This window comes from Ambystoma mexicanum, chromosome 1p (genome assembly GCF_040938575.1).
Source record: "Ambystoma mexicanum isolate Mex_15411 chromosome 1p, UKY_AmexF1_1, whole genome shotgun sequence".
NCBI lineage: Eukaryota > Metazoa > Chordata > Amphibia > Caudata > Ambystomatidae > Ambystoma > Ambystoma mexicanum.
This window is the reverse complement of record NC_090921.1, coordinates 1,083,189,503-1,084,342,935: the sequence shown is the minus strand read 5'-3', so window position 1 is coordinate 1,084,342,935 and position 1,153,433 is coordinate 1,083,189,503. Positions and strand designations below refer to the sequence as shown.

The 1,153,433-nt window shown below is 46.0% G+C and overlaps 2 protein-coding genes across 9 annotated transcripts in view; both read left to right on the top strand.

Annotated features, from left to right (window-relative positions):
- USP21 (ubiquitin specific peptidase 21) overlaps window positions 1-137,410 on the top strand; it is a 1,008,218-nt gene extending 870,808 nt beyond the window's left edge. For 3 of the 7 annotated variants that reach the window (XM_069604671.1, XM_069604661.1, XM_069604666.1), the window contains 2 exons: window positions 7,799-7,913; window positions 136,928-137,410. In XM_069604671.1, the coding sequence (XP_069460772.1) occupies window positions 7,799-7,913; window positions 136,928-137,015 (203 nt within the window). In that variant the 3' untranslated portion in view covers window positions 137,016-137,410. Of the gene's footprint in view, window positions 1-7,798; window positions 7,918-136,927 lie in introns of those variants that run through there. The other 4 variants (XM_069604674.1, XM_069604673.1, XM_069604676.1 and 1 more) reach the window with 2 other exon arrangements.
- Window positions 137,411-442,368: 304,958 nt separating this feature from the next.
- B4GALT3 (beta-1,4-galactosyltransferase 3) lies at window positions 442,369-1,011,205 on the top strand. Of its 2 annotated transcripts, XM_069604654.1 has the most exons (8): window positions 442,369-442,912; window positions 906,004-906,321; window positions 947,555-947,790; window positions 971,533-971,723; window positions 972,578-972,700; window positions 983,572-983,658; window positions 988,752-988,856; window positions 1,009,877-1,011,205. In XM_069604654.1, exons 2-8 carry the CDS (start codon window positions 906,069-906,071, stop codon window positions 1,010,661-1,010,663), a joined length of 1,782 nt encoding a protein of 593 aa, XP_069460755.1. In that variant the 5' UTR covers window positions 442,369-442,912; window positions 906,004-906,068; the 3' UTR covers window positions 1,010,664-1,011,205. The 2 variants fall into 2 exon arrangements, with proteins under 2 accessions (XP_069460755.1, XP_069460759.1); XM_069604658.1 differs by lacking the exon at window positions 983,572-983,658 and having other exon boundaries at window positions 442,371-442,912.
- The last annotated feature ends 142,228 nt before the right edge of the window (window positions 1,011,206-1,153,433 follow it).

The following is a 1,153,433-nucleotide window of genomic DNA, read 5'->3' as shown; positions in this document are numbered from 1 at the left end:
TGGGAGAGATCCAGGCCCTATCCTGCAAGCCTTCATACTTGACTTTTCACGACACGAGGGTGGTGCTGAGGACGCACCCCTCCTTTATGCCCAAGGTGCCGTCGGACTTCCACCTCAACGAGCCCTTGGTGTTGCCTGTTTTCTTTTCGTCGCCAGCCGAGAGGACTTTGCACTCGCTGGATGTAGCTAGAGCGCTGAAGTTCTACATGGACCGAACGAAGAGTTTTCGGAGGACATCACAGCTGTTTGTGAACTTTGGACCTGTGAACCAAGGGAAGGCTCTCTCGAAGGCTTCCATTTCCAGATGGCTCTCCGGCGGCATCATGCACTGTCATCGGTTGGCGAACCGACCGTTGCCCGGCCGTCCGAGAGCCCATTCGACCAGAGCGGTCGCTGCTACCACGGCGTTCTTGTCTGGTGTGCCCCTGCTGGACTTCTGCAGGGCTGCTACGTGGAAGTCGATGCACACCTTCACGAGATTCTACTGCGTCGACCGGGATTCCAGGGAGGAGTCCAGGGTTGGCCAAGCAGTGCTGCGCAACCTGTTCGCTTAAGGTGAGGCTGGTGAGGAGGTAAGAAATGCTTAATGTTGAGTTTTGATGTAAGGCTTAATATTGAGCCTTTGCCACCTCCTGTGGTTGTGCATGTGTGTACTGCTATGTATTCTTATATTCATGAGCATGTGAATCCATGCCAGACCCCATGCTGGAGAAGGAATAAGTTACTTACCTGTAACTGTTGTTCTCCAGTAAAGCCAACCAAAAAAATGGCGCCTCTGTTAAAGATGCTACCACCTCCTCATCTGTTCTGAAAAGACCCAAAAGTGACTCACCACCTCCAACAGGGATCTCAGACCCTGCCATTGAAGCCATTCTTGCCGAAATGAGGGCACTTAAACCCTGCATTGAAAACACAAATGCTAAGCTACAGCAACTTGATGAAAGATGGATGTGTGTTAACAACAGAGTAGAGGAGGCTGAGAAAAGAATCGGCGTGCTTGAAGATATATCTCCTAAAGTTGCGCAAATGGAGAAATCCATTAAAGAACTTCAAAAGCATAATGAAGATTTAGAAAATCGCAGCAGGCGCAATAACCTACGTATCTCGGGCCTTCCTGAAGGAGTTGAGGGCACTGACCCCATTGTCTTCCTACGAATATTCTTACCGGCCATACTACATTTGCCTTTGGAAACAATTTTTAATATACAACGTGCCCATAGGATTGGTCAACCCTCAGCCTCTCCCTCATCACGTCAGACACCAAGAACTCTAATAATATACCTCTTGGAATACTCTCAAATACAACTTATTATTTCCACAGTTAAAGATCGCAAATCTCTAATTTGGCATGGCAGTAAGATTTTTATCTCACAGGATGTGGCAAAAAGCACAGCACAAAGAAGAAAAGTCTTTTTGGCATTCTGTCCTGCTCTTAAACAACTTCATGTCGGGTATGGCTTGTTCCACCATGCTCCTTTAAAGTTACTCATGAAGGACGCTCTGCAGTATTTGATGATCCCGCAGACTTAAGACTCTTTATACAATCCATTAAGAGCGAGAATATGGACACCTCCGCTCCAGCGGTGGCCTCAACATCACCTGCTATTTGAAACCGAATCTTAATCACCTGACTCCTATACGTATATGTATCTATTTACCTAATGCTATGACATTACATTGATATTTACTATGTGGGATGGGCGCTCTTTTGGGTCCCTCTTCCACAAGTGGTCGCTTCTTCTAGTTAGCGACCCAAAAGGCATTTACTATCCCCTATTTATACCCCCTCCCAATTTCTCTTCTCCTGTCCTGTTTGATCTCTAAAATCACTCTTTCAATAAGGCACACTCCCCGCCAAGTTTTGATCGAACCCCCTTTTCCCCTTCCTGATCCCCAATGTTTCTTCCTTCTATTCAAATATTTGGGTATACATGTTTTCAACCAAATGACTAATGTTTTTTGCTTATTACTGTTCTATAGTTATATGATGTATGAATACCAAATTCTCTCCAACTAAATGATCTTTAAATGCATAACATGGAACATCAAGGGCAGTAAAAATCCTATTAAAAGATGTAAAGTATTGTCTCACTTGAACAAATTTAAACCGACAGTAGCGTGCCTACAAGAAACACACTTATCCCTCAAAGAAACAATGAAACTTAAATCTCAGTGGGTGAAGGAGGTGATTTCTAGTCCAGCTATATCCAAGAAAAATGGTGTAGCTATACTAATTAGTAAAAAACAACCCTATAAAGTTCTTGCCCAAGATGCAGATACAAATGGAAGATGGGTTTGGGTGAAACTGCTTATTGACACAACACAAGTATCAATTCTCAACATATATGGACCTATTTACCTGATCCCTCCTTTTGGAACAATATCCAACAAATGATTCTGAAAAATAACTTCACCAATTTGATAATGTGTGGTGATGTCAATCAGGTTCTTGACCCATTTTTAGATCGAAAATCTAGCTGCATGTTTAAACCCAACAAAACTCATAAATCCTTTATAAACTGCCTTGGAGAAACAGGACTTATTGACTCATGGAGAATATCTCATCCTTCACACTTGGATTACACTTTCCATTCCCCTTCTCATAACACATTATCACGTCTTGACTATATTTTGCTACTAAGACCCTATCTGGATCCATTATAGACTCCAAAATATCCAATATTATTATTTCTGACCATGCTCCGGTCATCACTTCCTTTTCCCTTACAGATATGAACAAAGGTGCTTCCAGATGGAAACTTAATAATTTTCTTTTAAATGACTCAAACTCTATTCAGTCCATCAACACCTTCATTCAACAATATTTCAACGAAAACCAAGACCAAGATACCTCCACTGTCAATAATTGGGATGCTTTCAAAGCAGCCCTTTGAGGTCATATAATGGCCCTCTCAGGCAAGAATAAAAAAATCAGGAAAAAACATCTGGATGAACTATATTCTAAACTCACTCTTGCAGAACAACACTACTATACTGACACTAATTCCGCAAACTTACGACAAGTAATCAAAATACGCTTTGAAATCAATAAAGAAATCACAGAGTTAGCTGCAGGTACCATTCTTAAATACAAAACAAAGATCTATCAAACTTCTAATAAGGCAGGTAAAATGCTGGCTTCTTATTTAAAAACCAAAAAAGAAAAAGTTCAAATCTCTCACATTCAGGATAAACATGGAACAACGCATCATCGATCGGATGAAATACTAGAATGCTTTAGAAAATTGTATACTGATCTCTATACTCCAGAATGTGCTATTTCCAGATAAAACATTGATTCCTTTTTTAACAAGATTAGTCGAACCTCTTATCCTGAAATTGATATTTCTCATCTTGAAAATGAAATCGCCTCCATCGAGATTATCAAAGCTATCCATAGCCTTGGAAAAGGGAAAGCACCAGCCCCGATGGACTATCCACCGAATTCTATAATATATTTTCCCAAGCATTAACACCTAAACTTAAAAAACTTTTTTCATATTTTATTTCACAAAAATGCTCCTCCGGATCCTTTTCTGAAGCTCTACTTATTGTTTTCCCAAAACCTGACAAGGACCCTACTCTTCCAAGCAACTATCGACCCATTTCTCTTATCAATATCGAAAGCAACATTTTTGCCAAAATACTTGCTAACAGGATTGAATCCTCACTTCCAAATCTAATCAAACCAGACCAAACAGGTTATATAAAGGGACGTAACATATCCTCTAACGCCAGACTCTTACTTAATGCCATTAACCTAGCAGCCAATGACAAAAAGGATACTCATGGCTATGCAGCCATTGCACTAGATGCAGAAAAAGCTTTTGATCGCGTCGATTGGAATTTTATGTTTCAAACTCTACGTTGGCATGGTTGTGGTGAAAAATGTATTTCACTTGTTAGACGTCTTTACTCTGCCCCCAAATCCGCTATCTACCTAAATGGTCAGTCTTCCGCCTCTTTTCACTTACTTAGAGGAACGCGTCAAGGCTGCCCCTTCTCACCATTACTATACATCCTCTCTCTTGAACCGCTACTAGAATTAATAAGATCTAATAAAAACATCCCGGGAATTCAAGTCAGTGCCGCAATAAATAAAATTGCAGCATATGCAGATGATATACTTATTCTAATTAAAAACCCCAAACTCCACATTCCTAACCTCTTGAGTGCACTATCGCAATTCAGTCTGGTCTCAGGATATAAACTAAATACACAGAAATCAGAAATTATGCCCTTAAATTCATACTGTCTTAAACACGAAATCGACACTTTTGGCCTTAAATGGTGCAGCAGCTCTGTTAAATATTTAGGTCTTCGTTTTGCCCCAACTATCCCAAAAACTATCAAACTAAATACTGAAACATTACTAAGTACCCTTAAGGATCTGACATCCAAATGGTCTCCACTTTACCTCTCCTGGTGGGGGCGCTTAGATACTATCAAGATGATGCTTACTCCCATAATCCTATACTATTTGCAGCTTCTTTCCGTCCCTTTATCCCTTTCCTTTTTCAAATCCATTTACTCCATACTACTTAACTTCCTGTGGGGAAAAGGAAAAAGTAAAAGAATTGCTCTGACAAAACTAAAAGCTCCATATGATATGGGAGGAGTCAGATTCCCTGACTTTAATTCATATCACTCTGCATTTCTTATAAAACAATCTCGTCAATGGTTCATGGATCCCATATCAGCTGATATCCCGACTTGGTGTACATCAGAAAAACAAGTAGTTCTACCACATATCACAGATTATATATACATATTTAAATACTCACCTAAAAAGATTTTGGATCCTATTAAAGCATCAGTTTCTGCTATACAAACCTTTCTTTTTCCACACACTATGACCCCCAATAAACATCTTTCCCCGTTATTATGGCATAATAAGAACATTGTAATTAATAATAAGATCCTTAATCGCAAAACATGGATTCAAAAAGGTATCAGATTCATTCAACATATTATAGATGACCCGCACATCCTCTCCTTCCAGCAACTCTCTACCACATTTAAGGTACCTAAGAATGATTTCCAATTTTATAATAACTTAATTAATTCCTGTCTTGATGCACTCGACCAATTTTCCAATGAAATTCTCACTCCAGATGCCCTTAGACTAATGCACCTCACCATGGTCAGTGAAGTTAGTGCCTCTAAAATATACAATTTGCTCACCTCAACTTTTAAGATTTGTACTATCCGCCAGAAATGGGAACTTGACTTAGGCTACATATTTGATGATGATATTTGGCTCCGCCTGTTTCCAAAATTAAACAAATATCTGTGTCAGCAAATATTTCACAACACTATTATTTCTTCATTCACAGAGCATTTATTACTCCGTCCAAACTGGCTAAGTCTAATCCAAAGTATGATGCAAAATGTTGGTCATGTGGTATATCTCCTGCTACGTATATGCATATGTTTTTCGAATGTCCATATATTGTTAAATTCTGGCAAGAAATTTGGAAATTTCTTAAATGTATATTCTATGTCGATGTGCCTTTCTCCATTGTTAACATATTTTTAGGAAGTATAGCTATCACAACTGATATTCCATTTGATCCTGCTAGACTTCATGATCTATTCATTTGTATAGCTTTAAAATGCATTACGGCTAACTGGAAAGACTCTAGTTTGCTTTCTGTAAGAATTTGGAGGAATACTATTTGTTATACTCATAAACTGGAAATGTGCATGGCCAATAATCTTAACACAATTCCAAAATATAATGCTAAATGGCTTTATTTCACCAAGTATCTCAACTGTTTCAATGCAACTGCTCATGGTACATGAACTTACACTTTTATGTCTTCATCACTATCCATATGTCTATACTCAAAATGTAATGCCATAACTAAACAATATTTCAAATAATGAAATTATTTTGATAACATTTTCTAATATACCCATTCTCCCCCCCAACCTCTACCCTCCTAGTCCTTATATGTCTAGTGTCTGTCTCCCTGTTCGTCTCCCCCCTTATCTATTTATTCACCACATATAAGTCACTCTTTACAGACTAGAGTTTCGTCTATTACAACACAACCGGTTATAGTTATGCTGTTAACACCAACTTTAGTTCATACAAAAATGTAAGTGTATTTAACTGATGAATTATTTATATTGATATACTTTTACAATTGACCTCAATCATTCAATATGTTATTATTAATTGTTCTTGTTGCATTCAAAGTCTGTAACTTGTTGATACCTGTATCAGAATTAATATTTATACAATAAAAACTATTAAAATAAAAAATAAAATAACACATTAAAAAAAAAAAAAGGAAGGCCTAGTTGGCAAATGGTGAGTCCACAGAAGGGTCCTGGGACATTTCCGAAGTCCACCAATGGCAGGACAGCAATGCTGGACATGACTAGTTGATCCCTCCAGTCCAGGGGAGGAAGGCAGTGATGAAGGGTCTTCCCTAGTTGCAAGAGATGAAACAGAGTATACCTTGTAGATGGCTTGGCAAATACTGGTTTGCCTCCGTCGCAGTCCTCCAGGTTTTAGGTGCATTCTTCACAATGTAGTATTCTTGGCTCCAATCAGTGACCTCAAGAATCCTCTTATCGAAAATGCAGGCTGTGGGGGTCAGGGGTCGGTAGTCCCAACTCTCTAGTGGAAAGATTCTGCACCATTCAACCATGTTACCCCACGTCTGCGCAACAACATAAATGCCCTGGGAGACGTGGATTGGGTCCAGACAGTCTCAATCACAGTTTCAACCAGCTACAGTCAAACAAAGCACTGGCTGGAAGTGCTGAACAGAACCCTATGCAAGTGCATGCCTGGGAGGTCAGGAAGATTGTCAAAAAGCGAGAGGCCAAAGGACAGGAATTATAGTCAAAATGTGGTTAAAAAAAGAAAGATGTGCACAGAATGTCACCAGCATGTCCTGAGTATGTCACAAAGGCATAATAAACATTGCCAGGAAAAAGGGATATAAAGTTACCTTTTACATTCCACTTTAGGTGGTGCTGTTACAAAACGAAAACACAGTAGTCTCGCTTATCTGGCAGCCTTACAGAATGTGTTAATCAGGTAAGTGAAGCTAAAAAGGCTTTACTTGACTCCAAAGTCAGTCAGGATTCCAGGGCATAGACACACATGCTGGGGTCCCTTTGAAATCAAAGGTGGGAATCTGCAAAAAGAAAAATGTCCCTTTAAGTGCGGGTGGAAAATTGTGCACTTGAAAGAACGTATGTCTTACTAGCTGCAAAAGTAAGCATGCCATTCATAAAGGGGAACACCCATGAACATTTTGCTTTTCCCTCTCCCATGTTTGTTTGCAAAACAATGCATGCCGTGAGACGGTTGCTACAATGTATAAAGAATGACGACTTTCAGAAAACACTGCAGTGAAGTAGTCTTGTTTTTTTCTACAAAGAAAGCAATGTCCCACGAACAGTAACCGTCATTTTGAAAGAAAACCAGGGAGATGGAAATCCAACTGTAAAATGTCTTCCCACAGAAGCCAGTCTCTTTAATCATAATTTGTCTACCACTTTTCACAATACCCGCACCTATTCTGCCCCTCCAATTTGCCATATGTTTTGTTTGTGTGCAGTTTATACCTTTTTGCCGTGTAAGCTTCGCAATAATGCTTTGCCCAAACGACTATATGTCACACACGCTAATAACTTGTTCATTTGTTTTCTGAATGTTAGGAAACATACAACGGGAACTTATTCTTCAAAAATGCAACATGAATTCTGCAGAGGAATAACAGTCTCGTTTGCTCAGGAATATTTAATTAATTTGTTTTTGTGTATTTGATTACAGGTAGCCCTGTGTATAACCTTTATGCTCTGTGCAATCACTCTGGCAGTGTGCACTACGGACATTACACCGCCTATTGTAAGGATCCATCTGGCTGGCATATCTACAATGATTCACGGTAAGGTTTGTTCTCTTGCGGGGTCGGCATCGGGGAAATCGAGAATGGAAGGGGTTGTGGCGGTTAATTAGTGAAGAATGCCAAGTGATTGGAACATCTATGGTGTTTTACAGCAAGAATACATAGTCTTGATAGATAGGCTATTTACAAACAAGTACTCGGATAACCATTACCTTGATTATACAGAAAACTGCACTGCACCTTTCATAAAGATTTTGTACAAATAAGATCACTTTTTCCCCAAAGTCACCCTTAAATTGCACTATGAAGAAAAAAAAGTCTCAAATTAGTTTGCCATTTGGGCCTTCTGAATTTTAAATGAGTTGACACAGTCCTAAAAGAGGGATGGCCTTCTGAAATTGTGATGGAGACAGCTATTGTGAAAGTTATTTCAGACCCGTAGAGGTACATAGTGAAAACTGGTTTTGAATACATTTCCGATTGTTTACGTTTTAGGGGGACTTCTCTAGGCATTGACAGTGTGGAGACTACTGGTATTGTGTGAGAATGAAATTTATGGAAATGAATGGCTTCCATTACCCCTTGTTTGGGACTGATCCTCTGGCATATCTTAATTAATCTAAGCAACATAAACCTAGCAGCCTCTGAGAATGCCTTCAAATGTCTGTTTTTTTTTGATTATATGAAACTAGATTACATTTATTTTTAAATTGCGAAGGCTTGAACATATCTAATGTAAAGTCAATCCTGGATAAGTGTATCTGGGCTTCAACTGTTTACTTCATAAGGTGAAAATGAATGAAAAGATGATGGATGTTTTCTTTTTAAAACTATCATCTTAAACTGGGTTACTTTTCATATTGTCACTTTGGGAATTGGAAAGCAGTATAAGCTGTGTGTTATCATTGTATTCTATAACTTTAAGCATAGTTCATAAAAGATCTAATCCTTGCTGCCAATGCAGCATAGAGGGACACACATTCCCATACTTCCGGCAAGATCAATAAATCAAATGCAGGAGTTTTTCCGTATGGCCAATACATGGGGCTTTCTGTCATGGGATCTTCATCAAAATCCATTACCGTTTCATTTATTGCTGCAGGTACAACGGAAAACCTGGAACATACTTTAAAAAAAACGTAATATAGAAACCTGATACAATCAGAATTTAAGTGTCATCATTATTTTTCATCATTATTACAACTACTACAAAATATCCAAAAATGCAGAGTGGTGGGAATTTGGTACATTTCCCCTACATGGGTTCCAACAATTCAGATTCTCATGATGCAGAGCAGCCAGCTCAACCCTTCAATTCCATTTTCTGCTCATCCTGAAAATATCCCAAGACACAGAGTGCTCCTGAAATCTTTTTCACACTTTGTGCTCTTTTTCACACTTTGTGCGCACTTTGTTTAATGTAAAAGGTTTTTTCTATGGGCCATCCCCTCTTTCACTGCAAGCTTAGCCTTCGCTTTCCTGAGGAATGATGGCTCCCAAGTTTAAACATGGAAGTAAGATGGCGCAGGACACTCCCAAGTGCTTATTCTTCCTTTCTAAATGCAATGACTTATGGTTGCAAGCATTATTAAAGGATAGAGAGAAAGTGAGAGAGAGACACATTAGCTAGACAGACTAACAAGGCTTTGCCAATTTAAATTTGGCTGCAGGATCAAGGTAGTACCCCTATCTAGGAGGCTTCTACTCTATGCCAGGTAAATAATTCAAAAGGGAGGCAAATAATGACATAGCCCAAGAGCAAGCTAACAGACAGAGGGATGTCTTACCCTTACTGTCAGCATCTTCTGGTTGCAACTCAGACACCAGTTTGGCTCCACCTGACGGTGTCTGAGCACAGAGCATACTCCTAAACCGTGTCAAGACCACCAGCATCACTCACATCAAGTTACCTTTTGCCATTAGCTGTGTTTTTGATGGCTCATGCTTTTAAAGTGAGTCCCACAACGCTGAAAGGGAGCATGAAGATAAAGAGGGAAATCTTGCTGCTTAGGTTCTTTTATTTCTCCACCATTGTAGTATCCACCTCACTCTCCAAGATCATGAGCCACCAGGGGTTTGTTGCCAAGATGTTCCCCTTCAGGGTATACCATTCGTAGGGCATCCCCAGGAAATAACTTACAAAAATAGGGGTAACCCCTACTTCCAAAGGTGGCTGGGGTAAGTACATATAACAAAACAAAAGAAATCCACTGTTGGGTATATTTAAATTACTTTTTCATTATTTTCATTCTGTGAATACAGGTATCAAAATCTAATATCCCGATTTTGTACCTGGCATGACTATCTACGTATAGTCTTAAGTAGTAACTAATTCGGAATATCCAAAAAAATTCAATGTATTAATAATAACGTACTTATAGACTTAACACATGCATAATATTGGATTATAACAATGTGTAGACCTTTCTCACAGGTGAAGAAAAACGAAATTCATAGTCTAATCTTGATGAAAAAAAATAATCCATTTGAGTTGTCCACAGAGTGTAGGTGGACTCAACCTTGGTATATATTCATTGAAGACCAAGGTAGTTTTTTCAAAGTAAGTGAAAGAGAATAAATGAGTAAAAAGTAAAAGAAAAGGTAACAAGAAGAACAGATATACCACTTTCTATATAGTGGTGTACAAATATGCAAGTACTTAAAATTCGAATGGATTATGTCCTCCAACATATTCCACATCTTTGACATGTAATGTCCAGAGCTGTGTACTTCGGAAACTTTTTCGGCAGAGGACGTCCTGTGTCGATAGCGTCGGGTCGATGTCCCTCGAAGGCCTCCGTCGAGGGCGACGTCACTGGATGTTATAAATAGGACGCACGGCGCCCGTAGCCTCAGTTCCATTTTTTCCACAAACGTGTTTGCTTCGTAGACTTGGCGCGCCTCGTGTATTCCTTGTGAATATGTCTTCTTCAACCCCTCCGACTCTGCGGTCTGGCTTCAAGACTTGCCGGAACTGCAAGTCAAAAATGTCGATTACCGACCCGCATCGCATTTGTTTGTGGTGCTTGGGTGAGAGTCATGACACTGACGACTGTTCCAAATGCCAGTCGCTAACTGCTAAGGCCTTGCGGGAGCGTAAGGGAAAGCTTCAGGTAGGTTGGGATTCTAAACCCAGTAAGTCCTGTAAATCTGAGTCCAATGGAATGTCCACCGACGATTCGAGGGGTGACTCTGTGTCGGAAGGAGTCCCGGGGGTCTCGGTCTCGGAGTGGTTCCCGCCATTCGTCGTCCTTGTCTAGGCATTCTAGGAAGTGCTATCACCGGTTGCCTTCCCCATCCGCCTCGGAGGATGGGGCTGCAAGGGAAGTGTCTTTGTCAAACTAAGTCCTCGACTCCGGAGGAATGGGCTGCCTTCAGGGAGCAGATGTTGGTGATTTTTTCAATCGCAGAGCACAGTTCCGTCTGCGCCTTTCAACAAAGCCGGCAAGGAACAGTCTCGATCTGTGGCTCGTACGCCTTCGGGCTTGGGTCCTCTGCACGATCCTCATCGGGAACCTTCAAGGTCCCGTTCAAACAAGGCTCAGGATGGTCGTAAGAGACATGCTTCCAGGTCTCGGTCCTCGTCCCCAGCGAGACCGCAGAAACCTGCTAAGGGCTTGAAGTAGGCGCCGTGTCCCTCGGATACGGACGTTGAAGCTTTGCCTTTGTATCAGCCATCGCACCCTTGTCGCCACTGAAGCCGTCATCGCCCTCGATGCTGAAGCCATCAGCGCTCTCGACGCCTTCGGGCCCTTTTGGCCAAAATGTACAGTCTGAGATCCCTGGTACTGTGCATCCTCCAAGGAAGGCTTCTTCCAAGTCTGTAAGGCCTGTGATGAACTCCAGACCCTTGGCTGTTCCGAGACAGGACTTCTACCTCCCTCTGGATGACATCTATGAGGAAGAGGAGAGATCAGATTTAGATCTTGACCAGGTTGAGCCTGGTGTGTCTCCTGTCATTTCAGGGGATAACCAATTGGAAGACTTTTCATGACGCTAGTGGCCTGGACACTTTGCCTGAGGTGGAATTTGGCCGGGCTGCGCCTGGGGACATGCTGAGTCGTCATACAGGAGACTTATGGCTAGAGTAACTGAATACCTTGGTTGGTCCAGTCCTGCTGAAGCTTTTATTCATGATGACTTAACGGACATTTTGGATCAAGGTCCGTCCTCTGAACCGGTGTTGCCATTTCATTTAACCTTGCAGAAAAGGGTGGCGGCTGCTTGGCAGGCCCCGGAATCTCTTCCGGCAGTTAACAAATCCTTAACAAAAAAATACTGCCCTTCAGGTAGCGACCCCAACTCCCCCGAGAGTTTGGTGGTTCAGGCCGCTGTGGCCACCTCGCGGCAGGCGGCGTACCCTACCATCCCTCCTGATAAGGACGACAAGCGCTTCGACGGTTGGGCACGCAAGGTGTTTTCTGTGGGGAGTATGGCGCTGAAATCATCCAACTCCACTTGTGCCTTGGCAAGATTCTCACACACTCTGTGGAACTGTGTTTCTCTTGCGGCTGAGCATATTCCCGAAGGGGAAGAAAGGGATGGGTTTCTTGCTCTCGTGCAAGATGGCAAGGATGCCATGTGTGAATCCCTTCAGTTGGGTTTGGACACAGCCGACAGTGTTAGCCGGTCCATGGCTGCGAGCACTGTTATACACAGATTTGCGTGGTTGCGGAAGTCGGGTTTTGCTCTGCATGTGCAAGCCCGTCTTTTGAACATGCCCTTTAATGGCGCGCATTTGTTTGGCAACACAGCTGACGAGAGCCTTGAGAGGTTGCAGACCTCAAAAGCTGCAGCAAAATCTTTAAGTGCAGCTGTGCGTCAACCTCCGCCTTTTCGTCCTAGGGGATAGCAGTAGAGGGGAGGCTCTTTTCGTTACTACTCCTCCTTTGGTAGGACGAGAGGACCCGCCCGTTAAAGTGGTCAGCGTAAAAGTACCCGTGGTGGTCGGGGAAATAGAGGTGCCAAAGCCGCTCAGGCAACTGCCTCTTTGCCTTCAGGTGCTGCCGCAGCTGCTCCAAAACAGTCAAGAGGCCATGTCCCATGGTTTGCCGGTTGGGGGCAGACTTTCTCAGCATCTCGAAGAATGGCGAGCTATTACTTCGGATGCGTGGGTTCTGGATACAATAGCCCACGGCTGCTGCCTTCCCTTCCTAAAGCGGCCTCATGACAATCCACCAGGGAATCTCTCTTTTTAGCTTCCAATTCCGTTCCTTGTGCAGGAAATCTTGACCCTGCTGAGAAAGGCGCTATAGCACTGGTGCCTGTAGCAGAGAGGAACAATGGATGGTATTCACCTTATTTTTTGATCCCAAAGAAAGACGGGGGATTGAGACCCATCCTGGACTTGCGTTGGTTGAACAAACTTCTCAGGAAGGACAAGTTCAAGTTGGTTACTCTTTCTCAAGTCCTCCAGGGCCTTCAACTTTCGGATTGGTTGGTGTCTCTGGACCTACAGGATGCTTACTTTCATTTGCTGATTCATCCAAAGCACAGAAGGTACTTGAGGTTTGCGGCTGGCGACTCACACTTTCAGTTTCGTGTCCTACCATTCGGATTGACCTCCGCCCGAGGGTCTTCACCAAGCTAATGGTGGTGGTGGCCGCAGCGTACCTCAGGCGAGGGGGGATCGTTAGGGAGAATTCTCTGTTAAGGCTAATTTCCCAAACCTAGTCAGTCCCCCAGCAGCTTTGCTGGATTTTTGGGGTTTATTTTTTTCTCCTGCTAAGAGTGAGACTCTTTTTCTCCCACTCTTAGGCATGATTTGAGCATGTCCTTTGACTGTGAAATGTGTTTTATGGGCTATGGAGTCTTTTACTCCATAGGGCTTCATGTGTTTTTGGTATGTGTTACACAGCTCCCTCAGTGCAGTAACACAGGGGTGTCATAGTGACCCCCAAACATAGACTCCATATCCTGGGACTGACTACCGTCTCCCAGGGCATGTAAAGTCACCATTGGCTTTACGAGTCTCAAATTGTGAACAGCACCAGTACAAAACATCATTTTGTGGAAGTACTGGTAGGGGTAATTCGATTGCCCCTGGGTCTGTTTTCCAAGGGGGCACTGTCCAGTCCCCTGTTGTCGAGTTTCTGGCTGGTGGCAGTGGATACCACGCGAAATATTCCACCGGAATATTTCTTTTGGGATTTTCCCATTGATTTTAAACGCACCACTTTTTGGTGCAATGTTAAAGATACCGCCAGGTTATTTATTTAATATTTATTCCCTGGTTGGGTCTTTTTGCCAGGACTCGGTTTTAAAATGGCATTTGTGTTCGCCTCTGAAACTCTAACCCAAATCGAGCCCTTTGTTCCACTTTTTGGCGGGCTTCTGCACAGAAGCCCTCCAAATGGTGCCACTCTGTCAGGGGTCTACAGGATGTGTGGGAGGGGTATTAGGCACCCTGGACTGAGTTGCCTTGGCAACTCAAGTCGCACTCTTGTGTGATTGGCCCAGTGGTGAGCCACCCGGCTCACCACTTAGCATGTGTGAGTGACAGCTAGGCTGTTGAAAGGGGGTTTTTCTGCAGAAAAACAGGGCTTTAGGGACTGGAACTTCAGAAGTCACCACAGGACCTAAAGAATTTGAAGAGGGGAGAAGCTGAGCCATCAACAACAACCACACCACCGGTGGAGCCCTGCTGTACGAACTTGCCACTTCCCAGACGACAGAGGAGATCTTCTTCTAGGAGAGTCTTCTTCCCTTTGAGCTGGTGGGACCAACCAGTTTGCCTTTTGTGCCTTCCTGGACGTCTCGTGGTCGAATCGCCTGTGCCAAGCACCCCGGCGGCCGGATAGCCACGCTTCATCACTAACCGCGAATAAAAGGGTTGTACCTTTTAATCGGGAACTCCGCGGCTGGTTTCTTCCCTGGCAGTGCAACGACCTCCAGCTTTCTTCCTCGTCGAGATCATCTCTTCCTCTGGTCGAAGCCATGACTTGCACCCGCTGCCAGGAACAACTGCCACCGCTGGAGCTTTCTCACTATTTCAGGTACTGAGTCCCGCCTGGTCTCCCTTGCAACGGATTGTCCAAGGTGTCCCGTAAATCCTTGACCTTCCAACTGGGTTGACCTCAGATCTGCTAACTTTGCCTTTCTGAACTGATCCAACCCCTTTTGACATTTTCTGCAAAGACTTTGAGTGCATTTCCACTGTGTGATCTTGGGCACAATCTGCCTTGCTCTCTCCAAGAGTGGGCCTGGCCTATGAACTTTTGGCTCTACAGTAGACCCTGCCTTTCTTGACTTGCTGTGGTTTCTTAAGTGTTGGTACTGTGTTCTTTCCATACTGTGCCTTTTCTCTCCCTTTTTAAACGAATTATTGGAGTGCCATATAAGGTTACGCGCTCACCTCTGTTTTGCTAATAAGTGGTGTCTTAACCTAGACTTGTCGAATAATTAACTAGGGAGGCGTATATACTTATAGTGACTGTGTTTGAACTTGCTTGACATAGTAGTGCCAGTGTATTTTCATAAGTGTGTTTTTAATAAATAATTATATACTTTATACCAAAGCTCCGGTCAGTGTTTGCTTGTTCTACTGTATTTTTAGCCCTGTTGTGTATGCTCTATATACTGCCTAACTCTTCTTGAGAGAAGTCTGACTGCTCAGCCACAGCTACCAGGTAAATCTGGGTGGTGCAGACTGCTACCAATTGGGTTTACTGCTTACTCCTATAGTCTTAAACTTTTTGCAGTGGTCCCTAAGGGAACTGCACAGGTTTCTGCCGAACAGGGATTCACGTCTACCCCTACCTGGATGACTGGCTGATCCGAGCTCGTTCTCCCGAGGAAGCACTGAAACACCTCAGTCTCACCTGTCGCTCCCTCCACAGGCTGGGCTTCTCCCTCAATTTCAAGAAGTCGCATCTGACTCCTTCCAAACAGCTCCAGTACATTGGGGCTTTGTTGGACACGTCCTTGGGGAAGTGCTCGCCTCCCAAGGTAAGGGCTCGCCTCCCAAGGTAAGGGCTCATCCCATTGTGCAGATGTTGGACAAGTTTCAACATGCCCAGAGTCTCCTGGCTTTCGAATTCTTAAGGTTGATCGGCCTCATGGCATCCTGCATTTTTCTGGTGCCAGAGGCCAGGCCGAGGATGAGATCCCTGCAATGGGTCCTCCAAGTTGCAGTGGTCGCAGTTCTCAGGCAAGATGTCTGGTCCCATTCAGATTCCAATCTCGGTCTCCCAGGATCTTCTGTGGTGGGCCAACAACGGGAACCTGATGAAGGGGGAGCTGTTTCGGCAACCATGGCCGGAGGTGACCGTAGTGACGGATGCTTCCATCACAGGATGGGGCGCTCATGCCGACGACTTGACCACCAGCGGTCATTGGTCTCCGTCTGAGTCCAAACTCCCATATCATCAGCCCATTAGAGCTGAGGGCCATCAGGCTTGCCTTGAGGGCTTTTCTGCCATCTGTACGAGGGAAGAGTGTCCTGATCATGACGGACAACACAGTGGCCATGCATTACCTCAACAAAAAAGGGGGGGTTAGGGTCACTCCTGTTGTGCAGAGAGGCAATGCAGCTCTGGTTCTGGACAATCCAGCAAGGTATTTTGCTCTCAGCAGTTCATCTGGCAGGAGACGAAAATGCGGTGGCGGCGGTGGACGCTCTGAGCAGGCAGAGCACGATCTCTCACGAGTGGGAATTGGCTCAGGAAGTCCTTCTGTAGATCTTCGCCCTTTGGGGAACCCCACAAGTGGATCTCTTCACCACCAGTGCCAACCGGAAGTGCGAGAGATGCGGCTCAAGGGAATTTCCTCCGAGAGGAGCCTTAGGAGGCGCATTTGTGGTGGAATAGTCATTCCCAGTGCTGTATGCGTTTTCGCCAGTCCCCGTCATTCTTCAAGTGTTAAGGAGGTTAGAGAGGTTCGGATCCCACATGATCCTCATTGCTCTGGATTGGGCCAGGAGAGCGTGGTACCCGGATCTTCTAGAAATGTCCATCTGCCCTCCACGCCGTCTTCCCTACCGAGAGGATCTGCTTTCGCGAGAGGGGCGTCAGGTTCTCTGTCCAGAGGTCAGGACTCTCAACCTTCACGCTTGGTATCTGAAAGGTGGAGATATAAGGATTGGGACCTCACGGATGATGTGATGGAGGTGTTGCTTTTGGCCAGAAGGCCAGCAACTAAATCCCAGTACCGTTGCCGTAAGTTTTGCGACTGGTGCAGAGGACAAAATGTTGATCCTTTTCAGTGTTTCATTCGTATGGTTTTGTCTTTCTTACTTTCTTTGCCGCACAGGGGCCTTCAAGTGGGTACCATTAAAGGTTACCTTGCGGCACTGCCTATATTTAAGCGCTGGTCTGAAGAATGTTCCTACTTTAAGATTCCTTTAATTTCTCAATTTCTTAAAGGACTGACTAATGCGTTCCCGCCTTCCCCTTTCCTGGTGCCGGTTTGGGATTTGAATTTGGTCATGAAGTTTCTCATGGGTGCTTCGTTTGAACCTTTGCACTCTTGTCCTTTGAAATTATTGTCCTTCAAGACAGTGTTCTTGGTTGTAGTTACTTCCGCTCGCAAAGTGAGTGAATTGCAGGCACTTTCATCTAAGCTGCACTTTACTGTGTTCCACAAGGACGGGGTTGTACTGAGGGTACGTCCTTCCTTTCTACCTAAGGTAGTGTCTGAATTTCTTTTGAGCCAGAAAGTGGTTCTTCCTTCTTTCTACCCTCCTCCTCCTCATCCTGGTAAGGAAGAGGAGCGGCTCCATAGATTGAACCCTAGGAGAGCTCTGAGCTTTTATATTCCTAGGACGTCCAGGGTCAGAGTGGACAATCAACTCTTTGTGGGGTATGCTGGTCACCGATTGGTCCAGGCTGTGACAAAACAGACCTTGTCCAGGTGGATTATCCTCACCATTACTGAATGTTACCGTTTGACGGGAAAGGACCCTCTGGAAGGGTTGCAAGCTCATTCCACTAGGGCGTGGCTACTTCCACAGCCCTACAGCGGGGAGTTCCTATAAGGAATATTTGTAATGCAGCCACCTGGGCTTCTATCCACACCTTTGTTAAACATTACTCCCTGGATATGCTCCATAGTCAAGTTATGGCCTTTGGAAAGGCGGTTCTTTATTCTGACATCTGATTGAGTACTCAATTCTTTTCCCTCCTCCATTTTCTGGTACTGCTTTGGGAGTCTCTCAAAGATGTGGAATACTTTGGAGGACACAATCCATTCGAAGTACAAATTACTTACCAACTGGTAACGTTCTTTCGATTGGATGTTCCTCCAATGTATTCCACATCGCCCTTCCAGCCTGCCCATCTGGAGAATTTCCTATGCGATTGCAGCTTACGTTTCCGCAAGGCTATGTGCAGTAAAGCAGGCATTGGATATGTGCATGTCACACGTTATGGAGGAAAAAACAAACTGAGGCTACGAGCATTGTGTGTCCTATTTACAACATTCGGTGTCGTCACCCTCGACGGAGGCCTCTGAGGGACATCGACCTGACTCCATCGACGCAGGACAACCTCTGCCAAAAAAGTGTCCAAAGTACACAGCTGTGGACATTACATGTCAAAGATGTGGAATACGTTGAAGGAACATTCAATCGAAAGAATGTTACCAGTAACTGGTTCTTTCTTTCTCAATTATTCCATTTTAGCTTGTGTGACTCTTGGTAGTTTTTTATTTTTCTTTTCTCTAATGTCTAGAGTTCATATTATTTGCTAGGAGTTTTCCACTGTTGTGTTTGGACCATCTTTCCTTCAGAGTCTAAAATTCATGTTCCCCAGGAAAGCGCAATGCCAACCTCAGATGCATGAACAATTTGATAGGTCAGTGCTTACTCCCCTATCTTGGAGTGGAGGCCTTATGCAACCACTTTGTTCTTCAAAGAAGCTGCGACCTTTGCAATTGTGTCCAGCAAAAGAATGGTCTCGTTAATTGCCACTAATCTAAAAGTAGTGAGCGGTTCAAAAATCTTTTTGGTGACTGAGCCCTCCAAATAATCTGGCTGTTTTGAGACAAACTCCACTCACAAATGATCCAGTACAAAGGCTTTTCATACACAACAAAACATATATTCTTCACACCAGCTGAAGATTTTTTTTTGTTTTACACTTGGGATGAGATTTCTTTGGTTCAAACACAGTTTTGGCTTTCTGCCAAACATAGTATTTCTCAGACCAAAATGTTCTACCTGTGTTTTCTCTCTCCAGTGAACATTGTCCCAGGAGTCTTATTGTTCAATGATATGGACTTAGTCGTATTAGAGATGAGCAATCAATTGTTTCATTTTTACAGCAGCAATTTCCTCCTGACTAACCTTTTCAGGAACACCATTCTGTTTTTTGTGATTATTTGAGTCCTGCATATTCACATTAGGCAAGGCGGCTTGTGGATACTAGGATCTTACACTGTTTTTTTTTAAAACTGGTAGTGCCCTTGAACTTTATTTATAGACCTACAGTGGACCAAAGGTGCTGCACATTCTTAGACTTGGTTTTGTCTAGTGATGGTTGATTTCACAGGGCCTATGATTTATTTTGATCTCAGAATGTTTCCACATACCTGTATGGTGAATGTGAAACAGTTTCTGATCTTTATGCAGGGGAGCCTCTCAGACTCACACCTGAAGACCTATCTAATCCAATCACATGATTCGAATTATCTGCTGTAATTAGGCCGATACAACCAGGCATTCACTGACTTTTGCACATATCTTGACACTTCATTACCCATTATTTGTCCATTTCATACATAATTGTATTTCAAAAGAAATAGCATTTGTTAATTTAAACCATTTTGGGAATTCTAAGAAGACTGGTTTTGGTTAAAGTAGGGAAAAGCTATAGCATTTCCGTAATTGTCATCCGGATTGACAGATATAGGGGCACAGAGGTAAAGATCTTTTTTCCTAGTCTGTAGAATTGTTGTCAGGTTGGAAAGCCAAGGTCCCTTAAGACCACTTTGCTCAATTCAAGTCACTAAACTACATCTCCTGCCAGGCAGAGCCTGCTTGTCTGTAGAGAACACAAGGTAGTTTTTAGGTGTGCCAAATGTTCTCTAACCACGGAACCTAGTTAGTTGGAAATGTCACGCATTGTGGAAAATATTGTTTACATGTCAACCAGTGGATTAGTGGGAGCCTTGTGTAATCTTGGTCAGTCACACTATTTCCACATAACAACTTGCGAACATGAAGAGGATGAAGTTGGCCATAGAAGTGCACTAAGAATATTTAAATGTCTGTGACAAAAAGAGAAACCAACTGCAGATAGGGTAAATGAAGCATAGGTATATGCTAATGTGTTAAAGATACATCTATTTGGGTCGAATGGAATATCTAGGATTATGATGTTGATCTTCAAATTCAATTCAGGCAACTTGCGACCTAGCTACATCTCATTACTTGGTTCTCCTTGTCAATCGTTTGGGTTTAATATAGCTATATTAGTATTCAGTTTATTCCAACTATGCCTAAAGTTCCTGCATGTGTCAGGTGAGGAAACAGGTAAGAGGGCGGAATACTATTCCCAAGCGCACAATATTTTGGATACGTAGGGCAACTGATTATAATCATTGGCATTATTGCAGAAAAATGGTAGAGGTTGCAAAGGTGTCATCGCATCCATTTACCCCCTGAAAAACATTGCAGGATGTGACTTCCAACAGTCCAACATTCGATGACGAGCCAATGCATATTTTCAAAATTATAGAATTCTAAATTATGAAGTTATTGACCATTTGAAGAGTTGGGCTGTCAGATCAAAAAGTCCATCATAGAAGCCCAAAGCAACCCTATGAAAAGCGAAGTCATGCCCTCAATGAACAGCAAGCCATCATGGTATGATGATAAAGGGATAACAAAGGAACAAGCTGAACAAAACTATATGTAGTATGTTTAAAATTGATCTATATAAGAGTAAGGAAGTGATTTTGAGGTTGAAACAACAATACCTATGTGGACAGATCTATTTAAAACAATTAAAATACAACTCCACACTTGCAATTCTTCCTCCTTCCCCTCTCCCCCCTGCATTGTATGCCCACTCTGCTGATCACCATTTACCACCCTCTCTACCCCCTATGCATGCAGGCCCCTTGAGAAAGATTATGAAAATTAAATACCCCCCTCCTTTGTATGGGTTTGAATGCTTATAACACAAACACGTACAGAAATTAACAAAAACAAAAAGTGTATAAACATCTTGAAGGAATTTTTGAGACCGTAGAGGCAACACATGTGACAGAGGGGCAATGAACCATACATTTTACCTCAAAATAAAACACACTTCGAATGGATTGTGTCCTCCCACGTATTGCTCATCTATGATATTCGTATCTCGCCAGCTTTGCTGCTTTGGAAAAACAATTTCTCGTCGGAGGGCGCTCTGCACGAGGTTGTGGCGTCAATGTCCCTCGATGGTCTCCGTAATGTGTTGACTTCACCAGCAGTATAAGTACCGTGTGCCGCGCCCGTTGGCTTCACTTCTGTTTTTTCTGATAGCTTTGCAATTGAGTTAACGGCACGCTTTGTTTTTTCCTCAGGAAAATGTCATCATCTTCGACCCCTTCCTATCCTAAGACTGGGTATAAAAAGTGTTTTGACTGCGATTCTAATATGTCGATCACAGACCCTCAACGTGTTTAGGTTTGGACCATCGGACCGGCGACACTGGCTCCTGTCAGTCGATGGCGGAGAAAGCTCTTCGTGAACGAAAAGGTAAATTGGCGGTGAGGCGCAAAGCTTCGAAGGCTTCTTCGAAGAAGCATAAGAAGTCCAGTGAGTTGAAAGACTCGGATCGGCAGAAGCACTCGAAGAGGTCTCGTTCTAGGAGTAGATCGAGACGTTCTTCGTCTTCTTCCAAGAAGATGAAGAGAAGACATAGATCTCCCTCTTCTTCATCAGATACCTCTACCAAGGTTGTACGCTGTCTGACTAGGTCGAATTTACAGTGCACATGATGAAGTTCTTCGAGAATGCAGCCTGACACCCTCAAAGAAACTTCGAAAGAGCCAGACCCCGGTCTCTCCTTTGGACGACGCAGGAAGGTCAGAAACTACTTCTGCTAAGACCAGTAGTAAGGCGGAAACTCGACATTCTCGACCCGATGTTAAAACGTCGAAGGTTCCCCGAGAGTCAAGTGATTCTCCGACACCGGCTAAGAAGCAAAAACCGTCGAACTGCGCCGACTGCTTCGACGCCGAAGACAAAGGAAACATTGACTCCGTTATTGAAGACGTTATTGACGCCTTCGAAGATTCCTTCAATTTCCATCGAGGCAAATTCAAGAGCAAGAGAAAAGGTGCACACCTTTACCGAAATCCGACTTTTTAAGTTTGTCCTCTATTTTTGAGGAAGAAAGTCCCTTCGAGGGAGATATTTCTCCATTGGGAGTAAAATTTGGTACTAGAGATGTACAAGAGGAATTAATTGACCCTGAGTCAAGAATGCGAGATCTTTGTGACACCCTTCACTCTGCCAGTGGCCTTGATATGTCACCAGAGTGAGATTTTGCTAAACCTGATCCTGCAGAACATGCAGACTCAGGGTACAGGAACCTGATGAACAGGGTTGATGACTATGTGGGTTGGTGTAGATCCTCACCAACCTTCGAACAGGTTGACATGACCGACATCCTGGACCAGGGCCCCCAAACAGACTCAGTTCGTCCTTTTCATAGGGCTCTTCAAAGAACAGTGGTAGCAAACTGGGAGGCTCCTGAATCTGGGCCAGTGGTCAATAAGAACTTTCCCAAAAAGTGTAGACCATCAAGCTGTTACCCTGATTATGTTAGTAAGCACCCTACGCCTAAGAGTCTAGTGGTCCAGGTTGCAACTTCCACAAGATAGTCAGCATATCCATCTATCCCCCCCAGATAGAGATGATAAAAAAGTGGACCTTTGGGCTTGCAAGGTGTTTACCTTGGGCAGTATGGCCCTTAAGTCCACTAATGTTACCCTGTACCCTGGCCAGGTTCACCCATACCCTGTGGGATTGTGCTACGGCGGCGGCTGAACACATTTCAGAAGGTGAAGAAAGAGAAGGCTTTTTGAATATTGTTAAAGATGGCAAGGAGGCAATGGGAGAGCGTCTCCAATCAGGACTGGATACTGCTGACAGCATCCGCAGATCCATGGCTGCAAGCACAGTACTGCGCAGATTTGAGTGGTTGAGGAAGTCCGTTTTTGCACTGGATGTGCAGGCCAGACTACTCAACATGCCTTTTGACGGCTCGAGGCTGTTCGGCAGTAAAGCTGATGAGAGCTTAGAGAAACTGCAGACCTCCAAGGTGGCGGCTAAGTCCCTTAGCGCCTCTATGCGACAGCCTCAAAAACCTTATTTGGGCTCATCTTCCTGGAGAGGTTGTTCTTTTCGATACTACTCCTCATTTGGTAGATGAAGAGGACGGGCTGTGCAGAAAGGTCAAAGAAAGTTCCCTCGTGGTGGATGAGGAAGAGGTGCAAAATCTGCATCAACAGCAGCATCTTTGCCCTCAGCCGCTCCTGCAGCCGCCTCCAAGTCACTCTGAGACCTTGACACACAAGACCCCGGTGGGGGCAGAATCTCTCAGCATCTGAATGAATGGCGAGGCATTACTTCAGATGCTTAGGCACTGGAAACAGTAGCTTAAGGTTACTGCCTTTCCTTCCTAAAAAGGCCTCAGGGTCATCCACCGGGAACCAACTCTGTCAAAATTCCAGATCTGCTCCTTGTGCAGGAAATGTTAACCCTGCTAGAGAAAGGTGCAATAAAACATGTACCTGTAGCGGAGAGGAACAAGGGTTGGTACTCCCCTTACTTTCTCATCCCAAAGAAGGACAGAGGACTGAGACCCATCTTGGACTTAAGAAACTTGAACAAGTTCCTCAGGAAGGACAAATTCAAGATGGTAACCCTTTCTCAGATCCTTCAGGCTCTCCAACTCCAAGACTGGTTGGTATCATTGGTCCTTCAGGATGCTTACTTTCATGTGCCAATCCATCTCAAGCACAGAAAGTACCTGAGGTTCGCGGTTCTCACTATCAGTTTCGATTTCTGCCATTCGGGCTGACCTCCGCCCTGAGGGTTTTCACCAAGCTGATGGCGGTTGTGGCAGCGAGTCTCAGGAGAGGGGGGATTCACGTCTACCGCTACCTGGACGATTGGTTGATCAGGTCTCATTCCCCTGAACAAGCTCAGGAACATCTCTCAATCACCTGCCACTCCCTACACAGACTGGGCTTCTCCCTCAATTACAAGAAGTCCCATATGGTACCATTCCAAAGACTCCAATATATCGGAGCAGTCCTGGATACTTCCTCAGGGAAAGCCTCGCCTCTCCCGAGGTGAGAGCTCATCACATTCTGCAGATGGTAACAAAGTTCCAGAAAGCCATGCATCTGCCGGCCTTCGATTTTCTCAGGTTGTCCGGTCTCATGGCATCCTGCATTTTTCTGGTGCCAGAGGCCTGATTGAGGATGAGATTCCTTCAATGAGCCCTCAGAACTCAGTGGTCCCAATTCCCGGGGAATATGTCGGATCTTCTGCAAGTTCCAAGCACAGTTACTCAAGACCTTTTATGGTGAGCTTGCAACGACAATATCCTCAAAGGAGAATCGTTTTGGCAACCATGGCCGGAGATAACAGTAGTGACGAACACCTCACTCACGGGGTGGGGAGCCCACACCTACGATCTGAAAATCAGCGGTTGTTGACTCCAGCGGAGTCCAAACTACACATCAACCTTTTGGAGCTGAGGGCAAACAGACTAGCGCTGAAGGCCTTCCTGCCCCATGTACGGGGAAAGAATGTCCTGATAATGATGGAAAACACAGTGGCCATGTACTACCTCAACAAGAGAGGAGGCGTAGGGTCACTACCACTGTGCAGAGAGGCAATGCAGCTCTGGTTCTGGGCAATACAAGAAGGGATCTCTCTGTCAGCAGTTCACCTAGCCGGCGAGCAGAACACAGCGGCAGACGCTCTGAGCAGGCAGAGCAGTCTCCCCCGAGTGGAAACTCGCTCAGGAAGTCCTTTAAGAGATCTTCACCCTTTGGGGAACCCCAAAGGTGGATCTCTTCGCGACCTGTGACAACCGGAAGTGCGAACTGTACTGCTCAAGGGAATTTCCTCCGAGATGAGCTCTAGGAGACGCCTTTGTGGTGGGCTGGGAGTTTCCACTTCTGTACGCGTTTCCTCCAGTCCCTGTGATTCCTCATGTTATCAGGAGGTTGAGAAAGTTCGGGAAAACCATGATCCTAATTGCCCCGGTTTGGGCCAGGAGGACGTGGTACCCGGACATTCTGGACATGTCCATCTGCCCTCCAATACGTCTTCCACAAAGAGAGGATCTTCTCTCTCAAGAGGAACATCGGGTTCTCCATCCAGAGGTCAAGACACTCCACCTTCACGCATGGTTTCTGAGAGCTTGAGCTATAAGAATTGGGACCTCCCGGACGAAGTAATGGAGATTTTGCTTTCAGCTAGAAGGCCAGCAACTAAATCCTTGTACCGGTGTCGTTGGAATAAATACAGTAACTGGTGCAAGGATAAGAATGTGGACGCGTTTCAATGTGGCACTCCTATGGTGCTATCTTTTCTGTTACATTTGGCCAATCTGGGGCTCCAGGCTGGAGCAATGAAGGGATACCTGGCAGCTCTTGCCATTTTTAAGCGCTCCTCGGAAGGGGTTTCCTATTTCAAGGTTCCATTGATTATCCAATTTTAGGGCTCACCAACGTGTACCCTCCAGTACCATTTCATGTCCCTGCTTGGGATTTGAATCTTGTGTTGAAATTCCTAACTTGTATACCTTTTGAGCCTTTACATTCCTGTCCTTTAAGGCTTTTAACACTTAAAACTGCCCTTCTTGTGGCTTTAACATCAGCCCGCAGGGTTAGTGAGTTACAGGTTCTCGCATGCAAACCTATGTATACTTCCTTTCACAAGGACCAGGTAGTACTTGGAGTTAGGGCAAGGTGGTTGTCACATTAATAGGCAACATTGTTTAATAGATTATTAAGTTAATCAGAATCTTGAATAGCAAGGATTCACCTAATCAGGACATTGGGGGTTGGGAGAGAGCAACTCGAATTTTTGAGAGCTTTCTGGTGTGTTGTATTTGAGGGATGTATGGATCTCAGTGGATGGTGAATTGAGCATGAGTCAGTAAGCGAACGAATGCTGTGTGGTTTGTAAGGAGGCACTTTTTGCACTTTGTGTGTTTTATCAAATTGTAATATGAATTGTAGGCAGTTTTATTGAGGATGATTTAATATATTTTTTAAAAATACATATTGTCTTAATAACATTTTTGTAACATGTACAAGTAAATGTTTCTAGTAGTCAAGTGCTATTTCCCATTGTTTGTGGGTATTTGAACCCAATGGTGATTGTCGTCTCTTCTATAAGGCTCAGTATAAAGGCAACGAGGTTCCTAAGTAGCTCTCACTAGTTGTTTAGGGGGACAAATCTCAAGGCCGTTAAATTATTGCCCTCAATCTTTCGATTGTACATGAGTACTTAGAGTTAAACCTTCTTTCTTGCCTCAAGTAGTTTCTGACTTTCACTTGTCACAGAAAATAACACTCCCAACCTTCTACCCTCCTCCTCATTTGGGCAAAGAAGAGGAGAGGTTACACAGACTGGACCCAAAAAGTGCTCTGAGTTTTTATATCGCAAAAATATCAAAGTTGCGACAGGATGACCATCTTATCGTGGGTTATACCCAGTGCTCCAGATAAGATTTGGAAGTGGGAGTATTTTACTCCCTATTTTTTAAAGTTGGGAGTAAAATGATTTTTTCGGGAGTTAAAATGTAAGTCCGATTCCCAATGAGAGTATTTTATAAGCGAGTACAAATATGTTGTAGCTGAAAAACAGAATATTTTTTGTAATATGTATTTCTTTGCCCTTTGTTATTCATACACATTAAGATATATGTTTACTTCTTCCAATTAGGCTGTTAAAATAGTAGTTTCTTCCTGTGGTACTGTGTGCACTACTGGTTCAAACATATCCATGGAGCTGTAAGGGTGAAAGGAGTAGCGCACGATTCTATGTCTTTTTCCTATTTTTGGTTCAGAGTATTTTTACTCCCTATTTTAATTTTTTGGGAGTATTTGCCAATTTTTGCTGAGTAAAAGTGGCAGATACACACCTTATCTGTAGGTCTGGTTATACCGGTCATAAACTGAGATTAATGGTAACAAAACAAACGATATCCCACCGGATTACTTTGGCTATTGTGGAGTGTTACAGGTTAGCCAGGAAAGACCCACCGGAAGGGCTTCGTGCCTATTCCACGAGGGATATGGCAACTTCCGCTGCTCTTCAGAGGGGAGTCCCTGTAGTTTATATCTGTTCAGCTGCAACATGGGCATCAATACATACCTTTGTTAAGCATTACTGTTTAGATGCCTCTTCTTCCCATGAGGGCTTGTTTGCAAAAGCTGTACTTCATTCTATCCATGATAAAAACTAAATAGTACTCCCACCTCCCAAATTATCACTGCTGTGGAAGTCTATCGTAGATGAGGAATACGTGGGCAGACACAATCCATTCAAAGAACAAGTTACTTACCAACTGGTAATTTTCTTTCGACTGAATGTTCCTCTCACGTATTCCTCATCACCCCTCCCATCCTACCCCACTGTACAATTTAGGATAGTTTACACTTTGCGTTTCACGAAGAGCTTACAGTCTGGGGCACGACTGAATGATTAGTTGATTATACGAAAACACAGAACTGAAGCCAACTGGCGCGTCACAAGTTACTTATACTGCTGGTAACATCGACACATTATGGAGACGGTCGAGGGACATTGACGCCACGACCTCGTGCACAGCGCCCTCTGCTGAGAAATTTTCTTTCCGAAGCAGGCGAGATACGAATATCATAGATGAGGAATACGTGGGAGAAACATCCAGTCGAAAGAACGTTACCAGTTGGTAAGTAACTTGTTCATCTCTGGCGTATTGACAGCCTTATCTGGATGTACAATTGGAATACCAATCAAAACAATCAAACCATTATGGACCCAAGGCCTAGTTTGTTGCAAAAAAAAATCAATTTCAGAGGCCTTTTATTCTTCACCCTCTGTAGAAAGCATGTTTGTTAGAGGGATGCACACCTAAGAGTTGAAAATGTGCTATTTGGGTTACAATTCATGAAAAAGGTCAGAGAACAAACCCATCAAATGATTGGCCCGTTGCCTTAATTGATCCTTTCAACAAGGTCAGTGCTCACAAGTTATCATACATACTTCAAGTGCGGTGCTGTAAAAGTCACAGAATTCCAGTAGAACAAGCTGTGTTTAGACCAGGCAAATCTACCAAGGATAACAGTATAGCCCCAAGGTTTCTGATCAATAATTGTACATAAAACATAGCTCGACTTCACAAGGCATTTATTTATCTCTCTAATGCCGTTTAACATATTGATGTATCCAAGCTATGACTAACACTAAGCAAATATGGTATTCCACAGGGACTTCTACATTTAATACAAGAGTTTCACACGGACACTTGGTTAACAATTCTGTTGGAGTTTTCAGGAAAACCATCTCAGAAAATGTTAAGTGGCCTGCATCAGGGCTATATATTAAAACATCTCTTGCTCTTCTACATTTCAAATATTCTGCAAGATTTAAAAACCGCAACAGCTTTTCCCCCAAATCTCTCGAAGCATTATCTACAGATTTTTACTTTACAAAGATGAATCACTATTACTCAGTCAGACCCCTTTTGAGTTTCAAAGCTCTCTCCACAAATGTTTACAATACTGTATAAGTAATCATTTGAGCGTAGATTTTTTTAAAATACTAAGATAATCTTTTATCGAAATGTAAGACCTTTCAGCTCCAAATACCAAATTTAGTCAAACACAATACATGCAGTAAATGAGTGCCAGTATGTGGGTGCAAAATGTGATCGTCATTCTAGTTTCACCAAATTAATTAATTCACAAAGGGGCAGAGCACAGATTTTAGGAATGGGGATGTAATTGCTTTAATTACCTTATTTACCATTCTGTGACTATCTGACTTCTATTCAGGCATGGTGTACGGCTAATGTTCTCTGTCTTAATGCCAGTAAAACTGAAATCCTTCTTATTGGAACCCCTGCTCCCTGTTTCCCCTCTCACCCTCTGGCTGCCCTCCCTGGGTCTCCTCCCCTTCTTGTGAGGCAAAAAACCTTGGTATCATCTTTGACTTCTCTCTCTCTCCTTCTCCCCTCACATCACAGACCTTGCCAAGAATACCCACTTTCAACTTCCCCTTATCAGAGGCATTCTCTCCTTCCTTACCTTCCCCAAGAAACTCAATGTCTCCAAAGCTCTGGTTCTCTCTAGGCTGGATTACTGCAACAGCCTCTTCCTCAGTCTTCCTCTTTCCTCTCTCCGCCCCCTTCAACTAATCCAAAATAGGTCTGTGAGACTTATCACTGGACCCAAGCCCAGGGACCGCATCTCTCCACCCGTCAAATCTTTCCGGTGGCTGCAAGGATCACATTCAAGACCCTCTGCATCCTCCACAAGGCTTGCTGGGGCCTGGGACCCCACTGTATTCAGCTGTCTCTCCCTAAATACTTCCCTCTTAGAACCCCCTAGCTCCAACTCCCTGCAGATAAGATGTTTTTCCAAACAGAGAGTGGGGTGGGGGGAGATCTCTCTCTTCAACAGGTGCCTCCCTCTAGAATAGCCTCCCTGCCCCTCTCAGACTTGAGCCGGACCTCCTTAAATTCTGGAAGCTTCTCAAGACCCTGTTCCTCTCTAGCTCCTTCCCTCTTGCCCCCATCTTCTCTGCCACTGGCAGCTTAGTCCATTATGAGTCCTACAGACTGCCAAGCCCTCCTTGACTAGTCTATACCAGCACCCCCTCCCCAAACCAGCACTGCCCCCCTGGGTTCCCTTCCCTGACCAGCCTAGTGGGTTGGGCATCCCACCTGGATCTGGTCCACCCCCCTTCCTCGCACTTAGACGGTGGTCCGCCCCCAGCATCTCCTGACACTTGCCCACATGGGCTCCCCCCTGCACTTGCCCAGCCCCTGCGCCCTTTCCTCTCCTTCCTCCTCTCCCCCCCTCCATTTTATTCCCACTCCCTTGATCGTCATTTACCACCTCTGCTACCCCATAAACATGCAGGCCCCTTGAGAAAGATTATGACCATTAAAAACCTCCCTCTTTTGTATGGGTTTGAATGCTTAAAACACAAAAACGTACAGAAATTAACAAAAACAAAATGCTGAGCCACATACTTGAAGGTTAAGCAGTTATATCCAATGGCACCAACCCATTTAGACTCATCAGTTTAGAATTTAAAGATTACTCCATTATGTTACGTTATATAGTTTGCTATACAGAGGGCACTCCCTAATATGATGCAACGCCTAACAAAAAGGATTTAAATGGAATCTTCCAAACTTAAATATTAATTTAGGTTATTGCTCTCTCCAGCAGCCGTCTGAAATTAGACTTCAGCACATACAACTACTAGTTAACAAAATCATGTTAATAAAAAAATTAATACCAAAAGATGACTCTATGGGGGAGCTTTAAAAAAGGCATGATATAATGTGCTAATTCAAAATATTTGAATGGAATAATCAAAATAGGTTGTATGTACATGCTCAAAGGTATTTAATAGAATGATATGTTATGTTATCTTACTTTGCATTTGCATAGCATCTTATGTATCATTGGTATGATCTCAAGGCACTGGTAGGTTGAACGCTCTCGGGAACCATAGTTTAAGTCAGTAGAGAGAGAGAGAGAGAGAGAGAGAGAGTCATAAGGTGCATTGGTGCACCGGATATGTGTGCAGCTGGTGTGGCATTTGCATCATAGCTGCTTATTAGCGGTAGGTATGGTGGTTGGGAGGTCAGGAATATGTGTTCATTCTGGCAGGTTAATATCCAGACTGATTTCTGGTTGCGTTAGGCCTGAGGAGACGCTTAGGCTAGCAGTGTGTGCTCAGCTAGCTGTGTTTAATCAGGATGATGTAAAGTATGTGGCGGCGTTAGTATGAGAACAGCTATACCGAATGTGTCATAGTATCGCTGTGTTCTAATTGAGTGGATGTGTATAGGAGAGAGTGAGCGTGGTAGTGTGATATGGTGGTTTTCAGTACGGCGCAATAGATTGAGCGCTCATCTGTACCATCTATTCTACCTGTTTTCCTCACTCTGTCCATTCACTCAGTTTCGTCTGTTCATACATTTCTTCTGGTTCATCATTTAGTTTACTAGTCTTTTCCTCCATTCAAACATTCGATCTTTCATCTAGGTAGACTACTTCATCCAATCTGTTGATCCATTTTATCCTTCTCATCTGTTTAGTTTGTTCCATGTGTTCTATCCTTTTATTCATTTGAACTGTTCCATGTGTTTTACTCGCTTCATCAGTTACTTCCACTCATCCGCTCTATCCGCTCCATCCATTCCATTGGTTCCATGCGCTCGATCCGTTCCATGCGCTCGATCCGTTCCATGCGCTCGATCCGTTCCATGCGCTCGATCCGTTCCATGCGCTCGATCCGTTCCATGCGCTCGATCCGTTCCATGCGCTCGATCCGTTCCATGCGCTCGATCCGTTCCATGCGCTCGATCCGTTCCATGCGCTCGATCCGTTCCATGCGCTCGATCCGTTCCATGCGCTCGATCCGTTCCATGCGCTCGATCCGTTCCATGCGCTCGATCCGTTCCATGCGCTCGATCCGTTCCATGCGCTCGATCCGTTCCATGCGCTCGATCCGTTCCATGCGCTCGATCCGTTCCATGCGCTCGATCCGTTCCATGCGCTCCCTCTGTTCTATGCACTCCCTCTGTTCCATTGCATTGTTTGGATTTATTTATAGAGCGTCCCGGGCCGTCAGGCAACTGGGCGCTATTGAGGCATCTTAGGTTACAGTTAAATATCTTACGATTTCTTTACAGTTGCATGTTACTTTTATATGACTATCTTGCATTACTTCTCTAACATTTCTTAAGTTACAGTTATCTTATATTTCTTATATCACAGTTGCAGACATATCTCACAACTCGTACATCCAAGGTATTAGTATATATATATATATACAGTTAATGGTGAGAAGGATGGGAAGGGGTCGTTCGTAGGAGGTGTCAGCAGTCGTTAGTCTGTAGCCAGAGTTTGACCTACGTTTTGAACAAGTTAAAGGTAGGAATGGCTCTAAGTGGGTCCGGAATGGAATTCCACAGATTAGCCGCCAGTATTGGGAAGCTAGAACCTCCTGTTCTTTTCAAATTGAAGTTAGGGACTCTGATGCTGTTGGCTTGGGCTTTCCTAATGGGGCGTTCAGATGTGTGCCTAGTACATTTCTCAGTGAGGTATGTTGGTGCCTTATTGTTGAGACAGTTATGTGTAATGTTCAAGGTTTTGAATTTGATACGGTCATTGATAGATAGCCAGTTCACAGTTCTTCTATTATCCGAGATATGTTGATCTTTGGGGATACCTAGTGCTGTTCTGAGGGCATTGTTTTGCAAGGTTTGGAGTTTGTGGGTGTTGTGTTTACTGGTGCCTAAATAGAGTGCGTTACAGTAATCTAATTTAGATAGGATAAGTGCTTGTGCGATGGTGATGCAATTGTCCGTAGACAGAAATGGCTTGCAGACTTGAATTAGCTTGCAGGTGTAACTAGTTGCTGAGGGTGTGGCATTCACCTGCTTATTAAGGTTAAGCGTTGAGTCTAAGTAGAAGCCTAGCGTTTTGACTTCCTTGGCTACATTACTTCTGATGCCGTCAGTGTCAAAGGATTTGTACAGATGGGAGAGTTTGTTCAGTTTGCTAGTGGAACCAATGATTAGGAGCTCAGTTTTGTCATAGTTGAGACATAAGCCATGTGTGGCCATCCAGGTTTGGATGATTTGGTCGATTTTGTTTGAGGATGGTGTCTTTGTTGTAGTCTCCTTGGATTGGAATGAGGATCTGGGTGTCGTCAGTATAATTAATATATGAGACACCCAGTTTATCCAGAATATCAAAGAGGGGCTTTGTAAAAATATTATACAAAGTAGGGGAGATGCATGAGCCTTGGGTAACCCCGCAGGTGATGGGGACTGGGTCATCAGCAGAGATGGGTGAGAAGACACTTATAGTTCTGTTATCCAGGAAAGAGTTTATCCATGCGGTGGCCTTAGAGGAAAAGTTGGCAGCGGATTTGAGGTGGTTGCACAGTACTTTATGATCTACCAAGTCGAATGCGGCTGATAGATCTAGTAGTAGGAGAATGGATGTATCTCCTTTGTCTTTATGCTCATCTAGTTGATTTTTAAGATCAAGGCGGGCTATCTCGGTTCCATGTCTCGGTCTGAATCCAGATTGCCTGGTGCCTAGTAGGTTATTGATCTACAGATAAGATTGGATCTGGAGATAGGCAGCTTTATCTAAGATTTTGAGGAGGAACAGGGCTGTCGTTATAGGTCTGTAGTTAGTTGGGGTATTGGGTTCGAGGTTAGTTTTTTTTAGAAGGGGTAGTATCCATGCATCTTTGCGGTTTGTAGGCACAGTGCAGGATTTGAAGGAGATGTTGATAAAGGAGGTGATGAAGGGGGCTAGTTCTTGAGCAGCGTCTTTGATAATAGGGGCTGGACATGTGTCGCCCAGACAACGAGAGGGTTTGAGAGATGGGATGATGCTTTTGGCTTCTACCATGGAAATCGCTTTAAAATTGAATTTGTTATGCGGTTTAATTTGGTTGATGGAAAGTTCCTGTAACATGGCTTTTTGGGTAGAAAGTGCAATATTATGGAGTGAGGATTTTTTGGCAGAGATTTTGTTTTGTAGCAGGGTGATTTTATTGCATAAGGCGTTTGGATGTTGGTGCACCATATTTTATCTTTGGTGCATGAGTCAATAGGTGTGATGGGTGATTCTAATTCTCTTAGGATAGTGAAGATTTCCCTAGTGTTAGTTTGCTTTTTTGATTCTGTCATTGAAGGTCTCTTTTTTTTTAGCCTGTATGATTTGTTTCTTGTAATTGTTGGTGAGGATAGTGAGGATATTTTTATTATGAAGGGAGTTTTCTTTTCCCAGTGTGCTTCTGCCTGTCGTTTTTCTTTACACAGGGATTTTAGTTTTGGGGTAAACCAGGTGTTTGGATGGGCAAGAGGTTTGGATTTACTTAGTTTTAGCGGGGCAATAGCATCAATAGCTGCGTTGATGGTATTGTTATAGAAGTCAACCAATTCATTTGGGTTAGAGGTGAGATTGGTGTGGTTGATGATCGCTTGAATCAGGGGGATGAGATTAGTCATTGTTATGTTTTTTTTACAGCGTGTAAGGGTAGGTGGTGCCAGAGGTTTAGTTATTTTTAGTTGGGATAGGTCAGTAAATGTTCAGCGGAATCAATTGATCAGTCCATTTCATGCACTTCCTCCGTTCCATCCATTCCATATGGTAAAGATATCAGAAGGTTTCATCTTCATTTTAAATTGGGTCACTTATCAATTTGTTCAATAACTGGTGTCTGGAAAGTGATTCCATATGAAGGCAGAATGTTCATTATGTGATCCTGCTGTACAAGATGTAAATTATACACTGCATGCCCTACATTGCTGCATTGGAAGACTTCTTTCCTGAAGGCGATCTTTTTGCTATACTGGATACGTGCTGCATTAACTCTGATTCTAATGGACTCCTTCCTGCCACGGTTTCCTCATCAATATCTATCTCCGAGCGCCAGCTGCTCTTTGGAAACTTTTTCCACCCCAGGAGGCTGCAGTGTGGCTCCGTGACGGCTTCGCCCGATGCATCGGCGTGCCCCGCATCAGATATGACATTGGGGGCCAGTATGTATATATACTGAGATATATATATATCTCTGAAAAAAACTTTGTTAAAGGGACGTTATGGTTAAGTTGCACTAATAAAAACCTATGAAATTCAATGAAAAACGTTTGTTAAAGCGACGTTATGGTTACAAGTAAAACCTCAGAAATTCGCCAGTTATGGTAAGCTAAGCAACCATAACTCGCGCCACCACTTTGCACTGCTAAGACTAACACCCAGAACATCAAAAATGACATCACAAATGTCCTTGATGACATCACTGATGACATCACATATCTGGCCACTTGTTTTTATTCACTGACATATATAGGCCAGGTTGTTTTGTTCACCGACCGTCATAATATTCAAATTGAAAAGGTGCTATATATCTAGACGTTAACCTTGTCATATGTTCTTAAAGTACTTTCCTTAGGGTTTGGTCTCAACTCATGGTGCACATACATGTGGAAATGAGCAGGCCTCAAACACACAATTCATTTGTATACATGAAGATAAACGTTAATGTTAACATTTTCTGATGATGCGCTTTCTTTCTTCCTCGCTTTAGTTTCTCTCTATGTGCCACTGAATTGTATGCATTGTGGTTCTTCAGATGTATTGTTTGTACTAGCACAAGTGTTGTAAGTCTTGAATTGTTAGCTAGTTATTACATGTTTAACATTACTCAAAACTCTGATAAGGTAGCATTCATTATTGTACTATCCAAAATTAAAAGATTATAAATAGTGTACTTCTATGGTGCATGCTGCAGTCATTGCCTATGTTTATATATGATTAGGTTTCTGTATTAACACGCCAATACAATGATTTTAGATGAGTACATTCTTTAAAAGATTAAGTAGTTCATGATAGGTCTCCCGATCACCCCTGTCTTCTTGTTACCAACAATATAAACCCAACCCCTTGAAGGGACTTCATCAAAATGTATTTCACATGTGATGTCATCTGTGATGTAATCAATGACATTTGTCGTGGGTATTAGTCCTAGAAGTGCACGGTGGTGGCGCGAGTTATGGTTGCTTAGCTTACCATAACTGAGGAATTTTGGGGGGTTTCCGGTTTTATTTGCAACCGTGATGTCCCTTTAACAAATTTTTTTCATTGAATTTCATAGGTTCTTGTTAGTGCAACTTAACCATAACGTCCCTTTAACAAAGTTTTTTCATTGATATATATACATACATATATATAGGAAGACCACTTTTCGGCGGCTTATAACTTCACTCCCCTGGAGGAATCCTCACCAAACTTTGCAAAAAAAGTATATGGCCTGCTAAGTTAAGTTTGGTGAGGTTTTGTGCAGTGGGTCAGGGGGTGAGTTATGGGGAGGGGCCCAGAATTTTTTTTTTCCCGTAGACTGAGTGGGCGAAAACTTTGCGCACGGCTACAGGCTGAACGGCTGGATGGATTTGCTCCAAACTTGCGGCAGGAGCGGGGGGCTTTGGTCAGAAAGCGTGTGTTCGGTTGGAAAAATTCGACCAGTACTTTTGTTGCAAAGAACTGAAATGTATGTCTCAAAAAATTAGTGATAGCTGGCTCCGCTCTGCTGACCCATTTCCCTGTTCGCTCAGCAGACAGAAGACTCATTGGCTTGCAGTACGCTGTGCTGTTGGCGAACTGTGGACGCATTTTTGGGAAACGCCGCCATGTTGTATCGGAGGATAGTGCCACGCCATCAGGGGTTGCAAAACATGGTTTGTAGGATCGGGAGGGTGAAAGAGGGGATGAAAAGGTTGGGGGAGTGAAAAGCGGAAAATAGGATATATTTGTTTATTAGGTAGCAGAACACGGTGTTGTACGAGTGGTGTACGCAAGTACTGCGACAATTTCGCTGCGCCGGAAGGGGTTGCAAAACATGGTTTGCAGGATCAGGTGGGTGAAAGAGAACATGAAAAGGTTGGTGGAGTGAAAAGTGGAAAATCTGAGAAATTTGTTTAGGTCAAAGAAGACGGTGGTGTGTGAGGGGTGTACACGAACAATGCAGCAATTTGCGGCTAGCTCCACAGGCGACAAACTTCTGTGGTGACTGCATGGATGCTCCATTGGGAACGGGGACTGCATGCAGATGATGCAAAGAAATTGACAATGTATTATGCTGTTGGCTAGGGCTATCGGTGCTTATGTTGTCTTTGTGGGTTTTCATTGTGCTGTGGCGGGGGCTAGCGGTGTTGGTGGCAGCCAATAGGCTTGTGCCAGAGTCAGTGGTACAAGGCAAAGTGCCTAGGTGCAAAATGTTCTAGTAGCTGCAGTCAAGTCTTTGTTAAACGATTGAAAAGGCGGTTGCAGGACATAGAAAGATAATGTTAGACGAAAAGACGGCCAGCCCAGCAGGTAAGTAAAGGATTTAAAACACCTTTAGCAATACCCAACAAAACGGGAGGCCTGGCGGAACAATGTACCTTGAAAGGGATTCGTAGAGAAAAGGGGAAGACTGGAAACCACCGCGCTCAACCCTCAAAAGGTTTACAAAGTCCAAATAAATGCCAAATTTTTGCCAAAATCATTCCAAAAGAAAAAGTTCAAAATTTTAGAGTTTCTTTTAATGTGGTGAACAGCCGACACGTGTTTCGACCTCTGGTCGTCCTCAAGGCAGCCACTTGTTCTTGAGTTACTCAAAAACCCATTGTTGTATGGAAAAATATGATAAATCCCATTGTTAGATGAAAGATTAACTGTTTGTCATCGTTGCTACCCAATTTGCTCATGCAGGTTTTGGTATAAATAAATTCTCAAGAAATTGTAAATGCCAGTAGAGCAAATCTGTTCTTTTCTTTTAACCGATTAACCTTTAGCTTCCTTAGATTGAAGATTAACAGCTCCCAATATTTTAGCACCTTAATCCATAGTGTTATGTTGGGGTAGATCCCTTTTGTGCTGCGTCCATCTCGCACACACCCTTTAGCAATACCCAACGAAACGGGAGGCCTGGCGGAACAATGTACCTTGAAAGTGGAGGAGGCTCCTGCGGTGGAGGTAGTTCCTGGCAGTTCCTGCAGTTCGGGAGATCCAGCAGAGGAAGAGAGGCTCTCATAGTGAAGGAAGGTTCGAGTTACTGCACTGCCCAGGGATGAAACCAGCCGCGGTGCTGCCAAAACGGAATAAAAGGTACGCTCCTTTAAATCGTGGCCGTGGTGGACGGGTGCCTGGCTATCCGGTCTCCTAGTGCTTGCCATTGGTGATTCGACCAAGGCAGGTCCTGGAAGGCGATTGGCGAACTGGTTGACCCCCACCAGCTCAAGGCAAGAAGACTCTTGCAGGGGAAGATCTTCTTGAGTTGTTGGAGAAAGGTGGTGAGGATCTGCAGCAGGGCTACACCGGTGGTTCAGTGGTTGCAGATGTCTTTGGCTTCTCTCCTCTTCGGCTTCTTAGTTCCAGTGGTGATGCCTTGTCCTCCAGTCCTCAGGACCCTGCTTTTATGCAGCAAGACCCCCATTCATACAGCTTAGCTGTCACTCACACAGTGGGATGGCTATCCTGGCGGGATAACCCCCCAGCCTATCAGAGCAGAGTGCGACTTGGGTTGCCTAGGTAACCTTGTCGAGGGTGCCTATTCCCCCTCCCACACACCCTGTCTACCCCAGACCGCAGAAGCCCGCCAAAAGGACGAACAAAGGATGCCCGACCTGGGTTAGGATTTCAGAGAAAGACACGAGAAAGAAATATTATTAAAGTTCTGGCAACAAAAACCTACCGGAGTAAAGTTAATATTAAAATAAACCGGTGGTATGTTAGAGGCAGTCAGTAAAGGTGGTAGCCTCGAACAATGGGAAAATCTCATAGGAAAATATTTGTGGTTGAATATTTACGGTAGTAACCAGTGCCACCAGCCAGAAACTTTGGAGAGAGGGACTGTACGGTACCCCCTCGAAAATGAACACCAGGGCAAAACTATTCACCCTTCCCAGTACTTCCATAGTAAAATAGGTTGTACTGGTTCTGTTCATAACTATTGACTAGTAAAGTCAATGGTAACTTTACATGCCTTGGGAGACAGTAGTCAGTCCCAGGGTATGGAGTCTTTTTGGGGGTCACTACGACACCCCTGTGGTACTGCACTGAGGGTGCTGTGTAACACACATGTTAAAAAGAGGATTCTTAGGAGGGTGAGAAAACCCCCTTAGACCATAAGCACACAAGATAGCCTAAAACACACACTAGCAATCTGTCTGAGAGTGTGAAAAAAGGGTCTCACTCTTAGCAGGAGGAAAAAATAAACCCTTCAAATCCAGCAAAGCTGCTGGGGGACTCTATAGGTAAGGGAAATTAGCCTTAGAAGAGAATTCTCCCTAAAAGTACCTAAACGAGGCAAGTTCAAGGCTTTGTGCATGCTCCACCAAGTGTTTTATGAGACATGCCCGGGTAGCTGCAGGCCAAATTTATCATTCTGTTCCGCCTCATCTCCTATGTTCTTCCACCACCCTGCTCGTTGTGGTTCCTTGGTTCAAATATTCCCGAGTGGGTTGTCATTCGTTCTCTTTGGCAGCAGCCCTGCTTTGGAATTCTATCCCATTGTTTCTTTGTGAGACTACTGATCATCTCTCCTTCAGGTGGGCTCTGAAGACCTTTCTGTTCTCTGCCTGATCTTGCTTCTGCTGCTTGGCCTTGCCATGAGTTTAGTCCTCCGCCTTAGCGCCATGATGCCCCTGTTGGTGAAGGAGCGCTTTATGAATCTAGATAACAAATTATCTGCTTAAAAGTCTCACTGTCACTGAACAAAAACAACCGCCCCGGACATGTGATGGCATAATTGATGACAGCACTGATGACATTTGTGATGTCAACTTTGATGTCCTGGGTGTTAGTCTTAGGATTGCATGGTGGTGGCGTGAATTATGGTTGCATAGCTCACCATAACTAGTGAATTTCTGTGGTTTTTCGATTTTACCTTGAAACCATAACATCCCTTCAACAAAGTTTTTTCAGTGAAATTCATAGGTTTTTATTAGTGCAATTTAACCATAATGTCCCTCTAATAAAGTTTTTTCATTGAATGACTTTTGTTAAATTAGAGTTAGTTACTCTTTCTATCCTTTTACTACACCGACTTTCGACAACATCTTGGACGGTGGTGGAAACACTTGTGTACATCGAGCGCAATAGAAATAAAATATCAATATCAAAAAGGACAAACGTCGAACAATGATCTTGATTCGACTGACCCCTTCGGCCTTGGAAGGCCGCACTGGGCCTCGGCCCAAACAGTAGGGAGAGAGGGGGATGGACATTAGAGAATGCATTTTCCCCTTTGCACACTCTTTTCTCGCCTAGCTGCCATTTCTTATAACTATGGAAAACACTCCATTTAAATTTTGCCCTAGTTGTAGTAAAATGTTCCCCTGGGTAGACAAGCACCTGGTGTGCAATCTTCGTCTAGCACGGGACCACGATGTGGGAAATTGTCGAGCCTGCAAGCTCTTCAAGCCTAAAACGCTCAAGGACCGAAAGACAAAGCGCTGGGCCCATCACGCCATGCAAGCGGAGGCCACCATGGACGTGGAGGGGGGCTCCAGCGATGGCAGCGTTGCAGTCTTTTCGGACAGCGAAGGTGGTGGGGAACAGACTGATTCCCACAGCAATAGACAGGCCTGCGGCTCTGTTATGGGGACAACACCCAGCGGTGGTAGCACTCACACTACTCCCCGCACTAAGCACATAGCCAAGGGCCAAGATTCAACGGCAACGTCGACTAAGTGCCCGCACACAGCGTCGTGGGGGCGGTCCACCAAATCCTTGTCCTTTGGGCACTCAAGGTCCTGATCGCCACACGACAGGCCCCAAAGTCGAGAGACGATAAAGACGCTGTATCCAAACCCTCTGCCGAACGTCAAACGTCGGATGATGCGGCTTCCACCCTCACCACCGCCGAAGTTTTGCACTCCTCGTCGAAAACAGCCAAAGGCACCAAAAGCTGAGAAATAGCCCATTTGGTTCAATAGCATGTCCCTCCTTAAGGCAAAAAGCTCAAAGAAACACTCCTCTAAGAGCCATTCTCATAAGGAAAAGTCTAGCACACCTCACAGGGAAAGACACTCTGTTTCCAAGGGAAAAGAGACCTTAAGAGAGGCCTTGAAGAACCAGGGCTAGCCTACACCTCAAGACCCTATATCCATACCAAGTTCAAAACAATGGACCTCGGAGGACATTGATAGGGTTATGAGAAGTACAAAAAAGGTAGCAGGCGCCCCTCTCTCGAAAGAACAAGGCATGATAACCTGTTCAGTGGTTATTAACCACATTGAGAGTTTGCAGCCATTGGGTTATGAGAAGAATGACATTCATGGCAAACTTCTTTGAAAAAGATCCCCAGGCTTTCCAAAAATGTACAAGCCATGCCACCAACTACTGCCGCTTCATCCTCCCAGGCCCCAGCACCAGGCCATATCCTGACACCCTTCCTAGTTCACCTCTGCAAGATCCAGTCCATATTTATCTATACGATCTAAATACAGATACTGAGGACAATGATACAATACAGGAAGCAGACCAATACTACGATGACGAAGAGGATGTGTACAACTTGCCCTCTCCAGTTAACCTAGACGCACCAGTGGCATATTCACCTGTGGACAATCAGCCGCTGTATAACAATATGCTCATGAAGGCAATTGAGCACTTTCAAATTCAAACCCAAGAAACTCAGCTAGAGAAGGATTTTGTGGAAGATGTATTGGGGACAGGAAAGCCGCCACCCAATGTATTCCAATCCTTCAATCCATCCAAAGAAAGATATAACCTTCTCTGGAGACCCCAAACCAAACGTGGGCAGTCAACCCACATATTGAAAAACTGTTCCGTCATGCACCCTCAGAACCACTTTACATGAGGGGGCAGCTAAAACCGTATTCTCTTGTGGTAGCCACAACTCAAGAGGGCTGGCACACCTTTAGCCTCATCGGAAGCGCCCCCCGATAAGGAAAGTAAAAAACGGCATACTCTGGGGAGAAAGGTGGCCACTTCAGCAGCCTTTCAGACAAGGATTGCGAATAACGCAACGCTGTTGGCAAGCTACAACAGCCACAAGTGGGACGAGGTGGCAACCCTAATAGCTTCAGCCCCTGGACCCCTCAAATTGCAACTGTCCCTAGCAGTAGCAGATGGCAAGGTGGTATCCAGCTGCATCTTAAAAAAATGACTTTGATGCTGCAGATAATGCGGGCAGGATCATTGCCAAAGGTACCATCATTAAATGCCATGCGTGGCTTCGCCAGTCTGGTCTCAAACTTGAAACACAGGCTACACTCCTCAACATGCTGTTGGAACCCACCGGCCTGTATGGGAAGGCTTTGGAGGATGCATTAAAATCTGCCAAGGAGGAGTACGATACTCTGAAATCTCTCGGCAAGCTAACTAATAAGCCACCAGGCCAAAGAGGTGGAAGTAATTATCGTCGATTTCGAGGGTCAAAACGCACAAAGGGGTTCAGGTTATGGCCAAAGTCAGGGCTCATTCAGGGGAAACAATCAGGGTCCAGCCTCTCAAGGTTTGCAAAGGGGCCAGTGTTGATCTCGTGGCCAGGGGAGTTCCTCCACTTCTAGAGGTGAAGCTACACCTCCTAAACAATGACCACCTGCTTCAGGTCCCCTCCCGTGCCTCTCCAGTAGGAGGGTGCATTACACACTTCACCCATGAATGGCAGGGAATCACCAAGGGTACTATCTACCCTAACGGATGGTTATTGCATGGAGCTGATTCAGCAACCATCAAACCACCCCCCACGTCAAAAAAGGTCAACCACGAAAGAATAACAACGTGTCCTTCTCAAGGAAGTCGGAGCGCTGTTAATCCGAGACGCCATAGAAATCATCCCAGCGAACCAGGTAGACAAGGGTATCTATTCAACTTACTTCCTTGTGCCAAAATAAAAACGAACAATGCAACCAGTATTAGACTTACGCCCTGCAAACACTTATGTAAAGCCTCAAACATTCTGCATGATAACGCTGCAAGAGGTAATCCCCCTGCTAAAGCGGGGGGACTACATACCACATTGGATATGAAAAATGACAATGTTCATATTTCAATGTTCCCAGCGCACAGAAAACTCTTGCACTTCAAAATAGCAAACCAGCACTACCAATTCAAGGTGCTGCCCTTCGGAATAGCGTCTGTTCCAAGGGTATTCCCCAAGGTACTGGTGGTGGTGGCAGTGCACCTGCGCAAGCAGGCAATCCCAGTGTACCCCTACCTGGATGACTGTCTGATTACAGGGGAGTCACCCCAACTTTGCAGGCAAAACACTCAAAGAATTATAAACCTTCTCTTCCAATTGGGCTTCTCAATAAATGAGAAGATCAAGCCTTGTGCCAAGCACAACCAAACAGTTCCTAGGAGCTGTCATAAACACAGAAGAACGGTTAGTCTTTCCTTCAAAGGAGAGTCCCAACATTCTCCTGCAAATACCACAGTATCAAGCCAGTCGCCAGATAAGCGTACACAAAGTAATGCATTTGCTCGGTATGATGGCATTGTGCATTTACATGGTCCCACATGCGCGTTTCCGCATGTGCCCCATGCAGGAGTGGTTGGTGAAACAATGGTCTCAGGCAAGTGGTCAGTGGGACAGTCTAGTGGTCATTTCGCCAACACAAGTAGAAAACATACGCTGGTGGACAAAGGAGAATCTGTTGAAGGGGAAAACCTTGCACGACCCGGGAGTGCAAGCGGTAGTTAAAACAGACGTATCGCACAGCACATGGTCTGTGGACTCGCATTACGGCAGAGGACCACATCAACCTGCTAGAAAATCTGGTGGTATTCAAAGCGCTACAAGCATTCGAAGCACAGCTGACAAATCGGTCGATACAAGTACTCACCGACAGCAGCACTGCAATGTTTTACATCAACAAGCAGGATGGCACACATTCTCCAAATCTGTCCTAGCACAGAAAGCATGGAAATGGGCACTCAGACGGGTGATGTTCCTATCTTCCCAACACGTTGCAGGGGAACTCAACACTCTAGCGGACTCTCTGAGCAGAGATTTCCTACCAGAAGAACACGAGTGGCAACTAGACTCCAATGTCGTAGACCTCTTCGTTTCACAGTGGGATTACCCCACACTACACTTGTTCGCTACAAAAGAAAACAAGCAATGCAGAGACTTTGCATCCAGATTTCCCCAACCAGACTCGAGGGGAACACCCCATGGATGAGCTGGTCAGGGAAGTTTGCTTACGCTTTTCCCCCAACTCATCTAATGAGCAGGGTGGTGAACAAGATTCACAGAGAGCATATTACTCTCATCCTAGTTGCTCCCATTTGGGAAAGACAACCGTGGTATCCACCTCTGTGCAAACTGGCGATGTGCGATACCATCAAACCCCTGTGCCAGTCCAACCTACTCGCCCAACACAGGGGAATAACAGTTCACCCTCAACCTCACTCAATCAACTTGGCAGCATGGCTCATGAGGTCATAGAGTTTGGATATCTAAATCTACCTCAGAGGTGCATGGATATCCTCAAAGAAGCACGTAAACCAAACACCAGACACTGTTATTTCGACAAGTGGAGATTTGTAATTTGGTGCCAGTCTAAACAAATAAACCCCATAGAATGTACTCCATCACACATTCTTAACTATATGCTCCACTTGTTAGACTCGGGGTTAGTATTCAACTCAATAAAGGTCCACCTGGCGGCTTTATCAGCTTACACCACCTCTCAGCATAAGGTATTGTGGTGGAAAGTTCCATTCATTAAGGCGTTCATGGGATGAGTAAAAAGACTCCACCCTCCAATTTCAAACCCATCGCCAGGCTGTGTTCTCAATGTAGTACTCGCAAAGCTCATGGGACATCCCTTTGAGCCTATGCATGAGTCTAGTCTTAAACACCTGACATACAAGACTGCCTTCTTAGTGGCTATTACTTCCATAAGAAGAGTTAGTGAACTGCAAGCTTTGTCAGTGCAGGACCTGCAGGACCCATTCTTTGTCATACACAAGGACAAATTGGTTTTACATACACCCCCTTGGTTTTCGCCTAAATTCATTTCCAAATTTTACATGAACCAATCCATTGAGCTACCGCCTTCTTCCAGAATCCAACAAGCTCAGCTGAGAACAGACTCCATACACTAGATGTAAGAAGGGCGGTCCTTTACCATGTAAATAAGACCATACCGCTTAGGAAAACAGACCAACTGTTTCGTAGGAATGAGACCGCATTTCCAAAAATGCCATCTCCAAGTGGGTAGTCAGATGCATACAGCTATGTTACTCATTATCAAGCAGAACACTTCCTTTCACACCAAGAGCTCACTCCACAAGGGGTACAGAAGCTACCTTGGCTTTTATCGCAAATGTATGGAGATAAAATCAGCAAAGAAATATAACGTGTTTCTCTACACACTTGTAGCTTACAATACAAAATGTGTGTGGTCTGTCTACAGTCTTATATAATCTCTATGGTCACATCAGATATCTTGAAAATCCATCTTTGATGTTGATGACTAGTTAGCAATACTTATGCTTATGTAATTGCAGTCAGCCATCTTTACACAATTTGAATGCTCTGATTGGTCATAGGAAAACTTGGAATTATATACATTACCAGCATAAAATGCTCCATTTAAACCCAGCCTCACGTATAGCTCATTGCACTGTGCAATACAGTAGAGATCATGCTGCTTAAATGTGCAAGACACATGGGTACAGACAGATATTTTGAGCAAATATAGTACAAACAAAAACCCATAAAGTACACAGTGCTTTCATATGCTCATCATAATGTGCTAGTGTCAACACTATTAAAACAGCATTTAAATATTGCATAGCACTTTAGTCCACAAAACATATTCATATAAAATAAAAACGTAATTAATCTTTATAAAATTCCACATTAAAAGGTTCTAGTTTCCCTTAAAATCATACAAAGTGTTGTAAACCAAATATGTCTTATTCTGCAGAATACAATCTTGGGCTCCCACAAAATGCAGGGTCCAAAATGATGTGCAATGATCGCATGTGCTTAAAATGCCTATAATGATATGGGCGTATTGGATTCAAGAAACCCTGCTGTGTAATGAACAACTACACATGTCCAATATTCAAAAAGTGTCTAATGGATGTGCCGTAAAGTGCTTGGTGCTTTCCTAAACTGCAACACAATTTGCCATGCAACTAACTGAAAGTTAAAGCACTACCTCATTTGTTAAGTGCAAAGTGCTTAGCAGCATTCATTTCAAAGAAAAATGTGCAAATAGCTGTAAATTGTATCAAAACAAGCATGATGCAGGAAAGTCAACCAAATTGCTAAACCTGCAATTCAGTTGCTCTTGGCCATACATGACCCATAAAGTGCATTAGGCTTTAGACCTCAAATAATAAACATGATTGATTCAACTAAAAAACGGGTGTGACATAGACAGACTCTCATTCATATTATTATGTGACTACTTGACACAATCCAAAATGTATACCCTAAAATACACCAGAAAATCATTGTGAAAAAACAGAGAAGAAATTCAAAAGACAAGGAATGATGATAGTCCAATTTAGTGCTAATGACCAAGGCCTGGTACACCTTGAAATCTATGCAAAACTAAAAAAAAAGTTTATAAAAAGTTTCTTCAACTACCTTGTGGCCCTGGGGAAATTGGGTTTTGAAAATCTAGCATTACTCAAGTTAACATCAACTCTATTCCCCCTCTCAGTGGCTGAAATATGTTGATCAAGCCAAAGAACTTAAACCCAGTCAAATGACCTCAATGGATCTCTCTGAAATGTTTAGCCATTGGGTATGACTGGTCGTTGGTTTTGATTGCACGGATGTGTTTTAACACGTGACAAACCATTCATCCTACATACCATTTACCACAGGCACACATAAGACCATACACTACAAATTGAGTGTTATGATATCTTGTCCTTAATGTTGACACTGTTTAAGCATGGGGTGTACAATTGTGAGTCTATTGCAGGCTTTTCAATTCATACATTTGTACACTCCTTGACCAGATGTCTGGATCCAATGAGCACCAAATACAATTGATTCTTTCTGCATGAAACTTGACACAAGAAGATCTTTGAGCGAAGTAGATCGTCTATAGGTTGTACCTTTGCTAAACTTTTATCAAGCTTCAGCACATGCCAATGTCTATTAAGGATTGATCTTTTGGAGTATTCATCGTAGGTTATGATGAATCTTGACTGATTGTCTTTTTTTGATTGGTTTCTTTGATCTGGTCAGTGGACAAAAGAAGCCCATCCCTTTGCATATTATGAAATTTCCAGTATGCCCTCTCAATAAGCCTGGTCTCTAAAGCCCCCCATTTCAAAGAAATGCAATGTCCAACAGTTATGATGAAGCCTTAAAAAGTCTCCATAGGGGATACTCCAGATAAGATTTTTTGTTTTTGGATGGCTTCTGGTAGCCTGTTCTTTGGTTTTCTCTAGGCTTGACTATTGTAATAGTCTCGTGCTGAATCCACCTTTGTTCATTCTGCGACCCCTCCAGCTAATCCAGCATAGGGCAGCAAGTCCTATCCTTGGCCTCAAGCCCAGGAAACACATCGTTCCTACCCTAAAAAGTTTTCACTGGCTCCTGGTTGCTTCACGGATTAAATTCAGCTCTCTCTGTATCATCCACAAGGCTGTCTGGAGCCGGGGACCACACTATCTGCAACTCTCTCTTACTAAATATCCCCCTTCTAGACCCCTGCAATCCTCTGGCACCAACTCCTTGTGTGCAAAGCATTTTGCTAATCAGAGGGCAGGAGGTTTACCACTTTCCTTAGCTGGATCCCTTCTTTGGAACAGCCTCCCCCTCCCTCTTCGTCTTTAGCAGGACTTTCCTAAATTCCGGAAGATCCTCAAGACCTTCCTCTTTACCGCCTCCTTCCCTCCCTCTCTCCTCTGATAATTTCACAGCTGCTTGTTTGGTTTTCAGGACCCTGATGCATCCTCGGGGCCCTGACCTCTGACACCGAATCACCCCATCTTCTATCTATCCTCAGCGCTTGCCTCGGCTCACCCTCCACCCCTGGAGGCTCGCACTTACCTAACATTGAACTTTGCCCCAGCACCTATCCCATTCCCCCTCTCTCGCTTCTGCACTTGCACGTTCTGAACACTCACAAGGCATGGAAGGTTCGCCCCCCCCTCCCCATACCACTGTATTTACATTTTTTAATGTATTTTGAATTTCTCATCTCTTATCCCCTCTCTGTTGCCCTGTGAGCGCTTTGAAACAGAATTTACTTTCTGTATAAGCGCCTAACAAGCAAACAATAAATAAATAAAATGCAACGGGCATTGGACCCTGTGGGTTTCCTGTGAAGGTAGTCTCAATTTTACCGCGATTCTGCATGACTACCACTTCCAGAAAGATGACACTTTTTCTGCTATGAGATTCTGTGAGCCTCAAATTAAGTGTATTGCAATTTAAAATATTTACAAATTGGAGCCAATCTTTTTCAGTTCCCTTCCAAATTACAAATCTATAAACCGCAGCCATAGAATAATCTAATCGATGTATTCCATATTGTCATCAGTCCACGCTATACATTTAGATGGGATTGGGTCCGCCGACGTATTCCATATCTATGACAGTAGTCACCACAGCTGTTCTGCTTCGGAAAATCTTTCTGCGTCAATGATGTCGATACGCTGTCCTCAAGGGCCTCCGTCGAGCCGACGTCACCGGATCTTATAAGGAGGACGCACGACGCCCGTAGCCTAAGTTCCGTTTTTTCCACAAATGAATTTGCTTCGGAGTTGTCGGCGCACCTCGATTCTACTGAATCCTGTTCTTTCAGTTCTTCAAACCTGTTTTCTTCCTCGATATTGTATGTCGCCTTCGGCTTCTTCCACCCCGCGGTCCGGGTTTAAGAAGTGTCGGGTGTGCGGGTCCAAGATGTCGCTGACGGACACGCACAACGCTTGCCTCTGGTGCCTTGGGGATGACCACGATACGGATGACTGTGTTGACTGCCAATCGCTCACATCGAAGGCCTTGCGGGAGCGTAAGAAGAAGCTGTCGGTTGGTAAGGTGGCCAAGCCCCGGAAGTCGTGTTCCACTGGTCTTTCGACGGATGATTCGAGGGGCGAATCTCTGCATCGTCGTCGTGAGTCCGGGGATTCTCGGTCTGGGAGTCAGTCCTGCCATTCCTCTGCCTCGTCAAGGCACTCCAGGATGCGCCATCACAGGTCGCCTTCCCCTTCCTCGTCCGAGGACTCCGCCCATCGGCGGGTTGCTTGTCCCAATAAGCAATCCACTCATGAGGAAAGGGATTCCTTCCGGAAGGAGATGTTGATGATTTTCCAATTGCAGGGCTCTGGTCCGTCTGCGCTGTCGAAAGACAGCGGCCGTGACCGTTCTAGAGACGCAGCTCGTACGCCTTTGGGCTTGAGCTGTCGTCGCGACCACAGGGCGTCTTAAAGGTCCCGGTCGGACAAGGATGGTGGCTCTAGACATGCCCGTTCCAGGTCCCGGTCTTCGACGCCCTTGAGACTGTGAGAACCTGTGAAGTCTTCGAAGAAGACATCGACGCCTGCGGCGCCGAGGTCGTCGACGGACTCTCTCGAGGCTCCGCCTCAGAGGAAGTCGTTAACGCCATCGGCACCTAGGCTGTCGAGAGACACGCTTGGGGCTCCGCCCTCGAGGCCTGTCGAAGCCGTCGATACTGTCGGCGCTGCCCTCAACACCGATTCCGTTGACGCCTTTCGAGGTGGCGTTGACGGGGGTACCCTGTGGCACGGTGGAACCCCCCAGAAAGGCTCTGGCCAAGGCTAAACAGGTCTTTGTTCCTTTTTCTGTGCCCTCCTTCCAGCCTCTGGATTATATTTCTGAGGTGGATGAGGGGTCGGAGGAAGGTGAGGTTCCTGCAGAGGTTCCTGATGACCTCTTTTCTGGTTATAGCCAACTTGAGGACCTGCGTCAGTCGTTGCATGACGCCAGTTGTCTAGACACCTCTCCGGATGTGGAGTTTGATAGGCCTGAGCCTGGCACGCATTCCGTGTCCTCGTACCGGTGCCGGATGTCGAGGGTCATGGATTACCTGGGGTGGTCTGCCCACCCTGGGGATTTTCAGCAGGATGACCTGACTGATATCCTCGACCAAGGTCCACCAACTGACCCAGTGCTGCCATTCCGTATGGCCTTGCAGAGAAGGGTGGCTGCGGCTTGGACTTATCCGGAGAGTATCCCGGCAGTGAGCAAGTCCTTGCCAAAGAAATATCGCCCAGCCAGTGGCGACCCCTGCTACTTGACCACGCACCCCACTCGGAGAGTTTGGTGGTGCAGGCGGCTACGGACCCCGCAAAGCAGGCGTCGTACCCTACCATCCCTCCTGATAGGGACGACAAACTTTTTGACGGCTGGGCGAAGAAGGCGTTTTCTTCTGGGGGTATGGCGCTTCAGGCTGCCAACTCCGTTTGTGCCTTGTCTTGTTTCACGCACACTCTGTGGAACTGTATTTCCTTAGCGCCTGATCATATTCCCGAAGGGGAGGAACGGGATGGTTTTCTTGCTATCGTGCAGGATGGCAAGGATGCCATGTGTGTATCCGTTCAGTCGGGTCTGGACATGGTTGATTTGCGTCAGCCGGTCCCTTTGATGGTGAACATCTTTTTGGCAGCAAGGCTGGCGAGAGCCTTGAGAGGTTGCAGACCTCCAAAGCTGCAGCAAAGTCATTGGGCGCTGCAGTTCGCCAACCTCCGCCTTTTCGTTCTAGGGGACAGCAATGGAGGGGAGGTTCCTTTTGGTATTACTCATCCTTTAGTAAATCGAGAGGAGTTGAAAGTCAAAGGGGCCACCGTAGGAGTGCCAGGGGTGGAAAACAAGGTACTCGAGGTGCCAAGGCCGCTCGAGCAGTTGCCTCTTTGCCCTCAGGCACTGCCGCAGCTGCTTCAGCTCCGTCATGAGGCCCATGCTTCGCCGGTTGGGGGAAGGCTGCCGCAGAATCTTGTAGAAAGGCGTGCCATTACTTCAGATGTGTGGGTTCTGGAGATCATAGCCCACGGCTAATGTCTTCCTTTCCGGCAGAGGCCTCACAACAATCCACCAGGGAATCTCTCTTTGAAGAGTCCGGATCCGCTCCTTGCGTAGGAAATCGAATCCCTGCTGGAGAAAGGCGCCATAGAACTGCTGCCTGTAGCGGAGAGGAAGAAGGGATGGTATTCCCCTTATTTTTTGATTTCGAAGAAAGACGGGGGTTTGAGACCCATCATGGACTTGCACGGTTTGAACAAGCTCCTCAGGAAGGACAAGTACAAGATGGTTACTCTCTGACAAATCCTCCAGGCCCTTCAACGTCAGGACTGGTTGGTGTCTCTCTACCTCAAGGACGCTTACTTTCATGTGCTGATCCATCCCAAGCACAAGAAGTACCTGAGGTTCGCGGTTGCCGACTCGCACTTTCAGTTTCGGGTCCTGCCGTTCGGATTGACCTCCGCCCTGAGGGTTTTCACCAAGCTCATGGTGGTGGTGGCAGCGTATCTCAGGAAAGGGGGGATTCACGTCTACCTCTACCTGGACGATTGGTTGATCAGGGCGAGCTCTCCCGAGCAAGTCCTGGATCATCTGTCAGTCACCTGCCACTCCCTTCACATGCTGGGCTTCTGCCTTAACTTAAAGAAGTCCCACTTGACGCTAACTCAGCGGCTCCAGTACATTGGAGCAGTGCTCGACACTTCCCTGGGGCAGTGTTTTCCTCCTCAGGTGAGGGCTCTTCACATTCAGCAGATGGTACACAAGTTTTGACATGCCCAGAGTCTCCCGGCGTTCGAGTTCTTGAGGTTGCTCGGCCTCATGGCATCCTGCATTCTTCTGGTGCCAGAGGCTCGACTGCGGATGAGATCTTTGCAGTGGGCTCTCAAGATGCAGTGGTCGGTGTCCTCTGGCAGGATGTCGGACCCCGTTCAGGTGCCCCCCTCGGTCGCCTGGCACCTTCTGTAGTGGGCTGACAAAGGCAATCTGATGAGGGGTGCTTCATTTTGGCTACCCTGGCCGGAGGTGATGATCGTGACGGACGCATCCCTCACGGGATGGGGAACTCATGCCAATGAGTTGACAGTCAGCGGTCGTTGGTCTCCGTCGGAGTCCAGACGCCATATCAATCTGTTGGAGCTGAGGGCCGTCAGGCTTGCCCTGAAGGCTTTTCTGCCGACTGTGCGAGGAAAGAATGTCCTGATTCTGACGGACAACACAGTGGCCATGCACTACCTCAACAAAAAAGGGGGGGGCAGGGTCACTTCATCTGTGCAGGGAGGCGATGCAGCTCTGGTTCTGGGCCATCCAGCAGGAAATTTCGATCTTGGCAGTTCATCTGGCCGGAGACGAAAACGAGACGGAGGGCGCTCTGAGCAGGCAGAGCGCGATCTCTCACGAGTGGGAGTTGGCTCAGGAGATTCTCCTGGAGATCTTCGCCCTGTGGGGGACCCCTCAAGTGCATCTCTTCGCCTCCAGTGTCAACCGGAAGTGCGAAAGGTTCTGCTCACGGGAAGTTCCTCCAAAAGGAGCCTTGGGAGACGCGTTCATGGTGGAGTGGTCCTTACCACTGCTGTACGCGTTTCCTCCAGTCCCCGCCATCCCGCAAGTGCTGCGAAGGTTACGGAGGTTCGGTTCCCGGATGATCTTCATTGCTCCGGCATGGGCCTGGAGGACATGGTACCCGGACCTTCTCGACTTGTCCATCTGCCCTCCACGTCGTCTTCCCTACCGAGACGATCTGCTCTCACGGGAGGGAGGTCAGGTTCTCCATCCAGAGGTCAGATCCCTCAACCTTCACGCTTGGCTTCTGAAAGGTTGAGGTATAAGGATTGGGACCTCCCTGAAGACGTGATGGAGGTGTTGCTTTCGGCCAGACGGTCGTCAACAAAGTCCCTGTACCGTTGCCGTTGGAGAAAGTTCTGCGACTGGTGCAGGGTTAATGTGGATCCTTTTTCATGTAACATTCCTATAGTTATGTCTTTTGTGCTTTCTTTGGACCACAGGGGCCTGCAAGTGGGTACCATTAAAGGTTACCTGGCGGCGCTGTCTATATTTAAGCGCTTGTCTGAGGAGTGTCCTTATTTTAAAATCCCTTTAATTTCTCAGCTTCTGAAAGGGCTCACTAATGTGTTCCCTCTGTCACCTTTTCAGGTGCCTGGTTGGGATCTGAACCTTGTTTTCAAGTTTCTAATGGGTGCTCCATTTGAGCCTTTACATTCTTGTCCTTTGAGACCGTTGACCCTTAAAAATGTATTTTTAGTTGCGGTCACTTCCGCTCGCAGAGTGAGCGAGTTACAGGCACTTTCAGGTAAGCCACCCTTCACTGTGTTTCATAAGGACAGGGTTGCCCTTAGAGTTCGTCCTTCCTTTCTTCCGAAAGTGGTGTCGGAATTTCATTTAAGCCAGAAGGTTATTCTTCCGGCATTTTATCCTCCTCCGCATCTTGGTAAGGACGAGGAGAGACTCCATAGGTTGGATCCTAGGAGGGCTTTAAGTTTCTACATTTCACGCATGTCCCGCGTCCGAGTGGACGATCAGCTCTTTATAGGTTACGCTGGAAGGCGTTTGGGACAAGCTGTTACTAAGCAGACTTTGTCTAGATAGATTATCTTCGCAATTTCAGAATGTTACCGCTTGGCGGGTAAGGACCCTCCAGTAGGCTTACGGGCCCATTCTACTAGCGATATGGCTGCCTCTACTGCCCTGCAGAGGGGTGTTCCTATTCGTAACATCTGTGAAGAAGCCACTTGGGCTTCGGTCCATACTTTTGTACATCACTACTCCCTAGATTCCATCCACGGGCAGGGTCTGGCCTTTGGCAAGGCGGTCCTTTACTCTGCAATTTGATTTGGCATTCTAAATTTCTATATTCTAAATTATTTTCCCACCTCCTTACGTTGGTACTGCTTTGAGAGCCTGTCATAGATATGGAATACGTCGGAGGACCCAATCCCCTCGAAGAACAAGTTACTCTCTTACCTGGTAACGTTCTTTCGATGGGATGGTCCGAAGACGTATTCCATATCGCTCCCTCCCTGCCTACCCAGCTACAGAATTTCTTATGCGATTGCAGGTTACGTTTCCGCAAGGCTTTCTGTGGTCATACTGGCAGAAGATTGGTGCCACACATTCTGGGGAAAAACTACAACTGAGGCTACGGGCGTCGTGCGTTCTACTTATAACCTCCAGTGACGTCGGCTCGACCGAGGCCCTCGAGGACAGCGTATCGTCGTCATCGACGCAGGACTCAGACGACGAAAGATTTTCCAAACCAGCACAGCTGTGATGATTACTGTCATAGATATGGAATATGTCGTCGGACCATTCCATCGAAAGAACGTTACCAGGTAAGAGAGTAACTTGTTCTTCTCAAACCACCCCATCTTCAAATCGGCATACGATGGGGCAAATGTGGGCCCGATTGCAGTACCGTGCAATTGTCTGTAGAATTTTTTTATCGAACACAAAAACATTGCTTGTTAAACACAATTCGCTCATCCTCCGTGCCATTTCGGTGTTTTTAAAAAGTGGAGAGATCTTATGTTAAGGAAGTGTTGACAGGCTTTAAGACCTATACCAATGCTGGATATATGTGTGCAAGGATATCCCATCTATTGTGGCATACAAGAAATCTTGTTCCCATGGCATTTCGTTGTTTTCCCCAAAATAATCTTTGGTATCTCGCAGGAACGAGGGTAAGCTAGAGTGAGAAACCTGAAGGTGTCTCCAGTTCCTGGGGGTTGACCAGTGCAGTAAGATCACCCGGATGAGGGGTCTTCGGGAGTGGAAGTGGGACACTGGAAGGTGAGTCCTGGTATCGAAGTGGGACACCGGAAGGTGAGTCATGGTATCCCTTTCCCTATAACACCCTTTCCCCATCCTACCAGGTAGGATACCTGGGAACTCAACCCACCGCCCCCCTTTTCTGACACACACTTTCTCATGGACAGCTCACTGTGAGTGAAAACGGACTAACACCAGAGCCGTATACCTGACATTTCCCAATACAATGGTCAGGCAGCGTCAGGCAATTACTGATCATTGCACACATCTGACTTCCATCACATTCCCCCCCCCCCCCAGATAAAAGGCGGAGCACGAAAGCACACTCTGAACGAGGCAAAGCACACGAGGAAACAACGGCTCGAAGATGGCAGTTTAATACAAGGAAAAAAACGAGACCAGAGAGGGTTGCAAGCAGGGAAGTGCCATTGACCTTTTTAGACCATGACATTCGCGAAACCTTAGAAAGTAAGAAACCTAAGACCAGGAACTAAAGCTGAACAAACTGCATTGTGTGTCAGAGGTACCGGGGCTCTCACATGTCGATAACCAAGGTGGGGAGCAGCAGCTGCCTCTGTGGTACCCTTCTTAGCTCCTACAACAATACAGCGCCAGTAAAGACAGCACAGCTGGTGATTTGATGGGACTGATACCAAAACAGCTTAAGTTCGAACCAAAGTTGCAAGCGGAAACATTGTAAGAAGAAATCTAAAGATATAATTGAAAACCAGAGGGGTGATTGAACTTTGGGAGGCCAAATAAGATACCACAGACAGAGTGGTCCAGCGTCACGTGGGTGCTCACTCGAAGGTCAGCCATTTAATTGGCAAATATTGAAAGGGGAAATTTGAAATCAAAGTGGTCCTGCAACGGGTCAAGCTAAATCCTGTGCACATTTGAAAGTCTTTGGGGAGTCAATGCGCACTACAATTGGTCCAAGCCCAGCTGAGGGAGACTAATTTTGACAGAGAAAGGATCTGAGCCTGGCTGAGGAGGATCTGGTGTGAACAGTGAGTCACCCAAGAAAGTGCATTCTCTAAACATCCGAAAATGGGGATCTGAGCCGGGAAGAGGGGGATCCACGATACTAACTGATATATAAAAAGGGATCTGAGCCTGGCTGAGGGGGAACCAGGGAGAGACAAACAAATTGAACACTTGAAAGAGAAGAGGAACTTTGGGTTTATTTTGTTCTTGTACATCAGGCCCTTTGAGTGCAGAGACTTTGGAAAAGCAAAGAGACTTGCATCACAGAAGGACCGGATGCTGGTAATGGATCTGTCTCCTCGTGCCAAAGAAGCCATAGTGTGTGCTTTGCTCGAGTGAACCGGCCTGTCTCGTGCTGAAAACGTGGGGAACGGAGGTGTGAGAAACCTGCGGGTATTCTCCCAAGCGAACCTCGAGGAGCCCTTATTCAGGTGGCCGATGGAAGCTTGACATGCTCAGATCCCAGCCCTGGGGCCGAAAGGGAATCACTTGGATGGGGGAACCTGGGGTTATGCTCGGGATATGGCCCCAGGGAAGACAGTGTTACACCGGAGAAAGGTATGAGGAAGACGAGGTTCCCAAAGCTTTTATGGGCTGTATCAACTCAACCTCCCATCCGATAAACTTCCTTTTCTAGAAACCATTATCCCCTCCGGCTCTGATGAATCCATTAAACACCCCGCTGCCTTCAGAAACTATCTTTTCCAAAAACCCTGTTTTTCTGTTCCCTATTCGAATACTCCCAATAATTCTTCTTCTAGTCTGTCTGATTATTTTCTGCACTCCCAACTGTATTGCTCTCCCCAGAGTGCACGGAAAAACATAAATCACCAATGCAATTATAGAGCCAATACTTTGAACGCAGAAAGACGCAATAACTTGCAACCACACACTCTCAGAATATAATCAGCACTTATACGGCTATTTATTCAAAGTTTAGAAGCAACCAGTAATAACATAGAAATAACTCACAGAAATAATATAGACATAAATCACAGAAGAAGCAAAGAATTCAAAAGAAAATACATCACCGTGAGCGTAACTGGATTCCTCATCTCGCCCAGAAGCGGCTGGAAGACCCCGGGAACAGCCAGGCCGAGAGCACCACAGCTCACAGGAATGCCGGACGTAAGCGTCCTCCTCCGGCTGAAGTCTCACCTGACCACCTCCGGGTTTCCGCATATATACACATTCCGAAAAGGGGTGGCAGATCTCGAACCTTCTGGAAATGGCACTTGCGCATTGATGAGCAGCCGTCGGTTGCCAGCTGGGTTAATCGACAGCCACCCTCAAGGAGCAGAGTACCTCCCTCCTCTAAAAACACGCTCCACGGAGAACAGTAACAAACCATTACAAAGTTAGCTTTCCCAGCAGAAATGTCCTTGACTGCATACCAGGTTTGGAAATCATGTTTTCCTCAGCACCGTGAATCTAACACTGAGCAAAATGTGTGCAGCTTTTCACTGCGGCATGAAGTAAATATCCATCATGGCTCTGAGCGCTCCCAGAATGCACTGCGCACCAGCGCCATTTTAGTTCAAGCATAACACCAACCTGCTCAGGTAAAATACTACTGTTCCCACAATACCCCTTGTATATTTCACGATCCTAGCTATTCCCGTTTATCCTGAAAACCCTACCAATCCCATCCCTCTGATAATCAATTTCTGAACTCCCAGTCCAAAGTGACCCACAATTACAATTCCCACCATCCCCTATGTTCTGTTCACAATTCTGGTCATTCTCGTCCATTTAACAAACCCTCCAAAACCTACCCTTACGAGAGCATGTGAAACCAAATACAAAGAATAGGATCCCATACAACACCTCTTTCCCTTCCGACTCTGTAGGATGCTCTGACATTCAAACTTCCCTCTTTTCCGACACAAACACCTTCATACATCCAAGACAACGGACTTGTAATAACATTGTGTACCTCGCATGTCCCAACCCGAGGGTCAAGCAAAGTCGGGTAAATCACTGAAAACCTACACACGTGACGGCCCTTCCTTTTCCCTACAGGGATAAAAGGTGGAGCAAGAGAGCGCAGTACGAGCAAGCCGAACGGCAAATAGCACAGCAGTTCAAGAGTAGGAGAAAGGCGGCAGGAATCGAGAGAGTGGCGAGTAGAGCAATGACCTTGCCCTTTTCGTCCCAGACCTGCCGAGCCTACGAACGGCTAAGATACAGCAGTTCAAGAGTAGGAGAAAGGCGGCAGGAATCGAGAGAGTGGCGAGGAGAGCAATGACCTTGCCCTTTTCGTCCCAGACCTGCCGAGCCTTCGTGGAGGAGAGCCTAAGACCGCGAACAATAGCACAAGTGTCCTGCAGGAGGTGTCACCGGTACATGGGGCAAACCGATGAGCAGGAGTAAGGGAAGATCCCGCCCCTGTGGTCCCGGCCTTGACTCCAAAGAGGCAACTTGAAACACTTGTGTATAGGTGCGTTATAAATGCCATATCATAACAGCCAAGCGGTTCATCGCAGCCGTTGAGTCGAGGGGAGAACCGGGCTGTGCTGAATGAGAAGTGGCAAGTTTCAACCAAATTTAATGAACTGGTTTTACTTTGAATGAACTGTAAAAGGTGGAAAGGGAGACCAGCTGCAAAGGGAAACTGGCACCAAATGGGTGCCAATTCAGGAGACTCTGGTCGAGCACCATGTAAGAGACACAAAAATTACTAGAAGGCTATAGGAGGGCCAGTGAAATAAGTCAAAGTGGTCATACAGAGGGTCAAGCAAAATCCCTGTACAATTGAAAGACTTTGATCTACAAGCACTTTGAAAGCAAGGGATGTGAATCCAGCATTAAGAGAAAGCAAGGGAAGTGAATGACGTAAGACTTGAGAGTAAAGTGAAAAGGAAGTAAAGAGGGGTCCGAGCCCACCGAGGGAGATCCATGGGTGAAGCCATCACCCAAGCAAAAGATAATGAGAAATAGAGGGAGGAGAAATCCTGCAAGAGAAGATCACCCGAGAAGGTAGAGAAGAGGGGTCCAAGCCCGATCCAGAGGGTGAAGCTAGCACCCAAAGTCGTTTGATAAAGGAACTTTAATATATTTTTGGAATATGATACAAGAAGGGTCAGCACCCAGAAGAGGGGAACATTTGGGTGAGATTGCCGCCCTACGTGAAACTGTGATAAGCAATCGAGAAGGGTCTACTCACAGAAGAGGGGGACCAAGGGGTGAACTCGTCACCCAGCCAATATTGGAAACAAAATTTAATTTGTTAAAGGAACTTTTGTTTTTGTTATTTGACCACATCAGGCCTCGAAGGCAAGAGATTTTCACAGGAAACGAGACTTGGCCATCGACTGTCCTGAGAACTGCCATTGGAACTGTTGTCTTGTGCTGCAAAGTCGGAGTCTGTGCTGTGCTCCAAGCCCCCATCTTACCCTGTGGTTAAAACGTGGGCAAGGGAGACCCAAGCTACCGTATCCTGACAAGTTATTTGATAACACTTCTTTCTTTTCTTGAGAACTATCACACACCCTTTTTTGTACTAGTTGTGAGGTTGGCAATAGGTTTCTTATTATAGGCCCTTCTTATTTTGACACACCGCCACTAGGACTGTCTTATTTTCATTTGATGGTCGATGCTTTGCGCCCATCTTAGATTTAAGTTTAGAATAGGTGTTTTTCCACCCTGCCTACAGAATTCATTGTGCAATAAACACCCTTGAACTGTGATCACTTGTGTCCGTCTTACTTGTCACCATGAGTTTCTCACAGAGGCCAACGGCCCAAAGATCCTGACATATCATTTTTTGAACACTTCTTTATTTTTCATTTACACTACCCCTCACTATGTATGTTTAGCGGTGAGGATTGGTAATGTTTTTTAAAAATTTAGTATAGGCCCTTTTATTTTCATGAGACTCCACTAGGATGGCATTATTATTATTTGATGGTCGTAGCTTGCTCCCATCTGTAGATTTGGGCATTTATCACACCCTTGTTAAGTATGAGACTTTTTAAAACTTTGTGGAGAAAATATATATTCGGTTTAACCAATTTTTTTTGTGAAAACAAATCTACACTTCCCCTCACCCCCTCCATTTTCCAATGCTTCAGGAACAAATCTAAAGTAGTTTCCATTTCAACAACAGGGTTGTTTTGTGCTACGGCATAGCATGCAAGGTCTTTCAGGCCTGTTGTCCTCATTGATGTAATCTGATCTATTCATTAGTATCACATTTCTGCCCTTATCCAAAGGTTTGATTATACACAACGTCAGATTCTGCAATTCTTGGGCAGCCTTTCTTGCTTTGGCACTTAAATTATCAAGGTTTCTAGGTTTCACTGATTTTCTCAGTTTCTTGAAATCTTTCATCACCAGAGTTTGAAAGGCTTCAATGAGTCCTCCTGAGGGTGCCGATGGATTGAATTTCGACTTGCATTTCAATTTTGATGTTTTCCACCAATCGGTGTTAATCCCCAATTCTTCCCAATCAATTGGATTTACAGAGCCCTCTGGGTCCAACTGATGTTCTAAGTGTATCAAACTGGTTAAGGTGTCAGCGTCCTCAATAGCTAGTAGCTACATTAGTTTGGCCTATTTGTGCAGGTGTCTTCTTTTTAGAATGAGTTTGTCAGGAAGAAGCATTTTGGGCGTATTTTTCGCATCAAGTGAAAAACATATATACAAGCCTGGACATAGTCAAATGTTGAGGTGGGGCAAAAATAAAATTGAGACCTAGATTTAGTACTTTAGTCTGATCTATCGTTAAAATATGCTCAGACAGGTTAATCATTTTCATTTGAGTATTGTCCCTTATTTTTTGTTCGTCCATTTGCCATAAAGTGATGCTCGCTCCCGATAGTTGCTGGTCTCTCTTCTGCCCTCTATAGCCTTGTTTTTTCTCTCTCCACCTTGTGACTGGCCCTTTCCTCTTGTAGTTTTGTTTGTCCTTGCATAACAGTTGCATCTCGTCTAAAAATGTTTGCTTTACTAATATATATATATATATATATATATATATATATATATATATATATATATATATATATATATATATGACATGGCCTGCGGTAGCGGCCATGTAGTTATGGCTAAATTGCTAAACCCATAGGAAGAGCACTTTTTTGGGCGGCTTATAACTTTGCTCCTCTGGACGAATCCTCACCAAACTTTGCAAAAAAAGTATATGGCCCACTGAGAACTTTTAGTTTTTAGGATTGGTCAAGGGGGGGGGGGGGGCAAAGTTATAGGGGAGGGTCCCAAAATGTATTTTTTTTCCATAGACATAATGGGAAAGAACTTTGCTCACGCCTACAGCCCAAACCGCTGAACGGATTTTCACCAAATTTGCGGCAGGAGTGGCGGCTTGGTCCCAAATGCGTGCTCTCGTTAATTTGGTGTGAATTCAACCAGTCATTTTTTTTAAAACGACCAAAATGTAAGTCAAAAAGATTAGTGATATCTGTGTCAGCTCTGCGGACACACTTCCCTGTTCGCTCCGCGGACAGGACACCGATTGGCCAATTGGCTTATGTCATGTCCGCGGACAGACAACGTGCTTGCTGATTGGTTGGAGTGAGGCGTGAGGTGCATCACATTATCTCGGTGCGCCCGCCATCTTGGATTCGCAGACAGCGGCTGTTGTCCACAGACATCGCAGTAAAAACATATAAAAAAAACGCAACTTGCACTTAGCAAATAATCTCTGGGGAGGTGAGGAGTGATGAGGATGGGATGGGATGGGATAATGCTGCAAGAAGCAAAAAAAGTGTGTTTTTGGCGCGCAAGTCCACGAACAGTACGGATGTTCGCGAGCAGTCCTGTGAAGTTCGGGGACACTTCAGATGTGTGGGGGCAGTTTTTAGATGCCTTATAACTTTGGCGCTACTTAATGAAAATGCTTGAAATATATATATTCCTGACCTGATCCCGAATGAGTTTGCTAAGTTTGGTGGGATTCTGTCAAGAGGGGGCAAAACTAGAGGGGGGTCCCAAAATTATCTAAAGGCTTATAAATGAGGTGCCATTTGATGAATCTACACTTAATTTGGCAAACTGATCTAGATATAAATGTTTTTGTGAAGTTTGGTAGGATTTTGTCAAGAGGGAGAAGAATTAGAGGGGGGGTCCCAAAATATTGTAAAGGCTTTTAATGTGGTGCAATTTCACAAATCTACACAAAGGTTTGCAAAAAGATTATAGATCTAGATATACATGTTTTCATAAAGTTTGAATGGGGTTTTGTCAAGGGGAGGCTAGGTTATATGACGATTGGATGTGAATACATTTGACACTTTGGAAAAAATAAAACATGGGTGTTTTTCCAGCAAACTTTTGTAAGGAGCATTGGCAAGGACCTGAAAGCATGGTTTTGCAAATGTGCCCGTGTTTTATTTTTTGACAAGTGTCATAATGTAGGTACAAAGAAAAGTGATATATCTTTGGTGACTGAGGTGTAGCCTGTAGCCATGGGCAGTGGCCAGATCGTCCAGGTCATGGAATAAGGTCATGATCCAGACAATCTGGCTACTGGCCATGACCACGAGGGACAACACATATGGTTAAAGTGGCCATCTACACCTGGGACTGGCTTTGTGGTGAAGTTATTCAAAATTGGGATAGATTTGAAAGGGAAGAAAAATGTGCTTGTGGTAATAAGGTCATAGGGTTCTCTTTTCGCCTTCTACAGGCTTCCATGGAAAGCGAAGAGGGGCCCTGTATGGAACCCTGCCTTTCCTTTCCATGGTAGCATATTGGAAACGGGCTTCCATGGAAAGCGAAAACTGGTCCTGTATCGAACCCTGCCTTCCCTTTCAATGGTGGCCATCTTGGAAAAGGATTTTCCTTCCTACCTGGTGTCCCAGTGTAGGAAGAAAAATCCTTTTCTTTTCAGCACCCCGGGTTCCCGGTTTGGAAACCTAGGGTGCTAATGGCCTTCATCCCCCATTACAGGGGCCTGAATGGGGGGATACTGGTCCAGAGACCTCGTTATCCACCCTTGCTTCGCTTGGGCTGATAACTTGGGCTGCCGGGCCGGTATCCACCTTTTCAGTCCCTGGAACGTAGGATGAACGCCACAATATTTCCATTAGCATAACACAAAATGCAAATGGAAATGTTGGAAAATCTTATTGAGTCTATATACTTTACTGAGAAATATAAAGTAGATGGAGTCTATAGGTTTTTTTTTTTAGTTCTATTTTTTAACTGTGAAAGGTGGTTCCTAATGGAACATTTCTTTTGTTGTTTTTGGATGTATTATTTTTTTGGCAGGAGAGCTAAGAACGAAATGTGGGGAGGAAATGAGGGAAGAGGCACCAAACACTAATATGGAGGGGTAGGTGGACAGAGGAAAATGGTGCGCGTGTGTTAATTCTAAGGTAGGGGCAGTGTTCCTCATGCTCCTTGATTACAGCAGTGGTGGTGACTCTTGGGGAAGAGGGATAGCATTAGCTGATGTCCTTCTAAGATAAATATCAGTTTTGCTAAAAGTATGTACTGTGTACTAGATTGTTAATGATAATGAGTAGGAATAGGTGTTGGAGCTATGTAAGGGAAATTTTGAAGTTGAAAGTTCCTAAATCAGTAGAAAATGCAGTTCCGAACTGTCCGCGAAGCACGGATCTTATTGTGAAGTGCGGACGGGTTCTCGGACACGTCATCATGCCGTATGCCAGCGTGTGGTCATCTGGTCCTGTCCGCAAAGTCCGTAATGAAGTCAGATGTTTGTAGACGTCCACGGATGCAAAACTAGTTGAAATAGTTGCAAAAAGTGTATAGAAGTGTTAAAAATGATTCTAGAAGGTGGGAAATGGCAGAGTTTTAAGGTGACACTTTGTAAATTGGACACAAATATTGCTATATTGGGTAAGTATGATATTAGTAAGTTGTAGGAAAGTAGCAGGCACTGGTAAAAATCCATGGAATTCAATGAAAAAACCTTGTTAAAGGGACGTCATGGTTGAGTTGCACTAATAAAAACCTATGAAATTCAATGGAAAAACCTTTGTTAACCCTTTAAGTGCCACCAACGAGCCGGCTCGTCAGTGGAAAGCTCTCCAGGTTGCCACCAATGAGCCGGCTCGTCGGTTTTGGCACTCTGCAACCCCCGGGCTATGTGAGGGGGAGGTCCCCCTTCACTGCCAGGGGGCTGGATTACCTTCAGTTTCACGTCGGCGTGAAACAAAGTAAAATCACTGCAGCAGCCATTTTCGGCTGCTGCGGTGAAGAGAGAAGGTAAGAGACCTTCTTGCTCCGCCTCGATCTCTGGCTGTATTTCAAGCCGGAGATCGAGGCGGTATCGTTGGAAAGGGGGAGATTCTCCCCTTTACAACGATACCCATTGTGTGGCATTGCTGCCCGCAGATCGGGCGCAGGGCGTGCGATCCGCGGGCAGCAATGCCACCGGATCAATACAGATCCGTTTGTGACGCGGGGGGAGGGGGGCTGCTTACTAGGTAAGCGGCCCCCTTCCCCCCGTGGCCCCAAAGCATGGGGCCACAGCACCAGAGTCCCCTGGGGGCAGATGATCACTGCCCGCAGGGGTGAAAAAAAAATAACAAAAATTCGAGGGGCGGGGGTTTGGGGCCCTTGGGCCCACTAGACCACCAGGTATATGGCAAAAAGTGGTGTCCTTGGAAAGGGGAGGCAGATATCTGCTCCTAGCTAGGGGCGTCTGACCCCAGGGAGGGATGCATGAGGTGGGCCCCCCCCTATCTGACGCCAGAAGGGGATGCATGAGGTGGGGCCCTCCATTTGGGGTCGGGGGGAGAGGGCCACCCCCGTTCCAGTAGAACATTTGCCGGCAATGTAGGGTGCCCCTTAGACCCCGCCCTAAAAAGCAGCCTACGATTTTGTTGGTGTGCCAATCTGCCCCCAGGGTGCCCAAACCCTACTGCCCCATCTATTGGGTGGGACAGGCCCCCCAATGGGTGGGGCAGTATGGTTTGGGCACCCCGGGGCCAGATTGGCACGCCAATGTGCCCCTCTGCACCAAGGCAAGTTTCGTAAACAAAGAAAACAATGGAAAATGGTGGAACGCTTTTTAGGAGGGGGCTGTGGGGCGCCCCAAAGGGTCTGGGAAGTTTCTAATGGGATGAGGCATTGACCCCCCCCCCAGCCACAATGAAGTGGGTGCCATGTCATGCAGCCCTCCCTGGGACCAGATATCTGCTCCTAGGAACGGACGCCTGAGCCCAGGGAGGAGTGCAGGACAGCCCCCCTCCCCCATTATCTGCCCCTGGGGAGGGCTACATGAGATGGGCCGCCCCTCCAATTTGGCCATGTGTGGGTTCCCACAGGTGTCTCTTTTGGAAAATGCGTGGGGTTCCCTGTTTTCCTTGCTGGCTTGGACACCCGAGGCCCAGATCTGGAGGTTGCCCACATGAACAAAATGGGCAGTGGCGAAAGGCTTGGGATTACCAGTGGGTTACTCTTTTCCTTTTGCGCCCCCTGTAGGTGCACCCACACATGTGAGGTATCGTTTTCATCGGAACACCTGTGGGAACGCGGGACGGTAGGCCATGTTTTGTTGGGGGCGTGTTTCGATGGGGGAGCCGAGCGAAATGTGCGGAAAATGCATTTATTTTCCAACATTTCGGACTTTGGAGGGGTGTCTGGGTAATAAATTCTGGTGCGATTTGTGCAAATCATACCTCTGCGGATTCCCACGGGTGTCTTCTTTTCGGAAATGCATGGGGGTCCCTGTTTTTCTTGGTGGCTGCAACACCCCAGGCCTAAATCTGTAGGTTGGCTCCCAAACCCTTTGTGGGGGGATAGCAGTGGTTTAGCCTTATTCCTTTGCGCCCAGGTAGGTGCACACACACATGTGAGGTACCGTTTTCATCGGGACACCTGTGTCACACAACCCTTTCATTTCCCAAATGTGACCTACATTTAGTCGCTGCTTTAGGCACCATGCTCTTTTGTAACCTGCACAAGTCACCTACCCTTGAAGTGGTCTGTCTGTGCTCTTTTAAAAAAATGTATGCTTGCCGTTCCTCACCACATTGGTTTTCCCGATTTACACATGCTAAGTGCATCTGTTCATGCCGTGAGCGTAAAACTCCTGTGTACCATGGCTCAGTGTTTGGCTTGTGGTATTGCTTGTTTTGTAAAACACTACAAAAAATGTGTGCTCTGCTCACAGCAAGTCGGGGGAATGTAGCGGAGCATTGCTTTTCTCAAAATTCATAGAAGCCATTGCCGTACCAAGCCAACCATGTCCAACACATACCTTTTTTTTCGATCATTTTCCGTCTTTTCCCCCAATCTATGGCAGTTTCCCCAACCTAGTTGTTGCCTGACCTACGCAAATCACCCCTTCCTAAACTTGGAATTTTGTCTACTTTTCAGAAATATATGCCTTTCCGTCCTCCAAATCGGCTTTCCTACCCTTTTCTTCCATTCCATCCATGCATGTCCAATTGGCAAAAATGGCCAAAATCGCCTACCTCTCACAAAACTGTTGATAACCACATAAAAATATTTTCTTTCTGTTTCCACCGAACCTGTTCTTGAAAGCCAGGAAATTGGGGAATTCAGCACAGCAAACCATTCGTTCCTAGCTCTTACAAGGAAAAAACCACAGGCTACTTTGTACATCAGTTTATTGGCATCTTTTGAAAAAAAAACACATTTTCCCCCTTTTTGGTTATTTTCTCTCACCCCCCTACAGCAACCTAGGATTCCTGGGTGGCGTTATGACCGCCTACATGTGGGTAAGAAATGGAGCCAAATTTGGCCAAGATATCTGATGTAACAAAAAAGTTACAAGCCATTGAATGCCCACATACCGAAATCACTAAAAAAGGCCCTGGCACTGGGGAGAAATACCCATGGCACTTAAGGGGTTAAAGGGACGTTATGGTTACAAGTAAAATCGAAAACCCCCTGAAATTCGCCAGTTATGGTAAGCTAAGCAACCAAATGACAGGGAAGGGGGAAGCCCCCTTCTCCCAAAAAAATTATTGATATATCGCCTATGGTGCATTGCAGCACAGTGTTTTCAGAAATGAAATAAACTGCCTTTTTTTATGCGAGTGATAGCCGCGGCTACAGCGGTGAATAATGAAAGGCAGATAAATGCCATTTCGAGGAGGAAAAACAGTGAAATGATATCAGGCTAGAGGTGGTGGTGGGGGAAGATGCAAGGGGTCACCATATGAAATGTGGAAGTTAAGAGCACGACTGATTTCTCCTTCTGCGTTTAGATGGAAGGATAACTGCAGCTGCATAAGAAAATGCAAGCAGGGATGATGAAAGTGCGTCGCACAGAAACAAGTGTTGGAGGGAATGGGAGAGGGCTGGGGAGGGCAGGGGGCCTTGAGGGTAGTGTGACGAGCAGGCACAGATGGGTGTGGGGGAAGGGCACTCTGTGTGCCTGGAAGTGCACAGAAGCATTTTTCGTTTTTCACGAGAACCATGGGTATCAAACAACTACAAATAGCCGTGGCAATCTGTAGTACATTGTGATTATACCTGCGGTTATGGGGGAAAAAAAGTTTAAAAAATGAAAAATATTTTTACAGTGAGGTAGGGGGTGAAAAATAATGGTGGGGGCATGGACAAAGGCTGGTAGTGTTGATGGTCATGGCTAATGGACTGGTGATGTAAAATATACGGTGGGCCATGGCTAGAGGCATGGAATAAACTATGGTAGAAGGCCATGGCTAGTGGCCTGGTAATGTAAAATATACAGTGGGCACGGCCAAAGGCCATGGTTAGCGGCTTGGTAATGTTGTAAAATATACAGTGGCCATGGTCAGTGATGTGGAAAAAAGATATGGTACAACCCTTGAAATCCACTGAAAAAACTTTAGTTAAAGTTTAGTTAAGGTGCCCAAATGTATCGCAACAAAACCCCTGAAATTAAGCACATTGGTAAAAGTCATGACCGGTTTAACTCTTCGCATTCCTGTTGATGTCCCACATAATACTATAGATAATGTTTTCCTATGTAGACCTTTGCGCGTTAATCGTATAATTCGATTTTTGCAATAACTTGCTACTGCACACTCTTTAGTGAATAACAGGGAAGTTATGTTGGCACAAGTTCAATTAAATATAAAAACATGTAAACACTGTTAATAATTCATGTAAAAACAGTTACCTGTTCACTAAACAGTGTGCAGTATCAGGTTATTGCGAAAATCGAATTATACGATTAACGTATAGATGAACATGCAAAGTTCTACATAGAAAAACATGATCTCTATCTTCACTAACCGACCAACAGGTGGATGTTGGTCTCTATGTAGACATGCAGCCACTGACCACCACATAGCATGGATAAGTCAGAAAGCAAATGATAAACTGCAAAGGACAGAAACAAAAAAACAGGGGGTAGAGCGCACAGTTTAGTCTTGTTCACCCAACCCAAAAACATTGTTTAAACCCACATAATAGTATGTCTCCCATAAGGCCATTTTGTATGTGATTGTTAATCCCTTCTCTTATATATGTTCATGGGCTTTGCAACGGGAACGCACCGAGTTAGGCCGGACATGACTTCCCAAATGCGCGGAATTTCAGGAGTTTTGTTGCAATATATGTGGGCATCTTAACTAAACTACTTTTTTTTCAGTGAAAACATGCACACACTGGACCCCTATGTCAAACCTGGTGAGAGGTGCATAGAAGCATTAGGTGGAGCCGTATTGTGCCCCCAAGCGGTGAAAAATGTTGGCGTATTTTGTTTCTGTTCGTAACCAATGCCCTTTCAGAGTTCAATGTGGTGTTTTTGAAGTTTATAGGTTGGCAGGGGTGAACCTCACCAGAACCCACCCACAAATCATGTAAGCTCATCTGCTACATTCAGGTGAGGATTCAGGGAGGGGGTTTTAGCTAGAAAGGGAGTTCGGGCACCTATAAAGGAAAAAGCAACTAGCTGTTTTGTTCTGTGGTTGGATCTCAACTGCAGTAAGGGGAGAAAATGTTTTGGAGGGAGGTTAGGCAGCAATTTGTTTTCTTGGTAAGGGGTAGGATTGTGTTTTGTGTGTGTGAAACCTTGGTTATTTTTGTATGGAATCCATATGCTGTTTTTGTTTTTGAAACCAGCTTGGTTTGGGACATCAATTTGCTATGGGAAGCCATTTTTCTTTTTACAATTTTCTGGGTGAACCTTTTTGTGGTGTGTGGTTCTGTTTTATTTAAAGAAAATGGCAGGGTAGGAGACTAAAAATGCTGTGCTGTTCAACAGCGAATATAATGTTCCTGATGCGTGGGTACTGGTGGATGTGGAACTATTGCCATCCTACCTGAAGAGGGTGAGGTACCGTTATATAGCATATTTGGTATGGTGAGGGGACAGCCTGCCTTCCGCATCGGATGGTGCTGCTAGTGGCAGTTGAGGATGATGATGGGACTGGTGATAGTACTGGTGTTGCTGATGGGGCTAGGACTAGTGGTGGGAATGATGGTGAGGCTGACGTTAAAAGTAGGATGGGTCGAGGAAGAGGAGCATGCAGGTTGGAGGGTGGTAGAGGATGATCATGCATGAATGCTAGAGCAGGAAAGGAAGAAAGAGCATGCATGTGAGAGGGTGTTGGAGAAGGGTGGTGGAGCCAGACGCACAGAGGTCAGGAGGAGGCACAAAACCTACTAAGAGTTCATGGTAGGCTGGAGTCTCTCTGGAGGTACATGGATGGCAGGAAGAATTCCCGACCCCTTTGACATCGATTTCTAGGGCCTGGGATTATTTTAGGGTGCCTGAGCACATTTTGCCCGATGAGGCTGAAAGTCATGTGCACCCTGTACTGCGTGTCTTGTGGGAGGGTTTTGATCACATCCAGCCATTCACTGCATACAACAGCCCTCCATGATCATGTGCGTTACTGGCACATGAAAGTGTATGACACTGTCCACACCCCAATCCGAAACAAGTAAGGAAGACCAGGCTAACTGGTCATAGGACAGTGGGAAAATGTGTCCCCCCCCCCCACTAGCACAAGCATGTGTCTCTAGTGAGTGAGTCCACTTCCTGCAGCGATGGTTTAGTATCCACACAAAAGGCCCCAACCCTATTCCTGGCAGCATCACGGGTGTGTGGATTCCACAATCCTTGCCCCAGAGAGCAGGGCGTCTGACAACGTTGCCAGAAAGCTCAGGATAGGCTGCTTAGTGTGTTGGTATTTAGCTGGTGATAATTATTGTAGAAGGGGATATTTTCTAGTGGGCTTCAGCATTTTGCAAAGCACCCCCCTGACCATATTTGAATATTGTGAAGGTGTTGTGCTGGTGGCACTGACAGTGATACAAACTTAGATTACATTGAATTTGGCTTGGTGTCGCGGCTATGTGTATTAATTTCTTCTTTTCCATCCTTCTTAAAACAAAAAAAATTACAAAAATGAAATGCTCAAAACACATTATAAAAACAGAAACAACCCCCAAAAAAATGAAAACTTTTTTGAGTGTAGTTTGGTTTTGTGTAATGTTTTGGATGGTGTAGAATAAAGATTCAACGGAGGGTAGAAATTATATGAGCATGTATCCTACTTCAGGAATCGGGAAGCTTTGTGTTTTGTATTACAATTAATCACTCAAAGTGGCTGTTTATATTCTGTCTATCCTCTTAGATAGGCTGAACAGTATTTGCATGTATAAAGAAAGACCCTTTATATCGGGAGAGTTATTTTTCTATACACAATTAACACTTATAAGTAAATTATCCGATTTCTCTGGGAGTGGCATATACATTGTGGCAGAATTCTGTGATAACGTACGTTATCAGTCACCCTTTCACTGGGTGGTGCACCCTTGTCATTTAGTTCAGACCCATGTTGCTTTCCACTCATAGGGCCATGGCCTTTGCCGCCCACCACCAGTGCCAAGGTGGATAACGAGGCTGTTGTTGCACGGACATGTAAGGGTAATGGGAAACCACCTGGGTTCTACCTGGATGCTCTTGAATCAAATGGCATGCCAGGCAGGAAGCATCCTCAGTTATGCCTCCTCAATTGATGGGTGTGGACGTGGGGGAAGTATGGTGGGAAGTGTGGCGGACACCTTAACTCCTCTGACAATTTCACCTATTTTAACGTGTGGCTTGATATTTGGCTCGGTACCTCTAGCTGCCATTTTAAAATAATTCTTAAATCTTGCATGGTAATTTATGGATTATTTGCGCCAAAAGAAACAGGATGTGTGCGCCTTTCTGCCCGCAAATCCCCATTTGTTAAACAGGGATTTGTGGGCAGAATGGCGCACAAATCCCGTTTTTTTTGGCGCAAATAATCCATGAATCAGGGCATTAATGTGGAAGAGATGCACTTCATGAAAGAAAGTAAAAACTATTTGGATTAGTCTGAAAAGCTCACTACTGACAAGGCAGGAAGCCAAATTTCAATAACTTAATACATGTAAATATCAAAGCTATCCTGACCATGAACCTAGTAAATTCACGTCTCATGTGAAAAATCCATTTAAACAAGTCCATACACCAAAACGGGACAATTTTGATTAAATCAAAGACGCCACATTTTACAGACCAAATTAAACGGATTACAGAAAATCACAGACCTATACAAGTTTCACGCGAGGGTCAGAAGTATGGAACGAAGCCAAGCTTTTTCAATGTTCAATCTACATGATATGATCACATTACCTGCATTAATGCAAAATTACTCATGGAAAAATAATATTAAAAGCAAAAGTCTATATGTGTGCAAGACGTCCAACCAAAGCTAAAAAAAGGGGGGTGCCAGGACAAACAATGGAACACAATAGTTAGATAGAATATCATATGTTTAAATATGTAAAGTTACGTATTATTGATTTTGAACTTGTACGGATATTCATCATTAACTACTTGTTTGTTCCAAAGGGTCAAATCTCATTAATCTATTAACGTCCATAATGATCTGTGTTAGATTGGGGTTTCTGAAGTAATAAGTGCCCCCAAATATGATCAAGAAAAAATAAAGATGAGTTCTGGTATACACTCAAATAGATTTGTAATTTGCCTGTTTGCATATAATGAATTTACCTTTAATTTATTTGGCGGTATTCTAGTTCCAATGTAAGATTCCTAATTTAGCAGGCCCCATTCAGGAATTCCACTTTCATAAAATTATATTCAATGGATTGCATTTTCCTGCAGATTCCTCTTTTGATAGATATCCTTCCAGCGTCAGCTACTTGGAAACATTTTGACAGGGGGCATAGTGTGGCTCAGCATCATCCATCAACTCCATGTCTCGAAAGTGCCACTACTCGACTATGGACATGATGTCCATAGTGCATATATCAAGTCACTGCGCCCCCATACCTCAGTTCCTTTTTTGAGTGCACTCGGCACATTGTGCGGATGGCAATTCTTTGTGACTGAAAAGTCTTTTTCATTAGACGCCAATATGTCGGGCCCTAAATCCTCTGGTTTCAAATGCTGCAATGACTTTGGTTCCGGCCCTGCATGGTATTTGCGTGTGGTGCCTCAGGGTGGAGCACATTGTTGAGCCGTGCAGCTTCTGTCAGCATATGAACCCAAAGGCGATCAGGGAACGATCTGCAAAATTGGCTCATAGCGGCCTCCTTCGAAGTCACCGGCATGACCAACCACCAAGTCGTCTGGCCCGAATACCGAAAAAGGACAGTCACTGCAAAATGCAAAGAGGCTCTCCCACTCTTGGTGAGTCGCACTATTAGTTGTCTTCCCACAAAATGAAGATGGCAGGCATGACTCTGGTTTGTTGTAGGAGCTAAGTAAGTCCTTCCAGGCTAATGGTGCCCTGGGAGAGGAGTGGGAGGCATTTAAGGCCCAAAAGCTTCTGCTAGTCAAAAGAGCTGCGGCGGGTATGGCTCAGGCACCAGTTGCGCCCGGAGGTTCCGCTGCCAAGGTAGCCTCATCAGGTCCCCCACCCTTGAAATCGACCTCAACACTTACTAAGCCGACCACTGCGTCGATTGCCCTCGAGGCATCTACTTCGAGAGGCTCCATCGGGGCAATAGCCCTCCGCACACTTGGCATCTGGAGGCAGGCGTTTTCATCCCAGCACTGCCTGTGCCCCAAGGGGCTGGGGTCTGTCTGCCCCAGGAAGGATTCAGGGCAGACGCTTCCCATGAGGTTGAGCCAGAAGACGTCCTCGCCACGCCCCATGGTGCAAAACCTCAGTGACTAACTGTGCCGCTCAATGCCGGTGGGGAGCGGGGGGGTGGGGAGTGGGGCCATTCCCTGTACAGCCTGTAATGGTCAAGGACCACGTCTGACCCTTGGACCTTACAGGTCATACAGCAGGGGTATTGCCTTCAATTGCTCCAGCGTCCTCTGTACCATGGCCCCCAGAACACCCTCTTGGAGAAGGTTCGTCAGCTTCTTTTGAAAAACGTGATTGAACTGCCGTTTGATCTTTATTGGGTGTCCAAGCTGCTAGTGGTGGTCTCGCCTCAGGAGTGATGGCATTCATGTCTTTGCCTCCTTGGGCGACTGGCTCATCTGAGGTTGCTCCCCAGCTCTAGGGTCGGAGTATCTACTCCGCACATGCATTCTATTGCACAGCCTGGGCTTTTCCATGAACTTCAAAAAGTCTCAGGTTTCGCCGTCCCCGTTCCTCTGATTTATCAGCGCAGTCTTGGACACTTGCCTAGGGCAGGGCTTTCCCTCCTGAGGATTGTGTGGCGAACATCTTTTGGGTGGTCCATGTCCCCCAATCCCAGGAACAAGTGCTAGCCTCAGCTTTCCTGCACCTTATGGGCCTCCTGAAACTTAGTCGTGCCAGAGGCGAGGCTGCGCATGAGGTCACTTCAGGTGCTTCTCTGTTGCCAATCGTTGCAGTTTCAGGGCCACATGTCAGACCCTTTGCGGATCTTGGACCAGGTGGCTCGGGATCTTGATTGGTTGGCTGTACTGGATAACTTGCTAAGAGACGCATTGTATTGTTAATCTTGGCCCCAGGTAACAGTGGTCATGGACGCATCTTTGACTGGTTTGGGTGAATCTCTGGAACACATCAACTTGCTGGAGCTCAGGGCGATCAGGCTGGCCCTGGTAATTTTCCTGCCCCTCTGTGAAACGCAAGACTGTACGAATCCTGCAGGACAACTCAGTGGTGGTGTGGGGTCCTTGCCTCTGTGCAGAGAAGCAATGTAACTGTAGTTCTGGGCTCTGACCTGGAGTGCCTCTCCAATGGCGGCTCATCTGGCTGGAAGAGAAAATGTCACAGTGGACAGACTTCGGTCCCGAGTGGTAGCTCATCCTGGAAGTTCTGGAGGAGATCCTTGCCTTTGGGGGGACTCCTCAAGTGGACCTCTTTGCTTCCAGTATCAACAGAAAGTGCAAGTTGTTCTGCGCCAGGGAATTTCCTTGTTGGGTAGCTCTGGGGTCATGCTAATGGTGTAGTGGACTTTTGACCTACTTTATGCGTTCCTGCCGATCCATGTCATTCCGTTGGTTCTCAGGAGGATGCCCTCTCTGGCACATTCCGAGGAGAGTCGACTTGCTCTCCCAGTTGGAGGGGCTGGTCCTCCACCGGACCCTGGGTGCTCCATTTGAACCCCTTAATTTCTGTTCTGTTGGATGGCTCAACCTTAAGGTGATTTTCCTGCTTGTCATCACTTTCGCGATATGGGTGAGTGAGCTTCAGGCATTCTCAGTGTTACCTCCCTCCCCATTGTTATACCAACAGCCTTTGTTGATTTTTGTGATTTAACATTTTGCGGGTGCTGCCACACATGTACCCTTTGCTTGGAACTGTGGCTGTTGGTATAACAATGCCAACCCTTTATGTTTTATTTTTGTTGATCCTTGCTTTGTTTTGATGTTTTGGATCTTTGTATAATCATGTATAGAATCACCAGTCTCTGATGACGAGCACCTCAACTCGAAACACGTGTCAGGCTGTTTTAAGAATTCCCCAAAGGCTGTTCAAGAATTCTCCAATTAAACTTTATGCTAATTATAGTTGAATTGTGTCTTTGTGCGCAGATATCAGGCAAACAACCTTCTGTCTCAGATATTCTTGTGCTGCAGGAACATTGCTTTTTAAAGTATCGGTTAGAGAAATAGAGGAAAGGTGTTGTCCATTGGAAAGATGAAACTGGTTGGTTTGAATGGAAGCATGAAAGGAATCGTTCTGAGCGAAATCAGCCAATGGTAAAAGATTAACTCAACCCTGTTCTTGCTCAGTTTGGTAACATCTTAGATACTGACCAATCGTTTGGTTAGCCCTTTCACTCTGCCCATTGCCCTGGGGGTGGTAAGCTGTGGAGAAATTAAGATGTACGCCTAGAATCCTCCTCATTTCCCTCCAAAAGGAAGATAAGAATTGAGAACCTCTATCAGAGACAACGTTCTGTGGTAAGCCATGTAGCCTGAAGATATGCTGGATAAAGCATTGAGCTAAGACGGGTGCAGAAGGTACTATTTTCATAGCTATAAAATGGCCCATTTTGGAGAAGGAATCTATGACTGTTAATATCACAGTGTTGCTTTTGTCACCGGGAGGTCTGTTATAAAATCCATAGAGCAGGTATTCAATGGGTGTTCCGGTACAGGTAAAGGATGTAAGAGACCCATAAATCTCTGTCGACGTGACTTTTCGCTGGCACAGATTCCACTCCCCTCTATGTAGTCAACTGTCTATTTTTGCATGGTTTCTCACTAGGCATTGCATATTTTCTGCAATGTTTTTTGTACTCCAAAGAGTCCTGCGCTAGGGCCGTTGTGGCATCAATGCAACAATGTGTGTTGGCCGACTCAAGAAGGTAACCAGAATTTCTTTTTATGGAATAGCAATCCATTGTTTTCTAGTGTCTTGAGAGGGTATCTTTTGTTTTGTGTGTTCATAAGGAAGCTAGGGAAGGTAGAGGGCTATGATTATTCTCTTCGAGGGCACAGAGGGGATTCCTTTCAGTCCCGTGATCATCTTGGTAAGCATGGGACAAGGCGTCTGCTTTGGTGTTTATGGTGCAAGGTTTATTGTTACTACAAAATCGTAACAGAAGAAAAAATTAATTCATCTTTTCTGGCGCTGAAGAACTTCTATTGGCGCTCTTTATAAATCCCAGATTCTTATGGTCAGCGAGAACATTGATAGGATTTTGGGCTCCTTCCAGTAAATGCCACCAATTAAAAAAGGCTTCCTTAATGGCTAGTAATTCCTTTTTGAAAATACTGTAATTCCTTTCGGCCGAGGTGAAGGTTCGGGAAAAATACACAGTAGGATGCATTGCTTGGATATTGCATTTCATTGTATCAACAGGGCTTCCAGGGCGTGGTTAGAGGCCTCTGTCTCTACAATGTAAGGAAGGGCTGGTCAGGAAGGCTGAGAAGGATAGCTGTCGTGAAGTGGGTCTTTAATTCTGAAAAGGCCCCCGTGGTATCAGTGTTCCATATGTAGGCCACTCCTTTTTTAGGGAGTCACGTTAAAGGCAGTAGAAGTCTGGAATAGTCTGGGATAAACCGCCAATAAAAATTGGCAAAGCCCAAGTACCTTTGGACGGTACGTGGAGAAGGCCAATCCACTACAGCCAACATGTTTTTCAGATCCATTTTGATGTCTTGGGGACTAAAATGTAAACAAGTTACAGAATTCGAACTTAATGGATGTAGCACTTTGAAGGCTTGCCAAAAAGTTGATGGTTTTGAAGACGACTTGATACTTCCTTTACATGAGACACGTGTTCTTCATAAAACCAGGAAAAAAGAAATGCTTCCAAGATGTCACGAAACACATTGTTCAAACAGTATTGGAACACGGCATAACACATAACACAAACCAAAGGGCATAACCAGATGTTTGTAGTGCCCATACCGTGTTCAGAATGCCATTTTCCATTAATCCCTAGGGATCAAATTATAGGCACCCTTAAGATTGAGCTTGGTATACAGTTTGCTGTCTCAAGCTTGGTCGATCAAAACCTACATAAAGGGGCAACAGATGCCGATTCTTGACAGTGATCAGTTAAGCTGTGGAATGTCTGATGAACCCTTTCTGGAGATTGTCCTCAATGTATGGTTTCAGGATTTCATTTTCTTTTTCTGACAAAGTGTGAGAGCGACCATAAGGTATCTTAGCTGCTGGAATGAGTTAGATTTGGCAATCGTAGTTTCTGTGTGGAGGTAACTTTTCTAACTCCTTTGGGTCAAAGACCTCAAGATATTCTTGCTATTCTTTAGGGAGAATGTCCTGTGGGACCAGAATCCGTTGTTGGGCAGACGAGGAAGGCTCTTTACTGTCTCTACCCTTGTTGGATGCACCCAATTTCATTGAGAACAGGATGGAGGTATTGTGATCCCTGAAACATAAGCTTATTCAACCTCCAATCGATGGCCGTATTATGGAACTGTAGCCATGGTGTTCTTAGTACAATCAAAGTGGGGTGCAGCAATGGAATCAAAAGTGATGATTTCATGATACAGTGAAGCACATATCCTGTATAATGGTTTGGTATGTGATGAAATAGTGTCTGAGATCGAGGGGGAAGCATCTGCTGAAAGACTAGGTTCTGCTTTTTTTTATCAGTGGAATGTTTTTAAGATGGGCAAAAGTGATATCTATGAAATTGCCTGTAGGCCCATTGTCTACTAACGCGATATCCTCCTTCTAACTATTACACTCATCCAGTAATTCTACCTTAATTAACCAATGGCAAAATTGCGTAGGCAAAAGAAGACCAACAATAGTGCAGGAATTTTTCATGGGGTGGTCTTGCTTTCTCATTCCCCATTGAGGGCGAGTCTGCGAGTTTCCCGAGGCAGATGTCTTTCGACGGGGACAACTCCTCACATGATGGCCTTGTTCGCCACAATAAAAACATAAGTTGTCATCTCTACCTTTTCTGCTGTTCAGGGAGTACTGGCCCATGGGTACTTCCCAGCTGCATCGGTTTGGGTTCATTGGAAGAGGAGTAGTTTAATCAATGTAGACAATAAAATCCTGGCCAAGATTCTGACGTTAAGGCTAGAAGTTCTTCTTCCAAAACTGATAAATCAGAATCAGTCTGGCTTTGTTAAGGGTAGAACCACGTCCAGCAACATGAGGAAATTGCTATGCACCATCTCTAAGGCTTCTGAATTGGCGGATGACTCGGCGGTCCTTTCATTGGATGCCGAAAAGGCGTTTGATAGTCAACTGGCAATTTATGTTTAAGGTACTGGGAAAGATGGGTTTTGGAAATCAATTCTGTTCCTGGATTAGACTGCTATATACCAAGCCCACGGCAGATGTTAGAACTAATGGTCTGAGATCGAGACCTTTTGACCTGGAACGAGGCAACGCAACAAGGTTGCCCGCTGTCTCCTTTGTTATTTGTACTTAGTATTGAACCTTTGGCCATAACGCTTAGAACTGAGAATGGCCTGCATGGTATTAACTGCTGGGGAATGCTACAGAAAGTGTGGTTATACGCTGATGACTTGTTATTGGTCCTCCGAAATCTAGGCGCATCAGTGCCAGTGCTTATGAATATTTTGGATGTCTCATCAGTGCTCTGGTTACAAGATTAATTGGGCAAAATCAGAGTTTTTGCCCTTGATACCATTATGTGACAAACAGTTAATCACAAGCTTGGGCTTTAAATGGTGTGCCGAGAAACTGTTGTACTTGGGGGTTTGGATTCTGCCTACTGTTGATTTTGTGAGAGTGAATATGGAAATGGCGTGCTCTGCTTTTAAATCGGATTTGGAGAGATGGGATCTGCTACACCTTTCCCTTTGGGGGAAGGTGAATGCTTAGAAAATGGTTTCGACTCCTAGAGTTAACTTTGTGTTGAGTATGATCCCGTTAGAAATTGGAAGTAGGTATTGGAGTGAATTGAATAGACTCATGCAAGATTTCTTGTGGGATCATAATCCTCAGCGTCTGAGGATTAGTAAGTTGCAGTTGCCCTTATCTAGAGGTGGACTGGGAGTCCCGAACTTCAAAGCATACCACCTGGCTTTTATGTCACGTACTTTGTTTACCTTTCTCACATCCCAAAATGATGATTGGGTTTGTGCGGAATCTAGTCACGTAGGCCCGTTGTCTCCAAGGGCTCTGCTGACGAGTAAACAATGCAAAACGAAATTTGAGAATCCATTGACTAAGAGTTTGCGGAATTCATGGCTGGTCTTGAATGATTGGTTGGGTTTCAATGCACTGGAAGATCAGAATGTTTCAGTTTGGCTGAATCCTAGTGTTACTTATGAAGGGAAAAGTTGTTCTGGCATGATTGGTTTTTGGCTGGGGTGCAGTGGATAGGGCATCTTTTCAGTGGTGCGGATTGGATGACGGCCAGGGAAATGCAGGTAAAGTTTGATATTCCGAGTTTTTGTCTGGCGGATTATCGGAAAATCAAGAGAGCGGTGGGTGCGGTGAATATGGACGTAGGGATCAATATGGATATGCTTGGCTGGAAGCCAGGGGTGAGTGGCTGTGGCTTGGTCAGTTATGTGTATAGACAGATTGTGCCAAAGTATAGGACAAATGATGCTCTAAGATTGGATTGGAATAGGAGGATTTTTTTTTTTTTTTTTTTAATTTAATAACACATTTTATTGGTGTTTTTAGGAAAAAACAAGGTTAAACAAATAAACAACGTAAACAATCAATACATGCGCATTGCCGGAGAGGGTTACTGGCTGTTTCAGATGTTGTACACATATGTTTGCAAAGGAAAAAAGGGGGGGGGGACAGCTTTAGTTGAGCCCGCAGGCAGCGTCCAGTTGTTTTATAATCCTCATTGGGCATCTTCCCATTTCCTCCACACTTTCAGGGCTTTTGCCGGGCATCCTCTGGCCGCGTATACTCTGTATTCCGTTGCGACACAGATATCCACATCCGTTCTCCATTGTTCATAGCTCGGTATTTGGTCCGAGCCCCATTTTTGAGCAATGTTCCTTTTCAAAAGTGCGGTGGTGGTGAACAAGAGCAGTTTTTCATATCTAGATAGGTCAATTTCATCATCTATCCCCAATAGTAGTAGCTTAGGGTTTCTGGGAACTGTTTTCCCCATAACTCTAGAGAGTTCCGCACAGCATGCCTCCCAAAGTGGTTGTATATGTGTGCAATCCCATATGATGTGGAAAAAGGTACCCTCTTCCGTTTTGCATCGCAGGCAGTTCGGATCATCTATTCTTCCCCATCTGTGTAGGGCCACCCTGGGATAGTATACTCTGTGTAATATCTTTAATTGAACCAATCTAAGCCTTGATGAAATCGCTATCTCCCTAGGGAACATCAATGTCATGACCCATTCCTCCGGCAGTATGGCCCCCACGTCCGATTCCCACTTGGTCCGCAGTGACAGTAGATCTGGTGTGCCAAAGGAACTTATGGCACTATATAGAACCGATGTCACTCTCCGGGTAATTGGTTCCGGGAGTAGATTTCTCTCAATGGGGGTGAAGTCCGGTAGGGGGCTCACTTCGGGGAGGATGTTTCGTAGTGCGTGTTGTAGTTGAGCATAGTGGTAATGTTCGGTTTGGGGAAGTCCAAGTCGGAGAGCCAGCTCTGCAAAAGGGACCATGGTGTTATCTTTCACAACGTCTCCCAAGATGGGCGGACCTTGCCGGGACCAGTTCGGCCACCTGGGGAGCGTGTATACACCTGGAAGGTTCTTGTTGTTCCACAGAGGTTGGGCCTGCGATAGTTTGTCGCCCCATCCCACGAACTTGTGTGCGTCTGTCCAGATTTGTGTTAGCTGTGCGCGCATGTTGGGAGTAGCCGCGCGGTCTCTTTTCTTATAAAGGTACAGCATGATGGGTTTTCCAGGAGTGTCCGACTCTAGAGATTTGTTGTGTGGTGCATCGGTGTCGCCGTGTAGTTGGTCATTCACTTTCATCAATTGACTGGCCCAATAGTATGTTTGCATTCGGGGTAGTCCTATTCCGCCCTCCCATATGGATCTTTGGAGTGTAGCTAGGGCTATGCGTGGATGACCGTTATTCCACAGCAGTCTGCGGAGTGTCTGGTCTATTTTCCTAAATATGTTTGAAGGGATGTGTAATGGGGCATTTTGTAATATGTAGAGTAGGCGGGGTAGGGTCATCATTTTGAAGAGTGCAGCTCTACCCAGTAGTGTCAGCGGGAGGGATGACCAGTGACGGGCATCCTCTGCAAATCTTGTCATGACTGGGTACAGGTTTCTGGGCACATAATCAGTCAGCTTATTTGTTATTAGAATACCTAGGTATTTGAATTGTTCCCTTTCTACCCGGTAGGGACATTGGGGCGGGATCGAGTCTCCCTCTTGTTTAAGTGGGAATAAGGTGGATTTGTCCCAGTTTACTTTCAGGCCACTGAAGGAGCCGTATTTCTGCAGTAAATCAGTCACTATGGGGCAGGATCTGACCGGGTCTTGTAAGTAAACCAATAAGTCGTCCGCGTATAGGGACACCTTATCTTCCCAGGCTTCAGACCATCTAAATCCCTTCCATGTTTCGTTTGTTCTTAACAGTATAGCGAGTGGTTCAATCGCTATTGCGAATATCATGGCCGACAGTGGGCATCCTTGTCTGGTTCCTGTGCCGATTTCAAAGGGGCCTGACACGTGACCATTCACTTTCGTGACTGCTAGCGGGGATTTGTACAATAATTTAACCCAGCTCATAAACTGGGGCCCGAATCCCATCCTTTGCATTATCTCCCAGATCGCATCCCACCTGATAGAGTCAAAGGCCTTCTCAAAGTCTACGGCCAACAGGGCCAACGGGTCTCGGATGGTGGTCGCATTCTCCATCGCCATGAATAATCGATGTATATTCATCCGCGTGGATCTCTGCGGCATAAAACCACACTGATCCGGGTGGATCAAGGAGGGTATAACTTGCTGCAATCTATTGGCTAAGGTTTTCGCTAAAATTTTGGTTTCTGTATTGATAAGGGAAATGGGCCTATACGAACTGCAGCACTCTGGGGGTTTGTCCGCTTTGGGTATGACCACTATGGTGGCCTGTCTCAGGTCTTGTGGGAGGGACCCTTTGTTTCGGGAGGTTTCATACATTTTCAGCAAGTGTGGTGTAATTACGCTCGTGCCTATTTTCTTCCATACCTCGACCGGAAGGCCGTTGGGTCCCGGGGCTTTCCCGGGTTGAAGGTCGGCTATGGCTGCAGACAATTCATTCTCCGATATGTCGGTTTCTAGCAGGGCTCTTTGTTCAGGTGTCAGGGAGGGAAGGGTGATTCCCGAGATGGGTGTAGTGTCAATGGGGGAGATTGGCGGTCCATAGAGTTCCTTGTAGTAGCTTGCGAACTCTTCCGCTATGTCACGGTCCGCTGTCACTAGTGTATTCCCCTGTGTTCTGATCGCTCTAACATGTCGGAGCCCCTCGTCACGCCTCTCCAGCCACGCCAACATTTTGCCTGCCTTATCCCCGGTTTCGTACACTCTGGTCCGCATCGCTGCGTGTGCCTGTTTGGCATTGTCCAGGGCGACGTTTTGAAACTGTTTTTGTGCTAGCTGTAATTCGCGATGGGATTCTGGGAGGTCTTGGGATAGATGAGCTACCTCTGCCTCTTGTACTCGCTTTTCGGCCGCCCGGATCGCCGCGGCGTGTTTTTTCCTATGGGCTGCGATCTGGGATATGAGTTCCCCTCTCAGTACGGGTTTGTATGCCTCCCACAATGTTACAGGGCTATCCACTGAGGTTGTGTTCAGTTCAAAGTATGATTCTGTTCCTTTTTTGATATGTTCGACTAGGTCGGGGAAGCCCAGATAATAATTGTTTAGCCTCCACGTGGGTGGGGGAATCGGCCTGTGTGTATTGAGCACCATTACGAGCGGGGAGTGGTCCGATATACCTCTGGGTAGGAGGTGTGCATCGGTTGCTAGATGTAATTCGGAGATCGGGAGAAAAAAGTAATCAAGTCTAGATAATGAGGCGTGTGCTCCGGAGAGGAAAGAGTATTCTCTCGTGCCAGGATGCAAATGTCTCCACACATCTTTCAGGCCTATTGCGTCGGCGAACGTGGCTAGTTTGGTATGCGTAGCTGGATTTCTCGAGCGGATGTGTGTTCGGTCAAGTTCTGGGTGCATGACCTCGTTGAAATCTCCCCCCACCACCATCAAGCTCGAGGAGTCCGCCGCCAACATTGGCGTTATATCTTCAAGTAGTGCAGTGAGTAAGGTAGGTGGTGCATATACGGCTAGCATGGATATAGGCCGCTCCCAAAGGGTCGCGGTTATGTGAACGAATCTACCTCCTGGGTCCTGTGTGACGGATGAGAGGGTCAGTGGAAGTCGTTTGTGCACGAGGATCAGCACCCCCCTAGCTCCCATGGAGAAACCTGAGTGTATCGCGATGCGGTAATTAGTTCGCTTGAAGAGGTTGCAGTTTGTGCCCGCCAGGTGCGTTTCGGTTAGGAAGGCTACATCGGGCGTATAACGGTTCAAATATTGGAGTACAAGGCGTCTCTTGATACTGCTGCCTAGCCCATTCACATTCCAGGTCATTATCTTAATAGACCTGTTCTTGCTTTCAGCGGTGTGGTCAGTCATGGTGGTCGGGAATCGGACATGCCGGGTAATGTTGTGTGTATCTCCGGGCATTGCCCCTTATCCGCCCCCCTGGAACCCGACCCCAGCCTATTGCGCGCATTGATCTTAGAGCAGCAAACCAAACAAATAAACTCTGTCCTAAACACAAACTCCCTCGTACCCTCCCCATACTCCACCCCAACTGGAAGTACCTGTCGCCCCAACATTAGGCCGAGCCTGACAAGGGTCTGCTCGGACCGAACAAACAATCAATACATTCGATATAACTTCTTTGCGATTCTGTCGCCGTTGCTCGGCGCTGGTCCTATTACCTTTGTTGAGGGGGGGGGGCCCCCGCTCGAGCCGCCATTTCTTCAATGTGGGGGGGGGGGAAAAGCTCTGACAGTGCATTGCTATCAGCATGTGTCCGCACACTTCAGTCGGCTTCTCTTGGTGGTAGTCCATCCTGGCCTTGTAGTGGTTGTGCATTCGGGGATCTGTCCGGGCGCGGTCTATTTCGTTCACGTTCCCTTCTATTTGTGGGGCCCCAATCTCCCTCCAGGTTATTTTCTGCCCAATTCCATGCATCCTTTGGGTCATTAAAGTGCACGGTTGTGCCATTATGGTAAATTTTCAGCTGTGCCGGGAACAGGAGACCATATTTGATGTTTTGGGTCTGTAGCTTCTTCTTAAGCTGGTCAAATGATTGGCGTGCTCTTTGTACTTCCCGTGTGAAATCCGGGAAGAAAGCGATTTTCGCGCCGTTGTAGGTCGTGGCTCCCTTGGATCTGGCCATTTGCAGTATCGCGTCGCGATCTCTGTAATTTAGGATTTTGGCAATCACAGTGCGGGGTGGGGCCCCAGGCGTTGGTCTGCCTGTTGGGACTCGATGTGCACGTTCAATGGAGAAAAGTTTCGAAAAATTCTTTGGGGCGTATAGGTCCATGAGTAGTTGTTCAAGGAATAGTTCCATGGAGGGGCCTTCACTTTTCTCAGGTAATCCCAGGATTCGTATATTGTTCCGTCTAGAGCGCCCCTCTCCTTCCTCCACCCGTTCCTCTAGAGTCTTAACACGTTGCAGTACTCTGGTCATCTGTTGATGGATGTTTCGGAGGCCATCTTCCGTGTTGGATATGCGGGTTTCCGCCTCTCCCGTGCGGGACGTGAGTTTCTGCAAGTCATGGCGTAGGAGGGACACTTCTGTGCTGATGCCGTCCATTTTAATCTCCATAGCGGTTCTGGAGTTGGCTATGGCGTTCATAATGTCTTTGAGAGAGGGTTCGGGTTCCTCATCTTCAGTAATTGCCGATCTTTCCTGTGTCGGCTCCGTGGCCAGTGTGGGCACCGCGTATTGTTCCATTTTGCTTTGCGTCGTGCCTCTCCTGCTCTTGTCCTTGCCCATGACCGTTGCAGTCACAACTTCGATGAGGATCCGCCTTGATGATTCTAGTAGCGTTGTGCGTGGGCCGGGGCACGGATTTAACTCTCGATCTAATCACAAGCGATTTTCTGGGAGCGGGCAAGCGGGAAAGCTGCTCGCAACCACTGCCTCCCGCCCACCCTGCTCCTCACCGTTTCGCGTGCCCAATCACGTGCCTCTCCGTCGCTGTCTGTCGCCCCTTGTTCTGAGTTGGCGGGCGCTCAACGCGGAGCGGAGCGGAGCGCGTACGGTTGGTCACTGCCTTCCCATCAACCGTTCGCTCCTCCTGTATGGCGCTGTTCTTCGTGCCGGATGTCAGTGGCGCACTATCCCAAGTCACTGTCGGCCATCTTGGATCGAGTTCGGCGGGTGCCACGCTCTATCACTTTCCACCGCAGTTATCTTCGCCTCCGGCCTCCGTTTTGTTACGGGAGCAACTGCAATGTGTCGTGTCGTCTGTCGGCCAACTTTTCGTAATTTTGCAGGAGTGTCGCAAGTCAAATTCCCCCAGGATTTGGCAGGATGTGTTGGCGGCACCGGGAGCTCAGCGAGCACGCGTCTACATCGGTCGCTCGTTCGGAATAGGAGGATTGATGAGAATATTACGGAGGACCATTGGTCACGGATCTGTGAGAATGTGAAGTTGTGCTCTTTGAATCTGGGTGAAAGATCAATTCAAATCAACATTCTACATAGAACCTCCTGGACACCTGAGAGAATGATGAAGAGGGGGATGAGTGACAACTCTGAATGCTGGGCATGCGTACATGAAATTAGGACCATGGAACATATGTTGTGGGAATGTTCAAGGGTGAGGGGTATGTGGTTTGAATTTGACCGGATTTGTGAGAAAGTTCTTGATGTGAGGATAAATTTGGATTTTAAGACTGTTGTGCTGGGTAGTGATGAGGAACTGGATGACTTGAGTACTTCCCAGAGAAAATGGGTTTTCCGGGGAGCGTTGGTGGGGAAAAAACGGATTTTGAGAAACTGGAAAACGTCTGCTCCAGTTACAATTGAGATGTGGGTGGCCGAAATGCATGATCTGGCAGAAATAGAGAGAGTGTTGTATCATAGGGAGAAGAAAAGTGCTTTATTCAACAAGATTTGGAGTACATTTCTTTTATTGTACTGAACTTAATCTTTTGGATATGCTGTGACTCTGTGGGGGTAAGGGAGGGTATCTTTCATTGTACATAGTTTGTTGTTCCTTACTGTGTTTGATGGATATTGTTTTGCAATTGTCTATGTATCTTGTTATCGTTTACATTTTTGAAAATAAAAATGTAAAAAAAAAAAATAAAAAAAAAAGAAGAGGAGTAGGATTATTCTTGTCCCATCTAGGGATAGGTTTCTGAAAGTTTCCCCGCCTTTTTTCTCCTCCGGTCTTGATGTCTTGGGTCTACTCTGTTAACTAAGAATATATAGTCGGCTCTGTGGTTAGGGGAACCTACCACATGACTGAGAGCATCCTTGATGTCTTCTTTTAATCCCTTGTAAAAGATAGTGATTTGGACATCCTAGGGCAAGAGAGTCTGCGTAACCATTCCCTTAAAATGTGTGATATATATATATATATATATATATATATATGTGTGTGTGTATATATATATATGTGTGTGTGTATATATGTGTATATATATATATATATATATATATATATATATATATACACACACACAGCTCTCTGCTCCCCTGTCCCAGCCATTTCACAGAAGGTGTGAAGGTCTCTTAGGAGCAATGAACGGATTTCTCTTGTAAGAAACCAAAGGGTATTCTCATTCCTACTCCCCTTAGATCTTCTGCGCAGGTAGCCAGGGAAAGGACATCGCTCTTGGATCCTGACCCTGGGTGGTCAAGAGGCGAGGGAGGATCACATGGGTGAAGGGTCCTTGACAATTGGGAATCGGGAACCCTTGGGCGAGACATGGTACCCCCTTGTTTCCCATTGATGACAATCTAACCCTCCCCCAACCTTTGTGGGCTATTATAAGCCAGCTCCCTTCATTTTTCCACACATGACATTTGACAGTACTGGGACGAAGAAGAGGCGACTAGGAGTTATGCACACTAGCATGCAATTACACCACTTTGGCACTTAGATGGGGATGAGGGCCTCAGGAGTACCAGTGCAGATAATCAAGAGAAATGACTCTCACCTGCAGACCCTTTACACAACTCTGGTCTATAAGGTGAGGGAAGAGAGGCGAGACGCTGATGGGAGCCGTGGTGAGCTGTTCTTCAGCCATAGAAGCACATTGAGGACCGATGCAGCTGAGGGTCCTGGTGAGTGTGAAGTGGGAGCATGAGCTCCGTGGTGCAGAGACGAGGTGAAGGAAGGAGACCAGATGAGCGGTCGTCCTTCATTCCATCTAAGGAACTGCTCGAGCTCCTGTGGTGCTGCAAGAGCACGAGAGTGTCTGAGGGGCGTAGAAAGACCCCCTGGAAGGAAGCCGCCAGGTCTGTGGCCAGCACGATATGGAAAAGGACTTCAAAGTGAGCCAATGAGTTTTCCAGCTTGAGAAACCCAGTGTTACTATAACCGATAGCCTCATGAAGTGAACCGCTATTGTTAAAGAGGCCAGAGGCGTATGCAATCTAGCAGAGTCGTCGTGTGGCTTTTTAAAGGAACAAGAGCATTTTTTAAAGTCTCTGACCAGTAGGAATGAACTAATTAACGTGTTGTTGAAGTGGTCGTGGACCTTAAAAAGAATAGTTTTTTCAAAAGTCTTCAACCAAGGAATGAAAGCACTGTGAACCAATACATATTGAATACCGAGCTAAAAGGGAAATTTAACATTGCAGCAAACCAGTAAAACGTTGAAAGCTGAATGTGCGTTGCACAACGAATGAACTCAAATCTTGAAGCTGAATATAAGACTGCATTAAACCCAGAATTGCATTTGAATAATGTTGAATGATTGTTGCACAATGAAGAAAGCCCAAACAGCGAACCTCAATGAGTGCATACATTGTGACATGGCTACCATTGGAAAAGGGGTGTGACACACATGGTGGTAGAGCTACGAGGCGGCTAAGGAGAAACCAAAGGAGCCCAAGAGAATACCCGAAGTCCAGAAACCAATACAGGGAATCAAATAAAGATAACTTGGTGCACAGGAACAAGCACCAAGGAACTTGTGCGAGACATTGAAGTCTCGGGGAAGGGAACCCTGAGACGTGGCAGGTTTATATGTGTTGTCTTGGGATTGGAGTCTCAAGCACCCTTTGTTTGGACTGTGTTATTTGAAACTTAGGGAAGGGAGTGATTTTGAACTATATTGCTTTGAACTGGAGAAAGGTAAACCTCACAATTCTTTTTCATGGAACTTTCTTATCCTTGGGAAAGGGGAGCTGAGAGAAAGCTGTGAGCTGGATGAAGCTCATAACTTTGAGTTAAACATGGTTTCTTTTGACTTTGACATCCCTGCACATGTGTGTGTTCTAGTTGCGATGGCAAGAATAGATTTTGGTCATAGAAAGACTATTAAGTTGAACTCTTTGATTCAGACTTTCATTAGTTTTGTTCAGGTAGGGAAATCCCACCTTAGCATTGGTAAGTTAGACCTTCAACCATCCTGATATTTAAGTTAATAAATATCTTTTGTTTGAACTTTAACTCTGTTGTCTGTGTCATGCTTCATGATGGCTTCACACTATTCACACATGGAGAAAAGGCCCCCATCAACAGTGGGGCCCTTTCCCTCAGGCAGAAGTGCTACTATACGCACCTCCCCAGGTTACGTCAAAGGTACCGGTTACTGGAGCTGTAGAGGGGAGAAGGAAAGGACTGTGAGAAAGGACTGAGATATTTATAAGAAGACAGTAACAAGCAAAGATGTAGGTAGTTACTTTCCTTTCCTGCCTTTGCAGTGTCCCAGCAGTAAAGTGGCTCCCTCTCAGGAAGGGCACCCATAGAAATAATAACAAGGAGTAAATCCTTCTTAACGTGGAACACCAATGCCAGAGTCCCTGAAATGAATTCCCAAATACCTAAGTAATCAAAGAACAACCCATGAATCAAGGTACTTCAGGGCAGCATGGTTCCAAACAGTAAGACCGTTGTGAGAACACAGTAGGGCATCTTGTTCCCTTTTTTATCTCTGAGCCCCTTCCGGGTATGATGTCATCACATTTGTGATGAAAAGGAAAGGACCCAGCATCCCAGGAGGACTAGGCACACTTATGTGCCAGGGTTCGTCACTGACACACTGTCCAAGCCTGCTGCATCCCAGAGCTTGCCCCTAGCAGGCCGTGTCTGATGCTAAGATGCCAGAATTGCCACTAAGTGCATGTATAGTACTCCGGATAGCAGAGTGCTCTACACCTGTTCTTAATAGGTGGGCAGTGAATTTTTTGCCGCTCTGCACCACACCATGAGCCTGTGCTCTTTGCCTAGCTGGCTCATTCCATGCAATTTAACACTGATTTCTGTGATAATAGTTTGACAGCGCTATTATTACCAAGCTACGAAGGAGGGCAGAAATGATCCACTCCTCAGGCAACAGTGCAACATGTCTTGCTGAGATTAGGTAACAATGTTTTGCAATGAGTAACACGATTTGTAGTTACTCATCTTGGACTACAGAGTGGGTTTACAAAAAACTCCTCCCTCCATTCGGCCTTATGACTCATGAGAGAGGCATAAAGGTTGTGTGCGCCCTCACCCTTCTTTGTGAGCGCAGACATCTTTGTCTGTGCTCCCTCTTGCATGCAGGATTGCAGCATACATTAGGTGTGTGCTTCCTTCCCAGTAGAAGTGCAGCAAAACGTAGGTTTTTACATTCGGTTTGTACCTTGTGGGGAGCCGGAGACCCTCGCTATCCTCTATATCGGTCAAAACAGAGTAACAGGGGACTAAGGTGGCCCGTCCACTGCCCAAGGTACCTGCTGGAGGGTAAAATGAGTGGGATTCTCTTGGCTCCGGTTCCCACCAGAGGCGCAATATAGCCAGAAACTCTGGGGTGAGACTCTGGCTAGAGACCTCTAAAAGGGTCTAAATATCGAAGCATTCCTGTAGTATGAATATAATAGCCCACAGGGAAGAATATCAAGCAGGAACAGACGTGACAGAAAAACCCCTGCTCAATTTTACCAGGCAGGATGAAATCACTTGTTCGTATACCACCAACCTCAGAAATCCCTGCTAACATATGATAAAAAGCAGATTTGACGGTAAGGGATGATGATACGCTCAGCACCAGAAAAGAAACTGGTGGTCACTTGAATTTAGTAAATGAAATGGTGACTTTAATTCAGTAGCAAGCAGCCGACACGTGTTTCGACACGCTTGTCGTTTTCTAGGCTGAATAGTTACACAAATCATAAAAATATTTAGCATAATGAGATGTAACAACAAAAACATTAGTAAAATAGAAATAACATCACAGGATGTGAGTAGCATTAACCGAAACCAAGTGTACAAACAAATAATAAGTTTATGCAATATTCATGTATACGAGGTATTCAAACAAAGGAAAATCAACAAATCAGGAGTTAATTATACATAAATGTCATACCACAGTTCAGGTAAGGAATGAGGGCAGGAATTGTGTTCAGTGATGATCACCAATATCAGAAAAAAGACCAAATAAGATTGAAATTAATTGACTAAAATGGTTAATCTCATTCAACATTCAAGAGGGGGGAGTAATAACCCCCAAAAGATTCATAGTCCAAAAATCAATTATCTGAATGAGCGATAGTGAACAGTCAAAATGGTGTGGTGAAACCAGAAATTTGGCAGTTTACACCTAAGGTATCATACCTCATATACATGAATATTGCATGAAACTTATTATTTGTTTGTACACTTGGCGCATCATCATCCCTTACCGTCAAATCTATTCTTAATTTGTACCAACCTGGGTGGATGGGTTGGTGGGATTAGAGTGATTTGCTGCCAGCACACATTTAATTGATTGACTTCACTAACATTAGGAGTCGATGGTTAACACTAGCGCACGGATATCTACTTTCAAATCCAGCAGCCAACCCACTTATGCTAAAAAGCAGCCAGCAACTGTAGCACATCAAGGAGCCACAAGTAAATACCTGAGAGTTTCCAAGATGGCGTTGAGGAGCATGCACACCTTTAAAACCTTACAATTTATCGGGCAATCCAAGGGCCGGTAGACCCCATTTAATAATTTCTTAAATGGAGAAATGATTGGTCCCCTATCCACAGGCCAATCAGAAAAATGGAGTACAACCGGAAATAGACAATCTGGAGTCCAATTGCAAGAAATCCCACAACCTCATGGGTATGAAAGAGGCTGCAGATCTAGGTGGAGGTAGACTTGCTTTCCGCTGCTCCCTGTCTGGAAGGGAGACTGCTGCCTGATAGAAGGGAGACTGCTGCCTGATCTAAGGGAGACGTGGAGGGTTGCTGACCCAGAGGATGGTAATTTATCTTCCTCTGCACCCCAGAGAGAAGGGGAAGACCCCACCGGGCAGAAGGTGGACATATTTCTGGAGCTGTTGAAGCAGACACTTTGCCAGTGGCAGAGCCAGGAGAGGGGCAGAGGCACCCCCGGTTTCCTCCTGGTGCTCAGTGCACCTCCAGCTGGCACCCTATTATCCCACCCCCTGTCACCAGAAGCTGCCTCCACTATGTACTTTTGCACCTGAGGTCTGGGAAGGAAGGCTATGAGAGGTGCATTTAGAACATTGAGTCTGGGGTGAATCTGCTGGAAAGAAGTGGAAAAATGTTGGTGAAAGGGAGGACTGATTAAGAATAGGTTTCGATTATTTTGATTTAGACGCCACGTACGACGTTGGGGACATTTTGACCCCCTCATTTTGTAAACATTTTATAACCTTTACTCATCTGGTCACTCCTGAAGACCCCTCTGCTTTGATCCCTGTTTCTTGATTCTGTTTGCATGGCCCAAATCCTCTGGGTGTCTGACAGCTTTTGTCTGGGTGTCTCCCTGGGTTTCCTAGCTGTATTTCCTTACCAAAGTAATTTAGCAACAATCACTCCTTGCATTCAGATTGGGTTTAGTATTATAGTGGTATCGTGGCTATGCATTATTTCAGTACACAGATACATTTAGTTGGTATGCATTTTGTTGTGGTATAGTGATGAGCATAATTTCTTTGCTTTATTTGTGGCCCCAACATACAAAACCCATTTCTTTTGTTTAGACTGTTCTTGTGATCTCTGGAGGCCTCAGGCTTCTACATTATTCAAGAACACCACATTTTCATATGGAGTGCCATTTATGGCTGTTATCACTGATCTATCTACACCAGTGAGCTATGCTTCCATAAAGTATTCACAATAACATGTGGATGTCACATGTTAATCACAAAACAATAAAATAAAACAAATAGGTAAAATAAATAATTAACATAACAGATTAAAATAATTATTTAAAATAATAAATACGTGGAACTCCATACTCCGGGACACTTGTCTTCCTCTGATATGTCCCGACCGGCGATGTCACATCATTTGGTTCATTCGGGTGCTCTTCCATCTTGGCACTCTTGATCCTTTTTCCATAGAAGGCATCTTTTCTTTGGCATTCCGGTTATTTTGTCTTTACCTCCACCCGGAGGCAGGCATCGTTTGATCTGCTTCCAGGGGACTCCAAGAGTCCAACGCCTCCCGTGTCCTCTGGTCCTGTGTCCTCCAAGTACAAATATGTTAATATTCTAAATCAAATAGAAAAGAAACAAATTAAGTATATAGCACAATACTAACTTCACCCTTTTGCCAAAAATAAAACATGCTTTGTAAAATATTTCGCCCTTTTTCCTCTTGCTTTCTGAAATTAAACCTAGGTTAAAGAGAAAACAAACATACATAAAACAGCATTCAATATTTAATACATTTTCATTTTGCACACCAACTCCATACATTTTGGCTTCCATTTTATATATATATATATATATATATATATATATATATTTACATATATTACAGTGTTTATGTGCCATTATCATAATCAACCATCTTTATTTAACTTCTCTGCCACTACTATTGACTAGACCCATTTACTTTACCTTTTTATGTTCAAGGGACTTTATCTGTTTCTACACGCTCAAGTTGTTTAATCTCATGTTTGGGGTGACATGGTTTAATTTGATTCACGTGAACAAGCTGTTCTGTTGCTGTTTCACCTTCAGTCTTCAAAATTTTATAGACCACAGGAGAGACCTTATCTATAATTCGAAATGGTCCCTGCCAGGCTGCTAGAAATTTGAAATTTTTCTGTTTACCTTTTCCAAAATGAAATTTATACACCTGATCGCCCACACAATATTTCTTTACTGACGTCTTTTTATCATAATATGACTTTGCACTGTCAGCTGCTCTTTCTAAATTTTTCTGTACAAAAGCAAATCCAAGTTGTAAATGCTTCCTTAGTTCATCAATGTATTCATGAACTGTGGATGCGCTCACAAGTGTTTGCTCATGTGTCCTGCATAGCAGGTGTTGTGGTAATACCATTTTCCTACCTGTTAAAACTTCATGAAGGCTAATACCTGTTGCTTTGGCAGGAGTTGATCCGATTGCCATCAGAACCAAAGGTAAGCGTAAATCCCAGCTGGAACCTGCTTCTGCCACAAATTTCTTTAAAATGTCCACAACAGACCTATTGCTGCTTTCAATTCCACCTGAAGAAGCCGCCCGATATGCGATATGTAGCTTTCTCTTCACAGCCAGTATTTGCCATGCCTTACTCATTAGAGCACTTGTAAAATGACTTCCTCTGTCTGATTCTATTCTTTGTGGCAACCCAAACCTTGAAAACACATGATTCACCAGCAATGTGGCTGCTGTTTGCGCACTACAATCTGGTGCAGGAATACACTCAATCCACTTCGACATCAAACACACCACACTTAATATATAACGGTTCCCCCTGCTCGACCTCTTTACAGGCCCTACATAGTCTATTTGCAAATCTGACCATGGAAGAGTTAGGCCTCTTTTCATTAATGGAACTCTATGCATTGGTGAAGCAGGTTTAAATTGGGCACATACTAGACATCCTCTAGTATATAATTCATCCTGGGACATATGTGGCCAATAAGCATAATCTTTTAGTATTTCCATTGTTTTTTGTGAGCCTCTGTGGCCTGCAGTTATAGCATCATGCGCATGGTGTAGCATTAACCCTCTGAATGAAAGGGGTACCACCCACTGTATTTGTCCTGTTATGGACTCTCTAATCATGAGTCCATCTTGTAGTCTTATTCATTTTTTATTCTTTAATAGCACCCTCAACTCTTCTTTTCCCATACAATCATTTTCTGTTAAAGGGTTTTGTTCAGGATCTATCAAATGATTATAATAGATTCCCAAAATTTGATCATTCTTTTGTGCCTCAATCAGATCTTGGTCTGGTGTATCATAACTCCACTGTACCACTGGTTGATCTGTCTCCTTTGGTGCTTTAGAACGTGTTACTGCATCAATTTGTATTTCACCCAGTAAATGTTCAATAGGTAGCAATTCTCCCATCACCTCCCCAATTTTAGCCAGGTGATCTACCTTATCATTTCCCTCCTTATCCTCTCCTGAAGTTTTTAAATGCTCACGAATTTTCCTCCAGTATATTGTTAAATCATTTTCTGACACCAATTCGTCTATGGCTTGTATCATGTTTAAGTGGCTTTTTTTATGTAATCATGCCTCCCACTTTCCAGCCAAGTAAATATTCCACAAAGCTATTCGGTGCGTAATCAGAATCAGTCACCAGGACAATTTCACTCAATCTATTATCAACTGCAGTAGCAATTGCTTTATAAATGGCTGCCAATTCCGCTACCTGACTGATCCTAGCACCAATTCTAATCCCTATACCTTCACACTTCAACCAGACATTCCCTATTCCTGACACTAATTGTTTATCACTGTCATTTTCAATGTGAAAGGCACAACCATCAACATATACAGTTGGCAAGTCCTTGCATGTTTTTTCATCAAAAGCTTTGTGCGGTGATTGTTCAAATTCCTGCAAATTAGGTTCCATTTCTATTTAATTTGATACTGGTTCAGCTGCACAGTCATGTAAATCTGCTAAACCCTGAGCAATTGGGCTTCTTTTATTTTGGCCATATCTCACTTCTACAGGAAAGTTTTGTAATGCCAACGTCCATGAAGTGATTCTGGATTGTGCTAGATTGCCTGACCTAATTCTTTTACTCTCTAAAAACTGCAAAGGTTGATGATTTGTCTCAATAATCACCTTTTCTCCCTGAACAATGGGGTGGAAATGTTGTAGCGGCCACACAGTGGTTAATAGGGCCTTTTCACATTCATTGAATTTAATTTCAACTTGGGAAAATGCCTTACTTGCATATGCAATGGTTTTGTGATTCAAATCATGTTTTTGTGATAACAGTGCTGACATACAATGTTCAGAGAAACCTATTTCTATAAAGAAATATCTGTCCTTTATGGGATATGCTAAACATGGTGCCTTTACAAGACATTCCTTTAATTTAGCGGCTGCTCTTTTTCCAATTTCCAGGGTCTATTCAGTTTAAGCAGTTTAGTCAATGGTTGAGTGATTTCAGCATACTTTTCAATTAACTTTCTGTTGTAGCCTGTCATTCCTAATAAACATTTTACCCCTTTCACATTTTTAGGATCTTTTAGTTCTGTACGGCCTCTATTTTCTTCTTTTGTGGATTTAGTTCATGTTCAGTCACTTCATGGCCTAGAAAATTCACCTTTTTCTTGCACCATTGTGCTTTTTGTAAAGATACTTTGGCGCCTGCTTTCTGCACTTGGCCAAGAACATGTCTTATTTCATCAAAATGGCTTTTCAAGCTATCATTTTTTATCAGGACATCATCCACATACAGGGTCGGACTGGGACAAGAAATAGGCCCGGACACCCAAAGAAAAGTGGCCCACCCCTCACCCCAAAAAAGTGGCCCACCCCTCGCCTCAAAAAAGTGGCCCTCAAACCATCATCCGTGAATTGCGTCAATTCACGACTTTAGAGAAAATGCTACTTATGGAGGGTTCATGTGTCTGTTACATTACAACACAACTCATAAAATAACAACTTTGCATACAAGAATGGATCACCATATGTATCATTAATATCTGTATTTATAGATCCATATTGTCAAAATACTGTGATTGCAAGCTGACGTCCAAGGCCAAATGATAATATTTTATTGTATTGCACTTACGCTTAAATTCTTATTTATAGAACACATATGCATACAATATCGCCTAACCTGTGTTGGTACTCATTTATCGACCTCAGAAGCTTGAAAGGGTGAGATGGCCTTGTTGGGATTTAAACGTGCAACCTGCAGATCACACACACACATTGCAGCAGTGAGTGCTGAACCCACTGAGCTATCATATCATCTATAGTAAAATGAGCAATTATTATGTAGTGGATACCATTAAACTGGTAACTGAGATTTAACAGCAGACCAGTTAAGTTCAGTTTGGTACGCCCTGTGCTAAACCTATGTCAAATACCAACATGTCCCAGCTCCCCACTCCATCCCAGCTGGAAGGGTTAGCATTTCATCAGTTCTGCGCTTACCTTCTGCTCGCACCGCGCATGACGCACGCTTATCTGCTTCTGCTTGGGTAACGGAGGCACAGCATTATTTGCACCAAGAGTACACATGCACTTAGGATCTGCGCAGGATTTGAATTAATTGCCACTTGGCTCTAAGCCCAGAGACCTACATTGGCAGCTCTACCCAGGACCCTGGGTATATACTTCCAGCATGGCAAATTTCGTTGCATATTTTGGGTCCCAGAAGCTGTCACTGGCCACATCTTTCACGATAAGTCAGTGAATGGTGTGATTCTGGTTTATGAACTTCTGCTCTACGTGGCTAAGCTAAAGGTTGCATTCAGGGAATATGGCATGAGAGGAAGTAAACATATGTCGATCATCAAGCCCAAACACTGTAGAAATTCTATATGATCCTCAAGGGGACAAGGTAATGTGTCCATACGGTGCTGGCTAGTATCAGGGCGGTGCATCTCTTACCTCAGCTCAGGGTTGTTTGCGTCTCTCCGTCTCTCCGCTACCAGCAGCAGGCAGGCAGTCTCAGCCACCTGTGGTGGTGGTGGTGGTGAGTGGGCTGTGGGGTAGGGGGTCAGAGGGTCGCCTCTGTGCTGGCTGGCTAGCTGGCCTGGGTGGCTGCCTGAGTCAGTGCCGCTCTGTGCCCTCCTGAGCTGGCTGGGGCAGGGTCAGCAGCCCTCTCTGGCTGTTGCTTCACACTGCTGCTTTGTCTGGACTCCGAGTCCATCCGAGACTCCTAGACTCAGTGAGGACAACAGCCGCCTGGCCTCCTCCGGACACCGGCCTCCTCCTCCACCTCGACTCGCACAGCCTGTGGCACTGGTCCTCCTGAGTCCTGGACTCCTGGGCCCTGGCAGTGGTCCTCCTTTCTGTCTGTGCGTGCGTGGCTGAAGCCTTGAAGGAGCTCTGCAAGCTGCAGCCCGACCTCTCTGCGCTGTGAGTCTGTGTCAGGGCAAGTTCAGCTCAGCACAGTCGATAGCAGGGTCAGAGAGAGGCTGCCGGGCCCAAGCAAAATATAGTCAGTAGGGGGCAGGCAGTGCCAGTGAGGGCTGGTGGCGACACGAAGTCTTGCTGCATTTTAATTGACAATAGTTGTTTTCAATTTGCAAAGTGGCGTGCAACAAATTGGTTGCTTGCATCCTGCAAAGTTGAAATCAACTTTAATGTGCACGCCCCTTGCCCAGCCCAACTCTGCAGGCATCCTGCCTCCAGGCTCCTCAGCCTGCCCTGCCGCCTCAGACCAGGTGTGAGTTCTCACACCGACAGTTGCTGCAAACAAACACTATCTCCTCTTGAGTGATGCTCTCTCTGTGTGAGCGGAGCATGAGCCGGGCTCGAGCACCATCTGGTCCGGACCACCCGTCTACTTTTTTGTGTGCATAACCATAATTGCATGCATGGAAATCAATACAAGGTAACAAGTGTTACCTTGCTTTGATTATGCTGCCCTGGCCCCAGCAAGCCCAACCCCTTGGGCTGAGGCAGCTCCGCCCAGCATTGCCGCTCCCTCCCAGTGTTTTGTAACACTGACTGCTGCTGGCGCCAGGGTGTCGCGGCCGGGCCGCGGCAGTTGGCCGCCGGCCCGCCGCATTTATCAACGAAAGGTAACACTTCAGTGTTACCTTTCTCTGCATCTGCGGCGGGCTGGCGGCGGCGGGCGCAGGGCTGCAATTGCAAAGGATCTGTAAGTTGCTTACTTACAGATCCTTTGCAACTTGCATCCATCCGTCCGGCGAGGCTGAGGCCTTGGGGGCTGGTTCCGAAGTGTGAAGGCTTCACAATGAAGCCCATGCCTGGGCCGAAACCGGCCCACATGGTCTTCAGGAACCGGCCCCCAGGTCTCCAGCCATGATTTTGCATCGGCCACGGGCCGATGGGCCGACGACCCAATCCGACCCTGTCCACATAAATTATGGTTCCTCTTTCTGCTGCATCAGGCATAGCCTTCCTCAAAAATATGCCAAATTCACTCCCACTATTGACGTAGTTCTAACCCATGCGTATTGAGTCTTATCAAATGAAAAGGAAAATAAATTCTGTATCTCCTCTGCCAATGGCACACACCAAAGAGGTGAGATCTAATGTGGTGAACACTTTTGAACCATGTACCTGAGCTAATCCCTGATCAATGAATGGCAGTGGCCATCTGGATACTGGCACTCTTTTATTTAACTCTCTCAAATCTGCACACAGTCGCCATTGACCGTTTGGTTTTAACACACCTAAAATAGGTGTATTGGATGTGCTATGAATGGGCCTGATGATTCCCTGCGACTCCACATTTTTAATAATCTCTGCCAATGATTCTAAACATGCCAGCGGTAGTCTATACTGGCGTACAAATACTGGGCTTCTGCTACACCCTTCCGGAAGTGTGGCCACATGTAAATTAGTTAGCCCACAATCATAAGCATCTTTTGCAAATACATCTTTAAACTCCATAAATATCTTCCTCAATTCATTCCTATCCTCCTCGTTGTCACATGCATCTGCTAACAAAATCTGCTCCTCTACCATTTTGGAGAATTCTGGAAAATGTTCTGGCATGGGAATCTCGGCGCTTTCCTCTAATTGTGTGGCTGTGTCTCTTTGTAAAGCTGCCAAATTTAAATGTTTTGGCATATCAGCTTCCACTTCAGTGGGCTGATTTTCTGTTTCATTTAAGTTAAATGTTATGTAATCCTCTTGATGACAGCACACTGTCTCGCTTGAATCATAAGGGTACACAGAATTAATTTTAAATATCCCTTTGGGTTGAGAGTCCAGGTATTCTGGCAATTCACCCTTAGCATCTACATACTTTTCAGGTATATTTCCAATCACCATGTTATTTAGATCTGATGTGTAATGTGATTTTTGTATGGCCATTCCTATTGGGGAGTTTTCCTCTAAATTAATATTCTGATAACCCTTATTATTCACCTTAATTTTTACAGAACCTTCACCCACATCTATCAATGGAACGTATTCTTAATCCAGGCCTTACTGTTTTATGGATTCATTCAGACACACAAATGCATCAGAATCTTTCATCTGTTGTCCATTTTTGCTTTTCAGTGTTATTGCAAACTGCGTTGTGAATGCAGGGATAACAGTATCTTTCCTCATTTGTAATTCAATTGCATAAGGGTCCAGCTGTGCGCAATGATAAGCCCTTATTTTGTCTTCAAATTCAGGTGCCGGCCCACCTATGCGTGACCATATCTTTTGATTAAGGAAATCTGGCACCATACACATTCTGTGCATGATGTCATTGCCCATCTAAAAGCCGTTTTGTGTTCCACATACTATCCAAACATTATGGTCAATTGTTTTTTGTCCAATGCTAATTTTCAGCATGCATCTACCTGCAATTCGGTGTTCAAAGTCTGGACCGTCCAAACCAGAGACATACTGGTTTTTAATCCTATATTTCGGGATCTCCTCCCTTTCCATTATTTTTTGCAACAATTTCTCATTAATGAAGCTCCTTTCCTGTTCAAGCGCTAAAGTGGCTTTTATTGTTTTAGAATAGTCATGTATCCCAACATGAACCCATGGTTGTTCATCTTCCATGTGTATTTCAGCAAGAGTGGTAATGTGTTTTTCTGAACCTGCTCTAGGAGCAGTATTCTGTTTGCATGTCTTCTCTTTCAAATAAAAACGTAAGGTGTGCTCATCTATGGCATTCTTTCCTTGGGTCCAAGTATATTTGTACAGGTAATTTTTTTATTTTCACTCTGCATCTTGTCTTGACACATTAATATAATAGTAACGCTAGGTATGCAACTATTCTGGAGATACACCTCCACTGCATCATTTGTTTTTGCAACGGTGTGACATTCATTTATATTGCTGTTTTGTGATTTTAGTTTCTTAGGTCTCAATGGTTTTTTGGTTAAGGACCACAGTACTCCATTCACCCCATCTATGAGCGGAGATAATCTTTTCAGGCAATCTGTTCCCATCAGAAATGGAATATCACAAATGGATGTGACCAATACCTCCTGTTTCATTCTATGTTTACCTATCTTTAGGTCAAACTCGGTGGCGCCTATAATAGGCACCTCCTCCCCGTTAAAATTATGCACTGGACCTTGATTCTCCTTTACTGTGATCTGATTCTGCGGGGATCTCCCTTCATTGATACTCTTTACTAATTCTTTAGACATAATTGTGGCCTGTGCGCCAGTGTTAATCATTGCAAATGTATGGCATTTTTCTTCCATAATGATGGGAGCATAATACCGGTCTTCAACTTCCTCTAACACACATATGAAATGCGAATTCTTACTGATTTCAGGGCTCACCTTTCTTAGGCCTTTTTCACTTTTGGCTAAGCACATCGGTGAATGGAAAGACATTTTTCCCTCCTTTTTGCTCATTCCTGTGTGAGAGACTTTATTCATTTCCCCATGTTCAGAGGTTTTTTGGAGTGTGGCCACCGTTCGCCCATCCATCCAGGTATCATCAGAGGTCACACTACAACCCTCCAACTGAACATGTGTAACATCACTTGGCAATTTGTCATTGTCTAATTCTGTGCATTTGTGAATATTCAGAATGATACCAGCCCTTTTAACCTATTCAAAAATATGTGGTTCAAAGAATTCTTCAGGTGATTGACCTGTACCCTCCTTTGAGCATTTATTTTTCCTGCCTGTGTTTGGTCATTGTTTGGATTGCCCAGGGAAGGAGTTATAGAATCGCCACTTACTCCCGCTTCACTGGTATTCCCTGTGTATGAGTCATTTTTCTTAAACCTGTCTCTTTGTTCTTTTGGGTTTTCAGGTTTTCCTATTTCATTTGTACATATCGCCAATGTTTGATTTAGTTCTAGGTTAAACCGTACCTCTCTTTTAGAAGTATTTGCATTTTCTGATACATGTTCATGTACTGGTATTTTCACTTTTAAATCATTAGGCATCTCAGAATCATTATGCAAAATGACATCAGAGCAAACTGTCTTTTCGGCGCTGCAGGTATCATAAGTACTTAGTCACTTTTCAGAAGCCCCCCGATCATTGCTATGGCCTTCTGCCCCCTCCTTTGGTGACTGTTTTTGTGTTGTACAGAGCTTTCCTATTTGCTGAACCAACATTTTCACTTGGGCCTCGAGGCACTGGAATCTTTCCATCTCTCTAGAATCCTCCCTCTGTGGCTTAGATCGATATTGGTTGTTTTCTCCCTGATTGGATCTATTCTGATACCTCTCAGGAGAATGATTTCTAATGGGGTGGTTCCTGAACTCTTTATTCATTTGCAGAGGGGAGGGGGGTGCACCCATCCTTTGGTTGTAGTCCCCTGATGGGGAATCATTGTACTGACGTGACGTGTAGTTCATATTTTGTCTCATGTCCTGTCGTTCATGTGATGGGTACTGGCCCCTATGTTGATTCCCATTATCAGAAAATCGATCCACGTATCGGGGTCTATCCTGATTACCACATATCATGGTATTGGGATCAAATCTGCTTTGTGTCCCCAATGTTTGATAAGGACCATCATTTCTTTCATCCTGATTTTGTCTCTGGTTATTGTTCATACCTGACATATCAGGTCGATAGCCTGCCCGGGGCCTATCTCCTAAGTACCTGGGAGATTTAGTTCTCCCTATTACTAGGATCATGTGATTGGAACATTGGTGCAGTATGTGATGACCTTTGTTGATTACCCCTCTGTTCAGGTGCCAAATTATTTTTACTTGGATTTTGAGCAGACTCAAGGGACATTTTGGCTGACCTGATTTCCATCATTGTTGCTGAGGGTTCTTCAGATTTAGGTCTAGTATCTCATTTTATCACTTTCTCTACCATGACAATAGAGTACCTCATATAGTTTTGTGCTTTGGTGTACAATCCATTCCAGGGACTTGTCACGGTCAAATTCACGGACCAATTGGGATATGATGTCTTTCTGCAGCCGATAGAAGTAGGCAGTTTTAAACTCATTGGAACTGGGGTCAAAAGATGCATCAAAGCGAGAAAATGCTCTATTTAAGTCTTGTAAAAACTGCCAAGATGATGTATTAGGCCCAGCAGTGATTGTGTAAGCGACTTTCTTTGCCTCCTGCAATGACTGGAAAGGAGAAAAATGACGCCTAATCTCTTTTTCGAACTCCGCCCATGTCATATTCTGCTGTTCATTCAATCCTCTTATAATACTGCCCGTCGGGGCATCTAAAGTTAAATGAAAATATTGCCTGTACTGTTCCGTAGGTATCTGGAATGCTTTAAAAACTGTCATGAACTGCTTCTAAGTGATCCTCAATGCAGCATTCCCCTCCTTTTTTAAATGGTTTGATCAGGGCTTTAATGGATTTCATTATCTTTATGGGGCTACTTGTTTCAATGCATGGAATTGCACTACTTGGTGACTCAACCCTGGTTCCAGGTGTATGGGATTGGTGGCGGCCCCCAATGGGAGTATCAAATCCCCCAAGGGCGCTGCAACCAGGTTCAGTCACCGGCCCAGTCACTGGGGCACTAGCCCTTTGGGTAGAAATAGAATTCACCTCAACTCCATTGAATGTGGTACCCTGCCGCCTCTCCTGGGACATGGGAATGCACATTTTCTGTTCTAAGACCTTACACTTATTAAGGAGCCTGTTTGCTTCGTTTTGCAAATAGTTGTTTTCATCACTCATTTTATTAATTACCTCCTGCATGTCGCACATTTGCATTTGGCACTCATTAAATTATTTATTCCTCTTGTCTCTTTCTTGAAGCATTTTAACCATTTCTTGTTCCGCATTTTGGAGGTCACTTTCTTTCTCAGTGTTCTTTTTGTAAAATCTGCATCTCTGACACAACCTCATCTTTATCTGGTCTAATGTGTTCCGCCAATGTTTTTAAGTGTACCAATTCTTGTTCACTGTCCTTAAATTGTTTCTTGCTTTTGGACAATTGAACATCAACATCTCTGCATTTTAACTGCATGATTTTTTGACATGCATCCAATTCTGCTCTTAACATTTCCTGATTTTTACTTGCCCCATCTAAGTCAGTCTTTAACCTGTTAATTAGATGGGTGTCATTTTATTGCATTTGCAGGGACCTATTCAAAATAAACCAGATTTTGGCGCATAGCCGTATCAAACCGTCTTTCTCTGCATTTTTATCGGCTGCATTTAATAACCTTAGAAGGCAGACCTGAATTATGCTGCCTTCTGCAAAAATATTGTCTAGTTTTTCTTTCTGCACCTCACCCTGAATGCGGTCATACCATTTTGAGGTACTGTTTGATGACCACGTCCCATGTGCGAATAACTTTGCCTATAAATATTGCACTAGGTCTGAGAATGGGGTTTCCCTAAGAGACATTCTGAAATTCGTTTTTAGTGACACACTCCTATTATGAAATGGGTTCCCTTTAATGTACAGATGGCGGTGTGAGACACACTTACCACGCCCAGTAGGTGCTCTATGATCACCTTCCTGGCCTGCAACGCACCATAAATATGTAGGGTATTTTGTGTAGTTTTGGGGCCTAGCGGTATTTTCTTATCACCTAGAATATAAAAGTAATTTAGCAATAATCACTCCTTGCATTCAGATTGGGTTTAGTATTATAGTGGTATCATGGCTATGCATTATTTCAGTACACAGATACATTTAGTTGGTATGCATTTTGTTGTGGTATAGTGATGAGCATAATTTCTTTGCTTTATTTGTGGCCCCAACATACAAAACCCCTTTCTTTTGTTTAGACTGTTCTTGTGATCTCTAGAGGCCTCAGGCTTCTACATTATTCAAGAACACCACATTTTCATATGGAGTGCCACTTATGGCTGTTATCACTGATTTATCTACACCAGTGAGCTATGCTTCCATAAAGTATTCACAATAACATGTGGTATAATCACTAATTTATTTACATTAGTGAAACTATTTCCAGAGGCCTCTCTCTCTGCTGACTCATGTACGTCCAACAGACTATCAGATTGTGTTCCACTCAGAAGTGTCACACACATACACTGAGTGGAACCACGCACACAGCTATTTATAATTACTCATAACATAACTTTTTCCACATGGGATGCTTGGCATATGTTACCTAATAATCTCCCCTTTTATCAGGTGATATGGGCTAACTGTACCAGAGAAAAACAGAAGCAAATAGAAGCCTTTACACGGATTGTGATTTACATCGGTTTCATTTCAAAAATCATACATTACCAGTTTTGCGAGGCAGTCTTTTCTAGAACAAACATAAGAGAAGCAATTGCAAAATACATGGCATTTTATTAGATTCTTTGCAACAATAAAAAGAACAGTGCATCAGTTGACTTGCATTTCTGAATAGCAACATTAGAATGCAGCTATCGCTACGCTGCCTGACTGAAATAGCTTTCATTCACACACCGCATTCTCATTTGGGGAAGATAATTACCAGCAAAACTGTAGCAGATCAGCACGCGAACTCTCTGGAAAGGTCGCTTTCTTTAAATGGCTCGGGGCTTCCTTTTAGTTCACCCGGCGAGGACATGCAGTTTCAATCTGCACTCTTTGGTCCTCAAGCCGGTGCCAATTGACTGGAATCTCCAGCCTGTGAAGGTCAGCAGTACACAGGAATGACACCCCTCAATCAGGCAGCCCCACAGCAACTCCCGCCAAGTCCTCACGAAGCTGTGTAAAAATGTCCACTGCCTTTCTTCCTCCCCGAGATTCTTCAGGAAACCTCTGTTACAGCCCCTAAGGTCACATGTCACCAATAAAAATACACAATAATCTATCCTCCTCTTTCAACAACGGCTTGGCTTATACGGTTTAGAAACTGTATCTACTCATTTCCTGGCATGCAGATTTCGCATCCAGCTAACACAGTGAACAGAGAAAAAAATGAATCCTAGTGCACGTTTAAAATGATTTTCAGAGCCTTACTTTTCTACCTCATTTTGCACTGGAGAACACATTATGATGTTATTTGATTAGAATCATGTTAGTACTGTTAATTAGATCAGTTCATTAATCCTCTAATGTGTCTCCTGCCACAGAGGCATTTCAGGTGAGGAAAAAAAAATGTGTTTTTGACTTAGTAGCCTGTCTTCATTTACATATCCATATGTTACACCGGCAACACATGGCTTGCTGTACCACATTATAGCAATACATTGATCCCATGCAGTGGTGCTGCACTCCAAAAACACGCTATATATTGATCCCATGTAGTGGCGCTGCACTCCAAAAACACGCTAAATAATCCTACAGGCCCTAGACGTTATGGCCTCTTTCTGAGAGCTCAGGTGTTCTCGATCTTTTAACAGCCTGTGGACTTCAGGCTTCCCTCAAACTCTCTGGTAACTTGTTTACCTGTGGAATATAGGACTGGATGATTAAAAAAGCCACAGAGCGAAGCAGTAGGTTCAAAGGGGTCCAGGATCTGGGTGTGAACAAAAACAGGAGAATAATAAAAAGGGCTGAGAGAAAATGGAGAACCAAAATGGAATGACTGGACGGAACGAGGGATGCCAAAGGAAGAGGGGGGGTAGTTCAAAGGGAAAAGTCACCAGTTCTCAGTGCAGGTCCACCCAGATGTAGAAACCTAGCATAAATCCAGATGGGGAAAAAAGACACAGAAATCTAAAGGAATGAAAAGTACCAGATCGCCAATCCAAAGAGCATGTCTGGACAGCCAAGATCCAGAATCCAATAATCCACAATGTCACAGTTCGCATAAAACTAGAGTAGAATACGAGTAGCAGGTCTGTATGAAGCCTAAGGAGATTCAAAACCCAGAAAAACACAGGAATCCATAAAAAGTGCCACGGCATGACAGAAAGCACAGCTGTGTGGCGCGGGTGGTAGGTTTTAGCTGGCTTTTGATTCCGTTCACTGCAGCGTATCATTCCTGAGAACTTACATATTGCCACACCACCCGTAATGGGGAGTGCAGGATCACGTAAGCGTCTCTGCTGCGTACTGCCTCTTGGGTAGTTTAGTCCAGCATATGCTCGGTACTGTCCGAGGCGCCACAGCAGTTTTCAGGTGTGACACCCCATGCAGTGTGCTGGCACCCGTGACACAATCGGGGTGCACATTTCCCTGTAGGTCTTTCTCTTCAGGCCTCAAGTTCTCAGCTACTCTTCCTCTAAGACCGGGGGTTCCGCTACTTGGCTAGTTCTCTTCATATTTTGGGTTCAAAGTCCTCCTCCGGTCTCTCCCTCACGCCGGGAGTTTGGGATTTTCATTAGGTTTCTCCTGACCTTAGGTTCAAACTTTTCAGCAGGTCTCTTCCTGCCATGGATTCAAAGGTTGTAGCCAGGTCACTCCTGTAATTGGGTTCAAAGCTTTCACTTCGTAACAGGACTTTCACCTACAGATCTTGGGTGTAACGCCAGTCCTTCTCCAGAGCCTGCTTACACTTTTATTCTGCAGGTTTTCTAAGCACTGGGACAGTTCTTTACTTGGACCGTTTTCCATAAGATGTGCCACAGTGTACCCCTTTGGCTATACCTCTCCCCTTTCAACAGGGTCTGCCTGCAATTCTCCTCCTCCTGGCTTTTTTGTCGATATTCTACAAAGCTGGGCTTTTCAGGTTGTGGATAGGTGTTTCTCCAGACCGTGGGACTTTAGGTTGCTCTGCCGGTCCTGCCTTAGACTTGGACTGGATGGGTCCCCTGTCAACCTCTTCTGTGTACCACGTGTGACTTATATTTCTCTCCCACTAATGGTACTTGTCAGACAGACTTTAATTCCCTACTGCCAGGGGCCAGTCTCTCCACCCTCTTCTTTTGGTTTCCAGGTGGCGGTTGTGGGCTTTTTGGCACTCAGTTCCCTTAACATGGGGTAAATAAATACTTTACTCCCTTGACTTGGCTTCTCTTGCACGGATCCCCTTTAACAGATCTTTTACACCCTCTTCAACATCCAACGGGCTTGTCCTTGCCTCTTTACACACCACTAAGCTTCTTCTTTCCTGCCTGGTCTTTTCTCGCATTGACTATTCTGCTCTTCTTCTTGGGCTTGCTGCTTCTCACCTTACCCCTCTTTGCTCTGTGTACAAGTCATCATTGTGTCCTATTTACACCCTCCTTGTTCTTCCCTTCGAATGCCATCTTCTCTTCCATGTTCTTTCTATTTTGTTCAAGTGTATCTATGGTCTTGCCCCCTGTATATCTCTCTTAGTTAATCTCTCTACTCCCCCAACCGTGCATTATGCTCCGAGCACCAATCCCTCCTCTCGGGCCCTAAACCCCCTTCGTCTCTTCACATTTTTGCTCCTTTACCTTGCTTGCTCCCAAGCATCGGAACTCCCTTCCTCTATCTATTCAATGTTTTACCTCTCTCTGCATCTTTCTAACTAATCTGAAGACGTTCCTCCTATCTGAGCTCTCAAATTAACTGCTATGACTTCACCATTGTCTCCCGGAATCTATTAACCATTTTTGATGTATTGTTTTTTCTTTATTTCTGTTCAGCGCTTTGGCGTAAAGCATTAAATAAGTATATAAATACAAATCCAAACATGGTCCGATGGGAAGCTATACCCTTTGGGAGGGGCGTGAGCTGGCACAGATGCAACACAATGATAGTATGGTGGTACCAAAATAAAAGAATGTCCAACTAAGGTTCTGTAAAAAGAGTATCTTTCATTAAACTAAACAAAATGCAAACAACTAATAAAAACACTACTGGCCCATTACTGTAACTGAAAACTCTGAGAAAGTAGACTTTAAAATAAAGGAGCAACTCAGGGTTTGTAGATGGGGACTCCGGGGAGAAATGTCAGCAGACTGGCCCCAGTAGGATCACTTGCAGTGCTCCTGTTAGTATTTTGAGGTGAGAGCATTTTATTCTGTTCTTTTAAATTACAGGGTAAATCCAAATTTAAGTGAGCAAAAATGTGTTTTCTTCTTCGCAATGGAGTAAAACGTATCAAACATCCTTCCAAAGCATGTATAAAGTTAAAAATGTTTTTGAAAACATTGGCAGCCAAAGCAGTTGTATAACAGTTATCTGGCTTCAAATAATGTATTAAACTTGTGGAAAACATTCTCTCACAGAATATCTTGTAGTTGTGTCCAGCTGCCTCTTCGTGACACTTGGACACAGAAACTGCTACAGATAAAAAAAACCTGATACTAGCTAGTTACATTGGGTATTTACACTCTTGGTGGGTGGGACCGCTAATCTGGTTGATCCAAGCCTGGGTATGTGCCCCATGCTGGCCACCATCGCTTAACTCAAGCCCCTCTACACTGCCATAGCTCCCCCTCTCCTTAACTTAACTTGGCGGTTCCCCCCAGCTGCTAGGCCTACACCCCTCCAGCTACCACGTGCAGTCATGGAAATGGAAGTATTTCTCCATGACAACACACTGCCTAACCTTTTCTCTGGCTGTGACGGAACAACGCGGGCACAAGTTGTTAAAGGTTTGAAGTGCTATTTTCACCTTGAGGGTTTGCCCCAGGTGCTAATAGCAATTCAGCAATCTACCCATTCAGTGGGCTTTACCGACCCGGGAACTGCACAGGGGCCCAGTGTTAAGGCCCTCACTTCGCTCAGAGCTATAATTTGGGCCCCTGACCCATTACAAGCCAGTTATGCCCAGTGAATGGTGGATTGTCATATTCGTAAATCACGGCCCTATCTCGACCAGCATTGCATTTCTGCCTCTCACTCTTACTATTGCTGCTTGCTAATACCTACGTTTCACAGCTTCTGTCATACTTTTATTCTATCACCCTTTCCGTTTGTTACTCTGTCTCCCTGTCGCTTGTTCTGCCTCTCACTATTGTGTTGCTATGCCACATGTTGCAGTCTTTTGATCTGTGGTGCTCTTCCTCAACTGTCTCTGCATCCTAATATTGCTGTTTCTCTCCTCTGCCTTGCTGTCTCCTTTGCTGTAACTCCTCTGCCTCTTTCCGGTTAACCCTTTTTCCTCTGCCTCTATCAAATCATTGCTCTAGCTCACTCTCCTTTCCCATCTTCTCTGATGCGTTCTCTCCTCCTGATGATGATCTCTTTCTTCCACTGTCTCTTAGATTATTTTCCGTAATTTCGTCTGTACTGCTTTTTTTCCATGTCTATCTTATTACCTGCTGTTGATCTGGTTCATATGTGTCCTGTTTCTCAATTTTCCTTTTGCTCTGCCTCTATCCCTCACACGTGTGTGTGTGTGTGTGTGTGTGTGTGTGTGTGTGTGTGTGTGTGTGTGTGTGTGTGTGTGTGTGTGTGTGTGTGTGTCCCTCTCTCACATGTCAATTACCCCTGTTTCCTTACTGTTACTTTCTGTGTTGCTATATTTTCTGCAGCTCCCTGGTACCCACCGTTCTGTTTTAGTAAATCTATTACGTTATCTGTTCGATCTTGCCCACTTCTGCCCCTTTGTTTCCATTTTTCTCTCTATTGCTAGAGCAATGCTAAATATTCAAAAAGATGAAAATGCATTTTCCATCCTCAAAATCTAGTTCAGATTGAAAATTGAGGAGTCCTTTTAAATGTGTGCTAACCTGCCTTTGGGAGTAAGGATGAACCATTAAATAATTAGAGATTTGTCTCATCAAATGCTGCACTTGTTTCCAGGCAGATGCTTTACCTGCAGTGAATAACACTACATGTATAGCGCCCTGATATGAGACGTGTCTTCTGAGCCATTGAAAATTTAGCAGTCCTATTGATAAGTGGAACGCTAATTCAGCTCTGCTACAACTCAAACATGTTATCTGCTCTACATCTCAAACACATCTGTTCTGCAGACACATTAACTCACTGAGCTATCGACAGGATTGCAACCAGCCGGTTAAACATTTATTTATGCTGGAGAATTATGAACCCTCTGAAATAAATTTCCTCACATGCAAATACTTTTGAAAAGCACATAGGGTGTGGGGGGCATTGGCAGTCTCATGTAAGGCTCGTCTGATGTGACTGGCTTGTTCAAATGTCTGTTTGAATTGGCTGTACTACACATAAATCAGAAGATTTAGAATAACCATGGTGCCTTTGAAATGTGCTAGGCTTTTGGCAGTGTCACTGACTAGTTCAGTATGGGAGCGGGAGAGGGCATGAAACACACAATATTGAGGGTCTTCTCACACTGTCCACCAGTATGTATCTCACACAGTCTGGAGAATGGAGAGAAGAGCAGAAGCACTGTTCTTGTTCAGTTCTTGAGTGAACACATGTTAGTACTGTGCCATTACAGTAGCTATGTTGAGAAAATCAGATACAGTCACACGATATAGCAGCCCTACTAAGAAATGTGAGATGAATGCCACAAAATATGCATTAGACCTGCTGTGAATAGTTGACATTGTCCCATTAAAAGTGTACAGCAGCTCTGCAGATAAAGCAGAACTGTTGTGGAGTAGTGGTACAGTCAATCCCACTAAAAGTATATACAGAACTGTTGGCCTTGTCCGATTTAAAAACGATAATTTTACCCATGACCCATGTTTCCACGAGTGTCAGCCTCGCTTTGTCAGGATTGGAATCTGCACAGTGGTGACATGGTCGACCTCCCCACCCCAAGAGATGGGCCGTGCTTTCCACTGGACTGGGAAGGGCACTTCCAGAAGAGACGTATGGACTCTGGGCACCTTAAATCCGGCCTTTCTGTCCGGTAGGGAATAGACATAAGGGCCAGAGTTTTTTTTACCAGGCCTTTTGGGGTGTTCCTCCTTTTCAACCATGTCTGGGAGACCTTTTCAATGAGAGGGGCCCTGTTGCCCAACTAAATTGAGCTGGAATAGATTCCCAGCTCGACCCAACCCATAGGCGGCAGCCAGAGAAACCACTGAATTTACACAGGAGGTGTTGGGCCCCACGTCTCCTCCCACATCTCCCACGAGACCTTGCGGACCAGGCTCTAAGTAAGAATTTGCCTTGACCCAACATAATGACCGTAGTTTAAGATTGGCCTTTGACACCACATGGCAGGGGTTAGTCATACTAATTGCACCCACTTTAGTGTCACCCTCCCCAAAACGGTATTCTGTAGTGCTATATTGAGAGCCTTTCCCATAAAATCGAGCCCTTTAAGGGAAAGACTACCCAAAATCTTAGTAACAGTAACCTCTGCCCAGAGGATTTAACGGTCATCTTCCAATTTGATTAAAAAAAAATGTTTCACCATGGTGAATGCCAGGATCTTGGGATATTATCTCAATTTGTGAGCACCCAGTCATTTGAAGACCAATGCGCTCATTGAGACAGACACTGGGCATTCCACTTTCCCATTCCACGACAGAGCATCCCCAGGGACAGATATCCCATTCCCAGAGTCTGAAAACTCCTGCCAATGATGGCACATTACTAACGCAGCAGAACTTCCAACTATTGCTGGTTGCAGGCCTGTGCTTCAGCTAGTGATTGTCTTCCAGACTCCTGCCCAGTCCCAGCAATCACTGGAGCAAGTGAAAGACATTTCCAAATGGTGGTAGGGAATTTGGAGCACGATGAAGAGACTGGAGAAGTGGAGACTGTTAGGAAGCTGGAGCAGGATGATAACCGAGCAAAAGGTGAAGATCTAGAATAAGTGGTAGTAGGAGGAGGTGATTATGACCCTGAGGGGGACTGGTAGTAGTAGTAGTAGGAGGTAGTGGTGAAGGCTGAAAAATATGCTAAAGATCTCCCCATGGAAGGTGAGAAATGGAGGACGTGGAGAAGAATCGTAAGTGGTGCCAACAAATGGAGGAAGTGGTGTGAAAGTTAACAGCAGGAAGGAACGAGGAGGCCAGGTCAGCCCAAGGCAGCTCAAGAAAATGTGATGATGTACGAGACCCTGGCAAGGGGAGACCAGAGCAGGAATGGGGAGCAGCAGAGCTGAGAGGTAGCTGACAGTTTTGGCTTTGGTGCCTGCTGATCTGTCTACAACAAAACCTTCCTAATGTGTTCCGATTACTGCAAAGAATGAGTGTCTGTTGGCAAGTGACTGGGACTGGCATGCAAAACATAACTACAGATAGATCTGTACTAGATATTGTGTACTCAAGGATACTGCTGGATATTTCTGCAAAAGCCCACCCAGAAAACCCCACCTTGCCTTAGCCTCCTCTGGAACTGCTAGTTTAAGTTCTCCAGCATGGGGTCTGGCATGGATTCACATGCTCATACATTTTCCCCGTCGTCTGGCTGGGAATCCTCGGTAAAAGAATAGTTTCACTTTCAATTTCTCTTTAAACCAATCACTGTCCTCTGGGTCATACTGTCCCCATCCAATGACAGCCCTCTTCCGAAGCCCCTCCTCTGGCAAACATCTTGAGATTCTTTTGACGGAAAAAGGTTCTATTTTTGTTCCGAAAGAGCCAGTGTGCTCTTTTCTCCATCTGCTGACAGCGGGGATCCGTTGTCTGTGAATTTCAGCGCCACTCAAGGGCAAAGATCGTTGAAATTTCCAGACGGCCATCGCGCCTACTTCGTGCCCCGTGACTGTGACGGAGGAGAAGGAAGGGAGGTCCCTCTTCAAGCCCTGCACCAACTGTGGGCTACAGAACGTGTTTGTGGAAGACAAGCACCTACAATGCCTCCACTGCCTGCACCCGGACCACAAGGAGGTGCAGCGCGAGATATGCCTGGGGTTCTGCAAGAAGACGACGGACAGGCACAGTAGATTGGTGGCGTGGCTTAACGCTAAGACCTCTGCCCCATGCCACGAGCAGGGTCATGCTTCACCCAGGACTAGCCGGTCCTAGGAGCGGTCTTCTAAGTCCTTTGAGGGCGCCTCATCTGTGGGGGCCCAAGACAAGGCCAAGAATTGCAAGTCTCAGTCCAAAGGGGTCGGCGCAGAACGGGTCCCAAGGTGGTTAGTGCACGATCGATGTCAATTTCCGCCTCCATTGCCAGCCGGCAATCGAGCTCCTCCACAAAAAGTAAATCTTCCCCGGCTATATTGCGGGAGAAATCAGAGGCGCAGCGGACGGAGGAGAAGGCCGAACTGCCCAAGCAAGCCCAATCTGCGCAGGCTAAAACGTTGTCGACGATGGAGCTGGTGGCAGCTGCTCTGACGACGGCTAAGGGAGCTGACCCTGTGATGGTAGACCCCGCAGCACAGAAAGTATCCTTGCCCCCTAGGCGCAACACTGCCGTGGTGACTTTGGCAAAGTCTGCTGGCATGCCAGAAGGGGGAGGAAACCAGCTCAGGCCCTGGTTCGAGCCCCGCAGGGGGTGAGGAGGCCCCAAAGCAGCCCTCCCAAGCTGTGGCACAAGCCATGGAGGTCTCATCCACAGACAACGACAAGGAGTCCTTGCACATGGTCCACAAGGAAGTGGAAGAGGAAGACGGCGGAGGCGACAGTGACGGTGGCGCAGGGCCTAGTTTTTCAATACCGCCAGCTCAGCCGAGGGATGTGTCTCTGGACATTTTGTCGACCCTTAGCACCTTGGTGTCGAAGATCCAGAAGAGGATGCCAACGGGCCTGGTTCCCACAGTCCCTGAGGACCCCATTCAGCTTCCAACTAAGAAGAGGAAGCGTCATCCGACGCTCCCATTTTAGCCTCCACATCCGCCTCAGGCCCCTTCTCCACCAGCAGACCCTGACACAGGGACGGACTCCACCGCAGACAATGATGATGATATCGTCGCAGTGAGCTGCTGGTCTATGCATTTGGATGCTCCACCTTGGGGGTGTCCACCGTACGAGGTGGGGTCATTCCATTGTATGATCGCCAGAGCCTCCAAACTTTTTCAGCGTGTGCCCAAAAACCAGGAAGGATGGTTTCTTGTACCAGAGGCGTGAGTCCAGGAGGAAGACAATCATGGCAGTGCCCCTTCTGGACGACGTGTGGGGTAAGGGCCCAGCCCTCATGAAGAACCCTTGCACAGCTCCAGCCAAACAGGATAGGCTGGAGAAGAAGTACCGGGTGCTGGACTCCCCATCCAAGTGCCTGGGGTCGCAACCATCGCCGGATTCAGTGGCGTTGGCGGCTGCGAGGAAATGGTCGGCTAATCCATCCTCGTTGTCTTCGGTCCCTCCGGACAGTGAGGGGAAGAAGCTGGATGGGAAGGAAGGCGATTTGCACCGCAGCATCCACGATCAAGGCGGCCAACCCACTGACAAAGGTACGACAGGAAGCTGTGGTACACAATGGGACCTATTCTGGAGTTCCTCCCTGATAGGATGTAGGCAATCGCTCTTTTCCAGGAGTGGGGAGTTGCATCTGGCCACGCCATTTCAGTGGCGTTGGAAGTCCCTGACACTGGGTTCTGGCAGATGTGGAACGGTGTCTGCCTTCATCGATAAGGCTGGATGAAGGCCACAAATTTCCAGCAGGAAGTCCAGACAAAGGTATTGGACATGCCCTTCGTTGGAGAGAGCTTGTTTGAAAAGGTCGGCGACAATTCCCTCCAGGCCATGAAGGCGGATACGGAGATGGCCCATTCTTTCGGCAGTCTCCAGCAGCAGCGTTCTTCTTTTCACTCCTCCAGGGGAAAGTCGAGCATGTCCTCCAAGGATTTCTCCTTCGTACCATCAGCCTTCCAGATCCACGACCCAGAAAGACTACAGAGGCCATTCCCAGGCCTACAGTAGCGGAGGACCGCGTCACCCGCAGGGCAGGATGCCAGCTCAGGAACAGGCCTGAACCGACCAGGACGTCGGGCCTCAATAGGTGCACACCTGTGGGCGGCGGGCTGACGAAGTTTGTCAGCGAGTGGAAGATCATCACCACTGACCGATGGGTGCTGGACGCTCTGGCCCAGGGACACACCCATAAGTTTACACGCAGTGTCGGCGTATCCCTTCACTTGCCCGTCTGGAGCAGCACATTCCTCAGCTCTTGGAAGAGGTATGAGCAATGCTGCAAAAAGGGTGATAGAGCTAGTTCTCCAACGGCTCTGGGGCTCTGGAGTCTATTCCAGATACTTTCTGGTCAGAAAGAAGAAAGGGGACTGGAGACCCATCCTAGACCTGCGAAGTCTCAACAAATACTTAGCCCAAAAGTTCAGGATGGTCCTGTTGCAGCACGTACTCGGCCAACTGGAGGAAGGAGACTTCTTGACGTCGCTGGACCTGAAGGACACCTATTTCCATGTCCGCATTCACAAGGCACATCTAAAGTTTCTGCTTTTTGTAGTGCAGGGCCAACACTACCAGTTCAAGGCCCTACCTTTGAAGATTGAAGTCAGCCCCCAGAGTGTTCACAAAGTGCTTGGCACTGGTGGGGGGCTCATCTACGTCTACCAGGTATACACGAATACCCGTACCTCGACGACTGGCTCATCTGGGCCCACTCGCGAGAGTTGGCCGTCAGACACACGGAGGCGACCGTCCAGCTGCTGACGGATCTGTATTCTCCATGAACTATTCAAAGTCCTGCTTGATGCCATCGTAGAACGCACTGTTCCTAGGAGCCAGACTCAATACGGTGTCTTGCCTGGCGTCACCCTCGGAGGAGAGGGTAGCGGCATTCAAGGGAAGGTGCAGCAGCTGTTGTCGATGAAGACCGCCACAGTGGGAACCATTAAGTTGTTGCTCGGCATGATATCCTGTATCTACCTCATCTGGCTCTGCAGGTTACACATGCAACCTCTTCCGGAGTTCCTGGACACTAGCTGGATGCAGGTGTCTGGAAGCTTTGCGGGCAAGATCCCGCTCGATGAGGACTTCAGTTGGGCGATAGTGTGGTGGGACGTCCGCTCCAACATCGCCCGGGGTTCAAAACCCTCCATACCAGGAGACTGTCGCCACAGATGCTTCCCTGGAAGGCTGGGGAGCCAAACCGGACATCTGCACACCAGAGGCCTGTGGCTGCCGGAGGAGAAGGATCTCCAAATTAACATCCTGGAGCTACGGGCTGTATTCTGGGCCCTCAAGTCGTTCCTTTCCATTTCTGAAGGGCAAGGTGGTGAGGATCTTCACGAACAACACCACCACAATGTTCTACATCAGTAAATGGGGGCACTCAATCCCCATCACTCTCCAAGGAAGCACAGGACTTGTGGCGCTGGGCTGTCAAGAGATGTCCCTCTTTACCAAGCGGAGTCACGAACACCATCACAGACTCTCTCAGCAGGGAGTTGGCTGCTGCCACGAGTGTGAACTTGGGCAGGACCAGGTCGACCGCATCTTCGTCAAGTGGGGCAGGCCCCAGATCAATCTGTTTGTGACGGTGTCGAACTCCAAATGCCACTAGTTTGCCAGCAAGTTCCACCAACCAAGGAGCATGGGGGACATGTTCTTCTTCCAGTGGGAAGGCCTGTACCTGTACGCGTTTCCTCTGTTGCCTCTCCTGCTACAAGTCATCAACCTACTCGGACAGTGCCAATGCAAGATGATACATATTGCCCCAGCGTGGCCGAGGCAGATTTGGTACCCACACTCTCATCCTGTCAGCGTCGCCTCCGGTCAAGCTGCCGGTAGTTCCGGATCTTCTCACCAGAGAAGGAGGCGCAATCCTGCATCACAACCCAGGAACGCTGAACCGGAAGGCTTGGCTCCTGCAGCCCTAGAGTTTGGTGTATACGAGTTGCCTGCGGACTGCAGAGAGATCCTCACCAAGGCCCCAGCGTTGTTGACTTTGAAGTGCTATGATTACAAGTGGAACCGTTTCACTATGTGGTGCCGGTTGCCGAAGATTACCCTGCTAAGGGTCACAGCCCCGCATATTCTTCCATACTTGCTCTCTTTGGCCAAGGCCGGCCTGGCGCACGCTTCTATCAAGGTTCATCTGGCGGCTATCCGCCGTTACACCAGGTCTCTGAGAACATCTTCACTGTGGTCTCACCAACTCAAGGTGAAGGCTCCTGCCACAGCGTGGGAACTCAATGTGGTTCTGATGAGGGTCATGTGAGCCCCCTTCGAGCTGATGCATCAGGCCCCTCTCAAGTTCCTCTAGTGGAAAATGGCTTTCCTTGTGGCCATTACCTCTGCCAGGATGGTGATATGATATGTCATTTATAACGTGCCTATACACATGTTTAAAGGCGCGATGAGGCAAGGGAGGGGAAATGGAGAGAAAATAGAGACAGCGATCCTACTAGGCCAGATGACATTGAGATCGCACAAGTGCAGGGGAGAAGGGGAAAAGTGTTTGGTGAAGCGGAAGGGGCAGTGCAGTACTTAGATAACCGTATAATAAATAAGACAATAAATAAAAGTCCGGCCAGCCAGGGTGGGTGAGATCCAGGCCCTATCCTGCAAGCAACCATACCTGAACTTCCACGAATCGAGGGTGGTGCAGCGGACGTACCCCTCTTTCATGCTGAAGGTTCAGTTGGAATTCCACCTCGACGAGCCTTTGGTGTTAACTGTTTTTTTCCTGAATCCTTTGTCACCGGCTGAAAGGGCCTTGCACTCGCTGGACGTTGCTCGTACCTTGAAGTTCTACGTGATGTGCACGAAATGTTTTCGGAAGACTTCAAAACTGTTGGTGAGCTTTGGTCCTGTGAACCATGGGAAGGCCTTGTCCAAGGCTTCCATTTCAAAGTGTCTCTCTGGTTGCATCACGCTTTGTCATCGGTTGGCGAACAGACCGCTGCCCAGCTGTCCGAAAGCCCACTCCAACAGAATGATAACTGCGACAACAGTGTTCCTGTCTGGTGTGCCCCTGCTGGACATCTGCAGGGCTGCTATGTAGAGGTCCCCGCACACCTTCACAAGGTTCTACTGCGTCGACAGGGATTCCAGGGAGGAGTCCAAAGTCGGCCAAGCAATGCTACACCTGTTTGCTTAAGGTGAGTCTGTTTCGGAGGTAAGAGTTAATTGCTATGGTTGAGCCTTGCATGGGGACCCCGACCCTGACGTGATCCCAGCGACCCTGCGATGACAGAGGCTTCTAGGCCGCTTCTCTCAGGGGCCACGCCTACCTACAGTGACCAGTCCCAAGCCTGCAAACTGCAGTGGTGTGCAGGAGCCACCTGCTTTTTGAAGTGGGGCTCGGCTCTGGAGAGAGTGCAGGTCGTTATTGGGACCCGCTGATGGAGGAGCTTGGTGGAACATACCAGACGCGAGTACACCCCTTGCGAGGGATAACAACGAGGTGTAGCGAACGTGGGGGGAGTGTGGCATGAATGGGTGAAAGTGAGGTGTGGTAAGGCCACGTGGCAAGATTTATTGTTTTTATTATTATTTTTTGCATAATTGAAGAGCATTTTTACAGAGGAAAAAAAGGAGTGTAGGGATCCTTTTCAAGTGAGGGAAGATGATGGTGCCATGTGTTTTGTAACAAGGAGATAAAAGGAAAAAAGTAGGAGCTCTGAATACTTGGTGGGCTCGGTGGAAGTAGCCATTGTTGTTTAGCTTGTTTAGCGTGTAGTTTTAGTGTATTACGATTTTTTTTATGTACAAGGCAGAGACCAGAGGTGGGCCAGTGTTTGATGGATGGTATGTGTGTGTATATATATATATATATATATTGTGTGTTTGTGTTGTGGATAGGGGCAAGGGGAGGTGTTTACAGGGGCTGACGGGGAGGCAGGGTCCTTGGACTGGTAGCAACTTTGTGGAATTAAAGTGTGTGCAGCGCATATTTGATAAGGTTCTGCTTTTTGGGGCGAGCACATTGCGAAAATGCGAGAGGGGGACACCATTAGAACGCATGTATAGTGCCTTACCATTGTATAGGTAAAAGATTGAGAAATATCATGAAAAATGTGTGGTAAAGACACAAGGGGGGCAGAGGGGGATGCTCTGCTCCTGGCCAGAGAAGGGCACCCATAATGAAGGAATATTAGATCATATGAGCACATTTTTAGCTGCTAAATATAAAGGTAAAACCACTTCAAAAGAGAAAAGAGATATTGGAACTGTGGAAGATGTGGAGGACCCTGATGGCAGTGGGACCAAGAATACTGAAGGGGCCGCCGTAGAAAGGGGAATGAAACTGTGTCTCTGCACACAGGGCTTTACCCACTTACCACTCACTCAGCCACAGAGTATACAAACCCGATGTATGTACCCACCCCGGTGACTGCCCCACCTCCTTACAAACCAACAACGAGCATTATGCCGCCCCAAGACAGCATGGTATAGAAGGAGCTAGAAGAAGCCTTGGAGGCTACGCGGGTGGAATTATCGATTGAGGGCAGCAAATGGAGAAGGAATGGGGTAGATGAATGGAGAGCAGGAAATGTTTTGTTCAGGTTAGACAGTTCAGCAATCAAGGGTGTGCACATCGAGAAGGAGGGAGGCGCGATGGCAGGAAGCATGGGGTATGGGACTGTAAGGTCAGACAGGGGTACGGACAGGGACTTAAGGGAAGAGGAGTGGAATACCATAGATGAGTTGGAGGATGAAGAAGGGAATGATCAGATGCCAGAGATAACCCTGCGGGTGGAAAGTTTGTGGGGACCACGTTTAAGGAACAGGTTTAGCCAAGTGGCATTAATAAGGAAAGTGCAGGACTTAACCAAGGAAGGAACCCAGGTACTCAGATGCTGTTGTTTCACAAAGGCCTCAGTAGGACGCACTATGTCCCTTGGGCGCAAATGGATAAGAAACATTTGATCAAGCTGCTCCCGCCCCTTACTTCCGGGGCCGGGAAGTGGATCTATGTTTTCGAAAAACAGACAGCAGGTATTGCCTTAGCTGTGGGGGATATGAAAAGTTTGCTTGACGCAATAGTGGGAAGTCAAGCTGGAGATGTATATGTCAAGGCGGGGTTATCTGGGGGTCTTTATCATGCAGTATACCATGGGTGACGACGAAGACCCTGTGCAGTACATTATTAAGATTCAGGGGATGTGGCATGCAGAGATGGGGGTGGGGGAGACCAGTGGGACCGCTCAGTTCCTCTTTTTTACTTCGTTATTAAAAGAAAAGGGGTTTACCTAAGGAAGTGCGGGAGGCACTAGAAATAATTGTGGGCAGCAAAGGGATGGGCTGAGATGCAAACTATCATTAAACATCACTGTAAAAGAATAAAAGAGTGAGATAAGGAAACAGCTCAACAGCTGCAGGCGCAGGAAGTGAAAATAGTGCAAAACAAATTGGCGAAGATAGTTGAGGGGCAGTACTATTGAGTGCCCGAACGTAGGTGACGAAGCAAACCCTGGCCCCTCCAGATGTCAGAATAGCAGCATTGTGGCCAGGAGGAGCACGAGAACAGTGGGGAGGTGGACCTCAGCCCCCTATCCAGACTGGCAGCAAGGAGGTCAGCAGCCCGGGAGGGGCGGGTTCAGAGGGGGAAGAAGAGAATTTGGAGGGATTGGACATAGGGGAGCAGGTACGGGTTCTACGCAATGCTGGAGCTGTGGGAAGTGGGGACATTTTGCAAGGGAGTGTAGGAGCAGGCAGGGGGTGGGATACAATCCGTATAGCAACTACTGTCCACCACCCCAACCACAGCTACCGACCCCCAGGCCAACCTTCATACCCTACAAGATACACCAGGCTTACAGCCAACTACCACCAAGACCCCCAGGTGTGCACGTGCAACACCCACAAATGACAGTCATCAATGCCCCAACAGAATGCCATGTATGGGAGTAGCATGCCAACGACTGCCTTGGTGTCCACGGCACTGTCATACCCTACCGAGGGGTGAGCGTAGTGGGAAACAACCCCTTCATGTTCCCCGGTACCAATACATAACCTGACTAGGACAGCCCACAGAGAACTCTTGCGTGCCCACTCCTGTCCATGACAGTCCACCCTGATGAACCCTTGGTGGCCGCTGAGATAGGTACTAAGCAATTCATCTTCATGGTTGACACAGTTCCACTAAATCATGCATGAGTGTGCGAAACTTCCACTATCGGGTGAAAGTCTTGACACGCAGTGCTTCTCTGGGGCTGTCACCACGGTTCCCTATACAAAAGAACTTCACTTCAAAATAGGAGGAAAAGTGGTGCGTGCACCTTTGTTATATTCTGAGAGCTCCCAGATCATTTTATTGTTGCAAGACCTGTAGAGCTAATTAAACATGACCGTTTCTTTCACAGATGGGTGGGTAGTGTGCGCCACTCGGGCATGTGCGTTATAAAAAGCAATGGTCATAATACATACAAGGGCAGGAGAGGCTGTGGTTTGCGGTATCCCCGTGGACTCTGATTTGTTTGTGTACGGCATAACAGTGCTTCTTGAAGTAGTGCCCCAAATTGTCACGGCCTGTTGGCGGGTGCCTTCTGATTTCATCTTTTAACCTGTAGTGTCCCCTGAACAGGTGGCAGGAACAATATTGTCCCTAGATTTGCAGGGTCTGGTGGTGTCCGCTAAATGGATCATTGTAATTGGTACTGACTCAAATGGATGCGAGTGGCGCACAGTGCTGTGTATCAACCCTACACTGCCCCTCAAAGAACTGACAGTGGCAGAGCTGTTTGAAGATAGACCAGACAATGGTGAGATTGTGCTGGCGGTCTCTATTCCCTGCGACATTATGGTGCAGTATCAGAAAGTGCAGTGTCCATTGATGGCCCTTGTAGCTCTGCCCCCCTTCACTGACACTGATTTTAGAACAGGTCCCTCAGAGACTGTGGACGACAAACCCTCACGATGTTGGACTCTTGCAAGGGATGACCCCAGTTCGAATAACGCTCAAGCCAGGAGTGGTGCTGCCTCGGGTAAGACAGTACCCCTTACCAAGGCTAAGAGAGTATGGGATAAGAGACACTATTGGGGCCTTACTAAATCAGGGGCTAATTGTACCTTCTACTTCCCCATGCAAGACAGTGATCTACCTGATAAAAAGGCAAAAGGAGGAAGTTGGGGGATGATTCAGGATTTGCGCCCTCTTAAATACATTGGGCAGGCAGAATTTCCAGTGGACCCGAACCCTGCGACAATACTTTGCAACATACCCAAAGAGATGACCCACTTTACTGTGGTGGCTCCTAAAACCACCTTCTCTGTTCTCCTGCACCCAGATTCACAGTTCCTCACTGTGTTTACACATGGGGGGGGCGCACTTTGAACACACAAGATTGCCTCAAGGGTACTGAGTGTCCCCCAGCATTTTCGACAGAATATTACAAACTGATTTAGGTAATATTCATGTGCCTAGTACTATCATTCAATATGGTGACGATTTGCTAGTGTGTAGTATCGGCGAGCACCAGTGTAGACAGGACTCCATAACACTCTAACAACTTCTGGCCCACAATGGATACAAGGCGGATAGGGCAAAATTACAGTATTGCCTTGAGGAGGTGCTCTACTTCGGTCAATTAATTTCTGTCAATGGCAGAAAAATAAATCCTGATCGCGCCACCTCTGTGCGTGCCACCTCACGGTCCAAACCAGTGTCAGAATGCAAGCATTCTTAGGACTCTGCAGTTATTGTAGGGCATTGATACTTGATTACACAGCTTACACAAGACCACTGTTGCAGTACCTTAAGGAAGCTCAGAAGGGCGACAGACAAATAATATGGACAGAAGAGATGTGCACCAACTTCAATAACCTCAAGCAGGTAATTTCACCTGCACCAGGGTTATCAACACCAGACTGCACGCAGGAGTTGTACCTATTCTCCCATTCTAACGGTCAATTGATGACTGCAGTACTGATGCAGAAAAGTTCCATGGGCCACAAGGCGTTGGTATCCTAGATTCAGTGATGCAGGGACAAATTGCCTGTGAACAAGCACTTATTGCATTTACTTTCACCACTGAAAAAACTTGACTATTGTTATGGGGCTCCGTAACAATGTACTTTGAGCATGCAGTGTTTTCCATCGTAGAGACAGTGGTCCGCCAAGTGAATGTGGAATATGAAACCCTAGTGCATGAACAGGTTACCAATGCATTTCTCAGCTCAAGTGTCCCAAGGGTGTCACGTGACCATCTACTCCGACTCAGCATACGTTATCACCACAGTATATGCAGGTCTTGCACGGTGGAAGAGAAGGCGATTCGGGAGTGCGGCCGGATCTCCCGTGCAACACGCTGCATGATTGGACAAGCTCATCCATGCACTTTCCCAGCCATCTGTAGTGGTGGTCATAAAATGCACCGCCCATACTAATAGCTGTTAGGCAGAAACCTGTGCAGTTCCCTCTGCGACCACTGCAAAAGATTTAAGACTACAGGTGTTTGGCAGTAAACCCACTTGGTAGCAGTCTGTACCACACAGATTCACTTGGTAGCTGTGGCTGAGCAGTCAGACTTCCCTCAAGAAGAGTTAGGCAGTATACAGAGTATTCTCAATAGGTCAAGAGAACACAATAGAACAAGTAAACACTGACCAGGGCTTGGTGTAAAAGAGATATAATTATTTATTTAAAAACCACATCTAGAAAAACATACAGGCACCAATAGTAAGCAATTCAAAAACACGGTCACTAAAAGATATACACTCCCTTAAAAGAATATTAGACAAGTCTTAAGTAAATCCCCACTTATTTTCAGACAGCGGTGAGCGCTTAACGTACATGGCACTCTAATAGTTCGTTTTTAAAAGCGAGAGAAAAGCAGAGAACAAGTTGAAACAGATCCCAACACTTTTACAAGAACATAACAAGAGAGGAAGGCAAAGTAAAACCGTGAAGTTAGAGTTCAATAGGCCGGATCCAATTTCAGAGGATCAAAACGAAATGTGTCCAAGGTCACACGGTTGCAGTGCACAAAAGTCTTGTAATGGTTCAAAAAGGAGTTGGACCAAAGAAAGGGACCAGTTAGAGGGTCAAGGCGGCCAGCCCAGTCCAGAAGGTTAAGAAGTTATTATTACCTTGTAGCAATCTTTAGAAAGGGAGGCCTGGCGGACACGGTACCTTAAAGTGGTGAGAAGACTCCAGCGGGGGCAGTTGTTCCTGGCAGCGGATGCAAGTCGGTGCTTCGTCCGGGGGAAAAGAGGATCTCGTTGTGGAGGAAGACAGGAGTCCGTTGCACTGCCAGGGAAGAAACCAGCCGCAGAGTTTCTCAGGTACAAGGAGCGGTCCGTTGATTCGCAGTTCAGTGGTGAGTGGCTATCCGGCCGCCGGGGTGCTTGGCACGGGCAGTTCGACCACGAACTGGTCTGGGGTGCGAAGAAGGAAGGTAAAACTGGTTGTGCCCACCAGTCGGGGGAAGAAGCCTCTCCAGCCGGGAGATCTTCTCTGTCGTCGGGAAGTGGTGAGTCTGTTCCGCAGGGCTCCACCCGTGGTGTCGTCGTGGTAGGTCGGCTCAGCTTCTCCCTCATCGGATTCTCAGGTCCTGTGGCGACTTCTGAAGTTCCAGTCCCCAAAGCCCTGCTTTTATGCAGCAACCCCCCATTCACTCAGCCTAGCTGTCAATCAAACATGCTAAGTGGTGAGCCGGCCGGCTCACCACTTGGGCCAATCACACAAGAGTGCGACTTGAGTTACCAGGTAACTCAGTCCAGGGTGCCTAAACCGCCTCCGACACCTCCTGTGGTACCCAGACAGAGTGGCACCACTTTTGGAGGCTTCTGTGGAGAAGTCCACCAAAAAAGTGGAACAAAGGGCTCGACTTGGGTTGGAGTCACAGAAGAGAACACAAATGCCATTTTAGAATCGAGTACTGGCAAAAAATACCAACCGACAAATTAATAATTAAACCGGCGCTATGTTCGAGGCTATGAGAATTAAATAATTAAAGTTTGTAGCCTCGAACAATGGGAAAATCCCATAGGAAAATATTCGCGGTCGAATATAAAAAGTAGTTTCCACTGCCACCAGCCAAATCTCGATCAGGGGGGATGGAGACGTGCCCCCTCGACTAACAGACCCCAGGGCAATCGAATTGCCCCAACCAGTATGTCCACAATATGATGGTTTGTACTAGTTTCTGTTAATAATTTGGGGCTAGTAAAGCCAATGGTGACTTTACATGCCCTGGGAGACAGTAGTCAGTCCCAGGGTATGGAGTCTATGGTGGGGGGGTCACTATGACACCCCTGTGTTACTGCACGGAGGGTGCTGTGTAAAATGCATGATAAAAACACATGAGACCCTATGGAGTAAAGGACCCTATAGCCAATAAAACACATTAACAGTCAAAAGAACACCATAGATCATGGCCAAGAGTGGGAGAAAAAGAGTCTCACTCTTGGCAGGAGGAAAAACAAACCTTAGAAATCCAGCAAAGCTGCTGGGGGACTCATTAGGTTAGAAAATTCAGCCTAGAGAGTGAATTCTCCCTAACAATAGCACAGACGAGGTCTTGCTCTGTAACGCTGCCACAAATGCGGCAGCCAAAATAGCGACATACTTCCTGGTGCCACAAGTGGCAGAGTATCCCATTGTTGACACCTAACACAGAACAGTTACCTATACCATACAATGCTTAACCGACACTGCAAGTGCAAAAATAACTTTGGTTGAGGAGGGGGTGTAAACAGTCTGACAGATCTCTTGTGGAGGTAATAACAACAGGGCGAGTTGTGGCTTGCTTCAGCCAAAAGGACAAATGTCATCCCTAACGTAGGGGTATATATTGGTACACAAAAAAACGGTTGGAAGGGGAAGGAAAAGGTTACTTCAATTAGCAGTATGCAACTGCCATGGGATGATGGTACAAATGAGAAAGTCTGAGATGGACGCTAGATGAGGAAAAAGGTCTGGCCCTCTAATCAGGTGCCTCTTGTGGAGACAGGCGATCTCAGGGAAAGCTGTAATGCCCCATGAGTTATTACTAGTAGTATTTGACCAGTTACATCACCCATCACACGTTTCCAAACAACACATTGCAGCAGACATTCAGGAAGCCTGGTTCGTCCCCAACCTACAAGAAAATTGGACAAACCTGGCCACACATTGTATGATGTCAGTTACAACACAGGCCTCACACGAGGGCTGTCAGAGGCACCCTGCCCCACCCTACTGGGCCGTTCCGCAAACTCCACATTGATTATGCGGACATGGGCGAAAGGTGCAATGGATCTTGTTACTTCATTGTAGTCGTTTCTCCCTTCTCGCAGTGGGTGGAGGCGGGACTCTGTGCACACCCAGATGCTAAGTGCACTGCCACATTTTTAGTGCAGGAAGTCTTCCCTCAATGGGGTGTGTGCTATGCATTAAGGTCAGACAAAGGCCCACATTTTTCAATGACCTCATCAGAGATTTCAACATTACTGGGCATCAGGCATCGGATGTGCACCATTTACCACCCCCAGGCCAACGAGATTGTAGAGAGGATAAATGGCCTGCTTAAAAGCAAGCTGCGAAAACTATGCAACACCTTAAAAAAGAACTGGGTGCACTGTCTACAACTCACATTATTCAGTTTGCGTACACAGTCCTGTAAAGGCCACCATTTATAGCCCCACGAAGTGGTCACAGGACGCTGCATGCCCACACCGCACTCTCCTGTAAGGGGAGTGTCAGACGCTCATAGAGCAGCATCACTTTTGGGGGAGGAATTTAGCAGCTACCTGTCCTCCCTAACGAAGGCAATAAAATGTCTCAACAGATTGTGCCTCCCCGGACAGACGAAGCAACTTGAGCGGCAGCAGACACGCCTGCAATGTCACCTCCTCTGCAACTCTGCTGTGGTGATCCAATTTATGTTAGGAATTTTATTTGCATCTTTGCCACACCCCTCACTGTCAAGGTGAAAGAGCTGTGTTACTAGGTGCACCTCTCTGATGTCCGAAAGGCACCTCTGCTTCAACCTACACCACGGATTGAACTGTCCCATATCCTATAATATCAAAACTCTGCCCTTAATGACAGCCCAAGCACACTTCCTTAAAGAACAAAGAAGCATCACCCAATACCCTCACATAACGCTGCTACGCATTACATTTGCACAGGAATTGCATTCTCGCAGTTCCCCATACTGTGTCTCTCTCGCCCCACCTTTCTCTATTACTATCTCTATACATCTATCCCTCTATCTTACTCCATATCCCCCCTCCTCTCATCTACCTCACCTAATTAAAGATTTCCTTTTAGGTGGTCATCGCAATGGATGCAGCGAGCTCCAACAGTTCCATGTATATTAGGAAAAGTAATGTGTATAGCACTATGTCATGGTTTTTTATTCATATCTATGCGCAATGCATTACATTGCTGGACTATTTGCAATATTTATGTTTGTTTAGGAGTATATTTAGAGTGTACTTTTATATGGGGAGGGCACATAAAAGAGGGGGTATATACAAGCAAATGCTACCATCAATGGGTCTATTCATAATGCTGACTTGGCCGAGAGGGGAATTCAGGATGTAAATATGACCAAAAAATGTTACACACATGACACTGTGGCCACGGACACCAATGTAGATGATCGAATGACAAGTGACAGCCCCACTTGTGATACTACTGATGTTAGTGCCTCTTCATGACACCTTTTGATTTCACCAGGTCTCTTGAAAGTGTATATAACCTAGTTTTAACATGTAAGACAATGTAACTTAGAAAATATAGATGTGTAGGCTGCAAGGCACATGCTAGGCACAGAATGTGCAATTATAAACTATGGATCATGATCAGCTGCAATGCAAACAAAACCCCAAAAGCACCCAGAGTCTGCGGAGGCCATACAATAACTTACGAGGAGTGAAATACATAGACAGCAGGTGACAAGAAACATCAATGAGTTGCGCAGCAAGAGGTTTACCGGAATTCAGAGATGACGTATTGGCTTATGTGAATAAAGTATGTGCACAATTCTGGAATGAACATGTTGCAAAACTAAGGTGGGCCGAAGCAATGGAAAAGCCAGTAACAGTGCAGCAGCAAGAAACTCATGAACCATCCTTTTATAACGAAGGAACTGTTTTTGTGGGGGCTGATCTTAAATGCAATAAGATACTGTTTATCTCAAACCTAAAAAAAAGGCACTGCTGCAGTAATGGACTACTACTGGGTGTGTGTGGACAGCAGGCATTCTTGCACCTCCCACCATCATGGTGCTCACTGGCCATGTTCCACTCAGCAATCCTTGTGATCCCTGAAGAACGCCTTGCAGTGGGATTGAAGATTTTGTCTGCCTCAGCTCCAGCAGCAATGGGGCACACCAGAAACATGTTACCAAGCCCCATCTGCTGTGTTTTGCCTGAGAAAGAAAAGAACAGTCAGTTGCACAGAAAAAGAAGATCCAATTATCTGTCTGAAGACTCCTCCAAATTGCTCAAGGAAATACCTAATGAATATAGACTGTTTAGCAAAGAAGAAACATTCTTTTTGTCTCTACTGCTGCCTGGGGTCCAAACGGCCGCGAATGCCACGTGGCTGCAAAAAGTGAGATGGGAGGTCGTGCAGCTAGCAAATGATACAGAACAGCGCAATTAAGGTCGAGATGTGTGCCATATGGCTGATGACCCTTCAAAACCGGTATGTGATTAATCTGCTCACGGCCATGGAAGGAGGGGGTTGCCAGAAAATTGGCGATTCCTACTTAACATTCGTGCCTCCAAACGACACAGAGAACAGCTCCCTGATGCAAATAATTGGAGCACTGTACTCCCTCGGATCACACATGAAAACTGAAGCTGGCATACAAGAAAATTACTGGTTTGATGGACTTTTCGCTTGGGCACCGTCTTGGATGGGGGAGATTGTGAAGATGCTGGTGCCCGTCATTGTGTTCATATTGGTCTTTTTTTGGACCTCCGAATTGGGACTTCGATGTTGTGTCAAAGCAGTACCTAGCAGTGCCATGATGATGGTTTCAATTGGGGTATCAAATTCACTTTGAGGTACAAAAGACAGTGCTGTCCAAACGGACAACCCAAACAGACCACACATGGTGGTGGTAGAGCAGCGTGTGCACCCAGGTACTATTACTACACCGTACCTGACCTTAAACATTATTCAGAGAATTGGGTTAATCGAGCTGGGGATGGGGATTATATATACATGACTTGCAACCCTGAAGAGTATGCCCATTATGGCCAAAGTTTACGACATGTATGCAGAGAATGGGTTCCAAATCGGGGATCACCACCTTATTTGGAAGCTGAAACATTGGAAGAGGAACGCTACCGGGGAGGGTGGGCTTATGGGGGAGTTCATTTGCATAGAAGTCACAAAAGGGTGGAATGTTGGGAAGGGAACACAATCTTCCCACACCCCGAGGTGATTTAGAATAAGGCAAAAGCTGTCATTGGTAATGAAACCAGGGGGTTCCCTTACAGCTACATGATCATATTATTGCATAGTATGTAGGTGTAGGGTACATGCAGAAATAGTAATACTAGCAGCCATACTGTGCAACAAAGCTTAAACATGGTTAGGCAGTCGGCACCCCATCCTTAGACCACGAACATTGGCAAAGGAATAGATTGTATCCCAAATACTGATGAGAAAGTCCAGAGCTTACACAGATCCATAAAAACCTTAATTGTCCTAAATGTTGCCAACCTTTGCGCCCTGGGAAGAATGTGCCCTGCAAGGCCACGGGAGGAGGGAGAGTGCCTGTGATCAGCACTATCCCATGAAGAGCAGGGCACGGGGCTCCAACCCCCCACCAGCCCTAATCCTAAATTATATCACCCAAATGCCTCGACTTTAGGACCCCTGAATTCCAGTCTACCAGATGACCACAGACCATTGACCATAAACATGCTGGACCCACCCAATTGATGAAAAGATCAGAAGGCAGGGTCTTCCTGCCTTCATTCCTAGGCCACGTGATTTGTGCTACGAGGTGCAGGGAGGGATGACATTATAGCCCAGAATGAGGGTGGGAGAGCTTGGAGGAATGCTGGCCTCTCTGGGAGTGAGTGAAGTGTGCGAGTTAGTGTGACCTTGGCTTTCCCCCTGCACCTCTATCTGTTCGTACCAGGTGCACTGTTATATAGAGATCGATGTATTTTTTCTTAGTAATATAATTATTTCACTGTCGGCTGACCAATGACGACGGCAACATCGCCCATGTGGAGGAAGGTGGACGGATGGGGCTGGGACCAATGCCCTGGCATCCCCTACAGAGGAGGTGACCTATGTGTAGGGTCCCAACCAAGCTGGAGTAGAAGAAACACCACCCTAAGGTGGGATGAACAACCCGAGATCACAGGGTGGAGAAGAGACAAAACCCCAAGTTGGGCTTAGAAACCTGAGACTCCAAGGCAGGTGTAGAAGTATCTAAATACAAAGGTGGGGTGATGAACCTGAGACCCCAAGGCAGAGTGACAGATTGGCAACCCCAAGGTGGGGCGAGAGAAACCAGGCCTAGCTTAGGGCAAAAGAGACACTTATTGGACTGTCTTGGGCGAAGAGCCTCTATTGGAAAAGACCTAGAACACTGCATGTTGTGGGGGGAGGGACAGAATCTAACCACCAGTCATCTGCTCAGGGACTGAGCAGAACTGTATTTCTCTTGAGTTTAGGTATTTCTTTACTCCGTGGTAGGGACAGAATTTAGGAAGTATAGGATTCTGGACAGTGGACTTTATGGTTTCTGATCAGCATCCTGACAAGCACCCGTTTTCTTTATAGATTACGTTCCAAGCACCTGAGCTTTAGAGACAGCTAATGTGTTTGCTAAAAAGAGACATTTTGATGATAATGCCACCTTGTCTGTGTCCTAGTTCTGATCTACCACATCTCCTTCTGCCTCTCATTTTCCCTCCTACTCTCAACCCACCTCTTACTCTCCCTCCAGAATGACCTCCAAGCACCCTATCACTCACAACCAAATGGTACCCCTTTCTCACCCTCAGCACCTTACCTACTCCTCCTGTAACCAAGTCTCCTCCAAATCCTCCTCCTAGCTGCTACACCCTCCTCTGGTCTGTTGGGCCACCTGCTCTCACTTGACTCTGATGGCTATTTTATAGCCCTGCCCTTCATGCCTAGAAGCCTCCCTTTGCCCCCATTGGCTCCTTCTGTCAGCTGATCCCCTGGGCCAGTCACTCTCTGGGCTATCCCCTTAAGGGCCGAAAACCTCCCCTGGAAGTTTTCAAAATTACCTCTAGCCCCTTTCCCCCTTTCCAGCATCCATCTTTGGCATGAGGTCCACGTGGCGACCGGGATCGTTTGTTGGCTGTTCCCTCAAGTATTCAGTTGGACTTTACCTACAAAGGTTTTGGGCAGGGTTCCCTGGGTTCCTAATGCTGTACAACGCCACGCCCTGTTGGTTCCAGCACATCTGCTGCTCACCTATAGCCTGTCTGGGGTTTGTGACGTAAGTGTTTGGTCCCCGATTTGGATTATGAAGTGTTATCGAATGGATTGCCTTTCTCCTGCAGATTCCTCATCTTGATAGCTATCCATCATACAACTCTGTTGCTCAGAAACATTTCGCCAGGGGGCGTAGTGGACCTCGACTTGGTCATCAATCGGTCTTCTTTTTTCTGCATGCTGCATCGGGAACATGACTTGAGTTTTCTGGATGTCTTTTTTAAATTCCTCAGAAAAGTTTGACGCAGTGTCATCTCACCAGATTTCGGCTTCAAGCGTTGCTGCAATTGCAAGGCCAAAATGTACGTAACTGTCCCCTGCGACGTTGTTGCTCACGACATGGAGGCCTGCACATCATGCTTGCAAATGTAGCCGAAATCCCTAGGTGATAGGGCCAAGAAACTGGCCTTGGGTCCACGGTCCGCAAAATATCTGGCGTGGTCTCTCATCGGGTCTTCCGATGCCGAGACTGAGGATCCCACCCCCAAGAATGGGAAAGAAAAACATCGCAAAAAGACCAAGAAACGTCCCATTGCAGGAGCCATTTCTCGTCTTCCTTGCAGCACCACCGTCATCAGCGCAAGTCCAGCTTGTCGGAATGAGGTAAGCCCTCGGCGGGGCCAACCACGCGGGAAGAGTGGGACAGTTTTAAAACTTATATGCTTGAAATGTTTAGGCGGTAAGCTGCTGTAGGTGTGGCCCCGGCCCCGACTAGCAAGCTTTGGCAGTGAAAGCGGCGCTCAGTGCTCCCAAGCCAGCCACTCTATCGTCTACGTCAAAAAAGCCTTTGGGTGCGATGCCTACTAGGCATAAATCATTGCAAGGCTGAGGCCCGCGGCGTCCCTCGGCACCGAAAGAACCATCGGCATCGAAAGCCACCTTGGCTTTGAAACCTATTCCATCAGCGGTCAAGCCCTCAGTCGGCGATGGTTAGTTTGTACCATTGTCAAGAGCAGGGTTTTTTGACTCGATGAAGTCTATTTTTGGCATTGATGGCCCAGATGATCAAGTCGACCCTGTTTGAACGGGAGACGGCGGCAGCGATTATTTCGACAACCGGGCCGATTTTATTGCCCATGGCTCAAGTTCTACAGGATGCCAGTGGTCTAGATACTTTCCCAGATCTTGAGTTGCAGCAAAACCAGCTGTATACTCATGCTAATTTCAAGATCAGGGCTCTGGGTGACGGGGTTGTTGACACCCTTGGGTTGAAGTCATCTACTACACCTCTTCAAGACTATGAGCTCACTGATATCTTAGACGAGGGTCCCACAGTATAGCATAAAATGCCATTGCCCTTGCACTATTACCCCTGTAAACGCCAATTTTACAGGGAAGTATAGGCCGGCAAGAGGAGACACTTATTTCTTCGCCACACACCCTTACCCGGAAGGGCTGGTTATGCAGGCTGCCACCATTTCTACCAGCTCCAAACTGCCTTCGGACCGAGAGGGAAAGAAATAGGATGCATTGGGCAGAAAGGTGTTCACCTCTGGCAGCATGGCACTCAAAGCCACACACACAGCCTGCGGATTGGCAAAATACTCCTTCGGCTTGTGGAAAGCTGTGGAACATGCTGCTAAATATGTCTCTCAGTGTGCCATGTGCGACAGATTTTTACAGCTGGTGGAGGATGGGCAGGAGATAACCAAGCTGCATTGCAAACTGGCCTGGACGTTGCAGACTGCGCTGGCTGGTCAGCAGTGTTAATGAGGCGGACGCGGCAGGCCTATCTGAAAACTTCCGGCTTCTCCCTGAATGTTCAGAACAGACTGCTGGACTTGCCCTTTGAGGAAGACAAGCTTTTCGGTCAGAAAGCTGACGTATCCTTGGAGAAGTTTAAAGAATCCAAGTTGGCTGCTAAATCACTGGGCCTAGCAGCACAGCCGACCAAACCTGCCTTCAGCTTTGCCTCCAGAGGCAGGGGCTATAGGCGTTATGTACCCTATGGCAGGAAGGCACAGCTCCCGCAAGCCAGGCAGGGGAAGAGGCGCTTCTTGTGTCCCAGAAGGGGCAAAGGGGCTTCTAGAGGCCAACAAGCAGCAACAGTGGTAGGGGCGCCCGCACCCTCTAAACCGCTTTGATTTCTCCTCCCACAATGCAGCGGTTGGTGGACGATTGGCCGGGCATTGGCCACAGTGGCAGGAGATAACTTCCGATACCTGGGCCCTGCAGTTGATTCAGTGTGTTTGTTTGCCCTATCTAAAAAGACCACCGGACAGACCCCCACCACCCCCAATCCAACCAGGACAGGAGCTCCAGGAAGAACGGAGAGCCCTGTTGTCAAAGGGTGCTGTGGAAGAGGTACCTTCTGAACAGAGGTGATCGGGCTGGGATTCCTTGTATTTCCTGGTACCCAAGAAGGAAGGAGGTCTCCGTCCCATTCTGAACTTCAGGGCTCTAAACAAGTTCCCAGGGAAAGACAAATTCAGGATGGTGACGTTGAGAGAAATTCTCCACGCCCTCGAATTTCCGGACTGGCTGGTGTCAGTAGACCTGGAGGATACTTATTTCCATGTGCCAATACACCAAAAGCACAGGAAGTTCCTAAGGTTCCTCATAGGGGACAAGCACTATCAGTTCAAGGTGCTGCTCTTTGAATTGACCTCCGCTCCAAGGGTCTTCACCAAGCTCATGGCGGTAGTTGCAGCTCACCTCAGGAGATCCGGGGTCCATGTATTTCTGTGGATGACTGGCTGATCCGGGGGAAGTCGGCAGGGCAAGTCTTGTCTCATCTGGAAGACACCTGCCTAGTTCTACACAGGCTGGGCTTCTCCCTTAAGTCCCATTTGACACCAGTTCAGTGTCTCCAGTTCATGGGAGCAGTCCTAAACACTCAGGTAGCAAAGACTTTTCCTCCCGAAGAAAGAGTCGGCAACATGGCCCAGATGGTGCATTTGTTACAAAGCCATGACACCCTACCAGCGGCTTCCTTCCTCCGCCTTTTGGGTCTCATGGCCTCCTGTACTTTTCTAGTACCAGAGGTCATGCTGTGCATGAGATGCCTTCAGTGGCTGCTGAGGGACCAGTCCCGTCTCAGTATCTGGGAGCACTCACGGATCACCTCTTAGTGTCCAGCCAGGTAGTCCACGAACTCGGATGGTGGAACACGCACAGTAATCTTATGGCGGGGGAACTCTTCTGGCCTCCTTGGACTCAGGCCCGAGTGGTCACGGATGCGTCTCTGAAGGGTTGGGGCACCCACTGTGAGGATTTGCAGGTGGAGCGGCCTCTGGTCTCCATCAGAAGCCAGGTGGCACATCAACAGCTGGAGTTGCGGGCCATTAGGTTAGCTCTTAGGGCTTTTGCCCTGTCTCTCAGAGGGAAGCATGTCCTCGGCTGATGGACAACATGGTTGCCATGCACTACCTCACCAATCAGGTTGATGTGCACTCCCACCCCCTCTGCACAGAGGCTATACAGCTATGGTTCTGGTTACAGGAGAACCAAATCTCGGTCTCAGCAGTTCATCTGGTGGGACAGAGAACACCTTGCCGGATTCTCTGAGCAGTCAGAGCAATGGTCTCCCACGAGTGGGGAAATGTGCCAGGAAGTCCTAGAGGAGGTCTTCGCTCTCTGGGGTACAAGATCTCTACGCGTGTAGGTGGAGAAGATTTGAGGTGTGGTGCAGGGATTGCGAGAATGACCCTATCTCTTGCCCCACCACCACAGTGATGAAGTTTCTTCTCTCACTGGCCTTGTCAGGCCTTCAGGTTACCACAGTGAAAGGGTATTTGGCGACGCTCTGTGTTCAAGAGGTCCCCAGACCAAGGTTTCTTCTTTGCTATTCCGGTCACGGCCCAATTCCTGAAGGGCCTTCTCAATTAATGTCTGCCAACCCCTTTGGTCGTCCCAGATTGGGATCTTCATCTGGTTTTAACATACTTGATGGCAGCTCCATTTGTGCCTGTGCACTCATGTTCTTTACGGCTGTTATCCCTTAAGACTGACTTCTTGGTTGCAATCCCTTCTGCCAGGAGGGTTAGCGAGCTGCAAGCTTTGTACTGCAAAACTCCTTTTCTAAGGTTCTTTTGTGAGAAAGTCTCTCTCGAAATCAGGCCTGAGTTCCTTCCTAACTTGGTTTCAGAGTTTCACCTGTTCCAGTCTATCGATTTGCCTGTCTTTTACCCTCCTCCACATCCCTGAAAGGGGAAGAGCGGTACCACCGCCTTGACCCCAAGAGAGCATTAAGCTTCTATGTTGCTCGCACATTCGAGTTTCGAAAGTCAGACCAATTGTTCATGGCCCATACTTTGCCTCGAAAAAGTCTTGCCATAACAAAACAAACCCTGTCACGTTGGATTATTTTATGCATATCCATCCGAGTGTTAACAATTGGCAGGCAGGGAGCTTCCAGCAGGCATCGGGGCTCACTCAACCAATGGGGATTCGGCCTCTACCGCCCTCCAAAGACGACAGTAGAGGCTGCCTGTTAGGGACACATGTTCCTGTTAGGGACATATGTCGGGTGGCCACTTGGTAATTCTTGCATACATTCACCAAGCACCATGCCTTGGATGTTACACGGGGAGCTGATGCACGGTTTGGTAGGGCGGTTCTACAGAATCTATTTGTTAAAAGCTTCTGCCCTCCTCCGTTATTCTAACTGCTTGGGGAGTCTATCAAGATGAGGAATCTGCAGGAGAAAGGCAATCCATTGAAGGAGAAATTACTCACTGTAATGATTTTTCTGTGGATTCTTCTCCCGCAGATTCGTCATCGACCCTCCCATCCATCCCCGCTCAGAATGTTCTGTGGCTTGTCGCTTCTGTCCAAACGAGAAGACATCTGCTGATGGCTCTTAGATGACTGGTTCTGTCTCATTCAATACAAAAAAGAAAAGATGTTCAATCACTGTTGTGTGGGATCACCCTGTTTGGGATGTGTCCTTGTTGAGTTTTTTACCGGCTGATTAGCTTCCTCCTGTGGTTGTTCCTTATGCAGCTTTCATGCGCAGGGGGAAATAAATGGAGGCACTTAACCATGGGGCATAGTGATGTGCTATATATACAGTGCCTGACTTCACATCCGTAGCCGACAGTCGAGAGCCAGGCAAGATGGATCGACGATCCATGGCCGAGTCGAGGTCCACTGCGCCCTCTGGCGAAAAGTTTTCGAGCAGCAGAGCTGGATGATGGATATCTATATATATATATATAGTTGAGGAATCTGCAGGAGAAGAATCTATAGAAAGATCATTATGGTGAGTAATTACTCCATCTAGCCCATTCCCATTTTGGAAAGCAGTCCATTCCACCTTTTCGCGCTCTGTCTTGTTGGTTTGGACCAGGTGCATTGTAGTACTTGTTCTGTTATACTGTTTCCTGGAGGTCATGATCCATCACCATCCCACGTTTCTGAGGCTACTGGTAGCTTAGTTTTGTTGGATCCATCTGAAGAAAAAAAAACAATGTACATACGCGGCTGCACACTTGCTGGAGATGGGGTCCCCCGCACACCCTCTCTGGAGTCCATGACCACTGTTGACTTCCACATAAATAATGGTTAATGGTACTTCTGGTGTCTTCATTTTAGAGAGACGTGTCCTTTAGATATTTGCTGATTTATGTGTTTCCCTGATCGTGTTCCTATGTGGGGCTTGATATGTAAAATAAAGGTGCCTTATCTGAAAATTAACATCAGTCAATTTATTTTCAATAAAGTTCCCCTACCGCACCATCCCAACCAGAAATAACAGGAAAGTATAGTGTCGGTGGCCTGAGAGTCAAGGCAAGCTTTGAAGGCCTTTATATCGGTCCTCTTTTTGGACCATCCTGCCTAAATTGACTGCAAGATGCTCCATATGGCATTTCTGAGAACACTATACTTAGTGCCTTTGAGTTGACTTAAGTGCCTGCTTACTCTGATCACCTACCACTGTCTTCCTTCCCACCCCTCCCCGACCCATCTCCTTTGCCTTGCAGTACCCACCGTTTTCACAGCTGAGCCTCTTGCTTCAGTGTGGGCTAATAGTGGGTGCAGGGAGAGGATTTTAAACTGCTTTCTTGGAGTGCTTGCTTGTTAACAAAATATTCTTGTACTCCAATATGTACTTGAAGGGCATTCTCCATTCTTTCAAGCATGGACCTTGCATCCATAGTCTACACCTCTGTTTGGGTTAGTGATCTCATCGGTTATGGCAAATCATTTTTGTCAAGCACTCTAAGTGGATAAGAAACACACAAAAAACACATTCAAAATGCCAGTACTTAAAACCAGAAGATCAAAGGCACAGCATTCCACTGGCAGGTATGGTCTCTTGACATTTCTTTCCTTCAAAGTGAATGTAGATTGAGTTTCCAAGTGTATTTTGTCATTCATACACTGAACTATGCACACCAATAATGCTGTTTTTAATATTCAAATATTTGTTTGTAAAAATGATAAGCTACATAAACATCTCTTTATCGCTTACGCTTCTCTTCTCTTTGTTTTGTCAGAGTGTCTTCTATCGGTGAAAACCACATCCCGTCCAGTGAAGGCTATGTCCTGTTTTATGAGTTGGAAGGCTCTCAGTGGAAGAAATAATGCTACGAAACACTTAACTAATAATAAAACAAAGTATTACATCATGACCTCGTCCTAAACTCTTACCTCACAGACTTCTATTTTTGACTCTTTTTCAAGATTTCATTTTATTGCTGGTCATTTGACTTTTACACAAACTGGCAATAGCAATGACCAGCACAGGCATTTTTGTAAGTTACTATTTTCCTAAATAACAGAGAGCTTGTCTTGATTCAACCCCAGCTGTGAAAAACAACTTTTAAACAAATTGCACTCAAGACATTTTTTAAGTAATTCATGAACAATGACATAATTATTTGAACAGTGAAATATTTGTAAATATTATAGAAAGATGGTTTAAAGATTTTTGTAAATAAAGATACGGTAACTTTTATGAATAAATTTACTAAATAAAATACTTTGTATGTCCTCATTTAGATAATGCTAAAGGTTCTAAACATCGAGACTGTTCACGGTTGTTTCCTGCAATTAAATTATATTTTTTAAGTGCATCAGTCATTACAGTCAGCTGTTCTCTATAATGGGTAGGTTCAGCAAAATATTGTTTGTTGTCTTGTAATCATTAAGGCATTCTTTCCAGTGGCTATTAGAAGCTATCCTTTTCACGGTGAAACACTGTGAGAAGTTGAGTGCTAAGGTTTTCTCTTGTGTAGACATCGATGGATTGTTAGAGTAAATAAGAAGGCGGAATTTGTATATGTAAAAGCATTCTGAAAAAGTACATCAAGTGTGTTTGTGTTCAGAATGTGCTTCGACGTATATACAGAACTATTTACTGACTTCAACATGTCTGTTTTATGTGATATACATCCAGCTTCACTTTGTGATACTCTCTTATGAATTATGAATATGTGAAAAAGATGTAATCATGTAGGTAAGAAAGCATCCTTACGCTGTGTTAAGCTGGATGTTCAGAACCAGCTCTGTGGACAGATCCTGAGATGCCACCCTATTCTGGTGAATGGGTAGAGTGCAGAAGTAAGACATGGGAGTGGGCATGGCGGTTGGCATAAACCTTTATTCAAGTGAGAAAATTAAAAGAAAGCCCTAACTCTAAGAGGGGTTTCCCTGTACCAACCAAAATAACTGTCCAAAGTAAAACGCCCAATATCAGAATCCTAGCTCTGTCCCACACAATGCAAGTTAAACAAAATAAAAAGGAGGTCCTCATAGCCCAGAGGATTGACTCCCTTCCCCTGGACAAAAAGACAGTTCAGAGTTTATCAGTTTATCAGTTGCTCAAGTGTTAGGGGAATATCTCTCTTCCTCAGGCTTCTGGTACAGTCCATCAATTGCTTGGGGATGTCTCCCTTCCCCAGTCTCGTTCAGGCTTGAAACACAGTTCGCCAGTTGGTGGGGAAATGTCTCCATTCCCCAAATGGCCCTTCTCAGGCTTCTTCTCTGTCTTTGGGGACCCTGACCCTGGTTGGCAGACCTGGTTTCTTTCCACCAGGCACTGTGACAAAGAGAAATTTGGCTACTACTCTAAACTGTAGTGGATCCATGACCCGGGTTGGCAGACCTGGGGTCCTCCTACCAAGTACTGCGACGAAGAAGAGTGACTTGGATGCTCTTCCAAACCGTGGTGGGTCTCTGACCCTGGTTCTCTTCATGGTTTCTTGGTCTCACATACATACTTGGTTTACTCCCCTACCAAAGACTGTCCTCACAGTTCTCTTTATGGTTTCTCTTTTGTGACAGCCCTGGTTAGTCTTCCATCCAAGTACTGCCACAAGGAAGATTATACCTTCTTGGTACTTGATATTTCCTTTTCTCATAAGGGTACCAGACCATATTCCCCTTTTTACTGTATCTTGGTAACGTCTCTGTTAGTATCACATAGGGGTTATCTTCTCTCTCCCTGTTTATCCACCATGCTTCTCATGGTTTCCTGCACCCTCTGGGGACCCCAACCATATGCCCTCCACCCAAATACCTTTAGGGTCTTGGCTGCAGCACTCCGGTCGGTTGGTCGCTTCCCTTGGCCTTCTTTGCTTCCCTGGTGTTCTGGGACTCTTCTTGGCTTGCCGCAGGGCTCCGCAGCTTCAGACCCACTTCAGCTTCTCACTTCTCACCGGACCACATGTTCCTGCATTGCTGTGCTGCGGGCGCTTCCCTCAGCCAGCCTCTCGGTTTTCTGAGCCGGTCCAGTGGAGACTGGCCCTTCAGCGTCTCCACTCCTTGGTCTGCACTTGCTGTCCCTGTCTGCGAGCCTCGGTCCCTCTTACAGTTGCTCTCCGGAGCATCTGACATTCAGTTAAGTCCCTTGTCAGTTTTTATGTCCATTCCCATCAAGGTCTGGAGTTAAAAGTAAGACCGTTCAGGTAAGTTCCTCATAGTGATACCTGCGGATCTGTGTCTCCTTCTCGTCTCAGTCCATTTCTGTTTTGGATCTTCATGATCGTTACTTCTATTCTTCCCTTTCTCAGTCCTTGTTACAGAAGTATATGGGATCGGAGGATAGAGTTGGAGAGAGTGGGGGTGAAGGAAATGTGTAGGGGTTGGGGAAGACTGCGTTCTCCCACAATGGTCGTCACTGGTCCAGCAAGGGGATTCCCCTCCCATTAGATCCTCCTGCTGAGTATCACCCCCAGGGGGACTATCGGATAGCGGCCTCACCTCCCTGGCGTCATTGGAAGGGGCTCCCCCTATGGAAGCAGTGACGACATCCTGGGATTCATCACACTAGCCAAACTCTTTCAAGGTAGTGTGACTGAGTAGCAAGTCTTAGACTTAAGAGATTGGTGACGGGTTTGGTTAAGCACACACAGAGCAATATTAATAATACAAATTAGGGGGTGCTGGAGGACCTGCAACAAGATGGCTGTAGTGACATGAGCTCTGCAGGAGCACCAAAATATCTTGAACCCTCCGGCAGATGCCTCATCCTAATTTCTTTCTATTATGTGTGCATAGCTTGCCCCGAATATCGGGTGAGCCAGAGGGGCTGGGTCCCATGATGCAGGGGACAGTGACTGTGCCGGCACCATGCTCGCTGCTCAGAGAGGTCCACTGGTGTCCGTGGCTGGTTGTGAGCCTGCATGCAAGCAGGTTCAGGAAGGATCTTTACCGTGACGACGGCGAAGTGAGTGGGAGTAGTGACTCGGCAGAACTGGAAGGAGAGTTGGGGTCCCGAACAGAGCACAGTGACCCGCAGCCTGCTGATCCTCTGGGAGGGGCAGGCTGTGCCTGTCTCATCAATGTTCACTGGTTACGGGTGTGACGAATGCTGAGTGGGTTGACTGGCGACCTCCGCTGCAATGGTCCTGGGTCTCTGTGGCAGTACTCCCTCTCAGCGCTTCTCAGACTTTCCTCGTGGGGCGTCAGTGTCTTTGAACTCGGAAGCAGTGGCAGATTCACGGGACTGCCAGCCCGTGTGAAGAAGTGGAGGGACTAGGGCGGCTCCGGATTGGGCGGCTATGACGCGCCTTGCTCCAGGAGCGGACAGGGCCCCCTCGGAAGCTGGTGGGAAAGAGGGGCCCACAGCTGGGAGCTGCTCCTTAAATGTAGCAGGTATAAAGGACACATTTTGGAAACTCCCCGTCTCGGGGAAGACTGGTAAATCAGTCCACAGAAGTTGTCCTTTGGTGCAAATAGAAGGAGATAGGCCTGGAGCACTTCGCCATTGGTGGTTAATCCCCCCAGAACCTCCTCCCCAGGATTACTGCAGTTCAGGTGGAGGTTGTAGGTACAGAGATCAGATTCATTATCATTGATCTCAAATCGCGCATTGATGCCCTTGGCAGTAAAATTGACTCCTCATCCTATAAAGTATACAAAATGCCCGGGAAGCTGGATCAACATGGGCAACATGTGGACGATGAAGTGGAGCAAGGTATATCCTCAGTGGAGGATGCGAATGGGAGTACTTCCAAAGAAATGGTTGAGATGAAGTCCCTACTAAGGGTCATTGGAGCGACAGCTGAAGAGCTAGAGGGACGCTCTGGAAGGAATGACATGTAAATTTGAGGAATCGCACAATCCACTGCGATGCCGAATTGCGGACTTGTTCTTGGAACAAACGGTGCACAACATTTTTGGTGTTCCGCAGTCTTTATAGTTGAGTGAGCCCACTGAACGTCGGCGCCCAGACAAGTATCGGACACCCCTCCTAGAGAGATCAACACCAAATTATTGAACTACTGCGATGGAGAAAAGATTCAGAGAATGGTAAGAGAAAGGAGGCCTGAGATGCCAGTAGGCAACCATATCAATCTTGTTGGACTTAAAAAGGTCTGTGCAGTCGGCCTGAAGGTCCTTCACTGGTGTGAAAACTCAGCGCTGCAAATGCAGCTTCAGTACTAGATGCTGTACCCAGAAAAACTCAGGGTAATCCAGGGAGGCAAGACACATTTATTTACCCTCCCCTTTCCAAGCAGAAGAATTTTTGAGAGGATTGGGGAGAGCACACCCTAAGAATAGAAGAGGAGGATTAGCGGCCTCGGACGGCTTAGACAGTAAGGCCAGCATCAGATCGGAGGTGGAGGGGAATCAAACCAGGTACACCCACCACGAATGTTATCAAATGCAATTGTGTAGTCTGCCCTCATACTAGTGGAGTATGAGGGTGTTCCTTACATGTAATTCTGTTTGGGGGTGCAGTGATGGGATACCACCTGCTAGCAGTGCGAAATCAGAAACGGCATGTTTAATCCTTTCTGCTTTGCCTTCCATCCTTCCTCCTCCTCTTTCTTTCTCATTCTCTTTCTTTCTCCTTTTCTTTCTTTCTCCTCCTTTTACACTCTTCCTCTTTCTCCCCCTCCCCTTTTCCCCGTCCCCTTTTCTCCCTCCCTTTCTCTCCCCCTACTGCCCCTTTCTCCCTCCTGTTCTCTCTCCCTCCCCTTTCTCCCTCCCTTTTCTCTCTCTCCCCCTTTCTCCCTGCCTTTCTTTCTCCCTCCCTTTCCCTCCCCCTTTCTCTCCTCCTCCTGCCCCCTTTCTCTCCCCCTCCTGCCCCCTTTCTCTCCCCCTCCTGCCCCCTTTCTCTCCCCCTCCTGCCCCCTTTCTCTCCCCCTCCTGCCCCCTTTCTCTCCCCCTCCTGCCTCCTTTCTCCCTCCTTCCCCCTTTCTCCCTCCTTTCTCCCTCCTTCCCCCTTTCTCCTTCCCCCTTTCTCCCTCCCTCCCCCTTTCTCCCTCCTTCCCTCTCCCTCCCTCCCCCTTTCTCCCTCCTTCCCTCCCCCTTTCTTGCTCTCACTCCCACTTTCTCCCTACCTTTCTCTCCCGCCCCCCTTTCTCTCCCGCCCAACTTTCTCTCCCCCTCCTTTTCTCTCCCCCTCCTTTTCTCTCCCCCTCCTTTTCTCTCCCCCTCCTTTTCTCTCCCCCTCCTTTTCTCTCCCCCTCCTTTTCTCTCCCCCTCCTTTTCTCTCCCCCTCCTTTTCTCTCCCCTCCCTTTCTCTCCCCCTCCCTTTCTCTCCCCCCCCTTTCTCTCTCCCTCCCCTTTCTCTCTCCCTCCCCCTTTCTCTCTCTCTCCCTCCCCCTTTCTCTCTCCCTCCCCCTTTCTCTCTCCCTCCCCCTTTCTCTCTCCCTCCCCCTTTCTCTCTCCCTCCCCCTTTCTCCCTCTCCCTCCCTCTCCCTCCCCCTTTCTCTCTCCCTCCCCCTTTCTCTCTCCCTCCCCCTTTCTCTCTCCCTCCCCCTTTCTCTCTCCCTCCCCCTTTCTCCCTCTCTCTCCCCCTTTCTCCCTCTCTCTCCCCCTTTCTCCCTCTCTCTCCCCCTTTCTCCCTCTCTTTCCCCCTTTCTCCCTCTCTCTCACCCTTTCTCCCTCTCCCTCCCCCTTTCTCCCTCTCCCTCCCCCTTTCTCCCTCTCCCTCCCCCTTTCTCCCTCCCCCTTTCTCCCTCTCCCTCCCCCTTTCTCCCTCTCCCTCTCCCTCTCTCCCTCTCCCTGCCCCTTTCTCCCTGCCCCTTTCTCCCTGCCCCTTTCTCCCTGACCCATTCTACCTCCCTGCCCCTTTCTTCCTCCCTTTTCTCTCTCTCCCTCCCCTCTCTCTCCCTCCCCTTTCTCTCCCTCCCTCCCCTTTCTCTCTCTCCCTCCCCTTTCTTCTCCCTCCCTTCTCATCTCTCTCTCCCTCCCTTCTCATCTCTCACTCCCCTTCTCTCTCCCTCCCTTTCTCCACCCATTTCCCTCTCTCCCAGTCTCCCTCCTTTTCTCTCTCCCTTCCTCCCTTACACCCTTTCTCTCCCCCCCTCCCTCCCCCCTTTCGAATGGATTGTGTCCTCCCACGTTTTCCTCATCTTTGATATACTCCAATATCCTGCTTGCAGATCGGAAACTTTTCTCAGAAGAGGACACTGTGCGTTGTCGTGACCTTGTGTCTCTCGATAGCCTCTGTTCTCCTAGAGTATGATGTCGACACTGGTATATATATCACGCAACGCACCCGTTGCCTCAGTTTTTTTCCGCACAGCTGCTCGAATCGGTTCTGCGCCTCGGCGTGTTATTTACTGCCTAGTTATGAGTTTTATTACAAACAATTCTACTCATACTCTGGAAAAAAAGGGCTTCAAGAAATCTGCTGAGTGTTTGGTTAAGATGTCCATAACCGATCCTCATCGAGCATATCTCTGATGTCTGCGGATGGGCCACATCGTCGAAGATTGTGTCTTGTGCCAGTCTATAACTGGAAAAGTGTTAAAGGAGAGAAAGGGGAAACTTGCTTTGGGCAAACCATCCCCGAGTTCGTCTTCGGTGACCCCCACTAAAGTTTTGGCCGAAGATAGTTCAAGAGGGAGACCAGCACTGGGCCAAGAGGCACGTTAAAGGTTGGAAGCCTTTGAGATCTCTGCAGGCCTCTTCGAGTCCTCGCTCCAGATCGTCCCCTTCAGATTCCTCCCCCGAAGGGAAATGGGTAAGATTTCCTAAAAAGGGGGCTAGTCAAGTGGAACTAGAAAAGTTCCAATGGCAGATGCTAAAGGTGTTTGAGAAGGCGGCAAGGCTAGCCCCTTGGTTGAAGTAATTCGAGATCCCCGACCCCATCGGGCGAAAAGCCGATGGGCTGTAATCTGTGAAAACCACTGACCGCGTGCCCAAGGGCCCGGACAGTGGGTCAAAGGCTTCAAAGTCATCTTGTGCGCCTCTCATGGCCTTGACGCCTCGAAGGAATCCCCCTTCTCAGACCCATTCGTCGGCGACGAAGTCTAGTCTATCGACGCCGAAACAGTCTGGGTCGAAGCCCTCAAGGACTTTTGAAAGTCTGTCTAAGGTTTTTAAACGTCAGGGAAAAAGGGACTTGGCCTCTATGAGGAAGAGGTTGAGGAAGAAAGCCCTATTTATAGTTTTGGTAGGGAATATGGCACTAGTAAAAAAAACAAAAGTAACAAGGGATACCAGGTTTATCTCTGTGTTGCGATATATCGTTGACCGGGCCGATATATATACACCTATAATGAAAAAGGTGACAACACTAGTGTTTCTATTGGTAAGCTCTGAATATGCGCACACCTCTGTGTACCCAATACCTCAAAACAACATACTATAAGGTATCATTAGTTAGGATATCAAGACATATGACATATAATGTGAAACAATTAAATCCACATTAGTCCTAATAAGAGTTCATGATAACATTTTTATTAATTCATATAAATTCAGAAATTCATAATACAATTCTAAAAATCATCAATGTATCACTATATTGTAGTACATTCCACAGATCTTATAGTGTGCTTCGATCGATTCTAATCCCATCAATACATGCACATCACCATATAGCAATCCCTGAAAACACACACCCAGGCATACCTAGGTCATACACAAACAATTAAACATTCTCACTTCACTATTCTGTAACAAACTCTTAACATCACAGTCTAAAAATAGACAATACTCTAAAATTACAAATATAAATTTTATCGTTTTTAAACTGATAGACATACAACTACAACAAAACAGAAACTAATTCTGCAGTTAAATCCAAGTGTTTCGCTGTTTGTTGCATTATTCCTTAAACAACAGATTTGTGTTCTCCAATGGAATATGGCACTCCTGTTGTTCCAGAAGTGCTGATATCACAGGATCCAAAATGAGAGACCTTGCGGACACCCTGCAGGAGGCCAATCGTCTAGATACCTCTCCAGAGGTTAATTTTGGCACTCCTGAAGGTTTGGGTCATGCTGATGCATCTATAGATCAGTAATGGCAAAGGTTATTGAATACCTTGAATGGTTATAGATCATCTGTTGAATATGAACAGGAGGCCCTTACAGATACTTTGGAAAGGGGGGGGGCTCCTAAGGACCCAGTCCCTCCCCTCCATACAACAATGATAGAGTTCTAGAGAACTGGAAAAATACAGATGCCATGTCTGTGGTTCAAAAGGATTTCACTAAAAAATACAGACCCTCATCAGTGGATCCAGAGTTTCTTTTGAAACATCAGAGTCCACAAAGCCTTGTTGTGCAAACAGCTACTGCTGCATCTAAGGGAGGATAAAAGGCTTGATGCCATGGGAATTTTTTTTTCTGCAGGGAGAATGGCACTGAAAGCAATAAATGCTACTTGTGCTTTAGCCAGGTTCACCTACACTTTGTGGGAGGTGATAGCCATGGCATCTAAACACATCCCAGAGGGGGAAGAAAGCAATGGTTTTATGAGCATTAGTCTGGACGGTAAAGATGCTATTTGGCAATCATTGCATTCAGGGCTGCAGATGGTATTGGTGCTATGGCTGCTGGTACTGTGCTTAGACGATTTGCCTGGCTTTGTAAATCAGGGTTTGCTTATGACGTGTGTGATGGAACACTCAGGGCAGGTATTCTGAGTAAACTAAACCAAAGATAGTCTTTATTGACTTAAAACACACACAAAAACACTGGATCTCAACTCTCCTTAATTCCAGTCCAAGAATAATGTAGCTTTTGGGTTCCTTAAAGGATAGGACAGGAATCTGGGTCTAGTCCTCATAGGCCCAACGGAACGGTGCAGCTTCTTCTTCACTTCCAACTCGACTCTACAACAGAAGGGAGACGTAACTGTCAGTCCCTTCTTTCTGTTCGCCTTTAGGGGCTGGAGTCTCATAGGCCAATCAGGGCCCTCCACCCAGCGTAGGCTTGATAAGCCCCCCCCAGAGCCAGCCCCCTTAGTTCTTGAACGCCGGCTGCCATAATGGAACCAGCACTGGTGACTCGAGGAGGAGACTGCCTTTTGGGCCTTCAGGCCCCGGAGTTTTGGGTAAGTTATAACAGCCGTTATCAAACTCTTCATGATGAACGAGTGTATTTCCTTTCGTTTTAATGAACGGCGTTCGGCTGGTAACTCATATGGAGTTTTAGCCCTTCCCCGCGACCCGGTATTATTACGGCGTCCTGGCAGTTTGAACTCTGCAATACCTCCATTTTGCTGTGAGGTGTGTTTTACTTTCTTCTCGGGTGTGTCTGCAATGTGGTTTCCGCATTTTCCGAGTAACCCCATTGCTGCCGTATCCCGCTGCAGTCTGCCTGAACGTGCACACCTTTGCTGTTCGGATTAGTGATATTTGTCCGTATCTGTTCTTCGGATGGGGTTTTCATGATGTTTAGGTCCTTGCCCCACCACGTGGGTTCCGGGTCTTCATCGACCCCCTCCACATAACCTAGGTTATCACAACGTGTAATACAGATTATTGGATATGCTGTTTGAAGGGTTTTACTTGTTTGTATCTAAAGCAGATAAACGTCTTAAAAAGTTGTGGTCGTTTAAGGCAACGGCAAAATCTTTGAGTCAGGCTATTAGGCAGCCACACCAAGGTCGAACAGGTCCATCTTCTGCTCAGGGATGGAAAAATCGTTCATTTCATTAATATTCCTCAATTAGCAGAGGAAGAGGTCAATATAACCAGAGGGGACAGAGAAGGCAACCTCGAGGCGGTCGAGGACGTACAGTCGGAGGAGCTGCAGCAGTATCCGCTGCCTTGCCTTCTGCACCAACTGGTGCCACAAAACCACTTTGAAAACTTGAATCATTTGACAGTGGTGGGAGGCAGGTTATCCGAGCATCTCAAGCATGGCAAAGTATTACAACAGATGCTTGGGGACTACAGTCGCCCACGGTTACTGCCTCTTTTTTCTAAGGAGACCCCCAGACTGTCCCCCTGGAGGCCAATCCTTGAAAATACCAGATCTGCTCATCCTACAGGAAGTTCAGACAATGTTGGAGAAGGATGCAATCGAACAGGTACCTGTAGCGGAAAGAAATCAAGGCTGGTACTCGCCTTATTTTCTGATCCTGAAAAAGGACGGAGGGTTGCAACCCATCTTGGATTTGAGATGCTTGAACAAGTTCCTCAGGAAGGACAAGTTCAAGATGGTCTCTCTCGCGGATCCTCCAGGCCCTTCAGCTCCAGGATTGGATGGTGAAATACCTGAGATTCGCTAATGGCAGTTTTCACCATCAGTTTCTGGTTCTGCCATTCAGGTTGACCTCCGCCCGAGGGTTCTCAGGAAGCTGATGGTGGTGGTGGCAGAGAATCTACAGGGGTGGAGGGATTCACAACTACCCCTACCTGGACGATTGGCTGATCAGAGCCCGTTCACCGAACAGGCTTTGGAACATCTGGACAGCACCTGTCATTCTCTCCTCAAGCTGGGCTTCTCCCTCAACTTCAAGAAGTCTCACATGACCGTTTCCCAGAAGCTGCAATTCATTGGAGCAGTTCCTCTGGAAAGGCTTCGCCGCCTGAGGTGAGGGTTACCCACATAGAGCAGATGGTAAACCAATTTCAAAGTGCCTCCAATCTTCCGGCCTTTTATTTTCTGAGGTTGCTTAGTCTCATGGCATCCTGCTTTTTTCTGGCACCGGAGGCCCGTCTGAGAAAGAGGTCTCTTCAGTGAGCCCCCGGGACTCAGTGGTCACAGTTCTCAGGCAGGATGACAATCTGGAATGGATCACAAACAGTTTTGCGCAGGATCTCCTGTGGTGGTCTGTCAAGGAGAAGGTGTTGAAGAGGGAACACTTTTAGCAACCATGGCCAGAGATTACTGTGGTTACAGACGCCTCCCTAATGTGTTGGGGATGTCACACCGACGGTCTAACAGTCAGCAGACGCCGGTCTCTGAAGGAATCCCAACTGCATATGAAACTTTTGGAGCTGGGGGCAATCAGACTAGCGCTGATGGCCTTCCTGCCCTCTCAGGAACGAGTGTCTTGATAATGACAGACAACATAGTGGCCATGCATTACCTCAACAAGAGAGGTGTGGGGTCAATGCCTCGGTGCAGAGAGGCAATGCAGCTCTGGTTTTGGGCACTGCAAGAAGGAATCTGTCGGCATTTCTGGCCAGAGGAAAAAATACAGCGGCAGATGCTCTGACCAGGCAGAGCAGAGTCTCCCACGAGTGGGAGTTAGCTCAGGAAGTCCTTCAAGAGATCTTTACCCTTTGGGGAACCCCACAAGTGGATCTCTTCGAGACCAGTGTCGATCGGAAGTGCAAACAGTTCTGCTCCAGGGAATTTCCCCAGAGAGGAGCTCTATGGGACGTGTTCGTAGTGGAATGGGAATTTCCATTTCTGTACGCATTTCCAGCGATCCCCATCATTCCTCATGTTCTCAGGTGGCTAAGGAAATTTCGGAAATCCATGATCCTGATTGCCCCGGACTGGGCCAGTAGAACGTTGTACCCGGAACTTCCGGAAATGTCTATTTGCCCTTGAATTCATCTTCCACAAAGAGAGGACCTTCTCTCGCAAGAGGGGGGTTGCATTCTTTTTTCAGAGATCAGGACCCTCAATCTCCATGCACGGTTTTTGAGAGGCTGAGATACAAATAATGGGACCTTCCGGAAGATGTCCGAGGTGTTGCTTTCGGCCAGAAGGCCAGCAACAAAATCTTTATACCGCTGCCATTGGAACACATTTTGCAGCTGGTTTAGAGATAAAGGAATTGACCCATTTACTTTTGGCACACCATGGGTTGTTTTGTCTACTACATTTAACCATCGGGGGCTACAGGTTGCTACAGCCAAGGGCTTTCTGGCTGCGCTGTCCATTTTCAAGCTCTCACCGGAACAAAGTTCCTTCTTCAAGGTTGCCATAGTTTTATTTATTTGTTTAATGTTTTTTTTTAAAACGTGCTTTATACCATACTGAAGTTCAGTTTCTAAGTGTGGATCCGAACCCCTGTTCCTCTGCATGATCTTGCTTCCAAGACCAGTGTGTTGCCCCTGTGCTATCCTCCGTTTCCAGTAATCCAATTTCTGAAAGGATTAACCAAAATCTTCTCACTGATTCCTTTTATTGTTCCGTTCTGGAATCTCAACCTAGTTTTAAGCTTCCTGATGGGTTGTCCATTTGAACCATTACATTCTTGCCCATTTAGGATGTTGTCTTTAAAAACTGTATTCATAACAGCCGCTACTTCTGCTCGCATAGTGAGCAAGCTTCAGGCCTTGTGTTCAAAACCACCATTTACAGTCTTTCGTAAGGACAAGGTAGTATGAGGGTTCGTCCCTCTTTTCTAGCAAAAACAGTGTCCGAATTTCATCGGACACAAAAAATTGTCTTACCGACCTTCTACCCTCCTCCACCTCATCCATTTTAAGAGGAGAGATTACACAGACTTGACCCTAGAAGACCCTTAATCCCTCGGTAGACCTGTTTATGTACTGGATACTCTGGTGCACAATGTGAGAATTGTTATCCTTGTTTCCTCAAGTTCCAAGAACTGTGATCCCCTTAACAGTTAACAGAAAAGATTAAACGAAGAGGAGCTGGACACCTCATTCCCACCTTGTATCTTAATGTGGTAGCTGGAGGGGTAGAATTGTTTGAGAAAATCTGAAAACTGGGAGGTTAGGTTGGGAGCCCAATCCCTGAAAAACTGTGGACATATATCAGAGGTTTGACCAGGAGCATCTTGTTAAATTGGTCTAAGATGGATACATTTCAAATTCATTCATCAAATGGTACTTTACTCCTAGACGCCTACAAAAGATATAACCTGAGAAATCCGATTATTGTCTCAGATGTGGCACCTTGAGGCTACGTTTTTTCATTTTAGTTGGGAATGTAAGGCTATTTTAGGCTTTTGGGAGGGGGTATTGCAGACGGATTTCACTAGTTGAAGGGACCTGTTCTTAATAGGGCCCAGAGTTATTGGGGTATTATAATTGCCCTGGCAAAATACTGCATGACTGGACCCTGGATGTGTGGTCCAGTTCCCTTTGAAAGGGGCGGGTTGAATGGCATTACCATGATACATGAATGGTAAACTGAATTCTGTAATACACTGCCATCCTCAAGCAGACCTACATATCTGTGGGCTTCTTTTAAATTGTTCCCTCCTACAGGATCGCTCCCAACCACTGGATATGGATTATGCTGGCACCACAAATAGATTGGACCAAGGGAGCTGGTCTCGAAAACCGCTTGTCCCGAATGGTCGGGCCCTGCGGTTTGTTAGGATGGACAACCAGGTTCAGGTTACTGTGCTCACGAGAGTCGAATTAATTGAAGCTGGCTCTGCTCCTTTTATTCGTTGCTTTGTTCTGTATTGTAAACTTTATCACCTATGCAACATTGTTAGATGATACAAATGTTCAGTTTATGTATTTTAAAAGCCCAATAAATACATTGTTTAAAAAAGTAGTACAAGTTGGGCAGAAAGTATACAAATACACTCCTTAATTTAGGGCTTGGGCAATGCTTAGCAATTAAAAAGCACAGGTACATGTTATACTAAACATACACTACTATTATATACACATTCACTTTTGGGGTGCTCTGGCTACAGAGCCCCATCACTTTTCTCTTAAACGCATTTAGATCAACAAGGAACAACATAGTATAGCAAAGCGAGTGGAAACAAAGAACAAGGTAATAACCAATTTAGAAAAGTAATATGTAAGAAAGAAAGGAGTTAAAACACAGTACACACTATTATAGTTATAAGGGTCTACACTTAAAGGTCCTTGGTGTCACAAGCCCCAGAAGAGCTCTTTGCAGCTGGCTAAAGTCTGTAAACTAGTCTGATAAGTCTTGGCAAAGCCAACAGGCGCTTAATGTGGTTCAAAGTTGAAGAACAATAGCAGTCACGTTCTAAGGAGCCCCTCTCCCAATTCGACCATGTTAGATGAAGCCCAGGCGATGATCCTGGGCTAGAACTCCACTGAACATTGTATAGCGCCTTTCACAATTAGTATGGTCGCAACGCGCTGTAGGTTGAGCACCCTTTGTGGGTGCAGGGGGGACCCCGGAGTCCAGTATGGGAAGAATTTGAAGAGGTGCTAGTATGCATGTGTGCATGCTGGCCAATACGATATGAGGGGTGGCCAAGTCCCTGCTAGGCACCCATGTTGAGCTGGCATGTGGATGGGTGGTGGTAAGTAGTCTAGAGAGGGCATGCGAGAGCAGGAAAGACATTGTGTGCATTTTTATGGCAGTGGTGTTGTGCGAGGTGTCTTCGAGTGGTGTATGATGGCAGATGTGTGCGGGTCAGTGGCCCTGCCTTCAGTTATTTTCTCTATGCATGGGTTGTGAGAGGTTCAATGCATTGTCTTCAGTCTAACTGTGACCTAGGCTTGAAGATGGCTAAACTCTAAGTAACCTAGCTTTAATTCAGAGGCTTAATTCTACATCCTCCTCGATGCGATGCAAAGGCTACCTTCTACATTCAAACATTGGCTAAAATTCTTCATTCACCTAGAATCAGTGCCCAGGCTAGATTAACGTGGAATTAATACAGTGGCTGCATTCTACATTCACCTGGAATTAAAGTGATGGCTGCATTGTACAATATCTAGATTAATTACGCTGGCTATATTCTTCATTCACCTGGATTCAAGCCATTCTGCAATCACATAGCATCAATACACTGGATCCACTATACCAAACAGATGGAAATAACATAATAGCTACACTTTAACAGTCACCTGGCTGCATACAAACCACTGGCTAAGGGATTTTGGACGTCATCTCTTACTTGCCAGTTGCCTTTTACTGGTTTCGAGGTCTGGTTGGGGGCTCCACGGGTGAGCTGCAGATGGGAGTTGCCCCAGCCGGCCTCCCTGGCAGGAGGGTCCAGTTTTAGCCATGTGGAGCCAGTGTTCTCATGTCACGTGACTCGACTCTGGGACCAAACAGGGACCAGGGTGCTGACCCGGGAGCTGCCTTTTGCCTCAGACCCGACTGTCTGACTTGGGTAGGTTGTCCTTGGCGATTGGCTGAAGTGACTGTCTACTGCCCATGTGACACAGATCTCAAACCAATCGGGGACATGGGAGGGGGCGCGGGCGGGCATGGGATGTCAGGTTGTAGGAGGGAAAAGCCAGGTTTTGAGAGCTTTCCTGAAGCGGAGGTGGTTTTCTAGGAGGCAGAGGTTGAATGGGAGGGAGTTCTAGATTGTGGGTGCTTGGACAGAGAAAGAGGATACCCCTAATCTCTTGAAATTGAAAGGGGGACATCACCAGGTGTGCAGATCCAGATGTCAGTTTTCTGTTGGGTTGGTAATGTGTGAGTTTGATTTGGAGGGTGTGATAAATCCCTAGATATCGACACTTCTTGAGGGAGAGCCTCTTCCCATGATGCCACTACCGATGGTCCCCCAGGGGTAGTACACGGTGGGAGGATCTTATGGAGAGAGACACTTGCCCTTTTGGTAGACATCTAGGGAGAATGCGGTATGACCCCGTCCCAATCACCCCTCCTAACCCTACACCTGTGGTACACCCAGGTATTATACCCAACCACCCCATGTACCTGTGTAGGGCCAGTGACACGAAATCCACTGAGAAGAGCACAGGAAGAATAAAGATCACTAACTGTCAAAGTACTGGGACAAAGAAGTGCAGAACCAAGAACCATGCTCTAGTGTTCCATTCCGTGAGGGAATGGACCTTACTACGAAATAAAAACCAAAGAGTCTGAGTCAAGCAATCCCTGCAGGAGCTGCGAGTGGGTGAGCCATTTGTGCAGAAGATAGAAGAGGCTGGTGGCTGCAACGCTGGAGAGAAGGTAGAGGAGTCCCTATCCGGTGCACCATAGATAGACCAACTGGAAAGTTGGCGAAGCAGAGGTCCAGGTGGGTGAGGAAGCTGGACCGTGCAGTCGAGTGAAGATACGCATCCTGCAAGGAACCACAGCTGCGGAGCCGCCGCAGTACGCCGAAAAAAGTGAAGCAGAAGAAGAGAATGCCCAAGACTGACCGGTGGATGCCGGTGAGAACCCAAAAGGTATCTGGGTTGCTGGGATGGTTGGTGGGGCCTGTGAGAGCTAAGGAAGACTCAGAAGAAGAGAGCAGACAAGGCCCCACTGAGCAGGGGCAAGAAGGGAACCTGTGTGAGAGAAGTGAACACTGAGCGAAAGTTGGGTCTGGGACGCATGAGAGAGGAGTACAAATAATCGTTGTGGCAGTGCCTGGCAGGAGAGTAAACCAGGTCTGCCAAACCAGAGCAGGATTGAGACATGGGTCTGGGACCCGCACCCACAAAAGAAGACTTTTACAAGTCATTTTCTTCATGACCGTACTTGCCAGAATAGTGAGCCAGGTCTGTCCAACGAGATGAATAGAGAAATACGAGTCTGGGAGCCACAATCTGAAAAGGCAAGGAGTATGACCCTCTTCCTTGTGGCTTTACTTGGCAAGCGAGAAGACCAAGTGGGCTATTATGCAGAATCCTGGACCAGGGATCATACTTGTACATACACTGCTCAGAAAGAATGAAAATAGTGAAACAATGTTCACCAGGAGGAGGGAGTACTTCCCACGGGCACCGCTGAGTGCGCAGTGATTGTGAACTCCAGATCCCAGAAGAAGGGAGTCATTCCGATAGTGCTACATCTACAGGAGTTATTCCCCCTGATTGTGTGTGATAAACAGTGAAACCAGAGACCAGGAGAAGGGAGTCATTCTCCTGGTAGTTAAATCTGCAAAAAGGATCAAACTACAGAATATTGCGATCCAGGGGAAGAGTGTCATTGCCCCTGAAATAAGTAAACAGAGAACATCTCTGATGCAGAGTGTCAGAAGATTGACAACCCTTTGTCTGGGAATTATTGGGACCAGGGGAAGGATGTCATTCCCCTTGGTTAGGAACTTGCAACCAGAACTGTGCTGCCCAGACAGGAGAAGGGCGTCATTCTACTGGACCAAGAATATTGAGGTAACCTTCTAGCTTAGTTATAAGTGTAAGGGTCATGAATTAGATGTTTGACTCAGCACAGTGGCCTTTTTACTTTTCAAGCACATTTTCACAGACCGATTAGAATTTTAGTTTAGGCAGGAAAACCACTCATAGAAGTAGGGGAAGTTAGGTTTTCCCTTTTATGTTCTTGTTGAATAAAAGTCTATAGCAACCACTATGGCACCTGTGTGTCAATCTCCTCCTTCTGCACCCTTACAAAGAATTCAGGGCCTTTCTTGTGAAGCGCACGATGGGTGATGCACATGGCTTTGAAAGTGGCCTGTTAGCTGATTTGAAGCCAGTGGAGAATCCTGAGTGCAGCAGATATGTGTTATCTTGGGGAGAGGCCAAGGAGGAGTCTTGATGCGAAGTGTTAGATGCTTTGGCGCTTTCTGTGCTGAAAGGAAGGGGCTCCTAGGTAGAGATAGTTGGCGTAGTGTAGGTGAGAGAGGATGATGGCCATAATTGCAAAGACCCTCAGAGGGTAGGAGAGATTGGGGAAGATTTGCCTGAGGATGGATGCAGAAGTGAAAGTGGCATTATCTGGTCAGGCACAGGAGAAGTAGGTCAGGTAACACCCTTTTGGTGGAAACAAAGAAGCTTTTCCTGCAAGCCTCCTCTCCCTGTTGGAGAGCTGTGACTGCAGGGGGAAGCCTCTAATTTCCCAGGTTGGGGCTCTGTGAAGTCCCAAGTCCAAACTTGGGACGGTGATCAATGCAGCATGGCAGCCCACCGAATGGTTGTACTGGATTTCTTCCTCCCACAAATTCCTCATCTACAATATACCTATCCCAGAGCAGCTGTTCTTCAGTAACGTTTCTGCCGCCAGGGGGTGCACTGCAGCTCTGCATCGGCTCTGCTCACTGCCTCATACAAGCTCTGCCCTAGACATGTGGGGGTATATATTGAGATGATGTGCCTTTTTTCCAGGCACATTGTTCGATAATCGGGAACATGCCGAGGTTTTGAGCTTTTTTTCTCTGTGCCATGTCTACTCTGTCTAAGGCCTCAAAATGTGTGTGGCCGGCAGATGTCGGTCGAGGTCTGCACCTGATTTGTCGCTAATGCTTGGGCGAGGACAATGACAACCCGCAATTTTGGGTGTGTCAGTCAATGCAACTGAAGGCCCTCCAGGAAAGGGTGGATAAGGGTGAGACTGCACAGTGTCATTTGAGGTTGCATAGTGCAGGCCACCTTTCCAAAGATAGGGGGGAGAATAAGAATCCCCATCCTTGGTGCTAATAGGCCCCGTCTTTTGGCGTTGGGATCCCTGCATTGGTTCCGACTTCGCAGTCTGTCATCAGCATTGTTGACACCGCGGCTGCACAGGACTACACTCCGCTACCAAGACATCTTGACTAAAATGTGTGACATCTATGACGAGGATGGTGACCAGGTTCCCTTTGGGTTTGAACCTCTGGCTTCTACGGAGGTGAGAGATTGCCTTGAGAAGTTCTACGAGGAAGGTAACAATGTACTGGGATTGGAAGAGGACCTGCCCGTAGCCAGGGGCCTTAATACCTGCCCAGAGATGGACAATTCTGCCGTAGCCCACCCCAAAAAACCTCAAGCTGCTTTTCAGTGGTTGATGGCTAAGGTGGCCAATACTCTGGGGCTTTCTGCTCCATCCAGATCCAAGGTTCAATACGAAATGTGCAATATTTTGGATGATGCCCAAAAGGAGTCACTCCTGCCCTTCAATGTGACAGTGGAGGCCCCTGTGCTGGATGTGTGGGAGAGTCCCGAGAGGTAGAGGTGGAGGTGCCCAGAGTTATGGCGTGGCTGCGGCCACCATCCCCGCCATGCCTCAAGTTGCAAAACCTCAGTGACAAGCTATGCCACTCAAATCCGGTGAGTGTAGGCTTTCCCTGTTCAGCCCAAAATGGGCAAGGACCATGTCCATCGCTTGCAGGTCATTCAACAGCGGTATTGCCTCCCATTTCTGCAGCGCCCTTTCAGACCACAGCCTTCAGCCCACCACCTTATTTCCGGACCCCATCCTCTTGGAGGAGGTCATTCAGCTTATTTTAAAAACCGATGGAGCTGGTAACGCTGTCCGAACGAGGCAGGGGGTTGCATTCCACCGGATAAAGACAAGGGTTGTGTCCCATTCTGGATCTGCAGCTGCTGAACTTGTACCAGGACAGGGACAAGTTGAAAATGGTTACAGTGTGGGCTACATTGACCCACTCAACAGAATTCCCATTCATAATCAAGCTGCGCTTTTGCAATCAATGGCAAAATGGCTGCGCTGGCTCCTTGGAGCACCATTGCATCAAAACTACGTTTTGCAGTGACAAAAGGATGGCTGCACCATCTGTGCCAAACACCTATTGGGCGAGTTGGAACATGGGGCGCACCGAGAAAGGTGCCAGTGTGTTTGTGGGGGCACACAAAAGAAGCAAATCAAAGCATCGCTGCTCTGCTGCTTGCAAAAAGTTGATGCTGCCCTGATGCTATTTTCATCTATTCCACATCACATTGCTTTTATCAAAAAGGCCTTGCCATGCCCATCCATATCCACATTGTGCTTCAGCAGAAGGAAGCATGATCCCTGAATGGCAGGCTGTGCCAGCCAAATCTGAAATTTTTTTTTTAAATAAACCTCACTTTCAGCCGCAGAAAACGCTTGACATTTGAGTCACAAAATGTCAAAAAGATCAATGCTTCAAAGAAACCCCAGCTCTCTGGGCCTATGTCAATTTCAGTGCATCTATGTTTCAAACAAATTTCTGCATACAAGAACTAACCATGGCTACAGAACAATGTGGGAATTCAGATGGAAGAGAAAAACCGAATTTGAAAGGAAAATGCCACCAGTCACCACATGTTTAAATGTACTTTTGCAAATAAGAAAAATACCTGTTTAAAAGTGTATGTTGGAAAAGGCCCTGTCCTTATCTAGCAATGTAAAGGGCTGTGTGCTGTGAAACATATATGGGAGGTTTTATTCAACAGGATTTCTTCTGATTCAGAACAAAATAAATAAAATAAGGAATTAAATTGCATTGGCTACATGGGGGAAATCGGCCCCAAACCGGTTTCTGCTTGGGGGTTGCTAGCTACAGAAAGCCCCTCACAGAAGATGCTAGGACGCATGAGTGCTAATTGCCACCTTGGAAAACTTTGAATTGGACCAGAAGGCCGCATTTCACTGGGCATCAGACTTTTGTCTGTGCTCCAGGCTCTTACAATAGAAATTCTGGGACACGGACATGTGAAAAGGGAAATCACACTTCCCTGCGAATTCTGCTGGGAGCTGCAAAGCCAACTCAAGAGCAGCCTTGTAAGCTATGCCCATATATGGTGAACAATGCTGAACATTTGCCTCCAAAGACTATTTTGTTAATAAATTTGTAAGACTTTTATCTTTGCAACAGGACTTCGCAAAAATTTAAAAAGTTACGTTTAAATGTAATTTTGTGGGTTTTAATTTAAGACGTGGTAGCCTTCACTGCCATATCAGGAACAGAAATGGCAGAGAATTGGACAGTCTGTGGAACGTGGACATGATGCCATTAATTATGAAGTTTAATACTGATATACCTAGTAATAATCTATACTCATGTATAAAGTTATAGAACTTTAGGCTGCATATTTCTCGCTGAAAAATACAAATAATTGCTAAGCGGACTAAACAAGGTCCTACAACTGTGAGAATTGAACTGCCACGCTCTACATAAAAGATGCAATCTGCCCACGTGATTTGTTAGGATGCCACAACTGTAAAAATGTGCCTTTTATGTCAAAACTGGGTTGTGGCAAAATTAACTGTGGCAGGTTCTGAACATAGTAAACCCTCATCATAAAGCTGATGTCAGGTTTCTAAAAGTCCAATCAATTGACACGAAGGTGTAAACAATCACCCCTAGCCAGTCCAGCCTGCCCTACCATATAATTCTATGATGTCACCATGCTTTATATAAAGGGTGGCTGCGAGAACTCTAGAGACAGACTCTCTCCTGAATTTCCAGCGCCTGTGTTCCTGATCTTCTACATCCATCTTGCTAGTTTCCATATTCCACTGCAAGGCCAAAACAAAGCTGACCCTACTCCATCAAGGTCTTGATCTAGAAATCCCACTAAAATCCCATTAACCAGGTGAAAAGCTGTGGTACCTTTAGCATCCTGTGACCAGACCGGCTTGTTGCCCACTAACTGCATCCAGCTGTACCTGTGCCATCCAGTGACCAGAATTGCCCAGCTGTTTGCTGTAAGGCACGACCGCCGTGCAGTGACCAAACCCAGTTGCCTGTTCCAAAATCCCAAAACTCAAGCGTGGACTGTGAGTATTTCCCATCCCATAGAAAGACATATACTACCTATCCTGGCCCTTTTATCTTTATTCCACTCTATAAGCAATCCTCTCGATGCCTTGGTAATTTGTTCTACTCTCAGAATCCTTGTTTTTCTACTGTTAGCGCAATTCTTTCATCCACCTCATCTTGTAACTCCATAGCGATGTTTTGAATAATTGAAATTAATTCCCATATAGATCTGAACGCAGGGTGAAAGGGTTAAGTTGCAAATTAACACGGGATCCTACTGTCTTTCTTTAACAATATAGTCTTAATAATATAGTTTAAGTAAAATCTGTTTTTTTCTCAGCAATTTTCTTTCACAGCTTTATTTAACCAAAACTGAACCTCTTGTCATCTTGCAAAACTCATCCAAATCTTCAGCTACAACCATCCTTTCACTCCTATATTGTCCCTGTGATGTGCATCTATCCCCCAGCCCAAAAACCCCATTCCAAATCTCAGTATTTCACCCGTTTTTCATAAAAACAAGTGTCATTTAAAACGGCAATTGAGAAAAAAATGTAACTTTCCAACGTGTGATTCGGCTGCATCGTGTTCTTACTTTCAACTTGTTTTTTAACTGTATGCCTTTTGTTGAGAACTTGCCTTGTGATTGCCAGTGTTTATATATTCCTGCTATTGTGAGAAATCGTATTTTCCTCATAGATTTAACCGCACATTAATTATTTGTCAATTTCCGAGTGTCATTTTATGCCATTGCAAAGGGCTTTTGCCTCTTATTTTGTTTCTGTTAGCTGCCCAATATCCCTGACTCCCTGCTGCTTCTTTCTGTCGATTCTAAATTCAATTCGCAAGGGTTTGGGAGGGCATTGCAGGGGGGAAATCTTAACTCAGGTGCTATCTACCCAAAGAGAAAAAGTGCTCCTATTCATTTGTGCTATGGATATGTTCTTATAGAAGGTTAACCAAGTGTATTGTTTCCATTTCCATTGTAATTATCACCCCATTGGTGATTGCTGCCCCATATTAAAATGTGTATGATTTTCTTTGAATTTTAAAAATAAATATTGCATTCCCACCAACCGGCTTGGTTCATGGTCCATTGTGACCCGGGATCTTTGAAAAAGGGGGTGTGAGACGGGTTGTGTGCCATCTCAAATTGAATTTGTAGAAAATAAAGTGAAAGCATTCCAATTGTGCACTACATCCTAAGCTAAGACCAAGGTGTGTTGCCCGATGGAAATCCTTAACAACTGGCTCAGGTCCTGCAATCCCTCGATCCGCAGGACTGGTTGGTATCAGAGGACCTTTAGGATGCCTACTTCCATGTGCCGATTCATCGAAAGCAGAGGAACTACTTGAGATTGATGGTGGGCCAACATCACTACCAGTTCAAAGTCCTTTTTTTCTTTAGCTCCCAGGGATTTTACCAAGCTGCTAGCAATGATGGCAGCTCGTCTCAGGAGGCAGGGCATTCATGTCCTTTCCTACCTGCATGATTGGCTCGTCCAAGCTTGTTCCCCATATCTAGTGGCGGAGCATCTACTCTGCACATGCACACTATTGCACAAGCACACTTTTGCACAGCCTGGGCTTTTCCCTGAACTTCAAAAGGTCTCGGTTTTCGACATCTCAGTGACTCCGATTTATCGGAGTGGTCTTGGACACTCGCCTGCGCAGGCCTTTCCCACACAAGAACAGAATGATGAACATCTTTCGGATGGTCAATGTCTCCAATCTCAGGAATAAGTCTCGGCCTCTGCTTTCCTGCACCTTCTGGGCTTAGTGGGGCCAGGGACGAGGTTGTGCTTGAGATCACTTGTGTGGCTTCTCTGTTGCCAATGGTCGCAGTTTCATGGCCACATGTCAGACCTTTTGCAGGTATCGGACCAGGTGGCTCAGGCTCTTGGGTGGTGGGCTATACAGGAAAACCTACTGAGGCATGTTGTTTTGTCAACCTTGGCCCCAGGTACATTGGTCACGGACGCATCTCTGACTGGTTGCTGTGCTCACCCGACAGACCTGACTGTTAGCGGACTGCGGCCTCCCGCAGAGCCTATGTGATACATCAATTTACTAGAGCTGGGGGTGGCCCTGCTTGCTTTCCTCCCCTCTGTAAAACGAAAGACTGTGCTGGTACTGACGAACAACACAGTGGCCATGCTCTAACTCAACAAACAAGGTGGTGTGGGGTTCTTGCCTCTGTGCAGAGAAGCAGTGCAACTGTGATTCTTGGCTCTGGAGAACAGTGTCTCTGACGGAGGCTCATGTGGCCGGCAGAGAGAATGTCACTGCAGATGCTTTGAGCAGACAGACACAGACTTCGGCCTTCCACAAATGGGAGCTCTGCCAGGAAGTTCTGGAGGAGATCTTCTCCTTTTGGGGGACTCCTCAAGTGGACCTCTTCGCATCCAGTGTCAACAGGAAGTGCAAGTTGTTCTACTGCATGCAAGTTCCTCGTCGGGGAACTAAGGGCAGATGGGGGGGATGCACTGATGGTCGAGTGGACGTTCAACCTCCTTTATGCATTCCCTCTGATCCCTGTAATACCGCTGGTTCTCAGGCAGTTGTGCCTGTTCAGAACCTTGTTGATCCTGATGGCTCTGTATTGGACCCAGAGAACGTGGTATCCGGAGTTGCTGGACATGGCCATCTTCCCTCCCTAGCGCTTTCCTGGGAGAGTTGGCTTGCTCTCCCAATCAGAGGGGCATTTCCTCTACCTGAACCTTCATGCTTGGCTACTGAGAGGCTGAGGTACAAGAAGTGGGACTTGTCAGACGATGCCCTTGATGTGTCAGCTAGAAAGTCAGCTATGAAATACATCTATGCCTGCAGGTTGTGTACATTTTCGAATTGGTTCTGGGAGAGGGATCTGGATACTTTTACCCTGTCTGCTATCCCCTGTGTTGGATTTTCTGATATCCTTGTCCCTGTAAAGAGATACCTTGACGTTAGTTCGGTGTTGAAGAAATCCTAGGAACAGGGCTTTTTCTTCACAGTCCCCACTGTTAGGCAGTTCTTGTGGGGCTTATGTAATCCGTTTCCTCCCTGCCCATTAGTGGTTCTGGCATGGTATTTGAGCCCCTCCATTCCTGTTCCATTAGATTACTCACCCTTAATGCTATTTTCCGGGTTGCCATCACTGCCGTGAGACAGGTGAGTCAGCTCCAGGCGTTGTCAGTTTTACCTCCCTGTTTGTTTTTTTGGAAAGAGCAGTTGATTTTTAGAGCTATGCCCTCTTTTCTACCAAAGTGGTCTCAGATTTTGATCTCTATCAGAATATCCATCTTCCTATGTTTTTTCCATCTGTCACCCTTGCAAGGCAGAGGAACAATTCCATCAGCTGGACAGGCGCAGGCCCTTAAAGTGTATGACTCTTGTACTAGAGAGGCTAGGAAAGTTGGCCAGCTTTTAGTGGGTTACAGTGGAGCTAATGCTGGCAGTGCTGTGACAAAACAGTCCCTGGCAAGGTGGATCATTCTCTGCATCTAGCAATGCTATACTCTGGCTGGGAAGGATGTCTGAGGGTCTCAGGGTGCACTCTAACGGAGGAGTATTTGCCAGGCTGCAATGTGGGCATCACTGCACACATTGCTAAGTATTACTGCTTAGATTCCCTTGCAGGAGAGGATGCCCATTTTGGTAGGGCAGTCCTCTAGAGTTTTAATAGTCTAGGTGATGTCCTTGCTTCACCCTCCTCCTGATTTACACACTGCTTTCGGAGTCTATCATAGATGAGGAATCCATGGGAGGAAGGAAGCCATTAGCAGAACAAATTATTTATCTCTCAAAGTTCTGTCTGATGGATTCCTTCCTCCCACAGATTCCTCATCCCCCTCCGTAACTGCCCCTTGTGGCAGATAGCTAATACACAATCTGTTCTCCGGTCCCTCAGCTTCAGAATACTAGGTTAAAAGGGTAGAACTGAGGTCACGGGGCACAGCACCTAAATATATACTGGCCCGACGTCCTGTCTGATGCAAGGCATGCAGAGGTTTTGGGCAGAGCCAATGCAGAGCCGTACTGCACCCCCTGGCTGCAGAAAAGGTTCTGAATGCCACCTGCACTGGAATAGGGATATCCTAGATGAGGCATCAATGGGAGGAACTTCTATCAGAAAGGAAATTAGTGAGGTAATTAATTTGTTCTGCCAGGACACCACCGAAGGCTTCCAATGGCAGGCTCCTCAAGCAGGGGTGGGGGACTGGTTGTTCCCACTGGTCTGGGTTTTGAAACACCAATGAATGCTTTCCAGAGATCAGCAAAGGAGCAGGTCTTCACTGGAACAGTTAAAAAAAAACAATGCTGGATGGCTGCAACGAGTTCTTGGTCTGCAACAAGATACTCCTCTTAGTAGGGGTCTTGGCTCCAATGACAATCTCCTGAATGGCTGCACAAGTCCTCCTTTTATCCAGGAATTGAGCTGGAGTTGCCCTCAAGCCGACCAATGGTAGGGATCTGCACCATGCAAAGTGGCTGGGGCTGTACAATTGTGCGTAGCATCCAGCCACCACATCTGCCCAGTAACACACTTTGGCCAGGGTAGGGACTGGGACCATACAATCCCAGCCATTCATTGGGCCACATACACACTGCCGCTTTGCCCGGGAAAGGGCTTTCCATATGTGGCAAATCCCACCCTCGCAGAGCAGGAAAAAGGCCAAAATACAAAATGGTAAAAGGATAGGGCGAAAATCTTGTGGCAAGGCCAGCCCTTAAAATAAGAGGTATATGACGGCTTTTTACGCAGTAACATCTCGTAAATGCACCACATTACATTTTTCCTTAATGTACTATTTACACAGGCTGGCTAGAGCAGATGTTTGTTAATTTGCCACCTCACTTGTCCACTAGATGGCACTGGAACACTTCACATGCAAATCTTGTGTGCAGGGAGACTGCAGCGTCATGAAATTGATGCTGATCAGGCAAGCTGCAAAGAAGGGAGCGAGCAGGGCCTTGAACTGGACCAGCTAAGTGTGACTATCACGGACATATACTTATTTCCCCCAACACTGCACAGTACAATTAGCTATACAATCCTGTGCATTTTAAGCTGACTCCAACAGTGCAGTTAAGTCTTGTTAATTAAAGTGAGGCCAGTTTCCAAGAGTCACTGGAATCTTCAATCAATCAAAGCCATGCGGATACTTGAACATCAATAACGGTCATGTAAGAGCATTGATTTCTTGTCCAGCATTGGTCCTCTTTACGTTGCTAACGGCCAATATTGGTGCAGACCGTTTTTTCCTCGCAAATCTTCTTTTGCTACAGCCGATCAGATTGGCACAAGTAGATTTGATGATACTAGTGACTTCAGTTGCCCTACTCATCACAATGTGTGCTGCTAGCTGTCTGTGCATCTCCATGACTGGCATACACTGCTGTTAAGGATTTCAATCAGGTGACGCACACCTTAGTCTCGGCCTAGTATGCAGCGCGCAATTGAAATGCTTATGTTTTATGTTAAATTCAATATTGAGATGGTACACCACTCATATCACACACCCTTTTCAAATACCCGGGGTCACAATGGACCATGAACCAGGCTGGTTGATAAAATGTAATATTTATTTATTTTAAAATTCAAAAGAAATCATAAACATTTTTAATATGGGGCAGCAATCACCAATGGGGTGATTAAGAACAATAGAAATGTAAGCAGTGCACTTAGTTTAACCTTCTATTGACACAACTACAAAACACTAAGTAATAGGAGCACTTTTTGATTTTAGGTAAGATAGCACATGTTAGTATTTCCCCCTGCAATGTTCCCTCAACCCACAAATAATCAATTCTAAGTGGATAAACGGAAGCAGCAGGTAATCAGGAATGACAAATGGAAAACAGAATTGAAATCCGACTTTCCCTCCCCAAACGAGAGAAAAATTGATTTTTTAAATTCTTTTTTTTTTTAATTAGTGTGAGCTTCAAAAGAAGCTTTTTACCAATTACAGTTCAAATTCAACATGAAAAGAAAGAGAAAAAAAAATGCGAAAAAAAAAAGTTAAAGAAAAAGAACAGGAGAAAAAAAATATAAACGAAAGTTCCATAACTCTAAAAACATTCCATAACTCTGGAAACATATGCTACAATTATTTCAGTCAATTGCTGTAGAAAAAAAAAAGAAAGGAAATGACGAGAAAAATAAGAATGAAAGAGAACAATACGGGTAAAAAGGGAGTAGAGGAAAAGACCAGTTTAGCAAGAGTTGGCAGCTTCTTTCAGTCTTGTTATGCAGAAATAAACTTTCTTTCTCACTTCTCTCCGTCAAGTTTTTTAAAAATGATTGATACCATCTCTAGCAGGGCAAAAGTTATAGATAACCGTGAGCCATGGAGTAGCTGTAACCAAACGTCTTTCTTTGTTAAAGTTCGATTGTTTACAAAAAATCTCCCCAGTAGATTGCAACGAATGTCCATGATGCCCTGACAACTCATGATGAGATGGCGAAGTGTTTCCATTGGATGACAAACAGAGTCGACATTTATAGTCTCTCGTACTTTTCTGTTTTCTTGCTTCAAGAATTTCTTTGGTTGGAAAGATGTTGAAGCGAAGTCTGAGAAATTGCTGTTGCAACTCTGCCGAAGGAAACTTACTCGGATACAGCGGAGTTAGGCCTTGCTTGTTCAAGGCAACGCAGTATTTGCCATAGAGTTTGGATATGACTGCGCCAGCACTGAGGACTCGATCCAATCATGCTCATACAGACTTTTTTTTTTTTTTTACAAGATCTGGATTTTCAATAAGTAGTTTCGCAGTAGAGTCTATTGAGACCAACAGGCTCAACCATTTGGAGCTCCATTCAGCAAGTAAAGGCTCTCTTTCTGACTTCAGTGCTTGGCCCAACAATCCAAAACCGCTATCTGGTGGAGGCAGTAAGAATTTACGATAGAAAGATAGAGTTTTCCAGCTGACATAAGTAATGAGAGAAGTCAGTCCAAACTCTTTTCTTATTACAGCCACAGGTATGCAGTTAGGGAGGTCAAATACGGATCTCCAAAATAGGCCCTCTAAGGTTTGCCATATCTTCCAGCTCAGGTCACAATGGGGACTACTTTCATAGTGTAAAAACGGAGTAAAGGTGTCAATGTAAATTTACAATATCTGCGTTTGATCAGTCTTGCCTGGGCTGTCAGCATCTTCAATTTACGCCTTAGCGCTATTTCTCTTGGGGCTTCACTATAGCTTGCGTTGATTGGGATGCCTAAATAGAGCAATTCTGATGTCTCTCGGATCTGGTTACCATTTATGTGCCAACCCTTGAACTTCATGAGGTTGCGTCTTTTCTTCCCCAAGGTAAGCACCATTGATTTGGTGGTGTTTTCTCTTAGGTCATTGGAAGATAAGAAGAGAGCTAGGGCATTCAATTGGCGCTGGAGCCCGATTGGAGTTTCATCCGGAAGAATGACATTGTCTGCGTACAATAATCAATTCATTGGGGAGCCCGCAATACAAGGGGGGAAGCATCTAATTTGCGTAAAGGCGTCACCCATGTCTGAGATATATAATTTAAAGATGGCTGGGGCTAGTCGACACCCTTGCTTGAGGCCCACTCCTGTTTTAATGGAATTTGACCGGTCACCCTTTTGGTTCAGCTTGTTTTGAATGCTTGTGTTAGGAAGGGCCTCCATAGCCTCACGTATGTCAGTGGGGCACCCCCAAACTTTTAGCTTCTGCCAAAGTTTCTCTCGATTTACTGAATCGAAGGCTTGAGACAAGTCCACTGATGCAAGATATACGTCTTTACTGTTCTTTTTAACCATTCTCAGTTTCAGGTAATTTATCAGAAAGAGGTTTAACAATGTTCCGATTCCCTTTTCAAACCCTGCTTGCTAGCCATCCCAATGTTTTGATACCCAGCTCCAGGCTGTAAGGCGATTCAAAATCAGGTCCGCGGAAAGTTTTCCGATAACATCCAAGAGGGCGATATGTGTGTAATTTGCGGCCACAGACCTATCACTCTTCTTGAAGATCGGTACAATGATGGATTTCGTCCAGGTGGCCGGGATACAGCATTTTATTTTCACCAGTAGAAAAAGTTGGTGTAAGAAAGTTGCCCATTCCTCTGGATATTGTTTTAGTGACAGATTTGTGAGGTCATCAGGACCCGCCACTCTGGAATTGTTGAACGATTTAATTAGAGCGAGGATATCTTCCCTTTCAGTTTCAAACTCCCAGTCTGAGCAAGAGTTTTCTGCAGCCTTCGAGGCTTGCAGGGTGAGCTTTTAGAAGAGCGTGGAGAAATGGTTCATTCAGTCCTTCGCCGGAATAGGGTTGGAAATGAGACTCTATTGAGGTGCGTCTAGCATGTTAAAGATTTGCCTCATTTCACTAGAATTTTCAGATGCAACTAATTCCAGCATATGTTCGGCATTCGATTGCAGAAGAGATTGCCTATGCTGTCTTACACAATTATTGTACACAGTCCTCATTTTCTTAACAGCCACAAGTAACGCCGGGGAAGGATTTTTTTTCAGCACTCTTTGCAACTTTTTTAGTTTCCTCTTTCTTGTAGCAACCTCATGGTTGAAAGTATATTTATGGCAGAAGCCCATTGATCTTCCTGGGCCAGATTTTTCGCTAAAGATGGCCAAGGACAGCGTATAATCTATATCTTCCGGCCTGCCATTGATTTTTAGATAATGTTGATACATTTTCCCTCAGTAATCTTACTCTGTTTCTTCCAGGCTGTACTAAGGCATCCCCATCTGGAAAAGACGTTGATGTCCTGCCCAGTTCAAGTGTCAATTTCAACATATTGTGGTCACTCTGTGGAGTTTCCATGATCGTCAATGCCACTACTCTACTATGCAGGCTGTCGGAGGCAAAAAAGTAGTCTAAAATGTGAGAAACAGGCCCTCTCTTCCAGGTTGGATTTGGTGGGATGTCCCCCGATGTAATGCCATTTAGTAATGAGATGTTTCTCAGCTGGAACTCCTTCCTAAATGACATGCCTCGCTTTTCAGCTTCTAGTAGATTACTCGCATAGAGATTTATGAGAGACCCACAATTATTGAAACCGTGAATATTTAGGTCCCCACATAAGATCACATTCAGGTTGGAGTAGTCAATCATTGCTGTATCGACCTCCTCCAGTAACTGGTCCATGAAGTTCTTGGCTGCAGGGTTGTTGCAGTTCCAATACAAGTTGCTCAAAAGGAACCGCCTCATAGCCTCCTCTTCACCAATTTGATATACTAGTAGGGTGATCTGAATAAATGGTGAAATGTTCTTTGACCAGGCCACCCGCAGGCCACAGCTTTCGTTGATGGCGGTTAATAGGCCTGCCATTGGTTTACCCTTCGTGCCTTTTATTGCTGGATTAATGAGGACAACGAAGTCCTTGATGAAAGGTTGAACACACTTCCATGTCTCCTGCAAACAAATTACCTCAAAATCTTCCAGTCGAATACTAACATCACACAGTAGATGTTTAAAACCATGCGTGTTCCAACAACCCAAGTGGATGTAGGGTGGGGGGTAGTTGTCGCCTGGGCTCTGGCATTATGATCTTCTGGCCAAGGAACCGGCCAGCCAGTCCCAGTTTTCCCCAGCCCTATTGTCCCTGGTCCCCCGGAAGTGTTCTTTGAGGCAGTATGGTTTTGATCGTGATTCTGAATTTGCCCTTATTTTTTTTACTCGATCCTTCATCACATCTAGTTTGGTTTGTGTTTGAGGAGCAATCACTGTCAATGTGGTCTGTCTTCCCGCTCCCCGCATCAAAATTGTATCTGTTTGGATGATGAGATTTAGAGGGCATCTGGTCATAGAATTTGGCCTCATCTCTTTTTCCTATGTTCGAGGTTGATCTGGCGGTTAGAGAAAACCCCATATTCTTCAGTGGATCAGAGTTTTGCTGTAGTAGAGTTTTCACATCCATAGAAGCAAGATGTATTATGGCTTTATCATAATTCGATTTATCTGGAAACTCTACTAGTGATAATTGATTTTAAACCCTGCCAATGCTAATGAATGTGTATAAAACACTTGTAACAAAAACAATTCTTTACTGAAGCAACACTGGACAGATACTAGCAATCACAAGCAATTGATTGAGCAAAAGCACACAATTCGAAATTGAATGGAAGATTTAAAACAGTTTATAATCAAAATGACACGTTGTAAATTTAGCAAACTTTTGCAATTCCTGCCTGAATTTACCGAAACGGTTTTTAATAAAAATGGGTGAAATATTGTAAATCGGGAAGTGTTGTGGTGTAGCTAGGGATCATAGGTACAATATGGAAGTGAAATGAGGTCTCTAGCTGGTAAATTGAGTGAATTATGCAAGATCTAGTGAGGTGCGTTTTTGAGAAAATGAAGGCGCGAAAAAGGAAAAGAAATCAATTTTGACAAGGACAGTTTTACTCTACACTAGAGCATTCAGGCTAGGCTACCAGATTGAGAGACAGTAAGCTCCAGGGTTGACTCGCAAGTTCAACCCTAGCACCCCCGCGCCCACCTTGGCGGAACCAGTCCGATCACTTGAAAGAAGACGAAGGGCTTAGGATTTCACAAGCCAACATTTTAAAGATATGGCATGGGCACAAGAAATCAAAGGCGGGGTTTCAAGAATGATTTTTGACAATATTACAAGTTATCAGGATAGGATGCTTAGAGAGTGGAACTAAGGACAAGGCAAGACAAGGTATACTATTGTTCCTATTGATACAGTCCACTTTTTAGTTTTTGGATTTTTGGACAGTCAGCGGTTCTGGTCACCACACGGATCTGGTCTAACAAAGGACAGCCGGACAAAATCAGTGGGACATGATGAGCTGGGCAGGGACTGATACCAAAGGATAGTTCTTCTGGACTGGCAATTCTGGTTACTGGATACTACAGGTCATCAGGGTAGCAGGATGGCAGGATTGCAGCAAGCTGTGAGTGGCGGCAAGCCAAGCTGAATTAGGATGCCAAAATTACCACAGTTTCTCCTGGTGACTGGGAGATTAATGGGTTTTAATATTGTAGGGTAGGCCTTGCTGGAGCAGAATCAGCAATGCTTGGGTTTTGCAATGGGCCCTGGAATTGGATCAGCAATGCTTAGCCTTGTTGTTGGAGTCTGAAAGATGAAACGGGAACACAGCGCAGGAAATCAGGAAGACTGTCTGTGACTATGGTCTTGTCAAGGACCCTTATTTATAATGCAAAATGACATCATCAAGGTAGGGGCTGGGCAGGCTTAACTACGCCGGCCCCTAAACTACTTGGAATGGGCAGGAGATCGAGGCTCTGCCTCGGTCTCAGTTGTTTGGAGTTCTAAGGGGATGATGTCCCACATTTACTTTACTTAAAATCCGATTTTGCCCAAAACATGCATTTCTTCACTTGTAATCTCTTGGCAAATTATACACACAGGTTACATATTATGTGCATCACATTTCAGTCCAATCCCCAGGTCTGTGCAACCTTGTTTCGCCTTTCTGATACATTTTGGTGGTTTTACACATTAAAGATTTGGCCTAAAATTCCACAATTTTACACACAAATGCAAATTGTCCACAGGGATGTCTGTACAAAATGCTATTGTTACGCTCACCTGGCTCCCACAGAGGCGTCGATCTGAACTGGACAGCTGCGGTCTCCACCAATGTGACGCGTAGGGCCGAGATGACGGACTAGACTGGCCCACCTAGCTTTGTTTGCTTGGCCCGTAGGAATATCCTTCTGCAAATGGAGAAAGGGAATTAACCACCCGTGGAGTCGAGTGTAAATTCCCCCCACCCCTGCTGTTCTCCCCACAGATCACCTTTGATGTCCCCTCCTATAGTCTCACTTGGTGGTTTGAAAAGATCAGCTCTCCATCCTGCATTGAGCGCAGGGGCGCGTTGATAACCAGTTGCTTCACTGGCTCGAAGGAATCGGTGAGTTCCAGAACAATAATGACTCACTTTCACTCTTGTCTGATTCCTTGCAGTTTGCATCTTGACCCCAGCGAAGAGTTCCTCGTGGTAGCTGACGAAGTTCAGGTAAGGATTTGGCTTATTCTACACAGTTCAATAAAATAAGGCCAGAATGTAAGCTGCCTGTTCCCTTATTCAGGTGTGAGGAATTATGCCTCTGGTGGTAAAATTAGGTAAGTCTATTGCGGTGAGGAGAGTTCCCCTTATTGTCCCGTTGTCTCACCTTGTCGTCCTTTTGTTCCCCTTAGGGGCTGGGGTGCGGCGAGGATGCAATGGAGACTGCGCCGACCCGTGAAGAGGAATAGTACCCCCGACGGTAATCAGGTAAGTCTATGGGGGTAGTTACTATTGCCTCTGTTTATTTCCTTGGCTCACCTTTGCTGTTCTCGTGTTCCCCTTAGGTGCCAGAATGCGACGGAACGTGCAGAAGGATGTGGATCGTGAGGATGCTGCGAGGGCTGGTGAGTTCAGCGCGGCGCTGCAGCAGGCAAGGCGGTGCGCGTAAATGCTTCTTTCTTCCAGTTCGAAGGTGCAGTGGATCCGGAATCCAGGTAAGGATCGAAGGTTTGCTCTTATTCTACCCTTTCACCTTCTGTTCCTCCCTTTTTCTAGGAGCTGCAGACTCGAGGCGGGCGTGGCAGAAGACTGGATGCTGGCTTGCAGACACGGTGAGCGTTACGCTGCTGGATGCAGAATAACGCGAAGCATGTGCTGCTCTTCGGGCGTGGTTTAAATAGCCTCCAAAGTAGTCCCAGGTGAGTATTCTTCCCCAGCCCAACCCGAGTAAAAAAATAGTCACTAGGTAAAATAGTCCCTTCCAAGCCTCATTTGGCTTGGAGCTCTGCAGCATGGTTTGCACCAGGTAAGCTTTCAGCATGGTCTGCATCAGGTAAGTTTACTCTGAGCCTGGCGCCATAGGACCGCACCCAAACAGCCCCTAACAGGGGCTTTTGGGCTTGATCAAAACACCTTGATGCCTGCTTCAGGGGTTGCTGGACCTGGTCTGGTTCCTCACGGGTAGGCATCATGACAGCTATGTTTGCCACATTAATACTTTACTGGGAATCTGTCATCTTTCGTAACTTTTGTTCCCCACGTGGCAATGAGTTCTACCAAGTTTTAAAAGATAGCCCACAAAATTAGATTTAAAACTGCAAACTTTTAAAAAATGTTGCTAATTCTTGCTGCAGAGATAAACGTCTTTAAAGCTTCTTTATAACTTAGTCTTTGTAACCACAACGCAGTCCCTTTGTTACTAGATCCTGTTTTTTTTTCTTCCTCCAACTGCAAACAGCTGTAATTTCCTTCCAGGCAAGGGGGTTTCCAGTCTTAATTGAAGGTTTTATTGCCCCTTCACACTTGACAGGTGAGTGTCCCAGGACTACTATTGTCCCAGCCTGGAGCACAGAAGAATGTCTGACGAGCTTGTGAAATTTCATTGTTCTGGCCCATACAAAGTTTTTCAAGCTGGCACTTCGCACCTATGTTTTCCTGGATTTAGGGTGTATTTCCCTTCCTTTGGGAAGTTTCATGGCTGGCAACTAGAATAACAGTTTTTTTCTGAGAGTTTGCAAATCCATCCCATGTGTTTTAAACTGTTTAATTTCTTACTTTGGGTCTTGAATTAAACAAACATGTACAAAAAGAGAGCCTATGCGTGTATTATCACCACTAACATAATCCCTTGATATTGCTAAGTAAACATGCTTTCATTAACAATTGAGTTTTAAACAGGCCATTTTTTCTCTTCAGTCAGCACAGCCCATTTTTCCACATGTGTTAAAAACTGCTAGCATATCTTTCTTTAATTCAGTTTGCAGCTCCTCAAATTGTCACTGTCTTTGCAGCTGTAGTCATTTCCTTGCAGCAGGAGTTTTATCCAAGGTATGGATACATTTGCACTTGACCTGGCTCAAATAGTTAAGTCTCTTTGAACTGCTGCGCCTGGATACATTTTGGCAAGAAATAAAAGTATGTTCCTGTGCGAGTGAAAAGAAAGTTGCTCGTTGATTTCTTTCAAGTCTACTTTGACAGGACCGGTCATTCAGGAATTATGCCCAGTTATCTGAGGCACAATGAATTATCCTGTGCCTGGCAGGGCCGTTTCCATCACAGTGGTTTCAGAATGCACAGATGGAAATAGCATAATGCAGCATTTTCAAGGGGTGAAAAAAGGTTTCATTTTGAAGAGTAATGTTTGGCTTTTGCAGTAATGCAGTGCTGCCGGTTCACTTGATTCCAAATATATGCCTCAGAACACACTGGCATACTTTTTCAGTGTATCCCCTTGTTCTATCTTGCCTGAAGTGTGCTAGGCAGGCTGGTGCAGCCGTCTTTTGTTGCTGCCAAAACGCAGTTTTGAGGTCCCGGTGCGCACAGGTGCCAGCACCGGCAGGTTGCTGTTTCTTGCGCACATGCAGCTTGGTGATGTGATGCAATGCCGTTGAGTGGGTCAATATATCCCACACTGCTCTGAAGTTAGTGTTGCCTGTGGATTCGGCCACTCTATTAAGATTTCTTCCTGAGCTCTTCTGGAGAGCAAAACAGCCCTTCTTTCTTTCTTGATTGTCTAGTGAAAGTGTGTTTGCAGAGTTACCTGTTAGACACTGTTAGGCAGAATCATATGCAGTACCCTTTGGGAACACCACACACAATTAAGACAAGTGTAAGTACAATTTGTCCAGCATTGGATCTTTCATAGATTCAGATGCTTGAATATTCCCCGTCGTCAGACTGGGAATCCTCGGTGATAAATTAAATAATAATAATAATAATAATTTTTTTTTTTAAATATATATATATATATATATATACACTGCCACCTAGCAGTGCATGTACATAGCCCATTATAGCCTATGAGCCACTTCATTGTGTAGTCCCTCCACCTCACTTTGGTCCTTTATGGCCCCAGCCAATGAGGTGGCAGGGCTTAAGCTCCACCCCCGGCAGCCATCTTCAGATTTTTCACCGCAGTCTATCAGACACAGGGAATCCTCAAGCTCTCTGAGCTTTCTCAAATTCTTTCTACTTTTGTGTGGAATATATTTGTAAAATATATTCCATCTTGTTCCCCTTCTTAGGGGCTTTCTTTCCAATTAACCTTGGTGGCAAAACTTGTTGTTTTCCTCTCAAAACCGTCGACTGAACTTCTCTTCAGAAATGGAGGCACCTCAGGCTGTCAGGAAGCCTTCCCTGTTCAGGGACTGCACGAGGTGCAAGAAGAAATTGGTTTACTACAAGGACCCCCACGAGCATTGCATTTATTGTCTGTACCCACATGACATTAAAAAATGCGAGATTTGTAAAACCTTTTCCACTAAGACCCTTCATGACAGGCATAGAAGACTCCTTTCATACCTGGAATCCAGGGATCAATCTTCGGACGAAGAGTCTGTCAGAACAGCTCCTGTCCAATCCAGCATTCCATCTGAGAGGCAAACTTCAAAGAGAAGGGCCTCTTCAGTGGAAAGGAGTTCCTCTCCCAAATCCAAAAAGAGGAAGCTGGAATTGATACCCTTTCTGCCTCCAGTTGACCTATCAAGCCAGAAAAAGTCAGAAAAATCTGCCTCCAGAGGTAAGGAGAGGTTTGCAAAAAAACGGGGGGGGGCAGTCGTCGGCGGGTAAACCGCCCACGAATGAAGGGAAAGGTAAAGGCCCGTCATCGGCCATACCGTCGACGAAACCAGCATCGACGACAACGACGCTTAAGACATCGTCGACAGTTAGATCATCGTCATCGGACATGTCGACCGCGAAGCAATCGTCGACGAGCAAGAAACACCACTCGTCCACGAAGCATTCCTCCATGACGCAGTCGTCCACGGAACACACTCCACATTCGTCAACGAAGCCCTCGTCGACGGGAAAAGGTCAGTCGTCGACGACGAATCCCTTGTCGACGGGAAAATCTCAGTCGACAGCGAAGCCTTCGTCGACGGGACAATCTCAGTCGTCGACGGGAAAATCTCAGTCGGCGGCGAAGCCCTCGTCGACGGGAAAATCTCAGTCGTCGACGAGGATAACATCATCCATAACGCCTTCAGAGGCACCGCAAATTTCGGCAGTTACAGAGGAATTACTGCCTCTCACTCTTGAAGCTCCTGTCATTACAAGCAATACTGTAACTGAAACTCCGGTGCAGCAATTTTCACCTTTGGGGCACATGGCAGAACTTCCGGCTATAATTCTTCAGGAAGAATTCTCTGATGCGGAAGTGGTGGAAGAGTCCATCGGTCCCTTACCGAAACAATACAGCCCTCCTTGGCACCCGTCCACGGGAGAATTCGAATATCCTCATGACCCGGTGCTCATGTTATCCGTGCAGAGGATTGTAGAAGAATTTTACAAACGGCAAAGGGAGAAGCAAATTCCGATTAATCCCATTCCTAGAGAGTCATCCCCGATTCCAGGCACATCGGGTTGCTCTCCTTACAGGAGTAGACCGCAAAAACGGGTGAGATCACCTGCTCGAAGACCGAGGAGCAGCACCCACAGTGCTTCACCTACAAGAGTCCCGTCACCACAGTCATCGCACAGACCGCGATCGCCGGACGTAGATCCCACCATGGTACCATCCACCATCTCGGTATCAGACTGGCAGGAGGATCCTTTTGGTGAATTTTCGGAACCAGAAGAAGGAGAAATAACTCAGGAGCCAGATGCACCCAGTGATTGGGATGACTACGTCGTCGAGAAGCCCAGGAGGAGAGACTCGCCGGGCAAGGCCTCACCACCGGATGATCTTGTCTCTTTCCACACCATAATAGGTAAAGCCGCAGAACTGTTTAAAATTCAGGTTTCTTCGGAGGAAAGGCAATCAGTGCTCTATGAGCACAGGGACAAACGAAGGAGGACAGTGACCACAATTCCCCTCCTCGATACCATCTGGGATTCCGGATCCAAGATCCTATCTACGCCCTTATCGACTCCGGCGTTGGTGTCCAGGCCAGAAAAGAAACATAAAGCTCCGGATTCGGCACCGCTTTGTTTAAGGGGTCATACGAAACCGGACTCAGTTATTACAGTGGCGGCCAGAAAGAAACTCGCCAACCCCTCCTCACCGTTGTCGGCCCCACCGGATAAGGACGGACGTAAATTGGAAGCCATGGGCAGGAAAGTGTCATCTTCTGCATCACTTACAATCAGAGCCGGTAACGCACTGGCCATGACCGCAAGATTCGATCGCGAGCTTTGGCTCCGCATGTCTAACTTGGCGAAACAATTACCACCTGAGTTCCAGGAGGAGGCAAAATCCATAATCGCGGATGGTGAAGCAACATCGGATCACATGATCGACGCAGCAGTTGATGTGGCCGAATCAGGCTTCAGGCAGATGGCGCACGGCACAGTGCTCAGAAGGCAGGCCTGGATGAAGGCTACTAACTTTAGACCTGAAGTTCAGGCGCAGATTCTAGACATGCCATTTGATGGCCAAGATCTCTTTGGGAAAAAGATAGACGACCATTTGAAGGCAATCAAGACAGACACTGACACAGCCAGAGCCATCAGTTCTTTAAAGGACAAAAGTAAGGACCATCAGTCTTTTCGTCCCTTTAGAGGTTCATCTTCCAAGTTCAGGGGATACAGTCGTTCCTCCAATGGTCAAAAAGCACAAGGCGGCACGTACCAAGCCAATAAATATCAGTCATCCAACAGATACGCCCATAGAGGCAGACGTGGCTCCGCCCAAGGGAAGTCGCAAGGCAAGCAGAACTGACGACCAATCTCTCCCCCCCACCCCCTTCGCCACACCCCGGTGGGGGGAAGGGTGAGCAAGTTTTTCCAGCGCTGGCGGTCAATTACATCGGACAAATGGGTGTTACAGGTGATCCGAAAGGGTCACACCTTGGAATTTCTGGACCAACCTCCTTCCCTGCCTCCAACTCCCCGCAGAGTGCATATGCTAAGACAGGTCATGTCCGAAGTGCAAAAACTGCTCCAGAAGGCAGCAGTAGAACCAGTACCCTATTCTCAGAGGGGAAAAGGTTTCTACTCCCGATTCTTCCTCGTCAGAAAGAAAAACGGTCAATGGAGGCCCATCTTGGACCTGAGGGCTCTCAACAAGTTCATCAAGCGCATAACTTTCAAGATGGTAGCTCTACAAGGGGTGCTACCTTGGTTAAACAAGCACGACTTCTTGGCCACTTTAGACTTGGAGGATGCATACTTCCACATTCCGATCCATCCAGCACACAGGCAGTTCCTCAGGTTCACAGTGGGAGGGCTCCACTTTCAGTTTCAAGTGCTTCAGTTCGGTCTAAAATCGGCGCCAAGAGTTTTCACGAAATGCCTGGCACCGGTAGCGGCAAGTCTCAGGAGAGCAGGAACAGACGTTTTTCCATACCTGGACGATTGGCTGATAAAGGCAAGTTCAGCTGCAAAGGCTCGTTCGGCAGTGTCGAGGACGGTCAACCTCCTAAAAGAGTTAGGTTTCTCCATCAACCAGACGAAGTCCTGCCTCGTTCCCAGCAAGGTAGCTCTCTTCCTGGGAGCCGAGCTCGACTCCAGCATTCCCAGAGTGAGACCATCCACAGAGAGAATAGCAGCGATTCTACGCTTAACTTCGAACTTCCTACAGAAAGAGACAACATCTGTACGCTCTTACAAATCCCTATTGGGCATGATGTCATCATGCATATTCCTCATACCGAACTGCAGGCTTCGCATGAGGCCGGTTCAGGAAGCTCTGGACCACCAATGGAAACAAGCTTTCGGATGCTGGGAAGACATTGTCCAGATTCCATCGACGTTGCACAAGGCCCTTCGATGGTGGAACGCTCCGAGAAATCTTCTACAGGGAATGCCGTTTCAAGCACCGACATCGACCCTCCTGCTGCGGACGGACGCTTCCTTATCAGGCTGGGGCGCTCATATTGCGGACCTCCAAACCAAGGGATCTTGGTCGGCACAAGAGTCCCAGCTCCACATCAACGTGTTGGAGCTCAGGGCTGTAAGGTTGGCGCTGAAAGCCTTCCTACCGGTTATAGCTGGTCAAGTTCTTACGGTCCAGACAGACAACACGACCTCCATGCACTATACAAACAAGCAGGGAGGCACGAGGTCTCAGATTCTGTCGCAAGAAGCCCAACAGCTATGGGCATGGGCCTTGCGCTACGGGATACAGATCAGGGCAGAGCACCTTCCAGGAGTAGACAATGTCCTAGCGGACAGATTAAGCAGAGAATACACAGCGTCACACGAGTGGGAGTTGGACGACAGAGAAACCCGACGGATATTTGCCTTATGGGGCCATCCGCAGATCGACCTTTTTGCCACCAGGAACAACAAAAAATGCAAGAGATTTGCGTCACGATACCCCGAGCACCAATCGCTGGGAGACGCGTTCTCAGTGGATTGGTCGGGGAAGCTCCTCTACGCCTTCCCACCCATTCCCCTCATGTCGAGGGTACTTCGCAGGGTGAAAGAACAGGATTGTTCCTTGATTCTTATTGCACCCGATTGGGCACGGCAAGTCTGGTACCCGACGCTGAGACATCTATCCTGCAAAACCCTGATTCGTCTCAAATCACATCAATATCTACTGACACAACAGAACCGCAAGGTCCTCCACCACGACCCGAGGAGCCTGTCCCTCAAAGCATGGTTCCTGAGCAGCGTAAACTGATGCACCTAAAGTTACCATCAGAATGCTGGGATATCATCAGGGCCGCTAGAGCCCCGTCCACGCAACTCACCTACACCAGAAAATGGACCAGGTTTTCCAAATGGTGCGAGACCTCTGCGATCGATCCCCTCACGGCCTCGGTTGATCAAATTCTGCCTTACTTGTTGCACCTGGCTAAATCAGGGCTCTCACTGTCCTCTATCAAGGTCCATCTGTCAACCATAGCGGCCTACACAGTAACCGCGGAGACGCAAGCCTTACTCTCCTTACCAGCGATCAAGATCTTCCTGAAAGGACTGATGCGTACTTATCCGCCTACACCTACACCAGTTCCGGACTGGAGCCTCAACACCGTCTTAACAGCCCTCATGCAACCTCCCTTCGAGCCCATACATAGATGCGATATGAAATTCTTGTCCTTGAAGACATCCTTCCTGGTAGCCATCACATCGGCCAAAAGGATCAGTGAGTTGCAAGCTTTGTCTTCGGAACCTCCGTTTACCTTGTTCCAGAAGGACCGCGTCATCTTAAGGCCTCACCCGAAGTTCCTCCCCAAGGTACTTTCGGAGATGTCCTTCACTGAGCGCATTGTTTTACCAACCTTCTTCCAGAATCACGCTTCGGAAGTGGAAAGGACATTACACTCTCTAGACGTTTCTAGGGTGTTGAAGTTTTACTTGCAAAGAACCAAGGAGTTCCGCTCCTCAAACCGGCTATTCATTTCCTTCTCTGGCCTTACCAAGGGCCAACATATAACCAAACAAAGCCTGGCACGCTGGGTATCGTCCTGCATCACCCACTGTCATCAGTTGAAAGGCGACCCTTTAACTAGACCGCCGTCTGCGCACTCCACCAGAGGAAGGGCGGCGTCAACAGCATTCCACGCAGGGGTGGCCTTGAAAGACATATGCAGAGCCGCCACGTGGAGCACTCTGCATACTTTCGCGAAACACTACTGCCTGACTGAAGATACCAACAAAGAAACTGCAGTTGGACAGGCAGTGCTCCGCCATCTCTTTGTATAAGGTAGGATCAGCCTCCTTTCCCACCTTTCCCGAAGTATGTAACCGTTGTGTTGCTGCATGGTAAAGGTTTGATCAGAAATATGTTTTTCTGTAATTATGCATATCTGTTTATAATGGTGGCATGTTTTAACTGCTTGGTATTCTATTCAAGCATCTGAATCTATGAAAGATCCAATGCTGGAGAAGTCTTAGTTACTTACCTGTAACTGTATTTCTCCAGCATTGGTATCTTTCATAGATTCACATGCGCCCGCCCGCCTCCCCTGAGAGGCTGCTCCTATGCTCGGCATCCATCATACTGTAATCTCTACGGTTCAAAATCTGAAGATGGCTGCCGGGGGAGGAGCTTAAGCCCTGCCACCTCCTTGGCTGGGGCCATAAAGGACCAAAGTGAGGTGGAGGGACTACACAATGAAGTGGCTCATAGGCTATAATGGGCTATGTACATGCACTGCTAGGTGGCAGTGTATATATATATATATATATATATATATATATATATATATATATATTTTAAAAAAAATTATTATTTAATTTATCACCGAGGATTCCCAGTCTGACGACGGGGAATATTCAAGCATGTGAATCTATGAAAGATACCAATGCTGGAGAAATACAGTTACAGGTAAGTAACTAAGACTTCACCTTTGGTACAAGCCTGTACTACACAGTAAAGTGGTAGCGATGGCTGAGCAGCCAGACTTATCTCAAGAGTAAAGTGAGCAGTACAAGAAGTTACACAAATGACAGCAATTACTATGGTTCAAACAAAGATTCAAGGTTTCTGAGTAAAAGAATATACATTTATTGAAACCATCAGTTATAAAACAGTTTACTATTATAAAGCAGCAGAAAATCACAATCTTAATACACTACGATAACCCCCAATCAATTCTGGACAAGTTAGGCTCAAAAATGAAGTGTGAACAAAATGGCCCTCCAGTATTTTAAAAGTGAGAAAAGCCAAGGTTTTTCAAAATCAATCAGCACCAACAAATTATTAGGCAGGGCAATCTAGAAAAGGCCTACTACAACTAGGATTCAAGTCAATAGGCCTGGGCCAATGTTAATGGTTCAGAGTCTTTGCAGAGGATCACACAGATCAGAGTAGTTAGTGGTTAAGTCTTTGCCAAGAGTTCAAAACGAAGTTGGTCGGAAGAAAAGTTATTCAAAGGAGTAGAGAGGGACAAGCCTTCGGATAGGTGAAAGATTTCAAACACTTTCACCACAGTCGGACGGAACTAACGACCGGATTTGCACAGTACCTTAAAAGAAGAAGGCTTCAGCTGAGGCAGTTGTTCCTGGAAGTTCCTGCAGGCTCACGGTTCCTGAAGCGACTGTTGTAGTGACAAGGACGACGGCGGCTGGAGGGTCCTGCACTGCCCAGGGAAGAAGCCTGCAGTGGAGCAAAAAGTTGAATAAAAGGTGCGCTCCTTAAAACCCAAACAGGTTCCTCTCCTCCTAGCTATCTGGTTCACTGCAGCGATGCACAGCAAATTCAACCAGGATGAGGACCGGTGTCTGGTGTTTGGCGAGCTGGTTGGTCCCACCAAGCTCAAGGGAAGAAGATTCTTTGCAGCTCTTCTCTGTCGTCGGAGTTTCGGGCGATTCGGACCTGCAGCAGGGCTTCACCGGAATGTCCAGTAGTTGCAGCAGTCGTCTTCCTGCAGCTCCTCATTGGTTCTTTTGATCCAGTGGCGACTCTGGCTTCCAGTCCCAGACACTGGCTGGTTATGCACCAAATCCCCCATTCACACATCCTGGCTGTCAATCACACAGCAGAGTGGCTGTACTGGGAGGACAGCCGCCTAGCCAATCAAACTAGAGTGCTACTTGGGTCTCCAAGGAGACCCTGTGCAGGGGGCCTCAAACCCCTCCCTCACATCCTGTCCACCCAGTCACTCAGGTGCCTAAGGAGGGCTTCTGTGCAGAAGCCTGCCAAAGGACGGCGAACAAAGGAACCAAACCTGGTTTGGCACGCAGAGTAAACACGAGAAAGACCTTTACAAAAAGAAATGGTGCATAAACCCAACCAAATTTTAAAAAAGGGTTTTGAGGCTACCACCATAGCCTCTAACGTTATCGATGCTATTTTCATAGTTCGCAGTAGGATAAAAATGGTAGCTACCACTGCCACCAGCCAAATCTTCGAGAAAGGGGAACATAAAAATGTCCCATGAGAATTAGACGAAAAGGGATAACTATTAACCCTTCAAGTAAAGTACTCTATTGGAAGATAGGGTGTAATGGGTCTATAAATTTAAAAAGACTAGTAAAGTCAATGGCAACTTTACATGTTCTGGGGGACAGTAGTCAGCCCCAGAAAATGGAGTTTTAGAGTGGGAAGTCTGGAAAGACAACCCTGTGTCACTGCACTGAAGGTGCTGTGTGACACACAGTAAACAGATGTTGCCTATGGAGTGGGTGAGACTCCATAGTCTATGAGCACAAAAATGTGAAACACATTGAAAATGAAAAGTTAAAAGTCCAAAAACATAGCAAATGAGCTGGGGGCTCTAAGGTAGAGGGAATTTAGCACTTGAGTGAGCAATCTCCCTAACAGATACATTGGTTAAACAACAACCATTTGACTGGTTGGACTGAGAAGGTGCACAGAGCCATCCCATTGGCCACACATATAATGTCTGTCAGCAAACACGAAGACTTGGTTTTCTCAGTTTTTTAGATGTGCCCTAGCCACATTTCCAGAAAAAGGGTGTATCGAGGCACAGCTAAAAGCACACACAGATGGGCTCCAATAGACTTAAATTCTTTGTCCTTCTCTCATCTCTGACTGTCTGTCCGCCACTCAGGTGTGGTGTGCCACCAATAAAATAATCTATGCCTTAATGCCAGTAAGACTGAGATTCACCTCATCGGCACACCTGCTCCCTCTTTTCCTGTCGCTCTCTGCTCGGCCTCTCTTGGCCCTCCCCCGGCTCCGACCTGTGAGGCTAAAAACCTTGGGGTCATCTTCAACTCCACACTCTCCTTCTCTCCTCACAAGTCTGACGTCTCTAAGAAGTCACTCTACCAGCTACACCTCCTCAGAGGTATTTTTCCTTTCCTCTCCTTCACCCAGAATCTCACTGTCTCCAGAGCTCTGGTTCTCTCTAGGCTGGAATACTGCAACAGCCTCTTTCTAAATCTGCCTGCTTCTACTCTCTGCCCTCTGCAACTCATCCAGAACAGGACTGCAAGTCTCGTCCTTGGCCTCAAGCCCAGGGATCATATCTCTCCAGGTCTGAAATCTCTGCACTGGCTCCCAGTGGCTGTGAGGATTAAGTTCAAAACCCTCTGCATTGTCCACAAGGCCTTCTGGGGCTTGAGGCCTCAATACCTTCAACTCTCTCTTCCTAAATATCTTCCTTCTCGTGCTCTTCGCTCATCTGCCTCCAACTCCCTCAGGGTCACTTACTTTTCCAAGCAACGAGTTGGCAGTAGATCTCCATTGTCGGCTGGGGCCTCCCTCTGGAACAGCCTCCCTGCCTCCCTGAAACTTGAGGAGAACCATCTCTGGTTCCGGAAGCACCTCAAGACCTTCCTCTTTGCTTCCGCTTTCTCTCCTCCTCTCCCCTGATGAACTCCCAATTGAAACTGCACTGGTCAACTGGCTACCCTCTCATCTCGGGCCCAGTTCCTCTCCCCCACCAGTTGCACACTTGCACTGCCTCCTGGGCAACCGCTGCTCTTGGGGGCTGTTTCTGTATGCCGACAGTCCCCTACCAGCTCCTGACACTTGATGGCTGCACTTACCCCTGCACTTGCCACAAGCTGGCCGCACATTTATCTATTGTTTTTATTTTATTTTTTACTGTTGATCCTATGTATTTCACTACCTCCTAACCCCCACACTTTTCCCTTCCCCCTCCCCTGCACTTGCACGATCTCAATGTCACCTGGCCTAGTAAGATCGTTGTCTTTGTCTTCCCTCTGTATCCCCTCCCTTTCCTCATCGCGCCTTGACACACTTGTGTATAGGCGCGTTATAAATGCCATATCATATATCATAACTTAGCGAGGCAGTAATGATACTCTCCATTCAAGGGCAAACTACTGACTTATTCACACATTTCCTTTTTTGTCTCACCATTGTGAAGGCATCAGCTAGCAAGACACAGACAACCGATTCAAAGTTCAAAATAAAATCAAATGAAATGCTTTATTGACTCAAAAGTCGGGTTGGTTGAAGGCCTGATTTGTCCTATGTTAAGGTGGGATTTCCCTACCTGTACGAATCTAAGGAAAGTCTGAGTCAGAAAGTTCAACGTAAAAGTCTTTGTCCAAAACCTATCTTTACCCTCAAACTAAAGCTAAACAATGTGTAGGGATGCCAACAATTTACAAAATGGTGATCCAAACAAAGTTCTGAGCTTCCAGCTCCTAGCTTCCTTTTCAGCTTCCCTTCTCCAAGTTCAGGAAAGTTCCACAAGAGTCTCGGAATTACCTTTCCCAAGTTCACAATAGTTCCACAAATCCTTGGGGTTCCCTTCCTCGCTGTCAAGGTTCGATCTCCTCAAGCCTCTGACTCTGACATTCCAGCTGTCTTGTTACAGGATGCATCCTTTAAAAAATCTGCTGCAAAAAAGGAAAGCAGGCGCGCTCAGAAAGCTCTTCGTACTCACCCCACGCGTAAGATGTCATTTCGAGCACGTTGGGAGTTGCCATGGAGGCTTTGGCATCCCGTCTATTCACTTGCTACGCTGCAGAAGATCTGCTTGTAGTAAATCAGCTGATCACATATAAGCACCGCCCCTTCATTGGAGTGGTGCTTCTGAATTTGGAATATCCTTGGAATCAGCAGCGATTACTGTTTTCTTGTTTGCCTCTTTGAATCTTGACCACGGACCGTTTACTGGATTGCTTTCTTGTTTGCCCTTATCTGCTGGATTTCGTTTGCTTGGAGAAAAAACGACTGACTGTTTTCCTGACTCGCCATTCCCATCCGCTTCCTCTGCTTTGATTACCTCTCAGCTTCCCGACTCGGATTGTTATTGGACTTCCTGCTTGTTCCCATTGCTTTGTTTCTTCGTACCGCCGAGCTACTTTTCACTGAGTTGAAAGTGCTCGGACTCGAGACTTCCTATTAGAGCACTATTTTTGGACTAGCCTAGGCATCCTCATGCCGTCGGTCTAGGGCTGGATATTTTCTGTGTTTCCTTTCCTGGATTTGGCGTCCTTGTGCCATCGGTGCAGGCAAGGTTTGTTTTGGACTACATTAACTCTGGAAAGTTACTGCTTCACGTCCTATTGGAAAATTCTTTTCTAAATACTACTGGATTTCCCACCCACGAAACAGACACATGCTGGTAAGGAAATTCTTGTTGACTATTCTGTTCTGGAGTTTACTGTATATGAACAAAACATATTAATAGTTCTCCAGCATGGGGTCTGGCATGGATTCACATGCTCATGAATATTCCCCGTCGTCAGGCCGGGAATCCTCGGTAAAGAAAAAATCAGTATCAGTTTCGTTTCTGATCTGTCTTTCTTAGTAGTAACCAATCACTGATCTCTGGGTCATACTGCCCCCAACCTATGACTGCCCTCTACCTAAGCACCTCCCCTGGCAGCCATCCTCAGATTTTTACTGCACGTTCAAGTGTTGGGAGTCCTCGTTTTTTAGCTCTCGAGCTTTTACTGCGTTTTTGCGCTTTTTCAGGAGATATTTCTCATTTTTCCGGTTAATCGAGCCTCAAGCTCCACCGTTTCTACTTCCGATAACGGGGACCCGTTTCGGAATTCTTCTACGCCCCTCAAGGGTGATGTTTTCGTCGAGTTACGCTTCTTGGAGGATTCCAGAAGATCTGTGTCCTACCTCAACGGACATGGCCCAGGACAAGGGAAGCTCGACGCCCGGATCCAAGCTGTTCAGGAGCTGCCCAGGATGCGGATTGCACAATGTTTTCAAGGAGGACGAGCATTCGAGATGTCTCTACTGCCTTCATGAGGACAAGACACATGTGGAGAAGGACTGTGCGTTCTGCAAGAACCTGTCGGAATGGACCAAGCAAGATCGTCGTTCCCGCCTCGCCGCCTGGCTGGAGAAGGGCACAGCAGGTGTGAAGGCGAAGAAAAAGTTTGAGCGGTCTTCTAAGTCCTGTGAGGGCGCCCCGGCGACGGGTGCCCAATAGAAGGCCAAGCACCGCAAGTCTGCGGGCACCGGGAGCGCCGAAAGGTCGGGCTCCTCGGCTGCCAGGCAGGGCGCGACTTCCCCGGGACGATCAACCACGAGCCAGCGCTCTGGTTCGGGGAAGAGGAAGTCAGAGAACCCGGGTAAGCTTCTGGAGAGGCCCCGGTCGATCTCGAAGGGAGCCGAGGGGGAGCGAGGCGATGACCCTCCCCCTAAAGCGAAGGCCCAGGACGCACCTAAGGTGGTGAGGGCCTTGATTCACCCGGCAAAGGCCTCTATGTCGCAGCGGCCCTGGCGAAGCCGGCAGAGGCTAGGCCAGTGGAGACGACCTCGGGGCCCAGAGTTTCCCTGCCGCCACGGAGGGAATCCTCTTTCCAGACCATCGTTAAGCCCCCCGTGAAGACCCTGGCGGAAAAAGAGGGGGGGGCGGTGGCCATTGCGGACTCAGATTCAGCCTCCGAGGAGGATCCGGTGGAAACCGTGAAAGACCTCAACGAGAGGTTCATAGGCCTCAACGAGAGGTTCGAGAAGGTTCGATCCCAGGGGACGATTCCCGCTGATGTGATCGAAGATAGCGACGACAAGGGCCCAGTGGAGCAGCCATCCCGTCCGTCGAAGCCATTACCCGAGCCCCAGGATAGCTCAGCGGCCATTTTGTTGGCGATCCAATCATTATGTACTGCGATAAGGACGAGGTTACCAGGACCCCGACGGAGGATCCAGAACCAGGCCCGTTGGGAAGCCCTCCGAACAAGCAGAGGAGAGTCCACCCCGCTCCGCCCTTCGTGCCCGTGAGGCCTGTGGACCCCTCATCCGCCTCGCTGGACCCTAGAGAGGATACGGCGACCGATACAGGGACGGGGACGGACGGCGGCGATGACACAACGGACATCCCATCATCACCCCCCCCTCGGGCTTCTCCACCCGTCGAAATGGCTCTTTTCACGCCATGATAACCAAGGCATCCGAGCTCTTCCAGCTCTGCCCTGAGGAACAGAAAAAGGAAGGGTTTCTTTACCAACGACGAGAGGCCAAGGGAAAGACGGTCCTCGCGGTGCCGTTGCTCGACGACATCTGGGACGAGGGGCTGGCTATCCTCAAGAACCCTTCCGCGGCACCCGCCAAGAGGGACAGGTACGAGAAGAAGTACCGGGTCCCCGATGCCGCCCCCTTGTGCCTCGGCAGCGGCCAAGAGGAAAGCAGCGGGTGCGGCGGCTTCAACTTCCACTTCCCCGCCAGACAGCGAGGGCAAGAAGTTGGACTCCATGGGCGGCGACGATTAAGGCGGCCAATGCCTTAGCGATTGTGGCCCGTTATGACAGGGAGCTTTGGTTCAAGATAGCTCCTCTGCTAGACTTCCTACCGGACGACAAGAGGGCAGAGGCCCTAGAGATTCTGCAGGAAGGAGAGGTGGCGTCGGATCACGCCATAACGGTGGCAACGGACATTGCTGATACCGGATTTCGCCAATTGGGCAAAGGGGTTTGCCTCCGACGACGAGGATGGCTCAAGGCGACAGACTTTCACCAGGACGTCCAGGCCAGAGTTTTGTGCATGCCGTTCGACAGCAACAACCTGTTTGGAAAGACGGTGGATGAGTCCCTTCAGGCCATCAAGACAGACACGGAAACAGCCCAAGCCCTAGGACTCCTTCAGCAACGGCAGCCCTTTCGGAGCTCTGGAGGCAGACAGGGAGCCTCCAAGGGATCCAGCGGCAGCCCTTCTACTTACCGCCAGGCGGCCCGCTCCTCGTCCCAGGAGGTCTACAGAGGCAAGCAAGGAGGGTCTTGCCGCCATCGGCAAGGAGGCCAAGGCGGCAAGGCCTCTTCCAAGCAGGACTGAACCGGCCGTTGCGTTGGGCCCCCACCGAAGCACCCCGGTGGGAGGCCGGCTGACGAAGTTTGTCAGCGTGTGGGAGTCCATCTCCACCGACCGTTGGGTGCTGGACACCCTGGCCCGCGGACACTCGCTGGAATTTCAAAAGAAGTGTCCTCGCATTCCTCCCGTGGCCAGGAAGGAGAATCACGTCCCTCAACTGCTGTTGGAGGTAAGGGCGATACTCAGGAAGGGGGCCATCGATCTCGTCCCCAAGAGGCTCCGGGGCTCCGGAGTATACTCAAGATACTTCCTAGTCCGAAAGAAGACAGGCGGTTGGCGCCCCATCCTGGACCTGCGTCGGTTGAACAGGTACATCAAGGCACAGAAATTCAGGATGGTCACCCTCCAGCACGTGCTGGGACAGCTGGAGGAGGGTGACTTCCTATCATCACTGGACCTGGAGGATGCTTACTTCCACATCCCCATTCTAAAAGGTTACAGAAAGTTCCTCAGATTCGTAGTCCAGAGGCGTCACTACCAATTCAGAGCCCTGCCGTTTGGATTAAAGTCGGCACCCAGGGTGTTCACCAAGTTCCTCACACCGGTGGCGGCGCGGCTGCAAGGAATCCACATCTACCCCTACCTGGACGACTGGCTAATCCCTGCAAGGTCAAGAGAACTTGCTGTCGAACACACAGCGAGGACCGTCTGCCTGCTCACGGAGCTGGGATTCGCCATCAACTACCCCAAATCCCATCTGGTCCCGTCGCAGGCGGCACTGTTTCTGGGAGCGAAGCTCTATACAGTGAAGCGATTGGCATCTCCGTCGGAAGAAAGGACGAAGGCCATTTTGGGCAAGGTGCAGCGCCTGTTAGCCACGGAGGTGGCCAGAGTGAGGTCCATCAAGTCCCTCCTCGGGATGATGTCCTCGTGCATCTACCTTGTGCCCCTTTGCAGACTTCGGATGCGTCCGCTGCAAGAGTTCCTCGACGCCCGCTGGATTCAAGCGGCGGGCTGCTTCGAAGACAGGATCCCGCTCGACGAGGAGTTCCGTCGGGCGATTCTACGGTGGGGTGCCCGTGCGCACCTCTCGGCAGGCATGGACTTTCAGGCCCCAGCGTATCAGGAGACGGTAACGACGGACGCCTCCCTGGAGGGATGGGGGGCCCACACCGGAGATCTCCACGCAAGAGGCCTCTGGCTCCCGGAGGAGAGGTCTCTTCACATCAACATCCTGGAGCTACAAGCCGTGTTCTGGGCGCTCAAATCGTTCCTTCCGTCCCTCAAGGACAAAGTGGTGAGGATCTTCATCGACAACACCACCACAATGTTCTACATCCGGAAGCAGGGAGGCACCAGATCCCCAGCCCTATCCAAGGAGGCCCAGGATCTGTGGCACTGGGCCGTGGCCCAGGGGATGTTTCTGGTTCACTTCCACCTGGCAGGAATAAAAAACACCATTGCCGACTCACTCAGCAGGGAGCTGCGCTCGTGCCACGAGTGGGAACTACGCCAGGACCAGGTGGATCGGCTCTTTTAACGATGGGGCAAACCCCAGATCGACCTGTCCGCGACGGCGATGAACTCCAAGTGCCAGAGGTTCGCCAGCAGTTTCGCCCAGCCGAGGAGCATGGGCAATGCTTTCTCGTTCCCTTGGGACGGCCTGTTCCTGTACGCGTTCCCTCCGTTGCCGTTGCTGCTCCGTCTCATCAACCAGCTCAAGAGGTCCAGGTGCAGGATGATCCTCGTCGCACCGGCGTGGCCGAGACAGATCTGGTTCCCGGACCTTCTGGACTTGTCAGAGTCCCCACCTATCAAGCTGGCGACGGACACGGATCTTCTCTCCAGAGAAGGAGGCGCCATTCTCCATCCCGACCCGGTGTCGCTGAACTTGCAGGCTTGGCTCCTGCAGCACTAGAGTTTGGAGGATACGATATCCCGGCTGACTGCAGAGGTGTTCTTGCAAAAGCCAGGGCGTCCTAAACTCTCATATGTTATGGACATAAGTGTAAGAGGTTCTCTGTCTGGTGCAGTGCACAGACGATTAACCCTCTGCGGATTACGGCCCCTCAAGTATTGCCGTACCTACTGTCGCTAGCCAAAGCCGGACTGGCTCACGCCTCCATCAAAATACATCTGGCTGCCATTTCCCGATACACCAGAACTACAGGACGGGCGTCCTTGTGGTCTGATCGCCTGGTGAAGGAATTAAGGAAGGGACTATTCCGATCATTCCCGCCGGTGAAGGCCCCTGCCCCGGCGTGGGAGCTCAACGTGGTGCTAGCCAGGCTCATGGGGGCCCCATTCTAGCCTATGCACTCGGCGCCGTTGAAGTTCCTGTCGTGGAAGACAGCATTTCTTGTGGCCATCACCTCCGCACGACGAGTGGGAGAGATCCAGGCCCTATCTTGCAAGCCTCCATACTTGACTTTTCACGACACAAGGGTGGTGCTGAGGACGCACCCCTCCTTTATGCCCAAGGTGCCGTCGGACTTCCACCTCAAAGAGCCCTTGGTGTTGCCAGTTTTCTTCCCGTCACCTTCGTCTCCGGCCGAGAGGACTTTGCACTCGCTGGATGTGGCTAGAGCGCTGAAGTTCTACGTGGACCGCACAAAGAGTTTTCGGAAGACGTCACAGCTGTTTGTGAACTTTGGACCTGTGAATCAAGGGAAGGCTCTCTCGAAGGCTTCCATTTCCAGATGGCTCTCCGGCTGCATCATGCACTGTCACCGGTTGGCAAACCGACCGCTGCCCGGCCGTCCGAGAGCCCATTCGACCAGAGCGATCGCTGCTACCATGGCGTTCCTGTCTGGTGTACCCCTGCTGGGCATCTGCAGGGCTGCTACGTGGAGGTCGACGCACACCTTCACGAAATTCTATTGCGTCGATCGGGACTCCAGGGAGGAGTCCAGGGTCAGCCAAGCAGTGCTGCGCAACCTGTTCGCTGAAGGTGAGCCTGGTGAGGAGGTAAGAGATGCTTAATGTTGAGTTGTTGTATTGCTTAATGTTGAGCCTGTTGCCACCTCCCGTGTTTGTGCATGTGTATACTGCTATGTATTCTTATATTCATGAGCATGTGAATCCATGCCAGACCCCATGCTGGAGAAGGAACAAGTTACTTACCTGTAACTGTTGTTCTCCAGCATGGGTCTGGCATGGGTTCACATGCGAACCCTCCCTCCTTCCCCTCTGCGGCTCTTCACTTGGTCATACTGCCACTTTACATGCTACCAAATCTGAGGATGGCTGCCAGGGGAGGGGCTTAGGTAGAGGGCAGTCATTGGCTGGGGGCAGTATGACCCAGAGATCAGTGATTGGTTACTACTAAGAAAGACAGATCAGAAACGAAACTGATACTGATTCTTTCTTTACCGAGGATTCCCGGCCTTTCGACTGGGAATATTCATGAGCATGTGAATCCATGCCAGACCCATGCTGGAGAACAACAGTTACAGGTAAGTAACTTGTTCCTTTCTTGTCATTTATATCATGGGTTCCATCTCGAGGAGATCATTGACTGCATAAATCCCTGTTGTCACCACTGTGGTCTAATGCAGGTTAGCACTGATCTTTTTTTTCCACTACAATTGATGTACTGTTGTGGTTTTGCGGTGCTTTAACATATTCTTTCCTCTTGCAGCCAGTCGTTCGGTAGGCATCCATAAACATCTTTTGGTCAATCGACCATTCAGTGTGTTACATATTACCACCTGATTGGTATATTGGCAGAAAGAACTCCTCGGCTACATGACGAGTTCAACTGCTGATGGTTCTTGGCTCTGCCATTGCATATTCAGAAGCCTTATAACTAATGGATGCCGCCGAAGATCCTTGGCCTCCTTGGTGCAGTTAGTTAGTGGCCGAACTCAGGGCCGGTATGGCAGCTGCACATGATTCGACGCCCACTGCCGTAACGATGCCTTGCAGGCTGGGATGAATGCTGGTGGAGCAGAGGCACCCGCTACGGTTGCCTCTTCTCGCTCTGATGGTTCACAAGCCAGGCAAGATATTGTGCCGGTATACATGGCAGCACAGTTCCCCCTGGCCCTGCCAGAACGTTTTAGTGGGGATCTGAAGACTTTCAGGACCTTCATAAACCAATTTAGGTTGCATTTTCTCTGTCTACCTACGTCCTTCCCAGATTCTACCACAAAAGCCGCTTTTGTACTTTCCTATTTGGGTGGTACTGCCGCAGTGTGTGCCAACCCTTTGTTGGAACAGGGAAGTAATTTGTTGTATGACTGCGATGCCTTGATTGCCGCTATGAGTTGTGTGTTCGATACAGGCTATAAGTCGCATGCATCAGATCTTGAGTTATTTGGTCTTCAACAAGGAGACACACCTCTTTTGGCCTATTTGGCGAGATTCAACCAGCTTGTGGCAGAGACTGGTTGGCCTGATAAGAAAGGGCTATCAGACCCATTGAAAGATATTATTGCCAAAGTTCCCATAGTACCCACTGCCTTTCCGGAACCTTTGGATCTGGTCCCCCAAATAGATGCACACAAGAGTGAACGTAAGGGGGAAAAGAAAGGTATTTCTTCTATCCCTCCTGTATTGAAGGCTTCTCAGGCAAGTGAAGGGGAACCTATGCAAATCGGAACAGTCCAAGGACCTTTGACTTCCACGGAAAGAGAAAACTGCTGAGAACATGGGTTGTGCTTTTACTGCGGTTTCTTGGAACATCTGTTATGGGCATGCCCTAAAAAAAACAAGAAACAGGGAAACGCCAAAGCCCGGCAGTAGAGGGAGTCCCTTTGCCAAGCAGAATACCTCAGCACTCCAATTCATCGGTTCCTTTCACTGTACCTGCTGATCTTGCATTCTTAGTTGGGAAGTCATGGCCGGCAGAAGCTGTCCCGGATTCCGGGGCAACCAGCAACTATGTTGATTCCCAATACGTGCAAGAATGGGGTATTCCGGTCGTTCCAAAAGACTGCCCACAGATGGTTAACGCAGTTGATGGCACTACGCTATTGACGGGTCTTGTCACAGAACGTACCATTTAACTGACCATGCACATTGCCCCTTGCCATTCCGAACGCTTAACGTTTGATGTGATCACTGCACCACAATTCAAGCTCATTCTAGGACTAGCATGGTTCAAGATACACAAACCTGTGATCGACTGGAGTGCAGGCCTGATAGAATTTGGTTCTGAGTATTGTACCACTTGTTGTTTGCTCTCAGAAGGAAGGCATATCAATCCGTGCCATCCCCTTTTAGAATCCACTGCAGTGGTAGGAGGTCTTACTGCGGTCTCTTTTCCTGAGGAATATGAGGTCTTCAAAGACGTGTTTGATAAGAGAGGTGCACAGATACTTCTTCCACACAGGCCATATGATTGCCCGATAGACCTGGTCAAGGGGGCCAAAATACCATCCGGCAGGGTGTAGTCATTAACACAGAAGGAAGACGCAGTGTTGAAGGAGTACCTGGAAAAAGCTTTGGAAATGGGCTTCATCCGTCCTTCATGTTCCCCAGCCGCCTCTCCCCTCTTCTTCGTACCCAAGAAGGAGGGGGACGTACATCCTTGTATTGATTACCGCTCACTCAATGCCATCACGGTGTGGAATCAGTACCCCATTACACTGATTTCTGTCTTTCTGGAACAGTTGGGTACTTCAGTCCTTTTCACCAAGCTGGATTTACGAGGAGTTTACAATCTCGTAAGAATACGAGAAGGCGATGAGTGGAAAACAGCCTTTAAAACTCGACATGGCCTTTTCGAACACCTAGTAATGCCATTCAGTTTATGTAATGCTCCTGCCGCGTTTCAACATTTTATGAACGATGTATTTAGGGACATGATTGACCAATTTGTCGTTGTATACTTAGACGATATCCTGATCTATTCACCTTCATACACTGAACATATCAAGCATGTGTCCAGCGTTTTGCAACCATTACGTGATAACCAACTATTTGCTAAATTGGAGAAATGTGTGTTCCATGTAACCCAGGTAGAGTTCCTGGGATATGACGTTACCAGTTAAGTAGTCAGGATGAGTCAGTCTAAGGTTAGGGATGTTTTGGATTGGCCTGTTCCCAAGTCGGTTAAAGCCTTGCAGTCATTCCTAGGCTTTGCAAACTTTTATAGGTGGTTTATCTGTTCTTTTTCAGCCATTGTCGCCCCTCTTACGGCCTTACTAGTAGTAAACGTCCTTTTGTTTGGAGCCCTGACACACAGGAGGCCTTTGATTATTTAAAGACTGCCTTTACAACTGCACCTGTCCTTCAACACCCGGACGCTACATGGCCCTTTTGTGTTGAGGTGGATGCCTCTGATACGGCAGTAGGGGCAGTTTTATCGCAACTATGTTCCGATGTGTGTTTGTTACATCCAGTGGCATACCATTCCCAAAAGTTTACCCAGTATGAGAGGAATTATACTATCACTGAGCGGGAACTGTTGGCGGTACGTGACGCATTCCAGGTCTGGAGACATCATCTCTTGGGTACGGCTGCCCCAGTCCAGGCAGGTTTATACTGACCATAGAAATCTGTTAGCATTGCAGTCTGTCAAATGTAACACAGCTCGCCATGTCAGGTGGCATGGTTTTTTTGCTATGTTTAATTTTGTCCTACGTGCAGACCTGGTTCTCTCCATTCAAAAGCCGACGCTTTGTCACGTATGCATGGGGTCGCATCACCACGTATCAGTGACAGCACTATTCTGTTGCCACATCACGTTGTTTGTGGCTGTACCTTGCAGCCGGACCTAAAAAGCAATCTCCGTGATTGGGTCTCGACCAAACCAGCAGAGATCACACACACTATAACATGAATATCATTCATCGGTTGCCCTATGTCCAAGACCGAGTTTATCTCCCATATCAGATGACCAGACACATTGCCTTGCAATGGTGCCACGATTCACTGGTAGCTGCTCATCCTGGTCGTCGTAAGACGATGGATTTACTAGGTTGTTGGTGTTGGTGGCCTTCCATGCATAGAGATGTGGCCGGTTACCTTGCCTCTTGTTCTGTTTGTGCACAGAGCAGGGGAACCACAACCATACCAGTAGGTCTCTTGCAACCTCTTCCTATTCCTGACCGCCCATGGCCAATCATCTCGATGGATTTCATTGTCGAACTTCCAATAGTCCGTGGTTATGACACGATCTGGGTCATTGTTGACTATTTCACTAAAATGGCATTGTTCATACCTTGTAAGGGTCTACCTACAGCTCCTGCTCTTGCAGACCTGTTTTTTCATAACGTCTTTCAATTTTTTGGGTTGCCTGACATTGTTTCAGACCGAGGATCCCAATTTACCTCTCGCTTCTGGAGACACCTCACCGCCTCTTTGGGCATAGACGGGAGGTATTCAAGTGCTTACCACCCCCAAACTGATGGTCGAACTGGGCGGCTAAAGGCAACTTTGGAGCACTATTTGCATTGTTTAACTCTCCATCATCAGGAGACGTGGTATGATGTCCTGGTCGCTGCATAGTATGCATATAATAACTCAGTGCACACATCCTCAGGATCTTCACCATTCCATGCCCTCTACGGCCAACATCCAAGAACGCTGCCCTTAGACCGTGTTGCCTTGTCGGATAGTCTGGCTGTTCAGGCATGAGTTTGGGACTTGGCTGCAGTTCACGACAATCTTCGAGGTCATTTAGCCAGTGCTTAGGAACATGCCAAGTCTTTCGCTGATCTTCACCGTAAGGCCGCTCCGGACTACTGGCCGGGTATGCGAGCCTGGCTCTCCACAAAGAACCTTTGTATTCCTGGAAGGAGGTGTCTGACTCATCGGTTCGTTGGCCCTTATCTGGTCAAAGAAGTGATCAGTCCGTTGGCTATCAGGTTGGATCTCCCGAGGTCATGGAAGATCAATCCGGTTTTTCATGTTTCGCTTTTGAAGCCTTACCGGGATGATACCAGATTGCCGGTTCGACCTTCTCCTCTGTTGGTACAAGGCTCTGAGGAGTACAAGGTCAACGCAATCCTGGACACTAAGCTTTTGTGGGGTAAGTGCATCTATCTCATCGATTGGAAGGGTTACGGACCGGAGGATAGGACATGGGAGCCTGAATCCATTCTGCATGCTCCGGACATCCTGTCTCGATTTCTGGCTTCTCAGGGGGTGTTTCTTCCTTTAGGGGAGGATGCTGCCAGGGTTCGGTCTCCTCAAGCCCCTGACCCGGACATTGCAGCTGTCACTTTACAGGATGCATCCTTTAAAAAATCTGCTGCAAAAAAGGAAAGAAGGCACACTAAGAAAGCTCTTCGTACTCACCCCACACGTAAGCCATCATTTTGAGGACGTTGGGGGTTGCCATGGAGATGTTGGCATCCCGTCTATTCACGGAGTACGCTGCGGAAGATCCGCTCGTAGTAAATCAGCTGATCACATATAAGCACCGCCCCTTCCTCGAAGCGGTGCTTCTGAATTTGGAATATCCTTTGGATCAGCAGTGCTTACCGTTTTCTTGTTTGCCTTTTTGAATCTTGACCATGGACTGTTTACTGGATTGCTTTCTTGTTTGCCTTTATCTGCTGGAGTTCATTTGCCTGGAGAAAAAACGACTCGGACTGTTTTCCTGACTCGCCATTGCCACCCGCCTGCTTTGATTACCTCGCTTGTCTTCCTGACTCTGATTGTTATTGGACTTCCTGCTTGTTCCCATTGCTTTGTTTCTTCGTACCGCTAAACTACTTTTCACTGAGTTGAAAGTGCTCGGACTAGAGACCTCGTATCAGAGCATTATTTTTGGACTTGGCTAGGCGTCCTCGTGCCACAGGTCTACGGCTGGATTTTTTCTGTGTGTCCTTTCCTGCATTAGGTGTCCTTGTGCCATCGGTGCAGGCAAGGTTTGTTTTGGATTAAATTAACTCTGGAAAGTTACTGCTTCACGTCCTTTTGGAAAATTTCTTTTCTACGTACTACTGGATTTCTCACCCACGAAACAGACGCATGCTGGTAAGGACATTCTTGTTGACTATTCTGTTGTGGAGTTTACAGTATATGAACAAAGCATATTAATAGTTTCATGTTATTTATATCAGGGGTCCCATCTCTAGGAGATCATTGACTGCATAAATCCCTGTTGGCACCACTGTGGTCTAATGCAGGTTAGCATTGATTTTTTCCACTACAATTGATGTACTGTTGTGGTTTTGTGGTGCTTTAACATATTCTTTCTTTTTGCAGCGAGTGGTTTGGTAGGCGTCCATAAACATATTTTGGTCAATCGACCATTCAGTGTGTTACATATTTACCACCTGATTGGTATATTGGCAGAAAGAACTCCTCAGCTACACAACGAGTTCATCTGCTGGTGATTCTTGGCTCTGTCATTACACTCAAGTTCAAGGCAACACAGTGCCACAAAACCGTAAGGTTCCTTTCCCCAAGTTCAAGGCAACATAGTCCCTAAGAAAAGGGTTTTGAGGGCTCCTTCCTCAAGACAGTATTAAAGCTCATCAGGCTTCCATTCCCCAAGACTTCAACTTGCCAAATTATACTTGATTTCAGTCTTTCAATGTTCAACACAACTCCAGATCAATTCCAATTCTGGATTGGATTAACAGTTCACTTTAAATTGCTTATTCACGGTTTACTTCAGCAATGGCTTTCATAATTGAGGGTTCCCTGGTCTAGGCGCAGTTGTCGACCACACTGTCCACCCATCACACATCGCCAAACCAGGAGCCCCAGGCTCTTCAACCCACACATGTTATTCTGTACCTGGCCCTGTGTCAAGGTTCACACTCACTCGATTTCTCCTTGTTGACCTCTTGGCTTTATGTAAAGAGTTACACACAAGTGGCCTCTCCTGGTTGGCCTCTTGGCTTTGCCACAATGTGTCACATATCCTTTTGCCAGTCGTTGGGCTTGCCGCACTGCATTCATACATTAAGTTCACTACATAAAGTTCACTTACGGGAGGTTTTATTTCTTCCCACCTTTGTTATGCCCTTTCACAAACTTCCACACTTGCTCTCTTATTTTGTGCGTTGCTTTCAAGTGGGCAGTTTCACATTTATCTCTCATCAGATCATAGCCTTGCCCATAAAGCTTTCATTCAGTTTGGTACTCAGTATATAAAGTTTTATTTCAGTTCAGTATTCAATTTTTGTCACTTTTTACCATGGGTTTAATTTTAGGGGGGACAGGGGTGTTTGTCCCCCCCCCCAACTTTCATGGCACACCATTTTGTCCCCATTCATTTGGCTGGGGAACCTTTTGTTCAGATGTCATGTCCCCCCCAACATTTTCAGCAAAGTTACTCCAGTGCTTTTTACTTCTCTACTTGATTTTAATTTAACCTGTGGTTTCAGTTTGTTTCAATCTGCACATGCTTTTCTGGTCATTTGGCATTCGTCTCGCTCTCACTTAGCCCCTAGGAGTGCCCCGGCTTTGAGTGACATTCCCCTTCACTCCCCAGTCCTCTGCATTCCTTTCGGGCAGCTGTGTTGTTTGCCTTCTGCTCCGCTTGCTGACTTGCCTTGTACCGCCATCCCCGCTCGCACTACTGAAGTGCCTCTGCTCCCATTGGCTTGCCTTGCACTGCGAGCACTGCTCGCACTTCTGAAGCTTCTGCTCCCACCAGCAGCTCTGCTTCACTTCCGTAGATGCTGGTGACTATCCTGCTTTCCTTTCTGTGTCTGCAGCTCCGGCTGCGAATCTCCGACACCGGAGGCTGGCAGACATGTGGATTTCGTACGGCCATTTGTCTCCTGGGCTCCACATTTCCTCAGGATCGTCAGTCGGCATCCTGGCTTCCCTGCAAGACCCACCACGGCTGCCTCCTCACAAACAGGACTCCCTGCTGGTCTCCCTGTTGGTCTGTCTGTTGCTGTTTTCCTTCCTTCTTATACACCTTTTTATTTTATTGGTCATTTATTATGCGCCTTAACACGTGTCTCAAGGTGGAACAAGGCAAGGGGGGGTGAGGGGTGGGGAGGGAGGAACGATCCTACTAGGCCTTGTACATTCGGATTGTGCAAGTGCAGGTTAATTATAATGCGTTAATACTGAGATCGGTTTCAAGTGTAGATCCGGGATTCAAACCTGTGTTGCTCGGCATGGACTTGCTTCCAAGACCCATGCATTGCTACAGAGCCATCCTCCCTGCAACCACTTGACCGGTTGCAGGTGTGAGTTCCTGATTGGCATTGCCTGACTGCAATTAAAGGGACATGCCTGACCTTTACAGTAATTTGCAGCCATCGTCCTCGTCTCACTACTAGAGTGGTTAAATGGCCTACTGGTGTTCAGTACTCCTAGTCGCCTCTTTCTCGTCCCAGTACTGTAATAGGTTGAATGAGGAAAATTGAGGGGAGCAGTTTTACAGTAGCCCATAAAGGCCGGGGGAGGGTTAGGTTGGTTGTCATAAGGTAAAGGGGTATAACACGTCTCGCGTTTCTCACCTTTAAACCTTCTCTTCTTCACACTCTTCCTGGTGCTTCTGTACAGGTAACATCTCCTGCCGTTTTCTTGGTTAGTGGGACAGGGGTAGCAATACCCCATAACTGCGCCTGGGATTGAGTGTTCCTCCTGAAATGAAAATGAGGGTACTGTGTCTTACCTGAGGATATCTCATCTCCAATCCCCAAGGACCCTCTGCCCAGGTCATCCTCCCTCGTTTCTCCACCCCAGAGTCAGAATCCAACAAAATGATGGCCTTTCCCTGGCCACCTGAGAAGAGGACCCAAGGGGAGGAGATGTGATGAAGCCCTCGGGTTTTTCCCACCATATTTTTTGTGCTTATAATGTATTGACTGTTGGTTAATGCTTCCTATCCAGAATGAATGGTTTGTGCTGTCATATCAAATGGATCATTATCCGAGTGCACAGGTAGCCTCTGTTGACCTCTGCTGAAGTGCTTGAGGGCTGCTATAAAGGAGAGAGCAGGGCTTCAATTAAAGGATGAGAGAACTGAAAGCACCAATGTTGTAAAGAACTCTGAACATTTCATAGCAAGAGTCCTCTGCCATTTTCATATAAGTCCTACTTGCACTTTCTTCAGAAATCCTAAGTATTTTGTTCGGGTCAGCCTCTCATATGTAGAATGACCATGCCTGTCAGTTTTGAGCTATCAGACCAAGCACTGTGAAAAGGGAATGTGATACTGGAAAAGAGGAGAAGATTAGGCAGGAGTTGTGAAAAAGGGCTGGTCGGAAGTGGGAAACTGAAACTGGGCAAGTCAGATAGTCACGCTGAAGATTCGAGGGGCATAGAAAAGGGAGGATGAAAGCAACCGTGGCACAGGGGAGGAGGGACTCGGCCTTGTAAGAATAGGAAGGATGGGACTGATAGCTGAGTTCCCCAGGGGCAGATTTGAGAGGGGATAAGAAGGGGCAATTTGAGCATTGCTCCTAGCCTGACAGTTGTAATGCAGCAACACAGATATTGATATACTGGTCCATCTTGAACTTCAAGTCCAAATGACTTGGACTGGATGAATGATGTATAGGGCCACCTCAGGAAACCAGTAATACTCTAACTAAACAGTTAATGAGGCTCAGACCCCCTGAATGGAGTTGTCACTTGAGAGCTACAACTTCGAGAAGTCTGATGGGTTTACTGTGAGAAAGAGGGGATCTGGATACTATCCGTGATGGCACAGTCGGAGGGTAGTACAGTGAGTGAGGGTCAGTATAAGTCTGTACTGTGAGAGACTGGAGGGTGACAGCAGGGCATTGCTAGTAGTTGGCACTACAGCTCTCTATATTGAGTGCTAAAGGCTCATAAGAGGACATACATTAAATATGTTATGGCATACGTATGAAGGAGACTAGCTGGGGTACCCGGCGTTGCCCGTTTCCTGATCAAGTGGTGTCTCATGTGCCCTGGAGGATGTTGCTCTTGTCCTCTTGTCGGCAAGTCTTGCTTCAGTTTGCTCTGGTGTCTCATGTTCCCTGGAGTATGTTGCTCTTGTCCTCGTGTCCTCATGTCAGTAAGTCTTGCTTCAATTTGCTCTGGCATCTCATTTTCCTTGGCGAAAGTTGCTCTTGTCCTCTGGTTGGCAAGTCATGCTGCTGTTTGTTGTGTTTCAGAAGCTCTTGATATTGATTTTCGATTTGCATCAGATGGAGCTTTTCAAAGTGATGTTTGTTTATTATGTGGCATCTTTCAGTCACTCAATGGCTTCAGCACATTTGAGAACATGTCCAAGAAAGATTGATTGATTGTGCTCTCTTCTCGTGAATGAACTTAAGTAAACTGTAACCTTGCCATTTCCCATATTTGGAGTGGCGTGATTAAAACAAATGTCATTCTTTATTCCCTTTAAAAATGACACTTTTGAACTGTATACAGTAGTAATTCATTTTAAAGGAATAACCAAAATATGGAACATTTTGCTTCAGACACTTTTCAAAATGTTGTCTCCTAGTACCTTCTGTAGTGAATCGGGGTGAGCATCAGTAAATTAGGGTGTCTACGAAGTACATTTTTAGCATCCAAACATAGACTACACTATTGCCCCAGACAAATGAGGAATCCATGCAAATTCTGGTAGCAGTGGGTTTAACGGTGTAGATTGGTATAGCTGGACAAGCATATATATATATATATATATACATACATACACACACACACCCACCACCACCACCACCACCACCACCACGGAATATAGGGATGAGGAGTGGTAAGTGTAGTCACAGGGCATTTTTATTGATGAAATATGGAGAGATGCATTTTTACTCAGTGTCACACAAGACATGGAAATATAATCAATCATACCTCCTGCATGAGAATGTCACACACATCTGAAAACTTAATAGAAATAGATACAAGTCTTGAAATAAGTAGTTGCAGGTAGAAGACTGTTTTTCTCCCCTTTCTTGCCACCTCAACTTCTCCTCCTTCTCACCACCCAAGGTTAGTGGGGTCGCAAAGTTTTGGTCATCTTCCCTCAAGCAACCTTTGAAGGTTTCTTTTTCTCTTCCTACCAGTAGCACCTAGGCATATGTTGCTGGGGTGTAGGCAGAACGCAATGCAAACCTTAACACCAACAGTTAAGGGATAGCGCAAGACCATCTTGCAGCACCCTTGATCGGGTGAACCTCTACACACAGCTCCCAGGCAGTACAAATGCTTGACTGATAGATGCATGATGCATCCTCAAAGACCTGTGACCCTGTCCAGCCCTTTATTCCACCGCTTGCTTCAAATGAACCTATTGCCAAAGCCATCCTTAACATTTGCCCTGCACCAAAAACCTACCCAAACTAAATAATTCCTACCATTTCTCCTTAAGCTGCCCCTCTTGTCCATTCAAGTTTACTACTAAGGACTTGTTTTTTTTTGTGTCTTTTGCCACATAACCCCACACCACACGGGTCTAGCACTTCAAACGCTCATTAATCCCACCCTATCCTCCCCGGTTCAGTGGGAATGCTACCAGTATCCTCTTATTCACAGTGTATTCTCCATATACATCCTTCCACAGCTCCCACCGGGTGGCCAGGCTTTGTCATCGTTGCATTTTCGGTCACACAGCTGTGTGCCGAACACGCACATATTACAGCATAAGAGCAAAATGAACCTAGAACTCAATTTGTAGCCAACCTGCAGACCCTTTATGGAGTTTAATGTGGCTCCATTCCTGGTTACTTGATGAGGGCAAGATACAAGTCAAGGGTAGATGTGAGGGGACAGAGACCCCCACTATCCCACTTGAGTCTAATTCAATGTAATTGTTACTGCACCTGCACATCTGAATCTCAGCCCCAAAATACCACAAAGCCCTCAGTTGACTACTCTACATTCAAGGAAGCAGAAACGGAATACACACAATAAGCTTTTCAAAGATGCCTCTACAGGTGAAAAAGACATGTTATTGTGTGTCACTGCAGATTTTATCGAATTCGCCATCCTACATAACAGCAAGCGGCACGGCTAGGTTTAGGAGAGTTTACAGCGATATTGCGTTCTCCCTTGTACTGTGTTAGCTGTTCAACAGCCCTGGCTTTTAAGCGGCCATCACTTTGCTTTCTGGTACTTGTAGGCCAACATTTATAAAAGGCAACTAACACCATGAGTATTTTGCAGGGCTTCAAGTTGTCATAAGCTAAAATCCAGGATGTGCAGAACACGACTTCTGAACTCGGCTAATATTTTCATAAAATAAGTGGAATTTAATAAGCGCCCTGAGACCTTTGGGTGAGTGTTGTGCTATATAAAACCTATTTAGTTAGTTAAAGAGAAAGGTGGGCAGTACTTTGTCAAATATGTATTGGAATGTTGCCTGTTCTCAGCTGTTACTTCCCTTCCTTGCAGATTGCGACTGTTTGGAAGTCCTGTAACTGTATCCAAAGGGTCCAGGTACACCCGCATGAACATCGGGCGAGACTGTATAGTCCCATGGATTTAAAGGAACTGGCATTGCCTAGCTCTGACTTGATGTCCTGTGGTGTAACTTCCTGTGGCTTAGCACATTTTGTATGATAATTAGCCCCCTCTTATTTCTTACATGTAGCTTTATCTTCTTAATCCTAACTCCTTCTGTTCCTGCCAAAGAATTGAGCTGTACTGTAAACCGGGGGCTCCCTGCTCAGAGGTAACAGTTAACAGGCAGGGAGTCGGCAAGTAAGAAAGTCGTAGCTTTATTGTACGTATGTCACAAGTTCCAGTAACTGTTCAGGTTACATATCGGCAGCACATCAACCATCTTTGGGCATACCAGTTCAGGTGCCATCTCCCATCCAGCATTCACACAGCTGTCCTTCATTAACGGTCACCAACATTCTCACAGCAAGCAAAGATGACCAGTGGAGCACTAGAAGAAAGACATGCACTTGACTCACAACAAGACAGAACACACTTCCTTTGTGTCAGGTAGGTGATTGCACCCTAGGATGCCACCCACTGCTGCATGATGTTGCGATGTACAACTCTGTTTTGTTTATAACGTTTTCTATACCGTTTTAATTGTATGCACTGGTCAGAGAGATGTCATGCTTCTTAATCTTATGAAGGAGAAAACGAATTTTGACTCCATTGAAATTGCATTTACTTTCCAATTATACAAACATGGAGTAAAATACTCACCACAAAATCTGATCTGAAGCACTGTGCTCAGCTATTTTGGAGTATATGGTAAACTAAAAGTCAGTAAGCGTTAAAATGCAAAAGAGCATGCAAGAATATTAAAAAAGGTAGAGAAATATCCGCTTCCACCAGCCCGCCTTGGATAATTAATGCAAGTAAACACAAAGTTACCAAAAACAAATGTAAAGGGACACAAAGTATCCCTACCGCACCTCACTGCTATGTGAAGTGTGCAGTGAAAAAGAAACGGGGAATTTCACAATGGAGAGTTTTTCTGCACTGATGGCCCTAAGGACTAATCAGTGGCCTCAAAACAGATGTGCTTCCCAAGGCCAATGAAATAAAAAGGCTTCACTTGCCTCGAAAAGTCGGGACCGGTTCAAAACCACAGCAACATGTTGGGCTCCGTAGATCTCTGAGGAGGGAGAGTAGCAGAAATACATCTTTCCTAAACAGCTTCCTTTGTGATCTTCCCCCACCTCCTTACCACTTAGGCCACTTGTGGGTGTATTGGGGATTCTCAAGCATGGGGCACAGCGTAGACAGAGGCATAGTAACAGGGGTAGATCTGTGGAGCCCTTTCAAAAGGCTCTTTAGCCCATGGGTTTCGAGATGTGGGTGAGCTGTGGATAGCTCTTAGTAAGCATCGTTGCCCCTTTTTTACAGTCCATGAACAATGAAGCTTGCAGAATCTTTTGGAACCATACTTTTACACACTATTTTTACTTGTAATCTTTTGTTTGAACAGGTCCATTCATCGTTCCAAGTGGAAGCTGGGTACCTTGACGAATCCAGGGAATTTGTCCCCTCTACACAAGAGGGATCCACCCCCTTTGGGACTAGAGAGGTGAGCCTGCTAGGCTTTGGGTTTATTTGACCTAAAACATTTGACCTAATCACATTTGATCAAATGTATTTGACCCTGACTATTTTTGGCATAAAATGCGGAGGCAGACCCCCACAACCTCCACCACTTCCCCTTAACCTAATCTGTACCCTTACCTATCCCCATATATATATATTTAATTGAATTTGCCCGAAAAAAAGGTCAACAAAATTCGATCAAATGTTTTAGGTCAATTATGCTAATACCCCTGCTAGGCTTCATACCTGCTATGGGCAGACCTCCACGCCCCTTAGAGGACAGACCATCCCTTAACAGGGATATGTGTTTTCCTCCCTTGTCCCAGGCAGCTGTTTTTGTAGCTATATGGGAACTACATCAGATGTTCATAAAGAGATAGCTGGTCTGGCTTCTGACCCTTTAATGTTGCCCTTATTGTATAGAATGCAGGACAATGGACAGTTCTGTCTCCGCCCAGAGAGAAGCATAAAGGGCCAGTGAAACAGACCAGAAGCGGGAGAGCAAGAGAGGCATGCAATCCTGCGGAGCCGAGATGCAGAGGAGGGGCTATCCCCCTTTAAGACAGTCAGGAAGCAGTCCCACGCAAGATGTGGAGCACAGAGAAGTGAGAAGGCCCCCGCAACACTGCTCCCTGCAGCTCAGCCCCACCACTGAGAGAAGAGACGTGACCGCACAAACCATGGCCGACCAGAGCTTAAGCCCCATCATGAATTGATGGGCAGCACCAAAGCCCACACAGCGACCTAGAATTCAGAAGAGGTACTGAATGCCCTGAGGAGTGCCACCATACAAAGTAGGAGGGTGGCAAGACCCGCAGATACCCCAAGCCAGAGTGAGAAGATGAAGAGCCCAGAGGAGCTGAAGGCCCAAGAAGGGCTTGAAGCATCAAAGAATCCAAACCGAGGAGAGACCCCAATTAACACAAGCCAGGATGATAAGCTGAACAAGTTAAGGGGGGGCTGAAGCATCAGATAAGCCAAATAGAGGTGAGGCCCCAGATAGTCCAAGCTGGGGGAGAAGACAAAGAGTCCATGAAGGGCTGAAATTCTAAATGGCCCAAGTAGGGCTAAGAGAACCGTTACCCCCCACAAGGGTGTGTGAAACTCGAGACCCCAGGGCAGGGAGAGTATTAATCGGGCCCAGAGTGGGCCACCAGAAGATCAACCCCAAGAGCGGGGTGTGCAACTTGAGACTCCTGGGATGGTTAGGAGCCAAATGGTTTCCGAACCAAGCCGGACAAGGCCCGGCTACCCAAGGACATTTGCAAGGGCTTCGCTTTATCGAGAACTTGAACTGAACAGGAGGCCTAGAGGCTCTGATTACTCCATTGTATACCGAGCAGAAAGCCCCAAGGAAACATAGTGATTCGTTTTGTTGGAACTGTGGATTGGGCAAAAGGGCCAGGGACATTGGCTCGTGACAAGTCTGGAATCTTGCTTAGGGCAAGATACCCTTTCCCTAATCCTGGGAGAGTCTAGGGCGGGTCCAAAATCAGCCACGGATATACCAAATGGGCAAAAGTCCTTATGTGATTGTGTTTGACTAGATTCTTTTTTCTTTGTAGGGGTAGGGCCAGGATCAGGATAGATTAGGCTTTCTAGACCGCTGACAGACTGTGTTGTACGACATCCCGATGTGCTCCCTTTTTCCTTCCTTTTCTTTCTTAGCATAGGGAGCAGAGTCAGGGGGCTAGTGTAGGGTTTTGGGAATATAGTGAATCTACTGAGGTAAACCACAATGAGTTATCCACCACTTGATTCTGACTTGCCACAGTGCTCACTGGATATGAAAGTCTTGGGTTTGTCTCGTAAGAATTGACAGTGAGGCTGTAACAGACAGAGAAACACCCCAGCCATGTTTATCGAGATGATGCAGTTGTCCCACTTTGCTATGATTGGTTGACAGAAACCACAATGATGTGCTGCTGTGCCATTCGTCTATGCCGGGGACATAGGCACGCCCGTGGCGCGTCACACATGAGGTCAAGGCTTTCTTGCCTGAGAACAAGTCGGTGGGTGCTCTTTACCAGACTCTTGCTAGTTGTGTAGGATGTAGTGATCCGTTGCTGGCGGAAACTTTGTTGCATGGTTTGGTGAAATGAAACTGTACAGTCATGGCATGGTGCAGTAAAACCATGCCCCTCAAGTTTGCAAGACGTTCTGTTAGGAAGCTTATTGAAAATGTAACCAACTCAATTTATCTTACTGTTTTTCTGTATGAATCTCATTGTTTAAGACCACATAAAACCCCGGAGAAACCGGTGCTCAGGGTCACATTTTTGGGGCAGGATACACTTGCAGGTTTCTCTGTCTGTTTCTGTATAACTGTATAGAAATCTATCTTTATTGCAGCTGCAGTAGTTTATCATATTGGATTTATTGGGAAAGTTTCCACAGTAAGTGCTGCCGTGCCTTTTATTAGTCATGCACAGCTGAGACGGTAATGACAGTAACAGACCTCTGCCCCCCCCCCCCTATATGGGCTGCACAAAAGCTGCTTATTTTATTGTTACGGCAGCAGGGGCAGACCCAGTGGGGATGGTTTTAGGAAATTAATTTTGAAGGAGATTAAAAAAAAACACACAAAGTAATAGATCCATCGGAATCAGAACGAGAGAGGGAGTCAGACAGAACCCTGCAGAGTCTCTGGTTCGGCTGACTGTCCGGATTTGTACCTGTGGCTCGTGGTGAATGCAGATACGATATTACTGGAAAGAGAAAAGGCTTGGAATTGTTTGTTTGTTTTTTTTCCTTTTTTTTCTTCAAAGTCCTGTGGTCTCCGCCCCCTCTACCCACAATCCATATAGCCTGAGGAACTCGCGCTTTTGCGCGCGTGCTTTTGAGGAAGTGCTGTTGAGTAAGGGCTGTCTACGGCTGTGCACGGGTGGTGAGGGTGGAGGGAGCCCTTTGAGAATTGACGCACTGAATTAGTAAGCTTGTACTATCTTGCTGTCTTATTCCACAGGACGTGCGCAGGAGTGTATGACTCTTGTTCGTTGTTATTATTTATTGTCACATGTGGAATTAATTTTGTAGAAATCACTATTTATTTACCGTAAGTGAGTCTCCAATCACATTACTACCAGTGGTTGACTATTTTTATTCACGAAAATAATCTTGGTTTGTCCCTTTTTGCGTGGTTGCTATTTTCCCTTTTATTATATTTTCATATTTTTTATCTTGGGAGTTATCAGTGATGGCTAATATACCCTACACTCTCAAAACGAATATGCCAGCAGTAGCCACTCTACCGCCTATGGCAAGTAGATTGAGCCCTCACACACCAAGGAAAGTACCTAAAAAGCTATTACGCTAATACCAGTGATTTCGAAATCGCTCGTCATGAGGGACATTCGGGATTACTGCATTGACTTGAGTCTAAGCAGGAATGCAGTAAAATCGAATCGGCAAACAGCTAGTGGAACTAGTGAATACGAAATTCATGCACCGACCACAATCAACCTGGAGCAGATGCCAGGTGGGAGCAAAACTGAGAAAGAGAAGAACTGCGCTCCTAAATTACCAAGCTCCCTGACGAGATATGACAGAACAAGAAGTAACAAACATAAAAGAACTTACCTGGATAAATAGGAATCATCTGTTCGCGACTCCCATTCTTTAGATGAAACAGTGGAAGTTAGTTCATCGCCGGACTTCCAGGTTCCTCCTATGGTAGACTTAGCTCAGACAACATTATCTGACTTGTCACTGCACGCTAGTTTTTCGGAACCATTGCAGGAGCAGCCTGCACTAAGTTCATCACGGATCTCACAAACAAGAGACTTCCAGTCACCCTCAGTTTCGGTCTCATTTGTCACCCCTACCCCGAGGCATCCCACAACAGTGCCCCCAACAAGGGAGCTGAACTTCCAACAGCCAATGCTAGAAATCACGCTTGCAGCAATTAACAATGCCTTGGTAAGTTTGGGGCGGCTATTTGAAACTATGGATGCCAAAATCATGCATCAAACGATGCAAATAGACCTAATTAAAGAATGGATGCTAAAAGAAAGACACGTTAAGGAAACTAAAGCCCGTTCCACCACCGTTGATAAAAGCTGTGGAGAAGAAAAGATTGAGAATACTCCTATACAGGAAGCGCAGAGCGACATAATTCTGGTCCCAGTCTTACCAATCTTTGACACAATAATTAGACCAGTCACAGAGACGATCTCTGGAAAGGTCACAAAAGAAAAGGACCCACCAGCTGTGAGTCCAAGTGAACCTGCTAAAAAAAACTGACATCTTTCAACCAGATCAACAAGCCACACATGCTTCCAACCAACCTATCAACACAAAGAAAAAAAGCAAAAGTTCAAGTGGAAATGAAAAAAAACCCGAAGAATATAAAAAAACATCAAAACTGTGAATCAACCAGCTGCAAAGCAATTCGTAAAGAAAATTATCCTAGCCCAAACACAGAACGCCAGAACATGCGAAAAAACAGAGAGACGGAACTAGAAAACTCAGTGTTGGCTCAAGCCTCCAACCATGAGCCGCTAAATGATTTGGTTGATGAAATAGATGGAGAATAGAATGTCCCTGATCAGAAAGTTACAGCAGAGCGTCCACAAGTACAAAAGGAAAAGCAGAAAAATCAATGTGACAGCACAGCTCTGGACAAAATGGCAACAGAATCCCAAAGGAGAGAAATCAGAGAGGCGGTTGACGCATACTTAAGCTCCCAAAAGAACGAACAAACGGAACAGAGGATGCAGCAAGTAAATAGCACGTCTATGCGTCCCGATTACCTCCAACACTCAGACTGTGGCTACAACGCTAAAAAGCAAGAAGAGCAACAATGCAATCAATGTGCACCAGGGGATAAAAATAACACCTTACCTGAGCTATTGATATCTAAACCTAACAACGAACCTCATGTCAGCATTGCAAGTAACATTCTAGGTCGTGTCACCTTCGACCAAGGTACAAAATGCAGTTGCCAACATACAAAACAGCATAGCCAAGTATATGGTCAATTGCAGTATGAAGGAGGACACAATTTACTGCCGAAAACAACAGCAGACTCATACAAACAAAGATTAACTAGTGGTCTAATGGGAAACCAGAAAAGCGCCAATCACACGAACATCAAAACGAAACCAGCCCATCATACACTAATTATGAAGTGCCGCCCTGCTCCTGCCAAACAATTTACGTTATGCCGTGCTAACATCTTAAACATCTTTAAGGGCACTTCTACGCTGAATAACATCTCAGTTGATATTGCTCAAGTAGAATTTCCAAACTTATATAAACCAGAGACAGTTAGGTTGTGGATTCCAAGAGGTATGGTGGCACAGGCAATTTGGAATGTGAACCCAGAACTATTTGAATTAGGCTTCACCATCTTCTAAGACAACCAAGGATATGAGGCTCCAAACATGGTGAGGACACCAACAGAAAAATATGTCGGTGCACGACATCATACATACATAGAGTGGCGAACCCACCAATCATAACTCGGATCTAATAAAGCAAACAGCCACGACAATGATATCAGTTTGAAACAGACGAGTTTGGTTAGCTGGAACACTTGTGGATACTCCCACTTTCCTAAATCCTTGGATAAGGACCTGGAAAGCTTTAACATAATCGCATTCCAAGAAACGTGGTTAGTAAATTACCCAGTCTGGAATAATCATAACATCTCGTTACTGCCGGCGATTCCTGCCACCAAACGTCGACCTACATCTGGACTAATGGTGGCGACTAAAACCAGTTCAGGTTGCGTTTTAGAATCATGGTTGACTCCTAATAACTACATCCAGCTGGTCAAGATCCTACAGTACGAACAAATAATAGCATTGCTAAATATTTACAGAAATCTGGCTGGCATATCGGAATCAAAGTTCTATCAAGATCTGACAAACACGTTAGATGAGATTGCTCTCGACACGCAAGTGACCAGCATAATCCTGGTGGGAGATTTGAACTTGCTATGCCTTGACAAAACTGCACAAGCAAGAACCGATATTCGTAGGTGGTCTGTATTAATGGAGGAACGAGGTCTCATCATGATCAAAGGATCACTTCCTGGAGACTTACCACTGAGACCTACGTGGTCCAGGGGGCAATCGAACAGCATAATCGACTCCATATATGCGGATAGATCCTTCTACACACAGACCCTGAGATTTCAAGTCATGGAAAAAAGCGCCTGACACAAGGAAATACTATACTCCAGATTTAGAGATAAATAGTGCAAAAATCAGGTTTCGATGGAATCAACATAAGTTGCAACAACTTAACGGAACATTAATACAAAACTCATTTAAGGATGAAAAGGCTCCGTACACCGTGGCACTCTTCTTATTTAGATTCAATGGACCAGCTAGTGGGCCTAAGATTCAGAAAGCCCATGTCTTTGATATTCATCAAAAAAACAAGAAAGCGCAGATGAGAAGAGATGAGAAAGCCACTAGTTTGCTAGCAGAACCTGATAGGACCTCTACCCTGCTCTCCATAAGATGTCAATATAGAAACTGGACACGTAGTAGGAGTGCCATGAAATATCAGCGAGATGGCGAATTAATGCTACGAATATGGACATTGAAAAGCACAGCTCTTATGTGGTCAACTCTTAATAATCTGGGAGATAACAAGAAACTGGTGCAAATCAACTGAGTGACGGAGGAGTGTTGGTTACAACACTTCCAGGAACTGTATAGCCCAAAGAAATGGAGCATCCCTCAAACTCCGATTACGACATGTACCACATGGCAGCTGGACATTGAGAGGGAGGACATAGTGGGTTTTATCAAAAAGTCATCCAGCTCACGGGCGCCGGGCCCGGATGGTCTAAGCAATGCTATGCTTAGAGCCTTTCCAGATCATTGGGCAAAGATTTTATATAATATCTTTGCTAAAGTTCTAAAAACAAGAACCATCTCGGATTTGTGGTGTAAAGCGGTTGTTGTTCCTATCTATAAAAGCAGTGATAGACTTCTCCCATGTAACTACAGACCAATCTCATTCCTTGACGTCACTGGGAAGATATTTGCATGATTTTTACTACGAGACCTGTACTTATGGGCAATACAACATCATAAACAAGATCCTCACCAAACTGGCTTCATTCGTGGAATGGGCACGGGTGTTAACTTGATGTCTTTATATGCCATTAAACAGCAGGCTTACATCTCGAATCAACCACTGTATTTTGCATATATAGACTTCCACGCAGCATTTGACTCTGTGTCACGAGAGCTGCTGATCTGCAAGCTACAGAGGGCGCAATGCCCAAACACTATTGTGGACATCATCCAGGAGCTGCACACGAACACTTCACTGCAAGTGAGACTGAATCTGGAGGGCCAATAGAGGGCTAAGGCAAGGATGTATCCTGGCCTCGGCCCTGTTCAACTTCTCCATCCATGATTTGCCTGATGCTTTTCAAGATCTTATCACAGATGCTCCAAGTTTGGGCCTGAAAAAATTACCTGCATTACTGTATGCTGATGATTTAATTCTGTTTTAAAAAAAAAGTCTACAAAATCTATTACATGCTCTGACTACGTATATTAATGTTAATCAGCTCACAGTGAACGTTGCTAAAACCAAAATCATGATTTGTAATGCTTGTGAGAAGATATCTAACAAATATAAATGAGTCTTACAGGGTGCAGAAATAGAGGTCGTGACCAGGTATACATACCTGGGAATGAGAATTGATGATCACCAAACCAACAGAGCACATTCAGAAACACTGGAGCAGCGACTAATGACAGCAATTTCGTAATCAAAACTAATATTGCGTACATGTGGCAAATTCTCCATAAAAACATTTATCACTTATAACCAAAAGACTGTGCCAATACTCTTGTATAGTCTAGAGACTTGGACCAGGGTGAATCAAACCTACCTCCAAAAGCTGGAGGGAAGATATTGGAGGAAAATTCTTAATCTGTCGCAATGTACGCCGGTTGTACTTATACGACATGAAATTGGTTTGCTGTCCTTGTACGTTAGACTCCAGTGGCGGCAGTGTGCTTTGCTTAGAAAATGTGTCCTTGCTGACAACCCCAATACCTTGCTTTCATCCGTAGCATCATATATTTTGAAGTCAGCACACAGTTTCCCGGTCAAGTGGCGAAATAAAGTGTATGATGTAATGGCTGCTGCAGACGTATCACTACGGACACTATTAGAAAACCCGGATAGAGCCAAAAAAAGTTATATATGCATGAATGGATCCGAACCAGAGAACTCTGTGGTGCATATAGAGACTTCAGAAACAACCCATTTTCCATTAAAATGTTGTGTGAATCCTACTTAGTTAGCTCCCCATCTGTGTTGCTTCGCTCAGCCATTCTACGATTTAGATTAAACCTATGGCCAACACAGTCTTTAATGGCTAGGCGAAAGCAAATTGCTATATCCTTAAACTTCTGCAGATTTTGTGAAAACACTAAGGTGGAAGAAACCTTACGACACGTGTTTATGCAGTGTCCAGGGGTGATGCGAGAGAGAACTATTCTTGTATGAATACTACCAGCAGTATGAAACCTTTCACCAAGAAGAGAAATGGAACATATTTTTTTTCAACAAATCGAACCTCTGTATATGTAGCCATAAAAAGATTTCTGGAAGCTCTGTTCATGGTATAACGCAATACAGGATGTGAGGAATTTTACTATTTTTCCTTTTTTTAACGTCTGTATGCTAATTTACTTTTTTACTAGTCATACTAGTCATTAATGATAATTGAATTGTACTTGTAAAGTCTATGTAAATGCTGTCTTTTTTCGTCTCTCTGATTGTAAAGATAATTTTACATAAGAATGTACTCATTTATGTACTAATTTATATAACGACAAATTTCTTTTTATATGTTCTAAAGTTGATAACCAGCTAAAACAACTATTAAAAAAAAATAGTAATGTCAAAAGGGTAATAGTCAGTAATGGGTCTGGGTAAAATAGAGGTTGATGGGCAGAGCCACAACGTAGAAGTAACCAGTGTGAGGTGGGCTCTGGCTGGGAGCGGGGACATGCTGTGCGGGTCTTCCCGATCACATCCTCGTCGCCAGTGTGATGTGGGCTCTGGCGGGGTTTGGGCCATGCAGCAGGCCGCTGGCGCTGCGTGCGGAGCAAAGGACACACAGACACTCGGTCAGGGTCCACAGCAGGAACTGCCTTGTTGGCCGCTCCGCCTCCCATTTATTTACTCATCCACGTGACCCTTGTCATGTCACGTGGACATCAAAACCAGAAGTCGGATGTTGAAAAGAACTGGGTTATTCTCAAAACATTCGGGAATGTGAGAATAGTGTTGAAATTAGAATAGGAAAAGCAGACCTCCTTAATGCCATGAATGTGTGTTTTAACAGGTTGAGTGGAGCGGTTGGTTTAAGAGTAGATTTACACTATCAACGGGAAATATCTGAAGGAGAAGGAGTGGAAATGGGAAAGGGGCGCTCATGAAATATAGCTTCCCAGGAAGGTGTACTCGAGCACATTCATGCACTCCTCATCAGTTGGGTCATATGAATACCTAGAAAATTGGAGCGCCATAACACAGGAATTCGCTTTGGAAGGTACCTTTGATTTGGCCAAGTTTCTAAATTTACGATGTGTGCTCGAACAGAGAAAAGGAAAAAGTAAACTCCAGAACAATGGGAATTCTTTTTAGAATGGTTTGTCAAAGCAACAAAACTATTTAGAGAATCAAGGATGAAGGGGTTTAAAAGATATGAATGATAAGCTAAGAAGTGAAATACAGACATTAAAAAAAACAAAGAAAAGGGGTCAGGACCACCTACCCTTATGACTCTTATTACTTTGTTATAGCCGTAGCGCACATCGGCGGGCAAGGCAGAAGATGGAAACCAGGTAGAACGAGGAAGAGGGGTGACGGGGGGATATTATAGAGATGTTGGGGTGCTACAAAGGCAGAATGCAATACTGTGCAAGCTTCAGCAGCAACAGAGGCCTGCTCCCAAGCCTATGACTGCTCAGCCCACACAGCCACAAAACCAGTGTGTTGCACAAGCACAGGCGCAATGTGAAACAAAGCAAAGCAAGCTAGCACCTCTGCTGCCGCAATTCGTCCCTCACATACTCCCATAGCCGCTGCATTTGGTGCTGTGGGCAAACAGTTACAGGCTGCGCTGCCGCAGCTGCCAGGTGTTGGTGCAGGTGATTGTTGTAATTTGGTAAAAGTGCATGCCCTGTGAAGTCGTGAGGATTTAAGGAATTTGTCTAAAGATTTCCCAAGTAATTTCTAAATTTTCCAATGTGGATATTTATAAAGCGCTACTTGCAGACTTAACTGTGTCAGTCTGCTAAAAATAAGTTACCCTAATGATGTGAAGACAAATGAACAAGACAGAATGTCTTGAGGGATTTTCAGACTAACATAGATTCTTCACCTTCCACAGAATAAGCAGTAACTGATTCCAAAGCCATGGTGCGGCAACAGTGAACCTCGGGAGCGGGACCTGGCTATTGGTTTTTGTCTCCCCCAAACACCTTCAGAATGTAAACGTCTAGCAGGTCTGCAGAGGTGAACCTTGGACTACAAATAAATGGCAGCCATTCCGTGCACATGTTTAAAAGCCATACACAGCATCTTCAATGTTATTCCATTTTTTATCAGAAACCAGTGCAGTGAGCAGATGAGACAGACGAATACTTAGAGAGGCCCTTCCTTGGCCGATCATACTCCAGTGCATTGTGTACTCTCTGTAAATAAGACAACTGATAATCCGGCATCCCTGGATATAGGTAGTCTAACCTAGAATTGATTAGTGCACCAATAACAGTTTAGGAGTGCTCAGGATTCAAATATGGAACTATCTGTATGGGAGGAGCCCAAGAAATGCACAGATGAGTCTTTTAGCCTTACAACCCCACCTGGTCAGACTATCAGCCAATTTATGACTATGATAATGTCTATTAATGTATGCCATCAAAAGCATGGTTGGCCTAGCGAAGAACCCGGCAAGGAGTATAGACTAGGGTCAAGCAAGGGATCATTTGATAGCAAAAATTCCCGTGGTATATCCCAGAAAACCAGATTGGGTGAATCGTTTGAAAGTTGTGTTTATGCAGCATTCTGGGACTAATCAGTAGAAATGGCACAGGAAGCCATGGCCACAGCATTAGTTCAAGGGTTGAAGGTGAAACGTCAACAACAGCTGATGAGTGTTTGGTGCAGCAGACCCAGTGATGGTTGGCCATCATACAGCAATTGCAGCGTGTAGAAGGGTGGCGCAGGGAAATGAACATGCAAAGATGGGAGGTAGGGGTTCACGGGAGTACCAGAGAAACTGGATGTGGGGGTCGTAGGTAGGGAATGGAGTGGTGGTACCCCTGATCCTCAAAAGTTTACAGCGAATGCAAAATGGGTTTGTATTAAGTAGCAAGTCGTGACATTACTGCAAGCAGGAGGGGCACTGGACGTTTGAGCGTCCCAATAGACTACAGTGGCAAGCTGTCATGACACCCACTGCCCCTCCTTTTGAAATTGTAAAAGTGCATAATTTTCATCTTCAAGTGAAGCCTCGGGATTAGGACAGCCAGGTTAAACGCACATTTTCATTCAAACATTAATACCCATAAATCAAGAGGTTCCCTTTATTAACTGTGAAATTGAAGGAAAAGTTGTATCTTGTTTAGTAGATCCTGGAGCAAATCGTTCAGCAATCTGGTCTAAGGATTTTCACAATTAGCAGCTTTCTTCTGCAAGTGCCCAAACTGTTGGCATTTGGGACCCGAATATGAGGGTGCTTGCTCCCATGACCTGTCCCATTGTGTCCATAATGTATGGGGCATTCCCCCATAGGGGGTGGGACTGGATACGTTTTTATTGCAAGAGTGTTTTCCCCTTTCATTTTTGAAGGTGTACAGGGTTTTGCACGAACCCCTAAACTGCGCCCACCTGTGCCACCCATCAGGTGTCTACCATTTTGCTCAGTCACTTTTTCCATGGGGACGGGAACGGGTTGCTGCAGCAATCCTTTTTCAACATGCATTCCTCAAACTTTTTTCTTTTCCAATTTGTATTTATTTATTTGTAACGCGCACCATCAGGCCCGGGGGCATCAGGGCGTAAGAACTTAAACTTAATTACATACATAGTTACATACAAGCACGCATAATTTGAAAATTATTTACAAATATATTTACATATGAGTTACATACAAGTATTTACAGCAGAAGTTGACGTGATGAGATATAGCGGGAGATGTGTAAAAACGAGCAGGGATGATTGCATTAGGAACAAAGTATGACCGGGAGAATAGACGAGGTCATAGTATTAACAGAGTTCAGCTAGACGACTATGCCATAAAATTGACAGGAGTCAGAGGAACGAGCAGGCGACTGCGAACTGTGGTGCATTGCATTGGGCCGTAGCGGAATGTCTCAGATCTGAGCAAGGAGCCCTGATTTTGTTTTCAACTTGAAGGTGTTGAATGAGTCCTCAGATCTGATGGTAGCAGTGAGGGTGTTCCAAAGCTTAGATGCTAGGACAGGGAAGCTCGCGCCCCCCAGCTTTTTGAAGTTTAAACCTTGGAATCGATAGGCAGTGGGACTGGGCGGTTCTTTGAGGTCGGGTGGAGGTGTGGAGGGAGATTCGGTTGCAGTGTTGGGGGGGGCCTTGTTCGCCTGACATTTGTGGGTGAGGGCCAGTGTTTTCAGTGAGATTCTCTGCTTGACAGGTAACCAATGTAGATTAGTTCTGGCTTCAGAAATTTGGTGGTTTCTAGGAATGTTTAGCGCTGCCCTGATGGCGTTGTTCTGGGTGATTTGTAGTTTATTCAAGTTCCCTTGACTAGTCCCCAGGTAGAGGGCACTACAATAGTCAATTTTTGACATGACGAGCGTTCTGGCTAGGGTGATGCTGTTGGGGGTGGTCAGAAAAGGTCTGCAAGCTGCAATAAGTTTACAGGTGTAAGCAGAGGCTGATCTGACTGCATTTGTTTGTCGTGACAGTGACAGAGTGGCATTGAGATAGAAACCTAATGTTTTTGTGTCTTTAGAGACCTTAATGATATTTCCATCTATGGTGAATGACTGGTAGGATGGATCAAGTTTGTTGAGGTGTTGAGAGGAGCCCAAGATGAGCTCCGTCTTGTCGTCATTAAGACATAATTCGTGTTGGGCCATCCAGGCCTGGATGACCAGATAGACTTTGTTCAAGGCCTTGGTATCAACCATATAATCACCACAAATTCACTTCACCTGGTACTTTCACGCTGTGCATCCTGTGAGAGTCCCTTTCTGGAGTGTGAGTCCGAAGTTCCGGACGTTTCACCATTGCTCCACGTTATTAGTGGCCCCTTACTGGCCAGAAAATATTTGGTTCTCTTACCTTCTTCACTTGACCAAGGAGGGACCAATATTTTTCCTTCGGATCAGGACCTTCTGTTCCAGCAGGAAATGGGGATTCATCACCCTGGCACTCAATCAATAGCTTTAACAGCCTATTGCTGACAAGCAAATTATGGGCCATATGTGAGAGAACCTGAAACCCATCCAAGCTGCTACAGAATCTTCCACTCTGTCCCAATATCAGAGTAAATGGACACGATTTTGCCTTTGGGCTCTAGACAGAAACTTTGACCTGCTCACTTATCAGATGGACAACGCTTTATCCTTCTTGGCTCATCTGGTGTACAAATTGACACAAGCAGAATTTCACTCTAATTGTAGCATACAGAAATTCGGAAGATTTTCTATTCTCCTCAGCAAGCCAGAGGACACTTGAAGGCGTTGCTTAAGCTTTTCCCACTGGTTAAGAGGCCTCACTTATTCGACATTAGCTCGCAAACGTTGAAAACCAAGCATTCTGTGGACATCAAGGGCCTTATTCATGGGACGTTTATCTATTGGGTTTGTGCCATTATAAAATACTTCCATGAATCAGGCCCCAAGTTAGTGACGCGGTAGCCAGTGCTTCTTGTGGCCCTCACCTGGATCAGAAGGGTCAGCGAAATAGGCTTTTTCATCTTCCAAATCTTTTAATGTGTTCTACAAAGGAAAGGTTGAGTTGTGCATGCTTGCACGCACCCCACCTTTATTCCAAAGATTGTCTCAACTTTTCACATTATTCAGGTGGTTCCACTCCTACCTTCTTTCCATTGCCATTTTCAAGGGTTGGCGACAACCCTACACTGTCCGAATGCCAGAATCAGTCTTAAATTTGATTTGGCGCAAACCAAGGTCTTTCACGAATCTGAAGCTCGTTGTCAGGTTTGGTTGTTGCCCTGCGGGCCATCAGGCACAAATTCCTCTAATGCTCTGCCGTTGGTAACAGCACTTCCCGAAGCCTACAAGACGCAGCATAAAACATCTTCCTGCAGCTTGCAATCTCATGCAGTAAGGGTTAAGGACAGAGCCATTGCATTCCAGCGAAAGGTCCCTTAGGACATGATCAACAAAGCAGCTACTTAAACTCCTACCTCCATCTCTGCAGGTATGACTGCTGCAGCTTTCGGCCAGGCAGTATTGAGAGCATTTCTCCTAGAACAGTTCAAGTTCTTCCTCCGGTAGTATTTATGTGCTGAGAAATTACCCATACAGTATAAAGGAGGGGATTGGACATAGGAGTAAAAGTTAAAAAAACTATAACATAAATAAAAATACAGTACTAGTCCATAGTTCACTTTCCTCCATACAGCCCTCATAAGTATGTTAGTATTAGACTGTCAGAGCTAACCCGCGAGAAAGGGGGATTAACGGGTGGCAGGATTGTAATACGTCCTCTATATATTCCCAAATTGGGTAGAGGTGTACCCACCCTGCAAGCAGACGCACAGGCAGTGGTAAAAGTTTCAATCAAAGTTTTCATTCTGCGTTTCGGATTGCCAGTGAGCATCGATAGAGATTGTGGAACACACTTCACAGGGAAATTAATTCAAGAGCTCTATAAAGTGTTAAATATTGAACAGAAGGTCCATTCTCACTATTGTCCACAATCAGTGGGAATGGTGGAAAGACCAAATTGGATTAAAAAAATGAAATATAAAAAATTGACTTGCAGCTGGTTTGAAGTTGCCAGACATTCTTCTGCTAGGTTCAGTTTATTTGTGAGGCACTGTTCGAGGAGATTGTGGAATGAGCTGAAATGAATGAGTGTGATTCTTATTTTGATAAGTTGTATGAGTAACCTATGAATTAAGAACGCAATTTAGGTTTTGTTATGTCTATTGTTCTACTTTGTATCCATGTGTGTTGAGTAGGTGATGTGTAATATATGTCATGGTATATATATCATTGTTGATAATTTTTTATAATTCTTTTGGTTGTGATAATTGTATTCTTTACCCTACTATGTGGGCAAAGTGATCTGCATCATAAACATTTTGACGCAATCTACATAGGCCGTAAGCCTGTTGTTATTCAAAGTTTGTCTTTACCATAACTGAAATGACTTTGTGGCAACTTTTTCCTGGAATGCCTCCTTAATGTTGTTAGAAGCACTGCAAACAGGTAGTAAGCTTGAGCCCAAGTGAGTCTTCCTGGTAGACAGGTTCACTTACCAGAGGCACCCCCATTACCACTGAGGTGGGGAAACGTCAATCTATTAGATGACAGTTTTACAGTATTGTCTGAACTTAGTCAAAGTTGTTAGGCATGTCTATGTGCTGTACCTGCACATAGACATGTTTGCTGTACACTACTCAATGGACTTCAACCACCATGTGAACGATTTAGAGCCGGAAGCTTGGGTATTCATGAAGAGCCATCATCACAAATAATTTCTTTGTGCCCCACTGGAAAGGCCCATTGGAGGTACGTCTATCTGCAGTAGAAATGTGCTGAGCTGGACCCTCTCCATTATTTGTCAACGAGCGGAATAGCCATAAACGGAGGTAGGATTGGATCCTTTTGTTGTATGGCTCAGACTCAGGGGAGATGAGCACTAATGAGAAACCCAGTGACAATACATTGAGAACACTACAAAGGGGAGTTAGTAACACATGGAAAATACTGAACAAGCCAAAACGGCTCAGGTGGGAAAAGTGGGCCATAGTTGTGTGGCAGAAAATGTGGAATCACCTATTACTTGGGACATTTTCCGAGAGCAAGTGAATGTTGTTTTGCTTTGGTCAAGTACCAATAAGTAGCAGAACCCTCCCATACTGGGCTCCCAATGCCTGGAAAAGAGAGGCTCCTTCAAATGCAATGCCACCAGCTTTGGAATAGGACAAGAAAAAGGTGACTCAAACAAGTGAAAATTTAAACAAAGTGGGTGGCCACGACTAACACAGATAACAAATTTGACTTCATATTTTTCAACCAATCTTTATTTTATTTTCTAGAGCAAGAAATGCTCCAGTGCATGGCTTTTGGGACACTGATGAGGGAGGCGCTCTTTCAGGGTGAGTTGTTCTACCGCATGCAAGTAATGGGCCAATCAGAAACCTTCACCTCCTAGGTCTTTGCATGCCAGATAAGAAACAGACTGAGCAGGATGGCAAGTGTTCTAGGTTTACACAGGTAGTGCACAATGAACTTAAAGTGAAGAGACATTGACTGATAGATTGAGAAATTGCCGCTATCGCAGATTGTGCAAGAAATACTCCAAGCCTCACAGATGCTTCAATGGTTTTTATTAAGATTTCAATGAGCCCTCTGGCCGTCCCTCTCTTATTTAAAAAAGGTACCTCCTCCCTTACCCAGGTATCCGTTATCCCTGGTTAGTAGAAATTGAATATTGACCCCCTACTGTCGAATTCTACCATATGCTAGATGTGAAGACCTAAAGGCAGGATGCCTTTTCTGTCTAAACTCCCTTGGGGACTTCCTAGACTGTCACTTCTCCCCGGTGGTTAGTAATCTAAAGGGGGAATTGAAATTGTGTTTTACAGAGACTCTGCCTGACTTTGTCTCCTATCTACCATGCCCAAGTATTGCTCTCCCTCTCTCTCTTACTAGATATTCTTCTCCCACTACTCTCCTCCACCTCCACCCACGTTTACTTCCCTTCTCTGTCCCTTCCACATTGCCTTCTTTCTCGGTCCCTTCAATGTCTCTCCTTTTAAGCCTCACCCCCATCCTTTGATGTTCTTAGTCTCTATATGACACTACTTCCTCTTCTATACTACTAGGCCATCCACTACTACTCTCTCCTATACTACTCTCTCCTCATTATTCTATCCCCACTCTAATACTCCCTCTACACTCTACTTCTCCCTCCTCCACACTACTACCACTCCACTCCGTACTCAGGCACCCTCCTTTTGCTCGCACAAAAACTTCACATTCACACCCTACACTTTCTCTCTTAGTCAACTTGTTGCGTTCTCATTGTCATGCACTTGGTGTTCCTCTTCCTCAGTCACCGCATATCAGCACCATTCCCCAGATATGTTATCGCTCCTATGCAGCTCCAGGTGCTCTACACCACTTCTGTGCGGTGCGGCATCCCTAGTTGTTGCCATGGTGACTGACCAACGCGTTCACCAGCGGCGGGCACTTCCCGAACATAGATGTGACCAACAGCGATGGCAACCAGGATGCAGAGAACTATTCTATATAAGGAACCGGCAACAGGCTTGACACACTTGTCCGCCGTTTTGGCATTTGGCTTCTGCATCTGTTTCTTCTTGCTTCCTAGATTTTGAGACTTTGGCTATAGAATTTTGGACTGCTTTTGGATTTACCTCTGGATTGTGTTGAACTGCTGGGATCTTTGGTTCTTTAACTTTGGGTCTTCCTGGACATTTTTTAGTCTGGGACAGCTTTTGCATTTGCCCCTAGATTATCTTGACCTACTCAGAACTCTGGATCTTTGGTTTTTGAATTCTGTCGATTCTGGACTACTTTTGGATTGCCCTTTTTTATTAGTATTACTGAACATTTTCCTAGTTGCATCAGGAATTAGGTGGGCTCATTACAGCTCCTACTTGGGACTCACTCCATCGATCTCTAGGTTTGTACCCTCGTGACACCCGAGATATGTTGTCTTGCCCCTCCTGATGTCCTTGTGCCATTGGGCTACCCTTCCCAACTTCATCGGCCTACTCTCACATCAGGTATGTTATTTACACCAAGGGTGGGCTCAGATTGTAGATTCTGTTGTATCTGCAACTAATCTTTGTATTGTTTGTTTACAGCTGCCGAGTGCCCTGAGGTGCCATCCCTGTCTCTTCTTTTGCCTCATTTGCTGGCCAGTGAGTGCATTGAGTCTTTCTGGCTGGTCCATGGGGAAAAAACACTAAGTTCACCTGGGATATCTCTGTATGACACCCATGCATACTGACAACGCAGTATTACTTGAAATCACTAACCAATATCTTACCTGCACCAGAAATTGCCTCCACACTCAGCTTCTCCTTCCTTCCTCCTGCTGGTCTCTGGGTTTGCCACCTCACCTTCTGACCTCAACCTAATAACCCATAATTTCCTTCTTCCTGTTGGCCCCTTTAAGCTCCCTCTCCTCCTTCCATTAGATCACTGTTACTGGCTTGCCCACCCAGGAGGTGTTGTGGACAGTGAAATGCATAAATAGTGGGATAAGCCCCACCCCGTCTCACTGTGCGGGGACACTGCACTGCCATGATGGTGGATCATGCTGTAAAGTGTGCAGGTTCCTGTAGGAGGGGGTCCTGGCAGAGCCATCTCCAAAGTAAGCATTATACTCTTTGAGGTTTCTGGACCCCTTTTATGTCCCTGGTGGTCTAGGTGATTTTCCTTGGTGTCACTTGAGTGCACACCGGTACTGGGCAATAGTGCGTGGTTTGCTCGACATCTGTGTGACCTCTGTAGTGTTCTCGCTGCTCTCTCTGTATACCGCTTCAGTGACTTCAGCATTGTGGCACTACAGCTATGGGGCGCTAGTGGGCTCCTATCTCTTGGGTTGGTCTCTACTCCTGATGGGTGATTGTTGCTGGATCTGAAAAGGGGAGAAAAACCCTGGCAAACATATTGTTTAGAAGGCATAGTGTGGGACAAATGGATACTACTCATGCATGAGCTGACACTTGGAGTCAGGGACAGGAACCGGGACCCTCTCAACATCCATTGCTTCCCTCTGAGGGGTATCGGGTAATATTATCCCCCGATATTTTTGCATGGCGAGATTTTTGTGGCGACATTATTACATGGAACCCTCTGAGGTAGGACTGTCACTGGATCACTCCCTGGTAGGCCTCCGACCCCAGGCTGAGAAGAGGTCCCCCCTCCTCTTGACATCATCATGGAACTGACCTTGTCACGCTGCCTAGATAAACAGTGTCACACATTATTTTCTCCCCAATTCAGCATGTACTTAATCCATCCCCCACCTCCCAAGAATGAATTTTTAAAAAACTCTGTTTTACTGAAAAATCAGAAGTCTTGGTATAAAATACCAGGTAATGAAACACGCTAAAAAAAATGGACAATAGTAAATGGAACTTTAGGACCAATGCAATTCTTGGTAATGTTGAACTTTCAAGTGACCTCTCATTTTCCAAATTGTTTTACACAAACAGCAATGTGTTTGTCATAGCAGAAGGACATGCTGAGCAATAAAAGTGGGAAGCAGCGGGATCTCAGAGTTCATATCTGGGATGGGATCAATTATGTAGCATCTGCTTGGAATGCTTCTGGTGGCCAGGTACATAAGGAATGATTGAGGCAGCTGGCAAAGGCAGCATAACTGATAACGGGCTCCTCTCTCGACTATAGATGCAAGCCTCGGAGAACTCCATGTGGTTGGAGATTTAGGTAGCATCACTTGGAACGTGCTAACGAGTTTCAAATTTAATGTCCCCTCAGCGGGTCAAAAGATCGAGTTGGATATTTCTTGTGGTGAAATTCAAGGCTACCTGAATTACCATTTAAGAGTGGACAGTGGCAAACTCTGTTAGCAGTCCTGGCCAGAAGTACTGAATTCAGCTTCAGAAGTACTGGTTGTGCTGTGGCCCTGGCAGAACCTGTGGAGGTTTTGCAGCTGGCAGTGTGACATTGGTACCGTGCAGTGTTTCTTCACTGTCTATTTATTTGTCAAGGGAGTTTGTGCTCCATCATAGCGAATAATACCTGGCTTGTGGGCACACTGGGATTGGGGGATTAACCATGATGTCTGGGGACATCCAAGCTGCCTAATAACCCATTCACTACATCATTAGTCTTCCAGAATGACGCAATATGTGTTGATCTGACTGAAAAGTGTATGAACTGTGTGGTCAAGCGAACTTCCATTGAAGAGAATTTCAGTTTATGGAGAAGAATAAGCCTGATCAGGTATTGCTCGCCACAGGATGAATTTGTTGGGAGGGCGAGGCAAAAGGCTCAATGATGAATGGGACCGGACTGTTCATTGGCAACAATAGCTGCATCCCACCCTGCATCAGAACAGTTATACGACATGAACTTCGTGTGGTCCCAAGATCGAGAAACTTTTGCTGGCACGCAGAACTGAAAATGCAAGTGCATTTGAGGTATGAAATTAGTTTTGACTGGTAATGCATAGTGCCCTATCATTTTTATAATCTGTTAGAATTTCTACCACGGATACAGAAGATTGAGAATGTTGAGCATTACCTGTATTTGCTGCAAACGACAATCAAAACGGAGAAAAACGCTCTTAAGTTCGGTCATCAGACATTTGCTCTTTACACATCAAAGACTATACTAGGTCATGTCACACAGATGTTCAAACTAGTGGACTCCTATATGCCGGCCAATCTTATTGCAGTAATTCTTGCCATTGTAGCTGCTTTGCTTCTTTGCTGGTCCGGTCACCAAACGAGCCAACGTAATTCCTTGCATGGTCATAATGAGAAAATGTTACTCATGTTAGTAGATAGCATAGAGATAAGAATTATTGAAGCGAGTGAGTCTGGTCGCTCAAGACCATGGCTTATTATGTATCATGGGGTGACCCGCCATGGGCATAGACTGTGTGGCATGGGTAGGCTAAATGGAATTGTAAAGCCATATCATGGTGCTGTATGGCCATGCCCCTCATAATCACAGTATATTCTCTTAGAAAGCGTATTGTTAATGCAATCGCCTAAATGGGCTTCATTACAAGGTTGGCGGTAATCCTGTAACACTGTTTCCTCTGCCTGACTTCCCGTTGCTACCGGGACATTTCAAGTCCCAGCGGCCCGGGAAGTCAGGTGGCAGAAAATGTTAGCCCCATTCCCATGGAGTCCTAGAGGTCTCCACGGGAATGGGGACTTGGAAGCACCCGCACCATTGCTAACGGTGCCAGTGCTTCCATGACAACTCTGCTTTCCGGGGCTGTTGCGCCCGGCAGGTCAGACCTTCCCGGGTGCAGAGGCCTCGGAAAGCAGAGTTGCAGTCTGCTGGTCCGGAAAGGGTGCCGGTACCTTGCTATCAGCGCCCTTCTTTCCGGGCTGGCAGACTTGTAATGAGGCCCACTGTATCTTACTGTTTTTCTGTATGACCCTCATTGTGTAGCCCTATAAACCCCTGGTGAAATCTGTAATCTGTGGGGGTGCTGGGTTTACATTTTTAGGACAGAGATACTCTGCTGGTTTCTCTGTCTGTTTCTGTACAGATGTAAACAGATGTATTGAACTGGTGACAGACCTCAGACGTCAGTATGGGACACTGATCATCCTGGGGGATTTTAATCTCCATCCAAATGACCCCAATAATTTGAAGGTGGGCCATTTCATTTCCGCCTTTGTGGAGCTTGGCCTATCCAAGTTAGTGATGTTTCCTACACACCGCTTGCGCAACACCCTCGATCTTATTTTTGCCTCCTGTCCCTTTGTCACATCGTTTTCTCATCTGCCAGTAATATGGTCTAACTATGTGGTCATTCCTTTTTCCATCTACACTTACCCTACTCCTCGGTCTCCTGTATTACCCCACCCCTGCCTCCAGCAGCATTGGGGAAAAATGACATACTCTGTCATCTCCTTGTCCATCATCCATCAGCAGCCAGGGGATGCCCCTTCTGACTTTCAGGCCCTTTCCTCTGTTTTGACTGGCACAGCTGATTCTCTAGCACCTTTTAAAGCCTCGAGATCCTGTGGCCGCCCTTCGGAGCCCTGGTATTCAGTGGATCTTGGCAAGCTCCGGCTTGCCTGTAGGCAAGCAGAGCACAAGTGGCGCGTTTCCTACTGCCCTATAGCTCGCCTTGCTCTTCACAAGGCTACTGCCTCTTACCAACTGGCTATTATGCAAGCCAAGTGCTTGTTCTTTGCGGCTCGAGTGGAAGCCGCCGTCAACTCTTCTAAATAACTATTTAGAGTAGTTCATCATTCTCTTTGCCCTCAGGAATGAACTTGGTGGCCACTTCCTAAAGCCTCTCTGAATTTGTTTGTATAATACAATCTCCATCAGCAGACAGAAATTATTGGCACTGTTGCCCCAGTATCCTCTTTTGTGGACATTGTGAGCACAAGTTCACCTGTACTTGGCTGGTCCACCATTCCAGTTTTCTGTGAATCTGACGTTACTTCAGCTGTCCTCACTTTGAAATCGTCTTCTCCTGCTGATCCCATCATTCTTAAGGATATTTCCCTAGTATCTCATACCTATTCACCGCAGCGGTAAACTCATCTTTCTCTAAGTTGCACAGTCTGACTTCACTCAAGCACGTTCATTTTCTTCCTCTTCTGAAAAACCTAAAATGTACTCTTTTATTTTGTCTAATTTTCGGCCTATATCTCTCCTCACGTTTCCGGTGAAGCTGCTTGAAGCTTTGGTCACTCCTCTCCTCTGTTCATTTCTGGAGGACTCTCGTTGCCTTGACCCTTTCCAGTCATGATTTCGGCCCAGCTATGGAACCGAATCGGTCCTGGTGGCCGTAGCTGACGGCCTAGCCCAGATTGTGGATCAGGGTGGTACTACTGCCCTGATCCTGCTGGACCTCTCCGCCGCATTTGACACTGTGGACCATGGCATCCTGATGGAGAGGTTGTCCTCAGCTGGCATCTCGGGCCAGTTTCTGGACTGGTTAGAGTCATTTCTCACTGGTCTCTTTACCTTCCCCCTTTCACTTCGGCGGCTAAGTCCCTCAAATGTGGTGTCCCTGAAGGCTCTGCTCTTTCACCTCTTCTCTTTAATCTGTATATTCATACTCTTGTTAAACTGATTCACCTTTTTGGTTTTCTGCGTTTCTCCTATGTCGACGATACACAGATCTTGGTGCTGCTTGATCTCTCTCTGTTAGCCTCTGTTGAGCGGTGCTGTTCCTGCCTTTTGGCGATCCATCGGTGGATGGGTAAGAATTGGCTTTGCCTTAATGGGGACAAAGCTGAGGTGCTGATAGTCAGTTCCACGCTGGAATCATCTGGATGGTCCTCTGCCTTCTGGCCCACCGAACTTGGCTCTCTGCCCTCGCCGTTCCCAGTTGTTAAGAACATGGGCGTAAAGTTCTCTGACTCCTTATCCATGTAGAATCAGATTAGCGCGGTGTGCCAGTCAGTCTGTTTTAAACAGCACATACTTTGGAAAGCTCTTCCTTATCGTCCCCTCACCTCAGCTCCTTGGTTGTGTCCTCTCTCACGCCTGGCTCCCTGGACTACTGCAACGCGCTGTATCATGCTCAGATGGTGTTTCTCCTTCAGCGGCTGCAAGTACTTCAAAACTCGGCAGCCAGGCTGGCGGTTGGGGCTTCACGCTTCTGCCCCACTTTCCTGATCTTAAACTCTGCACTGGCTGCTATTGGCCAAGCATGTTAAATTCAAGGCTCTAGGTGTGGTCTATTGAGCTTTTTACAGGAGAGAGCTGAATACCTTCAGGCCAAATTCTGTCACTACATTCTGTGAGAAACCTGAAGGTGCCTCCCTAGCTAGTCGCCAGGGATCTGTCATCCAGGTGGAAAGGACACGGCCATCGCTATTGGATCCAGTTCCTGGGAGTGGACCAGTGTGGGAGGATCACGCTGTCCTCTCACGTAGGACATTCCAAACCACTGCCCCCTTTTCCACCACAAACACTTTCACACAACACAACGGACCAACACTAGAGCCGTTTACCTGAAATGTACCAATACCAGGGTCAGGCAAAGTCAGGCAATTGATCAGAATCACACACACCCGACAACCCTTTCCCTTCCCCACAGGGATAGGTGGAGCCAGAGAGCACAGTACTAGAAAGGCAAACAGAGCAGACAGCATGTTGAGACGACTATTAAGCGGCATTTCAAGAGATGGAGAAAGACAGCTGGAAGCGAGAGGGTGCGAGGAGAGAAGTGACCTTGCCCTTTTTGTCCCTGCCCCATGGAAACTTCGTGGAGGAGAATCTAAGACGACGAACAATAGCACAAGTGTCCTGCTGCAAATGTCAATGGTACAAGGGGCAAGCCTAGGCTGATAAGGTGGAGCGAGCGAGTACAGATGAGTACTGTCAGCTGTTCTGCTGCAGTCTCTGCCCGTCGCCCGTCATTGGATCCTTGTTCCTGCCTGTGGATCCTGGATTAATATATACCTCATTTTTGACAGGACCTTGGAACTTGGCCCCGCCCCTTCACGTCATCAGGAAGTAGCATAAATTGTACTCGCCGCGTGCACCAGCGCACGTGCACCACGAGCGAGTACAGACGAGTACTGTCAGCTGTTCGGCTGCAGTCTCTGCCTGTCACCTGTAGTTGGAACCTTGTTCCTGCCTGTGGATCCTGGATTAATATATACCTCATTTTTGACAGGACCTTGGAACTTGGCCCCGCCCCTTCACGTCATCAGGAAGTAGCATAAATTGTACTCACTGCGTGTGCACCACGAGCAAGTACAGATGAGTACTGTCAGATGTCCGCTGACCGCTGTACCGCTGTCCTGCCGTGATGCTGTTTCTTTTTTAACTTACTTATTACCCCCCGAAGTTAGCAGCTCTGTGTTTAAACTCCTGCCACATTTCCTCTGGAATTCGACAACTGTGTGATTGGGCACCCGCCCTGTTACGTGAGAATCTCCGGGTGACTGCTATCTGCTGTGCTTGCTATCCGCACCTTCATATAGTGAGTAGTGCCCTGTATTATTCTCACCTGTATGTGTAGTTGCTTTTCAACCTCTAACTTGTTCATTTCGCCAAGAAGCTAGCAGTCTGGTGCTGTGATACCCGCTTTATTACCTTCTGATCCCGGTACTCTGAGCTTGAGTCCCCGCCCTGTTTTGTGTGAACAGTCCGGCTCCTGTTTTCAGCCGCTCTTATCTGCTGCACCTTTACACATTGACTAGTGCGTAGAACAACATACAGCCGTATTGTGTATACGCTGTTCATTCTCCAACTTTTTTCATCACCCCCTGAAGCTAGCACTCTTGTGCTCAAACTCCTGCCATACTTCTTGTATCTGGCAACTTTGTGCTCGAGGCCTCGCCCTGGTACGTGAGATCAGCCTGATATTTGTCATCAGCTTCTCTCGCCGGCTGCACCTTCATACAGCAAGCAATGCACTGAACATCACTCTGTAGCTCTGTGCATCTGTAGTTTATGCCCGGCATTTTGACAGCTTCTTATGTTCATAGTTACCTTGTTAAGTTGTCAATGTCCTTAAGATATACAAAGATTTAACATTTTGGTTACACAAACATTCTAATCTACTTATAAAATAATTTATTTTTAAAAGAAGTGCCTAGAGCTCTACTCTAGGATTATTTGAGCTTTCCCGGTACTTCTGCACTACTTAAAAATGATGAGACTTACTGCTGGTATGCCCTCATGTCATCCTTATCGCACGCCTGTAACTTTAAGACCGGGCCTCCACATCGCTGGCGCCATGGAATCTTCATCTTGAGGGCCGGCTCTGGGCCTGCCTTTTATGTGGAATCAATGGTTACCGAATGCTCTTCTCTTAGCTACCTCTCTTGAAGTCTCGCATGCTCAATTTCTCCCTGATCATACTATGCATGAATATGCCTCACTTGAAAACCCAGGTCTTGCAGAGCCTGGAGTCTGTGAACCTGAGGTGGCTCCTTTACATCCTTCTGAAATGGAGCTGGGTCCTTCCCAAATGATGATTCCACTGACTCCTGATCCACTATGCTCTCACATTTTGTCTGGTCAGAGGGCGGTGAGCAATCATGGGTTTCTGTCTGCTCTTCCCTTATCTCAACAACAGAGGCATCCTCTAAATTCTAATGTTCCGTTAGCCCATTCTACTCAAAAGACAGGCCCCTTCCCTGTTTTTATGGTTGAGGAATCCTGTCTGCCTCTTAAGGACTCTAGACTCTCAACTTCACCGGAGCTTTACCCTACTGATGACCATGATGAGATAATATCTCCCCCTGCCTCAAATGACTTTTCTATGTCCTCTTTCGCCAAACCACTGGCTCGCCCATCTTTTGGCTTTCCTGCAGTGAACAATCATGTGCTGGAGTCAACGCTAACGGGAATTAATACCTCTATGTTCACACTCACAAAACTATTTGAAATAATTGAAGCCAGAGCTTCTTCTCAGGAAAATGCAACTGCTTTACTGACAAACAAACTGGGTTGGCTGGTACTAAATCTTCTGCATATGTTAGGCAATGTAAATCGTTGTGCATGTCATGCTGTCACATTAAATATGTCTCCAGTGCCCTCTCCAGAAGCTGAGCAAATTATTATGATTACCCCATCTACAATGTCTAAAGATACGGATGTAGCTGGGGATAATGTCCTTGAACACATTGAGGTGCCATCTAACAATCACCATACTGAAGACGTCTCCCCTGATCTATCTGGCCCTGAGATTCAATTATATGATGTCTTCTGTCGTCCTTCACAAAATAATCGGAGAAGAAGAAAAAGAAATAGAAAAAGAATGTCTGATAGAGGTATGGATATTAATTCTTCCCCTGAGCACCTCAAATGGAAAAAAACGAAAAACCTCCCGATCCCTAAAAAAAATTAAAAAAACAAAATCAAAAACCAAAGCCTTTGTGGCAAATCTCTCTGATCTAAATTCCGCGCTCGATCTGAGCCAAAATTTGGTACCTGATAAGAATTTGTCCCCTACTTGTTACGAGGAGAGCTCCTTGTCTCCCAAACCACCTCAGCTGAAAGAGAGGACACTGGAAGGTGTGAGCCGTATACTGGCAAATGTAAACCCCCCAATTGCTGTGCTTGACCCAGTAGATGATTCTGTCTCTAAAAATGTGTTGATGAACCTTTCAGTTTACTCCCACAATGACTCAAATTTGCAGGAAGCTATTCATCAAAGTTTACATGAAAATAAGTGTAATCCCCTTCCTTCAAGTCCTAAGTTCTGTGTTAATTTAAATTATGATGGGTTGGCCTTTAGAACGCTTGAGCAAAAATGAAATGGCCTAATCACCAGATTACCGTTTATAAAATCTCCTGCCTCTAATCCTGTTAGCAGTAGTCCGAGTGTGCCTCTACAGCCCATTGCTCCCCGTCTGCTTTTAGTGCGTCCATGTCCAAACCGCCTCCTCTACTGGCTAAGGGTGGCTCCAACTGTCCGAAAAAAATCTGCAGGACGAAATAATAAGAATTACTATGGTAGGCAGAGTCTACTCGGACCCTTTCCAAGTAGATCTACTCTTCTCACAGTTTTTCATCTTATTCCAGCCCTACGACACATTAACTCTAAAGATATATGCAGGGTATCCTATCCTAAGCCTGCTTATCAAGACATCGTTGGCATAACAATACCATCTGTAATAATTAAGAACTATGTATGGCAGCAGAGACATCTTCTTCTAGAGAAAGGCCTAGCTTTGGAAATTGTTCCTCTTCCATTAATACCCCCCAATTCAAATTCTCTGCCATTGCTGTCAGGCTTTAATGAACCTTCTAATGGTGGTAGGGGGGATTCACACAAGTGCTGCAACTGTAATATTGTGCCGTCTATACCTACTCAATTGGTCCCCTCAAAATGGGCGTGGCTAGCAAAGACCGAGGTGGGCGCTGCCGCCTATCACTAGCTCACTGGCTCAGCATATTCCCGTGAATGCTCCATGGTGTCTTGGAATACTCGTGGGTTCTCCCATCTATTATCATCCAAATCAAAGCTTCTTAATAAGTATGATTTAGTACTGCTTCAGGAAACCTGGATGCTGCAGACTCCAGTATGGCCTGACCATTTTGGTTACCCTTGTTCCGGCCTCTAAGGCGGCCAGGGGCAGACCGGCGGCGGGCCTCTTAATTGACGTTCATATAGATTCTCAGTATCCATTGACCAATTGGCATCCCTTGATCATGGGATTCAACCAGTCATCATTCGAACTTCAAATAGAAATCATCCTTTTTTTCCAATAGTGACGGTTTTGAATATCTACTGGAATCCTCTGTCACCAATGGAATCTCTATTCATAAGTAAAATTGAGACTCTCTTGAACCAAACATTGCTAGATCCAAACAATGCATTCACCATTATTGTGGGGGACTGTAATGTGAATTTGTTAAACACCTCTTTCAGATCAGGTTCTAGAGCTGACAAGTGGACTCTTCTAATGAAAATGAGACAATTCTCCTACTTGAATGGCACACACATAAAGTATCTTCCACCACATCCAACTTGGTCTAGAGCCAACTCCCATTCAGTCTTGGACTATGTGTACATCTCAAATCATGCTAATAACCTTGTTTCTGCTTTCCAAGTTATCCCTACACAAGTTAGTGATCACAATGTGCTTGAATTGTTATGGCTTCCCCATTTGGTCTATCCGGTTTCATACTTTATTGGTGAGTTTGATTTAAACAACGCTCAGAATCTAATTAGATGGAATATAAAATAATGTCTTGTTTACATCAAAAAGTTGTACATCTAGCTGGAGATAAAGTAATTAATTCTCGGACATTCTCCAATGACTGCATTCAGATTATTGCCCAATCATTTAAAGTGGGTAACAAACCAACTTTCATTCACAAACATAAATGGAATCCAACCATTTATGATCTTAAAAAAGAATTACGTTGAGCCCTCCGAAGGCTACCTAAAAATGCATGCATGACACAAAAAACGTCTCTGAAAACAGGATATAGAAATAAAATTAAACAGATTGCTTATACCTTGAAACAAAAAGAAGCTGAAACAATGCTTAAAGCTTTACTATTAAAATCTGCTTCTGAGATCTGGAGAATTATTAACTCTGCTTCTGGAAATGTCTATAAATCAACTCAACTAAATGGCAATGATGAAATGGCCTGGAAAGCCCACTATCAAAAACTTTTGTTTAAACAAGATCTAAATCCCTTAACTGTTGATTGGGAGCTTTCAGAACTAGCTCAATTCAAGTTTGATTCCATTGATATTCTATTAATAATTAAAAAGCTCAGCTCATCAAAGGCCCCGGGCCGGACATGCTTACAAATTATATCTTTGAATCCCATCCGGAGGCCTGGGCGGAGGTTCTATATAAAATTTTTCAAATTATAATTAAGACCAATGTAATTCCGCCCTCTTGGCAGCCATAGTAATCCCAATTTTTAAACATGGTGATAGAACCAATCCTTGTAACTACCGCCCTAAAGCGCTTTTAGATGCTCCTGGCAAAATCTTAGCTAGACTTTTAATAATAGATTTAACTAAATGGCTTATTAAGGAAGACCTAATGGGCCCACACCAATCGGGGTTTGTTTCGGGTATTGGTACAGCAATAAATGTAATAATAATTTCAGCTATTAAAGCACAAGCGATAAAAGACAAACAACCGGTATATGTTGCGTTTGTGGATTTTGCACAAGCCTTTGATTCAGTACAGAGAAACACTTTATGGAACAAGCTTTTATCTGCCAACTGTCTTTCGTATATTATATTTTTAATTAATCAATTTTATTGTAATACATCGATTAAAATTAAACTCAACTAAAGGCCTTTTATCAGAATCTAATGAGACAAATGTAGGTCTGAAACAAGGGGGTCCTTTTGCTGCTATTTTGTTTAATTTTTATATCAGTGATTTTTATAATGCTCTTAAGAATATCCGGACCTTTTCTCCGAAGCTGGGTTCCTACCATATTCAGTACTTACCTTAGGCAGACGATTTGGTTCTTTTTGACTTGACACCGATTGGGCTGCAAAGAAAGTTAACAACCCTGTCTACATTTGCTGAGCAAAACAATCTAGAAATAAATACAAAAAAGTTGAATGTCTTAATATTTAACCATGTTAATAAAAGATCCAAAAATAAATTTACTTGGATTCTTGCTAATCATCCTCTGATACATATAAGTTTGTATAAATATCTTGGAGTGAATGTTAACTCCCATCCGTTTGAGAAACCATACAAAGAGGAGTTATTACTGAGAATGAGAATGTTGGCAATCCAAGCCAAGCCTCTTCAGAGAAAATATGGACAATTCTCTTTGCTGCCTGTTCGAACATATTACTTACAAAAAGCCGTCCCTATTATTACCTACGGTTCCCAGGCTTAAATAATGGATAAAGCTATGAAGTGAGACGTATTAGAAGGAATTTATTGGAACATGATTTTACCAGTTCCTGTAAGTATGCCAATTGCCCTAATCCACTATGAAATGGGATTGATATCCTTAGAGGTAGCAGTGCAATGGTCAATGCTAGCCCTCTATAGAAAATTCAGTTATCCTCGGGCCTTTCTAAAAACGTGTTCCCGATTTAAAAAAATCTGTTAAAAAACAGTGTTAATACTCCTCTGACAAAGTGGGAACTTCACTGCGAATCACTTCTAACAGCGGCTGACATTAAAACAGACTTATTCATTCAATTCCCAGACAAAGCAAAATTAAAGCTATATAGGTATGACTGGATTATTACTGGAAATAGATGTCTAAATTATAAGACGTAAAAGGCTAGTTCTTTTTTTTGTAAAGCATTGAATGTGATTCCTCCTGTATATTCAACAATTTCCTGACAGATCTTACGCATATACATTCCAACGTCTTCGTTTTAATCTTTTAGCAACAAAATCTAGAATGGCAATATATGCGAAAGATCAGGTTTTGTCGACTGAATGTAGATTCTGTAAAGTAGATAACCAACTCGAGACTACTGCTCATTTAATTTCAGAATTCATTGGTTTGGCTGACCTGAGAAAAGATTATTTCCTGAAATATTTTAAAGAAAGACCACTGCTAACGAAAAAGCAACTGTGGCTTGAGATCCTTAATGCTTCCTCGGTCTCATTGATAATTGCGACAGTACATTTTATTTTAAAATGGAATTTATGATCAGTCAATAATGCTTGGTGGGCTTCTAACTGAATTTTAATGTTATTTTAAGTCTAATGCTTCTCGATTCCTATGCCCTGTTATCAAAGGTTTCTAAATTATATTTGAATTCAGCTAGGTGACACAAATAGTTTGAAATGGATAAACACTGTTTAAATTTAATGAGTTCGACCAGGCTTAAATCCTACAGGCATAAGTGTGCTTTTATACTGCTTAAATTGTTTTAGCTATATATTTTTTTTTTTATAACTGCTACTGAACTGTCTATAATCTGAAATTTAAGTGTCTTCCTCAAGAATTCTTCTTGTATTTATTGTGTTTTTACAAATCTTATTAAGCTGTTTATGAATTGTGTCTCGATGTTGTAACGATTTTGTTAATGTAATGACTATATTGAAAAAGTTGATTTATCAACTAATACAATGTTTCGATAAAAATAAAAAAAGATAGGGTGGAGCAGAGGAGACTCCTGTGCCCTTGGTAGCAGACCTTGACTCTAAAGAAGCCGAAAGTCAAGCAGTTCATCACAACCAGTGAGTCGAGGGGAGAATCGCTAAGACGGGGTTGAGTGGAGTAAGAATCGCAAAGTGGTAAGTTGTGCAACCACCCTGATAAACTATAACTGAACTGTAAAAAGTGTGAAGGGAAACCAGCAGCAGAGGGAAACCGACACCACATGGGTGCCAACTCAAGAGACTCTGGTTGAGCCCCATATTGAGAAACTACAAAAAACAGAAGGCCATGGGAAGGTCGTCAAAGGAACTCAAAGTGGTCCTACGTGAGGGTTGAGCAAAAGCCCTGTACAATCTAAAGACTTTGATCCATAAGGTGGCTGAAAGAAAGGGTAGAACATCCTGTAGTGAGAGGGACTGCCACAGGAAGCAAATCCCAGGAGGGGCCGAATCTACAGTCCCAAAAAACAGTGTGTTTTGGAACTGTTTAAAAAGACATTAAATTTGTGGATTATAATTGAGAAAGGGTCAGCCAAGAAGAGGGGGGAACCCAGGGGTAAACCCATCACCCAGCGAATATTGGGAACAATCTTTCATTTGTTAAAGGAACTTTTGTTTTTGTTGATTATCTGAACAGCCATTGCAACTGTCGCCACATGCTAGAGAAGCCCCAGACTGTACTGTGCTCCAGCAACTCCACCTTACCCTGTGCTCAAAACGTGGGGAAGGGAGACCCAGGCTACCGCCTCCTGACTTATCATTTGAGAACACTTCTTTCTTTCTTGAAACCTAACCCCCACACGCTTTGTATTTAACGTAAGGAATTGGCAATAGTTTTTTTTAGTATTGCCTCTTTTATTTGACTTAACGCTATTACGACTTTTGATCATTTGATTGTCGACACCCATCACCGTCTTAGATTTAGGTTTAGATTAGGTGTTTTTCCAACCCATACCACTTTCATTGTTCAATAAACACCCTTGAACTGTGATCACTTGTGTCTGTCTTACTTGTTGTCACCATGAGTTCCTCACAAGTCCTTCTCGTTCTCTCCGCTCTTCCACCTCTCTCTGGATTATGGTGCCCCTTTGTAAACTCACTTGTGTTGGTGGCTGCTCATTTTCAGTAGAAGTGGCCCAGTTATGAAATTCCACTCCTCGTGGGCTCCACAGACTTGTTTATTTACAGCCTAATTTCTGGTCGTTCCTCTCTGATTCGGTTGCTGTGGTTATTTTATTTGATATATTGAACGAGTCTCCAAAGGCCCCATATAGCAGCCATGTTCGTACATTTGTGGTCGCTCTGAAATTCCCATCTAAAAGGGTTTACTTTTTGAAAATGCATACTTGAATTTCCATTGTTATTTGATTCTATATGTGTGAGTTGTTCGCAAGGGAGAGGTCCTGGGCCATATATTAATAATTGCACAGTGCTTCATGCAGGATTCCTCCCACTTCTAAACGCTGATCTGAAAGCTGCTGCTATCAGATGTAACGGCAATGTATCTACCTCCGAAGGATGGAGGGCTCAGCCAGCCTTGCCAGGATTAAACATGTGACTACACGCTGTGTACACATCAAATAACAATAAGAATATTTTGTGTTTGTATATACACTTCATGCCTTATGCCTCCTGCTTCCAAGCACTGTAATAACAGGTGTGTTTATTACCCATTAGAACACCCTAGTGGTGTTTCTGGGAAGCTGATTGGTCAATCTGCGGGCTATACGCACTGATATAGCCCGCAGATTGATTACAGCCCGCTAATCGGGTGTTTGCAATGCACAGCTTCAACGTTGTATTCTGCAACATTGAAGCTGCTTGCTTTGGTGTATATGAAGGTGTTCATATACACCCGCGGTGCATATGAACACTTTCATACACACCAAAGTAAGCATCTGCAACGTTGCAGCTGCTTACTTTAGGTTTATATGAATGTGTTCATATACACCCATGTTTTCAGCAGCATTTTTGTAAAATAACAAATATGTTGATATTTTACAAAAATGCTGCTGAGATTTCAGGATTGTGCCCGTTATGACCAAAACAGGCGCAATCCTGAAGGTGCACTGTCGTGCACTACGAGGACGCCCAGGCCCACTTGAAAATACTGGTGGAGCCTGGGCGTACTGATTTGGCGCAGTGAATCCTACTTTTTAGCACATTCACTGCGCCAAGTTCACAATCAGGCCCTGAAGGTGTTCTAATAGCTTTATAGACCTGCAGCTCAGGCCGTACCGGGCGTTATGGTCCCTCATACCCATTAACTCGGTCTTCAGGGCCCATAACGCCCGGTACGGCCCTCGCTGTAGGTCTATAAAGCTATATTACTACTTGAATTATTGACCTTGAAAAGTTGAAGTCAGCCTTGATGTTGGTTTCAAACTTCCAAAATGCAGACTGGACATATTATGAGATGAGTGTTTAAATCAATGAGCTGCTTACAGGGAAATGTATCCGAAGCACGTAGTATCTTCCACATCAGTGCACTGGTATTCAATACAGTGAGATTGGATCTTTAATGTTTTCTCCCAGCGTTAATGGGCAAAGTCATTCTGATCCTGACAGGTCTTACCCCAGTTATGCCCTGCATAATGGAATGGGGAGTTAGGGGTATTTGCGAAATAAGATTCAATTTACTACAAAAAGAACTTTCACAGCTTTGCATGAAGTTAATTTTAAGAAATGACCTTTTCTGCAGCACGCCTGCCATGTTACTGGAGCCCATTGTGGACTGCAAAGACTAGCCCCTGTAAAGAAATTAGCAACCCAAAACCTGTGCGATAAAAATCATTCAAAAGGCCAAATAATCACTGCACCTCTGCAAGGGAAAATATGTTTTATTGCATGCAAAAATGTCTCACACGGTCCTGTAAAACTGAACTGACACAGAGCTCTTCACATTAATTAATCGAGACTGCCACATGATGCACACCGTTCTGATCCAGACGTGATCAAATTTAACTGGCAAGCCAACTCTGCTTTGATTAGACAATAGGCCTTCTCATTATGCCAGACGCTATGGCGCACACAAGCTGCCTCCCCGGTTTTGTGCTAAATGTATTGCCATCACCCCTGCTCCTCCTATCCAAAATTATGGAACGTTCCATACACAACTCCCTCTTATCTCCTTCAATCTTCAGGTGCCCAGTAATGACGTGTCTGCGGCACCGCTCTTAAGTCTGAATCTTCTCCAGTCTGAATTTCAGGGATTTATTTGCTTTGGTTGTGTGTCTACTTTTAACTCATATCAGATGATCGATCATTGGGGAGGGCAGTAGTGCTCTAAATCTTCTCCTTACCCATTGGCATCAAAACACTGTATGGCCTGTTCCCTTGAATTTGTCCTTCAAAGAGCCCATCCCTACCAGCTCCCCCAGCAGCTCACATTCCATTCGCACCACGTTCAGGCCCTGCACCTTGATACAATTAGCATTTAACTGTGCACCCCGGGTGCCTTTCACCTCAGCGTCTCTCCTGGCATACGGGAAAGGGGATTTGTTATTGGAGCTGACATAAACAGGGCTGCAGCGCCTCATCAGGGCCTGCATTCTATTCTGTTCATGGTGGACTGGGCCTTAACACCCAAATGGTGACACATCTGCATGTTAACACACTTACCTCACTTCTACCTCAGTGCTTGTCTGACTCCATCTTCCTGTTTCAGCTATTCCCGCAAACTTCACTTCGGGCCATTACTTTGGATACAACAACTAAACACAGGGCCTGTAATATTGTTCTGTCTATAACCTCTGCAACAATGATATGTTGGTTGGTCTTTCTGTGTTGCTATATGCAAATATCTAATATGTGTCAAAAATAACTAAAAACAATGCATTCGCCTTTGCTGCGCAAACCTCAGCCTGCTCCTATGATAGCACATGCTAATAGGTTTTTCCCAACCTGAACACTCTTGCTTGGCTGGGACGCTGTATGTCCATCCCAACACCCCTCTGCTATCCACATCATCTTTGTTTCCTTGCTCTCCTCCTGAGAATTTGGACCTAAGGGACACTAAACGGGTAACCTAATAAGGGATCACTTATATCAATTATCCATGCCACTGTTGCCCTGCTGAGTTCTTTGCCTCCTGCCATTTCGCCTCAGGGCCTGATGACAGCCGGTGCTGCTCAGCCTTCAGCGCTTGGTGATTACTGGAGTTTTGCTGCAGACCAGTCACTGGTGCCGAGTTCAGATTGACCAATGATCTTTCTAATACAGCTGTTGCAGCGAGCATGCATAGTGCTGTGATGCGCACGTTATATGCCACACATGGATAGACAGTACAGAGCACTGGTGTGTGGCAGAAAGCAACTGCTTCTCGCTCTGTTCATCATTAACTACAGGTAAAACATCTTTTTAACAATCTTAATATTATGACACAATATAGTGTTTTAGAATAGGGCAGTACAAGACCAAATGCCAGCGCAATAGATAGAGGTGGAGTAGATGAGGAGACCACTAATATAGATGTTTTCTTTACAGGTGAACGGAAATAGCTTGTGTATAATGCCTCACAATGTGAACATGTGTAGGTAATTTAAATGGAAATAATTATTCATGAAACTTGCATAAAATGTACTAGAATATACAACACCGACTACTAACCCCTCCTAGGGTTCAGATGTAAAAAAGTTATGTTTGTTTTGGTTTTTTGTCTGTCCCCTACAAAACAAAGAATGACCATGTCAATGTCCAGCAGAAAAGAATATAGCTGCTACATGACCCAATGTCAGAATCAGAGGATTGCGATTCTTTTCTCACCTGTTTAGTTTTTGTTGTCTTCTTCTTTGCGGGTGTGTTCTCCATCTTTTTAGTAGTGCGTGTTTCGTGGAGAAAGGGGCGAGTCTCCCCTGACGCCATCCTGCTGGCTCAGAGGCCAAACAGGCTAGCACCGGGGGCTACTGCCCAAGCGAAGGTAGACCGCGATGATGGTTCCAAGTGTTCTTAAGCATTCACCAAATACAGGGAAGATTCGTCCAGGAGTGATGCTACCGAACGGTAGCCAGTAAGGAACACTAAGTTAAGTAGTATTTGCAGTATCCATTCCGCTGGAGGACAACAGCCACGCAGCCAGGAGGGCAGCGAAGTGGAGGAGTACTGTCCTAGAACAGCGCGCTGTAAGAAGAGCATAAAGTCAGGGAGCAAGGAAGGCAGGTAGCAACAGGCAGGAAGCACAGATAGGAAGCTCAGTTAAGGTTAGCGGCCACAGAACCCAAGGGAAGTGAAGCCAGGAGACACAAGGAGAGGCAGCAACACAACCCGGGGCCGGTGCTACCAGGAAGGAACAGAGAGGAAGGTACAGGAGTAAGCGGTGAGCAGGGCTGACCACAACCGAGCATTGAGACGCGCCGACACATCGACTGAACAGCGCTTAAGTGATGATGCTGTAAACAAGCCAAGGTGTCTAGACCGCAACCTTCCAGTGAATGGCAGCCATGTTGGAAGTAAAGAAGGACACTGCAAAGCTGCATTGGACCTTCTAAGCAGTCCAGAAGGGACTGAGACGTTGAATCATGACACCCAAGACATGGGAGTATAAATTATCATAAGAACAATGTTAGTTTAGGTCCCGATGAATGCGACCACAAGAAAATCGATGTTGATGAAACCGGTAGACCATCTAGGATATCGCCATTAATTAAGATACCCTATTTTCTATGAAGACAAAAAAATCGGGCTTGAAAAATACATTTTTATCAGGAATTGAAATGAGGGCTGAATAAAGTATTGGCGTTCCCTCAGTCTTACTACAATTTTACCTGTTTGGTAAAGAAGGACATCCTGGCACAGACTTGGGTCCCACCAGCCTAGTCCTTTTCTTCTCCACCCATACCACCAGAGTCTGATCGCCACTGTGCAAATATAGACACAAGCAAGGGTGTGAGAGTATTGATTTAGGGTGAGACAGTCAGTTTTAGTTTTTCTTTCTGTTCCTGCTCTAGATAGGTGGCATACCACCACTTTCTGGGGATATTGCCCATTGCTCTAGAGGAAAATAGCTTGTGCTGGTGAATACGTTTAGTTTTCCTTATTGAAAGGTTCTTACATTTGTGTGGTAAAGCTGGGTGCCACCCCCACTTTTGCCCCCAGCCTCATAACCCTAGGGTCAGTGGGCATCCCCACAACCTGTCGCCAACTGCCATTATTACTGTGGCATTGATGTATGTGCCGCCCACACTGCTGTTGTTGCAGCTGCTCTCCTGAACTTTACTTCAGAGTGTCTGCACATCCTGAGGCTGACTTTTCCTCAGTTGTCTCCCCAGGCTGGTACTGCAGTGTACACCTACCCCTAGCAGGGTTTGCTCTGTACACAGCAGCATAACAACAGGACTGCTGCTTCACACTTCTCCTTCAGTGTCCATCATTAAATGGATATTTAATCTCCCTGAATCACTGATGACACATTCTTCCCTTTTGATGGCCACTTTTAAATGTGCCTTCAAATCTCTCAGAACACTGAATGCTCAGAAGCCTCTTGCCAATGTTCCCCTACTACTCTGAACTTGTTTGGGCTCACTGTAACATGAGTTCTACAGGAAATGTATATGGTGCTACTTGTAATTGTAAACTGTGCACTTCAATGTATGTAACATGAACACTACCTAATCCTAGTGTTACCTATGTATATAACCTTGTATGCCATATTTGCAACCAGAGCACGACCTATCATTTATATGGAGTTACTGCAAATACAGCTCTTTTACATCCCCTGATTCTCCTCCTGCAATAGGTGCTACCTGCTTATATTGGACAGTGTTAAGGAAGGCATGGTGTCAACAGTAAGACAGACAAGTGACCACAGTTCAGGGGTGTTTATTGAATTTTCACAAGGGTGAGATAAATGACCTATCTAGACCTAAATCTACAGATGGGAGCAACCTACGACCATCAAATAACAATAATGAAATCCTAGTGGAGTCTTGTCAAATTAAAAGGGCCTATATTAAAACACCTATTGCCAATCCTTACTACTAATTTACAAATAATGTGGGTTGATGGTCATGAAAAAGAAAGAAGTGTTCACAAAATGATAAGTCAGGATGTTCGGGCAGTTGGCCGCCCTTCCCCACGTTTTCAGCACAGGACAAGGCAGTTCACTCGAACAAAGCACACACTCTGGCTTCTGCGGCACGAGGTTACAGTTCCATGTTAACAGTACAAGACCTTCTGTGTCCATTCCGCTTTACTTCTTGCAAGTCTCTTGACTCAGAGGGCCTGGTATACAAAAACAACACAAATAGGTTATTTCCCTTTTCCAGTATTCAATTTGGGGTGTTCACCCTGGATCCCCCTCAGCCAGGCTCAGATCCCTTTCAAAACAAAAGTTCAACATTGGATCCCCCCTCTTCCGGGCTCAGATCCCTTTCAAACAAAAGTTTAAATAATTCATTCTCTGGTGACTCACGGTTAACCCCGGACCCCCCTCAGCCAGGCTCAGATCCCTTTCTTTCACTCAATTAGTCTCCATCAGCTGGGCTCGGGCCAATTGTGATGTACTTTAAACTATCAAAGACTTTAAAATGTGCACAGGGTTTAGCTTGACCCGTTGCATGACCACTTTGATCTCAATATTCCTTTTTCGCACACTCCACATCAGTTGGATACCTAGCAGAGACTTTCAAATGAGCACCCACGTGGCCCCTGACCACTCTGTGTATGGTATCTTTTCTTAGCCTCCCAAAGTTCAATTATAAAGTTTTAGTTTCCACTTCTATCTGTGTCACTCTTTGCAAACGCCTCACACACTGTTCTGTTTGTACAATGTTGACGCTTCCAACCTTGTTTCAAAACACAAGCTGGTTTGGTATCAGTCTCTCTGACTCACCGGCTGTGCTGTCTTTTCTGACACCACTTTGTTATAGGAGCCAAGGACAGAACCATGGCAGCAATCTCTCCTCCCCGCCTTGGTTATCGACACAGAAGATTCCCGGGTACCTTCCACACACTGTGCAGATTTGATCAGCCTTAGTTCCTGGTCTTCGGTTTCTTACTTCCCAAGACTCACAAAAGTAAACAGTCTTTAGAGGTCAAGGGTACTACCCGCCTTGCGACTCTCTCTGGTCTCGCCGTCTTTCTCCTTGTATTAAACTGCCATCTTGGAACTGCTGTTTCCTTGTGTGGTTTGCCTCACTCAGAGTGCGCTTTCATGCTCCACCTTTTTGTTACGCTCACTTGGTATCCACAGGGACACCAGCCAGCCGGGTTACTCGCTGGTATGCTCTTAGCTTTGCCCTGATGTGGTCTGCGGGGAAGGTTCTGCCTGAAAATACAGGAGGACTGTGTTCAAGACTGACCGACTGGAGTAAGTATCCTCCCTCCACCCCCGTATGATTTCAGTCCCTCTGGCGCCCTCTCCTGACCTTGTGGTAGAATTAGGCGTGCACTCCGTCCGGCCTTCTTTGCAGGGGCGCGTTGTCTTTCATGGGCGAGTGCGGTCCAGTTACTTCACTGACACCGGCCCGTTTGATATTGTTCAGGTAGGTTTTATTGCTGTTCTTTAGTTTTGTTGCTATCCTGCATGCCTTTCTTTGTTTAAAATGTCTCTTTTTTCTCGCTTCGGTATGCAGAGCTTCATCGCGGCGAACTGGCTTGGTTGATCCCCGATGGTAAATGATGGTGCATTAAGAGCGCTATGATGCGGTAAGTGCTATGCGTAGCGCTGCAAAGTCTTGCCTTTGCTAACCTGCGTTTTCCTTCCTTGTAGGTCGCGGTGTTCTTCAGCGCGAGTGGAAGGTCCGGAGTGGTGCCAGCCAAGAGGCGAATAGCAAGGTAAGCCTTTTGAGCAGTTCGTAATTCGTAAATGTCTCTACTGCTTTCTTTAATGTTGCCTCTATCTTCCTCTTTCAGGTCGTTCTGTTCGGGAGGCGTGCAGATTCGAGGAAGCTGTTCTCAGTAGCTTTGAGTCTTTGAGTAAGATGCTGGTGCTAATGATGTTCCTTTTGTCTCCTTGCAGGTTCTGCTTCTCTGAGGTTCGAGGGAATAGCTGGACACATTGAGCGTCATGTTGCAAGCTGCAAAGTAACGCAAAGCGTGTTGTCTTGCTCGGGTGTGGTTTAAATAGCCCCAACAAAATAGTCCAGGTAAAGTAGTCCCTAGGCTACCACACCCAAAACACTAGACCGCATAGCTTGGTTATTAGGAACCAAGCTATCTGGATGCCTCCATGTTGGCTGAGAATACAATAAAGTAGTTCCCAAGCACATCGTTTTTCATGGTTTATGAGCCTGGCGCCATAGGCACCAGGACTGGCCCCATGAAGGCTTTTCAAGAGAATGACGGGCTCTAGAGGCCCGAGTCCGGACTCCACCTGGCCAATGGGTTTGCCAGAGGGGGTTTCGGGTGAGGGTCGTGACAACACTCCCCTCTAAGGCCCCTCCCATGGTGTTCCTTCTGTCTGGCCCAGGTTTGGTTGGAAAGTTCCGATAGAATTTCCTGATTAGACGTGGTGCGTGGATATTCTCACTGGGCTCCCAGGATCTATATTGTGCTCCAAATCCTTTCCAATCGAAGAGATAATATAGCTTGGCCCTAGAGTATTTGGAGTCCAAGATATCTTTGACTTCGAATTCAGGTTCTCCGTCAACAAGTATGGGCTTAGGTGGTGTCCCAATCCGTGTGCCGGGTTGCATTGGTTTCAGGAGGGACACATGGAATACCGGGTGGATGTGTAGATTAGGTGGTAAATCCAGTTTCACGGCTGCTGGGTTGATAATTGCCTTAATGGTATAGGGTCCTAAGAATCTGGGATGAAAGGTCCGGGTTCCCTTGATGGATACGAATTTAGCTGCTAACCAAACTTTGTCTCCTACTTGATAATCAGGGGCCTTTTACCGGTGTTGGTCGGCGAATCTCTTTTGTTTTTCTTTGGCATGAATAAGGTGTTCCTTTGCCCTTTTGAAAGCCTGAGTAATGGTTGTGTGTAGAGTCTTTACCGCTGGCATTTCCAAGCTGGCTAGTTCAGAGGTACGTGGATGTCTGCCATAAAGGGTATAGAAGGGCGTTTGTCCCGTGCTTGAATGAAAAGAATTGTTTTTTTTAAAAAATGTTCAAAAAAGTTTTTTATTAAATCCAACAAAACAATACAACAAAACAGGCAGAGCATTTGTCCTCAGAACCATTGTACATTTTACATCAATGCACTGCTTCCCCCACCCCTCCCCCCAGTCCGAGCCTAACCATCTTCACATTCCATATCTGCATCCTGTGGCAGATGCCCCTTCTCCGTGGATTTGTCCGGGTCTGAAATTGACCCAAACAGTTCTGCAATTAGTGATTTCCAGGCCATCAGGGACTCTGTTCCCTCCAATCCCCTGACACTGCTCGCTTCTTGCCATACCATAGTTTCTGCCTCCGCCCATTTCTGCAAGTCCTTCCACCACACCTCCACCCGTGGTCTATGACATGTCTTCCATCCCATGGCTATTCTCCTCTTTGCCAGCACATATGCTAAGTCCTTCAGTTTGCTCACATGTTTTAGCTTCTTAGATCTTGAGAACACCCCCAACAAACAGGGGCACACCGTGTCTACAACGATCTTGACATCCTTCTCGGCCAGTTTACGTTCCACCTCACTCCAAAAGCGTGCATTGACCGGGCACGACCAGAACATGTGTACCATGCCCGCATTCTCCTCGTCACACTTAGGGCATGCCTGCCGACCCACATTCGCAAACCTCGATATCCTCTGGGGTGTCATATACGCCCTGTGCGTGATATACAGTTGTATCTGTTGCAACCTAGCATTTCTAGACACCTTCTTATGATACCCTTGCACCCGCTCCCACATCCCGTCTCCATCGGGGTCCCCACTTCCGTTTCCCAATCCAATCTCAGTTGGGTGACCTCTTTCCCCACTCTGAGCATCAGCATCTCATATAATCTAGATATCTCGTGCCCCCCTTCCGCTATGTTGTATATCATATCTAATATGACATCTGGCTCTCCCTCCAGCACAGTTTCAGGCCACATTTCCTTAACTCTTTTCACCATCCTATAATATGCAATATACTGACCCGAATGCAACCCAGATACATCCCGCAACTCCTCAAAGGCAACTATTGAGCCCTCCTGCCAAATATCTCCCATGGTTGCAAGCCCCACCGGCTCCCAGTGGTTCCTGATTATCTTCCTTAGCTGTGCATCTGCACCCGTCAATGCAACCAATGGTATCAGCGGGGAGCATGGAGTTGCATTTTCCAACATCTTGCACGCTCTGCGCCACATCTTCCACCCCAGCAACATCATCATGGGACGCCCTTGCAGTTCTGCTCTGGGTACCCACATCACCTCTTTCAAGTAAAAGGGCGCGCAATCCTGCCCAAACAACCTGGATTCAGAGGTTTCCTCATCAGAGAGCCATTTAGCGACATACTGCAGTTGGCTCGCCACATAAAACACCTCGTAATTGGGCAATTTTATCCCCCCTTTTTTGTGGAAGTTCTGTAGCTTCCATAATGCCACTCTATTCCGCGTGCCATGCCACAAGAAATCCCTACACATGCTGTTCAGTCTGACGAAGAACTTCTTAGGTATCAGATATGGGATGTTCGCGAAATAATGCAGGAGCCTAGGCAGAACCACCATCTTGAGCATCGCTGCCCTCCCCATCATGGCTAAGGGCAGCTTCACCCAAAACCGCATGCAATTTTCAATTTTTTCCAAGGCTACCTCAGTGTTGTGCCTATGCTTTTCTTCCACGGTGTGGTAAATGACTATCCCTAAGTATCGGAACGTACCCACCGCCCATGGCACCGGCAATACAGGCAACCTCTCCACCGGAATTCCCGTATACCTACCCAACGGGAACATGCTTGACTTCCGGGGGTGCACCGCTATACCAGAAAGACCTGCATATCTATCCATTACCTCCAGGATATATTGGAGATTTTCTTCCGGGTACCTCAAGTACAGCAACATATCATCTGCATAAAGAGAAATCAAATGTCTTTCCCCTTTCACCTCAATGCCTATCGTGTCATACTGTTGTCTGAGGTATATCGCTAGAGGTTCCAGGGCCAGTATATAGAGCATTGGGGACCACGGACAACCCTGTCTGGTACCCCGGCCCAGCTGCCACCTATCCGATATCAACGACCCTGTCTTAACCCTGGCCAGCGGCTCCCTATACAATATCTGCGTCCACCGTACGTATCCTGGCCCCATCCCATACCCTTCTAGGGTCGCCATCAGCCACGGCCACTTAACCGAATCAAAGGCCTTTATTGCGTTTAAGGACACTCTCGCCATTTCCCCGGTATGTCTGTTACCACCTTCAATAATTCGCTGGAGTCGCCTGTGATTATTCGAGATGTTCCTGCTTGGGACATATCCCGTCTGATCAGGGTGTATTAATCTACCAATTACCTTTCTCAATCTATTTGTCAACACAGCCGTCAGTATTTTGCTGTCTTGGTTAAGCATCGACAAGGGGCGGTACGAACTACAGCTGTGCCCAGGCTTATTGGGTTTGGGTAGCGGTATTATGGTCGCTTCTCTCAATGACTCTGGCAGACTTCCTGTCTCAAACGTTTCATTCAACATGTCCAGTAGCGGGGGAGAATCTCTTCCGCATATGCCTTATAAAATTCACTCGGGAGTCCATCTGTCCCTGGCGTCTTGCTAGTGGGTAACTGTCTCACTACCTCCCCGAGTTCCTCCAGGGTAATTGGTGCGTCTAGCTCTTCCTTCTCCCCCTCGCTTATCTTCAGCAACCCGATATCCTCCAATGTTTCCATTATCACATCTCGGCAGTTTTCCCCTTGGTCTGCATATAATTCCTTATAATAGTCTACAAACTCTTGATTGACTTCCTCCTGAGTATCCACTACGCTACCGTCCTCCCTAGTAATGGTCCTAATCGGAACTCTGGGATTTTCACTCTTATATAACCATGCTAAGAGTCGACCTGGTTTATCCCCTCCTGCGTGTTACCTCTCTACGTATTTCCTATAATTCAGGTTACACAATCTATCCCAGTGCTCCGCACATTTCTGCTGCAGCATAAGACACCAACTCTGATTTCTCTCTAGTGTCATCTTCACCCCTCAAAGCCTCCTCTAGTCTCCCTTCCGTCTCCCGTAAATCAGCCAATATGCCTCCTTGTAGCCCTTTGGATTTCGCAATAGCTGCCCCTCTCATCACAACTTTGAAGGCTTCCCACAGTGTTCCCGCTGAATCTACACTACCCGTATTCTCCTCAAAAAAATTCACAATCCCCTCCCTCATGTCTTCCTTGAAGAGGGGGTCTTTCAATGCCTCCGCTCGCAGGCGCCATGTCGGAATCCTCGCTCTCAGAGGGCAATATCGCCAAGTGAGAATCGGGGGCGAGTGGTCCGAAAGAACCCTTGCCTTAGATTCTATTTGTACCAACTCTGCAGACACTTCAGATGTGGTAAAGAAATAATCTAGCCTCGTGTGCAGCAGCTGCGGGGCAGAGTAATGAGAGTATTGCCTCTCTAGGGGGTGGCACGCTCTCCATGCGTCCACTAGTCCAAAATCATTCAGCAATTCAGCAATGTCTGCAGTGCTTTAGCCGCAGGAGCAGGTCTTTCTATCTTCTCATCCAACCTATCTACCCTTGGGTCAAGTACGCAGTTGAGATCCCCTCCCCAAATCACAGCACTCCCCACGCACTTGCTCACGTTAGTACACAACGTCCTGATGTATGCTGCTGTGTTCTGGTTCGGGGCATATGTATTCACTATGCTTATTTCCCTATTTTCCACCAGCCCTCTCAGAATGACCATCCTCCCATCTGCTTCCGCCACCTCTTGTAACCGTTGGAATGGGACATGCGGCGCCACCCAAATAAGCACACCCCTAGCATAGGCAGAATAGGATGAGCTCACCATCACTCCCTTCCACTTCTTAGCAATCATGTCCGCTTTCTCACGTGTCAGGTGAGTCTCCTGTAGCAATGCAATATCTACTTTTTGCCTGCGCAGGTAGAGCATAACCTTATTTCTTTTGAAGTAACTGTTTAGCCCCCTCACATTCCATGTTATTATTCTAAGGTCCCCCATGGCATCTCCAAGTGCCTTTCCACCTCCCACAGGCGCTGTCCGACTCTGAGTTCTCTACTCCTCTAACTGTCTATATAGGCTTGCTCCCCAGTTTAAACTACCCTTAACCACAAACACCCCAAACTCCCCTCCCCCTCCCGCCACCCTTCCCTTCCCCAACATTGCCCCACCCAACAGTTGCCCAGCTCCATCCCTGGATCTCAGGCCCCCCCGCATCTAGCCCTTTCCGGCAATCGCCTGTACTCGAAGCTCAGCAGGGTGAGGTAGCCCTAATGACTATCCCGCAACTTCTTCTACTACTTGGGAAGTAAGGTGCCTGCGTTCTGCTGCTCCTATTTACCACACTACTACAACATGCTAGTATCCAATTTACTTATATATTCAAGACTCTATATTCCAGTCCAATGCGCTTCAATAGAATCAGGGATATCATAACCTAGCTTCCACACCTCTCATCCCTGCTCATCTGTTAATGTTCCTGTCAAGTCTTGACTGGGATACCTCACAATATGATATACCAGTATGCATACATTGTCTTAGTCACTTATCTTGTTCTCCTTGGGCTCGTGCGGCATCCTGTTCTGGGCAGCCCTGTAAGTCCAGCCATGCAGCAGCCTCCTCTGGGGTATTGTGACGCTCACCTGACTCCCACGGAGGCGCTGGCCTGGTTCGCGCTGCTGTGACCTCTTCTAAGGTGATGCGCAGGGTTCGGAAGATGGACTGGACCGGGCCCCAAATCTGGCTTGTCTGGCTCGCAGAAGTATCCTTCTGTAGGCGAAAATAGGGGATTAACTGTCTGCGGGGTAATGTAATCAGCCTCCCACTTTCCCCTCTCACCCTCCTCGAAACCCTTCTGTGATTCCTCGTAGCGTCTCACCTTAGGGTCTGGAAGGACGAGCTCTCTATCCTGCTTCTGATGCAGGGGCGCGTTGGTATCCAGTTACTTCACTGGATTTTCGGATTGGTGAGAACCAAACTTGCTTGGCTTCCAGGTAAGTTTTTTGATAAGAGATTCCCCTTGTGTCCATGCATTAATGTACTAATGCTAGTGTCTTTTTCCCCATAGGGGCTGGGGTACGGAATGCCGGGGAACAGGCACCGACCCGAGATGAGAGGTGAAATCCTTGTAGAAATCAGGTAAGTCTTTAATGAGCGTTTTTTGGTAATGTCTTTTCATTCGCTCATTAACGCTGATGTCTTTTTTCCCCTTAGGGGCCGGGGTCCGGAAATGCCAGGATGCGGCGCGGACCCGAAATGAAGAGGGAATGAATCAACAGGTAAGTCTTAACATGGAGATTTAGCTTTCCTTATTCCCTTCTCTCTCTCACCTTTTGTTCTGGTCTTTTTCTCCCTAGGCGCTGGGGCGTGACTGCGAATCCGGATGATCACTGCTGAACATGGAGGCGCCCTGTAAAGGTGAGTGGAATGCGGCGCTGCAGCGATCGACGCGATGAGCTTTTAAATAAAAGTCTTCCTTTTCAGGATTGTCGGCGAGATGTCTCCGGGATGCGGATTTAGCAGGTAAGGACTTTTCCTTCTTCTGTTCTCTTCTTCTGTTCCTTTGCAGGTGATCCAGGATGCTGGCAGGCGTGGCAGAAGTCAGGATGCAGGAGCAGACACGGTGAGCGTCCAGCTGCTAGATGCAGAACAACGCGAAGCACGTGTGGCTGTTCGGGTGGGGTTTAAATAGCCTTGGAAGAAGTTCCAGGTATGTATCCTTCCTCCAATCAGGTATGTATCCTTCCCCGACCACGCCCGGATGGTAAATTAATCCCACAGGTAAAGTAGTTCCTTTCAGGCCTCAAGGAGGTCGGGATCCTGCAGCATGGTCTGCATCAGGTAAGTGCACCCAAGCACTTCCATAATGAGCCTGGCGCCTATGGCGCCAGGACTGATGTCTTTTATGAGCCTGGCGCCATAGGCGCCAGGACACTGTCTAAAGGGCCCCTATATGGGGTTGCTGGGTCCTTCCTTGGGGACTGGATGTCCGCTTTCGGGGACGCAGGGCTTGAACCGGCTCCCTGGGAGCGGGCATCATGACAGCACCCCCCCCCCCCCAGGCCCCTCCCAACGTTGTTCCCTCCGGGGGTTTTGGTTTGTCTGGGAAGAGTCGGTGGAATTTCCTGATTAATCGAGGTGCATGCACATGGTCGCTGGGTTCCCACGACCTCTCCTGAGGTCCGTACCCCTTCCAATCAATTAGGTAGAACAGTTTTGACCTAAACATTTTTGAGTCTAAAATGTTCTTCACTTCGAATTCGGGCTCCCCATCTATTAGAATAGGATCTGGAGGTTTGAGTAGTCGGGTTCCGGGTACCACTGGTTTCAGAAGTGACACATGAAAAACAGGGTGAATTCGCATACTAGCTGGGAAATCAAGTTTAACAGCCACTGGGTTAATTATTGCCGTAATAGAATAAGGTCCCAGATATTTTGGGTTAAAAGTTCGAGGCCCTTTGAGTGGTTAAATGTCTGGTAGCTAACCACATTTGATCCCCAATCTGATACGGAGGTGCTTCACTCCGATGTAGATCAGCATTCTCCTTGTATTTTCTCTTGGCTTGTTGTAAATGCGTAGTTGCCTCTTTAAAGGCTTGGGTAATTGTAGAATGCAGATGTTCTACTGCAGGCATTCCGAGGTTCTGAGGTGAGTCAAGGTTTGAGGTTCGAGGGTGATGCCCAAACAAAGTATAAAAAGGACTGTGGCCAGTTCCAGAGTGTACCGAATTATTATATGCGTATTCGGCTATCCAAAGAATGTCTTTCCAGTTGCTTTCAAATTGCTGTAACATACACCGTAAGTATTGCTCAAGGGTCTGATTTGTCCTCTCGGTCTGACCATCGGTCTGAGGGTGGTGACTGGTCGATAATCTTACGTCGATCTGCACCATTTGACAACATTTGCGCCAGAAGTGGGAAATGAATTGGCTTCCCCGGTCAGAGATTAGTATAGATGGGAATCCATGTAGCCGAGCAATATTTTCGAGGAATTCTTTGGCTAGGACAGAAGCTGAAGGTAAACCTTTCAAAGGAATAAAGTGGGCCATTTTGGAAAACAAATCCACAATTACCAGAATAGTATTGTACCCCGAACAAGGAGGCAGGTCCGTAATAAAATCCATTGATAGGGTGTGCCAGGGTGCTGGCGGTATGTCTAGAGGTTGAAGGAGACCGGCTGGTCTTTTCTTTTGACTTCTATTTTGGGCGCAAACACCACAGGACATCACAAAAGATTTAACATCTTTTCACCAAGAGGGCCACCAAAATTGTCGTTTCACCTTTTCCTCTGTCTTGGCAATACCGGGGTGTCCCTCTATTAATGCATCATGATAACCGGAAATAGCTAGTTTGTGTAATTCCTTATGTGGCAGGAATAAGCGTCCTTGGAAATAAGGTAAACCATTATCTATGGTAAAGTCTGATCCCTTTTGTATCTAATCCTGTAAGGTTGTAGGGTCCAGGAGTTGTTTCACTCTGGCTTGAATGTCTTCAAGCGTCTGTAACGAAGTCATGCCTAGAATCCTCTGTTCGGGAATTATTGGTACTGGTTCTGAGTTTGTATCAGATTCTCCCATTCCAATTCGGGATAAGGCGTCTGCTTTGCCATTCTTGCAGCCAGGTCGATAGGTAATCACGAAATCAAATTCAGCGAAAAACAAAGCCCATCGGAGCTGCCGTGATGACTGAGCCTTGGCGGTTTTCAAATACTGTAAATTCCGGTGATCAGTGATCACTGTGATGGTATGTCGAGCGCCAAGCAGATAATGCCGCCAGGCTTTAAAAGCGGACTTAATGGCTAACAGTTCTTTGTCCGTGATTGCATAATTAACCTCGGGTGCCGAGAATTTTCTGGACCAAAATGCTACGGGATGCAGTTGGTTGGTTTCGGGATCTCTTTGGGACAGGACAGCTCCCATGGCTAGGCTGGATGCGTCAGTTTCGACGACATAAGGGAGATCTGGACGCGGGTGTTTCAATATAGGTGCGGAGGTAAACTTAGCTTTTAAATCCTGAAAGGCCTGCTCGGCTTCTTCAGACCATTCAAAACGTTTATTTTTCCTCAAGAGTGCAGTAATGGGTTGTACCGCGCGTGAAAATTCTGAGATAAACCTGCGATAGAAATTGGCAAAGCCGAGCATGCTTTGAACCCCTTTTACAGAGCTAGGTGATGGCCATTTGAGGATGGCATCCACTTTTCTTGAGTCCATTCGGACTCCTTTGGGTGTCAGGATGAAACCTAGAAACTCAACTTCTGTGGTATGGAAAACACATTTCTCCAATTTAGCAAATAGTTTGTGTTGGCGCAGTTTTTCAAGTACTGCCCTGACGTGTTTTCTGTGATCAGATTCCAAAGAGGAGTACACCAGAATGTCATCGATATATACGACAACACAAACATCGATGAGTTCCCGAAGGACATCATTCATGAAGTATTGGAAGGCAGCCGGCGCGTTACACAATCCGAAAGACATCACCTGGTACTCGAATAATCCGTATTTAGTACGGAAGGCAGTTTTCCATTCGTCGCCTTCTTTAACTCGTACCAGATGATAAGCCCCCCGGAGATCTAACTTGGTGTATATGCAAGCGTCCTTCACCTGGTCAAGGAGTTCAGGGATCAGAGGCAGAGGATAACGGTTTTTAACTGTTATCTGGTTCAATGCGCGGTAATCGATACAAGTTCTAAGGTCGCCTTCTTTTTTGGGCGCGAAGAACAAAGCCGAGGATGCCGGGGACTTTGACGGGCGAATAAAACCATTAGCTAGGTATTGATCCAAATATTGTCTCAAATGCAGATTCTCAGGTTCAGTAAGGGCATAAATCCTGCTACAAGGGGGTTGTGCACCGGGCACCAGATCGATTTGGCAATCGTACGATCTGGAAGAGGTAACGTGTTGGCCTGTTCCTTTTGGAAGACGTCCTGAAAGTCTTGGTATTCCAGAGGTAGTTGCATGGAGGCAGAGGTTACAGATGCTAGATTAATCTTCAGGTTTTCTGGGTAGCAGGTTTGTGTACAATCCGGGAAGGTTATTCTCTTAGCTTGCCAATCAATTCGAGGATTATGTGTCTCTAACTAAGGGATTCCAAGAATAAACGGAAACTGTGGAGCCTTGATTACATCAAACACAACACCCTCCCGATGGCCGTCGGGACCAATAAGAGTCACCTCAGTAGTGGAATGTGTTACCGGTCCAGAGGCAATTTCAGTTCCATCGACTGTGGTGATGACATCTTTGCTGGTTTTAGGACGGAGAGGGAGGTTAATCCTAGAGACCAATTCACGATCCACATAGTTTCCAATAGCCCCACTATCGATGTATGCCTTTATTGCATGCAACCGCTTAGGCTGTTCTGGATCTACGAGAACCATTGGCACAATGAAATGCGAGGTCTGAGAGTTAGTTTTGAAGCTCGGCAAGCGGACCCCTACACTTGTCGGACGGAGTCGTTTCCCGAAACAGAGTCTTCATGGTTTTTATCAGCGGCTCCTACCGCCTTTCGGGGCGGTTTTGCCGGGCAATCTCGTAGAAAGTGTCCAGAATTCCCACAATAAAGACGTAATTTTAACTGCCGCCTCCTTTCACGTTCCTTTTGAGTTAAGGGTCCTTTAACCCCTCCAATTTGCATAGGCTCAGAGACATCAACTCCCTTGGGATTAGCATGGGTCTTGACCAACACCCGGGTCTCAAACCTGGACTGATCTGCTTTTCTGTTTTGAAGTCTGTGATCCAATTGGACCACTAAGTCTATATACTCTGTGCATTCTTGGGGCGGATTTACAACTTGGGCCAAGACATCTTTAAGTTCTCCGCGTAGGCCTCGATAAAACAACGTGGCTCTTTTATCCTCTGGCCATCCCGTTTCCACAATTAGTCTATTAAAGGTTGCAATATAGGATAGGAGGTCCTGATTGCCCTGTCGCAGGGATAGAAGTTCGTCATCCAGAGCCTGCCCCTGAGAGTGTCGAGCAAATAACCTTTCCATGCTTGCTTGAAACCTTTGAAAATCACGGAGAATCGGGTCATCTTGAGTAACCAGTGGAACTGACCAATCGGCAGCGCAGCCGCTGAGATATGACAATACAAAGGCTACCTTGGTCTGATCATTGGGGAAGGCCCCAGGTCTGCATAGGAAGTGCAAACGACACTGATTCATGAATACGGCAAATTGTTTGGGGTCCCCAGCAAAGCGTTCGGGTGGGGCCAGCGGCATGTTTCCAGGTAGATTAATCTGCACAGGGTTACTGGAAACCACAGGAGCGGGGTTCCCTCCGGAACCGGGTAGAGGAGTTTGCCCAGCTTGACCTTGCAAAAGCTGTCTGGCCAGGTCATCAGTTCTTTCCTTTGATATTATTAATTCCCTCCTGAGGGCATTAGTCTCTTGACGAGCGGCATGTACTTCGGCCTGTAATTCCCCCAGTAATTGGGCCAACTGATCAGTCTCAGAACTTTCCATAGCGCCTGGGTGGGAATTTGTAGGAAGTCTTCGCGTTCTGTGACGCTCACCTGACTCCCACGGAGGTGCTGGCCTGGTTCGCGCTGCTGTGACCTCTTCTAAGGTGATGCGCAGGGTTCGGAAGACGGACTGGACCGGGCCCCCAAATCTGGCTTGTCTGGCTCGCAGAAGTATCCTTCTGTAGGCGAAAATAGGGGATTAACTGCCTGCAGGGTAATGTAATCAGCCTCCCACTTTCCCCTCTCACCCTCCTCGAAACCCTTCTGTGATTCCTCGTAGCGTCTCACCTTAGGGTCTGGAAGGACGAGCTCTCCATCCTGCTTCTGATGCAGGGGCGCGTTGGTATCCAGTTACTTCACTGGATTTTCGGATTGGTGAGAAGCCAACTTGCTTGGCTTCCAGGTAAGTTTTTTGATAAGAGATTCCCCTTGTGTCCATGCATTAATGTACTAATGCTCGTGTCTTTTTCCCCATAGGGGCCGGGGTACGGAATGCCGGGGAACAGGCACCGACCCGAAATGAGAGGTGAAATCCTTGTAGAAATCAGGTAAGTCTTTAATGAGCGTTTTTTGGTAATGTCTTTTCATTGGCTCATTAACGCTGATGTCTTTTTTTCCCCTTAGGGGCCGGGGTCCGGAAATGCCAGGATGTGGCGCGGACCCGAAATGAAGAGGGAATGAATCAACAGGTAAGTCTTAACATGGAGATTTAGCTTTCCTTATTCCCTTCTCTCTCTCACCTTTTGTTCTGGTCTTTTTCTCCCTAGGCGCTGGGGCGTGACTGCGAATCCGGATGATCGCTGCTGAACATGGAGGCGCCCTGTAAAGGTGAGTGGAATGCGGCGCTGCAGCGATCGACGCGATGAGCTTTTAAATAAAAGTCTTCCTTTTCAGGATTGTCGGCGAGATGTCTCCGGGATGCGGATTTAGCAGGTAAGGACTTTTCCTTCTTCTGTTCTCTTCTTCTCTTCCTTTGCAGGTGATCCAGGATGCTGGCAGGCGTGGCAGAAGTCTGGATGCAGGAGCAGACACGGTGAGCGTCCAGCTGCTAGATGCAGAACAACGCGAAGCACGTGTGGCTGTTCGGGTGGGGTTTAAATAGCCTTGGAAGAAGTTCCAGGTATGTATCCTTCCTCCAATCAGGTATGTATCCTTCCCCGACCACGCCCGGATGGTAAATTAGTCCCACAGGTAAAGTAGTTCCTTTCAGGCCTCAAGGAGGCCGGGATCCTGCAGCATGGTCTGCATCAGGTAAGTGCACCCAAGCACTTCCATAATGAGCCAGGACTGATGTCTTTTATGAGCCTGGTGCCATAGGCGCCAGGACACTGTCCAAAGGGCCCCTATATGGGGTTGCTGGGTCCTTCCTTGGGGACTGGATGTCCGCTTTCGGGTACGCAGGGCTTGAACCGGCTCCCCAGGAGCGGGCATCATGACAGGTATCAAAGAAAAACATTCGACTCTTGTGCATCACTTTCAATCTCGCAGGGTACAGAAGCATATATTTGATGCCAGCCGCGCGCAGCCGTCTCTTCACCGCTACGTAGCTGTACCTTTGTCTCTGGAACAGCATCGTATAATCAGGATAAGCTGTGATGGTAGCCGAAGCTCTGTCTATAGTTCCCCCTTTCCTGAAATACTCCAATATTTTCTCACGATCTTTGTAATTCAAAATCTTGGCAATTATTGCACGGGGAGGGGCTCCGGGCTTCGGTGTGAGAATTTGGCAGCCCCTATTTCCTGCAGGATCATATTCTCAACATAGTCTGTAGGATCCTGGCCTTCCTCTCCTTCCGGCAAACCAACCACTCGAATGTTGTTCCTTCTCGCCCTCCCTTCCGCCTCCTCCGCGCGATTCTCCAGGTTAGCCACTTGTTGCTTTAGTATGTGGACTTCCTTCGCATTGTCTGTGCTGGTGGTCGTGTTAGTTTTAACCGCGCTTTCCAGGCTGCTTGTTCTATCTGCCAGCGCTCTGACATCTTGTCGCAGCAAGTTGACATCGATCCCCACCGCGTCGATCTTAGCCTCCAAGGAAATCCTTAGGTCTGTCATTGCTATCCCCCAAGAATCCTTTAATTCCGTTATGGCCGCCAATATGTGGTGGTTTTCTGTCCCAGGGGAACTTCCTGTGGGTCCACTCGCGCTCGCCGGCGCCGGTGCAATCGGCGACTGCTGTGTCTTGGTGAACGCCTCCAACGTGGGCTGCTTGTTCTGGCCTTTAATCACTTTCCCTGCCATATTGTGATCCGGCACCAGTATCTCACACTGATCCGTCCGAGGTACCGCAGTGTTGTTGTTCAATTTCGCAGCAGGTCACCAATGGTTCTGATTATCGTTCCGAGGTGTCCGCAAGAATTCACGCTCACTGAGCTTTGCGCTCGAGTGGGTTATGTCCTCCCACGTATCAGTTGGCTCATATGCCACATAGCACAATCAATGTCTCTATGTATTTGGGCTTCCCTTCCCATGGGCCACTTCTGCACTCCAACAACCTCCGATGCGTGAGCCTCCCCCTCACAGACAGTTTAGCCTAGTATCAGCCCTGAGCAGCAAGGGGCTCTTTATTGCAATGCCCTCACCTTTATATTTCAATTAGTGTGGCCGCGGTTCCACCTCACATGAGCCGTCCCCGCATCTCACCAGCATTCAGTTCGAGAGCCCTCTTCTTCTGGGCAGTGCAGTCCAGTATCGGCCATAAACAGCAAGGGGCTCTTTGTTACAATGCCCTTGTTTCCGTACTCCCATCCATAGTGCCGGGACTCTTTTTATCAGTTAGTGCAGCGTAGAGCCTGCCTATTGTGCAAATACAATGTTCAGTGAGCCTCACCTATCTTCTTTACAGTTCAATTCAGTTTCCAGTGTGTTTTAACCATATCTGGCCTGTCAGCCCTACTTGCAGGATGCCTTTGTGTGTCTCAAAAATGCCCAGCCTGTACACACGGGCTTGTCTGCATGTGCTTGTTGTTAGCAGTTATCTTGGGACACCATCCCATGGGGAGGGGGACCTACCAATCCGCTTACTCCCTTGTGACCTGCTCCTTGTGCCAGTTCATATTCAGCCTGCTGGCACATATTCAAATGCCACTGCAGAGTCTCCTGTCGCACTCTTTGCAGCTCGGAGCAGCCCGCTCCCCGTTGCGCGGTCCCTCCATTGGTGCGCATTGCACAAACATTTCTGTCCACTGCAGGTCCATCCAACAGTTATTCTTAGGCTTAAAGCCCGTTCCGTGGGGCGAGCCGCAGGCCCGCTTCCAGCACCACTCTATACTGCGGCGGCTAAGGGCTCCCGGCCGCTCACAGCATTCGCGTTACCCGCTCCTCGAAGATACAATGTGGCGGCTCGCGTTCACACCTCGAGGCCTCCGCCAGGCATGGCTGCTGCCGCAAATTTATATTCCTCTGCGCTGAGAGCGCAACAAATTTATCCGTGGCTATGAGTGCCCGGGGACATCAAGGCTTTATTCCCAATCGTGCAGCCTTTTCACGGACCAATGCTCGTCCTGCACAGTTGCTGCTGGCGTTCGCAGGGGCTGGCTGTCCTTTGTCTTCAGGCCGCCATCTTGGAAATTCGTTCCTCGGCCGGGCACGGGATACAAAGTGTCCAAAGTGCCACGTTCTCACCGCAAGCAAGGCTCCGTCTCGCTCTCCATCTGCCGAGTGTGTTAACACGCAGTTCGTGTTATTTCCAGACCGCAATGGGCTGTTTGATGCATGCGTTAGGAAGGATCAATATGCCGGATCACGGAGCTTGCAGACAACACAGCCTATTCCATGGCTGCTTGGCCACGCCCCCCTGCAAAGAATTGTTATATGCATATTCGGCTATCCATAGTAGGTCTTTCCAATTCCTTTGTTTGTGGTGCAGCATGCACCGCAAATATTGCTTGAGTGTCTGATTGGTTCTCTCGGTTTGGCCGTCCGTTTGGGGATGGTGACTGGTAGATAGCCAAACGTCGATCTGCGCCATTGCACAACATTTTTCCAGAAGTTTGAAACAAACTGGCTGCCTCGATCAGAGACCATAACCGAAGGGAAGCCATGTAGCTTAACCACACCCTCCAGGAACACTTTTGCTAAAGTGGCTTCATCTGGGAGGCCTTTGAGAGGAATAAAATGGGCCATCTTCGAAAATAAGTCCACAACTACAAGGATGGTGTTGAACCCTTGGCTTGGAGGTAGATCAGTGATGAAGTCAAGGGAAAGAGTGTGCCATGGAACTGGAGGAATGTCCAATGGTTGTAGGAGACCAGATGGTTTTTGTTTCTGTGATTTATTTTGTGCGCAGACACCGCAGGACTGAATATACTGAATGATGTCCTTACGCCAGGTAGGCCACCAAAAGTTCTCTTTCACCTTAGCTAGGGTTTTGACGAAAACCCAGGATGCCCTTCGATCAGTGATTCATGATAGTTTGAAATAATATGCTGTTGTAATTCCTTCTTGGATACATATAGGCGATCCCTAAAAAAGGGTAGATGTCCCTTGATGGTAGATTGTTCTCCTTGAGTTTGCCATGCGAGGTAGGCATCAGGATTCATTGTCCGTTGGATTTCTTTTCGTAGTTCTGCTTGTGTTAAGGCTGTCGTGATACCCAAGAGTTTGTCTTCAGGTATAATAGGTACTGGGTCTGGAGTTATATATACTATTTCATCTATGCCCATGCGAGATATTGCATCCGTCTTTCCGGTTTCTGACTCCTGGTCGAAATGTGATTACATAATCATATTCGGCGAAGAAAAGGGCCCACCGTAATTGGCGCGAGGACTGGGCCTTGGCTGTTTTGAGATATTGCAGGTTTTGGTGGTCTGTGATGATTGTAATGGTGTGTCTGGCCCCGAGAAGGTAGTGCCTCCATGCTTTAAAGGCAGATTTGAAAGCCAGGAGTTCCTTGTCTGTGATGGCATAATTAATCTCTGGAGGTGAGAACTTGTTTGACCAGAAGGCCACAGGATGTAGCTGGCTGGTTTCCGGGTCTCTCTGTGAAAGCCGGCCCCTTTGCGGGACTGGACGCATCAGTTTCAACGACATAAGGGAGGTCTGGACGAGGATGTCGCAGGATTGGAGCGAAGGTAAACCTTTGTTTAAGTTCCTGAAAGGCTTCTTCTGCTTCTTCGGTCCAAGCAAACTTTTTATTGTTTTTTTGTAATAGTACTGCGATTGGGTGCACAAACTGAAAGAAGTCTGGGATGAACCGGCGGTAGAAGTTCGCAAAGCCCAGCATGCTTTGTACTCCTTTCAGAGACGTCTGTGAAGGCCATTTCAGAATGGCATCTACCTTGGGCACATCCATTCTGATGCCTCCTGGAGTAAGGATAAAACCAAGAAATTATACTTCGGTGACTTGAAAAAAGCTTTTTTCAAGCTTTGCAAACAAGCGATGTTGACGGAGCTTGGGGAGGACTGAACGAACGTGCCTGACATGATCTTGTTCCGAGGCTGAGTATACTAAGATGTTGTCTATGTACACTAAGGCACACACATCAATTAACTCCCTTAAGACGTCATTCATGAAATACTGGAATGCCGCAGGGGCGTTGCATAACCTGAAGGGCATAACTTGATATTCAAACAAGCCGTATTTAGTACAGAAGCCGGTTTTCCATTCATCTCCTTTTCTGACTCGGACCAGGTGGTACGCTCATCGAAAGTCCAATTTGGTATAAATCTGGGCATCTTTAACTCAGTCTAGCATCTCAGGGATAAGTGACAACGGGTAGCGGTTCTTCACAGTGATCTGGTTCAATGTGCGGTAGTCAATACAGGTTCTCAAGTCTCCTTCCTTTTTCGGTACGAAGAACAAAGGACTGGCTGCGCGGGACTTCGAAGGACAGATAAATCCATTTGCAAGGTACTGGTCTAAATAGGATTTCAAATGAAGGTTTTCTGGTTCTGTGAGAGCGTAGATCCTGCCGCAAGGGATTTGTGCACCAGGAACAAGGTCGATCTGACCGTCATAGGGCCTGTGCGGCAGCAATGTATTGGCTTTGTCCTTTTGGAAAACATCCTGGAAATCATGGTATTCACTTGGCAAGGTATTAGTTGCTCCCAGGGTTGATACTGTTGCTCCGGGAGTCATGGGGATACAGACGTTGGGTTTCTCCTCTTGGTAATAGCAGGCAGGGGAGCAGTCACTGGGGAAGGTTAATTTTCATGCCCGCCAGTCTATCAAAGGGTTGTGCGCAACCAACCATGGCATCCCTAGTATTAGCCTGAACTGAGGTGCCTTGTTAAGATCGAATGAAATAGACTCCCGATGTCCGTCCTGGCACAGCAAGGTTACCCTGGCTGTGCACGGGGTTACTGGTCCGGAAGCGATTTCTGTCCCATCCACGGTGGTTAGCTTGTCCATAGTTGGCTTAGAACACAAAGGAAGCCCCATCTCTGCTGCCAGTTCTTGATAAATATAATTTCCAACTGCTCCACTATAGATGTATGCTTCAAAGGCATGCATTCTTGACGACTGTTGGTGGTTAATTAAGATCACTGGTATTGTAAAGTGCGAGGTCAGCAACTCTCACTCGACAAACTGACATCTACGTTTGTCGAGCTTGGTAGTTTCCGATTCCTTAGCATCATCCTTCTCTGGGGCCCCGACTGTTCTTCTTGGGGGATTTACTGGGCAGTCCTTCAGGAAATGTCCTTGTTTCCCACAATACAAACAAAGCTGTTGTTGTCTTCTTTTGTCCCGCTCTTGTTTTGTTAATGGAGGCTGTATCCCTCCAATCTGCATGGGTTCTACAGCATTTTCAGGTACACAGGGTGTGTTTTCCCTTGGTCGAACATACACGGTCCGAGGGTTTGTCTCAGACCTGTCTGCCTTTTGGTCCTGCAACTGGTGGTCTAGCTGCACGACCAGATTTATGAATTCTGCACAGTCTCTGGGTGGATCAACCACCTGGGCTAAGACGTCCTTTAATTTGCCTCGTAAGCCTCGATTGAATAACGTGGTTCTTTTGTTTTTTGGCCACCTAGCTTCGGCAACCAGTCTGTTGAAGGTAACAATGTACGTTAAGCCCTGATTCCACTGTCGGAGGGACAAGAGTTCATTGTCTACTGCTTGTTCCTGGGTATGGCGAGCAAAACGTTTTTCCATTTCTCTCTGGAACCCCCCAAAGTCATGTAATAGAGGATCGTCATGGGTTACCAACGGCACCAACCAATCTGCTGCACTACCACTCTGGTATGATAAGTCAAAAGCTACCCGAGCTTGGTCATTTGGAAATGCTCCAGGCCTAAAAAGAAGATGAAGGCGGCACTGATTGATGAATGCTGCATACTTCCGTGGGTCGCCTGAGAACCTTTCTGGTGGTGCCAGGGGCACTGTTCCAGGTAACGTGATCTGTACCGGAGTGGGTGGTATGATGGGGTTTTGCATCGTTGTATTGCTTCCAGGTAGGGGCGTCTGTCCTGCCTGTGATTGCAAGTATTGACTGCTAATCTCTTCAGTGAGTTCTTTGGTCTTCTATGAGGTCTCTCCGGAGGGCATTAGTCTCTTGTCGGGCAGAATGAACCTCAGCACGAAGCTCTCTTAGTAATTGGGCCAATTGGTCCATTTCTGATGTCTCCATGGCGCCCAGGTGGATTTGTTATGGTAGGCTTTGCGTTCTGTTACGCTCACCTGGTATCCACAGGGACGCCACCCAGCCGGGTTACTCGCTGGTATGCTTCTCAGCTTTGCCCTGATATGGTCTGCGGGGAAGGTTCTGCCTGAAAATACAGGAGTACTGTGTTCAAGACTGACCGACGGGGGTAAGTATCCTCCCTCCACCCCCGTATGATTTCAGTCCCTCTGGCGCCCTAATCCTGACCTTGTGGTAGAATTAGGCGTGCTCTCCATCCTGCCTTCTTTGCAGGGGCGCGTTGTCTTTCATGGGCGAGTGCGGTCCAGTTACTTCACTGACGCCGGCCCGTTTGATATTGTTCAGGTAGGTCTTATTGCTGTTCTTTAGTTTTGTTGCTATCCTGCATGCCTTTCTTTGTTTAAAATGTCTTTTTTCTCCCTTAAGTATGCAGAGCTTCAGCGCGGCGAACTGGCTTGGTTGAGCCCCGCTGGTAAATGATGGCGCATTAAGAGTGCTATGATGTAGTAAGTAAGCGCTATGCACAGCGCTGAAAAGTCTTGCCTTTGCTAACCTGTGTTTTCCTTCCTTGTAGGTTGCGGGGTTCTTCAGCGCGAGTGGAATGTCCGGAGTGGTGGCAGCCGAGAGGCGACCAGCCAGGTAAGCCTTTTGAGCAGTTCGTAATTCGTAAATGTCTCTACTGCTTTCTTTAATGTTGCCTCTATCTTCCTCTTTCAGGTCGTTCTGTCTGGGAGGCGTGCAGATTCGAGGAAGCTGTTCTCAGTAGCTGTGAGTGTTTAACGATGAAGACTGCAGGTAAGATGCTGCTGCTAATGATGTTCCTTTTGTCTCCTTGCAGGTTCTGCTTCTCCGAAGTTCGAGGGAATAGCTGGACACAGTGAGCTTCACGTTGCAAGCTGCAAAGTAACGCGAAGCGTGTTGTCTTGCTCGGGTGTGCTTTAAATAGCCCCAACAAAATAGTCCAGGTAAAATAGTCCCTAGGCTACCACACCCAAAACACTAGACCGCAAAGCTTGGTTCTTACGAACCAAGCTATGTGGATGCCTCCATGTTGGCTGAGAATACAATAAAGTAGTTCCCAAAAACATTGTTTTTCATGGTGTATGAGCCTGGTGCCATAGGCGCCAGGACTGGCCCCATGAGGGCTTTTGAAGAGGATGCTAGGCTCTAGAGGCCCGAGTCCTGACTCCACCTGGCCAATGGGTTTGCCAGAGGGCGTTTTTGGCGAGGGTCGTGACACTTTTATCCATGTGGGGAAGTGTGATGGAAGTCAGGTGTTTGTAATGATCCATAATTGCCTGACCTTGCCAGACCCTGGTGTTGGGACATGTCGCGTATATGGCTCTGGTATTAGTCTGTTGTCGCTAACGGTGAACTGTCCATGAGAAGGTGTTCATGTTGGGAAAGGGCGGGGGTCGAGTTCCTAGGTATCCTACCTGGTAGGATGGGGAAACGGTGTAGGGTAGGGGATACCGCATCTCACCCTCCGGTGTCCCACTTCCACTCCCCGAAGACCCCTCATCCAGGTGATCCTTCCACATTGGTCCACCCCCAGGAACTGGATCCAAAAGCGGTGGCCGTGTCCTGGCCACCTGGATGGCAGATCCCCAGGGACTAGCAGGTGAGACACCTTCGGGTTTCTCACACCAGCTAGACACTGGGTATTGCTTGCTACAGTCACTTGTACAAAAAAGCAACTTGTGCTTCCACAGCATTCCTCCTGTGTGCTAATCTGAACAGTCACTAAAATCGAGATGCTTCCACCGTTTCAGTTGTCGCAAAAATATTTACAGCTGCAACCTCTGCAAATCTTGTTAGGTGCCAAGTTTGCACACACTCCTAGGTGCTAGATAAATGTTGACATGTTGTCTGGCTACCACCTTAGCTGATTGCCACCTTCAACTGAAACCTTTGCGGCATTGCCTGGATATTACCTGCCACCACAACCTTCAAAACCTGCCCAAACTAATCTCTAGGCTTTGGGATGTGTGAGGAAACCTAAGGGTATTCTCACTCCTACTCCCATTGGAACCTCTATGCAGGTGGCCAGGGAAAGGCCATCACTCTTGGATCCTGAACCTGGGGGTGGAGAAGCGAGAGAGGATCACCGGGGTGGAGGGTCCTTGAGGACTGGGAGTGGGGAACCCTTGGGTGAGACATGGTACCCCCCTTTTTCCCATTGATGACCAACCTAACCCTCTTCCCAACCTTTATGGGCTAATATAAGCCAGCTCCCTTCATTTTTCCACACATGACATTTGACAGTACTGGGACGAGGAAAAGGCAACTAGCAAATATGCACACTAACATGAAATGACACCGCTTTGGTATTTAGACGAGGAAGAGGGCATCAGAGGAGTACCAATGCAAAGACCAGGCATGTCTGACTAATAAGCCTAACTATATTCAGGCAATCAAGAGGAAGGACTCACACCTGAAAACCCTTTACCCAACTCAGGTGTATAAAAGGGGTGTGAACAGGAAAGTGAGGAGAGCGAGGTGAGATGCTGACGGGAGCCGTGGTGAGCAGTTCTGCATCCGTAGAAGCCCACTGCGGGCAGAGGCAATGGAGGGTCCGGGTGAGTGTTAAGTGGAAGCAGGAGCTCTGTGGCACAGAGGCGAGGTGAAGGAAGGGGACCAGATGAGGGGTCGTCCTTCATTCCATCCAAAGGACTGCTCCTTCTCCTTTGATGCTGCAAGAGCACAAGAGTGTCTGAGGAGTGGAGAAGGACCCCCTTGAAGAAAGCCACCAAGTTTGTGGCAAGCGCGATATGGAAATGGCTTCAAAGTGAGCCGGTGAGTTTCCCAGCTCGAGAAACCCACTGTTACTCTAACTGCGAGCCTCATGAAGTGAACCGCTATTGTTAATGAGGCCAGAGACTTGTACAATGTAGCGAAGTGGCCGCGGGGCTTGTTAAAGGAACAGGCACGTTTTTGAAAGTCTCTGAACTGTATGAATACTTTCTTCTGAACTAATTAACGTGTTTTTGAAGCGGTTGCAGGCCTTAAAAAAGAAAGTTTTTGAAAGTCTTCAGCCAAGGAATGAAAGTACTGATAACCAATACATATTGAATACTGAGCTAAAAAGGAAATTTAACATTGCAGCAAACCAGTAAAACATTGAATACTGAATGTATATTGTACAACAAATTAACTCAGATGTGCATACATATTGACTACCAAACTGAAAGGGAAATTTAACATCAAAGCAAACCAGTAAAACGTTGAATGCTGAATGTATGTTGCACAACGAATGAACTCAGATCTTGAAGCTCAATATAATTAAGCAACATAAAACTGCATTAAACCCTAAACTACAATTGACTAATATTGAATAATTGTTGTACAATGAAGAAAGCCCAAACAGCGAACTTCAGTGAGTGAATACAATGTGAAAAAGCTACCTTTTGAAAAGGGGTGTGTGACACAGGAGAAACCAGAAGAACCCAAGAGCACACCCTAAATCCAGAAACCAATACAGGGAATCCAGTTAAGGTAACTTGGTGCACAGGAACAAGCACCAAGGAACTTGTGTGAGACATTGAAATACTGGAGAAGGGGACCCTGAGACTTGGCAGGTTTATATGTGTTGTCTTGGGTTTGGAGTCTCAAGACCCCTTTGTTTGGATTGCGTTATTTGAAACTTGGGGAAGGGAACCCCAGGAATGATTTTGAACTATATTGCTTTGAACTGGAGAAAGGTAAACTTCAAGACTCTTTTTCATGGAACTTTCTTCTGCTTGAGGACAGGGAGCTGAGAGAAAGCTGTGAGCTGGAAGAAGCTCAGAACTTTTAGTTAAACACTGTATCTTTTGACTTTGACATCCCTACATATTTTTTTGTTCTAGTTGTGAGGGCAAGAATAGGTTTTGGACACAGACGGACTATTAAGTTAAACTTTTTTTTACTTTCTTTTTAAATATTTTTATTTGTTAACTTTATTTCTCATTATCAACAAGAAAGAAACATATCAAATACAAAGCAAATACAACCAACCCATCAGCAGACTATAATCCACATCATAATATAAACCTTTATCAAAGAAAACAATAACAGTAACCTACAAAGACATATGAACCCCAACATATTTTATATCATAGCCACAAGCGGCAACCTGACATTCACAAACATAATAGACAACACAAAACAGGAAAACATAACAACTCAATCACCCTCCCCCCACAACTTTTGACTCAGACTTGCTTAGTTTCGTTCAGGTAGGTAAATCCCATCTTAGAATAGGGCAAGTTAGGACTTCAACCATCCTGACATTTAAGTCTGTGTCTTGCTTCATGATGCCTTCACAGGTGTCACCTCATTCCGCTTCCGCTCTCTGGGCCTCTCAAGAGATCACACTGTCCTATTCCTCCATCTTACTTTGTGCCTTTAGCTCAACCCCATTGTAAGTTGCAGAAGCTAAAGCTGCACAACATTTGCTGGGACCCTACGCTCCCAGCTACCCTTGCTCACTGCTTGTCCTCCTCTAAACTTCCTCCTACGGAATACTAGCGTGGTTGCAAAATATGCCATTAGCCTTGCAGAACTGATGCTCTCAAAGCCTGGACATTCCTGGCCTCACTAAAATCTGGCTTACTGCCAGCTGGACAGCAGTTTTCACCATTCTTGTCCCACCATGTTACAGCATACTACGTACAGATGGAAAGTCTTGGTGGTGGGGTTGCATTTATCTAACGTCCTCCCATGTCCATTGAAATATTTACTTGAATGTTTACCCCTTCTTCAAACACCTTTTTGCCAAGTGACGACTCAACATATCTGCTGCATTGTTGGGACGTCATTAACCACATCCTCCTATTGAATACTAGTTGGGTTATGAAATATGTCCTTAGCCTTGCAGAGCTGTTCCTCTAAAGAAATGTGACGTTCTCTTCTGCATCAAAACCTGATTTACTGCCAACTATAACCCAGTCTTCACCAACCTTGCCCACCAGGTTACAGCATCCTATGTATACATAGGATGTCTTGTGGAGGAGTTGTGTTCATCTGCCGTCACACCCTGGCCCTTGTAACATTTACTTCAATGACTAACCCTTCTTTGACCTCTCTGTGCTAAAGGACGCCCCAACAATGGCTGCTGCCGCATCCCTCTTGTCTACAGTCCACCTAGACCAAATCCTACCATTGCAAATGACCTAGCTGATCTTATCGCTCAACTCGATTTAACAATCATCAACACCATTGTGCTGGGCGACATGAATATCTGGTGGGACCAACCTCATCACCCTGCCACCTGCAAGCTGAAGCTCAACAAGGATCCAGTAGTATTCTTGCAGCTTTCCTTGCCCCACCCATTCCCTAGGTCACACCATCTATCCCTTTCCTAGTTGACAATCTCATTATAATTGCCTGGTCTGACCACTGTGCTATCTGTGAACACAGACAAATGCCAGACAAAAGCGGAGGTGGATGCCACTAATGAGGAAGTGCCGATCTTTCACAACCTGAGATAATGCCACAATCTAAGGTGCTGCAGATAACACGCCCACTTTGGGTGTTCCTTCACTCTTGCGAAAGTCTTGAATGCGATGTATTAAAGACTTTACCCCCAAGAGCACAGCCTGCAGAAACTTAATACACCTGTCAGTCCGGGGGCTTGGGTGAAAAGGCAGGAGCAGAAACAACAGAGCTAGAGGAACAAAGAATAATACAATACTTCAGAATATGCAGCCAGTAATGCCAAAATACAGCAATTACCACCCACGACTACCCACTCTTACCTGCTCAACGAAGAATACCAGCAACCTACTTGTATTCAATGAAAAGGTGATAACAGGATTCGAAGAAGAGAGAGAATGTCCCAAAGTGTTCAAAAGCAATCCAAATATGGAAACAGCAGAGCATCCCATAAGTGTTGCAAAGCAATCCAAATGTGGTAGCAGCAGAGCGTCCCAAAAGTGTTGCAAAGCAATCCAAATGTGGTGGCAGAAGAGCGTCCCAAAAGCAAACCCAATTTGATCCGGTGAGCAGAGTACTCCACTAGAGAACCTATAAGTTCAGGAATCTCAGTGGGTTGGTGAGGCAAGGGGTGTTGAGGAAAAGTTTGAATATAAAAAAAGAAAACAATAAACTTAAACCAGGGAACGCAGCGTTATTATTTTTTTATTATTTTAATAAAGATTACCCCTGCTAACTGCGCAGGGAGTATTAATTCTATTAAAGACTAGGAGGCGAGCATTATGCTTCAACTTCTTTATTTACTACCCTTCAGCAGTTTCAACAAACTATATCAAAATCAACAACAAAGAAATGTCCACATGACTTTCACTTTCAAAAACTACAAATCCCAAAGTCTCTGTAGTCCTTCTCTCTCCAGCTCAGCTATGACCACATCATGTCCCTGAGCTCCTCCTCTCTTTTACATGCTCTGAATGCTCTTTAACCATAACATTCTCGTCCCGCCAACCGAGCGAAGAGTTCCTGAACTCCAACAGATTAACTTCTCAATGGCTGAACTCTCGCCTTCTTCCTTCTAGTCGACTCCCTCAATTATTCTTCTGCTCTTCCCCTAGGGAAAACATAAATATAATATCAGGGTGGAGTCTAGCTTGTCTTCATATCCTTACACAATTACATACAATATGATTACCAAAATAGCCATGGGTGGGAACTAATGCTCGCCTCCTAGTCTTTAATAGAATTAGTACTCCCTGCGCAGTTAGCAGGGGCAATCTTTATTCTATGACAAGACTGGAGGCAAGCATTATGCTTGTTCAAAGCTGTCCCAACACCGCACTCCCTATACTCTGTTGGTTTAAAATAAAAATTATCTGAAGGTACAATCATTCGCCCAGTCTGCTGCTGACATAATATCTTGCAATGGAACTCCTGTCCTATATGCTTTGGACGCCATGGCCCCTCTCACTGAATGCGCACCATACTGCTGTAAATCAATACCTGCTGCTAGCATTACTTCTCTGACCTATCTTGCTATGGTAGCTGTCCTTACCCCCTGAAAAGGCTTCCTACGCGCTATTAGTAACTGATTTGTACTTAGTGCTCTATTCTCTGCTGTCCTGGCTTCATATTCTTTGATGCAGCTTGCTACGCACCATTTGATATTATTTGGAAAATAGGGATAGTGCACTGTAGATGTGCTTGATTTAGTCCTTTGTACTACTATAAAGGTCACTCCTTCTGGCCCAAATGTCCTTCTATTAATCTCTAATGCTTTAATATCCGATACTCTGTTACAGGATGTGAGACATAACAGCATTGCTAGTTTGCCCGACAACTGCTTGAGAGATAAATATCTATTAACCGGCCAGCTTTCTAATAATCTCAATACTCTCGTCACGTCCCATAAGACTGTGTACTTAGGAATTGGTGGCACTTTAAACTTAGCTCCTCGAATGAGCCTACAAACTGCCGGGTGTTCACCTGCCGGCACTCCTTCAATCGGTACGTAACCTGCGGAGATCGCTGATCTGTACACTCCTATAGTGCGGAATGCTTTCCCATCTTGCAGCAGCTGCGCTAGGAAGTTTAGTATGGCTACTACAGGTGCAGAAATGGGGTGAAAACCTCTCCCTCTACACCAACTCGTCCACTTGGCCCAAGCCGCGTCGTAGCTCCTCCTAGTTGATGGAGCCCAGGATTCAGCAATGAGTTCTGCTGCCTGCATCGAAATGCCTGGCAGTTCCCATTGTATCCTGATATCCTGCACGCGATGAGCGGGATTGTCCCTCTCACTCTCAGAAGATGACATTGCCCAGCTGGGTCCGTGAGCAGTCGCTCTCCTTCCAGGAGGACTCTCGGCAGATCTATCAAGCATTCTATTAGCGACGGGAACCAAACTTGAGCTTTCCACAAAGGTGCTACTAGTACCAGCTCCGCGCTCTCCCTCCGACACTTCGCCAGCACTCTGCTCAGCATCATGAACGGAGGAAACGCGTAATGCAGGCCGCCTGCCCAATCCTGCAGGAATGCGTCTGTACCTTTTGCGTCTGGATCTAGCCTCCAGCTGAAATAGCTGGGTATCTGAGCGTTGAGGTGAGACGCAAACAGATCTGTGTATAATGGACCCCATTTCTGATCCAATATCTGAAACACTGCTGGATCTAGCCTCCAATCGCTGGAGTCTGTGAGGTATCTAGAGTTCCAATCTGCTATTACATTCAGTGCCCCTGGCAAATACTCCGCTGTCACTGACGTCCCGGTCTGCAGGCAGTAGTGCCAGAAATCCTTCGCTAGCTTGGCTAGCATCTTGGACTTCGTCCCTCCTAAGTGGTTTATGTAACGTACTGCCGAAATGTCCATCTTTAGCAGGACGCAAGACTTCACTCTGTCTCTCGTGGACGTCTTTATCGTGAAAGAGCCTGCCAGAAGCTCTAGACAGTTTATGTGCAGACTCAGCTCCTCTTTGCTCCATTTTCCTCCTGTCTGCAACTCTCCACACCGAGCTCCCCATCCTAGACGACTGGCGTCAGACTCTATTATGTGGTCCGGCCAGTCTCCGAATATGGCACGCCCATTCCAAACGCCCATATTCTACAACCACCATTCCAGTTCTGTGATAGACTCCTGATCTAGCGGTATCGATTGATGATATCTCAACCCTTGTTGAAGGTGTCTTCTCTTCAACCTTTGTAAGGCTCGATAGTGTAAGGGACCTGTAAAAATGGCTTGTATGGAGGTTGCTAGGAGGCCCACTATTCTCGCTAGAACTCTCAGAGAAATCACTTTCTTCCTCAAGCATGCTCTGATCTCTCTCTTGATATCTCGTATCTTCCTTGCTGGTAGCTCCAGGGTGGCTTTCCTCGTATTTAGAATGAAGAAGAGGAAATCCAGCCTCTGCGCTGGTTTGGTATCTGACTTCTCCATGTTTACTAGAAACCCCAGTGACTGCAACAGGTCTAGTACCCACTTTGTCTGATATTCCAGCACTCCTCGATCTTCTGCCAGAAGCAACAGATTGTCTAGGTATATTATCAACCGTATCCCTTTCTCTCGGATAGCCGCGGCTACTGGTTTCATCATTTTTGTGAATGCCCAAGGCGCTGACACAAGCCCAAATGGCACTGTCCTGAATTGCCAGAACTGTACCTTCCAGTGAAAAGCCAGGAACCTCCTGAAATGCTCCTGCACTGGAACCGTAAGGTAGGCATCCTTTAGGTCTAACCTGGTCAGCCAGTCTCCCTCTCTCTGGGAGTCTCTGAGCTGATGGATCCCTTCCATCTTGAAATGATGGTAAACTATCCATCCGTTCAACTCCTTCACATTTATTACTGGGCACACTTTCACCTTCCTGTGAACGAGAAACATGTTGCTGAGGAAGCTCGGGGCCCTGGGGCACCTTTCTATGGCTCTTTTCCTCACTAATAGTTCTAATTCGGTATTGAGGGCCGCTTGCTCCGCTTTCGCTAGGCGCGGCCGCTGGGGTACTCTGGTCTGCACTGGGCCCTGAATAAACTCTAGCTGCAGACCTCTGACGGTTTGCAAAATCCAGGCATCGCTGGAAAGCACGCGCCAGTTTTCCCAGAACATACTTTTTCTCCCTCCCACTGGAGGATAAGTTACTGTTCTTACCTGGTGTAAACCCCTGACCTCGTCCGAAGCCTCTTCCTCGGCGCCCTCTTGTATTGCAACCTCAGGCTGGTGGCTGGGAAGAACGTGTCTTGCTGCCATTTCTCCCAGTACTGGGCTCTGTGATTCGGGGGTCTTCTACCTCCTTGTTGCCGACCGGTCGAGCGACCCCTGTAACAACTGGTCCTGGCAAAAACTCTCTGTGGGAAGATCTTACGAACGGATGCTTGCGCCTTCTCCAGAGAAGTGTATGTGCCTACAAAGTGGCCCATCTCCTTTCCGAAAGTCTCACCAAACAAGAGTCCTTGGGCTGCCTCTTCAGCCTCGTAGGATGCTAGGTCACTGAGCTTCGAGTCTATCTTCAAAAGCAGCCCTCTTCTTCTCTCGGAAGCTATAGCGCAATTCGCGTTCCCTAGAAGGCAAACCGCTCTTTGCGCCCATCCTGCTAGGGCTTCTGGGTCCACTTCTTCGCCTGTGTCCCTTCGCCCTTTCTGCCAGGTCCATGATCTTAGCGAGAGGACCCGGTAAGTCCAGGATCTTTTCCTGGCAACTTTTCCATGATCTATCTATCCCTTTACGGGGGTCCTTACTGCTCTTTGAAACAAAGTTGAGCATTTTGGGGTCCAAATCGGGAGCTTCCACCACTTTCCCCGGCAAGTCTGGGCGGGGGCATTCCACTTGGAGACGCTGTCTCACTTCCTTATCTAAAGCTTTTCTTAGCCTTGCTGTCATATATTGAGCCACTCTCGGAGAAGGCTGCCAGTCGGAAGATCTCGGATTCCTAATACTCTCCGGATCAAACATATCGTCCTGCTCCTCTTCAAGGTGCTTTTCCTTGCGTGCCCTTTTGCCCCGCTGGGCTTTGCCCATTCCTCCTTGACTGGCTCCTCCGGGTCTTGAGGGGGTAGGTCCCCTTCCTCTGGCTCCTCTTCCGAGCCTGGGTCTTCATCTCCTTCATTTTCTTCCCCAGGTGAGGGGGTCGTGAGGTGCATGGCCTGACGCTGCAAATATGCTCTCTTAAGCTTTGTGAAGGCGTCGGCGACCTCCGGGGCCTTATCTTCCGCCCCATCTGTAGGGCTCTGGGGGTCTTCAGAGGCTTTTCTCTTGCAGGCCTGAATACTCCCCTTAGACCCTGATCCAGAGGGTTCAATAGGCAAGCTGCGTGTCCTCTTGGTGCTTTCTTTAGGCTGATGAAGCATTGCTTCTAACATCTCCAGCCTTTCCTGTAAGGGTCTCACCCCTTGAGCCACTGCATCTACTAGGGAATTCCCCAGCACCTCCTTGAAACTGGCGGCTAAGTCTAGGGACTGCTCCTCCTCACTCCATTCGAATTCCGACATGTTAAGGGGTGCTGTGTGCCTTAATACCTGTGTGAAGGTGTCTTTGCTGCCCACTTCCTAGTAGATGCTTTTCAGAGATCAATCTCTTTTCTAACCTTGTATATATATTTCTTATTTCTTTCTTTTTTTAAAAAAATGTTTCTCGTGGCTGCACTGGACTTTATCAGTTTTCTATGCCTGTGATGGCTTATGGTCTCTCAATACTTGTTGGGAGGCTACAGCCTCGTGTATGTGCCTGCTGGCACCTTCTCTTCATGAGCTGTGCTATTTGCTCACTTCCTCCTTCAGCCTCTCTCGCCTAAGGCTGTGCTTATCTCAGCGTGGTATGCGCTTTTAGAGCGCACAAAGGGAGATTAAAATCCTTTAAATTTCAATTACTTCGATCCGCTCGAATGAGCTCTCGCTCCTGATGCCTCGGGCCGCGTCGCAGAATGAATGTATCCGGCAAGCTCCGCCCCCACGAGGGAGGAGGCCGGAGTACTCCTAGTCAGCCTTTTGCAAGGGCTGTACACACGCGGCATCTGGCCCCGCCTCTGCAAGGGAGGGGGCCCGCGCCGAAGCAAGCCCGCTCTACCCACAAGGGAGGGGGTCTGCTGGCGGATCAAGGGAGCTCTGCGGCCCAACGGTGCACCCCTGAAGTGCCAGGAATACGGCACGGGGCCAAGGCAACCGACGGAGCTCCTGCTACTTAATATTTAGCAGTCTGGTTGGCTGAGAATCTTCGGCGAATCTATGCGGCGGCCGACGCGCTCTTGACACGGACAAAAAGTCCTGCATATAGAACAGCTTTCCACACGCTTATCAAGTCTAACGTGCTGCCTGAAGCTACGCTTGTGCTCAGTATCTAAATTCACTCACTAGTCTGTGAAATAATGCCGTAGAGGCACTCTAAGTCAAAAACATATCTAAACCATACGTCAATGCTATAGAAATACACATTAGCTGGGAGGTAAAGAGAGCAGTAAAAGAAGAGGAGGAGCTCAGGGACAGGATGTGCTCGTAGCTGAGCTGGAGAGAGAAAGACTACAGAGACTTTGGGATTTGTAGTTTTTAAAAGTGAAAGTCATGTGGACATTTCTTTGTTGTTGATTTTGATATAGTGAAACTGCTGAAGGGTAGTAAATAAAGAAGTTGAAGCATAATGCTCGCCTCCAGTCTTGTCATAGAATCTCACACTAGTCCCTATGAATAACAAGGTCCAAGAAATCAAGGCATCACAACAAAAGGATCAGGAAAAGAAATTGATGTAACGTAGCCGAGTTCGATAATCGAAGGGGGCAGCAGAGGGAGACGGGCGTCGGAAGACCAGAAAAGGACAAAGACAATTGCAGGATCCTGATTCGTGAGCCGGGTCGAAGCAACAGAGTAAAGGTACCAGAATACAATTGCTCGTAACTAACAGAGTTAAGGAGCACCCGATGTTTGAAACATCAGGTATTAAATACGGAAGTCACGGAAAGACGCGGAAACGCATTGCGTGTGTGTCAAGTGACTACGGGAAGGAGGATGATGGGAAATGTAGTTTTAACAAGCTCTGTGTGCCAAATAGCACTGAGAGAGATGCCAGGCTAGCCTCGAAGTGTTGCTAGGCACCCCTAGACGCCGCCAGCTAGGAACCCGGGATAAGACGCGATCAAGGATCTTGTACATTAGCATTATGCAAGGGACACGTACAACATACAACTTGTCTCAAGGACGACATACGCAATATATTCAATTGCCTGGGCTACCAAATAAGCAAATTCACCAGACAATTTCAGGAACTATTGAGTTATATCCCCTATGCAATCATTTGCATACTGGTCACACAACCAGGCAGCACACAACTTGAATTAAGGAGAAACCATTTGCCTTGAAAAAGACAGCAAAGGTGGCAACGTGTTAATTTATGCGGGCAGGACTACAAAATGCCCAATAAATCTAATTGAATCAATTGACATCTCACATATTTTGACTCATTCTATGTCATTAGGACCTTGTTAGTAACTAAAAAGGTTGAGCGCATGTGATATCAGCACTAATCATGTTTCTATCTGTGAAGAATCCTGCAAAGTCCTCACAAAGACCCTACCTAAAGTCTCCTCCACGGTGGCCAGGTGAAGGCATCCGCTACCTGATCCTGACTCTTGGGTGGTATTAGCCGGGAGTATCACCTGAGAGGAGAAGGGCCCCAAGGGAATAAAAGGACTCAGTTGTTGGAGACACTGTATATGTCTTCCTCAGCAAGAGAGATTTCAGTAACGCCAGAATATGTAATAGTGAGGTTCCCTTTCCCAAATCTATCCATCTTGCTGGTTGTGAAAACTGTCATAATCAACATAGGAAACTGAATCAGTCACTTATCAAGAGTAAGACTTCCCTTCACAAAGTTACCCACATTTATGATGAACAACAGAAGAATGATAAATGTGAACATCAGAATATTAATATCTTAATATCCTAAATTCCGATTAAATGAACTCTCCTTTAAATTTGAACCAACCATTTAGCCCCTTTAAAACTCTTTTTGAGGGTGTAATTAATGATACGAGCGAAGTGAGTAAAGTTGAAGATAATATTCAGAATCAAAGAAGTAATTTGAACATTGAGGACTTCAAGTCCCACAATGCCCAGAGTACTGGGACAAATATGAGGGATTAGTAGGCTCTAAGCTGAAAAGTGCAGTCTAGTATTCTAATGACCCACACCTGAGTGGGACTTTTGAGTATATAAGACTCCCTTATGTGCAGGCCATGAGAAGTAGGAGGGGGAATGGTTGCAGAGACTCCACGTTGCAGTAGCAGCAGAAGAGAAACAGATGCCAGAGCTGCCGCTATCTACAGAGCGGATGATGGTCCCGAGAGGGTCTCTAAATTCGATGTCCTTGAATGCGGCGGGAAGCGTTGTTGTGAAAAGCTTTCCTCCCTTTCATGGCCCTGAATGGAGAGGTTTTGCACCGGAAAGCGTTCTTGTGAAAAGCTTTCCCCCAGAAGAGAGAGGCTCTCCTTGTAGTAAGTTGGGCTCCGGTGGCAGGTGAGCACAGAATGTTCCTGTAGCAAGGAACGCTCCTTTCCCGAGTAGCGTGGGCCGCAGGAAGTCAACTGAAGCTGAGCTTTAGGAGGTGGAGGAAGCAGAAGACAATGTGGCAGCGGAGCGAGCGGACACGTATGCAGCAACCGGTGAGTTCACCACTGTTGGGTAGCTCCAGAATGCTCCGTAATCGCCAGCTGGCCACTAATATTCATTTTGAATACCACACTGATGTAAAGAAGTTCAAGTGGCAGAATACGAACTTTATGAACATACAAGGTCATAATTGGATTTATAAAGATCAAAGTCAAGAGAGGGCAATACTAAAAGAAGTTAACAATCCACAGCATTGCCAAAACCAAGAGAGGGCAATATTGAAGCAAGCTAATTATAACCTTTATTGCCAGAGTAAGAAAGAGACAATGGTTTAAAATGACCTCAACAAGCATTCTCTTGTGTAAAGGCATCATGAGTCAGACACAGACAACAGATTCAAGTTTTTTCAACAAAGTTGTATTGACTCAAAAAGGCAGTGTGGAATAGTGCCTATCTTGCCCTATTCTAAGGTGGGATTTCCCTACCTAAAGAAAACTAAGAATAGTCTGCGTCAAGCAGTCCAAAGTACAATATCTGTCTGTGTCCAAAATCTATACTTTCCCTCACAACTAACTGCATACAATGTGTAGGGATGTCAGCATCAAAATCAATAGTGTTTAAAAGTTAATTTCCAGATCTTCTTCCAGCTCAGGCTTGCAGTCAGCTCCCCTTCCCCAAGTTCAAAGTAGTTCATAAAGCACAGGGGTTCCCTTCCCCAAGAGTTCAAATCTTGCAGCTTTTCATCAAAACACAAAAGGGCGTTTACTTCCCCAGGAGTTCAAATCTTCCAGCTTTCAAAAGGGTCATTGCACAACACAAGCTTCTTTATAGGTGTTTTCAGTGGCTTTTTCCATTCAGGGGCACCTTGTGTAGGTGCAGTTGTTGGACCACACGGCCCACCCAATACAGGTCACGCAATCGGCACCCCTCCTTGACTTATTTTCCATTAACACCAGTCCACTGCTTCTCCTTAGCAGTAAGGCTTGCTTCATTCACATGTGTCACACTCTCCTGACACTGTATGGTGTCTTGCTTGGCCACCATACATGTGTTACACTTGCTTGTGTTCCCTTGTCTCTTGCCAATGCTTGTTTCCTTATAACATACAGTTCCTTGACCTTTATTGACTTTAGCCAATGCTGGATTTCTCCTATCACGCATACAGCCCGTTGTGCTCTCTTGGCTTTGCTTGCACTCGTTTCTCAGGTAATGCAATTCATTCTTTCAATACAGTTCATAAACTTCCTTTCCGTAACATTCACAATCTTTCTTTTCAATCCTTAAAATGCAATAGTGTTCACAAACTTGCTTTCATTTCATATTTCATATTCAAAATGCCTTGTATCTGTTTTAACTTGATAGTTCACATAGCAATGCATGTTTTCCCTTTATTTCAATGTCCATTACGTTATTTCTATGATGACCTGCCAGCCTGGTGTTCCTCTTTTTGGTTTTACTCACCGGTCCCTTGCAGAGTTCTCCCAGTGGTCTTCTGTGGCTTGCACACCCCCAGCAGTGATTTCTCTGCAGCCTCCAACATCCTGCACCTTTGTTTCCCGCTGCACGCGCTCTGTAATTTCTCTCGGGTCTCGAGCACTCCTACTTCCACACTGCTACGCTGGTGAGGTCTGCCGGCACCCAGATGTTTGTGGGCGTTCTACCACAGCTTTCTCCATTTCCTTTGGGAGTCCAGCTTTTGAAGTTCCTGCTTCCATACTTATTCCAAAAAGGACTAGACCACTCACCATTAATGCGGTAGTTCTGCTTCACTCATGTTGTCCCGCTCCTCGTCCCAGTACTTGGTTGGGGTCGATATGTGTCTGCTTTAATACAATGAGGATGTGTGATTCTAGTTGATCTCTTCTTCATCCAAGTAGCATATTGGTGACTTTTAGGGAATGTTTTTGGGGAAGTACAGAGAAAGGGCTGACAAAGGCTTATGAAGGCTTGGGGCCTGGAGGGTTCATTGTGCAAGGGAAATTGGGGAGACCATGTCTCACCTAAGGATGTCTTCCCTTGCATATCCACCCCGAGGTTCAGGATCCAAAAGTGATGCCCTTTCCCTGACCACCTGAAAAGAGGATACAATGGGAAAAGAAGTAAGGATGCCCTGAGGTGGCTCACACTAAGCCAAAGAAGAGCAAGTGTGACAGAGAGATATGGTCAGCATTTGTTTGATGGAAAAGTGGGAAAATAAGAATGGCAGAAAATTAGCCCTCCTGATAGAAAGCATTCAGGAGGAAAGGAGCGTAGCCTGCATTGCATGTGATAATCACAAGAGTGAAACAAACCGCACCAATGTGTATCATATCTTCCCAGAAGAAATAGTAAATACTGATGTTGTTAAAAGTAAAACGACTTGATCAAACTGTTTGAAGTAAACTTTACTACAGAAGCACTTGCAGTAGTGTTAGGAGCAGTTTATCCTGGCAGGAGAGTATACCAGGATAGGGCCTTTGTATTGGTAGTCCTGTCTGGTTAATGGACCAGGAGGAAATCATTGAAGTACTGTGTTGTGGTTAAAGGTTGTGAAGAAGAAGTTCAAGACCACTTAAGTGTTTCATGAACAATTGTGGAATCATCCTGACAAAAAATTATTGTTGATACAAATGAATTGTGGAAGTGTTTTGTTTCGTATAAGTGAAAAGATGAACTCTTTAGCTAAGAAGAATAAGTTGTGTTGAACTCTTTTGCTGTAAGTGGAAAGATAAAGACTTGTCGTCTAGTTGAACTGTTGGTTAAAGTTCAAGAGAAAGACTTTTGGAGCCAGAAGAACTTTATAATCAGAAGTTAGTTACAAACAAGAACTTTTCTATTTGAACGTTTGATTGAAAATCCTGTTTTAAATCTGGGGAAGGGAATCCAACTCGGGTTACACGGATATACAGTTATTAGGTTTATGTTGAACATAACTGTTATTTCTGTAATATCTGAACTGCCATACATTACCTTTATGGGTTTGATGCTTGCTTAAGTGTAAGAGACGGATTCTTTTTATTTGAGTGTTTTCCTTTAGTTACATTGATAAGCAGGGAAATACTCTTTAGGATAGGGATAGTGAGGCGTTTGTCAAAACCTCTTTAGTTAATATGATGGCACCTTATGAAAACCCTTTATTAAGTTTTCCGCCTCACATTTCTGACCCCACACATATCCCTTTGTAAAAGCCTCCATTCCCATGGTGTCAGCCAAGCCCCCCTCTCAAAGTCAGGCTGTGCAACAATCTAGTTACTCCGGGCCTCCTACATGGTACTAAAAAAAATCCTCCCCATCTTCTAAGGGCAAATCCAAACGTTGGGGGTCATTCCAAATTTGGGGCTACCCCACCAGTAATTCCAGTGGGATACCACCAAACGGTATTACCATTTCTGCCACCTGATATCCCGGTATTACCAGGATATTACAAGCAGTGGAAAATATCGGTAATTCCCCTTTCCATGGAGTCCAATAGGGGAATGGAAGTTTTTTCCGGCACCAGTAATATTGGCTGTTCAATGCCGGTGGGGGCTTGAGTTACCTTCAGCTCTTGGCTGGAGGTAATTCATGTAACCCCCACTCTAGTTTGCTGGTCTGGAAAAGTACTGGTAAAAGTTATTACTCTGTTTTTTTCCAGACCAGCAAACATAATGAGGCCCATTGTGCTGTTAAGGTAGGGGCTATAGCCATGCACAGAGGGTGCCCAGTCAAAATCTCATCTAGTGACAGCCCATGCTTTTTATTTGGATTATTTTGCATATGCAGTAAAGCCATAGGCAGGGCTTCTGGCTACCAGTGACCAGTCTCTCCACACCTATTCTGTTATCGTCATTGCAGTGTTCTACTGCTCCACTAGATTTTAGATGTTAGGCAGATGTTCAAGGCCTTGCAGATATCTCCAACCACCTGCCCGGTGAAGTGTGTACTGTGCTAAGTCAGACTCGGGAGGTGGACAAGAGGTCATAGTTCAAACTTGTGTATTATTTAATTTAAGAAGAAAGCCTATTCTTCCTCTATCTATAAAGCGTATCTTGGCCCTCTGTGTCAAAAGTCTAATCTAACCTAAGTGCTGACCCTACCACTAATGAAAAGGACTAACATAAAGGTGATCAGAACAGGTCTTTAAAGGGTTTCTTTCTCAATAGCTGAAATGGTAGTGGGCTTTGGACCCCCACCCAAATGTCTTTCTGGAGGTTTCTGGGCCTTGTGCCTGGCTCAATATTTCTAAGAATGTCTATTAAGTCTTCCTCTTTTCCTTGTATAACAGTCTTTGACAATGCAAATTGAATTGTGATTCCTCCCATCTGGAGTAGGCTTTCTTTCAATCGACCTTGGGGCTGTTTGTTTCTCTTGCCACTTTGTTGTTTTTCATCTTTCATCACTTTTTTGGTTTTGTTTCTTCCAACCTTTATTGGGATCCAGAAACTCTCACCCTGTCATTGATTATTGTGTCTTACCCCTTCTTGGGGTTGTTTGGCTTTCTACCCCACAGAGGGTTCCCTTTTGGTTTTCACCTCACCATTGGGTGTTGTATCTCTTACCCCTTATTGGTGTATGGATGGTCTGGATAGCCCCAGCACTAGCAGAACAGACGGGCTGGGAAGTCCCACGTCCAATAACGGAAATAGTCAAGGTAAATGGCAAAGGCCTGTTTTATTAATAATCCACATAAAACAGAGACAGTAATAAACACCACAGTATTTATGCTCTCGTCCTTCTCAAGCATGACAACAGTGTAAAAGCAAAAAATACATCACAATTGACGTCACAACACAACCTTGGTTACAGAAAAACCTACAGGGATCGGGGATTGGTTAGAAGAATTGTCTACATATATGAACTATAAGTGTTAGTCTATTACTTCGGTATAGATATCTGATGGTTCCACCTAAGACAACCCCAAAAAGATAAAGGTAAGAAAGACATCATCATAGCAACAAATTATTGGCAAATGCGATGGCATCATCTGAGAGTGGTGATTGGTTGGCATTGGCTTTACCAACCTTGAGAGTTTGGCAGGTCATTAGAACATGAGCAACAATAGCAGTGGGGGAGCGGTATCAAAGAGCTGCTTCTCCCAATTAAATAAGACACCACCTTTGATTTCCTAGACCGGAAACCAGGACTTTTAGCTCTTAACTTGGCTTTGTCTGGTTACTTTGTCTGGTAACTAAGGGGAGTGGAGACATTGCCCTATCTCTGTGTGGAGTTTAATGAATAGAGACCGTTCTCCAACCATAGGTCACGTGTGTAGAGACCATGTTTTGAATTATTCTGCTTGGCTTTTATTAGGATTTTAGCCCAAATTAATGCAGGTGTCTTTATCTTCTCTGCCAACTGGAGACTTATTATTCAACCTATTTTTCTTCCAATATTACAACTTAAATAATGGGCTACCTGGCTTTCAAGGGCTATCTGTTTCTTTACTTAATCTAAGAGAAATATGTCTTACGCTTGGGAAATATTATCTTCTGTTCTCTTTCGAGCTATCCAAACCTCCCTTTTCTACAATACCCTTAGCAGGAGTTGTGCAGCTACTGTCTGCCTTGCACGTGTCATTATTTTCAGCTAACTTTCAGCTAATTCAGCAAGTCAAATTCCTCTGCAGCCTTGAGGTTTCTTCGATGCTTCCCATTCACTCACGCCTGATTGCACCGTCCATTTGATCCAAAATGGCTACTTGCTACCGTTACATTTCTGCATTATGCAAGCTTTGCGTGTGTCTTGTTTTGCCTTGCGCTTCAGCATATACATTGACTATATGTTTCTAGTGTCTATTGGTGCAGGTAATATTCTACATGTCTAAATGTGCATGTGACCTGGTGTCTGTGTATCTTCATGGGGAGTGCATATCTGCTTTATGTCTAGTGCATCTACGGGTGTCAGTTTGGCATTGATACCACTTGTTCTTGCCATCCTCAGTTGATGTATGTTCAAATCTTCTTGAGCATGCAGATTCATCTCTTCTTCGATTGATCCAGGATAGGGTCAATATGGCTGCCTTAGTGTGTAGCACCTCTCACAACTGGGGTATAGCGGCAGAGAAGGGGCAAATGCCATTAATGACGTGCACCTCGCATTTCTATGATATGGAGGCGGTAAGGGGCCAATGCCATGAATGACACATTCATTTGCCTCTTAACATTCCCCCTCTGGTCGCGCCCTTGACCACAACTCTTGCACAGCTCACCCCTGGCACAGGACCTTGGGAGTCCATATCTTAGTCACCCCCTCCCCCCTCTGATCACCTGCATTCTTTATATGCCCATCCACACTTCAGGTCATACAGCAGCACTTCTAATCTGGTCTGCAGAATACCCAACACCCCACGTAATTACGAGGGTCTCTGGAATTACAACATTTTGAGCATGGAGGGCCGATGGGATTTTGCCTTAAGTCTAAATGAGGTAGATCTTCTGTTTGTGTGCATTCATGCATCTTAGTGTCCAAGTTTATCACTAGTTTCATTCCTACCGCCTTTTTAGCAGTCCTCTTGCATTGGCTTATTGCTATTTTCAGGACGCAGAACCCCAACAGTACTAGCACTAATATGAATATTAGTATTTTTAATGGATTGGCTAGCCAGGAGGGGCTGTTATGTTAACAGAGCTTATAAAGCGTACAGTCAACCGAAGGTATCTTGGCACTGGGAGAACAAAAAGGCAGGCTAAACAATGCACCCTAAAAAGAAGGGTCTTCAGGGATCTTCTGAATTGCAGATGGTTAGAAAGATAGGTCAGTAGATAGTTCCACAATTGATCCACCACCACAGAGAAAGCCTGACTTCCCACTCTCGTGCAGCAGAAAGAAGGCACACATAACAGGCCGGCAGACCTTGAATAGAGCATCCGATTAGGAAGGTAGCAGACAAATTGGTCACAGAGGTATTCAGCCCTTTGACCTTTGAGGGCCAAGTGAACGAGGCACAGTGATATAAATTGAATGCGCCGTGCTACCGATAGCCAGTGCAGTGCGCACAGAACTGGGGTGATATAAGCTCATTATGGTGATCCAGTGGCAACTTGGGCAGCAAGATTTTGTAGGCGCTGGACAAGACCTATGGGCTGGGCAAGATCAAGCGTGTCACGGTAGTCCAGGCGGCTGAGGACCAAAGTGGCTATGACTGGTGGCCTATGTTTAGGAGGTATAAGGGGAGCACTTTCCGCAGGATCTTCAGGTGGAAGTGTCCTGCTTTGCACACGGCCAAGACATGGTGATCCATAGAAAAAGTAGAGGAGACCACAACCCCAAGATTCTTTACCATTGTGACTGGAACAGGGAGGGAGACCAGAAAAGAGAGCCAGAAAGAAGACACCCAGAGTGAGGGGTCGGGGGGGGGGGGCACCTACCACCAGAACCTCTGTCTTGTCTCCGTTAAGTTTAAGCCAGTTGCGGTTCATCCAATCTCCCATGGCAGAAAGAGGCATGACGACATCTCAGCCGGCTCAAGATCTAAACAGATCAGGATCTGAGTGTCATCAACGTAAGAATAGCATCTGATGCCGAAGGAGCGGATGAGAATATAGATGTTAAAAAGTATTGGGGACAAGGCGGAGCCCTGAGGGGCCCCCAGGAAAGAGAGCAAGGGAGTGAAAGAAAGGGAGGAAGCTGAAGTATTTGGCCTCCCTCAGCCAGGTACTAGGTAAACCAGGTGAGCACTTGGCCGCCAATGCCGGCCTGGGAAAGGCGGGCTAGCATGGTAGGGTGGTCAACGGTGTCAAATGCTGCTGACAGATCAAGCAAAATTAGGGCCCCCACCCGCGTCAACCAGACTTGCCATATCATCCTGGACCGACATCAGGACACTCTCTGTGCCCCGGGCCCGGCCGGAATCCTGACTGAACTGGGTCAAAGAGCCCTGAGGTCTCCAAGAAGGATGAAAGAAGTGGGGCGATCAGGGCCTCTAGCAGGTTCATGAAAAAGGGCACCAGTGAAATAGGATGGAAATTAGAAGGAATCCAGTAATTAGGAATCCAGGAGAATATATACGATAACCAGTCATCATGCTCTACTTCTTCCACCCCTGTACCATTTTAGTGCAGCGATCAGTTAGCAGCGGTATGGCCTCTGTGAGGATCCCATTTTCCACAACGTGGGCAGCTGTATATGTGCAGCAAGATGAGCCAATTATTGCACATACGCAACCCTCCATGGCCGCAATTAAATAGAAGAGTCATGAGCCTTATTGCTCTCAGCTCTTCCTTTATGGCATTAATGCCTTTCACTGTTGTATGGATTTTTTGTAGCAGCTTCCACTTTGCATTTATATTAGCTTGCAACCCGGGAGAAATAACAGACACAAAGAACATTTCTGTTCTGCTGAACAATTTATGCTTGTCTGGTATGTCGTCAAGTGCTGTTTCCATTTTGTCGGAAATGTCAATACTGCCCCTTTTTGTTTGTTCGTTGGTGAGGGATCTTCTCTTTCTCATATGTGCATTCATTTTAGGGAAATCTGTAATGTGTAAATCGCTTTCGGGCCCTACCAACACGGGTATGCTTATCAGCACTATGGAACACAGCCCTCACCAATTTGGGGGAAGCTTCATATATGCTCTGGATCCACAAGCCCAACAGTGGTCCATTAATACAGCAGAGCCTGTTTTCATACCGGGCATGTCAAAATACGTTTGCACCCTGTTTTCACCTACTTTCACCGGGGCAATATTCCTGAAGCATAATGTAGCATTTTTGTAATGGGAATTATGGGTAGGGGGCCTGCTTCATCCTCTTCCCACGTGAGCAGCTTGGAATATTTGGTTCATTTCCTGAGACATCCTTCATTTACATTCTGTACTACTTCTATTGACACTGACAGGAGTGATTGTGCCTTACACCCCATCACCCCTTTAATCCATCCTGTTGAAGTGAGTAACTGTCCACATTTCAATAACTGGAGTCTCTCCCAGCACCCTGGAAACACTGGTGTCTCTTTCCCTACATTTGGGCATTGCAACAATTTTTGATCTACTGTTATAGAATCTCCTTTATTTGGGTTGTCTAATGCATACTGTATCATCTTATTTTTCATCTTTGGTTCATCCATCATAGGGCCTCATTACAAGTTTGCCGGTCCGGAAACAACGGTGCTGGTAAGCTCACCGGCACTGTTGTTTCCGGACCGCCCAACTACGTGTCTGCCTGCTGTGGCCGCTGTGCCCAACAGGTCTGACCCTGCCGGGCGCAGCGGCCATGGTAGGCAGACCGTTCACGGAAGCGCTGGCACCATTAAAAATGGTGCCAGCGCTTCCGGGTCCCCACTCCTATAGAGTCCTGTGGGACTCTATGGGAATGGGACTTACATTTTACTGGTGCCTGTCTTCCCGGGCCGCCAGACTTGTAATCTCCTGGTAAGCTCACTGGCACCCTTGTTTCTGGACGGGCAAACTATGTGTCTGACTGCCGTGGCTGATGTGCCTGACAGGTCTGACCCTGCCGGGTGCAGCAGCCACGGTAGGCAGACCATTCACGGAAGCACTGGCACCGTTAACTTCCGAGTCCCCATGCCACTCTATGGGAATGGGGACTTACATTTTACCGGAGCATAACTTCCCAGGTCGCCGGACTTGTAAGCTACCGGTGGCACTGGGAAGTCAGGTGCCAGTAAAAAAACACGAGTCTGGCAGCAACCCACTGGTAGTAAAGGCAGGGTTACTGCCGGACTCATAATGAGGTCCATAGTATTTGTTTTTACGTAGCTATACTCATAGGGGAATGTGCTTTTTGACATCGATCTTAAATGGGCCCATCTTCCTTCAAATTTCCCCCTACTGGTGCAGAGTGCTAAGTGGGTTAGGCAATGGGCATCATGTGCAGGTACCTCTGTGGCCACAAATGTCCTGGAAGTGCTCATGGCATAGGGAATGAGAGAGCATGCATAGCAGCTCTCATAAAATGTCCCTCTCCCCACCTGGGCCATGTGCCGATACCACATATTATTAGTCACCTGGCAAGAGTCAGTCATAAAGGCATTTATGTGTCGGAGCTTACTCTCAACATTCCTTTTCAGTCTTTTCATCTGCTTAGTGGCAGGCAACAGAGAGGCTTGTGTTAGTGCATCGCACAATGTGGGAATGGGCGGTCCCATTGTTACACACTCGTCTGGGTATATTATAGAGGACCAATTCTTGTAATGCCAAAAGAATAAAGAAATAGAGACAGCAGAATGTAAAAATGTAAAACAATGTAGCTACAAACAATGCGTTGGGTGGTACTTGTGCCAGGAGTTGTATCATACAAAATTAGAAAGACCCACCCTTTTCTTTTTTACTGTCTTTCATGTTACTTCCAAGATGCTGGACCTACAGGAAAAATTGCACAATTATAGCTTAAAGAATTCTTTCAAAGATAAACTTTGTCTTTGGGTCTACTCAAAGAGTGGCAAGTGGTACATTACTTCTTTTGAAAGCAGGGAAACTATCGATTATATAGGAGAACATTGCAAATAGTATAATTCTTAGTGGCAACATCGAATGTCTAGGTTTTCTTTTTCTCATGGGAGGGTCTATCTTTTTATTCATGTAGGTAAAATCCTTGAGGGAAATAAAGGGTTAACTCGAGTTTGTTTATTCACTGGGTTGTGACAGGGCAGTTTATTAGTTCTCTCTGTCTGCTACTTGCTATCTGCTTCTTGTGGCTGATCGTGTCTGCTGCTGCATCACCTCTTCTTCACCTTCGACTTCAGGGACTGGCAGCAGGGTGGTCTCTCCTTTGTAGGGTTTGACATCACCAAATTGGAGCCAAGTCCTCCTTCCGTGCACATGAACAGAAGTGGGTGTGGCTTCCTCAACTAGGTGGGGGCCATCAAAACGAGGTTTGTGCCAGCGCCTGGTAAAATTCTTATTAGGGCCTTGTCCCCAGGGCACAGGAGACAGGGTTTAAGGGGATTTATATCTCCGCTGTCCTCCTCATTCTTCTTTGACCCCTCTTGCCGATCTCAAAGCTGTTGATACATAAAAGCGACACTCGCCATCATAGCAGCCAGCTATTCATGCATTTCAGAGCCAAGTACACCAGCGGCATTATGGGAATCAGTTTGTGCTCTAGTGGGATGAGCAAGAGGGATATGCATACAGCGTCCCGTCACCAGCTCATGAGGAGTTAGATGATGGTCTGAACCGGGCTGATTGCGTAATGCAAATAGGGGTACGGATAGGCAATGGAGCCATCATTTTTCCAGGTTCATTTTTAGCTTAGCCATTCATTCTTTGAGAAGGCCATTGAGGTGCTCACAAATCCCATTTGCCTGTGGCTGATAAGTAGAGGAAAATGTATGCTTAATACCTGGTAGGATTGTGATGTGCTCAAATAATTTGTTTACAAAATGTAGTCAATTGTTAGACTGAAGGACTTCACACACTTCCCTTCTCTGGAAGACCTAATGTACGAGGAACTTTGCAGCACATGTGCCATCAGGATCCGTGCACAGACCTGCTTCAATCCATCAGGAGTGGGAAGAATCCTATGGATCCCTCACTGAAACCATGCCTAAAGTCTCCTCCTAGGTAGCCAGGGAAAGGCAGGCACTTTCTGATCCTGACCTTGGGGGTGGTGTACTGCGGCAAGATCACCTGGGAGGAGACAAGGACCAGGGTGGGGAGGAGATCCTGTGGGATGAAACTCAGTATTTGTCCTTTGTCAAAGGAAACCTTTCCACATTACCAAAACAGGTATGGCATATTGACATTGTGATGTCCCTGACTCACATATAAAATCTAGAGTTCTGGACACAAGTATCAGAGCATCTGAGACCCCCTTACAAATGGAAAGATCCTTTAAAGTATTTCAGGATAACCAACTTCCTTACTCCAAAGGTATACTGTAAAGGAATCTAGAAATGTTGCCTTAAATAAATTGCCTTTCCCAGTAACATTGAATTCTAAAGGTTTCATTTTAAATTACCTTAAGGGAAGTAAACCTACCCTTAAAGTCAAGCAAATACCTAAAAGAATTAACTTTTTGGTTGGGGACTACATGTCTCATAATCCCAAGAGTACTGGGACGAGGAAGAGGGCTGAAGAGGCACATTGTAGTAGTCAGGCAATTAAGCCTAACAGCCCACACCTGAAGGAATCTGGGAAGCAAAAAAGGCCCACTCAGGTGCAGGTGATACGAAGAAGCTGGAACTGTGACTAGTGCGTGTGCAGTAGTCCAGTAGTAGCAGAAGCAGAAAGAAGAAGGCACAGAGTTGGAAAACCGGGCAGAAGTGGGAGAACCAGAGGGACACCAGAACGTGGATACAGCAGATTTCACCTGCTTGTTCTGAGAGGGTCCTGTTCCCCCAAACTCAGAAGTGCAGAGGCTGCGAAGCAGAAGATGTGCAGAGAGGCTGTCCTTCCCCATGTGAGCCTGATTGCTGTGGTTGCTGTGCAGGAAACGTGTTGGAGACCAAGGCGAGGAGCTGTGGGTGAGTCACAGGGGCTACTTTATCGAGTGGCTGGATGGGAGACACCCAAGCAGAGGAAGGGTGTGGGTCCCTGTGAAGCCAGAAGTATTACAAGTTGTGCCCGAATTCGTGGAAGTCGAGCAACCCACAGAACAAGGATCACAGAAGCCAGTGAGTCAAACCTGGCCTTTTGACTGCTTGTGCAAGCACTGCTGGCAAAAGTATCCAGTTTGTTTGTTTCTTTCTTTATTTATACCACACACTGAACCCTGGGGTAACTGGGCCCCGGAGACTTAGAGGTGGTTACAGCAGAGTAAATACATACAAGCAGAGTATAGCCATACAAGCTAATGACAATAAGTGCATGTGACCGGGATACATGGTGGTCAATAAGCAGACATAGGATAAGAGTACATTAGTTAGCATGTCAGACAGAGGTGGAGTTCTTGTTGGAGAGCCAGGCCTTCACTTTCACTCTGAAGGTCCAAAAGGAGGGTTCTGCTCTAAGGTTCAGTGGTATGGCATTCCATTGTTTGGCAGCTAGGACCGGGAAGCTGGATCCGCCTGCTTTTTTTGTGAGAATTTGGGGATGGAAAGATAGTGAGAGTACAGCGTTCTGGTTGGTCTGGTTGATGTGTGTTTGTTGAACTTAACTGCCAAGTATTTGGGGACTTCGGTAGATAGGCATTTGTGGACAATAACAAGGGATCTAAGGGTGATCCTGTCTTGTCCTGGGAGCCAGTGGGAATCATGTCTGAAGCTGGAGATGTGTGAGTGCAGTGGGATGCTCAGTGCTGCTCTGAGGGCATTATTCTGCAGGACCTGCAATTTGTTCAGGTTACGTTCTGAGGTGCCAAGAAAGAGGGTATTACAGTAGTCAATTTTTTAGAGCACTAGTGCTCTGTCTAGTGTAATGCAGCTGGATGGCGATAGGAAGGGTTTGCAGACATTGATGAGCTTATTTGTATAAGCTGTGGAGGAGGCTGTGGCGTTCACCTGTTTATTAAGCAAGAGAGTAGAGTCTAGATAGACCCCAATGGTTTTAATTTCTTTGGTCACAGTGATTTCGGTTACCATCTATGTTGATAGACGTGTAACAGGGATCCAGTTTGTTTAGCCGTGGTTGGGAGCCGACGAGAAGGAGCTCAGTTTTCTCATCATTGAGGCATAAGCCATGTTCTGCCATCCGTAAGGCGTCCTCTTCATAGCACCCTGATAGGGTGATGAGAACATGGGTATCGTCAGCATAGTTTGTGTATGTGACACCCAGGTTGTCAAGGCGGTCGAACAATAGCTCTGTAAAGCTATTGTATAAGGTCGGCGAGATGCACAAGCCTTTATGGAATGCCACAGAGGATGGGGATGGGATGGGCTGAAGCCCCCGGTGAGAAGAACTGGGTGGTTCGGTCGGCTAGGAAGGATTGGACCCAGGCGGTCGCCTGGCTAGAGAAGGCAGCTGAGGCCGTCAGATGTTCTGTGTGGATCTGATGGTCGATGAGGTCAAAGGCTACCAAGAGGTCATGCAGCAGGAGGGTGGCTAGGTTGCCTTTATCCTTTGCCTCGTTCATCTGAATTTTTAAGTCCATGAGGGCTGTCTCTGTTCCATGCTTAGGTCTGAAGCCAGATTGTCTCAGGCCTTAGGAGGTTGTTCTCTTCCAGATGCTTCTGGATTTGCAGGTAGGCCACTCTGTCTAAAATCTTTAGGATGTAAGGGACAGTGGTAATTGGCCTGTAGTTGGTTGGGATGTTAGGGTCTAGGTTAGGTTTTTTCAACAGGGGCATGACCCAAGCCACCTTGAGGTTGCTATTCCTCTCAGTCTATTCTTCATTCGCGTAGAAGCAGAAGTGAGCTGAAGTTGTTTGTTGCATTTACGAAGAACAATGGAAAGTAGCACTCGAGTGTGAATGGATATGTTTCTCTTACTCTTGTGAAGTCAAATACCTTGTTAAGCTTTTAATCCTATGAAGAAGTGGTTGTGTATACTTAATTTTGTTTTCCAAGTGAAGAGTAAACTGTACTGATTGCGTGTCTCTCATTGGGCAGAACGAACATTGTGGAACACCATTGTTAAACATTGAAAGCCTTTAAACTTTGTGAAGGAGTTGTTGTGTGTACCTAATTTCGTTTCCAAAATGGAGTGAACTTTACCTCTTTATTGAAACAATCATTGTTCCTAAAAGAAGTCAAGTGTTTAAATTCTATATCTGCAGTTGGAGAGAATGCAAGCATTGCCCAAGCCAAATGTATTACCCTAATGAGATTGAAAGCAGCCTTTCTCAACGCCAGAAACTGTTCTAATAATTACTGTGAGCCCAATAGTAGATCAAACTTGCCTAAGATATAAGTGTGCAAGCATTACCTGAAGTCAGGAGAGTGGCACCAAGCCTTCTGGGTAATTGTGTGGCTGACATTGGCAAAGAGGTGAAGGCAAAGTTGGGGAAGGGTAACCGTGCTGCTTATATACAACACTGAAGTTGTTGTGGTTGTAGATAGACAAGAGAGGAAAAGAGGCTGCTCTTTTGAAGAGATATTCAGAGGAAGAGTGCCTTGCCTATTTTGAAGTGTTGCAGTGCTTTAAAGTGAATCTTGTCCAAACCTGTATTTAAAATACAATATACTGCAGCTGTGGTGGTATATTTGGGATGTCAGTGGATACAAGACTTCAGTGGTTCAAGTGAAGTGGAATGCTATGGGGCCAAGGAGAATATCCTCATGGTGAACTGTGGTTGAAGTGAAGTTGTTGAAGTAGAATCTACAGAACTGAGAAGTCATCCTGTCAAATATACCTACTGTGCTTTCTAACCTGAATAGACAAATAATCATTGTTAACCAAGACTTTTGTTCCATTACCATTCTAGAAGTGGTATTTCTTTTTGAATTATGTCAAGTCTTCTTGGATAAATGGAAGTGGTAAAAATGCATTGTGGCTGAGAAAAACATTGATGCTATTTTTAGGAAGTGGAATGTCTGTATCATCAGAAGAACTTTTATTGTTGTTGGAACTGTGACAAATCTTTACTTTGATATTGACTGTTCAAGAACTAATCTGAGACTTTACTACCTATGTGGATTTTCCTTATCATTTTTTTGTTGAACATTGAAGAGGAATACACCTTGAATCCTGGGGAAGGGAGTTCACCCAGGTTGCTAAAAGGTTACCAATATATTGTGAATGTCATTATTGATGTTAATTGACTTGCCATATATTTTCCATTGTATTTGATGTTTAGTGTGAGGGCCAGAACTCCTGTGTTAGAATGTTTCCCCTTAGTTTTGTTAGGTAGGGAAACCCACAGTAGGGTAGGACAAGTGAGGCATATTGATATTATTTCTATTCTAATAAAATTGTATATTTTGAACAAATATCAAACAGTTGTCCGCCTCACATTGCTGACCCATCACAGTAGAAAGGACGCATGACTACCAGCATGTATCTGTAGTATTTACAACTTTGGAGCATATCTATATAGTCGATATGCAAATGCAGAAAGGGTCCAGTAGGACAGGGCATTGGTCCTCTCACTGTTTGCAGTGTGTGCCCTGCCATGAAAGTTTGACAAACAATACAATTTACAATAAAAGCAGCAGCGTGTTCAGTGAGGTTGAGCACAAACCAGTCTTCTGATATCAGAGCTGTAAGACTCTCTCGTGTTGTGTGTGCTGGGTAGTAAAGCTGCTCTAGCGCTACTTTAAGTAGTGCAAGGGGAATAACTGGATTACCGGTGCTGTCCTGCTGTCACATTGTATCTGTGGGGGACAATGAACACACCCTACGTTTTCACAAATCTTTCTTTTCTGGTGGTGTACGCACCTGTTCTATGGGCAAGTTATTAAAGCCTTCCTTCATGAGCATATTGCACACTTGTGTGTGTTTATTAGGTAGTGTATCATATTCAGATATTTCAGGAAAATATGCTGCTTTTTTAGCCTCTATGTCAGTGGCTTCATTGCCACAGGAAATTAAATCTCCTCTTCTAGTGTCGGCTATGCACTTCACAATGGTGATAGCTGATGGTAGTTATGCTGCATCTATGAGTCTATCCCATAAAGGCGCATGCTGCACTGGAGTGTCGTCTGCGCATAGGAAGCCCTGCCTCTTCCAACATGACAGTCCTGCGTGTACTGTTGATGTCACATAGGTGGAGTCAGAATACACTGTAATGTCCTCATCCTCATGCGTTTCAAGTTCCACAATGAGCGCTACTAATTCTTGCGCTGAAAAATGTAAGGGCAATCTTGTGCTCGACACTACTTCAAAGTTGCCATTCTGTTTTACCATTACCACTGTAGTCCCTGTGTGTGTCTCCCCTGAATTCTGGTCTATCATTGAGGAGCCATCAATCAAGAGCACTTCCCATCCGCTCTGAGGGCATTTCCCCTGACATGGGGTATATCGTAGTAATATTCAGTGTATTTGGTGCAGTCGTGCACGTGATCTCCTTCCTCTCCTGGCTCTGCTATGAATGTTGCTGGGTTCACTACTCTGCATTTGACCATTTTGTTTGCTGGGTTTGGGTGATTACCTCATACCCAGATGCTCTCTGTGTGGTCAATGTGCTTTTGGACTTCTCAAGAATGGTGAATAGGGCGTGTTCCACATAAAACGTGACTGACCAACCCATCGTAATACTGTCAGATTTCTCAATGGCAAAAGCTGCTGCCGCCAATGATTGTTCACAGGGATAAAGGCCCCTCATCACTGGATCTAGAGTCCCTCTGTAGTATGCTAGTGTTTTGTGTCTTAGGGTAGTTTTCTGCGTGAGCACTGCTGTCATTACTACTCCATTTGAAGGAGAGAATAAGAATAATTCTGCACTGTAATCTAGAATCCCTAGAATGGGTGCTGAGCATATTGCCTCTTTTAATTCATTGAATTTGTCCGTCATCTCACCTGTCCAGTCTATGGCACTGTCGTCTTTCTGAGCTTCCTTGAGTCCTTTTAAAAGGGGTCTGGCGTATGTACTGCAATCAAAGACCCATGCCCTGCAGTAATTTCAAAGGCACAGAAATGGTTGCATCTCCCTCGCTGTCTTTGGATGAGATGTTTTCATGATCACTTCTGCTCTTTCAGGGGTCACTTGTCTGCCGTCTTGAGATATCAACTGTCCTATGTACAGGACATCTTCCTGGCAATATTGCAGTTTTTCCTTGTCTACCTTGTATCCCTTTTCTGCCACGACTGTCATCAACTGTATTGTGTCTTTTCTGCACTGTTATTCTGTTTCAGGGCACACTAAAATGGCATCTATGTACTGAATTACTACACTGTCAACGTGTACGTTCCCTAAATTCATCTGAAGGGCCCTGTTGAATATTGATGGGGACTCACAATACCCCTCGGGTAAACTAGTGGGTTTCCACTTTTGATTTCTATATGAAAATGAGGACACGTCTTGTGCATTCTCATGGAAGGGGATTGAAAAGAACACATTCTTCAAATTGATCACTAAAATATTTGGCTTTAGATGGAAGATTACACAATAATTGTGGCTGGGTTCGGGGCCAATCGGAATTCCGCTTCGACAATATTGTTTAGGGGCGTATGTCCTGAATAAATCTCCTTGACCCCCGCCATTGATTTTTTCATGGGTTACACCACTGTATTACATTGGGACTCTGATGGCACTAATATCCCCTTTATCACTAAAGCAAAAATGGTTTAATAAATGCACTCATCCTCTTCCTTTGACATGGGATATTGCTTTACTCATGGCAAAATTGCTCATGCCTTCAGTTTGATTAACTGCACCTACTTCTTTCAGTAGGCCAACATCATATGTACTGCTGCTCCATAAGATAATTGGTACCTGTGCCTAATCTTCTTGGACATCTTCTATGGTGTCCTTTTTATCAATGCCATTCTTTGTGGCACTTCCCTGTTCTCAATGTTAACCCCGTAGGTGAGGCTTATGTAAAATACTGCCTCATCATCTGAGTCATCGTCTCTAAACAGTTCCTCATCCATAAAATCTGTCAGTCTGTGTCCTTCATCAAGGGCTATCACTGCTCGCCATGCTTTTCCATCATCATCAGTTCCACCCTCTCTTCTCTCACTATAACTGCTTCTAATTCTAGTGGAAACACATGCCCTGCCTCCTCATCCCTGGGTACTTCCTGTCTGAATAATAATTCTGCAGGTAGTTGCAATATTTTACGCTTTATCCCAGGAAGGCATGCTAGTAAAATTTGTATCCCGTACTGAAATACTTTGGGGTCCATGGGCAAGCCCCATTGGGCTTTCTGACCAAGCAATGCTGATATGAACTCTTGTGGATTTATATAGTGAATCCCTGGGGTGGAGCACACTATCCCCTGGTCAATGAAGGATATGGTCATGTTAAGCCTGCTCATCATATCCCTTCCCGTTATATTAACTGGTGTCTTGCTGGAGTATAATAGTGTCACAGAAAAGTCCTGTTCTCCTACAGTGATAGGTAAGCTGTCATTGAACTGAACCAAATTTGTAGTCCCAGAAAAACCTTGTGCGTTCATGGCAATGCCTGACATTGGGTACTTCCTCTCCTTAACACAGGATCTGGTTGCCCCTGTATCTACAAGGAAGGAACATGTTTTGTCATCTATGATCACTTTGACCCGTGGTTCCTCTTGTGGGTCTGGTGTAACAGATATGATTGAACACATCAGGTCAGTCTGTGGGCTGTGCTTTTGTCGGTATAGGTGGGCATACTGCCATCCCCGTCCCAGTGAAAGGGTTCCCTCCCACTGCTGCCACACTCCCTATTCTGGAGGTAGGCATCTGTGCTCAAGCATTTGCATTCCACATTGCCATGGTATTCTGTTGTACCAGTGTTTGCGGTTGTTTCTATGCTTGCTGTGTCTGTATGAGGGCTTGCTGTGCTTGCATTGGTGGCTGTTGTGCTTGCATGTGGGTCTGATGCACTTGCATTGGTGCTTGTTGCATAGGCTGTATTTACGGCGCATATGCTTGGTACTGTGTGTGATCTTGGGCATAATATTCTGGTGGTTCTACACTGTATGGTGCAGGATAGACCATCCCTCCTCTTGGATACTACCAGTTCTGTTGCATTCCTCCCCTGCTTCTACATGCTCGAGAAATATGTCCAATCTTTCCACATGCCCAATGCTGTTGAGGTGGTCCTCCAAATCTAGGCTGTCCCCCATTAAATCCTCCTCCTTGTGGAAATCCCACCCCTCTTCCTCTCAGTGCAACCCCTCTTCCTTATGGCCAAATGTTGTTCTCTCCCCTTCCTGAAAAATTGCCTCCTGCCATTGGCTGTGCCTGCTGTGTGTCTTGTGCAATAACTCCCTCTCCACTCGTCAACACGGCTGCTTCCACTGTAAACTTTCACAATCTTTTCGGAGCTAACTTTGCTTCCTCCAACTTTCTCTCCCCAAGTTTCTTCCTGGCTTTCTCCTGCAATAAACGGCAATGGTGAACTGTAGTTAATTGAATCTCTGGCCATGGCTTCACTTCTATACCCACTAATTTTTTCACTGTCTCTGTACTGGTTTGGGTAATCCATGACACAATGGGCCTCATTACGACCCAGGTGGTAGGGGTTAACGGCTCTGGTAGAGCTGCCAGTGCCTTTATCCCCCTACTGCCTCATTACGAGGTCTGCTCGCGGGTCCCACTAAGAACGCCTGGTAAAACCAGGCATCCTTAGCAGGTCCTGTGAGCAGATAAGGATGCTAACAATGGGCCCGTCATTAAAGGGCCCATTATTAGCATCCTCCCCATTCCCATTGAGCCCTATGGGGGCTCAAATGGGAATGGGGATGTACCGGGTCCCTTGAATGGGGAAATACCGGACCCTCCAAGGTCAGAATGGCCTGGTATTTCCCCATTCAAGGACCCTGGACCCGGTACCCCGTATGGGGGTAGCCATGCCGCTAAAAGCGGCATGGCTACCTCCATACTTGTAATGAGGACCAATATGTGGTAAATAATTGCTAAACTTTTGTCCCACAGTTCCCTCTTCTCAAGACGCCATCTCTCTTGACTATCTTGAATATAACCAACTGGGTCATTTTGTGTGTCATAATTGCACTCATGTCTGAAGTATCAGGATATTTCACTCTGAGTGCTCTCCACACACCTGCCCTGCAATTGTTAAACGGTGCTCCGCCGTAATTCGTATACTGTGCTGTCACCCCGGGATATCCTGCTCGTTTCCAACTGTCGTCAGCCCGCTCCCCAATGATGGCAGTGAGCATGCTTTTTATGTCACCCACTGCAAGCGTAATACCCACTGTCAGTCTTTCCAATTCATAAATCCATTTACGCGCTCCTGATGTTAACATTGGTAACTTATATCTTAAAATTATCCTTGTCCATTTGCGACCATGGTATACATTGCGTCCCTCCTCCCCCTTTCTCTAACAATGGGAATTGCGTTAGTCCTGCTCCATGTTCACATCCAGCTACGCGCTTAGTTTTGACAGCAGTGTCATGCTTGCTTTCTTTCTCCCTCGTAATGTCCTCAACCTCGTAATGTCCTCAACCTTTCTACATATGGAGTTATCTCCTCCATACTACACAATCGTCCCTTTGGACGTTTGGGGTACGGTACAGGTTCTGGCTTTCCCCCTTTTTTTTCTTCCAGATCAGACCACGCATTCCCGGGTTCAAGCCCATGGAGGGTCCTTGTTGTTATGCATCATGTCCCTACACCCACTAATGTCCCTACTGCACACACACCTACCTCCACCTCCAGACCACATGCAGGACGGCAGCACCTTTGGGCCCGCTTGTCTCGTGCATGGACTGGTGCCAATCATGTTATGATGAAACCATCTGCATGTCATTTTGGATGACTACATCCATTTCTACACTGGCAACTTCCTTGGCGCATTGGGGCAGGCAGGGTCAGGCGTCCTGATACCCGGCAGTCACATTCGTTTCTGGACCACGCGACAAGAAAAGCCCACTCACTGGACACATCCACGGATCACGTGGCACGGAAGCTCCGCTCACGTGACAATGCTTCCATAGCAACGGAATAAAAGCCAGGATTTTGCACTCACACAGTGCTTCACAGCTGTTCTTACCGGCACTGTTTGGCGTTCCTCATGACCTTGATTCCTGGCTTACTCTTGATCATAGACTACGTTTAATGGACTCCTCTTGTCTTTCCCTTTTGTAATGGCGCCTCTCGAATGGATCTTTTTGTTGCCTCGACCCACGGACTGTTCTTTTGGACTCCTCCTGCTCAAGCCCTTGGATTCGTTGCTTACTCCGAATTTACCTGGATTACGAATCAGCCGCACAATCTTCTAGTGGCACTTCCCTTGCTGCAACGCTTCTTGCTCCTCTCTCCATGTAGTCTTGAGTGCCATTAAAAGCATCTACAGGTACTTCCAGTGATTTGGTACATAAGAGCTCGAAGCGGTGACCCACCATTGCCATCCTACTGCTGTCACCCATACTCTACACTGAGGGTACTCATCCCAATGCCCACCAAGTGCCTTGTTCCCGAGGTCCTAGTTTGGTTAGAGGTGACACTCCTTCCACACTTAGGTAAGCTATTTCTCTGACACTATCAGCTGTCCTTAAATTGGCTGTTACTTATTGGTGTTTGTGCTAATTGCTTGCTTACCTTACAGCGGCCTTGGGGTTTCCGGTGTTCCGCGGTTCCAGCGTTCCAGTACCTATCACCTGTGGCCTCAAAGATTGCACAGGGAGTCATTTTATATCTCAATGTGTGGTACTTGAGGACGGAGGCCTTTATAATCTACACGACTATCAAGTCTTGACAGACTGTGAAGCTGTAATTGTCGTCTGGATTATGGAGGACTCAGCTGGTGATCCTGTGGCCGCTCTAGTTCAAGCAATTGCTGTTCTACGGGCAGACATGGCAGCAGCCACCACAACCATTCATCAACGTCTTGACTCCATACAGAGGGCACGTCACCCCTTGCCCGTAGACCCAGAGTTCGGGGATGTAGCTCCACAACCCACAGCACCTAGTGTTGCACCTCATGTCCCAGTAGTGGTCCCCACTCCATTTCCCTTGGCAGCTCCAGAGAGATTTCATTGCGACCCTAGGAAATTCTGCACATTTCTCAATCAGTGTAAATTACACTTCCTTTGTAGACCTCTAGTTTTCCCTAATTCTACCACTAAGGCCGCATTCACCTTGTCTCATTTGACAGGCAATGCTGCTACATGGGCTAACCCCTTATTGGAAAACGACAGTCCAGCCTTCTACGACTTTGAGTTATTAGTAGCAGAGATGACCCGGGTATTCGATACCCGACACAAGGCCCAATCACGAGACTTAGAGTTACTGGGTTTAAGTCAAGGAAAGAACACACTCATAGAGTACATAACCCGTTTCAACCAACTATCGATTGAAACCTCTTGGCCCGAGAGCAAGGAGGCCGTGGTTTTCTACAGGGGTCTAAGCAACCCCATGAAAGATGGGCTCTCGGTTGTCCCATCATTACCGACACAATATCCTGATCTGGTGGATCTGGCCTTACAGCTAGATGCCCGAAGAGCAGAACGAATGGCTGAAGTGGGGTTTTCTAGTGCACAATCCATCACTACCCATTCTGAATCCTCCGGAGAATCTATGCAGGTTGGAGGAATCCGCAGTTCTATCACTTCCACAGACAGAGAACGCAGGAGGTTAGCCCATGCCTATTTTTACTGTGGCCTTAACAGGCATTTTGTCAAAGAATGTCCACGCCGTCCAAAACTGAAGAATCAGGTTTTTCAGAAAGCTCGATCCTAGATACAGGGGCTAGATAGAGCACTCCTTTCCCCCTCAGATTCAGTCCCCGCTTTTGGCTGTATAAGACCCATTGTAGTACAGGCTGTTCTGAATCCTGTCCCAGAAGTCACACACTCAGTCAATATTGTCATTGACTCCGGGGCTACGGGTAATAACATTGACATAACACTAGCTGTGTCACTAAACCTACCCTTAGTGAACAAGCAATGTCCAGAACCGGTCCAGTCAGTAGACGGCACAGCACTGGCGTCAGGCCCTATCAGACAACAGACCGCTCCACTTACCCTGATTGTTCAAGATACCTATAAAGAGACCATTTCTTTTGACTTGATTTCCACGCCACACTTCGGTCTCATCCTGGGTATCCCTTGGCTAAAAAAGCATAATCCGCTTATCAATTGGGGAACAGGACGAGTACATTTTGAATCTGAGGTCTGTCAATGTTACTGTCTCACAGTACCTTAAGGACAGGTAACACCCTCACAAGCGTTAGGCGCTGTCGCACAGCTTGCTTTAAACGATGTAGAGGGGTCTGCATCTGCTTCCCCTATGGTAGGCGCCATCGCTATAGGCATTCCCGCAGTCTACCATGACTTCCAAGAGGTGTTCGATAAAAGGACAGCCGAAATCCTACCTCCACATCGGTCGTACGACTGTCCTATAGACCTCATTCCTGATTCCACCATACCTAGTGGACTTATATACTCTCTCTCTCACTCCGAGGATCAGGCTTTAAAGGCTTACATCCAGAAATCCCTCCACTTAGGTCACATCCGTCCTTCCAAGTCACCTGCAGCCAGTCCAATATTCTTTGTTCCAAAGAAAGAGGGAGACCTCCGCCCTTGTGTGGACTACAGATGCCTAAATGCAGTCACCATCAAGAATCGCTACCCGATACCTCTCATCACCCCATTACTTGACCGATTGACACACGCCTCCATCTACTCTAAACTCGACCTAAGAGGGGCATACAATCTAGTCCGTATACGTGAAGGGGATGAATGGAAAACCGCATTCTGTACCCGGCATGGTTTATTAGAGTATAATGTTATGCCATTCGGACTATGCAATGCACCAGCCACGTTTCAACGTTTTATGAATGAGGTGTTCAGCGATTTATCAGATATCTAGGTCATCATTTATCTGGATGACATTCTCATATTCTCACATACCCTAGAGGAACATGTGTCACATGTTAGAGAGGTGCTTTCCCTATTGCGTAAACACTCTCTTTTTGCCAAACCGGAAAAGTGTCTATTTCACATCAACGAAGTCGAGTTCTTGGGGTTCCACATCACACCAGGGGGTTTGTTTAACAACCACTCCAAAATCTGAGCTGTCCTGGACTGGCCGGTACCCGTCAACCTCAAAACCCTGCAAACCTTTCTCGGGTTCGCCAATTTTTATAGACGCTTCATCTATGGTTTCTCCTCTATTGTTGCCCCACTCACAGCCTTGACTAGTCCTCATGTCCCGTTTCTATGGTCGGCCGAGCACCAAAGAGCCTTTGAGTCTCTAAAGTCTGCTTTTACCACAGCCCCTGTCCTCCAACATCCTGACCAGACCTACCCTTCGTGGTGGAGGCAGATGCCTCCTCTTTTGCTTTGGGGGCTGTGCTCTCACAGGCCTGTCCGTCCTCTGGTCGTTTGCATCCCGTGGCATTTCACTCCTGCAAATTCACTTCCACTGAATCACATTGTACAGTCACAGAAAAAGAACTCATGGCGGTAAAAGATGCCTTCCAAGTATGGAGACACCATCTTCTAGGAGCTAAACACCAGATCATTGTGTTTACGGATAACTGCAACCTACAAGATCTGGCCTCCCTCAAATGTACCAACAGCCGACAGGTACGATGGCACCTGTTCTTTGCAGCCTACGATTTTCAGATCAAACATAGACCTGGTTTAGCACATGGGAAGGCGGATGCGTTATCCCATTCCCCTGGGGGGTTTTCACTACCGTTTTTACTCAAGACCCTACTGGAATGGAAGAACGTGGTTTGTCTTTGCACCCCTCCACTGTCCTTGTTAGCCTTGCCCGTAGACCCAGAGTTCGGGGATGTAGCTCCACAACCCACAGCACCTAGTGTTGCACCTCATGTCCCAGTAGTGGTCCCCACTCCATTTCCCTTGGCAGCTCCAGAGAGATTTCATGGCGACCCTAGGAAATTCTGCATATTTCTCAATCAGTGTAAATTACACTTCCTTTGTAGACCTCTAGCCTTCCCTGATTCTACCACTAAGGCCGCATTCACCTTGTCCCATTTGACGGGCAATGCTGCTACATGGGCTAACCCCTTATTGGAAAACGACAATCCAGCCTTATACGACTGAGTTATTAGTAGCAGAGATGACCCGGGTATTCGATACCCGACACAAGGCCCAATCATGAGACTTAGAGTTACTGGATTTAAGTCAAGGAAAGAACACACTCATAGATTACATAACCCAAGATCTGGCTTCCCTCAAATGTACCAACAGCCGACAGGTACGATGGCACCTGTTCTTTGCAGCCAATAATTTTCAGATCAAACATAGACCTTGTTTAGCACATGGGAAGGCTGATACATCATCCCGTTCCCCTGGGGGGTTTTCACTACCGGTTTTTCCCAAGACCCTACTGGAACGGAAGAACGTGGTTTGTCTTTGCACCCCTCCGCTGTCCTTGTTAGCCTCTGTCCGTCTGTGGGTTTCCCAACACCCCGACCATCTGTCAGAATGGGATCCCATGTACCACGATGGCCTACCTTTTGTACAAGATAGGTTAGTTTTGCCCACCACTGACACACGTAACCTTTCATTAGAGTGGTCACACGATCCCACCATCAATGGGCTCCCTGGTCAGAGACGGACTCTGGCTATGCTGAAGTGATAGTGCTGGTGGCCCTCGATGAGACGGGATGTTGACAACTATGTGAACACTTGTTCAGTATGTGCTCAGTGTAAGACCCGTAGGGGACATCGTTTGGGCCTGCTTCAACCTTTACCAGTACCTCCGAGACCTTGGCATACTCTCACGATACACTTTGTCACTGACCTACCCCGGGTACAGGGCTTCGACACAGTGTGGGTAGTGGTTGACTCCTTCACCAAGATGGCCGTTTTATCCCCTGCTCAGGGATCCCTTCCACCCCTGTTTTGGTTGGGTTGTTTTTCAAGTCCATATTTTGCTTGTTTGGGTTACCCTCGATATTGATATCTGATCGGGGTTCCCAGTTCACATCCCGATTTTGGCGAGCACGAACTAAGCTGCTCGGGGTGGACGCCCCCTACTCCTCGGCTTACCATCCTGAGACAGACGGGCAGACCCAGTGGGTGAACCAGGCTATGGAGCAATAGCTCCGTTGCTTGACATTACAACATCAGCAGTCATGGTTTCGCTTGCTGCACTTTGCCGAGTTTGCCTACCATAACGCTTTACATGCCTCCACAGGTTTTTTGCCATTCTATTCTCTTTATGGTCAGCACCCCCGCACGCTACCCTTGCCTGACCGCTCCTTGTCTGGTACTCCTGCTGCTACAGCTTGTGTCAGGGATCTGTCCACTGTTCACGCCCAGACCCTTGTTCATCTCTGCGAAGCCCAGTCGTCCTTGAAATCTACGGCGGACAGGAGGCGGACAGCTGCCCCTGACTATTCTTTTGGGGACAAGGTTTGGCTTTCTACCCGCCACCTCCACTTGCCGGGATGTCGTAAACTTCTGCCCCGATTCATTGGTCCTTACAAGGTCTCGAGGGTCATAAACCCTGTGGCTTACCGCCTCTCGATTCCTGCTGCTTGGCGCATCCATCCAGTGTTCCATACCTCACTGCTCAAGCCCTGTCCTGGCCCGACCCACATTGTTTCTCCCCCTGCTCCTGTCTCCTTGGATGCCCCTGATGAGTATGAGGTCAGTGCTATCCTGGGGTCCCGTTTCTTTAGGGGTCGTCTGCAGTATATGGTTGATTGGTTGGGGGTATGGCCCCGAGGAACGGCCCTCGGTTCCCGCTGAGGATGCTAGTGCTCCTCATCTCCTTTCCTGTTTCTATCGTGATCATCCGTCCAGCCCACAGGGTCGTGGGCCCTTGGGGGGTGGCTATGCCATGCATCACCTCTCTATACCCACTAATGTCCCTACTGCACACACACCTACCTCCACCTCCAGACCACATGTAGGACGGCAGCAGCTTGGGGCCCGCTTGTCTCGTGCATGGACTGGTGCCAATCATGGTATGAGGAAACCATCTTCATGTCATTTGGGATGACTACATCCATTTCTACACTGGCAGCTTCCCAGGTGCATTGGGACAGACAGGGTCAGGCGTCCTGATACCCGGCAGTCACGTTTGCTTCCGGACCACATGACAAGAAAAGCCTGCTCACGTGACACATCCAAGGATCATGTGGCACGGATGCTCCGCTCACGTGACGATGCTTCCACAGCAACAGAATAAAAGCCATGATTTTGCGCTCACACAGTGCTTCACAGCTGTTCTTGCCGGCACTGTTTGGCGTTCCTCACGACCTTGATTCCTGGCTTACTCTTGATCACGGACTACATTTAACGAACTCCTCTTGTCTTTCCCTTTTGTATTGGCGCCTCTCAAACAGATCTTTTTGTTGCTTCGACCCACGGACTGTTCTTTTGGACTCCTTCTGCTCAAGCCCTTGGATTCGTTGCTTACTCCGAACTTACCTGGATTACGAATCAGCCGCACAAACTTCTAGTGGCACTTCCCTTGCTGCAACGCTTCTTGCTCCTCCCTCCATGTAGTCTCGAGTGCCATTCAAAGCATCTACAGGTAATTCCAGTGATTTGGTACATAAGAGCTCGAAGCGCTAACCCACCATTGCCATCCTACTGCTGTAACCCATACTCTACACTGAGGGTACTCATCCCAAAGCCCACCACGTGCCTTGTTCCCGAGGTCCTAGTTTAGTTAGAGGTGACACTCCTTCCACACTTAGGTATGCTATTTCTCTGACACTATCGGCTGTCCTCAAATTGGCTGTTACTTATTGGTGTTTGTGCTAATTGCTTGCTTACCTTACAGCGGCCTTGGGGTTTCCGGTGTTCCGTGGTTCTAGCATTCCAGTACCTATCACCTGTGCCTCAAAGATTGCACAGGGAGTCATTTTATATCTCCCTGTGTGGTACTTGGGGACGGAGGCCTTTATAATCGACACGACTATCAAGTCTTGACACTTGTACACTCCCCTCTCCTTCCTCATTTTCACTTTCATGTCTCTCCTCATCTGAGAGCATCGTTCCCCAGCTTCCATCACTTCCCTCATCTTCTAAGTTCTCAAAATCTATTCTTGTTAGGGGGATTGTTTTATACAGTCCCTTCAGTGCCTTTACTAATAAATTCTCTTCCTTTTGTGGGGACTCTACTACACTCATCACTTTGCAGGTGACGTCACTGTCCAGCCTGCTTGTATACCAATTATTGATCCTTCTTCGCATTGCTGCTCCCCCATCTTCATCTGAGAGAGTACGATTTTTAATGATCTCATCCACCTCTCTAATATGTCTTTCGAAACTCCTTCCTCTTTCCCGCTCCTGTTCCTCGATTTTCTCCTTCTCTTGCAGCATGCATTCCCATACAATCTTTTCAGTGTCCTTTCGCTGTTACTCTTGATCCCGTTCCATCTTCTGCTCTATTTCCCTCTGCTGATGCGTCGCAACGTTCCTTGGTCCTGGAGAATTGACACTATTTGCTCTTTGTGCCAGTCAAGTCTCTGCCTGTTCTAGGTTCCTTGTCTTGAGATGCCTGGTCTATTTTTCCCTCCTTGCCTGCCTCCGTTTGCCTTCTCCCTGGACCCTTTGTTCCTCGGGTCCAGTTCTCCTGCCTGGTTCTTTTTCCTTTTCTCCCTCCTCTCTTTTGGGCATCCACACCAGTGCTTGCACTTTTCAGGTGCCGCAATAATTTGTGGGAAGTCCTTCCTGTGGTACTGGAAGAGGGCTCCTGGGTTCCTGGCTGAGTTTAGTCCTCAGACCAGGGGCGAGCTTACGGACCATAAAGCATCCGAATGTGGAGCGCCAGAGACCGGGGTAACCTGGATCTCAGGAAATCAAGACATACAGGTATGCAGGAGCCCCGGGGGCGCACCTTGACACTTTCTTCCATCTCTTGCTTTCTTCTCTGTCGTGCATTTTCATCCTGTTTTCTTTCTTCTCTTCTTTTTCCTGTCTTTCTCTAGCTTCCCTTTCTCTGTCAGTAGTATCATCCATATTTTTTCTGTCCAATTTAAGCAATATCTGTCCTCCTACCCACTCGTTCGGAGTGCTCACTATCTCCTCTTTATTGCTCTGCCTATCTTTCTATCATTGCATCTCTTCCTCAATTTCTGTAAGCTTCGCCTGCAGCTCGTAGCGCTTGCTATATTCATCGCACATAGACATTGGCATTTGTTTATTTAACTTGGCTCAGTGTATAGCATCTTCACTACTGTAAGCAGGGAGCACATATACAGGGTTAGTGTACCCTGCCGCTGCTTTCATTTCTATCAATGGATAAAAACCATGCCCTTCGTCTGGTGGATCAGTGCTTTTGGGAGGAGGACCTGAGGGTGCTGTACCGGCCTATTTATGCTGATTAAGCATCAACTCCTTCGCTGGTGGGTCCTCTACCTCGTCCCCGAACAACTTCCATAAATCTAAAATGTATAATCTATTTTGCAATGTTTTCCCTTTGTACGCGGGCGAGTAAATATGTTATCATGTGTTGCAGCACTGATTTTGAAAGAGTCCCCTCCTGGGGGCCCGGGCATGAATATTTTGCCCACTGTGCCACGAACCCACTTGGAGTGGTACTTGCATATTTTAGCCTTGTACCGTGGCAGCGACTTACATAAATGCCTTTGGGGAGTGTCTCCCATGATGGCATGTCACGCTCTTGACTGCCGATGCTTACCAGACCACAAACCTTTTAACCTTACTATCTCTTCATTCGTCCTTCACAATCTCCTGTCAACAACACTTTCCTCACCTCTTTCGAAGCCTCTCGGGTCCAACGACTGTTTCGGTAAGCACCAAAAACGCTCATCATGTTCAGGACTCTGCCCTTTGAGCCAAAACCACAACTTCATGTGCTCTACGAAGTAAACCAATATCCAAGTCTCATTGTTCACAACTTAAACCACTTCTCACCCTCCCGCTGGCGCCAGCAATCAGTACAGATATGGGTGCACCCGCAAAATAATGCAACACAACAAAAAAAACCTGTCCGCCTTCCTGCCCTTTCCAACAAGGTATCCTTTATCTTTTAATACTACCCTAAATGGGGCATGGCACACTCGTATTTGACCTTGTTGCAGGAAATCTCTTTACTCTTTGATAACTTAATACTTCGTCGGGAGGTTTAGTGCGCCACCTTCTATAACCTTGTTACAGTTATCCTCTCATAAATAAAACACTTTATCATCCCACAATTCCCCACTATATATATAGACCAATTGCTCTATATTTACATCAGTGGATCGGCCGAGGCCTTCGGTATTGATCCTCCCTCAATCAGCCACTCGGCCTCACTCTGCGTGGACCAGGTAGGATTTTCTCCAAGGGGGCTCCTGTCGATGGTCTCAGTTCACGCGTCATTCGCCGTTCTGCACAGGTCACCACCGCAGCCCTCAGGCTTGCAGCGGAGGGCATTGAAAATCCGAGGGCCTGGACTTCAACCATCTGAAACGCTACCATATCTAGGGATGGTAGGAAAGTCCCGGGGCTAGTGGAACAGACAGGCCTGGAAGTCCCATGCACAATAACGGAAATAGTCAGGGTAAATGGCAAAGGCCTGTTTTATTAATAATCCACATAAAACAGGGACAGCAATAAACACCACAGTCTTTACGGTCTTGTCCTTCTCAAGCATGACAACAGTTTAAAAACAAAGAAATATGTCGCAATTGACGTCACATCACAACCTTCGCTACAAAACACCTATAGGATCGGAGATTGGATACAGGAATTGTCTCCATATATGAACTATAAGTGTTAGGGCCTCATTACACGTTGTGCGCTAAAAATCTCAAATTACCGGCATGGCGCTCTTAACGTGTCCGCCCTCGCAAGAGGGTGCTAATAGCGTACCATTACGAGTACGTGGACACGAGCATAGCGCCATGCTGCCAAAGTCCCCAAAACGTCTCTTACCGCCTTCGACGAAAGTGCAGATATCACCTCTGCCCTCACGCTGCATGCAAATAGCGGCCACCACTATAAGCGGTGACCGTTAAATTGCGGAACCGGAAATAGCATCATCGCACAGGAATGGGAAAGAGCACGGCGGCCATCTTTAAAAACACAATCCATTGCCATCCTCTGTCCCCTGGACCTGTTTGGAGTAGCTTGCAGTAGGAAATCCACAGGGACACCCTCGACATGCCCAAGGCAGTAAAAAAAAAACACTGAACGGCAGCGGAAAGAAAAATTTACCACAGAGGAGCTATTAATGCTCACCCACACCCTAGCTGACAATGCCGCCGTGGTCTTTGCCAGCGACATGCGGTGGGAGACACTTATCAAAAAGAAGGCAATCTGGGCTGAGGTCGCCTTGAAAGTCAGTGCTGTGGGCACCACCACCCGCAATGTGCGTGAGTGCCGAAAGAGGTGGGATGACCTCAGACTCCGGGTGAGAAGCATCCTTGCAGAAAACCACAACATTGCCACAGCAGGTGGATCTGGGTCACCCATAAAACTGAAAGAATGGGAGGAGACCTGCGCAAACCTCATTGGAGTGGAATGCAAAGAGGGAGTCGGGACGATGGAGCATGGCGTGGCAACCACTTCAGATGGAGGTGAGTGTACACATGAAAGCATGCAATGTGAATCTACTGGTCCCCCCAAATGTGAGCCCAGAATTACCTCATGGATGGCCAAACATCCACACATGTATCCCACCCTGGCCATGTCAGTGTCAGACCCAAACACAGACACATGCACACGTCACCAGAGACAAGTGCCACACACAAACATGCATGGATGAGCCACTGAACTGACACATCACCTTCATCCTTTACAATGTAGTCAAAATACCCACAACTGCATTATTGATGTATACTGCATTAAGTACATAGAACCGTAACCAATGCCATCCCCCTTCTTCGCCCCGACAGGCTCACATACTGACAGTGACAATGCTGGCAATGCATCTCAGGCACCCCCTGCGCATAAGAAAACAAGGGCACAGGACACAGAGGACACCCCCACAACATCAAGGGGCAAAGGTAGAAGGGTCCAGATGCAGAGTGTGAAACATCGGTGGAGCGCCACTTCCAAGACACAAGTTGCCACACCACCAACAACTGCCCCACCTCCGGAGGTTAACCCACCACACCGATCCCAGCCACAGAGGGCCCACCCTCAGCTGCAGCTAGTTCTGCAGAAGAGGCGGCAGCCACTGCACCACTATCAGATGTGGAGGACACAACCGATTTCCACATGGAGATGCACACCCCAACCCCCCCCTGGAACTCCCGAGCCATCACCACAGCAGACACCTGTGTCTAATGTCACTGGCGATGAGAACATGGGAGCTTTTAGTAGCCCCCCGGTGGCTTCATCTGTTGACCTGGTAGCATCACAGGGCACAGCAGCCACACCACCAGAACCCAACACTGCCCTCGACCTGGCCAGCATCAGCCAGCGGCAACAGGAAATAACTGTGCTGGTTGGGCACCATGTGGAGGAGGCTGCCCGTCTCAGGGCAGAGATTACAGAGACAGCAAGGCACTCCAGGGAGGGGATGGAGGTATGTACAGACAGGCTGTGTGGGGAGATTATCCGAGTCAGAGAGGTCCTCATACGGATAGCGGACGCATTGGACCGCCAATTCCCACCACCAGGACAGTCTGCCACTTCCTCATCTGCCAGTTCGAGGCAGACAAGCCCCCTCCGCCGCTCCTCACGCACCACCAGGCACACGTCTACGCAGCCTCCCAATGCTGGTGTTGGCAATGGCCAATAGGGAGTGCATGTTCAAGCCTCTGCGTGCATGGCTGGACGGAAACATTGTGGCAGACACATGTGGAACTGTTGTGGGGGGTGGGGGGAAGGGTGTTATGGGACTGTTGTGGGGGGTGGGGGGAAGGGTGGTGGGATGTTTGGGGACATGCACATTTTCTTCTTTACATTCCTTAATACACTGGTGGACTTCTTCATTGTGTATGTGTACTTTATTGACGCCAGGGTACATTGTGCGCTTCCAAACAGACACCAGTGCATTACTACCAATATCCATGTGACAGTACGAAACCATGTTACTCAGAATATTTGGTAGATCAGATGCTGTCTCACAGCACGTCCCTCCTGGCCATCCCCTCTTGCATGACCTGCATCCCCTTCACCTCCGTCCTCATCACCATCATCATCCTCATCAGGTGCTTCTATTTCAATGTCAGGGGGCGGTGGCACATATTGTGCAGCATGACACATGCCATGGTGATCTTGGCCACCTTCTCATGGCCATACAGGAGAGCGCCACCAGACCTGCTAAGGCACCTAAACCGTGTCTTCAAAAGGCCAAAAGTCTGCTCGATCACGATGCGGGTATGGGTATGTGCACGATTGTATTCCTCTTCGTGCCTGTTCTGTGGGTTCCGTACAGGAGTGAGGAGCCACCTATTCAGGGGATAGCCGGCATCACCTGTATGGGGGGACGAATGGGGTCCTGTTACTGTTCACCTCAAGCGCGGCCTGTTCATATCACACAAATTGACTTTGCATTGTGATTGAAGTACACAATTAACAGCATACATGCAGATGGTCTGTGTGACTGCAATGTGCAAAGGTGAGCTCAACCCTGCAAGTAGACATGCCCCATTAATGCCTCCAACAGTAATTGACATGTCCTGGGTGAGGCCAGGTCTTAGGTGTCCCTGGGCCCAGGCAGATTTGGTACCACACTGCTGGTGTTATGCCATTCCAACATTGATGTTGCCATGCTGAGAGGCATCACTTCAGTGGTGCTATAGGTGCGTGGTGCAATGCCATGGCTAGGGGTGATCCCTTTGCATGCATTCAAGGGCACATTGCATTATTGATGTTGTGCTGGACTAATTCTGTATGACTATCTTGACGGCATGTATGACATTTGTGTATTTTGTGGCGTGGAATGTTGTGCAATATGGATGGAATTTTAATGTTTCTAGACCTGGATTGTCATCTATGTTGTGTAGCTTATACTTGCATGTCCATTCATCTCAAGTACGTTGCGGCCTTCCCAGGTGGACATTGGCGTACATCTGCATGTGCATTTGTCCGACGGACGACAAGCTACACCCATTTCGAGTATGTATATCACCCCCCCATCACACCCAGTTGGAGTATGTATCTCTCCCCCCTCACACCCAGTTGGAGTATGTATCTCCCCCCCCCAATCACACCCAGTTGGAGTATGTATCTCTCCCCCCCCCCAAATCACACTGCCATGTGCTTGCCCTGCTACTCACCAAGTAGCCACGAACGTTGTCCGGCTTGTCGCTCCATGTAGCGTGGGATAGTTGATCAGGGAAATCGGGCACAGCAATGTGTGATTATCTTGTTGACGTCACATACCATTTGGACATTGATGGAGTGGAATTGCTTGCTGTTTCGGTAGACTACTTCATTGTGATGTGGGACCACCAATACCACATGGGTACAGTCGATGGCCCCGATGCAACTTGGGATGCCTGCCAGTGAATAGAAGCCAACTTTGGCGTTTGCAATCTCCTGGGCAGTCCGTGGCATGAATATGTGTTCAGGTGCATGCTTCAGGAGGGCATCAAGTACCTGGTTCAGCGTGCGTGAAAATACTGGTTGTGAGATGCCATGCATCTGCCCCACTGTATGCTGGTAGGTGCCTGTGGCCAGGAAGGGGAGCACGGTCACCACGTTGAGTAGAGAGGGGATGGCAGTTCGGATGTCTATGAGGCTCACAATGTCGTCGTGTATCATGTCCAAGATGCTGGTGATGGTATCCCGGTCCAGACGGTACAGGGTGTGTATCTGCTCTGGGGTTAGGTTAAATGGACTGGCTCTGATCCTGGGGATTGGTGGGTACCTCTGTGGTATGATTAGGTGCCGTGGTGGTGCTTGCTGTTCCTGTCTTGCCCTCCTCCTCCTCCTGCGTCTCCTCTGTGCTGCCTGTTGTTGTTGCTGCTGCGCTGCAATCATGTCCTCCAGCCCATGTAATGCTGCAAGTATTGGAACCATCTTGGTGTGGGAAGGGTTGTGGTGTGCTCCTTTTGAGCTGCCACAGTCTCCATTGCCTCCACCTGTGCTGATTGTGTCCACCTGTGGCAGGTGGGAACACTGCTTAGTTCTCTTAACGGGTGGTTCGCGATGCCGGTATTAGCGCCATGGTGTTATTTACGGGATGGAGGATCACGCGCACGCGGACTGCCCGCTATTAGTGGCACCGTACTTAGCGGTGCCGCTAATAGCGGTGAGCCGGGTCGTAATTCGCATGGGGATTTAACGTTACCGGTATTCCATTACCGGTAACGTTAAATCCCTACCGCCTACCGTGTAATGAGGCCCTTAGTCTTTTCATTGGGTTTGGATATCTGATGGCTCCACCTCGGACCATCCCGAAAAGATAAAGGTCAGAAAGCCATCATCTCAACAAATTATTGGCTAATATAACAGTTACAATATGGCATCATCTGATAGTGGTGATTGGTTGGCTTTGGGCCTGCCTATTTACCATAGAAAGAAATAACATGCACTAATGGGCTCTGCCGGCAGGCGGAGCTGGCCAAATTCGGAGGCCATTATTAAAGGCCTGTGGACCCTGTCTTGCCATAGATTACTGGACGACTACGCTGTATCTAAGGTACTCTGATCCGATCCGCTACTATGCTTCTTGTAACATGCATATAATGATTAATCTGTCTGTACCTCATACACCATCTAGCCATGAGTTGATTCCCCCATCGCATGCCTTCCCATCCCTTTCATAAACCGCTGATGCTAGCTTACCTTTTCACCTTTGCACCACCCACAATGTCCCCGTATTATCTGATTGCAGCCCAAACTCGCCCCAAAGCACAAACTCGCAACCAAATGGCAAATACACCAACAAAGCCAAAATTCAACAGTTCTCCTTCGAATCCACCCCTCACTTGCATCTAAAACCTCACCTGAAATAGAAAGTTCATACTCCACTAACGTGCTTCCTATCTGCATCCTGCAAAGGCTTATCAGCCTGCACATACACCAGCACCTCCATTGCACGGAGAGCACAATACCTCCAACACATACCCAGAGCACACATCATACAGCCGTGTCTCAGTCGCTGCCGCCTAGCATGCCTCTCCTCACGGACATACATCAAAAGAGCCCCATGCACCAGGGCATGGCACCTCACAAGCAGAAGACCCAGTCCAATATACCCACACACTGTCACCCAATGTATGCATCCCCAGCCATACCTCTCACAGCCACCCTATCCAGTAGCATTGCCAATCACACTGCCAGTGAGGCATTGAAACTACAAACTACTGACAACTCATCATCAATCCCCAGCCATACCTCTCACAGCCAACCTATACAGTAGCATTGACAATCACACTGCCAGTGAGGCATTGAAACTACAAACTACTGACAACTCATCATCAACGCTGATTACACAAGTGTTCAGAATAGGCGATTGCCACCATAATGCCATGCTGTCAACTAGCACTTCAATCTCATCCTCACAACACTATGAGGCCAAACCATACACCGCTCCACAGAAGCTCCCCTTCAACCATCAAGCACCACCCATAAATGCCAGGTCCATCATGGCCATGCTATTGAGGTATCTGAACTCATCCAAACAAACAACTTGGATATTTTAGCAATATAAGAATCATGGCTCCATGCTGCAGCAGGCCCCTTGCTATCACTAGCAATACCACCAAGATACACAATCTATCGTAAAGTTAGAGAAACAGCCAGAGGCAGAGGAGTCACGCTAATCGCTAGAGATACCCTTAATCTCAGAAAAATTAACAACTCCACAGTCCCTAATGGGGAATGACTAACCACAAAGCTTAACATCTTGCACACATCGACAGCAACTATCCACCTGATTTATCGAGTACCTGGCCCGATTCTCTCCTTCGAAGAGGACATCCTCCACTGCTTTTCAGATTCTAAACCAAAGTCAAGCACCCTTCTGCTTGGTGACTTTAACCTTGGATTTAACGACAAAGGCGACCTGAACGCATCATCTCTAGCAAATGCACAACAGGAAGTAGGCTTCAACCAATGCATCCTGAACCCCACACACTCTAAAGGCTGCATCCTTGATTAGTTCATTGACTTTAACTGCAACACCTCGATTAGCGACAATCACCCATGCCCATGTACAGACCAAAACATTATTGTTTTCACACTACCAAGCACCACTAGCCCTACCAGAGTTGCACCTCCACTATCCCCGCTGCCACTAAAAACACACAGAAAATCACCTAAGCAAGTATACCTTGGCTCAACAAACTCACCCAAAACACACCCAACCATCAAAGATCCTGACTTCATGGATGACCGATACAACACCTTGCTCACCCAGGCTGTTGACACCATCACCTATAAATCCTGGTTCTTACCTGAACTAAAAACCCTGCGTCTCCAGAAATGGCAGGCAGAAACCAAATGGAAACACGACCCTTCCCAAGATAACAAAAACCTCGACTCCACCTCGGGAGAAGGAAATGCCTAGAATATGAGAATAGAGAGTGCCAGATCCAGTACCAGAGAGCTATTTGCTATCATGTGTGAGTTAGAAACACTCACTACCCCTCCAACGAACTGCATACAGGATAGTGCCTGGTGTGCCAATATCCAAAACGCCATACTTGACAAAACTGACAAACTGCAGAAAACAATTATTAGCCAAATAGACTCCTTGACCAAGGAGATGCCCACTGCCTCCAATACTGTGCCAGTAAAAATGCCACCCAATGCCCCCTTGTTTTACTTTAAACCCATCTCCGAACTAGAGATTATTAATATCATCAAAAGTCTAAAACACTCCCGCTGCCAGGGGGACATCTGCCTGACAATAGTAATTAAAGAGTGCGCAGAACCGCTCGCTCCTTCACTTCCTTTATCAGCACCTCCTTTGCTTCATGTCAAGTACCAACCAGCCTAAAGGATGCCTGGGTAAGACCGCTCCTAAAGAGGACCATCCTCGACCCCAACATATCCAGCAACTACTGTCCCATCACAGCCATCCCCTTCATACTAAAAAATTAGAATCACGCACCCTACTTGCAGATCCAGTTTTCTGGAGACCCCCAATCTGCTAGATATGCACCAGCCGGGCTTCTGCCCAGGTTATGGCACATAATCTGCCCTCTTAGACCTGAAGAACCAATTGGATGAGGTCAAAGACGCCGGCAAATCAGCCCTCCTTCTGCTGCTCGATCTATCAGCAGCATTTGACTTAGTGGACCACCAAATCCTCTGCTGACATTTGGCTTCTGCCGCACACTTCTTGGCTGTGGTGGAACTGGATGCCAAACCAGGACTCTGGAAAACTCAGACCTCAAAGAATGCTGCCCGCATTAGTAAGAGGCAGCAGTGCGAGCAGGGCTCATATTAATGGCATTCCCTGTACCAGAAGTAGAGCGGAGACCACAGCAGAAGCCGTGGGGAGCAGGATCAGGACGCTGGTGAGTGTCAGAAGGACATGTGAACACCAGTGAGCTCCAGGACAACCGCAGGCAACAGGAGCAGACTGCTGATGAATGTCAGAGGAACACACAGGTACAGGGGAGCTCCAAACAGGACTGCAGGCAAGTGCCAGTCCTCATACTGAATGTCAAACTATATGAAAACTTAATCATGCAAGAAAACAAAGTATACTGAATATCGAACTACATGAAACCTTAACAATTCAAGAAACCAAGGTATGCTGAATACCGAACTATATGAAAACTTAACATTACAAGGAAAAGCAGATATTCTGAATATCGACATATATAAGAATTTTACTTTTGAACTAAACAAACGCATTGAATTGAAAACTTTAAAATACCTTTAACTTGAGACAATGCAAGTGTGGCTTCAAACTTGAATTTGATTAAGAAAAATAAGAATACTTTTGAACTCTGAATTGAATCTCAAATCCTAGTGAAGCTGTGTTTCACAGTGAATTACATCTAACTTTATAATTGACTACAGTAAAGACTAAAGAAAGCATAGACAATGAACTTTAATTAATGAATGCAGTATGGCAAGACAACTACTTGGCGAAGGGTGTGTGATACATGGTGGCAGGGCCACAAAGCAATCCAGGAAATGCCAAAGGATATGAGATTGCACCCTAAAAGCCAGGAGACCAGCACAGCAGAGTCAAGTAAGGGTGACTTGGCGCACATGAGCAAGTGCCAAGGAACTTATATGTTGGGCTGAGAAGTCCAGGGACCCTGGTTGCGTGACCTTGATGGTGGACCATGTGGTCTGACAACTGCACCTAGACCAGAGGACTCTCAATGGTGAAAGCTAAGGACACCCCAAGACCAGCCCAATGAGAGTACAGGGATCCTGGTTGCGTGACCTGTGATGGTTGGACCGTGTGGTCTGACAACTGCGCCTAGACCAGAGGACCCTGAATGGTGAAAGCTAAGGACACTGAGACAAGCCCAATGAGAGTCCAAGGATCTTGATTGCGTGGCCTGTGATGGGTGGACCATGTGATCTGACAACTGCGCCTAGACCAGAGAATCCTAATTGGTGAGATATAAAGACATTACAAAACAAGCTCAACAAAACCACTGCAACACTTTTGTACTATTCTTGTCTTAGGAACAGAATCCTGAAACCCTTTTTGTTCCTGATGGTGCTACTTAAAACTTGGGGAAGGGAACCCCAAGGATTGGTCTTGGACTAAATTGCCTTGAATTGAAGAAGGTAACCTTTGAGACTTTTCTTTCATCGAACTTTCTTATACTTTGGGAGCTGAGAGAAAGCTGCAAGAAGCTCAGAACGTTGAGTTAAACACTGTTTTTTTTTAGTTTGACATGCCTACACATTGGTTTAATTTAGTTGTGAGGGCATGGATAGGTTTTGGACACTAACAGACTTTTAGGTTGAACTCTTTGACACAGACTTTCCTTAGTTTTATTCCGGTAGGGAAATCCCATATTAGCATAGGGCAAGTTAGGCTTTAAACCATCCTGACATTTCAGTTAAATAAACATCTTTTGTCTGTGTTGTACTTCATGATGCCTACGCAAATGGTGTTAGCAGTGGGATACAGTGGATGCAGTGGGATACAAGCACTGATACAAGTTGGGGAACCTTAAAGTTTGAAAAGTTGAGTGCCCGAGCGTCGGACTCCTCAGTAGCCACCAAAGGTTGTATTGGGTTTGATATTTGTAGTAGCGGAGAGGATACAATTTCTCCAGGTGAAAGAAGACTGATACCTACTGATCTGATATTCATTCCACCCCCAATACATATATTAGGCTAGCACCTAAGTCTTGGTTAGCATGGAGATTTGGAATAAACTTATTAGCGGGAGTAATAGACCCAGATTTCAGAGCTGATATTAAGGTCTTGTTACACAATCATGGAAATATCCCATTTCAGATACACCAAGGGGATAAGGTAGCCCACAGGGTCTTAGAAAGAGCTATGTTCACAAGACTTAAAGAGCAATTTGAAGAAGGAGGCACAGATAGGGGAACGCAATGCTTCAGGGAAGCCTGTGAGACATCTGAAGGTCCCCCCAACCTCAACTCTGAAAATATATAGAGGAAGAGCCCGAAACACTTCCCGATTTAGCCTTTGCTCAAAGAAATGACCCCTTGTTGGCTGAGGCGTTTTAACAAATTGTAGCAGCCAAAGGGTCATGGACAAGGGGGACCTTTTTCTTTCTGAAACAGGGGCTTCACTATAGGGGCGATACCACTACAGAAGATGGAAAAAAAACAATTAGTGATCTCTAAGAGTCACAAATGAGTAGTCCTAGAGATAGCCCATTCACATTTCATAGGAGGGCATCTAGGGCAGGTTAAGACCCAAGCCCATATAACAAATGCATTCTGTTGCCAGGAATTCATGCTGATATTAAAACCGTTATTCGAGCATGTACAGTTTGTCAGAAAATGAGCACACATATACCACCACCAGTCCCCTTGAATCCATTGCCAATCATTGAGGTTCTATTCTCCCAGATTGGTATGGATATTGTAGGACCCTTAGAAACATCTAAACTAGGGAATAAATGCATTTTAGTTATTGTCGGCTATGCCACTCATTATCCTGAAGCCTTCTCATTGAGAGCCAATACAACATGGCAGATCCTGAAACCCCTACTTACTTTTTTTTCTCAAGTAGGGTTTCCGAAGGAAAAATTAACTGTTCAGGGTTCTACTTTCATGCGCAAACTTATGGGGGAAGTGAAAGAACTGTTGCATATCAGTACTCTTTGAACATCAGTGTATCATCCTCAGACAGATGGCCTAGTGGAAAGATTTTATAAGAAACTAAAGACTGTACTCTGGAAGTTAATTGAAGATGGTAAAAACTGGGACCAAATGATTCTCTGGGCCTTATTTGTAGTCCAGAAAACCCCACAGGCCTCAACAGGATTTTCCCTGTTCAAACTCCTGTATGGCAAGAACCACTGGATGTCCTGGATATGTTGAGACAAACTTGAAAAGAATGAGCGGAAGCACCAATCCCTCTCCTCAAGATTGTGAATAGGTTAAAAGATGTCAAGACTTAAGGCCGCGTAGATTAGATATACCTCTGTCCCCAAGCACTGAACAGGGAGTTTTAATGTATACTCGCTGTTCAGTTATTGGAGCCACAGGTTGCTGGAACAGGAGTGGGAGCACTGTATTCTGATGTCTGTAGCAGGGAAAGAAAATAGGGTTATGACAATCAGTACAGCAGAAAGAAAAAAGGCAGAACAATATTCAGTTATTGGAATAAGAAAGAGACACCCACCAAATAGACAGCGAAGGAGGGGCTCTAAAAAAAGAGCAGGACCTTTGCGACAGTGTTCCGCTAAACTGTATGTATTTGTTACCCCAATGTATGCCAACAGCAGCAGCAGCACGCAGGGTTGCTCCTGTAGGTATAAAGTTCCAGGACGCTGAACGTTGATCGGAAAACCAGATGATGGAGACAAAAACAGGATATCCAGAGGCCGTCCAGGTAAGAATGAGATTCGCATGAGTTTCTGGGAGAAATGTACCAGAACGCCATAGTAAGGGAGAGGCAGAGGCAGTCCTTAAAGAGATCTGGGTCGTAGCAGTTCCAAAAAAGAGTTCCAAGCCAAGCGTCGTAACCAGAAGGAAAAACCAAGAAGGATTCCAAGAGCAAATTCGAAGTCAAAATCCTGAAGGTAAGCAAATCAAAACACAGACGCCAAATGCTGGAAAAGTCACAGCTGAGAAGCAGCATAAGGTGCGCGCAGCGTCTGTTTATAGCGTTACCATGGTAATTAGGTCACATGACCGGCAAGCCGCGTAACACATTGAGGAAGGAACAGATGCCGCTGCAGGCGAGAATACAATCGTCATGGTAACTTCCAACACAGTCCCGGGTGATGTTGACTGCTTCCATATGGCCTAGTGTAAAGAGGCCTTGAAGAGAACCTGTGCGAACCCTGCCGCTGCGCTGTGGGCGAGCTGGTTTTGCGAGGAGTGGGTGCATGGTGAGCCTGGCATGGAACTAAGGCTGGTTTGGAGTGTAAAGGCATGGCAGAGCCCCCCCCAAAGACCCACGACCTTGTAGGCAGGCAGGATTGTCCCTGTAAACACGGGCCACCAGGAAGGGGGCCTAAACTGCACTAGCGGGCTCCCAAGATCTTTCCTCTGGACCATAACCAAGCCAGTCGATCAAATAGTACAGAATCCCCCTGCTAATTTTGGAAGCCAGAATCGCAGCTACCTCGTATTCATCAGGGGAGTTCGCAGGATAGGGGAAGGAGGCAGAATCACCCGTGCGTTCCTAGTGCAAGGCTTGAGGAGGGAGGTATGGAAAACTGGGTGAATGCGCCATGAGGAGGGTAGGGAGAACCGATAAGCCACCTGATTTATAACCCCAGTGATCCTATAAGGGCCTATAAACCGGGGAAGGAGCTTACGGCAACCAGGCAAGCGGAGGTAGTGGGTGGACAGCCAAACCCTATCCCCCAAGACGTACTGTGGTGCAGGGGACCTCTTCTTATCAGCCGCACGGCACATGGATTCCTGTGAATCACGGAGATGAGTAAGGGTTTGGGAGTGGACAGAGGACAGATCCCTGATGCAAGCAGCCGCAGCGGGGGACCGAGAAGAGGTCAGGTCAGGGAAAGGGAGAGTTTGACGGTGTTAACCATGTAGGCAATAGAAGGGGGAGAAACCAGTGGAAGAATGTGGGGCGTTGTTGTAAGCAAATTCTGCTATATGAAGCAGCTGATATCAGGATTTCTGGTTTTGTAGGGACAAGCAACGCAAATACTGCTCCATAGACTGATTGACCCTTTCGGTCTGACCATCAGTTTCTGGATGTTATGAAGAAGGGAACCTAGCATCAATCCCAAGCAAACTCGTGAGGGCCCTCCAGAATCGTGAAGTGAATTGTGAACCCCGATCAGATATGAGAACAGAAGGGAGACCAAAGAGACAAAAAACAGAGCAAAAGAAAAGACTAGCCAAGACATGGGCAGACAGTATACTGGAGCAGGGTATGAAATGGGCCATTTTAGTAAAGGAGTCCGCAACCACCCATACTGTGTCAAAGCCTTGCACCCTGGGGAGATCAGTTACAAAGTCCATGGTGATGGAGTGACAAGGTCTGGGAGGAATCAGCAATGGCTGGTATAACCCCAGTAGACGGCCCTTCCTGTGTTTACATTGAGCGCAAATGGAACAGGTGTTCACATAAGCAGAGATGTCCTTTCGCAAGGAAGGCCACCAACACCAGCGTTGAAGGAGTGCCAATGTGCATTTATGGCCGGGATGACCATTAATAGGGGCATTGTGAGACCACTCTAGTGCTTGACTGCGTGTCTCAGGTGTGGGAAGGAACAATTTGTCATGAATGAAGGGCAAACCCTCATGAAAAATGGGATCCCAATCCATGAGAGCGTTTGAATGCAGAGTCACCCACTGTCAGATGGTGGACAACAAACCAGACAGGGGTGTACACAGACAGACTACATGTTTCTTCTCCAGGAGGGTCTCTGGAAAGACCGGAAGTGAGATCCCACCCGGCATACGTGACAATGTGTCCGCCTTCCCATGCGTGGTGCCGGGTCGATGTTTGATCTGGAAATCATATGCAGAAAAAAACAAGTGCCAGCGCACTTATCTACTGTTAGCGCATTTTAGGGAGGCCAGATCTTGTAAGTTACGGTGATCTGTATACACCGTGATTTGGTGTTTGGCTCCTAGGAGATGGTGCCTCCAAACTTGGAAGGCGTCCTTAACAGCCAGCAGCTCCTTCTCAGTGACGGTGTAGTGGACCTCTGTTACTGTGAACTTGTGCGAATGGTAGGCAACTGGGTGCAGTAATCCCGTAGTTGGACATGGTTGCGACAAGACTGCCCCTAAGGCGTAGGAAGAGGCATCAGCCTCAATGACAAACGGAATCTCGGGTTTGGGATGTTGCAGGATGGGTGCGGACGTAAAAGCGGCTTTTATGGTCTCAAAGGACTGTTGTTGATCGTGTGACCAGAGAAACAGAACTTTGGGGCTGGTGAGTTTAGTAAGGGGGGATGCAATGGATGAAAAAACAGAAATGAAGCGCCTATAGAAGTTGGCGAAGCCGAGAAGGGCTTTAACCAAGGTCGGAACTGGCTAGTCCAAAACCGAGCAGACTTTAGAGATGTTCATGGAGATACCCTTGGGTGATATATGAAATCCCAGAAAATTAACCTCTTGAACATGGAATATGCACTTGTCTGGTTTCGCATAGAGAGAGTGGATCTGTAATCTGTTATCTGTTGAGTACCTCACGGACATGCATAACGTTCTCCTGCAGGGTTGGGGAAAACACCAAGATATCGTCTAAATAGACGATTACAAAGGAGTCAAGAATATCATGGAAAACGTCATTCATAAAATGCTGGAATGTCGCGGGGGTGTTACACAGCCCAAAAGGGATGACCAAGTATTCATTCAAGCCATGCCGAGTACAAAAAGCAGTCTTCCACTCATCGCCTTTCCGTACTCAAACCAAATTATAGGCCCCCTGAGGTCCAGTTTAGTGAAAATGGAGGAGTGAGTTAATCGGACGAGTAAAGGGTCGATGAGGGGAATGGGATAACGTTTTTTTACGGTGATGTGGTTTAACCTCCGATAATCATTACAAGGATGTAAGTCCCCCTCCTTCTTTGGAACAAAGAATACCGGACTAGCAGATGGAGACTTGGAAGGCTGTATGTGGCCTAAACGAAGGGAAGACTGTAGGTAATCTTTAAGCACCTGATCTTCGGAGGGGGACAAAGAATAGATCCGACCAGAGGGAATCACTGCATCAGGGAGCAAATCAATCGGGCAATCCTACGGCCTATGAGGTGGGAGAACCTTTATCAAAGACGTGTGTATACTCCTGATATACTGCGGGCATCCCAGGTGTCGTGGCCCTTACCAGATGTCGAGGTGAATCGAGATCCATGGGTTGTATCCTGTAGCGTCAACTGAGCCAATGCCCCTAATACTTGTGACGGAGAGTGCAAGACGTCAGAAAAAGAAAGACAGGTCTTCTGACAATGTGGGGATTCGAAACAGACAGAGCCCAAAGACCAGTTTAAGACAGGATTGTGCACCCTTAACCAGGGGATAGCCAAGATGAGTCTGAACTGAGGGGTGGTAATGAGATCAAATCATATTATCTCCCTATATGTTTCCTGTATAATCAATGTCAAAGGGACTGTCTGTTGCCTGATGGGACCGGATACAAGGGAAGTGCCATCAACCGCCTGTACTGGTTTGGGGTACTTTTTGTTTTGTAGTGGAAGGTTGAGAGTCGCTGCCAAAGAGATGTCAATATAATTGCCTGTGGCTCCTGAATCAACCACTAACTGGATTTGGGGTTGCGTATCATCACTGAGAAGGAACAGAGCCTGTAGGACCATCGGTTTGATGTGCCCAAAAATAGGAGTGGTAGCCGAGGAGTGTGTATCTGAGCTTGCCGAACCCTGAACTCTATGGACAAGCCTTGGGAAAACCCGGAAGTTTGGGCTTCGGTCATCTTGGACACTCCTTGACGTAATGTCGGTTCAAACCACAGTAGAAACACACATTTGTGGACCTACGGCGTTCTTTTTCTACTGCGGTAATAGGGCTGCACCCCCACCAATCTCCATGGGTTCACCAGAATTCTCAGAGCTGGGGGAGAAGGACTGTGTGACAGGATGACCGGTTTCGGTCTTTCGTTCGGCTCATCGTGCGTCGACCTGAAGTACCAAATCAACCAGTTCCAAATATTGGGCTGGCAGGGCTGGGACTACAGATAAGGCATCCTTTATGACATCATTCAACCCCTTATAGAACACAACTGCCTTCTTATTCTCCGGCTAAGCCGTTTCAACCGATAACTGGTTAAAACGCGTGATGTACTCAATTAGGGTGCCCTTGCTTTGGGCCAAGTTTAGTAACTCCAGGTCACGTGATTGTGCTTTGTGACGAGTATCAAAGACCCGGGTCATTTCTGCGATCAAGAGGTCGAAATCGTAAAGGACTGGACTGTCGCCTTCAAGAAGAGGGTTGGCCCAAGTGGCTGCAATACCACCTTGGTGCGAGAGGGGGAATGCAGCCTTGGTAGTGGCATCCGGAAAGGCCTGGGGCTGACAAAGGAAATGTAATTTGCACTGATTTATGAATGTGCGGAACTTCTGGGGATCCCCTTGAAACTTTTCAGGGGCAGCAAGTGGGAAAGGAGTGGGTACATAGAGTGGGTTTGGTGTTGGTAGATTCTCTTGCTTTGTATGGTATCCAACCGCTGATGGATGGCGGTGGTAGCGGCCGCCATGTCTGCCCGTAACGTGGTGATAGCTTGGACTAATGTAGCCACATGGTCCCCAGCAGAGGTACCCATAATTCATGGCAATTAGGTCACGTGACCGGCGTACTGCGTAACGCATTGAGGAAGGAACAGACGCCGCTGCGGGTGAGAATACAATCACCATGGTAACTTCCAACGCAGTCCCGGGTGATGTTGACTGCTTCCATATGGCCTAGTGTAAAAAGGCCTTGAAGAGAACCCGCGCGAACCCTGCTGTTGCGCTGTGTTGGCGAGCCTGTAATGCGAGGAGTGGGTGCATGGTGAGCCTGGTGTGGAACTAAGGCTGGCTTAGAGTGTGAAGGCATGACAAAAGAACACATGACGGTTGTAAGGTCTTTGATACAAGCCCATATGGTTAAAGCACAAGAACAACAAATGACCTCTTATGATAAAAGGTTTCCCTCTGATCTTTTTCTATAGGTCGAAAGGTGCTAGTTTTACTACCCACCTCAGAGAATAGACTTGTGTCCAAATGGCATGGACCATACGAAGTAATAAAGCAAACAGGTCCATTTAGTTATAAGATCTCACAATCAGACCGTTGTCTTAAAACACAAATCTATCCTATAAATCTATTGAAGGAGTGGAAGGAAAATCTGACAGAAATCTCCGGCCATAATACTATCTCGTCTCTTACCAGAGGACACAGACATTAAGGCCCTAATTTCATCTGACCGCAACAATAACGAGAAACAAGATCCATATGTACTTACAAGGCAATACACTGACGTGTTTCAGGAAGAACCTTGAAAAGTAAAAGGGGTTTATCATCATATCCGCACTCCAGTAGGAAAGGTGGTACACCTGAAACCACATTGATTACCTGAGTCTAGGAAAGAAAATATAATTCAGGAAGTTAAAACTATGCTGGATGCTAACATGATTGAACCTTCTAACATCCTCAGGTCCTCCCCCATCATGTTGGTGGCAAACCTGATGGAAGATGGAGGTTTTGTAAAGACTTTAAAAATTAAATGCCATTTCTGCTTTTAACGCATACCCAATGACCCGTATTGACGATGTGATGGATTGATTAGGTAATGCTGTTTACCTTTCCACACTCGATCTTACAAAGGGATACTAGCAAGCTCCTCTGTATGGACCTGATAAAGAACAAAACTGCCTTTGCCACTCCAATAGGGTTGTTTCAGTTTAACTTCCTACCCTTTGGGTTACATGGTGCTACTGCAACATTCCAGAGGCTTATGGATAAGATCTTAAAACCATACTTGGAATTTTGCAGAGCCTATATAGATGACATCTTAAACCACTTCTGTACAGGTGCGTTATAAATGAATTATCATATCATATATAGTAAAACTTGCAAAGACCATTTGTATCACCTCTATACCATCATGAGAGTCTTAAGAAAAGCAGGGTTAACTGTTAATCCCAGAAAATACAGGTTGGCTCAATTGCTAGTAAAATAAAAAAACAAAATGTGTGGGAAATGCACAGTTCAACTTCAGCTGGAGAAGATGAGGGATGTAATGGATACCCCTGCTCCAAAGACAAAGAAAGATCTAAAGGCCTTTTTGGGACTAATAGGGTATTACCGTAGATTTATTCCACCTTTTTCTAGCAAAACATCCTCATTGACAGACAAACTGAAAAATACAGAGCCCTAGAAGATCAGATGAGATCTCCTATGCAACTTTGAAACACACCCTATACCAGAGTCCCATTTTAGGTGTAGCTGACTTCTCCAAAGAATTTATCCTCTAGACCAATGCTTCCATGACGGGACTAGAAGCTGTTCTATCACAAAAATATGATGGGTATGAGCATCCTATCTTATAGATCAGCAAAAAGCTCTTTCCCAGGGAGAAAAATTATTCAGTCATTGAGCTAGAGGCATTCACCATTAAATGGCCCATCATTTACCTAAAGTATTACATTTTGGGTAGCAGGTTTCTCTTAGTGACAGTTCATTCTCCTCTAGCCTGGATTAGTCAATGAAAGGAGTCCAATCCTCGGGTAATGCACTGATTCTTGGACCTCCAGCCTTATTGCTTCACAATTGAACACCGGAAAGGCCAAGAGCAAGGAAATGTAGACTTCCTCGCCAGGTTTCCCTGTGAAGCAACTAGGTCCAACTCACATTGGGGAAGGGTATGTGAGAAACCTGAGGGTATTCTCACTCCCACTCCCCTGGATCCTCTATGCAGGTGGCCATGGAAAGGCCATCACTTTTGGATCCTGACCCTAGGGCTGGAGAAGCGGGGGAGGATCAGGAACACCTGGGTGGAGGGTCCTTGAGGGTTGGGAGTGGGATACCCCTAGGTGAGACATGGTATCCCCCTTTTCCTAGTAACAATCAACCTAACCCTCCCCCAAACTTTATAGGCTGTTCCAAGCCTATTCCCCTCATGATTCCACATACAACACCTGATAGTACTGAGATGCAGAAGAGGCAACCGAGAGTAATGAAGATTACCCCTCCTCACCACTTAGGTACTGGGACGAGGAAGCTGCATCCCAAACACTGGGAGGGTCAAGCATGTCTGCCTAACTATGTTCAGGCAGGTTTAATTAACCTGACATGCCTGCAGCCTTTTAGAGGGCTGCAGGTCATAAACTGAGTGACTAACGAGGAGAGAGCCTGCAAGGAGAACCAGCAAAGAGAGCCATGAAGAAGAAGCAGAGAGACCTTCAGGGGGATCTGCTGTTAGAGGGAAAGCAGTAGTGGAACTGAACGCCAAACCAGGACGCTGGCAAACCCAGGCCTCAAAGAATGCTGGCCGCATTCGTAAGCAGCAGCAAGGCAGGCAGGGATCACACTGGAGGTGTTCTCTGCGCCAGAAGCGGAGCGGAGACCGCAGCAGAACAGGATGCTGGTGAGCGTCCGAGGGACACGCAAACACTGGTGAGCTCCGGGATGATCCACAGACAAGAGGAGCAGACCGCTGATGTGAGTGTCAGAGGGACACGCAGGCACAGGGGAGCTCCAGACAGGACCAAGTGCCCGTCCACATACTGAATGTTGAGCTATATGAAAACTTAACATTACAAGGAAAAGCAGATATTCTGAATATCGAGCTATATGAGACTTTGCCCCTCATTGTGGGCCTGGCGGTAACTGTGCCGGTAAAACCGGCAGGTAGCCGCTGGACCTGTAATGATTTACCGGCGCCTGACTTGCCGGAAACACTGGGGCATTACAACCCAGGCTGTCCGGTAAGCCAGGTGCCGGTAAAATGTTGATCCCCATTGCCATGGAGTCCCATAGGGAGTGGGGCCCACTGAAGCACCAGAACTGTTAATAACGGTGCCGGTGCTTGCATGAAAGTCTGCAGGATGGTGCCATTCTGCCTGCCAGGTCTGACCCTGGTGGGCGGGACGGCACCCGCCCACAGACTCGTAGTTTGCTGGTGTGGAAACAACAGTGCCAGTAAACTCACAGGCACTGTTGTATCCGGACCGGTAAACTTGTAATGAGGGCCTTTGTCTTTTGAATACTGTATTATAGAAAATCTCTGCATTGAAGTAAACAAACACATTGAATTGCGAACTCTAAAACACCTGCTCGTGGTTTAAGGCAGGGATGCTCCCTTGCATTATGTCTATTTAACCTCTACTTCACCGATTTGGGAGATTTACTAGGTAAAACAGGATTGATTGCCCAAAGGATACAGGGTGACCCCTGTTCATGGGTTGTATATGCAGACGATGCTATTCTCTTGGACAGGATGCCTGTGGGACTTCAGAAACTCCTGACACAGTTTGAGACATGTGTGGCACTAAACAGGCTTACAATTAATCCCTCCAAGTATATGCATATGTGCTTATGTGGGGGAAACAAGTCCATAAACTCCACAGGGTTAAATGTCTCTCAGTCGACAAAATACTTGGGCATAACTCTAGTTAGGCCTATAGACTTAAGGTCAGGAGAGAGGCGTTATGGGTCAGAGAAATACAACTCGCAGCCCAAATGAAACACCTGAAGAACAAATACTGCTGATTTAGCCTCTGCCCATTCATTTAAAGGGTTAATCTGGAGAAGAGCAGTACGCCTCCCGAACTATGTTCCAGTCACCATTTTACGCTTCGAATTAGGCTTAAGCTCCCTTAGGTGTGCAGGACACATAAATAAACTGATGCTCGACAGGAAGCTACTAACCAGCGTGATGAACTCACTATATGTGTTTATGGGGACAAACATTGCACAGTCAACAGAGGGGCTGAATGTTCCATTTAGAGATGATTGTACCAACGACATGGAACAATATGGGATTAGCATAGAGGCCCTGGGAGAGAATCCTGATAAAGTTAAAGCCAAGATGCTAGAAGTAGATTGGATAAAAACCAGTGATGCAAGAACAGCATACTCATCATATGCAAACATATACCTAGAGCCAAAGAAACAGGAAATATATTTAAATATCTTAGACAATGCCCAGATGGAGGATGAAGAGACATCATTAAGAGAATGAGGTTTAATCTGCTGCCAACAAAAGACATGTTGTTCAAGACAGGCCAAACTGAAAATCCTGACTGCCGATATTGTGGAAGGGAAGTGGAATCAATAAAACATTTGGTGAACAGATGTCCTGTGTTGCAAGAATTGAGAATAGACGCCTTTGGCAATTTTGTGCACCAATTGGCTTCACTGAATGAAAACCCATTTTCGCATTATGTTCTAGAAGAAACTGTGACTCCACTTTTGATTAGAACTGATATATTCTTGAAACATTTGGATTTGTGTCCTTGACAGCATGAATTCTAAATGATTTTATAACTAATAACACCATGAACTGGTGATGGTACTGTACATATTACCCTACATTTATATATTAATGTGTTTAATGTATTGATACTACTGTATAAGGTTTAAACAAACCATGTACAAAAATAAAAAAAAACACCTTTACCATGAGACTATGCAAGTGTGCCTTCAAACTTGAATTTGATTAAGAAGCATAAGAATACTTTTGAACTCTGAATTAAAACGCAAATGCTATTAAAACTGTGTTGCACAGTGAATTACCTCTAACCTTATAATTGACTGCAGTAAAGACTAAAGAAAGCATGATCAATGAACTTTTATGAATGAAGTGTGGCAAGACAACTACTTGACGAAGGGTGTGTGATGCATGATGGCAGGGCCACAAGGCAATCCAGGAAAAGTCAAAGGATATAGGATTACACCCTAAAAGCCAGGAGACCAACACAGCATAGCCAAGTAAGGGTGACTTGGCACACAGCAGCAAGTGCCAAGGAACTTGTATGTTGGGTTGAGAAGTTCAGGGACCCTGGTTGCGTGGCCTGTGATGGGTGGATCTTGTGGTCTGAAAACTGTGCCTAGACCAGAGGACCCTGAATGGTGAAAGCTAAGGACACCTCAAGACCAGCCCAATGAGAGTGCAGGGATCCTGGTTGTGTGACATGTGAAAGGTGTACTGTGTGGTCTGACAACTGCGCCTAGACCAGAAAATCCTAATTTGTGTGAGTTTAAAACAATACGCAACAAGCTCAACAAAACCACTGCAACACTTTTGAACTATACTTGTCTTGGGTACAGAATCCTGAGACCCTTTTTGTTCTGGATGGCGCAGCTTAAAACCTGGGGAAGGGAATGCCAAGGATTGGTCTTGAACTATATTGCCTGAACTGAAGAAGGTTACCTTTGAGACTTTTGTTTCATTGAACTTTCTTATACTTGGGGAAGGGGAGCTGAGAGAAAGTCGTGAGCTGGAAGAAACTCAGAACTTTGGCTTAATATAGTTGTGTGGGCAAGGATAGGTTTTTGACACAAACAGACTTTTAAGTTGAACTCTTTGACACAAACTTCCTTTGTTTTAATCCGGTTGTTAAATCCCATATTGGCATAGGGCAAGTTAGGCCTTCAACCATCCTGACATTTCAGTTAAATAAACATCTTGTTTAAACTTGAAGTCTGTTGTCTGTGTCGTACCTCATGATGCCTTCACTCTTCCCATTCACTCGAACATGGTTGTACTGTCCATTTTATCCAAAATGGCCACTTGTTACAGTTGCATTTCTGCATAAAGCAAGCTTTGCGTGTGTCCCGTTTTGTCTCGCATTTCAGCATACACATTGATTATGGTATATTTCTAGTTATATTGGTGCAGGCAATATTCTTCATCTTTAAATGCATGTGTGACCTAGCATCTGTGTATCTTCATGGTGACTGCATATCTGCTTCATGTCTAGTGCGTCTATGTGTGCCAGTTTGGCAGCGATGTCACTTGTTCTTGCCATCTTCAATGACAGTATGTTCATATCTTCTTGAGCTTGCAGATTCATCTCTTCGATTAATCCATGATAGGGTCGATATGGCTACCTTAGTGAATAGCGCCTCTCACACCTGCGGTATAGTGGCAGGGAAGTGGCAGATGCCATAAATTACGTGTACCTCTCATTTCTACGCTATGGAGACGGGGGAGGGTCAGACACCTTGAATAACACATGAATTTGCTTCTCAACATTTGGGTTTTTTGGCTTTCATCCCGCCTAGGGATCTCTGGTATAGCACCCCTGCTGTGGGGTATCGGCAGGCCTCTCTGGAACAGCTGCATACCTTCTGTATTGTATCAGCGTTCCTCAGCAGAGATTGTCTAATCAGCTGTCGTGGAACCGCGGTTCGGCCTCTTCCTGGGTGCCACACATTCTTCTGTCGCATCAGCTTTCTCTTCGTTTGAAGGCATACTGGTTCATCAGTGCTGTGGATTGCGAGTGTCAGTTGATTCTGTGTTTCGCGTAATGAGTGTGTGATAAAAGGGTCAGAAACCACACCAGCCATTTCTAAGTACAATTATACTGGTCAATCCCAATAGCCAAATAAATACATGTCACTTTTCAAATGAGTGAGGATGAATAAAATCCCTTTCTGTCTACCAAGAGGGAGTCACCCCGAGTGGGATCCCACTTGCCCTGTCCCCACGGGGTGTTAAGCTTAGCGGGCTCCCCTTCCTAGTCCCAAAGTTGGTGTCTCCCCCTAGAGGAGAAGGGACAAATTCCCTGGATGCATTACAGTACCGCTGTCACTATCCATTACAGGAGGGAAATCAATTTGAGGTATACTTCTTTACAACTTATTTTGACAACAGTGACAGAGGCAGCCCTACAGCACAGGTAGGCTTCTACCCACCCAGAAAACATGTCCACCACTACCAAACAAAACTCATAACTAAGTCATTTGGGAAGCTGCATACTAAGCTGCAGCTAGATACTGTGGTGGGTTGGAAGAAGGAGACATACATATTGGACATTTCTTCATTTTTTAAATTCAAAATAATAAAGAAAAGGGCTACCTTCCCCTATTGCTACAGGGTTATATTTTTGTTTTTTGTTTCTTGTAATTATTTTGAAATGGGTAGAATTGTCACGTTATGACACGTGCCCTGATCACTTTAATATCTTACCCTTGCTATGCATACTTATATACACAGCATCACAGGGGTGGCTATTAGTTCTGGACACTTCGCCATTATGTTTACATATGACGTCACACGCTATCGACGTGTGACGTCATTACGTTGTAACGTCACTTCCGTGACGATCATGTTTATATTCAGTGTTCCAAAATGCTGGTTCCTTTTCCGACATCACGGGACGCAGGGATTGGGCCCCTTGATTTGTTCACCTACCGATTGATGGTTAAGACTCACATTTTCGTGTGCTAGTATTTTCTTTCTTTAAGGCTGATGTAAACTAAAACGAGTGCATGAATAATCTATCTATTCTGGCCATTAATTATCTAATGTGGACACATCAAATTTTGTCCTAGGTATATATTTTCTGCTTGATATTGATTCTTCGGTGAACCCATTGAAGGGTATTATTTGTCAACCCACGAATATCCTGTCACGCAATTGTGCAGACTTTAACAAACAACCCCAAGAGGAAGTCCCTAGTGAACTAGTTTCCATTTACAGGTATGCTCCGCACACTATGCAATCCATCTCTCACTGTTAATTCAAGTGATTATTCCACTTTTCCTGATTCCCCTTATATATTACTATGATTGTTCTACCTTTGCAGAAATTGGGTATACTGAAACAGATTTAGGGCAAGAGTTTTTATACTTATCCTTCCATTGACTCGCCTAGAGGACTATACCATTAAAGTTAATTTAAGTTGAATCACTTAATTACACAGGTGATATTGTCAAACACATATATAATAAAAAATCTTTCCTAATATCAGAACCAGGTTGCTTTATGTACATATCACCGGATGATCCTGGTGGCAAGCCTAGTCTGGCACGGTTTCTCATTTTGGGTATTATACCCTCTTTACTGGCCAATCTAACTTCGTAATTTGAATAGGATGTATTTAAGATCAATCGATAAGCTCATTTGGTTTCTTAAAAATGTTTTCCTTTCCTTTCTGGTTTTCTTTTTCTTTCTTTTCTCCTAATTTTGCTTTGTTAACATTGTGCATCATTTGCTTGACCTTCTCATCGGCAACCCAAAATGTGGTATGGTTTGTTTTCGATTATTACTCAGTTCCATTTTACCAACACAAATTCTATCACTTGAATTTCATTATCATAATTTCTGACTCTTTTCTTGTTGAAACTGTTGTTTTGGATGGTTTTAAAATTGTGTAAATTGGATGGTTTATATACATGTATTGTAGTTTTTTTGTAATTCTGTACATTAATGACTTGTTATGTGGGATTAATACAGCCTTGAGAACGACCTGTTGGTTGAAACACGTGTTGGCTGTCCAATATCCAAAATAAACACCCTACTTTTTTGGAAACACTTGTTAGGAATACTATAATTCGGATGCTTAACATTTCTATTTTTTAAGTCAACTTGAACGCGATTCACCTTCCCACCCCAACAATCTAGACATATATATATATATATCAGGTAGGCAAATGTTATTTTCTAGAAACAAGTTCATTAAGATGGTCTCTTCTGATTCCCTTGTCTTATTTATGAGCTCCTGTAGCTCCTGCCAACTGCTCATAGGTATGGTATTCCATACAATGTAATGCTTATTGGAACTTTCAGTAGTTTCGTTAATGGTTTTCTTAAGATAGTCTCTTACAGTCCTTTCTCTTAGTCTGAGTATCTCACTCTCTTTTCACTTGACCCTTCTGGGGTTGGACATATCTTTATCATGGGTGAGGCTCTACCAGGCTCTTCCCCGGTGTATGGCTCTCTCCTCTTCTCTGATCCACTCGTCCTTCTTAAATACAAGTTTGCTCTTAAATGGATATTCCCTTTTCCTTCAGGTGTCGTAGTTGATTCAGCATTGTCTGGAGCCAAACAAAAGCAGGGCACATTATTAATTTCTGCAGGCAGATCCATATATGCAGATAAGGTGGCTTGCATATGGAGTTCCTTGTGCGAATGAGAGTCCTGTCCCCTAAGAGGGAGTCACTCCCAGTAAGGTCCCACTTGCCCAAACCCCTTGGGAGAGTTTTGCAGAACAGGCTCACCTCCCTAGCCTCAAAGGGGGTGGGTGCCCCCTGGGCAGAAGGGATGAATACTCTCAATTTGTCACAATACCCAGCATCCTACGCATTTCTAAAAATATAAAATCATGCTTGTAATTGTGATGCTGTGAATTGGCAAGCCAGGGGCCAGGTGAAGTTATACAGACCAACCTTTGAATATAAACCATTAGGTAGAAAAGGTTGAAGAAACTCTCTCAAACGTCCATGGCTTCTATGGACAGTTAACTAAGAACAACTGTGTGGAACCTGAGGCAGTCCTCCCTTATTTTCCCCCTGTTTCATCCTCTCGGGTGGCCCGGGAAAGGCCATTGCTCTCGGATCCTGAGCCAGGGGTTGGATATGCAAGGGAGACATTACTAGCTGTATTAGTGCATAACGAGAACCTAGGTAGAGAACATTCGAGAACTGCTGGAAACTTTGGAATGCTTCTTTACATCTTGGCCTTTGCAAAAACGAAGCAAAAAATGGGTGCCAAAGCCAAAATACCAGGAAATGGAATTCGATTTTGTGAAAGATCTCACTTTGACTGTGTTGGCCATGTATACTCATGGAATGGATCCTGATTTGGTTCCTAGGACACTTACAATGCCACAAAAAATTGCAAATGAGCCCTGTCCACCTAAAGCTGAATTTGTTGAACAGTTGACTTCCCGGTATAAATGATTTGCAGCAGTGTTCTTAATGTGCTCTCTATAACTTTTGGCATATGTTCCCCAAAGTTTCTACATTGTACACCAACAATGGAATGCTATTAAACTTGAATTTCAATGCTATAAAAAATATTAAGAAGTGTTTAATTATGCAGATTTAATCCGGTCTATGATTCATTAATTTATATCTTTCGCCTTCCCTTAATTTATATCATTGGTCCTCGAAAAATAACATACATGTCTGTGGTTGATAGGTCCCTTTTAATCCCTCTGCTAGACCCAAACCACATCCACCCAGGCAGAGCATGGCTCTGACGTTGATGGCCTAAATTGTCTTTTCAAATGTATCCTCTTTGTCAACTTTTTGCCCCGCTCTTTTCCCCTTTTCCCCATCATCTGCCCTGCTTGGGTCCTCAGGTTATAGGTAGACATGTGTTGCTTCTTGGGAGAATAGATTACTACATGGGATAAGGCCTGTGATGTGGGTCCTTGACTGACTAAGGCACAGAAGGGTCAGACGGATATCAGCATGAAAGGAACTGCAGGGTCTGAGCGGGTGGGCCCAGGCCTGGCGGGGTGGAGGTTGTTAGTGCATGGGAAGTTCAGTGGAGATGAATGGGCACTTGGATTTATGACTTGTCAGTGTCTCACGTTATCCGCAGAGCACATTCCTCTGCGAGAACAGGGTGCGCGCTGACGTGGCAATGGGCAGGAGATGGTGTGGGCTGGCGGAGCGAGGTGCTGTGGATGGAAGAGCTGCATTTGTACAGAGAGATGGATTTTTGGGCCTAGTAGAAAGATGTCATTCAGGCTATTTCAAAATGGTTTCCTAATGCTGGGCTTGAAACTATAGTGTATGTGTTATTTGCAATGGGGTGTGGTGTAACGGAATGTCGTGGGGGTTGGCTGCGCCTCCCCCCTTGGCTATTACATATGTTATGTTTCGAGAGTGACGAACGAGAGGGAAGGGGGGCAAGGATCGTCTACTACCCAACACTAGTAAGATCACTAACGTCATGAATATAGCTGGAGAATATCGCTAGGAAAAGTGATGTCAGCTTCAGGTGCGGGTGATATGATTTAGTGCTGCAGGGGCACTTGAACTTAGGGCAATCGATCCATGGATAAGATTAGCACAAGATGGCCGTGCCCGCTTGTTGATTTCAGATGTGTAAAAGTGCGGAAAACTATGTTAAGGTGCATAGGAAATGTTTTTACGATCGATCACAGTTTGCTTAAAACCACATGCGCCAACGCTCTGGACAATAAAATGTTTCAGCGTACTATTCCTTTAACAAGTCGCATTCTCTCCCTCCAGTAAACACTGTGGAAATTACAAAGCTGCAAATTCTCTGCAGCGAAGGAACAACAATACCACCAGACAGTTTTGCAGAAAAGCATAGAGACCCACAACAAAGCAGGTAAGGGAAGCCGAGATACCAGGAGGAAGCAACGGGATCTCACATGCCCATTCTAAAATCCAAGATGGTGACTGGCCCTAGTGTACGCCTAGGCCAACCCTCTTTCAGCTCATATAACTCCACGCACGTGGTTCAATCACAGAACAACCTAGCCCACGCCGCCCAGTAGCATGCAATGTCATTGAGCCCCTACCAAGGGGAGGTGAGAGCACACTATGAAAAGCTGCCAGATCAGTCTGGTAGTGTGGGGCGTTTGAAAAGGAGCTGGAGAAAGCTATTTGGAGGCGGTTGGTGAGTTAGAGGTATGTTCAGAGCTAGAGGTTGGCCAAGAGAATTGAAGGTTAGGGGGAGGATATTGCAGAGGTTGGAGAAAAAAATGGTACCATCTGGATTAGAAAGCTGGAGATTGCGAGAAAGAGTTGAAGATATGAGAGAGAGAAAAACTTAAATAAAAATATATGTTGAAGGTGGGTAGATTGTATTGTATTAGAACTTGATAAAGCGTGAACAGGACCAAAAAGGGATCGCAGTGCTGAGCAAGTGAGAGACGAAGGACATTAAGGGAGCCAAAATAGAAAAGTTTTTAAACGTTTGCGAAAGGAAAGAAAATGGGGGATGTTGCAAATTTCAGCCGGGAGAGCATTCCATAGGGTGGGACCAAGCACAGAAAAGGACCGGCCTCCAGCCCGAATTCGGAGGACTCAGGGATAGACAGCAAAGAAAGATTGGACAAGCAGAGAATTCTGCTGGGGTTGTATAGTATCCGTTTAGATCTTAGGAACTCTGCCCTGCCATTGTGGGTAGCTCGATGCACAAGACAGAGGGCCTTAAACTGGATACGTTTTTTCACAGGGAGCCAATGAAGTTGATGAAGAAGCTCCTGAGAATGTGTAAGTCTAGGGGCATTCAGAGCAAGGTGGGCAGCCGAGTTCTGAAGAATATGCAAAGGAATTCAGGATGACCAAGATAGATTCCATTGCAATAATTGATAGAGTCCAAAATAGAGGTTGTAGCGATTTTAGATTACCTACCAATTGGGGAAGAGGACAGATGAAAGCTAGAGGGGGAGGCAAAACCACTCAACCTGAGATGGTGGGTGGAAAACAGAACTCCTGGAGAGATTTCGAGCAGGCAGAGTCTGATAGTACAGGGTGGGAGGAGGTAGAAGATGCTAGAATATCATTGATGATCAGAGATTTTACCCTAAGGAGGGGAGGTTCTTGGGGACAGGATCCTAGAGCATGTAGGTGGCCCAAAAAGGCAATCACACAGGGCTGGTTCACCAGACTTTCAGGTGGTGAGACCCTGTGGAAGACGATCCAATGGTACCAAAAGCTTGTGGAATAAACAGTCAGACTGCAACCAACCTGGGAGGGCTGTGTCAAAGACTGGTCTTAACGGTAGTCGTGTGTGATGATTCTTGATGAATTGTGGCCTCCCTTCTGAAGAAACCACCATGCCAGCAGATAGACTGACAATCAGGTCACCTCCAAAGAGAGGAGACAACCTCAACGGGGAAACCCAAGAAGGAAAAACCTGTGTAATGATGTTTCTTTCACAGTCTATGGCCAAGGATGCTGGTAATGTGCCAAGCAGGTTTGTGATGCAGTCGGAGGATCCAGGAGGAGGAGAACAAGAGTAGCAACTCCACAGGCAACACAAGGAGGAATGCAAGGAATGCAGGAGGAGTATTCAAGGTAAGGGCTAATGCAGGAAGCGTGTGGTATGGCTCCGGGAACAGAAGAAGCAAAGGTAGAGTAGAGGAAGAGGAAGCAAGAACAAGAAAAACTGAGTGCTTAGAGTCAAGACTTGCGCTAATCTGGGGCGATCTTCCCTAAATCCTTTTCCATGATGGCATTCCAACGCTGTTGTGAACAACCCAAGTCGAACAAGTAAAAAAGGATTACGTTGCCAGCACTAACCTGCATCAGATGCAACCACCAGTTGAAAGGGAGAGGCCCCCTGGGATCCTTGCACCCTCCTGGGTCTATTAAAAATGTACAGACCCGGAAGGACAAGTGCCCCAGGGAAAACCCTCTAGGGGAAGAAAAACCATGGATGTGGAACTCTTCGGTCTAGCCCTGGTCGGTATGTGCGCGTTGTGAAAATGTCTTGCCTCTAGATGCAATGGCTTCTGCGATGATGCCTAGTAATGCTGGCCGGGAGAGACTTCGTCTGATGTCCGGAAAACAGGTATGTGATCCGAATAAGGGATAGAAAGAGATAGTTAGGTGTGCGTGAAGAGGAGAAAGAGAAATGAATGTTTGAGGAGTTTAGACTGCGTACCAAGAGCCCTTTAAAGGGTGAGTCTATGTCTGGAACTGTTGTGCTGAAGGGAGATCAGAAACCACCTGGGAGGAATGGAACTCTGTGGGCTGGTGCAGAAATGTACAGACGGTAATCCTGTCTACCTACCGTGATGCTGGGACTGAGTCGCTTTACAAGGATGTCTTGTTCGTAGCTCAGTAGGGTAGGAGTGCGACTGAAAGGCTAGAAAGTAGAAAGTTAGAATGACCGTAATGGCGGAGAGGAGGCGAGATGTAAACAAGGTGGAGCCTACTGAAAAGAACCGAATCCCGGAAGCCGTTAATAGAGAGGAAGCCAAGAGAACTGTTCGCGAGAGGGCGTGGTTTGATTCTGTGGAAAGTCAAAACAAGAAGAGGTTAGTAAGCTTGCCAGGAAGGAATACAAGGAGTGAAATTCTCTAGAAGGCGAACTCATGGAGCGTATGCTACTGGAGTAGTGACATACCGGGTCCTTGCACCAGACAGCTCATATACTCGCACTGTATCACAACGAGGTGTAGCAAAGGGAGACAAGGAAGTAGAACCAAAGACTAGAGAGGTGCACAGAACACCCGGTGCCATCTTGGAAGTAGATCGCAAAACTAGACCACAACCTCCATCTCCTCCACAGTGACCAATGCTGGGAGCGAGGTATGACAGTTGTGAAGTCCTGGGAAGTGGAAACGCCTGTCCTGGCGATGTGGTCCAACGTCAGTGCCATCTTCGAATGAGGACGTACCCAATGCCATGAGGCTCCAACGCTTCCACAACCACCAGGTACCTCTACGATTTGAAACACTGAGTCCTAGCTGGTCAATCTCACTGACACAGAGAAGGGGGTTCAGGAATACAGACAACCTGCAACCTAAAGGCAAAGATCAGGGCAAACTACTGGACTGTGGGGTGACAATTTTTCTATTTTTATTTTGTTTTCCTTTTCTCTTCATTAAAGAAGATTTATCTAGACATTATTTTTGTTGTGTAAATAAAATCTGAGCTTCTAAAAAAATATCCTTGTGCCCGTCTCTTTGTGTTCCACGTCGTAGTGGCTGTGACACAGGAAATTTGCATCTAAGAATAATTACTCTGAAAGGAGAAGAAATTACTTCTTCCTCTTTTCCTCCCTGCTATAGGAGAAATAGTCTTGGTGGTACCCACAAAACAACAAGGTGACAGTAGGATCAACAGCAAGATTTATTTGGAAGCCATTAGTAATATAGGGTTCAAACAGGCCCCCAGGGCAGGCCAGCATCCACCCACTCTGCCCATGCACTGTCCCTTTCAGAATATCCCTCTGATTTGTACAGAATTCCACTGCTTCCTGGGTTCCAACGCTTTTACATTAGCATGTACACACACAAGCAACAGTGTGTCCCAACTATATAAAATGAGAAGACAATTTTTGCAAAGCAGATTTGAGCATGTAACAGAGTCACAACAGAGGCTTGCTTTGTGAGGCTAGTATCTGGTCCATAGTGAGGGACACACAGTGAGAAATGTTTTTCCTATCAAGCAAAATATTCTATTCTTTCTCAGATTCTGGCTGAGATAACAATGGAAAATACGCATATAAATATGACCTACCATAGGTCTTTGCCAGGATCAAGAAGAATGACATCCTTATTGACTGAGGCAAGGGCCTCTACTCACAGTCTGACACAGTACATAAGGCTTACAAATGGAAGATTCTCCATTCACCGAGATGTTAAGGATGTGCTTAAAGAATGAAAGTCTCAGATAAGACGCCCTTCCCTAGGCTTTCGTCCCAAATATAGCAGTTGACTCAGTCATGTGAGTTTGATGTGATGCCCTTCTTCGGAGGTAGAAGCAGCAGCAGTCTCGGACTGTATGGACAAACAGGTGGGCTCAACATTTAAGCATGTTTTTGGTGGAATCAAATGTCACCCCGAAGTAACACTTATTTGGCATGTGTGCAAGTCCCTTTCTCATCACTCTAGCCATTGGCCCTATATCCTTTGGCCTCTGGCCATTGAATCTGAGGCCAAGACATCGAACATATTGGAGGCAATGCAATAACCGGCCAAACTCTTTTATGATCTGCCCTCCTTTGTTATAGCGGCTATGTCTACCATCTTGTGCTTTTCAGAGATTGGCATACGGAATCTGCTTGGTGGTATGCTGCTGTACATCACATTCCAAAGTGACATCCTTATTGAAATATTTGCCCACTTTGGATTACTATTGTTGACCAAAAAATGAAAGCACATCCAGCCCCTGTTTTTCTGACCCTCATTGGGTAAACAAATTAGTTTCCATCTTCCATGTTCCAGAAAATTAAGAGCAAATAACCGAAAAGTGTGTTAAATCCTTAAATCCCTAAAGGACATTACTACCTCCAGGCTCCAGAAGCCAAACAGCAATCCTGACTATGGTGGGGCTGGGCTAGTAGGTGCACACCTACTCCAGTTCGCTCAGGTGTGGTAGCTCACCATCACAGTCAAATCGACAAAGGACATTGTCGTCGGTGGTTCTGATCTAGAATTCATCTTCCATCCCCCACCAGGAGCTTCAAACTGACAGCTTGGCTGGGAGGTGCATCCAAACAGGTGGCTTTGTAGCAGAAGATAACTATTCTGAGCAAGAGAATGATCTCTCAGGGTTCCAAAATCCACACAGAAAATCGGGGTGCTCTGTAATCTTCCTGTTCCAGCAGTCATTGGGGAGTTGTTTTTTCTGGGTCCCATCTCCAAAACACTAGACATTGAGAGGCGTCGGGAAGATGCTGTGAGAATCAATATTCTCTCTGCCAAAAGAAACAGGTTAGTGTCATTAGATTTGTCTGATGTGTACCATAATGTATGCATTCAATAGAAATGTGGAATTTGGGTGAAGGAGGATCCTTTTCAGTACAGAACTCTTCCATTCGGATTGAAGTTAGCTCCTTGGGTGCTTACCAAGGTTAGTGCTAGTGATTTCACTGTCACACAGGAGTGGGAAGGTCATCTCACCATACCTGAATGATTGCCTGGTGCAGCTTCTTCCCTTATACGGCTACAGGAGGGTTTGGGTGTAGTGATTCAGACCCTTTGGAATGATTGGTTCCTGAACAACTGGAAGAAGTCACATCTGTCACCCACTGATAACGTGATCTTCTCAGATATTCCTGAAAGAAGAAATAAAGAGATGAAAATTAAGAATGTCTCTTTAGCATCGCCTGGTATGGTCCCTCTACTCCAGTGAGGATGTCTTTGCATTCAGGGGTACATGGCGGCATCAGTGTTCTGGCCTTTAGGGCTAGATCGCACCTTCATCTAGTGTGGACACACATCATATGTATTGGGATGTTCAAAGCAGGAACTTTGAGGAGTACATCATGTTACGGGAGGACATAAAGGAGGATCTTCAATCGTGGCTTCAAAGGGACAATTTGGCAAAGTTTATTGACTTCATTGCAATTCTGCAAAACTTTAACAATGGATAGAGGTCCACCTGGTTGGAGAGGAGGGCAAGGGCGATGGCTGATGAATTCCAGATCATACTTGCACCCACTGACTCAACAAAGTAATCAAAAAGATTTGAACTGCTGTATTCTTATCTTGTAATGAACAAAGTATGTTTTATTATAGGCGTGTCAATGTGGATCGAATTGTGGTTTATATTATGCTATTATTATAAAGCTCTAAGGATGTTTGTGCATTGAGAACTGAGCATGCAAAAAGCCATTCTTGTCCTTAGACCCGGCTTCTCCACTTAGCCTCTCTTCTTATAGAATTCTCAGAGACTCTCAAACACCAAACAAAGTGACAGATGTGCAGCCCTTTTATCCTAGCATCCAAATCCAAAGGCTGTCCCAATGAGTATAACCGGTTCATAGTCACAGACCCTTTAAGTTAGGGTAATTGTTTTGAAAAATGAAATGTGCACTAAGCCCACATTTCACTATATTCTTAGTGATTCAAGCATACAACCCCTCTGTCACACACATATTTGTCAAATGTAAAGATCTGTGGCCAATTTTATGTTCCCAAAATGTGTTTTAATGTTAAGCAAAGCAATCAGGAACCCTGACTGTTGCTGTTTGTCCCCTTTCTCATAGGAGTATTATGAAAGAGCACAGTTGAAGTGTACAAGACCGTCCATCTTTCAATCATAACATGTATATATATAGATTTTGATAATGTGCTTTGCTTAGAAAATGTAACATTTTTATTATAACTACTGTATATACTGAACATGATCATTAGAAATAAACATTGAACAATTTTAAAAAGAGACTTTTTACAATGTAGTTTTAATTAAATAATGTCCTTTTTTGATAGCTTACATTTCTAAGAATACATACCATTTTGCCTCTCAAAATGTCATTCCTTCTTGGAAATACTTGTGCTGAAATTAAAGCCAATTACCTGTTTCTGCTGTGAGCATAAATAGAAAGTAACGCATGCAGTTGTAGAACCTGTACCCTGGTCCTTTGGCCCCTTACAAAGGTTGTCAGAATCACAGCACCCAAGGTAGAGCCCATCTGTATCGCCTCACTTTACCTGTATGGACAATGTGGCCTCCGTGTAATGGCAACATTCCTGCAGGACACATCCAATGACAATGTATTTTTGCAATTATCAGACTGTTTCCCACATCAGGGATGCCTTTGTTGCTGTGACTTTCATTCTACCCTTAACTACAAAAATCACAACACTGCCCCCCTACTTTAAGGGACCTATGTTTTGTGAGAGAGAAAAAATGTGTGATACACTGAGTACAGCCAGTATGTTATTAAATTGATATCATGGATCTTCACTTTCAAATGACTTGTTCATTCACAGGCACTATATATGCTTTTTTAATGTAATCTTTTTTAGTAGTAATTTAAGAAGAAGTGACTCACTAATCTGCATTTTAAAATCCAGAGATCAAAACAAGCAAATGGGTAGAAGTTACAAAACATCAGGCAAATCCCAATTCCTCCGATTTCCCAGTCATGGTGTGCTGGGGATATGAATCCGGCTCCACACATCGTTGTGTGTGCTGGCCGCAGTTAGGGTCACTTCGAGGGAAGTGACGTTGGGGTTAGGGAGGCGGGCAGTGAGGGGAAGTTCCAGTTGCGTTATGTTATTCAATAAAGACGGACGTGTTATGCAGATCTGTGGTCCGTGCCTTCTGTAACTCAGACGTGAGAGTGTGAAAGCCGCGTGTGGGCCAAGTGTACAGGTAGTCCCTGTTGCCCACCCCACAAGAGTCTACATTGGTGACGAGGACTCTACGAGCCCACGCTGGGCCGTGAAGAGGATCTGCCGAAGCAGAGCGCTGCAGTTGCCAGTCCTGGAGGATGCTATCGGGCATTTCATACATGTGTTGGCGCGCCACCGGTTCATAGGCCCGCACCTTTTCTCCTTCCCATCCCCAAGCTGCCATCCCGGCCGCAAAGGCAGGCGCAAGGCTGCGGGTGAAGGGCGGGGACGCGCCCTGGTGCCAGTAAGTGCCCGAGCGGGGGAGCACATCATCAATACACCCGATGTGGGTGCCGGCAGAGATGGCAGGATTCTCCAGAGCCGCCCAGAGACCTGGCACAATGCCAAAAGGCTGCAAAGCAGCCAGAACAGCACAAGAGGCCTGGCACGATGCCAGAGGCCACAAAGCAGCCGGAACAGCACAAGAGGCCTGCCACGATGCCACAGGGCCACAAAGCAGCTGGCACAGCACAAGACCCAGGGCCTGCGGCCAGAGAAAACACAGCAGCTGATAAGCACACCACACCCCACAACAGAGGCTCAAAGGGGGCCCACTACTTCGTACAGCCTTGTCTGATCAGGAGGAGTCCTCCCCATTGGTCGATGGAGCGCCAGGGCGCGCCGCAGGCACGGAACAGGCGGCAGGAGGCACATCACAGGTACTCCCCCTGCCCCGCCCTTTTGACCTAAGGGACACCATCAATCAAGGGCCCCAGTGGGCCATTTGGTTGAGAGACTTTAAATTCTATGTAGGGTCCATAGGGCTCACAGATGACACCCGCTTGAAGAACACACTGTCTATCGGGGTGGGGCCCGCAGTACGGGACATCGCGAGGGAACTGCTCAATCTGGACACATACGGCGACCTGCATGGCAAATTATCAGAATACGTTGCCCCCCACACCAACATTGACTACGAAAGATACATTTTTCATACCACACGACAGGACAAAGCAAATCCCTCGACAATTTTGTTATGAGGCTTCGCATCAAACTCAAATACTGCGAATTCCACTGCTACTCCAATGAAGAAGCCCTATGATCGCAGGTTATCACCGGTTGCGAGTTGCAATCCTTCAGGTAAAAAACTGCTTCAGAAACAGAGATCACTGGAGTATATTCTTGATCTAGCCCAGATGGAGGCGGCTGTGGAGTCCCAGTTCGACAGGCTTGGCAAAATCACTATCCAGCACAAAGTGGCAGATACAGATGCCATAAATAAACTGTCCATTACACCAAATCAGACCGGCAGGCAATCCGAGGCTATTTGCTTCAGGTGCGGGTATGAATATCCACACATGGGCGAATGCCCCGCTCTGGGGCAGTGATGTGCTGCATGTAGGGGAATGGACCACTTTAGAGCCGTCTGCAAAAATGCACCGGCCCCTGCGCCCAGCAGGTAAAGACTCCAAGAAAGACAGAGGAGCAGTCGGGCGAGCCCGCCAGGCAACAGGCCGGAAGGTGAACCTAGGAGTCAAAGGCAGGAGGACGAGAATGCCGAAGCACGTATACCCGAGAGAATCGGCGACCCTCAGAGGGGTCCAGACGCAGCGGCAGGAGAAGATTTGTCCATTACATAGAGATGAGATCTCCCTCAAGCAGTGAGTCCCCATCGTCAGCCGAAGATCAACGGAAGAAGGGCTATTTATGGGCGCTCCACAATGACACCGCCGCCCAACACAGACCTGTTCTCACGCTACAAGTCAACAACACCCCGCTAGAGTTCCTCATCGACACTGGGGCTATCATCAATATCATCAGTGAGAAGGCGTACAACTCCCTTGCCCTGCCCCCAAAGCTGAAAAAGGCAACGGTTGACATATATCCATACGGGTCGGCCTCGCCACTACCCTGCCAGGGCACCATTACGGACTGGTGCACTCACAAGATGCATGCTGCAAAGATCCTGTTGCATGTACTAAAGACAGAGGCCAACGGTGGCTGCATACTTAGCTTTAGGACAGCTTTAGGACAGCAGTCCACAGAGGCCTAGTACACATCCTGTATCAGCTGATGGCCCCCAAGTACTTTGCCAGGCCGGAAGCGGTGGAAGAAGCATTTCCGAAGCTATTCAAAGGACTGGGGAATCTGAAGCACAGGAAGATCCAACTACACATTAACCCGGAGGTTCGCCCAGTAGCCCAACACTATCGAGGCATACCTGTCAATATACAGAGGTAACAAAAGAGAAAGATTTCCAAGATAGGAAACCTGCGTCCGCTGCACACTTTCTATAAGGCCTAGGCCTAAATGTGCATTTGTATGGGAAAGTCCGCTGTTGCAGACTCCAGTGTGGAGACCACTACCCAGACCCTGCTCTTTTTTCTAAACAATGTTTATGTTAAGATTTGACCATTTGTGACCTCATGCAAACAAGGTAATTTCAAAACATGGCACATATATCAATTGACAACTTCTGAATTATGTTAAAAAACAAGTATTTTTTATTTGATGTAACTGTGTCACAACCACCTTCTGATTCCCAAGAATCACTGTTCCCACTCTCCTCACCTGCGTCCGATGAGTCTGTGGAATAGACGTTCTTTAGGTCTTTTCGCCAAGTGTGGGAATTTTCCAGGGTTTCTTTTATTTGGAAGCTGTGGCTTGCCACGGAAAAAAAGCCACAATCACAGTTGCAAGGGCTGCGATAGAGACCCCCTTCTGGGACAGCCGGAAGGGGAAAAAAAGCCAAGAGGCAAAAAAAAAAACCCAACGAAGAGTAGTAGTCCAGTCCTTGTAGTAGCTTGGTGGTGATTATGGATTGCAAGAAAAGAACGTACTATTTGATGATAATAAGGGTATCTTCACAATTCTTGTACGCGAGTCCAGGCAGAACTGGAGCGAGCAATCAGCAAGAGTGAGTAGTAAGAAAGGACACCGAAGGCGGAAATGAAGAAATATTGGAAAACCCCGCAGTAAAGAAAAAACAGAAGTAGGGGGCGCTGTTGAGCAGCCAACAAGATGGCCGCCTAGCTACGGAGCTCCGAGACCCACAGATCTACATCGGCGGATAACGGCGGAATCCGTACATCTCCAACCCAGATAACAGTACCGGATAACTCCCCTAACTAAAAATCCACTGCCTGGGACTTAGCTGCTGCCGAGATACGACCGACTGAGCCGGCCGGCGCCGTGCGGCCGTTGGGCCTGCCTCCTGGACCTCGGAGAGCGGGGCTTGGGCATGTGTATGCGCTGCCGCTGGGCCGGAGACCGCGCTCCCACCCAGGGACAGCAATGGGTGCTTCTTCTGGTCTGCCGCTGCGAGGCCCGCTGATCACGGGTGGAGGAGGTGAGTGCCTGGGGGGCGGGTTGCATGCTGCCAATCATCCGCTGCCTCACCGGAGCTCCCGCGGGCCCGGCTTCATCGCTGAGGCGGCTGCGGCTCGCTCCCGTCTCACCCCTTTGCCGTACTCTGGGCCTGCTCACTGCAGCGGTGGCTGCTCCCCGACCCTAACGCCATCGGAGCCGGCGATAACCGCTGCCGCATGAAAGTCTCCCCAGCCCTTCCTCACTCACGGGCTGGGAGCACCACTTGAACAATCGCGCGGCTGCTCCTCACGGCGGGCAATTCCTTTAATCCACCTATGAGACATATGCAATCAAGGAGGTGAAACAGCACTATAAACTACAAGGGGGAGGGCACCCTTCACTATTGGTGGCTACAACTGGTAGCAAGAACGACACTACGCCCAAGAGGGGCCCACATTCATTGAACGTATCCAAGCGAGCCTCAACACCACCAAACACATTTCTGGCTGCTCTGGAGCCCATCGAACCTCTCTCCAATCTATCTCCGCTGACTGTTCCTGCGGCGGTCACGGTGATCCTGCTAACCCCACTTTACACGCCAAAACTACTGGTCAGCTGCCGCCCCCACTACTGCACTCCTGTACTGAGTTCACTACTAATCTGCCCATCTGAGACAGCAATGTCGAACAGAGCAAGAGGAGCGAACAAGGTAGAGGCCATGGACAAGTTCACCAAGGCAGCGCCTAGGTCAGACCAGGTGTCCTCCTCCATGGTGCAAGAAGACGGCGAGGCCCTGCCGAATCCACCTCCGCCTGATTTAACTGTAATGATGGAGTCTATGGCCAAAAACTTTGCAGCCTTCCATGACAAACTGGACGATATAAACGCTAACGTAGCCTCCCTCAGAGCCAAACTGGACCAACATGGTGCAAAAATCACGGAGGCAGAGCAAAGAATAGGAGCCAACGAGGATAATGTTCACACCTTACAAGGCACCGTCGCAGAGCTCGTCCGAGATATGAAACAGGTCAAAGCCAAGTGTGATGACCTCGAATCGAGGTCACGGAGAAACAATATACGCATAGTGGGGGTTCCCAAAACGGCTCTAAAGGGTCGCATGGACCAGGCGGTCGAACAACTCCTCAAGGACCTACTTGGCGACCCAGAGCTATCGCCATTCGTCACCGTGGAAAGAGCACATTGCTCCCTGGCACCCTGACCCAAACCTGGAGACTTTCCCAGACCAATAATTGCGAAACTGCTGAGCTACAAAGCCAGAGACCATATACTCCGCTTAGCCAGAGAGAAAGGGTACTAAGGCTGGACTCACAAACAATTAGAATCTTCCCTGACTTTTCTGTGGGAGTGCAGATGGAATGTCGTCAATTTGGAGGAGTCAAAAAGATGCTGAGAGAGAGGAAAATAGAGTATGCGATGCTCTTCCCGGCTCACCTAAAGTTCACCCATCGTAACAGGATATACTTCTTTTCTGTTCCAGACGAGGCAGTTAAATTCATCGAGGCGCAAATCCCATTGGCTGACCAAATGGAGGAACCAATGAATGATAACTGACACCCAAGGCTGTGTGGCCTTACTATGGACTTTATCAGCTATGCCTCTTCCAACTGGTCTCGAACCTCGTCACCTCAGCACATTAGTTGGGGACCAGACCACTCCAACAATGGCTTGGTTCTCATGACCTAATTACTTACTTGCCTTCCTTGTAACTCTATGTTTCATTAGCCGTGTAAAATATTTATGATGTATCATCATAACATGTGTGAACAAATGTGAGTCTTCGGCAGCGGTAGCCCCCACTGCAGCTGCAATGCCTTCTGAGGCGAAGTGTTTATGGTTGAGCCCCCGTTGGGCTGTTAGTCAAGCGTTGCCAAATTGGGAACGGCACGTGGTTGGTTGTATTGGGGGAGGGTATTTTCACACTGCTAGTTTCTACCGGGCGGTGAGGGTGGAGGTGGGAAAGTTGTGGGAAGTTATAAGAAAATCAGCAAGAAAGTGAGGACTAGGCTCGAAGTGAGGCGCAACAACGCCACAGCGGCACGTCTTTTGGTAAACAGACACAGATTCTTAAGCTCTCACAATTGGGATGTCCCATAAAATGTCAACATGGCTATTAAAATGTTAACATGGAATATCCGCGGTCTGACAAATTTCACAAAGTCCCGTAGGATCACAGCATATGCACAAAGACACGGGATTAAGGTACTCCTGCTGCAGGAGACACACGCTCAGAAACTCCTAGTATCCAATCTTGCACTATTCTGGGGCCCCAATAGATTTTATACCCAATTCTCCACTCAATCCAAAGGAGTCCTAACACTCATTCATAAATCGGTGAAGTTTAAACTCAATGCATCCCACATTGACACGGAGGGTAGGTATGTGATCCTTCATTGCACCCTGGCTAACGATGAATGCCTACTCGTGAATTCTTATGCCCCTAACACCGACTCCCCCGAATTCATAGATGCTGTGACCGCCATTATCATGAAATATGTGGAAGTTCCCATTATATGGGGAGGGGATATGAATCTTATACATGACAATGACATGGACAGGACAACCTCGACCCGTAGGAGCGTGTCCCGAGCCGCCAAACGGCTCCTCACACATATGAATTCCCTGAACTTACATGATGTGTGGAGAACGCTTCATCCCCAGGACAGAGATTACACCTTCTATTCCTCAGTGCACGATAGCTCTTCACGAATAGACCTGTTCTTATTGCCGGGGTGCCAAGTGGGTAGGGTGTCGGAGGTTAAGATTCTCCCCTGCACGCTCTCTGATCACTCCCCGTGCTGCTGCAGATCCAACTGGGTAACACTCCAGCCGCTCGATCAGCCTGGCGCTTTAAGTAAGAGGCCTTGTCTGATATCGTCTTCAAAGCTGAGATATTATCGGACATAAACACCTTTTTCGAAAACAATAACACGCAAGACACACCTGAGGGGTCCCGCTGGGAAGCATTTAAAGTTTATATCAGAGGGATGTGTATCTCGAGGGAGGCTGGGGTTCTTAGAGCCATAAGGCAAGCCCTACACTGTTCCGAAACAAAGCTCAAAATCCTAGAACAACAACATGCTTCCGCCCCAACCCCGGCCACCCTTGCAGAAATTAGAATGGAACTAGAAAGGTTTGAATCCCACGCCTTGAGCGAGGTGCGTTATTTTGCTCACCCCGTGGCCACCCCCGACGGTACGGCGAGGGTGACAGACCTGGTAGAACCCTGGCCAAACTGGTACGTGCGGAGGGTGGCAGATCCCGGATAGATAGCATTCTAGATGAACAAGGCAAACGACATTGGTCCGACCAGGCCATAATTGGCATCTTCACTGGCTTCTATGCCAGGCTCTATGGCCCCCAACCAGAACACAATGCTCAAGATCTAGACGACATGTTAGAACGCATCCCTATGTCCCTCATCTCCCAGAGTACCAGGGAACAACTTGACATCCCGTTCACCCTGGAGGAGATAGTTCAGGTGATTTCTGACCTTCTGAAAAATAAGGCTCTGGGTCCCAATGGGCACACATCTGAGTTCTACCGTGAACACGTCGCTATCCTAGCCGCCATATTGCACGGGCTCTGGACCGAATCCCTTCGATTGGCCACTCTCCCCGCCTCTTTAAGGGAAGCCCTAATCACCGTTCTCCCCAAACCAGGGAAACCCCCAGATGAATGTGCATCCTATAGGCCCCTATCACTTATCAACACGGACATGAACATTTTTGCCAAAATAATTGCGAATAGATTCCTCCCATTTATGCCCCATCTGATCCATGCAGACCAAAGCGGATTTGTTCCAGACCGATCCACTGCTCTCAACATCCGCCGATTATTCAATACAATGTCCAGAATTGACCCAAAGGCAGACGCAGACGCGGTAACACTAGACGGCCAGAAGGCATTCGACATGGTTTCCTGGAAATACCTATGGGCCGTACTGGAAAAAATGGGAATAGGACCGAACATGCTTTCCTACATAAAATTGTTATACACTAACCCGAGGGCCAAGGTGCTTGTTAATTCCATCGTCTCCTCCCCCGTTGTGTTACACAGGGGCACCCGTCAGGGATGCCCGTTCTCCCCCATCCTTTTTGCGCTCGCCATCGAACCCATGGCAGATCACGTCAGGGACAGACATACTCGCAAGGGTATTTGCCTACAGGGCACGCCGGAAATTATCTCATTGTATGCCGATGACGTACTTCTATATATCAGAGACCCCTCCACGCATCTTGACCCGATTATCCGAGACATAACCAAAATAGGAACGTACTCTGGCTTTAGCATCAACTACTCTAAATCCGAGATATTCCCTCTTACCGCAGCAACCCAGCAGCCAACATATGAATTCCCTCTACGATGGTCCCCGGGAGGCATTAGGTACTTAGAGGTACAAGTTTCACTGACCAAAGCCTCCTTACTGGCTGATAATTATGAGGCAACGGCACAGCACATTGAATCTAAGCTGCTCAAATGGCACAACCTCCCTCTGTCTCTGGCGGGCAGACTGTCATTAGTCAAAATGATTGCGGTCCCTAAGCTCCTTTACATCTTTGCTAATGTTCCAGTCTGGCCCGGGAACCAATATTTTAAGAGACTCCACGCTGCGTGTGCCCAGTTCCTCTGGCATTCTGGGGCAGTCCGCAAAAAGTGGTTACACATGACCCCTCCCTATGGTAAAGGGGGTTTCTCAGCCCCAGATCTAACCCTATATTGGATTGCGGCACAAGCACATCACGCCACACATTGGTATACACACCTGAACCCACCTCCACACGTCAAATTGGAGGAGCTGGCGGGGGACGAGACTAACATTATGACCCTGTTGTTACATCATACGTTCCAGACTGAAGCACCTGCAGACCCCGTAGCCACTACGATTAGAGCATGGAATATGATTTTGAACCCAGCACAAGGGCACCGCCCATACTATAAATGGCTACCCTTGCGTCAATTCCCAGGTCTCTCCCTCACGCACGATCATCATTTCATCCAACACTGGGAAGCCCTGGGATACTGAGCACTCGCAGACCTATATCCAGATGGTAAATTCATTACCCCCCAAACATGGAGACCCGGGCACTCTAACTCAGCGCTTGAGCTATTACAATACTTTAGGCTAAGGGTGGCGGTCCGTGCAATGTGGCCGTCATACCCAGACGAGCCCCCAGATTCGCCCGAACTCCAATACATAGAAAACTCCACAGGTAGTAGGGGTATAGTGTCCTCCCTGTATAAAATGCAGCTACAAAAGCAAGAAAACATGTCCCTCAAACCACAGGAAGCCTGGGCCAGAGAGCTGGGAATGGAAATCACTGATGGCATGTGGTACAACATGTGTGCGCACACGCGCAGAGTCTCCCTAAGTGCTAGATTCCGCTGCATACAATATAAATTACTCAATAGACTTTATTACACACCGCTCAGAGTAGCGAACTTCACACGCTCCCCTACCCACAAGTGCCCGAAATGCAACTCTGAAGAGGCAGATCATATGCACATGTTTTGGTTCTGTACCGTGCTGAGGGCGTTCTGGCTGGAAGTAACGAGAGCGCTCACATAGATAATTGGGTCCACAGTAGACCTCGACCCGCTGGCCCTGTTGTTTGGAATATGGTCTGGAGATAATGCTAAAAAAATGTCTACATTCTTAAATGTGTGTGCTATTGTTGCTAAAAGATGTATCTTACAAGGTTGGAAACGCCGCTCTCCCCCCACCTTTGGAATGTGGTTGAAGGCCTTCACCTGGGTACAAACCTGTGAGGAGGAGTATATCAGATCCTTGCCCATGCCATCTCGTCCAAAGAATGTGTGGACGGAATTCTGCACCTATCTGAACAATAAAGATGAGGTTGAGTGGGGCCCCGCTTCCCCGCCGGATCAGCCTGTCACACTACCATAAACACTAAACATCTTGCTCCCTCTCGAGTTGTCAATACCGCCCCACTCGGGAGCCGTCTCAAAATGTATGATATAATTCCTAACTGTGCTGTTGTTGTGATTTTTGTATATATCTGTGCAAATGTGCTATTCCTGTCTTAACTTTCTGCCAATAAACAAAAAAAAAAAAGAAAAAACAGAAGTAGGAAGCGAAGGATAGAAAAGATGAAAGCCTAACGGAAAAAAAAGAAAGCGAAGGAGGAAAGAGCAGCACCGAAGAGGCAGAGCAAAAAGAGAGAGTCTGCATTAGCGAACGAAGTATGAGTACTTCAAAGAGTAATCGCTAAGCGTTGAGGTGGCAGTCTGAAAAGACACTGCAGTTGCAATGCACTGGGGCCACTGGAAGGAAGTGTTTAAATCCGGCGGCTCTGATCACAGAGAAACAAAACACTAGACCATTACCCCGACAACGTGCACAACGTGAAGGCACATTCAATGGCGGCGGCCCGTCTTCCACTTCGCCCAGAGTTTCCATGCTCCTGGGTACATGACAGTATGCCCTCTTCTATTCTTTGGGCGACCCGGTTTTCCTGGATGATTCCTGTGCAATTTCTGAATGAGTCTTGCTTCATGTAAGTGGTTTACAGGTTCCCAGGAGTCTTCTGAGCAGGGATATCCCTTCTAGCTAACCAAATTTTTAAGCCTGCCTTTGCGGTAACAGGAGTCACAAATTCTTCTTTGTCTTTGGTAGCTTTTTCGGTGGTTCGGATCCACAAGAATGGTTTTCAAGAGAGAGGAATGAAACACTGGATGTATTCGTCTTAGGCTCTTTGGCAGACAGAGACGAAAAGCAACTGGGTTTATCACTTTCTGAATGGGGAATGGTCCGATGTATCTGGGTGATAATTTAGACGGTCTTACCCAGCGGGGTAGATACTTCGTGGAGAGCCAGACCATGTCCCCGGTTGACCATTCTGGGTTCATCCGGCGATGACGGTTCCCCTGTGTTTTATTGGACTGTTGCGTGGTCTCCAGTTGCCTGGATACTTGTTTATGTGCCTCCGCAAGGGTGGTCAGTAAGGAGTCTAATACCCGAAGGTTGGTTGTATGGAGATCAGTAGGTAAGATGTCTCTTGGGTGAAACCCATATGAACAAAAAAAAGGAGAGAGACCTGTTGCAGTGTGTCGGGTATTATTGTAGGCATATTCTATGGTACTAAGAAGTTCGGCCTAATTGTTTTGTTGCTGATTGGTATAACACCTCAAGTATTGTTCCAGGGTGTTATTTAGTCTTTCCATTTGACCGTTGGTCTGTGGGTGGAAACCGGAGGATAGAGCCCTTTCAATTCCCAGTTTGTCACATAACATTTTCCAAAATCTAGAGGTGTATTTTGTCAGGCAGCCCGTGAAGACGGAATATGTCCTGCAAGAATACTTTGCCCATTTCAGATGCCGTGGGTAACTTAGGCAATGGGGAGAAGTGTGCCATTTTTGTGAATGAGTCCACGGTTACCATGATACATGAACATGAGTTAGAGATGGATAGGTCCACGATAAAATCTGTGGATATCACACCCCAAGGACGTGTTGGAACAGGTTCCTGTTGCAGGAAGCCTAATTGTTTGGACATGTTGGTCTTTCTGGTGGCGCATATGGGGCAATCTTTGACATAAGCCTGTACTTACTGTTTCATCTGAGGCAAAAAGAAGGAGCATTGTATCAACTCGAGAGTGCTGGCACAGCCCCGATGACCTGCGGTCTTGTTGTCGTGACACCATTTTAAGATCTTTTCCTGGATTTCTTTAGTGGGTATGTATAAACGATGGTTCGAAAACAACACGACCATCTTATCTACCAAGTGGGCGTGCAGCCCTTTCAATCTTGGACACGGAGTGCGAATAGTCGCCTCTCTGACTTCTTGTAGAAATGAAGATATTTGGCCCACTATGCGGTTAGATGTTATCAGTCTTCCGGTAGTATCTGCCTAGTTGTGTCTTGGGACAGTTTGCCGGAAAGGGCATCAGCCACCATGTTGAGACTTCTGGGTAGGTATGTTATCTGAAAATCATATTGTGCAAAAAAAGTGCCCATCTGGCTTGGCGTGAATTCACACAATCCATTGTCTGAAGTACACGAAGATTGCTGTGGTCTGTGCGGATGAGAAAAGGAAATGGACCACCTTGTAGTAGATGCCTCCACTTCTCACAGGCCATCTTCATGGCAAGAAGTTCTTTCTCTATTTCGGAGTAGTTGTATTGACAATTGTATTGATTGTATTGTATAGGCTGAGTGTCTTAGAAATATATGCTACGGGGTGTTCCTGATCCTGATGTTGTTGTAACAGAACACCTCCGATAGCTGAGGCCGAAGCATCAGTTTCTAAGATCAATGGTTTAGACTTATCCGGTTGCTTAAGTACTGGCGCCGAACAGAACAGATACTTGAGTTTCATAAAGCTATCTTGGGCTTGTGGCGACCATGAAAAGGGTCTGCTAGATTTTTTCAATAGGGAGGTGATGGGTAACACTACCTCTGAGAACTTGGGTATAAACCGCCAATAAAAATTTGCCAAGCCCAGAAAGCGTTGTACTTATTTTAGTGAGGTAGGTACAGGCCAGTTGAGGATGGCAGTACCCTTTCTAGTGTCCATTTGGACTCCTCCTGGTGAGAGGATGTATCCAAGATATGGCATTGAAGTCAGACAGAACTTACATTTTTCAGGTTTGGCTAGCAACTTGTTGTCTTGGTGTCTTTGCATGAACTTGAGTAGGTGTTTCTTGTGTTCTTGAGGTGTGGATGAGAAAACCAAAATGTCATCTAGATATGCAATGTCTGAGAGAAAATGCATGTCTGAGAAGACTCGGTCCATAAATCTCTGGAAGATAGCTGGGGCATTTACCAGCCCAAAGGGCATGACCCGGAATTCGAATAGTCCGAAAGGAGTCCGAAAGGCTGTCTTCTATTCGTCTCCTGACTGGATCCACAAAAGATGGTATGCGCTGCGGAGGTCTAATTTAGAGAATATGGTAGCTTCCCTTACTGCTTCGATGATGTCTGTGATTAGAGGCATGGGATATCGATTCCGGACAGTCACCTTGATAAGGCCCCTATAATCGATACAAGGCCGGAGCTCTGCAGTATCTCTCTTTGGTATAAAAAAGAGCGGTGCTCCCGCTGGGGATCTAGAGGGTCTTATGAAGCCATTGGCAAGGTTAGTATCCAAATAGGTTCTGAGGACCTTATTTTCAGAAGTAGATAAAGAGAACATCCTACCAAAAGGCACAAGAGCCCTGGGTGTTAGGTCAATAACACAATCCTCGGGTCTGTGGGGAGGCAGTTCTTGAGGGATCTGTTCCACAAACACCTGACTGGAAGGCGTCAATTCTTTGGCAATGTTATGTATGCCTAGATGATCCTCTGATTCTGAAGAAAGGGTTTTGATCATAGTATATTCGGCATGCTTAAGACAGTGTTTCTTACAGAATTCTGATTGGATGTCCATCTGATTATGCTGCCAATCAATGCGGGGGTTTTATTTCCGCAACCATGTTATGCCCAATATCATGGGAAAATGTGCTGCTCGAATTATGTCAAAAGTAATGTGCTCAGTGTGTTGCATTATTGTTATTTGTAGCTCTTCAGTGGTATGAGTGATGGGACCCGAGCTGAGAGGGGAGCCGTCAGCCCCTTCCACCTTTTGTCCTTCTGTTCTAGGCACGCGACGGAGACCCACCTTGTCCGCCCAGATGGTATCCACAAAGGATCCAGCCTCCCCACAATCCAAAAGGGCCAAGGTCTCAATCTGCTGGTTACCACATTTCACTCCCACTGATATGACCATGAGTCCGGGGTAGGTGATGAGTTGACTGAAAGTGTAACATAGGGACTGGTAGATTCACCTCGGTATCTCCTCCCTTCTAAGACCGAGGTTTTTCATTTCCCGACCTTTTGAGAGGTAACTCAGAACAGTCCTTCAACATGTGTTTGTCTGAACCACAATAGGCACACAAGCCTAATTCTCGGTGTCGTCTTCTTTTTTCCGAAGTGAGGGGAGCGCGTGTCAGTCCTATTTGCATAGGTTCCTCGTTAGAGGATAAAGGTGAGGAGTTAGTAGGGAATCCAGGACTGGGGAAAGGCGACCAGTGACATCGTCTCTCAGACCGACGTTCCAATATCCGGTGTTCAATTTGTAATGCTGAGGACAATAATTCAGAAAAAGTAGTGGGTCTGGGAGACCAGGCTAGCTCATCTTTGATTTCCTCTTTTAAACCTTGTCTGAAAATGGTATAGTGTGCTTGGTCAGGCCATCCGGCCTCGGTTGCTAGCTTTTTAAATGAGGTAATATAGATAATATAATACAGATCAGATGTCCTCTGTCTTATGTCCAATAGTTCCACACAAGCCATATTGGAACATATTGGAACAGTACACTAATATAGGACTCACCTCCACAAGTTCCATAGATGCCTGTGACCGATTCTTTCCCGGACACAGGGATTTGATTATCAGCAGACTCACAGTATAAGAACATGACCAGTAACACCTAGGTAAGCATTATATACCCATTACTAATAATGGGAAGATGACACTATAGTCTTGACCGCCTGCCAAGCTATCTAGATTGGTCTGGCTTGGCCAGAAGGTTCCCCTGTTTCACTAAACCGAAGATGACCTCTTAAACATCTGCCCACCAGGTCAGAGTTTAGAAATCGATCTTAACACCCGTGCTCTCAGAAGAGCAGGTTTAAAAGCAAATCCTCTAAAATGTCATCTGGCCCAATCCGCTTTAAAGTATCTCTGATTTCTCCTTGGCAATGGCCTAATTTAACCCCAGGCTAAGAAAGTGAAGCCGGTCCAGCAAACACCCTCACCAAGGGCCAAATGAGACCTTTGTGACTTCCTCAGATTAGCCGGTTATTACAGACAGTTTATCCCAAACTATTCCACCCTGGTGGCTACCCTAACGGGTAAGCTAAAGAATTTCCAACCCCAGAGAGTACTCTGGGATAAGAATGATCAAGCAAGCTTTGATGGTCTAAAAAGCATATTGGGCCTCATTATAATGTTGGCGGTACGGCATGAACGGTGCCGGTAAGGCACCAGCACCGTACCGGTGAATTACGAGTTCTGCTTGCGGGTGCCTAACAGCCCGCCAGATCTGACCTGGCGGGCTGTGCGGCACCCACGAGCATAACTCGTAATTGCACCGGCACCGTTATCAACGGTGCTGGTGCATCCATACTCCCCACCCTCTTTCTACCCTATAGGGCAGAAAAGTCCAGAAATACTGCCACCCGCGAATGGTCAATTACCGGCCCATTCAACTCGTAATGGGCCGGTTATTGCCCATTCGCGGGTGGTGGTGGCGGTAGCGAGTTTGGCGGTAGCCGTGCCTGTAAAAAAGGCACGGCTACCGCCAAGCTCGTAATGACGCCCGTTGTGTCACAAACCCATCCTTAAGATTTCAATAAAGAATTCCTGTCACAAACAGATGCATCAAAAGTTGGTTTGTGGGCAGTGCTCTCTCAAGAATACGATGGAATCGAGCAACCAGTGTTATATACCAGTAGGAAGCTTTTTCCATGAGAGCAATCCTATGCATTATGCACCTAAGATATTTTTTGACTGGGAGAAAAGTCAGGTTGGTTACAGACCACTCACCGTTGACCTGAATGAGCTTGAAAAGAATACTAACCCAAGAGTAATGAGGTGATTCTTGGACTTGCAACCTTTTTGTTTCACTGTCGAACACCGAAAGGGAAAAGAACAAGTAAATGTAGACGTTCTAAGCCAGTTCCCTGTCAATGGAGATGGGGAAGCCACAACCGTAAGGCAAAGGGTATGTGACAAATTGAGGCTATTTGTCTCTGCTCCCCATGGAGGAGGCTCAGGAGGTGAGCCCGCTCCGCAAGACCCTCCCTAGGAGTCTGGGCAAGTAGTACCTCACTGGGACAAGGACTCCCGTTCCTGTGAGGAACTCCCTAGACCATCCACCATCGTAGCATATATGTGACTTTCAAATGTGAAGAACATTATAAGATCCAGAGGTTTGGCTAAAGACAAAATTAAAATACCTAATTATGTACAAGGACAAGGATCTGTTTCTTTAAGGAGAGCTATACATATAACTGAGACAAGTAGACTGAAGGCAGAGAAGTGAAGCACAGGTAGAGAGAGATCAGCATAAAAAGTGGAAGTCCCCTGATGTGACACTTGGAGGAGGCAGAGCTGAGGAGAGCCTTGCAGCCCGTCACTTGGAGAGAAGTCCTGAATGCCAGAGGGAAACGCTGGAGTCCTGGCATTTAAAAGAACAGAGAAGCAGAAAAGAAGTGAATCCTAGTCCCGGTGGTGGAGTGACTACGAAGATTTCGTGGTGGGCCGTGCGCCCATTGAACAATGCCGAAGCCACCTAGCCGGGGAGTCGAGACACTCTGCTACCTGCACAGATAGCTGGTCGCTATGAAAGAGAGGACCAAGGGGGGAACACTGACAACATTGAGAAGCACAAGATCCAGAGCGGAGGAAGCGAACCGGAGCAAGTGCAAAGCCTGATAGCATTCCCCCGCCATAACTGGGAGAACAGTAGGCCATCAGGACATAGTTATGGAGCAGGAGAAACTCATCCTAGTGAAATTTATGAGACACTGAGTATAGCGCCATGGAACTGCGTCAATGCAATAAAGAGAATAACGAATAAAACTGACAGAGAAGATATTAAGAATTGGGCAAAAATACCCTGGGAAGAGGGGAAAGTATCCAGTCGTTTGATAAGTAAAGAGTGGAACAAACCAGAGTATGAATGTGAACTGAAATCACGTAAACCGAATAAGAGGAGAGAGCATCAAACTGAGCAACCCCAGGAGAGGAGGAAGGTCACATCACAAGAAAGTATACCCAACTTAAGAAGGCCTGCATTACAAGAGTCAGAAAGGCATGCAAGCCTAGATCAAAGTATGAGAAACTGGCTAAAAAAAGAGCATCGAAAAGATGTACCTAAAGAGTGGATAACATCCTAGTGCATTGTGAAAGAGTTACACTAACCTCTCCATAAGGTGGCAAGATATTATTTAAAGATATCATATTAAAGAGAACTTTGGATTAAAGAAGAGACGTTGCCATAAGAGGCAACCAGGAGCGTGAAAATATTCTCTGCATCTAATTTATGTTAGTTAGGATAGTGGTAGGGTCAGTTAGAACTCGTTTTGGATGGTGAACATATTCCTTTGGGACTTCCTGATGAGTACCTTTAGCTATTTATATAGTTGGGGAAATAGGAAAAGATAGACCTTGTACTTATTATTTTAATTAATATCAGTAAAGATGTCCCTCAAGTGTCCGCCGTCTTCTTCCGATCTGCCACAGTAGGAAGAACCCCATGGCACAGGCAGTATCCGAATATTAGCACATGCAACATCTAAAAGGGGTTTGATAACTACCAGTTCAGAGGATTCATCTCTAGTGCCCCTGGGAGAGGTGTTGGATAGAAGGCTGCCAGAAGGAGATGGACAGAGAACAGCAGCGTATGGCACTAATCACCTATCCAATGGATTTCCTGTTTTGATGATGTAGACCAAGAAGGATTCTAAAGAACATGCACAGATGTGGTCTGACAATGAGGAAACTGAATCAGAGTATGAAAGGGAACCAAGTTCAAAAGATTTGATGAAAAGCCTTGAACAAGCAGGGGTGATACTCAACTGTCCATTTCCTTTCTCCGCCACCCTCTATATCAGAAGAAACTTGGCTGGGGAAAACCAAAGTACCAACCGTCTTCAATCATGGGTGAAGGGGGTATTATTGAATGGCCAATGTGTTCACCAGAAGACTTGCTCTTGGGAACAGACTTCTGTGGTTTGGTTATGTATGCCAAAAGAAGCAAGGTGAACCCGCTAAGCAAAACCCTCCTTAGGGGTTTGGGAAAGTGGGACCTCACTGGGAGTGATTCCCCTCAAGGGGACATGGACTTCCATCCTCTTGAGGAACCCTTCATAACTAAAGCATATCTGCATACATAGGAATCAGAGAAACTGATGTTACATTCAGCGGTGGGACTCAAAATAATATTCAAAGTGCCCTTAAATGTTTGACTCAAGACAATGTTGGCCTATTCGTGGGCTTGACAGCTGAACATAAACAACACACCCCTTTTTGGTCACGGAACAAGAATAAAGGTGCAATCACCCTTGAATGGAGGAGAAGAAGCAATAAGCATAGTTGAGCCTCTGATGTGAGCATGTCACTGAGTGGCAGATCTGGGCTGCACACACAGAACCGGCTGTGGCACGGAGAGAGGAAGGAAAGGGAGAGAGACACCGCTGACCAGGCAGAGAGCCGTGCAGAGTCAGCAAGGCCGAGCCGACCTTATCTGGGGGCGCGAACATGCACAGGAAGTGGTGGACCCATGGCCAGAGAAACAACACTGAACCCAGAATGCGAGGCAGGAACGAATCCTCTGCTCACAATGAAAAAGCTAAAGAGCAGAGCAACACTGAGAGGAGCAGAAAACAAAAATCCCTCGTGTCCAGACGGGAACACAAGAAAGCTGTGGAGTTCGCCAATGCTACAGAGCAGACGCCACCTCACTGGAGCCAACAGACGGAGAAGGTACATGAGTTTCTCATAGTGGAGGGGTCAAAGAGACGAGAGAGTGAAAGGGAAAGACGGAAGGATTTACCCTAACCTCAGACCAGAGGCATAAAGGCCCGGAGGAAGTGAAATAACCAAGTAACAATAAGGGTTGCAGGAGCCCAAGAAACCTGAATATTGTACTCAGCCAAACGGCTCACAGAAACTCAAGAGAATCTTAATTGGTATATGGACAGAGTGGTTACCAATACTGTACAGTGTAGTGAGCGGGGTGTTGCAGGGAAAACCCCTGCAGCTCCCGTTTTTTTTTTTCTCAGGTGTGCTGTGGGGGTGTCCCCCGCAGCCCCTGCTCACTATACTGTACAGTGTAGTGAGCGGGGTGTTGCAGGGGACACCCCCGCAGCCCTTGCAGCCTTATTTTTTTTACCTACCTAAAATGCATGCCACCAAAGGTACAAACTTTTGGTGTTCGAACCTTTGGTGACATGGATTTACGAACTTTTTGATAAATCAGAACTTTTTATTCGGTAATTTCTTCCCATTCCTTTAAATCGATCTTTTCAGCAGGGCGCTAGGACTGTTCCTCTCTCTCATATATAAAAGCACCAATCCATCCTTAACCCACGTGTCCTTACTCCCCAGGTTAGTATATACTGCAGACTGCTCCATACTGTCTAGATTCTGGCTTTTGCTCAGAGGGAAACCTAAATAGCAATGCCTTATCAGTCTAAACTCTGCCAGGGACTTCCTAATCTGACTCTACACTATTAATTTTATTAGTTGACTACAAGAGAATATAGGGTGTGCCTTTTAGACACGCTGCCCAACTCAGTCTTCTTCCGGTCACCCCATGTACTCCTCTCCCTCTCTGATGTTCTCCTCCCACGTCTCTCCTGCTCCCAACTCCAACCACCTTCACTCCTACTCCTGGCTTATCCCTCCTCTGTCCCTACAATCCCTCTCACTCCTCCTACCATTTGCCTCCATCAAGTGCCCGGAAGACAGCACAGGGGCAACGTGATGGTCTTGATACCAAGACCATGCAGAGCATCAGAGGTTCGAATCTCAGATCCACGCTTAGAAACCGGGTATTAAGTGCGTTATAAAAAAACAATTAAAATTACATTAAAACCTTTGATGTTACTTTCCCTTTCTATACTCCATTACTCCTTCTATTACTCCCTCCTTCACACTACAATCCCCCACTTCACAATACTACTCCTGCCTTCAAACTACTACTCCAACTTTGACATTACTACTCCCTCCTCCACACTGCTACTTCTCCAACCCAAATTCCCCATCACACTCTTTTTACTTTCACAGCTGCTTCCCACTCACACCCTACACTCCCTCTAACAATCTCACTCACTATGTTTACATGCACACTCAACACTCAGTACCACTTGCTCCCACCAGCCAATACCTCACCTGTTTCAAAAATCACATCCACACTCCAATCCACCATCCTTTCTCCCGCTAGTTTAAGTCTGCTACCGCCTCTGCCCCCTGAACTCAGACGGACAACCCACAACTTGCTGTTTCCTCTGGTCTTTCTTTACCTCCTTCCCTGATTGGTTGTCTGACTCTTGCCAATCTGGCCTTGTTTTCCCGGTCTGCAAGGCAAACAACAAAAGGTTTCAAATAGAGGGTTAAGGCCTGTCCCTTTTTCCCACACAAGCTGTTGTGAGGTAGCAATGGCAGCCCACGTTGCCCAATGCCCAAGTGCGAGTTAGGGGGCCTTGATGTAGCTTACCTCAAGGTAAGTGCAGTCTCTCCTGGAGCTTGCGGCTTCTCTTTAAATCCCTGGTAGTCTAGGGTTAGTGCAGTGGTTTCGCTGTGGTGTGCGCCTGTGCCGGGGAGCATTGTGTGGCAGGTCCAGCGGCCACGTAAGCTTGCCCATCCTTGTCCTGCTGCCTCTCTTTCACTCTGCCGGTTTGGGGACTCTGGCGCTAAAATGTCAGTAGTGTGAGGCACTGGTGGCCTGTGCGCTCTCCACATTTCTCTAGTGTTTATGTTGGGTCTGGAACAAAGAGAGAAATCTTGGTGACCATTTTATATTAAGATGCATGGTTGATGGAAGTAGGCACTGCTCAAACACAAACAGACACATGGGGAGGGACAGGAATTGGGTCCCCTCTCATCTGCCACTGTCCCCCTCTGGGTTAGGACTGGCTCTGGCTTCCACCCTGGTAGGCCTCCATCCTCAGACTGCGAGGGATTCTATCCCTCTGTGACAGGGTGAGGTTACTGAGCTTGTCACAATATCCAATAAATACATTTAATGCTGAAAAATGTGTGCACGTAAGTTGTATTATATTCAGCATAAACATAGCATGAAGACCCCCGTTCACTGCGGTGAAGGGACGTCTTTTACTATGTCAATGCGTCACGTACATTTCTTAGAAATACACGGGCGAATGCTGTCAAGTTGAGGCAAAGCTATCACAGTTGTGTCCTTAAAGGGAGCAAATGCTGGCACTTACAGGCAAAGCCATCACAGGTATATTCTTACAGGGGACAAATGCTAACTTTTTAGGTTAAAGATATCACAGGTGTGTCCTTATAGGGGTAAATGTTGGAGTTTGGGGGCAAAGCCATCACAGATTTGTATTTATGAATTAAATGATTTGGTGACTACTTTTTGCATTTCGGCTTTGTTTGTACATTGCAAGCACGCCAATCGGCAAAGCCACTGCAGCGAAGACAGCAGACACAGCTTCCAGCAGCAGTGGCACCAGCAAGAGCTGTGACACCTGTTGTAGGACTTGCCCTAGATAAGGATGTCTTTTTAATAAGCAGTGAACAAGGCAGGGCACAGCTAAAGGCTACAGAGGAGTCACAATGAAGGCCTTTGAAGGTGTTTGCGAGTAAAAGCGTTCAGGGCTCACACGGCTCGCATCCTTCAAGCTGCCAGAAATCCGGCTATATTTGTAGGCGGAAGAAAAAAAAGTCTAGCTTGCCGCCACTAGTGTGCCAGTGACTCTTAAGAGCTTAGCCAAAATGGATACTATGTAAGGATTATTTGGCTGGTAAGCATTGCTTTGGGGGTGGGGAGGAATGCTCCTAGGAGCTGTAGCTAGTTCTAACCTAACTGCAATTCTATGACAAGACGGAGGCGTGCATTATGCTTTACTTCTTTATTTACTGCTCCCACAGCAATTCAATGTAAAAAACAAAGTCCAAAGTATCTAACTCATTGGATAATGCAGTTTCATGTAGATACATCAATTCAAGTGCGCCTGTCCATGGACGGCGCCTTATCAAAATCAATCAAGACCTTCAAAGGCCTAAAGCAGGGGTGTCTACTTGCTTCAACTCTTTTTTAATTTCTCCATTTCTGATGTTGTGAGGAACTTTAGTAGAGTTACTTCAGATGCACCCCGCCTTGGTAAACATTCCATACCATGGATGCTTTACGCTGACGACTTAGTTCTAATGGCGAAAACAAAAAAGGGATTGCAGAACTTGCTTGATCAACTGGGAGAATATGTACAAGCAAATGACCTGGTGATCAATATTGCTAAGACTAAAATTCTAAAGAGTGTACCCAACAAAAAGGCAAGAGCATCACATTCCTCGTTTTTATTGGGGGGCAAAATCCTCGAGAATGTATCCCAATATAAATATTTGGGGACGAATATAAATACTCTAAAAGGGGATGCCCCATATCTAGATGATTTGAAAAAGAAAATTAGCACTTCCGTCTCTCAAGCAACCATTATAAAACAAAGATTCTGCACTTTCTCCCTTAAGCCTATAATCTTGTTCTATTGCCAAAAAGTAGTTCCGACAATTTTGTATGGTGCGGAATCCAAACCTTGGAGAAACGAGATGTTCTGGCAGAAGTTGGAAGGTCAATTTTGGAAGAGTATCTTGCATGTATCAAAAGCCTCACAGATGTGTTTTTTGAGGTACGAAGTGGGCCTTACCTCTTTAAATTCTATGTATATGTGGAAATTATGTAGCTTTTATCGAAAATGTATCATGGTTCAACAGGATAAATCTTCCTTATTGGCAGTGCTGTCTAGCTATATGAGAATCACTGAGCATAGAGCAATCACTATTTGGCGCAAACAAGTAAGGAATTTTTTGATAAAAACGGAGATCATTGAAGAGTTATTAATGACGAACCCTGAGAGGGCTAAAGAAAAGATAATGATTTGGGACTGGATAAATACATATGAACAATGTCAGAGAACAGATCAGGCGTTGCATCATAAAATTATCATCAAAAAAGCAAGAACAACAGAAAGTTACTTGCTAAAGTTCCCTGGTGCGGAGGCCAGAAATAATTTTTTAAGATTTCGAATGAATTGGTGGTACACTAAAAGCAATTTAGCTAAGTGGAAAATCATTAGTAAAAATGAAAGCTTCTGCCGATTTGGCAAAAAAGCAGAAAGTACAGAAACTTTATTACATCTGGTAGCCGCTTGCTCTGTACTATTGCCAATGAGAATAGAATATTTCAAAAAACACTTTGAAACATATGTTGCAGTAGCAGTGGAAGACTTCTGGCATCGTATTTATAATACCCAGATCACCACTACAAGAATAGCGGTTGTAAATTTCTTGAAAGCATTACATTTAAAGGAAGATGGAATAGCACTATATTAATTAGTAAGGTTTGAAATTATAAAGTACATCGTTATTATTATTTATTTTTTCTTGAATTCCACTTGGATAAATTGGTAAAGCTTGTGTTATTAATCGCTTAAACTTTATGTATGAAACTGTATTTTATTTTATGTTATATTTTATATTTCATTGAATTTTATAAGGAATGAATTGTGATATGTTTTAATTTTTGTATAAATTGTATTGAAAAGTTGATTCTTTTTTTATCAACTATATCAATAATAAAATTTTAAAAAAGTAAAAAACAAATTTATAATTTTTTTTTAAAACTTGGAAACCTTGTTTTGTTCTTTCAGACTCTCTGGAAGTTTCCCCTAAACATAGGGGTACCACAGTTTGAAAAAATTCACAATAATCTTTCCAGACTACCAATGCCCACAATCCTCTGTGCTCCTGTAGTCCTGCATCATATTCCTTATCCAATCAGGGCCGACCCCTGTCCATAAGAGGAACCCTGTCTGTCCCCTACTCCTCTTTCTTTGTTGCTGCTCCCTCAGATAAGTCCACATCATAGTTATAGAATGTGTTTGAAGAGATAGCCGGGGCCGGAGCCGCGAGCAACCGCGCTCTCACAGGGCCCCCAGCCCCACCTCCTCGCTTCACCATCGGGTGACGCATCAGCGGCCCTTCCGCGGGCCTCTAGGACCCAGCGGAATCCCAGACACGGGCAAGCCCGTGTGGAGAGAGTTGTGGGGGCATAGTTATCAGCGTATTTAACAGTACTGGGCATACAAAAAAGAAAAGGATTTTACAAAGTCTATTTAAACGAATATAGACAACACTGAGGTCCCATTCTACTATGGCACAATATAATGAGCCCAGATCCACATCCCCACAATGGTCCTCAGAGGAATGGGGAGAAGAGCCCATACAAGAGGATGAAGACCTTAGCCTAAGCTTCAAAAGGGTCTTAGAGGATTCATTATCCCAGGGAGTCTCAGAAGGGGTTCTTCCCCTTACCCAAAGACTCGATCACCTGGAAGCTATGCTGAATAAGCAGAAAGCTGAACATGACCAGTCCAGGAAGAGGAGGGCGCTCAGCCCTGGCGAGGGGACCTCAGCAAGCAAAGCAGAAGAGGCAGGCTTGATACCTCAAGAGCCAGTTGACCCAGTCAGTAGGCTGAAAGAAGCCTTCCTAAAAAGGGCAACATTGCCAGGCTCTCGACCCCCTGCCCCAGGGGTGTACAACACAGGGGAAAGAGAGGATGCCGGTTACACTCCAGATGACGAGAGCGGGGATGAGGAGAGTACCCCCCGTCATTCCGGTACGCAGGATCAGCGTCTAGAGGAAGAGCCCATGGGGGATATGTTTGTTCCAGAGGCGATCCGGCATCCTAGATCAACAGACTGGGTGCCATCACCCGGAGTCGCCCAATATATGACACTCCACATCAGAAAACCCCTCGACCGAGAAATAAGGTCTAATATGAGAGCAGAATGTCCCAGGCCGGAGTTGCCCGGCATGGTCACTGACACTCCAGACCTCGACCCAAAAATGGTCACCTTCGTCATTAAATCCTCCAAGGATGTGAGAAAAGGGGTCGACAGAGCATGGCGAGGTTGCCAGGATAAGTTGCTAGACCTCTCCGGACCCCTCGCAAAGATAATAGACTTGGCCGAGAGAGCCATGGACACAGGTACTCCGGTGGATCCCCAGGTATTCGCCACCTGGGCGCAACGCGCCGTCTGTTTATTGGGGAATGCAAACTGCGCACTCTCTACAGAGAGAAGGCGCAGAGTCCTATTGAAGATTGACAACAAGCTGAGTGACCTGTCGTCTTATGGAGCGGGCAAAGGCGCAAAGGATATGCTGTTCGGAGACGCCTTCGCCATAGAGATGAATCAATTCGCAGGGACATATTCCACCCTAGAGAAGGGCGCAAAGCTCCATCAGGAGGATTTTCCCCAGCCGTGTTTTTTCCGGGACCGGACGCCAGAGGGGTCGAGCGTCCAGTCATTTCACTTCAAACAGACGACCCCAGAATCAGAGATCGCAGTACTGGGAAACACGGCAACAAGACAACTTCTTTCCAGCAAGGAGCCGTTTCCCGAGACAAAGAAGAGGAAGAGGAATCTATATGCAGCAGAACGCACCAAATGGTGAGTACTATTCCGGCTCCCTACAGAATAGGGGGCAGGACTGCCGAGTTTGGGCATGCAAGGCGCGAATTGTCCAACAATGCATGGGTGCTACAGACGGTGGCGGGTATGTACCTGGAGTTTGTAGGTACCCCCTCTCAGGCGCAAGCACCAACACCAACGTTCAGGTCGCAGAGCGAAGAGGCCCAACTCTTCAGCGAGCTACACACCCTAGAAGTCAAAGCGGCCATAGAAAGAGAAGTACAGGAAGGGATAGGCTTTATCAGCAACATGTTTCCAGTTCACAGAGGGGAGAAAGTAAGAACTGTGATAAATTTGAAGAGCCTGAACGAATGGGTAGTGTACAGGCACTTCAAGATGGAAGGGATTCATCTCCTTCGGGATCTTCTCAGGACAGGAGACTGGCTCGTTCGGTTAGATCTCAAAGATGCCTATCTGACGATTCCCATTGTGGAACAGCATCGGAGGTATCTTTGTTTCCGGTGGTTTACCGAGGTGTGGAGATTCACCTGTCTACCATTCGGCCTAGCATCCGCCCCGGGGGCTTTCACCAACTCATACGCCCAGTCGCAGCAGCCATCCGAGAGAGAGGGATAAGAATTATAATATACCTAGACGATATACTGATTCTAGGGCAAAGTGCAGCCCAGCTACAGGTTCAAGCAGATTGAGTATGCTCCCTACTATCATCTCTCGGATTCATCATCAATTTCGAGAAGTCAGAGCTCCACCCTGCACAGAGAATAGAATTCCTAGGCTTCGTGATAGACACCAAGAGAGCAGTTCTAGAATTGCCCACGCAGAAAGTGCGAGCAATCCGGAAAGAACAGAGAGCTGTCATAGCGAAGAAGGTTATTTCATTCACAATCTGGCTTGAATTGTGGGGCTACTAGCAGCGTCGATTCAGGCGATCTTTCCAGGTCCCTTACACTACAGAGCTCTCCAAAGGTTGAAAATCAGACACCTCCGTGGGGGGCTCGGCTATCACCAGCTGGTGTCCCTAGACCAAGAAGCCGTGACAGAGCTCCATTGGTGGTTACAGAACATGGAAGCCTGGAACGGCAGAGCAAACTTCGGAGATACCCCAGACCTGATAGTGGAGTCAGGCACCAGCAGAGCAGGCTACGGAGCCCGCTGCGGGAACCTACAGACGGGAGGAAAATGGTCTCAAGAGGAGCTCAAGCTTCACATAAATTGTCTGGAACTTTTAGCAGATTCCTTTGCAGTGCGAGCATTTACCAGGGACCGGGTAAACTGGTGCGTCCTCCTCAAGATGGACAACATCTCTGCGGTCCGCTATATAAACAAGCTGGACGGAACGTCTTCCAGAATGCTAGCGGAATTAGCAAAAGATTTTTGGCATCATTGCTTGCACCATCAAAAATCAGTTTCAGCAGAATACTTAACAGGAGCTCAGAACATAGTAGCGGACTGGAATTCACGATATCTGGTAGACTCCAGCGATTGGAGGATACTCCCATCCATCTTCGACAGAATTCAGCGTCTGTGGGGCCCTTTGGACCGGGACCTGTTTGCGTCCAGGCTCAACACCCAGTTGCTCAAATTTTACAGCTGGAGGATAGACCCGGAGGCAGTGGGTACGGACGCTTTCCTCCAACAGTGGATGGAAGGAGTTCATTATGCGTTCCCTCCATTCATCATGCTGACGAGATTGTTAGCGAAGGTGAGGAGGGATCAAGCAGAGTTGGTACTCATAGTGCCAATGTGGAAGGCGCAACCCTGGTTTCCAGTAGTGATGGAACTTTCTACGGATTTTCCGAGAGTGATTCCTCACACAGCGAACCTCCTGCAGAGCCCCGACAGGCATCCACACCCACTCATAGCGGAGGGATCGCTGACGTTAATAGCGTGCAGGGTTTCAGGCGACGCTGGGAGTTGCCAGGCATTTCGCAGCTTGCTGCGGACTGTATTAGAAGCCCATGGGCGCCTTCCATCATAAGGAGCTAGGGTTCCACTTGGGATTGATGGTCGTCGTACTGTACAACCATCCATGTTAATCACATTTCGGCCCCTTCAGTGCACATGCTGAATTTTTTTCTGCAAAGGTTCAGCGAGGGCTGTGCTTACAGGACGCTGGGAGTGTACAGGTCAGCCATATCAGCAGGCCATGACAAAGTAGAAGGACACCCAATAGGGGAACACCCTGAAGTGATTACACTTCTGAAAGGGGTGAAGCTAAAGAGACCACCTGAACCCAAGTGCTCAGTGCTATGGGATGTTCGATCTGTTTTTAGATTATTCACATCCTGGCCAGATAACAAGGATCTTTCACGTTCCCAATTGTCAGGGAAACTGGCCATGCTCTTATGCCTCATAGCGTGTAGACGAGTTTCAGACGTGAAGGCCTTAGAGATAGACAAGAACATTTTCTACCCAGAGTAGCGTTCAACATAGCAAATAGAACTAAGTCTGACTCCTCCATCATTTCATATCCCTATTTCCCGGATAATGCTAAGCTATGCGTGGCGTAGTGCATTAAGGACTATGAGTCAGCCACGGCAGCGCTAAGGCCTAGGGGAGTGACACAGTTATTAATTGGGCGTAGAAAGCCTTCCCATGCAGTAGTTACAGCCACTATAGCGCGATGGGTGAGAGAAGTCATGCAGTGGACGGGGATAGATTTGACTGAGTTTGGCACGCATTCAGCGAGAGGCGCGATGGCATCCAGCGCATTTTCAGCAGGTGTGTCTTTGCAGGACATTATGAAGTCAGCTGATTGGTCTAATGAACGTACCTTTAAAACCTTTTATTTGAAGCTCATCTCGCAAATTGCTGATAGAGTTATTAATGACTTTGAACAAGCATAATGCTCACCTCCGTCTTGTCATAGAATAAAGATTGTCCAGGCTTAAGAGCTCAGGCAGTCTTGATTCTATTAAAGACAAGGAGGTGAGCATTATATCCCACCCTCGTGGGTCATAACTCAGCTGGAACTGTACCATGACATTGTGTTGAGTAAGAACCCACCCTTATGATCTTGTCTCCCATTAATTGCAGGGGAAGACCAGAAGCAGACATGAATACATACTGTGATCGCAGTTAATGGAATTCCGGAGTAAAAAAGTTCGGCAGCTTCATCTCTACGCCAGAAGTTCAGCAAGGAGACGAAGGACAGCTTCGCCATTGTAAGTTCAAGTTGACTGTTGGATTTTATGTTTTTATGTTTTCAGTTGGTCACCAAAAAAAAAAGCAAAAGACCAAGTACACAACTAGGTCACTCAACTGCTCTCCAGAAAACCCAACCGGGTACTTTGATAATGCTGCTATTCAGTTGGTCACCAGCCAAAGAAAGAGGATTAGGGGACAGACAGGGTTCCTCTTATGGACAGGGGTCGGCCCTGATTGGATAAGGAATATGATGCAGGGCTACAGGAGCGCAGAGGATTGTGGGCATTGGTAGTCTGGAAAGATATACAGGGTAATTCATAGAAATTTGCACAAAAATGGCGTACGCGGCTGGCTCACAGTGTCCCCGTGCGATACACTGCGCCAGCCGCGTGCGAAAAAATCATTTTCATCGCACAGCGTATTCATGGATTTTAGCCTCCGAAACCAGCCGTGGCACAGAGTGGCGCAGCGACCCTGCAGCAGCGCCAGTTACGCCCTCAAGAACGCCCTCGCGCAAGGAAAAGCCTTCAAAATCCCCAAAACATTGCAAAGGGCTGCGCTAACCCTGGACCAGTTCACAGGGCTGGCAAACAGCAAACGCCAAGCGGGGAACGTGTATTTCAGTGGTTCGCGGGAAGTCCCACACGCGATTGTCCTGGGTACGTGTACATCAGGGGTGCGTGGGAAGTAACACACACGATTCCATCAGGGCACGTGTATTCCAGGGGTGCGCGGGAAGTATCACACGCAAAAACAGCAGGGTACGTGTATTCCAGGGGTGCGCGGGAAGTATCACACGCAAAAGCAGCAGGGTACGTGTATTTCAGGGGTGCGCAGGAAGTATCACACGCAAAAGCAGCAGGGTACGTGTATTTCAGGGGTGCGCGGGAAGTATCACACGCGATTCCATCAGGGTACGTGTATTCGAGGGGTGCGCGGGAAGTATCACACGCAAAAGCAGCAGGGTACGTGTATTTCAGGGGTGCGCAGGAAGTATCACACGCGATTCCATCAGGGTACGTGTATTCCAGGGGTGCGCGGGGAGCACCACACGTGAATTGCACGTGTGGGTCCTCCCAGGTGTTCCCTCTACACCCTCCACGGCCCCTGCAGGTGACCCACACCACAGGAGCCTACCCTGCACATGTCCCGCAGGCACCCCATCCACCATGGCCATGCCCCCCAGCCAACCCACATGTCACCCTGCACTACTGCCCACCAACGCATGTCCCCCTGCACCCCCAGCCACCAGGGGCAGCCTCCACCAGGCCCCCACTCATGTCTCCCATCACCCCCACCCCCCAGCAGTGCAGGGGCAGCCTCCACCAGGCCCCCACTCAGGTCCCCTATCACCCCCACCCCCCAGCAGTGCAGGGGCAGCCTCCACCAGGCCCCCACTCATGTCTACCATCACCCCCACCCCCCAGCAGTGCAGGGGCAGCCTCCACCAGGCCCCCACTCATGTCTACCATCGCCCCCCAGCATCCAGGGGCTGCCTCCACCAGGCCCCTACTCATGTCTCCCACCACCCCCACCCCCCAGCAGTGCAGTGGCAGCCTCCACCAGGCCCCCACTCATGTCTCCCATCACCCCCACCCCCCAGCAGTGCAGGGGCAGCCTCCACCAGGCCCCCGCTCATGTCTCCCATCACCCCCACCCCCCAGCAGTGCAGGGGCAGCCTCCACCAGGCCCCCACTCATGTCTCCCACCACCCCCACCCCCCAGCCACCAGGGGCAGCCTCCACCAGGCCCACACTCATGTCCAACTCATGTCTCCCTGCACCCCCACCCCCCAGCAGTGCAGGGGCACCCTCCACCAGGCCCCCACTCCTGTCTACCACCACCCCCACCCCCCAGCCACCAGGGGCACCCTCCACCAGGCCCCCACTCATGTCTCCCACCACCCCCACCCCCCAGCCACCAGGGGCAGCCTCCACCAGGCCCCCACTCATGTCCAACTCATGTCTCCCTGCACCCCCACCCCCCACCAGTGCAGGGGCACCCTCCACCAGGCCCCCACTCATGTCTCCCACCACCCCCACCCCCCAGCAGTGCAGGGGCAGCCTCCACCGGGCCCCCACTCATGTCCCCTATCACCCCCACCCCACAGCAGTGCAGGGGCACCCTCTACCAGGCCCCCACTCATGTCTCCCACCACCCCCACCCCCCAGCAGTGTAGGGGCAGCTTCCACCAGGCCCCCACTCATGTCCCCTATCACCCCCACCCCCCAGCAGTGCAGGGGCAGCCTCCACCAGGCCCCCACTCATGTCCCCTATCACCACCACCACCCAGCAGTGCAGAGGCAGCCTCCACCAGGCCCCCACTCATGTCTCCCATCACCCCCAGCTCCCAGCATCCAGGGGCAGCCTCCACCAGGCCCCCACTCATGTCTCCCACCACCCCCACCCCCCAGCCACCAGGGGCAGCCTCCACCAGGCCCCCACCCATGTCTCCCATCACCCCCACCCCTCCAGCAGTGCAGGGGCAGCCTCCACCAGGCCCCCACTCATGTCTACCACCACCCCCACCCCCCAGCCACCAGGGACACCCTCCACCAGGCCCCCACTCATGTCTCCCACCACCCCGACCCCCACCCCCCAGCAGTGCAGGGGCAGCCTCCACCAGGCCCCCACTCAGGTCCCCTATCACCCCCACCCCCCAGCAGTGCAGGGGCAGCCTCCACCAGGCCCCCACTCATGTCTACCATCACCCCCACCCCCCAGCAGTCCAGGGGCAGCCTCCACCAGGCCCCCACTCATGTCTACAATCGCCCAACCCCCCAGCATCCAGGGGCTGCCTCCACCAGGCCCCTACTCATGTCTCCCACCACCCCCACCCCCCAGCAGTGCAGTGGCAGCCTCCACCAGGCCCCCACTCATGTCTCCCATCACCCCCACCCCCCAGCAGTGCAGGGGCAGCCTCCACCAGGCCCCCGCTCATGTCTCCCATCACCCCCACCCCCCAGCAGTGCAGGGGCAGCCTCCACCAAGCCCCCACTCATGTCTCCCATCACCCCACCCCCCAGCAGTGCAGGGGCAGCCTCCACCAGGCCCCCACTCATGTCTCCCACCACCCCCACCCCCCAGCCACCAGGGGCAGCCTCCACCAGGCCCACACTCATGTCCAACTCATGTCTCCCTGCACCCCCACCCCCCAGCAGTGCAGGGGCACCCTCCACCAGGCCCCCACTCCTGTCTACCACCACCCCCACCCCCCAGCCACCAGGGGCACCCTCCACCAGGCCCCCACTCATGTCTCCCACCACCCCCACCCCCCAGCCACCAGGGGCAGCCTCCACCAGGCCCCCACTCATGTCCAACTCATGTCTCCCTGCACCCCCACCCCCCACCAGTGCGGGGGCACCCTCCACCAGGCCCCCACTCATGTCTCCCACCACCCCCACCCCCCAGCAGTGCAGGGGCAGCCTCCACCGGGCCCCCACTCATGTCCCCTATCACCCCCACCCCACAGCAGTGCAGGGGCACCCTCTACCAGGCCCCCACTCATGTCTCCCACCACCCCCACCCCCCAGCAGTGTAGGGGCAGCTTCCACCAGGCCCCCACTCATGTCCCCTATCACCCCCACCCCCCAGCAGTGCAGGGGCAGCCTCCACCAGGCCCCCACTCATGTCCCCTATCACCACCACCACCCAGCAGTGCAGAGGCAGCCTCCACCAGGCCCCCACTCATGTCTCCCATCACCCCCAGCTCCCAGCATCCAGGGGCAGCCTCCACCAGGCCCCCACTCATGTCTCCCACCACCCCCACCCCCCAGCCACCAGGGGCAGCCTCCACCAGGCCCCCACCCATGTCTCCCATCACCCCCACCCCTCCAGCAGTGCAGGGGCAGCCTCCACCAGGCCCCCACTCATGTCTACCACCACCCCCACCCCCCAGCCACCAGGGACACCCTCCACCAGGCCCCCACTCATGTCTCCCACCACCTCCACCCCCACCCCCCAGCAGTGCAGGGGCAGCCTCCACCAGGCCCCCACTCATGTCTCCCACCACCCCCACCTCCCAGCCACCAGGGGCAGCCTCCACCAGGCCCCCACTCATGTCGCCGACACCACCCCCACCCCCCAGCCACCAGGGGCACCCTCCACCAGGCCCCCACTCATGTCTACCATCACCCCCACCCCCCAGCAGTGCAGGGGCAGCCTCCACCAGGCCCCCACTCATGTCTACCACCACCCCCACCCCCCAGCCACCAGGGGCACCCTCCACCAGGCCCCCACTCATGTCTACCATCATCCCCACCCCCCAGCCACCAGGGGCAGCCTCCACCAGGCCCCCACTCATGTCTCCCACCACCCCCACCCCCCAGCAGTGCAGGGGCACCCTCCACCAGGCCCCCACTCATGTCTCCCACCACCCCCACCCCCAGCAGTGCAGGGGCACCCTCCACCAGGCCCCCACTCATGTCTCCCACCACCCCCACCCCCCAGCAGTGCAGGGGCAGCCTCCACCAGGCCCCCACTCATGTCCCCTATCACCCCCACCCCTCAGCAGTGCAGGGGCACCCTCCACCAGGCCCCCACTCATGTCTCCCACCACCCCCACCCCCCAGCAGTGCAGGGGCAGCCTCCACCAGGCACCCACTCATGTCCCCTATCACCCCCACCCCCCAGCAGTGCAGGGGCAGCCTCCACCAGGCCCCCACTCATGTCCCCTATCACCCCCACTCCCCAGCAGTGCAGGGGCAGCATCCACCAGGCCCCCACTCATGTCTCCCATCTCCCCCACCCCCCAGCATCCAGGGGCAGCCTCCACCAGGACCCCACTCATGTCTCCCACACCCCCCACCCCCCAGCCACCAGGGGCAGCCTCCACCAGGCCCCCACTCATGTCTCCCATCACCCCACCCCCCAGCAGTGCAGGGCAGCCTCCACCAGGCCCCCACTCATGTCTACCACCACCCCCACCCCCCAGCCACCAGGGGCACCCTCCACCAGGCCCCCACCCATGTCTCCCACCACCCCCACCCCCCAGCAGTGCTGGGGCAGCCTCCACCAGGCCCCCACTCATGTCTCCCACCACCCCCACCCACCAGCCACCAGGGGCACCAGCCACCAGGGGCACCCTCCACCAGGCCCCCACTCATGTCTACCATCACCCCCACCCCCCAGCAGTGCAGGGGCAGCCTCCACCAGGCCCCCACTCATGTCTCCCATCACCTCCACCCCCCAGCAGTGCAGGGGCAGCCTCCACCAGGCCCCCACTCATGTCCCCTATCACCCCCACCCCCCAGCAGGGCAGGGGAAGCCTCCACCAGGCCCCCACTCATGTCTACCATCACCCCCACCCCCCAGCAGTGCAGGGGCAGCCTCCACCAGGCCCCCACTCATGTCCCCTATCACCCCCACCCCACAGCAGTGCAGGGGCAGCCTCCACCAGGCCCCCACTCATGTCTACCATCACCCCCCAGCATCCAGGGGCAGCCTCCACCAGGCCCCCACTCATGTCTCCCTGCACCCCCACCCCCCAGCAGTGCAGGGGCAGCCTCCACCAGGCCCCCACTCATGTCTCCCATCACCCCCACCCCCCAGCAGTGCAGGGGCAGCCTCCACCAGGCCCCCACTCATGTCTCCCATCACCCCCACCCCCCCAGCAGTGCAGGGGCAGCCTCCACCAGGCCCCCACTCATGTCTCCCATCACCCGCACCCTCCAGCCACTAGGGGCACCCTCCACCAGGCCCCCACTCATGTCTACCATCACCCCCACCCCCCAGCAGTGCAGGGGCAGCCTCCACCAGGCCCCCACTCAGGTCTCCCACCACCCCCACCCCCCAGCCACCAGGGGCAGCCTCCACCAGGCCCACACTCATGTCTCCCATCACCCCCACCCCCCCAGCAGTGCAGGGGCAGCCTCCACCAGGCCCCCACTCATGTCTACCACCACCCCCACCCCCCAGCCACCAGGGGCACCGTCCACCAGGCCCCCACTCATGTCTCCCACCACCCCCACCCCCCAGCAGTGCAGGGGCAGCCTCCACCAGGCCCCCACTCATGTCTCCCACCACCCCCACCTCCCAGCCACCAGGGGCAGCCTCCACCAGGCCCCCACTCATGTCTCCCACCACCCCCATCCCCCAGCCACCAGGGGCACCCTCCACCAGGCCCCCACTCATGTCTACCATCACCCCCACCCCCCAGCAGTGCAGGGGCAGCCTCCACCAGGCCCCCACTCATGTCTACCACCACCCCCCAGCCACCAGGGGCACCCTCCACCAGGCCCCCACTCATGTCTACCATCATCCCCACCCCCTAGCCACCAGGGGCAGCCTCCACCAGGCCCCCACTCATGTCCCCCTGCGCCCCCACCCCCCAGCAGTGCAGGGGCACCCTCCACCAGGCCCCCACTCATGTCTCCCACCACCCCACCCCCCAGCAGTGCAGGGGCAGCCTCCACCAGGCCCCCACTCATGTCCCCTATCACCCCCACCCCTCAGCAGTGCAGGGGCACCCTCCACCAGGCCCCCACTCATGTCTCCCACCACCCCCACCCCCAGCAGTGCAGGGGCAGCCTCCACCAGGCACCCACTCATGTCCCCTATCACCCCCACCCCCCAGCAGTGCAGGGGCAGCCTCCACCAGGCCCCCACTCATGTCCCCTATCACCCCCACTCCCCAGCAGTGCAGGGGCAGCATCCACCAGGCCCCCACTCATGTCTCCCATCACCCCCACCCCCAGCATCCAGGGGCAGCCTCCACCAGGCCCCCACTCATGTCTCCCACCACCCCCACCCCCCAGCCACCAGGGGCAGCCTCCACCAGGCCCCCACTCATGTCTCCCATCACCCCCACCCCCCAGCAGTGCAGGGTAGCCTCCACCAGGCCCCCACTCATGTCTACCACCACCCCCACCCCCCACCCCCCAGCCACCAGGGGCACCCTCCACCAGGCCCCAACTCATGTCTCCCACCACCCCCACCCCCAGCAGTGCAGGGGCAGCCTCCACCAGGCCCCCACTCATGTCTGCCACCACCCCCACCCCCCAGCCACCAGGGGCACCCTCCACCAGGCCCCCACTCATGTCTACCATCACCCCCACCCCCCAGCAGTGCAGGGGCAGCCTCCACCAGGCCCCCACTCATGTCTCCCATCACCCCCACCCCCCAGCAGTGCAGGGGCAGCCTCCACCAGGCCCCCACCCATGTCCCCTATCACCCCCACCCCCCAGCAGGGCAGGGGAAGCCTCCACCAGGCCCCCACTCATGTCTCCCATCACCCCCACCCCCCAGCAGTGCAGGGGCAGCCTCCACCAGGCCCCCACTCATGTCTCCCTACACCCCCACCCCCCAACAGTGCAGGGGCAGCCTCCACCAGGCCCCCACTCATGTCTCCCACCCCCCCGCCCCCCAGCCACTAGGGGCACCCTCCACCAGGCCCCCACTCATGTCTACCATCACCCCCACCCCCCAGCCACCAGGGGCAGCCTCCACCAGGCCCCCACTCATGTCTACCATCATCCCCACCCCCAGCCACCAGGGGCAGCCTCCACCAGGCCCCCACTCATGTCTACCATCATCCCCACCCCCCAGCAGTGCAGGGGCACCCTCCACCAGGCCCCCACTCATGTCTCCCACCACCCCCACCCCCCAGCAGTACAGGGGCAGCCTCCACCAGGCACCCACTCATGTCCCCTATCACCCCCACCCCCCAGCAGTGCAGGGGCAGCCTCCACCAGGCCCCCACTCATGTCCCCTATCACCCCCACTCCCCAGCAGTGCAGGGGCAGCATCCACCAGGCCCCCACTCATGTCTCCCATCTCCCCCACCCCCCAGCATCCAGGGGCAGCCTCCACCAGGCCCCCACTCATGTCTCCCACCACCCCCACCCCCCAGCCACCAGGGGCAGCCTCCACCAGGCCCCCACTCATGTCTCCCATCACCCCACCCCCCAGCAGTGCAGGGCAGCCTCCACCAGGCCCCCACTCATGTCTACCACCACCCCCACCCCCAGCCACCAGGGGCACCCTCCACCAGGCCCCCACCCATGTCTCCCACCACCCCCACCCCCCAGCAGTGCAGGGGCAGCCTCCACCAGGCCCCCACTCATGTCTCCCACCACCCCCACCCACCAGCCACCAGGGGCACCCTCCACCAGGCCCCCACTCATGTCTACCATCACCTCCACCCCGCAGCAGTGCAGGGGCAGCCTCCACCAGGCCCCCACTCATGTCTCCCATCACCCCCACCCCCCAGCAGTGCAGGGGCAGCCTCCACCAGGCCCCCACTCATGTCCCCTATCACCCCCACCCCCCAGCAGGGCAGGGGAAGCCTCCACCAGGCCCCCACTCATGTCTACCATCACCCCCACCCCCCAGCAGTGCAGGGGCAGCCTCCACCAGGCCCCCACTCATGTCCCCTATCACCCCCACCCCACAGCAGTGCAGGGGCAGCCTCCACCAGGCCCCCAATCATGTCTACCATCACCCCCACCCCCCAGCATCCAGGGGCAGCCTCCACCAGGCCCCCACTCATGTCTCCCTGCACCCCCACACCCCAGCAGTGCAGGGGCAGCCTCCACCAGGCCCCCACTCATGTCTCCCATCACCCCCACTCCCCAGCAGTGCAGGGGCAGCCTCCACCAGGCCCCCACTCATGTCTCCCATCACCCCCACCCCCCAGCAGTGCAGGGGCAGCCTCCACCAGGCCCCCACTCATGTCTCCCATCACCCCCACCCCCCAGCAGTGCAGGGGCAGCCTCCACCAGGCCCCCACTCATGTCTCCCACCACCCCCACCCCCCAGCCACCAGGGGCAGCCTCCACCATGCCCACACTCATGTCCAACTCATGTCTCCCATCACCCCCACCCCCCAGCAGTGCAGGGGCAGCCTCCACCAGGCCCCCACTCATGTCTCCCATCACCCCCACCCCCCAGCAGTGCAGGGGCAGCCTCCACCAGGCCCCCACTCATGTCTCCCACCACCCCCACCCCCCAGCCACTAGGGGCACCCTCCACCAGGCCCCCACTCATGTCTACCATCGCCCCCACCCCCCAGCAGTGCAGGGGCAGCCTCCACCAGGCCCCCACTCATGTCTCCCACCACCCCCACCCCCCAGCCACCAGGGGCAGCCTCCACCAGGCCCACACTCATGTCTCCCATCACCCCCACCCCCCCCAGCAGTGCAGGGGCAGCCTCCACCAGGCCCCACTCATGTCTCCCACCACCCCCATCCCCCAGCCACCAGGGGCACCCTCCACCAGGCCCCCACTCATGTCTACCATCACCCCCACCCCCCAGCAGTGCAGGGGCAGCATCCACCAGGCCCCCACTCATGTCTCCCATCACCCCCACCCCCCAGCATCCAGGGGCAGCCTCCACCAGGCCCCCACTCATGTCTCCCACCACCCCCAGCCCCCAGCCACCAGGGGCAGCCTCCACCAGGCCCCCACTCATGTCTCCCATCACCCCCACCCCCCAGCAGCGCAGGGTAGCCTCCACCAGGCCCCCGCTCATGTCTACCACCACCCCCACCCCCCAGCCACCAGGGGCACCCTCCACCAGGCCCCCACTCATGTCTCCCACCACCCCCACCCCCAGCAGTGCAGGGGCAGCCTCCACCAGGCCCCCACTCATGTCTGCCACCACCCCCACCCCCCAGCCACCAGGGGCACCCTCCACCAGGCCCCCACTCATGTCTACCATCACCCCCACCCCCCAGCAGTGCAGGGGCAGCCTCCACGAGGCCCCCACTCATGTCTCCCATCACCCCCACCCCCCAGCAGTGCAGGGGCAGCCTCCACCAGGCCCCCACCCATGTCCCCTATCACCCCCACCCCCCAGCAGGGCAGGGGAAGCCTCCACCAGGCCCCCACTCATGTCTCCCATCACCCCCACCCCCCAGCAGTGCAGGGGCAGCCTCCACCAGGCCCCCACTCATGTCTCCCATCACCCCCACCCCCTAACAGTGCAGGGGCAGCCTCCACCAGGCCCCCACTCATGTCTCCCACCACCCCCACCCCCAGCCACCAGGGGCAGCCTCCACCAGGCCCCCACTCATGTCCCCCACCACCCCCAGCCACCAGGGGCAGCCTCCACCAGGCCCCACTCATGTCTCCCATCACCCCCACCCCCCAGCAGTGCAGGGCAGCCTCCACCAGGCCCCCACTCATGTCTACCACCACCCCCACCCCCCAGCCACCAGGGGCACCCTCCACCAGGTCCCCACTCATGTCTCCCACCACCCCCACCCCCCAGCAGTGCAGGGGCAGCCTCCACCAGGCCCCCACTCATGTCTCCCATCACCCCCACCCCCCAGCAGTGCAGGGGCAGCCTCCACCAGGCCCCCACTCATGTCCCCTATCACCCCCACCCCCCAGCAGGGCAGGGGAAGCCTCCACCAGGCCCCCACTCATGTCTACCATCACCCCCACCCCCAGCAGTGCAGGGGCAGCCTCCACCAGGCCCCCACTCATGTCCCCTATCACCCCCACCCCACAGCAGTGCAGGGGCAGCCTCCACCAGGCCCCCACTCATGTCTACCATCACCCCCACCCCCCAGCATCCAGGGGCAGCCTCCACCAGGCCCCCACTCATGTCTCCCTGCACCCCCACCCCCCAGCAGTGCAGGGGCAGCCTCCACCAGGCCCCCACTCATGTCTCCCATCACCCCCACCCCCCAGCAGTGCAGGGGCAGCCTCCACCAGGCCCCCACTCATGTCTCCCATCACCCCCACCCCCCAGCAGTGCAGGGGCAGCCTCCACCAGGCCCCCACTCATGTCTCCCATCACCCCAACCCCCCAGCAGTGCAGGGGCAGCCTCCACCAGGCCCCCACTCATGTCTCCCACCCCCCCCCCACCCCCCAGCCACCAGGGGCGGCCTCCACCATGCCCACACTCATGTCCAACTCATGTCTCCCTTCACCCCCACCCCCCAGCAGTGCAGGGCACCCTCCACCAGGCCCCCACTCATGTCTCCCACCACCCCCACCCCCCAGCCACCAGGGGGAACCTTCACCAGGCCCCCACTCATGTCTACCATCACCCCCACCCCCCAGCAGTGCAGGGGCAGCCTCCACCACCCCCCAGCCACCAGGGGCAGCCTCCACCAGGCCCACACTCATGTCTACCATCACCCCCACCCCCCAGCAGTGCAGGGCCAGCCTCCACCAGGCCCCCACTCATGTCTACCATCACCCCCACCCCCCAGCAGTGCAGGGGCAGCCTCCACCAGGCCCCCACTCATGTCCCATATCACCCCCACCCCCCTGCAGTGCAGGGGCAGCCTCCACCAGGCCCCCACTCATGTCTACCATCACCCCCACCCCTCAGCATCCAGGGGCAGCCTCCACCAGGCCCCCACTCATGTCCCCCAGCCAACATGTCACCACAATCTAGATCCCTGGCCCTTATAGTCAGCCTCCAAATGCCAAACACCCACCTGAGTATTGCATCCACCCACTTAGAAATGGCAAAAACATGATATAACCCCAATTGCAAGTTTTGAAATGAACACATGTCCCTCACATACACCCAATGGGTGTCAGTGAATGTCAAAACCCATATCATGATATGCATGAAACCAATGAGATGATACTACACATTGAAGTTTGAAGAAAAAATATGTATTAAACGCAACATAAATTGAATCAAAAATAAACAAACAATAATGGAAATATTTTTTTTAAAAAACAGCAGGTACGTGAAATAATGCAAAACCACAAATCATAATGCAAACGAAAGGTGTCCAAAGTCACAGTCCACAAAGGTAAATCCAATGGAAAATTAAAATCGAAAACCATTGCTCCATGGGGAAATCATAAAAAAAATGAAAATCCAAAAGTCAACTATATACAGATAAACAATCCAGGATCCATGATCCCAACCTAAGAAATGAAACCTATCTAATAACACTACCTAAAAAAAAAAAAATATATACAAAATTGTGGCCCATTGTCCAAAAGGTCCAAAAAAAAATGCTAAACCAAAGGAAACCTAACACTAACTACAGAACTATTTACAAGGGCAGCGGGCTAGTCCGACGGCTCACTTCGGGTTTTTCCGGGCCAGGGCATCATCGAACTCCTGCTCAATGTCCCGGAGGCGCTCCTCCTCCATGGCCCCGAGGGTCCGCAGGGCCGTCCACATGTTCCCCCCAAACTCCCGGCGGATTGCCTCGAGGCACTCGGCCTGACCATCGTGAGCCGTGCCTCTTCCGCCCGCTGCCGCTCCGCATCTATGGCGTGGCCCAACCGCTGCCACACGGAAGACACTTCCCGTCCTGGGTCCTCCTGCCCTCCGGCCAATGCCTGCCCCTCCGATGTCGAAGGCCCCGAGCCATCATGGCTCCCACCACGTTGCTGCTGCTGCTGCGCCTCTGTCCGTGCACTGTCTCCTGCTGCCTGCACATCCTCCGCTGGCTGGCGTGCAGTTGTTGATGTGGCCATCCCTGCTGGACGTCCGACTCCCGACTGTGGCAGGGATGCCTCCTCCACCAGCCTGGCCGCACCGTCAGAGGCAGCTCCACAGGGCACCCAGGTGACTGATGGGTGGGAAGATGGCACGGAGGACGACTGGCGCATAGGGGGTTCAGTTGAGGAGGGGGTCTGAGCAAGCCCCATCAAACGGAGGAATCCGGCCTGGGTGACCTGTCCCAGTAGGCCGACGCGGTCAACGAGCCATTCGAGATGACGTGCAGTCTCCTCATGAAAAGACTGCAGGTCACCTCGCATGGCCCGTTGACGCAACGCCACACCAGTCAGGACAGGCTCAACCCGGACCCGGATAGCCACGTCCGCAGGCAGAGGAAGGCCAGTAGTCGTGAGCTCATCCCCTGCCTGAAAACGGGTCTGGAAGTAGGCATCCCTGCTGGTGCAAGATGATGCAGTGACAGGATCAGGGACAGGATTGCACACAGGCACATCCGCGGCAACCTGTGCTGCCTCCTGTCCCTGGTCCTGCACTGCACTACTAGCACCAGTGGAATCCCCACCTCCAGACCCTGTCTCTGTTGCTTGCACGGCCTCCTCCTCCACCAAACCCCCCACCAACCTGGATGACTCAGTGCCATCTTCCCCCGTTGGGCCCTGTGGGGTCCCAGCTGCCCATTCTGCTGCCGAGGAGTCGAACTCCGACCTCCGCCTCTTGCACCTCCCCCCGGCAGCTGTGGCCTGGGACGCGGCACCAGACTCCTCACTCCCTGACGAGATCACAACCTGGGAGGGGAGCCGGGCCTTGCGTCTCCAGCTGGCGGTGCGATCCCCGCCGCTGTGCTCCACAGCACCTTCTCCGCCCTCTTCATCAGTTGACGCTGCAGACAGGGAGAAATAAAACACAGGCATCAGGGCACTGTACAATGGACACATACACACATGACAGTTGCACATGAGTGGCATTGGCAAACCTCAGACATGGCATCACAATTGGCAACACACATGTCATTTCTACATGCACACATGAGCCATACCACAGCCACATCGCAACTGCCAGCACCATCCATACACATACAACAGCATGAGCAGGCAAAGGTGAGCCAGACATCACATGCAACACAGGGAGTGCACTACACATGCACGCACACCACCACACTTACATGCATGTGTACACCTCAGCCAACTGTCGCAGTGTTCCAATGGGCATCCATGTCACATCTGCCAATCAGGCTTCCACATCACGCTGTCACATGCATCCATGTTGCATCACTGTTGCACCCTTGTCAAATACACACACATGCACATGTACACAGTGCTGATACATGCAGCTGAAGACAACATACATGCGTGACATCACGAACATGCCTACTTACATACACATTCATCCAAACATGTGTGCCCACACAACTGCATTTGGCATGCAAGCCTACACACACAAGCACCATCCATGTCTCACACATGACAGCGCTCGCATGTGTTAGCCTCACGGTTCTGTACACCCCCACCCATACTCGGCCCCATACAAACAGATGTGCAACCGGCACACTACTGGCACATCACCACACGCACAGCTTACAATCATGATGCATGTACACTTACCGCTCGACTCCAGACGGGTCTGCCTCTCAAGGACCTGGACGTGGAGCGCTGGGGATATGCGTTCCAGGACCCTCATCTGATCTTCCGACAAGTGGCCCCGGCGCCCCTTAGCATCCGCTGCCTTCAAGAGGCGCCGGGCCTTGCTGAGGGTCCTGGACCTGAAGTCCTCCCAGCGCTTCTTGACATGTTGGAAGTCGCAGACTACCACCCCCTCCACGTTGATGGCAGTCACGATGTCCGTCCAGATCCGAGTCCGTCCTTCCTTGTCGGCACGCACCCTTCCGTAGAGGGCATCATACTGCCCCAGGACTTGCTCCACCAGGACACCAACTTCCCTGGCACTGAAGCTGGTGCCCCTCTGCCTCTCTGGCCGGGGGTTGTCAGTGGTGCCAGATGTTGCAGTGCCCGACATGACAACCCCAGAGGCAGGAGTGGGTGGGCAACTGGGTCCTGGGGCTGGGCTGTGGAGCGATGGAATCCCAGTCGGGAGTCTTCGGTTCCAGCAGGGGTGGTCACAGCAACAGCACCCCTGGCTGATGTGCAGGCAGCAAATGGCAGGGCACGTGGGCAACAGGCAGTCAGGCAGCAGCAGATGGCAGGTGGGAGCGTGCTCGGGGCTCTGGGGGGCAGTAAATCGGCTTTCTGGGCAGGAGCGTGGTCTTCCGTGTGCTTACGCGTGGCCAGCTTGATACGGAGTGATTTGGCACATGAAAAGTCCTGCACGTCTGCGTGTAATTCGAGGAAAGGCCCTTAGCGCGTAAGAGCGTCTGCACGCATACGCGATTTCATTGGCCCAAAGGCCCCAATGCGCAGCTGTGACGTCACGCGCATGGCCGTAGAGAATGGCGCGTGTAAAAAAAAAAGATACACGTCCGAGTGTCAAAGCGTGTAATTGGTGGAAATGGCCTCATCGCGTATGCGCGTCTGTGACGTGTGTATAAAAGGTACGTGTAGAACACCATTTCCTTGTACGTGCTTTTCGTGGAGAGCGAGTGGGTGAAATCTGTACTTCTTGACGGTTCACACGCGATTTACTTCACGGCGTTTCCAGTTCGTACTCCCTGTTACCTCTGACAGCTTTTTCTCTTTTCCTCTTTTTCCTGGGCCTGTTTCCTCAAACAGCGTTCCCTTCTACTGTTGTCCTGTCTCCTCAGACAGCGTACAATTCTTCTTTTGGCGGGGGTGTTGCCAACGCGCACACACGCATATTTTTCACGCTTTTGTTCCTGGCAGACGGTGAGTCGCACACGTATTTAACATCTGTGCTTGCCCCATGTGTCGCGTACCCCTTCAGAGGTCATTCTAGGCTGCGTGTGACACACATACGTTCATTCTTGTGTTTCTGGGTGCCACAGCGTAGTGCAGGTTTATTTTTCCATGCACGTGGTCTAGGAGGGGTTGCGTGCACCTTACTTCCCTTTTTTGGGGTGCCTGTGCGTTGCGTGACCCGTCATCTTTCCCCAGGGGTGACATACAGCCTTGCTAGAGCACTAGGGTACGATTACCATCTGGTACCCAACCCCTTTGACCCCCAATTGCCCAGGACAATAGTTCACATCGACACCCATACGCACAATAACATCAGTGCCATGGCTGGGAGGCGAACAAGCCGTAAGGGTGGCAAAGGTGGCCGAGCCCCAAGTGGTGGCCGTGGTGGATCCGGTAGGGGACGTGGCTGTGACTTGCAGGGTGCCCCTAGCCCCCCATGTGTGGAGGAGCAGTCAGGGACACCCATGCCCCCCCCCCTGGTTGAGGTTAACGTGGCTGACACCATCCATGCTCAGCCCTTGTTGGACCAGCCCACTGTGGAACCAGACCTGGCACAGGGTGATTCCATGGCTGACTTCCAGGTCAGCAGGTCTAGGCCACATGCGCCGGTGAACGTTGGTGTCATCAGGCCACGTGGATCAGGGGCAGCTAGGTCATCTGCTGCCCCGCGTAGGCAGGCTGGGGAGGCTGCAGGGGCAGCTGCGGCTCCATCCACCCCACCTCTCACACACCCAGCCAGGACAGTGTCGGTCCAAGTCCATCATGCTGACATTCCCCCTGACACCATCACACTTGAGCTAATGCCTGCACCAACTCCCATGCTGAGTGTGCAATCCCACACTCCTAGTACAGAGTCCACCGGGGCTCCTGCCCCTAGTGTCCAGAGCGGCGTAGGACACTCAGGATCCCCACCACCTTCCAAGCGGAAGAGGAAGAGTGCTCGTCCAGTAGAGGCTGATGCCCCAGGCACAGCTACACAGTCCGGCCCGTCAAGGAAGCCCAGCTTCAATGAGGCCGAACTGAATGCACTTGTAGAGTATGTGTCCGCACATGACCGCGAAATGGTGATTGTTGCAGGATCCAAGACCACACCTGCACAACGTCAGGCACACTGGCAGAACATTGCGGACATCATAAGTGCCCTTGGAATCGTGAGGCGCACAGCTACTGAATGCTACAAGCGCTGGAATGACCTGAAGCGCAGGGCAAAGAATAAGCTGGCCTCAAGTCATGCCGCAACTCTAGTGACTGGAGGTGGGTCTCCAGCAGAGGACATAGAACTCCCTCCACATGAGCAGGTTGCTGGGACCTACGTCACGGAGGAACAGATCCAAGGCGTGGGAGAACTGGCAGATTACGAGGCATTGTCCAGTGAGTGCACATGCATGTGTGTGTCTGTCAGGAGTGGCACTCTATTAAGAGTGGCGCAAGACACCCAGAAAGGGTTTGGGTGGTTGTGCCAAATAAGGTGGACAGATAAGAACACACACAGCGGAAAGGAAAGAGAACGAAGAGTAAGCAAGAGTAGCAAGGGAAAAGATACAGAATGAATACCCTCTTGGGGTGTATGCAGATATAGGAAAAGAGTATTCCACGAACCTTGGAAATACTCTAGCCTTCTGCACAGTTTGCTATAACAGAGGCCCACGCTGTTTGCTCATGACTTGGAACAGCAGCTCTGGGTGTCTGTAATGTAGAAACAGGACAAGGGAAGGGGCAGAGGTTGACTGATGGGAACCAACAGACAATCTCTGTACAAAAGGGTCTACAAACAGTACAAGAGAAGATACTACAGACAAATCCAGTAAAGGAGGTGATAGCAAACTAGCAGAAGGAAATGAAAGGAAAGTCGTGTAACAGGATAGGATAGCAGAGGACAATAAGGAACAAGGTTGAGAGCTCAGAGGAGCAGGAAAGCAATGAGTAAGACCACAGGAGTAGGACTGTAAGGTAGAACGCCCAGAGGAAAAAAGGGCTTAGGGCAGCAGAGTAAAGAAGACTGCACGGCAAGGATCCCGTAAGGGCCGGGCAGTAAGGAGTGAACCCTGAGGGACAGGGCCGCTGAACGTAGAAGGTAGCAGAGGACTGTAGAGGGCTGCTAGGCCGAGAACCCAGCGGAAAAGGTAGGTAGTAGGCAGCGGAGCGTGATAAGCTGCAAAGTAGGAAGGCCCAGAGGACAAGGGCTAAGGCAGCCAGAGAGAGGTAGACTGCAGAGCAGGGAGCCCCAGAGGACAAGGGCTAAGGCAGCCGGAGTGAAACAGGCTGTAGAGCAGGGGAGCCCAGAAGACAAGGGCTGAAGGCAGCCGGAGTGAGGCAGGCTGCAGAGCAGGGGAGCCCAGAAGACAAGGGCTGAAGGCAGCCGGAGTGAGGCAGGCTGCAGGGCAGGGAGCCCAGAGGACAAGGGCTGAAGGCAGCCGGAGTGAGGCAGGCTGCAGAGCAGGGAGCCCAGAGGACAAGGGCCGAGGCTGGAAAACAGCAGAGCGTGATCAGCTGCAATGTAGAGAGCCCGGCAGGGCAAGGGCGGAGGCTGGAAGGCAGCAGAGCGTGATCGGCTGCAATGTGGAGAGCCCGGCAGGGCAAGGGCGGAGGCTGGAAGGCAGCAGAGCGTGATCGGCTGCAATGTGGAGAGCCCGGCAGGGCAAGGGCGAAGGCTGGAAGGCAGCAGAGCGTGAACGGCTGCAATGTGGAGAGCCCGGCAGGGCAAGGGCGGAGACTGGAAGGCAGCAGAGCGTGATCGGCTGCAATGTGGAGAGCCCGGCAGGGCAAGGGCGAAGGCTGGAAGGCAGCAGAGCGTGATCCGCTGCAATGTGGAGAGCCCGGCAGGGCAAGGGCGGAGACTGGAAGGCAGCAGAGTGTGATCGGCTGCAATGTGGAGAGCCCGGCAGGGCAAGGGCGGAGACTGGAAGGCAGCAGAGCGTGATCGGCTGCAAAGTGGAGAGCCCGGCAGGGCAAGGGCGAAGGCTGGAAGGCAGCAGAGCGTGATCAGCTGCAGTGTGGAGAGCCCAGAGGAGCAGGGCTGTGAGGCAGGGAGCCTGGCAGGCTATGGCTGGAGGCAGCAGGGTGGAGCAAGCAACAAGGCAGGGTCCAAGCAGGTGTGAAGGTAAGCAGCATACAAGATCCGTAGGAAGATGCAAAAGGTGGAGGAAGGACTCTCAGATGCAAGAGGCTAAGCCACTGCAGGCAGCAGCCTTTATACTGCCTAGCCCAGCACAGAGGCAGGCTAATTGGTTGCACCTGGCTAAACACACCTGCAGGCAATCGGCCACCTCCCTTTCTGTTCCTGGGCTGGTGGAAGCAGGGCAAGTCTCTAGGGCTTCTGGGGGGTGTAGTTCCATTGATAACCAATAGGAACAGCCAGGAATCAATGCTTGTAGCCAGGTGCATTATGGTATGCGTAGTTTGTTGGAAATAATAATTAAGCAGCAAAGTCTCGCAAATGGGAAATAAAGTTTCCAAAGTAAATATAGATAGATCCAAGAGTCTGTTGTAAATAAATGATAAACATATAGTCAAAATTGAGCGTAAATGGATGCGCCCATGGTGCAGGCATGACAGTATGCCCCTCTCCAGGCCCCTCTCCAGGTTCCCTGAAGACCGACCTATAGGAAGAATGTCTGTCACACCGTACAAGAGTCTTACTCCAAAAAGGCAAAACATGAAGCACCAGAAACGGGTTGCAAGGTGAGAGTCTTGAATGGCTGTAGAGAGTATCAAGGCGGTAGCAACTGGGTGTGTGGGTGTCATGAGAGAGCCAGCGGGCTGGAACGCACCTGAGACTGGTAGAGTAGAGTCTGGCAGTCTTAGTGCTATAGATACACCAGCAGAAACGACTGGAGCAGTAGTCTTAACAGGAAAACCCTTCGCTGACCCTGCAACAGTTAGCATGGCGGATGTAGGATCAGGAAGAGAAGGTGCTGAGGGATCAGGTTGTGTAGCAGAGGATTCTGCTGCAGCGAGCACAGCTGCGAAGGAAGTAGAAATCTGGGCATCGGGAGCATCAGAATTAGCAGTAGCTTCAGGAATCACAGTAGCTATAGCAACCTCAAGATTTGCAGCAAAGACTTGAGGAGTCTCAAATGTGGCAGGGAGTTTAGGAACCACAGCAGCAGGAAGATCATGGATTGCAGTTGGATGTTCGGGTGCTGTAGCAGCTACAGATAGTTCAGGTGTTGCAACTACTGGTAGATCGGGTACCACAACCACTGGCGATTCAGGGGGTATCGAAGAAACTGAAGATGTTGATTGCTCAAGAGTGTTGTCTGATAGCACAGCCACACTTTGGCAAGCCCCGCTTGCCAACTCAGCATGCTCGGTGTGAACTGCGCCAGTCTCTTCAGCTGCCATTGTCATTTCAGAAGAGGTTGTAAGTGTGAGTACTGGACAATAGGCAAGGGTGAGGGCGGAACCATCCTTTGACTCAGAGGGATTTCCAATCAGAAGACCACCCTTGTTTTGTGGTGTAATGGCTGTGTGCGTGATTTGACCCACCGGAGGAGTTAATTCTTTTCTGTCAGTACAACAACCTGAGTTTCTGTGGCTGGAAGGTGAAAGAGCTGTGTCAGTCTTTAGAAGGGATACATATGCTATATTTAGGTCTTCCATCTGCTTGGTATAAGCCTGTATACTTTTCTGTATGGCAATTCCAGGCCTTATCATGTCGATCTCTAAAGATAAGATGTCAGGTGTTGGACATAGTGTCAGATGGTCTGGTGACTTGTGTCCCTTCATAAGATTCTTATAATGCAAATAAACAAAGTCATCATAGAGGTCTTCGGTCTTTCTTTTAAGGCGTAGGAGTTGTTCGTGTAGCAGGTAAGTATCATTAGTTTGATCTAAAGCTTCAGAAGCTGGTGTGGCAGAAAATTCGGTTGTAGCAATGGGAAGACTGACCTTAGGGTTATTGTGGTTAGTAGATACTGTGGAAGCATTAAGACAACCGATGGTTAGTATAGGTCTTTTGTACCCAGGACCAGATGCACAAACCTCAGGATAATGACTGCCTTGTCCTGTCAAATAAGGATTTCCAGCATTCTGGGGAGCTTGCCAAGCTGATCTTGCGCATATCACTCTGGCAACAGCGTATTCTGGTTTAGAGTCTCCAACAATGAGTGCTATATCCTTGGCTGTTGCGGTGTTAGAAGGCTTGTCAGAAGACGCAGGAGTGTTTTTCACTGTTTGGTTTAACAAGATCTGTAAGAATTCATTATCTTGCTGTAGCTCTGCAACAGATAAGGACTGCGGGTCATAGTCGCAAATGTCATAATAATTGTACATGGAAGAAGGGTCAGCTAGCCAGTGAGTATAGTACCGTGCTTGTAAATCTTTGTTTACTGAGGCGAGACTGTCCTTTAGACTAAGGTTCTTGTTTGCTGTCTTTAGGGAAACCATAGGTTTATGCAAAGGTTTCTTAACCCGAAAGGAAAGCATCTTTGTTCTGTGTGTGCCTTTCCGGCCTATGGAACAAGACATTTTTGGCTCTTGCATTCTGTCAGGAGTGGCACTCTATTAAGAGTGGCGCAGGACACCCAGAAAGGGTTTGGGTGGTTGTGCCAAATAAAGTGGACAGATAAGAACACACACAGCGGAAAGGAAAGAGAACGAAGAGTAAGCAAGAGTAGCAAGGGAAAAGATACAGAATGAATACCCTCTTGGGGTGTATGCAGATATAGGAAAAGAGTATTCCACGAACCTTGGAAATACTCTAGCCTTCTGCACAGTTTGCTATAACAGAGGCCCACGCTGTTTGCTCATGACTTGGAACAGCAGCTCTGGGTGTCTGTAATGTAGAAACAGGACAAGGGAAGGGGCAGAGGTTGACTGATGGGAACCTACAGACAAGCTCTGTACAAAAGGGTCTACAAACAGTACAAGAGAAGATACTACAGACATATCCAGTAAAGGAGGTGATAGCAAACTAGCAGAAGGAAATGAAAGTCGTGTAACAGGATAGGATAGCAGAGGACAATAAGGAACAAGGTTGAGAGCTCAGAGGAGCAGGAAAGCAATGAGTAAGACCACAGGAGTAGGACTGTAAGGTAGAACGCCCAGAGGAAAAAAGGGCTTAGGGCAGCAGAGTAAAGCAGACTGCACGGCAAGGATCCCGTAAGGGCCGGGCAGTAAGGAGTGAACCCTGAGGGACAGGGCCGCTGAACGTAGAAGGTAGCAGAGGACTGTAGAGGGCTGCTAGGCCGAGAACCCAGCGGAAAAGGTAGGTAGTAGGCAGCGGAGCGTGATAAGCTGCAAAGTAGGAAGGCCCAGAGGACAAGGGCTAAGGCAGCCAGAGAGAGGTAGACTGCAGGGCAGGGAGCCCAGAGGACAAGGGCCGAGGCTGGAAAGCAGCAGAGCGTGATCAGCTGCAATGTAGAGAGCCCGGCAGGGCAAGGGCGGAGGCTGGAAGGCAGCAGAGCGTGATCGGCTGCAATGTGGAGAGCCCGGTAGGGCAAGGGCGGAGGCTGGAAGGCAGCAGAGCGTGATCGGCTGCAATGTGGAGAGCCCGGCAGGGCAAGGGCGAAGGCTGGAAGGCAGCAGAGCGTGATCTGTTGCAATGTGGAGAGCCCGGCAGGGCAAGGGCGGAGACTGGAAGGCAGCAGAGCGTGATCGGCTGCAATGTGGAGAGCCCGGCAGGGCAAGGGCGAAGGCTGGAAGGCAGCAGAGCATGATCCGCTGCAATGTGGAGAGCCCGGCAGGGCAAGGGCGGAGACTGGAAGGCAGCAGAGTGTGATCGGCTGCAATGTGGAGAGCCCGGCAGGGCAAGGGCGGAGACTGGAAGGCAGCAGAGCGTGATCGGCTGCAAAGTGGAGAGCCCGGCAGGGCAAGGGCGAAGGCTGGAAGGCAGCAGAGCGTGATCAGCTGCAGTGTGGAGAGCCCAGAGGAGCAGGGCTGTGAGGCAGGGAGCCTGGCAGGCTATGGCTGGAGGCAGCAGGGTGGAGCAAGCAACAAGGCAGGGTCCAAGCAGGTGTGAAGGTAAGCAGCATACAAGATCCGTAGGAAGATGCAAAAGGTGGAGGAAGGACTCTCAGATGCAAGAGGCTGAGCCACTGCAGGCAGCAGCCTTTATACTGCCTAGCCCAGCACAGAGGCAGGCTAATTGGTTGCACCTGGCTAAACACACCTGCAGGCAATCGGCCACCTCGCTTTCTGTTCCTGGGCTGGTGGAAGCAGGGCAAGTCTCTAGGGCTTCTGGGGGGTGTAGTTCCATTGATAACCAATAGGAACAGCCAGGAATCAATGCTTGTAGCCAGGTGCATTATGGTATGCGTAGTTTGTTGGAAATAATAATTAAGCAGCAAAGTCTTGCAAATGGGAAATAAAGTTTCCAAAGTAAATATAGATAGATCCAAGAGTCTGTTGTAAATAAATGATAAACATATAGTCAAAATTGAGCGTAAATGGATGCGCCCATGGCGCAGGCATGACAGTGTCATCCATGTGCATGGTGTGTGTGGGAGGGCTTCTGTTTGGGTGCCAGGTGAGGGTGTGTGTGCCTGAGTGGTTTGGGTCACCCATGTGCCTCATCCTATACATTCTGCGCACCAGCATTTAGGTATAGCAGCATCCCTTCTGCCAACATTAGACATCCAGCCCAACACCACGCCAGTTGCCCTTGAAGTGTCATCTTGCCACAACATTGTTGCTTATTTACCTCTGTTTATTCAGGCAGATTGTTTGCATACCACCACTTTTACTCAGGATTTCTCAGTCCTATTGTCACATGTCTGACATGGCTATGGTACAGTGGACTGGCTTTGTTTCCTGGACATGATTTGTTTAGACATGTCCCTGTGCTATAGGACCATTTTGGACTGGCAGCTCCAGGTTAAACATTTGACCATTTCAATGAAAAAATCAATTTCATGAGCAAACTGGACTGAATGAACAATTGGTGCCCTCCTCTCCCTCTTCACTTCATGGCTAGGGTACATGCCATCTCTGTGATGGCATGTGTATTTGACCTGCCAATCACTGGCCAATGTATGATGCCACTGCTAGGCAGCATGCAGCAAATGTGTTCATCTTCCATCTTGGTGTCATCAATGTGTGCCATCTGCCTACCCTTCACACGCAGTGACGGTGCATGCATGGGAGGGTTTTAGTCATGTGGGACATGTGTCAATCAAGTACTGTTTCTGTAGCCTCTCAGCCCTAATTGTGTGCCATAGTGCTAATGCCTGTTTCCATTTGTTTTCTTTTATGTCTTTGCAGGGGATGACGCACTTGATACTGCTGGGGTTGTGGAGATGGTGCAGACCCAGGAGGGGTCTCAGGCCCGACCGACCACCAGTAAGGGACGTGGTGTGGTGGTGGGTGAGAACCCACAACTGCTGCAGGTCGTGCTCTCAAGGGGTGTCTCTGGCTGCACCTCACCCGAGCTGTATTCAGGTGTCGATTCGGATGATGAGACCTATGTGCCGTCGCAGGTGAGTGTTCCTGGGAGGGATTCTGTTCTGTCTGACCCACCTGCACCAGGGTTAGAACCCTCAATGGGGATGTCAGTGTTGGCAGGTACGCCTTTGGTGGTTACGGATGCAGGGTCACACTCCGCGACATCTGATCCTGTTCCTTGGCCAGCAGATCAGAGGGGGAATGCAGTCCTGCAGCCTCAGGCAGTGCCGGCACAGCAAGGCACAGTTCGCCTTGTCCCAGACAGGTGTGGTGCCCGCCGACGTGGTGGCCGTCCGCCACCTGGAAATACCGCATGGGAGCAATCCATATACGGTATGGCAACCCAACAGGCAGCATCATCAGAGATGATGGCTCAGGCCATGGATAGTGTGGCCACTTATATTGTCCCCCCCGAAAGGCTGATGGAGCGACTACAGCAGGCAACAGACTCCATCTGCCAGTCACACAGGGAGGACATGTTGGCGCCTGACAGGGACAGGTGGGCGGCACTGGCGCCTCTGCAGGAAGCCATTTCCATAGAGTCCCAGGGCCACAGGGAAGCCCTGAGGGTGGAACTCCTTCACCTCAGGACGACTCTTGTTGAGCTTGAGGCTTCAACAAACAGAAGGACAGAACAGCAGCTGGAGCGTCTCACACGTACGCTCTCAGCTGAGATGCAGACAACTAGGGCGGAGGTCCGAGCATCCCGTGAGTTGTTGCATGGGGCCCTCTGCACAATTATCCGCCAGAACGAGACCTACCACAGCCGCATGCTTGCAGCCATGGAGGAACAGACTAGGGCTTTGCGTGGGCTGCCTCCCATAGTGCCACCACCTCCTGATGCAGCTGCAGAGGGTGAGGAGAGCGACAGCAGTGATTCTCCCGCAATAGGGTAGCCGTGTAGGCCATGAGCCCATGGAGGTGTTTTTTTTCCGCAAGATCCACACAGGTGGGTTTTGGTGTGCACCCTGTCCTCGGACCTCCTGGGTGGCCTTCCCCACCCCTCCGGGCCCATTAATGGGCATTATTTTTTTTTATTATTTATTTATTTATTATTATTTTTTTTGGGGACAGTGTGTTGCCTTGTGTGGCTCCCGTGGGCATACGCTGCATTGTGGCTGGGCACATGCAGGCTTGTCATGAATTTGGTTCAGATGCTTGGGTTTTTGTGACACACACCCCTCCTGCTTCCCGTTTCCATGGGCTTGCAAAGGGTGTGCCCAAGTGACATTGACGTACATGGTGACATTGGACTCCCATTCGATGTGTGGGCAGTCTGTAGTCAATACTGTGTATACATTCATAGTGCATATTGTTGTTGTATTGTACACTGCATGGTGTATTGATATGTGCCTCTGCATCCATCTCATCCTCCTAATTTGCAGGTCCATTTCTCATGTCTTCACAAGGCGGTCCACCTTGGAACTGGAGTCCATGTTGTAAGCAGTGCACCTACACTCTTGCGTGGCACTAACACTGTATACTTGGAAGTGTTCGGAGTGCTGGCATCATCAGGTAGTGAGGCTAGCAAATTTTTAAGTCTGTAATGTCATGTTTAAGGTAGGTTGGAGGTTGTGTAGGTGATTGGTATTCTTGGTAAGTATTTGGTAATGTGTGTTGTAGGTCCTGCATTACTGTGAGCATTTCATGTGTGGCCATGTTTCCATTAGGGACACTGTAGCTGGTGACACTTGGGGCATGTTGTGGGGATTAATTTGTTTGCTCTCACATTGCATGACATGCCATGGTGTGTTGTGTGGCCGTGCCGGGGAGGTGTTGGGTGACATGGCACTGTTTTCATGTAGTATTTTGCAAGTGGGTATTCATTTCTGCAGCATGGAAGTGTGTCTTTTGATGACACTGCATTGGTGGTGTTTGTGTAGGTAGGGATGCCCACATTGTGACACTTCCACATGAGCAATCTCAGGCTGCTATGGTTCTGACAGTTGACTGTCCCTTTGTTCGTCATAATTGTCAGGTCGAGTCATCATTGCTTATCAGATGGTATGTGCCAGGGCTGTGTGCACTCCACAGGGGTGTGATTTCTATGTGAAGTAATTAGCCACCAGCTGCATACGGGCTGCCTCACCCCGTGCCCTCTCCCCTCCCATGCGCAGCGGGCGTGCATGTGGTTGGGGATGTGGGGGCACCACCATGTCCACAGCCAGGCCCCGGCGTGTTGCAACATTGTTGTGCAGGACACATGCTGCCACTATGATCCTGCACACTACTGGGGGCGCATATAGCAGCTGCCCGCCAGAACGGTCAAGGGAGCGAAAGCGTGACTTGAGCACTCCGAATGTGCGCTCCACTATGCCCCGGGTTGCAATATGGGCTGTGTTGTATCTTACCTCTGGAGGCGTGATGGGGTTCCGAATTGGCGTCATCATGTGGGTGCTCAGAGGGTAGGCACTGTCCCCTGGTGAGGAGGTGATGGGTATCATTAGTGGGGTAGTGACATAACTCTGCATCTGACATGCATGCATGTGCAGTGGCATTCATACTCACCAAGCAGCCATGTATCGCCATGCCGCCCAGCTTCTAGGTCCCGGCTTAGGGTAGACATTCGGTAAATGAAGCTGTCGTGGGTGGACCCTGGATAGTTGGCATATACTGAGGTGATGATTCCCTTGGCATTACATACTACCTGCACGTTGATGGAATGCCAGTGCTTGCGGTTCCTATAGATGTGCTCAGATGCCCTGGGGGGACATAGTGCCACATGCGTGCAGTCAATGGCACCTAGCACTTTGGGGAATTGTGCCACACCGTAGAAATCGAGGGCGGCAGGTGTCCTGGGCAGGTATATGTGCCTACGGACTGATGGGCGTGCAGTGATGATGTTCAAGACCTGGTGTAGGCAGCGTGACTGCGTGGCCTGTGACACCCCACCCACTATGGCACTTGTCCGCTGAAATGATCCTGTGGCCAAGAAGTGCAGTACATTGAGGACCTTCTCCATGGGGCTGAGTGCTTGGGAGCACAGGGTGGGTGATGTGAGGTCATCCTCCCACTCACTGACCAAGTCCAGTATTATGTGTGGTGGAAACCTGTACCTCCCATATACCTGGTAATCAGGCATCCCAAAAAGGCTGGTTCTGGGAGTGAAAATTCGGGCCCTCACTATCCCCCTCCTCCTCCTTTGGTAACCCACGGCCACTGCTGCTAGGAACGGTATATTCATCCTGGCGTCTGAGCTTGTTTGTTGTTTGCGCGCACTTTTATGCTGCGCGGGTCGACGTACGCCTGCTTCATGCTGGCGTACGTGTTTCAGGATTGGACCATTTATTTTTCGGCGTGTCGTAGGCGAACGTGTGAATCTTCCCGCCCATCCCAGGAATACACGTAACACGCTCTCGCAGGCCCAGTCGCGAGTAAATATTCCCGCCCACCCCTGGAATACACGTACCCCACTCTCACAGGCCCAGTCGCATGTGGAAGTTCACGCGCACCCCGAAATACACGTACCCAGGGCAATCGCGTGTGGAACTTCCCGCGAACCCCGTAAAACACGTAGCCCACTGGTATCGCGTATGGAAGTTCACGCGGACCCATAGTACACGTACCCTGATAGTATCGCATGGGAGACTACCCGCGCACACCAGGAATACACGTACCCAGGCAAATCGCACGGCTGGGGGGTGGGGGTGGTGGTAGACATGAGTGGGGGCCTGGTGGAGGCTGCCCCTGCACTGCTGGGGGGTGGGGGTGGTGGTAGACATGAGTGGGGGCCTGGTGGAGGCTGCCCCTGCACTGGTGGGGGTGATGGGAGACATGGGTGGGGGCCTGGTGCAGGCTGCCCCTGAACTGCTGGGGGGTGGGGGTGATGGGAGACATGAGTTGGACATGAGTGGGGGCCTGGTGGAGGGTGCCCCTGGTGGCTGGGGGGTGGGGGTGGCGGGAGACATGAGTGGGGGCCTGGTGGAGGGTGCCCCTGGTGGCTGGGGAGTGGGGGTGCAGGGAGACATGAGTTGGACATGAGTGGGGGCCTGGTGGAGGCTGCCCCTGCACTGCTGGGGGGTGGGGGTGCAGGGAGACATGAGTGGGGGCCTGGTGGAGGGTGCCCCTGGTGGCTGGGGGGTGGGGGTGATGGGAGACATGAGTGGGGGCCTGGTGGAGGGTGCCCCTGGTGGCTGGGGGGTGGGGGTGCAGGGAGACATGAGTTGTACATGAGTGGGGGCCTGGTGGAGGCTGCCCCTGCACTGCTGGGGGGTGGGGGTGGTGGTAGACATGTGTGGGGGCCTGGTGGAGGATGCCCCTGGTGGCTGGGGGGTGGGGGTGGTGGGAGACATGAGTGGGGGCCTGGTGGAGGGTGCCCCTGCACTGCTGGGGGGTGGCGGTGGTGGGAGACATGAGTGGGGGCCTGGTGGAGGGTGCCCCTGGGGGGTGGGGGTGGTGGGAGACATGAGTGGGGGCCTGGTGGAGGGTGCCCCTGCACTGCTGGGGGGGTGGGGGTGGTGGGAGACATGAGTGGGGGCCTGGTGGAGGGTGCTCCTGGTGGCTGGGGGGTGGGGGTGATGGGAGACATGAGTGGGGGCCTGGTGGAGGGTGCCCCTGGGGGGTGGGGGTGGTGGGAGACATGAGTGGGGGCCTGGTGGAGGGTGCCCCTGCACTGCTGGGGGGGTGGGGGTGGTGGGAGACATGAGTGGGGGCCTGGTGGAGGGTGCTCCTGGTGGCTGGGGGGTGGGGGTGATGGGAGACATGAGTGGGGGCCTGGTGGAGGGTGCCCCTGGTGGCTGGGGGTGGGGGTGATGGGAGACATGAGTGGGGGCCTGGTGGAGGGTGCCCCTGGTGGCTGGGGGGTGGGGTGGTGGGAGACATGGTTGGGGGCCTGGTGGAGGCTGCCCCTGCACTGCTGGGGGGTGGGGGTGGTGGGAGACATGAGTGGGGGCCTGATGGAGGGTGCCCCTGGTGGCTGGGGGGTGGGGGTGCAGGGAGACATGAGTTGGACATGAGTGGGGGCCTGGTGGAGGCTGCCCCTGCACTGCTGGGGGTGGGGGTGGTGGTAGACATGAGTGGGGGCCTGGTGGAGGGTGCCCCTGGTGGCTGGTGGGTGGGGGTGGTGGTAGACATGAGTGGGGGCCTGGTGGAGGGTGCCCCTGGTGGCTGGGGGGTGGGGGTGCAGGGGGACATGAGTGGGGGCCTGGTGGAGAATGCCCCTGCACTGCTGGGGGGTGGGGGTGATGGGAGACATGAGTGGGGGCCTGGTGGAGGCTGCCCCTGCACTGCTGGGGGGTGGGGGTGATGGGAGATATGAGTTGGACATGAGTGGGGGCCTGGTGGAGGGTGCCCCTGGTGGCTGGGGGGTGGGGGTGGTGGTAGACATGAGTGGGGGCCTGGTGGAGGGTGCCCCTGGTGGCTGCGGGGTGGTGGTGGTGGGAGACATTAGTGGGTGCCTGGTGGAGGGTGCCCCTGGTGGCTGGGGGGTGGGGGTGCAGGGAGACATGAGTTGGACATGAGTGGGGGCTTGGTGGAGGCTGCCCCTGCACTGCTGGGGGGTGGGGGTGCAGGGGGACATGTGTGGGGGCCTGGTGGAGGGTGCCCCTGGTGGCTGGGGGGTGGGGGTGGTGGTAGACATGAGTGGGGGCCTGGTGGAGGGTGCCCCTGGTGGCTGGGGGGTGGGGGTGGTGGGAGACATGAGTGGGGGCCTGGTGGAGGCTGCCCCTGCACTGCTGGGGGTGGGGGTGCAGGGGGACATGTGTGGGGGCCCGGTGGAGGCTGCCCCTGCACTGCTGGGGGGTGGGGGTGCAGGGGGACATGAGTGGGGGCCTGGTGGAGGCTGCCCTGCACTGCTGGGGGGTGCGGGTGCAGGGGGACATGAGTGGGGGCCTGGTGGAGGCTGCCCCTGCACTGCTATGGGCTGGGGGTGATGGGAGACATGAGTGGGGGCCTGGTGGAGGCTGCCCCTGCACTGCTGGGGGGTGAGGGTGATGGGAGATATGAGTTGGACATGAGTGGGGGCCTGGTGGAGGGTGCCCCTGGTGGCTGGGGGGTGGGGGTGGTGGTAGACATGAGTGGGGGCCTGGTGGAGGGTGCCCCTGGTGGCTGGGGGGTGGTGGTGGTGGGAGACATGAGTCGGGGCCTGGTGGAGGGTGCCCCTGGTGGCTGGGGGGTGGGGGTGCAGGGAGACATGAGTTGGACATGAGTGGGGGCTTGGTGGAGGCTGCCCCTGCACTGCTGGGGGGTAGGGGTGCAGGAGGACATGTGTGGGGGCCTGGTGGAGGGTGCCCCTGGTGGCTGGGGGGTGGGGGTGGTGTGAGACATGAGTGGAGGCCTGGTGGAGGCTGCCCCTGCACTGCTGGGGGGTGGGGGTGCAGGGGGTCATGTGTGGGAGCCTGGTGGAGGCTGCCCCTGCACTGCTGGGTTTGGGGGTGCAGGGGGCATGAGTGGGGGCCTGGTGGAGGCTGCCCCTGCACTGCTGGGGGGTGGGGGTGATGGGAGACATGAGTGGGGGCCTGGTGGAGGGTACCCCTGCACTGCTGGGGGTGGGGGTGGTGGTAGACATGAGTGGGGGCCTGGTGGAAGCTGCCCCTGCACTGCTGGGGGGTGGGGGTGTAGGGGGACATGTGTGGGGGCCTGGTGGAGGCTGCCCCTGCACTGCTGGGGGGTGGGGGTGCAGGGGGACATGAGTGGGGGCCTGGTGGAGGCTGCCCCTGCACTGCTGGGGGGTGGGGGTGGTGGGAGACATGAGTGGGGGCCTGGTGCAGGGTGCCCCTGGTGGCTGGGGGGTGGGGGTGATGGGAGACATGAGTGGGGGCCTGGTGGAGGGTGCTCCTGGTGGCTGGGGGTGGGGGTGATGGGAGACATGAGTGGGGGCCTGGTGGAGGGTACCCCTGCACTGCTGGGGGGTGGGGGTGGTGGGAGGCATGAGTGGGGGCCTGGTGGAGGGTGCCCCTGGTGGCTGGGGGGTGGGGTTGGTGGGAGACGTGAGTGGGGCCCTGGTGGAGGCTGCCCCTGCACTGCTGGGGGTAGGGGTAATGGTAGACATGGGTGGGGTCCTGGTGGAGGGTGCCCCTGCACTGCTGGGGGTGGGGGTGGTGGGAGACATGAGTGGGGGCCTGGTGGAGGGTGCCCCTGGTGGCTGGGGGATGGGGGTGGTGGTAGACATGAGTGGGGTCCTGGTGGAGGGTGCACCTGCACTGCTGGGGGGTGGGGGTGGTGGGAGACATGAGTTGGACATGAGTGGGGGCCTGGTGGAGGCTGCCCCTGCACTGCTGGGGGGTGGGGGTGCAGGGGGACATGTGTGGGGGCCTGGTGGAGGCTGCCCCTGCACTGCTGGGGGGTGGGGGTGCAGGGGGACATGAGTGGGGGCCTGGTGGAGGGTGCCCCTGCACTGCTGGGGGGTGGGGGGGTGGTAGACATGAGTGGGGGCCTGGTGGAGGCTGCCCCTGCACTGCTGGGGGGTGGGGTGCAGGGGGACATGAGTGGGGGCCTGGTGGAGGCTGCCCCTGGATGCTGGGGGGTGGGGGTGCTGGGAGACATGTGTTGGTGATCAGTAGTGCAAGGTGACATGTGGGTTGGCTGGTGGGCATGGCCATGGTGGATGGGTTGCCTGTGGGACATGAGCAGGGGTGCAGGGTAGTCCCCTGTGGTGTGGGCTGCCTGCAGGGGCTGTGGAGGGTGTAGAGGGAACACCTGGGAGGACCCACACGGCCAAATCACGTGTAGCATTCCCCGGCACCACCGAAATACACGTACCCTGCTGAAATCGCGTGTGAATCTTCCCGCGCACCTCGGAATACACGTACCCAGGCCAATCGCGTGTGGAACTTCCCAGCACCCGAAGTACACGTACCCAGGACAATCGCGTGTGGAACTTCACGCGCATCCCGAAGTACACGTACCCAGGACAATCGCGTGTGGAAATTCCCGCGCACCCCGAAGTACACGTACCCAGGCCAATCGTGTGTGGAACTTCCCGCGCACCCCGAAGTACACGTACCCAGGCTAATCGGGGTGCACGGGAAGTTCCACACACGAAGTACACGTAACCAGGCCAATCGCGTGTGGAACTTCCCACGCACCCCGAAACACACGTACCCAGGCTAATCGCATGTGGAACTTCCTGCGCACCCCGTAGTACACATACCCAGGCTAAGCGCGTGTGGAACTTCCCGTGCACCCCGAAGTACACGTACCCAGGCCAATCGCGTGTGGAACTTCCCGCGCACCCAGGAACACACGCACACGCTATTTTTCACCCAGCGGGTGTCCGTGTTTGTCGGTACCCCTTTGCACCTCATTTGTCCTAGAGGGCCACTGTATGGACCATTCATCATGGCTGTATATGGGTGCTTTTTGTTAGCGCACTTTTTGGCGCACATTTTTTTCAGGCGCAGGGGCGCTACCATCTGCTTTCTTGTGGCGTTCTTGTTTGGCCCTGTGCGCGTCTTTGACCGTGCGCTGGTTTGCCCTATTCGATTCCATGAATACGGGTTGTAGGCGAGCGTGTGGGTGTTCCGCGCACTTGCCTCTTGTACTTCCCCCGTGACGCCCATATTTTCACGCGTTGTTTCCCATTCCGAGTGTTACGCCCCGTGTTCCGCCTACTGTTGTGATGTGCGCCGCGCTATGTGCGATTTCGCAGTGGCCGTGGCGCACGCTGTTCGATGACCTGTGTGCCGGCGTGCGCGGCGCACATTTGTAGCGCACATCCAATGTTTTTCTCGCGCACGGACCCATGAATCGATGTGCGCTGGTTTCCCTGCGATTTTCGCACTTGCACTGCGATTTTCGCAATTTTACTGCGAATCGCACGTTTTGCCACCTCTGCGCGGGAATTTTCGGCGCACATTAATTCCATGAATCGACCCCTTATTGTTAATTTATTCAAACTGTGGTACCCCTATGTTTAGGGGAAACATCCAGAGAGTCTGGAAGAACAAAACAAGGTTTCCAAGTTAAAAAAAATAAAAGAAAAAGAAAAAAATTGTTTTTTATGTTGAATTGCTGTGGGAGCAGTAAATAAAGAAGTAAAGCATAATGCTCGCCTCCTTGTCTTTAATAGAATCAATACTGCCTGAGCTGTTAAGCCTGGACAATCTTCATTCTCCAGCAGCAGAAGAACGTGCTCAAGTCCTGCAGGCAGACCTGAATTTGATTTTAATGTGTATGACTGATGACTAAAGTGTTGAAGGATTGCATTGGCTGTGTGCCACATGCACCTTCATTTGGCATCTGCACCCTCTACTCCACGACGTGCTGTAGCACCGCATGGGTTAAAACAGTAGCTCAAAGGCCTGGAGAGCACTTGTCATTTGAGGAATCTCTTGTATCTTTTGAGTGCTGGTTTTTTTTTTATTTTAGGTGTAACTTTTTGGGACTTTAGCATTTTTAAACCAATTTCGTGTAGCTTTTCTCTAAAAAATCAATCAGCATTTAAAATCTTTTCTTTGCATTTAAAACCTTTTAAAACTTGACAGGATTTTTAAATTGGCTACGTTAAATTTATGAATCTTGGTGGTGTAATCTAATATGGGAAGGTTTTCACAGATTTTGTGAGATGTAGGATTTCCTAGTGCCCAAAGATGGTAATGTTCTCAAACAAAATGCATAAGGAGAGCTGGATACAGAAATAAAACACAGATATATAATGACTGTTATTAGGAGGGTGGTTTCATGCTGATGGCTGTTGGTGGAGAAGAAAAGACACAATCAAAGGGCCGTTTGGGAACAAAAAAGGTGATCTGACAAAAAGTGCAGGCATTTATTTGCACAGCAGTTGCAAGGCATAACAAAGCAGAAAGACACATCAAACAATGTGGCCTCCCTGCCAGCAAATCATTTGAAAGCATCATAATCTCATTCTGTACTACCTTGGCTAGAACCTTTTACAGATGGTGAGAAAGTGCTTCTGCCAACAAAACTCCCTGTGAACAAGATAATGTTTGGGGACAGTGCAGCAGAGAAATGCAAAACAATCCAGCTGTCAAGCACCACACTTGCTGCTGCATCGCTGACCTGTCCCCAGACATCAATGCAACACAGTCACAGTGAAGGCTGGCATTTGGAATCCAGTCAATGTGCCCTACAGTTGGATGAGGGCTCAAACATACCAAAGGAAACTAACTTGACTACATATTTCAGACATGTTCATGGAGCTGAAATATTGCCAATGTTTGTTTTGCAAGCCAATCCAAGTCCAAGCAGCAATTGCATCCAAACACTTTAACATTCTTAAGCACTGCCTAACTTCCCACAGCTTGTAGTGGGATGCCTGTGTTGGTAGCTTCACTGTGTAGTGCCAGGGCAGGTTTAAAAGCCAGAGTGTTTGCAGTGGCTCAACATATTGTGTGGACACAGTGCATGATATACCGGGAAGTCTTGGCTGCCTGAAACATGGGCCATGAACTCAGAGTCGCTGCCTTTCCTGGTAAAGACTGATCGTGTTATTAAGATGCACTCCACAAGAGCTTGGCTCTTTGCCACATTATGTTCATAAATGGGAGCAGAAAGTGATGCTTTGTTGTCTCACAAAGGGGTCTGATGGTTGTCCAGGTAAAGGTTCTAAATTCCACTTTCACCTGGGTTCCGGCAACACAAAGGCAGAAAGAACCTCTGTGTGATTCACGCTGTCTGGTCCTGTTTGCTTCTCATGCTGACATCTTCACCAGGGTGAATTCACTAAACCGTTCTCTCCAAGGCACAGAAAGCATGTCATTTGCTAGGAGTGTAAAAATATTAGCATTGAAGAATAAATTGGAGCTTTAGACCTTTCAGGTGTTGCAGAGCTAATCACAAATCACCCGATTCCTTTCAGCGCCAGCAAAGGAAAATACCTTTCCAGATGACACACAATTGAATGACTGGGTGATTCAGCCTTTTCTAGCAGAGCCAGGAGCCTATCCCCCAATCAAGTAACTGTTGGGGGGGGGGGGTTGGCTAAATGTGTCATGTTAGGGAGAATTCACAGAAATGTGCTAATTCCCTTCTGCCTTAGGACCCCCTCCCCCAGCTCTTTTGCTTGACTTTAGGACTTTTCATCTCTTATGTAATTTTAGTGTGATTTGATTTCTGTGTTCTTTCTGACTTTGGAGTCTGACAAACTCCATAGCCATCATTTTTACATGGTGTCATGCAGCATCTTCAGTGCATTGACACAGGGAAGTCTTTTAGATTTCCCAATGGTTCAGATACCTTCTGTTGGTCAAACTACTGTTTCCAAGAGCAGTAAAGTGAAATTGACTTTACTTACAATGTGTAACTTTCTAGACCCAGCACACACGATCTTACAATAGGGTGCTGGAGGGGTTACTTAGTATCCCCTTTGTTTAGTATCTCATGTAACATTTTTATGTTACCCTTTCTACAATTAATGGCTGGTGGCAGTGGTTTACGTTTTACTACCATTGTGTTTTTACCACGGGTTGCGTTCGCAGCCATGATAAGGCACCCATGGGTGCCCATTTCGTCAAAATAGCCGGTGTCCTCTTTTTTCACCATGTTCTCATGTTCTATTGGAAAGGTCCTTCTTGAGATTTAGGGCCTCATCAGGAGTTGGGCGGTAACGCCGGCGGTATTACCGCCGGTGGTATTAGCCCTACCGCCAAATCCCCCAGCGCTATTAGCGCTGGATCACGGGTTTGGCGGTAATGGAATTCCCCAATCCCCACTGAGCCCATTCGGGAATGCCCCATTCCCCATTGGGCTCAATGGGGAATTTTCACGCTCTTACTGCCGGCGGATTTCCCGCCGGCGGTAATAGCGTGAATTTTCGGTGGATTTCCCCCCAGCTCAGAGCTGAGGAGAAGTCCACCGAAGCCCTGATTTGGCGGACCCTTAAATCTGGCGGTAATAGCGCGACCCCGGATTTAAGGGTTACTGCCAAAGTTGTGATGAGGCCCTTACTCTGCGCGCCAAACCAGGTTTGGTCTCTTTGTTCGTTTTGTCTTTGGCGGGATTCACAGGTGAAGCCAGCTGCCATGATGCCTACCCCCGGGGGCCCAGACCAAGTCCAGCAACCCCAGAAGCACGCATCAAGTTACCCCAAGCAAGCCCAACAACCTCCGCTAGGGGCTATTTGGGTGCAGTCCTGGCGCCGATGGCGCCAGGCTCATATGGAGAGTCAGTCCTGGCGCCACAGGCGCCAGGCTCATAGATTAAAACGTACCTGATGCAGACCATGCTGCAAACTTACCTGATGCAGACCATGCTGCAAGAGCTCCAAGCCAAACGAGGCTTGGAAGGGACTATTTTACCTAAGGACTATTTTTTTACTCGGGTGGGGCTGGGGAGGAATACTTACCTGGGACTACTTTGGAGGCTATTTAAACCACGCCCGAAGAGCAGCACACGCTTCTCGTTATTCTGCATCCAGCAGCATAACGCTCACCGTGCCTGCAAGTCTGCATCCAGTCTTCTGCCACACCCGCCTCGAGTTTGGAGCTCCTAGAAAAAGGGAGAAAGAAGGAGAAAAGTTTAGAACAAGAGTAATATCTTTGATCCGTACCTGAATTCCCGATCCATCGCGCCTTCAAGCTGGAAGAAAGAAGTTATTTTATGCGCGTCGCCTCGCCTGCTGCAGCGCCGCGCTGAACTCACCGGCCTTCGCAGCATCTTCACATTTCACTGCATCCTCCTGCATGTTACCACCGCACTCTGGCACCTAAGGAGAAGACAAGAACAGCAAGGTGAGCCAAGGGAATACACAGAGGAATACCCCCCATGGACTTACCTGATTTTACCACCGGGGGTACTATTCTTCTAAATGGGTCGGCGCAGCTTCCACTGCATCCTAGCTGAACCCCGGCCCCTAAGGGGAAACAAAAGGACAGCAAGGTGAAACAAGGGACTAACAAGGGGAACCCTCCTTATCACAAAAGACTTACCTGATTTTACCGCCGGAGGCATTATTCTCTGAGACTTCATACTTTCTCTCAGCGCCTGAATAAGGGAGAAAGCAACAGGTTACATATGGACATTATTTTATCGAACTGTTTTGATACAAATCCTTACCAGAACATTACCGGTTGCCACGAGGAACTCTTCAGTAGGGTCAAGCTGCAACCTGCAAGGAATCGGACAAGAGTGAAAGTCAGGCATTTGAACTCTTACAAACTACATACTTACGGCGTCTTGCCAGGAATATCGGAGTCAATATTGTCCTGGAACTCACCAATTCCTTCGAGCCAGTGAAGCAACTGGTTATCTACGCGCCCCTCCGCTCAATGCAGGACGGAGAGCTCATCTTTTCAAATCATCAGGTGAGACTATAAGAGGGAACATCCAAGGTGATCAGTGGGGAGAACAGCGGGGTGGGGAGGATTTACGCTCAACTAAACGGGTGGTTAATTCCCTTTCTCCACTTGCAGAAGAATATTCCTACGGGCCAAGCAAACGAAGCTAGGTGGGCCAGTCCAGTCCGTCATCTCGGCCCTACGCGTCACATTGGTGGAGACCGCAGCAGTCCAGTCCAGATCGACGCCTCTGTGGGAGCCAGGTGAGCGTAACAGAACGTGAAGCCTACCCAAAAATTCCCACCCAGGCGTTATGTATACCTCAGAGACTGACCAATTGGTCCAATTACTAAGGGAACTGAGGGCTGAAGTGCATTCCGCCCGTCAAGAAACCAATGCTCTTAGGAGAGAACTGATTTTGTCAAAGGAGCAAACTGATGATCTTGCTAGGCAAGCACCCCTACCTGGTTCCAGGGGAAATCCAGCTCCTGTGTTATCGAGTAACCCTGTGCAAATAAACCTACCAGGACATATTCCATTAGCCCCACCCGAACGCTTTGCCGGAGATTCCAAAAGGTTTGCCGTGTTTATGAACCAATGCCGCTTGCACTTTTTATGCAGACCTGGAGCCTTCCCAAACGATCAAGCCAAGGTAGCCTTTGTATTGTCATATCTCAGCGGCAGTGCAGCTGATTGGTCAATTCCACTAGTTACTCAGGATGACCCGATTTTTCTGGATTTTCAGGGCTTTCAAACTAGCATGGAAAGACTATGTGCCCGGCACTTCCAAGGACAAGCCCTGGATAACGAACTTTTGTCCCTACGACAGGGTAACCAGGACCTTCTATCCTACATCGTGACCTTTAATAGGTTAATAGTGGAAACTGGATGGCCTGAGGTAAAACGAATCACGTTATTTCATCGAGGGCTTCGAGGAGAACTCAAGGATGTCTTGGCTCAAGTCGTGAACCCACCTCAAGACTGCGCGGAATATATAGACTTAGTGGTCCAGTTAGATCACAGACTTTAGAACAGAAAGGCTGATCGAGCCAAGTTTGAGAATCGGGTATTGGTCAAAACCCACGCTAACCCCAAAGGAGCAGATGCTTCAGAACCCATGAAAATCGGAGGGGTTAAAGGACCCTTAACCCAGAAGGAAAGAGAAAGGAGACGGCAAATGCAATTTTGTCTATATTGTGGAACTTCTGGACATTTTCTACGGGATTGCCCTGTAAAACCACCCAAGAAGGTGGTAGGAGCTGCTGATAAAAGCCATATGGAGTCAGACTCGGGAAACGACCACGCCCGACAAGCGTAAAGGTCCGCTTGTCGAGCTTGAAGAAGGATACTCTGACCTCGCATTGAATCATACCAATGGTCCTCGTAGATCCAGGGCAGCCATCGCGTATGCACGCAGTTAGGGCATACATTGATAGCGGGGCCATAGGAAACTAGGTGGACTAGGAATTGGCTTCCAGGATGAATCTACCTCTCTGCCGAAAAACCACCTCAGATGTCATCATCACCACAGTCGATGGAACTGAAATTGCCTCTGGGCCTGTAACTCATTCCACCGCAGAGATGACATTATTGGGTCAGGATGGGCATCGAGAGACTATTGTGTTTGATCTAATCAAAGCCCCACAGTTCCAAATAATACTGGCGATACCTTGGTTGGAAACACATAATCCTTGTATTGATTGGCGAGAGAAAAGAATAACCTTCCCAGATTGTGCACAAACCTGTTACCCAAAGAAAAATCAGAACGCAGGCCTGGCCACAGTAACCACAGCAGTCATGCAACTACCTCCAGAATACCAAGAATTCCAGGATGTCTTCCAAAAGGAACAGGCAAACACCTTACCTCCTCACAGATCGTACAATTGTCAAATCGATCTCATACCCGGTGCACAAACCCCTTGTAGCAGGATCTATGCCCTTACGGAACCTGAGAACCTTCACCTACGACAATACTTAGACCAGTACCTTGCCAATGGCTTTATTTGCCCATCCAAGTCCCCTGCATCTTCAGCTTTGTTCTTCGTACCCAAAAAGGAAGGTGACCTCAGATCGTGCATAGACTACCGCGCATTGAACCAGATAACTGTTGAGAACCGATACCCGTTGCCTCTGATCCCTGAACTACTAGACCAAGTGAAGGATGCTTGTATATACACTAAATTAGATCTCCGGGGGACATACCATCTGGTACGTGTAAAAGAGGGCGACAAATGGAAGACTGCTTTCCGCACTGAGTATGGGTTATTCGAATACCAGGTGATGCCTTTCTGGTTGTGCAATACACCAGCAGCCTTCCAATACTTCATGAACGATGTCCTTCGTGAACTCATTGATGTTTGTGTTGTCGTGTATATCGATGATATTCTAGTATACTCCTCTTCAGTATCTGACCATGTGAAGCACGTCTGAGCAGTCCTTGACAAATTGCGCCAGCACAAACTATATGCAAAACTAGAAAAATGCGTTTTTCATGCCACAGAAGTTGAATTCCCTGGGTTTATCCTGACCCCAAAGGGAGTCCGAATGGACTCACGGAAGGTGGACGCAATCCTTAAGTGGCCATCAACAAGTTCAGTTAAAGGAGTACAAAGCATGCTCGGCTTTGCCAATTTGTACCACAGATTCATCCCAGATTTTTCACGTCGTACATCCCATCACAGCACTCTTGCGAAAAAATAAACGCTTTATGTGGACTGAAGAAGCTGAAAATGTCTTCCAAGCGCTGAAAGCGAAATTCACGTCTGCACCTGTGGTAAAGCACCCGCGCCCTGAACTTCCATACATAGTGGAAACTGATGCATCCAGTCTAGCCATGGGAGCTGTCCTGTCTCAAAAGGACCCTGAAACTGGCCAGCTTCACCCAGTAGCATTTTGGTCCAGAAAGTTCTCGGCACCCGAGTTAAACTATGTGGTTACCGACAAGGAGTTATTAGCCATTAAATCCGCCTTCAAGGCTTGGCGGCACTATCTTCTCGGTGCCAGGCATACCATTACTGTGATCACCGATCACCAGAACTTACAGTATTTAAAAACAGCCAAGGCCCAATCGTCACATCAACTCCGATGGGCATTGTTCTTTGCCGAGTTCGATTTTGTGATAACCTATCGACCAGGTTGTAAGAATGGTAAAGCAGACGCCTTATCCCGAATAGGGATGGGAGAGGCAGAAGTGAACCCAGAACCAGTACCTATTATTTCCGAACAAAGTATTCTTGGCATGACTACTCTACAGACACTAGAGGACATTCAGGTAAAGATCCAGCAACTCTTTGATCCTACAGCCCTGCAGGACTAGGTAAAGAAAGGCCCGGACTACTCTGTCACCAATGATCTGCCTTATTACCAAGGGTGGCTATTTCTGCCACACAAGGAACTACAAGAGCTAGTCATTTCCCGTTATCATGATACCCTAATGGAGGGGCACCCAGGTATTGCAAAAACTGAAGCTAAAATTAAAAGACAATTCTGCTGGCCCACCTGGCGAAAGGATATTAAATCATTTGTGATGTCTTGTGGCATTTGCGCCCAAAACAAAAGTCAAAAGAAAAAATCAGCTGGACTCTTACAACCTTTAGACATTCCGCCTACACCATGGCACACCTTATCGTTAGACTTTATTACTGATCTACCTCCTTGTAATGGGTTTAACACCATTCTAGTTATTGTGGATCTTTTTTCCAAGATGGCCCAGTTTATTCCTTTAAAAGGACTACCTTCAGCCTCAATCCTGGCCAAAGAATTCCTCGAAAACATTGTTCGCATACATGGATTTCCGTCCGTGTTGGTCTTCGACCGGGGCAGTCAATTCATTTCACATTTTTGGAAAAAATTCTGTCAATTGGCGCAAATCGATGTGAGGTTATCGACCAGTCACCACCCCCAGACCGATGGTCAAACAGAGAGGACCAACCAGACTCTCGAACAATACCTGCGTTGTATGTTACATCAGATGGAGAGTAATTGGAAAGACATTCTTTGGATCGCCGAATATGCATACAATAATTCAGTACACTCTGGAACTGGACAAAGCCCCTTTTATACCTTATATGGGCACCATCCTCGAACCTCAGACCTTGACTCACCCCAAGACTTAGAAATGCCCGCAGTGGACCATCTGCACGCTACGATTACACAAGCCTTTAAGGAAGCAACTACACATTTAAAACAAGCGAAAGAAAAATACAAGAAAGATGCTGATCGGCATAGAAGTGATTCTCCACAATACCAAATAGGGGCCCAAGTATGGTTAGCCACAAAACATATACCTCTAAAGGGAACACGGACCTTTTACCCCAGATATTTGGGACCTTACTCTATTAAGGCCATTATCAACCCGGTGGCTGTCAAGTTGGATTTACCTGCTAATATGCTAATTCATCCCGTCTTTCATGTGTCACTTTTGAAGCCAGTACAATCAGGGACAAGACTAACCAAGCCACCAGACTCCATCCTTGTAGACGGAGAACCCGAATTTGAAGTTAAGAACATCCTGGACTCCAAGCTGATAGAGTCAAAATTATTTTATTTAATCGACTGGAAAGGTTACGGACCACAGGAAAGGTCATGGGAACCTAGTGACCATGTTCATGCACCCCGATTGGTGAAAAAATTCCACCGAAATTTCCCAAACAAACCGAAACCACAGGGAAGAATGACTTTAGGAGGGGCCTTGGGGGGGGGAGTGCTGTCATGATGCCTACCCCCGGGGACCCAGACCAAGACCAGCAACCCTGGAAGCAGGCATTAAGTTACCAAGTTACCCCAAGCAAGCCCAACAACCCCCGCTAGGGGCTATTTGGGTGCAGTCCTGGCGCCATAGGCGCCAGGCTCATAGATTAAAACTTACCTGATGCAGACCATGCTGCAAGAGCTCCAAGCCAAACGAGGCTTGGAAGGGACTATTTTACCTAAGGACTATTTTTTTACTCGGGTGGGGTTGGGGAGGAATACTTACCTGGGAATACTTTGGGGCTATTTAAACCACGCCTGAAGAGCAGCACACGCTTCGCGTTATTCTGCATCCAGCAGCGTAACGCTCACCGTGCCTGCAAGTCTGCATCCAGTCTTCTGCCACGCTCGCCTCGAGTTTGGAGCTCCTAGAAAAAGGGAGAAAGAAGGAGAAAAGGTTAGAACAAGAGTAATACCTTTGATCCTTACCTGAATTCCCGATCCATCGTGCCTTCAAGCTGGAAGAAAGAAGTTATTTTATGCGCATCGCCTCACCTACTGCAGGGCCGCGCTGAACTCACCGGCCTTCGCAGCATCTTCACATTTCACTGCATCCTCCTGCATGTTACCACCGCACTCTGGCACCTAAGGAGAAGACAAGAACAGCAAGGTGAGCCAAGGGAATACACAGAGGAATACCCCCCATAGACTTACCTGATTTTACCACCGGGGTACTATTCTTCTTCACAGGTCGGCGCAGCTTCCACTGCATCCTAGCTGAACCCCGGCCCCTAAGGGGAAACAAAAGGACAGCAAGGTGAAACAAGGGACTAACAAGGGGAACCCTCCTCACCACAAAAGACTTACCTGATTTTACCGCCGGAGGCATTATTCTCTGAGACTTCATACTTTCTCTCAGCGCCTGAATAAGGGAGAAAGCAACAAGTTACATATGGACATTATTTTATCGAACTGTGTTGGATGATACAAATCCTTACCAGAACATTACTGGTTGCCACGAGGAACTCTTCAGTAGGGTCAAGCTGCAACCTGCAAGGAATCGGACAAGAGTGAAAGTCAGGCATTTGAACTCTTACGAACTACATACTTACGGCGTCTTGCCGGGAATATCGGAGTCAATATTGTCCTGGAACTCACCAAATCCTTCGAGCCAGTGAAGCATCTGGTTATCTACGCGCCCCTGTGCTCAATGCAGGACGGAGAGCTCATCTTTTCAAATCATCAGGTGAGACTATAAGAGGGAACATCCAAGGTGATCAGTGGGGAGAACAGCGGGGTGGGGGGATTTACGCTCAACTCCACGGGTGGTTAATTCCCTTTCCCCACTTGCAGAAGAATATTCCTACGGGTCAAGCAAACAAAGCTAGGCGGGCCAGTCCAGTCCGTCATATCGGCCCTACGCGTCACATTGGTGGAGACCGCGGCAGTCCAGTCCAGATCGACGCCTCTGTGGGAGCCAGGTGAGCGTAACACCAGCCTCTGGCACCAGTATGTCTGGCAGAGGCAGGAAGTGAGGGAGGTGCCCGAAACTCCCTGTGCTTAAACCTCTTAGTTACAGGAATGCACCCAAAGGTGATTGGTTGGCTGGCTGTCCGGCAAGATAAGCCACCCTACTGTGTGATTGACAGCTAGGCTGGATTGAATGGGAGAACCATGCACAAAAGTCAAGGCTTTTTGTCTTGTAAGGCAGAGTCGACCTCTGGATGAAGGAATCCGAAGAAGAACTTGGAGGAGATGCCTGCTGCAACTCCTGGACCATTGGTTTGCCCGGTGAAGCCCTGGTGCTGTGCTGAAGCTCAGAATTTGCCTCGACTAGGCAAGCCTTGCAAGGACGACTTCTCCCTTTCAGTTGGTGGGACCAATCAACTCCAACATAAGCCTGTCTGGACATCATCTCGAAGCTGGTTGTATTTCCACTGCAGTTGCTGTTGGAACCGAAGAGCCAGGGAGAGGAAAACAAGATTGTGTGCGTTGCTTTTAAGTTGGACCCAAGATTCTATGGACTTCCCTGATGCAGAACTGACCAAGCCTGAGCCACCTCAACAGAGTGCTGGACCCCAGATGCAAGTAAAGATTGAAGTGGTATCTGAGAACCGCAGTCTTGCTATTTGCTGTCAGGCGGGAGGAGCTGAAACACCAAAGAACCTCTGAATCGAAGTTTGCTCATTGCTGTTGCTGACCGTCCCATTGCAGAGAAGGAGTCCCTAGACGTCCTCCCTCTTGTCCCCACGACTGAGGCCCAGGAACAACAGGATCTGCAGAGCTGCACAGGAGCATAAGCCAGCTAGAACCATTTCTTCTAACCAGAGGTACTGTGAAGTCTAAAAGAACTTATCTCTTCTTGTGTAGCCTTACCTGCTCTCAGTTGAGACCTGTTTGGTTACCTTGCAGAGTTACTAAAGCTTTCCCCTCACAAGCCTCTCAGCTTGTGGCCCTTCAAGTGTTCTATTTCTACAAACATTTTCAAAAACATTGTGCAAGACTTTTTACCTACCTGCAAAGAAGATCTTCAGCTCTCCTTGACATTGTGTAATTAACATTGGCTGTCCTGGCTCCCTGAGAGACTCCTCTTTACGTCTGACTTTGTGCTTTGGAAGGTGTTTAAAAGTACTTGCCTGTTTATGAGTTATTGTTAACCTTTGTTTTATTCCTCTATTCTATTGTTTACACTAAACTCAGTATTGCTCTAAATGTACCAGTGATAAATCAATGTCCACATTGTCTTAGCTATTTAAGTCACCTGGGGATGTAGGACGTGTCTGTGTGCCATCCCCAATGGGTGTCATCTAATTTAGAGAAACTAAGAGTGTGTTTTGAAGTATATTTAAGTGTTACATGTTGTGCTCCCTTTATGAAGAAGGCTTATATAACTGACTGTGAAATAAATTAATGATTGTTTTATCAAGAAACCTTGAGAGTAAGTGTTTATTTGGATAACTGTATTCTGAAACACTGTGTCACACCATTACTGCTCACATTGACCCCTCTTGAGATAAGCCTGGATGATCGACCAGACTACCACCCTGTGTAGTTTAGACTTGTATCAAAGTTTGGGTCCTTGTTGCTAGGAGGTCAAGGTTATTGTAGTGCACCCAAAGGGTACTGCATACAATTGTGGCCTAACACTGGTGGCCGGGGGTGAGGATCTATTGAAGCGTTGTTACATTGTGTGTTTGCTTTACTTTTGTTCAACTAAAAACCTTCACACTGATAAGCTCCACTAGAAATAGCAATTGTAACATGCCTAGTGTGGATAACTTCAAGCAAGAAGCCCTGCTCATTCTAACAGTAGAACAACTCAAAGAAATGTGCAAAGCCAGGAATCTCCCTGTTAAAGGAAAGAAATATTAATTGATTACAAGGTTGTTAGATCACCAAAGGTTGGATAGTAGGCCTGTAACTCCTACTACTCCAGAAAATGTGGAAATTGATATTGAGGATGATAGTTCAGAGTCTCAGTCTAATGTCTTAGAAGAGTCAGTAGAGGGAGAGGAGTCCCATGATAGGAACCCCTCTTTGCCTCAGCCTGCCCTTTTTCCTCAACCTGTGTCCACTGGGACCCCACAAAGTCCATCACTGAGTCCAGAATATGTGTCTCTTGAATAAAATAGACTTGAGTTGGAATTCAAACGAATACAGGCTCGGGCTGAAGCCAAACATCAGGACATCAAACTCAGGTAACTAAAAATGCAACATGCTCTTGAAATGAAGAAATTGTCTCTTGAAAATGTTTCTATCCCAAAGTTCTCTGTCTTCTAGTCCAAAGAGGCCTCGCCTGTCTAAAGATGCAGTGAGTGTGTATGATGCAAAACTTGATATTTTGGATTGGTTGAGTGCTTTTGAATTCAATCATGGGATTCAGGTTCTCACAGGGAATCAACTGATTCCTTGGCTTTTGTCTAGGCTTCCCCAGGTTGCGACTGATGCTGTAATGGAGGTGGTGGAACTTGAAAGATTGGAGTATGAGAATGTGAAACTAGCTTTGATAGCTAGATTTGGGAAAACTCCTTCCCAGTACCTTAAGAGCTTTAGGACCCTCAAAAAGACTGATGGTTGGTTAGAAGGATGGGTTAAGGGTTACAGAGGAACTACTTTTGAAGGAATGAAAAATCTGTTTTTGTTGGAATCTATTTTTGATGCCTGCTCTCCTGAGCTGAGACAGCATTTGGCTGACTCAAAAGAGATTGATCCCAATAAGCTAACAAAGGCTGCTGACTTGTGGGTTGCCAACAGGGCTACTCACAAGGATTCTGGGGCCACACACAAAAAGGATGAGGGGAAGCAGAACAAGAAAGATGACAAAGATAATTCTAAAACCTCCCACCCAAAAGAGGGCCACAAACATAAGGGTAAACCATATAGGAAACTAGGTCAGTCTAGTGAAACCTCTGGTGCCAAACCAGAGGGAGGTTAGCGGAAACCCCCATTCCAGAAAACATTTGGTAAATGTTGTGCGTGTGGGTCTACTGACCATGTGAAAGGGGCTCCCAGATGCAAGATAAACCTTCAGGGGTGCACACTGCCTTCTTAGACTTATTCCCTGAGGGAGAGGTACATATGGCAAGCAGAAACTTTCATCTATTGGCTGAAGATCCCATTGGAGTCTCAGCCAGTGTTTCTTTAGTGTCCCTGGGTCTGTGGGAACAGCAGATGCAGATGTGTATAACTCTATTCCAGATAACACCAAATCATTTTTATAAGGACAGTGTACTTGTTGATGGACAGGAAACCCCTGCCATTCGAGACACTGAGGCCAGCATTACTGTAGTGGATGAAACCTTTAAACCTGGGAATGTTGCTAAGGCACCCAAAGGTCCCACTAAGCTTGCTGGGGGCCCCATTCAGATGGTTCTACTACTACCAGTTATCTTCCAGTGCAACAATATGACTATAGGAATACATGTCAGTGTTCAGAATGAGGTGCCTGGGAGAGTCATGTTGGGGAATTACTTAGAGGTTCTTGGAGTTGTATCAAGCACCCCCAGGCCTCCCAGTAAAAGGAAGCAGTAGCAGACAAGGAAGGCCAAAGAGCTTGCTTTAGATGGCTCTCAATGGGTTGTTACAGAGGTACCTATAACACCCAGTCCACGGGAAGAACAAACTTATAATTCCAAGAGGAAAGAGACAAAGGGGAAACCCAAGGGTGAGAGGGCAGGAGCCCATCTCCCTCTGCAGGAGCCAAGTACCCTGAACAGCCTGCTGTTCACTGAGGGACCGCTGCAGTCTGCTGCCCCCTTCAATCTACTAGACAGGTGACTAATCTTCTTGCCTGCCTGCTAGCATGCTCAATGGTAAGGCTGACCCACACTGCTGAATTACGGATGCTTTTTATTTCAACCATAGTGGTTGTAGCGTGCACTAATTACATGCATTCTTTGTTCCACCTGGTCCCAAAATGGCGGGCGCAATGCAGCGCCACATCGAGGCTGTTGTTTAGTTGCTAAGCAACTAAATCCTTTTTCAGCCAATCTAATTCGCCGGCCGGCGGAAGCTGGTTGACGATGAAGGCCGAAGAAAAAGGCCCTTTTTGCCACAGTGAGCAACGATAACATTCCGTCCAAGTAGGTGCTCCTGTTTTTGACCTTCATATCTCCTCCTCTTATACCTACTGTCACGCCGCGCGCTCGCTCGCGGGCGCCACTTACCTGTCCTGGGGTCCCTGGTCCACGGCCGCAGCGGTCTCCTCCTTCATGGAGGCTGTACCCGCGATGGCGTCTCTCCTCACGCCGACCCGTGGTTCGGATGGGCGCCGTGGACGCCGCCATCTTGCGAGGATCTGCGCATGCGCGGATCGTCAGTATTCAACGTCCCGCGCATGCGCAGTGTCGGAACATGCGTTCCAAGCCTCGCTTTGACCCCGGGCCATAAAAGGGCACCGCATACACAGGGACAACGCGTCTCAACGCGGTTGTTACTGTGTATGCGCTGCTGGAGTCCTGGCGCTCGTTTTCCAGTCCTCCAGTTTCCTGTTCTACCTTTTTCTGCCTAGTCCTGCCTCAGCTCCTTATTTCCTTCTTGCTTCCTGGTCCTCCTACCCTTTCTTCCCTTTATTGCTGATACTTTGCCTATCCCTGGTTTAGGGTAGAGGAGGTCCTGTCTGGGTTCCTAGTTGTAGTGGGGACTCTCCTGTCAGTACTGCTTTTTCTTGCAGTCTGCTTTCCTTTGCCTGTCTTGTGCCCTGCCGGTACCTGTGCCTTACTGCCTTTTGGAAGTTCCTGAGTTCAGCCCTGTTATCATCGGTGATTTCATCAAGCCTTCTCAACCAGTGGAAACACTGTCCTGACGTCACGCAAATTCTGAGAAGTGCCACCTGTGGCGTTGGGAGTTGGTTCAGTGCCGTCCTGTCTATATCGTCAGGAGGGGATTGGGCTAATTTCTCGCGCTACCCATTCATCGGCCATCAATACATCGACATACTGGCAACCTCAACTCCACGGTCTACAGGAAGAAGAGGTAACCCACGATCTCGTGAAAATTCGTTTAACAGATTGAGACGCCTCACCCCCAGTCCCGACATGGACGACATGCAGGAACTACGTGAAGAAATGCGTGCCATGCGTCTTGAAATGACCACTCTCCGCCAGGAGAACAACACCCTCAGACAAGCGTTGGATCGGTGTTTGGCTAATCCCGCACAACCTGTCACACCGCCTGAGAACTCCATGGCTTACACTACTCCGATGAAGTATGATGGTGATCCGCGTCGAGTGGCAGAGTTCTGTACTCACTGTCGGATCCATTTCCAATTCAGGTCTACTCATTTTGCTCAAGACAAGGCTAAGATCGGGTATATCCTTGGAAATCTAACCGGCAATGCACTCGCCTGGGCCGCACCTTTGGTCTCTACCAACAGTCCTCTGTTGGGTGATTTCGCTGCCTTCTAGAAAGCCTTTTTGGACGTCTTTAAACCGCCCAATTTGGCAGCCATGGCCCAGAATCAATTAATGGAGATCAAGCAAGGGTCAGGTGACATAATCCACTACATCAGTCGGTTTCGACAATTAGCAACCGATTCACAATGGCCCGAAATCACTCAAAAAACCTTGTTTCGTCGGGGACTATGAGAGGAGTACAAAGACGAACTGCTGCACATTCCGGAGCCAGAAACGTTGCCTGCATTGGTGGAACAAGTCTTACGCATTGACCACAGGTTAACCGAACGACGGAGTGAACGCCGCAGATCTGACAGGTATCAACCAATTCTTCCAGCACAGAACCCCGGACCCGCTGTTTCTACCGATGTAGGTCCAGAACCCATGCAGTTGGGTGCCGTTCGAGGTCCGTTGTCCGAGACTGAAAAGAAAAGAAGACGACAGAAGAACTTATGCATGTATTGCGGTGGTTCCGGCCATTTTCTAGGCACCTGTCCGCTACGTCCTCTGAAGAAACAGGAAAACTAACAGGCCCGTTGTTTGAGGCGAAGGCAGCAGCGGGCCGCCCTTATGAATCCGTCCTTCCTCCCATGAACTCAGTACCCTTGTTGATCCTGAAAGTCGGTGTTGCCTGGCTAGGAAAGGGTGTGAAGACCTGGGCCCTTCTGGATTGCGGAGCATCTGGCAACTACATCGATGCCTCGTTCGCGATTGCCAATGGGATCCGTTTACATAACAAGGAACGACCAACAGTGGTCGAGGTGATCGATGGTTCTACTTTGTCTTCTGGTCCGGTTTGTCAACACTCCGATCCCTTGTGGCTCTCTGTGGAAGGGCATCTCGAACGAATCTCATTGGACGTCATCAAGTCTCCCTCATTTCCGGTAGTGCTGGGTTTACCATGGCTGTTGTATCACAATCCCCAGGTCAACTGGACCGCTCGCTCCCTGGTGTTCTCTTCGACACGTTGTCCTCGTGACTGTGTACTTCACGAAACCTTTCCTGCAATTTTGGAGTCCCTCAATCCTGCTGACGTATCTGCTCGTTTATGTGCCACTCAATCGGTTCCTCATGAATATACTGGATACCACAAGGCGTTCTCCAAGCCTGAGGACATACCACTACCACCCCATCGGCACTTTGATTGTTCCATTGACGTCCTGCCTGGTGCGATCATTCCCCACGGCAAGATCTATTCGTTGACTCAACTCGAGAAAGGCATCCTACAGGAGTACATTACAGATTGCCTCAACAAGGGCTACATAGTGCCGTCCAAATCCCCTGCAGGATTCCCGTTATTCTTCGTCAAGAAGAAAGAGGGCACTTTGCGCCCTTGTATCGACTACCGTCAACTAAACGAGATCACGAGGAAAGACAGGTACCCGTTACCACTCATCCGGGACATCATCGAATCCCTGAAATCAGCACAGATCTTCACCAAGCTGGATCTAAGAGGGGCCTATCACTTGGTACGGATTAAGAAGGGAGATGAGTGGAAGACGGCCTTCAAAACACCTATTGGTCACTTCGAATACAGGGTGATGCCGTTTGGACTCTGCAACGCCCCAGCAGTCTTCCAACGGTTCATGGACGATGTCTTTTCTGACCTTATTGGAATATCTGTCTGGGTTTACCTTGACGACATTCTGTTTTTTTCTGACACTCGTACTGCACACGTGGCGCATGTTCAGGAAGTCCTCCGTAGATTAATACACAACGGCCTGTATGCCAAAATTGAAAAATGCCAATTTCATAGGGAAAGCATGGAGTTTCTGGGTTATGTGATCAGCAACACAGGAGTACAGATGGATCCCGCAAAACTGCAAGCTATACAAGAATGGAAATCGCCACATGGCGTGAAGTCACTTCAAAGGTTCTTGGGCTTTGCCAACTTTTATCGGCGTTTCATTCCACGCTTTTCTCAACTGGCCAACAGTCTAACCCGCCTGACCAGTACCAAGGTGCCGTTTCTCTGGGACACGCAGGCCGAGGAGGCATTCCTGGAATTAAAAAGATCTTTCATGTCGGCTCCTGTTCTTAGACATCCAGATGATGTAAAACCATTTGTGGTTCGGACTACGCAATTGGTGCGGTCTTACTACAGCAAGATGCAGTCACGGGAATAGAGCACCCGGTGGCATATTACTCGAGGAAATTGTCAGTGAGCGAGAGAAACTATGCAGTGATAGAAAAAGAATTACTGGCGATAAAGGCTGCTTTCGAGGAATGGCGACATCACTTGCTGGGTGGGGGAGGTACCCGGTGGTGGTTCGCACGGATCACCGTAATCTACAGTTCCTGCGCTCTTTGCAATGCAGAACCTCCCGTCATGCTCGTTGGGCCTTTTTCTTTTCACAGTTCGATTTCACCGTCACGTACATTCCTTGTTCCCAGAACACTAAGGCTGATGCCTTGTCTCGGTCTCTGGAAAACAATGTTGAAGGTGTCAAGGAACCGGAACCTCTGATAGCGTCCAAACATTTTCTATCGATGGTGACTCCCCAGCTCCAACAGTTGATTGAGGCCACACGAACGGATCCCTCAAGAACACAGATACTACAACGTGCTGACATTAGGGAAAGTGACGGCTTGTTGTTCTTCAAGGATCGTCTGTACGTTCCCACATTGGAACTCCAGAAAATCGTTCTACAGAATTGCCGTGATTCCGTCGTTTGTGGTCACCGTGGAGTCCGCACAACACAAGAACTGGTTCCACGACAGTACTGGTGGCCTGGATGGGCTACACTGGTAAAGCACTACGTGGACTCCTGCCCTGTATGTGCCCAGACCAAGATTCCTCGCAAAAGGCCCATTGGTCTTCTGAAACCCACGCCTACGCCTCCATACCCTTGGCATACCATCGCCACGGATTTCATCGTTGACCTGCCCCTGTCTGGTGGTTTCACGTGTATAATGGTGGTGGTGGATTGTTTCACCAAGACTGCTCATTTCTTGCCCTTTCCTAAGCTGTCCACTGCATCCCAGATGGCACGATGTTTTCTACACGAGGTGTATCGTCTTCATGGTCTTCCGGAGAAGATTTTGTCAGACCGTGGGTCTCAATACATCTCTTCCTTTTGGGGCCAACTGTGTCGGCATTTGGACATTCAGCGAGCCCTGAGTTCCGGCTATCATCCGCAGACTAATGGACAGACGGAACGTACCAATCAGACCCTTGAGCAATACCTACGTTGTTATGCCAATGCTACCCAAGACAACTGGTCGGAATGGTTGGACACCGCGGAAGCAGCTTACAACAACGCTGTCCATTCGGCTACCGGACTCAGCCCTTTTTTTTGCTCTACTGGTCTTCATCCCAGACTGCTGCCTGTTCATCCAACATCTTCCAGTGCCGTTCCATCTGCAGATGCCCTGGTGTCCCTGATCCGCGATCAACATCGTCTGGCGGCCGGTACCTTGGCAGCGGCACAAGCACATATGAAGGAGCAGGCTGACAGGAGACGGAGCCCTGAGCCTGTCCTTCATGTTGGGGACATGGTTTGGCTGTCCTCCAAGAATCTACCGGTACGCAACTTACCTGTGAAACTAGCTCCCCGCTTTTTTGGTCCCTTTCGCATCACAGAGCGTATTTCGTCTGTTGCCTTTCGTTTGTCTTTGCCTCGCTCTTGGAGGATCCATCCTGTCTTTCATGTTTCCCTTTTGAAGCCCTATGTGCCCGATGTTATGGGTCGTGCCTGTTCCCGTCCTGCCCCGGTCTTGGTTCGGGGGGTCCCTGAATTTGAGGTGCAGGAGATATGTGATTCACGGATTTGGCGAGGTGCTCTGCAGCTCCTGGTCAGCTGGAAGGGTTATCCTGCTTGTGCCCGCACTTGGGAACCGTGCTCTTTTGTGCATGCACCGCGCCTGGTTCGGGACTTCTATCTCCGCTATCCTTGGAAACCCGGTGCTCCGGGGTTGTCCGGGAGGGGGTATGGTGTCACGCCGTGCGCTCGCTCGTGGGCGCCACTTACCTGTCCTGGGGTCCCTGGTCCACGGCCGCAGCGGTCTCCTCCTTCATGGAGGCTGTACCCGCGATGGCGTCTCTCCTCACGCCGACCCGTGGTTCGGATGGGCGCCTTGGACGCCGCCATCTTGCGAGGATCTGCGCATGCGCGGATCGTCAGTATTCGACGTCCCGCGCATGCGCAGTGTCGGAACATGCGTTCCAAGCCTCGCTTTGACCCCGGGCCATAAAAGGGCACCGCATACACAGGGACAACGCGTCTCAACGCGGTTGTTACTGTGTATGCGCTGCTGGAGTCCTGGCGCTCGTTTTCCAGTCCTCCAGTTTCCTGTTCTACCTTTTTCTGCCTAGTCCTGCCTCAGCTCCTTATTTCCTTCTTGCTTCCTGGTCCTCCTACCCTTTCTTCCCTTTATTGCTGATACTTTGCCTATCCCTGGTTTAGGGTAGAGGAGGTCCTGTCTGGGTTCCTAGTTGTAGTGGGGACTCTCCTGTCAGTACTGCTTTTTCTTGCAGTCTGCTTTCCTTTGCCTGTCTTGTGCCCTGCCGGTACCTGTGCCTTACTGCCTTTTGGAAGTTCCTGAGTTCAGCCCTGTTATCATCGGTGATTTCATCAAGCCTTCTCAACCAGTGGAAACACTGTCCCGACGTCACGCAAATTCTGAGAAGTGCCACCCGTGGCGTTGGGAGTTGATTCAGTGCCGTCCTGTCTATATCGTCAGGAGGGGATTGGGCTAATTTCTCGCGCTACCCATTCATCGGCCATCAATACATCGACATACTGGCAACCTCAACTCCACGGTCTACAGGAAGAAGAGGTAACCCACGATCTCGTGAAGATTCGTTTAACACCTACTCGCCGCCTATGCCAGGCCAAATAATCCGCGGTTCAAGCTTCTGGACTAAAGAATGCACCTGCTACATTCCAAAGGATTGTAAATCATGTTCTGAATGAGATGGAGGAGTTCTGCATGGCATACTAGGATGACATTGCAGTGTTCATCCCTACTTGGAAAGAGCATATTGACCACCTAGGATATGTATTGCAGGCTCTTGGGCAGGCCCAACTGACCATAAAGGCAAGCAAATGTCACATTGGTCAGAGTAAAGTAGTCTACCTTGGACATGAGGTAGGAGGAGGTGAAATAAGGACATTGAAGCTGCAAACGGCTGGGCCACCCCTACCACTCAAACCCAAGGGAGAGCCTTTCTAGGTCTCACAGGTTACTATAGGAACTTCATAGAGAACTATGGGATCATAGCTTCTCCCTTGAATGTAATCTCTTCACCCAAATTCCCCAAAAAGGTCAGGTGGAATGAGAAGTGCACTAAGGCATTTGAAGGACTTAAGAAAGCCCTTTGTCAAGCTCCAGTCTTGAGAGCTCCTGACTACAACCAATCCTTTATTGTACAAACTGATGCTTCCAATACAGGTATAGGTGCAGTTCTGAGTCAGCTGGATGAGAAAGGCAGAGAACATCCTATCTGCTTCATCAGTAGGAAACTGAAGGACTGAGAAACAAGGTGGGCAACCACAGAACGTGAATGTTTTGCCATTGTGTGGTCTTTGAAGAAGTTTAGACCATACTTGTATGGATCTACTTTTGTCATTCTAACAGACCACCAACCACGGAGATGGTTAATGCAGATGAAGGGGGAGTATCCTAAATTGTTAAGATGGTCAATCAGCCTTCAGGGGTTTGATTTTACTATAGAACATAGGTCAGGATGTAATCACCAAAATGCTGATGGTCTCTCCAGAAAGTATGACCGACTGGAGTGAGAAGATTCATCCAGGAGTGGATTAAATCCTCCTGTCCCTTAGTCTGGGGGGGGGGGGAGGAATGTGTTAGGGAGAATTCTCATAAATGTGCTAATTCCTTTCTACCTTAGACCCCCGGCTCTTTTGCTGGACTTTAGGACTTTTCATCTCTTGTGTAATTTTAGTGTGATTTAATTTCTGTGTTCTTTCTGACTTTGGAGTCTGACAAACTCCATAGGCATCATTTTTACAGGGTGTCAAACAGCACCTTCAGTGTAGTGACACAGGGAAGTCTCTTAGATTTCCCAAAGGTTTAGATACTGTCTCTTGGTGAAACTACTGTTTCCACGAGCACTAAAGTGAAACTGACTTTACTTACAATTTGTAACTTTCTAGACCCAGCACACACTGATGGTTGTCCAGGTAAAGGTTCTAAATTCCACTTTCACCTGGGTTCCGGCAACACAAAAGCAGAAAGAACCTCTGTGTGATTCACGCTGTCTTGTCCTGTTTGCTTCTCATGCTGACATCTTCACCAGGCTGAATTCACTAAACCGTTCTCTCCAAGGCACAGAAAGCATGTCATTTGCTACGAGTGTAAAAATATCAGCATTGAAGAATAAGTTGGAGCTTTAGATCTTTCAGGTGTTGCAGAGCTAATCACAAATCACCCGATTCCTTCCAGCGCCAGCAAAGGAAAATACTTTCCAGATGACACTTGCAATTGATTGACTGGGTGATTCAGCCTTTTCTAGTAGAGCCAGGAGCCTATCCCCAATCAAGTAACTGTTGGGGGCGGGGGTTTTCTGGCTAAATGTGTCATGTTAGGGAGAATTCTCAGAAATGTGCTAATTCCCTTCTGCCTTAGGACACCCCCCACCCCAGCTCTTTTGCTTGACTTTAGGACTTTTCATCTCTCATGTAATGTTAGTGTGATTTAATTTCTGTGTTCTTTCTGACTTTGGAGACTGACAAACTCCATAGCCATCATTTTTACATGGTGTCACGCAGCATCTTCAGTGCAGTGACACAGGGAAGTCTTTTAGATTTCCCAATGGTTCAGATACCTTCTGTTGGTGAAACTACTGTTTCCAAGAGCAGTAAAGTGAAATTGACTTTACTAACAATTTGTAACTTTCTAGACCCAGCACACACGATCTTACAATAGGGTGCTGGTGAGGTTACCTAGTATCCCCTTTGTCTAGTTTCTCATGTAACATTTTTATGTTACCCTTTCTACAATTAATGGCTGGTGGCAGTGGTTTACATTTTACTACCATTGTGTGTTTTTACTGCGGGCTGCGTTCTCAGCGATGGTAAGGCACCCATGGGTGCCCATTTCGTCAAAATGGCCCCGGTCTTCTTTTTTCGCCATTTTCTGTTGGAAAGGTTCTTCTTGAGATTTACTCTGAATGCCAAACCAGGTTTGGTCTCTTTGTTTGTTTTGTCTTTCTCAAGGATTCACGGGTGAAGTCCGCCTCTGGCACCAGTATGTCTGGCAGGGGCAGGAAGTGAGGGAGGTACCCGAAACTCACTGTGCTTAACCCTTGGTTACAGGAATGCACCCAAAGATGATTGGCCGGCTGGCTGTCTGGCAAGGACAGCCACCCTGCTGTGTGATTGACAGCTAGGCTGGAATTAATGGGAGAAACCTGCATATAAGGCGAGGCTTTTTGGCTTGGAAGGCAGAGTCGACCACTGGACGAAGGGATCCGAAGAAGAACTTGGAAGAGACGCCTGCTGCAACTCCTGGACCATTGGTTTGCCGGTGAAGCCTTGCTGCTGTGTTGAAGCTCCGAATTCGCCTCGACTAGAGAAACCCTGCAAGGACGATTTCTCCTTTGAGTTGGTGGGACCAATCAACTCCAAAGTAAGCCTGTCTGGACAACCTCTCGAAGCTGGTTGTATATCCACTGCAGTTGTTGTTGGAACCGAAGAGCCAGGGAGAGGAACACCAGATTGTGTGCATTGCTTTTAAGTCAGACCCGAGCACTAGGAAGATCCTCCGGACTTCCCTGGTGCAGGAATACCCAAACCTGAGTCACCACAACTGAGTGCTGGACCCCAGATGCGAGGAAAGTCTGAAGTGGTATTCGAGAACTGCTGTGATGCTATTTACTGTCAGACGCAAGGAGCTGAAACACTGAAGAACCGCTGAATCGAAGTTCGCCAATTGCTGCCACTAACCGTCCCATTACAGAGCAGGAGTCCCCAGGCGTCCTCCCTCTTGTCCCCATGACTGCGGCCCAGGAATAACAGGATCTGCAGAACTTAACAGGAACAGAAGCCAGCTGGAACCATTTCTTCTAACTAGAGGTACTGTAAAGTTTAAGAGAACGTACCTCTTCTTGTGTAGCCTTACTTGCTCTCAATTGAGACCTGTTTGGTTACCTTGTAGAGTTGCTAAAGCTTTGCCCCGGACAAGCCACTCAACTTGTGGCCCTCCAAGTGTTCTATTTCTACAAACATTTTCAGAAACATTGTACAAGACTTTTTACCTACCTGCAAAGAAGATCTTCAGCTCCCCTTGACATTGTGCAATTAACATTGGCTGTCCTGGCTCCCTGAGAGAATCCTCTTTACCTCTGACTTTGTGCTTTGGAAGGTGTTTAAAAGTACTTCTCTGTTTATGAGTTACTTGTTAACCTTTCCTCTATTCCATCTTTTACACTAAAGTCCATGTTGCTCTAAATGTACCAGTGATAAATCAATGCACACGGTGTCCTAGCTATTTAAGTCACCTGAGGGTGTAGAAAGTGTCTGTGTGCCATCCCCAATGGGTGTCATCAGATTTAAAGAAACTAAGTGTGTTTTGGAGTATGTTTAAGTGTTATATGTTGTGCTCCCTTTCTGATGAAGTCTTATATAAGTGACTGTGAAATAAATTAATAATTGTTTTATCAAGAAACGTTGAGAGTAAAGGCCTCATTACACGGATGGCGGTAGCGATTTACCGGTACCGGTAAAATACCGGTACCGGTAAATCCATACCGCCTTACTACGGGGTCCCTTTGCGGGTTGGGGGATTTAACGCCTGCTTTTAGCAGGCGTTAAAATCCAACCCGCTAAGAGACCTCGGAGCTAATTACGGCACCGCAAAATTGCGGTGCCGTAATTAGCGCCTTCCCCATTCCCATAGAGCCCTAGGGGGCAGAAATGGGAATGGGGAAGGGCAATGGCGGAAAGGGGATTTACCGCCCCTCCAACCTTGGAATGGGGCGGTAAATCCCCTTTCCGCCAAGGCGGTGCCGGTATTTTACCGGCATGAGCCATGGCACTAATAGCGCCATGGCTCACCGCCTACCGGGTAATGAGGCCCTAAGTGTTTATTTGGATAACTGTATTCTGAAACACTGTGTCACAACATTACTGCTCACATTGACCCCTCTTGAGATAAGCCTGGCTGCTCGACCACCCTACCAACATGTGTAGTTCAGACTTGTACCAAAGGTTGGGTCCCTATTGCCAGGAGGTCAAGCTTATTGTAGTGCACCCGAAGGGTACTGCATACAATCTTGCCCAACATGTCAGCAGATGTTCCAGTTTATTCGAAGCGTGCAGCCAGTGTGCTGTTACCTTTCAGCTCCTTCAAGCTATGTGAAATTGGGTTTCTAGCACTTGCAGACCTGAAGCCTATTAGGGCCATATTGCGGGTTTGGCAGTGCTGTAAATAAATAGTGGTATTGATGTCACTGCCAGTTTTTTTGCAAGGACGGAAATTCCACCACTTTTACTGTGCCGCCGAATTCCCAGTTTGGAGCCGGCGGTGAATGCTCCACTTTACCTAAAAAAATTGGCAAATTAACCATGCGCCAAATCCTCATGCTAAATTCACCAAAGGTCCCCACTGATTCCAATGGACTCCAAAAATGGGGATTTAAATCACCCCACCCCCACTAGTAACCCCATGATAATGCCACGTGACCGAGTTGTGGTAGTGGCAAATGAGTTTGGTGGAAAATCAGTACAGCAAATTAACCAACCATTTACCGGCAAACTCATAATGTGGCCCTAAACATTGCTTGAGAGTGGAAGTGGAAGGAAACCTGAGATTGGTTGTCACAAGAACATCTGACCTAATATTGATAGTCTGGCCACAGTAAGACAGGCCCACTGTTCCCATTAGTTCTGAAAAGAACCCTGTCAAAATGTTCCAACCGACAGCCGAACAATCTAATCATTTGCTCTAAGTTTTCATTTGTATTTATGAAACAAATAATCACAGCTCCACTTGTATGTTGGACTGTATTGCAAAAGTAGGAGGGCAAAACAAGTTATACATGTCAAGAGGGGAGCGGCAAAAGGGTTAAAAAAAAGAATTAAAAAAAGAATGCCAGAACATCTTGGAAAGAGATGGGAAAGACAAGTAGGTAGTGATGTCACTGAGTGGGGAAGAGGGAGAGCCCAGAGAGGAGCCAGCACACTAGCGGAGGGATGGTAAGAAAGCAAAGGAGGCAGCATAAGGTGGGGGAATCCCAGAGAGGGGAAAAGAAAAGAAAGGTCCATGCATAAATACCACATGAGACCAGGAAGAGAAGAAGAAAATCCAGAGAGTGAAAAGTAAGAGACACCTACCTGAGGAGAACAGAAGTCAAGAGGAGAGTTGGAAAAGAGGACCCATCATTGCGGGGCATCAACAAGGAAGAGGGTGAAGGCAATAGAAGAGAAAGAGATGTGGTCCAAGAAGATGAGTTAGGAGGTCCTGCAGAAGGAGCGCCTTCTGCTTGCCATTGTCAACCTGTGCTGAAAAAGGCAATGGCAGAGTCACTTGCCAGTATTCCAGGGTGTAAGCCAGGACCCCCGGTTACCAGGAGGTGGGGTGGACCACCTAAAGAGATCTCAGCTTCCTAACAACTGTGATGTCAAGAGAAAGACACAAATCAACCACGAAGCATGTAGAGGTGACACCATAAAACCCATAGACTGAGAGTGACTTGTTTGGACACCAAAAGTCAGAACTCCACAGAACTGGACTCACTACGGCCCTCCAAAAAGCTGGAATTTCTCCTTTTTTGGTTTTTTTTAAGGTCTCCCACTTTTCTACCCCGCCCGCTTTAAGCCCTGTGACCATTTGTGTTACGTATTAAGCATGTTCATCCCCTAGTCCTAATTTGCCTGGTGATCCCTCAGTCATGACAAGCGCAAGATAAATGTCTGGGATATCTTCTCTTTTGAGGCATGTTAAAGTACCTCTTCAGCTTTGTTAGACCTCACATATTTTGGATGGGACTAGGAGGGGAGACGAGAGGAAAAGGAGTTGATTACCTTGTCATTACTGCCGGTCCTACTCCTCATTGCAGGCCTTTTGTCCTACACGCGCTTCATGTTTGCATAGGTGTGCTAGCGTAGCTTGGATATATCCGGATGTGTGCCGGTACAAGGCCTGCTTTATGGCAATGTAAGAGAGGCAGAGCCTCCTCCCAGAAGCCAGCTGGAGTGAAGTTAATTGTAATGATACTGAGTAGGACTATGAGTAATGGTGATTACTAGTAAGTAATCTAGCCATTACTCCAAGTCACACTATTCCCTGACAGCTTCCTTATATCCCACCCTCCAGGCCCACAATAAGTAGTGGCTTGGTTAAACAGTACATGGATTCTGAGAACTAGGACTTTATATCTGGAATGGGAGGGGCTAAAAGATAAATGTTTACATTAGAAGAAGGAGTAAGAATACACGTCTTCTTCTTCACATTTTTGCAAACTGTGGCCCTGGGTGCCTGGTATGATATGATATGGCATTTATAACGTGCCTATACACAAGTATTTCAAGGCGCGACGAGGCAAGGGAGGGGAAACAGTTGGAAGACAGACAACGATCCTACTAGGCCAGGTGTCATTCAGATCTCACAAGTGCATGGGTGGGGAGAAGGGAAAAGTGCCTTGGGGAAGGGAGAGGGGAAAGTGCAGTACATGGGATAGAAGAATGAATAAGATAAATAAAAGTGGCCAGATGGTGGCAAGTGCAAGGTAAGAGCAGACATAAGTGCTGGTAGGGGGACTATAGGGATACAGAAAACCGTCCCTAAGTGGGGGGGTTGCCAGGGAGGCTGGACATGTGTGCAAAAGGCGGGGCCTGGACCCAAGATCAGAAAGGGTGGCCAGGTAACCATTGCAGTTGCAACAGCCAGGAATTTCAGCAGGAGAGAGAGGCAGAAGCAAAGTGGAAGGTTTTGAGGTGTTTCCGGAACCGGAAATGGTTCTCCTCAAGTTTCAGGGAGATAGGAAGGATGTTCCAGAGAGAGGCTCCTGTCGAAGAGAGAGATCGACCACCAACTCATTGCTTGGAGAAGCGACTGACCCTGAGGGAGTTGGAGGCAGATGAGCAAAGAGCCCAAGAAGGAAGGTATTTGGGAAGAGAGAGTTGAAGGTATTGCAGTCCCAGGCCCCAGAAGACCTTGTGGACAATACAGAGGGTTTTGAACGTAATCCTTGCAGCCACTGGGAGCCAGTGCAGAGATTTCAGTCCTGGAGAGATACGATCCCTGGGCTTGAGGCCAAGGACAAGTCTTGCGGTCCTGTTTTGCAGAGGGCGGAGAGTGGAGGCAGGCAGCTTTAGATAGAGGCTGTTGCAATAGTCCAGCCTAGAGAGAACCAGGGCTCTGGAGACGGTGAGCATCTGGGGGAAGGAGAGGAAAGGAAGAATACCTCTGAGGTGGTGCAGCTGGTAGTGTGACTTCTTAGAGACGTCAGAGATGTGAGGCGAGAAGGAGAGTGTGGAGTCAAAGATGACCCCAAGGTTTTTAGCCTTGCAGGAGGGAGCAGGAAGAGGGCCAAGAGAGGTCGGCCAGAGAGCTGCAGGGAAGGAGGGAGTGGGTGTGCCGGTGAGTAGAATCTCAGTCTCACTGGCAATAAGGCAGGGGTCATTGGCGGCAGACCACTCCTGGATAGCAGACAGACAGTCAGAGATGAGGGAAGGAGAGGAGGAGGCTGAGGGTAGCCTGAAAATTAGCTGGGTATCATCCGCATAGCACTGAAAATTGGGGCAGAGAGCGGCAATGCGGTGGGAAAGGAGTGCCAGGTATTGCTTGAACAACCAAGGAGAGAGGTTAGATCCCTGGGGGACACCACAGGTGGAGAAAAAGATATCTGAGAGGAAGGACCAAAGTTGGACCTGGGAGGGTCGGTCGGAGAGGAAAGAAATCAGTCACGCCAAAGCATGTCCAGTGATACCCAGGTTATCACGGAGACGGTTGAGCAGGATGGCATGGTTGATAGTGTCAAAGGCAGAAGAGAGATCCAGCAAGACACACAGGGTGTTGGAGAGCAGGTCTTCACGGATGTTCAGCAGAGCAGTTTCCGTGCTTCTGGCAGCCCTGAAGCCAGACTGATGGTCATGAAGACAACTAACAGATTTGGTGTGTGTTACACCTTTGCACCGGTGGTCGCTTTGGCGACAGCATCGGGTGTACAACACAATGCATTCCTACTCACCCAAGATGGCGGACGCCTCTGAATCTGATTGTGAAGCTCCCGCTGCAGAGGTTGCACGTTGTTTTCCTTCACGCCGCGACGATCATGTGACTCCATATAACCCGACCAGGAAGTTAAGCAAATGCGTCGCTACTCTCCAGATCGGCGCTTCGTAAGTTCGTTCCTAGGGAATCTGTTTCATGTTCCGTCCTCCTATCTATAGTTTTCTGTATCTAACTAACTGTGCTCTCTGCCCTTTCCTCCATTAGGCCATTTTCCGTACTCCGTCCGCTCACCTCCTCTCCCCTAAGGTCCGCTTCCAACCTAAAGAGTGAGTCTTGAGGGTTTATAGTTCCCTTCAATCCTCTCCCCATTCTTAGCTCAAATACTAACATCCGCTTCGGGTTTCCGGAAACTCTCTCTCTTTCCTCGTAGGACTCACCCCCTTCCCGAAGACTTTACACAGACTTCTCGAATCTCTCAACTCCATACCCGGAGTAAGTTAACATAGCTATTCGTATCAACAACAGACGATCGAAAGTGGAGAAAACTTACCTCTCCTTTCTTCCGTCCAGGACCAGCTTCGTCTGCACCGGATCTTTTGAAGGGAAGCTGGCTGATTCATCCTGAAGGTCTACAGTATCCTGTCATTACAACACAGGGTTTTTCTTCCCCGGAGGGTTTTCCCTGGGGACTGTGGTTCCTCCTCAGCTGAAGCTAACGGCTGGGAGGGAGCAGGGTTTCCCGGGAAGCCTTCACTATCTGCCTTGTTGCTGGTACGGAGTCCGCCCGCTGCCCAGGTTAGTGAACTGCATAATTGTTCTGTCTCATATTGGACGCATTGTAATAGTTAGCGACGCCCAAATATAGGAAATATCCTATCACAGGCTCTTGTGCAGACGGTGGACTCCGATGGAGCAACAAATGCAACAATTGATGGCTGCTATGCAGTCTATGTCTCTGGAGATGCAATCTCTAAAACAAGACAATGCTCAGTTAAGACAACAGGTCGCTCGAGCGTTTTCAGAAACTCCTCCTTATGCCTTGCATACCGATAAGTATGACGGAAACCCGCACAAACTCAAGGAGTTCCTGGATAGTTGCCTGGTTCAGTTTACCTTCAAAGCACGTTTTTTCCCTTCTGATAAGGACAAAGTAGGTTATCTGATATCCCACTTGGCAGGCCCTGCATTGGCCTGGGCGACACCCTTAGTCACCTCAGAAAATGCCATTCTAGACTCATACCCAGCCTTTACTAACAGTTTGCGGTCTATGTTTAGTAGGCAGGAAATTTCAGTCTCTACTCAGGAGAAACTGCTAGATTTAAAACAGGGAAATAAAGATCTTATGAGTTACGTGACTCAATTTAAACAGCTATCAGCTGAAACAGGGTGGCCGGATGACGGTCTCCTCACGCTGTTTCGCAGAGGTCTTTCCGAGGAACTGAAAGATGAAGTCTCGAAGGTTCCTCGTCCCGCCAATTTAGCCGAGATGATTGCGCTCACCATGCAGATTGATTACCGTCTCCATGAACGCTTCCATGAGAAGAAGAGAGGGAAACCCTCTCAACTATTCTCTAGTTCTCCTTCCCCGGTTTCCCGATCCCAGAAACCCGACGAACCCATGCAAATAGGAGTGGCCAGAGGCCCTTTGTCAGAGGGCGAAAGAGAAAGACGGATGAGTCAGGGCCTATGTATGTACTGTGGGGCTTCATCTCACATGCTGAAGGATTGTCCCGTCGTCCCTCCTCGTCGGACAAGGAATCCGATGCGGGGAAACGCCAAGACCCTGTCGTAAGGGGAACCACGGCAGGAGGTCCTGAAAGGAGTTCCCCAAAGAGACTTGGTACTTCTCTTAAAGAGGACATTACGGAACACACTATGTTAGTACTTCCCCTGATCTTGAAATTACCAGACTTAGAGCTACGTGGGGTTCCGGCATTGATCGATTGCGGAGCAGCTGGCAACTTTATTGATGACCAATGGGCTGCGAAGCATGGAATCATTAGATCCACCAAGACGTGTATAACACCCATTCAGGGGGTGGATGGTTGTCCCCTTAGTTCTGGACCCATTCGAGAACAGACTACTCCTCTTACATGCCTAATTTCAACCCACCAGGAGACGTTAGTTTTTGACCTGATAAAAACTGCTCATTTTCCCATTATTTTGGGCTTACCGTGGCTGCGAACCCATAATCCTTTTATAAACTGGAAGGCAGGAACTTTGTTTCTAGGTTCCGAATATTGTGTTTCCCATTGTCTTACTCAATCATCTGTTGGCATTCAAGCACCTTCCATGATGGTAGTACCAACCGAAGGCTCCTCGATTGGGATGGTCAGTCAGATCCCGAGGTGTCATCAACAATTTCAGTCCATATTTTCTCAGCCAGAATACCCTACATTACCTCCTCACCGTCGGGATGATTGTCATTTAGATTTGTTCCCTGATCAACCGATACCTTTTGGCCGAATGTACATCTTATCCCAACCGGAGAAAAAGGCTCTCAAAGACTACCTTCAGACTAATCTTCAAAACGGTCTTATAACTGAGTCCAAATCACCCGCCGGTGCTTCGTTATTCTTCATTCCCAAAAGGGATACAGAGGAACTACGGCCATGCATAGACTACCGAGGGCTCAATAAGGTCACCATCCCGGATAAGTATCCAATGCCGCTTATCCCAGACATTCTGGAAGCCGTTCAAGGGGCTTCGCTCTATACCAAGTTGGATTTACGAGGGGCATATCACTTGATTCGCATCGCCCCTGGCGACGAGTGGAAGACTGCCTTTCGGACCCCATTCGGTCACTACGAATATAGGGTGATGCCGTTTGGGTTGGCTAATGCTCCCGCTGTTTTTCAGCGCTTCATGGACCATCTATTCGCCGATGTACTCCTTCACTATGTAATCGTCTATTTGGATGATATTCTAGTCTTTTCGCAGAAAATAGAGGAACACATCCGACATGTCAATTTGGTATTAGACCGACTTAAGGCCAACCAGCTGTATTGCAAACTGGCAAAATGCGAGTTCCACAGGAACCAAGTGACGTATCTTGGGTTCGTGCTGTCTGCCCAGGGGATTTCTATGGACCCTCGGAAGATCTCGGCTATATTAGATTGGCCTTCCCCTTCGAACGTCAAAGAGATCCAACGATTTTTGGGGTTCGCTAATTTTTATAGAAAATTCATCCCAGGATTCTCCGAGACCGTGCTTCCCATTACCAGTCTTCTGAAGAAGGGGAAGACTTTCGTTTGGGATGACCCTGCGCAGAAAGCCTTTTCGGAACTAAAGAATCTTTTCACGTCTGCTTCCGTTTTGCTCACCCCAGACCAGTCTCGACCATTCATTGTCGAGACTGATGCGTCTCACCATGCTCTAGGAGCAATTCTTTTGCAAAAGGACGAGTCAGGAGTAGAAGGACCAGTTGCTTATCTCTCCAAGACCTTCTCCTCCTCGGAAATAAATTATTCAGTCCTTGATAAAGAATTGCTGGCAATCAAGCGAGCCTTTGAGGAGTGGAGACATCTATTGCTGGGCTCGGCCTACCCGGTCGAGGTTCGAACCGACCATCACAACCTCAAAGTATTGCAACAAGCCCATACCACTAACAGTCGACAAGCTCGCTGGGCTCATTTTTTTCTACCGTTTCGGATAGAATTTACTTTCCTTCCCGGGAATCAAAACCTCCGAGCAGATGCGCTTTCAAGAAAGGATCCTCCTATCAAAAAGTTCCATTCTGAGCCTTTCTTTCCTAAAGCTACATTTCTGGCAACAGTGACTGATTTTCTACATATTGTCAGACAGGAAACGGCACGTCTAGATCCAATCTGCAGGAACTTACAAGAGACTCATTCGCTGACTCAGGAGAAGGGATACTACTTTTTTAAGGATCAGGTATTTATTCCGACCCCGACGCTTCAGAAAGAAGTCCTGTTCATGTGTCATGACTCCAAGGCAGCCGGGCATCGAGGATATCAAAACACCCTTGAGCTGACTACTCGTCATTTTTGGTGGCCAGGGATAACCAAGGATGTCCAAGATTATGTATCAGCATGCACGGTTTGTCTACAGTCTAAGACTCCCAGGTATCCACCTTTTGGTTTACTCACCTGTATGCCAATTCCGGACAAGCCCTGGCAAGTCATTTCCACTGACTTCATTGTCGACCTTCCGTTGTCCTCGGGTTACACCACCGTTATGGTGACTATTGACTATTTCACGAAGATGGCCCATTTCATTCCTCTGCAAAAACTCCCTGGGGCTGCTCTTATGTCAAAGATATTTATTTCAGAAATATTCTCTAGACACGGTCTTCCTAACACTATTGTGTCTGATCGGGGTCCCCAATATATCTCGCAATTTTGGAAGGGTATTTGTCAATCATTGGGAATCAATAGAGCCCTTAGCTCAGGATATCATCCCCAAACAAATGGGCAGACTGAGCGCCTAAACCAAACACTAGAGACATATCTGCGCTGTTTTGTTTCTGCGGCACAGGATGATTGGGGAGATCTCCTACCCTTGGCTGAATATGCATACAATAATGCCAGTCATTCGGCACTAAAGACCAGTCCTTTTTACTGTTCCTATGGTTTTCATCCATCCTTTGAACCGTCCATCTCTAAGTCCTCCGCCAATTGTCCTGGAATAGACAGTCTAGTCGATGGTATTCAGAAGGGTCAACAGCTCGCTCGAATAGCTCTGCAGGCCGCCCAAGATCGAGCCAAGAGGGCAGCTAATCGCCGTCGACTAGATCTGCCATCCCTTCAAGTCGGGGATGCGGTCTGGTTATCAGCCCGATTCCTCCCGAGACATCTGGTGCCGTCCAAGCTGTCGCCCAGATATTTTGGACCGTTTAAAGTGAAATCTTTTGTCGGTCCGGTGGCAGTCCGACTAGCGCTGCCTCCTTCCTGGGCCCGTCTTCATCCGGTCTTTCACGTCTCCCAGATCAAACTATCCGTGAAGGATAGATTTCAACGCACCCCTGCAGTTCGTCCTCCTCCGATGATGACTGATACGGGACCAGAGTATGAAGTGGCAGAAATTTGCGATTCCAGATATCACAGAGGCCGGTTGCAATTTCTTGTGGACTGGAAGGGCTATTCTCCTGCCGAACGGACTTGGGAATTGGCATCGGGGGTTCATGCTCCCTCGTTGGTTCGACGGTTTTTCAGGCGGCACCCTGGGAAGCCGGGTTGTGCGCCTCGTAGGAGGGGGCATACTGTTACACCTTTGCACCGGTGGTCGCTTTGGCGACAGCATCGGGTGTACAACACAATGCATTCCTACTCACCCAAGATGGCGGACGCCTCTGAATCTGATTGTGAAGCTCCCGCTGCAGAGGTTGCACGTTGTTTTCCTTCACGCCGCGACGATCATGTGACTCCATATAACCCGACCAGGAAGTTAAGCAAATGCGTCGCTACTCTCCAGATCGGCGCTTCGTAAGTTCGTTCCTAGGGAATCTGTTTCATGTTCCGTCCTCCTATCTATAGTTTTCTGTATCTAACTAACTGTGCTCTCTGCCCTTTCCTCCATTAGGCCATTTTCCGTACTCCGTCCGCTCACCTCCTCTCCCCTAAGGTCCGCTTCCAACCTAAAGAGTGAGTCTTGAGGGTTTATAGTTCCCTTCAATCCTCTCCCCATTCTTAGCTCAAATACTAACATCCGCTTCGGGTTTCCGGAAACTCTCTCTCTTTCCTCGTAGGACTCACCCCCTTCCCGAAGACTTTACACAGACTTCTCGAATCTCTCAACTCCATACCCGGAGTAAGTTAACATAGCTATTCGTATCAACAACAGACGATCGAAAGTGGAGAAAACTTACCTCTCCTTTCTTCCGTCCAGGACCAGCTTCGTCTGCACCGGATCTTTTGAAGGGAAGCTGGCTGATTCATCCTGAAGGTCTACAGTATCCTGTCATTACAACACAGGGTTTTTCTTCCCCGGAGGGTTTTCCCTGGGGACTGTGGTTCCTCCTCAGCTGAAGCTAACGGCTGGGAGGGAGCAGGGTTTCCCGGGAAGCCTTCACTATCTGCCTTGTTGCTGGTACGGAGTCCGCCCGCTGCCCAGGTTAGTGAACTGCATAATTGTTCTGTCTCATATTGGACGCATTGTAATAGTGTGGAGATTAAGATGGGAGATGGCCAGTTTCTCCAGGAACTTGCCCAGGAAGGGAGTGATGGAGATTGGGTGATGGTTAGCCGGGCAGGAGGGGTCAGCAGAGGGTTTCTTAAGAAGAGGGTGCACAAGGGAGTGCTTCAGGGGGGATGGGAAGACTCCAGTGGCGAAGGAGTGGTTGCAGAAATCAGCCAGGGCAGGAACCAGGGAGTCGATGTGGTCCTTGATAGTTTTGGAGGAACAGGGATGAACCTGTTTCCACGAGACTTTCATAGATCGGACTTGTTGAGAAACCTTGTCTGCAGAGAAAAGGGGTAAGGCAGAGAAGGAGGGAAGGGGGTGGTTGCAGAAGGCCAGAGGAAGAGCAGGAGATAGAGGGAGGGAAGCGATAGGAGAGTGAGGATGTCCTGAGTTTTTGAAATGAAGTGAGAAGCCAGTGCCGTGCAGAGGGCCTGGGACCGGACAGGAGAGCTAGAGGCTGCGGCAGGATTGTTCAGTTCAGCCGAGTTGTTAGATGCCGAAGAGATGCGGGCTTGGATATGGGCTCACTTCTTGGTGAGAACGGCGATCCGGTATTGCCTTTGCAGTAGGCGGCAGGCCAGTTTGTCAGAGGATGAACACGAAGCACGCCATTTCCTCTTGTCCACCCTGCACTTGTGTTTTAGGTTGACGAGTTCTGAGTCATACCAGGAGTTACACTTGGCTTTGGGCTTCAGACGGATTCTCATGACAGAGGCAAGGATATCAAGAGTATCAGATATAGAAGAGTGGAGCAAGGAGAGGGCTGTGTCAGGGTGAGAGTCAGCCAAAGGGGGAAGAGGGGGTGAGAAGGTGGCGGCGAAAGCCTGAAATGACACGCGCATCATGGGTCTGGTGACCGTGAAGGTGGGTGGCAGTGATGAAGGTGGCTTGGCCTGAGGGGTAGGGAGGATGAGGTGGAAGGATGGGAGAAAGTGATCACTCCAGGAGAGAGGAGTGGAGAGAGGGACAGAGAGGGGAAGGTCAGAGGAGATCAGAGCATCGAGAGTGTGCCCTGCAGAATGTGTCGGGCTGGATGGGAGAATGGTGAGTGAGAGAGAGTCGCAGAGGTCACGAACGTGTCCAGAGGGGGGACAGGAGGCATCCAGGTGGATGTTGAAGTCTCCAAGGAGGAGGAGTTGAGTGGTTGAGGTCAAGCGTGAGGAGGAGAGGTCAGCCCACTCGGAGAGGAAGGAAGAAATCTGACCAGGTGGCCGAAAGATAGTAGCCACAGTAAGGGAATGGCTAGGAGAGAGAGACAGCCAGCAGACAAGGCATTCAAAAGAGGAGTAGGTCTGCATAGGAGTGACAGAGGCAGGAATCCACTCAGGGAAGATAAGGGCAACACCCCCAGCAGCGTGGTTGGGCCTGGGCACGGAGAGGATCCTGTAGCCGTCAGTTAGGAGTATGTCAAAGCTGGTGACAGAGCTGGTCGTGAACCATGTCTCAGTGAGACTGAGGACATCGAAGTCAAGTTCCTCAAGAAGGCGGCAGATATCGGAGGAATATTTGGCAGCAGAGCGAGAGTTAAGAGTGGCAATGTGGAGAAGGTTGCCATCCTGGATGGACTTCCGGGGAGGGGTACAGATCAGAGGTACGCCCTGCGGAGGTGTAGAAGGAGCCCGAGAGGGGGCAGAGAATGAGGGGGAAGGCAAGGTAGCCGAGGACAGGAGAAGGGGGACAGCAGGGGAAGAAAGGAAGTTGATGTGGCGCGGGAAGCGTCTATCAAAGAGGTGAAGGTTGGCCTGAGGGCCTTGGACCAAGACGGTCCCATTAGAGTAAACATTAATGATGGCCTTAGAGGAGTGGAAGGAGGCTAATAGGACATCCCAACGGGGGCCACGATTAATGGGAGGAGAAAGGAGCGAGCACAGAGACCATCATAAATCAGGTGAAGGCACGACAAAGAGGATGTTGGTGAGAGTTTCCTTGGAGGAGGCACTGGTGTAGGTATCAGCGATAGGGAGGCCTGGATTGGAGAACAGGATGTCCTTTTTAAACTTTTTCCTACCAGATTTAGGGCCTCATCACGACTTTGGCGGTAACCCTTAAATCCGGCGGTAGCGCTATTACCGCCGGATTTAAGGATCCGCCAAATCAGGACTTCGGCGGATTTCGCCCCAGCTCTGAACTGGGAGGAAATCCGCCGAAAATGTGCGCTATTACCGCCGGCGGGAAATCCGCCGGCGGTAAGAGCGCGAATTTTCCCCATTGAGCCCAATGGGGAATGGGCTCAATGGGGAATGGGGATTTACTTTACCGCCGAACTCCTGGTCCGGCGGTAGGGATAATACCGCTGGCGGTAATACCACCGGCGTTACTGCCCGAGTCGTGATGAGGCCCTTAGTGAGGAGAGCAGGTTAGTCAATAGAGAAGCAGTTAGAGAAGATAGGAGAGATAGAGAGCACCATAGAGTAGGTGGGAGAGGAGGGGGGAGGGGTAGACACAGGCGAGCAAGGTAGCGAACGGCAATCAAGTTGCGCAGTAGGACAGACTCCCAGAGTTAAAGAGATCACAATGCTCAAATATAGAACTGGGGAGAAGCCACCTAAGATTGAGAGTTCTGAAAGGGGAGAAAAGGGCCTAGTCTTTTCACAGCGCAAAAATATTTTAAATACTAGTACAGTGCGTATTAAACAACATGTGGAGAAGCCACCTAAGATTGAGAGTCCTGAAAGGGGAGAAAAGGGCCTAGTTTTTTCACAGCGCAAAAATATTTTAAATACTGGTACAGTGCGTATTAAACAACATGTGGAGAAGCCACCTAAAATTGAGAGCCCTGTAAGGGGAGAAAAGGCTCTTCTCCATTCTGTAAAGACTGTGACGAGGAAAACAAGAACTTGGATTAATGAGGACTGGCAGTAAATAATCGGGACATTATCATAATGTGGCTGAGCATATCTGCGGTCAGGGTAAATACAATTCAGTTTATAAACCATGCTTAGAAAAACTATAATATATAACCATAAATAACACATCTTAACCTTTTGTGAATCCAAGAGTGGACGATGCCAAACCTTTTAGGCCAGTGATTCTATTGAAGTCAATGAGGATTAGCAATTTTTGAGAGCATGGCAATGATTTCCTAAGATAGTGCTAACAATAAATTCTGTTGGGGGCATTTAGCTTGTGGGGAGGGCGAGTCTGTGCGAGGAGACATCCTCCAAATGAGGGCGAGGTTAGCAGTATGCATAATCTAAATACTTTTGTAATTATACATATTTAAAATATGTTTTCAACACACTCTATTCCTGAAACTCAGCCTCTGTCTTTTTTGACACGAGGAACAGTTTTCACATCAGTTTTCTGTTCAGTGGAGGGATAGCAAAGCACCAAACACATTGTTGTGCCTTGCATCGTTGCTTTTGATGGCAGAATATACTGCACTGGCGCAGGCTACCACTGATGTCCTGGCTGTTTAGGTAAAAAGGATGCCTGTGTTCCGCAAGGTCGGACTGGGCAATAAAATTGTCTCGGGCACCAATGAAAAAGTGGTCCACATTTGCAAATGAATAGTCATTAATTTTGTGACACAGTTTGGTACCCTAGGTTTTTTTGGGATAAAATGTGATGCAAATTGTGCATTTGAAAGAATATTTATTCAGCAACATTGGTCAAAACTACTAGCTGCATAGAGAAGTAACCTGTCAAACTGGCTCACATTGGGCTAAAAAAAACGGCCCATGGACCTATTGCCATATAGGCCAGTTCAAAGCCTGTCAGTGAGCCTCATTCTAACTATGCCGTTGTTGTATGATATTCTGCATCCCCATGTCACGCATACCTCGTATCCTCGCCCACCAGGCGGGAAGGGCGGGGCGACTAGGTAGGCATGGGCCGAAGACTGCCGAACAGCAGTTCCATCATTCTGCCATGGGGATGCAGAATATCATGCAACAGCGGCAGCCGTGACTACGGTGCCCTGGCGTATGTGTGAAATCCCTTGGGGTCCCTGTATTTTATGTGTTCAGCTGACACAAAACCCTGATTGGCATTTGAGCACTGGCGACAACAGCTGCGATGCTTCCCCACCCAAAATGGCCAACCTGTTGTGGTGACAGAGACATGCGAAGCTTCCCCGCCCAAGATGGCTAACCTGTTGTCTCTGTAGAGGTGCCTGGCCAGCTGCGGACTTCCCCACTCAACATGGCGGGCTTTCTCCATCAGCTGCGGTGCAGGGTCGCAGAAAGCTAGCCGCTCTTGCAGTTTTCTGGGGGAGAGTTCCTTGTACCCATATACCTCCGGGGCTGCTTAGAAGAGACCCGGTGAAGTAGGGGGTGCAATGGTGGCTGTGTGTGTCTGGGAGCAGCAGCAGCAGACATCGGCAGCACTGAGCGGTGTGAGCTCAGTACCAGCTCCTGACAGGTAAGAGCTTGCCCGCAGCTACTAAGTCCCGTGTTCTTTACACGCTCTCCCAGCACAGTCCCTGACTGCGCGGCTCCCCTCGGTAGCCGGTCGACGGCTTGTTGCTACACCCCGGTAGCGCCTCCCCTAATATTTTATTTCCACCTGCAGCATCCATGCAATTTCACCTGCATCCACTACTTCCAGCGCCCGCAACCTGTTTTTCAGATGCACCAACTTCGGTTTGCCTTCCCATGCCCGCTTAATGCATGTCCCAATGTTTGCCCCCATTGCGGCCATCAACGTCCCTATATACTTATTTTTACGCATATCCCTCCCTGCAGCATCCATGCAATTTCACCTGCATCCACTACTTCAGCGCCCGCAACCTGTTTTTCAGATGCACCAACTTCGGTTTGCCTTCCCATGCCCGCTTAATGCATGTCCCAATGTTTGCCCCCATTGCGGCCATCAACGTCCCTATATACTTATTTTTACGCATATCCCTCTTTCGTAGGTTTTTCCCTTTCGCCGTCTCCCTCTCTCCCTTTTCACTCTTCATCTTCTGTCTTAGTGCCCCAATCTCTTTGGAGTCCCGTACTTATCACGTCTGTGTGTACCCCTTCTTTCTTCGCGTCCCCCAACACCCTCATCCCCCTGTCACTTCCCATTTACGCTTTCACTCCACCCCTTGTAGCTCACATTTCCCCATGCCCTCTCTCCGTACACGCATTTTATCTTGCCCGCATCTGCCCCTAGTCGTCGTGAGACTCGCCATACGCCAAATAAATAATGCAAATGGTTGAATTGCCAGGCTATTCTGGGGAAGCATGCCTTGTGGGCGTAACACGTTCAATGCATATACTGAGTCGCACACCATTAAAACGCCTATTAAACACACACACGTACAGATAATGTAAGTTCTTGGCAGTCGGCTGTGGCTGCATCGTACGTAACACGCAGTGAATGTTCCAGTTGTGTTTGGAATGGATTCCCAGGTTTTTAGCGGTTTTCTTTCTTTGCCTGCGTTGGAGACCATTTGCAGAGGTTGCTCTTTTCCTGGGAACGCGCGTGCTGGGTTGGCATTGGACGTTCCACTGAGCTTTTGAAATGCCACAGTGTTGTCATCGCTCTGCATAAAATAGACTTGTTTGCCTCCAAAGCTGTTGCAATGCATTGCGCAATAGTTAAGCAGATTAAACGACACTCTGATTTCGGGTCTTTATGAAAGCGGGCTTTTGGGGGATTTGTCAGTTCGTTTTCTCGTTTGTCAGAGCTTCACCCCGGCTAATCCACTAGAATAGTTCCATAATGCTTTGGGCTTGGTGTTAGATGTTTCTCTGAATAAGCTGTACATTTATCTTTGTAGGTGTTTTTCACGTTTCTTGGACCGTTATTTTTTGTCTCGACGTTTGATCGTATTGGTTACATCGCCCGTAAGTCACATTTTACACATATCATTGTTCTGTAAATGTCGGGACGTAAGTATCGATTGGTTAACTCATAATACACTATTACCGTTAGTGTAGCGCAGGAAACGTTTGAACCAAATGTGCAACCTAAAGTATTTCCAACTACCAGAGGCAAAGTCCATATTATTTGCAATTATACATCCTGGGGTAAGCGCCGAGGCATAAGGGGCCCAATTTACATAGCTTGCGCCTCTTTCCTTCCTTTAACAACAGAAGGCGCGTGGTTGCCCGCGTTGTTCCCATTCGCTCGGCGGCCTCTCTGCTGAGGCTGCCAAACGTTCGGGAATAGCTTCCTGTGCAGTCCGAGGATCAGTTTGATTTCAACGGACAAGTCTTTCCACGATGTGTGCTTTTTGCCATGCTTACAGCGGGGCCAAAGTAAAACTCTAAGGAACGCAAAGGCAATGGAGGGCTTGAGAGCGGACGCCGTAAACGCAGGTCCCCGCGCGGAGGGACTGACAGCCGGGACCCCTAAAGTATAATCGATGCCCACCCCCACATGTATTTGTGGAATACAACCGACTGGACGGGGACTGCTGCTGGCTTTGTGCTGTTGGCGATCAATGTGTAGTGTGACCGCTTGTGTGTCGTGTGGGGGAAAGCATTGGACATTCGTAGGTCAACCGGCTATAATGCTGCAGCCTTTTGATCTTGGGCAAACCGCCTAGTTGCAAGCGTGTGTGTTACATAGGGTGGGGTGGGAGTGGGGGGGTGGGGGGGGGGTATCTATCGCGTCACATTTGTTTTTGCAGTTTGGGTAAACCATGCAAAGTGATTAATGCCTGGTTGCGCCTTTGATTTGTCTTGCACTGTGTGAGGGAAGTTCTTTTTGAGAGTGTATCCGAACCTTAATCGCTTTGTCCTTTTTGTATGCCTTATTGCTTCTTTTCCTACACTTTATGGACTGATTTTCCCGATTCCCCGACCCCATTTGATTGGACGTGCCCCTTCTATACTTGAGTTATTTTATTCGCTTTATTTACTCACAAAAATGCTTGTTTTTCTATAGGGGAGTTCTGCTCATGTTTGGGTTTTTGTTTCAGATAAACGGAAACTAAGATTTGGGATTATCGCATATTGGTAAAGTCACACCTCTCTTCCATGGGCCGCACCGCCTTATAGAAGTTATTTATTTATTTACGAACGCTTTTTAGTGCCACTTGGGGAGCACGCTTTTTCATCCCACTAAAGCACTGTGCGAGCAGGTGCGTGTGCCATGCTTTAAGTGCTTCCTACAAGGACGGTATGCTTGTATATTAATAATCCTTTTGACGGCAGAAAAATACATGCTTCAGAAGGGAGGTTTCCAATCGGAGACTTCTGTCTGTGGGGATTTGGTACGCGTACGCCCCTTCGTGTCCGTGCGTAACTTTCCTGGAGCGCTATGACGTCATTGCCGATGCAGGACAGACCAAGGTTCTGTGCAAGTGTAAATATGCGTTTCATAAGAATGGCTTCTTTTCACCTTGTTTTGTGGCCACGGCGCGTAGTGTTTAAGGAGCTGAAAAACTCGTGACACGAAGTATCCATGTTATTTGTTGACCTGGAGTGCCGCACAGGGAGCAACAGAACTCTAAGGTAGTTTCTTTTTAGTGTGCCTGGCCATAACTGTAGGGAGTAAGTGGTGGTGGGCGAGTCGGGTAATGAGGAGATAGTATGTGTAGACATTAAAAGGAGACACCAAGTGACAGAGACCTACCTAAATCTAGTGTAGTTCGGCCTTGGCCAGTGTTTACAAGAATACATATTTACATATCAACAGGGATGTGTTTTCGCCAGATTTGTTTTCAGTTCATACATGGCTGACCTGACTTAGGCCTTACTTGATTTAAGAGTGTTTCCACCCAAGTTGTGTATAGAGCTCAGTTGTTGGCCTTATTTCACCAATGCGCTTTCCTCTCCCGTTCCCTCTTTTCCCCTCCACCCCCACTATTGGTAGCAACTCGTTAGTTCTGTCTATTGTTGACCCCTACTGCCTATTTCTGCCTTATACTGAAGCTGTTATCCATGAAAGCAGGCTCACTATCTCCCTCTGGGACTTTTCTCTACTCTCACCACATGTTAAAGTTGTAATGGGGGAAAGTTGGGTTATTGTGCCTTGCAGTTAGTCAGTAAGATTTACCTGGTTCCGCTCACGTCCACCTTCACCTCTCCCTTCTACTGTACCTCCCCATTAACTTCCAGTCCCTCGGATGTTTCTCTTCTCCTCTCTGCTGCCTCCACCCACATTACCACTCCCCCCACACTACTACTCGGTTACCCTCCTTACACTCAGTATCAGTCTTCTCACATTTACACCTTACACTCTCAAGTCTTCCTGCATGTCTCACAAACATGTACACACCCACAACAGAACTACTATAATTCCTAAGCTAATGCCTCGCCTATTCCACAACCACTCCTCCGTCCTTCCTGCTGCTGTTCTCTTGAGCTCTGTCCACTGACCTAACCCGATACCCACCATTCTTGTTTTCTGCCACTGGAGAGCCAAATCTTGCAGACCCCTACCCCGGGGTAAGTCCTGGGTAACATTCCCCTAGCAAATCCATGGTGGTCTAGTGGGTGAGGTTTTGTTGAAGGACTGCCGGCAGCCTTTGTCCGTCCCATTCGTTGCACGGCTACTTCGGGCGGTGGCGCATTGGCTCTGTGCTACAGCGTGGCTGGAGTCAGCATTTCTCCCCTGGTAGCTGCTCCACTGCAGTGATCGGCTCCCTGCGGCTGGAGATGATTGGCATAACAGTGGGGATGGCAGGAATTGGGACCCTCCCTGCTACCACTGCCCACCTCGTGAGTAGGACTGGCTCAGAAATTAACATCGGTAGGCCTCCCATCCCCGGCTGAAAGGGGTTCGTGCCCCGACACAGCCCTTTATTGGCCTTGTCACAGCGCCCCACTGTCAGTCATTAAGGTCAGGCTTGCTTTGATCGTGATGGAATGCGGGTTCCAGTGGAGCAGGGCATTTGGGGGGAAAGAGCAGAAGTGAGCAGCGGAGCGTGGTGGGCCTGGGGTTGTCGTTGAATACGGGAGAGGAGCGGAGGGAAAGAGATATAGTCAGCCAGGCACTGAGGATCAAGAACATTTGTAGATTTGTAGTCTATCAGAACAAATTAAAAAATGGAGCATTTAAAAAATGGAGAGTCAACCAGCATGATGTCTGTAGGTAGAAGTGGGGTAGGATCTAGGTAGATTGTAGCAATGTTGAGAACTTTGTCTAGAGGGAGGAAGCACAAGAAGTATGCACAGGCAATACTCTGATTTGCCAAGCAGGAGGCTGAGATAAGCATTTTGTAGTGTGGCGAGTAAGAAATACACATTTTCTAAATGTTGAGAATGTTCTTATGAGTAGCAGAGGCAGTGGTAGGGATGTGTTGTTGCAGTAGGAGGTCACTATCAAAGAGGAGCTTAAGGTCACAAGCTTTGGGTGAGGGTGCAAGAAGGTCAGGAGGGAAAGAAATTCGAGGGCGGGCTGTGCAGGGGTAGGCAGTGCATTAGAATCCGGAAGCAAGACGACTTTCTGTTATTGAAGAGTCCAGCGTTTGGCAGTGAAGAGCCATCCAGTGACTGACTACAATGAGACAGTTGGTGATCTGGGGTGAAGTGGGGGTGGGGGAGGCAAGGAGACAATATTTTAGTGTCGTCATCATCAGCAAAGAGTTGATGGTGAAAGACAAAGGACAAAATATGTCTAGATGGGGCAAAGGTATACAGTATGACAAGAAAAGCTGCAAGGACTGATCATTGGGGGATGTCGATGGGAAAACGGATAGGCTAAGAAGTGTGTTAGATCCACGAGATTTTGAAGGAGCAGCCTTCCAGGTAAGAGGCAATCCTTGTAGAGCAGATTTGTGAAACCCAAGGTCCTGGATAGTGAGGAGGAGAGAGGTGTGGTGGACAGTGTTGAAAGTGGCAGAGAGGTCTCAAAGGATTTGTCTTTTGGAGGGTTGGGAGGGGGGGATCATCAGCAGAAGCAAAGATATTTAAGAACCCCAAGGGCTTTCCATCAACATGGGTGACTCTTACAAGACAGGCTTGGATATGACATACAGTCTATATTAAGGGGAATCACTTGATGACCACAACTGGGAGATTTTGAAAGTGCTCCAGAAAGCTTCTGTTTTTATTCAAAGGAGTCACGTGGACAATTTGGCGAGCTCTGGTACTCGAGAGCTCTACACCTCGCCTTTGTGCACCATGCCTCAAGGAAGTGTTCACATTGATACCTGATGCACTGATGGCTATGAAAGGGATTATTCCTAAAGTTGCAGAAGTCTTGACATAGGCAAATGAGTACCCATTTAGACTTGGCCTTGACTAATTATGTTTCCAGAATACATAATCAGTAGTACAAGGGATGGTACATCCCTGGCTGACTGGTAGCAGTGGCTGAAACGTTTAAGTGCTCTTCAGCTCCAGGATTGGCCCATCCTGAAAAAAAGAGTAAGATGTTGGATGTTCTAGGCAATGGAAGCCTGCAGTAAAGATGAGGGCCAACACTGCCATTTGGGCAAATTCTGTTTGTTCTGATGCAGGTTCCTCTGCAATGAACAAAGGATGGAGACATTTACAATAGTTTACAAGATAATCTCTGACCAAATCACCTGGCTTTTCAGCAAGTGTAGCAAACTTGCAAGGGTAGTCTGAGATAGAGTCTACACTGGAGTCCTTAGTGGGCACACCTCTCCGGGCTGGATCAGGAAGCTCAGCGAATGATTGCCCTCATAGCAGTCAAAGGCAACATACCTTTTGGTCTTTAGAATGATGAAGAAATACAGGGGATGAGGCAGTTCATGCCTTAGCAGTGGAGTATGAGAGAGACATCAACCAAGGGGATTCAGGTATTGCTTCGACAAACCCCTGTGTCAGGTTCAAGCCTGTGAAGTCCCACGTCATTTTCCAGTGACCTTGAAAGACAACAGCCTACATGTCCTCGGGGCTGAGGAAAAGTGGCCTGCTGGGTTGCTGCTGCAAAACCTTCAAAAAAACCATGCCTTCCAGCAACTCCCTGGCACTCAACCGTCCCTCTTGCGGGGGCTGGAACTTGGATTCCGTATTTTCTTCCTGGCTAGGAGGACATTAATCTACATCCCAGAATGGTGGAGTCTGTGGCGTTGGGCCCATGACCGTTATCGGAAGCTACCATGGGGTATGCCTCACCAGAAGGCGAACGTACCTCAAGAACATTTGGCGTTCTACATGGGCTTCTTCTAAAGTACCCAACAGAGGTGATGCTGCGTGGGTTGTGAGGTGCAATGATTTATTTCCAATTACTCCGGCAGAGAGACCAGAGGGGTGCAAAAAACCAGAGAGAGACCCGTTCTGGACCTAAAACATCGTAACAAATTCCTGCACAAGGAAAGCATAAAAGGGGAGACATAATAATCCACAGCTCCTTGCCTTCAATAGGGAGGAGATCACCTAGTATCGTTGGCCTTGCAAAACCCCTACCTACACATCCTTGTAAGGCAATATCACAGATGGTTCTTTTGCATTTCTGAGTAGGAGAGCCTAATTTCTTTAAAGTGATGCCATTTGGGCCAAAGGCAGCACCCAGGGTGTTCATCAAATGTCTGGCGGTGTGGCAACCATTTGTCCCTACCAGGACTAACACCTGGTCAAATACTTTTTTACCAGTGGAGACAACAGGGACCTTGCATGTAATGGTTGCTCTCCTGGATTATCTAGGATGTCCCCCTTAACTTGGATAATTAACTGGCGATACCACAAACCAGGACTCTGGTCATAGACCCAACAAACCCATGAAGAGGTTTATATCGCATGAGGCATCCCTGTGTTGTGGAGGAACATCCGGGATCTTCCAGCAGAGCCCAAACAGCCAGATGTGTCCCATTCTCTTAGGCTTATTTCCCTGTGCATTTCCCCTCCCCCCGGATTGCTAGGCTCCAATTAAAGTCTAGCAGGATTGCCTTCAGATCCAATGCGCTTATGGCATAAGCAGCTGTCAAGACACTTAAGCTGTCAAAACGTGTGGCCCAATCTTGGATGTGGGTGACCAACGACTAGTACGTTTTGGTAGGCTTCCTTCGGCATGTGCCCTTCTATCCAGAGACAGTGGTGGCAGATGTGTCCCTAAAGCAGGGGTCTGCAACCTTTGGCACTCCAGATGTTTTGGACTAAAATTCCCATCAGCTCTAAGCAGCATAGTCAATGGTGAGGGATCATGGGAGTCGTAGTCCAAAACATCTGAAGAGCCACATTTGCAGACCCCTGCCCTAAAGGGTTGGGGCACACGCACAAGCGGCCTGATGTTTGATTTTGAGGAATTTCTTAAGCGCACCAGACAGATTAAACTGTATATGACAACTTAAAGTCGGAGCATAAAGAAAGCAGATGTTTAACTATATTCAAGATTAGGTTTATCTGAATAAAATGTTTTCAACCTTTTTCTAAACAGGTCCAATGTCTCGCATGTTCTAATCTCCAGTGGGAGTTTGTTCCAAATTCTTGACCCAAACACTCCAAATCTTCTGTTTTCCCTGGAGATACAGTTAGGCCGTGGGACATAGATCTGGAGTTTATCTTCAGAACGGAGATTTCTGGTTGGGCACTACTGACTGATCTTCCCTGCAAGATAATCGGGGACAAGACCCCTCAAGCATGTATAGACCAGACAGGCTACTTTGAATGCAATCCTATCCGCCACCATAAGCCAGTGTAGGGATCTCCGCATTGTAGAGACATGGTCCCATTTCCTAAGATTTCCAATCACTCTGACTGCAGCGTTCTGCGCATTTTGCAGTCTAGCAACTTGTTTGGCTGGATGTAATCTTCCTACTGTGCTTGCGGATGGAATGCCAATTTATAATTGGTGGAACATTATCTGAAGGATCCTGTGCAGTCGGTTAAGCACTTCTAAAGACAACGAATGACACTTTATATCTGTCGGCGATTTGTGATTTTCGTAAACCGAGAGGAAAAGCATTAGTAGGACCGATGCTGTGCAGGGAAGCTCATGGAGGGGGTGCACACTCTGGTTCTGTGAAGAGATGGCACGTGGGCCCCAAGGAGAATACAAAGGCTCCGCTAGGGACCAAACACACTACTGGAATGGGACATGGCTCCAACTTGTGGGCAGGTGGCCCCACGCATGCTCGGGAATGGTCGCGTGCACATGCCTGGAATGTTCATTCCACAGCTGCTGACTAATCAGATCTGGTAATAACGTATTTGGTAGACATCTCGGTGCAATGGTGTAAGATTTACCTCTTGAAAAGATTAGAGTACAGCCAGTTCAAAAAATGCAATCCCATAAGTTCGTTTTTTCTCTTTTTTATTTTTTTTTTACATCACTTTAAGTTTTAGACAAGGAAATAACATAAACCAAATATAACCCAGATCAATCTGGTTGGCAAATACATTGAGGGGAGGAAGGCGCAATTTTGGAATAAAGTTTTAAAATTATGGTACAGAAAATAAGGCATCAAGTCAGACGTTCAGAGGAAGTTTTTACCTGTGGGGGTTATATATATTTTTTAAGTCTTCCTTTAGAAAGCGACACGGGCACGGAGTAGTGGTTGTTCTGGGACAAAACCTCATCTAATAAAATGTAACCCGATGTTATTGCAAACCCCCTGCCAGTGGCTCTGAGCCCGTGTCCCGCCAGCAATGGGCTGTGCTGCCTAGTGATTCGCACATGTCTTTTTGCAACTGTTTTCTCTCCCCAGTTCTGGTAGGCCATTCCCACCTGCATGAATTGCCAGGTATTCTGGGTGGTGTCCCGGAATCCAACCAAATCCAGTAGCTTATGTATGTCCTTCGATACCATCCCTGGCATTCCCCACCCTGGCGCTGATTGTCTTTTGGAAATAAAGGGGTTGGTGTAAGTTCTCTATCCACCTCCCGGCCCACGTCACACATGAATGACCTCCGATCCATGCCTACCTGAATGGGCCATCACCTGCGGGAGAGAACAGGCTGTGTTAGACCAGATCTTTCCTAATGTATTTTGTGAAACAGTTGCTTCTCCAATCCCCTATCCTTTCCTTGGTGCCCCAACCCAAGCGGATGTGGTTGCCCCTATGCGGAATGAATGGGTACCATACTCTGCTGGATGCCAGCCCGCCTCCCTGATCACTTTCTTTAGTAGCGCCTGAAACTGGAACCTGCTGAGGGCTTTGCCATCCCCGTCAATTACCAGCTGTTTCCCCACCTGTGGCCCTATTCGCAGGAATACTTTCCTGATGCAGATGGGGCAGTGCCTCCCTTCTGTGCAATGCAAGGTCAATAGCCTCCCTTTTTTTTTCTAGCTGGTCTGCTTTGAATTTCCTCAACAATATTGTCATGCAATGTTTACCTATGCTAACGTCCTCTACGCCAGCCTGCCTCCCCCTCCCACCCGCTTATGTGTTCATTGCCACCAGTTCCCCTATTCTAAATGCCCTAAAGTAGGCAAGGGCTAAGGCTGCCCTAAATAAAGCTGTCCCTTAAGTGCTACCCAGACCAATCCTCAGCTGTAGCAGTTTATCAACATTTAGTAGTCTTTGTGCATCGGGTCTGTTGCCCACTAGCTTGGCCCAAACTTTCAGTGCATATTTTAACATCGGTCTGTGTTGGGTCAGTACCTCCTGCCAGTTTCACGGCATATGCTATTGCTGCTAATTGTGTTGCCTTCCCAAGAACTCCTTTTGTCATGAACAAATGCTCATTCCAAAAATCTATTGGCATCACTGTAATTTCCAACTCATTCTCCTTCTTTAATTATATCCTTCACGTTTTGCATGTACTTACTGTACTGTTTAGCCGTCTTCTGGGCCAAAGCATTTTTGGCAGGGTCCAATTTTCCACGCCTGGGCTTTTCTGTCCATAGGGTGTCTGTTTAACTGGTGCGTTTTTTCCGTGAAGCGTTGTGCCTCACGTTGCGTGCCCTGTCCTTCCTGTTTGAAGCTTCCTGCCTCCTCATCTGCTCTTCAATACCGCCCAAGCTTCTTCTGGTGCTGTTGTCTTCACCGGATCTGCGCCCGGTCTCGGGCACCTGAAGGTTTCCCACTGTGAACGAGATAGAACGCCAGCAACATCATTCACGTTGCCGGCGATATGCCTGTATTTTAGCACTGCATTGTTTTTTAATGCAGTTTTCGCTATTCCCCTTAATATTTCTAGTACCAGGGGGTGTGAAGTAGAACCCTCCAGTACTTGAACCACTGCCATATTATCCGACCATATTGCCAACTCTTTGTTACGCAACTCTTCATACCATAGAAAGCTACCCACATCGGGAAAACCTCGAGCAGTGCAATGTTTCTGGCCCAGCAATGCGGATGCCGTTGCACAGGCTACAAGCCCGCGTGCCATTTCTTGCCCAAGATGGTACCTAAACCGCTACTGCCTGCTGCGTCGGTAAGTGGTACACTTTTGTTCGCATGGTTAATAGACGTGCGCCAGATAACTGCCGTTGAAATCGTGCAGAGATTCTTCCCACATTACAAGGTCTTTCATGATGTTCCTACCCAGCTTGTCTCTGTGGTGTTTCTGTAGTGCACCTCTGGTCTTCAGTTCTATGCTCCCTGGGGCATCAGTCACTCTGCATGTTAAATTTTGTTTCCCACCTTTTCTTTCACGTTTAGGTACTCGATGGTACTGTCACTGTCTCAACGGGGATACGACAGACCTCCTTCATCGAGTCACTCTATTTCCAGGCACTGTTACCTGTGAGGGACCCACTGTCTTGCCCTGTGCTAGTGGGATGACCTACTCTGCCATTAGCACTTTGAAACGCTCTAACGTTCTTTTGGAAAGATTGGACTCTTGCGGTCCCACAAACAGAAAACCGTCCAGGCAATGCACTATTAGCGCGTCTTGCATGATCCTTTGCCGTTGTACGGAAGAACATACTTTTTCTAAATAGGCGCAACGGATGAGATTGCGCACCATATTGGTAAATATTTATTGAAATAAAATGTGTCTTCAAACTGGAACCGTAGCCCAGGATGTGATGCCTGATGTATCGGGAGCAAGCCAAAGGCTGAATGTCTGCTTTTGCCAGCCGGCCCCTTTTCCCGCTCTTATAACCACTTCCTGAAATTCAGTCTATGCTACTCCTGCTTCCACGCTTAAGATGCTGTCATTCACCGCCTTGCCCACCGGGTAAGATAGATGGTGTATTAGCATAACATCTCCTTTCTTTTCGTTTTGTTTTTTTGGAACCAGGCCCAGTGAGGAGATCTATTAATGAAACGGACCCCCGACCCAGCCCTGCTCCATTTCCTTCTGTACTTTTGCCTGACTAGGTCTGGGTTAGTCTAGCTGATTTCAGGTTCTGGGAATGTTCTCTGAGTTCAAAGGAATGAAAACCCCCCCCCCCCTGTGAAAACTTTCCTAATCACATTCCCCGTTTCTTTGTCTGAGGAAAGCCTGCAACCATTTTTCCGTTGCTTCCACCCTTATTGCTGACCTCCCCAGTTTAAACGACTCTTCACAGGTGTTTGGCCTAAACATGATTGGGGTCGTTGCTGTGGACCCCTTTGTGCACTTGCTGGTGCTATGCTCTGTGCCACATCTGCTGCAAAGATGCCGAAATCTGCATTCCTTCCCCCAATTGCAAAAATATTTTTTTTGAATTTCCCGCCAATTGCGGGAGGTCCCTGAGAAGACCACACCTCCACCCCCTATTTTGTGTGCCTTGTAACTGGCATTGTACTGCCAACTCTCATGATTTCCTGCCCCCCCACTGCTTCCACCGCAAGGACTGCCCCCTAGCAAGCTGATAGCTGTTGTAAGTTGGCTTCTAATTGCCCTGCCAATAAGGTTTACCGCTGACTGACTGTTGTGGTGTAGTGTGGAAATGTCTGTGATGCCTTTGATTTTATTGTGTTGAGCATGTACAAGTTGGCATCTTCCTCTTACCAACCCAAGTCGGGCTCGCTATCCATCTGCTTGAAAAACTCTCTATCATAGTAGAGCCATGCTTCCCCGCCATATGTTTTATACATCTTAAATACCCGATGCTCGTAAACTATACCTTCCTCAAGATATTTCTCCATTATTATGGTAGCCAGAATGTGGAAATCCGACAGCCAATTTTGGAAATTCTGCTCTACTGGCGCTTTCTTGCACCATTTTTCATCTTCTTTCTGGTCTTTGCTAATGCCAAATCCCCTCCTTTTTGATATTTTAGAAGAGAAAATATTTCTATAAACTCCTTGCGCCAAACCTTCTTCTTCTTTACCTTTCTATCAATGTGCCAGGTCATGTTTTTATTGATCCTTCAGCGCACATCCTTACCCATAGTGTTTCTCCCAAACCTGGTTTTAAATGTTTCCCTGCTTTGTCCCCTTATCGTGTAACTTTTTCTTTTTGCCCTTTATCATGCTCTTCTTTCTCACCCATGCTCTCCCCATGCTCGCGGAGCTTCCTTTCATTATGCTCACCACTATCTGTGGTATCACTATGCTCACTCTCATCCGTGTTCGATGAGCTAGATTTGTCACCCTTCATGGTCTTTTTGTCCCCTCCCCTTTTCGTGTTCTTGCTGCTCTTCCAGGGCAATTTGCCCAACCTAGACCTACAAGAGCATAACCATTCCAATATAGATACTTCCATTCCCCTTTTTCCAGTAACTGTATTTTCTTTCCTGCTTCTCTTCCCCGTGCACTCCTTTGCTCGCTGCCGTGCTGGCTTCCGTTCCACTTTTCCTCTTCTGCCCTCTGGAGGGATTCACTTCCTCTGCTCCGTCCGACTCGCTGTCACTGCTTTCTTTAATTGGGACAGGTGATTTCTCCCGATTTGTGTTCTAGCCACCGACTCAGCGTCTCATTGTCCCTGATGCAACGTTTTGTTGACCCACTCATCGCTGAACTCCTTTTCCGCTACTCTGACCCAGTAGTGTAATTCCTTTTCTCTCACTCCCTGTTCTGCCACTGTCACAGCTGGATCCTCGACTGCTCCTGACCGCTCCTCGCCTTGCTTGCCGGCGCCTGGGTAAGTGTTTGCCGCTTGTCCTTGTTTCGGAGTTCAGTAAACCTGTGACATCTTTCGCTGCTGCTCTTAGCCCGGCGACCTCTGTGCACTGCTGAGCATGGCTCGGGGAACAATCACACAGAGCGTTTGTTCAGCGAACATTTGCTGTCTTAACAAGCAGGCTCCATTCAGAGCAAATTTACGTCTGTATTGCTTTCTGGCTGTCTGTCATCTTCTTGCTGACTGATTTTTATCAGTCGGCGGTGATTATTGGATACCGAGGCTTGAGCCTCATTACTCCATCTTTTTGGGTTGAGTATGTAGGGTTTGGATTCTTCATGGTCTGTGTGGACATGTCACACAGGCTGGTTTCAGAGGGTCTTCACTGTGATGAGCTGTGGGTAGCGGTCGAAAGAGTTTGCAGTGGTCGCAGTGAGTCTTCTGATCAGAGGGTTTGAGTTCTGATCCAGTCCTTGGCAGAAGTTTTCACTCAGCCTCGTTAGATGTTCGTCCAACATCTCGATGTCCAGTTCTCTGCGAAGGTCGGCTATCCTTGTGAAGAATGGAGCTCCAGATGCTATCAGCAGAGCCTTGTTCTGGATTTTTTTTTAAAAAACGTTATTTTCATTTTAAATATAACAATACATGAAATGGCAAAAGGATTACAAAAACTATATACATAATTACAAAATAATATAGAAACACACCCCCCACAGTCACACAGTTCACATCATGTAATATAAATATTCGATTCAATAACAGTGCTAGAAATGTACTCCAGATCGTCGTTAATAACCCAATCTTGCCTTGTTTCTTATATATAAATCTTTCCACATCTTCCAGGTCAAGCATTTCATTCAACCAGACTTCTTTCCCTAAAGTAATGTTAGATTTCCAATTCTTAAGGATTTTTTTTCTCACACCATGGCACCTCTAAATAACCATTTCTTTTGGCATTGAATGAGCAAATCCAAGGTAGCATCATTTCCCATTATCTATGTTTCAAAATCAAGACCAAGCGTTTCATCCAAGAAAAAAATTACACCAATTTCTCTCCAAAATCCTTTAAACTTCCTGCAATCCCACATCATGTGTTCCAATGTACCGGTTTCCTGAACACAAGCCCAACATTCCGGATCATCCTTCAAACCTCTCTTCCATAATCTTTCAGGGGTCCAATAAACCATGTTTAGAATCTAAATTTGTCTCGTTCTTCCCAAGGAACAAAATTTGACATTTGCACACATCCTTATCCATGTCTCCACCGTAATATCAGAACCAATCCTACGACTCCTCGTCTCTCAGCAGATCATTGCCTTTATATTCATTCACCAGCTGTTTGTATACTCGACTAGCTAAGCCACCCTCACCCACCAATGATTCTCTAGTAAGAAAATCCAAATTTAACCTAGCTCGGAAATCGATCTCACCAACGGCATTCTTCAATTTCTGTAATCTTAAATTTTCAATATTAAATTGTTGTAATTCTCTAGCACTCATCCATTTCCCTACTTTTAAATAGATCATCAATCCAATGCACACCACCCAAAAACCATTCCGACCAGAGTAACGTTTTGTTTTCTAGTATAATAGAGAGATTCATCCATAATGACGCACCAGGATCTTTGTATGTATCCACACCCATCAAACCAGTCAATTTCTTCCAGGATCTTTACCTTTCTCGCTCTTGATACTGTGGTCAGTAAAGCCCTTGGTGACAAAGGACCATTATAACTTGCCTCTGCCTTAATCAATTCATAAGGTAACGGAGCCAAGAATTCAATTATAAAATCACAAATGAAGGCAAGATGATGGGCCCTAAAGTTTGGCACCCCTAGTCCACCTTTCTCCAATGGGAATTGTAGTTTCCACAAACATAATCTTGGTGGTTTCTTGTCCCATAGAAAACCTTGAATGAGCCTGTCCAATTCCTTCCAATAATGAACATCAATATTTAATGGGCACATACTCAAGATATAATTGATTTTAGGGGTCGACACCATTTTTAAAGCATTCACCTTTCCCCATAGTGAAAGATTTAATAGACCCCAATGCTCCAAGATCATTTTTGAAATTCTTACAAATCGTATCCATGTTTACCTTCACCAAATCACTGATTTTGCGAGTAATCCAGATCCCCAGATGCAACATTTTATCTGGGCACCATCTAAACCCCAGACCAGTTATATATTGTTTACCACAGCAATGTACCAGGGGCATTGCCTCTGACCTTGTCCAATTTACTTTATAGCCCGAGAAATTGTGAAACAATGTCAAGACTTCCATTAGAGCCGGTAATGTTTGTTCCAAGTCCCGAAGAACCAGAAGAATGCCATCAGCAAACAACCATAGTGTGTATATATATATATATATATATATATATATAATTTTTTTTTTTTTTTTAATTTTTATTTTTGCATCCCCAACACGATATTCCCTGTATATTAGGGTCATCTCTAATCATAGCCGCCAGAGGTTCAAGCGCAATAACAAACAATGGGCAAAGTGGGCACCCTTGTCTTGTCCCTCTTTCCAGCCTGAAAGGATGCAAACGTTGGTATTGACATCAGCTGTCTGAATATAGTAGTTTAATCCATGACCTGTATTTTACTCCAAATTCCATTTTTTTTCAAGGACTAAAAAGAGGAATTCCCAATCCACTCGGTCGAATGCTGTCTCTGCATCCAATGAAAAAACAGCTGTGCCGTCTATCGCATCAGTCGCCTTATCAATCGTTTTAAATAACTTCCTAATGTTACTTGTTTCCCTTCCTTTTACAAAACCCGATTGATTCTCATTGATTATGGTTGGGAGAAGATTTTCCAGTCTTAATAGCCAAGACTTTTGCCAGAACTTTATTGTCCTTGTTAATAAGGCTAATCGGCCTATATCTCGCAGTAAGCTTTTCATCTTTCCCCTTCTTAGGAAAAACAAATATTGTTGCATGTTGTGTAGATGTCGGCAAGATACTATTTGCCAAAGAAGCCATATACATGTCCTTTAATAAACCAAGGGCCGAGTCTGGCAACAGTTTGTAGAACTCCAGTGGAAAGCCATCTGGCCCTGGCGACTTTCCCATGTTCAATCTATTAATAGCCCTTTGATCTCATCCAATGTTAATTCCTCTTCAAGTAACAGTAACTTTCTTAAGACTCTTTCGGTGTTGCTCATGGCAGGTCATCCATGCTCGGGAGGCATATGTTAGGGTAGGTCTAATAATCGCCTTGTAGATGTTGATCTTAGTCTGGGGGGGCATGGACTTGGTCTTCAGGAGTGGGTACAGTGCTGCCATCTTTCCTGTTGCCTTCTGCTGAGTATTCTCGACATGGCTTCGCCAGTTGAGTTTGCTGTCCAGGCTCACACTGAGATGGCGGCTGCTGCTCCCCCACTTGATGGTCTCCCCGTTGAGTTTGATGTGCGGATGCTCCTTGTCTTGCTGGTGTTGAGTTCTAACCACCAATCGCTGTACCACGTCGATATGGTATCCAGTGAAGCTTGCAGGTTCTTCGCACTTCCTTTTCGCTGAATGACTGGGAGAGGACTGCAACATCATCTGCATACAGTGCCAGGTCGGTCTTGTGGAAATCTGTCAGGATGTCATTGGTGAAGATGTTGAACAGGAAGGGTCTGAGGTTCGATCCCTGTGGCATACCTGCTCGGATGGGATGTGATGAGAACAAATCAGGCAGCATGACGACATGGAAGGTGCATTCTCCTAGGTAGCTTGCAATAGTCTTCTGCAGGCAGTTCGGAAATCCCAAGCCAGTTATCTAGTGCAGCAGTCCCCAACTGCTGTAGCACCCAACCTTTATAGGCAGAGAATCGCCCCTTCAAAATTCCTGGTTTCGGACTAGGGTCCACCGACTCCTAATGTCCCCATAACTTAACCGTCATTGACATGCTTTGTCACGGGAAATTCAAAAGCTGTCTCCCCTGCGAAGACCTCTTTATGTGAAGGGGTACAGCCAGTCACCTGCTCTGCGATGCATAAAGGGAGGATCATGGTGAAAGCTCTGTTTTAGTGACACCCATTTTGTAGAAGCTAGTGAAACTGGGAGACAGGTTCTGAATGTTCTCTTTAAGAGCTTCTTTCGTCTCCATGGTACCTGTAATGTTGTTTTTTTGTGCTGCATCACATTGTTTTTTAAATTTACTTTTATTAAAATGTGCCTCTTGTATCATGTACAGAGCAGAGATGGCATCTGCAAACCTTAATGCAAAGACTGCAGATGTCATTATCTTTCCTCACAGTGATCATAGTGCCTCGCTGCCTAATTGGTGCTTTAATTGTTTGGTATTGTGGCTACCTTGTCGGAAAGGGAAGAGTTCCCTTTATCAATAACACCATAGAAATTAGTTCAACTCTTTAGACCAGGCTTGTCCAATCCTTTTGAATGTGGGGCCGAAGCATTAACTTTGTCACCTAGTGGGCCGGCGATCCAAAATTCAACATACTCACCGAAAGCAGTATCACATTAGAAAGTAATATTGTGTGACCATGGACACAATAGCATCACAGGCAGTGATGTACCTTCCGTCCAAAGATAGCTTTTGGTGTCAGGGCAGTGAGTATCTAAGGGGGCCCATCCATGATATATGATCAAAGGTCAGTGGCTTATTTCAGTAGGTGTTAATATTCTCCTGGAAGAGTGGGAGTGGACGAGCGTATCAAGGGAGATATAAAGATCTGGGGGGGGTACCCCCCAAGAATATATTTTCAAATATGGGGTTGAAATGGTGCATTTTACAGCAGAAAACGGACCAAAAAGCAATAGTTTACAATCCGTACTAAAGGGTAACCTGAAAATTCCATATTGCCACATCACACAAGAATATTTTACAACACATGTTTTAATGACCAATGCGTCCACAGTGTAAGCCAGCACTGCCACGGACGTAACGCATTTTCATGCTGGTTGTGCCCAATATGTGCCTCTGTAGAAACATGTCTATGCTGGCTGGTTGTTATTTTTTACTATGTATTGGTGCAGCAAGCATGGATATGTATGGGCATAGCCAGCATAAATTGTATACTGGCATATGTTGTGGGCAAAGGCATAATGAAAATGCGCTGTAATGTGGCCCTGTTGGTAACTTGCATCTGTTGGGGTTTTTCATGTGCAACCATACAAAATTGATTGCAAACTGTGTGGCTTTTTACCAACTGTGACAGAGTGCTGTAAAAGGAACAATTCTGCACTATTTTACTCCTATTTCATTTTCTAAATAGAATGCTCGCAGCCACATGCTACAGCACCGAATGCCAGACTTGCGCAGGAACGGGATCAAACCCCTGCCCCTGAGCTATCCTCCTAGCCTATGAGCAGCAGCTGAGCTGACCCAGACAGGTTTCAAACGTGTGAAGTGCAGGTTTGTCATAGGCACCTGCTAAACTCATTTTTGGATGTAGAATGTTCCAGGTTTTGTGTGTCTGATGCGTTAGTCGCCATGAACACTTGTAAATATCACAACGTTTCCTAGGTGCAAATGGCTCTATTGTCGAGCATCTAAGGCTGTACATGGCATTTTCTGAAAACCATCAACTTGCAGTTAAAGACAAAGCCTTATTACAAGTATGCTGGTTCGGAAACGAGGGTGCCAGTAAGCAAACTGGCACCCTTGTTTTCGGACCGGCAAACTACGAGTTTGCCTGCCGGGGGTGCTGTGCGGACAGGTCTGACCCTCCTGAGCTCAGCAGCCACGGTAGGCAGAGTCTTTATGAAAGTGCTGACACCGTTGGCAATGTTTCCTATAGGACTCCATGGGAATGGGGACTAATATTTTACCGGCGCCTGACTTCCAGGGCTGCCGGACTTGTAATCTCCCGGTGGTACCGGGAAGTCAGGCGCCGGTAAAATGCGTCCAGCTACTGGTGGGATTCTACCGGACTCGCAATGAGGCCCAAAGTCACGTTATTGTTATGCTTCTTTCTAGAGTTGACTCGCCTCACACAGGAAAACATCTTGCCTCTGCTAAGGGACCTTTGCCACACACAACCTATTGTCGTATTGTGGCACAAGGCCTTTTGCTCTCAGTGAACTGTGTCTGCAAACTGGTGAACTTGAATGTGCTCCTGAGTGGAGTAGTTGGTGAAAAGTGCTGTCTGCGGAAATGTCTGCATCTGTTTTTTCCTATCATCCTTTTGCATCTGCGCTGCTGATTCATTCAGTGTGGCTGGCTCGGCCTTACTGTCACGCTCACTGCGGGCAGTTTTTGCTTGCACATCAGTCGGAAGAAAATGCCCAAAATGCACCATTATTTCTGGACTGTCATTGCCCTTTTTCTATTTCTGTAGTTGGCTGAAGAATGTGGTTACGAGTCATGGTTTTTTTTTTTTTTTTTTTTTTTTTGTCGGTGGTGGTCAGAGCAATAATTCAGTTTTGAAAATCGATGGGAAATGTATTTGAGTTTAAAGCAAGGCAAGCAGCCTGTTTGATTACAATAAATGCGCTGTTCCTTAGTTCAAGCAATGCGTTCATATGGACCACAAGCATTAAATATATAAGCTTGCATTTCTTTTTTTTTTCTGCACCACTTAAATATATAGTAACCAGAAGTGTGGAGTCACAAACAAAGTACCTGTGCGCCATTTATCACTACTAAATCTGTAAAGCACAATATCAGTGAAAAGGGTGTTAGCAGCAGTCCAGTACCCACCAACCAATCCACACAGGCTGGCATTAAATTAACAGTTATATGTTGAGAGGAGTAGGATTGCGCTTAACACCATTAAAGTACAGAAATCAACAGTCGAGATACAGTATTTTAATGAAAATATGTTGAATAGCCGACACGTGTTTTGACACTTGGGTCGTCTTCAAGGCTAAATCACAAACATTAGCAAATAACATATTCAATAAATAACAATAAAGAAATTGTTGTTGAAATAAATGCGGAAAGGTATTTTGAGGATATTTCAGAATAAAAGACATACCAAGAATCAGGTAAGGGGTGTGGTACAGCAGTTGCGGATCAATGTAGGCACACAATGTAAATAAAAGAAGAAATGGACAGTAATCCAAAAAGATTCATCAACAAAAGTTAAGGTTAAAACCTTATTGCCATCTCTAGACTAGTTATGACAAGCACCCCGTGGCACAACCACATGTGAGTCCAAACACCAAAAACAGTACAAGTGATAACCAAAAATCAGAAAACACCAACAATAATTTTGTTATTTAAAGGACGAATGCGGGAATAAACACATTAACCAATAATTGGTGACAAAAAGCAAATCAAAACACCAATTATGTAAAATCACTCAAGTCCAACATCCTATAGTGAGGAGTCCGTCAGAAAGTAATGGGACACAATAAATCACTTACCACACAGTTACAAATAATCAGTTCAATTGCGATATCCTATTAAGGAAAAAAGTTAATTGACCTCAGTTCGGAGGCTTCAATGCGTCATGGATCAGATAATAGACATTTAAATAAAACCACTCACCTATTGTATACGTTGAGCGGTTCCCATCAATCAGGCCATATTACGAGTGAAAGAAAACAGAAGACAAAATGCCACAATGGCCGGCAAAAATATATAGCCTGCAAGATGACCAAAATTAGTGAGTAACTGCGATATTAGTGTGAGCAAGAAGCAGATATTCGCAAAGAAATAATTACTTGCTCGACAAATCGAGTGAGATTGAAGTATAACGGACAAATCCAACCTTCGCTAATCGTGAATGCTCCGAAATAATAGATGCCGCCAGAAACGTCACAGGAGTGAAGTCGATGGAAACGTTGACACATTACGTCGCTGTAGTGACGTATTATGTCAACAAGGTGACGGTAGCAGAAAGATGAGTAACCGCAGTCGCAGGCAGTGACGTTTAGTGTCAACACAGCACCGAAAGAAGATCCAAATACCGGCGATTGCCGGAACACAATACAAGATTACGGTGAGGTTCAAATAAATCAACCTTTCCAACCGCAGAAGCGTGATAAAAAGCATGTGAAAATTGTTTGTTAAATGGGACTCGAGTGGAGAGTGAATCGTCATATAGAATATGAACTCCGTCTGCACAATAGACATAGAATATCCCAATGGCACTGATACAAAATATAGTGAATACTGGCGATTGGACGCGCATCAGTGGTGCGCCACGGTGATGACTGGCCACAATCAGACAGATGGCTTAATCCATGATGCAGACACCTGAGAACGCATTTTAAACACGCAGAATTTAACATTAAGTGAACTAGATTCACAAAAAAACGTGCATCTCGTGGTCGGAATTTAATCCACGTGTGGTGCATCTCAGGAGACATATTAGTTTTGCTTCCATCTGCCACAGTTTAAGCTGGAGATTCCCACCCTTTTTCCCCTTATGTGCTTTCATCAGTCCAATAAAACGCAAATCAGAGGTTGAATCAGGTTGATGTTCTAATTGCCAATGAGTTGCTAGAGGAGATTTTGGTTCACATATCCGGAGACTGGCCAAGTGTTCTCTAATACGAATTTTAAGCTGGCGAATAGTACTACCCACGTAGAGTCTCATACACCACATGGGTTGTCCTACAATTGATGAAGTCCTTAATAGTCACTATGGATCCAAACTCATCAGTGAAGGTTTGACATTTGGGAAAAGCCCAAGGACACTGATTGCAGTTCCCACATTTGCGAAAACCCGTAAGTTGTTGTAACCATGAAGGATTAGCCATTTTTTTATCAAAAAATGAGGGACTGACCTGTGACTTGATAGTAGGTGATCTCAAATAAGTGAATTTTTGGTTTAAGTGTCAAATATGGCTCTAGATCCTTGTCGAGTCTCAGGATGTGCCAATGTTTGGCAACCATTTTATACAACATAGCAGAATCAGCCGTAAATGGGGTGACCAAAGAGATATGTGGTGAAGAGTCTTTGGATTTGGGTGCCTTGTTCAAAAGGTCCGGTTGAGTGACATTGGTAAACTTAGCATGAGCTACATTGATTGCAGAGGCTTGATATCCTCTATTTAGAAAGCGTTGATTAATGATATTACATTCCATATCAAAATCAATAGGGTGTGTACAATTTCGCCTGGCCCTGTGGAATTCTCCTGCAGGGATATTGTTGATAGTGGTTCGTCGATATAGCGAGGCAGAACTTCGGCCCCAGGGTCCCTCTTTTTCTTGTTTTTTATTTTATTTTTTCTGTCTTCGTCCCCCGCTTTTCTTTCTGTGGGAGCCAGGGGACACCCCTGCAACCCAACCCTTGCTCCCCTTATTCGACTTTATGGTAATTAGTTCGTTTTTTTCGTTGCTGAATTTGGTATTTTCTCTCTTTCGGTTTTTATTTCTTGTGTGTTTTTAAAAGTTTATTTTTTCTGCGGATACCCCTCCATTTGGTAAGGGAATTGTAGATTGCTTAAAAATTGGCCATTTCTGCACTGCTATGACTCCAGCAGTACTCTATAGTCTCAGATGCTGGATGGGTGACAAACTAGTTGGTAGTTGGCGCTGGCAGTTCGTGGTTGTCCACTTTCTGTGCGGTTTCTCTTGGCATCCGTTAAACATGCGTGAGTAGAGAATGTGGACACATCAGTCGAAAGTTGTTTCTGTACAATTTTTCTAATGTACTCAAAAAACACGTGACAAGTTCCGGCAAAAGTTGCCATAGGGGTGAGACAGGGAGCCAACGCGCCTTTCGACCGTAGTCTTTTATCAAGGCTGACACAAGTTGGGTGCCATAAGAATGGTATAGAGGTCCGAGGGCCACCCTGTTAGGCTATCCAGCTTGCAGCAGGTACCCTATCGTGGAGAAGTTCTCTGATGCTCCGACTGACGTCACCCAACTTGTCTCGGCCTTGATAAAGACTACGGTCGAAACGCGTGTCGGTTCCCTGTTTCACCCCTATGGCACCTTTTGCTGGAACTTGTCACATGTTTTTTGAGTACATTAAAAAATTGTACAGAAACGGCTTTTAACTGATGTGTCCACATTCTCTACTTACTCACGTTTAACGGATGCCAAGACAAACCGCACAGAAAGTGGACAACCACGAACTGCCAGCGCTAATTAACAACTAGGTTTGTCACCCCATTCAGTATGTTAACTCCTGAGAACCCTGGAGTTTGGTTCTCTGATAAACCATGTGCCAGGCTGCAGGCAAAAAATCTAATTCAAAACTAAAACGGTGCGCAGGGGACTGGCTTTTCCCAACCAAAAACTCCAACCCTCCTGAAAACATAGTCTAGATGCCTCTATTCTGTGACTGTACGAGAACCATGCAGTGCCCCATCCATTTCTTTCAGGAGTCGGAAACGCTTGTTGAAAAGTCGGGAATGAGGGACTCTATCACTCTGATGTTCGTTGTTGCAGAGTTTAGGAAGCAAGGCACTTTGGTATTGGCTAGCCATCAGTCATCCACAGGAGTGGTGGCTCGTCCATAATGGGTGGTGGGGTGGCGACCCGCTACCCATTATGGAGGATGCACCACCGAAATTGCAAAAGCAGTGAAACATACTTTCACTTTGCAGTTCCCCAGCATGCCTGACCAATGGGACATGCAAGTCCGGGACCTTTTCTTCACCAGCCTTGCGTCGCCCATGGGGCAAGAAGGCTAATGAACTGCAGGGTCAAATGTGCCCAGTTGATGCTTTCATGTCTCCCTGCACATGTATAGGGCATGGGGCACTACTGCACATGTTGGTAATCAGGAAGGGCCTCCCCCCTGCTTTTGGTCTGCGTGGTTCGCAGGTGTCGAAGGGCCTCGATCAGCTGTGGAGGTGGCTTCCAGTCCAGAGCTGGAGTAGAGCATGTAAGAAAAAAACCTTTGTGTGCGTATTCATGCCAGGGCGTCTGTGTTGTGTATGTATGCATGCATGCAAGGGTTTGTCTGGGTAGGTGCTTGCGTGAATAAGAGAGAAGTTGAATTGGCACGGGACTGTGTGTGCGCCGGCTATTGGAGCAACCAGGTTGCATGTTTGCTGACAGTGGCATGGTTTGAAGGGATGAGTTGGAGGCATTTGATTGCAAGTCACAGGCAGATATCGGCAGGGCGTGCTGATATCACTCCCCCCCCACCCCCCCACCCCAGAATCTGGGCGGAAGGTGGTGCTTTTACTGCAGCACTATTGGTGCTGGCGGTAATGGCGCCCATCATTCCCCATAGAGTCCTATGAACTCTTAACAAAATGGGGAGCAACAGCCTTACCACAACTTGAGATCCGGTGCTAATAGATTCTAAGACCAGATGCTGCAGGGGAAGGTGGAAACATAAACCAGGTACGAGGACAGAGTTACATAGGAACGGGATACTGGAGGAAGTGCTGAATTAAGGATGGAGCAGTGATGTAAAAGTACTGTAGGGTTGTCTGTGATGGTAGGGAGAGAGTAGCAGGGTGATGCAGTAGCGTAGAGTGCTAGGAAAAAGGTTCTTCAGAAAGGAGGAGATCTTTGAGGGAGAACAACATTGACATTCCTTCGCCATTGGCTCCTTTTCATTACCCCTCAAGCACTCCCTTGTGCACCCCTACCAAAAAAGCCATCTGCTGACTCTTCCTGCTCTACCGCCCTATCTCCACTACCCCTCTTCTTGGGCAAACCTTTGGAGCAGTTGGTCACCTCCCAACTAATCACAACGCTGAATCTGTTTGCTGTCTCCTTGACCACCAGTCTGGCTTCAGAGCCACCAGAGGCACGGAAACTACTCTCCTGAACACCTGTGATGACCTGCTTGATTCCAACTCTCCTTCTGTTCTTATCCTCCTCGATCTGTCCTCTGCCTTTGACAGTCATTCCACCCTGCATCTGGGTCAGTTTCTCTCCTCTATCTCACTCTCCACCTGCGGCTCTATCCTCTCGCCGTGGCTCTTCAACGTTTACCTCGTCCCTCTCGCCCACCTGATCTTTACCTTCTCTCAGCATTGAACATGCTTTGCTGACGACACGCAGCTCTCCTTTAAGCTTCCTTCCAGACTGTCTGACTGCTATTCAGACATGGCAAGCTTTTAACGATCTCTGCCTTCATGCCAATGAGATCCTTCTGATCGGGACTCCTGCCCCCTCCTTTCCTGCCTCTCTGGCCACCCTCCTTGGGGGCCCTCTCCCACTTTTTGAGGCTAAAAACCTTGGTGTCATCTTTGAGTCCTCTTCTTCTCACCTCACATTGCTGACCTTGTCAAGAAATCTCACTTCCAGCTTCACTTCCTCAGAGGCATTCTCCCTTTCCTCACTTTCCTCAAACTCAATGTCTCCAGTCCTCTGGTTCTCTCCAGGCTGGACTACTGTAACAGCCTCCTTCTTAATCTACCTCTTTCCTTCCTCTGCCCTCTTCAACAAATCCAGAATAGGACTTCAAGACTTCTCCTTGGCCTCAAGCCCAGGGACTGCATATCTCCGGTACAACGTCCTTTCATCGCGGGCCGTTTATTTATTTTAGTTATTATTTTATTTTTTTACCACAATTTTACTCTATGGGAAAAAAAACACCAAATTTTTTGGGAGGGGGGGTTAGAAAATTATATATATTTTATTTATTTATTAGTGGCTCTTTGGGAATAGATAAAAACAAATGGAATGGGGGGATAGAGGGGACCCTCCCCAAAAAGAAATAGAAAAAAAGTCGATGGGTTTTTTCGTTAAAACAATTTGCAGCGAAAAAAACATCCTGCGATGAAATGACATGGAACCATCTCTCCAGCCTCAAATCTCTCCATTGGCTCCCTGTGGATGCAATGATCAAACGCAAGACCCTCTGTATCATCCACAAGGATTTCAGGGGCCTGGGAACTCACTACATCCAACTCTTTCTCCCTAAATACCTTCCTGCTAGAGTTCTTTGGTCCTCCTAGCTCTAACTTTCTGCAAGTCAAACGCTTCTCCAAGCAGAGAGTGGGGGTAGATCTCTCGTTTCGACTGGAACAGCCTTTCTGCCAATCTCTGTCTTGATCTGGATCTCCTTACATTTCGGAGGCTTCTCAAGACCTCCCTCTTCTCCACCTTCTCCCTCCCCCTCGCCTGCTAGTTCCACCTACCTCTGTCTGGTTGCCTGTCTCCCTCCTGTACCTTACTGGGTCCTGGCCCTCCGACCAGTTGCCCCCCCATCAGCACTTGCTCTCTGGCACCCTTCCCTGACTAGCCTACTGAGTCTGGTCCATCCCCCTCGCACTAGTTGACCCCTTTCCCTTTTTCCCTGAGCGCTTGCCCTCCTGGGCCTCCCTTACACTTGCCCCCCGTCTCCCTCTCTTCTGCACTTCTCCCTCGTCCTGCACTTCCTGTTATTGCACTTTATGAAAGTCACATGGCTTAGTAGGACCGTTGCGTTTTTTTTTTTTTCTTCCTGTGCTCCTCCTCTTTGTTTTGTGGCACCTGGAAACACTTTCTAATGTATAGGTGCCATACAAATGTTCATTAAATAAATAGTGGTAGAGTTGGAGGAGAGGAGGATAATTCTAGAGTAGGGGAGTGAGAGCGGAAACGAGAAGGAGTGTAGGAAGCTTGAGTAGTGGCAAAGAGGTGAGCCGAGGACTATCTGAGCGAGGAGGAGAGTAGGGAGTGAGATGAGCATATAGGGTGGGGCAAGTCCATGGATAGTTTTGAAGGTGAGAAGTGGTTAATATTTACCTCTGTTTCATAGCTAGCCAGCCAATCTGGCGACGGGCAGAGGAGGTACAGTTAAAGTGAGTGGTTGAAAAATGTGCGGACCGCGAAGTTGAGGACTTTGTCCTGAGGTGAAAAAGCATAGTTGCGAAGGCCAAAAAGGAGACTCGCACAGTAGTCTGATCTCAATGGGTTAAGGAGCAGATTAGCTGTTAGCAGTGTTGAAAGGAAGAAAAGATGACAGATGTTTATGTTATTGAGGTTGAATCTGGCTCCATTGGCAGATTTAGAGATGAAAAGCGAGATGTTGTGAGATGGGTCAAAAATGACCCCACAGTTACGAGCGGAAGCAGAGTAAGGAAGTTACTTGGAGAAGAGAAATATGTGGAGTGAAAAGACAGACCGAGAGTGACAGAGATGGAAAGGTCATGCTAAACCCCTATTGTGAGTATGAAGCTGGCTAACGTGGAGTCCCATTGAAATATAAAAGCCAGTACAAAACAGTGATTTTTTTGACATAATGAAATGGGCCAAGCCAAATCCACTAAAATGGACCGGTGCACAATTGAAGGGGAATCTACCTGAGAGCTTAAAACTGATGAACATGGGTAATGAGATGGCTGCTGCGGAGGCTGATTTTGTGTGACACTTTGACAAATGTAAAACTGCAGCAATGCACATGGAAAGAAATTGATCATTTGAAACACTGCGTATTTGGAAGATTAAAAGGAGGAATATTGCCTCAAGTGACCGATTGCGTTCATCAGGAATAGAGAGACTTCATTCATCATGTATAATGAAAGCATGTAAAGAGAGGCCCATTTCGTTTTTGTAAAAGTGAACACTGGTTTCCGATGTTAACTGTGGCCTATTGTCGGAACTCTCCTTCAAAGTGCTTTGTTGACCCCGGTAGTGTAGGAGAAGAGTTCGTTCTACTAAAGTACTCCTCTGAATGGCCAAATATACACAGAGCAGTCAATCGAAAGATGGAATGCAACACGAGACCCCGGTGGCTGTAAGGAAACACAAGAACATGCATCAATTGTTTAATAGTTAACCACAGAACTTACTATTAAACAATAGGACAAAAGCTAACCTGTGCCAAGATATAGCAGAGATGACTGTGAGGTCAGCGTTGCAGTAATATGGGGAGAATGGCAACAAGTCAGTTCTATAAGTAAACGCAATATTGGATATCAGTGCATGGGCCTGGTAAGAATGAGTGAAAGACAGAAAGCACATAAAAATGGATTACTGTTGTAAACTTTCTTAATTCCAAAACAAGGAATTCAGGATCGTGGTTGGAAAGTGATCAATCCAAAAGTTGAATGTCGTGAAGCATAATAAAATCAATGCAATGTGTCAAGATGACAAATCCGAATGGAATCCTGACCGGACTGCACGCCTAACAAGTCTGTGTACACTTAAGGAAGTCTCCAGTCCGTGTACTGTGCACACGGAGGTATACAGAATGTCAAAAGTAGCAGGAATGATCCAAGTTGCTCTGTATAAGCAAGTGAGTAGTGGTCCGAGTCAGCGTTAAATTGTACGGATAAGTACAAAACAATATCCAAAGAAATCCAGGAGGCAAAACCAGGTCAGTAGGAATATGGCTAGGAGAAGTACAGAATCGGAAGAAGAAGCAATCCAGTAAGCGGACGTAGGTTTTAGCAGGTAAACGAGAGCGTTGAGCAGAGCAGGGAACTTCAGAAACGTGGTCAGTAACAGTATCAAGAAGGCAGCTCAAAGAACACAGGTTCAGGCTAACTGTTCGAATTCAGAATCACCAAAGAATGCATGGGAGGGGCTTAAGTCCTAAACGTCACATTACCACGTTAAGTGTTGCTTCTCCGCATAAGAGAAGAGAGAGAGTGCTGCACCCGTGTAAGGGATGCCAGTGTTTCCATGGTAACCACCATCCTCCATGCACAAGTGATCTGTCTAACCAGAGCTTTCTTGAACAAACAAAATCACACAAACCATTCCTAGACGGGATCCTGATACCTATCTATGTTCATGAGATTAATAATGAATCTAACTTCTAATGTAGTAGAAAAGAAAGATTGTATTTTAAACCACATCACATGCCCAGATATAATGCTAAAATGTTGTGTGCAAGCACAGCTTGTCGATTTTAAAGCTGTATTTTCTGAAGTATGGATGCAGCTGGGGTTTTCCCCACTGAACTGAAAGGTATGTGCCTTTTGAAAATTTGAACTCAAGACCTTTTGGCTGAGGACCTCCAGGAGAACGAGGTTTGGTTTTCAGTTGTAAATGCAGAGTATACAGAGAATTGGATAAAAATTGTGGGATTTGCAGATAACGCAGCCAGCAGAAATTACCTTTAAGGTCAGGTCTCCCTGTTAACTTTTCATTAGTGGCCAACAGAAATGACCTTTTCGGGGATAACTCGACCTCAAGAAATGGCTTCTGAGCCACTAATGAATGATCAAACATTGTCTATGAAAACATTGGTGGGGGCTATGTGAAACTGACGGACACATGTGATGCCTTGCCCTTGACTAACATTGAATACATTTTCTTGACTAAAAAGTGCATTGTATGTCCCAGTGAGCTCATCCTGGTCTCATATTGAAGCCTGTCTGCACCATGAAAAAAATATATATATTTTTTTTGTGATGGATAAAACTGGAGTTATGAGACCAATTATGATTCTGGCCTTCTCATAATTCTGAGGGAATAGAAAGTTAGGTTATGGAAGTATCATGACGCAGCTCTTTCAGGCTCCCCTCAGCCACCTAACTTTGCTTCTTCTCTCATACCAGACTGTCCGGCCGCAATTCAGGAATGGTGTGCCGCCAATGATCACTGCCTTAATGCCAATAAGACTGAGATCCTCCTCATTGGGTTGGTCTCTTTGTCTCTTTCCACCCACCGACTCTGGGCCCTCTTCCTGCTCCTTCCTGTGAGGCTAAGAACCTTGGTGTCATCTTCGACTCCACCCTCTCCTTTTCTCCTGACGTCTCTAAGACGTCAAACTATCAACTGCACCTCCTCAGATGTATTCTTCCTTTTCTCACTTTCCCCCATAAGCTCACTGTCTCCAGAGCTCTGGTCCTCTCTAGGCTGGACTATTGCAACAGCTATCTTCCTGCTTATATTCTTCGACATCTACAACTTATCCAGAACAGGACTGCAAGACTTGTTCTTGGCCTCAAGCCCAGTGATCGTAGCTCTCCAGCTCTGAAATCTCCAATGGCTCCCTGTGGCTGCAAGGATCAAGTTCAAGACCCTCTGCATCGTCCACAAGGCTTTCTGGGTCCTGGACCGCTCTACATCCAACCTTCTCTTCCAAAACCTTCCCTTTCGACCTCTCCACTCATCCACCTCCAACTCTGAAGTTCAGATTCTTCTCCAAGCAGAGAGTTGGAGGTAGATTTATCCCCTCAGCTGGGGCCTCCATCTGGAACAGCCTCCCTTCCCCTCTCAAACTTGAGCAGAGCCACCTCTGGTTCCGGAAGCAAATCAAGACCTTCCTTTTGCTTTCTCTCTTCCTCTCTCCTGCTGATGCACCAGACTGCTCTGCGCACTGGTCACCCTCTGAACTCTGGCCCAGGCTCCTGCATGTCCAGTTGCCTTTGCACTGCCTCCCAGCACTTGAGGGTCTGCAACCCTACCCACTGGCTGCACTTGAGTTGACTGCACTTCCCCCCTTTCACTCCCCCTTGGCACTTCTCCCCCTTCCCTACACTTGCGTGATCTGAATGACACAAGGCCTAGTAAGATTATTTTGTCCTCCCTTTGTTTCCCCCTCCTTGTCTTGTCACGCCTAGAAACACTTGTGTACAGGCGTGTTGTAAATGCCACATCCTCAGGCGTATTGTAAATGCCACATCCTATCAAAACAAGTAAGGTTTGAATCGGGAGGGGGCAGATGTGACTGTTTCGGCACAGGAGTAAATCAATGAAAACGGTAGCTCCTCCCAGGAAGGGCGTGCCGAGATACGATTAGTATTTTCTGTCTCGCCATAAAATATAGAACTTAAAAATATGTATGTGCCTGCAGTTACATGAAAGATTAGCAGCTGCCATGTTGTTAGATTTTAGGACACTGAAGAAGTTAAACCCACTTGTCATTTTGGGATGAGGAATCTTTCTCCTCCATCAGCCTCCATCATTCACATCCCCTGACTCCTTGTCCTATCAGCAACTAGTGGGCGTCTTGGTGGGAGGTGAAGGGAGAGAGCTAGCCAATCTTTATTGTGGGAATTATGATAATATGTAGGTGTCATCAGCCCTATATCTTGTCAATTTCCAATCTAAGAGGGAATTTGCAAGGAAGCTACTCGAGAGGCCAGGAGAGATGCCTAACCCATCTGGGCACCACATTGCAAGGGGAATAAAGCCAAACCAAGGCCTACCTAGAAGGAGGGAGAAAAGGCGACTAGGGACTTTGCTTGGAAATCTGGGAGCCCTATCTGAGGGAGGCCTGTGGCTGGTGGATAGAGGGTGAGGTGTGAGCTGCCTGCCTGAAAGAGGGCCCTATGATCTGGCCTGAGCTAAGAACAGAGATCTCCCATGTAAGTAGATAGATTTCAAAGCTATCAATTGTGTGGCGGAGCTACCTGCCTTAATACCTTTCCCTTAGTGGTTGATGGGGGGGGGGGGGGGGGGGTTACAAAACTAGGTAGACCCTGTCCATATTGAACTAAAAAGTTAACTCAATTATTTATAGAAGAACACTCTGGTTACATTGAATCATTTTGGAATCTTTCTGTTTAACCCTTACCTTTGCATTGGTGGGTGCTCTCCAAAGGTGGTGGGGGGGGGGGGAGATAGCGTATATACCCTTAGCACAATTAACTAAAAATATAATATAATGTAATTCCCATAGCGTCATTTATCACGTGGTGATATTTTTGTTGAAATTGACAAAGGATTATCCCAGTGCACTGTAAATGACTCTAGTCTGTAATGTAATTGGGTAACCTTGCTGTTTAATTGAATGTGCTAGTGTCCCTAAAACGAAAATTCCAACACCTTGCATTCCCCTTGAAAAGAAAATTGTGCACAACAAATGTTCTTTCAGTCCAACCCTAAAGGCTTGCATTTTCATTGTAGGAGTGGTGCAAAACGAAAGTCCCCATTTATTCCCTTGCCATACCAAATCAGAATTCCAAAACATTCCATTTTACCTAAATAACAAGCCGAAATGACTGTCCATTGTGTTCCCACTCCCTGTAATTGCCTTCAGATCTGGGGGGGTCATATCTAATTGTTGCCCGGAGGGTGGCGGTTGCTGGGAGAAATGTGTATTGTGCCAAACTAAGCAATCACTGTGGTGTGTTGTTATTTTCCTATTGGTTAATTTGCAAGAAATAGGATCTAAACTTCAAAATTGTAGCTGCGTCTTATAGCAACTGAAAGTCATTTAAACCTATGTTAGTCAATTAGTTCAAGACATTTTTATTCGAGATATTGTGTAGTGCCACAGCATTGGTGGTTGATGTTTTGGTTGCTAGTCGTCTTTGTCAAACCTTAAATAAATCTATATTATAACTATACACCGTCCTGGTTCCTAGCTCATTGGTACAGAGAATATTTGTTGGGGTGGTGCGAGACGGGTTGGAGGACTCACTAAAGTTGTATCTGTATAATCACTTTGGGTGCGCGCCACCTTGTTTTAGGGGTGGGGGTTAGGAACTCCCTGAGGTGAGAGTGACTGCCTAATTATTCGTGACAAGAAGAATGGTAGAGGAAGAAAGTCTGTTTGGTGGGGAAGTAGAGAACTTCAGTCTCCGTAAAGTTAAGCATGAATGAGTGAGACGCTATCCAAAAAGGGATGGCGGATAGACAGTTTAAAAATGTTTACATCAGCTAATCTGCTAAAGGAGTAAAAGGAGAAGGGTGTAGTCAGCGAAGAGTTGATAGTAGCTGTAAGAGGAGATCGGGGCACCAAGAACTGTATATAGAGTGAATAGAAGGGGGCCAAGGGCAACTACAAGTCCACAGAATACAAAGAAAACTGGACTCGCCAAGCATCTTCTGAATCTTGACTCACGTTAGTTTGTACGGTCCAGGAGAACATATTTCCTCTTTTGTTTGGGATCTATATTGTGCCCAGCTTGTGTCTTTAAACAAGGACCTGCCATGTCCAGCCAGTGGTACTCGGACAATTTGCAGGGTGGTGTTTCAGGCGGGTGGTGTCACTTAACCAAACTTCTAGGGTTTTGGAGCAGTTCTGATTCAGCGAGGGTAGTGGATGAGAAAACCCTTTCAGCTCAAGCGTGTCTTAAGGTGGGACCCCTTCAAGAAATGTTTGCTAGGCCAGGGCGCATGATATAGTGCAGGCACGCATGCCTGCAGTTTTTTGGTCTAGCTGGAAAAAGTCTTCTCTTTTTGAAGATGTAATGGAGCAGATGGCTAAGGACTCATTCTTGCAGCCAGCAACTCCATCAGTCATGTTGGTGCACTTTATTTAATTGGAGTACATACCAGTGTGACTCGTACCCGCTCGGGAGAGACGTAAGGGACTCCCGAATTCTTGTAAATTCAATCGTTAACCTCTCTGCTGAGTCACAAGAGTCCTGACTGTCACACTGAAGTATAGCGGGCCCACTAAGTGCATGCACCATCCCATTACACTTTCACTAGCCCTGGCCTTTGTAAGTGAGGCACCACTAACCCAGGGGTGTTTTGATTTTGTTAATGATGTTGGAGTTCTGGTCAAAGTTTGTATTGACTCTTTCTACCTTAATGATCTTAAACCAAAATAGCCCCTTTAGTGGCCCGTTAAAACAATACCAGTCCTGTTGAGAATTATCAGCAGCGTCCCACTGAGAGAATAGCTGCCTTACTCGCTTTTTCCCCTTTTCACTGCACTGACTAGAAGTGCTAAGCTTCCTCATTAAATCGTTAATGCTATTGCCATCGTACCAGGCCTCGAAGTATAGCAATACAGCTGATCAATGCGGCATTGTCGCAGTAAACGCGTAGCAGCTGTGCTGAGAAAAAAACATGCTGTACTGCTTTATTCTGAGTAAATGAGTTCTGTTCGAGGTGCAGGCCTTTCTCCAGTCGGTGTATTGCAGCTATGCCGAGAAAGGCCTGTGCTGTGAAGTGCTTGTAAACTGACGCTGAATGCGGTGCTGTGAGTGAAGTGCATGCAGGTAGAGGCCGAGTGTTGTAGCAGCCATTCTGTGAAGGGGCCACCCTTTTTAACAGGTGGACTATATTCTAACTTGGGGAATATATATGTTAAAACATTGAATGTTAATTGATTATCTCCATAGCGCTCTCCCGGCATTTCTTGAAGTCACATTAAAAGTATGCCAGCTGCACCGCAAAGCGTCGCCACTGTCCCTCTGAAAGTGTTAACGCTTTGTTGAGAAACGGGAGGCTAAACCAGCCGAGCTGAGATTCAAATCTGCCAAATGCAAATTGCACGCACATCCCTGCAGTAAGCAAATAATCCCACGCACCTACATGTGAAGTGGTGATCCCAGAAACGGGATATGCTCGAGGTATATTTACCATCCGTCCGGTGCTTGTGGAAGACCTGTGCTGCTAAGTGTTAGACACGCATAAGGCGGCGGAGTGTCAGGGCGTTAGCAGCGTGTAAACACAGGCGTCACAGCCGGCGCGTGCCTTTGAAAGCCTGACGGGGGGGTTTCGGTTGCTTCCCTGACACGCAGGGGATGGCGGGGTGAAAAGGGGACGATTTGAAAGCGCTATTTTATGAAGCCCTGCAGGGCAGTGGGACCTTCTTGCTCACTACCTACCGCTGGAACTACCAGTCTCCCTTTTTATCCTGCTCATTGCTGTATGAACAGGGTTCAGACACTGTTCTAATCCGACGACTGGCAACAAGTGCCGGCTTTATACCATTAAAGGTATCGTTATCCCTTTGAGAACTCAAGGTAACCTGCCATTGTAAAGAAATTGGTCTGAGTCAGTCTATGACAGCGTGCCATTAACGTTCTAGCAAGAGCATAGCAACCATTTTAAGAGCTACTATTACTGTCCCAAGTATAGCATAGGCGCTAACGCGTGTCTAAACCCGGGTATTGCACCTTGTGCAGAAGTTTTTGTTTGTTTGTTTATTTATTTGTATAGCGCACCTGACCCAGAGGTATATGGGCGCTTGAGCATCAAGTTACAGGCATAGGTAGGAACATTTGTACAATTGTGCAATATAAGTATAGTTACAACATCGGTTATGACAGCAGTTATAGTAGAATGAGTGACATACATACATACGGTGCTAGTTAATTGTTAAGTAACCAGGTGATGATCTTAGTTCTGAAAGGTTGAAATGTAGGGGTAGATTTGATGTCCGATGGGATAGTGTTCCATAATTGTGCAGCTAGAACTGGGAAACTGGATCCGCCGGCTCTTTTGAGGGAGTATTTGGGCACTGTCAGTTGTAGTGTATTAGAGGATCTGGTGGTTCTAATATTCTGTCTTAAGATGAATTTATCGGTTAAATAAGGTGGGGCCAGGTGGTTAAGAGCTTTGTAGGTGAGGCAGATAGTTTTTAGGTTTATTTTTTGTTGGATGGAGAGCCATTTGCATGTGATTCTGGTGGCTGAGATGTGTTCTCTTCTGGGAATATTAAGGGCGGCACGGAGTGCATTATTTTGTAGAACTTGTAGTTTGTTAACAACCGTTTTATTGGCACCTACATACAGGCTGTTGCAATAATCCAGTTTGGATTGTATAAGTGCTCTGGCTAGAGTAAGGCAATTGTTGGGGGATATCAGAGGTCTGCAGGCTCTGATTAGTTTCCCGGTGTAAGCAGTCGCTGAGGCGGTCATATTGATTTGTTTGGCGAGGTTGGTGTTAGTGTCGAGATAGAAACCAAGAGTTTTTACACTTTTGGCAGTGGGAATGGTGTTGCCGTCAATGATGAAACTAGAGTAGCTCGGGCTGAGATTCCGGATAGTGTTGGGTGAGCCGACAAGGAGCAGTTCGGTCTTGTCATCGTTCAGGCAGAGGCCATGTGTGGCCATCCATGCCTGAATGATGGAGAAGACTTCACCGATCCTGTTGGCGTCCGTGTTGTGGTTGCCTGATAAAGTGAGGAGTATCTGGGTGTCATCTGCGTAGTTAGTGTAGGTGACACCCAGATGGTCCAGTTTATCGAATAGGGGCTTTGTGAATATATTATACAAGGTGGGTGAAACACACGATCCTTGTGGGACACCGCAGGTAATGGGAATAGGGTCGGCTGCTGCAATGGGTGAGAAGACTCGCATGGTCCTATTGTCCAGGAAGGATTGGATCCATGTGACCGCCGAGTGGGAGAAGTGTGCTGCCGATGATAGGTGGTTCCACAGGATTTTGTGGTCAACCAGGTCAAAGGCAGCGGAAAGGTCGAGGAGAAGCAGGATAGCAGCCCTCCCTTTATCTTTGATTTCGTCTATCTGGCTCTTGAGATCAACAAGGGCCGTTTCCGTCCCATGTTGGGGACGAAAGCCAGATTGGCGAGTACCTAGTAATCGGTTAGTTTCAAGGTAATCCTGAATTTGTAAATAGGCCACTCTGTCAAGGATCTTTAGTAAGAATGGGACAGTGGTAATGGGTCTATAATTTGTGGGTATGTTTGGGTCGAGGGTCTGTTTTTTTAGCAAGGGTAGGACCCAGGATTGTTTCAGATTACTTGGGACCATATTGTTAGAAAAAGACAAGTTTATTAATTTGGTGATGAAGGGGGAGAGATCCCTGGCAGCATCCTTGATTATCTGTGCGGGGCAGCTATCCCCCTTGCAGTTCGAGGGTTTCAAGGATGCTATAATTTTTTGTACTTCAAGTGTGGTAACCTTTTTGAAGGTGAAGCCTGAACTAGAGGCGGTGAGTGGGGGATGGGTGGGTCTGGAGGAGGGGTCGTGAGTGAGCTGTTGCCGTTTGTTTTCAATTTTAGTTTGGAGCCCTGAGATTTTGTTGGCAAGGGCGTTCTGGATCCCTGTGCACCAAGGTTTATCCTTTGTGCAGGTATCTTCAGGAGGAGTGGGGTTTTCTAATTCCTTTAAGATGTTAAAGAGCTCTTTTGTGCTGGAGCCTGCCTGTGAGATCCTGGAATTAAGAGATTCTTTCTTAGCACGCGTGATCTCATTTTTGTAGTGGGTGGAGAAGTTGGTGAGGTTAGTTCTATTGTCTGCTGAAGGCACCGATTTCCATAGTGATTCCAGTTTGCTTTTTTGTAGTCGGAGAAGTTTGAGCTCTGGGGTGTACCATGTATTCAGGTGCGCTTTAGGTTTCCCTTTACGCATTTTTAGTGAGGCAATGGTGTCGATAGCTTTAGCCATGGAGTCATTATAGGCGTTGACCATCAAGTTTAAGTCAGTTGTGGTTGGTAGGGCGTTCAGAATGGGGGTCACCAGAGGCATTAAGGCTTCAGCTGTAATGTTGCTCTTTTTCCTAGTTTGGCAGGCCGGAGCAATAATAGGCTTTTTGTGCACTAAGTTGTTTATATAAATGTCAAGGGGGAGGAAGTGGTGATCCGTCCAGATGAGTTGTACAGGGTCCTTTAGGGTAATGTTGCAATTGAGGGCGGTAACCCAGTCAAGGATTCTGCCTTTCGAGTGGGTGGGTTTAGAGCAGAGTTGAAGGAGGCCATGCTCCTCTAATGCCGCGGCCAGGGCAGTGGCGGGGGAGTCATGAGGGTCATTAAACCCAAGATTGAAGTCTCCCAGTATAATTATTTGAGCTGAAGGTTTGGAGCTTTCGGCTACTAGGGAGGTGATGTCTTCCTCAAAAGAGCCAGGTGGGCCCGGGGGTCTGTAGATTATGTGTATAGTGATCGTACTCTTCGGGGAGGTTTGTAGTTTAACTGTGAGGTGTTCACATGATTTGAGTGGAGGAGAGGAGCCTAGTCTGATATCGAGTGAGGACTTGAAGATGAGGGCTACACCACCTCCTCGAGCGTTAGGTCTGTCTACTCTGAGGATAGTATAGTTGTCAGGGATGGCTAGGGTAAGGGATGGTCCCGCAGCCTCATGTAGCCAAGTTTCTGTCGTAGCAAGGAAGTCTAGGTTGTTGGTCAGAATGATGTCGGCGACTTCTGTAGAATGGGCGACCAGGGATCTAACATTTAGAAGAGCTCCTTTTAGTGTATGGAGGGTCGGGATGATGGGGGGGTTATAGTGTATTTGTTGGTTTTGTTGAGTGGTTTAGGTGGGCGTTTGCTCGTTTTGTGGTGGATTCTGGCACCAAGTCTATTGTTGCGATCGGTAGGGATAAGGGTGGTTGTTTGAGAGACAGTAAGGTCGGTCATCGTGGAGGGGCTGTGATGATGGGTGGGGCAGGGTGCTCTAGTGTCTGTTGGGCTCTGCCTGGATCTATCTGCACTCTTGTTGTTTAGGACATCGTAAAATTGTGCATGGTCATAGGTAGGATAGGCAGATTGTGGGACCGGGAGGAAGGCTGGAGTAGTGGGCAGGAATGGTGTGGGGCAGACTATAGGGTAGTGTCTTGGGCAGGCGGGTCTAGCTAGTCCATTTTTATGGGTTAAGTAGCTGTTACCGTTGCAGAGTATATTGCTTTGCATGACACAGAAGGGGAACATGATCACGGTAAGGCAAAGTAGCATAATGTGTGTGCTAGGGGCAATGCGCCGTGCAGAGGATAGGCAGATGAGGGACATCGGTGCGGCCATAAGGCACAACACAATAGTATGGTTTAAATACGACCATAGGGCACGACACAATAGCGTGGTCGCTATGCGACCATAGGGCACGACACAGTGGCGTGGTCTAAATACGACCATAGGGCACAACACAGTAGCGTGGTCTAAATACGACCATAGGGCACAACACAGTAGCGTGGTCTAAATACGACCATCGGGCACAACACAGTAGCGTGGTCTAAATACGACCATAGGGCACAACACAGTAGTGTGGTCACTAGGGCACAACACAGTAGCGTGGTCTAAATACGACCATAGGGCACAACACAGTAGTGTGGTCACTATGCGACCATAGGGCACAACACAGTAGCGTGGTCTAAATACGACCATAGGGCACAACACAGTAGTGTGGTCACTATGCGACCATAGGGCACAACACAGTAGCGTGGTCTAAATACGAACATAGTAAGTGGAAGGATTCCTGGTAATCGGTGTGAATTCCTATATGAAACCGCAGATTAAATGCATATTTCAGCAGAAATCCCATGAACCAAACACGCTCTCTTCCAGGACTGAAACCTGAGACCCAAAGTTTGCACCTTAGTCCCTAGGTGTATAGGACTGGTGTGGGGTCGGTCATTTGAACCATTCCTGACCTGTGAATGTCCGCCGCTGTCCAGCTGGTATCTGCAAATGGACTGCTATTGTCCGGCATCAAAAGGACTTGAAACTTGTTGGATTGGGGGGAAAGAAGACCTCGCAGCAAAACAATCGTTTTACGTTGGTCAGCGGTGTGCATTGTCCTGCTCGTGGGGAGGCTCGCAACACCTTTCAATCGTTTGGCTTTTGGCTGAGACTCCCATCAACTGCTTGTGTTGTAACAATGAAAGTAAAAGTTATCTGCTCAGGCCTGAGGGCACTTTTGACTTGAAACCTATGTCCTGTATAGCAGAATGTCAATATGAGAACTTTTCCTGTTCTGCTACATTTACAGTTAACAGTCTCATTGTACAGGCCCCGGGTTCGGATCCCCGCCGCGACACTAGCTGCCTACTTCACACGGGCGCATCAATTATTATTTTTTTTTTACTGTAACAGTTCCACTACTTTTTGCAACCATTTCCCCATTCCAGAACAGTTCTTTGATAAAGCACACTTCTCCCCTTTACCACCCAATAGCAGTTACAGCGAAACTGACATCTGTTTCAACTCTGTTCATAGGGGAGTGCAGACTGCATGTCCAGCCAACCACTGACTTCTCTGCTGAGGCAGCAAACATTTCCTGCACCCTTTGAAAACTCTTCCTTTTCACCTATTGGAAGAGCGTTTAGTTCCATGAAGCCTCCTGGCAGGTGAACGGTGTCAGAATAATGTCACCTGGCGATGGCCTTTCTTTAAACGCAGAAGATTTGCTATGAAAGATGCTCTGCAGCTCATCTTCGCCCAGCAGCCCCTGCGCCTCCCACCCCCGTGTCGGCGCCACTGTTTCCAGCCACACGAATGACTTGCCTTCCTAATTCGGAGACTCTACCTAAGAATTCAGGTAACTGCGAAAGTTATGTCTGTGCCACAGGGGCCATTGACTACGCAGCACTGAACACAGAGGGCACTGCACTAAAGTCCCCAGGGATTAGCATTTACTACTCAAAACCAAAAAGCAGTAAGAAATGAAAGGAAAAAGTTGTCTCTCAAGCATAACTTTCCTGATGACACCAGTCGCCTCATAGTGCAATTTTGTTCTAGATGCCAGTGCCGCAGTTTTGTAGCAGTTTATACATTGTGCTGTATATCAGATTAACAGAAATAACATGTTGATTTTAATGGTGCTTTTACACATGGGAATGAAGGGCTAAAGAGCCATAGGCTAAAGCAAGGTATGAGCTGGAGCTAGTGGAGACCTATCTGAGTCTACAGAGCAGTGGAAGCCAGGTAACAACAATAAGTGGCGCAGTGACCACGTTGACTTTGCCACATCATCCTGCGTATGGGATCCCCCGGTCCACAACAGCCGCTGTCAGCAATACAAGCATATTCCACAGCATAGGCCAATCCTTTTGAGGCAAGGAAACCAGCAGAAACGACAATTCCCCTCTTGAACAAAATCCAGACTAGATTAAGGGAGTGGAATTTTGGACCTGGCAGGGGTTGGACCGTACAGAACACCCAGTTAAAGTAACCTAGGACAGGAAGAAACCTGGAATACTTGCCCCTGAGCCAGACGGCCAATACTGTGTTCACCAAACAACAAGAAAGGGACTACATTTCTCATCCCTCTTTCCCAACAGTGGAAAGCCGAGTCCCGGACTGTCAAAACTCAGATTTGGACTCCTGAAGGTGATGGGGAAGACCACGGAAGTGTTTGACACTCCCCAAAGGGGCAGTTCTGGGGAACATGCAACCCTCCCACATTTTATATCCAGAGGGGCAGCAGGAATCCCAGTTCTCCCCCGTACAGTTAATGGGCACACACGCAGAGCCTCACTTCCTTTCCACACTACCAGGAATACCAGGGAGGAGAGAATTTGTCTCCTTCAGAACTGCGAGCACAAGAGGGACAAATTGCATGAAGCCTCCATTAAAAGCAAGGGAAAGGATACCGGGGCTTCACCAAACGAGGGAGAATATTTATTTTACAAACCCCCGCCCACACGAGTAGTGCTTAATACATACATTTGGTAACCTCCTGTTTTGATACAGGATGTTACCAAACCGAATTTCAGAGAAGGAATACACCCTAGCCTGAAACAGAGAAACAAACCAGCAGCTCCTTGCCTGCCAGCGACAAACAGACTGAAGTGGAATCCAAGATGGCTGCTTCCTCATCTAAAGACCTTGCCCATGAACTCCAGACTACAAAGCATCCCTGCCATGGAGTATGCACAGCGCAGGCATGCGACTTCTCTGGCCACTCGGCGGGAAGCTTGTCAGTTCAAGCACTATAAAAGGGTCGGCTTCCATAACAAGAGCGGATGGGAGTTTTGTTGGTGTGGTAGAAGATGATTGCTGGAGCAGCGAGAAAGGTTGCTGGACTGTCTGTGTGCAACACCAGATTGTAAGACCCAGAGAGAAGACTGCTGGGCAGATTGTAAGATCTGGTGTAGAGTGGTGAACCTTAACTCCTGGAGAAGAGAGACTGATTGTAAAACCTGGGGTCTCGAGACTGAAATCCAGAGACCAGGAATACAGAAAAGGAAGGAGTTTGACGTAGAGGCCAACCAGCAGACCTGACCACAGCCGTAGAAAAGGAAAGGACAGTGGAAGCAAATGTGTGTGTACTTTTCACAAGGGAAATGCAGAGAAGTTGAACGCAAATGCTCCGACCAAGGGGAAGGCAGAGCAGGAAAGAGCAGAGGCCCTGAACAGAAATAAGGAGGAAGTGCCACAAAGGTGGAAGAGAATGAACTGATAAAGATGTTGGCCTGGGAGACCGAGACCAAGACTGAGACTGTGACGACAATGACAATGATGATGATGATGAGGAGGGGGAGGAGGTTAAACAAGTGACTAACCCAGGAAACCAGAACATAGAGTTCCCTTGTGAAATGTCTGGGAACTCTAATAAATCCTGACGCCTTAAATAAATAAAAGCATATCCTTGTTGCGTTATAACTTGTGAGAAATAGTATTGTGGTGCTTGAGGCCAGAATCCCCAGCTTCTAAGTGCTGTAATAACGTGGTGTTTTTAACCCCATTTTTAAAATGTTACTTTATTCATTTGTTTCTGGTTTATTCTTAAAAGCATATAAATCGTACAAAATACCTTTATTCAATCAATTATGACAATACATACAGCAGGATCACCGAAATGGTGCAATGCTCTTGAAAGAGAATTTTAACAAAGTTCATTGTAAAAATTGCTATGCAATTAAATCAATAAAGTCCTTTTTATAAGATACATAATACTAAAAAGATATGTAATGCCCTATTAGGGGTTTTAGTCTAAATACCCTGATTTTGATTGGATTGCACGTCACAGTGAAAGTTCTTATAAAACCATTTAAAGGACTTTCCGTTAGCTATTTTTATTTCTGTTAAGGATGTAATCCAATGCCATGTTAAGGATATGTGTTGATCATACATACTTTGGGCACAACATTCTTCTGACTGTAAAAATGATGGTTAATTTGCAAACATCTTAAAATGCTTACACCTTATGCCATCTACAGCCACTCACTTTGACATGCAGTGTGTAAGGGTCTCCTTAGTATTAAGGCCTCCACAATATGTACCTGTTCTGTGCTTCTCTGTTTAACACAATCTCGGTCCCAAAGCTTCCTGTTTGTCTAAAAGATTGAAGCAAAATGTCATATTCTCTTTTTACTTTCATCCGGAAAGTTGCCCATGTAGGGAATTGCTTTTGAGTAGGATGGGAATTTCTTTATGTACTCGCAAGCCAATTAGGTCTCTGCTAATTCAATGTTATTCCTGGTCCAATCCCACAATCGTTCTTTCTTCAGCTGTGCAATTCTAGGGGCAAGATTTCTCACTTCTCTACCCCACTGCTGCTAAAAATTGCACTTGATTTTTTGCCCTGGGAAAGTTGCAAGGCTAAGTTAGCTGTTAGCCCGGCCACAGGATTTGAACTTGCAAAGTGCAGGCTGCTCGCATGCCAAAAATGTACACTTTACCCGTGTAGCTATCCACACTCGGTAAGTGGCTACCCGTTAGTTCTAGAGGAAATGATTCTATTAATCATAAATAGCTGTCATGTGTGGTCCTAGTCTACCAGCAAGGTCAAAGATTTCTCCCTGGGTATAGCACAGGCTGGCAAATGGTCATCATGGAATGGCTGAGGGACATATTAATTGTCTTTCATTACTTTATTGCTCACTAGTGAGATGAATGCCTAATCTAAAGCTAAATCTTAGATGGGAGCAAGCTGCAACCATCAGATTAATAATAATGCAGTCCTAGTGGCATCTTGTCAAATAAAAAGGGCCTATACTGAAAAAACTATTGCCAATTCATTTCTGCTAAAATACCAAAAAATGTGGGACAATGTTCACCAGAAAAGAAAGAAGTGTTCACGAAATGAAGTCAGGATGTTATGGCTGGGTCTCCCTTCCCCACGTTTAAAGCACGGGACAAGGCGGGACGCTCGAGCACAGCATACTCCTTGGCCTTGTCAGCATGAGGTTCACAGTTTAGTTCAACTGTATCAAACACCTTCAGGGGCTACGTCTCCTTCTTGCAAAAGTCTCTTGCCTTAGAAGGCTGGCTGATTCAAAAAAACAAACCGATAAAGAAAAAGTTACTTCGGTACTCTTGTACCTTGGGCGATTGCTCTTCGTCCTTTGGATCTCCCTCCGCCGGGCTCGGATCTTTCTTGCAACTTGAGCCTCCCTCCGTCTGGTTCACTACAGCCTTTCAAATGTTGCCTGTATGAGTCAAATGTCCTTGTAAACCATTCCCTACTGCGGGCAACCCATGACCGGCTTTACTCTTGACGCAATGTTCACGGGTGTATGACTCTTGATGCAAAATAATCAAACACAAATTCTCTCTGTGATCTTGCACCTTGGGTGACTACCTCTCGCCCCTAGGATCTCCCTCTGTCGGGCTCGAATCCTCCTTCTTGCCTTTTCCCTTAGGATCTTCCTCTGTCAGGCTCGGATCCTCTTCTTAGTTTGGGCCTCCCTCCGTCGGGTTCACTACGGCCCTTCTTTAACACAGTTCATGTTTTGCTCATTTTCATCAGAAAGCAAGGTTTCCTTCGCCTAGCTTTCAGATTACAGTTCACAACTCTATTGGAAAGCGGGGTTCCATTCCCCTAGCTTTCCTCTGGCCATGGGTCAGACTTTCGATTTTATAAGGGATTTGATGTAACCTTATAGGACCACTCTGATGCCTCATGCCACCTCTTCCTAGGGCTTCTGGTTCTTGTAGTTTCAAAGAATAGGTCCCAGTCAGAGTCTTTCTAATGAGCTCCCACGTGGCGCCAGACCCCTCTGCACCTGGACCTCCACTGGGCTTTCTATAAAGTTCAACTCGTATACAGGTTCTTAGTCTTTCAGATTCCTTGCGTTCAAAAATGTTGCCACTTGCAAACTTGGGCTCAACACAGTTTGGTTTACTATCCGCTTCCGCCGATGAACCGGCTGTGCTGAACCCCTTGGCTTCTTTGTTCTCTGGAGTCAAGGATGGTAGCCAGCTTGCCTCTGCGCTATCAAAGTGGGAGGTCCCCGTGTACCATTGACGTCTGCTGCTTCTCACTACAGCTGTAGCTCTCAGCCTTATGTTTGCCCTTTTGGAGGTTTGGTGGGTCTGAGTTGAAAAGGGCAAGGGCGATTTCCCCTTTGTCGTCCTTCCAGGTCTCACTGCCTTTCTTCTCTGCCGGTTTGGTATGCGTGGCTATTGTCAATTGCCTGACTCTGCCTGACCAACCTGTTTTGGGACATGTCAGGTAAACGGCTCGGGATTTTAGTCCACTGTCTGTTACTGTGTAAGAAAGTGCTCTTGTGAAAAAAGGGGGTGGCGTAGAGCTTCTAAATATCCTACAGGGTAGTATGGGGAAAAGTTGTTACATGAAAGGGGATACCGTGTCTCAACCCTCGGGATCTCACTTTCACCCTCTCGCCCAGGTGATCCTCCCCCACTGGTCCACCCCCAGGAACTGGATCCAATAGCGATGGCCGCGTCCTGGCCAGCTAGACGACAGATCTCTGGGGACCAGCGGGCAAGACACTGTTACTCGCAGTATTCGGCATCACTTAGTAAGAAGGAGCTACCCCTGGGGAACCAGGAGCTGTTGTATAGCTTTCTGCAAATGTAATTCGTTTAAGATGTACATTTTAACCTTGCCAATTTTAATGCCCAATTATGCTTTAAATGTGTCTAGCTATGTTCTAATGCTTTTTCAAACCCATTCCCAAACTGTCATAGTTACCAACTGTAGGTCCTGGTAGCTGTTGGCGTCAAGCCAACCAGGCTCTCCTAGGTTCTAACCAGGAGCTAATTTGCTCCCAGCAATTGCTAACCCTGATAAGGGTATCCAGGGCGATGGAAAAGCCCTTTGTAGTTGTTCATTCAAAGCCACACCTAAAGACTAGAAAGACAGCAGTGCTGTTGTAAGTCATGTTAAGATACTCGGTCTTACTACAGCAGTTTTTGCTATTTCCATGGCCTCTTGGCGGTTTGGTTTCTGCAAGTGAAAAAGGTGGGATTATGGATGGGTTAATGGAAGCAGAGATTGCTATTCGAGCAGATGTGTTAGTCAGGACTTGGTTTATCAATGCCTACTTCTGTGTTGTGTATGGTATGTGTTAGGAGTTTGCAGGGTGTTAGTGTCCAGCAAGAGAGAGCCCACCTCCATGCAACCTCCTTTCCTTTGTGTGTATCACACTTCAGTTGTGACGTATTGATGCTGTTAAAACCTCATGATGTAAACGCAGTTGTATATCGTCTTGGGTTTCTATCGCAATTAAAAAAAAAAAAAAAAAAAAGTTGTCATTTTTACAATGGTGAAACAAGTATAGTTAGAAAAGATTAGAATGTTTTATGTTGTTATTTGATATCTGTACAGCGCCAACTGTGGTTGAAAGGCCCTTAGTCAGACCGGAGTCTGAACAATCATGAAAATCAAAGAGAATTGGAATGGATGCAAATAGTTTCTAGGATTAAGGCAAGTGTTACCTTTCTAGTAGAGATGACTAGTTTATATTATCCATACAATGTAGAATGTTCAGGCGTAGAGAGGATTGCTTTGTTGTGACGGCTGAAACAGCTTTTTCGTGGGACTCTGCCATATTCGGTTGGTTTCAGCGCTAAAGGGGACTTTTACAAATGAGTCTACCTACCCCACGGGCAACTGTCTGCAGTTGAGGTTCACATATACTTTAAATGTAGAACATGCAGATTGAATAACATGCAGTCGGATGCACATTTGTCAGATATTTTGAGGATGCATTCAATGCATGCATGTCCACTTGTCTGTTAATGCGGTCAAAATGTTTTATACCGCGTACGGTGGTGCACTGGTCAACAAGTTCATGCAGAAATTTTCAGGCTATTCACAAATTGCATTTTCAGGCTACCCTCGGCCTCCTCCTCTCCTTCCCTCATCTCTGACTGTCTGCCATCCAGGAATGGTGTGCCGCCAATGACCTCTGCTTTAATGCTAGTAAGACTGAGATTCTACTCATCGGCACACCCAATCCATCCTTCCCTGTAGCTCTCTGGCCAGCCTCGCTTGGCCCCCCTCCTGCTCCTACCTGCAAGGCAAAAAACCTTGGGGTCATCTTCGACTCCACACTCTCCTTCTCTCCTCATATATCTGACGTCTCTAAGAAGTTACACTACCAGCTGCACCTCCTCAGATGTATTCATCCCTTCCTCTCCTTCCCCCAGAAGCTCACTGTCTCCCGAGCCCTGGTTCTCTCGAAGCTGGACTACTGTAACAGCCTCTATCTTAATCTGCCTGCCTCCACTCTCCGTCCCCTGCAACTCATCCAGAACAGAACTGCGAGACTTGTCCTTGGCCTCAAGCCCAGGGACCGTATCTCTCAGGACTGAAATCTCTACACTGGCTCCCAGTGGCTGCGAGGATTAAGTTCAAAACCCTCTGCATTGTCCACAAGGCCTTCTGGGGCCTGGGGCTTAAATACCTTCAACCCTCTCTTCCTAAATATCTTCCTTCCCGAGCCCTTTGCTCATCCATCTCCAACTCCCTCAGGGTCAGCCGCTTCTCGAAGCAACAAGCTGGGGGTCGATCTCTCGCATTGGCAGGGGCCTCCCTCTGGAACAGCCTTCCTGCCTCCCTGAAACTTGAGGAGAACCATCTCCGGTTCCGGAAGCACCTCAAAACCTTCCTATTTGCTTCTGCTTTCTCTCTCCCTCTCCCCTGCTAAATTCTCGACTGAATCTGCACCGAATCTGCAACTGGGTCACTCTCACCGACTTCGATCCTGGGCCCAGCCACTCTCCTCTTGCACTGCCTCCCTGGCAACCCCTGCACTGAGGGACTGTCTCTGTATCCCTACAGCCCCCCCTTTCCCAGCACTTGTCTGCACTTACCTTGCACTTGCCACCAGCTGGCCCTATTTATTTACTTTATTCTACTTACTTGTACTGCACTTCCCCCCCACCCCCCCTTCCCCTTGCACTTTTCCCTTCCCCCTACCCCTGCACTTGCGCGGTCTGAATGACACCTGGCCTAGTAGGATCGTTGTCTGTCTTCCCCTTGTTCCCCCCCCCCCCCCCCCTCCCTGCCTCGTCGCGCCTTGAAACACCTGTGTATAGGCACGTTACAAATGCCATATCATATCATAATAGAAATTAGTTATATTGGATACAATATAGTGTTGCACTGTTAAACGTAGTTAACAAACCATCTTTAGTATCTGTATTAATCGATAGCTACCTATAGAGCAAAACGGGTAGCAGTGCTCCCTATGCAGGCTGAGTGCATTAGACTGCCTGGAAGGTGGATGTAGGGCCAGAAGGGCCATATGTACATCTTTCTGAATGCAGTGACAGTCTGGCACTCTTCTGTTACATCAATTTATGGTACTGTGATTTGACTGTTCCCTAAAGGCTATGACCCCTTGTGTTGCCTGTACAGTACTTTATGCCACAGTAAGACTACCCCACAGGATGAAGAGGGAGTCTTTCAGGTTGCAAACCAACAACATAAAACACCACTGCGCCCAGAGATCAGCACTGAGGGGCTCTCGAACCAGGATGCCTGCCAAAAAGCCAAAGTCGAGAGAAAATGGGGGTGCAACAGAAGTCAATGTGTTCACAGGCAAGAGAAAAGGTGAACTTCACAGCACTGTCATGCCAGTGCCCGGAGGAGTGGAGGTGAAGCTAGGACTAAATGCTCCCTCCAGAACTCAGACTGAAACTTTACCGGGGTTTATGGATACGCAAAATACTAGAGGGATCTCTACACTACTATTCCCAGAGGAAATCTGTATCTGGTTTCTTTGGAGGGCGCGCTAACCGAGACAAGAACTCTTCTCCAGAAAATCAGAGGTGAGCATAAACAAACAGATAAAAAGGACACTGTAAAATCACTATTTCTTTCCTTCGAAAAACAATGCCAAAGGCACGTGCACATTGGCGAAACATCTCGATTCCTCTTTGGCTTGCCTAGGCATGCGCCTGAGCGAGTCCATAGTGATGGCTCTGGAAGAGACACGTGGTATGAACACTGAGATCTCTGTAGCAAAGTGCTAGTAGTAGGGGCTGTGATAACATCTACGCAGAGGTTATCTACCACAATGTGACACTTAATGGCATAGTTGGGCATCTAGGGATCAAGGCAATTCCATCGAATGTGGCCTGCTTACAGGAAGACGCAATTGAGATTGTTGTGGGTTTGGCGGCAGCTCCGGAAAAGGCATGCCAGCGCCAAAAACCATTGCGGTGCTGCAGTTGGCAGGACAAGCCAGTACACCTGCACTGAATGAGTACAGTGGAAATAGAAACATCATTGTACATAGACCTGCGGAATCAAGGTCACGTAAGGAAATCTACGGAATAATTGAGGTCACGAACGACGGGGCCATACGGAAGGCAAGGTAAAGACAAATACAGTAACACTGCACCAAGTTCCCAAAGTTACATGCTTGATTGCATGCAATTTATTGTGCAAAAGGTCAGCCTGACACGTGTTGTGAGCCAAATGCTTTTCATCTGAGCCTGAATTACGATACAAAATAATTAACATAAAATACAGTCGAATGCAATTGGTTGCACATGACAATACGGGCAATCACAGCCCAAGTACAGGACAAACCAGGAGCGGTTAAACATATATCCATAAATCCATAATTGACCAACATCAACATGCATAAAGATCATCTGTTAGTCATTTTGTTACATAAAATACAAAAGTGCATTACCCGTTTATATAATGGGAGGTAGGAGAAAGGATATACATGCAATCCAAGACAACAATGGAGAGAAAAAGGAAATCAATTAGTGTACATCCTATAAAGAACAAGGCACCGTGGCTGAACACCAGTGTGCCACATCAGTCAGTAAGCAGGTCACTACTAAATGATTAAAATACCTTGTATCTTCAATGTATCTTGTGTCTCTACAAAGAAAACGGTATGCACAATGGCCCGACAATTATTAGGATGAATATCCAATTCAAATCATGCCCTCCGTCAGTGCTCGCTTAAAAGATCTAATAGCAAAAATTCAACTTCCCAGTCAGGTGTTTAACATGCTGGGAAACCACTTGGTGTGCTTGTTTACTAAAGAAATGAAAAGGGGGAGACATGCTCATGTCCTAGATTTGCAATTTCATTCATTGTTTGTAACTATTTTTGCCAGAATGATGGATATATATAATGAAAATATACCTTTTTAGCTTCGCATATGGAAGGCAGATGACGTGTTATGGATTAAAGAGAAGACAGCAGACGTCACAAGGAACGGACTGAATAAGTCTACTGTACCTTAAGGCACTAAGGATAAGAGAGAGTGCAGTAAAAAAGCAAGTATGAAAAAGACATGCAACAGCGAAACAAACCACACGTTGCTTCGCACAACAGCACATGACCACTACTGACCGAAGAATCACACCTACGCTTAGCAAACTGTGTAAACTGAACTGAATCTACAACAGCACATCACAGCTCTCATGCATTTTTCCCGCTTAGTCCTACTAAATGTGGGGAAGGCATGGTATCGCAAGTATGACACTGACACAATTTGTAAAACCTTTATTGAAAATGTTGGGTCAGAGAAACTCCTATTTGCCCTATAACTAATATGGGAGTAATCTCGACCATCAAACGATTAACAAGACAGTCCTAGTAGAGTCTGTCAAATCAAAATGGCCTATGATAACAAAAACCTAATGCCTGCCCTATCTCTTGTACAAAGTGTAAAAGGAGAAATGTATGCAAAGGAAAAATCAGTGTTCAAAAGAATAAAACTAGTTGAATCAGCTCTCCTCTTCACGTTCAACCTCATGGAGTAAGACTGTCCCTGTAGGCAGGATGTCACACTCTGGCTTGGTTTATAACACTCTAAGCAGTTCCAAACCGTGGATTGAGGCCTACCTGGCCTTCCACGTTAAAGTCTTTCTTGACTTTAGAATTGGTTCCAATGTAAAGTTCACAAAAGTCCCCCTCTGCCGGGTTCAGACCTTGCAACACACCGTTCACGTAGGCCCGCCTCTGTCAGGCTCAGACCTCTCGCGTTACAGTTCAACACAAACTTGCCGGGAGCTCCCTTCCCAAAGCTTATTGTACTTCGGGTCTCTCATAATTGGGCTCGGACCCCTTTTGGCTGTCGAAGACTTTTGAATGTGCTTGGGTCTCTTTAAAGACCACTGCAGGGCCACTTCGACTCAGTATTCACGTTTACTCTTGCTTAATTCACTCTTGCTGTTTGCTCGCCTTCTAGCTTCAAACAATGTATCTTTCACAGAGACTTTCGAATGTTTTACTTCCTTTCGCCTGACCACTCTGTTAATTAGTATCGCTGACTGCACAGCTGCCTTTTACTTCAGAGTTCATTCACCGCTCTGCCTTTCCTCACATCTCATCCACACGTGTGCAGCCTTCACTTGTGATATAATGTTGACACTTAATTCGCTTTAACACACACCAGTCTCTTAGGTCGCTTGCCAACACGCCAGCTGTGTGCGCTTCTTTCTTGTTTTGCTATTTCCAATTCACGAGTAAAGGCTAGTACCACAGGCTTGGCCTTGCCTCCCCAACTCTGCCGTTCAACCGGGAGGGTCGCTGGCATCCTTGAAACACAATGCAATCTTCACTTGTGGGATCTGGCCTTCTCCACATGTCATTCAGGGTCTGTCGGAGGCAATGACCTCCAGTAGGGAATCTTTGGGGTTTTCGGCCTGCTGCTCTTGTCCCTTGGTCCGCTGCTCTGCTCCAGTAGGTGTGCCTTCGTCCTGGAAGTTCTGCTTGCACTAGAGTTCCGCCTTGCTCACAGTTTGTCTTTAGGTGTTGCCTTTTATTTGTGTGAGGAGAGATAACTGGTATCGGGTGTATGCACTTAGTGTAAAGTGCCTGACTTTGCCTGACCCGATTAAAGGGACATGTCCAGTACGATGTGAGAGTTAGTCTGGTTACACTCAGTTACCCTCTTCCTCAGCCCAGTGTTTGTGTTAAAAGGGGGTGGGAGGGAAGTTGGGACATTTCCTAAAGTATGATGGGGTAGATGAACAAAAAAAGGGGAATACCACGTCTCACCGTCGGCTGTCTCACCCCCACTCCCTGAAGACCCCTCACCCAGGTGATCCTCCTGCACTGGTCCACCCCCAGGGTGCTGGCTTCAAAGGCGATGGCCGTGCCCTGGCCACGTGAGAGAGAGATCCCCGGGGACTAGCAGGGTGAGTGAGACACCCTCTGGTTTCTCACATAACCTACTCTACCCTTTTTCTTTTCAGATCTTCCATAGTGCCAGGGGACCACTCCGGTGGTGACAGTGCGTGGTATAAATATTTCCAAAATATTGGCCCGCGAAAAGGGGAAAACATAATCAAGCGTTGAAGGAAAATCCGGGGGTAACGGATTAAAACATACCCCTGTCAAACTTAATGTGATTTTTTTTTTTTTTTTTTTTTTTTTACATTTCAAGAAAGTAAAGGAGGACGTTCTTTATTAGAAGCTGTCTTTTAAAAAATTGTAAACCAATTAAAACAAGGAAATATAAAAAAAAAATATCCTGTAACATAACTGCTTGAAAAAGAATGAAGGGAAACGTGAGCAGAAAAGGTGGCAATGCACAGGTTAATAGAATGAAAGAGGCATGTACGCGGGAGAAGAATGGAGTAAGGGTGGACATTAAGTAAAAAACCCAAAGACTACTCTACTGGTAACCAGTTGCCCATGAGCATCAATTGTGCAACGGAAAGTAGGGGGTAATGCACCCCCAGTACGTACTTAACCAGACCACTGACTAGCAGTGAAACAACTAAGAAAAAAGTGCACAAAAGTAATACACAGGAAGCAATCGGTCTGATACTATTGGTGATATTAGGGCAAATCTTTTCCACCCAAGAGGAGACAGGTACTCGAACACTCTTTGCCCACGCAGCAGCTTAGATAAATGGATAAAGCTTTAACAGATGCGGACAATAGGAGTGTATTCGAGGGGATAGATCTGCTGTTTGAAACATCTAAAGGTGATCCCGGACCGCAGGAACTGAATATACCAAGAGTCACCACTTTGTATGTACCCTAAATCGGCTTGATTGCAACTGGACGCATACTAATGAAGACTGAGTGACCAAAGGAGGAGGCAGACGACAGAATGTGCTTGACTGGTCACCCAACTATTGAGCATTCAAGAATGGATGCGGAAGCAGGGGCTACTTATCAAAAGCTTATTCCTCAAAACCAGTCCATGTATTCTTAATTGCAGGGCAGTGTTGTCTCTAATCCGTCTGCTATACCTTCTCAGGTTGATTAACTCTGAGGGCATCAAGATAGTGCAACAACTCGAGGAGGAGCACATGGTGCAGTCAATTTGTATACTTCCATTGAAATGGATTGTGTCCTCCAACGTATTCCACATCTTTGACATGTAATGTCAAAGATGTGGAATACGTTGGAGGAACATCCAGTCGAAAGAATGTTACTAGTTGGTAAGTAACTTGTTCTTCTGAAATAGTGAACAATTTCCCACAGAGGAGACTTCCATAAAATGGGATACGATTGCTCTCCCTGGTAGATAGGTGCGTGTTTCTGTTATAACTCCTAAGACAATATTAGTGGAACCAGAAACATACTGGGACTGACAAGAAGGTAACCTATGAGTGAAGGTGAACAGCAATCGGAAGTGAACCACCTATTCCAAGGACTCCCAAAACAAAGCCCTAGAAGGCCCCTTGGTGGAAAACTGGTCTTTGCTGACTGAGGTGTTGCAACTGAAGAATCTGCAAAGGCTCTAATAGCAGAATGAGGGTGCTCTCTTGGTACACTCCGATGCCGAAGGTCTTTGGGATCAGCTAGAGTCTTTTGGTGTAGTCTTGTTGCGCGAGACGTGGGCCGTCAACTCCCTTATACGCGATGGAAGAAACCAGCACCAAAAGAAGGCTGCATAGAGGGAGCTAGGCTGACCCAAAGGTGGATTATTGACCAGAGGTTTAGAGGTGGCAGAGGGGGACTTGCGGGAAGGGGGTGGAGGGGGTTGGGTTCTAACCCAGGCAACCTCCAAATGACGTCCGTTTTTTACATCCCTCCATTTTACCAAGTCATCGGCCACAACTGCTCTAGACCGTAGTGGTATTGTCTGAGCGGGGCACTGAAATCCACGAAGGTGGCTCGGTAGGTCATGCTACCTTCTTTGGCCACACATTGGGAGAACCCAATTCCCCCCATTAAAAAACACAACAGGACTTCTTCTGTAATTTACCCCCTGCATCCCCTCCCCTCCCACCGGCCATTCCTGCCACGCTGGCTACTCAACTGGGCAAAGTGTATAAGAATGAATGGCAGAAGTTCTTTGAGTTGTGTGCGATTTCTATTCTGCCCCTCGGGTAGCGCCAACTAGAGTGCACATTTCTTTACTTCCAACGCAGGCAACTGCCCACAATAAACATGGCTACCCCATTGATCATCATAAACGCAAATTCCTCCGAATCGTATCTCAGCGGTCCGCTGCCCTAGCAGGGAGTTGCTCAACCACTTCCTTTGCCTTTGTACGGTGCCAACCTGACCATGGCATGAGGCGGCGCTCTCAGTTGTGTTGATGGATTGTAACAACGACCGTGGGTAGAGTCTGACCATGTTCGCAAAGCCTCCAGGTTGCTGTATGTACAGTAATAAGGTGAATTGGTTCTGTTGTTCTGCTCTGTGTAGTGCAGGACAATATCTTTGGCCTGAGTGACTTAAATGAAAAAAAGTTCAAGTTCAGACCAATCTAGGCTTTAGGTGTTCAGTGCATGGAAGGTCCAAAAATTGCTCTCGCAGTGGACCCATTTTTAGTTTGGGCTGAACACAAACTACTGGATTAGAGTACAACTAGGGAGAAATGGCATATGAGGGGGACACAAAGCTTGTAGGTGCTGTTTCGCCACCTGTTGACTGACCATGGCCATGCTTATCCCTATGGCTATTCTCACCCGGTTCCTGCCCCATCCCACCTAAAACACCTACACTGAAAGAACGGCTTCTGCAAACACTTCTGTGTTGGCAGTCCCCTCTGTGCAATGTTGATGGTTTGAACTATGACGTGTACCAGTGCATAGAAATGTGGTTGGACCTGGGTTTCTGTGCATTGCTTGCATTTAGCAGCACAAACAATCGTAAATGCACCTCTCTGTGTACGTGCATAGTGGCAAGCATCGACATAGTTTACTCTTGAATATCCCAACTTTTAACTAGTGCACAGACTAGGTTAAATGAGAAACACATTTCCCCAGGATCACACACTTTGTTTGGCTGCGCAGAAACGCTGTTTTGGTTTAACCCAATGTGCAATTAAGGCTCTTAAACACATACCATCTGAGCCCTAGTTGGTACAGATATTAGATGCTAGCGTTCAAGAACTGAAATCGTCTAGTTTATTTGCAAAAATATGCAAATCACATAGTAAAGCTACCAGACAATATATGCATTTGTATTAAAACATGTTAAGTCAAGAGTATCATTGTAGCTTTATTTGTCCTGAATAGAAGACTACAGTAATGCAAGCTCGAAAAATCTCCTTTGTTTTACACCACCATGTTTTCGCCACTTAAAGACACACACTAAAGAGAACACCTAATTACTAGTTTGCTGGTAATTTAGCAATACATCCACAATTATTGCCAGACTCGTTTACTGTTACTGCCACTTGGCCCTGCATGTATTATAAATGGTTGTAGGGTGGCATCAATTCTCCTTTTTGGAGTCAATAGGACTCCATGGGGACTTCGAGCAGTAATTCCGTCAATATTTGGCCTTAAAGTGGCAGATTTACCTCCAGGATGATGCTGGTGGAAAATCCTGTCCATCGTTAAATGGGATTGTTTTTTCAGGCACTGCCACACTTGTAATAAGGTGGCCTGAAGCAGTTTGGTACAAACTTCCAGTTTTTTTGTTATGCATGCTGGTTAGAAAATCTGAATATCCACATGAAAGCAAACCTTTTCTTTTTCACTTAAGAAATTAAAATGCACCACGAGTGTGAGCCAATCTTTGAAAAGGGAGGTTTTTTTTTTGTGATTCACTTTAATTTTCTTGAAAGAAGCCACATATTTGGTGGATAACAGGATCTGTGCCTGGGCTTGAGTTTGAAATGTCCCATCACAGTTCCAATCACCTAAACATTCACACACTAGTGATGGCAAATGTTCTATAGTCCTTTGCGGGCCGAAATGTTCGCCTCTCCTTTTGTTGGGCAGGTTAGGGCGGCCAGCAACATGACACTGCGGTTGGAGGATCGTGGAGGAGGGAGTTGACACAGCTTTACGCAGGTTTTGGGAGCTCAGTCCTTCATCGCGGTACGGTACACTTAGGGAAATGTCTTCATTTTCTCCTCCCCACATACTTGAGTACCAATACTCCTCTTTTGCTTTGAGAAGTTCTGGAACTCAATAATGGCAAAAAATTAGATGTGCCGGTACTGGGTGCAGATTAGGACCAGACCATTTAAAGCACTTTGTGGTCCAGAAACCAGACTTATTTCTACCATTTCAAGTACTCAAAGTATACTCCACCTTGCAACTCTGCCCATGGCTGAAATGCCCATTGTTCCAGTGTTTGGGACTCTGGGGCTCCCCATTTTTGTGCAATGTTCCGCTTCATCAGTCCTGCGGCCATGGATGGGAGCAATCCTTCCCATTTATCAGTAGTGTTCACATCGGGAGAGCCCAACAACACCACCTTTGGGTCCATTGTTATATTGCGGCCTAGCACCCTGGATAGTTCATTGCAGCATTTCCCCCAGAAAGTCTGGATCTGCGGACACCCCCCCCCCTGCAATCTGAGGCAGTTCAGGTTTGGGGCACATTTCTTGGGTAATATATTCTGTGAAGGGTTTTAAGTTGGACCAAGCAGAGTCTGGAGGAGATGGCAATCTCCCTGGGCTGCATTAGGATCTGGATCCAGTCCTCCGGGGTCTATGGCTCCCACATCGTCCTCCCATTTGGATTTAAAACAAGAAAGTTCCGGAGTAGCAAAGGAGGACATGGCATTGTATAATATAGAAGTGACTCTAGTAGGGATATGTGTTGGGAGTATATTGCGTTCTATGGGTGTATACTCGGGAATAGCGGGGTCCAACTGGATATGTGTTCGTAGGGCAGGGCGTGAGGCAGTTGAGTAGGGTGATAGCGTTCGGTTGCTGGAAGGTGGAATTTCTGCTGCAATGCTACAAAGGAGGCGATTTCCCAATCTATCAAGACATCCCCAATCTGTTGATTCTGGCCTCCTCCCGTTTGGGCCATGGTCTGAGTTTCCCCAATTCGGCCAGGTTACTATTGTGCCACAGGTGTTGTGCCGTGGTGATCTTGTCTTTCCATCCCACATAGGCGTGGGCCCATCTCCAGACCCTTGAGACGTGTTGCCATTGTTTGGGGTAGGGGTCTGTGGAGGGGCTGGTAGAGCAGGTGTAATGGGTCAGTGTCGTGGATGGCTGCAATTTCTGCCTTTATGTGCGGGAGTTCCCTATCCCCATGTAATAGGTCATTAACCACCGCCAGTTGGGAGGCCCAGTAGTAAGCTCGGAGACTGGGCACGCCGATACACCCCTCCCAAACCGATCTCTGGAGTGTAGCCAGTGCAATACGAGGCTGTCCCCCCTCCCCATATGAGGTCTCTAAGGAGGGAGTCAAGGCGGTCAAATTCGGCGTCCTGATTTTCCAGTGGTGCGTTTTGTAGTACATAGCGGAATCTGGGCGGGGTGATCATCTTAAAGAGGGCGGCTCTACCCATTAGTGTCAGGGGGAGAAGCCTCCAGTGGCGGACATCGTCTTTAAAACGGTCCATGATCGGCTGGAGGTTATGGGCTGCGTAGCGCGTCGGGTCCTCCGATATCCAAATTCCAAGATACCGGAAGCCGCTTGGTTCTACCTTGTATGGGCATTTCTGGGGGACGCCCAGTGTACCGCCCTTTACCGGGAAAAGGATAGATTTGTCCCAGTTGATTCTCAGCCCACTAAATCCACCGTATCGGATGAGCATTTGCGTTACTATGGGGGCAGGTTCGTATCGGGTCAACCAAGTATATCGAGAGGTCGTCCGCGTACAGGGACACCCTGTCTTCGTGCCCCTCCGGCCACCTGAATCCCAACCAGTCCTTGCTCTGGCGGAGCCACAGGGCGAGTGTCTCTATCGCGAGGGCGAAGAGAAGGGGGGACAAGGGGCATCCCTGCCCTGTGCCTTTGCCCAGGGGGAAAAGTTCAGAGGGCCACCCATTTACCTTCACCTCTGCTTGTGGGTCTGTGTAGAGAAGTTGTACCCATCCCAGGAAGTTGTCCCCAAATCCCATTCTTCGCATAGTTTCCCAGAGGCTGTCCCAGCGAACCGAGTCGGACGCCTTTTCAAAATCTATGGCAAGTAGTGCAAGCGGTTTGTCTATGATAGGGGCCCTTTCCAGCAATAGGTGGAGGCGCCGCAAGTTCATACGTGTCGATTATGTGGCATAAACCCACATTGGTCCGGGTGGACCAGGGAGGTAATTACCACTTGCAACCGGTTGGCCAGGATCTTGGCAAGGATTTTGGTTTCGCTATTGAGTAATGAGATAGGCCTATAAGGAGGCACATTGCTCGGGTGGTTTACCTGGTTTGGAAATAACGACTATCGTGGCTTTAAGCAGATCCGGCGGGAGAGCACCCTGGTTGCGGGCCCCGAGAAACATTTTGTGAAGGTATGGTGCCAGTTTCTCCCCAGTTTCTTCCAGGTCTCGACCGAGAACCCGTTGGGGCCTGGTGTTTTCCCCGACTGCAATTGAGCTACAGCCTCAGCGATCTCTGCTTCGGTGAGAGCAGAGTCCAGTTGTGCCCTCTGTTGTTCCGATAGGAATGGCAGGGTGATATTGTCTAGTAGGGAGGGATCCAGAGGGGACACTGGGGCGGCGTACAGAGTAGCATAGAAGTCAGTGAAAGCCTGTGCTATATCCCTGTCTGAGTGGCATTTCCCATTCTGCGGGGTTATCTCTCTAACGTGGCGTTGACCCTCATCTCTTCTCTCGAGCCAGGCCAACATTTTCCCAGCTTTGTCCCCGTGTTCATATACCCTTGCCCTGGAGTCTTGGTGGGCTTGCCTGGCGTTGTCTAGTTCGGTATGTCGAAGGCGTTCTCTAGCACCCTTAAGGGATCTGAGAGACGCCGGGCTTTGGTCACATCCAGCAACTTCCGAAGTCGCTCCCTCCCTGGCTGGGTCATCGACCGTAGAGGTATTAATTTCAAAATATTCATTAGTTACTTCCGTGAGGTGGTCAACAAGATCAGGGGAGCCCAGATAGTAGCTATTCAGCCTCCATGATCGGGGTGGGATTTCACTTTGTATGCGCAGTACCGCCATGAGGGGTGAGTGGTCTGAGATGCCTCGGGAGAGTAAGTCTGCAGCGGTCGCCCTGTGTATATCGTGTGCCTGGGAGGAAGAGGTAGTCTAGTCTGGACATGGACCTGTGTGCTCCCAAGTGGAACGAGTAGGCCTCGTCTACAGGGTGGAGATGCCGGCACACATCCCGAAGGCCCAGGGCCGACACAAATTTTGTTAGTTTGGTGGGAGTGTTCAGGTTACGGTCCATGATGTGAGTGCGATCTTTTATATTACACATGACGTCATTAAAATTGCCCCCCAAAATCCACCCATCAGGTTGGTGTTTTGCCATAAGGGTGACCAACTACTCCAGGAGTTCCTCTCCCAGTCCTGGCGGGGAGTACACTGACGCAATGGCCAGTGTTTCTTGTCCCAGTGTTCCCATAACCACCACATAGCGACCCCAGGGGTCTTGTTCAACTATTAGCGATGTGAATGGGACGCGTTTATGTATCAGGATAAGAGTCCCTCTGGATCCCATAGTGTATCCCGCATGTAGGGCCAATCGGGTGTTGGTTCTACGAAAGAAAGTGCAGCTGGTCCCAGCTAAGTGTCTTTTATCAGGGCGACGTCAGGAGAATGTCTGTTCAAGAATTGCAGAACAAGACGTCGCTTGATTCCGGACCCCAGCCCGTTCACGTTACATGTGATTATTTTGAGAGATCTGGGGCGCTCAGGGGTTGATGCGTGGGTCAGTGTGGTCGCCATTTATTGTGTACAGTACCAGATTTGCAGACATTATGGGTTGTTTCATGGAGTTTGCGTGTGTTGGGTGGAGTGATTCATTAATTTCGTGAATGCGTAATAAACGTGTATTAATACTATAAAAAAACATAAACTCACCCATCCCTATACTCCACCCCAATACGAAGTACATGTCGCCCGAACATCGTTGGCACTTGGAACTAGAGTGTCAGCTCAAACTTGGGGTCCTGGCTGGCAGGCGAACAGAGGGGGTCCCCTCTGGTCCGCAGCTCCTACCGCCTTTGAGCATTCCGTAGTTCTTAGGGTTCACTTATGAGGTCGGTCTCTCTTCGGTTCGATATTCCATTGCTTCCTAGTGTTCGTTGGTTTCCCTCGCTTTAATTGGCGGGATTTGCTGCCTGTTCCGGGATCGCTAGTTCCTGGGCCTCCACGTGCCCCCCGGGAGGGGGACGATCCACCCCAGGCCTGGGTCTCCTTCTCCGATCCGTCGGTCTTGCCGTCCAGTCCCCTTCAATGTGCGTTTCCACCCATCTCCAGGCCTCCTTCAGATCTGTGAAATGAACTGTGGTTCCCTTGTGGTGGATCTTGAGTTGGGCGGGAAACAGCAGTCCGTATCTTACTTTCATGTGGAATAGTTGCCTCTTCAGCGGTTCAAATGACTGTCTTGCCCTCTGCACCTCCCGGGTGTAGTCAGGGAAAAAGGTGATTCGGGAACCGTTATGCATGATTGTGCCCTTAGAGCGAGCCATTTGAAGGAGTGCATCTCTGTCCGATAGTTAAGGAATCTGGCTATGATTGTTCTGGATGGTGTGCCTGGTATAGGCCTGCCCGATGGCATTCTGTGAGCTCTCTCCACCGAGAAGAACTTAGAGAAGGGGTGAGGCGCATAGATGTCCGCCAACCATTGTTCCAGGAAGAGCTCCATGCTGGGCCCTTCCTCCCCCTCCGGGAGGCCAAGGATGCGTATATTGTTGCGGCGCGATCTTCCTTCCCCCTCATCCACACGGGCCTCTAACATTTTCAGATGATTTAGTGTCTGGGAGAGTTTTTGATTAATGCCTCTAATGTTATCTTCAGTCCCCGAGATGCGCTGTTCCGCCTCCCCCGTATGAGCGGAGAGTTTCTGCAAGTCATGGCGCAGAAAGGAGACATCCGCCGCTATGCTGTCAATTTTCATCTCCATCGAGGAGCAGGAGTTGGCAATGGCGGCCATCACGTCTCTCAGGGAGAGGGGCAGTCTCGTTCCTCGGGGGGGGGCTAGGGGGGGCCTGTGGTGTGTGGGACTGCGGGGACTGCGAGGCCTGGGCCTGTGCCACCGCAAATTGGTCCATCTTGCTTTGTGTAGAGGCTGTTTTTCAATTTGTCTTTGCCCATCCTTGGAGAGAGGTAGTTTCGCTGGTTTCGTGGTGCTAATTAGTCCCGGTGGCCGCGGGTTTCGCGGGATTGTGTGCGCCCGGGAGGGACCGAGGCTTGCTGTGGATCGGGTAGGTCAGCGTGTGCGGCGGCAGTCCCGGTCAGGCGAGTTCTTCAGCCGAAGTCTTTCGCAGGTGTGGCTCGGAGAGGGGCTTCCACCTCGGGTTTACCAGTGCGTGGGTTTGGGCAGGTGACTGGGGCCACTCACCGGGCTTGCTGGATGTCACGGTAAGAGAGTCTTCCCGGCTCGGCAGTCGAGCTCCTCGTGGGCCAGAGATGGTTCGGTGTTTTCCGTCAAGTCTGCTTGCAGTACCGTCACTCCCCGCAGCCCGACAGGCCCCGAATTGCATCACGCGCCGGCAGCGGCCATCTTGGAGCGCGGGAGCCCTCTCCGCTCTTCACTCGCCTCGGGTTCGCTCTTGGGGCTCCGTTTTTCCCTGAATTTTGCATCCGATGGTGCCCCAGTGCATCAGCTATCGATGCAGGTATCAGAAGTGTATAGAATTCTCAGGATTAGGCTATAAAAGACAGGATATTTGCAGCGGTCACAGAGCCGATCGAACTCGCGTCCGCTCCATTACGCTGCTGGCCACGCCCTTCTCAATTTCTTTTTTTTTAGTCCGTTGTGCCAATGCATAACCAGCGGACCCATATGCAGGCAGAGTGGTAACATAACCTGGGTGTGGCAAACGCCCCATACCTTCCCCCCAGGTAGTATGTGAAAGCATTGGTTGGGTGAGTGTTGGCAATAAAAGGACGCGGGATTTTATTGCACACTTGTGGTCATAACAAAACATAATCATAATTACAGTAACCATAGTATGCTGAACCTTTGGGCATCAGGTCCCGAGGTTGCCTCCTCTGGCCCATGCCGCCACGACCTGGATGGGTTACCGGCTGTCCAGGTTCCCCCAAAAGTTGTTGCTCGTCTCGTCACCTAGCTGAATTTTGTTCCCAATAGTTTAGGCTCGCCCCTTGACTGTGCCTGGTACTGGACCCTGTGAGGTTTTTGTCATTACCTGGTCTTATCCTTAACGGGGTGCGTTAAATGCTGAAAACATCCCCCTGCTATTTGCCCGTACTTTGCTGGCTTGTAGTTGTGTGGCCCAACTTCATGTGTTGGCCTCTTGTTTCTCCTTGTACGGCTGCCTAAGCTTGCTTCTTTTTAATAAACATGTCATTCCAGTTTGTTTAAGAAAAATTAAACCTCCTACCCCTTCGATGGGGGTTGGGAGGGGGCTTCCTGCTCTGATCGCTCAGGTCTTACTGATTCTGAGCCCCCTTCTACTTAATCTACTTGCTGCAGTACTTTCATATAGCCCTGCTCAGGGGGGGGGCTTCTGGTCCGTCTGCTGTGTCTCTAGGTTTTTTAACACTATTCGCTGCGGGGTTGGTTTAGCTTTATTAATTTGCTTCCCGTATTGTGCTAGTGTTTGTGCCGGTTCTTGGGGAGCCCCTGTGCTACCCTTGTTTTCCAGTAATTACTCGTATTTCAACCCGTTTTCGGTTATCATGCTATTAGCTGCTTTCAGGCCCACGGCCTTGCGGCGTTGGCCTGTTATTTTGTGAAACGTGGTGTTTTACCAACTGGGAACCAAACGGGGGTCCCTGGAACTAATTGTTCAAGTGGCCCCTGGTACATATTTTCAGCAAGCCCAAACCTTTTCTTATAAAAATGAGTTTTCTCATATGCTATGCCCATCTTTGTGCTTGAAACTTACACCTTATTCTTTTTAGTGTTCCTTTACCCATTTTGTTTTCCCCCTCTTTTCTGTTCTGTATAGTTTGGCAGGATGGTGACTATGCTTAGAGTTATCGTGCCCTTTCTGGTACCTTGGCTGGCCATTGTGGCAAGCCTGGGCCTTTAATCTGGCCCCTAGTCTGTTTGTCCTGCCTTCTTGTGTTGATGCTGCTTCTTACCCTGTCTCGATTGGATATCTGGGACTCTGTTTTAACCAGATGCCGGGAAACCGTGCTTCTGTGTCTTCCTTGTGTGGCTCAAACCTGTTCTGCCCTTGCTGAGGTCTGTCGCGCTCTGAAAGCTGGGAATAAATTGGTCACCATTCAGTGTACTACCTGCGTGGGAAATCCCACTGTCTGGAATGCTTCTCATTTGGTGACCCCCTTGTTTCGGGGTTGTTCTAATGTTTCTGCACTCACTTTGGTATGTGTGCTGTTGGTGCGAGCACCTTGGGAAAATACTGGGTCCTGGCCCTGCTAAAATGTCCTCTAAGTTATGTCCAAAGGTGACCCGCCCATGCGTGCTCTGTGTTTAATAATAGAATATATTAGATTAAAGCATTTATATAGTGCTGTGGACCCTCTTGTATCTGCGCGCTGCTTATTACCCATGGTGTGTGGTGCCGATTATTGACCTTGGAAAGATGAAGGCTGAGTCTGGCCCTGCCGGGGTTTGAATCTGCATCAGCAGGCTCTGTGCCGGTGTCAAAAAGGAGCGCTCAGTTCGCTGTGCTAAAGGACCGGCTTTGTATACGCAACGGATAAATGCCTTAATCTTGTAAGGCTGGTGGGCTGTGTTTGGTACTGCCCGAACTGGAATCTAGATCTGCAGTCTCTTGAGTGGATGTAAAACGAAAGATTCTGCTTGCTGTGCTACATGACTGTTAGGTTGTCGATCCTTTCTTAGCTATTGTTTGAGGGACCAGCTTTTTGGTTTTTGTCTGCCTGAGTGCTTTTTTGGTCCCCTGGCTGGCTGTGGGACCGATCAGTAATTTGGGAAATCGTGTCTCTTCTGGTGTCTCTCCCCCTCCCTCCACCCCATGGGTGCTCTTACCTACCTTGTCTTTGGTGCTGTCTCCCCTTCTTCACATGGCTCCTTACTGCTAGCACCTGGTGTCACGACTGCTTCCGAGTTCTTTTGCCGTATTGATGTCGCCCCATTCCGTGCTGTGGTCCGATTCTGTTGCACTCCTTCAGCAGTATTGCAACTGGGTCTCCCGAGTACGGGTTCTCCTTAGTTTTGAGAAAAGTTTCAAACCCTATTTTCAGGGTTCTGTTTGTTCTGCGTACACAGAAGTATTTGGCAAGCTCCGTTCGGATAGCTGCTTGGAGTTGAAGATCCCTTTTTACAGGTTCTCTTTATTAGCCTTCTGTTTCTGGCTGATATAAATGTGTGCATCTGATTTTAATTACGTTGTGGAAGTATTTAAATCTGTACATTGTGGTGCTGATATGCATCGGCTTGTGTGTTGACTCTGCCGAGCTTAAAGACTGTGGAAGCAGGTTCTGTCTGGGTGTATGACATGCACGCTATACTGTTTGGCTTAAAGTGCTAGGTGGCCGCCGAAATGTTCTTTCACTCTTGGGGTCTCCTTTGTTTGTCCGTCTTTGTATGAATGGTTTTCTAACTTTGCTCACGAGACCCAAAGTATTGCCTTGTACCCCTGCCTGTCATCGACTGTGCATGCCTGAGGGGAGGCTTGAAACCTGCATGTTGTTAATGGCAGACTCGTGCTCAACTTGTTGAGCTACATAGGGTCTGTTAACTGAAATTGCGACTGATAGTTTGTCCATTTCTTTTTCGTGTTGGTCTGACTGTCACTCGCATCGGAGCGTGTATCTGCTTCCTTTCCTCGTTCTGCCAAAACGCATTCATAGATTCAGCGTGCCCGATTTTGCCTAATCTGATCCTTCTTCCAATTGTGCCCCGTGCAGGGTACTGATTTGTAGGTGAATCAAATGTCTTGGCTTGTGTTTTTAGAATTTGTTCGCAGCTTGTGATGTTTATCATGGTATTTGAGCGCTGTTTGTTGGGTAGCATGTTCTATTTCTTGCTGTGCCCTGTGTCAGGGTACTGGTTTGCTGATAAAACTTGTCTCATCTTGTGTTTGCAATTAGTTTGCCGCTTGTGAAATTAAATTAAGCTATGTAATGTCTTCCCCTTGTCTGCTCATCGTCTTAATCTCAATTTCGAAATCCACCTGGATCTCTTAAGCGTGAAAACCAGAGTAAAATCCGTGTTGCTCCATGTTGTCTTGCTTCCAAGGTGAGCATGCTCGTCGTGTTTGTGGGTTCATCCTTGTGTCAGTGATAATTAAAATCCCTGTTGCACTTGGCTCTTGCACCAAGCCAATATTGTTATTATAATTCGGCAATTGCATTTATTTAGCTTTTTATGTGATCTGACAAAAGCGTTCCCTTCTGTTTTTGGTTTTCTTCTGTGCGATTTTCTTGATATGCTTAACAATGATTTGTTTCTTCTCTATTGTGTCCGTGTACATGTTCGCCTATTTCCTCCTGCTTAAGTACTGGGGATATTTTCTTTTATTGAAAACCCTTCCCTGATGTTGCAGATAAGAGTCTGAAACCCACATCGATATTGTGCAGCGCTGTGCATATGTGGAAGGTGACTGGCTGAGCCAAAACCAGGCATTACATAATGGGAAGCAGTTTGAATCAGAAAATAAATTCAACATTGTGAAAATGGCCCAGAGATCAGCTGACTCCAGTGCCTGAATAGGATGAATATTTGGTGTCTGTCTTTCCTGGTTGCTCACTGGAGGAAGGTGGGGGCGGTATTACCCCCCCCCCCTGTATCTCCTAGATATGCGGGTCAAATAGGTTTCACTTTCCGGTAGAGCGAGGCAACTGCAGGGGACTCCCTCCCGTGCAGTGACGCTGGGTGCTGCCGTTTAATGACTGCAAGCAAACAAAATGAAGTGAAAATAAAGCCCTTGCTCACAGCGCTCTACTAAGTATGACGAGACAAGGTAATGGAAACTTATTGTTGTAAATAGACATACAGATGTCGTTGGTGTTGTATGCTTATAAAACCTTCTGCTAAAATAAGTTAGACAATGCGTTTTAAATGGTGCAGAAAATACTGTGTAATAAAAAAAAAAATGCATATCCTACAATTTACCGTGCATATGGAAAAACCTGCGTTTTCCCATTCTCATTAAAAACGTGGTGGACTTAATGCGGTGGCTGTATTGGGTGCCTTTGGTAGGGATTGGCTGCGTGTTTTCGGTCTCCTTGGGAGATGACCGTATTCTTAAGTATAACATATAAAAGCCATCCCCATTCCTTGAGAGGTTCCTGTCTTTGCTCTGACTCTAGAGTTGTCGAGTGCCCACTCTCCCCAGGTGGCGGGCACGCACACCTGGCCTACCTTGTGCAGCCATTGCGTGTTTTCCATGATGCTCCTCAGCTGCTGCAGCCTCTGCACTGAGGCCTTGTGCTGCGGGGGGAGCGTCTCGGTGGACAGCGTTGCCCCATTTGTAGGCAGCCAGGGAGGGCGGCGTGCAGGGCTCTAACTCGGGCAGCAGGAAGGTGAAGCTGCAGGAGCCATGCTGCACCTGGTACGCATGGTCTCCTCCTGCAGAGCTGTTGGGGTCCTGCTCAGAGACAACGGCTCTCCTCAAAAGACTGTCTGGGAGTACGGCTTGTGTCGCACAGGACGTGACGTCTGAGGTGAAATGTTGCTCTGAGGGTGGGGGGGGGGACCCTTGCAAAAAGAGACTCTGTGTTCGCATAGAACTCTGTTGTTGGGCCCCTGTGCAGGGACCCAAACAAGATCGCTTGGGTCTCCGTGCAGGGACCACAAGCTGATTCTGTTTTCCTGGTCCAGCTCCTTATATTAGACCCAGGGCGGCCCCTGGGTCTTTGTTGTGCCTGTGTGGGGGGCTCGGGGGCTGGGTGCCCCTCGACCGGCTGATTCCGACGGCAATAATGCACAATGTGGTGCCCGATTCTCTTCTCTTTCCTGCCCACTCCCCCCCTTCCTGACAATGGTGCTGCACCCCTTGCGGAGGAAGGCGAGGTGTTTAACACCTCGCCCTTCCTTCTTCCCTTCTCAGGCCGGTGGTGACTGTGTGTCACTTTATAGTGTATTGGGGGAGAGGGAGGAGCACAGCCCACCCTTTTGTTGGTCTGTTGCTCTTCCCTCTCCCCTGCCTGACTGCCATGGGGTTAGTGGTGTGTCCTTGGACTGATACTCATGCTACCTATACTCCCGGTCCATGAGTCCTGTGTCCCCTCTGCATATAGTCCATGGGTCCCCATGTTCCCTTCACTCCTTTGTCTAGGTTCTTCTGAGACATGCTGAAGATTTGAAGGTGTTTTCGGATTATTTGAAAATGACCATGCAATCCAGATGAGCCAAGATTGTGTTAGCCAGGCATGGTACCAATAGAGACGGACTCAAAGATGTTTTTTTCAAAACTTTTATTTACTAAAGTTCCTGGGTTGGTCTAATGCCTAACTGGCCCTAACTCTAAAGGGAGGGTTTGCTTAACTGATATTTCTAAGGGCCGTTGTCTGAGTCAAAAATAATAATCTGTCTATCTAAACCTATGCTTGCCCTCGCTCTTTACAAAAGTGTGTTAGGAAGTCTTTAGAAAGGAAAAATAGTGGTTCAACAGAAAATAGGAAACCAAGGTTGGTTTCAGGTGCTCTTCTCATCGGGTGTAGTTTGGTCAATGTCATAAAAATTGTTCAGTTAAAAAGGGCTGTTCATAAGGCCTTCTCCACAGATCCCTTGCAATGTTCTCGAATACTTTCATTGTCTTTAGCTCCCTGGGATTCCCTTCCCCAAACTTCCACTTGTCCAAGTTCAACAGAACAAAAGAACTATAACACATTTCCTCTTTCAACTTCTTGGGGTTCCCTTCCTGAAGCTTCAATTCCTTCAATATAAAGTGTTGGACCTCTGAGCGTTCTCTTCCCCAAGCTTAGGCCGCTTCAGTTCCAAACACAAAATTCTACTGGTCAGGATGCACCTTTCCTCTATATACAGTTCCTTTCTTAAATAACCTGTATTTGAATTGTGAAGTCAAAGATCTGTGTGGTAAAATCTAATGCAATTGTGTTCCATCTTCTATTTAGTTCTGAAGCACAAGGCTTTCTGTTTGTGAGAACAAAGGTCTCCTTTCACATCGAAATGTAACACTGCCATCCGTACGTCTTCATACCTTTCAAGCTGGCATGTTGCTCCGGATCAATGGTAGTGTAAATGGCCAAACGGGTGTCTCTCGATCGTCCCGGAATATGGATATTATAGTTCCATTATTGATGGTTATTCTCCTGTTCTGGTTAAAGAACCCATCCACGGGAAGATTGTATCCATGGCACATGATACATCCCAATGATGTAACTATGTACATTTGGGAAGGCAAAAATATATTTCAGTACTCAATTTGAAAAATAAGTTGGACAATAAATCAACATGTTAATTAAAAAAAATGTTAAAGTTTACATTTACGATTTCCAGTCTTTGCGTTCACTTGATAACCAATGTGCCATATTGTTATTCATCAACCATACAGTTGCATAACTATTATGTTTATACATAAGCTTCTTTACATTATTTGCTGATTTTGCAATGTAGCAATGTTAAGTTGAAGCACCTTCTTGTTTGACAGCTTCTATGAATAGAAATTTCACTTTAGTACGTTATGTTTCATTATAGTACATTTTATAATGTCTTTGTTACTCGCCACATTGTGTCCTTAAAATTAGTACGAGGAAGTCTGGGACAAATAACAAAGATCCTGTATTGCATGGTCACATTGCCAAAGGAAGGCTTCATTTTCTGGAACAAATACCACAAAAATGAACAAAGATCTTTCCATTTCATTTGCAAGCTTTGCAGTAAAAAAAAAAACTATATTTTTGCTCTTCAAAAGCAGCAAATAGTTTCTTCTTTACTATAAATGGACACATTCTTAAACCATGTTGAATTATTTTAATAATTTTAACATCCAAGGCTACTTTCGCACGCAGGAGTGTTCATCTGGTCAGCTAGATTTACAAAGCAAATAATTATATCTTGTCTTCAAAATCTTTTTTTTATTTGGGTAAAATCAATAACAAATCTTCTATCAACCCAATTTAAACAGTGCCTACAGTAACAACATTTATAGCCACGGTTTTTTGTGAGTTTAACAATAGAAACTAGTGGCATCCCAAGCTGAGGCTGCTTGGTGTCCCTCTGCCAAGACAATGACGTTGCCGTCCGGGCAGGAGCACACCAGAAACAGGTGACCTGTTATTGTGATTATGCACTGCTGCCATTTTCATGGTGATCAGGTGACCTGTCCCACTCCACTCTGGGCCATTGCGGCCTGGAGCAGTGCATAACACAGACACCACACAGTGCTGTGTGCTCAGGGCTGCCCCGAGGCTTGAGCAGTATGTGAGGCCGACCAGGGCTACGCGGCCATAGGGGCCCCACAGGTACGAGCTGCCTGCTTACTTACTGTGGCATGCATTTTGTTTCTGGGCATGTATGATCAGGTTTGTCATGAGGCCATCCTGCAGCCAGCAGTGCGGTGGGGTGGGTGGGTGGGTGGGGGGGTGGGGCTGGACTGGCTGCCCCTAAAGTTCCGGTCTGGTTAGGTGTTGACGCTTACCATGCTTGGTTTTAAGCCATGCATGGTGTGCGTTGTTGCTTGGCTGGAGTGCATTTTGTGGCTGCCAGATTAGCCCTTTCTTGCTGTGTCCTGATGGCTTCTCTTTTAGGCATCCTGTCTGTGTTATGTTTTCCTGCTCAGCCTCGCTGCCTGTAGAACGGTTGCCTGGAACAGGAAACTGACAACATTGTGGCCTTATGCTCCTGCTCTGCACCCTTTACTTTAATATATGTGGAACGTGCACCAGGGTACCCGGAGGCTTAAGGGTGCAACAAAACAGGTATAGAGGACAAAGCTGACTAGTCTAGGAAGAAAAATTGAAACAAGGTCTTAGGTTTTTCCTTGAAGAGAGCTGTAGAGCTCATTGCTCTAATATCGGGAGGTATGGCATTCCAGGCACTGGGGGCTGCCATATAAAAAGCACATTTGGAGGTCTGAGTCGGAGTGCATATAGGGATTTGAAGTTGATTGGTGTTATTCCTCACATTGGTTTTTATCAATCAGGGCTTCCTTCAAATAAGCGGGTCTAGAGCCCACCATGCATTTAGATGTAATCACCAGAAGGCAAAATTCAATCCTAGCCTCAATGGGGAGCCAGTGTAGAGCACGCCTAGCATTAGACACATGGTCGTTCCTACCAAGACCTGTAATCCATATAGCACTATTTAGTATGACTTGTAGCCTAGAACAATCTATTTTATTAATTCCTACCAGAAGGCTGCTACAGTAGTCCATTTTTGAGCAGGTAATGGCTCTGCCCAGTTTCACAGTTGGCTCTCGAGATATAGGGGTGAAGTTGGGCTAGCAGCTTAATATAGTAGGCCGTGGAAAAGACAAGGCTGCTTACTTGAGTATGCATGGTCCGATTAAATGAATCCCGCCCTGGTTTTAATTTCACAGCCTGCTAGCGTGAAGGACGTATGTTCATGTCCTAGTTTGACGAATCTTTTCCGTACCCACTACCATAAGTTCTGTTTTTTCCCTTATTGAGTGCTAGACCATTCTCCGCCATCCACATTTGAATCTGGTGATTTTTTATTTTTTATTTATTTTTTATTTTTTTAGATTTTCAGCGTCTGCCTCGAAATTGCAAGAGTGGGATGATACGCTGCGCATCAACCGCATAATTGGCAAATCCATACCTTGCTCTTCCAGCAACTCAAAAAGGTGCACTGAAAAAATATTGTAGAGGGTGGGCGACAGGCATGCCCCCTGTGGGACTACATAATGCAGTAGAGCTGGTAAAGCCTCCGCCCCCTCACTACAAACTCTACAGCGTCTATTTCTGATGAAAGCTTGAATCCATCCTGCAGCCCGATCTAAGAAAGCAGCCGCTTCTTTAAGCCTGGAGCCTAAAAGAGCATGATCTACCAAGTCAGAGGCTGTAGACAGATCCAACACCATGCAGTCTGTCCTTATCTATAATCTGCAGCAGTCTTGATTTTAAAGCAAGTAGTGCAGTTTCAGTGCCAAGACCTTTCCTGAAACCTGACTGCCAGTTATTTAGAATTGTGTGGCTGCTCAAGTATTCTAATAGCTGTATATAAGTCACACGATCCAAAATGTTCAGTAGGAAAGGTGTATTAGTAATAGGCCAGAGTCAGAGGGCATAAACCAGGCTTTTTTAAAAGGGGTGTGAGACAGGCATCTTTGAGAGTATCCGGCACATGGCTATCCCTAAAGGAGGCGTTAACACATTTACAAAGGCTCCCAATTATGGTAGGGGTACAAGCCTTGATCTTTATGGCGCAGCATACCTCCCCTTTTACAGCTTGTGGGTTTGAGATTGGCAGTAAGGGCTAGCTCATTTTCCGAGAGTGGTTTAAAGTTAAATTGAGGCTATCCCATGGTGTGAATAGGAGTGTTTTCGATATATGCTTTGGAGAGCAAAAGGTTTTTGTTGTGTAGTATAGTCTTTCTGATCTGGTCCAGTTTCCCTAGCATAGCTTCTTGGATGGAAGTGCACCACTCAGCATTTTTAAATGGGTACGTCCAAGTCACTAGAACAAGGGTTTTCCTATCCCTGTAACATTTTGAAGAGTTCCCTGGCTTCTTTTTGCGCATTTTCAATTCTACTATCGGACATCACCCTACATGCACAATGGGTGACCCAATGAGGGGCAGAGCCAGATGCAGAGCATGAGGACACAGCTCCATGTCCCACTCTTGTCTGAATGTTGCAGTGAGAGTACTGAGCCAAATCACCAAATTGGGGGGGGGGGGGGTGATATGAGTGTGTGAGTTTTAGCATGAATTTTCAAAGGTGCATTTGGGGATGTAAGTATCATTACTTTTTGGCATGCCCCCATCCCCCAGTCTTGCAACACTGGATACTCCCCTGCTTGTAATGGTTCATAATGTATCACCTACACCCTGGTGTCAGCTGTGTTCATGTGTTTCCATACTTGCATCCTCTCTATGGAGCCTGCCAGCATCGAACACCAGGGAAAACCACTTACGTTCTTACACGGATGAACCAGTAGGTACCCAGTACTGTGTTTCGGCTCTGGCTGTTGGATGGCGGGTAACAGGGTCTCATGCGTGGGGTTTGCAGTCTTGGGGCTAGGTTTGAAGGATTCAAGGTATAGGGTTTGTGCTCTGGCTGTTTGGGAGGCTGTATGTGAGCTCAGGTGTTTGTGCTCTGGGTTTTGGCAATGTTGGTTGGTTTGTTTGTTTTTTTTTTTTTTTTTTTTTTTTTTTTTTTTTTTTTTTTTTTACTTTTGGGGATTTACACTGCTTACTCTGAACCGATCGATCATATAATGGTATTAATGTCGCAAGAGCATTTACAACCAGGTCCTAGTCTTTTTTCAATGTAAAGTTAAGCACCCCATCACAGTGAGACCTAACCGTATCACACCCAGGCACAGCCAACCCACCTTCACACATTTCAATAAACGCTACTCTATTTCGCACACTGTAAACATTCTTCGCCACCTCCAACCCAATACTACTTACACACACACACCCCCAATTCTGTCCAGCAGTTAAATCATTTGACCCTTGTGACTCTCCTACCTCTCTTCAAAGTTAGCCACTACACCTATTCCCTCATACGACACCCATGTGTTACTGCTAGTTACCTAGCCACCCCTACCCACCTTCTGTGCTGGATACAAATGTACAAACTCATTTTGTAAATCCTCTCTTCACGTCTCCAATGAGCGGCTATGGTCTTCAAAAGGCTGTTCATCTACACAGCGCTTCTTGGCCACACCAATGGTATATTAGAGCATGCAACACATTATATAAGGTTGAAAAACACAATACTACAGATGTACTGAGAAACAGCAGACAGACACATAGACAGAGGGCGGGGGCTACTTGTTTAGGTTGGAGAATGTTCTATCAAGCTTCAGAGTTTGACAAAACAGTTGATAGACCACCAATGGATACAGATATGGAGAGATGCATAGAGAGTGATGGATAGCTAAAGATGCAGACAGAGATACACTTTCAGATCGCTGTGTACAGACCAATCGATTGAGGCATATCTAAAGATGCATTCAGGGAGAAGAATAAATGTAGATGTATAGAGAGCAGAGCTATCAATGTATACATTGATATACCTGAAACCACATACATATGGTTACATTTGCAGTGCGAGGTGGATAGAGCCATCAAGCCATGCTTATTGATCAAGGTATCTAGGCAGACAGGGATGGATATGTACATTTATGTATATAAAGAGATACATTCAGGAAAATGTATAGAGAGATATGGATAGATGACAAATGCATAGATGGTAATGTATATCTATATATAAATAGCTAGATGTATGCAAATACATCTAGGTATTAATGAGAGATGTATTACACGTCCTGCATGTAGAATATTTAGAAAAGTAATATACAGATGTGAAGCGATGTCAGTCTACACAGAGAAGTAAAAAAGTTGGAGGAATTTATATATGCTTGTGGCTTTGGAACAAATGTACTTTTACCGATTGATGGAGACCTAAGAATGGGTACAATGCAGAGGAACAGACTGTTATAGGTAGATGGAGAGATTCATAAACATCTGTAAACATCAATAGAGATGTACACAGGTAAAATGATGGAGCGCGATGTAACTTATTATGTAGAGACATGCAAACCCAAATCAACAAGGGCATACATCGAGAGATGGCTTCAGCGAGATACAGAAGCATCGATATTCATGGAGAATACGAGGTGGGTGCATATATAGAGACGGACGCATACGAATTGACATCACTATATATAAAAACAAATATTTTTTTGCCATAGACGTATTGAAGATTTGTGTCAGTCTGTACCACTTCAGTGCCTCCATGCCTTTGCAATGTGATCGAGAATTAATCTGCATCATAATTTACAATAATGTGCCGGTTTGTAGCATAACATCCATATATCGTCAGCCTCTTTGCTCTGCGTTGTCCAAGGGCAGACAATGATGCACAATTGCCACCCACCGCACAATTAATTCTTCTTTTCTTGTCAGTCCATGTCTTGCCTGCAAGATAAGTCCTATTGTTTGTGATCATGGTGTATGGTGTCGTATTGAGTATAGTTGTGTCGGGGGGGAAATTCTGCCGGGGTCGGCCGGGCCGTCCGCAGACCTCTGGGCAGGGAGGCCCCAACTCCTCCCGTATATCCCAGATGAGATAGAGTATGAGACACATGCAAGAAGCAAGGTGACTCTGCTGTTTATTATACAAAAACGGCAGGGATGGGTCAAGGATCGTACGCGTCCGTCCTGACACACACACAATCGTAGGGCTCGCAGGCCCTTTTTACTGTATTATGACGCGCTACTTGCGTCACTTTAGAAAGTTAACAAAAAACCTATCGCCACTCTTAATTGGTTGCTCGAGTGGTCGGGTTAGTATAGCACACGTATAGAGAATAATATGAGTGGACGAAGGTTAGTCAGGTGATATATCTGGGTTGTCCCTACAATTAGATACATGAGAATTGTTACATGAAGACTCCTAAGGATTGGTTAATATTACTGGCGTCAGTGATAAGAGCCCCATGTTCTGATTGGTGCGCCTGTGAGCTTCCCAGCCTGGGACCACCGCTGTTCCCAGCTCTCGGTGTACCTGCAATTTGCAACAATGTTTCACTATGGGTACGTGCAGACAATGTGAGGATTTATTCATAGCTGGAAGGCTGACCGCTCCCACTGTCGCAGATGTCCATTGAGCCTTTCAAGTGTATCTGCCTGTGTCTCGTAACGAGGGATCCAGACGCCTCTTTCCTCCTGGGCTTGGCATCTCGTCAGGTTCGGCTTGGTCACGTGAGATGGGACCGTGTTTGAGGCAGAATTCTGCACAATTAATATTGTTTTTCCACTGTGTGTCTGGTTTAATTTGCAGGTGTGACTTTAACGTTGGTGCGAGGTTGCAACATCGTGCCCTTGATGATTTGCTCTTGGAATGTGGGTTTGCAACATTGCGACCTTGGCTGGTTGCTTCGCCGGGCTCATTCTGCAGGATCAGCAACCTGACTCTTGTTTTGTTAATGTCCACGGGAGCTCTTGCTTGCGGCCTACTTGGGCCTGGTGTATAAGTGGGTCCGTCTGGTGCACAGGTGCTTTAGGTTACAGTACCATATAGTTCCATGACCAGTATCGTGTCTTCATTATATTTCTCATGGTGGTAACTGGTTTTAAGAGAAGCGTGAGCAAGCTTTTTAGATGAGTTTATGACGCGTCTTGCGTTTCTGCATTTTGAAAGCCTATGTAGAAAATAATAAAGATGCACGTCCGTGAGTATGCCTGTCGCCTACGTCATAGCACTGAGTATATTCTTCGTGTAGATTGGTGCAGGAATGTCCAGTGTGTATATTTGCACAGGTGTGCTTACCGTTGTCTAGGTCGTCATGGCATCTCTAACGACGTGTAGATTTTAGTCTAGTTGGTCCGTGCCGCAGGTGTCGGCATGGCCAGTGCGGGCTGCTGGGCAGGCAGATGGACACATCCGTATGTTCCTGTACCAGGGTATCTGGTCGTCTGGTAAATGGACAAACTCTTCTCGTGGCGGGTGTCTGGGTCGTGACCCTTTAGGCCAAGCGCGAGAGGTGAAGGACGGGAGCCTGGTCTTCCATTCTCCCACTTCAGTCACCCCTCTGGTCGACTTGTCGACCACAAACATATCCTTTTCGTTATCTCCTCTTACTCGCCATATCTTAGTTATTCCTCCTAGATGTCCATAGTGGTTTACATGATCTTCAAATGACCAATACATATATTCACAGGTTCCTCCAGGAGTACAGTATACCCATTTCCCTATGTAACTCCTGGGGTTTCTTGGGTTCTCGATCTTCACTGATGGTGGGTCTAGAAGGTTGGTGATTATTTGGTTGCGCAACTTCTCCCTCTCCTGTATTATCACACCTGTATGTTGGCCGTCATCTGCTGGCATCAAGGGGTGCATTCCCACCATTTCGAGCAACTCGTCAGGGGTAGGTGCCTTCCGGGCCTTCCAAAATCTAATTATGATCAGCGTAGCTCCAGCCAAAATAGTACAACCCACTATAATTTTCAGTCCATCTGACAGCCAGGATGGCATCCACAACCATAATAGTGAAAACCAGCTCTTATCCTTGTTTACGCCGTTACTTTCATCCATCATTTTGGAGTGCATCTGGGCCAATTGTGAAACTGCTTCTGTCAGTGTACCATTGTCAGCATCGTTGGCATGTATGAACGTGCAGCATGATTGTCCTATCTTTGCACAAACTCCTCCTTCCATTGCTGTGAGAAGGTCCAATACATATCTGTTCTGGAGTGCTACCATCCTTATAACTCGCAGCTCCTCTTTTATTGCGTTGAATCCATTTACTGTAGAATTGATGGTCATCATTAGTTCCCATCTAGTTATCTGGAGCCATTTTGCGTTTGCGTAAGCCTGCAGTCCCGGATGTATTATTGAGGAGAAGAACATTGCTGCTCTGCTGAATAGTCTGTGTTCTGGCGGTATTGAAGTGAGTGCCGTTTCCGACCTTCCCCCACAGGTAATTTCCTGTCAATGGTTCTCCTTGTCTTTTCCTTCTATTTAGGACAGTATCATTGCTGTTGGTCCTGTTCCCTTGCTCCTCCTGAAGTGGTGCAGATCTCTTTTTTCTCTTGTCCCCTTCATCCATTTTGGGAAGGTTCGCCACATTGACATGCTTCTTGGGTACCACTAGTGATGGTACATTGACGTGCACCATTGTGCACACACCATTCCACCGGGGAGGCAGTGTATGGTATGCCTTTTCTCCACAGGCCCAATAATGGTCCATTATTACTGCTGTTCCTGCTCCCCCCTCAGGTAACTCCATCACACTTGCAGCGTTGGTGTTATATCCTACGTCCACCTCTCCTTTATGCTGGTAGCATACCTTGGGCGCAGTCAGCGGTAGTATTGTTATTGGGTCTCCATCCGTTTCTACCCACGTGAGCATTGGTACATACTTGATCCACGTCGTCCAACATCGGTGGTTGTGTGCCTCGATAGTTGAGATAGTTTCTTTTGTTACCATGTTGCTGCCAATCATTCCTATCTCCCAGCTGTTGTCCAGGTATACTTTCCCAGTTATCGTTACCAGCGGCCTCTCCCAACATCCTTGTTTACCCGGAACTTCAGTGGCGTACCAATCACATGGTAGATACTGTAGTGTTACTTTCTTTGTTTCTCCTTTTGCAGGACCACTTGTTATATATCTGAATGCTTCAGCATGTAAACTGCTCTTGTGGTAACTCAAATAGGTCTTGAGGAAGTTGTTTTCATATGGGTATGAGTCTCGTGTTTTCCACGTCATATGCACCACTGTCCCTTGAAATCTTCCTTTCGTTTGGAACAGTGCCAAGTATATTATGCACTGTGCTGTCTTCATCTATTTCTGCGGCAACAAATGTTCGTGACGCACTCATGGCGTATGGTATTAATGAGCAAACGTAGCAGCTGTCCTCAGTTGTCTGCTTACCAATGCGGGTCATGTGTTGGTACCATATGTTGTTTGAGACGTGTGCTGAATCTTGTATATAATTATCAATACCTTTATTGTCTGAGTATGTGCTGAGTTTAACTCTATGTTGCTTGGGTGCAATGTTACTACTATCACCTGACGTAACACCTGTTGCAGCAGGGGACGGGGGTGTATTAGGTTTGGGTGCAGCAATAAAATTAATAGCATAGCTGTACTGCCATACAGAGGCAGCCAAGAACCCGGTGATCATCAAAATCCCTATTATTTTTATTACATATGCTAATCTCACCGGCATTTTGCTCTTACCTTGCTGCAGTCCTGGCAGCGTATTCTTGCGACGTTAAAGTTGCCCGCCTAAAAATTCTCAAAATGCTTGTTATTAGATGTTAGTTGTTGGTTTCCTTTAAGCTCTCGCTATCAAATAGTCATTCAGTGCCCAGGCGAAGAGCTGTTCCCACGCTACTCTAAGTGATCTATCTCATAGGACCGGCAAGTATGGGCGGAGGTGGGGCATTGAATATTCTATGGCCAAGAGGAATGCTGTGTAGTAGACACGTACCCTTCTCCTTTTTAGGTACGTTGGCCGTTTTATTTCATATACAAATTGGTGTGACAATTCTTCTGGGTAGTTATCGTCTGGGAGTACCATCTACGCCTGGGCAGTGAACTTGTTAGTTAGCTATTTTCTTAACAATACAATAATACGCAGTTCCTGTATGTGCGAGAGAAGAGAAAAGGAGAACATTCACGTGTTTACATGTGTACTTGTACAGGCAATGTCCTTCAATTCAGTTATTACTATATTTGGGGGTCAATGGGCAGGGGGGATTGGGCTCGGTTGGCGGGAGTATTTTTACTCCTTGAGCGTGTGACCATGGGGTGGGCAGTATGGGGATCACCCCTTTCTTCGTCAGTTATTGTCTCCGGGGAAGCTGGGTAGTGACACGGTATGGGAACAATTGGGTCGTTGTCTGTGGTAGAACTTCCTTCCGCTGTTGGGGATGTTGTTGCTGTTCTTCCAATGGACCTGTCGTTGGCGCTGGGGCGGGTCTGCAGTTTGTAGATCTTTACATCATGTAGGTGGTTCCAGGCACGCTTGTTCTTTAGCTTTACTGCTCTTGTTGATACGTCCTCTACCAGATGGGGGCCAGTAAATCTTTTATCGTTCCATTTCCTGTTGAAATTGCGAAGTAGCACGTGGTCACCTTTAGCAAGTTTGCACAGGTTCTCCTTTTCCAATTCTGTATTGGCGCCTTCTTGTTGATTGCTGGTAGACCCGCCCCGTGTGCGCTCGTGCTGTTGAGACACAAACACAACACTAGTAATCAAAGAAGACACATATTGGTACATTTCATCACCTAACACACTCGCTGTGCTTTCGTGATCAGTGAATGCCCTTGACGTTGGCTTTAGGGGAAGGCGCATTTGACGTCCAGTAACCACCTCGTGAGGGGTGAGGTGGTGGTCGGACCCTGGCCTATTCCTCAATTCAAATAGGGCTAATGGAAGGCAATACAACCAGCTTTTCTTTGTTGTTTGTTGTATTTTTGCAATTGCCTCCTTTAATAGGCCATTCAGGCGTTCACATACACCGTTAGCCTGTGGGTGGTATGCACATGCGAATTTGTGTTTTATGCTCAGCAAGGATGTGATATGCTGGAACATTTCGTTTGCGAAATGCGGGCCATTGTCCGACCTTAACACCTCGCACACTCCCCACCTGGGGAAGACCTCCCTTACTAGGAATTTGGCTGCTCTAAATGCATCTGGGTGTGAACAGGGCCCTGCTTCAATCGACCTAGAAAATGGGCATACTACTACAATCATATACCTATTACCTTGACATATGTTGATCATATCAACATAGTCAATGTGAAGATGCCGAAAAGGTCCCTCTGGCCGGGGTATAGTACCTCTTATCACTTTTAGGGTATGACCGGCCGTAAACTGTTGACATGTGAGACAATTGCTGATAAAATTTGACACATGAGAATTTAACTCCGGGCAGAACCAATCTTCTCTAATTCGTGCTGCAATTACTTCCTTGCCTGTATGGGCTGGGTGATGTAGTTGGCTCAGGGCGGTGTTCAAAAGTGCCAATGGTATTACAACTTTTCCAGTGCCACCCTGGCGCCATAGTGCGTCGGTTGGTGACATTGTACATCCTCTTTTCACCCATATTTCTTTTTCGGCCATTGGTGCAGCCGCTTGTAGCTCCATAATCTGCGTGGCTGGGAGATGGGTGTACCGCTCTCTTATCAACATCTCCCTAGCCATTCCCCTCCCTCTCCCTCTCTGTGATTCTGGGGGGTTCCATATCTCACCAAAGTACGCAGCATATTTCGCATGTGCGTCCGCTGCTGCATTCCCTTTTGAGACGTGGTCTTTACCATTGGTGTGTGCGGTGCATTTTACTAGGGCTAATTCTTGGGGGTCATTTATTACTTCAATTAGTTCAGCCAATAAGAGGGCATGTTGCACTGGAGTGCCATCAGCTCTCCTAAACCCTCTTCTTCTCCATTTTGATAGCCCTGAGTGGACAGTGGATGTAACATATGCACTGTCAGAGTATATGGTTACTCGTTTGTCAAAACTTTCCTTTAATGCCAATATTAGTGCAACCAGTTCCGCGGCTTGAACGGAGTAATGCTGTGGTAATTGTACACATTTCATAGCCACACACACCGGCGCCTCCATCATTTTTACCACTGCTGCCCTAGTCCTCCGTATCCCATCTCCTTGATCAATAGTTGATGACCCATCAATAAACAAAATCTCACCTCCCTCTAGTGCGTTTTCTTCAACTTTCCTAGTACATGAGTACATTTCAGTTGTTTGGGTGCAGTCATGGGCATAATCTCCCTCCTCAATTACTTCTGCTAGGAACCTTGCAGGGTTAACCGTGCTACATCTAACAATTGCTAATTCAGCTCTAGACAAAATGATCTCATAACCCGATGCCCTCTGTGTGGTTAGGGTGGACTTGGGTCTATTCAATATTGCAAATAGTGCATGTTCCACAAACAGTGTAGTTGGACACCCCATGGTTATTGCTGATGCTTTTTCCACTGCAAAAGCAGCTGCAGCGAGACCTTGTTCGCAAGGGAAGTGACCTAACATCACAGGGTCTAAGTGACCGCTGTAAAATGCTACTGGTTTATAGCCCATGCTCGTTTTTTGGGCCAATACTGCTTTCATCACTGCTGAGTCGCAATGTGAAAATATAAAAAATCGTCGTTCATAGTCTGGGGATGCCAGTACTGGAGCAGTTGATATCGCGTCTTTCAATTCATCAAAGGCCTCCCTCATTTCCATAGTCCACCCCAACATTTTCTACCCTTTATTAGCTTTCCTCAAACCCTCAAGCAGGGGTCCTATGTATGAACTGTAATCAAATACCCATGCTCTACTGTAGTTGCACAGCCCCAGGAATTGCTGCAGTTCCCACAGTCTGTGGCATTGGAGTGCTTGAAATGGCCTGTGCTCTTTGTGGTGCAATCTTTCTTCCATGTTGGGATATCAGTTGGCCAATGCAAAGTACCTGTTCCTGACAGTATTGTATCTTTTCCATGTCTACCTTGTACCCTTTTTCAGCCAATATTGTCAACATCTTTAATGAGTCCTCTCTGCATTTACTTTCGTTTGTACTGCAAATTATTATGTCATCCACATACTGTAACACTGTGCTTTCCACTTCAACGTTACCCAAATCCATCTGTATTACTCTATTGAAAATTGAGGGTGATTCGCAATACCCCTGTGGCAATCTGGTATGTTTCCACTTTGTATTTCGGTAAGTGAAGCTTGTCAAATCTTGTGAGTCTGGGTGTAATGGTATTGGGAAAAAAGCATTTTTAAGGTCGATCACTGTAAATCGTGACGCTTCCGCTGGAATGCCACACAATATTGTGGCTGGGTTTGCTGTTACTGGATATTCTGCTTCTACTATGTTGTTCAAGGGCCTGAGGTCCTGTATGAAGCGCCAAGACCCCCCTTTAGCCTTGCGCACTGGGTACACAGCCGTGTTACATGGTGATTCTGAGGGGACCAATATGCCATTGTTTATAAGGGCCGTTATGGTTTCATATATGCCCTCATCTGCCTCTTTTGACAGTGGGTACTGTTTCACTCTGGGTAGTATGGCACCTTTTTTTAATTTTATCCTTACTCCCCCTATGCTTTTTATGCATCCCACATCATAAGGGCTAACAGTCCACAATGATTTGGGCACCTTTGACATATCCTCCTTAAAGAAGGGGACTGGGGTGCATGCGGGTGCCTCAAGTGCCATCGCAATTTTCTGTGCTACTTGTTTGTGAGCCACTCTTAGCCATATTTCTACACTCATCATGAACACCATTTCACCTTCCTCCTTTTCTTCTGAGAACAGCTCCTCATCTGACACCTGGGTCAGCCTACATCTTTCTGCTAGTGCTATCACTGCCCTCCATGCTCTCCCTTCTTTATCTTGGGCGTGCACAGCAATATAATCAGCTGTTGCAATAATGCTCTCAATGTCCATTACAACCACCTTTCCCTCTGGTTCATTAACAGGTGTTTCTGGTCGGAACAGATAGGCTGCTGGCCTCCTCCATATTTTCCCTTCTATCCCTGGCATCCATGCAAATGCCATGTCTGTTCCATACTGGAATAGCTCGCCATCTACTGGCTCCGCCCTAATCGCTGTCTGTCCACAGTATGCTTGCATAATCTGTCGTGCTGCGAGCATGTTAATCCCTGGAGTAGAGCAAATTATGCCGTCCTCTGTAAAGGAGATCGTCATATTCAACCTGTTCATTATGTCCCTCCCCAGTATATTTACTGGTGAGGCACTATAATATAAAAGTGGAACTGACAGATCATAATCTCCAATAGATAAGGGAACGTTATCAGTAAAGGGAACCAACCCTTTAGCCCCAGAGAATCCTTGGGTGTTCATGGCTTCGCCTGACATCTTAAATTTACCTTCCCTTATGCAAGACCGGGTTGCCCCGGTGTCAACAAGGAATGATAATTTTTTGTCACCTATCGTTACCTCTATGCGTGGCTCCTCCGCACTATTAGGTGTTACTGACAGGATGGGACACACCAAGGCCGTCTGTGGGCTGTCCTATTGAGGGTACAATGATTGGCCATTCCCTGTGTAAGGGTTGTGTCCCAAGACCGTCACCCTACCCAATTGTGTTTGTTGCGTTTGGGGTTGTTGTGATATCGCTACTTGTTGTTGTGGCAGTGAATATGTTTGTGGCTGTTGTTGTGTTATTTGTTGTTGTGGTTCACTTCCTTGTTGCAACGTCTGCTGTTGTTGTATACCCTGCTGTTCTTGTGAGGTCCTAGGTTGTACCTGTTCATTCCATGCTGGTGTTCCTGGCCTGACCCTACACGTGCGTGACATGTGTCCTAATAATCCACAACTCCAACACACGGGTGGTTCCCTGCTTTGCCATGGGAAGCTCCCTGTGTTGTCCTGGTACACTGGTTGCCCTGTGGGGTAGGAATTTCTAAGTCCTCCCACCTGCTGTTGGGTGTTATATCCGTATCCTCTCCCTCTCATAAATCCTCCTCTCCCCCTGTTATAATTATAATACCCAGCTCCTTGCATTGGGTACCCTCCTCCCATGTTTGGTGCGTGTAATTGCAGTGGCGGCACTTGTTGTGTTATAGTCTGTGAAGATGCTATTTGAGCGGGATCTTGTGCAGCCACTACTTGTGTGGGGCTTTGGGCCATTGGTGTGGGCGTAGTTATTAGTGCCCCTTCCATTGTGTATTTAGTAAGTTTTTTCTGCACTAATTTAGCCTCTTCTGTTTTCCTGTCCTCTTCCTTTTGTTTCATTTTTCCTTGCCATGTCCTACAGTGATGTACTATGGTCAGTTGTATTTCTGGCCATGGTTTTGCTTCCATTCCCACTACTTTCTTTAGTTGTTTCTGAACTCCTTCTGGGAGCCCTTGTACCAGTATATGATAAAATATTGCTGGTGTTTTATCCCATTGTTCTCTAGTTTCCATGCGCCACTTCTCTTGGATATCCTGGATATAATCAACAGGATCCTCATTCTCCCGCATTTTACGGGAGGTAATTGCTCCTATGTCTGATGTGTCTGGGTACTGTACTCTTAATGCCTGCCATAGTGCATGTCTGCAGTTCGCAAATGGTGCCCCATCATGCGATGTGTTTGTTATTGTTACCCCATGGAATCCCGCTCTCTTCCAAATGTCATCCGCTCTATCCCCTAATATTGATATTAACAGGCCCTTTACATCTCCTACTGCTAGTTTCTGTCCTGCGGTGTGTTTTTCCATTTCATATATCCACTTACCCGCACCTCCACTTAGTGATGGAAGCCTACATTTTATATTTTCTTTATCCGTATGCTTCCAAGGGACATACTGTGGTCTAACCCCTCCTCTCTCCAACAGTGGCATTAAGTTGTGTCTTGTGTCACCCTTTACGTTCCATAATATCGAGTCCTCACACCCCTCCTCTACTTCCGTTTCTTTTACCTCTTCAATTTCGTCCTTATTACCCCTGCCCTTAACTCCTTCTTCTCCATCCTTTCCCCTCCTTTCGTTATTTCCTGTGTTTAATGTGGGCATGTTTATTAGTCTGTCCTGCCTGCGACTAGGGAGGTCTCTAAGCCGACATGCATAGGGTGTCAGTTCGTCCATGAAGGGCGCGAGCTGTATTCTGCGCAGCGAACGTGAGGTGGTTGAGCATGTAGGGCGCGATTGGGGAGGGCGTGATGGGGATGGGGATGGTGGGGTTTCATGGGTTTGTCTTTCCAGTAGTCCTTGCTCTCCCTCCTCACTTCTCTCCATCTCCCCCTTTCTCCTACTGATCCATGGTGAGTCTATGTTGGTTCGAGTGAGGTATAGCTTATCTAAGCTTTCCCTTTCACTTTTTCTTCCTTCCCTCTCCACTCCTTCCTCCTCACTACAAAAATCATTCATAAATGGCATTCCCCACTCTGTCTTTTTCCCTTTTATTGTTACTGTTTGTAAGTCTATTAGGTCTATATCTCCTTTTTCTCCGTTACCAACTTCACCCCCTAGTGCTGATGTTGTCGCTACTTCTCTGCTTCTGTATACATCCCCCCCATCTTTCACTCTCCCACTTCTCTCCTCCATCTCCCTACTATTTTCCTCCCTTTTCCTTTTCAATTCCTCCATCACTTCATTGCTCATATGTTCCAATATCCTTTCATCCTCTTTCTTCCTTTCCCATTTCACCCTTTCTCTTTCTACTATACTCTCTATTACCTTCCCCTCTTCATATTTCTTAGCTGTCTCTGATAGTAACCTCCTCTTCCATATTGCCATTTCCTTTTCTTTTTCTTCTTCTTCCCTCTTATTCTCTCTCAGCACTACTCTTGATACCCTGTCTGCTGCTGCTTTTACCCTTTCAGCTTCTCTCCTTTGCTCCTCATTTCGTTCCCTTAATTTTTCCAATTCGTTCTTGCCTTCTTTTCTTTTCCTCGCTCTCTCTCTTTCCTCCCTCTCGAGCTGTTTGATCAATTCATTCTGCTTATCCCTTAGCTTTGCTAATCTTTCCTCCAAAATCTCTTCCTTTTGCCGTAATAGCTCCTCCCCCCTCATTTCACTCTCTCTGGCATTATCCTCGTCTGTTCTCTTTACTACCTCCCTCTCTTCCCCAGTTAGTGAACCTCGTAATTTTAATAATATCTGTGCAGCTACCCACTCATCATTTCCTATCTCTACAGTCTGCTCTTCTTCAATCCTCCCCTCCCCCACTGTCATCTTCCTATGAGCCACATATGGTGGAGGGCTGTATGCCGGGTTCGAGTATCCTTCAGCCGCCCTTAGCTGTCCTTCTATTTCTCCTAATTCTCTCAAAGGGTACAACCCCCACTCCCTCTGTTTTCACTCCCGGTGTTATGGGTATCTCGTTGCTTGGTTCCCTTTTTATGTCATCTGATTTATCAATCTTTTCTCCTCCCTCTCCTCCGTTCCCCGTATTCTTTGTGCTTTCACTCCCCTTTTTCCCATCCTCTCCTTCTTTCTTAATCTCTTTTTCTTCCGGTGTTTCCCCCATGGTGAACATTCCATTTGGTCCTGGTCGGGACCCCTGGAACATCCTCCATAAGTTAAACACCTCCACATGGTTTGCCAACTTCTTCCCCTTGTATGTATTGTGCAGATGGTTTAGCAGTGAATGTTGGGCATATGGATCGAAGCTACCATTAGGCGGCCATGGTGTTAGCATTTTGTTATCCGTCCCCTGGGTCCATTCTATGCTGTACTTAATTAGTTTCTCCCTATGGGGTGGCAGTGTGGTGCATATGTGTTGTAGTGGGGTAGTGAGGGTGTTCCCCCACCCTCCCGACCCTGTCCCGTATGACATAGTAGCGCTCCACTTGTTACCCTTCCCCTATCTGGTAGCAGTTTATCTCACTAGCAGTTTACAATATACAACCTTATATTGTTTACCTGGCACCGTAAGTGTGGGGACTTACGACAATCCTTTGACAAAATTATAAAATAAAAAAAATATGAGGTTTTACATTTGTATATTCCCTTCTATCTTTCCTTCTTTATACAATAACCATACGGCCCCCTGCGGCCGAAGCGCACGCAGCCCCCTGCGGCTGCGTACCCCTTATGATGCTTTTATACAGTCGTCCTGTTTCCACGTTCTCTTCCCCCTTTTACACTCGCCGTGGCCGGCGTTCTCCGTGCGCAGCCACGCCCCTCCTCCCTTCTCCTTTCCCCGATCAACTCGTTTACCGTTTATCTCCGTGTCCGCTCCCTTACCATATTTCTCTTCCCCACCACTCTCAAAACCAATGTGCCTTGTGCTCGTAATAACCTATTAAAGCCCTACTGGTGACGTCACCGATCTCTTCGAGCTACTGGTAAGTTCTTCATATGTTCTTTAAGTTCAAAATACACTTGCAATCTACCCCCGCTAACCCTACAGCTGTCTTCCTGTCACTCCTGGAACAAGGTAATCAAATCAATAATATAATCGGACTGCGCACACTGCGTCGCCTCGCGTGTGATACGCCCCTCAACAGGAGGGCTTAACCAGCCAATTATCTTCCGTATTGGGCAACTAGCTTAGCTACCGCCTACAGGGAAACGTCATCTACCTATCGAGTTTCTTGCTCGAACAATAGGGATCCTCATCTACTCATTGATCAATAAATGCCAAATCGTAGGAAACCACACACACCCACCCTTACACGTAGTCGCAACCTAGGCCAATCGGTGTCTACGAGCGGCCGCACGTGATGTTTTCGTGCTCCGCCCCCCTCTTTCGCGTGACGTAGCCGACTGCTCTCGCACTCGTTTCACTACCATTCATTACATTGCCAACACTAAGTTGTTAAACCTTCGCCGCGCACCTGTACAACACCTCCCTCCTCCCTTATTTACTTCCTCCCCCCCCTCCCTCACAATTTCGCACTGCTTGTTGTGCGTGTCATGCTCACCAAGTTCTCTCGATGCAGGGCCGCTCGACTGCGTGCACCCCTCCAAGCGGCTCGCCACCTCCCCTCGTCTGGACCACGTCTGGACACTCGCCGACCGCGGGCGGGATACTTCTCAACCGGCTCCCGAGGGCCAATATCCGGATTGCGCTGTCCGGTCTTCTCGCAGCTCCGCGATGGTCCTGTAGTCCTCAGAAGGGGGCAACGGCAGAGGGGGCCGCGCCGCCGGGCCTCCTCGCAACGGGAGTGCCTGGAAAAAGTAAAAATAAAAAGGTGGATCTTAAACAGATCTCAGCAGTGCCTCCAACTTGTCGGGGGGGAAATTCTGCCGGGGTCGGCCGGGCCGTCCGCAGACCTCCGGGCAGGGAGGCCCCAACTCCTCCCGTATATCCCAGATGAGATAGAGTATGAGACACACGCAAGAAGCAAGGTGACTCTGCTGTTTATTATACAAAAACGTCAGGGATGGGTCAAGGATCGTACGCGTCCGTCCTGACACACACAATCGTAGGGCTCGCAGGCCTTTTTTACTGTAATATGACGCGCTACTTGCGTCACTTTAGAAAGTTAACAAAAAACCTATCGCCACTCTTAATTGGTTGCTCGAGTGGTAGGGTTAGTATAGCACACGTATAGAGAATAATATGAGTGGACGAAGGTTAGTCAGGTGATATATCTGGGTTGTCCCTACAATTAGATACATGAGAATTGTTACATGAAGACTCCTAAGGATTGGTTAATATTACTGGCGTCAGTGATAAGAGCCCCATGTTCTGATTGGTGCGCCCGTGAGCTTCCCAGCCTGGGACCACCGCTGTTCCCAGCTCTCGGTGTACCTGCAATTTGCAACAATGTTTCACTATGGGTACGTGCAGACAATGTGAGGATTTATTCATAGCTGGAAGGCTGACCGCTCCCACTGTCGCAGATGTCCATTGAGCCTTTCAAGTGTATCTGCCTGTGTCTCGTAACGAGGGATCCAGACGCCTCTTTCCTCCTGGGCTTGGCATCTCGTCAGGTTCGGCTTGGTCACGTGAGATGGGACCGTGTTTGAGGCAGAATTCTGCACAATTAATATTGTTTTTCCACTGTCTGTCTGGTTTAATTTGCAGGTGTGACTTTAACGTTGGTGCGAGGTTGCAACATCGTGCCCTTGATGATTTGCTCTTGGAATGTGGGTTTGCAACATTGCGACCTTGGCTGGTTGCTTCGCCGGGCTCATTCTGCAGGATCAGCAACCTGACTCTTGTTTTGTTAATGTCCACGGGAGCTCTTGCTTGCGGCCTACTTGGGCCTGGTGTATAAGTGGGTCCGTCTGGTGCACAGGTGCTTTAGGTTACAGTACCATATAGTTCCATGACCAGTATCGTGTCTTCATTATATTTCTCATGGTGGTAACTGGTTTTAAGAGAAGCGTGAGCAAGCTTTTTAGATGAGTTTATGACGCGTCTTGCGTTTCTGCATTTTGAAAGCCTATGTAGAAAATAATAAAGATGCACGTCCGTGAGTATGCCGGTCGCCTACGTCATAGCACTGAGTATATTCTTCGTGTAGATTGGTGCAGGAATGTCCAGTGTGTATATTTGCACAGGTGTGCTTACCGTTGTCTAGGTCGTCATGGCATCTCTAACGACATGTAGATTTTAGTCTAGTTGGTCCGTGCCGCAGGTGTCGGCATGGCCAGTGCGGGCTGCTGGGCAGGCAGATGGACACATCCGTATGTTCCTGTACCAGGGTATCTGGTCGTCTGGTAAATGGATAAACTCTTCTCGTGGCGGGTGTCTGGGTCGTGACCCTTTAGGCCAAGCGCGAGAGGTGAAGGACGGGAGCCTGGTCTTCCATTCTCCCACTTCAGTTGTTATGGAGGTTAGCAATGCAGGATTATCCATTTTATGCCACTGCAGGAGTATCATCTTCAACACTATTGTAATACCCCCTCAACCCCCATTGAAAACCATTATAAGTGATCCCTTGGGTATGTGGTCTAAAATGTAAATATTGATTGTTATATGGCAGGGAAAGAGATTTTATGTTTTTAACCTGCATTTAAAAATGTCTGAAATGAGTCACTAATGTCACCTGTCTAACTATAACAATTCACATTTGGCAATGCAGTCCTTTCCATCTATATTCCTTTTTCTCGTTTTCAACAATTTTATCTGACCTATTAAAATTGTGAAATATATATATATATACTTTGTAATGATTTTGCAAACAAAGTACAGACATACAATATTGCCATTCTCATTTATTGGTATTGTATCAATTATTACTGTTCATACAAAGTTCATAAACACATTCAGTAATAAATATCGACTAACATTTACTAAAAACAGTAAATAAATTAAGAAATAAATATTTACAGTTCATTTTTTACATTGTTTTATCTATACAGTTTCAAAACATAACATTTATTGAAACTTGCTTTGGATGAAATTGTAAAGACCACAACACTTGTGTCATGATCTCTGCTTCCAAAAGGTCAGGGTTTTCCCAACTCCCTTGGAAGCAGATCCATAACCCAGGTTCCGAGTGCCAACCAGTCCCAATTGGGACCTTTTGGACCCAGTCCTGGCGCCAGTGGCACCAGGCTCATAAATATGCCCAGTCCCAGCGCTGGAAGCGCCGGGCTCATAATGCTTGGGTGGACTTACCTTCAGCAGACCATGCTGCTTACTTGCCTGCCAGTTGAGCCTCTGATCCTCTTCTGTTTGGAACTACTTTTCCTGTTGGGTGGGGCTGGAGCCACTCCCTAGATTCAGAACACTGGAACTCTTCTGGAAGGCAGGAACTCTTTTCTTACCAGGAACTCTTTTCTTACTTAGGCGTGGCTGTGGAAGGAGACACCTAAGCACTACAGGAGGCTATTTAAACCACACCCGGTGGATGAATCTTGCTTTGCGTTATTCTGCAACCTCTGCAGCAGAACGCTCATCGTGTCTTCTGCATCCGGTCCTGGGCCTAAGGAAAAAGGCTTACCATCCTGAATCCAGTCTTCAGCAACACCTATAAAGACAAGAAAGAACAGGTTAGCATTCCGGCATCTGAAAGGCAAAGGCTTACCATCCTGAATCCAGTCTTCAGCAACACCTATAAAGACAAGAAAGAACAGGTTAGCATTCCGGCATCTGAAAGGCAAAGGCTTACCTACTCTTCGTGCGCTCCGGAGGTCTTCACACTGCATTCCGGCATCTGAAAGACAAAAGTTTACCAACTCTTCGCACGCTCCGGAGGCCTTCGGCGCTGCATCCCGCATCTGAAAGACAAAACAAGGTGCGTTTAAAGACATTGGGGAACTTTAATACTCACGTGCCATTACTCCTTTCCACATCTAATCCAGTGGGTATTCCGGCACCCTGCAGCCGCTCCGAACTCGTACCTGCAAAATAAAGACAGTTAGAGCGCATAGTGAAGCAGGCAACAAGCGCTTACTTACGTGCTTCCAGGCGCTTCTATTCATCACACGGGCTCCATCTTCAACTCACTTCAGCCCGTCATCCGCCATCGCCGGAACCCTGCAAAACAAGAGACATCATTACTAAAGACTTTAAAGACATTTGAATGACTCGAAACTTACCGTTCGTGCAGTAAACGACGGACAGCAGTCCTCTGAAGTCAAGAGGCCTGCGCTACCTATCCAGTGAAGAAACTGGTTACAGCACCCTGCCCCGAGGCAGATGGAGAGCTCGGCATTCACTTACCTAAGACATCTTACTCTACACGTCAGGCATACAGTGCACGGAGGTCCAGCCCAAAGAGCCAACCGGGTGCTACACTTCACCTTTGAAGATACGGTAGTCGCCCAGTCAAGACCGGCGCCTCTGCGAGAATCAGGTGAGCGTTACAACTTGAATCTTGAAGTCAACTTTGCAACAAGTTCAACCTTTTGGAGAACAAACCACATTAGCAAAGTTCTGTGTCATAGATTTGCCCCTGGAAACATACTCTGGTGCCAGTCTGTGCATGGCCAGCACAGTCAACCGTCAACGTAAGTTCTCTTACAAAGTCAAATTCCATCTTCTGTAATATTGGCTTTGCCACCCATTATTTTTCTCTTATTGTAAACGCTATGGTGTTAGAAAACATACCGAAAGTGCCTGCAGTTCTAGCTTGTTCTCTACCAATGTTCTCATTGTATGCAAGTGCAGCCAGCCTTATTTTGGCCTCAATACCATCTTTGCTAAAATGCAGCCTTTTAGGCCTGTACTTTAGGCACATATTCTGGAAAACCTCCAAATCACCAGCGTGGCAAACTTCTGTCACACCTTTCACATCTTTGGTAAATGTTTTGTCGCACACAATCTTTTCAAGGTCTGTGTGAAGAGGGAAGCTTTGCACCAAACACTTTTGTTTTTCTTACGTTAGTGCTCCTCACTCGGTGGTCCATGGAAAAAACGTGTTTTCCTCCCATGAGTGCACGTTTGAACTGGAGTATTGAACGCAACTTTTCAAAAATATGTACGGAACCCTCACAAGCTTTTGAACTCTACCAATGATGGTTGCTGATAGATTGTGCACCTTTTAAAAAGTCTTCTGAACTTTTTTTTTTACCAGCACCTGCTATATTTTTGGGATATTGTTTTTGTGACTTGCCATACATGAAATTGATTTATGCGCCAGAACTGCTCTTGCATGGGCTTCGCTATTCTGCCGTGCCTGTCAGTGGCTATCGGTTCCATTTGCATTCCCCTTGATTGCATATGTTCACCTGCACCACAGCAAAACTCACTGTTCTTTGGGTGTCCATGTCCTGCAAGTGGCAAGTGCAGTACTTTGCCAAAAAACCAGGACTGTCACACTGCCCATCACCAGCAAGCCTGACCCTTTTGCTTGCGAGAGTATGGTCTATGGATATCTGCTCGCGATTCCAGGTCTGACTAATAGCTGGGAACAAGAACTTTCTCTAATTGCAGTTTGCAGTTTTAGCAAAGAACATAAGTCCTACAAATTTACAGAATTTTTAAATCTTACTGAATGTTGATCCACTGAACAGAGAAGAACAAAGTACATTTCCAGCAAGCACTTGTCCAAGAATGGGTTGCGTGGACCATGAACATGTGTTATGTTGGTGGACACAGCTATACTTGATATTCACGTTGGTGCCTTTTGACCTCTCAGGTAAAGTTCACTAATGGTTCCCCACAAATCCTTCTATCTATCCTATAGTCAAATTTAATCATTTGTATAATCTGTAGCAGGCCGATGTCAAAAACAATGTATTTTGGTCCCCTTAATAGCCAATTGTCCTGCAGTACAGTGGTTTGAGATTCTATGGTGGATAGGTCCTCCACACAAGGAATAGTGAAGTTGGGGTCATGAACATATTCGTCGATCATTTCAGAAGATGCTTCAGTGGTTTCAATCTGTGATATTTTGGGATTTTCAGAATGTACCGGAGAAACATGGAAAATTATTTCTTTCTTTGATAGAAATTGACTAGAGGGTGTGGATTGTGTGAGAGGATCTGCAAGTAATGACAAAACATCCTCTGTGTTGTCTGCCAGTTCTTGTGGACATTTTGTGATGTAACAATTATCCATCATTACTTTCAATGGTTCGCTGGTGTTATTCACTTCAAATTCCGGCCACTGGACATCGGCATCCAGACTCTGAAACTTGGGATGAGCATTCTCCACCTCATATTAGTTGCTCCCCTCCCCATTGACATCGGTAAGGCACGCGATCATCATTTGTTAGTCGTGTGGTCTTTCTGCTCTTCTTCTTAGGCCTCTAATACATTAAAAAAACAGCATTATTTATTTCACCCATACTGAACATATGAACATCAACCTTACAATCCAATACCAATATAACAAGTGTTTTACAAGTGTGCTTTGATACAGTAAATCTTGAGTTGCTGATTTCATCACTCAACTGTAATGGAGCATTCACAAAATGTTGCATACAACCGTAATACTCTTCCATTTCATGAAACCTAAATGCAGTTACACCAGGAACATCATTTCAATATTATAAACTACACAATCAAAGTAATATTCAAGGTACAATAGATGATAAATGATACCTGTGGTCCATGTGTCTCATCTCGACTGCTTCACTAGTAGACTCCTTGTACATAACATTCAATAAAAATTGGATACTATTTGGACAATTTATTTTTAACTTCTTTGATCACAAAGATTACATCTTCATAAGTGCATTCTCTGATTGTTGACTTTCAACAATACATAATCGTTAGAACCCAGAAAAGATAAATCACTAACGTTTTAGTAAAAACTTTTTTTAAAGTATTTTTTAAAAAGCTAAAGGTGACCATTGTAAGTAAATATAACATTTTTAACAATTGATTTTGAAATGTACCTGTTGAACTTTACTGGTGTCACAGGGAATTGCCGTTAGTTAGCACTATATTTTTGTCCTGCAAAAATACAAAAAATAGACACCAAAAATGTTTATTGAAATGTTGATTTTTTTTCTATTGCACTTTAGATGTCCAGCAACAATATATTGATACATACATGGACCATTTGAAGAATAAAAGATTCAATTTAATCTACAATCGTAGTTTTTGGAATGGATTACTGTCAATGTTGCATGTAGGATGGTGAATGACTGACACTAACAACATTGATGATTGCATGCAATCAAATTTTTGAAAATGTTATTCTTGGCAAATTATCATTTATTACTTGGAAACAAAATATTATTGTCCATTCATTAAAGTATCACATATACCTGATCTGGCTGACAGTTTGCAATAGAAGAGTTGTTGCTTACGTACTGACATCCCACTGTATATACATGTATTTATTGGTTGTTTATAATGTGCCTAATACCATACCTGAGTTCGGTTTCTGAGCGTGTATCCGGGATTCAAACCTCTTTTGCTCTTCATGGTCTTGCTTCCAAGACCAGTGTGTTGCTCCTGTGCTATCCTCTGCTACAATTATAATGTTGTAGAGAAGTATAGCAATATAAATTAAAGGGAATAGATACTGTGGTAAGATTCAACATTGTAATTATTATGAATAAGAAATATAATCACTAAGAATTATCAAGTTGTTTAAAAGTTGAAGTTGACCTTATAGATCCATAGTTTAGTCACATATAAATTTATAATTGCACAAAAATGTACTTGAAAGAGAAGTGAACCTGATATCGAATCCAGAATAGTTTCAAATGATTGTTTGTATTCATCACAATTGTCAGTAAAAAATATATTTTAGTCATAACAAATGGACAATTAAATACACTATAAAATTCAATACACTATAGATCAGTTTACATGCATGTCAGAAGGGCTCTCCTTTTTGATATTTGAGGTGTCTGTCGATTCCTCAGAGGTAAAGGTCTGGACTTCCATCAGTGTGCTCTACGTAATGCCAGACCTCCTTGGCTCTGCTGTCAATCTGAAATCCACAATTGAACAACCGTGTTCTTATCAATGACATATCCTTGGGGAAAATATGCATCGCTGTCCCCAGAGTTTTGACATGGCTGATATTGGGGTGCCCCAAAACAATACATGAAGGCATTGTTTGGTAGTCCAGAAGATCTAGAAAACATTAAAAAAAAATATTCAATTAATAAAGTAACAGTGATTAATTCAAGCAACAAAAAGCTTGCAAAGGCAAATGTCTTTTTTTAGAGTTTGGCATCTGCCCTGAAACCGGTCAGGCGAACAAAGTACTTTTAAATCAATGGCTGTCACATGAAGAACTGAATTACTGGTACATTGATCATCCTTGGAGCCACCAAAGCAAAGGAGGGATTACATAACAGTTTTTCAAAAAATACACTGTCTTGTGATGTGGTAATTCCAGAGATAATACACAGAAAGGTTGATAATGGTAAAGTCATTGAGATAAATGAAAATAAAAATCGGATGTAAAAAGCACTAGAAAATACCAAGCTGAAAATGAGGACACTGTAATAACCAAGAGTTCAATTCCCTGTAATAGGAAAAATTGACAAGGCGATTCAGCAACAGAGATAAGCAGTGCGATGATATCCGTAGTAGACTGCTGAGATGTTTTCTTGCTAAGTTTGAAGGAGTTTATAAATGCTTAGAAAAGTGGGTGTGTATGTGAATGTGTCATGTGGATGGATTGCCCCTAAATTTAATTTCCTTTTTTAGGGGCGTGATGTAGTATCGTTACTTAGCCATATTTAGGTATGTTTAAATATTGAAGGGGGTGAGGGTTTGATGACATCAAATTTCAAGGAAGAATGTGGGCACCTACAACCAACTATTGCAAGCATATGCTCTCCTCTGAGAACTGCCTTTGATAAGGGCATGGGTGTATAAGGATGAAATGAGTGGAAGAGCTGGGGCCCCATGAATGGTAAGATGCATTGATTTTAGGGACAGCTTTTTCAGACAGGAGTCCGGAGACACCAGTTCTGGGGCAGCCATGTGGCCAATGGTCCCATGCGAAAAAGAAACTTGGGGTGTACATGGTATTCAGTACCTTGTGCCTTCCCATCCACCAGTCCCTTTTCAGAGCGCACAGTCAAGGTGCAAACTGTGGTTGATACTGGAGGCGAGCGCAAAAGACCTGGAATCTAGGCAAAGGACACAGATATGTTGATTGCAGGGACGTGGTCTTCAAAGGGGTGTCTGGGGACACTGGGTTCGGGTGGTCATGCGGCCAATGGTCCTCATTTGATAAAAGCCTTATGTGGTGTACATGGTATTCAGCACCTTGTGCATGCCCATCCATGCACACCCCTTGTGAGTGCATGGACCCAAGTTAGAACTGCCTTTGATAATGGCGGGGGATGTATAAGAAGGAAACTAGTGCAGTAGGCTAGGAACCTTGTCAAAGAACACCAATATATGTTCTGTGCAGGGACGTAGACTTCTAGGGGGGTATGGGTACAACAGGTCCTAGGTGGAGAATTGTCAATAGACGCTAGAACACAAGTTGTATATTCATGTATGCTGTGTTGAACTTGCTGGCCCCAAAAGGGAAAAAAAGAAAACTAAAAGGCATTGAATAAATGAGTGCATTTATAAGGGGTAACTCTTTGGTTAGATTGTGATATAATCTGATATTTAAAAATTATTGATGGCAGTAACAGTAATCTATCTTGATTTTGGTTGTAGAGCAAATGTTTTTGAATAGTATACTTGGAGATGTTGGTGAATTACAAATTACTTTTATTCAGTTGTCACGTTACCTCATTGATTTTATTTACTAAGACAATAAGGGGAATCATTAACTTTTATTGAAAGTTATTTATTCAGAAATGGTGTAATGTATAGTACCTGAAGGCAAAAAGCAACATGTGAATAAATAAGACTATGAATTGTAATCGCCCTTTTAATGCAAGTAACGATAATTTTTTATTTTCACTGTAGTGTTTGTGCCTTGCTGTATGATGTTCAAAAATTGATATTTGAAAGGAAAACCAAAAACATTAAATGAAACATAGTAAATAGAAATAATTTGATAAAATAAAATGCAAAATTATTATATACCTTTTTTATTTTTGAAAGTTAAATATTTTAGTAAAATGTACGTTTTTTTTTTCATTTTTAGAAAAGGTTGATGGTGTATATACAAACTACAAATTATACTGCTGTGGTTGAGGTACTGTCTGTATAAATCCCTTGTATGGTCCAGAGTCTCTAGGGAATTCTCTGTGAATGGCTCGAACCACACAAGCAGGTATTACTCGTCGAGCGCGGAATCCTAGTCTTTCGTGAATCCACCATTTAAACGCTTGATAGGCCACAAGCATGTCCCATCTGTCTAACAGATACAGACATAGTTTTGTTGAATGAATACAATAATTGAATTTATCTTGTTGGGCCTATCTTCTAAAATACAAGCCATTGGTGTGTTGTACGTTTGTGAGTTACGTACTGACAGTACATTAGTTTCAAATAAGGGTTATATAGAACGGTCTATGCCCTTTCAAACAATAAAAGATGGAAACGTAGGGAAATGTTTTTCTAGCATTAAAATCAAAATAAATTGGTTAAATAGAATGTTTAATAGTTTGGTTTGAAGTAAGAACTATACCTTTTTTCAAATAGAAGAAAATGTATATCAGTGAACCATCAAACTCGCAATTTAGTAGGAGAACAACATAAGAGGCTACAGTTCAGAGTTGTCACAAAACGTATAAACACAAAACATACTTGTAGAACGAGGGTGAACTGTTGCTCTAAGTTTGTATCTAATACCGATCTTGTAAGTCAGGCTGCTCTGAAGTCATGTCGTTGGGTAACGCATAGTGGTAGGGGCTGTTATTCGTCTATGTAGGGCAAGCAGCCAGAGTTTTCTCTGATACAGCAGTTATCCACCAAAGTTGACATTACCTCATATCAATGGTAGGTACACCAAGTGGAAACATCTTCCATGTGCCTAGGATCAGGATCCTGTGATTGATCGTAACATCTTTCAGTAGATTCCCCATCTTTTCGGCTTCTTTTTCTCAACCATTTTCTCTTCTGTAAACTCTGGCTCATACAGATAGGGCGCCTTTTAACACTTGTGTATAGGTGCGTTACAAATGCCATATCATATACCTGTTCTCAGTACGTCGTACTTGGTAGATAGCTGAACAGAGCAAAAAAGAAGCAGTGGAGGCTCGAAATGAAATAGACTGACAAGAAGGAAGAAGAAACTCCAATGTTGTGTGATCAGAAAGGGTTTGTTGGAGAGGAGAGGCATCTTGATATTTCCATGGTGACACGTCAATAGATTGCGCACAGAGGACATTCAAATGACGTGCACAGGTGTTGTGACAAGGGTCGTAAGCGTCTTAATGATGTCAGCTTGAGAAGCGGGTGATTTGATTTACTGCTGAGAATGCACTTGTACTTAGGGCGATAGTTCAATGGATAAGATTAGCACAAGATGGCGGTTTCCGACCCATGAGTTTTGCATGTGTAAAAGTAAGAAAACTGAAGGTAAAATGTGTTGGATTTTTTTCTTCGGATCGATCGATAAATGCTCACAAATACATTCATGCGGGCCAATACATTGCCTGATGGAGCTTCCTCTTTAAAATTGATTGTTTTGTGCATTTTTAATAATGGTTATTGTAGAACCGTTTTCGAAAATGTGTATATTGTATTAATTGCATTTTAAATTACCTTTTTGTTTTTACATGAATCATGTATGAATTGTATATATATTTCAGTTTTATATTGGCTGTGGCTTATGTATTATTCAGTGTTTTTAAAAGGCTTAGTCTGATATGCACATCTTGAAAGGGAATTGATTGTTTCAAAGTTTTCTTTGTTGGAGATTGTACTTAAAGGAAATACGTCTGTCATCTCTTGCTCCCCAGTAAGTAAATCTGTCCTACAGGGAGAGACAGAGCATATCTGGGTCCTGCGGTAGTGGACATGTTGGTTGTAGAACTGTTTGTGCTCTTCTCCTGCATGGCTGCACTCCACTCACTTTCAGCCCCTTGCATCGAACCCCATTTTTAAAAGATATCGGGGACAACATTAAAATCGCTGTTTCAGTCATTTTTGGCCGAGGGTGGGGGGGTCGAAGCCTTTCGCCACGCTGTATTTAGTACTAGATTTGTAACTATGTATGTGACCTCTCTAATTTGCACGTAAATGTGTTCTTATATATCTTGCCGTCTGTTATTGGGGAATCCGTTTTAACCTGGCTGAGGTTATCCAGGAGGTCATGCTGATGTTCATGCATGACATGATGGATCACGTGACTTTCAGCCTGGTCGGACGCCAATCAGAATGGAATAAAAACACACAGGTTCTGTTGATGGAACCCATTTTTTGGACAAAGGCTGTGAATTTGGATCAGATCAATGTTTCTGTGAGGGATTTTTCTGTGGAATATGATCTCGCACACCTTGCTGCTGCCCGCCACGCTCCCCTCCTCTCCACCTCACACACCACCAAAAGTGCTCTTTGCGGGTATTCTCTCCTAGTCCCACTTAATGTTTGTGTTTTTAAAGACGTTGGGTACCCTTCCTTTCCCTCTGACCGCTCCCACTACATGAATCCGCCCCACTCCCACACAAACCCATATCAGCGGTGGAAAGATAGTCTGGAGAATGGAAGCCCCTACACAATTACCTGCTCTTGTGAATTTGGTCTCGTCAGTATCTGTCCCAGCGGAGGTCTGTTTTCCCAAAAGGTTTCTGTTGAGTGTCTGGCAATATGGCGTAGTTGCAGTTTACCCTTACCGTTGGGCCTTAAGTTGACGAGCAAAAAACGTGACTCTTCTTGGCCCTGTAGTTTTAACGAGTTGCAACAAACTAATTGAAAATGCTTACCTGTCTGAAATCAAATTATCACCATTGTTTGTTTAGCATCTTTGTAGTTTGCAATGCGCTTTAATTGTGCTGTGCCATGAAAGCTTCTGAAAATCATTATTTAACTTGCATATTACTCCACCTCCCCAATCGGCAGTGCAACAATATTCACCATCTTTCCATAGTTCTGTTCTTCTGAATCTCCTTAGTTTATAAAAGTCCCCCAGTTCCAGGTTCATCCGAGCCTGGGTAGCCTTCAACTCTAGTCACCGCCCCCACCCTTTTGGTGTTGCTTTCTCTTAAAGCCGTTTCCTCGGTGTCACTCTGAGGGGTTATGTCATGACTGCACAATCTGGCGAGGTGTGCAAGTCACTAGGCACGCTACTCCATACCCATGCACCAGGCAGCCTCTGAGAAGTGCTTGGGTTATAGAGGCACTTAACTCCTGCATTTTCAGGAACAATCCTCCAGGTACAGCACTTTACCCTTCACGGCTCCTTCGTTTGACATTTCGCCGAAGGGCCTGGCTTAAGCATTGACACACATTCTGCCTTGATTCTACAGCAGTCACTTGCTGGATATGGTTTTTCATTTTAAACTTAATTAAATATAGTATCATTCTCATTTGACATGATTTTTTTTTTTTTTTTTTTTTTTAACCCAAGAATATTAATACTATACTGCCCCCGTGTTGGTAAAAAACGCGTATTGCTTAACAATGAAGCACAATTTTGCACTAATGAAAATTCATGACCCTATTCATTGTTTCACCTAGTGAACCGGCATAACATGCATCAAGCATAAAAAATGTGTTGTAAAATCTACTAACGTGCTCATCATGACGTTCGTAAGGAGGAAACATCGTTGTGCGGGGTGATTGTTTTTAGCAGCATGACTTTTGTTCAGGAAACTGTGGCTGAGCAGCTGCATGCAGGCTCTTTAATTGCTCACTGTTTGTGGGGAGGAGGGTCTCTTGGTTCTCATTCTAGGGTGTGGGCTCGAATAGTGCTCCTACTGATCATTTTGCATCCTTTTCATTGCTAGGGTGTATATATGTGAGCTTGTGATGCCATTTCCGGGGGCAGCTGCCATTGTACGTGAAAGCCCTTTAGCAATGGCTATTCATTTAGTCTCAATGTTGAGGCCTCTTGCAGTGGCCTGTAGTAGTGTGAAATCGTGTTTGAGCACCAGCGCAAATTACGGCGAAAACGCAGCGCGGTTACCTCCAGCTTCCAAATGAAGCCACAGGTGATCCCAGAGGGCTACATAAGGCACACCACTACCCCAAACACTGTTTCTAACACCATGCTGCCACCAGCCACTGTGAGTTGGGACAGGAAGCAGCTCATGCTGCACCTTGAAATGGAGAGGCCGGACCCCGGCCATGGTATAGGGGGTTGGAAGAGGAGGAGCAGAGCGAGGAGGAGAGCCCAAGCAAAGGTGTGCACCGATCACCAGGGTTAGGCCCTCGCCCACAGCCAGTTGGTCACCATGAACTGCCTCCACAGGGAGACCATAACAGAGCTGCCCACCACACACAGGACGACATGGGGGGCAGGATCAACATCCGGGCAGCTGTGCCCCCACTGCAGAAACTAGTGTCCATCCTACAATCACTTGGAACTGGCACCTTCCAGCACTATGTGGGCACGATGCATGACCTGGCACAGCCCACATTCTGTGCAGTGCAATGCTGGGCCAGGCGGCTTAAGCCCTCCAGCGGCAAGTAGAACACCACATCTCGCTGCCTACCACCCCAGCCCAGGTGAATGTCATGAAGGCACAGTTCCATGCCATTGCCCAAATGGAAAATGTGATTGCTGCCCTGGACTGTACCCATGTTGCGCTGGTGGTCCCCCAGGCCCACACAGCAGTGTACCGAAATCGCAAGCACATCACTCCCTGAATGTGCAGGTGACCTGCAAACCCAACCTGTACATCACCCACTGCTGTGCCTGCTACCCTTGTTCCACCCACGATTCAATGGTCCTACGGAACAGCACTTGGCCAGGATACATGGAGAGGCACAGAGGACAATGGACCTGGATAGTGGGTGATTAGAAAAGCCAGCACACAGGGTGAAGGACATGCCTAAATGTGGAGGGGTGTGTACAAATGACTTCACAAAGGATGGCATGACAAGTGAATGGGAAATCTGTAGTTCACCCCCACCCTAGTCCCAGAACAGACCAGGGAGCATGCACATGTCAGACATAACTGTATGGAGTAGCAGTGGCACACCTACTGTAGCAACCATATACACCAACATGCCTACTGGTGCCACAATGCAAAATGCACTTACCAGATCAATGCTGACAAATGGCCCCATTGCCCCACACAACAAAAGCCCTGCCAGTACCACAGCCACACACCCATGTGGGGCCAGCCCACCACGCCAACCTGTTGCCACCACATGCCCAGGGAGGGCCGATGAGGTACCCAGCATGCCACATGTACAGTGGAAATACACTGCCACATGACAGCCACCATGTCCGCAGCACATGCACCCAACAGACACCTCACGTAACGTCTGCTGCAAGGGAACTGTGTGCATGTGGAGCACCAACAATGCATGACACGAGTGACACTACGTGCACAGACATGGAATAGACACATGTCGTGAAATGAAGGTCCATGAGAATGCACAAGTAGTCCTTAGAGCTGATATTGTGTGAGCCCACGCTCACACCCTACACCATGGCTAATGCCCGTGCCTCCCCCATGCAGATGACTCTGGATCGCTGCAGCTGCCGTGGCTACTGACCTGTGTGTGAGATCCACAAACACCTCCGGATATTGCCTACAACCATGCTTACAGCAAGACCCGTGTGTGCAACGAGCGTACCTTTAGCCCCCTGAAGGCCCGTTTTCGATGCCTCGACCGAACTGGTGGAGCCCTAATGTACGCTCCAGAGAAAGTGGGGGAAAATTGTGCTTGTATGTGCCATACTACATATCTGCCTGAGGAGAATTGTCCAACTACCCACTGACGTGGACATGCCACCCGCAGAGGATGAGGAAGCAGTGCCTGTGGCTGAGGTAAATGCATGCATTGCCAGAGATGTGAGGGATGGGAGATTGGCACGCTGGGGACTGATGGACAATTTCTTTTGACACCTTCACATGGCACAAGCCATGCACGACTGTGACACACCACCCAAACAAACAAGACAATGAGACAATCAGTAATGTCCTCGCATTGATGAAGTGAAACAGATTTATATAGTGCCCCAACAATCCCCCTCCCACCACTGACTACCCTTCGCACAATCCCTCCTCCCACTCACCATCACACAATTCCCTCCCTTCCACCACCATCTCCCCATCAACTCCACATCGCACAATTCCCCACCAACTTGCCAGCATGAAAATCAGTGTCCCAGGGTCCTTCACAACCGTGGCCTCCCCCCCCCCCCGACCCCGCCACACACCTGCCCCTGCTGCACCCATATGATTTAGGGTGCTGTAACTGTCGCCGCGGCATTCCCTGCTGTGACCCCTCTGTGGGTGTGGTTGAAGAGGATGGGGCGGAGCCTGTCCCCATGTTTTGCTGGCGTTGCACCGCTTGCTCTGTCGGATGGCCTCTGCCAGTGCAGAGATGCTTTCTGGGATTTCGGTGACCCATTGGGCGTACAGTGTTGGGGCAGACATGTTTGCTGTTGTCTCGGCCATGTTTCACGCCACGGCACGCACAACCCTGCGGGTAGTCCCCTGGATGCCATCCCTGATGGCCTGCAGGTGTGCAGAGTGCGTGTGGGCAATCTCCTCTGTCTGCGCACCATGCCATCAAGCCTCCATAACAGCATGCTGTAGTGTGCTGTGGGTGAGGGGCTCTGCACTGACCCAGGGCTTAATGCAGGGGAGCCATCTGATGGAGTATCAACATCCGGCTATGGTGTCTGTGCATTTGTGGTGTGGAGGGCTCTGCGGGGAGTGTTGGTGCAGGTGGCGTGGAGAGCTCAATGGTGAGTGTGGCCCTTTGGCAGGTGGTGACACTGGACTGCTGTCCCCCTGTGGCTCCTCAATTGCCCTGCCAGCAAGTGTGGCCTCTGTGTCTGTGCCTCTGGCTGCGGGTGTGGGTGTAGTGGGCTCTGCACTGCTCCTGGTGGCCTGTGTTGTGGTTGTTGCCTTGGCCCTGCTCTGCTGCTGCGTATCGCGCTGGGACCTCTGCCTTGGTGTGGCCTGTGTGGGCCTGGAAGCCCCGCTCCCTGATGGGCCTGTAACCTCCTCCTCTGATGCCTCTGGTGATTGAGTGCCTGTAGGGAACATAGGAAATGTTGTCAGGTATGGTTCCCCCGTGTGCTGACATGCAAGACACAATTGCTATGGTACAGAGTGTGACCCCACACATAGTGGAACATTGGTATGGTTCGTCCTGGGAGGATGCATCTAGCCCCAGCGTCATGGGCTTGCTTCTAGCAATGGGTGTGACACCCATGGCCTGTTGGTCTTTGGCCTCTGTGTGGGTAGGGTGTCCGTGCTGGGGCAGCTTACGTCTGACATGCATTCTAGTGGTCCATCTCCCAACATCCCCTCCCCGGGTGGCACTTGCATGGTGGGGTTGGTGGCTGAGTTCATGGAACTGTCATGCCTCTATGGGGCACTGCTGTGCAGCCAGCAGGGCTGCCCTGTGGTGCACGTGATTGGCAGGCTGGGCACATATATCGATGTTTGGGATGTGTACTTCCCTGTAGCTTGTCTGCCATGCCAACATGGGGCAAACTACTGGGTTCGCAACATGCTGTTGTGACTGCTGCACTGTGTTGTGGTCATTCACGCACCTCAATCCCGCTGGCACAGGGTTTGCCAGTAGGGGTGTGGTGCGCATGGAATTTGTTAGGTCCACTTGCCTGCCCTTCCCGCTGCCATCACGCTCCGAGGTGCCCTTGGTGCCCTGACCCATGGCTGCTGTGGAGGGTGGCTGATGTGCCACATTGTTACTCTGTCCTGTTGGCATGCTGAGCGTCTGGGTCTGCTGTCTTGTGCCTCTGTCCACTGGGGCATCTTATGTTGGGCTGTCATTTGTGCATGCATTTCTGTGGGGAGGAGGGGGTGGAGGTTGATTCTCTTCCTGGCTGCTGCCACCTGCCTCTGCACTGCTGACTCACTATCCCTTCGAGGTACAGCACCATGCTGCATTTCTCCTCTCGGGCGGTAAGGACCAGTGGCTCAACAGTGCCTCCTCCAGTCACCATGGACTCCCGGCGGTGTTGGTACAGCAGTCCCTGCACCCTGACCCTCGGGTCATTCCACCGCTTGCGGCAGTCCTCTCCATCATGGGGTATGCTTGAAACTGGTATCACCTTCTGGCAGATGGCTGTTCTGCTCTGCTGAGTGGTCTTCCGTTGGCAACTACCATAAAGTTCCTAACGGTGGGCAATAATCATCTGTGAGGACTACTACCTGCCACTCGCTAAATTTGGCGTTTGCGCAGGTGATGTTCGGCCACCTTGCCTGTTATCCTCTCCTGGGACATTTTGTTTCTTACCAGGACCGATGGCTGCAGGAAGTGGAGATAGTTAATGGATTGTCTTTTTCAAAATGGCCACCATGATGCTTCGTGTTCTGGTGGTGACGCATTTTCCGCCGGCGCCATTAGCGCCGGGATCGTTGGCGGTAGCGATACTAGCGCTGCTTTCTCTGTCGTAGGGCTTATTTCGACAGTTACCGCCTGTCGCTAATAGTGTTACTGCAGAGTCTGGGGCGTGGTGACGCCAGATTGTGATGCAGCGCTAATTCCGCCACACGACCCAGCAGTAACGCTGTTTCCGCTCTGCGGTAATTGGGCCAGATTACCACCAGAATTATGAGGCCCCATCTCATTTTGCTGTCGGGCAAATTCACTGCTAATCCATGATGCAAAATGCTGATCAAAGCCCTCCAGTATGTCTTTACACGATGCTGAGACTGTGTCCAGTGCGGTTGCAGAAGAAAGTGATCAGAAATTCCTGACTCCTGCTCCTTCTTTCACCAGCCTCCCTTGAGGAGACTGTATTGAGGGGTGATTTTTTTTTTCTGCTTGCCAAGAATTGACAGTGTTGCACGAGCTCGCCTGAAAGTGAAATGCCATGTTCAGAGAGTGGACTGCCAGAGGCCTGTTTCTGGTTAATAAGAATGTTCTGGTTCATTACGTGCTGACTTAAACGGGTGCTTTACAGTGTCAGGATGCAGGGCTTGATAAGGTCGCTATGATGGCGATTGATTTCAGCCAGAAGGGACATAAGGAGGTGCTTTTTACCCTGCTTCAGGCTACAATAAATATTTTTACTCATAAGGATGCGCCACACAATTCTTTTGAATATTTTTTTTGCCAATTTGCATTTTTTATTTTGTTATATCAAAAGAATTCTGCGCGGCCTTATGAGTAAAAATACTTATCGTTGTCAAACTGAGTGGGTTTATCTGTTTTTACTCAGGAGAGCGACCAAGAAGACGGAATGTTTGAACAATTAAGTCGCATGGGCACAGTCTGACTAGTACACCTAACAAGAGCGTAACCTACAATCCTACATAAAAGGCTAGAGAAAGCAACTAGTAAGAAAGGGGGCTGAAAAATGAGACCACTTTCTATTTTTCCTTCCTGCTTTTACTTTTTCCTGGACGAATCTTCCTCCTTTTCCCCTCTAACTCCTTTGTCTCAGCTTTTCCACTGGTGGAATTTTCCCATTTATTTTGGCGGGAGGCACGAGGGTCATACGTTGGAAATGGTCATTATCCAAAACGATAATGACACCCTCCCGAAGTCTATAAGGCTATTTGCATATACTGCTAACATGCTTTGGTGGTTAAGTAAAAACATTACTTTAATATTGAGTAGAGTACATAGACAAATCAGTACATTATATGTGGTTTTATTTTAGTGCTGAAATAACAAGGTTGTCTTCTGAAGTTAGTTAAATTGCAGTGGGTTTAACATGAGCTTGCATTTGGCGTCCTGTAAAAGCATACCGTTTATTTATAAGAAAGTGAAAATATTCCCATGTTTTAGCTTACTCTCTGGTCTGTTAAATGGGATATTGCCACAAAAAAGATCCTCCCAGAAAGGAAGAATCTTGTCAGAAACTTTGCCTGAAAATTGCATTGTTTTCCCTGTCTTCTTTTGAGGTCAAAATGCAGTCAATACCAGTAGTTATTGACTGCGCTCTGAACATTCTGATTGGTCTAGAGGAGGTCATTTGCTAATTTTTCTTATCGACTGTTCTCTGCTTTTTTCCCGGCCTGCTCTTTGGTTTTTACATTGCTTCACTCTTCCCTGTCCCAGACGTCACTGCTTTTCTGCAGGCTGGCCTATTTCTGATACTTCCCCTCTGACTCTTGTGCCAAAGTGACCCATGTTTTTATCCCAGGGCTAAGGCATTTCTACCGTTTCAATACATTAATTCACCCCCACACAGTGGAACCTTTTTAGACACCGATCATTGGCATTGGTGGTATAGCCATACATGTCCCACTTTTGTCCTATAGCTGTTATCTTGGTTGAGGGGAGAAATAGGACCAAATACTAAAAAACGTGAATATTCCATACTGTCTGTATCCTTCTGCATGCAAAGTAGTGTGATTGGGGAAAGGACTCATACGCCTGAGAATGCCGTGCAGTGCATGCTTGCCTAGGCAGAGGCAGAAAAGAATATGGTGGAGGTGCCGCTGCAGCCCTGATGACATATTTAATAATGTGCCTCTCCTCCTTGCGAATCCTGTGCTTTGGCGTTTGTATAAAATGGCGGTAGCTGGAACATTGTCAGCGCTTGAAAATTGCAAAAACGATTGGTTTTGTCAGTGCCTGGTTCTTAGTTTTCTACAGGCCTTCTTTGTGTTTCCGAGGGTCACTTGTATTTCTCTGCTCACTTGTTCCCCGAGATTTGGGATTCCTGCCACCTTCTAAGAAACCTTCATTAAACTCTCCATATGCATTTCTGCATCACAGGGGGAATTGGTTTTCGAACAGCTCCAGCCCCTGAATAGTTCTGATTGCATATTTGCCACAGACACTACACCATCACGAATTTTAATAGACATTGTATTCTGTATTGTATGCATCCCTGACACTTCTCCCCACCCCTTTCCCCTTGCACGTCCCCCTCTCACTTCTCGTTCTCGCACTTGCGCGATCTGAATGACACAAGACCTAGTAAGATCGTTTGTCTTGTCCTCCCTCTGTCTTCCCTACCATGTCGTGTTGCGCCTAGAAGCTCTTGTGTACATGCGCGTTATAAATGACGTATCCTACATGGATGCAACGTGATTTTTTGAAATTCCCAATACTACAGTAGCGACTGCAAACTTCTACTTATGATACATATTCATATCGTTGGCATTTTAGTCCTGGCACACAATTATGTTTTGCTTCCTTGTATTGTAGGAGTTATTACATATAGTTGGGAGGGCTAGGGGGGGGGGGGACAGATGTGACAAATGTCACTATTTGCTGACACATTTCTGGAATTCTGTATGTTCATAAATGTAGTTAAGCTATTTATTTTAATTTTCTTGCATCATAAACTCCTCCTAAAGCACTCCGTGCCATCATGTTGATGCACAGTAGTTCACATGTAATCTATATTTGTCCAGGCCCATATTAATGTGGGGATAAAAGCATTAATCCAATTTTTGAGGTTGTTCAAAAAAAGTTGCGTTGTGGGTGTGAAGGTAGGGGTGTTGCTAGGTCTGGAAAGGATCCGGGGCTACGTTAATGTCGGGACTGGGGACTAGATGGCCTTTTGGTTGTAGCCCCTGAGCTTCTATCCGCGGGTTACAAGCAAACGACTAGGCGCTATAGCCCCCTCGCCCCACCCCCACTCCCCAGCAATGCCTCTGGATGAAGGGGTGGGAGCTCAGATGGCTGCATTTTTGTTTAACTGATTACAGCTGCCCTGCAATGCAAGATTCTAACCCCTAAGCATAAACGACTCTTCTCAAAAAGCATTTGGAGGTGCACAGGTGCAGACCTGAAACTCAAAAATCCATCTGGTGCAACCTCAGGCACGAGGATAATGTTTTATTTAAAGTTTTTGTATTACGCGTTAGGACTTATTATGCAAATCTTTCGCTAAGTAATAAAAAAAGGAAGTGTCATTCAAATATTACATATTTCACAATCCATTCACACGTTGATTAATATTAATAATCAGTAATAAACATTTTCATCATACAACACCTCCCATAAAAATCTAAAATTCACCTCGACATGTTATAAATTCAATTGTTTCAAAAATCTAATCGATGTAAACGTTAAAGGTGGTCTCTCCCCACTGATCAAAATCGCAGACCATTTCTCTTGAGACAAGGTTGGACATTTCTCCCAAGAATGTATCCAAACATAGGCCTCTTACCTCAGCTGCACCTACACATCTGAGGAACAAATGCTTTAATGTTTCCTTCTCTGCCTGACAAAACCTACAACCACGTTCCTCATTAGTTAACATATACCTAACTCCCAAAACTTCTCGGGTTGGGACTAAGTTCAGGCGAAATCTGAAGAACATACTCCTGACCTCAGGGTTTGGATATTTCCTCAAATTTCGAGGCACACAATTCAGAGCCTTCACTCCTTCTCTTAAATTGTCAAACACCTTGTAACCCTCGCAGTGTGACACTATGCAAACCCAATAAGCACTTTTTCTTTGCTTTCTCGGGGTTGTTAAACACTAAATCCACATTAATATTCAAACCTAAAATTATGTGGAGACATTCCCCCTCACATTTGTTTAAAAATGTATACTTTTTTAGAATAAGGAATCTTTTTAAAACCTTAAAGAATTGTTTTCCTGAGGAAGAAGACATTTCCTGTACATTGACAATTTTTTTCCACTATGCCATTGTTTGCAGAGATAATAAACCCTGTCCGTGGAAGGGATAACTCCTAGGTAGATCCAGTTTTGTTTTCTCCCAAAAATCCCTTCCAATAGGGGCCATGCTGAAAGTGGTGTGTAAATCATAGCTTCAGCACCATATATCAAAGTTGGCACAAGTTTCATTATTACAGTATCGGTATCATGGTAAATCGACCATATTTACCATGTAAAAACATCCCCTGTTTCACTAGTACATGCACCCTCTCTTTCAATGCTTTCACGTTCAATGAATCCCTAAGGAACCCATAAACGCAAAGCCCAAATAACGATAAGTATCAACTTTCTCCAAGGCAATGTTTTGCACCCTCCATTTAAATTTTACCAGCCTTGGGTTCTTGGATGGCCTAAGTATCATAATGTCAGACTTGGTGGCGTTTATGGGGTTATTCCTTCCCATACAGTGAACCAGCACATCTAGTTGCCTCTGCAGACCGATTAGCGTCTTGTCTGCCAACACCAGGTCATCTGTATATAGAAGCCATTGTATGGCCCTCCCATGTATGCATGGTGAAAAAGCAACAGCTTTCTCCAAATCCTCACCCAGGTCCAAGATGTATAAATTCAATCCTGCTGGGGCCAGCAAGCATCCCTGCTGGAGACAACTGCACCCCCCCTTATATTTGTGCTGGTTGGGAGAGCTTTCCCTGTTGATTCAGCCGAACTCGCATTGAAGTGTTGCTATATAAAGCCACTATCAGATCGAGTAAATATCATGGACCTTGCCAAGAATGCAACTTGTCCCAGAGACGTCCTCTGTCAATAGTGTCAAAAGCCTTGGCAAAGTCGATCAACGCCAGATATAATTGCGTCCCCTTTGCCCATGACCTTTGCTTGAATATGTTCAAAATGAAGCCATTCAGGCCTTTGCCTACTCCTTGCACAAAGTCAGTCTGCTGGACATCATACTTGGAAACCTTGTTCATCCGCCCCTGTACCCCTTCTCAAATCCTTTAAAGGGGACAAATAGCTTCACTTAGCTATGCTCAATTCTCGATTTGCTATCGAACATTCTTCTGACATCTGTCACCTCCTTGAAGACCTTGACCTCTTTGCTCTCACCGAGAAGTGGTACAAGGCCAGCTCCGTCGCTGCTTTTGACACACTCCTCCCTGAGGGCTACAAGATCCTGTCCAATCCCAGGCACTCCCGGCCTGGTGGTGGAGTGACTCTGATCTTCCCTGAGTGGGTTCCTGCCTCCATCATCCCCACTCAAACCTGCTCTTCCTTTTGAAAGTCTAGTCTGCATGCTTTCTAACTCGCCTACCTTCTCTTACTCTCGCTACCATTTACAGCCCCCTGGAGCTAGTCCCATTCTGAGAGGGTGTCCCTCTCAGAATGGAACACCCTGTCCTCTCTTCTTGCCTCCTCCCCCAAACGTATCTTCCTTGGGAACATTGACATCCATCTTGGCTCTCCTGGTGTGGCTACTGTTCTTTCGCAACCTCTGCAACACTTTCCCTCACTATCCTTCCCTCTGCACCTACCCACTTTGCCGGACACACCTTGGATGCTCTCATCTCAACTGACATCCCTCTCTCCAACCCTCTTACCACCCCTCTCTCCTAGTCTGACCACTCTCTTCCTACCTTGACCTCCCCTGCCCCCTGATGATGCCTCGACCCGCACTGCCAGTCTCCTTCTCAGTCATTCGACTTATGAAGTGTCAGTCGCTGCATTTGCCTTTTCCTTCATCCCCATCCCCTTCATTAGACTCTTCTTCTGACTCTCCTTCTGACTAACGTCCATCTCGCTATCTCCAACACCCTGGACATCCTTGCCCCTGTCAAGAGGATCTGCATGAAGCCTGCCTCCAAATGCAACTCTTGGCATTATTCTGACTTGGCAGCTTTGAAATGCAAGTGCAATGCTGCCGAGCGTAAGGGGCAGGTATCTAGCTCATCCTCTGAAAAATTGACCTGCCACCTACTAAAGGCAATATTGTCTCACCATCTGCTCCAAGTAGAGGGCTCATGTCCACGCCTGTAGCTCTTGAGCCACCAATAACATGGCAGAACTCTTTAAAATCTGCAAGGAACTGTCCAATCCTTTCGCAGTCTCCTCCTCTCCTCCTCCCTCCCAGGTCCTCTGTTCTGCATTGGCCGCCCACTTCTCCAAATCTATGGACAGCCTGTCATCTGCTCCCCTGCCCCGCCCCTCTTGGCACCCTCTAATCCCCCTTACTCTCCAATTGCACCAGATTAGATGTCTAGAGGAGACTTTCATAGAGCAGACAACTCTAAACAGGTGCTCCCCTGCTCCTCCAGAAACATCAAGGACAGTATTGCCTCTCTCGCCCCAACCTTGGTGGACCTCTGCAACCACTCATTTGCCACTGGCTCCTTCAATGAACCTCTTAAGCACTCTCTTGTGCACCCACTTCTAAAGAAGCTGTCTACTGACCCTTCTTGACCGGCTAATTATTGCCCTATCTCTATCTCCCCTTTTTTTGGGCAAACTCATGGAAAAACTGGTCATCTTCCAACTCACCCTCCTCACCGAACAGCTGGCTGCCTCCATGACCACCAGGCCGGTTATGTGGAGCACAATTAACATTGCTTTAATCAGTAATATATTAAGTATTACTGAAAGAAATTAATGGTTGTAAAAAGAACCTGTATGAATGGCAAAGTACAATGAATTCTGGAAAAGGGCGCCAGATGCTTTGTCAAGAGAATTTAAACGGTGAATACGTTTCCTAGCAGGAGAGTATACTGGGAAGCTTATGTTAATCTTTGCAAGAAAAAGCTACTAAGCAAATGAATGGTGGAAAACTTGCAGTGATAAAGCATCAAGTGGATGTGAAATGAGAATAAGTCCAGCATCACTGCGAAGCTGAAACCGTGGCAAGGTGCCTACTAAGCAGACACAAGTAAGGTGTGTCGGTTGTGACCTTTAATCGGTGGAGCGTGTGGTCTGGCAACTGCACCTAAACAGAGTACAGCCACCTAAGGAAAAGCCACTCAAGTAACCCACAATGTTGTGATGGAATAAAGGAAAACATATTTGAACTTAAATTAAGGAGCTGAATTGCTGAAAGGTAACCAAGCTAGAAGAGCTGGGAAGTATCCTATGGAATTGTGTTTTGGAAAGTTAAGAGACTTGAAATCTTGGAGAAGGGAACTCCTCTTTTTGTAAAGTGAACTGTTTTGAAGCTTTGGAAAGGGAAAACCCCTTTCCCAACCAAGAGCTGGAAGAAGCTCTCTGACTTTTATTTGAACTCTTCACATTTTGAGGCTGACATCCCTGCACATTGTATACAATTAGATGCGAGGGCAAGTATAGGTTTTGGACACAGACATTTACTTTGGACTTCCTGACATTAGTTTTACTTGGGTAGAGTAATCCCACTTAGCATTATGGCAAGTCAGGCTTTTTTTTTCCAACCTTTGTTTGAGTTAATAAGTTTATAGTCCAAACTTTATTTAGTTGTCAGTGTCTACTCCATGATGCATTCACAAGCTGAAGTTCAAGAAACCCATACGGAGCAGTACCCTCTCCGGCTGGTGCCTTCTTTCCACCCACTGATGGGTTGGGTGGGTGCTAGACGACTTCTGGACCCACAGTGGGTCGGGAGAATGCTAAGAGTTCTATTGTCTACAGTGCCGGACGACTTGAACAATGAATTTGGACACCTCTTTGAGAAGGACATTTGGTGACTGGGTCCAAAAGACAAGCGCACCCCTGCCACCTACCCCAGCTAATGCAAAGCGGGTCACAAAGGACCAAATCCCTCCCCACCCCCCCGGAGCAACTGTTTGAAGAGGTGATGGCGGCTAGTGCAGTGTTGGCAAGTCTGCCCATGAGCATGGCCGACAAGGAGATTAAAGTGAATTACTGCTAAAAGGATCTGGTGGCCCTGGCTGCCCTCGGGGTTGATAGACTAGCACGGCTGCACTGGCACAAGAATGCCTATAAAATCTATGCATTTTTTAATTTCATCAACAGGCATGGGGGAGAGGACTATAGATGGTATATTGATTCCACACCTTGAGTCACGTTTTTCGGCCAGATTTTCAGGTAGAGAAACAGGCCCTAGAATTCCATCAAGTCCTAAGCCCAGCAAAGCAAAACCATGGCAGATCATTACCACCACCTGCCCCAAATCCAGATGGTGCTGAAGTAGATTGAATAAATGATCATCTTCAGCCTTGGCATACTTGGTTGGTTTCATGTGTTGCTGTCCCCGCAAAAATATTGCGATACAAAAATATCGCTGCAGGGGACACCCCCGCACTATTTTTAAATGTGCGGGGGACACCGCCGCTCCCACAAATTGCCCCCCCGCCCAAAAATCACTTATGGCGAGACAAACAACCATATGTACGGCAATATTTTTGTTGGGGATAATATGTAGGGATACCGTTTGTTTGAGTTTATTGACGAGGAAAGCAATGGCATTGCAGGAATACCTAATGCATATATGCAAAATAATTATGATATACATGTCATTGTAAAAAAAAAGCTAGTATGCAAAACACTAATTATTAAAACCAGCGGATCTCTAGCTGGCCAAGCTGCATGATGATGAATTTGGCTAAAGGAAATTGGATCCAGGATGGCTCTGTAGCCTGACCCACCATCAAAGCAGTTTTACAAACCCTGATCGCCCAGTTTAAGAAAGAGAGCAGCAGCTATTTGCATCTCACTGACTGAAATTTGGAGCAGAAGAGGTGGAAATTAAAGAGTTTCTTCTTTTGTTCAAGTATCGCAAAGACATCCCATGCTGGTAGGAGGACCTCTCCAAGAGCATGTGAAAGGAGCAAATGGCAGTATCCCCAGACTAACCTTTACATGAACACTATGTAATGGTGGTGGGTAATTATGAACTGGAACCCAGATCACCAAAAGTTGGCAGCCATTTGCAGTATTTGCTGACAATTATCGGCCAGGCAGCCTGATCTGACCGCAGACAAGGATGGGTGCTTTCTCCGGGCCCAGTCGCTAGCTCATACCACTTCTGGGCTTGGCATTTCTAGCCCTTATGGGGATCAAAGCTGTTAACGCTAACATCAATGTATCCAAGAACGAGTCATTCTATATGCATTGGCGGCATGATTCGTCTCGAGGAGCACACTATAGAGGAATTGAGCATAAAGGCTATAGGGGCAACCACTCGCTCACATCTTAAAAGAAATTGAGGTCCTTACCAGGAGGCCTTATGATTGACAGAATGTATTTTCCGTGGTGGCCAGAGGATTAACCTTAGCAACTCTTACCCCGAGCCCCCCCAAATCCAGCTCCATAGAGGGTGGCTAAAAAGGCTGTAGCCTGGTGCACCCGAATCGCATGAGCCACCTACTTTCCCCGCAAACGTTTTATATTCAGATAACTCGCCCTCCTGCCAGCTGTCTTATGTAGTTGCCGACTTTATAAGCTGTGGACAGAGTGTCGGAGAATCTGAGGCCCCAGTTAGTCAAGAGGAGGTGCCGACTCTAGGGCACACCATTTAACATGCACACATCCCTTCCCCCCAAAAGCATAATCTTCCCCTCGGGGCTGTTAATCATGAGGAGCCTCTATTCACCGCCTGAGCTTGGTGCCCCCCCAATCCCCCGCTGCCTGTAACACTCCTGCATCTTGGATAGGACCAGATCTGTATAAAGGAACAAGGAAGCCCCTCAACCCTAAATGATTGGCCCATTCCGCTGGAGAGGTTTACAAAAAAATTTCCAAATTATTAAAAAATATATTAAGTGAAAAGGGAATCCATGCCCAGCCCTGGCACACCCCGGCCTGCCCTGGGAACGAGGGGTACGCTCCATGCCTGGGTCAATTGGAGTTCTTGGGCTGTTAGCATGATGGAGATTGTCTGAGAGAGTTCACTTTGAGCTCCCTATTCCAGCATTCTTATGCACCAACAGTAAATAAAACATATCCACCAAATCAATACAATTTCAAAATCTATAAAACCAAATATAGCTTAGTTTTTTGTTACTGCAATCTATTTTGCCAAAATGAAAGAGAAATCCTGGTCAATGCCACTTATTGCTCCGATAAATCTCCTGGGTGTTATTTCATAAAACTGATTTTTCAATTGCTGTAATAATTAAAAACCAGCATTTGTATATTCATATGGTCATTCGGTTTGTAACGTAAGCATATGAATGCATAATCGGGAGCCATGAGCAGTTGCATTGAAACTGTTGAGATAACATGTGAAATAGTACCATTTAGCGTTATATTTAGGAATTGAATTAAGATTTTTAGCCATGCACATTTCCAATTTGTGAGTTTGGCATATAGCGTTCCACCGTGCTCTGGTAGAGAGCGATCGAAAGTCTTTCCAGTTTGCTGTTATACATTTTAAGGCTATGCAGATGAGTAGGTCATATAATCTAGCAGAGTTTGGTGGAATATATTTTGTAATAGCCACACTTCCTAAAAATATACTTACAGGAGAAAACGGTACATTTACGAAGAAGATGCGCTGAATGCATTTCCAAGTTTCATACTAAAATTTGACAATATATGAACATTCAAAGAACATATGCATATAAGTAGCAGGAGATAGGCCACATGACCAACATTTAGCGTCATTGTTCTGGTTGGCCTTCGCTAATTTGGCCGGAGTAATGAATGCTCTGTGAATAAAGAAATAGTAGTGTTGTGTAATGTTGGCTGAGACAGATACTTGTTTGATTCTAGAAAACAGGCGGAGCCATATGTGGTCTTCAAACTTCTATCCTAAATCAAGTTCCCATTTCAAACGAATTGGGCAGATATTAAATGTTGTGGTTAGCATATTATATATTTGTGAGGCTCTGACCTCCCCTGTCATGGTTAGCTATAGTAGTCTAAAGGCGTCTGGAGAAAATCTTATAGGAGCTATGATCTAGTTTATGAAATAACCTATTATACCCATCTTCCCCCTTTCACCCTGCTCCCTTCTGTTTCCAGTATGTATGCTGTCTGTTTCCCTGTTTTGTCTCCCCATTTCTCTACCCATATCTCCATAATAGTTACTCATTACAGATATGCATTATATTAATCCAGGTTTAATTAGCACCATAGCTAATTTCTACTTCATTCTTGTGCAACTTCACACATCAAACTAATTCAATGTTTATATATCTTGGATACAGCTAATATCCTCCCATGTTAAAAACTGTTATCTCTGTTTCATTCTGTATGGTTACCAGTTCTACTCAAAGTCTCTAATGTGCTAACACATGTAATTATATCATTATCTTGAACAATAAAAATTATTAAAATAAAAAAAAAAAATCTCCTGGGTGTTGAGTTAATCACTTGCTATGTGTATAGCACCGACTGCCATTGTTGCGGCCTCATAGCGCAATGGGGTGAATGGCCCCTCTGCCAGATCGTAGTCTGAATGAACATGAAAATAAAACCGCATTAGATTGCATGTGAATAGTGTTTGGAATTTAGGCAACTGGTCCATTACTAGCAGAGATGACTAGTTTTAGAGGTTTGTTTTTACCAGCGATGCAATGGATTGCTATGCCGGTGACTAGGTGACAGCTGGGCTGAATGCTTCGTGGGACTCTCAACCGTATTCCTTGGGTCGCAGCATTAAAGAGCGGCGTGGGGGGGTATTATAAATGAGTCTACCAACCCGCAAATGTCTCCAGTTGAGGGTTCTGTTGTACTTTACATGCAGGGCACATGCACACTGATTAACATGCCCGCACATGCAAATCACATGCATACTTGTCAGATATGTCGAAGAAATGTTGATTCTGTGCTCACTTGTCTCTTGCATTGAGTTAACGCAGTAGCAATGTGTTAAACGTATTACTATTGTTCCAATCATAATATATATTGGATACAAGTATAATGTTGTACTGTTGAACCCAGGGGGAAAATATCTTTAGTATTGATCTATTCACCAACTGCGCGCCACTCCTGTTTTTCTATATTTCTTTTGGTGTTTTGGGGAGTGGTACCTGCCTCTTTTTTTTATGTGTGCTGCATGGTGCTTGGGCATTATACAGTTATACACAATGATATAATGAAACCTCTGTGAGTATTCCCTGACATAACATGTAGTGAACTGGCAAATACGCCCTGTAATGCTATAAGAGAGAACGAATTGGCGTTGAGGTTATAAAATAATGTACAGCAGGACATAAGGACAACACTCTAGGTGGGCAAGTGTATGAGGAGGCCCGTATGTAGAGGCTGTCAGCACCCTAAGCGCAGGCTTTGAGGCCTTCCTATGAGGTAGCATGACATTCTAAATGCGGCACAAGAAAACCTGACATAATATGGCATGACACAGCACAATGTATCATAAAGTTCTTGTCTAACAAAAGTGCATTTTAGTTCCTTCAGACAACACATTTGTACACATTTTTTTTTTCTTCCAGTGCCTTCCCCGACGCAGCCAGGGCGAGCATGAAGTCTTCTGTGTATTTGGTGGAGGAACAAATCAGACAGAGGTTAACATTACCGCCACCTGCCCCCAGACCCCAACACCCACACACAACCCCCCCCCCCCCCCGCACCAAACGCAACATTCCTGTCCTTAAGTGGAACAATTGAGGGGTCCGTTTGCTCTGCTAAGGTGAGGATGTCCAACTGTGGAATTGCGGCGAGTCAGGCCAGTTCAACATGCCGAGGGGAGCCGCAGAAAGACAGTCCCAGAAACGGGGAAAGAATGCACATCCTGTTATGTTTCTTACTTGCATAGCGCCTAAATGCTCTGAGACGTCCTCAAAGGGTTGAACGATGGAAAAGTGAACAAAATGAATATCAGTAGTGTTCTTTGTTATTTTAGGTTGTTTTTTAAAACTATATTTTCTGTATTTATTTCACACTGTGCCAGTCAGTCACATGGGCACCTTTTTTAAGCACACTGGCTAAATGTGAGAACTGTGCCATGTGTTTACAACTCCCTGAAAAACGAGTGAAATTGTTTTACATGTTGGCAACATTTTCTTTTTTGCTTTTAGTGTGGAACACCTAATGAAAACCCACCCTAAAGAACCCTTCTGCCCCAAACCCCTTTCAACCCCTTTGCTTTACTGTTAACCTTTTCTTCTGCCTTTCCTTTCCATACCTAGAATACATACTGGCAGGGGGAAAAATGACAACGTACTCGCCACCTCACGTCTACACATACACACAACACACCGTTTCTTACTAGACAATGGCTAGTGGCGAGTGCAGATTTTGTGCCCTGTCTCTGTGGTCGGTACGGAAATCCTTCAGAGAGTTATGTTAAGTGATGTTGGATGTCTCTAACAAAGTCAATTCTCCCAAGCGATGAGGTGGTTCCGTAATTGTTTCCCAGTTTCCTTCTCTGTACTGTCGAGGAAGCATATGGGGCAGGAATTCCGCGTTCTCTCGTTCCCCGCCTTTCTAGGTCTAGCTAGAGAGCGCTTCAACAGCACTTGATGATAAATATTAGGGGGCACTGGTGTCAATCAGCTGCTCCATGATACAGCATCAGTGCGTAATGCGAAAAGCTGCTCTAGCAGCAGCCGTTTTGTACAGTGGATCATGGTTGTTGAATGTATCTTATCATGCTGCTTGGTATATTGATGTTTTTCACTTGTGTTGCATTACATTATTTTTTTGCTGATTGTGTTCTGATCATTGTTATTGATACTGAAGTCCGTGGTGTCCACTGTTCGTGTGACTAAATAATATGGCCACGGTTGATCGAGAGCCTTGTGCATACACCTTCATAATGTTTCCAATCCACTATGGCTGCCTTTATAACACGCATTGGCAAAGCAAATAGGTCTGGCTTTGCAAATCTGGTGTAGGGGCATTACAACAGAAATTCTACCCTGTACGTTTTCAAAGAAGGACCTACTGTCTTTGCCAATGCTGCTTGCTTATTGGAATGATTACTGATGATCTCCTTGACTGTGGGATTACTGCTTTAAAAACCTTATGTAAAACAGGGACCAAGACATACATATTCATCCCAAAGGAATGCAGAGGAATCCATTCTGGGCCTAGGACTTCATTCTTCTTTTGAAACACTACAGCTTCATACTACTGGGTAAAAGGTAAATGCACAACCCCCTCCTCTCTTGGTGTGTGGGCACTCCCAGACCTTCCCTTGGTATAGCAATGCAAGACATTAGCAGTTTCAAAACCGCAAGCTACAGAAAACTGTGCTGCTATCAAGCATCAAATTTGCTAGATACCAATTAAAGATACACCCCACCTCCAAAATCCTGATATGTAATTAACTTCACAGATTCTATTCGCTCTTCCCATGCCAGAAGTTGAGTAATCATTTTCTTCTGCTCTGAACTATTTTCTTTTATATTGGAGCTGCAGAGCCACAATAGATGGTGAACTTGCAGGTCCATTTTTGAGGATAGTGTCTAAAGATTTGGCCTTCTTGGATTTCTTAGTCTTCATCAAACCACCCCCTTTCTTTAGCAGCTGAGGCTCCACATACCTTGCTGGTGGAGAATAAATCTGCTTAGTTACATAAGAGGGATGCCAAGTCTTCCAGAAGTACATTACGTGGCGGCCACATTGGTATTGGAAGTATAGGCAGGATAGGAGAAATGCTGCTTATGTGGGTGAGAGTTGACCACCTTCTAGCAACAAGGATCCTCATTCTAAGTCTGGCGGTCCAGAAAGAAGTGTCCCGGTAGCAACGTACTGGCACCCTTTCCACACTGCCAGACCACAAGAATGCCTGCAGGGGCCGGATCTCCCGGCAGGTCTGACCTGCCAGGAGTACCGTCCCCTGCAGGCATGTTTCTCACGGAAGCATTGGCACAGTCCTATGGTACTCCAGGGGAATGCGGACTTAGTTCCCACCGCCTGACATCCCGGGCTGTAGTGACTTGTAATGTCCCGGTGGCACCAGGATATCAGGTGGCGAAAACAGTATTAAGAGGTCGGCGGCAACCCGTAATGAGGCCTAAGGTTGGAAGATGGGCATAGCCTTATACTAACCTTACCTGCCCTCTTCCCTCTATTTAACCAAACGAGGGCATTAACTGGTACAATCAGTACATGGCCACTGTCCTATCTCTGTTCGACAAAAAAAAAGGCCCTGAAAGCCTGCCGGCCACCATGGACATGCAGCCTTCTTCCAATAGCTCACCTGGCCCTTAGTAAACAAACACAAAGGCTTTGCCATGGAAACAATTGCTTTACTTTATTATTAGGGTATTTATTAAGCGCAGACCTAACTTCGGAAAGCAACAGACCGCTTTACAATCGTAGGGGGAAGGGCACAGTGGGGGAAGCACAGAAAAGGCGTGGAGCTAACTGGGCAGGGTGAGGGTGGGCAATTGGCAGCAAGGTATCTACAAGAAAACGGGTGGGGGGGTCAGTAAGGAGCAGATCAGAGTCTTGGGTAGGGTGGGGAGTGCAGAGTGTGTGGACCTAGGTGATACCTAGGAGCCATTGCTTGAAGAGACAGGTCTGTATGGAGAGATTGCTGAAATTAAAGCTCCTCTTAAGGACTAAGTATCAAGCACTGCCTATGGGATGTTGCGGTCATGCCAGTCTGCATTAAAGGTACAAGGAATCCCTACACCCTCTGCTCCAGGTAAGATTTTGAAGTAGGAGTATTGTACTCCCTTTTTTGAAGTTGGGAGTAAAATGATTTTTATGGAGTTGAAAAACAACTCGCCTTCCAAATGGGAGTATTTTATAAGGAAGTAAATATTTTAATTCTAAAACAAATCTTTTTGGAATAAATATTTCTTTGCACTGATTTGTTCATACACATTAAAGGTAAATGTTTACCCCTTCAGATCAGGCAGTAATAAAAGTAAAGTTTCTTTCTGTGGCTCTTCGTGTACTACTGATTTAAACATATTCTGTGGCACTGTGTGGGTGAAGGCAGGGGGACAGGCACTGATCGGTCATTTTCCTATTTTTTGGTTGGGAGTATTTTGACGCCCTGTTTTCCTCGGTTGACTGTATTTGCCTATTTTTGGGAGTAAAAGTGCCTGATACACCCCTTATTTGTAGGCCTGCCTACACTGATCCACTAATGCTGCACAAAATCCAGGGTGCTACTTTCTCTGAAGCGATTTAAGCTTCCAGCTTGAATCTGTTTTGACTACCATGTCCACTTAACCTGAGCAAGTGAAAGTTTTATGCTGAATGAATTACCTTACTACTCTACTTAATTAGTTCCTTGCACAATGTACACTCCATTCAATTGCTTTTCGCTTTGGGTTATTTAACTTTGCTGCTCCTCTTCCTGTCAAATGTAAAACAGTGTTGGGCACCTCGCCCAGTCTCGCAGTGGCCTGGGTGGATCCCTCCGTCTTGCCAGAACTGTGATTGTCACGCCCTGTGCTGTGCATTTTTTTTTTTGTCTTTCTCCTTTCACGTAAGAAGGCAAAGCACAGTATCTGAACCACCTCCTGACATGGCACAATAGTATTGTATCTAGCCCTTGGGGCTTCCCACGTTCCATTTCAGAATGCCATTGTGCACACCGGGGCGATGGCACCGTACCAGGTGTGGTTCGAGATGCATGCAATGAACGCCAAAGAATGTCCTGCCATGAGTTGAGTGCAGTAAATGTGGCAAGATGGGGCATTTTGCCAGGTTGCGTACATTTAACAGCAAAGCGTAGGAAGGCGACACACATTCAGTATGTTGGAAGAGGTGAGGGTGGAATGGGCTAATAAAATTGTACATGTTGTGGGAGAGATGGAGGAGGATGAAGATTGGGAATATGTCCCTCCCCCCCCCTGAAGTGGAAATAATTGTGTCTGGATGCTTACTGAAAGCCTTGGCTGTTTCAGGATCTTCGTATACCATAATTTCAGAGAAGTACAAGGAGATCTGGGGTGACAAAGGCCATGTCCTGCACAAGATTGATATACGGCCAAGAGCGTATGGTGGTGGGAGAATTGACATAGTGGGTTTTGTGTGGAGTAACATTGCTTATGGCGCAAAACATAAGGGCAAAGGTATACATGGCATCCAAGGGCGGCTGCTTACTGTGGTGGCGTCATCAAGGCAAATTGGGTTTGGAGTTGCATCTGGGGAAGGAGCTTCAGGTGAGTGTGATGCTGAAAATGCCTTTTAGGTGGACTGGTCCTCCTAGTCCTTTTCCTACTGCTTCTGTGTGTGTGTTTTCTGTATGTCTTCTACCACTGAGATCCAGTCTGGACCTCAGGCAGTGCAGCTCTTTGTTTTTTCCTTTTGGTGAACAACACCCATGGGATGCCCTTTTGGCACCCATGTGTCGGGGATACACCCTTGTACCCCTTGTGTGTTGTCCACAGAGCAGGGTATTCGCTGGTGGCAGCTACAGGCTAACTTGGCAGTGGCTCAGAGTGTCCTCCATTTATGGGACTCCTAGGCCCTACCACAAGAATCGATGGATTCCTGAAGAAAGGCAAGATGGCTACTGTAGCCTCTTGGTTTCTGTTGCCTTTGCACCTTGTTTCCCAAAGTCCTTGGAAGCCCCTACTGTCCCTTCTCCTTGGCTGGCTGTTGGGTGGAAGAACCATATATGGCTCTGGGGCTGACTCTTGTCGGACTGACTGTGTGTTGTGGGTACACCGTTGGGGTGGAACCTGTATGAATGGAGTCTGCAGTCAACTCACATTCTGTGATGTGGGTTTCTGGTTTTGGTGTGTGTGACTTCGCATGGGCCAGCTCTGACTGAAACTGGAGTGAATGCAGTGTAGTGTTCTGAAAGGCTAGGTGCTTACTCCAATCCACGTTCTGGATTTTGGTTGTCTGGGTGGAGTGAATGGCATGAATGCCTGTGAGCCTGATTGGTTGCCTGCCTGCATGAATGCACTTGTGAATAATTGGCTGCCTGAGCCTGGCTCAGACTGACTGAATGGGAAACAAATGTGTATATCTAGGGACCCCTCACTCAACAATTTGTTCAATAGCCAAATCTTGAAACTGACGTTCACTAGCTGAAGCAAGAAGCTGTCCCCTGGATGCCCAGCTGGAGGAAGAAGTCTGCTGCTGCATTTTCTTCATGTAATCCAAAAGCTGCTGTTCTTCCAAGGACTGATGCAAGAGAGGGCCTGGATAGGAGACCTCTTCCCGAGCTACGAGGGACTATCGTGCACCTGCTACCCTTCATCAAAAGTACCCAGGAAGCCAGTCCTGTGTGCCTGCCATCTGGAGAAGGGCTTTTGGAGAGTCCAGTAGAGTACTTGGACATCTTTATTTGCAGAAGTCCAGTTGTTTTGTGCAGGGTGTGGTAGTGTTTGTGACCGCTGGAAGCCAGATTGCTGCCTAATGCCCAGAAGCAGGGGTACCCTGGCATAGTGCTGCTTGACACCTGGAGCTGTGCAAGTTCAAATTCTCTTGAGAATCCTTCAAGGGACATCGTCGATATGACATTTCACCACTTTTTCCTGCTGAAGAAGATTCCAATTCGCTGTATGTAGAGTAAGGTCCGCCGGTGGGTTTCCCGCCACCAAAACCTAAAAAAGCCATTTCAAGGGTCCAGCCTTTGTGAGGGATTGTGGTCTAGTCCAGGTCGCAAGAAGCCAACCAGAGGTCTGTGCTGTGGCTGCAGCTGCAGCACCGTGGAGCCAAAAGGCACCGAAAGTCATCCGAGGTTCCCAAGAGTCTTATCTTCATCAATGAGGCCTTTAGAGTCCACGGCAAGTTTCACCATCATAAGACTTCCACAGCCGGAGTAACAACTGTCCAACGGAGACCACCACGAAGACCGAAATTGCTGCCTTGCTGAGTGCACTTGGTTCCTTCTTTTTCTTGACAGCCCAGCGACTCCTTCTTGCAAATGGGGGTCTATCCTTCAGAGCACCCATCGAGTAAATACAAGGGAATGTGCCCACTGATAATTTTTATATTCTTATTTTATAAATTAGTTGAAGCCTAAGCTTCCTGTTACGAAGTTGCAACAAGGTGTAATACCATATTTAGGAATACATCGAACAACAATCATGAGGATTGGCACCAACAACTTAACATTGATGCATGCAATTTTTAGAAATTACATAGCTTTAGATTACATAGTTGGTGTTTGTTCTTCAGCAGTAGATCCACAGCGGCTGCCTGCCAATCTACCCTACCTCCTACAAGTAGATGGTTTTTGTTAAGCATTTACAAATGATGTCAAAATGACTTAACAATTGTATCTTATTATCTTTTTCCATATTGGCTTGCATTCCAGTCCATTCATTTTACCTGTTTTTTTTTTTTTTTGTTTTACCTGTTTTTTTTTGACTGTCTAGTATAGATTACTAATTGTTTTAATTGCATGTTTTATGGAATTTCTCAATTGCGTGTATTGATGTAAATAAATAACATCATATTTGTTAAGTTATTGGTGCTAATCCTCATGATTGTTAATGTTTTTGATGTATTCCTAAATATGGCATTACACTGGGTTGCAACTGTGTAACCTGCTTTCAGGGGTATGGGAAGCTTAGTCTTCAACTAATTTGTAAATAAGCATATAATAATTTCCAGTGGGAACATTCCCTCGTGTTTATTGCCTTATACCCGTAAGTTCCCACTGGAGAAGGCGGCAGTCCTCTCGGGTAACAGTCCTTAAGTAAAGCCAAGAAACTCTGCCACTATGCCTGCCAAGGCATCAGGAGTGCTGTGACGAGGAAGAGTATCTTCCAGCCTCAGGAGTCTCCCAGGGGTCCCAGAGTCATCTTGGATGCTGTTCCCCTGTGGCCTCTCAGATACACTGGGGTGGTAGAACCTGTAAAAAGAAAGCAGAGCATTATTGAACATTTTTGGACTGGGCTTTAAAAGACCAGATAAGGTACTCCCTACCTTTACATTAGTTAGCCCAGGTTGGGGGGAGGGGGCACTCACACTGTATTATTTGAGTCTCACTAAAGTATACTGCCTGTGTTCTGAAACTAACCTGCCTTTCTTCCTTACTCTATAAAAGTACACCTTACTTAAGAATTCACATGCCTTTTTAAAACTGTCCTCAGTTGGTGCATGATTACTGAATTTAAGTCTAGTGTGGTACCACATAGTGTATATATTATTTATCTCTCTATGATTGGTAGCAACCTTATTTATTATAAAGAAGCAGTGTTATCACCTAACATAGTGTGTGGACATTTCTTTGTGGGGGTTTGGGGAAACTGTGCATAAGAACCAGCCTACATCACCCTTTGAGAGCTGAAGCCTGGCTGCTCATCCGACGTTACCAAATTGAGAGCCTTGGCTTGGGTGCTCAGTGCCTCTGTCACAACCATATTGAGGGCAGAAGTACAGATATCCCCCCCTCCAGTCTTTACAGTGAGAATGGTGGGAATCAACATATCGGATAAATGTGCACAGGAGGTTGGATCCAGATTCAAGAATGTTTCAGAAGGGCATTGGCAAATTGAAGGGGTATTGCCTCAAGATCCAGTTATCGTCGCAGGCAGTGATGTGTGTGTGTGTGTGTGTGTGTGCGCACAAGGTTCAGAACTTACCATTGAGAGCATGCAAGAGAAGAGTTAAGCGGCCTATGTGAGCAAGGTGTGATTGAACCCATCGAGAGCAGCAAGTGGTAGTCCCTCATTGTCGTGACACAGCGACCCGATGGTCGGATCAGATTGTGTAGATTTAAGGGACTTAAACCACAATATTTGGGCAATCGGTACCCTCTGGCTAAGGTTAATGAGATGCTTATAAGAATGGAAGAGGCAGAATGGTATAGTACTCTTGAACATTCATCTGCTTATTACCAGGTAGACTTACATCCCACGTCACGAGCGCTGACAGTGCTCATCACTCATATGGGCGCATATCCGTTCAGAAGAAAGCCTTTCGGATTGGCATTAGTGTCTGCCGTCTTCCTGAAGATAACGGAAGATCTGCTTGGAGGCATTTCAGGGGTAAAATGCTTCCAGGGTGACATCCTGATAGGGGCACGGGGTGAGGCTGAGCATGACAGACTGTACAAAGTATTACGGATGTTGGAGAGTTCAGGCATGACTGTCAAATTGGGTAAATGTCAGTTCAAGGTACACCATTGTGTCTTATTTAGGTCACAGACTGACGGACAGTGTAATGGTACAATGCCCTGAGATGGGAGATACCATTATAAAGGTGAAATCACGGACCTACAAAGATGTGTTGAGGTCATTATTAGGTCCCATTGAATTATATTCTAAGCTCATGGAGAATTTTGAGGTGAAAAATCAGCCATTGAGCGAGTTGTTGAAGCTGAGGAAGGATTTTGTTTGGAGAGAGATGGAGAAGGCGGTGTTCAGGATGATGAAGGAAGAGATGGCCAATTCACCTACACTGCAGAGGTTTGATCTGGTAGCTGAGACTAGTGTGTTAATCGATGCGTGTTCTTTAGAGTTGTGGGCAGTGCTCGGCCAAGTTGAGAATGGGTAGAAAGTACCAGTTGATTTTGTATCGCATGCGCTGACTGAAAATGAGTAAAGGTATTTGACTATAGAACGTGAGAGTCTGGCATCTTATTGGGCCTCTAAGTACTTCAAAACATACGGTTGGGGGATACCATTCAAGATCAGGAGCGATCATGAGCCATTGGCAAATTTGTTTTTGACAGAGGTCTGGGTTGGCGATGCCCCGAATTGCCAGATGGTTTGCAGATTTGCAGAGTTTCAATCTCACTGCAGAGTATGTTCCAGGGTAGTGCAATGCTGTGGCTAATTGCTTGTCTAGAGCCTATAAAGTGGGTTGTGCTCCCATGGATATCTGTGATGAGTGGATTGCGCAGGTTGAAAGTCCTGTTCAATGCTTTTTCGAGAGAGGTTTGGTTGGACGCAGTAAAAGAGGGCCAGGAGATGAAGTTGGTGATGAAGTGTACTGATCGTGGTTGGAGTATGGGAGATGCTCTAAGCTCACCGTATCATACATTTAAAGAAGCATTAAGCTGTTCTGTGTGGGTTTTGGCTCATGGAAAGAGGGTGAAATTCTAACCAAAAGGAGGTTGAGGGACGGTTTCTGGTGGCCGGGAATGGATGCCATGGTAGCTGAGGAGGTGGGGTTTGCATCCCTTGCAGCATAAGTGACAAATCGCTTAAAACACAGAAGGTGGAGATGGGAAAGGTGGATAGTACTGAGCATGTGTGGTAGAAGGTTGCTATCTATTTCATCGGCCCCATATGTCTGTTGGGGCAGGAGCACAGGTTTGCCATTGTGGTAGTGGACTATGCGTCGATGGTTTGAGGTGGAGTTTGTTGAAAAAACGACTAACGGTGTGATGGAGTATCTGGAAAGGCTATTTGCGAGGGAAGTTTTTCCCCAAGATGATCATCTCAGATAATGGTGTTTTAATTGGTTTTGAGCGAAATGAGGCAAGATCTTGAATCCCGTGTATTTGAGAACCATTGCACTGTGTTATATAACTAAGGCAAATGGTCTGGTTGAATGCACTAATGGGACTATCAAGGAGACAATCCATTTGGACAGAGCTAATGGCATGGACACGAAATATTGCATGCGTGAAATGATGTTGGCATACCGGGATACTCTGTATGTATTGACAGGGGTCTCGCCGTTGAAAGTATGAGGGGGGGAGGAGAATGCGAGCTGTTCTATATCCTCACTAGTTGATGGACAAAAGGGATGCTGAGATGGAAAAGTGTGAGGTTGTGGATCGAGCCGTGTGCGTTGGTGGTGATGTGATGATAAAGAAACCCTTCAGAGCACCAAAGGGCTGTTCACAGTATGTTTAATCTATTAAAGTGATAAATGTAGGCGAGAAACATGTGGTAAACGGTGATGGTAGATGGCACATGAACCATGTGGCCCTTGTCGGGTACCCCCAAATTAAGCAAACTGGTTGTGGAAGGGTTGTGGTATAATGTGGTTGATGATGAATGGCATAAGGAGGGTTCAGGCGACAGTGAGATGGTTCATAGTGGCGAGTCAGAGCATTATGAGAACTTGGGCATGAGTTGTGATCAGGGAACAGCGTCTAGAATGGAGCAAGGGAATGATGTGTAGTCTAATGGCATGGAGGGGGAAGTAAGTGGCGCAGCAGGAAATGAATGTAGGGAAGGGGCCACAGGCCATATGAGAAGGCCTACTAAACTTGATGATTATGTAGTAAATATGTTACCAATATCTTTTTCCATGCATTTGATCTGCTTAGCATTTTGTGTTCTCATGCCTTACTGTCAGGTTTAAAGAAACTAGTATGTTGTCTATGCATTATCCTGTTTTAAATACGTTCATATCCTTAACTGCCATGTATATGCAATGATCTGCGTTTAAAAAAAAAAAAGGTAAGGATGAGACTCTGGCTTCGAGTTACAGACCAATTAGCCTAATCAATGTAGATAACAAAATATTGGCTAAACTACTAGCGCTAAGACTGGAGGGTCTGTTGCCAAAATTAGTACATCAAGAGCAATCTGGGTTTGCAAAGGAAAGGAAACTACTGTGTACCATTTCTGTGGCAACTGAGTCATTGGAGGATTCTGCAATCCTGTCTTTAGATGCTGAAAAGGACTTTGACAGGGTAGACTGGCAATTTATGTTTATGGTCCTGGCGAAAAGGGAGTTTGGTTCTCAGTATATTTCTTGGGTAAAACTGCTTCCAGACCAACAACTGATGTAAACACAAATGGGCAAAGATCAGAATCATTTGAATTAGAGAGAGGAACAAGACAGGGAGGTCCCATTTCCCCTTTACTATTTTGTAATTGGAATAGAACCACTAGCAATAGCTCTAAGAGCAGAAGAAAGCATTCAAGGTGTCAGTTGTTGGGGCCTGCAACAGAAAATATGGTTAACCATATGGTAAATACGGTTATGCCGACGATTTATTATTAGTTCTTAAGAACTTAAGTCCTTCATTACCCATACTTATGGATATTTTATCTACCTTTAATCTATAGTCTGGTTATAAAATAAACTGGGCCAAATCGGAAATCCTGCCCCTGGTGCCATTCTGTGATAAGAATTTTATAACACAGTGGGGGCTTTAAGTGGTGTGCAGAAAAACTGCTATATTTAGGGGTGTGGATTACACCGAGCATCAATGATTTCTTTAAGGAAAATATGAATATGGTTTGCACTGCATACAAAATGGATATAGATAGATGGAACATGCTGAACCTATCCCTATGGGGGAAGGTAAATGTGTTGAAAATGGTTTCCACACCGAGAATAAAATACGTGCTGAGCATGAGTCCGATGGACAGTGAAAATAAATATTGGCTAGATTTGGATAGACTCACTCAAACCTTTTTATGGGTTCAAAAACCGCCACGTCTAAAACTAAATAAATTACAATTACCCTTAGAAAAGGGAGGTTTGGGGGTACCTAATTATAGAGCACATCATCTGGCCTTTTTGTCACAAACCTTGATTGAGTTTACAAAACCAAATCCGAAATGGGTGAGTGTTGAATCCAGGCACATTGGTGCACTATTACCTAGGGCTTTATTGACGTCTATACCGAGAAAGTGTGGTGTACATGATCCCTTGACTAAAAGTCTACAAACTTCCTGGAAAAGTCTGAAATAGCCATTTGGGATTTGATGCATTAAGAGATCCTAATGCCTCCGTCTGGTTGAATCCGAGTATTCAGTTGGAGGGAAAGAGTTTATTTTGGCCTGAGTGGTTTCTAGCTGTTGTGCAATGGATAGGACCTTTTTGAAAATGGAAGATGGATGAATGCCAGAGAATTCCAATTGAAATTTATTATTTCAAATTTCTGCATGGCTGATTATCGTAGAATCAAGAAAGCGATTGAGGTTGACTTGAAAATGAGACTGGACGTGGAAATGCTGTGGCAAAAACCAAAGGTGGGAGAGTGTGGATTGGTAAGTCGAGTATATGGCTTGATAGTGGGTGAATATAAAAGCAATGATCTGTTGAGAGAGGAATGGAGTCGGAGGCTTGGGAGCAACATAAATGAGGATCATTGGTCACGAATGTGTATGAACATCAGGCTTTGTTCTTTGAGTTTGACTGAAAGGTCACGCCAAATTAAGATTATACTGGAACGACTAGAAAAAAGCGGTCTGGTTGAAAGTTCAAATTGCTGGGCTTGTGTCCATGATACTGATACTGATACATTGGAACATATGCTATGGAACTGTGCCAGAGTGAAGGGCTTCTGGTTTGAGTATGACAGAATTTGTGAAAATGTTATAAATGAAAGGATTGCCTTTTGATTTCAAAACCTTAATACTGGGAAACGATGTATTGCTGGATGATTTGTCTGCATGTAAAAAGAAATGGTTCTTTAGAGGCGCAATGATGGGGGGGGGGAAATACTTGGAGGTTGGAAGACAGTCAATCCAGTTACTATAGATATATGGATTGATGAACTGCATAATTTGGCAGAGATTGAAAGAGCTATATTTCGGAAAGATAAAAAACTTGTTTTTTTTGAAAAAAATGTAAGTGAAATTCCTTACAATGTACTGATGTCCTATGATGTGAATCCTCGTGTGGGTGGGGAGGGGAATTGGTTAATAAGAATGGGCATGTTTTTTATGAAGTTATGTTCTAATTGTAAATACTGTAAACTAAAATAAAATGTTCAACAAAAAAAACTGCCATGTATAAGGAGGAATGTATGTTTTATCTAGCCCTCGGTGCATGTGGTGTCATTCCCGTGTTCCATTTTAGAATGCCATCGCATTTTGACCGTTGGTCTTGTGCTTGAGCCTCTTTAAGACCGTGCAGGGGGCCACGTTTGGGGTCTTATAGTGTGTTCATCTTTCAATAAATACCTAACCTGATATCGATTGTTGCTCGTTTCTTTAAGACAAATAGCCCGAAAATGTCAGGGGCCCTATCTTAATTGTGGCAGGCTCTGCCCATTGACATCATGTGTACATAAGTTACTTCTGGGCTAAACGTTCAGACCCTGAATGTCCATGTTCTCCAAGAGCCAGCTAAGAGGCGGAAAATACTGTACTATTGTCAAAGCAAGTATACAGAAGTATTTGCATTACAGGAAATGCATGTCCCCAATTCCGGTATGACTAGCGTGAAAGGGCCCCCGATTGACAGTCACCCAAGGGAACAATGGCATTGCTATTATGGTATCAGCGAACATTGATGGATAGATGGTAAAGAGGACAGAGAATACATGTTATGTTACTTTGTATTTATATAGCGCCTTATGTACCATTGGTATGATCTCAAGGCGCTGGTAAGTTGAACGCCCTTGGGAACCGTAGTTAAAGTCAGTAGAGGGAGAGAGAGAGTCATAAGGTGCATGTGTGCACCGGATGTGTGCAGCAGGTGTGGCACTCGTATGATAGCTGCTCTTATCGGTACGTGTGGTGGTCGGCATATCAGGCGTATGTGTCCGTTCTGCAGGTGATACCAGACTGATTCGTGCTGCGTTAGGCCTGAGGAGAACGTCTAGGCTGACGGGTATGCAGCCAGCTGTGTTTAGTTAGGATGATGTGGAGTATGTGGCAGGTGTTGATATGAGAACAGCTATGCAGAATGTGTCATAGTATCGTTGTGTTCTAGTTGAGTGGTGGTGTATAGAAGAGAGTACGCGTGGTGATGTGATATGGTGATTGTCAGTAGGTGCTTGAGATCGAGCGCCTTCATGCTCCATGCGTTCCGTGGACTACAACCGTTCCGTGGACTACAACCGTTCCGTGCATTAAGCAAAGGTGGAAATGTAAGGTGAATGTCAAATGTCCATTGCGTATATATGGAACGACTCGGGATCCACCTGGATTATGGAAGGAATGGGCTGCCAGAGTGCTAGAGATGGGCAATGAACCTCAACTTGGAGGGTAATTTCAGCCTCACAGTTGACCCCTTATTGATCTCCTTACCCAAAAGCAAGTCATCGCTATTTAGGCACAGGGAACCGTTAGGTCTTTCATGTATTTGGCCAGACTAGGCCCCTACATGTTACATCACTCGATGGCTGAGCGCTACTCTTTCTACCAGTCCAGAGTAGATTTGCTAGCTTCTAGCAACCTGCTTAAAGAGGATAAGAAACCACATAATGAGCCAAACTGCGTATTGGACCAGGCGATGGTTGCTATGCTAGTTAATGCTCGGTACCCCAGGGAAAGCCTTCATGGTGGTGTTTGAGCACTGAGGTACTCCTTGCATCCAACTCCACAGTAATCCGAGTCAGGAGTTTTTTTCACTTCACCGAACCACTTCATTCTAGTCAAGATATCAGCTGGGGGATGTTGAAAACAACAATTCTGGGCATTGTGGTGGCAATCCTGGCACGAGATGAATAAGGAGATCAGTGCAATTTAGTTTAATGTGTAGTTGTTTGGTATAGCACAACTTCTGCAGTTTTGACAGTGGGAAAGACGCATAGCAAGAACGGAGAACCCTGTGTTATAAAGTACCCCCCCCACCCCAATCTGATGCAGCTCATTGCGGTGGCCATTTCACCCCACTTTTTTGCAACATTCTCCCTTGCTATACCCCCACCCCACTGCCATAAAATCCAATAAAAATATACCTTTACCTCACACTGTCTAAACAAATGTTTCAATAAATACACTAAATTTGCTGTATTATCTATAGTTTGAGTTTGCTACCTGCCCAACTCACCGACTCGGCCCCAACTATACGTTATGCTTATGTTGCATGTCACCAAGGAGTTCTGTGACCAAATGGAGGAACAAGGCAGGAGGCCCAGTCCCATCATAAGGTCCCAGAACTCCAAGGTGAATTCTTTTTACTCATGGCAAAGAGTATTTTATTACTTCTAGCACAAGGTCATGCTGTCATACCTATGCATACTTGGTCTCATGCTCTCGTTGTTATAAGATATCTTCCAATTCCTCTGATCTAGAGTAAGCATAGAATTTGTTACGATCGGCAGAACAAAACACAGTTTGCAATGTACTGAAAATAACGATTGTAAGCAGATTTCAGAAAATGCATTTAAAAGCCCTTTGGGGAGTTTAGTACAGCAGAGATGTTAACTATCTGAGTGCTACTACTTACACATATTAGCATACATTGCTTAACCAATTAATGGCTTTGAATTATCAGACGTTAAGCTGGGCACACCTCAAATGCTATAGTGGCAACTTCAAGCTGGACACACCTGAAATGCTCCAGTAGCTGCTGAAATTCAGCGCTCTGCTGGCTGAGGCAGCTGCATTGCGATGCCACTAATCCACTTTAATATGGTATTAGTCGGGCAGTGATATCTTTTTCTTACTGCTGGTGAGTATTGCTGTTACAAGTAGACTGCAATATATGAGATAAACTACCCCTTACCATACGTTGTAAGGATCTTTCAAGTCCCCAAAGTAGTTCAGTTCACTCACCAAATAGAGGATCGAGGCTGAAGGCAGAGCTCATGTATAAGGTCACAGAACTCGGAGGTGACCTGCAATAACTTTTTTTAACTACAGCAGGGGATATTTTATTCCTTAGAATACATGGCTATGCACCGCCATCCCCTGTAACACCTGGCCTCTTGCTTAATGTTATGTAAGAGAACTTCCAGTTGCTGCTCCATATAAACATTGTAGACAGTTTCTTGTTTTCTGCAGTGCACAAAATAAACATACGGCCATTAACTGATAAGAAACTGCGTATGGTAGTAACGTATTGCAGAAAGTTATTTTACAAGAAGGGAATTTGAAAAGCTTGTCCTGTCTTTACTTGCTGCAGCAAAAGCTGGAATTCTGCTCTGTGCTGGCTCAAGCAGCAGCCATTGTGACGTTGCAGTCCAACTGTCATAATTGATTTTGGAGCAGTAGTGATATCATTTTCTTATTATTGAGGCAATAAGCCCAGAGACGGCGTGCCAATACCGCCCCAGGTGGTGTCCCCGGGGCCGTAGCCTTAACAAAGCCCCGGAGGCATTACTGTGGGCGGTATTGTCCTGCCGTCTAGGGGCTTATTGCCATTAGTATCCCGGCCCGTTAGACCGTGGTACTAATAGCATTTTTTTTCTGTTACCGCGTTTCAGACCGGAGAAAATAAAGTCAAATAAAATGGCCACCGGGAAAGGGAAAACATAGTCAGTTTTCCCTTTCCATGGTGGCCATCGGGAGCGGACACACTGGGAACAGAATTGAGAAAAGAAGCAAAAAGATGGTAAGTGGGGTTGGGGTTGGGAGGGTGGGAAGGGGATAGTGTGCAGGGGAGAGGGGTGGAGGAAAACAAAAAACATACCCGAGTCCCTGGCGGGGGACGAAGGCAGCCTCCAGCCTTGGGGATGCTCAGACTGGAGATTGCCCCGTTTCGAGCCTCCTCATTGGCTAAGGGGCTGCCACGACTGCCACTGGGAACTAAGGCAGGCAGTGCACGTACATGTGTCTACAGGATTACACTGAGGTATGGCTCGGAAATTAGCCAATCACCTTTCAGTGTAATCCCGTGGACATGCGTGCTGGGTACTAATGGTCAATAGTAATGTCACAACTAGCCTTTTATACAGCTATTGCAGGACACCATATATTTTAAGAAAATTATGTACAAATCTATACAGATATTGCAGCTTTCATGCATCATAGGCTTATATTGCTTATAAATAAGGACTGCAAGATATATTGCAGAGTCCTGGCGAATGGGCTGCGCTTCACCCGCTGTTGAACACAGACCAACCCCACTCCCTGAAGGGTGCCTCATTGGAAGTGTAGTGATTCCGCAATCTGCATCCACACCTAATGGCCTTCGAGACGAAAGCTGTTTTGAGTGTGTCCCGGGTGCTTTTATGTTCAACACTCTAGAGTTGCTGGGTTTTGGAAAGAACTTTTCCACCATGGTTAAGGCATTGCCCTCTCGCTAGTGGTTGTCAATGGCGCTCGGCCCTGTGCTTTAACTAGGGAACCAGATGCTGTGCCCCTGGTCACCACTGCTATTTCTGTTAGAGTTGCGATTGCTGAAATTAAGGAATGTTTCTGAATTTCAGGGCATGCTGGTTGGTGGAGGAGAGTAGCAGTTATCAACATAGGTGGATGATCGCGTGTGTGGCAGACCAGGAAACCTCCCTGCCGGCCATTCCTGATGCAGCCCATCATGCACGCCTGTTGTGCCAGGAGCTTTGGGATGGCTTGGAAAAGGGAAGCGTTGAAGTACTTGGGTGCACTATTCTCCACCATGATTGAAGGCACTACATTGGTTAATGTGTGATACATTTGACTTCTTATTGTAAAGGGTTTCCTGCTGTATCGGAATTGGTGGGTCTGGGTGGTGTGGAGGCCATGGAAATAGTCTTGTAAGTTTTTTTAGGTCTTCAAGTCTTCTATGTTTCCCTAGAGAATCCTGGCATTGCCCCAGAGGCATAAAGTGGCTTGGATCAATGAGGGTAGTGGGGCTTCTGATCCCAGACTTCGGCATGTATCATAGAACTTTTTTAACCAGATCGGGGGAGGGGGCCTTTGTGGCTTGGGAGTTTGCGGGAACTGCTTCCCCCGATGACTGCAGATTGAGAGATTTCTCGCCCACCCCTACTGAATCTCGCAGGGATGCACTCTTTTAATAGGTTCATGAACCCTGCGCTCAAGGCTACCATGCTTGTCCTTTTGTGGCATTAAGCACCCGTTCCAGCAGTAACCCGGGGTGCTAAAAAAAATTAACTAAGGATTTTATTCTTTAAACGGGAAACCCATCCTGTTCAAAGAATGAAATTAATGAAGATGGCCACCATGGAAAGGGACGGCGGGGGTCTTCAAAGCCCCTCTTGCCTTTCCATGGCGGCCAGAGAAGCGAAGAAGCAGTTGCAGCGGCTGCCTATGCTGCCCCAACACAGGTAAGGGGGGGGAATAAGGTGTTAGGCAGAAACCTGTGTAGTTCCCTTTGGGAACACTGCAAAAGATTTAGGACTACAGGTGTTAGCAGTAAACCCACTTGGTAGCAGTCTGTACCACCCAGATTTACCTGGTAGCTGTGGCTGAGCAGTCAGACTTCCCTCAAGAAGAGTTGGGCAGTATGCAAAGTATACACACTAGGTCCTCATACACAATAGCACAAGAAAACACTGACCAGAGCTTTGGTATCAAAGTATATCATTATTTATTTAAAAACACACTGGTTGAAACACTCCAGCACTCTTATTGTAAAACACTCTAAACACAGTTACTATTATAATATATACAACCCTTATTCCTTATCAGACAAGTCTTAGTTAACACCACTTATTTCCAGACAGAGGTGAGCGCTTAACTATAGATGGCACTCCAATACGTTCATGAAGAAGGGAGGGAAAAAGACAGAATATGGGACGATACACCGCTCTAAGATTTAGGAAAACTTTTAGCAAGGCAGAAGAGCAAAAGTCACTTGTGAGCCAAAGTCCATAGGCTGGGCGCACTCTTTAGAGGGAGCAGAGCACAAATGCGCCCAAGATCACACAGTTACACTAGGCTTTGAAAGTCTTGCAGAGAGTTCGAAAAGAGTTTAGAGAGGCTCAGAAAAGTTTTTAACCAGGGTGTCCCAGGCTAACACACGTTCGAAAGCCAGGGGCTAAATCTACCCCGTACAGTCGGTGGTAAGGGAAGGCAGGCGGAACACGGTACCTTAAGTGGGAAGGATCCTCCAGCGGTGGCAGTTGTTCCTGGCAGCGGGTGCAAGTTTCGGCGTCGTCCAGGGGAAGAGAAGATCTCGACTTGGAGGAAAGATGAAGGTCGTTGCACTGCCAGGGAAGAAACCAGCCGTGGGGTTTTCCGGTTAAAGGTATTACCCTTTATTTCGTGGTAAAACGTGGTATTCTGGTTGCCGGGGTGCTTAGCACAGGCAAGGCGGCCACGAGATGTGTTGAGAAGGCGAAAAGACGGTGAAACTGGTTATCCCCACCAGTCAAAGGAAGAAGACTCTCCGGTGGGAGATCTCCTCTGTCGTTGGGGAAAAGTGGTGAGACGGTCCAGCAGGGCTCCACCGGTGGTGTCGTCGTGGCAGGTCGGCTCAGCTTCTCCCTCGTTGGATTCTTAGGTCCTGTGGCGACTTCTGAAGTTCCAGTCCCCAAAGCCCTGCTTTTATGCAGAAAACCCCCATTCACTCAGCCTAGCTGTCACTCAAACATGCTACGGCTCACCACTTGGGCCAATCAGGACGGAGTGCGACTTGAGTTGCCTAGGCAACTCAGTCCAGGGTGCCTAAATCCCCCTCCACCCCTCCTAAGTACCCCAGACAGAGTGGCACCGCTTTGGAGGGCTTCTGTGGAGAAGCCCGCCAAAAAGTGGAACAAAGGGCTCGACTTGGGTTGGAGTCACAAAAGAGAACACAAACGCCATTTTAGAACCGAGTTTTGGCAAAAAATACCATCCGGAGAATCAATAATAATTAAATAAACCGGCGGTATGTTCCAGGCTATCGTACTTAATTAAATAAAGATAGTAGCCTCGAACAATGGGAAAATCCCATAGAGAAATATTCGCGGTTGAATATAAAAAGTAGTATCCACTGCCACCAGCCAAAACTCGATCAGCGGGGACGGAGACGTGCCCCCTCGACTAACAGACCCCGGGGCAATCAAATTGCCCCGGCCAGTGCGTCCACAATATGATGGTTTGTACTGGTTCTGTTCAGAATTTGAGACTAGTAAATTCAATGGTGACTTTACATGCCCTGGGAGACAGTAGTCAGTCCCAGGGTATGGAGTCTATACTGGGGGGTCACTATGACACCCCTGTGTTACTGCACTGAGCGTGCTGTGTAATACACGTCACAAAAACACATGAAGCCCTATGGAGTAAAAGACCCCATAGCCCATAAAACACATCTAGAATCAAAGAGACATACTCAAATCATGTCCAAGAGGGAGGGTAAAAGAGTCTCACTCTTGGCAGGAGAAAAAAATAAAGCCCAAAAATCCAGCAAAGCTGCTGGGGGACTCGCTAGGAAATTCAGCCTAAACGGAGAATTCTCCCTAACATAAGGGAGCAGAGGGATGGGGGAAAGATGGTGGTGGCGGGAGCCGGCTGTCAGGCGGTAAAGAAAGGGGGCTTTCACTGGCAGTGCAAGCCCATGTTCCAACCCACCTGATTGGCTGGTTCCCCCCACCAGCCAGGGTACTAATGTGGCGTTATGTATTCATTCCATGGGCAACATCGGGGAGGGGGTAATGGCCTGCAGCCCAAGTTAACGACCCGAGGGAAACGAGGGACATTAACGTGGGCCCAGGGCCGTTACCCCCCAGTGTTGCCTGTGGAACGGGTTAATAAGGCCATTATCACCCTGGGTTACCAAAGCGACTAAAAAAATAAGGATTTTCCGTTCTAAAACGGGACCCCACGCACGTCTCATTGTAGGAAGGAAAATCCTTTACCGCCGCAGCCAAAATAAGGTAAGGGACGTGGGAGGTAAATAAAGAAGAAAATCGGGAACTGAGGATGGGGGAAGATGGAGGTGGGGGGGCTGGCCGTCGGGCGGCTTAGAATGTGGGCTTACACTGGTGGTTCATGCGTTCCTAGCCACCTGATTGGCTGGCTCCCCCACCAGGGTGCTAATGGAAGTTAAGTGTCTACAGGAATAGATATGTAGATCTCATCTTGTGTTATGTGGCAAGCACTACTTTTTAATTGCCGATGTGCTCCTCTTGACTCCCTACCAGTGCTGGAATACCGCCACTAATCTCAACCAAGGTCATTGCCCGTGGACAAAAATAAGCAGTAGCATCTTCTCACTCAGTGGCTGATGGAGGCTTGGTGGGTTTGTAGCTAAGGTTAATTAAAGAAGTGGTAGACACAAGCATTAACCGCTACCTCTCCCTCTTTGAACACGCGGGAAGTGTGAAGACTTGATAAATGTAACAAAGTTAACAGATCAGGAGATGATTGGTCGAGGGGCCAACCTCTCTCTCTCCCAGATTATTTTATCATGGACAAAGTGCTTTGGGTTCCGGATAGGCTGTTCAAAGCTATACTATTTGTCATCTCTATGCATGCATTCTATCTCTGGTTTGCCATGTTGCATGTTATTCGAATGCCCAACGATCAGCTGCTTCTGGGTGGAGGTTTGGGAGCTCATGAAGAATAACCTCCCTGTCCAAGGCAACAGCCATTCTCTCACCTGCGCGGATGGATAAGGGCTGCTTCCCTGTGGAGAGAAAGCTCCTAAATGCATTGCCTATTGTCCATTCTTGCCGGGTGGTCGTGGGTGGTTTATGGAACAAATGGAAGACGTTGTGTGGAGGGGCAAGATACTCCAGGTTGGGCAGTGCAGGTTGGCAATGTAGCGATTCTTGTGGGCCCTTCTCGAGTTCCTTATTGCCAGTATTGCCTACCATTAGAAATCTTCGTACTGCTTTAGGCTGCGTCAATCGCAGTCCAGCCTATTGCCCTAGTGTGTATCGTTTGCTAAATTGCTGCAACTTTTTTTTTTCCACCACCACGAGAACATATACTGTTCCAGCTTCTCATGGAGGCCCCGCCATTTTGTCACAGTAAGTGCAGTTCTACAGTTTGGGCTACCCCTGATTTTGTAAGGGTTGTATCACAACGGAATTTCGGCAGTCAAAGGTGTGCTCAGAACATGATTCTACGTGCAGTTGCCTTCGTTAGGATGCCAGTCTTATTATAGGGATGGCGTTGTGGCTGGAATCTGTTTGTTCCTTAGTCTGACGCCATTGTTTTTTCCTCTCCCCTCTTCCCTCGCTACCTTCTTAACATCTCCCTCTCTGCTCTCCTGAGCGTCGTTTCTAGGTCTTTAGCTTTTCCCGTATCTACCCCCAATCCCCTTATGTCGAATACAGCTCGAGAACAAGCTCTCATATTCAATATTTTCCAAGTTATGCCCAGATATGTGGTGTTTTTTGATTAGTTAATAAAAACGCATTAAAAGCAGAATAAAATAGTCTTTTGGTTGTTAATACTGTGATATAAGGCGTTGTTTCAATGCAATCGAGGGGGGGGGGCAGTGAAGTAACACAAAATGTGGTGGCATGCCTGTGAGCCAGCTTGGCATGGGCAGCGCCACACTTGGTGCTCTGTGCCAACCTGGACCACGCCGCATGCACAGGCACATGGTGATCATGCTGCTGCAGGGGCATGCCATGCAGTGCACTATGTGAAAGATGCAATTATGTGTTTTATTCGAACTTTAAATCTTTCACCTATTGTAAAAACAATTGGGCTGTGTCTGGCTCCAAAGTCCTGACACTTAAATGTACTAGCCAACTCTGTGAGCGCAAAGGGCCAAAGCGCGTCAGAAGCGGCTGTGCTAGGCGGTGCGGCTTGACATAGAATTTCCTGTTAGGATCCTTTCCTCGGATCTGTCGTTCCGGGGGAGCGGAGAGGACCAGCGAGGACCGTAGTGAGGTGCATAACACTACTGGCAGCCTCGTAAACAGCCGCCTGAATATCCTGCCTCATATGGCTGCCTTTTTGCTGCCTTCTGCCCTTTGCTGCGTTTAACAGCCGAAGGTAACGGAATATAAGAAACATAGACACGCTTACTCCCAATAAACGGCTGCTATACTGTTACTCTGCCCAGGGGCGTTGCTGGGGGTGGGGGGGCTAAGGGGGCTATAGCCCCTGATCTTTTGGTTGTAGCCCCGGATAGAATCTCAGGAGCTACAGCCAAAAGGCTAGCTAGCCCCCAGTCCCAACAGTTCTGATATCAGCGTAGCCCCGGGTCTTTTCCAGACCTAGCAACTCCCCTGACTCTGCCCCTCATACGTTTTGGCTCCTAAATGGAGCGAGTGCTGCGTAGTTCGGCAAGTTACCCCTTTTGCTGGCTTGTGCAGGCTGTACTCACGGTGCTGGTCCCTTGCCGAACTGGTCCTCCTGTTAATTCCTGTAAAGTTCTGGTGCTGTCTCACGGCGGTAGCCATCGCACAAAGAGCTTGCACTGATCGCACTGATAGGTATGGAGGCTGAAATCCCTTCTACCCCAGGTCGGGGTCAACATAACCATCCTCTTGACATTGCAACGATGGGTGAGCCCTCGACCTGTCCTTCTACTCTGACTCCCCATAGGAGAAATAATGCGCTATCATACGTTTTGGCACAAAGCGTGAAAAGGAGGTTGAAACTCCAGTTAGGCAGCATTTTTGACATGGCAAGATGCTCTATCAACAGAGTTTATGGGTGACCTCAAAAATGATGGGCAAGGACTTTGTGTTCTCCCTTGCTCGTCTACACTTAGTGCAAATAATATTATGGAGATGGAAGCTTCTATGGTGATGGCTATCACTAATAAGGAACAAGTTAATGTTGAGGGTCATATCCTGGAAGAGGAACTTCCGAATACACCTCAAAATGGCCTGAATGAAACTCAGAGGGTCTCCTAGTATCACGCAAGCTTACGGGGGATGTTGACCATAGGAGCTTGCTGTATTGGCCTCTGTTTAAGCAACAGATGCTGCTGGTTATCGCCGCCTGGACGAACTTCGAAGATCTCGATAGATGGATGTTGCTTACTTGTTCCAAGGAGCACTCCTTAGCAGGGCTTTTCAACAAAAGACCATACAATTGGCACACGACCGATTTGGAAAAATGACTCCAACCTCGGCTCATGACCGATTTTGAAAAAACGACTCAAACCTCTCCCTCCCCACGTGGGGTACAGCAATGTCGCCAGACGGACAACTGGTTTCTTTCCATTCCAGGCTCCCCCCAGCAGGAGGAATTGGCTATATCCGTCCCTCTTTTGGCGGCGGTACCTCCACGGACTGCCACTGAATCATCATCATTCTCCTCTATTCCAGGGGCAACCCCTATCAGCCAGCCAGTTGTGCTGACCACTAAACAAGTGCACTTTTGATCCTTGCACACAAGGAAGCAATTTATGCCTAATATGGAGAACAATGACATTAAATCTTTTTCCAGGATCATAGGAACCTCGTTATAACCAAGGTAGGGAAAGCAGTACGCACAGAGACTAGAGACTCTTTACGCAATAAGGTTCTTTCCTGGTTACGTCGACACACGGGACCAGGAGTGGTTAGAACACTGGACTTGAAGTTGAGCAGACTGTGTTCTAGTCGTTTTGTGGGTCTACCAATATCCCTGCCTATGTTATGCTTTTTAAATATATTCCTATGAGTGGGTCGATTTGTAAACTAATACTATAGGCCCCCCTCTCCCTGGCATTGGTCAATCTCAAGAAGAGACTGGTTTGCAAGTCTCTTAATTCTTTTTCCTTTGTGCTAGCTGTTAAGTGACCAATTTATAACCTTATAACGTTGGCAATTTTTGCAGTTAGTTGTACCTCTACATTATGGGTTGAATATTCTTTCATTGGGCTCTTCTGGTTGTTAAGGTGTACTTTTTTTTTTTTAATCATGCTCTGTTTTATCTTGTATCTTTGTATCTTTGTTGGTCTGTATGCGCCATCATGCCTTCGGGTCCATTGTGCGCGATATAAATGTAAATGTGAGTGGCTATTAATATTCTGCACAGTAATACTATAAGAACACATGTTCGTGGATGTGTCTGTATATATACCAGTATCCCCATGTACGAACATTCCCTTGTTGGCTTTGCCCTTAATTACAACAGGAAGAAAATGTTATTGCTGCTGCACAAGTTCTTGCCCAACCCCTGCACCACCATGTAAGAATGGGCCTCATGTTGATTTGCCCTCAATGCCAGTAACACATGCAATGCTGCAGTAAGAAACCATTTTCTTGTTTGGCTGCACAAATGTCTCCATCCACCATGTACTAACACTCAACATGTTGGCCCCCTATTTGAATTAAAAAATGCCAAGCCATAGAAAGTAAATGTCCAGTCTGCCTGCCCCATTGTGTTATAAACCCCACCCCAAATCCTCCTCCAAGTAATAACATATATCATATTTCCTTTTTCCCCGAAATAGCAGTGAAACATGTAAGAAAACGTCCATGCTCCAATATCTTGCCTGGGCTCCAGCCCTACATGCTCGCATTCGGACTCATTCACCCACCAGCCACTCATCCAGTTGCGACTTGTGATTTTTTTTTTTCTTTTTTTCTTTTACAATTTAATGGGAGTAAACATTTGCCACAAATATGCAAGAGCAACTGCGCATAGCGATTTCTCATTCCCGCCTTTCCCCATAGAAAATGTTTTGATTAATGGGTTAAAATGGTGCAATATACAGCCCACTTTCTGTGAAACATTTGGTAAGAAGCCAAATGGTTGTAATTGGTTTTATATGGTAACTCAATCCAAACACCATACTATAAGAAAACCTATCCAAACTGGCTCTGAAAATATTTCAGTATCCCCATGTAAGGATAATACTCCTGTTGGTTGCCATTAAGAACGCCATGCAACAATAAGAAAACATGTCCAAACTGCCTGTACCAAAATGCCAGGATAGCCACATAATAAATAACACATGCTTGCTTAACTATAGATGTCCAGTAAAAAAATGCCACAACACAGTAAGAAATGGCTTTACTGCCTGCGCCACCAATGATCTCCGACTTTTGAAATTATTTCACCCACCCCATCCGAACTCATGGTGTGGCGGGGCCACCACTATGGCAGTGGGAGATGGAGTTCTCTCGGGTCATGGTTTAATATTTTCGGGACAAGGGTCTGGCTCAACCTCCAATCCCAAGTAGCGAATTAACCTTTACAAGAAGTGGGCTGTATGGTAATTGAAGGAGTGATGGAACATTCATATGTGCGATGAAAGGGAATACATTCTACTGTAAAATATGCATTCAAATATAATTCATGTGCTGTAAAAATATCCACCGAAATAAATATATTCAAATATAATTCATTGAACATTGAATCAAAATAGGCTCGTACACCATGCAATCCCACAGAGCTTTTGAAAAGAAATCCATGATTCTTAAGCACTCTTTAAAATCATTGTAATGACAAAACTCTCATGCAATAAGTTACAAAAATAAAACGAAGTGCTCTTATATTTTCCCTTCTGTGTTTTAAAAGCAATCCAATTCCGAATGTTTTTAGCTGTTGCCACTCATCTTTTTTCATTTATATCACTACAGGGAAGAAATACGGTCGCAAAGTCAGTGCAGAGAGCCACGGCAGGGACCAGGCTCAAGGACAATATTTGGAAAATGTCAGGGCTGAAGCCTGGCTAGCCCTGTTCCAGTTAAAGCCCTGCATATAACTCTGGCACTGATGAAACATTGGTTTGGTCCAATAAACTATAAAAGCATTGCCACCTTTGCAGGATCTCTCGTCAAAGGCTAGGCCAGCATTGAGACTTAATTTTGTGGTCGCTTGTTTCCTGAGAGCGTTGAATGTTGAGTTACCGTTTATTTTGAACAGAGCTTTATCATGGTGACAAATTAAAATGATCTCTTATGCAAAGATATTGAGAATTAAATTGATATAAAGGGTGCTGTGAGTAACACCAGGCATAGGTTTTAAATGCCCAATTTCTCACTCGCCACAGGAAGTCCTGCTTCCTGTCTGCGTGAGGTAGACCCAAGCTAAGCATTCTATAAAAAAATACTGACGCGCTTGTGTCCTGCCAGTGTGTTCCGTCTGCTAATTTTGCCAAAAAAGTTAGAGGCAAAAGAGCAGACAACATCATTTTGAGTGTGGTGATCCGAGGGGGGGGGGTCAGGGAGTGTACAATTTTCTGTAGACCATTCTGAAATAGTGTTGAATGCATTTATCTTCTCTTTAGTTTTTTACTAATTTTAATAACTCCAAATTCATGGTTTTTACAGTTAAAGGATGAAACATTAACTTAACCAAGTAACGGGTTAACAAAGGTTTCAATAGTTTCCTCTTTTACTAACGTGGGCGCTTAATCCCAGAATTCCAAGTTAACAAGTAGGACTGAATAGCTTCCTCGTGCATAGAACTGGGAAACTGGAGTGCTTTGAAGTACCTCTTGTGAAGTAACGGTATATTGTGAGTTGAGGCATAATTTATGGTGTTATGGACTGTTTGTATTAGAGAAGTTCTGTATATGGGCATTGCCCCTTAATGTTGGCATTCCCAACCTCTGGAGAAGTTTACATTTTGTTACCTTGTGGACTGAATGTTTGTACCTTTTTAACCTATGCCCTCCCAACCACTGCAGACTTCCTTTATAGGCACTAAACTTAACACTTGTGTACAGGCGCGTTATGACATATGTCACATCATATATCCTATCATAACTCTTGTTTCTCTGATTTCAAAAATACATAGCTACAACTCGGTATATTGGCGTTATGCCATTCCCCACAGCTGTTTTGGATGGTTCATGGAGGGCAAATGCCGCTGATAAACAGTGCAGCGTAATGCAATGACTGCACAGTGCTCTCCCTGGACAAAGGGTTGTGGGTGACGTTTAGGCAATGATGTTTACTTGCATAGAGGATTATGCATGCAGCCCAGGCGGTGCCTCCTTGCAATAAATAGCAGGTTACCACAACTACACTTGATGCAGCAAACGTCTGTCTGTCGGGTGAAAGTCCAGCAGCCACTTGGTCAGTGATTACGCATTTAGGGAGAATCTGAAAGAAGCTCAGTTATATTCCGCTTGTGAGAGTTGCCCTCAGGGACGTCGTTTAACCAAAATGCCAGGGGTAGTGGAAGTGATATCACAATGCCACGCCCTGTGAGTGACCTCACCGGAAGTGATGTCATTTGACCCCCACGTGACATCACAGGAAGTGGCATCCTAAAGCATTATCCCTCAATACACTAAAATAGGTTACGATCTCACTGTATTGTGACATTTCATACAAGAATGGATCATCATATGTAGCAGTGTGTCAAGGCCCATGTTGCCATGGGGAAGTGTATGACCCCCAAATCCCCTCTTTATGTGGATCTTCCCTGTTATTTCAACGACTACAGAGCAAAATCACATTCTGGGGGGACAGGGGCGAATAGGCAGGTATCGGGATAGGGGAAAGCCAGGATAAAAGGGAAGGGGGAGAATATTTCACCAGATAACATGTCTTCTTCTAGTGAATGGCATCCAGTCTTCAATGGTTTTGGAACTCACCCTTCTAATTCGACAAGTTACCTTCAGTGTTATAACATTAATATAGCGCCAAAGCCCTAAAGCATCCAGGCGCTCGCTCACAAGCAGAAAGGAGGACAGTGAGGATGGCTCATGTTTATATAAACTGGCGTTTTCAAGGATTTTCTGAAAGCTAAAAGATTTGTTCCTTTAAGTACTTGGGGTAAGTCATTCCATGCATATGCATGCATATGCACAAGCACTGGAAAGGAGCGTCCATTTCCTCGTGCTCTTTTGACCCTAGCCACTTTCAAGAGTTGGGCAGAGGTTGATCTAAGATTTCTGGTAGGCTGGTATATGGAGACTTTTTCCTTTAGGTAACTGGGTGCAAGCCCATAGATGCATTTGTGCCAGAGGGTCAGTAGTTTGAAGGAGATCCTAGCTGATATAGGCAGCCAGTGCAGCTCCTTCCTAGCGACAGTAGTCGGTTCGTGCCGTTTCCTACCGTGAACAACGCAGACATCCGTATTTTGGATTTTTTGCCATCTTAAAAATGTCTTCCTTGGTGGCGCCCCCTCCCCCCCCAGCAAGGCATTGCAGTAATCCACACGTGGAAGAATAACGGCCCACACTAGGTTAGATTGTTTTTTTAAATTAGCGGAGCCACCTGCCTTAATACACTCGAGTAGTATTGAGTTTTTCACAATGGCATCTACTTGGGCACCTGCATTCAGGGTAGCTACCAAATATGTGGCCAAGGTCTCTACCTTATTAACTACTGCTATCTGGCTGCCTTCCACCAGAAAGCTTGAAAAGGTGGGGGCTAAGTTCTCTCTAGACTTCCTGGACCCGTATATCATGAGTTCTGTTTTTCTGGCGTTTAAACACAACCAGTTTGTAGTCATCCAGTTTTTTATAACTTGGTAGACCTCATTTAGTTTGTTCTGATCTTCCTGGTAGTCTCCTGACGACAACTCTAAAGACAACTGAAAGTCATCTGCGTAATTCGTAAAGAAAAAGCCAAGTCTTTCCAGTTCTATACATACGGATACTATATAAATGTTAAAAACTAGGAGGGATAAACATGCCCCCTGGGGTACACCACACATAATGGTCTCCACCTCAGAGGATGTCTCTCCTCAGTACATCCTAGATCTTCGGCCTTTCAGGAAAGATCTAACCCATTTTATCGCCTCGTCGAGAAGTTCACCCGTGTCTCGCAACCAATTCAGTAGGATCTCATGGTCTAGCAGAGCAAAGGCTGCGGACAGATTCAATCATATCAGCAGCCCTGATCTGCTTTTCTCCACTAATGTCAGCATGTAGGTCTGGCGGTCAAGCAAAGCACAAGTGTTGTGTTGTATTGTTTGCAGTTGTTTCATGGACTTCATTATTCCTGCACAAAACAGCCAGACATCTGATTTTCATTACCTTCAGAACCTAGAGCTAGGTTTAAAGTGGGTTTGATTAGTGCATTGGCAAATACTGCTTCCTGATCATCTTCCTGTATCTCTTCAGAGTTATATTTATCAGTAGAACTATGTAAAATGATGATGATAATAGCTACACAGTCTCTAACAGCGAGTACCTGGTGCTTTTACGACGCTACTCAGTGGTACTCATTTACCTCAGGACTAGAGGCTGAGTAGACCCAGCCCATATTCGCCCCAAGGATTAGAGCCAGTTACTTTACGGTTACACCCATTTTCTGCAGGAACGGCCTCAGTCAGTCACTGATGCTACGTTACCTACTTTCCTTCAAAGTGACTGCATTTATTGTCAGATTCATGCATTTATCACAAGACGGAAATGAGGAAGTGCTCAACTTAGCAAACTGTGGTCAATGGGCTCGGTGTGTGCTGCACCCACTTGTCTGCCAGATGCAGTGTGTTTTTACAGACATGCCAGACTGTTAAGGAACACAGAGGCTAAGATCACAGTTCTGCTCCACCAATGCTATTCTGCGCAGTGCACGCATCTGCACTTACCACTGCCGCCAACATTCGCCTCTCTGCCTCCTAGCTTCCTTCGCTGCCCTCCTTGTCCCTCTCTAGCCCCATGCTTGTGGAATCCCAGTTGCCTATGTCGCACATCACAGTGAGGAATTGTAAAGATGATGAAGGGCTACATTGCCTTTGCTGCCTTCACCTCAGCGTTGTTCCGTGCTTGCTCGTTGCCACTCAGCACTCAACACCACACTGGCGCATCTTGTAAATAACCATTTATTCATTTCTGCAATAGAAGCAGCCATTACATCTGACCTCCCTGTTTCATCAATTATGGATAGATTATTGGATGTGAACATTTGCAAGAGCTTGCTGGTGAACTCACCTCCTTGCTGGGATTAGATAACATATTAAACTGTTTATCGTCAGGCCAAAAACTCAACTGGGAAGCCCGGGAATTTGAGTACTAACAATCCCCCATCAGCAGGCACCTCAAATTGTTTAGTATTGCCATCAGTTCCCAAAAGGTCTTGGGCATTTATTATTTAGACGTATTTCTAGTTATAACATACTTGATAAAAGCTCTTGGCAGCAGGCATTGCCTTCCCAGTGTTTGTCGCATCTGCCAGGTTTGAAATTATACACCACAGTGCTCTCCTTTCTTCTACCTATCATTGTTAGAGGGCTGCAGAGGAAGCCTCTGCACAGGCGGTTAGGCAGCGTGTATGCGTTATTGGATTTTCAGTGCAGCTCTGGTATGAAACCCACCGCACCAGGGGCGTTGCTGGGGGGGGCTAAGGGGGCTATACCCCCTGATCTTTTGGTTGTAGCCCCGGATAGAATCTCAGGAGCTACAGCCAAAAGACTAGCTAGCCCCCAGTCTCAACAGTTCCGACATCAGCTTAGCCCCGGGTCTTTTCCAGACCTAACAACTCCCCTGCACCGCACTACGTGTAATAGGAACAATAACGGTGCACGGCCAGGCTGTCGCATGGCAAACAACCAGTAGAACACACCGAAACATGCAAAAAAACAACATGCAACGTGTACTAGTGCAGACTTAGTGACGAACAATCTGAGGATCTAGGTGCTTGTAGTAAAGGAGAGAAAGAATGGCGTAGAGCTGGGATTTGGGAATGTGCATAGCCTTGGGGATTTTCCACTACAAATGAGTGACGATCAATAGCTGGGAAAATAGACACAGCACAGACTGCTTGATCGTTCAGTAGCACCTATTGGTGGAGGCAGGATGCTCTCTGCCATGAACATTTCCTTCAACCCTGATTGGAGTGCCTTTTTTGCGATTCCAGAAGAGAATAGACTATTGCAGGAGGATGGCGATTGACACAATATTTATACCGCTGCAAACGGCATCAGAGTGCTTGCTTGCTGCACACACTAGTCCCAGGGCCCAGCACAAGCTGGCATACGCCATTGCCAGGCCGCAGGCACAGCGATATGAGCACACACGAGGACCCACTGTCAACCGTTCCCACTCTGCACACTCACACCTGACCTGCTATGATGACGTGGTGTCACTCTTACTTACCGTGTTTGTCAGAGCAGCCCAGGAGCACAAAGGCACGCGTGCCACGCAGAGGACCGGACTGGAGAACCCCACACGTGCTGCTGTGGGATGACGAGAGTAGACAAAATGGAGGAACCCAGGCACATGGCACAGTGCTTGGTAGCTCTGGCCATGCCCCCTGCATTCCGATTGGAGAAAATGCAGAGGTCGCAAGAGATTGACAGAAGTCACCAGCCAATGCCACTTTTGCAACCTCTGGCGACCCCTGAAGGAGGTCCCTGCTTGTCCTTGGTTGGCAGTTTGTGTCAGTGTTTACCATGTATCGGTATGGGACTTTAACGCACCAATGGCTGTGCAGTGGGTTCTCAGAGCATTCCATCCAGGGTTTATTTGAATTTTCATTTGCCTAATAAAGGAATGTCATTTGTAGACTGCTATTGGTTGCTGGCAATTAAAGCAGGCAGGCCTGAGGATTAAGGTTCACACAATGAACTGTGGCTACATTTGTTAAGGATCTGGTCAGTTTGCTGTGGTACTTATGGGATTTATAAAGTGCTGACCTTATTGGGAAGCAACAGCACGATGTACATGGGGGCAAACCGAGGGGAGTTGCAAGGTGGGCATGGGAGGTCAGAAAGCTGGAATGGGTAGGCAGAGAAAGGGGATCCCCATAGGAGAGAAGTAGGATTGAGTGGAGCAATTTGGAGAGCTGTTATTTTGAAGAGTTGAGTCTTCTGGTTCTTTCTGGAGTGTAGGATGGATGTGTAATCTGTGTTGGTAACTTGTTCAGAGACAGGGTGCATAGCAGAAAGCTACCTGTTTCTTGTGGCTGCTGGTGGTCTATTGGCCTCCAGAGATGGTGAGTTTCTTGGCCAGATGGTGGTGTTTTGGTTGTGACTGCTGAGTAGGTATCGGGTGCAGTCTTAAATATGTGCACCTCAAGGGGTAGCCAGTGCAGTTCTTTGAGGGGGGGGGGGGGGGGGGGTGGTGTGGTTGAATTTTCTTCGTCCTATGATGATGCATGTTGCAGCATGCACGACAGCTGCAGAAGGGCCAAAGTGAGATCTGGGACTCCTGCGAGAACAATAGTACCTTCGTTCAGGTGGGAGAAGACAAGGGCGTGGACAAATGTTTTTCTGAAACTTGGGGCAGGGAAGAAAGTCTTGTTACCATCCTGCTTTGGTCTTATTGGCAATGTGTGTTTTTAGTCAATGGTGAAGCAGAGAGGTGTAATACTCGGTGAGAGTCGAGGTGTGATTTCGTCGGAATGTAAGCCAATCCACCAATTCGCCAGCATTTCCTAGGAGAATGAATTTGGCCTTTGTCGGTTGAGCTTCAAGTAGGGAATTGGCTTCTGGTCTTGGAAGAGGTGCAGCCCATGCTAGAGTTGATGGATGATGTTGCTGCAAGTTTATATTTATGAAAAGCTTCATGCCATCTATCGGTCCTAATAATTTTGAAAAAAAAGGCAACATTTGCAGGGTGGCCAGACCTCATTACTGTGGGCCTGGACTCCGTGACAGGAGCAGCCCATGCGCCAAGGGGACCGTGCTGGTTGTCGGACCGCCCATGGGCCAAACTGATGGCCCCATTATTAAAGGAACTGTGCGCTCGCACCTTGAAGCATCTCATGTGCTAGATGGAATTGCCAATAATGATCTCGGACCCAAGGAATATGCCAAATACTACTTTATTAAGTGGGGCAATCTGACGAACAACAAACTTATGTCCAAGTACTCACACTTCAATTTTAATTACACAAAGGCTTTGTACCTCGATATGCATCACCTATGACATCATCCTACGTGGCAAACTGTTGAACCTATTTAAGGGAGGGATTGGTTAAGGGAACATAAGTGTCTATATATCGTATAAGTATTGGTAATATTACTGGATGCCCCTTATTTGGTGGGTATGCCTTGAACCACCTCTACATACGTATAATACAGATTATAGCAGAATAGCAGCAGCGACTTGGCCTGTGCAATGTTGTATAGCATGTTGCTATATACACCCTCTGATTGGTTGGCGTTCTATCCCAACCTTGGACTTTTGGCTTGTTGGCACAATAGCAAAACTAAGCTCCGGTGCAGAGAGCAACGTCTGACTACTACCCACTTACCCAATTAGTCCATCATCGGCCAGGCCCCAACCCCAGGCTTCTCCTTTATAGTTGACCTTGCAGCCTGCTCTCTGTTTTGGGACTTTTAAGGGAGTGTAGGTACATCATTATCTTCGTCTGGAGCTTAATGAATAGCCCTTGTTTTCGACTTCTGCATCACTTGAGGAGACCACGATTTTGTCCATTTCGACATTTTATTTACTGCTATTTGATTTAATTAGGCTGGGTGTCCTTACTCTTCTTGACCGCTGGAGTCTTGCTCACTCCATCTTGCTTAGGCTTTTCACATCCTTGCGTGTCGAATACTTGGCACTTGCAGATGTTTCCTTATACACTTAATCTAAGAAATATGTCTTATGTACATGACTTACCCTCTTGACTCCCTTTGTGCTCTGCAATTATTCCTTGATTTGGCCTCCTTGATCCCAGGCTAATATACTCCTCTTTATTTTTCACACAAAGCTGTTTTCCGGCATCCGCTGACTCTGCAGTCCTGGTCTGTCTGAGGTAGCTTGATTGGTTTCAACACGTCTCCGGCGTCCATCTTTTTCTAATGGCCGCCTTAGCCACTTACGTTTTCTTCTGCAGCAAGCTTCTATATGTCTCAACTACCTTGCATCTCTGCGTATATACATTCACTTCATCTCTTCTCACTTATTTTTTTTTTTGGAGCATGTGATTTCTTTGACCTGTTTCTCTAATTAATTCAGCTGCATCTTAATTCTTTAAGTATTTGCATATAGTTTGTGTGTCATTGTGTCTTTCCTACATGTCACCCTACCTATGTCCGATTTCACGTATAGCTGTTCAATGTGTGAGGGTGTGTGCAGACATCCTTCCACCCTTTCAGTGCGCTGGCACATTCAATATGGTTGTCTGAGTGCATATCGTCTCTCATACACTTGATGCAGTATTGGGATAATACCTGGTCTTCCACATAAGGCTCTTCTCCTGCTGTTCCAGTATGATGGAGGTGAGGGGGTGGGAAATGGGGATGACGTTTCTACCTCCTCCTCTACAGAATGACCGTGTATGTGGGATGGTCCAGGCCAAGAGAAGAGCTGTCCATTCCGGGCCACATGTATTTGGGAGGCCCAAACCAGGTGACCTGACCATGCCCCTGTTTGCCCGTCTTGAGGCCAGGCCCAGAACAAAAGTCCTCTCTGGCAGCGTATCTCTGGTGCAACCTGGGAGGTGAAGCGGAGGAGGTTGCAGTGTTGAAAGTCTGCCGTGCCACATCAGGCGGAGTGGTGAAGAGGCATCCTGCCTCTTCACGTTGGATGGCCTGGGTGAAGAGAAGAGCCACCCGTGAAGTCTGCCTTGCCCCATTGGGCTAGGCGGTGATTCCAAGTCCTGGGCTGTTATGCCCAAGTGGCCCAGGTGAAGCAGAGTGATCTGGCATGCAGGCAGGAGCATGGAAGGTTCATGGTCCACACACTGAGTCACTATGGTGCTATGAAGCGAGGGGACGGGGCCAATAGACCTTGCAGTGAGACAGTGGCATGGAGGGGAATAATGGCAGTGTCCCCATGGCAACACGGATGCCACCTGATGAAATGAAACACAGCAGGGTGAAGCACTGACATGGGTGGACCCCCAGGGCATGGGGCTGCCTAAGAAGTTGTGAAGGGGGCACGGTTGTGTGTGTGGCAGCCAACCAGACCAAGGATCTGCCACTCGAAAGATCTGAAGAGCCGTGGTGCATGGGGGTGAGTGTGGCTGAACCCCCTCCAGCCCCCCCCTTGCCCCAGGCAAGGGGGCTTCCTGAGAACATTTGCATCTGGCCCTACGTGGTGCGATCGGGTGACCCCACATGGTGGACGGAGTCACCCCAAAGGAACCGACTGGGGTAGCATCCCTTTTTCCATGAGGAAGATCCCCTCAACCACCAAGGACAGGACCAGAGAACAGGTACTCACCAGGAGTGGCTGACTGCAGCAGCCACCTGATGCAACATAATGTGAATAGTTGTGCTTTATTGTATGTAATGTGTGTTTATATGTTTGTGTGTCATTGTTGGTAGTGTAGTTAATTGTATATTGGTAGATGTGCATAGGTTTAGTTATTTATAGTATACAGAGGTCTGGGAACCCCTCTACTGAGAACACATAGCCAAATAACCTGTCCTATGGGTAGGTTCCCACCTAGCAGGGGCTGCAACCATGTTTTGCTCACTATACCTTTCACAGAGAGGAAATGAGCATTTGCATGTCAGTCTGGTCCCACCCATCTGGGCAGTCCAGCATCGACATTCTAAGCAATTCTTCTCTGGGCCCTTGTTTGGCTTCATCAGTGAGGTGAAGCTGTGTCTCGAAGCACAGTGAGCATAGCATTTCAGGACTGCCTGTGTAGGTGGGACCAGACTGATATGCAAATGCATATTCTTCCTCTAAAGGGTGCAGTGAGCAAAAATGTGGTTTTAGACCTTTCTGAGTGGAAGAAATTCCATAGAACAGGTTATTTGAACCATGTTCGTCCTCGGTAGAGGGGCTGCCAAATGAACTCTTGTTTAGTTATTTATAGTTCTTAATATATAGTTTGCTATTAAGTGGGGAATGCTTATTGTATTGGGTAGTTGTTTAGAAAAGGGGGAGGGTATAGGTAAGAGGAAGTGTTGATGTGTACCCTGGCGTGAGACAGGTGAGTGAAGCAACAGCCTGCCAGAGGCAGTCTAGGGATTGGATCACCACTGGGGCCCTCTACTGGCCTCCGCCTCACTGTACAGCAGTGGCCTTCAAACATTTTAAATGTGCCCCGGTTCAGCGAGCAATCAGTGCCTTTCCTCTCCCACTCTGTCTGAATGAATCCGTGCACTGTTCATGTGGCGCCAGTGTCTGAACATTGTGTTTATTTCAGAACTAGTGCCAGATTGCCTTCTGCGCCGTCATCCTCGCTGCTTTCACAGTGCTCTGTGCTTTTTGAATTGCCATTAATCTCACCACAATGAAATTATACGATGCACTTTATTTGTGGGAATTCACTTACTGTTTTACTTTCAAGTCCTTTACCTTCTCCGCTCTTCAGCACTCTGCTAAGGTGTGCATGCATGCAGGGCTTAAAGTGGGCCAGGGCTAGCAGAGGCCAAGCCCCAGCAGTCTCCAGAAAGGGCTTGTGAACCGGGGTCTTACCTGGGGTCCACCCCGGACTAGTCCCAGCCACACCGATACCTCAGGCAGCCCGTGTAACCATGGCTTCGGAAGAGAAAAATGTCGGCAGCCCACCCCCCCGAAAATGCAAAATGGCCAGTAAGTCCAAATGGCATTGAACCATTCCACGCCGTCGCTACACTCTGCTCCCAGTCTAGTCCCTGGCCTCCCCTACCTGCTCCTATCAGTCTCTGGGCTCCCTCATTCCACTCCTAGCCCAGTCCCTGGGCTCTCCGCACCCCACCAACGTCCCAGGGATCTTCCCACCCCACCACAGTCCCTGGGCTCTTCCCACTATGGCTCCCCCCACCCTGCTCCCTCCACTATCCCATGGCTCCCCATCCCACTCCCCGCATAGTCCCTGGGCTCCCCACACCCTGCATAGTTCCAGGGCCCCTGCCCTCTTCAAAAACAACCCCAGGGGTCACCACCCGCTCCAAAAACAATCTGAGGGCTCCCCCCATCTGCTCCAAAAACAACCCTAGGGCTTAACTTGCTCCCAAAACAACCTAGCACCGCCCCCCCCCCGCTCTGAACCTCGTATAATCTTGGTTCCATTTCGTTCCTGTGACTGGATTCACACACCCTGGAAGCGCACTCTCGCACTCTCTGGAAAGGGATAGAGCGCACGCTTCCAGGGTGTCTGGGTCAGATACTCCCACTGAACCTAAGCCTGACCCGTCACACTGTGCGTTGGGGGCCATGGTAGGATGGGATATCCACAAACGTACTTGTCCCATCCCTCGCTGGCTTTTTCTTTCCTCCCTTTGTTTAAAAAAAAAAAAAGTTGGGTGTCATTTCAGGCTTTGGTCCCGTGCCCCTCACCATCCCACGGAATCAGCCCATGGCCCACAGTTTGAAGACCTCTGCTCTACAGTGAGTGGTGCCCGATATAGGTTATGGGTCTGTTCCATCAGGTCCAACCTATGGGTCTCCCACTGACCCCTTAAAGGGAGGGTGAGCTAACTGGACATGTATTTCAGACAGAACTCTCACCAGGGGGACAGAGAAGAGGGTTCATGGTTAGGAAGAAATGTTAATATTGTGGTTTGTTTTTAAAAAAAAAAAAAAAAAAAAAAAGAAATGGGATATACTTTATATTTGGAGGCTTTGGCTTGATTACATTTTTTTAGGACCTGCACACCCTGTAAGACCTAGTCACCATCATTTTTAAATGAGATGCAAATTGAAAAGAGTGGTCCGTGGTCACTAACATGTTTGTGTCCGTAGCCCTCGCCGTGCAATTTTGATTGTTGGCAGGCAGCAAGGGACCTGCCGAAGCACTGGTGTAACCCGTGGGCCTGGCCTGGCTTGGCTTGGCAGGGATAGATGCTTTTGTCCTGAGGGAAATCTAGAAATAAAGACACACACCAGGGTGTAGTAAATAAAATATTTTATTTAGTGTTTATGCATTGTGTAGGGTTTGTTATTTACAAAACACAAATGGTATTGCAAAATATTTCTATTCTGAACCTAAAAGCTCTGACCTTTCTTATGTTGCTGAACTTCTTTTTTACAATTGATAGACATCTGGATTCATTTATATTTGCAAAACACCATTTGGGCACTAATTTCTTTTGCATCAATCACATTGTTATGTGAAAGTCTTACAACACTCATTGTCCTAAAGACTTGAGGTGTGTAGTTATAGAACATATCGGTCTGATGTTGCTACCCCTAACTCTGTCAAGCATTTTGGTTAACCTATGAATCACATCTGTACAGTTGTTGGAGTGGATACATTGTTCTTCCAAATGGCATCGATCAATAATTCAAAAGATTATCGAATATCCATAAAACATCATGAAAGAATGTGATAACATTTCAAGTATCACTCTTTTTTTAAAGATAACATCCTAAATCCCAATCTTGATTTAACCCCTTAGGAGCAAGGAACAATCATTTTTCAATCAAAAACATCTCTTTTGATTTACACATTAGTTAAATGGTTCCCTCTTCTGGGTAATTTTACACATTCAAGAAAAATAAAGGTCTTTTGTGCCACAGAATGTCAATGTTTCCTATCGTGTATTGCCACCAGTTATTTCATGTTTTAGTTCTTATATTTGATTTGTGTTCCCCCTTAATTGAACCTTTCCGCTTCTGAAGCCTGTGTAATGCAAACCACACTGCCATTTAATCACATATATAATATTAGTGGAATCACGGGTATCAAAGCCTGTCAAATGACTTGTTTTCCTAGAATATGGGTGTTGGATCCACTCTGTTCTCAATACATTATTACAGGTGGAACAATTCAAGCAAGGAAATGTACCCCTCTTTTTCAATCGTTCATATTTGGTAGAATGTTCAGCTTTAACTAATGTTACACAGTGATATGTCTTTCCTGTAAGCAGACACTGGTAAGTCCTGAATATGTTTTGCAGTGATCTCATCTATTTTCACGATTGACCAGTGGTTCTTATTTATCTTCCTAATGCTGTCGGATTGTATAGTCTTGCATAGTGCACGTTTTTAGGTGTTTTTTGTGAACCTGGTTGTAATAAAACGTCCCTAATATTTTGTCTGTTTCTGAGTTGAATATTACTGTAACCTCTTGTTTAATTTCCCTTTCAACATACTCGTATTTGCAGGTTACTGTTTCAAGAGACTACCGATGATACCTTGTGGGGGGCAACATTTTGCATGGTGAAAATAATTTCTATCCGAGTCTTTTACTTAGAGGTTTCAACTTTGTGTTCTGCGTAACCACGTTGACATCCAGCATATGGATGCTGGTATGACGCAAAATCATTGTGAATTTTATTATAGGATGTAAGTACTTAATGAATGTAAAGAAAATCTTCAGTGACTCTTCTGATCCTGCCAATACTATATAAATGTTGTCTATATATGTTTTATGTAGTTTGTGATGTTGTTTCCATTGTAGATTCGAATTTGATTAGAACCAATGCATGATTATGTTGGCATATAGATATGCCATTGCAGCACCCATTGATGTGCCAGATATCTATGAAGCATGTTTGTCTTTGTATCTGAAGAAATTATTGTTCAATATTATTTCAACAGTGCTATGAGAAAGAGATTTGATCTACTCACCGTATTGCAAAAGAAACCATTCTGTTGCTTCCAAACCATCTGAATGGGGAATAGATGTGTATAAACACGGACATCAAATGTCACCAGTAAATCAGTAGTGAATGAACTATGTTGTCTTTCAGATGGGTGTTTGTTGAATAAGAGGTTGTAGAAGTCTGTCAAGGAATTGTGCTAATGGTTCAAGTGGACAACCTGTTGCAGCAATTATTGGTTTCTCTGGTGGATTCCTTTAAGGATTTATGGATCTTTGGTAAATTGTAGAACCTAGACATGATAGGAAGTGGATTTTGAGGAATACACGCCTGGGCTCTCAACTCCGCCCATTAGCTTCTGCATTATCTAAAACCTCTCCAAATGAATGACTGATTCAGTGGGATCATCCATCAATTTTAAGTGGTATTATCTTTAAGTTGGCATATACATTCTTCTTCATAATTCTTAATGTCCACAGTAATTAATGCTCCTCTCTTATTTAATGCTCCTCTCTTATCTGCTCGTTTTTAATGGTGAGTTGTTGCTCAAATCATCTACGTCTTTAAATGCATGTTTTGTCACATTTCTAAATTTGGATTGAGTGTAACATAACGTTATGAGATCATTCAAAACAAATATTTGAAATGTATGCAAAACTTTGTTGCACATGTGGAATAAAATAAAGTTTACGGCTAAATTCTAGAGAACGGTCTTCAGAGGTAGTAGCAGATTCGTCAGACAATTTTCAAAATATGTTTTAAGTTTCATCTTCATAGTTGGCTTTAAAAAATATTTTTTTCTTGAAACAAATTGGTGTCATAGGTAAATGCAAAAAATCTTTTTTGCAAAGTTTAAATTTCGGAAATTTATAGTTTGAAATGTTTACCACAAAAATGTCTTTTGTATCACTGTTTCTCAGTGAAGTTTTTTTTTTCTTTTTCCTTTGTTGGGTTTTAAACCTTCTTAAAACTTGGTGTTCAACAGACCCTATGTTACTATAATATCAATACCACTACTGATCTACCTGCTCCTCTGCTGGTAACTCCCCTTTCCTGTTAGTGCGTGCTGCAAATATCCCAACATTATCACCACAGGAATAGTCCCCTGGCGCTCTGGCAGATCCGAAACAAATGGGGTAGTTTAGGCATGTTAGTAGGACAAAATTTGGAGAAGAGCAATGGAACTGTGAAGTACTGTTGGCAGCTTTGGTTCGGGTTAACACCGTTTGCCGAGCATATTGGTGTTTTGGTTATTTGGTTCTCTGGTGTGCTGTTGATAGGGGGTCTGTGAGTTGTGGTTTTTGCAGGTGTGGTGAAGTGCATGTGAGTTGCTGCAGCTTTAAGAGGTGTGGTTGTGTTTGGTTCGTGTGTGAGTAATGGTGAGGTTTTTAGTCTTTTTTTTTTTTTTTTTTTGGGGGGTTGGTATCCCTGTTAGGAGAGATGAATATTTCTATTGTGCCTTCATGGTTTAGAGAAGGTTGTTTCCTTTCTGTGACTTAGATGAGACAGCCTTATCACGCTGAAACTTATCTGTCATTATGCTAAATTAGCTACTTTCGTGTTTCCATCTTTGTATTCGGTCAGCCCTTTTATCCCAGTTTGTCTTTGCTGTAACCTAGTTTTTTGGCTTGAATTTACTGTGGGAGTACTTCGTTCGGAACTCGATATGTCGGAAGTTGTGTTACTAGATTTTGATCAAGGCTTATTGCTTGCTTATATGAGTCTTTGAGTAAAATAATTGCCACGTAAAAAAAATATCGTTTTTATAATCAAATGTATCTCTTTTGTATGTTCATATTTTCTTAGACTGTAGTTCTTTTTTTGTTAACTATCCAATTTGTTATTTATTTGTTCCAGTGTAGTTTATCCACCTGTGCCAATTTCCTTTATCTGCACTCTTAGCATTAGAGCTTGACTCGCAATCCGGCGGCATTAAGGACCACCACTGAGCCAAACTCTAAAGGGTTTGTTCTGGAATAGTTGTCAACAGAGGTGTTGCTAGGGGGGCTAAGAGGGCTATAGCCCCTGGTCTTTTGGTTGTAGTCCCGGATAGAATTTCGGGAGCTACAACCAAAAGGCTAGCTAGCCCCCAGTCCCGACAGTTGCGACTTTTCCAGACCTAGCAACACCCCTGGTTGTCAACTGAGCTGTAGTAGGCCTGCATATTATACTTAGCTAGGCCAAGTGAGTTGTGCTGCCCCATCACAGCAGCATCCATCATTTTTCTATGTAAAGTCAGTGTTTTGTGAAAGGGGGCGGGTGCTACGACATGGTAGCAACTGAACAACAAACAAAAGTCCTTTTAAGCCGTGAGTAGCCTCATGACTTACTCTTCCGTCCTGCCTATGTGTACCAAAGGTTACAATGACCTCAGTATAACTTGTAAAAGCAGTTCTATTAAACCCTGCACCCTCGCCTAGAAAGGGTTAACCTGCAGCGATATGCCACTCCGGGCAGGCTTCATTGCCTTTTCCTGTTACCATGGAAGCCTTCTCTTTTGTTCTTGCTCAGGAGCAGAATGATCATCTCTCAGCTCGTGCGCTTTGTGTCTACTTCAGGAATGTTCCCTTCTCTGTGGAGAGTGGGCGAAGAAATGCATAGGGGGCGTGAACACGAAGCCGGTGTGGCGCAGATTTAAGCACCATTCACTGCATGCCACGCTGTGTGGACTCCGTTACGTGCAGGCAGACATTGAACGTTTAACACATTCCCAATGATGAACTTGTGGACTGGATATGTAAATTAAGTTTTAAAAAAAGTTGAATGGTAATACTAGTGTGGGGGGAGTATAACTTTATTTTGGCACATGATTCAATAAATCCCGTTGTTTGAAAATAGTTATTTACTCCTATTACAGCATCGAATACTAAGCATAGAAATAGTGAAAAGAAATGATTGGAAAACTAATATCGTATATTATTAAATTAAGATAAAAAGCTGAATTGAAATAAAGTGTGGTGGCGGTGGGGGGTCTGGGGGTATCCCTGTTGTGTTAATGCTGAATTAAGTCAAGGGAGTGGGGTTTGATGAAGGGGTAGGGTTTAGTCCGAGAGTGAGATCAGCCCTGATAGCTCCCGCTTTAACATGGTCATTTCTTTATTCATGATTTCATTTTTCAAAATGAAAACATTTCTCTACTGTTATAACAAAGGTTTATGTAGTGTGTGTGATGGTTAATTGAGCTGTGAAGGGCTGAGGCCATGCTGGGATTCGATCTCGTGACTTCAAGTTCCACGGAGTTGAATTGCTAAGCTGCTTTACTGACCAGGTGTTTTGTTGTTTAACTGCAGTTTAATAACGTAAATTGCGTTACCCTTCGTTTTTAGTCTGTTTTTTTTACGATTTGCATTTCTTTGACGTTATTCTTTTCTCTTCATTTGTACTTGTTCTTAGCGAAGATGTATGAATACATGCAAGTAAATTAGATGGCAGACACAGGCAGCAAACCACGGAAGCAGATGGCCTGTCTACCCTTTGGGCTGCCTCAGACCCTGCAAAGTGAAGGCCGGGTTTTAAACGGCTGCGGGCAGCATACCTTGTCATAGTGACCTAGTTTGAAATATGCCCTCGGCGCGCCACTTTGTATTAAATGTGCCCCGGTTCAGCGAGCAATCGGTGCCTTTCCTCTCCCACTCTGTCTGAATGAATCCGTGCACTGTTCATGTGGCGCCAGTGTCTGAACATTGTGTTTATTTCAGAACTCTAGTGCCAGATTGCCTTCTGCGCCGTCATCCTCGCTGCTTTCATAGTGCTCTGTGCTTTTTGCATTGTCATTATTCTCACCACAATGAAATTTTACGATGCACTTTATTTGTGGGAATTCACTTACTGTTTTTCTTTTAAGTCCTTTACCTGCTCCGCCCTTCAGCACGCTGCGGAAGGTAGGTATGTATGTATGTATGTATGCATGCATGCATGCATGCATGCATGCATGGCTTGAAGTGAGCCGGGGCTAGCAGAGGCCAAGCCGCAGCCGTCTCCAGACAGGGCTTGCGAACCAGGGTCTTGCCTGGGGCCCACCCCGGACTAGCCCCAGCCACACCGTTACCTCAGGCAGCCCGTGTAACCGTGGCTTCTGCTAAATGGGCTGCCTTATGACTCTGTACTCAAACAGGAGGAGGGCTGGCTTGTTGCCGAGTAAAGCGTCATCAGGCTGCATGAAAGCACTTTATCCGCTTTAAAGGGCTTTCATGCTGCCTGATGACGCTTTACTCGGCAACAATAGGAGAGACGCCTGCCCAGCCCTCCTCTTGTTTCTGAGTACAAAGCCATCATGCAGCAGACGGACCTTTCACTCAAGAAGCCTGTGGTTTTTAACCACGCAGCTCCTTGAATGAAAGGGCTGCCTGCTGTGTCTGAGAGCTGGGGCGCACTGGTGTCACCCAGAGGTGTTGCTGGGAGGGAGGTGGTGAGGGGGCTATAGCCCCTGGTCTTTTGGTTGTAGCCCCGGATAGAAGTTCAAGGGCTACACAACAACCAAAATGCTAGCTAACCCCAAGTCCCGACATTAGAGTAGCCCCAGATATTCTCCAGACCTAGCAACACTCCATGGCGCACCAAAGGTAACCATGTCAGTGCACCAGCTGCCCCCCTTTTAGGCAAGGGGGGGCTCTCGTCAGGGGGCATGGCCACTAACGAGGGAACCCCCCACCCATTAGCATCCCACTTAAAGCACTGCATGGTGCAGTGACATCACCGAGACTGCTTGTGACCCCATGCCACAACGAACGCCCCCAAACCTATTGAAATTTAGGATGATGGCCAGCGTGCTGCCAAATTCTTTGGCGATCGGAGGCAGCGTGTGTAGCGGAGCAGCTTTTGGAGGTGACGAGTCCGACACTGATCGCAGCCTGCCGGCGAATGAGGTACAGACGTACAGCGAGTTGGGGAGATTGTCCAGGGGGTGGGCAGGCCATGTGCTAGTGCCCACTAGGCCACGAGGGAAAACGTTACTGATGGCCCATTTTAAGTGTAGCAGACTGCCCCCTATTTACAAAAAGACTGGTGAAGAAGGGGGCAATTGTAGCTTGCATCTGATCACCGAGTGCAATGGGGGCTGCAGTGCCGCATTCCGGGGACTTTCTTTTCTTTAAACTTTATTGAGAAGGTGGGAAATGGGGATCATTTCTCCCTGGTTTGGGAGATGGCGGGATCAGTGAGGTCATAGTGATTGGCATTGCTTCGAAAGAGGAGCGGGTTGGCCCAGACCGCTCTAGGCTACAGGCTGGTCCCTCTGTGAAGGGTGCAGGGGATTGAGAAATCAGCACACCGTGATCTCGTTCTCACCTCAGCACGGTCCTTCTCCTTGCCTGCTCTCTGCCCAATCTCCTACAGCCCTCTGCCACAGGCCCTCAAACGTGTAGGACCCTGGGCCCCACCTTCAAACGCCTCTGAGGAACTCTGCTGTGTCTCCTTGGTATGGAGATTGGTTGATGGGTCGCACCCCTACCCCCAACCCACCACCTATTCCGCAGGGCTACAATGTGACACTTGTTTTGGTTGGTCCCTCCCAAATGATGTTCCTCCCTGCGTACCACACAAGGGCCCCAGTCAGGGTGGGGGTTGTCTTTGCTTCTTCCCCCTAATGTTTTGCATATGATTTTGGCACTCTTCGGAGTGTAACTGAGCATGAAGGCACTGATGTCTGAGACACGCTCCTCATCTCTTCCCTTAAAGGACCCTTGCTGATGGTTAGGCCCTTGTGATAAGTCCATGTCAAGCTCATAGGGGAAGGCGGGGCAGACCAGTGGATCACCCCTCACATCGCCCTGTATGATATCCACGCAACAGGTATCTGGCTTACGTGGCCACCGCAACCCCCACCTTGCCACATGGTTGGATGGAACTAAAAATCAAAGATGTGCCGTTACAGGAGAGAAAGGGGTAAACCCTACCAGAGACCAGGGCCTGGAATTAGTAAAGATGCTAGCAGGGGAAAGGTGGAGGAACAAAATGGCGACGAGAAAGGGGACAGCAGGCTATGTAGTTAGGAAATCCCCTTGAAGATGGGGCAGAGGGAAAGCGAAAGGTTGGGGGGGATCGACGAATTGTCAGAATACTATGGGCAACCCCTCGGGACTATTGCTTGCCAAGCGTTAAGCGCTAGTTAACAGCCTAGAGCCATCTGGCCAAAAGCTTGACTTGCTGCTTCAGTTTAAAAGATTGTGAAAATAAATTAAGGGCATCAGAGGCTGGATAAGTGATGGGGACGGGAACGAGAAGGGAAGCCAGTTCGTACAAAGAGTAAAAGAAGGGGAAAATGAGAACTAGCAAACAGGGAGGGGGGACTAGGGTAGAAAAAGAATACAGAATAAGGCAGCCGTGAAAGGGAAAATCCATAGAAATGGAAAGAGTAAGGAGAGATTGAGTAGGAAGGTCAAGAAGGAAGCTGTGATTTCCCACGAGGTATAGATGCCGGGGTATTTCAAGGGCCAGGTAGAGGACCAAAGGAGTATGAAAACGCAAGAATAAGAGTTGCAGTGCCTCAAAGGAATCTGGTAAATGCAATAAAAGAAAAATTGGGAGCAAGGTAAGGAGCCTGGCGTAGGGACATCAGGATACCGGATCAGGAAGGAATCTGTGGATGACCGAGACAGACCCACTAATGGACAAGAGCTAAAGGACAGAGTTCTTAGCAGTGTTACAGAAGATGGGGCGTGGGGGACATTTTGGATAAAGGGAAACCAAGACATCGGAAAGGTTGAGAGGCATACATCAAGCATGGGAAGTTTAAGTATTTGCCTGACACAAGTATATTGGGACCGAACGCAGTATGCAACGTAAGTAAACGATACAAGAGAAGTGACATCTGCAGAGCCTTAGTCTACCTTCTCGAGCAGACAGCCCTGCTACCCATGCTTGAAGTGAATTGAGAGACAGGGTTGTGTGGTTGGAATATTTCATCATCTCTGGCCTGCTTGTAGGTGATGTACAAGAACAATGTCTTTTTTTTTTTTTTAACCCCCAAACCTGCAAAAGCGCACATTAGTGTGCCGGAGAAAGACATCCCAATGAAAGCTTCAGCCAATCGCCCAAGGATGAGATGCCCAGTTGCATAAGGACAGCACCGAAGGTTCACCCGTTAACGGGGGCGGTAACAAAGTTACTGGCATCACAAGCACTGCCGGCAAGTAGCTAGGGTTTGAGAATAGGATCCTGGGGGTGCACGCAACCTGCATCGTTCATGAGCTGGAAGGGGCTCTAACAGGTTTTCACAATACAGGGGAGGCAAGGTTTTTGCTAGATGGACTTTCTTTTGGTTTTGTCATTCCATTGCGGTGAATAAAGGAGTGGCACCTTGGTGTGGTGGCAGGGCCTCTACAGTCTTCCCTCGTTGGACAATCTTAAGGTGGCACTGAAGTTTTCCTGGCGGTACTTGTGGTATGGTGCACAGGAAAAGGGTCTCTCTTAGTTAAATCGCTTGTTAATTCATCCTTTTTGTTGGTGCCAGTGCGACCAGCTGTTGGGATAAATGGTTAATGGCTTTTTTCATGGCTGCATGTATTTACCAATGGGGTGTGCCATCTTGTGCATAGTATAAAGTTGATGCAAAGTAGTCTTTCAGAAGTGGGATAGGTTATATCTTATCAAATGAACTTTTTTTTTTAATACCGAGCCTCAATGTTAGCTGGACTTGGCCTTTTCCAGTTTTGTATCATCATTGACCTCATAACCAAGTAGACAATAAACCTCATCCTTGTTGCGTCCACCCTACCCATTCCCCTATTCATTGTAAATCAAACAGCTTTGCCATTTTCCTAGCTTGTAGCATTTATTGCACCCCCTTTTCAAGATCTAACCATGTTCCTTTTACATGCTGGCACTGCCTGGACATATGGGCACCAGCCTGGGCTCCAGCCTTGGCCGATCTCTGCAAACACTTTCACCACTGGAGTTTTCCCCTCTCCTCTCAAGCACTCTATTGTGCACCCCCTTCTAAAAAAGCTTTCTGCCGACCCCTCCATTCTGTCAAACTATCGCTCAATATTTATCACTTGTTTCCTGGGCAAACTCCTGGAGAACTTGGCTGTCTCCCAGCTTATCCTCCACACCAACACTGTTGGTTGTCCCCATGACCATCTGTTTGGCTTCAGATCAGTCAGAGGCATGAAACTGCTCTACTGAACACACATGAAGATCTGTTCTCTAATCTTGACTTCAACTCTCCCTCTGTCCTCATTCTCTTTGACCTTTTAGTCTGCTTTTGACACAGTGAACCACAACATCCTGACCACTCGTCTCCGCGATACCTTGGGCATCATGGATCAGGCTCTGGTGTGGATTTCCTCTTTCCTCTTGGACCATACTTCCCTGGTTCAACTTGAATCTTTCCTCTTTCACCACACTCTCCACATGCGGTGTTTGCCAGCGCTCTATCCACTCCCCCCAGTTTTTCAATGTCATCTGGCCCTCCTGAGCTCTACCTTTTCTGCTAACGTTCAGTTTTATGTGGATGACAAGCAGCTCTTTCAGCTACCCTCTGCCTCCTCCTCGTTCATCCCTGACTGTCTATCCACTATTCAGGCCTGGTGCGCCTCTAATGATCTCTGTCTGAATGTCAGTAAGACGGAGATACTTCTCATTGGGACCCCTGCTCCCGCTTTTCCCCTCTCACTCTGGCCTGCCTTCCTGGGCCCTTTTGCCCTTACCATCTTGTGAGCCAAAAAACCTTGGTCATCTTCAACTCCACTCTCTCGTTCTCTCCAGACATCACAGACCTTGCCAAAAAGTCCCACTTCCAGCTGCACTTCCTCAGAGGTATTCTTTCTTTCCTTTTCTTCCCCCCCCCCCCCCCCCCCCGAGGCTCACTGGCTCACTGTCTCCAGAGCCTTGGTTCGCTCTAGGCTGGATTACTGCAACAGCCTCTTTCTCAATCTACCTAACTCAGCCCTTCGCTCTCTACTACTCATCCAGAACAGGACTGCAAGACTTATCCTTGGCCTCAAGCCCAGGTTGTGCATCTCTCCAGCTCTGAAATCCCTCCACTGGCTCCCAGTAGGTGCAAGGATCAAGTTGAAGACCCTCTGCAATGTCCACAAGGATTTCTGGGGCCGGGACCCATACTATCTCCAAATCTCTTCCTAAGTACCTTCCTACTAGAGCCCTCAGATCGTCTAATTCCAATTCTCTGCGGGTGAGTCGCTACTCAAAGCAGAGACTGGGTGGTAGATTTCTTTTCCTCTGCAGGTGCCTCCCTCTTCCTTGAGCCAGATCTGCCAAATTACAGAAGCACCTCAAGACCCTCCTCTTCTCCTCGTCCTTCTCTCTGCCTCTCCCCTGCTAACCTTCTCTTCCTCCTGGACCGCTATGCTAACTGGCTGCCTGGTGTCACTGAGTCATACAGGACACCGCCCCCCTCCCCACCCACCGTCCCTGTGCACTTGCCTATTGGCCTTCCTGCACTGCCGCCTGGCCAAACTTGCACTACCGGGGTGTGATTACATTAGGAGGCCCAGCCATTCGTTGCACTTTACCCAGGGCCCTGTTGCTATGGGTGCCCTTCCCCCTGCACTTCCTTTCTGCGCACGTGCACAATCTAAACAATACTAGGCCTAGTAAGATCGTTTTACTTGTTTCTCTTGTACCCCCCTGCCTGGTTGCGCCTTGAAAACCCTGTGTAGGTGCGTTGTAAATAATCAATCAATGAAAACCTTAATTACTTTTATATTACCTCAAATTACCTTGTATTACTTTCAAATGACTTCAGTGTGCCTTGGATTCCTTTAGATTACCTTGGATTAGTTTAGATTACCTTCAGCTCGATGCATTTTACTTTGGGTTACTTTTAGATTACTTGACATTTATTTTAGAATACTGCGGATTATCACAAATTATCTTGGGTTACTTTTAAATTAGACCAGATTATTTTAGACCCCCCCCCTCAGATTATTTTTAGATAGCCTTGGGTTTATTTTAGATTCCGTTGGATAAATTTACATTACTTCTAGATTCCCTTGAAGAATTAAAAATACTTTAAAATTCTCTGATTAAAATGCATCAATTTGCATTCCTTTTTAGGTTCCGTTGGACTAAATTTAGTTTACTGTAGATTGAATTACATTCATCCAGATTCCTCAATTATTTAATTACCCTGCATTACTGTATATCACCTAGGTTTATTGCCTCAGATTACTTTTAGATTATCCTATATTTTCTCATCTTGGATTACTTCAGGATACCATTTATATTCCATTGGCCTACTCTTGGATTACCCTACAATCCCTCAGAATACTTTACATTAGGTTACATCAGGTTGCCTTTGAATTACGTGTGATTATGCTTCTACAACTTTTACTCCTTCCCTCTATTCACCTTAGCTGTAGTCTTCTACCTTCATCATTTTCGTGTCCTTCTCTCCTTTCTTCCTTCCTTTCTCTCCACCTCCCCTCAGGTTTTCCCCTAAACCTGATGATTTCAAGTAAGATCCCGGTTTGACATTCCTAGTCAGATTGAGATCGCCAGTTGTACTAATTTACCCTACCCTCTTGCTTTTCAGATCCGCCAGAGCACCAGAGGACCATATCCTTTAACATTAACTTTCATTCATTGGTTCGAAATTCCCAGGAACTTCCCATTTTGATTTATTTTCCACTTTTGGCAGTTGGCCCTTAGTGTACAGAAAAAAAAAACACCGGGGAGCCAAAATGTCAGAAAAGGGATGGGCACACGCCCATTAAGCGTGGCGCAAATCAACAACAAAAGTTACAACTCGTACAATAAATGCAGCACAGAAACGTGGGCAAAGGGGCAACATTTCTCCAACGGTTGAAAAGTCGCTGTTCCAAAACAGATGGCTTGGGATCCGGTAGGGAAGGCAAACAAATATCCATTCATCAGTTACAGTCGGTTCCAGTATGAGGATGCAACAAAACCGGTGCATGGTCTGGCGGGACCTGCAGCAGAAATTCAGAAAGGGGCAGCAACAAATAAATTAAAATACAAAATAAATGCAGTAAAGGGTCTGACAGTGGCAAAGCGGAGGCAGTACAACACCACCTGCTGCCGGTACCGCAACACAATGCAGCAAGGGGTAGCAGCAAAGTTGTAAAGCGGTAGGTGGAGGTTCAGTGGGCAAATCAAGCAAAAAAAGCACACGTCTGTCCATACCAACAGCAGATTGAGATATGGCATGTTCAATTCTGGGGATTATCCACGAAAGGGGGCAATGCCTTCTCATTTCCCACGTTGGGATTCAATCCTCTAAAAAGTGGGCATGCTTGAACAGATGCAATGGAGGCTCTGCCGCGCTGCCCTACCGCAGCAGCTTCTTCGGCACCGCTCACCCACTTCTGCCATCTCTGCTTGGAGTGAGTCCCATTTTGATATTGCCAGTAGGCAAACCGTTTGCCATTCCCAGTCAATGTGACATACCCAGTAAACTGGATATTCAAAGTAAACTCCCATTTTGAAATTCACAGTAAGCTCCCACTTGGCTTTCTCGGTAAGCTACTAATTTTACATTCCCAGTCAGCTTGAAATTCACAGCAAGACCCTAGATTGTATTACGTAAAGAACCGAAACCAAGTACAAAGTGGAACAGAAATGGGGAAATGTAGTCGAAATTGAGACGCACATTCAGATTAAAAGACAACATTGTGCCAAAAATATGGGCAACGTATTGAATTCATAGGCAGAATAACTTCACAATATTAGGCAAATGTCTCACTCATGTAATTCAAGCCAAGTTGTATAAATATATAATTTTTTGTTTGATCTGGAAAAGAAAAGGGAAATCGATTTGGGTGGAAGTAGGCCATGCTTGCCTTTGTGAAATATATATTTGTTTAAATTAATGGTTCAGTTTAAAATTAAACCTTTACAATTCATACAACATTAAATACATCACAAAATTCATTTCTATAAAACCGGTCCCAATTAAAACCTTTAAAACTTCGCACATTGTTACATCCATATAATCCATTACAATTAAATAAATTCATATATAAGAAATGCATAAAACGCCCTTCTATACTTCGCTATAGTGTGTACAATGCTGAAGAAACCTCAACACTGCCAGGTATCGGGGCGACCGCCTTTTCACTCTGCATGTTTAGCCACACATTTTCAGATTCAACAGCACCTAAGATTATGTACACATTTCCCAAAGTTTAATACACTGGCAGTGAAGCAGGACACACTAAAAGCAGGTGAGATCGGTTTTCTTTCATTTATATATATTAACAAAACCTGCAATGGGCCATCTCAGGGGGCGGGGGGGTAAACAAGTATGTACACATACAATGTCATTTGTTAAAAGTACATTAAATCGGAAGTGCATACAATTAGTTCTAAAATTCCTATCCGGAAATTTCTTCAAATAGGATTCCACATTCGCCCCCCCTTTTATGATAGACACCCTGATGAATATGAAGAGTAGATTGTTCCAAGACCTCTCTTGTAGAGTTCCAGTCTCTCAACATAGTAATTCCTCTCAGTTTAACAGGGTTTGTGGATAATATCTCCACCGTTACCTCCAACTTTGAGGGCAAAATCTGGCATGGGTTCCCAAACTCTTGTAACGGGATAGCCTTCTTCTCCATCCCCATATTCCCAAATTTAGCATATAGTAGCGAAGGTGGTGAACATAATCTTATGATAAACTATCGACTTCCACCAAACACTGACAAAATTCATGGTGTACAACTGCAATCGGTACGCAAGCAGAGATAAAATACAAAACTCTTTTTCCATAAAATTGCTTCATATTGTTCTAATTCGTCCAATACCCAAAGCTGTAAAAACTGAAGGCCATGAGAGAATTTCTGAATCACTGTTCCAACATAAAAATTGAAAGCTGGAAGCAGTGAAAATGTACCATATTTGGCATCCACCTTTGGCATTTGGGCTGCTAACATCTTGGCTTTATGTTTTAGATAATTCCAATAAAAAGATTTACATGGGTGATCAAAAATTGGTTATCCTAAATACATAATATTGTCAGTAAAAGACAAACTACTCCTATCAATAGAACAAGTAAAAGTATTTTTCTTATCCCTTTTACAACATTTCATCACCTTAGTTTTTGAAGGGTTTATTGCAAATTTGTTTCTCTTAATAAAAAGCACAAATGCATTAATTAAGCACTGCAGACCGATAGGTGTACTGTCGAACATAATAAAATCATCGGTGTGCGCCAACCAGGTTGATCGCAATTCCTCTAACTTGGTGCTATAAATGAGGTAATTAAGAAAACTTTGCCTATGTATACCATATATGTTAAAAAGACAAGGTGCCAAAAAGCAACCTTGCAGAAGACCATTCATTGTTTCAATTGGCCTAGACATATTACTTTATTATTCAATCTTATTTGGGCCGATGTTCCTTCATGCATATACACCACCATTTTCAGTAAGCCCATCGCTAGCCCACATTTAACCAATTTAGACCACAATATAGAGATGGCCACTAAATCAAATGCCATAGATGGGTCCAGTGATGCTGCATAAATGGGAGCCGACTGATCTCCCCATGCTAACTTTTGAATACATACATAAGAAATCCCCCAAAGTCAGTGCCAATGTGCCTTCTAAAACCTATTTGAAATGTATCAAGAATGCTGTTTTCGACAATCCACTCCTATTTTCTCTAAGATTACAGCCGCAAATATTTTTGATTCAGCATCAGAGTGATAGGTTGATAATTGGTCGGTAGCATTTTATTACCCTTTTTATAGCCGTCTTCCATGTAGAAACAGTATACATAGTAGCCACTATGTCTTGGAATGAAATAAACGGGTATTGGGCCAAAAAGCAGGATCCTGTTTAAATATTTTATTGGACAGGTGATTAGGGCCACCTGTACTGGATTAACTCGCTTCAGCAATACCTCTCTAACTTCAATTTGCAAAGTCCAAACCCCATCTATTTAAAAATGTGTTCCCACAGACCAACCATATAGTCTAAATTACCATACAACTGAGAAATATAATTTACCCACACTTCTTCCAAAATGGGGTTAGACTGTACTACGGATTGATTAAGTTGGACCGCCTTCAACTGCTTTTCCTTCCTAATATTAACCCTCTTTTATTCCCCCCAGACCTGCTGCCTTCATCACTGCACACAACACCAAGAATCCCACTCTGCCCTACATCCAACTCTGCCTGCATTCTCACAAAGTTTCCTACTCATCTACAGGCCACCAGGATATGATGGGCATTTTGCCAACAATATCCGACTCCCTAGCTACCATTCTGGGGACTTCAATATCTGTTTTGATATACCGAACAACCCCATGAACCATCCCATGGTCGACAGCCTAGAAGCACTGATCCTCTCTGACCATACCACTCGTTTCACCCACACTCAAGGCCACACCCTTGATGCAATCTTCAGCTCCTCTGACCTCATCTGTGTCCCGCTCCAAACCCCTCATCTGGACAGACCTCTTGGCCCTACCTTTCTCTATTCGGACACCGACCCCCAACTCCCATGGCTCTACTCATGACCACAAATGCTGGAACATGGTCAGTGTACTACCTGACCTGGCTGAAGCCTTGCTGCACTCGCTTCCAACCACAGATAGACCTCTACCTATTGAATCCTTTGACTCTTAGCTCAATAACTAATTCCTCCCTCTCACGCCCTGTCCGCACCCACAAAGGACCAATCCCAAAATGGTTCACACCCCACCTGAAGAATCGCAAAACCCTTAACTGTTACCTTGAGAACAAATGGCGAGCATCAAAATCCCGCATTAGCAAATCCCTATGTGCCTGCCATCACCATAACTACTAATCCGAGATCCGAAAAGCCAAAAAGACCTATAATAAAATAATCCTAAACTGCTGCAGCAGTAGCAAAGAGCGCACCACAGGATAATCTCCGAATTCGTGAATCCCTCTGGCACCCCTGCCCCTACCACACCCACACACATGCTCTGCAACTCCCTCTCCCATCACTTCTACAGAACAGCACTAGACAAGACGGCCACCCTTAATGCTAAACTCTCCAACCTCACATCCGTCGCTCAAGATCCCACACCCCTGCGGTGCATAGTTTCAACTCCTTTAAGCCAATCTCGAGCGAGGAATTCATCAAACTGTCCAGTAGCAAACCCTCTGGGCCCCCCGCCTCCCCCTTGACCCTTGCCCCACCTCCTTCCTCAAAGAAATCTTCTCGTCCACATGTGCAGGAGAACTGGCTAGATCCATACTCGAGGACTCCCTCACCTCCGGCTACTTCCCAGAAACCTTCAAAGAACTGCATGTCAAACCCCTTCTGAAAAAGCCAGGCCTCAACCCCATCGAGCCATCCAATTACAGGCCCATCTCCAACACCAGATTCCTGGCGAAACTCATCGACCGCTCTGCCTACTCTCAGCTCAACCTTTCTGTCAAATCCATCAACCTAATAGACCATGCTCAGTTTGGCTTCAGGCCTCGCCATGGAACTGAAACCACATTGACCTTGATCTGGGAGAAAGGCAGACTCTGAAGGATGCGCCGTTCTGGTTCTCATTGATCTCTCAGCTGCTTTGACACCATTAACCACTCAATCCTCCTTGACCGGCTCTGCGCCCTTCCGAGACTTTGCACTCAATTGGATTGCCTTGTTCCTCAACGACAGGAAACCAATCACTATCCTACCCCATTTTACCTCCTCAGCTTGCCCAGTAAACGCTGGAGTACCCCAGGGCGCTTGCCTCTCCTCGTTCCTTTTTCAACCTCTACCTGACCCCGCTGCCGGGTATCATCCGTTCACATAACCTCACCTGCTACAATTATGCTGACAACACCCACATTATCCGGAAAATCCCAAAACAAGCTCTAATCACCACCCAGACATAGCAGCTTGTCTCAGTGATATAGACCAATGGATGACTAGAAACCACCTGCTCCTTAACCCAGGGAAAACGGAAATCATGGTATGTGGCAACACTGCTCTACTCCTGCAACCACTCCCATGAAATCCCTCTGCACTCCAGCCTCCAACACAGTTGAAAGCCTTGGCTGCATATTAGACTCGGACCTAACCCTGTCCCACCAGATGAATGTTTCCAAATCCTGCCACTACCACCGCAGACAGCTGGGACACATCTTCCCTTAGCTCTCCTTCCCCAACAGATTGACTTCTATTATGTCAGTTGTCATGTCCAGACTGGTCTATGCTAACTCCATGTACCTGGGCGATCCGGCATACCAACTTAACAAACCCCAAAGAGTCCAAAACGCAGCAGCTAAACTCCTGCTTGCACTTGGACAAAGAGACATTTGCCTGCTCTCCGCACCCTCCACTGGCTACCCATTGGACGAAGAGCCACTTTCAAAATGCTGTGCATCACACACTGAGCAGTGCACAAAACCAGCCTGACATACCTCCAAGAGAAGACCTTGCGATATCACCCACCCTAAGATAAAGCACAGCCCTGCTACTAATGATCCCAGCCTCCAATTCAGACAGACTTGGAGGATCAGCATACTCAACCTTGGAACCAACTCTATGGAATGCACAACCCCCCCCCGTATTCGACACAACCAGGACTACATGGCCTTCCGTAAAGCAGTAAAAACATTGCTTTTCCCAAATCCGTGAAAGCGTCTGCCCAAGGCCATAAACCCATCCATCACAGCGGCCAGACTCCTGAGAATCCGCACCATCCTGAAACTCAACAGGAGAGCCACAGAAAATGGCTAAACAATTATCTAAACCCGGAAAAGCAGAATCAGTCGGGGTACGGAAGTCGGCCTATAATCCATTTACTCCTGGCTGATGCAGCTGCATGCCGCTTGCACCGAGCACCTAGTCCAAACAAAGTATAGCTGGTGCTATATGATCAATAGAGGCGACCCCCTTACTAAAAATGTACAACCCTGCTCCGGTGACACAGAAGCAACTATGCCTTACTACAAACCACTGGGGAATCGTACAATAACCCAAAGAAGCACCCAGCAACCCAGCTTAAAACTCGTTTAGGGACCAGGAAAATGGGCTCTTGGAACTCCACCTACAGAGTGCCTGGAAAAGGATGGCTCGACCAGGATAGCACATCACACCCAACTAACCAGTTTACCTTGCCCTGAAAGCAACTATCATGAACCACTGAGGCAGACACAGCTGGGGCACTGAGCTTGGAAAGCATTCTCAAGTAAGGGGATCACCCACTGGTAATCACAGACACTCATTCCTACCAATATGCTCACTCTACGCTTTACATCAACAAACCATGGAATGCAGCTGCACCCCTCAATCAATTTGGCCTAACTGCACAGATACCTACATCGCTCATTGAACACCTCAACAGCCTGGTAGAATGCAGCTATACCCCATGTAAATCGGCCTAGTGGCTCACATCTCTTACACATGCCCCAGAGCAGCCAGAATGCAGCCTCGGAAACCACCCTCTTTGCTGCGCACATTATATTGACCTTTGACATCCACCGCTCCATACTTGGCTTTAGAATGCAGGCAACCTGCGCCAACCACTGCGGCCGCTCCCATACAAAGTGCACCCAAGCACTATATGCTACACTACTCACTCAACTGATACAGACCACGATCTCTGAGGGCGTTCAACCCACAGCGCTTTGAGATGATACATAAGGCGCTATACAAATGCACTATAACATAACATTTAGGGAACTATTTATGGTCCTCCTCCTCTTACTCCTATTGTCTCTTATGGTCCTGGACAGGAGGGGTTAAACCTGTGGTAATGGGCTTTGGCCATAAGACTTAAGGAACTCCACAATATAGTTATTCCATAGCCCTTAATATTGACTGATTTATTTATTTCACTGAAATTGTCATTTTAAGCGGAAAGGGACAATGCTCAAACGTACTCTCCATGATCATATTAAAATGAGTCCTGCCATTTTAGCCAAGAACGACCCGCATTTACTATCACAGGCTTCAGGCCACTCTTCGAGGTACCTTTTCAATTTCAGCCTAAATATTGCTACCAACATATTGTGATCGCTTAAGGTGTTCTTAATGATCCTAAAATCCACACATCGATCTAAGACCACTTTACTCACAAACCATATAGTCTAATACTGAAGAAGAGGTTCCCCTTTGCAAGGTCAGATGGTTACTAGGGCCACCTTTCAATAAATCATTTAACCTATTCAGATCCCACTGCCTCATGGATTTTCTCCAAAGTGCACCCTGTTTAGCTTTCCGTATTGCCTCTTTGCTAAAATATCCCTCGCCGGAACTTGTCTCAAATTCTAAACATTATCCACAGTCCGCATTAAAATCACCAGCCACTATCACCTGGGCCCCTGGATGTGTCAAATCATTCTTCAACTAGTACACACTGTGCCTCCATTGTTTCTGCAATTTCCATACTCTTATGTTGCCAATAAATATTTACCAAAAGTACATACATTAAAACATTCCTTTTTTTAAACGCCCACAGCCACCCCCTTAAGCCCATTATCCTGCGTTATTTCAAACCCAAGGTCATTACATATAGCCACAATGGGACCTCCTAAAGGCCTCCCCCGAATGGCTGACAAAGGATTTTTGATACCCATCCAGTACTGGGGGCAGTGGTGGGGGGGCGGTGGAAGAGCACCCATACTTCTTGTAAAAAGAAAAAAACGAAAATGTTCTAAAAAAAATGAACTCGAATCAGAGTTTGTCTGAAGGGTAATACACCCCTCGTATTCCATGAGATACAAGATAAATCCTGTTGAGTACTAAAGAGGAGGATGCTTCAACTCCATCAACTGCCAACAGAAGCCTTTAACATTGCGGCCAGCCATCTCCATTCATCCACATCAATTAGATTATTCTCCCAACCCTTTACTGGCCCATCATAAACAACCCCTTTTGTAAAACTAGGTCTCCCTTGCTTGACCCCCATATACACCCGCCCACCCCTTGAATAGCCTCCCAACAGGGGCCTGAAAGGGATGAGTCGTAGCCCATTTTACATCGGCTTGACGCTTCTTCTAAAAGGACCTCGTGGACGATTCTTGAGGGTTCAGACAGGACCACTCCTTCTAACCTAAAAGAGTACACAAACTCCACCTGGTCTATTGCACTAGTGGTAATAAATAGAAGACCGAACACCTCCTTAAAGAGAGCCAAGACTCGAGATCTGTTTAGAGTGCCAGGTCCCCCTCTATCAAACATATATTTCAGCAACAGATTATGAGACCCCCAGGAAGTCGAGTTCTGCAAATGAACCTCATTGAATCGGTTAAAAGGATTTTCTAATATTGTTTATCCTGCTTTACCGCCTGGGTGCTATATCCACTCATACACTCCTTGTATTCTCACAAGGAATTCTGGACTTACCCACTGGAGCTTAAGACCATATAAGCCTCTGTCTGACTCTCCCTACTTGTGTCAAGCCCTGCAATACCCGAGGCAATGAAGTAAAAGGTTGTCGCAACATATCAAATATAGGGGGACTCTCCCACGGCGCCATAGCTGAACTATGACTTGAACTCTTGGGGCCCTCCTTTCGTTTTATAGATATTGAAAAACCTGGCCATGATTGGTCGTGACCCTGCTTGCCTTGATAAACGTAGTCTACCACAGACAGAACCCACACTTAAAATTGACACATTGTCCTCGGATATTATTACAAATCTGGTTACAAGACGGTTCATGCCCGTCCACCAAGGTATTCGTGGTTTGCCCCTCACATGATCTACCACACAGCTTTAATATGCCACCCCCCCGCCACCCCCCTCACACCTCCCTCCACTGGGCAAGGCCACCTTGTGCAGGAATTTCCTCGAAGATTTGGCTCCTGGACTTAAATTCTTCTTCATAGTCTTTTTCACTTTGTTGGCTGGCTTCATAGGCTGACGAGCCGCACAGTCCTTACCAACGGGAGAGGCTCTCACAGGCTCAATTAAACAAACGGCGAATGTTAAGTCACTTCAGCTAACTGCCCCCCCCCCCCCATATTCGTGATTTCCGTTGTTGGGACTAAAACCTCTAAACTGTTTCTTTTTAAAGGACTCAACAGTCACATTTTCCAGAGTCAAAATTTGCAGGATTAATATTACCCAAGTAGCCCGTCTGCTCTTTAAGTTCCACATGGATATTTTCACACAATTTTTCCAATGATGAAAAGAGCCTGTGAAGGTCTGCGCACGTGGGCAATCCGTTGACCGATTGAAACTTGAATCTTGTGCCACAACCCTCACCTTCCTGCTCAAAAACAGAGGAGTATTCAGGAGGGAGGAGCTTGGGGGCGGATAAGGCTGGGCATGGGCAGTACGCCATGACCTAGGATTTGATTTTCAACCGTCGGAGATAAATGGCCAAAAACCCTCATCTTCAAAAACAGGTAGCGCTGTGCTCTTACTTCTAGGAACTGAAGAGAAATGATTGTTCATTTTTTCCTCCCTTTTTCCCATTTGTACTGACCTTACCTGCTGGAGTTTGATGTACTCCCTTCTCAAGCGACAGGGGAAGAGGCGTGGCCATGGCTAAACTCGGCCGATCTTTTCTTTGTTTGAAAACCAAAGGTGCAGCAATAATGTTCGGGCGAACAGACTTGCCTGAATCCTTTTTATTTTATTTATTTATTTATTTTTTAAATCGTACATCTGGCTATTAGTTTATCGACACTAGTAGAGTTTCAAAGGCAAAAGGTTTTCTGGTCTTTGTAGTAGGTAAGCCTGGGTTAAGATCCAGGAAATACCCCATGGAAGTTTAGAGCCGCACACACTTAAACATGGTGCACCGACCTGACGGTGATTCCCCCAAAGAAGAAATAGAGGATGTCCACTGTACTGACACTTGAGATAATCGTTCGGTCAAGCCGCGCTGAGTTTATTTTATAGAACCATCTGCTTCCGACGACACTTATAGTATTAATAAAATAAACCACTCTACATGTGTGGCCACTTAAAGCGAAGATTCAAGCAGTCTGAGTTGCCGCTCCACAGACTGCCGACTCTGCACTTAGTACAGCACTTAGCAGTGCGTGCGCTGACGCAAAGGTGCTTTGGAATGTTTCAGACAAAGTTAGCCACTCCCCAAACCACCAATCCACTGGTCCGCCAAGGAAATCCAATAGAGTACTGATATTTCTTCTAGGAGAGACTAACGGGAGACCAGTACCACGCCCAACTGTGCAATTAATACTGCACATGTGAACGCAGATATTTGTGTCAAATATAGTGTCAAGTATATTTGATAAGATAACTTATTTTATAAGACCACACTTGAGCTGAATTGTAAATTCTCAGGAATAATAGTTAGGTTTTGTTGAAATGAACAATCATGAATCCAAAATAAATTCTAAAAGGTTCATTATCGCAATCATTTGCAGGTTGGTTGCCTTTTTGGAATGATTTTGTTTGCATCCAGTAGCTTTGCATTTTGAAATGTTAGATAGGCATGTAAACATCCACGTTTTTTAGTTGCTGTTAGAATTGAGGTTGAGGAGCTAGAGATTTCATGGGTAGGGCCGAGCCTGGGGGCTCAGGCGTGGCTCTAGGAGCCCACCACCGCCAAGCCCGGGAAATGGCTGCACACAACTCTTTCTTCAAAGCTCTGAACATAAAACATATTTGCATGTCGATAAATGTGTACCAAAGTTGGTACCCATTTATCTACCTTGGAAGGATGAAAGGCCGACTTAGTCTTGCCGGGAGGAAAACCTGCTACCAGCATATCACACACAGATCATGGTAGCAAGTGCTCAACCCCCTGAGCTATCTTACCAGCTATGGTATAGAACTAGGACACTCCCTGTCATTCTTTAGTGTGGAGTTCATAAATAAAGGGATGGTGACCTTAACTGTTACGAAGTAGGTTTGGAGGACATGTATTTTGTGCCCTCCACTGCATTTTCTTGGACAGTGTTAATGAAGACTTAGTCCCTGCACAATGTGGCAGAGGGGCAGCAATTCACCCACATTCAGAGATGGAAGTGTAGTTTAAATCAGTGGTGCTGTACCACTAGTTCATTTTTACAGAGCGTACCTTTAGTTCAAAGGCCCAAGAAACTCGTCCTTGATGCTTTTTCTTTCCCCTGAGCCAAATATAGAATCGTCTTAGGCCGGACCTTCAAGCACTGACAGTTTTCCGGGTCTCAGCTAGGCACACACACACACAGCGTCCGCGGCTCTGCAGGTCGTTAAGGTGCTCAGGTTGCAAACACATTTTTATCAGTGGCAGTCCCAGCCTTTCATACACACAAAGCACCAGTTAACTTGTAACTCTGTGCTAAAGTGAGCGACGCAAAGCGCCCATTTAAAAATGTTTATATCCATGATGTCTCTACTATCTTGATATGGAAAACAAAGTAGCTTTAAGTCACTAAATTAAAGGTTTTCAACAACATGAATAACCTAAGAAAAAAAGGACAGACTGTGGTCCGCGGCATCACAGCAGCACGGTGCAGTCATGGTCAAAAAGCGTCGCTGAGAGATGGCGTGGCAGAAGAGGTTAACTGGATGCAGGAGGCCAAGAGAGGGGAGGAGAAGGACGTGCTCTCCCCCCGGCAGGGTAAGTTTGGGTCAGGCGGCTGAAATACAGAAAGGCGCGAGTGCGTTTTTGTTGTTTTTAAATAGGAGTGGGTGAGCATCCGGCGGGGCTCGTGGCAGCCCCTGCTTTGGGCAGCCTCTGGCCCGAGAGGCGGGGGGAAGGGGGGCAGGCCAGAGCCCTAGGCGGGGCTCAGGCCAGCCCGAGCCGCGAGAGGCTCGCCCCGCTCTGTGAGAATCTTTCTGAAGTTGGTACCTGAACGGTTTCCCACAGTCTTCCTCTCATTTCGCTTGTTCTCTTCCTTCATGCCCCCCTTGCTCCCTCTGCCTTCCTGCACCCCCACTTAATTCCTGTTTTTTTAAATAATTAACCAATGTTCCATTGCGAACCCTTCAAAACCTGCCTTCTGGCTATGCCACAAGCACAGATTACAAAGTCGACTTCATTTGTTTGACTTCCCGCTGCCTTGTGCTTGGTTTTCTAGGTGAATGGGAACTTGGCAAGAAATGTTACATAAATATTTCATACTTGGCCCAACCTTAAAAGAAAATGTACTGACCCTGGAGAGCTCTAAACTGGATTTAAATGAGTTCTGCATACGAAATGTTCTCAGTTAAAAAAAAATATATAAAAAAAAAGAAAAAATGCTTCCTGTGAGTTCAGCTGTTTCCTGGCATTCCATGCTCCTTATCGGACTGGAAAAAACCGTGCATCTTTTCCTTTGTAGAGCCTATGGTAAATGTGTGGCACTGGGGTGCCACCGAAGAATAATACTAATAAGATACCAGCATGACTCCTCCATGTGATGTAGATCAAGGCACTCTGTCTGTGGTGGGCCTGCAGCTCTCATCGGCGCGAGCCAGCATAGTCAACGGTGGGTAACCGTGAGAGTCGCGGGCCATAGCATCTAGGGTGCGACGGCTCGTTCACCACTGCTCTATGCCTTCAACGCAGACCGCCTAGAAACAGACCTTCATGTAGTACTCGGTTACTTTGAATTCACACATCAACGACAGCGCCTAAGCGGTCTTGCATTTTCCCGCTCCCCATTGACCTAACCCACCCCGTCCTCTTGTTCAAATCTGCCAGAGTACCTGGAAACCATACAAATGCCAGCGGCGCGCGGTTGAAATTCCAGTAACGTAACCCAACATAACCTTTGACTGGTTGTGCAGTAGTGGCACAAACGTCTTCTGCACATCACCTGCTCATTGGTGAATCAATTTTGTAAGTTCAGCTCCACCCTCCATTTTATTGCTCATAGCACAGATCTCGCTGAAGAGCAGCACAGCGCTTTACAGCAGGAAGGTGCCTGCTTTGGGCTTGGCATTTTATACAGCATTTAGTCGGTATCCAGTGATGTTACCGAATAGAAAACGGAGAATATCTTTATTACCGAAAAAAAATCGAATTTTAATTAAAATTTATATGGGGATGGAGTAAAGGGGTAAAAACAGGTGTTGGGGAGCGTTTAGGAGGACAGGGAAACAGGGTTTTTCCCCACAGGGAACCTGAGAGCCCCAGATGGAAAAGCAGATTCAGGCAGACACAACGCGGTGTTGCGGAAAACAACCGCGTTGTCTGCCTGAATCTGCTTTTCCATTTGGGGCTCTCGGGCTCCCCACGGGCAGCCCGAGAGCCCCAAATGGGAAATCAGCTGCAGGTAGAAACACTACGCGGCATGTAAACATAACCGTGTGTGTTTCTGCCTGCTGTGGCTTTCACTTTGGGTCTCCGGTGCTCCCCTAGGAGCCGGAGGAGCCTGAGAAACTTGGAAAGAAAAACCGCAGCGTTTTCCAACACAATAACGTTGTATTTATGTTTGAAGCGACCGCAAACATAAATACAACGTTTTTAAAGCTGCGGTTTTATTTCTAAGTTTTCCGGGCTCCTCCAGCCCGGAAAACTTAGACAAAAACCGCAGCTAGTGCTTATTTTTTGTAAAAAAAATAAGTAGCACTTACCGAGATTCAGCTGCAGCTTTCCTGCTCTGGTCTCCGGTCCGCGTCCTCCGAGTCCCGGCACTAATGAAGGGAAAGCCACCCAGCGGTAGACTTTGTTTACTACAGCTGGCTGGCTTTTCCTTCATTAGTGCCGCAAAAGCCAGCACAGGAGGGCCTCCATTTCACAAAATGGCGGCGCCCCTGTGCTTGCTTTTTCGAATTTTGAGCTTGAATAGCTCAAAATTTTACATAGGAAGTTTTAAAACGAAGGATGCTAGTATTTATTTTTTAATGTGGCCTATCTATTTTTGAAATAAAAATTTTTACTAGACCATCCCTTTAAGCTTGAACTGTGAACTGAGTTGGAGAGGAAGAGATGGATATGATAGATACATTGACGGATGTCGGCCTTCCAAAATTGGAGACATAAGAGAGAGCACCTAGAGGTCCCTATTACCTTAGAGGTACTAGAGGCGGTGATCAGGCTCTTACCTACTAGTAAGGGTCTGGGGGCGGACGGACTCCCGAGTGAGTTCTTTAAAACATACAAGGGGGAACTGCTCCCCCCCTCCCCCCCTATGTTATCAATGCTAAATGAAGCTTTGGAGAAAGAGGTATTACCAGATTCTCTTGAGGGAGGCGATTATCATCCTGCTCCTTAAGCCTAACAAGCCAAGCATGGATTGCGGGCCATATAGACCGCTTTCCATGGTTAACCAAGACAGCAAGATACTCGCTGCAGTGCTGGCGAACAGGCTGAGATAGTTGATTAACAAACTTATACATCCCGTTATGTCCCGTATAGAAGCATATCAGACCACCTCAGTAGGCTCTATCATGGAACAGACGGAAGAGGACTTGCAAGAGGTGGCAGTAATATTAGATGCAGTGAAGGCTTTTGACTCTGTAAAGTGACTTTGGTTGATGGCGGTCTTGAAAGAATATGGGATGGGGCCTGCGTACTTGAGGTGGGTACAACTGATTTACAGTAAGCCACTGGCACAAGTTAAGACGGGGGCAATCGTCTCAGATCAATGGCAACTCAGTAGGGGCACTAGACGGGGATGTCCGTGGTCCCGATGCTGTTTATTTTAGCACTGGGACCCCTGGCGATGTACTTGGAAGTCGGTGGCTAACATTGAACACAGTATGATGTTTTGGGCCAAGCTCCCCCTGACCATGATGGGGAGAGTGGAATTGTTAAAGATGATGGTGCTGCCTAGGTTGTTGCACTTTTTTGGGAATATACAGTATATGATACCCAAGCGATTCTTTGTCAAGCTCCAAAGCATGTGCAGCGGGTTCCTATGGCACAACACTAGAAACAGAATAGCACTATGGAAACTACAGAACACATATGACCACAGGGCATTAGATTGCCCAACTGTGAGATTTATTTCCTGGCCAGTCAATAAAAATAAGTGGCTAGGTCGTTATCGGATGACTCAACAACAGAGTCCAGACTACTGAAGGCTGAATTTGCCCCGTTCTTTCTGAAAGAGTAGATATGGCGGCCAAAATCACAGCAAAGTGGGTGCATGAGGATGTTGGAATTGGGATGGAAGATCTGGCAGAGAGCTTGCCAGGCCATAGAGAACCCGACCCAGTGTTCCCCACAGATGCCGTTAGTGGCATTAACTGGAGTGGACGAGCAACTCTGCAAAATCATCCAGAGACATTGGCAAACGAAGGGCAAAGCAACACTAGGGGATATGTGGCAGTATGGGAAAGCAGTGGAATTTGACACACTAGTAGAAGATGCCGGTCTACACCAGGGACAGTATATCAGTTGAGACGAGACTGGGAAGAGGAAGCCGGGGAATCTGACTGATGGGAGGTCGGTGAGAGTTCAGAGGTATCACAAAAGTGTCTAGGAACGCGAGATTGCATCAAATCCAGTTTTACATTACACATAGGACGTACATGACCCCTCAGAGGATTGCACGGTTCAAGAATGCAGGAATACAAACATGTCCTAAATGTGGGGAGGTGAGGTGAACGCAGGAATGATGCATATGTTCCGGGCATGCCCTGAAATAAGGAGATTCTGGGGGAGGTGGCCCACCGTTTGACCGAGAAGGGGATTAAACGGGAATCTCTGTGGGTGTGCATGGTGGGGGGGGGGGGGTTCCCTAGGCCGCGCAATCTGAAATGTGTGTAAACTCAAAGACTTGGCTTACGTACTTGCCAAGCACAGAATTGCCATGGGCTGGAAAGCTAAAAGGCCAAGGGTGGAAGTGTGGTGGCACGACCTTCAGAAATGGGTGGATGTGGAGACAGTGGTGTGGAGTGAAGCAGTTAATAAATAGACGGGCGGTTGACCTAGGAGAGACACTGATGGCCTGGAGGCATCTAGTGGCCACTCAGTTTGAGTCAGCCCAGACCTGCCCAGAAGACTATGACTCCTCGATAGGCGCAGACGAGAGGGCACCCTTAGATGATATGATGGTGAGGTAGAGTAAGCTTGTTATGGGGGAGGGTGACAGGGAGGCAGTGGACATATTGTGATACTGTTGTAACTATGATCGCTGTTGACCGTCTGGTTTTATTTTGGTTGTTTTTTGTTAAAATCAATAAACTGTTTTAAAAAAAAAAAAAAAAGGTGACCCGAGTTATCTAGGAACCAAGCAGATGGTAATGGACTTGGTTGGTCCGTACATATATTTTTTGGTATTGCCTGTGGTGCTTAGTGCAAACATGTGCATTCGTGTGGGGTACAGTGTGATGAATCCTGAAGACTCCTCACTTAAACCCTGCCTAAAGTCTTCTCGCAGGTGGCCAGGGAAAGGCAGACACTTTCTGATCCCGACCTTGGAGGGTGATGTTCTGCGGGAAGCTCACCTGGGAGAACGCGCCCAGGGGAATAAGAGGACTCAGCTGGATGAGACGCTGTATTTATCTTCTTCTAGGGACGATATGTCAATGATGTCAGTCTGTAATGGCTTGCTGCTAGAGAGAGCGTTTTACTTCCCCAATTGAACATTCTAATGTGGGTGAAAACATTCATCGACCCTTGCGCATTGGAAGAAATCTAAATCGTTTTAGAAACAGAGAGGCTCATAAAATTAAATGCTCCCCTGCACCCCAAAGGAATAGTAAGGAAAAGTCTGAAAAACCATACCAATTTAGACTTTTAAAATCTTTATTCCTCTGTAAAGTCAAGTCTGTTAAATTATCTTTGTGATTTTCCTTGAACAAATATAATTGGGAAAATAGATGAGCATGAAAACATTTCCATTAGAAAAACAGATTTTTGTATTATGGACTTCAAGTCCCATTATCCCAAAGGCACTGGGACGAAGAAGAGGGCCAAAGTGGAACTGGACTGCAAAGTGTATCTTGTATAGGTAAATGACCTACACCTGAGGGAGACTGGGAGGCTTAAAATGCCCCCTCAGGTGCAGACCATTGAAAGGAATGAGCAGTGAAATAGTCATAGGTGGAGGAGTTGTGAACTCTCCAAGTTGCAGCAGAAACAGAGACTGGAGGAGAAGGAAGACACCGGGACCACTGTCTAGTACCGAGCAGTAGCCGGTCCCGAGAGGTTTGTCGCCTCCAGAAGTCTGAATTGCAGAGGCTGCATGGCGGGCATGAAGCTGTGTGAATGGGGTGGGCAGCGGCAGAGACTCAACCCCAAAACAGAAAAGGCTGACAGCTATGCATTCCTGTATACCCATCTGTCTCTTTGCCATAGCTGCGGTTTCCCCTTCACCATCCATTCACATTCAGTACCTTTTAATTTTCTATACTAACTGCCCACTATTTTGATAGTTTCACTTTCTATGTGCGCATTATATTTGACCTCTACCTAAATGTGCACTTTGCCGTTCCTTCCTTTCCCCTGCCTGGAGAGACACCAGTCTGATAGTCAAGAGAGCATATCATGTGAGAATTTATATTCTGTTGCCATGAGCGATCCAAGCAGCAAATACCTGTGTAATCATGTGCATACAATTGGTAGATGTGTTCTCTAGCAGTAGATTTTAAAACTGTGGGCTTTATGAATCATGCAACCAAACCCTTCTAATTTTTGTATATTAAGGAGCAGTGAGAGTAAAAAGTTTGCCAAGGATTACACGTTATTTAGGCAGTAAAGCTGGTATTTGAGCCCAAGCTACTCTTTAGGGACTGCCAGAGGCGTCGCTGGGGGGGGGGGGGGGGGCTAAGGGGGCTATAGCCCCTGGTCTTTTGGTTGTAGCCCCGGATATAATCTCAGGATCTACAGCCAAAAGGCTAGCTAGCCCCCAGTCCCAACAGTTCCGACATCCGCGTAGCCCCAGGTCTTTTCCAGACCTAGCAACACCTCTGGGGACTGCACTGTGCCTTCATCTCAAGTTGTTGGTACAATGTTTATTTATATAGCGCACCAGACCCAGGGGTAAAAGGGCACTTTGGTAAATGGTTACAGGATACAGTTTATATATTTAGATATATTTTACAAACTATACAATTTTTAGAGCTTTGTAGGTGAGGCAGACCGTTTTTAGGTCTGTTTTTTATTTTTTTATTTTTTCGTTTTTTTGTATGGAGAGCCACTTGCAGGATTTTCTAATAGTAGAGATGTGCTCTCGCCTGGGAATGTTTAAGGCCGCTCGTAAAGCGTTATTTTGGAGGACTTGCAATTTTTTGATTATAGATTTATTGGCGCCTAAGTATAAGCTGTTATAGTAGTCCAGTTTGGACTGTATAAGAGCCCTGGCCAATATGAGGCAACTGTTGGAGGACAGAAAAGGTCTGCAGGCCCTAATCGGCTTACCTGTGTAGGCAGTGGCTGAAGCAGTCATATTGGTGTGTTTGGAAAGGTTGGTGTTGGCATCCAGTGTGTTAAGGTTTGGCTTTCATGCGACATAGTAACTGGTTTTATTGGACATGAAAGTGCACATAACATAACAAACCAACCTATGTAAAACCGAATTACTCCTCGGAGGACAGGGAGGCAACTATCAGCATGGGCAGTATCGGACTTAAAAAAGAAAACGTTTAAATAGTCACCTATTATAGTAAACTCCTCGGTGCTCAGCACTTCCACCAAGCCCTATGCTAACATGTCTGTAACCAGGTAATGAACTGATGATCCCTTTGCTCTGAATCCACGTTCAAAGACGGCATGCACAAGTCATGCTCACATTAACAGAAGGGTTAATGGTCTATTTTATGTAGTGCTTCTAACCATGCTTTACATCACCCTTAATACAAACCTAGTAACGGCATTGATTTGGCCCTTCCGGGGTTTGAACATTATCTAAACTGTGAGCACAAACCTCAGCAGCAAACACCTAACACAGTGAGTTATCTATCTTGTGGGTGGACTTTAGCTGTGTGGCTGTGGCAGACTAGTGATGAGCTCTGTTTTAAACTGAAGACAGTAGGAGGAAGGTGCTGCAGAAAGTCTCACAGGCACATTAGCTTTGCTAATGTATTTGTTTTGTCTGAGACAGCCATTCTTACGGAGATGGAGGTGGTTACATGCAGGGAGGCAGCCCTAAACCATCAAAGGTCCAGCCGTGGACCCTTTGATGCTAGGCCCACTGGGCAATTGGCTCACCTCTTTAATAGCCAATCCATCCATTGCCCACTATTCTGCATCCACCAGCTGAGGTCTTACATTTCTATCCCCCTGCCCCTCCACCTCCTGCTCGTATATACCCCATCTCTTCCTCCTGTCTATTTGTACAGTTCCTTGTTCCATGTTTTGTCATCGCATTCCCAACAGCAGTGACATAAAAGTATGTCCTTTTGAAGTATCGCCAGTATTTGATAGTGGATTACATCATATCGGCAGTTGACTTGCTTGAGCCAAGTGACAAAAGTTTGTGATCTGCAATCCTAATTGTTCACTGTGTTACGTTATGGAGCTGCAGCAAGCACTATATTTTAAAATTTGGAGAAAACAGGCTTTTTGTGAGTGAAAAATAATTTGCAATGTTTACAGAGAAGGCGCACTGACTGAAAATGATTTGTCAAAGATCACACAAGTTAAGCGGTGAAGCTGGGATTTGCACCCAGCCTACAGTTCAGGCACTGGATTGTGCTATTGGCTCCAGTTGTTGGTACACATGTGTATAAAGTATCCACTTTCAACAGATTAGCATAATATCTGGATTTATTGCACTTTTATTGCACTTGAACAGTGCACATCACATGAAAAACCAACCAATTTTAAACCTGACCCTTCTCCAGCAGAGTTCAATGCTTGTGAGATGGACACACACACACACACTCACACACACCTGCTCACCCCATTTTAAATATTGATACAAACATTGCTAATCATTTAGGTTGGATTGCTAATCAAAATATTTTTATTCAGCATTTTTGACTAATACATTTTGGAAAACTAATGTATGCCTTGGTGACACCAGAGAGGTCCGTAACTGCTTGTGTGCTCAGAACAGGTACTTGAATAATAAAAGCAACCACGTAGAGAGAACCCTGAAAGAAGGCAATTTTGAATACCGAACTGACGAAAAGCAGCAAAAGCATTATTTTGTAAAACAAACTGACTGTCTTTAAGCATACAGGGTTGTGTGAGAGCCAGCAGCAAGAGGTGACAATCCTAGAACGCAATAGATTGCTAAACAGACTATTGCTGTGAGTGCAGCAGACCTCTGCTTCACCGCCCCGCCGGGCACGGAAGCCAACCAGCTACCACCCTTTGGAAGTTACTTTACGGGATCTATACAGGGCAGAATGCGCCCCAGTGCATGCCTTGAGAAAGACCTATGGTTGAAACGTGTGTCGGCACTCTAGCAAAAACCTAACATTTTATGGCTTATGTCCTGTACTGTACGCAGAGTTGTACACCACTCAAGTGACAAGAAATTTTGACTTAACGTGTAAATGAGCATATGGAATAAAAAATCCAACCAATCTCGAAGCACATAACTATCACTTATCATTGGAAACCCAACATGGAGTACTAGATAACTGGATAACACCAGATCCAGCGCCACTGGAAAACCGGGTTCCAACCCCAAACTTGTACGCAATACAAACTATTATTGCCCAAGCCAAGAGTCTAAACAAGACCGTTCTAAATTAAACCTTATTGCCAAAGTCAAGATGGGGCGAGTAGGAAACCAAAAGTTTGTTGCCCATGTTTAAATAAGTACACAAACAAACCTGGTGAAATCCCACTGTGCCAAAGAATTGAAAAGTCTGACTATATTGTCAGTATTCGGTTAATGAAGAAGTGGGGAAATGAGTGGCAAGAAGGCTGCCCTTCTGATAAAAGATTCAGTAGGAGTGGAGCATAATTCAGATGTCTTGGGACTCAGAGGTGTAATAAAGAGCACGGAGGTAACTTGTCTTCCCTGAAGAAATTCTCAAACCTGGTGTGAAACAAGACATTTTGAAGTTGTTGTAAGCTGATCTTAAAAACAAAAGCAATTGTTCACATTTGCCTGACTAGGCAGAGGAGTATACCAGTTCACAGGTTGAAGTTGAACACTATACTGTTCGAGCAGGGGAATACACCTGAACAGAGACCTTTGAAGTAGTAGGCCTGGCATGGAAGTAGACCAGTTCGAAGTTAGAGATGTATGAAGTGGTGTTCACAAACCATCCTGACGAAATTTCACTGCTAAAGAAAGTGTTGTATAAACTGCGTCAGAGGGGTATAATGGTTTCAGATCAAATATGTGGTTGAATTATTTTTGACAAAGACTGTTCATTCTGCGGAATTTAGGAATTGTTCTGGGTTTATGCAAAGAAGATTGGTTTCCATTATATTACAAGTAGAAGAGAAAGAAACCTTGTTGACCGATCCTGAACTGTCGGAACCTTTTGTTGCAAAAGAACTGCATTGGAACTTTAATACCAGAAAGGATTTCCTTATTCTTTTGGAATTGTTAAACCGAATCCTGCTTAAATCTAGGGAAGGGGAATTCACCCAGATTATAAGGAGAGAGAGTTGTCACATGGCGAATGTAACTGTTATATTTGTTGCTTTTTTTATTGCCATATATATTACCTTGTTGAGTTTATGTATGCATAAGTGTGAGGGACAGAAACCTTTTCAGTGTTTTCCAGATTTTATTTCTGGCAGGTACATCCTTGTCGGGGTAGGGATAGTGAGGCGTTTATCCACCCTTCTAAGTTAAATACATGACATCTTTTGAAAAACCTTTCCAAAGTTGTCTGCCACACATTTCTGACCCCTCACACATTCTAGTATGCAACCTATTGTTTCAGTCGGAGTTGTGTGGCAAGATGTATTTTCGGTTACAGTTGAAGGTAGGATTTTGAAGTGGTTATTGTTACCATATCAATTGGTGCAGAATTTCATTGCATACACATCATGAAAAGTGGAAATTTGGGGATTTCGAGGTGCAATTTAGGCAGTGACCGCACACAGAAAAAGTAAGTGTTTGCCCCATTTCTTTTCCACTGGTGACTCACTAGGTAGCCAAAGACCAGAGGAAGAATGGACCAGAGCAGCCATGGACCTGGGTGGCGACGGACCAGAGGAGAGTGATTCATAAGGGAGCCATGGATGAAAAGGAGGAGCATCTCACACATGAGTGTAGGGTTGCCAGAAGTCTCCATGTCATGAGCGACACCATAGTCCACTCATGGCCTTTGCTTTTACCTTGATTTTCCATCAGTCTATTTTATTTAATGAAAGTGACTCCAGCCAGATGATTCCTGGAAGCCGCAAAGTGTATTACGTTTAAAGTATCGAAGGTCTGTTTTGCTCAATTGCTGTTATTTTTAAATAAAATGTTTAACAGAATAGGATACAGTAATATTATTAAATGAGCATTAAAGCGTCACATGTTCTTGCTGCATTGACTTTCTCTACTACGCACTTAGGAAAACATTTTGTGTACCTACTGACACTCTTCAGAGCCCTACCAGTTCTAATTGAATGCCAATCCCAATATGTTTAACCCCTTAAGTGCCAAGGATGAGTATGCTTGAACTTTTTGCGTAGACCTGCATAATAGCCTGGCAATTGTGTGTAACTGTGTTTTAGTCTAAACGATGACTAAAATAGAACACTAATACACAGGGGTGTTGCTAGGTCTGGAAAAGATCTGGGGCTATGTTAATGTCTGGACTCTGGGCAAGCTTGCCCTTTTGTTGTAGCCCCTGAGCTTCTATCCGGGGCTAAAACCAAAAGACCTGGGGCTGTAGCCCCTCCGCCCCCCACCTCCAGCAACCCCTCTGTGTTCTAAAGAGATGTCAAATAGTTTTGTTTAATTTGCATACACAGTTGGATCCAAGATTTCTATTTAATAAGGTATTGCTTGGATATTATGTCTTTTTGGGGATGAATCTAGTACCATGTATTTTTTATTCCTGGAGTTGTCAAGGCTCAATGAAGCATAAGCCAATGAAGATCACAAACCAAAGGTGAAGGCCGCCCTTTCCTCAACCTGTCCCACTCCCGACCTCTAGTTTTTAGCAGTGACAGCCCACACCTCTCCCTTCGACAACACAAACATCCCTGGTAGCTTGGTCAACCTTAACCATGAGCAAATATACCACCCCCTTGCTGATTACTCAACCCCTGAAAATAACAAGCAAACCACGTATTTGTGGGAGTAGAACTTAGGCCGCAGCTGCTTTATTAGGCAGGAGTTCACACAAAGGTGATCCGTATCCATGAACGTCACCGCTTCAGGATTCTATGCTAGCTTGTGTACTAGCTGCACCCATTGCAAGGAACACGTTCTTATTCCTCGCAAGGGGCCTGCCCGATCCAAAGCGCCCTAACCGCCCCACTCTAATCGTCACTTAGACCTCACATTAAGATTTCAACTTGCACTTTGACTTTTGTCACTAGTTTTCTGGGATACTTCTGCTTCATTTCCTTCCCACACATCCAGGGCTGAAAGGAGTTCCAGGGCCCCCTAGCCCCGCATCATTCCGTCGCATCACCGAGGTCTTGTACCCCCGTTGGCTAAGCTAGTGGCTGTGAGTCACTCACGTGGTTCCTGCCAGCACTTTCTTATTTAATGCACCTCATAACTCTGTTGCAACAAGCCTGATGTAGAAAGAGCAACAGAAACGCGGGGAATAACAAGTTACACCATTGCAATTTACAAAACCTGTTGGGGTGGGAGGGCAGGAAAAAGAAAATGCCCCAGGACCAAAAAGGACAGTCCAGTCTCTGCCATTTTTTTAAAGTGGCCTTTCAGCCCTCCTCCTACCAGACGCAATTCCCATCCCTGCGCATAGCTCAAGATATCCCGCCTTCCGGAAGCCTAAGGTGACCAGATGTCCCAGTTTTGCTGGGACTGTGATGGAATTTGGCCGGCTGTCCCCCTGTCTCGAATTGTTTTTTTAATTTAAAAATCCCGTCCGCGTTTTGAGGAAGGGGGCCAGGGATCACTTTTCTGGGAAAGGGAGGTTGACACCTTGCTCCTCAACTATTATAAACTTAATTAAGATTGTAATATTTACAGAATGTTCACTTCACAGGATGATTTTGAACCCCCAACCTTTCAGGGAGAATCCACAGGCATTAACTTATTGCAGGTTGGGAAACGAGTAAGAGCAAGGCCTTTAATGGCAATCGGAGACAATTCTCCTTTGTTAGTAACCTGATACACCCACAGACCAACCTCTTAAAAATATTGTGGGATCTGTTAGGGGGCGAATAGAATGGAATGGAGTGGGGCACGGCAGCGGGCTGAGTGGATAGTCTTTTTATGTTGTTGGTTGTCCTGGTTTTTCATCTTGAATATCTGGTCACTCTACTGAAGGCCCTCTCCCGACATGCCCAATTTCTGAAATTCCTCACCCCAATGTATGCCCAAGGTCCTCAGGTCGAGTCAAGTTGGAGCACTGCTGCTAATTGCAAGGCTGCCTCCAGCAGCATGTTCACTGGCATGTTTTCAATGGGTAATGCCGCAGGGCCATCCAAGGCGAGGCCATGTAACTGTTACATGGCAGCAGGCGCGAGAGAGGGACACAGCCTTCCTCCAAGGTCCGTGCCCCTGTCTTTTAGGTAAGGGAGGCAGGCTGCAGGGTCTGGCACATGAAAGGCAGGAAGGGTGAGGTAATAAATACCCCACCCTTCCAGGAGAATATATGGGTGCAGTGCACCTGGGAGACCCTGGATGCCTAGGCAGTTTAGTCAGCCGCAGGCTGGCCTTGTGGGGGTTGGCGCGCAGCCCCCCATACAGTACAAAGAATAAGGGCCTCTTGGGGCCTATATAATGATCTGTGAGCAGCTCCGAAAGCACAAACTGTTTTGTCGACCCTGCACGGGGACCCAAACAGTACCTGGGAAGTTCACTGTTAACTCGGTGTCTTCCCATTTCCTTTTTCTTTGCCTCAAAAACCCTCCCACCACAGAAAGAGGAGAACATCATCGAGGAAACTCAGGACACCGTACAGTGGCCACAACAAGTCGTGGGACAAGAAAGGCGGCACAGGCCAGAGGGAGTCCTCTCTGGACCCGGTGCCCAAAAGGATGATTTATTATGATTATGTATATTGTTTATTTACCAATAACCATGTATCAATAAAATCCTACAGCCTTTTATTGCCAACACTTGACCAAATTGTTGTGGTAAATCTTTTAAGGGGCAGGAGGCAAGGGCCGGGAGGCATGACGCCAGCCCGCAAAACAACATAGTTATGTCTGCTGCATATGGGTTCAACAGTTACACCACTGGTCACAGGATCCTTTACACAATCCTGGATGCACCCACCACTGGAGTTTAACGCTGTGCAAGACCACTTTGTTATTACACCGTGTAATGGCCATGAACCACCTTCATAAATATGAAGGACAGGCTACTTCTCGTTTTTATAGATGCACCTGCAGGCACCCGATCAGGGGGGTGGGTTCCTGACTGCAACCTGACTATCGCAGCTCCAGCACGCACAAAAGGAACACAGCCATAGGGCTAATTTTCAGAGCTAGCATTGTCCATGTTTTAACAGCCTGCATTGCTGATCTGGCGAGATTTGGAGTACATTGTTTAAGGAGAAAGTATTTCAACCTACTCATTAAAGCCATTCTTCCTACTGTTGACAGCGCTTCGTGCGCAGCACAACTTGTTACCACAGCAACCTACAACATTTTAATGCATCGAGTTCCGCGATACTCGCAAAAGTTCAATGTTCTCTAGTTGGGCACCACTTAGGATTTATTAGCATTTATAGGAGATTCAAGGTGCCCACGCCGACTAATGGGAGCCTTCAGTCGGTGCCGGCCTTGGGGGCAATGCCAGCCTGCATTCAAGATTTTTACTCCCAGGGCAGGCAAGGATGCTGTTGGGGGTGTCTTAGGTGTGTGTAGGAGTTATAGCAGGTATTACATTGGAGAAACCTTCTGGAGGGGCTGAGGGTGGCCACAGACGGGTATGGGCCAGTGTATTTGGGGTGGGCGTGGCTCATTCGAACTCCAGGAGGGGTGGTCCCTACTTGATTTTCTGGGTGCTGCAAAGCAGGGTTTATTTGGGGTGGTCGAGTTTCGAGATCCCCACCCCCTCCCCAATGATATTATTCTGTGTTCAATGAATGTAGGTTTTCTTTTCTTCTTCACTGCTCAGATTTCTGTGGCCAAGTTTCAAGGTGCAATGTATGCACATGAATCTCAAGGGTACCGTTGCATCACGTTGTTCTGGGCTACAAGACCTTTGGGACGCCACTAGGACATGGGGGCAGAGGATGGGATAAAGAGACATGAAGGATGGAAAGGGGAGGGCAACAGAATGTCAGGAGACCAGCCCGAGGCCAAGAATGAAACGAAGCAACACAAATGGAAGATGAAGGTCTGATTAAAGTCCTTGTTCTGCGTCACAACCTGGTGGGTTGTGGCCATGAGCTGACGGGATTCTTTTTGGGATTGTGACAAGACTTTGAGCCTTGTGGGAGACAGCGTAGACATCTGGGAGAAAAAAGCAGGGATTCTGGCCCTTCCCAACCAATGCCTGTCAAATGCCTTGGCCTACCCTCAACAGGCAAAAGTCCAGCACACCCCTGAATAAAGCAACTGAGCATGAAAGAAATGAATGAATCCATGGGTTTTGCACCAAATTCTGAACATTTTAATTGTGATTTCAGAACTGTAGGTACCTATTTTCTAATTTCTCAAAAGCGTTCAAGGTCCCTCAACACTCATTTCTCCACCTGTATATGGTGGTTCATCAGGAGGGTACAGTAGCTTGCTCTAAAATAATAAACGGAAGATACTTCATATTAATCTTAACTTATGTATTCAAATTGCATTCATACGATTATGAAATATGAATTTCAAACACAACTTCAAGAAATGGTTTCTCTACTTACATGTGACTGTATTTGCACTGTATCAATGGTGAATCCAATTTAAGAAATTGGTGTGAACGAATGGAAGAAATCAATCTTTTTTTTGTTCCTAATCCGTGATAAATATATGGGTGATACCTGAGGAAACAAGGTTCATTATTCTATTAAGCACATTCGCACTGTGTGAATGATTCTGTGTTGAAGCTATGATTATCCTCAATTTGTAGTGACATCGTGTCTGCTTACCTTTTTGAATTGTTCTTGCGGTTTCCTTATATAGTTTGTCCTCACGACATAACCGCATTGCAACAAAAATGAGTGCTATTTAAGCAGCTTGATGACCATCACGTAATCCACCATTTTGCTAGGGACTATTGTTTGTGTGTGCTGCGTCCACATTTAACTATGCGCAACCGCGTCATCACGCTGACCAACATCTTGCTTAAATAAGTTCGAATTTAGTACAAAATTGCAAATAACCCAATTGTTTCCTGCTTGCTTGAGTAATTTACTCTATATTTCCAAATGTGTTGAGTGATTTTGCCAGTAGAGGAGTTGTGCTTGAGGTCCACAGTGATTCTAACAAAAATAAATTCTTAGTGTGTCAGAGTAAGAGTCCTTTGCTAATTGGATGCATGAAGCTAAAAGTAGTTTAACACATGACTGACATGAATCCCTGAAAAGAATAAAGGTTACTACATTGTAGTTGAAACATCTAAAGAAAATGGCTCACCCCTGTATCAAAATTGAGTCCCGTTATGCAAGTTTCTAACAAACATATCCAGGCTGCTTCTTTGCATCTCAAAAGCTTCTCCCTATTTCTTCCCCTAGGAGGCATACAGATATTTTCTATTACGAAATATTTTATCTTGTCCATTGAATCCTGGCTGTTATTTCTGGAAATGATCAGCCAAAGACTTCCTTAAATCCTTATTTCTTATGGATCTTAAATGTTCTGAAATTCTGGTTTTTAGTGAGTGAAGTGTGCGTCCTATGTACAACTTAGAGCAGATACATTGTATTACATAGATAATATATTTGGTATTGCAGTTCATGAATTGTGAGATTTGATGAGTTCTGTTTGGCAATTTGATTTGTTTGTTCCCATTGTCGCAATGTGGACATAGATTACATTTCCCACATTTGAAATGTCCGTTAAGATTCAGTTGATTCCACATTTGTGGTAGGCCAGGTTCTTTTTGTTGTGCCAGGAAATGTGATGGACTTAGAATATTCTTTAGATTCTTGGCCTTACGATGCGTTAAACTTGGTGTATTGTTTAGAAAAGGTTTAGATCATCTAGTTTGAGAATGGGACAATATTTAGTCAGGATTTTCCTGATTAAATGTGCTTCAGAACTGTAAGTGGTGATGAACTGCAATTTATTGAAACTTTCAAGTGAGCTCATTTTTGATTTATTGATGAGATCTGCTCTTGTTCAGGTCGATGTCTTGTTAAATGTTTTCCGGAGTTGACTGTCATTGCCCCTTTCTTCAAATTTGCGAGTTGTCATTTGTGCATGTTTTTCAAACTTTCTTATCTGTACAGTTTTGTTTATCCTCAAAAATCCCCTTAAGGAATGTTCCTGGTGACATGTTTTGGGTGGTTATTTTTTGCATGTAATATGCGGTTTCCATGTGTGGGTTTCACAAAAAGGGTTGTTTGGATGATGTCATTTTTGATGTATAATTCCAGATCTAGAAAGCGTATTCTTGTGGTGATATCTTGTAGAGTACATTTGAGATTGTAATTATTGTTCAGATAGCTGTGCTATTCTTTGAGAGATTCTTGGTTTCTATTACAGATAGTCAATTGGGGTGGTTATATTGATGACATACTGATTATTTGATTGACGGTTGTACAGGATTGATGTTGCCATGCAAATTCAAGCTCAAAGTGACCCATGTATAGGTTGGCAAATGGAGGGGTGGATTTTTGCATCCATATCTGGGCTGTATATATATTTTTTTGGTAGATCTGATTGTTCAATGTAAAGATGTTGCTGTTCAACATAAAGTTTAACATCTCTGTTAGCATTAGGTTCTGATGATGGTGCGATATTGATCAGGATTTTAGAAAATAGTAAGTAGTTTTGATACCCTTATTGTGAAGAATGCTGGTGTAGATTGAAGTGACATCTTGAGTCACTAATCTGAAATTGGATTCTCAAGTTATAGATTCAAGTTACTGAATGATATGTTTGGTGTCCTGGATATAGGATGCCAGTCCTGAGGCTAATGGTTGCAAATGTTTATCTATGTATTGGGAAATTGATTCAGTGAGGGATCCAATTCCATTAATGATAGGTCGACTAGTTGGAAAGACTTGATAAGGTTTGTGGATTTTGGAATAAAGTATATTGTGGCTATGCTTGGAAAAGGATTGTGCATTAAGTTATGTTCATCTTCTGATAGTAGACCCTCGTTCATCCAGTGAGTACACATAATAATCCTTTCTTGTACAAGTGTTTTTAGAGGATTGTAAGCTTCTCACAGCAATGTGTGCCATTAAGGTGTTGAAGTGCCGATGTGACATCTTCTTTTCTCATTAGTACGATTTTCCCACTTTTATCCGCCATTTTGATTATTACTGAGGTGTTCTTGGTGAGTGCTGGAAGTGCTGCTAGTTCTTTGTAGGATGGATTCTGTTGAAATTCACATTTCTTTCCCTTGAGATATGTCGTTAGAACCTGTAATGCTGCTTTATGAAACCGATCAATCACATTGTCCGAAGCTAAAGAAGGGATGGTGCCCTCTCTCAATTGTTTCATTCCTTGCTCTATTCTCATTCCTTCTCATTCTCTAGCACACCTGCGCCTCTTATCCCATCCACCTTTAAAACTTTGCACTTTGCTCCTTGCACCCTGCTTCCTATAAATGCAAAACACAAAACAGTAAATGCTAAAACATTGGCTTTGGCAATGCTTGTTACAGAGTCGCTGAGTTCACCCCGCCACCTTCACCTCAGCATTTGCGGCATTAAACAGGCTGCTCCCTTCAATTGGCTTTCCATAAAACATTGACAAAGCCTGGATTCGAACAAAGATCATCAGGATTAGGGACCAGACACCTGACCACGTGACATGTTAAATGGTAATGTTAAAGGTATTTGTATAGTGCACCGTCACCAATGGAATTGGTCCCCAGGCGGATCTGTAAACGAGAAGGCGGGCTGGGTTAGTAAGGTGAAGAGGGAGTATGATTGTGAGAGGTGGTGTCCTGTTGGCGGCTTCAGCTCGGTATACACTGCGCACTGAGCTTTTGGTGCGAGTATTGGATCGAAGTCAGGCCTTGTGTGCTGTTTCTGATTATGTGTTTGTTGTTGCAGTGTGGTGAAGTGCGTGCATCTTGCTGTGCGAGAGGTGGTTGTGTAGGTTTTTGTGTGGGTTAGGAATGCAGAATTTTAGCTTTTTGTTTATTGGGTAGAATTGTGAACAATCTAAATGTGGCACATGCTAACGTTCACAATTCCAGGTGTGGCACCTGTTTGCATTCACAATTCCATCCAGGTGTGAGGCCTGCTAGTATTCACAAACCTGTCTACATGCGGAGCAGGCTAGTGTTCGTAATTCTATTTAAGTGTGGCCCAATATTCAGTTCTGAGTGTGGGATTTGCTAATATTCACAATTCCATCTAAGAGTGGCGCTTGCTAACCTACAGTCTTGTCTAGATGCGACGCAGGCCAATGTTCGTAACTCCATCTAAGTGTTGCACGTGTTGATATTCACAGTTCTAAAAAAAACGACGCAGGCTGGTGTTGACATTACTATGACCTTAAAGGCTAATGTTCGCAGTTCCTAGCCAAATGTGGCGCATGTTACCATTCGCAGTCCTGAAGAGTTGTAATGTAGAGTGGCAGGGGTTTTCTGGAGTAGAGTAATTGCTCTACTCCCCACCCATGTCACACTTTTGTGTTTGTTGCTGGTTGACGGCTGGCCACTGGCTTCCCCTGCGGACACCTGCAGACCCTTTCTGGAGCCGCCAATGTAGGAACCGTCCTTTGCCTCGGGGCCTTTAGCCGAAGGGGCTGCCGGGCAGAGGACTGCCTTGGGAGGGTGAATTAAGAGTCTAACTTGGACCAGTTAGGGCCAGGGAGTGGGCTGGGAGGAGGGATGAGGAAGTGGAATGGGTTGGGGGGGGGGGGGAGAGAGGACTGCGAGCGGTGCTGTGGGCTCACATATTTGTACAAAAATACTCCTAACCATGGCCCAGGAGGTTCCTGAGGGTGCACTCACCTGAATCTCCAGCTCCAATAGGAGAGCATGGAGCGACGCGGGCCAGTAGGCCAAACACAATAGGGAAATCTAACCAATCGGGGTTGGGGTGGGGGGTGGGCTGGGAGGCGGGACAAGGAAGCAGGGGAGAGCGAGGACTGCGAGTGGGGTTGGGGGCTAAAATTTCTTTACAAAAATACTCCTAACCTGGGCCCAGGAGGGTCCTGGGGGTGGGGGGGTGCACTCACCTGCATCTCCTGCTCATGATGGTCTGCTCCTGTCACTGCCAAATATTTCATTTGGGCTTTATTGTGCAGAGAATATTTAAATGGAGCATTTTAAGTTGAAACAGTTCCTACCTTTTCTTCTTTGCCAGCAACTTCATAGGAAAAACTATTCTTTGGGTGGTGATCATTAATCTTCTGAGACACAAATGCTTATTGGTGTTGTGCCAATGTTAGAGCATTACTCTGACACCAAAGTCCTTGTGCCACATGAAAACCTGGTGGATTGGGCCATGGGCTGACAGGATTTCTTTTGGGACTGTGACAAGAGTTTGAGCCTTGTCTGAGACAGCGTAGACATCTGGGAGAAACGAGCAGGGATTCTGGCCCATGCCAGACCAATGCCTTGCCCCATTCTCAACAGGCAAGATTCCCTGAATAAAGCAACTGACCATGTTGGTGAGGTTTGAAGCATCTCTGTCTGCTAGCCAACCTAATGGGGCAGTTGAAATGGATGTTTTGTGGGCCTCAGATTTCTAGCAGCCCTTCTGCTGAACCAAAAAGGCTTTACTCCCAGTAGCTCATGTTAAAGTCTGCAGTTTATTCCCTAATCTGCCAACTTGCAGATTGTTGTTTTGTTCCTCGTTGGAGACCATGCATCTATTTAAATGAGGGAGAGGGGGGGAGAGAAAAGGGGGGAGAGAAGATGAGGGGGGGGGGGTAAAGTGGGAAGTCAGGGAACGTGGGGGGAGATTTACAGGCGGCATTGTGAGTTACAGAAATGGGACCGTCTGCAAATGGTTTAGGGTAAGAGTGCAGGATTGCAGGTTGTTTTGCCTTATAACGCCTACTACCATACCTCTAAAATCTCCTACCTCCATACACTACACCTAGAAAACCTGCACAGACTTCTGTCACAAGCCTAACCATTAGCACATCAACACTAACCAAGCCAGGACTAAGTCCTCCTCTTATGCCCGATCACAGCCTCCCACATCAGAGGCTAACTAGACCAAAAGCTCAGTAATCCATCAGATCTTGGGCTCTTCCCTATGGATAACATACCTCCAAGTTTTCTTAGTCAAACCCATTGAAAGCAGATTGGCACACAGTAACTGGGTACTTTCTCCCTTCACCCATCAACACCACATGTTTCTCATCTGCCACTCCCACTAATAACCCCTCTTCCCTTTTACCTTCTATAGCCACTTGCAACAAGGCCACTAATTTTGCAATTGTGGTAGAGGGGAGCTAAACAAGACAACTTACATTACATTTACTTTACTACATTACTTCCTTCGATTGGGAAAGGCTAATTGAATGAAATTTGCATCATCTGGTGGCAGCCATCATAGTTTTAATTTTTTTATTTTTTTTAAACTAGGGCTCATAAAAAATATGCACTGAGCCAGTCTCTCCCCCCATGGCCCCCAAAAAACGGTTCACACCCCAGACGATCCTCCGGGTGTGAATAGGAATCGCCCCTTATTAAGGTGGTGTACGGGGTCAATACGTCCCTGAGCCCTTGCTTCATTCTGGCCGGCTTAGGGCTGGCAGTGCGTTACCAGCCCTGTACGTCCCCCTATGCGGAAGATTTCTACATTCATTCACCATACCATTTTTTTAAATGTGAGATGTTTGTTCTAGTGTCCGTTATTTCTTTGTTTTCTTTAAATAGCTTTGTCCTTTTACAAGAGCAATCTTTTATTTCTGAGCCATCAGTATTTTTTGTTTTTACAGCAATGTTGTGTTTTATTTTTTTAATGTCTTATGTCTTCTCAGTGCCGCTTTTCCTGTTTGACCATTTCCTAATTTTGGTCTGATCTTTTTAGTTCATTTAGTTTCGAGGAGGGCAACTGTCCATCTCTCTCTCAATCCTTGTTCAACTTCTGCATGAGTTCTCATCGCTCAGGTGGGTTGGTACCTCCCAAATTAATTGTTCGCCTCTGGCATAGTTCCAGGCTGCACTTTGCAAGTTTGAATCTCTGCAGTGCCAACTCCTACATTCATCTTTTCATCTTTCTGAGGTTGATTTAATGGAGGATTGTAGATTGGGTAATATATCTACTATTAGAGCGTTTAAAAACAGGATGTATTTGGCGTGCAGCACTTGATACAATTTAATATTGTTAATATGAGGGAATTCCCTGAAACTTTATTTCATTCTTGGAAACCGCTTGGAAGGTTTGCATATGGATGTTTTGTAATGGTTCAGAATAGAAAGCATGTGGGTCATTCAGTTTTTTTGTTACACACCCTATAAAGGATTAATGGCACCAGAATTGCTATCTGTGTGTAGACTGGCCTCCTTTTAGTGTATGTTAGTGCCAGGTATAGTTTGTTGCATTACTTTTAGGTTTCCTGTTTGACAGTTGGCGTATATGGCCTCAAGAATGCACCAGTTCAAGGTTTTTTTTATTTTTATTTCAGAGTAGGGTCTTGCTAAGGGCCATCCCTCGCTCTCTCGTCTTCTGTGGACTTTTTGATTAGATTGTGTCCTCCAACGTATTCCACATCTTTGACAAGTAATGTCCACAGCTTTGCACTTTGGAAACTTTTTCAGCAGCCGGCGTCGATGACGTCGGGTCAATGTCCCTTGAAGGCCTCCGTCGAGGGCGACGTCACCGGATGTTATAAATACGACGCACGGCCGCCCGTAGCCTCGGTTCTGTTTTTCTGCAAACTTGTTGCTTCGTGAAACTCTGCGCGCCTCGTGTTTCATCGTTGCAATGTCTGTCTTCGACCCCTCCGACTCCGCGGTCTGGCTTCAAGACCTGCCAAGACTGCAAGTCGAAAATGTCGCAATTGTTTGTGGTGTTTGGGTGAGGGTCATGACACCAACGAATATTCAAAAGGCCAGTCGCTATCTACCAAGGCCTTGCGGGAGTGGAAGGGGAAGCTCCAGGGAGGTAGGGGTTCTAAACCCAGTAAGTCCTGTAAATCCAAGTCGAAATCCAAAGGAGTGTCCACCGACTCAAGAGGCGACTCTCCGTCGGGAGGAGGCCCAGGGTTCTCGGTCCCGGAGTGGTTCCCGCCATTCTTCTTCCTCATAGCAGCATTTGCAGAAGTGCCGTCACCGGTCACCTTCCCCGTCCTCGGAGGATAGAGCCGTGAGGAAGGTGGCATGCCCAACGAAGTCCTCCACTTTGGAGGGAATGGGCTGCCTTCAAGGCGCAAATGTTAGCGATATTCCAATTGCACGGGCCCGGTCGTGCCTTCTAACGAAGCCAGCCAGGATCGTTCTCGTACCGTGGCTCGCATGCCTTCGGGTTCGGGTCCGCTCTCACATCGGGGGCCTTAGAGTTCCCGTTCGGGCAAGGTTTTGGAAGGTCGCAAGAGACGTGCTTCTAGGTCTCAGTCCTCCTCCCCAGCGAGACCGCAGCAACCTACTAAGTGCTCTATCCTGGTGTCGACTCGGTCGGCGCATGTACATCCGACTCGGACGTCGACACTTTGCTATCTTATCAGCCCACGGCACTGTCGGCACCAGTGTCGACGCCAAAGCCTTCGGCGCTCACAACGCCAAGGTTGTCGACACTCTCAGGGATTTTTGCCCAAAATTTGCCATTGGAGTACCCCGATGTGGTGGATCCTCCTAGGAAGGCTACGGCAAAGTCTGTGAGGCCAGTATTGGACTCCAGGCCCTCTTCTGTCCTCAGTCTAGGGTTTCAACTCCCTCTGGATGACATATATGAAGAGAAAGAAGGGTCTGATTTTGAGGACCCTGGTGAACTGGATGTGGCTCCAATTTTTTTCTGGAGACAGTCTGTTGGAGGAGTTGAGGCAAACCCTCCATGATGCCAGTGGGTTGGACACTTCTCCGGAAGTGGAATTTGGTAAGCCTGAGACTGGGGCTCCTGCAGAGTCTTCATACATGAGGCTCATGGCTAGGGTCTCAGAGTATCTGGGATGGTGCAGTCCTCCTAAAGACTTTGTGCAGGATGATCTAATGGACATCTTAGATCAAGGCCCATCCTCTGACCCAGTGTTACCATTTCATCTTACCTTACAGAAAAGGGTGGCAGCTGCTTGGCAGTCACCGGAATCTCTTCCGACTGTTAATGAATCTTTGACTAAAAAAAAACGTCCTTCCATTAGCAACCCCAGCTATTTATCCACTCACCCCACTCCTGAGAATTTGGTGGTTCAGGCAGCCACAGCCACCTCGAGGCAGGCGGCGTACCCTACCATCCCTCCTGATGGGGACGACAAACGGTTCGACGGTTGGGCTCGGAAGGTATGTTCTGCAAGGAGCATGGCATTGAAATCGGCCAACTCCACTTGTGCCTTAGCAAGGTTCTCGCACACACTGGAACTGTTTCTTTAGCGTCTGAGCATATTCCTGAGGGAAGAAAGGGATGGCTTTCTGGCTCTCGCGCAAGACGGCAAGACGGCAAGGATGCTATGTGCGAATCCCTTCAGTCGGGTTTGGATATGGCAGACCGTGTTAGCCGGTCCATGGCTGCGAGCACCGTTATATGCAGATTTGCGTGGTTACGGAAGTCCGGTTTTGCTCAGGATGTGCAAAGCAGTCTTCTGAACATGCCCTTTGGCGCACATTTGTTTGGCAACAAGGCTGACGAGAGCCTTGAGAGGTTGCAGACCTCAAAAGATGTCAAATTGTTTAAGCGCAGCTGTGTGTCAACCTCTGCCTTTTCGTCTTAGGGGACAGCAGTGGAGGGGAGGTTCTTTTCGTTGCTACTCCTTCTTTGGTAGAACGAGAGGGGCCGCCAGTCAAAGGGGCCACCAAACAAGTACCCGTGGTGTTCGGGGAAATGGAGGTGCCAAAAACGCTCAGGCAGCTGCCTCTTACCCTTCAGGCACTGCCGCAGCCGCTTCCAAACAGTCATGAGGCCATGGCCCATGGTTCGCCGGTTGGGGGCAGACTGTCTCAGCATCTCGAAGAGTGGCGAGCTGTTACTTCAGATGCGTGGGTTCTGGATACCATAGCCCAAGGCTACTGCCTTCCCTTCCTACAGCGGCCTCACGACAATCCACCAGGAAAACACTTTGAAGCTTCCAGATCCGCTCCTTGTGCAGGAAATCTATACAGCCTTTCTCCAGCAGGGTTAAGAACTGGTGCCTGTAGTGGAGAGGAACAAGGGATGGTATTCCCTTTATATTTTTATCCCAAAGAAAGACCGGTGGATCGAGACCCATCCTGGACTTGCGTTGGTTGAACAAACTTCTCAGGAAGGACAAGTTCAAAATGTTTGCTCTTTAAGTCCTCTAGGCCCTTCAAAGTCAGGATTGGTTGGTGTCTCTGGACCTACAGGATGCTTACTTTCATGTGCTGATTCATCCCAAGCACAAAAAGTACCTGAGGTTTGCGGCTGGAGACTCTCACTTTCAGTTTCGGATTATGCTGTTCGGATTGACCTCTGCCCCGAGGGTCTTCACCAAGCTAATGGTGGTGGTGGCAGCGTACCTCCAGGCAAGGGGGGGGGGGAAATTCACGTCTACGCCTACCTGGATGTATGGCTGATCCGGGCACGCTCTCCCAAGCAAGCATTGGATCACCTGGGTCACACCTGCCACTCCCTCCACAGGCTGGGCTTCTCCCTCAATTTCAAGAAGTCGCGTCTGACACTATCCCAACAGCTCCAGTACATCGGGGCTGTGTTGGACACGTCCTTGGGGAAGTGCTCGCCTCCCAAGGTGAGGGCTCATCACATTGTGCAAATGGTGGACAAGTTTCAACATGCTCAGTCTCCCAGCTTTCGAATTCTTAAGGTGGGTCTGCCTCATGGCATCCTGCATTTTCCTAGTGCCAGAGGCCAGGCTGAGGATGAGATCCCTCCAATGGGTCCTCAAGATGCAGTGGTCGCAGTTCTCTGGCAAGATGTCGGATCCCATTCAGATTCCACTCTCGAGGATGATCAGGTTCTCCATCCAGAGGTCAAGACTCTCAACCTTCACGCTTGGTATCTGAAAGGTTGAGGTATAAGGATTGGGCCCTCCCGGATGACGTGATGGAGGTGTTTCTTTCGGCCAGGCGGTCTGCAACAAAATCCCTTTACCGTTGACGTAAGTTCTGTGGCTGGTGCAGAGGTCACAATGTGGATCCTTTTCAGTGCTCCATTCCTTCAAGTTGGTACCATTTAAAGGTTACCTGGTGGCGCTTTATATATTTAAGCGCTAGTCAGAAGAATGTTCTTACTTTAAGATTCCTTTGATTTCTCAATTTCTTAAAGGACTGACTAATGTGTTTCTGCCGTCTCCTTTCCGGGTGCCGATTTGGGATTTAAATTTGGTTTTGAAATTTCTCATGGGTGCTCCGTTTAAACCTTTGCACTCTTGTCCTTCAAGACAGTGTTCTTGGTTGCGGCTGCTTCCGCTCGCAGAGTGAGGGAATTGCAGGCACTTACCTCTAAGCCACCCTTTACTGTGTTCCATAAGGACAGAGTAGTACATCCATCCTTTCTGCCTAAGGTAGTTTCTGAATTTCATTTGAGTCAGAAAGTGGTTCTCCCATCTTTCTATCCTCCTCATCCTGGTAAGGAAGAGGAGCGACTCCATCGGTTGGATCCTAGGAGAGCTCTGAGCTTTTACATTTCTAGGATGTCCAGGGTCCGAGTGGATGATCAACTCTTTGTAGGATATGCTGGACACCGATTGGGCCAAGCTATTACCAAACAGACCTTGTCCAGGTGGATTATCCTCACTATTACGAAGTGTTACCGATTGGCGGGTAAGGACCCTCCTGAAGGGTTGCGAGTTCATTCCACTATGGGGCGTGGCTGCTTCCACTGCCCTCCAATGGGGTGTTCCTATTAGGAATATTCGTGATGCAGCTACATGGGCTTCGCTTAACACCTTTGTTAAGCATTATTCCCTGGATACAATCCATGGTCCGGATATGGCCTTTGGTAAGGTGTTTCTTTATTCCGCAATCTGATTGGATACTCTAAATTCTTTTCCCTCCTCCATTTACTGGTACTGCTTTGGGCGTCTGTCAAAGATTGGGAATACGTTGGAGGACACAATCCATTCAAAGAACAAGTTACTTACCAACTGGTAACGTTCTTTCGACGGGATGTTCCTTCAACGTATTTCACATCGCCCTCCCAGCCTGCCCCTCCAGAGAATTTCCTATGCGATTGCATCTTCCGTTTCCGCAAGGCTATGTGCAGTCAAGCAGGCATGAGACTGGTGCCACACGTTCTGAGGGAAAAAACGTAAACTGAGGCTACGGGCATAGTGCGTCCTATTTTAAACTTCTGGTGACGTTGCCCTCAATGTAGGCCTTCGAGGGACATCGACTCGACGTCATCGACGCAGGACGCCCCCTGCTGAAAAAGTTTCCGAAGTGCACAGCTGTGGACATTACATGTCAAAGATGTGGTATACGTTGGAGGAACATCCAGTCGAAAGAACGTTAATAGTTGGTAAGTAACTTGTTCTTCTCTCTCTAGGGGAAAAATCCTAAAATGGTCACTAGAGATCGGTAGTTCCTGCTATATAAAATCTGGATGGCTACTCGAGCTGGCCTAAAGGCAATCCCCCTTATTTCTCTAACTCCCATCAGGAATTTCGAGGTGGATTGTAACCTGGCATCCCACAAGAAGAAAACTTTTAGAAAAGTGTGCTTTCCAATCATACAGGACTCACTCTTTTTACCTTTTGCGCTTTTGTACTCCTCGCCCTGATGTTCTGTCCAGCCTTCTATTCTCCTCCCTTCTCTTCCTCCCACTATCCTCTTGCGCTCTCTCTCTGATGTACCTCCACCTACTTCTCCTCTCCCTTTCTTTACACCTCTGTACGCCCCTTTCTACTACTCTCCCTGTCTTCTACTCTCCACTATTCTGCACACTCCTCCACTACTCTTTACTAGTTGCCACTACCCCCACTCACCTCGCACTACCTTTCCTTCAATTGCATTCCTTACTTATTCCCTCTCACTGTGCCTTACTCACTTCACTCCCACTTAGTCTCACTCAACTTACTTACCATACACATGCACTCACACCCAAGTACCACTCTCTCTCACCAACTAATACCTCACCTTGTGCATGCTCTGTAATCTTACTCCATGCTCTGCTGCATCAGCCATACTCTACCTGGTCTCTCGGTCTGCCATCGCCTCTCTTGACCTCACCCGAACAATCTCACACTGTCCTGTTCCCTCCAATCCCCTTTTCTACTCTTCCGCCTCCCATTGGTTCCAGTGCTCACCTCCTGTTCTTTACCCAACGTCGTGTCATACAGATGCAGAGCTTCAAAGCGTCTCTTAAGCCCCACTCCCTTCTCAAACGTAGATCTGCTGCAATTTTGCAATGGCCTGTGACAAAAACAGTTAAGTTCAAAGTGGGCCTGAGTGCCCTGTTGGCCAGTCTGCAACGCATAGCTATCCGTTGCCTCCCTGTACACCACTGGCTCATGGCTAGCGTGTTCCTTCTCCGTCACAAGAACTTCTGGGCTCTGGAGTACTGGAAGGGAAGGAAAAAAAACACTGTTCAGAACTGGGCATGGTAGTTATAAGGTAATAAGTGGTAATTGCCAATTGTAACCAGCCACAGGTAGAGTGGACAGAGACTGGGGTCCTACCAACTCACTCGCCCCCACCTCTGGGGGCAGGGCTGGCTCTAGTAAACACCCTCGTAGGCCTACTGTTCCAGGTTGTTTTCGCCAGGTGGCATTCACAGGGCCATCCCACACAGTCTACTGTAGCCATATTCATCTGGCGGCTGTCTCTTGGTCTATTACCAGGTTAGTGGCAGTGTATATGCATATTGAGCATCAGGGGCCGTATTACAGAAGGTTTGCACCAGTGCAAGTGCAATTTTGCACAGCATTGGCACTATGGCAAAAATAGCTTTAGTGCAAAAAACAAGCACTGGCAGTGCCAACAGTTTGGGCTTTTGTTTTAGGCATGGGAAAGGCACTTGCCAGGCACAGCCATGGTGGTATTAACTACCCATTGTTGGTAGCATGTGCAAAATGGTGCGAGTACCTGGGCATCTAATAGCCATGCCTGGCAAAAGCCTAAAACGTATGCACAAGCCAAGTATGTTGTCTTTGCCAATGCTTGTTTGAAACAGGACTTCAGTGAAGGACACGCAGAGTGTTTATAAATCGAGTGGCTGTAGGAAGGCCTGGCAAGACATTTTTACTATACCAGAAGTGTGTTTACAACTCCAATTAAGTCACTGGGCTCATTATAAGTTCCCCGGTATCCAGCCAGTATTTCCCCGGTATTTCTGGCGGGATACTGGGGAACTCCCATACCATCTCGGCCGCCTGATATCCTAGTGTTTCTGGGATATTCAGAGTCGGGGGGGGGGGTGGGGGGAGGAAGAGACTCTGGTAACTCCCCATTCCCATGGAGTCACTCCATGGGAATCGGTTGCTGCAGGCACTGGTAATGTGGTTGCCTGTGGCAATTTATCTGCCAGTAGGTGCTTTGATCTACCATCAGGGCAGGCCTGCTGGTATATCAAAGCCCCTACCGACAGACTTGTAGTTTGCCGGTCCGGCATACTTTTACTGGCACCTTATTTCCAGACTGGCAAACTTGTAATGAAGCGCATTAACTCTCAGAAGACTGCTTTGAACAAACACTGGCAGGCCCTTTGAATGCAAAGCCTGATGTTGAGGCTTGTTTAAAGCAAACTCCGAGTTCCCATGAGGAGGTGATTTGGGCAGGCAGAGGCAGCGCGAGTAGGAATGGCCATGGGGATAGGCATGGCCATGGGCAGGCAATGGGTGGGCACATAACCAAACACTGTGTCCCTCCTCGTATGCCATTCCTCCCGAGCTATACTCCAATGCAATACTTCAGCTTATAGGTGTCGCAAGCAACACTGAATCACACAAACTAAAAATGTTCAGTTTACCTTTGCACAAGACTCTGGCAAAGTGTATGCTGGTGCTGATGCTGTCCAGTGCAAACTCTGTAATCCAGCCCGCCTGGTCGAGACATTCTGTTTAACGTTCATATTTGCATATCCAGAAGGTAATAACAGGGATCAGTATTGTCATGTGATATCAGCTTTGAAACGTGTCGGAGTCCTTTCGAATTGTATTGCAAACGTGTGCAGCGACATGATGCTTTCTCGCTGAATCAACATGCTTCTACGCACTGCAATAATTTAATACCTAATGTAATTGCCCCCATTTTCCTTAAGAGGGCAGAGTCAGATCTGTCGAAATCTGACGAGTAGCACGCCGCGTCTAGGTGCTTACCATGGGGGAGTGTAGTAAATAAGTGGGAGCGATACGGAAGGTAAGCTTACACTGAAGGGTTTTATTAGCGTATATTTATAATATGGGAAGTCCGTTGGTTAAGCCCCACTGGCAATGGCCCACTCTCGCCTCGCGCCTCCGCCAACCGTCGCTCCGTCTGGATGCGTCGCCTCATTCCAGGCCCAGGCTGATCACCCCGTTCCAGCGCTGCACGTGGCTCACCGAGACCAATGCTACAGGGAGCCGACCGGGCAGCGCCACTTTGTGTGCGTGTTTTGTGGTCTGAGGGGGTAGTATTGTGCTCAGAAAACGGAGGTCATTGATGCACAGGGTGTCCACGCTAGGAACTGAATGTTGTCGTGTGCCGATCTTACTGATATTCTGGCTATTTCAAATGGTTGAGTGGATGTTCGTTCATTTGACTGTCTGTGACTAGTGGGTTTTTGTTTGACTTTAGTTTTCTCTTTGGTTTTGGATTGCATTTTTATTTCGCAGTGGCCATTTTTGAAGCCGTACACCCCTAACTGTTCACACCCCACCTCTTTCGTCTTCGGTTGCCCACTTACCACCATGGCATTTGGAAAAATCTATCCTTTTTGTACTTTTCATGTGACTACACTACTCGTGCTAAGATTTAGCTTCACCTGAATATTGGTTGCCCCTTATTGGCTTGGCGTTTCATGCCATGACCCACCCAGCTCCCCCATTGGTCTTCGGTGCCACTGTCAGACTTCTTTACAAGTGGCCACACTCCACTTCATTCTTCCCCAGTCTTTTTTGTATGCCTGGCTATATATGGCGTTTGCTCTCCGCTAGGGCTACGGTTTCAGAAAAATAAGGGACCCGCTTGGGAATACTTCCCTTTAGTGCCACGACCCAGAAACATGATGCCAGCAGAAGCTGCACCCATTTTCTTTGGTGTTTTTATGCCACCTGCTCCCAGGAAATAGTCTGTGTAGTAAGGCGAGGAGATGGTTTCAAGGCATTGCCAATGGTACAAAGCCGCCTCCTGCCTTGACTGTGCGAGCCATCCCTTCTGCAGGGCTGCCAGCCCTGACCCGAGGTCTCCAGGGCTGACCCCACTGGCTTTGGCGGCCATTTATAGGGCTCCCCATTGAAGCAAGTACAATGTGGGGCATGCAGTCATGGGGCATGACATACACTTGATCAGTAATCGAGGTCATTTAGCAGACACAAGATATAAACACCACGTCCCCCACAATGCACAGTGCTACACCACTGTTTTATCTGCTTATTTTAATGTTCCTAATGTTAAATAGGATAACGGTGAACCTGAAAGTGGGTGTTAAGCAGACACTGTGATGGATGCTCTGGAACGGAAATATGCACTTTCGCATCTCCTAGATCTTGTTATGCCAGAAATTGCATCTCCCAGGGAACACTATGTTGAGCTAATGGGACACCCAGGACTAGACCCTGCACATTTTAACGTTCCTGATCTCGTGATGCTGGATACCGGCCAGAACCTGCCATCTCACAAAAGCACTCTGCTGAAGTGCTTCAAGACTAGAATTGGAACTTTTTAACCTTCTCGCTGAACATAGTGAGCCCAGAAACGGCATCTTTCTGGTAGCCTCTGATTGGCTGCCCAGAAGCTACAGAGGGGAAAATCACTTACTGAGTTTTCTGGTGCCATGAATAGTATCAGTGTAGAGTGAGGCTAGGTGTCGGGCAATCCTGACTCTAGGCAATAACCGGTGCTAAAGAAACCTAAACAAGGTGTAGTTTATTCTAGGGCTGTGCCGAATAGCTTATTTAGCATTCGGCCGAATACTGAATAGTTTGTCAACTATTCGGCTGAAGCCAAATAGTTGCTTTATTTAATAAATCATGTTCCAAACTTGAAAAAACACACTTATTGAAAATAAAAAATAAAGCACCATTTAAATGCATTCTATACTTAATTTATTTTTCTTCATTGTAATTAATGTCGCATCTATAAAGTATAAAAGCCAGAAAATAGCAGATTTAACCATAATGTGATGAAGTTTGTTGCATATTCAAAAACAGTGCCAGTCAAAGTTGGAGGCTTCACAAATCCAAAAGGATTAGGCTGCAATGAGCAAAGTGGATATTGCAATTTGGAACTGTCTTTGTGAATCGGATGCATTTCATTCTCTATCCAGTTGCAAAGTCGCTGCGGTTGCAAGAGTTTCAAAACTTCTTTGCAGCTCACATAGAAATGTATAAAATGGTTCATGTTGGCTCACGTAGGACACAAGTCGGGAGGAAATCTGAAATGCGTGAACTCATCTCCCAACTATTCACCCCACCCCCTCCTAGGCCAAAAGGAGAGGCTGTTGGTGTTTGTTGAATGGGTAAGCAACCGTTCATTTATTACAATTGATTTTGCACATCAACTCGAACTATTCATTGCATTAAAGAAATACAAAAAATATAACCATTCTGGATTATACATAGAGGAAATGTGTTTATGGAAGTCTGATGGCCACCAAAACAATTAAACAAATTATAGCAACACTAAATTATAATTTAAAATTTCCTTCATACTTGATCAAAAGCTAGTCTATTTGCTGCAGTTTTCCACCAAATTTGCTGTTGTCAATTTTGGCTTTTTGCCTGTGTAGTGCTGTTTTGTTTTGCTGCTTGCATAGTCTGGTGTATTAAAGCAGCGGTGACCCTGTTTTAATCTGAGTGGCTTGCAGGTCTTGCACGATGCAGCCTTTCAGTCTTCAAAGGGTAAATTCACAAGCATCACATTTTTACTACAAAGCTATATATATATATCAGGTGTGCAAACGTACAAGGAAAACTGCCCCATATATTGAACTGGTGGCTTTGAGTGAGCTTTACAAGATGGTCCTGTCTGCACTCCCTCGTCCAGTTGTGTTCATGCTGAAGGCTCCCCTGTGGAGTTTACACCCATTTCTCTAAAAAAAGGCCATTCTGACATGGCCCCTTCTCCAGAGCGCTGCCGGTGTCCCTCTTGACCGTGCATTCAAATGCTGCTAGAAGTGATTAAACAGCAATTGGGACCTTCCCCCCATTTCTGAGTAAACAATGGGCCGCAATCACGCCTGCTGATGGAAAGGTGTTGTGTCTCAGCCTGGTCTGTTCCTTTGTCACGTTGACAGTACCGAGACCAGCTGTTAATGTTTTTTAAAAGACCAAAATTCTAATTTTGAGAAAAAAGCCTGCTAAGGGGCTTAACATTCAGGAGAGCCAAAGCACATATCCAAACCCCTTTCATATATTAACCAGACAGAAAGGCCCTTAATGCACACTTTCATTAGAGAATTGCCTTCTGTCAGAGTTGAACCCACTTCCACTAGCCCAACCAAATTATAAACGCTTTAAAGGAAACATTTCAGAGGACTAGTCCTATGTTTTGCATGGCCAAAAGGCAATTTAATCACTACTACCTTATCGTTTATTTTTGTATTCCCCGTTAAAGCAGAATCATTTTGTAGCTCGGGGGTGCCTTCATTGTCTGATTGCTCAGAGTAGGCGTAGGGTGTTGTCTCTCTGCATGGTCTGGGGAGATGGGAGGCCATGCAGGGATATATGTTCAGTAGGGATGGGCAAGCAGAATTCCAGGTAGGGGATTTGTGTTGTTGGTGTGGGAGGTGGAATGCTGTGAATGGGATTTGTGTTAGGGGGGTGGCAGGCCCAAGTAGGAAGTTTGTGGGGGCGTTGGGGAGGTAGGATGCCAGTAATGGGGGCTTGTACTGTATGCCGGCAGAGTCAGCAATAGTGTCTTTGGTTCCAAGACTTGCATGCTCATTTTGACGGTTTTGCCCTTGTTTGCCAATTGAAGCCAAGCCAGACTCTAAGGCTCTGTCCTGACTTGGCCCTTCCCAGGAATTCTCTGGCTCTCTGAACTCTACATCCTACAAATTCCACCCACAGAGCATAGCTCTCTGACTCTATCTCATACAGAGTCCTCACACCTATCTTTACCCACTGTCACACAGTGGCCCACTTTGGAATTGGAGAGATTACCAACATAAATTCCTCTGAGAGGCCCGTTAGGTGGGGGCATATTACTCTGCCTGACTTAACCAAACCCTGCTAGTCTCCACTACGTATTGTGAATTCGTAATGTGTCTCCATGGACATGGGCCATAGGAACAAATGCTACTCATTTTTCACTTACCCTCGCCACTCCTTCTCGCCAATGCACAAACATATGCACCTCATCATTCCTGATAAAATATCAGATAATGTTAAACTCAGGACTCCAGTCCTTAAAAACAGAAATGGGTGGTGCTATGGCATACGCCATGGGAAGTGACATGACATGAACTGAATGTATCCTAAAGTGAAATGTGCACAGTTCTTTCAGTTTGTCTTTTCCAATTTGAAGAAAGTGCACATTGCAAATAAACATTTGCCAAAAGAAAATGTTTTCCTGTATTGTTGCTGGCTAAGTATAAAAGATGAGCACCTTTTACATCTAAGCATCTGTAACAAAACATGCCCTGAAAAGCAGATTACAATATTACCTATTTTTACAGATGTGTGATAGCAATTTGTCTGGTCTTGTGGCTAAGAGTCTGGACTAATTGTATTCAGTTTTGCAAACTGAAGTCTATATTTGTCTTGGAGTTCTTGTTGCACTGTATTCAAATGAGTATTCTGCAAGAGCCAAATAGTAAAACTATTCGGCTGGTGCCGAAAAGCTGTTTTTCAGCCGGAATACGGCCGAATATTTACCCGAAGCTGAAGTTCGGTACACCCCTAGTTTATTCATATTAAAAACAGCAGTGAAAGGTCTGTAAGCCCTCCCTGAAAAAGGTACGCTCCGCTTCTGGTAATCGTTCAAATCTTTCCTTTCCCTCTAGTTTGCTGTTCATGCTTATTCGCATGCAGGAATAAGATGACCACAACAATGGCTGTGGTTAGCAGAACAGCATCCGGCTTCTAGTCTTGGGAGTTGGTACAATGCTTCTTAGACACGCTTATATTGGCATGGTCAAGATAAATGCACAACTACTAGCATCTGAGGTTCCTGCTACTCAGCTGTGACTGCCCGGGACCATTTCACAATATATGACACTCTCAAAGGCTGGAAAATCTACTCCACTGCTCAAAAATGCACACCTCAGTAGACCTAGAGCAGCGGAAGTGTGCAGCCCCCAGTCAATGAAAACATGGAAGTAAAAACTATGCCAATCATGGGGAATGTTCAGGGTTGGACAGGGGCATAAAATTGTCTCGGGCACCAATGAAAAAGTGGCCAAGCGCAAATACAATTCATTCATTTTGTCGCAGACTATTTGAGTAGTACCCGGGGCGGGGGTGTTTTGGTAAAATGTGTTGCAAATTGGGCATTTTATAAGATATTCGTTAGGTAAATCTGGTCAAACCTACTAGCAAAGTTGAAGTAACACGTTAAACTGGTCCACTTTGAACAAAAACCTGGCCCACGGAAGCATGTTGCGCTTTCAATTTGGGAATTGCCCTATTGTACTATAGGCCAGCCTGAGCCTGCGAACATTATGAAATGAAGGCGCGTGACCAGGAGATTTCCCATAGTAGAAAAATAAGAGAAGAACAAAACTTATTTTGCTACCCCATCATGACATCACCCCTGTACACCTAACCCTGGTGTTTATTATTTTCTTTTCAAATCTTAGCAGATTTTGGTTAGGGCTCACCTCTGCCCCTTCTGACACCGGGCATTGCTGGATGCAATAATCTGGACTGCACATATGCGCCCAAATCGCAGAGCATGGCCATTTGGCCTGCCTCAGGTGATTGGAGCAAGGTTGCCGGACTCAATCCAGAGGATCACGCTAGTCTTAACTGTCCCTGACAATGGACTTCACATCAGCGATGGAATCCCGTCAGGTGGTGGAGGTCCTACGCGCATCACATGAGGAGGCTGTGACCGGAAGTACGGGCGTGTCAGCATTTTCACCCGGAAGAACTCCACCATTGGACATCTAGAGTACATGAACATTGAGGGAGGACTAGTCCCTTGGGGACAATGGTAAATTGTGTTCGTACAGGAGGCTGGAATAGCGTGCTGAAAGTCCCACTTAGTATTTCTCGAAATGTCCGGGTCGAGCGTCTGAAAATGAATAAAAGGAGCAGGCAGTGCTCCAGATAATATTTGGAAGTGGGAGTATTTTACTCACTATTTTTTTTAAACTGTGATTGAAATTATTTTTTAGGGAGTAAACCTGTAAATCCAATTCCTATTGGGAGGATTTTATAATCAGTGTGTGGTAAAAAGACAGCCCCATAGGGACAGATGGAGAGGCCATGCTAAGCCCCTATTGTGCGAATGAAGCTGGATCATGTGGAGTTCCATTGAAACATGAAAGCCAGTACAAAACATTGTTTTCCGATATTAGGCCTAGTGAATGAACAAAAATGGGCCTATTGCAACTTCAGTAAAATACAAAGGCACAAACTACTTCTCGTTTTTATAGATGCACCTTCAGGCACGCGTTCAGGGGGGGGTTCGTAATGGGGATGATGCAGTGGAAGGTCTTTTGAGTGGCCCCCTGAGTGCAACCTGACTATTGCAGCTCCAGCACACACAAGGAACACAGCCAGAGGGCTAATTTTCAGAGCTAGCAATGTCTGTTTTAACAGCCCGCATTGCTGATCTGGCAAGATTTGGAGTCCATTGTTTAACGAGAAAGGATTTCAACCGACTCATAAAAGCCACTAAGCCATTCCGCCTACTGTTGACAACACTTGGTGCACAGCACAAACTTCCTGTTACCAGAGCAACCCACAACCTTTTAATGTATCAAGTTCTTCGATATGGCAAAAGTTCAATGTTCTCTAGTTGGCCACCACTTAGGATTTATTAGCATTTATAGGAGATTCAAGTTAATGTGTCTGCCAGTTCCCACACCGACTAACGAGGCTTCAGTCTGTGCCGGCCTTAGGGACAACGTCAGCCTGCATTCAGGATTTTGGCTCCCAGGGCAGGCAACAATGGCATTGGGGGGCGTCTTAGGGGGATGTAGGGGTTATAGCGGGTATTACATCAGAGAAACATTCTGGAGCGGCTGAGGGTCGCCGCAGACTGGCATGGGCCAGTGTATTTGGGGGGGGGGGGGTGTGGCTCATGCGAACTCCAGCAGGGATGATCCCTACTTAATTTTCTGGGAGCTGCAAAGCAGGGTCTATTTGGGGTGCTCGAGTTTCAAGACCCCCACCCCCTCCCCAATGGTATTATTTTGTGTTCACTAATGTAGGTTTTCTTTTCTTCTTCACTGCCTAGATTCCCGTGGTCAAGTTGCAGGGTGCAATGCATCCACATGAATCTCAAGGGTACTGTCGTATTATGTTGCTCTGTGGTATAAGACCTTTGGGGAGCTACTCAAACATTGGGGATAGGGGGAAGTGGATGGGGGTAAAGAGACGCGAAGGATGGAAGGGGGAGTGCAACAGACGATCACGAGACCAGCCAGAGGCTAAGAAGGAAACCAAGAAACAAGCAACAAAAATGGAAGATGAAGGGAAGGTGGGGGTGGAGTGGGTAGGCTAATCTATATATCTCAGCAACTTACTGGGGGAGTTTTGCTCTTGGTGCTCTTTTTGTGAGCTTCTCTGTATCTAAAAAGCCTGCACCCAGCCTACCCTGTCAACCACCACATGCCCAACCCACACTTGACTTCCCCCAAAACATCTACCCCCTTCCACCCTGCCCCTGTTCTCTTTACTGATAAGCCCACTCTTTAGAACCCCACCTGCCCTCCCTCTATCCCCCACTCTCTACCCCCACCCCATCTGCACTCCATCTCCCCCTACCATCCAAATCTCTCTACAATTTACTCGCCCATCCCACTCCCTACCCCATCTCATCCTTCCTCTCACACTTGCTTATTTTTTACCCTCTCAGTCTCAACCTTTTTCACTCATATTTTCTCTTGCTCATTGATGCCACCCTCTCTGAACCATTTCCTTCCTTGCTCTATTCTCCTTCCGTCTCATTCTCTAGCATACCTGTGCCTCTTATCTCATCATCCTTTAAAACTTTGCACTCTTCTCCTTGTGCCCTGCTTCCTATAAATGCAAAATGCAAAGAACAGTGCACGCTAAAACTATTGGCCTTGGCAATGCTTGATTCAGAGAGTCTCTGAGTTCACCCTGCCACCTTCACCTCAGTGTTTGATGAATTAAACCAGCTGCTTCCCTCAATTGGCCTTCCTCAAGACATTGACGAAGCCGGGTTCGAACAAAGATCAGGATTAGGGACCAGACACATGACCACGTGACATGAAGGTCTGCTCACGTCCCTGCCAAATATGTTACTGGGTCTTTATTGGGCAGAGAATATTTAAATGGGAGCATTTTAGGTTTAAACAGTTCCTACTTTTTCTTCTTTGCCAGAAACTTCATAGGAAAAACTATTCTTTGGTTGTTGATCATTAATCTTCTGAGAGACAAATGCTTATTGGTGTTGTGCCATTGTTGCAGCATTATTCTGACTCCAAAGTCCTTGTTCTGCATCACAACCTGGTGGGCTGTGGCCATGAGCTGGGATTGTGACAAAAGTTTGAGCCTTGTTGGAGACAGCGTAGACATCTGGGAGAATGGGAGAAACGAGCAGGGATTCTGGCCCCTGCCAGACCAATGCCTTGCCCTCGATGAGCAGAAGTCCCAGCACAGCCCTGAATAAAGCAAATGAGCATGTTGGTGAGGTTTGAGGCATCGCTCAGCCTGCTAGCCAACATACTAGGGCAGGTGAAATGGATGTTTTGCGGTCCTCAAATTTCCAGCAGCCCTTCCTCTGAACCAAAAATGCTTTACTACCAGCAGCTCATGGTAACATCTGCAGTTTCCAAACTGCCCCTTTCCCTCATCTGCCAACTTGCAGATGTTTTTGGTCCTCGTTGGATACAATGTATCTATTTAAATGAGGGAGCGGGGGAGGGAGGGAGAGATTTACAGGCGACATTGTGAGCTACAGAAATGGAACCCATCTGCAAATGTTCTAGGGTAGGAGTGCAGGATTGCAGGTTGTTTTGCCTTATAAAGCCTACTACCACTTCCCCCGACTGACTCCCCTCTAAAATCTCCTACCACCGTACACTACAACCAGAAAACCTGCAAAGACTCTTGTCACAGGCCTAGCCATTAGCACATCAACACTAACAAAGCCAAGGCTAAATTCTCCTCTTTTGCGCGATAACAGCCTCCCACATCAGAGGCTAACTAGACCTAAAGCTCAGTAATCCATCAAATCTTGGGCTCTTCCGTATGGATAACATACTTCCAGGTTTCTCAGTCAAACCCATTGAAAGCAGATTGGCACACAGGAACCGGGTACTTTCTCCCTTCACCTATCAACACCACATGTTTCTCATCTGCCACTCCCATTGTCCCACTAATAACCCCCTCTTCCCCTTTACCTTTTTATAGCCACTTGTAGCAAGGCCAACAATTGTGGCAGAAGATCACACTCTGCTACTCAGCTGTGACTGCCTGGAACCATTTCACAATATATGACAAACTCTCAAAGGTTGGAATACCTACTCCACTGCTCAGAAATGCACACCTCAGTAGACCTAAAGCATCGGAAGCGTGCAGCCCCCAGCCAATGAAAAGATGGAAGTAAATAATATGCCAATCATGGGAAACATTCAGGGTCAGACAAGGGCATTAAATTGTCTTGGGCACTAATGGAAAAGTGGCCAAGTGCAAATGCAATTCATTCCTTTTGTGGCAGACTGTTTGAGTAGGACTCGGGGGTGGGGGTGTGATCGGGGGATGGGTTTTGGTAAAATGCGCTGCAAATTGATCATTTTTTAAAAGGATATTCGTTCTGTAAAAGTGGTCAAACTTACTTCCAAAGTTGAAGTAACTCGTTAAACTGGCCCACTTTGAACAAAAACCTGGCCCATGCAAGCATGTTGGGCCTACAATGCAGCAATCGCCCTATTGTACTATAGGCCAGTCCGAGCCTGCGAACATTATGAAATGAAGGTGCGGGACCAGGGTATTTCCCTTGGTAGAAAAATAAGAGGAGAAAGAGACACTTATTTTGCTACCCCGTCATGACATCACCCCTGGTGTTTATTTTCTTTTCAAATCTTAGCAGATTTTGGTTAGGGCTCACTGCTGCCCCTTCTGACACCAGGCATTGCTGGATGCAATAATCTGGTCTGCACATATGTGCCCAAATCGCGGAGCACAGACATTCGGCCTGGGTCATGTGATTGGGGCAAGGTTGCCGGACTCGAGCCAGAGGATCACTCTAGTCTTAACTGTCCCTGACATTGGACTTCAGATCAGCGATGGAATCGCGTCAGGTGGTGGAGGTCCTACGCGCATCACATGAGGAGGCTGTGACCGAATGTACGGGCGTGTCCGCATTTTCACCCGGAAGAACTCCACCATTGGACATCTAATGTACATAAATATGGAGGGAGGACTAGTCCCTTGGGACAATGGTAAATTGTGTTTGAACAAGAGGCTGGAAAAGCGTGCTGGAAGTCCCACTTAGTATTTCTCAAATGTCAGGGTCGAGTGTCTGAAAACAAATATAAGGAGCAGGCCGTGTTCCAGATAATATTTGGAAGAGAGTATTTTACTCACTATTTTTTAAAATTGGGATTGAAATTATTTTTTAGGGAGTAAAAATGTAAGTCCAATTCCTTTATAGCAGGACTTTATAATCAGTGTGTGGTAAAAAGACAGCCTCAGAGGGACAGAGATGGAGAGGCCATGCTATAAGCCCCTATTGTGCGAATGAAGCTGGCTCATGTGGAGTTGCATTGAAATATAAAAGCCAGTACAAAACATTGTTTTCCGATATTAGGCCTAGTGAATGAACAAAAACGGGCCTATTGCAACGTCAGTAAAATACAAAGACACTGAGTTGAAGGAGAGTGTGCCTTATAACTGATGAACCCATATGCATGCATCGTTGTAAGCCCAACCCTCACCTGAAATGATTTGTCTCACAACATTTTGTAAAGTGTTGGCCATAAAAGGCCGTAGGATTTTATTGTACAGATATGGTTATGCAGATAAACAAATGATCACATATCATAATATCATAGTTTTGGGCACCGGGTCCTGAGGTTACCCCCTCTGGCCCGTGCCGCCTTCTCATGTCCCACGACTCGTTGTGGACACCGTACAGTGCCCTGTACTTCTTTCCTTTGTTCTTTTCCCTTATTTGTAGGGTGGGAGGGTTCTGTGGTAAAGAAGCAAAGTGTGGAAGACGCTGAGTGAACAGCGAACCTCCTGTCAGTTTGGGTCCCCGTTCAGGGTCCACAAACAGATTGTGTTCTCTTAGAGCATTCTGCTCTTATTTATCAGACCCAGGGAAGCCCTGGGTCTTTGATGTGTATAGTAGTGGGGGCTGTGCACGAGCCCCCGGCTGGATAGCCCACATGTCTTACCCCCTGAGTAGGGGGGCAGGTCTTTGAACCTGGGCCCTGCATGCCCGTTGCTTTTCCGTAGGTGCTTAGCACCTTGTTGTTTGGAGGAAGGGTGAGCTGTTTGTTCGCACCTTACCCTTCCTTGGCTTTGTGTGACAGAGACTGCCTGTCTCTGTGCTTGTGGGGGAGAGGAGCAGGCGTGGGGGCGGGAGCTGCCCCTCTCCTAGCCTGCCGGATGGTAACATCATTTACTCTGCCTTGGCTTGGGCGGCCCTGCGGCATTGCCCATAACTGATGAACCCATATGCATGCATTGTTGTAAGCCGAACTCCGACCCTCACCCAAAATGATTTGTCTCACAACGTTTTGTAAAGTGTTGTATCATGTTGGACATCCCGGCCATTGCTCTTTGGCGCTGGCGTTGATGCCGTTATTTTTCGGTTCCCATTATTGCCCAGCATTCTGCTGGTATTGGCGTCATCTGCTCGTGGGCGTGCGGCACTAGCTCCCGGAATCTTGGCCACTGAAAGCGAGATAACGCATTTGCAATATTGTCTGGTCCTGTAATGTGCTTTGATTTGACCACAATGTTTTCTTGTAGTGTGACCGCTGTAATGGCTCGTAGCACCAAAGGGCATTTAGTGGATCTTCTATTTATGGAGCCTACCACGGCCATGTTGTCGCACCAGACCAAGAGTTCCGTGTTCGCTAGCTGCCTGCCCCAGATGTGTAAAGTAAGCCAGATTGGAAATATTTCTAGGAGGGTGATGTTTGTTGTCCACCCTGCCACTTGCCATGTTATGGGCCAGTGTCCTGCCACCCATTCTGTGTCTAGTATGGCTCCAAACCCCTTGCTCCCCGCTGCATCGGTGAAAAGGACCCTTTTTGTCGATGTGTTCAATGGCGTACGCCACAGTGTTGTCCCGTTAAAATCTTTAAGGAAATTTCCAGATCTTGTTTCACCTCTGCGCCTAGTTGGATGTGTAGGTGGGGTTTGGTGTAAGATTTGATTTTTAGTTCCAGACTTCTGGAGAATACCATCCCCTAAGGGATAATTCGGGCTGCAAAGTGGAGGCTTCCAGCTAGGGACTGGATTTCTTTCCCTGTGACTTTGTCTTTTGTTGTTAAGCTTCGTATTTCTTCCAGGAGTTCTGCTATTTTTATTTCTGGAATTTTGCATAGGCCCTTTGCGGAGTCTCTTTCAATGCCTAGAAAGATTATGTTGGTGGCTGGTTTGGTCGTTTCTTCGGCTGCCAGGGGGATGCCCCATTGCACGGCCATTTCTTCTAATGTCGCCAGGGCTCTGCTGCATTCTTTGGAGTTTTCTGGCCCCATTACCATGAAAACATCGAGGTAGTGTACTATCCTGGACCCTGGTCTGACTTTGAAAAGCCCATTGAAAAAAGGAACTGAATTGTACAAATCGGGCGCAAGATACTGCGCCTCTCATGGGGAGGCACCTGTCTACATAAAATTTGTTTGTTTTTAAAAGTGAAACCTAGCCATCACTGTGAGTCTGGATGAACTGGCAGTAATCTGAAGGCGGATCTGATGTCCAGTTTGGCCATCAGGGCGTTTGTGCCGCATTCCTGCATGAGTCTTACCGCTTCTTGAAAGTGTCTGTATGATACTGCGGATTCTGTGTGCGGAATGCCGTCTTTTAGTGATTGGCCTTTGGGGTAAGATAGGTGATGAATTAGCCTCATTTTCTTTTTTGGGGACCAGTCCTAGAGGCGATATTATGTACTCTTTGAGAGGCATGCGGTCCCAAGGACCTGCGATCCTGCCTAAAAGTAATTCCTTCTCAATTTTGCTTTCGACCATTTGTGGGTTATCCCTGGCTGACTTCAGGTTGTTTGGAACATTCAGGGACCCAATGCCTTTGAACGGGATGACAAAACCCTTGGTGAAACCATGACGGATTGTTTCGCTGGTTTCTTTGTCTGGATAATTCCTAGGGCCTCTCTAAAATTGTCTGGGTTGATGGGTGAGCAGCCCAGGGTTAGACCTGGGTTTGGCGGGATGCATCTGATGCTATTATTTTGTATTTTTGGCTGGTAGTCTGGTGCAGTTACTTGCTGAGCCTAGGTTTTAACGACCCAGAGGATAAATATGCACCTATGATAGCAGCCACACTGACCGAGCATGGCTTTACCCAAGAAGTGCACGTCCCCACCCATATCAAAGGTAGAACCCTTGACTGGATAGCCGACCTAAACTGTTCTGAACATAACACCCCAACCCTGGACTGACCATTACTTGATAGATTTCACCTTAAACTAGACAAATCAATGCCCAGAGCCAAAACTATGGCTCCTCCACTACTTACGAGATGCAAAAAAAAAACATTACAGTTGACAAACTACCACTGCTTTTGCCTGCTCTTGACTCTATTTCTATGAATGCTGACCCTAACCACCTAGTTGAGACTTATAACAACTCCATGACCAAAGCGCTAGATACCATTGCGCCAGTCAAACTCTGTAAAAGTAAACCAAAGGCCCATTTGAACACTTGGTTTACCCCACTCAGAGTTAAAACTCAAAAAAAGAAAGCTGCAAGCTATCTGGATGCACTCCCCCTCTGAGGACAACAAAACACAAACCAACTAGCTAAAAAATACAAGAATGAAATAATCAACACTAAAATAAAATGTTTTCAATGAAAGAATTGCAAAAGCTAACTCTAACACAAAGGAGCTTTTGTGATCCTCCAGGAGCTCGAATCTCCCATACCTACAGTAGATAACATTGCAAAAGAAACAATGGTGCTCAGATATTCAAAATGCACTCACCAACAAAATAACTTTACTCCAAACTAAAATCTTAAAAGAAAGCATCTTTGATACCGAATACGACCCCCACTACCCCACTGACTACAACCCTTAAGGTGCTCACCTCCTTTAGTTTTATCAAGGTGTCGATCCTGGAAACAGAGAAAGTTATATTATCGCTGAAGCCATCTAATTGCAAAGGGTACAACTGCCCTGCCAAAATAGTGAAAGATGCAACTAGAGACTTAGCACCATTCATAACCAAATTCATAAATGCTTCCTTTAAATCGAACTGCGTCCCCGAGAGTTTAAAAGAATCTTGGGTTCTTCCCTTACTAAAGAAACACACTGGACCCCTCTATCCCTACAAACTACTGTCCCATTACAACGGTACCTTTTCTTCTCAAAATAATTGACTGTGTAGCATACCTTGGATTAAGTGCTACCTAGAAGCTCACCATCTGCTGGGAATCTCGTCAATCAGGTTTCAGACCACAACATGGTACTGAGACCGCACTGATTGACCTTAAAACACAAATAGATGAGCTTAAAGACCAGGGAAAAATGGCAATGTTATTGCTCCTGGACCTTTCGGACCTTAAGACAAATAGATGAGCTTAAAGACAAGGGAAAAATGGCAATGTTATTGCTCCTGGACCTTTCGGCCACTTTTGATTTAGTGGACCATACAGTGCTCTGCAAACATTTCGCCTCTGCAGCCCACTTCTCTTGCGATAGGCTATAGCCTGGGTTCAATCTTTTCTCGCTAACAGAACCATGCGAGTTTTCTCCCCATCTGACTCAGCAGACCCGATCAACATTACATGCGGTGTCCCACAAGGATCTTGTGTTTCACCTACCATGTACAATATTTTTACCAAGCCCCTATTTGACAAATTGGACAGACTGAGTGTCACTCACATTAACTACGCTGAGGACACTCGGAGCCTCATTCCACTTTCGGTCAATTTTGACAACGATACGGCCTTGGTAAATGAAATATACTCTCTCATTCAAGCATGGATGGCCTCCCATAACCTTTGCTTGAATGACGAGAACTGAAATTATGATCCTCGGTTCAATAGCCAACTTAAAGAAACTAACCCCCAGCTACGCCTCATTCAACACAGACGGAAACTATCAAAACAGTAAAAGAGGTAAAAACTTTGGGTTTCTATCTAGACGCTACCTTAACCCTAAGGAAGCAGGTGAACTAATTGGCTTCATCAACAGCATACACAGGCAAACTCATTCGAGCATGCCGCCCGTTTCTATCTGAAATGAGCTGTATCACTCTGGCCAATGCCCTCATATTATCTAAACTTGATTATTGCCACGCACTTTATCTAGGAGCTAATAACTATCTCCTCAATAAACTGCAGATAGTGCAAAACAATGCCCTAAGAACAGCTTTGAACCTAGCCAACAGAGAGCACATTACTAATTGCAGAAGAGACCACCACTGGCTAAAAATTAGCGACAGAATGTCTCAAAACTATTTCACTCGCACACAAATGTTTAACGATGTTGCCCCCCATACCTAGTGAACAGAATAAATAGGAAAACCCCCCTTGCGACCAACTAGAGTCACACAAACTAGAGTCACAAACCCACATTGCCTCGAGATACCAAGATTTAAACTGACCAAAGCGGGAGGGACTAGCTTCCCAGTCAAAGCTGCTCAAGCTTTGAACAACCTCCCACTGCATCTCAGAATAAATCAACCTTACACCAGCTTCAGAAGTAAAATCTTGGCTCCGATCTGGTGACACCTAACGTCTACCTAATCACTATACCCAGAGACATCCTGATTCTACTGCTATGTTGTTTTGTCTAGCTAAATCACTATACCTAGAGATACCCCTGATTCATCTGTTACTTTATTCTGTACCTCTATGTGTATCTTTATTTCCATCATTGTCGCACATTTAAATATCATTGTAATTATTCTTATTTTTTTGCTACTGTACCCATACCATGTTCTAACTGAGCTTAAAGTATTCTTTTCTTGTTGCACCCAGCTACCTACGGGTTTGGTGCGCCTGTCATGATGCCTACCCCCGGGGAACCAGGCCAGGTCTAGCAACCCCAGAAGCAGGCATCAAGCTATTTTGAGCTAGCCCAAAAACCCCTGCTAGGGGCTGTTTGGGTGCAGTCCTGGTGCCTATGGCGCCAGGCTCATATGGAGAGTCAGTCCTGGCGCCATAGGCGCCAGGCTCATAGAGTAGAACTTACCTGATGCAGACCATGCTGCAGAGCTCCAAGTCAAATTAGGCTTGGAAGGGACTATTTTACCTAGGGACTATTTTTTTACTTGGGTGGGGCTGGGGAGGACTACTAACCTGGGACTACTTTGGAGGCTTTTTAAACCGCACCCGAAGAGCAGCACACGCTTCGTGTTATTCTGCATCCAGCAGCGTAACGCTCACCGTGTCTGCAAGCCTGCATCCAGTCTTCTGCCACGCCTGCCTCGAGTCTGCAGCTCCTAGAAAAAGGGAGGAACAGAAGAAGGGTTAGAATAAGAGCAAAACCTTTCGATACTTACCTGAATTCCGGATCCACCACGCCTTCGAGCTGGAAGAAAGAAGCATTTTACGCGCGCCGCCTCGCCTGCTGCAGCGCCGCGCTGAACTCGCCGGCCTTCGCAGCATCCTCACGATCCACCGCATCCTTCTGCAAGTTCCCGCCGCAATCTGGCACCTACGGGGAACACAAGAACAGCAAAGGTGAGACAAGGGAATAAACGGAGGCAATAGTAACTACCCCCATAGACTTGCCTAATTACCGCAGGGGGTACTATTCCTCTTCACGGGTCGGCGCAGTCTTCATTGCATCCTCGCCGTACCCCGGCCCCTAATGGGAACGAAAGGACAACAAGGTGAGACAAAGGGACAAACAAGGGGAACTCTTCTCACCGCAGTAGACTTACCTAATTTTACCGCCGGAGGCATTATTCCCCGAACTTCATATTTTCCTCTCCACACCTGAATAAGGGAGCAAGCAACAGGTTACATTCTGGCCTTATTTAATCGAACTGTGTAGGATAAGCCCAAATCCTTACCTGAACTTCGTCAGCTACCACAAGGAACTCTTCGCTGGGTTCAAGCTGCAAACTGCAAGGAATCCGACAAGAGTGAAAGTCAGACATGTGAACTCTTACGTACTACATACTTTTCGGAGTCATATTGTTCTGGAACTCACCAATTCCTTCGAGCCAGTGAAGCAATTGGTTATCAATGCGCCCCTGCGCAGGATGGAAAGCTCATCTTTTCAAATCATCAGGTGAGACTATGAGGGGACATCAAAGGTGATCTGTGGGGAGAACAGCAGGGGTGGGGGGGGATTTACGCTCAACTCCACGGGTGGTTAATTCCCTTTCTCCATTTGCAGAAGAATATTTTTACGGGCCAAGCAAACGAAGCTAGGTGGGCCAGTCCAGTCTGTCATCTCGGCCCTACGCGTCACATTGGTGGAGACCGCAGCTGTCCAGTTCAGATAGATGCCTCTGTCGGAGCCAGGTGAGCGTAACAGCGCCCTACTAAATAAACAAACAAACAAACCGTTGCAGTTTGTGTACGTGTGTTTGTACCAGCATTCTTTTCCCCATGTGCACTGGTTTTTCCCAAAGTTTTTACAAGGGGTGTTGGATTTCTGAGAATGGTTTTTGTTCTGCCTGTGGGTATTAGCTTTAGCCCCTCATGGCTGGTTCTTCCGAAAGGGCTGCTCCCCCTTTTTGTGGTTTTCATTGTCGGAGGGTCTGGGGCCCTGTGAGTTTTTATTTTTTATTTTTGGGGGTTATCTGTGCAATCTCTTCTTCTGAAGGAGGCTCTGCGTTTAACATGTATAAGTCGTTCTGGACCTCGTCCCATTCTATGGCTGGCCTCTCTGTCATGCTTCTCCTGAATCTAATGTCGTATGCTAGCCAGGTTTTTCCTTTTTGAGCGATTTTTACTTCTCTGATTTTGTCCACGTGTGCTCATAATTTTCTGCCATCGTGGGGGCATTTTTCTTCGTAAATAGTTGCCAAGATGGCGAAAGCCTCTAGCCAGTTGTCCCAATTATGTTCTACCTGGGCGTTTCTGGCTATGGCTTTCTCCTCCATCTTTTTGGGGTCTCTAAAAGCATCTTTTCCTTTGCGTTGGGCTTCTATCAGCGAAAAGATATCGATGAACTCTTTCGCCCATATGGCTTCTTTGATTGTTATGTCAATGTTCCATGGTAGACCCCTTTTTGTATCTGTTCAATATTTCTGCTTGAAAAGATTTAAGTTTCTGATCTAATTGGGAACTACTAATCATAACTGTCTCTGCTGGGTTGTTGTTGCTTGCTTCTGACTGTCCTGGGGTATTTGTGATGGGGACTGACCATGCTTTTAAAGCACCCGTTGTGTCAGGAGCTGTCGTAGTTGGCGTCGTTAAAACTGACGGCTGATGTTGGTGGTGTTGGCACCTGCGTTATTGGTGTTTATGGCATTGGTGCTGCTGCTGGTGGGGTGGTAACTGTGATGTCCGGTACTAGTGGTAAGGTGGGAGTCTGCCTGCCTGGACTCGGCTGTGGGAAGTGTTTGTTTGCCCCTAATTTCTAGCAATAATTGCTGCATCTCACTCATGTTCTCGTACAATTTAGGCAGTTTTTTTGTTACCTTTTCCCATGCCTTCTGCAGACTTCCTTATCTTTGCCGGTGTCATCTCGTCCTCATGACTGGTTGGTATGGGGACCCCTTCCTTTGGTAAGCTGTACATATTTTCTCTGACCCAGGCCCAGCCGTAGTGCTCTACTGCCACCATGGCTGCCAGCAAGTGGGGTGATTTCGGTTTCTGGGACAGTGCTGAAGGTTCCTGTAATTTTCGCTTGGGACCCATGTCTTTTTAGGTCTGTCAAGCTGAAATGGACACAGCCGCCTGCGTCTGGGCCCTTCGTTTTTCCTCCACGCTCGTTCGTGCCGGCTTTGGATCTTGCTTCTACACGCGTTCTCCCCTGGGGTGTCTTCTGTTTCAGCGTGGTTTCTCGCCGCTCGCCTGTAGTTGGAGGTTTTCTGAACAGTACAATGTTCAAAGGAGGGGAGAAAAGACGCGGTGAACTTTTAAAAGACTGCTCAAGAAGCAAAGTGTGGAAGACGCTGGGTGAACAGCGAACCTCCTGTCAGTTTGGGTCCCCGTTCGGGGTCCACAAACAGATTGTGTTCTCTTAGAGCATTCTGCTCTTATCAGACCCAGGGAAGCCCTCGGTCTTTGATGTGTATAGTAGTGGGGGCTGTGCATCAGCCCCCGGCCGGATAGCCGACATGTCTGGCCCCCTGAGGAGGGGCCAGGTCTTTGAACCTGGACCCAGCGTGCCTGTTGGTTTTCCCTAGGTGCTTAGCACCTTGTTTGGAGGAAGGGTGAAGCATTTGTTCGCACCTCACCCTTCCTCGGCTTTGTGTGCCATCGACTGCGTGTCTCTGCGCTTGTGGGGGAGAGGAGCAGGCGTGGGGGCGGGAGCTCCCCCTCTCCTAGCCTGCTGGATGGTAACATCATTTACCCTGCCTCGCCTTGGGCGGCCCTGCGGCATTGCCCAGAACTGTGATTGCAACTATGTCCAATGGAGGCAAACAAAAGAACACTGGTGCTGCAGATGCTGACTTTGTGTAAACTAGGAAAAGGCATGTTTTTGCATATTCAAAAATGCTGCAGTACACATGTGAAAATACACTTTGAAAGGATAGGCATGTGAAAAATATCAAGATGGAATGATGTCCGACGCTTAAGAAAGAAAATCAAGTGACAAATGATGTTTATCAGGAATAAAGAGACTTAAATTTCATCACATCAAATGACAGCCTGTAAAGAGTAAGGCCTATTTCGTTTTTGTAAAAGTGAACACTGTTTTCCTATGTTAACTGTGGCCTATCTGTGTGCTACTAATTGTGCGGCTGCCTACAGCATGTTCACTGCCATTTTTTCAATTTTACCACTGGTCGCAGGAGCCTTTATAAAATCCTAGATGCACCCACCACTAGAGTTGAACGCTGTGCAAGACCGCTTTACGTTAATGCACCATGTAATGGCCATGAACCACCTTCATAAATATGAAGGACCGACTATTTCTCGTTTTTATAGACGCACCTGCAGGCATGCGCTGAGGGGGGTTCGTAATGGGGATGATGCGGTGGAAGGTCTTTTGAGTGGCCTCCTGACTGCAACCTGACTATCGCAGCTCCAGCACACACAAAAGGAACAGAGCCAGAGGGCTATTTTTCAGAGCTAGCAATGTCAATGTTTTAACAGCCCGCATTGCTGATCTGGCAAGATTTGGAGTCCATTGTTTAACGAGAGAGGATTTCAACCGACTCATTAAAGCCAATAAGCCATTCCGCCTACTGTTGACAGCACTTGGTGCACAACACAAGATTCCTGTTACCAGAGCAACCCACAACTTTTTAATGTATCAAGTTCTGCGATACTCGCTAAAGTTCAATATTCTCTAGTTGCCACCACTTAGGATTTATTAGCATTTATAGGCGATGCGAGTTAATGTTTCTGCCAGTGCCCACACCGACTGACGAGAGGCTTCAGTAGGTGCTGGCCTTGGGGACAAAGCTAGCCTCCATTCAGGATTTTTGCCCACAGGGCATGCAAGGATGGCGTTGGGGGTGTCTTGGGTGGATGTAGGGGTTATAGCGGGTATTACATCTGAGAAACATTCTGGAGAGGCTGAGGGTGGCCGCAGACTGGCATGGGCCAGTGTATTTGGGGTGGGCGTGGCTCATGCAGACTCCAGCAGGGGTGATCCCTACTTAATTTTCTGGGAGCTGCAAAGCAGGCTCTATTTGGTGTGCTCGAGTTTCAAACTCCCCTCCCCCCTATGATATTATTCTGTGTTCACTAATGTAGGTTTTCTTTTCTTCTTCACTGCCTGGATTCCTGTGGCCAAGTTTCAGGGTGCAATGTATGCACATGAATCTCAAGGGTACTGTCGCATTATGTTGCTCTGCGGTATAAGACCTTTGGGGAGCCACTCGGACATTGGGGGTAAGAGGGAAGCGGATGGTGGGTTAGAGACCCAAAGGATGGATGGAGGAGGGCAACAGAATGTCGGGAGACTAGCCCGAGGCCAAGAAGGAAACCAAAAAAACAAGCAACAAAAATGGAAGAATGGAAGATGAAGGGAAGGTGGGGGTGGAGTGGGGATATATATATAAAGTGATAAGTACTAGACGTGGAAGCCACTGAACACCCATCCCATGCAAGATCTACAGACATACAGCTAGGAGTGAAGCCTCTGGGCAGAAGCACTGAAGGATGACACACCTATAGAATAACCCCCACTACCACACATCACTGAGGTGGTTGTGGGGAGACCCTGCACTCTTGGGTGCATGGCCAAAGGCCATGCATCCAATAATACACTTATAGTTTCTTAATGACGTATGTTCTATGGCTTCCTTGTATGCACAGAAATGAGGGGTCCAATAAGGCCAGTATTTCAGCCTGTGCAGTGCAAGGGGGAGTTGTTACAGTTGTAAGGACACATGTGGTGTTAGGGAACATTGAAATTGACAGCATGCCGTAATTGCTATACCTTTTCCTTAAGGTTATTGAATTCATCAATACGCCGCCATGGGTGGCACATGCTACGGTGGTTGTGGCCAGCGCCAAGAGTCTTGGATGCATGACTGTTGGCCAAAGGCTGAGGGCCTTACTTCCAAAACTCTAGGCCCTGTACACAACCACCGTAGCATGTGCCACCCATGCATACACGCGTAGTATTGCGTTTCGATTGGCAAATAGTGGGGAGTACGTCCCGTCTTGGGTGCATGGCCTTGCCGAAGGGCATGCACCCAAGAACAAAGTTATAAGTACTAGACGTACAAGCCACTGCACACCCATCCCATGTAAGATCTATGGACATACAGCTAGGAGTGAAGCCTCTGGCCAGACGCACTGAAGGATATCACACCTATAGAAAAACCGCCACTACCACACATCACTGAGGTGTTTGTGGAGAGACCCTGCACTCTTGGGTGCATGGCCATAGCCCATGCACCCAAGACTGAAGTCATAAGCAGTGGAGTTACAAGTCAATATGGGTGTGGTGTAATGCGCTAGTTGTGTTGACGCCCTAGTGTCTTAGCTTCATAGCTGCAGACTATGGTCTGAAAAGTCAATTCATAAGTAGCTAATTTAAAAGGACCATGGTTTTGATATGCAGCGATGGTTGTGGATAGGAACTATACCCCTTGTACCTTGGTCGTAAGGCGTAGGTGGTAGGTTACTCACCCAAGATGCAAGGGCCAGACTACAGGCACCACAGCATATTAGTACCATAGATTAGACATGCAGATTCCCATGTGTAGAAAATGACTGCCAATATACTTAATCCTTACTTTGTTCAAAAATCACATATATTTTTTAAGTGGCTATCGGAAGTATCACTTTTTCCATTTCTGTGATGAAAGAAAAAGGTGTTAGTGTTTGCATTTTTTGAAAATTTACTACATTGCATAATATACAGTTAACCATTTTTTTCCCTCATTTAGTTTACAAACAAGTGTACTGTGCATTGCACTCAGTTTCTTTGTTTGCTTTTCTAATCCTTGGGTCTGGGGAAAAAAATCCTTGTCGGATTTAATAAAAACTGTTTCCTATGGTACTAACTACTTCCTTGTTTCCTTTGACTGTTTCCTTCATCTTTCTGATCAAGGTTATGTTTGTTGCCCTCCTGCCCTTTTTTAACAGTTAGATACCTGTAGGCGTATTCTACCTGCATTTTTTTCCAAAGATCTGTGATAATCATTTGTGTCATTCGTCCATCCTGTTGGGTAGTTGGATACCTGTGGGCGTATTCTGTTTGTAGTCTTTCACATAATTTGTTGCCAATCTTGAAGTACACATTATTTTGTAAATTTTGGCTTTAAGAACATTAAATACGCATTTGTTAGGTTAGCTGGCAATCTCTGCTTTAGAATAATGGTGCTATCATTACATTCGAACCATCGAGAATTCTTGGTGACCTGCATTGGTTGTAGCTCCTGCATGGTAGATTATTCCTACTGTTGTAAAGGTTTTCTTTCCAAGTGACACTTGACCGTGTGTGAATCCAGTCAGTTTGCAGTTGTTTTTGGTGCAATCTGCATTATAACGTAGAAGCATAAGTATTATGCAGGCACTATGTGATTATATCAGTAAGGTGGAGCGATTGTCTGAATTGCAGATACTACTTAATCTGCCATGGTTTGCATTTTGTACAAGTTGCTGAAAAGGAATGCTCTCACAATTTGGTATGGAAACATACACAAATCGCTCATTTGGGATTTCTTCCTGTATCACTTTGCTACAGAGAGTGCATGTATGTTTCCACATGTACGAAATCTGGAAGGTTTCATTTACAGGTATGCTTTTGTTTTCCAATACTAATAGTATGTACATTAGAAATTCTTGTGGATCTTCTTGTGAGTTCATAGTGAATCTCACCATTCCAGCACAGTCGTTCAATTGTTGCCTTACTCCATGAACACTGTGTTGTCAGGATTGCTTGTTGCATTTCTATGCAGCACTAACATTTGCAAACACAATTGGTCTGTACTGTGCAGGTAAATATTGTTAACAATTGGTGGCAAATGAAATAGAATATTCATTGCTACATTTGCATAGCAACTTGCCCCGCTTTCATTTGCAAATTTGAATGGCCCAGCAAGTTCTGTATCTGAGTGCATTTTTCGGTTTGTCTGTTGCTTCTTTGCATATGTCCTTGGTTTAAATTCCCTAAAATGTTGTTCTATATTTGTGGCAATTAATGAAACTTTAGCTTCTTTTCTTTGCGGAATTTGCTGTTGAATTCTGTTGCATTTCTGTTTCATTTACTTTTCTATTACCACGTTTCACTTTATCTGGAACAGGGTATTGTTTCAGATGAGGGGTGTACAGTGAACACAATCTATTGTGTTCTAGAATGCAAGGAATATCGGCTTTGACTTTACTTGAATCAAAGTTTATTAGCAATAGACCGTCAAGTGTACGTAAGCGTGATAATGCTACGTAGCTCATGGCTTCCTTAAACACTGTGTTTCCTATATCTGTCAATGCTTTGTCTAGGGTAAGACCTTGGGATTTATGAATGGTATCTGCATATGCAAGAGTTAGACAAAATTGCTCTCTACGTACATACATGTCTTTGAAGAGAAGGAATCGAGCAATTGAGGGTCCTATCCTTTTCACTTCTGAAACTTTATCAAAGCGAATATTTACAAACTGAATGTTGCTATCACGTGGGTATGATTTAAAGCCAACAACTGTGCCCAGTGCTCATTAACTAGCCCTTGCTCTACGTCAAGGTTACGTTTAAGCATTGCTCTACAATTTAAGGATAATTTCAATATTTTTTCCAACCCAGCTGTGTTGGAGATTGAATTTTCTAAACTATTTAGTCTTTTTGTGGCTTGCTCACACATGGGTACTGTCATACCATGTACGTCTAGTTTGTCTGAGGCGCTAATTTTTATTATTGGTTGCATTTCTTTCTTTAACATTGTTTCATTTAATTTGCAACCGCTTGCAAGAGTTGGCATTAAGGCCATACAATTGACATTTGTGTGCGCTATTTGTTCCATAACTTCAGTTGCACATGCATTATCGCCATAAAGTGCATGTATATGCCGGTTTTTCAATCCAACTTGTGCTTCTTGCGCTAATACACCAACTCTAATACTTTTTAAAATGTTGGCATAAGTGAGATCTGCAGATTGCCGCATGTTCTCAGTTAATTCTCTGTATTGGAAATGTTGGCAAAGGTTAACATTACCTTTGCTACCAACAGTTAGTTATACGGCAGAGTTTGTGGCCTAAGGTTTTAAAAATCGGTTCACTTTTCACTGGTGTCAATTGTAGAAGATCTCCGAAAACGATACTATGTTTCCCTGCAAAGAGTTCTGTTATTATTTTTAAGTACTTCTTGCAATCTGAGATGAATCAAAGCGAACATTAGGTTGGAGACCATGCTCACTTCATCTATTAGTAGCATTTTCATTTGTTTCAATACTCTACGTAATTCCATTGCAGCTTCTGCAGAAAGTTTGTACTAGTCCAATTTATTTTGATGCTCTACTGGAAGCAGTAGTAATTGGTGTAAAGTCACACCGCCTGTGTTGTAGGCAGCTAAACCCGTGGGAGCCGTTACAACATCTGACAGTTTGTTGTTTGTCAATTGTTGAAGGAACTTGCTGATGATTTTGATTAAGAATGTTTTCCCTGATCCAGCTTCACCACTGACGTACAGCAGTATAGGTTTGTAATTTTGACAGGTGCATTCTTTATTTTTGTGTTGTACACCACGTTCAATTTGTTTTGTTACGTCTTCAAAAATGGTGTGCTGATCGTTTTTAGGTTTTGCTTGTTGTACAGTTAAGTCTTCTGTATCTTCTTGATACTGATGCATGGTGTTTTCTACTTCTGCCATAGCTACTTCAGCCTCATTTGCGATTAGTGGTTGTCCTAGTGGTTCTTGACTTCCTGTTACAGAAGTTTGACTATCTGAAGAGTCCTTATCTAGTTGGGCCTGAAGTAGTTCTTCCTGTTGCTGCTCATTGTGTAACATTGTTTTGTACTGCGTAAAGTTCACATCGGTGATGGTGCTTTCATTTGCTTTGAAAGCATCTTCATAGCAGTCATAATTATCTAGTATGTCTTCCTCTTTTCTCCATGGTTTGTAAAGTTCTAACCGAGACATGTAATATAGTTTTTGTAACGCTCACCTGACTCCCACGGAGGCGCTGGTCTAGTCTGGGTTGCTGTGGCCTCTTCGAGCGTGATGCGCAGAACTCGGAACACCGACTGAACAGGCCCCTTAAATCTTGCTTGTCTGGCCCGTAGGAATATCCTTCTGCAAATGAGAAAGGGGATCAACAGTCTGCAGAATAGTGTGCTTGCTCCCCCCTTCCACCCTTTCATTCTTCTCTAACTTCCTCCGAAATCCCCGGTTGAAGCTCACCTTATGGTTTGAAAGGATGAACTCTCCATCCTGCTTCTGGTGCAGGGGCGCGTGTTTGTCCAGTTACTTCACTGGTTTTCAGAATGGCGCTGGCAAAATCCACTTGACTTTTCCGAGCGGAATGCCGTAAGTATGAAGATTACAAAAGTTCAAGTGTTGAGCCTCCTTTTCTGTTGCCTTCCTAACCTGTGATCTGTCCTTTATTTCAGGTGCAGAATGAAGGCGATGCATTGAGGGATTGACTTGCCGATGGTAAACTCAGGTTAGTTAGCGATGGGGGCGAACCCTCTTAATGTCTTTTTATTCCTCCAGTAATGTCTTTTGTCCTTTCCCCATAGGAGCCGGGGTGCGGTACCTGCCAACGTAGCAGCGCCGACCCGAAATGAGGAATGATCCACCAACAGAAGACCGGTAAGTGTTATGGCGGAAAATTAGGCTTTCCTCATATGTTCCTTCTGCTCACCTTTTGTCTCTTCTCTCCCCTAGGCGCAGAGATGTGGCGACTGGTGCAGACAGTCCCGGTGGAGCCAGAAGAACTCCCGAGGACAGGTGAGTGAAGCGCGGCGCTGCAGCGAGCAACGCAGTGCTTTTAAATGAGTCTTTTCTCAGGAACGCTGGCGTGAAGGTTCCGGATGCAGGTAAGAAGTTTGATAAAATTCTTGGTTTTCACCTTTCTCTTCTCTCCTTTCCTTAGTTTTTCCAGGATCGAGGCGGGCGTGGCTGGAGACCAGATGCAGGAGCAGACACGGTGAGCGTTCAGCTGCTTGGATGCAGAACAACGCGAAGCGTGAGCTACTGTCTGGGCGTGGCTTAAATAGCCCCCAAAGTAGTTCCAGGTAAGTATCCTTCCCTGGCCACGCCCGAGTGGCAAAATAGTCCCAATGAAAAAATAGTCCCTTTCAGGTCTCAGGGAGGCCTGAATCTTGCAGCATGGTCTGCATCAGCTACGTGCACAAAACGCCTTCCTTTATGAGCCTGGCGCCTATGGCGCCAGGACAGAGTCCAAAGAGCCCCTATAAGGGGCCGCTGGGCTTTTACCCGGGGGCATGATGCCTGCTCCCGGGGGTGCTGGGCCGGGCCTGGTGCTCCGGGGGTAGGCATCATGACAGCTTTTAATGACAATTTTACATGATTAAGCTTTGTTTGCTAATTTTCACTAAGCTCCCTTCACAATCAGTCACTCTATATCTACGTTTGCTTTCATCAGGTTTTACATTATTTTTGTATGCAAAGTTTTGAGCTATGTGGTATAGACGCATGCTTTCCAGAGTGGTACTCCTGTTCGGATAGTATGTGTCCAGTAAATTGTTGTTTAGAATGTCTTGGCTGTTGGTATCATTTCTGGCAATTGTTTCTATGTCCTCATATGATTTTACCACTCTTTTTCTAGATTTTGCAGGACCAAGACTGAGCCATACTTTGTTGTCTGATTTTCCATACAAAGCAGTGCCGGTTAAACGATCTGCTGCTTCATAGGCCCCACATTCTCTGAGAGCATTTATATGCCTAGGCTATGTGATAATGTTTTGTCTGATTCTAGGTCATCCCAGAGGTCTTGAAGCTCTGTTTCTTCTGCTTTTGTTAAGTAGGCTGTAACGTATCGTGCAACAGCAGTTGAATTGTCTGCAATGTACTGCACATCTAGGTTTGCATTCCATAAGAGGGCAATGATTGCATTGTAATCATTTATACATTTTGATTCTTCTCTTATTTTTATGGAATACATGTTTTTAGCTGATTTACCTTTAACACTATGTCGAACTGAAGACATTAAGTTGTTTACTTCACCTGTTTCTCTAACTGGTCTAGGGAAACCAAAGTGGCATTTGGTGTAGTATTTACCTTTTTGTTTTTGTATTTGCGGCAACAATATTTGCCACATTTGTGTCTTTGAAATTGTAAAATCTGCCCATGCAGCCCACTATGTCTGTTATGAAGGGATTTTACATGTGACATATTTTTGGATAAACTGCAAAACAGTGCCACCACTGTCGTGCCCAAATTTCGGTGCACCTTTGATCATAACCGCATGTGAATATGTGGTGCTTCTCTCGCTTGATATTCTTTTCTCCAAAAGAAGTGCTGCACTTCTCCAAGGGGAGGAACAGTTTTATTGCAAATAAAGTGTAGCATGGCAATGAAATGATTATGGAAATATCTTGATACATTAACTGGACCTAGAGAGCAAAGTTCTCCAGGTGTTAATATATCTGTTTTTGTTGCTGTTTGCTATGCGTAGGAACTCATGTAAATCTTCCCATGCATATTCTGCACAACTTAGCGTAACAAACCAAGTTGGTGGTCCAAGGTTTTCTTTTGTACCACGCATGTTTGCAAACAAATTTGTTATACTTGATTGTAAAACCTCATCTTATTCCTGTACATTTTGTATTCACTGCGTAGCTGACATATTTTGAAAGTGGGTTCCAGATTTAAGAATGTGTGCAACTCCATAACCTAGTGTTGCTAATTCACTTTCATAGAGTAGGTGGAATATGTATTCCACATTTTGTCTAAATCTGTGACCTTGCGAATACATTTGTAACGAGCGGTATTCTGATGCCCCAATCTGAGTGGGTCTATCATTGTATCTTCCTCTTTTGCCAGTAGGAAATAGCAGTGGAAAAGCACGTGCTTCTATAATTTTTTCCCAAATACTCATTGGCGACCCTTTGGTTTGTCGCATTTGGTAAGTTTCTAGTGCATAAGCTATGCTTTCATTGGAATGCAATGGATGAATTGTGTAATGGTCCAAAAGAGTGGATACTGTAGCTGGATCAAGAAGTTCGAATTGTCCAGTTTCTGATGGCTCTTGAATTATTTCAGTTGTTTCACTTAAACTTTCATCAATATTTATTTCCTTTTAGTACTCATTATTGTCTTTTAGATATTGCAATGCTTGTCTAAGTTTGTGTAAGTCCACTAATTGTTACCAAATTTTTTTGTCCTTTGTTGGTACTCCATTTACCAAGACTATTAAAGAATGCTCTATTGAAAGTTCCACTCCTAGAGTGTGTACATTTTCCGTTAGATCTAATGGCAAATAAACTACTTTGCCACAAATGCCTTTTCACCAATTCGGAGGAAGGTAATTTTGCCGTTTTTGGATGAAGGCATATAATTGCTTGAAAGGGGTGAACTATTTGAATTAGTATGTTCTCGTACAAATTGAGCTGTTGCAGAATTTTTGGTAATGGAAAAAATTCCAAATTATTTGTAATAGCACGTGAAGGAATGTGGTTATTGTCTAAGTTTGCAGTACAGTAACCAACATATTAGGCGTTCAGTTAGTTCATATTTGTTTTCAGCTAAAAGGTACAAAGCTAATTCAAACCATTTAGAGTCTTCATTGTCTTCTATTTTGTATGATATGTCCACATTTTTTGTGTTCCTTTTGTAAAACGTTCTGTGGACGCACGCACGCACCACGCACGCACACGGTTTGGTACTTCAGCCGATGACCTTTTAAATTGTACTATTTCTTTTCTGTATGTGTGTAATGGAAGGTTGCTATGTGCAGAATTGTTGCTACTATGTTCTAAAACTGTTGCATTTTGTAAGTGGCTCTCACTTCCAAAATACTTTTTTCTGAATACAGTCAATTTCTTCTTGTAGGTATTTGGGTGTACCATGCAGAAGAGTGGTATTTAAATTGCCTAATTCTGAAGCTGGACTTTTTTGCATAGTATATTTTATACACTAAATTTCTTACATTGGAATGATGTATTGATATTCTTTTGATATCATGGAAGGTACTTTTGCAAATAGTTTAAAAATTAGTGACAAGGCAGGCGCGCTGTTGCCAGTCAAGTTTTCCTGCATTTGCTTCTCCTCCAAATGCACGTTTTCATGACTCCATCAATCTTCAGGGAGGCTGTGTTTCTTTGATTTTTCAGGCGTGTCTTCATTTCCTTTTCAGGTGTGGCAAGTTAATTGACTTTAAGGATTCTGATACTTGTATTTTTCGCACTTAATTTTTCTTGCAGGTGGCTGGAAACAACTCCCTCCATAGCACAAATTTTCCCTTTGATGTGGGGAGGAGGAAAGCCATGTTTGTGGCTCTCCATTGTAAGGCATGATGGCCCTGCTGCTTCTGCCTTTTGAGCCTGGAGGACTCGTAGAACAAAGTTTAAAAATTAGTGACAAGGCAGGTGCTCTGTTGCCAGTTTGCAAATAGGCCCAGAAATGCAGGCTAATGAACGTCCTTTTAGTACTGTCTGTCCGCACTGGACAAATATCCATATTTTGCAGCACTTTCATTTTACTTTTGTCTTTACCTTTTACATATTGATTGAACTGACGTAAAGATTTGAAAGCTTTGTTTGGAATGGCACACATTGATGTGCACAGCCATTTGTATACTGGACGGTGTGGTTCAGCTGAATCGAGAGTTAATTCTGAGTTTTCAGGGGATAGTTTTGTAAGCAGTGTTTCTTGTTCCATAATGGTAGTATTGATTTTCTCATTCCTCGTCCACTGCTATGGATGGCAATTGTTTGTTTTTGTTTGTATGCTTCTTCATTAAAATATGGCTCTGTGGTTGTGTGACTCCATTCACCACCACAAACATGTAAGAAATTATTTTTGTTCACATTCCGTTTATTGCTGAGTTTCTTTTGTAGTTTGGTACTTAGTTTTGTTAGTGCTTTCATCCTATTTAACACTAATTTGAACAACTTCCTTTTGAGAAGGATTGCACTGTCCACGAGAGCTTGTAGGATTAACTTTCTACGGTAGGTTTTAAGGGGTGAGGATGATTTCGGTCCTCTTCTTTGTAGATTCTGAAGGACTCTGTGACGAGACATTTTTGCTAAAATACTTTTTTTTTTACTATGGGTTCTTCTTAAACCATCAGGATTGTTAGGAACATTGTTAGCTTTACTGGTAGGCATATTTTTGACAACATGTTTGTGTTTTGTGACACTTTGATGGAGGAGGTACAGTTTCGGTAGTTGAGACTTCCTTTATTTTGTTATGCAACTGCATTAGATGGTTTGTACCAACGTTCTCTACAACAGGTGGATGCTTACATTGGTCACCTTTATTTTTATTTGCTCTACTTCTGCGTTGCTTTTTGGTAGGCATTCTTTGGTGTCTGTTAAGAAATAATATATACTTTGGTCTGTTGTCCATTGTATGTGTGCATGTGTGATGGGGAAGCTCTTTGTCATGGTGTGTCAACGTGCATTGAACTCTTGCAATGATTTGCTAAGGCTACTTTACGGTTTGTATACTGCTACAATGTGCTTCAGATGAGAGTGCAAAGTGGCTTACTTGTGATGAGAACTATTGTGATGAGAACTATAGTTGTTTACTTCACCTGTTTTTGTAACTGGTCTAGGGAAACCAAAGCGGCATTTGGTGTAGTATTTACCTTTTTGTTTTTGTATTTGCGGCAACAATATTTGCCACGTTTGTGTCTTTGAAATTGTAAAATCTGCCCATTAACCAAAATGCCAAAAACTTGCTACAGCAACTTCTTTTCAAAATCAAACCTTCTAAGGATTACATATGTTATTTGAGTACCAAACACACAGGGATGTATGTGTCAGCCATTCTGCCTGTTATTCCTTGTTCAATAAATGGATATTTGTAGGTAAAATGGTTTACAAATCAATGCTTGCTTTGGTGCCCAAATAAAACAAATGACCCACGCAGCCTCTTTGAGGCGCAGTTACAATATAAAGGTTGTACTGTACTTACTTTTTTGTGCAAGATGAGCAGGTCGCTTCGGATATGTCGTCTGCAGTGTAGATGCTATTGATTCTCAGGAGAGTAGTCTTCACTGCGATTCAAAAAAACAAACTCAATTACTTTGTGTGTTTGCAGCAGTGATGATACTGCACACATTAATTATGCTTCTTTTGTCAGAGCATTCAACTTTCACATTTCAACCCAGTGCACGTGTACATTTCACTTCACTCTGTGCAGTCTTTGCATGGTACTTGCAATATGGGACTTGAAAGTCCTTCAAAATAACACTGATGCCAATGCTGTGGCAATTCTGCAGGTTTGTAGAGACATGCCTACAATGACCACTCATGTGGTATTTTTGCACTATGGTGCTTGCCATTTGGGATATGTGAGTTCACATACTTTGTTGGCAGATTTGGCACAGTTGGTGGAAGCACTCATGACCATCTTCCCAACAACGAAAGTAATTTTTTCTGCTTTACTCTGTTTTCTGTCCAGATCAAAGCTTCGGGAGGTGTATCGAGCTGGTATGTTTTTTTTTGCTGCCACGATAACATTGCTCCAAGCAATGGGGATTACTTTGAAGGAGATTGTGTTGCGCTATCTTCTTTGGGAAATGCGATGTTCTTTTGGAACATAAGGCTTGCTTAAGAGAAGGTTCTGTAATGTTTGCAAGAGTAAAGCAAGGAAAAAAATACCAAAAAAATAAATAAAATGCCAGATGTCTGTACGGTATCTGGCCAAAAAAAACCCGGCTCTTTTCAGAGCCTACCTTAAAGGGAAAAAAGGGGATGGTACTTTAATGTATCGTCGTCACGCTCTGATCCTGTACATGTCCGCGAACATGGCAGTAGTTTGCAGCCAGCACATATCACCGACGGGGATTCAGGGGTGGAGACGCATGTAAATGAATGAGCGGAGCTAGGGATTGGTCCATAAAGTTCAGTAGGTGTGTTCTGACCAATGTACTTTACTAAAACCGTCTTCTCCCTCACAGGAGACCACACAGCTATGGCTTTCCATGCTCAAACAGATTATCTAGATTTTGGGAGACTCATGGATACATTGGTTGAAGGTGCATGCAGAAAGCTGCAGTTTATCTACAAATCTCGGATTTCCTCATGCGGAAGTGCACTGGCATGGCTTGCGTGGCATGAGATGGCTGGTCCTGGTACCTCTCTGTATTACTTTACTGACAGAGCGTCCTCCAGATATACTGATCATTCATTGCGGAGGAAACCGTTTAGGCCATGTATCTGGAATTTCTTTGCAATTTGCAATGAAGTAAGGACTCCCGTATTGCCCAAAGAGACATATGGCTGCGTTCTTCTGCGTTTGGTCCACAAATGGAGAAAGCGAGACGCAATGTGAATAAGGCTGTGTGTGCATTTTTAAGAGATGTTGGCATGTCCCCTTTCCACAATGAAAACATTTTGTTTCGCAGCACTTTCATTTTCCGCACAGATGGAGTCCACCTCACATATGCTGGCAATCAGATTTTTCTTCAATGTACAAAATGCATTGCGACCTCTTTGGCAATCATATTAACCGATCTGACAATCCGTTTTCACCAATCACAGTTTTTGACCCACACAACACACCACCGAAAGGCTCTTTTCAGATCCGCCACTTACTCCCAGCGTACACTTCATTGTGTTTGCTCCGCTTGTACCCTCCCTTTTTTCCCCTACGACTGTCTGCAAACTTTTCCAGAACTCCGCGGGGGGGTCTACAGCTGTCACTTCATAGTTCTATTGTTATACTGAGAAAGATGGCTCTGAAAAGAGCATTTTCTGTAATTTTTGTTGTTTTTACATTTATTGCTTAACAGCACATGCCACACTAGGAGAAGAGGCCAAAAGAGGGTAAGGAAGGGACACCAGCCACGGGGATAAGACAGGGCAAATGAACAGCAAAAGATTTAGGGTGAGCTTCATTTAGGTAAGGAGCAGATCTTCTGGTGCTCTGTGACTGCAGCCTCAAAAGCACTTTGAAAACTCTCCCCCCCCAACCCCCTTGCAGAGTACTGCGTCACACTACTGTCACCTTTGAAAGGTAAGGGTCAACAGCATTGCGAATGGCTTGTGAGGCAGCTGGAGGGAGGTGCTCCCCCACAGGAGTGTCTCTTGTGGTGGGAGGATCGGACTCGGAGGATGCTGTGGAGGAACTCGATCGACTGCGCTCTTCGCATGGCACCACCTTGCGAATGTCCACAGTGTGGAACGAAGTGAGGTGTCGCTTCATGGTTGTCGTACCAAAACTGTACGCACCAAATCTCCCGCGACTCAACACCACCTCGCACTGGTTACACTTGACCAGGTTCGCACATGCTTTTGGTACATTCCCATAAACGGAGAACAACCGTCACACCCACGACTCCCGCCGAGTGCTCCTAGTGCTGAATTCCTCCACTTCATTCTCTTCCTCTTCTTCCTCGCTCTCTACATCCTCACCCATATCTCTCTGCAGGCCCTTGGGGAGGGGTTGGTGGTGGCGGGTTTGGGGGTGGTGCAGAGGCTAATTAACCAACAGCAGCCATGGAAGCCATACCGATTAGTTTCCTTTTGGTCACTACAGCAGTAAAGGCAGTACACCTGAATCTGCTATAGCTAGAAGGACAATGAAGATGCGCTCGGGGGGGTGTGGCCATTTGTAGGGGTGGAGGGGTGTGCCTCGTGACAGTCTTCATCCCTACACAGCGGTACAAACATTTTACACAGCAAGGCCTGAGGTCAGCTATTCTCTGGGATATGTGAAATTACTTTTTTACACTCTACAATAATTTGCCTTGTGTCTACAAGTTCTTTTGTACTGTTGCGGAAGCACACCAACCACGCAAATTAGTCCCCACGCTCAGCGTGGGTGCAGTCACATGATGACGTCCTCAACACATCCGTGCCAGTAATAAGTCCCCTGGACAGCAAATGCAAAGAATCAAACGTGCGCATGCGCACAAGTGTCCTACAAACAGTGTTCGGGTTCTCCAAGTAATTCAAAGTGCTACACAAGTGAGACAGACAGTTAGGGACAGGCGCGATGTTCGCTATACTTAAGTTTGTACTGCGCATGTGCACGCATGCTATTTTCATTGTACGGACAGTTCCAGTGTCCTTAGGACAACTCCATTTTGTTTGCCTACGAACTTGCCGGCCACCGCGCCTGTTCTACGGACGGCACCATTTTGGCTGCGCCCGATACGGACAGCTATACTGTCCTTCACACACTCCCATTTTGCTCATTTACACTCATTCCGGACATCTGGTGTGTTCTACAAACATGTATCATCTTGTTTCCAAGCGATACGGCGAGGTATAATATCCTTTGGACACCCCTTTCTGTTTATGTACGCACAATTTCAACAGATGATGCAGTCAAACATCAAATCCATCTTACTTGACATTAGTAAGGGTAGGTGTACTGCCTTTACAGCACCCACATTCCATTCCTTGCGGATAGGTCGAACAGGCGCTCTGTTCGCAAACATTTAACGTCTTTTTAAAAAAAACATTTTAACACACACTTTCTCTACAACTACTGTACAAAAACATTTAAAACACACACACACATTCTAAAGAAGATTTGTGAGGGGAAGAAGGGATGGATATTTCGTCAAAATGTCTATTTTCCTCTTGAAGGTTTGGGGATGGGTCACTACGGAATGGAGAAGCAGGGCAGGTGCAGGTGGGGCAATGGTAACAAACTTTTCTTCTCACTCAGTCCTCCAGAAACTCCCGTAAACTTTTAAAATTCTCGTTCAATATGTCAATTTTCTGCTCTATCCTTTTTATCCTGTCTTCTCTCGTTTGTTGCCCTTTCCTCTTATTTTTTTCCTGGTCTGTTGAAAAAAAATACATAAGTTAAATGCCTATAAAATACTGGTCACTATTTTCCATATGCAGAGCAATGTGTACCATTGTCGCTGTCTTCAGACCTTTCCCCATGCATTTTTTTTTACGGTACCATCCACTTCATTCTATATGGTTATTAAATGTGTCGTTTTCTTTCCCAGCTTCAGGTTTCCATATTTACTTCTTTATGTCCTCCTTCTACGTTGCACACTTTTTGTGTAAGACAATAGTACATTTTCAGCTACCCCCTGCCTCTTTGGGTAATGTTGATCCTGTCTGCCCCCGTCCGCAAACACACTCAGTCCGTCCCTTTCCAATATCAATAGGGAGGGGGTTCTGTATGTTCTATGTTAAATGTATGTCAAGTACGTACATTACACTACATATCTCTCAATCATATGATTACAGTGTATATTCTGCACAACAACTTCATTGCCACAATCTCATGCTTAAGTTCCACCTTCCAAAAACTTGTACAATTCCCTATAAAAAAAAAACTTTGTTAAGGGAACGTTATGGTTAAGTTGCCCTAACAAAAACCTGTACACTTCACTAAAAAAAATACACTCCACCTCCCCTTTTTATGCTTCAAATTAAAACCAAAAAACCCCTGAAATTCGACAGTTCTGGTACACTAAGCCCCCAACCCTGCCACCACCCCTGTGCACTGCTAACACTAACACCCAGACCATGAAAGATGTCATCTCAAATGTCAATGATGACATCAATGACGACCTCACTTGTTTAGCCCCTTTCTTTTCCTTCCCTGCCATACATATATGTACATTCAGTAAAATAAGTCACTAAAGGAATGTTATACTTCACAGTGCAACCAAACACCACTGCACATTCACCCATTATAGTAAGCTAAGCAACCATAACTCGCACCATCTATGTGCATTGGTAAGACGAACACCCAGGACATCAAAGATGAGATCACAAATATCATTGATGACATCACATGTGAAAATAATATTCCTAAAAAGTCCCTACCTACAAGGGGTTCTTTCCATTATGTTGGTAGCAAGATGTCGGGGGTGATTGTGTAATGTTACACATGTAATAACTAGCTCTCAAATCTAGACTTAATCCACACTTGTGCTACAACAAACAATACATATGATGACCCAATGCATAAGGGAAACTGAAGTAAGGTATAAAGAACTAGCAGCATCCGACAGTTTATCTTCCTGTATACAAATGAATTGTGTTTGAGGCCTGCTATTGCCCCATGAATGTGCATCATGAGCTGACACCAGACCCTAAGGAAAGTACTTTAAGAACACACGACAAGGGTAACATTTTGAAATACAGCACCTTTTCAATTTTTATATTGTGCTGGTCAGTGAATAAAACTACCTAGCCTACATTTTTCAATGCACCAAAATAAGTGAGGCACACGTGCTGTCCTCAGTGATGTCGTCATCAATGACATTTGTGATCTCATCTTAGGGAGGGAGGATGGTCAGCAACTTACTGGGGGAGTTTTGCTCTTCGTGCTTTTTTTGTTCGCTTCTCTGTACCCCTAAAAAGCCTGCACCCACCCTACCATGTCAACCACATGCCCAACCCACACTTGCCTTCCCCGAAACAATCTACCCCCTTCCACCCTGCCCCTGTTCTCTTTACCGGTACACCCACTCTTTAGAACCCCACCTACTCACCCTAACCTCATTCTATCCCCACTCTCTACCCCACCCCATCTCCACCCTATCTACCCCTACCATCCAAATCTCTCTACAACCCACTCACCCATCCCACTCTATACCCCCTCTGATCCTTCCTCTCACACTTGCTTTATTTCTTACCCTCAGTCTCAACCTTTCACACTCATTTCCTCTTGCTCATTGATTGCCACCCTCTCTCAATCGATTCCTTCCTTGTTCTATTCTCCTTCCCTCTCATTCTCTAGCACACCTGCGCCTCTTATCCCATTGTCCTTTAAAACTTTGCACTCTCCTCCTGCACCCTGCTTCCTATAAATGCAAAATGCAAAGAACAGTACACGCTAAAAGTATTGGCCTTGGCAATGCTTGATTCAGAGAGTCGCGGAGTTCACCCCGCCACCTTCACCTCAGCGTTTGAGGAATTAAACTGGCTGCTCCCCTCAATGGGCCTTCCACAAAACATTGACGAAGCCGGGTTCGAATGAAGATCATCAGGATTAGGGACCAGACACCTGACCACGTGACATGAAGTTCTGCTCCTGTCACTGCCAAATATTTCATTGGGTCTTTATTGTGCAGAGAATATTTAAATGGAGCATTTTAGGTTTAAACAGTTCCTACTTTTTCTTCTTTGCCAGCAACTTCACAGGAAAAACTATTCTTTGGTTGTTGATCTTCTGAGAGACGAATGCTTATTGGTATTGTGCCATTGTTGCAGTTTTATTCTGACACCACAGTCCTTGTGCTGCGTCAAAACCTGGTGGGCTGTGGCCATGAGCTGACGGGATTCTTTTTGGGATTGTGACAAGAGTTTGAGGCTTGTGGGAGATGGCGTAGACATCTGGGAGAAACGAGCAGGGATGCTGGCCCCTGCCCGACCAATGCCTTGCCCTCGACGAGCAGAAGTCCCAACACGGCCTTGAATAAAGCAACTGAGCATGTTGGTGAGGTTTGAGGCATCTCTCAGCCTGCTAGCCGACATACTAGGGCAGGTGAAATTGATGTTTTGTGGTCCTCAAATTTCCTGCAGCCCTTCCTCTGAAGCAAAAATGCTTTACTCCCAGTAGCTCATGGTAAAGTCTGCAGTTTCCAGACTGCCCCTTTCCCTCATCTGCCAACTTGCAGATGTTTGTTTTGTTTCTCGTTGGATACAATGTATCTATTCAAATAAGAGGGAGGGAGAGATTTACAGGTTACATTGTGAGTTATAGAAATGGGACCCAGCTGCAAATGGTCTAGGGTAGGAGCGCAGGTTGTTTTGCCTTATAAAGCCTACTGCCACTTCCCCCGACTGACTCCCCTCTAAAATCTCCTGCCACCGTACACTACACCCAGAAAACCTGCACAGACTCCCGTCACAGGCCTAGCCATTAGCACATCAACACTAACCAAGCCAGGACTAAGTTCTCCTCTTATGCCCGATCACAGCCTCCCACATCAGAGGATAACTAGACCCAAAGCTCAGTAATCCATCAGATCTTGGGCTCTTCCCTATGGATAACATACTTCCAAGTTTCTCAGTCAAACCCATTGAACGCAGATTGGCACAACGGAACCGGGTACTTTCTCCCTTCACCTATCAACACCACATCTTTCTCATCTGCCACTCCCATTGTCCCACTTATAACCCCCTCTTCCCTTTTACCTTTTATGGCCACTTGCAGCAAGGCCACCAATTGCGGCACAAGACCACACTCGGCTACTCGGCTGTGACTGCCCAGGGCCATGTCACAATATGACAAACTCTAATACCTACTCCACTGCTCAAAAATGCACACCTCAGACCTAGAGCATCGGAAGTGTGCAGCCCCCAGCCAATGAAAAGATGGAAGTAAATAATATGCCAATAATATGCCAATCATGGGAAACATTCAGGGTCGGACTGGGGCATGACATTGTCTCGGGCACTAAAGCAAAAGTGGCCCACAAGCGCAAATACAACTCATTCCTTTTGTGGCAAACTATTTCAATAGGACCCAGGGGTGGGGGGGTGTGCTGCAAATTGGGCATTTTTTAAAAGTATATTCGTTCTGTAAAACTGGTCAAACCTACTTGCAAAGTTGAAGTAACTCGTTAAACTGGCCCACTTTGGACAAAAAAAACAATCCCACTTTGAACAAAAACCTGGCCCATGCAAGCATGTTGGGCCTTCAATGCAGCAATTGCCCTATTGTACTATAGGCCAGTACGAGCCTGCTAACATTATGAAATGAATTGGAGGGACCAGGGGATTTCCCTTGGTAGAAAAATAAGACACTTATTTTGCTACCCCATCATGACATCTCCCCTGTACACTTAACGCTGGTGTTTATTATTTTCTTTTCAAATCTTAGCAGATTTTGGTTAGGGCTCACCTCTGCCCCTTCTGACACCGGGCATTGCTGGATGCAATAATCTGGACTGCACATATGCACCCAAATCGCACAGCATGGCCGTTTGGCCTTCCTCAGGTGATTGGGGTAAGGTCGCCGGACTTGAGCCAGAGGATCACGCTGGTCTGAACTGTCCCTGACAATGGACTTCACATCAGCGATGCAATCCCGTCAGGTGGTGGAGGTCCTATGTCCATCACATGAGGAGGCTGTGACCGGAAGTACGGGCGTGTCGGCATTTTCGCCCGGAAGAACTCCACCCTTGGACATCTAGAGTACATGAACATTGAGGGAGGACTAGTCCCTCGGGACAATGGTAAATTGTGTTCGAACAGGAGGCTGGAATAGCGTGCTGGAAGTCCCACTTAGTATTTCTCGAAATGTCAGGGTTGAGCGTCTGAAAATGAATAAAAGGAGCAGGCAGTGCTCCAGATAATATTTGGAAGTGGCTGTATTTTACTCACTGTTTCTTTTAAACTGGGATTGAAATTATTTTTTAGGGAGTAAACATGCAAGTCCAATTCCTATTGGGAGGATTTTATAATCGGTGTGTGGTAAAAAGACAGCCCCTGAGGGACAGAAATGGAGAGGCCATGCTAAGCCCCTATTGTGCAAATGAAGCTGGATCAGGTAGAGTTCCATTGAAACATAAAAACAAAAATGGGCCTATTGCAGCTTCAGTAAAATACAAAGACACTGACAACTACTTCTCGTTTTTATAGATGCACCTTCAGGCATGCGCTCAGGGGGGTTCGTAATGGGGATGATGCAGTGGAAGGTCTTTTGAGTGGCCTCCTGAGTGCAACCTGACTATTGCAGTTCCAGCACACACAAAAGGAACCGAGCCAGAGGGCTAATTTTCAGAGCTAGCAATGTCTGTTTTGACAGCCCGCATTGCTGATCTGGCAAGATTTGGAGTCCATTGTTTAACGAGAAAGAATTTCAACCGACTCATGAAAGCCACTAAGCTATTCCGCCTACTGTTGACAGCACTTGATACATTAAAAGGTTGTGGGTTGCTCTGGTAACAGGAAGCTTGTGTTGTGCCCCAAGTTCTTCGATACGGCAAAAGTTCAATGTTCTCTAGTTGGCCACCACTTAGGATTTATTTGCATTTATAGGCGATTCAAGTTAATGTGTCTGCCAGTTCCCACACCGACTAACGAGGCTTCAGTCTGTGCCGGCCTTAGGGACAACGTCAGCCTGCATTCAGGATTCCCAGGGCAGGCAACAATGGCATTGGGGGGCGTCTTAGGGGGATGTAGGGGTTATAGCGGGTATTACATCAGAGAAACATTCTGGAGCGGCTGAGGGTCGCAGCAGACTGGCATGGGCCAGTGTATTTGGGGGGGGGGGGGTGGCTCATGCGAACTCCAGCAGGGATGATCCCTACTTAATTTTCTGGGAGCTGCAAAGCAGGGTCTATTTGGGGTGCTCGAGTTTCAAGACCCCCACCCCCTCCCCAATGGTATTATTTTGTGTTCACTAATGCAGGTTTTCTTTTCTTCTTCACTGCCTAGATTCCCGTGGTCAAGTTGCAGGGTGCAATGCATCCACATGAATCTCAAGGGTACTGTCGTATTATGTTGCTCTGTGGTATAAGACCTTTGGGGAGCTACTCAAACATTGGGGATAGGGGGAAGTGGATGGGGGTAAAGAGACGCGAAGGATGGAAGGGGGAGTGCAACAGACGATCACGAGACCAGCCAGAGGCTAAGAAGGAAACCAAGAAACAAGCAACAAAAATGGAAGATGAAGGGAAGGTGGGGGTGGAGTGGGTAGGCTAATCTATATATCTCAGCAACTTACTGGGGGAGTTTTGCTCTTGGTGCTCTTTTTGTGAGCTTCTCTGTATCTAAAAAGCCTGCACCCAGCCTACCCTGTCAACCACCACATGCCCAACCCACACTTGACTTCCCCCAAAACATCTACCCCCTTCCACCCTGCCCCTGTTCTCTTTACTGATAAGCCCACTCTTTAGAACCCCACCTGCCCTCCCTCTATCCCCCACTCTCTACCCCCACCCCATCTGCACTCCATCTCCCCCTACCATCCAAATCTCTCTACAATTTACTCGCCCATCCCACTCCCTACCCCATCTCATCCTTCCTCTCACACTTGCTTATTTTTTACCCTCTCAGTCTCAATCTTTTTCACTCATATTTTCTCTTGCTCATTGATGCCACCCTCTCTGAACCATTTCCTTCCTTGCTCTATTCTCCTTCCGTCTCATTCTCTAGCACACCTGTGCCTCTTATCCCATCATCCTTTAAAACGTTGCACTCTTCTCCTTGTGCCCTGCTTCCTATAAATGCAAAATGCAAAGAACAGTGCACGCTAAAACTATTGGCCTTGGCAATGCTTGATTCAGAGAGTCGCTGAGTTCACCCTGCCACCTTCACCTTAGTGTTTGAGGAATTAAACCAGCTGCTTCCCTCAATTGGCCTTCCTCAAGACATTGACGAAGCCGGGTTCGAACAAAGATCAGGATTAGGGACCAAACACATGACCACGTGACATGAAGGTCTGCTCACGTCCCTGCCAAATATGTTACTGGGTCTTTATTGGGCAGAGAATATTTAAATGGGAGCATTTTAGGTTTAAACAGTTCCTACTTTTTCTTCTTTGCCAGAAACTTCATAGGAAAAACTATTCTTTGGTTGTTGATCATTAATCTTCTGAGAGACAAATGCTTATTGGTGTTGTGCCATTGTTGCAGCATTATTCTGACTCCAGTCCTTGTTCTGCATCACAACCTGGTGGGCTGTGGCCATGAGCTGGGATTGTGACAAGTTTGAGCCTTGTTGGAGACAGCGTAGACATCTGGGAGAATGGGAGAAACGAGCAGGGATTCTGGCCCCTGCCAGACCAATGCCTTGCCCTCGATGAGCAGAAGTCCCAGCACAGCCTTGAATAAAGCAAATGAGCATGTTGGTGAGGTTTGAGGCATCGCTCAGCCTGCTAGCCAAAATACTAGGGCAGGTGAAATGGATGTTTTGCGGTCCTCAAATTTCCAGCAGCCCTTTCTCTGAACCAAAAATGCTTTACTACCAGCAGCTCATGGTAACATCTGCAGTTTCCAGACTGCCCCTTTCCCTCATCTGCCAACTTGCAGATGTTTTTGGTCCTCGTTGGATACAATGTATCTATTTAAATGAGGGAGCGGGGGAGGGAGGGAGAGATTTACAGGTTACATTGTGAGCTACAGAAATGGAACCCATCTGCAAATGTTCTAGGGTAGGAGTGCAGGATTGCAGGTTGTTTTGCCTTATAAAGCCTACTACCACTTCCCCCGACTGACTCCCCTCTAAAATCTCCTACCACCGTACACTACAACCAGAAAACCTGCAAAGACTCTCGTCACAGGCCTAGCCATTAGCACATCAACACTAACAAAGCCAAGGCTAAATTCTCCTCTTTTGCGCGATAACAGCCTCCCACATCAGAGGCTAACTAGACCTAAAGCTCAGTAATCCATCAAATCTTGGGCTCTTCCGTATGGATAACATACTTCCAGGTTTCTCAGTCAAACCCATTGAAAGCAGATTGGCACACAGGAACCGGGTACTTTCTCCCTTCACATATCAACACCACATGTTTCTCATCTGCCACTCCCATTGTCCCACTAATAACCCCCACTTCCCCTTTACCTTTTTATAGCCACTTGTAGCAAGGCCAACAATTGTGGCAGAAGATCACACTCGGCTACTCAGCTGTGACTGCCTGGAACCATTTCACAATATATGACAAACTCTCAAAGGTTGGAATACCTACTCCACTGCTCAGAAATGCACACCTTAGTAGACCTAAAGCATCGGAAGCGTGCAGCCCCCAGCCAATGAAAAGATGGAAGTAAATAATATGCCAATCATGGGAAACATTCAGGGTCAGACAAGGGCATAAAATTGTCTTGGGCACTAATGGAAAAGTGGCCAAGTGCAAATGCAATTCATTCCTTTTGTGGCAGACTGTTTGAGCAGGACTCGGGGGTGGGGGTGTGATCGGGGGATGGGTTTTGGTAAAATGCGCTGCAAATTGATCATTTTTTAAAAGGATATTCGTTCTGTAAAAGTGGTCAAACCTACTTCCAAAGTTGAAGTAACTCGTTAAACTGGCCCACTTTGAACAAAAACCTGGCCCATGCAAGCATGTTGGGCCTACAATGCAGCAATCGCCCTATTGTACTGTAGGCCAGTCCGAGCCTGCGAACATTATGAAATGAAGGTGCGGGACCAGGGTATTTCCCTTGGTAGAAAAATAAGAGAAGAAAGAGACACTTATTTTGCTACCCCGTCATGACATCACCCCTGTACACAACCCTGGTGTTTATTTTCTTTTCAAATCTTAGCAGATTTTGGTTAGGGCTCACCTCTGCCCCTTCTGACACCAGGCATTGCTGGATGCAATAATCTGGTCTGCACATATGTGCCCAAATCGCGGAGCACAGACATTCGGCCTGGGTCATGTGATTGGGGCAAGGTTGCCGGACTCGAGCCAGAGGATCACGCTAGTCTTAACTGTCCCTGACATTGGACTTCAGATCAGCGATGGAATCGCGTCAGGTGGTGGAGGTCCTACGCGCATCACATGAGGAGGCTGTGACAGAAAGTACGGGCGTGTCCGCATTTTCACCCGGAAGAACTCCACCATTGGACATCTAATGTACATAAATATGGAGGGAGGACTAGTCCCTTGGGACAATGGTAAATTGTGTTTGAAAAAGAGGCTGGAAAAGCGTGCTGGAAGTCCCACTTAGTATTTCTCGAAAATGTCAGGGTCGAGTGTCTGAAAACAAATATAAGGAGCAGGCCGTGTTCCAGATAATATCTGGAAGAGAGTATTTTACTCACTATTTTTTAAAATTGGGATTGAAATTATTTTTTAGGGAGTAAAAGTCCAATTCCTTTATAGCAGGACTTTATAATCAGTGTGTGGTAAAAAGACAGCCTCAGAGGGACAGAGATGGAGAGGCCATGCTATAAGCCCCTATTGTGCGAATGAAGCTGGCTCATGTGGAGTTGCATTGAAATATAAAAGCCAGTACAAAACATTGTTTTCCGATATTAGGCCTAGTGAATGAACAAAAACGGGCCTATTGCAACGTCAGTAAAATACAAAGACACTGAGTTGAAGGAGAGTGTGCCTTATAACTGATGAACCCATATGCATGCATCGTTGTAAGCCCAACCCTCACCTGAATGATTTGTCTCGCAACATTTTGTAAAGTGTTGGCCATAAAAGGCCGTAGGATTTTATTGTACAGATATGGTTATGCAGATAAACAAATGATCACATATCATAATATCATAGTTTTGGGCACCGGGTCCTGAGGTTACCCCCTCTGGCCCGTGCCGCCTTCTCATGTCCCACGACTCGTTGTGGACACCGTACAGTGCCCAGTACTTCTTTCCTTTGTTCTTCTCCCTTATTTGTAGGGTGGGAGGGTTCTGTGGTAAAGAAGCAAAGTGTGGAAGACGCTGAGTGAACAGCGAACCTCCTGTCAGTTTGGGTCCCCGTTCAGGGTCCACAAACAGATTGTGTTCTCTTAGAGCATTCTGGGTCTTTGATGTGTATAGTAGTGGGGGCTGTGCACGAGCCCCCGGCTGGATAGCCCACATGTCTTGCCCCCTGAGTAGGGGGCAGGTCTTTTAACCTGTGCCCTGCACGCCTGTTGGTTTTCCGTAGGTGCTTAGCACCTTGTTGTTTGGAGGAAGGATGAGGTGATTGTTCGCACCTTACCCTTCCTTGGCTTTGTGTGACAGACTGCCTGTCTCTGTGCTTGTGGGGGAGAGGAGCAGGCGTGGGGGCGGGAGCTGCCCCTCTCCTAGCCTGCCGGATGGTAACATCATTTACTCTGCCTTGGCTTGGGCGGCCCTGCGGCATTGCCCATAACTGATGAACCCATATGCATGCATTGTTGTAAGCCGACCCTCACCCAAAATGTTTTGTCTCACAACGTTTTGTAAAGTGTTGGCAATAAAAGGCCGTAGGATTTTATTGTACAGATATGGTTATGCAGATCAACAAATAATCACATACCATAATATCATACTTTTGGGCACCGGGTCTGAGGTTACCCCCTCTGGCCCGTGCCGCCACACACAGGGATGTTACCGGCTGGCCGTGTACCCCCGAAAGTGTCTCCTAATAACAGCCTCTAGATGCGAGTTGCAGAGATTTCCCAAAAGAAATGTTCCATGCCTTGGATTGATAAGTGGGTGCCGTCATTGTGAAAAAGATCCGGATCACCCAGGGTAATGGCCGGGTGTTTTATGAAACCCAGCCCTCTTGCTGCTCAGAATTTCTCTATTCCCCTGTTGAGTTTTCTTCTAGCACGGTCTACGGATTTGTAACAGTGGGCCCCCAGCCATTTCTTTCTGGGAAGGATGGCCGAAAAATATATTTCCGTTTCCCTCCAGTTGTGGGAAATGCCTGAAAAGGAGGAGCAGATTTCCTCGAATAAGTTTCTCCTTCCTGAGTGCACCAGGTCATTGCCCCCCAAGTGTATTATGAGAAATTGAGGCGGGTCTCTCTATGCGACCAGCTCTGCTAGTGTTTCGTGGATGTCGGCTCACCGTAGGCCCCCTGTAATCCCACCATGAAGCGATGGTATTTTTAAACAGTGGACTTTCTTTGGTTTCTTCCGCCCATCGCCCTGTCCTGAAGACGAATGAGTTGCTGACAATCCATGCTGAGTTGAGCGAGGTCTTCCCGTCGCCTTTTGGTTCTGCGGCGGGGCGGGGGAACGACACATGGATGATTACATTAGCTGTGGTCTGATGTATCTTTTGTAGCAATCTGACTTCCATCCCCCTGTTTTTTAGCTGTGCTGGTGCCAGGCCTCCCTGCCACGGCGAGGTGGCGGCACCTATTCTGAAGGAGTGGGTACCAAAGTCCTTTGGGTCCCATCCCGCGTTGCCGATCGCTTTCATCAGCACCCCTTTAAATTGGTAGTGGCTTAGTGCTGAGGCATCTCGGTGGATTAAAAACCTCCCCCCAACCTGGGGACTTTGTGCATAATAAAGGTTGGCGATACATACTGGGCAGTTAGTTGCATTGTCGATGCAACAAATGTTAATGGTTCTTTTGGTCCCAGTTTTTGTTTTTTGGAATTCTATGTTGACGCTGTCTTATCTGACCCCGACTTCGATGACGCCTAAACCGTTTGTGGCCTTGGTGCTGGAGGCAATGAGCTCTCCCACCTGTAAGGCCCCGAAGTAGGCCAGAAAAAATGCTGTTTTGAGTAGTATAATCTCATATGGGTGCCAGCATATGGCTTCCAACTGGTCTGCTATTTTTACCAGTTTGTGGAAATCTAGTGGGCGGCGAGTGTCTATCTGGGGCCCTTCCACTCTGGCCCATCCTTTCATAGCGTAGGAAATGAGAACGTTCTGGTTGGGATCTGAGTCAACACGTAATTTTGAGAAATGAGATTGCTACTAGGTGTCTTTTTGCCCAGTCTTTCTTAAAGCCCTGTTCATGCGCCCATTTTAAGAATATTTCTATGTCTTTAATCGTTATTAACTCGACATGGTTTAACCCTGTGGCTCTAAATACCATTTGTAAGCACTTACTGTACTGAGTTGCAGTAGTGCTTGCCAGTGCTCTCTCTGCCATCTCCATTAAGAACCATGGGCCAGGATTCAAACTTTCTATGGGCAGGGAGTTGTTGGCACCTGTTTTAAAGGTGCCTGTATCATGTTGGACATACCGGCCATTGCTCTTTGGCGCTGGCGTTGATGCCGTTATTTTTCGGTTCCCATTATTGCCCAGCATTCTGCTGGTATTGGCGTCATCTGCTCGTGGGCGTGCGGCACTTGCTCCCGGAATCTTGGCCACTGAAAGCGAGATAACGCATCTGCAATATTGTCTGATCCTGCAATGTGCTTTGATTTGACCACAATGTTTTCTTGTAGTGTGACCGCTGTAATGGCTCGTAGCACCAAAGGGCATTTAGTGGATCTTCTGTTTATGGAGCCTACCACGGCCATGTTGTCGCACCAGACCAAGAGTTCCGTGTTCGCTAGCTGCCTGCCCCAGATGTGTAAAGTAAGCCAGATTGGAAATATTTCTAGGAGGGTGATGTTTGTTGTCCACCCTGCCACTTACCATGTTATGGGCCAGTGTCCTGCCACCCATTCTGTGTCTAGTATGGCTCCAAACCCCTTGCTCCCGGCTGCATCGGTGAAAAGGACCCTTTTTGTCGATGTGTTCAATGGCGTACGCCACAGTGTTGTCCCGTTAAAATCTTTAAGGAAATTTCCAGATCTTGTTTCACCTCTGCGCCTAGTTGGATGTGTAGGTGGGGTTTGGTGTAAGATTTGATTTTTAGTTCCCGACTTCTGGAGAATACCATCCCTAAGGGATAATTCGGGCTGCAAAGTGGAGGCAGGCATCAAGCTATTTTGAGCTAGCCCAAAAACCCCTGCTAGGGGCTGTTTGGGTGCAGTCCTGGTGCATATGGCGCCAGGCTCATATGGAGAGTCAGTCCTGGCGCCATAGGCGCCAGGCTCATAGAGTAGAACTTACCTGATGCCGACCATGCTGCAGAGCTCCAAGTCAAATTATGCTTGGAAGGGACTATTGTACCTAGGGACTATTTTTTTTACTTGGGTGGGGCTGGGGAGGACTACTAACCTGGGACTACTTTGGAGGCTTTTTAAACCACACCCGAAGAGCAGCACACGCTTCGCGTTATTCTGCATCCAGCAGCGTAACGCTCACCGTGTCTGCAAGCCTGCATCCAGTCTTCTGCCACGCCCGCCTCGAGTCTGCAGCTCCTAGAAAAAGGGAGGAACAGAAGAAGGGTTAGAATAAGAGCAAAACTTTTCGATACTTACCTGAATTCCGGATCCACCACGCCTTCGAGCTGGAAGAAAGAAGCATTTTATGCGCGCCGCCTCGCCTGCTGCAGCGCCGCGCTGAACTCACCGGCCTTCGCAGCATCCTCACGATCCACCGCATCCTTCTGCACGTTCCCGCCGCAATCTGGCACCTATGGGGAACACAAGAACAGCAAAAGTGAGCCAAGGGAATAAACGGAGGCAATAGTAACTACCCCCATAGACTTGCCTAATTACCGCCGGGGGTACTATTCCTCTTCACGGGTCGGCTCAGTCTTCATTGCATCCTCGCCGTACCCCGGCCCCTAATGGGAACAAAAGGACAACAAGGTGAGACAAAGGGACAAACAAGGGGAACTCTTCTCACCGCAGTAGACTTACCTAATTTTACCGCCGGAGGCATTATTCCCCGAACTTCATATTTTCCTCTCCACACCTGAATTAGGGAGCAAGCAACAGGTTACATTCTGGCCTTATTTAATCGAACTGTGTAGGATAAGCCAAATCCTTACCTGAACTTCGTCAGCTACCACAAGGAACTCTTCGCTGGGTTCAAGCTGCAAACTGCAAGGAATCCGACAAGAGTGAAAGTCAGACATGTGAACTCTTACGAACTACATACTTTTCGGAGTCATATTGTTCTGGAACTCACCAATTCCTTCGAGCCAGTGAAGCAATTGGTTATCAACGCGCCCCTGCGCAGGATGGAGAGCTCATTTTTTCAAATAATCAGGTGAGGAGGGGACATCAAAGGTGATCTGTGGGGAGAACAGCAGGGGTGGGGGGGGGGATTTACGCTCAACTCCACGGGTGGTTAATTCACTTTCTCCATTTGCAGAAGAATATTTTTACGGGCCAAGCAAACGAAGCTAGGTGGGCCAGTCCAGTCCAGTCTGTCATCTCGGCCCTACGCGTCACATTGGTGGAGACCGCAGCTGTCCAGTTCAGATAGATGCCTCTGTCGGAGCCAGGTGAGCGTAACAGCGCCCTACTAAATAAACAAACAAACAAACCGTTGCAGTTTGTGTACGTGTGTTTGTACCAGCATTCTTTTCCCCATGTGCACTGGTTTTTCCCAAAGTTTTTACAAGGGGTGTTGGATTTCTGAGAATGGTTTTTGTTCTGCCTGTGGGTATTAGCTTTAGCCCCTCATGGCTGGTTCTTCCGAAAGGGCTGCTCCCCCTTTTTGTGGTTTTCATTGTCGGAGGGTCTGGGGCCCTGTGAGTTTTTATTTTTTATTTTTGGGGGTTATCTGTGCAATCTCTTCTTCTGAAGGAGGCTCTGCGTTTAACATGTATAAGTCGTTCTGGACCTCGTCCCATTCTATGGCTGGCCTCTCTGTCATGCTTCTCCTGAATCTAATGTCGTATGCTAGCCAGGTTTTTCCTTTTTGAGCTATTTTTACTTCTCTGATTTTGTCCACATGTGCTCATAATTTTCTGCCATCGTGGGGGAATTTTTCTTTGTAAATAGTTGCCAAGATGGCGAAAGCCTGTAGCCAGTTGTCCCAATTCTGTTCTACCTGGGCGTTTCTGGCTATGGCTTTCTCCTCCATCTTTTTGGGGTCTCTAAAAGCATCTTTCCCTTTGCGTTGGGCTTCTATCAGCGAAAAGATATCGATGAACTCTTTCGCCCATATGGCTTCTTTGATTGTTATGTCAATGTTCCATGCTAGACACCTTTTTGTATCTGTTCAATATTTCTGCTTGAAAAGATTTAAGTTTCTGATCTAATTGGGGAACTACTAATCATAACTGTCTCTGCTGGGTTGTTGTTGCTTGCTTCTGACTGTCCTGGGGTATTTGTGATGGGGACTGACCATGCTTTTAAAGCACCCGTTGTGTCAGGAGCTGTCGTAGTTGGCGTTGTTAAAACTGACGGCTGATGTTGGTGGTGTTGGCACCTGCGTTATTGGTGTTTATGGCATTGGTGCTGCTGCTGCTGGTGGGGGGGGGGGGGTAACTGTGATGTCCGGTACTAGTGGTAAGGTGGGAGTCTGCCTGCCTGGACTCGGCGGTGGGAAGTGTTTGTTTGCCCTTAATTCCTAGCAATAATTGCTGCATCTCACTCATGTTCTCGTACAATTTAGACAGTTTTTTGTTACCTTTTCCCATGCCTTCTGCAGACTTCCTTCTCTTTGCCGGTGTCATCTCGTCCTCATGACTGGTTGGTATGGGGACCCCTTCCTTTGGTTAAGCTGTACATATTTTCTCTGACCCAGGCCCAGCCGTAGTGCTCTACTGCCACCATGGCTGCCAGCAAGTGGGGTGATTTCGGTTTCTGGGACAGTGCTGAAGGTTCCTGTAATTTTCGCTTTGGACCCATGTCTTTTTTCCTCCACGCTCGTTCGTGCCGGCTTTGGATCTTGCTTCTACACGCGTTCTCCCCTGGGGTGTCTTCTGTTTCAGCGTGGTTTCTCACCGCTCGCCTGTAGTTGGAGGTTTTCTGAACAGTACAATGTTCAAAGGAGGGGAGAAAAGACGCAGTGAACTTTTAAAAGACTGCTAAAGAAGCAAAGTGTGGAAGACGCTGGGTGAACAGCGAACCTCCTGTCAGTTTGGGTCCCCGTTCGGGGTCCACAAACAGATTGTGTTCTCTTAGAGCATTCTGCTCTTATCAGACCCAGGTAAGCCCTGGGTCTTTGATGTGTATAGTAGTGGGGGCTGTACGCCAGCCCCCGGCCGGATAGCCGACATGTCTGGCCCCCTGAGGAGGGGCCAGGTCTTTGAACCTGGGCCCAGCGTGCCTGTTGGTTTTCCCTAGGTGCTTAGCACCTTGTTTGGAGGAAGGGTGAGGCATTTGTTCGCACCTCACCCTTCCTCGGCTTTGTGTGACAGAGACTGCGTGTCTCTGCGCTTGTGGGCGAGAGGAGCAGGCGTGGGGGCGGGAGCTCCCCCTCTCCTAGCCTGCTGGATGGTAACATCATTTACCCTGCCTCGCCTTGGGCGGCCCTGCGGCATTGCCCAGAACTGTGATTGCAACTATGTCCAATGGAGGCAAACAAAAGAACACTGGTGCTGCAGATGCTGACTTTGTGTAAACTAGGAAAAGGCATGTTTTTGCATATTCAAAAATGCTGCAGTACACATGTGAAAATATACTTTGAAAGGATAGGCATGTGAAAAATATCAGGATGGAATGATGTCCGACGCTTAAGAAAGAAAATCAAGTGACAAATGATGTTTATCAGGAATAAAGAGACTTAAATTTCATCATATCAAATGACAGCCTGTAAAGAGTAAGGCCTATTTCGTTTTTGTAAAAGTGAACACTGTTTTCCTATGTTAACTATGGCCTATCTGTGTGCTACTAATTGTGCGGCTGCCTACAGCATGATCACTGCCATTTTTTCAATTTTACCACTGGTCGCAGGAGCCTTTATAAAATCCTAGATGCACCCACCACTAGAGTTGAACGCTGTGCAAGACCGCTTTACGTTAATGCACCATGTAATGGCCATGAACCACCTTCATAAATATGAAGGACCGACTATTTCTCGTTTTTATAGACGCACCTGCAGGCATGCGCTGAGGGGGGTTCGTAATGGGGATGATGCGGTGGAAGGTCTTTTGAGTGGCCTCCTGACTGCAACCTGACTATCGCAGCTCCAGCACACACAAAAGGAACAGAGCCAGAGGGCTATTTTTCAGAGCTAGCAATGTCGATGTTTTAACAGCCCGCATTGCTGATCTGGCAAGATTTGGAATCCATTGTTTAACGAGAGAGGATTTCAACCGACTCATTAAAGCCAATAAGCCATTCCGCCTACTGTTGACAGCACTTGGTGCACAACACAAGATTCCTGTTACCAGAGCAACCCACAACTTTTTAATGTATCAAGTTCTGCGATACTCGCTAAAGTTCAATATTCTCTAGTTGCCACCACTTAGGATTTATTAGCATTTATAGGCGATGCGAGTTAATGTTTCTGCCAGTGCCCACACCGACTGACGAGAGGCTTCAGTAGGTGCTGGCCTTGGGGACAAAGCTAGCCTCCATTCAGGATTTTTGCCCACAGGGCATGCAAGGATGGCGTTGGGGGTGTCTTGGGTGGATGTAGGGGTTATAGCGGGTATTACATCGGAGAAACATTCTGGAGAGGCTGAGGGTGGCCGCAGACTGGCATGGGCCAGTGTATTTGGGGTGGGCGTGGCTCATGCAGACTCCAGCAGGGTTGATCCCTACTTAATTTTCTGGGAGCTGCAAAGCAGGCTCTATTTGGTGTGCTCGAGTTTCAAACTCCCCTCCCCCCTATGATATTATTGTGTGTTCACTAATGTAGGTTTTCTTTTCTTCTTCACTGCCTGGATTCCTGTGGCCAAGTTTCAGGGTGCAATGCATCCACATGAATCTCAAGGGTACTGTCGCATTATGTTGCTCTGCGGTATAAGACCTTTGGGGAGCCACTCGGACATTGGGGGTAAGCGGATGGGGGTTAGAGACACGAAGGATGGATGGATGGAGGGCAACAGAATGTCGGGAGACTAGCCCGAGGCCAAGAAGGAAATCAAGAAACAAGCAACAAAAATGGAAGAATGGAAGATGAAGGGAAGGTGGGGGTGGAGTGGGGGGATAGGAGGCCTGTTTTTGATTGATTCTTTTCAGCCTGGCAAGCAAGTAGCAGTAATCTGAACACCATTCTGTGATATTATGAGTCTAAGATGGTGTGATTACATTTTCAGTTCAGAGTTGATATCTGGGCATTTACTATCTGATATGCATATTTGACACTTCATAGCATTCTCCTTCTTTGGCATTCATTTTTTGATATCATCAATGCAAAAAAACATGGAACATCATATGGCAAGGGAGTTATTTGAAGGCACTGCTAGCAGTAGATGTTGGAACATATTTGTTTTGATTGTGTTGTGTTATACAAGAAAAACCATCTCTCTGTCTTGCACTGAAGTATTTGTAGAGAGATGTCTATAGTTCGCACTATGCACTTTATAATATGACATCAATGTCCTCTATATCGTTCTATATGTATTTACTGTGTCATATGAATGCACTATTTGCACAGAAGCACCATGCACTTTATACTGTCTTTACGCTACTTACTTAGCGAAGAAATTAATCTCGCTTCCAGGCACTTTATAACAATGGTAAGATGCACAAGCAGTTACTTGCTGGCTCTATTAATATTTTTGACAGAACACATGGGACCATCATATGGCAAAGGAGTTACTAGAAGTTACCACTAGAAACAGATGTTGGGATATATTGTTCTGTCGCATTATATGAAAAAAATTCCCTTATTATATTGGAATATTTTAGAGAGATGTTTATAGTTTGTATTATGCATTTTATAATACAACATGAATATTTTTTACTATTGTATATGTATCTATTATATCATAGGAATGCATTGTTTACATAAAAGCACTATGCACTTTATTGGGACTGAACGTTACATATTCAGCGAAGATAGTTATCCCGCTTCTAGGCACTCCGCAAACATGGCAAAATGCATAAGCAGTCACTCTGTGGCTCTGTGAATATTTTAGGTATATCTGAATTATTACCCCTGCCCCCATGAATCCAATAGGAAAGACAACACCATGTCATTAACATGGGAGTTTTAATGTTTCCGTATTGCCCTTATAATTGTGGTTTGCGTCATACTATGAACTGATTTTTAAATAGTACTAATATTTAAAATGCCAATTTTATTTGTATGTGTTTTGTTATGGCTGAAACGTTATGTTTGACGTTTAAACATATGCTTATACCATTTAGTAATGTGAGCCAGTAGCCCAAGCCAAGATGGCTAATTGCCATTATTTTTGAGATTATAAGTCACCTTCTTTATGTCTTTCACTGTGTGGGGAGTGTCTGTAATATAAACAAGCACTCTATGGGTGATGAGTGACTGTGAACAAGCCACTGGTTAGTGGTGAAACGCGTCAGGCTGCCGTCTGGCTAAGCAAAATTAGCACTGGGAGATCACTTTTTATTTGCTGCATATGTAAAATAAAGGCTGTTATATTTCACACAACCTATGATGCAGTATTTGCTGTTGGACTTTCGTGATTATTTGGATCACTGGAACACTTTTTTGTTCGTGGAGTGCTGCTCGCTTGAATAGTTTCTGCCCGAAGCGGTTTGTTTTTGAAAGATATATATATATATATATATATATATATATATATATATATATATATATATATATATATATATATATATATATATATATATATATATATATATATATATATATATATATTCTTTATCAAGTGATAAGTACTAGACGTGGAAGCCACTGAACACCCATCCCATGCAAGATCTACAGACATACAGCTAGGAGTGAAGCCTCTGGGCAGAAGCACTGAAGGATAACACACCTATAGAATAACCCCCACTACCACACATCACTGAGGTGGTTGTGGGGAGACCCTGCACTCTTGGGTGCATGGCCAAAGGCCATGCATCCAATAATACACTTATAGCTTCTTAATGACGTATGTTCTATGTCTTCCTTGTATGCACAGAAATGAGGGGTCCAATAAGGCAGTATTTCAGCCTGTGCAGTGCAAGGGGGAGTTGTTATGGTTGTAAGGACACGTGGTGTTGGGGAACATTGAAATTGACAGCATGCCATAATTGCTATACCTTTTCCTTAAGGTTATTGAATTCATCAGTACGCCGCCATGGGTGGCACATGCTACGGTGGTTGTGGCCAGCGCCAAGAGTCTTGGATGCATGACTGTCGGCCAAAGGCTGAGGGCCTTACTTCCAAAACTCTAGGCCCTGTACACAACCACCGTAGCATGTGCCACCCATGCATACACCCGTAGTATTGCGTTTCGATTGGCAAATAGTGGGGAGTACGTCCCGTCTTGGGTGCATGGCCATGCACCCAAGAACAAAGTTATAAGTACTAGACGTACAAGCCACTGCACACCCATCCCAGGTAAGATCTATGGACATACAGCTAGGAGTGAAGCCTCTGGCCAGACGCACTGAAGGATATCACACCTATAGAAAAACCGCCACTACCACACATCACTGAGGTGTTTGTGGAGAGACCCTGCACTCTTGGGTGCATGGCCATAGCCCATGCACCCAAGACTGAAGTCATAAGCAGTGGAGTTGCAAGTCAATATGGGTGTGGTGTAATGCGCTAGTTGTGTTGACGCCCTAGTGTCTTAGCTTCATGGCTGCAGACTGGTCCGAAAAGTCAATTCATAAGTAGCTAATTTAAAAGGACCATGGTTTTGATATGCAGCGATGGTTGTGGATAGGAACTATACCCCTTGTACCTTGGTCGTAAGGCGTAGGTGGTAGGTTACTCACCGAAGATGCAAGGGCCAGCCTACAGGCACTGCAGCATATTAGTACCATAGATTAGACGTGCAGATTCCCATGTGTAGAAAATGACTGCCAATATACTTAATCCTTACTTTGTTCAGAATCCACATATATTTTTTAAGTGGCTATCACAAGTATCACTTTTTCCATTTCTGTGATGAAAGAAAAAGGTGTTAGTGTTTGCATTTTTTGAAAATTTACTACATTGCATAATATACAGTTAACCATTTTTTTCCCTCATTTAGTTTACAAACAAGTGTACTGTGCATTGCACTCAGTTTCTTTGTTTGCTTTTCTAATCCTTGGGTCTGGGGAAAAAAATCCTTATCGGATTAAAAAAAACCTTTGTTTCCTATGGTACTAACTACTTCCTTGTTTCCTTTGACTGTTTCCTTCATCTTTCTGATCAAGGTTATGTTTGTTGCCCTCCTGCCCTTTTTTAACAGTTAGATACCTGTAGGCGTATTCTACCTGCATTTCTTTCCAAAGATCTGTGATAATCATTTGTGTCATTCGTCCATCCTGTTGGGTAGTTCGATACCTGTGGGCGTATTCTGTTTGTAGTCTTTCACATAATTTGTTGCCAATCTTGAAGTACACATTATTTTGTAAATTTTGGCTTTAAGAACATTAAATACGCATTTGTTAGGTTAGCTGGCAATCTCTGCTTTAGAATAATGGTGCTATCATGACATTCGAACCATCGAGAATTCTTGGTGACCTGCATTGGTTGTAGCTCCTGCATGGTAGATTATTCCTACTGTTGTAAAGGTTTTCTTTCCAAGTGACACTTGACCGTGTGTGAATCCAGTCAGTTTGCAGTTGTTTTTGGTGCAATCTGCATTATAACGTAGAAGCATAAGTATTATGCAGGCACTATGTGATTGTATCAGTAAGGTGGAGCGATTGTCTGAATTGCAGATACTACTTAATCTGCCATGGTTTGCATTTTGTACAAGTTGCTGAAATGGAATGCTCTCACAATTTGGTATGGAAACATACACAAATCGCTCATTTGGGATTTCTTCCTGTATCACTTTGCTACAGAGAGTGCATGTATGTTTCCACATGTACGAAATCTGGAAGGTTTCATTTACAGGTATGCTTTTGTTTTCCAATACTAATAGTATGTACATTAGAAATTCTTGTGGATCTTCTTGTGAGTTCATAGTGAATCTCACCATTCCAGCACAGTCGTCCAATTGCTGCCTTACTCCATGAACACTCTGTTGTCAGGATTGCTTGTTGCATTTCTATGCAGCACTAACATTTGCAAACACAATTGGTCTGTACTGTGCAGGTAAATATTGTTAACAATTGGTGGCAAATGAAATAGAATATTCATTGCTACATTTGCATAGCAACTTGCCCCGCTTTCATTTGCAAATTTGAATGGCCCAGCAAGTTCTGTATCTGAGTGCATTTTTCGGTTTGTCTGTTGCTTCTTTGCCAATGTCCCTGGTTTACATTCCCTAATAGGTTGTTCTATGTTTGTGGCAATTGATGAAACTTTAGCTTCTTTTCTTTGCGGAATTTGCTGTTGAGTTCTGTTGCATTTGTTTCATTTACTTTTCTATTACCACGTTTCACTTTATCTGGAACAGGGTATTTCAGATGAGGGGTGTACAGTGAACACAATCTATTGTGTTCTAGAATGCAAGGAATATCGGCTTTGACTTTACTTGAATCAAAGTTTATTAGCAATAGACCGTCAAGTGTACGTAAGCGTGATAATGCTACGTAGCTCATGGCTTCCTTAAACACTGTTTCCTAGATCTGTCAATGCTTTGTCTAGGGTAAGACCTTGGGATTTATGAATGGTATCTGCATATGCAAGAGTTAGACAAAATTGCTCTCTACGTACATAAATGTCTTTGAAGAGAAGGAATCGAGCAATTGAGGGTCCTATCCTTTTCACTTCTGAAACTTTATCAAAGCAAATATTTACAAACTGAATGTTGCTATCACGTGGGTATGATTTAAAGCCAACAACTGTGCCCAGTGCTCATTAACTAGCCCTTGCTCTACGTCAAGGTTACGTTTAAGCATTGCTCTACAATTTAAGGATAATTTCAATATTTTTTCCAACCCAGCTGTGTTGGAGATTGAATTTTCTAAACTATTTAGTCTTTTTGTGGCTTGCTCACACATGGGTACTGTCATACCATGTACGGCTAGTTTGTCTGAGGCGCTAATTTCTATTATTGGTTGCATTTCTTTCTTTAACATTGTTTCATTTAATTTGCAACCGCTTGCAAGAGTTGGCATTAAGGCCATACAATTGACATTTGTGTGCGCTATTTGTTCCATAACATCAGTTGCACATGCATTATCGCCATAAAGTGCATGTATATGCCGGTTTTTCAATCCAACTTGTGCTTCTTGCGATAATACACCAACTCTAATACTTTTTAAAATGTTGGCATAAGTGAGATCTGCAGATTGCCACATGTTCTCAGTTAATTCTCTGTATTGGAAATGTTGGCAAAGGTTAACATAAGGTTGCAACTTGCAAGAGAGAAACCTGCGACTTAGAGCTAGGCTCCCACGACTTTATGACATCAAAAATAAGAGAACCAACCCACCAGTACCCATGCGCACCTCCACCACCATCAATCTTGACCTCCTAGACCCTGCGACGATAAATCGTCCTCAACCACTTGATTACCCATACTACAAACAGAGGAGACCCAACCACCCCAATCCCAGAACTACCAAAGATGATAAGATAAATCCAACACTATCAGGAGCCCTCATCAATGCTAGGTCCATTATAGCACACAACACCGAAATAGCAGATATACTGTCTTTGGACAATTTAGATATCCTTGCTGTCACTGAAACCTGGCTCCATGATGCAGCTGGCCCTGCCCTCTCGACGGCCATACCAGATAACTTCAATATCCTTAGAGTCGACCGACCCAACACTAGAGGAGGTGGCCTAGCCATCATAACCAAAACACATCTAGCTGCCAGACTCACCTCACACCCAGCTCTCACATCGTGCGAACTTCTCTCAGCCAAAATACCTATCTCTAACAACAGCACACTAACAATACTTCTTGTGTACAGACCACCAGGCCCACTAGGCAATTTTGAGGAAGACTTATCTAGCCTCCTCATTGACAGCATTAAAGACTCCACTCAGCTCCTTCTACTAGGCGACTTTAACCTAGGCTTTAATGACGCTGAAGACAAACAAGCACAAGCAATCCAATCTATTCTATCCAATCACGACATTACCCAAAATGTCCTAGCTCCTACACATACAAAAGGCCGCACGCTAGACTGGATAGCCAACCACAACATCACCATCTCCAGTATCCTACCTCAAATATGGACTGACCATCATCTTATATACTTCACAGCCAACATCGAACCTCCCAAACCCAATAAGAATAAAATAGCACCCCCCATGCCATCAAGAAGTAAAAAAGAAATCACAGCTGAAAAACTACTCCCTCTTCTCCTACCAACTCTCATAGCTAGTCCTAACGATTCCAACCCTAGTGAGTTAGTTGAATCCTTTAACAACGCCATGACCAAAGCGTTAGACTTGATTGCCCCTACCAAACTTCACAAAAGTAAACGTGAAACTCACCTTAACTCTTGGTTCACCCCCCATCTCAAAGAAATGCGTATCCAAAAACGTAAACTCCAAGCTATTTGGAGGCATACTCCCTCTGCCGACAATATAACCACACTTGCTAACTTTGCCAAAAAATACAAAAAGGAAATTATTCAAACGAAAAAAGACTCATTCAATCATAGAATTAGTAAAGCCAATTCTAATTCCAAAGAGCTCTTCACTATTCTTCGTGAATTGGAAAACCCTATTGCCCCGACAGACAATGTCCCTAAGGACAAATCCTGGTGCACTAGCATCCAAAATGCTCTTGCAAATAAAATCACAACCCTTCAATCTAAAATTGCTGAGAAAAAAGCCTCCTTGCACCCCCACGGTACTCACACCACCCCATTGAAGGAGTTACCCAGCACACCCCCACAAAACAACGATAAACCCTTCAGGTTCACCAATATCTCTATATTGGAAACTGAAAAGGTCATTCTGTCCCTTAAACCATCAAACTGCCAAGGCGACAGTTGCCCTGCGCAAATCATCAAGGATGCAGCCAGAGATCTAGCACCTTTCATCTCGAAACTTATCAATGCCTCCTTTAACACGAGCACTGTACCTACCAACCTTAAAGGATCCTGGGTTCTCCCCCTTCTCAAAAAACAGACACTTGACCCAGCTATCCCCACTAACTACAGGCCTATTACTACGGTCCCATTCCTCCTTAAAATCATTGATAGAGTAGCCTACCTCCAAATCCAAAACCATTTGGAGACGCACCAACTGTTAGGTACACGGCAATCTGGCTTCAGACCACTGCACGGTACCGAAACAGCCCTCATTGACTCAAGACACAAATTGACGAGCTGAAGGACAAAGGTAATACAGCTATGCTCCTCCTCCTTGACCTGTCAGCGGCCTTTGACCTTGTGGATCACGCAGTATTATGCAACCATCTAGCGTCTGCCGCTCACTTCTCAAGTGAAGCTATAGCATGGGTACAATCCTTCCTAGCCAACCGTTCGATGAGTGTTCTCCCCTGTAGCAGCAGCGGACCCAATACAGATCACTTGTGGTGTCCCACAAGGCTCATGTGTCTCCCCGACTATGTACAATATCTTTACTAAGCCTCTCTTCGACAAACTTGACAAATTAGGGGTAACCTACACGAATTATGCGGACGATACGCAGATTCTCATACCTCTATCAGGCAACTTTGTCGAAGATACAGCTCTAGTAAACAAAATCTACCTCCTCATTCAGGCATGGATGGCCTCCCACGGCCTCTGCCTAAATGACGACAAAACTGAGATACTAATACTGGGTTCCGACTCCAACCTAAAAAAACTGAGCCCCAACTATCGTAATTTTAACATAGATGGCAACACAATCAAGGTGGCTACCGAAGTAAAAACCCTGGGCTTTTACCTCGATTCCACTCTATCCCTCAAAAAACAAGTCAACACCCTGGCATCTTCTACAGTGTACACCTGCAAACTAATCAGGACCTGTAGACCTTACCTCTCTAAAACCAACTGCATCATGCTTGCCAATGCGTTAGTCATGTCCAAACTGGACTATTGCAATGCCCTCTATGCAGGTGCCAGCAAATCCATCATAAATAAAATGCAAATCCTTCAAAACAATGCTCTTAGAGCAGCCCTTGACATACCCCGCAAAGCACATATCTCAAACGTTAGGAAAGACCACCACTGGCTCAAAATCAGCGACAGAGTCCTGCTCAAGACACTATCGCTTACCCATAAAGGGCTCAACAACAGTGCTCCCCCCTACATCTCAGCCAGACTGACTAGAAAATCATCCAGGCACCATACCAGGGCTACTAACCACTACCTGCTCGAAACCCCTAGATTCAGACGCTCCAAAGCGGGCGGAGCAAGCTTCCCTGTCAAAGCTGCCCAGGCCTGGAACGCACTCCCCACTGCACTAAGAGCCAACTTACCCTACTCCAATTTTAGATGCAAGGTAAAAAACTGGCTCTGGACAAACGACAACTAACTCTTGAGGCACCCAATGACCATGATACCATTGTCCAAAATGATTCTGTTCTCATACCTATACCTGTACACTCCCTCAAATCTACAATATGCTAGTTTTCTTTCTTCCACATGGCGTGTATTGATATGTCTTACTGTACTGTTATGTTGTTCCTCGCCTATACTCTGTATGTAACCCAAGCTTAAGTAACCTTGTACCTGCTGCGCCCGGCTACCCCTGGGTTTTGTGCGCATTATCAAATAAACAATACAATACAACATTACCTATGCTACCAACAGTTATACGGCAGAGTTTGTGGCCTAAGGTTTTAAAAATCGGTTCACTTTTCACTGGTGTCAATTGTAGAAGATCTCCGAAAACGATAATATGTTTCCCTGCAAAGAGTTCTCTGTTATTATTTTTAAGTACTTCTTGCAATCTTGGATGAATCAAAGCGAACATTAGGTTGGAGACCATGCTCACTTCATCTATTAGTAGCATTTTCATTTGTTTCAATACTTTACGTAATTCCATTGCAGCTTCTGCAGAAAGTTTGTACTAGTCCAATTTATTTTGATGCTGTACTGGAAGCAGTAGTAATCGGTGTAAAGTCACACCGCCTATGTTGTAGGCAGCTAAACCTGTGGGGGCCGTTACAACAGCTGACAGTTTGTTTGTCAATTGTTGAAGGAACTTTCTGATGATTTTGATTAAGAATGTTTTCCCTGATCCAGCTTCACCACTGACGTACAGCAGTATAGGTTTGTAATTTTGACAGGTGCATTCTTTATTTTCGTGTTGTACACCATGTACAATTTGTTTTGTTACGTCTTCAAAAATGGTGTGCTGATCGTTGTTAGGTTTTGCTTGTTGTACAGTTAAGTCTTCTGTATCTTCTTGATACTGATGCATGGTGTTTTCTACTTCTGCCATAGCTACTTCAGCCTCATTTGCGATTAGTGGTTGTCCTAGTGGTTCTTGACTTCCTGTTACAGAAGTTTGACTATCTGAAGAGTCCTTATCTAGTTGGGCCTGAAGTAGTTCTTCCTGTTGCTGCTCATTGTGTAACATTGTTTTGTACTGCGTAAAGTTCACATCGGTGATGGTGCTTTCATTTGCTTTGAAAGCATCTTCATAGCAGTCATAATTATCTAGTATGTCTTCCTCTTTTCTCCATGGTTTGTAAAGTTCTAACAGAGACATGTAATATAGTTTTTGTAACGCTCACGGAGGCGCTGGTCTAGTCTGGGTTGCTGTGGCCTCTTCGAGCGTGATGCGCAGAACTCGGAACACCGACTGAACAGGACCCTTAAATCTTGCTTGTCTGGCCCGTAGGAATATCCTTCTGCAGATGAGTAAGGGGATTAACAGTCTGCAGAATAGTGTGCTTGCTCCCCCATTCCCCCCCTTTCATTCTTCTCTAACTTCCTCCGAAATCCCCGGTTGAAGCTCACCTTATGGTTTGAAAGGATGAACTCTCCATCCTGCTTCTGGTGCAGGGGCGCGTGTTTGTCCAGTTACTTCACTGGTTTTCAGAATGGCACTGGCAAAATGCACTTGACTTTTCCGAGCGGAATGCCGTAAGTATGAAGATTACAAAAGTTCAAGTGTTGAGCCTCCTTTTCTGTTGCCTTCCTAACCTGTGATCTGTCCTTTATTTCAGGTGCAGAATGAAGGCGATGCGTTGAGGGATTGACTTGCCGATGGTAAACTTAGGTGAGTTAGCAATGGGGGCGATCCCTCTTAATGTCTTTATATTCCTCCAGTAATGTATTTTGTCCTTTCCCCATAGGAGCCGGGGTGCGGTACCTGCCAACGTAGCTGCGCCGACCCGAAATGAGGAATGATCCACCAACAGAAGACCGGTAAGTGTTATGGCGGAAAATTAGGCTTTCCTCATGTGTTCCTTCTGCTCACCTTTTGTCTCTTCTTCTCTCCCCTAGGCGCATAGATGTGGCGACCGGTGCAGACAGTCGCGGTGGAGCCAGAAGAACTCCCGAGGACAGGTGAGTGAAGCGCGGCGCTGCAGCGAGCAACGCGGTGCTTTTAAATGAGTCTTTTCTCAGGAACGCTGGCGTGAAGGTTCCGGATGCAGGTAAGAAGTTTGATAAAATTCTTGGTTTTCACCTTTCTCTTCTCTTCTTTCCTTACAGGTTTTCCAGGATCGAGGCGGGCGTGGCTGGAGACCAGATGCAGGAGCAGACACGGTGAGCGTTCAGCTGCTTGGATGCAGAACAACGCGAAGCGTGAGCTACTGTCTGGGCGTGGCTTAAATAGCCCCCAAAGTAGTTCCAGGTAAGTATCCTTCCCTGGCCACGCCCGAGTGCCAAAATAGTCCCAATGAAAAAAATAGTCCCTTTCAGGTCTCAGGGAGGCTTGAATCTTGCAGCATGGTCTGCATCAGGTAAGTGCACAAAACGCCTTCCTTTATGAGCCTGGCGCCTATGGCGCCAGGACAGAGTCCAAAGAGCCCCTATAAGGGGCCGCTGGGCTTTTACGGGGGGGCATGATGCCTGCTCCCGGGGGTGCTGGGCCGGGCCTGGTGCTCCGGGGGTAGGCATCATGACAGCTTTTAATGACAATTTTACATGATTAATTAAGCTTCGTTTGCTAATTTCCACTAAGCTCCCTTCACAATCAGTCACTCTAGATCTACGTTTGCTTTCATCAGGTTTTACATTATTTTTGTATGCAAAGTTTTGAGCTATGTGGTATAGACGCATGCTTTCCAGAGTGGTACTCCTGTTCGGATAGTATGTGTCCAGTAAATAGTTGTTTAGAATGTCTTGGCTGTTGGTATCATTTCTGGCAATTGTTTCTATGTCCTCATATGATTTTACCACTCTTTTCTAGATTTTGCAGGACCAAGACTGAGCCATACTATGTGGTCTGATTTTCCATACAAAGCAGTGCCGGTTAAACGATCTGCTGCTTCATAGGCCCCACATTCTCTGAGAGCATTTATATGCCTAGGCTGTGTAATTTATGTGATAATGTTTTGTCTGATTCTAGGTCATCCCAGAGGTCTTGAAGCTCTGTTTTTTCTGCTTTTGTTAAGTAGGCTGTAACATCGTGCAACAGCAGTTAAATTCTCTGCAATGTACTGCACATCTATGTTTGCATTCCATAAGAGGGCAATGATTGCGTTGTAATCATTGATACATTTTGATTCTTCCCTTATTTTTATGGAATAGATGTTTTTAGGTGATTTACCTTTAACACTATGTCGAACTGAAGACATGAAGTTGTTTACTTCACCTGTTTCTCTAACTGGTCTAGGGAAACCAAAGCGGCATTTGGTGTAGTATTTACCTTTTTGTTTTTGTATTTGCGGCAACAATATTTGCCACATTTGTGTCTTTGAAATTGTAAAATCTGCCCATGCAGCCCACTATGTCTGTTATGAAGGGATTTTACATGCAACATATTTTTGGCTAAACTGCAAAACAGTGCCATCACTGTCGTGCCCAAATTTCGGTGCACCTTTGATCATAACCGCATGTGAATATGTGGTGCTCCTCTCGCTTGATATTCTTTTCTCCAAAAGAAGTGCTGCACTTCTCCAAGGGGAGGAACAGTTTTATTGCAAATAAAGTGTAGCATGGCAATGAAATGATTATGGAAATATCTTGATACATTAACTGGACCTAGAGAGCAAAGTTCTCCAGGTGTTAATATATCTGTTGTTTTTGTTGCTGTTTGCTATGCGTAGGAACGCATGTAAATCTTCCCATGCATATTCTGCACAACTTAGCGTAACAAACCAAGTTGGTGGTCCAAGGTTTCTGATCATGCAACGCACATCTCCGTGCCGTCTGAACCAGTATTCCTTTGTACCACGCATGTTTGCAAACAAATTTGTTATACTTGATTGTAAAACCTCATCTTATTCCTGTACTTTTTGTATTCACTGCGTAGCTGACATATTTTGAAAGTGGGTTCCAGATTTAAGAATGTGTGCAACTCCATAACCTAGTGTTGCTAATTCACTTTCATAGAGTAGGTGGAATATGTATTCCACATTTTGTCTAAATCTGTGACCTTGCGAATACATTTGTAATGAGCGGTATTCTGATGCCCCAATCTGAGTGGGTCTATCATTGTAATCTTCCTCTTTTGCCAGTAGGAAATAGCAGTGGAAAAGCACGTGCTTCTATAATTTTTTCCCAAATACTCATTGGCGACCCTTTGGTTTGTCGCATTTGGTAAGTTTCTAGTGCATAAGCTATGCTTTCATTGGAATGCAATGGATGAATTGTGTAATGGTCCAAAAGAGTGGATAATGTAGCTGGATCAAGAAGTTCGAATTGTCCAGTTTCTGATGGCTCTTGAATTATTTCAGTTGTTTCACTTAAACTTTCATCAATATTTATTTCCTTGTAGTACTCATTATTGTCTTTTAGATATTGCAATGCTTGTCTAAGTTTGTGTAAGTCCACTAATTGTTACCACATTTTTTTGTCCTTTGTTGGTAATCCATTTACCAAGACTATTAAAGAATGCTCTATTGAAAGTTCCACTCCTAGAGTGTGTACATTTTCCGTTAGATCTAATGGCAAATAAACTACTTTGCCACAAATGCCTTTTCACCAATTCGGAGGAAGGTAATTTTGCTGTTTTTGGATGAAGGCATATAATTGCTTGAAATGGGTGAACTGTTTGAATTAGTATGCTCTCGTACAAATTGAGATGTTGCAGGATTTTTGGTAATGGAAACAATTCCAAATTATTTGTAATAGCACGTGAAGGAGTGTGGTTATTGTCTAATTTTGCAGTACAGTAACCAACATATTAGGCGTTCAGTTAGTTCATATTTGTTTTCAGCTAAAAGGTACAAAGCTAATTCAAACCATTTAGAGTCTTCATTGTCTTCTATTTTGTATGATATGTCCAAATTTTTTGTGTTCCTTTTGTAAAACGTTCTGTGGAGACACACACACACACACACACGCGGTTTGGTACTTCAGCCGATGACCTTTTAAATTTTACTATTTCTTTTCTGTATGTGTGTAATGGAAGGTTGCTATGTGCAGAATTGTTGCTACTATGTTCTAAAACCGTTGCGTTTTGTAAGTGGCTCTCACTTCCAAAATACTTTTTTCTGAATACAGTCAATTTCTTCTTGTAGGTATTTGGGTGTACCATGCGGAAGAGTGGTATTTAAATTGCCTAATTCTGAAGCTGGACTTTTTTGCATAGTATATTTTATACACTAAATTTCTTACATTGGAATGATGTATTGATATTCTTTTGATATCATGGAAGGTACTTTTGCAAATAGTTTAAAAATTAGTGACAAGGCAGGCGCGCTGTTGCCAGTCAAGTTTTCCTGCATTTGCTTCTCCTCCAAACGCACGTTTTCATGACTCCATCAATCTTCAGTGAGGCTGTGTTTCTTTGATTTTTCAGGCGTGTCTTCATTTCCTTTTCAGGTGTGGCAAGTTAATTGACTCTAAGGATTCTGGTACTTGTATTTTTCGCACTTAATTTTTCTTGCAGGTGGCTGGAAACAACTCCCTCCATAGCACACATCTTGTAATGTTTGCAAGAGTAAAGCAAGGAAAAAAAATACCAAAAAAATAAATAAAATGCCAGATGTCTGTACAGCATCTGGCCAAAAAAAAAAAACGGCTCTTTTCAGAGCCTACCTTAAAGGGAAAAAAGGGGAATGGTACTTTAATGTATCGTCGTCACGCTCTGATCCTGTACATGTCCGCGAACATGGCAGTAGTTTGCAGCCAGCACATATCACCGACGGGGATTCAGGGGTGGAGACGCATGTAAATGAATGAGCGGAGCTAGGGATTGGTCCATAAAGTTCAGTAGGTGTGTTCTGACCAATGTACTTTACTAAAACCGTCTTCTCCCTCACAGGAGACCACACAGCTATGGCTTTCCATGCTCAAACAGATTATCTAGATTTTGGGAGACTCATGGATACATTGTTTGAAGGTGCATGCAGAAAGCTGCAGTTTATCTACAAATCTCGGATTTCCTCATGCGGAAGTGCACTGGCATGGCTTGCGTGGCATGAGATGGCTGGTCCTGGTACCTCTCTGTATTACTTTACTGACAGAGCGTCCTCCAGATATACTGATCATTCATTGCGGAGGAAACCGTTTAGGCCATGTATCTGGAATTTCTTTGCAATTTGCAATGAAGTAAGGACTCCCGTATTGCCCAAAGACAAATATGGCTGCGTTCTTCTGCGTTTGGTCCACAAATGGAGAAAGCGAGACGCAATGTGAATAAGGCTGTGTGTGCATTTTTAAGAGATGTTGGCATGTCCTCTTTCCACAATGAAAACATTTTGTTTCGCAGCACTTTCATTTTCCGCACAGATGGAGTCCACCTCACATATGCTGGCAATCAGATTTTTCTTCAATGTACAAAATGCATTGTGACCTCTTTGGCAATCACATTAACCTATCTGACAATCCGTTTTCACCAATCCAGTTTTTGACCCACACAACACACCACCGAAAGGCTCTTTTCAGAGCCGCCACTTACTCCCAGCGTACACTTCATTGTGTTTGCTCCGCTTGTACCCTCCCTTTTTTCCCCTACGACTGTCTGCAAACTTTTCCAGAACTCCACGGGAGGTCTACGACTGTCACTTCATAGTTCTATTGTTATACTGAGAAAGATGGCTCTGAAAAGAGCATTTTCTGTAATTTTTGTTGTTTTTACATTTATTGCTTAACAGCACATGCCACACTAGGAGAAGAGGCCAAAAGAGGGTAAGGAAGGGACACCAGCCACGGGGATAAGACAGGGCAAATGAACAGCAAAAGATTTAGGGTGAGCTTCATTTAGGTAAGGAGCAGATCTTCTGGTGCTCTGTGACTGCAGCCTCAAAAGCACTTTGAAAACTCTCCCCCCCCAACCCCCCCTGCAGAGTACTGCGTCACAAAACGTGCACACTACTGTCACCTTTGAAAGGTAAGGGTCAACAGCATTGCGAATGGCTTGTGAGGCAGCTGGAGGGAGGTGCTCCCCCACAGGAGTGTCTCTTGTGGTGGGAGGATCGGACTCGGAGGATGCTGTGGAGGAACTCGATCGACTACACTCTTCGCATGGCACCACCTTGCGAATGTCCACAGTGTGGAACGAAGTGAGGTGTTGCTTCATGGTTGTCGTACCAAAACTGTACGCACCAAATCTCCCGCGACTCAACACCACCTCGCACTGGTTACACTTGACCAGGTTCGCACATGCTTTTGGTACATTCCCATAAACGGAGAACAACCGTCACACCCACGACTCCCGCCGAGTGCTCCTAGTGCTGAATTCCTCCACTTCATTCTCTTCCTCGCTCTCTACATCCTCACCCATATCTCTCTGCAGGCCCTTGGGGAGGGGTTGGTGGTGGCGGGTTTGGGGGTGGTGCAGAGGCTAATTAACCAACAGCGGCCATGGAAGCCATACCGATTAGTTTCCTTTTGATCACTACAGCAGTAAAGGCAGTACACCTCAATCTGCTATAGCTAGAAGGACAATGAAGATGCGCTCGGGGGGGTGTGGCCATTTGTACGGGTGGAGGGGTGTGCCTCTTGACCGTCTTCATCCCTACACAGCGGTACAAACATTTTACACAGCAAGGCCTGAGGTCAGCTATTCTCTGGGATATGTGAAATTACTTTTTTACACTCTACAATACTTTGCCTTGTGTCTACAAGTTCTTTTGTACTGTTGCGGAAGCACACCAACCACGCAAATTAGTCCCCACGCTCAGCGTGGGTGCGGTCACATGATGACGTCCTCAACACATCCGTGCCAGTAATGAAAGTCCCCTGGACAGCTAATGCAAAGAATCAAACGTGCGCATGCGCACAAGTGTCCTACAAACAGTGTTCGGGTTCTCCAAGTAATTCAAAGTGCTACACAAGTGAGTCACACAGTTAGGGACAGGCGCGATGTTCGCTATACTTAAGTTTGTACTGCGCATGTGCATGCATGCTATGTTCATTGTACGGACAGTTCCAGTGTCCTTAGGACAACTCCATTTTGTTTGCCTACGAACTTGCCGGCCACCGCGCCTGTTCTACGGACGGCACCATTTTGGCTGCGCCCGATACGGACAGCTATACTGTCCTTCACACACTCCCATTTTGCTCATTTACACTCATTCCGGACATCTGGTGTGTTCTACAAACATGTATCATCTTGTTTCCAAGCGATACGGCGAGGTATAATATCCTTTGGACACCCCTTTCTGTTTATGTACGCACAATTTCAACAGATGATGCAGTCAAACATCAAATCCATCTTACTTGACATTAGTAAGGGTAGGTGTACTGCCTTTACAGCACCCACATTCCATTCCTTGCGGATAGGTCGAACAGGCGCTCTGTTCGCAAACATTTAACGTCTTTTTTAAAAAAAACATTTTAACACACACTTTCTCTACAACTACTGTACAAAAACATTTAAAACACACACACATTCTAAAGAAGATTTGTGATGGGAAGAAGGGATGGATATTTCGTCAAAATGTCTATTTTCCTCTTGAAGGTTTGGGGATGGGTCACTACGGAATGGAGAAGCAGGGCAGGTGCAGGTGGGGCAATGGTAACAAACTTTTCTTCTCACTCAGTCCTCCAGAAACTCCCGTAAACTTTTAAAATTCTCGTTCAATATGTCAATTTTCTGCTCTATCCTTTTTATCCTGTCTTCTGTCTCGTTTGTTGCCCTTTCCTCTTATTTTTTTCCTGGTCTGTTGAAAAAAAATACATAAGTTAAATGCCTATAAAATACTGGTCACTATTTTCCATATGCAGAGCAATGTGTACCATTGTCGCTGTCTTCAGACCTTTCCCCATGCATTTTTTTTTACGGTACCATCCACTTCATTCTATATGGTTATTAAATCTGTCGTTTTCTTTCCCAGCTTCAGGTTTCCATATTTACTTCTTTAATTCTTTACTTCTTTATGTCCTCCTTCTACGTTGCACACTTTTTGTGTAAGACAATAGTAAATTTTCAGCTACCCCCTGCCTCTTTGGGTAATGTTGATCCTGTCTGCCCCCGTCCGCAAACACACTCAGTCCGTCCCTTTCCAATATCAATAGGGAGGGGGTTCTGTATGTTCTATGTTAAATGTATGTCAAGTACGTACATTACACTACATATCTCTCAATCATATGATTACAGTGTATATTCTGCACAACAACTTCATTGCCACAATGTCATGCTTAAGTTCCACCTTCCAAAAACTTGTACAATTCCCTATAAAAAAAAAAAACTTTAAGGGAACGTTATGGTTAAGTTGCCCTAACAAAAACCTGTACACTTCACTAAAAAAATACACTCCACCTCCCCTTTTTATGCTTCAAATTAAAACCAAAAAAACCCTGAAATTCGACAGTTCTGGTACACTAAGCCCCCAACCCTGCCACCACCCCTGTGCACTGCTAACACTAACACCCAGACCATGAAAGATGTCATCTCAAATGTCAATGATGACATCAATGACGACCTCACTTGTTTAGCCCCTTTCTTTTCCTTCCCTGCCATACATATATGTACATTCAGTAAAATAAGTCACTAAAGGAATGTTATACTTCACAGTGCAACCAAACACCACTGCACATTCCCCCATTATAGTAAGCTAAGCAACCATAACTCGCACCATCTACGTGCATTGGTAAGACTAACACCCAGGACATCAAAGATGAGATCACAAATATCATTGATGACATCACATGTGAAAATAATATTCCTAAATAGTCCCTACCTACAAGGGGTTCTTTCCATTATGTTGGTAGCAAGATGTCGGGGGTGATTGTGTAATGTTGCACATGTAATAACTAGCTCTCAAATCGAGACTTAATCCACACTTGTGCTACAACAAACAATACATATGACGACCCAATGCATAAGGGAAACTGAAGTAAGGTATAAAGAACTAGCAGCATCCGACAGTTTATCTTCCTGTATACAAATGAATTGTGTTTGAGGCCTGCTATTGCCCCATGAATGTGCATCATGAGCTGACACCAGACCCTAAGGAAAGTACTTTAAGAACACACGACAAGGGTAACATTTTGAAATACAGCACCTTTTCAATTTTTATATTGTGCTGGTCAGTGAATAAAACTACCTAGCCTACATTTTTCAATGCACCAAAATAAGTGAGGCACACGTGCTGTCCTCAGTGATGTCGTCATCAATGACATTTGTGATCTCATTTTAGGGAGGGAGGGAGGATGGTCAGCAACTTACTGGGGGAGTTTTGCTCTTCGTGCTTTTTTTGTTCGCTTCTCTGTACCCCTAAAAAGCCTGCACCCACCCTACCATGTCAACCACATGCCCAACCCACACTTGCCTTCCCCGAAACAATCTACCCCCTTCCACCCTGCCCCTGTTCTCTTTACCGGTACACCCACTCTTTAGAACCCCACCTACTCACCCTAACCTCATTCTATCCCCCACTCTCTACCCCATCCCATCTCCACCCTATCTACCCCTACCATCCAAATCTCTCTACAACCCACTCACCCATCCCACTCTATACCCCCTCTGATCCTTCCTCTCACACTTGCTTTATTTCTTACCCTCAGTCTCAACCTTTCACACTCATATTTCCTCTTGCTCATTGATTGCCACCCTCTCTCAATCGATTCCTTCCTTGTTCTATTCTCCTTCCCTCTCATTCTCTAGCACACCTGCGCCTCTTATCCCATTCTCCTTTAAAACTTTGCACTCTCCTCCTGCACCCTGCTTCCTATAAATGCAAAATGCAAAGAACAGTACACGCTAAAAGTATTGGCATTGGCAATGCTTGATTCAGAGAGTCGCGGAGTTCACCCCGCCACCTTCACCTCAGCATTTGAGGAATTAAACTGGCTGCTCCCCTCAATGGGCCTTCCACAAAACATTGACGAAGCCGGGTTCGAATGAAGATCATCAGGATTAGGGACCTGACCACGTGACATGAAGTTCTGCTCCTGTCACTGCCAAATATTTCATTGGGTCTTTATTGTGCAGAGAATATTTAAATGGAGCATTTTAGGTTTAAACAGTTCCTACTTTTTCTTCTTTGCCAGCAACTTCACAGGAAAAACTATTCTTTGGTTGTTGATCTTCTGAGAGACGAATGCTTATTGGTATTGTGCCATTGTTGCAGCATTATTCTGACACCACAGTCCTTGTGCTGCGTCAAAACCTGGTGGGCTGTGGCCATGAGCTGACGGGATTCTTTTTGGGATTGTGACAAGAGTTTGAGGCTTGTGGGAGATGGCGTAGACATCTGGGAGAAACGAGCAGGGATGCTGGCCCCTGCCCGACCAATGCCTTCCCCTCGACGAGCAGAAGTCCCAACACGGCCTTGAATAAAGCAACTGAGCATGTTGGTGAGGTTTGAGGCATCTCTCAGCCTGCTAGCCGACATAGTAGGGCAGGTGAAATTGATGTTTTGTGGTCCTCAAATTTCCTGCAGCCCTTCCTCTGAACCAAAAATGCTTTACTCCCAGTAGCTCATGGTAAAGTCTGCAGTTTCCAGACTGCCCCTTTCCCTCATCTGCCAACTTGCAGATGTTTGTTTTGTTTCTCGTTGGATACAATGTATCTATTCAAATAAGAGGGAGGGAGGGAGGGAGGGAGGGAGAGATTTACAGGTTACATTGTGAGTTATAGAAATGGGACCCATCTGCAAATGGTCTAGGGTAGGAGCGCAGGTTGTTTTGCCTTATAAAGCCTACTGCCACTTCCCCCGACTGACTCCCCTCTAAAATCTCCTGCCACCGTACACTACACCCAGAAAACCTGCACAGACTCCCGTCACAGGCCTAGCCATTAGCACATCAACACTAACCAAGCCAGGACTAAGTTCTCCTCTTATGCCCGATCACAGCCTCCCACATCAGAGGATAACTAGACCCAAAGCTCAGTAATCCATCAGATCTTGGGCTCTTCCCTATGGATAACATACTTCCAAGTTTCTCAGTCAAACCCATTGAACGCAGATTGGCACACAGGAACCGGGTACTTTCTCCCTTCACCTATCAACACCACATCTTTCTCATCTGCCACTCCCATTGTCCCACTAATAACCCCCTCTTCCCTTTTACCTTTTATAGCCACTTGCAGCAAGGCCACCAATTGCGGCACAAGACCACACTCGGCTACTCGGCTGTGACTGCCCAGGACCATGTCACAATATGACAAACTCTCAAAGGTTGGAATACCTACTCCACTGCTCAAAAATGCACACCTCAGACCTAGAGCATCGGAAGTGTGCAGCCCCCAGCCAATGAAAAGATGGAAGTAAATAATATGCCAATAATATGCCAATCAGGGTCGGACTGGGGCATGACATTGTCTCGGGCACTAAAGCAAAAGTGGCCCACAAGCGCAAATACAACTCATTCCTTTTGTGGCAAACTATTTCAATAGGACCCAGGGGTGGGGGGGGGGGTGTGCTGCAAATTGGGCATTTTTTAAAAGTATATTCGTTCTGTAAAACTGGTCAAACCTACTTGCAAAGTTGAAGTAACTCGTTAAACTGGCCCACTTTGGACAAAAAAAAACAATCCCACTTTGAACAAAAACCTGGCCCATGCAAGCATGTTGGGCCTTCAATGCAGCAATTGCCCTATTGTACTATAGGCCAGTACGAGCCTGCTAACATTATGAAATGAATTGGAGGGACCAGGGGATTTCCCTTGGTAGAAAAATAAGACACTTATTTTGCTACCCCATCATGACATCTCCCCTGTACACTTAACGCTGGTGTTTATTATTTTCTTTTCAAATCTTAGCAGATTTTGGTTAGGGCTCACCTCTGCCCCTTCTGACACCGGGCATTGCTGGATGCAATAATCTGGACTGCACATATGCACCCAAATCGCACAGCATGGCCGTTTGGCCTTCCTCAGGTGATTGGGGTAAGGTCGCCGGACTTGAGCCAGAGGATCACGCTGGTCTGAACTGTCCCTGACAATGGACTTCACATCAGCGATGCAATCCCGTCAGGTGGTGGAGGTCCTATGTCCATCACATGAGGAGGCTGTGACCGGAAGTACGGGCGTGTCGGCATTTTCGCCCGGAAGAACGCCACCCTTGGACATCTAGAGTACATGAACATTGAGGGAGGACTAGTCCCTCGGGACAATGGTAAATTGTGTTCGAACAGGAGGCTGGAATAGCGTGCTGGAAGTCCCACTTAGTATTTCTCGAAATGTCAGGGTTGAGCGTCTGAAAATGAATAAAAGGAGCAGGCAGTGCTCCAGATAATATTTGGAAGTGGCAGTATTTTACTCACTGTTTCTTTTAAACTGGGATTGAAATTATTTTTTAGGGAGTAAATATGTAAGTCCAATTCCTATTGGGAGGATTTTATAATCAGTGTGTGGTAAAAAGACAGCCCCTGAGGGACAGAAATGGAGAGGCCATGCTAAGCCCCTATTGTGCAAATGAAGCTGGATCATGTAGAGTTCCATTGAAACATAAAAACAAAAATGGGCCTATTGCAGCTTCAGTAAAATACAAAGACACTGACAACTACTTCTCGTTTTTATAGATGCACCTTCAGGCATGCGCTCAGGGGGGTTCGTAATGGGGATGATGCAGTGGAAGGTCTTTTGAGTGGCCTCCTGAGTGCAACCTGACTATTGCAGTTCCAGCACACACAAAAGGAACCGAGCCAGAGGGCTAATTTTCAGAGCTAGCAATGTCTGTTTTGACAGCCCGCATTGCTGATCTGGCAAGATTTGGAGTCCATTGTTTAACGAGAAAGAATTTCAACCGACTCATAAAAGCCACTAAGCTATTCCGCCTACTGTTGACAGCACTTGATACATTAAAAGGTTGTGGGTTGCTCTGGTAACAGGAAGCTTGTGTTGTGCACCAAGTTCTTCGATACGGCAAAAGTTCAATGTTCTCTAGTTGGCCACCACTTAGGATTTATTTGCATTTATAGGCGATTCAAGTTAATGTGTCTGCCAGTTCCCACACCGACTAACGAGGCTTCAGTCTGTGCCGGCCTTAGGGACAACGTCAGCCTGCATTCAGGATTTTGGCTCCCAGGGCAGGCAACAATGGCATTGGGGGGCGTCTTAGGGGGATGTAGGGGTTATAGCGGGTATTACATCAGAGAAACATTCTGGAGGGGCTGAGGGTCGCCGCAGACTGGCATGGGCCAGTGTATTTGGGGGGGGGGGGGGGCGTGGCTCATGCAAACTCCAGCAGGGATGATCCCTACTTAATTTTCTGGGAGCTGCAAAGCAGGGTCTATTTGGGGTGCTCGAGTTTCAAGACCCCCACCCCCTCCCCAATGATATTATTTTGTGTTCACTAATGTAGGTTTTCTTCACTGCCTAGATTCCCGTGGTCAAGTTGCAGGGTGCAATGCATCCACATGAATCTCAAGGGTACTGTCGTATTATGTTGCTCTGTGGTATAAGACCTTTGGGGAGCTACTCAAACATTGGGGATAGGGGGAAGTGGATGGGGGTAAAGAGACGCGAAGGATGGAAGGAGGAGTGCAACAGACGATCACGAGACCAGCCAGAGGCTAAGAAGGAAACCAAGAAACAAGCAACAAAAATGGAAGATGAAGGGAAGGTGGGGGTGGAGTGGGTAGGCTAATCTATATATCTCAGCAACTTACTGGGGGAGTTTTGCTCTTGGTGCTCTTTTTGTGAGCTTCTCTGTATCTAAAAAGCCTGCACCCAGCCTACCCTGTCAACCACCACATGCCCAACCCACACTTGACTTCCCCCAAAACATCTACCCCCTTCCACCCTGCCCCTGTTCTCTTTACTGATAAGCCCACTCTTTAGAACCCCACCTGCCCTCCCTCTATCCCCCACTCTCTACCCCACCCCATCTGCACTCCATCTACCCCAACCATCCAAATCTCTCTACAATTTACTCGCCCATCCCACTCCCTACCCCATCTCATCCTTCCTCTCACTTGCTTATTTTTTACCCTCTCAGTCTCAACCTTTTTCACTCATATTTTCTCTTGCTCATTGATGCCACCCTCTCTGAACCATTTCCTTCCTTGCTCTATTCTCCTTCCGTCTCATTCTCTAGCATACCTGTGCCTCTTATCCCATCATCCTTTAAAACTTTGCACTCTTCTCCTTGTGCCCTGCTTCCTATAAATGCAAAGAACAGTGCACGCTAAAACTATTGGCCTTGGCAATGCTTGATTCAGAGAGTCGCTGAGTTCACCCTGCCACCTTCACCTTAGTGTTTGAGGAATTAAACCAGCTGCTTCCCTCAATTGGCCTTCCTCAAGACATTGACGAAGCCGGGTTCGAACAAAGATCAGGATTAGGGACCAAACACATGACCACGTGACATGAAGGTCTGCTCACGTCCCTGCCAAATATGTTACTGGGTCTTTATTGGGCAGAGAATATTTAAATGGGAGCATTTTAGGTTTTTAGGTTTAAACAGTTCCTACTTTTTCTTCTTTGCCAGAAACTTCATAGGAAAAACTATTCTTTGGTTGTTGATCATTAATCTTCTGAGAGACAAATTCTTATTGGTGTTGTGCCATTGTTGCAGCATTATTCTGACTCCACTCCTTGTTCTGCATCACAACCTGGTGGGCTGTGGCCATGAGCTGGGATTGTGACAAGTTTGAGCCTTGTTGGAGACAGCGTAGACATCTGGGAGAATGGGAGAAACGAGCAGGGATTCTGGCCCCTGCCAGACCAATGCCTTGCCCTCGATGAGCAGAAGTCCCAGCACAGCCCTGAATAAAGCAAATGAGCATGTTGGTGAGGTTTGAGGCATCGCTCAGCCTGCTAGCCAAAATACTAGGGCAGGTGAAATGGATGTTTTGCGGTCCTCAAATTTCCAGCAGCCCTTTCTCTGAACCAAAAATGCTTTACTACCAGCAGCTCATGGTAACATCTGCAGTTTCCAGACTGCCCCTTTCCGTCATCTGCCAACTTGCAGATGTTTTTGGTCCTCGTTGGATACAATGTATCTATTTAAATGAGGGAGCGGGGGAGGGAGGGAGAGATTTACAGGTGACATTGTGAGCTACAGAAATGGAACCCATCTGCAAATGTTCTAGGGTAGGAGTGCAGGATTGCAGGTTGTTTTGCCTTATAAAGCCTACTACCACTTCCCCCGACTGACTCCCCTCTAAAATCTCCTACCACCGTACACTACAACCAGAAAACCTGCAAAGACTCTCGTCACAGGCCTAGCCATTAGCACATCAACACTAACAAAGCCAAGGCTAAATTCTCCTCTTTTGCGCGATAACAGCCTCCCACATCAGAGGCTAACTAGACCTAAAGCTCAGTAATCCATCAAATCTTGGGCTCTTCCGTATGGATAACATACTTCCAGGTTTCTCAGTCAAACCCATTGAAAGCAGATTGGCACACAGGAACCGGGTACTTTCTCCCTTCACATATCAACACCACATGTTTCTCATCTGCCACTCCCATTGTCCCACTAATAACCCCCACTTCCCCTTTACCTTTTTATAGCCACTTGTAGCAAGGCCAACAATTGTGGCAGAAGATCACACTCGGCTACTCAGCTGTGACTGCCTGGAACCATTTCACAATATATGACAAACTCTCAAAGGTTGGAATACCTACTCCACTGCTCAGAAATGCACACCTTAGTAGACCTAAAGCATCGGAAGCGTGCAGCCCCCAGCCAATGAAAAGATGGAAGTAAATAATATGCCAATCATGGGAAACATTCAGGGTCAGACAAGGGCATAAAATTGTCTTGGGCACTAATGGAAAAGTGGCCAAGTGCAAATGCAATTCATTCCTTTTGTGGCAGACTGTTTGAGCAGGACTCGGGGGTGGGGGTGTGATCGGGGGATGGGTTTTGGTAAAATGCGCTGCAAATTGATCATTTTTTAAAAGGATATTCGTTCTGTAAAAGTGGTCAAACCTACTTCCAAAGTTGAAGTAACTCGTTAAACTGGCCCACTTTGAACAAAAACCTGGCCCATGCAAGCATGTTGGGCCTACAATGCAGCAATCGCCCTATTGTACTATAGGCCAGTCCGAGCCTGCGAACATTATGAAATGAAGGTGCGGGACCAGGGTATTTCCCTTGGTAGAAAAATAAGAGAAGAAAGAGACACTTATTTTGCTACCCCGTCATGACATCACCCCTGTACACAACCCTGGTGTTTATTTTCTTTTCAAATCTTAGCAGATTTTGGTTAGGGCTCACCTCTGCCCCTTCTGACACCAGGCATTGCTGGATGCAATAATCTGGTCTGCACATATGTGCCCAAATCGCGGAGCACAGACATTCGGCATGGGTCATGTGATTGGGGCAAGGTTGCCGGACTCGAGCCAGAGGATCACGCTAGTCTTAACTGTCCCTGACATTGGACTTCAGATCAGCGATGGAATCGCGTCAGGTGGTGGAGGTCCTACGCGCATCACATGAGGAGGCTGTGACCGAAAGTACGGGCGTGTCCGCATTTTCACCCGGAAGAACTCCACCATTGGACATCTAATGTACATAAATATGGAGGGAGGACTAGTCCCTTGGGACAATGGTAAATTGTGTTTGAACAAGAGGCTGGAAAAGCGTGCTGGAAGTCCCACTTAGTATTTCTCGAAAATGTCAGGGTCGAGTGTCTGAAAACAAATATAAGGAGCAGGCCGTGTTCCAGATAATATTTGGAAGAGAGTATTTTACTCACTATTTTTTAAAATTGGGATTGAAATTATTTTTTAGGGAGTAAAAATGTAAGTCCAATTCCTTTATAGCAGGACTTTATAATCAGTGTGTGGTAAAAAGACAGCCTCAGAGGGACAGAGATGGAGAGGCCATGCTATAAGCCCCTATTGTGCGAATGAAGCTGGCTCATGTGGCGTTGCATTGAAATATAAAAGCCAGTACAAAACATTGTTTTCCGATATTAGGCCTAGTGAATGAACAAAAACGGGCCTATTGCAACGTCAGTAAAATACAAAGACACTGAGTTGAAGGAGAGTGTGCCTTATAACTGATGAACCCATATGCATGCATCGTTGTAAGCCCAACCCTCACCTGAAATGATTTGTCTCACAACATTTTGTAAAGTGTTGGCCATAAAAGGCCGTAGGATTTTATTGTACAGATATGGTTATGCAGATAAACAAATGATCACATATCATAATATCATAGTTTTGGGCACCGGGTCCTGAGGTTACCCCCTCTGGCCCGTGCCGCCTTCTCATGTCCCACGACTCGTTGTGGACACCGTACAGTGCCCAGTACTTCTTTCCTTTGTTCTTCTCCCTTATTTGTAGGGTGGGAGGGTTCTGTGGTAAAGAAGCAAAGTGTGGAAGACGCTGAGTGAACAGCGAACCTCCTGTCAGTTTGGGTCCCCGTTCAGGGTCCACAAACAGATTGTGTTCTCTTAGAGCATTCTGCTCTTATTTATCAGACCCAGGGAAGCCCTGGGTCTTTGATGTGTATAGTAGTGGGGGCTGTGCACGAGCCCCCGGCTGGATAGCCCACATGTCTTGCCCCCTGAGTAGGGGGCAGGTCTTTTAACCTGTGCCCTGCACGCCTGTTGGTTTTCCGTAGGTGCTTAGCACCTTGTTGTTTGGAGGAAGGGTGAGGTGTTTGTTCGCACCTTACCCTTCCTTGGCTTTGTGTGACAGACTGCCTGTCTCTGTGCTTGTGGGGGAGAGGAGCAGGCGTGGGGGCGGGAGCTGCCCCTCTCCTAGCCTGCCGGATGGTAACATCATTTACTCTGCCTTGGCTTGGGCGGCCCTGCGGCATTGCCCATAACTGATGAACCCATATGCATGCATTGTTGTAAGCCGACCCTCACCCAAAATGATTTGTCTCACAACGTTTTGTAAAGTGTTGGCAATAAAAGGCCGTAGGATTTTATTGTACAGATATGGTTATGCAGATCAACAAATAATCACATACCATAATATCATACTTTTGGGCACCGGGTCTGAGGTTACCCCCTCTGGCCCGTGCCGCCACACACAGGGATGTTACCGGCTGGCCGTGTACCCCCGAAAGTGTCTCCTAATAACAGCCTCTAGATGCGAGTTGCAGAGATTTCCCAAAAGAAATGTTCCATGCCTTGGATTGATAAGTGGGTGCCGTCATTGTGAAAAAGATCCGGATCACCCAGGGTAATGGCCGGGTGTTTTATGAAACCCAGCCCTCTTGCTGCTCAGAATTTCTCTATTCCCCTGTTGAGTTTTCTTCTAGCACGGTCTACGGATTTGTAACAGTGGGCCCCCAGCCATTTCTTTCTGGGAAGGATGGCCGAAAAATATATTTCCGTTTCCCTCCAGTTGTGGGAAATGCCTGAAAAGGAGGAGCAGATTTCCTCGAATAAGTTTCTCCTTCCTGAGTTCACCAGGTCATTGCCCCCCAAGTGTATTATGAGAAATTCAGGCGGGTCTCTCTATGCGACCAGCTCTGCTAGTGTTTCGTGGATGTCGGCCCACCGTAGGCCCCCTGTAATCCCACCATGAAGCGATGGTATTTTTAAACAGTGGACTTTCTTTGGTTTCTTCCGCCCATCGCCCTGTCCTGAAGACGAATGAGTTGCTGACAATCCATGCTGAGTTGAGCGAGGTCTTCCCGTCGCCTTTTGGTTCTGCGGCGGGCGGGGGAACGACACATGGATGATTACATTAGCTGTGGTCTGATGTATCTTTTGTAGCAATCTGACTTCCATCCCCCTGTTTTTTAGCTGTGCTGGTGCCAGGCCTCCCTGCCACGGCGAGGTGGCGGCACCTATTCTGAAGGAGTGGGTACCAAAGTCCTTTGGGTCCCATCCCGCGTTGCCGATCGCTTTCATCAGCACCCCTTTAAATTGGTAGTGGCTTAGTGCTGAGGCATCTCGGTGGATTAAAACCCTCCCCCCAACCTGGGGACTTTGTGCATAATAAAGGTTGGCGATACATACTGGGCAGTTTGTTGCATTGTCGATGCAACAAATGTTAATGGTTCTTTTGGCCCCAGTTTTTGTTTTTTGGAATTCTATGTTGACGCTGTCTTATCTGACCCCGACTTCGATGACGCCTAAACCGTTTGTGGCCTTGGTGCTGGAGGCAATGAGCTCTCCCACCTGTAAGGCCCCGAAGTAGGCCAGAAAAAATGCTGTTTTGAGTAGTATAATCTCATATGGGTGCCAGCATATGGCTTCCAACTGGTCTGCTATTTTTACCAGTTTGTGGAAATCTAGTGGGCGGCGAGTGTCTATCTGGGGCCCTTCCACTCTGGCCCATCCTTTCATAGTGTAGGAAATGAGAACGTTCTGGTTGGGATCTGAGTCAACACGTAATTTTGAGAAATGAGATTGCTACTAGGTGTCTTTTTGCCCAGTCTTTCTTAAAGCCCTGTTCATGCGCCCATTTTAAGAATATTTCTATGTCTTTAATCGTTATTAACTCGACATGGTTTAACCCTGTGGCTCTAAATACCATTTGTAAGCACTTACTGTACTGAGTTGCAGTAGTGCTTGCCAGTGCTCTCTCTGCCATCTCCATTAAGAACCATGGGCCAGGATTCAAACTTTCTATGGGCAGGGAGTTGTTGGCACCTGTTTTAAAGGTGCCTGTATCATGTTGGACATCCCGGCCATTGCTCTTTGGCGCTGGCGTTGATGCCATTATTTTTCGGTTCCTATTATTGCCCAGCATTCTGCTGGTATTGGCGTCATCTGCTCGTGGGCGTGCGGCACTAGCTCCCGGAATCTTGGCCACTGAAAGCGAGAACGCATCTGCAATATTGTCTGATCCTGCAATGTGCTTTGATTTGACCACAATGTTTTCTTGTAGTGTGACCGCTGTAATGGCTCGTAGCACCAAAGGGCATTTAGTGGATCTTCTGTTTATGGAGCCTACCACGGCCATGTTGTCGCACCAGACCAAGAGTTCCGTGTTCGCTAGCTGCCTGCCCCAGATGTGTAAAGTAAGCCAGATTGGAAATATTTCTAGGAGGGTGATGTTTGTTGTCCACCCTGCCACTTACCATGTTATGGGCCAGTGTCCTGCCACCCATTCTGTGTCTAGTATGGCTCCAAACCCCTTGCTCCCGGCTGCATCGGTGAAAAGGACCCTTTTTGTCGATGTGTTCAATGGCGTACGCCACAGTGTTGTCCCGTTAAAATCTTTAAGGAAATTTCCAGATCTTGTTTCACCTCTGCGCCTAGTTGGATGTGTAGGTGGGGTTTGGTGTAAGATTTGATTTTTAGTTCCAGACTTCTGGAGAATACCATCCCCTAATGGATAATTCGGGCTGCAAAGTGGAGGCTTCCAGCTAGGGACTGGATTTCTTTCCCTGTGACTTTGTCTTTTGTTGTTAAGCTTCGTATTTCTTCCAGGAGTTCTGCTATTTTTATTTCTGGAATTTTGCATAGGCCCTTTGCGGAGTCTCTTTCAATGCCTAGAAAGATTATGTTGGTGGCTGGTTTGGTCGTTTTTTCGGCTGCCAGGGGGATGCCCCATTGCGCGGCCATTTCTTCTAATGTCGCCAGGGCTCTGCTGCATTCTTTGGAGTTTTCTGGCCCCATTACCATGAAAACATCGAGGTAGTGTACTATCCTGGACCCTGGTCTGACTTTGAAAAGCCCATTGAAAAAAGGAACTGAATTGTACAAATCGGGCGCAAGATACTGCGCATCTCATGGGGAGGCACCTGTCTACATAAAATTTTGTTTTTGTTTTTAAAAGTGAAACCTAGCCATCACTGTGAGTCTGGATGAACTGGCAGTAATCTGAAGGCGGATTTGATGTCCAGTTTGGCCATCAGGGCGTTTGTGCCGCATTCCTGCATGAGTCTTACCGCTTCTTGAAAGTGTCTGTATGATACTGCGGATTCCGTGTGCGGAATGCCGTCGTTTAGTGATTGGCCTTTGGGGTAAGATAGGTGATGAATTAGCCTCATTTTCCCAGGTTCTTTTTTGGGGACCAGTCCTAGAGGCGATATTATGTACTCTTTGAGGGGCATGCGGTCCCAAGGACCTGCGATCCTGCCTAAAAGTAATTCCTTCTCAATTTTGCTTTCGACATTTGTGGGTTATCCCTGGCTGACTTCAGGTTGTTTGGAACATTCAGGGACCCAATACCTTTGAACGGGATGACAAAACCCTTGGTGAAACCATGACGGATTGTTTCGCTGGTTTCTTTGTCTGGATAATTCCTAGGGCCTCTCTAAAATTGTCTGGGTTGATGGGTGAGCAGCCCAGGGTTAGACCTGGGTTTGGCGGGATGCATCTGATGCTATTATTTTGTATTTTTGGCTGGTAGTCTGGTGCAGTTACTTGCTGAGCCTAGGTTTTAACGACCCAGAGGATAAATATGCACCTATGATAGCAGCCACACTGACCGAGCATGGCTTTACCCAAGAAGTGCACGTCCCCACCCATATCAAAGGTAGAACCCTTGACTGGATAGCCGACCTAAACTGTTCTGAACATAACACCCCATCCCTGGACTGACCATTACTTGATAGATTTCACCTTAAACTAGACAAATCAATGCCCAGAGCCAAAACTATGGCTCCTCCACTACTTACGAGATGCAAAAAAAAAACATTACAGTTGACAAACTACCACTGCTTTTGCCTGCTCTTGACTCTATTTCTATGAATTCTGACCCTAACCACCTAGTTGAGACTTATAACAACTCCATGACCAAAGCGCTAGATACCATTGCGCCAGTCAAACTCTGTAAAAGTAAACCAAAGGCCCATTTGAACACTTGGTTTACCCCACAACTCAGAGTTAAAACTCAAAAAAAGAACGCTGCAAGCTATCTGGATGCACTCCCCCTCTGAGGACAACAAAACACAAACCAACTAGCTAAAAAATACAAGAATTAAATAATCAACACTAAAATAAAATGTTTTCAATGAAAGAATTGCAAAAGCTAACTCTAACACAAAGGAGCTTTTGTGATCCTCCAGGAGCTCGAATCTCCCATACCTACAGTAGATAACATTGCAAAAGAAACAATGGTGCTCAGATATTCAAAATGCACTCACCAACAAAATAACTTTACTCCAAACTAAAATCTTAAAGAAAGCATCTTTGATACCGAATACGACCCCCACTACCCCACTGACTACAACCCCTAAGGTGCTCACCTCCTTTAGTTTTACCAAGGTGTCGATCCTGGAAACAGAGAAAGTTATATTATCGCTGAAGCCATCTAATTGCAAAGGGTACAACTGCCCTGCCCAAATAGTGAAAGATGCAGCTAGAGACTTAGCACCATTCATAACCAAATTCATAAATGCTTCCTTTAAATCGAACTGCGTCCCCGAGAGTTTAAAAGAATCTTGGGTTCTTCCCTTACTAAAGAAACACACTGGACCCCTCTATCCCTACAAACTACTGTCCCATTACAACGGTACCTTTTCTTCTCAAAATAATTGACTGTGTAGCATACCTTGGATTAAGTGCTACCTAGAAGCTCACCATCTGCTGGGAATCTCGTCAATCAGGTTTCAGACCACAACATGGTACTGAGATCGCACTGATTGACCTTAAAACACAAATAGATGAGCTTAAAGACCAGGGAAAAATGGCAATGTTATTGCTCCTGGACCTTTCGGCCACTTTTGATTTAGTGGACCATACAGTGCTCTGCAAACATTTCGCCTCTGCAGCCCACTTCTCTTGCGATAGGCTATAGCCTGGGTTCAATCTTTTCTCGCTAACAGAACCATGCGAGTTTTCTCCCCATCTGACTCAGCAGACCCGATCAACATTGCATGCGGTGTCCCACAAGGATCTTGTGTTTCACCTACCATGTACAATATTTTTACCAAGCCCCTATTTGACAAATTGGACAAACTGAGTGTCACTCACATTAACTACGCTGAGGACACTCAGAGCCTCATTCCACTTTCGGGCAATTTTGACAACGATACGGCCTTGGTAAATGAAATATACTCTCTCATTCAAGGATGGATGGCCTCCCATAACCTTTGCTTGAATGACGAGAACTGAAATTATGATCCTTGGTTCAATAGCCAACTTAAAGAAACTAACCCCCAGCTACGCCTCATTCAACACAGACGGAAACTATCAAAACAGTAAAAGAGGTAAAAACTTTGGGTTTCTATCTAGACGCTACCTTAACCCTAAGGAAGCAGGTGAACTAATTGGCTTCATCAACAGCATACACAGGCAAACTCATTCGAGCATGCCACCCGTTTCTATCTGAAATGAGCTGTATCACTCTGGCCAATGCCCTCATATTATCTAAACTTGATTATTGCCACACACTTTATCTAGGAGCTAATAACTATATCCTCAATAAACTGCAGATAGTGCAAAACAATGCCCTAAGAACAGCTTTGAACCTAGCCAACAGAGAGCACATTACTAATTGCAGAAGAGACCACCACTGGCTAAAAATTAGCGACAGAATGTCTCAAAACTATTTCACTCGCACACAAATGTTTAACAATGTTGCCCCCCCCATACCTAGTGAACAGAATAAATAGGAAAACTCCCTTGCGACCAACTAGAGTCACAAACCCACATTGCCTCGAGATACCAAGATTTAAACTGACCAAAGCGGGAGGGACTAGCTTCCCAGTCAAAGCTGCTCAAGCTTGGAACAACCTCCCACTGCACCTCAGAATAAATCAACCTTACACCAGCTTCAGAAGTAAAGCACTATCTTGGCTCTGATCTGCTGACACCTAACGTCTACCTAATCACTATACCCAGAGACATCCTGATTCTACTGCTATGTTGTTTTGTCTAGCTAAATCACTATACCTAGAGATACCCCTGATTCATCTGTTACTTTATTCTGTACCTCTGTGTATCTTTATTTCCATCATTGTCGCACACTTAAATATCATTGTAATTATTCTTATTTTTTTGCTACTGTACCCATACCATGTTCTAACTAAGCTTAAAGTATTCTTTTCTTGTTGCACCCAGCTACCTATGGGTTTGGTGCGCCTGTCATGATGCCTACCCCCGGGGAACCAGGCCAGGTCCAGCAACCCCGGAAGCAGGCATCAAGCTATTTTGAGCTAGCCCAAAAACCCCTGCTAGGGGCTGTTTGGGTGCAGTCCTGGTGCCTATGGCGCCAGGCTCATATGGAGAGTCAGTCCTGGCGCCATAGGCGCCAGGCTCATAGAGTAGAACTTACCTGATGCAGACCATGCTGCAGAGCTCCAAGTCAAATTATGCTTGGAAGGGACTATTGTACCTAGGGACTATTTTTTTTACTTGGGTGGGGCTGGGGAGGACTACTAACCTGGGACTACTTTGGAGGCTTTTTAAACCACACCCGAAGAGCAGCACACGCTTCGCGTTATTCTGCATCCAGCAGCGTAACGCTCACCGTGTCTGCAAGCCTGCATCCAGTCTTCTGCCACGCCCGCCTCGAGTCTGCAGCTCCTAGAAAAAGGGAGGAACAGAAGAAGGGTTAGAATAAGAGCAAAACTTTTCGATACTTATCTGAATTCCGGATCCACCACGCCTTCGAGCTGGAAGAAAGAAGCATTTTATGCGCGCCGCCTCGCCTGCTGCAGCGCCACGCTGAACTCACCGGCCTTCGCAGCATCCTCACGATCCACCGCATCCTTCTGCACGTTCCCGCCGCAATCTGGCACCTATGGGGAACACAAGAACAGCAAAAGTGAGCCAAGGGAATAAACGGAGGCAATAGTAACTACCCCCATAGACTTGCCTAATTACCGCCGGGGGTACTATTCCTCTTCACGGGTCGGCTCAGTCTTCATTGCATCCTCGCCGTACCCCGGCCCCTAATGGGAACAAAAGGACAACAAGGTGAGACAAAGGGACAAACAAGGGGAACTCTTCTCACCGCAGTAGACTTACCTAATTTTACCGCCGGAGGCATTATTCCCCGAACTTCATATTTTCCTCTCCACACCTGAATTAGGGAGCAAGCAACAGGTTACATTCTGGCCTTATTTAATCGAACTGTGTAGGATAAGCCAAATCCTTACCTGAACTTCGTCAGCTACCACAAGGAACTCTTCGCTGGGTTCAAGCTGCAAACTGCAAGGAATCCGACAAGAGTGAAAGTCAGACATGTGAACTCTTACGAACTACATACTTTTCGGAGTCATATTGTTCTGGAACTCACCAATTCCTTCGAGCCAGTGAAGCAATTGGTTATCAACGCGCCCCTGCGCAGGATGGAGAGCTCATCTTTTCAAATCATCAGGTGAGGAGGGGACATCAAAGGTGATCTGTGGGGAGAACAGCAGGGGTGTGGGGGGGGGGGGGGGATTTACGCTCAACTCCACGGGTGGTTAATTCACTTTCTCCATTTGCAGAAGAATATTTTTACGGGCCAAGCAAACGAAGCTAGGTGGGCCAGTCCAGTCCAGTCTGTCATCTCGGCCCTACGCGTCACATTGGTGGAGACCGCAGCTGTCCAGTTCAGATAGATGCCTCTGTCGGAGCCAGGTGAGCGTAACAGCGCCCTACTAAATAAACAAACAAACCGTTGCAGTTTGTGTACGTGTGTTTGTACCAGCATTCTTTTCCCCATGTGCACTGGTTTTTCCCAAAGTTTTTACAAGGGGTGTTGGATTTCTGAGAATGGTTTTTGTTCTGCCTGTGGGTATTAGCTTTAGCCCCTCATGGCTGGTTCTTCCGAAAGGGCTGCTGCCCCTTTTTGTGGTTTTCATTGTCGGAGGGTCTGGGGCCCTGTGAGTTTTTATTTTTGGGGGTTATCTGTGCAATCTCTTCTTCTGAAGGAGGCTCTGCGTTTAACATGTATAAGTCGTTCTGGACCTCGTCCCATTCTATGGCTGGCCTCTCTGTCATGCTTCTCCTGAATCTAATGTCGTATGCTAGCCAGGTTTTTCCTTTTTGAGCGATTTTTACTTCTCTGATTTTGTCCACATGTGCTCATAATTTTCTGCCATCGTGGGGGAATTTTTCTTTGTAAATAGTTGCCAAGATGGCGAAAGCCTGTAGCCAGTTGTCCCAATTCTGTTCTACCTGGGCGTTTCTGGCTATGGCTTTCTCCTCCATCTTTTTGGGGTCTCTAAAAGCATCTTTCCCTTTGCGTTGGGCTTCTATCAGCGAAAAGATATCGATGAACTCTTTCGCCCATATGGCTTCTTTGATTGTTATGTCAATGTTCCATGGTAGACACCTTTTTGTATCTGTTCAATATTTCTGCTTGAAAAGATTTAAGTTTCTGATCTAATTGGGGAACTACTAATCATAACTGTCTCTGCTGGGTTGTTGTTGCTTGCTTCTGACTGTCCTGGGGTATTTGTGATGGGGACTGACCATGCTTTTAAAGCACCCGTTGTGTCAGGAGCTGTCGTAGTTGGCGTTGTTAAAACTGACGGCTGATGTTGGTGGTGTTGGCACCTGCGTTATTGGTGTTTATGGCATTGGTGCTGCTGCTGCTGCTGGTGGGGGCGGGGGGGTGGTAACTGTGATGTCCGGTACTAGTGGTAAGGTGGGAGTCTGCCTGCCTGGACTCGGCGGTGGGAAGTGTTTGTTTGCCCTTAATTCCTAGCAATAATTGCTGCATCTCACTCATGTTCTCGTACAATTTAGACAGTTTTTTGTTACCTTTTCCCATGCCTTCTGCAGACTTCCTTCTCTTTGCCGGTGTCATCTCGTCCTCATGACTGGTTGGTATGGGGACCCCTTCCTTTGGTAAGCTGTACATATTTTCTCTGACCCAGGCCCAGCCGTAGTGCTCTACTGCCACCATGGCTGCCAGCAAGTGGGGTGATTTCGGTTTCTGGGACAGTGCTGAAGGTTCCTGTAATTTTCGCTTGGGACCCATGTCTTTTTTCCTCCACGCTCGTTCGTGCCGGCTTTGGATCTTGCTTCTACACGCGTTCTCCCCTGGGGTGTCTTCTGTTTCAGCGTGGTTTCTCACCGCTCGCCTGTAGTTGGAGGTTTTCTGAACAGTACAATGTTCAAAGGAGGGGAGAAAAGACGCAGTGAACTTTTAAAAGACTGCTAAAGAAGCAAAGTGTGGAAGACGCTGGGTGAACAGCGAACCTCCTGTCAGTTTGGGTCCCCGTTCGGGGTCCACAAACAGATTGTGTTCTCTTAGAGCATTCTGCTCTTATCAGACCCAGGGAAGCCCTGGGTCTTTGATGTGTATAGTAGTGGGGGCTGTACGCCAGCCCCCGGCCGGATAGCCGACATGTCTGGCCCCCTGAGGAGGGGCCAGGTCTTTGAACCTGGGCCCAGCGTGCCTGTTGGTTTTCCCTAGGTGCTTAGCACCTTGTTTGGAGGAAGGGTGAGGCATTTGTTCGCACCTCACCCTTCCTCGGCTTTGTGTGACAGAGACTGCGTGTCTCTGCGCTTGTGGGCGAGAGGAGCAGGCGTGGGGGCGGGAGCTCCCCCTCTCCTAGCCTGCTGGATGGTAACATCATTTACCCTGCCTCGCCTTGGGCGGCCCTGCGGCATTGCCCAGAACTGTGATTTCAACTATGTCCAATGGAGGCAAACAAAAGAACACTGGTGCTGCAGATGCTGACTTTGTGTAAACTAGGAAAAGGCATGTTTTTGCATATTCAAAAATGCTGCAGTACACATGTGAAAATATACTTTGAAAGGATAGGCATGTGAAAAATATCAAGATGGAATGATGTCCGACGCTTAAGAAAGAAAATCAAGTGACAAATGATGTTGATCAGGAATAAAGAGACTTAAATTTCATCATATCAAATGACAGCCTGTAAAGAGTAAGGCCTATTTCGTTTTTGTAAAAGTGAACACTGTTTTCCTATGTTAACTGTGGCCTATCTGTGTGCTACTAATTGTGCGGCTGCCTACAGCATGATCACTGCCATTTTTTCAATTTTACCACTGGTCGCAGGAGCCTTTATAAAATCCTAGATGCACCCACCACTAGAGTTGAACGCTGTGCAAGACCGCTTTACGTTAATGCACCATGTAATGGCCATGAACCACCTTCATAAATATGAAGGACCGACTATTTCTCGTTTTTATAGACGCACCTGCAGGCATGCGCTGAGGGGGGTTTGTAATGGGGATGATGCGGTGGAAGGTCTTTTGAGTGGCCTCCTGACTGCAACCTGACTATCGCAGCTCCAGCACACACAAAAGGAACAGAGCCAGAGGGCTATTTTTCAGAGCTAGCAATGTCGATGTTTTAACAGCCCGCATTGCTGATCTGGCAAGATTTGGAATCCATTGTTTAACGAGAGAGGATTTCAACCGACTCATTAAAGCCAATAAGCCATTCCGCCTACTGTTGACAGCACTTGGTGCACAACACAAGATTCCTGTTACCAGAGCAACCCACAACTTTTTAATGTATCAAGTTCTGCGATACTCGCTAAAGTTCAATATTCTCTAGTTGCCACCACTTAGGATTTATTAGCATTTATAGGCGATGCGAGTTAATGTTTCTGCCAGTGCCCACACCGACTGACGAGAGGCTTCAGCAGGTGCTGGCCTTGGGGACAAAGCTAGCCTCCATTCAGGATTTTTGCCCACAGGGCATGCAAGGATGGCGTTGGGGGTGTCTTGGGTGGATGTAGGGGTTATAGCGGGTATTACATCGGAGAAACATTCTGGAGAGGCTGAGGGTGGCCGCAGACTGGCATGGGCCAGTGTATTTGGGGTGGGCGTGGCTCATGCAGACTCCAGCAGGGGTGATCCCTACTTAATTTTCTGGGAGCTGCAAAGCAGGCTCTATTTGGTGTGCTCGAGTTTCAAACTCCCCTCCCCCCTATGATATTATTGTGTGTTCACTAATGTAGGTTTTCTTTTCTTCTTCACTGCCTGGATTCCTGTGGCCAAGTTTCAGGGTGCAATGCATCCACATGAATCTCAAGGGTACTGTCGCATTATGTTGCTCTGCGGTATAAGACCTTTGGGGAGCCACTCGGACATTGGGGGTAAGCGGATGGGGGTTAGAGACACGAAGGATGGATGGATGGATGGAGGGCAACAGAATGTCGGGAGACTAGCCCGAGGCCAAGAAGGAAATCAAGAAACAAGCAACAAAAATGGAAGAATGGAAGATGAAGGGAAGGTGGGGGTGGAGTGGGGGGATAGGAGGCCTGTTTTTGATTGATTCTTTTCAGCCTGGCAAGCAAGTAGCAGTAATCTGAACACCATTCTGTGATATTATATGAGTCTAAGATGGTGTGATTACATTTTCAGTTCAGAGTTGATATCTGGGCATTTACTATCTGATATGCATATTTGACACTTCATAGCATTCTCCTTCTTTGGCATTCATTTTTTGATATCATCAATGCAAAAAAACATGGAACATCATATGGCAAGGGAGTTATTTGAAGGCACTGCTAGCAGTAGATGTTGGAACATATTTGTTTTGATTGTGTTGTGTTATACAAGAAAAACCATTTCTCTGTCTTGCACTGAAGTATTTGTAGAGAGATGTCTATAGTTCGCACTATGCACTTTATAATATGACATCAATGTCCTCTATCGTTCTATATGTATTTACTGTGTCATATGAATGCACTATTTGCACAGAAGCACCATGCACTTTATACTGTCTTTACGCTACTTACTTAGCGAAGAAATTAATCTCGCTTCCAGGCACTTTATAACAATGGTAAGATGCACAAGCAGTTACTTGCTGGCTCTATTAATATTTTTGACAGAACACATGGGACCATCATATGGCAAAGGAGTTACTAGAAGTTACCACTAGAAACAGATGTTGGGATATATTGTTCTGTCGCATTATGAAAAAAAATCCCTTATTATATTGGAATATTTTAGAGAGATGTTTATAGTTTGTATTATGCATTTTATAATACGACATGAATATTTTTTACTATTGTATATGTATCTATTATATCATAGGAATGCATTGTTTACATAAAAGCACTATGCACTTTATTGGGACTGAACGTTACATATTCAGCGAAGATAGTTATCCCGCTTCTAGGCACTCTGCAAACATGGCAAAATGCATAAGCAGTCACTCTGTGGCTCTGTGAATATTTTAGGTATATCTGTATTATTACCCCTGCCCCCATGAATCCAATAGGAAAGACAACACCATGTCATTAACATGGGAGTTTTAATGTTTCCGTATTGCCCTTATAATTGTGGTTTGCGTCATATACTATGAACTGATTTTTAAATAGTACTAATATTTAAAATGCCAATTTTATTTGTATGTGTTTTGTTATGGCTGAAACGTTATGTTTGACGTTTAAACATATGCTTATACCATTTAGTAATGTGAGCCAGTAGCCCAAGCCAAGATGGCTAATTGCCATTATTTTTGAGATTATAAGTCACCTTCTTTATGTCTTTCACTGTGGGGGGAGTGTCTGTAATATAAACAAGCACTCTATGGGTGATGAGTGACTGTGAACAAGCCACTGGTTAGTGGTGAAACGCGTCAGGCTGCCGTCTGGCTAAGCAAAATTAGCACTGGGAGATCACTTTTTATTTGCTGCATATGTAAAATAAAGGCTGTTATATTTCACACAACCTATGATGCAGTATTTGCTGTTGGACCTTCGTGATTATTTGGATCACTGGAACACTTTTTTGTTCGTGGAGTGCTGCTCGCTTGAATAGTTTCTGCCCGAAGCTGTTTGTTTTTGAAATATATATATATATATATATATATATATATATATATATATATTCTTTATCAAGTGATAAGTACTAGACGTGGAAGCCACTGAACACCCATCCCATGCAAGATCTACAGACATACAGCTAGGAGTGAAGCCTCTGGGCAGAAGCACTGAAGGATAACACACCTATAGAATAACCCCCACTACCACACATCACTGAGGTGGTTGTGGGGAGACCCTGCACTCTTGGGTGCATGGCCAAAGGCCATGCATCCAATAATACACTTATAGCTTCTTAATGACGTATGTTCTATGTCTTCCTTGTATGCACAGAAATGAGGGGTCCAATAAGGCAGTATTTCAGCCTGTGCAGTGCAAGGGGGAGTTGTTACGGTTGTAAGGACACGTGGTGTTGGGGAACATTGAAATTGACAGCATGCCGTAATTGCTATACCTTTTCCTTAAGGTTATTGAATTCATCAGTACGCCGCCATGGGTGGCACATGCTACGGTGGTTGTGGCCAGCGCCAAGAGTCTTGGATGCATGACTGTCGGCCAAAGGCTGAGGGCCTTACTTCCAAAACTCTAGGCCCGTACACAACCACCGTAGCATGTGCCACCCATGCATACACCCGTAGTATTGCGTTTCAATTGGCAAATAGTGGGGAGTACGTCCCGTCTTGGGTGCATGGCCTTGCCGAAGGCCATGCACCCAAGAACAAAGTTATAAGTACTAGACGTACAAGCCACTGCACACCCATCCCAGGTAAGATCTATGGACATACAGCTAGGAGTGAAGCCTCTGGCCAGACGCACTGAAGGATATCACACCTAAAGAAAAACCGCCACTACCACACATCACTGAGGTGTTTGTGGAGAGACCCTGCACTCTTGGGTGCATGGCCATAGCCCATGCACCCAAGACTGAAGTCATAAGCAGTGGAGTTGCAAGTCAATATGGGTGTGGTGTAATGCGCTAGTTGTGTTGACGCCCTAGTGTCTTAGCTTCATGGCTGCAGACTATGGTCCGAAAAGTCAATTCATAAGTAGCTAATTTAAAAGGACCATGGTTTTGATATGCAGCGATGGTTGTGGATAGGAACTATACCCCTTGTACCTTGGTCGTAAGGCGTAGGTGGTAGGTTACTCACCGAAGATGCAAGGGCCAGCCTACAGGCACTGCAGCATATTAGTACCATAGATTAGACGTGCAGATTCCCATGTGTAGAAAATGACTGCCAATATACTTAATCCTTACTTTGTTCAGAATCCACATATATTTTTTTAAGTGGCTATCACAAGTATCACTTTTTCCATTTCTGTGATGAAAGAAAAAGGTGTTAGTGTTTGCATTTTTTGAAAATTTACTACATTGCATAATATACAGTTAACCATTTTTTTCCCTCATTTAGTTTACAAACAAGTGTACTGTGCATTGCACTCAGTTTCTTTGTTTGCTTTTCTAATCCTTGGGTCTGGGGAAAAAAATCCTTATCGGATTAAAAAAAACCTTTGTTTCCTATGGTACTAACTACTTCCTTGTTTCCTTTGACTGTTTCCTTCATCTTTCTGATCAAGGTTATGTTTGTTGCCCTCCTGCCCTTTTTTAACAGTTAGATACCTGTAGGCGTATTCTACCTGCATTTCTTTCCAAAGATCTGTGATAATCATTTGTGTCATTCGTCCATCCTGTTGGGTAGTTCGATACCTGTGGGCGTATTCTGTTTGTAGTCTTTAACATAATTTGTTGCCAATCTTGAAGTACACATTATTTTGTAAATTTTGGCTTTAAGAACATTAAATACGCATTTGTTAGGTTAGCTGGCAATCTCTGCTTTAGAATAATGGTGCTATCATGACATTCGAACCATCGAGAATTCTTGGTGACCTGCATTGGTTGTAGCTCCTGCATGGTAGATTTTTCCTACTGTTGTAAAGGTTTTCTTTCCAAGTGACACTTGACCGTGTGTGAATCCAGTCAGTTTGCAGTTGTTTTTGGTGCAATCTGCATTATAACGTAGAAGCATAAGTATTATGCAGGCACTATGTGATTGTATCAGTAAGGTGGAGGGATTGTCTGAATTGCAGATACTACTTAATCTGCCATGGTTTGCATTTTGTACAAGTTGCTGAAATGGAATGCTCTCACAATTTGGTATGGAAACATACACAAATCGCTCATTTGGGATTTCTTCCTGTATCACTTTGCTACAGAGAGTGCATGTATGTTTCCACATGTACGAAATCTGGAAGGTTTCATTTACAGGTATGCTTTTGTTTTCCAATACTAATAGTATGTACATTAGAAATTCTTGTGGATCTTCTTGTGAGTTCATAGTGAATCTCACCATTCCAGCACAGTCGTCCAATTGTTGCCTTACTCCATGAACACTGTGTTGTCAGGATTGCTTGTTGCATTTCTATGCAGCACTAACATTTGCAAACACAATTGGTCTGTACTGTGCAGGTAAATATTGTTAACAATTGGTGGCAAATGAAATAGAATATTCATTGCTACATTTGCATAGCAACTTGCCCCGCTTTCATTTGCAAATTTGAATGGCCCAGCAAGTTCTGTATCTGAGTGCATTTTTCGGTTTGTCTGTTGCTTCTTTGCCAATGTCCCTGGTTTACATTCCCTAATAGGTTGTTCTATGTTTGTGGCAATTGATGAAACTTTAGCTTCTTTTCTTTGCAGAATTTGCTGTTGAATTCTGTTGCATTTGTTTCATTTACTTTTCTATTACCACGTTTCACTTTATCTGGAACAGGGTATTTCAGATGAGGGGTGTACAGTGAACACAATCTATTGTGTTCTAGAATGCAAGGAATATCGGCTTTGACTTTACTTGAATCAAAGTTTATTAGCAATAGACCGTCAAGTGTACGTAAGCGTGATAATGCTATGTAGCTCATGGCTTCCTTAAACACTGTGTTTCCTAGATCTGTCAATGCTTTGTCTAGGGTAAGACCTTGGGATTTATGAATGGTATCTGCATATGCAAGAGTTAGACAAAATTGCTCTCTACGTACATAAATGTCTTTGAAGAGAAGGAATCGAGCAATTGAGGGTCCTATCCTTTTCACTTCTGAAACTTTATCAAAGCGAATATTTACAAACTGAATGTTGCTATCACGTGGGTATGATTTAAAGCCAACAACTGTGCCCAGTGCTCATTAACTAGCCCTTGCTCTACGTCAAGGTTACGTTTAAGCATTGCTCTACAATTTAAGGATAATTTCAATATTTTTTCCAACCCAGCTGTGTTGGAGATTGAATTTTCTAAACTATTTAGTCTTTTTGTGGCTTGCTCACACATGGGTACTGTCATACCATGTACGTCTAGTTTGTCTGAGGCGCTAATTTCTATTATTGGTTGCATTTCTTTCTTTAACATTGTTTCATTTAATTTGCAACCGCTTGCAAGAGTTGGCATTAAGGCCATACAATTGACATTTGTGTGCGCTATTTGTTCCATAACATCAGTTGCACATGCATTATCGCCATAAAGTGCATGTATATGCCGGTTTTTCAATCCAACTTGTGCTTCTTGCGATAATACACCAACTCTAATACTTTTTAAAATGTTGGCATAAGTGAGATCTGCAGATTGCCACATGTTCTCAGTTAATTCTCTGTATTGGAAATGTTGGCAAAGGTTAACATAAGGTTGCAACTTGCAAGAGAGAAACCTGCGACTTAGAGCTAGGCTCCCACGACTTTATGACATCAAAAATAAGAGAACCAACCCACCAGTACCCATGCGCACCTCCACCACCATCAATCTTGACCTCCTAGACCCTGCGACGATAAATCGTCCTCAACCACTTGATTACCCATGCTACAAACAGAGGAGACCCAACCACCCCAAACCCAGAACTACCAAAGATAACAAGATAAATCCAACACTATCAGGAGCCCTCATCAATGCTAGGTCCATTATAGCACACAACACCGAAATAGCAGATATACTGTCTTCGGACAATTTAGATATCCTTGCTGTCACTGAAACCTGGCTCCATGATGCAGCTGGCCCTGCCCTCTCGACGGCCATACCAGATAACGTCAATATCCTTAGAGTCGACCGACCCAACACTAGAGGAGGTGGCCTAGCCATCATAACCAAAACACATCTAGCTGCCAGACTCACCTCACACCCAGCTCTCACATCGTGCGAACTTCTCTCAGCCAAAATACCTATCTCTAACAACAGCACACTAACAATACTTCTTGTGTACAGACCACCAGGCAATTTTGAGGAAGACCTATCTAGCCTCCTCATTGACAGCATTAAAGACTCCACTCAGCTCCTTCTACTAGGCGACTTTAACCTAGGCTTTAATGACGCTGAAGACAAACAAGCACAAGCAATCCAATCTATTCTATCCAATCACGACATTACCCAAAATGTCCTAGCACCTACACATACAAAAGGCCGCACGCTAGACTGGATAGCCAACCACAACATCACCATCTCCAGTATCCTACCTCAAATATGGACTGACCATCATCTTATATACTTCACAGCCAACATCGAACCTCCCAAACCCAATAAGAATAAAATAGCACCCCCCATGCCATCAAGAAGTAAAAAAGAAATCACAGCTGAAAAACTACTCCCACTTCTCCTACCAACTCTCATAGCTAGTCCTAACGATTCCAACCCTAGTGAGTTAGTTGAATCCTTTAACAACGCCATGACCAAAGCGTTAGACTTGATTGCCCCTACCAAACTTCACAAAAGTAAACGTGAAACTCACCTTAACTCTTGGTTCACCCCCCATCTCAAAGAAATGCGTATCCAAAAACGTAAACTCCAAGCTATTTGGAGGCATACTCCCTCTGCCGACAATATAACCACACTTGCTAACTTTGCCAAAAAATACAAAAAGGAAATTATTCAAACGAAAAAAGACTCATTCAATCATAGAATTAGTAAAGCCAATTCTAATTCCAAAGAGCTCTTCACTATTCTTCGTGAATTGGAAAACCCTATTGCCCCCACAGACAATGTCCCTAAGGACAAATCCTGGTGCACTAGCATCCAAAATGCTCTTGCAAATAAAATCACAACCCTTCAATCTAAAATTGCTGAGAAAAAAGCCTCCTTGCACCCCCACGGTACTCACACCACCCCATTGAAGGAGTTACCCAGCACACCCCCACAAAACAACGATAAACCCTTCAGGTTCACCAATATCTCTATATTGGAAACTGAAAAGGTCATTCTGTCCCTTAAACCATCAAACTGCCAAGGCGACAGTTGCCCTGCGCAAATCATCAAGGATGCAGCCAGAGATCTAGCACCTTTCATCTCGAAACTTATCAATGCCTCCTTTAACACGAGCACTGTACCTACCAACCTTAAAGGATCCTGGGTTCTCCCCCTTCTCAAAAAACAGACACTTGACCCAGCTATCCCCACTAACTACAGGCCTATTACTACGGTCCCATTCCTCCTTAAAATCATTGATAGAGTAGCCTACCTCCAAATCCAAAACCATTTGGAGACGCACCAACTGTTAGGTACACGGCAATCTGGCTTCAGACCACTGCACGGTACCGAAACAGCCCTCATTGACTCAAGACACAAATTGACGAGCTGAAGGACAAAGGTAATACAGCTATGCTCCTCCTCCTTGACCTGTCAGCGGCCTTTGACCTTGTGGATCACGCAGTATTATGCAACCATCTAGCGTCTGCCGCTCACTTCTCAAGTGAAGCTATAGCATGGGTACAATCCTTCCTAGCCAACCGTTCGATGAGTGTTCTCCCCTGTAGCAGCAGCGGACCCAATACAGATCACTTGTGGTGTCCCACAAGGCTCATGTGTCTCCCCGACTATGTACAATATCTTTACTAAGCCTCTCTTCGACAAACTTGACAAATTAGGGGTAACCTACACGAATTATGCGGACGATACGCAGATTCTCATACCTCTATCAGGCAACTTTGTCGAAGATACAGCTCTAGTAAACAAAATCTACCTCCTCATTCAGGCATGGATGGCCTCCCACGGCCTCTGCCTAAATGACGACAAAACTGAGATACTAATACTGGGTTCCGACTCCAACCTAAAAAAACTGAGCCCCAACTATCGTAATTTTAACATAGATGGCAACACAATCAAGGTGGCTACCGAAGTAAAAACCCTGGGCTTTTACCTCGATTCCACTCTATCCCTCAAAAAACAAGTCAACACCCTGGCATCCTCTACAGTGTACACCTGCAAACTAATCAGGACCTGTAGACCTTACCTCTCTAAAACCAACTGCATCATGCTTGCCAATGCGTTAGTCATGTCCAAACTGGACTATTGCAATGCCCTCTATGCAGGTGCCAGCAAATCCATCATAAATAAAATGAAAATCCTTCAAAACAACGCTCTTAGAGCAGCCCTTGACATACCCCGCAAAGCACATATCTCAAACGTTAGGAAAGACCACCACTGGCTCAAAATCAGCGACAGAGTCCTGCTCAAGACACTATCGCTTACCCATAAAGGGCTCAACAACAGTGCTCCCCCCTACATCTCAGCCAGACTGACTAGAAAATCATCCAGGCACCATACCAGGGCTACTAACCACTACCTGCTCGAAACCCCTAGATTCAGACGCTCCAAAGCGGGCGGAGCAAGCTTCCCTGTCAAAGCTGCCCAGGCCTGGAACGCACTCCCCACTGCACTAAGAGCCAACTTACCCTACTCCAATTTTAGATGCAAGGTAAAAAACTGGCTCTGGACAAACAACAACTAACTCTTGAGGCACCCAATGACCATGATACCATTGTCCAAAATGATTCTGTTCTCATACCTATACCTGTACACTCCCTCAAATCTACAATATGCTAGTTTTTTTTCTTCCACACGGCGTGTATTGATATGTCTTACTGTACTGTTATGTTGTTCCTCGCCTATACTCTGTATGTAACCCAAGCTTAAGTAACCTTGTACCTGCTGCGCCCGGCTACCCCTGGGTTTTGTGCGCATTATCAAATAAACAATACAATACAACATTACCTATGCTACCAACAGTTATACGGCAGAGTTTGTGGCCTAAGGTTTTAAAAATCGGTTCACTTTTCACTGGTGTCAATTGTAGAAGATCTCCGAAAACGATAATATGTTTCCCTGCAAAGAGTTCTCCGTTATTATTTTTAAGTACTTCTTGCAATCTTGGATGAATCAAAGCGAACATTAGGTTGGAGACCATGCTCACTTCATCTATTAGTAGCATTTTCATTTGTTTCAATACTTTACGTAATTCCATTGCAGCTTCTGCAGAAAGTTTGTACTAGTCCAATTTATTTTGATGCTCTACTGGAAGCAGTAGTAATCGGTGTAAAGTCACACCGCCTATGTTGTAGGCAGCTAAACCTGTGGGGGCCGTTACAACAGCTGACAGTTTGTTTGTCAATTGTTGAAGGAACTTGCTGATGATTTTGATTAAGAATGTTTTCCCTGATCCAGCTTCACCACTGACGTACAGCAGTATAGGTTTGTAATTTTGACAGGTGCATTCTTTATTTTCGTGTTGTACACCATGTACAATTTGTTTTGTTACGTCTTCAAAAATGGTGTGCTGATCGTTGTTAGGTTTTGCTTGTTGTACAGTTAAGTCTTCTGTATCTTCTTGATACTGATGCATGGTGTTTTCTACTTCTGCCATAGCTACTTCAGCCTCATTTGCGATTAGTGGTTGTCCTAGTGGTTCTTGACTTCCTGTTACAGAAGTTTGACTATCTGAAGAGTCCTTATCTAGTTGGGCCTGAAGTAGTTCTTCCTGTTGCTGCTCATTGTGTAACATTGTTTTGTACTGCGTAAAGTTCACATCGGTGATGGTGCTTTCATTTGCTTTGAAAGCATCTTCATAGCAGTCATAATTATCTAGTATGTCTTCCTCTTTTCTCCATGGTTTGTAAAGTTCTAACAGAGACATGTAATATAGTTTTTGTAACGCTCACCTGACTCCCACGGAGGCGCTGGTCTAGTCTGGGTTGCTGTGGCCTCTTCGAGCGTGATGCGCAGAACTCGGAACACCGACTGAACAGGACCCTTAAATCTTGCTTGTCTGGCCCGTAGGAATATCCTTCTGCAGATGAGTAAGGGGATTAACAGTCTGCAGAATAGTGTGCTTGCTCCCCCCTTCCCCCCCTTTCATTCTTCTCTAACTTCCTCCGAAATCCCCGGTTGAAGCTCACCTTATGGTTTGAAAGGATGAACTCTCCATCCTGCTTCTGGTGCAGGGGCGCGTGTTTGTCCAGTTACCTCACTGGTTTTCAGAATGGCACTGGCAAAATGCACTTGACTTTTCCGAGCGGAATGCCGTAAGTATGAAGATTACAAAAGTTCAAGTGTTGAGCCTCCTTTTCTGTTGCCTTCCTAACCTGTGATCTGTCCTTTATTTCAGGTGCAGAATGAAGGCGATGCGTTGAGGGATTGACTTGCCGATGGTAAACTTAGGTGAGTTAGCGATGGGGGCGATCCCTCTTAATGTCTTTATATTCCTCCAGTAATGTATTTTGTCCTTTCCCCATAGGAGCCGGGGTGCGGTACCTGCCAACGTAGCGGCGCCGACCCGAAATGAGGAATGATCCACCAACAGAAGACCGGTAAGTGTTATGGCGGAAAATTAGGCTTCCCTCATGTGTTCCTTCTGCTCACCTTTTGTCTCTTCTTCTCTCCCCTAGGCGCATAGATGTGGCGACCGGTGCAGACAGTCGCGGTGGAGCAAGAAGAACTCCCGAGGACAGGTGAGTGAAGCGCGGCGCTGCAGCGAGCAACGCGGTGCTTTTAAATGAAAGTCTTTTCTCAGGAACGCTGGCGTGAAGGTTCCGGATGCAGGTAAGAAGTTTGATAAAATTCTTGGTTTTCACCTTTCTCTTCTCTTCTTTCCTTACAGGTTTTCCAGGATCAAGGCGGGCGTGGCTGGAGACCAGATGCAGGAGCAGACACGGTGAGCTTTCAGCTGCTTGGATGCAGAACAACGCGAAGCGTGAGCTACTGTCTGGGCGTGGCTTAAATAGCCCCCAAAGTAGTTCCAGGTAAGTATCCTTCCCTGGCCACGCCCGAGTGGCAAAATAGTCCCAATGAAAAAATAGTCCCTTTCAGGTCTCAGGGAGGCTTGAATCTTGCAGCATGGTCTGCATCAGGTAAGTGCACAAAACGCCTTCCTTTATGAGCCTGGCGCCTATGGCGCCAGGACTGATGTCCAACATGAGCCTGGTGCCAAAGGCGCCAGGACAGAGTCCAAAGAGCCCCTATAAGGGGCCGCTGGGCTTTTACCCGGGGGCATGATGCCTGCTCCCGGGGGTGCTGGGCCGGGCCTGGTGCTCCGGGGGTAGGCATCATGACAGCTTTTAATGACAATTTTACATGATTAATTAAGCTTCGTTTGCTAATTTTCACTAAGCTCCCTTCACAATCAGTCACTCTAGATCTATGTTTGCTTTCATCAGGTTTTACATTATTTTTGTATGCAAAGTTTTGAGCTATGTGGTATAGACGCATGCTTTCCAGAGTGGTACTCCTGTTCGGATAGTATGTGTCCAGTAAATAGTTGTTTAGAATGTCTTGGCTGTTGGTATCATTTCTGGCAATTGTTTCTATGTCCTCATATGATTTTACCACTCTCTTTCTAGATTTTGCAGGACCAAGACTGAGCCATACTATGTGGTCTGATTTTCCATACAAAGCAGTGCCGGTTAAACGATCTGCTGCTTCATAGGCCCCACATTCTCTGAGAGCATTTATATGCCTAGGCTGTGTAATTTATGTGATAATGTTTTGTCTGATTCTAGGTCATCCCAGAGGTCTTGAAGCTCTGTTTTTTCTGCTTTTGTTAAGTAGGCTGTAACATCGTGCAACAGCAGTTAAATTCTCTGCAATGTACTGCACATCTATGTTTGCATTCCATAAGAGGGCAATGATTGCGTTGTAATCATTGATACATTTTGATTCTTCCCTTATTTTTATGGAATAGATGTTTTTAGGTGATTTACCTTTAACACTATGTCGAACTGAAGACATGAAGTTGTTTACTTCACCTGTTTCTCTAACTGGTCTAGGGAAACCAAAGCGGCATTTGGTGTAGTATTTACCTTTTTGTTTTTGTATTTGCGGCAACAATATTTGCCGCATTTGTGTCTTGTAAAATCTGCCCATGCAGCCCACTATGTCTGTTATGAAGGGATTTTACATGCGACATATTTTTGGCTAAACTGCAAAACAGTGCCATCACGGTCGTGCCCAAATTTCGGTGCACCTTTGATCATAACCGCATGTGAATATGTGGTGCTCCTCTCGCTTGATATTCTTTTCTCCAAAAGAAGTGCTGCACTTCTCCAAGGGGAGGAACAGTTTTATTGCAAATAAAGTGTAGCATGGCAATGAAATGATTATGGAAATATCTTGATACATTAACTGGACCTAGAGAGCAAAGTTCTCCAGGTGTTAATATATCTGTTGTTTTTGTTGCTGTTTGCTATGCGTAGGAACTCATGTAAATCTTCCCATGCATATTCTGCACAACTTAGCGTAACAAACCAAGTTGGTGGTCCAAGGTTTCTGATCATGCAACGCACATCTCCGTGCCGTCTGAACCAGTATTCCTTTGTACCACGCATGTTTGCAAACAAATTTGTTATACTTGATTGTAAAACCTCATCTTATTCCTGTACTTTTTGTATTCACTGCGTAGCTGACATATTTTGAAAGTGGGTTCCAGATTTAAGAATGTGTGCAACTCCATAACCTAGTGTTGCTAATTCACTTTCATAGAGTAGGTGGAATATGTATTCCACATTTTGTCTAAATCTGTGACCTTGCGAATACATTTGTAATGAGCGGTATTCTGATGCCCCAATCTGAGTGGGTCTATCATTGTATCTTCCTCTTTTGCCAGTAGGAAAAAGCAGTGGAAAAGCACGTGCTTCTATAATTTTTTCCCAAATACTCATTGGCGACCCTTTGGTTTGTCGCATTTGGTAAGTTTCTAGTGCATAAGCTATGCTTTCATTGGAATGCAATGGATGAATTGTGTAATGGTCCAAAAGAGTGGATACTGTAGCTGGATCAAGAAGTTCGAATTGTCCAGTTTCTGATGGCTCTTGAATTATTTCAGTTGTTTCACTTAAACTTTCATCAATATTTATTTCCTTGTAGTACTCATTATTGTCTTTTAGATATTGCAATGCTTGTCTAAGTTTGTGTAAGTCCACTAATTGTTACCAAATTTTTTTGTCCTTTGTTGGTAATCCATTTACCAAGACCATTAAAGAATGCTCTATTGAAAGTTCCACTCCTAGAGTGTGTACATTTTCCGTTAGATCTAATGGCAAATAAACTACTTTGCCACAAATGCCTTTTCACCAATTCGGAGGAAGGTAATTTTGCTGTTTTTGGATGAAGGCATATAATTGCTTGAAATGGGTGAACTGTTTGAATTAGTATGCTCTCGTACAAATTGAGATGTTGCAGGATTTTTGGTAATGGAAACAATTCCAAATTATTTGTAATAGCACGTGAAGGAGTGTGGTTATTGTCTAATTTTGCAGTACAGTAACCAACATATTAGGCGTTCAGTTAGTTCATATTTGTTTTCAGCTAAAAGGTACAAAGCTAATTCAAACCATTTAGAGTCTTCATTGTCTTCTATTTTGTATGATATGTCCACATTTTTTGTGTTCCTTTTGTAAAACGTTCTGTGGAGACACACACACACGCACGCGCACGGTTTGGTACTTCAGCCGATGACCTTTTAAATTTTACTATTTCTTTTCTGTATGTGTGTAATGGAAGGTTGCTATGTGCAGAATTGTTGCTACTATGTTCTAAAACCGTTGCGTTTTGTAAGTGGCTCTCACTTCCAAAATACTTTTTTCTGAATACAGTCAATTTCTTCTTGTAGGTATTTGGGTGTACCATGCAGAAGAGTGGTATTTAAATTGCCTAATTCTGAAGCTGGACTTTTTTGCATAGTATATTTTATACACTAAATTTCTTACATTGGAATGATGTATTGAGATTCTTTTGATATCATGGAAGGTACTTTTGCAAATAGTTTAAAAATTAGTGACAAGGCAGGCGCGCTGTTGCCAGTCAAGTTTTCCTGCATTTGCTTCTCCTCCAAACGCACGTTTTCATGATTCCATCAATCTTCAGTGAGGCTGTGTTTCTTTGATTTTTCAGGCGTGTCTTCATTTCCTTTTCAGGTGTGGCAAGTTAATTGACTCTAAGGATTCTGGTACTTGTATTTTTCGCACTTAATTTTTCTTGCAGGTGGCTGGAAACAACTCCCTCCATAGCACACATCTTGTAATGTTTGCAAGAGTAAAGCAAGGAAAAAAAAATACCAAAAAAATAAATAAAATGCCAGATGTCTGTACAGTATCTGGCCAAAAAAAAAAACGCTCTTTTCAGAGCCTACCTTAAAGGGAAAAAAGGGGAATGGTACTTTAATGTATCGTCGTCACGCTCTGATCCTGTACATGTCCGCGAACATGGCAGTAGTTTGCAGCCAGCACATATCACCGACGGGGATTCAGGGGTGGAGACGCATGTAAATGAATGAGCGGAGCTAGGGATTGGTCCATAAAGTTCAGTAGGTGTGTTCTGACCAATGTACTTTACTAAAACCGTCTTCTCCCTCACAGGAGACCACACAGCCATGGCTTTCCATGCTCAAACAGATTATCTAGATTTTGGGAGACTCATGGATACATTGTTTGAAGGTGCATGCAGAAAGCTGCAGTTTATCTACAAATCTCGGATTTCCTCATGCGGAAGTGCACTGGCATGGCTTGCGTGGCATGAGATGGCTGGTCCTGGTACCTCTCTGTATTACTGACAGAGCGTCCTCCAGATATACTGATCATTCATTGCGGAGGAAACCGTTTAGGCCATGTATCTGGAATTTCTTTGCAATTTGCAATGAAGTAAGGACTCCCGTATTGCCCAAAGACAAATATGGCTGCGTTCTTCTGCGTTTGGTCCACAAATGGAGAAAGCGAGACGCAATGTGAATAAGGCTGTGTGCATTTTTAAGAGATGTTGGCATGTCCTCTTTCCACAATGAAAACATTTTGTTTCGCAGCACTTTCATTTTCCGCACAGATGGAGTCCACCTCACATATGCTGGCAATCAGATTTTTCTTCAATGTACAAAATGCATTGCGACCTCTTTGGCAATCACATTAACCTATCTGACAATCCGTTTTCACCAATCCACAGTTTTTGACCCACACAACACACCACCGAAAGGCTCTTTTCAGAGCCGCCACTTACTCCCAGCGTACACTTCATTGTGTTTGCTCCGCTTGTACCCTCCCTTTTTTCCCCTACGACTGTCTGCAAACTTTTCCAGAACTCCGCGGGAGGTCTACGACTGTCACTTCATAGTTCTATTGTTATACTGAGAAAGATGGCTCTGAAAAGAGCATTTTCTGTAATTTTTGTTGTTTTTACATTTATTGCTTAACAGCACATGCCACACTAGGAGAAGAGGCCAAAAGAGGGTAAGGAAGGGACACCAGCCACGGGGATAAGACAGGGCAAATGAACAGCAAAAGATTTAGGGTGAGCTTCATTTAGGTAAGGAGCAGATCTTCTGGTGCTCTGACTGCAGCCTCAAAAGCACTTTGAAAACTCTTCCCCCCCCCCCTTGCAGAGTACTGCGTCACAAAACGTGCACACTACTGTCACCTTTGAAAGGTAAGGGTCAACAGCATTGCGAATGGCTTGTGAGGCAGCTGGAGGGAGGTGCTCCCCCACAGGAGTGTCTCTTGTGGTGGGAGGATCGGACTCGGAGGATGCTGTGGAGGAACTCGATCGACTACGCTCTTCGCATGGCACCACCTTGCGAATGTCCACAGTGTGGAACGAAGTGAGGTGTTGCTTCATGGTTGTCGTACCAAAACTGTACGCACCAAATCTCCCGCGACTCAACACCACCTCGCACTGGTTACACTTGACCAGGTTCGCACATGCTTTTGGTACATTCCCATAAACGGAGAACAACCGTCACACCCACGACTCCCGCCGAGTGCTCCTAGTGCTGAATTCCTCCACTTCATTCTCTTCCTCGCTCTCTACATCCTCACCCATATCTCTCTGCAGGCCCTTGGGGAGGGGTTGGTGGTGGCGGGTTTGGGGGTGGTGCAGAGGCTAATTAACCAACAGCGGCCATGGAAGCCATACCGATTAGTTTCCTTTTGGTCACTACAGCAGTAAAGGCAGTACACCTCAATCTGCTATAGCTAGAAGGACAATGAAGATGCGCTCGGGGGGGTGTGGCCATTTGTAGGGGTGGAGGGGTGTGCCTCGTGACCGTCTTCATCCCTACACAGCGGTACAAACATTTTAACCATCAAGGCCTGAGGTCAGCTATTCTCTGGGATATGTGAAATTACTTTTTTACACTCTACAATACTTTGCCTTGTGTCTACAAGTTCTTTTGTACTGTTGCGGAAGCACACCAACCACGCAAATCAGTCCCCACGCTCAGCGTGGGTGCGGTCACATGATGACGTCCTCAACACATCCGTGCCAGTAATGAAAGTCCCCTGGACAGCTAATGCAAAGAATCAAACGTGCGCATGCGCACAAGTGTCCTACAAACAGTGTTCGGGTTCTCCAAGTAATTCAAAGTGCTACACAAGTGAGTCACACAGTTAGGGACAGGCGCGATGTTCGCTATACTTAAGTTTGTACTGCGCATGTGCACGCATGCTATGTTCATTGTACGGACAGTTCGTGTCCTTAGGACAACTCCATTTTGTTTTCCTACGAACTTGCCGGCCACTGCGCCTGTTCTACGGACGGCACCATTTTGGCTGCGCCCGATACGGACAATTATACTGTCCTTCACACACTCCCATTTTGCTCATTTACACCCATTCCGGACATCTGGTGTGTTCTACAAACATGTATCATCTTGTTTCCAAGCGGTACGGCGAGGTATAATATCCTTTGGACACCCCTTTCTGTTTATGTACGCACAATTTAAACAGATGGTGCAGTCAAACATCAAATCCATCTTACTTGACATTAGTAAGGGTAGGTGTACTGCCTTTAGAGCACCCACATTCCATTCCTTGCGGATAGGTCGAACAGGCGCTCTGTTCACAAACATTTAACGTATTTTTAAAAAAAACATTTTAACACACACTTTCTCTACAACTACTGTACAAAAACATTTAAAACACACACACATTCTAAAGAAGATTTGTGAGGGGAAGAAGGGATGGATATTTCGTCAAAATGTCTATTTTCCTCTTGAAGGTTTGGGGATGGGTCACTACGGAATGGAGAAGCAGGGCAGGTGCAGGTGGGGCAATGGTAACAAACTTTTCTTCTCACACAGTCCTCCAGAAACTCCCGTAAACTTTTAAAATTCTCGTTCAATATGTCAATTTTCTGCTCTATCCTTTTTATCCTGTCCTCTGTCTCGTTTGTTGCCCTTTCCTCTTATTTTGTTCCTGGTCTGTTGAAGAAAATACATAAGTTAAATGCCTATAAAATACTGGTCACTATTTTCCATATGCAGAGCAATGTGTACCATTGTCGCTGTCTTCAGACCTTTCCCCATGCATTTTTTTTTACGGTACCATCCACTTCATTCTATATGGTTATTAAATCTGTCGTTTTCTTTCCCAGCTTCAGGTTTCCATATTTACTTCTTTATGTCCTCCTACGTTGCACACTTTTTGTGTAAGACAATAGTAAATTTTCAGCTACCCCCTGCCTCTTTGGGTAATGTTGATCCTGTCTGCCCCCGTCCGCAAACACACTCAGTCCGTCCCTTTCCAATATCAATAGGGAGGGGGTTCTGTATGTTCTATGTTAAATGTATGTCAAGTACGTACATTACACTACATATCTCTCAATCATATGATTACAGTATATATTCTGCACAACAACTTCATTGCCACAATGTCATGCTTAAGTTCCACCTTCCAAAAACTTGTACAATTCCCTACAAAAACAAAACTTTCAAGGGAACGTTATGGCTAAGTTGCTGTCCCAAAAACCAGTAAAATTCACTACAAAAAAAACTTTGTTGAGGGGACGTTATGGTTAAGTTGCCCTAACAAAAACCTGTACACTTCACTAAAAAAAATACTTTCCACCTCCCCTTTATGCTTCAAATTAAAACCAAAAAACCCCTGAAATTCGACAGTTCTGGTACACTAAGCCCCCAACCCTGCCACCACCCCTGTGCACTGCTAACACTAACACCCAGACCATGAAAGATGTCATCTCAAATGTCAATGATGACATCAATGTCGTCCTCACTTGTTTAGCCCCTTTCTTTTCCTTCCCTGCCATACATATATGTACATTCAGTAAAATAAGTCACTAAAGGAATGTTATACTTCACAGTGCAACCAAACACCACTGCACATTCCCCCATTATAGTAAGCTAAGCAACCATAACTCGCACCATCTATGTGCATTGGTAAGACTAACACCCAGGACATCAAAGAAAAGATCACAAATATCATTGATGACATCACATGTGAAAATAATATTCCTAAAAAGTCCCTACCTACAAGGGGTTCTTTCCATTATGTTGGTAGCAAGATGTCGGGGGTGATTGTGTAATGTTACACATGTAATAACTAGCTCTCAAATAGAGAGTTAATCCACACTTGTGCTACAACAAACAATACATATGACAACCCAATGCATAAAAATGAGAGGCACATACAGGGAAGCTGAAGTAAGGTATAAAGAACTAGCAGCATCCGACAGTTTATATTCCTGTATACAAATGAATTGTGTTTGAGGCCTGCTATTGCCCCATGAATGTGCATCATGAGCTGACACCAGACCCTAAGGAAAGTACTTTAAGAACACACGACAAGGGTAACATTTTGAAATGCAGCACCTTTTCAATTTTTATATTGTGCTGGTCAGTGAATAAAACTACCTAGCCTACATTTTTCAATGCACCAAAATAAGAGAGGCACACGTGCTGTCATCAGTGATGTCGTCATTAATGACATTTGTGATCTCATCTTAGGGAGGGAGGGAGGATGGTCAGCAACTTCCTGGGGGAGTTTTGCTCTTTGTGCTTTTTTTGTTCGCTTCTCTGTACCCCTAAAAAGCCTGCACCCACCCTACCATGTCAACCACATGCCCAACCCACACTTGCCTTCCCCGAAACAATCTACCCCCTTCCACCCTGCCCGTGTTCTCTTTACCGGTACACCCACTCTTTAGAACCCCACCTACTCACCCTAACCTCATTCTATCCCCCACTCTCTACCCCACCCCATCTCCACCCTATCTACCCCTACCATCCAAATCTCTCTACAACCCACTCACCATCCCACTCTATACCCCCTCTGATCCTTCCTCTCACACTTGCTTTATTTCTTGCCCTCAGTCTCAACCTTTCACACATTTCCTCTTCCTCATTGATTGCCACCCTCTCAATCGATTCCTTCCTTGTTCTATTCTCCTTCCCTCTCATTCTCTAGCACACCTGCGCCTCTTATCCCATTCTTCTTTAAAACTTTGCACTCTCCTCCTGCACCCTGCTTCCTATAAATGCAAAGAACAGTACACGCTAAAAGTATTGGCATTGGCAATGCTTGATTCAGAGAGTCGCGGAGTTCACCCCGCCACCTTCACCTCAGCGTTTGAGGAATTAAACTGGCTGCTCCCCTCAATGGGCCTTCCACAAAACATTGACGAAGCCAGGTTCGAATGAAGATCATCAGGATTAGGGACCAGACACCTGACCACGTGACATGAAGTTCTGCTCACATCACTGCCAAATATTTCATTGGGTCTTTATTGTGCAGAGAATATTTAAATGGAGCATTTTGGGTTTAAACAGTTCCTACTTTTTCTTCTTTGCCAGCAACTTCACAGGAAAAACTATTCTTTGGTTGTTGATCTTCTGAGAGACGAATGCTTATTGGTATTGTGCCATTGTTGCAGCATTATTCTGACACCAAAGTCCTTGTGCTGCGTCAAAACCTGGTGGGCTGTGGCCATGAGCTGACGGGATTCTTTTTGGGATTGTGACAAGAGTTTGAGGCTTGTGCGAGATGGCGTAGACATCTGGGAGAAACGAGCAGGGATGCTGGCCCCTGCCCGACCAATGCCTTGCCCTCGACGAGCAGAAGTCCCAACACGGCGTTGAATAAAGCAACTGAGCATGTTGGTGAGGTTTGAGGCATCTCTCAGCCTGCTAGCCGACATACTAGGGCAGGTGAAATTGATGTTTTGCGGTCCTCAAATTTCCAGCAGCCCTTCCTCTGAACCAAAAATGCTTTACTCCCAGTAGCTCATGGTAAAGTCTGCAGTTTCCAGACTGCCCCTTTCCCTCATCTGCCAACTTGCAGATGTTTGTTTTGTTTCTCGTTGGATACAATGTATCTATTCAAATAAGAGGGAGGGAGGGAGGGATTTACAGGTTACATTGTGAGTTATAGAAATGGGACCCAGCTGCAAATGGTCTAGGGTAGGAGCGCAGGTTGTTTTGCCTTATAAAGCCTACTGCCACTTCCCCCGACTGACTCCCCTCTAAAATCTCCTGCCACCGTACACTACACCCAGAAAACCTGCACAGACTCCCGTCACAGGCCTAGCCATTAGCACATCAACACTAACCAAGCCAGGACTAAGTTCTCCTCTTATGCCCGATCACAGCCTCCCACATCAGAGGATAACTAGACCCAAAGTTCAGTAATCCATCAGATCTTGGGCTCTTCCCTCTGGATAACATACTTCCAAGTTTCTCAGTCAAACCCATTGAACGCAGATTGGCACAAAGGAACCGGGTACTTTCTCCCTTCACCTATCAACACCACATCTTTCTCATCTGCCACTCCCATTGTCCCACTAATAACCCCCTCTTCCCTTTTACCTTTTATAGCCACTTGCAGCAAGGCCACCAATTGCGGCACAAGACCACACTCTGCTACTCGGCTGTGACTGCCCGGGACCATTTCACAATATGACAAACTCTCAAAGGTTGGAATACCTACTCCACTGCTCAAAAATGCACACCTCAGACCTAGAGCATCGGAAGTGTGCAGCCCCCGGTCAATGAAAAGATGGAAGTAAATAATATGCCAATAATATGCCAATCATGGGAAACATTCAGGGTCGGACTGGGGCATGACATTGTCTCGGGCACTAAAGCAAAAGTGGCCCACAAGCGCAAATACAACTCATTCCTTTTGTGGCAAACTATTTCAATAGGACCCAGGGGTGGGGGGGGGGTGTGCTGCAAATTGGGCATTTTTTAAAAGTATATTCGTTCTGTAAAACTGGTCAAACCTACTTGCAAAGTTGAAGTAACTCGTTAAACTGGCCCACTTTGGACAAAAAAAACAATCCCACTTTGAACAAAAACCTGGCCCATGCAAGCATGTTGGGCCTTCAATGCAGCAATTGCCCTATTGTACTATAGGCCAGTACGAGCCTGCTAACATTATGAAATGAATTGGCGGGACCAGGGGATTTCCCTTGGTAGAAAAATAAGACACTTATTTTGCTACCCCATCATGACATCTCCCCTGTACACTTAACGCTGGTGTTTATTATTTTCTTTTCAAATCTTAGCAGATTTTGGTTAGGGCTTCCCCTTCTGACACCGGGCATTGCTGGATGCAATAATCTGGACTGCACATATGCGCCCAAATCGCACAGCATGGCCGTTTGGCCTTCCTCAGGTGATTGGGGTAAGGTCGCCGGACTTGAGCCAGAGGATCACGCTGGTCTGAACTGTCCCTGACAATGGACTTCACATCAGCGATGCAATCCCGTCAGGTGGTGGAGGTCCTATGTCCATCACATGAGGAGGCTGTGACCGGAAGTACGGGCGTGTCGGCATTTTCGCCCGGAAGAACTCCACCTTTGGACATCTAGAGTACATGAACATTGAGGGAGGACTAGTCCCTCGGGACAATGGTAAATTGTGTTCGAATAGGAGGCTGGAATAGCGTGCTGGAAGTCCCACTTAGTATTTCTCGAAATGTCAGGGTTGAGCGTCTGAAAATGAATAAAAGGAGCAGGCAGTGCTCCAGATAATATTTGGAAGTGGGAGTATTTTACTCACTTTCTTTTAAACTGGGATTGAAATTATTTTTTAGGGAGTAAACATGTAAGTCCAATTCCTAATGGGAGGATTTTTCAGTGTGTGGTAAAAAGACAGCCCCTGAGGGACAGAAATGGAGAGGCCATGCTAAGCCCCTATTGTGCAAATGAAGCTGGATCATGTAGAGTTCCATTGAAACATAAAAACAAAAATGGGCCTATTGCAGCTTCAGTAAAATACAAAGACACTGACAACTACTTCTCGTTTTTATAGATGCACCTTCAGGCATGCGCTCAGGGGGGTTCGTAATGGGGATGATGCAGTGGAAGGTCTTTTGAGTGGCCTCCTGAGTGCAACCTGACTATTGCAGTTCCAGCACACACAAAAGGAACCGAGCCAGAGGGCTAATTTTCAGAGCTAGCAATGTCTGTTTTAACAGCCCGCATTGCTGATCTGGCAAGATTTGGAGTCCATTGTTTAACGAGAAAGAATTTCAACCAACTCATAAAAGCCACTAAGCTATTCCGCCTACTGTTGACAGCACTTGATACATTAAAAGGTTGTGGGATGCTCTGGTAACAGGAAGCTTGTGTTGTGCACCAAGTTCTTCGATACGGCAAAAGTTCAATGTTCTCTAGTTGGCCACCACTTAGGATTTATTTGCATTTATAGGAGATTCAAGTTAATGTGTCTGCCAGTTCCCACACCGACTAATGAGAGGCTTCAGTCTGTGCCGGCCTTGGGGACAACGTCAGCCTGCATTCAGGATTTTGGCTCCCAGAGAAGGCAACAATGGCGTTGGGGGTGTCTTGGGTGGATGTAGGGGTTATAGCGGGTATTACATCAGAGAAATATTCTGGACGGGCTGAGGGTGGCCACAGACTGGCAAGGCCAGTGTATTTGGGGTGGGCGTGGCTCATGGGAACTCCAGCAGGGATGATCCCTACTTAATTTTCTGGGAGCTGCAAAGCAGGGTCTGTTTCGGGTGTTCGAGTTTCAAGACCCCCACCCCCTCCCCAATGATATTATTCTGTGTTCACTAATGTAGGTTTTCTTTTCTTCTTCACTGCCTAGATTGCTATGGCCAAGTTGCAGGGTGCAATGCATCCACATAAATCTCAAGGGTATTGTCGTATTATGTTGCTCTGTGGTATAAGACCTTTGGGGAGCCACTTAGACATTGGGGGTAGGGGGGAAGCGGATGGGGGTAAAGAGACACGAAGGATGGAATGGGTAGTGCAACAGACGGTCACGACACCAACCAGAGGCCAAGAAGGAAACCAAGAAATAAGCAACAAAAATGGAAGCTGAAGGGAAGGTGGAGGTTGGAGTAGGTGGGGGGTGGGGGGTGTGTGTGTGTGTGTGTGTGTGTGTGTGTGTGTGTGTGTGTGTGTGTGTGTATATGTATATATATGCAACTTACTGGGGGAATTTTGCTCTTGGTGCTGTCAACCACCACATGCCCAACCCACACTTGCCTTCACCCAAACCATCTACCCCTTCCACCCTGCCCCTGTTCTCTTTACCGATACGCCCACTCTTTAGAACCCAATTTACTCACCTTGTCCTCACTCTATCCCCCGCTCTCTACCCCACCCCATCTCCACTCTATCTACCCGTACCATCCAAATCTCTCTACAACCCACTCGCCCATCCCACTCCCGACCCCCTCTCATCCTTCCTCACACTTGCTTTATTGCTTACCCTCTCAGTTTCAACCTTTTTTCACTCATATTTTCTCTTGCTCATCATTGATGCCACCCTCTCTCAACCATTTCCTTCCTTGCTCTATTCTCCTTCCCTCTCATTCTCTAGCACACCTGCGCCTCTTATCCCATCCTCCTTTAAAACTTTGCACTCTTTTCCTTGTGCCCTGCTTCCTATAAATGCAAAATGCAAAGAACAGTACACGCTAAAACTATTGGCATTGGCAATGCTTGATTCAGAGAGTCGCCGAGTTCACCCTGCCACCTTCACCTCAGCGTTTGAGGAATTAAACAGGCAGCTCCCCTCAATTGGCCTTCCACAAAACCTTGACAAAGCTGGGTTCAAACAAAGATCAGGATTAGGGACCAGACACCTGATCACGTGACATGAAGGTCTGCTCACGTCACTGCCAAATATGTCACTGGGTCTTTATTGTGCAGCAAATATTTAAATGGCAGCATTTTAGGTTTAAACAGTTCTACTTTTTCTTCTTTGCCAGAAGCTTCATAGGAAAAACTATTCTTTGGTTGTTGATCATTAATCTTCTGAGAGACAAATGCTTATTGGTGTGGTGCCATTGTTGCAGCATTATTCTGACTCCAGTCCTTGTTCTGCATCACAACCTGGTGAGTTGACCGGCTTCTTTTTGGGATTGTGACAAAAGTTTGAGCCTTGTGGGAGACAGAGTAGACATCTGGCAGAATGGGAGCAACGAGCAGGGATTCTGGCCCATGCCCGACCAATGCCTTGTCCTCGATGAGCAGAAGTCCCAGCACAGCCCTGAATAAAGCAACTGAGCATGTTGGTGAGGTTTGAGGCATCTCAGCCTGCTAGCCAACATACTAGGGCAGGTGAAATGGATCTGCAAATGGTCTAGGGTAGGATTACAGGTTGTTTTGCTTTATAAAGCCTACTACCACTTCCCCCGACTGACTCCCCTCTAAAATCTCCTACCACCGTACACTACACCCAGAAAACCTGCAGACTCCCGTCACAGGCCTAGCCATCAGCACATCAACACTAACAAAGCCAAGGCCTCCTCTTTTGCCCGATAACAGCCTCCCACATCAGAGTCTAACTAGACCTAAAGCTCAGTAATCCATCAGATCGTGGGCTCTTCCCTATGGATAACATACTTCCAGGTTTCTCAGTCAAACCCATTGAAAGCAGATGGGCACACAGGAACCAGGTACTTTCTCAACACCACATGTTTCTCATCTGCCACTCTCATTGTCCCACTAATAATCCCCTCTTCCCCTTTACATTTTTATAGCCACTGGTAGCAAGGCCAACAATTGTGGCAGAAGATCACACTCGGCTACTCAGCTGCGACTGCCCGGGACCATTTCACAATATATGACAAACTCTCAAAGGTTGGAATACCTACTCCACTGCTCAGAAATACACACCTCAGTAGACCTAGAGCATTGGAAGTGTGCAGCCCCCAGCCAATGAAAAGATGGAAGTAAATAATATGCCAATCATGAGGAACATTCAGTGTCAGACAGGAGCATAAAATTGTCTCGGGCACTAATGGAAAAGTGGCCAAGTGCAAATGCAATTCATTCCTTTTGTGGCAGACTGTTTGAGTAGGACTCGTGGGTTGGGGCTGGGGGGGGGGAGGGGGAGTGTGATCGGGGGGATGGGTTTTGGTAAAATGCGCTGCAAATTGATCATTTTTTAAAAGGATATTCGTTCTGTAAAAGTGGTCAAACCTACTTGCAAAGTTGAAGTAACTCGTTAAACTGGCCCACTTTGAACAAAAACCTGGCCCATGCAAGCATGTTGGGCCTACAATGCAGCAATCGCCCTATTGTACTATAGGCCAGTCCGAGCCTGCGAACATTATGAAATGAAGGTGCGGGACCAGGGTATTTCCCTTGGTAGAAAAATAAGAGAAGAAAGACACTTATTTTGCTACCCCGTCATGACATCACCCCTGCACACCTAACCCTGGTGTTTATTATTTTCTTTTCAAATCTTATCAGATTTTAATTAAGGCTCACCTCTGCCCCTTCTGACACCAGGCATTGCTGGATGCAATAATGTGGACTGCACATATGTGCCCAAATCGCGGAGCACAGACTTTCGGCCTGGCTCATGTGATTAGGGCAAGGTTGCCGGACTCGAGCCAGAGGATCATGCTGGTCTGAACTATCCCTGACATTGGACTTCACATCAGCAATGGAATCGCGTCAGGTGGTGGAGGTCCTATGCGCATCACATGAGGAGGCTGTGACCGGACGTACGTGCGTGTCAGCATTTTCACCCGGAAGAACTCCACCATTGGACATCTAATGTACATAAATATGGAGGGAGGACTAGTCCCTTGGGACAATGGTAAATTGTGTTTGAACAAGAGGCTGGAAAAGCGTGCTGGAAGTACCACTTAGTACTTCTCGAAAATGTCAGGGTCGAGTGTCTGAAAACAAATATAAGGAGCAGGCAGTGTTCCAGATATTATTTGGAAGAGGGAGTATTTTACTCACTATTTTTTAAAATTGGGATTGAAATTATTTTTTTAGGGAGTAAAAATGTAAATCCAATTCCTTATAGCAGGATTTTATAATCAGTGTGTGGTAAAGACAGCCTCAGAGGGACAGACATGGAGAGGCCATGCTAAGCCCCTATTGTGCGAATGAAGCTGGCTCATGTGGAGTTGCATTGAAATATAAAAGCCAGTACAAAACATTGTTTTCCGATATATTAGGCCTAGTGAATGAACAGAAATGGGCCTAATGCAACGTCAGTAAAATACAAAGACACTGAGTTGAAGGAGAGTGTGCCTTATAACTGATGAACCCATATGCATGCATCGTTGTAAGCCGATCCCCAACCCTCACCTGAAATGATTTCTCACATCATTTTCTAAAGTGTTGGTAATAAAAGGTCGTAGGATGTTATTGTACAGATATGGGTATGCAGATAAATAATCACATATCATAATATCCTACTTTTGGGCACCGGGTCTGAGGTTACCCCCTCTGGCCAGTGCCGCCACACACGGGCAGGTTACCGGCTGGCCGTGTTCTCCCGAAAGTATCTCCTAATAACAGCCTCTAGATGCGAATTGCAGAGATTTCCCGAAAGAAATGTTCCATGTCTTGGATTGATAAGTGGGTGCCGTCTTTGTGAAAAAGATCTGGATCACCCAGGGTAATAGCCGGGTGTTTTATGAAACCCAGCCCTCTTGCTGCACAGAATTTCACTAGTCCCCTTTTGAGTTTTCTTCTAGCAATGTGTACGGATTTGTAACAGTGGGCCCCCAGCCATTTCTTTCTGGGAAGGATGGCTGAAAAATATATTTGTTTCCCTCCAGTTGTGGCAAATGCCCGCCAAGGAGGAGCAGATTTCCTCAAAATAAGTTTCTCCTTCCTGAGTTCACCAGGTCATTGCCCCCAAGTGTATTATGAGAAATTCAGGCGGGTCTCTGTATGCGACCAGCTCTGCTAGTGTTTCGTGGATGTCGGCCCACCGTAGGCCCCATGTAACCTCACCATGAAGCAATGGCATTTTTAAACAGCGGACCTGCTGTGGTTTCTTCCGCCCATCGGCCTGTCCAGAAGTCTAATGAGTGGCCGACAATCCATGCTGAGTTGAGCGAGGTCTTCCCGTCGCCTATTGGTTCTGCAGGAGGGGTGGGGGAGGAAGAAAACGACACAGGGATGACTACATTAGCTGTGGTCTGTATCTTTTGTAGCAATCTGACTTCCATCCCCCTGTTTTTTTTTTTTAGCTGTGCTGGTGCCAGGACTCCCTGCCACGCTGAGGTGGCGGCACCTATTCTGAAGGAGTGGGTACCAAAGTCCTTTAGGTCCCATCCCACGTTGCCGATCGCTTTCATCAGCACCCCTTTAAATTGGTAGTGGCTTAGTGCTGAGGCATCTCGGTGGATTAAAAACCTCCCCCCAACATGGGGACTTTGTGCATAATAAAGGTTGGCGATACATACTGGGCAGTTTGTTGCATTGTCGATGCAACAAATGTTAATGGTTCTTTTGGCCCCAGTTTTTGTTTTTTGGATTTCTATGTTGACGCTGTCTTGTCTGACCCCGACTTCGATTATGCCTAAACCGTTTGTGGCCTTGGTGCTGGAGGCGATGAGCTCTCCCACCCGTAAGGCCCCAAAGTAGGCCAGAAAAAATGCTGTTTTGAATAGTACGATCTCGTATGGGTGCCAGCATATGGCTTCCAACTGGTCTACTATTTTTACCAGTTTGTGGAAATCTAGAGGGCGGCGAGTGTCTATCTGGGGCCCTTCCACTCTGGCCCATCCTTTCATAGCGTAGGAAATGAGAACATTCTGGTTGGGATCTGGGTCACCACGTAATTTTGAGAAATCTGAGATTGCTACTAGGTGTCTTTTTGCCTAGTCTCTTAAAGCCCTGCTCATGCGCCCATTTTAAGAATATTTCTATCTTTAATCGTTAACTCGACATGGTTTAACCCTGTGGCTCTAAATACCGTTTGTAAGCACTTACTGTACTGAGTTGCAGTAGTGCTTGCCAGTGCGCTCTCTGCCATCTCCATTAAGAACCCTGGGCCAGGATTCGAACTTTCTATGGGCAGGGAGTTGTTGGCACCCGTTTTAAAGGTGCCTGTATCATGTTGGACATCCCGGCCTGGGCTCACTGGCGCTTGCGTTGATGTCGGTATTTTATTGGCACCCCTTTTTGAGGTGCCTGGTTCTTGTTGGGCAACCCGGCCATTGCTCTTTGGCGCCGGCGCCGTTATTTTGTTGGTACCCATTTTTGAGGTGCCTGGTTCTTGTTGGGCAACCCGGCCATTGCTCTTTGGCGTTGATGCCGTTATTTTTTGGTTCCCATTATTGCCCAGCAGTCTGCTGGTATTGGTGTCATCTGCTTGTGGGCGTGCAGCACTAGCTCCTGGAATCTTGGCCACTGAAAGCGAGATAAAGCATCTGCAATATTATTGTCTGATCCTGCAATGTGCTTCGACCACAATGTTTTCTTGTAGTGTGACCGCTGTAATGGCTCGTAGGACTTTCAGCACTAAAGGGCATTTAGTGGATCTTCTGTTTAAGGAGCCTACCAAAGCCATGTCGCACCAGACCAAGAGTTGTGTGTTCATTAGCTGCCTGCCCCAGATGTGTAAAGTAAGCCAGATGGGAAATATTTCTAGGAGGGTGATGTTTGTTGTCCACCCTGCCGCTTGCCATGTTAGGGGCCAGTGTCCTGCCACCCATTCTGTGTCTAGTATGGCTCCAAACCCCCTTGCTCCCGGCTGCATCGGTGAAAAGGACCCTTTTTGTCAATGTGTTCAATGGCGTACGCCACAGTGTTGTCCCGTTAAAATCTTTAAGGACATTTCCAGATCTTGTTTCACCTCTGCGCCTAGTCGGATGTGTAGGTGGGGTTTGGTGTAAGATTTGATTTTTAGTTCCATACTTCTGGAGAATGCCCTCCCCTAAGGGATAATTCGGGCTGCGAAGTAGAGACTTCCAGCTAGGGACTGGATTTCTTTCACTGTGACTTTTTGTCTTTTGTTAAGCTTTGTATTTTTTCCAGGAGTTCTGCCATTTTTGTTTCTGGAATTTTGCATAGGCCCTTTGCAGAGTCTATTTCAATGCCTAGAAAGATTGTTGGTGGCTGGTTTGGTCGTTTTTTCGGCTGCCAGGGGGATGCTCCATTGCGCAGCCATTTCTTCTAATGTCGCCAGGGTTCTGCAGCATTCTTAGGAGTTTGCTGGCCCCATTAACATGAAAACATCGAGGTAGTGTACTATCCTGGACCCTGGTCTGTCTTTGAAAAGCCCGTTGAAAAAAGGAACTGAATTGTTCAAATAGGGCGCAAGACACTGCGCATCCCATGGGGAGGCACCTGTCTACGTAAAATTTGTTTTTAAAAGTGAAACCCAGCCATCGCTGTGAGTCTGGATGAACTGGCAGTAATCTGAAGGCGGATTCGATGTCCAGTTTGGCCATCAGGGTATTCGTGCCGCATTCCTGCATGAGTCTTACCGCTTCTTGAAAATGTGTGTATGATGCTGCGGATTCCGTGTGCGGAATGCCGTCGTATAGTGATTGGCCTTTGGGGTAAGATAGGTGATGCATTAGCCTCATTTTCCCAGGTTCTTTTTTGGGGACCAGTCCTAGAGGCGATATTATGTATTCTTTGAGGGGCATGCGGTCCCAAGGTTCCGCGATCCTGCCTAAAAGTAATTCCTTCTCAATTTTGCTTTCGACTATTTGTGGGTTATCCCTGGCTGACTTCAGGTTGTTTGGAACATTCAGGGACCCAATGCCTTTGAACGGGATGACAAAACCCTTGGTGAAACCCTGCTGGATTGTTTCACTGGTTTCTTTGTCTGGATAATTCCTGAGGGCCTCTTTAAAATTGTCTGGGTTGATGGGTGAGCAGCCCAGGGTTAGACCTGGGGTTGGTGGGATGCATCTGATGCTATTTTGTATTTTTGGCTGGTGGTCTGGTGCAGTTACTTGCTGAACCTAGGATTTAACGACCCAGAGGATAAATATGCACCCATGATAGCAGCCACAATGACCATGCATGGCTTTACCCAAAAAGTGCACGTCCCCACCCATATCAAAGGTAGAACCCTGGATAGCCGACCTAAACTTTTCATCCACTGTTCTGAACATAACACTCCAACCCTTCACTGACCATTACTTGATAGATTTCACCTTAAAACTAGACAAATCAATGCCCAGAGCCATAGCTATGGCTCCTCCACTACTTAAGAGATGCAAACAAAACATTACAGTTGACAAACTAATACCACTGCTTTTGCCTGCTATTGACTCCATTTCTATGAATGCCGACCCTAACCTTCTAGTTGAGACTTATAACAACTCCATGACCAAAGCGCTAGATACCATTGCGCCAGTCAAACTCGGCAAAAGTAAACCAAAGGCCCATTTGAACACTTGGTTTACCCCACAACTCAGTGTTAAAACTCAAAAAAAGAAAGCTGCAAGCTATCTGGATGCACTCCCCCTCTGAGGACAACAAAACACAATTAAACCAACTAGCTAAAAAATACAAGAATGAAATAATCAACACTAAAAAAAAAAAAATGTTTTCAATGAAAGAATTGCAAAAGCTAACTCTCTAACACAAAGGAGCTTTTTGCGATCCTCCAGGAGCTCGAATCTCCCATACCTACAGTAGATCGCAAAAGAAAAACAATGGTGCACAGATATTCAAAATGCACTCACCAACATAGTAACTTTACTCCAAACTAAAATCTTAAAAAAGAAAGCATCTTTGATACCGAATACGACCCCCCACTACCCCACTGACTACAACCCATAAGGCGCTCACCTTCTTCAGTTTTACCAAGGTGTGGATCCTGGAAACGGAGAAAGTTATATTATCACTGAAGCCATCTAATTGCAAAGGGGACATCTGCCCTGCCCAAATAGTGAAAGATGCAGCTAGAGACTTGGCACCATTCATAACCAAACTCATAAATGCTTCCTTTAAATCGAACTGCGTCCCCGAGAGTTTAAAAGAATCTTGGGTTCTTCCCTTACTAAAGAAACACACTGACCCCTCTATCCCTACAAACTACCATCCCATTACAACGCTACCTTTTCTTCTCAAAATAGACAGGGTAGCATACCTTCAGATTCAGCGCTACCTTGAAGCTCGCCACCTGCCTGGATCTCGTCAATCAGGTTTCAGACCACAACATGGTACTGAGACCGCACTTATTTGACCTTAAGACGCAAATAGATGAGCTTAAAGACAAGGGGAAAATGGCAATGTTATTGCTCCTGGACCTTTCGGCCACTTTTGATTTAGTGGACCATACAGTGCTGTGCAAACACTTAGACTCTGCAGGCCACTTCTCTTGCGATGCTATAGCCTGGGTTCAATCTTTTCTCGTTAACCGAACCAAGCGAGTTTTCTCCCCATCTGACTCAGCAGACCCGATCAACATTACATGCGGTGTCCCACAAGGATCTTGTGTTTCACCTACCATATTTTTACCAAGCCCCTATTTGACAAATTGGACAGACTGGGTGTCACTTGCACTAACTACGCTGATGACACTCAGATCCTCATTCCCCTTTCGGGAAATTTTGACAACGATACGGCCTTGGTAAATGAAATATACTCTCTCATTCAAGCATGGATGGCCTCCCATGGCCTTTGCTTGAATGACGAGAAAACTGAAATTATGATCCTCGGTTCCATAGCCAACTTAAAGAAACTAACCCTCAGATATGCCTCATTCAACATAGATGGAAACACTATCAAAACAGTAAAAGAGGTAAGAACCTTGGGTTTCTATCTAGATGCTACCTTAACCCTAAGGAAACAGGTGAACTCATTAGCTTCATCAACAGCATACACAGGCAAACTCATTCGAACATGCCACCCGTTTCTATCTGAAATGAGCTGTATCACTCTGGCCAATGCCCTCATATTATCTAAACTTGATTATTGCAACGCACTTTATCTAGGAGCTAATAACTATATCCTCAAACTGCAAATACTGCAAAACAATGCCCTAAGAACAGCTTTGAACTTAGCCAACAGAGAGCACATTACTAATTGCGGAAGAGACCACCACTGGCTAATAATTAGTGACAGAACATTGCTCAAAACTATTTCACTCACGCACAAATGTCTTAAAGATGCTGCCCCCCCATACCTAGTGAACAGAATAAATAGGAAATCTCCCTTGCGACCAACTAGAGTCACAAAACCCCCATTGCCTCGAGATACCAAGATTTAAATGAACCAAAGCGGGAGGGACTAGCTTCCCAGTCAAAGCTGCTCAAGCTTGGAACAACCTCCCACTGCACCTCAGAATAAATCGACCTTACACCAGCTTCAGAAGTAAAGCACTATCTTGGCTCCGATCTGCTGACACCTAACGTCTACCTAATCACTATACCCAGAGACATCCTGATTCTACTGCTATGTTATTTTGTCTACCTAAATCACTATACATAGAGATACCCCTGATTCAACTTTTACTTTATTCTGTACCTCTGTGTATCTTTATTTCTATCATCGTCGCACATGTAAATATCATTGTAATTCTTCTTTTTTTGCTACACTGTACCCATACTATGTTGTAACTGAGCTGAAAGTATTCTTTTCTTGTTGCGCCCAGCTACCTATGGGTTTGGTGCGCCCTACTAAATAAACAAACCGTTGCAGTTTGTGCACGTGTGTTTTGTACCAGTATTCTTTTCCCCATGTGCACTGATTTTTCCCAAAGTTTTTACAAGGGGTGTTGGATTTCTGAGAATGGTTTTTGTTCTGCCTGTGGGTATTAGCTTTAGCCCCTCGTGGCTGGGTCTTAAAGGGCTGCTCCCCCTTTTTGTGGTTTTCATTGTCGGGGGGGGGGGGGCGGGTCTGGGGCCCTGTGAGTTTTTGCTATTTTTTGGGGTTATCTGCGCAATCTCTTCTGAAGGAGGCTCTGCGTTTAACATGTATGTCGTTCTGGACCTCGTCCCATTCTATGGCTGACCTCTACCTCTCTGACATGCTTCTCCTGAATCTAATGTTGTATGCTAGCCAGGTTTTCCCTTTGAGTGATTTTTTTTACTTCTGATTTTGTCCACGTGTGCTCATAATTTTCTGCCATCGTGGGGGAATTTAACTTCGTAAATAGTTGCCAAGATGGCCAAAGCCTGTAGCCAGTTGTCCCAATTCTGTTCTACCTGGGCGTTTCTGGCTATGGTTTCCTCCTCTATCTTTTTGGGGTCTCTAAAAGCATCCTTCCCTTTGCGTTGGGCTTCTATCGGTGAAAAGATCTCACTCTTTCGCCCAAATGTCTTCTTTGATTGTTATGTCAATGTTCCATGCTAGACACCTTTTGTATCTGTATATTTCTGCTTGAAAAGATTTAAGTTTTTGATCTAATTGGGAACTACTAATCATAACTGTCTCTGCTGGGTTGTTGTTGCTTGCTCCTGACTGTCCTGGGGTATTTCTAATGGGGACTGACCATGCTTTTAAAGCACCCGATGTGTGAGGAGCTGTCATGGTTGGCGTTGTTAAAACTGTGACGGCTGATGTTGGTGTTGTTGGCACCTGCGTTATTGGTGTTGCTGGCATTGGTGCTGCAGCTGCTGCTAGTGGGGGGGTGGTAACTGTGATGTCCGGTACTAGTGGTAAGGTGGGGTCTGCCTGCCTGGACTCGGCTGTGGGAAGTGTTTGTTTGCCACTAATTTCTAGCAATAATTGCTGCACCTCACTCATGTTCTCGTACAATTTAGACAGTTTTTTTGTTACCTTTTCCCATGCCTTCTGCAGACTTCCTTCTCTTTGCCGGTGTCGTCTCGTCCTCATGACTGGTTGGTATGGGGACCCCTTCCTTCGGTAAACCATACATATTTTCTCTGACCCAGGCCCAGCCGTAGTGCTCTGCTGCCTCCATGGCTGCCAGCACGTGGGGTGATTTCGGTTTCTGGGACGGTGCTGGAGGTTCCCGTGATTTTCGCTTCGGACCCATGTCTTTTTTTTTGGTCTGTCAAGCTGAAATGGACACAGCCGCCTGCGTCTGGGCCCTTTGTTTGTTTTTCCACCACGCTCGTTCGTGCTGGCCTTGGATCTTGCTTCTACACACGTTCTCCCCGGGGTGTCTTCTGTTTCAGCGCGGTTTCTCGCCGCTCGTCTGTAGTTAGAAGTTTTCTGAACAGTACAATGTTCAAAGGTGGGGAGAAAAGACGCTGCATAAGCAGTGAATTTTTAAAAGACTGCTAAAGAAGCAAAGTGTGGAAGACACTGAGTGAAAAGCAAACCTCCTGTCAGTTTGGGTCCCCGTTCAGGGGCCACAAACAGATTAGTTATCAGACCCTGGGAAGCCCTGGGTCTTTGTGTATAGTAGTGGGGGCAGTGCGCCAGCCCCCAGCCAGATAGCTGACATGTCTGGCACCCTGAGGAGGGGCCAGGTTTTTCGTAAGTGCTTAGCACCTTGTTGTTTGGATGAAGGGTGAGGCATTTGTTCGTACCTCACCCTTCCTCGGCTTTGTGTGACAGACTGCGTGTCTCTGCGCTTGTGGGCGAGAGGAGCAGGCGTGGGGGCGGGAGCTGCCCCTCTCGTAGCCTGCCGGATGGTAACATCATTTACTCTGCCTCGCCTTGGGCGGCCCTGCGGCATTGCCCAGAACTGTGATTGCAACTGTGTCCAATGGAGGCATACAAAAGAACACTGGTGCTGCAGATGCTGACTTTGTGTAAACTAGGAAAAGGAAAAATGCTGCAGTACACATGTGAAAATATACTTTGAAAGGATAGGCAGGTGAAAAATATTGAGGTGGAATGATGTCTGACGCTTAAAGAAAATCAAGTGACAGATGGTGTTTATCAGGAATAAAGGGACTTCAATTTCATCATATCAAATGACAGCCTGCACAGAGGAAGGCCTATTTCGTTTTTGTGAAAGTGAACACTGGTTTCCTAGGTTAACTGTGGCCTGTCTGTGTGCTACTAATTGTACGGCTGCCTACAGCATGTTCACTGCAATTTTTTCAATTTCACCACTGGTCGCAGGAGCCTTTATGAAATCCTAGATGCACCCTCCAATGGTGTTGAACGCTGTGCAAGACCTCTTTACGTTAATGCACCATGTAATGGCCATGAACCACCTTCATAAATATAAAGGACCGACTATTTCTCGTTTTTATAGACGCGCCTGCAGGAATGTGATGAGGGGGGTTTGTAATGGGGATGATGCGGTGGAAGGTCTTTTGAGTGGCCTCCTGACTGCAACCCGACTATCGCAGCTCCAGCACACACAAAAGGAACGGAGCCAGAGGGCTAATTTTCAGAGCTGTCAATGTTTTAACAGCCCGCATTGCTGATCTGGCAAGATTTGGAGTCCATTGTTTAACGAGAGAGGAGTTCAACCGACTCATTAAAGCCAATAAGCCATTCCACCTACTGTTGACAGCACTTGGTGCACAACACAAGCTTCCTGTTACCAGAGCAACCCACAACTTTTTAATGTATCAAGTTCTGCGATACTCGCTAAAGTTCAGTATTCTCTGGTTGCCACCACTTAGGATTTATTAGCATTTATAGGAGATTCGAGTTAATGTTTCTGCCAGTGCCCACACCGACTGACGAGAGGCTTCAGTCGGTGCTGGCCTTAGGGACAACGCTAGCCTCCATTCAGGATTTTGCAAGGATGGCGTTGGGGGTGTCTTAGGTGGATGTAGGGGTTATAGCGGGTATTACATCGGAGAAACATTCTGGAGGGGCTGTGGGTAGCCGCAGACTGGCATGGGCCAGTGTATTTGGCTCATGCGAACTCCAGCAGGGGTGATCCCTACTTAATTTTCTGGGCTCTATTTGGTGTGCTCGAGTTTCAACCCCCCCCCCACCTATGATATTATTCTGTGTTCACTAATGTAGGTTTTCTTTTCTTCTTCACTGCCTGGATTCCTGTGGCCAAGTTTCAGGGTGCAATGTATGCACATGAATCTCGAGGATACTGTTGCATTATGTTGCTCTGCGGTATAAGACCTTTCGGGAGCCACTCGGACATTGGGGCTAAGGGGGAAGCGGATGGGGGTTAGAGACACGAAGGATGGAAGGAGGAGGTCAAAAGAATGTCAGGAGACCAGCCCGAGGCCAAGAAGGAAATCAAGAAACTAGCAACAAAAATGGAAGATGAAGGGAAGGTGAGGGTGGAGTGGGTGGGAGATATATATCTCCCAAGAACAAAGTGATAAGTACTAGACGTGGAAGCCACTGCACACCCATCCCATGTAAGATCTACAGACATACAGCTAGGAGTGAAGCCTCTGGGCAGAAGCACTGAAGGATAACACACCTATAGAATAACCCCCACTACCACACATCACTGAGGTGGTTGTGGGGAGACCCTGCACTCGTGGGTGCATGGCCAAAGGCCAGGTACCCAATAATACACTTATAGCTTCTTAATGACGTATGTTCTATGGCCTCCTTGTATGCACAGAAAATGAGGGGTCCAATAAGGCCAGTATTTCAGCTTGTGGGGGAGTTGTTACAGTTGTAAGGACACGTGTGGTGTTGGGGAACATTGAAATTGACAGCATGCCGTAATTGCTGTACTTTTTCCTAAGGTTATTGAATTCATCAGTACGCCGCCATGGGTGGCACATGCTACGGTGGTTGTGGCTAGGGCCTAGAGTCTTGGATGCATGGCCGTCGGCCGAAGGCCTTACTTCCAGAACTCTAGGCCCTGGACACAACCACTGTAGCATGTGCCACCCATGCATATACCCGTAGTATTGCATTTCGATTGGCAAGTGGTGGGGAGTACGTCCAGTCTTGGGTGCATGGCCTTGCCGAAGGCCATGCACCCAAGAACAAAGTTATAAGTACTAGACGTACAAGCCACTGCACACCCATTCCATGTAGGATCTATGGACATACAGCTAGGAGTGAAGCCTCTGGCCAGACGCACTGAAGGATATCACACCTATAGAAAAACCGCCACTACCACACATCACTGAGGTGTTTGTGGAGAGACCCTGCACTCTTGGGTGCATGGCCAAAGCCCATGCACCCAAGACTGAAGTCATAAGCAGTGGAGTTACAAGTCAATATGGATGTGGTGTAATGCGCTAGTTGTGTTGACACCCTAGTGTCTTAGCTTCATGGCTGCAGACGATGGTCCGAAAAGTAAATTTATAAGTAGCTAATTTACAAGGGCCATGGTTTTGATATGCAGCGATGGTTGTGGATAGGAACTATACTCCTTGTACCTTGGTCGTAAGGCGTAGGTGGTAGGTTACTCACCCAAGATGCAAGGGCCAGCCTACAGGCACTGCAGCATATTAGTACCATAGATTAGACGTGTAGATTCCCATCTGTAGAAAATGACTGCCAATATACTTAATCCTTACTTTGTTCAGAAACCACATACATTTTTTAAGTGGCTATCGTACTTGGCGGAAGTATCACTTTTTCCATTTCTGTGATAAAAGAAAAACGTGTGTTTGCATTTTTTGAAAATTTACTACATTGCATAATAGACAGTTAAACTTTTTTTTTTTTACCCTCATATTTAGTTTACAAACCAGTGTACTGTGCATTGCACTCAACTTCTGTGTTTGCTTTTCTAATCCTTAGGTCTGGGGGGGGGAAATAAAATCCTTGGCGGATTAAAAAAAACCTTTGTTTCCTATGGTACTAACTACTTCCTTGTTTCCTTTGAGTGTTTCCTTCATCTTTCTGATCAAGGTTATGTTTGTTGCCTTCCTGCCCATCTTTAACAGTTAGATACCTGTAGGCATATTCTACCTGTGCATTTGTTTCCAACGATCTGTGATAATCATTTATTTGTGTCATTCGTCCATCCTGTTGGGTAGTTGGATACATGTGGGCGTATTCTAACTGTTTGTAGTCTTTCACATAATTTGTTGCCAATCTTGAAGTACACATTTCGTAAATTTTGGCTTTAACAACATTAAATACGTATTTGTTAGGTTAGCTGGCAATCTCTGCTTTAGAGTAATGATGCTATCATTACATTCAAACCATCCAGAATTCTTTTTAATGTATGCAGTGTAGTGACCTGCATTGGTTGTAGCTCCTGCATGGTAGATTATTCCTACTGTTGTAAAGGTTTTCATTCCAAGCGGCACTTGACCGTGTGTGAATCCAGTCAATTTGCAGTTGTTTTTGGTGAAATATGCATTATAACTTGGAAGCATAAGTATTATGCAGGCACTATGTGATTGTATCAGTAAGGTGGAGCGATTGTCTGAATTGCAAATACTACATAATCTGCCATGGTTTGCATTTTGTACAAGTTGCTGAAATGGAATGCTCTCACAATTTGGTATGGAAACATACACAAATCACTCATTTGGGATGTCTTTCTGTATCACTTTGCTACAGAGAGTACATGCATGTTTCCACATGTACGAAATCTGGAAGATTTCATTTACAGGTATGGTTTTGTTTTCCAATACCAATAGTGTGTACATTAGAAATTCTTGTGGGTCTTCTTGTGAGTTCATAGTGAATCTCACCATTCCAGCACAATCGTCCAATTGTTGCCTTACTCCATGAACACTGTATGTGTTGTCAGGATTGCTTGTTGCATTTCTATGCAGCACTTACATTTGCAAACACAATTGGTCTGTACTGTGCAGGTAAATATTGTTAACAATTGGTGGCAATTGAAATATAATATTCATTGCCACATTTGCATAGCAATTTACCCCACTTGCATTTGCAAATTTGAATGGGCCAGCAAGTTCTGTATCCAAGTGCATTTTTCGGTTTTTCTGTTGCTTCTTTACCGACGTCCCTGGTTTACATTCCCTAATAGGTTGTTCTATGTTTGCGGCAATTGATGAAACTTTAGCTTCTTTTCTTTGCAGAATTTGCTGTTGCATTCTGTTGCATTTACTTTTCTTTTACCATGTGTCACTTTATCTGGAACAGGTTATTGTTTCAGATGAGGGGTGTACAGTGAACGCAACCTATTGTATTCTAGAATGCAAGGAATATCAGCTTTGACTTTACTTGAATCAAAGTTTATTAGCAATAGACCGTCAAGTGTACGTAAGAGTGATAATGCTACATAGCTCATGCCTTCCTTAAACACTGTTTCCTATATCTATCAATGCTTTGTCTAGGGTAAGACATTGGGAGTTATGAATGGTAACTGCATATGCAAGAGAAAATGGCTCTCTGCGTACATGCATGTCTTTGAAGAGAAGGAATCGAGCAATTGAGCGCCCTATCCTTTTCACTTCTGAAACTTTATCAAAGCGAATATTTACAAACTGAATGTTGCGATCACGTGGTTATGATTGAAAGCCAACAACTGTGCCCAGTGCTCCATTAACTAGCCCTTGCTCTACGTCGAGGTTACGTTTAAGCATTACTCTACAATTTAAGGATCATTTCAATATTATTTCCAACCCAGCTGTGTTGCAGATTGAATTTTCTAAACTATTTAGTCTTGTTGTGGCTTGCTCACACATGGGTACTGTCATACCATGTACGTCTAGTTTGTCTGTGGCGCTAATTTCTATTATTGGTTGCATTTCTTTCTTTAACATTGTTTAATTGAATTTCAAACGGCTTACAAGAGTTGGCATTAAGGCCATACAATTGACATTTTTGTGCGCTATTTGTTCCATCACATCAGTTGCACATGCATTATCGCCACAAAGTGCATGTAAATGCCGTTTTTTTCAATACAACTTGTGCTTCTTGCGATAGTACACCAACTCTAATACTTTTTAAAATGTTGGCATAAGTGAGATCTGCAGATTGCCACATGTTCTCAGTTAATTCTCTGTATTGGAAATGTTGCCAAAGGTTAACATTACCTATGCTACCAACAGTTTTCCCGCAGAGTTTGTGGCCTAAGGTTTTAAAAATCGGTTCACCTTTCACTGGTGTCAATTGTAGAAGATCTCCGAAAACGATAATGTGTTTCCCTGCAAAGAGTTCTTCGTTATTATTTTTAGGTACTTCTTGCAATCTGAGATGAATCAAAGCCAACATTAGGTTGGAGACCATGCTCACTTCATCTATTAGTAGCATTTTCATTTGTTTCAATACTTTACGTAATTCCATTGCAGCTTCTGCAGAAAGTTTGTACTAGTCCAATTTATTTTGATGCTCTACTGGAAGCAGTAGTAATCGGTGTAAAGTCACACCGCCTATGTTGTAGGCAGCTAAACCTGTGGGGGCCGTTACAACAGCTGACAGTTTGTTGTTTGTCAATTGTTGAAGGAACTTGCTGATGATTTTGATTAAGAATGTTTTCCCTGATCCAGCTTCACCACTGACGTACAGCATTATAGGTTTGTAATTTTGACAGGTGCATTCTTTATTTTCGTGTTGTACACCATGTACAATTTGTTTTGTTACGTCTTCAAAAATGGTGTGCTGATCGTTGTTAGGTTTTGCTTGTTGTACAGTTAAGTCTGCTGTATCTTCTTGATACTGATACATGGTGTTTTCTACTTCTGCCATAGCTACTTCAGCCTCATTTGCTCTTAGTGGTTGTCCTAGTGGCTCTTGACTTTCTGTTACAGAAGGTTGACTACTGTTGGAAGAGTCCTTATCTAGTTGGGCCTGAAGTTCCTCTTCCTGTTGTTTCTCATTGTGTAACATTGTTTTGTACTGCGTAAAGTTCACATTGGTGATAGTGCTTTCATTTGCTTTGAAAGCATCTTCATAGCAGTCATAATTGTCTAGTATGTCTTCCTCTTTTCTCCATGGTTTGAAAAGTTGTAACAGACATGTAATATTCTTTCTGTTGAGTTTTTAATGACAATTTTACATGATTAAGCTTTGTTTGGTAAGTTTCACTAAGCTCCCATCACAATCGGTCACTCTATATCTATGTTTGCTTTCATCGGGTTTTACATTATTTTTGTATGCAAAGTTTTGAGCTATGTGGTATAGACGCATGCTTTCCAGAGTGGTACTCCTGTTCGGATAGTATGTGTCCAGTAAATTGTTTTTTAGTATATCTTGGCTGTTAGAAACAATTCCCAGAAATTATCCCATGTCCTCATATGATTTTTGCACTCTTTTTCTAGATTTTGCAGGACCAAGACTGAGCCATACTATGTGGTCTGATTTTCCATACAAAGCAGTGCCGGTTAAACGATCTGCTGCTTCATAGGCCCCACATTCTCTGAGAGCATTTATATGCCTAGGCTGTGTAATTTATGTGATAATGTTTTGTCTGATTCTAGGTCATCCCAGAGGTCTTGAAGCTCTGTTTTTTCTGCTTTTGTTAAGTAGGCTGTAACATCGTGCAACAGCAGTTAAATTCTCTGCAATGTACTGCACATCTATGTTTGCATTCCATAAGAGGGCAATGATTGCGTTGTAATCATTGATACATTTTGATTCTTCCCTTCTTTTTATGTAATAAGTGTTTTTAGGTGATTTACCTTTAATACTATGTCGAACTGAAGACATGAAGTTGTTCACTTCACCTGTTTCTGTAACTGGTCTAGGGAAACCAAAGCGGCATTTGGCGTAGTATTTACCTTTTTTTTTTTTTGTATATGCGGCGACAATATTTGCCACATTTGTGTCTTTGAAATTGTAAAATCTGCCCATGCAGCTCACTGTCTGTTGTGAAGGGATTACACATGTGATATATTTTTGGATAAACTGCAAAACAGTGCTATCACCGTCATGCCCAAATTTCGGTGCACCTTTGATCCATAACACCATGTGAATATGTGATGCTCCTCTAGGAGAAAAGAATATCAAGCGAAAGAAGTGTTGCACTTCTCCAATGGGAGGAACAGTTATATTGCAAATAAAGGGTAGCATGGCAATGAAACGATGATGGAAATATCTTGACACATTAACTGGATCTAGACAGCAAAGTTCTCAAGGTGTTAATATATCTGTTGTTTTTGTTGCTGTTTGCTATGCGTAGGAACTAATGTAAATCTTCCCATGCATATTCTGCACAACGTAGCGTAACAAACCAAGTCGGTAGTCCAAGGTTTCTGATCATGCAACGCACGTCTCCGTGCCGTCTGAACCAGTATTCCTTTGTACTACGCATGTTTGCAAACAAATTTGTTATACTTGATTGTAAAACATCTTATTCCTGTACTTTTTGTATTCACTGTGTAGCTTACATATTTTGAAAGTGGGTTCCAGATTTAAGAATGTGTGCAACTCCATAAAATAGTGTTGCTAATTCACTTTCATAGAGTAGGTGAAATATGTATTCCACATTTTGTCTAAATCTGGGACCTTTGCGAATAAATTCGTAATGAGCAGTATTCTGATGCCCCAATCTGAGTGGGTCTATCATCGTATCTGCCACCTTTGCCAGTAGGAAATAGCAGTGGAAAAGCACGTGCTTCTATACTTTTTTCCCAAATACTCATTGGTGACCCTTTGTTTTGTCGCATTTGGTAAGTTTCTAGTGCATCATCTATGCTTTCATTGGAATGCAATGGATGAATTGTGTATGTGTAATGGTCCAAAAGAGTGGATACTGTAGCTGGATACAGAAGTTCGAATTGTCCAGTTTCTGATGGCTCTTGAATTATTTCAGTAGTTTCCCTTAAACTTTCATCAATATTTATTTCCTTTTAGTACTCATTATTGTCTTTGATATTGCAATGCTTGTCTAAGTTTGTGTAAATCCACAAATTGATACCAGATTTGTTTTGGTCCTTTGTTGGTACTCCATTTACCAAGACTATTAAAGAATGCTCTATTGAACATTCCACTGCTAGAGTGTGTACATTTTCCGTTAGATCTAATGGCAAATAAACTACTTTGCCACAAATGCCTTTCACCAATTCAGAGGAAGGTAATTTAGCTGTTTTTGGATGAAGGCATATAATTGCTTAAAATGGGTGAACTGTTTGAATTATTATGCTCTCCTACAAATTGAGCTGTTGCAGGATTTTTGGTAATGGAAACAATTCCAAATTATTTGTAATAGCACGTGAAGGAGTGTGGTTGTTGTCTAATTTTGCAGTACAGTAACTGCAACATATTAGGCATTCAGTTAGTTCATATTTGTTTTCAGCTAAAAGGTACAAAGCTAATTCAAACCATTTAGAGTCTTCATTGTCTTCTATTTTGTATGATATGTCCACATTTTTTGTGTTCCTTTTGTAAAAAGTTCTGCGGCAACACACATACACATGGTTTGGTACTTCAGCCGATTACCTTTTAAATTGTACTGTTTATTTTCTGTATGTGTGTAATAGAAGGTTGCTATGTGCAGAATTGTTGCTACTATGGTCTAAAATTGTTGCATTTTGTAAGTGGCTCTCACTTCCAAAATACTTTTTCTGAATACGGTCAATTTCTTCTTGTAAGTATTTGGGTTTACCATGCAGAAGAGTGGTATTTAAATTGCCTAATTCTGAAGCTGGACTTTTTGCATAGTATATTTTATACACTAAATTTCTTACATTGGAATGATGTATTGATATCATGAAAGGTACTTTTGCAAATAGGCCCAGAAATGCAGGCTAATTAATGTCCTTTTAATCCTGTGTCTTGCTGCACTGGACAAATATCCATATTTTGTAGCACTTTCATTTTACTTTTGTCTTTACCTTTTACATATTGATTGAGGAACTGACGTAAAGATTTGACAGCTTTGTTTGGAATGGCACACACGGCCATTTGTATACTGGACGGTGTGGTTCTGCTGAATCGAGCGGTAATTCTGAGTTTTCAGAGGATACTTTTGTAAGCAGTGTTTCTTGTTCCATGATGGTATTATTGATTTTCTCATACCCTCGTCCACTGCTATGGATGGCAATTGTGTGCGTTTGATTTTGTTTGTATGCTTCTTCGTTAAAATATGGCTCTGTGGTTGTTGTGTGACTCCATTCACCACCACAAACATGTAAGAAATTAATTTTACATTCCGTTAATTGCCGAGTTTCTTTTGTAGTTTGGTACTTAGTTTTGTTAGTGCTTTCATCCTATTTAACACTAATATGAACAACTTCCTTTTGAGAAGGATTGCACTGTCCACAAGAGCTTGTAGTATTAACTTTCTACGGTAGGTTTTAAGGGGTGAGGATGATTTTGGTCCTCTTAGTAGATTCTGAAGGACTCCATGATGAAACATTTTTGCTAAAATTCTTTTTTTTTTTTTTACTATGAGTTCTTACATTATCAGGATTATTAGGAACATTGGTAGCTGTACTGGTAGGCTTTTTTTTTTTTTTACAACATTTTTGTGTTTTGTGACACTCTGATGGAGGAGGTACAGTTTCGGTAGTTGAGACTTGCTTTATTGTGTTACCCAACTGCATTAGCTGGTTTGTACCAACATTCTCTACAAACTCTGCAACAGGTGGATGCTTACATTGGGCACCTTTTTTATTTGCTCTACTTCTGCGTTGCTTTTTGGTAGGCATTCTTTGGTGTCCGTTGAGAAAAAAAATATATACTTTGGTCTGTTGTCCATTGTATGTGTGCAGTGTGCATGAGTCTGATGGGGAAGCTCTTTGTCATGGTGTGTCAACGTGCATTGAACTCTTGCAATGATTTGGTAAGGCTACTTTACTGTTTGTATACTTCTACAATGTGCTTCAGATGAGTGTAAAGTGGCCTACTTGTGATGAGAACCATTATTAATAACCGAAATGCCAAAAACTTGCTACAGCAACTTCTTTTCAAAATCTAACCTAAGGATTACGTATGTTATTTGAGTACCAAACACACAGGGATTTGTCAGCCATTCTGCCTGTTATTCTTTGTTCAATAAATGGATATTTGTAGATAGAATGGTTTACAAATCAATGCTTGCTTTGGTGCCCAAATAAAACAAATGACCCACGCAGCCTCTTTGAGGAGTAGTTACAATATAAAGGTTGTACTGTACTTACTTTTTTGTGCAAGATGAGCAGGTTTCTTCGGATATGTCGTCTGCAGTGTAGATGCTGTTGATTCTCAGGAGAGTAGTCTTCACTGCGATTCAAAAAAACAAACTCAATTACTTTGTGTTTGCAGCAGTGATGATACTGCACACATCAATTATGCTTCTTTCGTCAGAGCATTCAACTTTCACATTTCAACCTTTTGCACATGTACATTACACTTCACTCTGTGCAGTCTTTGCATGGTACTTGCAATATGGTACTTGAAAGTCCTTCAAAATAGCTAAAACATTTAAGGGTATGGAAATGCCTTGTTGTTTACAAAGTACTATGCATAGGAGAGAGGTTTGTAAGCGATAGGGCATAGTACTAGATGGGGAAACATTTTCTACTTGTAAATTAAAAGCACAATGCCGAAAAATCAGGGAGACCCTCAGAAGGAAATGTCACCATCGCAATCGGGAGCGCTTTCTATTCTCATACAATCACATTGCAAGTAGCATTACTGTAGGCCGTACAGAGTACACAACTCCGACATTTTCACATACAAAATTGAGTTCTGCCCTAAATAGGCATGCATATGTACAGGTTATGCGGACGACAGTAAGCAGTCGTGCGATTTGTGAATGACAAATCGGACATCTTGCACTTTAAAGGGGGAGCGTTGTTATGTATTCCCTATGGACATTCAGCGGCATTATTTTGTCTAAATTAAATCATAAGGGTTCCACATGTTCTCTGATTTAAATATATATACCTGTTCTCTATACTCTGCACATGCATGGAGCTGTACGTAGGAATTCGCAATATTTGCACAGTAGCTTGTGACGTAGGTGCTTTGCAATGATATGCGACTTCCATTCAGAATCATTGACAGTAATTTTGAAGTGCGCAATGTTGATGACGGAGTTAAAATTAGCGATGTTCAATGTGATTGGTGGATGATTGTGCGACTGCGTAGTTGTGTCCAATGAGGGACTCGCTTTGGTCCTGCTTTAGCAAGGGTGGAAGGACTGGGTAAGAGTTACGTGCCACACGTAGACAGTGCTTGTCTGCTGGTAGGGCGTGTCACTTACAGGTTTCTACAGCAAATCCTGCATGGAAAGGTGACTGTAGGCATCAGCCAATCAGATTTTCACATTACTCTTTTGTGTGGAAAGACAGTGCGCACACTGAAGATGGCAGAGGTGGGAGAGGGTCAGGGTTTTGATGCTTGGAGACATTTTTGTTCAAGGCTTACAACACTATACCGAGAGTAGGCATGTGGCACACCATTTCAATGTGAGAGGAGTGGAGGTGGTGTGGAGCGCTGACACTGATGCCAATGCTGTGGCAATTCTGCAAGTTTGTAGAGACATGCCTACAATGACCACCTCTCGTGGTAATTTTGCACTACGATGCTTGCCATTTGGGATACATGACTTCACGTACTTTGTTGGCAGATTTGGCACAGTTGGTTGAAGCACTCATGACCATCTTCCCACCAACGAAAGTAATTTTTTCTGCTTTACTCCGTAGAGTACAATGGAACAACAATTCTGTTTTCTGTCCAGATCAAAGCATCGGGAGGTGTATCATCAATCGCGGCATGTGTGCATTCATGCTACGAGCTGGTATGTTTTTTTTGCTGCCACGATAACATTGCTCCAAGCAATGGGGATTACTTTGAAGGAGATGGTGTTGCGCTATCTTCTTTGGGAAATGCGATGTTCTTTTGGAACGGAAGGCTTGCTTTAGAGAAGGTTTTGTAATGTTTGCAAGAGTAAAGCAAGGACAAAAAATACAAAAAACATAAAATACCAGATGTCTGTACGGTATCTGGCCAAAAATAAAAAAAGGCTCTTTTCAGAGCCTACCTTAAAGGGGAATAGTGCTTTAATGTATCGTCGTCACGCTCTGATCCTGTACATGTCCGCGAACATGGCAGTAGTTTGCAGCCAGCACATAGCACCAACGGGGATTCAGGGGTGGAGACGCATGTAAATGAGCGGAGCTAGGGATTGGTCCATAAAGTTCAGTATGTGTGTTCGGGCCGACGTACCTTAGTAAAACCGTCTTCTCCCTCACAGGAGACCACACAGCCTTGGCTTTCCATGCTCAAACAGATATCTGGATTTTCGGAGACATCATGGATACATTGGTTGAAGGTGCATGCAGAAAGCTGCAGTTTATCTACAAATCTCGGATTTCCTCATGTGAAAGTGCACTGGCATGGCGTGCGTGGCATGAGATGGCTTGGTACCTCTGTTACTTTACTGACGGAGCGTCCTCCAGATATACTGATCATTCATTGCGGAGGAAACAGTTTAGGCCATGTATCTGGAATTTCTTTGCAATTTGCAATGAAGGAAGGACTCGCGAAGCTCATGGAGATGTTTCCAAATTGTCACATACTTTTTTCCCGTATTGCCCAAAGACAAATATGGCTGCGTTCTTCTGTGTTTGGTCCACAAATGGAGAAAGCGAGATGCTGTGTGCGCATTTTTAAGAGATGTTGGCATTTTTAAGAGATGTTGGCATGTCCACCTCACATATGCTGGCAATCATATTTTTCTTCGCAATGTACAAAATGCATTGCGACCTCTTTGACAATCACATTAACCTATCTGACAATCCGTTTTCACCAATCCAGTTTTTGACCCACACAACACACCACTAAAGGCTCTTTTCAGAGCCGCCACTTACTCCCAGCATACACTTCATTGTGTTTGCTCCACTTGCACCCTCCCTTTTTTTCCCCCTAAGACTGTCCGTGAACTTTTTCAGAACTCCGCGTGGGTCTACGACCTTCACTTCATAGTTCTATTGTTATACTGAGAAAGGCGGCTCTGAAAAGAGCCTTTTCTGCAAATTTTGTTTTTACATTTATTGCTTAACAGCACACGCCAATCTAGGAGAAGAAGCCAAAGGAGGGTAAGGAAGGGACACCAGCCACGGGGATAAGAAAGGGCAAATGAACAGCGAAAGATTTAGGGTGAGCTTCATTTAGGTAAGGAGCAGATCTTCTGGTGCTCTGACTGCAGCCTCAAAAGCACTTCAAAAACTCTTCCCCCCCCCCCTGCAGAGTACTGCGTCACTACTGTCACCTTTGAAAGGTAAGGGTCAACAGCATTGCGAATGGCTTGTGAGGCAGCCGGAGGGAGGTGCTCCCCCACAGGAGTGTCTCTTGTGGTGGGAGGATCGGACACAGAGCATGCTGTGGAGGAACTCGATCGACTACGCTCTTCACATGGCACCACCTTGCGAATATCCGCAGTGTGGAACAAAGTGAAGTGTCGCTTTATGGTTGTCGTACCAAAACTGTACGCACCAAACCTCCCGCGACGCCACACCACCTCGCATTGGTTACACTTCACCAGGTTTACACATACTTTTGGTACGTTCCCATAAACGGAAAACAACTGCCACACCCACGACTCCCGCCGAGTGCTCCTAGTGCTGAGTTCCTCTTTGCAGGCCCTTGTGGTGGTGGTGGTGGTGGTGGTGGGTCTGGGGGTGGTGCAGAGGCTAATGACCCAACAGCAGCCATGGAAGCCATACAGATTAGTTTCCTTTTGGTCACTACAGCAGTAAAGGCAGTATACCTCAATCTGCTATAGCTAGAAGGACAATGAAGATGCGCTCGGGGGTGTGGCCATTTGTAGGGGTTTGCCTCGTGACCGTCTTCTTCCCTACACAGCAGTACAAAAATTTTACACAGCAAGTCCTGAGGTCAGCTATTGTCTGGGATATGTGAAATTACATTTTTACACTCTACAATGCTTTGCCTTGTGTCTACAAGTTCTTTTGTACTGTTGCGGAAGCACACCAACCACACATTGGTCCCCATGCTCAGCGTGGGTGCAGTCACATGACGTCCTCAACACATCCGCGCCAGTAATGAAAGTCCCCTGGATAGCAAATGGAAAGAATCAAACGTGCGCATGCACGCAAGTTTCCTACGGACAGTGTTCGGGTTCTCCAAGTAATTCAAAGTGCTACACAAGTGAGACGGACAGTTAGGGACAGGCGCAATGTTCGCTATACTTTTTGTCCTGCACATGTGCACGCATGCTATGTTCATTGTATGGACAGTTCCAGTGTCCTTAGGACCACTCCATTTTCTTTGCCTACGAACTTGCCGGACATCGCGCCTGTTCTACGGACGGCACCATTTTGGCTGCGCCCGATACGGACGGCTATACTGTCCTTCACACACTCCCATTTTGCTCATTTACACCCATTCGGACATCTGGTGTGTTCTACGAACATATCGTTTCCAAGCGGTACGGCGAGGTATAATATCCTTTGGACACCCCTTTCTGTTTATGTACGCACAATTTAAACAGATGGTGCAGTCAAACATCAAATCCATCTTACTTGACATTAGTAAGGGTAGGTGTACTGCCTTTACAGCACGCACATTCCATTCCTTGCGGAGAACATTTTACGTCTTTTAAAAAAAATAATTAACACACTTTCTCTACAACTACTGTAAAAAAATATTTAAAGCGCGCACACACATTCTAAAGAAGATTTGTGAGGGGAAGAAGGGATGGATATTTCGTCAAAATGTCTATTTTCCTCTTGAAGGTTTGGGGATGGGTCACTACGGAATGGAGAAGCGGGGCAGGTGCAGGTGGGGCAATGGTAACAAACTTTTCCTCTCGCACAGTCCTCCACAAACTCCCGTAAACATTTCAAATTCTCGTTCAATATGTCAATTTTTTTGCTCTATCCTTTTTAACCTGTCTTCTTCCGTCTCGTTTGTTGCCCTTTCCTTTTTTTTTTTCCTGGTCTGTTGAAAAAAAATACATAAGTTAAATGCCTATAAAATACTGGTCACTATTTTCCATATGCAGAGCAATGTGTACCATTATTGTCGCTGTCTTCATTTCCCCATGCGGGAAATACTCCTCCAGCCACTCCAAAGTACTAGCTATTTCTGAGTCAAAACAGAAAATTGTTATTTCTGCACCACATACCAAAAAAAAAAACAAAACACACGCATATAAAAAAAAAATAACCTGCACTCACACTTTTCCTGTAATCTCCCTTCATCCTACTGCGTCCGTCCACTGTCGTTCCAGGCTGTCGAGTTTCTGTGAAGTGATTACGCTGGAGGCATTTTTTTTTTTTTTTTAATTTTTACGGTACCATCTACTTCATTCTACATGGTTATTAAATGTGTCGTTTTCTTTTCCCAGCTTCAGGTTTCCATATTTACTTATTACTACTTATACTATCTTTATGTCCTTCTTGTACGTTGCACACTTTTTGTGTAAGACAATAGTATATTTTCAGCTACACCCCGCCTCTTTGGGTAATGTTGATCCTGGCTGCCCCCGTCCGCAAACAGGCGCTCAGTCCGTCCCTTTCCAATATCAATGGGCAGGGGGTTCTTTATGTTTTGTTAAATAGGTCAAGTACGTACATTACACTACATATCTCTCAAACATATGATTACAGTGTATATTCTGCACAACAACTTCATTGCCACAATGTCATGCTTAAGTTCCACCTTCCAAAAACCTGTACAATTCCCTACAAAAAAAAACTTTGTTGAGGGGATGTTATGGTTAAGTTGCCCTAACAAAAACCTGTACACTTCACTAAAAAAATACTTTCCACCTCCCCTTTATGCTTCGAATTAAAACCAAAAAACCCCTGAAATTCGACAGTTATGGTACACTAAACCCCCAACCCTGCCACCACCCCTGTGCACTGCTAACACTAACACCCAGACCATGAAAGATGTCATCTCAAATGTCAATGATGACATGATTGACGACATGTTGTTTAGCCCCTTTCTTTTCCTTCCCTGCCATACATATATATATGTACATTGAGTAAAAAAAAATCACTATAGGAATGTTATACTTCACAGTGCAATCAAACACCCCTGCACATTCCCCCATTATAGTAAGCTAAGCAACCATAACTCGCGCCATCTACGTGCATTGGTAAGACGAACACCCAGGACATCAAAGATGAGATCACAAATATCATTGATGATATCACTGACATCACATGTGAAAATAATATTCCTAAAGTCCCTACCTACAAGGGGTTCTTTCCATTATGTTGGCATCAAGATGTCAGGGGTGATTGTGTAATGTTACACATGTAATAACTAGCTCACAAATCTAGACTTATACACACTTGTGCTACAACAAACAATACATAGGACGACCCAATGCATATAAATGAGAGGCACATACAGGGAAACTGAAATAAGGTAGAAAGAACTAGCAGCAACCGACGGTTTATCTTCCTGTATACAAATGAATTGTGTTTGAGGCCTGCTATTGCCCCATGAATGTGCATCATGAGCTGACACCAGACCCTAAGGAAAGTACTTTAAGAACACACGACAAGGGGAACGTTTTGCTATACAGCACCTTTTCAATTTTTATATTGTGCTGGTCAGTGAATAAAACCACCTAGCCTACATTTTTCAATGCACCAAAATAAGTGATCTCATTTTAGGGAGGGAGGGAGAGATGATGGTCAGCAACTTACGGGGGAGTTTTGCTCTTAGTGCTTTTTTTGTTAGCTTCTCTGTACCCCTAAAAAGCCTGCACCCACCCTACCCTGTCATCCACCACATGCCCAACCCACACATGCCTTCCCCGAAACAATCTACCCCCTTCCACCCTGCCCCTGTTCTCTTTACCCATACGCCCACTCTTTAGAACCCCACCTACTCACCCTGCCCTCATTCTATCCCCCACTCTCTACCCCACCCCATCTCCACCCCTACCATCCAAATCTCTCTACAACCCACTCACCCATCCCACTCTGTACCCCCTCTGATCCTTCCTCTCACACTTGCTTTATTTCTTACGCTCTGTCCCAACCTTTCTCACGCATATTTCCTCTTACTCATCGATTGACACCCTCTCTCAATCGATTCCTTCCTTGTTCTATTCTCCTTCCCTCTCATTCTCTAGCACACCTGCGCCTCTTATCCCATCCTCCTTTAAAACTTTGCACTCTCCTCCTGCACCCTGCTTCCTATAAATGCAAAATGCAAAGAACAGTACAAGCTAAAAGTATTGGCATTGGCAATGCTTGATTCAGAGAGTCGCTGAGTTCACCCCGCCACCTTCACCTCAGCGTTTGAGGAATTAAACCGGCTGCTCCCCTCAATTGGCCTTCCGCAAAACATTGACGAAGCCGGGTTCGAACAAAGATCAGGATTAGGGACCAGACAACTGACCACATGACATGAAGTTCTGCTCACGTCACTGCCAAATATTTCATTGGGCCTTTATTGTGCAGAGAATATTTAAATGGAGCATTTTAGGTTTAAACAGTTCCTCCTTTTTCTTCTTTCCCAGCAACTTCACAGGAAAAACTATTCTTTGGTTGTTAATCATTAATCTTCTGAGACGAATGCTTATTGGTATTGTGCCATTGTTGCAGCATTACTATGACACCAAAGTCCTTGTGCTTCGTCAACACCTGGTGGGCTGAGGCCATGAGCTGACAGGATTCTTTTTGGGATTGTGACGAGAGTTTGAGCCTTGTGGGAGACGGCGTAGACATCTGGGAGAAACTAGCAGGGATTCTGGCCCCTGCCCGACCAATGCCTTGCCCTGCCCTCGACGAGCAGATGTCCCAGCACAGCCTTGAATAAAGCAACTGAGCATGTTAGTGAGGTTTGAGGCATCTCTCAGCCTGCTAGCCGACATACTAGGGCAGGTGAAATTGATGTTTTGCGGTCCTCAAATTTCCAGCAGCCCTTCCTCTGAACCAAAAATGCTTTACTCCCAGTAGCTCATGGTAAAGTCTGCAGTTTCCAGACTGCCCCTTTCCCTCATCTGCCAACTTGCAGATGTTTGTTTTGTTTCTCGTTGGATACAATGTATCTATTCAAATAAGAGGGAGGGAGGGAGGGATTTACAGGTTACATTGTGAGTTATAGAAATGGGACCCAGCTGCAAATGGTCTAGGGTAGGAGCGCAGGCTGTTTTGCCTTATAAAGCCTACTGCCACTTCCCCCGAAAGACACCCCTCTAAAATCCTCTGCCACCATACACTACACCCAGAAAACCTGCACAGACTCCCGTCACAGGCCTAGCCATTAGCACATCAACACTAACCAAGCCAGGACTAAGTTCTCCTCTTATGCCCGATCACAGCCTCCCACATCAGAGGATAACTAGACCCAAAGCTCAGTAATCCATCAGATCTTGGGCTCTTCCCTATGGATAACATACTTCCAAGTTTCTCAGTCAAACCCATTGAACGCAGATTGGCACAAAGGAACCGGGTACTTTCTCCCTTCACCTATCAACACCACATCTTTCTCATCTGCCACTCCCATTGTCCCACTAATAACCCCCTCTTCCCTTTTACCTTTTATAGCCACTTGCAGCAAGGCCACCAATTGCGGCACAAGACCACACTCGGCTACTCGGCTGTGACTGCCCAGGACCATGTCACAATATGACAAACTCTCAAAGGTTGGAATACCTACTCCACTGCTCAAAAATGCACACCTCAGACCTAGAGCATCGGAAGTGTGCAGCCCCCAGCCAATGAAAAGATGGAAGTAAATAATATGCCAATAATATGCCAATCAGGGTCGGACTGGGGCATGACATTGTCTCGGGCACTAAAGCAAAAGTGGCCCACAAGCGCAAATACAACTCATTCCTTTTGTGACAAACTATTTCAATAGGACCCAGGGGTGGGGGGGTGTGCTGCAAATTGGGCATTTTTTAAAAGTATATTCGTTCTGTAAAACTGGTCAAACCTACTTGCAAAGTTGAAGTAACTCGTTAAACTGGCCCACTTTGAACAAAAATGTGGCCCATGCAAGTATGTTGGGCCTTCAATGCAGCAATTGCCCTATTGTACTATAGGCCAGTCAGCCTGTGATCATTATGAAATGAAGGGGCGGGACCAGGGGATTTCCCTTGGTAGAAAAATAAAGACACTTATTTTGCTACCCCACCATGACATCACCCCTGTACACAACGCTGGTGTTTATTTTTTCTTTTTAACTCTTAGCAGATTTTGGTTAGGGCTTCCCCTTCTGACACCGGGCATTGCTGGATGCAATAATCTGGACTGCACATATGTGCCCAAATCGCGGAGCACAGACATTCGGCCTGGCTCAGGTGATGGGGGGCAAGGTTGCTGGACTCGAGCCAGAGGATCATGCTGGTCTGAACTGTCCCTGACATTGGACTTCAGATCAGCGGTGGAATCACGTCAGGTGGTGGAGGTCCTACACGCATCACACGAGGAATAGCGTGCTGGAAGTCCCACTGTATGTTTTGAAATTTCCCGATGGAAAGTCTGAAAACGAATAAAAGGAGCAGGCAGTGCTCCAGATAAGATTTGGAAGTGGGATTATTTTACTCCCTATTTTGGTTGCGAGTAACGTTATTTTTTAGATTAAGAATGTAAGTCTAATTGCTAATGGGACTTTTTTTTTATAATCGGGTAAAATATTTTTAACTGGAAAATGTTTTTGCAATAAATATTTCTTTGCCCTTATTTGTGCACATTAAAAGATACTGGCTTACTACTGATCGGGCTGTAATAATAGTTTCTGCCTGGGGTACTACATGGAGTCCGAATCCAAACATGTCCATGGATCTCTGTGGATGGAAGCAGGGGTACATGGTTCTTCTACACGTTTGTTTCCCTTTTTTGGGTGAGGATTATTTTGACACCCTATTTTTCTTTTTGGAGTACTAGCATATTTTTAGGGAGTAAAAGTGGCCAATAAACCCCTTTTTAATAGACCTGGGAGCAGGTCTGGAGGGCATGACGGTTGGCTGGGTGGGAATGGGTTAATGGTAGGATGCTGTCCGTTTGCGTTGCGTCCAAATGTGAATAAACCACAGAAATGACCATTCTTTTTGGTCGTACACATAATTGAGCATACATACAATGAACTCAATCAAATTGTATTCAAGCAATACACGTGCCCACATAAAAAATGTTTACAGAATTGTTTTCTGCCCATGGGCCTTTGACTGGGGGTGAAAGAGGATCTGTTGAATGGTTCATAGGTTTCTGGTAGACGGTATCCAGGGCTCAAGTCTGAATTTTTCCAGATGAAACTCCCAATTGTGGTGAGTGCATGGGTCATCTCCCGCCATGACTTTCAAAATGCCCTCAACGCGGACATGCCTCCATCCCCAGGGCTGGACTGCCCCACCGGGACATCCCCCGGTAGGCCTCTGGCCGGTAGGGCCTCTTTTCGAGCGGAAGGATACATGCACATAACATGTGCTTGGTCGCAGCTGGCCGGTCCTCTTTTACAAATAGGAGGAAATGATGGCAAGAGCTCAGCATAATGTATCGCCGAAGGAGCTCGAGGGGCGCAGGGCGATGCAGGAGGTAATCATTGATGAGAAGCAGCCAGGGCCGCAGCTATCACTTCATCATTTCCCTCCTCTTGCCTGTGGCGCAGGCGGTGCCGCGGCGCGCAGCATCCCAGCTCATAACAGAGCCTGTTCCAGGGGACCTCCGTCTCCTGTCAGAGAGCGAGAGATGGAGGGCTGCGCGCTTGTGGGGGGGGGGGACCCGTGTGTAGAACGAGCGAGAGACTCGCGCCCGTCCAGGGAGAGTTTGCACAGCAAGGTCGGGCCGCGGGATCAGTACAGTCACAATACTCATATATCCTGTCATGACGGAGAGAGGGCACTCCTGAAATAGTGCCTGTTCCTCCATGCTGAGAGAAGCTCGCACTCCGACCAGCCTTTCGGCACAACTTTGACTGCTGCATACTGAGTGTTTGCACAGTTGTTCTACACTGGAACTGTTTGTTGCACATCAGAAAACACCGCCTCAGGTTTTGCACATTGGACGGGATGTTGTAGCTTCACACAGCTACTGCCATGTGTTTAAAGGTACGTTTCAAAAGCGGGTAAGATTGAGACTGAAACATCAACGTTTTTATAGATATTATCTTCTGAGTCCCCCACGATTGCTGGATCTCTCTTCTTTGCTCTTTAATGTCTTCTTCATTTAACAATGTGTATATCTATCTATCTATCTTTCTCCTGTGTCCCAGACATCCTGTATAGTGGGATTTTACTCTCCCTGTCTGCAATTGAACTCAGTTGCGATATAATGTTGCCCGTATGTCGTGCTTGCTCAGGCTAAGTGGGCCCATGGGGAAGGGATGCTAGTTCCTAGCAAGTGAGTAGCAAAGTGTGACTCATGGGATAAAAATGTGTGGTGTTCCTGTGAGAGCTGGAAAGTGCTAGGAGGAGGGCTGTATGACTCTGGGAAGGGAAAAGTCTACATGGTCCACATCTGATGACACAATAGACAGACCCCCGGATAAGGCATTTGTATTCCTTCCCATATTTTCCATAGGATAGCAAAAACTCTCAAGAATGCGCAACAAGATCCTGGCTGCGGGTGGGATCTACCTTCTGGGATCAATGACTTTGGGAAAGGGCTGAGTTGTCCTCTTTAAATGCAGAATTTCTTGGAATTCAGGAATGGTTGCATCTGTTTATTCATTTCAGTGCACCAAACCCTTAGGCGTCTAGGCGCTAGTTACAGAAAGTGTATATTACATTGGTGAAGTGCGAGAGCATGCATAGGTGTTACAGAGCGAATTCAGGCATGCAGCTACAGAGCGAATTCAGGCATGCAGCTACACATGAGACATACTAGTGGTGTGTATATAGATTGCCAAAGCCTCGCCTCATTTTATGAGGGGCTTCATCAGGCATGTAGAAAAACATATGAGGCATAGTAGGTGTGTGTATATAAACTGGTAAAGTCCCACCTCATGGTACGGGATCTACATCCGACTTGCAGATAAACATGAGACCTAATGTGTGTGCGTATACAGACTGACAAAGCCTCGCGTCATGGCAACAGCCATAGTACAAAATGTGAAGACGTCTAAAAACATTTGTTACAATCCATGCTTTATTTGATTTGTTGCTTACGTTTATTGAGACTGATATTGCACTCGCGGTTTGTCCATTTGCGAGATCATGAACTTATTTAAAAAATGAATTTTTATAATCCATATATGATTAAAACATGGTTTAAATGCACTAATTTGATTCAACATCTTCTTGGGGATACCTGCAATCCCCTCATAGAAGGGTTGGGCTCACGCGCTGTGCTCGCTCCTTCGGAGAAATATGGGGCCAATTTGAAAATAATTTCCAGGGCCACTTTTGGTTCCCAGTCCAGCCCTGACCATCCCTGTCCACAAGAAAGGCCAATTTATAACCGACTACTGCAGAAATGCACGTTCTCCTGGTTCTAAGCTGAATGTCATTCAGAATCGTATCTCTTCTGCACACTGGCTTTCAAGCTCTGACGTCTACACACCAAGCTTAAGAAAAATAGAATGCATCTCCCAGACCAGCCAGTAGGATCGAGAGAAGCCAAGCGGCCAGTGATGCCCAAAACCACCTAGAAAAAGCCCATTAAGCAGTGGCCTCTCCCCTCGTTGCCATCCCCAGTCACACACTGATAGAAATCCCAACAACCCCAGGCCACCTAGACCTCCACACAAGAGATGGACCCTGTAAACAACCACGTGTGCTCCACCCCCGACTGACTCCTCCACACATCACCATAAGCAAGGTGTCAATATTGTATTCAAAACCATCTGTGTTCATTCATGTCCCTGTCCAAGTGTACAGTTGTAATAGGAGCTTTAGTTACTAGTCACTTAGACTATTGCAATGCCGCGGCCGCAACACCTTGTCACATGTTACACTACGCTTTCGCCTATCCTCTCCCCTGCTGAGACGCAGCTCCACTACTTTTTTTGGTTCACTTCTACCACTGGGTGCAGGTAGGCCTTGACAGCACCTCGTTGGGCCCCTGTGTAGCCTTGGAGCGCATCTTTGCGCTTTTGGCAGTACAACCAGAGAATGTGGTACTAGCTGGACCTTGGCTCGTCTCCAACTGCTGTGACTAATGACCAAGAAAGAACCAATTACTTTGGAGGGCGCTGGGGCAGGGGAATTGGCAAAAATAGTTTCTCACCAAAGGCTTTAACAGTGTGTCTTGCTTTCAAGCTCAGGTCCTATGGGTCCCCATGGGCGGCAAAATCAAAGACCGTGGGGCTATTGGCAAGGATGCTGTGTACTAGCGAGCGATCACAATACAAGACAATACAAAGTGCACTCCTACTAGCGGCAGGGACAGTCTGGACCCAGTCACCTGAAACCCCCACCGTGAAACCGTTTTTGAGAATTGCACCTGACTAGCAGCACCACTTGCAGAGAGGAACTGGGCCTGTGAGAGGATTTCTGTGAAGTGGCCAGAGGACCATTGAAACCAAGCATTGACAATGCCAACAGTTTGGCCTTTTATGAAGGCATGGGAAAGGCACTTACACGGCACTGCCGTAGTTGTATTAATGGCCCTTTTAATTGTCAGGTGCAAAATGGTGCTAGTACCAGGGCATCTAATAGCAGTGTCTGGCAAATTCCTAATATTTATACACAAGCGAAAACTGTTGGCTTTGCCACTGCTTGTTTTGAACAGGACTTCAGTGAAGGGCACGCATAGTGCTTATAAATAGAGTGGCTGAAGGCAGATCTGGTTCAGACATTTTTATACCAGTTGCGGGTTTACAGCTCTAGTGAAGTAATTACCACTACCCTCTGCAGCCCATGCCTTGCTTAGACCTAAACACTCAACACGCCAAAAGCATAGCGAGGCTAATAGCCTGGTACAGCAGGTGGGAAACGGCCAAACTCAACACGGACTATATTTTTAAGCCAGAGAGAGTTATGGCCATGCTTGGCGAGACAGAATTGAGTCCACACTAGACAGAGGTTGCTCAAGAACTAAAGCACCAAACCTCTACGATAGGGAGCCAAGTTAATTCGGCAGGCACAAGGAGGTAACCTGGAACAGGGGACCTCCTCCAATTGCACGGATACCTAACAATATGCCGACTCTTGCCTCTGCACCATAAAACAATAGAATGTGGCTATCCCCCATGATTAATTTGGCCTAGCTGCACACATAATCTCATATGCAAGCACCAACTCCACTAGAATGAAGCTACTCCAAGACAATTTCGGCCTAGCTGGACACATACTACTGTCTCGCACTACTCCTAGCATTAGAATGCAGCTACCCACCACACACACATTCAGTCTAGATCAGGGGTGCACAACTAATTTTGACAGAGGGCTGAAAGTACCTTCCATGAGGGCTATAGTGGGCCGAAAAGTAAAAGTGGGCGGGGCGGTAAGCAGTGCATGTCAGGAGGCTTTTTTAACCCCCAATTTGTATTAAACACATGGAAAAAGAATGTTTTTGAGGGGTAACGATTTTTATTGCATTTCAAACTTACATTTTGTACTACACATTTTCCATTATCATGTATTTCTATTTAGTTATTGTATATTGTTTGTTTAATTAATTTTATATATTTTATTGCCCCTTGATTGGACATTCCGTTATTTTGGACTGCTATAGTTTGCTGTTTGGGTTGCCCAAGAGGAGTATGGCCTTCGTTGAGTCAGGTTTCCTCAAAAAAGCAAAGGATGTACATCTCCTAACTGTGCCCGTTTTAGTTTTATTATTAAGGTCACTCTTGGAGTGCAACACTATGCCCCATGGCTCCCACCCCTAACCAAACACTATGCCCCATGGCTCCCACCCCCAACCAAACACTATGCCCCATGGCCCCCTCACCCCCAACCAAACACTATGCCCCCTGTCCCTCACCCCCCAACCAAACACTGTGCCCCATGGCCCCCTCACCCCCCAAGCAAACACTATGCCCCACTCTCAAGCATACACCATGAACCCATACAGACCCGAACCCCCCACCCCCAACTCGGCACACATACTCAAGCATGCACCCATACAGACCCAAACCCCCCACCCCCAACTCGGCATACACACTCTCAAGCATGCACCCATACAGACCCAAACCCCCAAACTCAGCACACAAACTCTGAAGCATGCACCCATACATGCATCTCAACATACACAACACGAACATTCAAAAACAAACATTCATGCACATCCGACACCCTCCCACCCCCCCCCCCCCCATCTCAACATACACAAAACAAACATACAGCAGAACAGACCCGACACCCAAACACAGACCACTTACCGGAGACGTGCTGGAAGGCAGGTAAGCTGGAACGCTGGCGAGGTAAGTGGAATCGTACTACGGCTGGCATAGCAAGCAAGGCTGAAATGCCTTGCTGGCCACGCCAGCCGTAGTGCTGGCACTCCATTGGTGCAGCGCACACTCACTACGTGGCTCGTAGGAGTGACGTGGTGTGTGTGTGTGCTGAGCCAATGACGGCCAGTGTTTTGTCCGGCCCGGAAGACAACAAAGACTTTCCTAATGGAGGGCGGCCGATGCTGCTTGCGGGCCGCCCTCCATTAGAAAAGCCTCGCTTTGTGCCTCGCTGGCTGGAAAAAACAGCATGGCGGGCCGCAAGTTGTGCACCCATGGTCTAGGTGCACACATACAGAGTGCACACAAGCACTACTTACTGCCCTACGTTCTCCACTGACCTGGACTATGGTCCCTGAGGGCGTTCAACCCACAGAGTGTTGATCGTACCGATGGAGAAGGGTCCAATACAAATGCCCAATAACAGAACTTTAGAAGACTGCTTTGAAAAAACACTGGCAGCCGCTTGAGTGCAATGTTTGATGGTAAGGCTTGAGTGAGCTCAAAGCGTTCCAGTGAAGAGTTGTTTGGCAGGAATGGCCAGGGCTGGTCAATGGGTGGGCAAATGACCAAACACCCACAAGCATGTGTTTTGACCTATATGCTGTTCTGCCCTATCTGTACTCAAATGCAATATTTTCACTTTATATATGGCGCGCCACGTAATAGTACAAGCTAAAAAGAAACGAGCAGATCCAACTGCGAGCGCTCCTCCAGTAGGCCATACATGAGCAGTGGAAGCACGGCACCGAAATGCAGGTAGCCCGCGGGTGTGCATGTGCTCCAGGCTTCCTGTTTTCAAATTCCGTTTTCCTGCGCAAATATCTTTAAGCTCTGCTGGTTTGTAGTCGAGACACCTTTTTGATAACACTCGCTACAGAAAAACACAAGTTATGGTTATTAGGTGTCTGTGTAGGGTGACCAGACGTCCCGATATTTGGTGCCCTGTCCCCCTTTCTCAAGATTATGTTCCCATTGTAAACTGCAGTGGTCCCGCTTTTTGGCAATAGGTCTTCTGCAGGCAGAAATGCACAATCTCGCACAGAAGAAATGCTGTATTTTACAACTTATAAATTAATTGTGTTTCTTTGAACAGGGAAACTTAAACGCCCTTCTCCTCGAAACGCTACTCGAGTGTAGTTCCTTGACAGCCACTTTCAAGAGTAAGTCCTACTTAAGTTACTTGCCCTGTCCGGGTTTTTACTTTTTAAATCTGGGCACCCTATCTATGTGGCAAGTGTAAAGAGTTGGTGAGGTGTTGGCAAAAATAGTATCCTTCACAGCACTCACTACGAGACAATGGCGTTGGTGGGCAACAACTATCAAACTTAATGGGGTTATTTTGACGTGGCCCAAGCTGCTGTAACGTGCTTAGTAGTTGCACGAGGTGGAACGCGGGACGGCGGGACGGTCATTTGTGCGTTTGCGGCGGGACTGGCTTTTTTAATTTATTTTTTTAAAGGCAGCAGTTTTTTTTTTTGGGCTGTCCCGGCCGTTAGCCAGTATTTCAGGTTTCGTTTGCCTCTGCCACGGTGCTGGAATTCGAGCTTGTGGCGCCGTTGCTCTGGCCAGGGCTGGCTAATTGCTGCAATGGAGAAGTGATGGGCAGAGACCGCTTGCCAACAGCCTCTGTTGTCCCGGAAAAGTCACCGTCTCATTGTCCGTGCTGGTGTCACACCATCCCTGTGCTGCGACAAGCTCGCAGAAGGACCCACCCACTGCTCCCTTTCACTCCATAAAGCAGCGCCAACGAGGCCCCGGTGCTCTGACTGAAGCCCTCGGCTGTAAAGTTCGAGGGACTGGCTGTCGCCACTGCCTTCTAAGACGCGGGCAGCCCTGGCCACAGGTGGACGCACATAGCCTAAACTCGGGGTCATCAGCAGCAGCACCGAGGCACTGTCGTGCACCCATCAGGAGCTCTGCATAAGTGGCAATGCTGCGCCACGTGATGTCCAGTAAGTTACTTCCGTAGTTTTAAGAAGCGTGCATTTGAAGGGTGGAGGCTCCTTCACCAGACAGTTTTCTAAAAAGTCCGCCCTTTCTCAGAGAAGAAAATGTGGGGTGCCAAGCCAGCTCGCAGCACCAAGACTTGTCCGTGTGTAGGTAAATGAGAGGGACACACACGGCAAAACGGTAACCTCAAAGTCCCGCATTTGCGTGGCTTCCTGGCGAGTGAAGTAGATTTGAAGGACTTTCATAGCTGTTAAACGCAGTGACTGGAATTGATGGCTTTTCTCTGTTAATAAAATACTACGCAAATGGAGACTTAGGCCCTTGGCATACATTGTTTCTGGCTAAGGTCTTAAGGGCCCGAAAACGCAGTGCATAGGGTTCATCACCCAGGTGACCTGCATCCCTTTTTATAAATAAATATATAAACCTGCCTGAGGCATAGCACATGTTGATCGATACTAGGATAAGTGCTTCTACTGCTGTACGGACGCGCGTGTCTGTGTGCGTGTGTTGCCATGCATTGGGTTGTGAGTGTGTTCTGTCATCTGTTTTTTGTTGTGGTGCGTTTCATCTGGTGGTTGTGCTTTGTGTGCTGCCATCTATTGTGTGTCCGTGAGCTGACCTCCAATGTGTGTGTGTGTGTGTGTGTGTGTGTGTTGACATACATTGTTATGTCTGTAATGCCAGGAGTTGATGTTTGGGTGTCTGTTGCCATCCATTGTTGCATGTGGGCAGAGGCGTTTCTAGGGGGGAGTAAGGGGGCTATAGCCCCTGGACTTTAGGTTGTAGCCCCGGATAGAATCTCAGGAGCTACAACCAAAAGGCTAGCTAGCCCCCAGTTCCGACATTAGCGGAGCCCCGGGTCTTTTCCAGACCTAGCAACACTCCTGCATGTGGGCGTGCTTGTGCGCTACTATTGGTTATGGTCTGTGTGCTGGCATTCATCATTCCTTTTGATGGTGTGTTTGTGTGCTACAGTTCATTATAGCTGGTGTTTTATTCCAGCTGTCGTGTGAGTGTCTGTGCTGCTTATCTGTGTTCTGCCATCTGCTGTTGTCGTCTGTTCGCTGCCGTCTTTTGTGTGGTTTTCTGTGCATGTTGCCCTCCATTATTGTTGTGGGGTATGTGTTGCCATCGATTGTGTTTATGGGCTGCCGTTCATTGGCGTGTGTGTGCAGGCATCTTTCATTCCTTTTGGTGTGTGCGCCATTCATTCTTTTTTGTGGTTCGTATGTGTGTGCACGCTCCCTGCCATTTATTCTTCCCCACTGTGCATAGGCGGCAGAGCTTTGGCTTTTCCACTGAGGGGCCACTCTGTGCCTAAGGCTGGAGTTTGCACAGTTAGCCTGATGTATGAGTGCGACACTGTAGTTTAGGTAAAGAGGGCGAATGCTGGGGGTAGGGGTCACCGAAAAGAAAAGAAAAAAACAAGAACAACAAACAGACCACCGAAAAATACCACGCTTTCCCCAAGCCCCTCAAATGTCTGGGGAACCCTAACAAGCTGTTTAGGAAAATTCTTATAGCACAGGGGGACACCATGGTTTCTCACAGGTCTTCCAAATGTGATACTTTAACCAAACCTAATGCCAGGGCTACACCTGATATCAAATGATAAACAAAGGGCACCGGGTTAATGCCTTGCACTAACCAGGTAGGTAAACTCCTGATAGCGACATATGCTCCATTACTGGTCTGGGGGCCACCACTCTCCTATTATGTACATTAGGGGTCTGCAACCATTGGCTCTCCAGATGTTTTGGACTACAACTCCAATCAGCCCTAGACAGTATTATCAATGGTGAGGAAACATGGGAGTTGTAATCCGAAACAAATGGAGAACTACAGGTTCAGACCTCTGGTATTGATGGAAGAGGGGCCCCTGCGGTGCCTTGAGGGGCAAACAAAGTTGAGGCTCGAGCTCTGTGCTGCCTTTTTAAAAAAAAAAAAAAAATGAAATGGGCGCAAGCTTTGCCTAGGCTATATGCACCTTTTCAGTTTTGTTTTGCAGTGCGGAGCTCACACTTTTCTTTCCCTTATCATTGTACGTGATCTTGCTTGCAAGACAACCTAGAGCATACCCATGCGCCGTCCGACATGAGAATCGGGGGAACACGTCTGACAGCTGACGCTGTTATTGCCGCTCCAGACCCCGGGTCAGAGGCCAGGAACATCGTTGTCGTGTGAGATGAAGAGCAAAGCTAAGTTTTTAAGTGTTTTATATAATGTGTGTTCCAGTGTGTGCATATGTAAGATTTGTAATGTGTGGGTACTGTCAATTCCCTCCTTTACATGGAGGGGCTTTGGGCTGAGTCTCTGCTGTGGTAAAAGCGTGCCAGAAATAACTGACAGAATGAAACCGAGGGAAATAAAGACGGAAGCATTCTCTCCGTCTATGTGGCAAATCCCCTTTGCATATGTACGAGACCCCCACATTCCTATAGGTCCACTCCTGCATGACGAGCCGCCTCGTCATGCTGGCTTAACCGTGCCCTTGCCAGACACCTCTTCCCCTCCCGGCAAACAAAGGTACCTTCTTGGAAGTTGCGCCCTACATCTCCTCAATCAGTCTGACCGGCCTCTTGACACACTGTGTTGGTTTTGCAATTCTCTCCACCATTGGTTCACACTCCTCACTTCTGAGGGGGGGGGTCACTTGTTAACACTTCTGTCTGCTCTCCATCACTTGCTTCTCAATTTTCTTCTTCTCCCTCACAATAGAGTTTAAATTGTGATACGTTTCGTGTGATCACACTTCCGGGGGATCGGGTGGTCACCATCAATCCCTTTATTTGTAAAATGACTAAGTGAGCAGGATAGCATCAGGATTCTGACTTCCTCTCCTGCCTTCGACACACGAGAACCTGATCACCTGGTTGCAGTGCTGACGTCCTTGCTTTCCACTTCTCATCAGCGTATCTCTTCATTTCTTGTTTCTTGCTGGCATCGACGTCCAGCAGTCAGGAGGTCATTTTCTCAGGGTTCTTTTCGGTGACGAAATACAAGCTGTGAGGGGCATTTCCCTGTCATTTCATGTGGAGAGAAGATTCTTTAGTCTGAGTATGTTGCTTACTGCTTGGTTCAAAGACCTCTCGCGTCGCTCATTTTGTTGCAGCACTTTCTTGAGGCTCCCCATGAACCTCTCCACCATCCCGTTGGCCTGTGGCCATAGTGTTATTGGCCTGTGGCCATAGTGTTATTGGCCTGTGGCCATAGTGTTATTGGCCTGTGGCCATAGTGTTATTTTCCTTTATTTTATGCCCATGTAGCTCATACTTAAAATGCCTAAGGGTGGTCCATTATCCGATTTCAGTATTTCAGGGATACCCCAAGCCGTGAAGAGATTGTCCTGTTCAGGTATTACGATGCTGGCAGCCGTGGATGATATTATTTGCACAAAAAGGGAAACCAGAGAATTCATTCACTACCAACATCCAATATTTGACACCTCTAAACGGTCCGAAGAAGTCAACTGCTACATGTGTCCACGGAGCTTCTGGCATTTCCCACATTTTGAGTGGTTCTGGGTTTTTGAGTTTTGATGTACATTGACACATGACATCGTTTGACTGCTTTCCACCAGTAAATCTATCCTTGGGAACCACATGGTCTCTTATTTGTCACTTGGTCGCAACCATCCCCCGATGACCGTTGTGCGCCAAGTCCACCACTTGCTGGTATAGATCTATGGATATGACCATGCATCTGCCGCTGATCGCAAGGCCTTGAGCGGTCGTTGACGGCTCAGCCTTCACCTGTCTGCATGCCTGCAGTTCTTGATTAAGCACCCCTTGAGGTCCAACCATGTTCTCTAGATCAACGTCTCCATCTTCGTGATGCTATGAGCTTGCTTACTTTCTGAAGGGTTTTGTCGCTTCTAGTGTTGTCATGCCCCATGCTCGTGAGAGGCTTCGGAGGTCCCTGCTGCATGAGGAAGTTGATGTACTCTTCCTCTATGGATGAGTCACTTTCATATTTTATAGAGGGTGACAAGATATGACATCTGCCAGATTATACTCTTGCTGGCTTGTGAGTGATTGTGAAATTGAAGTCTTGCAATCTGAGCCCCATCTCTCTATTCTGGGAGGCATTCTGCACTGAGGGTTACCATAGATGGTGATCAACGCTTGATGGTCCGGGACGACCGTGAATGGTTCCCCCAACCGAAACATTTGAAAATGCTTGCAAGCCCAGACGACCGCTAGCCCCTCCTTTTCTGGCTGCGAGTATTTCCTTTCCACATCTGTTAGACTCTTGCCGGAATATGTGAAAACAGCTCTAGGCTTTCTCTTTCCAGTCTGTGCTGTGCCAGAATGGCACATTGGCCCACCGGGCTGGCATCCACAGTTAGGCCAGTGCACTTACTTGAGTCAAAATAGACCATGCACTCCGTGGACCCCAAAGCCTTTCTTTATCAGTGCAAATGCCTCTTCACAATGTTGGTTCCACTGAAATTCCTTCCCTTGCTAGGTGAGCTCTCAATGTCCTGCTGGTGGTGGGGGCGGCAAAGTCTTTCAGATACCGACAGCAGTAGCTGGCCATGCCCAGAAAATACCGCACCTCACTTACATGTTGCGGAGGCGAGATGCTTGTAATGGCAGTCACCTTCCCATAATCGGGACTCGTTACGTCTTGAGAGAATATATGTCCAAAAAACCTGAGGTTTGTAGTGAAACGCACACTTTCTGCGATAAGTGTTAGGTGTGTCTGGCACTGTCTCAGGCAGGGCTGATGGTGCTTGATCATGTTCAACATTCACTCCAAATACCAAAATGTCCTCAATATAATTAAAGCAGTTTTTTTATGTGATGAATTACTCCCTTGATGCTCTCCTGAAAGATTTCGGCAGCAGACGATATCCCAAAACAATCATTGTATTGAAATAAACCCTCATGGTTTGCAAACGTCTTTATGTACCGTGATTGTTCATCAAATTTGATCTGGTGATATCCTTTGTATAAGTCGAGCTTGGTAAATACTCAGACGATATGTTCAGCTTGCTGAATAGAGCCAAAGTGCCTGCCACAGTGTTTGCACCCTATCGCTTTGTTGGCTTGTCACATATCCACACAGAGTCGTATTCTGTCAAATGAACGTTTTTTGGGTACGGCAACCACATGCGAGACCCATGGGGTGGGGTAGAAAGCTGGCTCGATAATATCCTCCAACAAACACTGAATTTCTTTTTCCACCAGGGGCTGCAGATGAATGGGTATCTGAGGATGTTGCGCCACTGGAGGGACTGACCCATCTATACGAAGGGTGACTGGGTCTCCTTCCAGCCATCCGATGCCTTTGAATAGTTCTGGAAAGCAAGCATTGCATCACTGATGACTCATGTTGCAGTGTTAGGAAAGATTTCATAATCATGTCATTGTCCCTTCATGTGTACACCCCCAAACTTTTTGCTGCTGTTTAGACACCATTGGCTGACTTTGCCAGAGAAGCACAGCCCTCAGCTGCACTCCTCCTGGGCTTTTGCTCACTTTTTATGGGGAAACTGACATGCCCTTAAGACGGTCTGTACTGAGAGACTTTGTTTCCCTTAGTCCTTTTCCAATGTTGCAACTTTTGTGCAACATGTAACAAGTACACAATGTACCTTGCAGTACAGTGTACTTGCGTCTAGTCTATTTCCAAAGGCCCTAGATACTCTCATTTGACTTTTTATGAACTGTGCAGATGTATCATGGACAGGACTGGTGGCAGCTATCTTTTCGCATTATTTTTAACCCTTTCCTGCCAGGTTAACTGCGTTAACCGCGTTTGGCACGAATAGGTGTCCTGGCTCCAAAATGGCCATGCCACGAGGTTCTTTGTCCTGTCCTTTGGCCATTTTTCCCCTTCACCTTCCCCAGGTCGAGTCGACCCGGGTCAGTCCTTATTTGGTCATGCACTTTCCCGCGAAACAATGCTTTCGCAGGCTTCTTTTTGTGTGCACCTTGTCATGCCTTGTGTGTGTGCCTCCAGGATGTGCGCTGGAACGTCTGAGTCCAATACACATCCTGGGTGCCAGAGATTCTGGAGTGCCATGAATGACTGGGACCCCCGTGGCCATGATTGGTCCACGTATGGAGTGTGTTTGTGAGCAGATCTCCCATTGGGTCCTCTGTTTTGGCACGAAGGGAACTTTGAATAAGAGGAGGCTGAAAACACCACTACCATGTCGATCTCCTGAGTTCTCACTGAACAAAGGATAGGATCCAAGTATCCTGCAACTGCGAAGCCGAGTCGAGAAACCGCTGGTGACCCGCTGGAAGGTTTGGCACCCTGAGCCCGCTGTCGTCCCGTGGGACCCCTCTGCATCTGATCTTCCTAGAAGGTCTGCGAAGATGCTTTGACCCATTGGAATAGTGGTACCAACTATTCTCTGCACCTTCATCAAACCCTGCAAGTACACTTTCTCTGAAGTGTTCCTCGGCCAACCAGTGGACTGACCAGCTTACCCAGTTGCTTTTCTGTCACTGCCCTCGAAACTTGGTATACTGCTAGCTGTGTGTCCGCGGCACCCTCAAACCGAATTTCGCACACTTGACATTCCCGGGTATGAAATGAGATGAGTGTACCTGGACCGGAGTAAACGCGGTTACCGTGTTGCCCTGCCACGGCAACGTCTTTTACAAATACACTGCATTTGTGACCCTCTTGTCTTTGAAGCCTGCTGCAGTAAAACTGTCGATTCATTCACCCGGAGCAGAGAAATCGCCACTGTCCCGTTTGGGAATCATAGCTGTATCTTAGGAACTGAAAGCCGCAGAGACGTCCTTTTTGTTGTGTTCGAACCTGCAACCCGAGTGGACTGAACGGGCGTAGTTTGGGTCCGAGAGCGCCTGGGACCGGTGAGTACTTAAAACACTAAACGGTGGCCCCTTGCACCAAGGACCCTCCAGGTCAGAGTTCAGAAATCAATCTTAACATGCATACTATATGGTTCAGCTGCAATCTTCCATTCAAGAGCCATGGGTCTGCCCAAAAGATTACTTCCTGGCACTCCCACCCCCCCCCCCCCGTCCACCCCCCCTGAAGAGCATGTAATTTTGCCATGGTCTGTCGCCTGTTGTAATTTAGGGTCATCAAGAAATTTCCATGTTTCCGCACTGGTTCTGTGGTGGCCCACTGAAACACCATCAGTTCTGATGGTATCAATTTGGGCGTTTGTGCCATCTTGCGGAATTCAGATATGCACATTATGTAGAGTGTCCCCTGCGTCAATGACAAACGTGGCAGGGTGTTGTCCCACTTGAATGTCAATATCTCCCTCCAGAGCAGTTGCCACATCATTCATCATGTACGCATAATCGCATTGACTGCTTTCCTGCACTGGTGATGGCGATCGTCCAGTGAGTTGCTGGACGTGGTTTACCAAGTCCCTTCTCGCATTGACATCGCTCCTTGGACTTGGGGAAACGCATGTTCCGTCTTGCTACGGCACTGCTGCTTCCTTGCTCCCGACTTGGTGGCGCATTACGTACTCTTGCCATGTGATTTTCCCTTCCGCAGTTGGTGCATTTATGTTCAAATGCAGGGCAGTGTACACCTTCATGTGGAAATGGTAGGCCACACCTGTAGCATTTTCCGGTTGTGCCATATCATCTTGAGGGTGTATTGCTGGAGTTATTTCCTCTTACACCTTGACTGATCTGGTATACTGGCTCCCTCACATGTCCTTTGCTCATTTCCATCTGAGTTGCCTGGGAGTCTGCTCTTGCTTCCGTCCTTGCCATCTGGTGGATGGTGGCGAGTGGAAGAGGTTTGCGGAGCAACTTCTTCCTGAACTTGGATGAGAGGCAATTATCTTAAGCTAATGGCTTCTTCGTTGGAGAATTTCTGGAAATCACAGCGGGCTACCAATTTGCACAGTCGAGTTGCAAAGGCGTCCATCATGGACTCACCCATTAATTGACATGCTGTATTGAACGTACGTCCTTCGTGGTCCACGTTTCTCTGAGGGTTGAAGTATATACTCGGTGCTTCTTTGAGCCCCTTGTATGTCTTTATCTCTTCTGGTGGGAATGAGATCTTCATCTCCAACCAGATTTATGATTAGCCTTCTGGCGAATTTATCTGGAGCTCGTTCGCCATGAGTCGACATCTAGCTCTCAAATCTCTACAGCCATCTCTGCCCCAATGCCTGCTCATTTCCCCCCTCGACCCCATATCAAAAGGACCTGGTCAGCGAAATGCAGCTGCACTAGGCATTTCCTCATCAGATGCGTCAATTTCATACCTCTCTCCATCTCTTGCTTCACATTTTGACATCTTTGCAGGGAGATCACTCTCCTGGCTCACAATATGCTGAGTGTGAGACTCCCAAGTGTGTTTGTAGTGGGCAATGGGTGCTCAATCTCCCATCCTCGTTGCCATTGTCAATTCCCTCCTTTATATGGAGGGGCTGGAGCCCGTGTCTCTGCTATGGAAAAAGCGTGCCAGAAATAACTGACACAGACAGAATGCTTCCTACTTTATTTCACTCTGTTTCATTTTGCCTTACTGCTACGCATGCGCGAGCCCGCACATTCCTATAGGTCTGCTCCTTGCTGGACACAACCGTTACGTTTGTGTAGTTATGCTTCAGGGCTCGGCTTTGGTGTTTCAAAACCTGTTACAAACTTAGTTGAGCAGTGTTTTTTTTTTTTTTTTTTAACAAAATGTCTTTTCCTCCTGCCAGTCCCCACCCCAGTACAGACCATGATTTATTGAGTGTATCCTGACAATGTCTATCTGAATGGGTTCAGCTAAATGTAATGTAGGGTAGGGAAAAAAACATTGCAAAGGCCCTCTTCGCCTGCCCATCGTCTTGTAGCCATCAAGAAGATATTCCATTAGCATCGTTCAGTCAGTGCAGCAATATACAGCTGCCCCTATCTCATAAGAACAGAGCGCTTGCCCTAGCAACATGCTATGATGTGTGGTGCCCATATAAAAGTATTTGAAGAGTACAGGAAATTAATACTATGAGCTGGCATTTATTCTAAAGGTTACATTACTTGATCAACTGTGTAAGGCAGGCATGGTATCAAAGTAAGACGGACACGAGTGATCACAGTTCAAGGGTGTTTATTAAACTGTAAAATGGGTGAGATAAATGCCTAATTTAAACCTAAATCTACGATGGGAGTAAGCTACGACCATCAAATCATAATGCAGTCCTAGTGGAGTTTTAGTCGAATAAAAAGGGCCTATACTAAAAATATACTATACTATAAAAAACTATTGCCAATCCTTACCGCTGTGCTATAAAATAGTGTGGGGTAATGTTCACAAGAAAAGAAAGAAGTGTTCACAAAATAAGTCAGGATGCTAAGGTCACGGTTTTCCTTCCCCACATTTTAGAATTTGACAAGGCAGGACTCTTGGGCCCAGCACACTCCTGGTCTTCTCCGGCACGAGGTTACAGTTCCTTTTCTCAATATCATGGCCTTCTGTACCAAAGTCTCTTTCTAGCACACTCTCTTGCTTTAGAGGGCCTGTGGTGCCATAAACAACAAAAAAAGTTCCTTCTACTAATCTTCACGTCAGGAGATTACGCTTCACCCTTGGATCCACCTCAGCCGAGCTCCGATCCCTCTCTCAACATTAGCCTCGCTCAGTCTGGCTCAGACCAACAACTCACTGTGGACATCCCTCAGTCGGGTTCACGTTTGTCGTTGCAATGTTCATGCGTGTATTACTCTTCACCCCAATTCCTAGGCATCCCTCAGCCGGGTTGACATTTGCCAAAATAACACTGTTCACTTAGTTTTCTCACAATGCAGGATTCACTTCCCTTAGCTTTCTCCTGGCATCCCTCCATCGGGTTCCCGTTCCATTGGGTTCACATTTACTTTTGAACTGTGTTAAAATGGCAGTCATTGTAGACCCCTTAGGCTCTTCCCTTACCCAAGTCCGTACTGTATAGCGGTACTGTTTTCACTATAACTTGAAACCCCCGTAGGGCATCCACTTTAATTGCTTCATGAGTGTTTTTGCACTTATTTGAGGCATTAAACAAAGAAATTCACGGTACGGTTCAGCACACTATTCTAAGATGGCCGCCGGTGTTTAGAAACGCGTGACATAGCAACAGCGTAAGCAACGCTGTTCTACGGGGTCCACGCCAAACAGACCAGCCGGCATCACAATTGCTTCGGAGACTGTGACTCACCACCAGCTCCCAGGCGCATAACACGCTGCCTTTGGCTCACGTGCAGAAAGATACTTGTAGAGGTATTCTTGCATTTGCACAATATAGCATTAAAGAACGGCATTTACAATCGACCCCACTAATTGTGTGCCCTCCTAGGACACGTTTTTGAAGTGGATAAATCCCAAGTATGCATAAAATTGCATCCTGAAGTCCACAGCAACCTGCGTTGAGGTAAGCCGACGTATGTATGCTGTTATGACTCTCTTGTACATAATTGATATGTGCTACACTTATAAAATGGATAATTAGGAGACAACACTTAGGTCACCTTTTCTTTATTCATTAACAGGAGTCCAATGTGACTTCGACTGAATTTTCCCAGTAGAATATCTGTGGCCATTTATTTCCCACAGGTAAGCTGTGTCCAGTAATTATGTCTGACACATGTAGTGATTTGATCAACTTGTACGAATACATTGCGCTTAGCACTCCCCTGACTGTATTTCCTTTCACCCCTTACAGCACCTTCCGAACATCCCGGTCATACAGTTCCCCCGTCCTGATGAAGGCCGTATCAGATATGAGGCATATCCAGCCCCTATAGACGGCTGAAACACCTTGGTGTAGACAAACTTGCAATCAGTGTTACCAATGTATTTACACTGTCCTGGTATACAAATTCCTTTCGTAGCTTTGTTCTAAATGTTCACCTTTTGACTTTTGTCACCATATATCAACAATAGAGAATTGTACTGTGTTCACTGCACAAGTAATTTGTCGACCTGTTTATTGTCTTGTGATATTTTGTATGACCTTATTCGGAGACATGTGATGTTTTACTTTGTACCAAACATTATTCAAATAGATGTTATATAAAAACTAGAATTTACCACATCCAGGTGCAATATTCAGTCTTTTCTTTGTGTACAGTGACTGAACAGGAGGGGAGTGCACTAGTCTTTACCAACCCATTCACTTGTATTTTTGTTTCTCAAGAAGCCCTCCTGGGCAGAATAGGGTTTGTTCCAGGAGCCCTGATTTCTAAACCTCAACCGTAAGACACACAAGTGACCACAGTTCAAGGGTGTTTTATTGAACTTCAATTGGGTTTGAAAAACACCTAATCCTAAATCTAAAGATGGGAGCAAGCTAGTGTCTTGTCAAAATAAAGGGGCCTATACTAATAAAGCTATTGCCAATCCTTACCTCTAAATACAAATAGTGTGGGAACCGGTTATGCAAAACAAAAGTGTTCAAGAAAACCTATGTACGGATATTAAAGCTGTAGGCTTCCCTTCCTAACGTTTTCAGCACGGGACAAGGAGACGCACTTGAGTTTAGCACAGTCTCTGCCTTCTCTAGCACGAGGGTGCAGTTCAGAACTTCAAAATCATAGCCTTCTGTGCCAAAGTCTGTTTACCTTTCAAAGTTTATTTCCTTTTTGTATTTCACATGTGCACAATTTGCATAGGTGATTTACTATTCAACACAGATTCCCCCTCCGCTGGGCTAAGATCTACTTCAACACAATGTTCTCAGGATTTTCACATATCCAATTTCTCGGGTGATTCACTGTTCAACCCGGACCCCCCCCCCCCCCCCAAGGTCTGGCTCAGATCCCCTTTTACACAAAATCTTCAATCAGTTACCCTCTGCTGGGCTTGAACCGATTTATCCCCTTTAACAGTCGCTTTAACCAAAAGCTTTCCATTGCTCTCCCTCTACTAATCTCAGACCAACTTTATCTATTTTGCCATGAACCTTCTTTACTGTATCTACATCAGACTTTCGATTGTGCACAGGATTTAGCTTGACCCGTCGCAGGACCACTTCGATTCACAATCCTTTGCCACTCTTTCACTTTTGTCAACTCTCAGCTGGATACCTTACAGAGACCGATTGAACACACACGTGGTACCGGACCACTCTGAACTTTGAAACCAAGATACGATACCTCTGACAATCACTCATCTGCAGTTCAACTATACTTGCGTTGATTATCACATGCGTTTCAAACAATGTTCGTTCCAGCGCTCGCCATACATTGTTGCTGCTTGCAATCTTGGCTTCAACACAGACCGGTCTTGCATCGGTCTCCCCAACTCACCGGCTGTGTTGATTACTTTGTTCTTGGTGCCAAGGACTACCGCAGCAGCTGGCAATTCTCCCCACCTTGATTATCGATGCGGGAGGTCACCGGGTACCTCTGAAACACACTGCAGGATTCTTCAGCTGGGTATCTGGTCTTGCGCTTTCTTTTCTCGAGGTTTCATGAAAGTAACACTTCCGTGTTGAATGGGGTCAAAGGAACTTCCCTCCTTGTGTCTTGCTGTCTTTCTTCTCTCGTTAAACTGCCATCTTGGAACTGCAGTTTCCTTCTGTGTTTTACCTCAGTTAAAGTGTGCTCTCGTGCTCCGCCTTTTATCCATGTGGGGAAGCTTAATCGAAGTGAGGTGTGTGTGTGATGGTCAGTAATTCTCTGACCATTGTGTTGGGACACAGAAGGTATACGGCTCTGGTGAGTCTGTTTTCACTCATAGCGACCTGTCTGTGAGAAAGTGTTTGTGTTGTGAAAGGGGTAGAGTGGGCTGATTCCTAAATCACTTGCCTGGTAGGATGGGGCTAAAGGTGTTACAGGGAAGGAGATGCTGCATCTCACCATACAGTGTCCCACTCCCCGAAGACCCCTCACCCAGAAGATCCTCCTGCATGGTCCACCCCAGGAACTGGATCCAAAAGCGATGGCCGTGTCCTGGCCACCGGTATTACAGATCCCTGTGGACTAGTGGGTGAGACACCTTCTAGTTTCTCATAGTGTGAATATATACTAATATAAGTTTGGGTGCCTGCACAGCCGCATATACATTAGGCCAGCTTTGTTTTACTTCAGACGTTAGAACACGTCCTATTGTTAAATCGGGCCTCTGCAGCCTTGAATAATTGATCAATGGGATGCCTCTTCGTGGTATGGATTGAGGAGTTCATACCGAGTTGTCTGCCTATTGGGTTCACAAATCGGAACAGCAAAGTTTGGTCGCATTTCTCATTTTGTCATGGTCTGGATTTTAGTGGTCTACATGTAAGCTGTATCATAGCCTTGAGGGGGAGGGCTCTTGACTAGTGCTGAAAGAACAGTCTGAGGCACCCATATGGGGCACATCATAATGGAGTCAAAAGAATTCAGCAAGGGAGTTAGTGGCTGCAGATTATAAAGGGAAGGCATCCAGCAGGGAGCTGAAATGCTAAATGTCCACTGAAAAGCTATTGATTTTTGACAGTAGGGTCCTAATGTCAAGGAATCCAGAGTAAAAAGGCAACAAGAATGTTGCTGGATACTGCAAGACGCCGAAGGGAGGTGATGGCAAAGTGCACATTCAAGACCCTGAATTAAAGGGTAATTTTACTGGGGATTAAGATTGCCACATGGTGTAGCTGCTCCTGGCCCACCTGATGCTCGGGGCCCATTTCAACAAAAAAGGTTAAATGGCTGTGCCCACTGTTAGTTTTTTGAGGAGTTTGAAAAAAGATGCAATGCTTTTACTGGTACTTGCATAGTGCGTTTGCAGTTTCATGGGAGATTTACAGTTACCATAATAGGATATATCGTGTCTGCATGGTAATAAGTGATTTGGCAGTCCCCATACTTGACAGTATGTGGCTGCTCATTCATGGTCGACATACTGGCATAGATTGCGTCTGCAGCATCATTACATTATTTACAATGATCATTACTGGCATAGATTTCGTCTGTGGATTTATGAAAGATATTTACAGTGACCATTATTTGCATAGACCGATTGCGGCTGCAACTTCATAGAAGTGACTTACAGTGGCAATGCTATTGCACATTGTGGACACAGGAATCATGAAAATGTTGTAAAATACTCCCATTTACTGTTAGTGAAATAGTATCTTCTAGATTTGTGTGATGTTATACTACAGAACAAATTGTAATATGGCTTCTTACCCCATTTTCTTCAAACATGAGCATAAAATGTGCTGTTTCAAAAGATGTTAAGTGTTCTAAGGAGGGTACTGCCCCCTAACTTCCTAAACAACTAGGATTCCCTCACTACACTTAGTTGTTCACACTAATTTGTGGAATATGTTAATGCCCCTCCACTAATCATTTTCACATGCCACTACTGACCTTGGAATTGTTTACAATGCCAGTGCCCCCTTAGGGATCCACCCCCACCCTCCCGGCACCAAACAGCTGCCTTACGATGTGCATAATGATTTTACTGATTCACGCACAACGATGGCTGGTACCTTTGGGCACCAAGGGACAAATGTTCCCACCCCATTGTTCCTACACTAGCTGAAAATGTAGGGTTGACTAAAAAACATCTTTCATCTTGTGAGGTAGTTTCAGCCCCAAGACAAAAGAACATTGCATCTGGCTGACTGGGGCCTAAAAATGCACAAATGCTTTCCTGTAATTTGGAAACTCATTATTGACTGGAAGATGGAAAGGCCAGCATTGATATTTCAACGCTGCCAAACACCCTAACAGTGTTGTCAGAAAAAGGAACAATGCAATTAAGTGTGCTCTATGTGTGAATGACAAGGCTGAAAAGAAATGAAACTTACCTTCCATTACAGGCCATTGAGACACTGAATGCATTTTTCCCAAAGAGAAAGCTGCCATAGAAATAGTTCGGGTTCAAAGAAACTGTTTACATAGGAAACTCCCTGGCCTGAACCATTCAAATGTACATTAGAATGGGAAGTTTGATATTGATGGCCTGAAGCGAGATATTAAAGTAGGCCTCATGTGTAAATGAATTGCAACATTCAAAATACCAGTTTTCTGTGCATGGAGAAAAGCTGTAGCTATCCCAAAATACATGTTTCTCCTGTGATTCGAAGGCCCAGAACTGCTCACCTTCCTGCATCAGATGCAAAGGTCAACTTCTGATCTTCTCTTAATCTACGAATCTCTTTGAAGCTCACAGAGCCAAGAAAGGGAAGAGTTTGTGCCAGACTGAAGTTTTATGAGGTGAACAGATATCCACTGTGAAAACATGAGGCCCATCTAATAGGGGTGAACTCTTAACAATACAGAGAATACAAAATTCCTAGTGAAGTCCAGGGTCTGACTGACAGCTAACAAGTTACAGAGACTGTCACATGAGTAAGGGGGTGGAGTTATACTTTCTGCTCAAGGAAGATAAAATCCCAAATGGGTATCATCCCTGGAAAAAGAATGTAAATGACTTTAGGGCTGGCAGAATAAACAAAGAAGCAGATGGCACATACCAATGCTTAAGAAGAAGAAGAAAAGAAATGTAATGTGCAATTGATGTTAAAATATACATGTCATTATTTTTACATGGGATTGCATGAGGATCATACTTTGGCCATTATATCAGGAATTGTAACTCTCTCAGAAATCGTTCAAATATCTATGCAGAGATCATGGAAAGCTCCATCCAATGATTCAACTTTCATAAACATTCTACCATGGGGACTGAAGTGATCAGCTGCAATGTGGTGATAGCTTCCAAGAAAATGTCACAAAGTAGAGATGCAGGGAGATGATGGCTTATTGAATTAGATATCTGAATAGAAAATGTTATTTTGATAACTTATGTGTTGAATACATTACAAAAATCTGCCATTCGAACCTGCAACACCATGCTGACACCACATTTCAGTTAATCTGGCATGGTCCGATATATTCAGACATATATAATAGTTCATGATGCTGATTTGTAAATTGAAAGAAATGGACATATTGTAGATTTTGCTGCAACTGTAAATTGTTCAGAAAGATAATCCAAGGGGATGGAGTCAGACTCCCAAGAATGAGGCTTAGTAACTAAAGGTACCAATCCAAAGAGAAGAGGCTAGGCCGTGTTCAAGGGGAGGAAAATAGATGTTCAATCAGAATTAATAGCCAATGAGCTGCCCTCTCCTAATTTGGGTGTTTTGGGGGAGTGGTTAAAGATTTATAAGGAGATGCGCATTGGGACAAGGAGGAGCTGTCTGAAATAATCTGAGTTTGAACTGGAAAAAAAACAAATTGCTGGAGAACCAAGTTTGCCTGAGAGGTAGAGGAAGTCGGGGAAAGACAGAAGCTCAGATCCATACTCGGAGAGGCAAATCAACAGGGATTGATGTTGGGGGCTATCCATACCTGAGGTTGGAGTCTGACCAGATCCCTGTCCTTTCCCCATGAGATGATCCAGGAGAACCACTCTTTTCCTAAGCACAACACTCAGTGATATTCTATGTAAGTAAACTTGTCCAACCAAACCAAGTCTTGTGGTGATCAGTTTGATTTTAATATCTTTCCCTTATTGATTGGGTGGGCAGGCCAAGTAGATCCTTAGCATTTTTTCTAAATGATAATGGAGTTCATTCCCATATAGTCAAAGAACACTGATCCCTCTCCTAGCACTTATTAAAGGTATATTCATTTAAAGTAAGTGGGTACCCACTTACCTTATTGTGGCCATCTCCAAAATCCCTAAAGGGATGATCAGTCAGGATTTTAAGGTTATAAAAACGAAATTCCAACTGTTCACCATTCCCCAGACCCTGCCTTAAAGCATAGGCTGTTACATGAAAACTGAATTTCTGGGTTTGTGCTGAAGCAGAAAAGTGTCTTGCCAAATTAGAGTGAAGTCCCTGATTAAAAGCCCACCATCAACAGAGTGAAAAAGTGACTCCGGTGTTCTTAAAGTCTGTTATGCTTCAACACTGCTAGCATTGCCAAGTGCGCAGGGAGATACAAAATTAAAGAGTGATGCATGTGTGAAATTGCTTTTGCCAATAGAAAAGTGTTAAATGTTAATTAAATTAAACTTCATGAAATGTGTATTGCCAAGCGTATGGTCCGGTCAGGTTTCAATGTGCTACATGTTATAAAGTAAACCCCATGCACAGTATATTGTGAAGTTAAATTGTTCCGTCATGTCCAAGGTGCTGCACAATTCTGTACATTAATAGCATTTTATGAGGGACCCAGGTACCTGAAGTATTATATAGACCTGTGTTTCTACGTAACCAGGGTGAACAAAAAAAATAACCCAAGAAGGCAAACTGTGCTTGTTGAGTTAAAGAGTCTGGGATCAATGTTATCCTAAACCAACGGGTGTTTTCAATTTAAGTGAAAAGTGAATTGTCAGGAAAGAAAGGAATTTGGGCCACAGCATGAGATGACGTGTCTTGTGATTGGTGCAAATATTAATTTTCCTGTTAATAAATAGCTATTCTTTCTACACAGAGGCCTGATGCTTGACTTATCTATTGCACAGGTGTGAGGGCTGATAGTGGCATGAAAGGAGTCCGGGGCAGGGCTAGTGACAGATCCGATAAATTGAGTTATTGTGCTACTCTTGATTGGGGAGGAAAAGAATTCCCTGCATCTATTGCTGCCGCATAAATATCTAGTGCAGTGCTCGGCACCACTTGTGAGCAGCAGGGTCATTTGCAGATGCCTGGTGGATCATGCCAGCCCCTGGAGTCTGTGGCGTGCCATGTGTTAGTTTGCAAAGCTTTGGGCTCCCCAGCAGGACCTGCAGGCGGGGGCCCCCATATTTTAAGTTGCGTCTCTGACCTTTAATGTATATGGGTGGGGGCTGCTCAGAAAGGGGACCTCTGTTGGAGAACCGGGTTCTGCTGTAGACGGAGTGTGGTCAAATGAGAAGCCTCTGCAGAGGATCCTTGAGCATTAATTCTTGATCACACAGCACTCAACCAATCCAATGTCATCCGGTGGGCTTCACAGAGCTGTACCCTGCATTCTGAGTGAACAATTGCAGTTATTTAGACAGATGTAGCACATTGGTGCCAGCTACTGTCCAGCCGCTACTTCTATAGCCTCTCACTATCATAGAACAGAAGTCACCGAGATATCTATCTTCCTGCACTCGCCTTTGGTTGCCAGAGAGAACTTGAAGGGGTTGCCACCTCCAGTGAGCAGAATCGCAGTTCCATTTTTCAGGCAGTAGATCGGCCTTGTCAATACAGCATTTTATCCCAAGTGTAACTCTGGGATGGATGAGGGGGAATCTTTCTCCCTCACTGGAGGCCTCTACTTTCACCTCTGGCAGAGGACTTGGCGCAGACTATACCCTAATAGAGGTCCAGGAGAAATCCTCCTGATATCCAAGGAAAATTCCATTAAGGGTGATGGGGGGGGGGGGTACTTGCACGCAAATATAGTCAACCTGTCACAAGGGATTAGTCAATTGCAAGCCTTCTATAATGGTCCAATCTTGATTTCTATGATCAATGATCTGTCCCAGAGTGCACATCTACAGGAAGTGGGGAGGGAGAAACAGGAATTGAGAGCCCCGGTAGATTTCAAGATTGGAGACCCTTGTCTGCACTGCAACTTCTCCCCTGGCTACTTTAACTTCTGTTTCTCGTGTCTACCCTGAATCAGTCTTTAGCAATTACTACCCTTTTCCTGACAACCACGTCCTTTGAAGCATGGGTTCCCTCTCTGCCCTATACGGGCAGATCCTGTTTTCCCGGGTGATGCCAAGTCTTCCAGAGAACAAAGTCTTTGCTGGGGCTGTGCCCAAATGTTTTTTTTTTGTGAAACTCGGTCCCAGACAATGAATACGACTACACAGAAAGCCTTGACAGAATGAGTCAGTAGAAACCAAGCTCACACCAGAGGCCACAATGTCAAATTAGACATGGTTTATATTTAGTCATTAATCTGCCACAGGCTCATGGAACACACTTATGTAATATGGATCAGGGCTGCCCACGGTCAAAGATAGTCCCTGCTTGTTGTAACTTTGTTTTTCATCAGGCTGTTTTCAGGAATGCACCCATGTTATGTTCTGGATGCTAGTGCTGCAATTTGGAATGTAGAACTTCAGTACTGTAGCTTTCAGGGGTTGGAAGCGGAAGGAGAAACCGTTGACAGGAGAGCTTGTTGAAGGAGGACGGCGGTGGCCGTCTAAAGTATACTGAATGAATGCTGGAAAACTTACCTGAGGTGGTGAGACTTCATTGAATCCAATCCAGAAGCAGCATAAAATAAATGGCAACAAGTTGACCAGCTCTTGGCCACGCCTGCCCTCCGATTCACACCCTGCATGTCTCAGGTATGTCAATCCCATCATTTTGTAATATTGACTGAATATAAATTTTGACTTTGCTTAACCTCATCAGAGGCCTCATGCGCACTATTACTTCAAGCGGCAACATTGTTGCAGGGCCCATTAGAAATGATCACCCTCACTTAACACAGTCTGCGCGTCCTGTCTCCTAGCAATGCTGTGCTTAACAAGGTCATCGAAGCCTCGTCCTGTGTCTGCACTGTTGCCATTGTGGACAATAGAGACATAAAAGGGAGGCTAACAAAGAACGCGGAGCACTGGGCAGAGCGCTTCATTGCAATTCATTAAATATATTTACTGTGTCTTCAAGTTAACATGCAGGAATTCAGTATTAAAGAAACAAACCGAACCCACTAGGATCAACAAAGCAATACATGTCATTTAAAGGACCAGGACCTATTACAGAACCACACTTTTTTAAATGGAAAACGGGGAAAGAACATTCTGAGATAATAAAAGTAAAATGCATCACATTGACCCTCCACCCAAATACTTGCCGAACCCTGGTTGCCCTCTCATGCCATGGAGGTAGAAGGGCGAATTTGACACATAATTGGAGGCAATTGATGGCGGCAGGTTGTCAGCTGAATAGAAGGTGGCCATTAGCATGCATAACCTTGGTTTAGAGGGACAATAAATGTGTAGACAACTACCACATACTGTGGAAAGCCAAGAAGGTGAAGGATTGAACACCTTTCAGGATGTAGTGGCAAGTTTGAAAAAGCAGTCAGTTTAAAAAAAAGTGTAGTTCTACAGAGGCATACTTTCTATAATGGGTATCAGTTACCTGGAGAGGCTGTTGATGATTACTTGGTAGCACTGCGAGGAATAGCCACACAATGTAATTTCTGCCAATTTCTCAATGAGGTTCTGAGGGACCAATTTATGGTATGCACAAATGATGATCATATAAGAGAACCATTTTGGAACGAGCCAGAGCCCACTCTTTAGGTCATGCGCATTTCAAAACATTGAAAGCTCTACAGAGGCATGCAAAAGGATTGCAAATTAACTGAATCTGCAGAGGTGTGCTACCACAATGAAAGAGGAGAATACAAAGGCCAATGGTCAGAATGATCAAATTGTGTGAAGACAAAGTAACATAAGGTGCTACAGGTGTGGCTCAAGAGAACATGTGGCTACGTCCAAGAATTGCTTTGCCATTGACAAAACATGCAACAATTGTTGAAGGCTGAGGCATGTAACTAAAACATGCAAGTTTAGAGTTGAGACCACCAGCAGCAAAGATGGGTGTGATATAGCACTAGTGGTAGACACAAAACCAATGCTCAGTGTTGTGACTATATACACCGCAAAGATGTTCTGTGGTGTGGGACCCCGATTAAGACAATACTGAATTTGCACATGTAAAGAGACCTTCATGCGATGTGGAGATGGCAGGTATCCCATTGTCTCTGATGGCAGATTCAATCTCCCTAAACACACTGAATCCGGAGAGCATGTAAAACGTTGCTTTAGTGACAATTGTCAAAAATTTGACTCTGGTCACAAAAGTACTTTCTCTACTTGGGCCATCAGATTGGCACGACAGGATGGTTTGTACAGAAGAAGTTTAAAGACGGGGAGACTGTAGGAAAAATGAATGTGGTGGAAAAAGGTCCCCCAATTTTGAGGTGGTGCCACCAGGCTGAGTTTGGCATAGAACTGAAAGCTGTTGCCATCAACAAGTTCTGCTTATAGAGCAACAATTAAAGGAACAAGACTTAATTGCAGCTTTTTCTAGTGTATTACAGAGGAAATTGGCACATTTAAGGGATATTGGCATAATCCAACTAAAGTCTGAGGCGAGGGCATTCAGGAGTAAAGTGAGAAGAATACCCATCAGACTTATGGGGCCATTACAAACCATCCCAAAACAAGGCATTTTAGAGAAAGTGAACATTTGCGATGGTTTTCAACTTTAATGATGGTGATGAAACCGGACAACACCATCAGGTTGTGCATAGATCTAAGAAACCAGAACTGCAACTTTAAAATAAACACCCTTCCTCTTCCTAACATTGTGGAAATGCTACACAGCATCCAGGATTCCATAATGTTTTCGGCCATTGATCTCAGAAATGCGTATCGTCAAATAGAGCTGACAGAGGAATGCAAACACTTGATGACTTTAATTACTCTGTGTGGTTTGTATACATTCAACAGAATGCCATTTGGATTGGCCTCAGCAGCCACAGTTTTAAAAAAAAATGAATGGGTCGACTACTCAAAGGTATTCCAGGCATAATGTATTTTCAGGATGATATATTAATATACATCAAGGGCCAAGAACAACATGAACAGATGAAACCGGTGTAAAGCACTTGCAAAAGTATGGCATGACAGTGAAGTGGCAAAAATGTAAGAATGCAGAGGACAGACCGTTTCAAAGAAGGAAAAGAGATGCACTCCAATTACTTTACCAGCTACTCTCCTGTCAGTATCCAATCACAATAGTTTAGGAATGCTTGGTTTCTGCACAAAGGGAGTAATGGGTCGTAAAATGTCATTAGGGGCCTTTGGAGAAGGACCAGGTGGACATTGCTTGTAGACGTTCTTCGTACTCACAGGGTCGAGTCGGTTTCAGGGTGCTTTGCAGCTCCTGCGACAGATTTCAAGACGGGAGACAGCTGCGGGTATCAGGCAACAGGCAGTTTGCCGAGCGAGGCTGGATGGACGGCTGCAGGCTGGCCTACACCATGGCTCGGGGTCAGGAATCGTTGTCTCCATGCTGGTTAGCGTGTCTGTAGCTCTGGCCGAGGCGTGTCTGACAACGTTAGCAACTGCGGTGCGACAACAGTCAGCGGTGCAATCGGTTGCAGCTCGAGGGGCCCAAAAATTTCTTTTAAGGCAGACACTGGTGGTTGCTCGTCGAACTCCTGCTAGCTGCTTCAGAGGGCGTGTGTCATCCTTTAAGGTGGACAGCCCAAAGCTGAGGAGAGTGTTGCAGGCACCGGCCTTGTCCTTGATTTGGTTCAGAGACTCTGTGGCACTTGCCACTTTGGAAGCTTGCTTGCAGAGCCTAGCAGGGCATGCTGTGTGCTGGCTGGGTACTGGTTCTGGAGCTGCTAGAGGGTCCTCTGGATTCAGTATGTCCCTCTGTTCCCTGGGAGATGTTATGGGATCTTGCTTCCCTCTTTGGAAATCCTGGCCTTCCTTCACTGGCGTAAGCTGTAAGGCAGACAGTACCTTCAGCCAGGCTCCAAATTATTTCTTATTGTTACTCTTTGCAAAGTCTTCAGATCTGCCCAAACGAGGGACGTGACCCTCTTTTAAAGCCAAATGGGTCACAGTGATTGGTGTAGGTTAAACCTATCTTAATGAACCAATCCTGGTTCCCCACCAACAATCTCCTGTATGCATGAGGTCAGAACCAGAGTGCTTTGTAACAGAAAAGGTAAAGGGGTGAAAACATGTCATACTAAGTCCCACACATCTTGCTGCCTGCTGTGGATCAAATGGTCTCTCTGGTTAATTGAGCTCTCTGTGCTTCCTGATTAAAGCGGCAAGTCTCCCTTGAAGCTGTGGGGAGACCTGATACTCGTACCGTCTGAATGAGGTGCCCCTGCGCGGATGACTCCTGTAAATACATAGTTCCAGACATGACAGGTCGCTTCCCTTGATATTGAGAGGCGGGAGTAGGCTTCAGGTTGACACTGCATATCAAAGGTTGTTGGGTTTTTCCTGTCTTTTGTTAATCCTGCGACTGTGGGCCTGTTCGAATTAACTCTGATTAGTATGCAAAGCTGCAATAGGGCCTTCCTCTCAGTAGAAACTAATGCGGAGGTGTTAATTGCAGGTTAGAGTAGAATCTTTTCTACAGAAGGCAAAGGAACAATGACAAAGTTGCAGCCCAGGAAACTGGAAGTGTCAAAAGGGTTGTAAATGGCATCTGTAAGGAACAAGCCAGGAGGGGGATGCCTTGGGCTGCAGCGAGACAGAGGTGGAGCCAAGGCACCATCGGTTGCTAAATATGAACAAAACACATTTTTAAAAGACTCATAACTTGTTATTCAAAATGGTGAAAAATATAAAAATGACAGTCGTTAATTGAATTTCTGGCTGCACGTGTGAAGAGGCGGCAGAACTGTATGACATGTTCTGGACAGGAATGACAAGATATGTGGTTTTATGCAAAATGTATTACTGTTAGAATTGTGAAAATGTACACGCATATCCCTATGTTAAACACGCACACTTGTGGAAATTTGCAGAAAAATTGGAAATTGTGTTCATGGCGAATAGGGCAAAATTCTGTAGAAGGGGGGAGACAAGATCCCACCACTGCGGGGTTTTGAGGAATAGCTGCTATGTAAAATATGGAATCTTTATGTGCGATTTGTATAAAGGTGACCAACGTAGAAATGTACATTTAATATAAAATCAGATTTTGAGACCAGTGGATAAAGGGAGGTCTGAGGATTGTGAAGCAAATCATAAAATGTGACATCACCCAGCCTTGATCCAATCACTCAAATTGCAAGGCGGAGATGAAGTTTGGTCCAATCCCAGCTCACAGGGGCAAGCTTAGCTAAGCCAGCACACACCCCCTTTGTGATGTAATTCTAGTGCATAAATAGAGACAGCTGACAACACATGGACTCGCAGATCCAGCCACTTTCCTGATTCCGGCGAACCACTCTGATCCAGCTTTTTACACCCAGCTTTAAATATTCTTCAAGATCCAGATGCCAAATCTCTTGCCAGCAATAGAGGCTATTGATTTCAGCAAGCCCCCAAATCCTCAAATTTATTCTCTCCACTCTGTATAGTGCTGTGTGGTGTGAGAAGGCCTTTAGAACCAGTATCCAGCAATTCTCTGGCTTGCCACCACTAGGCTTGCCTGAGGAACTCACCATCCAGCTGATCCAAATACCCACAGTCTAGGAGAGCAGATCCTGTGCCAATCCGGCGACCGGCCTAGAGGATCCAGTCATGTGCCTGATGTGCTGTCTTTCCTAGGCCAGACCCAATCCATGACCAGAACTGACAGTCTCATTTAAAAACTTATCCTGTGAGTATAAATAGGAAGAATTGTGTCCCATAGCATATGTCCTTTGCATAGTCTTGTCCCTATCTAACCCATCCTATCTTTCATTCAGACCATGTATTGTTAGAACTATCTTTGCCCTGACCCCTTTCTCATCTGAAGAAGTCGAGTTTCCTTATCAGGTGGGTCACCCTGATCCAGTAACTGTAAGATCCCTGTGTGGTATTCGCTTCTTCATAGTCATTCTCTAGTGTAAGCAAACTCAATTGTCATTTTTATAAGTGCACTCCTGTTTTCCATTCTCGCGCCTATTTTACAAAAAGGACCTTTACTAAAACCTCTAACTCCCTCAGTTTTTGTGAAAGAAACAAAATTTCAACTCCTACTTGTAACCAACATCCACAGCTATCCATAGAGCCCAAAACCGCAATGAAAAGTTTGCCGCGATTTTAAAAATCTGAAAGGTTTACACGTGTAAAGATCTCTAAACTGCTTCCGACTTGGACCTTAAGATTTCAATTTTCTGCTGACCAAATCATTGCTTGTGCGCAACTTTTAAAAGCGGCTCCCATACGAATTTAGAACAATGTCAGTATTTTTGACCATATTTGGTGTTTTTGCCCAGTCCATTCTATAGACCATCTTGAAAGCCAGTTTAACAGCTGAAAAGTCAATTCCGTTTTTCTCGTGTTTGCTGGGGGAAAGTGGGACTGATATATTCTGTTTGATTTGTGCCATTCCTGAATATCTGCGCTCTCCTCCCATCTCTTTACATTGCTTATTGGGGATGAGGGGTGTTGCAGGGGGAACTTCTAACCATGCTGCTATCTGATCTGAAACCAAAACAATATTATTTTCTGTGCTGCATTTGTTTTGCTCATTACTTACTCCTCGTGTATTAAAGATATTATTCAGTGTTCTGTCACCTGATTGGTGATTGTTGTGTACCTATTAAAACATATTGTGCTTAAATCTTAAATACATAAAGAAATAATTACCTTTGCAAACCAGCCTGATTCCTGGTTCAGTGTGACCAGGGGGTTGGGGGGGGGGGGGGGGTTTCCAGGAGAAGGGTGTGATATGAGTGGTATATCGTTCCGAATATTGAACTTCTAGACAAAAATAAATAAGGATTTCAGTTGTGCACTACATGCTGGGCTTTGACTTGGGCGTGTGCCTGACTGAAATCACTTACAGCCCAGAGTGTGGCAAATATCAACTGATTGAAAATAGTCAGTTACACCCTAAGCATGAACACACGTCTCAGTAGACGACTGATATGGACATGACCCATAATCGTATACCTTTTTGACATAGCGCTACAACATGATACCCATGCGACTAATGGATAGAAGATGATGGTCAGAGTGGAAGGGCCGTGAGGCTGAGGCAGTGCGGTCACTAAAACGCTGTGAAGTTCATGTCCGGCACATGGAAGCAAATTGCAAGTGCCGGGTATGAAACAGCAAAAGGTCAATCCAACATGAATAATATTGGCAACTGAACAGAAAGAGAATAAGGGAGGGAGGCAAAGAAGTTTAATTGTTATAGAACCATAATTATAGCGTTAGTATTTTTTTGGGTACGAACCGGGTCTACGTTCACTTGAAAGATGAACTCTGTCCTTTGTTCTTTAACAACGGGTTCATATAGTCAGACTACTGCATATGTTGCATCGATTGTCGACCTTGCTTTGTTTGGTAAACTTGCAGTGTCAAATATGTTATGTTATTGGCCATTCGTGTGGCGCCTTTCACCACTGATATGATCTCAATGCGCTGTGGGTTGAACCCCTGCAGGGACCATTGTCCAGATCAGTGGAGAAAGCAGGGAAGTAAGTAGTGTGTGTGCACTCAGTGTGTGTGCAGCATGCCAAACTTATGTGGTGGGTAGCTGCATTGTTATGCTAGGTGTAGTGTGAAGGTTGTATGAGACATGTAGTATGTGTGCAACTAAACCAAATTGGCTTGGGGGTAGATGCATTATAGCAGAAGTGATGCTTGTATATGAGAATGTGTGCAGCTAGGCTGACATTAATAATGGGCGATAGTCGCATTCTATTGTTTTATGGTGCAGAGGAGAAAGTCAGGTAGGTATGTGCAGTTAGAAGTCGTCCCCTGTTCCTGAATACCTTCTTGTGCCCGCTGAATTAACTTTTCCTCCCTATTCTAGAGATTTGCTGCTTCAGTTCTCCAGGAACATTTCAGTCTAGTGGACTCAATTCTGTTTCGCCAAGCATGGCTGTGACTATCTGGCTTAACATAATCAACGTTGAGTTTAGCCGTTTCCAAACCTGCTGTACAAGGCTATTGTGTTCCCTATGCTTTGGAGTGTTGAGTGTTAAGGTCTATGCATGGCTGGGGCTGCAGAGGGGAGCAGTTACATCCAGTTCTGTTCTGTGGGAATTACGAGTACTTCTAAGTACGTGGTTGGGTATTCTAAGAACCTGAGGTCCAGCGTCAAATATATCATTGCTATGGCTAATAATCCCTCCTTGTTTGTAGAGTCCTATTGTTCTTGTATAGGTTATGTTTCAAAGGTATAATTTCACTTGCATAACAGTCTGTTGAAGTCTGCAAGTGATGTCTGCTTCTCTTAATTCCATTTGTGTTCAATTCAGTAGTGACATTCCAACTGAAGAAATGTATTTCTTAGCCCGGCCATTCGAATCATTGCAGAACTATTGTATCGCACCACCATATAGCAGCGTGAAACACTTGAAAAGAAGTCCTTTGCACTCTCTGTAGGAGTCCTGAATGTTCTGTACGGTATCTAATAAGACATATCAAATCCCAAAACCCCACGTTGATTGCACATGGGAGTGAATATAATGGATTTTCAAAAATGTTATTTCCAAATTTGGCACTAGGAGGACCCAACCTTGGAATGTTTGCTTGAATGAAATTATCACAATTTTAAAGAGCAGTATTCCCCGTATTTTTGACTGCTGAAATATATCATTCTATGGCCGTTGTGCATTGTATACATGCAAATATCCTCATATAAGATATCAGTATGCATTACACTTTGCCCGGAAGTGTGACAATATCAAATGATGTATTTTTTGTTTGTGGCATTCTGTAAGCGCTTGAACTGCCTTCCTCCTCCATCCGCGACTGTTATTTTTTTGTCATGTAATGTCATAAAGTTGGAGCCATGCCACCATTTCATTGGGACGATTGGAGACAACCGTCATCTATGCAGAAGTAAAACTTGTTTTTATTTTTTAAAGTTACAGTTGTTAATACACTAAAAATCTATTGGAACAAGTCTGAAAAGTGTCTTTGTATTTTATTGAAAGATTGTTTTAGTTGATCAACTTTTTCATTAAAACTTTTACAATCACAAAATCATTACATCATCACAAGGAATACATAGGAATTTTGATAAAATAGAATGAGCTTACTAGACCCGAAGCAGTATAAAATTTCAACAGCATCAAAAGGTCATTGCTAACACCACATATTAATTCATAATCTTAGAACTATTAAAAGGACAGTAAGGTGCATAGAGAACATGAGAAAGAGAACAGATAAAAGAATTCGTCAGCTAATTAGTAAATGTAACATCATCCTAAAATAGCTCAAATCAGTCATTCATAAAAGCCGGGTCATACATTTTACAATTATTCATTCACAGCTCAGTTGAATTTCAAGAGGTGAAAATAAACCATTTAAGTGGAAGGAAAAATAAGAGATAAAGAATAAAAAGAACAATACTCGTATTCCTTAAAATCGGACCAGGATACTCTATAGGTAACAATTAAACAACTCTAAGTGGATTAATACTCTTTCAGGATCTTCACGCTTTAGACTTAAAATACTCGCAAAATTCACTCGGATCACCATCACATAACAGCAGCTCATAGATTCAGTTTTAAGATGAAATTTACAGTCGCAATTACCAGATAGACTGATGAAGCATTAAAGACCTCATGCCATAGTTGTTCCTTGGTTAACAGAGGTCTTTCTTTAAAATAATTCATAAAATATTGTTTCCTTAGATCGAGCAACCCGTCGCATTCTGCGATTAAATGGCAGTTGTCTCAAGCTCATTATCCCTTTTTACAAAATCTGCAGTTGGTTGACACCTGATCTTTCGCATAGATGGTCAGTCTAGTTTTAGTTGCTAAGTGATTAAAGCGGAAGCGTAACATTGTATCTGCATATTTTCTATCGGGAAAATGTTGAATGTACATCGGAATCACGTTTAGTGATTTGCATAAAAAGGAGCCAGCTTTATACGCATTATAGTTTGAGCATCTAATTCCAGTTCTGATCCAATCATTCCTATAAAGCTTTAATTTAGCTTTGTTTGGAAATTGCATTAATAGATCTAATTTAATATCTTCAGCATCTAAAAGAGATTTGCACTGAACTTCCCACTTAGACAAAGGAGTGTTATTGGGATTTTTTAACAGATTTTTCAAGACCGGAAACAAGTTCTTGGATGAGGTAGCAGGAAGGTACATTTTTCTATAGAGGGCTACCATTGCCCAATGGACTACCACTTCTAAAGATATTAAACCCATTTCATAGCGAATAAGGGCAATCTGAGTGCTAGCCGGGACTGGTAAAATCATTTTCCAAAAAATTCCTTAAATATCCCAATTGACTTCTTTATCCATTATTTTAGTCTGGGCACCATACGTAATAGGTACGGCTTTTTGTAGTTAGTATTTTCGAGCAGGCAGCAAGGAAAATTTTCCAAATTTCCTCTGAATATCCTTCGCCTGTATTGCGAGCATTCTCATTCTCATTAACAGTTCTTCTTTATAAGATTTCTCTAAAGGGTGCGAATTAACGTTGACTCCAAGATATTTATAGGAAGACGTGCACTAGAGACTGTTTGGCAAGGACCCAGTTCAATCTAGTTTTGGAACTTTCCTGACATTATTAAATATTAAAACATTCGTTTTTTTTTGTATTTATTTCCAGGTTATTTTGTTCCGCGAATGATGACGGGGCCGTTGGCTTTGAAGCCCAATCAGAGTCAAATCAAAAAGAACCAAATCATCTGCATAAAGCAAATGCTGGATGTGATTGGTTCCCAATTTTGGAGGGAAGGTGTGAAAAGTGTCACTAATACACAAGTTGTAATCCTACAAAACAAACATTAGGGAGACAGAGCTCCTGCCCTGAAGTATCAGGCCTCACCCTTTAGAGTTGAAGAATGTGATAACTGCAAGTCAATCCTTTTTTTGATGCTTTGCGACAGGAGCTCTGTGGCCCTAATCGTTGTTTTGACAACAAAACCGGAAATGGGAAAGATTAGCCGTAAAATGTCTCCCCACAGAAACCAAAGGAGGAGCTCGTTTCTGGGGCACATTTAGATATTTGTACAATTCAGCTGCTGTTCTGTAAGTAGTGATTACTTCAATATGTTTAAAACAAATATACATCGGAGTGCCTTTTGACTCTCTTCCCCTCCAAATTGCAACTGTCGGCCCCTGTCGAGTTGAGGATCTTGGGTGACGAAACCCATGGTATGTGAAGTTTCAAACCCAGCAGATCTTTCCAGAATATTACAGCCCACCTTCCCCTTCAGGCACTTGTTTATCTGGATTGATTCCTGTTCATGATTGACAGGAGTGTCATGGTTTAAGTTTGTATGTTTGCAATGTATATGTCTGTGAATAGTGTCCCAAAAGCCATGTTTTTATTCTTTGACGTGCACATTTAATAATGCAGTAACCGGCATGCATTGATAATTCATGAAATTGCATGAATACTACAGCTGGGATATGGATGTCGGAAAGAAAATGAGGGACAAGTAATTTCCTGGCTAAGGAAAGAAAATCCTTTTTGTACCTAAAGAGCAGCGTGCAATAAATGGGCTTGCAAAATAAAAGTGCACACATTGGCAAACATATTATTTATGCAAGTAAATTAAAATACAGGGCCTTAATTAAAAATAGTTGTGCTTATTTTCTATTATTAGTTGCGTACTGTACAAGTATCAACATTTTTAGAAGTTTGGATTCATCCGAAAGTATAATGCACTATGCATTATAGAGTTCCGCCCCCCTCCCGGAGTACTGTGGATTACTATATGTTGGCTGTTCGTGAATAAAACCTTTTTCAGCACCCAATGGATTTTCCTTGCAAAACTCCAACTAGCAAAGGCGATAGTATTGCTCTCGCAAAATTGCCCAATGTGCGTCCTTTACATTGGTGCAAACAATACAGTTTGCATAATCGCTCCTCTGTATTTAAGAAGGTTCTGTAAGTGTCCAGAATCAGAAGGTCACTTGGGACACCTGATTTAGGGCAAGACACTCGAGTCGAGACACCCAGGACACACGCCTTGAGGCAAGGCGCACAGGGTACGCGACTTGGCACTAGTCACTCCTGCCTTGGACGGAAATATGGTGCGAGACATTTGGGGCCACAGTGCCTGGTTGGCTGCACATTGGGGAAAGACATTTGGGGAACAGAACTTGGGCCAAGCCACCACTGGCGCAGTACCTGAAGCAATAGGTTTGTGAAGAGGAATTTAAGCAACACAATTGGGGCGCAGCCATTGCTTTTTCCATTGCCAGTGCTAACCAGCTGTGAGCACCCACACTTCTCATTGTATCCATTGAGTACAAGGAATTCTTCAAGCTGAAGGAGAGTAACAGTACTTGAGTATGTTGCAGGTAGAAAATGAGCTATTCTTGCTCTCTCCTCCGACCCCCCACCTGCTGTCTCCTAAAATGTCTCCTTTCCTCGCTACCCTGGCCAACAAAATGAAGGTGAACATGCAGCCGCAGAGAGACCAGTGTGGCTGCCGGCCTTTCGTGGCCAGGTACAACTTGCATTCAGGATTTGTAAAATGTGACTGGTGCATGAACGCCATCCCATCTCCAATGCATCTTTTGTTGATGTGACCGTGCATAATGTATTTGGGCTATTACAGCAATGCAAGCTTTCTTTTTGGAGCGTGCTTCTCAATGGTGTTTTCCAAACCTCTGAATGGCCCACGCTAGGGTTAAGTTTCCCTGCCGGCATTAGTTGAGTTGTGAGGCATTACGGTTCAGGGTGACCGGTTCCAGCAACAGCACGAGTGGAATTAAAGATCTACCTAGGCAAGGCGAGGCCCTGGAATACCTAAGCTCCGTAGGTCTCATTAATAACGTGAGTCCTAACCATTGGGGCTCTGTGCAGTCAATTAAAAAGTGGGCCACAGTTGCAAATGGCAATTCATTCCTTTTGAGTAGTACCAAAGGGTGAGGTTTTTCATAAAATGTGATGCAAATTGTGCATTTTAAGGAATATTTATTCAGTAACAATGGTCAAAACTATTAGCCGCATGGTGAAGTAACTCCTCAAACTGGACCACATTGGCCAGAGAAGTGGACCACTTAGACCAGAAAAGTGGCCCACACTAGCATTTTGCCTTTTTGGTTTGGGAATTGCCCTATAGGCCAATCGGAGCCTGCACTGATGGCATTCATAACTCCTTTCAGAGTGTTCAAGTACTCCAGAATGCCATCACTATTTCAGAGAATGATGGCGTTAACACAAGCACATGCTGAATGTGCTGACCAAACGACAAAAGGCAGGACTTACATGGCGCAGGAACAAGTGCTTGTTCCTTAAAGTGAAGGGTGGTGGGGAGTTCCCTGGGGTACAATGTGTCGGCCACAGAATCGGGCCAAAGGCACATCGCAGGCAAGCGATTATCACGCCACCATACCTCCGTCACAAAGATCAATTGAAACTTTTGTGGGATTAGCCCTACACAATTCCTCTATGAAGACAAAACCAATATGTAGATTGTTGAAGAGTGCAGAGGTCCTCTGGGACGAGGGCGCCGATGAGGCATTTGCCATGATGAAAAAAGACCTTGCCTTCGCGCCTTGTTTGCCACTTTTTTGACCGCAAGCTATCAACATTAACGGCAGTGGAGGCCAATTATTATGGCCTCTGAGCAACCAAAAGGAAAACCGACAATGGGGACAAACAATATCGGCTTGTGCATTTGCATGGATATCTGGTTCAATGATGTAAAAGGAGCTGTTGGAGGGCTGCTCAATTCAGGTCCTAGATCTGAGGCCTATCCTTCCACCAACTAATTGTTCCGATCCTCAATGCTGAAGAAACTAAGATTTGCACCCCGAGGTTATCCAGGCTCGCAGCAATCCCACAAGAGTTGACCTTCACAGTACAATACATTGCTGGGAGGGTACATTTCCAGGTGCACTGCGTCCAGCTTGTTATTGAGATCTGTAATAACTGAGGACACACTGGAGGTTAAGCGATACCTTTATTGATCAATACGATGCTGGCCGTGCAACTGCTCCCTGCTCTTACAACAGTCGAGCCGGCACCCGAAGGTAAACAAGGTTGGAACATTAAGACCACAAGCGTGATACTCTACGTGTAGAATTCCACGCTCGTGCACCACAAGCTAATTATTACAAGATCCAAAGAATCCAAGACAAACAGGGAACGGCGATTGTTCACTTGCTCATCCCAAGTCAGTGTGGTTATGGCCAATACTTGCTCTTTGCTACATGGATCAATTTTGATCTCTAGATTTGTTCTCTCCCATTCAATTATGGGTATTCCTTTTTTTTTTATATGCATACCGTGGCAGCTCCCTTCAAATGTTATGACGCTTCTTTTGCATCTGTACAAATGTATATTCTCCCCACCAAAAGCTCCCTGGATGATATTTGCATTTATTTATCTTACTTATTCCGGTGATATCATTTCTCTATACGTCTCTAATTGAAGCATGGTGTAATCTGAACTAGAATCTGCCAATACGCTCAATTTGTTTTTTTGTTTTTTCCCCCTTCTCTGTGGATTCCCTGTTGAATGCACCATTATTACACCTTATTTATTTTTTGTTTATTTATATAGCGCTTCTACACAGGTGAAGTGCTTCAAAGCACTTCAATGCAGGAAGGTAACAAGGGAATACAGTAATCAAAACTAGCATAGTAGGCCTGACAACATTTCTCCTAGTGCAAGTGCATGAAGTAGTACAGTTGAGACCAAGCCAAGTCCTAGTACATTTAGGTCATGCATACGTACAGACAGAGGTGAAGAGACCGGGGTGTAGGGGAGGCAGATGTCCGGCCGGCAGGGCCCTGAGTTAAGTGCAAGAGGTTGCACCGCTCAAGAAGCGTAAGCCGATAGTGCAGTAATGTTAAACAAGTGCAGCGGTCCGGAGGCAAGTGCAAAAATTGGCGGGGGAGCCCTGGGACCTGTAGGCTCTGGAGGTGAACCAGGCAGCCAATCAGCAAAAACTAAACGGAGTTGGGGGTGGGGAGAAGCAGGTAAGGGAGAAAAGAAAAGGGGTTAGCAGGGGGAGAGAGGAGGAAGAGAAAAGGGAGGTCTTGAGGAGTTTCCGGAACTTAAGGTGCCCCAGCTCAAGCCCTTCACCTTCCTCCTGTAATTGGCTTGTATCGCTTCCATTTTCCAGTTTTGCCTCTTGTGGTTTGCACACCATTCCGCAGGATTTTCCCACGTGCCTTGTGCAGTTGCAGATGGTGCACGTTTTTTCCTTTGCCATTTCCTGTCGTTGGCTAAATGGTGCAGCCTGTCCCTGCTTCTGTGAACGGATTCTTGTACCTATCGTGTTAGCCTCTTGTTCTATCTTCCTTCGACTCAAGCGGTCTGGTATTCACAGCATGAATTTAGTTATGCTTTTTAGGGTGGTCACTTTCTCTGTGGCGAACTGTGGCATCTTTCAGAAGGTTTGCAATCGGCATAGTCTCTTCTAAATTAGGATCATTCGCTTGTAACATTTTCTCTTGTATCGTTGTTATTTCTGTTCACTATTATGACACTTATCCATTGTATGTGATTTCAAGGAAATGATAACGCCTATGAGTTCATGGTGATCCTGGTATAAAATGCAACTCAATGCATGACGAAGTGTGCTTTGCTAGCCAAACGTTTCTCCAATCTCTTATTTGCTTAAATGTATGTTATTTCGATCATCTTGCAACTCTCCCTTCAGTAGTCGTGGACATATACTCTGTCCTTAAGCGCCCACGTTATTTACCAGTGTCGCTTTTATTCTTACAGTGGCACATTGGCAACCATCAGTGCATCAGCTTCCGTGTCCACCATTGGTTTTCCCCCGTCGCAAGGAAACTGGCAGGTTTACCTAGGTTTGCCAAAAAAGGAGGCGGCGAAGTGTCTCCTTGCATGGTTGCGCCTGTCGGAGCTATCGCACGTGCAGACATGAAGTTCGACCCCCGACTCGTTGCCACGGTTGTGTGTTCACACGGATAAATACATCTTTCTCACACTTGCATCTTATGCCTAGAGCCTTTATTCTAGTTTGGAACCGTTTAAGGTCTTGTTCTAGGCCCGTTTTTGAGCAGAGCGTGCTAAACCGAACACGCGCCGGCGCATCCCGGGCCATGCCTCAGAATGCCTGTGGTATGATGTGCACGCTCCGTTTCCCGCCCTGCACACATCACGCCCTCACGTTGGGAGGACGCAGGCCAGAGCCCCAAACTCGCAAGGTCAGTGTTCATGTACTAAAAGAAACACACGGAGAATAATCCAAGTTCTTAAATAAATTGGAGAGTAGAGTCTGGTAATTTCTTATGCCTGTGCCTGTCTTACTTGCTGGCCGTGGTCGGTGTTGAAGGCGCCATCTACCCGCGAGGCAGGTATGGTACTGGCTGCGGCTGCTCTGATTCTCTGCAGTGATAGTCATGCTATGGCGTCTGTTTCTCAAGCCTAAGGGCGAACATGCCTTGACAGTCTGCCATTTAGAGTTCACGATTGTTATGCTTTAGGTTTTAGAAACTGATACACATAGAGGCGCTAACAATAGTATTGAAAAGCACGCAAGCCGAGGCTACAAACGGTTGTATAGAGCTGGTGATCCTCAGTCTTCTAGCACCAGTATTCTAAAGGCCTTCCTAATTCTAGACCTTTATAAACTGCGTATTTTATTTTAAAGTTATTATTTTTTAAGTAATTTTCAGTTTGAGGATATACTCCCTGTGGCGAGTCAGAAGGAAACCGACTCATTGTGGGCATTGTAGTGAGTGTTTTATTATAACTAATAAGGACTATATTTCCCTATGCCTATGGTTGTTCCCTGCCTACTTTAATAACTAAGGTGCTCGCCAGTCATGATTGTCCAAACAGAATAAGTCTGCTGTCCAAACTACCCTCACTGACCGTACCAGTGTGCAAAACTAACTTAAATTAGGAGAATGACTCGCTTCTCCTCAGGTACTCCTAGTACCAGACTTTCTGTATGTAAATCAAAAAAATTGTCTCTTGAAAAGCATTCTTGAAACTGAGGTCCATTTTCTGAGGTACTTTTCAATAGATGAAGTATGAAGAGTCTCTTGTGATTCTCATTAAAATCTTTAATTCCTTAATTGGATTACTTGTCTTTCTTTCCTCACGCTTTATCCCTCTAGGCATTTTCTTATTACTCCTTGTTTCTAATTTGTTTCTCAGCATTTGCTTTTACAATCTCCTGATTCACTTTATTTAAGCTGTGATTCAATTCCCAACTTTCTCTAGGCTTTTGCTCATATCTTGTTTCCTTTTTAAACTTATTTTGACTGTGTACAGGATGTCGAGTTAAATTTCCCCTTTCCCAGGGTGACTTTATCTTTTCTGTGTCTCCTTTTGGTATTTAACCATTCAACAGTTTGTTTTATACAGTTATTGCTCTTGGGTTCCCTTTTCCTCCAATTCAACTCTTTTTCAGATTTGGTAATCGGCAGAGTTAACTGATTGTTATAAGGATTCTTTGTGGTCTTCCCAGGCCTCCCGTTCTCCCTGTTACCTTCCTGATGATGGGAGAAACTCTGTGGGAGCCTTTGTCATTGTAGCACATTTATTGTTCAGCTTGCTGGCGTCTCTCTGGTTTCGGCGTCTCATTTCTCGTGTATTCCCTTTTTTGCACAGTGCTGCATAAATCCTGCGCTTGACCATACTGATTGGTGCTCCCAGTCGTTATTTGTATCCGTGCCATTACCTGGACACCTATCCCCCCTGGTGGATTCCTATCCCAGGTCTCACCACCACCTTTGGATGGGCTCTGGTTCTTTTGGTTGCTCTGGCTCTTTGCTTGCCCTGTGTTCGATGTATCGCTTGATACGCTTACGCAAGTTTCAAACTTGCATGCTCTGTAGTCTCTCTCTGGTTCGGTATATGCAGCTTGTGGAACTCCAATGCTGGTGTTCGGTCTCTCTAGCTCTCTCTAGTTCGGGTCCCGCAGCTCAGGTCCTTTCCCAGCTGGCGTGAGAGTGTTTCTCTGTCTCGTCTCTTTTCTCTCTCCTTTTATCCATCTCTTAGGGGATTGGAGCTTGGGCTTGAAAGAGATGTTCTTTTTCTCTTGGATAACAATGTCCTTTCGGATTCTCCTCGTCCCAGGAGGGAAAAAATCATAGTCTCGGGTATTATGGTTTCCTGGTCCAAGTATGAGTAATTCAGTTCTAGGTATTATTGCTTCCTCGTCCCAGTCTTGGTGCTTGATGGAATCTAGTGTTCTGAAGCACCCCATGTAGGCAATAGTGTCTACGTCTGGAGGGAGTTCTCACAGGACTCCTTCTCCCCAAAGGGGAGTCTCTCACAGTGAGATCCCAATTGCCTCTACCCTAAGGGAAGGTATTGCAGAGCACGCTCACCTCCCTAGCCTCACAGAAAGGGGCTTCCTCCTTAGGGAGAAGTGATGAGTTCCCCTCGATTCGTCAAACTCCCTTGTGGGTAGGGGACTGTCTTAGGAAGCTTTTGGTTTGGGCGGGTGCAGCTCTCTCGATTCTCACTGTGCAATGTGTTTGTCTTGGTTTTTATGCAAGGGTGATGTTAGGAGCTAAAAGTGAGGATGGCAGCTGTTTCCACTGTGCTTGTGTGAAGCTTTGCTGACAAAGCTTGCTCTTCTGCCCACATCATGGTCGGGATGAAGACAGTAAATGCACTTGAGGTGCTGATCCTCAAAGATTCTTCTGGCCACAGCTTTCACAGGACCTGAAGAGGCTTTTCTTTGGGGCATCCACCATGGTCGAAGTGGGCCCAATCCTGGGCCTGTGGTGCCATGGGCTGAAGATCCAACGGTGGATTGAAGATCCCCACTACCGGTAGTCGCCATGTGATGGTTGACGATGAAGAGATGGGAGATTTCTTTAAAAAACCAGCAAAAAACGAATTATTTTTGAGGATCGAAGCACGAGGGCTCCCAACACTAGAAACGTGCAGTAAAATCTGAAGATGACCACCGGGTGGTGGGGGGGTGGAGCTTAGAGGAACGAGTGTTATTGGCTGGGGCAGTATGACCCAAAGGACAGTTTTAGTTGAAACCTTTTTTTTTTTGACGACCGGGACTGTCCATGAGCATGTGAATCTATGCAAGACCCCATGCTGGAGAATGTAAGGTTTCCCAAAGCCAAAGTGCAATAGAAAAAACGATGTTGGTGGTGGTTTTGACAAACCGTTTCAAGAGGTATAGTTTTGTATCCCGGTGCACCAATCTGAGCTCTGAACTTTGCTATTTTAGCCTGTAGTGTTGCCTAACTTGCTGTCTGAGTCCTAGCGCCAAGATGCCCTTTGAGTGAACGTGCTTGGTGTAAGTCTGACTAACACGATATAACATCTCAGTCAATAATATAAAAAGCGGTTCCTAGTCACTTTTTCGACAGTCATATTGTCGAAATACAAAAGTTGCGACACAATCGGGGGGAAAAAAATGTGAATGCATCACGTAGCACAAGTACACTATGAAAAATATGGTTACAATTTTACTGTAACGTGATAAAGATTTAATACAAGAATGGATCACCATGTATTAGCAGAAAAAAACAGGCTATAGCTGCAACTTGCGAAAAGCAAAAATACGTAGTCTGAAATGCATGCTTATTCTACTCTAAATGCTTTTTGGAGAATTTTGTCTGCATTTTAAGAACAGACTAAGGGCCTCATCACAGGTTTGGCGGTAACCCTTAAATCCGGCAGTAGCGCTATTACCGCTGGATTTAAGTGTACTCCAAATCAGGGCTTCAGCGGATTTCTTCCCAGCTCTGAGCTGGGGGGGAAATCCGCCGAAAATTTGCGCTTGAAAATTCACCATTGAGCCCAATAGGGAATGGGGCATTCCCAAATGGGCTCAGTGGGGAATGGGGACTTCCATTAGCGCCAAACCTGTGATCCGGCGCTAATAGCGCCGGGGGGTTTGGCGGTAGGGCAGATAGCGCCAACACTATTAGCGCCGGCGTTACCGCCCAACTCGTGATGAGGCCCTAAATCAGTGATTTCACCCCCTGAAGTGTGCCTGAAATAAACCTTTAATGAGTCTAGCAGCTATTATATAGAATTCCAGAAAGACAAATGGCTCAAATAGCCACATGGCATTGGCCACAGACCAGGAGCTTCAATTTGTAAAAAAAAAAAGTTTTTTTTTTTTTAGGGGTAGCAAGGGAGACCTACTTGCGACCCCCTAAATGTTGTCCCTGGAGATGTCCCCTGTAGGAGCACATGGAGAGCTACCTCCCTGCATAAAATGTGGGCATGTGTCAGGTTCACAAGAACCAATAAGTAATTGAGTGAATATGTGTGGGAAGCTGCTTAATATTAATTATATCGTGGATGCCAGGCACTCCGATTAAGAATTTACTGGAGATTCGAGTTCCCCAATGGAAAAATCCTATTAATCGCCGTCGGAGAGTTGGCATTTTTGTAGAGGATTTGTAGTTTTGCCAGTAATGTGAGTTGTCCAGTGTAGAAAAGCCTATTAAAGGCATTAGGGTAAATGGCACGCGAGAACATAGCCTGTGAATAGACACGTATCCTTAGCAACCGCAGTGAACAGCAACAACCGTGTCATCGGCCAGACTATATGCAAAGCGCCCTGGGGCTGGGAACTCCACGAGCAAGAAAACGCCCACAGGCTCCTGGTTTGATAAAAGGCACCGTGTTGCTGGGGGTTGCTGCCGAGGAATCCACGCATTATATATCCTGGAAATAACATTGTTGGGAAACACTATTTTTTTTTTTTTGTTTTTCTCACACTACCACACTTTGTCCTGGGTATTTGTCCTGGATATTTTGTCCACCAGCAGCGCGGGGAGCGCTTAGTGTTTCCACTGGGCTGGCGCAACTCCTCCGTGATGGGTAAGGGTACTGCCGGGTTGTCGAACCCTCGCCCATTACTAGGGTTACCAGATTTCGAAAATAAAAAAAAAACGGCACAGGCCTTGAAGTAGGACTAGAGCTTCAGTGGTGAAACTGTAGTCCTACTTCTATGTGGGTGGCCATTCCGTTTTTTGCCAAAAATGATATCTTGCCAAAAACCGAAATAATATCCATCCGATCCCCAATTCCCGGGAGAGGGTTTTTAAAAAGTCTCGGGACCCGGGACAGAGGAGTAAATACCGGGACTGTCCCAGCAAAACCGGGATGTCTGGTCACCCTACCCATTACTGACCTGCCGCCCTGTTTTATATCGAGCTTCATGATGGAATTCTTGCATTTAGAAGCACTCTAATAGAAGCTGTTATTAACATCATTCAGAGGTCGACTCTTCATCGACCTCTGAATGATGAGGCCTGAGTCAGCTCTACTGGGATTTGTATCTGCACAACAGGTTGCTCCCAATCTCTAAAGAGCTGTGAACGTGCCAAGCTCTCTTATATTCATAGAGTTAATTATTGGATTAGCATTCATCCACACGAGTTGCCTGCTGAAAACCAACAGTGTGTGCTTGCCAGCACTGTATTGCGAAAATAAATGCATTTTTATAGATGTGGGCTGGTCCCACTTGCTTGGTACTAGTCCCCGTTGAAATGCAGCTGACACCGGTTTCGCCACAACCATTCGGGGCCCGATTCTCATCTTGGCGCAGTGAGCGTGCTTAATAGCACAACTCACTGCGCTATTTCTTGACGCCCAAGCACCACTGCTATTCTCATGTGGGCCTGGGCGTCTTCACAAAGCATGACAGTGCTTTCGCTGTAATCCGGCTGTTTCTAATGGAAACAGGCGGATTGCAGAATCTCGGCAACATTTTCGTTAAATAACAAGGGAATCGTTATTTAACGAAAATGCTGCCGATACACCAAAGTGAGCAGCTTCAACATTGAAGGATGTTGAAGCTACTTACTTTGGTGTATAGGAAAGTGTTCATATACACCCGTGCAGTGTACATGAACACTCATTTACACCAAAGCCAGCAGCTTCAAAGTTGCAGAATGTTACGTTAAAGCTGCTCGCATTGGTTTAAATAAGTGTTCCTATACACCCGTGCGGTGTATATGAACACTTTCATTTAAAGCGAGCAGCTTCAACGCTGCATCCTGCAACGTTGAAGCTGCTCGGTTTGGTGTAAATGAAAGTGTTCATATACACCCGTGTATTGTATATGAACACTTTCATGTACACCAAAGCAAGCAGCTTCAACGTTGCAGCAACGAGATGTGGTGAGAGAGCGGGACACTAGGGGAGTGTGTGTCTGGAGATTGAGAACAGGGCACAGAAAGGAGGGTTCAAGAACTGAAGTAAAAGCTAAAGTAGAATAGAGGAGAGGTAGCAGGAGGGGAAAGCGGCAAGAGCGAAGAGAGATATAGAGAGTAAGAAGAGATCCGGAATGGAGAGGGAAAACGGAGGGTCTGAGTTCCCACTACCTCCTCCGTCCACCACCCCCCTGACTAGTAATGAGTGGGGCGGGCCCTTCACCAGAAAATATTGCTCAATGGAGGCTTGGGGCGAAAACGTTTGAAGGCCACTGTTTATCTGTAGGTGGTAACATACTGGGAGGCATTTAGTAGGGTCCCCACCAGGTAGCATATTCAGCCCATTACCACCCAGATGGGTATTATGCATGGGGTAGTTTAGTATGAAGTTGGTAGATTTGTCTTGCCGATGGAGGCACGTGATACGGACTTTGAAGAGCTGACATCTGCTGTTCGTAGCGTGTATATCTCAGCACATGGATGCAAACTGCAAGAGCATAATGAGCATTGGCATTACTTCTGGTCTTTGGGAGCATTTAGATCTTCAAGGCCTTGTGCAGTGCTTTTTCTTGTGTGGCACAGAATTGTGATATTAAATCGGAGAAAAGGAATTCCTAGGGTACCTGTGGGTTCTGTGTGAAATCATTTCAGTTACCCTTGTAAGTGCAACCCCCCCTGCGGGTCCAGACTCCCAAGACAAAGTACATTTGTGATCAGTGGCCCCTCGCACCTGCGGTGGGCCCACTGATTAGGACTTAATGCCTACCCTCAAATTAGGTCAAATATATAGGCATCTTGTGAAAAGAAATCATTTTTTGTAGCCCATTTATTTATATTCTATATGAGAAACCATAGGGTGTCTGACCTACTAGTCCCCTGGGATCTCTCTCTCTCTCAGGTGGCCAGGGCACAGCCATTGCCTTTGGATCCAGACCCTGGAGGTGGACAAGTGCGGGAGGATCACCTGGGTGAGGAGTCTTTGGGGAGTGAGGGCGAGATAGCCAATGGCGAGACGCAGTATTCACCCTTAGGAAAATTCAGGCACTTAATCCGAAGTGCATACGCATGATACCAATTAGCTCTCCTCACACAAATTAAAGACAGAAACCAAAGACACACTCCGAGCAAGGCGGAACACAAGCAGAACTTCTGGGATGAAGGCACACTTACTGGAGCAGAGCGACGGACAAAGAGCAGCTGGCTGAAAACCCCAAGGCTTACCTATTGGAGGTGGTTGCCTCTGCCAGGCTGTGAAAGATGCATGGAGAAGGCCAGATCCCACAAGTGAAGATTGCATAGTGTTTCAAGGATGCCAGCGACCCTCCTGGGTGAACAGCAGAGTTGGGGAGGCGAGATCAATCCTGTGGTACTAACCTTCACTCTAAAATCAGAAAACGCCAAACAAGAAAGAAACGCACAGTCAGTTGGCAAGTGATCTACGAGACTGGTGCGTGTCATGTTAAAGTGAATGAAGTAGCAACATCATATCACAAGTGAAGGCTGCACATGTGTGGAGGAGATGCGAAGAAAGGCAGACCTGTGAATGAACTTTTAATGTAAAGAATAGCTGGGAAATCAGCGATCCTAAGTAACGCAGTGGTCCGGTGAAAGGAAGTAACTCACTCGAAAGTCTCAGTGAAAGGTACTTTGTCTAAAGCGAAAAAGCAAATGAAAAGTAAAAAAAAGATTCATTTCTAGAGAAGGGAAGAGCAAACTTGGAGGCAAAGTGGTCCTGCAGTGGTCTGACAAGCCATGTATATTCCAAAGCCTTCGACTTCCGAAAGGGGTCCGAGCCCGACAAAGGGAGACCCAAAGTGAAATAAGCTTGAGGAAGGGAGCCCCGCTTGCACTTGTGTTGAACTTTATCGTAGGAGATCTGAGCGCGACCGAGGGAGATCTAAAAGAACTGTGTAGTGAAAGTTCTGAGCATGGCAGAGGGGGATCTTTTGGGAGCCTTTTGGACAAGACATTATTTTGGAAGAAAGGGATAATCTTGAGCGTGGAAGGCCAGGCGGGCCTCGATCCACAACTTTTTGAACTATATATATTGTGTTGAAACCCGAGCCAGAGTGTCATCCTGCATGCAAGGATCGTCTTACTCCGTGAGGCCTAATATGGGGAAGAGAGCTGGTTCAACCACATTTTTCATTTGAACACTGATTTTTCCTTTTTGTAGAACTTTTTTTTTTCCCTTTCATGCTTTTTGTACAAGAGATGGGACTGGCATTAGGTTTTTGTTAGCATAGGCCATTTTGATTTGACAGACTCCACTGGGACTGCGTTATTTATTATTGGATGGTCGAATCTACTCCCATCTGAGTTATATGGCAGAATAGAGGTTTTTCCAAACCATTTAAATAAAGGTTTTTACAAATGGTTCCCATTGCGACGGTCTCTGCTTGAGATACCATGCCTCCCCTAAACCTAGGGCATTACATAAATATTAAACACTTATCACAAGCTGCTAAAATGTGACTTTGATGCAAGATATGAGGACAGCAAGGCTTGGCCATGCATACGCAGGGGCAAGTGTTCACTATAGAATAGCTGCCACTCTATCTTGTAGTCCCTTCTGAGAGACTTGCTGGACAACATGGTGCCAAAGGAGCACATTTTTCTAATGTCTTTAAAGCGTGGGATGGAGGAGGAGTAGTGAAATAGTTGTGCTGTGCGAGGAAAAGGTTTTGGGAAAATTGGTCTTTAAAGGGGAATAAAACAGGATTTGGAAGAAGTGAAATGGCTTTGCATAGAAATGGAACTGCTAACTACTAAGAGGAATTTGTTGTGTGGAGGGAACTGTTGCATCTGTTTGGATCTGGAGGCAGGAGTGTAGAGAGCTTCAGCGTACAGGTGCATGGCACATGCATCAAGCTTGGCTCTTTTCCAGGTTTAATGAGGATGGATGCTCTAATGCTAGTGTTTGTCCACGCAGGCCAGCAAGAGCAAGACATTTGTGGTTCAATGAGGTGGAGTTAAGGGGAAGAGAGAAGTGCGAGAAAGTTGTAGTGTTAAAGCAATTGTAAGACCTCTAAAGAAATAAAGGTAAATATGGGACACTTGTGGCCTGATTCACAGAAGCGTTTTACAATGGCGCAATCCCATAGGAAAACGCTATGTGAATCAGGCACTTAATCTAAAACTTCCAGATTTCATTGTAGTGGTGATACACAAAGCGGAGAGAGTGTATTGGCAAAAGGAATGATATGATGTAGGTTATTTATAACATGCTTAATACCCAGAGGTTTCTAAGCACGGACCCGGGGATCGAACCTGTGGTGCTCTGTGTCGTCTTGCTTCCAAGGTGAGGAGGTTGCCCCTAAACTATCCACCCGCAACTTGTACTCACGATCACTCAACATGCACTCTCGACCCAATAGCACATAAACATCTTCTAGTTCTAGATTTTGATCCTTGCACATGCTGTTTGATTAGGTTAACAGGGGATTTGTGAAGATGAAAGCACCAACAAATGTAAGTGGCAGTTTGGCATATACAGAGAATGCCCTTATATAAGGATTCATGTTGCCCAAAAACCTCCCCATTAGCTCACTATAGATCACACCACTACAGAGTAAATATTTTGTTTTTCGTAGTCAAAAAGGGGACGTCGACATGGGCGTGACTGTAATACTATCCCTATAGTGAGATGTAGTGTACCCAAAATCACTCGCGCGTCGAGGTCCCTCAGATTGTTTTTTTCCCCCCAGAATACTGGTCGCCTTATGCGGAGCTCGTAAGAGACATTGCCATTACCATTTATTCGACCATTGGTCGTTTTTTGTCAGTTATCGTTAAATCCAAACGCCTCCAGACCTCTCTTCGACGGCTAAGCAACTTCCCCGCTGATTCAAGGTCTTCGATGGCAGTGGTTCCGATGGAGGCGATCCTATCGGCGCTGCCAAACACCTGGCTTCGCCAGCCTACACAGTAGGGAGAGTGGGGGTTGTTGGAACATTTCTGTTTCCTTTTAGAATGCCTTTCTCTTCTCTCCCCCGCCTCCCCCTTTCCTTCGGGGTCGTTATCACTTGTTGTTGCATCCTCGGCTATGGAGAGGACTCCTTTTTAGATTTTGCCCTCGTAACGGCAAATTCATGTGGAAAGATGAGCATAAGCGGTGTAACCGTTGTTTACCCCTCGACCACATCGAGGCAGGCTGCGCGGCCTGTAAACTTCTTCGTCCTAAAACTTGAAAGGACGCAGGGTGAAGAGGTGGGCAACCTACGCTATGTCGAAGGCTGATTTCTCACCCGCCGTCGAATGTGACGAGGGGACAGTGATAACGCTACCTCCGTATCAGAGGTTGTTGACCTCTCTAAGGAGCGCTCCCGCTCCTCCGCGTCTGTCCCCGGCCCCGAAAAGTTTGGTTCACGCCCTACTTATGGGGATGTACACCCCGACGACGCTGACACACAAAGTAAAAACTAAACACACAACCCAAGGCCCTTCATCGACGAAGTCGAAAAAGGCCCCAGCGCCAACAGACACCGAATCCATCGGCAGCCTCCGCCGACCATAAGGGTCGCCAGCCCTCCCCACAACCGCATGCGCGACTAGTGACTGGGCCGTCCGCAACTAAGGGCGCTATCACCAAAACATCAGATGAAACGACTCGTAAGAGAGCGACCATCGGCGAAAAGGTTCTGGCAATGCCGAAAACCGGTCATAACCAACCCTCGACGGACAAACTAGTCGTCGAAAGCTTGGCTCTTATAGTCTCCACTGATGCTCAAAGACGGACGGCGAAAGAGTCGCCGACACCCGCTCACAGGGCCAGAGAGTTGCCGAAACCTACGGAAGGTATGCCGGAACCTCCCCCCGCGTCGAAGGGAAGACTTGGTCACATCCCCAGTGTCCGGCCCATGAGAAGGTTTCTCAGAGGGCGAAGAGGTCTATCCTCCATGCTACGGGAGATCTCGACGCATAGAGGTGGAGGAGCACACCTTTCTGCCACTAGACGGTTCAGGGGGATCCCAGTGGACTTTGGAGAGATTCCAATCATTTATGGACAAACTAGATAGGTTTATGTCCACCCCTGAACATATTACACCTAAAAGGACTAGAGAGATACTTTATGAAGACCCTAGGGCCAAATATCCAAGACTCTTTAACCCACTTCAAGAGGATATGGAATCGTATGACCTCACTGAAGAGGAGCCACATTTTCACGAAGATGAAGAGTTTCTCAATACTGAAGATGTACAAGACCCTGTAGAGGGCGTTGAATACCCAGAGATAGGTGGAAGTGGCTTTGAAGAAGACCCAGACATGGGTGGATCACAGCCCTGGCAGTCTCCAGGGGCGTCAACAGACCCTGATGTTTTGGATCTGTCCTCTCCTCTGACCACACCGGTCAGAAACCCGTCACCTGTAGATGACCAGCTCACTTTCAATGCACTGCTACGAAGAGCAGCAGCACATTTTGAAATGAACACAGGGGAGATTACTCCTGAGGTAGACTTTGTGGAAAAGATAATTAAGGAGAAAACACCTACTAGTCAGGCCATTCCCCTTCTTGCCTCAGTCAAGAGATGACCCGTTCCATCTTTATCCACACCTGCATTGGTTAGAGGGGTCAACCCAAGAATTGAGAAGCTTTTTAGCCCCTCACCGTCAGATCCCTTATATGTTAGGGGTCACTCCATACCTGATTCCTTGGTAGTAACCACCACAAGGAAGAGGGCAGGGGTTCCGCTATCTACTAGCGAAGCACCCCCAGACAAGGAAGGTGAAAAGCTGTATTCCTTGGGAAAGAGGATTACATCCTCAGCAGCTTTCTCCACGCGGATTGCCAATAACAATACTTTGCTGGCAAGCTACACTGATGCCCAATGGGGAAAATTACGCGAAGGGCTGGAAGAAGCTCCTGAGCCCTTACAAACCCGTTTGTTGGCCATTGTGATGGAAGGTACTCAGGTTAACCAAAGCATTGTTAAAAACAATAAAAATTCTGCGGAGACGGCTGGTCGGTCACTAGCCCAGGGGGTACTTCTCAAGCGTCATGTTTGGCTCAGGAACTCCAGTTTTAAGCCAGAAACCCAGGCGTCCCTCATCAACAAACCGATCGAGGAGTCTAACCTATTTCGTAAGGCAGTGGACGACGCACTGAAGACTGATGAGAAGGAATTTGAAACCCTAAACACTTTAGACCAGATCACAAGACCTCCTAACAAGCAAGGGTATGGCGACAGGCACTGTTTTCGTGGGCAACGACAAAACTAACAACAATACTCCTCAGCAGGCAACTGGTCCTCCACTCAGGGAACCAGTGGACAATATGCTCCGAGAGGACAACGTCGTGGCAAGGGAAGAGGCCGGGCCCCACTCCCAGGGGCTCCCCGGCTGTCAACACCAAATGACCAGAAGGTTTGGGTCCCCTCCCATGCATCGCTGGTCGGGGGCCGGTTAACATAATTTCTACAAGCATGGGAGGAAATTACCACAGACCGCTGGGTATTGTCAACAATAGCCCGCGGTACTGCATCAAATTGTCTGTCCCCTACATTCAGACCCCCAAAAGGAAGACTCCTATCACCGGAGCACCTTGCCATCTTTCAAGAAGTCGAACTGCTACTAGAAAAAGGAGCAATAGAGGTTGGGCCTCTCTCACAGGTAACGGAAGGTATTTATTCAGTGTGCTTCCTTGTACCCAAAAAGGATTTAACCATGCGCCCTGTACTAGATCTTTGCCCAGCGAACAAATTTGTAAAACCTCAAATTTCGTATGGTGACTTTGCAGGAAGTAATTCCCCTGCTCACACAGGGGAATACATGACAACAATGGACATGAAAGATGCATACTTTCATATTTCAATGCTGCCAGCGCACAGAAAATACTTCAGGTTCATGATAGAAGGCAAACACTATCAGTTCAAGGTGCTACCCTTCGGCATAGCTTCAGCTCCAAGGGTATTCACGAAGGTAGTGGCAGCGGCCCACCTGCGCACATTGTCCATTCCGGTCTACCCTTACCTCGACGATTGGCTCATAACGGGGGATTCGTACGAAACATGCTTCTCAAATACCCAAAAGACTGTAGATGTTTTGTTCCACCTGGGCTTCTCCATCAATGAAAATGAAGTCCATTCTAGACCCCAGGTTTATAAGGAAGGGAAAGGGGGGATCCTCTTTGTATTTTATAGAGGGGCCTGAGTCTGGAGGACAAATTTACACTGCAAAGAGAGGGGGTTGGACTCTGGCTGCCTCTTCCTCTGAGACACTAACAGGTGTCGCGCTAGCATACATGAGACCAAGTCTACGCTAGTAAGACTTGTGATTTTTTGTAATAGAACCCAACAACAATTTTTCACGGGTGCTTAAGAATTTTTATTTGGGACACACCCCAAAAGATTTTTTTAGAAAAACATAAACAAACTAAAAGTCCATTGTTACAAATTGTATTTTCATTATATTGTATCGGCATATAATGTCAACAACACTTAGTCATTAATACAACAAGGTTATCAAATGCAATATTATTGTTCATGCACTGAGAAGGAGTCGACACTTAGATGTGTTTCCAGCTATATAACAACGCAGATGTAGATGGTGGGTTGTTCTATAGCTTTCCTCAGGACTGTGAAATCGGGTAGTCTTGTGTGTGTTTCTCTGACCAAGCTGTGTCCTATATATTGCAGCAGATACCTCTCCTGCAACTCCAGAGAACAATCACCACCTGGTCTGGCATACTCGGATTCGCCATTCCCCACGCACCATCCTGCCCTGAGACAAAATACTGTTGAAGACAGGTATGTCTGAGCTTAGCATCATGCTTTTTTACTTTTTTAGTTAGTCTATAGAACCCTTTTAAACAGCACATGTCCCCCCCCCTTTTTTCTTGTTCCTCATCCACAGCTTGGTCAGAGAAACATGAACAATAATATTGCATTTGATAACCTTGTTGTATTAATGACTAAGTGTTGTTGACATTATATGCCGATACAATTTGTAACAATGGACTTTTAGTTTGTTTTTCTAAAAAAATCTTTTGGGGTGTGTCCCAAATAAAAATTCTTAAGCACCCGTGAAAAATTGTTGTTGGGTTCTATTACAAAAAATCACAAGTCTTACTAGTGTAGACTTGGTCTCATGTATGCTAGCGCGACACCTGTTAGTGTCTCAGAGGAAGAGGCAGCCAGAGTCCAACCCCCTCTCTTTGCAGCATTCTAGACACCAGCCAGATCAAGCAATTCCTAGGGGCTCTAATTCGAACAAAGGACGGCCTCGTCTTTCCCTCAAACGAGAAGGTCCAAAACATGCTGTTTCAGAACCCTCAATATGTAACCGGTCGAGAGGTGACAGTACGCAAAGCCATGCGATTGCTAGGAATGATGGTGGCATGTATGTATTTGGTACCTCACGCGTACCTGCGCATGCGTCCAATGCAAGAGTGGATCAACAGCCATTGGTGTCAGGCCAGTGGACAATGGGACAATCTAGTGGTAGTCTCGCAGGCCTTGGTTCTCTCGCTGCGATGGTGGTAGAAGGAAACCTTGTGTTGGGGAAACCATTTGCCACCCCCCGAAGTGGAAGCCACTCTAACCACAGACGCATCCCTCACAGGATGGGGGGGGGCTCACCTATCCCAACAGACTGCACACAGAGTTTCGATTCAGAGTGTGGCATCCAAACACATAACCTTGCTGGACCTGCTGGCGGTCTTCAAAGCACTGAAGGCTTTCCAGACACACCTTCAAGGGAAAACAGTGCTGGTCCTCACAGACGGCACCACAGCCATGTACTACCTGAATAAGCAAGGGGGCACTCACTCTCCAGGACTGTCCAAGCTGTCCCAGAACATCTGGAAGTGGGACAGTGGGCTCTCAAACACATGTTCCTGTTACCTCAACATGTACCAGGAGAACTCGATCTTCTGGCAGACGAACTCAGCAGAGACTTCCCTCTGCCCGCAGAATATGAATGGCAACTACACGAAGACCCCCCCCGCCTCCCCTTCTCAACAAAATAGTGCACAAGATGCACCAGGAACCAGTTACCATGATACTGGTGGCCCCCATGTGGGCCCGGCAACCCTGGTTCACTCAACTGATGGAGATGTCACTGTCTCCTCCGGTGAAACTACCCTGCCCGTACAACATGCTGTCACAGGACAGGGGCCGAACGCTGCACCCATGCCCACAGACCCTGAACTTGGCAGGCTGGCTCCTGAGGTCATATAATTTGGACATTTGCAGCTCCCACAGAGATGCATGGACATTCTCCAAGAGGCAAAGAAACCGAACACTTGTTACTGTTACTCTAGCAAGTGAAAACGGTTCGTCATCTGGTGTAGGGCTAAGAACATCAACCCTGTTGACTGTTCTCCCAGACACATTGTTCTATACCGTTTCACTTGTTAGACTCGGGATTAGTCTTTAACTCTGTGTCATGGTGGAAAGTTCCAGTTATTAAAGCCTTCATCGAGGGAGTGAAGAGAATTCACCCTCCTATATCTAACCCAGCTCCCGGATGGGACCTGAATGTTGTACTAACCAGGCTAATGGGCTCCCCCTTCGAACCCATGCACAAAACAACCCTTAAGAATCTTACTCTTAAAACTGCTTTCCTAATAGCTATCACCTACATTAGGAGAGTAAGTGAACTGCAAGTGCTCTCTATACTAGATCCCTTTGTAACAGTTCACAAAGATAAGGTAGTTCTACGCACGCACCCTAGGTTTGCACCGAAATTCATTTCAAATTTTCATGTCAACCAGTCTACAGAACTACCAACGTTCTTTCAAAACCCATCGGACTTGGGAGAAAAAAGCGTACACACACTTGATGTGCGCAGAGCGGTCATGTTTTATATGGAAAGAACTAAATCACTGAGAAAAACTAATCAGTTCTTTGTCTCGGTGGTGGCAGGAAGAAAAGGAGTTGCAGTTTCTAAATCCACTATATCTAGATGGATTGTCCAATGCATCACTCTGTTAAACTCTTGCTAAGAGAGAAGTGCCCTTCAATCCGAGAGCACATTCTACTTGAGGCACTGGGGCATCCATAGCATTCATTGCAAAAGTTCCCCTTGAGTCCATTTACAAAGCAGCAACATGGAGTTCTGTACACACCTTTACAAAACACTATTGCCTAGATGCCCATTCTAAATCTGATTCCCATGTGGGACAAGCAGTATTGAGACATCTTTTCTCTACTGTTCTTTCTCACAACCCACCTCCAACTCCGGGTACTGCTCGCTAGTCTATGCACAGCATGTGATTCTAAGCAGATTAACAAACATCAGAAGACATGCATTACTTACCGTAAAAGTATTTCTGATGGTTGTATCTGCTTAGATTAACATGCACCCACCCTTCCTCCCCGCTCGGATGGAAGGAACATAGACTTCTTATTACTTTCTCTCTTTTCTGTACTCACTCATGTAAAATAAGACTCCCTCAGGGCAGAAAAAATACAAACAGAGGGACCTCGACGCATGAGAGATTTTGTCACTATAGGGATAGTATTACAGACACACCTACGTCAATGTCCCCTTTTCGACTATGAAAAATAAAATGCAATACTCTGCAGTGACCACTGGATGTCGGACTATGCACAGCATGTGAATCTAAGCCCATGCAACCATCAAATGTTTTTACGGTAAGTAATGCATGTCATCTGCAGCACAAAGAAATGTCAAGTGACCTATGACAATATCTCCTGTGTGTGTGTTTGGGGGGGCACCAAATAAGTATTTGGGGACTTGGAGCAGAATGGAGAGAAACCTCAGGTCTTCTCCACAACTGTGTGAGCAAGGGGCAGACGCTTGTTGCATGTACTGCCTAATGGACGATGGCACTTTTTATAGAGGAGCAATGCCATCTCTGTAGTACTACTGGCTCAAGAGAACAGATGGCGCAAATTGCAGGTCCCCTTTGTAAAGCTACACCAAGGAATGCACAAATACATTTTCCCACGATTCCCTAGAGCAGATGAAATGCTGTGTACGCGGTACTAGTGCTACTTGTGATCTTCCGGGTGTGCATGTCAAAGGGCATTGTTGCCAATGATAGCAGTGTCCATCCACCGTGTAGCATAAATGCCCTTCCAAATTATTTCATGGAGAATTGCACACAGTTTACTGCTAACCAATCCCACGCTCAAAGTACCAATGACACACAATTTGTTGGGGTGGTCAGGAAGGATCTCCATGTTTATGAAGGGTTTAGGTTGCATGCACCATATTGATGACTGGGCGGCGGCAGAAAATTGGGCACGAGGTTGCAATTTTACATACATCGAGTGTAGTTAATTATGGATGGGAGATGTTACTGTTGGTCTAGAAATTGATACATATTAACTTGTATGGGCATAGAAAGATAAAATGTTAAGCCCATCAAATGTAGAAACATACATGTACAATAATACAAATACATGGGCATTCATGAATCTCACAAATGAATCAAAAACACGGTAGTTGGGGTCCTTTTTGCATTATGCACTTTGACTTTTAAACAGACTTTGACGGGTTTTCAGAAGTCAGAGGGCAAGTGAATGAGTAACTTCACAAGCTTCACGGTTAGCAGCTGCACAATCAATTTTAGGTAGCAGGGACATTCTGGTTTTATGGACCTGGGGAGGTTGACTGAAGAAAGAATGAGTCATCTAGTAAAAAGGTCTGTTTGCGAACAGGACAAAGGTTTATGATTTAACAGTTCTGCAAGGGATCAGATGTACTCTCGCTCATAACATTGAAGTTGCACAGAGGGGGTTGACCATTTGCTTAAGCCGGCAATAAAGATGAGGCCAGGGTGTCCGATGGTCAATTGTTTTTACAGGTTGGAACTAGAGACTATGTGCTAGAGTGGTGGTCGCATACATTGGTATGTCTTAAGAGGAGCCAGGAGCAGATCAGATCACAAACAGTAGTTCAAAGAAAAACCTGTTTATTTAGACCTTTCTCGTATTGCTAAGATATGCAAGCAGACCATGTGCAAACACACTTAAGGTTAAAGGCCCTAGTCCAGTTATTGCTAGTAATTATGTTCCAATTCCACTGTTTAACCATGTGCTGACGTCATGACCTAATATAGACTAATCCTAAGAGGAGGTATCTTATGAATATGATCTGAAGATGACTATGAAGATATAACTGGCCAATGAAAACGTAGGAATTGGGGAAAAGATGGGATTTCTTTGAAATGGTTTTTGTTCAATCTTGTTTGCGGGTGGATTGTAATGAAAAATCGGGTAATGTTTTAACTGTTGCAAAATTGTCTTAAAGATGTCAACTGATGTGGTTTATTGAGACTTGGGTTAGTTTAGTCCGCAACACCATCTAACTGCTCCCCGGAGAATTGTACAATAAACTTGCTTTATGTACAAAGCATGCACTCCTTCAAGTGGTGGGCCCACTTGGGTTGAGGTCATTTAGGGGTCCATCCCTACAGTTTGCAGATACTAGATTCCACTCCGGCCCCAGTGTGAAGCCATATATAAAGCATAGGTGCCATGGGCTAGTGTGGACGTTTGTCCGATCAGGGCAAGAAAGTGGAGGAGGTGCTGGAGGTGAAGGTGTGGTGGGAGCTGTGGAAGAGCTGAAAGGAGGGAGAAGAGGTTTAGGGCGTAAGAGGTGCTGGAAAAGCAGGAGAGGTTGAAGGTGTTGGAGTTAAGATGGGAACATTAGGAGGGAAGGATCCAGTTGGTGGAGAGATTGCAGGAGGCGCTGTCAGAAACAAAGGCCACAGGAGTGATGAGCTAGTGTAGGATTTAGAGGAGAAGGCAGCAGAGAGTGACCCTAGGAGAGTAGAAGAAAGGTGATATTTTAGGGGAATGGTTAAGGTCCAGTTAAAGAGGAGGTGGTGGAGAGGAACTGCAGCAGAGAGTATCTGGGGACAGGATGAATAGGGATACAGGAGGTGGCTAACTTGGAGAATATGGGTTCTCGCAGTTTTCAGTCCATTCAGAAGCAAAGAGCCAGCAATGGGTCCTTAGACGGTCCACACTCTCAGTTGTAAGGAGGGCGGACAATCTGTAAGGCACCAGTGTGACATTTTAAAAAGACAAGAAGCAATCCATAACACAAACAAAATCCAAAGTTTCTGGCATACAGAAAACATCTGCAGCACACAGAGTCCACAATTCCAAGCAGACAGCAGGAAAATAGGGAAATTCGTACAGTCCAATACACATTCAAATACAAACAAAAAAAGTCTGCATTATCAGCTGAGCTAACAGATGAGCAGAACCCGAGCATTTCGGAACGAAGCAGAGGTCACAAGTACTGACTGGGTGAGCAGCAGGATTCAGGACGCTATTCCATGCAGTCATGAGGCTGGATGAGGAGCAGCGATATCGGCCGATCTGAGCTTTTACTTCCTTGTTTGACATTGTATGTGTATCAGTTGAATTCACGTTCTGAGTAGATGCACAGCATGGCATTGAGGAAACTGGGAAGTGTTGTCTCCAGTATGTTGCCGGCAATGCAAACGGCAAGAAAGGTTACAGTATGCATGCAAGGAAGTGCAGCGACTACTAGGGTAAGGATGTTAGCATGGAGCATCAAAACCCCACCATTGCCCTAAGGAGAGGCCTGCAAGGACACTGGGGTAACAAATACATTTGCAGGAGGCTGTGAACGACTCACTCTAGCCAGATATGGGGAAGATCTATTTGATATCCCTATGGAGATTGCATCTTCGCTATCCATCCATGTGGCCAAGAACCTGGTTTACAGCCTGAAGCCTTGCACGGTGGGACTTGTGGAGTTGTATGATTTTGGAGGTCACAAAGGGAAGGGAAATGTCCGCGGATGGTTGAGGGGGAGGTGTATCTCCTAGTTTTTATAAAGTTTTATTTTGTTTTCTTCCGCTGACATCAATCCATATAATTCTTTCCCTCTCCTGTTAAAATGTCTCATATATGATAAAGAGGTTGTTCACAACTCTGCATCCTTGTTGGATATCTCAAAGACCTTGTGACAGACGCATTTATTTCATGTTTGCTCGTATCACAAGGGAGCCTTTTGAATTTCCTCCATGTAGAAGTGCATCCTAGATATGATCAAATATGAGATTTACAGGCAAATACGAATAAGTACCTTTTAGGGTCTGTAATACCAGGTTTGAATACTTGTGGCAAAACCCTCATGCTCAACAAATTAAGTGCCATTAATTTGGTAATATCAACCTCTGTTTATGCAACCATGAAAAATGGGGGAAATGTGGTAGTAAATGGTACATTAACAAACACATTTATTGTTTGCTCATTTTTTAACTCGCGCCACCAAGTGGTCAAGGGAGCCATACAAACATCCTGGAGTTGAAGCCCTTTCAAAAAAAAGGGGTTGAGGGCTAGGTCAGTGATTTTTCTTACTAGAAATGGCCTCTTGCCATTTCTGCATCTAAGTCTCTTTGCTACAAATATATGAAGGGAGAACAAAGTAACCGCCTTACATTGAATATATTCTGTTAAATTCAACATTGCCTTTTCTTTGGCTAACTGGATTTTGAACGGGATACTTTTATGACTCAAAATTGAAGAGACCGATGAAATAGCTCCTCGTTCTCTCCTAGTTTGACCATTGTTGGTCGTCTGTTGTGCACTTTAACATGAAATGTACCCCAAGGCATTCACAAGCTATTTAGCTGAGGTAGCAGCTTTTATGGGGCTCTCTACAATTAATGTCAGCCTGAATCTTGGAGGCTGGATGGTTAGAGCTCTGTTTTGAGAACTAGCAGTTTATTGCATTTATTTAATTTCTTGTAACACGCCACTCGCCCTGAGGCCTCAGTGCGCACATGCATGAGGCACTCAACTCCATCCACAGACTAGACTACTACAACCGTGGAGATGTTCAATTTCCAACCTCCAAGGACTGACATTTATGCATGCAAGCTTCAACAGCAGGAATCTATCCACCATCAGACAGCATCCTCCACTGTCAGTTTTACCCTCTTCACCCCAGAATCAGTAGGGAACGAGTAGGAATCGTACATTGTGGCAGAAACAGGAAGCCCAGGGAGGGACCTACAATCCGTTGCCTAACCATCCCCAACTTGTTGGCAGAGGGAAGACATTTTGGACCTCTCATGCACACACAGACACAGCCAAGCTTACAGAGGAATTCCACAGTAGGCAGGGTCCCCCCACTAGAAGTCAAGGGAGTGACCCATAACCTTCCTAACCATCTCTAACCCTACAGTGGGGGGCAGGGCACACCTCCACAACACATGTCCACATACCGCTAGACTTCTACAGAAGATAATTACCACACTGCAGCGTACCTACCAACTAAGATGCCAAACAATATCAAAGCACACAGGATGGTCATAGATGCTGGCCACAGAAACCAAAGCAAAGAGGTAAGGAAAAAAAGAAAAACCCTGCTAACCCAATACTAAAACAAAAATTGTTCCACAAACTCTTCTACAGAAACTCAGACAACCACACCTCTGCACAGCAAACCGCACATACTTCACCACAGTGCGACAACATACAAACACATAACCATGCACAACAGCACATGGGAATCCCTCAGACTCGAAACTCGCATCTAAACTCGGCGAACGGTGCAAACTGAACTCAAGCTGCCAACAGAACATCATATCTCACTTTCCTATTCCCACTGCACCCTACTAACCGCTCCCAAAGCCTCCCTGTTTCAAACCATCCTTTTTCAGATCGGCCAGAGCACCATGGGACCACTCATGGAGTAGCATAGTGCACGGTACAAGTAACCTTTAACATTGGCATAACTATCTTAAGAAATGGCATTCTCGGTACACCGTTCAGCCTTCCGGAGAGTCTGACATTACACTTTCTTTTAAGTGCAAAGACTGCATTTAATGTTCGGTTGCTGCATTGTCCACTTCGTGGAAGAATGCCTGGACGGCCATTGGTTGTAAGCATGGAAGGGGTTGGCAAGACTCATCGGGACTAAGCCCAGTAGCTCGCTGTTCTCTGCAGTTGTGTCTAGAGGCTGGCAAAATAATGAAAGGCTGCAACTTAGGCGTAAGCCCTCCTTAGAAAAAAGGAGTTGCAGAACATGCTCTGCTAGCTCATTGACGTCTCACTGAGGGAAGGCTTCCATAAAGCAAGTCTGGAAATGAGAAGGAATTACTATAAATCCTCCCGCTGAACCTGAAAAAAATGCACACCGTTCTGTAGAAGTATCTTGGGCTGGAAGTGGGGCAATCGTTTTTTCAAAAATGTGAGAAATAGTGGGCCACAAAGAGGGAGGCAGCCCAGAATCCTACTGCAACGCTGTGACTCTAGTCTGGACATGAGGTGGATCTGTGGAGCCCACGGGGCTTCCACTGAACTCATGCAATGGGGAGGGAGGGCGTTTAATGGAAGGCGAGACAGAGAACCTGCCCATGGCCGTAGCCTGCCAATCAGGGTCGATACACTTAGGGAGAGTGCAGCGAGGGAGACGCGCTGACCCAAGCAGACGAATGAGCACGCGAAGGGGCACGTAAAAGCAATGATCAACGTATGCACCCCCCTCTGCTTCAAAGGGAGAACCCTACTTTCCGGGAGGCAGTAAAGCAAGCCCTTTCTTTGTAATTTGCAAGCCTTCCCGCCACTCCTCAGGTAAAATCAATAGCATAGGGATAAGCCAATAGTCGCGCTTATTCTATGTGTGCGCACAAGTTCCTCTGTCATATGTTGGGCAGAATGGCAACCTAGAGTGGCATATGGAGCAAGACGATGGTAGCCATGCTTGGGCTTAGTAGGCCGCAAGTGGTCATTGGAGGGAACCGCACTGGGCAAGCGAGGCACGCTGGGAAATCGACTGAGCAACTGGTTCAGAAAACTGAACACCGCCCCTGAAAGAAGGCCATCCAACAAAGTGGAAATGAAAGTACTCATGCTGCCCTAGTTAAAGAACTGGGAGTCACTTACCCAATCTTCGAGTACCAAACCAAGCAAGGTCTCATCGACGCAGTCCGAGAAGGGTGACGAGGCTAGGCCCATAGCATATAACGCTGCTCTTAATGCTGGGAGCAGACTCCAGTCACCGCTTCAGAAGAACCACACTGGATAAATAAATAAATAGAATCGGGGCCACTATAACAGCCACGAGGTGGAACGAGAAGCCTCCTCTTCTGGTGATACAGGAGCCACGCAGTGACTAAATCAGATGCATGAACCAGTCACTACTGCACACGCCAGCACCTCCGAACACTGTCCCAACATCCACCCTAGTGGCTTTAGGAAAGAATTGAAGGCCTTGCTGTTGAAGGAATTCTTAATATGTTGCTGCATAGCATGGACACCAACCAGCAAGACTCGCTTCCTCTCCCTCGCTGCCACCCCCACCTATGACATTCCTTGGGTATACCTTTTTGTTACGTGCTTCATGGCTGCCTAGCCTGCTTTGTACTATAAGAACCTTGCATACATACATGCCTACTGTAGGAAAGCCAACAATGCTCAGCTGACAATATAGTCCAAAATGAAAGTACAATTAAGAGCCTGGTCAACAGAGGGCCGCCAACCGAGAGTTTTGGGGAAACTCCAGAGAATCGGGGAGAGATGACCTGAGCGCCTTTATGGCACACTGCAGAGGACCAATATAGGCCCTTAAAGCAATTGGGCTTCAAGTGAGAAGCCACTCTAGATGTCATGGAGTGGTATTTTTGGAGAAGAGTCTTAAAGAGCATATCTGATGTATAGAGCATAGGTAAAAGCATGGGTCAGCTGGTAAGATAGCTCAGCGGCTTGAGCGCTCGCTGCAGCGATCTGAGCGTGATCTGCAGGGTGCAGGTTCCAATCCCAGCAAGGCCAACTCAGCCTTTCATCCTTCCGAGGTCGATAAATGAGTACCAATTTCGGTTGGGTGCTATTGTATGTAAATATGTGCTCTGTAAAGCGCTTTGGAGTAAGTAGCTTTATAAATAAACACATCATTAAAGCAGGTGTTGCTGCTCTTTCCCAGGAGACTGCCAATGGTGAGCAGAGTCCTGGGGATGAAGACCAAGCATTCGTGCCCAACCTGCCAAGTTCTGTCCACAGCGTAAACGGGACATAGGTTCCCTCCCGCAGACACTTCCCCTGGACTTTGCTGACAATATCAGGATTATGACCACCAAAGATGCTGAGCAGCAGCAATGGCCATGCTTTTATGAAGACCGAGAAGGAGGTTGCACTGGACATCCAGTGGGAGATTTTAGGAAAGTCTTTAAGCAGATGGTTTATTGTGTTATAAAGACTTGAGTTCTTCTAAAATTAAGTTTAGGCTGTAGATTACCAAAAATGGGCCCAAAATACAGTAAGATTTGGTCCAGAGCAAAAGAAATATTGTTTTTGGAAATCTCATCATTGGTGTGTGGCAGCTGGTTGAAAATCCATGACATCCAACAGCTGCCAGCGCGTGGAAATTGCAAATAAGGCAACGCTCTTCATTTGTTGAATCAAATGAATTGCGTCATAACGTTCATTTTCAAAACACCTGCATGGGACTGGCCCCTGAGATCTTGAGGTCTTCTAAAGTAAATGTAAACATCTTCCCTTTGAATATGCTGAATGATATGCTGATCGTCTAACTGATTAATTGATCAAATCTGAATATTACTGAAATGTATTCTTTTATTCTATTCTTATGTGTTTGTCTGTTTTGCTGATCGATCGTTTCTTATTGTATTTATAGTGTAATATCTGGTTTACTTTATTTCTTTTCATGTTTAAAGTTTGTTTAAACTATAACACATTAAATAAATAAATTACGTCATAGCAGTGTATAACGTTCAGTGTGTACAGGCAAGATTTCAAGGTGCCTGAAGTTAACTTGACAGTTGTGTATATGTAATGACCTTTCCCTAGGATAAATAACTAATTTTCGTTTCGTTCTCCATTATTATCTGAATATTTTCAGAATACAAGCCCCTCAATCTAACACATCCACTTTACTGCATTCCACTGGAGGCAGAATACACTTGCGCTAAATAAATAGCATGCACATGGTAATGTAATCAGCAGCGAATTCCTCGCTCATGGACATTATGGTTAGTTGATATTAGCATGATATTACCGTGTCATAATGTCGTTAAAGGTTTTGATGCAACTGAACGAAACAAGTGACAATTAAAAAGTAACAACACAAATCGACGTTTCAGTAATGTGGGCCCGCACATTAGTGTATACATCTGTCATGTCCAAGGTGGCAGTCATTGCATTAGGCCAAAGATTTCGTAACACTTAAACTTTTTTCCAGAAATTAGCTGCATCCCTCACAAAATGTTCATTTAACTCAACGCAAGCTTCAGAAAAGGATCTTAAAACAATGCTGCTGCTTTTAGAAGGGTGCCGTTTTGCAACACAATTAGCCTCTTCTGAATATCCTTGCGTTTCTTTTTGGTAGTGTATAGAACAGTGGCATTGTGTAATGCTAAATGGAAATTAATACATTAATGTACTAATCCATGCGTAATTTAATCCGATGATTATTTTCCTCAAGGAGTTTTTGGGGTTATTATCGTACTGCCGTAGTGTAAGCAACTTTGTAAACGTCACACGTAGTGTTTTACGCATGAGTTTTAATTGCAGTGAGATTTTCCTGGATTTGTCAAAGCGGGAGGGGGGGGACGGGGGGGGGACGGACGAAAGGTAATGGTCAAATCCACCATCCCAATCTGCTGCACCTGACCAATCCGACCGCATCTCCACCCTTCCGTATCTGATTATGACGCAGGTGGAGACGCTTTGGATTTCTGTGGCGTTCGCCTACTTTTTCCACTTGCAAAAATCTAGGCGATTCCACAGGAGCCCATATAAAAGCTATCTTCCGTGTGTGGATGCGGCATTTGCGATCCATTCTCGCATGGTGTAAATATAACATGGAAACCCGGGCCCCCCATGGTTTTTGTGTTGCGTTTATGACCGTTGCCCCAGAGCGGGACTGCTTGCACAAAAGTGCAATCATTAGGCAGTCTCTCAATGATCCCCGTGTACTCCATGTCGTATTGTCCAGTCATTGATCATGTTTTGCCATCCATTCATTGACCAGGATTTCTGGGATTCTGCACAGTAGCATTCTGTACCACTACACTCGCCACTTTATTGGCTGGTTTGACAATCCTTTTGTAAATTATATGATGCGTTCCACTCTTGTACCAAAAGGTTGGCTCTTTTGGATTTTCTTTCAAAATAAAGATTTCCGCTAATGTGTTTGTGGCTGCTGACGTAACACTGCCTATTTGTCTAAATGTTCTACATTCAGGGGTGGGCTGGCCTGCAGGGAACTCTGGAGATTTCCCGGTGGGCCTCTGCACCCTGGGCCACTTTTGTGGGGTATTTCCAAATCTTTTCATAGGAAAAGCATTGGGCTTGCAGAAAATGTGTCATATGGGGCCACTTTGAACTATATTTCCAGGGCCTCTTTTAGGTCCCAGTCCAGCCCTGTCTACATTGTGGTAGCTCCACTTGTCATTCAGCAGGAGTCATTAGAAAAGTAAAAATCTGAAGGAAAAGTATCGATCCGGAGTAGTTTCAATTGTCTTTATGCCACTGGCCAAATGTTAAACTCGTGCTCAATATCTTTATTACAAGATTAGCCAACTGGATGTTTACAATTGGGCTGCTATGCCCTTGTGCACATGTTCTTGCTCTTCTGTCGTGCTTGGGCAGGCAAGGAAATTGAACGACAAGGAACATGATGTGGAAAGATCTTGCTTTGCTACTTATGCATCTGTAGGCTCGGAGTCAATTGATTAAGTTGAACAGTCTGAAAACGTTTCCTTACCCCTTTGCTTTTGAAAGTATCATGATAATGTTTTTGCCTTCTTTTGTGTGACTTTTTGTCTGCATGGCACTGTAGCCCCCGGGATAAGATCCTTAACAGGTGTTGTTGTCCCTTACTCTCGGTATGTGTTCTCGGCATTGCTTCATGCCCACAACTCTTGTGTGGTGCGACAGCACTTGTTACAGCACCCTCCTTTTGGACTGTAATGCCACATGTTTCTGTCCTAATCACGGTTTCGGTTTTCCCTTAAGAGTAGTTCTACAACTCATTTGCATTGCTTCCTCCCTAAACCAGGTACAGATCTGTTCATAAATTGCCATGTACTTTGGTACGTCTTGTAAACCGTGGACCAGAAACATTTATCGGTGTGTTTTTGAGGGTAGGCTCTTTCCGTGGTAGGGCAATAGTCTGGCACCACATGTGAGTGTGGACAGTGTTTTCCCCACTCCCCTCTAGCCAAGGGGCCCATGCCCCCATGTGCAATATTTCCTCAGATGCCGGCATTTCCTGATGCTTGTGATAGGCCAGCGCAGACCCTGTTGGGACCAATTGCAACAGGCTGGCTATTTGCGGCTCACAGTAAGAATATTCTATCGGTGCCATGAGTCGGACCAGCCAACACACCTTTTCCTCCTGCTTTTGGAGAGGTTCATCCATTGCCCGGACAGGATGACCAGTTCTCTGCCAGATTTCTTGATACAGGTGGGCATTACTAGAGGGCTATAATTTTCAGACACGTGCCCTGGGGTGTTTTCCTTCTTCCCTTCAAACGTTTTTGGGATATCCACAGAGGCACCAGTGTCTGTCTGGACTAGAGTGCTTTCGTTATTGATGCATGTGTCGCACTTAGGTTGGCGTCTAAAATACTGCTTCTCTTGTATACCGAAAGGAAGAAGACCTCTTAAACGTCGTCGTCTTCTTCCCACTTAGGCTTTTGACAATTGCACAATTCGAGGAACAGATAGTTTGGGTGGTAGTCCACCAGCTCGCGGTCTGGCAAATTCTCTTGAGGGGGTGACTGGTGACGGGCTCGACGTGTGTGAGGCGTGCAACGCATTGACTCGCAGGCTTGCAAGGTGGAGAGAAATCTTCTCGAAGTCACAACTGGACCACCTGAAGAAATACGCACATCATAAATGTTGTGACAAGGTCATTTATTTTTTAAATTTATTTTAGCATTTATATCGGGGCAAAAAACCCTGAGGCATCTAGGCGCTAGTTACAGAAAGTGCATAATACATTTTGTAAATTGCAAGAACACACAAGAGTTGGAGACAAAATAGGTGTGTGTACATGGACTGGCAAAGCCTCACCTGATGGTACGGGGGCTACGTCAGGTGTGCAGACAAGCATAAGTGACACAATTGGTGTGTGTACAGATTGGCAAGAATTACCTCATGGTACTGGGGCTACTTCAGGCATGCAGACAACCGTAGGAGACAGAATTGGTGTGTGCAAACCTCACTTCATGGTATGCCAGACTACTTCAGGTGTGCAGTCAAGCACATGAGACAAAATCTGTGTTCACGGACTGGCAAAGCCTCGCCTTAATGTACGGGGCTACTTCAGGCATAGTCATGCCCATGCATAAAACGGGCAAAGTCGGCAACATTAAAGTCAAGTGGATGCACAAATGGATAAAGCCTCTGCTCATGATGCGGGGGGCTACCACTGGTGAGCAAGAGACCTGTGAATAAACAAACAGGTAAGGCCACTCCTCATGTTGCAGGGGGCTGCAAAAGCAGTGTAATGTGACCAGCAGTAAACAGTAAAGGAATGACATGTTGATGCAAACCAATGCTGTAAGCTAGGACAAACCCCTACTTAATGCAGTTGCATAAAAGCACAGTGGAGTGCGAGGCACTTGCAGGCAGTCAGGGGAGCGAATAAGCGATGGTTAAGACTAAGGTATAAGAAGAGTTCCTGTACGATGGACGGCCCTGGTGGCACAAGCTGGTGAATCTGTGCCTGGAATAGCTGGGCTACTTCATTAGTAAGCAGACTTCGCATGAGAGTTTATTCAGAAGTGGAGATTGTTTGCAAAAGTCAACTTTACGGCTGTCCATTGAACAATGCATGAAGGCACAGTAAGCTGCATGCAACGCGGGAACCGTGAGGGCAACAGTCTCAAGATGAATGTGTAGTAGGAGTGGGGGGGAGGGAGGCGCAAGATGCATTTTCATTTCAGGTACATTTTAGTAGGCTAGTAAAGCTGCGCTCGGCAAGCTGAGGGCATTGTCTGCATTGAGAGACGTTATAAGCAGACACGATATAGTATGGTGGCCAGATGGCGGTTTGTGTGGGAAGGGCATAAAGGTGGGTCGTCCGACAGTCATGGAGGTGGTAGGCATACAAGGGGTATTGATGCCCTTACCTGGTGGTTCCCCAGATGCGGTATGAGTCTTGAGAGGCAGTGCAAGCAGGTTTGGTACCGCGCTTCTGTAGTCATGTTGGGGAAAGTACATCAACAAAGAGTAGGCAGACTCAGGAGGACAAGAGTGGGCCGGCGGCCATTGCCAGACAGGGAATAAAATATTAGGCCTTAAAAGTCGGCCTTTACAGAGGGCCAGCTGGCTCCCTGGGGTAGGCTGTATTTGAGGCGCAGGCCTCCAATCGAGTGTGTCCGGAGGCGGGCACAAGGCAAGGCAGACAGGAACTGCTGCGGTCGCCGTTGTTAAGGTGTCCATTTTTAAATGGCTAGTGAGAATGATATTAACAAGCCCGGAAGAGCTTGCCTTCAGCCTTTGATGGATGCAGGGAGACTGCAAGCATATCTTCTACATCAGGAGGTACTCCTGTGGCAAGATGTTTGATGTGCAGGGCCAGAAAGGTAAGTGAGCCTTTATTTTCAAAGGTACCCCAGAAGGGGGATTCCTTCCCTGGGAGTTTGCTGACTGGCAGGGGTTGGAAAGATCCTAATACTGGTATCCAGCCTGAGGCTCAATCAGCTACCTGTGCACGCATTGTGGCCCAACGGTTACAAAGAGAGACCTATAAACTATATGGTGTTGAAGGCAATATTTCTGGAATTAAAGTCCTTTGTTCCGATGTTAAGGAACAAGGTGGCGCTAATTCTCAAAGTACAACATTGATGTTTTACGTAAACAAACAGGGTGGGACCAAATCCCTGTCCCTATGCAAGCTAAACCTCCAGTTGTGGGTGGAGGATAGAACAGGGGTAATGTCTGCAAGCAGCTCTTTTACCAGGTCAGAAGCAGACCAGCTCAGCAGACTCAGGTTGAGCTCCTACGAATGAGAAATGGCAAAATGCATGCTTCAGGAGTTGTTCTTAATCTAGCGTCACCCGGACAGACTTCTTTGCGACAAGCACCAATACCAAATGCAACAGGTTCACATCTTGGGAAGGCCAGGGGGATCATTGGGAGAAGGAAAACTTCAGATTGGTCGAAAATGAGCTGTTATGCATTCTCTCTGACCCCTCTCGTGCAGAATGTCAGCAACAAATTCAGGATGGCCAAGAATTGTAAATGAGTTCTAATAGCTCCCCAGTGGCCCCCGGGCATATGTATCTGTCATCTATCTACAGAACGGTGCATGTATGTTCTTTGTGTGTGCACCTGCATAACTTAGTGCAGGGATGCAGCTTACTTAGTGACTAACGTTACTATGTTGTGTCGTCACTAATGACGTCAGTACGGCTGGATATTTATCATTAGTCTACCTGGTCCAGTGATGTGGCACCTGTATCTGTGAAGACATCAGCTGGATAGGGTTTGAATGGTTGTCTAAGACAATATCTGCTCACATATGTGGAATGCACCGGTTCACCTGGGGGTTGGCCAAACCGCGACTCCCGTTTCTCATCCTTCAGGCTGGCATGCGCATAGGGGACACAAGAGCCATTCCATGGACCCTTTCTTCAGATGCTTTCCCAACAAGGAGGTGCAGTGCTTCTCCTGAACCCACAAGCGATGGCCTGAGCAGCCTGGTGCCTGAAAAGCTAATGTTAGTACATCTAAAGCTGTCTGAAGACATTATGGACATTATTGAGAAAGTTAGAAAGGACTCCACTAGGCCACAATACAGGAGCAAGTGGAAGAGGTTTTGTCACTGGTCTCAACAGAATGCTATTGACCCCCTAAACTGTATGTTGGATAATGTCTTATCGTTTTCTGCTTATTTAGCACGTTCTGGGATGCTAGACGTATCAAGCTGCCATAGGGGCTCATGGGAACACAGAGCAGATTTTCTCTTCAGCTAATCCTTTCGTCTAAAGGCACCTGGAAGAGTTAACAAGATTGTTTCCCCAAGTTAGGCTGCGCCCCACCTGGGATCTTCATGTTTTAGCAGATCTAGGTTATAAACCATTTGAGCCCATGGCCTCTAGGGACATTACATGTGTGACTCTGAAGTCAGTTCTGTTGGTGGCGTTAACATCAGCAAGAAGAGTTTTTTTTTTTTTTTTTTTTTTCTTTTTTTTATTGGATATTTCTAAGTCGCCTATACAACAAATCGTGTTTCAAGGCGCCACAGGCTGACGGGCATCAGTTAGTGAGATTCAAGCGCTGGCAGCATCCGAGCCGTACACATAATTCCACAAGGACAGGGTGATTTTACACGCTCACCTGAGTGACCTTTTTACTTCTTGAGGTGGTATAGAATTTCACATAATCCAAAAAATCGTTTTACCCACATTTTTTCCTAACCTGCAGTAACACGCCAACACGATTTTGCACTGTCTAGACGTTAGACAAGCTTTAAAATTCTATTTAAGCAGATCCACATAATTACGAATCTCTGAAGCTCTTTGTAACGTTCGGCAGGGGTTCGCTGGGCAGGCAAGCCTTTAAGGCATTGATTGCTTGATCGTTGGTGTCATGTATAGCATGTAAGTGACTTCAATCCAGCAATCCAACTAAGTCAATGCTTAGGATGGGATGCCCAATGGAAGCCCTTATTGATATTTTTTATGTCATAGTTCTTTGAATCTGGATGATGAACCCTTATATAACGCCCCTCTCTTTGAATCCCCCTGACCTCACTGAGCCAAGAAGTAGGTTTTTTTTGCAAATTAAAAGATTTATTTGAAGTATTAAACAATATATATCACACTTTTATGAATAAAATATTTGAATAGAACACTTATTAATATGGATGGTAATCAACAAGGGGTAATATTACAAAATTGACAATCTCTTTAGTCACGTAGGAGTATGAATATGGAGGATAATGTAGCAGAGAATACTTTATATGATTCAAGGAAATGCAATGATGGGAAAGAATGCAACACAGAAATAACTTGATGATTTCAATCAAAAGATAATGTGATCACTTTTTCCCCTGTGACTACTCGCTCCTCCCCCCCCCCCCCCCCTATGCAATATGAAGAGATGGAAATGAGGGCACACAGGTTTCAGGTAACAATCAAGAATGCAGTTCAATTCCAGTTCCCCCCAGCAAGCATAGAGAAAACAAGTATGATTTTAAAACTCCGGTCAAAACACTTTTGTATGTGATTGCAATGGATGGGAAAATCTGCTAAATTGATTTTAATTCACTAAAAGATTCAGGATGAGTGATAGTTACTGTAGATTGGTTCAGGTCAACACAAGCAATGATTCATGAATGACTATCAAATTGAAAACGAAATTCAGCAGTTGCAAACAAGAAACAACTATTTTTACAAGTGGTGAAATGGAGCTAAATTGCAATTCGTGGCAATTTTTCTGCCTGCGTAAATTGAGATTACGGAAAAACTATAATGGAATGTCGTTTTGGGTTTGTTGGAAAGCTTAGGATCTTAGCTTTAAAATGACAGTTAAATCTCACTTCTAGGATGTTTTTGTGAAGGTAGATTTTCAGAAATTAAGTCAAGATTTCAGAATGACAGATGGCGCTTTACAGATTTGGAATCAACAGGATGAACACAGGATTCTATAATGCAGTTCTGGATCGGTTGAAATGAATGGAAGAGGATTACTTTAAACTAGGAGATTGGTTCTGTACAGTTCTAGACTAGATACTCACTCCTAGTTTTGGAATGGAATGCGCCTCGTCAAAGATCTGGTCGATGGTTTGGCTTCACTCTCGCCACTGGACAGGTCTCAGGCCCTCTGGGTTCTGCTCTCAGCACTGCACGGCGGTCTGGGCCTCTTGAACTGGATCTGACGGGTCTGGATAAAGCATTGCTCTCTCTGGGTCTGGATCTGGGTTCTAGCACAGGGTTCTTAGCTAGAAGCAAACAGCACGGCCCGGCGGTTGAATGGTTTGGTTAGGCCCTGTGGAAGTTTAGGGTTAGAATCAGGTTGCAAACGATTCTGAAGGCCTGCTGTGAAGGATTCAGCTTGTGAATTAGGCCTTTGCTTCAGGGTTCTAGAGTCTGGATTCTAAGTTCTGGTCTCTGGATCTAGATCTGGAGTCTCGAGCTGGATATTGTCTGGATCTGGTCTGGCAGAGTGCTTTGCATGAATTGGTGAGTAGTGGAAAAAATGAGTGTCCTATCTGTCCTAGGCAGTCTGTTTGTGTTTTCAAAGTGGGTGTGGAGGCTGATTCTACATGCCCAACCCCTTAAGGATTTGATAGGTCAGAGAATCTCCTGTCCCCTGACTGGAGAAAAGAGTAGTGTGTCATCCTGTGTCATCAGGTGTCATGTTTATGGCTTAAGGAAAGAACACTCCCCTTTGCTTTTACTTAGAAAATCAATTTTTCATAACAAGCATATTTCCCAGATACACAAGTTGTTCCTCATACATATACACATCACATATTACTTAAGGTACATTCTGTTCAAGTCCATGTTCCTACGAACTTGGGTTCAGAAATGACAACTTATTCGTGCTTTTGGAGGGTTTTGCAATATTGGTTCTGCATCAAAATTTACACATGCATGCAAATCCTCTCTGGGCATATTACTGTAAGTTCTTATGTTCATAGCAACAACACTGCAGCTGCAATATTCATAAATTACGGGGTTTGGTCTCAGAACATCACCCGGCGTCCTGCTTAGTCTTGACTGTGAGTGAATTTGTCATTTTAAGAATCCCAAGTTTCATATTTTTGTCAGCTTGTTACAGTATTTTAGAACCATTTTCCTTAAACATATATTTGGTGCAATGTTAAATCCACATCCCAGTCTGGTCCGCCCCCAGAGCTGGGTGAGTCAGATGGTCACATGGCCTGCCTTCCTGCTAGAGCAGTTGTTGACCAGGCACACCCAAATCGGCATATTCTATTCAGTTGAAAGAGTATTGTCTCTTTCTTCCTGCCAGCAGGGGGAATCCACTCCTCTCACCAGTTCTAATTAACCTGTCCATGCGATATCCTCTCCTGTTGGTAGGAAGGCCAGGTGTGAAGTATTCCCATGGACAGAAGGCCTCTTGAAGTTTTAGTTAAATCAGACTACCTTCTGATCAATTGCACAGAGTTCCTTGTGAAAGAAAACATACATTTATAAACTTTAAATAAGCAATATATCTTTAAATCAAGTCTTTTTCAGAATGAAATCACTATGTGGCACTCTATATGGCATTTTGATGGAATTCTCTTCTTTGGCATATTTAGCTTCTGACGCACAGCTCTCTTGTCAGAATTTGGAGATCGTCAGCACCTGTTGGAGGCGAGCAACGGTACTGCACCCATTTTTGACAGCTGTCTTTACATCAGTATCTTTAAAAGGGGATTTAGCTTGATAGCATGATTCTTGCTGACATTGTATTGATGTGGATTCTTGCAGCAGAGTAACGTGGAACACCCAACAAGAAGGTTTGGGCGCCATGATTTTAGCATATTTTGACAATCAAAAAAACGGATTCCCAACCAGCTCTGTATTTCTTTTGGAAATCAGTATTGCTATTTCCAAGTGGTTTCAGGCTGCTTTGTGGATGGCCCAATTGTGGTTTTAGGCAGTGATCTCCTTTGCTCACTAAGATAGGCTGCCATCCACTTTTGCCTATCTTTCAGATTTTTACTGTGCATTTTTGGCTGGTTTTGAGCGAGCAGCATGCTTTCCAGTGGCCATTCTGATGTTTCTGCTGCCAGCAATGCCTAATGATGTTGCAGGGCTTGGATGAGTGGGTTAAGACATCCCACAAGCAGAAGCCTTCAACGTGCAGGGCAAGGCTCCTCCCGAAGGTATTCAGGCACATCTAGTAAGAGCAAAAGCAACTGCAGTCGCTTTTCAGCGTCACGTGGCATGGGACGTAATTAGCAAAGCAGCCACGTGGGTCACAGTCAGCTTTCTGTCATTGCTGTCAGGCCCTCCTCATCCAGCACCCTGTAAACAGCACTTTCCCTTGGGCACCCTTCCTGCACTAGCCTGACTTTAGTCCACCCCGTCCTCACGCTAGATGACCCCCTACCCCTTTTTCCCCTTGCACTCGTCCACCTGGGGTCCCCACAGCACTTGCCCAACCCCTGGGCTTCAGCCTTCCTGCACTGCTTCCCCCTTCCCTTATCCCAGCACTTCCGCCCTGATCTGGCCCCTCCCCCCTGCACTTATTGTCGCTGCCCTTGCATTGTCCGAATATCACAAGGCCTAGCAGGACCATTATTATTGTTTCTCCTCTGCCCCCTTTTTGTCTTGTGCGCCTTGAAACGCTTGTGTATAGGTGCCATACAAATGTCCAATAAATGAAGCAAATGAGAGAAAGAAATGACTGTCTGAATGTCCGTTCAAGCGAAGATGCAGCATCTGGCCAGGCAGTACTCTGAAATTTGTTTGCTTGAAACTACTCCATGCATCACCTTCCTTAAGTTTGTTTCGTAGGAATTCACCCATAGACTATGGAGGTTAGGGGACGGGACGTAGAAGAAAATCGTACTCGCTGTAGTGACTACTGTACTCCTAGTTCATAGTGCCCTTTCCTCCATACACCCCACCCACTATACCCCCCTCATTAAATGAGTAGTTGGGGCAGTCGTTCCTGATGTGCGTTTGTGTATGGAGGTGTTGCGCCGTGGGGTAGGGTCAACGTGTGCGGTCACGCCTATCCATAGCTCTCAACCATTTGTGTTGCAAAGGCGGGTGAAATCACCCGATTTTGTTTTTGGCGGGTGAGATGCCCATTGGAATGAATGGGCGTGCAGGAGGCTTGGCGGGTGAGTCAGCCCTTTACAAGGCGGGTGACACCCGCCAAAAGCGTGTGAGTTGAGAGCTATGCCTATCCTTGCCTATAAATTAAAATGTTAACTTGGAAGTTCATATTTTGCGGTGCAAAAGACTTAGCGTCTCCATGTTGGGACGCCCATACAGTATGTCGGAGAGGGGACTACGGGCTAGGAGTACAGTAGTCATTATAACGTTTTCTTTCTGTGATCTCAATTTCTGTAATATCATGCATGTCACTATTTGGGAAAATAAGAAGGGGGCCACACATCTTTTGCCGCCCAGAGCCCAGCAAATCCTGGGGCCATCCCTGATTGGAGAACTTTAGGTGTTCCTCAATATACCACCTCCTGGTATTGCATCATGAAGCAGGTGGCTCCGCCTGAACCCCAGAGCTGCGCAATGTTCCCCTCCAGTCATCAAATAGATAATACAACATTGTTACTGGGGAGGGGGTAAACTGAGGACAAAGCATATTACGAGCGCTGTCATTTGAAAGTCCCGATGTCAGCACGTGGTGCAGGGATCACGTAGCGCCGCCGGCGAGAGACGCCCTGACGTCTTCATCGCAACGCAGCTGCCAATCGAATGAATGCGCACGAGAACCGGAGCCGAGTAACGAGATCTGCCTTCCTCCTAACTGCCATCTAAATTATTGACGGGTTCTTCATGGACACGCTGCCGCCTGCGTTTTCACGCTTTCATATGTCTTGAATAATGGCGTTTCGATTTCCGGGCACATTGTGTTTCCTCAACCGTAATTTGAGTGGCTAAATAATTCATACGGCCCTGGGGCTGCGAGCAGCCAACTATGGGGGCCTAGAGGAGAGGAAACTGTCTGCTGCATCCAAGTTGTCTTTCCATTTTATAGCCTTTGCTTGTAAACAGTTTGTTTTATTGCATTTTGGAATACACTTGAGGGCGAACAGACCAGCTCAGGTGTTGGCCCTCACCCTTCTTCTCTGATTAAAAAAAGAAAAATACGTAGGTCTCCTCTTGGGTGCTTAGATTCCATGCCCCAACTCCCTGCCCCCATCACCAAAGTAAACGGAGTGGGCATAAAGGGCTTCGACATCAGGGGTCAAATTACATAAACTTTGCAAGGCATTAGTACTACGACAAAGTTTACCCTATTTGCAAGAACGCTGGCACACGTTAGAAAACCATTGAACCATGAAAAGTGCAGTTTAGCATAGTATAAGCACCAGGAAATAAAATGCCCCTACAGCAAAATAAAGAGATTTTCGACGTAGTTTTGCACCAGGGCAAAGCTTGCCCTAGTGCTAATACCATTCCGCAAACTTTGCCCTAATGCAAAAATGCACTGAACATGATTTTTTTTTTTGCACTGGGGCAATTTTTGTACTGCTGCCTATACCGTGCTAACCTGCACTTTCCATGGTTGAATGGTTTTGCAGTAAGTACCGGTGTTTTTAGAAATAGGGCAAAGTTTGCCCTAGTGTTCTTACTGTGCGATTTTAGACTTGCACCGAATTGAGATTGCTGAGAAGAATCTTCCCTTAAACTCCCCCCGCACAGTCCTTCTCTTCAATGTGCAAACCGCCCATTCGGGAGGAGTGCCCAACTACTACCAAATGAATCTTGGCTGCGCACAGTTCCACACATTTCACCTCTGCTCACTGCCTCTCATTCGAATACATCTCGGTGCATTTCTCGCAGTGCTTTGCACAGAACTGGACCCCTCTTTCCTCAGAATAAATGTATAAGGTATGCCCACTCCCCGGGCCTGACCCGTTCTCGAAAGATCTTCCACCTCTGCTTCGTTATCCCTAAAACCAGGCTGAAAAGATTCGGAGACGCCTCCTTCTCGCTCGGTGTCTGCTGCCCCACTAGTTCCTTGCCAGTCCAACTAAGATTCAGAGGGGGGTCACCTTCTCTTGAGAAGATCTCTAATAACGTTTCTTCTTCCCTCCTTTGTCCAACAAGTAAGGCATAAACCTAGTACGAAGAGGCAGCTTGGTGCACACTTTCTAGAAAAACGAACATAACACTGGGGCATTGTGTGAGGTGTGAGTGCACATCATGCCACAATCTCAGTGCTGAAATGGAAAAAAACCTCCAGGCAGTGCATCAATATTTTCTAGCGCACCTGGGATTCATCAGGTGGTCAACTCCCGCCCTCTGTTGCCAATACCCATGATTGTTCCCCCCACAGTGCCTGCATATTAAGGTTTAACGCTGCAGCTACCACTGACTATTTTGGGTGATGGAGGCACTAGCCATGGCATATGTGCAATTTACAGATGCCAAACATAAAATAACAAAACACTTGTTTAAGACAAATCTTTAAGTGCTTATTTAAACACAACATCATTGTTAACATTTTGCTCAGATTGTATAGGTGGCAATTGAAACCATCTATCCACAGACAAATGAGCAAATCTGCTTTCCTACTAAGTTTAAATGACTAATGCAGGAAAAATTATTACTGAACTGTTAAACTTGTCTGTCAAACATTGCAGTAAAACCTTTGTGTATAGGTTGACATTCATGGGCCGTGGCGTTTTTTTCCTGGCCTTTCCCATGTGTTGGTGCTGCTGACTGTTCTCTTGTCGCCAACCCGCACGAATGTTGTAGTGTTATGTATTGCAGTAGTGGAGGAGCTCCAATGCTATGCAGGAAGACTGGAAAAGTGTATGGCGTGGCCAGCACCAGCACCCAGCAATGTCACCTTCCAATTCATTGTTATCAATGAAAATTGATAACTGCCACTCTGCTGTCTACATGGGTCCTCAAGTTAATTAATAACGATGCGCTGACATAGGGTGTAAAGAATGTGGCCAGTGCACACCGTTGTTGCTTGTCGTGCGACAACTGCTGAATGAGATTAAGTAATGTTGCCAAAACCTCATAATCAGATTGAGTCTGAGAAAATAAGTGCCAGGGCTCAGAAGCAAGTCCAGGGGCTGAGCCCTGGCAAACACCCCCACATGTATAGCGCTGCCTTTTCTCTTTGACTGTCGGTCACCCATTCTCCCCTCTGTCTCTGGGTTTCTACACTACCTTTCCCCACCTGTGGATATCTTGAGCACTGCTCCTCACTGAAGGCCCCTCATGTTTTCATGTGTCCCTTTTCTATTGTTTTTCTCTTTCGGCCACCCTCTAGATCATTTCTTTACACTGCTTTCAGAAATACACCTCCTTTACAATTTTATTTCGAAGTTTCCTTTTAGATCTTTTTTCTCTCACTCCCTTTGTGCATCACTCCTTCCCTACCTAAATCAATTCAGTACTGCCTTTGCTGAAAATAGGGAACGGTTATTGTGGGAACTCTCCTCCTTGGAGGGGGTGGGGGTGGCGGCGTGTTGGTGAAGTGGTATGGGAGGGTCCGAGGGGCAGAGCCCCAGCCCAGCCCAGGACAAGCAATGCCCAATCTCCTCAAGGAACCAAATAAAGTGCAGCTGGGGACACCTTCAGGAGAGTCTAATTGAGTGCTATTGCGAGGCATTACTTAGCCTAACATGCTGCACGTCTTTCAGTTTAATCCTTCCATTTCTTTTCTGACCTAATGTGCTGCACCACGGCCAGGTTCACCTTCCCCCACACATCCACACCTTGACTTGCTGCGCTCACACAGCACCCGCTCTTACGCATCTAGGGTTGCTCCTGCTCACCGCCGTCAAAACATATCCATCTCCCCTCGACGGGCTCCTGCTTCACATTAGCCCTGCTCGCCTCCCAGATCCCCACCGGGCCTCCCTTAGCTCCGTGCTAACTCCACTAGTTGGTATACAACTAGGCTCTCTCTCCATACGCAGTGCCTGCCCTCCCTGCGCTACCGGGCACCATGCGCCTTAATACCTACATTGGCACCCGTGTGTCCTCTTAATGTTGCCCCAGGGACACCATTATTTACTGACAGCTCCTGCCTAATATGTACTGCCCATATTCTATCTAAATTCCGAATAACACACAGGCAACACCTCCTCCCCCCCCCCCTTTCATCCTTTCTATATAGGTCTCCTTTGGCTCAGTCAATGGAATATCCACTCATCCACTAGATGGGGCTCCTCCCCAGATCCCAACCAAGGATTATCCTGTTCCTAGTAACCCAACTCGGTAAGAGCTATCTCATATGAACACATTAACCATCTATATGCTCCCAATTCATGGGGGCTCCATTGAACATACTCTAATTTTACTTTTTCCTCTCGCCCTTCTTCTCTCTCCCTCTCTGAATGTTGCATCGACATGAATCAAATTTGTCGAATATTCTAATTGCTTAACCAACATCAATTGTAGCCAGTGTTATCCTGCCTTGGCTACCAACTTTACTACCATATGTACATATGTTGTTTTGACTCACCAATCACATATTCCTATGATGTATGTGAACTGTTTTAAACTTTTCCAATTGGGCACCACACACCAATGGGTGACTCACTGAACACTGTAATGTAACCCATGGCAATGTTTAGTTTATTTATTTCTATAGCGCTCCGGACCCGGGGGTATGAGGGCGCTTGGTACAGGTTACAGGTACAGTGCAATGGACACACTAATCGTAAGGTAGCAAGTATATACAGAGTATACAATGAGGACAATAATCATAATGTAGCAAGTATATACAGAATATACAGAAATGGGAGTAATAGCAAGCAGAGATAACAGAAGAGACGTGCAGTTTGTAAGCAGTTTGAACTGGTTCAGACTTAAGGTTGGCTTTTTGACAGGAGCCACCCAATGGCTAGTTTCCTGAACGACTGGAAGGATTTGGACTCCTTGATATTCAGTGGCAAGGAGTTCCAGAGTTGGGAGGCAAGGACAGTAAAGCTTGAGCCACCTGCTCTTTTGGAAGTAAATCTAGGTACTGTGAGACATAGGGTGTTGGACGATCTCATGGTTCTGATGGAAGTTCTCGTGAATTTGTTAGTAAGGTGGGGGGGGGGCTAAGTTGTTGAGAGCTTTGTAGGTGAGGCAGAGTGATTTAAGATCGATTTTATGTTGGATAGTGAGCCATTTGCATGTGGTTCTGGTGGCAGAGATGTGCTCACGCCTAGGAATGTTTAGTGCTGCTCGTAGCGCATTATTTTGAAGGACTTGGAGTTTGCTGATTATTATTTGGTTGGCACCTAAGTAGACGCTATTGCAGTAGTCTAACTTTGATTGTATAAGAGCTCTGGCTAGTGTGAGGCAGCTGTTGGGGGAAAGAAATGGTCTACAGGCTCTGATTAGTTTTCCTGTGTAGGCCGTGGCTGAGGCGATCGAATTGACTTGTTTAGTGAGGTTTGTGTTTGCGTCAAGGTAGAAACCAAGTGTTTTCACGCTTTTGGCGATCGGGATAGTGTTGCCATCAATTATGATATTGGAATAGTTGGGACTGAGTTTTTGTAGGATATTAGTTGCACCAACAATGAGCAGTTCAGTCTTCTCGTCATTCAGGCAGAGGCTATGTGTGGCCATCCAGGCCTGAATGACAGAGAAGATTTCGTTGATCCTAGCTACATCAGAGCCTTGGGGGACACCACAAGTGATAGGGATGGGGTCTGCTGCTGCCACAGGAGAGAAGACTCTCATGGTTCTGTTGGCCAGGAAGGACTGGATCCACGAGACAGCAGATGGGGAGAAGTGGGCGGCAGACGAGAGGTGGTTGCAGAGTATCTTGTGGTCAACCAGGTCGAAGGCTGCTGAGAGATCTAGGAGTAGTAAGATGGCAGCCTTGCCCTTATCTTTGATTTCGTCAATCTGACTCTTAAGATCAACAAGGGCAGTTTCTGTTCCATGGTGTGGCCGGAAGCCAGACTGACGTAATCCAAGTAGTTGGTTAGCCTCTAGGTAATGCTGGATTTGCAAGTAGGCCACTCTGTCAAGGATTTTTAACAAGAAGGGGACGGTTGTAATGGGCCTGTAATTTGTAGGGATGGCTGGGTCCAGGGTTTGCTTTTTTAGAAGCGTGAGGACCCATGACTGTTTCAGATTGTTGGGTACCGAATTAGTAGAGAATGACGCGTTTATGAGCTTGGAAATGAAGGGGGCGAGGTCTCTGGCTGCATCTTTTATAATCTGTGCAGGGCAACTATCCCCTTTACAGTTTGATGGTTTGAGGGAGGTTGTGATTTTTTGCACTTCTAATACGGTTACTTTTTTGAAGGTGAAGCCATGGTTGGCATTGGGTGTAATGGGTAGGCTAAGGTTATGGGGGCTAGGTGTGGGGCTACTGTTGGACAGTTGTAGTCTTTTATTTTCAATTTTAGTTTGGAGTCCGGTGATTTTATTTGCAAGGGCGTCTTGGATGCTAGTGCACCAGCGTTGGTCCTTCACGGATGTGTCCGTGGGTGGATTAGGATTTTCTAACTCTTTCAGGATGGAGAATAATTCTTTGGTACTGGAGCTAGCATTACTTATTCTTATGTTGTAAGCTTCCTTTTTTGTGCGAATTATTTCCTTTTTGTAGTGGGATGATGCATTGGTGAGATTAATTTTGTGTTCCTCTGTAGGGTTCATTTTCCAAAGGGCTTCCAATTTAGACTTTTTATTTCTTAAGATTTTAAGTTCTGGAGTGTACCAGGCGTTAATGTGAGCTATAGGTTTACCTTTGCGTAGTTTGAGAGGGGCAACAAGGTTGATAGCTTTGGTCATAGCATTATTGTAGAAGTCTACTAACAAGTTAGGGTCTGATGAATTCGGTATCATGTTTAGGGTGGGTAGAACCAGTGGGATAAGGGCTTCAGCGGTGATATTCCGCTTATTTCTTGTCAGACATGCTGGTGCAGATGGACGCTGTGTGTGGAGAGGGTTATTGATACTGATGTCGAATGAGAGTAGGAAGTGATCAGTCCAAATGAGTGGTTGGGGGGGGGGGGGGACTTTTCAATTAATGTTGCAGTTGTAGGCGGCGAGCCAGTCCAGGGTTCTACCTTTCTGATGTGTGGGTAGGGAGTTAAATTGAATGTAGTTCTGTTCGCAAAGGGCATTGGCAATGGAGGATGCTGGCGAGTCGTGAGGATCGTTGTAACCTAAGTTAAAGTCACCTAGGATGATGTTTTGGGATAAAGGTTTAGATTTTTCCTCTATGAGGGAGGTTATATCCTCCTCAAAGGAACCTATGGGACCAGGAGGTCTGTATATAAGTTCCAGGGAAATGGTGTTTTTGGGAGTGGTTTGAATTTTAATGGATAGGTGCTCACAAGAGTTAAGAGGAAGGGAAGTTACGGATCTAATGTCAAGCGAAGATTTGAATATGAGTGCTACACCTCCTCCACGGGCATTAGGTCTGTCAGCCCTAAGGATGGAATAGTTATCTGGAACCGCGAGGGTTAGAGCGGGGCCTGCTGCGGCATGGAGCCATGTTTCAGTAGTGGCGAGGAAATCCAGGTTAGCTGAACAGATAATGTCGGCAATTTCTGTGGGGTGGGCCACAAGGGATCTAACATTGAGTAGGGCTCCTTTTCAGATGCATAGTATTTGCAGTGATATTTTTGTTAGTGACTTTGGTTCTGGTATTGTTGGTCAATTTGTTAGGTAGCGTGGGGAGTCTAGAGCCTAGTCTATTAATGCGGGTCATGAGGTTAGGGTGGTATGTCGGGCGCTCATCTAGCATATTCAGTGGATTACGAATATTGTCAAAATGGTCATCTGTGATGAGGTTAGGTGGAGGATTACTTGGCATAATGCTGAATTTATTACTGTGGATTGTGGGTGCCCTATGTGGGAAAGCAGGTTGGGAGGGCAGGAAGGGTGTAGGGCAGGGAATGGGGTAGTGCCTGGGACAGCCAATCTTGGCGAGTCCATTGCTGAAGGAGATGTAGCTATTTCCGCTACAAGGCGTGCACTCGGGCATGATACAGAAGGGTAGCATGATGAGTACTAGCCAGGCTAACATGGTTCGAATAAGGATGTGTGCAGGCTACTATGGGTATGGTAGAGTCTGTTAGCTGCGCTAATGCTTGTAAGCTTTGGGGTTTATTGGCGGTAATACTAGATTCGGGATTAGAACACTAGGAGAAAGTTTGGGGTTTGTTCGAGGCACAATCGGGGTGGTCTGTAGCGACCATAGGGCACAACACAATCAAGTGGTCTGTTAGCGACCATAGGGCACAACACAATCAAGTGGTCTGTTAGCGACCATAGGGCACAACACAATCAGGTGGTCTGTTAGCGACCATAGGGCACAACACAATCAAGTGGTCTGTTAGCGACCATAGGGCACAACCCATGGGCGCGTGTGCATTGAAGGACAGACACTATGAGGTGAGTGGAGGCAACAGCGGCAGGAGTAATAATGGGCACGAAGGATTACTGTTCTGCTGCGGATTAAGTAAAGTCACAAGTTTAGTCTTGAAAATGACCCTGAGGGTCGAAACGCGTGTCGGCTGTACAGATAAAATACACTTGTTCCACTCCACTCAAAACTTTGCTGCCTACTATCCAGGTTTACTTAGACAGGGATGTGAGGAGAGACGCAAAGCTTGCGGGGGGTTGGGGGGGGAGGAGTTGTTTGGCTGACCACCCATGGCCCTAATAATCCATGTGGCCTTTCACACCCACTACCCTTTGTGAATGAGTGGGCTTGGAAGATCCAGAAGAGAGGATGGTGGAAACTAACTGGCCTGGGGGGGGGGTGTGGGGGGGGATTGGGAAAGTTAAGGGTGTGGCGTAAGGCAGAATATAGGCTACCCTGTGAGAAGTGATGCCCTCCATTTTCATAGGCTACGGAAACGGGTGCGCTGATGGAATAACGTAAATATTGCTTTGCTTAAAAAAGAAAGGAACAAAATGCAGCCCCTTAAAATGTTTTTAAAAAGCAGCCACGGGAAAACACTCAACTTCTAACCCAATCAATCACAGACCAATGAATACATGGGTAACTGACTGTGATGAATGGGTGAATAGTTGTTTAAATAAAGACTGTGTTGAACAAATGTCGATGCTAAAAATTCCATGAAAATTAGCTTGCATAATTGCCCAGAAAGGTAGGGTACCACCAACTGTTTGTTTGAGAATCCTAAATTCTAAAACAATAAAAAAATATAGTGTATTGGGACATGTAATTGACTTTTGCGCCGAATAATGTGCAAGCCTGCGCAGCTGCAGAAGTCTTCATGAGATCTTTAAGGTTTATTTCACAGGTTCCTTCGGGCGGTGGGCTGCACCGTCATTCTGCCATGACTGGTGTTCTGTTTGAAAGTTGCAGGCAGCGCAGGCGCTTACATGAAGTTGAGCTGGTGAAGTGAGTTTAAAATGCTTTATTCCTTTGAGGTGCAGAAGTAGCCAATGGTTTTAAGCCTTTTAGGACACGGGAACCCCACTGGCCGCCTCATTCACTCTCAGCTCGGCCCCCACACCTGGCACACCACTTTCAAAGTGCCCACACATCATTCCAGTATGCTCCGGGCTGACAGACAGGCACACATCATTCTTGAGCATGCTCTCTCCCTTTCAGTGCATACAGCCGGACGAGCAAATGGGACATAACACATCCCGTTCCCTCAGACTCATCTCAGCCAGACCTCCTCGCTCACTCCAGGCAGCAAGCGCAACAACCGCAGTTTGCAATATCATCCTGAAACTACTCAAGTTACTTTTTTTTGTTGCATACCTATTGTTACAATTAAGGTTATTTCCTACGTCCTGCTTGATTCTCACAATACATACGCAAACCTTTTCCACTGATTATCTTTTAAAAGCAAACTCCAACCAGAAAAGAACCATGCCCCTTTACCCTTATGCCCCTTGTACTCCGTTGCAGTACCTTTGTTTGGAAACTCTTTGAGGCTCGTCGGAAGTGATACTTCCTTTACAAGATGGCGCTGCCCCCAAGTCCTCTTTTTGGAACAGCTTTTTGAAGTGGAAGGTAGAATCTAAGGCTGGGGGCTGTGGTTGGTGGGCGTGACCCAAGTATGGGTGGGTGGTGGTGAGGACACCCCACCACCCACCCACCTATACTTAGACCATTCCACTAGCTATAGCCCTCCCTTTCCTAGGGGGGTGGGGTCCTGGCAACTGCTGGACTCCCAGGCAGTGGGAGCCAAGCAAGAGAGCTGGGGCACACTTATCATACCTTTGGTGCGCCCAGCCTCCCTTTTTGTTCGTAAATCACAGGTGCCAAGCCCTGCTGGCAGGTTCCCTTTGGAGGGGGAGAGGGGTCAGAGACTGTGATTAAGAAACAAAAGGAGAAGCCAGGCGCACAGTTAAAGGGTGCATGGTTAAAGGGCTGCTTGCAGGTGTACCTTTAACCATGCAGCTGCTTGAGTGAAAGGGCTGCCTGCTGGGGTTTATCTGCTCTCACTAAGCTACAGAATGAGAGCCGGGTTACCTTCTTGTTTTAGAGTGAGGTGCCAAACCCCAGTCCTTTCACTCAAGTTATAGTTAAAGGGTGCCTCCAGTTGTCAGCGCTTCGGATTGGAAAAAAGGAGAGGCATCAGCGGATGCCTCTCCATTTTCCTAATCAGAAGCACCGACACCTGGAGGCAGCCCTTTAGCCATGTGGCTCTTAGGCTAACCCAGCTGCTTTAGGGGTTGGCATATCTGAAGCTAGTTGGGGGCCTGGGGAGCCCCATCAAGGCACAGGCTTGGGAGCTCTTTTTGGAGACTGCCAGAGGGGAGCCCTGGCTAGCCTTATCTCATTTAAAGCCCTGCTTTGGCCCTCTTCCTCTACTCATGAGGCTGCATTGCACAGTCAATCTGTCCTGGGTATTTTGTATTTGTTTATATCGCGCACCAAACCCGGAGGTAACTGGGCGCTTGAAAAACGTGTAGGTAGCATACAAAGGTGCAGGCATATGACAACACAATGTAATAACATTGAGAGACCCTGGTTACAGGTGGGTCAGTGAATGGGTAAAGGAGGCATAAGACAAGTATGAAAAACGCATGATGAAGTAAGTCTTAAATCGTCAATGGTAAGTATGCGTGGTAGCGGCCTACTGCTGAAGTGACTTACTGCTCAGCCAACTTTTTATGTTGGCTTTGAAGGTGAGGAACGATGGTTCCTGTCTGAAGGGGATGGGAATGGAGTTCCAACGTTTGGCAGCCTGTACTGGGAAGCTGGCTGAATGGTGTCCACGCCTGTGCACCATCAAATGGGGATAGCCAAATCCAGACTGATTCCACTGGGGCAGGCAGGAGGAGTACATGTGGAGGACAACTTGACCGCAGGTGTCTGTGGTTTGCTGCCAGCATGCAAGAGATGTCACCCCTCCTGGGAGTTCAGAAACATGAGAAATAGATCAATGGTCTTAACCCTGGATATTTTATGCTCCTTTTTTGTACATTCTTTATTGAGAACTGTTTTTATATGAATTGGTAACATTATCAATGTTCTTAATAGAAATATGGCATTAGTCCATGATTTATTCAATCTACTGGGTAATATAATACTAATCTGCCCATTCAGGGTGCTTGGAGTAAAATGTGCATATAGCATGGACAAGAAAAACAAGGCCACTTTGTAATAAGTCTTTAAATAAACATGAAAAAAATGAAAACCCGTTCCTGAGATATAGGAGCTTGAGCATAGTGAAGATTAATCGGGGCATCTCGCCAGTCGCATACTGTGGAGCAGATTGATTGGTGTGCTCCCAAAGGCCCGGGGGATGGACCTGTGCACCCCTAATGATGGGCCACCAACCCTAGCTCGGGGCTCATCAGGGCATCTAGGCCCTTTCATCAGAGGTTCCTCTGCAAATTGCAGGTACATGGTTTTCTTTGCATTTATTACTAAAAAGTGTGGCAAAACGTGTATCACAACCAAAATACCTATGCTTGGGCCAGTCCACCCCTGTGTATATTTTGACGTGTAGTAGAGGGAAAACGTCCTAACGCCCCTCCCACCTACATGGCAAGTCTAGACATGACCAGCGCGTGCGACAGGCTGGTTCGTAGTAGATTATGGTGGAAATTGTGCACGTGGGCCATTCCAGAGAATTTATTATTTTGCTTCACACAGACACAAAGTAGAGTACACCTCTGCAGACGGACACCCAACTCGAACAATCCATGCATCCTTGGCCCTTAGGCAGGGATGTATTCTTGCACCAATGCTTTGTAATCTGTATCTTTCCAACATTGATGCTCTGTGGGCAAAGTCTAGGGCTCTATTGGTTAGATGGGATGCAATAGATCTGCATTGGTTGGCTTATGCCAATGATATGTACTATTTGACCCCACACCCATATGTCTCCAAAGAAAGCAAATTCGATTCCATTCTTACGCAGTAGATGATCATGTGCTAGTGAATGGAGAAAAATCAATGTTTACCTTTTTATTCATTTATTTTTTATTGTTTTTGGTAAAAAATCATACCATACACAAAATAAAAAAATCAAGAAAAATTAAACAATTATCATTTCATCATCACATCTAAAAAATAAATGGGCATAAAATTCTTCAAACATCCACATACATCAATTACTTCAAATAAAATAATCAATTCAAATGCCATATTGTCTAAAATTTCATTTTCTTGTCTTACAAGTTTCATTAAAAAAAAAACAATCTTTTAAAAAAACTAATCCTTGCAATAATTAGTAAAACTAGTGAACCATTCATTAACCTGTCCCAAAGACTTGGTGAAATAACAGCGGACGTTGAATGCCCAAATGGTTCCAACAGCATTATCCTCGGGGATACCAATGAAGGGCATTCCACTACGACATGACCCATAGTTTCTAGACAGTTCGAATCACACAATCTACAGACTCTCAGCTCTTTACAATTTTGGTCCTATGACCTTTAAAATTGGTAGACAATTTAACCTACATTTCATATATCCTATTCTAATATCCGAGGCTGTCAGTTTATTCAGATATGGTCTAATTTCCATCATTGTCGACTACCAAAAGGTCTAGTCTTTATTCAATTTCAATCACTGTAAAACATTACTATCTGCAATTTTGTCCCACCTTCTTAACTTCTTTATAATTATCCATCTTGTGTGTTCACGATTGATGTGGGTGTCATGCATAAAGCCTTCTTTACTTTATTATATTTTTGTTGCGCACCAAAGGGCCTGGAGGCATACGGGCGCAGAACAAACAGATGGAGAGAAGAAAATAAATAGGTGATCCAAACACATCAACAGAAAATATATTAAACACTGTCAACTAATTATCAACAAACAGCTATGGGCTAAAAACAAGACTGATACAATCCTCTAAAATGATGGCTGGAGGCATTGTTTTTAACTCCTCTCCCCCAAACTAGTGAATAAGGCTGAACACCATCTCCGTCACTTTTTTTTTTTTTATACAACCCAAAACATTTATATACATACACCGACCACCAAGATTGCAGACCCATTACCAGTCTTATAATACTTACTAGCGGTACCAACCAGCATCACACGGGTCTGTAGCTGACATGCACATGGGGATCTGCTATAGCCTTGTGTATGTTTTGTGTCATAACTTCCTATTTTTGCAAAATAGTCAATTGCCCAAAATCGCCTACACTTATTGCAAATTGCCGTACCCAGCTCCACCCCTGTGCAGGGTAAATGGGTGGGTTTGATCAAATGTAATTGTCACCAGTACACCCCAGACTGATTTGCCGACCTTGTGTCCCAACTTCTGATTTTTGGAAAAATGGCCAAATCTGCAATCGCCTATACTGATGGCACAGTGCTGGACCCCGCCCTGTGCAGGTTGAATTTTTATTTTTTATTTATATTGCGCCATAGCCCACAGGCATCAGGGCGAGAACATCTAAACAAGGACAACATGTGACAGGGCGACATGGTGATCCAACTATACATATCTGAATAAAGGTGGACAGTTTCTGTCCGGATGTTCAAGAATTCAATTATTTAAAGAGAAGGGTTTTGAGTTTTTCTGAAACATAGATAGTTGGATTCTATTCTCAATTGGTTAAGTAATTCATTCCCTCTGGTAATTGCTTTAGAAGAGAACGCTCTCCCTAACCCATTGGCACTTTTTGACCGGCTGACATTTAATAGTCCTTGGGCTCTGGATCTGAGGGTATGGCTTGGCTCGTAAGGAGTGAAATGTCTTTTTAGGTAGGTAGGAAGGAGCTCCTCCAAATAGACAATGGCGGACGAGAGTCAGTGATTTAAATGTGATGCGATCTTCTATGGACTTTCTATCGTCCGTGATGTGCGCTCTCCTTGATTTTCCATTGATGGTCCTGACAGTGTTATTCTGAATCACCTGGCACTGCTTGATACATTTGCTGCTGGCTCCTAACATTAGTGAATTTCCATAATCGAGCCTGCAGAGGATGGTGGCTCTGGCGATGATTCAACTATTTTGTTGGTTCAGCAGTGGTCTCAGGAGTCTTTGGTGGTATTGACAATTACATTTCAAGTATGTAACTTGTGCCTCAGCTCCCAATGACACCTAGTGTCTTAACATTGTCTGAGACTCCAATTGTTGACTCTTTTATTTTGAAGGATGAGTAAGCAGGATCTAATTTAGTTCTAGCGAGTGGTGAACCAAATGCCATTAGCTCAGTATTGCTGCCGTTGAGGCACATCCAATTTATTTTCATCCATGATTCAATGGCATTATAAATAACTGTGAGCCTGTTGTCTGAGGTATGATTACCACTCAGATGTATAATCAATCTAGTATCTGCAAAATTTGTAAAGAATACTCCCATACTTGTCAACAAGGGGCATAGGAATGGGCAGTGAAGGTAGAGGTTAAACAGTAGAGGTGAAAAACGAGCTCCCTGTGGTACACCGCAGTCCACTGGTCTGGTGGATGAAGAATTTTCCCCCCATTTCTTAGAGGACATGTGTTCCAGGAAGGAAGCTACCCAGTCAATGGTCTCTTGAGAGCAGTTCACAGATGTATCTAGGGCCTCTCAGAGCTTCTGATTGTGAAGCAAATTGAAAGCTGCCGAGAGGTCCAAAAGTTTCAATAAACCTGTCTTCCCCTCGTCCAAAATGCTAAGCATCTTGGTCTGAAGATCTAGTAAGGCTGATTCTGTTTCATATGCCCTTCCAAATCCTGATTGTTGTGGATGTAAAAAGTCGTATTCGTCAATGTAATATTGAAGTTGGCTTGTTGCAATTTTATCCAAGATTTTAAAGAGGAAATTACAATTGGAAATTGGAGGGGTCCTGTTGGTCAAGGCCTGGTTTTTTAACCAGTGGTGTGACCGTGACAGTTTTTACTGCCACTGGTATTTTGCGGTCTCTGAATGAGACATTGACCAATCTACGGAGGAATGGGGCAAATATCTCTGTATTATCCAAAATGAACTTGAGTGGTAACGTATTTTCGGTGCAAGAAGTACAATTGATGGTAGAAAGTACGTTGTTCATATCCTAAAGGGATATGAATGGGTGGGGTCAAATGTCACTATCGCCAGTACACCTCAGACTGGTATGCTGACCGTGGGCCACATTTTCAGCCCACCAAATGTTATGGGGCTGGAGCCAACCCTGAACATACAAACACACTTTCACAAATTTTAATATATAGAAGATTGGTACAGATTTAGGCAAGCAAAGAACGTCTTTCCAGATGCTCCCCTCTAAGATATCCAGGTATTGCCTATTGGTAATGGATAATAGTTCCACAACATATAAGACCATGGATGACACTTTAGCATGGTAGAGCTCAATCAAATAAAGGTGGCAATGAAAAAGCATATCATTTGCTCTTTATCGATTTCATCCATGAAATACACGTCCTCGCTTTATCCACCATGTTTTCTTTTTGTGTCTCTAGACTATTATTCATTGAGAAAATGAATCTTAAAAATATAATTGAGTCCACCTCTTTTATTCTTACATTATTTATGGTCCAGAAATACTGTTTCCTATGTTTTCTTTTACCTATTCTCATGATTTGGGATTTCTCTGCGTTAATAGTTATTTTGTCAGATAAAAATGAAGTTCTCCCATTCAGTGAACGCTGTAGTCCTGCCAGCGTAAAATCAAAAAATCATCTGCATTTGCTATACAATAGACTCTGAGAATATTCAATTTGGGAAGAAAAATGCCCCATTTTTTACTCGAATCCCACCAATCCGCCATGTATAAGTTAAAAAGTGTAGGGGCATTAACACATCCCTGACGGACTTCCTTGTATTGCACTGGGTAAGTCAACGTCCACATTGAGCTCTACTCTAACCTTGTGGTTAGTATAGAATGGTTTTCAAATAAAAGAAATCCAAAACAGATGAATTGGAGAGTGGGAGGACAAAAATTGGAATTAGTAAAATGTCTGAAATATTTGAAATTCAGAATTCCACTGTAACCAATTCTCGAGATTTTACGAGCCAGAGTTCCCCCACTGATAGCCCAACTAAAAAGATTATATGGGATACATTGTACATTTCCTATTTTCCTGGTAAGAAAATATTGTGAGAATGTTGTTCCAGCATTAACCTACGGGCTAGAGATTTGACTTTATGATCTACGGTACATTTTAAATTCCTCAGAAGGAACTATCTGGAAAAGATTTTGGGTATGCCGCTACGTGTACTGTTAGGTAAGATGTTCATATCTATGATAAATCTTCCTGACCTGTGTCAGCCCCAGAACATTTATGCTTTGACTAGATAACTATTTTATCTTGTCCCTAGGTGAAGAGGAATCTTTTTCCCCTCTCATCTGGTCCTTTACTCTCTTTATGGGTGACCTTTTTATGTCGTCCCAGTGTATGGTTGAAGTTATAGTTCCCTACAACTTTTGGACATAGGCTGGGGTGCCCCTTTGGGCTCCCCTGTTCATTTCTTTGATGTACTTGGGTGAACTACAGTTCCCAAGAAGTAAAGAGGGATTTTCAATGCCCTTTACATTTTGTATAAGTGAGCCAGCACACCCCACCTTATGTGGAGTGCTTTGGGGATACAATGTATCCCCTTTATTTTTACCTTTGTGACTTTGTCTTTATTACTCGCAGATGTTAATTCAGCCTTGGTAATGCACAGGAGGGCCACCATTTTACTAAAATGGCAGGTTTTCTTTTTTTTGCCATTTTTGTGCTTGCTGTTTCTGAGGTCTTCCCCTGCCATTCGATGCAGGAACAACCCCAGTGGCTGTTTTGTCTTTGACGGGAATCCTTTAGATTCCCCACCCAGGCTCCAGAGTGCCTGGAACGGCAAGAAGCGAGCGAGGAGTTCAAAACTCTGCTGCCCTTTTGTCTTTCACTTTTCCTGAAAGGAACACACTCCCGGTGGGGGGGCCAGGGGGAGCTGGCTGTCCTGTTTGGACAGCCAGACCCGCCCTTACTGTAAAATGTGGGGAGAGAATGCAGAGGTTGTGCTGTAATTCCTGGATAAAAACTCTGAACCTGGAAGCTGTGGACAAGTCGACCACTGGAACCAAATCCGAAGAGGAAGATGAAGAAAACGCACCTGAGACGATTCCTAGTGACTGGAGAGCCTACTGTGTAACCAAAGCCTGCTGTTACCCTTCCTTCCAAGCGACTGGAGACTCTGAAAATGATGACTCTGACCCAGAGCCTGGTGGAGATCCACTAGACTCAAGAAGACCTGCATTTTGAGCCATCCCACTTTGTGTTGTGACCTTGCAGGGCTGCAATACCCCAATACCCTGGGACCCCAAGCCAATGTGCGGTGCATGGTCTTCCGAAATCCGAATCGAGGTGAATCTTTGGCATCCTGCTGGAACTCCAGAGACACGGTTTAAGTCCTAAAGGTCCCTTCATCACAGTGCTGGACCTTGCAAACAATGAGAATCCGACCAGTGATATTTGGTCTTCTGGCTCCTGAAAAGGGCGCCAAAACCACAGTCGCATCCAGCCACAAAAACTCTTGCCTGGAGCCTTCCTCGTTGATCCCCGCAGAAAATTCCCTTCCAAAGTCTTGTGTTCCTTCATGACAAAGGAATCAATCAACCAGGTTTTTTGCTGCAGATCCTGAAGTCTTCCTGCTGCAACTCTTCTTCTGTGCTGAGGTACTGTGTTGGCTAGGGTATTTACTTGCCTTAAGCCTGTGTGATTTCTGTTAAGCTTTGGGGCGTTTCTTGTGATTGGGAGTCCTCTCATCCGGTTCGCCCAGGTCCACTGCTGGAATCCTCCTATGTTGTCTTCGCAGAAACTTTGACCTTCTCCTGCAACTGAGCCCTATCCCATCCTGCCTACAGCTGGCCCCTAGACCACTAGGATCCCTCTTCTGACGCTGAGTGAACTCATGCAATAGAATAGGGAAGGACTGGATAAGAAAAGGATTCTGCCTTGCAAAGTACAACAAGTGTTTAAAAGTTACTTGTGAAAGAGTTAGTTGGTAACAGTAACTCTGACAGTAAAAGGTTAAGTTCTTACCTTGAATGTGTGTAGTGCCGTTCTGAAAAGTATATACAAGGTTATTTTACTCACCTGTGAATTGGTCGTGCCTCTTTCCTAAAAGTAATGCTGTTGGCTTCACCTAACCATTTCTTTCAGCGAATAGGTGTACAAGTTCCCCAACTGGATATTGCTTCACCTAGCTTGCTGTAGAGCCTGTTTGGAATAAATATGCCTTAGGTTTTACCTACCTAGAATAGCATTGAGTAATTCATAAAGTGTAAATCAGGTTTTGTTTTCCCTGGTCTGTTTTATACAGATGTTAGAACAGTCTTAGGTTGGGACGTACTGTTAAGTTGCTGATGGCTCCTTTAAAAAGTATACACGTTTTACTTAACTTGAACAGCTGTGTGCCATCCTAAAATAAGTTAGTTATTGCGTACTTCAATCTGTGTTCCACTGATCTGAAAAGCAACTCTAATAGTATATTTACAACATTAGGTTTTACCTGCCTAGAACAGCTGTGTGCAATTCTTAAAAGGTGTTCTTTAGGTGTAGCTGACCTTGGTCTGCCTGGTGGAATCCTAAATAAGTGTAAAGAGTTCTTGCTTATCTTAGTCTGTGTTCCACTGAGCTAAAAATCAACTGTAATTGAATATTACACCAAAAGGTCTTACTCACCTAGTTTAACTGTGTGTTATCATAAATATAGTTAGAGGTATATACTGTTGCTTTAATCTGTGTTCCACTATCCAGAAAAGTATCCTGGTAACGGGGTAGGTTGATTGGGATTTCTTTGCTGAGTGTCACTGCATAACTGACGGGGTGTACTACCCTTGGATTACAGAAAGTAATCTAAAAGTAACTAATGGTTTTTACTCCCCATGCATAGGTGTGGCCTATACTAAATGTGTACAGTAAGGTCTGACTTCCCTAGAATTACACTACCTAATAGCATTATTCGACATGAGTTAGGATTTACATCGCTCAAAGCTTGAGTGTTGTGGAAGAAACTTGTTTTTTTTAATTAGATTTTGGATCCTTTGGTGACTTTTTTCGCGGATAAAAATACCAATTTGAATCTAGCAAATCAGTCTGATTCTTTGGGTAACTTTGCTTTCCAACAGAATGAATTACTGGAGAACATGGATAGTGATGCAAGTGAATTGACCAACTTTCTAAATAAAGTAAAGCTTATAATTTATGTAAATTATTGGTGCACGACTGTCGATGCCATACAACTCTATACTCCTAATGCAGAGTATTCAAAAATCATAACGAAAAAGGGGGATTTATCTTAATATTTGTTTTTATTTCCATGTCAAGTTTGTTATAGGTTTTTAGTCAACAATTTAGTTTTACTATGATATTGTGTTTTTATATTGCTGTCTTGTTTGTAATTTGTTTAGTGAAAGGTATGTTTTATAAACCACTGCACAATAGTAAAAAAAAGAACGATTGCCACATCCACTCGTTTCTACAGCACTGAGAGCCGCTCTTTCCGTTCCTCACTGTCTTTACCCTAAAGCTATATTTCCCACGAAATCACACTTTCTGTAAAGAATTCAGGCTTACAAAGAAGTTTCTGCTTGATGCCTGAAGCAGAAATGCATCCCAGCTACTTCTGTGCGCCGTCATGCAAATTCCTTCTCTCCATCCCCACTGAGGGCCTCCCTTTCATTGATATAACTGTCTTTAAAAAAAAAAAAAAAAATCGTACATGCCCACAAAATAATTGCGTGCATACGATGTATAGAACTCATTTTGCCACCAATTGTTTTCTATACAATTAATATCCAGTTGAAATAAGTACCAGCTTTAGTGACCTGGACAGATTAACCATGCTGAGGCTTACACTTAATAATTCACCAAAAGAACCCAGTACCGAATGCCTGTCCCTCTGATAAACCTAGCAGGATGGAAAGGCTAATGCTGTTGCGTACTTAACTTGAAACCGGAAGTCGCTCTCTGAGGTCGAGGGGTCACCCTTCAGTAGACTATCTTTATAAAAAGCAGCTTAAAAAGCATAGTATTTCGGTGCTGGACAGCCCCTGGGCAGGACAACAACTGATATGTTGTAGATATTTCTCTTCTGTGAAAGGGATAGTGAGCTAAAGAAATCTGGTTGAGACTCCCCACGACTGAGGCCGGTAGAGAGACTCCTAGAATCCCCCTGTTTTGCATATTAAAAAGTAACTTTGGTTCTCGCACTAAGTTACTAGGGTAATCCAGACGTGGACTCCTTGCTCACTGTTCTTGGAGAGGCACAGCTCCACCTCACTGATGAGGCCCAGCCAGGCCAAAACACGTGTCTGCGGTTGCTGTTGGCAATTCTCTTCTGAAGAGAATTGCCTAGCAGTTCAGTGCTTAACTACCCCGGGAAGGGCAAAGACGGATATGTTGCAGATAGTTCTCTTCTGTGAAAGGGATAGTGAGCTAAAAAATCTGGCTTAGACTCCCCAGCGACTGAGGGTGGTAGAGAGACTCCCTGAACCCCCCTGTTTTGCAACGTAAAAAGGTGAGGCCGGCAACATAGCAGGGCCTTATACCAGTATTATAAAGTGTGATTATTTTAAAACAACTTCCTTATGTCATTGTCCAACCAGAGGCTGAAAAGCAGACCTGCTCCTCTAGGAAAAAATCAAGTAGTGGTACTCCCGAAGCACTTTGAGAGATCTTGATCGAGGCATAACATTGTTTCTTTTTAACCTTCTTTTTATCTGTTAAATTCTTTATACTGCACCAAGCACCACCCTAGTGGTATTACAGAAACAGGGCTTGCAATGCCAATGTCATATTATACCCCCAAAACCACATTGTAGTCTGGGGGAAAGACCTTGCAATGAGGGTGATGGAATCGAAGATAAAGGGGAAAAACGGTTGTAATAGTACTAATGGGGGAATGTGAAGGGTATAGGAAAGTGTTAGTTTGCATGTACCATCGTTGGAAATGGATAAACAGAATATTGATCATGAAAAGGCAGACACCATCCCACTATGACGAGTGTTTTCAGTGAAGGCAGTTTCTAATACATTGTGGCAGATGAATATTGTCAGTGTATGGTTGTGTGATTGACTTGGGATGGGCTCAAGCACGCCCTTGGTGTTTGGTGGCTTCATTTTAAGATGATGCTTTTTACAATGTCCTTTCTGGTAACTAGAAATATCCGAGAGTGCAAAGTCGAATTACAGATGTCCCAGAACTGAGATTTGATGTTTAAGGGGGTCAATGTGTAGACACAAAGGAGAAGGAGGGAAAGGAAGTTGAGAAAATACAGATGCTCTGTGTGCAATACCTTCTTTGCCGCCAGGTTAGGTAGGATATTGCTTGGTCACATGGTGCATGTTAAAGGTCTGCCATAAAATCATTGGGACTATCCCCACTAGTGTGAACCCACCAAAAATAGCCATACCTTAGATCTTACTAAAGATATCGTGTCCTGGGTATTTGGGAAACCTTAGCCATAAGCTCCCTGGGATTGGTCATCTGTACCTTGGATACCATAAGGAAAAAGACTGAAAACGAACATGACGATGGGTTTCGGTCTATTGGCCGGATGGGCTAAAGGCAGCATAAAGCAGTTTGATAATAATTGAGCATATTATAGTGCCCGTTAATAATATAAAACGTCGACCTGATTGATGGAAAACAGTGTGCATTTCCATTTGGATCTTATCCAATATTCTTGTAAAATGACTTCACTGCATACCAGTTGGTGAATATAATGGTAGCATAAATAGATAATAATTGGTTATTTATAACGTGCGTAATACCCAGAAGTTTCTTAGCGCGGGCCCGGCAATCGAACCTGTTTCTCTCCACATCGTCTTGCTTCCAAGGTGAGCACGTTGCCCCTGAGCTATCCTCCAGAGATAATGTGCTTATTCTTGTAAGTGCAGGCTGAATAACACTGGAAGTAAAACATTGGTAGTAAATCGGATTTGAATCTAGGGAGCAAATGGAAGCTGTTCCAGAGTCCTTCTATAATTGCCCTAGTCAGGAGGAGGTTTTTCCTGGTACAGGTATCAAGCTCAGGATTATGACCTGGATTTGTTTGCACTTTTTTAGTGTGTAATCTGAAGAAAGCATTTTTTTGCTGCAATGCAGAACAGGTTGATACATATAGCATTTGTGTAATCCTTTAATACTGAGTCAATATTTGACACTGGAGACAACACTTGTTGACTGAGGTTCATTTCTGTGGACTCGCGCCAAGGATATGTGTTGTAACAATTGCACCGCAGCTGAAAGTCAACATGGTCTAGCCACAATGAATCGGGTGGAACCGTAGTTATTCAAACGCCCCAGCCTGTTGATGTTACCTGGAGATTTTAATTTGGTAGTAAAGGCTTTGGTATCTAATCGCGATTTGGCGACACTCCAGCTAAACGCTGAGCTTGAGCTCCAGGAATTATTGCGGGCACAATTTCAGAGAAAGCTAGAATACACATGCTGCTCATCTGCACAACCACTACGCTGGCATGCCACACTCGCACATCACTGCCGTATTTGTACATCATTCATATCTTTTTCTAGTACAGGCACAGCCTTAATTCAATCCACACCGAGAGCACCCAGAGGACGGAGATTTGATTCGATCTAATGTGAAGGCATCATGAAGCAAGACATGGAAAACGGATTCACTTTTCTTAACAAAATTGATTTATTTATCTTGATTGTTAGGATGGAGTAAGGCCTAACTTGCCCTATGCTAAGGTGGGATGTCCCTACCTAAAGACACTAAGGGCAGTCTGTGCCATTATATCCAACTCAAAAGGCTGTCTGTGCCCAAAACCTATACCTGCCCTCACAACTAAAGACATACAGTGTGTAGGGATGGCAGCGGAAATAAAAACTGTTAATAAAAGTTCTGAGCCTCTTCCAGCTATGGCTTATTTTCAGTTTCACCTTTCTCAAGTTAAAAATAGTTCCAAAAGGTCTCGGGGTTCCCTTCTACAAGTGCAACACAGTTCCAAGAAACCTTGGGGTTCTCTTCCCCAAGTGCAACACAGTTCCAAGATATCTCAGGGTTCCCTTCCCCAATAGGGCAGCCCCATCTATAGAACTGCAACCAGTTCAAGTCTCTTGTCTTTCAATAAATAGTTCAAACAGTTGATTTCTTTCACTTCAGCACCAAGCATAAAACACAGCCTTTGTAGCTTGGCTTACCCTGCTTCTTTTTCGGGTAGTGCCTACTCTGTCTAGGTGCAGTTGTCGGACCACATGGTAAATATTTAGATCTCCAGAAACTCAACATGCAGAACATGTTAGGTTGGATAATGAGGAAAGAAACTGGGCTTAGAAGAAGCTTGAAGTTAATTTGGGAAAATCATGGAAGAAGTTAAAAGCCAGTTAGCAAGAAGGCCTACAAATCAAATCCCAGCAAATGAGCACTGCCAACGTATTGTACACACAACCTGGCAGTCCTAGCTAGAACAATGCAGTCAAAAACCATCCATAAGGCACAAGATAAACTACTACAGATAGATATTACAAATAGATGTATGTTTTATGCTGAACACTAGATGACTCCAGAATAACAGGTTGGCCATCATCTTAGTCTACTGCAACCTACCATTTCCAGGTGTAGTAAAGCTAGCATAGATGTCAGTTCATCAGAATGACTGGGGTATAGGAAGCAACATTCGCCCCAATGACACTACAGGAAGTGATCTCACGTGACCTTTGACCTCCACCACAGGAAGTGCTCACATGGCCCTTGATTGAAACTTACGAAGCAACATCACAGGAGTGCATTTGACAAGAATCTGTCAAAAAGGGAACATTGATCCTAATAACAAATAGTAAATGAATGCCTGGCAACTAAAATAGAATGTTGTCTGTTTTAGTAACTAAGGTAATGCCTTGATATGCCATGGTACAGTCCTAATTTTCCAGAGACATTGGCCAAATGAATATAGTGTCATATTAAGGCAGTTACTGCCATCGTAAGGCCAGTTATAATCTCACATGCCATGTATAGTTAGTGTATGCAAGGTGCAGCATCCAATGCCTAGTTGCTGTCTTCATACCAAGTGCAGCCTCAGTTGCCCAAGCAATGTTTTTATTTTATTATTTTTTTATAACGCACTTAATACCAGAGTTCGGATTCTAAGCGCAGTCTGCATGGTCTTGCTTCCAAGACCAGCACGCTGCCCCTGTGCTAGCCTCCGTTTGATCAAGCCTCCTATGTTGGGTATAGTTATGTGATGGTATAGCCTTGTATGCCCAGGTGCTGCCTGCATATGTTGAGTGCAGCCACAAATGCCACCTTCGTCAGTCCATGCCTCGTAGACCTGCTAAAGACGCCATGCTGCCATTGAATGCCACATACTGCCTCAAATGCCTAGTAATGCCATCTCATGTCCATCAATCCCTCATGTGCCTTGTATAGTATCCATATCTAAGGTAGAACTTTGCATGTCCAAGTGCTGCCATATGCCAAGCAGTGTCTTGAAGGCCCAAATATAATACAACATAATAATACTTTACTTGCTATACTTTTGTACGTACAAATGTTGGTGCTGTTCTGGATATTAACTGTTCCTTGGTTTCCTAAGAGAATGCGTTGGATATTTTTGCTCACATTTGCGCTTTGTAGCATACTTGAATCCTATGTCGGGGAAAGCATAAGAAACCAGGTATGCCCATTATGTGTAAGGTACAGTCACATATGCTCCGGCACAGGCATCATGCCTCTTACCCCGGCCACTGGCCGTCCTCTACTGAAGCGTTGGTGTGAATCCATCCATGATCTTATTTGCAGGCTGGCTGAGAGCTCGGGCGATGCTTAGTAGGCCACATACATATGGTGGTGAGCATTGCTCACATCAGTAAGAAGGAAGGTCTGAAGCTTGCAATACATGCTCTTCAATGCTGAGAATGTGCCTGATGGGATCAATTGGCATGGTTTCCCATTTTCACTCCTGCATTTTTTCAATGCATACAAAGAGTCTACACTTCTGCAACAGGTTCCCCTAAAACAGGTACAAAGTAAAGTTGGCTCATATGTGCATTATTCGTGCACCCATTTGTGTGTACAATAAACCATCAATATTATGTTGGGTTTGGTGGGGAAAACCAAGACAAATCGTTTCTGCCAGCAGTGTGGTAGCAGCCATCACTGGAAGTTCACCCCATGAGCAGAGGCACACAAAAATGATGCAGTATCGGTATGCATATGATCTGTAAAGCTTGGCGTTTGCCCCATATGAGAACATTGACATTGTGCCTAGGAAATGAAGCTGCGCCTCACTGAGAAGGTAAACGAAACCGGTTTGGCATGCCTTGGGGTTCTATGCACAAAGGACAGGTGTAGCATTTCGGGGTGGGCTTTCTTTGAGGGAGCTAACATCCAGGCTGACTTTGCATGTGTGTTCTCCACTGTATTAAGGCCATAGCCATGCGCCTTAATAGAGGAATGCAATGCCTCAGAGTAATACCCAGTGGCTACTAAGCATGAATTGGGATTATTCCCTGCATCAGTAAGCGCAATTGCCACCAGATGAAGCACAGATCAAAACCGTGAATACGCCTCAAAGTCATTCATCTTTAGTTAAAAAGAAAGGCACCACTTATCAGTTAGAATGACTGAATTCTTAGGAATTCAATTTTAATTAGATTTTGGATGAACTAACTTTTGCTTTTAAGTAATGACACAATGTACACCTATGGTAGGTCATAGTATCCTATGAATGGTACTTCTTTTTCAGAGCATTACCTAGAGTCCAGTTCCAGGCTATGTTCAGAGCCCCACGTGCCCTATATGGAAAGGGACCATCATTTATAGGGAATACGATGAAACCTCATTCTGAGGTCTGGAGGCCATCCGATCCAATGGACTTGCAGCTGCTATGTTGCTGAAACATACCTGTTTATAATCCCTTTTGGCTAGTACTTCTACCATTGCTCGCTCATCCCTGTCGTACTCTCTTGTACTCGCTCCTTTTTTGATTTTTCCTTAGATCTGAACCCCTATTGGAGAATCACCATCCCGACCACGTATTTAAATCCCTGCCGGTTTACCTTTGTTTATCGCATCCTTGTATCGGGCCATGTGCCTTGATCCATGCCCCTTTTCTGGCACCTCGTACCCCACGCCTCCCCCTGAGAGGGGGGGGGGGGCTTATTTGTCATGTAATTATTTCTTTTTTTCCTTTTTAGAATTCTTTTTAAAAAGCCAATCTGTTTACTCCAAACTATTTCACTGCAGTTTCCTGTTTTCTGCTCAATATTCATAAATCTACTAGCTGGGTAACTCCCACATATGTTCTCCCTGGGTCCTCTGCAGGCCTTTTTACCCGATACTTAGACATTGATATAACGTGGTATGAGTTGGTATGCTATCATGCTTAAACATTTTAATTGCTGTAAATATTGCAGACTACTGAGATTACCCTTGGTTAATATTAGATCACCTTAGATTTATTTTACATAGCCTTGGATTACATGTAGATCACCTTGGATAGCCTTTAGTTGGATCCAAGGAGAATGGAGGAAATTAGCAGACTGCTCCATTGCCTCCTACCTTCTTACCCCCATTTTTCTGCTCCCCTTCCTTACTCTCAACCTCCCCAAGTCTAAAATGTTACTCTCAACTCCCAGTTTCATAGTCTGTAAGCTTGCCATTCCCAGTAAACCCTTGTTGAAAGACTGAGAAGAGAAAAAATTAAAAAACCACTCTCAGTCTCTATTCTATTCTATCTAATCTATTTGAGTGCGTGTACTACCTTTTCCTTTGCTTGTTCACTTATCCTTCGGATATGTACAAATTATGCTACAGTATAGGAACAGATACACTTTAAATCCCTTTTGCATATAATTAAAATTGCAACCAATTTTATTTCCTTAGACAGGACCCCCTTTTGTGTTTTTATTCCCAGTAAACCCGCCAGTTTGGCATCCCAAAAAAGCTTCCAATTTGACAATCCCATTAAGATGGACATCCCCAGTAAATACCTAGTTTGAATTTCCCATTAAACTCCGAGTTTGACATTCCCAGTAAACTTGATATTCCTAGTAAGCCTGTAGTTTGAAATGCCCATTAAGGTCCGTTTCATGTTCCCAGAAGGCTCCCAGTTGGGCCATCTCAGTAAGCATGAAATAGCCAGCGAAGTTGACAATCGCAGTAAACTCCTGGTCTGACATTTCCAATAATTTTGAAATTCTCTGTACGCTCCTAGCTTGAAATCTCTATTAATACGTCCATCAGCTTAATATTCCAAGTTTGTTCCCAGTTTCACTGCCCAGTAAGCTTAGTTTGGCTGCTAGTAAGCTTCCAGTTTGACATTCACAGTAAGCTCCAAGCTTACGCACTTTCAGTTTTCTGCACTGGAAAATCACAAATCTGCTCCAAATATCATGGAGAGCAAGCTGTCATTGGAGAAACCCTGCTTCTCCCTTTGCCCCAAAACATAATGAAAGCAATGTGATGAGGCTCATGACTTGTCACTGAGTCAAGCCTTTCTAAATCCTTGAGACAAAATGATTACTGAACGCTCCATTAACTGGCAATGTCTTTCCTCTTGGGGCCTAAACACGGCAATAGGGATTTAGATACACAAATCCAAGAAGAATGTTACTAATTTGCTAAATGCAGTTTTCTGCACTGCGTTGATCAAGTGCAGATCTACAAACAGAAATAAATCTTCTGGCTTTATTATAACCCAACTTTTTCACTAATGTCTGTCTATTCTTTTTTTAAGGTTACAGTATGTCCTTATTAGTGTGCCGTTGGGGAGGGTATTGTGTGACTTATTAAAGGATATGTAAAGCTTACAACCGTTTGTCAATGAACACCTGCAAACATCACAATTGTTGGCTTTGTCAATACATAGATGAGTTTACATCTTGGTGTACCCTGTTACACTCTACTTAACATGGAACAAAGCTCCAACAGTTTGTCTGGGAACAACTGCAAAGGCCCAAACTATTACTTTGCCAATGCTTATTTTGGATATTTTTACAGTTTGATTGGTCCTAGTGATTGAAGCTACAATAAAGTAATTGTCTTCGTCAATGGTTGTTCTAGTGCACATTTGTATAGGAATGATTGCTTGTAATTGAAGCTATAACCATTTTGTGTAACTAGCAACTAAAAATGGCACCACTACAGGCTTTGCAAATTTTTGCCTTTTGTTAGAAATCTTAACACGTATTGGCTTATTTCATGCATTTGTATTTTATTTTATTTCTATAGCGCTTTTACAAGTTAAGACAGGGCACACATATTGCATAGGTAGTGTAGGGTAGCTAATAGAGCGAAGTAGTGGAAGTGAAAAAGAAGATAGTCGTTCAAGCGAGTCTTGAAAAGAGAGCGAGAAGAGGGAGATTTAATGGATAGTGGTAAGATATTCCGGGGTCTTGGAGCGAGAAGCGAAAAGGAGCAAAAAACAGGAAAGTGCTCAATTAGGACGAGGAACTGAAAGAAAGAAAGAAAGAAATGAGATTGAGAGTGGAGTATACGAGACGGGGAGTAGAAAGATACAAGAGCATGGAGCTGCAGAGGAGTCCGATCACGTTTTTACAATTGCAATCAGTGATATTAATTGAAGCTACAACAATTTGTAACTGAACAACTACAAACAGCACAAGTATTGTCTTTGCAAGTCCTTGTTGTTTCGTACATTTTTACCAATGCGATTGGTCGAACTAGTTGATGCTTTGACCGTTTGTTTATCATTGGAAAAAAACCAACTGCAAAAGTATTTGCTTTGCAAGTGCTTGCTCTTTCGTACATTTTTACATGAGTGATTGTTGGTAGCAAAAGAAGCTATAACCATTTGTCAATGAACACAAACGCCAAAACATTTGGCTTTTCCAATGCTTGATATTTCATGCATATTTACCAGAATGGTTCCTCATAGTAATTGTATTTGGAGTTGTAGTACATAGTTAAGGGTACATTGTAAAGAGAATGTTTCGGCCATATACATATTTGATAGTGCCTGCGCATGTCAAAAATATAGATGCAGTAGTCCTTTTTCTGAAGTTCATATCTCCTGTTTGACGTGTGCATTTATCATCTTTTCATGATAAACAACTGGAAGGTAAGCTTTACATTTATGGCAAACATTTGAAAAATTGAAGCAGAGTGTTTCTGGAAATCGCGTTCTGAATTCTGAAAATACTTTTCCCGCTTTAGAGATCCTCATTCTAGGAGGGTAATAAATGCCTTTTTTCCACTTATTAGAAGTTTTTACCTGCGTATGCATCCTTCCCAAGTGTGGCATGCTTCATCAGATTGGCCATGACCAGTTGCTTACCAAACATGTTGAAGATCCATCCACAGGTTCAAATGTTAGAGGGGAAGGAATATTTTGAAAGCTATAACGCAATCATTTGCCTCGCCTCAACTTGTTTTTCTCTCACCACCATTCGCAGTCTCGCAACCAAAATTGAATTATCATGCCAGCAATCGCGAATTCTCGAACGTCATCAAAACACTTCGTACAACCCACCCAAAACATAATCGTTGCACGTAACTGTTACAGAACTAGTCCTCTCTGACAAATCAAATTATGTTCCTACAGTACAATGCACAGTTCGCATGTAATGCTCAGACTGTGGCCTGACTGAATTCCCAGACAACCCCAAGTTTGAGGCCATAACAATGGCAGCTGCTATACAAATGTCATATCACATGATATCATGCAACTTTTGCCTTGTGTGTGGCTATTGTTCTCGGAGTAGAGTTTTAAGCCAAGCACTTTGCCTAGTGCCATTGTGTGCGTCTTTATTGATAGCTTTGATGTCAATGGCAGTGTCACAGATGATGTCATCAGTTATGTCATGCGTAAATTAGCAGTGCATTATAGGGCCGGGTTACGATTGCATTGGTAAGCATAACATGCACATTTCACTTGCTTTTAGGTTTTTTTATAGCAACCATTACACCCTTTCAACGTCAGAATTTTTCTGGTATGTGCGTATGGCTTGTAGATAGACATTTGCCTTCAACATTCTTCGACATACTTTCAAAAGCTTTGTTTCAATTTCCGTTTGACTCAAATTGTCTTAATACTTTACAGAAGAGTTTGGAAAGAGGAGAGTCAAAGAGCTGCTTTTGCGAAAGACGATCACTGTTCTGGAGAAGATGATCCGGAGGCTCTTGGAGAGGCCTTGCACCCTGGCCATGCTCATTGGCTTCCAGTTTGCCTTCATGGTTTATTTTTCGATTGGGGGCTTCCGCAGCCTGGCGTCCATCTTTGGCCGCAATCCCGACCCTATCTTTGACTACTCCCGGACTCATGACGTCTACTCAAACCTGAGCTTTCTTCACCAGCAGCACTACCATGGCTTGATGGGGAGCCCTCTCCCCTATTGTCCAGAACGCTCTCCCTACCTTGGTAAGTAACTAGTACTTTCAGACCATAAATGCTTAACATGTTTGGGCGAGCAGTCGTTTCGATTTGGGTATTATTTGTATATACGCAATTTCTTAGGCTGCATACACTGCTTTTGGGATGATTTAGATCTTCAGAGAATCCAATAACTGCATCACACGAAACTTAAATGTTACTCGTGCCTTCTCCATTTGGTTTACATTTAGTCCTAATATATTATACGACATTCCAAGGCCCTAATCTCTGAGCAATACATTATGTGTATTTCACTGGCATTGCTGGATATGACAGTAACAGTTGAGCCAAAACGTTAAGGGCCTTATCCAGTCATTCTTTCGAAAACAATTTCGAATGACAAAAGTTTCGAATACAAAGTTTCGAATAAAAAAAAATTCAAATGCATTTTTTTCATGTTTTTGGTTATATTTTTGTTTCGTATAGAAAAAAAAAGTTTGTTTTAAAAATAAAACAGGGGTTGGGGGGAACAAAAAATGCATTCTAAACTTTTTTTTCCCGGTGATTTTGTGTCAACGTTTGTATTCCGAAACTGTGGCTGTCGAAAAAAATCACTATGAACTATTAAGGGCTACTTGGGGGAGTTTCAGGGTTGGCATATAGGTGGGTAGACTTATTAGCCTCCTTATCATAAGTAAGAACTCAGTAGGTGTTCCCCTTTATGCACTCCTCACCAGATGTATCTGCTTGAATGATTATCACTTGTATTGGTGACACGCTATTTGCGTCCTTGGATGAAGCATTACACGTTAAGGGGGCAGGATCTGCTAATGTTAACTTGGTACAAAGTATAATGCTTTTTGTGGAAATGATTTTATTGGGAAGCCTTTTATTAGAGAATAGAAGGCACCCAATAAACGAAAGTTCCAATATAATATCCATCATGGATATTGTAACTATACCAGGCTTCTGATGGTTTGTATGTGTGTATTTGATGCTGCATTTGACATACGTTGAGAGCATTAGAGCTATTTATTACGCATGGTGGCTACACATGCTTATGGTAGCATTATTGTGGCATTTGAGGCTGCATTTGTCATATGATTGCTGCACTGGGAGGCTATACCTTCCATATAGTGACCATACAAGGCACATGAAAGCATCATTGGGGCGTTTGATGCAGAACTAGATATCTGATAGTCAAAACCCATTGGCTTTGACAACACTTGTATTTATTGTAGGTCTCATTGTTGCTTAGTCTTAAAATGTTTGTCTTTAATTTATAGCCTTTAAAAGCCAAAGTGTAATAGTCTGTTTCCTTTAATATATGGCAGGAAGATCTAAATCACTATAATCCACTTTCCTGGGCCTAGTTATTACATTTTAGTGTATTGTTTTTTCTTCCTCCTCAATGTTAAGCATTTTTTTTTTTAACTTTGTTTATTTTCAATCAAGGCAGAATGATAATTACAAACAGCAGTAATTCTTTAGGTATATAGATCCCCAGTTTCTTATCCCCCCCCCTAGGTTTCCTCCCTCTCCTCGTTGTTGTTTTCCTATTTCTTGGAGAAAAGCTCTCTTGCAATTTGACCCCGTCAGTAGGGCTGGATTGGGAACCAAAAGTAGCCCTGGGCATTTTCTTCCAACTGGCCACATATTACACCAAGCAAAAGAATGCAGCAAACAATCCAAACCCCGCTAATATGGACACCAAGACGATGTGAGAAGTGCTACAAATGGGTCTCGTGGTGAAAGGCAAAACAAAAAAGTAGTATATCATAAACTAAAATGTAACCTCTATTTATTACCAGCAAGGAAAAACATACTAGCAACTGAATAACAAATTCTTTACGCCAAAAGGCTGCAGACTCGGGAGGATAGCTCAGGGGCAACGTGCTCGTCTTGGAAGTAAGACATTGCAGAGCAACACAGGTAAGATCTCTGGGTATTAAGCGCGTTATAAATATCCAATTTAATTACAGGGTATGAGGAGTGAGTAAGGCAGGGGAAGGTTGACTTAGAGAGGATAACAGGAGAAGATAAGTGCTGTATCAGCAAATTAAGATATGTTTCCAGTTTAAGACTGAGTAGAAGCCACCACAAAGAGGAAGGGTGGGGAGAGGGGATTTGTAGTGAGTGCCTAAGTGAGTTTGGGATTATTACATTAGGAATAAAGAGGGTTCACAGGTGCTGCTTGTTATAGGGAGTGGAAGAAAGATTCCAAGTGCCGGCTAGTCCTGGTCCTAAGCTTCAGGAGTGAACTCAGAATGACGCTATATTACCCGTGATAAATTCTGCCCAAAATTGCAGTAGCTGACAACCGAGATTTATGATGGGTTTGAGTAACCATGACACGAATGTGAAATAGCCAATCCCTGAGAGAAAGCAAACGGGACTGACCGTTATGCAGCGTTTGTTTCAGGACAAGCAGTATCTGTCTGACCTACTAGACTTGACCTTCAAAAGGCACTGTTCCTAAGATGTAATGGAGGTGGGGTGAGGTGGGGCCATCCTGCTGCAAACTTCAGCCATTGCAGAATCAGTGGCGGGTTTTAGGTTCTGTGTCTATTAATAAGATAAGCCAGGACCACACTTTTCTTCTTGGGTTTAAGGGGATCCCCATAATATATTCTGGCACATTGCCTGGTCTACATGTTGTCTTATTAGGGAAATGTCAAGTTTGTGCATTTATTTTGTGTAATTTTATAAACCAATTAACAATGAAAAATAAGTGCAAGTATTCTCCAACTATCCCTTCTTAGTGTGGGTGTAGGTCACCATACCCGAGATCTACTAGTTTAAGGCAACTTTTTTTTTTTTTTAAACCAGGTCAAGTCTAGAGCAAAGTACCCTACTGTCTGATCCTCCTCCTGTCTAGAACTATCCTGGCCCTGATCTCATGTGTGTGGTGATTGTTCTCCTGGTAGCAAAGGGAATGGTCTGGTGATGCCTCATTGCGCTTTGTATGCTTATTTAAATGTGGCTCTGTTAGTACCGCACAGTCACACCGGTCACCAGCTTCCTAAATGTCCCCCAATACAGTGGCTCATTACTGTCATATTAACATGCTTTCACCTCGAGAGCAAATACTGAGCTAATACTATACTGCACTGTAATGCTCTGCAGTGTACCCTCAGTCTGCCTCTCCACAAGGCATCAACACTGTCTGCTTGACACAAATTAGTCCATAAAGTATTTTCTCTCTGGCATACAGTGAGGGGTCAGCAATGCGAGGCAGACAACTGTTTGATGATCGTTCAAAACATACCATTTTACGAAAGTATACATAATATACATTGCCTCACTATCCCTACTCTGATGAGAATGTCCCTGCCAAACAAAACTAAAGGGAAACACTCTAACACAGGATGTCTGGCCCCGACACTCAAATACACAATGAAAATATATGGCAATTCAAATAACATCAACAGTTATATTCACAGTTTCTTGATAACCTTTGAATAACATGGATGAACTTCCTTGCCCAGGATTCAAGGTAAATTCCATCAAACGAAATAAGGAAATCCACATAGGTAGCATAGTATCAATTGATTTCTTGAAGGTTCAATGTTAAGGTATAGTTTTGTTAATCAAAGTTCCAACAACAACAAAGCTCTTCTTCTTGGTGAAATAACGACTTTCCACTTCCTCAAATTAACATCAATGTTGTTCACAGCCACGATGCTTTGCCACCACTTCCAATTATCCAAGAAGACATCGTACAGTTCAAAAGGAATACAACGTCTATAAATATTAGTGAAGCACATGTCTTGATTAACAGTTATTATATCTTCATTCACTAGATTAGGATTCACAATAGGTAAATGTGTCAGGATGACTTCCCAGTGCTGCTGCTTCTACTTCAACAACTTCACTTAAAGTTTACCATGAGGACATTTTCCTTTGCCTCCTAGTGGTCTACTTCATTTGCCTCTATTGACAATCCGATATAACACCTCAGCTTCAGTACTTTGTGCTTCAAGACAGGTTCTGACAAGATTCACTTTAAGGCACTGAAACACCTTCAAATATGCAAGGCGCGCTTCCTCTGAATATCTTTTCAAAAGGGACAGTCTCTTTGCCTCCCTTGTCAGTCTGTAATATCAACTTCAGTATTTTGTATAAGCAGCAAGGTTTCCCTTCCCTAACTTTGCCTTCACCTCTTTCCTAAATGTTGGACAAATTATCCAGAAGCCTTGGTGCCACTCTTTTGGCTTCAGGTAATGCTTGCGCACTTGTAACTTAGGAAAGATTGAACTTCTTTTGGGCTCAGTCATTGTTCGACCTTTTTCTGGCTTTGAGAAATGCTGCTTTCAATCTTATTGTTGGAACACTCTTCGCTTGGGCAATGTGTGCGCTCTCTCAAACTTCAGATACAATGTTTAAACACTCAACTTCCTTTATGAACAATGGTTGTTTGTGTGCACAAAGAGGTAAAGTTCACTCTTCCTTTAGAAATCGAAATTAGGCACACACAACCACTTCTCAAGTTTAACAAGGTTTAAATGTTCAACAAGGCAACATTTCTTCTGCTTAATGAGACACACAGCCACTTCTTCATGAAGTTTAGGGGCTTAACAATGGCTTTTAGAAGCTTTTGCTTTCATGCAAGTAAAAGGAATACTTCCGATCACATGCTACTTTCCATTGTCCCCTTATTAGAAACTTTAGCAAACTAAAACTCTCTTCTGCTTCTTTGCAAGGTAACATTAAGCTGGATACTGTTGCCGGCAGTGTTCGTGCAAGGAATCGGAATGTCAGACTCACTTGGGACCCACACTCTTCCTCGCTGAAGGTGTCTATGGCCCGGCCACTTGATTAGGGAGCCCCTCTTGCTCCAGTGACCCATGGCTTGACAACTGCTCCTTGCCTTGGCCTCTGACATGTTTCCAGCACGACAACCACTGCAATCAGGCTCATACAAGGAAAGGTAGCCCTCCTGCATGCCTTCCGCTGTGCAGCCTCTGCACTTTAGAGTTTGGGGGAAAGGGACCCTCTCAGAACGAGCAGGTGAAATCTGCTGCGTGCACGTTCCGACATCCCTCTGGTTCTCCCACTTCTGCTTGGTTTGCCAACACTGTGCCTTCTTCTTTCTACCTCTACCTCTACTGCTACTGCACGCACTCCAGTCACAGTTCCAGCTACTAATTGTCAACACCTGAGGGGGCCTTGTATGCCTCCCTGGTTCCTTCAGGTGTCAGCTGTTATGCTGTAGTAGTAGTCAGACAATTAAGCCTAAGTCTTCAGTCCTCTTCCTCGTCCCAGTGCTTATGGGATTATGGGACTTGTAGTCCAACAAAATTATATTCTCTAACTTCTGCTTTTTGGCAAACGGCCATTAAAAGTGTGGGATTCCAGGGGAAATTAAACGCAGGGGATTCCCAGTCTTCCTGGCCTCACAACTGGCCCCCATGTGATCCTCCCACATTACACCACCCTCAGGCGGCATCCGGAAGCATCTGCCTTTCCTTGAGAAGTTCCCATGTCAGGTTTCTGGCCAGAATCATCACCATATCCAAAGCCAAACAGGTGTCACCTGCTAATATACATTTGACTTAAGATACAAGCAGGCATGTATCCTTTCCTGTGCACACTTTTATTATGTCTATGGGTGCCTTATTCTCTGTTGAATAGCATCAATTTGGAAGGATGTGGTACCTAAAGTATTATATTCATGGGGTTCTTTAGGGGAAGAGCTTTGCATGTGTACTTGTTCAAAATAAACTTGCAGTGTGCAAATAACACATCATCTGATATTCGCATGGAGTAATGCAGTTATTAATGGTCCATGCTTGTATTGCAGTTGCCATTTCCTCTGAAAGTTTGAGATAAGATAAGTCATGAAAACCTTCTCTCCCATGTCAAAGAAACCTCGATCTAGGCACTCCCCTAGCTTTACTGGGAAGTATGCCTCTCTCACAAGGCAGATAACAGGAATATTGCCTACCTTATCGTGTGACATGCCAGGACCTGCTGACTATAATGCTTGCATGTTTTGGGATTTATTAGTGATCCCGCTGTCAGTCAATGGCCAACACCTGTGTTTACACATTAGGATGGCACATCTGTGCCGCCCATCTCCCTAACTGTGATAGATTGCTACCTGCGAGGGTGTAAAAGCCCTTAATTTTTTAGTAATAAAAGATGTGGGTAATTCGGTTTCTAAAAGGGAGGTCTTTAAATTTGACTTCCTTTCATAATGCTCAATGCCAACATTATAGGAACCCATGTTCCTTTGCTGAGTCAGTCTCCTGACTCCCCCGGCAGTGGCAGGTTCAAAGGTCATGTGCATTTCTGACAGCTGCTGGAACACAGTTACATGAAGGAGAGGTGGCTTTGTAATCACTTGCTCTTCTGTACCAAAGCATAATAGTTTTGTATCGTAGTCCGCCTGGTGGCATGTCAAGCAATACATATAAGCGATGGCTGGTTGTGGCATGGTGGCTAGTAAGGGCCCGCAATTCTACAGCAACAGAAGCCGATATCACATTAGTGTCAAGTTGGTGAGCAGGATTGTGAAACAATGGCCAGAAACCTACCTTTTGATCCTCCCCAGGGAAGTCCAACACCTCCCTCCTATTCCACAGCAAACCTCCCCGCGAGGTCTTCTGGGAATCGGAGCTTCAAAGGCAGGCCTGACCTGACAAAGCCACTCCCAAATCAGGTCGATGATCATTGGATTTCTTTTTAAGTCGGCAGATATGGGATGGGGTGGAGTAAGAATAGCCCAGAGATGGGGGTAGGCCAGAAAAGGGGTCCCACAATTTGTGCTTTTACTAGGGCTTTCTACAACCTCCTGTCCCTCTCCACTTCAGGTATGATTTCAGGAGATAAATGCCACTTGTTGCAGCAGCCTGGATTGGACCCCTTGTAGCAGACTTGCTTTAGACCGTGCCGTTGTAGCAATTTGCCTTTATATGCAAGGGACCCTTCTCTTGGTTGATTCATCTTTGGACTCTCAGAAGAAGGATTCAATGGAACTCTGGTGGGAGTAGAGTCCTCTGCCATAGCGGTAAAGACAGAAGTCTTAAAAACAGAGAAAAAAATCAGTCCCCTTGTCATACCAAAGTGGGGGCGACACTGCTGTGGACCAAGGCTTCTCTGCTGCCTGTAAACAGGAACCAGGATCCTGCTCACTGAATTTGAAGGACCCCTGTAGGTGAAAGACATCTTCCTAGAGTGGAAGTGCAGAACTAAAGACTCGCCTTGTCCCTGGAGTCACTGGAGTGGGCCTCTCACAACCCAGACGTAGCTTGGACCCTGTTTTATTGCCTAAAATCCATTTCCAGTAGCTCAACCACACCTGATGCCCTTTGAGCCACTACAGGACCCGTGGTGCTGCTTTTGGCATTTAGGTTTTCAAACTGCTTGCCTGCATTTTGAGCCATCTAAATGCTGGCTTGACCCATTAAAACAGACAGCCTTATCTTGACCCGATCTCCAGCTAGACTCTGTGGTACCAACTGAATTGAAAGCCAAGTGGACCTTCTGGAAGCCATCAAATCGCCCATGTCATTATGCAGAAGAAGCATTGTTTCACTGATGACTGGATCACAGACTTGAACTGGTGGAAGTCACTAACTAGAACACCTTGGACGCTGACTTGACCAAACAAGATCATGCACTTCAAACCTACCTAACACAGCTTCACCAGTGGGAACACGTGCCTCAAACATCTTGATATTGGTTAACTGCAGTGAAAGCACCTAGAAGCCTGGCTCGATGCCATTGAGCACTTGAGACAGAAACAAACTAAATGTTTTTTGGATAGAGCCTGTGTGATTGGTCCACCTTAATGGCCCATAGTAACTCCAAAGCCTACATTCACTACCTTTTTTAAACGCATATTCTTGAGTATTGACATTGCGTTGATAAGGGGTGTTCAGGCAAGAGATTTCAGCAGCAGAGTGCTCTTTCACATCAGAGTCTTCATTCTCGGTGTTGGACATTCTACTATGGTATCACTGTACTTGTGTTTTTTGTGTTTCAAATGTATCGGATCACACCCCTCTTGAAGATAAAGCTTGCCCACATTGCCAAAAGAGGCAAAGGAGGTATACCTGTTGGGCTGTGCATGTTTCAGCTTTTTGTTTGGGATCACTGCTGGCTCAGTAGTAGTGTGGAGATGAGTGGGCAGCTCATCCACTACTCATCCCTGTACTCCTGGAGAGCAGTAGTAATTTCGTCACTAGTAATTTCGTCACACCGAAACAGACTGCTTTGTATTCCAGCTGTTGTAAGGTAGGCAGAGTGAGACTTGGTTTTGTGCATCATCGCTGGACGCGCATCCTGTGGCAATGCCAACCGTTTTGGCTTTTGTGGGAGTATGTTCAAGGCATTTGTCGGGCACTGCTGTAGTGGCCATTGATGGTAGCCGCTGCAAACCTGTGCGAGTACCTGGGCATATAATAGCAGTCTCTGGCAAATATCCAATGCTTATACACAAGCCAAAACTGTTGGCTTTGCAAATTCCTGTTTTTAACAAGATTTGAGCGAAGGACACGCAGTGCTTTTAAATCAAGTGGCTGAAGGCAGACCTGGTTTAGACACTTTTACTACCGTTTCGGCCCAGAAAATAGAATAATAAAAGCATTAAGCTTGGTAAAAAGACCAAAGCCCATAATACCGAACAAGCGAGGCGGGGGTTCCAGGAGTGTCCTCTGCTTCCCTAGTTCAGTATTGTGTTCTGTGTGGGTGTATCCCGCATACATTAAATGTACAGCGGGGGACGAACAACCAAAATCCCATAAGCTTGAGTTACTTGATGCGAACAAGTGGGCTTCCTTCGCAATTTTACAACTCAATCTTTTCAAATAATTTTTTTCAACGTAAATACTTTTATTACACCAGTAGCGAGTTTACAGCTGCAATTAAATCATTAACTCTCAGAAGACTGCTTTGAAAAAACACTGGCAGGCACTTTGAGCACAGTGTTTGATGGTAAGGCTTGGTAAAGCTAGCTCAGAGAACCCAGGAGGATGTGTTTTGGGCGGGGAGGGTGTTGGGCAAGATTTGGGGCAGTACCCTTTGGGTGCACTACAACAATCTTGACCTCCTGGCAATAGGAACCCAACCTTTGGTATAAGTATGTACTACACAGATTGGTAGTGTGGCTGAGCAGCCAGGCATATCTCAAGAGGGGTCGGTGTGAGCAGTAGGGTGTTTACACAGAGATTCACAGTGACAGGTATCCAAATAAACACAATCAAGGTTTCTTGATTAAACAATTATTAATTTATTTAACCGTCAGTTTGAATAAGCCTTCTTCAAAAGGGGCAATATATCAGTAACACACAAATACACTCCAAAATACACTTAGTTTCACTAAATCAGCAAATACGCATTGGGGATGGCACACACTTCCTACACAGTCAGGTGACTTAAATAGTTAGGACACTGTGGACATTAATACATCACTGATGCTTTTAGAGCAATACTGAAAAGCATGTCAAAGAAAAGGGTTATATACTAACACAAGAGATCACACAATTATTCTGAAGCAGGCAAGTACTTTTGAACCCCCAATGCAAAGCAAAGTAACCCCTTCCTGGAAGGAAAGGTAAAACACAATGTCAGAGGAAAGAAGAGTTATTCAGGGAGCCAGGCCAGCCAGTGTCAATTGGGCAAAAGTCTAGGTGAACTGGAGCACTTCTTGTAGGTGAATAAAAGTCTTGCACAATGTTTGGAAGTCTTTGTAGAAAAAGTAGAATCAATGTAGGGCCTCAAGCTGGGAGCCTTGTGAGAGGTAGAAGATGCAAGCAACTCTACAGAAGCAACCAAGACCAGTCTCAACTGAGATCAACTAAGGCTACGACAACAAGATGTAATTCCTCTCAAACTTTACAGCAACTTTTGGTTAGAAGAAATGGTTCCAGCTGGCTTCAGTTCCTGTGCAGCTCTTTAGATTCCGTTGTTCCTGGGCTTCGGTTGTGGGAACAAGAGGGACGATGTCTGGGGACTCGTACACTGCAATCAGATGGTCGGCGGCAGTAAAGGACAAACTTCTATTCAACAGCACTTTGCGGTTTCAGCTCCTCCCGTCTCAGCAAATAGCACCACAGCGGTCTCATGGATACCACTCTGGACTTTTCTCGCATCTGGGGTCCAGCACTCTATTGAGGTGGCTCAGACATGGTCAGTCCTGCTTCAAGGGAGGCCGGGGGATCGTCCTTCAGCACGGGTCCTTCTTAAAAGTGATGCAATACCGCTTGGTGTTCCTCTTCCTGGCACTTCGGTTCCAGCAGCAGTGGAAGTACAGCCAGCTCCGAGAGGATGTCCAAATGAGTTCACTTTGGAGTTGATTGGTCCCACCAACTCACAGGGAGAGGTCGTCCTTGCAGGGCTTCTCTAGTCAAGGCGAATTCGGAGCTTCAGCAGAGCAGCAGGTCTTCACCAGGAAAACCAACGGTCCAGGAGTTGCAGCAGGCGTCTCTTCCAAGTTCTTCTTAGGATTCCTTTGTCCAGTGGTCGACTCTGCCTTCCAAGCCAAAATGCCTTGCCTTTTATGCAGGTTTCTCCCATTCATTCCAGTTTAGCTGTCAATCACACAGCAGGGTGGCTGTCCTTTCCGGCCAGCCGGCCAGCCAGCCAGCCAATCACCTTTGGGTGCATTCCTGTAACCAGGGGGATTAAGCAGAGGATTTTCGGGCACCTCCCTCACTTCCTGCCCCTGCCAGACATGCTGGAGACAGAGGCGGGCTTCACTCGTGAACCCCGCCAAAGACAAAACAAACAAAGGGACAAAACCTAGTTTGACGTGCAGAGTAAATCTCAAGAAGGACATTTCCAGCAAGAAATGGTGAAAAAAGACCGGGCCATTTTGACAAAATGGGTACCCATGGGTGCTTTATCAAAGCTGCAATTGCAGCCCACGGTTAAAACACACAATGGTAGTAAAAAGTAAACCACTGCCACCAGCCATTAATTGTAGAAAGGGTAACATAAAATTGTTACATGAGAAACTAGACCAAAGGGATACTAAGTAACCCCTCCAGCACCTTATTGTAAGATGGTGTGGGCTGGTTCTAGAAAGTTACAAAATGTAAGTAAAGTCAATTTCACTTCACTGCTCTTGGAAACAGTAGATTCACCAAGAGAAGGTATTTAAGCATTTGGGAAATCTAAGACTTCCCTGTGCCACTGCATTGAACGTGCTGTGTGTCACAAAGTAAAGATGGTGCCTATGGATTTTGTCAGGCTTCAAAGTCACAAGAAACAGGGCCCAAATCACAGGAAAATACGAGAGTTCTGAAACGTCTCACTCTCTCCAGGTTAAAAATAAAAAAAGTCCTAGAGTCCAGCAAAAGTGCTGGGGGTCTCTAAGGTAGAGGGGAATTGGCACATTTCTGAGAATTCTCCCTAACAGAGGGGTAGGAAGTGGGTGGGAATGGCCACAGGGATTAGCATGACAATGGGCAGTTCATGGGTGGGTAAGTAACCAGACAAGACCTGCAAGCTTTGTGTCCCTCGTATGCCATTTCTCCCTAGCTGTACTCTAATGCAATCGTTTGAGCTTATAAAACGCCACCTAATGGCCAAAGCTCAAAATGCAGAGAAGCCACACGAGCGCCATGGTGCAGAGACCCGCAGGGGAATCTCCAGAGCTCCTTGTAAGCTAGCCCACTGCTGCTTGTCAAAGGCTGGTAGTCGAACCATTGTCTTTGGTGAGGCTTTGCTGTCAGAATAGGGGTGTTGGATTGTTTTATTCCAAGACAGTGAGCCATTTGGAAGCCGCTCCCGCATCATTCAACAAAGGGACAAGAAGTTAGATAGCATAAGGCCATTTTACAGGCTTGAGGTGAGTTAATGCTGTTCGCAGTAAGCCACATGGTTTGGCGAATAGGAATTTCTTGAATAGTGTTGGTTGCTAGAAACGTGTGCGTGCAAGTCAGGCATTTGACCTTTTAACTCGACTGAACAACATGACCATACACGCTCAGATATGTATGGGCTGTTGGGAGAATCAACAAGCTTTTAGTTCTCAGGGGCCAAGTAAAGAGGTTGCCCTTTAGTAGCGTCTCAGTCCTGTTTAACAAGTCCAATCTAGGTTGCTAATGTTACGCACAGGAGACGGATAAAACAAACACAAGTATTGACAATGCCATCAGTTTGGGCTTTTGTATAGTCGTAGGAAAGGCACTTGCCAGGCACTGCTGTAATGGTGTTAACTGGCCACTGATGTAAGCAGCTGCAAAATGGTGCATGTACCTGGGCATGTCATAGAAGTGCCTGGCAAATGCTTAATATTTATACACAAGCCAAAACTGTTGACTTTGCCAATGCTTATTGTTTACCTGATTTCATTGATGGACATGCATAGTGCTTATAAATGGAGTGGCTGGAGGCAGACCTGGCTGACATATTTGTATTACACCAGTAGCGCTTTTAAAGCTCCAACTAAGACATTAACTCTCAGACAGCTGCTTTGAAAAAACACTGGCAGGCACTTCAAGTGCAAAGGTTTAATGGTAAAGCTTGATTAAAGTGAGCTTAAAGAGTTCCCCTGAGGAGGGGTTTTGGATGGGGAGGGGGCAGGAGCTGGCTGTGAATGGCCATGGGCAGTCAATGGGTGGGTTAATAAACCTACAACACCTACAACCTTTGTGTCCCTGCTCATATGCCATTTCTCCCTATTGGTACTGTAATGGAATAGTTTTGGCTTGTAGGCGGTGAATCGCTACACCAACTGCCTTCTACAACAAGACATTAAATAGTGGACACAGTGGGGGAAGTAGCACTGTATACTTGGAGCTTTGGTTTAATGATCTGAGAAACTGCTACCGAGAACCTGAGAAGTGGGATTCGGGCATAAAGTTGCCTCTGGCGCTAATTAAAATGTTGCCTTCAGCCACACATTTCAATCGTTTCTTTTGTTAGTGTTTGAGTAGTATCCAAGGTGGAGTTTTGGGGGGGGGGGGGGGGAGATGTGTTGCAAATTCATTTTAAAGAATACTTGTTCTATAACGTTGGCCAGAGATACTGGCTGTGCAGTGAGGTAACTCCTCAAAACGTGCCTGCTTTGACCCACAAACATGCCCGCTTTGACCAAAACAATTGGACCTGCACTTCTGGCATTGTCCTGTTGGCAAGGTCGAGCCTGCTGGGGTGCCTGATCTGTCCAAAGAGTAACCCATTTACTCAAACGTAGACTGTGCTTCGGTGGGGCACCAGCCAGCCTGCTTCGGACTCTTGGAGTCCAAGAAGCTCCAGGTCAGTTTGTTCTGTGTTCAGAACAAGCAGTTATCCCTTTACCCAAAAGGAATGACCTTGGGATCATAATACATTTATACAGAAATGTGTTCATATGGGATGAATCCAAAACAGTCATTTGAATACATTTTATTGAGAAATTAATCAGCATAATGGCCCTTTCTCAAAACATAAGTGTACAAAAAGAGAAAACTATTTTAAAAACTCAGTACTCAACAATACATTGACATAGATTCACTCAACACCATTTCGTCAGTAAACACACAATTACAATTTCATATACCATCTTCAGATTTATTTTCATATGTACATGAACAACTTTCAACACCATTTCATATATACACACAGTTCAGAATTTCATATAACATCTTCAAAAAGTTTTGTTCACAAACAAGGGACAATTCAGCATATAATAAAGACAATGTTTTGATACAGTTGAAACACCTAATCTAGGTATTGACAAAAATGAATCTATCATCTTGCCACCGTGCACTCATTTCCAACAAAAACACCATGTAGAGAAAACAATATTTTCATATAATTAGAACACCTTATTTAAGTGGTGACAGATTGCTCGATCATCTTGCCATCATGCACTGATTTTCCAACAAACACACCGACCGGTTTCGACGTGCATAGCTGACTTTCGCCACATCTTCATCAGGGTAAACAATGTTTGAAAAGCCAGTTCATTAAACTAAAACAATTTTGAGGGCCATTGACTGTTATCAACTTTTATTAAAAACTTTTTATCCTAATCCATTGCTTACTACTTAACGTCAGGATGATGTTTTGTTTAGCCCGTATATAAAGGAGAGTAACAATACATTATTTTCAGAACCCCTTACCAGTACCCATCACCTAACACTACACACTGGAGTGTACACGCAATTGGTATAGCAGAATTCTCTTTTAGGGTGTAAATTGAAATGTTTTTATGGTAAAGAGAAAACGTTTGGTTGTCTACATGGGCGAACCATTTCAACACTCAAAAGTGCACTGCTTGCACTCTAATCCGAAGGGGAGCAGTTGAAACCCTTGCAGTCATTTCCATTAGTTTATCTAAAGCATACACAGCGTCTTAATGGCAGGTGTCCGCGTTGCTGGACATCAATGCGCCCATCTATGAACACCTTCCAGTGGCTACAAAGCCAATTATGTAGTGTTTGAGTTTGTAATAAACGTGGCATCATTCTCTCTAATGGCTGCCTTCCTCTCGGTATAGTGACGTCTATGTGAACACGCTTTATTAACATAGAAGAGGGACCACAACTTGCCTAATTTGCTACAATCCCGGTGGCCATTTTAAGGGAGTCCTTTAATGGAATCCCATTGTTCTAGCACATTGAGACTGCATTAATATGATCTGAAGTGGTGCATACACAGTTGTCCCTTATAACTTAATTTGTTTGCATCTTCTCCTATGGCTGAATTCATTTATTGAATTTCAAACCAAAAAATATCAGACGCATGTCCTGCAAAACACATAATGCAACACTAAAGCTGCATTTACATTATTGTAAAAGGATTAACAAACGATGTTCATTGACTCGAACACATACTTGTCTCAATGTTTTTCCAAAAAATACCTTATTGCATGGGCACATGATCATGTCAATTACATTTGCATTTTTACAAATAGTGTGTTTAGGTAACTTCCATACTTTTTGTATTCATGTGTAAAATCAGTCATCCTTCTTGTAAACTTAAAATCCATGCAATCAAAGGATAAAAGATTAAAATGTCAATAAAATTAATTTAAATTCTTGTTTGTGCTCTACCTTTCAGGCATGCTATGTTAGCACTTGTCCACCCCTGACCGCATTTCCCTGGAGGTCCACAAAGCCTACACACCATCCAACCCCCAGCCTAACCTCCAGCTGCTTCTTTCTGTACAGGCTAACGCTGCCTCTCACACACCCACAAATAATATGGAAGAGTGTTGTGCTGCTGGAGATGTATAGAAACATACACAATCATAAACTTTGTGAATAGAATATGGCAATGACCCCGCGTCGCGGCCGGTGGCGGTCAAGGTAGTTAATGGCCTGCCAGCCTCGTGAGGGTTGTGGGGCGTTTCCGGGCATGTCCACTCCCCCGACAAGGGGGTGACAGCTATTCGCACGTGAGGGTTTATCCAAGGTGCAAATGGTTGAATTCTTTTTTTTGGACAGGAGATGGGCTGCACGTGCATTACGCAAACCAATTGTCTATCGAAAAAAAAAATGAAAACAAGATGGCCATCGCCATAGGAATATGGCTCTTGTATAGTATTTGCAGGCACAAACTTAATGAACCCGACACTTCATCTTGTCCCCTTTCCTCCATACATATGTGCATGGGCTGTGACTCATTTCTTTGGACTCTACAGAAGTGTCTGACATTGAGAGATTTTGTATGCGTTCCTTCTGAGCATATAAAGGTAAGTGAGTTTTCTCTCAGGGTGCTCCAGTGTGGTGACTCCTTTCCACGAGCTTACACATTTGAGAGGGGTTGTTCAGATTGTCTGGTGCATGGAAGCAATCCATCAAGGGCAACTTTGTAGCTTTTAAGACTCCCATCAGTGCTCATGCCGAGGATGCAGCTAGGCCTCATACTGGTGCAAGCACTGAAGGCTCATCGGGACCTTTTTACTGACTAGACAGCTGAGGGTTTCAGTCTTGCTCGAAGTCTGTAAATGGATATGTCCTTATGGCCTTGCGTGTCCGTTTTTGTCCGTTTTTGTCCACACCTATTGTCACCATTACCAGGACTTGTCCCAGGGGTGCAGAGCCTTCTGCGAGGGGAACTGGACTCCAACACATTCTGAAGCCCCTTACTGTGTCACATTCCCCAGAACACAAAATGGCAGCTTGTCAAGAAGTAGGACGGCACCTTTGCAAAACAAATATTTACCTATAACGCTGCAAATTGTATCTACTCTGTCCACTTCCCCTTCCCCCCTACATCTACAGGTGGGATCTCCTGTCTTAATCCTTCTTAGACCAGCAACCTCTTTTTGACACATCGTAACTTGAGTGTCTGCCTAGCCCTGATGAAGGTGGCTTCAACTTAATAGTGCCACTATAGGCTCTTTTTTGGCTTTTTTCTTTACCAAAACGACCCAGGCGAGTAAAAATTTGTTTGAAACTCGGTGGAAGTTTTGGTCTATGATTCTCTAAAACCAATATGAGAACTATTCAAACCTCGAACTGGATTCTTGAAAAGACCAGCGTAGAGAAGACATGGAAGAGTTGAATCAAAAGATCCTAATATCACCCGATACTATGTCTCAAGACATGCAAGCATAGTGTACAGATTCACCTTAAACGTACAATGCTTGTCGTCGTCTAGAAATACATATACATGCATCTCTTCTTCCTCCCCCTCTTTTTTAATACCCTGTGGATAGAGAAATAAAATTAAAGTTTTTCATCTATGAAGCAGTTTTAAAGAAATTCCAAGTACCTCACAAGAGAGCGAACCCAGAACAAAAAACAAAAATCTTGATAAAAATACCCCCAACAGAATAGACCAGCCTGAGTCTTCTAATGTGTGAACATAAAGGGTATACTCTTTAGGAGACCCTTCCTTGATCCTTTTTGGTGTAAAAAGAACTATGTAGCGCAATTTTGACAATGACTGACTTGGTGTCTGCAGTGTTGTCCCCCACACGATTAAGGGGACTCGCCACTAGAAGAGCACTACGTTGCACCCAGTGCTCAGTGGAGGTCTGTTCAGTTACCACCACTGTGTCACTGGGGTCCTTTATACCCAGGTTGGACTGGTCTCCAATGTCCATGCCAACCTGGTCCACAAATACCCTATGCCCTCCGGGTTGCTCAGGTGTGGAGATCTATGGTTAACTCAACCCAGCCAGCCTCCCCTCTCTGCCTCGCCAGCATCATGGACACCAGCCCGAGGCAATACCTCATAGGCAGCATGTGAATACCCTTTTTTTGAGTGATTTTAAACAGTGATAAATTCACTGGTTATATCCTCATACTTGAAAGGGCTGCTTTTGCAGCCTCGCCTGGCAGCTCCTTTGCTGCCTCGTCCTTCACCACCTCCAGGGCAGCCACTTCCTTCAGATCTCGGTGGGAGGGGTGATCTGCTTCATCAGGACCAGTAGATCAAGCCACAGCCAGGGGATCTATTAACAGATACTGTTGAGGGCCTGTGATCGTCAGATCCACTTCCCTTTATGGAGGATAACTCAATCGGATCTGGCTGTGGGTGACACGAGTACATTCCTTCCTTGATAGGCTTCTTGGTGTTTTTGGTGTAGTGTCTAGGACTATCGGTCCCAGTGGAACCCCCGCCTAAAGAGGGAGTGTTGGCTGGAGTCATTTGGCTGAGGTCTAGACAAATCGGGAATCCTGCTTTCCTCGTCTACCAATAGCTCACTTTCAGCTTGTTTGTCAGCCACCTTTTGGATACAATTAATCTTATAGAACACCCCATGCCTTCATCGGTGGCGGAACCTACCTTGCGATTTCATGAAAGCTGTATTTTCTTTTCCTCCTCCTCAGCATCATCCTGCTATACCTTCCTTTGAAGGAAGATCGACTCATTGATATGATCTGTTATGATAGGTTATTTATAACACGCTTAATATCAGGAGGTTTCTAAGCGCTGACCCGGGAATCAAACCTGTGTTGCTCTGTGTCGTCTTGCTTCGAAGGCGAGCACGTTTCTGCTGAGCTATCCTCCCGAGATGACACATTGGGCAAGAATGTTTATGCTAATTCAGCATCAGAGCTGTCGGGCAAATCCTAGTGCCTTACTGGTGGCCACCAGCCTTCACTTTTGGAAGAAGTTAGCAGAGTTTCAAGATAACACTCCCCCAGGTCAAGCTGGCATCTTACAAGGCTTTTCTAGTGTATGCCAAAATAATCACTCCGGACCTTCTGGAGGGTTCAGCCCATTACATAGGACACATCATTGCAAGATTGGTTTGCTGGAGTCGATATGAGGAGAACAGCATGACTGAGTTTCTCCAATTAGGTGCAGGAGAACATCCTGGTCCTCCAGTCTGAAGGTGTAGAGTTATTCCATAGACCCCGACTCATAGGGAAACGTCATTGGACATTGTCACCAAGGCTCCTCAAACAATTTCAGGCAACCTCAGGCAGGCAATATTTCAGGTTAATAACCTCGAGATATTCTTTAGGAGACTGAGGGAATCGGAGCATTCCCAGGGAGAAACCAAGATCTTATCTGAAGGGATACTTCCAACAAGCCTCCTCAGCAACTTGCCAGGTAGAAGAGAAAAGAATAAGGGTGGTGTCCGGGGGTCACATATCTGCAGTTTGGGCAGGATCAAAGAGTTTGCAGCAGAGTTGTTCCAAACATCAGAAGACTCCTGGGTCAGGTTAGTACTCTCCAGAGGCTATATGTGGCTCCGCCTCCCTTTAAAACCTCTTCTCTCAGGCAGATCAGGTCTTCGGTACTCCATCAGGAAGTTCATTCTCCTCCATACTTTCATTTGCCTCGAGAAATTCAAGAGGACCACACCTGCTCATATCTTGCCATCTCTAACTCAAGGGGATGACTGATTATGTGCAGTGGACCTGAAGGATGCAGACGTCCATGTTCCAATCTGGGCCCTGCACAGGAGATGTCACTGCCTCTCCTTGAGAGATGTGCACTTCAGTACAGTGTGCTTACCTTCAGGCACACTGCAGCTCTGGGAAGTGTGACAAAACTTACATTGGTGATCGGCACTAATCTTTGTCTGAAGGAGATACACATTTATCAGTACTCGGATTGGGCACTTTGTGTACCTTCAGCTGAGGAAGCTTCAGTGGCTTTACACACTGAATTGCAGTTTTGAACTTGGCTCATCTCCCAACCATTAGAAGTCAGGTAGAAGGTTACAGGGGAGGGATAGGGTTAAGCTTCCTTCCACTGCAGGTTCACATCTCCAAGTCCTCCACCAATGGTCATCCTCCGAATCTCTTCCCCCCCCCCCCCCCCCCACACAACATTCCACATTCCCTCTGGCATGCCTAAGGTAGCTGACCCACACAGACAGCTAGTAATCATTCACTCTGCACACAGCCATGCTAGGTAAACAGGCCAGACACTGCAGCATTCTGTTCTATGGAATCCAATGGGACTCCAGCAGAGCCATGGTGTTCCAATGGCAGAGAGAGAGTGAGGGACATCAGGGATACAGTTAAACTATTTCTGAACAAGGGTCATCTATCATCCTGTTGCCTCCAGCAACTCCTTGGCATTACGGCATCCTGCATCTTGGCAGTCCTCTTATAAAGTTGAGGATAAAACAGGTAGAATTGCAGCTGTAGAAGTCCAGGAATTGAGCTTGGGATGAGCAGTTACATGAATAATCATTCCTGAGTTTGGTGGAGCAGTCATGAGACTCTCATGAAGGGGGTAGCCTTTTTCCGAACCTCTCCACGAGGTAGTTCTAACAGACTCCTCTCTGATGGGATGGGGGTGGCGTTTCAAGACCTTTCTGTTCATGAGTTGTGGTCCAGCCTACAGCAGTTGGAACACAACTACCTGCTGGAACTGGAACTAGGGTCATTTTCTTGGTACGGAAAGCTTTCCTTCCTTCAGCCATGTGTAAAATAGCTGTTTCAGACACACAATGCAACACATTTGTACTGTATCAACAAACAAGGGTGTTATTTGCAGTCTAGAGGTAGAGATTTGGCAATTGGCCCTCCACCAGCAGATATATCTCAAGACTGTTCACCTTCCAGGAGTGTAGAATGTGGAGGCAGACAGGCTGCACCACTCCAATCATGAATGAGCTTCATGACTCTGTCCTTCAAAAATGTTGTCTGCCCACATATGTTTCACTTCGAGCAATGATAAATGCAAACATTTTACATCCCAGAAAGATCGAGAGAAGCTCCCAGAGCAAGGTGTTGGTCATTTCATACAACATCCATTCAATGTATGCATTTCAACCAAGTCAGTAATTGATCTCTGTGACAAATCCAGGGAATGCCACCCTCTTTGGTACTAGGGAGGTGAACCCGCTATGCAAAGCACTCTCTAGTGGACATGGCAAGCAGAATCTCACTGCAGATGACCTCTCCCACCCCCTTAGAGAAAAAGGAATCCTGAGGTGAAACATTTAACACGAGTCCCAATTGTTTGCTGGATACCTGGCGGCTGAACATGTTAATGTACAGGGGCCTTTAACAGTGCTTGGCTTTGCTGCTGACCCCACCTTGATGCCAGAAACACTGAACCAATGATGTTGCATCTCTCATTGCAGAGAGGAATGTAAAAGCGCAGAGACCCATACCTGGGAGGAGAGAGCTAGCCTGAGTAAGGCTGTGCCCGGCGGAAACCTGCCCTGTAAGGCAGAGCCAATCCACCCTGCAGTCAGGACCACATTGAATACGTGCTGGGCAGAGGAATCCCAGAGCCTGCAGAACACTACCATGTCTAGGAGAGTGGAACACCCAAGGAACACAGGTCTCCTGAAGAGACCGAACTGCCACAGACACGGTGCACCAGCGGCCACTAGCAACGATGCCTGGATGAAGAAACACTGTGAGAAAGACGACCTTGGAAGCTCAGCTCCACCGCTACCAGAGCAGCTGCCTCACCCAACGAATAACACTGCCGAAACGCAGTTACACAGCTAACGCAAAGGAGATGGAGGATGTTGACAATGTTCTGAAGCACTCCACAAGTGGGTGAGGAAAATACGAAACCCACATGGCCAGTGAGGCTTGATTTCCCACGCAGGGCTGAAGAGCCCAATATCCCACAAGGGGCTAAGGACGGTACGCCAGTACGCAACCCACCTGACCAGTGAGGCTGAATGGTGCATGTAGGGCTGAACAATCCAGTAGCCTACAGTGGCATGGTAATGAAGAGAAACAGACAGGCTAAAGAGCAAGAGGGCCAATGCTGGGCAACAAGCGACCAAGGAGAAATGGAAACACCCGGCAGAGGTGAACCTGAAACAAAGAACCGGCAAAGGGGTAAAAGCCGCTGGAAAATCAAAAGGTCTGAAGGACCGGAGAGCCAAGTGCAGACTGAGATACCAGCACCCTGAAGGGGTGAACCTGAAACAAAGACCCCATGAGGGCATAACAACCACCTGAGAATCATAAGGTCTGAAGGACCAGAACACCCAGTCCGGCTGAGGAACCAAATCTCTCACGGAGGGTGGGAATCACGATAAGATGAGACTGGCAATAGAGCCAGATGGTTCATGCTGGACCAAGAAAACCCATTGTGTAAAAGAAATTGAAATGCCCTGGAAGGGTGAGCAAGAGGCACCAGTTGCAAAGTTTAACAGCTTACAAATGTACGTGTTGCATTTAAGGAATTAACTTTCTAAATTGAGCAAGACTTTGGTCAGGGGGTCAGGAGGCGCCTTTTGTAGATGTAATCAAGGAACTTGTTTGAACTGTACAAGCAGGCCGAGGCCTGAAAGACTAAGAGGAGAATTTGAGAGACAATTGCGAGGGGGTCAAGCACCAACCAGCACAAGCCAAGAAAAGAAAGGGGGAGTAAGAACACTTCTGTAGTCTGTTATGGTTTTCTCATTGTTGGTGATAGGGTCAGTCAGTAGAATAGGACTGTTTTGGACAGAGGACAAGGTTTAGTTGTGTAAGATGTCCGGACGAGCACCCATTTATTATTTCCTACAATAGGGAACCTTCATCATAGAAGTAGGGATAGACGAAGCCCTTCTTTTCTTTAATAAAAACAGACTTGAAAACATTTATTTTTGTCTGTCTCCTATGTATTACTGTGAAATTCCAGAGACGGAGCGTATACAAGGTTGATGCTTCCAAATTTCTTTATTTTAAATAATAAATGGATTGGAAAATGCCTAACTTGCCCTATTTCTAAATGGAAGTATTCTCGACCATTAAACCAAGCAATACCTCAGTCATTGTCAGGGTGTCAAAATAATAAAGGGTCTACAGTCCTGTGTCAAAACAAAACAATAACCTACTCTGACCCTCACACTTAATGTTTCACAAAACTCGTACTCAGGAAAACAGACATTACTGGGCTTCTTCTCTGGTGCTGCCCAATGGTTCTTTTTCCTGATAAGTCCATTTACCAGGGGACACTCACTTTCCCTGGTCTTTACAAATTCTTAGGGTTTTGAAACCCAAAGTGATAGGGTGGACACTCCCCTTACCTGGTCTTTCCTTTTCTTGCACTTGTCACTTGTTAGATAGGAGTCTATTATCCAAATGCCAAAAGTAAGTGTTATGGGACAAGCAGTTTTCCCAGTCGGCACTTTTTATCAACCCATTCTTCTGTGTCTTGAGCGTCCGTTATGATAATTTATGTCTCTGTAATTTTCTTTATTCAAGGAAGGGAGTTTTGGTTATTGTTTATACACGCCTTTTAGACAAGCAGTGTTCTTTAACACATTAGTGCTTCCAACCAACCCCCTCATTTCCCTTGGCATACCTGTTTTTTTTTTTTCTTCTGGGGCTGTTTCGGTAGGTTCCCAACATTTCCCGTCTCTCCTAGGCTCTCCAGTCTCGGTATTTCGTGCTGCCGTGATGCTCATTTGTCCATGCACGTCGTGCCTCACACCAGGCTCCAAAGCCCGTCGGTTGCATTACTTGCGGTGCATTCAACGCACCCAGGGAGGGTTTCTCTGTCCCTCGTTTATTCAACAATCCATTCTGTGGGGAAATGCCAGCCTCTCTTGGACACCTGAACTCCCCCCTCCCACAGGGAGTACGGTGTCCTCTGAGCTCCACTGGGTCCTGAGTTTCTCTCCAGTGCATCAGCTTCCCAACACGGTCCTAATTGCCACAAAACTTTCATTTGCAACTCCTCCTCACTTCTTTCCAAGTCACGACTACAGCCACTACTGTCCCACAACTTCTTCCTCGTGTTCTTTTCCACTTCGATCCCTCGGCCACTGCCACTGCTTCCTCCTCTCAGTGATTCTTTAGTCCTTTCTTCCTTTTGTTATCGGTCTCCTTCATCAAAACAGAAGGTCAAGGATGTTGCTTGCAAGTCCTTAATCCTTTTCCCTCCCGATGCAGCCTCCTCGTCCGTGTTTTTAAATGGGGTTTTCGCTTTACAATAATACATATACCCGTAGAGTATATTAGTCTGCTTGATAGGCCAAGGTGGAATCTAGCTTCATTTTTCAGGGTCCTAGGGGTGGGGATTATGTTTGTGTCTGGGACGAAGTCTCCTGATTCGTCACACTGACTTACCACATATTTATATTTTCATATTTATATACAAGGACGGTTTCTGGGATATACAGGGGAAGAGAATTCCATGCAAGTGATGCAAGAAGAGAGTGGAAGCAAGAGGAAGTGTAGGGAGGGCGAGGTGCCACAAGGGTAGTAGAGGAGTCGGAGCAGAGATTACGAAAAGGCTTGTAGAGTAAAATAGAAAAGGATAGATATGGTGCTGCCTTATCATGGATAGATTTGTGAACCAGGAGAATACATTTAAATGTGGCCCTGTTTTGCATTGCCAGCCAGCCAGCCATCCTGGTGACGGTAAGAAGTAGGTGTGAAGTGATGGAGTCCAAAGAGTACTGGTTGCGAAGTTAATGATCTTGTCGAGGACTAGTGTCATTGTGGAGACCAAAAAGGATTCTGGCACAGGAGTCCAGTTTAGAGAAGACAAGAGTGGTTCAGAGATGCTTGGCAGTGTTGGAAAAGGAGGTGCCTGATTTTTCTAATATTAAGGAGGTTCTAGGCGAGCCTCCGTTGCAGTTTTGGAGATAAAGGAGAGGTTTGAGAAGGGTCATAGGTGGCACAGAGGTTTCTAGATGAACAGGTGGAGGGGAGAGTGTCGGGTGGGAACTGGGTAGGCAGGGGAAGAGTTGAGGGGGAATATTTTACAGGGAATAAGAGCATCTCTGTTTTGGTAGAGTTTAACATTAGAGAATGCAAAGCCGTCCAATATTTAATGGCACAGACGGTTGGACATTTTGATAGACATCCGAAGATAGTTGAGGAAAAGAGAAAAGGTTGGTGTCATCTGTGAAGAGTTGGTATGAGAACCAAAAGAGAAGTGCCCCAAGAGCACAGGTGTAGAGCATAAAGAGGAGAGGACCCAAGACAGAGCCTTGTGTTGTCGGACATCAACAGTTACAGGCGTGAGTTGAGAAGTGTTGTTGTTCCAGGAGACAGAGAATTGGTGAGATGCCAGGTGGGATTCAATAGACAAGGGGTTGATCACAAATCCCAAGAAGAGAGATTGTATTAAGGAGATCGGAGTGATCGACAGTGTCCAAGGCAGCGGACATGTGAAGTAGAATTGGGATACATGATGGGTTGGAACGCTCAGCAGAGGCAATGAAGTTGCAGACCTTCATGATAGCAGTTTCGTTGAGTGACCAGAGTGGGAACCTGCTTCTAGAGGTCTCAAAGGTTGTCCCTGTCAAATGTCATATCCAAATGGCACATGACTTTGGATGCTTCAATGATCCTGATGACCCCACACAAGCCAGCCAGTGTGAAGTGTTCAGACCTCATGAAGTTGGCATTAGGAAGCCTGACCTTTCTCCTGCTGTTCCCCGAGATTCTATTACAATGGAAAGGGAGTGTCCTTCGCCCATCCTCTCAAAAACTGAAGTTGGTCCGCTGGTTCCTTACATGCTGAGCTTGGGACCTTTTAGCGCTTTTACGGGGCAATCGAAATATTCAAGCAGCTAGGAAGCCCTCCACATGCTGTCAATATAAGTGGCTCAGATTTTGCCACTGGGCATTGGAAAAATGGACTAGTCCACTCAAATGTTTTCTAGACCATGTACTTTCGTTGAGTTCTCACCTGGCTGAAACTGGTGTTGTGAATTCCATCCGCACACACTTGGTGTACAGAAGCACTTCTGGTTTTTCCTCTTCTACTTCCAGTCCATTGATCTGTCATCTCTTTGAGGGCTTCCTGTGACTGTTTCCACCTGTGAAGCGTCCTCACCCACTATGGGGCCCTAATCTTTTCAGCTGTCGCACACTAACCTTTTGAGTCATTGGCCAAGGTAGATATTAGTTTGGTTATGTGGGAGGTTGCTTTCCTAGTGATGGTGACATTGGCTAGGTGAGTAGGTGAGTAAGTGAGATACAGGCTCTTCCTCTGAACCTTTTACCGTATTCCACAAGGATACGTTAATTCTTTGCAGCCATCCTTCATTTCTACAAAAATAGTAATTTTTTAAAAAATTATTATTTTGGTTGGCTGAAGAATATCAACCTTTCAAAATCTACAAATTACAACAAGTTCAGACTTCCAATCTGACAATAAAAATTCATCTATACATATTTCAATGTGAGCACCAAATACATTTCTGAAAGCATTGACATAAAACACATGCACATAATCACAAAAAGAAGCAAGAGATGAAAAACCAATGAGCTACATCCCCCAACATGTGGGCAAATGACCTCTTCCTAGCCCCACAGGCATGTTATACACCAGTTAAAACTCAAGTTAATTATAATGGAATTACAGCATTAACAAATTGGACCAGTGCAATTTGTATAGAGGTTTTAGAGTTGGATAACAGGTAAGCCCAGATTTCCTCACTGGATCGAGGTAATAAGTGATGACATTTGTTAAACAAGTGATTCCGAATTACACTCAAGGCTGGACAGTCAACAACCAAATGACGCAATGTTTCAATTTGACAAGAGTCCTTACAATGGTGACAGTATTTTTCATCTTTAGATATGTCGTCTCCTTCCTAGGATCTGCCTTGTGGCACTTGGATTCAACCGGATGCGCAACATTTGGGATCTAACATAGTTGGACGGCCATTTCACTAGATAGGGTTCCATAGTGCGTAGTCTTTAATAAGACTGCATCAAGGTATCACTATCCACATAGACCAAGCATTGACTGTGGGTATGTATCCAATCAGCCCAGTATAATTTCAGTTTGGCTTTAGTAGGATTCAATAATGAGAGTTCAAGCGAGATGTCAGCACTAATTAAAGCCTCTAACCCAGTCATTCCATTTTTTAGCAAAATTAAAACCCGGTGTAAGTATGTGATTTGCTAGGATACACAACACATTTGGAACAGTAGCATTTATGATACATTTTCTGTACAGAGAACAGAATTTCCACACTACTTGGATATGCATTGACACGGTTCCCAATTTGTGGCGAAGTAAAGGCAATGGAGTGCATTTAGGAAGCTTTAATACATTTTTCCAAAGGAATATTCAAAGTGATCCTAAAACATTCTGGTCTTCGGAGCTTTTGTTTCTGCTCCGTAGATAATTGGGACCACTTTTTGTTGATAAAAACTCAATATATGCGTTAACGTAAATTTCCCATATCTATACAGCAGAATTCTTGCCTGAGATGTTAATGAGCGCATTTTTGCGTCCAAGAGTGCCGAATATTTGTGTTAATTTTGCCACTCTGTAAAAGGGACACCCACGTATCTATATTGGGAGGCTCTCACTACCTCCTGATTTTGAAGTCCATTTGGAGCTAGAAGTCTTTTTTATTTTTGCAGTGGATGTACAAGTTACTATTTGTGTTTTGGCTAGGTTAATAGATGGTTCTCGGACACATAAACTTGAAGTTTATCCAACAGATTTTGCAGCCCACACGGAGAACAAGATAATACAAGGTCATCCGCGTATAAAAGCCAGATAATTTTCTGTGAGCCTAGTTTGGCGGCATCAGTAATAGTATCTCCAAATTTCGTGCTATATCTAACAAAAACAAGTTAAATATTGTAGAAGCCAGGATGCACCCCTGCTTGAGTCCTCGATTTGTTGGAATCATGGCAGACAGGGCACCATCCAGAGACAATCTAGCTTGCAAGGAGGTGTTTGTGTGCAGTAATTTGATTAGAGTGAATATGGACACCGGACAGCCATATTGTTCAAGTTTTTTTAAAAGCAACTGACGATCGACTGAGTCAAACGCGTTGCTAAAATCAACAAACGCAATATATACATTTTGTTTGCGTCCAGCGTACTTACTCTTGATTAAATTAAGGAGGAGCATATTAGGGGAAGTCCCCAAACCCGAAACAAAACCCGCTTGAAAGGGGTCTCTTTTCCCTGAGAGCCTAGTCCAGTTGTTCAGCTGTTGTAATATAATGCGACTGTATAATTTGCCCGGAGCATCCAACATGGCAATTAGGCGGTAACTTTGTGGTTTGCTGCAGTCGCCCTTTTTAAACAATGGTATGATTATTGAATGTTTCCATGAGTTGGGGGATCGTTTGCGTGACATTAATGTGTTGGAAAATTTGGAACAATATCTCGGTCCACAGATCAATATTAAGTTTAAAGGTCTTATTTGATAGCCTGGGGCTCTGGATTGGGGCTCTGGATTGGCTTATTCAGGAAATGTAATAACGTATATCTGCTCTTAATATCTCAAGATGGAACATCGGCACCTGGTCCTCATCCTGTGTTGAATCCACAGGGACTGGTGAGGCACACATTTTCATGAAATGCTCAATCCAGGCCAATTCGGATACGTTATGGCTAGGGATTAACGTTTGAGTTGTGCTAACTTCATTAAGGGTAGCCCAAATTTGTGCGGTGTTCTGGTTACACATTAATTTCAACATGTGTTCACCGTCCTTTTGCCAAAGTGTGGCGCAATGTTTCCGCAACCAATTTCTATAGCTTGTCTTTACTTTGGTCAGGGCAGCTGTTTTAAGATCCGCTGGAAGCAGAGCAGCTTCACGTCTCAATGCTCGGTATTCAGTTTTTTTATTTTTAACCTGTGCATCAAACGTGTGCCTTTTCACTTCTAAGCTTTTGTTAATGTTCCGCTTGTGAATGTTTCTGCATGAGATCAAAGTAACGCACATTAGTACCTCCCCCAGTTAGTCAAGAGTGGGCAAATGCAGATGTGAGCGAATTAGAGAATTGAGTTAGACTTTCTTCAGACCATCTTATCTGATTTGCCTGAGCATTGGCCCTCACAGTCCCAGAATACTTCGTCGACCGATTTACGGGGTCTCTTGTTGGGAGCATGCCGGGAACTGTCTAGGATGTAATGATCACTATCTGCAACTGGAACTATCTGAAAGCCATTTACTTGTGACCACAATTTCGTGTCGACGTACATATAATCAATGATGGCTTGAGCCTGCCCGCGATGCCAAGTGAAATTTGGTGGACTATCACCCATGCATGATCCATTAAGCATAATTAAGCCACGTGAAGACATTGTGTTTCCATTGATGTTTGTCTAACAGATTCACCAGCTTTGTCGGGTGAGAATAGATGCAAATTAAGATCCCCAGCTAACACTGTATAAACAATATCTGGTAGCATGATAAGGTAGTCTAGCAGACATGCAAGGTCAGTAAAAAAACTTCAGATCATCAATCCCCTGACAATTCCAGTGAATGTTAACCAACGCGTACAGGGCGGAACAAACAAATTATAGTCAATTGCATAAAGGGGTTCGGCGAGTAGGTAGTGATCATTTTAAGATCAGTGCTAGTTTTAATGCATGTAATCAAACCCGCCGTTGGATTTCCTTTGAACCCTTGCATAGCTGGAGTGAAATGCATAATATGATCGTGCCAGATAGATGTAGTCAGCCAAGTTTCTTGCAACAAAATGATGTCTTAGGTATTTAGTGGAGAGTTTTGGTTATTAAACAAATGCGAGTGCCCACGGGTATTCCACAGGGCAAACTTTACCACATCATTCTCACACTGTAGCGTTAGTTAACTTTTTGTCTCACAATTACAAACACATTTAGGTTGCATAAATTGTTCACAGGCCACACCATTGCTTATGGCTGACTTGGGAATTGTACATTTGTCAGACTAATCGCCAAGGGCAGGACCCAACAATAATACGAAACCTAGTTCAAACAGTTGATGCTTGGCTGCCCAGATGATGATGTGCACTAACCTCAATCGTAATTTCAAACAAATAGTGATTAGAACATTTTCGTTCATAAATTCAACTTGATCAATGTCTGCTGTTCCTATGTCTTCAAGTTGTTTAACATCAGAAAAAAAAACACAAGCACACTCTCTATTAAGCAAATATTGTGGATGTGGGGCAGGTCGACACCCAAGAATTAGTATATTTACATGTGTCTTGTTTCGATTCCGCCAAAGGTTTTTTAAATGGCTGCTTACGTGCTTGTGGGTCTGGCACATCGGGCACTAGAATGTTTGGTTGTTGTTTAGAAAGTAGGGCTTGGAGTAACTGAACTATTTCGTCCCTCCTCCCCTCAAAGGAATCGGATCTAGGTTTCCACGGAGCAGTGGGGGCCACGACCACTGCCTGATTGCGGTCACGACAGATTTCATTTGCCACATCTATAGGGAGGCTCTGCTTCGGCGCAGTTTTAGTCTGGCCCTCCTCATTTGGTCGTTTCTCCTTCACTTTTGGAGCTACCACACTCTGCCCCTTGTCACAAAAGGTCACGGCTTTAGAAGTGAGGTTGGGGGCACCTATGATTGGCAGCTGAACAAATTTAGCCATGTATGCATCCACTTCCCTTCTTATCGCTTCCCGCCTGTCACCCGTTCTCAGGGGAGTAGTGATGGTGTTAGGTGCCAGGGAAGAAGCTTGAAGCCCTTCTTTCGTGGTTGAATTCGAGATGTGGCTAGACTGGAGCTGCATCGCCTCCACAAGATTATCCAGAGGGGCATACGGCTCCATAATGTTTTTTTTTTTTTTTTTAGCAACCCCAGCTTAATCTTTTTTAAATGGTTTAATTCCACATATTTTTTTTTCACAACTGCCGCCAAACTGTTTGGTGGATCCAGATGTCATGTTTTTCTTGACTTTTACATTCTTAGATTTTTGCTTTGGGACATCAGCTGTAGCACTTTCAATTTTATCCTGCCCCAGATTCTTTTTTTTGGGCCAACCGATTACCCCTTTTGGATGGTTTAGCAAAAATAGTATATATTTGCCTTTCCGTGTTAGGAGACTGAGTAGAGCTGATTACCTCATCGTTTTCCGAAGCTAAAGGATCGATGATTACTTTTGAAAAAAGGGGGACAGCAGAAACCTCTTCTAACGTCGGACACGGTCATTGAGGTTGGTTAAGGTGGTTTTTGGTTATGGGAGAAGATGCTCTGTCAGTGTGGGGCACTTTTATCGGTGATGGGCCTATTGATTCTCGACCATCATGAGCATTTTCCCCCAGCTCTCTAGGCAGGGCTTGCCATGCCAAGGTGGTTGCTATCTGCAAGCTCTGAGCCGAGAATTTATCATTTCGTGACTCAAATAATTTCACTAATGTATTCATGGTGGTGTTCATAGCTTCAAGAGCCAGATTCACTCCTCTATTTCCTCTAGAGGAGGGCGACCCATCTTCTCCCTGCCTTATTTGCCTTGGGGTAGGTACTAGAAAAGAAGAGGAGATGCTAGACCTACACGGACTAACAGGACACATGTTTGGCGAGAAAGATAACTTTTCTGAAATGGTTTGAGCAGAATAATCAGTGTGCATAGACTCCAGATCAATCACTGCTGCATCAGTAGAGGCTATAACAAAGCTCCTGCTGACTGAAGAGGCAATAGAGGCCCCTCGAACTACCATGCTGTCTGTAAGAGAACCTTTACACCTGTATTTGTGCATTGTTTGTTCATCGTTTACACAAACCGCACCCACGCTAACAGGCAGCGCCTGTCTTGCAGAGCACGCAGTGGGGGGAGGAGTGTCAACCACCCTTTCCACATTTACCGGAAAAAAGGCGCGTATATATGTGACTCCTAAGCCCTTAATGATTTTTGGGTCATTATTGGCTGTTGCCTGGTAGTGTTTCAGGGTGGAGCAGTTTTTCCCATCAAAGAAGCTTTTGTGAGATGTTGTGCGTTTCTTTTCAGCCTAAGAGCTCACATTAACGTTCGGAGGTCGCAATGGCATGCCCGTCCGTAATGTATAATAAGGCGGTTTCATGTCCAAAAGTATGGGGTACTCACTTAAGAGCTCCTGCTGTTAACGGCTCACGCCTTCCAACAAATCTGCCACTTCAATGAATAATCAGAAGAAATGTGGAAGGCGCGCCAGAAATGCGGAAGTATCTGACAAGCTCCGGTGTCGCACCGCACGACGACGCTGCGGCAAAGCGGTGCTTCACTGGTGCTTCGTCCTGGTGCGCGCGGCTTCCTGATTAAATCAGAAGCCCTGCCCCTTTTGAGGCGTTACTTAAAGTAACTGTAAAGAGATGTAAAAGGTTTGAGTAAGTAGCAGTATACGCTACGTGTGTAAAGTAATGTCCATGCATTCACAGGAAGCGTAGAAATCCAAATACCGGCAGAAGATAAACACGAGCACTGAGATCCAATGTTCAGAGTCTGGTGCAAAGCGGTGCTTCTTCCTGGTGCGATATTAAAATAAGTTTCTCATTTTAATATCAGGAAATTACTGTACCACTGTTCTTTCTAGATTCTCATTCGTAAGCTAGGAGGGTATTCCAAACCTTGACGTCCGAAGGGCACCAACACTAAGACGGGAAGAATGACAATCTGTTTGTTACATTCAGGGATGCACAATTGGGTGCTGAGGACACTAATGCAACAATCATAATCCCTTTCTTGAAAATCTGCTCTGAAAGGGATGCTTGCTCACTCAGTCCAAGCTAAGGCTGCCTCTGTGGCTCTTCACAGGCAGTTGCTATAGGATGTTATTGGAAAGGCAGTCACATAGTCGTCACCTTACACCTCCTGCAAGTATTATTGTATGGATACCAGCACCAGAATGGATGCTAGGTTTGGCAGAATATCCATCGGAACCTTTTTGCTTGAGTTGGCTCTTTTCTCCTTTGGAGATTTAAACCCTGTAATCTCCCATAAATATGCAGGAAAGGGGATCGATCACAGCAATAACTAAGGTATGTACTGTATTGACTACTGTACTCCTTCCTAGTCTATAGGAGGCTTTACTCCAAACGCCTATCCTCCATCCCCTTAAATAAGTGTAGTTAATTTAGCCCACCTAACACGGGTAAAAAAGGGGACTGTCTGGTGTTGACTATGGGTGCAGAGAATGCACGCCTAATCCATGCCCTATGCCTATGTAGGTACTGTCCACAAATGTGCAATTTATCGAAGGGCAATGTCTTTTTGCTGTGGAAATTGCGCCTGTCTGGTACCTGTGTGCTGGACACCCCATAAGTATGTGGAAGGGGGATCTATAGACTGGCAGTACAGCAGTTCGTACGGTGACGTTTACGGCCATCATTTCCCATGTGCTGCTATCATATGGCCAGGAAGTACCATGGCAGCAGTGCCTGGAAAATGCCTATGCCATGCCGACACACGCCAAAGCTGTTGGCTTTGTCAATGCTTGTTTGCTAATTTGTATTGCGCCATAAACTGCCTATGGACCGCTTCAATGACAAAAGTGTTGCTCAGGCACTAGGGTCCTGTTTATGAATGCGTGCACACGGTATGGCTTGACTTTCACCTGGCTCTTGGGTTTTTTTTCCCAAAAGTGCTGTGTTTTGGCAGCCGTCCCGCGTTTAGAATGGCATCTAGGCAAGCCAAGAAATTATACATTGCCTTTCATTCTCTTGTTTCTGAGAGATTGTGTCCTGTCCGTGGAATACCGCAGAAGGCTCTTGGTTTGCAATGTGCGCATCGTGATCTTCTGGAGATTTCTTTAGAAGCCTGGCCAAGAAATCAACTATGAAAATGCACATGCGTCCTCGAGCACCCTCTGTTAATTGGTTGCGAGAACTAACTCTTTGCTATGAAACAAGGCAAACGAACGTATCCATAGAAAGAATACACGTTTCGCTGACCTGTGGAATAAAATGCGAGTAAGATACTTTTTAGTTGGCAGTGTTTTATAGGCTCAAACGAAGGCCCCAGTCAGTACCATTGATCTTATAGGAGCCGGGGTTTTTTTAAATGGGAGATGATTTGTCATCTACTTAACCTTAACAAAAGTGCAGAAAAGTTCTTCTGCATCATCCCATATAGACGCTTTCTAAAGATGTCCATTTTGCGCGTGAATAGTCTGATTGCTTGCTTGTTTCCATAGCTCATGTGTGGAAAAAAGTGGTGTGCAATTGATTGCCGTCTGTGTCGGGCTTATATTAGTGTCCCCAATTTTGGCCCAGGCGTTTTGGCTCTTGGATCTCTTACAGCTCCGACTAATCCACCCCTTTTAGAATGGCGATTTGTATAGACCTACTTGGTCAAAGGGTGGATCAAGCCATCCACTTAAGCTCTGTGCTGGAGCTGGACTTCTGAGCGCCAAGGGGGAACTCCCTATTCCCTGCATCACGTGACTGCTATGCAAGGAAGGCACTTTCCCACCCAGTCACTCGCCCTAATTAATTTGCCCATTTTCATTACTACTGCCAACACAACAACTCTATACTATTCCAGCTTTTCTGCTCCGTGCTCTTATTGATCGCTTGTTCTATCTTGGTCCAAATCCCATGTCCTGTCTCTCACTAAAATGCACGAGACATGGATGTTTATGCACAAACTTAAGAAAAAATGTCGAACACTCTTCCAGCTCTGAATCCTCCCGAGCTTAATAGGTCCTGAAAGACATTGCTTCCACCATCGTTCTTAATGGTTTTCATGAAAACTGTTCAAAATATTTAGTATTCTGATCATTTTTGGCATTAAAAAGCTACCATCATAAAATGTACCTGTATTTTTGTATGTGTTAGACATTGCATGCGTTTCTTTGAAAACTGTTTCTTCTGGCAAAACAGTACTTTATAACACATTTAAAAAAATCTTTGTACACGCGATTGCAGTATTGTAATCAAAATGTGTTTTTCTTGTTCAATATTTACATTTGCATTTTTCTATTTATTGAGGAAGACATGGTATTTTAACCGGGCGCAAACATAGGTACAATGAGTGGGCAGGGCAGTCCTGTGGGGGCAAATGCATGCAAAAATAAAAGGCTAGAGCTGTCTTGTGCAGTTTAAAACGTCATACATCATGGACGTCGGCTCAAAGCACTTTGAGGACATACACGTGCATTTGTTTAAACTTGATCTTTTTTTCCCTCTGGTGGTGTGGGGGCTGAGCTGCGTCTGGGCCTAGCCCAACTTGATTAATTTTCACTACTTGAATGTGACCTTTAATTTTTTTTTAAACATGGTGGTTACAGAGAGCTGGATCGCAGGTTTCGAACCTGAGTTGCTGTTTTGCTCTTCGAGGCATATGCAGGGGCCTCAGATTCCTGCACCCGCTTAGCCTGACCAAAAGCAAACATTTGGACTCGGGGAGGCAAAGCACACAAGGACTACTGGTAAAAAAGTAAAGATAATGTCTTGTTATAGACCCCTAATAGTCATACCTAATCTACAGACATATAACTAACACATAACACATCCAAGTGATTACATATAAGCATAAAGAAAGGTCATCGCTGTTACACTGGTTGCAGAATACACCTTCATCTTGATCACCACAACACTGCTTAGTCCCAGAGCAGGTAGGCAGAGAGATCACTCGTGCTAACAGGGTCTGGAGCGGAGCGTTCTCCCTCTCAGCGTGACTGCATCACCTGGGGTCCAATTCTATCCCTTTTCCTCCGAGGAATACCTCAGCTCTTTATTGGGAGAAATCCCTGCCCCTTTATGGTTGCCTCTGCCCTCAACCGAAGAGCAGACAGCAAGCATTAGCAGAGTGGAAAAATCCAGCTAGAAGTGGAAAAACCTGGCTTCTCTGCCTTACCTTCTTTCCCAGCACATCTTATCACTGCACCTGCGAAGCTATGACTCCCTTTTTGGCCCATCCTTCAGCGGACGAGAAAACAAGCATTCTCCACAGTCAGCTCATCTGAGGTCATTATGACCTTGCAACCGTTGCAGAATTCACGTTTACTTACTGAGCCCACGAAAATGTAGGCTTTCATTGCTGTAATGGAAGTGAATGTCCAAAATGGCTGCGCACTGGCACCATGTTTTAGCAAACTTTTTGCACATGCATTACAGTTGCTGCGTTGTCTTGCTTCAAAGACACACATTGGCCCTGAACTAACCTCCCAACTCCTCTCTGGAGCGAGGCTGTTAACTAATCTGCTGGAGGAGGCAAGCGCAATCACAAGCGAGGGAGGGAGGGAGGGAGGGAGGGATGGAGGAAGGAAGAGAGAGAGAGGCGGCTTCGGCCTACTTCGTCTCAACGAGAAGACATGCAAGCGGGCCGGAGTGCTCTCGTCTTGGGTAAGTCACCATGTTACATTACGCTGTTTAGAAGGTATTCTCTATAATGGAAAAGGTTGGATTTAGACATAAATGGGAGATGGAGAAATTGGATTCAATACAGGGTTTGTGTGGGACGGAAAGGACTTGGAGGGGGACCTGTGAAATGAATACATGCACCATAAAAGATGCTGAATGTATTACGGGTGCTGGCTCAGCAGTAAGTTTTTTCACTTGCAATTCGAATTATACATATTGAATAATTAGATATGCATTTGATGTTTTCCTAAAAATAAGAATTTTTCGTATGAAATGAGTCACACGGTTGCTGGAGACAGGGTTTCCCATCGTAGGCATCGGGCCCCAAACTTCATTTTCAAAAGGGCCCCACGCATCTACAGCCGGTCCTAAATGCTGCGGTAAAATTAACACTATCCGATTTTAATTGGGTAGAATACTGAAATCCGTTAGCATAGTGAGTGAAACAGCAAATATATTCCTCGACCAATTTCACCCTCAAGGGCATCAATAGAAAAGGGACATCATTGAACATGGTTATACCCCATGTCTTGCTCCACTAAAGAGTGAATTTTAACTTGGCTCTTGGTAAGAGAGCAGAAGGACCGAAGGTGGGTTTCGCTCAATGTTGTCAAAAGTAAATTAGAGGGAGAAACTATATTTGACACAAAAAGGCTATTCAGTGTTGTCAATGTTTAAAAATCCCAGTGCTGTGTGTTAAGGTGGTGCGTCCTTAAGCGCCAGTAACTAGGTGCCCATGTGTGGGAGTGAGCTGCTCCTGCTGCGGCTGAGCACCAATGCTCAGCTACACAGAGGAAGCTGTACAAGGTATATACAGCAGTTCGCAGGAGTCCCTTCACGCCACTGCCCCAGTCCATCATTACTCTCCTTTCCCCATGCACCGGTAATCTCAGTTAGTTTTTACTTAGCCTGGACACGCTTAAGAAATGTTCACATGGTGGGTGATAGCTTGCTTTTCTGGCACTGTGGGTTGGGGGTGTTTCCCAGGATGCACTCAAGAGTGGACCACGTGTGAAAAAAAGTTTCATTTCCCATGGCCCGCAGGCCCTATATAGATCTTCCGTCGATCTTCTCAGTGGCACAAACAACTGCATATATGGCAATACATTTACACCAGTGATGACTTATGCACATTCAACACTATAGGACTGCTTACTGTTCTTAGCCAGCCAGCCCCTCGTTTGTGTGCACCAAAGTTTCCAAATTGCCTCTTTTTTGCAACCCAATATATTCTCATTATGAACCGATTCTCCATTCTTGTGTAATGCTTTGCTTTCGATGCAAAAGGCCATTCAAATTTTCTTATAAATAAGATGATTGCAAACCTATCTAAATACATGCCCTTTAACCGTGTGCTTGTAGGTTACCTAATGTGTTTTATGCAGCTTAATATAGAATGCAGGTCTGATTATGGGCACCGGAAGGAGCTGGCAGAACAGATGGTCAGAAATAGTGTGTGCAGGTGGCGCAGCGCCATGTCTGGAGTTAGCGGAACGTGTGGACATGGTGATGGAGCATCGTTCCTCAATCATGGCATTGGCAACAATGGGCCATGGATCAACCTGACCGGGCCAACCAGGAAGTGGTGATCAATATTAATCGGCTGGAGGTGACCACTGGCTGAAGGAAGGATGCCCACCCTGTTTACTATGACAGCAACAAACCTATCCTCTCATTAGTGTGCCTTAAATCCTTTATCCAACATCCGTAACAATAACATCCCTTTTGGAGGTGACATTGGCTTCAGAAGTTTAACTTGTATAACTAGTCCCATTCCAATCCACAGATCTCATCTAGTATTGCAGTATCAGTGCCTCCCCCTTTCTGCCCCTTAGAGGGTGGCAATGAAGTCGAAGTTACACGTGCCAATATGTCCTTCTCCACAGAAAAGCTCCTTTACACTGTCTGAACTTCGAAGTGTTATTATTAGCAACTTGACAACTTTAAGTAAACTTTGGCAAAATACCTACAATCAAGTCTTTATGGTGTTGGGTGCTGCAAGTCTAAACTTTAAAGTGTGTGGGAAGATCATGTCTTGGGGCTGGGCTCTGAGACCCCCAACCGGCCCATAGTCGGGGTTTGCTCAGAAGCATTTTAAGACAAGATAGCGCACCCATGAGATGGATGGGGGTGCAGATTTATTACTCCAACACCAATCAATAAGGACAACTCAACGGTTTCGCAAAGGGTGTCTGTTTAATGACAAGTACAAAAAAACTGAGTTATGAATATAAGCAATGGTGTGATCTTCCTTCTCGCTTCAACTGCAACAAACTTCATAAAAATTATAGCGTTTATACTGAAAACTCATTGATGTGTAACACTTAAAAGTTGCAATGCAAGTCTATTGGTTGGGGAAAAGGTAACTTTAATATAGGTACTATATTTGTATATGGTAACGGAGTGAGGGGATTGGATAAACACTGTCCGGTGGGCATCTAAGCCCTTCCTCCACAATTACTACTGCAGACGTCACTAAAAGTATGACGTCCTATTGGTTCTACTGACTGTAGGACCCTAGATTATTTGGTCCATTGTGATTGGGTTGGCACCAACGCCATGCATACCTGTCCACATTGCTTAGCAGCACGCAGAATGGTCGGCCAGGTGCGAGGTGCTCCTTAGTTACCCGGCCTTCCTCCAGTCATTGTTACAATCAATCATAACTTTAGTAACCATGTGTTAATTATTTCAATGTGGTTGCCCTTGAGACTGCATATTCTGTCTGGAAAAGTTCTGATATCTTCGCCTGGCCATGCGTACGTGTGAGCTCTCGTTTTCGTCTGGCTCAGCTGGTCACGTGGTTCAGACACCGTGAATTTGCCTCTTTTCCATCAATTCGTGTATTTGATTCTTGTTTCACCCACCACCTGCCTTTGTGTTATCGCGACCTTTCAGAGGCAGGATATTCTGTTCTTAGTTTCAATTAAATATAGCTACTGTTCGTCTCTTCTATTGGTATGACCTTGGCTTTCCTGGCACGAGCTGCCTCTGCTGAGTTTCGTTTCAGCCGTCTCTTCCCATTTTTTCTAAATATAAAGCTTTTCCTCGTGTGGCCTTTAGTAACCTGGGTTGATTCTGCTTCTTGTGCAAAGTGGAAATATACTTATAATAAGGTGCTTCGCTTGAGGTAGATTGTGTATAGTGGCTCTTGCCGCACTATTCTACTAAGCATAGCAAGCCGCACTGTTTTCTTAGCTTTCTTGCGGTTCCAAGCATATGTACGGTGTAAACTGGCCAAATATCTTTGCCATGCTTGCAGCTTAAGCTTCATACATTTTGACATCGTCCTTTCACTTTAGGTTCACAATATCCTTGTTCTTGGTGTTTCGTCTCTTTGCGTCGTCCTCTGGTTGTCATTTCTTCTATATGTGAGTCAGTCCGGGTTTTCGTGACGTCACCATTCGTCTTCCATTAAGACCTTTTTGGTTTCTTCAGGGACTGTACTCAGACAATCTTCAGTTGGTTTCATTTGTTGATATGGTTTTCTCAATGGATACCCTACTGTCTATGGTTTCCTTGACATGGGTACTTCAATAGGTGCTGTTTTTCTAATGGGTACTGGGCAGAGCCCCACTGCGGCTCTCTGCTGGTTTATTTGCTCATCATACGTCACATATTTCGGTGTGAACGTTCCTGGTACTTCATAATGTACGGTTGGAGTCCAGGCTTTATTTGGGACCTCCTCTACAGGGCCATAGTTGATCAAAACCATACGGTGTAGCCAGAAAAGCTAAGAATGTATGTGTACTAATTAATCAACACTCAAGGTTGGGTTGTGTATCCTAGGATGTTGTTGCATAGCACAAGTGTCTGGTAATAGCATGCCATGCTTCTGGTTTGCTTTGTGATGAGTGGGTTGTTTTTCTCCTCCTCGATCAATGCTCTGTTACTCTGTTACCACTACATTACTACCCTTTTTGGCCACAACACGAACCTCCTAATGAGGCCCGTAGTCTCTCAGTACTGACAGTCTTAAAGACTTGTAGGTTTCCCCACAATAATGAGCAAAACAGACCAGGCTTTATAGACCTCCAAAACGTCAGGATAGGGTTTAAAACAAGCGGAGAATGGGGTTTGATGGGGATCTATGGAGGGAAGGGTGCAAAAATAAAATCCTTCTCAACATCCTATGTCTGCAATAGGCTGGCAAGGGGCTGTGGGGTATTGGACAGTTGTGGCTTGTTGTCATGGATGTAATTTCACCAAAATTCCTAAGGTAGCAGAGGTGAAAAGTGCCAGAGACTGGAAACCGTAACTGACCAACACAAGTCCAACCAGAAGACAAATCAAGGCTGTACCAATTTACGCTTTTACACTTGGACAATACGTGCAGGGATTTTCTTGTCAATAGTGCACTTTGAACCATTGTACAACAACCCACTCCCGCCAGTCACCCAGAGCCTGAATATCCCCCATCCACCGTGAATCGCTAAGGGCCCTCCGTCAACAGTTTTAAATGTCTAGCACCCACTCGCACCCTCCAACACCTTACACCTTACACCTCCAATTCCTTGCTGCAACACCTTCATGTTTACACAGTGCCACCCTCCAGCAACGCACGTCTCCTGCATTCTGCAACACCATCAACCTCAAGCAAACTAGCAACTTAAGTCTCCAGTACCCTCCTTCAACACCCCAACAGTGTGATTCTCAATTACCCTCCAACATTTCACATCTGCATTCAATGTATTCCAACTCTTACAACATGTTACGTCTCAACCACTCTCCCAACATCTGTAAGTCACTAGTACAACTTCTTGAGTCTCCAGTACCAGCCTCCATAACATTAAACCTCAAACCCAGAGCTGTGCCAGTGGTTCTGAATGATTTGAAACCTTCCAGCCATCACCTTTCTGTTTTGCCTATTTGGTAAGTAACCCAACGTGTTTTTTTTGTTAGGTGGGAGATGGAGGATAGGATGTGTTGCAGGTCACAGTCATTGCATGTTGTTTTTTATTTAAAATGTAAACCACAGCAGCAGCTCCAGGACATCACCCCTAGAAAAAGCCAATTTTATTTTTTTGTTTGGGCCTTTATATATTGCTTAATGCCAGCTTCTAAGCACTGGAACAGGAACTGAACCCATGTTGCACTGCATCCTCTTGTTCCCAAAGCAAGTGTGTTGCCCCGATCTATCCTTCCAAATACACTTTTTTTGCTTGAGGAAGCAACAGATTGTTTACTTCAAAGGCAGAGGGCAACTTCATGTAAATTCTCACCTTGCATCAGTCTACTTCATGTACATTCATTAGCTCACCTTGAATCAATATACAGTGTGCCTGTGATGCAGGTCCGACGGATCGGGGTCCGGTCACACATTGCCCAGGCAGGATTGGTGGCAGATGTCACTTGGGCACACCCTTCTCAACCCTGGCACAGTCTCTCCCAGGATGTGCAAAACAGATGAGAAGTACTGATCAGATTTGTGTTCATGCTGTGCTGTCACTGAGTACTGCAGGCTGCTCTTACCTATTCCCAGCTAGCTAGGCCTTGACCCCATACCCTTCCTGTTGCTACTGTCCTGGGTATGAGCTGCACAGACAGCCCCACTTCTGAACCCACCATTCAGGCAGTCTTCACTAATGGACTACAAACCTGTTAGTGATGGCGGCTTAATGGTTTTTCCTGCGTCCCTGTTATATCTCCAGCTAATGAGATCTAGATTCCAGGTGAAAAAAGTTGTGGCACATTTAGCTGCATTTAAAACTGCCGTTTTCAGGTGCAACACAGATATCTGCTCTTGGCACTGCCTCTTTGTTCAGTGGCCCAGGGATCACGACAGGTCTAGGGATGGCAGAGGGGGAGCCAGGGGTAGCACGCGCTACCCCTGGCAACCCCCAAATGACGTTGTTGTGTGGAAAGTTTTGTGGCAATGGAGACAGTGAATTTGTATGCTTGGAAAGGAGGAGTTGAAAATGCTATAGTGTCATATAGAAGGCCAATACTTTTTTCTAACGTGTCCTTTTTTTCTTGCACCTCAGTTGGACCGCTGACGGTGACCTTCAACAGTGTCCCAACGGTAAAGCAAATCGTGGAGAAGAACCCGTTGGTTACTGCCGGGGGAATGTTCCACCCACCGAACTGTGAGCCTCGCCACCGGACTGCTGTATTAATTCCTCACAGGAACAGGGAGGCTCACCTGCGGTACCTCCTGTATTACCTGCACCCCTTCCTCCAGCGTCAGCAGATACAGTACGGCATCTACGTCATCCACCAGGTCAGTCACGATAGACCTGCCCATCTCCTGTATCCAATCCATCATGAGGCTGGTAGTGTGCATTTTAAAAAAATGGGCACATTTTTGATAAGAATGAAATTCCCATGCTACACCGCAGTGTCAACCCAACGGTCAGTGTGATCTTTGCTTTACAGTACCACTGACCTCTTAAAATAACTGATTTTAGGTTTCAGCATATTGTGCAAGTAAATTAGTGCCTCGCTTCTATCTGCATCGTGAAGTCTTTAAGGGGGGGGGGGAATAATTGTGCTATTTGTAGAAGTTCAGCACTGTATACCGCTCAGCTCCGGAGAAGAGGGTGAGTTTCCTGTATACGCGGGGGTGTGCATTTTCCTTTGCTTGATGGCCAACCACACCTTACAGTGCTGACCCGATGAGTGTGAAGTCGCCGCCCTTGATAAAAAAAAATATACTCCCCCCCCCCCCACACTTCCTCAAAATACAGTGTGCCTGCCTCTTCCCACAGTCAAAAGAATGAATAGCGCTGCACTCCTTCCTGTAGTTAGGTTCACTTGATAGATATGCACCCAGGCAAACCTTTGAAAAATAGAGGTTGGAGATCTGAAATCCCCCGAATACGCCTTGCTTCGCAAAACAGAGGTATGCTCATTGCATTTTAAACCTGCAAACATTGCACAAGGTAGACTTTAAAAGTGCCTTAATTACAGTAATTTGAACTATATACAGATATGTAGTGCAGGGAGAGGGGGACTATATGACCCTGGGGGAAGGCAGTCACTTTTGGAATGTTTTGGTGTTAGGAGTGGTGTAACACAAAATGTGTGGGCTCCTTTGTGAGCCATGCTGGAGGGAGACAATGGGCGGGTGGGCTTTCAAAGCTTGGGCCACACCACACTTGGGAGGAGGGGGGGGGGCTGCCTAGACCAACACGAATGTGCATACTGCACTAGGTGAAAGATATAACTGTTTTTAATCCATCCTTACATTTTTCACCTTGCATAGAAACAAGGCGATTGTCATGTGCCTGGCCACTGGCCCCCAAATGTACCAGACACATCTGCGTGCCAGTAATGTTATGCACAATTATGATACAAAAGAAAACCCGTTCATGCTGGCTCTTACAATACATGCCAGTATCCCTGTAGCAGAGCATACACTTGTTGGCTTTGCCCTTAACCCTTAATGCCAGTACACATCTCATGCTGCTTGAAGAGAACATGTTGTTGCTGGCTGCACAAATGCTTGTATAAAGAGAAAATATCTACTTTAAGCAAAAATCGTGGTATCTGATTCCTCCACAATGCTACGTCTTGAAAAAAATGTATCCAATGGCATATTCAGAAAATGAAAAATTATTTTATTACAAATTCATTTCAATTTAGAACATAGAAGAAAAAATGTATAAAACGTAGTAAAACCCAAGGGAACAAAATCGAAACAAAAATCACAAAACGCACAATAAATAGCAATTTTTGGAACACATTGAAAATTCACATTTACACACAATTGGACAAAAACTAATTATTGGATGATCCAATTTGTGGAAAACAATTATCAGCCCAACATGTTTCTGTCCCTATCAAACAAATCGTAGAACATTCATCAGGGGCTATTCACTGCACACTTGCGAGATTTGTGATGCGTGGTTATGCTGATCTCCACAGTACTTTGACCACGTATCAGGATTTCTAATACTAAAAACAATTTAAAAAAAGAGGAAAAGTCACCAATTTCAAAACACAAAATGTAATAGTCTAAACACACCAGAAAAGGCCACCAATGGAAATAATTCTGGTAGTTGCTCAAGACAAGCACAAACAGATAGCATGTGCAGCAAGTAGGTGCCCCTTACTATCGCCCATATTGTTGAAAATCAATTTCAGGTCCTCATTTGTAGAACTTATAAATGTATGTCTCAGCCTCAACTGGCCCCCGCCAAACACTGCAATACAGGAACACACCAAACAAAGACTTACAATAGAGGGTCTCCAAAAATCCCCTTTCCACTCTCCACAAAACGCATATGCTCCCAAAGTCCAAGGAGCAACAAACCCAAAGCAATTCTTGCCATATGTGTCACATTTTTCTCCAGAGCACACTCCAAATCATTCCAGGCATATGGCTTCCATCTTCATGAATTCAATGGCCAGGGTATCAAACATGTCCTAACATGGCCAACAAAAACCATACACAGACCACAGCCCATGTCTTTTGGTCCGTCCACACGCTGTTCACTGAACCACTGTTCCACTCACCACACAAAACACAGGCCAGTGCTGAAGCCTTTGTGTTAACATAAAACATGCTGAGTGCCCAAACACACCCATGGCAAAGAAACACCTAGTACCCTTCAAGAAACTCCAGTTCTGTCCTGCAGCATCACCAGCCTGCCAAAGTGCCTCATAACGTATCACCAAAGGTCCAAACACCACTGTGAACCTCACAAAACTGGAGAAACCACAGAGCATATTATTCCCAGAACACTAGAAAAATGGATTCTTACCGTAATTCTACTTGTGATCTTTCCCCGAAAAAAGCAAGCTGCAAAGAGGCTAAAACGTACTAGCAGCGTCATGCTCCCTGTGTGGCTATATGAGCTCTACCAGCCCGACCGGCTTTCATTAAGGGTAAACAGTAGATGGACTACTCTGGCGGACAAACATCAGCAGAAGGTGTTCAAAAATGGGCACCATCTAGGAATTACCCCAGTGTAATAATACAGAGTGAGATGATGATAACCGCAAATGCTTGTATCAGACCTTTCTACATTCAAACTTTACATTTAGACTTTCCTGAATTGAGGATGGTAGAGGTCCCAATATGGTAAAAGCAACTGGCATATGCCAAATATACAGGAATGGAACCCGAAAATCATTAGTATATGGTTCAACACTGGCCACACCCATACTGGACGCAAGTAAAGTTGCTCTGTGGAGATCGCACTCGAAGCAACCCACCAAGGGAAGCTAATGAAATCCACACAAGTTGCAGTTTACAATGAACAGGTGCCGGCATCAGTCACATGGCCCAGTACGGTATTAGAACACTCTAATGTGTGGATGCACTGTTCCCCCATACTGCTATATAACATGTCCATAGCATTCTTTAAAAAAAAGCCAAATTAGATGACTCCCAATGTACTTCAAGTAGGTAAATCGCATTTTGCACTGATCTTGGTCTTCAAAATCATTTTCTGCTCAGAAGTGAGCAATCTCTGATTAGTATCCTCTCTATTGGACCCCTTGATTTTCTTGAGGATTACCCAAACAATGTTTTCATAGGTAATTCCCTTATCCATGTTGTGTACCAATGTACCTTGAATGATTTTATTTTTTATACAGCTGGGGTGCTCCGAGTCTTGTTTTGCATTTCCTGTTTGTCTTGCCTATGTATTGGAGCCCACACGGGCATGTAATCGTATACACGTTTTCGTTGTTGTAGTTAGATTGGTCTTTGAACCATCTATCCTGCAGACCAGTATCCACTTCTGTGTTTTTTTCAGTGTACTTACACATGACGCATCGTCCACATGGAAAATGACATAAAACTTGTGGGCCATGTCCCCTGTTCTTTGTTTCACAAAACCTGAATTTGTTTCCGTTATATCGTTTCTGATCACCATGTTTTATATTTTGACTCCTCGTGTATGCTATTAAGGGAGATACTGTTTTATTGTTACTGTTTTATTAGTGAACACCTCCCTCCAATTCTTCTTAATAACTGATTTAATTTTATACAATAGATCGGAGCAAATGTTAACAAATACTGGTCCTGTATCTTTTTTTTACTTTAGCAGGAGCTTTTTCTTAGAGCACTTCCCGGTTGTTGTCATAGGTTCTTTTGGCAGACTAATTTGCTGGGATAGCATCTTGCAATTAGTTTGTTATAAAGCACATTTGCACTATTCTCATAGTGCCCTTTGTTGCTGCTGTTCCACTTCAATCTCAGAAATTGGCCAAATGGTAAATTGGTTTTAATATGTTTGGGATGATGGCTAGAGAAATGCAACGGCGCATTCCTATCTGTGGCCTTACTGGAAGGCTTGACTAGTAGTTTACCCTCATGATGGAAAATTGTGATATCTAGAAAGTTAATCTCCACATTACAGATATCCTTGGTAAACTTCAGAAACCTGTTTTGTGTATTCAACCAGGTGATGAAAACGCCTTCCTCGTCATGAGAACCTTCCCACACTATAAAAATGCCATTGATATATCTCAGCCATTGTTTTAAATGGATCTTAAAAGGATTGTTGTCCGCGTACACCACCGATTTCTCAAAAGATTCAACATATAGTTTGGCCAAATTAGGGGCCATGGTTGCCCCCATAGCCATCCCTTCAACTTGTAAAAAGAAACGTCCCTGGAATTGGAAGAAATTCTTGGTCAGGGCATATTCTGTACACAAATGAACAAAAGCATTACTAACCGGATGGTTGTCAGTTCTTAGTAACAATGTTTCCTCTACCACTTCGAATGTTGCCTTTTGAGGTATCGTACTGTAAAGCAATTGTAGATCAAGCAATATTTACAGGTGGGATTCAGGTTCAAAAAACAACCTCTCGATTTTACGGATCGCATCTTTAGTGTGTCAAGTAACTCTTGATTTGTAACACAAATGGTCTTGTTAGTAGTTGGCGTATTTGGCTAGAGGCTCCAAAATGGAATTTAACCCCTGATACAATTGGGCGACCTAGAGGTCTGAGGGGATCCTTATTTATTTTAGAGAGTATATAAAACACTGGTATCCTCCCGTCTTCTCATCAATAAGTCTGCTTCTTGTTTCCCAATCATATGGTGATCCAAAACTCTTGACACTTACTTTTTTACTTCTGCAACCATAATCTTGGTGAGATATCTTTCCAGCACACAGTAGCTATCCCTATCTGACAGCAAGGTATTGCATTAGAAAATAGTCATTTTGATTCTTCAAGACAATGGCTCCCCCTTTGTCCGCCTGACACACAATAACCTCATGGTGTATAGCTAAATTCTGATCCTTAATAAAATTGGAGTGAGTATCTCTCTCAAATGATTGTAGTCTAGTAATCTCCTCCATGACTTTCTTCTCATACATGAGATACTCCGGGGTGCGGGGGGGAGGGGGGAATGAGTTTGCACTGGGGGATTGAAATTAGAGGGATTATGTACGCTACAGTTCTTCGACTTCGAAATCATGTTCATTTTGAAAAAAACATGTGTAGATGTATTTTTCACATAAATAGTTGAAACTCCGCTCTAAATTTGAACGGATCATGTCGTTTCGTCATGACAAAATGCAGTCGCTTGTTCAGAGTATACTCCTCTTTCTCACTAAGTGTGTACAAAGATAAATTCACTACCACTGTTTCTGACTGCGGGTTCTCATTTGGTTGTTCCAATTCCCTATGTGGGAGCCTCGATCTAAAAACACATGAGACCCTGCTTTGAGTGGTTCCTGCCTCTGTAACCCCTGCCCATGGTCATTCTGGTGTCTTGTCTGCACAAGTGTACACCTCCTCCCCACCATGTAAAAACACTCTTCATGCTGACTTTTTAACATTAGTTAAATATTTAATGCCACGTAAAGAAATCCTCTTCTATTTCCAGGCTGCGCAATCACCCTCCCCGTGTAGTAACACACATGTTGACTTTGCCCTTAATTGCATAAAAAAAAGAAGTGAAACATTTTTATCCATTCATAAATGACATCTGGTAGCTTAAAAACACACACTACCACTACTTGGTATCGTATCAAATAAAAGTTTAGAATTCTTATTTTCTTCATTAAAAAAACCTTTACATAAAAATGGTTGTTCCTTTGCTTAATATTCTAGTTTTTTTTTGGTAGTGTGTGTTTTTAAGTTACAAGATGTCACCATTTATGAATGTATAAAAATGTTTGTCTTCCTTTTTTGATGCAATTGTATGAAGTCTCTCCTTAGACATTGGAGTCAATATGGTTTCTCAATTGACCTGACTTGTATAATTGTCTGACCTGCATTATATTGAGACTTTGCCCTTAATGCCATTAAAAAAAAAAAAAAGCCATGCCTCATTAAGAAAATATCTCTTTGCTGCTGATCAAATACTCCTCCCACCTCACCATGTAAGAATACTCCTCATGTTGAATTTGCCTTTCATGCCAGTAAAAAATGCAAAGCCTCTGTATGGAACAATTCCTTGCTAGCTGCACAAGTGCCTAGCACCACCTTGTAAGAACAGACATGTTGGCTTTGCCATCAACACCAGTAAAAAATGCAATGCAATGCAATGCAGTGCCACAAAAAGGCAACATTTTGTGGCTGGCTACAAAAATGCCTACCCCCAATGTACGAATGCACATCATGTTGTTGGCCTTGCCTTTAATACGAGTAGAAAATGTTGTGCCACAGGAAGAACATTTCCTGGTTGAGGCTACCTGCCCCATAGCGTACTAAAAAAATCCCCCACCTCATTAAAGTAATAGCACTTCAAGTTGGCTTTAACCAAAAATTCAATGAAACCATTCTGTCACTGTAAGAAAAAAGCCATGCGCCAATGCTTCCTGCGACCCAGCCTCACACCCACATATGGATACCCATTTCAACATCACTCGCCCAGAAAATGTGCACTACATTTTCCACATGCGCACTCGGAACATTCACACTGCATTCTCATTCACACACACACACACACCTTTTAAACTGAACTGAGAACTCGCATTTAAACACGCACTTACAGACACATCCTTGCATGCACACATAAATACATACATACAGATACTAAACCCATGCACGCACATACCATTTTTTTTTTTAATATCTGTTTCCGACCAGACCAGCTCTGGACTCGATGATCCTATAAAGGCTTCTGGCTTCCACACTCCAGAGAGACGAACCAGTAAGCAGGGAGAGTTTCCTGAGTCCTCCTCACAAGCACTGTGGAGCTGTAGGCAGAGAGCTTCCATCTCAATTTGTGCCCACTGCTGAGTCCCCATGTCAGTGAAGGTAAAAGCTCCTAATAGACTGCTTAGGGAATTCTGTGGTCCCTCTGTGTGGTGGCATATATGTCTAAAAACTCTGAGCAATCCAGAAAAGCTACCAGGAATAGAGTGCCAGTTTAGTCCATTCTGTTTTGACATAGGTCAGCCACAGAATAGGGGCAGAGATACCATCCAACATAGTCTCCGTAACAAAATATTGGTAAGATCTGCTTCAGGGTTTGCCCAGAACCACAGCAAATAGTTTTATTTGTACCTAGTCTACCAAATGACTTACCCAAAATTCTGACATGTGTGACCGAATTGGGCACCGTACCTGGCCATCTCAGAATCTTTTTGGACAGCAATTTTCTAACATTTCAAGCCCCAAGGTATTGGTACAGCCCCAAACACCTGCTTCATAAACCACTGCAACAGTTTTAGCCCTATACATTTAGGTTACTATGTAATCATTGCAGAAAATATTTCAACAATTTAGATTGTGTACATACATGGGCACAACTGCATTAATTGTGTAACCCATACTTTCATTAGTGCTCATAACTTGACATGGCATTACATTACCTGTACGTGGAGGTATCCCTCTGTTAACATAGCCAGATGTCTCATGTACGTTTAAGAGTACATGACTTTGAATATATCGGGAATCGTTATGTGGGTCTGGGGGTTGTCCATCTCAGCAATCAGGTGGTTGACATTACTTCTATTACAGCGCTTGGAAAAAGGAAGCATCTGTCATCAAGGTCAATATAAAAATGTGGTCTTCAAATTGTCCTTTTCCTTGTGGCTGGGTAGTCGGATTCTGGTTTCCGAAGGAATTCGACTATCAAACTCTCAACCCCTGCATCACCTGCGACAACCAAATCTTCCGAGCCATCAGGAGGGCCTGGTGCTCACCCCCTCACTCTCCCACGGAGCTTCGCAATTTGGCACCCGAGCATGTAAACTGAATCACTTGGGGATATGGAGATCATTCAGGCAGCCATAAAATGCCCTGTGGTCCCAGTATTAAAGTAAATGTCCTTTCATTGGATGCTGAAACAGATCAGTAATCCAATAACTTGGTTGAGTGTTGTGTAAGGAAGGCATGGTATCAAACAGTAAGACCGACACAAGTGATCACAGTTCAAGGGTGTTTTTTAAACTTCAACTGGGTTTGAAAAACGCCTATCTAATCCTAAATCTAAAGATGGGAGCAAGCTACATCCATCAAATAATAACGCAATCCTAGTGATGTTGTGTCAAAATAAAAGGGCCTATACTAATAAACGTATTGCCAATCCAAATAGTGTGGGAAACAAGGCAATGCAAAAGTGTTCAAGAAATGATATATCAGGATCTTCAAGCAGTTGGCTTCCCTTCCCCACCTTTTCAGCACGGGACAATGTGGCATACACGTGCTTAGCACAGTCTCTGGCTTCTCTAGCATGAGGATGCAATTCAAGAATTCAACATCAGGGCTTTCTGTGCCAAAGTCTTTCTCACTCAAAGTCTTATTTAAGATGGCCTGATGCAACACAACATTCTTGCTCAGGATTTCCACTTATACAATTTCTCAGGTGATTTACTGTTCACCCAAGGGTCCCCCTCCGCTGGGCTTGGACCAGATTCATGTATTTTTCCAAACTTCCTCTATTTCAACAAAATTGAAGACTTTCGACTGTACGTGGGATTTTGCCTGAACCGTCGCAGGACCACTTCGATTCACAGATATTCGTTCACTTTCAAATGATCTCCCTCCGCCAGGCTCAGATCAAATTCATCTACTTTTGTTACTCATCAACTTTATACCTTACAGAGACCTTCGATTGAGCACCTATGCGTTGCCAGGCAACTCTTTCAAAGGAATTGTAGTTTTCTTTAATTTTCAATCACTCATCAGCAGTTCACTTCCCTTGCATCTCTTATCACACAAGCTTTAGGAATGTTCGTTCCAGCACTCGCCATACAGTGTTGCTGCTTGCAACCTTGGAGTCAACACAGACCGGTGTTGTATCGGTCTCCCCAACTCCCCGGCTGTGTTTCTTTCACTGAATCCGCTTTGTTCTTGGGGCCAAGGATGGTACTACTGTGGCTGGTGATTCTCCCCACCTTGATTGACACCTTGATTGACGCGGGAGGGCCCCAGGTATCTCCGACCCACAATGCAGGATTCTTGAGCCTGATTTCCTGGTCTTACACTTTCTCTTGAAGTTTCGGGAAAGTAACCGTTCCTTGACGAAAAGGTCAAGGGAATTTCCCTGCTTGTAATCTCCTTCGGTTTGGCTGCCATCTCAAAACTGAGCGAGGCAAAGTACATGAGGAAACACCAGAGTGTGCTCTCGTGCTGCGCCTTTTATCTGTGTCGGAAGTGTAATGGAAGTCAGGTGTGAGTTATTGTCACAAATTGGCTGACTTCACCTGACCATAGTATTGGGACATGTCAAGTGCACGGCTCGGTTGTTAGTCTGTTTTTCCTTAGAGCATGCTGTTAGTGATAGTGTTCAGGTTGTAAAAAGGGGGTGTAGAGTGCCTAAATATCTTACCGGGTAGGAAGGGGTAAAGGTGTTACTGGGAAGGGGATACTCTCAACATTATCTGCAGGGCAGCCAAGTTGGCTATTCCACTGGCATGCTTCAGAAATTACGATCTACATGCCAGTTTAAGGTCCAATGCTGCGTTTGGTAGATTGGATCTCAAAAACCTGTTGGAAAGAAGAGGGCTTTATTTCCAAACTTCCTCTGGACCTTCTTGCTGTAAAATCACCAACAAATGTGGAGGAAAGGAAACGAGACACTGCAATAGGGGAAAAATGACTCAATGTAGCAACCATTTCACTCCTCGTCCATTTTCCCCAGTAAAACCCTCTCCATTCTGCTAAACTAGATATCTGATAGGCACAGGTTGGTCAGAGTGTAAGGGCTAGTGTCCAAAACCAGTGCGGTTGGTGCAGGAAGCGGCGGGCGTGGCTGTTGCAGCAATGTCCCTCAGCTTCGCATTTGTGGAAAAAAAGCTCTGTTTCCGACCCCACTATGCACAAATTCCACAAGTATGCAATAAAGGACGGTGGTAAGTATCTCCTGACTCCTAACCCACATGCTTAGGTACCAGGTGCATCATAAGACAGTAGGAGCACAAGACTCCTTTTGAAACTACCTGATACATTCGTCTCGGAGATGTTTGTGTCCCACTGTTCAAGAGCTCAGTTAAAGTCCCGTTTTAAGAAGACCACTGAGTTTAGGGCCCTTTAGGAACGTGCATATGTAATGGGATCACACAGATAATTTCCGAGTCCAAATAACCAAACCAATGCAGGAAGATGGCAAAGTACTGTTTGGAAAAAATCTAAAACGGGGAGCTACAACGAACATCAACGGACCTATGCTCATTTTCTCTCTGCGATCTTCACACAAATCGTAGCTTTTATATCACAAATACATTGAAGGTGATGTCATACTACGTGGCAATAATGAAAACCTACGAAGTGTCAGGATTGGCTTAAGGGGAACATCTAAGTATACTTTCTATAGGAACTAGGATTGTGATTGGCTGCCCACTATCAGGTGGACAACATGCCAACCTCTAAAACATGAAATCTTCACAAACATTAGATACAGTTTCTTATTGGTTTTCAAACTATAAGGTCATTTGTTATATGGACTACTATACTTGGTTGGCAAGCTTGTGCCAGGTCAGGAGCATTTGGTTCACTTAGCAGCATGTAAGCCCAGACCCAGGTGCAAGGAGATGGGGCATGACGGTACCTCCCCACCCAATTAGCCCAGCATCTCTCATCGCCCATGCCTTCTGCCATGAAGATTCTCTTTGAACTTGGCCTTGCAAAGTATCCATGTCTTTTAGAATACATGGGAGAGCACTCACTATTTTGTTCTGGGACTCCAAGGTCAAACTCTATTTTTGTCCTTGGCTCACGTGACAGCAGACCACGATTTGGTCAATTTTGGAGCGTTTAAATGAATTCAACTTGGCGCTCTTGGTGTTCTTTTCTTTGCACCTTAACAAGGGATGATTAATCCTTCGCATGTTTGCCCATTTCCAGAATAGGTAGCTGACCTTGGCTGCTTAAGTCTTGACTCCAGGACAGACAACCTTGTCTTGCAGCTCCACGATTCTACTTATTCATGCTGTGACACAGCTTTCCCTTCCTACTTCATGGGTCCTGACTTACTAAATTAATTGCTGGGGGGGAGATTATGGGGCTATAGCCCTGGATCTTTTGCTTATACCCCTGGATAGAATCTCAGGGGCTACAACCAAAAGGCTAGCTAGCCCTACTCCAGACAGTCCCGACATTAGTGTAGCCCAGGATCTTTTGCAGACCTAGCAACACCCCTGAAAATAGCACTATTACCCAACACAATTAGGATGTTTCACGAAACAAAGTATAGAGTGTGTTAAATTAAGAAAAGATGCTGGAGTGAAAAGTGTGTACGTGACTAAGGCTGCATGACATTCTTACTGAGTGAGCCCTGTCTAGACACATAGGCTATTTCTTTATTGACATATAAATAAATATAAATTATGTAGCTTTTAAAAAACTGTTTGTATTCACCCTTACATAGATTTCTCCCCAGTTTGGGGAGGAGGGTGAGGGTGTGTTGGGTGCACGTCTGTGTTGGGTGCTTATATATGCACACACATCCTAATGGCAAAACAGGACCACTGCGTAAGGATGTATATGTGTACGCCCTAGGACAGTCAAAGGGTTAATAGGTGATCTTTTGTTCCTTCCCATAGTTGATGGCTAAATTCAATGTCTACACTTTAATTCCTACCATGAAGATTTGATGTCTTTGAGACTGTCTGAGAAAGTAAACTAGATTTCATCTCGAAGTGAACTAATATGTGGTCAGCCTGTGCTGTTTGGAAATCCAAATTAAGCCAGAGGCTATCGTCGATTAACCATTGTGTCTTTTAAAATCTTCGCATCCGCCATAAATCCTTTTTCAGACTCTGTCGGTCTTCAACTTTTATTTTTATTTCTGAAGTAACCTGCAAACCCTGAGCTCTTCAAACAAAGGCACTTTTTTGAAATGCAACATGGTAGAGCATGACCGTGTATTAAAATGTTTGAAAGTAAGGTAAGGTGGCTCACTTCCCCAGATTTGATTATAAACTCTCATGAAATACATACCATTCTGTCTAGTATATTTTTCTACTGTAGGACCCATCACCCCATTAGTAGCAATTACACCGCCAGTGAATACTCCAGGAGAAACCAGCATCTACAAACGAGAAGAAAAATGTCCTGTGCAGCAGCCAGAATCAAGTACATTGCTACACAACCCACTCAAACACAGTGAACCGGAGCGGCCCTCCACAATTCACCCACAATTCACCCACTGTGAGCGAACCTCTGCTGATAGCGCAAGCCTTGGCATGAAACCCCTGGCAAGACTGAGACCAATGTGGATATCATGCTTACCTACAGGGGGGCTGTGCAGCATCACCCTCACCAAACCAGCAAGCCAAGGACGCCAAAAGACCCTCACATGAACATAGACAGGCTAGTGGATCGTGGGCCAAATGATTCCTTTTGAATCTTTGCCTTCCTGTAACACTAAGTGAAAGAACAGCCACTGATTGGCCTGGATACTAGGTGAGGGAGTGGGCCAATGGAGGGTGATGAGGGAGGTCTGGAAGTAGGAAAGTGTGGGTTATTCGGGTGGGGGTCAAGGGTGAGCTGGAGGATCAAGAGAGCAGCTGGAAGAAGGACCAAGCAGATGAGCGTAGAGGAGATTTATTGAACAAGTGTGTGAGGCAAGGTCTTGGTTGGTGCGGGAGACTGATACTGGAGTTTTGAAGTGTGTGCGAGTGGTATTGGTAGTTGGAGAGTAGGGAGTAAAAGGAAGGTGACAGGAGTGAGTGACTGTGGGAGAATGTGTGGTTAGATTGCAGAGTAAAGAGAGGGGTGTAGTAGTAGTAGTAGTAGTTTGGTTAGTGGGGGGCTAGTAGCGGTGTGGAGAGGGGAGTAAAAGTGGTGTGGAGAGAGGGGTAGTAGTTGGGTGTAGAGAGAAGAGGCAATGGAGAGGAGAGAAGTGGGGAGTAAGATCCGAACAGAGGCGAGCAGTAGAAAGGGAACCATCAGAGGGACAGAAGTGGAAGGAGGTGAGAGGGAAGACTCTGGGTGGAGTAGGAGAGGAGTGTAGTAAGAGAAAGGGAGAGTGGAAGCAAGATCTAAGGAGAGGAGTAGTTAAGTGTGTAAGGAGAAGACCAAAGGGGCTTGAGTGGCTGCAAGGCACTTCTAATACAGCCTACATTATCTTAGGAACGGTACAGCAGGGACCACATAGATTGTTCCCCGAAGGAGAATAGATTTAGACCATCACCACCAGGAAGATGGGCTTTAAACAGTTGGGGGTTACCAATCTCTAGCGACCATCCTGGGGTTCAGGGATGCGTGGGTTAGGGAGGTAATGCCCATCTCTGGATTGGATGGAGCGGGACAGCCCTTGGCGAGCCCCCTGACATTTTGAATAAATACAAATTCTTGCACCGTCTTCGAGAGTTGCTGTGTTCTTGGATTCATCTGTCACATGCAGTGTCAGGAGTGGGATCCTGCCTGTGTAAAGAAAACTGACAGGAAGTTAGAAGCAGGTGACTCCTGGGTAAGTGCAAGCCCTGAACCATTGGACAGAGAAGTTTGGGAGATTGGGGTTGAGCTGGAATTTCTTAGTCTAGATACCATACATGTAGCATCAGAAGTTCCTAGGAATCTCTTTGGTCAGACAACACCCCAATTGGAGTTGATGCTCCAGGAGAATCTACCACCCTGGCAGAAGAACTACAAAAGAGTCTACTGGAAGACATACTAGAGGCTGGGGAGAGAACCTATCGGTGGAAGCAGGCCAGAGGATGGGGACTTGGAGCTCCCAAGTAGCCCTGCTTTTCATTAGTAGAGGAAAACTACGGGTCATGAAGAATAAGAATAGAAGGCCAAGCTTACACCACCTGATGAAGACCCTGGTTTCACGGAAAAATATCCAACTTCTAATCCCATAGAGGACTCACTAAGGGCCCTGGTGGAAGGCCCCACGATCCTACAAAACTGGGTGCTGTAGAAGGCCCTGCCACCTTCTTTGTGAATTTGAAGCTAGTTGCTGAGATAGCAGGTTGGCATAAACACATTGCGCCACTACTAACCAGAGAGTCACAACAAACCTTTTAAGCTCTCAACCCTGACTCTTTAAGGAGGACTATTCAGTTTTTGCAACCTGAAAATCTCAATCGAAATCCTGTGTGGTTTGAATGGAAAACTCCCCTCATATCAATGATCAAGGTAACCAGGTCTTTTTGTGCAAACTAATATGTTTGGAAAATGAGGTGACAATCATGATGAGCCAACGACTGTCAAAGAAATTGTCAATAACGCAGGCTATGGAAGGTTTATATAGAAATGGCATTCATAAACTGACTAGTCAGTAAAGTTGTTGAGATTCTGTGCACATATAACTGCAAGAATGGAATTGAATAGAAACCTGGCAGGACGAACAATGGTCACTGAAGGCTTGGAAGATGGTGGTAGGTTTGGTATTGAAGCTCATTTCAAAACACAACCTTCATTCAAAGAGGTAGCGCAATATAGTACAATAAGTAGCTATTCCGTAAGAAGGAGTTAGCTGCATTTATGGTTAGTCCAGTTTCCTGTCCTAAAGATGTTGGGGTGTAGTACATGTGTGGCCACACTGTTAATTTTGTCCATTGTGCCATGATCCTGTTAGAGCTGTAATCAAATGCTCAGAGAGAAGGATTGTTTTAATTTTAACAGTGTGCAGGCAATTGACCAGGACGGAGCTCTAAACTTAAAACAGATTTTCTGGGATACATGTACCTACCAAGGTCCTCCAATTTTGGAAGGTTTTTCAAAAAACGAATTATTTGTTTATATTGTATAAGCTATTTTTATGTGCACACCACCCTAATGTTCTGTACATTTGTTCTGCTGGTTATGATGGAGTTTTCAAGAAGTTATATATTAAGATTTGCTTTTAAAAGAGATACTGTATTTTTAAACTTCATGGCTTTTCTTGTATACTTTCTTGTAGCTGTAATGTTTTTCTGTATCTAAATTGTACTTCTGAATCCGAAAGTGTGTTGTGGGCACTAAGAAAGGCACTCTGTGTTCTCTGTAATGTATTATCATGGGACAAGCTATGCAGTTCTGAAATCTTGGTTGCCATTAAGTACGGTTATAAATCTACTGGTAATGGACTCTTTGGAAGTATGTAAAGAATGTTCAGCCTAGTTTGCAATTTTTGAGTCTAGCTGTTATGGCAGCATTGAGGGTAAAGTGCATTTTGTTTATTTGTGACCAATAATTTACACATGCACATATATCATAGAGGCTGTAATACCAACTCTGGAGTTGTGGTTCAGTTTTTGTAAAACAAAAAAAAAGGTATTTTGGTGGCCTTTTAACTTATGAATCCAAGGATGTGGTTGTCAAGCTGAACATTTTGAGCTTGAAGGCCATTTTCAGTTTACAAACTGGGGTCCATGTTTGCCAACTTCATGCTGAGTCCATTTATAGCCCCATGACACATCCTGACACTTGGCAGGGTAAGGCATACCCCAGAATGGTGCGATATGGATCTTAAAAACCACAAAAAGGGTACGATTTTGCAGTCAAGTAAGCGGCTATGCACATGTACGCTTCCGTTGAAAAACGTAGAGTGAAATTGGTCCATAGAAAACAGCAATATACGAGGCTTAGAACTCTAGCTTCTCTGTTAAGAACAGTGTGAAATGTTCCAAAAAAATGTTAACAGCTCACAAATTTATTCTGAAATGATTTGTGAAATTCTGTCTAGGAGGGCAACCTTTTGTTATTTGGCACTAATCTGTACAGCGGTTTTCGCTGTGCTTATTAACATTTGAACCGTTTAATGAATTGTTTCCAAAATGTCTGTGGCCAATGGATATGTTATACCAATGAAGGGCAGGCCAATGCCCACAGCTGAAGGCCTATGCCCCCTTTCCTAGCATAGGCCATGGCCACTGTCCATGTTTCACTAATGATTTAAAGCGCGGGATGCCCAGACCCCGGCCTGCTGGCCGAGGCCCATACCCCCTCCCTAGTACCTAACCAGATCCCACCAGCCATAGCCTTTGACCATGGCCAGCAGCCTCGGGATGAATGGGCCACGACCTTCAGCTGTGCCACTGTCCATGTTGCCCAATTATTGAAAAGACAGAGGACCTTAGCTGGCTGCCTTACTGTCCGCTGGCCACAACCTTTGACCTTCTCTGCTGTAGATGTTGTACCAATTAATTAAAAAGGGGAAAAAAAGACAATGGCCAAGCCCCAGAGGTCCATAGGCTATTGGTTATTCACACTGTGAGCAACCTGAGGACGTCCTCACTTCTATCCCCCAGAATCCTCCTCTCAGATGTCCTGGGAAAGGCCATCGCTTTTGGATCCCGACCCTGGGGGTGAATATGCGAGGGAGGATCACTTGGATGGATGGAACTTCGGGAATTGGGAGAGGACATCCTTGGACGAGACAGTATTCTCCCCTTTCTAAATGAGCCCTCTATGCCTAAAACCTTTGTGGGATATTGTCAACCCTTTTCCTTCGCCGCCTTCCAAACTGTACCCCAGAAACAAAATCTTAGTATTGGGACGAGGAAGAGACCAACAAGCACATATCCTCCTTTCACTGACGCGCACATTTCTCAGAGACCAAACAGAGGTGTAGATGCTTCTTTATTAAATCTGATAGTTCCAAACACCCCTCTGATACTGAGACAATGAAGAGGGCTACGGAGGAATACCAGAGGAACAACCAGGCATGTCTGCCTAATGGAGTCCTCCAAAGTCAGGCAAGAGAACTCAATAATCCACACCTGATGGATATAAAAATGCCCGCTGTTCTGAGAGACGACGAACCGGTTGGATGAAAGGAAGCTGGAGACCAAGGTGGCTCAAGCAGTGCTGCACAGGAGAAGGGGATGCCGTGGTCGGCTGTGCGAGGGTCCGGAGGTCCTGCTATCCACCCAAGAGGGTCTGTTTGGGAGAAGCTGTGGAGCTCCCCTTGACCTCAGCCGCTGCCAAGGGAAGCCTAAAGAGCATGCAGTGCAGACTGCGAGGGGAAGGCGGAGTCTGGAGAAGCAGGGATGCCACCGAAGCCTGTCACGAAGGACGCCAAGAGGAAGAACGCTGCTGTGTGTGACCGGTGGGTTTAAAATCCATACACACTCCTTCCGGGGTGCTCTGGTAACGTATGACAAAGTCCTTTACAAATACTGAATGCACGGCAAGTGATTAAGAGCACTGTTGAATGCTGGAACAAGTATTGTCAAAATATCGAGTAAACTGATTGAGCCTGTGTGAATGCCGCACAGAGTAAAAAGTAATCGAATGCTCATGGATGGAGTGAAAACCAAGTAATGCATGAACCAGAAATCAAAGAATATAATTTATGAAACAAGTATTGCTAAAGTCAAGAGAATAGCACAAAAGGTATGAAAGTGAGAAATCCAGTATTGGCCCTAGGTTCAGAGGGCCCCATGAAACACATAGTAACAAGATCAAGAAAATACCAAGAAGGGTGTGAAAACGAGAGACTAGGATTTGGCCTGAATCTAGGAGAGGCCCACGAGACAAGTAATGGCAAAAGCAAGAGAATATCAAGAAGGGTATGAAGAGGAGAAACTAAATGGTGGCTCAAAGTCCAGAGGGGCCCAGGCATTGCAATCTAAGACATTTGTGCTGGCAACAGCCAGAGGAATATGAACAAGAATAATAAAGTTCATAGTGGCAAAGTTAGCACTGAGACAGTGGCTGAAGAATGAGACAATGAGAACTCAACTAAGCATCACTGTCAAATGGAACCAGTGGCTAAGTGTTGATGGAAACAGTATAGGTTGCGTGACCTGTAATGGCTGGACTGTGTGGTCTGACAACTGTGCCTAGACTGAGTGCCCTATTTGGAAGCAGCCAATGAAAGTAGGTTTGAATTTAAGTTTGTGTTGTCACATCCCTGTTTGAGAAATTGAAGTTAAGAAACATACGTGTTATTTCTGAAAGCTGGAAGCTTTGAACTTTTGGGGAAAGAAGCCTCGAATTGGGAAGTGTCCAAGGGAACTGTGTTGATTTTGATAGCTGGAAGATTTGAACTCTTTGAGAAAGGAACCCCAACTTCAGAGGTATCCAAGGAACTGTTCTTTTTTAAAGCAAGAAGGTTTAAACTCTTGGGGAAGGGAATCCCAATATTCTGAGAACTATTTTGAACTTTGGGATGGGGAAGCTGATCCTAAGCCAAGAGATGTAGGGAGCTCTGAACTTTTTTTTGAACGCTATTCCTTTGAGTCTGACATCCCTACACATTGTATACAGTTAGTTATGAGGGCAAGTTTAGGTTTTGGACACCGACAGGTACTTAATTGTACTTCCTGATGCAGACTATCATTAGTTTTCTTTAGATAGGGATATCCCACCATAGCATAGGACAAGTTAACTTACTCCACCCCACATTTTAAGTTTAAATAAACTTGCTTTGAGTACGAATTTTAATCTGTTTGACTTGCTTCATGATGCGTTCACACCACCCGTTTATTCCTCTTTTTATTCCTGTGGTAATGGATCAGGCGAACAATACATAGCTTGATTGATGCTGTGCAAAAAGTATCCCCAGTAACTATTCCAGAGGTAATGCATACTATGCTGATTCCCCCACTGGCTCTCACCATGTGTCCACCTCCTCTTTTCTTGGTCCGCCCCACTTCACTCCCTTGTGCATTTCCTCCCTAACCCTCCCCATCACCACTTTTCACTCTCCAGTACTTTGATGCATATTCTTTTCCAAGCGTGCAATTTGATGTTACTGCAGGAATCTTTCGAGATAACCGAGGGATTCTCCAAATAAGACAAACCCTTTCTGTCCCAAAACGGGTCCACAGCCCACCACTGTGTCCCCACTTGCCTAGGTGGTCATCTTTGCCTCTCGCCATCAGGGATGTCATTTCACCAAAATGCCAGGGGTAGCGGTAGTGACTCCACACGACTGTTGACCTGACATCACAGGAAGTGATGTCATTTGACACCACCCGAAGTGACATCATGGGAAGCGATGGACCACAACCTTTCACCCCTTTAGAAAGCAGAAGTGGCATTACATAGCATTGTTCCTAAGTACACTACAAAAACAATATGATTACAATATCACTGTAATGTGATATACATTTCATACTAGAATGGATCACCATATGTATTGTTAATATCAGTGTGTATAGGCCCATATTACCAAATTACTGTGAATGCAAGCAAACGTCCAAGGCCAAATGATAATGATGTGTTGTTATATAGCACTTATGCTTAAGTGCTTTATGTAGAACAAATACATACAATATCACCCACCCTGTGTTGGTACTCATTTTTCAACCTCAGAAGGATTAAAAGCTGAGGTTGGCCTTGCCGGGATACGAACATGCAACCTGCAGATCCCACACACATCGCAGCAGTGAGTGCTCAACCCAGTGACTTATTTTACCAGCTATAGCTATCTTACCAGCTATAGTAAAACGAGAAATTACATGTCGGAATGTTCTCAAAGTCAGAAAGCAAATTACACTCTGTAGTGGATACCATTAAACTGGTAACTGAGATTTAACAGTAGGCCAATTAATCTGCAGATCTGATGCAAAGTTGGCCACATGTCAAACGTGCGTGGATCTACTTTTCAGGCTTCAAAGGTTGGCAAAATACATACTATTGAGAGGGTTCATAAATGTGAATTAAAGAATTTAGAGTAATGTAGGGAAAGCAGCGCACTCGCACGGCATCCCGTAATCTGGGCACTCGTTACCCCATGCATGCAAACAAACATCCTGAACAGCATGCCATGAAGATAGGAACGACAGACACATTACAACAAAGCAATCATTGCAGCACAATGAAATCAAGAGCCACTTTATGTGCTATGGGTCCACAAGCTTTTAGGCACAAGAATTTTGTCAAGTGGCCGAGGACACCGAGATGGAATGTCTTGTGATGATCGTAACATAGACAACGGCAGAAAAAAACATGCTATAACTGCAACTTGCGAAAAGCCAAATACATAGTCCGAAATGGATGCTTATTCTACTCTAAATGCTTTTTGGAATTTTTGTCTGCATTGTGAATTCGAGATGTTTAAGATCAGACTAAATCAGTGACTCACCCCCTGAAGTGGGCCTGAAATAAACCTTTAATGAGTCTATCAATTATTGTATAGCATTCCAGAAAGACTAATTTGTAATTCCTATGCTCTTATCAAAGTATTAAAACATGTGGAACCACATTTTTTATTTATTTTTAAGAGGCCTGAATATGAAAGCCAGCCACTCCAGAAACAGAGCCACATGGCACGGGCCACTGCCCAGGAGCTTCAATCTAAAAAAAACTTTTTTTTAGGGGTGGCAAGGGAGACCTCGGGTCGCAGTTGCAACCCCAGGTGAGCCCCAAATGACGTCGCTGCTCACCACCTGTACTCTGATATGGATCCACGCCTTTCCCTCCAAATATAATTTTGAGCACTTTTCTTATTCAGCTTCCCTCAGGATTACTGGGGAAATCATTTGCATCGAACAAAAAATATGGGCAGGTTTTTATTTCTGAAAGGTTTCTCTGCCACAATGGGAGATCTATACATTTTTTTTTTTTTTAGTTTTTTTTTTTAAGAGAAGGAGGGTACACCTTTCTCTGAGATTTTTAAAACTACTGGACAGATTTACACCAAACGGGAAAAAGGAGGGAAATTAATGAGTGAAGGCTAAAAACAGCCTGTTTTTGTTTTCTTAATAACTTTTGAACTGTTTAACTAATTTTCACCAAAATATCCAGTTTCAGGGGGTAGGGCGGGCGTGGGCCAGAGTTTTATTTTGAAACCATTCATGCAGCTACGTCCAGCGAGCCAAAGGGTATTTGCATCCGAATTTTGGGAAAAGTCTACATAAACCCTCCAGTTTTACCTTCTCTATAGGCAGGCAACTTCCTTTTTCTAGAACATCCATGTGGCAGTCAGGATCCCTTAAGCCACATGCAACATAACACGTTTTGCTCAGATGTTATTTTTTTATTTAATGAAGTTTATAATGGTGCACATATTAAGATATGCTTGTGAGCATAGTGAATGGTCCCAATCTGTCTAATCTGGACCCAGGGCCCGTAGCCTATCAGTGCAGTTGTCAAAGGGCAGCACTAGATTGGTGCTACAAATTGTTTGTAAATGTGTTATGTTGTTACATTTGCCAGGCTTTTTTTGACTTCATTTTCTGCCGAGAAAACCCTTCGAAAAATATGGGGAGACTAGTGGGGTAAGGGGATGTAAGGGGTAGAGGTGTGTGTGGGGGGGTAGGGATTAGATAATGGGGACGGGGGAGTTTGGAGGGGCGTGGGGGGGGGGGGACCCTTCCCAAAAAAAAAAAACCTTTTGATGAGTTTGTTCGGCCAAGATATTCGGCCAAAAACTCTGAAAATAACCTGGTGGTCTAAGAACAAAGAACGAAATGTGTATGCTTCTGCCACCACCCATAGACCTGCTGGAATCCACGCATTTTAATTGGTGCTAATGAGGAGAGTTGCATGTCACTGCAGGTTGATAGAATTAGGCAAATCTACCTTTGGCCTCACCAGTGAGATGGTACAAAGCGTCAACAAGGTGCAGTCGGCGGAAACATTGCACAATCACAAATGTAACATTTGGATGCGCTAGTACACACACACAACCATTACGTGGGAGGGAAGGAGTTGGGGAACGGGATGTTGAGAGGGAAGAAACCACACCTCTGTAAGTAGTGCCAAAAGGGGAGGTGCACATGAACCAGTAATTCAGCGGAATGGGCGCCCCATCTCTTTGTGTTGCTGCTTTTTCAGCATTATGCATTTGAATCGTGCATAGTTTATTTTTAAAGAGGTGCAAACCTCGAAACTCCCTTTTTTTAACTAGAAGTGAAACATTAGTTTCTTTTGAGACCCCAAATGAGATGTGCATGTGTTAAGACATATCTTCTACCAGTGTATCTGTTCAAGAGTACAAGATGCAAGGGATTTCCCATTCCAGAATCGGCAAGGCCAATGACTATTTTGGCAGCCCCCAACAACTAAATTGCCTTTGGGTAAATGACTCCATTGCATGCCTTTCCCTGTAGTTCCTGGGGAAGAGATGCTTCCCCCTTGAGTGTCTACCCCCGTGCCTGCACCATGCATCCCTTTACTGAGCGGTTCCAGCCTGACCGCAGCTGCAGGGCAGGCCGCTGCAGGCATGTTTTCAGAAAAGAATGGACACTTGTGTCCTCCATAACTCCCAGAAGTTTCTGTGACGAACCAGTAGGACTCGTACTACAATGCGTCATGGTGTAGATAGATTTATTCAAGTAAAAAGGAAAATGCCTAACTGGCACTATCGCTATGAGCAAAGTTCCCTTCCTCCTAAAATGAAACTAAGGGTACTTGTCGTAGTCCCAAAATGAAGATTTCCCAGTCAAAATTCCTAGTTACTAACTGGCCCTATCACTTTAGAAAAACCGAACTAAAAAGAAAAGGAGGCTTGCTCGGAATGGGCTTCTTTTTCATCCGGCTCTTGGAGGATGTATTATCAGTCTCCGAGTTCCGTTTGAATGCCTTTACACACAGTCTTCATATGTGCTTTGTCGGTTAAAATGAACAAAATAAGTCTTCTGGATGGTTTTCTCTACCCCCTCTCTGGGAAAAGACAAATTATTCTTCCTATGTGTTTTCCAACAGTTTACCACTGGTTAAATCCCTCCAGGATCACTTCAGCTTTTACTTTCTTAATCCCACCTTTTATGGCACTGGGACTCGCCAAACTCGTGTGGCTTTTGGGTAGGGTTATTTGTTCTCAGTTCAATTGTCATATATTTGTTGGCTTTGTCAACCTTGGTACGAAGCAGACCTTCCACACTCTGGTTCACAGGAAGTGTGTCCATGTTCTCTTAGATTCCTATACTGTGTATGGCTTCTCCAGCCTTCATATGTAGTGTTCTTCTTTCATACACTCTGCTTTACTAGGGTCTCATGCCTGTCCCACTCTTTCAGACTTTCACTCTCTGCGGCTTCTCCAGCCTTGAGAGGCAGGATTTGCATCTCTCACATTCTGTTTTACCTGAACCTTGTGCCCGTTCCTGTTTCCCAGCTTCTTGTACTGTGAACGGCTTATATAACCCACAGGTTATAGCTTTCGCTAGCGTCCTCACATTGGCAGCGTTTGCTTCCCTGTTCGTGCTCCTCTCCTAGGTACCCACACTCACTGTGTGGAGCTCGTGGACTCTGAGGTCCTACTTGCCGAGACCCCTATAGAGGGTCTTGTTGAGCGGGCTCATCTCCCTAGCCTCACAGGGATGACTCCCCTATGGGAGAAGGGGCAAATTGTCCAGATTCGTCACACTGGCTTGAGCAAAATCTTCAACTAATGTGATGACTGCTTTTAATCAGTAAAAATGTGTAAACCCTCATCTGCACATGCCCTGATTCTGAAATCGCAACTCTTGATAAACACCTGCACGATGACTGAATGATAGCTGGGTATGCTGCCCCCCTCCCGCCCGTCCACTGTACCTTAGTGTAGATGTTTGTCTAACTTTATTCACTCGCCACAACATTGAAATGGCATTTTTTCAGATGTTGTTCGAATGCATAGACCTCTGATTCATACCAATTAGTGTGGCGGATGCGTCCATCATTGGGGACTGCATGTCTACGCTCTGTAACATTGATGGGGTGCTGGGAGTATTTGGCCCAGGCGTCTTCATCTTTGTATGCTCATCAGTGGTTCCACCTTTCTTTTTGGGATGTCTTTCCAGGCAGGAAACTCCACCTTCAACCGAGCGAAACTCCTGAACGTGGGTGTGAGGGAGGCCATGAAAGATGAAGATTGGGACTGCCTCTTTCTGCACGACGTGGACCTGATCCCCGAGAATGATCACAACCTCTACATCTGTGACCCCGGGAGCCCCAAGCACGCCTCCATCGCCATGAACAAGTTTGGCTACAGGTGATGATGATCATGCTCTTCTCAAATGTGCCACAAGCACGTCCCATGCCCTTGTTGGTTCCATAGAACCTTTAGCATGTGTAGACTGCTACGTCTGTCTTTGCAACCATCAACTGGAAATTGTGCAATTTCCCAGCATGCCACTGTTTCTACAAAGAGGGTGTTGGGCTGCCGTGGGAATAGATGGATTCAGCTATTGGCAGTTTGCCCGATGACTGTGAGTCATTTCATTCTCTCTTCTGGCTTTACTCCAACACGCCTCAGCCCTGAGATTATACAAACACTTGACTACCTTACCCGACAGGGGGTGCGCAGTGCCACAACGTATTTGGGCTTCCTCTTGAGATGATGGCTGTAGGGAAATCTCATTTAATATTTCTGAACATGCTTTTACCCAAGGAACTGTTTTGAAGCGGGATTTCGAGTAGCTAAATTAATAAATAGTTCATGATTGGGGGGGGGGGGGCAGGGGGAAAGGCCAAATGAAAATGCAAAGTTGGCAAAGCGGCTTGTGCATATTTTTACATCCCCTGACAAACTAACAGTGTCATTTGGTGCCTCTGGAGTTGGAAAACCCCAGGGGAAGTACATGATGTTCTTTGGTACCAATGAGCATAGTTTGCCATCCAGCGATAGTACAGGAGCACCAGTTGGAGTGCAGTAGAGGGTGCTGATCCTGGGGCATGGCTAGACGTCAGTGAATGACGAATGAAGAAGATGCTCTGGAAAATAAGATGGCACAGATCTGGCCCCCCAATTAAATGAGTCTCTCCAGTCTTCTCAATTGCTGCATCCTGAAATGTTCCCTCTGCCCCACTTTTCCTCTGACACTGATCACCTTTTGTTCTTTGCAGCCTTCCTTATTCCCAGTACTTTGGCGGCGTGTCGGCTCTCACGCCGGATATGTACATGAAGATAAATGGCTTCCCTAATGAATACTGGGGTTGGGGAGGAGAGGACGACGACATTTCCACCAGGTAATTTGGCATTCGCATCACTCTCTCTGTATGTATGTTTGTGTCTCTGCCAAATCTCACTTTTGCAACTGCCTTTTCATTGGCAGATAATTGAGGGGAAATGTTGGAACATCTCTGCTGTTCTGTCCATGTTAAGTTAACAACCTCAAGCAGTTTGTCCTCAGGGAGCACTGGAGATTATTTTTCTTTTTAGCAAAATCAAATGGCACATGTGTGTTCCTGCAGAAATGGCTTTCTACAGAGTGCCAGCTCAAAGTAACTAGTGTGAGAAACCTGACAGTGTTTTCCCACCTATTCCTCTGGGATTCTCCATTCAGGTGGCCAGGGAAGGGCCATCGCTTTTGGATTCCGACCCTGTGGGTGAACAAGCGAGGGAGGATCACCTGAGTGAACGGTCACTGAGGATTGGGAGGATAATACCCAGGGGTGACGCATGGTGTTTCCTCTTTCCCCATTTTCCATCAAAATCCTCTTCCTACGCTTTCACAGAATATTTCCTATCCCATTCCATCATCCCTGATCCAGGCCTCATTAACCCCGAACTAAGGGAGGACACAAAAGTATTTTATTTCAGGAAGCTAGGTGAGGAGAAAGATCAAATAAGACGGACATGGGCTTAATGGACGTATCCCTTCATCTTCCACTACTCTAGGCCACAGAGAATACTATCGAGACCCATGCTTGTATGTCAGTATGTCAGGGTACAGAGTGACCTACTAAGAGGGAAAACTATCCCTTTAAATAAAACCAAGGCTAGAAGGTTTTTCTATACCTCCTGTCAGTCACCTACCAATGTTTCAATACATAAATCCAATCTACAATCGCATTCCATCTCCCACTCCCCATTTTCAAAAAGGTTGAGAGGATACAGGAGGTAGGACAGGGCCTACTACAACCTACCACTAGGCTGTCCCATTAATAGTCAGGCAGAGTTAGGCAATTTATTCTGACTTTTCACACCTGACTCCACTTGACGCTTTACACCAGTATAGAAGGTGCAGTTCTAAACAGAGGAGAGCGAGCTGGAGATGCAGTACTGAGCAGCAGAATGAAGCGGTGAGAAAGACCAGGAGAACCTGTAGAAGAACGGAGTGCCGAGACAATGAGCCGGTATGCCAGAGTGGTTGCTGCATGGTCAGCGAGCCATGTCTCCAAGGAACCAGAGTGAGGTACTCGATGGCAGGCTGATGGCCGTGTTCAAGGAATTGCTTGTTCACTTGGGACTTGTGCTGGTACAAGGTTGTCACAGGGGCAGCTGGTGAGACCCTGACCTCGACCAAAGCAACTAGAGGAAGGCCACTTGCCAGTGCTGCAATTACCAGTGAATTACATGGGAAAAGGAAGAGAAACTCGGTAGCGTGCAGGCTTATAGAGCTGAATTGAAACCTTGTTGCAAGCGGCGTTGAGAGGAAAAAGTATAAAGGAAAGGTTATTGCCAGCGTTACGAAAGAAAAGATCAAATGGAAACCAAGGTTTAATGCACTAGATGTGCAGAGTTAAAAGGAGAAATGAAGTTTAAAAGTGAAAGGGGCTAGAGTGGTGGAGAGTGTGTGCAAGAGGCTCAGTAAAGGGAAAAGGAGCAAGAAACGCATTAAAGTGTGCACAAGAAACCCAGAAGAAAGTATGAAAGACGTGCAAAGTGTGAAAAGGGGTGTAGGAGAGCCCAATGAAGCAAAGCTATGAGAATTGTGAAAGTAGAAGAAATGGAGAAGGTTTATTCATCAGAGTGGTAGCGCTAAGGAGGAGCAAAGAGCCCGGCGTTTCTGATGCTGCCCCTGAAAGAACTGTGAATAAAGAAATGCGCATCCTGACATACTGAGCTTGTGTTGCTTCAGAGGGGCCTAGACTTGGGGAAGGGAACCCTGAGAGGCCCAACAAAGCTGAATACTTATTTTGAAACAGAGGCCTGAACTTGGGGAAGGGAATCCTGAGAAGCCCAAGAGAAACTGTTAAATTTTGTTTTGTTTGAAACTTGGAACAATTGAAACTTGGGAAATGGAAACCCCAGGACCTTAGAAACCTCGTGAACTACCCTGAACTGTTGCAAGAACCTTATGAAGAAAGTGTTAAGAACAATTTATGTGGATTGAAGTAATTCCTTTGATCTTGGCAGAGCCACGCCTGGTCGTAAGAATACCTAAAGCCAGTCTTGGGGGTTTATATTTCTTTTTGAGCCACTATTCTTCCTTTTAAGAAGACTTCCTATCTCTTTTTGTCCAAGAGTGAGGGCAAGCATAGGTTTAGACGGTCAGATTTTGAGACATTGACGGCCCTTAGAAACATCAGTTGAGGGAACAATCCTTTTAGAGATAAAGCCAGTCAGGAATTATACCAACTCTGGAACATTATTCAATAAAGGTTTTGGAAACTTATCTTGGAGTCTGTGTCTCTCTTGATACCATGCCTGTCTCACACTAGCCATTCTAGAGCCAGAAACCACAAGAGGATCAATCTCCTCCCGTGGGGTCTTACTTGCAAATGCCCCCTCGTTTTGGGCATAGGTGGTATTGGGGATTTCCATGGAGGCATGGCCGCTCACTGGATGTGTTGGAAAATCTGTGTGTGGATGTAGAGGAGCATGCTATACCAAGCAGACGATGCGGAGGAACTAGTGCAGTGGTTGTGAAATAGCTTCAGGGGCAGACGTTCTGTATCAAGCAAACTGTCATAACCAGACACTGTGCATTCAGCCTACACTATATGGGAAAGAGTTTATAGTGCCAAGGAGTTTTTGGGGTAATGGTGATGTGGCTACGGGGGAGGGTTCCTGTTGATTGTTTAGGGTGCATAGCGACCCCTTTCTAGCATTGGATATTGTATGTTGTCCAACCATGCCCACCTGCCGTATTCATAGTAGCTGTTGACCACCATTGCATCTTTCTCTCTTGTGCTCTTTCGCCGTCTCTTGCACTCGCTGTCTCGTGTGCTCTCACTTGCTGTCTCTCACGCTCTCGCTGGCTGTTGCATTCTCACAACCTTTTTTGCTCACTCGCTTTCACGATTTCCATCTTGAGCTCTTTTTTTTTTTTTATCTGTTGCGCACCTTTGCAGGTTCTGTTGTACCCTGTTCATGGGTGTGGTACTGGGGTGGTGGGGGAGTCTTTGTTGTGGCCACAAGATATTTTTATAAAATGTTGGGGTGGCTGCCTACAGAAATGGCAGAGGCACAAGAGAGCTTGAAGTTTTATAGTTGAAGCAAGAGTAGCATGATTTGGCTCGGCTCAATATCAATGTGCTCAAAAAGACCATAGAAGATTTTGGAAGGGCAGTTCATTGAACGTTTTCTATTTCCAAGATGGTCGGGGAAAGGTTGCAACCAGTTAACCAGTGCTCTTATGCGGCGACCCCATCCTCTGTCAAGGGAAGACTCATTGGCACATGCAATGTATTTGGGGACATACCTCAAAGCACATGGAAGCGCCTCAGGGTGAGCAGCAAAAATGCTGCCAACTTGTGGTTCAAACCTCGGCCGATGTCTATACCTGTCTTTTAAGACAGAATTCCTATAGAAGATTAACACTTTCTCTACTGTTAACATTTCCCTTCAAATAGATATTGAGACATGGATTCTAGTTTGTGACCTAGAAAATGTCTTTGGCAAAGTTTTGCTTGGCATTGACGTGGAAGAGAGAAATATCTTTCAAGGCACCATCCCAGGAGTTATGATGATACATTTCACTTCTACCAAGGGTCAACTTGCAAAGGTCTCCCCTGAGTCTGAAAAGTTGCCCAAGGCCAAAAGAACTAGTTCTACCACCTAAGCCTTTAGTGGGTAAGCATTTTATTGCACCTGTTATTACAGGAGATGTAGATGGTTATATCAAGAAGGCGGAGGACACATGGACAGGAAGTCCTTGGCCATTAAAACCTTATATACAGATTCAGAAAAGCCTGTTGTAGGCTGGGGTGATTAAAGGTCCTCTGAGGGTCTTTTGGAACAAAGCCCCTCTCCTAAGAGTAAGAAGATTACTAAGGGTAGTTGTAGGGTCTACAGTATGCAAAGACTGGACCACAACCAAGATAATTGGAGAATCCCAAAGGTTATTCTGCCCTTATTGAGGAATTAAACTGACCAACAACCAAGGGTCTTACCAGGCGAGGGATCTGTGGTTACGATCTGGGGAGGGCGTGTGTTAAGGCAGAATTCCTATTTTGTGGGATTACAGTGCCACTTTCTATGGCCCCTCAACTTTTTGCTTTTTCCCACTATTTCTTTGGATTACAGACCTATTTTTGATGGCCAGAGATACTTCTCCTGAAGCCTCCTTCAATGCAGCCCTTTCTGCCTTATTTAGGGTATATGGTATTGGGCGAGTCATAAGGCACCCATCCCCAGGGGTTCCCACCAGGCACCCCTTTTTTCCCCTAGTGTGATTACATTACCCTACATTGGTTTTAAGTCCTCCTCTCTGCCATTTTGCACTTCAGGGCTTCCTTAGTTCAGGGCAGCCATGAGGTAGGCCTAAAATGGCAGTTCTGATCTTGTGGGCTCTTGTGAGCCCACATAGCAGCCTCCATATTGGTTGCATTTGCTTTGGACCAGGCACAGCCTCTGAGCTCTCACTTACTGTGGGGGCAGACTAGGATGAGCGGTCATCTAGTTGGCCAGCCAGAATGGTTGGCTACCTGACTCCTTCATCCCTAACTCCCCTTAGTTATTGATGGGCTGGCTTTAGCCAGCTCTTTAGGGCAGTGGTATTTAATAGTTCCCCTGCCACTGCTCTTACTTGTTGCTGGAACTTGGAAGAAGCAGGGCGGCTGTACTGCTGAAGGATTTTCCTGCTGTTTCCTACCATTGTGTACATTTTTAAACCCGTATCTGGCAATACTGGATGGATATAGTACCTTGGGCACATCCCACTGGGCTTTTTCTGCTAGTCGAAGTCTACGCGGGACTTCCTGCATCATCCTCTTGACTCAACTTTGGTAATGGGCCAAGCCTTGCTTGCTGGAACCAACCCCAGGCTGTTTCACTGCTCCTACCTACCGTTTCCCGCTACGTTCTCTTGGCTGGCTGCGAGTCGCTACTGTCGCCTGGAAAGGCAGGTGGAAACCACTATCCCACATCATTTGCTCTCTTCTCTGGCTAACTGTCTTTTGTGGTTGTGCCACGATTCTTTTGTCCACTTAGCGGCCAGAACTCATCTTTCCGGGTTCCTTTGTATTCCCTGAGGTTTCCTCACCGGTGTTATTACTGCTGGCTTGAGGGTCTGTTTTGTGGTCGGTTGTTTTGCCATTTTTTTTCCTTTTCTCGGTCTGGGCCGTCGCTGGTTGAAGGTTCAAGTCTCTTGGCACCGGTTCCCGGTAAACCGCACCTCTGAAAAAGCATGTTACTGTGGTTTTGCCTTGTGTCATTTTGGTTGAAACTGCTGCTGTGAGAACCTACATCAGCGTCTTGGAGTGGGTGATTATTCAAGATACTCGCACTCGGTGTACCTTTGATCAGAAGTTGAGATAGTTTGAAAGAGCGTCTCGACTGCATTCCCCACTGATTAACATTGGGATCTTCCTACTTTCCCGCTTCTTCTTCTAGGGCTTGTGATTGTTCACAGGGTTGCTGGATCCCTTCATTTGGGGTGGTTTTCCATAGAATCTACACTCTTTGATTAAAACAGAGGCTTGCTTTCATTTTCCCTAAACAAGCGTATGGCCTACTGACTTTGTTTCACTGCCACTTATGGAACATGCTACTTTACCCTGAAACTTGCCTAAAGTTACTTTGTCGATACTGACCTGTCCGCGCACATTTTCCATGTACGCACAAGGGGTTCTGGGAGTTCTAGGACAGTAACTAGATTTGTACTATTTACCATTCATGTGCTCAACTTCTTACTGAGTGTATTTCTAGACTGTAGTTAATTCTGATGACTGTAGAACTATTTTCCCCTGAAGTGTATTGCACTGCTGTTTCCAAAATGTATCCTGATTTTTTGGAGGAGTTTGGCTATGTAGGAACTTTGTCCACCCTCCACCACAATTATCCATTATAAAATGTGCATTATTCAGATACTATGCCCTAGAGGCCAGAATTAATGTGGAGTACCAGTGTTGGCTTTAGGGGTCTTTATGACTATTTTAGTAAAATACCTGGCCCCTTTACTTCCCCCACTTGTTGAAATGTGTTGTGTGCTTACCACCAGGTATAGGGCCTACAATATATAGCATGAGTGGGTTATGTCTATAGGACAGTATATGATCTGTTGTGCAGGCCCTAGGGGCTTTGAACTGTTTCATATTTATTGTTCGCTTGTTGGGCGCTTATACAGGAAGCAAATACTGTTTCAAAGCGCCCACAGGGCAACAGGGAGGGGACAGGGGATGATGGAGCATTAAAATTACAATACATAAAAATGACTAAGAAAAAAACAATGTGGAGGGGAAGATGAACCTACTAAGCCTTGTGAGTGTTTAGAACGTGCAAGTGCCGAAGGAAGAGGGAATGGGATAGGTGCTGTGGTGCTCGTGGGAGAGCAGCAGGTGAAGTGCAATGAAAGGTAAGTGCGAGCCTCCAGGGGTGGAGAGTGAGTCGAAGCAAGTGCTGAGGATATACAGCAGCTGGGATGATATGATGTGGGAGGTCAGGGCCCCGAGGATGCCTCAGGGCCCTGCAAACCAATCAATGGTAGTGTTCCTTCCTCCCCCCCCCCCTTCCATCAATATATATGTATTATATGTGCCCATAAAGGCGTATATTAGTGTGGTGTATTTTCCAGAGATAAATGTGTGGACTCCTTTTACCTTTGTGTCAACTTGGTGCCCCGTACCAGAGAGGTGAGCCTTGTCGCTCTGTCAATGTTGCCTACTTCTGACAGGTTTGATGTCCCTGTCTTGAGGTACGTTAGCCCCACCCCCTGAGGGTTAGTGGTTGTAAAGCTGCCACCAGAGAGCTGTACAAAAACGGCCTTAATGCTGACCAGAGTGGGGCAGAGATGACAAGGGGCTGGAAATGGGTGCATTAACAGGAACACTGACAATAGGGCTGCAGTGAACGGCACGGATTTTCTTTGGATTTCATACAACAGTGAGGCGGTGTGTCTGGTGAAGGTTGCTGTACCCATTTGTCTGCCTTATTGAGAGCTGTCTGTCTTGGGTTGAAAAGCTATGTATATAATAGTGCTGACCTAAAGGTGTAGGTTAAAGGCTCACTGTCGAACTAATTTGCATACCCATAATGCATATTGCTCAGTGGCTCTGAAGTGGGGGGTGGTGCTGTGGCTTGTGCGGCTTTTTCGCTGAAATGGCCTAGTCTCCTCTCACATAACCACAGTGAAAGGAGTCTTGGTTTGCAGCTTGTGTGAGTGGCTCCTGTCCCGGGGGTTCTATGTTTTGTATCTTGGAATAATAACCAAGACTGAAAATGAAGCAATACAAATGAAGAGGTAACAAGTAATGTCAACAGTTAAAATCAAGACATTTTAAATTAAGTAAAAATAACTAAATCTATCTAGCCTTTTTTAAGAAAAGCAAATTATGTGCAGATGCGTGTATTGGTTTTAAAAATAGTTAGATTTTCTTTGCATTTAGTAATACCAGGGAAACCTCCCAATACCACCCTGGCTAAACCAATCGCCTAATTATTTACAATGATCCATTTCGAGCCTTGAAACTAAACACTCACAAAAGGGGGAGGTGACACCCTCCAGCCCTCATCTACCCTCCTCACCTTCTCTAGGCCATACTGATCCTAGACAGGAGTTCATTTTGTTTTGATGTAATATTACAGTTGGGATATTTAGCTTTCTTTATTTTTTCCTCCGCTTTTTGTCAGTAAAGGTGATCTTTACCTCTTAATTTTCAGTATTCTTCAGGTTTGCAGAGTTGTTTTTCCTGTGTACCGTCCCGGTACTCGGGAACACACGCTCTTCTCATACATGCATTGCCAATGCTATGCATGGCTTTGGCCTCTGATCAGACCCCATCTCGAGGCTGACGTGTCCTCTGCAGGGGAACTCGGGACGAGAAGACCCAGGGTGGTGACATCTTTCCCAAACTAAGGACCTGGACAACTGTTCTCAATAGATGTTGGCAATGAAGCGCTCTAAACAAGGCCCGGCCTGGCTTAGCTCTGCATAAGTAGAGTTTGGTAGTAGTGGGTGTTCTGAGTCTGGGGACTTCAGTAAGAGTGGAGTTACTCCTGAACTGGACTGTGGACTGAGCCCGAGTCAACCCGTAGTGAAAACATAGAAACAGCCGCATGAAGATAAAGTAGGATGGGCAACTTTATGCCTTAGTTGAGTGTAGACGTTGAATGCCCCTGAGAGTTTTAAATAGGAGTTAACAGCAGCAAAGGAAAGGTGCAGGGTTGGGCTTTTCACATCAGCAGCCGCTGAAACAGAGGTGTAATGTGCAATCTTGAATTGCATTATGCTGTTGAGGAGAACTTGAAATGCACCCAATGAAGATAAGTGCAATTCCTGCTTTTTTATTTTTATTTAACAGTCCACAATTGGAGCAAAGGCTCACGTTTCATCCCACACGTTTCTTAACTAAGATGTTTTTTAGAAACGTTTGTGCGGTGGGGTGGAAAGGCTCTAAACTCCAGGGTAAAGGTGCCATGTCTGCCCACGTTATCAAAACTGCTGTGGCTGGAGACACTGAAGCAGTTGCCGTCCATGTCCTTCCTTGTAATAAAGGAAGGCGTGGTTTTGTAAATGGGGGTTGGCCCAGGACTTGGGACTATCACGTGCAACGGGGTCCTCTCTCCTTTTGCAGGGAACTTCTTGGCTAAACAGTCCCAAGAAACCAACAAATCGTATGACGTCTGATCAATTCTCCCACGGCTGCCATAGGATTTTCTGTGCTGGGAGGCTGGGGAGCAAGAGCCACTAGGCTGGCTAGGGAGGTGATGCTCCCGCTGGGTGGCCCTCGTTACAGGGACGCATGGGCATGACCGGCTCGGGGATTGGCTGCGGTAGTGTTGGCGCACCCTGTACCATAGAGCATGCAGGCACATGGTGCTGCAAGCAGACCACACAACCCTCTCTCACCACCACCCGGCACAGCTTAACTAAGGCACAGCCTGAGCCTGAGGAAAGCTCTCATTTTGCCTTTTCAGTTCATAGCAAAAGCTCAGAAAAATACCAGTCTAAAACCATTGTAATTGTGACCATATGCAGACCTGCTGGGGTATTGTCAGTGTGGTGTACGTGATATGCTTTGAGGATAATACAGGTTGGAGGGGTCCTAAACAACATACAATCCTCAGCAATATGTGGGGTAAAACCCGTGGGCTTCTGCAATAACTGTACAGTGCAGCTGCAGCGCAAAACTTATCTCCATATTCTACGCAACATACACCCTGCTGACCTCCCACTGTGAAGGCAGGGGGAGAATCTGTGGGAAGATGAGGTAAACGCAGGTCCACAGAGGTGTATTGGCTCATGCCTTGAATTTGTGAGCCTGATACCACTGTTTGCTTTTCTGGGGCGCGATCATTGAGTGTTTTGGAAGACATTGCCCACTAACTTTTACCTCCCAGATTTGTCTATTCCTAATGCAAGGGAACATTTTCTAAGTATTGGGGGTACTGAGAAAATAATCAAAATGGCACTCATCCAGTAGAAAACCCTCCAAGCAGTGGCGAAGAGACCAAGCAGAGTCATGCCCGTCTTGCTATTGGAGACCAATGAAAAGGCATATGAAAATAAAGGAAATAGCCATCCCAGGAACCTTCCAAGACTACAACCAAAAATTCCTTTGTTACAATGATGCTCACAGGTTAGTTCAGTGAGCAATTGTATGACATAGCGGGGGTTACTGGACATAGCCTTGACTAGCATAATTCGGTTTTGGAGGATCCTGTATACTTGCAGCACACAGCATCCTTAATCTTACGAAGGACTTATTTGTAGGTTTGGCCATAAATACGTATGAAAAGGTCTGCATGTCCATTCTTACAATGCTGCCCGCAGCTAAAAATCCTTGGATGGCAAATGAGGGTTTCAACAATATTTATACTACAAAAACGGTACTATATATTCTCAATCTGCACCCGCCTTCAATAAGTGAGGGAGCGCATTTTAGATCATGTGTTATTGACTCCTTATAACGATGAGTGCCATCCTGTAAGGTGTGAATCAAGAAAACTGTCGGTCAGTGTTGAGTCTCCACAGGCAACCATTCCGTCAGCCTGCCATGAGGATTCGGTACATGAGCCCATATCCTGCTTTCACCCAAAGCTGCCAAGCCTATCGTGGAGAAATGACAGATGATTCATCAAGAACTGATCGATAACAATCCTCCTCCTTGTTTCCTACGCTTCAGTTCACAAACGTTGCCAAAGCCTTGATTTCTTTGAGCGGTGAGTAAAGGCCCCTCTTGTTGGCATCCATGGAGCAAGTGCAATGAGGAAGCCAAAGGGAAGCATGTAGGCTCCCTCAGCCCACTGTCATATGGGTATTTCAGTTTATTTCGATTTTTTTCATTCTTTTCATGTTTTTGCTTCATCTACTTGTTGTAGATTTCAATGCTTCGTTTGTAGTACTGTCTTCAGTTTATTTTGTGTTCTTGCAACCTGTGAAAAACGGAATCAAGATTTACAAAAAAAGGTCAATTTTCTGCATCGAAAAAGAATATTTCCCCCAACCCTTTATGCCTTCCCAAGAACCCTACCCATCCATCTAAGGTTGAGATGATGCTTTCCAATGGATGGTTACTGCATCCTACAACCATTCACCATGCTCCACCCCTCTCAAGCACAGGGGCCCATCCAAGAAGTCCCCATTCCGTGACTGTTGAAAGTAACACAGCCCCACCTGCATCTAAGCCGCCATGACTTTGTACTTTTCCACTGTCGATTGTGTCTTCAATGTGACTTTCCTCACTCATTATTTGTTCATGTTTTTCTTTTCTTTCCCTCACATTCTCATCAGCTTTCCGGATATTTTGCATGCTCTTACCGCTTCTCCTTACTCCGTTTTGATTTCTTTTTTTTGTTGTCTTCTGCAAGTTGAGACCAGGTAGGTGAGCCTGCAGTATTTGGGCTTCTTTACTAACAGCAGGCTGTCTAGATAATGTGTGTAGGAGAACATGTTCAGCCCTCTGGCCTGCAGAAAAGAAACCTAAGAAGTAAAATGATGTAGTCAAAGGCAAGCAGGACATCTGAGGGTTTTGTCGACTACGTAGGTTATCAAAGCCTATAAAAGCCTGCAGTAAAATTTGAAAATTCTATTGGCATGGAAAAAGACAAGTTTTAAGGAGACTAGGGCAGGTCAAATGTTGCCCTAATAGATGGGGCGGTCAGGAACCTGTTCGAGGAGTTACTCTATGCACACAGCATGTGATGGGTTGCAGGGAAATGCACCAACTTGTCGACCACGTAACTGCGACTTCGGTACATTTCTTTACTGACTCCCATTACTATGCCCTGGGCATAGTAACGGGAGTTGGGTGTTTGCTGGGGGACCAGAACATTGTTTTTTAAATGCACCCTGCAGCGTCGGCTCCAACCCACGTAAGTGGGAGGAACTAATGCCGCAGGGATAGCGGGGAGTCGGCGGTGCACACAGGTGTGCTGCCGTAAAGGTAAGTGGGGTGGGGGATCGGGCAGGTGTATGATCACTGCGCCGCTCCGTAATTGGCGTCGTCATTTTCGGCTGCGCAGTTACGGGCGGTGCGGGGATCACACAGATTGGGTTGCAGCCCTCTGAATGCTGTGCATAAGCTGTAGCAACAGCCACCCCTTAAGTGCATAGGGGTCTGTTTGTCCAGAATTCCCATAAGGAATCGTAGGCTCCGCCCACTGAAGGCGATGGCCAGGCTGCATTGCAGTCTTGCAAAAATGGGAAGGACCTATGCCAATGAGGCATATGTGTAACCGGCTGTGCAATGCTTACAAAGAAGTATGATTTTGTAGTAACCAGTTATAGTAAATGTGAATTGTAATTGTGTTAACCTGTTTCCTTGGGTCTCTCCTTCCTTAGTTAGGACACATCCCTGGTGTAGAGTGTTGTGTGTCTGTCAGAATTCGACAAAAAAAATATGTTCCGTAAAAAGCTGGGCTAGCCAATCCACTGCCTCTCCAATGGCACACCATGCAGCCTTTTCCAGAGCAGGTTAATTCCATTGCGTGTCTCTCACCCACAGTTTATCACATATGGCACCAAGCGTTTAGCCGTACTGGTAAAAAGTCCCACTTAACCTCCCTCCCGTCACTTTGTGGTGCCAAAAAATATCAAGCAATGCAAATATTTGAAACAAATCATAATGTTAACCACTGTAATAAAAAGCTAAAATGTTAGTTTGTCTTTCCTCGGTGAGCTTTAGAGGGGGTGGGGGTGGTGGGAGCCATGTAGACACACCTGCTTCTGCGCTACGATGTTACACATTTGTTCATGTAGTGGCCGCCGCATTTGCACAGTTGTGGGGCTGCGCCCAAGACCACAATAAAAGTACTAATTATTTAGAGAGTACATGTAAACACGTGCCCCATTTTGTTTCCGTTGAATTATTTCACAAATCCTCAGAATACTAAACCCGACAGTGTGATCCTGTTGTCAGAGGTGTGTTGCTTTGCAGAGCCTCTAGTCTATTATGTGGTCTTAACAACCGTTGCAGTCTTTCTCACGGTTATGTTCCACACAATACTAGGTTACTCCAATTAGTCCTAACTTAATAGTGTTGCGCAATGCTCCTGGTTACCCATGTTTATAGTTTGGCCTTTGCATTCTCCTATGTTGTGCTGTTCACGGTTGATAGTTTATATTTTTGATGTTTCTGTGATGCCGTTTTTTGTCGTCAGCGTTCCGTGTCACATGGAGCGGCATTTGGATGGTGCCCAAACAGGATCAGCTCAGAGCTACAGAGAAATATCCAATGAGCATCTGCATTTTTAGCGCCGGTGGTATTTAGCCCAGTGCTATTTGTGTAGCTTCTGGGGAAGCCAAAGCGTGGTCCAATGAGAGCATTTTTAACACCGGGGATTTCCTTTTAGCTGCCGTGTTATTTACATTGAGTGCCTTCGCTGCTAAAGTGCAAGTGCATGCAATAGCACTGGCAGGAGATGCCGGCGGAGCAGTAATCTCGATCGTACAGTCATTTACTGCAGGTAGTATTATTTCTATAGCAAGGACCATTCACTCAGCAGCCAGTGACCACCCCAACATCTCAAGGAAAAGAAGGCAATTGTACTCTTCTCCTTCGATGCATACGTTGATATCTGTTATTTGGTTTTGTACCAGGCTACATCTCGCCATATGGCAACCTTAAAGCCCAATTGGGTTCCAAAGCGGAAGGTGGAGGGCCGTTCTCCGGTGCAGTCCTTTATTGTGGGAATGCCACCTGGTTGGTGTAACAGCTCCTTGAATAGGTTGTCTTTTATAAATATGCAAAACAGAGGGGTGCCTGGGGAAACTCTCTACCAGCACAAACACAGCCCATTGACTTGTTCTTGGGTGGATGGCCCCTGGGAGAGTCTCAACCAAGTCTTTAGCTCACTGTTCTTTTCACAGAGAAGAAATGTCCCTGCATATCAGTCTTTGTCACTGCTCTTGGAGACACACAGCTTCACCTCACTGATGATGCCCAACTAGGCTGAAACACGTGTATGGGGTTGCTGTGGTACTCTTGTTCAGAGGAGAATTGCCTAGCATTTCGGTGCTGGACTGCCCCTAGGCAGGACAAAGACTGATATGTGGGGATATTTCTTCTCTGTGAAAAGAACAGTGAGCTAAAGACTTGGTTGAGACTCTCCCAGGGGCCATCCACCCAAGAACAAGTCAATGGGCTGGTTTTGTGCTGGTAGAGAGTTTCTCAGATCCCCCCCCCCTGTTTTGCATACCAAGTAACTTTGGGTCTCACCCTAAGTTACCAGGGGACTCCAGATGTGGACCCCTTGCTCACTGCTCTTAGAGATACACAGCTTCACCTCACTGATGATGCCCAACTAGGCTGAAACGCGTGTATGGGGTTGCTGTGGTACTCTTGTTCAGAGGAGAATTTCCTAGCAATTCGGTGCTGGACTGCCCCTGGGCAGGACAAAGACTGATATGCAGGGACATTTCTTCTCTGTGAAAGGGACATTGAGCTAAAGACTTGGTAGAGTCTCTCCCAGGGGTTATTCACCCAAGAACAGGTAATTGAGCTGTGTTTGTGCTGTTAGAGAGATTCCCAGACCCCCCTTGTCTTTTATAAGTACTTTAATGTTCTCCAAGGAGTCTTAAGTGCAAAAGGCCAAGTGATGTTGGGCCGGTTTTTAGAAGCAGTAATCGCACAAGAAGTCATTTGTCAATACAAAGAGCACACTGGGTGTTGTCGAGGGAGGATTTTGCTCAAGTAGATATACTGTTCTCGAATATGTGGACATATCGAAAAAACACCCATGACATTTTAGTATCATCCCATGCATGCCTGCAATCATATGGTCTCTTAAATCGAATGCTATTCAGCATCCTGCATACTTCCTTTTGGCACGCGCATATTCCAAACACGCCCTGGCCATATATGTCCCTTCGCCTCTTGGCTCAGCGCCCTTCTTCAAATGGAACCTGTACTATGATTGTGCCTGCAAGCCTGGAGTAATGTGATGTAATGGGCATTTGTGCGGAACCCGGTACCATAGTGATGGTCTCCCAGTACCTTGTCCAAGTGGATCATCAATTGGAGAGGATCCTGTTATCACTTTATGTACTCTCCAGATTGTAAAAAGAATTTGAATGTAACAAATTCCCTTTCTTCTGGCCTCCTTCTGCATACATAGCAAGAGCCTGGCCTCCTTCTGAATACATAGCAAGAGCCTGACCCCCTTCTGCATACATAGCAAGAGCCTGACCTCCTTCTGCATACATAGCAAGAGCCTGACCCCCTTCTGCATACATAGCAAGAGCCTGACCTCCTTCTGTATACATAGCACGAGCCTGACCTCCTTCTGCATACATAGCAAGAGCCTGACCTCCTTCTGCATACATAGCAAGAGCCACCATGTCCACACACCACCTGCAAACACTCGGAAGCTTACCCTTCAAATGAATTTCTCTGTCGCCTATGGATCCCACTGACGACCTCTGTCCATTGGAACATCTCCCTGTGCAACACTGTTGCTCGCACAACTGTGCTGTCGCATGCTTGCCTATTCAGTGGTGCTGGGAAGACAGGCTATTGCCTTAGGGGGTACTCGATTTTCAAAATCATGGAATGTGCACCCTCTCTGTTCCAGCCCCCTTTTTTAAAAAAAAAAAATTAAACATTTTTTTATGTATATAAAGGGTTGCTAAGCTCCTTAGATTTCCAAAACACTTCAAATGGCCTATTTGTAAAAACTGCAGAACATTTTAAATGTATTATTTTTAGAAAATGTTATCACTGCACTTTTTTAATGCTCTTTAAGGGGACCATAACTTTCATGTAGTTCTATTATCGTAATACTTTTCACCAGATAATCTTTTGCAATTCATTTCATCAAATACTCTCATCAGATTGATGCTTGTCAGTTTTTCTCTGGAAAGACGGCAGTTAACCTGTAAAAGAGTCTACATTGCTTATGCGTGGAAGAAACGGGTTTTAAATTCCCTTCTTTTAGCTAAGCTTCTGCGCTTATATTGCTTTGTTAATTGAGCAACAGAAAATAAAATTGCCTGATAGCCTTTTGCTCTTGGCATAAAAATCAATCACTTTTGAAATGTCCCATTCCATATGTATTACAAAGCACCAAGTACAAGAGCATATTGCCGCCCAATATAATCTTGTCCTATTAAAAAAAAAAGCAAATATTCAAGAGCATTCGTAACCACTTACAATTTGGCAGATATTTCACTGAGACACAGGGAAGTTTGTCCAGGATCAAATATTGGCATCAAGTTGGAAAGAAGGGATTAGTGACCCTCTAGTCTGGGGCTACACACGTGTTCACCATCGAGGTTTCACCAACTGGTTGATTATGGGTCATTTTAGCCATGAAAGATGAAAAAAAACAGGAACATGAAGAACTAGTCTAGGGTCATGAAGGCAGGTGATTATTGGGTGAAATCTGTCCCTCAAACACCATGCTGTTGGGGAGTGTCTGGTCTCTCATGCGCAAATGATCTTCTCATGCCCTTTTTTTCCCCCTTTTGCTTAGGATTCGGCTAGCTGGCATGAAGATTTCCCGTCCTCCCGTCTCAGTCGGCCATTACAAGATGGTAAAACACAAAGGGGACAAGGGGAACGAGGAAAACCCACACCGGTGAGATGATCCTGCTGTTTACATTTAGAATATACCTTCCTTCTCAAAAATATCATTTGCAATTGGGGATACAAAATAGTGATTCAATGATGTGTTCTTATTAATGAATAGCAATACCGCTTGTCCTTGCAATGGCCCTTCCTTTTTCTTTTAAGGTTGACTCAGACCCCACCCTTAGCACCGGGAGAGGGAGCGGGAGGGGGAGGGGTGATTGGCTTTAGTTAAAGTACCAAGCGAAGCCACACTAAAGTACTACCCTCCCAATCCATATTTAGGAGATAGTACAAAATGTCACTTTGAGCTTCCGTGAAAGCAGTCACGTACTCGGAGATCATGGAATCTGGCGGTGAACTTTTATATGAATCTTGTTTTGCATATAATATGCTACAAACACTGGCCATTGGCCTAAAGTCCTGAGTCAGTGAAGTGCGTTTTTCAACAAGATGATAGTTGTTCCTATTGGTGTAAAGAGAACCATAAGCAAATTACTTAATAAAAGTGAGGTCACTTCGCATACGTTCTCCATGAACTTTGCTATTTAACACTAGACACTTTAAACACAACTGGTTCATTCTTCACGCAAAAACATTTCAAGAAATAAAAATGCAGGAATTCTGACCAGTGACTTGGGTATAAAGTGTCCTCTATGAAGAGTCGGACCATAGGCTTACAGGATATGTGTGCTAAGAGCTAGAGAAGAAACTATTCATGAGGTAGTATGGAAGAAGGCCACCCGTCATTTTAGTGGGCAGCTTTTTTGAACACACCCAGAGAACAAGTTCCAATCCCGGTGGAACTGTGTTTGGGGACGATTAGACCAATATGTTTCCCCACACAGAACCCGGCCCTCGATCTCCCCTGCTACCACTGGTCTATCCCAATCTTTCCATCTTATCCTAAAAGGTTTTTGTAACTTATGTTTCTTTTCACCTCCCACCTTTTTGACCTTTGAACCGTGTAAGGCCTCCCAGACCTCTGGGTAGGGCCAGCTATAAGTACATTCCGAATACAGTCACCTGGAACACTCACTGATTTAAATTTTATGAAGTCCGGGCGTGGGAATAAAATTAATTTGCCTTTGGAGCCCACGAACCTGAAATCAAGCCTGTAACTCTTTGATGGCTTCAACGGGTGGATTGGCCTCACTTCCTTGTTGCACTGTCTAATGTATTTAGCCAAAGAGGATGCCTTATATGCACCAGTAAGATGTTTTTCAAAATGAAAAAAGTATGGGGCAAAAGATTGCCAACCTTTCTGTCTGGAGCGTGTGAATCAGTTTAGATTCACATACTTTGTATAGGCCGCCATCTAGTGGTTGTTGGTGAGTATTACTTGTTTGTTTTTATTAGAAAAATGGACATTGACGGGGATGCTCCTGTAACACTATCCCTACTCTACATTTGAGTGCCCATGATACTTCACGTGTCGATGTCTTCAGATTGATTTATTTTTCCGCCATCGAAGTTGGACGCAAAATGCAGAGTTCCCAAGTGGAAAAATGTGCAGATTGATTACCGCCGCCCACCCCACCGGTCAAGAAACATGACGAAAGAGCAGTGCCGCGTGCCACCACCGAATGCTGAATCAAATGCTGAAAGGTGCACAGTGCTGTAAAGGCAATGCAGTAGGGAGAGTGGGGGAGGCATAAGTTATCCTCGATACACACACGTTATTAGTGCATGCCTTTAACCCCCATTGCAGATTCACGTATGGACCAGTACTAGCTTGCCTGTTTCCTGGCTACCGAATGGAGAAGACTCCATTTAAATTCTGCCCTAGGTGCAATACATCCTTCCCTTGGAAGGAAACACCCCAAGTGTGCAATAGTTTTCCAAGGGATCACACCGACTCTCGTTGCAAACCCCGCAGGCTTTTTAGACCAAAAATTTTAAGAGCGTTGAACTAAGAGGTGGGCATCCTACACTATCAAGGACGAAAAGAAATTGGGTGAATCTGCCACTACCGCAGGAGATCTCAAGGCACAGGAAGCGGGCATCGGTTTCGAGAGCGATGCCAAAGAGCAAAAAAAAGGAGGAAACACCAATAGTTTCCTCGCTGAAGGCCTCCAGCTGTGTATGGTTGTGCTGTGTAGACAACACCTGGTGTCCAGAAGTCTGTATACGAACCCAAGTCCAAAGGGAAAGCAGACTAATATCAAACAAAATACTCTTCCGGCCACCACGTGCCTGCACCGAAAACGCACATCGGCTCAACACACACCCACTTCAGCGCACAAGACTAAGACACCGACGGAACAGTGCGGGGGACACAGCCACAGGGCCACGTACGAACACTTGACGTCTGCACTTGAAAAATGCACACCACCAGATCAAACCGCTAAAACAAAGGACACTTTGACACCTAAATACCAATAAATGACTCCTACACATGCAGAGGGTAAGAGTACTACATCCATGGAAGGGAAAGGCAGACTTTCTTCTGCTATGTAGAAGAAGGGAAGTACCCTGTTTGCAGGGTCTGATTCAGAGGAGGAGACAACATTCTCCTAGATCCACTTTGTTCTACTCCACAGGGAACCCCTTGAACAGAGAAGATCTTCAATTTCCTTATGGAAAATATGGAATCCTCAATGGAATTTCATAAAGAGGTTCCCAAAAAACAGAAGGGGTGAACAGGGCCCAGAGAGGCATTTAACATTCCCTTCCCAGTCAGAAGTCAAGCACGAGGAAGAGGGCTAAAGGGGGTTATCGGTCAAAGGTGCGAATCAAAAGGTTCGAAATACAATAGGTTTGAATCAAAAGGACCGAAAACAAACCCCCTTTTTTGTGGTGTAACTTTTTTTACCTATACGGAAACCCAAAAAATATATAATAAAAAACAAAAAAAAATGAGAACCTTTTGTTTTCGATCCTTTAACTGGACACCGCTAAAGGGTATACGATGATATCTACTCATATGTAGAAGAGATTGTGGGGGATGAAGTGGAAACAAAAATAGACCCAGAGGAGTATACGTTCTCATCCCCAGACCAAGTAGAACCCTCGACCTCATCCTCGCCTACAGAGGACCATGTCTTGTACGCAGATCTCCTATAGAGAGCAGCTACAAGATTCAATAACCAAATATAATCCTAAGAGGAGATGGACTTTATTGAGGACATACTGAAAGAAAGGTGGTCAGGCTCACAATGAACACTTTTGCTTAGAAGCATTCTAAAGAGAATCACCCCATCCTTGCCTACACAGTACAAACTAAACCAGCTAACCCAAGGACAGAAAAAAGCATAGATCGCACCTAGCGACCCACTATACATAAGCGGCCAGCAAAGAGTGGACTCTCTGGTGGCAACCACAGCCAGGAAATGAGCAGAGCAACCCCTATTTACCAGCGAATAACCCCCTGACAAGGAGAGTAAAATACTGTACATTTATGGAAGGATGATTGCCACCTCCACAGCCCATGAAGTCATCAGGATTGCCAACGTCGCTGCACTCATGGCGAGATACACCACAGACCAATGGGATGTAATAGACCAGCTCACCAGTCAGGTTGCAGAACCCACTTAAACAGCAATGTTCAAGATCCTAGATGAAGGTAAAAACTCAACAAATAAAGTAATTAAGAATACTCTAGACGCTGCAGATAAGGCACAACAAATGATTGCAGGATCTAGCATAATCAAGAGGAATGCTTGGCTCAGAGGTTCAGGGTTTAAAACTGAGACACAAGCCAATCTAATGGACAAACCCATATAAGACAACTGTCTGTTTGGGACAGAGGTAGTTGAATCACTAGAGAAGGAAGGTTAGGAGAGAACATGAAACTTTAAAACCTAGGCCAAATATGAGAAATAGGTTTCCAACTGAGGGGATCATTTTGGTTGCAGGTGGCCCTTTCAGCCCAGCCGTACAGTCAAACACCAGGACATACAAACATACAACAAAGCACCCAGAGTTTCAAAAGCCTCTACATTCAGGGAACGGGTAGATACTCCACCATGCAACATGTACAGGATGAGCTTGTGCCAGAGGACAAGCCTCTAGAAGCTCAGCCCCCACCGCAAAATGACTGCCCTGCAGTGGTCTCCTCCCATGCAACACCAGAAGGGGGGTGGGGGTGTGAGGGGTCAGAAATGTGAGGCTGATAACTTTGTGAAGGTTTTTCAAAAGATGCCATGTTATTAACTCAAAAGGTTGGATGAACGCCTCCCTATCCCTACCCTGACAAGTATTTCCCTGCCTAAAATAAACTAAAGGCAACACTCTAACAAAGGATATCTGGCCCTCACACTTGCACACAGAGTAACTCAACCAGGGAATGCATGGTAGTTCAAAGGCAACACAATAATGTAATAGTCAAGTTGACAATATGACAACAGCCTCTCCTTATCTGGATTAATTCCCCTTCCACCGATTCTACAAGGATTCTGCTCCACAGTTCCAAAATGAAACCAGAAAATCCTGGTTTACAACAAAGTTCCAACACAGTTCTTTGACTCCAACTTGACAACATAAGGTTCCAACACTCCAATGGTTCAACAAAAAGGTTCTTTCTCTTCCTCTTGTAATAGTATGATTCTAAGTAATCTTCATATAAAAAAAGAATATTCAATCAGTTAATCAGTAGCAACATTAAGTGTCTTTGTCAGGGTGCTTTGCAACAACTTATTATTTATGAAGGTAAATGGCACTTCTGCAGCGGTTTTATGCAGTTCTTGCTTCAGCAATTAAGGTTTGTCAGAATAATTTGTTAACCCCACTTCACAGCACTTCTTCCTCTTCTACATGGTTTACTTCCATACCATGCCTACTAATTCAATCACACATTGGTTTACTCCATGCCAGTCCTACTACTTCAAGTTTGCTATTCAGGTATACTCCCTTGCCCAAATGGTAATGTACAAACAAGTGCCTCTGTGGTTAAGATCAGCTTACAACAGCTTTGCAGTGTTAATTACTTTACAACTTCAGACTTTAAGCAACTCTTCAGAGAAAGCAAGATTCACATTGGTGCTCTTTAGTACTCTTCTGTACTTTCCAAAACCTCTGCAAGTTATGCTCCTCTCCTTCTGAACAAACCTTTGCAGAAGGGCAGCCTTCTTGCCACTCTGGTTTCCCCACTGTTATAAACCGAACACTGCTTTTGTTATATCCTTTTTCAAATATGGGCAGTGCGCTTTACATCCTTTGGAACTTTCATTAGTCCCCTCTTGCCTTTGGCAATATCTGTTTTAAAATTGTCTTGCTTTTACTTTCTTTAGGCTTGGGTAATGGTTGTCTGCATTAGGTTTAAAAAGTATTGCCCCATCTTGTTGCTGGGTTCTCAAACTCCCATCATAAAGACAGTCATTTGGTTTTCTCTGCTTTCTGATAGTTTAGTATTCAAAATTGCCTTCAGTATTACTTGGTTTCAAACGCAAGTGTCTTGTTATCTGAAAACCCATGTGTCAAGCACGCGAGCGGTCTCGGAGCACTCCGGTGTCACTATCAGCTGGTGATCTCACTGGGTAAGGCGTGCGCACCCAATTCCCTCACTGCTTACAGGTACTCTGCTTCAGTGGCTCCTTGCAATCCGGCAATCTGCTGCTTTTGGTCCACCGCCACCCACGGCACTTGTACACAGAACTTCCTTTGCTCCGGAGGCTCTCTGGTGCACGCCCGCCACCTAAGAAAGACTTGTGGGTAAGAAAGCTTGCCACACTTTTGCTTCCCACTGTGCAGCCTCTGCAAAACAGGACTTTGGAGGGCCATCTTACCTCTCACGCTTCCCGCAGCAAGACCTCTAAATCTTCTGGAGGCAAAGACCCGCTCAGGAATGGCTACTCTTCTCTGCTCGACAGTGGTCCCGGCGTCTTCTCCCTCCTCCAGTTTCTCCTTCTGCTGCTTACACTGCTCTCTGCTCACTAATGGCCTGCACCCGAGGGGGCCTTTTAAGCCTCCCAACCTCCCTCAGGTGTGGGTCATTCCCATTAGCAAGATGACCACTCTTGCAGTTTTGTTCCTCTTTAGCCCTCTTCTTCGTCCTAGTACTTCGGGAATTATGGGACTTGAAGCCCCCATGACAAAATAGTTTTTCTAGCTTGGTATTCGGTCTCAAACTCATTTCTATTCCCCATAATATTCTTTAAAGGAATATCCTAAGGATCAATCACAGGACTGGATTGTATAGACGAATAAAGGTGTTTAGAGTTTAGGTTATTATTCAAAGACTTCCTTTCACTGTACCTTTTTAGGAGTTAGGGGAGCTTCTAGTTCCACAAGTTTCCAGGGTTTTAAAAGGGTTTTTATTTCTTTCAATGCCTTAGGGTTTGATCGTTTTTACCCAGATTAAGATATTAAACTTGGGGCACAAAAAGATTGTTACGACGACAAGCCATTACATACTTTTGGTATTGAGATGTCCTCCCTACAGGAAGACAAATACTGCGTCTCACTCCACGGCGGTCCTCTCATTCCCCTGGGCCCTTTATCCGCCCAGGTGATCCTCCTGCAGAACACCACCCCCAAGGTCAGGAGCAAAAAGCATCTGCCTTCCCTAGCCACCTGTGAGGAAACTTTAGGCAGGGGCTTAGTGAGGATTCCATAAGATTAATCACAGGGGGTCACATAGCATTGTATACTCAGAACTAGGACAATACCACAGGGAAATCTAGCATCCTACACAAAGGGATCCAGGTGCTCATCCTAAAGGGAGCAATAGAAAATGTACCAAGCACACCGGTAAACTGACATTTATTCTGTTTATTTTCTGGTTCCCAAAATGGACAAAACTAGGAGACCAGTGCTAGAGCTAAGACCCGCAAGCAAACGCGTAAAACCCCATAAATTCAGAATGAGAAAACTACAGGCGATCATACCTTTTATTTTTAAAAATGGAATTTACAATGCATTAGATTTGAAAGATGCATATTTTTGGAATTGCATCGGTACCTCATTTATTCACCAAGGTGCTGGCAGTGGCTGTGGCAGAGCTAGGCAGTCCCAGTGTACTCATACCTAGACGATTGGGTAATGACCGGGAGAACAAGGAGGGATGCACAGGAGTGGCCGGCACACATTCAACACTCTAAACCTAATTCTCAGCCTAGGCGTCCCAATCAATAAGAAGTCAACCCTCATTTCAAGCAAAGACAATTGTTCCTAGGAACAGCCCTAAACACTAAACTGCAACAGCGTTCCCGACACTAGGAAGAGTGCAGGCTTGACAATCACTCATTCCTCTGTTTAAAGCAGGTCAGATGCTAACGGTCAGGCAAGTTATGAGGCTCTTGGGTATGATGGTGTCGTGCATAGTCGTAATACCCCATGCACGTCTCAGACTGTGAATAATACAGCAGTGGCTGGCACAACAATTGACACAAAAAGTAGGCCAATGGGACAATCTAGTGGTAGTCTCGCAAACTGTAACCAGAAGTCGTCTTTGGTGGTCAGTAAGCAATATGAACCTAGGGAGGCCCTTCATTTCTCTGCCATCACAGACACATCGCCAGCAGGGCCAGGGAGCACACTGTCTACACCTCATGGCTCAAAGGAAGTGCTAAAAAGAACAAAAGAGAATTGGTTAGAACTCTTAATAACAGATGGCACTACTTTCCTTCTAAACTGCCCTAGAGGGGAAGAGCATCTTCTTACAGACAGACAACACAACTGCAATGTAGAATATCAATAAATAGGGTAGAACACACTCCAAACAAGTGTCCACCCTAGCCCAAAACATGTGGCACTGGTGCATACAAATGATCATATCCATATAAGCAGAGCATATTCCAACGGTTCTCAACTGTCATGCGGACTCTCTCAGCAGGGTCCTTATACTAGAACTTGAGTGGGAACTTATTGGGGAAGATTTCCCCCGAAGCATTTAGCTTTTGTTTGGCTTACCTAACCTGACTTTTTCCAGTGGAGCCCAGCCTTCAACTGCACTCTTCTGGGCTTTTGCTCATTTGTTATGGGGGAAACTGATCCGTCCTTCAGGCTGTCAGTACTGGGAAACTGTTTCCCTTAGTCTTGGACTATGTTGCCATTTCTTGGTAACTTTATATCTGTGTGCCAAGTACCTTACAGTACCACGCATAGGGGTCATTTTGTTTTATGGCCCTAGCCATCCTCTAAGTATTTTTGGGTGTTTGTACAAGTGTGCCTAGCAGTTTACTTTTAACATATTTTGACTTCATTTTTATAGACCATACCGTGTTTGGCCCAAGACTGTGGCCAGTGCCAATAAATGGCCGTGCCACGAAGTCTTTTGTTCTGTCCTTTGGCCATGTTGTCCCTTTGCCTTCCCCCAGGTCGAGAGACCCGGGTATTTCTTATTTGGGCATGCAGCCTGCAGCGAAAACTGCATCTTTTGCGGGCTCTTGCATGTCACTTGTGCTAGTGCCCAGGAAGAGGGTTAGGACTGTCTGGTCCCAATCCACACTACTGGTGCCAGTATGTCTGGTAGCCATGAATGACTGGAACCACCGTGGGCCGTGATTGGCCCACACCTGGTGTACATGCAGGAGCAGATCTTCCATTGGCTGTCTGAGATTTGAGGACAAACCAAATCTTGGATAAGAAAAGGGGCTCTGCATCCATTCCAGGTTGATCTATTGAGGTTCACACCGAACTTCAGAAGGAGCCAAGTATCCTTAACAAGAAAGCAGACTCAAGGAACTGCCGGTGATGTGCTCTGAAGGTTTGGCACCCTGACCCTGCCTTTGTCCTGTCGAACCCCTGTTTCTTCATCGAACCAAGAATGCCTGCAAGGGCGGTTTGCCCCTTTGGAGTAGTGCGATAACTACTCTCAGCTTCTCCTACTTACCCTCGCAAAGGGCCTCTTCGGAAGTTTTCCTGGACCATCCAGTGAACTGTTCAGCTTGAACCCAGGGTATCGCACAGGAATGCTGCCGTCCTGAGTTGAGATTCGAGACTTGGGGGGAATCGCTAGCTTGTGGTCCTGGTCGCTCTCATGCAGAAACTCGTTGTCTTAGCTCCTCTGGCTCGCAATTTACGAGAGTGCGCCAAGCCGCAAACATTTGCGGTCCCTGTGTCGCCCGCTGTGGTGACCATTGCTGACGGTGCCTGCAGTTCTTATCTACCGTGTCCTGAGATGTGCTGCACTGTAACTTTCCTTCTTCCTTTGAGGGCTGAGAAAAAGCAAACGTCCCGCCATGGACGATCGTCCTGTACCGCAGCCAATGAGAGCCAGAGGATCCTGAAACTGCAGGGTTAATACCTACTGGCGAAGTGGGCTGGACTGCCAAAGTTTGGTCCGGACTGTCGAGGGTCGGCAAATACTTTCCTAACTTACCGGGGGCCGCCGCACATCCATTCATTTTTACGCACAAGTGTCTCTCAAAAGTTACTCACCTTGGCTGGGATAGCCTGCACTACCCACCTATCCCAAACTCCGAAAAGGTGCTCTATCCGCAAGGGTAGACCCTATTCTAGGAATAGGAACTTGTTCTTCATCGCCTCAAGCCCCTTCCTGAACAGCTACAGCCTCTTGAAGTGAACCTGCCTTACGCTTTATGCATGAATGCGGTTGTTAACGTGCAACAGTACTTTGAGCGCTAGGCTCCTCACTTCGTAGGGCTGGACTACTGCCTACTGTGAGAAACCTGAAGGTGTCTCACCCACTAGTCCCCGGGGATCTGTCATCCAGGTGGCCAGGACACAGCCATCACTTCTGGATCCAGTTCCTGGGGTGGCCCAGTGTGCAAGGATCACCTGGATGAGGGGTCCTTGGGGAGTGGAAGTGGGACACTGGAGGGTGAGATGCAGTATCCCCTTCCCAATAACTCCTTTTCCCCATCCGACCCCCTCCCCACCCCCAAACCTCCCCTGTCCGACACAAACTTTCTCAGACATTTCACTGTGAGCGACAACGGACTAACACCAGAGCTGTATACCTGACATGTCCCAACACAAGGGTCAGGCATTGTGTCGAAGGTACCCAGGGCTTTCCTGCATCGACGACCAAAGTGGGGAGGAGCAATTGCCACTGTGGTACTGTCCTTGGCTCCAACTACAAAGCACTCCAATAAAGTCTGCACAGCCTGAGAGTCGGGGAGACTGATAGCAGACCAGTCTGGGTTAGAACCAACGTTGCAAGCGGCAACATTGTATGAAGAAATCTGCAGAGAACAGAGTTTAAGGTGTATGTGATGAGCAATGCAAATGTAATTGAATATCCAAGGAGTAACTGAAGTGGATACCATATACACAGTGGCCCGGCACCACGTGGGTGCTCATTTGAAAGGTCTGTTAGGTATCCAACTAAGAGTGTTAAATTGTGAACTGGGAAATCAAAGTGGTCCTGCTACGGGTCAAGCCAAACCTTGTGGCATTCGAAAGTCTTCGATGGTTAATACGCACTGTAATTGTGGAAAAGGGATTTGAGCCCAGAAGAGGAGATCTGCGGAGAACCACGAGTCACCCACGAAAAGATATAGCTGTGGCAAAAAACTGAATTTGACTGAGGGATGCTAACAAATTTAACTGAGCTTGGTCGGAACCCGGCTGAGGGAGACTAAAGGGGATCTGAGCCCAGAAGAGGGGGGATACAGCGTGAAGAGTGACTCACGTGACTTGCGTATTTATTAAAGAACCTTTCGTTTGTTATTGGTACATAAGTCCCTCTGAATCAAGAGACTTTGATAACATAAAAGACTAGATTTGGGCACAGAAGTCTCCGATGTTGGTAATGGAACTGTGTTCTTGTGCAGAAGAAGCCCACGAGTGTGCTATGCTCGAGTGAACCACCCTGTTCTGTGCTGAAAACATGTGAAAGGGAGGCCAACAGCCTTAAGATCCTGACTTATCATTTTGTGAACACTTCTTTCTTTTTCATGAACATTTCCCCACACTTTTTGTAAATTAGCGGTAAGGATTGGCAATCTTATTTTTTTTTTATAGTATAGGCCCTTTTTTTTGACGTGTCTCCACTAGGGCTGCCTTATTATTATTTGATGGTCCTAGCTTGAAAGCATTCACTCGAACTATTAGATATCGGATATCGGGGAACTAGAACAGATTTGAGAAGCACAATCTTTACACATCAATCGGCATTATAGAGCCTTGAGAATGACTGGAGGTTTGAAACGCATGTCGGCTGATCATATGAATAAATCACCATATTTATATCTGACGTCTAAACTATATTGGATTCTGTTGGGCTGCGCTCAGATTTGCAGTACTAATAATTTTTTACTGAACTACATTGCTTGGTGGCAATTTGGGGTTCTACCACCTGATACTGTTCCGCAGCTAGCTATTTGAGGAGATATAAGGGTGCCCGGACCCCCTAACATACGGTTTGACCCGCATAGTTTTTGATTCTATAATAAATGTATTTTTGATAGACATCTGTCTAAGAGTAATCTGTGGAGTTTTGCTGTGTGTGCTCATTGTGGGCTTACAATCACTCACACCCCTCCTGAGACTTGATCTTGACCGCCTGCCAAGCTACTGTAGATTGGTCTGATTTGCCCAGAAGGTTCCTCTGTTCCACTAAACCAGGGTGGCCTCCTAAACCTCTCCCCACCAGGTCAGAGTTTAGAAATCCATCTCAACAAAACTCAACACCAATATACATGCAAACAGATCTTTGCAACATGGGGTCAACCAACAGTAGACCTATTCGCAACAAGAGAAAACAAATGCCAAGACTATGCGTCCAGGTTCCCACAACCCGGGTCCCTTAGCAACGCACTTTGGATGAGCTGTTCAGAGTTATTTGCATAAACTTTTTCCCTGATGCCACTTGTCCACAAGATACTGCACAAAATGCACCAATAGCGCTTAACAATGATATTCTTTGCACCAATGTGTGCAAGACCGCTATGGTACTCGCCCTAATGCACATGCCTCTATGCCCACCAATTAAACTTCTCCCAATCCAAGACCTGTTAATACAGAAAAACAAATGAGTCACACATCCTACACCCAGATGCCCAACTTAGGAGCCGGACTCCTGTGGTCAGAGTTTGGTCATCTACATCACACCACACAATGTGTAGATATCATTACAATAGCTAGAAAACCAGACACTGCTATGCCAACAAATTGAAGAGATTTGTCTTCTGGTGTTAAAGAAACAAGACCAATCCCTTAGATTGCTCAGTTACATATTTGGTACTATACCTTATGTACTTATTAGACTTGGGTCTTGTGTATAAATCTTTTAAAGTACATTTAGCAGCCTATACCACATCACAACAGTAAACATCTGTGTGATGTCTTGTTCTTCCTGGCAGCCTGAGCGAGTGATATCACTGAAAGAATGATGAGCGATTGCTGAGAATGTGTGTATGTCAAAGGGGTTTGGCACCCAGGCAGTTGGTGATGTGAGCCTGGGAGCCAGTGGGCTCCTGTCCTGTATCCTCTTACCCCGATATGTACCTGTCCTGTTCCTAACCTGATGTAACCCGTATCTCAATAAAGGAAACTCTTGAGAACTTACCTGCTGCCACCAGAAGTCACTCTATTCCAGTCATCATCACCACCAGTATTTAAATCCTTTATAGAGGGTGTCAAACAATTACACCCACCAGTGTCTTAGCACCCTCCAGGGTGGGGATCTAAACACATTTCTTTCATGGGGCCACCATTTGAACCCATGCACATAACTTCACTTAAAGAATTAATGCACCGGGTGGCCTTCCTCATTGCTATTACATCTATAAGCAGGAAAAGTGAGATGCCCCATCGGTTTCAGAATCATTTGTCACTATACATAAAAATAAAGTGGTGTTAAGAACACACCCAAGGTTCCATGTTAACCAGTCAATTGAATTCCCAACTTCACATGTGAGAAAACACAATCCGAGGACATCGACGTGTGAAGGATCATGGGTACACCTAGAGAAGGGTTAGTGTTACAGGTATGCCCCTGTCGACACCAATTTTTTGAATTTGAAAATACGATATGGAACAAGGTTACTTACCTGTGGAGTCACATGCTCATGAATATTCCCTGTTGTCAGGCTGGGAATCCTTGGTAAAAGAAAAAAACTGTTTCACTTTCACTTACAAACTATATTTCTCCTTAATCGCTGTCCTCTGGGTCATACTGCTCCCATCCAATGACAGTCCTCTCCCTAAGCCCCTCATCTGGCAGCCATCTTCAGGTTTGGTAAGCACGTAAAGTGGCAGTATGACCAGAAGAGCCACAGAGGGGACGTCTGGAGGCTTCGCATGTGAATCCATGCCAGACCAATGCTGGAACAATAGTTACAGGTAAGTAACGTGTTCCTTCTCCAGCATGGGGTCTGGCATGGATTCACATGCTCATGAATAACGAATAGATAGTACTACAACATTACACAACCAGTGGAGGTGGCAAGGCCTAACGGAAGCAATTAACTCTTATCTCTGGAACACTCACCTTAAGCGAACAGCTTGTGTGGCACTGCTTGGCCGACTGGACTCCTCCCTGGAATCCCTGTTGATGCAGTAGCACTTTGTGAAGGTGTACGTGGACCTCCTCGTAGCAGCCCTGCAGATGTCCAGCAGGGGCACACCATACAGGAACGCCGTTGTCGCAGCGGTCACTCTGGTGGAGTGGGCGCTCAGACGACCGTGCAGCGGTCGGTTTGCCAACCGATGAGAATGCATGATGCAGCCAGAGAGCCACCTTGAGATGAAAGCCTTGGACAAGGCCTTCCCATGGTACATAGGACCAAAGTTCACGAACAGTTGTGAAGTCTTCCGAAAACACTTTGTGCGTGTCACAGAGAACTATGTGGGACGAGCAACATCCAGCGAGTGCAAGGCCCTTTCAGCTGGTGACAAAGGTTTCGGGGAAAAAACAGGTAACGCCAAAGGCTCGTTGAGGTGGAATTCCGACGGAACACTCTATTTGTGGAAAGTCACGTATGGTTCTTTCAGGATAGGTCCTGGACCTCCCCCACCCTCCTGGCAGAGGTGATGGCCACAAGGAAAGCCATTTTCCATGAGAGGAACCTGAGTGGCCTGATGTATAGGCTCAAAGGGGGCCCCCCATGAGCCTCATCACAACCACGTTGAGTTTCCATGCTGGGGCAGGAGCCTTTACCAGCAGGAAACATCGGAGAAATCCTTTGAGGAACTCCTTGAAGAGTCAGTAAGACCACTGTGAAGATCTTCCTGGAGACCTGGTGTAGCGGGAGATGGCCACCAGATGCACCTTGATTGAAGTGTGCCAGGCCGGCCTTGGCCAAGGAGAGCAAGTATTGCAGAATTTGCGGCCCGTGACCCTCAGTGGGGTAAACATCTACAACCAGCACCACGTAGCGAAACATTTCCACTTGTGACCATAGCACTTCAAAGTCGACGATGATCTAGCCTTGGCGAGGACCTCTCTGCAGTCCGCAGGCAACTCGTATCCACAAAACTCTAGGGCTGCAGGGGTCCAGCCCTCAGGTTCATTGATCCTGGGTCGTGATGCAGGATTGTGCCCCCCCTCCTCTCTGGTGAGAAGATCCAGAACTACTGGCAGCGCTATCAGGGGAAACGCTGATAGACTGAGAAGGTCCGAATACCAAATCTGCCTCGGCTACGCCGGGGCGATGAGTATCATCTTGCACGGACACCGTCTGTGTGTTGATTACTCGTAGCAGGAGAGGGAATGGAGGGAACGCGCACAGGAACAGTCCTTCCCATGGAAAGGAGAACGCGTCCCCCCAAGCTTCTCGACTGGTGGAACCTGCTATCAAACCTCTTGCACTTGGAGTTCATCACCGTCACAAACGGATCTATCTGTGGCCTGCCCCACTCGGCGAACAGGCTGTCCACCTGACGAAGCTCCCACTCGTGGCAGGAGTGCAGTTCCCTGCGGAGGTAGTCTGCAATGGTGTTCTTCACTCCCACCAGGTGCAACATCCCCTGTCTCATGGCCCATCGCCACAAGTGCTGCGCCTCCTTGGAAAGCGCCGGGGAATCAAGTGCCCCCTTGCTTCCTGATGTAAAACATAGTGGTGGTGTTGTCCATGAAGATCCTTTCCACCTTGCGTTTCAGGGACGGAAGGTACGACTTGAGGGGCCAGAACACTGCCCGTAGCCCCAGGATGTTGATATGAAGACCCTTCTCCTCTGGAAACCACAGGCCTCTGGTGTGCAGACGTCCGGTGTGCTCTCCCCGTCCCTCTAGGGAGGCGTCCTTGGTGACTGTCTCCTGGTAAGCCGGGTTCTGGAATCCCGTGCTTCGGGCGATGTTGGAGCGAATCCCGGAACTCGTCGTTGAGCGAAATCTTGTCTGTTAAGCTTCCGCACACCTGTATCCAGCGGGCATCCAGGAATTCCTGGAGGGGCCGCACCTGCAACCTGCAGAGCCGGACGAGGTAGATGCAGGATAACATCATGCCCAGCAACGACTTGATGGCTCGCACCTAGGCCGTTCTTGTCGACTACAGCTGCTGCACCATCCCCAGAATGGCTGCGATCCTATACTCTGAGGGAGACTCTTGGCTTGACAGCGGATTGAGCCTGGCGCCCAGGAACAGTGCATTATGCGATGGCATTAAGCAGTACTTTGGATAGTTGATGGATAATACCAGATTCCTTCGTAGCCGGACGATCGTCTGCGTGTGTCCCTGGGCCAGCTCTCGCAAGCGGGCGTGAATCGGCCAGTTGTCCATATATGGGTACACGTGTATGCCCTTTAGGCGTAGATGGGCCGCCACTGGTGCCAGGCATTTCGTGAACACTCTGGGGCCGACTTCAAGCCGAAAGGAAGGGCCTTGAACTGGCACTGCTGTCCCTGCATTATGAAGCGTAGACACTTTTTGTTTCCTGTGAATGGGGGCATGGACGTAGGTGTCCTCCAGGTCCAGCAATGTCGAAGTCTCCTTTTTCAGTTGGCTGAGCACGTGTTGCAACGTGGCCATCCTGAATTTTTGGGACTTGAGGTATCTGTTCAGACGTCGTAGGTCTTTCTTCTAACCAAAGAGTATCTGGAATAGACTACGGAGCCTTGGAGTTGCTGGGGAACTTGCTCCATCGCCCCTTTTCACAGCTTGGCCCATACCTCTTCCAACGGCTGAGGGATGTGCTGCTCCTGACGGGCCACCAGAGGGATCCACTGACACCTGTGCTGAAACTCCAGGGTATGTCCTTGGGCGAGAGCGTCCAGCACCCATCTGTCAGTGGTGATCTTTCTCCACTTGCTGACTAACTTCATCAGCCGGCCTCCCACTGGGATGCACGGTTGGGGCCCGACATCCTGTTTGATTCAGGCTGGCTTTGGCAACGGCGTCCTGCCCTGCGGGCGACGGCAACGCTGTCCTCCATTACCGAAGGCCTGGGAAGGGCCTCTGTAGGCTTTCTGAGCCGTCCTTCTGGAAGGCTGACGGTATGATGAGGAGAAACCTTTGGAAGACCTACTCAACTTTCCTCTGGAGGAGCAAAAAGAAGAGCGGTGCTGCTGGGGGTGCCCAGGGAACCGGCAGTCTCCGTATTCACCTTGATGGCCTGTAGGGACTAGTCAACGACCTTCCCAAAAAGGTTATTTCCATCGAAGGGCATGTCAAGCACCTTCGCTTGGTCCTCCTGGTGGAGATTCATGGCCTTCATCCAGCCTTGGCAACAAAGGCAGACATTGTTGCCCATCTGCCCGAACCCCGTGCAGACGACATCCAATGCCACTGTGATGGCATGATCAGACGCTACCTCCCACTCCTGGAAGAGAGATTTCCGTTTATACAGCAGGTGAACCCAAGATTTGTTTTCAACGAGGGGTTTGTGTTGCAAAAGGGTTAATATAACTGTAGGCAAACAAAAGGGAAGACAAACTTCCTCCTGCTTCTGCAGTGCGTGCATATCAGAAATCCACTAAGGATCTCTGGGAACCAATTCAAAACCACATCAAAACCACATCTTGAGGTACCAGGTGTGTATGCTTTTCTTTCTCACAAAACCTTAGGATCTGCATTTTGTAAAGAAGAGCGAAACATAGGAGCCTACAGGTTACATAGTTTGTTCACCTGTCTAGATCTGGTTCCTATTCAACAAAAGGTAAAAAAGGACTCCTTCTTTGAGGCACCATTTGACATAAAAAAGACAAAGTACACATTTGGCTTTTCAATTATGCGTATATACGTACAGTTTGTAAAGCAAATGTATCACAACATGGGTAAGGGTAAAGTGCAAATTGAGAAACGCATTTAATTTCCGTCTGTCACTCTAAGTTCTGACTATTTTCCAAAATGAGTGTTTTTTAGGTTTTTTCTTAACCTCTCTCCTCTAGGCAATACTAGTGAGCAGTGGATGAAGCTGCTAAATGATCATGTCTACGCGGTACGTTTCGGCCCCTGTGGCATTAAGATAGACTGCATCCATCCGCGGTCTTCTTTAGTTGTGCCGGGCTTTCATCAGGACGGCGGTGGGGAGGGGGAGTCAATTATTCTGCAGGGCTTCCGTAGTCTTTAGCCCATGTGATACTTCTCAGCTATCTATGATTAAAAAGAACGTATTTAGAACTACGCCTAAGGTTCTGTGTTTTTTTTTTTACAGCATGCTCCTTCAAGTGAGGCATATCTGACATGGGTTTCAACGTGCACAACCTCACTCACCGTTCAAGGTGAGCGATGCAGGGACAGAGGGTCAGTCACTATGTTGATTGCAGTTGACTGTAATGGCCTGTGTGATACAACAAACGCAGGACATGTGTTTAGCCTCACATGTGCTAAAGAAATTAATCAGTTAAAGATACATTGGTTTCATTCACAGTTTATACAAATTCAAAAGTTTCTCTTTCAAAGGCTAAGGTGTTTGATAATTGCTGTGGAGCGGGCTGGTGTGGATAAACAGCCAGAAAAAGATTTTCGCGAGACTCCTCACTTGCACGGGCTCCTTATCCAACCTGTAGCGAGACCAGGATGGGTGGTGTCTGTTAGAACCACGCGAGTCAATCAACTACAACTACAATCAACATAGTGACTGACCCTCTGTCCCTGCATCGCTCACCTTGAACGGTGAGTGAGGTTGTGCACGTTGAAACCCATGTCAGATATGCCTCACTTGAAGGAGCATGTTGTAAAAAACCACAGAACTTTAGGCGTAGTTCTAAATAAGTTCTTTTTAATCATAGATAGCTGAGAAGTATCACATGGGCTAAAGACTACAGAAGCCCTGCAGATCATCGGAGAGGAACTCCAAATTGGGACCCAGCTTGTACCACAGCTACCTGTTGCACCTGGCTAGGATCACCAGTGCATTGGCCGCCTTGATGGTGGACGCTGTGGTGCAAATCACCTTCCTTCCCATGGCGTCCATCTTCTTCCCCTAGCTGTCCCGAGGGACCGAAGACGATGAGGATGGGTTAGCCGACCATTTCCTTGTGGCCGTCGATACCACTGAATCTGGCGATGGTTGCGACCTCAAGCACTTGGGTGTGTATTCTGGCACCCGGTATTTCTTCTCCAGCCTATCCCATTTGGCTGGAGCCTTGCAAGGGTTCTTCTTGAGGGCCAGGCTCTCCTCCCACACATCGTCAAGAAGGGGCACTGCCATGATTGTCTTCCTCTTGCCCTTGCGCCTCTTGTGCAAGAAACCTTCCTTCCTGGTTTCTTCAGGCACAAGCTGGAATAACTCAGAGGCTCTGGCGATCATGGAATGGAACAACCCCACCTAGTCTGATGGAGACGCCTTAAGTGGCACATCCGAATGTGGAGACTCGCCGTCCGCTGTGACGATATCTTCGCAGTGGTCATATCCGTCCCCGTGCCTGGGTCCGCTGGGGGACAGGAGGCCCGATGCGGAGGCTGAAATGGGGGCATTGGATGACACTTCCTCTTCTTCACTGGCGGCTGATCGGGGGCCTGGTGGACTGTTGGAACAAGGCCCGGTGGCATCCTCTTCTGGATCTCAGAAACCAAGGTGTGAAGATTCGACAGAATGTCCAGAGATGCATCCCTTGGCTGGATTGGAAAACACTAGGCCCATGCCGTCGTTGTCGCCCTCCTCTTCCATGTTCTTGTGGACAGTGTGTATTAACTCCAGGCCTGGGAGGGCTTTTTCGGGGCCTAATCCCTCCCACCCCCTCCCCACCCTCACGCTCCACCCTTGTTCCCCCCTCAGTGGCTGGAACCGTGGCCTGAGCCGGTTTTCTCTTTTCCGGCATACCAGCAGACTTTGCCAAAGTCAACTGCAGCTGTTTCACGCCTCAGGGGCAGGGATACCTTCTGTGCTGTGGGGGCTACCTTCACAGGGTCAGCCCCCTTACCTGTCATGAGAGCAGCCGTCACCAACTCGATCGTCGACAAAGTGTTATCCTGTGCCGATTGGACTTCTTGGGTAGTTCGGCCTTGTTCTCTTCCGTTCCCGGCTTCTCCCGCAGTTTAGCCGGGTTGGATGATTTCTGTTTCGAGGAGGAGCTCGATTGCTGGCTGGCAATAGAGGCGGAGGGTGATGTTGATTGCGCCCTGTCCACCTTGGGACCCGTTTCCGCGGTGAACTCTGTTGACTCAAACTTGTGGTACTTGGCCTTGTCTTGGGCCTCCATGGATGAGGCACCCTCAAAGGACTTAGAAGATCGCTCCTCAGACCGGCCGGTCCTGGGTGAGGCATGACCCTGCTCGGATCACGGGGCAGAGGCCTTGGTGTTCAGCTATGCCGCCAGTCTACTGTGCCTATCCCTCATCTTCTTGGAGAACCCAAAACCTATCTTGCACTTCACTTACTTGTGGTTCGGATGCAGACAGTAGAGGCATTACAGGTGCTTGTCTTCAACAAACACATTCCGTAGCCTGCACTTGGTGCAGGGCTTGTAGAGGGACCTTCCCTCCTTCTCCTCCGTCACGGTCAGAGGGTGCAAAGTAGCCCCAACGGCCTTCTGGAATCTTCGACGATCTTTGCCCTTGAGTGGTGCTGAAATTCACCGACAACGGATTCCTGCTGTCGGCAGCTGGAGAAGAGAGCACACAGGCTCTTTTGAAACAAAAAAGACCCTTTTTCCGTCAAACATGAAGAAACGTAGAAGTAGCTCGCAGAGCAAACGCAAGGACTCCCAACAATGAAGCGTGCAGTAAAAATCTGAATATGGCTGCCAGTTTAGGGGCTTAGGGAGAGGACTGTCATTGGATGGGGGTAGTATGACCCAGAGAACAGTGATTGGTTTAAAGGAGAAATACAGTGTGAAAGTCAAACTGTTGTTTCTTTTACTGAGGATTCCCAGCACAACAACGGGGAACATTCACGAGCATGTGAATCCATGCTGGAGAAGTAATACTCTCACTAGATTGCGGCATATGCAAAGCATGTGATTCCAAGCAGGTACAAGCTACAGAAAGATAATTGCTGGTACAAAATATTTGTCTTACAAAACAGCCACTAGGACACCATCGGGTTACACACACAATCTTTCAACGGGTTAATAATTATAATACACTACAGTGCTTGTTTTACTCAATCAGCAAGTGGCCCATAAGTACATCCAGAGCTCAGCCTAGCCATGGAATCAAACTGCACCTCATTGATCTGGCTCACTAAGGACAAAACATGTCTGGGATTGCTGCAAGAGGCACACTATCATCCCACCCCACCCCTGTTTCGCTGCTGGACACTTTATTGCAGAAGATGTGGGGCATGTAGGGGAACAGGAGGTGTAAAACAAAGGTTACCAGGCTGGACCGTGAGGAGGTAAGTGGCCTTTTGAACAGGGTTAAGGGATTTGGCCCCTTAGAGGGGCCAAGGTAAAAAGCGTTGAAACCTCCTGTGCAGAGAAAAGGGGTAGATCCGAAGGGAAACTACCTTGCAGGTAGGGGTGGGCTGCTATCGTTGGAGTTACAGAATGGGAGGGAGCATTTGCATCGGATATGGACAATATTCACCGAGAAGCCTCACCATGTAGGTTATAGGCGTGCACAGGCCAGTGTAAACTCTAACCCCCTTAGGATGCCCTACAAGATAAGGGTTGAAGGGATCATGCATGAAGTTTATTCAAATGTTGCTATTCCTGCTTTCTGAGGAATAAAGACTTTCTCCAACAAATATAATTCTGGCATCATGAAGAGCCCTGGAATTCTGTAAAACAATTGTTTTTTTTGTTTTTACATCTGATGCAAAACACTTGATAATGTTGCTTTTGTTCTTTTGCCTTAGGTTCGACCTGCTGATCAGAACACAGCGTATGTGGACCCAGGATGGGATGAACTCCCTTTCTTATACATTGATTTCCAAGACTCTTCACCCACTCTTTACCAACATTACTGCAGACATTGGATATAACCCGAGGACCAGGAACAGCAAGGGGACCCAGCCAGTTATCCCAGCAGTATCCAAGCCGGCTCCTGAGGCAAATAGTGCAACAGCACAGGAGTCTACGGTTGTTAAGCATGCTGGGAATGAGAACAGCCAAGGAGAAAAAGCATCACTGTCTTTCAATGTTGAACACAAAACTGACCCCAAAGAGGAAGGGTCACCCATTAACAATAGTGGTAAGCCCGGTGGTGAATCTGTGGTCACTAGAGCTTGGAGTTCTGGAAATCCCTTAAAAGAGAGAGGACCAGAGGAACCCATGAAAAGCATACCGAAAGAGCGAGCCGCAGGAGTACGGCACAGCCTAACACAGAATCCACCAGGAATAGTTAATGAAAGCAAAGTAGTAGGTGATGTTGGGCAGAATTATAATTTGCATGGTATTTCAGCCCCCGTTCGCTTACAACGTTCCGTGGACTTAAAGCAACCCGGAGCCAGACTCCGAACGAGAAGGAGAATCATAGGAGACAAAAAACGGAGACAAATGTCAGTTAATGGTGGCCGCAGTGGCAAACGTCATTCCAAGTCTGACGTGGGCCATCTTGCAGGAATTAACAAGAATAATGTTGCGGGCACTGGCATCTCCAAACCACTCTCAGATAAAGGAGATCTTATTTCTTCCAAAAAATAATTGAACTTAAAAAATGTAAAAGTAATTTATGGCAAGAGATAACCCGACTCTGATAAGAGAAGATGGATAAAGAGATTTTGATAGTAAGTGAACTCTCAAGGTAGATGATGTGGCCAACTTGAAGAGCAACTGAAACAAAATAAGTAAAGGCCCAGGTGGCGCTTCGGAAGACCAGATTGTGAAACTCTTGAGTTGGATATGATGTTTTCCTTGAAAAGTGATTAGGAGAAGTTGGCAGGGATACACTGGATTGATAACAGAAGACCCGTTTATGCTGCTCAGTGTCTCATGTATTGCTTTGATATTGGGAACACTTGTTATGCGGGTTGCTTGGGCATTGCATCCCAAAACTATTCACTGACTTGAGTGTGAAGATGAGGAACTCATGATTTTCTCCTTGAAGATCTTGAAAGATGGGTTCTGCAGATCAACCAAAAAGAGGGCAGATGCTGCCTGCTGCAGATTATCACCTTCTTCATGAAATGATCTGTACCACAGACAAAGTATATGAATATACAAATATAAATATTTATTTAAACAGGTATATGTGGTATATCTTTTTTAGCAGAGAATGAACTTCCCCTTGTGGACTGTCTCCTATCTGTTGGAAATGAAGATACTACCCAAATGTACAAGGAACTGCTTGACAAACAAGCGTGTGCAACTGGTACCCATTCCACATATTTGTCGACTTTAATTCTTGAACTTCAACTTTATCAGAGTGGCAAAGTTTGAAAGAACTTCTGGGCTTTTGGCATGGATTTTGAAGCAGCTACTCCTTGTTATGAGCAAACAGTGAAATTATCTTTTGAGCAGCAAGTTCTACATAAGATAGGCCATACGCCTCATTTCTTGTATGCACTCACTGCTCCCTGTCCTCTTAAGAACCCTCATGAATTCATTATTGTTCCTTTAAAACTCCTGGTTCTTTTAATTTGCTACCTCATATGTCTGTCTATGTTTCCCTGTACCTTTTGGTGTGATCCAAATCAGGCAAATATTGACTCTCAACCAACAGCTCAACCTTTAGAAGGGGAAACTGAATAGGGTCTCAGATTGCAAAGTTGATTGATTGGGGTGAATGACATAACAAGCTGGAATATTCTATCCAAAGAGTTGGCAGGCGACATCTTGGGAAATCTGATAAGTAATTGAAGGTTATTTGTTTTTCACTATGGAGTCGTGAAATGCTGTCGCTGGCATGATTTTCTACCCCTTCACTGAACCCATCTCGCACAACAGAAAGCTTCTCGCCACATTCCAGGAAACTTAAATAAAAAGGAATGTCCAAGCGCTACCTGCAGAGTTGCCGCAGTCCAGTCAGGAATGCTGGTTTTCTTTTTCAGTGCAATCCTACACATCTTCAGGGGGTGGCCTGTGTTTTTGTTTAGGCAAAGGCTGGAGCAAAGATTATACAGTAGTGAGGAACCCCATCTATATGACCAGCTCAACATGACACTGTAACTGCTGAGGAATGTCTTTCAAAATTAGAAAGTTGAAAAGTATGACAGTCACTTGATAGTTGGTATCAAATATGAATTGCAATGCAGCGGGTAGAAAATGTTTAAGCTTCAAAAAGAATCTATAAATTGAAAACTTTCACCAGTGCTAGCACTCATAATCAAGATTGTCCCATCAAAAGCCTATTGTACATGGCAGGGATTGTTTGGACTGTCGAAGCCCAGCATTCAGTTGTGCTTCCGTTCAATAACATTTCTCCAAACAGTTTGTAAGATGTATTAACTGGGCAGATTAAAAAGAAAATCGACTATTTCTTTTGTTCAAGGATCATTGGGCGATCACGTTCAAATCAGGAAACATTTAGATAGGAAATCTGTGCTTATTTGGTATCCTGAGGTCCAGACGTTGACCCTTCTGTGCCATTCGGGCACCACTTCTGGAATCGTGCTACCGTACCATCTCTTGCGTTGCCTCCCCTAGATGGAATCTGAAGAAGAGTGAATCTTTCAACCATTCTTGTGGGACAGTGATCTCATAACGCTTTTTGTTTCAGACAGAATTTGCTTGTTCTGAAACCTTTCCAAATTCCAGAGTCAAAACGTGCTTTATTGCATGTTTTCCTTTAGAGATAAAACCTATAACGTCATAGTCTGCTGTGGAACAGCTCCAGTGGTACTATAAGAACTTTAAACACTATAGGTCTATAGGATCGCTAGCAGAGGGGTGCCATTTTGACCGTGCCCTACAAATATCAAATCTTGCACCATTGTAATTTAGAAGGGGTGCTGAAATAACACTACTCCAGGAGCAGCAGAAATCCTTTCATTGGCCGGGCCTTTGAGGTTGAAGAAATGAAATGGCTGTTCATCCCATCATATTCACAATGTTTTTAAGGGTGCTCTTTTTGCAGTTGTTTTTAGAAGATATCGGACTTTGATTTGCAGTTCAACGGCATCCTTGACTACTTAGTCTCTTAAAGTTCAGCTAACCTATTGATTGTGTAAGACTTGATTAAATAATCTATTTGAGGTGTAAAAAATATGTATTTATATTTGAGTACCGGATTATCTATTTTTTTAATGTAAAGTATCATATTGCAAAGGAACACTTTAGGTTGGAGGTTGAGTGCAGACCTGTCATTGTGCTTCTGCATACTTTACTGGATCCACTGCAATGCTTCTGTTTTTAATCTTACTCTGTTTTTGAAGCAATCTTTTTAGCTCGTTACCAGAATACGAATTATTAGTATATGATAATACAGATCCTCCTTTTCAGGGTACTCCAAAAGACGCAGCAATTGGATGTCACAAATACACATGAAGCAGGAAAATTAGGACAGGTCCAAATCACTAATATAGCAAAACACAAGAGGTGATGGCTGGAAGGTTTAGAGTTAATCTTAACCTCTGGTATTGCTGTGGGCACCCCTCCAGACCATCGTTCTCCGCCTGCCAAGCCATTACAGAAAGGTGAAAGACCATATGCAAATCTGGCTTGGACCCACCCTCCAAAGGAGCAGTGAAGCCCTGTACTACTAGGTCATATCTCTTCTGCACGAGACCACAAGCATCACCAGACATGTTTTGGACTCATCCGGCGTCATCAGAGAATATTAGATTGGGTCTTTAGGCCAAGCAGGCACGGGACCCACTTCTGGACATACCTGTCCCACTTGGAGTGGCTATAGCAAAACAAGAGGCGATGGCTGGAAGGTTTAGCATAAACCTCTGGCATAGCTCTGGGCACCCCTCCAGACCATCGTTCTTCGCCTGCCAAGCCATTTCAGAAACAGGGAAAGACCATATGAGGCCGAAACATGTTTGTGGATACTTTTTGGGACTCTCCCGCGTCCCCTCTTGATCGACATGCCATGTGTGACATTAACCGCCTTAGTTTGCCCAAGCCTCCTTGAACTTGTAGAAAGGCATCTAAGCTCTATTCACTTTCTTTGTGGGGAAATAACTTTTTTTCTTACAGATCCAAGCTTTCTGCCCAATAAAGATTCTGGGTTTCATATTAATTGCTCCGATCCTCTTCTAGTTTTCTGTCCTCTTTGGTCGCTCCTTTAGGACCAACTTTACATATCCGTAATGATAAAAACACTCTTTTCTCCAGTACGTTCACAGGACCAGAGGCACCTTTTTTTTTGGTGAAAGGTTCTGAAACGAAAATTGATTTTGTTTTAAAGAAGGTATTTACATCTGGAAAACTGTTGTAAGAAAATCTATTAGCAAAACGTCAATCGTCCTCTCCCAGTTTGACACGTGTTCACTTAAAATAGGCAAGCCTGCCCCGGATGCACTCCAGCAACATTGCTATGTTATGTTCTGCAACTTTGTGACTTGCAAAGGTGATGTTTTCTGACTTAATCAGTTGTTCTGCTGCAGATCTACCTCCTGCAAAACCTTGTGGTCTGCCCTTTGAAATGAAGTGGCATTCTAGGCTACCTCTTCTCCAAGAGAAAGCCAAAGTGCCGCCGGCTGGGAAAGACATGTGGCATTTACAAATCTTATAATGTCAGAGTGCTCGAATATTGTCTACGCCCAACTCAGTCCAAACGCTGGAACATCCAAATAGTTTTTTCTAAACCTCTTCATTAGTGGATGAAATGTACCCAAAAAGTAGTGGAGCTCTGACCCCAGCGTTGGACAGACTAGGGGGCAGCATGGTGCAAAGCATGCCAATAGGCTGTGGTCGTGGGAGGGGGAAACAACCCAAATGAATGGAACAGGGAAAAGAAGGGGGGGCCCCCCCCATGTATTGGTTTTTATTTGTTTCGCTCTTTCGGCCAGTCATTGGTATATTGCTTTTGTAAAATCAATCACCTCTACTCGCTGATCTGAGCTCTGCTGGAATCATGAACATCTAACTAAACAGATGCTGCTTCGACAGGGAGCTAATGCTAGAAACCCCTACCCTGATGTATTCCAAAGTCTGGGTCCCAAAACGGAATGTTTTTCTCATCTCTGTTGGTCAGACGGAGTCCTAGGACTGAATAGCCTGCAACCCTCTATAGAGCAAAAGTCCCCATCCCGGGATATGCCGCGGGATGCTAGCGTTGGGTAGGCAGGAGAAGCCCCAGGAATGCACGTAAAGACGATGCCGAGACTTCTAAGCTGAACTCTCCAATCGTCTGGAATCCACAGCAGGTTCCTGGGAGCAGCTTGGATAGGACCAATGTTTCTATGTGCACAAAGCAGTCGGGTTTCAGCAACCTGGAGTCTGCTAATCCGTGTCATTGACGTACCTCCCTGCAGTGCATATCAATAGTCCAAGCAGATAGTCACTGACGCTTCTACCACAACCGTGCACTGGCCCATTGGCATAAAGGAACTCATTCCAAGTAGCCACCTTACATTAAAATAACATTGCTTGTGGATGTTCAGCATCAACTGGTATGCCCAAGCATTTAACCATCTGACCATGTTTCCAAAAATCAAAGGGCTGTGGGGTGTGGGGAGAAAAACCTTTGTGTTCGCAGGATGTCCTCCGTCTCCCCCCTGGCTGGCCAAACAGATTTCAGTCTATATGCTGGTAAAATGAAGAGGGGGACTTTAACTTCAAGAAGAACAATTGCAGAATGTTGAAATTGGTGGAAAAAGTACTGGAATCGGTAACAGTAAAAATAAAAGTCGAGAATGTCTGTTCCTGATGGTTCGCCATTCATTTTAACCTCTGCTCTTCAAAGGCCCTGTCATGAAACCATAGGAATTGCCAGGAGGCACCTGAAAGGGAGGTGCTAACGTCAAACTACAGTTCTCATAGGTGCATATATGATCCTTTCTTAAATCAAAACCCTGCTCTTGGAGTGCATTTATTCCTTCCACACCTACACTTCTTGAAATGGTTAACTCCTCTATCACAAACCGTCATTAGGGCAGCGATGCATTCACCAACAATTGCTGCCATGACCTGTGAGTTTCATGGCAACTGGCGCAGCAATGCAAATGACTTTATGCATGAGGCCCTTTTACCCTGGTTATAGAAAAAAGAACTTTCATGCATGGGAAAGTATAGATCAACTATTGCAAGAGTTTTCATTGTTGGTGGTAATATGGATCCCGCGTGATACTTGTATACAAAGAGCGTTCCATGTATATATTTATTTAAATCTTATTATTAAGGTTTCCCATATATATATATATATATATATATATATATATATATATATATATATATATATATATATATATATATATATATATATATATATATATATATATATATATATATGCTAAGGGATCAGAATGCTTTGGATTATGAAAACAAAAAACAATGTTAGGGTGGCGGGGTGACAAACCTCATGCCAGTTTACAAGTGGAATGTCCAACCAAAGTAGAGTGGCGCAATGTGTCTACCAAGTGTGGATGGGGAGGAGAAGGGAAGTGTGCATGACTCCTGACCTAAAAGACCCTGCACGAATGGTATGTCTCAGACCTTCTCGCATGGTGGAACTATTATGCAAACCAGGCTTTCTAGATCAATCAACTAGGTGTTCCAGGGCACTGGATAACCACTGCACTGTTCCCTTGCTACTGGCGCCCAGGGTAGAATGGGACGGATCTACGTTAAAATGCCGAACTCCCAAAAGCTCGAGGTTCAAAATTGCAAAGCCGACTTGCTGTCTTTTTGAACCTCAAGCGTTTCCGGTTCTGCTATCGTGGGACACCCCCTCAACCTGCGATCACCTAGTTCAGCATTTTCGTTCTTGTCATTTTGTATCATGCCGAATGCGTAATAAAAGCACATTCAGCGTTTTAGTTACCTTTCTTTTTCCGTGTGACTCCAGATATCACTGCAATGCCCAAGAAGAACAGGTACACACACACACACTGTCTGGAATCGCACACAGCAGTTTTAGTGCTTTACTCTTGTTACATCTTAAGGAAATAGTGCATCCTTCTACACCTGCTTAAGAAAAAAGAAACTTCTGTGGAATTTCTTTTCGTCTTTCTGCATTTTCATTTACTGGATTAACATTGATTTTGCTCATATTTCAAGGACCAAGCAAGGCGGATGTAAAACAGGGAAAGGGTTATAGAATAAAGTAGATTTCTATGGGCGGTTGGGCAGGGAAGTGCCCAGTTAAAAAATAAAATCATTAAAGGCACTCGTGCTAATGATAGACTCAAATGCAGAACAATCTGAATGCGGTAGATGTCGAGATGGGGACCACTTTTTTCCTTTCTGCTGCACTCTGATCTTTACCGGCTGCCAGACTGAGACCTGGCCTTCTGGCTCCTGCAGGGCTTTCCTATCGCCAAGCAAGGCCCAGATTCAGTGTTGGGTCTCACAGCAAAGGTCTGTGGATCATAACGCCCTTCTTCCCAAACCAGAAAAATCTCTTTGTGGTCACCACTTTCTGAACTCCTTCCCCGTCTCTTGCATTTTTAGCACACATCAGTCGCATCACCTCTTAGGTATCTCTTCTCATGGGCAGCCTAAATGCTTGCTTAACTTCCATCAGCATCTCTTGGGAATCGTATAGGTTTTTCTCTCTGAATCCCCACAATTTGCTACATTCCATTCCCACAAGCAGTCACAGAAGGCTTATAGTCTCCCAGCCGCCCTCCAGAAAGGCCGCGTCTCTTCCATTCTTGCCTCCGCCTGATGTACGGCAAGCTGGCTGTGCCATGTTGTGAGGTGGTGAATCCCTCTAGAGCTGTTTCAGCCTTTACTGAAATGTGGCTGGAAATGTGTCATTTGGTTTTTACTGATATTTGTGATGTTATTTTAAGCTCTAGACATTCTTGCACTTGGTGCTTCCAACTTTCTCCCCATGCTCACTGGTAAATATACCTAGGTTTTTGGAAGGTGACCTCTCGGCTGTCAAATCCTGCGGGAGGAGTCTTCTTACACGTTCTCCTTACATTGTGCCTTAAAGTACGGGCAGGCCCTTTGGGTTTCATCTTTGTCATGGTCCGTGAAAGGGGTGTTCCTCGACTGGAAGGCGACATCCACTGTATTCACCGGAAGGGAACTAGACCTCTAAATGTATTGCTTCAAGAATGGAGAATTGTCCACTGAGAAGAGAAGAGTTGCTTGTCACAGAACATCAGAGAACCGCCACCCTCCCAGTCTTTCTGGAAGCTGCTGAAACCTGCCATCTGGGCTAAGGACACACTGCTGTCCCAGTTGCACGTCGACAGTCTAGGAGCTGTACCATCCTGCCTCTTCCGTAATGTGACTGCCGTGGGTAACCCCCAAGATCGCCACCTCACCCCCCTTCTATCCTCCAGTGGATGGCCACCTTTGCAGCCATGATTTGAAAAGTACCTTACCTCAGACAAGAGATGCACTCCTGTGCATCATTCCCAATAGGCCAGGTGAACACCCCCAACTTGCCATTGGACCCCGTTTTCCTGTTCTTGTCATCTGCGCAACTCAGCTACTGGGCAGCTAGTCCTATGGTAGGAAATGCAAAGCCTCTGACCGGCAGTGCAGAGTTGCAGCCTCCTATCATATATACATTTTACTCTGCCTATTATCAAATCGAAAGAAATACTGAATTGATTGATCTTGGAATGGTATAGGCCTGAGGCTTACTGGAGCTAGTACCTCAGATTGGCATTAGCAACCATTTTCAGAGTTATTGTGTATTTTTCACTGTATTGTAGCTATGTGCACTGGCTGCTCTTCTCTCGTGCGTCCTGTCGCCCTTTTCACCTCTCCAGTTACAGTGGCTGCAACTCTATCAAGCGACATTTTACCACCCTTTTCTTGGAAATGAGATCACATTTGTTGTGTTTAGATGCCTGCACTATTAAACTGGTAACTCTGTTTCTCTCCAGAGTACATAACCTGACCTGCCACTCTGCTCTCCTTTTTACAATACTTGCAAAGCAGGGCAGGTGCAAGGATGTATGCCCACTAGGAAAATTACCATGTTGCTTCCTCTTCTTTCTAAAAATGAGGGCGATTTTTATCTTTTTGGGTCAAAATGGCACCCTCTGATGAGCCTGTACTGGATGGGCTCAGGCAATCGCCCAGAATGGTCTTATTGTAGCACCACCCGCCCTTCTCTCCTGTTACATTGACTGCAGAGCCTGGCCTCTCTGCTTCTCCCCTTCTCCATTGATTGCCAGGTCTGGCATTGTACTTGTCCCCTTCTAAATTGATTGAGGAGCCTGCCCTTTCTGCTTCGCTCCTACCTCATTGATTGCAGAGCCTGGCCTCAATGCTTCTCCACTTCTTAAATGATTTCCAACCCTGGCTTCTCTGATTCTCCCCTTCTCCATTGATTGCAGATTCTTTCTGTGTACTTTTCCCCTTCTAAATGCAGCCGAGCCTCTATGCTTCGCCCATACTGAATTGATCGCAGAGCCTGGTCTCCTTAAATGATCACAGAGCTTGGCCTCCCTGCATATCTTCTGCATTGATTGCAGAGCTGATCAGCTTCTATCCGGTCACATTGATTGCAGAGCCCAACCTCTCTGCTTCTCTCTTCCTGCATTTATTGCAGAGTCTAGCTCAATGCTTCTCTCCTTCTAAAATAAGTGCAGAGCCTGGCCACTCTTCTATATTGAATGCAGAGCCTTTCAGCTTCTCTCCTTTCGTATTGGTTGCAGATCGATTTCACAGGCCAGTTTCTCTGTGTCTCTCCTTTGACATAGATTGCAGATCATGTCTTTGTCCTTCCTGTTACATTGATTGCAGCGATTGTCCTTTCTGCTTCTCTTTTAGTACATTGATTGCAGAGTCTGGCCATGATGTCTCCATTTCTACAATGACTGGAGAACCTAGCAACTGCTTCTCTTCTCTACAGAATGCAGAGCATCTCTGCTTCTCTCCCGTTACATTGATCACAGGCGCTGGCCTCCCTGCCACCTTTTCTTTTACCCTGACAGCAGATTCTGGTTTCTCTAGTTTCCTTCCATATTCTACAGATGGCACAGCTTGGTTGGTCGCATGAGTTTCCTCTCCATTTGCACTGATGGCCGCGTGGCCTCTGACACCACCGTTAACTTGACTGGAGGGCTACACCTCTAAGCTACTCAAGCTTCTGTCCTTCTTGCAGTGGTGGCAGTCTAGTCTTATTAAGATCTCTTCCCGGTCACACCCGGGGGAGACCGGGACCACCTTGGCATACATATTTGGACAAATATGTGGAAAATGGCACAATTTAGAGCGCATGAAACGAGCAAGATCATCCAGCCCTACTAGCTGCACAGTGCATTAAGTCATCACATTGGCCCACAAAACCTCTGCCTTTCAGGCTGTGCCTTCAGGCATTGCCCTATTGCCCACAAGGGCAGTCGAAGCCTGCCTCTCTCAAGGGTGGCAGATCCTGCCCACTCTACCCTTCTTCTGACTTCGGGGCCAATGTTGATGTTAAAGGATATTTGTACCGCGCACTATCACCACCGGAGTGGTCCCCTGGCGCTCTGCAGGATCTGACCGGTGTGCGCAGAAACAGACGACCACAGCAGTTTGCCCGTTTTTGCAATGGGCTGTGCTGTGACATGTAGCATGGAGCTATGGCTCACCTTGGTTGCAGCGAGTATGCACTGCGGGGATGGCACATAAGAAGAGGTGTAACCGGGCAAACAGTGACGCAATGGTGCATTGCAACCACAAGGCGATTGCTGCATCTTCAATATGGCGCGGGCCCGTCTGGCACGCGTTTGCACGCTTACTTCTCAGCTGAGGACAGCACTGTTTGCAACACATCCTGCAGTTCTACCTCTAAGTCTAGGGTTAATGCCACTGTTGCACTGTGATCTGAACAGCACTCGGGTCTTAAAGAAGCTACGAACATAGTCCAGCTGGACCCCTCTGCCATGGTCTCCACAGCTTTAGATTTCCTTCGGGAAGGGGAGGCAGGCTGCACGATTCCAGTGCTTTTTTAAGTATGGATTGGCATGACTAGTTTTGTTGTTTTGCTAATTTGTGTTGTGTGGATGCATTTTCACCATGAACAATCGACGTACCTTTCTTTTTGTCCACATTTCCGTCCAGTGGGTTCGGTATTGTTTTAGTTCCACATTAGATCCCATTTGTGTCCGCTTCAAAGTGGTCAAACCCGGGGGGCTATTCTTTATTCACAAAGTGGTGCTGCACACCCCTGCAGTGTTACGTGTGCGAGGGGCCTTGGCCTCCACACATGTCTATGTAGTTGCTTTTGTGCGTGCTCTTCGTGCATGCCCGATTGTTTGCCACATTTGTTCCTCCTCCACTCCAGAGTTTTTAAGAAACCAGTCCCTCCTCGAAGTGTGTGCATGCCATTGCCGCATGGAGGCTGCCCAGGTTTCTAATGACAAACAGGTCGGCTGCACCAAGTGCTAGGGGAGGGCTTTTTTGTGGTTGCTGTTAACTCAGGAATGTGGAAACCCGTACATCAAGTGGCAGATGTGCGTTCAAACGGTTTATTAAATCATCGCATTTATTTTGGAATTACTGGAAATTGTAATATCACGTTTTATATAGCATTTCAAGTTGGATTTCTCCTGCTTCGAAGTGATTTAATAGTAGGTTTCCTTACCCAATTGTTCCTGGTACTCCATTTGTTGACTGTGGGAGGATGTATACGCTGGCGCTACCTGGATTTAACCCTGTGTCTGCATGCTGTACTCAGATGTCTGAGGTGAGCAATTAACTCGCTCAGCTATCTTGCCCACAGCTGCTGTTTGAACGGTCTATGTAGTGAAAAGAAACCAGCCCAGTTCTGATTACCCATATCTGCATGGTCAACAATCGCCAACAAAATGGATGCCAGTCACAGGGGCCCTTTGTTTGATGGTGGGTGCTCGGCTTTTGAGACCTACTGTGACCATCACGTGGTACTCCCTTCAGTTAAAGATGCTGCTGCCGTTAATGGAAGGAATATGCAACTCTGACAGGAGTGCAGACCGTCAAACGTGGCTATCACGTGGCTGGGAACATTTAGACAAAAGCCTTCATTGTCCTCGGATGTCGTTCATGACGTTGTGCTGTTACGCTGCACGCACTGTAATTGGGTAGTGCTTCTGAACCAGGCCTGACCACTGGATCAATTGCAGTGGACTTTAGCAGATGGATACTGAGGTAGCTCACTAACAATAGGTGAACAAATATAGCGCTGCGATAAAACGCACGCGATTCGAAAGTTATTTATCGAAAATCTTTGTAGCACTTGGGTGAAGTTGCGCCAAAAGGAAATGAAAGTTGTCACACTGCAAAACTTTTGGGGACCTCCGCATAGCCTCGTCCCACCATACATTGATGTATAGCACTTTTTTAAGGAGATACCGGAGGCCTATAAGCCGTAGCCGCTCTTGTGAAACTGTGTATTGTGAAAGCTGAAACTTGACTTTGTTACTGTATTTTTTTTGTTGGGGGTGGGTGGAACTGCAGAGTGCAAACTGTGTCAAAATCTATTTTGTACTGTCCGTGAAATATTTATTAAAAAGTGGTAATGTAACTGTGGTTTCATGCCGTATTTGTTGATCTTTCCTCTGTGTTTCTTTCCTCGCAAACGTCTCTTACGTCCCTTGTTTAAAAGCATTGCTCTCCTTGTAATCCTCACAAGCGCTCAACAGGCCAGATTCCCCCTGGAGGCCTTGACGGGTCGCCCATGCAGGAAGCTTGCCGCCATTGACTTGGCATCTGGCTGCCAGTGTTCCAACTCGACCCTCTTTGGGGAGTGCACAGGCCGAGAAGTAGTGGGGGGTGGGGGAGTAGTATTTTGGTGCGTCACTGCTACATAGGAGTGGCCGGGTTGCATCAACCGCTCGATGCAAAACACCAAGTTGGTCTTGATTTGTTTTGGGGCATAGTAGTAAAGTATTGTTTATTTGTATAGCGCCTATACACAATTTTACAGGTGTTTTCAAAGCGCTCAAGGAAGAGTGGAGCAGCAGGGCTGTCAGAAGATGTCGTGAGGCCCGGGGCAAAACATTTGGTGAGGACCCCTTACAATTTTTTGCACTCGAGAAATCTCCCTTTGAGTTTGTGTGCAGTATCCCAAATATGGTTTATTAATACAACTCCAAATCAACTACAGCAAAGTTAGATTTCTCTACTGAAGAAAGGTTTATGCCAGACTAACTTTTGTATCACATGCATAAATATATATAGGGTGGCATGAGCTCTCCACTCCGCCACCTCCAACTCTCTGAGCATTGGTCACTTTTCCAAGCAAAGAGTTGAGGGCAGATCTTTTTCTTTGGCTGGGGCCTCCCTCTGAAAACAGCCTCCCAGCCTCTGAAACTTGAGCAGAACCATCTCCGGTTCCGGAAGCAACTGGAGACCTGTCTCTTTGCTTCTGTCTTCTCTCTTCCTCTCCCTTGCTGATCACCTGCCTGATCCATGCACTGGTCACCTGGTCAAGCTCTGAATTCGGGCCCAGGTCTCTGCCTGTCCTGTTACAATCCCGCACTGCCTCTTGGCTCCCCTGCGCTTGTGTTCTGTACCTGTAACCCTACAGTCCCGCTTTTGCACTTATTCTCCACCCGTTGGCTGCACTTATGAGTACCCACACTTGCCATCTGTTGGCTGCACTCTAGTTTCTCCTTTGTTCCTACACTTCTGCATCCTACCCCACCCTCAGCACTTCCCCACGCCCCCCTTCCCTGCTCTTGCGCGATTCGGATGACACAAGGCCTAGTAAGATCAGTGTTTTGCCCTACTCTTTTGTTTCCCCCTCCTTGCCTTGTCGCGCCTAGATACACTTGTGTACAGGCACGTTATAAATGCCATATCATATCATTAAGGAGCACCCTGCCCCTGTGTGTGCATTAAAGCACACATCATGCACATTGACAAATGTACAGTGGAGGCTGGTACATTTCTGAATTGAAGATGCTTAAACGTTTGTGGCAGTTGGGCAGGATCAACAGAGCCCATTGTGGGAGCCCAAACCAAACAAGGGTTGCTTGAGGGGGGGTTCTCACTCCCAAGAAAATGTTTGAAACATTGGGTTAAAATTATGCATCTTACAGCACTTTCTTTGCAAAATTGGGGAGAAATCCATACAGTTTGCAATTGGTTTTGTATGGAGGCACATAGAAAATCCCAATAATTGCAAATCACAAACCGTGCATAGGAACATTTTTCAATACACTTCATGCCACCTTTCCACGCAAGATATGCTAGTATAAAAAATATATTCACGCTGGTTGTTCCCATGTATGTCCATGCAGGCTGCATCAATATGTTGTTGTTACCATGCACAGACTCCCAGCCAGTAAAGATGCCATGCCACAGAAAGTATATCCAGGCTGACTGTGTACCATAAGTGTTATTAGTGGCTAGATTGGCCTACATTTAATTTAGCCAAGTAGTAGGTTTGCTTTAACCTTGATGCATAGTCTTGTGCATAAAGGGTGAAGCAAAAAGAGCATTGGCAATGCTAACAGTTTGGGCATTCGTGTAGGCATGGGAAAGGCACTTCTGTATTGGTATTAGCTGGCCATTAATGGTGCTGGTGCAAAATAGTTTGAGTACCTGAGGAGCTAATAGCAGTGCCTGGCAAATGCCTAATACTTATACACAAGCCAAACTGGTGGCTTTGCCAATATTTGTTTTTAACAGGACTTCAGCGAAAGACACGCAGGGTATTTTTAAATCGAGTGGCCAAAGTCAGACCTGATTAAGACATTTTTATTACACCAGTTCCGTGTTTTCAACTCCAATGAAGTCATGAACTCTCAGACGACTCCTTTGAGAAAACACTTCCAGGCCCTTCGAGTGCAACGTTTGATGGTAAGGCTTCTTTAAAGCTAGGTCAAAGAGTTCCAGTGAGGTGGTGTTTTGGGTGGGGAGGGCAGGAACTGGGTGAAAATTGCCATAGGGATTAGCATGGCCATGACAATTCAATGGGTGGGCAAATAACTAAACATCTACAAGTCCCTCCTCATGTGCCATTTCTTCCCATCTGTACTGAAAGCTGTCATTGGGACGGATCTTTCCAGTTTCAGGATCTGGCAAACAATTCCTCACCAGATCTCAGATACAGCTCCACAATATGGGAAACCTATGTGCACTATATGTTTGTTTTAGAATGCTCTGGTGTGTTCGTGCTTTAAACTATGTTGGGCAGGGATTTAAACTGTGGCCGCTAGGTTCCAAAGTGAGACACTTCCCCACAAGACCACTTGGGACTCTGAGCGGGAGCCCTGTGAAATCCCTTGTCAATGTTGCACTGTACGGGAAATATTGATGTGCATTTTTTATGTTTAAAAGGGGTGCAGATTTTGAACTTTGACAATAACTCCTCTGAGTGGAAGAAGCAAATGTTCATGGTGTGACTAAAATACCTGCTCTACACCCTCCTAATCATCCCGTCGCTGGGCCCGGCCCTTTCACTGCGGTAGGAGGGATGCCCCAGAAAAAAATGTCTATTTCCACCACTGTCTGTTCCCTAAAGCAATAGTTTTGGCTTATTGGTGGCACACCTAATAACCCAAACAAAAAGAATGCCATGCAGTGGCGCAACACCATTGAGCAGATCGGGCTCTAGCCCCTTCCTGAAATGTTGGGCTTTGTTGACTCGACCTGGCTCCATGGGCGGCGCCAGCCCCTGGCCCCTTTGAGGCAGAAGTCCTCTTTCGATGTGTCCCCAGCCCGTAGAACACGTTAAGGAGCAGCATCAAACATGCATAGCACAAAAACCTATCATGCAATATCAACAGACTCACTTTTTATAAAGTCAAAGTCTTAACTTCTGGTCTCAGCTTTTAGATGGCCCACCTCTCCAGAAATTAGCATAGCACTATGAAAGTAAATGGCCTCTGACTTGGGGTGAAAGGTACGACTAGTGGCCAAAGGGAAGGTAAAATAGCTTTTCAGCTGCCTCGCTGGGCTCAGGGAATTCGGAGGGAAATGGGAGCAGGGCTGGCTAAAGATGTGTCAGGGCTTGTGGAGTCCCATTTCTTTTTGATGTTTGAGGCACCCCTTACTGATGGGAACAATGGTCCAAGGCATCTGTGCTTAAATCAATAATTAAGTCAAAATAATGCAGCAAGGAGGTTCAAAGCTACAGATTATCAGTAGGTTTCTGTATCATAAGACTGCCAACATGGGGCAGCTACTGGGGGGGGTAGGGGAGGGGGGTAAGGTGAGGGGGCCCATTTCAACTGTAAAAGGCCCAGATGCCATCCCTCAGGTGGGAGACCGAGAGTGAAATGGGTTTATTGGCCCCACTCACTATCCACTTTCAAAACTGTCATCCAGCCCTTGCCGGTTTGTCCAACAGAGCCGTGGTCAGATCGAACAGGCAACAAACGCTAAATGGTGCCTTGGCTTCGCTGTTAACAAAGGCCCTGCAATTACTAACATAAATCATTGTACTGTTAGCACCTGCATTCATATGCATATATTTTTGGGTAATTGAAATCGTGATGTGGGGTTAGCACTTGCATGCTAGGGGAGTGATTAGAAGGGAAGTGGTGACATGAGATATCTCATTCTCACAGCAGTCCTTAAGTGTGACGATTCAGAAATGAAGGCGAGAGGTAGCTGCTTGTAACATTAAAGCTTCACCAGAATAGTCTTATTCAAATGTGAAAAGATGTTAGATGCCCCCACAGAAGGAAGTCTGCCACTCCCTCAGAGCCTCTGATGTTAGTGCCTCTCCCAACATCTGAAGGGTTAGTCTCCACCCCCCACCAGTCGCCCGACATTTTGGCCTAGGTGCACCACTGATGCCATGAACCCACCCCTTAATAAAGCGGCCCCCAGGGCGGCTAAATTTAGGGGTGGGGCTGAACACACATTCACATAAAACACTTTCACCCATGCATTCATCCACCAATTACACAACTCCATACATGCATGCATACATAAAACCAAACACTGCATGGACACAAACACCAACATGCACTCATACATACACATATACATACTAATTGAATTTAAATACACATATATACATTTTTAAGTTAAAATAAAAACACTTACCTTATCTCCATGCACCCTTCAAAAGAATCCATGCAGCCGAGACGCAGACATGCTGCCTGACAAGAGAGAACTCCTCTCCTATCAGTTAGCGTGGTCACTGAGCAACGTGAACACACTGATTGGCAGGAGAGGAGACCTCTCTTGTCATTCAGCATGTCCACGTTTTCAGCTGAATAACGGGAGGCAGCAGAGCGCACTTCTGAGTCCTGCTGTCTCCCATTATTTTGCTGTTTGTTGCGGAGACAAACGGCTTCGCAACAAACAACAAAATCATTGCAGGGGCAGAGAGCAGACAGCACAGTCCCCCGTGTGACTAAAGGACACGGGAGACTGTGCTGCCTTCTCCTTAGGAGAGGGGGCTGCGAGGCCCCCCGCAAGCGCGAGGCCCGGGCAGTTTGCCTTCCCCCCCTGCACCCACCTCGTGACGGCCCTGGGGAACAGTGAGAACGTTTCTGAATGATTACAAGTCTGCTCCGGGGCAGTAAGGTACAGGAAACAATGCATATGTAACACATGACAGTGTAGATAACTTTCAGTTTTGACGATGATCCTTATTTTTTCCAAAAATTGGGTAAGAAGGTGGGGGGGCTAAGGGGGCAGACATGCTACTGTACAATACTAGGTTTGAGTGGGCCATACAATTCTTGTATAGCAGCGCGACATAAAGACAGGGAGGGGGGAGGGTGGAAAGGGATAAGCAGTGCTCAGTTACTCAAGCAGTTCGCAAGTAGCAGTCTAATACAGGGCTGTGATGGTAGGATGGGAGAGCTGAAGAGGGAGGAGGGTGGAAAACAGAGGGGCGGCCAAAATAAACAGCACATGCGAGAAGATGAGAGTGCGGAAAGGGAGGATGAGGGGTCGGGGGGGGGCAGAGCTGCTCTCTGTGGAAGGCACAAGATGATTCTTAAGCTTTACAGGGGTCAGTGACAGAAAAAAGCAGGGAATGGGGGTGTAGTAGGAGAATAACGGGGGGAGCAGAGAATGAAGTCAGTGCTTGTGACCAATGCGCTTTAAGATGTCACAAGAAAGGCACACAGGCCTAGTGCAACAGCAAATGCAGGGGTGCATGTACAGGTATACATTACATGTTTAACGGGCAATGCATGGGTGCATACGGCCTTGGGTTTTAAATGGACTCGAACAATGTGGACGAGGCACAGTGGAACGTGTTAAGGGTTATTGTCAATACATTTATCTGGAGAGGAAAAAACACCTAATGAGATGCAAGAGTCCAAGAGTGCAATCGGGGAGCAAGGATAGCACACTAGCCTGGTGTGGGCAGTCTGACTCCAAAGAAAGTGAGGGTGGGCGCGAAGAAATGCAACCAAAAAAATGGCAAGGATCTTCAGGCTGGGGCATTGCATCATGGTTTGTGTTTGTTTCTTAAATTATTTGATCAAAATAGTTACATTTGTACAACAGGCTAAATTCCATTTCAAGTACAGTATGTTAGGCAGAATTGCATGCAGTACCCTCTGGGCCCACCACATACAGCTAGGACTACTGGTGTAAGTAAAACCAACCTTTGGTATAAGTCTATATTGCACAGTTTTGTGGTAGCGAGATTAGCAGCCAGGCTGATCTTAAGAGGGAATGTCAGGTCTTACAATCAGTGGTTCAAGTAGACATTTACACTCAAGGTTTCTTGGTAAAACACTTGTACATTTATTACACAATCATTTAGAAAACATTCACTAGAAGGAGGCAACTTAATATTATACACAAATATACTTCAGTACAAAACCAATACGTTTCTGAACAAATTAGGCTTTACTTTAATGGGAATACAAAGGCACACGTTAATAGAATAGATCACAAATACTTTCTTAGGCAGGGCAAATAGTTTCAGTTCACTAGAGGACTCAATTCAGTTCAATAGGCCTAGGCCAAAGTCAATGGGCTTGTGTCTTGGATAGGAAAGAGCAGTTCTTGAAGTAAACGGTAAAGTCTTTGCCAAAGTTCTCAGAAGTAGTTTGTACGAAAAAGAATCATTTGTTGGGTCACAAGTTGATAAGGCCTACAAGTTGGGAAAGTGCCGCAAACTTTCACCGTGAGAGGTACGTTCTCTCAATTGGGTTGGCACAGTACCTTAATATGAAGAACAAGATGCAGCTGAAGACGATGGTTCCTGGCAGTTCCTGCAGATCTCACTGTTCCTGAGCCTCAGTCGTGGGGACAAGAGGGAGGATGTCGGGGGACTCCTGCACTACACGGGATCATCGGAAAAATGCTGACGAAATGGAGTCGCTTCAGTTCCAGTAGCTGTAATTCAAGCACACAAGCTGGTGTCCCTCGCCCTGGTTAATCCTAACCAGCTTCGAAAATGGTATCTAGGTGGCTTATGAGTTAATTGGTCCCACCAACTCAAAGGAAGACGTCGTCCTTGAAGGGGCTTCTCTGTCCAGAAGAACTTGGCAAATTGGACCTGCAGCAGGGCTTCACCAGGCAAACCATTGGTCCAGAAGTTGCAGCAGCCGTCCTCTTCCAGCTCGTCTTTGGTTCTTTAGTTTCAGTGGTCGACTCTGCCTTCCAAGTCCAGAGACTCGCCTTTTCAACAGTTTTCTCCCTTTCATTCATTTCAGCCTAGCTGCCACTCACCCAGCAGAGTGGCTGTCCATGCCGGACAGTCAGCCAGCCAATCATGGCAGAGTGCATTTGGGTCTTTTAGGAGACTAAGCACAGGGAGTTTCGGACACCTCCCTCACTTCCTGCCCACCCCAGACACTTCGGTGCAAGAGGCAGTCTTCAGTCCTGAAACCCGCCAAAGGCATACGAACAAAGGGACCAAACCTAGTTTGGCATGCAGAGAGAAACAATAGAAGGACCTTTCCAAAAAGAAATGGTGAAAAAAGACCAGGACCTGTTTAAACAAAGGGGCTTAAGGCGCCATCTTGAAAAACCTGGCTCCTGAGATGTTTTGCTACCGTTGTTCGCGATCGGGAAAAATCATGGTAGTTCATTGTGAAACCACTGCCACCAGCCATTTCGATAGGAAAGGGTAGCATCTGACTGCTACATGAGTTTTTAGACACAGGGGATACTATGTAACCCCTCCAGCACTCCATTGTAAGAAGTTGTGTGCTGGGTCTAGGAATTAATAAAGACTAGTAAAGTCAATTTAACATTACATTCTCTGGGAAACAGTAGTTTATCCCAGAGAAGGTATTTTAAACCTTTGGGAAGTCAAAAAGGCATCCCTGTGTCACTGCACTGAAAGTGCTGTGTAACACATGAAAAGATTATGCCTTTTTGGAGTTATCTAAAACTCCTAAGGTAGAGAGGAATTAGCACATTTATGAGAATTCTTCCTAACGGTGTATTTACGGTACATTTCAAGAATTGTAACTTGTCTTTCCAGTTTATATTTTTCAAAACCCACAAAGACTCATGCCTTAAGGTTTAGCTCGCCCATGACGCTTGAAGATGCGTGTTGGAAACGCTCCATTGTACTTATAACAGCTTAGGTTAGCCATTGTGTACGCACAGTATGAAGGCATCCTTGAGGGTATCCGGTCATTATGTCAAACATTTTTTCGACATACAAATATGTCGAATCAAAAGTGGCGAAATATTTTTTTCGGAATGTCTTGTTTTTTATTTTTCAGGGTTTAGTTTTGTTTAGTTGGGTAAAAAAAACATTCTAAAAAAATACAAGAGTTTGGAGGGAAAAATTAATAAAAAGCATTTAAAAAAAAATCAGGAATTTTGATTCGACATATTTGTATTTAGAAATGGTGACTGTCGAAAAAGTCACTATAAACCGGTATCGGGTAATATTATCGCCACCAAAAATATCGCTGTACATATAGTCGTCGGGAACAGCCATACGCAATATTTTTGGTGGGGATAATTTATGGGGTAAATGGATGGGGGGGGCTGCGGGGGTGTCCCCTCGCAGGTTCCATCGGGTAATATCGCCGCGAAAATATGGCAACATTTTTGTATGGCGATATTTTTGCGGCAATATTATCACATGGAACCTATAAACCATCCTTGATATAGCACCTAGCAGGCTCCTTTCGCTAGTGTTTGTAGAACTTGAAAGATATGTGCTAAAACTATGAATATAACCTGTCAATTGCGCTTAGATTCCCATTATCCTAGTTTCTATGGCAGCCTTTCTGTCCCACCTAGAAGAAGTTCTAGGACATCCAGCCTATTGTACTTGGTAAACTTAAGGGTATCCTGCCCAAGTGCATAGAAAAGTCTACAAAGGTAGTTGGCTTGTTCTTCCCCCTAGCTGATTGGATGTGACAACATCATCAAAAATAGGCTCCATCTGAGTTTAAGGTATGTATAAATGCACCACTCCGGTGGACATCTGCCACAGGCACAGCTATCCATCCACACATTTTAGAATGCAGCTACGGCTATGACAAATTCTGTGTAACTGGTCACATAACCGATTCGCACTGAAAAACCAGACTTGCCTCAACACATCTGCCATTAGAATATAGCGACAACCTATGACGCATTGCAGTCTAGCTAGTTACATAGTCTAACACACTAGCACCCTGTTGTGACCGCCTTTGGCACCATCCACATGCCCAGCCTTGTGGGCTGCTTATTGGAGCCTAGCCAGGCCTCCTAAGTTCTAATCTTGGCCAAATGCACACACGCATCCTAAGCCTCCTCTTAGAATGTTCCCATACCTGGACTTCAGTCCCCGGGGCCTTCCTACCAAAATCGCTTTGAGGGAACAGGCGCTATATAAATGTCTACTACAATACAAAAGTCTCTTGACAGTCCCTTCATATAGGAATGTGTATACACATTGGAGCAGCGGGTGGTGGTGCTGCCTGGACAGCTATGGAGGGCGAAGTGAGCTCTGAAGATGGGGACAGTGAAATTAGGGGTTTTGCAGAGTGACACAGCGATGCCGCTGGAGAGGGGTTTGGCCTTTAATGCTATATAAAGCGTATATAAATTCTATATATAGTATAGATGTCATGATTTTATAATTTTAATGGCACAGGCTAGAGAGTTGGCTTTCTAACACAAATAATTGGGGAAAATATCCCATATGCAGTAAGGAAGAGGGACTATGAACTCTACTGAAACAATGGGGTCCATACTGCTATAAAGTCCATTAACAATTAGTTCAAATGACAAGTTATTTATAATGGGTGTACCGCAAGGGTATCATTCAAATAGATTGTAGGCTATAGCAAACTCTGAAATGAATCAAGGTAGTCTCATGTTTAGAAAAACGTACTTATTAAACAAAAAAAGGAAGTATTCTATACAAAATAGAAAAACTAGAGATAGTGCAACGTGATAAACATATAAATGCATAGTTGAGAAGTTTGATAATTGGAAACACAAAAACACAGATTTCAATTTGTCTTTTTTTGAAACATAGACTGGAAAAAGCACAAAAAACTGGACAAAAAAACTGCCAAAACAGACTAGTGACCACAACTAAACCAACATTCCTATTTATGGCTTGTGTTTAGCCACTACGCAAGTTATTTTCAAAAGATTGGCAACATTAAAATTGTTCTAAGTCCTATAATTCATTGACAGGTCTGCCTACGTGTGTGTCAGAAAATAATAACAGAATTCAAAATGACATCTTTAAAACACGTTTCGGCAAAGAAGCCACCTCTCTGGCCGTTAGTTCCTTGACAAAGTTAGATTTGCCTTCCTCAGGGGGAGATAACACAACAACTGGACCCTGTGGGGAGGCAGACATGAACAAAGTAAATGATATGAAAAAGTTGCTACCAAGATTGTTCACAGAGAGAGTCAGAAACCAAAAGGCAAAAGAATGTTACCAAGTTTATTTGACTGTGGGTAAGTGGAAGTAGCCAGGCGCGTTGTTGGCCGGGGAAACCGGCGCAAAGTGTCTAGTTGGGTGGAAGTGGGGTAGCCCACGGGAGGACTACTTCATCAGCGCGGGGGTCACATTGGAAGAGAAGACGCTTTCTAAGAAGTTAAATGAAAGTTGCAGTAAGTGGGTGCTTAAACCATGCTGAAGACATATGTTTTGCAAAAATCTAAAGAAACTACCTGTCAATGGATGCTTTTTGGGAACGCTGGAAAGGATGTGCTCCTGATTGAGCATTATTAGGCGTTATGCGGTGCTCCTGGTGCCTGTTGTTAACATCAGGGGATAAACCTGAGAACAATCGAATGAGTGCGAGTTACCATGACTACAAGTTGTACTGTGGTGCTTAATAAACCAGTGAAAAATAGCAAGAGCCTACCTTGAATAGTGTGGTAACGATAAACCCAGCTTTAAGTTAGCTGTGGAAATGGCTTTGGAAGGCAGACACATTCTTGGCTTCAGAAGGAACAACTGATGCTGTCTCTGGAAAAAAAAAAAAACCAGGGTGAAAAAAAAGAAGAAAATGGCATAAGTCGGCCGTCCTGCCTGAAATCCACGTTATGCCAAAAAAGGGATAATAACGGGAAAAATGTTCAAGACCAGCAATTTCAGATACGGCTAGTATCAGTCATTAATTTGAGAGGCGAGTTCTCCTTACCGCCGTTGAACTCCGGCTGCCGACAAACTAGAGAGTGAATACATCCGACACTGCAAGACGCTCAAATGCGTATGCTTGCAGGACCCCGTATGCAGAGACTAAAAGGAGGGCGGTGGATTGAAAGCCCGCCTCCTATTGGGTCTTGTCATAAACGGGACTGGATTGGTTGAAGGCCGTCGTGCCTCCTAATCCAATGAATCTGATAGGAGGATGGGCAGACCAGCCCCTGAAGGGCGATTCAGATGCCGAGCTGGTGTCAGAGGTACAATAAGGTGTTGAAAAGAAGTGAAGCGCCGCAGTAGGTGACGCTTGGGCTTGTGGAGCGAGCCATAAAGTGGGGCAAGTGGCGCATGAAGGCAGGCGAGCAAAGAGATCATTAGACAAATATAGAATGAATTAGCACTCAAAGCGAATTAACACTCAAAGTGAAAGGTATTAAGACATAGCAGTGTTCACTTAACATGTGACAGGCTCAAATGGAAAGCGCATATAACCGTGAATGCGTGAGGCACAGTGTATTGTATACAATGCAGCTCGCTGATAAGGAATCCCAATTTTAATATGAATAACCTTCGTCTATACTTTTCTAATGCTGACTTGATGCCAAACTAATGCCAATCAGATTGAAAAGTGCAAATACATATGAATGCGAAAGGCATAATTTTAATTTTAGAGGCAACTTAGCTGAAAGGAAATCCCAATCTGAATAGCATCAGTCTCCACATAATTAGCAACTGCAGAGAGTCTGAGAGGTCAGAGACAGGAAGAAGAAAACGTAAAGAGCAAAAAGATTTTTGCTCACGCTATGGGAAAAAAATCCTCATTAAGCCCGTTGGTATGGGTGGATAACCGATGAATCCAACGTGCCTCCTTCTGGAGAAGGCAACGGGATATGTTGGGAGTATTTTTAACTACGTCTAATATCCACCAAAAAATGTCATTGGCTGAATGTTGTAGTTCAATGTAATGACTTACAAGAGGTGCCGATTCTGTACGGCACCCGATTCTTGAACTGTGTTTCGAGATCCTGATGTGGACAGGGCGACAAGTTTGTCCAACATATCGGAGCCCGCAGGGACATTGAATGCAGTACACTGCTTGTTTGATTTTGCAGTTCGTCATAGATGATGAGGTCCAAGTTTTTGGCCCAATTTTAAACTCTGAGTTTTTTGGTAAATTGGCAGACAGAACAGGATCCGCACGGGAAATGGCCGATAGTTGTTCTAAGGTCCCAGAGACCTAGTCTTGGAGAGTCCTCCTTCAGGCTCGAATGAACAAGTTTGTCTCGGATGTTTTTAGCCCTTTCCAACGCAAACCTTGGTAAAGGTGCGGCGGGCAGACTAAGCTTGACAATTGGCCAGTATTTAGAGATAATTTTTTGGATCGCAAAAGTTTGAGGTCCATGGGTTATGACGCAAGTCATTTTAGTGCTATCGATGCCAGATTAATAAAGCTCCCTGAAGGAGGCACGTTGGATTCATCGGTTATCCACCCATACCAACGGGCTTAATGAGGATTTTTTTTCCCCATAGCGTGAGCAAAAATCTTTTTGCTCTTTACCTTTTCTCCTTCCTGCCTCGGACCTCTCAGACTCTCTCCAGTTGCTAATTATGTGGAGGCTGATGCTATTCAGATTGGGATTCCCTTTCAGCTAAGTTGCCTCTAAAATTAAAATTCTGCCTTTCGCATTCATATTTATTTGCACTTTTCTAATGCTGACTTGATGCCAACCTAATGCCAATCAGATCGAAAAGTATAGACGAAGGTTATTCATATTAATATTGGGATTCCTTATCAGCGAGCTGCATTGTATACAATACACTGTGCCTCACGCATTCACGGTTATATGCACTTTCCATTTGAGCCTGTCAAATGTTAAGTGAACACTGCTCTGTCTTAATACCTTTCGCTTTGAGTGTTAATTCGCTTTGAGTGCTAATTCATTCTATATTTGTCTAATGATCTCTTTGCTCGCCTGTCTTCATGCGCCACTTGCCCCACTTTATGGCTGGCTCCGCAAGCCCAAGCGTCACCTACTGCGGTGCGTCACTTCTTTTCAACACCTCGTTGTACCTCTGACGCCAGCTCGGTGTCTGAATCGCCCTTCAGGGGCTGGTCTGCCCATCCTCCTATCAGATTAATTGGATTAGGAGGCACGGCGGCCTTCAACCAATCCAGTCCCGTTATGACGAGACCCAATAGGAGGCGGGCTTTCAATCCACCGCCCTCCTTCTAGGTTCTGCGTACGGGGTCCTGCAAGCATACGCATTTGAGCGTCTTGCAGTGCCGGACGTATTCACCCTCTAGTTTGTCGGCAGCCGGTGTTCAACAGCGGTAAGGAGAACTCGCCTCTAAAATTAATGACTGATACTAGCCGTATCTGAAATTGCTGGTCTTGAACATTTTTCCCGTTATTATCCCTTTTTTGGCATAACGTGGATTTCAGGCAGGACGGCCAATTTATGCCATTTTCTTCTTTTTTTTCGCCCTGCTTTTTTTCTTTCTTTCAGAGACAGCATCAGTTGTTCCTTCTGAAGGCAAGAATTTGTCTGCCTTCCAACGCCATTTCCACAGCTAATTTACAGCTGGGTTTATCGCTACCACACTATTCAAGGTAGGCTCTTGCTATTTTTCCTGGTTTATTAAGCACCACAGTACAAATTGTAGTCATGGTAATTCGCACTCATTCGATTGTTCTCAGGTTTATCCCCTGATGTTAACAGGCCCTAAGATTTACCCCAGGAGCACCGCATAATGCCTAATAATGCTCAATCAGGAGCACATCCTTTCCAGCGTTCATAAAAAGCATCCATTGACAGGTAGATGTTTTGCAAAAATCTAAAAGAAACTGTCTTCAGCTTGGTTTAAGCACCCACTTACTGCAACTTTCATTTAACTTCTTAGAAAGCATGCTCTCTTCCAATGTGACCCCCGCGCTGATGAAGTAGTCCTGCCGTGGGCTACCCCACTTCCACCCAACTAGACGCTTTGCGCCGGTTTCCCCGGCCAACAACGCGCCTGGCTACTTCCACTTACCCACAGTCAAATAAACTTGGTAACATTCTTTTGCCTTTTGGCTTCTGACTCTCTCTGTGAAAAATCTTGGTAGCAACTTTTTCATATCATTTACTTTGTTCATGTCTGCCTCCGCACAGGGTCCAGTTGTTATCTCGCCCTGAGGAAGGCAAATGTAACTTTGTCAAGGAACTAATGGCCAGACAGGTGGCTTCTTTGCCGAAACGTGCTTTAAAGATGTCATTTTGAATTCTGTTATTATTTTCTGACACACACATGACAGGCAGACCTGTCAATGAATTATAGGACTTAGAACAATTTTAATGTTGCCAATCTTTTGAAAATAACTTGTGTAGTGGCTAAACACAAGCCATAAATAGGAATGTTGGTTTAGTTGTGGTCAGTATTCTGTATTGGCAGTTTTTTTGTCCAGTTTTTTTGTGCTTTTTCCAGTCTATTTTTTTAAAAAAAAAGAAAAATTGAAATCTGTGTTTTTGTGCTTTCTCTTATCTATTTTGTTATAAACTTCTAAAAAAAGAAAAACCGAAATCTGTGTTTTTGTGTTTCCAATTATCAAACTTCTCAACTATGCATTTATATGTTTATCACGTTGCACTATGTCTAGTTTTTCTATTTTGTATAGAATACTTCCTTTTTTTGTTTAATAAGTACTTTTACTGTTTTTCTAAACCTGAGACTACCTTGATTGATTTCAGAGTTTGCTATAGCCTACAATCTATTTGAGTGATACCCTTGCGGTACACCCATTATAAATAACTTGTCATTTGAACTAATTGTTAATGGACTTTATAGCAGTATGGACCGCATTGTTTTAGTATTGAGAGTTAGCTTTAACGGCTAGTAACATTAAACTTGGATATATATTTGATATACAATGATTGAGCTATATATAGGTCTGGGCCCCATGCACGGAGGCAATACATTTTAGTTGTGAGACTGTCGGGCATACCCTCTACAAACCGAAGATGCTTAAACTTTTGTTGCAAGGTGGTATAAAGAGTTTGCCAGCCACTGTACAACCAAACAATATTATCAGGAACATGAGTCATTGCAGTGTGGGCGTTTTCTGACAAAGTAGCTCCTGCCAGCACACGTGCAAATGGATGTTGTAGCCTGGTGTCCATAACGACAAATACTTGAGGTTTAACAAACCATGTACAGATATCTACATGTGAACCCCATGGGTGGGGCTAAATCCTAGTAGGGTCAGCCTTTCAACCTTCTGGGGGGTGTTGCTAAAACAAACAGTGCTATTTATGCATGTCTGTATTTAGCGTTTAAGTGCTATGTGAAAACCTACAAATGAAATGCATGGCCTTTTCTATCTTACCTAGAAGCAGGAAATAAAAACATGTTCCAGTTTTGTATATTTTTTTCAACAATACACCTCTTAAAGACTGTATAAACCCCCAGCCAATGCATATCACACGCAACATACTTTTAGATGCTTTAATAAATCACCCATCAAATAACGACCCCATCCAACCCCCCCCCCCCGTGTAAAACAATAGATATGTTTGGCAGACATTTCCAAGACATCTGTTGCCGAGACCCTTTGAAAAAATCAGAAAAAACAACTCCACTCTGGTGGGGACCTCTAGATATGTTATCAGCCCTTACTGGGGCTGCAACCCATCACTGCCCCAGTTGGTAAATTAGAAAAGCCAATCTCAGTTGTGTTGGGGCCCCCCAATCCATTGGCTCTTGCTGGAGCTGCAATCCAGGCATGCCTATTGCCAATCAGGCAAAAACATGCAGGTCCTTCCTCTGGCCCGGGATTTGTTAAATCAGATGCACAAATCTTCACAAATCCAACGGGTGATGCATATTGGTTGGCACATGCCATTTCTTCTGGGTCTGCCTGATGCTGCATCCTGCTGTTAAAATACATGCCGTCTCTACAAAAAAAATATATAAAATCAGATTAGGGCCCCTTTTACACAATAACAATTCCCATCAATGCATAACACATCTTACATAACTGTAACGCTCACCTGATTCCCGTAGAGGCGCCCGTCTTGACTGGGCGTATACCGTATCTTCAAAGGTGATGTGTAACACACGGCTGGCTCTTTGGGCTGGACCTCTGTGCACTGTATGTCTGACTCGAAGGGTAAGATGTCTGCAGATAGAAAATATGGGATTAATGAACTGGGTTATTGAATGTCTCTCTCTTCTTCCCTTTCTCTTCTCCTGTAGAACCCCAAAGGTTAACGCTCTCACCTTAGGTAAGTGAACGCCGTGCTCTCCATCTGCCTCGGGGCTGGGTGCTGTAACCAGTTTCTTCACTGGATAAGGGGAGCAGGCCTCTTGACTTCAGAGGACTGCTGTCCGTCGTTTACTGCACGAACGGTAAGTTCGAGTAATTCTAATGTCTTTAAAAGTCTTTAGTAATGATGTCTCTTGTTTTGCAGGGTTCCGGCGATGGCGGATGACGGGCTGAAGTGAGTTGAAGATGGAGCCCGTGTGATGAATAGAAGCGCCTGGAAGCACGTAAGTAAGCGCTTGTTGCCTGCTTCACGATGCGCTCTAACTGTCTTTTTATTTTGCAGGTACAAGTTCGGAGCGGCTGCAGGGTGCCGGAATACCCACTGGGTTAGATGTGGAAAGGAGTAATGGCACGTGAGTATTAAAGTTCCCCAATGTATTTAAACGCACCTTGTTTTGTCTTTCAGATGCGGGATGCAGCGCCGAAGGCCTCCGGAGCGTGCGAAGAGTTGGTAAGCTTTTGTCTTTCAGATGCCGGAATGCAGTGCGAAGACCTCCGGAGCGCACGAAGAGTAGGTAAGCCTTTGTCTTTCAGATGCCGGAATGCAGCGCGAGGCGTTGGTGACAGCCGATGGACCAGGTAAGTGAAGCGCTGTCACTGAAGACCGTAATGCTAACCTGTTCTTTCTTGTCTTTATAGGTGTTGCTGAAGACTGGATTCAGGATGGTAAGCCTTTTTCCTTAGGTCCAGGATCAGATGCAGAAGACACGATGAGCGTTCTGCTGCAGAGGATGCAGAATAACGCAAAGCAAGATTCATCCATCAGGTGTGGTTTAAATAGCCTCCTGTAGTGCTTAGGTGTCTCCTTCCACAGCCACGCCTAGGTAAGAAAAGAGTTCCTGCTTTCCAGAAGAGTTCCAGTGTTCTGAACCGAGGGAGTGGCTCCTGCCCCACCCAACAGGAAAAGTAGTTCCAAACAGAAGAGGATCAGAGGCTCATTTGGCAGGCAAGTAAGCAGCATGGTCTGCTGCAGGTAAGTCCACCCAAGCATTATGAGCCCGGCGCTTCCAGTGCTGGGACTGGGCATATTTATGAGCCTGGTGCCACTGGCGCCAGGACTGGGTCCAAAAGGTCCCAATTGGGACTGGTTGGCACTTGGAACCTGGGTTATGGATCTGCTTCCAAGGGAGTTGGGAAAACCCTGACCTTTTGGAAGCAGAGATCATGACAATAACATATTGAGGCCAATATAACACAGCTGCACTTGCCCCCCAAGCAACACACACAAAGAATAAACACATTTAGTTTCACTTTGTGCCACTTTCCGCTCACAGTAAAATAAAATGTAGCGCCTTGTAACTACAGAATAAATCCAATGCAATCTAGAACATGAACTGCCACAGTCCTAAAAACTTAACAGAAGCCCGTTTTTATACATTACCAAGCACCTCTTTGAAAAAAATCCAAATATCCATATACATGAAACACCCCCACACTTGCAAACTTAAATACATGTCATCCGCTCCATCACTTTGTGCGAATAAATCTCGGCGACACCATTTCCGCAACATATGTGATCTTTGACAAAAAACTCAAATACCAACTTTACATTGCACGCATTTGAATACAATCTGACTATTTCACAAGCTTGAAATATTTTGCCAAGTTTATCGGTTCTTGTCATTCCTAAAGGTTCAATGTTGCTATGTTACATTACTGACTTTGTCACCACGCTATAGTCTGGCCCTTTGTAACAAGGACAAACAGTAAATCTGCAAAGTTTGGAAAAATGGCTCGGTATTACATGCCATTTAGCGCTGCAACCTCAAGACCCATAAATAAATATTAAGATTTATTGGTGTGAACTATAAAACACATTTTCAAACTTGCATAGTGTTGAAGTCTTGCGGGCTGTGTTGGCCGCTGAAGATTACATTTTGCTCTAAAATGTCATCTCTGCAGGGTGTAAGGTTATAAACGTGAAAGGCATACATTTGCAGCATTACTTAAATAAACCCATCCAGCCATGTAGTATACGTAGAGCAGTATAGGCTTAAATAATTATACAGGGGTAGTAGGTTACTCCCTTTTATAATTCTGACTTCATATTTACCAAGCTTTAATATTTAAGTGCTGATTGATTGTGTGACACCCCGGAAACACTTAGAAACACCTCTACACATTATCCTAGCCAACATGTAAATCCACAGAACACAGGCTAGTGCCTTGAGTGCCTTTAAACAGTAGAATATATTTAACTACGCCCAGACATCGCGTACGAGACAGACACAGAAACTCTTACTGCAAAGGAGAACATGTGAATATAAGCAGAAGGAGATTCCACAGATAATAGTATGCAAAGTAACATGCAATAACGCCCAACGGGCGACTTTGCCCCAGAGAGAAGATGCCGAGCAACATTGGCACTAGACAAGTGCTGTTTGATCCTGGAAGCTCTGCTCGGATTGGGTCTGATCACTGGGGCTCTTGGGATTGGTTCCATGGTTTGCACCACCCGCATGATGTGATAGTGGAGACTGGGCAGAACATCATAGGAAGCAGGGCTACAGACTGCCCGCGCAGGACGTACCAGGGTGAATGATTAACCATCCCTCCGGTCTCCACATTTTCTTGTTTCACATCGGAGATTCTCACCTTGAAGCAGAAAAGGCAGCCCATTAAGATGTAACGAAGATATTGACAAAGGAACCACCGATTGCTGCGAGGTCTGTACCCAGGAAATGGTATCTAAATTTCTCCATAAAATGGAGATGCATTTTTGTTGTATTCTCCGCCCCACAATTACCACTTAGTGACAATTTATTTTATCTACAGAAGTTGTGGACTACGAAATTATGCAAGATACAACATGTATTGGATAAAAGAATTCAACACACACCAACTTGAATTACTGTATTTTTATAATTGTATGTACTGATGAGGTGCACTGGTTGGAACTTTTATAACCATGCAGCAGCCTGAAACTCGAGTAGAAACAACCGTAGATCCCACTCAGTTTGCAGTTGGTTCTAACTTGGGTCAGAAAATAATGTGTTTAATTAATGTTTGAAGGAATCTTGACAACATATACCACTTTGAAGAAAATATATGTTGATACATTTTAGTAGACAAAAAACAATGTCCAGTATTTGAAACCCATGGTCTAAACTAGATAGCCTTGTGGTAGAACAGACAACAGACAGACATTACGGTTTTTTGCACAACTACGAATAATTTTGGTATGTAAGGGTATGAGATGAATGGTGTGAGATATGAGACCACCGGTTGGTGTGGTGCTTTTTTTATAGTTATAATTGCTAATTAATGTTTTTCACTTTTTTTACTTACTTTTATGATGGTTTATAGTCATAATGTCGAAAAAGAAATGTCGACAAACAAAAATGTCAAATTTTTTTTCGAAAACAATAATGTCGACATCCTATACTTATAATGTAAAAAGTCATTTTTTTGAAAAAAAAATGTCGACAAAAAAATGTCACTTAAAACTATCAACACCTCACCCAACACCCTCCCACCCCTCATACTCAACACATTCTAATTATATATTTATTTATTTTTCCAATAAATAAATAACCAAAAAGAGTATCATTTACTATTGGGGGGGGTCCCCCCCAAACCCCTCTCACCCAACACACCCCTGCCACCCCCCAACCACCCTCCCACCCCTCATACTCAACACATTCTAATTATATATTTATTTATTTTTTCAATAAATAAATAACCAAAAAGAGTATCTTTTACTATTGGGGGAGACCCCCCCACCCCTCATACTCAACACATCTTAGTTATATATATATTTATTTATTCTTACAATAAATACAACATTTCGAAAAAATATCGAAAAAATGTCGACATTATTGTTTGTCGACATTATTTTTTTCGACATTTATTTTTCGAAAATTTGACTGTCGACATTTTGACTGTCGACATTATGACTGCCCACCTTTTATGATGACAATTAGGCTATGAAAAACATCAAAAAATGTATAAATTTAATAAATAAACTGCTTGTCTAGACTCATATTCTACAAATAACTTCCGTAGTGCAAGGGATTGTGTGGCGCTTTTTGTTTTTGGTGCAATTGATGGTACAAATGTTGGGAGGGTTTGCACTTGTCCATGGACAATTGCAATTTGTTGTATGGAATATATTTAACTAGCCTGCCTCAAAAACAATGTACAATATCGGTGAAATACAGTATCACACAAGTCTAAAAACACCTTTTAAACAAAAGTTTTGTCAATCCTTCAATAGTGAAAGTCCACAAAAACTGCATTTTTTTAAACGTCATTATATTACACACAGTTGTTTAATTTGAAAGTCAATGCAACTCACCTTTTTTTCTTAATGTTGATATGAATAAAAGACCACATCTATGTTTCCAGAACTCATATATTTTGTGCTTATTTTACAAAAATTGGGGTTTGTAACAAAACTAAAATTACCTAGCCCCATCTGGCCAGTCATAGATAATGTGTTTTGCAGGCACACTTCCCTATATTCCATTGAGATTGCCAGGCCTTACCAGGCCTGTCATCTGTCATCTAGGTTTTCTGCTGCACTCAGCGAAAATGCAAAAGTCTTGAGTTTGGCAGATAAAAACCCCTCCCCAACCGCAGCCCTGTTTCACAGCTGATGAGTGCCGTCATTTCTCTCTGGTACACAAAGCATGTCTCCCACATTCCTTTTAAACCGCATTCATTCTAAGAGGACCATGCAGTTTGTGTCGGGAACTAATTGTTTCGTAACCCTTCAAACACATGGGAAGCTTTAGTGCATGAAAGGCATGTTAAGATGGCTGCCACAGTGCCTGTGACTGCAAGATGGTCACAGGTGGGGTCAAGATCTGTGAGATATCAGTAACTGTGCACTATTGTCTGATCCCAGCCTTTAAAAACTGCCTTCATGTAGAGTCAAGTGCTTAGTGTTTTTTGCAAGTCTGCCATGACGCTTACCACGCTTTGAGAGTTTGCATGCCTGCAGCCTCTGTTATTAGAAGCCTGCATCTGTGGGACGAAAAAACAAGAAGACTTCAGTAAGTGACCAGTGGTATTTTGCATTGTACATTTTGTAAAGCACCTAAGAATAATACGTTTTCATTTGACTCATGCAAGGACGAGCCAGAAGCCTTCAATACGTTGACAGCAGTATTTCTGCATTGTACATTGTGGGAAAGCCATAAGGAGAAACATTAGTCATTCCATGTTGCAAGAGTCGCGTTCAGTGGCGTGTTTTCAAGAGGAAGCTTTCTCACAAATTAAATAAGTGTTTAACCGGCGTGCGCAAGGCTCCACAGCCAGTTGCCATTACATTGTTTCCAGTCCATGAGCCTAATCATGGTCTGTTGTTAATGAAATTATTTCTCCATTGAGCAGCTCAATGATCGTCAATTTCAGATATATGAACTCACATGAATGTAAGTAAATGAACATATTACTTACCTTATTTTCTGAGGTGGCTGTCTTATTCAGTTGACTCCAAGTTCATTTAGTGGATATCTGTAAAGAAAATGGAAAGTAAGGACAAAATCACGTTTCTGACTTTTTCCACATACTTTTTCATAAACCTTCAGAGACAATTACATGCAAGGCAAAGCCATTTGTTTTTTCAGTTAAGCAATAGAGTCTCAGTAAACAAAAGGCACTTTTCTGCATTGTTTAAATACAAGGAGATGGATTATTACAGACTGATTGGGCCCCTAGTTGACCCTCGCGTATGGAAACAAGGCACAATCGCCACACACGAACTGATACGCCAGACATGAGGTTCAATTCCCAAAATCTAGGGTTTATTGAAAAGCAAATAGTCTCAGTTGGCCAACTGGGTCTCACGTCCCGCAATGTGTCTCTCCAGACCCTGAGGGACGCAAGCGAGCAAGTATTTTACAACTGTTACATATATACAAAACGAACATCTTATCAGTAATGACATTTTCAATGCCGCCCATAATGTACTTCCTTTGAAATGGATGTGATGATTGACAATTGTGACGAATATGACACCTTCAGACATTCATTTAGCAACAGTTTGCAATTTGCGGACTTGCAGACATGATTTTTTGTTTTAGGGAACACAATGCTCCTGTTCTTACAAGCAAGCTGCGTGCAGGGGAGAGACACATTCCAGGCCTCACTATCTTCCAGTTTCTATTTGTGTGCTAGGGGTCAACTCGCTCTACAGGGCTCAGTGAAGGGGGGGCCGTAAAAGAGAGCATAATTCAAGCCATTAATTGTTCGTTTCTACCATTTCTACCGCATCAGCGAGACTAGCTGACACCTGCGTAGTGATTAAATGCCTTGTTGCTTACTTCCAAGGACTTGTGAGGGAGGAGTCTGGGCATTGCTGTCTCGGTTGCCTGCGTTGTGTTTCAACATGTATCTTGTGGCCTTGCTCTATGCATGAGCAATAACGGAATAGATTATGCTTATAGCAAAGCAGCTTGGACAGAAAGCAAGAAGCAAAAATGTGTCAAAATGGTGAGTTCTATACCATCAAAATGGACACTCTCTGTTCATGCTCATGAGTCTGTACTAATAATACCGAACATATGAGGCGGTTGGTTTTTGGCCAACAGAATACATTGCCTATGTTATGGGAAGGTAATTTCGGGGCTCACAAACCCTCCTCTTGGCCGTAAGCCAAACGCCTCATCCAAACATTGCATCCTCTTCTGACAAAGCATCCGATTCCCAATTTTGCATACTACTATAATCGTCATCGATATTAATTGACAAATTCTTTTACTGTCTTCATTTCATAATTCATTTTAGTATCCAATTTGGGAGTTGTCTTTTGTGTTACCATGTGTACCCACTCCTCACTTACTTCAGTGCTAATTATTGGTAAACAGTGTATGCAACAACATGTCATAAATATTCCTAGCACTGCTACTAGGATTGCAACTAGTTTCCATCCCCATGAGCGTAATATTTCCCAGAACCAGGAGCTTATGTTTAATTCTCAACTACCTTCTGGAGGATGGAGCTCAAAACGTGCAACTTTTTATTATCGCTTCAAAAATCGTAAGTGAGGAGTCACTTACAAATATGCAACACGATGATCCCACGATTTTGCAAACTCCCCCACGATCAGCCAAAACTATGTCAAGAGCCATCCTATTTTGGAGTGTCATCAAAATAATCCCTTTTTCCTCCAATGTCATGTTGTATAATATGTCCGTTGTCCCATTTATCGTTTTCTCGAATATTCTGGACAGTTGTCTTATATCATAGGAGTTTATTGCTTGGCCCCAAAATGGTATAAATGATTTTGCTATGTCTTCTGCAATTAATCCTCCTTCCTCATCTCGTCGTGGTCTTGATCTAGATAGTTTGGCTATGTCTGCTGTTTTTGAAAGAAACACCTCTGGAAACAGAATCCCCAAGTAACTCCCCATTTTCTAGGTAACTAGGGATAAGCTTTTTCTCCACATATGAAATAAACAGGGTCACCTACATACACTGGTTCTTCTTCTCTGTTGAGGATTGCAATGTTCATACACCTGGTGTATGTGCCTACTGAACAGGAGCCTTTTTTCTTTAAGCAAAATAGAACAGAGCGTGGACTGATTTACTGCATAGGAGGGGGGCACTGTATCTTAATTTCCTTCTAGGTTCATATGAAATGTGATTACAGATGATTTATATGGCACATATAATCTATCTTGCGTTGTAACTGCTGGTCTTATTAATCTTGCTTTGCGAAATATAAAGCAACCTACAGGTTTCATTACTACCGCCTCGAATTCATCCATAATTGTTTTATCTAACTGACCCGTTTCACTCTTATTCCATTTCCCATAGTACAATGCACTTAAGGATGCGTAACATGCAGAACTCAATGGCTGCACATAGCAACCTATTCCCTAACCACCATGCTGTGGTAACTGAGAACACACCCAACAATTGTTTTTTCTCAGAATTGAGTGCGTCCTGTTCATTATCAAATGTAATGTGTTATTTCCATATCCTTCCCTGTGTCTCTCTTCCATTGGGGACAAAGTATAAGAAATTATGTGGACTGGGCTTTCAGTGGCAGAAATATTTCTAATCAGTAAGAATACTTATAATGGGTGTATTTCTTCTAAATACCATAATACCAGTACTGTCATTATCGGTGCTAATATACTCATAACATACTATTGTTAGGATCAGCATACAATTCTTTTCGGCAATGTTTTTTCTGCAACCTTACAGTCTCTACAGTTAACTCATTATCAGCAGCGGTGCAGGAGGGGGCAAAAGCTTGTGCAGGCATTTTTCTCTCTCGTGGTCCTTCTCCAACAATGTTCGTCGTGAATATCTCTCACCGTTGCACTTGTTCGAATGTTAATAAGTTCAGGAATGTCAAAGTGTTTTTGCCAGTTCTCAGCAGCCTGGATTGCTTTACATTGGGCAAGATTATCGCGCTTCTCCACATCGCTCAAAGAACTCCAGAGCAGTTATCAATTGCCTTTGTACCATATGAGCCCCTCTTGTCCTTGAGGGGTGATTTACACATGGATTTTCAAAGAGAGCACCGGGGAGCCGCGTTCCTGAGCTGTCGGATTTACACAACTCCCATGCCTCTCTCCCCTAGGCCTCCAGTTCCCACTTCATCCATGATGGGAAACGGAGGCAACAAAGATCAATAAAACGAAGATTTGATCACCCCTTGTTTCGAGGCTGTAAATTATACCGCCTTGCTCCTGGTACTGTGTGATCTATGAATAGTGCGGGTGCACTTCCAGACTCAGAATCGGCCTGCGGTGCAACGGTAAGTGGTGGGTGCCAAAGTGACGATGCAGGCTTCATGTCAGCCAGCAGTGATGCAGGTTCTGCTGGGCAACGTTGGGGCTCTCTTAGCCCTTTCTCCTTTATAGCAATCTTTCCAGGCTTTGTTTCAGGATCAGACAGATTTTGTGACAAAGAACTGGCATCAATTGCCTTTGTTTCAGATGCAGCTGTCTCTCTCTGGTCGTCTCGATCGGGCAGTTATTTCAATGGCGATGGGACTTTCTTTGTATGCATGGCATGTATCCACGCCTTCCTACTGTCCACACGGACTGCTGTTTGTGTTGCCAAAAGTACATGGTAGGGTCCACGTCATCTGGGTGCAAGCGATGATTTCCTCTCAAAGTTCTTCACTAGTATCCAATCACCTTGTTGCAGAGAATGCCCCAGACCAGTGTATCTGATGGGCAGAGCCTCCTGCACCTGCTGATGAATCAAATGCAAATACTGCATTAACAAGTTACAGTATGTACTGAGCACAGGGTATTCGACTTCATTTAATCGCCTTGGCTGTGGCACACACCAAACATTCGCAGGTCTCCTCATCACAATCTCGTACGGGGAGAGCCCAGTCCTTGCCTGCACAGATGTGCGCATGCACAATAATGCTAGGGGCAATGCATCTGTCCAATGTAACTTATTCCCCGCACAGATTTTGCTAATTTTGGCTTTCAATATGCCGTTTTGGCGCTCAATAAGCCCGGCACTCGTGGGATGTCTGGCACAATGGAATCGTTTGTCAATCTGGAGACCTGTGCAAATCTGTAATACCACTTCGCCCACAAAATGCGGGCCATTGTCTGACCATATGACCCGGGGCAAGCCAAACCGTGAAAAGTACTCATTTAACATCACTTTTGCAGTGCTCATGGCAGTACAGTCCTTCAATGAATATGCTTCTACCCACTTACTGAACACACACACAACCACTAGAACGTATTTTAAGTTCTGACACCTTTCCATTTCTATAAAATCAAAATGGATTACCTCGAATGGCATAGAGGGGGGCCAAAGCTACCTGTTGGAGTAGCTGTTCATTTTCCAACATTGTGTTGCAGACACGTTATGCAATTCTGTACCAGTCTTTCAGCATTTTTCTTTGTGTGTTCTGCCATACTGTAGCTAAGTGCTGAACAATATTTTCTTTGCACAAATGTGCGTGGGACTGTAGGCCATAGTGACCATTGCGGTTACATAGGAGTTGGGCAGCATCCAATTTCTACTTTACTTGTCCACCCAGTAACCCTCTAGATCTAGTTCTGCAGAGCCCTCAGCCCATTCTTGTATTTCATCAGCAGTTGCTTCTGCCTGCATCTCTTTGACAGTGGCAATCCCATTCTCTATCATGCAAGGCACTTCTTCTGATTGTACTGTTAACATCTTGGTACTCAAATCAATGACAGTTTGTTTCGCAATCCTGTCTGCAAATGCGTTTCCCTCTCCCAATTTACATGTTACTTTCTTATGCGCCTCTCATTTCACTCTTGCTAGGCGCTTTGGAAACGTAAGTGCAGACCACAATGGTACAATCAAAGGCCATGTTGTATCCTGGTTCCATGTGATGTCAAGAAACCCCTCTCAGCCCAGAGTCGGCCAAAATTATGTACCACCCCAAAGGCGTATTGGCTGTCGGTATATATGTTTACACTCAAATTTTCTGAAATTTCACATGCTTTGGTTAATGCTATTCTCTCCGTGGCTTGTGCGGAGTTGTAGGGGATTCTTTTACTTTCTACAATACTTCTTTGTGTCGTAATAGCATAGGCAGCAGTTGATGTGCCATCAGGTAATTTGAAACAGGAGCCGTTGCAAAACAGTTCTCCATCTGGCTCTTTCTGTGGGGTGTCTGTTAGATCAACTCTTCCTTTCGTTTCTTCTTCAGTAGCCATTAAACAATCACGGGGAGGTGATTCATTCTCACCTATTTCTTCATTGGGCAGTGGCATTAATTCTGCAGGATTCAAAGCGCTACACCTCAAAATTTGAATGTGTGGTGCAAATAGGACAATTTCGCATCTAGTCAATCGGAAGTGAGGTGTTGCGTCTGCGTTCTATTCAATAGAACGTCTATGGCATGTGGCACCATTAAAATTAAAGTGTGCCCCAGCACCATTCCTTCAGTTTGTTTCACTGACACAGCATCAACAGCTCGCAAACGGCGTGGTAATGCACATGATACAGGGTCCAGCGCGGAAGAAAAATAGCCGCATGGTCTAGTTCTTCCACCTTGTTCCTGTGTCAAAACAACCAACGCGCAGCCTTCATTCTCATGCACAAATAATCTGAAAATTTTTTCATAGTTTGGTGTGCCCAAAACTGGGGCGGAACACAATGCAGATTTGAGCAGATCAAATGCTGTGGCATTCTTCATTCCATTGCAAAGGCATCACAGCATCCTTTTTTGTCAATGCCACCATTGGTTTCACAATCATTGCGAAGTTTACTATCCAATGCCGGCAATAGGAAGCCATGCCTATTATGGCTCTGACTCCTTTCTGTGTTTTTGGAATAGGCATACCAGAGATACTTTCTATTCTTTCTGGTGTCAGTCTTCTCCCCTCTCTCGAAAGTAGGTAGCCCAAATAAGCCACCTACTTTCGACAATACTGGAATTTCTTCAAACTTGCTTTGTCCATGCGCTGCTAAGTGTGATAATAACAAAACCGTACTCTTTTTACAAATCTCATCTGTACCGGCAGCAATCAATAAATCATCTATATATTGTAACAATACACAACCTGCCGGTAGTTCTAACATATCTAACTGTCCTTTCAATGCCCTGCTATACTCAGACTCTCTGGAAAGCCTTGTGGAATGCGTTTGAATGTAAATGACCACCCTCCCAACGTGAAAGCAAACAAGTATCTGCTATCCTTGTGTACTGGAATGCTGAAAAATGCATTGTTAAGGTCTATCGTGCTAAAATCTGCTGCCGAGGTGGGTATCATTGTCAAAATTGTGGTGACGTCTGGGACTAATGGGAATTGAGGATCAACCACTTTGTTCAATGCGTGAAGATCAATTATGAAACGATACGGTATCTCATTCCCTCCTTTCTTATACACCGGGAGAATGGGGCTGTTACATGTGCTACCTGTAATCTCTTCAATTACCTTCAATTTTACCAAATCTGAAACAATACTTTTTAATGCTTTCTCGCCCTCCACTGAAATCTTGTACTGAGGAATACGTGGCAATGTTACTCCCTCCTTCAAAACAATTTTTACTGGTTCTATCTTCAAGCATCCCACATCATTGTCATTCATTGCCCATATGCAAGCTGGTACTCCACTCAACTCCCCCAGCAAAGGTTTGGTCAGGAACTCAGATACTGGTAAATTCTGTGGCGATATTGTCAAGAACACTCCATCAGGAGTGCAATGGATAACTGCACTCAGTTTTTTCAACAAGTTTAATCCTAAAAGATTTTCACCACAATTTTCTGTCAAGAGAAATGGACAATATTCAGTAAATGGACCTAATGTTACTGGTACTGATTGGGACACTGGATTGATTACTGGCGTACCTGCGAACCCTACTGAGATATTTCTTTGCCCTGACAGCGGTATTTCCGGGACCAAGTGGTGGTCTATTGAGAACTTTTGTGCACCTGTGTCTACGAGAAAGCTGTGCTCCCTATTCCCGACTTTCATTTCTACGTAGGGTCCTTTTTGATTCACGGGAATAGACACTGGTTCCGACCCCTGTCTTGGGCTGTCCTATTGAGGAAGCAACACATCATCCGATGTATAGTCGCCACAATAATATGTATTAGGTTGTGTGTCAAAAATGTTTCCGCTCCTGCCTTTATTTCACTCACTTTGATTTTGGTTACAAGGAATCTGACCCTGATCTTGGCTCTGATTCTGAGTGCCATTTCCTTGAATATTCTGGTCCATTTGTTCCTGGGTGTCCCCTGTGCAGTCTTCTCTCACCATACCCATTCCTATTTTGCAAGTGTGGACATTGCGCTCGCCAATGACCCTCTTCTCTACAATATGCACACTGATTTAATCCCAGAGGCCATCCATGCATGTTGGAATTACTCCTCCCTTGTGTATTTCCTCTACCTCTGTTGTGTCCCGCTACCTGCTGGAGTAACACCCTCGTTATTAAATTGACACTATCCTTCGCCTCTTTCCCTTTCTCTGTATTCACCCTATTCTCATAATACTGGGCCATATGGAACACTTCACCCAATGATTTTGCTTGCCATGCGCTTTCTGATGTCATTAAGTTTTGAATTGGAGGTATTAATTCTCTCACATATTTATCAACAAATAGTCTTTTACCTGCCTCTGTGCTTACGTCCTGTCCACTAAACTCTGTAAACACTTCCTCAAATCTATTAAAATAATCTGTGGATAACTCTTCTTTGCCTTGAACACATGCAGTTAATTTGTCCCATACTGTCATGATGCCTACTCCCAGAGAACCAGTCCAGGACCAGCGTCCCCGGAAGCAGACATCATGTTCCCGGGGAAAAGGCCAGCAACCCCTAGTAGGGGCCCTTTGGACACTGTCCTGGTGCCTTTGGCGCCAGGCTCATTTTGGACCTCAGTCCTGGCGCCATAGGCGCCAGGCTCATAAAGGGATTGCTTATGTGAACTTACCTGATGCAGACCGTGCTGCCAGATCCAGACCTCTTTGAGGCCTGAAAGGGACTATTTTACCTGTGGGACTATTTTGCCACTTGGGCATGGCCGGGGAAGAATACATACATGGAACTACTTTGGGGGCTATTTAAGCCACGCCCAGACAGCAGCTCACGCTTCGCGTTGTTCTGCACCTAGCAGCTGGACGCTCACCGTGTCTGCTCCTGCATCCTGACTCCAGCCACGCCCCCCTCCATCCTGAAAGAAAAGAAGAGAAAGGAGAAGGTGAACAGAAGAACATTACCTGCTTCCACCCGGAGTCCGGAGTCATCACGCTGGCGATCCTAAGGGAAGACATTTATTTTAAAGACTCATCGCGTTGCTCGCTGCAGCGCCGCGTTCCACTCACCTGTTCACGAGGCATCTACGTGCTCCTTAGCGACCATCTGCACGATCCGCCGCATACCTGCGCCTAAGGGGGAAGAGGAGAACAAAAGGTGAGCAAAAGGAACATATTGAGGAAAGCCAGATTTTCACCATAAGACTTACCTGATTATTGTTGGGAGAATCTTTCCTCATCTCGGGTCGGCGCCGCTTCTTCGGCAGTACCGTACCCCGGCCCCTATGGGGGAAAAAAGGCACACGAATTAGTGGGTGAATATAAGGACATTAAAGGAACCACCCATCATAAACTCACCTGAGTTTACCTTCGGCGAATTGTTTCCTCTACGCGAAATCTTCACTCAGCACCTGTGATAAAAGGGATAAGAGACGGACTACTGAATATAAAGGCAAATAGAAAAGGAGGCCAACTCTTGAACTTTTACAACAGAATACTTACGGCACCTTGCCAGGAAAGTCAAGTAAGCTTGGATCCTCACCAATCCGAACACCAGTGAAGTAACAGGATATAATCGCACCCATGCACCAGAAGCAGGATGGAGAGCTCGTCCTTTCAAACCTTAAGGTGAGAGTTAACGGGGAATTTCGGAGGTGGTCTGATGAGAGAGAAGTGGGAGGCCGACGCGCTACTCCGCAGGTAGTTAATCCCCTTTCTCCATCTGCAGAAGGATTCTCCTGCGAGTCAGACAAGCGAGATTTGGGGGTCCTGTCCAGTCGGTCTTCCGAGTTCTGCGCATCACCTTAGAAGAGGCCGCAGCAGTCCAGACCTGGTCAGCGTCTCTGTGGGAGTCAGGTGAGCGTTACACATACAATACTTTTTTCTGGAACTATCTCCTTCAATTTTTGTATTATTCGTCCTGGTAACGCTGCCATATTTGGCGATGGTTTCTCGCCTGCTTTTCTATTCTTATCCTCTACTGCTAGATTTTCCCATGTGGCACCGCAGGCATCCTCATCATTTACTTTCCTTATTTGCTTCCATATGTCTGCTGGCACAATTACTGGGAATATTAGGTCTATATCATTCATAGTAAAAATGGACGATCTCAAATAGGACTCTATTTCTTTATAGAATCCTGCCGGATTCTTCCTCAAATCAGGAATCGTTTGTTTTATATTATTCACCTCTTGTCTGGAGAAAGGGACATGTACATACTGTGCTGTATAATGCGCTTCCGTTACCCGTGCTGGTTGATTACCTGTTGCAGGAATTTCTACTTTCGGCACAAAAGTAGGTGGGACTTCCCTCATAGGAAATACCGCACTTACTTTTCCTCCCCCCTCCCTCATATGCAATACTATTGCCAAATCAAGTGATAAGGCTGTTTCTCCTGTTCCGCGTTCTATTGCTCTTTTATATATTGCCATTAATTCGGGGGTGGGGGCTAGCTTGTTTATTTTCTATATCTCTATCCTGCAAATATTCAACCATCACCTGCAGTGTTTTTCTCTTCATTGGCAATGTATATTGATCAAATATTTTGTGCACTTCCATCGTGGGAACGCTAGGATCTGTAATCCATTTTAGTGCCTATTGTGTACATATTTTAATTCTTTCACTAGCCTGTCTTGACGGCAGAAGAAATCGCTGCTGCACATATGGTACCGCCTCTTCCCTTCTTATATCTTTATTCCCATACCCTGGCATGGCAAACATTTCAGCATATGCATCATCAAGTTAATTTTTTAATTCAAAAAGCCTGTCCACATGTTCCTTTATTTCTACATCTCTCTATAAGTCGTGCCAACGCATTCAAATCCCGCAACTTCTGCGGCGGTACCATTCCAGTTAACTGCTTCCATCACTCCATCAAATACACTCCCATTCATTCCAACAGTACCTGTTTTTTCACCAGTCTTCCTGAAATCATACATGAAATCCAGCGTGGATGTTTCATCATTTCCATCTATATACATCTCTGACTGTTCTTTCAACTCCTGTTTTCTCTCCTTGCTGACCGCACTACGGGTTACTCTAGTGCACTCACTTTGTGCCGTCCCCTCTCTTCCTGTATCGTCTTCTTATTACAGTGAATTCAAGTTCAATGGGCGGAGGGGGAAGGGGAATGTCTTGGCAGAGAAGGGGTGGTGCGGATGGGACAACGGGAACGGGGAGTGGCTGCTGTGGTGCTGGAGTTGCGGGCCGTGGCGCTGCTGGCTTTATGATCTGCGGCTGCAGTGGGGTCTGAGCAGCAGGGATGGGTTGGGCAACTGAAGGGGGTTGAGCAATGGGCACTGGTGCAATCCTATTAGCCTCTCTTTTTGGGCGCTCTTGCCTCTTCTCAGTTAATATTTTATTTATCAGTTCATCTGATGAATGCAATTCTTGTTGAGGATATATTTTGTCTACTCCCATCCGAACATATCTGTCTGACTTTCTTAAATTATCATCCCACTCCTTTTCATCCTGCTCCTTCACTCTCTCCGTTCTTGACTTGTGCCTGCGCGCATTTTTCTCCTTACTTTTCCAACAAAGCATAGCTTCCTTCCTCCAGTCTCTAATGACGTCAAATGTTGCAGGGCGTGCTTTCTTCTTCAACAATATTGATGCCAAATAATCTATCCTCGCAATCTCATAACTCCCGTGTTTTGGCCATCGTAAATCTTCGTCATGTCTGGTTTGCCTATGCCAAATTTCACAAAACATTATCGCCCCTACACCATACTTTACATACATCTCATATGCTGGCAACCCCACGAGTGGCGCGACCTGGCCAGTTTCCAAAGATTGTCTACCGCAGTGGAAAAATCCCACTAGGCAGGAAGACAATACTCCAGGCATGTTTTAACCTTACCCTGGGCGTTTGATTTTGCAAAGCCAACTCTCAACCAATATCGGGGTTATTTAGAATTGGGGCACGACTCACCTGATCAAACAAATCGTCTTTCAAGACGCAATTCGTCCGTATACTGACGCAACCAAAAATCGGTGTGTCTGCGTATCTTGGCTCACTCTGCCTCATTTCGGGACCCTCGCCTCCTTGTTCCCTGGCCAGACACGTCGATCAGGGATCAGCAGTGTATAGATTTGCAAAGGAGTCTCATCACTTTCACAGGGGCGCCCCGAACACCTCTTGATCCCGGCTCGACGTCTCGTCCTCACTTCGTTTTCTCCTGTTGCCTTCTTTATATTACAACGTATACAATGGAACAAGTGGGGGAGGGTCCCTATTTGGGCACCGTTTTGTGGGGCCCCTAGGGGACCCTCGCATATGGAAACAAGGCACAATCACCACACACACAAACTGATACGCCAGACACAAGGTTCAATTCCCAAAATCTAGGGTTTATTGAAAAGCAAATAGTCTCAGTTGGCCAACTGGGTCTCACGTCCCGCAACGTGTCTCCAGACCCCGAGGGACGCAAGAGAGCAAGTATTTTACAACAGTTAAATATATACAAAATGAACATCTTATTATTAGTAATGACATTTTCAATACCGCCCATTATGACTTCCTTTGAAATGGATGTGATTGACAATTTTGACGAATATGACACCTTCAGACATTCATTTAGCAACAGTTTGCAATTTGCGTACTTGCAGATATGATTCTTTGTTTTAGGGAATGCACTGCTCCTGTTCTTACAAGCAAGCTGCGTACAGGGGAGACGCACATTCCAGGCCTCACTATCTTCCAGTTTCTATCCGTGTGCTAGGGGCCAACTCGCTATACAGGGCTCAGTGAAGGGGGGGGGGCCGTAAAAGAGAGCATAATTCAATTAATTGTTAATTTCTACCATTTCTACCGCATCAGCAAGACTAGCTGGCACCTACGTAGTGATTAAATGCCTTGTTGCTTACTTCCAAGGACTTGAGGAAGGAGACCGGGCATTGCTGTCTGGGTTGCCTGCGTTGTGTTTCAACATGTATCTTGTGGCCTTGCTCTATGCATGAGCAACAATGGAATAACGGAATAGAATATGCTTACAGCAAAGCAGTTTGGACAAGAAAGCAAGAAGTGAAAATTAGTCAAAATGGCGAGTTCTATTCCATCAAAATGGGCACTCTTTGGTCATGCTCATGAGTCTGTACTAATAATACTGAACGTATGAGGCGGTTGGTTTTCGGCCAACAGAATACATTGCCTATGTTATGGGAGGGTAATTTCTGGACTCACAAGACTATGATGGACTTCTATTTTACCTGAAGAAAGGAAGATATTTTGGGCACCATTTTTCCCCCGCTTTACCTGGAAACTGCATTAGTCATGTACAGCTGCATGGACATTTCAAAACTTTTATTTTGGTAAGCATTGCTTGTATAAATAGGTCATAAGGGTTTTACAACAAGCAGTGTTAAAGCGTTCTTGACAGGTACATCCCATAATTGTTCACAGGGGAGATTATCCATTTATCATTTCCAAGTGTACAGAAGAAAAACATGAGCTCACTGCAGTTCCCATTGCCACATAAAAGTAATCCTATCTCTTTGGAAGTAGGAGTGAGTGCGCATCAGTTTTGTGCCACACACTTTTGCTTCGTTAATAGGTTTGGGTCTATCCACTAAAAATCCACACAGTGTAGGTCTTCATTCGTCCCTGCAAGACACCAGGTAAGTGTTAATTTGTTCATTTAGAAAGAAACCACGCATTGACAAAACCAATTGTCAGTGTTTTTGGATAGGTATGATAAAGTCAAAGTTGAATGTGTTGACGCTGTATCAACTCGGTTGAGCATCTGTGTTAAAATACCCTTGCAAATTAAGAAACAAGCATTGACAGAGCCAATAGTGTTATGTAAATGTTTCACTCTTCATTTAAAAAAGGCAAACATGCATTGTACAGATCAGCAGACCTTTGTGAAACTCTAGCGAAGTCACTTTGCGCTCTGTCATTTATATTTTGCCATAGCAATATTTTGGACTTTTGTGTAACTCTGTTGAAGACACTTTACTTATAAAATGAACTGCTTTCATTATTTAAAAGAAACCTACATTATCAAAGGTAATAGTTTGACTTTTGTGTAGACTCTGTGGGACACACTTTGCTTATAAACGTAAACTGTTTTCATTATTTAAAAAAAACATGCATTGCCAAAGGCAATAGTTTGGAATTTTGTATAGGCTCTAGAAAACATACTTTGTTTATAAAACAAATTGTTTTCATTATTTAAAAGCAACACACATTCTCCAAAATCAATAGTTTTGGGTTGTTTGTATTAGCACTATAAATACCCCCTTTGCTTGTAAAGCGAATGTACATAGGTCTGGTGTCCCAGCCTCTATTTACACTCTATATCAGAGCTATATCCAAGTTTAATGTTACTGGCCATTGAAGCTAACTCTGTAGCATGTGTCAATAAAATTATATATAAAATCATGACATCTATATTGTATATAGAATTTATATATGCTTCAAATAACATTAAAGGCCTAACCCTTTTCCGTCGTCATCACTCTGCAAAACCTCATCATGGAGCTGATAAATAGTTATTTACTCTAGTACACCTGGATGGGTCCACATAGATGGATGAGACTGCTGATGAAATACCCTGCCTCCCCAAGCACCACTCTTTCCATCCCTCACCAGAGAAAGGACCACTTGAGTCAGCCGAATCACAGCAACACCACCAGGGTGCTCCTCTTGTGTGCCATGTCGATCAGAATGATCATGCACTGGGGAATGTCTGCCACCTATTTACCCCCGAACACAGTGTAACTGGGCATTCAAACACCAAGGAACGGAAGAACCACCTCAAACCTAGAGACAAGGATTTCTGTGGTATCTTTTGCATCAATGTTCTGAAGGCAAATTGGCGATTATGTGGTACACAGATCCCCAGCCTTCTCCAGGAAACTACTAAATGAGCTTCCTCCATTATCTTCAAGGCCGTTCTGGACCTCACCAAACAATTAAAAAAAATCAGTATCCAAAAGACATCTCTGGAAACTTCTGGACAAATGAGTTGGGAGCCATTGGGACCCGCAGAATGCCTTTGTAGCCTCCTCCTTTTGCAAAGGGCCCACTAGTCTCTTCCCTCCAAGGCTTGAATTTAAGACTCGCAGGTAGTTATTTGCATGATGAAAAACTGTCAGTCAGGTATTTGCCTGTTAAATTGTTGAAATGTCCAGTTTACATAAGCCAATGGGAATGTGCAGTGCTATTATGAGTTACTTGTGTTGCCGAGGTCAAAGAGCTTGCATGTCTCCTCCTTGATATATCCCACCCCTCCCATTTCCAAACTGGGTGCTCTTGGCTGTATTATTGGCTGTTCATCTTCACTGGCGGCAGCTCTTAGTACCGCCCTAGCCTCTGTCAGTGGATCACATCCAGGAATTGGATACAGAGCCTTATTTCCAGCACATGGTGTCCATAAACCAGAAAGATTGATGCATGGATACTATAGAACTTTCAGCTGTGACCATTAGCTACGAACTGAACAAGTTGAATGGCCCACTGCCAGTAGGATAGGAGCTACACATGTGTACTAAGTATGCTTCTGGGGTAGGGTCTAGGGAGGCAAGGAAGATGGACGATAGTGCCAGGTTTGGGGTCTGGTGGGAACATTAGTTAAAGAACGAGTTCGTAATTTATGCTAATAATGTCATACATGTGTTCGGCTAAGTAGTGAGCAAGGTAAGCTTACTTTTCAGATATTCCCCTTCCGGCATGGTCAGAGGTGGGGTTGGCGGAACAACGTTGCAATTAGCCATGGGAGAAATCTGCTTCCTGCTGTTCAGTGTTGCAAGTGACTTGAGCTCTGTGGCCTTGGAGGTGATTCTCAGAGTGGCTGCTTGGGGGTAAGGTGAGCCCGTAGCAGCTGCCTAATAGGCTGGACCCTCCACTAGAAAAAACATAGATGCTGTCACTATGTGTCACTGGCAAGTGTTGTGTGCTTGAATCATGACCAGCTGTCATTGTAGGAACAAAGGTGTCTAGGCATATGCTACTGTCTGATTGGCATTGACCAGAGGAGTTTGGCTTTGCCTTGCTCCATGATCAATCATTTTTGATGATAATGTATATTGGTTGCAGGTGGACCATGATCTCTTTATTTTCCTTTATCGATTGCTGGAATATTTTTCAGATGATTTAGTCGTCACCCAATGTGGGCAGTAAAAGAATAGTTAACATAACAAAATTGGATTTAAAGTTTATCCCAGCACTTGGCAATTTATTCCTGATTACCATTGGTGGATCACCTAGGTTGTCACCGCCATGGGTCAAATGAAGAAGAAACAAAAATCTGATTTTAGGTTAATATGTGGCAAGTCATTTCTGGAACATAAAATAGCAGAACTAAAAGAAACACACCTTATTTGTCCGGTTCCCAACACTCGATGGCAAAACTAATGGCTTGCATGCGTGTCTCTTACCGCTTTGTCGCTACCATTGAAATAAATGTATGCTGCATCGGTTGTAGGTCAAATGGTCGAATCTAAATGGTCGACAGGACAAATGGTCGACACCAAAAGGTTGACAGGTCAAATGATTGAATTTTTTGTTTGTTTTTTCACTTTTTTGGGGGGGGGCGGGGGGTCCCCCAGGACCCTTTTTTTTGTTGCTAAAAAACACTTTTATTCCCTAAACGAAAACCTAAAAAAATATATATAACTAAAAAGAAAATTCGATCATTTGTCCTGTCGACCAAATTGTGTCGACCGTTTGTCTACCATTTATCTGTCGACCATTTGACTAGACACCTGCTGCATCTGTGATTACTCCACATGACAACGTGATATAGTCCATTATATTGGAATTGTACCCTTCATCGAATAGGACACAAATAGAAAATCCAAACGCATGAATATGTGCATTATGCGCACATCTTGCAAGTGATGAAAAACAATATATCGATCTGTAACTTTCCAAGAGTCCATTAGAAGCTGCCACATCATGATCCTGGTTTACTCCGACCTGAACCTCAACGTAGTCATGTAAGGGAGAATGTATGTCATGTCACTAGTTATGACAGTGAAACTGCCCTACTTGACCTGAAAATTCAGCTCAATGCCATCAAGGACACTGGCAAACTCGCTGTCCTGATGATGCTGGACCTCTCTGCAGCATTCTACTTGGTAGACCACCAAACCCTCTGAGCACAACTTGCTGCAACAGCTAACTTCTCTTCATCGGTCACCAATTGGATTAGGTTATTCCTAGCTGACAGATCTTCACAAGTCTTCATCGATGACTTTTCCCTCTGCACCTACTCCTGTCACCTTTGGAATTCCCCAAGGTTCCTGACTCTCCCCCATTTGCTACAACATTTATAGGAAACCCCTCTTCGACCACTTTGAACTACTTGGCATAGCTTGGACGAACTATGCTGACGACACGCAGCTCCTTATCCCCTTTCAGGTTCATATGCTCAGGACTCTGCCACCATCAACTCAGTGTATAAAGACGTACAAAACTGGCTTGCATCTCACCAAAATCCTCATTGTCAGCTCCCACTCCACGGTACGCAACATAGACCCAAGCTTACAAGTTTAACATCGACGGAAACCGAATCCCAACCTGCGCTGCAGCCAAAACCCTTGGTGTCTACCTGGATTCTAACCTTGACCTTTTGCAGCAATTGAACTCTATCGCTTCATCAGCAGCCTGGAGCGCCAAACTGCTACGTGCCAGCAAGCTCTTTCTCCCCACACCCAACCGCATCTCCAATGCAAGAGCCATCACAGGAGCCAAGCTCGACTATTACAATGCCCTATTTACCGGCACTTCCCAGCGCAACCTGAACCAACTCCAAATGATTCAGAACAATGCTCTGCCAGCAGCCATATGTCTCTCCAACTCTGACTGCATATCAGAAGCCAGGAGCGCATCCGCGAAAGGATCTAATTCAAAACACTATCCTTGGTTCACCGTTGTCTCTCCAACAGAGCCCTGACCTACCTCTCAAGCTGCGTTGAGAAATACTTCCCCGCCCGACCTCATAGATCTGCAAACACTCACTTCCTCAAGATCAACAACTTCAATCGCTTCTCAGTGGGTGGTAAGAGCTTCCTGGTCGTGGCCACCAAACTTTGGAACAATCTCCCTCCAACACTCAGAAAAGAACGTACATACTGGACCTTCCTCAAACACTTGAAGACCCAGCTTTGTAACTAACTCTGCTCCTCCTAAGACTCATCATTCGCCCTAATGCATTTTCCCCCCTTTCTCCTTTTTCCCCTCAATGTAACTAGATTATCTAAAGGTTTTGTGCGTTGTAATAAATGCAAAAATAATTAAATGATGTATTCCAGCCCATTTCCCCCTATCTTCGTAATTTGATTAGTTCTATGAGTGCAGTTACATGCAGCAGACTTTGGCCCTGGCTGAACACTCCCACACGTTTTACCTTGGATTTCTAACATTTGTCGTGTCAAAGACTGAAGATTTCTTCTATTCTTTTTTTTGGGCTAGCTCTGCCGCCTTGACTGCGCCCTCCCATAAAACTAGCGGGTAACACACAGCTGTGCGTGCGTAACTACGAGTGCAGTTACGCAGTTGGGCAAAGGGCAGCGAGCAGCTAAGCACCTTTTTATTTATATTTTTTATTTAATACGGACAAGCAGTCACGCTCATTTAACCTGTCACATTTGCTACTGGCTCACTTGTTATATTATCATTCTTGTTTCTCTTATTTACTGCAAACGTCTTTTTACCTTTCTGTGTTGCATTTATATACACTGAAAACAGCGATGCCCCAAAGTATCAAACCAGCTAAATTAATTTGCACACCCAATGTCTCTCCTTTAAGAAAAACATTCATTGAGCTGCCTAATCATTGAAGAGCTCAGCGAGCAACTGCTGACATCGGGGGCTTCTCCAAAAACAACTCGGGGACAAAGTACAAGGTTGCACTGCAAGCTGCGTTATAACCGATTCTCACAACTGCAAAGCTTGCATGCAAGAGCGCAATGAAATATCGGACTCCCAAATGATTGCAATTGTGCCAGGAACCTCTTTACAAGCAAGCGTGACTCAGCCCAATTTATCATCCACTGCTGCCCTGAATGACGAACTTTTCATACTTACCATCACCGCTCCAGCTCTTCAGCAGACTTGTCAAGCACAGTTACATTCAAACCTTGGCTCCACCTTGCACATGCCCGTAACTCAAATTACAATTCCTAGCCAACACCACCTCCATTCCTTGTCTGATATGGCACTTCCACTCAAATCGATTTCTGGTGCAAGGAGCACACCTACCTCACATGTCACCTAAAGAGGTGAGGAACATTTTACGCATGCCATCTCCCTTGAGTCAGCACTTTGACCAGTCACATGAATCTACCACTAAGCAACTTCATCGATCCCGAGGTCGTACATTGCCGGCCCCTGGCGTGCTGAACCAGGCACTTTGGGTTGCTGATGAGCAATCCCTGAACGTAAAGCTTCCTCCAACCTTAAATCTTTCCCATTCCCCAATCCTGTATCGTGCCTCAGACTCCTCGTCACCATGTACATCAGTCTCCCTTATCCACCCAACACCGCATGGAAAAACGTTAAAGCTGCAAGAACATACCCCCATGCTTGATCTCACACTAACGGCTATGAACACTGCTTTAATGTCGCTAGAAAAGCTTTGAGACTTTTGACTGCAGACTTGCACACCAAACTGAGTTACTAACTACATTAGTGACAAAATCATTGTGTGTGCAAGCATGGAATCCAAAAGCCTCTCCTGCTTTGGGAAATTAACCTATCCCTGTCGAACTAGATTCCCCCCATGCCTGTTCCGAGTTCCCAAACACCATTGTCTTGTCCCCTCCCTTTTCCTTCAAATTTGACAAGATCAATAGCCTCGCAACCAGAATAACTGGCTCTAACTCTAAACATTCTAATTGTTCCGACCAAACTAATGTTTGACATATTTGCCACAAAAAAAGGCACTTATCCACACCAAATTGCTCAAAAAGACTAAAAACCAAACCCTTACGTCAAAAGCCTTGCATAATGGAGCAAAGAGGTTTGCACACTATTCAACGACACCCCTGAAGGAACCGGTGAATCCTGCTCTTCTGGCTCTTAAGAAGTGCAATAAAAAGCCCTTATTTCTTGTCAAGCGAAAGTCATGGATCACTAGAATTGTAGATTCTGATACTGAAGAGTCAACTTTGGATGATCTAATACAAGCGCACATCTTCTTAATTCGTTAATTGAGCAGGCAACCAATCGAATCATTTCTGTGGATCAGATCCACGTGTCTAAATGTATTAGTAGCAATCATAATGACATCACAAATTGCAACATGGGCAAGGCATCCGCTTCAATTGTCCATTATCAAGAAAACAACTTCCTTACTCTAGAGCATCAGCGACATGAAATTGCGAAAAACCCTTAGGCTTACAAATGTTCTTGGGAGACCCTTGCCTATCAAGCCCTAGTTGTCAGCTGCCTGGGGGTCAGCAAATAGGACACACCTAGTTAGCACAGCTAATCACAACCCTAATATCCAACACGATTCCCCAACAAAATTGAACTTTAAGTCTAAACCAAAGTCAAACAGCATTGTTGAGTCAGCAGGCACACATGGCCCTTCCCTCTCAACTCAATTCAGTCTCATGCTACAATGTAGAGGCAAACCCTATCATATGTACTTAATAGAACTAGTGTTCTTATTCTCCTAGGAGACATTCCAGCATTAGAAAACTTGCAGTCTTCTGACATCAGTTGTGTCAAATTCACCAACGATGATGATTTAGTCAGTCAGAATTTGGGTGCAATATGGGCTACTGCTGAATGCGTTTTGGAAGGCCAGAGAAGATCTTTTCGCCATGGGTTTTATTTTAAACCAACAAGGTAACATTACACACTTAACTAGAAATGAAACGATCGCGCCAAGCCACCAATATGTAACAGAGAAAAATCGCAATCCTTCTCTAACAATTACCTGTAATAGAGGTGATCATAGATCAATTAGACAGGTTAATGTTCAGGACAACAGACTCCCGGGCCAAGAATACATGCCCAGAGGTCGAACTGGACCTCTACATACAATCATAACTAGCAATTTCTCTGTAATTCGTCCATCACTCTCAGGTGGGCCTCCCGGGGCTACAAACATCTCCTTACTCTTGGAAACAATCCCCTGGTGCACATGGACATTGTACTGCTCCAGGAGAGGTGGCTCACTGAACCCCTGCTTTGGGAAACCCATTTTGTAATATTGTTGCCAGTAGGAAGGCCCTCCATGGCTGCCCCTTGCTGGGTCTCACAGTTGCTATAAAAAAAACTTGGATTTAGGTTAGAACCATAGGCAGCACCAAACAGATTTGTTCAGCTTGTCAGTTATCACGTCCGCTGGGAATATTGGTCTTCTAAATCTATACTGGAATCATGCCGGGATTTCCAACAAGTTTTTTATAGCAGCTGGTACTCTCATGGTCGATTTAATATCTAATGATAGCACTATTCTTTCCACCATCATAGGCAGGGATGTAAACTTTTCTTGCCTACCAACTTCCACAAAGCCTTCGACTCCTCTCGAAAAGCAATGGCTCGCTCTTATGGCTGAGAGGCAGCTCTACATGCTAAATGGCGCTATAAAGTGCGATATTCCTGTGGCATAGAAATAACCTCTCATCCACCATTCATTATGTCTTTGTTCATCAGAACATCTTTATGAACGTATAATGTTTCTCTGTACTAGCAGAGGTTCATAGCGATCACAGTTTATTGCACTTTGTTTTGACCTGGCCCGATACAAAATCTAAGCTTTCCTCCTACCTGGGCAAAATACTTTTTTTTTTTTTTCTTTTTCAACTGTTTTATTGGCATTTTCATAATATAACAAAAGGGCGCAGAACATTTTCACAAATTGTGCGAGTAACAGGCCCAAACCCCCCCCCTCACCCACCCCAAACACCACCACTTCCCCCCCCCCCCAAAAAGGGAAAAAACAAAAAAAAAAAAACTTAGTCCTCATAGAATCGTTCTGCTGGGGAGCCATTATGTAAGCTCCGAGAGTCTGGAGCTCCAGGAAGAGCGAGAGCATTAACTATTAGAAATGGCTGATGAACTACCATCGTCCCCCGGGCCGAGGGCCCTGTCCGCTCCCTGTCCCCCTTGAGGATCAGTGCACATCCCAACCCCATGTCTGCTGTGCCTCGTACCAGTTTGCGTGGAAAGAGCCCAAATTATTGTTCATCATTGCCGTCAGTTTATCCATCAGGTACATGTTTTTTACCTTTTTTAGCCAGTTCTCCTTCGATGGGGTCTCCAGGCTCTTCCATTTCTGGGCCAGTGCTACCCTTCCCGCCCTTAGCATTGTCTCCCACATCCTAGGGTATCGGGGAATGTCCGAGTCCTCCGGGGGGAGGCCCAGCAGCATTGTCAGGGGGTTCTGGGGGAGAAGCTCATCAGAGACTTCGGCGATCCAGCCCCTCACCTTCTCCCAGTATGCCTGGGCTTTCGGGCAGTGCCACCACATGTGCCCTCTCGTACCGACCTGGCCACATCCCCTTGGGCATGCGGGGGACACTCCCGTGTACATTTTAGCCAACTTCATTGGATCTCTGTGCCACCCCTGTAAAATCTTGAAGTTGTGTTCCATATCCGCCGTGAATATGTTCCCATGGAAGGCTATTTTAAATATTCTCGCCAAGGCGCCTCCGAGATCTCATCCCCCGCTAAGTCATTCCAGAACGAGCGGAACCCCCTTCTCTCCCCTAGGTTGACCGTGTTCAGTAGCTTGTACATCCCTGATACCGCACCCTTCCTGGAGGTTGCCGAGTCCAGGAGCTTCTCGAAGGGGGTCAGCTGTCTTTTCAGGTTCTGGCCCCAGGCCTGGTCACATAGAATACCCTTCAGGCGGATGTATTCAAATATGGAGAGGGACCCCTGACGGAGGGCATCCCTTAGTTCCTCATATGGCCGGAATTCTCCTTCTCTGAACATCTGCCCCGCCCACTCCATTCCCTTGTCTGACCACGACTGGGCGTTGCGGAACCCCCTGCTTCCCAGTTTGAGGGGGTGACCTCAAAGAGAGGACATCGGTGATGGCCATGATGTTAGGTGTGCCGTCTGGGGACCCTCCCTCCAGATCGTCCAGAGGACTCCCAGGGTTGGGTGGGATTTGAGTCTGTTTGGAATAAACTTGCTAGGGGCCCAAAGGAGGTCCCGAATCTTCAGTGGGTGGGCGTCCATGTCCTCCAGGTATGACCAGTAGGTGCCCAACCCCTCTTTCATATGTTCTAGGAGGACGTGTAGTTGGGCTGCCCGGAAATAGAGTTGAAAGTCTGGTAACCCAAACCCTCCCTCCTCCCTCGGTAAGGTCAGGACCCTATTGGCGGTTCTCGGGGTCTTACCCTGCCATATGAATTCCCGCACCGCATTCTGAAGGGCTCTGAAGGACCGGTCAGGGACTACAGATGGGAGGGCGGTGAAAAGATATAGAAGTCGCGGGAGAATGTTCATTTTCACAGCCGTCATGCGGCCGTACCAAGACAGAATCGTAGACCTCCACCTCCTCAAATCTGCAGTGATTCCTGCCACAACGGGGTCGTAGTTAGCAGGGGCTAGATTGGTTAGGTCCCGAGTAAGGAGGACTCCCAGGTATCGAATGGAGGCCTTTCCCACCGATATTCCCTCCAGGCTGGCGAGGGCGTCCAAGCCCGGGTCCCGGGTTCTCATAGGGAGCAGGACTGATTTGGACGCGTTGATCTTGAGACCAGAGAAACGCCCGTAGGTAGCCATCAAGGAGAGGAGCGGGGGGAGCGAGGATTTCGGGTCTACTAAGTAAGCCAGGATGTCATCTGCAAACAGGGAGAGCTTAAATTCCACCTCCCCCCTCTTAATCCCCTTAATCTCTGAGTGGGCTCTGACTGCTATGGCTAGCGGTTCCATGGAGAGGATATAGATTAGAGGGGAGAGTGGGCATCCCTGTCTTGTCCCCCGCGACAGGGGGAAGGGCTCCGACAACCCACCATTGACTTGGACCCTGGCCCTCGGGGCCCTATATAAAGCCGCCACCCATTCCCTGATGTGTGGACCAAAGCCCATTTTTTGGAGGGTAAGTTCCATGAATCTCCACTCCACCCTGTCGAACGCCTTTTCCGAGTCTAGGGACAGGACGCCCGCGTCCAGGTCTGACCTCTGGGCATAGTGCATCAGGTCTATGGTCTTCCGGATGTTGTCTGAGCCCTGTCTCCCCCTAATGAATCCTACCTGGTCGCCATGGACCAACTTCGGCAAGACCCCCTCCAACGGTCCCCCAAGCACCTTGGCCAAAATCTTCACGTCAACATTCAACAGGGAGATGGGTCGGTAGGAGGAGCATTCCCTAGGGTCCCTGCCGTCCTTGGGGAGCACCACAATAATTGCCTCCATCATGGAGTCCCGAAGAGACCCCCCTCCAGCACCGCGTTGAACACTTTTACCAAATGGGGGGAGAGGGCCGAGCGAAACCTTTTGTAAAAGTAGACAGAGTACCCGTCCTCGCCCGGGGAAGTGCCCACCTTCATTCCTCCAATCGCACGCTCTACCTCGTCCTCGGTCACCGGGTCCTCCAGCCCCTCCGCTATCTCCCTGGTCAGGGCCGGGATCTGGATTGAATTCAGGAACCCCACCATCTCCGCCTCCTCCCCATTGTACTCGGACGAATATAATTTCTCATAGTATCGGCGGAAGGCTTCGCCAATGTGGGGTGTGTCGTGGCCTACCTTTCCCGCCTCGTCCTTAACCTCTTTCACTAATCGGCTTTTCTGCACCTCCCTCAGTTTCCAAGCCAGAATCCTGTCCGCCCTGTCCCCTTTTTCATAGTACTTTTGTTTGACCAGTTGGAGACTCCTCTCCGTCTTGTGGAGGAGGAGATCCTTCAATTGGAGACTGTAGTCGTCCAATGCGGTCACCTGCTCGCTGTCTAGGGGAACCGTGGGGGGACCCCCAGGTTGGAGTAGGGCGATTTTCTCCCTGAGGTACCTTTCCTGGCCCTCCCTTTGCCTTTTTTTCTGGGCTCCTATTTTAATCAGGGTTCCCCGTAAGGTTGCCTTAAAGGCGTCCCAGAGGGTATGAGGACCCACCTCCCCATTGTCATTAAGGTCAAAGAATTCCGTGATGGCCTCGAGGACCTCCTGGGATAGGACTTCGGCCTTTAACAGGGAGTCGTTGCACTTCCATCTCCCTCTGCGTTCGTGTAGACCTCCCCTTGCTATTGTAGCTCGGACCAAGTCGTGATCAGACCAGGGGACGGGGTCTACCCTGTGGCCCGAGACAAATGGACGTAGGGTCTCGTCTACCAGGATGTAGTCTATCCTGGAGAACGACGTGTGGGTGGCCGAGTAATATGTAAAGGAGGGGGAGTCTGTTAAAGGGATGGGGATCGTGTCCAACAGGCCCAATTCTAGGTTAACTTTTTGGAAGGTGCGCGCCATGATCTCATCCGCAGCCCTAGAGGACTGCGGGCCTGCTCGTTTCCTGTCCAGGGTGGGGTCCAGAACCATGTTGAAGTCCCCCCCCACCACCACCGTGCCATGGATGAAGTATTTGAGTTTGTCCCCCACCTCCTCCCAGAACTGGGCTTGGCCTTCGTTTGGGGCATAGATGGCCGCTAGGGTCAGTGGGGCCCCCTGCAGGGACCCCCGCACCAGCAGGTAATGGCCCCCCGGGTCCTTCAGCGTCGCTTCTTTCTCGAAGCCCACGTGTTTCGCTACCAGGATGGCGACCCCTCTTTTTTTGCCCTTGTGGGATGCACTGTGGACCTCGCCAATTCCCCCTCCCCGCATTTTGGGCTCCTTCCCCTGTGGCCAGTGAGTCTCTTGAACGAAGAGAAAATCCAGGTGTGCCCTTCTAAATTCCCTGCAGAGCAAGGACCTCTTGGTGGGGGTGTTTAACCCACGGACATTAAGTGAGCCCACTCCCAGGGCGGGCAGCCCGTCAGCCATAGTCTCTATTTATCTCTCTCTCGGTCGACTCCTCCCCTACGCTCTTCCCCGTGTGCTCTGTTATTTCGACTCTGTGTTCCCCTTTTCCTCCCGTGCCCTCCCCCCGGGTGGGCTTAAAACAAAACCCCAACTGCCCCCCCCTCCCCAAACCGTAACTGAACTTCCCCAACTCCCGTGGTCCCCCCCACCCCCCGCCCCGGCGTCCAGCCAAGTAGTTCTGCCATTGCTGGCTTTTGGCCGAACCACCAGCCTGCCCACCTCGGCCAGGCAATCTGCATTAGAAGCTCATCTCCTTGAGCCCCCTAAGATCTCTCGCGTCTGTGACCCCTCTGCGGACCCCACCTACTTGCAGGTCGTAGGGACGTTGATAGTGGTGAATCCTCTGAGTCTGCGTCCCTCCGACCAGGGCACACCGGGGTGCCCCCGTGCTCAGTCCTCGGAGTCGTTACGTTCTCCGTCCTTTGAAGGGGAGGGGGTGTTCATTTTCCTGAATTTCCGCGCGCCGGTGCGCTTTCTCCTCTCGCCGGGCGGGCCAGGGCCGCCGGGTCTCCCGTGCTCCGGCCCCGATGGGCCCCTCCGGGGGTTCGTGTCTACTGCGTATTCTTGTATGGCTCCCCTTATGTCCTCTTCCGTGATCAGGGTTGATCTTTGGCCCATGTATTCGAAAGTCAGGAAGAAGGGATAGCCCCATCTGTAGCGCACTCCCTTTTCCTTAAGCACCTGTGTGAGAGGGCGGCACATCCTGCGCCTGGCCAGCGTGTAGGCGGAGAGGTCTTGGTATATCGAGACTTGTGCGTTGTTATAAGTAATTTCCCTAGCCTTTCTGGCCTCCTCCAACACCTTTGTCTTCTCTGAGTAGTAGTGAAACCGGAGGACCAGAATCGACCGGGGGGCCCCGGCCCTGCCCCGCGCCCTGTGCACCCTGTCAAAAGTTGGCTCAGTTGTCATTTCCTCCGTGAACAGGAGAGTAATGATGTCTCGTACTGCTCGGGTGACGTCCCTCTCCGTTTCCCCCTCTATTTCGGGTAACCCAAAGATTCTGAGGTTGTTCCTCCTCTCCCTGTTTTCGAAATCGTCCATCTGCCGGGCTCTCTCCTCGTCCCTCCTCTCCAGGGCCTCCAACCTCATGCTATATTGTATGTCTTGGACTGCTATGGAGGATTGGTTGGACTCGACCTGTAGGAGCCTTTCCTCAATCTTGTCCACCCTCCGGTCCATTTTTTCAAATTTTTGGGCAATGTTGGAGCGCATGTCCCTTATTTCTTGTAGGATCGAGGCAAAGCCCCTTTCCATTGCCGCCGAGGAGGGGGAAGCTTCCCCCGATTGGGCCATGGTTCCTTCGCGGGTTAAGCCTTTGTCACCTCTTTCAACCCCCCGGAAGCGGTATCTCTGCAAGGCTTCCCTCCAGCTCATGTGGTTCTTCCCTGTGTCCTGTCGTCTAGGTCCCCGCGGCCCCGACGGGGGGCGGGGGTCCCCTACTGGCCCGTCCTTCCTTGCTTGGGTGTGCGCTCCACAGGTGACCCAAGTGGGGGGGCAAAGACCGGGGGGGCGGGCACACGCCCCACCTGTTCTCAGGCAGGGGCCTCACACCCTTTTCAAGTGCCTCGTGGTCTTCTGGGGCCTCCTCCGGTCTCCTGGGGTGGGGGGGATGGTGGATCAAGGGGGCCCAACCTTCCAATCCAAATAAGGGGGGGGACGTTGTGGCTCGCTCCGTGGGTCCTGGGGGGGGGCACCTCTGGGCGGGCACACGCCCCACCAACAGCTGGCGGGGGCCTCTCACCCTGGTCACCCCCACTTCGGGCCTTGTTGTCTCCGGGGGGGGGCCCTGGTCCACAGACCCCACCTTTGGTCTTCTCGCTTTTGGGGTTCTGCCCCGCTCGGGGCGCTCACCTGTGGGGGGGCGAGTCCCCGGCCCGCCGGGGCCCCCCTTGCTCTGCTGTGCTGTGCTGGGCTCCTTCGTTGGTAACCCCCGAGGGGGGGGGGGGGAGGGAGCCTCCCCACTCCTTTCTTTCACTCCCGGAGGGGGGAGGGCTCCGAGTCCCCGGGGGCACTGCTCCAGGCCCCAGGGTGCCGCCTCCTCCGCTGACCTGGTCTGCGCTGTCGTCCCGGGGTGGGGGCCGCCCCGCTCCTTCTCTTCACTTTCGGGGGGGGTGCCGACTCCCAGGAGCCCTGCTCCGATCCCCCTGATGCTGCCTCCTCGCCGCCCCGGCGTTCTTCGCTCTGGACTGGGCCGCGGGGGGAGGGCCGCCCCACTGCCACGTCCCCGAAGTCCCGCGGGGGGGGGGCGGTGCTGATGGGGGGAGTGAAGGTCCGTCGGGCTGGGGTGCTGTGTGCGCCCGGGGTGAGACCGCCTCGCTCGCGGTCCCAAGGCCGCTCCTTTCCTGCTGCGTCTCCCGCTCCGGCGCCACGGGCTTCGTGCTCCGGCTCCCCGGGGAGCTCGCGCTCCGTTCTTTCTCTCGTTGGGGGGCGGGGGGCGCCGAGTCGGTCGCCACAGTTGTGCTTGCGGGGGGTATCGGGGGGGGCTCAATCCCGTGGGATACCCGGGCCTCGGCGGGAGCTATGCACTCAGGCAGCCATTGCCTGTGCGCCCCCTGGTGGCCTCCGGCAAAATACTTTTGACTGGGGGAAGGAATCGCTTTAAATGGTCTGAGAGTGTGGTATTCAAACTAGCCACGTCCCTCAGCAATCCATCCATTTATCCTTGTTCTAATGCATTTGCTCCAGAAGACCGGTATATATCAGCAATTAACGTGTTTAAACAACATATGCCCTGTGGGCAGAAACTTTATCACAGCCATAAGCGCGTTTTTGATCCAGCAATAAAGCAAAATAAATCTGAACTACATAGAGCTCTTAGAATAGTAGCCTCTACAAATCTGACCGACATGCTTATTGAGTCCCGCAAACTCAAAATGCGTTATAGAAATTGGCAGAAAATGCATAGAGCTCATACAAATCAGCAAGATGGAGAGCGAACGCTAGCCACCATCATTAGCAAAACAGCGCTCAGGTATGGAGTATTCTGAACTCCGCAACCGTATCAAATCAACGCTGTACCTGAGAATGACTGGCACAATTATTACAAGAAGTTATATGCAGCTCAAGCCACACCTAAAGGTATTAATGGACGTATATACAACACTAAAGAGAATATTATCTTTGATAAAGATTATATCATGATAATGATCAAACAACTGAGCAAGTCGAGAGCACCATGCCCTGACAGCCTCACCAACGGCATGCTCAAAGAGCATCCTGAAGCATGGGCAGCTGTGCTAACAATCCTATTTACACAAATTCTTCAGGCCAGGGAAATTCCTTTATCCTGGAAAAAATCTGTGATAATCCCCATTAATAAGAAGGGTAATCACCAAAACCCTGAAAACTATCAACCCATTGTCCTCTTAGATCTTCCAGGAAAGATCTTTGCACAGCTTGTACTAAGAGATCTTAACCAATGGATAATCTCACACAGATTGTCTGACAGATTCCAAACAGGTTTTGTGCCTGGGTTGGGTACTTCAGTAAATTTACTAGCTCTTTCATTCATCAAACCGCGCAACAAACACACAGGTCAAGTAACTTACTTGGCCTTTATCGACTTCAAAACTGCTTTCGATTTGGTGCCACGTGAATTACTGTTTGCCAAACTGTAAGAGACAGCATGTCCAGCATATATTCTTGCGTTGGTCTCTCAATTCTATTCTGGCACCTCAATTCAAATACGGCTCACACAAGAAGGCACATTATCTCAGTCCATCCCTACATCAAGAGGACTGAAGCAATGTGGTATTTTGGCTTCCATCTTATTTAACCTTTTCATTGTAGACATAGGAAAGAAATTGAGAAAAGTAGTATCTGATCCTCCTAAGATAGGCACTTCCATCGTCCCATGATTGTCATACGCTGACGACCTAGTGCTTATGTCCAAAACTCCTAAAGGAATTCAAAACTTGTTATCTGCTCTAGAAACCTATGCAGACCAAAATCAGCTTACAATAAACTTAAAAAAAACAATCTACTTATCTTTTCTTCAAAACCATCCTTGCATAAACACTCCTACAAGTGGCTCTTGAACAGCCTTTCACTTTCTGTAGCTGCTGATTATCGATACCTTGGACTTAATACGAACAACAGCTCCCGAGATCTACCTTATCGATCTGAGCTCAGGAAAAAAATGTTGACTGCAGTGAACCAAGCCCGAATGAGTCATAGAAAATACAGGAAGTTTTCGTATGAACCATTATTAACATTCCAGAAGCAAAATGTTGTCTCCACCGTCAGGTACGGAGCAGAGACCATCTGCGCTATTCTGGGATAGATTGAAGGTCTGTCCTGGAAAAGAGAGCTTGCTCTTCCACCGAACGAGCCTATAACTAAATAAACTATGAACTAGGCCTGTTATCACTGAATGCAATGTATATGTGCAAACTGCTTAGTTTGTATGGGAAGTGCCTCAGACCCACAAGTCCAAATACACTGCTATCTGCTATAGACATGCTTATAGAATCTGACTCTGATAAACTGGTTTCAGCCTGGAAAGCAGAAGCCACGACTCTAATGGCAAATGATGACATCTCAACAGAACTATTAATCACCTACCCAACCTGGGAAAAACAGAAACTATGGCATCACGATAGGTGTATGACTTGGGACACCTGTATTAAATAAACACACACGAAAACTGGTAACTTCCAAATTAAGTCTCTAAATCAATCAGAAAGGTATTTAAACAGATAACCGGCACCTCGGTACAGAACTCTTTCTTCGCTTCTGATTTAAATTTGTGACCAACAAGGGAAGTTTCTTGCACCAGAGCGAAACTCTTGTTTCATTTGTTTAAAGATTATAGTACATTACCAACAGAGACAATGTGGTTGATGATTCTAGGAGAGGACATCGTGTTAGTTACTCTTGCAGCCATAAAGTATCTGGAGTCCTTGTGGCTCGAGTGAGTAACCTTGATAGTATCCATTACCAATATCTTCCTTTCTAAGGCATGAATTATCTATTCTCCAATTATTGGTGTCTTCATTTTAAATTTTATTTTAATTCTTTTTCATAAAAAGGCAAAAAAAATGTGTACATTTTGTCATTATTGTAATTATATGTATTGATTTTTTCCAACTATATCCAATAAAAAAAATAAAAAAGATGACTTATTGTCATTGCATAGCTGGCTGGTCTAGATTGTCTAGAATATCTAGTATATGCAAATAAATGGTGTATTAAACATTTGCATAAGTGAAAGGGGCATGCCTTTTTGCAGAAAAGTATTTCCTTTGAGGTGTGATCTAAGTAATGTGTTATGCTCTTCACATGTAAAGTAAATAAATGTCATTAAATCTATTAGCATAAAAACAATGGGATGGGTTGTCAATTAAAGTTTCTAGATTAAGTATTTATGAATTATAATTTCAGGAAGGAGCATCCTCTTGTTTTTTTCTTGATGCTACAGGGGCCAAACTCCAACCCTGCCTTTAGTGACCCCCTTTTGGGATTACTTTGTGATGAAACCTAAAGGTAAAGCCCAGCCTTATTTCACGCAGACTGGGTTCTGACTTAACCCAGCATCTGAGTACTGTTATAATTTAATATTTCTATAGCAATGTTTGCAAATGTGTAAACGTTTAATAACTTGTTAATTTAGTTCAAACCTGTTTATGCATGTTCCATCCTCACCAAAAAGTATTTCGACTAACCCAGTGAGCAAATCAAACAAGCAGTGGCAATGCCAAAAGTTTTGTGCAGGCATGGAAAATGCATAATCCTTATACACAAGCTAAAACGGTTGGCTTTGCCAATGCTTGTTTTAACAGGTCTTCAGTGAAGAGCACACATATGGCATATAAACAGAGTGTCTGAAGGCAGACAGGATTAAGACATTTCTATTACAAAAGAAGCGCGATTAAAGCTTCATTTAAGTCATTAAAACTCACATGACTGCTTTGAAAAAACACTGGCAAGCACTCTGAGCACAAAGCTTGATGATAAGGCTTGATAAAGTTAGTTCAAAGAGATCCTAGGAGGATGTGTTTTGGGCAGGAAGTGGGTGAGAATGTCCATAGGGATTAGCATGGCCATGGAAAGTTAATGGGTGGGTAAATAACCAAAAAATACCTACAAGCTGTGTGTCCCTCCTCATGTTCCAATTTTGCCAGCTATACTCTAATCCAATAGCTTTGGCTTATGGGTAGTGCTATAGCACCACCTAATAGCCAGAACTAGAAAGCACAGCAAATGGAGTTGTAAGGCCACTTTCAGAAGTTAAATGCTTAACAAAAACACATTTTCTCTAGGCTTCAGGAAGATGAAATCCCAATCAGGAATTTCCTAGAATCAATGCAGCAAATCATTAGGGTTGTCTACAAATGTTTTGCTCTCTCACAGACCTAATGAATACCAGTCTCACCCAGACTTTTGTGTGAAATCAGCAGACCGACAACCATAATGTGCTTCCGGTTGCTCCATTGCATCTTAAACCTGTTGCATGACTGGAGCGAGGACGTTGCTCAGTGCGAGGATGCTCAAGTGCAAAGTGACCCCAGCGAGGCCAGGGGTCCACATATGATATTGAAGGGGATTATTTTGCTCCCTATTTTACATTGGCAGCAAAAGTGGCTGGTACAACTCTTATATGTAGGGCTGGGTCAAGGTGATCAGTGGCAGTAGTGGGAGTTTAATTATATTTGTCTACAACGTTTGGGTCCTGAACAGGATTCTGAATGGAAGGATATGCCTTCAAGCAAAGCATGTAAAGGGATGCTGGCAATGGCAGGAGGGATGGCCCTCATGCAGATCATGAGATCTCTACGGTTCTATGTACCATGGACATTTGAGTAACATTTAAAATCGTTGTCACTCAGATGTCCTGCTTCATCCGGAGCTTGGAGAGTTGCCCAATTGTAGTCCCTGCTTCTGCCCCCGACCATTACAGGGTCTCATCTAAGATCTGAATAAAGTTCCTTTCAAAGAACAATTCTCCTATAGTGAAATCCAATTATTTGGGAAGAAAGCCCTTGAAATAAGTATTCTGCTACTCATTTTGGAGCATAGAGAGTAGAGCAGTTGTCAACTTATGGCTGTCCAGAGTGCCAGAAAGAAACGGGTATCAGTCCTCCCTGTCCACCAGAGAAGCAGCTAAAATAGGATTACAAATACGGGTCCTGAGACCCCACATCTCTTTTCATGGGCACAAAGCATCCAGAGTGAGGAGTTTAGACAGCAACCTACCAACCTCCACTTTTTGGTTGGGCATCTCCTGGAAACACATGTCAACCTGTTAATCCTCTATCAACTGCAGGAGGTGAATGTGCATTCGTCTTGGGGTCAACAAGGAGTCTAAATGCAATGCTCAGTAAAAATGGCCTATATCTAACACAAAATAAACCTCTTCAGGTTAAACTGAAACACACTGTCTGGACAGTCTTTTGTTAATGGCGCCACCAGTTTAAGGCTCTCCTTCTAAAGTTCACAAGATTTCGGGGTGTCTCCCCATCACTCAGTCTCTAAGGTTCTTTCTCCAAAAGTCATCCTGGTTGTCTCCTATTGATGATGGGATACAACTACATCTGATCCCATTGATGTCATTCTGTCTCCACTATAAGTCTCTCTACTACTCTGCTCCTTAACCTCTGCAGTGCCACCCCACATACTCCTTCCGCCTCCCATTGTGGGTTTAACCATCAGTCTCATCCCTACTCCCCTGCATTGAGCTAAACTTGCCCCCTCAATCCTTTCCGGTGCTCCCTAGCTACTACCTTGCTAGCCCTCTGTGCTCTCTCTTGGTTCCCAACCTCCTGCTGATGCCTCTGGTCTCTACCCTCCTCTTCTCTTTTCCTGCCTCTCTCCCAACTCCTTCCACAACTTCTTCCTGAATAGCCAACTCGCTGCAAACTCAAGCCAAACCTTCTCCAAATGCCCATACCGCCATATCTCCTGGACCATCCCATTTATATCTGTAGAAGCCACCCCTCCCACCCCCATCCCCTTGACCAGTATGGATGCTAGGGCTTCCACATGTGTATCCCACGCCACCCCCCAAGGTAAAGCGTATGTTTTAGCATGTGATCATAGTGGCTGCTCTGGACTGTGGCTTTAAAGAACCACTCTGCCATCTTGGTATTTTTGTCTGTGTAAGTCTGTCATGCATGCCAGCTCCCCAGTGTCATTGCTGTAGACTTATGATCGCTTCTAGTGAGTTTGGGGACAGCATTTGAGGAGCCTGGGTTAAAAATGGGTTGCACTGCCCTGCATGAGGTTGTGGCTCTCTTGGCATAAAAAGAAAGGGCCAGTAGCACTTTCATTTGGCAAGTGACTATCTCCTGCCTAGTGACGCGGGCTAAGTGAGGGTGACCAGGGCATCCTTCCTGTGCTACGCCAGATGGGCATCATCCATTAGCATATACAATTTCAGAGACCAGATAACTATGCCCCTGTAAGAGGTAAACACACACCTAACCCCCACATAGATTGTTCCACAGCCACCCAGACCAGCAGTGCCATTTGCTCATCTAAAAGTCGCTGGGGATTCCAAAGAGCTCATAATTTAGGAACTAGAACTTTAATGTGGATGACTCAAACAAGGTCAGTAAGATGACGGAGGACACCAGGGCCAAAGGAAAAAGTGGGCAATACAAGATGATTGGATGACATAGTACGCCTCAGCCTATTATTCTCTACATAGATGTATACATAACATATCTCAGTAAGGAACAGCAGCTCTTAAACAGTAGTACCATATATAGTTTACTTAGATCAACAATCAACTACTCTACCATCATCCTCCTCTAACTCCCACTTTAGTCACACTAACACTGATGAAGTGCTATCGCTACTGATGAAGGCAAACTTCTCTTGTTCCCCATCGGACCCTCTTTCTCCTCAGCTAGTCAAGCCTATTGTCCCCTCACCTCACTGATCTATTCAACCCTTGACTCCACTTGCTTTCCCTCTGTTTTCAAAACAGCCACGGCCATCCCTCTCCTAAAAATGCAAGGTGCTGACCTGAGCCTACCGGCTAAATCTTGCCCTGCGTCTCTCCTTCTGCAGTACTCTGAAGTGCTCGAAAGGGTTTTGTTCAACCGTCTTACCAATTTCCTAGACATCCAAAACCTTTGAGATCACCTACAAGGAGGTTTCCACTCCTGTCACTCTACGGAAACTGCTCTCATGAATGTGTCTGACTCCATCGCCTCTCTAACGACTCTAACCTATCCTCTAGCCTAATTCTCCTTGAACTGTCTGCTGACTTTAACACACTCGATCACGCTGATCTCCTTAATACTCACTTTCTTCTTGGTATTCATGATCAAGCCCTTGCCTGGATTGAATCCTACCTTGCACCTCACCAATTATGTCTCCTTGAGCAACAACACCTGTCAATTTACTCCTCTAACTGTTGGTGTTCTACAAGGCACTGTCATGGGTTCGCTCCTCTTTACACTCTACACCTGTGTTCTTGGGGCACTAATCATCTCCTCCCTTGGGTTCTCATGCCAATTCTTCACGGACGACAACCAAATCATCTTCTCTTTTCTAGAACACTCCTCTGATCTCTATCAAAACCTCCACCTGTCTCTCTGCCCTTAAATATTGGATGGCTTTGGACTCTCTGATGTTAAACTCTACCAAAACAGAAGTGTTTTTCTTCCCTGCCAAAAGCTCTCTCAGTTCTTCCTCTGACTATCCAGTTCCCTCTTCTACATCTAGAAACCTCTGCATCATCCACAACTCTTCTCACACCTTCTCTACTTTCATCTCCAAAACTGAAAGAGCAGCTCGCCTCAACCTCCTACATATTAGGAAAATCCGTAACCTCCTTCCTTTCAACATCACCAGGCATCTCTTAACCACTCTTGTCTTCTGTAAACTGTACTAGTGTGCCAGCATCCTCTTTGATCTCCCCAACTATGCTTTCTGTCCTCTCGACAATATCATTAACTTTGCTACCATGACTCTCTCAACTCCCCCATTTCACACCTACTTTCTTGTACCGTCACAAGGCTGGATGGATGACGATGCAAAACAGGGCCAGATAAAAATGTCTTCTCCTGGTTCACAAATCTATCCATGGTAAGGCCCCACTCTATCCACCCTCCCCTATCCAACTCTACAAGCCTTCTCATAATCTCTGCCCTGCCTCCTTGACTACCATTGTGGCTCCTCGCCCTCCCTGTGCTTTCTCTCACTTCTGCTCTCTCTTCTTGCTCCACTTGCATGGAATTCTCTTCCTGCAGACATCCGAGAAATGGTCCACGTGGATTTCTTCAAAACCAGACTAAAACCATACCTTCTCGCCTCTAGTTACCCTCTTAACCTACTTGTCATCTGCCTGCTAGCTAACATTTTTACCTTGCTTCTAACCTACCTCTGTCCCTCACTAACTCTACCTCCACTCTAGCACTTCACTGTGACAAGGATGTTGATCTAACCCTGTCAGGGGTGGGGTAGAGCCTGACCCGACAGTCCTGGGTGCCACAGAATGTCTAGACAGTCCTCCTACCACCATCTCATTACATGCCAGGATGGTACCATGGCAGGACCTGGCATCTCTCTCTCTCTCTCTCTCTCTCTCTCTCTCTCTCTCTCTCTCTCTCTCTCTCTCTCTCTCTCTCTCTCTCTCTCTCTCTCTCTCTCTCTCTATATATCTATATATCTATATATATCTATATATATCTATATATATATATATATATATATATATATATAGAGAGAGAGAGCGAGCCAGTGCATTACCTTAGAGGTAGAGTGGGAGTTAGTACTAGAGGGTCAACAGGGCACCATATCCATGGGCGTCTATAATAGTAAGGGGGGGGGGGGTAACAGGCACCATATCCCTGAGTAACTGGGAAGATAGTAGAGAGTGATAGTGGTAGTAGCAGAGTGGGAACAGTAGTCGTGTTAGTAGCAGGAGGAACAACAGTGAGAGGGAAAATAGAAGTTTGTATTAGAGGAACAGTAGGAGGCAGAGAAATAGAGTGAGACAGGGGTAGACGAGTAGTTGTAGCTAAGTGGTAGTTGGAACAGGAAAGTGGGAAAAGGAAGTAAGATCGAAGGGTGGGGTGGAAAGGCATAGTGTGAGACTGGAGGGAGGAGAACAGTTAGAAGGTTCAGCATAGTAAAGGGTCAGGAGTGAGTCTATGAAAGGTGCAAGTGTGATGCTGGCTGAAAGAAGGCACCATTTCCTATTCCTGGAGAGACTAACCAACGATAGGAGAAGGACATTTAGAAGTTCCCTAGGAAGGAAGACAGTCAGCATCTTAGGTAAAACACCTATAGTCATAGTTAGAAGAACCGATGGGTGTTACCGATCAGTAGGGATTAGCAGCCCGTTAGGGACATCTGGGACTGGGAGGTGGGTCCCAGGCCCGAGAAGTTGAGAGAGAGAAGGGACTGGCATTGGCACCAAAGTTCCCAGCCCGTTAGGGCTTGAGTAACCCAAAGACAAAAAGAAACCAGCTATTTTGATAATTAAAATGAATAAACACCCTTGAAATTGACTTTAGGAGTCAGTGTGGTTCTCTGTGATGGGTCGCCGCGTCACATGAACCCTTCATGGTCGTATCCCTAGCAAAGCTGGCCGTACCCCCTACCTGCACTTTAAAATGTCCAATGTTGGTTGTCCTTAAGCTATGTATGTCCACTTATGTATTGTCCTCGGTGACTGCTCCATTTACTCCCCTCCACACCCTGGTCAGAAGGTCCCTCAAACTCACTCCATAGTAAGGAGCTCATTGCTTCTTTCAAATCTGATTCCTTATCTATTGTGTGTTCTTTTTTGATAAAAAGAGCATTGTTCCTCCTGAATATAAATAAATTAAAAATAACTTCCTGCTGGAATAGACACCTGGTCTCTCTTGTTCCTCTGCTTCTTGCTTCCAACTGTCTTGCACAATGGTCTTCTGATGTATTCTGCCAAAGACTCTACCGGCACTATCCCGAGAAGGTCCATGGCTTCCTCTGTCTGCATCACGCTAGCCATATTGCCCTTCCAGTTGGTCAATAGCCTGAACGGGAAAAGTCTAGCATTATTTGATCTTTTCTTTCCACAGCCTTTTCATGATTTACCAAAAACCCAGTCTCTTCTGCAAAGTAATCTGAGAGAGATCTTGATAGACTTGGAGCATTTGTCCCCAGTAGTAAATTGTTCCCATGTCCCTCCCCTCTCTTTCTGAAGTCACTGATTGGTTTTTAAAGAATTCAGCTTCATAACCTGAGCTCTTCGCTCATCCGCCTCCAACTCCCTCAGGGTCAGCCGCTTCCCCAAACAACGAGTTGGGGGCAAATCTCTCTCTCTGCTGCAGGGGCCTCCCTCTGGAACAGCCTTCCTGAAACTTGAGGAGAACCATCTTCGGTTCTGGAAGCACCTCAAAACCTTCCTCTTTGCCTCCACTTTCTCTCCCCCCTCTCCCTTGCTAAAATTACTGAAACTGCACTGAATCTGCAACTGGGCCATTCACCGTTCTCAGCCCAGTCACTCTCCCCTGCACTGCCTCCCTGGCTACCCCAGCACTGCGGGACTGTGTCTGTATCCCTACCGCCTCCTTTCCCAGCACTTGTCTGCACTTACCTTGCACTTGCCACCAGCTGGCCCTTGTTATTTATCTTGTATGATAATACCCCTTTACTGCACTTTCCCCTTCCCTTTCCCCCTTGCACTTTTCCCTTCCCCTCTTCCCTTGCACTTGCGTGATCTGAATGACACCTGGCCTAGTAGGATCGTTGTCTGTCTCGCCTTGTTTCCCCCCCCCCGCCTCGTTGCGCCTTGAAACACTTGTGTATAGGCGCATTACAAATGCCATTTCATATCATAACCATATCTCTCAGCTCAGTTGCAGTTTCTCCCTTCCGTGGCCCAACTCTGTAGATTCAATGTATTGGGGGATGCTGTCATCATGAATGTTAAGGAACACCTTCCAGAACATCTCCTGTACCCATCTGTGCATATCTAAGCCCTCCATCCTCTTGATCATGCCCCAAATCCAAAGCTTGTCACAGTGGAGGTGCTCCATCTTTTCTACAGTGAGGATTTATGTATCATGTGCATTGGTAGCTCCAATCCCCAAAGGCTGTGCCTCCTCTTGTAATTCTGCTGAGCGTTCTCTTTTTCTTTGACTATGCCGCTTAGGTCTGCAACCTCCTCGTTAACATCACACACAGATTTCTATAATGCAGAATTGGAGACCTGAAGCTACCATTAGTAGGGGGGCGGTCCACAATTCTTTGAAGGTGGCGGGCAGAGAGCAAGTGGCGAAGGATGAGTTTGTGATTGCTGCAATGAGCGGGAGTAAGGGTTCAGCACAGTCTTTGACAATGGAGGCTGGGCATGTGTCCCCTTTACACTGATAGGGTTTGAGACCCTTGATGATAGTTTCTAGATTGGTGGTAGAAATAGTTTGGAATTGGAAGCGTGGGATCTGTGGGCTTGGAGCAGTGTAAGTTGATGGTGACAAAAGAGCTGCTATGAGAGCACTTGGTGTTGATCTTATTTTGGAGCTGGCTAATTTTCCCGGTGATGGTGTTCTGGATGGTCTCACACCAGGTGTTGTCTTTTGTTATGAGTGCTGGTAGGAGAGTAGTGGTTTCTAGCTCCCTCGGGATGATGAATAGTTCCTGGGTATTGGAGATGGCATTGGTTATCCTATTGCTATAACTAGCAGCTTTGGCAGTGTGGACACTTAGTTTGTAAATAGCTGTAGCTTCATTAACCGCGGCTTTGGTAGTTGTGGAGGGCATTTTCAGGCAGGCAGCTTTGGCTGCTCTTTTCAATTTGTGTCGGGCACAGAGATCTGGGGTGTACCAGGAATTCTGGTGTTTGGCTGGTATAACCTTGCAGACTTTGAGGGGGGCCAAGTTGTTGATGGTATTGTTTAGGATAGTGTTCCAGTGGTAAACCAGTGTTTCTGCATCATGGACAACAGGCAGGGGGTGGACCCGGTCACTGGTGAGTTTTTGGGTGCTGCAAGTCAACTGGGTGCATAGGGACTTGCGGTTGGTGGTCTTGTTATGGTTGTGATTGTTCCTCTGAATAGGAATAGTATAGGTGATGATATGGTGGTCAGACCAGGGGAATGGGATGTTGGAGAGCATAGAGATATTGCAACAGTGATCCAAGATCCAGTGAGTCACAAAGTGTTTTAATATGTGCATTCTACCATAGAGTGGTCTTCTGGACATTGGACAGTTGCAAGGCAACAGTCAAGCCGGAAAAACAAAATCCTCTTGTCGGCACAGTTTGGTGTTCTTTCCCTTCCTGTCTACAACAGCTTTCATAACTATTGAGTAAGGTTGGGCCCCAGTAGGGATTCAAACTATCATATGCGCTGCATTTCAGGCAGGTCACATAAGGCCTTGCTACTCAAAAGTGCGTGGCCAAGATCTGTAGAGCCTCTCCTCATTATAGATGAGTGTAAGGGCTACAGGTAGAGCCAGCTCCACTAAATATGCTAGCACAATTGTCCTGGTAGTGACAAGAGGTTAAGTCACATTCAGGCCAGAGTCGTCTTCACTCCACAGGAATGGGCAGCAGTGAGTAACTATCTCGGAGCACCGACAAGTACGGCTGTCGGACTTGGAAGTCTGCACCCTCTGCATGCTGATTGGGCCTAAAACAGTCTACTTTGCCAGGCAGCTGGTAGTTCTGCCAGCAGGTGCTTCCTCCATCATTCCATTCTCAGCAGGTCACTGTATCACCTGGGACTGCCGCCACACCCCGGTGGTGGCACTTCAACAGCATATAAAACAGAGGTCTGCGCCTCCTTGATATCCTAACAAAAGGGTTGTTTTTTGCATGCTGCAGGTCAGCACTAACTAGTGCTCTGAAGTACCGTGATCGTACAAGCCATAGCTGGGCTCACAGACCGCAGGTCATTCCGCAAGTCTTTCTTTGATGTCTTAGCTTTTATTATTGGACTGAGGCAGACACACGTGTGAAATGGAGAATTCTAAGGACGCCTTTCCCTGACAAGTCACAGCTCATTGAGAAGGGACCATTAGGATTCTAAAGCCTCTCATCCTGTCTTTTCTACACAGTAAATGCCTGCACCACATAAGCCTGAAACTGTGTAATCTATGCACACTTGCACATTTTATTCAGAAGATGTTTGTGTGAAACAATTATGCGTTGTGAAGACAAGTAGGGCAATACACAGATACATTTTCAAGCATCAGGTGTTGTAATTGTTTACGAACGCCATGATTTCAGGAATAAGGGGTGTTTAAAATGAATACTGAAAATAAGGAAAGGGCGTGTTTTTAAAAAAAATAGAGACGAGCAGGGGTACCATTTTTGAGGGAGAGTGCCACACTTCTTTAGGGATGCACACGGTTTTTCCACCCCATCTGCCATTTTGCACAAGGTCTGTGTGCAGCAGCTCCCACAAACCTGCAGAACAGAGCTTCTCTTCCCCAGTCAGTCGTGTGGAAAGTTTGAGACTCCATGAGTGGAGACTGTTTGGATACAACCCTCTCTCGCCCCTCACGCCGGACTCCTTCATCGCTGGAATAAAGCAGCGTATTTACTCCTGATACTGTGAGCTGCAAGAACTAAAATTGTAACTGTCATTTCAGGCTGTACTCGGACACTCCCTGACTGAAGTACAATTTTGGAGTGCTTGGAAAACATGTACTGCGCTGGTGAAGAGCATTTGTGATATGGCCTAATGTTCATTGAATGTCAGAGTTCACAATCATCTATAGAGCTAGCCTAGAGGTCTGGGAAACAGACAGTATAGGACCACTTGGTTGTGAGATGTTGCTCCTCAAGATACGGACAGAGGCAACTGCAACCGCGAATCTGGCCAAACTGTATTGCCCTCCTATACCAATACCTGATTTTATCACCCAATCCGGTAACGCTGTGCTTCCCATGTTAAAACCTACCACTATGTTTACTGTAATGGGGAATTTCAATCTATGGGTGGGTAACCGCACTGATCAGACAGCCAAGGAATTGGAGGAAACATTTACTAGTTTGGGCTTTCCCCAAGTAATCAAAGAGGCCACACATCTAAAGGATAATACATTGGACTGGGTTGTGTGAAAAACATGGGGGTTTCCCCCCCCCCTACTCCTGGGAGTCCTTTGGAACAGGTGGCCAGGGGAGGCCATTGCATTTGGATCCCGACCCTGGGGGCGGATTTGTGAGGATCACCTGAGTGGAGGGTCCCTTGGGTTTGGGGAGTCTTCCTTCACGTGAGCCGGCTTGCACAGGTCGACTCCAGGGACCTTCTAAGGCAGTGATCTCCTCATGACTACATAGCACTCTAAGCATATGCTGCCACCTACTGGACCACATTGAAGTATCCAGGATTACAAGCAGCCTGCTGATGCTGCCCGATTCAGAGGCCAGCTGGAAGATCTTATAGATTTATATGGGAAGAAATTTCGTCCTGAAGAAGATGGTCTGATTGACAGTGTACCATCGAAACCGGTCGACCATACCAGTTGTGGCTCTACCACAACTTAACAGTTACTCCCGACACAGACAGGGAGTACAGTGTAAAAAGAATTAGACCCACGTGTAGTGAGCCACTTTTTAGCAAGTCCCAAAGCTTTGGGCTTTGTGTTTAAAAAAAAATAAATAATAATGTTGTTTGTTATTGTTTTCTTTGACACCCACCGACATGCAGAAAATAGGAGCCATTAGGGTCAATAAATATTTAGAGAAAATCCCTATGACCTTAGCTACCACATATTAGTCAATGCAGCCTGGTTTCTTCATGAGATCTAATTACACTCTTGAAGACACCCTTACCCTGGGTGTTTGCCTTTTGGCTGGCTTTTAGTGCTGAGTGTGATTTAATCTTAACGATTTGCACACATGGTATAGAGTCTGGGACAGCCTCTTGACTTATCCCTTTTAGATAGGCGTTGAACCACCCGCCGTCTAGGGACAGGCCCCCCTGCCAGGGCTAGGGTATTCTTCCTGAGGACCAGATTAGCTCATCATCTTGTTTCTCCTGGTGGAATTATAAAGTTCTGACAGCCACTTGACTTGATTCTAATGCGCAGATATTCTTTCTCCCAAAGAACCGTTTTTTTTGTGTACTACAAGTATACAAGAGGTCATGCTTGGCAAACTTGAGAACATAAAAGAAAACATATTGTTAAAAAAGAATAGTATCACTACTATGGTATTTATTTATTTTATTTATTTGTTGCATTTATAAAGTGCGCTGGCAGCCCAGGGTCATTGAGGCGCTGTTACAAGAAGATTACTTAGTTACATGGGTAACAACTTATGTTACATAGGAATTAGTTACATGAGGTGTACCAGTGTTACAAGCAAGCCATTATTATCCATTTGGTGTCCTGAGGAGTAGGCACTGGCAGGTCAGACAAACAGAAAGGTTTTGATTGCTTTGCGGAAGGCTATGTGGGATGATATTCCTCTAAGGCTGGATGGTAGGGAGTTCCACTGAATAGCATTGATGAATGGAAGCTGGAACCTCCCGCCCGTGCTCGTAGGACCTTGGGCACTGTGAGTAGGTTGGTGTAGGGGTTCTGGTTGGTCTAGCTGAGGATGGTCTGGTAATTCTTTTTGTTAGGTATTGCGGGGGCTGTGCGGTTAATGCATTTGTGTGTAAGGGCCAGGGTTTTAAGGATGACACATTCTTTAATGGGAAGCCAGTGGGCTTGTTTCCTGGCAGCTGATATGTGGTCCCTTCTGGGGATGCCGATGGCGGTCCGGAGTGCATTATTTTGGACAATTCGGAGTTTTTCGATATTTTTTGCAGAGGTGCCAACAAAGAGGACGTTGCAGTAATCAATGTGTGCACCAATTATGGCTCTGGCTGTGGTGAGGCAGTTTTGCTTAGTCAGGAATGTTCTAGCTGCATTGAGCAGTTTAGAGTGGTATGCTGTGGAGTAAACAATAGCATTTACCTGCCTAGTCATGAGAGGTTGGAGTGAAAGTAAACTCCAAGGGTTTTAAAGCTTCCATAGACCGCATCCTCTGCATCTCTGGTGTCTTCCAAGCGCACAAAGGCGAATGGCACTCGGCCACGCTGCTTCTTAGGCTCGATGTCACGGATGCGCCCATATTTGTCTCACGTCAGGGGTAGTCTGGAAAAGTGCAAATCCATGACTAGGGAAAAAGAGCTAGCTGAAGTGACTATCTGTTTTAATTTAAGACCCGTCTTGGAAGAGGAATTGGAGGTTATCATTTGTAAGCGCAAATTGTAATGGGGACATATGCCGGGCCATTACAGTTAAAGCATGTGCATCACCTTTAATAGGGGTCCTTGCAAAATGTGCTAATGGATTATTCTTGGAAAACCATGTACCAAATAAACTGAAGGGGGCATGGATTACACCACTGCTAAAAAACCCATTATGAACACTCAGTTTTAATTGTGGACAGAGTGGCATACGAACAGATTTTGAGCCATCTGACCGACTCGGACGTTCTGAATAAGCGGCAATTAGGCTGTAGACCGGGACATGGGACTAACATACTTCAGCACATGGACTGGGGACAGTTATCCATGCTTATGTTACTAGATCGGGTTGACCTCCCGTTACTCATAAAAAAAAGACTTGAGCGTGGGCAATTTCAGTGATAATACAGCAGCATGGGGGAAGTCCTTTTTTTTTTTTTAGAGAACAGATCAACGAGGGTCTCTAGCCGCTTAGCAGAAACAAGTCCAATTCACCTAAAATATGGCGTCCCTCAGGGGGCATGTCATGTCTTTCCCTTCCCTATACAAAATATTCATGGTTCCTTTATTCCAGCTCTTGGAAGACAGAGGCATATATTTTTTTTTTTTTTTTTACTAAGTATGCTGATGACATGGAGTGTCATCCATTTATCAGGAATATGAAGAAGATACGCAGACTATTAATGATGTATATGGATTTATTGACAAATGGATGGTATGGTGTTGTTTATTTATAAAGCGACTATACACAGGCAAGTGTTTCAAAGATGCTACAAAGTGGACTGGCACACAACAGTAAAAAAACAGAACTCATGGTAATGGATACCAACTCTCGAGTGAAAAAACTGGGATCTTAGTACCGGTATTTCCTACTTGCTGGCTAGAAAACAAACAAAACAGAGGGTGAAAACGCTAGGAGTGTACCTCAACCAGAATATAGGCACGCAAGCACAAGTGAGCTCGCTGGTGTCTTCCGCAGCCTACTATATTAGATTGTTAGCACAGATCCGGCCCTTACTCACTACTAAGAGAAACAGTGGCTAGAGTCATTGTAGGTTCAAACATTGACTATTATAGCAGTCTTTTCCTGGGTATCACTAAAGGTGACTGTGCAAGATTACAAATAATTCAAATAGTGCGGTTAGGGCTGTGCAGGGACTGAAAAAAATTTGATCATATTTCAGAGGCTAGACAAAAGCTCCATTGGCTTACTATTGAGCTTAGAATAGAATTTCACCTCTTGAACATCATTTTGAAATGCCTGAATGGACTTAATCCACAGTATCTGGAGGAATCTATAGCTTGGAAACCTGTTGGGAAATCTCTCGGCTCAAACACTAATTTGTTGGTGGTGCCACGTGTGAAAAACCTGTGGGTTATTCCTTCCTTACTCCTGGGGGGATCTTCCAAATAGGTGACCAGGGGAGGACCATTTGTTTTTGGATCCCAACCAGGGGACAGAATAGCGAGGGAGGATCGCCTGGGTGGAGGGTCCCTTAGGATTTGGCAGGGATTACCTGAGGGTGAGACATGGTACCCACCCTTTTCAGATGCCCCTCTTTCTGACATCCCAATCGTCAATTGTCAACCAGACCCTTAGTTCTCATGGAGACAATGTTTCTCCCGTCGTAGTAATACCACAACAGAACACTTACACTTGAGAGAACACTTCTCTTTCTGTGAATGTCCTGCTAACAAGGCCAGGCGAGGTCAGGTAGTGGCCCACGATAACAAACACCTGAAGCCAATTGAGGAATTAACTGTGCATAAAAGGTGGAACCCAAAAGAGCACAGAGAGCACGGAACGCCAAGAAGGCAAGGTCGAGTTCACCAAGGAGAACAAAAGTGGTCAAGAACCGGGCTTGAGAGAATGGGACACTGAGATGCTACATGGTTGCTAGTTAAAGCAGGTGAAAGCGTGGCGAGGGAGCCTGGTCTCCAAGAAGCCAAAAGAGTTTGTTAAAGAAAGCCTGAGAGGGGGCTGATCTTCTGAACTCTGTGCCAAGCGATTGCTCGTGTCCCTGGAAGGTCGAAGGGGCAGGAAGAGAGAGACCCTGACCTTGGATAAAAGGTAAAGTGAAATACGCTTTGTTCGAATATAACCAATGAGTACAAAGAGTTGCCAGAGCCCTGTTTGTAAAAGATTACAAAGTTGCATGCAGACGATAAGCGTGCGAAGCGAGACACATTGAAAGAAAGCTTTGACTGGTTTACTGGTTTTTGAATTATAGTTAAACAAACTAGCAGTGGTCCTGCAGAATGCCGCATTGTCAAAAGTCTCTGTGGAATATAGAAGCTAAAAACCAGAAAATGCTAAAGTGAAAAGCAAGTTGAATGAGTTGATGGAAATAGGATCCCTACAGGGGATAATAGGAAACGGAATTACACAAGTGAATCAAAGGACAATCAAGTGGTACTTGTTGTGGTGCTAAGTGAGCACAGATGAACAAAGGAACTTTTTGTGGTACTAAGAAAGCACGTTTGAGAAAAGCTACCAGGAAAAGACTGCAAGAACCAGAATGCAATAGCGTTGGAGTGGTCAGGCATAGGACTGAGCAAATCTATGCCGTTTTGAAAGTCTTCGATGTAAAGCATGTAAAGAAAGCAAGCAGACAGGGGAAGGAAACCCTGTGTGTCAATAGAGAGGAAATGATATAAATTCAATCACTAAAGTTAAAGGTGTTACATTCAAGAATTCTTGAACCAGAACTATGTTATGCTAAAAGAATCCATTGAATCAGGCAAGGGAAGCCTAAGAAGAAAACAGTGTTAAGACAAAGGGTGTAATGCTGAGACGGATTGAATCCGGTGAGGGAAGCCTGAGACACATGTGTACTGTGGTGAATAAGAAGACTATTGAACTGCCTTGTGTTTGAACTGTTTGAAGCAAGCAGAACTTTTGGAGAGCCTGAGCAACTTAAGCTTGGGGTAGGGAGCCGAGAATAGACTCCATGGGCATCCTGATATTTCTTTGAGACAATTAGATACTTTACCCAATACCCCACAGATTGTTAAGTTAGAAAGTGAAGGCAAGCATCGGTTTGACACAGACAGACTCTTATTTTGACCTTCAGACTTTTGGTAAATTCCTTTTCTGTTTTTATGGTCGAGACTACTCCCATTTAGGGCAAGATTAGGCCTTTTCCAAACCCCATTTTCATGAATAAAGATTTTGAAACTTGTACGTCTGTGTCTGCCTCTGGGCACCATGCCTTTCTCACACCGGATGCAAGCTTACTATTGTAAGTAAAGGAGCCTTCTATGTAGCAGCTCCTAGTGCATGGAATTCCATTTTACCCCGTGTGATAGAAACTAAAACCTCGAAAAAGGTCCCCAAAAAATTAAAGAAACATTTATTTAGATAGATCTACCTCCCTGGTACAGGTTTATCGGTTAGTGTTGCACCTTGGTGTTGTATATGTGCGTTTGTATTCTGTCTTAATATCTTACAGCGCCTGTATGCCTCATGGCCTATTGGGCTGTGCTATATAAATCAATCCGGTAAAGTAAACTTAACACACGAAATAGCCCTTTACCGTTTGCCTCCCATCCCTGCATATTTTTTTTATGGTGTTTTCCGTACCACCAAGTGCAATCTACACCCGATTTCCACTGGGACAATTTTTTACATTTATTTTATTGTGCATTTGTAAGGCGCTTATACATCAAAAAAATTGTGCACAGCATTCGAACAAAGGCCATTCGAAATTCATTTTTACATGGTTATGCCAGTCCTGTGAAGTAAATGAATGATTCAGTATCCTTGCTGTTAAATTGAGTAGATTGATTTCAAGTTTGTCTGATGAGGGCACAACCGCTTTAGATGCTTGGATTAGTGTGGCCGATGTTTTGACAGCAATGAACCAGCGGAGTTCGGCAGCTGATGTCTGCAGTCATCGCTCCAGAGCTACCTACTGGTCTGTTTTCACTATTGTTGCCTGTTAACAGTGTGTGGGAGGATCCTGCTATAAAAGCTCTGTTCAGCGGCGGAGCGGCCGCAGAGTTCGGCAACTGAGGTCGGCTGTCATCAAAGTCTGCGCGGGTAGTGAGGCTGCCAGGCTCGGCTTGTTGAAATGGAGGAGGGACGCCTCTTGTGAAGAGGACAGAGCCCCAGAACTCTGGAGACCGCACCAACTTCCCTTGTTTCAGCCGGACTGCCCGCCTGCAAGAGGTGCAACGGCAGCAGATAAGAAATCACGAAAGGTCACTGTGGTAAACATTTCTCTGACTTCAACGGCACCATCTGTAGCCGTATCTCGTACATTGAAACCTCTGACTTCTATTCAGATGCTGTACTCGTTTGATGCTCCCGGCTCCCCCTCTAACCCTTCAAAAACCTTGGGTACCCTACTAATGAACCCCAAAGTTATTTACAAGTGAGCCCTCGATCAGCCTCCATGGGGGATACTGTTTGGGAGGCTGAGGTCCCGCCCACTCAAGTTGAGTAAGGGGTAGTTGAACAACGTGCAGAGTCAGACCGCGAGGCTCACCCGCCAGACGCCTTAAGCTGGCGGGGCAAAAGTATGGGAACGACCAACCAGGATACGGCGAACTTGGCCGTTAACCCAATAATCCAACCTTAGCCACCTCAAAAGACACAGAAGGAATTTTGTGATTTCAACATCAAAGATGAGGAGTGTTTCTCACTCCCGGACAACTCAGGAGATTTGAACAACATTTGTGACCTCCCAGTCCCGACCTCCTCGATTACGGAAATAACCATTGGATTGGGAGGCGCAGATGAGGATCAGGCGGCTTTGATCATATCAACGCCCAAGTACACAATAGCAGCAACTACTCGGAAACCTGTCATAAAGACATAAATTCACTAGATGCCGAGGACGCAACATCAGCAACTTCAACAGAAGGAGTGTGGGAGCTGATTACAGGATCTCAACGGATGACGAGATAATTGTGGCGGTAAAGTAAACCTGTGTGAAATGAATACCGCAAAGCAAACACTGCCAATTACACCTGCCACATCCACAGACAGCCTAAACTCCACTAAGGAGCAACACGCTTTTATTTTCAAACCATCTCGGGCACGATTGTCCGTGAAGGATAATCTGACTGTACCCTTGCATTTCGGGAATACCCCATCAAAAGCAGTAAGGTGTACTCGCCGAAATTCACCAAAACATCAAGAACTTACAAGAAATTGGCAAGGAAAAAAATGGCCGGTCAAAAGAACGGCCCAAGGTTTTTTGCTAAAAAGCCAGATATTCTCCATCTGGACCAAACTGGTGAGATCTCAGACACCGAGTTACCGGAAAGCACCTTAGAGCAAAATGAGCAGGTAGAGGTCTCAGTGAGTACTTTTGACAACCTCGCCAGCAAAGCACAAAATATAATATGGCAATTTGGCCCAGTTCAACATAGTCCAATTGTAAATACTTTGCAGACTGCAGGCGAATGCCGAAACGACACGGAAAGTGGAACTGACCACCCAACGCTGAGCAATGCTATAGCAGAGAGGGAAAGAGCTGGCAGTGCAGGGCCGGCTCCACCCCCTCTGTTTGACTGTCGAAGTACACAAACACTATAAACCATCAAAATGGCCCAGAAAAGTACTCCAATCCAGTACAAAATGAAAGTAGAACGAACAACATCCCATCTCCATCTTTGAGGAGGAACTTTGGGCTAAAACTACTAGTGTAGTTCTTGCTTAGCAAACAAGGCTTGGCAGCAATATGTTATTGGGTGTTTCTTATAGCTTTAATGGCTCTGGGGCCAGGGTAGACCCGGACCACTCACAGCCATGTACAAAGGCCCCTTGTGTGATAAACCATGGCCAAACAGAATCCTCAGATTACATTAGTCGCTCACCTTTGAGTGAATAGACTTTAGGGAGAAAATAAAGGAGTACTCGAGGCACACTGGAGGGTAAAGCAGACGGGAAGAAAGGGAGAGTAGAATGGAAAGAGAATGAGGCCAGGGTGGCAGAGTTTACAATACTGAGTGAGAGTGGGGGCTGTAATGGATCCAACCAAATCTGTAACAACCTGGGCTATTCTTCCACACATTCACCTGTTTATGGGAGAGTGCAGAGTGTTAGTGACATTTCTGTTCAATATAGAATGACAACCTAGGGTTTTTCTCTTGCTTAGGAGCAGAAATCACATAAAACTGCACCAGAAGGTGAGTTGCTGACTGTCCGCCGAGAAGGCCCAAAATGTGTTCTCAATTTTCGTAGCCTCCATTTGAGAGAATCTGGACATATCTCGTATCTAAGGTGCTGAACCCAGCTCATTTGTCTGAATGAGGATGACTGATTTATACTTCATCCTGCATCCTGCCTGGGAGAGTAGAGGCCAACAACTAGAGAGTGACTTACATAATGGCAAGAGTCCCTCTGCACCTGTTCTCCTCTGTGACCACAGGCCCCTTTGATTGATAATTAATCTACTAAATCTTTGAACTGCACAGCTGGTCACCGAAAAGCAGCCAGCTCAGACAGTTGCTCTTCACAGATTGTGTAAAAGAGTCCAAGGTTTATCGCAGTCTGCTCTATTGATGTGTTAAAGTTCCGTCTATTTGAACGTGCCTGTCAACTTCTCCAATAATTATTCATGATAAATTATTGAAGCTCGGTGGTTTTAATATAAAATTGCTTTTCATTCCTAACATTTGACACTGCACTACAAGAAATAGTATAGGTGTATTTTGCACAATGTCCTTATATTTACATTCTGTGTTGTACTGTAATCGCTTTTGAGACTACTTTTGCAAAACGCATTGAATGTTGGTATGCAACTAATGGTGGGATAGGATATGTAGTCAGCTGACTAAGCTGTAAACTGTGGAACCAACAATCCTAGGGTTACATCTATGACCAGATTATGTTATCATGGGCAAATCAGAACCTCACTGTGACCTATTTACTTTATCTGGTAAGAGATCTTTTCAGTGGCATAGCACAAGATATGCCCTCTCGCCCCATGCGACAATGAAAAGGCTGTCCCACACTATGGGCCGGCCTGGACCAGTACACATATGCAAGGCCCATGATAATCATGCTGCTGCAGGGGCACAATCTACTGGGTGAAAGATACTTACATCTTCCACCTAGCAAAGAAAGAAGGGGGCGTTTCCTGGCCCCTGGCACCCATATGTTGGAGGGGCGGCAATATCTGCCACAAATATGCACGAGCAACAGGGCGTAGCCATGGAACCCAAACCAACCAAGGTGGGTTCTGGGGGGTTCTCCACACGAGAACAGTTTTTGAATAATTAGTTAAAAGGGTGCATTATACAGCACACTTTTGTGACGAATTGGGTAAAAAGCCAGACAGGTTGCAATCGGTTTTGAAAGGTGACTCTTTAAAAAATAAAATAGCTGCAAGCCCCTAAAAGTGCATAGGAACATTTCACAACACACTTTTATGATGCTTTGCCCCAAAATATATGCCAATATAAACAATATTTTCACTCTGGATGTGGCCATATATTTCCATGCTTGCTGCACCAAGATATGCTATTATTTCGATATAAGAACATACTCATTTTGTCTTTGTGCTTAATGCAATTAATTATACTATGAGAAAACATGTCCATTTGTATCTGCCAATATGTGCCAGTACTCCCATCTAAGAGTATTCTCCTGTTGGCTTTGACATTAAAAATGCCATGCCACAATAAGAAAACATCTCCAAACTGGCTGCACCAATGCATGCCAGTCTAGCCATGTAGTAAAACGTATCATTCTTGCTTTATCATAGATGCCCAGTAAAAAATGTCATGCCACAATAAGAAATGGCTAGTCTCGCTGCACCAAAATTCCCGTTTAGCCACTTAATAACACTTATCATGCTTGCTTTATCAAAGAAGCCCAGTACAAGATATCATGCTTTCCCCTGTGCCCCACACACGCATCATCACATTCATACCCAACCATTCACTCACCCATGCACCTTCTAAGACTCGTATTCACTCACACTACATTCTCCAAACACGCACCTAGAACATTCACACACACTGCATCCTCATGCCTAAATGACAATCGGACCAAGCTGCTCCTTATCAGATCACAAACACTCTTAACGGAGCATGCAAATCCTTAAAACTGTATTACCACCCCAGTCTCGCAAGAAGTTAACACTTGGGGTTTATTTGGACTCATGCCTTTCGCTAGCCAGACAGGTAGAATTGCCACGGCCTACACAACTAATCAATGTTTGCAGGCCCTTCCTTACCACAGACAGCTGCATCACAATTGCAAGAGCACTCGTCTCTAGATTAGACTATTGTAATGCCCTTCTCAGAGATTCTACCACCTGTAACATGAAAGGATTGCAGATCATACAAAATAGTTCTCCAAGAGCAGCCCTGAATATTCCCAAAAAACGACCATATCTCACCCGCTAAAAACTCACATTACGTCACAAATGCCTCTCAAACACTGCACCTAGATACTTGTCTAGTAAATGTACAAAATCTCAATCCAGCAGGCCCACCAAGGCCAGCCACTCGCACCTCCTCACTATCCCCAGATAAAAACTGCAATAGCAGTGGGTTGCAGCTTCCCAGTAGTGGCTGCAAAACATTGGAATGCCCTCACATCTGATCGGAACCGTCCTTTTGGACCGTCTGAAAAAACCTCAAAATGTTGCTCTTTTCAGAAGACTTATAACCTTCCACCAGGCGTCTCTATCACTGCAGTGAGTCATTATGAGCCTTCAAGTTCTCAACTCGTAACTGTGTGTCTGTACTATTTCCATATGTTTTACAAAGATGTGCTTACGGTAACTAGCGCCTTAATGTCTTCGGGTTTGGTGCGCTCTACAACTGACAAATTGCAAGAAAGATGAGTCCTTGGCAAAAGGGTGATTCAGAACACGAAAGTGGAGGCAGAGGAGGGACACCTCGTGGGTGGAAAAAAGGTAACCTGCGGCCTTTGTTTTCTAAGAGCCGAGAAATGTATTTGACATGGTGTCCTTTTTTTACTGACATCTCTTCATGATGTACACCCAGAGGGGGTGAGTGCGCAGAAGGGGTGAGTGCGTAAAACAGGTGAATTGCATAGTACGCATGCGGGCATAAAGCAGATGAGTACCTGGAGCAAACGAGTGCCTGGAGCGAACGAGTGCCCAGATTGAACAGATGTGTAGCGTAGAGCGGACGAGTCCATAGAATGAATGAGCACAGATTGCATCCAGTACTGATGAGTGCGTAGACAGGGTGAGTACATAGAGCTGCTGAATGCGTAGAGTGTGGGGCAGACAAGAGTGCATGCGTGGGGCGGACTGGAACGTGAGGGGCGGACTGGAACACGAGGGGCAGGCTGGAAAGCATGAGTGCGTGGAGCAGACCAGAGTGTATAGACCAGACTGGGATGCATGGAGTGAATAGGAGCGCACGGAATGGACTGGAGCGCATAGAATAGCATGACGTATATAGTACGGTTTGGAATGCAGAGAACGTTTGAAAGAGCATATAACACATCATATCACACCACCATGCTTACTCTCTCCTTTACATCACCACTCAACTAGAACACAGAGATACTATGACACCATTCGGTATAACTGTTCTCATACCAACATCCGCCGCTTACTCCACATCATTCTGCTGGTTTCACACCCCGAGCCAGGCGTTGTCCTCAGGCCTAATGCAGCCACATCCGTTCTGGATAAATCCTGCCAGAACTAACACGTTCTCCTGATCTCTCAACCACCACACCCACCGCTAAGAAGCAGCTATTACATGAATACCGCACGAGCTGCACACATACCCGGTGCTCACATGCACCTTTTGACTCTCTCTACTCTTTACTGATCTGAACTTTGGTTCCCAAGGGCGATCAACCTACCAGCACCTTCAGACCATACCAATGGTATATAAGGCGCTATATAAGTGCAAAATAACATAACATAACACAACACACTGTGATGAATCCTACGGATCCCTCACTGAGACCCTGTCTAAAGTGTCCTCCTGGGTGGCAATTCCTTATCCTGACCTTGGGGGTGGTGTACTGCGGGAGGATCACCCAGGAGGAGAAAAGGGTCAGGGGAGTTGGGGATACTTGTGGGGTGAGATGCGTCATTAAACCTCTTCTAAAGAACACATACTACAAATGCCACAGTATGCAATGGCTTTTTGCCATCATAATTTCATTGTTCCACAAGTGGACAATATGAATATGAACAAATTCAGCCCTAAGCCCTTTGGTGTTAAAAGTAATAAACATTCCGTTATAACCCAGGAAATGCATACGGTTATAAATTCCCCTCGCTCCCAAAAGCATAATAAAGGGAAGATGTATAATAAAAGTCTTGAGATCAAAGATCCATATTGCTCTTCTCAAACCTGCCTTATGCTTGATTCTTGTGATATTCCTTTGTTAAATGTCTTAGAAAGTAGAAATCCAATATGTAATAGAGAAGAGGTTAAGAAAACAAACTTTATCATTAGGGACTTCAAGTCCCATAATTTCCTCAGTACTCGGGCCAGGAAGGTGGATGCAGAGGAGCAAAGATGCAGGTAGTGGTCAGCTATTTAGTAAAAATGACCTACACCTGAGGGAGACTGAGAGGCCTTAAAGGCCTACTCAGGTGCAGGCAAGAGAGAAACAGGTCTGGAGAAGTCAATGCGTGCTGTGCATGCAGTGGAAGGAAGAAGTAGAGGAGCAAGAAGACGCCAAGACTAGGACGGGTCCTGAGAGGGTCTGTGCCTCTAAAACTCCAAACTGCAGAGATTGCACAGAGGGAAGTGTGGAGGAAAACCGCTTACCCCATGAAACTACGTTGTGCAGAGGCTGCGCAGCGGGAAGCAGACGTAATGAAAGTGGTTGAGTGGTCTTCGGTGGCTGGGTTGCACCGGAGACTCTTGGGTGTCAGAGTGTCTCCAAACACGAGTGGCTGATGTTAAGGATTTCAATTAGGCGACACACACCTTGGTCTCGGCCTAGTATGCAGCGCACAACTGAAATGCTTATCTTTCTATGTTATAGATTCAATATTGAGATGGTACACACTCATATCACACCCCCTTTTCAAATACCCTGGGTCACAATGGACCTTGAACCAGGCTGGTTGGTAAAATAAAATATTTATTTATTTTAAAATTCAAAAGAAATCATAACATTTTTAATATGGGGCAGCCATTTTGTTTTGCTGTATCGGTGCACATATAGCTTGGTGATGTGGGGGAATACTGTTGAGTGGGTCAATATATCCCACACTGAAGTGGCAGCGACCAAAGTGAGAGTGTGTGCCAGGTCGGGAGAAGCCACGGGTCCTGCCGTCCTGGGGACACAAAGCAGAGTACCTGGAAGCGACTTATCTGGTGAGTCTGAGACGAGCGAATGACTCCGGGACACTGGAGTGCAAGCCGTGTGTTCAACGCAGGCAGGACCACTCGTGAGCGAGTGAAAAGCAAGCTAACAAGCGTTACGAATACTGAACTGTTTAAAACGTACAAAACCAAGCTAATCAGCATAATGAAACTGTTAAGAATTTACAAAAGTGGCTGAAGCTAAATCCAAAGAATCCTAGAACTAAATATGTGAGTTTCAGAAAACACCAACAACCCAGTGGGGAGGCCATATTAGAATCTCAGGCATACCACCAATACCAAAGTCAAGAGATATTAAATAACAGTCAATATTAGTCTAACAAAAGTTGCCAAATACAAGAAGGGTATGTTAAAAAGCCCACGGTTGTCAAGATTGCAACTCAGGTTTAGGGACATTTATAAGTGTGGTTGTTTTAAACACGCATACCTACAGCCAAGGCAGAAGCAGGAAAATAATGTACCCTGACCATTATTTTGGTATTGTTGCAGAAGGGAAAGAAAGGTGGCAAAAAGGCTGCCCTTCTGGAAGAAGCTATCCAGAGGGAACTGAGCATTGTTGGTAGACGGGTCCTAGTGCGGATCAATGTGAATGTTCTGTTGGCTGAACACTGCTAACATTGTGATACCAAAGAAGACTGTTGAAGTTGTTGCTATTCTTAAAGTTACCATTGAAGTACTTTTTCTATTGTGGTGTTGAAGAATTCGACAGGCAGGCGAGTATACATGTAGGGCAAGATGTGATTGCCCAGAAGAAACATGGTGAAAGGATAAACCGGGTAGTAGAAGGAGCAAGTGCTGAAGATTGGAAGAGTGGAACTAATAGACAACAACATTTTGAGTTGTGGGAAGTAAGGATGAATGGTGAAAGCTGGTTTAACAACATTTACAATTCTTTCTGCAGTTAAAATTGTGGTGAACCATCCTGATCAAACTATTTGTTGTTGTTGCAAACATGAGACAGTTCTTATTCCAGGAGGAGTGAGAGTTTATGACTAAAATTGGGTTGGACCATCCTGATCAAACTATCTGTTATTGCTGTGAACAAGATACAATTCTTATTCCAGGAGGAGTGAGAGCTTGTGACTTTTCTTTTAAATATACTTTATTGAAACAACAGAACTTTTTGTAAAAAGGAATGTCCTTGTTTTCCCTTTGAACTGTGGAGAAGGCCCTCGTTTGGATCTAGGGAAGGGAAGTTCGCCCAAACTATGAAAAGAGACATTGATCACATTGTGGAGCAGGTCATATGTTATATATTGAATTAAAAAGCCATATAATTGCTTTTTGTTTTGATTGTTGTATAAGTGTGAGGGTTAGATATCCCCTGGATAGAGTGTTTCCTTTAGTTTACTTTAGGCAGGGAAATCCTTGTCGGGGTAGGGATAGTGAGGTGTTTTTTTCATCCTGTTTAATAAACTGGCAAAACTCTTTATAAAGTTGTCTGCCTCACATTTCTGACCCCTCACAACATGTGCTGCACTTCTACATACATGCACAATCACATCCAACACACTCACACACTCCAAATGCATTATTTTTCTTTAAAAAAGGCAGACTATATGTTCTGTCATCTCTCCAGCCCTCCGGCTGATGTTCTTAATGGAGACAGGATCCAGAAAGCAGGGCGAGCTTCCTGGTTCCTGTCTGACATGTGAAGGAGAGCCAGCCAGTCGCATTAGGCCCCATTAGGCTTAGTCAGGTTGAAAGCTGAGGTGGTCCCCTCCCCTCTTGGACATGCAGCAGGCACCAACAGACATTTTAGTTCTGAACAGGAGTGCATTACCTCCATGTCCTTCTTATTCATCCCAGAATTAACTCATGAAGGGTTTGCCCTCCCCAATAGCAATCCTAATCCAAGCCACAGTTGAGGCTCCCCTTCCCCTTCCGCTTAAAGGGGGATGATTTAGCTGGGATCTTCCCTTTGTTTTGTGCATCTTTGCAGCTGTGGTCCCAGGGGCCTGCTGGGCTGGTCCCGTGTCACTTCATGCCCCTGCTGCTGGGCTTCGAAGGCACAAAGGGAGACTTCCCATCCCAGTCAATTACTGCAGGATCGCACCTGGGATGGAGAGAGGATGCCATCATTGGTGGGCTAATGCGTGGGGTAACTGCGGCGGAATGTCATTGGGAATGGCTTGCCAATATGGTAGACCAGTGTAGGCAGCAGTGCTCCTAGTCCCCCATTCTTGCTGGTATGTTGGAAGAAATGGGGCCACCTGCACCATGCAGGATGGTCTTTTGAATAACATTGGCAATTTTAGTGTATTAGCCCTATATGAAACTTGGCACACAGAGCCACTTGTGATAGACAAATGGAAAATCATCACTAAATTGGCAAACCAGGGACCCAGGGGTCACCCAAAAGGTGGCTTGATTCTAGGATTAAGAAAACCCTGATGTGTGGAGTAAACAGTATGTGCATCACAGAATGTGTTGATGGGAAGAGTAAGGCACATTGGAGAATCCTAAAACATGGGGGTGAAAAATCATCATCATGATAAATGTATATGACCCCCTCCCTTATTTAGGCTACCATGTAGTAGTACTCTAAGAACTGAAGGACATAATTAATAACTTGGAGGGTCTTGCTCCTGTCCTTATATGTGGGGATTTCAACTCCCGGATCCCAAGAGATGTCGATTGGAGGGAGTGGATCCCCTGCTCTTGCACTCCCAGAGGTCGCTGGATAAGGCTTGCTGCCAGAGAATCAGCTGAGCGTGTCTGCTTTACTCAGCCGGCTTCGATATGGTCAATGGAGCCCACCCCTTTGATTTTCCTCCGCAGTTCACTAGAACTTGTCATAGCAGCTCTAGCATTATTTTTATTTTTTTACTTACATTTTATTTTCATTTTTTCCAACAGTGTTCAGTTACAGCATGTGACTTATACCAAAACAACCACAATAACAACTGAATAAATTCCCCCAAAAACTCCAGGGATGCTTTCTTCAATAAAGCACACAGATTCAGATACGCTTGAACTTAAATGATACCGCTGTCATACACGTATGACCAGGTGCAAGCCAGCGCTAAACATGAATACTTGTCACAGTCCTATAAGTAATTCTAAGCCTCTGGTAGTGAATCTCCCTCCGGGTTCCTGGACCTCTACCCTACACCAACTTGATACCCCCCTCCACCAAACCTCTCTTCCCCACTTCTCATCATGCTTTCCATTTACCAATCAAAGGACCCAACTGTTCATGAAAGGTCCGCATTTGATCATGTACAATAGCTGTCAGCCTCTCCATTATGCAGATGTCCCTAAGCTTCTGTTTCCAGACCATTTTATCCATGGCTCCCGGGGACTTCCACTTTTGTGCTTGTACTACCCTGCCTGCCCGAAGCATTGATTCCAACAATCTCAGGAACCTCCCTTCCCCATCCTCTGCTGAAGGGACTCCCCTCAGGTTCTGGAGGGGGTCTAGTTCCCAGATGACCCCCGTAATTTCTTTCATCCAGCTGAGGACCTCCGTCCAGTAAATCTGAATCACTGGGCAAGCCCACCTTTCAGAAACCTGAAGGTGTCTCACTGCTAGTCCCCGGAGATCTGTTGTCCAGGTGGCCAGGACACAGCCATCGCTATTGGATCCAATTCCTGGGGGTGGGGGAGGATCACCTGGATGGGGGGTCTTCAGGGAGTGTAAGTGGGACACAGACGGGCGGGACGCTGTACCACATTCCCTGTAACACCCTTTCCCCATCCTACCGTGTAGGATATATGGAAGCTCTACCCCTTCCCCCAATCCCCCCATTTTCCAACACAAACACTTTCTTACACAGTGACAGACAACAGACTAACATCAGAGCCGTTTACCTGACATGTCCCAACACAAGGGTCAGGGAGAGTCGGGCAATTGACAGTAACCATGCACACCTGACAGCCCTTTACCTTCCCCACAGGGAAAAAAGGTGGAGCACGAGAGTACACTACGAGCAAGGCCAAATGCACGAGGAAGCAGCTATTCCGGACCGGCAGTTCAAACGGAGAAGAAAGGCGGCAAGACCCAAAAGGACAACAAGGAGCGAAGTGCCCTTGCCCTTTTGAACCCGCAAAGCCTCTGCAGAAGGAAACATAAGACCAGGATTTACAGCTGACATGTGGAGTAACAGATGTCAATGGTGGATGAGGACCTCCCGCATTGATAACCGAGGCGGGTAGGCACGCTTGCTACTGTGGTACCGTCCTTGACTCCAGAGACAAGAAACGCCAATGAGTTCAGAACAGCCGATGAGTCGGGGAGAGCTGATAGTAAGCCAGACTGTGTTGAGCTGTAACACTCACCTGGTATCCCCGGGGACGTCACTCAGCCTGTTCTGACCTCTTACAACCTCGAACCCTTCCCTGGAGGCTATTCGACTGGAGACTGGGCCTGAAAGACAGGATTGGTAGAGTTTAACTCCCTATTGTCTCTGTGTGCTTGAACCCCTTCTACCCCGGGGTCCAAACCTTCCCTTTGATCCACAGCTCACCTTGTTTTCTTGGATAGTGTGCTCTCCGTCCTGCTTTCAGCGCAGGGGTGCGTTGATTGATGCGGGCTCATTGCTGCCCAGTTACTTCACTGGCAAGAGTCTGACAGGTAAGTATAATGAGTCTTTTGAACAGTTCTCTAACTTCGTTCCTTTCCTTCCTTAGATGATGGCCGGCGTCCGGGGATGGTGGTGTGCTGCTGAGATGAGTAGCACTGAAGGTGAGTGAGAGCGCAATGCGCGATGCACCCCTTTCGTATCTGCATTGAACAGAGTTATTTTTCTGTGTCTTTTAGGTGCTGCAACATTTTCAGCGTGGATGCCGGTTATGAAGAACAAATGCAGTGGGTAAGCACGGTAAGCAGCGCCTCTAGATATTTCCATGCTAACCTGGAGTGTCTTTTCCCTCTTGCAGATGGATGAGAAGTTCCGGAGACAGAGTTCCCCCAGAGTGGCTGGGATTCAGGTAAGCGTTTGAAGCTCGTACAGTATTTAAAAATAAGCGAAGATTTGCAGAATGCTTACTAATGCCTTTTTTCTGTTCTTTTACCTTTTCCTTAGGAAGCGGCATGCCGGGATGGGAATGACACCGCCGAAGATGCCCGCAGAACAGAAGGAGCGATGAATGATGGGCAGAAGCGCTGCAAGGAAAGGCTGTTCCTAACAGTGTTCTTGCAGGAGCTGAGGGCAGAAGAAAGATGCAGGCCTACTAGAGACCGATCCGAACACAGTGAGTGTCACGCTGCAGGTGCAGAAAACGCAAAGCATGTTTCTCAGCCTGGTGTGGCTTAAATAGTCTCTGGGTATCCCAGGTGTCTATGGGCTGAACCACACCCAAAAGACTCGACCGCACATGCAGTTCTGGGAACCGAAATATGTGGGGGCATCCATCTTGTCCCCATCAATGCACTCCAAGTCCAATCCCCAATGTTATCCTATGGGAGTCAGTGAGTCTGGTGCCACAAGCGCCATGTCTGACTCCAGGTGGGTCTTTGGAGGGATGGAGAGGCCCTTGAGGGCCATGTAGGTGATCGTGGCCTGGCTCCAGCCTGACATCTTGGAGGGCTGGTGACATGAGGAGCAGGAATCATGACATGAGCCGAAAGTTGCAAGTGGCAACAATTCATAACTTCAAGGAACTTGTAAACAAAGAACTTGTGTGTTTCTAAATTTGCAAGAAAGCCTAGGAAAGGGCCAGCTACAGAGTGGTCAGGCGCCGTAGGAGTGCTCATTCAAAAGATTCTGGCTGGCCCCTTTGTCATACAACTACAAGTTCCAGGAGGCCTTAGGAGAGGCCGATGTGAGGTGTTAGAGTGGTCCTACAAGGGTCACGTCAAATCCCTTGTACAATTGAAAGTCTCTGACTCATTGCCAAGAGAAAGCTAGGGCAAGGGAACCCCCCGCTTTCTGATGAGATTGTGAACATTGTACTAAAATGGCTATGTGAACCTGACAGAGGTATGCCAAGGGGAAAACTCACGAGAGTGAATCCCATACTGTGATAAAGCAAAGTGAATTGTGTATCTGGCAAATGTAAACCCAGCTGAGGGATGCCTGTGAATCGGGGTGAAGCATAATACACCCGAGAAGATTGTGTTGACAAGAGTGAACCCGAACGAGAGAAGTTTGCAGTGAATGATTGTTTGAAAAGACATTGGGACTCTTGAATGTTACCTTATGAATGAAAGGCCGTAGTGAACCCGACAGATGGAGGCCAACACTGAGAGAAGAATCTGATCCTGGCAGAGGGGGATCCTAAAGTGAAGGGTAATTGCTTTTGTTTTGACACATCAGGTCCTCTGCGGCAAGATACTTTGTGTGAAAGAGACTTGGCCACAGAAGGACCTGATATTTTGGGAACAAACTGTAAGCTCGTGCTGGTGAGGCGCAGGAGTGTGCTGTGATCAGGAGTCCCGCCTTGTCCCATGCTAAAAACATGGGGAAGGGAGACCCCAGCCATACCATTGTGACTTATCATTTTGAGAACACTTTGTTCTTTTCTGATGAACATTATCCCACACTCTTTTGTAACTTAGTGGTAAAGATTGCGAATAGGTTGTTTACTATAAGCCCTTTTTATTTGACAAAACGCCACTAGGACTGCCTTATTATTATTTGATGGCCGTAGCTTGCTCCCATCTTAGATTTAGGTTTAGATTAGGTGTTTCTCTCATCCATTTATAAAGTTTAATAAACACCATTGAACTGTGATCACTTGTGTCTGTCTTTACTGTAGCCACCATGAGTTCCTTACACACCACACAAGGAACCAAGTGGCCCTTTGCCCACAGTCCCAGAGACGGAGCGGGGATGAGCCCTGAAACATCTTACCAAGTTTGACTGGGTCTCTGTGCTCGATGGTCGGCGTAAACAGGTTACCCAGAAAGAAAACTTTGAAGATCTTAGTCCAGGTCTCCTTAGGAATTGCCTTCTCCAGCTGGTTTTCCCACCTCCGTTTGAAGTCCTGTCAATTCCGCACGTCAGCCATGATCATGGCCCTCTATAGTCGCAAGAGTATTCCCTTGCGACCCTCAGATGAGGCGAGGACCGCCTCAAATTGTGTTAAATACCTAGACATATTACCGTCCCACTTCCTGTCTGTTAGCAACCCCCTGAGCCTCAAATATCCAAAGACTGACATTGTGTCTTTCCCCGCAACCTCAGAGATGGCATCATAGCTAATGAAGGTGGCTTCCAAAAAAAACTGTCCAGTCCTCTCTACCCCTGGTTCCCATGGTCTATTTGGGGGCCCCAAACCTAGGAGAACGGGGAGGGCCAAGAGGACAAATGGCCATTAATCCTTGATTATTTCCATATAGATCATAGAACCACCAAGGTAGGATGAGATCGGAGTGCCTCCAGAATCGCATGTGATGAGAACCACAAATAATCCCCAACCTTTTTCGGGGGCACCGCAACATCCTCAAGAAAGGTCCAATTATTGCCCAGATCGTCCCTCAAGTGTTCCACCAGTACTCTCAACTGGGCTGCCTTATAAAACGTGTGTAAGTCAGGGTAAGCAAATACTCCCCAGTCTTTAGGTAATGTTAGCGTCAAGTGTTTAATCCTCCGGTCTCTGTTCTGCCATACAAATCGGGCCAGCATGGTTTTCATCTCTCAAAGATACCGCTCAGGGACAACTGTGGGCAGACTCGAAAAGAGAGAAAGCAACCGAGGGAGAACATTAATTTTGACCGAAACCTTTCTCCCGTATCACAACAGCGCTATGGGGGGGTCCCACCTGCTGGAGATTCTACTCAGCATTTTCTGTTCCTGTGTACTATTTATAATAAAGGTAGCTGGCAGAATGTCACATCTTTGAACAAGCAAAAAATAAGGAGCCTTAAGAGGCAGAGGAATCTTGAAAAATACAATGCCGCTACTAGATGGCTTATATTCACGACATGCTCTACAAAGCACCTGGCGACGCAAGAATTTGCTCATGAAATATATTTGAAGATAAGGATGAAATAGTACAGGTACAAGTAGGATACGGTTTTAGTATGCATGTTTAAGTGGTATGATTACCAGCATGTATATTTAGTTGTAATTGTCAATGTTATTAGTCATTTGGGTATGCATATTTTGACTAATATGTATATTAGATCATTTACTTAACGATTTGCCTTTACTTAATTTTAGTGCAGTTTGTGACATTGAATTGTGATAGAAGTTTTATGCCATTTGTCAAAATAAAGTTATTAATGAAACTTTGGCAGCATGTCTGTGGTAATGAGAAGGCGCTGTATGATTCAGAGTCACGTGGACCCATCAGTTATTCATCACATTGAACTCCAACTGAACTTCATTGGGAAATGCCATATTTTTTACAATTTTATTTTATTGTTTGAAGTGCGCACCTGATTTGAGAGTAGCAGAGCGCTGTTCAGAGAGTGGGAAGCCCGCATTCGGGCAGGCATCTTTTAACAGTAGTACAGTACTGTGAGTTGGGGTCTGTGCGTCCATTGGAGTTAGTCATTGGTCAGGTGTTGTTGAGAGAAAAAATGTTTTATGAGATTTGCTACATTGGAGAATTGTGGGGGCATTCCACCCGACACCGGGATCGAGTTCCAGAGGGTGTGTGTGTGTGACAAGTAAAGGACTGTTTGCGGGTCCTCTCTTTGCGGATGAGTTGTGATTCAAGCCGGATGGTTAATTTTCTGCGTGAAGAGCTTGTGCCACCAGGTATGTGGAGCTTAATCGGCAGGTAAGCTAGTGTGCTACTCCTGACTGCTTTGTAGAGGATGCATGCAGCCTTGAACATATCCTGGCCTGGAGAGGAAGACAATGTAGTTTGCGTAGGAAGGGGGTGATTTGGTCAAATTTCCATGCATCTGTAATAAGACATGCTGCATCATGCTGGAATGAAGCTGGGAGCCCCATCAGGTGGCATTTTCACCATCCATATGTGAGACAACAAGGGTTTGATTTTGCGACAGGTGGTGATGCGAAGCTAGGCTGTTTGGGCCTTGCTGGCTATGTGTTTCTGGAAGGACAGCCTGCTGTCAATGGAGAAGCCTAAGCATTTTGATGCGTCCTAGAGTTGTGGATCAAATATTTCTAAGCGCATATCATAGAGCCATTGTTGGACAAGTTGTTGCTTACCAGACGGACCGATGAGTATGAAATCTGTCTTGGATGGGTTGAGTTTGAGTTAGACAGCTGACATACAGGATTGCATGATGGCTGGGTAACCGCTGAGATTACTGATGTCCTGGGTGCTGTACCTATGCAGATGATACTCAGTTGTACATGAGAGCATATGCTTATAAATCGAGTGTCTGAAGGCAGGCCTGGTTCAGACATTTCTATTACATCAGTAGCGTGTTTACAACTCCAAATAAGTTATTAACTCTCCAAAGATTACTTTGAAAACCCACTAGCATGCAATTCGAGAGAACAGTCTGATGGTAAGGCTTGATTAAAGCAGCTGAAAGAGTTCCCATGAGGAGGTGTTTTCGGCACCAAGGGTCAGGAAGTGGGTGAGAATGTCCATAGGGATTAGCATGGCCATGGGCAGTCAATGGGTGGGGAAAAATCCAAACAACAACTACAAGCTTTGTGTCCCTCCTCACATGCCATTTCTCCCTATCTGTACTCTAATGCAATAGTTTTGGCTTATAGGTGGCGCTGCCACAGAATAGCCCAAACTAATTAAAGCAAGGCAGATATATACAAAATGGGGGTTGGTGTAATTGAACTTGACTGTGCATGCCCTTAGGCTTTCAAGGCTGTTTTCCCTTTTGATGAGCAAACTTCAGAATTATAGAGAAAAGTTGAATTTGAGACCTACGTTGAATAACTTGTACACGATACATGCCCTGTTTTTTTCAGATATCTTTTTAATCGACAAAAACAGGAAGTACAGCTTTTGCAGAAAATTAAAAGCCCTCTGATAAAAATAAAACTACCACATTTCTCCGGTTTACAACCATAGTCACCATCTACATTCCCACCTGTGCCCCCCACTGCCCGGGAAAGTTCAAATAAGGGTGGCAACTACACAGGTTATAGGTGGACCACATTGTTAAGTTTCTCAACAAATGCCATTTTATTTTATGATAAGGTTGGATGAACACCTCACTATCCCTTCCCTGACAAGGATGTCCCTGCCTAAAATAAACTAAATGAAACAATCTAACAAATGATATATGTCCCTCACTTATACATATAACAAACAAGCAAATGTATGGCAGTTCAAAACAATAATGATTGAATTCAAAATGTAACCACAGCCTCTCTTCTTAACCTGGCAAACTCCCCTTCCCCAAGTTTAAATGTGGTTCTGCTTCACAGTTCAAGAAAAGAACGCAAAAGAATCCTGGTTTGTAACAAAGTTCCAATACAGGTCGATGCAACTTCAACGTGTCAACAGAAAGTTCCAGCACAAAAGATATAAGGTTTTTCTTCCTTGAACAGGTGCCCAGTTTCTCAATAGCAACAATGTTTATCCCGATCAGGATGATTTACCACTTTGATAACTCAAAGAAATTCCAATTCTCTATAACAGCCTTGCACAGCTCTTCTTCTAGCACCACTAGCAACATAAAGTGTCTCTATCAGGAACACCTTGTAGCACAACTTCCACCTGGCCTGCTTCCATGCCAGGCCTACAATCTCCAAAGGTTTGCCATCCGGGTATACTCCCCTGCATGAACAGCGCTTCACAACAAGTGCTTTAATGGTAAATGTCAACTGATAAGAGGTTTACAACAGCTTCACAGAATTTAACAAATTGCAGCTTTAGGATTTTCAACACTTTTCAGTGAAAACAAGATTCAAATTGATGCTCTTTATTCTGAAAATGATGCTCCTCTCCTTCTGTATATCTTTTCCCAGAAGGGGAGCCTTTCTGTCACTTTTGGTTCCCCACTACACAAGCAACCAAGGACTGATAGGGATAGAGTATCTTCCTGCCTCTCTCCTGGTTCTAGCAATGTGTGTATATCCCAACTTGTACCAGATGTTGTATTACATATGGGCAAGACGTTTCAGAGCTTATCGACCTTGCATTAACCCATTTCTGCTGTTGCCAATATTGGCTAGATTGTGCTTGCCTTGGTTTGAGTCTCTCTTGGCTTGGGTAATAATTTTTTGACATTAACTCTTAACAAAGTCGTTCACTCGGGTTGCTGGGTTTTCCACAGACTCACACTTTCAAAGTTACAGTCATTTGGCTTTGCTATGATAGATTTTTGCTACTTTTCCCTAATTCGATATTCAGGATTCAAGTGGTAATCATTTTCACTCACACGCAAGTGCTGCTTCTGCTGCTTTCCAATAGTTTGATTCACAAGTTACTTTTAAATGCCACTTTCATTCACACTTGTATGCTGCTTCTACTGCTTTGCAATAGTTTGGTATTCACAACCATTCTTTGCACTATTTTTGCTTCTACATGAATGTTGCTCACTCGCCGAATGCCTGCTTTCAAAACTCGAGCGGGGACAGAGCGATCCGGGTTCACTGACAATTTGTGAACACACTTAAGTCGTGCGTCTCTGTTCCCCTTGCCGCTCACAGGACCTCTGCTTATTTGTTTAGAATATTTCATGTGCAGTACGAGTTCCGTTCAATGGGTATATTTAGAGAAGAGTATTTGTATTTGTGTTGTATTGCAGGTGTTCCTCATGACTACAGTGGTGACTTTTTGTGCCTCATGAAATTTTAGATGGTTCATGATTGAAATTTGGCGACTGGTATTTTGGAATATGCCCCCTATGTATTACCAACAGCAGGTAATCATTGTTCATAATTTTGAACTTATCTAGGAATGGTGATGTGGTCCATGTCCTTATTGTCATTTTATACTGTTATTCAATTTTAGTGTAGGTGACTACATTGATTGTGTTTACTCTGTATCGGAAACATTTAGGATCCCTTTTTATGTTTTAGGTTTTAGGTTACTTCAAACAAGACCCTCTCTACACAAGTGTTGAAGAAAACAGTTTTTTAATTAAGTGTTCTCCTGAAGAATGTATGTTCATCCTAAGAGGGATTAGAAGAACAGAAACATGTTAAAGAATGTTCAGAACAGAAACATTTTGGGATTTGTGTTTTTTAGACCAATTTAGGTCTTCATATGTGATGAGTGTTTTCATTTGTGTCTTGTGCATTTAATTGTGATGTTTGGGTGAATGTTATATAATGTTATATTAACTTATTTGAATCACTTATTTGTTTGTTGCTAGGGTCTATATTTGTTTTAACGAAATTGATTTTTTAATAAAATGTTTGTTGATTTTGAATTTGATGTATTATACACAGTCTATTTTTTCAAGACTAGTGTACATTGGCGAATTTGTGTAACCTGTGATCCTTGATACAGAGACAATGTGTTAGAAAATTATTCATCTCCTTTGTATATTAATGTAAAACCATTCAGAAGCAGTCTGAACATTTAGAAAACAGGAATAGAAGGAACAACCTTCATATTGTTGGGCTTTCTGAAGGAATAGAAAAAGATAATCCTATTTCATTTCTAAACTTCATCCTTCCTAAGCTACTGGATCTCCTGACATCAGTACATTTTAACATCCAAAGAGCTCATTGCGTGGGCCCTCCCAGCTCTATACGCAATCCAAGCTCCTCTTCAAGAACTTTCATTTTGGCCTAGCTAGACTATACACATTTCATGTCATACTAAATAAAGTGAAGCAAATCAAGCAACGAATATGGGATGACCGAAGAGCATATATTTACAACACCAATACCACAAGAAGGAAGGAACTCCTGCCAGTCAGACCTGCTCAACATATGGAATTTTTCACCCAGGAATAATAAAAGTAACTTTAAAAGTTCACACACATAATTTTGACAACCCAAGAGATCTCAGCCAGTTTATTCAAACTCATAAAATGTAAGAAATTGATACTTCCTTTCCTCTCCCACAACAATCTGGTTGGATCACTTTTGTGCTAGTCTCCATTGAGGCAATAAGCCCCGAGACGATTGTGGGCAGTAATGGCCCGCCGTCTCAGGGCTTAATGCCATTAGTACCCTGGACCGTTAGACCGGGATACTAATGTTTTGTTTCTCGGCTGCGAGACGCATTGCATTTCGCATCCGGGAAAAAAAAGTTCTAAAAAGTTACAAAAAATGGCCACCACGGACAGAAAATGTAATTTGTTTTATAGTAATAGTAAACAGAAAATGGCCACCATGGAAGGGGAGAATGGAGTATGCGTAGTCCCTTCTCCCTTTCCATGGCGGCCATTCACTTACATTGAAAAAAAATACACATCAAAAATGGCCACCTTGGAAAAGGGAGAAGGGACTATGTGTGGTCCCTTCTCCCTTTCCATGGTCGCCTGAAAAAAAATGAAAAAAGTGTACCCGGAGTGCGATGCTCGCAAGTGCGTCCACGGGATTACACTGTGGTATGGCTGGGAAACAACCCAATGCACATAAAGAGTATCCCGTGGATTCGCTGTGCCGGGTACTAATTTTCAGTAATACATGGTTTATTGGAATGGTGATGGGGTTGGTCTCCTCTTATCTGGCTCGCCACCTTTGCAGCTCTTCCAGTCAGCATGATTTGGTGTGGCTGTTTCCTGTTAGCCGCAATAAAACCTTTTTCTGCATGTGCTATTTACTTCATCTTAATTTTGTGCTGACTCTGTGTTCCCCCAGTCCTTTTATTTCCACCACAGCTTCATGTTGTTCTCCCAGGATAACTTACAGCATGATGTGGGAAATCTTTTGTGCTGCTCCACTCTACAGCTAAGCACTACCATGTATGATTTCTATACTAGCCAATATTATGTAGATATATCCTTAGCTTTGCTATTATGCCACTAAATATTACTTCATAGAATTTTAAAGGTTTACATAACCCTATTAAGAGACAAAGTTATTTCTTATCTAAACAGAACCAACCCGTCTATTGCCTGTATTCAAGAATCACATCTTTCAGAAGCTGTAGCAGCTAAAGATAAGAGGTTATGGGTAGGTCAGGTCTTTGCAAGTGCTCCTCATCATAAGAAAAATTGAGTTATCATTCTTATTAATAAAACCCTAATGATTAAGTCAGAATCTGCTCATTTAGGTAGGTGGTTTCTTGTTAAAATGTGTATCGACTCAGTTGAATATGCAATTTTCAATGTGTATGATCCTACTATGCCAGATCCCACCTTTTGGTCTGATCTGAAAAATCACCTGTTTCTGGCTCATTTGAGTAACCTCTGTGTATGCAGAGACTGAAATTAAATTATTGACCCATTCCTTTTTTGTTGTCGCATTCACTTTATTCAATTCAGTAGATACAAAAACAATTACGCTTGTAAAAACTTATATTCATTGAGTGCGGGTTAGTAAGTGAGGCAATGCCGTACTCACGCCCAGTTTGTCTGGGCTCTTAGAACTAACCCATTGTATAAGTTGAGGCTTCTTGCACACAGTTATTGTACATTAAAAACTGTTTATATGTTGTCTCATAAAAAAACTAAAGTACACCTTTGATTACGCTTCAGCTCCACAAACCCTATTGTAGTGCTCATGCACACACCTTCAAGACAGTGGTTGTGTAATTGCCACCGCTATACAATGTCCATTTTAAACTTGTTAACACATCTGTGTTTCGGCCCACTTTTGTACAAAGTCTCTCTTGTATAATGTACGAGAGCCACATTCATTCTCGTTGGGCCTTCATCAGGACTTCCCAAGACCAATTCAGCCCTTCCTCTGTTCTTCAAAAGAAGCTGGGTTTCCTTTTTTTAATATATTCTCTTTATTCATATTTTCCAACACATTGACAAAAACCAAAGACAATATAATACAAAAAAAAAACACAACAAATAAGAGGCTGTGTTCTTTCAGAATAGAGACTGAGGGAGCGACTTATAGAGTCTCATGCACTATACGTTCTCGGGGGATCAGCTATTCACACATTACTATTAATGACTCTCTGCACAGTGCACTTGCCAGTCTTTGATACTTGTGTCTGATGTTCTCCTTCAAGTTCTTTTCGACCCCTGCTTGCCCACTAGCACTCAGCAGAACCGGGCTCAACAGCCCCATCATGTAATCATTAAATAACAGAACTTGTGAATGCCATACCCATCCCACTTCCCCACCCTCCCCCAAAGCCTGCTGGTTACCACCTGCCACATACTTACGTGCCCAATGCCCTGTACCATTGTAACTCAAGCCGCACAGTGGCATGTCATCAAATGGTGCAAACATCTTCTGAACCAAAGCATTCCATGCTGTGACATTGACACTGGCTTCCCTTTGTCTCCTGTTCAACACCCTGTGGCACTCCACTGTTTCTGCCCTTCTGCAGACTTCCAAGCCAGTGCTATCCTACATTTAGCCAGGATGCAGATGAGATCTTTCATCTTTGCTATATATGCCTCTGCGTGCCGCACCGTAAACAGCCCCAGCAGGCACGCCATGGTGGCCACTCATGCATTCCAATCCCTCCCTTAGAGGTCCTGTTCGCAATATCCTGCCAAAACCCCCTGATTACCGGGCATGACCAGAAACTGTGCAGCATATCTGCTGACATGCTTGTGCATCTTCTTGGGCAGCTCTGATCTCACGCTCCTGGGAACCTTAATATAACATGTGGGGTCATGTAGGCTGTGTGTGATGAATACCTGTAGCTGTTTGAATCTGGAATTTCTAGATACCGTCCATGAATACATTACCCTGGACCATTCGCCATCCGTTAAGGCCCGTCCTACCTCCTCCTCCCACTTGGCCCAGACTTTGAGATCTGGTATACTGAGCGAATCCAGTATCATATCATAGAGCCTGGAGATCACATACTACCCCACCCCAAGTCAGGTCATAGAGGGGGTTCAGAGTGGCACCCCCCGCAAATCCCTTCTTTATAGACTGCCATCTAGTCATGACCGGTATGGTCACCCTGTGGTATGCCAAGAATTGTCCCTTCGGAATATCGTGGGTCTCGATCAGTTTGGGGAAGCCAAACATTACCCCATCCCTGTACAGGTCTCCCAAGGTGATGACCCCTATCGGTTCCCAGTGTAGTCTAATTTTGCAGCCCCCCTCCTCCCACTGTTTTCTGCCAGATATATGCTGGCAGGGTACAGGTCCTGCTTGCCCAACATCCTCCATAATCTATTCCACAATTTCCAACCCAGTGTGACCAGGGCGAATGTCCCCATCTGATCAGCTCCCTCCAGCCAGAGCACCCCCCATGTAAACCATCTTACCACTGAGTCAAGTGTGCGTGAGAACAATCCCCGGATCTCATAGGGTATGTTCACAACGTGGTACAACAGACGTGGCAGTACAAGCATTTTAAATAGCGCAGTGCAGCCCATCATTGATAGCGGAAGCCTCTGCCAAAATGTAATACATTTTTTGAAACTTCGGAGTGCCCTCAAAGTGTTCGCCTCATGCTCCGTTATGGGGTCATGATAAATATCCCCCCCAAGTATCGGAAGGAATCTACTGCTCACTGTATTCACAGACTTGGTAGGTGTTGCTGCCCCAGTGCCACAAGGCCAGCCAACGGGGAACAGCTTTGACTTCGTTTTACTTATGGTTATGCCAGACACCCTTGCAAAGTCATCCAGTACTTCCAGTATGTATGGTAAATTGGATTCTGGATACTGTACGTAAAGAAACATATCATCCGGGTACAGCGAGACCACCTGCATGTTCCCCTCAATTGGTATGCCTGCATCTCTGGAGTCTGCCCTGAGAAAGGCCGCCAGTGGTTCCAGCACCAAGAAAAACATGGGGGAGACCGGGCACCCATGTCTGGTTCCCTTGCCCAGTCCCCATGCTTCTGTGACGTGTCTCCCAGTTTTCACTCAGGCTAACGGCTTCTCATACAATAAATGTACCCATTGCGCAAAGCGCAGCCCCACTCCAAAGTGCCACAATGCTGCATGCAGCCAGTCCCAGCTCACTGAGTCGAATGACTTTATAGCATCAAGCACGGCCACAGCGTATTCCGCCATCTCCCTCTTGGTTTTGTCTATTACGTGGTGCAGTATGCACAAGTTCCAGGATGTATTCCTTCCAGGGACAGAGCCCGTTTGGTTGGAATGTATCAAAGTGCTAATGACACCACTCGTCTGTTTGTCAACATTAAAGTAAGAATTTTGCAACCTTGGTTGATGGTTGAGAGCAGTCTGTACGATCCACAATCAAGAGGCGGCTTGCCTGGTTTTAGTATCGGCACTATGATGAACTCTCTGAGGCTCGCCGGCAGTAGGCCCACCTCAAATGCCTCCTCTAGCATCTGTAATAGGGGCGGTGCGAGTACTCCCGTGAACAGAACACCCTGTAGAATTCTGCCGGTAACCCGTCCACATCCAATGTCTTGCCTGAGGGCAGCGTGAGTATAGTTGCCTGCAACTCCTCTATTGTGAATGGAACATCAAGCATCCCCGCCTGCTCCAAGTAGGGCAGGTCAATCTCCATTCAAACTTCGTCTAGATCCCTGATGCTGCACTCCTCACCAGCGTCATATAAGAGGTGGTAAAACCGGCTAAAGACTGCATTAATCTTGCTTTGGGGTCTACATTCGCCCCACACTGCTCTTTAATGCAGCATCTTATCATGCTCCTTCTCTCCTCTGCAAGCCAGGCCAGCAGTCTCCCAGGTTTATCGTCGGTTTTGAACCCTCGGGAGGGCCCTTTTAAATCAGTAACACATCATACAAGGATAGAGGTGCAGAAAAACTCTTACACCAAATAATAAGACCGACTCCGGAGGTTTGCAAAATGTCTCCTCCGGATGCTTTATTTTCAATTGTCTAAAACAGGGAGTTACAACGGACATCAACAGACGTTCGATCGTGCTCTCGATCATTTTGTATAAAAACACATTTTCTAATGAAAATTCATCATACATGATGTCATACTACGTGGCAAACTAAGAAAAACCTATGGGATATTGCGACGGGCTTAAAAGGAACATCTAAGTATACTTTCATTAAGGGATTGTGTTGTGATTGGGTCTCTACAATCAGGTGGGCAACTTATGCCCACCCCTAGTGCAAGTCATCTTCATCAGTTACTAGATACACGGCACACCATTGGCTATCAAACTATAAGGCCCTTTATTATACGGCGTTCTACAATTGGTTGGCACTCTTGTACCCTTCTGGAACATTCGATTGACTAGCAGCACAGGTGCCAGCGGGTGGACTCGACCGTGTCTCCCCAACCAATTAGCTCGACATCTCTCATTGCTCATGCCTCTGCCATTCAGATTGTCTTTGAACTTGTCCTTGTAAAGTATCACTGCTCTTGAGAATAAAAGGGAGTATAGGCACACTCTTATCACAGTTTTGGTCTGTGTGCCCAACTCCTATTTCCATCCTTGACTCACATGACAGGAGACCGTACTTCGGCCTGTTTTGCAGCATTTTAATTGACTTCAATGAATAAACTTACCATTCATGATGTAATTTCTTGCACCTTAACAAGGGCTGATTCAGCTTCCCACGTTGCCACGTTCACTGCTCTTCAAGGATAGATAACTGGTTCTTGGCGCTCCATCCTTTGACTCCAGGCCAGACAGCTATTCCAGGCCTTTCCTCGAGCTGCTTTTCTCACTGTGACACAGCTTTCTTACCCAATGTCCAGAATTCCATATAATGGCGAATTGTGACCTGTTTGGCCACAACAAGGTGCAGCTCCTGCTGGAGGGCCACACACACTCCCTTACTGAACTGATCAAAGGTGTATGTACCCTGTTTTGCTTAACATAGCTGTTAAGCCCCCAAACATTCCAGGAGCCAACGCTGATAATACTCATTTTAATCACATGGTTCCCCCCCATCCGGGTGTCCAACTCACCACCTCCAATCATTTTAACGGATCGGGCAGGAGCTCAGAGTATGCAACCTCCCTACATGGCTGCTGGCCACACGTCTCTTGACCCCTTCCTTGATAGAAAATCAAGTGTGCGTTTTACAAATTCTAAAACGCAAGCAATTTTTGAATTGTATATCTCAGTTGGGTCTTATTGATGCTTGGCACATAACCCATCCTACAGATTTAGAGAATGGAACAAGTTACTTACCTTTAACTGTTGTTCTCCAGCATGGGTCTGGCATGGATTCACATGCTCATGAATATTCCCCGTCGTCAGGCTGGGAATCCTCGTTAAAGAAAAAATCAGTATCAGTTTTGTTTCTGATCTGTCTTTCTTAGTAGTAACCAATCACTGGTCTCTGGGTCATACTGCCCTCAGCCAATGACTGCCCTCTCCCTAAGCCGCACCCCGGCAGCCATCCTCAGATTTGGTAGCATGTAAAGTGGCAGTATGACCAAGTGAAGAGCCGCAGAGGGGAAGGAGGGAGGGTTGGCATTTGAATCCATGCCAGACCCTTGCTGGAGAACAACAGTTACAGGTAAGTAACTTGTTTCTTCTCCAGCACTAGGTCTGGCATGGATTCACATGCTCATGAATATAAGAATACATAGCACTACACACATGCACAACCACGGGAGGTGGCAAGGCTCAACATTAAGCATTACATAAAGCTCAACATTAAGCATCTCTTACCTCCTCACCAGGCTCACCTCAAGCGAACATGTTGCGCAGCACTGCCTGGCCGACTCTGGACTCCTTCCTGAAATCCCGGTCGACGCAGTAGAATCTCGTGAAGGTGTTTGTCGACCTCCACGCAGCAGCCCTGCAGATGTCCAGCAGGGGCACACCAGACAAGAACGCTGTGGTAGCAGCGATCGCTCTGGTCGAATGGGCTCTCGGACGGCCGGGCAACGGTCGGTTTGCCAACCAATGACAGTGCATGATGCAGCCGGAGAGCCATCTGGACATGGAAGCCTTCGAGAGAGCCTTCCCTTGGTTCACAGGTCCAAAGTTCACAAACGGTTGTGATGTCTTCCGAAAACTCTTCGTTCGGTCCACATAGAACTTCAGCGCTCTAGCTACATCCAGCGAGTGCAAAGTCCTCTCGGCCGGCGACGAAGGCGACGGGAAAAAGACTGGTAACACCAAGGGCTAGTTGAGATGGAAGTCAGACGGCACCTTGGGCATGAAGGAGGGGTGCATCCTCAGCACCACCCTCGTCTTGTGGAAAGTCACGTATGGAGGCTTGCAGGAAAGGGCCTGAATCTCTCCCACATGTCGTGCAGAGGTGATGGCAACAAGGAACGCTGTCTTCCACGACAGGAACTTCAACAGAGCCGAATGCAAGAGCTCGAATGGTGGGCCCATGAGCCTGGTCAGCACCATGTTGAGCTCCCACGCCCGGGCTGGAGCCTTCACCGGCGGGAACGATCGGAACAGTCCTTTCATAAACTCCTTCACCAGGCGATGAGACCACAGGGACAACCGTCCTGCAGTTCTGGTGTATCGGGAAATCACTGCCAGATGTATCTTGATGGAAGCATGAGCTAGTCCAGCTTTGGCCAGCGACAGTAAGTATGGTAGCACTTGAGAGGCTGTAATCCGTAGAGGGTTAATCTTCTGTGCATGGCACCAGACAGAGAAGCTCTTCCACTTTTGTCTGTAGCACTTGAGAGTTGAGGACGCCCTGGCCTTTGCAAGAACCTCTCTGCAGTCAACCGGGATATCGTACCCTCCAAACTCTAGTGCTGCAGGAGCCAGGCCTGCAAGTTCAGCGACTCCGGGTTGTGATGAAGAATGGCGCCTCCTTCTCTGGAGAGAAGATCTGTGTCCGTCGACAGTTTGACTGGTGGGGACGCTGACATGTCCAGAAGGTCCGGGAACCATATCTGTCTCAGCCGCCTCGGTGCGACGAGGATCATCCTGCACCGGGACCTCTTGAGTTGGTGGATGAGCCTGAGCAGCAACGGCAATGGAGGGAACGCATACAGGAGCAGGCCGTCCCAGGGGAACGAGAAAGCATCGCCCATGCTCCTTGGCTGGGGGAACCTGCTGGCGAACCTCTGGCACTTGGAGTTCGTCGCCGTCGCGAACAGGTCGATTTGGGGTTTGCCCCATTGCCAGAAGAGTTGATCCACTTGATTCTGGCATAGTTCCCACTCGTGGCACGAGCGCAGCTCCCTGCTGAGTGAGTCGGCAATGGTGTTTTTTATCCCTGCTAGATGAAAAGGTACCAGGAACATCCCCTGGGCAACGGCCCAGTGCCACAGATCCTGGGCTTCCTTGGACAGGGCTGGGGATCTGGTTGCTCCCTGCTTCCGGATGTAGAACATTGTGGTGGTGTTGTCGGTGAAGATCCTCACCACCTTGCCCTTGAGGGACGGGAGGAATGACTTGAGGGCCCAGAACACTGCTCGGAGCTCCAGTATGTTGATGTGGAGCGGCCTCTCCTCCAGGAGCCACAGGCCTCTCGCATGAAGATCTCCGGTGTGCTCTCCCCACCCTTCCAGGGAGGCATCCGTCGTCACCATCACCTGGTATACTGGGGTCTGAAAGTCTGCGCCCACTGTGAGATGCGCGCGGGTGCCCCATGATCGAATTGCTTGGCGGAATACTTCGTTGTGCAGGATCTTGTCCTCGAAGCTGCCCGTCACTTGCATCCAACGGGCGTCGAGGAACTCCTGCAGAGGACGCATCCGAAGCCTGCACAGGCACACCAGCTAGATGCAAGAGGACATCATCCCGAGGAGGGACTTGATGGCCCTCACTCTGGCCACGTCCGTGGCCAGCAGACGCTGTACCTTGCCCAGGATGGCCTGCGTTCTTTCCTCCGACGGCGAGGCCAACTGCGCTACTGTATCGAGCTTGGCTCCCAGAAACAGCGCGACCTGCGATGGAACCAGGTGGGATTTGGGGAAGTTGATGGAGAATCCCAGGTCCGTGAGCAGCTGGACAGTGTTTGCTGTGTGTTTGACAGCAAGTTCCCTTGTCCCTGCTCGTTTGAGCCAGTCGTCCAGGTGGGGGTAGACGGGGATCCTCTGCAGGCACAGCTGCGCCGCCACTGGTGCTAGGCACTTGGTGAACACCCTGGGCGCCGACTACAATCCGGATGGGAGGGCCTTGAACTGGTAGTTCCGCCCTTGGACTACGAACCTGAGAAACTTTTGGTGTCCTTTTAGGATGGGGATGTGAAAGTACGCATCCTCCAAATCCAACGACGATAGGAAGTCGCCTTCCTCCAGCTGGCCCAGCACGTGCTGGAGGGTGACCATCTGGAACTTCTGTGCCTTGATGTATTTGTTTAGCCGACGCAAGTCCAGGATGGGACGCCAACCTCCTGTCTTCTTTCTGATGAGGAAGTATCTTGAGTATTCTCCGGAGCCCCAGAGCCTCTTTGGGACGAGCTCGATGGCTCCTTTCTTGAGCATCGCCTTTAGCTCTAATAGCAGTTGAGGGACATGGTTTTCCTTCCTGGCCACGGGAGGAATTCGGGGGCACTTCTTTAGAAATTCCAGAGTGTGCCTGTGGGCCAGGGCATCCAGCACCCAACGGTCGGTGGAGAAGGACTCCCAAACGCTGACGAACTTCGTCAGCCGGCCTCCCACCGGGGTGCTTCTGTGGGGGCCTAGAAGCAGCCTTGCTGCCTTGGCCTCCCTGGTGACGACGGTGAGATCCACCTGACTTGCCTCGTCCCCTGTAGGCTTCTTGCGACGAGGAGCGTGCCGCCTGAAAGGTAGGTCGAGGAGCCGCCGCAGAATCCTTTGGTGGCACCTTGCTTGCCTCTGGAGTTCCAAAAGGGCGGCCGCCGTTGCTGAAGAACTCCCAAGGCCCGAGCCGTCTCTGTGTCGGTCTTGATGGCCTGCAGTGACTCATCCACTGTCTTTCTGAACAGATTGTTCCCGTCGAAGGGCATGTCCAAAAACCTTGGCTTGCATGTCTTGGAGGAAATCTGTCGCCTTGAGCCACCCCCGCCGTCGAAGGCAAACGCCATTGCCCAACTGGTGGAAACCGGTGTCGGCGATGTCCGTGGCCACAGTTATGGCATGGTCCGACGCCACCTCACCCTCCTGTAGGATCGCCAGGGCCTCTGCCCTCTTGTTGTCGGGGAGGAAGTCCAACAGGGGGGGCGATATTGTACCACAACTCCCTGTCATAGCGTGCCACAATCGCTAGGGCGTTGGCCGCCTTAATCGTCGTCGCCGCCGATGAGATGACTCGTCATCCCATGGCATCTATTTTCTTTCTCTCGCCGTCCGGTGGGGAAGTTGAAGCCGAAGCCCCCCCCCCCCCGCTTTCTTCTTGGCCGCTGCCGAGACGACCAAATACGGGGTCAGTTGTGCCCTAAGGCACAAAGGGGCGACTTCGGGGACCCGTTACTTCTTCTCGTACCGGTCCCTTTTGGAAGGCGTTGTGGATGGGTTCTTCAGGAGGGCAAGACCCTCGTCCCAGTTGTCATCCAGCAACAGCACCGCGAGGACCGTCTTTCTCTTGGCCTTGTGCCGTTGGTAGAGGAAGCCTTCCTTCTTCTTTTCTTCGGGGCAGAGCTGAGAAAGCTCAGATGCCCTGGCAATCATGGCGTGGAAGGAGCCAATTCTGTTGGGAGGAGACGCCCGAGGAATCAGAGACGGGAGGTCAGTCCCGTCGTCGCCGCCGTCGTCATCCGTCCCCGTCGTGGCTGTGTCTGTTCCCGTGTCATCCCTCGGGACCGGGGAGGGCGACAAAGGCTGAGAAGGCTGTGAGGGCTGAAGGGGAGCCGGATTAATTCCCCTCCTCTTGTTTGGAGGGCTTCCCGACGACCCGGTTCAGCTGGGTCGTCCGTCAGGGGTAGGGGCAGTCTCGTCCTTATCTCCGTGCATAAGGCTTGGATTGCCATCAAAATGGCCGCCGAGTTGTCTTGTGGCTCGGGTAGTGATGGGCGTGCCGGGAGCGACGGTTGTTCCTCCTCCACGGGAACCTCATCGTCGCCACCCTCGCTCTCGTCATCCCCCTCATCGGGATCCCTCCTGTGGGACCAGGCCTCTTCCAAATTCTCGGTCAGTTCCTCCTCGGAGGTTGTGTCCGTGTCCGTCACGGCTACCGCCCCCCCCTCTTTTTCCACTGGGGTTTTCACGGGGGTCTTCTCGATGGGCTTAAAATAGGATTACCTCCTTGGAGGCAGGGAAACCCTGGGCCCCGAGGTCGCCTACACTGGGATAGCCTCCACAGGCTTCGCCAGTGCAGCAGCGACTCCCTCAATCGAGGCCTTGGCCGGGATCAAGGCCTTCACCACCTTGGGCGCGCTTGAGGCCTTCACCTTAGGGGGAGGGTCGCTGCCTCAGTCCCCTTCGGCCTGATCCTTCGAGATCGACCAGGGCCTCTCCAGAAGCTTAGCCGGGTTCTCAGATTTTTTCTTCCCCGAGCCAGAGCGTTGGCTCGCGGTTGATGGTGTCGGTGAAGGTGTGCCCTGCCTGGCAGTCGAGGAGCCCGACCGTTCGGCGCTCTCGGTGCCCGCGGACTCGCTGTGCTTTGCCTTCTGTTGGGCCCCCATCGCCGGGACGACCTCACAGGACTTAGAAGACCGCTCGGACTTCTTCTTCTTCTCACCTGCTGGGCTCTTGCCTTCCAGCCAGTTGGAGAGACGGGTCCGACGATCCCTCATAGTCCGATCCGACATGTTCATGCAAAACGCACAGTCCTTCTCCACGTGTGTTTTGTCTGTCCTCATGGAGGCAGTAAAGGCATTTTGAATGCTCGTCCTCCTTGAACACATTTTGTAGGTTGTGTCCAGGGCAGATCGTGAACAGTTTGCCAGGAGTTGAGCTTCCTTTCTCCTGGGCCATGTTCTTCTCGTCCGCGAGTTAGGTCTCAGAAATTTCTGGAATCCTCCAAGAAGCGTAACTCGACGAAAACTTCACCCTTGAGGGGCGTAGATAAATCCAAAACGGGTCTCCGTTGATCGGAAGTAGAAACGGTGGAGCTTGAGGCTCGATTAAACAGAAAAATTAGATGAAAAAGCGCAAAACGCAGTAAAAGCTCGAGAGCTATAGCACGAGGACTCCCAACACTTGAACGTGCAGTAAATATCTGAGGATGGCTGCCGGGGGCGGGGCTTGGGGGGATGGCAGTCATTGGCTGGGGGCAGTATGACCCAGAGACCAGTGATTGGTTACTACTAAGAAAGACAGATCAGAAACGAAACTGATACTGATTTATACTTTACCGAGGATTCCCAGCCTGACGACGGGGAATATTCATGAGCATGTGAATCCATGCCAGACCCCATGCTGGAGAAACCTTCTATTCCAGTCGGCATAAATCTTTTTCCAGAATTGATCATATTCTTCTCTCTAAATCCATGTCCAGACTCATGCTGCATACTAACATAGATTGTATTTCCTTATAAGTTTATTCTCTAGTTCACATTAAGTTAGAAATTACTCAGAACAATTGTAAATCAAATAGATGGAGATTTAATACAGCCTTGTTAAAGGATGATTTATTTACTCTCTTGTTTATTGAGTCGCATCATAAATTCTTTATTGATAAAAGAAGTGAAGATACCTCCATTTCAAATAACTGGGACTGTCATAAAGCCATGCTTAGAGGGCAAATTAGTTCATATGTTGCCAAGAAAAAGAAGAAATTAAAACCGGACTCAACTATTCTTAAACTAAAAGTTCTAGAAAATCAATATGCACACAATGCCAGTATACTTTTAATAATATTATACAACTGAGAATTAAACATAATAAAATTACTTCTGAAAACTCAGTGCCTCATTACTTAAACAGAAGGCTAAAATATATCAATTTTCAAATAAAACAAGTTGATCACTTACTTTTTACCTCAAAATTAAAAACAGAGAGTGAGGGTATCTGTTCTCAAGGATATACTAGGCAATAGGACATTTTGGGATAAAGAAATCATTGATATCGTTTCCAAATTTTATCAGAAGCTATTTACGTCATACATTAACCTGAATAATATACAATCTTGAGACTTTCTCAAACATCCTTCTCACTCTACTTACCCTAACCTAGACCTCAGTTCCTTATATAATCCCATTAATCCAAATGAAATCCGTAAGGCAATTGATGGTTTTAAAAAAGGTGCCCCTGGGCGGGATGGCTTTCCCATTCTTTTCTATGCACATTTTAAAGAACTACTAGTTACCAAATTAGATGAGCTTTTTGCTCATTTTGTCACACATTGCACATCTAAAGAAACTTTTACAGAAGCCATACTTGCTGTCTTTCCTAAACCTAATAAAGACCCTGAGCATCCTCAAAGCTACAGGCCTGTTTCCCTCATAAATGCTGATTGTAAAATGTTTGCAAAAAGTGTAGCCACCCGTCTCCTTCTCTTTTTGCCCAGTTTGATTAAAAATAATCAGATTGCATATGTCAAAGGTGGGCTGTCCTCCTCCAACATCAGATTAGTTTTAGATATTTTAGACATTGTTGATAAATCCAAAGAGAGTTACGCAGCTGGGGCTCTTGATGTGGAAAAAGCATTTGATAGAGTAGAATGGAATTTTATGTTTGATGCACTTCAATGGCATGGTCTTGGTAACCTCTTTGTATCCATGATCAAAGTATTATATTCACATCCTAAAACTGCTGTTTTTGTTAATGGACAGATGTCATCCTTTTTCCCTTTGTTTAGGGGTACTATGCAAGGTTGTACCCTATCTTTCCTGTTATTCATATTGGTCGTGAAGTCCTTCCTAGAAACTATTAAAAATGACAAAACCATAAAAGGTATTAATGTTGGTGAAGCACAAATACAATTAGAAGCCTATGCAGATGATGTACTCCTGCTTCTTAAAAATGCTGATACCAGCTTGCATAGCCTTCTGTCTATAACACGTTTTTCACTAGCTTCCGGTTACAAATGAAACGCATGTACATATGAAATATTACTCCTTACTGTCCATTTTTCTAGACAACACATTCAATCATATGGTATGAGGTGGTGCTCTAATGGCATTTAATATTTAGGTATCCATATTTCTTCGTCTATAAAAGATATTATCAAAGTAAATAAATGCTATATTATCTAGAATTAAAGAATTAATTAATGCATGGTCCTCTTTGTTCCTAGTAGGGTCATCTCCAGGCCATTAAAATCATGATTACTCTCATTATCTTGTATACCCTATATATGCTACCGGTATCCTTTCCCTTCAATTTCTATAATTCGATAGATTCATGTTTGGACACATTTTTGTGCAAACCGGAGAAAAATAGGATCTTGCTTAGTAAACATTAAACATTTTCTCAGGATGGAGGTGTAGGGTTTCCCAATTTTAAAAATGATCATTCAGCATTTGTATTAAAACAAGCTCAGATGTGGTTTGCACCTAAAAATGATAACACTGTACCAACATGGCTGTGTTTAGAAAAAAACAGTGGTTTCCCTTTAACACTTGCATGTTATTATATGCTTAAGGGCAAACATAGATTCATTAAATGTACAAGTGTTGTTTCTGCTAATTATATAAGATTTAATTTAGTCAATGCATCTTCATCTCAATTTATCTCACAATATCTGTGATTTAATAGTTTGATACGTGTAAGGGGCAGATCTGTTTTCTGGAGAACGTGGCATGATAAAGGTATTAAATATGTTCACCATTTTAGAGAAGAGTTTTCTATCCCTCTATCTCACAGTTGTCCAACTCCAGGCCTTGAGGGCCAGAAACTGTCATGGCCACTGGACAAGGGCCCATGTTTCTGCCACCTACAGGGTCCAGATGGACCCAGTCCTGGCGCCTCTGGCACCAGGCTCATGCAAAGGTGTGTTTTGCACACTTTCTTCCTAAGGCACGTGCATCCAGGCCGGGCGTGGCCATAGGAGAACATTGGGGAGCACGTGCAAGAACCTCTGGGAATGGCAAGGTGGATCCACTAGGCGGGGCCAGAAGGGAGGGGCTGGGGCCAGCCTATTTAAGGCCAACCCGCCCTCATCCTGGCGATTCGCGTTAGTCTGCTTTCTGCAGCGTAACGCTTACCGCTGCCTGCATAGTCCTTACCTGTTTTCCAGTTTATCACCTCGAAGTGCATCATGCCCGGCTCCAGCTACAACATCGCTGAAAGCGCATCTTACCTGGCTTCAGCTACACCATTGCAGACAAGGCTTCTTTCCTGGCTCCAGCTACACCATCGCTGAAAGCGCATCTTACCTGGGCCCGACTACACCATCGCTGAAAGCACATCTTACCTGGGTCCAGTTACACCATCGCCGAAAGCGCATTATCTGGCTCCAGCTACACCATCGCCTGCAGCGCATCGCATCTTACCTGGTTCCTTAGTCATCGGAGTTGGAGCGCATCCTTACCTGTTCCGGTCCGCCAGCTACACAGGAGCTTCTTCCATCCATCCTCTTCACAGAGTCTTCCATTCTGCAACCGCGGACACGCCTTTGGACAGCCGCTTGACGACGCCAGGCTATGCCTGCAAGAGAAAAGAACACACAAGGTTAGAAATTGCATAAATAACTTACGCTTGGCCGCCCAACACCTGAGCCTCGCGTTCTACCCTGAAAGCCAACTTACCACCTACCTGGGGGCTTCGCCATTCTCTTGGGCTCCATCGGGGATCGTTCAAAACACTGCGACTCTGTGCAGTCATCTCCACTCCTATAAGGTAGAGAAAAGACATTGCAAGAATTTACAAACTGTAACCACGACAAAAAGACATTGCAATAACTACGAACTATAATCATGGAAAAAACGGTAATGCATTAGAACACGGGCAATACTCATTGTTAAAAGACTCTTACCTTCCAAGTGGTCGGTTGCAGCCGGTCTGAGCCGCCACATCCACGGACCAGTGAAGCAACTAGGTCCATCCACGGCGCCCCTGCTAATGAAGAGCAGGACGGAGAGCTCATCCTTACCAGAAATCAGGTGAGCTTACATGGGCAAACGCATGCTCATCTCGTTTTGGAACAAAGGATTCCGGGGGGGTTCGCGAGACCATCACACCACCATTCTCATTGCCTCTCGTATTCCCTCAGAGGCAGTACCAGCAACCGGAGCGGCCCACATTGCAGCAGCAGGGCGAGAGAACCAATCCAGGGGAAACAAGTGCAGGAAGGGCTCCAACCGCGCCCCAACGTCCCTGCAGAGACCAGGTGAGCGTAACAGAAACCTGACAGGTTTTCAGGATATCCCAAAGTAATATTCATGAGCAAAAATGTGCATATATTTAGAATCATTGTATGCAAATTATCTCATGAATATTAATGAGGGGTATCCTGAAAATCCAACATGGATCCAGCCCTCGGGGCCTGAGTTGGACAAGGCTGCTCTATCTGATTGGCACCAATAAGCTAGTTTACTTGATGCATTAGTACATCATTTAGAACTTCTAATGTCCAATGGCCATGTTCATCGGCAAGATAGGTTTCAGCAATTACACAATCTCCAGTTTACTGCTTCAATGTTCTATAATAATCTGTCAGTGGAACATACTTTTGATCCGCAATGGGGGTCACTTGTTGATTGGAAGTAAGACTGTGCTTTAATTAATGAAGACATCTGCTGGCCTGCGATCTGGGAACAAATTGCATGGATCACTCATTATGCCAGTTTGACCCACACTTTATATTTCTTTCACCATAGGGTTTTTAATACTCTGTCTAAACTATTCATGTGTAAGATCACACAAAATGATAAATGCTGGAGTTGTCTATATGCAGAAGGAACATTCAAATATGTGTATTCACTGTAAATGTGTTCAGAAATTTGGAAATAGTGTTTGAACACTATAAAACTTACATTTAAAATGCAATGTGATTTTGATTTTAAGTTTCTTTTTCTTGGAAGCTGGATACTCGAGTTCAATGCTAGTCATTTGTTTAATCTTTTCATTCTTGTTGCCCTTCAAACTATTACCGCTAATTAGACAAATGTAGATTGTATTAATTACAAAATTTGGTGGAGTTCTATTTATAATTTCGCAGGTTCGAAGTGTATAATGCTTCATCACTATGTCTAACTCAGAAACATGAACTAAAATGGAACAGGTTTTCTGATTTCTTACGTGCTAATGTTCCCGTTTCACAATATTAATTGTAACTATTATACTATCCTACACCATACCCCCCTCTTCTCGTTTCCGTCTGTGGTGTCTGTCTTGTGTGTCTTCTCGTTCCAAAAATACTTTTCTATTTCAAATCGTATCTTTTCTCAATCATCTAATTTTACCTAAGACCTAAGTCTATTCATTCATTACTGTTAACGAAGATTTCTCTTCTATTCTTGTGTACCTTTGTTCGCCAATAAAATACTTTCAAACAAAAAAAGCCGAAATTGATTGGACATTATTCCAACTGTATTGTGAGCTGCTGCGTCCTCCAGCTGACAGTCTCTTTCTAAGGTTACATGAACAAATGAAGACTGCCTCCTGCTGTAAAGATCTAGAATCTTGAGTATCAGAATTGAAAGATAATCTCAACAACTAATCATAGTACTAAGAAGAGTGGGCCTCAAGGAGGCATGAAGATCATCTCAACAACTGACCAAAGTACTGAGAAGTGTGGGGTTTCAGGAGGCCTAAAGTGTACATCAACAACAACAAAGAAGGACTTGGATTTTACACGTATGAGGATCCAGCTGCAGGAAATAAAGAGTGAGAAAGTACTAAGCAGAAAACAGAGCAGCCAGCGTGAAGCCAGCCTAGCCCAGGAAGTTTGAACCTGCGAACGCGAAGCTGCAAGGACGCTGATTTCCAGTGGCGAGGAACAGTCAGCAGAGCCTGAAGTTGAATGCCAAGCGCATGATCAACCGAAGAAAGAGAGAGAAACCAGCTGTGGCATGAACTCGAGGAGGTGGACCATGTGTTCCCACAACTGCGCCAGAGCTGTGTTGTCCAAGGCGCTGCAGAGCCACAAGGGCGAAGTGGGGAGTGGAGTGAAGACAGCAGGAGACAAGGAAGCAACTTGAGTCAGCCAAGCGGCCCCGGAAGAACCAGTGATGTAGTCCTGACACGCTATAGGTACCGTGAATGCTGATGTAGATTCTACTATGGAGGATCTTACCCAGATCAGGTCAAAAGGAAGATATATGAACATGACTGTATACATAATAGGGAGTTCATTATGAATTATCATTTATTATATCATTGTATATTGGAAATTAAGGCTTTTAATGTAGTTCTGTATTATTTATTAAGGCATTAATCACTTGTTTTTAGATCTGTATTTCTTAGATTTAAGTTAAATGTTTTTTTGACAAGGGAAGTCACAAGTGCCGGAAATAGGACAGACTTTCTGATTTCTGACTTACAGAGGTTGAAACTCTAATGCAACCATTAGTTGGATGTGGCTCCTTGACGTTCCAGTGTTCTTATTGGTTTTGAAGATTTGTTCACCCTGAAATCATGTTAATGACAGAGCAAATTTGGCATTGTATTTTAGGTGCACAGCAAATACCATCATGTTTAGCAGTTTTAGCTTTTTTAATCAGGTTTTAAGTTATAACTGATGAATTTGTGTGCTCTATGTAATTTAATGTACTGTGCTAAAGGTTTATTGGAAACCATAATGCCATAGATAAATGGCTTGATACAGAATGATTCCTTAAGGAAACACACTGATGCCACACATGCACTACATCAGACCTGTTTATTACAGGCAGTTGTACCATGCTGCTTGAAAACACAATAGATATAAAATTGGCCACATTTTTTTTCGAAACCTTAAAATAAAATCCAGAAAAAAGTGAGAGTAGGGAAATTCCGTAGAGAAGCAGAAGATAAATGTGTGTGTTCTGCTATTCTCTTGGATTTCATGATCTCTTTCAGGCCCTCGTTAATTATACGGCCACACATTATACATGGAAATAAGATGGCCATTATTGAAGGTTTCTACTTTGAGCCGCCATAATATAAGAGCTCAGATATTGTGGATTTCTATACCTCGTGATCCAATGAAAATCGATATCTGGAAGCAACAAACATTTTGGTGAAGAAGGTTTACTGACCCTGTGCACGTCAAAACTGAAACTGACAACTTGATTATGAAGGAATGCATTTCTGGTGTTTAGGCAGTTAATAAAGTTGCATGTCTTTTGATCTACATCAAATTATCTGCATGTCAAAAAGACAATAGGAGGTAGACATGCTACACAGGTCGACATGCCTGTTTTAAGAAGAAACAGGAGTTAATGTTTGACAGTGAAGCAGTGTCAGATTAAAAGACTGAAACGTTTACATATGGGGGTGTGGGGTTCAGCCCTGTTAATCTGTTAGTCTCATGGAAATAATGGGAACACATCAGCCAATGAATATGCATCTCTCTTCATTCACATACATTCGGAAACTGAAAACTCCTTCCTGCTCCTCCCTTCAACTCCCCCTATTTCCCCCACGTCACATCCTCCTGTGACACTCGATCAGGAGGACTGTCTTAAAGAGACAGTCCCCGCAACAACACCGCTAGCGTGGGAGAGCGGGACTTCTGTATTCTGCGCTCGGTGTAAGAGGAGGAGCATGCAGCAGGATTGCTCGCGTGGGAAGCGCGGCCGCACGGCCCTGCGCTTGGCACCCAGTGGGATCACTGGTGCGGATGAAGGAAATGCTGAGCAGGACTGCTGGCGTGTGGAGCAGGAGGACGCTGGTGTGGCGTAAAAGCCTTGTCGCTAGTTGTTAATCTGTTAGTCTCATGGAAATAATGGAGACACACCAGCTAATGAATATGCATCTCTCTTTATTCACATACTTTCGGAAATTGAAAACTCCTTCCTGCTCCTCCTTTCAACTCCCCTTATTCCCCCACGTCACATCCTCCTGTGACACTCAATCAGGAGGACTGTCTTAAAGAGACAGTCCCCACAACAAGCCCCTTTCCTTTTGCCCACCCACTTCCACATCTTCCCCCGTACAAAGCTAGATAAACTGGAAAATGTTGAAATACACACAATCCATGTTTCTCTTCCATCCATTCAGCTTGCATTTCTTTTCTAATGGGTTGGTTTTACTTCATCCTCCTCTGACAATTCACTAGGTGTCGTCACTTCTCCCAGGGAGAGCCCCTTTTCATGAGGCTAGGGAGGTGAGCCCACTATCAATATTCCACCGTAGGGGTGGTTTAATGCAGGAGAACTCCCCTCATGGAGAAAAGGACAACCACCTAGGTAAAAGTCAGCACAACACCCCAACCCTACCCCCCACTCAAGCCCATTACCACCTTTCCACCAACCCATCCTTGATCACACTTCTATTTGTTATTGGAAGGTTATAACAGTTACTTCGACTGAGACAAAGAAGATTGCCAACAATACAGATAGTATGACTAACTCGATTACTTGCATGAAAAATAATCACCCAAAGGATGACGATTACCAGCAAGGCCAGCACTGAGAGGAGGTGGCCACCCGGAGCCATGAAGAATGGCACGAGAAGGTACAGAAACGGTAGACTTCCGCAGGGGAGTCGTCCTGAGAAACATAAAAAAAAAAAGACAAAGGGCTACGAGAAAAGGAGACGCATACCAGCAGGAATGGCAGTCCAGCACGGGAAGTTCTAAGGAGATGCAGTGGGTGCCGGGAAAGCTGGGAGCAGTCTGGTCCCAAAGGCAAGAAGTCAACCAGTGGAGTCCTTCGATCGGTGTTGTGGAGCAGGTCAAGGACATGATTGGAGCCTGGAAGACGGTAACACAACCTCTGGGAGGTGAACTGAACGGTACAGTAATGGAAGAGACCAGGAAGAAGGTAGACACAGTGAGAGCAGCAGAAGCCAGAGACGCCTATGCAGCCCGGCAAGAAGACACAAGCACCCAGGAAGAACTGGCCGAGAGTCCCGGAGCCAACAAAGGTATAGGAACATCATGGGGACCAGTAGGGGCTTGGAGGTGTGGGAGAGGGATAAAATGCACAGGAATAACTATAAGAAGCATCTTCCTCGTGGCAGTACTTGAGAAGTAGCTCTAGTGAGAAGGGTAGAGAACCAAGGGTCTGGGACTTAACTAAGGTGAAATCTATATTGTTATGAAGCATCATTATTGAAGCAGTACTTGGGTAGATAGTCAACCAAGTGGGCCTAGTGAGAAGGGAAGAGAACCAAGAACCTGGCACCCGAACCAAGGCGAAATCTATATTGATACGAAGCATCTTCTTCATAGCAGTAGTTGGGAAGAGAGTCAAACAAGTGGGCCTGGTGAGAAGGAAAAAGACAAAGGGTCTGGGACCCGACCAGAGGTGAAGCCTATAGGAGTCACCTTCCTCGTGGCAGTGCTTGGTAGGGGAGTGAACGAATTGGGCCTAATAAAAGAAGAATAGAACTAGGCTCCGGGATCCAACCCAAAGTCACGTAAATCAGCATATAAGTCATCCTACTTGTGGCAGAACTTGGCAGGAGAGTGAACCAAGGAGCCTGACAAGAAAGGGGGAGTGAACAGGGTCAGGGCCCAAATAAGTACTGTGAGAAAGGCATGGTGCTCAGAGGTGGACACAGACACAAGGATACACGTTTCGAAAACCTTTATTTAAAGAAATGGGGTTTGAAGAAAACCTAATGTTGGATGATCGTGGAGTTTCTTCTCAACTCCCTTCCCCAAGCTTAAGTCGTTAGGGATCTCAAAAAGTTCAGTTCGTTCCAAACAGTTCAAAAACAGGCAGTTCAGTAGTTTTTTGATCCTGCACAGTTCATGAACTTCTCTGTCTTACCTCGACTGATTAAATGCTTTCTAGCATAACAGTTTTGCTTCAACAATAAATATTCCTGTGTGGATCTTTCAAGCTTTCCTCACCTGAGCTTAGACACTCTTTAATTGTTACTTTTAACTTTTACACAGGCATCCTGGCTTTCCGTGCTCCCCTTGTGAATTTGAGTTCCACCTTTTATACTTAGTTTGGTTCTCAGTTTGAATCAGGTGCTGCCCTGCCTGGCCCTGTTAGAGGGACAGAGCCATGGAACATTTTCATAGGTAATTTGCACAGCTTCGGTCTTCTTCCTCGTTTCAGTATTGGGACCGTCAAAGGGAAGATGGGAGATGCACTATCCTCTCAGGATATTAGAGGTGTCGGATCTATGATTGTTAGCAAAGGGGGAGGGTAGTTTTATGGTGTCTTTTTAAGTTTATGAAAATTCTTACAGTAACAGGAAAATGATATTTCTCTTTTATTCTTTGACTCACTCTCTTTCAGCAAGAATTATAAAGAATGAAAGCGTTGGGTTTCAGAACAACTCTGAAAATCAGAGGAAAATGGAGATGGATTGATAGATGTGTTAGAAAGAATAGCTTCTTAGATTTTCATGCAACTTTTCTCCTTTGATTTTTTACTATCCTTTCAGTATAGGGTTTTGATGTTTTCTGAGACTTCCAAGATTGGGCTTTAGACTATCCCATAAAGGCTTGTGGTATATTATTAGCTTCTTCCATGTTTGGAAAATACCATGTCTCAACTGAGGTCTTCCCTCTAACACTCCCCAAGAATCCTTCAACCAGGTGATCCTCCCTCACTTGTCCGCCCCCAGGGTTGGGATACAAGAGCAATGGCACTTCCCTGGCCAACTGGATTAAGAATCCCTGGGGACTACATGAGAGAAGACCTTCAGGTTTATCACAGTAGAAGGTGAATATCGGAGGGAAGAACCCTCCAAACAGTGGTAAAGAAAATACCACTGACAGGTTAAGGAGAGCCTGGAACTGTTGTGAATGTTACTTAAAAACACCTTATCTGGAATGTTGTGACACCAACACAATGTTGTGACATACACTGGGGAAGGGAGTCAATCTCCCTGGGAACATTTGGAACTTGGGTGATACTAACATCCAGGGGGAGGGATTCATTCCCCCTGCACACAATTGGAACTTTTGTGAAACCATTATCCAGCTAAAGGGAGTCAATCCCCGTGGATATATCTTGAACATTATGAGAGAAGCCAGGGGAAGGGATTCATTCCTCTTGGCCACATTTGGAACTGGGTGTAAACTGAAGGGAAGTCCCTTTTTTACACACACTCCAGAATAAAGACAACCCTTTAGTGAAATAGGCCAGAAGATAGCGCTGCAAGGATTGCAAAGGTGTAATTGTACAGAATACAAAATATTAGCAAAGGACTCTGCTGCTCGAGAGCGCTCTGGTTAATCTAAGGACAAGCAGAAGCTTAAAAGACCATGTGGCGTCCTCATATACAGTAAGAATGGGTGCTACTGATTGGTAGGACCGTACAGATGGGCCTACTCCATAGAGGATGCCAGGCTACAATTGGTTAGTTCTGTTGTTGTCGACCAGTCTCCACGTGGGTCAGCTGGGCTCATCTCAGTCTTGGGTGAAGGTCAGGCTACTCGTATAATACAAAGTTACATCCAAACTAACATGGTAAGCTCTCTATTCCATCACTCTGGCATGCATCTGGGCAGCACACAAAGTGTTGCAAGGTGAAGGCAGGATAAAATATAGTCATGCTGACTCATACATACAGAGCTTCATTGATACCGCCTGGGTTTGATCTTTATCCCTCCCGGTACCTCGTGTTACAAAGGCCGTGTTTTATGCTGGAAGAAATACAGTCGCGCATGCTTAGATATGTTATAGACACTTGATTTGCATTGGGACAGGAGGGTTGTTTACGTATCAGGGAATGCAGAGGTGTGGGGGTCGAGTCAGTGGTGTGGGCCTAGCTTTGGGCTCACTAGGTGAGGGTTAGAGGCCTATTGGCAGTTTAGTGGACATGGATGGACATGCTGCAGTGCCTCGGGTTGTCTCACACTCTTGCAGGCACACTCTTCTGAAAGACACTCAATATTTGCAACAGAGGAGGGACAAAGGGGAAGTGAACTTCCGTGAGAACTGGTTGTGCAGATTAATTCTGCTTTAATGATGTTGGGCCTAGTGAACTGTGTTCATGGAGTTTGGCGGGTGCAGCGTGATCATGCAAGCCTGTGCTTTTTGGTCTGTCTGTGTTTTCTAGTGCTGCACATCTACTGTTGCTGATACATTACTTCTATATTGTGTTTGATGGTGCGGTTTTCTCCCCCCAATCCCCCCCTTATACACTACACTTCATATGGGGTTCACCTCACCTGAAAGCACCTGGGGAAACTCCTGGGATGTACTCATTTCCATACCAACAAGACCAGGGGAAGGGAGAAGGGAGTCATTCCCCCTGGTATCGATTGGAGTACTGAACAGACTTTCTGGAGTACAGAAGAGACTTTCTTTTAAGACAGAAGGAGAGGGGAGTCATTCTACTGGTGACAGAACTTTACTTTTGATTAAGACTCTCAGTTGTAGTGAAAAGGACAGAAGTAGGGTTTTGTCTCCGGAAAGTGGTTTTTCAGTTTACCGACATTCTGACAGATCCTTTAGTTTTTCGTTTGAGGCAGAAGAACCCCTCTTAGAGCTAGGGATAGCTAGGGTTTTGAATTTAATAAAAGTATTTGCCAACCACCATGACACCTCTCAGTCAGTTGCCTTGTTCTGGACCCTTGCACTCCCCCTTAATGCTCATTCACAGCTTTCCATATTCCTTATTTCATATCCCTCAGACACATATACACATGTCAATCTTAAACTTTCTATTTGTTGAGCCTGCATAACTTTTGTATGCCTGCTGTATGACTCCATACCTTTTTTTAAAGTGCCACTAGTATATAACTTACTTCAAAGCACACAGAAAGGTGTGAGGTGGGGAAAGAAGGAAAGGGTGGGGATTGTGAGAGGTCAGAAATGAAAGCCGGACACAAAGTTGTCAGTTTTTAGCTTAAATGGGTTGGGAAAATGCCTCTCTGACCTATTCTAAAGAGGAGTTTCCCTACCTAGAACCAAAACAAAGGATTTGTCTTTGTCAGGATGTCATAAATCAAAAACCGTCCTTGTGTCCAAATGTTCTATCCTAACCCTCATACTACAAACAAAATAATAAAGTGGAAAGGGAAATATTTTTAACCTGGTATCTGCAAAAAGTGTTCTTAAATGAAAATAGAAGAGCTCCAATTTAAATGTTCTCCAAAAGGGAAAATACCTTAGACCCAAAGACATTTGTGATGCCAGCGAATAATCCAGGGGAAGGGAAACACCCTCTGGAACTAACAGTTCGTGGGGTCTTTCTTGGCCCACAACAACCCTGTAAAGACAAAAACAACTGTTCAGCCTTATAAGTTCCTCTTTAATAAACGTTCCTTCTTTTGATACAAGTTCCTTTTTTATACAACATATATTGTTTCTGTTTGCCACTCCTTGTAGGTTTGCAATTTGCCTGGTATTCTCCCCTGCCAGGACTCCTCTTGCACGCACAACTGCCTGGTGTACTCCCCTGCCAGGACTTCTCCTCTTGTACTCTCAACTGCCTGGTATATGCTTGCCAGGACTTCTCATATAGGATAGTTCCACTTTATATCCAAGTAGCATATACCTTTCTTGCTTGATATATCTACTTGTTTCACATTACTTTTAAGCTTTCCCCACATTCGCATTCACTTCTTATTGGGGATCAGGTTGGCACTCACCCCTTTTAATTTAGAAACAATCTTCTTATTTCACTTTCCATAACTTCACAATGTTCAAATTCTCATTGGTGCGGTCGCCAAAACGCTCCAAGGCCCCCACTCTGCTCGGGCTGATTCACTGGCTCTGTGTAGCGTCTTCGGTCTGACTTGCGCTTATGTGGTGTCCCTTCGCCGCTTGCTTCCCACTCTGGGTGGCTCTGACGTGTCTCCAGTTTCTCTTGCGGCACCGCTCCTGCACGCTGGCTTCTTTTCAGCTCCCGGTAAGGACAACGCTGCTTCTGGTGGCTGCCGGGCTCCCAGGAATCCTCTCACAGTTCCTGGCATCTCTACGGCACACCTTTCTCGCACCATGGTAATTTCCTTCTCTGTTGACGAGCTCCTTTGCTCTGCCACACTGGCTCATGCCTCCGGCCTCTTTCCACCTTTAATGGAGCTGCCACGACTTCTCCTGAGCTCCCTCTAAAAGTTTGGCTAAAGGTCCTGTGCACAGGTGTATTCACCCAACAACTAGTATGCTCATTAAGCTTGACGGTCCTGCTGCCCGGTGTCAATTTCTTCATGCTCCTCGTCTCAGTAGTTAGGTGGCTGTGGGATTTGGAAGTCCATTGATGGTTTCTGATGCATAGTACTTGCAGAGTCTTTCTTAATTATTCCATATGACAGATCAGTTCTACGTGAAGGAAAACTAGAACTGAAAAGGGTTTTCTTGGAGCTTTTACTCATCAGGTTATGGATGGGAGTTTGGCCTAAAGGGTTTTTGAAAACATTTCCTTTATTTTCCCTATAAGGGGTGTGGGGGGGCGGCAGGGATCAATGCATGGCAATAGGCCATTAGAGTATTGGGCAAAAGGGGGTCTTCCTCGTGGGAAAATGGGGGATATTGAGCTTCATCCAATGAACCCATGACATCTCCCCAGTAGTTGTCTCCTCCCATGTGATCATCCCTTATATAGCCACCCCCAGGGTCAGGATCAGGTAGTGGCTGCCGTCCCCTGGCCACATGGGAGGAGGTCACCGCCGGGGAATCCGTGATGACTCCATTGGATTCATCACATACCCATGCCCTAATGTGGCTGGTTCTCTCAGCACCTATTAGAAAATGGGAAAGGAGGTCCATGTTAACCTGTTCTCTTCCTTTCCTGTGTACCACTGTAAAACAATAGGGCTGTCATTCTAAGAACCAGTGCATGACTCTTGCATTTGTGTCTTTGCAGGGGCTCATACATGTTAATGGGGCATGGTCAGTGATCAGCTTGAATTTGCCATTTGTCCTTTTTTTGGTGATTACTTCCTAATTTTTGGTATGGTATGTCGAGGCATTTAAAATTTAACACGTTTTGCTGCGGGTGCCATCACAAACTTTTTTTTACTCCAGTTTCCCCATGGAAGATAATGGTGATTTGGTTTTTGTAGAGTGGGCTGTAATACAGGTCTATTTTGATCTATATTATAGATGATGATGTAGTGTTTTATTGGAAGAATGTTCTTCTTATTGGAATCTGTCATTGGCAGTGGCTTTAGAAAGGAGTTCCTGCTGTTGTTATTATCTGCACAGTGCAATGGCAGAAACAGGAGGCAGTGTGCTCGGGCAATATCTTCTGCATTTGAGGCAGAAAAGCAATGATCAAGCAAGTGTCCCAGCACTTCTAATACGGTTGCAGAATGTAATTGTAGAGGAAAGAGGTCGTGAAGAAGCATACAAGAAACAGATTTATTAGACACGGGTAGACTTATTTCCAATGTCTGTGTGCAGATTTGTGAAAGCCTTTGGGGTGGAGAGCCACACAATCCTGTATGTATTGGGCATTTAAAAGGCAATTTAGACCTCGGCAGTACAATTAAAATCACTGTTCCACCACTAGAAACGTTTCTGGCATGGCTTCCTTTGTAGTACGTTACCCTGTAGGATGTGACCCAAATTAATGTATTGCTGCGTATACACAATAAGGGGTTAGGATCATTTTTTTGTACATGTAACATTTCCCTAAACTATGTAATTTAAAGTTGTAATTGAAGTACCACATGCATCATTGGAATATGCTAGTTTATATAAACTTGCGTTTTGAAACAAAAAACTAGGCCTGAAAGAAAGTGCATTAGCAGTCCAGTCCAGAGAAAAATCACTTGGAAACATTACCTTTTCCAACGAGTGTGATTAAGAAGAAACATCGCTGTTTGCATTGCAATTTAAAATACGGTGGAATGCTTTTAGTAGGGGATTTTATGCCAATTACTTTAACAGCAGTGGCATGCAAATCTGATAATCCACACATGACTGCTGCTTTGCCACCAAAATCATTTATACATTAGGCTCAAGCCATATAAAACAGATGTACTATTTGCCTATTTAAGTTGTGGTGGGAGAGCCTCATAAAAATACCTCAGTGGGCTCCATGGACGCGTTGACCCTTTTCTCTCCAGTCCAGGGGGACATGTGTAGAAGAATATACATTGAAGTGTCGGAAGAGAAGTCCGTTTTGTGGTGTCTCAGGTGCTTGTCATTTTATGGCCATCTTGAACGACTTTGCTGGAGAAGATGTCAAGTTTGACACGGGGGTCCTCGGAATAAACCATACAAAGTGCATACATGCCAACATTCTGTGACCAAAAATCTGTAGGAATCTTAAAGTTTCAAAAATAGTCAGGCGAGGAGGTAATGATAGGAATAGGGCGCGTCAGCAGCCCATTGTCATTGAATGAGCCCGCCGCCGCGGGTGCATTCAATGACAATGAGGCACCTGCCACGCCTTCTGCCATCACGCCAGCTCGGGGGAGCCCTTGAAAGACTCACCGGAGTTGACGTGGTGGGGGGCTAATGGCGCCTTTTGTGAAAGGCACTCGCGGCGGAGGGGTGCCCTTAGCCCACCGCCGTGGGCGCCTTTTACATCAAAGGCCTGCATGCTGCGCCTTCTCCCGCTACGCCAGCTCGGGGAAGTCCTTGAAAGACTCCCCCGAGTTGGCGTGGTGGGGGGCTAATGGTGCCTTTTGCCAAAGGCACCCGCGGCGGAGGGGCGCTTTTAGCCCACCGCCGTAGGTGCCTTTGACATTAACAGCCTGCATGCCGCGCCTTCTCCCGCTACGCCAGCTCGGGGAAGTCCTTGAAAAACTCCCCCGAGTTGGCGTGGTGGGGGGCTAATGACGTCTTTTGCCAAAGGCACCCGCGGCGGAGGGGCGCTTTTAGCCCACCGCTGTGAGTGCCTTTGACATTAACAGCCTGCATGCCGCGCCTTCTCCCACTACGCCAGCTCGGGGAAGTCCTTGAAAGACTCCCCCGAGTTGGCGTGGTGGGGGGCTAATGGCGCCTTTTGCGAAAGGCACCTGCGGCGGAGGGGCGCTTTTAGCCCACCGCCGTGGGTGCCTTTGACATTAACAGCCTGCATGCCACGCCTTCTCCCGCTACGCCAGCTCGGGGAAGTCCTTGAAAGACTCCCCCAAGCTGGCGTGGTGGGGGACTAATGGCGCCTTTTGCCAAAGGCACCCGCGGCGGAGGGGCCCTTTAGGCCACCGCTGTGGGTGCCTTTGACATTAAAAGCCTGCATGCCGGGCATTCTCCCGGTACACCAGCTCGGGGGAGCCCTTGAAAGACTCCCCCGAGCTGGCGTGGGCAAAAAAAAAAAAATGTAAAAAAAAAAAAAAAAAAAAATTTTTTTTTTACCACAAAAAATCGGTATTTGGTGTAAAAAAATCGGTAGGCGGTAGGACTGCTTAAAAAGCGGTATCCTACCGCCTAAATCGGTAGGGTTGGCAAGTATGCAAAGTGTATGCGCCTGCCATTTATCCCCAAATACCAGGTTGACAGTGGCGAATAATTACAGCAAAAAAGAATAGCTTTCCATGGAAGATGGAAAGTCACCACTGGCCAAAATATTCTAAGAACTGTGGTACACGTGCTCCCGTATTGTGAGCTGTAAACCGACTATGGTGTATGCAAAGAACAGACCCGACTGTGTACTCTGTATGTGCAGGTTAACTTCCATGTGCCGTGCCAGAAAAATAAAACAAAACAGTTCATATTTTTACAAGTAGCACGTACCATTTCAGAGATAGATATTGCGATGATGCAATGATAATGCTTATATTTTTCAGATCTGCACTTACAGAAAATATCACTTTCCAGCAAGTGTGGAAATGTTAGAAATAATTCACTAACTTTGTCCAGTGACTTTTTACATAAATGTTGCTCAGAAGACTGAAAACACCTCCACTCATATCCAATGTTATCAGTTTTTTGTTTGGAAGTGGTTAAAAAGCATGTTTTTAAGTATCGTAATTATTTCAAATAATATAATATTGCCGTCCCCATCAAAGAAGAGTTATGGGAAATCTTAATCTGAGAGGGATGCCGCACTGCAACTAATTAACACACTCATAACAAATAAAGTAGCAGAGGTGGTTTTTCAAGATCTTACCAAATCAGAGGAACCAATCCCATTACGGAACCAATCAAAAAATGACACACCTCACAATAACTAATAAGGTGTGTGTGAGGGTCTACATATACTAGCATCCAAGGAGATAAATAAATCAGAAATACAGACCAATACCAGCAGGAGGAATAGGAGTAGATTAGTAGATTTGAGGAAGAGAACCATTAGACGATTGGGGAAGGTCTCATGACGATTGAAATAAAATCAGCGGGAACCCAGAGATTAGAAGCAGAACCAGAATGCCTATATGTGGATTTGCTTTCTTGGACAAGCAGGCAGCTCTCTCCCCTCTATATAATTATCGGTAGGGCTGACAGAGGGTGTTATCCAGATTGTTGTCTGCACAGAGCCCTTCTATTTGGTGTCCAATCAAAAAATTAAAAAAGTGAGCCAGGGCCCTTCAATAATAATGAAGTTTATAATAATCAAGTCAGTCGAAAAACAAATTCGGAGTCGGAAGCGGCTGTGTGTGTGAGGAGTGTCTTACAGTGCGGCTTGACTCGTTTGTCGGAAGGTCCGTTCCTCTAAACATTTTCTCTGAGGAGCGCGGAAGTGACCGACGTGAAGCGAAGCGAGGAGCATACTGAGCCGTCCCCCAGAGCTGAAGCTGCGTAGCTGCAGAGCAGAAGAGACGCGTGCCTGTGTGGCGGTGTGTGCAGGGGGTGCTGTGGCGGTAAGCCAGTAAAGAGGCCAGTAAAGAAGCCCACCAGTAAAGAGGCAGTAAAGAGGCAGCAAGCGGTAAACTCTCACTAAAGGCTGCTTATAGAATTTATAGAGCTTATAGAGCTCTGGAGCGCATCGGTGCATAAGTGCTCTAGCGCTCGCCTTGTCGCTGCTCCTGATATTCTTTGCTTTGACACGCCATAAGCGTTTTTACTTGTAGTGGTGGTGCAGCTTCCAGCCGAATTACGGTTGGCTGTGCTCTGTCAGAGTAGGTAAAGTTCCTATAATTCCAATATCAGAGAGACAGTGAGCATTCAGGGCTATTTACCAACTGGTCTGTGATTAACGTTTGAGCTCAGCTGTGAGACTGCGGGACTCGCCCTTTGATCACGGCTGTACCTTTGAGACTAAGGCTACCACAGAGTAGTCTGTAAACAGTGGCCTCAAGGTCAGGGACTTTCCATAATCCAGCCCTCCCGGTTAAGGTGAGGAAGAGTCTCCGCCTCTGCTAAAGCTACCCTTAAGGCAATCTCTCTGAGCCACCAACTGATTGTGCCTGCTTAATCAGGCAAACCAAATGCCGTTCTATAAGCAAGGTCAGCAATCTAACTGCAATCTCCGGTAGCGTAATAATAACTTTCCCGTTAGTGGATCAAACAGTAAAATGGGCAGAACTAAACTAAAAAGAAATTAAGCTCCCTCTAAAGGAGCAATTACTGACTTTTTTCCACCCAACGTCCTCGTTGAAGAAAACCCCACTGTAATGGAAGGAGAGGAACCAGTAAGTGACATCGCCCCGGCATCCCATGATGTTCTACGACGACATAGACAATAATTCGTTCCTTGACCTTTGTCTATCAATGCAGAGGGCTATGACTCCAGCCCAGCCACATCAATCAGGAAACAATTCACAGTATCCGCAACCCAGTGTACCATTCTCTCAGAGGGACCCTAATGAAAGACTATCTACATCTCCTAACTTAACTCACCTGCAGGAGCCCTCCATTCTGGGAAGTACCAGTGAGTCTAGAAGAGCCTCTGTTTCGAACACGCCGGCGTTAGTTGAATTGCAATCTTCAGTGGCCTCCCTTCAGTTTGCCCTAAAAATTCTTCTGAAACTATGTGGGCGCATTCTAGATACCACCCTTACTTTTGCGGCAAGAGAAGAAGTCAAAGATAGCCCTGAGGCAGAAGAAAACCTGATCCCGAGAATTTCAGACAATGGCCCTGCACAACCAGCTATTGACCCAGCGCCTATACCCGAACCCTCAGATGAATCGGAAGTATTCTTCAAATGTAAACAACGAAGACTGGCCAGAAGAGCAGCCACGAATAAAAAGCCCTGCATGACAGCCTCTCCACTACCTGCGACCCCCCCGGTGGCGAAACCTTCTAAAAAGGCTAAAAAGAGAGCTACCAGGGCGCTAAAACGGAAATGAAAGGCCCTGGCTCTCTTACAAGCTGGCTAATTCCTGATACAGTGATTGACTCTATATGTATAGAAGAAAATCTACTTGATTTAGAATCCTCTAAATTTAACAATGATTCAGAGGAGATCTCCTCGATCCCAAACAAAAGCTCAACTAGGGCTCCTCTGGCAACGAATATCCCTAACCCTGCCAACACTAATGAGCCCTCCCAAACTCACTGCCCTAACAATCGCGTATGTATTATCAAAAACCTATACCAGCAACATAGCAAAACTGGCTCACAAGATCGGCTCTCATGACTAGGCTCCACTCGGCGCCCCAACTCTGTGTTCTCAGATCTGCAGACTTTGAATAAGTGGAGCCACTACATGTCCCCAATCCTAATGTCTCCGCGATCCACTGCAAATTTTTAGCGACTGCTCAATTGATGCAAAGCTTCAAACAAAACCTGTTGGTAGTAGACATCGAGATTGATGCCGATCCTGAAGTAGAAGACCACAGCTGCCCACGTAAGGTGATTCCCTCGCCGGGAAAATCTCCATCGCCCTCAAATCAACCTAAGGTGGATAAAGTTCAGATTGCTGACGTTCAGAAAGCCCTGAGTTGGCTGGCTGAATCCCTCCCTCTACCGATAAGTAAGCAATGAGACCATACCATTCCCACATGGAACTGCAGAGGTTTAAGCCATCTCCTGTCATCGGAAGGGTCAGTAGACATCCTAACTGACCATCTCTGTATATGTTTGCAAGAAACATGGTTGGTTTCCCCAGTGATTTTAAATGGCTATACGCTTTACCAGTCCTCTGCCAAGAAGGGGCCTAGGGGCAGACCTTTTGGTGGATTAATTGTAGGTATTAGGCACTCTGTTCAATCTCGTCGAATCACCTCGACCCAATCAGATAACATGGTAGCTGTGGAAATGACTGTCCCACACGAAATTACTATCGAAAGAATCCTACTGCGCTCTCTACAGAGGTGCAATACAGGAGGCAATTCACGATCTACTTAGCGAATGGACCACGAAACCAGGGAATAACTCAGTTATTTTTACTGGCGATTTTAATTGCCACATCAAGGGATCGGAGGGCGCCTCTCTCAACCCTCTACTCCAACCAAAAGGACTACTGCTACACAACACAGAAGACTCTGAAGGCTCAAACTGGCTACATGTCTTCTCTGATTGGGATCTGGAACTCATTAACGGCAGAACGCAAAGCGATCACCCTGGTAACTTTACATGGCGTAACGGCTCCACAACCAGCACTTTAGATTACATATTTGTAAGTCTGAATATTGCTGGCAGAGTTAAAGACATGAAGATCACCCCGAATAACTGGAGTGATCACAGTCTTTTAACTCTAACTTTTGCAGTCGACTGGGTAATTCCGAGTCCAAGATCCATGGGAAATATGATGCCGGCTCCTATATTCGTTGACATACAAAAAAACATTGATAATGCGGCTCGCTCAGCACAAGCTGTCCTACTCTACGATATTCAAGCCTTTACTAAAATTTCTGCTAATGGCATCGAGAAATGGATCGCTGCCTTTGCATCATCACATGCTGCTATACTAACTAACATGATGATTCAAGAAGGAAGGAAGATCGCACCTTTTGACAAAAGCATCAGAGATGCCAAACCAGCGTTAAGAGCTTCTATTCGAAAAGCAAAAACTGCATCTACCACATATTAATCTTTTGCTGTCCAGCAGAGAATGCTTAAGAACAAATACCACACCTGGATTAAGGCTAAGAGAAGAGCAGAGAAGATAAGTCGTTGGCAACAAATGCTCCAAGTTGTATGTTCAAAAAACACTAGAAACATCTGGGGTGTGTTGAACGAAGTGAGGGGCCCCATCAACTACACAATGGTGAACCTGATAGGCGCCCAGCAATGGACTGAATTCTTATCTGAACGTAATGCTCCATTAGCATTGGGCGACCATTGTAATGGTGAACTGGTCCCCCATCAGAAACCATTTGTTGTGACCAATGAACAACTTCTTACTAAAATCAAATCTCTCAAATCATCGAGAGCGTCGGGACCTAATGGCCTAGCAAATGCTGTACTGAAAAGTAATCCCGATTTCTGGGCCAGCCTAATCAAGATCCTATTTGACAATATACTGGAGACTGGTAACATCCCAGCTTCATGGCAAACCTCTATACTTATTCCAGTCTTTAAAAGAGGAAATAGACTGGAACCAGGGAATTACAGACTACTTTCAATGTTGGACTATACAGGGAAGTTATTGGCGTCGCTGCTGCTGGACAAATTGGAGGTGTGGGCCGATAAAGCTTGAATATTTAATCAGTACCAAAGTGGGTTCAGGAAAGGCTATACTACTACCATGAACCTGATGATTATTGATCTGCTGAGGACCAGTGCTAAGATCCGTGGGAAACCCCCTCTCTACGCCCTCTTCATAGATTTTGAGCGGCCTTTGATACAGTCCCCTGTGATAGCCTTTGGCTGAAATTAAAACTATTAGGCTGCCCTAACAAACTCCTCTACTATTTGAGAGCTTTACATCAAAACACTACGGCTAAATTAAAGTTGGACTCTCAAGGCCATATGACCGCCCCGGTAATACAGAATAGAGGAGTAAAGCAGGGCTGTGTCACAGCTCCTTTTCTATACAATGCATTCACTTACAATCTACCCATAGAGGTATCTGCAGTACACAACTGCCCCCCACTGATCGGATCTGAGCATTGTACAGTGCTTGCATTTGCAGATGATCTGATCATCATGGACCATACATTTAGCGGTCTATCTGGATCGGCCTGTGCACTCTGGAAGTATACAGCCAACAATGACCTGATAATTAATAGCGAAAAAACCCAACTAATGGTATTTTCGGCTAAAACATTCTCTAGACCTAAATTGGTTACACAGATAATTGAAATAAAATATACCCCCACTTATAAATACCTGGGAGTGGAGGTGGATCTCACAGGAAATTATTCTACCTGCATACAAACATGAACTGCCAGAGCTGCACAATTAACAGCTTTAATACACTGATTTGCTATTAAAACGGTGGTTATACCATGTGGGGTGTGTGCCAGCTTTATCTGCAGATATTAGTCCCTATGGTTACCTACGGCCTTGAGACATTGCTGAATATCAACTTAAGTTGGCTCCAAGTCATTTTGGAGGAGGATATTGGGCCTCCCCCAATGCGTTCCCATGGTGATCCTTAGATTAGAACTGGGGCTAACATCTCTAAAAGCAACGGTACTCAAAAGAAGAGCTGAGATACATCTGAAGATGACTAACCAACCTCAGAACTGCCTATTAAGATCTTTGCACCGAGAAATTTCTAGGGAGGCGACTATTTATCATCTAAAAGTCCAAATGCAAAGCTTGTATAATGAGATTGGATGGATTCCCGCATTGAGGGGCGACTATGACAAATCAAAGAAAGGTCTGTCTAAACGGATAAATCTATGGGACTGGCTGGAGAACTATGAACACCTGAGCAAACTCACAAAATATCAATTTGTACGATATAGACTATATGCATACTTGAAACCACAGCTGTACATGAACTTGAGTCCCTCTAGCAGGCTTAGACACTTTCTCCTTTTGCTGCATCTCGACTGTCTTCTGGTGTTAGCCAATTAATGGATTGATAACCATCTGGATCCACTCGAGAGATACTGTTGTCTGTGTAAAAACATCTCTACTAACGAAACAGCTATGCACTTACTTACAGCTTGTCCGACTTTGGCCAAAACCTACGAACTATACTATGGAAATCTGGTTCACAACATGGAGCATATAGAAGAACCTTGGTTTTGGTACCACAGTCTAAACTCGACCTGCACAAAAATTCAAATAGCTATGTATAGCATATGGCTGAGTGTCGAAAAAAAACTCTGAGTATTGCCATCTAGTACATACAACACTGTAATGCTATAATAGTCTACTGGGTCAAGTAGGCTGGGCTCCCTAATATAATATGACTTGTAATTAACAATATCTTGGAGCCCTACCTATGCATGATATTAGATCCTGAGAATTCGATCTAAATGAAATTGAATCTTCTTGGTTGGACAATGGGAGGGTCGTGACCCTGAGTAATGAAAGGAAATACACCCTCGGTTTATGTACTTAACAGAAATTGTTGACGGATTCCTCTGCTTCCCGCTACAGTGAATCTGTATTCTTAAGTTAATTCTTAAGTTAATTGATTTTCTTGTAAATTCCATGCGCAGAATAATTAGTTTTAAATGAGGTCTCTGCCTTCCCTATTTTCTCTGATTCTACCCTGTCTTACATTTTATTTCTTATTTTATCTTATTTTATTTGATCTTTTATATCTCATTTTACTTTATTTTATATTCTTTTCATTTATTTTTATTTTCTCTATGTACATATGAAATATGTGTAAAGTTTATAGTTAAACTGTATCACATTAAATTGAATAAATAAATAATAATTAAAAGTTATATCCTCATAGATTCTAATAAAGTGCATGGTGTATCTAATCTGCCAATCAGAAATTAACCAATCAACTTCCACCTTGACTGCAGTACCAAGAGCCTGCCTGGATCTGCGATTTCTGTATGCTTTTGACATTGCACATTTATAGTTGAAATGACAAGCTTTGTCGCTTTGTGGAAGTCTCAATTAAAGTTAAAGCTATAATGCGTATATTTTGCACAGTTCACAGAAAAGCTGAAAAGGGGATGGGATAGAGGAAAAATGATCCAGACATTTGAAGACGAGTCATTTTCCCTTTCGTTTTTCCCAGAGAAATACATGTAATTTGTAAAACGATCCTTTTCAACTGCACTACAATTTAAAGCAACACCAAAATGCAGTGGGTTTCCATAAGAGAACATCCAAGAGTTCTATGGTGAGTTACTTGCAGATACTCTTACTATTTTGATTTTCCTAAGTTCCTGATTTTGTGACAGTATCTGGTTCATTATTTTAGAGCCTCTCTGATCCCTGTGCTCTTTTCAGTGCAAGAGCCACAATCCTGGAATGATCCCTTCGCATCAGCTACGCTTGCAGGACATGTCGAGGTATTGGGGAGGGAGGCATCCCATGTGATTTACTGTATCCACATTGCAGGACGTCTTGGTGCTTCACTCAGCAAGGCCAGTTAATTGGCCGGCTGATGGTCTTACAGAACACAGAAAGGCTGTCGTCTCTCTCTCAGAATTGTGGGTTACTTAAAAGTGAGAAAAAGAACATAAGAAAATGTATTTAGCCAGGAAAGGTGGACCAGACAGAACACTGGGGGCCTCCCCAGAGACCCCCTGCCTCTACATGGGACAGAATAAAACCGGATGAGTGCAAGAGTATGATGTAATCTAGTCTTATTTGGTGGAGGATGTCAAAGAAAATATACATATATATATATTTAGTTCTTTTTGGAGACAATTGAGTGCCTCTCTCCAAGAATCCAAAGGTTGGTTATGCTCGTGTTTTAAGGACTGTGACAAGAGGCTTGACAGGAGAGAACACATAACACCGCTCCCATGTCATTCTACTGGCTGCCAGTCAAGAAAAAAAATCCACTTAAAAGCACTCTGCATCAATGCAGAGCTCTGCAGGGCTGGGAGGCTGAATTCATCCAAGGTTGAAGGAAGAGGCTGTTGCAGTAGTCAAGCCTAGAGAGAACTAGGGCTCTGGAGACATTTAGCTTCGGCAGGAAGGTACAATGCACCAGAGAAGATGAAGCTGAAAATTGGACTTCTCGGCAAGGTCCGTAATGTGAGGAGAGAAAGAGAGAGAGGAGTCAAAGATGATCCCACGTTTTTTTGCCTCAGAAGTGGGTGAAGGGAGGGGCACCAAGGAGTCTGGCCAGAGAGTGAGGGGGAAACTAGGAGCAGGTGTCCCAATGAGAATGATCTCTGTCTTGCTGCCGTTGAGGCAGAGATCATTTGCAGAGCACCATGCCCGAATAGCAGTCAGGTATAAGGCGAGGGGGAGAGGAAGAGGCGGAGGTAGGGGGAGGCAGCCGGAAAGAGAGCACTGTGTTTTCTGCGTAACACTGGAAATGAGGGTTGTAGGTGGAGATCAGAGGGGCCGGGTAAAAGTTGAAGAGCCATGGCAATAGGATAGATCCCTGAGGGACGCCATAGGTAGAGAGCGAAGTTGAGGACAAAAAAGGACCCATTTGCACTTGGCAGGGTCTGTTAGAGAGGAAAGAGGTAAGCCATGCCAGTGCCCTGTCTGGGTTGCCTAGGGTATCACAGAGACGGTTTACGAGGATGGAGACGTTGGCAGTGTCAAAAGCAGAGGAGGATCCGAACAGAAGGAGTGTTAGCATCCAGATTAGAGAGTAGGTCTTCTCGGGTATTCAGAAGAGCAGTTTGAGTGCTTCTGGCTGCTCTGAAACCAGACTGGTGGTCATGGAGGCAGCCAGACATTTCGGTGTGGAGGGTCAGTTGGGGGCTGACCTGCTTCTCCATGAGCTTGCCCAAGAAAGGGGTGATAGAGATCAGTCAATAGTTAGCCTGGCAAGAGTGGCCAGCAGATAGGAGAGGGTGCCCAAGAGAGTGCTTGAGGGGTTGAGGGAAAGAGCCTGTGGCAAAAGAGTGGTTGCAGAGGTCAAACAAGGCAGGGGCGGGAGTGCCGATGTTGTCCTTGATGGTTCTGGAGGAGCAGGGTAGCACCTTGAGGAGACTTTCGTAGAGCGGACAACTCTACAGATCTCATCTGGTGCAAAGGGGAGAGGGAGGAGAATATTGGGGACGAGGGGGGGGGAGAAGAGGTGAACAAAGGAGGGCGGTGGGGGAGCAGATGACAGAGGACAGTATGTCAAGAGTTTTGGAGGAAAATTGGAAGGCCAGTGCAGAGCATAAGGCCTGTGAGGGAGGAGGCGAAGAGGAGACTGTGGTAGGATTGGCGAGTTCCTTGCAGATTTGTAAGAGTTCAGCTGTGGTATTTGGGGCTCCAGGGATGCGAGTTTGGACATGAGCTCGTTTCTTGGAGCAGATGGAAAGGCGGTATTGTCTTTGGAGTAGACAGCAGGCCAGTTTGTCAGGGGATGAGCTAGAAGTCTGCCACTTGCACTCTGCTGCTTTGCCCTTTTGTTTCAAAGTCAGAGTCATACCAAGAGTTGCAAGGCATACATTCGTTTTCAAAAATTGATTAGCAGAGTTTGCTAATTAACATTTATTTGATTAGCAAACAGACCAATTTGATTAGCAATTTTGTACTAACATTGTTAATGTCATCAGAAGTCATTTGTGCCCAAGCCATGAAATGAGCAACAATACAGCATTTCTGCATACCGCTTAAATAAGACATTAGTTAGAGGAGTCAGGCCTTGCACATTCTTTAAAAATAAGCTAGACCTGCAGGTCAGGTAACTTAGTTTCCCTATTCAACCTAAGGGAAATGCACTCGACCCATAGCAATGGAGGACAACAAACCTAAAATGTGATTAGTGTACAATGGTGCATGTCACTACAAACCCGCTTTGTTTGGTACACTGATGCCACCCAGAGGCCAGCCATGCACAGTAAAACTTTTGTTTGACATGTACTGCAAACAAAGTAAATGTTACATAAAAGTTTCAAGCATCTCTTGCAAATACTACTGGCCTGTCATAAAATGTATACGACTATGCGAGTGAGCGAAATGACTTTGCAAGTCACAGCGGAGTGTCTATAAAATGTAAAAGATTTGATGCATGAATGGACACAAAAATAAATATGTTAAAAAGGCTCTGAAAACAGTTTGCCAGCTGTCTCCTGCAGGTGGTAATATATAATGCAGTCATAATCCTAAAGCAAAGCGAGCTCTGGAGGCCAACTACAGTGTTTGGTATTGAATAGATCTGTAGATGTGCATATTGGATGGAACTATTGATCACTACTTCACGTAAGCATCTAGTTTGCTTTGTTTATTCATTATGTAAGAGGAAAGAAAGAGACTTAACAGAGTGGATTGCGTAGCAGGCAGAGAATGGGGCAAACTAGATGGAATATTGTAGTTTGTGACCATCACAATTTCAGGGTAGCTGGTATAAAGCAACTGGATGATAATATAGAATGTCAAGGAGTATGGGTTCGTGCATGGGTTGAGCACCAGTTGCAAGATATATGCAACCTGCAGGTTACAGAACTAGGTTTGCCATCAAAAGCATTTGATCATGTACATTTTCAAAAGTGTTCACTCGTAAATATGATGCATATTCCACAACAAAATGAAATATAGTTGACACAATGACATTTAGATACACTAACCTAAATGTTAGTGTAAAGCATGGAAATGATGCAGTGTTTTCCAATATCAATACTCTAATCATGCATTATGTAACAAACTACATTTTAGGAATGAAATTGCATGACTGTATTTTAAAAAAATATATAAAGTTGACACATACTGGTCTTTGCCAGACAGCATCTAAAAAGCGTAATAAAAGTAGAATCCCGATTATTTCTGGTTTGCAATTATTTGAAACAGAAAAATAAATTCTTGCCCAGCACTCCCACACATGCCCTGGCACTTAAGAGTGGAGAAGATGATTACTGTTGCACTTTCTCTCCATTAGGACTTGAAGTGAACAGATAAAAGAGGGGGAACAGAGCACAGAGGGCAAGAGAGGAATGCAGGGTGAGGTGTGCTGTCATTGAAGAGGGCAACTTAAATAGCTGTCTTTGCTACACAAGTGTCCATTTGATTAGCAAACTGACAGAATTGCATAGCAAATTGCTATACGACACTGCTTATTTTATGCCTTGAGTTGCATTTGGGGGCAGGCTTCATGTGGATCCTCATGACAGGGGCAAGGATTGCCAGGGTGTTAGTGATAGAGAGATGGAGGTTAGTTAGAGTCAAAAGAAGGAGGCGGGGGAGGGATGAAGGAGGAAGCAAACGCTGTGACTGACAACCGCTTCATCGGTTGAATGATGGAGAAGGAGACTGGCAGTGCAGAGGAAGGAAACTGGGGACAGGGGAGGTCAAGGAAGGAAGGAGAGAGGAGAGAGTGGTCAGACCAGGAGAGGGGGGGTTGTGTGAAAGTTGGAAAGAGGATGTCTGTTGAGATTAGAGCAACCAGGGTGTGTCCAGCAGAGTGGGTTGGGCTAGAGGGGAGGATAGTGAGGGAGAAAGAGAGGGAGAGAGAGAGGGAGAGAGAGAGGGAGAGAGAGAGAGAGAGAGAGAGGGGGCAAGAGAGAGGGGGAGGGAGAGAGGGGCAGAGAGAGAGAAAGAGGGAGGAGAGGGAGAGGGGGAGGGGCAGGGGGAGGGAAATGAGGGAGAGGAGGAGGGGGAGGGGGAGAGGGAGAGAAAGAGAGAGAGAGAGAGAGAGGGGGGAGAGAGAGGGGGAGATAGAGAGAGGGAGAGAGAGGGAGAGAGAGGGAGGGAGAGAGAGGGGGAGAGAGGGGAAGAGAGGGGAAGAGAGAGAGGGGAAGGGGGAGAGGGAGATGGAGAGCGAGAGAGAGAGGCCAGTGGTAAGAGCATGGCAAGAACACCATGCTGGAAGGTATCTTCTTTTCCAGGTGTTCCTATTACTTGTAATGCATTCTGATGATGTTCATGCTTTTTTGCATGTCTAGCTATGACATGTTATTATGTGGATTCGGTTCTGTCTGCCTATCAAGGTCTTGGATTGCTCAACTGCACTAATACGCTCAAATCTATGTTTCAACACAGAATGTGCATACAAACTGAGCCACCCTCACATGTCAATGGAACAACCCTCACAACAGACATCAAGCATCAGAGAATACTACACATGTACAACAAAGTCACACACTACACCCCGAGCCAATGATTTCTAGCACAACAGTCCCACAAGGATCCCCTTCGTACACAAATGGCTATGCTCTTGACACAGAACACTTAATAACATACCTCCACACAAAGCTCTAGGGTTAGGGTAACCAACCATCCCGTTTTTTGTGCCACTGTCCCGAAATGACAGCTCGGGTCCTGCAC

Coding starts and splice junctions, on each gene's coding strand:
- B4GALT3 (XM_069604654.1), top strand. CDS start 906,069: ATGATCCGGAGGCTCTTGGAGAGGCCTTGCACCCTGGCCATGCTCATT. Junction 971,724..972,577: donor ATGAACAAGTTTGGCTACAG/GTGATGATGATC, acceptor TGTTCTTTGCAG/CCTTCCTTATTCCCAGTACT. Junction 983,659..988,751: donor CTTCTGCAAGTTGAGACCAG/GTAGGTGAGCCT, acceptor CCTTTTGCTTAG/GATTCGGCTAGCTGGCATGA.